The following is a 1,153,433-nucleotide window of genomic DNA, read 5'->3' as shown; positions in this document are numbered from 1 at the left end:
GCCAAGATAGAGCACCTGGTGGACCAGCTTAGCGAGGGCAAAAGCCACACGAGGTTCGAATTAGAGTACCTGAAGTGCCTAGTTGCAGAGGCCAAGAGCAATGAGATGAGGGTGAGGGAGGAAAACGCCCGCCTCATATGAGAAGTAAAAGAGCAGGAGGAAAAGGTTAGGGAGGTAAAGGCAGCGTATAAGCTGGCCTGTGACCAAGGGTTTGGGGAAGCAGACCATGGCCCCTGTAGAGAAGAGATAGAAAGCTTGAATATGGCTTTAAAGAGGGCAAAGGGGATGATATGTCTTATCAACCTGAAGGCAGGTCAGTCGGACTTTACCGGCAACCCAAATAGAACCATCCCACAGGCTACACCCAGAACAAGGTTGGTTAGGGTATCAGAGGTCCCACGACTGCCACCCACAGCTCCGAGCTTTCAAGAGCTCTGGCAGCGAGGGGGGGTGGAGGCTTGTAGAAACATGAGGTGTATCGGGACGCCCCAACCCAAGGGAAAAGTCCATGAGGTTAAACCTGGGAGCCAGAGTAAGAAAGAGTGGCACCAGGAGGGGAACCGTCCCTCCCAGGCTAGGTTAAATTGTTATGGGTGTGGGAAAGATGGTCACTGGAGAAAAGACTGTAAGAATCCCAGGAAGGATAACAAGGGAAAGGATCCCACAGCCCCAGCCCAAAAGGCAGGGCCAGATATCCCTCCCGCTGCGATCGAGTCATTTTTACAGTCCCTACAATCTCTCCTCCTGGCCAGCCAGGGAACAATAGCTGCCACCACCGGGGCGGTAGTTCCCTCAGCCCCCTCTGCCGCCCCACTATGACTAGAGCCCGCGCAGCCTGTCTACCTGTGTGACCTCCGGTATGACGGATGGAAGAGACCGCTTGTACAGATGGAGGTAGGGAGGGTTAAAGGGACCTATCTACTGGATACGGGAGCATCATGCACCGTGATCCACGCGGCTAGTCCCACTACCTCACCTCTGTCTAGCGGGGTTCCATACGCCTTATCGGGGTTCACCGGTAAGGAACAGGTGGGAGTATTCTCCAAGCCGCTCTCAATCTGCCTGGGCACGATCCGGACCAAATGGACGTGCATCCTGGCAAGTTGGGAGGCGGAGGGAGGAAAGGGGATCCTAGGAGCCGACTTCCTGGTGGGCCACGGGATCCTCGTGGACCTCCGCAATCATTGCCTGTGGGGAGCCAACACGGGTGAAGAGGGAGGTGTAGTAATCATCCCGAGCAAGGAAGGGAAAGGGACCCTGTGTACTGTGAAGCCTAAAGAAGGTTACGACCTCGGGCTCATGGTCGATGGTGTCCCGGGGGAATTTCAGGCAGTCGTGCAGGCTAATCTAGCTGCGTTTGCCACGCATAAACACGACTGCGGGAGAGTCACAGGGTTTGAGGGTAGAATGGACGGGGACCCCATGGCCCGGCCCCAGAAGCAGTATAATTTCCCCAAAGAAGCAGAACCCGACATGGAGGCAGCCATCTCCTCTCTAGTACAACAGGGAGTGTTGAGGCCCATAGCCACCCATGTTAACTCTCCGCTTTGGCCGGTCAGAAAACCGGACAATACATGGAGAGCCACGGTGGACTATCGGGTGCTTAACAGCAATATCCCAGCCTGTGCACCCATGGTGGCAGCAGTTGCCGACCTGATAGGAAGTATTCCAGCATCCGCGACCACTTTCACGGTGCTGGATATTTCTAACGGGTTTTGGTCCATCCCTTTAAGGAGGGAGGATCAGTACAAGTTTGCTTCTACCTTTAAGGGGCAACAGTACACATGGAACTGCTTGCCACAAGGTTTTCATAACAGCCCCAGCATCTTCCACCAGTGTATGGCAGATAGTTTAAAAGATTTTAGCCAGCCCACACAGTTGGTTCAATACGTGGATGACCTGCTCCTGTTCACTGATTCAGGAGAGGAGCACGGCCCACTATTAGCCGAACTGCTGGAGCTGCTCGGGAAAAAGGGTTTCAAGGTAAACCCAAAGAAAGCGCAGATCGGCCAGCAGGAGGTCAAATTCCTGGGTCTGACCGTCCGCGCTGGAGAAAGGGCCATAAATAAGGCTAGGAGGGAAGCGGTACAAGAGTTACCAGTCCCTAACACAGTCAGGGGTTTGAGGTCATTTCTAGGGCTAACGGGGTAATGCAGGGACTTCATTGAGGACTATGCAGCCACAGCAGCCCCTCTGCTCCGACTCCTACACAAGGGAGTGGAGTGGCTTTGGGATGAGGGTTGCCAGGCAGCATTTGTTAAACTCAAGGGAGACTTGCAGACCGCACCAGCTCTAGGGGGCCATAGATGGGGGGAAAGAGTTTTTCCTAGAGGTAGCGGCTAGCGGGGATAGCCTAAGTGCGGTGCTGCTCCAAGAGCGGCACGGCAGGCTGAGGCCGGTAGTCTACTCTTCCAGGGTACTCACGGATGTGGAGAGGAGCTACTCCAACTGTGAGCGGCACCTTTTGGCCACACATGGGCTGTGAAAAGATCTTTGATTTTCACAGGCACCTCTCCCATCACCCTCCTCATGGGAGGATTAAAGATGGGACAGTGAGCAGTGCCCGCATTGCGCGCTGGACCCTCCTCCTCTCGCAGATGGATCTGAGGGTGAGGGGCCTTTGCGAGCCAAAGCTCGCGGCCAATATGGTACATCCTGGAACAGCCCATCGGTGTTCCATAGAAGGGGTATGGGAGGCGAACATAGGTTTACGGGCCGGGATACATCCCTCAGGCCACGAGATCTATGTAGATGGTTCCAGCATGGTATCTGCTGGCAAACGACTCACGGGTTGTGGAGTCTATGACCCAACGGCAAACATTGCCCTGGCAATCAAGCTCCCCAATACCATGAGCGCCCAACAGGCTGAACTGTCCGCGGTGATGTACGTGGTTACCCACCCCGTAATCTTCTCTAGCCCGTTCACGATTTGCTCTGACAGCATGTTCACTTGCAACTCGTGTATGGAATACCTGGCCATCTGGTCCCGTCGTGGGTATACCTCCGCTGACAGGAGGCCTTTAACAGTAAAGCCCCTGCTGGAGAAAATCCTGGCGGCCGTGGGGGAGGAAGGCGAGGTCTTCATCCACAAAGTAAAGGCCCATTTCTCCACAGAACCCCGCAGCCAGGGTAACCAGCAAGCCGACATGCTGGCCAAGGAGGGTGCTCACACAGGCACTTTCTGGGACCCGTACGAGTCCGGGCCCATGACAGCAGTTAGAGGCAGGGATGGGACTCAAGGGAGCTTAGGGGTAGTGTTAGCCCCGGATCTTAAAACGGTCCAAGCCCAGGACCCTGTCCTGAAAATGGTCCTTAGTGCAGTAATGGAGGGCAGGAAATTAGAAGGCCCTTACAGCGCAGCCCCCCTCTCCATAAGGGAAGGCATGCTGTTCAGAGAGGAACAGTGGGTAGTACCCCAGGAACACCAGAGGGAGTTCCTTCAACTGGCCCATGAGGGGCCGGGAGCAGGACACCCCGGGCCTGAGACCACCTGGCAATCGGTGGAACAGGCGGGATGGTGGCCAGGACTCCGGGAAGATGTCCGCGAGTTCTGCACTAGCTGTCTTGTGTGCGCCGCAAATAACCCCAACCCCCACAGAAGGAAAGTGCCCATGGGACACGTTAGGAGGGTAGAGGGACCACGGCAGTTGATCCAGATCGACTACATCGGGCCCCTGCCCACCACCCAGGGAGGCTACAAATATTGCCTCGTCCTGGTAGATGTGTTTTCCAAGTGGGTGGAAGCCTTCCCCTGCAAAATGGCCACAGCATTAGGGACTGCAAGGATCTTGGTCATAGAGTCATAGAGTCATAGAGTTTTACAGCACAGAAAGAGGCCCTTCGGCCCATCGTGTCTGCGCCGCCCATTGGTGCGGGAAGTATTCTCGCGGTGGGGACTACCCCAGTTTGTGGAGTCCGACCAGGGAAGCCACTTCACTGGCCAAGTCATGTAGAATACCCTTATGCTGCTCGGCATCAAGGGGAAGTGGCATGTAGCTCACAATCCACAGTCCTCAGGGATTGTGCAGCGCATGAACCGCACCCTTAAGGAGAAGTTGAGGAAGAAGACAGTGGAGTCACCCCAAAAATGGGCAGAGGCCCTGCCTCTAGTCCTCATGGGGATCCGGGCCAGCCAGTCCAAGAGTACAGGGTATTCCCCGCACGAACTCATGACCGGTAGGGTTATGAGGACCCCCACCCATGTCCTAGCCCCAGTCCTTACTGAAGGGCAGCTTCGAGAAATAAGTCAGGATAGATTCGCCGGAGAACTCCTCGAGCACCTAAAACAGATTTATGGGCAGACAGCAGGTAATATGGGGAAGCAGCTTCGGAATAACCGGTTGCTGCTCGAGCCTAACAAGAGTCATCAGTGGGAAATAGGGGACCAGGTGATGGTTAGGAACTACGCCCGGGTGGGGAGTTTAGAGCCACTGTACATGGGACCCTATAGTATAGTCGATAGAGCCAGCCCCATGGTTTATGCAGTAAAACTGCCCCGGCGCACAAAATGGTTCCATGTGAATCAGTGTAAATTTTTTAAGCCGGAGGCAGGGAAACGGGCAGCTGGGATTGAACCTGAGGTCAGAAATCCTCAGCCCGCAGCGGGTACAAGCTCACAGGCTGCACAGGCAGGCACTGTGGCTTGTGTTAGGGGAAGAGCCATTCATGACCAGTGTAAGTTGTTTAAGCAGGGGGACAGGGAAGAAGAGTTCTGGGACCCCTGTAGAGCAGGCCCAGTAGCAGCATTCCGGGACAAGGGAGGCACACAGGGGATAGTTTTGGCCCCGGACCAAAAGCAGGTCCAAGCCCAAGATTCCGCCTTTAAGGCCGCCCTGGTAAGGGAAAAGGATTTAGAACAGGGTTACTGGCAGGCTGCCAGTTATATTAAACAATGCAAGTTGTTTAAGCCGAAGGCAGGGAAACAGGCAGCTGGGATTGTACCTGAGAATAGAAATCCTCAGCCTGCAGCACGTACACTCACACAGACTGCACACGCAGGCGCAGTCGCGTGCGTGAGAGGAGAAGTTCCCCAGCACTTGGCCCGAGCGATTCCCCCTCTCTTATGGGAGGAGCCTGAACCAGGTTTTAGACCTGAAGGGGAAGACTCTCAGCCACCGGCAGCCAGTGGTGAGGGATTGCCTGTCCCCAGCCCAGGTTTGGGAAGGGAGGGACCCGAGGGAGAAGGTCCTCAGCCAGCAAGGACTGTGACCCGAGCTAAGGGTCCACTCGCCAGGGTAGCCCCACCAGTGACACTCCCTAGGAGGTCTCTTTGGGTACCCCAGCCCAAGAAAGTATGGTCAGCAGCTTTCCAGTGGAAAAGGGCGGCCTCCTGAGTCAGGGAGAAGCCAAAAGACAGAAGTCCCCAACCAGCAGCCATAGGCTGCGAGGGACAAGAAGTTGGAATCAGTCCAGCTTCGCCGCAGGAAGCAGCCTGTAACAGTCCAAACAGGGATTAGGCTGGCCGCCCGGAGACGGGTGGCGCTTGTATATAGCTTGGTTTAAGTAATATGTATAGAGGATTAAGTTAGAATGTGTTAATTTTAATCTTATGTTGCAATTCGGTTAGTGTTAATTATTAGAGTACAAGTTTTAAGTATGGTAGCGTTCCAGAATGTTGTCTATGTGAGCCGAGGTCGCGGGACCCGATCACATTCCCCCGAGCCAGGGAACCTGGCTAGATGTTTTAAAAAAATCTTTTTCAGAGTTTCGGGAGGTGCAGAGGACCATCGTGTCTTTGAATGCTTGGGAAAGGGAGCACCCCTAGCCCACAAAGGGAAGGGTCTGCAGGAGGCAGATGCCCACAGCAATTAAACTGTTATTGGATATTTTGTATTATGTACTGGTCCCAACTCCAAAGGAAATAATGTGTGAATTTAGTTCCTAACTGTGAGATTGTACTAATTGTTTAGAGTTAATTGAACAAATTGCATATGCCTATGAATTGTTGTGTCCATAGATTGTGAAAGTTTGAAATACATTTATGGCTGAAGAATGGTGCCATTTATTAAAGTGTCAGGCAATTGCATTATTAAAAAAAAGGAAGCTCGTTTTCTTCCGTTTGTATTTTTACCAGATATGTTTTGGCTTGGTGGTAATCCCATTAAAGATGTTGTATCGTGTTAAAACTATGTCACAAATGGTGCAGGGGCATTGGACACCCTCCATGCTTGAATTATTGTAAATACTCAGTGGTGCAGGGGCATTGGACCCCCTCCATGTTTGAATTATCGTAACTAATCATGTTTTTCCATCGATAGATGCCTACCGTGTGCTACAATTCTCTCTGGGTAGGGGAGATGGAGGTGTCGGGGGATCAGAGATAGATATAGATAAGTATGAGGAAAGGTTGTTTGTGGGGGTCAGAAATTATTGCTCACCTTTAAACAGGATACTACAAGCAAATTTTAGTATCCGATGGGTGACTGCAAGGTTTGCAAGAATTTCAGAAAATTTCTACAGCCCCGAAGTTTTTTTTTTGATTAAAGAAAATCTGGGTGGAATATACCCTAAAAACCCAGGGTATCGAAATGGCTGTCAGGCCTCGTGGCAGAAGACAAAGACAGCCTGCCAGAATATCTCCCATTGCTGGCTGACAAAAGGATTTGTAAACACCAGCCTGTGTGAATATGTTGAAGTACTTGAAACTGTCAATCAACTGCAGTTTAGGAAGTTTCACTCACAGGACAAAGGGTTGTTTGTTTATAGGCCCTCTACAATGTTGACTCAAGGGCTTAAGTACTTAAAGCTGTCAATCAGCTGCGGTTGGGCGGTGACCGCAGGACAATGGATTGTTTACAAACCACTTGAGTGCTGTTGACTGAACACTTAAGGATTCAGTGGGACATTTCAAACTGGTCGCAAACCAGTTAAAATGAATGGGTAACACATTCAAACCCATTACAGTCAATGGGGACAGTTCGGTCCTTTTTGTATAGCCCAGATACATCCAGATTTGAGCGCGAAGACAACGGCTCCCAATGGGGTATAAAGATAGCCCCTCAGGAAGCCATTCTCTCTCTCTGCCGCCTTGCTTCCGATGCCCTGCCCACAAGAGGAACAGCTCAACAGCCTGCCGAAAGAAGTGGAATACCAGCAGTTACTTTTGAATTACTGGGGTATCTGTACTTCGGTGAAGAATCTAAGACAGACCGCAGGGGCCTAGAGCAGGCGTTCACTGGTGAGCATAAAACTTTCTGGCCCATTACAAGGCAACCTAGATAGGTATAAGGGGTGGTATTAAAGGGGAATTTTGTTAAATTGTAATTTTAGTCAATTTTCCCTCGATGTGCCCGTCTCTCCTCCCCTATTAAGTAAAGGTGTGTTGTATTAAGCAAAAGTGTGCTGTATTAAGTAAAGGTGTGCTGTATTAAGCAAAGGTATGCTGTATTAAGCAAAGGTATGCTGTATTAAGCAAAGGTGTGCTGTATTAAGCAAAGGTGTGCTGTATTAAGCAAAGGTGTGCTGTATTAAGTAAAAGTGTGCTGTATTAAGCAAAGGTGTGCTGTATTGAGCAAAGGTGTGCTGTATTAAGCAAAGGTGTGCTGTATTGAGCAAAGGTGTGCTGTATTAAGTATAGGTGTGCTGTAGTCACTATTATTTTCACTGTACAGCAATTTATTCTTTATTTTCAATAAATACTGGTCTTCTTTGCACCCAACCACGAGTCTCGTTTTGTCTACATCGCTACTGAAATAAGTCCGGCAGTCAGAACCAGAAAAGGGGAGCGATTTGAAACCGCACGGGGCTCTGGAGCAGCTCAGATACTTCTGACTGGCCAGAGACAATAACCCCATTACACCAAAAACACCCCCTTATATTTTCTACATCGGAGTGTGTCACATTCTCAGGGTTACCATGGCAGTTCCCGTAAATACAGCAAAGTGCTTAACTGCCCAATAGGTAGCTGACAGATGTCTCTTACATGATGAGTATGCCATTTCTACCGGAGTTAATGGCCCAGAAATTCGGGTCGGGGGCTTCCCGCGGGTGCAAGCCCCTGACCTGCACTTACCTACCGCGCCGGCCAATGTGCTGTGGGCCCGCGTGGGATTCCAATCCTGGGCCTCCTCCAACTGCCGGCGTGCAGTGCTTGCGTATCCCAGGGGTGCAGTTAGTTCGATGCGTCCCCTGGGACCACGTGGGCCATGGGCAGCCAATGCTAGCAGGGAATGCTTCATTCATAAGTTTGACAGGAAGACCTGTCAAACCTATAAATACTATAAGCCCCAAAACATCACTAAATCTTCAAATAAATTTTAAAGAAAACATCACATTTTTAAAATAAACTATAAATTACATGAAAAAACTATTTTAAACAATAATTTAAATTTTTGAAAAATTAATTACATTTTCTAACGGGGCTAAAAATAAACTTACCTTTCTTTAAAGTATTTAAAAATAATAAACCTGTGGAAAAAATGTTTTAATTTTAATTAATTCACCACTTACCTTGTAAAAAGCAGGCCTTGCGCCTGCTTTTTAAAAGTGTAACTCCTGGAGACTTATCCTCCCGGGAAAACCTGCAAATAAAAGTACGTTCGATGCGCACGCGCTGCCTCTCCTGTGCACGCGTTCCACCTCTGAACCCCTTCTTTCAGGGGACCGGAAGTGCCGGTTTCCAGCGCATGCGCAGTGCATGCATGAAGCCAGCACTTCCATTGGGCTTACGGGTGAGTACCCCGTGCGTACTCACCCGTGGAGACGCGAATTTCTGGGCCAATGTCCGAGAAGCGTACGCTACCAGTCTAAGTTTCCCATGGGCTGATTGTAACTGTACTGTACTTAAACTAGCTTCCGTATCTGCACACTCTAGCTAGAAATTCGGTCTCTCGCTCCCAAGGCTGGGGCTGTTTGCAGCTTTTCCTTAAGTGTGTGAAAAGCCCTCTCTCATTCCTCTGTCTACTCCCAATAGGCTGACTTCCGTGTTAATGTGTACAATGGTCTAGTTCATACCTGCATCATTTTCTATAAACTCACGGCAATATCCCATCAGTCCTAAAAATGATCTTAAAGCCGAAACACCCTTCGGTATCGGTGACTCTTGTACCACTTCCCTTTTTACCTCATCTGTGCCTCTCTCTCCCGGCCTCAGTGTGAGCCCCAAAAATTTGTACCTCCTTTTGCCCCATCTGAGCCTTTTTAGGGTTAACCTTCAACCCGCGTCGGGCCAGGAGCTGCAACAACTCCTTAGGCAACACCATATGTTCCTCAGGAGTCTGAGAATAGTAGCAAGTCATCCACATACCGGAGAACCCTTCAAAACCCTTAGTCATTTGCTGATGAAATATTGATGGACTATTATGAAACCTTTGTGGCAGACATGTCCACGTGTGCTGCTGCCATTTAAAGGAGAAGGCAAATTTGTACTGACCTTTTCTCATCGGAATAGACCAAAACCCATTAGAAATATCCAGCAGAGTGTACACTTCCACGGAGCTTGGTGTACAGCCAATCCAATCTGCCACAGCAGCGACCGTTGGGGCACATGCTGGAATGTTCTTATTTAATACATTTTAATCGACCATCGTCCTCCATGGTCCATCTGATTTCTTAACAGGCCAAATCAGTGAATTTACGTGTGTTGCCAGAGGTCTTAAGACCCCTCGATCCATGAGGGACTTTACCGCCACCTCTAAATCCCTCTCTGCTTCTTTGGGGAAATTATATTGCCTCTGCGGGGTTAGAACATAAGAACATATGAAATTGGAGCAGGAGTCAGCCATTCAGGCCCTCGAGCCTGCTCCGCCATTTAATGAGATCATGGCTGATCCGATTTTGGCCTCAACTCCAATTTCCTGCCCGCTCCTCATAACCCTTGACTCCCCTGTAGCTCAAATATCTGTCTATCTCCGCCTTGAATATATTCAATGACTCCACCTCCACAGCTCTCTGGGGTAGAGAATTCCAAAGATTCACGACCCTCAGAGAAGAAATTCCTCCTCATCTCCGTCTTAAATGGGCGACCCCTTATTCTGAGACAGGGGGCTGGATTTTCCAAGCCCCGAGGAGGTGAGTATGGAGGCGGAACTGCCGGTAAATTCAGAGCAAGTGGGGACGAATGGCGAACCCACCCCATCCCGCCTCCGTGCCCTTTTGCCAGGAGGCGGGAAGATGTGCTGCTTCGGGTCCCGTCTCCTGGAGGCGGGGAAGGCATTTAATCCTTTTAACTGCCTGTTAACAGGTAGTTAACAGGCAGAAAAAAAGGATTAGTGCCATTTTACCTTCACAGGTGAAGGCTTCCTGACCTCGGAGAACCCCGTCGGGTTGGAGGAAACGTGAAGGAGGTCTGCGGCTTCACAGAGCTGTCAAACGCTGACATTTCGTCTTTCAAGAAGTCTTGACAGATCGCACGCCTGACGTTGACGTGATCTGTCAGTGACTTCCTCCCAAATTGGCATGCTGAGCCCGCAGGGTGTGCTTAACAAGGTCAATCAGGGGAAAATCCCTCTGGTTGGTCAGGCGAGGATGGAGGCGGGACATTGACACGACAAGCAGCAGTCCCGCCTCCAACTCACCTCCATTCACAAAATCCAGCCCTATGTTTTCATAGGTTCTTCCTCTACGACCACCTCTACTCCTGGTATTCTCCCACAGTCGTGTTTATGTTGGGCAAATGCCCCCTTCTCCTGCTCTATAATGACTTTACTCCACTCCGGACTTCTTTCCACTAATGCCTCCCAGTCGTATGCTCCCTTTCCCGAAACCACACACACCTTTCCTTGCCCATCCAGAAGAACGCACTGTCCTTCACTGCCCTTCCAGAAACAGTGATTAACCAGATCTATCACAAAGCCATTTGCATCCATACAGTCTGATCCCAATACTCCTCTCTCCTCGTCCCACTTCATTAATATGCGCACCCACTTTGTTTTCGAGTGGCTCCACTTGTATACGAAGAGGTTTTGATACTGTGCCAGCCAGCGTATTTCCCGTAAATCCTCCCAAAATGTAGGTTTCGCCACTAGAGCAATTGGAGCTCCGCGGATCCTTCGCGTGGACCGCGGTATGCGACGCCTGCTGTATCTACCAGGTATTCCCCTTCCATTCCTTCTACAATTAAATCCACGGTCGGTCTTCCGTGGCTGTCATACCTGAGTGGGCACATGATAGCTGGCTGTTACCGCCCCTTCATTGCTTGGAGGGTGCAGAGGATTCCAGCTTAGGTTCCCCTCCGTCCCTTGGAGAAATTACATTTCATGGCAAAAACAGGAAGGCAGATTATTATCTGAATGGCAATAGATTGGGAGAAGGGAAAGTGAAACGAGACCTGGGTGTCCTTGTGCACCAGTCGCTGAAGGTAAGCATGCAGATGCAGCAGGCGGTTAAGAAGGCAAATGGTATGTTGGCCTTCGTAGCGAGAGGATTCGAGTACAGGAGCAAGGATGTCTTACTGCAGTTATACAGGGCCTTGGTGAGACCACACCTTGGGTATTGTGTGCAGTTTTGGTCGCCTTATCTGAGGAAGGATGTTCTTGCCATGGAAGGAGTGCAGCGAAGATTCACCAGGCTGATACCTGGGATGGCAGGAATGACGTATGAGGAGAGATTGGGTCAATTGGGCTGGAATTTAGAAGAATGAGAGGGGATCTCATTGAAACTTATAGGCCTAGAAATTGGGTTGGGGCGCCAAAGTGGCGCAAAAGCCGCCTGAGCGCAGGATTTAGCGCAGCGATCGGAGTAATACCGATCGCCAGAAATTCAGTTTCAGTGCCGCTCGAGGGACACGGGGCGAGGCTCGAGGCGCTCCGCGTCCCTCTTAGGGCGCTGAAACTGATTATCGCAGCGCAATGTGCCTCAGCGCTACACGCTGCGGCACGGCACGCTGCGGTACTGCAGGCCTTCCTCCCACTGTTAAGGGGGAGGTGCCTGCAACAGCGCGATCCCCGATCGCGAGTGCCGGCAAATGAGCCCGGCACCAAGGAGAAGTGCTGGGCTCTCGGGAAACAGCCGGCAATGCCGCGGGGGGGGATGTTAGGAGGCCGGGGACGGAGATGCTGGCAGGCGGCCGCCGAAAAAGCGGCCGCCCCGCACCTCCACCTTAACTTGCGCCGCTGCCGGCACAGTAAGGCCCCATGAACCGGGCGCGGGTAGCGAACGGCGCAACTGCGCCGTTCGCTACCAAATGTCGCGAACGGGGCACGAATGGGGCGCTGCGCACACCGATGACGTCATCGGTGGCGGCACAGCGAAAATGCCTAACGCCACCATTAGCGCCCCTACTGAATATCGCGGGAGACGCAGCCAGTGGCACTACAGCCACTGACTGCCTCTTTAGGCGCTAACAGGTGGCGCTACTCACCCAATTTCTCCCCCATAAAATTCTAACAGGACTAGACAGACTAGACGCAGGAAGGATGTTCCCGATGGCGGGGGAGTCCAGAACCAGGGGTCACAGTCTAAGGATAAGTGGTAAGCCATTTAGGACTGAGATGCGGAGGAATTTCTTCACCCAGAGAGTGGTGAACCTGTGGAATTCTCTACCACAGAAGGCAGTGGAGGCCAATTCATTAAATATATTCAAGAAGGAGTTAGATATATTTCTTAAAGCTAAAGGGATCAAGGGATATGGGGAGAAAGCAGGGACTGGGTACTGAATTTGGATGATCAGCCATGATCTCATTGAATGGCGGAGCAGGCTAGAGGGCCCGAGTGGCCTACTCCTGCTCCTATCTTCTATGTTTCTATGTTTCTATGTTTCACATCCTTCCTAAAGTTTGGTGCCCAGAGTTGGACACAATACTCCAGCTGGGAACGAACTAGTGTTTTATATTGACACCTACCTGCGACAAAAAGATATAAGGAGGCCCTTCTCCGGACTCTCGGCACTGCAGTCGGTGGGACTCTCGGCATTGCAGTCGGTGGGGAAGACAGAAAATCCACCTCGGAGGATGTTCAAGAAAGACGACCTGAAGCGTCGTGGAACTGATCACTCCACGGTCTTGGCGTGGAACTCCCAGGTTGTATGCTTTCATTGTTTTTGAAATAATACAGTAATTTAGTTTACCAACCTGTTGCATTGTTATTATTTGGCTCTCTGTCGCTTGGGTCCATAAATCCTGCTGGAATAGAATTCCTCCCATGCTGGCCTTTGCCAGCGACGCCCACACCCCAAAGAATGATCTTAACAAATTGTGGCAGCAGAACGGCTAAAAGTTGGGGTGGAGCCCAGCTTCCAGTTTGGGGCGGGGTTGGGGGGGTGGAGGTGCCCGCTTAACACCGTCTTCCCCCTCCATCCCAACGTCTGCAGCGCTCTCTTCCCAGTGCAGCAAACAGCCCCCTCCGTCACCCTGTCACCTCCGCTGGGTGAGCACCCCCTGGAGCCATGCTAGAGGCGCCCGAGCGCCCACTTCCAATCTGTTAAGGGCTCCGTCCCTGGAATTTGGGACAGGATCGTGGCAAGGGCGAAGGGGCGGGTGGAAGTTCCGCCCCACCGCACAGCCAGTGTTGTTAATGCCGCCACCACCGTAACTCCTACCCGATCGGCATTTCCTGCTGCTGGGGAAGTCCGCGTTGTATTTGTGTTGGCCTTTTTTTCGTGTTGAAAATTTGCTCCCTCTGTTTAACTGCGCTTGTGCCTGTCTGACTCGCTCCTGCTCGTCATAAACGCCACGACTACCAAACTCACTGGGCCGTTAATTCAGAAGCTGCAAATATTGACAGTGTAAAATTTGACACTAATTGACGAGGAGCTGTAACCAAATACAACAAAAATGCACACGGCACAATCCAGTGTAACGAAGGGAAACGTTTATCCTTTATCCCCTAACTCCGGAATGATAAGAGTACGTTTGTGGATAACAGTTGTAACAGACATAGTTACAGAGTAATGTTTTGGTTAAGAGAAGATCTTTTATCCATCTAGCCTAGCCTTGCAAACCACCCGTCATTCGTAACCTGGAGGCTGAAACTGGTGTCCTCGTTATTAACAGTAATTCATTCTGTCCTACAGTAACGTAGTAATTAATTCTTATACACTCTTTGAATATGATCAGATAAACTAACCGTACACGTGCTCCGTGATAGCCCTCTCACCCCGGCAACATCATCCGAAAACACAACGGCAGGTTCCACATGTACGCCGACGACACCCAGCTCTACCTCACCACCACCTCTCACCACCCCGCCACTGCCCCTGATTTGTCACGCTGCTTGTCTGACATCCAGCCTAAGGTGCTGCGTCCCTCTTGGCTCCAGCCTGAATCTGTCCAGCACTATCTCAACAGTCCCCTCCACCAAACAGTTAAACTGTGAGTGACCTGTGTTTACTTAATATCACAGTAGATCTTTTTCTCATCTGTAACTGACGCCACCATTTATTTCAAGAACTCAGACCAATTACACCTGGTAGCTTTAAATGTCCGACATCCAGTATTGGATGAGCAGAAATTAAATATAGAAACATAGAAACATAGAAGGTAGGAGCAGGAGTAGGCCATTCGGCCCCTCGAGCCTGCTCCGCCATTCAATGAGGTCATGGCTGATCATCCAAATTCAGTACCCAGTCCCTGCCTTCTTCCCATATCCCTTGATCCCTTTAGCCTTAAGAAATATATCTAACTCCTTCTTGAATATATTTAATGAATTGGCCTCTACTGCCTTCTGTGGTAGAGAATTCCACAGGTTCACCACTCTCTGGGTGAAGAAATTTCTCCTCATCTCTGTCCTAAATGGCTTACCCCTTATCCTTAGACTGTGACCCCTGGTTCTGGACTCCCCCGCCATCAGGAACATCCTTCCTGCATCTAGTCTGTCTTGTCCTGTTAGAATTTTATAAGTTTCAATGAGATCCCCTCTCATTCTTCTAAACTCCAGTGAGTATAAGCCCAATCGACCCAATCTCTCCTCATACGTCTTTCCTGCCATCCCAGGTATCAGTCTGGTGAATCTTCGCTGCACTCCCTCCATGGCAAGAACATCCTTCCTCAGATAAGGCGACCAAAACTGCACACAATACTCAAGGTGTGGTCTCACCAAGGCCCTGTACAACTGCAGCAAGACATCCTTGTTCCTGTACTTGAACCCTCTCACTACGAAGGCCAACATACCATTTGCCTTCTTAACCGCCTGCTGCACCTGCATGCTTACCTTCAGCGACTGGTGCAGAAGGACACCCAGGTCTCGTTGCACTTCCCCTTTTCCCAATCTATTGCCATTCAGATAATAATCTGCCTTCCTGTTTTTGACACCAAAGTGGATAACCTTGCATTTATCCACATTATATTGCATCTGCCATGCTTCTGCCCAATAACCCAACCTGTCCAAATCATACTGGAGTTTCTCAGCATCCTCCTCACAGCACACACACCCACCCAGCTTTGTGTCATCTGCAAACTTGGAGATATTACATCTAGTTCCCTCGTCTAGATCATTAATATATATTGTGAATAGCTGGGGTCCAAGGACCGATCCCTGCGGTACCCCACTAGTCACTGCCTGCCACTCGGAAAAAGACCCGTTTATTCCAACTCTTTGCTTTCTGTCTGCCAACCAGTTTTCTATCCAAGTCAGTACCTTGCCCCCAATTCCATGTGCCTTAAATTTACACGCTAATCTCTTATGCGAAACCTTATCGAAAGCCTTCTGAAAGTCCAAATACACCACATCCACTGGTTGTCCCTTATCTGTTTTACCAGTTACATCCTCAAAAAATTCCAGTAGATTAGTCAAGCACGATTTTTTTAAATCCATGTTGACTTTGTCCGACCTGGTCACTGTTTTCCAAGTGCTCTGCTATTACATCTTTTATAATGGACTCTAGCATTTTCCCCACTACCGATGTCAGGCTTACCGGTCTATAATTCCCTGTTTTCTCTCTACCACCTTTTTTGAATAGTGGGGTAACATTATTGGGAAGACCGAAGCCATTGTCTTCAGTCCCCGCCACAAATCTCTGTTCTCTAAGCATCTACTCCCGCCCTCCCTCTGGCCACTGTTTGAGGCTGATCCAGATCGTCTGTAACCTTGCTGTCCTATTTGACCCTGAGGGGAACTTCTGACCCCATATCTTCTCCATCACCAAGACCGCCTACTTCCACCGCCGTAATATTGTGTCATCGCCTCTGCCTCAGCTCATCTGCTGCTGAAACACTCACCCATGCCTTTGTTACCTCTAGACTCGACAATGCCAATGCCCTCCTGATTGTCCTTCCACCTTGTACCCTCTGTAAACTTGAGATCATCCAAAACACTGCTGCCCATATCCTAACTCACACCAAGTCCCGTTCACCCATCACCGCCTGTGCTCGCTGACTTTGGCTCCCAATCTGGCAACGCCTCGATTTTAAAATTCTCATCCTTGTTTACAAACCTCTACATGGCCTCGCCTCTCCCTACCTCTGTAACCACCTCGAGCCCTACAACCCTCCGAGATCTCTGACAATGATGAAGAGATCTGCTTTGTTTTATAGGGAAATGCCTCTGAAAATGTTGATCTTTGACACTGGTACTTTTACATTCTTCTGTAATTTTAGCTCCGGCTGGTTAAAGATGAAAATAAATTTATAGACTTCAGTGTAATTTTATAGGGTTCAGTGACCCAAAATAAAAATGGCCGGCCAACACCTGCCCTTTAATTATCGCCACCCCGGCCGCAAAAACGTCCCCCCCCGACCATGTCGGACATATCGTCCGGCGGTAGGTCAAGGGGCGCGAGCCATGTTTGCGGCTGGAGGCGCAGCGCCGCGGGGCGCTACCGCTGCCGCTAACCTCCCGCTGAATTTCGCTGGAGGCATTAGCGGCGCCGCGCCCGGGCGCCAGGTGCTTTGCCCTTGGGACACTAACGGGAGGCGCAAAGCAACCCAATTTTTCCCCTAAATTTTTATGAAACTTTGAAAAAAAAATTTTACATGATTTTTAAGGTGTGTTCATCTTTATTTCAGCTTTGCCTTTTCCCCATGTGAGAGCCCCAATCTTTGTTTTTGCTCTCTCGAACATTGTATTTTAAGAGCTTATCCAATTCCTGGTTCCCTGTCTGTGAGAATTCTGCATTTTGATTGGCTGCTTATAGGAACATAGGAACAGGAGGTGGCCATTTAGCCCCTGGGTCCTGTTCCGCCAGCCAATGAGATTATGGCTTAGATAGCTTGTTGACGTCACAGTAGCACGTACTATGAGATTCCCACTATCCTATGTTGATTTGAATTGCGCATCAGGAAACCCGACCTTCTCGACACAGAGGTCACAAGATCTTTGTGCCGAGCTTACTTCAGGGCCAGCAGCGAGCGCCGCGGACCGCAAATTCCGGCCCGATGTTAAAGGTGTTGTACAAATGGCAGTTGTTGTTGAAGCAGAAGGTTGTAGGTTTAAGTCCCTCTCTACAGACTTGAGCACATGATCTTGACCCACACTCCAGTGCAGTACTGAGGGGGTGCTGCACTGTCGGAGGTGCCGTCTTTCGGATAAGAAGCCCCGTCTGACCTCTCAGGTGGACGCAAAGATCCCATGGCTACTATTTCAAAGAAGAGCAGGGGAGTTCTCCCCGGTGTCCTGGGCCAATATTTATCCCTCAACCAACATCACTAAAACAGGTTGGCCTAGAAATTCAGTTGGGCGCGCCAGCCATTAGCGCCTTAGGAGGAGTAGATCCCGAGCGCTAGGCGCTTATCGCCCGGGCGCAGCACGATCTGCGCCTCTCCCCAACTTCAGGACACATTTAGCGCCGGCGCAAAGTCTTAGCGCGCGCCCTGCTGCGCGCGCAGATCATGACATCATTTAATAGTGCAACGCCCTTTGTGCACCCCAAACCGGAACTTCACTCGCGCCGGCCCATTGTGCGCCGGGCGGCCCGAGCGACTGTGAAGTGGAACGGTACACAGGCCAGCCGGGCCGCGGGGAGCGCTAATTAAAGGGCACTTACCCAGCAGTATAAAGGCCAGCCATTTTGCAGCATTCACTCTTGTGCAACGGTTTTTTGGAGAGAGACCAAGGAGGAGAGTTTACTGGTTTGGACCAACACTTGGACAGGTATTTTTGGCTCAGGCCAGAGCTTACCAATTATCTTTGCCTTCATTCAGAGCTCAGTGTTTGCCAGCATATAATGGGGGCTGCATTGGGTGGCAACGCTGAATTTCAGCCTTATGCCAGAAGGGCTTACAGACGCCGTGAGAGAGTGGCAGCCCTGGCTAGACGCAGAGGGGGCAACAGGCGTCGCCAACTGAGGCCTTACCCACACAGGGTATACCGCCAGCAGACCTCCTATCTGACCATGTCTGCCGCGATGTGTGTTAGGAGGCTGCGATTCCGAAGGGAGGTGGTTGCAGACATCTGCCGGCTGCTTCAGAGAGATCTGCAGCCACAGCTGATGCGCAGGACGTCTCTGTCGGTGGCAGTGAAGGTGACGGTGGCTCTCAACTTCTATGCCTCCGGCTCCTTCCAATCCGCTACTGGGGACATTGCTAACATCTCCCAGTTCGCCGTGCATTGCTGCATCCGCCAGGTGACCGAAGCCCTTTTCAGAAGGAGACATCAATTCATCTCCTTCCCCATGACCCTGGACAAGCAACAGCAGCGTGCAGTGGGGTTTGCAAGAATAGCGGGCTTCCCCATGGTGCAGGGCGCCATTGACTGCACGTATGTGGCTTTGCGGGCACCTCTTGAGCATGCCAAGGAGTACCGCAACCGGAAGGGCTACCATTCCCTCAATGTACAGCTGGTGTGTAACCACAGGCAGCGCATCCTAGCTGTCAATGCCCGCTTTCCAGGCAGCAGCCACGATGCCTTTATCCTGCGACAGACAACTGTGGCTGACATGTTCCAGGCACAGCCTCCCCCAAGAGGATGGCTTATCGGGGACAAAGGCTATCCTTTGTGTACCTGGCTCATGACCCCGCTCCGCGCGCCCACGACCCCTGCTGAAGAGGCATACAACGAGAGCCATCAAGCGACGAGGAACCTCATAGAACAAACAATCGGCATGCTCAAGCAACGGTTCCGCTGTCTCGATCGCTCCGGGGGAGCCCTCCAGTATTCGCAGGATCGAGTCTCCCAATTCGTCGTCGTTTGCTGCATGCTGCACAACCTGGCTATCCGCAGGACTCAGGCACTGCCACCTCACGTTGGACCACCACCTCAGGAGGAGGAGCAGGAGGAGCATGAGGACAACGAGGACGAGGAGTACCAGCCCAGGAGGGACGCACAAGGTCCAAGGGCCGCCCGTCGGCGGCTTATTGAACGTCACTTCTAGGCCCCCTGTCAGGGAATGGCTTGTGCCAATGATAGAACATGATTGCAGCCGCTCCGCAAGCCCTCAGCCGGTTAAGGCAACAAACACTTCAAAGATCAAACATGGACAATGTGAATAAATAAAATGCTTTATTGTACAAACTCTGGGCCCTTCCCACATGAAAACCAAAAACAGACGAAACCCCCAAAAAACACTCAAACACATTACTCGCTCCCACAACCTGGAGAGGATTAACAAAATAGGGCAACTAAAATGGCCGTCATTCTCGGCCTTCGTCAAAAACAAACATCACATCATCGGCCTTCAAAAAACAAACATCCAATTCTCGGCCTCAAGAAACAAACACAAATGGCCACACATTTGACTATTTGGCCCGCTAGGGCGATGCCTTGGCCATCTTTGGGTGGCCCCTGCCCGCCCTGCTGCTCCGCCTCAAAGTAAGGCCATTGGCTGCTGCAAGGCTGGGGGCAGGCTCCTGAGGGGCACATGTCGTGACGGCAGATGCCCTTGGGGGTCGGCCTAGTCGAGGTCTGGCCGTCGAGCGGGCGGCTGTTGATTGCTGCAGCTGTGGCTGGCCAGCATCAGTCGCTGCAGCAGCTCCTGGCAGCTCCACTGGGGGACTGGCAGTGGCGGCTGGAGGAATGGCGGCAAGCTGGCGGATGGCAGGCGCTCGCTGGTCGTCTGAGACACTGGCACTCGCCCGGGCCAGCACTGCAGCATGCGCACCAATCTGCCGAGGCACAGACCGCTGTGCTGCTGCAGCGCGCCGGGTGCCCTGGCGATGCCTGGCTGACACAGCGAGTGTGGCAGCAGTGAGTGCCCGTGTTGACCTGTTCACTGACCGCATCAGAGCAGCCAGTGACTGGACGGCACCACTGATCACCTGGCCAGTCGCTGACAGATCTGCCCGGTATTCCGCCCGACTGGTGGCCTCTAAGGGCCCGAACTCGGCCACACTCCGAGAGAGGGAATCGATGGACTCAGGCAACCGTGCCACTGCCGCCATGAGCTCCGTGTGCCGGCGCTCCGAGTCCGCGGACAAGTCGTCGAGGCGTTCCATCTCCTCGGCGAAGAGCATCTCCTGACTGGAGGCCGGACTCTCCCTCTGGGGAGAAGGCCGCCGAGCTGGCCGACCCTTCCTGCGTTGCTGGAGGCCGCTGGGCCCAGCAATTGGACACCCCTCCGACGCATTCCCCCTCTGGGGAGAAGGCCGCCGAGCTTCCACCCCCCTCCCGCCTTTCTGCAGCACGCAGGTCCCAGGAGCTCCCCTCCCCTTCGACACTTCTGCCACGCTGCCCTCCAGGGAAGACGTGTCCCCTACATTGGCCTGGGTGGCCGCGGCTGAGGGTTCCCCTGATGGGCCGCCTTCCTCTTGCTCCTCCTCCTGCTCCTCCTCGGAGGGTCTGTCACTGGCAAGTTGAGGTTCCTCCTCTTGACCATCTGAAAGCAGGAAGGCACAAGAGTAGCTTTAGAGTGAGGAGAGGGCGTCAGTGCGGGATGCATGAGTGGTGGCATTCAGCGCATTGGTCGGACAGTGGCAAAGGATGTAGATCTGATGCGCAAGTGGGACGAGAGAGGTGCAAAAGGTGATGTCTTTACCATTGCTGCCCAGAACAGGGTCGGCATCTCCACATGCAACAGGCCCAATCACCCGGCCACCCATGAGGCGCTCCACGCGATGTTGCAGGTCGGTGAGTGGCCGGATATGGGGTCGGCCTCCCCCGGTCGCAGTGCAGCTCTTGCGATTATTCGCCAGCTTGGCCTGCAAGAGAAAGGACGGCCTCTAAGTACAGTGTGTCGCCATGATCTGGTGTGCACTGCCTCCCATGGTGGAATAACCTGGCCAGTGTGTCGCCATGATCTGGTGTGCACTGCCTCCCATGGTGGAATAGCCTGGCCAGTGTGTCGCCATGATCTGGTGTGCACTGCCTCCCATGGTGGAATAGCCTGGCCAGTGTATCGCCATGATCTGGTGTGCAATGCCTCTCATGGTGGAATAGCTTGGCCAGTGTGTTAAGTGCAGAATGTGCAATTGATGCTCATGCCTGTCCCATAGCTGCTGGATGAAGGCTGGCCATTAGAGCTTTCAGGTCCCTTTGCCCATAATGTGAGGTGCACATGCAAGGATGAGGAGGTCATTGGAAAGGGTACTCACCCTGACAATGCGTGTGAGGTCATTTAACTTTTTGCGGCATTGGGCACCGGTCCTGGGGACGTCGCTGTTGGCTGACAGCTTGCTGGTGACATGCCTCCAGGCTCTCCTGTAGACGCGGACCGTCGCCTTCTTGCCATTGTCCGGGTACAAAACATGGCGCCTCTTCTCCACAGCAGCAAGCAGCACACTCAGATCACGCTCTGAGAAGCGCTGCGCACGTTCACGGGCCTTCTCCATGTCTTCAGGCGCTATTTGGGTCCAGCAGCAGTGTTCAGGCCTAGCTGGAGGGCTCCACTATCCAGGGCGTGGCAGCAGACACAGTCGACCCTTCCCCCTTAAGAGCTGGCCGGCGCCAGGGTGTCTGCTGTCAATCACGAGATGGCCGCACCTGCGCTGTGCCCGGCCTCGGCGCTATCGATCACCACCTCCGGCTTAGCACCCAAAGAGAGGCGTCCAGCAGCAGTTTTAGCGCTCACCCGAACTAGTAGGGCGAAGCTAATGAATATCGGAGAAGTGGCATAGATTTGGCGGCGGCCGCAAACTTTAGCGGACGCCCCACTTTAGCGCCCCAAAAGTGGCGTCAATGAATTTCTAGGCCATTATCTGGTCATTATCACATTGCTGTTTGTGAGAGCTTGCTGTGCGCAAATTGGCTGCTGTGTTTCCTACATCACAACAGTGACTGCACTCCAAAAAATACTTAATTGGCTGTGCTGCCCGATGTTAAGGTGCACCTGCAAACCTCCATTCAGCAGAGGGACCAGGTCTGTCTCACCCTCTCAGCCTAACCTCCAACTCGTAAAGTGCTGTTTCTCAGACATTCCCAAGCACCCCAGTCTGGGATTGTACATCTGGTGCATCAGGACCTGACCAGCCACTTTCTGGGCCAGGTTACTTCACGGGATGGCCCCTGCTGTTCTCCCTGGTCCTCCTCCGCCTAGTTTGGTGGCAGCGGAGATGCGAAGGCAAATGCGATCAATGCCTTCAATGCACTCAATGCAGTGGCTCGCTTGTCTTTGCTTGATCTGCTCTGAGTAAAGCAAAGCAAAGCAATGCTGGAACGATCGCTATATATCAGCATTTTCAATCCACAAAGTGAAAGCGTTGCAAAAGTATGCAGGCTACATTTAAATAGCAGTCATATCTGCATTGACAAACTAAAGAGGATCTGGATTCAGCATTACAATGGCAGGCAGTTAATTTTGTGACGCACAATAAAGCCGGATAAAATGTGGCCTCCGTGACCCTCACCCCCTCAACACTCAATCTGAGGACGGATGTTCTTGCCATGGAGGGAGTGCAGCGAAGATACACCAGACTGATACCTGGGATGGCAGGAATGACGTATGAGGAGAGATTGGGTCGATTAGGCTTATACTCGCTGGAGTTTAGAAGAATGAGAGGGGATCTCATTGAAACTTATAAAATTCTAACAGGACTAGACAGACTAGATGCAAGAAGGATGTTCCTGATGGCGGGGGAGTCCAGAACCAGGGGTCACAGTCTAAGGATAAGGGGTAAGCCATTTAGGACAGAGATGAGGAGGAATTTCTTCACCCAGAGAGTGGTGAACCTGTGGAATTCTCTACCACAGAAGGCAGCTGAGGCCAACTTATTAAATATATTCAAGAAGGAGTTAGATATATTTCTTAAGGCTAAAGGGATCAAGGGATATGGGGAGAAGGCAGGGACAGGGTACTGAGTTTGGATGATCAGCCATGATCTCATTAAATGGCGGAGCAGGCTCGAGGGGCCGAATGGCCTACTCCTGCTCCTATCTGCTATGTTTCAATGCCGCAATACTCCTAAACCCACGACCTCCACCATCTAGAAGGAGAAGGGCAGCAGGTACATGGGGACACCACCACCTCCAGGCTCCCCTCCGAGCCAGGTGTCAGCGCGCTCATCTCTCAGTCTGAATGTTTTGGGTTCAAGTCCCACTCCAAGGATTTCAGCACAAAATCCAGGCTGGCGTTCCAATGAAGCCCCGAGGGAGTGCTGCACTGTCGGAGGTGCCGTCTTTTGGATGAGGCGTTTCCTCTCAGGTGGATGTAAATGACCTCATGACACTATTCAAAGAAGAGCAGGGGAGTTCTCCCTGGTGTCTTAGCCAATATTTATCACTCAACCCGCACCTAAAAACAGATTATCTGGTCATTATCTCACCACTGTTTGTGGGAGCTTGCTGTGCGCAAATTGGCTGCCGCCTTTTCTACATTCAACAGTGACTACACTTCAAAAGTACTTTATTGGCTGTAAAGTGCTTTGAGATGTCCTGAGGTAGTGAAAGGCGCTATATAAATATATAAGGTTTTCTTTCAAGTCACATACCATCCTGACGTACTGTGGGAGTACCTTCAACACATGGACTGCAGTGGTTCAGAAAGAAGGCCCACCACCACATTCTCAAGGGCAGCTAGCGATGAACAATAAATGCCGGACTTGGCACCGACACCCATAATGAAAAAAGAAAATAGTGCGTGTGTTACTAGGAATACCAAAGCAATGTACAGGCTTAAAAAACACTTCACATTATAAGCTTGGCCATCTGTCACATCTTATCCAGATTAATCTGGGCCAATAGAGGCCATTGTGAGTTGCTGGAGTTCTGCCACTTTGACAAGTAGAGTAATTAACGAAACGCTCTTTATTGGGATCTTTTGTCTAAAAGCACATAATGGCGGGCCGCTCGATGTATACAGTTGCCCCACCAGCCACACTAATGGTGGCAATTAGCTGGGAAAGTCTTAGTAATGGAAAGGCCATGGTAGGCCATTGCTGCGTTGTCAAGACTTAATCTGTTAATTACAAAGGAGAAATTGATTGGATAATGGCTTGCAATTTGTTCACAAGCAATATGACGGTCAAGAAAATGTTTAATGGAAAACAATATTGTAAAAATTCCAGCTATGTACATGCCAACTGTGACGCTAGATTGATCGGGTAGATAGAGAGAAACATTTTCCGCTGGTGGGGGAGTCTAGGACAAGGGGACAGAACCTTGAAATCAGAGCCAGCCTATTCAGGAGAGAAGTTTGGAAACAGTTCTTCATGCAAAGCGTGGTAGAAGTGTGGAGCTCTATAGTGTCAGCTGTGGCTCAGTGGGTAACACACTCGCCTCTAAGTCAGAAGATTGTGGGCTCAAGTCTCACTCAGGGACTTGAGTACATAAAGCTAGGCTGACACTGCAGTGCAGTGCAGTGCTGAGGGAGTGCTGCATGGTTGGTGTAGTGTATGTACCTTTAAGGGGAGAACTACTTTTTACAGCTCCTGTATACTGTAGTACCGGCAGTGACCACACCTGTATATAACCCTGAGTAGGGATCTGTACTGTTAGTTTTTGGAGTGACCCTCATCCAGTAAACACCTGTTGATTGTTCCTCTGCAGTCTCTGTCTATTTCTTGAAGGACACCATACATCAAGATTCACAGATTTAACATTGGCGACGAGTCGATTCGAACCTACCTGCAACTCTACAGAAGAAAGCCGATTCCAGGGGCACGGGCGTCAACCATCCGGCGGAGACTCCAGCGAGACGGGCTGGCAGCAGGTACGGCGCAGAGACCCTTCCCGGACGGCGGCGGCTGGAGCCGACCGACGGCACAGGGGAAGGCCGAGCAGCGTCGACGGGGTAAGAGAGAGGGTAGAGCGCACGGGGCGCAGCCAGGATTCAGGACCGAGCGGCGTCAACGAGAGAGGCGTGCAGGAAAACGCACAGAGCGCGGCCGGTGTTCAAGGGCTGAGCAGCGTCCGCGGGGGAAGAAAGGAGAGCACGGGAGATGCCATTTTTAGCCAGTCTAACCACACCCAGGGATGCCGAAGAGTGGCAGTGTTACAGCGTTCGACAATGAAGTCGAAGATTGGGCGACATATGTAGAACGCATGGAAGTGTACTGCAAGGCGAATGAAATGCCAGATGCCAGGAAAGCACTGGTATTGTTGAATTCCATGGGTGCAAAAACGTATGGCTTACTGCGAAACCTAATAACCCCAGAGAAGCCAGTGGAAAAGGATTTTGAAAGCATAGTGGCAATCCTACAGGACCACTTAAACCCCACACCGCTGCTGATAGCAGAAAGATTTAAGTTTCACAAAAGGAACCAGCATAAAGATGAAAGTAATGCTGAGTATTTAACAGAACTGCGCAAGCTATCGAAACACTGCCAGTTTGGAGTGGGACTAGCAGATACTTTAAGGGACAAGTTTGTGTGTGGGCTTCAAAGTGAAGGAACCCAGAAACGGCTTCTATCAGAAAAGGATCTTACGCTGGACAAGGCTTTCAGCATGGCAGTATCACACGAAGCAGCCGCATGGGGCGCTGCAGAGATACAACGGAGACCGCAAGGATATGGCACAAATGAAATGTCATATGGAGCAGTGAAGTGTTATCGCTGCGGCAGAACAACACACGACCATAAGGATTGTTGGTTCAAGGACCAAGTGTGCAGACAGTGTGGAAAAGTAGGACACATAGCAAGAGTCTGCAGGTCGGTGTAAAGTCTGTGAGTTGTTTAGTTAATTAATACACAGACTACCAGAGTAACTTAAAACAGGACTTTACTATTCGAAGGTCAGGGCGAATCTGCCCAATAAGTTCTGCCACAGCACTTATATACCGGTGTGGTCACCGTCGGTATTACAGTATACAGAAGCCAACAAAGTAGTGCCACACCTAAAATAGTTCTCTTAAAGGTGAACGGTTACATACAATGGTTTTCTTAAAGGTAGACAGATACATACACTACAATCCTCCCTTTTTAGCTTACAACATACTTAGTCCCCCATTAAACATAACATATATTCAACTTCATGTAAAACAATTCACAGGTATAATCTATGCGGGAAACAGTTTACAGATTCAGTCTCTGCGGGAACAGTTCACAGATTCAGTCTCTGGTCTTGACTCGGTCCGAACAACATCTCTGTGGTGTAGCCGGTTCACATTGCTAGCGTGACTCATCCAATAGTCTTTCCCTTGACTTAACAGCTTGAACTTCTGTCCTGCTGAACCAGCAGTGCTGACTTTTACAAACAGCTGGACTGCCTTGGTAATTTTTCCTACTTGCCAACTGATTTGGCTCCCTTCGTAGGGCCCACGTACATGATCTGGTAGAAGTGATAATGATTTAGATGGTTATCACCTTCTGCTTCGTCTTTTTCTTTTCTGCTTCTTGGAGACTCTCGGGGCTCCCTTATCAGCTGCCAGCTGTAGCGCCACCATCTCCCTATGTTTCTTAGACTTTAAGTGCTTCATCCTGATTTCTGCACTTTGGGAGTTTTCATCACAAGCTGGGCAGACCAAGTCCTCGTAATATTCCGTGTCACTCAACAGGTCATGGTAATATTCGGTGTCGTCCTGAACTAGTCTAGCGAGAGGGCCTGCTACTTCTTCCTTACCCAACTGGACGTTAGCCGACTGTTGTTCCCTCCCTAGACATCTTTCCTGAAGAGATTTCTTCATGCGTTCATATTCATCCCGCTCTTCCTGGGTTTCCTGCAAATCCTTCACTAATGACCTCATTTGTGATTTCAATACTTCCCTTCCATCGGGGATTGATTGATCGGGCTATTCAATCCTTCTACTGGAGCAGCTGTTTCAACATTCTGTTGTTCACATAGACGTGATTCAGCGTACTTTTGGCATCCCAGTAAAATCTGTGTTGCAACCTCAGCTATTTCCATAACTTTTGAGAGCTCCGAACTCCTTCCCTTTGAAGATTGAAGCTCATGTTCAGATTGTTCCCATTGCAGAGTCTTGTCCCTCAGCATATGAAGGAGTTGGCTGACCGTTAACTCTTCCACAGGAACACTGTGGATCAGAGTCTTCTCCATTTCATCCACCTTTTCCTCCAATGCTTTCACCTTCTTTTCCTCTTGTACTTTGGCTTTCAGCGCTCGGAGAAGTTACGCCTTGATGCTCTCTAGCTCATGTTCAGGGGCCATTCTTACAGTCTCTGTGTTTCTTACAGTTTCCTTTTCTTCCACTGAAAGGATTCCCAGTTGAATCTGTTCTTCAAGTTGTTGAACCTCGGTCATTGCCGCCTCATATTTGTCTTGGGTTTCCTTCAATATTTTTATGAGTCCTTGGACATCTTGTCTTTCATGTTCTGCCATGTCTTTCACCTCTAATTTCTCATCTATGGATGGAACTTCTACCAATGAGTCTGTCTTGGCCTTGAGCTCATCAAGAATTTCCTGCAGCCTTTGGACTTCTTGCTCATGTTCAACCTTTAGTTGCTCATATGCTTCTACTGAAACTAGCTTTTCGGAGGTTGCCGAGTTAATCCCCTCCAGGATTGTAGCCTGGGCCTGTTCATACTGTTCCTTCAACTTCTCAAACTCTGCTTGTAAGGAGTCGTAGAGAAGAACGGGAATAAAATCCTGGCTTCCTGAAGATTCCTCTTCATTTGCTCCTTCATGCATATATTCTAACTCCTGAACAGCATAAGGGAGATGTGATCGGTAATTGGTCACAATGGCTCTATGGTCGCTCTCTGCTTGAGCTAGCTGCTTCTGTTGTCTTTCCAGATTCTCCCATTCGGTGTCATAGAACTTTTTCATTGTTTTCATCTCTTGTTCGAGACGGTAACTCACTTGTTCTACTTGCTGTCGTAATTTGAAATAAAGTTGAGTCCGAGCTCGGTGTTCGTCAGTCATGGATATGTCCGTAAACTGGACAGACTCAGAATTCTCTGTCAAACTATGTTGTCGTTGTTCGGTGGAGTTCTGTTCTGAAACTTTGTTCTTCTCTGGAGCATAAGCCTTTATGCATGCCTTCGTTCTTCCAACCTTAGTCGGCAAGTCCATTTTAGCCTTGTCTTTCATATTTGGGTTGGTCTTATCGTCATCCGTTTCAGAATCTGAGCTGATTGTCTGCACCGAGTCCTCACTCGTTATGGCTTTTAGATAGTGCCATTCCATGTCTATTTTCTTGATCCACTCCCGTCCCAGAAGTGGTGGTCCTCCCTCAGATAGTACGTATAAGTTCATTCTTGGGTGTTCTTTACCCCCATCTCTCACCTTGACTCTTATCTTCCCCATGGGGTATACTTTATGCCCCGTGTATGTCTGCAATATGAACTTGGTATCTCTTAAGGGTATATGTGAGAATAGCCGGTGGTAATCCCTTCGATTTATGACTGATAGAGCTGATCCAGTGTCCAACTCCATTTTCACTTGGACTCCAGCTATTTTTAGCATGACCCAGATAGTTTGTAGGTCAGCTTCCTTACTCACATTGTGAATTCTCAGACTGCCCAGCTCCTGGCCGTTTGGGCCTGAGTCCGAATTCTGTTCGTCTGAACTCTTCTCAGCCACCTTGTGTACCTTGTTGTACTTTTCCTGTGATGGCTTCCTTTGGTTGTTGGTCTTCTTCCCTGACCAGCATACCTTAGCTATGTGACCCAGTTTGCCACATTTCCTACATTCCTGGTTCTTAAACCAGCATTGGTTCTGGTCGTGTGTTGCCTTCCCACAACGATAGCATTTTGTTGTACTCGAGGTAATTTGATCCACACTGAGTGCCGCTGCCTTTAGCTGCATTTCCGCAGTTCCCTTCGCTGCGGCTTCGTGCGATGCTGCAATAAGGACAGCCCTGTCAAGTGTAAGGTCGTTCTCTTCGAGTAGTCGCTTTTGCGTTCCTTCCTTTGACAACCCGCACACGAACTTGTCTCGCAATGCCTCTGTCAGATTCCCTCCAAACTGGCAGTGTTTCGCTAGTCTACGCAGTTCGACCAAGTATTCTGCGTTGCTTTCATCTTTCCTTTGCGTTCTCGCATAGAATTTGAATCGTTCCGCCAACATCAACGGTGTGGGGTTCAAGTGATCCTTCAGAACAGTCACAATATCATCGAAAGTCTGATCCGCCGGTTTAGCTGGTGCTAGTAGATGCTTCAAGAGCCCGTATGTCTTCGCGCCCATCGAGTTTAGCAAGGTTATAGCTTTGTCATCTTCTTCTATTTTATTGGCCTCACAATAGATCTCAATGCGTTCCACATACGTGGCCCAGTCTTCTACCTCGGAATTAAAATCGTTAATGTGATCACGCTTAGGCATCTTTCTCTCTTCCTGATAACACCACGGATTATTTCTTTAAATTTTCTTTTTTTTTCTTCTTCAAGATGGCGGTTCCCGCGAAAATGGCGGTTTCCCGCGCTTATCTTCTCTCCCCGCCCACTTCAATGGCGGTTTCCCACTTCTGTCTTCTTCCCCGCCTAATGGCGGCTTCCCGCGTTTCTTCCCTAGCGGGAGGGGTACACTTTCCCCACGGGCGACGGCCGCTGGCTTTCAGGTTCACAGCCTGCGCGTCGGCTTCAGGGCTTTCCCTTTTCTCGGCAGGGCAACCGGCGTTGGGTACACCCCGTTGACGGAGAACAGTTTCAGCCGCTGGACTGGCTCTCGCTCAGTTCCCCCTTGGTCGGCTCTGCCTCTCCCGCTCACTCGGCTCCCAATCGCGCCTCCCAGCCCTCTCGCAGTCCGGTGCTTCCCTCCCCGGCTGCGGCTGAGTTTATCTCTTCCCGCGCCTACGCTCCCGGTCGCAGCGCTTCGTGGCTTCGGTCACTGCCCGGCCTTTTTCGCCGGTCGCGGTCCAGCTGTCTCACGACGCCGTTGCGTCCCCCAGCCTGTCTGTACCGCGGCTTCCTTGCTCCACGCTGCCCCAGTCTCAGCGCCTCTGGACCTGACTTCTGTCCGGCTCCTTTCCCCCTCGACCGTGGTCGAGTGCACCGCCCTTATCCTCCGGTTATTCTTTTTACTTTCCCTTACTCACAGTCACCGTGGCCGCCTTGCTTCTCGCGCTGATTGGCTCACTCCTCACCGTGGCAGAAGGGACAGTCAGTGCCTGTTGCTGATGGAAGTCTTTGTCTCTAACTTCTTCTTCCTTTCTAGTTCTGCAGCCTCGCGTTTTCTCCCAGCAGAATGACGAGGGCGGTTACCTCTTCTCGACGCTCGTTAACTGCTTCGGAAGTATTGTTGCCGAAGGGTACGATCGGACTCGTCGCCACTGTAAAGTCTGTGAGTTGTTTAGTTAATTAATACACAGACTACCAGAGTAACTTAAAACAGGACTTTACTACTCGAAGGTCAGGGCGAATCTGCCCAATAAGTTCTGCCACAGCACTTATATACCGGTGTGGTCACCGTCGGTATTACAGTATACAGAAGCCAACAAAGTAGTGCCACACCTAAAATAGTTCTCTTAAAGGTGAACGGTTACATACAATGGTTTTCTTAAAGGTAGACGGATACATACACTACAGTCGGGAAAGAAAACCAGCAGCAAGAAATCTCCACAGGAGAAGTACAAAAAGGTACAAGAGGTGACGGAGAGTAGTTCAGACGAACAGAAAAGTGATACAGACTCCGGAAGCAAGGAGCTGGGTTGTCTGAAACTACATAATGTAATCAAAATGGAGGATCACCAAACTATCTGGGTCACGTTCAAGATAGACGGAGTCCAAGTGAAAATGGAATTGGGCACAGGATCAGCCCTAACAGTCATAAACCGAAGGGACTACAAGCGGCTATTCTCACATATACCCTTGAGAGATACAGAGATTGTATTGAATATGTACACGGGGCAAAAAGTCTACCCCAAAGGAAAAATAAGGGTGAACGTTATATATAACGGCAAGGAAACACCAAAAATTGACCTATATGTATTGCCAGATGGAGGACCACCACTACTAGGACATGAATGGATCCGGAAGATACAGCTAGATTGGCATTCCATACCAGCACTGACTGTAGATGCCAAAAAGGATGACGAAGTCATACCTGGACGACTGTCAAAAATGCTAACTGACGCACAAGAAGTGTTCCAGGAGGGACTCGGAACACTAAAAGGCATAACAGCGATGATCAAAATAGAGGAAAATGCAAGCCCAAAGTTTTTTACGGCCAGACCGGTACCTTATGCAATCCGCCCAGCCATCGAAGCAGAGCTGGAAGGTTTGGAACGTTCAGGATTACTGTCCAAAGTGGACTGGAGCGAGTGAGCTACACCCATCGTTCCTGTAATGAAGGGGTCGTTGAGTGATACGCCTGGGGAACCAAAGAAGGTTCGCATCTGTGGGGACTTTAAGGTGACAGTGAACCCAGTCCTTCACACGGTACAATATCCGCTTCCGCGGATTGAAGATATTTTCGCCTCACTATCTGGAGGAAAATGCTTCACTAAGATTGATCTGGCCCAGGCGTACCTGCAAATGGAGGTAGAAGAAGCCTCGAAACAGTACCTCACGATCAACACTCATAAAGGTCTCTACCAATACAACCGGCTGGTGTTCGGGGTAGCATCAGCTCTGGCTATTTAGCAAAGGGCAATGGATCAAGTCCTGCAAGGGATTCCAGGGACCCAGTGTTATTTGGACGACATCCTGGTCACGGGCGAAAATGACAGTGATCACCTCGCCAACCTGGAGCAGGTGCTCACTAGATTGAAGGAATATGGGCTCCGAGCTAATCGCCACAAATGCGAGTTTTTCCAGCAGCAGATCTCGTATTGTGGCCACGTTATTGATGAAGAGGGGTTACATAAGTCCCCTGAAAAGATTGAGGCAGTAGTCAAGGCTCCAGCACCGGAAAATGTGTCACAACTGAGGTTGTTCCTCGGGCTGGTGAACTACTACGATAAGTTCTTGCCGAATTTGTCTACCGTACTACACCCACTGAACACCCTACTGCAAATGGGGTGCCATGGAAGTGGAATGACGAATGTAAACGAGCTTTCCAGAAGTGCAAATCAAATCAATCAAATCAACTTTTATTGTCATTGTTAGTGCACAAGTGCAGTACAACGAAATGTAGGCTTGCGGCTCCCGAGAGTGTACATTTGGATTAAGACATTTAAACATTCAACATACATTTGGCTTGTAATACATTAACATAAACATAACCATAATAAAGTGCATTGGCAGATGTGCAGGCTTTAGAGTTTGTTTGTGGAGTTCAGTAGGATGACAGCCCTGGGAAAGAAGCTGTTCCTAAATCTGGTTGTACGGGTGCGAATGCATCTGTAGCTTCTCCCAGATGGCAGGAGGGTGAACAGACTGTGGCTGGGGTGGGTAGGGTCTTTGATGATGGACCGTGACCTCCGTAGACAGCGTTTCTGGTATATGTGCTCTATGGTCGGTAGCCGGGTGCCGGTAATGCGTTGGGCAGTTTTGACTTCCCGCTGCAGGGCTTTCCAGTCATAGTAGCTACAGCTGCCATACCATACTGTGATACAATTTGTCAGGATGCTCTCTATAGCGCAGCGGTAAAAGTTCGAGAGAATCAGGGGTGACAGGTTACATCCCTTCAGCCTCCTTAGGAAATATAGGCGCTGCTGGGCCTTCTTCACCAGAGAGGAGGTATTGAGGGACCAGGAGAGGTCTTCCATGATGTGGACTCCGAGGAACTTAAAGCTGTCCACCCTTTCCACCACAGCCCCATTGATGTGGATGGGGGTGTGACTTCCACCTTTTGATCACATCAAAAGAGGTGTTGGCTCATTTCAACCCAGCACTACCAATTTGGTTGGCGTGTGATGCATCACCCTATGGTATTGGAGCGGTGCTGTCGCACAAATTCCCGGATGGCTCGGAGAGGCCAGTAGCCTTTGCGTCTCAGTCACTAACCTCAGCCGAGCGTAACTACGCCCAGATTGACAGGGAGGCCCTCAGCCTAGTGTGGGGAGTGAAAAAGTTCAACCACTGTCTGCACGGGCAGAAGTTCACCTTGCTGACCGACCACCAACCACTTGTCTCCATCTTTAATCCAAAGAAGGGCGTTCCGGTGATGACTGCGCAATGGCTACAAAGATGGTCCCTTTTTCTAGGGGCGAACCAATATGAAATCGAGTATAAGGGCCCGAAACAGCATGGAAACACTGATGGGCTATCACGCCTGCCACTGCCTACTGCGGAGGAAGCACCAGCAGTGGACCCTGTCGAAATATTTTATTCGACTATAATTGAATGCTTGCCAGTAACTAACGCGGATATAGAGAAGGAGACCCGAAATGACCCGACACTGTCTCGGGTATATGACTTGACGGTGAAGGGATGGCCAACACATGGCGACTCACTGTTGCCAGCATTCTCATCCAGAAGAGAACAGCTGTCAGTATGCCAGGGGACCTTGATGTGTGGATCCCGAGTGGTAATTCCACCCAAGTTAAGGGAGAGAGTGCTCAATGAGCTTCACGAAGGCCATCTGGGAGGGGTGAAAATGAAAAGCCTTGCTCGGGCTTATGTGTGGTGGCCGGGGATCGATCAGCAAATCGAGGACCTGACAAAGAGCTGCTCAGGATGCCAGAAGGTCCAAAATGCACCACCACATGCCCCTCTACACCCATGGGAGTGGCCCTCCTCTCCATGGCAACAGGTGCATATTGATTTTGCTGGTCCATTCATGGACTCAATGTTTTTAATAGCCGTGGATGCGCACTCGAAATGGCCTGAGGTGATCAAAATGTCCTCCGCCACCACGGAGAAAACGATTGCAGTCCTATGGACCATATTTGCCAGGAACGGCTTGCCAGAGCAGATTTGCTCTGATAACAGACCACAGTTTGTGTCCAAAGAGTTTCGGAAATTTATGAAAAGGAATAGGGTAAGGCATTACACATCCGCCTCGTATCATCCAGCCACAAATGGATTAGCTGAGAGGTTCGTACAAACCTTTAAAAAGGCAGTAAGGGCCATGTGCGATGACGACATTCCACTGCAGCATAAGGTGGACAATTTCCTGTTAGCCTACAGAAATGCGACACATGCAGTCACCAACCAGACCCCGGCCATGATGTTCTTTAACCGAAGGTTGCGGTCTCGTCTGGATTTGCTCAGACCAAATGTACGAAAAGATGTTGAGAATAAGTAATTCCAGCACATCAATGAGAAGCTGACAAGGAGCTTCAATGTAGGGCAACCAGTCTTGGCCCGCGACTACCGAACAGAGAAATGGCAACCAGGAACGATATGCACACGGCAGGGGCCACTAATGTACACAGTGGATGTTGGGGAGAACATTGTGAGATGCCATGTCGACCAGATCCTAGAGTCACAGGAACGAGTCAACCCCATGTCTCGCGTACCTGGTAATGAACCCGACATACAGGTAGCATCTACCCCAGAAACAGTAGCATCGGAAGCTGATGAACCAACCGACGACAGGGGGCCAGAATCGCCTCCGCACCAAGAGCAAGACACTCAGGAAAGGCGATATCCAGAAAGGATCAGGAAGCCGCCCCAAAGACTGAATTTATAAATGGACTATTTTCAGTTAATGTTGCATGTTAAAAGTATTAATTGTTAAATGAATGTTATGGTACTGTTAATCTAAAAGGGGAGGAATTGTAGTGTATGTACCTTTAAGGGGAGAACTACTTTTTACAGCTCCTGTATACTGTAGTACCAGCAATGACCACACCTGTATATAACCCTGAGTAGGGATCTGTACTGTTAGTTTTTGGAGTGACCCTCATCCAGTAAACACCTGTTGATTGTTCCTCTGCAGTCTCTGTCTATTTCTTGAAGGACACCATACATCAAGATTCACGGATTTAACAGTTGGAGGTGCCATCTTTCGGATGAGACGTTAAACCGAGGCCCCGTCTGCGCTCTCAGGTGGACGTAAAAGATCCCAAGGCACTATTTCAAAGAAGAGCAGGGGCATTATCCCCGGTATCCTGGCCAATATTTATCCCTCAACCAACATAACAAAAGCAGATTATCTGGTCATTATCACATTGCTGTTTGTGGGAGCTTGCTGTGTGCAAATTGGCTGCCACATTTCCCACATTACAACAGCGACCCCAGTTCAAAAAAGTACTTTATTGACTGCAAAGCGCTTTGAGACGACCGGTGGTCGTGAAAGGTGCTATAGAAATGCAAGCCTTTCTTTCTCTCTCACAAAAAGCAGTGAATGCTGGCTCAATTTAATCAGTTTCCATCTGAGATCGATTGATTTTTGCTAGACAACAGTATGGAGCCAGAGGGAGTTAAGATACAGGTCAGCCATGATCTCATTGAATGATGGAACAGGCTTGAGGGGCTGAATGGCCTCCTCCTGTTCCTATGTCGGACAGGAAAAGACCGACTGGTCCATCCATCCTGTCCCATAAAACTGCCATTCCCCGAATGGAAGAGGTGAAAAGCCAGATAGAAACTCTGGGCCAGTTACGGAAAAAAAATCTGGAGAAGTCCAGGAGCTCACTCTGGTCCTGATGATTCCTTGCAGTGCCTACCTCTGGTACGAGGTGATCTCCGCCCCAGCCTGAAACAGGCCCAGCTCTCGCTTGAAGGAATTCATCGATTCGGTGTCCACCACAAGAGCCGGCAGCCCACTAGTGGGAACCAGGCGGAGTCTGACGTATGAGGAGAGATTGGTGATGTATGAGGAGAGATTGGGTCGATTGGGCTTATACTCGCTGGAGTTTAGAAGAATGAGAGGGGATCTCATTGAAACTTATAACATTCTAACAGGACTAGACAGGCTAGATACAGGAAGGATGTTCCCGATGGCCGGGGAGTCCAGAACCAGGGGTCACAGACTAAGGATAAGGGGTAAGCCATTTAGGGCTGAGATGAGGAGGAATTTCTTCACCCAGGGAGTGGTGAACCTGTGGAATTCTCTACCACAGAAGGCAGTTGAGGCCAATTCATTAAATATATTCAAGAAGGAGTTGGATATATTTCTTAAGGCTAAAGGGATCAAGGGATATGGGGAGAAAGCAGGGACAGGGTACTGAATTTGGATGATCAGCCATGATCTCATTGAATGGCGGAGCAGGCTCGAGGGGCCGAATGGCCTACTCCTGCTCCTATCTTCTATGTTTCTATGTTTCTATGAGTCAGGGAGTCGGAAGATAACGCATTCCAAAAGTCGCCACCTCCTCACTTGATTTAAGAACCGGAGCAAGCCCGCTTCCAGGTTTACCATCGGCACTGCCTGTTTGTGAATTGGATGTGCGAGAGCTTTATTGCCCATTCCAGTTCATGCCAATGAGTACACTAGGGTGCAGCCCCCAATATCCCACGCCGTCCCATTCAAAATGAGCAGCAAGGAGAGGATCCCTTGAAGTTCCGTTGCATTTATTTCAACTGCCAGTCATAGAAACATAGAAACATAGAAGATAGGAGCAGGAGTAGGCCATTCGGCCCCTCGAGCCTGCTCCACCATTCAATGCGATCATGGCTGATCATCCAAATTCAGTATCCTGTCTTTGCCTTCTCTCCATATCCCTTGATCCCCTTTAGCTTTAAGAAATATATCCAACTGCTTCTTGAATATATTTAATGAATTGGCCTCTACTGCCTTCTGTGGTAGAGAATTCCACAGGTTCACCACTCTCTGGGTGAAGAAATTCCTCCTCATCTCTGTCCTAAATGGGTTACCCCTTAGCCTTAGACCATGAGCCCTGGTTCTGGACTCCCCAGCCATCGGGAACATCCTTCCTACATAGAAACATAGAAGATAGGAGCAGGAGTAGGCCATTCGGCCCCTCGAGCCTGCTCCGCCATTCAATGCGATCATGGCTGCTCATCCAAATTCAGTACCCGGTCCCTGCTTTCTCCCCATATCCCTTGATCCCTTTAGCCTTAAGAAATATATCCAACTCCTTCTTGAATATATTTAATGTATTGGCCTCTACTGCCTTTTGTGGTAGAGAATTCCACAGGTTCACCACTCTCTGGGTGAAGAAATTCCTCCTCATTTCTGTCCTAAATGGCTTACCCCTTATCCTTAGACTGTGACCCCTGGTTCTGGACTCCCCGACCATTGGGAACATCCTTCCTGCATCTGGCCTGTCCAGTCCTGTCAGAATTTTATAAGTTTCAATGAGATCCCCTCTCATTCTTCTAAACTCCAGCAAGTACAAGCCCAATCGACCCAATCTCTCCTCATACGTCATTCCTGCCATCCCAGTTACCGATTGCAAGACATGAGCGTTGCTTTCAAAGCACCTCATTCCAAGGTTCCATGCAAGATACAAGATATTTCATGCAACATAAATGCAAGATCTTTCTTTTTTCTTCTTTTATGTGAGGGAGTGACAGTGGAAGTGGTGCTCCCTGTAAATGGGGATTAGGAACACAGGAACAGGAGTAGGCCATTCAGCCCCTCGAGCCTGTTCCGCCAGAGGTCATCTGGTCGCAGTGAGGGTTGGAAATCCCAGGCCCAGGAAACTGACGAGTTGAAATTATTCCACGTTCATCTTGCTAAGATCAGCAGATTACGTCATAGAGTCATAACGGCACAGAAGGAGGCCTTTCGGCCCATCGAGCCCGTACCGGCTCTCTGTAGAGCAATCCAGTCAGTGCCATTCCCCCGCTCTGTCTCCGTAGCCCTGCAAGTTAATTTCCCTCAAGTGCCTATCCAGTGTCCCCTTCCACCAGTTCTGTCGGCTGCGAGTTCCAGGTCCTCACCACTCGCTGCGTAAAAACGATTTTCCTCACGTTCCCCCTGTATCATTTGCCCAAAATCTTAAATCTGTGTCTCCTAGTCCTTGTCCCATCAACTAGTGGGAACAGCCTTTCCCCGTCTAGCCTATCCAAACCCGTCATAATCTTGTACACCTCGACCAAATCACCCCTAAACCTCCTTTGCTCTAATGAAAACAAATCCAGCTTCTCCAACCTGTCCTTGTAGCTAAGATTCCCCATCCCCGGAACCATTCTGGTAAATCTCCTCTGCACCCACTCAAGGGCCTTCACATCCTTCCTAAAGTGTGGTGACCAGAATTGGACGCAATACTCCAGTTGTGGCTTAACCAGCACTTTATAAAGGTTCAGCATAACGTCGCTGCTTTTGTACTCAATACCTTTATTTACGAAGCCCAAGATCCCATATGCTTTGCCAATGTCCCAAACTCCTCCATCACCATCCCTGGGTATGTCCTGTCCCACCGGCAGGACAGACCCACCAGGGGTGGTGGCACAGTTGTATACAGTCGGGAAGGAGTGGCCCTGGGAGTCCTCAACATTGAATCCAGACCCCATGAAGTCTCATGGCTTCAGGTCAAGCATGGGCAAGGAAACCTCCTGCTGATTACCACCTACCGCCCTCCCTCAGCTGATGAATCAGTACTCCTCCATGTTGAACACCACTTTGAAGAAGCACTGAGAGTAGCAAGGGCACAAAATGTACTCTGGGTGGGGGACTTCAATGTCCATTACCAAGAGTGGCTCGGTAGCATCTCTACTGACCGAGCTGGCCGAGTCCGGAAGGACATATCTGCCAGTCTGGGCCTGCGACATGTGGTAAGTGAACCAACACGAGGGAAAAACCTACTTGACCTCGTCCTCACCAATCTACCTGTCGCAGATGTATCTGTCCATAACAGCATTGGAAGCAGTGACCACCGCACAGTTATTGTGGAGCCGAAGTCCCGTCTTCACACTGAGGACACCCTCCATCGTGTTGTGTGGCACTACCACCGTGCTAAATGGGATAGATTCAGAACAGATCTAGCAGCTCAAAACTGGGCATCCATGAGGCGCTGTGGGCCATCAGCAGCAGCAGAATTGTATTCCATCACAATCTGTAACCTCATGGCCTGGCATATCCCTCACTCTACCATTACCACCAAGCCAGGGGATCAACCCTCGTTCAACAACGAGTGTAGAAGAGCATGCCGGGAGCAGCACCAGGCATACCTAAAAATGAGGTGCCAACCTGGGGAAGCTGCAACACAGGACGACATGCATGCTAAAAAGCGGAAGCAGCATGCTATAGACAGAGGTAAGCAATCCCACAATCAATGGATCAGAGCAAAGCTCTGCAGTCCTGCCACATCCAGTCGTGAATGGTGGTGGACCATTGAACAACTAACGGGAGGTGGAGGCTCCAAGAATATCCCCATCCTCAATGATGGTGGAGCCCAGCACGTGAGTGCAAAAGACAAGGCTGAAGCGTTTGCAACCAACTTCAGCCAGAAGTGCTGAGTGGATGATCCATATGAGCCTCCTCCTGAGGTCCCCACCACCACAGAAGCCAGTCTTCAGCCAATTCGATTCACTCCATGTGATATCAAGAAACAGCTGAGCGCACTGGATACAGCAAAGGCTATGGGCCCCGACAACATCCCGGCTATCGTGCTGAAGACGTGCTCCAGAACTAGCCGCGCCTCTAGCCAAGCTGTTCCGGTACAGCTACAACACTGGCATCTATTCGACAATATGGAAAACTGCCCGGGTATGTCCTGTCCACAAAAAGCAGGACAAATCCAACCCAGCCAATTACTGCCCCATCAGTCTACTCTCAATCATCAGCAAAGTGATGGAAGGTGTCGTCGCCAGTGCTATCAATCGACACTTACTCACCAATAACCTGCTCACTGATGCCCAGTTGGGGTTCCGCCAAGACCATTCGGCTCCCGACCTCATTACAGCCTTGGCCCAAACATGGACAAAGGAGCTGAATTCCAGAGGTGAGGTGAGAGTGACTGCTCTAGATATCAAGGCAGCATTTGACCGAGTCTAGCATCAAGGAGCTCTAGTAAAACTGAAGTCAATGGGAATCAGAGGGAAAACACTCCATGGCTGGAGTCATACCTAGCACATAGGAAGATGGTTGTGGTGGTTGAAGGTCAATCATCACAGCCCCAGGACATCGCTGCAGGAGTTCCTCAGGGCAGTGTCCTAGGCCCGACCATCTTCAGCTGCTTCATAAATGACCTTCCCTCCAACATAAGGTCTTAAATAGGGGTGTTCGCTGATGACTGCACAGTGTTCAAGGCCATTCACAACTCCAGAGATAATGAAGCAGTCCATGTCTGCATGCAACAAGATGCGGATGACGTTCAGGCTTGGGATGATAAGTGGCAGGTAACATTCGTGCCACAGAAGTGCCAGGCAATGACTATCTCCAACAAGCGAGAGTCTAACCACCTTCCCTTGACATTCAATGACATGACCATCGCCGAATCCCCTACCAGCAACATCCTGGGGGTCACCATTAACCAGAAACTTAACTGGACCAGCCACATAAATACTGTGGCAACAAGAGCAGGTCAGAGACTAGGTATTCTGTGGTGAGTGTCTCACCTCCTGACTTCCCAAAGTCTTTCCACCATCTACAAGGCACAAGTCAGGAGTGTGATGGAATACTCTCCACTTGTCTGGACGAGTGCAGCTCCAACAACACTCAAGAAGCTCAACACCATCCAGGGCAAAGCAGCCCACTTGATTGGCATCCCATCCACCACCTTAACATAAACATTCACTCCCTCCACCACCGGCGTACCGTGGCTGCAGTGTGTACCATCTACAAGATGCACTGCAGCAACTTGCCAAGGCTTCTTTGGCAGCACCTCCCAAACCCGCGACCTCTTCCACCTAGAAGGACATGGGCAGCAGGCGCATGGGAACACCACCACCTCCATGTTCCCCTCCAAGTCACACACCATCCTGACTTAGAAGTATATCGCCGATCCTTCATCGTCGTTGGGTCAAGATCCTGGAACTCCCTACCTAACAGCACTGTGGGAGTACCATCACCACACGGACTGCAGCGGTTCAAGAAGGCAGCTCACCACCACCTTCTCAAGGGCAACTAGGGATGGGCAATAAATGCTGGCATTACCAGCGATGCCCAGATCCCATAAACGAATTAAATAAAAAAAACACTCTCTCAATATGTCCTGCCACCTTCAGGGACCTATGCACATTAACTCCCAGGTCTCTCTGTCCCTGCACACTCTTTAAAACTGTGCCATTAAGTGTATATTGCCTCTCCCTGTTCCTTCTGCCAAAATGCATCACCTCACACTTCTCTGTGTTAACTTCCATCTGCCACTTGTCTGCCCATTCTGCTAGCCTTTCTATGTCCTGTTGCAGTCGATTGGTATCATCCTCACTATTTCCCACACCCCCAAGTTTGGTGTCATTGGCAAATTTAGAAATTCTACTCTGCATTCCAATATCCAGGCCATTTCTATATATCAAAAAAAGCAGTGGCCCCGGCACTGACCCTTGGGGAACACCACTGTCTACCATCCTCCAGTCTGAAAAACAGCCATTTACCACAACTCGCTGTTTTCTGTCCTTAAGTCAATTCCTTATCCAAGCTGACACTGCCAGGGATCAAGCCTGGGGAATTTCCTTGATCTTGATGGCTCAGTCGAAATTCGTGCCTTGCATCTGCTCACGAAGCTTTTGGTGACAACCCATAGAATATTGACGGCGTAAATCTTTTATTCTCTGATTCTATTTTGTCGCCTGCTACCTTAATGATCTGATATTAAGCAAGGGCTTGGTGTAAATGACAAGGCTGGCGAAGGAAGAAAGCAAGGGATCACCACAGCTGGGGGTAAAGTTGCTGCTGAGAAAAGTGCTACCGAATGATTCGAGTATTTGGAATTCCATTAAGTCTATGGCAGCATCGAGCTCTTGCAGTGTAAGCGCATAAACTGTGGTTGGTATTCTGGCTGAAACGATTAGATGGAATATGGTCAAGTGTGAGGTGATACATTTTGGTAGGAAGAATGAGGAGCGACCTCACACACTAAATGGCACCATTTTAAAGGGGTGCAAGAACAGAGACCTGGGGGTGCTTGTGCACAAATCTCTGAAGGTGGCAGGACAGGTTAACAAAGCAATTAATAAAGCATACGGGACCTTGGGCTTTATAAATAGAGCCATATAGAGTACAAAAGCCAGGAAGTTATAAAACACTAGTTTGGCCCCAGCTGGAGTATTGTGTCCAATTCGGGGCACCGTACTTTAGGAAGGATGTCAAAGCCTTGGAGAGGATGCAGCGGAGATTTACTAGAATGGTTCCAGGGATGAAGGAACACAGTTACGTGGATAGACTGGAGAAGCTGGGGTTGTTCTCCTTATAGCAGAGAAGGCTAAGAGGAGATTTGATAGAGGTGTTTAAAATCATGAAGGATTTAGATCGAGTGAATAAAGAGAAACTGTTTTCAATGGCTGAAGGGTCGATAATCAGAGGACACAGATTTAAGGTGATTGGCAAAAGAACCAGAGGCGACATGAGGAAAAACCTTCTTACACAGCGAGCGGTTAGGATTTGGAATGCACTGCCTGTTCGGGTGGTGGACACAGATTCAATACTAGCCTTCAAAAGGGAATTGGATAAATATTTGAAGGAGAAAAAATTGCAGGATTATGGGGAAAGAGCGGGGGAGTGGGACTAACGGGATTGCTCTTCGAAAGAGCCGGCACAGACTCGATGGGCCGAATGGCCTCCTTCTGTGCTGTACTGTTCTATGATTCTATGGGGGGAAAATTTAGTTGTTTTTGCCTCCCGTTAGCGCCTTAAGAGGGCGCTAATGGGGCGCAAAGGAACTAGCGCCTGGGCACGGCGATGTTTGCGCCGCTCGCGAAATTAACTAGACATTTTACGGCGGCGCTAAACACTACCGCCACGATCTCCCGCGCCGGCAGATCGTGACATCAGTCAAGTGCGCAACGCCCTGGTAGCGCCCCAGGAAGGATATTGAGTGGCGCCCCCTGCCGTACCGCCTGCCGCTAGCAACGACAGGTTGAGGGGAGCGTTTTGCAGTCAGAGAGGGACGGGGGGGGGGGGGCGCTATTTAAAGGCAACCGCTTCCTGCCTTTTTTTGTTGGTGACATTTTTGAACCACGCATTCTGAGAGAGCGAGTGAGAGACTTCTGGAGAGATTCAACGCTGTGTGAAGGAGTTTGGGTACAGAGCAGCACTTTGCAGGTTCATTTTGATTTGCCCTTCCTTGCTTCGCCAGCGCTCTGAGGTAGCACCTCGGCCTTTGCGCCTTAAAACAGGTGTGAAGCGCCTGATTTAGCGCTCCAATCACCTCCAGGGGCGATAAAAGCCAAGTTTGCCGTCGGAGGCGATAATTAGCGCCAGGCGCTAAACTTTGCGCACGGCCGATAATGGCGCCCCAAACGGGGCGATACTGAATTTTTCCCCCAATGTAGCAAGCGAGTGAGTGCAGAAAGTGCCTGACATAAAATAAGTTGACATTCAAAGCCAGAAAAGCTGACTGGACCTTAAATCAGAAGATCAAACAAGACTTAAATAAACCAGCGAGACTGCAGGATTAATTGATGGCTTGCGTCTGCAGTTAAGCATCTGAGAGAAAAGGAGATAAGTGAAAAAGAAATAACCATTTATGGGGTTCAACATGGGGTTGGAAACTTGTTTTGCCATTTGTAATTCTAACAGAATGACCTTACTTACAAAAAACTTATTCCATCTTCTTAAAAAAAAAGAACATTTAAACAAAGCATAGAATCCTACCATACGGATGGGCACCATTCGGCCCATTGTGCCTGTGCTGGCTCTTTGTAAGAGCTACCCAATCAGTCCCGCTCCCCCCACCCCGCTCTTCCCCCATAGCCCTGGCAGTAGTTTTTTTCTCTTCAGTTATCTATCAATTTGAATAAGCACATGTCTTTGCAAGCAAGCAATTCTTTGCAACACGTGTCTTTGCAAAGCAAACAGTTCCAGCTCGCCCTGGATATTATGATATCCTGCCAAGCCACTCAGTCTAAGAGCGAGGGACAGGCGTGAAGAACTGGCATTTGCATCGTGCCCTAACGCATCGTCTCCAAGTGCTTCACATTCAAAGAATTCCTCCCGGCAGTGCGGTTAATCACAGAATCACAGAATCACAGAAACCCCACAGTGCAGATAGAGGCCATTTCGGCCCATCGAGCCTGCACCGACACATATCCCACCCGATCCCCGTAACCCCTTCACCAACACATATCCCACCCTATCCCCACGTATTTAATCCCCCTAACACTAAGGGTCAATTTATCATAGCCAATCAACCTAACCCGCACATCTTTGGACTGTGGGAGGAAACCGGAGCACCCGGAGAAAACCCACACGGGGAGAATGTGCAAACTCCACACAGACAGTCGCCCGAGGCCGGATTCGAACCCGGGTTCCTGGCGCTGTGAGGCAACAGTGCTATTATTATATAGGTTTGTTATTATTATTAAATAGGAATGTGTAGAGCACGTCATTCACTTCCCACGGCGTTTCTACATTTGTTTCTCTAGATTGTCCCCAAATAATTTTGTCCCTCATCCTCTGCTGAAGATGCTGTCTCCTGCTGGTGTTGCAGCCCCGATGTTCTGCTCAGTCTGCCGAATTCACTGAAGGGGCTATTCTGATTGTGTGTCTACCTGCACCGTGAGCATGAACCGGCGATTAGACTTAGTGAGGTGGGTGGGTGGGGGGGGTGGGGAGTGGTGTGGGGTGGGCGGGGAGCATATGCTTAGCTCTAATCCTGTCCTTGCTCAAGTGTAAGATGCAAAGGACAATCGTCAAAGTTATTCATTCATCAGTCCCTGGGGGTTCTCATGAATGCCAACTTTAGATTGGAAACGGTTAGACCAATTAAATTAGGAGGACAGGTTGCATAGACTAGGGATTACGGAGACATGGCTCCAGGGTGACCAAGGCTGCGAATTCAACATCCAGGGGTATTCAATATTCAGGAAGGACAGGTAAAAAGGAAAAGGAGCTGGGGTAGCATTGCTGGTTAAAGAGGAGATTAACACAATAGTAAGGAAGGATATTAGCTCTAATGATGTGGAATCTGTATGGGTAGAGCTGAGAAATACCAGGGGCAGAAACCGTTAGTGGGAGTTGTATACAGACCCCCAAACAGTAATGCTGAGGTTGGGGATGGCATTAAACAGGAAATTAGAGATGCGTGCAATAAGGGCACAGCAGGTATCATTTACCACAACTCGCTGCTTTCTGTCCTTAAGTCAATTCCTTATCCAAGCTGTCACTGCCAGGGATCAAGCCTAGGGAATTTCCTTGATCTTGATGACTCAGTAGAAATCCATGCATTTCATCTGCTCACGAAGCTTTTGGTGACAACCCATAGAATATTGATGCCATAAATCTTTTATTCTCTGATTCTATTTACTCACATGCACAGTGAGAATGAACCAGCGATTAAACTTAGTTAAGGCGGGGGGTGGGGGGGCGCAGGCGGCGGGGAGCATATGCTTAGCTCTAACCCTGTCCTTGCTCAAGTGTAAGATGCAAAGGACATTCGTCAATGTTGTTCATTCATCAGTCCCTGGGGGTTCTCATGAATGCCAACTTTAGATTGGAAACAGTTAGACCAATGAAATTATGAGGACAGGTTGCATAGACTAGAATTGTGTTCCCTTGAGTCTAGAAGATTAAAGGTGTTTAATTGAGGTGTTTAAGGATTTGATAAGGTAGATAGAGAGAAACTATTTCCTCTGGTGGGGCAGTCGATTGATGGAGCAGCTGATGGTTGGGCCTAGGACACTGTGCTTGAATAGCCTGCAACACTCGCTCTTTAGGCTTACACATGTAGCACTTTTCACCTAGCCATAGTACCGGAGAGTGGCCCTGCACTGCGGGGCTGGGAGGAGGGCTGTTGTACCCGAGTTTGAGTCGCTGCAGAAGAAGAGAGGAGGGAACTGGGGAGGTAATATCGGGTGCCCCATGCCCCACATCTCATGAAGTCACATAGTTAGGTCTCTGCCCCATTGAGAGCAAGAACAAAGAAGGCTTGAGAGATGACGTATTTGGAACTTTGCTATTAAGTGACAGAAACAAGGCATAGGTCGCAAGAATGAACATGTGCAACAGCAGCAACTTGCATTTATACAGCGCCTTTAAAGTAGTAAAACGTCCCAAGGTGCTTCACAGGAGTATTATCATACAAAATGAGACACCGAGCCACATAAGGATATATTAGGACAGGTGACCAAAGGCTTGGTCAAAGAGGTAGATTTTAAAAAGTGTCTTAAAGGGTGATAGAGAGGTGGAGAGGTTTAGGGAGGGAATTCCAGAGCTTAGAGCCTTGGCAGCTGAAGGCACAGCCGCCAATGGTGGAGTGAAGGAAGTGGGGATGCTCAGGTGGCTGGAATTTAAGGAGCGCAGAGATCTCGGAGGGTTGTAGGGTTGGAGGAGGTTACAAAGGTGGGGGGGAGGGGTGGGGCGAGGCCATGGAGGGATTTGAAAACAAGTATTAATGCACAGATCTCCTCTTCTGTCTCCTAGTTCTTTTGTCAAGTATTTTAAATATTATTCTATGAAGCAAGCAGGAAAGAATTGCCCTTGTGTGGTTTGAACGGGGGGGGGGTGAAATCGGTGTTTGTTGTAGTGCGAGACAAGATCATGGTTAATGGTGAGGGCTCTCTCCTTCCCTAGCCACCAATTGGGCCTTGCTCTCCAACGCGGCATCAGGGAAGCTGGGGTCCCGATCTGTAGTCCTTGCCACCATTTCAAAGTTTTCCTGTTGCCTGCAGCCAGCATGCACCTCCCCTTTAAGGGCTGCCTTTAAGTGGCGTCAGGGACGCCCGATTTCCGACCGAACGGACGTGTAGCCAATGCAGAGCGTGAGTAGCGAGGGCTGCAGGCTGCAATCATTGTAATGAGGTCCCAGCACCAATTTCACGTGCTGCCCGGGACCGCGTGAACAGGCGTGTGCAGTGCGCACCCGAAAATGGGCTCGCTCGCATTTCCAGCCCACAGTCTTTCCCTGCTTGCAAAAGCTCTTGCGCTCGAAGCTACTGTGCAGCCTGAACTGAGCCTTTCGTGAAGGAGGTGGGTGCAAATCTACTTGGGAACCTGATGGGAGATTACAGGGATGGGTTCAGGCTGGGATAATCAAATTGCGAGTGGGGCAGGGAGGGGAGGGGAGGGGAAGTGGAGGGGAAGTGGAGGAGGCCATTGACAGTGGAGGGCAGTAGGCAGGGGTTATAAATAGATCAGAAAAGTGTAGACGTATTTCGGAAACTGCAAATAGCCATTGTGTACTGACTGAGTTAGCACTGACGGTCTCTGAACAGCTGTTTCAATTGACCTTTTGGTTACATAAACATATTCCGAATCTTGGCAACAGCCGCCAGGCACACTATAAAGCATCCTCTCAGAACACTTGCGAACTGCCCGCCTGTTCCTTCTTCATGAGTACTGCACGCAAAGACGAGGCCAAGAATGCAACTGCGAAAAAATATCACTGAAGAATCCCTAACGGTGCTTCGCACTTTGAAGGTTCCGTGCCATGCTCACCGTGTATTCGGGGCACGAGGTGATTGTTTTTTCTGTTGTTGTCCGGTACGAGTCTGAGCTAGAGCACACGTAAACATTTCTCTTTGCAACCTTTTGCGTCTTCAGTCGCTTTCTGGTAGCTGACCAGGACAAGCCGGGAATAGTGATTATGTAACGGGACAAGTGATCCAGAGGCCTGGACTAATGATCTGGGGACAGGCGTTCCAATCCCACCATTTAAATTCAGTTGTCAGTAATGGTGACCATGTAACTACTGGATTGTCAGTAAAAGCACATCTGGTTCGCTGATGTCCTTTAGGGAAGGAAATCTGCCGTTCTTACCCGGTCTGGCCTATATGTGACTCCAGACCCACAGCAACATGGTTGACTCTTAACTGCCAGACTGATACCTGGGATGGCAGGAATGACGTATGAGGAGAGATTGGGTCGATTGGGCTTATACTCGCTGGAGTTTAGAAGAATGAGAGGGGATCTCATTGAAACTTATAAAATTCTAACAGGACTAGACAGACTAGATGCAGGAAGGATGTTCCGGATGGCGGGGGAGCCCAGAACCAGGGGTCACAGTCTAAGGATAAGGGGTAAGCCATTTAGGACAGGGATGAGGAGGAATTTCTTCACCCAGAGAGTGGTGAACCTGTGGAATTCTCTACCACAGAAGGCAGTTGAGGCCAATTCATTAAATATATTCAAGAAGGAGTTAGATATATTTCTTAAGGCTAAAGGGATCAAGGGATATGGGGAGAAGGCAGGGACAGGGTACTGAATTTGGATGATCAGCCAGAGGGCTGTGGAGGCTCAGTCGTTGAGTATATTCAAGACAGAGATTGATAGATTTTTGGATATTAAGGGAATCAAGGGATATGGGGATAGTGCGGGAAAGTGGAAATGAGGTAGAAGATCAGCCCTGATCTTACTGAATGTCGGAGCAGGTTCGAAGGGCCAAATGGCCTACTCCAGCTCTTATTTCTTATGTTCTTATGTAAAACTAGTCCAGGAGATCACTCTGGCCCTGATTAATGTCATACTGCAGTACCTTTTGTGACGATGAAAGATAGAAGATGAAAGTGATAAATAAGTAACCTCTATTTCTGCTTCATTTGTTTTTGGTTCGCTAGATCAGTGATAGCAGCATTGTGAGATAACATAGATAGGAATCCATACGTTTCTCTTCTTGTAGCGATTATCAAGCCTTTCCTCATTAACGGTCTGTTGTGATATTAAAACTCATTACACAGCCAAAAACCACTGTAAGCTTGAAATTTTAAGATAACATTTTGAACATGTCAAAATATTTTCTCGGGATGAATCGTGTTTTTCTGCTTCATTGTGAATCAGTTCAGCGAAGAGAAAAGATCTTGAAGGGGAGATGGTGCTTAAGGGTTTCATGAGAGTCAATGTTAAATATGAAATTGGTAATTGTGGAGCATATCTCAAGGGCTAGATAGGATGGGAAACTCAACTGTAATGCAAAAATTGGAACATGCCAAGGACAAGCACCAGTGCCTAAAGATACAAGCTGGGGACAAGGTGGAATAAAGTAGAAACAAATAAAAGAATGGGGAAAGGCCCATTCACTCTACGAAGCATGCTGTTCCACAAGGAAGGTAAATTTGCCTCATTGCGGACTCTTCTATCCCACTCATTTCATTCTGAAACAACATGCAGGGTCAAGTTGGGGCGCAGCATTAACAAAACATACGAAGAATGACGGACAGGGAAAGACCCTCTGGTCCATGCAGCCTGTCCAACACAGTTGTGATACCTTGTGTATCACAATATATACACTCTGCACCCCACCCGAAAACCATGTGAGCTCCTGGGAGAGACGACAAAACCAGGTCAAAACCCAGGCCAATTTGGGGAAGAAAAATCTGGAAGATTCTTCTCCGACCATTTTAGGTGATCAAAACTTCAAGGGGATATAGACAGGCTCAGTGAGTGGGCAAGAACAGGGCAAATGGAATATAATGTGGAGAAATGTGAAGTTATCCACTTTGGTAGAAAAAGCAGAAAGGCAGAGTATTTCCCAAATGGTGAAAGATTGGGGAATGCAGATGCTCAAAGGGACCTGGGTGTCCTTGTACATGAGTTACAGAAAGTGAATGTGCAGGTGCAGCAAGCCATTAGGAAGGCAAATGGTATGCTGGCCTTCATTACAAGAGGATTTGAGTACAGGAGTAAAGATGTCTTACTCCAATTATATAGGGCCTTGGTGAGACCACACCTGGAGTACTGTGTACAATTTTGGTCTCCTTACCTAAGGAAGGATATAGTTGCAATAGAGGGAGTGCAATGCAGGTTCACCAGACTGATTCCTGGGATGGCTGTCGTATGAGAAGAGATTGAGTAAACTAGGCCTGTATTCTCTTGAATTCAGAAGAATGAGAGGGGATCTCATTGAAGCATACAAAATGATTACAGGGCTTGATAGGGTGGACGCTGGGAGAATGTTTCCCTTGGCTGGGGAGTCTAGAACCAGGGGCCACAGCCTCAGGATAAAGGGTAGGTCATTCAGGACTGAGATGAGAAGAAATTTCTTCACTCAGAGGGTGGTGAATCTTTGTAATTCTCTACCCCAGAGGGCTGTGGAGGCTCAGTCATTGGGTATATTCCAAACAGAAGTCGATAGATTTCTGACTAGTAAGGGAATCAAGGGATATGGCGATAGAGCCAGTGAATGGAATTGAGGCAGAAGATCAGCCATGATCTCATTGAATGGCAGAGCAGGCTCGAAGGGCCGAATGGCCTACTCCTGCTCCTATTTCTTATGTTCTTGTTGTAAAGTCCGCGCCTCAATAATACACGGACTTCGGGAGAACAGTTTAACAGGTACTTTACTGAACAGGAGGCAACGTCAGACTGAAATACAGAAGCCTGCTCGGGCCTTTTATACAGGGGTGGTCACTGCCGGTACTGCAGTCTAAAACCAGTTATTCCCTTAAAGGTACATACACAACAATTCCTCCCCTTTTAGATAAACAGTACATAACATTCATTTAACAACTAAATACAATTACAATTTTCTCTGTACTATATACATCAACTGAAATAATCATTTATAAGTTCAGTCTTTGAGGAGGCTTCCTGATCCTGACTGGATAGCGCCTTTCTCAAGTATCCTGTTCTTGCGGTGGAGTCAATTCTGGCTCATTGTCATTGGTTGGTTCGTCAGCTTCCAATACCACTGCTTCTGAGGTAGACGCAATCTGTACTTCGGGCTCATTACCAGGTGCACATGCTTGTGGTATAGGTTTGGCTTGTTCCTGTGACTCTAGAATCTGGTCAGCATGGCATCTCACGATGCTCTCTCCAACGTCCACTATGCACATTAGTGGTCCCTGCTGTGTGCATATCGTTCCTGGCTGCCATTTTTCTGTTCGGTAGTCGCGGGCCAAGACTGGTTGCCCTATCTTGAAGCTCCTGGTTGGCTTCTCATTTATGTGCTGGAACTGCTTATCCTCAACATCTCGTCTTATGTTTGGTTTGAGCAAATCCAAGCGACATCTTAGCCTTCGGTTGAAAAACAGTACGGCTGGAGTTTGGTTGGTTGCTGCATGTGTCGCAAACAAGAAATTATCCACCTTGTGTTGTAGTGGTATGTCGTCATTATACATTGCCTTTATGGCCTTTTTAAAGGTCTGAACAAACCTCTCAGCCAATCCATTTGTGGCTGGATGATATGGGACAGATGTGTAATGTTTCACCCCATTATTCTTCAGGAACCTCCGGAAATCCTCAGACACAAACTGTGGCCCATTGTCGGAGCAAATCTGTTCTGGCAACCCATTCCTGGCGAAGATGGTCCTTAGGACTGCAATAGTTTTCTCCGTGGTGGTGGAGGACATTTTAATGACCTCTGGCCATTTCGAATGGGCGTCCACAGCGATTAGAAACATTGGCCTAGAAATTCAGTTGCGTTCGCCAGCCGTTAGCGCCATAAGAGGGGTAGATTTCGAGCGCTAGGCACTTAGCGCCCGGGCGCAGGCCGATCTGCACCTACGCCCAACTTCAGTTGACATTTAGCGCCGGCGCAAAGTGTTTGCGCCCGCTCAGCTGCGCGCGCAGCTTATGACGTCATTTCGTCGTGCAACGCTGTTTGTGCGCCCCAAACCGGAACTTCAGTGGCGCCCGCCCAATGTGGGCGTGGCGCTGTTAAGAACTGTGAAGCGGAACGCAGCAGAGGCCCTGCGGGCCTCAGGGAGCGCTAATTAAAGGGCACTCAGACTGGACTATAAAGGCCAGACATTTTGCTGCAATGACTTTAGTGCTTTGGATTTCTGGACAGAGACCAAGGAACAGACCTTACTGATTTGGGACAACATAGGAGAGGTATTTTTGGCTTCTGGCCAGAGCTTGGAAATTTGACTCATTGTGATTTCACTGTTTGCAAGTATATTATGGGGGCTGCATGGGGTTCCAACCCTCAGTTCCAGCATTATGTGCGAAGGGCTCGCAGACGCTGTGTGAGAGGGGCAGCCATGCCTAGACACAGAGGGGCCATCAGGCGTCGGCAACGTAGGCCTTACCCACTCAGGGAATACCGCCAGCAGGTGTCCTATCTCACCATGACTGCCGCACATTGTGTTAAGAGGCTGCGCTTCAGAAGGGAGGTGGTTGCAGAGATCTGCCAGCTGCTTCACAGAGATCTGCGTCCACAGCTGATGTGCAGGACGTCTCTGTCGGTGGAAGTGAAGGTCACGGTGGCTCTGAACTTTTATGCAAGCGGCTCCTTCCAAGCCGCTGCTGGGGACATAGCAAACATCTCCCAGTTCGCCGTGCATCGCTGCATCCGGCAGGTCACCGATGCCCTTTTCGCAAGGAGACACCAATTCATCTCCTTCCCCATGACCCTAGAGAGGCAGGAGCAGCGTGCAGTCGGATTTGCCAGGATCGCCGACTTCCCCATGGTGCAGGGCGCCATTGACTGCACGCATGTGGCTATGCGGGCACCTATCGACAATGCCGAGGATTACCGCAACCGGAAGGGCTACCATTCCCTCAATGTACAGCTGGTGTGTGACCACAGGCAGCGCATCCTAGCTGTCAATGCCCGCTTTCCAGGAAGCAGCCACGATGCATTTATCCTGCGCCAGACTACTGTGGCTGACATGTTCCAGGCACAGCCTCCCCCAAGGGGATGGCTTATCGGGGACAAGGGCTACCCTTTGTGTACATGGCTCATGACCCCGCTCCGCGCGCCCAGGACCCCTGCTGAGGAGGCATACAACGAAAGCCATCAAGCCACAAGGAACATCATAGAGCAAACGATTGGCGTCCTCAAGCAACGGTTCCGCTGCCTGGATCGTTCCGGCGGATCTCTACAGTATTCGCCGGATAGAGTCTCCCAGTTCGTCGTCGTTTGCTGCATGCTGCACAACCTCGCTATCCGCAGGACTCAGGCACTGCCACCTCACGTTGGACCACCACCTCAGGAGGACGAGCAGGAGGACCATGAGGAGGAGGAGGAGGAGGAGGAGGAGGAGTACCAGCCCAGGAGGGAGCCACAAGGTCCAAGGGCCGTCCGCCGGCGGCTTATTGAACGACACTTCTAGGCCCCCTCTCAGGGAATGGCTTGTGGCAATGAACGCACCTGAATGCAGCCGCTCCGCAAGCCCTCAGCCGGTTAACGCAACAACCACCTGAAACATGACACATGGACAAGCTGAATAAATAAAAAGCTTTATTTAACAAACTCAGGGCCCTTCCTACATGAAACACAAAAACAGACAAGACCCCCAAAAAACAGTCAAAAACATATCTCACTCCCACAACCTGCGGAGGAATAACAAAACTTGTCCATCCAATTGGCCTTCATCCTCGGCCTTACCAAGACAAACCCCCCCATACAGAACACAAACACCCCCATCTAAAAAAACATTTGCCTTCATCTTCGGCCTTACCAAAATAAGCCCCCCCCATACAGAACACAAACACCCCCATATAAAAAAACATCTGGCAACACACTCTACTTGGTGTGCCGAGAGGGCGAGTCCTTGTGCAGGCTTCTCCGGCCCCTGCCCGACCTGCTGCTCCGCCTCAACCTGGGCCCTGTGTGTGTTGCAAGGCTGGGGGAAGGCTCCTGAGGGGCACAATGCGTGACGGAAGATGCCCTTGGGGGTCGGCCTAGACGAGGTCCGGCCCTGGAGGGGCCGGCTGCTGACTGCTGCAGCTGTGGCTGGCCAGCATCAGTCTCTCCAGCAGCTCGTCGCAGCTTTGCTGGGGGAGTGGCAGTGGCGGCTGCAGCAATGGGGGCAAGCTGGCTGATGCCAGGCGCTCGTTGGTCGCCAGAGACACTGGCAGTCGGCCGGGCTGGCACTGCAGCAAGCGCAGCAATCTGGTGAAGGCCAGACCGCTGTGCTGCAGCAGCGCGGCGGGTGCCCTGGCGATGCGTCCGTGACACAGCGAGTGTGGCAGAAGTGAGTGCCCGTACTGCCCTGGTCTGTGCCCGCATCAGACCAGCCAGTGTCTGCACGGCACCACTCATGAACTCTCGACTCGCGTCCTGTGCTGCCGCGAGTTGTTCGACACCCCTGGCCTGTGAGTCCCCGAAATCGGCCACACTATGAGCCAGGGACTCAATGGCCTGAGGCAACTGTCCCACAACCCCCATGAACTCGGTGTGGCGCCGCTCCGAGTCCGCGGACATTTGATCAAGGAGGCGCACCTCCTGGGCGAGGACCGTCTCCGGACTGGAGGCCGGACTCTCCCTCTGGGGAGAAGGCCGCCGAGCTGGCCGACCCTTCCCGCGTGGCTGGACGCCACTGGGCCCAGCAACTGCCCTCCCCTGCAACACTTCCCCCCTCTGGGGAGAAGGCAGCCGTGCTGCCCGACCCTTCCCGCGTGGCTGGACGCCACTGGGCCCAGGAGCTACACCCCCCTGCAACACTTGCCCCCTCTGGGGAGAAGGCAGCCGTGCTGCCCGACCCTTCCTGCGTGGCTGGATGCCACTGGGCACAGGAGCTACACACCCCTGCAACACTTCCCCCTGGCTCTCTTCCAGGCAAGACGTGTCCCCTCCATTGCCATCCCCTGGCGCGGATGTGGGTTCCCCCGATGTGCCGCCTTCCTCTTGGTCCTCGTCGTCCTCCTCTTCCGAGGGACTGACACTCGCAGCTTCAGGGACCTCCTCCTCACCAGCTGAAAGCAGGAAGGCACAAGAGTAGCTTTAGAGTGAGGACAGGGCGTCAGCGAGGGAGGCATGAGTGGTGGCATTATGCGCATTGGTGGGACAGTGGCAAAGGATGTAGATCTGAAGCGCAAGGGGAACGAGAGAGGTCCAAGCGGTCATGTCCTTACCATTGGGGCCCAGCACAGGGTCGGCATCTCCAATAGCAACGGGGCCAGTCACCCGGGCACGCATGAGTCGAGCCACGCGCTCCTCCAGCTCACTGAGCTCCTGGAACTGGACACGGTCTCCCCCGGTGACAGTCCGGCTCTTCAGATTCTGCGCCAGCTTGGCCTGCAAGAGAAAGGACGGCCTTTAAGTACAGTGTGGTGCCCTGTTGTTGTGTGCACTGCCTCCCATGGTCGAATAGCTTGGCCAGTGTGTCAAGTGCAGAAAGTGCTATTGATGATCATGCCAGTGCCATAGCTGCTGGAGGAGGGCTGGCCATTAGGCCTTTGAGGTCCCTTTGCCCATAATGTGAGGTGCACATGCAAGGATGAGGAGGACACTGGAAAGGGTACTCACCCTGACCATCCGAGTGAGGTCGTTAAACTTCTTGCGGCATTGGTCACCAGTCCTGGGGACATCGCTGTTGGTTGTGACCCTCTGGGCGATTTCCCTCCAGGCTCTCCTGTACAGCCTCTTGGGAGCCTTCTTGCCACTGTCCGGGCACAAGATATCTCTGTTCTTCTCCAAACCCCTAAGCAGCACCCTCAAAGCATGGGCAGAGAAGCGCTGCGCTCGCTCACGGGCCCTCTGCATCGTTGCTGGCGCTATTTCTCTCCAGCAGCAGTGTTTAGGCCTAGCTGGAGGGCTGCAGTATCCAGGGCGTGGCAGCAGACCAAGTCGACCCTTCCCCCTTTAAGAGCTGGCCGGCGTCAGGGTGTCTGCTGTCAATCAAAACATGACCGCACCTGCGCTGCGCCCGGCGTCGGCGGTATGAGTCTGCACCGCCGGCTTAGCGCCTAAAGATAGGGGTGCAACGCCAGTTTTAGCGCTCGCCCAAACTCCTTGGCCAAAGCTACTGAATATCGGCGAAGTGGCCTCCACTTTCCGGTGGGCGCAAACTTTAGCGCCCGCCCGACTTTACTGCCCCAAACGTGGCTATACTGAATTTAATTGGGTTGGGGCGCCAAAGTGGCACAAAAGTCGCCTGAGCGCAGGATTTAGCGCAGCGATCGGAGTGATACCGATCGCCAGAAATTCAGTTTCAGTGCCCCTCGAGGGAGACGGGGCAAGGCTCGAGGCGCTCCGCGTCCCTCTTAGGGCGCTGAAACTGAATATCGCAGCGCAACGTGCTGCAGCGCCACATGCTGCGGCACGGCACGCTGCGGTACTGCAGGCCTTCCTCCCACTGTTAAGGGGGAGGTGCCTGCAACAGCGCGAGCCCCGATCGCGAGTGCCGGCAAATGAGCCCGGCACCAAGGAGAAGTGCCGGGCTCTCGGGAAACAGCCGGCAATGCCGCGGGGTGGGGGGGGGGGTGTAGGAGGCCGGGGACGGAGGTGCTGGCAGGCGGCCGCTGAAAAAGCGGCCGCCCCGCACCTCCACCTTAACTTGCGCCGCTGCCGGCATAAGGCCCCGAGAACCGGGCGCAGGTAGCGAGCGGCGCAACTGCGGCGTTCGCTACCAAATAGCACGAACGGGGCACGGATGGGGCGCTGCGCACACCGATGACATCATCGGTGGCGGCGCAGTGCAAATGCCTAATGCCACCATTAGCGCCCCTACTGAATATCGCCGGAGACGCAGCCAGTGGCGCTACAGCCACTGACTGCCTCTTTAGGCGCTAACAGGTGGCGCTAATCACTCAATTTCTCCCCCATTGAGTCCATAAATGGACCAGCAAAATCAATGTGTACCCGTTGCCATGGAGATGAGGGCCACTCCCATGGATGTAGCGGGGCCTGTGGTGGAGCGTTTTGGACCTTCTGGCATCCTGTGCATCTCTTGGTCATATCCTCGATTCCTTTATCGATTCCCGGCCACCACACAAACATCCTGGCTAGGCTCTTCATTTTTACCCCTCCCAGATGACCCTCATGAAGCTCATTGAGCACTCTATCTCTCAACTTGGGTGGGATTACCACTCGGGATCTACACATCAAGGTCCCCCGGCACACTGACAGTTGTCCTCTCCTTGGCGAGAATGCTGGCAACAGTGAGTCGCCATATGCTGGCCACCCCTTCACCGTCAAATCATAGACCCGAGAGAGTGTCGGGTCATTTCGGGTTTCCTTCTCAATACTTGCGTTTGCAACAGGCAAACATTCGACTATGGTCGCATGGAATATCTCCACAGGGTCCACTGCAGGTGCTTCTTCCACCGTAGGCAACGGTAGGCGCGACAGCCCATCAGCGTTTCCATGCTGTTTCATACCCTTGTACTCTATGTCGTACTGATGTGCCCCTAGAAAAAGTGACCATCTTTGCAGCCGTTGCGCCGTCATCACCGGAACGCCCTTCTTTGGGTTAAAAATTGAGACCAGGGCTGATAATCAGTCAGTAGGGTTAATTTCTGCCCGTGCAGATAGTGATTGAACTTCTTCACCACCCACACCAGGCTGAGGGCCTCCCTGTCAATCTGGGCGTAGTTACGCTCGGCTGAGGTTAGCGAGCGCGATGCAAAGGCTATTGGCCTCTCTGAACCGTCAAGGAATTTGTGTGATAGCACCGCTCCAATGCCGTAAGGTGACGCATCACATGCCAACCAAATCGGTAGTGTTGGGTTGTAGTGGGCCAATACTTCTTTTGAAGTGATTAGGCATTTACATTCCTGAAAGGCACGCTTACACTCATCGCTCCATTTCCATGTTACTCCAGTTTGTAGCAGGGCGTTCAGTGGGTGCAGAATTGTAGATAAATTCGGCAAGAACTCATGGTAGTAGTTCAGCAACCCAAGGAACGACCTTAGTTGCAACACATTTTCCGGTGCTGGAGCCTTGACTACAGCTTCAATCTTGTCCGGCGACTTATGCAACCCTTCCTCATCAATCACGTGGCCACAATACGAGATTTGTCTCCTGAAGAACTCGCATTTGGGGCGGTTGGCTCGTAGCCCATATTCCTGTAACCTCGTGAGCACCTGCTCCAGGTTGGCAAGGTGTTCACTGTCATTTTCGCCCGTAACTAGGATGTCGTCTAAATAACACTGGGTCCCCGGAATCCCTTGCAGGACTTGTTCCATTGCCCTCTGCCAAATAGCCGGGGCTGATGCTACCCCGAATACCAGTCGATTGTACTGGGAAAGGCCTTTGTGAGTGTTTATCGTGAGGTATTTTCTAGATGCTTCTTCCACCTCCATTTGTAGATACGCTTGGGCCAGATCAACCTTTGTAAAACGTTTCCCTCCAGATAGTGAGGCGAAAATATCTTCTATCCGCGGAAGTGGATGTTGTACTGTGTGCAGGACTGGGTTCACAGTCACCTTGAAGTCCCCACAGATGCGAACTTTCTTTGGCTCCCCAGGCGTGCTGCTCAATGCTTTCTTCATTACAGGAACGATGGGTGTGGCCCACTCGCTCCAGTCCACCTTGGACAGCACACCTGAATGTTCCAGACTCTCCAGTTCAGCTTCAACGGCTGGGCGGATCGCGTATGGCACCGGTCTGGCCTTAAAAAATTTTGGGTTTGCGTTATCTTCAATCTTTATGGTTGCCTTTACTCCTTTTAGAGTCCCAAGTCCTTGTTGGAACACCTCTTCCGCGTCAGATAGAATTTGTGACAGACGTCCAGGTGCGACGTCATCATCCTTTTTGTCAGTCACAGTTAGTGCCTGAATGGAATGCCAATCCAATTGTATTTTTCGGATCCATTCACGTCCCAATAATGGTGGTCCTCCATCTCGTAGTATATACATATATAGTTTCTGCGTTTCCTTGCCGTTATATTTAACTGGCACCCTTATTTTTCCTCTGGGGTAAACCTTTTGCCCCGTGTATGTCTTCAATATAATGGACATGTCCTTTAAGGGTATGTGTGAGAATAGCCGCTCATAGTCTCGTCAATTCATGATAGTTAGGGCTGATCCTGTGTCCAATTCCATCTTTACTGGGGACCCTGCTATCGTGAGGGTGACCCAAATGGTTCGGTGATCCTCCTTTGCGATCACGTTGTGTAACTTTAGACAACTTAGTCTCCTGCTCCCGGAGTCCTTATCACTCTCCTGATCTTCCGAACTACTGTCTGTCAGTTTCTTTACTTTCCTGTACTGTTCTTTAGTAGTTCTTGTCATGTTGGTTTTCTTTCCCGACCTGCAGACTCTTGCTATATGTCCCATTTTTCCGCATTGCCTGCATGCTTTGTCCTTAAACCAGCAGTCCTTCTGCTCATGGGTTGTTCTGCCGCAGCGATAGCACTTTTCTGCTCCATACGCCATTTCGTTAGCGCTGTATTCTTGTGGTTTCTGTTGTATTTCCGCAGCTCCCCATGCTGCTGCTTCGTAGGATACTGCCACGCTGAAAGCCTGTTCTAGCGTCAGGTCCTTTTTTGAAAGTAGTCGTTTCTGGGTTCCTTCACTCTGGAGCCTGCAGACAAACTTATCCGTAAGGTGTCTGCCAGTCCTGCTCCGAACTGGCAGTGCTTCGATAACTTGCGTAGTTCCATAAGATAGTCAGCATTGCTCTCATCTTTGTGCTGGTTTCTTTTATGGAACTTGAATCTTTCTGCTATCAGCAGTGGTGTAGGGCTTAGGTGTTCCTGTAAGATATGAACAATCTCCTCAAAACTTTTCTCCATTGGTTTAGCTGGGGTAATTAAATTCCGCAATAGGCCGTACGTACTCGCGCCCATCAGATTTAATAATACCGACGCCCTCTTTCCATCGGCCACCTCATTTGCCTTGCAGTACACTTCAATTCTTTCCACATACGTGGTCCAGTCTTCTACCTCATTGTCGAAAGCAGTGATACTGCCACTTTTCAGCATCTTGGGTGATTTAAAATGGCACCTCCCGCGCTTTTGCTTCTTCCCCAATGGAATAAAATGGCACCTCCCGCGCTTTTGCTTCTTCCCCAACGGGATAAAATGGCGTCTCCCACGCTTTTGCTTCTTCCCCTTGCTGCCACGCTGCTCCTAGCGTTCTACAGGGTAATGGCGGCGACCCGCGACTTCAGCACGTCTCGCTTTCCTTCCCCCCGTTTATTTTCTCTCCGCTGCCCTGCTCTTGAGCACCGACCGCGCCCTGTGCGCTCCACCCTCTCTCTCTCTTGTTTTCTTTTCCCGGCGACGCTGCGCGGTCCGTTTTGTAGAGCCGCGCGATCGAGCTTGAGCCCGCCACAGTCCGGAAGGGTCAGCGCGCTACCTGCTACCAGCATGATTTGCTGGAACACATTAACTGGGGAGCCAAGCACAGCTCTCCACAGTCTCTCCCGCAATTCTCCGAACACCGATGAATTCTTTGGGCGGTTGCCCGCGGTCGACGCCCGTTGCTCAGACTACGACCTCCAAGAACCCTCCTCTCAGGGCGAGATCCCCGTGAGATGATGCCACACTGCAGGTGAGTTCGAACTTACTCGTCGCCACTGTAAAGTCCGCGCCTCAATAATACACGGACTTCGGGAGAACAGTTTAACAGGTACTTTACTGAACAGGAGGCAACGTCAGACTGAAATACAGAAGCCTGCTAGGGCCTTTTATACAGGGGTGGTCACTGCCGGTACTGCAGTCTAAAACCAGTTATTCCCTTAAAGGTACATACACAACACTTATGAAATCAGGAATCACCTTTTCCACACAAAGGATGGTAGAAATCTGGAACTCTCATCCCCCAAGAGGCTGTGGATGCTGGGACAAATGAGCTTTCAAGACTGAGGCCGATAGATATTTGTTAGGTAAAGGTAACAAGGAATATGGAGCTAAGGAGGGTAAATGGAGTTGAGGTACAGATCAGCCAATATCTGAACGAATGGCGGAGCAGGCTCGAGGGGCTGAATGACCTCCTCCTGTTGCTATGTTCCGAAGATGGGTCGAAATGCCTTCCACATATGCATCTATCCCGTGCTCATTCAAGTGATTCTTAAATATGCTGAGTGCACCACTAAATTAGCAAATATAATTCTGACATTTTGAAAAGCCAAAGTCCATAGTGGAGAACCCACCCCCCTCCCCACCCACCCCCCGAGATCTCTGCACTCTTCCAATTCTGGCCTCTTGCGCATCCCCGATTTTAATCGCTCCACCATTGGCGGCCGTGCCTACAGCTGCCAAGGCCCTATGCGCTCCGGAATTCTCTCCCTAAACCTCTTTACCTCTCCCTCCCCCTCCTTTGAAACGCTCAAAAATTTGCCTTTGACCAAGCTTTTCGTCACATGTCCGAACATCTCCCATAGGGCTCAGTGTCAAATAGTGTTTGATAATGCTCCTGTGGGACGTTTTGCTACGTTAAAGGCCCTATATAAATGCAAGTTGTTATTGTCGTTGCTGCTTCCCAGCCTGCTTTTGCCATCTTGAAGCAACACTGGCTTTTTGAAAGCTGCACTCTAATGTCCAAGCATCTCAGCGCATTAGTCTTGTTTTACATTCCAATGACTCCTCCAATGGAAAGGCATATGAGCTGACTGGTGAAACTCTGGTACGAATGGCTCTTTCAGACCATTGATAGGCGTAGTTCACCTCACAGTGCCACATGGAAATTTGGGGCCAGGGTCTTGGGTTAACAACTCCCCCTAAGAGACAGGACCACCAACAATGCTGCACTCACTCGGGGCTGCACCGCAGCATCAGCCTAGATTATGCGCCCAATTCTCTTAGCGGACCTTGAACCCGCAAACTTCTAATTCAGAAGCAAGAGTGCTGTCAACTGAGCCAAGGAAGGAACTGATGCCAGAGTTAACTCATAGGGCAGGATGTTCATTGGGCCGTGGAGGCGGGATTGGAGGCGTGCGGGTGGTTAAAATTGCAAAAACTGGTGGGCGGGCCCAACCTCGACTCCATCCCGCCTCCACGCAATTTTCAAAAATAAGTGTCTAATGGTCCCGACTCCGCCCGCCTCCAACAGGCGGGATAGGCCATTAAGGCCCTTAACAAGCTCTAAATTGCCTCTATAATGCCATTTTGAATGACCATTGCGATTTTAACCCTTTTCCCATGTGAAACACGCCTGGAGGGAAACACGATGATGAAACCTGGCGGGAGCACAATTGGATTGCTGACTATCAGCTGCAGCTCAACCATTAAAGAGGAGATTTGATTAGTAATCATTTGCAGGTGGCAGGACTTTGTAGTCTCCAGTCTGGGGGAACTTTTAGAAGGCATAACCACAGCTGTGGAAGTTTGCAGCCTGACACCCATCTCCAGTGTGACCTCCTGGGAAACGCCTCTCGCCACCTTCACTGAGTGCTTCCTCAACTGAGGCATCTACCAGAAGCATGGGAGCCATTTATTTCCTTCCCTTCTGGATATTAGATGAGGCCGAACAACAGCAGCAACAACAACAGCAGCCCCAACAGCAGCAGCAACAATAGGCACGCCAAGCCGCTGCTCACCCACCTGAAGATGCACAGGCCAGAAGGGGCCAGCGCATGGAAGCCCGTCGGCGCAGGAGATACCCCCCAAACAGGGTCGACAGGCACAGGGTCAGCTATCTCAACATGTCTGAGCGGCAGTGCCAAAGGCGGTTCCGACATTCGCGAGAGGTAGTGGGTGACATCTGCGCAATGCTGCAACAAGACCTGCAGGCCAGAGGACCAGGTGGACAACCTTACCAGTGGCCGTCAAAGTCACCACAGCACTCAACTTTTTTGCCTCAGGCTCATTCCAGGGATCAGCAGCAGACATCAGCGGCATCTCCCAGGCGGCCGCACACACTTGCATCACGCAGGTAACCAATGCCCTCTTTGCCCTCGCGCACAATCACATCCATTTCACCAAGGATCGAGCAAGTGTCACAGCACGTGCGGTTGGATTAGCTCATCTGGCAGGCTTTCCAAGAGTGCAGGGTGTCGTTGACTGCACACATGTGGCCCTTAAGGCACCCCATCGCAATCCAGGTGTTTTTGTCAATCGCAAGGGCTTCCACTCCCTTAACGTTCAGCTGGTGTGTGACCACAAGAAGGACATTTTGCATATTTGTGCCAAGTATCCTGGGAGTTGCCATGACTCCTTCATACTGCGCCAGTCTAGTGTGCCTCCGCTATTCAGTCCACCAGACCAACTTAACGGATGGCTACTTGGAGACAAGGGCTATCCCCTGAGGACGTGGCTAATGACCCCATTGAGAAGACCATCCAATGAAGCTCAGGAGAGCTACAACTCCAGCCACATGTCCACAAGAGCCATAATCGAGCAAACCATCAGTTTGCTGAAGATGTGCTTCAGATGCCTGGATAGATCAGGTGGAGCCCTGCAGTACTCAGCAGCCAGGGTCTCCAGAATCGTTGTGGTTTGCTGTGCACTTCACAACATGGCACAGCGTCGTGGCTTGCAGATTCCTGAGGACCAAGTGGCTCCTCACATATCCTCCTCAGATGAGGAGGAGGAGGAGGAGGAGAGCGAAAACGACCATCCTGCAGAGGCCCATCAACCAGAGGCTGCAGTATGCGAGAACATAGCTGCCTGGGATGCAAGGAACACACTCATCTTGGCCAGTTTTGCTTAGCCTAGCCACTCAAGAACTTTTGCCTCGCATCTTCTTACCTGAGCATCGACAATGGCCATGAACCAGCTGATTCCTAGCAATTTGACCACCATACTGACAATTGCAAGTAATCCTAAGCCATCAATGTGGAAGTCCCACTCGCGAAATGACACACGCCACAACTACAGCAGTAGCCATCAGATTTTTTATGTACATGATTCATATGATGGCTTTTACACATAAAACATCAAATTTCACCCAAGTGACTACCCTTGTGACTATTTGTGCAGTATCTTTCTCTTACGCATGCTCCTACGTAGTGCTTCCCCTGTGGCTTCAGCAGATGTGGAGGCCCCTTGCTCGCTTTCTTGCTGCTCCTGTCTCGACACCTTTGGCAGGCATCCTCTGGGGTGGTGAACCTGTGAGGGCTCATCAACAGTCTGCTGCTCCTGCGGCTGTGCAGGGGTTGAGATGCCTATCTCACTTGGGTGTGTACTCCGGCGGTGCTCTGACCGAGGGCTCTGCAGTGGAATGGAAGTGTGAGCACTTGGAGAGGAGCCCCCACTTCTTTGATGTCTGCCACCAGCTTCCCTCTCATGGGTCAGGTCCCCCTCAGCGCTTGCAAGTGGCTTGAGAGCACCTTGCTGCACATCAGGGGGGCCATGGGGACCCGTATCTGCACTGGCAGTCCTACTCAGAGGGACTGCCATGAAGGTTTGGTTTCTCTGTTCAATAGCTGACCATCGCTCCTCCAGAGATGTCAGTCTATTCTGAACACTCACCATGTTTTCAACACTCTGGCGACTTAGCTCCTCCACGGCCATAAACATCCTCTCCTCTACTGTAGCCATTCTTTCCACGGAGGTTGCATCCTTTCCATGGTGATGCGTTCATGCACCAATGACTCCACAAAGGCTCAGCTCAGGTTAGTGAGGGACTCCTCCATTCGCTCCACACTCGCAGCGACCCTGGAGCCAAAACCTGCCAGAGACTCCTGCATCTTTTCCTGGAGTGCCATCACCGCTGATACTGTGGATGGACCCAGAGGCAGAGGGTCGACATGCAGCTGAGCCGAGTTGGCAGAGTCCTGTGCCCTCCAACTAGGACTCTCCACTGCTGTACCTGTCTCCACAATCTGCTGATGCTCACTTGTGAGCTGTGATACACCAGGTGATAACGCTATTCTATGTCCCGAAGGTCCCACTGAGGTGTGAGTGTCTGCGCTGGTGCTGGGTGCGCTGAATTCTGCTGACGCTGTGCCCTCAGAGGTTGCAGCTTCCTCTGAGGAGTCTGGAGGCTCAGCCTGTTCCTCCTGGCTAGTGGGGACGGGTGTTTGCGATGGTCCTGTGGGGGAGTAAAGGAAAGTGTCAGAGATGGGGATCTGGGGGTCCTGGTGCACGAAACTCAAAAGGTTAGTATGCAGGTGCAGCAAGTGATTAAGAAGGCCAATGGAATGTTGGCTTTCATTGCTAGGGGGATAGAATATAAAAATAGGGAGGTATTGCTTCAGTTGTACAAGGTATTGGTGAGACCGCACCTGAAATACTGCGTACAGTTTTGGTGTCCATACTTAAGAAAGGACATACTTGCTCTCGAGTCAGTACAAAGAAGGTTCACTCGGTTAATCCCGGGGATGAGGGGATGGACATATGAGGAGAGGTTGAGTAGATTGGGACTCTACTCATTGGAGTTCAGAAGAATGAGAGGCGATCTTATTGAAACATATAAGATTGTGAAGGGGTTGGATCGGGTGGATGCGGGGAAGATGTTCCCAATGATGGGTGAAACTAGAACTAGGGGGCATAGTCTTAGAATAAGGGGCTGCTCTTTCAAAACTGAGATGAGGAGGAACTACTTCACTCAGAGGGTGGTAGGTCCATGGAATATGCTGCCCCAAAAAGCTGTAGAAGCTACATCATTACATAAATTTAAAACAGAAATAGACAGTTTCCTAGAAGTAAAGGGAATTAAGGGTTACGGGGAGCGGGCAGGAATTTGGACATGAGTCTTGGTTCGGATCGGTCATGGCCCTGTGGGTAGCGGAGCGGGCCCAGGGGCCGTGTAGCCTGATCCTGCTCCTATTTCGTGTGTCTAATTCTGTTAGATTCAGGAGATGGTTCTGTGATAGTGGATTGGCGGTTAGGATCAGATCAGCCATGACCTTATTGAATGGCGGAGCAGGCTCGAGGGGCCGATTGGCCTACTCCTGCTCCTATTTCTTATGTTCTTATGTTCTTATGTGATGCCAAGGTTACATGCATATTGCATATTGCAGATGATCATTAGTCCATCTGTTAGAGCTTCCGAAACATTATCAGCAACTCATGCAATGTCAATCGGAGAGATGGAAAACTATTCTGTCACCAGCTTGGTGTGATGCACCCATCTGTCCATCCCCCACATGCGCGTCGTCCACCACTCCTACGATCTCCAGGACCGCCTCCTCCCAGGGGGTGAGGTGGGCTACTGAGGGCGGCCCTCCTCCTGTCCTGGCTCACTCTCTCTTGTTATGAGCTCTCTTTTCCTGCAATGAGGGAGACAATTGGAGGTTGAGTGAGAATGAAGGAGTGAGTGCAGAGATTGCATAGCATAGATGCTTAGAAGGAGACAAAGATGGAGCGAGGTGGCAAAACCAAGGGCCCTCCCTGTGTGTTGTCAGTTGTTTTCATAGCATCAGAGTGATAGGGAGTGTGAGGGCTGCATAGTTGAATAGTTAGGTGAATGTGAGCATAGAGAGCGAGGGAATGGGTAAGGGTGCATGGATGTCAATGTCAAGTGGGATGTGGAGGAAGAGATTGCTAAAGCTGAGTGCTGGTGAGGAAAGGCAATGGGGATCAGATTGAGAGTGATGGGAAATTCATACTCACTTTTCCAGTGCGCTGAAGGTCATGAAATCTCTTCCTGCACTGTATCCAGGTTTGGGGGTAGCCGATAAGGAGTTGACCTCCTCAGCCACTTGCAGCCACACAGCCTTTGTCTGCTGGGGTGGCTTCTTCCTCCCTGATGAAGGGAAGAGCACCTCCTTGTGAGCTCTTGCTCCCTCCACTAAAGCCTGCAGGGCAACGTCGTCGAACCTGGGAGCAGCCCTAGGTCTGTCGCTGGCCATTGTGACTCCAGGTTCCTCTAACAGTAAATGCCAAAAGGTTGGCAGCCTGCAGAAGAAGCAAGGCTTGTTGCAGACCTCAAATGCAGCAGCAATAATGACGTCATATTATGCGACTTTCTGACTGGAAATACTCATTTGCCATGGGTTCCCACACGCTGGAACTCAATTGGGCAATTAAGTTAAAATTGCATCAATCTCCCATATCGAATTAGATTTGTGTGGATAACACGAAATGCAGATTACACGACACCAACCCACACCTGAATGAAAATCCAGCCCATAGGGTGCAAGAATTTCCCCAGCCTGTAGCAATGTCATAACCGCCAAGCCATGTCATAAACACGTTCCAATCCCCTCCCGGCCGGCTTCCCATCTTCCACCCTCCATAGGCTTGAGCTCATCCAAACCTCTGCGTCCGTTCGCTAAGGTCCCAGATGGCCTGATGCCCTCTCCGCGCCGTTATCACCTCGCACTTCCAGCAAGTTACAGGGCTAAAGGCTTTCAAGCTGAAGGGTGCAGGTAAACGTCTAACTAACGGCGCACACTGTTCAGATGCCCCGCTCCAGCAAGTTCTAGGTCAATATTTCAGTGAGCGAGGGGTCAATCTATGGAATAGACTCCCTAGGGAGACGGTGGAAACAGTCAATATTGATTCATTCGAATGCAAATTCGTTGGATTTCTTTCCTAGAATAACCAGCACAGAAACAGGCCATTCTGCGCAACCAGGCTGGCGTTTATGCTCCATTGAGAGAGTGATATTTTGGGATCCAGGATATGAGTAATTTGAGACATGACATGTGGTACATGTAAAATGCTTGGGCGGAAAAAGGTGACTTTGGACCTACGGTTCCAAAGGTTTCTACCACTGGGGGATTTCCTCTGGTCACATCTGTTGTGGAGGAATTGATAGAGTTTGAATGCCATAATTAGTCAACAACTCCTTTACTGTTGTATCATGTGATTACCAGGATAGTAGAAGGCGAGCTAGATGGGTCTTGGTCATTCCTATGACACCGGGGACTGCAGGGCCAGAGATAAAAATCGAAAGTAATCGGGTTAAACACCGATTCAACAAACATCTGATTTTAGCAGTTTAAGTGGACAGGCAATTTAAATTGCGTTTAACTTTCTCCTTATCTTAATGAGTACTATTTGAATTATAAAATGAATTGTGGGTTGACATTGTGCTGTGCAATAGGAATAATAAACATGGCAACAGTAAGTCATGGAATAGCTGGACCTGCTCTTTAGATGAAGGCATTAGCCTTTTAATTTAAAGGGTGCAATGCGAATATTTAAAATGTAAAATCTCATAGGTACGTGTTTTACGACGGTAATTTTATATTTTAAAAATGCTCATTGTCACACATGGTACCACAGAAAAGAAAGAAAAATCTTGCATTTATAGAGTACCTTTCACGACCTTAGGACGTCCAAAGTGCTTTACAGCTAATGAAGTACTTTTGAAGTGTTGGAATGTGGGAAACGCGGCAGCCAATTTGCACACAGCAAGCTCCCACAAAAAGCAATGTGATAATGACAAGATAATTTGTTTTTTAGTGATGTTGGTTCAGGATAAATATTGGCCAGGACAACGGGGAGAACTCTTCTGCTCCTGCCTTGAAATAATGTCACGGGATCTTTTACATCCACAGACGGGGCATCGGCTTAACGTCTCATCCGAAAGACGGCACCTCCGACAGGGCAGCGTTCCCTCAGTGCTGCACTGGATTGTCAGCCTGGATTATGTGCTGAAGTCTCTGGAGTGGGACTCAAGATTCTGACTCAGAGGCGAGAGTGCTAACCACCCAGCCGAGTCTGGAACATTAAACAGGCAGATATGATGCAGAATTCAGGCCGATAACAAAGTGACAGGCTGAGCTGATTTCAGGCAGGGTAGGTGGGGTGAGATTAGTTGCCTTGCTGCACCTTCTGCAGTTATTATTGTACAGAACTAATGATATGTTCAGTCCAGCACTAACGATATGTTCAATCCAACACCAATGATATGTTCAATCCAGCACTAACGATATGTTCAATCCAGCACTAATGATATGTTCAGTCCAGCACTAACGATATGTTCAATCCAACACCAATGATATGTTCAATCCAGCACTAACGATATGTTCAGTCCAGCACTAACGATATGTTCAATCCAACACCAATGATATGTTCAATCCAGCACTAACGATATGTTCAGTCCAGCACTAACGATATGTTCAATCCAGCACTAACGATTTGTTCAATCCAGCACTAATGATATGTTCAGTCCAGCATTAACGATATGTTCAATCCAGCACTAACGATTTGCTTAGTCCAGCACTAACGATATGTTCAATCCAGCACTAACGATTTGCTTAGTCCAGCACTAACGATATGTTCAATCCAGCACTAACGATTTGCTTAGTCCAGCACTAACGATATGTTCAATCCAGCACTAACGATTTGCTTAGTCCAGCACTAACGATATGTTCAATCCAGCACTAATGATTTGCTTAGTCCGGCACTAACAATATGTTCAGTCTAGCACTAACGATATGTTCAATTCAGCACTAACGATATGTTCAATCCAGCACTAACAATATGTTCAGTCTAGCACTAACGATATGTTCAATGCAGCTCTAATGATATGTTCAATCCAGGACTAACGATAAGAACATAAGAACATAAGAAATAGGAGCAGGAGTAGGCCAATCGGCCCCTCGAGCCTGCTCCGCCATTCAATAAGATCATGGCTGATCTGATCCTAACTGCCAATCCACTATCACAGAACCATCTCCTGAATCTAACAGAATTAGACACACGAAATAGGAGCAGGATCAGGCTACACGGCCCCTGGGCCCGCTCCGCTACCCACAGGGCCATGACCGATCCGAACCAAGACTCATGTCCAAATTCCTGCCCGCTCCCCGTAACCCTTAATTCCCTTTACTTCTAGGAAACTGCCTATTTCTGTTTTAAATTTAAGTAATGATGTAGCTTCTACAGCTTTTTGGGGCAGCATATTCCATGGACCTACCACCCTCTGAGTGAAGTAGTTCCTCCTCATCTCAGTTTTGAATGAGCAGCCCCTTATTCTAAGACTATGCCCCCTAGTTCTAGTTTCACCCATCATCGGGAACATCCTCCCCGCATCCACCCGATCCAACCCCTTCACAACCTTATATTTTTCAATAAGATCGCCTCTCATTCTTCTGAACTCCAATGAGTAGAGTCCCAATCTACTCAACCTCTCCTCATATGTCCATCCCCTCATCCCCGGGATTAACCGAGTGAACCTTCTTTGTACTGACTCGAGAGCAAGTATGTCCTTTCTTAAGTATGGACACCAAAACTGTACGCAGTATTCCAGGTGTGGTCTCACAAATACCTTGTACAACTGAAGCAATACCTCCCTATTTTTATATTCTATCCCCCTAGCAATGAAAGCCAACATTCCATTGGCCTTCTTAATCACTTGCTGCACCTGCATACTAACCTTTTGAGTTTCGTGCACCAGGACCCCCAGATCCCTTTGTACTTCAGTACTTTCCAGTTTCTTGCCATTAAGATAATAACTTGCTCTACGATTTTTCCTGCCAAAGTGCATAACCTCACACTTTCCAGTATTGTATTCCATCTGCCAAATCTCTGCCCACTTACTTAGCCTGTCTATGTCCCCTTGCAGGTTTTTTATGCCCTCCTCACTCACTACATTCCCTCCCATCTTAGTATCATCTGCAAACTTTGATATGTTACACTCGGTCCCCTCCTCCAAATCGTTAATATAGATTGTAAAGAGTTGGGGACCCAGCACTGACCCCTGCGGAACACCAGTAGTTACTGATTGCCAATCTGAGAATGAACCATTTATCCCAACTCTCTGCCTTCTGTTAGATAGCCAATCCTCTATCCATGCCAGAATATTACCCCCAATCCCGTGATTTTTTATCTTAAGCAATAATCTTTTGTGTGGCACCTTGTCAAATGCCTTTTGGAAGTCTAAATACACTACGTCCACTGGTTCCCCTTTATCCACCCTATATGTTACTTCCTCAAAGAACTCCAGCAAATTTGTCAAACATGACTTCCCCTTCATAAAACCATGCTGACTTTGTCCTATTAAATTATGATTATCCAAATGTCCTGTTACTGACTCCTTAATAATGGACTCCAAAATTTTACCTACCACAGATGCTAGGCTAACTGGTCTATAGTTTCCAGCCTTCTGTCTACTGCCCTTTTTAAATAAGGGTGTTACATTAGCAGTTTTCCAGTCTGCCGGGACCTTTGCCGAGTCCAGGGAGTTTTGGAAAATTATTACCAATGCATCCACAATCCCTGCCGCCACTTCCCTCAAGACCCTAGGATATAAGCCATCAGGTCCAGGTGATTTATCCGCCTTGAGTCCCATTATTTTACCGAGTACCACTTCCTTAGTGATTTTGATCGTGTTTAGCTGCTCCCCCCCCCCCATAGCCCCCTGTTTGTCCAGTGTTGTGATATTCTTAGTGTCTTCTACTGTAAAGACTGATATAAAATATTCATTCAGTGTTTTTGCCATCTCCATATTTCCCACTATTAATTTCCCGGTCTCATCCTCTAAGGGACCAACATTTACTTTAGCCACCCTTTTTCTTTTTATATAACTATAAAAACTCTTACTATCTGTTTTTATATTTTTTGCTAATTTACTTTCATAATCTATCTTCCCTTTCTTAATCAATCTTTTTGTTATTTTTTGCTGTCTTTTAAAGTTTTCCCAATCCTCTATCCTCCCACTATATTTGGCTACCTTATATGCCCTTGTTTTTAGTCGAATAGTATCCTTAATTTCTTTACTTAGCCACGGATGGCTGTCTTTTCTTTTATACCCTTTTCTTCTCAGTGGAATATATATTTTTTGGAAGTTGTAAAATAACTCCTTAAATGTACACCACTGATCATGTATCGTCTTACCCTTTAATCTATTTTCCCAATCCACTCTACTCAATTCCGCTCTCATACCTTCATAGTCTCTTTTATTCAAGCTTAGCACGCTTGTTTGAGATCCAACCTTCTCACCCTCTAATTGAATATGGAATTCAACCATGTTATGGTCACTCATTCCAAGGGGATCCTTTACTAGGACATTTTTAATTAATCCTGTCTCGTTACACAGGACCAGATCTAAGGTTGCTTGCCCCCTGGTCGGTTCAGTTACATACTGCTCAAGAAACCCATCCCTAATACACTCAATGAACTCATCCTCAAGGCAGCCCTGCCCAATTTGATTTGTCCAATTAATATGATAGTTAAAATCCCCCATAATTATAGATGTTCCCTTATTACAAGCCTCAACTATTTCCTGATTGATACTCCGTCCAACAGATTTGCCACTGTTCGGAGGCCTATAGACTATGCCCACTAGTGTTTTTTTCCCCTTATTATTCCTTACCTCCACCCAAACTGTTTCATTATCCTGATCTTTTCACCCAATATCATTTCTCTGTATTACAGTGATTCCTTCCTTTATTAACATAGCCACCCCACCTCCCCTTCCTTCTTGCCTGTCCTTCCTGATCGTTAAATAACCTGGTCGTTTAATTCCCAGGCATTGTCACCCTGCAGCCATGTTTCTGTAATGGCCACAAGATCATACCCATATGTAGTTATTTGTGCCATTAACTCATCTATTTTGTTACGATCCTGCATTAACGATATGTTCAATCCAGCACTAACGATATGTTCAATCCAGCACTAACGGTATGTTCAGTCTAGCACTAACGATATGTTCTATCCAGCACTAATGATATGTTCAATCCAGCACTAACGATTTGTTCAGTCCAGCACTAACGATATGTTCAATCCAGCACTAACGATATGTTCAATCCAGCACTAACGATATGTTCAATCCAGCACTAACGATTTGTTCAATCCAGCACTAACGATATGTTCAATTCAGCACTAACGATATGTGCAATCCAGCACTAACGATATGTTCAATCCAGCACTAACGATATGTTCAATCCAGCACTAACGATATGTTCAATCCAGCACTAATGATATGTTCAATCCAGCACTAACGATATGTTCATTCCAGAACTAACGATATGTTCAATCCAGCACTAATGATGTGTCAAACCAGCACTAACGATATGTTCAATTCAGCACTAACGATATGTTCAATCCAGCACTAACGATATGTTCAATCCAGCACTAACGATGTGTCAAACCAGCACTAACGATATGTTCAATTCAGCACTAACGATATGTTCAATCCAGCACTAACGATATGTTCAATCCAGCACTAACGGTATGTTTAATCCAGCACTAACGATATGTTCAATCCAGCACTAACGATATGTTCAATCCAACACTAACGATATAAGAACATAAGGACATAAGAAATAGGAGCAGGAGTAGGCCATACGGCCCCTCGGGCCTGCTCCGCCATTCAATAGGATCATGGCTGATCTGAATCTAGACTCGCGTCCAGTTCCCTGCCCTCTCCCCGTAACCCCTAATTCCCTTATCTGCTAGAAAATGTCTGATGTGCCTCAATGAATCCGAGACTCAACGTTAACGGAGCAAAGCAAGGCTTTTATTAACTCAGAAAGTAATACACAGTGGAGAAGTGTCTCTCATCCAGAGATCTGCTGTACTGCCTGTGAGACACGCTGGGGCCTGCTTAAGTAGGGGCCAGGTATGGGCGGAGCCCTGCACACAATACAGTACAGGTAAGGAAATGAAACTGAAACTGGACTCCCCTGCTTGTCACAGTCACAGGCACAATCAAACACAGAGAATACAGAGTGCCTGATGAATGGCATATTTCATCACAATGTCTATCTCCATTTTAAATTTATTTAATGTTGCAGCTTCCACAGCTCTCTGGGGTAGCAAATTCCATAGATTTACTACCCTCTGAGTGAAGAAGTTTCTCCTCATCTCAGTTTTGAAAGGGCAGCCCCTTATTCTAAGATTATGCCCCCTAGTTCTAATCTCACCCATCAGTGGAAACATCCTCACCGCATCCACCCGATCAAGCCCCCTCACAATCTTATATGTTTCGATAAGATCGCCTCTCATTCTTCTGAACTCCAATGAGTAGAGTCCCAACCTACTCAACCTTTCCTCATACGTCAACCCCCTCATCTCTGGAATCAACCGAGTGAACCTTCTCTGAACCGCCTCGAGAGCAAGTATATCTTTTCTTAAATATGGAAACCTGTAGTGTATGTACCTTTAAGGGGAGAACTACTTTTTACAGCTCCTGTATACTGTAGTACCGGCAGTGACCACACCTGTATATAAACCCTGAGTAGGGATCTGTACGTTTAGTTTTAGAGTAACCCTCATCCAGTAAACACTTGTTGATTGTTCCCTGCAGTCTCGTGTCTAGTTATTGAAGGGCACACAACATCAAAATACACGGATCTAACATTGGCGACGAGGCAGATTCGAACCTACCTGCAACTCTGCATTACCTCCCAGGGATTCGCTCCTGGAGAAAAGTGGAAGAAGGTTGAGGCCAGAAGCACGGGCGTCGACCACGAGCAACCGCCCAGTCATCCAGCGGAGATTTGAGCATCGCAGGGGAGGCTGTTGAGAGCTGGGCTTGGTTCTCCAGTCACGGTGGTCCAGCGAAACGGGCTGGCAACGGGTACGGCGCAGACCCTTCCCGGACAGCGGCGGCTAGAGCTGACCGACGGCACAGAAAAGGCCGAGCAACGTCGACGGGAGAAGAGAGAGGGTAGAGCACACAGGGTGCAGCCGGTGTTCAGGACCGAGCGGCGTCGACGGGAGAAGAGAGAGGGTAGAGCGCACAGGGCGCAGCCGGTGTTCAGGACCGAACAACGTCGACGGGAGAAGAGAGAGAGGCGCGAAGGAAAACGCGCAGAGCGCAGCCGGTGTTCAAGGGACGAGCAGCGTCAGCGGGGAAGAAAGGGAAATGCGCAGAGCGCAGCCGGTGTTCAAGGGCCGAGCAGCCACAGCGGAGAAGAAGGGAGAGTGTGGGAAACGCCATTTTGAGTCGCAGCGGAGAAGAAGGGAGAGCGCGGGAAAACGCCATTTTGAGCCACAGTGGAGAAGAAGGGAAAGCACGGGAAAACGCCATTTTAAGCCAGTCTAACCACACCCAGGGATGCCGAAGAGTGGCAGTATCACAGCGTTCGACAATGAAGTCGAAGATTGGACGACATATGTCAAACGCATAGAAGTGTACTGCAAGGCGAATGAAGTGCCAGATGAGAGGAAAGCGCTGGTATTGTTGAATTCAATGGGTGCAAAAACCTAGTAACCCCAGAGAAGCCAGTGGAAAAGGATTTTGGAAACATATGGCCTAGAAATTGGGTATAGCCCCGCTTGAGGCGTTAGAACTGTCGCTGCGCAAAGTTTATAGCCAGACAAAACTTATCGCTGCCTGGCGAGATATTGGGTTGCATCGCCCCCAAAGGGGATTGAGGCACAAACTCAGACGTTGCACGGGGCTCCTAAGGCGCAAAAGTTCAGGCGCTACCCAATATCGGCGCAGATGGGCGCAGCGCAGGTGATCTCAATTACCGGAAACCACGAGACTTCCAGGCGCCGGCCGGCTCTTAAAGGGGTGGGTCAGTCAGCCTGAGCTGCCACACTCAACGCCCTGTAGGCCTCAGAATCGGCGCTCGCCCTTCTCTGGCGCAAGAAACTTGGTGAGGATGGAGAAGGTGAGACAGAGAGCAGAGCGCTTCAGCACTGAGGCTCTGGACCATTTCGTGTCTGCAGTTGAGCGCCGTCGAGATGTTCTGTATCCTGACAATGGCAAGAGGCCGAATCAAAAGGCTTACCGGCGATCTTGGAGGGAGGTTTCTCTGAGGGTCAACTCCAGCAGCATGGTGACCAGGACCCCTGTTCAGTGCAGGAAGAAATTCAACGACCTCACTCGGGTCGTTAGGGTGAGTGTTGGTTATGCAAACTTCTGATTCCCTCCATCTGCACCTGACTTCGAGCACCCTGTTGCCATGATGCCCCAATGGCCATCTGTCAGCAAGCACCCATGGCCCTTTCTGGGCACACACATGGACATTTCACTCAAGGCCACATGTAAGGGCCCTTGCACCATGGGGGGCATGAGATGATCTCTCAAGGCCTCATGTAAGGGCTCTTGCACCATGGGGGGCATGCGATGATCTCTCAAGGCCTCATGTAAGGGCTCTTGCACCATGGGGGGCATGCGATGATCTCTCAAGGCCTCATGTAAGGGCTCTTGCACCATGGGGGGCATGCGATGATCTCTCAAGGCCTCATGTAAGGGCTCTTGCACCATGGGGGGCATGCGATGATCTCTCAAGGCCTCATGTAAGGGCTCTTGCACCATGGGGGGCATGCGATGATCTCTCAAGGCCTCATGTAAGGGCTCTTGCACCATGGGGGGCATGCGATGATCTCTCAAGGCCTCATGTAAGGGCTCTTGCACCATGGGGGGCATGCGATGATCTCTCAAGGCCTCATGTAAGGGCTCTTGCACCATGGGGGGCATGCGATGATCTCTCAAGGCCTCATGTAAGGGCTCTTGCACCATGGGGGGCATGCGATGATCTCTCAAGGCCTCATGCTACAGAACTTCCCCTTCTTTCCCCTGCAGTCCAAGCTGGCAGCGAGGCGAAAGGAGCAGACTCGAACCGGTGGCGGGCCTCCACAAGTCATCACTCTGACGGATCTCGAGGAGAGAGTGCACCAGATTCTTGGAGGACGTCTGTCTGGTCCTGTTACCACTGCAGCTGCCGACCCCATTTCCGACAGCGAGGGTAAGGCTCTTTCCTTTTTCAGCTTTTTCCTTCCACTTGGTCCCCCCGCCAGCATGCTTCCTCAGTGTGCAGCCATGTCAGAGCCTTGCCGCAATCTGGCATGCCTTTCCGCCAACCTGTCCTTTTGCTAAAGCCACTCTTCCACCTCCCTGCTTTCAGATGATGCATCACCAACTCGGGCTCAACGCCCTGAAGCTGCCAGTGCCTCCGGAGGCGAGGATCAGGAGGAAGCCGGACCATCCGTTCCAATCTCAGGGGAGCATACACATCTACAGACTGGGGATAGTAGTTCCCTGGAGGGGAGGGGGGGGGCTCTGAGGATCAGCCAGTTGCTGGAACAAGCGGCATGCAGCAACGCAAGGGGGGTAGGCAAGTTCGGCCACCGTCTCCCCGGAGGGCAAGGCAGGTAGTGATAGCTGCTGCACAGAGTGCAGAGGAGGTGCGTCACCTGGTTGAAATGAGCACCCAGGCCCAGCTCAGGCACACTGAGCTGATGGCTGCAGTGGGGAGGATGCCTCAGTCAATAGATACACTGGCAAAGAGTGTGTTGGACTTCGGGGCAACAATGGAGAGGACTCTCCAGGGCTTCGGGGCAACAATGGACAGGACTCTCCAGGGCTTCGGGGCAACAATGGACAGGACTCTCCCGGGCTTCGGGGCAACAATGGAGAGGACTGTCCAGGGCTTCGGGCCAACAATGGAGAGGACTCTCGAGTGCTTCGGGGCAACAATGGAGAGGACTGTCCAGGGCTTCGGGCCAACAATGGAGACGACTGTCCAGGGCTTCGAGGCCGCTATGGAAAGGACTGTTCAGGGCTTCGGACAATCCCTAGAAAGGTCTGTCCAGGGCTTGTCCGAGGCAGTGGAGCAGTCGGCACTGGCCTTGTCCGAAGCAATGGAAAGAACTGTCCAGGGCTTCTCCGAAGCACTGGCACCTGGCTCACAGGTCCTCACTGCTGCCACGCAGTCACTTGCCGGCCTCGTCCACACCCAGATTGAGGCAACACAAACTCTCACTGCAGCCACCCTATCTGCATCAGCTAGGATCACCCCGGGCCCTTCCAGTCCCATACAAGGCCAGGAATCAGTGGAGCATGCGATTGTGGCTGATGAGCCGAGCCGGTCCCCTCAGAGAGCCAGTGTGTCGTCCGACCATGGTGCAGGTGTCCTCTCTCGGCAGGTGACCATTGCACATGCCAGCGCTGGTACGTCTGCAGTGCAGCTGCCGCCACCTGCAGGGAACACTGCTTCCAGCCATGCTCAGATCAAGCATCCTGCGTCCGCACCCTCCAAGCCCAGAGGTCGGCCAGGCCATCCCTCAGGGGCTTCTGCGCTTCCACACAGTCAGCAGGCGTCCCCCAGCCGTGACCCCGCCACTGGGGTTCAATTACGTAGGAGCAGCAGGGAGGGAAGGGGCCGACCGCGAAAGAGAAGTCGTTCTCCATCAAGGGGCCAGCAGTAGAGGGAGGTGCTGAGACGTTTCCTTGGCCAAATTCAAGGACACCCTCACCTGTTGTAATTGTTGGAAATGGTTTGTTTAGTTTTGCGGCTTTGCCGAAGAGTTAACTGTTATTTTGTTTGTTATGGTTTCTGTTGACATGACGTTGTTTTGCTGTAATGAAAGACTTTTGTGACAATAAAGAGAAGTTTTAATGTGCTATGGTGCACATGACTAATTACAGTGATGCTGGCCTTCAGAGGCTTTCAAACATCCAAAGTGCGCAGGAGTAAAGACACTCATCATTCCGCCAGAGGGGCCTCGAAACGAGTCCTCATGAGCCTCTGACGGATGGCCCTTCCACTTTCAGGAGCCCTTCCATGTTCCTCCTCCTCCTCCTCCTCGTCCGCATGCCCCTCCTCCTCCTCCTCCTCCGCCTGCTCTTCCTCCTCCTCCTCCTCCTCCTCCTCCTCCTCGACCGCCTGCTCTGCTGGTCGTTGAGGGACAGCTGGAATTGGCTGGGTGCATCGAATCGCCAAGTTGTGGAGCATGCAGCAGACGACGACGATGTGACCCACTTGCTCCGGCGAGTACTGCAGGGTTCCCCCCGAATGGTCAAGACATCGGAAACGCTTTTTGAGCACACCAATAGTGTGCTCTACAATGTTCCTGGTCGCCTGATGGCTGCTGTTGAACAGCTCTTCTGCTGGGGTGGCGGACACACGGAGTGGTGTCATGAGCCATGGGCAGAGAGGATAGCCCTTGTCCCCAATAAGCCAGCCTCGTGGTCGAGCCGGCCCCTCAAAAAGGTAACAAACTGAGGTCTACCGCAGGATAAAGGCATCGTGGCTGCTCCCTGGGAATTGGGCGTTGACTGCCATGATGATTTGGCGGTGGTCACAGACCAGCTGCACGTTGAGGGAGTGGAAGCCCTTGTGGCTGCGGAAGTCCTCAGGATTCTGGAATGGCGCCCTCAAAGCCACGTGTGTACAGTCAATCGCCCCCTGCACCATGGGGAAGTCCGCAATAGCAGCGAAGCCCTGCGCGCGCCCCGTCTGCTTCTCCAGGGTCAGAGGGAAGGTGATGAATTGACGCCTTCGCCTATAAAGGGCAGCTGTAACTTGCCGGATGCAACAGTGGACTGCAACCTGAGAGATATTCGCAATGTCCCCAATGGCTGACTGAAAGGATCCGTTGCCATAAAAATTGAGGGCAACAGTCAGTTTAACGGCCACCGACAGAGAGGCCCTGCACCGTCGACGCGGCTGCAGATCCTCAGCAAGCAGGTGGCACAGCTCAGTAACAACATCCCTCCCGATTCAGAGCCTTTGCACACACTGCTCCTCCAACATGTCAAGGTACGACACCTGCTGCCTAAAGACCCTCGCAGCATACCCTCGGATTGGCCGACCTCCATTGCCCCTCCTCCTTCTGGCCAATCCCGGCCCTCTCTCCCGCCGTCTCTCTGCCCCTAGTGTTCGGCCATGAGGCGGTTGCCCTCCAAAGCATCTCCCATTCCGATGCCAGTTGGTCAAAAGGCTGTTAGGTCTAGTGCTCCAACTGCTCCGGACAGGTTTGAAGGTCCCAAGTACTGTAATGCTAAATTCCAAAAACTCTGCTCCACAGTAGCTCACCAACTCTCTCCACCAACGATCGCAATGAACAGGCCAAGTGGCTGAAGCTTCTATACCAGAGCTGTCCCCTTTAAATAGCGCCCCCCGACTCCAAGAAGGGCCTGCTAACGTTCCTTCGAACTGTCACTAATAGCGCTAGGCGTAAAGGCTCCGGGCGCCACCCAATATCCGCTCAGGCACCCCTAAAAGGCGTTGCACACTGAAATGACATCATGAACTGCTTGCGCTCGCGGGCACGCGTAAACACTTAGCGCAGGCGTTAAATGTATAGTCAATATGGGAGTTGTCGCTATCTTCATTGCGCCCGCCCCAACATTGGGTAACGCCCCAATTCTCGGTCTCTTTAGGCGCTAACCGCTGGCGCAAACAACCGAATTTCTAGGCCATAGTGTCAATCCTACAGGACCACTTAAACCCCACACCGCTGCTGACAGCAGAAAGATTTAAGTTTCACAAAAGGAACCAGCATAAAGATGAAAGTAATGCTGAGTATTTAACGGAACTGCGCAAACTATCGAAACACTGCCAGTTTGGAACGGGAATAGCAGATACTTTAAGGGACAAGTTTGTGTGTGGGCTTCAAAGTGAAGGAACCCAGAAACGGCTTCTATCAGAAAAGGATCTTACGCTGGACAAGGCTTTCAGCATGGCAGTATCACACGAAGCAGCCACACAGGGCGCTGCAGAGATACAACGGAGACCGCAAGAATATGGCACAAATGAAATGTCATACGGAACAGTGAAGTGCTATCGCTGCAGCAGAACAACACACGACCATAATGATTGCTGGTTTAAGGACAAAGTGTGCAGACAGTGTGGAAAAGTAGGACACATAGCAAGAGTCTGCAGGTCAAGAAAGAAAACCAGCAGCAAGAAATCTCCACAGGAGAAGTACAAGAAGGTACATAAGGTGACGGAGAGTAGTTCAGACGAACAGAAAAGTGATACAGACTCCGGAAGCAAGGAGCTGAGTTGTCTGAAACTACATAATGTGATCAAAACGGAGGATCACCAAACTATCTGGGTCACGCTCAAGATAGCTGGAGTCCAAGTGAAAATGGAATTGGACACAGGATCAGCCCTAACAATCATAAACCGAAGGGACTACAAGCGGCTATTCTCACATATAACCTTGCGAGATACAGAGATTGTCTTGAAGATGTACACGGGGCAAAAAGTCTACCCCAAAGGAAAAATAAGGGTGAACGTTATATATAACGGCAAGGAAACACCAAAAATTGACCTATATGTGTTGCCAGATGGAGGACCACCACTACTAGGACGTGAATGGATCCGGAAGATACAGCTAGATTGGCATTCCATACAAGCACTGACTGTAAATGCCAAAAAGGATGACGACGCCACACCTGGACGACTGTCAAAAATGCTAACTGACGCACAAGAAGTGTTCCAGGAGGGACTTGGAGCACTAAAAGGCATAACAGCGATGATCAAAATAGAGGAAAATGCAAGCCCAAAGTTTTTTAAGGCCAGACCGGTGCCTTATGCGATCCGCCCAGCCGTCGAAGCAGAGCTGGAAGGTTTGGAATGTTCAGGAGTACTGTCCAAAGTGGACTGGAGCGAGTAGGCTACACCCATCGTTCCTGTAATGAAGAGGTCATTGAGTAATACGCCTGGGGAACCAAAGAAGGTTCGCATCTGTGGGGACTTTAAGGTGACAGTGAACCCAGTCCTGCACATGGTAAAATATCCGTTTCCACGGATTGAAGATATTTTCGCCTCGCTATCTGGAGGGAAACACTTCACTAAGATTGATCTGGCCCAGGCGTACCTGCAAATGGAGGTAGAAGAAGCCTCAAAACAGTACTTCACGATCAACACCCATAAAGGTCTTTACCAATATAACTGGCTAGTGTTCGGGGTAGCATCAGCTCCGGCTATTTGGCAAAGGGCAATGGATCAAGTCCTGCAAGGGATTCCAGGGACCCACTGTTATTTGGACGACATCTTGGTCACGGGCGAAAATGACAGTGATCACCTTGCCAACCTGGAGCAGGTGCTCACTAGATTGAAGGAATATGGGCTCCGAGCAAATCGCCACAAATGCGAGTTTTCCCAGAAGCAGATCTCGTATTGTGGCCACGTTATTGATGAAGAGGGGTTACATAAGTCCCCTGAAAAGATTGAGGCAGTAGTCAAGGCTCCAGCACCAGAAAATGTGTCACAACTGAGGTCGTTCCTCGGGCTGGTGAACTACTACCATAAGTTCTTGCCGAATTTGTCTACAGTACTACACCCACTGAACACCCTACTGCAAACGGGGGTACCATGGAAGTGGAATGACGAATGTAAACAAGCTTTCCAGAAGTGCAAAGAATTGATCACATCAAAAGAGGTGTTGGCTCATTTCAACCCAGCACTACCAATTCGGTTGGCGTGTGATGCATCACCCTATGGCATTGGAGCGGTGCTGTCGCTCAAGTTCCCGGACGGTTCGGAGAGGCCGGTAGCTTTTGCGTCTCGGTCACTAACCTCAGCCGAGCGTAACTACGCCCAGATTGACAGGGAGGCCCTCAGCCTAGTGTGGGGAGTGAAAAAGTTCAACCACTATCTGCACGGGCAGAAGTTCACCTTGCTGACTGACCACCAACCACTTGTCTCCATCTTTAATCCAAAGAAGGGCGTTCCGGTGATGACTGCGCAACGGCTACAAAGATGGTCCCTTTTTCTAGGGGCGAACCAATATGAAATCGAGTATAAGGGAACGAAACAGCATGGAAACGCTGATGGGCTATCACGCCTGCCACTGCCTACTGCGGAGGAAGCACCAGCAGTGGACCCTGTCGAAATATTTTATTCGACTATAATTGAACGCTTGCCAGTAACTAACGCAGATATAGAGAAGGAGACCCGAAATGACCCGACACTGTTTCGGGTATATGACTTGACGGTGAAGGGATGGCCAACACATGGTGACTCACTGTTGCCAGCATTCTCATCCAGAAGAGAACAGCTGTCAGTATGCCAGGGAACCTTAATGTGTGGATCCCGAATGGTAATTCCACCCAAGTTAAGGGAGAGAGTGCTAAATGAGCTTCACGAAGGCCATCTGGGAGGGGTGAAAATGAAAAGCCTTGCTAGGGCTTATGTGTGGTGGCCGGGGATCGATCAGCAAATTGAGGACCTGACAAAGAGCTGCTCAGGATGCCAGAAGGTCCAAAATGCACCACCACATGCCCCTCTACACCCATGGGAGTGGCCCTCATCTCCATGGCAATGGGTGCATATTGATTTTGCTGGTCCATTCATGGACTCAATGTTTTTAATAGCCATGGATGCGCACTCAAAATGGCCTGAGGTGATCAAAATGTCCTCCACCACCACGGAGAAAACTATTGCAGTCCTACGGACCATATTTGCCAGGAACGGCTTGCCAGAGCAGGTTTGCTCTGATAACGGACCACAGTTTGTGTCCGAAGAGTTTCGAAGATTCATGAAAAGGAATGGGGTAAGGCATTACACATCCACCCCGTATCATCCAGCCACAAATGGATTGGATGAGAGGTTCGTACAAACCTTTAAGAAAGCAGTAAGGGCCATGTGCGATGACGACATTCCACTGCAGCACAAGGTGGACAATTTCCTGTTAGCCTACAGAAATGCGACACATGCAGTCACCAACCAGACCCCGGCCATGATGTTCTTTAACCGAAGGTTGAGATCTCGTCTGGATTTGCTCAGACCAAATGCACGAAGAGATGTTGAGAATAAGCAATTCCAGCACATCAATGAGAAGCCGACAAGGAACTTCAATGTAGGGCAACCAGTCTTGGCCCGCGACTACCGAACAGAGAAATGGCAACCAGGAACGATATGCACACGGCAGGGGCCACTAATGTACACAGTGGATGTTGGGGAGAACATTGTGAGACGCCATGTCGACCGGATCCTAGAGTCACAGGAACGAGTCAACTCCATGCCTCGCGCACCTGGTGATGAACCCAACATACAGGTAGCATCTACCCCAGAAACAGTAGCATCGGAAGCTGATGAACCAACTGACGACAGGGAGCCTCCGCACCAAGAGCAAGACACTCAGGAAAGGCGCTATCCAGAAAGGATCAGGAAGCCGCCCCAAAGACTGAATTTATAAATGGACTATTTTCAGTTAATGTGCATGTTAAAAGTATTGATTGTTAAATTTATTTTATGGGACTGTTAAATCTAAAAGAGGAGGAATTGTAGTGTATGTACCTTTAACGGGAGAACTACTTTTTACAGCTCCTGTATACTGTAGTACCGGCAGTGACCACACCTGTATATAAACCCTGAGTAGGGATCTGTACGTTTAGTTTTAGAGTAACCCTCATCCAGTGAACACCTGTTGATTGTTCCCTGCAGTCTCGTGTCTAGTTATTGAAGGGCACACAACATCAAAATACACGGATCTAACAAAACCAAAACTGCACGCTGTATCCAAATGTGGCCTCACCAATACCCTGTATAACTGCAGCAAGACTTCCCTGTTTTTATACTCCATCCCCCTTGCAATAAAAGCCAAGATTCCATTGGCCTTCCTGATCACCTGCTGCACCTGCATACTAACTTTTTGTGTTTCATGCACCAGGAACCCCAGATCCCTTTGTACTGTAGCACTTTGCAGTTTCTCTCCATTCAGATAATAACTTGCTCTTTGATTTTTTCTGCCAAAGTGCATAACCTCACACTTTCCAACATTATATTGCATCTGCCAAATCTCTGCCAACTCACTTAGCATGTCTATGTCCTTTTGCAGGTTTTTTATGCCCTCCTCACTCACTGCTTTCCCTCCCATCTTTGTATCGTCGGCAAACTTGGATACATTGCACTCGGATATGTTCAATCCAGCACTAACGATATGTTCAATCCAGCACTAACGATATGTTCAATCCAGGACTAACGATATGTTCAGTCCAGCACTAACGATATGTTCAACACAGCACTAATGATATGTTCAATCCAGCACTAACGATACGTTCAATCCAGCACTAACGATATGTTCAATCCAGCACTAACGATATGTTCAATCCAGCACTAACGATATGTTCAGTCCAACACTAACGATATGTTCAATCCAGCACTAACGATATGTTCAATCCAGCACTAACGATATGTTCATTCCAGCACTAACGATATGTTCAATCCAGAACTAACGATATGTTCAATCCAGCACTAACGATATGTTCAATCCAGCACTAACGATATGTTCAGTCCAACACTAACGATATGTTCAATCCAGCATTAACGATATGTTCAATCCAGGACTAACGATATGTTCAATCCAACACTAACGATATGTTCAATCCAGCACTAACGATATGTTCAATGCAGCACTAACGATATGTTCAATCCAGCACTAACGATATGTTCAATCCAGCACTAACGATATGTTCAATCCAACACTAACGATATGTTCAATCCAGCACTAACGATATGTTCAATCCAGCACTAACGATATGTTAAATCCAGCACTAACGATATGTTCAATCCAGCACTAACGATATGTTCAATCCAGCACTAACGATATGTTCAATCCAGCATTAACGATATGTTCATTCCAGCACTAACGATATGTTCAATCCAGAACTAACGATATGTTCAAATCAGCACTAACGATATGTTCAATTCAGCACTAACGATATGTTCAATCCAGCACTAACGATATGTTCAATTCAGCACTAACGACAAGTTCAACACAGCACTAACGATATGTTCAATCCAGCACTAACGATATGTTCAATCCAGCACTAACGATATGTTCAATTCAGCACTAACGACAAGTTCAACACAGCACTAACGATATGTTCAATCCAGCACCAGCGATATGTTCAATCCAGCACTAACGATATGTTCAATTCAGCACTAACGATAAGTTCAACACAGCACTAACGATTTGTTCAGTCCAGAACTAACGATATGTTCAATCCAGCACGAACGATATGTTCAATCCAGCACTAACGATATGTTCAATCCAGCACTAACGATATGTTCAATCCAGCACTAACGATTTGCTTAGTCCAGCACTAACGATATCTTCAATCCAGCACTAACAATATGTTAAATCCAGCACTAACGATATGTTCAGTCTAGCACTAACGATATGTTCAATCCAGCACTAACGATTTGCTTAGTCCAGCACTAACAATATGTTAAATCCAGCACTAACGATATGTTCAATCCAGCACTAACGATATGTTCAGTCTAGCACTAATGATATGTTCAATCCAGCACTAACGATATGTTCAGTCCAGCACTAACGACATGTTCAATCCAGCACTAACGATATGTTCAATCCAGCACTAACGATATGTTCAATTCAGCACTAACGATATGTTCAATCCAGCACTAAGGATAAGTTCAACACAGCACTAACGATATGTTCAATCCAGCACTAACGATATGTTCAATCCAGCACTAACGATATGTTCAATTCAGCACTAACGACAAGTTCAACACAGCACTAACGATATGTTCAATCCAGCACTAACGATATGTTCAATCCAGCACTAACGATATGTTCAATTCAGCACTAACGATAAGTTCAACACAGCACTAACGATTTGTTCAGTCCAGAACTAACGATATGTTCAATCCAGCACTAACGATATGTTCAATCCAGCACTAACGATATGTTCAATCCAGCACTAACGATTTGCTTAGTCCAGCACTAACGATATCTTCAATCCAGCACTAACAATATGTTCAATCCAGCATTAACGATATGTTCAATCCAGCACTAACGATATGTTCATTCCAGAACTAACGATATGTTCAATCCAGCACTAACGATATGTTCAATCCAGCACTAACGATATGTTCACTCCAGAACTAACGATATGTTCAATCCAGCACTAACGATATGTTCATTCCAGAACTAACGATATGTTCAAACCAGCACTAACGATATGTTCAATCCAGCACTAACGATATGTTCAATCCAGCACTAACGATATGTTCAGTCCAGCACTAACGATATGTTCAATCCAGCACTAACGATATGTTCAATCCAGCAATAACGATTTGTTCAATCCAGCGCTAACAATATGTTCAATCCAGCACTAACGATATGTTAAATCCAGCACTAACGATTTGTTCAATCCAGCACTAACGATATGTTCAATCCAGCACTAACGATTTGTTCAATCAAGCACTAACGATATGTTAAATCCAGCACTAACGATTTGTTCAATCGAGCACTAACGATATGTTAATCCAGCATTAACGATATGTTCAATCCAGCACTAACGATATGTTCAATCCAGCACTAACGATATGTTCAATCCAGCACTAATGATATGTTCAATCCAGCACTAACGATTTGTTCAATCCAGCACTAACGATATGTTCAATCCAGCACTAATGATATGTTCAATCCAGCACTAACGATATGTTCAGACCAGCACTAATGATATGTTCAATCCAGCACTAACGATATGTTCAATCCAGCACTAACGATATGTTCAATCCAGCACTAACGATATGTTCAATCCAGCACTAATGATATGTTCAATCCAGCACTAACGATTTGTTCAATCCAGCACTAACGATATGTTCAATCCAGCACTAACGATATGTTCAATCCAGCACTAACGATATGTTCAGACCAGCACTAATGATATGTTCAATCCAGCACTAACGATATGTTCAATCCAGCACTAACGATATGTTCAATCCAGCACTAACGATATGTTCAATCCAGCACTAACGATATGTTCATTCCAGCACTAATGATATGTTCAATCCAGCGCTAACGATATGTTCAATTCAGCACTAATGATATGTTCAATCCAGCACTAACGATATGTTCAATTCAGCACTAATGATAAGTTCAACACAGCACTAACGATATGTTCAATCCAGCACTAACGATATGTTCAATCCAGCACTAACGATATGTTCAATTCAGCACAAATGATAAGTTCAACACAGCACTAACGATATGTTCAGTCCAGAACTAACGATATGTTCAATCCAGCACTAACGATTTGCTTAGTCCAGCACTAACGATATCTTCAATCCAGCACTAACAATATGTTAAATCCAGCACTAACGATATGTTCAGTCTAGCACTAACGATATGTTCAATCCAGCACTAACGATATGTTCAATCCAGCACTAACGATATGTTCAATCCAGAACTAACGATATGTTCAATCCAGCACGAACGATATGTTCAATCCAGCAGTAACGATATGTTCAATCCAGCACTAACGATATGTTCAATCCAGCACTAACCATATGTTCAATCCAGCACTAACGATATGTTCAATCCAGCACTAACGATATCTTCAATCCAGCACTAACAATATGTTAAATCCAGCACTAACGATATGTTCAGTCTAGCACTAACGATATGTTCAATCCAGCACCAACGATATGTTCATTCCAGCACTAACGATATGTTCACTCCAGAACTAACGATATGTTCAATCCAGCACTAACGATATGTTCAGTCCAGAACTAACGATATGTTCAATCCAGCACTAACGATATGTTCAATCCAGCACTAACGATATGTTCAATCCAGCATTAACGATATGTTCAGTCCAGCACTAACGATATGTTCAATCCAGCACTAACGATATGTTCAATCCAGCAATAACGATTTGTTCAATCCAGCGCTAACAATATGTTCAATCCAGCACTAATGATATGTTAAATCCAGCACTAACGATTTGTTCAATCCAGCACTAACGATATGTTCAATCCAGCACTAACGATTTGTTCAATCCAGCACTAACGATATGTTAAATCCAGCACTAACAATTTGTTCAATCGAGCACTAACGATATGTTAATCCAGCATTAACGATATGTTCAATCCAGCACTAACGATATGTTCAATCCAGCAGTAACGATATGTTCAATCCAGCACTAACGATATGTTCAATCCAGCACTAACGATTTGTTCAATCCAGCACTAACGATATGTTCAATCCAGCACTAACGATTTGTTCAATCCAGCACTAACGATATGTTCAATCCAGCACTAACGATTTGTTCAATCCAGCACTAACGATATGTTCAATCCAGCACTAACGATTTGTTCAATCCAGCACTAACGATATGTTCAATCCAGCACTAACGATTTGTTCAATCCAGCACTAACGATATGTTCAATCCAGCACTAACGATATGTTCAATCCAGCACTAACGATATGTTCAATCCAGCACTAACGATATGTTCAGTCCAGCACTAACGATATGTTCAATCCAGCACTAACGATATGTTCAATCCAGCACTAACGATATGTTCAATCCAGCACTAACGATATGTTCAATCCAGCACTAACGATATGTTCAATCCAGCACTAACAATATGTTCAATCCAGCACTAACGATATGTTCAATCCAGCACTAACGATATGTTCAGTCCAGCACTAACGATATGTTCAACACAGCACTAATGATATGTTCAATCCAGCACTAACGATATGTTCAATCCAGCACTAACGATATGTTCAACACAGCACTAATGATATGTTCAATCCAGCACTAACGATATGTTCAATCCAGCACTAACGATATGTTCAATCCAGCACTAACGATATGTTCAATCCAGCACTAACGATATGTTCAATCCAGCACTAACGATATGTTCAATCCAACACTAACGATATGTTCAGTCCAGCACTAACGATATGTTCAACACAGCACTAACGATATGTTCAATCCAGCACTAACGATATGTTCAATCCAGCACTAACGATATGTTCAACACAGCATTAACGATATGTTCAATCCAGCACTAACGATATGTTCAATCCAGCACTAACGATATGTTCATTCCAGCACTAACGATATGTTCAATCCAGCGCTAACGATATGTTCAATCCAGCACTAACGATATGTTCAATCCAGCACTAACGATATTTTCATTCCAGCACTAACGATATGTTCAATCCAGCGCTAACGATATGTTCAATCCAGCGCTAACGATATGTTCAATCCAGCACTAACGATATGTTCATTCCAGCACTAACGATATGTTCAATCCAGCACTAACGATATGTTCAATTCAGCACTAATGATAAGTTCAACACAGCACTAACGATATGTTCAATCCAGCACTAACGATATGTTCAATCCAGCACTAACGATATGTTCAATTCAGCAATAATGATAAGTTCAACACAGCACTAACGATATGTTCAATCCAGCACTAATGATAAGTTCAACACAGCACTAACGATATGTTCAATCCAGCACTAACGATATGTTCAATTCAGCACTAACGATAAGTTCAACACAGCACTAACGATATGTTCAATCCAGCACTAACAATATGTTCAGTCCAGAACTAACGATATGTTCAGTCCAGAACTAACGATATGTTCAATCCAGCACTAACGATATGTTCAATTCAGCACTAACGATAAGTTCAACACAGCACTAATGATATGTTCAATCCAGCACTAATGATATGTTCAATCCAGCACTAACGATATCTTCAATCCAGCACTAACGATATGTTCAATCCAGCACTAATGATATGTTCAATCCAGCACTAACGATATCTTCAATCCAGCACTAACGATATGTTCAATCCAGCACTAACGATATGTTCAACACAGCACTAATGATATGTTCAATCCAGCACTAACGATATGTTCAATCCAGCACTAACGATATGTTCAATCCAGCACTAACGATAAGTTCAACACAGCACTAACGATATGTTCAATCCAGCACTAACGATATGTTCATTCCAGCACTAACGATATGTTCAATCCAGCACTAACGATATGTTCAATCCAGCACTACCGTTATGTTCATTCCAGCACTAACGATATGTTCAATCCAGCACTAACGATATGTTCAATCCAGCACTAACGATATGTTCAATCCAGCACTAACGATATGTTCAATCCAGCACTAACGATATGTTCAATCCAGCACTAACGATATGTTCAGTCCAGCACTAACGATATGTTAAATCCAGCAATAACGGTTTGTTCAATTCAGCGCTAACGATATGTTCAATCCAGCACTAACGATATGTTAAATCCAGCAATAACGGTTTGTTCAATCCAGCACTAACGATATGTTCAATCCAGCACTAACGATATGTTAAATCCAGCACTAACGATTTGTTCAATCCAGCACTAACGATATGTTCAATCCAGCACTAACGATTTGTTCAATCCAGCACTAACGATATGTTAAATCCAGCACTAACGATTTGTTCAATCGAGCACTAACGATATGTTAATCCAGCATTAACGATATGCTCAATCCAGCACTAACGATATGTTCAATCCAGCACTAACGATATGTTCAATCCAGCACTAATGATATGTTCAATCCAGCACTAAGGATATGTTCAATCCAGCACTAACGATATGTTCAATCCAGCACTAATGATATGTTCAATCCAGCACTAACGATATGTTCAATCCAGCACTAACGATTTGTTCAATCCAGCACCAACGATATGTTCAATCCAGCACTAACGATTTGTTCAATCCAGCACTAACGATATGTTCAATCCAGCAATAACGATATGTTCAATCCAGCACTAACGATATGTTCAATCCAGCACTAACGATTTGTTCAATCCAGCATTAACGATATGTTCAATCCAGCACTAACGATATGTTCAATCCAGCACTAACGATATGTCCAATCCAGCACTAACGATATGTTCAATACAGCACTAATGATATGTGCAATCCAGCACTAACGATATGTTCAATCCAGCACTAACGATATGTTCAATCCAGCACTAACGATATGTTCAATACAGCACTAATGAGATGTGCAATCCAGCACTAACGATATGTTCAATCCAGCACTAACGATATGTTCAATCCAGCACTAACGATATGTTCAGTCCAGCACTAACGATATGTTCAATCCAGCACTAACGATATGTTCAATCCAGCACTAACGATATGTTCAGTCCAGCACTAACGATATGTTCAATCCAGCACTAACGATATGTTCAATCCAGCACTAACGATATGTTCAGTCCAGCACTAACGATATGTTCAATCCAGCACTAACGATATGTTCAATCCAGCACTAACGATGTATTCAGCCCGGCCCTAACGATATGTTCAATCCAGCACTAACGATATGTTCAATCCAGCACTAACGATATGTTCAATCCAGCACTAACGATATGTTCAGTCCAGCACTAACGATATGTTCAATCCAGCACTAACGATATGTTCAATCCAGCACTAACGATATGTTCAATCCAGCACTAACGATATGTTCAATCCAGCATTAACGATATGTTCAATCCAGCACTAACGATATGTTCAATCCAGCACTAACAATATGTTCAATCCAGCACTAACGATATGTTCAATCCAGCACTAACGATATGTTCAATCCAGCACTAACAATATGTTCAATCCAGCACTAACGATATGTTCAACCCAGCATTAACGATATGTTCAATCCAGCACTAACGATATGTTCAATCCAGCACTAACAATATGTTCAATCCAGCACTAACGTTATGTTCAATCCAGCATTAACGATATGTTCAATCCAGCACTAACGATATGTTCAATCCAGCACTAACGATATGTTCAATCCAGCACTAACAATATGTTCAATCCAGCACTAACGATATGTTCAATCCAGCATTAACGATATGTTCAATCCAGCACTAACGATATGTTCAATCCATCACTAACAATATGTTCAATCCAGCACTAACAATATGTTCAATCCAGCACTAATGATTTCTTCAATCCAGCACTAACGATATGTTCAATCCAGCACTAACAATATGTTCAATCCAGCACTAACGATATGTTCAATCCAGCACTAACGATATGTTCAATCCAGCACTAACGATTTGTTCAATCCAGCACTAACGATATGTTCAATCCAGCACTAACGATATGTTCAGTCCAGCACTAATGATATGTTCAATCCAGCACTAACGATATGTTCAATCCATCACTAACGATATGTTCAATCCAGCACTAACGATATGTTCAATCCAGCACTAACGATATGTTCAATCCAGCACTAACGATTTGTTCAATCCAGCACTAACGATATGTTCAATCCAGCACTAACGATATGTTCAGTCCAGCACTAACGATATGTTAAATCCAGCAATAACGGTTTGTTCAATTCAGCGCTAACGATATGTTCAATCCAGCACTAACGATATGTTAAATCCAGCAATAACGGTTTGTTCAATCCAGCACTAACGATATGTTCAATCCAGCACTAACGATATGTTCAATCCAGCACTAACGATATGTTCAATCCAGCACTAACGATATGTTCAATCCAGCACTAACGATATCTTCAATCCAGCACTAACAATATGTTAAATCCAGCACTAACGATATGTTCAGTCTAGCACTAACGATATGTTCAATCCAGCACCAACGATATGTTCATTCCAGCACTAACGATATGTTCACTCCAGAACTAACGATATGTTCAATCCAGCACTAACGATATGTTCAGTCCAGAACTAACGATATGTTCAATCCAGCACTAACGATATGTTCAATCCAGCACTAACGATATGTTCAATCCAGCATTAACGATATGTTCAGTCCAGCACTAACGATATGTTCAATCCAGCACTAACGATATGTTCAATCCAGCAATAACGATTTGTTCAATCCAGCGCTAACAATATGTTCAATCCAGCACTAACGATATGTTAAATCCAGCACTAACGATTTGTTCAATCCAGCACTAACGATATGTTCAATCCAGCACTAACGATTTGTTCAATCCAGCACTAACGATATGTTAAATCCAGCACTAACAATTTGTTCAATCGAGCACTAACGATATGTTAATCCAGCATTAACGATATGTTCAATCCAGCACTAACGATATGTTCAATCCAGCAGTAACGATATGTTCAATCCAGCACTAACGATATGTTCAATCCAGCACTAACGATTTGTTCAATCCAGCACTAACGATATGTTCAATCCAGCACTAACGATTTGTTCAATCCGGCACTAACGATATGTTCAATCCAGCACTAACGATTTGTTCAATCCAGCACTAACGATATGTTCAATCCAGCACTAACGATTTGTTCAATCCAGCACTAACGATTTGTTCAATCCAGCACTAACGATATGTTCAATCCAGCACTAACGATATGTTCAATCCAGCACTAACGATATGTTCAATCCAGCACTAACGATATGTTCAGTCCAGCACTAACGATATGTTCAATCCAGCACTAACGATATGTTCAATCCAGCACTAACGATATGTTCAATCCAGCACTAACGATATGTTCAATCCAGCACTAACGATATGTTCAATCCAGCACTAACAATATGTTCAATCCAGCACTAACGATATGTTCAATCCAGCACTAACGATATGTTCAGTCCAGCACTAACGATATGTTCAACACAGCACTAATGATATGTTCAATCCAGCACTAACGATATGTTCAATCCAGCACTAACGATATGTTCAACACAGCACTAATGATATGTTCAATCCAGCACTAACGATATGTTCAATCCAGCACTAACGATATGTTCAATCCAGCACTAACGATATGTTCAATCCAGCACTAACGATATGTTCAATCCAGCACTAACGATATGTTCAATCCAACACTAACGATATGTTCAGTCCAGCATTAACGATATTTTCAACACAGCACTAACGATATGTTCAATCCAGCACTAACGATATGTTCAATCCAGCACTAACGATATGTTCAACACAGCATTAACGATATGTTCAATCCAGCACTAACGATATGTTCAATCCAGCACTAACGATATGTTCATTCCAGCACTAACGATATGTTCAATCCAGCGCTAACGATATGTTCAATCCAGCACTAACGATATGTTCAATCCAGCACTAACGATATTTTCATTCCAGCACTAACGATATGTTCAATCCAGCGCTAACGATATGTTCAATCCAGCACTAACGATATGTTCATTCCAGCACTAACGATATGTTCAATCCAGCACTAACGATATGTTCAATTCAGCACTAATGATAAGTTCAACACAGCACTAACGATATGTTCAATCCAGCACTAACGATATGTTCAATCCAGCACTAACGATATGTTCAATTCAGCAATAATGATAAGTTCAACACAGCACTAACGATATGTTCAATCCAGCACTAATGATAAGTTCAACACAGCACTAACGATATGTTCAATCCAGCACTAACGATATGTTCAATTCAGCACTAACGATAAGTTCAACACAGCACTAACGATATGTTCAATCCAGCACTAACAATATGTTCAGTCCAGAACTAACGATATGTTCAGTCCAGAACTAACGATATGTTCAATCCAGCACTAACGATATGTTCAATTCAGCACTAACGATAAGTTCAACACAGCACTAATGATATGTTCAATCCAGCACTAATGATATGTTCAATCCAGCACTAACGATATCTTCAATCCAGCACTAACGATATGTTCAATCCAGCACTAATGATATGTTCAATCCAGCACTAACGATATCTTCAATCCAGCACTAACGATATGTTCAATCCTGCACTAACGATATGTTCAACACAGCACTAATGATATGTTCAATCCAGCACTAACGATATGTTCAATCCAGCACTAACGATATGTTCAATACAGCACTAATGAGATGTGCAATCCAGCACTAACGATATGTTCAATCCAGCACTAACGATATGTTCAATCCAGCACTAACGATATGTTCAGTCCAGCACTAACGATATGTTCAATCCAGCACTAACGATATGTTCAATCCAGCACTAACGATATGTTCAATCCAGCACTAACGATATGTTCAATCCAGCACTAACGATATGTTCAGTCCAGCACTAACGATATGTTCAATCCAGCACTAACGATATGTTCAATCCAGCACTAACGATGTATTCAGCCCGGCCCTAACGATATGTTCAATCCAGCACTAACGATATGTTCAATCCAGCACTAACGATATGTTCAATCCAGCACTAACGATATGTTCAATCCAGCACTAACGATATGTTCAATCCAGCACTAATGATATGTTCAATCCAGCACTAACGATATCTTCAATCCAGCACTAACGATATGTTCAATCCTGCACTAACGATATGTTCAACACAGCACTAATGATATGTTCAATCCAGCACTAACGATATGTTCAATCCAGCACTAACGATATGTTCAATACAGCACTAATGAGATGTGCAATCCAGCACTAACGATATGTTCAATCCAGCACTAACGATATGTTCAATCCAGCACTAACGATATGTTCAGTCCAGCACTAACGATATGTTCAATCCAGCACTAACGATATGTTCAATCCAGCACTAACGATATGTTCAGTCCAGCACTAACGATATGTTCAATCCAGCACTAACGATATGTTCAATCCAGCACTAACGATATGTTCAGTCCAGCACTAACGATATGTTCAATCCAGCACTAACGATATGTTCAATCCAGCACTAACGATGTATTCAGCCCGGCCCTAACGATATGTTCAATCCAGCACTAACGATATGTTCAATCCAGCACTAACGATATGTTCAATCCAGCACTAACGATATGTTCAGTCCAGCACTAACGATATGTTCAATCCAGCACTAACGATATGTTCAATCCAGCACTAACGATATGTTCAATCCAGCACTAACGATATGTTCAATCCAGCATTAACGATATGTTCAATCCAGCACTAACGATATGTTCAATCCAGCACTAACAATATGTTCAATCCAGCACTAACGATATGTTCAATCCAGCACTAACGATATGTTCAATCCAGCACTAACAATATGTTCAATCCAGCACTAACGATATGTTCAACCCAGCATTAACGATATGTTCAATCCAGCACTAACGATATGTTCAATCCAGCACTAACAATATGTTCAATCCAGCACTAACGTTATGTTCAATCCAGCATTAACGATATGTTCAATCCAGCACTAACGATATGTTCAATCCAGCACTAACGATATGTTCAATCCAGCACTAACAATATGTTCAATCCAGCACTAACGATATGTTCAATCCAGCATTAACGATATGTTCAATCCAGCACTAACGATATGTTCAATCCATCACTAACAATATGTTCAATCCAGCACTAACAATATGTTCAATCCAGCACTAATGATTTCTTCAATCCAGCACTAACGATATGTTCAATCCAGCACTAACAATATGTTCAATCCAGCACTAACGATATGTTCAATCCAGCACTAACGATATGTTCAATCCAGCACTAACGATTTGTTCAATCCAGCACTAACGATATGTTCAATCCAGCACTAACGATATGTTCAGTCCAGCACTAATGATATGTTCAATCCAGCACTAATGATATGTTCAATCCAGCACTAACGATATGTTCAATCCAGCACTAACGATATGTTCAATCCAGCACTAACGATATGTTCAATCCAGCACTAACGATTTGTTCAATCCAGCACTAACGATATGTTCAATCCAGCACTAACGATATGTTCAGTCCAGCACTAACGATATGTTAAATCCAGCAATAACGGTTTGTTCAATTCAGCGCTAACGATATGTTCAATCCAGCACTAACGATATGTTAAATCCAGCAATAACGGTTTGTTCAATCCAGCACTAACGATATGTTCAATCCAGCACTAATGATATGTTCAATCCAGCACTAACGATATGTTCAATCCAGCACTAACGATTTGTTCAATCCAGCACTAACGATATGTTCAATCCAGCACTAACGATATGTTCAGTCCAGCACTAACGATATGTTAAATCCAGCAATAACGGTTTGTTCAATTCAGCGCTAACGATATGTTCAATCCAGCACTAACGATATGTTAAATCCAGCAATAACGGTTTGTTCAATCCAGCACTAACGATATGTTCAATCCAGCACTAACGATATGTTAAATCCAGCACTAACGATTTGTTCAATCCAGCACTAACGATATGTTCAATCCAGCACTAACGATTTGTTCAATCCAGCACTAACGATATGTTAAATCCAGCATTAACGATTTGTTCAATCGAGCACTAACGATATGTTAATCCAGCATTAACGATATGCTCAATCCAGCACTAACGATATGTTCAATCCAGCACTAACGATATGTTCAATCCAGCACTAATGATATGTTCAATCCAGCACTAAGGATATGTTCAATCCAGCACTAACGATATGTTCAATCCAGCACTAATGATATGTTCAATCCAGCACTAACGATATGTTCAATCCAGCACTAACGATTTGTTCAATCCAGCACTAACGATATGTTCAATCCAGCACTAACGATTTGTTCAATCCAGCACCAACGATATGTTCAATCCAGCACTAACGATTTGTTCAATCCAGCACTAACGATATGTTCAATCCAGCACTAACGATATGTTCAATCCAGCACTAACGATATGTTCAATCCAGCACTAACGATTTGTTCAATCCAGCACTAACGATATGTTCAATCCAGCACTAACGATATGTTCAATCCAGCACTAACGATATGTCCAATCCAGCACTAACGATATGTTCAATACAGCACTAATGATATGTGCAATCCAGCACTAACGATATGTTCAATCCAGCACTAACGATATGTTCAATCCAGCACTAACGATATGTTCAATACAGCACTAATGAGATGTGCAATCCAGCACTAACGATATGTTCAATCCAGCACTAACGATATGTTCAATCCAGCACTAACGATATGTTCAGTCCAGCACTAACGATATGTTCAATCCAGCACTAACGATATGTTCAATCCAGCACTAACGATATGTTCAGTCCAGCACTAACGATATGTTCAATCCAGCACTAACGATATGTTCAATCCAGCACTAACGATATGTTCAGTCCAGCACTAACGATATGTTCAATCCAGCACTAACGATATGTTCAATCCAGCACTAACGATGTATTCAGCCCGGCCCTAACGATATGTTCAATCCAGCACTAACGATATGTTCAATCCAGCACTAATGATATGTTCAATCCAGCACTAACGATATGTTCAGTCCAGCACTAACGATATGTTCAATCCAGCACTAACGATATGTTCAATCCAGCACTAACGATATGTTCAATCCAGCACTAACGATATGTTCAATCCAGCATTAACGATATGTTCAATCCAGCACTAACGATATGTTCAATCCAGCACTAACAATATGTTCAATCCAGCACTAACGATATGTTCAATCCAGCACTAACGATATGTTCAATCCAGCACTAACCATATGTTCAATCCAGCACTAACGATATGTTCAACCCAGCATTAACGATATGTTCAATCCAGCACTAACGATATGTTCAATCCAGCACTAACAATATGTTCAATCCAGCACTAACGTTATGTTCAATCCAGCATTAACGATATGTTCAATCCAGCACTAACGATATGTTCAATCCAGCACTAACGATATGTTCAATCCAGCACTAACGATATGTTCAATCCAGCACTAACGATATGTTCAATCCAGCATTAACGATATGTTCAATCCAGCACTAACGATATGTTCAATCCATCACTAACAATATGTTCAATCCAGCACTAACAATATGTTCAATCCAGCACTAATGATTTCTTCAATCCAGCACTAACGATATGTTCAATCCAGCACTAACAATATGTTCAATCCAGCACTAACGATATGTTCAATCCAGCACTAACGATATGTTCAATCCAGCACTAACGATTTGTTCAATCCAGCACTAACGATATGTTCAATCCAGCACTAACGATATGTTCAGTCCAGCACTAATGATATGTTCAATCCAGCACTAACGATATGTTCAATCCAGCACTAACGATATGTTCAATCCAGCACTAACGATATGTTCAATCCAGCACTAACGATATGTTCAATCCAGCACTAACGATTTGTTCAATCCAGCACTAACGATATGTTCAATCCAGCACTAACAATATGTTCAATCCAGCACTAACGATATCTTCAATCCAGCACTAACGATATGTTCAATCCAGCACTCACGATATGTTCAGTCCAGCCCTAACGATATGTTCAATCCAGCACTAACGATATGTTCAATCCAGCACTAACGATATGTTCAATCCAGCACTAACGATATGTTCAGTCCAGCCCTAACGATATGTTCAATCCAGCACTAACGATATGTTCAATCCAGCACTAACGATATGTTCAATCCAGCACTAACGATATGTTCAGTCCAGCACTAACGATATGTTCAATCCAGCACTAACGATATGTTCAATCCAGCACTAATGATATGTTCAATCCAGCACTAACGATATGTTCAATCCAGGACTAACGATATGTTCAATCCAGCACTAACGATATGTTCAGTCCAGCACTAACGATATGTTCAATCCAGCACTAACGATATGTTCAATCCAGCACTAACGATATGTTCAATCCAGCACTAACGATATGTTCAATCCAGCACTAACGATATGTTCAATCCAGCACTAACGATATGTTCAATCCAGCACTAACGGTATGTTCAATCCAGCACTAACGATATGTTCAATCCAGCACTAACGGTTGAATCCAGCACTAACGATATGTTCAATCCAGCACTAACGATATGTTCAGTCCAGCACTAACGATATGTTCAATCCAGCACTAACGATAGGTTCAGTCCAGCACTAACGATATGTTCAATCTAGCACTAATGATATGTTCAATCCGGCACTAACGATATGTTCAATCCAGCACTAACGATAGGTTCAGTCCAGCACTAACGATATGTTCAATCCAGCACTAACGATATGTTCAATCCAGCACTAACGATATGTTCAATCCAGCACTAATGATATGTTCAATCCAGCACTAACGATATGTTCAGTCCAGCACAAACGATATGTTCAATCCAGCACTAACGATATGTTCAATCCAGCACTAATGATATGCTCAATCCAGCACTAACGATATGTTCAATCCAGCACTAACGATATGTTCAATCCAGCACTAACGATATGTTCAATCCAGCACTAACGATATGTTCAATCCGGCACTAACGCTATGTTCAATCCAGCACTAACGATATGTTCAATCCGGCACTAACGATATGTTCAATCCTGCACTAACGATATGTTCAATCCGGCACTAACGATATGTTCAATCCGGCACTAACGATATGTTCAATCCGGCACTGACGATATGTTCAATCCTGCATTAACGATATGTTCAATCCAGCACTAACGATATGTTCAATCCAGCACTAACGATATGTTCAATCCAGCACTAACGATATGTTCAATCCAGCACTAACGATATGTTCAGTCCAGCACTAACGATATGTTCAATCCAGCACCAACGATATGTTCAATCCAGCACTGACGATATGTTCAATCCAGCACTAACGATATGTTCAATCCAGCACTAACGATATGTTCAATCCAGCACTAACGATATGTTCAATCCAGCACTAACGATATGTTCAGTCCAGCACTAACGATATGTTCAATCCAGCACTAACGATATGTTCAATCCAGCACTAACGATATGTTCAGTCCAGCACTAACGATATGTTCAATCCAGCAGTGACGATATGTTCAATCCAGCACTAACGATTTGTTCAATCCAGCACTAATGATATGTTCAATCCAGCACTAACGATATGTTCAATCCAGCACTAACGATATGTTCAACACAGCACTCATGATATGTTCAATTCAGCACTAACGATATGTTCAATCCAGCACTAACGATATGTTCAATCCAGCACTAACGATAAGTTCAACACAGCACTAACGATATGTTCAATCCAGCACTAACGATATGTTCATTCCAGCACTAACGATATGTTCAATCCAGCACTAACGATATGTTCAATCCAGCACTAACGATATGTTCAATCCAGCACTAACGATATGTTCATTCCAGCACTAACGAGATGTTCAATCCAGCACTAACGATATGTTCAATCCAGCACTAACGATATGTTCAATCCAGCACTCACGATATGTTCAATCCAGCACTAACGATATCTTCATTCCAGCACTAACAATATGTTAAATCCAGCACTAACGATATGTTCAGTCCAGCACTAATGATATGTTCAATCCAGCACTAACGATTTGTTCAATCCAGCACTAATGATATGTTCAATCCAGCACTAACGATATGTTCAATCCAGCACTAACGATATGTTCAGTCCAGCACTAACGATATGTTAAATCCAGCAATAACGGTTTGTTCAATTCAGCGCTAACGATATGTTCAATCCAGCACTAACGATATGTTAAATCCAGCAATAACGGTTTGTTCAATCCAGCACTAACGATATGTTCAATCCAGCACTAACGATATGTTAAATCCAGCACTAACGATTTGTTCAATCCAGCACTAACGATATGTTCAATCCAGCACTAACGATTTGTTCAATCCAGCACTAACGATATGTTAAATCCAGCACTAACGATTTGTTCAATTGAGCACTAACGTTATGTTAATCCAGCATTAACGATATGTTCAATCCAGCACTAACGATATGTTCAATCCAGCACTAACGATATGTTCAATCCAGCACTAATGATATGTTCAATCCAGCACTAAGGATATGTTCAATCCAGCACTAACGATATGTTCAATCCAGCACTAATGATATGTTCAATCCAGCACTAACGATATGTTCAATCCAGCACTAAAGATATGTTCAATCCAGCACTAACGATATGTTCAATCCAGCACTAACGATTTGTTCAATCCAGCACTAATGATATGTTCAATCCAGCACTAACGATTTGTTCAATCCAGCACTAACGATATGTTCAATCCAGCACTAACGATATGTTCAATCCAGCACTAACGATATGTTCAATCCAGCACTAACGATTTGTTCAATCCAGCACTAACGATATGTTCAATCCAGCACTAACGATATGTTCAATCCAGCACTAATGATATGTTCAATCCAGCACTAACGATATGTTCAATACAGCACTAATGATATGTGCAATCCAGCACTAACGATATGTTCAATCCAGCACTAACGATATGTTCAATCCAGCACTAACGATATGTTCAATACAGCACTAATGAGATGTGCAATCCAGCACTAACGATATGTTCAATCCAGCACTAACGATATGTTCAATCCAGCACTAACGATATGTTCAGTCCAGCACTAACGATATGTTCAATCCAGCACTAACGATATGTTCAATCCAGCACTAACGATATGTTCAATCCAGCACTAACGATATGTTCAGTCCAGCCCTAACGATATGTTCAATCCAGCACTAACGATATGTTCAATCCAGCACTAACGATATGTTCAATCCAGCACTAACGATATGTTCAGTCCAGCACTGACGATATGTTCAATCCAGCACTAACGATATGTTCAATCCAGCACTAATGATATGTTCAATCCAGCACTAACGATATGTTCAATCCAGCACTAACGATATGTTCAATCCAGCACTAACGATATGTTCAGTCCAGCACTAACGATATGTTCAATCCAGCACTAACGATATGTTCAATCCAGCACTAACGATATGTTCAATCCAGCACTAACGATATGTTCAATCCAGCACTAACGATATGTTCAATCCAGCACTAACGATATGTTCAATCCAGCACTAACGATATGTTCAATCCAGCACTAACGGTATGTTCAATCCAGCACTAACGATATGTTCAATCCAGCACTAACGATATGTTGAATCCAGCACTAACGATATGTTCAATCCAGCACTAACGATATGTTCAGTCCAGCACTAACGATATGTTCAATCCAGCACTAACGATATGTTCAATCCAGCACTAACGATAGGTTCAGTCCAGCACTAACGATATGTTCAATCCAGCACTAATGATATGTTCAATCCAGCACTAACGATATGTTCAATCCAGCACTAACGATAGGTTCAGTCCAGCACTAACGATATGTTCAATCCAGCACTAACGATATGTTCAATCCAGCACTAACGATATGTTCAATCCAGCACTAATGATATGTTCAATCCAGCACTAACGATATGTTCAGTCCAGCACAAACGATATGTTCAATCCAGCACTAACGATATGTTCAATCCAGCACTAATGATATGTTCAATCCAGCACTAACGATATGTTCAATCCAGCACTAACGATATGTTGAATCCAGCACTAACGATATGTTCAATCCAGCACTAACGATATGTACAATCCAGCACTAACGATATGTTCAATCCAGCACTAACGATATGTTCAATCCAGCACTGACGATATGTTCAATCCAGCACTAACGATATGTTCAGTCCAGCACTAACGATATGTTCAATCCAGCACTGACGATATGTTCAATCCAGCACTAACGATATGTTCAATCCAGCACTAACGATATGTTCAATCCAGCACTAACGATATGTTCAATCCAGCACTAATGATATGTTCAGTCCAGCACTAACGATATGTTCAATCCAGCATTAACGATATGTTCAATCCAGCACTAACGATATGTTCAGTCCAGCACTAACGATATGTTCAATCCAGCACTAACGGTATGTTCAATCCAGCACTAACGATATGTTCAATCCAGCACTAACGATATGTTGAATCCAGCACTAACGATATGTTCAATCCAGCACTAACGATATGTTCAGTGCAGCACTAACGATATGTTCAATCCAGCACTAACGATATGTTCCATCCAGCACTAACGATAGGTTCAGTCCAGCACTAACGATATGTTCAATCCAGCACTAATGATATGTTCAATCCAGCACTAACGATATGTTCAATCCAGCACTAACGATAGGTTCAGTCCAGCACTAACGATATGTTCAATCCAGCACTAACGACATGTTCAATCCAGCACTAACGATATGTTCAATCCAGCACTAATAATATGTTCAATCCAGCACTAACGATATGTTCAGTCCAGCACAAACGATATGTTCAATCCAGCACTAACGATATGTTCAATCCAGCACTAATGATATGATCAATCCAGCACTAACGATATGTTCAATCCAGCACTAACGATATGTTCAATCCAGCACTAACGATATGTTCAATCCAGCACTAACGATATGTTCAATCCAGCACTAACGCTATGTTCAATCCGGCACTAACGATATGTTCAATCCGGCACTAACGATATGTTCAATCCGGCACTAACGATATGTTCAATCCAGCACTGACGATATGTTCAATCCAGCACTAACGATATGTTCAATCCAGCACTAACGATATGTTCAATCCAGCACTAACGATATGTTCAGTCCAGCACTAACGATATGTTCAATCCAGCACTAACGATATGTTCAATCCAGCACTGACGATATGTTCAATCCAGCACTGACGATATGTTCAATCCAGCACTAACGATATGTTCAATCCAGCACTAACGATATGTTCAATCCAGCACTAACGATATGTTCAGTCCAGCACTAACGATATGTTCAATCCAGCACTAACGATATGTTCAGTCCAGCACTAACGATATGTTCAATCCAGCAGTGACGATATGTTCAATCCAGCACTAACGATATGTTCAATCCAGCACTAACGATATGTTCAATCCAGCACTAACGTTATGTTCAATCCAGCACTGACGATATGTTCAGTCCAGCACTAACGATATGTTCAATCCAGCACTAACGATATGTTCAGTCCAGCACTAACGATATGTTCAATCCAGCACTAACGATATGTTAAATCCAGCAATAACGGTTTGTTCAATTCAGCGCTAACGATATGTTCAATCCAGCACTAACGATATGTTAAATCCAGCACTAACGATTTGTTCAATCCAGCACTAACGATATGTTAAATCCAGCACTAACGATTTGTTCAATCGAGCACTAACGATATGTTAATCCAGCATTAACGATATGTTCAATCCAGTACTAACGATATGTTCAATCCAGCACTAACGATATGTTCAATCCAGCACTAATGATATGTTCTATCCAGCACTAACGATTTGTTCAATCCAGCACTAACGATATGTTCAACCCAGCACGAACGATTTGTTCAATCCAGCACTAACGATATGTTCAATCCAGCACTAACGGTTTGTTCAATCCAGCACTAACGATATGTTCAATCCAGCACTAACGATTTGTTCAATCCAGCACTAATGATATGTTCAATCCAGCACTAACGATTTGTTCAATCCAGCACTAACGATATGTTCAATCCAGCACTAACGATTTGTTCAATCCAGCACTAATGATATGTTCAATCCAGCACTAACGATATGTTCAATCCAGCACTAACGATTTGTTCAATCCAGCACTAATGATATGTTCAATCCAGCACTAACGATTTGTTCAATCCAGCACTAACGATATGTTCAATCCAGCACTAACGATATGTTCAATCCAGCACTAATGATATGTTCAATCCAGCACTAACGATATGTTCAATACAGCACTAATGATATGTGCAATCCAGCACTAACGATATGTTCAATCCAGCACTAACGATATGTTCAATCCAGCACTAACGATATGTTCAATACAGCACTAATGAGATGTGCAATCCAGCACTAACGATATGTTCAATCCAGCACTAACGATATGTTCAATCCAGCACTAACGATATGTTCAGTCCAGCACTAACGATATGTTCAATCCAGCACTAACGATATGTTCAATCCAGCACTAACGATATGTTCAATCCAGCACTAACGATATGTTCAGTCCAGCCCTAACGATATGTTCAATCCAGCACTAACGATATGTTCAATCCAGCACTAACGATATGTTCAATCCAGCACTAACGATATGTTCAGTCCAGCACTGACGATATGTTCAATCCAGCACTAACGATATGTTCAATCCAGCACTAATGATATGTTCAATCCAGCACTAACGATATGTTCAATCCAGCACTAACGATATGTTCAGTCCAGCACTAACGATATGTTCAATCCAGCACTAACGATATGTTCAATCCAGCACTAACGATATGTTCAATCCAGCACTAACGATATGTTCAATCCAGCACTAACGATATGTTCAATCCAGCACTAACGATATGTTCAATCCAGCACTAACGGTATGTTCAATCCAGCACTAACGATATGTTCAATCCAGCACTAACGATATGTTGAATCCAGCACTAACGATATGTTCAATCCAGCACTAACGATATGTTCAGTCCAGCACTAACGATATGTTCAATCCAGCACTAACGATATGTTCAATCCAGCACTAACGATAGGTTCAGTCCAGCACTAACGATATGTTCAATCCAGCACTAATGATATGTTCAATCCAGCACTAACGATATGTTCAATCCAGCACTAACGATAGGTTCAGTCCAGCACTAACGATATGTTCAATCCAGCACTAACGATATGTTCAATCCAGCACAAACGATATGTTCAATCCAGCACTAACGATATGTTCAATCCAGCACAAACGATATGTTCAATCCAGCACTGACGATATGTTCAATCCAGCACTGACGATATGTTCAATCCAGCACTAACGATATGTTCAATCCAGCACTAATGATATGTTCAATCCAGCACTAACGATATGTTCAATCCAGCACTAACGATATGTTCAATCCAGCACTAACGATATGTTCAATCCAGCACTAATGATATGTTCAATCCAGCACTAACGCTATGTTCAATCCGGCACTAATGATATGTTCAATCCGGCACTAACGATATGTTCAATCCGGCTCTAACGATATGTTCAATCCAGCACTAACGATATGTTCAATCCAGCACTAACGATATGTTCAATCCAGCACTGACGATATGTTCAATCCAGCACTGACGATATGTTCAGTCCAGCACTAACGATATGTTCAATCCAGCACTGACGATATGTTCAATCCAGCACTAACGATATGTTCAATCCAGCACTGACGATATGTTCAATCCAGCACTAACGATATGTTCAATCCAGCACTAATGATATGTTCAGTCCAGCACTAACGATATGTTCAATCCAGCACTAACGATATGTTCAATCCAGCACTAACGATATGTTCAGTCCAGCACTAACGATATGTTCAATCCAGCACTAACGATATGTTGAATCCAGCACTAACGATATGTTCAATCCAGCACTAACGATATGTTGAATCCAGCACTAACGATATGTTCAATCCAGCACTAACGATATGTTCAGTGCAGCACTAACGATATGTTCAATCCAGCACTAACGATATGTTCCATCCAGCACTAACGATAGGTTCAGTCCAGCACTAACGATATGTTCAATCCAGCACTAATGATATGTTCAATCCAGCACTAACGTTATGTTCAATCCAGCACTAACGATAGGTTCAGTCCAGCACTAACGATATGTTCAATCCAGCACTAACGATATGTTCAATCCAGCACTAACGATATGTTCAATCCAGCACTAATGATATGTTCAATCCAGCACTAACGATATGTTCAGTCCAGCACAAACGATATGTTCAATCCAGCACTAACGATATGTTCAATCCAGCACTAATGATATGTTCAATCCAGCACTAACGATATGTTCAATCCAGCACTAACGATATGTTCAATCCAGCACTAACGATATGTTCAATCCAGCACTAACGATATGTTCAATCCAGCACTAACGATATGTTCAATCCGGCACTAACGATATGTTCAATCCGGCACTAACGATATGTTCAATCCGGCACTGACGATATGTTCAATCCAGCACTGACGATATGTTCAATCCAGCACTGACGATATGTTCAATCCAGCACTAACGATATGTTCAATCCAGCACTAACGATATGTTCAGTCCAGCACTAACGATATGTTCAATCCAGCACTAACGATATGTTCAATCCAGCACTTACGATATGTTCAATCCAGCACTGACGATATGTTCAATCCAGCACTAACGATATGTTCAATCCAGCACTAACGATATGTTCAATCCAGCACTAACGATATGTTCAGTCCAGCACTAACGATATGTTCAATCCAGCACTAACGATATGTTCAGTCCAGCACTAACGATATGTTCAATCCAGCAGTGACGATATGTTCAATCCAGCACTAACGATATGTTCAATCCAGCACTAACGATATGTTCAATCCAGCACTAACGATATGTTCAATCCAGCACTGACGATATGTTCAGTCCAGCACTAACGATATGTTCAATCCAGCACTAACGATATGTTCAGTCCAGCACTAACGATATGTTCAATCCAGCACTAACGATATGTTAAATCCAGCAATAACGGTTTGTTCAATTCAGCGCTAACGATATGTTCAATCCAGCACTAACGATATGTTAAATCCAGCACTAACGATTTGTTCAATCCAGCACTAACGATATGTTAAATCCAGCACTAACGATTTGTTCAATCGAGCACTAACGATATGTTAATCCAGCATTAACGATATGTTCAATCCAGTACTAACGATATGTTCAATCCAGCACTAACGATATGTTCAATCCAGCACTAATGATATGCTCTATCCAGCACTAACGATTTGTTCAATCCAGCACTAACGATATGTTCAACCCAGCACGAACGATTTGTTCAATCCAGCACTAACGATATGTTCAATCCAGCACTAACGGTTTGTTCAATCCAGCACTAACGATATGTTCAATCCAGCACTAACGATTTGTTCAATCCAGCACTAACGATATGTTCAATCCAGCACTAACGATTTGTTCAATCCAGCACTAACGATATGTTCAATCCAGCACTAACGATTTGTTCAATCCAGCACTAATGATATGTTCAATCCAGCACTAACGATATGTTCAATCCAGCACTAACGATTTGTTCAATCCAGCACTAATGATATGTTCAATCCAGCACTAACGATTTGTTCAATCCAGCACTAACGATATGTTCAATCCAGCACTAACGATATGTTCAATCCAGCACTAACGATATGTTCAATCCAGCACTAACGATATGTTCAATTCAGCACTAACGATATGTTCAATCCAGCACTAACGATATGTTCAATCCAGCACTGACGATATGTTCAATCCAGCACTAACGATATGTTCAATCCAGCACTGACGATATGTTCAATTCAGCACTAACGATATGTTCAATTCAGCACTAACGATATGTTCAATCCAGCACTAACGATATGTTCAATCCAGCACTAACGATATGTTCAATCCAGCACTAACGATATGTTCAATCCAGCACTAACGATATGTTCAATACAGCACTAAGGATATGTGCAATCCAGCACTCACGATATGTTCAATCCAGCACTAACGATATGTTCAATCCAGCACTAATGATATGTGCAATCCAGCACTAACGATATGTTCAATCCAGCACTAACGATATGTTCAATCCAGCACTAACGATATGTTCAATCCAGCACTAACGATATGTTCAATCCAGCACTAACGATATGTTCAATCCAGCACTAACTATATGTTCAATCCAGCACTAACGATATGTTCAATCGAGCACTAACGATATGTTCAGTCCAGCACTAACGATATGTTCAGTCCAGCACTAACGATATGTTCAATCCAGCACTAACGATATGTTCAATCCAGCACTAACGATATGTTCAATCCAGCACTAACGATATCTTCAATCCAGCACTAACAATATGTTCAATCCAGCACTAACGATATGTTCAATCCAGCACTAACGATATGTTCAATCCAGCACTAACGATATGTTCAATCCAGCACTAACGATATGTTCAGTCCAGCACTAACGATATGTTCAGTCCAGCACTAACGATATGTTCAATCCAGCACTAATGATATGTTCAGTCCAGCACTAACGATTTGTTCCATCCAGCACTAACGATATGTTCAATCCAGCACTAACGATATGTTCAATCCAGCACTAACGATATGTTCAATCCAGCACTAACGATATGTTCAATCCAGCACTAAAAATATGTTCAATCCAGCACTAACGATATGTTCAATCCAGCACTAACGATATGTTCAGTCCAGCACTAACGATATGTTCAATCCAGCACTAACGATGTGTTCAATCCAGCACTAACGATATGTTCAATCCAGCACTAACGATATGTTCAATCCAGCACTAATGATATCTTCAATCCAGCACTAACAATATGTTAAATCCAGCACTAACGATATGTTCAGTCTAGCACTAACGATATGTTCAATCCAGCACTAACGATATGTTCAATCCAGCACTAACGATATGTTCAATTCAGCACTAACGATATGTTCAATCCAGCACTCACGATATGTTCAATCCAGCACTAACGATATGTTCAATCCAGCACTAACGATATGTTCAATCCAGCACTGACGATATGTTCAATTCAGCACTAACGATATGTTCAATTCAGCACTAACGATATGTTCAATCCAGCACTAACGATCTGTTCAATCCAGCACTGACGATATGTTCAATCCAGCACTAACGATATGTTCAATCCAGCACTGACGATATGTTCAATTCAGCACTAACGATATGTTCAATTCAGCACTAACGATATGTTCAATCCAGCACTAACGATATGTTCAATCCAGCACTAACGATATGTTCAATCCAGCACTAAAGATATGTTCAATCCAGCACTAACGATATGTTCAATCCAGCACTAACGATATGTTCAATACAGCACTAATGATATGTGCAATCCAGCACTAACGATATGTTCAATCCAGCACTAACGATATGTTCAATCCAGCACTAATGATATGTGCAATCCAGCACTAACGATATGTGCAATCCAGCACTAACGATATGTTCAATCCAGCACTAACGATATGTTCAATCCAGCACTAATGATATGTTCAATCCAGCACTAACGATATGTTCAATCCAGCACTAACGATAGGTTCAGTCCAGCACTAACGATATGTTCAATCCAGCACTAACGATATGTTCAATCCAGCACTAACGATATGTTCAATCCAGCACTAATGATATGTTCAATCCAGCACTAACGATATGTTCAGTCCAGCACTAACGATATGTTCAATCCAGCACTCACGATATGTTCAATCCAGCAGTAACGATATGTTCAATCCAGCACTAACGATATGTTCAATCCAGCACTAACGATATGTTCAATCCAGCACTAACGATATGTTCAATCCAGCACTAACGATATGTTCAATCCAGCACTAACGATATGTTCAATCCAGCACTCACGATATGTTCAATCCAGCACTAACGATATGTTCAATCCAGCACTAACGATATGTTCAATCCAGCACTAACGATATGTTCAATCCAGCACTAACGATATGTTCAATCCAGCATTAACGATATGTTCAATCCAGCACTAACGATATGTTCAATCCAGCACTAACGATATGTTCAATCCAGCACTAACGCTATGTTCAATCCAGCACTAACGATATGTTCAATCCAGCACTAACGATATGTTCAATCCAGCACTAACGATATGTTCAATCCAGCACTAACGATATGTTCAATCCAGCACTAACGCTATGTTCAATCCAGCACTAACGATATGTTCAATCCGGCACTAACGATATGTTAAATCCAGCACTAACGATTTGTTCAATCCAGCACTAAAGATATGTTAAATCCAGCACTAACGATTTGTTCAATCGAGCACTAACGATATGTTAATCCAGCATTAACGATATGTTCAATCCAGCACTAACGATATGTTAAATCCAGCACTAACGATATGTTCAGTCCAGCACTAACGATATGTTCAATCCAGCAGTGACGATATGTTCAATCCAGCACTAACGATATGTTCAATCCAGCACTAACGATATGTTCAGTCCAGCACTAACGATATGTTCAATCCAGCAGTGACGATATGTTCAATCCAGCACTAACGATATGTTCAATCCAGCACTAACGATATGTTCAGTCCAGCACTAACGATATGTTCAATCCAGCAGTGACGATATGTTCAATCCAGCACTAACGATATGTTCAATCCAGCACTAACGATATGTTCAGTCCAGCACTAACGATATGTTCAATCCAGCAGTGACGATATGTTCAATCCAGCACTAACGATATGTTCAATCCAGCACTAACGATATGTTCAATCCAGCACTAATGATATGTTCTATCCAGCACTAACGATTTGTTCAATCCAGCACTAACGATATGTTCAACCCAGCACTAACGATTTGTTCAATCCAGCACTAACGATATGTTCAATCCAGCACTAACGGTTTGTTCAATCCAGCACTAACGATATGTTCAATCCAGCACTAACGATTTGTTCAATCCAGCACTAACGATTTGTTCAATCCAGCACTAACGATATGTTAAATCCAGCACTAACGATTTGTTCAATCGAGCACTAACGATATGTTAATCCAGCATTAACGATATGTTCAATCAAGCACTAACGATATGTTCAATCCAGCACTAACGATATGTTCAATCCAGCACTAATGATATGTTCTATCCAGCACTAACGATTTGTTCAATCCAGCACTAACGATATGTTCAACCCAGCACTAACGATATGTTCAACCCAGCACGAACGATTTGTTCAATCCAGCACTAACGATATGTTCAATCCAGCACTAACGGTTTGTTCAATCCAGCACTAACGATATGTTCAATCCAGCACTAACGATTTGTTCAATCCAGCACTAACGATATGTTCAATCCAGCACTAACGATTTGTTCAATCCAGCACTAACGATATGTTCAATCCAGCACTAACGATTTGTTCAATCCAGCACTAATGATATGTTCAATCCAGCACTAACGATATGTTCAATCCAGCACTAACGATTTGTTCAATCCAGCACTAATGATATGTTCAATCCAGCACTAACGATTTGTTCAATCCAGCACTAACGATATGTTCAATCCAGCACTAACGATATGTTCAATCCAGCACTAACGATATGTTCAATCCAGCACTAACGATATGTTCAATTCAGCACTAACGATATGTTCAATCCAGCACTAACGATATGTTCAATCCAGCACTGACGATATGTTCAATCCAGCACTAACGATATGTTCAATCCAGCACTGACGATATGTTCAATTCAGCACTAACGATATGTTCAATTCAGCACTAACGATATGTTCAATCCAGCACTAACGATATGTTCAATCCAGCACTAACGATATGTTCAATCCAGCACTAACGATATGTTCAATCCAGCACTAACGATATGTTCAATACAGCACTAAGGATATGTGCAATCCAGCACTCACGATATGTTCAATCCAGCACTAACGATATGTTCAATCCAGCACTAATGATATGTGCAATCCAGCACTAACGATATGTTCAATCCAGCACTAACGATATGTTCAATCCAGCACTAACGATATGTTCAATCCAGCACTAACGATATGTTCAATCCAGCACTAACGATATGTTCAATCCAGCACTAACTATATGTTCAATCCAGCACTAACGATATGTTCAATCGAGCACTAACGATATGTTCAATCCAGCACTAACGATATGTTCAGTCCAGCACTAACGATATGTTCAATCCAGCACTAACGATATGTTCAATCCAGCACTAACGATATGTTCAATCCAGCACTAACGATATGTTCAATCCAGCACTAACGATATCTTCAATCCAGCACTAACAATATGTTCAATCCAGCACTAACGATATGTTCAATCCAGCACTAACGATATGTTCAATCCAGCACTAACGATATGTTCAATCCAGCACTAACGATATGTTCAGTCCAGCACTAACGATATGTTCAGTCCAGCACTAACGATATGTTCAATCCAGCACTAATGATATGTTCAGTCCAGCACTAACGATTTGTTCCATCCAGCACTAACGATATGTTCAATCCAGCACTAACGATATGTTCAATCCAGCACTAACGATATGTTCAATCCAGCACTAACGATATGTTCAATCCAGCACTAAAAATATGTTCAATCCAGCACTAACGATATGTTCAATCCAGCACTAACGATATGTTCAGTCCAGCACTAACGATATGTTCAATCCAGCACTAACGATGTGTTCAATCCAGCACTAACGATATGTTCAATCCAGCACTAACGATATGTTCAATCCAGCACTAATGATATCTTCAATCCAGCACTAACAATATGTTAAATCCAGCACTAACGATATGTTCAGTCTAGCACTAACGATATGTTCAATCCCGCACTAACGATATGTTCAATCCAGCACTAACGATATGTTCAATTCAGCACTAACGATATGTTCAATCCAGCACTCACGATATGTTCAATCCAGCACTAACGATATGTTCAATCCAGCACTAACGATATGTTCAATCCAGCACTGACGATATGTTCAATTCAGCACTAACGATATGTTCAATTCAGCACTAACGATATGTTCAATCCAGCACTAACGATCTGTTCAATCCAGCACTGACGATATGTTCAATCCAGCACTAACGATATGTTCAATCCAGCACTGACGATATGTTCAATTCAGCACTAACGATATGTTCAATTCAGCACTAACGATATGTTAGTCCAGCACTAACGATATGTTCAATCCAGCACTAACGATATGTTCAATCCAGCACTAAAGATATGTTCAATCCAGCACTAACGATATGTTCAATCCAGCACTAACGATATGTTCAATACAGCACTAATGATATGTGCAATCCAGCACTAACGATATGTTCAATCCAGCACTAACGATATGTTCAATCCAGCACTAATGATATGTGCAATCCAGCACTAACGATATGTGCAATCCAGCACTAACGATATGTTCAATCCAGCACTAACGATATGTTCAATCCAGCACTAATGATATGTTCAATCCAGCACTAACGATATGTTCAATCCAGCACTAACGATAGGTTCAGTCCAGCACTAACGATATGTTCAATCCAGCACTAACGATATGTTCAATCCAGCACTAATGATATGTTCAATCCAGCACTAACGATATGTTCAGTCCAGCACTAACGATATGTTCAATCCAGCACTCACGATATGTTCAATCCAGCAGTAACGATATGTTCAATCCAGCACTAACGATATGTTCAATCCAGCACTAACGATATGTTCAATCCAGCACTAACGATATGTTCAATCCAGCACTAACGATATGTTCAATCCAGCACTAACGATATGTTCAATCCAGCACTTACGATATGTTCAATCCAGCACTAACGATATGTTCAATCCAGCACTAACGATATGTTCAATCCAGCACTAACGATATGTTCAATCCAGCACTAACGATATGTTCAATCCAGCACTAACGATATGTTCAATCCAGCACTAACGATATGTTCAATCCAGCACTAACGATATGTTCAGTCCAGCACTAACGATATGTTCAATCCAGCACTAACGATATGTTCAATCCAGCACTAACGATATGTTCAATCCAGCACTAACGATATGTTCAATCCAGCACTAACGATATGTTCAATCCAGCACTAACGATATGTTCAATCCAGCACTAACGCTATGTTCAATCCAGCACTAACGATATGTTCAATCCGGCACTAACGATATGTTAAATCCAGCACTAACGATTTGTTCAATCCAGCACTAAAGATATGTTAAATCCAGCACTAACGATTTGTTCAATCGAGCACTAACGATATGTTAATCCAGCATTAACGATATGTTCAATCCAGCACTAACGATATGTTCAATCCAGCACTAACAATATGTTCAGTCCAGCACTAACGATATGTTCAATCCAGCAGTGACGATATGTTCAATCCAGCACTAACGATATGTTCAATCCAGCACTAACGATATGTTCAGTCCAGCACTAACGATATGTTCAATCCAGCAGTGACGATATGTTCAATCCAGCACTAACGATATGTTCAATCCAGCACTAACGATATGTTCAATCCAGCACTAACGATATGTTCAATCCAGCACTAACGATATGTTCAGTCCAGCACTAACGATATGTTCAATCCAGCACTAACGATATGTTCAGTCCAGCACTAACGATATGTTCAATCCAGCACTAACGATATGTTAAATCCAGCAATAACGGTTTGTTCAATTCAGCGCTAACGATATGTTCAATCCAGCACTAACGATATGTTAAATCCAGCACTAACGATTTGTTCAATCCAGCACTAACGATATGTTAAATCCAGCACTAACGATTTGTTCAATCGAGCACTAACGATATGTTAATCCAGCATTAACGATATGTTCAATCAAGCACTAACGATATGTTCAATCCAGCACTAACGATATGTTCAATCCAGCACTAATGATATGTTCTATCCAGCACTAACGATTTGTTCAATCCAGCACTAACGATATGTTCAACCCAGCACTAACGATTTGTTCAATCCAGCACTAACGATATGTTCAATCCAGCACTAACGGTTTGTTCAATCCAGCACTAACGATATGTTCAATCCAGCACTAACGATTTGTTCAATCCAGCACTAACGATATGTTCAATCCAGCACTAACGATATGTTCAATCCAGCACTAACGGTTTGTTCAATCCAGCACTAACGAAATGTTCAATCCAGCACTAACGATTTGTTCAACCCAGCACTAACGATATGTTCAATCCGGCACTAACGATATGTTCAATCCAGCACTAACGATTTGTTCAATCCAGCACTAATGATATGTTCAATCCAGCACTAACGATATGTTCAGTCCAGCACTAACGAAATGTTCAATCCAGCACTAACGATTTGTTCAATCCAGCACGAACGATATGTTCAATCCAGCACTAACGATTTGTTCAATCCAGCACTAACGATATGTTCAATCCAGCACTAACGATTTGTTCAATCCAGCACTAACGATATGTTCAATCCAGCACTAACGATTTGTTCAATCCAGCACTAATGATATGTTCAATCCAGCACTAACGATATGTTCAATCCAGCACTAACGATTTGTTCAATCCAGCACTAATGATATGTTCAATCCAGCACTAACGATTTGTTCAATCCAGCACTAACGATATGTTCAATCCAGCACTAACGATATGTTCAATCCAGCACAAACGATATGTTCAATCCAGCACTAACGATATGTTCAATCCAGCACTGACGATATGTTCAATCCAGCACTAACGATATGTTCAATCCAGCACTGACGATATGTTCAATCCAGCACTAACGATATGTTCAATCCAGCACTAACGTTATGTTCAATCCAGCACTAACGATATGTTCAATTCAGCACTAACGATATGTTCAATCCAGCACTGACGAAATGTTCAATCCAGCACTAACGATATGTTCAATCCAGCACTGACGATATGTTCAATTCTGCACTAACGATATGTTCAATCCAGCACTAACGATATGTTCAATCCAGCACTAACGATATGTTCAATCCAGCACTAACGATATGTTCAATCCAGCACTAACGATATGTTCAATCCAGCACTAAGGATATGTGCAATCCAGCACTAACGATATGTTCAATCCAGCACTAACGATATGTTCAATCCAGCACTAATGATATGTGCAATCCAGCACTAACGATATGTTCAATCCAGCACTAACGATATGTTCAATCCAGCACTAACGATATGTTCAATCCAGCACTAACGATATGTTCAATCCAGCACTAACTATATGTTCAATCCAGCACGAACAATATGTTCAATCCAGCACTAACGATATGTTCAGTCCAGCACTAACGATATGTTCAATCCAGCACTAACGATATGTTCAATCCAGCACTAACGATATGTTCAATCCAGCACTAACGATATGTTCAATCCAGCACTAACGATATGTTCAGTCCAGCACTAACGATATGTTCAGTCCAGCACTAACGATATGTTCAATCCAGCACTAACGATATGTTCAGTCCAGCACTAACGATTTGTTCCATCCAGCACTAACGATATGTTCAATCCAGCACTAACGATATGTTCAATCCAGCACTAACGATATGTTCAATCCAGCACTAACGATATGTTCAATCCAGCACTAAAAATATGTTCAATCCAGCACTAACGATATGTTCAATCCAGCACTAACGATATGTTCAGTCCAGCACTAACGATATGTTCAATCCAGCACTAACGATGTGCTCAATCCAGCACTAACGATATGTTCAATCCAGCACTAACGATATGTTCAATCCAGCACTAATGATATCTTCAATCCAGCACTAACAATATGTTAAATCCAGCACTAACGATATGTTCAGTCTAGCACTAACGATATGTTCAATCCAGCACTAACGATATGTTCAATCCAGCACTAACGATATGTTCAATTCAGCACTAACGATATGTTCAATCCAGAACTCACGATATGTTCAATCCAGCACTAACGATATGTTCAATCCAGCACTAATGATATGTTCAATCCAGCACTGACGATATGTTCAATTCAGCACTAACGATATGTTCAATTCAGCACTAACGATATGTTCAATCCAGCACTAACGATATGTTCAATCCAGCACTGACGATATGTTCAATCCAGCACTAACGATATGTTCAATCCAGCACTGACGATATGTTCAATTCAGCACTAACGATATGTTCAATTCAGCACTAACGATATGTTCAATCCAGCACTAACGATATGTTCAATCCAGCACTAACGATATGTTCAATCCAGCACTAAAGATATGTTCAATCCAGCACTAACGATATGTTCAATCCAGCACTAACGATATGTTCAATACAGCACTAACGATATGTTCAATCCAGCACTAATGATATGTTCAATCCAGCACTAATGATATGTGCAATCCAGCACTAACGATATGTGCAATCCAGCACTAACGATATGTTCAATCCAGCACTAACGATATGTTCAATCCAGCACTAATGATATGTTCAATCCAGCACTAACGATATGTTCAATCCAGCACTAACGATAGCTTCAGTCCAGCACTAACGATATGTTCAATCCAGCACTAACGATATGTTCAATCCAGCACTAACGATATGTTCAATCCAGCACTAATGATATGTTCAATCCAGCACTAACGATATGTTCAGTCCAGCACTAACGATATGTTCAATCCAGCACTCACGATATGTTCAATCCAGCACTAACGATATGTTCAATCCAGCACTAACGATATGTTCAATCCAGCACTAACGATATGTTCAATCCAGCACTAACGATATGTTCAATCCAGCACTGACGATATGTTCAATCCAGCACTAACGATATGTTCAATCCAACACTAATGATATGTTCAATCCAGCACTAACGATATGTTCAATCCAGCACTAACGATATGTTCAATCCAGCACTAACGATATGTTCAATCCAGCACTAAAGATATGTTCAATCCGGCACTAACGATATGTTCAATCCAGCACTAACGATATGTTCAATCCAGCACTAACGATATGTTCAATCCAGCACTAATGATATGTTCAATCCAGCACTAACGATATGTTCAATCCAGCACTAATGATATGTTCAATCCAGCACTAAAGATATGTTCAATCCGGCACTAACGATATGTTCAATCCAGCACTAACGATATGTTCAATCCAGCACTAACGATATGTTCAATCCAGCACTAACGATATGTTCAATCCAGCACTAAAGATATGTTCAATCCGGCAATAACGATATGTTAAATCCAGCACTAACGATTTGTTCAATCCAGCACTAACGATATGTTAAATCCAACACTAACGATTTGTTCAATCGAGCACTAACGATATGTTAATCCAGCATTAACGATATGCTCAATCCAGCACTAACGATATGTTCAATCCAGCACTAACGATATGTTCAATCCAGCACTAATGATATGTTCTATCCAGCACTAACGATTTGTTCAATCCAGCACTAACGATATGTTCAACCCAGCACTAACGATTTGTTCAATCCAGCACTAACGATATGTTCAATCCAGCACTAACGGTTTGTTCAATCCAGCACTAACGATATGTTCAATCCAGCACTAACGATTTGTTCAATCCAGCACTAACGATATGTTCAATCCAGCACTAACGATTTGTTCAATCCAGCACTAATGATATGTTCAATCCAGCACTAACGATTTGTTCAATCCAGCACTAATGATATGTTCAATCCAGCACTAACGATTTGTTCAATCCGGCACTAACGATATGTTCAATCCAGCACTAACGATTTGTTCAATCCAGCACTAATGATATGTTCAATCCAGCACTAACGATATGTTCAGTCCAGCACTAACGATATGTTCAATCCAGCACTAACGATTTGTTCAATCCAGCACGAACGATATGTTCAACCCAGCACTAACGATTTGTTCAATCCAGCACTAACGATATGTTCAATCCAGCACTAACGATTTGTTCAATCCAGCACTAACGATATGTTCAATCCAGCACTAACGATTTGTTCAATCCAGCACTAATGATATGTTCAATCCAGCACTAACGATATGTTCAATCCAGCACTAACGATTTGTTCAATCCAGCACTAACGATATGTTCAATCCAGCACTAACGATTTGTTCAATCCAGCACTAACGATATGTTCAATCCAGCACTAACGATATGTTCAATCCAGCACTAACGATATGTTCAATCCAGCACTAACGATATGTTCAATTCAGCACTAACGATATGTTCAATCCAGCACTAACGATATGTTCAATCCAGCACTGACGATATGTTCAATCCAGCACTAACGATATGTTCAATCCAGCACTGACGATATGTTCAATTCAGCACTAACGATATGTTCAATTCAGCACTAATGATATGTTCAATCCAGCACTAACGATATGTTCAATCCAGCACTAACGATATGTTCAATCCAGCACTAACGATATGTTCAATACAGCACTAAGGATATGCGCAATCCAGCACTAACGATAAGTTCAATCCAGCACTAACGATATGTTCAATCCAGCACGAATGATATGTGCAATCCAGCACTAACGATATGTTCAATCCAGCACTAACGATATGTTCAATCCAGCACTAACGATATGTTCAATCCAGCACTAACGATATGTTCAATCCAGCACTAACGATATGTTCAATCCAGCACTAACGATATGTTCAGTCCAGCACTAACGATATGTTCAATCCAGCACTAACGATATGTTCAATCCAGCACTAACGATATGTTCAATCCAGCACTAACGATATGTTCAATCCAGCACTAACGATATCTTCAATCCAGCACTAACAATATGTTCAATCCAGCACTAACGATATGTTCAATCCAGCACTAACGATATGTTCAATCCAGCACTAACGATATGTTCAATCCAGCACTAACGATATGTTCAGTCCAGCACTAACGATTTGTTCCATCGAGCACTAACGATATGTTCAATCCAGCACTAACGATATGTTCAATCCAGCACGAACGATATGTTCAATCCAGCACTAACGATATGTTCAATCCAGCACTAAAAATATGTTCAATCCAGCACAAACGATATGTTCAGTCCAGCACTAACGATATGTTCAATCCAGCACTAACGATGTGTTCAATCCAGCACTAACGATATGTTCAATCCAGCACTAACGATATGTTCAATCCAGCACTTATGATATCTTCAATCCAGCACTAACAATATGTTAAATCCAGCACTAACGATATGTTCAGTCTAGCACTAACGATATGTTCAATCCAGCACTAACGATATGTTCAATCCAGCACTAACGATATGTTCAATTCAGCACTAACGATATGTTCAATCCAGCACTCACGATATGTTCAATCCAGCACTAACGATATGTTCAATCCAGCACTAACGATATGTTCAATCCAGCACTGACGATATGTTCAATTCAGCACTAACGATATGTTCAATTCAGCACTAACGATATGTTCAATCCAGCACTAACGATATGTTCAATCCAGCACTGACGATATGTTCAATCCAGCACTAACGATATGTTCAATCCAGCACTGACGATATGTTCAATTCAGCACTAACGATATGTTCAATTCAGCACTAACGATATGTTCAATCCAGCACTAACGATATGTTCAATCCAGCACTAACGATATGTTCAATCCAGCACTAAAGATATGTTCAATCCAGCACTAACGATATGTTCAATCCAGCACTAACGATATGTTCAATACAGCACTAATGATATGTGCAATCCAACACTAACGATATGTTCAATCCAGCACTAACGATATGTTCAATCCAGCACTAATGATATGTGCAATCCAGCACTAACGATATGTGCAATCCAGCACTAACGATATGTTCAATCCAGCACTAACGATATGTTCAGTCCGGCACTAACGATATGTTCAATCCAGCACTAATGATATGTTCAATCCAGCACTAACGATATGTTCAGTCCAGCACTAACGATATGTTCAATCCAGCACTCACGATATGTTCAATCCAGCAGTAACGATATGTTCAATCCAGCACTAACGATATGTTCAATCCAGCACTAACGATATGTTCAATCCAGCACTAACGATATGTTCAATCCAGCACTAACGGTTTGTTCAATCCAGCACGAACGATATGTTCAATCCAGCACTAACGATTTGTTCAATCCAGCACTAACGATATGTTCAATCCAGCACTAACGATTTGTTCAATCCAGCACTAATGATATGTTCAATCCAGCACTAACGATTTGTTCAATCCAGCACTAATGATATGTTCAATCCAGCACTAACGATTTGTTCAATCCAGCACTAACGATATGTTCAATCCGGCACTAACGATATGTTCAATCCAGCACTAACGATTTGTTCAATCCAGCATTAATGATATGTTCAATCCAGCACTAACGATATGTTCAGTCCAGCACTAACAATATGTTCAATCCAGCAATAACGATTTGTTCAATCCAGCACGAACGATATGTTCAATCCAGCACTAACGATATGTTCAATCCAGCACTAACGATATGTTCAATCCAGCACTGACGATATGTTCAATCCAGCACTGACGATATGTTCAATCCAGCACTGACGATATGTTCAATCCAGCACTGACGATATGTTCAATCCAGCACTAACGATATGTTCAATCCAGCACTAACGATATGTTCAATCCAGCACTAACGATATGTTCAATACAGCACTAAGGATATGTGCAATCCAGCACTAACGATATGTTCAATCCAGCACTAACGATATGTTCAATCCAGCACGAACGATATGTTCAATCCAGCACTAACGATATGTTCAATTCAGCACTAACGATATGTTCAATCCAGCACTAACGATATGTTCAATCCAGCACTGATGATATGTTCAATCCAGCACTAACGATATGTTCAATCCAGCACTGACGATATGTTCAATTCAGCACTAACGATATGTTCAATTCAGCACTAACGATATGTTCAATCCAGCACTGACGATATGTTCAATCCAGCACTAACGATATGTTCAATCCAGCACTAACGATATGTTCAATCCAGCACTAACGATATGTTCAATACAGCACTAAGGATATGTGCAATCCAGCACTAACGATATGTTCAATCCAGCACTAACGATATGTTCAATCCAGCACGAACGATATGTTCAATCCAGCACTAACGATATGTTCAATTCAGCACTAACGATATGTTCAATCCAGCACTAACGATATGTTCAATCCAGCACTGATGATATGTTCAATCCAGCACTAACGATATGTTCAATCCAGCACTGACGATATGTTCAATTCAGCACTAATGATATGTTCAAGTCAGCACTAACGATATGTTCAATCCAGCACTGACGATATGATCAATCCAGCACTAACGATATGTTCAATCCAGCACTAACGATATGTTCAATCCAGCACTAACGATATGTTCAATCCAGCACTAACGATATGTTCAATCCAGCACTAATGATATGTGCAATCCAGCACTAACGATATGTGCAATCCAGCACTAACGATATGTTCAATCCAGCACTAACGATATGTTCAGTCCGGCACTAACGATATGTTCAATCCAGCACTAATGATATGTTCAATCCAGCACTAACGATATGTTCAGTCCAGCACTAACGATATGTTCAATCCAGCACTCACGATATGTTCAATCCAGCAGTAACGATATGTTCAATCCAGCACTAACGATATGTTCAATCCAGCACTAATGATATGTTCAATCCAGCACTAACGATATGTTCAATCCAGCACTAACGGTTTGTTCAATCCAGCACGAACGATATGTTCAATCCAGCACTAACGATTTGTTCAATCCAGCACTAACGATATGTTCAATCCAGCACTAACGATTTGTTCAATCCAGCACTAATGATATGTTCAATCCAGCACTAACGATTTGTTCAATCCAGCACTAATGATATGTTCAATCCAGCACTAACGATTTGTTCAATCCAGCACTAACGATATGTTCAATCCGGCACTAACGATATGTTCAATCCAGCACTAACGATTTGTTCAATCCAGCACTAATGATATGTTCAATCCAGCACTAACGATATGTTCAGTCCAGCACTAACAATATGTTCAATCCAGCACTAACGATTTGTTCAATCCAGCACGAACGATATGTTCAATCCAGCACTAACGATATGTTCAATCCAGCACTAACGATATGTTCAATCCAGCACTGACGATATGTTCAATCCAGCACTGACGATATGTTCAATCCAGCACTGACGATATGTTCAATCCAGCACTGACGATATGTTCAGTCCAGCACTGACGATATGTTCAATCCAGCACTAACGATATGTTCAATCCAGCACTAACGATATGTTCAATACAGCACTAAGGATATGTGCAATCCAGCACTAACGATATGTTCAATCCAGCACTAACGATATGTTCAATCCAGCACGAACGATATGTTCAATCCAGCACTAACGATATGTTCAATTCAGCACTAACGATATGTTCAATCCAGCACTAACGATATGTTCAATCCAGCACTGATGATATGTTCAATCCAGCACTAACGATATGTTCAATCCAGCACTGACGATATGTTCAATTCAGCACTAACGATATGTTCAATTCAGCACTAACGATATGTTCAATCCAGCACTGACGATATGTTCAATCCAGCACTAACGATATGTTCAATCCAGCACTAACGATATGTTCAATCCAGCACTAACGATATGTTCAATACAGCACTAAGGATATGTGCAATCCAGCACTAACGATATGTTCAATCCAGCACTAACGATATGTTCAATCCAGCACGAACGATATGTTCAATCCAGCACTAACGATATGTTCAATTCAGCACTAACGATATGTTCAATCCAGCACTAACGATATGTTCAATCCAGCACTGATGATATGTTCAATCCAGCACTAACGATATGTTCAATCCAGCACTGACGATATGTTCAATTCAGCACTAACGATATGTTCAAGTAAGCACTAACGATATGTTCAATCCAGCACTGACGATATGTTCAATCCAGCACTAACGATATGTTCAATCCAGCACTAACGATATGTTCAATCCAGCACTAACGATATGTTCAATACAGCACTAAGGATATGTGCAATCCAGCACTAACGATATGTTCAATCCAGCACTAACGATATGTTCAATCCAGCACTAATGATATCTGCAATCCAGCACTAGCGATATGTTCAATCCAGCACTAACGATATGTTCAATCCAGCACTAACGATATGTTCAATCCAGCACTAACGATATGTTCAGTCCAGCACTAACGATATGTTCAATCCAGCACTAACGATATGTTCAATCCAGCACTAACGATATCCAGTACTAACGATATGTTCAATCCAGCACTAACGATATGTTCAATCCAGCACTAACGATATGTTCAATCCAGCACCAATGATATGTTCTATCCAGCACTAACGATTTGTTCAATCCAGCACTAACGATATGTTCAACCCAGCACTAACGATTTGTTCAATCCAGCACTAACGATATGTTCAATCCAGCACTAACGGTTTGTTCAATCCAGCACTAACGATATGTTCAATCCAGCACTAACGGTTTGTTCAATCCAGCACTAACGATATGTTCAATCCAGCACTAACGATTTGTTCAATCCAGCACTAACGATATGTTCAATCCAGCACTAACGATTTGTTCAATCCAGCACTAATGATATGTTCAATCCAGCACTAACGATTTGTTCAATCCAGCACTAATGATATGTTCAATCCAGCACTAACGATTTGTTCAATCCAGCACTAACGATATGTTCAATCCGGCACTAACGATATGTTCAATCCAGCACTAACGATTTGTTCAATCCAGCACTAATGATATGTTCAATCCAGCACTAACGATATGTTCAGTCCAGCACTAACAATATGTTCAATCCAGCACTAACGATTTGTTCAATCCAGCACGAACGATATGTTCAATCCAGCACTAACGATTTGTTCAATCCAGCACTAACGGTATGTTCAATCCAGCACTAACGATTTGTTCAATCCAGCACTAACGATATGTTCAATCCAGCACTAACGATTTGTTCAATCCAGCACTAATGATATGTTCAATCCAGCACTAACGATATGTTCAATCCAGCACTAACGATTTGTTCAATCCAGCACGAACGATATGTTCAATCCAGCACTAACGATTTGTTCAATCCAACACTAACGATATGTTCAATCCAGCACTAACGATATGTTCAATCCAGCACTAACGATATGTTCAATTCAGCACTAACGATATGTTCAATCCAGCACTGACGATATGTTCAATCCAGCACTAACGATATGTTCAATCCAGCACTGACGATATGTTCAATTCAGCACTAACGATATGTTCAATCCAGCACTAACGATATGTTCAATCCAGCACTAACGATATGTTCAATCCAGCACTAACGATATGTTCAATCCAGCACTAACGATATGTTCAATACAGCACTAAGGATATGTGCAATCCAGCACTAACGATATGTTCAATCCAGCACTAACGATATGTTCAATCCAGCACTAACGATATGTTCAATCCAGCACTAACGATATGTTCAATTCAGCACTAACGATATGTTCAATCCAGCACTAACGATATGTTCAATCCAGCACTGATGATATGTTCAATCCAGCACTAACGATATGTTCAATCCAGCACTGACGATATGTTCAATTCAGCACTAACGATATGTTCAATCCAGCACTAACGATATGTTCAATCCAGCACTAACGATATGTTCAATCCAGCACTAACGATATGTTCAATCCAGCACTAACGATATTTTCAATACAGCACTAAGGATATGTGCAATCCAGCACTAACGATATGTTCAATCCAGCACTAACGATATGTTCAATCCAGCACTAATGATATGTGCAATCCAGCACTAACGATATGTTCAATCCAGCACTAAAGATATGTTCAATCCGGCAATAACGATATGTTAAATCCAGCACTAACGATTTGTTCAATCCAGCACTAACGATATGTTAAATCCAACACTAACGATTTGTTCAATCGAGCACTAACGATATGTTAATCCAGCATTAACGATATGCTCAATCCAGCACTAACGATATGTTCAATCCAGCACTAACGATATGTTCAATCCAGCACTAATGATATGTTCTATCCAGCACTAACGATTTGTTCAATCCAGCACTAACGATATGTTCAACCCAGCACTAACGATTTGTTCAATCCAGCACTAACGATATGTTCAATCCAGCACTAACGGTTTGTTCAATCCAGCACTAACGATATGTTCAATCCAGCACTAACGATTTGTTCAATCCAGCACTAACGATATGTTCAATCCAGCACTAACGATTTGTTCAATCCAGCACTAATGATATGTTCAATCCAGCACTAACGATTTGTTCAATCCAGCACTAATGATATGTTCAATCCAGCACTAACGATTTGTTCAATCCGGCACTAACGATATGTTCAATCCAGCACTAACGATTTGTTCAATCCAGCACTAATGATATGTTCAATCCAGCACTAACGATATGTTCAGTCCAGCACTAACGATATGTTCAATCCAGCACTAACGATTTGTTCAATCCAGCACGAACGATATGTTCAACCCAGCACTAACGATTTGTTCAATCCAGCACTAACGATATGTTCAATCCAGCACTAACGATTTGTTCAATCCAGCACTAACGATATGTTCAATCCAGCACTAACGATTTGTTCAATCCAGCACTAATGATATGTTCAATCCAGCACTAACGATATGTTCAATCCAGCACTAACGATTTGTTCAATCCAGCACTAACGATATGTTCAATCCAGCACTAACGATTTGTTCAATCCAGCACTAACGATATGTTCAATCCAGCACTAACGATATGTTCAATCCAGCACTAACGATATGTTCAATCCAGCACTAACGATATGTTCAATTCAGCACTAACGATATGTTCAATCCAGCACTAACGATATGTTCAATCCAGCACTGACGATATGTTCAATCCAGCACTAACGATATGTTCAATCCAGCACTGACGATATGTTCAATTCAGCACTAACGATATGTTCAATTCAGCACTAATGATATGTTCAATCCAGCACTAACGATATGTTCAATCCAGCACTAACGATATGTTCAATCCAGCACTAACGATATGTTCAATACAGCACTAAGGATATGCGCAATCCAGCACTAACGATAAGTTCAATCCAGCACTAACGATATGTTCAATCCAGCACGAATGATATGTGCAATCCAGCACTAACGATATGTTCAATCCAGCACTAACGATATGTTCAATCCAGCACTAACGATATGTTCAATCCAGCACTAACGATATGTTCAATCCAGCACTAACGATATGTTCAATCCAGCACTAACGATATGTTCAATCCAGCACTAACGATATGTTCAGTCCAGCACTAACGATATGTTCAATCCAGCACTAACGATATGTTCAATCCAGCACTAACGATATGTTCAATCCAGCACTAACGATATGTTCAATCCAGCACTAACGATATCTTCAATCCAGCACTAACAATATGTTCAATCCAGCACTAACGATATGTTCAATCCAGCACTAACGATATGTTCAATCCAGCACTAACGATATGTTCAATCCAGCACTAACGATATGTTCAGTCCAGCACTAACGATTTGTTCCATCGAGCACTAACGATATGTTCAATCCAGCACTAACGATATGTTCAATCCAGCACGAACGATATGTTCAATCCAGCACTAACGATATGTTCAATCCAGCACTAAAAATATGTTCAATCCAGCACAAACGATATGTTCAGTCCAGCACTAACGATATGTTCAATCCAGCACTAACGATGTGTTCAATCCAGCACTAACGATATGTTCAATCCAGCACTAACGATATGTTCAATCCAGCACTTATGATATCTTCAATCCAGCACTAACAATATGTTAAATCCAGCACTAACGATATGTTCAGTCTAGCACTAACGATATGTTCAATCCAGCACTAACGATATGTTCAATCCAGCACTAACGATATGTTCAATTCAGCACTAACGATATGTTCAATCCAGCACTCACGATATGTTCAATCCAGCACTAACGATATGTTCAATCCAGCACTAACGATATGTTCAATCCAGCACTGACGATATGTTCAATTCAGCACTAACGATATGTTCAATTCAGCACTAACGATATGTTCAATCCAGCACTAACGATATGTTCAATCCAGCACTGACGATATGTTCAATCCAGCACTAACGATATGTTCAATCCAGCACTGACGATATGTTCAATTCAGCACTAACGATATGTTCAATTCAGCACTAACGATATGTTCAATCCAGCACTAACGATATGTTCAATCCAGCACTAACGATATGTTCAATCCAGCACTAAAGATATGTTCAATCCAGCACTAACGATATGTTCAATCCAGCACTAACGATATGTTCAATACAGCACTAATGATATGTGCAATCCAACACTAACGATATGTTCAATCCAGCACTAACGATATGTTCAATCCAGCACTAATGATATGTGCAATCCAGCACTAACGATATGTGCAATCCAGCACTAACGATATGTTCAATCCAGCACTAACGATATGTTCAGTCCGGCACTAACGATATGTTCAATCCAGCACTAATGATATGTTCAATCCAGCACTAACGATATGTTCAGTCCAGCACTAACGATATGTTCAATCCAGCACTCACGATATGTTCAATCCAGCAGTAACGATATGTTCAATCCAGCACTAACGATATGTTCAATCCAGCACTAACGATATGTTCAATCCAGCACTAACGATATGTTCAATCCAGCACTAACGGTTTGTTCAATCCAGCACGAACGATATGTTCAATCCAGCACTAACGATTTGTTCAATCCAGCACTAACGATATGTTCAATCCAGCACTAACGATTTGTTCAATCCAGCACTAATGATATGTTCAATCCAGCACTAACGATTTGTTCAATCCAGCACTAATGATATGTTCAATCCAGCACTAACGATTTGTTCAATCCAGCACTAACGATATGTTCAATCCGGCACTAACGATATGTTCAATCCAGCACTAACGATTTGTTCAATCCAGCACTAATGATATGTTCAATCCAGCACTAACGATATGTTCAGTCCAGCACTAACAATATGTTCAATCCAGCAATAACGATTTGTTCAATCCAGCACGAACGATATGTTCAATCCAGCACTAACGATATGTTCAATCCAGCACTAACGATATGTTCAATCCAGCACTGACGATATGTTCAATCCAGCACTGACGATATGTTCAATCCAGCACTGACGATATGTTCAATCCAGCACTGACGATATGTTCAATCCAGCACTGACGATATGTTCAATCCAGCACTAACGATATGTTCAATCCAGCACTAACGATATGTTCAATACAGCACTAAGGATATGTGCAATCCAGCACTAACGATATGTTCAATCCAGCACTAACGATATGTTCAATCCAGCACGAACGATATGTTCAATCCAGCACTAACGATATGTTCAATTCAGCACTAACGATATGTTCAATCCAGCACTAACGATATGTTCAATCCAGCACTGATGATATGTTCAATCCAGCACTAACGATATGTTCAATCCAGCACTGACGATATGTTCAATTCAGCACTAACGATATGTTCAATTCAGCACTAACGATATGTTCAATCCAGCACTGACGATATGTTCAATCCAGCACTAACGATATGTTCAATCCAGCACTAACGATATGTTCAATCCAGCACTAACGATATGTTCAATACAGCACTAAGGATATGTGCAATCCAGCACTAACGATATGTTCAATCCAGCACTAACGATATGTTCAATCCAGCACGAACGATATGTTCAATCCAGCACTAACGATATGTTCAATTCAGCACTAACGATATGTTCAATCCAGCACTAACGATATGTTCAATCCAGCACTGATGATATGTTCAATCCAGCACTAACGATATGTTCAATCCAGCACTGACGATATGTTCAATTCAGCACTAACGATATGTTCAAGTAAGCACTAACGATATGTTCAATCCAGCACTGACGATATGTTCAATCCAGCACTAACGATATGTTCAATCCAGCACTAACGATATGTTCAATCCAGCACTAACGATATGTTCAATACAGCACTAAGGATATGTGCAATCCAGCACTAACGATATGTTCAATCCAGCACTAACGATATGTTCAATCCAGCACTAATGATATCTGCAATCCAGCACTAACGATATGTTCAATCCAGCACTAACGATATGTTCAATCCAGCACTAACGATATGTTCAATCCAGCACTAACGATATGTTCAATCCAGCACTAACGATATGTTCAGTCCAGCACTAACGATATGTTCAATCCAGCACTAACGATATGTTCAATCCAGCACTAACGATATGTTCAATCCAGTACTAACGATATGTTCAATCCAGCACTAACGATATGTTCAATCCAGCACTAACGATATGTTCAATCCAGCACCAATGATATGTTCTATCCAGCACTAACGATTTGTTCAATCCAGCACTAACGATATGTTCAACCCAGCACTAACGATTTGTTCAATCCAGCACTAACGATATGTTCAATCCAGCACTAACGGTTTGTTCAATCCAGCACTAACGATATGTTCAATCCAGCACTAACGGTTTGTTCAATCCAGCACTAACGATATGTTCAATCCAGCACTAACGATTTGTTCAATCCAGCACTAACGATATGTTCAATCCAGCACTAACGATTTGTTCAATCCAGCACTAATGATATGTTCAATCCAGCACTAACGATTTGTTCAATCCAGCACTAATGATATGTTCAATCCAGCACTAACGATTTGTTCAATCCAGCACTAACGATATGTTCAATCCGGCACTAACGATATGTTCAATCCAGCACTAACGATTTGTTCAATCCAGCACTAATGATATGTTCAATCCAGCACTAACGATATGTTCAGTCCAGCACTAACAATATGTTCAATCCAGCACTAACGATTTGTTCAATCCAGCACGAACGATATGTTCAATCCAGCACTAACGATTTGTTCAATCCAGCACGAACGGTATGTTCAATCCAGCACTAACGATTTGTTCAATCCAGCACTAACGATATGTTCAATCCAGCACTAACGATTTGTTCAATCCAGCACTAATGATATGTTCAATCCAGCACTAACGATATGTTCAATCCAGCACTAACGATTTGTTCAATCCAGCACGAACGATATGTTCAATCCAGCACTAACGATTTGTTCAATCCAACACTAACGATATGTTCAATCCAGCACTAACGATATGTTCAATCCAGCACTAACGATATGTTCAATTCAGCACTAACGATATGTTCAATCCAGCACTGACGATATGTTCAATCCAGCACTAACGATATGTTCAATCCAGCACTGACGATATGTTCAATTCAGCACTAACGATATGTTCAATCCAGCACTAACGATATGTTCAATCCAGCACTAACGATATGTTCAATCCAGCACTAACGATATGTTCAATCCAGCACTAACGATATGTTCAATACAGCACTAAGGATATGTGCAATCCAGCACTAACGATATGTTCAATCCAGCACTAACGATATGTTCAATCCAGCACTAACGATATGTTCAATCCAGCACTAACGATATGTTCAATTCAGCACTAACGATATGTTCAATCCAGCACTAACGATATGTTCAATCCAGCACTGATGATATGTTCAATCCAGCACTAACGATATGTTCAATCCAGCACTGACGATATGTTCAATTCAGCACTAAGGATATGTTCAATCCAGCACTAACGATATGTTCAATCCAGCACTAACGATATGTTCAATCCAGCACTAACGATATGTTCAATCCAGCACTAACGATATTTTCAATACAGCACTAAGGATATGTGCAATCCAGCACTAACGATATGTTCAATCCAGCACTAACGATATGTTCAATCCAGCACTAATGATATGTGCAATCCAGCACTAACGATATGTTCAATCCAGCACTAACGATATGTTCAATCCAGCACTAACGATATGTTCAATCCAGCACTAACGATATGTTCAATCCAGCACTAACGATATGTTCAGTCCAGCACTAACGATATGTTCAATCCAGCACTAACGATATGTTCAATCCAGCACTAACGATATGTTCAATCCAGCACTAACGATATGTTCAATCCAGCACTAACGATATGTTCAATCCAGCACTAACGATATCTTCAATCCAGCACTAACAATATGTTCAATCCAGCACTAACGATATGTTCAATCTAGCACTAACGATATGTTCAATCCAGCACAAACGATATGTTCAATCCAGCACTAACGATATGTTCAGTCCAGCACTAACGATATGTTCAGTCCAGCACTAACGATATGTTCAATCCAGCACTAACGATATGTTCAGTCCAGCACTAACGATTTGTTCCATCCAGCACCAACGATATGTTCAATCCAGCACTAACGATATGTTCAATCCAGCACGAACGATATGTTCAATCCAGCACTAACGATATGTTCAATCCAGCACTAAAAATATGTTCAATCCAGCACTAACAATATGTTCAATCCAGCACTAACGATATGTTCAGTCCAGCACTAACGATATGTTCAATCCAGCACTAACGATGTGTTCAATCCAGCACTAACGATATGTTCAATCCAGCACTAACGATATGTTCAATCCAGCACTAATGATATCTTCAATCCAGCACTAACAATATGTTAAATCCAGCACTAACGATATGTTCAGTCTAGCACTAACGATATGTTCAATCCAGCACTAACGATATGTTCAATCCAGCACTAACGATATGTTCAATTCAGCACTAACGATATGTTCAATCCAGCACTCACGATATGTTCAATCCAGCACTAACGATATGTTCAATCCAGCACTAACGATATGTTCAATCCAGCACTGACAATATGTTCAATTCAGCACTAACGATATGTTCAATTCAGCACTTACGATATGTTCAATCCAGCACTAACGATATGTTCAATCCAGCACTGACGATATGTTCAATCCAGCACTAACGATATGTTCAATCCAGCACTGACGATATGTTCAATTCAGCACTAACGATATGTTCAATTCAGCACTAACGATATGTTCAATCCAGCACTGACGATATGTTCAATCCAGCACTAACGATATGTTCAATCCAGCACTAAAGATATGTTCAATCCAGCACTAACGATATGTTCAATCCAGCACTAACGATATGTTCAATACAGCACTAATGATATGTGCAATCCAGCACTAACGATATGTTCAATCCAGCACTAACGATATGTTCAATCCAGCACTAATGATATGTGCAATCCAGCACTAACGATATGTGCAATCCAGCACTAACGATATGTTTAATCCAGCACTAACGATATGTTCAGTCCGGCACTAACGATATGTTCAATCCAGCACTAATGATATGTTCAATCCAGCACTAACGATATGTTCAGTCCAGCACTAACGATATGTTCAATCCAGCACTCACGATATGTTCAATCCAGCACTAACGATATGTTCAATCCAGCACTAACGATATGTTCAATCCAGCACTAACGATATGTTCAATCCAGCACTAACGATATGTTCAATCCAGCACTAACGATATGTTCAATCCAGCACTAACGATATGTTCAATCCAGCACTAACGGTTTGTTCAATCCAGCACTAACGATATGTTCAATCCAGCACTAACGATTTGTTCAATCCAGCACTAACGATATGTTCAATCCAGCACTAACGGTTTGTTCAATCCAGCACTAACGATATGTTCAATCCAGCACTAACGATATGTTCAATCCAGCACTAACGATTTGTTCAATCCAGCGCTAATGATATGTTCAATCCAGCACTAACGATTTGTTAAGTCCAGCACTAATGATATGTTCAATCCAGCACTAACGATTTGTTCAATCCAGCACTAACGATATGTTCAATCCGGCACTAACGATATGTTCAATCCAGCACTAACGATTTGTTCAATCCAGCACTAATGATATGTTCAATCCAGCACTAAAGATATGTTCAGTCCAGCACTAATGATATGTTCAATCCAGCACTAACGATTTGTTCAATCCAGCACGAACGATATGTTCAATCCAGCACTAACGATTTGTTCAATCCAGCACTAACGATATGTTCAATCCAGCACTAACGATTTGTTCAATCCAGCACTAACGATATGTTCAATCCAGCACTAATGATTTGTTCAATCCAGCACTAATGATATGTTCAATCCAGCACTAACGATATGTTCAATCCAGCACTAACGATTTGTTCAATCCAGCACTAACGATATGTTCAATCCAGCACTAACGATTTGTTCAATCCAGCACTAACGATATGTTCAATCCAGCACTAACGATATGTTCAATCCAGCACTAACGATATGTTCAATCCAGCACTAACGATATGTTCAATTCAGCACTAACGATATGTTCAATCCAGCACTAACGATATGTTCAATCCAGCACTGACGATATGTTCAATCCAGCACTAACGATATGTTCAATCCAGCACTAACGATATGTTCAATTCAGCACTAACGATATGTTCAATCCAGCACTAACGATATTTTCAATACAGCACTAAGGATATGTGCAATCCAGCACTAACGATATGTTCAATCCAGCACTAACGATATGTTCAATCCAGCACTAATGATATGTGCAATCCAGCACTAACGATATGTTCAATCCAGCACTAACGATATGTTCAATCCAGCACTAACGATATGTTCAATCCAGCACTAACGATATGTTCAGTCCAGCACTAACGATATGTTCAATCCAGCACTAACGATATGTTCAATCCAGCACTAACGATATGTTCAATCCAGCACTAACGATATGTTCAATCCAGCACTAACGATATGTTCAATCCAGCACTAACGATATCTTCAATCCAGCACTAACAATATGTTCAATCCAGCACTAACGATATGTTCAATCTAGCACTAACGATATGTTCAATCCAGCACAAACGATATGTTCAATCCAGCACTAACGATATGTTCAGTCCAGCACTAACGATATGTTCAGTCCAGCACTAACGATATGTTCAATCCAGCACTAACGATATGTTCAGTCCAGCACTAACGATTTGTTCCATCCAGCACCAACGATATGTTCAATCCAGCACTAACGATATGTTCAATCCAGCACGAACGATATGTTCAATCCAGCACTAACGATATGTTCAATCCAGCACTAAAAATATGTTCAATCCAGCACTAACAATATGTTCAATCCAGCACTGACGATATGTTCAGTCCAGCACTAACGATATGTTCAATCCAGCACTAACGATGTGTTCAATCCAGCACTAACGATATGTTCAATCCAGCACTAACGATATGTTCAATCCAGCACTAATGATATCTTCAATCCAGCACTAACAATATGTTAAATCCAGCACTAACGATATGTTCAGTCTAGCACTAACGATATGTTCAATCCAGCACTAACGATATGTTCAATCCAGCACTAACGATATGTTCAATTCAGCACTAACGATATGTTCAATCCAGCACTCACGATATGTTCAATCCAGCACTAACGATATGTTCAATCCAGCACTAACGATATGTTCAATCCAGCACTGACAATATGTTCAATTCAGCACTAACGATATGTTCAATTCAGCACTTACGATATGTTCAATCCAGCACTAACGATATGTTCAATCCAGCACTGACGATATGTTCAATCCAGCACTAACGATATGTTCAATCCAGCACTGACGATATGTTCAATTCAGCACTAACGATATGTTCAATTCAGCACTAACGATATGTTCAATCCAGCACTGACGATATGTTCAATCCAGCACTAACGATATGTTCAATCCAGCACTAAAGATATGTTCAATCCAGCACTAACGATATGTTCAATCCAGCACTAACGATATGTTCAATACAGCACTAATGATATGTGCAATCCAGCACTAACGATATGTTCAATCCAGCACTAACGATATGTTCAATCCAGCACTAATGATATGTGCAATCCAGCACTAACGATATGTGCAATCCAGCACTAACGATATGTTTAATCCAGCACTAACGATATGTTCAGTCCGGCACTAACGATATGTTCAATCCAGCACTAATGATATGTTCAATCCAGCACTAACGATATGTTCAGTCCAGCACTAACGATATGTTCAATCCAGCACTCACGATATGTTCAATCCAGCAGTAACGATATGTTCAATCCAGCACTAACGATATGTTCAATCCAGCACTAACGATATGTTCAATCCAGCACTAACGATATGTTCAATCCAGCACTAACGATATGTTCAATCCAGCACTAACGATATGTTCAATCCAGCACTAACGATATGTTCAATCCAGCACTAACGGTTTGTTCAATCCAGCACTAACGATATGTTCAATCCAGCACTAACGATTTGTTCAATCCAGCACTAACGATATGTTCAATCCAGCACTAACGGTTTGTTCAATCCAGCACTAACGATATGTTCAATCCAGCACTAACGATATGTTCAATCCAGCACTAACGATTTGTTCAATCCAGCGCTAATGATATGTTCAATCCAGCACTAACGATTTGTTAAGTCCAGCACTAATGATATGTTCAATCCAGCACTAACGATTTGTTCAATCCAGCACTAACGATATGTTCAATCCGGCACTAACGATATGTTCAATCCAGCACTAACGATTTGTTCAATCCAGCACTAATGATATGTTCAATCCAGCACTAAAGATATGTTCAGTCCAGCACTAATGATATGTTCAATCCAGCACTAACGATTTGTTCAATCCAGCACGAACGATATGTTCAATCCAGCACTAACGATTTGTTCAATCCAGCACTAACGATATGTTCAATCCAGCACTAACGATTTGTTCAATCCAGCACTAACGATATGTTCAATCCAGCACTAATGATTTGTTCAATCCAGCACTAATGATATGTTCAATCCAGCACTAACGATATGTTCAATCCAGCACTAACGATTTGTTCAATCCAGCACTAACGATATGTTCAATCCAGCACTAACGATTTGTTCAATCCAGCACTAACGATATGTTCAATCCAGCACTAACGATATGTTCAATCCAGCACTAACGATATGTTCAATCCAGCACTAACGATATGTTCAATTCAGCACTAACGATATGTTCAATCCAGCACTAACGATATGTTCAATCCAGCACTGACGATATGTTCAATCCAGCACTAACGATATGTTCAATCCAGCACTGACGATATGTTCAATTCAGCACTAACGATATGTTCAATCCAGCACTTACGATATGTTCAATCCAGCACTAACGATATGTTCAATCCAGCACTAACGATATGTTCAATCCAGCACTAACGATATGTTCAATACAGCACTAAGGATATGTGCAATCCAGCACTAACGATATGTTCAATCCAGCACTAACGATATGTTCAATCCAGCACTAATGATATGTGCAATCCAGCACTAACGATATGTTCAATCCAGCACTAACGATATGTTCAATCCAGCACTAACGATATGTTCAATCCAGCACTAACGATATGTTCAATCCAGCACTAACGATATGTTCAATCCAGCACTAACGATATGTTCAATCCAGCACTAACGATATCTTCAATCCAGCACTAAGGATATGTTCAATCCAGCACTAACGATATGTTCAATCCAGCACTAACGATATGTTCAATCCAGCACTAACGATATGTTCAATCCAGCACTAACGATATGTTCAGTCCAGCGCTAACGATATATTCAGTCCAGCACTAACGATATGTTCAAACCATCACTAACGATATGTTCAGTCCAGCACTAACGATTTGTTCAATCCAGCATTAACGATATGTTCAATCCAGCACTAACGATATGTTCAATCCAGCACTAACGATATGTTCAATCCAGCACTAACGATATGTTCAATCCAGCACTAAAAATATGTTCAATCCAGCACTAACGATATGTTCAATCCAGCACTAACGATATGTTCAGTCCAGCACTAACGATATGTTCAATCCAGCACTAACGATGTGTTCAATCCAGCACTAACGATATGTTCAATCCAGCACTAACGATATGTTCAATCCAGCACTAATGATATCTTCAATCCAGCACTAACAATATGTTAAATCCAGCACTAACGATATGTTCAGTCTAGCACTAACGATATGTTCAATCCAGCACTAACGATATGTTCAATCCAGCACTAACGATATGTTCAATTCAGCACTAACGATATGTTCAATCCAGCACTCATGATATGTTCAATCCAGCACTAACGATATGTTCAATCCAGCACTAACGACATGTTCAATCCAGCACTGACGATATGTTCAATTCAGCACTAACGATATGTTCAATTCAGCACTAACGATATGTTCAATCCAGCACTAATGATATGTTCAATCCAGCACTGACGATATGTTCAATCCAGCACTAATGATATGTTCAATCCAGCACTGACGATATGTTCAATTCAGCACTAACGATATGTTCAATTCAGCACTAACGATATGTTCAATCCAGCACTAACGATATGTTCAATCCAGCACTAACGATATGTTCAATCCAGCACGAAAGATATGTTCAATCCAGCACTAACGATATGTTCAATCCAGCACTAACGATATGTTCAATACAGCACTAAGGATATGTGCAATCCAGCACTAACGATATGTTCAATCCAGCACTAACGATATGTTCAATCCAGCACTAATGACATGTTCAATCCAGCACTAACGATATGTTCAATCCAGCACAAACGATATGTTCAATCCAGCACTTACGATATGTTCAGTCCAGCACTAACGATATGTTCAATCCAGCACTAACGATATCTTCAATCCAGCACTAACAATATGTTAAATCCAGCACTAACGATATGTTCAGTCTAGCACTAACGATATGTTCAATCCAGCACTAACGATATGTTCAATCCAGCACTAACGATATGTTAAATCCAGCAATAACGGTTTGCTCAATTCAGCGCTAACGATATGTTCAATCCAGCACTAACGATATGTTAAATCCAGCACTAACGATTTGTTCAATCCAGCACTAACAATATGTTCAATCCAGCACTAACGATTTGTTCAATCCAGCACTAACAATATGTTAAATCCAGCACTAACGATTTGTTCAATCGAGCACTAACAATATGTTAATCCAGCATTAACGATATGTTCAATCCAGCACTAACGATATGTTCAATCCAGCACTAATGATATGTTCAATCCAGCACTAACGATTTGTTCAATCCAGCACTAACGATATGTTCAATCCAGCACTAATGATTTGTTCAATCCAGCACTAATGATATGTTCAATCCAGCACTAACGATATGTTCAATCCAGCACTAACGATTTGTTCAATCCAGCACGAACGATATGTTCAATCCAGCACTAACGATTTGTTCAATCCAACACTAACGATATGTTCAATCCAGCACTAACGATATGTTCAATCCAGCACTAACGATATGTTCAATTCAGCACTAACGATATGTTCAATCCAGCACTAACGATATGTTCAATCCAGCACTGACGATATGTTCAATCCAGCACTAACGATATGTTCAATCCAGCACTGACGATATGTTCAATTCAGCACTAACGATATGTTCAATCCAGCACTAACGATATGTTCAATCCAGCACTAACGATATGTTCAATCCAGCACTAACGATATGTTCAATACAGCACTAAGGATATGTGCAATCCAGCACTAACGATATGTTCAATCCAGCACTAACGATATGTTCAATCCAGCACTAACGATATGTTCAATTCAGCACTAACGATATGTTCAATCCAGCACTAACGATATGTTCAATCCAGCACTGATGATATGTTCAATCCAGCACTAACGATATGTTCAATCCAGCACTGACGATATGTTCAATTCAGCACTAACGATATGTTCAATTCAGCACTAACGATATGTTCAATCCAGCACTAACGATATGTTCAATCCAGCACTAACGATATGTTCAATCCAGCACTAACGATATGTTCAATCCAGCACTAACGATATTTTCAATACAGCACTAAGGATATGTGCAATCCAGCACTAACGATATGTTCAATCCAGCACTAACGATATGTTCAATCCAGCACTAATGATATGTGCAATCCAGCACTAACGATATGTTCAATCCAGCACTAACGATATGTTCAATCCAGCACTAACGATATGTTCAATCCAGCAATAACGATATGTTCAGTCCAGCACTAACGATATGTTCAATCCAGCACTAACGATATGTTCAATCCAGCACTAACGATATGTTCAATCCAGCACTAAAGATATGTTCAATCCAGCACTAACGATATGTTCAATCCAGCACTAACGATATCTTCAATCCAGCACTAACAATATGTTCAATCCAGCACTAACGATATGTTCAATCTAGCACTAACGATATGTTCAATCCAGCACGAACGATATGTTCAATCCAGCACTAACGATATGTTCAATCCAGCACTAAAAATATGTTCAATCCAGCACTAACAATATGTTCAATCCAGCACTAACGATATGTTCAGTCCAGCACTAACGATATGTTCAATCCAGCACTAACGATGTGTTCAATCCAGCACTAACGATATGTTCAATCCAGCACTAATGATATGTTCAATCCAGCACTAATGATATCTTCAATCCAGCACTAACAATATGTTAAATCCAGCACTAACGATATGTTCAGTCTAGCACTAACGATATGTTCAATCCAGCACTAACGATATGTTCAATCCAGCACTAACGATATGTTCAATTCAGCACTAACGATATGTTCAATCCAGCACTCACGATATGTTCAATCCAGCACTAACGATATGTTCAATCCAGCACTAACGATATGTTCAATCCAGCACTGACAATATGTTCAATTCAGCACTAACGATATGTTCAATTCAGCACTTACGATATGTTCAATCCAGCACTAACGATATGTTCAATCCAGCACTGACGATATGTTCAATCCAGCACTAACGATATGTTCAATCCAGCACTGACGATATGTTCAATTCAGCACTAACGATATGTTCAATTCAGCACTAACGATATGTTCAATCCAGCACTGACGATATGTTCAATCCAGCACTAACGATATGTTCAATCCAGCACTAAAGATATGTTCAATCCAGCACTAACGATATGTTCAATCCAGCACTAACGATATGTTCAATACTGCACTAATGATATGTGCAATCCAGCACTAACGATATGTTCAATCCAGCACTAACGATATGTTCAATCCAGCACTAATGATATGTGCAATCCAGCACTAACGATATGTGCAATCCAGCACTAACGATATGTTCAATCCAGCACTAACGATATGTTCAGTCCGGCACTAACGATATGTTCAATCCAGCACTAATGATATGTTCAATCCAGCACTAACGATATGTTCAGTCCAGCACTAACGATATGTTCAATCCAGCACTCACGATATGTTCAATCCAGCAGTAACGATATGTTCAATCCAGCACTAACGATATGTTCAATCCAGCACTAACGATATGTTCAATCCAGCACTAACGATATGTTCAATCCAGCACTAACGATATGTTCAATCCGGCACTAACGATATGTTCAATCCGGCACTAACGATTTGTTCAATCCAGCACTAACGATATGTTCAATCCAGCACTAACGGTTTGTTCAATCCAGCACTAACGATATGTTCAATCCAGCACTAACGATTTGTTCAATCCAGCACTAACGATATGTTCAATCCAGCACTAACGGTTTCTTCAATCCAGCACTAACGATATGTTCAATCCAGCACTAACGATATGTTCAATCCAGCACTAACGATTTGTTCAATCCAGCGCTAATGATATGTTCAATCCAGCACTAACGATTTGTTCAATCCAGCACTAATGATATGTTCAATCCAGCACTAACGATTTGTTCAATCCAGCACTAACGATATGTTCAATCCGGCACTAACGATATGTTCAATCCAGCACTAACGATTTGTTCAATCCAGCACTAATGATATGTTCAATCCAGCACTAACGATATGTTCAGTCCAGCACTAATGATATGTTCAATCCAGCACTAACGATTTGTTCAATCCAGCACGAACGATATGTTCAATCCAGCACTAACGATTTGTTCAATCCAGCACTAACGATATGTTCAATCCAGCACTAACGATTTGTTCAATCCAGCACTAACGATATGTTCAATCCAGCACTAACGATTTGTTCAATCCAGCACTAATGATATGTTCAATCCAGCACTAACGATATGTTCAATTCAGCACTAACGATTTGTTCAATCCAGCACTAACGATATGTTCAATCCAGCACTAACGATTTGTTCAATCCAGCACTAACGATATGTTCAATCCAGCACTAACGATATGTTCAATCCAGCACTAACGATATGTTCAATCCAGCACTAACGATATGTTCAATTCAGCACTAACGATATGTTCAATCCAGCACTAACGATATGTTCAATCCAGCACTGACGATATGTTCAATCCAGCACTAACGATATGTTCAATCCAGCACTGACGATATGTTCAATTCAGCACTAACGATATGTTCAATCCAGCACTTACGATATGTTCAATCCAGCACTAACGATATGTTCAATCCAGCACTAATGATATGTTCAATCCAGCACTAACGATATGTTCAATACAGCACTAAGGATATGTGCAATCCAGCACTAACGATATGTTCAATCCAGCACTAACGATATGTTCAAACCAGCACTAATGATATGTGCAATCCAGCACTAACGATATGTTCAATCCAGCACTAACGATATGTTCAATCCAGCACTAACGATATGTTCAATCCAGCACTAACGATATGTTCAATCCAGCACTAACGATATGTTCAATCCAGCACTAACGATATGTTCAATCCAGCACTAACGATATGTTCAATCCAGCACTAACGATATCTTCAATCCAGCACTAAGGATATGTTCAATCCAGCACTAACGATATGTTCAATCCAGCACTAACGATATGTTCAATCCAGCACTAACGATATGTTCAATCCAGCACTAACGATATGTTCAGTCCAGCACTAACGATATATTCAGTCCAGCACTAACGATATGTTCAAACCATCACTAACGATATGTTCAGTCCAGCACTAACGATTTGTTCAATCCAGCACTAACGATATGTTCAATCCAGCACTAACGATATGTTCAATCCAGCACTAACGATATGTTCAATCCAGCACTAAAAATATGTTCAATCCAGCACTAACGATATGTTCAATCCAGCACTAACGATATGTTCAGTCCAGCACTAACGATATGTTCAATCCAGCACTAACGATGTGTTCAATCCAGCACTAACGATATGTTCAATCCAGCACTAACGATATGTTCAATCCAGCACTAATGATATCTTCAATCCAGCACTAACAATATGTTAAATCCAGCACTAACGATATGTTCAGTCTAGCACTAACGATATGTTCAATCCAGCACTAACGATATGTTCAATCCAGCACTAACGATATGTTCAATTCAGCACTAACGATATGTTCAATCCAGCACTCATGATATGTTCAATCCAGCACTAACGATATGTTCAATCCAGCACTAACGACATGTTCAATCCAGCACTGACGATATGTTCAATTCAGCACTAACGATATGTTCAATGCAGCACTAACGATATGTTCAATCCAGCACTAACGATATGTTCAATCCAGCACTGACGATATGTTCAATCCAGCACTAATGATATGTTCAATCCAGCACTGACGATATGTTCAATTCAGCACTAACGATATGTTCAATTCAGCACGAACGATATGTTCAATCCAGCACTAACGATATGTTCAATCCAGCACTAACGATATGTTCAATCCAGCACGAAAGATATGTTCAATCCAGCACTAACGATACGTTCAATCCAGCACTAACGATATGTTCAATACAGCACTAATGATATGTGCAATCCAGCACTAACGATATGTTCAATCCAGCACTAACGATATGTTCAATCCAGCACTAACGATATGTGCAATCCAGCACTAACGATATGTTCAATCCAGCACTAACGATATGTTCAGTCCGGCACTAACGATATGTTCAATCCAGCACTAACGATATGTTCAATCCAGCACTAACGATATGTTCAATCCAGCACTAACGATATGTTCAATCCAGCACTAATGACATGTTCAATCCAGCACTAACGATATGTTCAATCCAGCACAAACGATATGTTCAATCCAGCACTTACGATATGTTCAGTCCAGCACTAACGATATGTTCAATCCAGCACTAACGATATCTTCAATCCAGCACTAACAATATGTTAAATCCAGCACTAACGATATGTTCAGTCTAGCACTAACGATATGTTCAATCCAGCACTAACGATATGTTCAATCCAGCACTAACGATAAGTTAAATCCAGCAATAACGGTTTGCTCAATTCAGCGCTAACGATATGTTCAATCCAGCACTAACGATATGTTAAATCCAGCACTAACGATTTGTTCAATCCAGCACTAACGATATGTTCAATCCAGCACTTACGATTTGTTCAATCCAGCACTAACATTATGTTAAATCCAGCACTAACGATTTGTTCAATCGAGCACTAACAATATGTTAATCCAGCATTAACGATATGTTCAATCCAGCACTAACGATATGTTCAATCCAGCACTAATGATATGTTCAATCCAGCACTAACGATTTGTTCAATCCAGCACTAACGATATGTTCAATCCAGCACTAATGATTTGTTCAATCCAGCACTAACGATATGTTCAATCCAGCACTAACGATTTGTTCAATCCAGCACTAACGATATGTTCAATCCAGCACTAACGATTTGTTCAATCCAGCACTAACGATATGTTCAATCCAGCACTAACGATTTGTTCAATCCAGCACTAATGATATGTTCAATCCAGCACTAACGATTTGTTCAATCCAGCACTAAAGATATGTTCAATCCAGCACTAACGATTTGTTCAATCCAGCACTAACGATATGTTCAATCCAGCCCTAACGATTTGTTCAATCCAGCACTAATGATATGTTCAATCCAGCACTAACGATATGTTCAGTCCAGCACTAACGATATGTTCAATCCAACACTAATGATATGTTCAATCCAGCACTAACGATATGTTCAATACAGCACTAACGATATGTTCAATCCAGCACTAACGATATGTTCAATCCAGCACTAACGATATGTTCAATCCAGCACTCACGATATGTTCAATCCAGCACTAACGATATGTTCAATCCAGCACTGACGATATGTTCAATCCAGCACTAACGATTTGTTCAATCCAGCACTAACGATATGTTCAATCCGGCACTAACGATATGTTCAATCCAGCACTAACGATTTGTTCAATCCAGCACTAATGATATGTTCAATCCAGCACTAACGATATGTTCAGTCCAGCACTAACGAAATGTTCAATCCAGCACTAACGATTTGTTCAATCCAGCACGAACGATATGTTCAATCCAGCACTAACGATTTGTTCAATCCAGCACTAACGATATGTTCAATCCAGCACTAACGATTTGTTCAATCCAGCACTAACGATATGTTCAATCCAGCACTAACGATTTGTTCAATCCAGCACTAATGATATGTTCAATCCAGCACTAACGATATGTTCAATCCAGCACTAACGATTTGTTCAATCCAGCACTAATGATATGTTCAATCCAGCACTAACGATTTGTTCAATCCAGCACTAACGATATGTTCAATCCAGCACTAACGATATGTTCAATCCAGCACTAACGATATGTTCAATCCAGCACTAACGATATGTTCAATCCAGCACTAACGATATGTTCAATCCAGCACTGACGATATGTTCAATCCAGCACTAACGATATGTTCAATCCAGCACTGACGATATGTTCAATCCAGCACTGACGATATGTTCAATCCAGCACTAAAGATATGTTCAATCCAGCACTAACGATATGTTCAATTCAGCACTAACGATATGTTCAATCCAGCACTGACGATATGTTCAATCCAGCACTAACGATATGTTCAATCCAGCACTGACGATATGTTCAATTCTGCACTAACGATATGTTCAATCCAGCACTAACGATATGTTCAATCCAGCACTAACGATATGTTCAATCCAGCACTAACGATATGTTCAATCCAGCACTAACGATATGTTCAATACAGCACTAAGGATATGTGCAATCCAGCACTAACGATATGTTCAATCCAGCACTAACGATATGTTCAATCCAGCACTAACGATATGTGCAATCCAGCACTAACGATATGTTCAATCCAGCAATAACGATATGTTCAATCCAGCACTAACGATATGTTCAATCCAGCACTAACGATATGTTCAATCCAGCACTAACGATATGTTCAATCCAGCACGAACGATATGTTCAATCCAGCACTAACGATATGTTCAGTCCAGCACTAACGATATGTTCAATCCAGCACTAACGATATGTTCAATCCAGCACTAACGATATGTTCAATCCAGCACTAACGATATGTTCAATCCAGCACTAACGATATGTTCAATCCAGCACTAACGATATGTTCAGTCCAGCACTAACGATATGTTCAGTCCAGCACTAACGATATGTTCAATCCAGCACTAACGATATGTTCAGTCCAGCACTAACGATTTGTTCCATCCAGCACTAACGATATGTTCAATCCAGCACTAACGATATGTTCAATCCAGCACTAACGATATGTTCAATCCAGCACTAACGATATGTTCAATCCAGCACTAAAAATATGTTCAATCCAGCACTAACGATATGTTCAATCCAGCACTAACGATATGTTCAGTCCAGCACTAACGATATGTTCAATCCAGCACTAACGATGTGCTCAATCCAGCACTAACGATATGTTCAATCCAGCACTAACGATATGTTCAATCCAGCACTAATGATATCTTCAATCCAGCACTAACAATATGTTAAATCCAGCACTAACGATATGTTCAGTCTAGCACTAACGATATGTTCAATCCAGCACTAACGATATGTTCAATCCAGCACTAACGATATGTTCAATTCAGCACTAACGATATGTTCAATCCAGCACTCACGATATGTTCAATCCAGCACTAACGATATGTTCAATCCAGCACTAACGATATGTTCAATCCAGCACTGACGATATGTTCAATTCAGCACTAACGATATGTTCAATTCAGCAAAAACGATATGTTCAATCCAGCACTAACGATATGTTCAATCCAGCACTGACGATATGTTCAATCCAGCACTAACGATATGTTCAATCCAGCACTGACGATATGTTCAATTCAGCACTAACGATATGTTCAATTCAGCACTAACGATATGTTCAATCCAGCACTAACGATATGTTCAATCCAGCACTAACGATATGTTCAATCCAGCACTAAAGATATGTTCAATCCAGCACTAACGATATGTTCAATCCAGCACTAACGATATGTTCAATACAGCACTAACGATATGTTCAATCCAGCACTAATGATATGTTCAATCCAGCACTAATGATATGTGCAATCCAGCACTAACGATATGTGCAATCCAGCACTAACGATATGTTCAATCCAGCACTAACGATATGTTCAATCCAGCACTAATGATATGTTCAATCCAGCACTAACGATATGTTCAATCCAGCACTAACGATAGCTTCAGTCCAGCACTAACGATATGTTCAATCCAGCACTAACGATATGTTCAATCCAGCACTAATGATATGTTCAATCCAGCACTAACGATATGTTCAGTCCAGCACTAACGATATGTTCAATCCAGCACTCACGATATGTTCAATCCAGCACTAACGATATGTTCAATCCAGCACTAACGATATGTTCAATCCAGCACTAACGATATGTTCAATCCAGCACTAACGATTTGTTCAGTCCAGCACTAATGATATGTTCAATCCAGCACTAACGATATGTTCAATCCAGCACTAACGATATGTTCAATCCAGCACTAACGATATGTTCAATCCAGCACTAACGATATGTTCAATCCAGCACTAACGATATGTTCAATCCAGCACAAACGATATGTTCAATCCAGCACTAACGATATGTTCAATCCAGCACTAACGATATGTTCAATTCGGCACTAACGATATGTTCAATCCGGCACTAACGATATGTTCAATCCAGCACTAACGATATGTTCAATCCAGCACTAACGATATGTTCAATCCGGCACTAACGATATGTTCAATCCGGCACTAACGATATGTTCAATCCAGCACTAACGATATGTTCAATCCAGCACTAACGATATGTTCAATCCAGCACTAACGATATGTTCAATCCAGCACTAACGATATGTTCAATCCAGCACTAAAGATATGTTCAATCCGGCAATAACGATATGTTAAATCCAGCACTAACGATTTGTTCAATCCAGCACTAACGATATGTTAAATCCAACACTAACGATTTGTTCAATCGAGCACTAACGATATGTTAATCCAGCATTAACGATATGTTCAATCCAGCACTAACGATATGTTCAATCCAGCACTAACGATATGTTCAATCCAGCACTAATGATATGTTCTATCCAGCACTAACGATTTGTTCAATCCAGCACTAACGATATGTTCAACCCAGCACTAACGATTTGTTAAATCCAGCACTAACGATATGTTCAATCCAGCACTAACGGTTTGTTCAATCCAGCACTAACGATATGTTCAATCCAGCACTAACGATTTGTTCAATCCAGCACTAACGATATGTTCAATCCAGCACTAACGATTTGTTCAATCCAGCACTAATGATATGTTCAATCCAGCACTAACGATTTGTTCAATCCAGCACTAATGATATGTTCAATCCAGCACTAACGATTTGTTCAATCCGGCACTAACGATATGTTCAATCCAGCACTAACGATTTGTTCAATCCAGCACTAATGATATGTTCAATCCAGCACTAACGATATGTTCAGTCCAGCACTAACGATATGTTCAATCCAGCACTAACGATTTGTTCAATCCAGCACGAACGATATGTTCAACCCAGCACTAACGATTTGTTCAATCCAGCACTAACGATATGTTCAATCCAGCACTAACGATTTGTTCAATCCAGCACTAACGATATGTTCAATCCAGCACTAACGATTTGTTCAATCCAGCACTAATGATATGTTCAATCCAGCACTAACGATATGTTCAATCCAGCACTAACGATTTGTTCAATCCAGCACTAACGATATGTTCAATCCAGCACTAACGATTTGTTCAATCCAGCACTAACGATATGTTCAATCCAGCACTAACGATATGTTCAATCCAGCACTAACGATATGTTCAATTCAGCACTAACGATATGTTCAATCCAGCACTAACGATATGTTCAATCCAGCACTGACGATATGTTCAATCCAGCACTAACGATATGTTCAATCCAGCACTGACGATATGTTCAATTCAGCACTAACGATATGTTCAATTCAGCACTAACGATATGTTCAATCCAGCACTAACGATATGTTCAATCCAGCACTAACGATATGTTCAATCCAGCACTAACGATATGTTCAATACAGCACTAAGGATATGTGCAATCCAGCACTAACGATATGTTCAATCCAGCACTAACGATATGTTCAATCCAGCACGAATGATATGTGCAATCCAGCACTAACGATATGTTCAATCCAGCACTAACGATATGTTCAATCCAGCACTAACGATATGTTCAATCCAGCACTATCGATATGTTCAATCCAGCACTAACGATATGTTCAATCCAGCACTAACGATATGTTCAATCCAGCACTAACGATATGTTCAGTCCAGCACTAACGATATGTTCAATCCAGCACTAACGATATGTTCAATCCAGCACTAACGATATGTTCAATCCAGCACTAACGATATGTTCAATCCAGCACTAACGATACCTTCAATCCAGCACTAACAATATGTTCAATCCAGCACTAACGATATGTTCAATCCAGCACTAACGATATGTTCAATCCAGCACTAACGATATGTTCAATCCAGCACTAACGATATGTTCAGTCCAGCAATAACGATTTGTTCCATCCAGCACTAACGATATGTTCAATCCAGCACTAACGATATGTTCAATCCAGCACGAACGATATGTTCAATCCAGCACGAACGATATGTTCAATCCAGCACTAACGATATGTTCAATCCAGCACTAAAAATATGTTCAATCCAGCACAAACGATATGTTCAGTCCAGCACTAACGATATGTTCAATCCAGCACTAACGATGTGTTCAATCCAGCACTAACGATATGTTCAATCCAGCACTAACGATATGTTCAATCCAGCACTTATGATATCTTCAATCCAGCACTAACAATATGTTAAATCCAGCACTAACGATATGTTCAGTCTAGCACTAACGATATGTTCAATCCAGCACTAACGATATGTTCAATCCAGCACTAACGATATGTTCAATTCAGCACTAACGATATGTTCAATCCAGCACTCACGATATGTTCAATCCAGCACTAACGATATGTTCAATCCAGCACTAACGATATGTTCAATCCAGCACTGACGATATGTTCAATTCAGCACTAACGATATGTTCAATTCAGCACTAACGATATGTTCAATCCAGCACTAACGATATGTTCAATCCAGCACTGACGATATGTTCAATCCAGCACTAACGATATGTTCAATCCAGCACTGACGATATGTTCAATTCAGCACTAACGATATGTTCAATTCAGCACTAACGATATGTTCAATCCAGCACTAACGATATGTTCAATCCAGCACTAACGATATGTTCAATCCAGCACTAAAGCTATGTTCAATCCAGCACTAACGATATGTTCAATCCAGCACTAACGATATGTTCAATACAGCACTAATGATATGTGCAATCCAGCACTAACGATATGTTCAATCCAGCACTAACGATATGTTCAATCCAGCACTAATGATATGTGCAATCCAGCACTGACGATATGTGCAATCCAGCACTAACGATATGTTCAATCCAGCACTAACGATATGTTCAGTCCGGCACTAACGATATGTTCAATCCAGCACTAAAGATATGTTCAATCCAGCACTAACGATATGTTCAGTCCAGCACTAACGATATGTTCAATCCAGCACTCACGATATGTTCAATCCAGCAGTAACGATATGTTCAATCCAGCACTAACGATATGTTCAATCCAGCACTAACGATATGTTCAATCCAGCACTAACGATATGTTCAATCCAGCACTAACGATATGTTCAATCCAGCACTAACGCTATGTTCAATCCAGCACTAACGATATGTTCAATCCAGCACTAACGATATGTTCAATCCAGCACTGACGATATGTTCAATCCAGCACTAAAGATATGTTCAATCCGGCACTAACGATATGTTCAATCCAGCACTAACGATATGTTCAATCCAGCACTAACGATATGTTCAATCCAGCACTAACGATATGTTCAATCCAGCACTAACGATATGTTCAATCCAGCACTAACGATATGTTCAATCCAGCACTAACGATATGTTCAATCCAGCACTAACGATATGTTCAATCCAGCACTGACGATATGTTCAATCCAGCACTAACGATATGTTCAATCCAGCACTGACGACATGTTCAATCCAGCACTAACGATATGTTCAATCCAGCACTAACGATATGTTCAGTCCAGCACTAACGATATGTTCAATCCAGCACTAACGATATGTTCAATCCAGCACTAACGATATGTTCAGTCCAGCACTAACGATATGTTCAATCCAGCACTGACGATATGTTCAATCCAGCACTCACGATATGTTCAATCCAGCACTAACGATATGTTCAATCCAGCACTAACGATATGTTCAGTCCAGCACTAACGATATGTTCAATCCAGCACTAACGATATGTTCAGTCCAGCACTAACGATATGTTCAATCCAGCACTAACGATATGTTAAATCCAGCAATAACGGTTTGTTCAATTCAGCGCTAACGATATGTTCAATCCAGCACTAACGATATGTTAAATCCAGCACTAACGATTTGTTCAATCCAGCACTAACGATATGTTAAATCCAACACTAACGATTTGTTCAATCGAGCACTAACGATATGTTAATCCAGCATTAACGATATGTTCAATCCAGCACTAACGATATGTTCAATCCAGCACTAACGATATGTTCAATCCAGCACCAATGATATGTTCTATCCAGCACTAACGATTTGTTCAATCCAGCACTAACGATATGTTCAACCCAGCACTAACGATTTGTTCAATCCAGCACTAACGATATGTTCAATCCAGCACTAACGATTTGTTCAATCCAGCACTAACGATATGTTCAATCCAGCACAAACGATTTGTTCAATCCAGCACTAATGATATGTTCAATCCAGCACTAACGATTTGTTCAATCCAGCACTAATGATATGTTCAATCCAGCACTAACGATTTGTTCAATCCAGCACTAACGATATGTTCAATCCGGCACTAACGATATGTTCAATCCAGCACTAACGATTTGTTCAATCCAGCACTAATGATATGTTCAATCCAGCACTAACGATATGTTCAGTCCAGCACTAACAATATGTTCAATCCAGCACTAACGATTTGTTCAATCCAGCACGAACGATATGTTCAATCCAGCACTAACGATATGTTCAATCCAGCACTAACGATATGTTCAATCCAGCACTGACGATATGTTCAATCCAGCACTGACGATATGTTCAATCCAGCACTGACGATATGTTCAATCCAGCACTGACGATATGTTCAATCCAGCACTGACGATATGTTCAATCCAGCACTGACGATATGTTCAATCCAGCACTAACGATATGTTCAATACAGCACTAAGGATATGTGCAATCCAGCACTAACGATATGTTCAATCCAGCACTAACGATATGTTCAATCCAGCACGAACGATATGTTCAATCCAGCACTAACGATATGTTCAATTCAGCACTAACGATATGTTCAATCCAGCACTAACGATATGTTCAATCCAGCACTGATGATATGTTCAATCCAGCACTAACGATATGTTCAATCCAGCACTGACGATATGTTCAATTCAGCACTAACGATATGTTCAATTCAGCACTAACGATATGTTCAATCCAGCACTGACGATATGTTCAATCCAGCACTAACGATATGTTCAATCCAGCACTAACGATATGTTCAATCCAGCACTAACGATATGTTCAATACAGCACTAAGGATATGTGCAATCCAGCACTAACGATATGTTCAATCCAGCACTAACGATATGTTCAATCCAGCACGAACGATATGTTCAATCCAGCACTAACGATATGTTCAATTCAGCACTAACGATATGTTCAATCCAGCACTAACGATATGTTCAATCCAGCACTGATGATATGTTCAATCCAGCACTAACGATATGTTCAATCCAGCACTGACGATATGTTCAATTCAGCACTAACGATATGTTCAATTCAGCACTAACGATATGTTCAATCCAGCACTGACGATATGTTCAATCCAGCACTAACGATATGTTCAATCCAGCACTAACGATATGTTCAATCCAGCACTAACGATATGTTCAATACAGCACTAAGGATATGTGCAATCCAGCACTAACGATATGTTCAATCCAGCACTAACGATATGTTCAATCCAGCACTAATGATATCTGCAATCCAGCACTAACGATATGTTCAATCCAGCACTAACGATATGTTCAATCCAGCACTAACGATATGTTCAATCCAGCACTAACGATATGTTCAATCCAGCACTAACGATATGTTCAATCCAGCACTAACGATATGTTCAGTCCAGCACTAACGATATGTTCAATCCAGCACTAACGATATGTTCAATCCAGTACTAACGATATGTTCAATCCAGCACTAACGATATGTTCAATCCAGCACTAACGATATGTTCAATCCAGCACCAATGATATGTTCTATCCAGCACTAACGATTTGTTCAATCCAGCACTAACGATATGTTCAACCCAGCACTAACGATTTGTTCAATCCAGCACTAACGATATGTTCAATCCAGCACTAACGGTTTGTTCAATCCAGCACTAACGATATGTTCAATCCAGCACTAACGGTTTGTTCAATCCAGCAATAACGATATGTTCAATCCAGCACTAACGATATGTTCAATCCAGCACTAACGATTTGTTCAATCCAGCACTAACGATATGTTCAATCCAGCACTAACGATTTGTTCAATCCAGCACTAATGATATGTTCAATCCAGCACTAACGATTTGTTCAATCCAGCACTAATGATATGTTCAATCCAGCACTAACGATTTGTTCAATCCAGCACTAACGATATGTTCAATCCGGCACTAACGATATGTTCAATCCAGCACTAACGATTTGTTCAATCCAGCACTAATGATATGTTCAATCCAGCACTAACGATATGTTCAGTCCAGCACTAACAATATGTTCAATCCAGCACTAACGATTTGTTCAATCCAGCACGAACGATATGTTCAATCCAGCACTAACGATTTGTTCAATCCAGCACTAACGATATGTTCAATCCAGCACTAACGATTTGTTCAATCCAGCACTAACGATATGTTCAATCCAGCACTAACGATATGTTCAATCCAGCACTGACGATATGTTCAATCCAGCACTGACGATATGTTCAATCCAGCACTGACGATATGTTCAATCCAGCACTGACGATATGTTCAATCCAGCACTGACGATATGTTCAATCCAGCACTGACGATATGTTCAATCCAGCACTGACGATATGTTCAATACAGCACTAAGGATATGTGCAATCCAGCACTAACGATATGTTCAATCCAGCACTAACGATATGTTCAATCCAGCACGAACGATATGTTCAATCCAGCACTAACGATATGTTCAATTCAGCACTAACGATATGTTCAATCCAGCACTAACGATATGTTCAATCCAGCACTGATGATATGTTCAATCCAGCACTAACGATATGTTCAATCCAGCACTGACGATATGTTCAATTCAGCACTAACGATATGTTCAATTCAGCACTAACGATATGTTCAATCCAGCACTGACGATATGTTCAATCCAGCACTAACGATATGTTCAATCCAGCACTAATGATATGTTCAATCCAGCACTAACGATATGTTCAATACATGCTAAGGATATGTGCAATCCAGCACTAACGATATGTTCAATCCAGCACTAACGATATGTTCAATCCAGCACGAACGATATGTTCAATCCAGCACTAACGATATGTTCAATTCAGCACTAACGATATGTTCAATCCAGCACTAACGATATGTTCAATCCAGCACTGATGATATGTTCAATCCAGCACTAACGATATGTTCAATCCAGCACTGACGATATGTTCAATTCAGCACTAACGATATGTTCAATTCAGCACTAATGATATGTTCAATCCAGCACTGACGATATGTTCAATCCAGCACTAACGATATGTTCAATCCAGCACTAACGATATGTTCAATCCAGCACTAACGATATGTTCAATACAGCACTAAGGATATGTGCAATCCAGCACTAACGATATGTTCAATCCAGCACTAACGATATGTTCAATCCAGCACTAATGATATCTGCAATCCAGCACTAACGATATGTTCAATCCAGCACTAACGATATGTTCAATCCAGCACTAACGATATGTTCAATCCAGCACTAACGATATGTTCAATCCAACACTAACGATATGTTCAGTCCAGCACTAACGATATGTTCAATCCAGCACTAACGATATGTTCAATCCAGTACTAACGATATGTTCAATCCAGCACTAACGATATGTTCAATCCAGCACTAACGATATGTTCAATCCAGCACCAATGATATGTTCTATCCAGCACTAACGATTTGTTCAATCCAGCACTAACGATATGTTCAACCCAGCACTAACGATTTGTTCAATCCAGCACTAACGATATTTTCAATCCAGCACTAACGGTTTGTTCAATCCAGCACTAACGATATGTTCAATCCAGCACTAACGGTTTGTTCAATCCAGCACTAACGATATGTTCAATCCAGCACTAACGATATGTTCAATCCAGCACTAACGATTTGTTCAATCCAGCACTAACGATATGTTCAATCCAGCACTAACGATTTGTTCAATCCAGCACTAATGATATGTTCAATCCAGCACTAACGATTTGTTCAATCCAGCACTAATGATATGTTCAATCCAGCACTAACGATTTGTTCAATCCAGCACTAACGATATGTTCAATCCGGCACTAACGATATGTTCAATCCAGCACTAACGATTTGTTCAATCCAGCACTAATGATATGTTCAATCCAGCACTAACGATATGTTCAGTCCAGCACTAACAATATGTTCAATCCAGCACTAACGATTTGTTCAATCCAGCACGAACGATATGTTCAATCCAGCACTAACGATTTGTTCAATCCAGCACTAACGATATGTTCAATCCAGCACTGACGATTTGTTCAATCCAGCACTAACGATATGTTCAATCCAGCACTAACGATTTGTTCAATCCAGCACTAATGATATGTTCAATCCAGCACTAATGATATGTTCAATCCAGCACTAACGATTTGTTCAATCCAGCACGAACGATATGTTCAATCCAGCACTAACAATTTGTTCAATCCAGCACTAACGATATGTTCAATCCAGCACTAACGATATGTTCAATCCAGCACTAACGATATGTTCAATTCAGCACTAACGATATGTTCAATCCAGCACTAACGATATGTTCAATCCAGCACTGACGATATGTTCAATCCAGCACTAACGATATGTTCAATCCAGCACTGACGATATGTTCAATTCAGCACTAACGATATGTTCAATCCAGCACTAACGATATGTTCAATCCAGCACTAACGATATGTTCAATCCAGCACTAACGATATGTTCAATCCAGCACTAACGATATGTTCAATACAGCACTAAGGATATGTGCAATCCAGCACTAACGATATGTTCAATCCAGCACTAACGATATGTTCAATCCAGCACTAACGATATGCTCAATCCAGCACTAACGATATGTTCAATTCAGCACTAACGATATGTTCAATCCAGCACTAACGATGTGTTCAATCCAGCACTGATGATATGTTCAATCCAGCACTAACGATATGTTCAATCCAGCACTGACGATATGTTCAATTCAGCACTAACGATATGTTCAATTCAGCACTAACGATATGTTCAATCCAGCACTAACGATATGTTCAATCCAGCACTAACGATATGTTCAATCCAGCACTAACGATATTTTCAATACAGCACTAAGGATATGTGCAATCCAGCACTAACGATATGTTCAATCCAGCACTAACGATATGTTCAATCCAGCACTAATGATATGTGCAATCCAGCACTAACGATATGTTCAATCCAGCACTAACGATATGTTCAATCCAGCACTAACGATATGTTCAATCCAGCACTAACGATATGTTCAGTCCAGCACTAACGATATGTTCAATCCAGCACTAACGATATGTTCAATCCAGCACTAACGATATGTTCAATCCAGCACTAACGATATGTTCAATCCAGCACTAACGATATCTTCAATCCAGCACTAACAATATGTTCAATCCAGCACTTACGATATGTTCAATCTAGCACTAACGATATGTTCAATCCAGCACTAACGATATGTTCAATCCAGCACTAACGATATGTTCAGTCCAGCACTAACGATATGTTCAGTCCAGCACTAACGATATGTTCAATCCAGCACTAACGATATGTTCAGTCCAGCACTAACGATTTGTTCCATCCAGCACTAACGATATGTTCAATCCAGCACTAACGATATGTTCAATCCAGCATGAACGATATGTTCAATCCAGCACTAACGATATGTTCAATCCAGCACTAACGATTTGTTCAATCCAGCACTAATGATATGTTCAATCCAGCACTAACGATATGTTCAGTCCAGCACTAACAATATGTTCAATCCAGCACTAACGATTTGTTCAATCCAGCACGAACGATATGTTCAATCCAGCACTAACGATTTGTTCAATCCAGCACTAACGATATGTTCAATCCAGCACTGACGATTTGTTCAATCCAGCACTAACGATATGTTCAATCCAGCACTAACGATTTGTTCAATCCAGCACTAATGATATGTTCAATCCAGCACTAACGATATGTTCAATCCAGCACTAACGATTTGTTCAATCCAGCACGAACGATATGTTCAATCCAGCACTAACAATTTGTTCAATCCAGCACTAACGATATGTTCAATCCAGCACTAACGATATGTTCAATCCAGCACTAACGATATGTTCAATTCAGCACTAACGATATGTTCAATCCAGCACTAACGATATGTTCAATCCAGCACTGACGATATGTTCAATCCAGCACTAACGATATGTTCAATCCAGCACTGACGATATGTTCAATTCAGCACTAACGATATGTTCAATCCAGCACTAACGATATGTTCAATCCAGCACTAACGATATGTTCAATCCAGCACTAACGATATGTTCAATCCAGCACTAACGATATGTTCAATACAGCACTAAGGATATGTGCAATCCAGCACTAACGATATGTTCAATCCAGCACTAACGATATGTTCAATCCAGCACTAACGATATGCTCAATCCAGCACTAACGATATGTTCAATTCAGCACTAACGATATGTTCAATCCAGCACTAACGATGTGTTCAATCCAGCACTGATGATATGTTCAATCCAGCACTAACGATATGTTCAATCCAGCACTGACGATATGTTCAATTCAGCACTAACGATATGTTCAATTCAGCACTAACGATATGTTCAATCCAGCACTAACGATATGTTCAATCCAGCACTAACGATATGTTCAATCCAGCACTAACGATATTTTCAATACAGCACTAAGGATATGTGCAATCCAGCACTAACGATATGTTCAATCCAGCACTAACGATATGTTCAATCCAGCACTAATGATATGTGCAATCCAGCACTAACGATATGTTCAATCCAGCACTAACGATATGTTCAATCCAGCACTAACGATATGTTCAATCCAGCACTAACGATATGTTCAGTCCAGCACTAACGATATGTTCAATCCAGCACTAACGATATGTTCAATCCAGCACTAACGATATGTTCAATCCAGCACTAACGATATGTTCAATCCAGCACTAACGATATCTTCAATCCAGCACTAACAATATGTTCAATCCAGCACTAACGATATGTTCAATCTAGCACTAACGATATGTTCAATCCAGCACTAACGATATGTTCAATCCAGCACTAACGATATGTTCAGTCCAGCACTAACGATATGTTCAGTCCAGCACTAACGATATGTTCAATCCAGCACTAACGATATGTTCAGTCCAGCACTAACGATTTGTTCCATCCAGCACTAACGATATGTTCAATCCAGCACTAACGATATGTTCAATCCAGCATGAACGATATGTTCAATCCAGCACTAACGATATGTTCAATCCAGCACTAAAAATATGTTCAATCCAGCACTAACGATATGTTCAATCCAGCACTAACGATATGTTCAATCCAGCACTAACGATATGTTCAATCCAGCACTAACGATATGTTCAGTCCAGCACTAACGATATGTTCAATCCAGCACTAACGATATGTTCAATCCAGCACTAACGATATGTTCAATCCAGTACTAACGATATGTTCAATCCAGCACTAACGATATGTTCAATCCAGCACTAACGATATGTTCAATCCAGCACCAATGATATGTTCTATCCAGCACTAACGATTTGTTCAATCCAGCACTAACGATATGTTCAACCCAGCACTAACGATTTGTTCAATCCAGCACTAACGATATGTTCAATCCAGCACTAACGGTTTGTTCAATCCAGCACTAACGATATGTTCAATCCAGCACTAACGGTTTGTTCAATCCAGCATTAACGATATGTTCAATCCAGCACTAACGATTTGTTCAATCCAGCACTAATGATATGTTCAATCCAGCACTAACGATTTGTTCAATCCAGCACTAATGATATGTTCAATCCAGCACTAACGATTTGTTCAATCCAGCACTAATGATATGTTCAATCCAGCACTAACGATTTGTTCAATCCAGCACTAACGATATGTTCAATCCGGCACTAACGATATGTTCAATCCAGCACTAACGATTTGTTCAATCCAGCACTAATGATATGTTCAATCCAGCACTAACGATATGTTCAGTCCAGCACTAACAATATGTTCAATCCAGCACTAACGATTTGTTCAATCCAGCACGAACGATATGTTCAATCCAGCACTAACGATTTTTCAATCCAGCACTAACGATATGTTCAATCCAGCACTAACGATTTGTTCAATCCAGCACTAACGATATGTTCAATCCAGCACTAACGATTTGTTCAATCCAGCACTAATGATATGTTCAATCCAGCACTAACGATATGTTCAATCCAGCACTAACAATTTGTTCAATCCAGCACGAACGATATGTTCAATCCAGCACTAACGATTTGTTCAATCCAGCACTAACGATATGTTCAATCCAGCACTAACGATATGTTCAATCCAGCACTAACGATATGTTCAATTCAGCACTAACGATATGTTCAATCCAGCACTAACGATATGTTCAATCCAGCACTGACGATATGTTCAATCCAGCACTAACGATATGTTCAATCCAGCACTGACGATATGTTCAATTCAGCACTAACGATATGTTCAATCCAGCACTAACGATATGTTCAATCCAGCACTAACGATATGTTCAATCCAGCACTATCGATATGTTCAATCCAGCAATAACGATATGTTCAATACAGCACTAAGGATATGTGCAATCCAGCACTAACGATATATTCAATCCAGCACTAACGATATGTTCAATCCAGCACTAACGATATGTTCAATCCAGCACTAACGATATGTTCAATTCAGCACTAACGATATGTTCAATCCAGCACTAACGATATGTTCAATCCAGCACTGATGATATGTTCAATCCAGCACTAACGATATGTTCAATCCAGCACTGACGATATGTTCAATTCAGCACTAACGATATGTTCAATTCAGCACTAACGATATGTTCAATCCAGCACTAACGATATGTTCAATCCAGCACTAACGATATGTTCAATCCAGCACTAACGATATGTTCAATCCAGCACTAACGATATTTTCAATACAGCACTAAGGATATGTGCAATCCAGCACTAACGATATGTTCAATCCAGCACTAACGATATGTTCAATCCAGCACTAATGATATGTGCAATCCAGCACTAACGATATGTTCAATCCAGCACTAACGATATGTTCAATCCAGCACTAACGATATGTTCAATCCAGCACTAACGATATGTTCAGTCCAGCACTAACGATATGTTCAATCCAGCACTAACGATATGTTCAATCCAGCACTAACGATATGTTCAATCCAGCACTAACGATATGTTCAATCCAGCACTAACGATATCTTCAATCCAGCACTAACAGTATGTTCAATCCCGCACTAACGATATGTTCAATCTAGCACTAACGATATGTTCAATCCAGCACTAACGATATGTTCAATCCAGCACTAACGATAAGTTCAGTCCAGCACTAACGATATGTTCAGTCCAGCACTCACGATATGTTCAATCCAGCACTAACGATTTGTTCCATCCAGCACTAACGATATGATCAATCCAGCACTAACGATATGTTCAATCCAGCACGAACGATATGTTCAATCCAGCACTAACGATATGTTCAATCCAGCACTAAAAATATGTTCAATCCAGCACTAACGATATGTTCAATCCAGCACTAACGATATGTTCAGTCCAGCACTAACGATATGTTCAATCCAGCACTAACGATGTGTTCAATCCAGCACTAACGATATGTTCAATCCAGCACTAACGATATGTTCAATCCAGCACTAATGATATCTTCAATCCAGCACTAACAATATGTTAAATCCAGCACTAACGATATGTTCAGTCTAGCACTAACGATATGTTCAATCCAGCACTAACGATATGTTCAATCCAGCACTAATGATATCTTCAATCCAGCACTAACAATATGTTAAATCCAGCACTAACGATATGTTCAGTCTAGCACTAACGATATGTTCAATCCAGCACTAACGATATGTTCAATCCAGCACTAACGATATGTTCAATTCAGCACTAACGATATGTTCAATCCAGCACTCACGATATGTTCAATCCAGCACTAACGATATGTTCAATCCAGCACTAACGATATGTTCAATCCAGCACTGACGATATGTTCAATCCAGCACTAACGATATGTTCAATCCAGCACTGACGATATGTTCAATTCAGCACTAACGATATGTTCAATTCAGCACTAACGATATGTTCAATCCAGCACTGACGATATGTTCAATCCAGCACTAACGATATGTTCAATCCAGCACTAAAGATATGTTCAATCCAGCACTAACGATATGTTCAATCCAGCACTAACGATATGTTCAATACAGCACTAATGATATGTGCAATCCAGCACTAACGATATGTTCAATCCAGCACTAACGATATGTTCAATCCAGCACTAATGATATGTGCAATCCAGCACTAACGATATGTGCAATCCAGCACTAACGATATGTTCAATCCAGCACTAACGATATGTTCAGTCCGGCACTAACGATATGTTCAATCCAGCACTAATGATATGTTCAATCCAGCACTAACGATATGTTCAGTCCAGCACTAACGATATGTTCAATCCAGCACTCACGATATGTTCAATCCAGCAGTAACGATATGTTCAATCCAGCACTAACGATATGTTCAATCCAGCACTAACGATATGTTCAATCCAGCACTAACGATATGTTCAATCCAGCACTAACGATATGTTCAATCCAGCACTAACGATATGTTCAATCCGGCACTAACGATATGTTCAATCCGGCACTAACGATATGTTCAATCCAGCACTAACGATATGTTCAATCCAGCACTAACGATATGTTCAATCCAGCACTAACGATATGTTCAATCCAGCACTAACGATATGTTCAGTCCCGCACTAACGATATGTTCAATCCAGCACTAACGATATGTTCAATCCAGCACTGACGATATGTTCAATCCAGCACTAACGATATGTTCAATCCAGCACTAACGATATGTTCAATCCAGCACTAACGATATGTTCAATCCAGCACTAACGATATGTTCAGTCCAGCACTAACGATATGTTCAATCCAGCACTGACGATATGTTCAATCCAGCACTAACGATATGTTCAATCCAGCACTAACGATATGTTCAGTCCAGCACTAACGATATGTTCAATCCAGCACTAACGATATGTACAGTCCAGCACTAACGATATGTTCAATCCAGCACTAACGATATGGTAAATCCAGCAATAACGGTTTGTTCAATTCAGCGCTAACGATATGTTCAATCCAGCACTAACGATATGTTAAATCCAGCACTAACGATTTGTTCAATCCAGCACTAACGATATGTTAAATCCAGCACTAACGATTTGTTCAATCGAGCACTAACGATATGTTAATCCAGCATTAACGATATGTTCAATCCAGCACTAACGATATGTTCAATCCAGCACTAACGATATGTTCAATCCAGCACTAATGATATGTTCTATCCAGCACTAACGATTTGTTCAATCCAGCACTAACGATATGTTCAACCCAGCACTAACGATTTGTTCAATCCAGCACTAACGATATGTTCAATCCAGCACTAACGGTTTGTTCAATCCAGCACTAACGATATGTTCAATCCAGCACTAACGATTTGTTCAATCCAGCACTAACGATATGTTCAATCCAGCACTAACGATTTGTTCAATCCAGCACTAATGATATGTTCAATCCAGCACTAACGATTTGTTCAATCCAGCACTAATGATATGTTCAATCCAGCACTAACGATTTGTTCAATCCAGCACTAACGATATGTTCAATCCGGCACTAACGATTTGTTCAATCCAGCACTAACGATATGTTAAATCCAGCACTAACGATTTGTTCAATCGAGCACTAACGATATGTTAATCCAGCATTAACGATATGTTCAATCCAGCACTAACGATATGTTCAATCCAGCACTAACGATATGTTCAATCCAGCACTAATGATATGTTCTATCCAGCACTAACGATTTGTTCAATCCAGCACTAACGATATGTTCAACCCAGCACTAACGATTTGTTCAATCCAGCACTAACGATATGTTCAATCCAGCACTAACGGTTTGTTCAATCCAGCACTAACGATATGTTCAATCCAGCACTAACGATTTGTTCAATCCAGCACTAACGATATGTTCAATCCAGCACTAACGATTTGTTCAATACAGCACTAATGATATGTTCAATCCAGCACTAACGATTTGTTCAATCCAGCACTAATGATATGTTCAATCCAGCACTAACGATTTGTTCAATCCAGCACTAACGATATGTTCAATCCGGCACTAACGATATGTTCAATCCAGCACTAACGATTTGTTCAATCCAGCACTAATGATATGTTCAATCCAGCACTAACGATATGTTCAGTCCAGCACTAATGATATGTTCAATCCAGCACTAACGATTTGTTCAATCCAGCACGAACGATATGTTCAATCCAGCACTAACGATTTGTTCAATCCAGCACTAACGATATGTTCAATCCAGCACTAACGATTTGTTCAATCCAGCACTAACGATATGTTCAATCCAGCACTAACGGTTTGTTCAATCCAGCACTAACGATATGTTCAATCCAGCACTAACGATTTGTTCAATCCAGCACTAACGATATGTTCAATCCAGCACTAACAATTTGTTCAATCCAGCACTAATGATATGTTCAATCCAGCACTAACGATTTGTTCAATCCAGCACTAATGATATGTTCAATCCAGCACTAACGATTTGTTCAATCCAGCACTAACGATATGTTCAATCCGGCACTAACGATATGTTCAATCCAGCACTAACGATTTGTTCAATCCAGCACTAATGATATGTTCAATCCAGCACTAACGATATGTTCAGTCCAGCACTAATGATATGTTCAATCCAGCACTAACGATTTGTTCAATCCAGCACGAACGATATGTTCAATCCAGCACTAACGATTTGTTCAATCCAGCACTAACGATATGTTCAATCCAGCACTAACGATTTGTTCAATCCAGCACTAACGATATGTTCAATCCAGCACTAACGATTTGTTCAATCCAGCACTAATGATATGTTCAATCCAGCACTAACGATATGTTCAATCCAGCACTAACGATTTGTTCAATCCAGCACTAACGATATGTTCAATCCAGCACTAACGATTTGTTCAATCCAGCACTAACGATATGTTCAATCCAGCACTAACGATATGTTCAATCCAGCACTAACGATATGTTCAATCCAGCACTAACGATATGTTCAATTCAGCACTAACGATATGTTCAATCCAGCACTAACGATATGTTCAATCCAGCACTGACGATATGTTCAATCCAGCACTAACGATATGTTCAATCCAGCACTGACGATATGTTCAATTCAGCACTAACGATATGTTCAATCCAGCACTTACGATATGTTCAATCCAGCACTAACGATTTGTTCAATCCAGCACTAACGATATGTTCAATCCAGCACTAACGATTTGTTCAATACAGCACTAATGATATGTTCAATCCAGCACTAACGATTTGTTCAATCCAGCACTAATGATATGTTCAATCCAGCACTAACGATTTGTTCAATCCAGCACTAACGATATGTTCAATCCGGCACTAACGATATGTTCAATCCAGCACTAACGATTTGTTCAATCCAGCACTAATGATATGTTCAATCCAGCACTAACGATATGTTCAGTCCAGCACTAATGATATGTTCAATCCAGCACTAACGATTTGTTCAATCCAGCACGAACGATATGTTCAATCCAGCACTAACGATTTGTTCAATCCAGCACTAACGATATGTTCAATCCAGCACTAACGATTTGTTCAATCCAGCACTAACGATATGTTCAATCCAGCACTAACGGTTTGTTCAATCCAGCACTAACGATATGTTCAATCCAGCACTAACGATTTGTTCAATCCAGCACTAACGATATGTTCAATCCAGCACTAACAATTTGTTCAATCCAGCACTAATGATATGTTCAATCCAGCACTAACGATTTGTTCAATCCAGCACTAATGATATGTTCAATCCAGCACTAACGATTTGTTCAATCCAGCACTAACGATATGTTCAATCCGGCACTAACGATATGTTCAATCCAGCACTAACGATTTGTTCAATCCAGCACTAATGATATGTTCAATCCAGCACTAACGATATGTTCAGTCCAGCACTAATGATATGTTCAATCCAGCACTAACGATTTGTTCAATCCAGCACGAACGATATGTTCAATCCAGCACTAACGATTTGTTCAATCCAGCACTAACGATATGTTCAATCCAGCACTAACGATTTGTTCAATCCAGCACTAACGATATGTTCAATCCAGCACTAACGATTTGTTCAATCCAGCACTAATGATATGTTCAATCCAGCACTAACGATATGTTCAATCCAGCACTAACGATTTGTTCAATCCAGCACTAACGATATGTTCAATCCAGCACTAACGATTTGTTCAATCCAGCACTAACGATATGTTCAATCCAGCACTAACGATATGTTCAATCCAGCACTAACGATATGTTCAATCCAGCACTAACGATATGTTCAATTCAGCACTAACGATATGTTCAATCCAGCACTAACGATATGTTCAATCCAGCACTGACGATATGTTCAATCCAGCACTAACGATATGTTCAATCCAGCACTGACGATATGTTCAATTCAGCACTAACGATATGTTCAATCCAGCACTTACGATATGTTCAATCCAGCACTAACGATATGTTCAATCCAGCACTAATGATATGTTCAATCCAGCACTAACGATATGTTCAATACAGCACTAAGGATATGTGCAATCCAGCACTAACGATATGTTCAATCCAGCACTAACGATATGTTCAATCCAGCACTAATGATATGTGCAATCCAGCACTAACGATATGTTCAATCCAGCACTAACGATATGTTCAATCCAGCACTAACGATATGTTCAATCCAGCACTAACGATATGTTCAATCCAGCACTAACGATATGTTCAATCCAGCACTAACGATATGTTCAATCCAGCACTAACGATATGTTCAATCCAGCACTAACGATATCTTCAATCCAGCACTAAGGATATGTTCAATCCAGCACTAACGATATGTTCAATCCAGCACTAACGATATGTTCAATCCAGCACTAACGATATGTTCAATCCAGCACTAACGATATGTTCAGTCCAGCACTAACGATATGTTCAGTCCAGCACTAACGATATGTTCAATCCAGCACTAACGATATGTTCAGTCCAGCACTAACGATTTGTTCAATCCAGCACTAACGATATGTTCAATCCAGCACTAACGATATGTTCAATCCAGCACTAACGATATGTTCAATCCAGCACTAACGATATGTTCAATCCAGCACTAAAAATATGTTCAATCCAGCACTAACGATATGTTGAATCCAGCACTAACGATATGTTCAGTCCAGCACTAACGATATGTTCAATCCAGCACTAACGATGTGTTCAATCCAGCACTAACGATATGTTCAATCCAGCACTAACGATATGTTCAATCCAGCACTAATGATATCTTCAATCCAGCACTAACAATATGTTAAATCCAGCACTAACGATATGTTCAGTCTAGCACTAACGATATGTTCAATCCAGCACTAACGATATGTTCAATCCAGCACTAACGATATGTTCAATTCAGCACTAACGATATGTTCAATCCAGCACTCATGATATGTTCAATCCAGCACTAACGATATGTTCAATCCAGCACTGACGATATGTTCAATCCAGCACTGACGATATGTTCAATTCAGCACTAACGATATGTTCAATTCAGCACTAACGATATGTTCAATTCAGCACTAACGATATGTTCAATCCAGCACTAACGATATGTTCAATCCAGCACTGACGATATGTTCAATCCAGCACTAATGATATGTTCAATCCAGCACTGACGATATGTTCAATTCAGCACTAACGATATGTTCAATTCAGCACTAACGATATGTTCAATCCAGCACTAACGATATGTTCAATCCAGCACTAACGATATGTTCAATCCAGCACGAAAGATATGTTCAATCCAGCACTAACGATATGTTCAATCCAGCACTAACGATATGTTCAATACAGCACTAATGATATGTGCAATCCAGCACTAACGATATGTTCAATCCAGCACTAACGATATGTTCAATCCAGCACTAATGATATGTGCAATCCAGCACTAACGATATGTGCAATCCAGCACTAACGATATGTTCAATCCAGCACTAACGATATGTTCAATCCAGCACTAACGATATGTTCAATCCAGCACTAACGATATGTTCAATCCAGCACTAACGATATGTTCAATCCAGCACTAACGACATGTTCAATCCAGCACTAACGATATGTTCAATCCAGCACAAACGATATGTTCAATCCAGCACTTACGATATGTTCAGTCCAGCACTAACGATATGTTCAATCCAGCACTAACGATATCTTCAATCCAGCACTAACAATATGTTAAATCCAGCACTAACGATATGTTCAGTCTAGCACTAACGATATGTTCAATCCAGCACTAACGATATGTTCAATCCAGCACTAATGATATGTTCAATCCAGCACTAACGATTTGTTCAATCCAGCACTAATGATATGTTCAATCCAGCACTAACGATTTGTTCAATCCAGCACTAACGATATGTTCAATCCGGCACTAACGATATGTTCAATCCAGCACTAACGATTTGTTCAATCCAGCACTAATGATATGTTCAATCCAGCACTAACGATATGTTCAGTCCAGCACTAATGATATGTTCAATCCAGCACTAACGATTTGTTCAATCCAGCACGAACGATATGTTCAATCCAGCACTAACGATTTGTTCAATCCAGCACTAACGATATGTTCAATCCAGCACTAACGATTTGTTCAATCCAGCACTAACGATATGTTCAATCCAGCACTAACGATTTGTTCAATCCAGCACTAATGATATGTTCAATCCAGCACTAACGATATGTTCAATCCAGCACTAACGATCTGTTCAATCCAGCACTAACGATATGTTCAATCCAGCACTAACGATTTGTTCAATCCAGCACTAACGATATGTTCAATCCAGCACTAACGATATGTTCAATCCAGCACTAACGATATGTTCAATCCAGCACTAACGATATGTTCAATTCAGCACTAACGATATGTTCAATCCAGCACTAACGATATGTTCAATCCAGCACTGACGATATGTTCAATCCAGCACTAACGATATGTTCAATCCAGCACTGACGATATGTTCAATTCAGCACTAACGATATGTTCAATCCAGCACTTACGATATGTTCAATCCAGCACTAACGATATGTTCAATCCAGCACTAACGATATGTTCAATCCAGCACTAACGATATGTTCAATACAGCACTAAGGATATGTGCAATCCAGCACTAACGATATGTTCAATCCAGCACTAACGATATGTTCAATCCAGCACTAATGATATGTGCAATCCAGCACTAACGATATGTTCAATCCAGCACTAACGATATGTTCAATCCAGCACTAACGATATGTTCAATCCAGCACTAACGATATGTTCAATCCAGCACTAACGATATGTTCAATCCAGCACTAACGATATGTTCAATCCAGCACTAACGATATCTTCAATCCAGCACTAAGGATATGTTCAATCCAGCACTAACGATATGTTCAATCCAGCACTAACGATATGTTCAATCCAGCACTAACGATATGTTCAATCCAGCACTAACGATATGTTCAGTCCAGCACTAACGATATGTTCAGTCCAGCACTAACGATATGTTCAATCCAGCACTAACGATATGTTCAGTCCAGCACTAACGATTTGTTCAATCCAGCACTAACGATATGTTCAATCCAGCACTAACGATATGTTCAATCCAGCACTAACGATATGTTCAATCCAGCACTAACAATATGTTCAATCCAGCACTAACGATTTGTTCAATCCAGCACGAACGATATGTTCAATCCAGCACTAACGATTTGTTCAATCCAGCACTAACGATATGTTCAATCCAGCACTAACGATTTGTTCAATCCAGCACTAACGATATGTTCAATCCAGCACTAACGATTTGTTCAATCCAGCACTAATGATATGTTCAATCCAGCACTAACGATATGTTCAATCCAGCACTAACGATTTGTTCAATCCAGCACGAACGATATGTTCAATCCAGCACTAACGATTTGTTCAATCCAGCACTAACGATATGTTCAATCCAGCACTAACGATATGTTCAATCCAGCACTAACGATATGTTCAATTCAGCACTAACGATATGTTCAATCCAGCACTAACGATATGTTCAATCCAGCACTGACGATATGTTCAATCCAGCACTAACGATATGTTCAATCCAGCACTGACGATATGTTCAATTCAGCACTAACGATATGTTCAATCCAGCACTAACGATATGTTCAATCCAGCACTAACGATATGTTCAATCCAGCACTAACGATATGTTCAATCCAGCACTAACGATATGTTCAATACAGCACTAAGGATATGTGCAATCCAGCACTAACGATATGTTCAATCCAGCACTAACGATATGTTCAATCCAGCACTAACGATATGTGCAATCCAGCACTAACGATATGTTCAATCCAGCACTAACGATATGTTCAATCCAGCACTAATGATATGTGCAATCCAGCACTAACGATATGTTCAATCCAGCACTAAGGATATGTGCAATCCAGCACTAACGATATGTTCAATCCAGCACTAACGATATGTTCAATCCAGCACTAATGATATGTGCAATCCAGCACTAACGATATGTTCAATCCAGCACTAACGATATGTTCAATCCAGCACTAACGATATGTTCAATCCAGCACTAACGATATGTTCAGTCCAGCACTAACGATATGTTCAATCCAGCACTAACGATATGTTCAATCCAGCACTAACGATATGTTCAATCCAGCACTAACGATACGTTCAATCCAGCACTAACGATATCTTCAATCCAGCACTAACAATATGTTCAATCCAGCACTAACGATATGTTCAATCTAGCACTAACGATATGTTCAATCCAGCACTAACGATATGTTCAATCCAGCACTAACGATATGTTCAGTCCAGCACTAACGATATGTTCAGTCCAGCACTAACGATATGTTCAATCCAGCACTAACGATATGTTCAGTCCAGCACTAACGATTTGTTCCATCCAGCACTAACGATATGTTCAATCCAGCACTAACGATATGTTCAATCCAGCATGAACGATATGTTCAATCCAGCACTAACGATATGTTCAATCCAGCACTAAAAATATGTTCAATCCAGCACTAACGATATGTTCAATCCAGCACTAACGATATGTTCAATCCAGCACTAACGATATGTTCAATCAAGCACTAACGATATGTTCAGTCCAGCACTAACGATATGTTCAATCCAGCACTAACGATATGTTCAATCCAGCACTAACGATATGTTCAATCCAGTACTAACGATATGTTCAATCCAGCACTAACGATATGTTCAATCCAGCACTAACGATATGTTCAATCCAGCACCAATGATATGTTCTATCCAGCACTAACGATTTGTTCAATCCAGCACTAACGATATGTTCAACCCAGCACTAACGATTTGTTCAATCCAGCACTAACGATATGTTCAATCCAGCACTAACGGTTTGTTCAATCCAGCACTAACGATATGTTCAATCCAGCACTAACGGTTTGTTCAATCCAGCACTAACGATATGTTCAATCCAGCACTAACGATTTGTTCAATCCAGCACTAACGATATGTTCAATCCAGCACTAACGATTTGTTCAATCCAGCACTAATGATATGTTCAATCCAGCACTAACGATTTGTTCAATCCAGCACTAATGATATGTTCAATCCAGCACTAACGATTTGTTCAATCCAGCACTAACGATATGTTCAATCCGGCACTAACGATATGTTCAATCCAGCACTAACGATTTGTTCAATCCAGCACTAATGATATGTTCAATCCAGCACTAACGATATGTTCAGTCCAGCACTAACAATATGTTCAATCCAGCACTAACGATTTGTTCAATCCAGCACGAACGATATGTTCAATCCAGCACTAACGATTTTTCAATCCAGCACTAACGATATGTTCAATCCAGCACTAACGATTTGTTCAATCCAGCACTAACGATATGTTCAATCCAGCACTAACGATTTGTTCAATCCAGCACTAATGATATGTTCAATCCAGCACTAACGATATGTTCAATCCAGCACTAACAATTTGTTCAATCCAGCACGAACGATATGTTCAATCCAGCACTAACGATTTGTTCAATCCAGCACTAACGATATGTTCAATCCAGCACTAACGATATGTTCAATCCAGCACTAACGATATGTTCAATTCAGCACTAACGATATGTTCAAACCAGCACTAACGATATGTTCAATCCAGCACTGACGATATGTTCAATCCAGCACTAACGATATGTTCAATCCAGCACTGACGATATGTTCAATTCAGCACTAACGATATGTTCAATCCAGCACTAACGATATGTTCAATCCAGCACTAACGATATGTTCAATCCAGCACTAACGATATGTTCAATCCAGCAATAACGATATGTTCAATACAGCACTAAGGATATGTGCAATCCAGCACTAACGATATGTTCAATCCAGCACTAACGATATGTTCAATCCAGCACTAACGATATGTTCAATCCAGCACTAACGATATGTTCAATTCAGCACTAACGATATGTTCAATCCAGCACTAACGATATGTTCAATCCAGCACTGATGATATGTTCAATCCAGCACTAACGATATGTTCAATCCAGCACTGACGATATGTTCAATTCAGCACTAACGATATGTTCAATTCAGCACTAACGATATGTTCAATCCAGCACTAACGATATGTTCAATCCAGCACTAACGATATGTTCAATCCAGCACTAACGATATGTTCAATCCAGCACTAACGATATTTTCAATACAGCACTAAGGATATGTGCAATCCAGCACTAACGATATGTTCAATCCAGCACTAACGATATGTTCAATCCAGCACTAATGATATGTGCAATCCAGCACTAACGATATGTTCAATCCAGCACTAACGATATGTTCAATCCAGCACTAACGATATGTTCAATCCAGCACTAACGATATGTTCAGTCCAGCACTAACGATATGTTCAATCCAGCACTAACGATATGTTCAATCCAGCACTAACGATATGTTCAATCCAGCACTAACGATATGTTCAATCCAGCACTAACGATATCTTCAATCCAGCACTAACAGTATGTTCAATCCCGCACTAACGATATGTTCAATCTAGCACTAACGATATGTTCAATCCAGTTCAATCCAGCACTAACGATATGTTCAATCCAGCACTAACGATATGTTCAGTCCAGCACTAACGATATGTTCAGTCCAGCACTAACGATATGTTCAATCCAGCACTAACGATATGTTCAGTCCAGCACTAACGATTTGTTCCATCCAGCACTAACGATATGATCAATCCAGCACTAACGATATGTTCAATCCAGCACTAACGATATGTTCAATCCAGCACTAAAAATATGTTCAATCCAGCACTAACGATATGTTCAATCCAGCACTAACGATATGTTCAGTCCAGCACTAACGATATGTTCAATCCAGCACTAACGATGTGTTCAATCCAGCACTAACGATATGTTCAATCCAGCACTAACGATATGTTCAATCCAGCACTAATGATATCTTCAATCCAGCACTAACAATATGTTAAATCCAGCACTAACGATATGTTCAGTCTAGCACTAACGATATGTTCAATCCAGCACTAACGATATGTTCAATCCAGCACTAATGATATCTTCAATCCAGCACTAACAATATGTTAAATCCAGCACTAACGATATGTTCAGTCTAGCACTAACGATATGTTCAATCCAGCACTAACGATATGTTCAATCCAGCACTAACGATATGTTCAATTCAGCACTAACGATATGTTCAATCCAGCACTCACGATATGTTCAATCCAGCACTAACGATATGTTCAATCCAGCACTAACGATATGTTCAATCCAGCACTGACGATATGTTCAATCCAGCACTAACGATATGTTCAATCCAGCACTGACGATATGTTCAATTCAGCACTAATGATATGTTCAATTCAGCACTAACGATATGTTCAATCCAGCACTGACGATATGTTCAATCCAGCACTAACGATATGTTCAATCCAGCACTAAAGATATGTTCAATCCAGCACTAACGATATGTTCAATCCAGCACTAACGATATGTTCAATACAGCACTAATGATATGTGCAATCCAGCACTAACGATATGTTCAATCCAGCACTAACGATATGTTCAATCCAGCACTAATGATATGTGCAATCCAGCACTAACGATATGTGCAATCCAGCACTAACGATATGTTCAATCCAGCACTAACGATATGTTCAGTCCGGCACTAACGATATGTTCAATCCAGCACTAATGATATGTTCAATCCAGCACTAACGATATGTTCAGTCCAGCACTAACGATATGTTCAATCCAGCACTAACGATATGTTCAATCCAGCACTGACGATATGTTCAATCCAGCACTAACGATATGTTCAATCCAGCACTAACGATATGTTCAATCCAGCACTAACGATATGTTCAATCCAGCACTAACGATATGTTCAATCCAGCACTAACGATATGTTCAGTCCAGCACTAACGATATGTTCAATCCAGCACTGACGATATGTTCAATCCAGCACTAACGATATGTTCAATCCAGCACTAACGATATGTTCAATCCAGCACTAACGATATGTTCAGTCCAGCACTAACGATATGGTAAATCCAGCAATAACGGTTTGTTCAATTCAGCGCTAACGATATGTTCAATCCAGCACTAACGATATGTTAAATCCAGCAGTAACGATATGTTCAATCCAGCACTAACGATATGTTCAATCCAGCACTAACGATATGTTCAATCCAGCACTAACGATATGTTCAATCCAGCACTAACGATATGTTCAATCCGGCACTAACGATATGTTCAATCCGGCACTAATGATATGTTCAATCCAGCACTAACGATATGTTCTATCCAGCACTAACGATTTGTTCAATCCAGCACTAACGATATGTTCAACCCAGCACTAACGATTTGTTCAATCCAGCACTAACGATATGTTCAATCCAGCACTAACGGTTTGTTCAATCCAGCACTAACGATATGTTCAATCCAGCACTAACGATTTGTTCAATCCAGCACTAACGATATGTTCAATCCAGCACTAACGATTTGTTCAATCCAGCACTAATGATATGTTCAATCCAGCACTAACGATTTGTTCAATCCAGCACTAATGATATGTTCAATCCAGCACTAACGATTTGTTCAATCCAGCACTAACGATATGTTCAATCCGGCACTAACGATTTGTTCAATCCAGCACTAACGATATGTTAAATCCAGCACTAACGATTTGTTCAATCGAGCACTAACGATATGTTAATCCAGCATTAACGATATGTTCAATCCAGCACTAACGATATGTTCAATCCAGCACTAACGATATGTTCAATCCAGCACTAATGATATGTTCTATCCAGCACTAACGATTTGTTCAATCCAGCACTAACGATATGTTCAACCCAGCACTAACGATTTGTTCAATCCAGCACTAACGATATGTTCAATCCAGCACTAACGGTTTGTTCAATCCAGCACTAACGATATGTTCAATCCAGCACTAACGATTTGTTCAATCGAGCACTAACGATATGTTCAATCCAGCACTAACGATTTGTTCAATACAGCACTAATGATATGTTCAATCCAGCACTAACGATTTGTTCAATCCAGCACTAATGATATGTTCAATCCAGCACTAACGATTTGTTCAATCCAGCACTAACGATATGTTCAATCCGGCACTAACGATATGTTCAATCCAGCACTAACGATTTGTTCAATCCAGCACTAATGATATGTTCAATCCAGCACTAACGATATGTTCAGTCCAGCACTAATGATATGTTCAATCCAGCACTAACGATTTGTTCAATCCAGCACGAACGATATGTTCAATCCAGCACTAACGATTTGTTCAATCCAGCACTAACGATATGTTCAATCCAGCACAAACGATTTGTTCAATCCAGCACTAACGATATGTTCAATCCAGCACTAACGGTTTGTTCAATCCAGCACTAACGATATGTTCAATCCAGCACTAACGATTTGTTCAATCCAGCACTAACGATATGTTCAATCCAGCACTAACGATTTGTTCAATCCAGCACTAATGATATGTTCAATCCAGCACTAACGATTTGTTCAATCCAGCACTAATGATATGTTCAATCCAGCACTAACGATTTGTTCAATCCAGCACTAACGATATGTTCAATCCGGCACTAACGATATGTTCAATCCAGCACTAACGATTTGTTCAATCCAGCACTAATGATATGTTCAATCCAGCACTAACAATATGTTCAGTCCCGCACTAATGATATGTTCAATCCAGCACTAACGATTTGTTCAATCCAGCACGAACGATATGTTCAATCCAGCACTAACGATTTGTTCAATCCAGCACTAACGATATGTTCAATCCAGCACTAACGATTTGTTCAATCCAGCACTAACGATATGTTCAATCCAGCACTAACGATTTGTTCAATCCAGCACTAATGATATGTTCAATCCAGCACTAACGATATGTTCAATCCAGCACTAACGATTTGTTCAATCCAGCACTAACGATATGTTCAATCCAGCACTAACGATTTGTTCAATCCAGCACTAACGATATGTTCAATCCAGCACTAACGATATGTTCAATCCAGCACTAACGATATGTTCAATCCAGCACTAACGATATGTTCAATTCAGCACTAACGATATGTTCAATCCAGCACTAACGATATGTTCAATCCAGCACTGACGATATGTTCAATCCAGCACTAACGATATGTTCAATCCAGCACTGACGATATGTTCAATTCAGCACTAACGATATGTTCAATCCAGCACTTACGATATGTTCAATCCAGCACTAACGATATGTTCAATCCAGCACTAACGATATGTTCAATCCAGCACTAACGATATGTTCAATACAGCACTAAGGATATGTGCAATCCAGCACTAACGATATGTTCAATCCAGCACTAACGATATGTTCAATCCAGCACTAATGATATGTGCAATCCAGCACTAACGATATGTTCAATCCAGCACTAACGATATGTTCAATCCAGCACTAACGATATGTTCAATCCAGCACTAACGATATGTTCAATCCAGCACTAACGATATGTTCAATCCAGCACTAACGATATGTTCAATCCAGCACTAACGATATCTTCAATCCAGCACTAAGGATATGTTCAATCCAGCACTAACGATATGTTCAATCCAGCACTAACGATATGTTCAATCCAGCACTAACGATATGTTCAATCCAGCACTAACGATATGTTCAGTCCAGCACTAACGATATGTTCAGTCCAGCACTAACGATATGTTCAATCCAGCACTAACGATATGTTCAGTCCAGCACTAACGATTTGTTCAATCCAGCACTAACGATATGTTCAATCCAGCACTAACGATATGTTCAATCCAGCACTAACGATATGTTCAATCCAGCACTAACGATATGTTCAATCCAGCACTAAAAATATGTTCAATCCAGCACTAACGATATGTTGAATCCAGCACTAACGATATGTTCAGTCCAGCACTAACGATATGTTCAATCCAGCACTAACGATGTGTTCAATCCAGCACTAACGATATGTTCAATCCAGCACTAACGATATGTTCAATCCAGCACTAATGATATCTTCAATCCAGCACTAACAATATGTTAAATCCAGCACTAACGATATGTTCATTCTAGCACTAACGATATGTTCAATCCAGCACTAACGATATGTTCAATCCAGCACTAACGATATGTTCAATTCAGCACTAACGATATGTTCAATCCAGCACTCATGATATGTTCAATCCAGCACTAACGATATGTTCAATCCAGCACTGACGATATGTTCAATCCAGCACTAACGATATGTTCAATTCAGCACTAACGATATGTTCAATTCAGCACTAACGATATGTTCAATTCAGCACTAACGATATGTTCAATCCAGCACTAATGATATGTTCAATCCAGCACTGACGATATGTTCAATTCAGCACTAACGATATGTTCAATTCAGCACTAACGATATGTTCAATCCAGCACTAACGATATGTTCAATCCAGCACTAACGATATGTTCAATCCAGCACGAAAGATATGTTCAATCCAGCACTAACGATATGTTCAATCCAGCACTAACGATATGTTCAATACAGCACTAATGATATGTGCAATCTAGCACTAACGATATGTTCAATCCAGCACTAACGATATGTTCAATCCAGCACTAATGATATGTGCAATCCAGCACTAACGATATGTGCAATCCAGCACTAACGATATGTTCAATCCAGCACTAACGATATGTTCAATCCAGCACTAACGATATGTTCAATCCAGCACTAACGATATGTTCAATCCAGCACTAACGATATGTTCAATCCAGCACTAACGACATGTTCAATCCAGCACTAACGATATGTTCAATCCAGCACAAACGATATGTTCAATCCAGCACTTACGATATGTTCAGTCCAGCACTAACGATATGTTCAATCCAGCACTAACGATATCTTCAATCCAGCACTAACAATATGTTAAATCCAGCACTAACGATATGTTCAGTCTAGCACTAACGATATGTTCAATCCAGCACTAACGATATGTTCAATCCAGCACTAATGATATGTTCAATCCAGCACTAACGATTTGTTCAATCCAGCACTAATGATATGTTCAATCCAGCACTAACGATTTGTTCAATCCAGCACTAACGATATGTTCAATCCGGCACTAACGATATGTTCAATCCAGCACTAACGATTTGTTCAATCCAGCACTAATGATATGTTCAATCCAGCACTAACGATATGTTCAGTCCAGCACTAATGATATGTTCAATCCAGCACTAACGATTTGTTCAATCCAGCACGAACGATATGTTCAATCCAGCACTAACGATTTGTTCAATCCAGCACTAACGATATGTTCAATCCAGCACTAACGATTTGTTCAATCCAGCACTAACGATATGTTCAATCCAGCACTAATGATTTGTTCAATCCAGCACTAATGATATGTTCAATCCAGCACTAACGATATGTTCAATCCAGCACTAACGATTTGTTCAATCCAGCACTAACGATATGTTCAATCCAGCACTAACGATTTGTTCAATCCAGCACTAACGATATGTTCAATCCAGCACTAACGATATGTTCAATCCAGCACTAACGATATGTTCAATCCAGCACTAACGATATGTTCAATTCAGCACTAACGATATGTTCAATCCAGCACTAACGATATGTTCAATCCAGCACTGACGATATGTTCAATCCAGCACTAACGATATGTTCAATCCAGCACTGACGATATGTTCAATTCAGCACTAACGATATGTTCAATCCAGCACTTACGATATGTTCAATCCAGCACTAACGATATGTTCAATCCAGCACTAACGATATGTTCAATCCAGCACTAACGATATGTTCAATACAGCACTAAGGATATGTGCAATCCAGCACTAACGATATGTTCAATCCAGCACTAACGATATGTTCAATCCAGCACTAATGATATGTGCAATCCAGCACTAACGATATGTTCAATCCAGCACTAACGATATGTTCAATCCAGCACTAACGATATGTTCAATCCAGCACTAACGATATGTTCAATCCAGCACTAACGATATGTTCAATCCAGCACTAACGATATGTTCAATCCAGCACTAACGATATCTTCAATCCAGCACTAAGGATATGTTCAATCCAGCACTAACGATATGTTCAATCCAGCACTAACGATATGTTCAATCCAGCACTAACGATATGTTCAGTCCAGCACTAACGATATGTTCAGTCCAGCACTAACGATATGTTCAATCCAGCACTAACGATATGTTCAGTCCAGCACTAACGATTTGTTCAATCCAGCACTAACGATATGTTCAATCCAGCACTAACGATATGTTCAATCCAGCACTAACGATATGTTCAATCCAGCACTAACGATATGTTCAATCCAGCACTAAAAATATGTTCAATCCAGCACTAACGATATGTTCAATCCAGCACTAACGATATGTTCAGTCCAGCACTAACGATATGTTCAATCCAGCACTAACGATGTGTTCAATCCAGCACTAACGATATGTTCAATCCAGCACTAACGATATGTTCAATCCAGCACTAATGATATCTTCAATCCAGCACTAACAATATGTTAAATCCAGCACTAACGATATGTTCAGTCTAGCACTAACGATATGTTCAATCCAGCACTAACGATATGTTCAATCCAGCACTAACGATATGTTCAATTCAGCACTAACGATATGTTCAATCCAGCACTCATGATATGTTCAATCCAGCACTAACGATATGTTCAATCCAGCACTAACGATATGTTCAATCCAGCACTGACGATATGTTCAATTCAGCACTAACGATATGTTCAATTCAGCACTAACGATATGTTCAATTCAGCACTAACGATATGTTCAATCCAGCACTAACGATATGTTCAATCCAGCACTGACGATATGTTCAATCCAGCACTAATGATATGTTCAATCCAGCACTGACGATATGTTCAATTCAGCACTAACGATATGTTCAATTCAGCACTAACGATATGTTCAATCCAGCACTAACGATATGTTCAATCCAGCACTAACGATATGTTCAATCCAGCACGAAAGATATGTTCAATCCAGCACTAACGATATGTTCAATCCAGCACTAACGATATGTTCAATACAGCACTAATGATATGTGCAATCCAGCACTAACGATATGTTCAATCCAGCACTAACGATATGTTCAATCCAGCACTAATGATATGTGCAATCCAGCACTAACGATATGTGCAATCCAGCACTAACGATATGTTCAATCCAGCACTAACGATATGTTCAGTCCGGCACTAACGATATGTTCAATCCAGCACTAACGATATGTTCAATCCAGCACTAACGATATGTTCAATCCAGCACTAACGACATGTTCAATCCAGCACTAACGATATGTTCAATCCAGCACAAACGATATGTTCAATCCAGCACTTACGATATGTTCAGTCCAGCACTAACGATATGTTCAATCCAGCACTAACGATATCTTCAATCCAGCACTAACAATATGTTAAATCCAGCACTAATGATATGTTCAGTCTAGCACTAACGATATGTTCAATCCAGCACTAACGATATGTTCAATCCAGCACTAACGATATGTTAAATCCAGCAATAACGGTTTGTTCAATTCAGCGCTAACGATATGTTCAATCCAGCACTAACGATATGTTAAATCCAGCACTAACGATTTGTTCAATCCAGCACTAACGATATGTTCAATCCAGCACTAACGATTTGTTCAATCCAGCACTAACAATATGTTAAATCCAGCACTAACGATTTGTTCAATCGAGCACTAACAATATGTTAATCCAGCATTAACGATATGTTCAATCCAGCACTAACGATATGTTCAATCCAGCACTAATGATATGTTCAATCCAGCACTAACGATTTGTTCAATCCAGCACTAACGATATGTTCAATCCAGCACTAATGATTTGTTCAATCCAGCACTAACGATATGTTCAATCCAGCACTAACGATTTGTTCAATCCAGCACTAACGATATGTTCAATCCAGCACTAACGATTTGTTCAATCCAGCACTAACGATATGTTCAATCCAGCACTAACGATTTGTTCAATCCAGCACTAATGATATGTTCAATCCAGCACTAACGATTTGTTCAATCCAGCACTAAAGATATGTTCAATCCAGCACTAACGATTTGTTCAATCCAGCACTAACGATATGTTCAATCCAGCACTAACGATTTGTTCAATCCAGCACTAATGATATGTTCAATCCAGCACTAACGATATGTTCAGTCCAGCACTAACGATATGTTCAATCCAACACTAATGATATGTTCAATCCAGCACTAACGATATGTTCAATTCAGCACTAACGATATGTTCAATCCAGCACTAACGATATGTTCAATCCAGCACTAACGATATGTTCAATCCAGCACTCACGATATGTTCAATCCAGCACTAACGATATGTTCAATCCAGCACTGACGATATGTTCAATCCAGCACTAACGATATGTTCAATCCAGCACTGACGATATGTTCAATCCAGCACTAACGATATGTTCAATCCAGCACTAACGATATGTTCAATCCAGCACTAACGATATGTTCAATCCAGCACTAATGATATGTTCAATCCAGCACTAACGATATGTTCAACCCAGCACTAACGATATGTTCAATCCAGAACTAACGATATGTGCAATCCAGCACTAACGATATGTTCAATCCAGCACTAACGATATGTTCAATCCAGCACTAACGATATGTTCAATCCAGCACTAATGATATGTTCAATCCAGCACTAACGATATGTCAATCCAGCACTAATGATATGTTCAATCCAGCACTAATGATATGTTCAATCCAGCACTGACGATATGTCAATCCAGCTCTAACGATATGTTCAATCCAGCACTAATGATATGTTCAATCCAGCACTAACGATATGTCAATCCAGCACTAATGATATGTTCAATCCAGCACTAACGATATGTTCAATCCAGCACTAACGATATGTTCAATCCAGCACTAACGATACGTTCAATCCAGCACTAACGATATGTTCAATCCAGCACTAACAATACGTTCAATCCAGCACTAACGATATGTTCAATCCAGCACTAACGATATGTTCAATCCAGCACTAACGATACGTTCAATCCAGCACTAACGATATGTTCAATCCAGCACTAATGATATGTTCAGTCCAGCACTAACGATATGTTCAATCCAGCACTAACGTTATGTTCAATCTAGCACTAACGATATGTTCAATCCAGCACTAACGATACGTTCAATCCAGCACTAACGTTATGTTCAATCTAGCACTAACGATATGTTCATTCCAGCACTAACGATATGTTCAATCCAGCACTAACGATATGTTCAATCCAGCACTAACGATACGTTCAATCCAGCACTAACGATATGTTCAGTCTAGCACTAACGATATGTGCAATCCAGCACTAACGATTTGTTCAATCCAGCACTAACGATATGTTCAATCCAGCACTAACGATATGTTCAATCCAACACTAACGATATGTTCAATCCAGCACTAACGATATGTTCAATCCAAGACTAACGATATGTTCAATCCAGCACTAACGATATGTTCAGTCCAGCACTAACGATATGTTCAATCCAACACTAACGATATGTTCAATCCAGCACTAACGATTTGTTCAATTCAGCACTAACGATATGTTCAATCCAGCACTAACGATATGTTCAATCCAGCACTAACGATATGTTCAATCCAGCACTAACGATATGTTCAGTCCAGCACTAACGATATGTTCAGTCCAGCACTAATGATATGTTCAATCCAGCACTAATGATATGTTCTTGGGAATTCACGGCTGTTATCATCACTGCGGTCTACATCCCACCACACGCTAATGCCAAACTAGCACTGAAGGACCTCTACAGGGCCATCAGCGAACAACAAACTGCGCACCCAGACGGAGCTTTTATCGTCGCGGGGGACTTCAATCACATAAATGTAAAATCTGTACTACCGAAATTTCACCAGAATGTTTCCTGCCCCACAACAGGGGAGAACACACTGGATCAAGTCTACACGAGCATTGTAGATGCTTATAAGGCCATTCCCTGCCCCCAACTTGGGAAGTCTGACCACCTCTCCCTGTTTCTAGCCCCGGCATACAAACCGCTCATCAAAAGAGTGAGAACATCAGTGAGATCAGTGAAAGTATGACCAGAGGGGGCAGTCTCGGAGCTTCAGGATTGCTTCGAACGCACTGATTGGGGCATGTTTGCCCAAAATGACATCGAGGAATACGCATCCACAGTGCTATTCTACATTAACAGTTGCGTCGAAGTCGTAACGATCCATAAAAATATCAGTACATACCCCAACCAGAAACCCTGGATGAACGGAGAGGTCCGCTCGCTGTTGAAAGCATGCGACGCAGCATTTAAATCTGGCGACGCTGCGGCTTACAGTGCAGGGTATCAGGACTGCCAAAAGGAAACAGACACTGCGGATAGAGGATCATTTCCACAACAACTCGGACCCCCGGCGCATGTGGCAAGGCATCCAGTCCATCACTGACTACAAGAGCAAAAACACCAGCCCCCCGGTTAGAAATGCCTCCCTTCCGGAGGCGCTTAACAACTTCTACGCTCGCTTCGACAGGGACAACAGGGAGCCGGCTACCAAAGCCTTGCCACCCCCGGAAGACCAGGTGCTCACTCTGTCGACCTCCGACGTAAGGGGTGTTCTACGCGGAGTGAACACACGAAAGGCTGCTGGACCGGATAGCATCCCTGGACGGGTACTCAAGGAATGTGCTGATCAGCTGGCTGATGTCTTCACCGCCATCTTCAATCTGTCATTGGCCCAGGCAGTAGTCCCTACATGCTTCGAGACCGCTACCATTATTCCTGTGCCAAAGCAAACGGCTGTGACGTGCCTGAATGACTATCGACCTGTCGCACTCGCACCCATCATCATGAAGTGTTTCGAGAGACTGGTCCTGGCTCACATCAAAGCCAGTGTTCCCGCCTCTCTTGACCAACACCAGTTTGCCTATCGTGCAAACAGATCAATGGAGGATGCAATCACAACTGCTCTACACTCTGCACTGAATCACTTCGATGGTAAAGAGACCTGCATCAGAATGCTGTTCATAGACTACAGCTCAGCATTCAACACTATCGTCCCCAACAAGCTGGCCACCAAACTCCACACTCTTGGCCTGAACACTTCCCTCTGCAACTGGACCCTGGACTTCCTAACAAACAGACCCCAGTCTGTCAAATTAGGTAACCACGCCTCCCCCCCCTGACCCTGAACACGGGGGCCCCACAAGGATGTGTGCTGAGCCCCCTCCTCTACTCCCTCTTCACCCACGACTGTGTGGCTGCTCATGGTTCCAACACCATCATCAAGTTTGCGGATGATACCACGGTAGTAGGCCAGATCACCAACAACGATGAGTCAGCCTACAGGGAGGAGGTCCAGCATCTCGTGAAGTGGTGCGCCGATAACAACCTGGCCCTTAACATCAAGAAAACCAAAAAAATCATTGTGGACTTCAGGAAGTCTAAAGGCGGAAGTCACACCCCCATCCACATCCATGGGGCTGTGGTGGAAAGGGTGGACAGCTTTAAGTTCCTCGGAGCCCACATCATGGATGACCTCTCCTGGTCCCTCAATACCTCCTCTCTGGTGTCTTATGTTCATTAATAAATAGACATTCTTATTATGAACACAGCTAGCTTTTGCTAGACACTTTTATTGAGCACATGTGGACTAGGTACAGTATCTGTTGTAGTGTATGTAACGTTCCACCTTTAAGAGAACTATTTTAAGGGTTGCACTACTTTATCTTGGCTGCTGTATACTGTAATACCGGTGGTGACCACACCGGTATATAAGTGCTGTGTAATGATTTATTGGGCAGTTCCGCCCTGACCTTCAACTAGTAAAGTCCTGTTAAAGTTTACTCTTGTGGTCTGTGTAGTAATTCGCAATATAACACACAGGCTTAACAATGGCGGCGAGGATGGGATCCGCCCTCATCATTCTGCTGAGAAAAGACTCGGGTCTGCAGAGCAAAGGAAGAAGGAAGAATTCTGACACGAAGCCTTCCATCAGCAACAGGCAGTGATCGTCCCTTCTATCACGGTGGTGGGTGAGCCGATCAGCGACGAGAAGCAAGTCGGCCACGTTGACTGTGAGTAGGGGAGAAAATAAAAAAAACGGAGGATATTAGGGCGGAGAACTCGACCACGGCCGGGGGAAGGAGCCGGACAGAAGTCGGGGCCAGAAGCGCTGAGACTGGGGCAGCGTAAGGCACGGAAGCCGCGGTGCAGGCAAACGCAGCCGGTGTGAGAGACCGGGCTGCAAGCGGGCTGGGAAATGCAACAGCGTCGAGAGCAAGCTCGACTGCGACCGGTAAAAAAAAAAAGCCGGGCAGCTACCGAGGCCGCGAGGTGCAGCGACCGAGAACCGCTTGCGCGGGAGAAAGTAAAAAAAATAGAAAAACACCGCGGAGAACTCAGCCACAGCCGGGGGGGGGGAAAGGACCGGACTGCAAGAGGGGCTGGGAGGCACGATTGAAAACCGCTGGGGAGGGCGGACGCAGCAATACGGCAATCGCCGTTACAGCCAGCGGGAGAGACAGAGCCCGAGCGAGCGGGAGAGACAGAGCCCGAGCAAGCAGGAGAGACAGAGCCCGAGCGAGGGAGAACGAGACCGAGCGAGGGAGACCGAGCGAGGGAGACCGAGACCGAGCAAGCGCGGGAAACCGCCATTTTGAAAGTAGGTGGGGAAGAAGACAAGCGCGGGAAACCGCCATTTTGTAAAAAAAAAAAAAAAATAATTATTATTTTGTTCTCAAGAAGATCGCGAGGATGCCTAAGCGTGGTAACAGCAATGATTTCGACCCCGATGTTGAAGATTGGGCCACGTATGTAGAACGCATAGAGGTCTATTGTAAGGCAAATAAAATATCAGATGAAGATAAAGCACTAACCTTACTAAACTCAATGGGTGCGAAGACATATGGGCTATTGAAGCATCTTCTATCACCAGCTAAACCGGCGGATCAGTCTTTCGCTAATATTGTTGCTGTCCTGAAGAATCATTTGAACCCCACACCGCTGATGTTAGCGGAACGATTTAAATTTTATGCGAGAACGCAACTGAAAGAGGAAAGCAACGCGGAGTATTTAATTGAACTGCGCAAGCTAGCGAATTACTGTCAGTTTGGGGAAAGCCTGACAGAGGCACTGAGAGGCAAATTCGTGTGTGGATTGTCGAAAGAAGGAACACAAAAGCGGTTGCTTGAAGAGAATGATCTTACACTTGATAAGGCTGTCACTATTGCAGCATCACACGAAGCCACAGCGAGAGGCACCGCGGAAATGCAGCTGAAGGCAGAGGTACTCAGCGTAGATCAAATGGCTTTGGGTACAACGAAATGTTATCGTTGTGGGAAGACAACACACGATAAGAACCAATGCTGGTTTAAAAACCAGGAATGTAGAAAATGTGGCAAGCTTGGTCACATAGCTAAAGTATGCCGGTCAGGAAAGAAGACCAGCAACAAAAAGTCACCGCAGAAAAAGTACAGAAAGGTACATAAGGTGGCTGAGAAGAGCTCGGATGAGCAGAATTCGGATTCAGACTCCAACAGCAAGGAACTGGGTAGTCTGAGAATTCACAATGTGAGTAAGGAAGCTGAACTACAAACTATCTGGGTCACACTGCAGATTGCAGAAGTCCAAGTGAAGATGGAATTGGACACCAGATCGGCGTTGACGGTCATGAATAAGCAAGATTACAAAAAGTTATTCAAACATATTCCACTACGGGATACGGAGATAGTATTGCAGACATACACGGGGCAAAAAGTATACCCCATCGGAAAGATAAAAGTCAAGGTGATACACAAGGGCAAAGAACACCAAGGAATGGACTTATATGTACTACCTGAGGGAGGTCCACCACTTCTGGGATGGGAGTGGATCAGGAAAATAAATATGGACTGGCACTCCCTAAACGCAATAACGGTAGATTCCGGACAGAAAGATGTCAAACCTGAACGATTGTCCAGAATATTGGATGAGGCTAAAGAGGTGTTCCAACAGGGACTGGGAACACTGAGAGGAATTAAGGCAAAAATCAAGATTGCAGAACATGCAAACCCAAAATTTTTCAAAGCCAGACCGGTACCTCATGCGATACAACCTGCTGTGGAAGCTGAACTGGAAGGGCTTGAATGTTCAGGAGTACTGTCTAAGGTGGACTGGAGTGAGTGGGCCACGCCCATTGTTCCCGTCATGAAGCGTTCATCGAGTAACAAGCCAGGGGAACCGGGGAAGGTCCGCATCTGTGGAGACTTCAAGATCACAGTTAATCCGGTGCTTCACACGGTGCAATATCCGCTTCCGCGGATTGAGGATATTTTTGCTTCATTGTCTGGCGGGAAACACTTCACAAAGATAGACCTGACGCAAGCGTACTTACAGATGGAAGTTGAGGAAGAGTCGCGCCAGTATCTCACAATCAACACGCACAGAGGCTTGTATCGATATAATAGATTGGTTTTTGGAGTGGCTTCGGCTCCAGCAATTTGGCAGAGGGCCATGGAGCAGGTCTTACAGGGAATTCCAAGCACTCAGTGTTACTTGGACGATATCCTGATTACAGGAGAGGACGAGGAGGAACACCTCGCAAATTTGAAACTGGTGCTCACCAGGTTGAAGGAATATGGCCTTCGAGTTAATCGCCAGAAATGTGAGTTCTTTCAGAAACGGATCTCGTACTGTGGTCATGTTATTGACCAGGAGGGGCTGCACAAGTCACCTGACAAGATCGAAGCTGTTGTGAAGGCCCCCGCTCCGGAAAATGTATCCCAGTTGAGGTCGTTTCTAGGGTTGATTAACTATTACCATAAGTTTCTGCCAAACCTATCCACGGTGCTGCACCCGCTGAATGCTCTGTTGCAGAAAGAAGTGCCATGGAAATGGAGCGAGGACTGTAAGAAGGCCTTTCGCAAAAGCAAGGCATTGATCACCTCAGAGGAAGTGTTGGCTCACTTCAACCCAACGCTACCTATTCGTCTAGCTTGTGATGCTTCCCCTTATGGTATTGGAGAAGTACTCTCACACAAGTTGCCAAATGGCTCGGAAAGGCCAGTCGCATTTCCATCCAGATCATTGACCTCCGCTGAGCGCAACTATGCTCAGATAGATAGGGAGGCTCTCAGCCTCGTGTGGGGAGTAAAGAAATTCAATCATTACCTACAGGGCAAGAAGTTTACACTGCTGACAGACCACCAGCCGTTGGTATCCATATTCAACCCTAAAAAGGGCGTTTCCATTATGACAGCGCAAAGGCTACAGAGGTGGTCCCTTTTCCTAGGGGCACACCAATATGACATAGAATACAAAGGATCAAAACAGCATGGGAATGCTGACGGTTTATCGCGCCTACCGTTGCCAATGGTAGAAGAGGCGCCTACAGTGGACCCAGTGGAGATGTTCCACTCAACCATAGTGGAATGTCTACCAGTAACAAATTCTACGATCGAAAAGGAAACAAGAAATGACCCGACTCTCTCACGAGTCTACGATTTAACGGTGAAGGGATGGCCAGCACATGGCAAACCAATGTTGCCAGCATTTTCGCAAAGAAGAGAACAGCTGTCAGTGTGCCGAGGAACTTTGATGTGTGGATCCAGAGTGGTGATTCCACCCAAACTCCAGCATAAAGTGCTAAAGGAGCTTCACGAGGGGCATCTGGGTGGAGTGAAAATGAAGAACCTAGCCAGAGCGTTTGTGTGGTGGCCAGGTATCGATGGAGACATCGAAGAAATGACCAAGAGCTGTCTAGGATGCCAGAAGGTCCAAAACGCCCCACCACAAGCTCCTCTGCATCCATGGGAGTGGCCCTCATCTCCATTGCAAAGGGTACATATCGACTTTGCTGGTCCATTTATGGAATCAATGTTCTTAATCGCGGTGGATGCACACTCCAAGTGGCCGGAGGTAATAAAGATGTCCTCCACCACCACGGAAAAAACCATCACAGTATTAAGGACCATATTTGCCAGGAATGGGCTGCCGGAACAGATCTGTTCTGATAATGGATCGCAATTTGTGTCCGAAGAATTCAGGAAGTTCTTAAAAAACAATGGGGTTAAGCACTACACGTCCGCCCCATACCATCCCGCCACCAATGGATTAGCTGAAAGGTTTGTCCAGACCTTCAAGAAGGCCATAAAGGCCATGGGTAATGAAGACATAAATCTACAACATAAGGTAGATAACTTCTTGTTGGCGTACTGGAATGCAACACATGCGGTCACGAACCAAACTCCCACCATGATGTTTTTCAATAGAAGACTAAGATGCCGGCTGGATTTGATCAAGCCAAACATCAGAAGGGACGTAGAGAACCGGCAATTTCAAGGCATGAATGAAAGGCCAACTAGAACCTTCCAGATAGGTCAACAAGTTTTGGCCCGGGACTACCGTACCGAGAAATGGCAGCCTGGAACTATTTGCAAACGACTAGGACCGCTGATGTATACCGTGGACATTGGTGAAAGCATAATAAGGCGCCATGTTGACCAGATCATAGAGTCATCCGAAAAGGGCCAACCTACTCCACAACTCTATACACCTAATGATGAAGCAGAGGTACCCATATTATCTACCTCCGATCCGGTAATACTGGAATCAGATGAACCTGACACTGGCATTCAAGCCGAATCGACCTTGCCAGAAGAACCTACTACACCACCAAAAACTACTACACCACCGAGGCGTTATCCGGACCGAGTCAGGAAGCCTCCAGAGAGACTGAATCTGTGAACTGTTTTTACATGAAGTTGTGTATATATGTTATGATGTTATGTTTAATGGGAATATATACTGTTAACCTAAAAAGGGAGGATTGTAGTGTATGTAACGTTCCACCTTTAAGAGAACTATTTTAAGGGTTGCACTACTTTATCTTGGCTGCTGTATACTGTAATACCGGTGGTGACCACACCGGTATATAAGTGCTGTGTAATGATTTATTGGGCAGTTCCGCCCTGACCATCAACTCGTAAAGTCCTGTTAAAGTTTACTCTTGTGGTCTGTGTAGTAATTCGCAATATAACACACAGACTTAACATCTGTAGAGGCTTCCATCTTGACTGCTGCCTTGTGGGTAGCCTAATGCCTCATGGGTAATGTAGTCTTAATATATGTACAGCTGGGTAGTGTAGTCTTATACATACAGCTATATACAGCTCTACACAGCTTTACGGCTCCACCTAGTGTCCACTATAGAATGACATGTTATTGATCATTACATCCCCTTTTCTTTGAGGTTTAACAAAATCAATATCAATCAACTTTCAAGAAAACAATAAAGATAATATCAGTAACACTTTTGTTAGTGCTCTATAAACATAAACATTTTCAAAACAGTCAACACATTTTCAAAGCTTTACATTGTACTCAAAGATTAAGTCTATCAGGCTTTTTTACTTCACGTGTGGATCTTCTCAACACGGGTAAGTCTGATGTGTCTTCATGAGATTGTTCTGGCAGTGAATGACAAGATGCAGTTGCGGCATTGTCATCAATCTGCTCTTGTATAGATCGAGGTCTCCTTGCGATCTTTGCTTGGAGAGGGTTTCAGTGTTTCCTTCACTCTTCATGCCATAACTCTCAATGTAGTCAATGCACTCTTGAAAAACTGCTGGCAGCTGGTTCACTTTATGTTCAGCATAGTCCTCTCAGCAGCCTCGGCTAATGGAACACCAAAGATTGGCCTGAGGGAAGAAGGAGTATCCACCGGAACTGCTTTCTGTCTGGTGCAGGCTTCTTCTTTTTCTTATTCTCTTTCCACTGCTTAACAACATCTGCTGCGGTTATATCTTTGGACTTTTTCTCCTTGTGCTTTTTCTCTTTGTGCTGAAAGTCTTTTTCTTTCTTCTTGGAGAAACTAGGCTTTTTGAAGACATGGATACCCTTTGGCCTTTTCATCCTTGATGGGCTCTCTGCTTCATCACCTGAGTCATCTGGTCTGCTTATGGCACAGTTTATACGGTAGACTCGCTTGACCAGTTCTAAGTCTTCACAAGCTTTGTCACCTTGTATCGAATCAAGTCTTTCAGCCACAACAGAAAACATGAGATGATGCACTTTGTCTTTGACTGTCACTTTAAGTCTGCATACACCTAAGCTATCTATTTTCTGTCCATTATAGCTCTTCAGTAGTACTGACTTTTTCTGTATTTTGGCCTTTTCTTTCATATTTTTTATGTCACTCATACTGATTAAGTTTGCTTTTGCCCCAGTGTCCAGTTTCAATGTAACTAATGCTCCATTTGCCTGCAGTGGGATCATCCATTTGTCCACTTTTACTGCATTGACTTTATGTTCAGCATTGTCCATTTCTGAGGGCTGCACATTTTCTGTATCTTTTTTGATATCGTCACATGACACCATTCCTACAAAAAATGTCTCACTTAAATCAGTGTCCTCAATCACATTAACTTGTTGCCCTTTCGTTGTTTTTACTTTTGAAAAGCATTGTTTGGCAAAGTGATTCTTTCCATTACACTTTGTGCACATTTTTCCAAATGCTGGGCATTGTCTTAACTGGTGTTTGTAACCACAGCATTTACAATTAAAAATTTCATCCTCCGATTGCTTTTCATTTCTGTTCTGCCCACGTTTCTTCCCCTTGTAGGACACAGCACCGACAGCAGCATTATCACTCATTACAATCGCATCATTATTGATTTCACTGAAAGTCTTCGCGTGCTTTCGAGCTAGCTCGCTGGCTTGGCATATTTTCACCGCATTTTCCAAATTTAGTTCGGTTTCTCTCAACAGACGTTCCCTGACTTTTTTATCATGAATACCAAACACAATCTGGTCACGAATCATGGATGCTTTGAGCTCAGAGAAATTACATGTCTGTGCTTTCAGTTTCAGATCAGTTATAAAGCTATCAAAAGTCTCATTTTGTTGCTGTGTCCGAGAATGGAAGATATATCTTTCATACGTCTCATTCTTTTTGGGAGAGCAATGTGCATCAAATTTTTTTAGCACATCTTCTAATTTTTCTCTGTTCTCCGCTGGATTAAATACAAATGTATTAAATACCTCTATCGTCTGTGGGCCTGCAACCATAAGCAGCAACGCTATCTTCCTTGCGTCTGGCTTCGTACCGAATCCGATGGCTGCAATGTAGAGTTCGAATTGTTGTTTAAAAGTCTGCCAATTGTAGTCGATTTTTTCTGTGAGTGTCAAACGCTCTGGTGGCTTCAAATTCTCCATGTCGCTTTTCACAATTTCCAGCAGATCTTCACCACCCTGGTACCATCTTATGTTCATTAATAAATAGACATTCTTATTATGAACACAGCTAGCTTTTGCTAGTTACTTTATTGAGCACATGTGGACTAGGTACAGTATCTGTAGAGGCTTCCATCTTGACTGCTGCCTTGTGGGTAGCCTAGTGCCTCATGGGTAATGTAGTCTTAATATATGTACAGCTGGGTAGTGTAGTCTTATACATACAGCCATATACAGCTCTACACAGCTCTAGGGCTCCACCTAGTGTCCACTATAGAATGGCATGTTACTGATCATTACACTGAGCCCCCTCCTCTACTCTCTCTTCACCCATGACTGTGTGGCTGCTCATGGTTCCAACACCATCATCAAGTTTGCAGATGGTACCACGGTAGTAGGCCAGATCACCAACAACGATGAGTCAGCCTACAGGGAGGAGGTCCAGCATCTCGTGAAGTGGTGCGCCGATAACAACCTGGCCCTTAACATCAAGAAAACCAAAGATATCATTGTGGACTTCAGGAAGTCTAAAGGCGGAAGTCACACCCCCATCCACATCCATGGGGCTGTGGTGGAAAGGGTGGACAGCTTTAAGTTCCTCAGAGTCCACATCACGGAAGACCTCTCCTGGTCCCTCAATACCTCCTCTCTGGTGAAGAAGGCCCAGCAGCGCCTATATTTCCTAAGGAGGCTGAAGGGATGTAACCTGTCACCCCTGATCCTCTCTAACTTTTACCGCTGCACAATAGAGAGCATCCTGATGAACTGTATCACAGTATGGTATGGCAGCTGTAGCTACTTTGACCGGAAAGCCCTGCAGCGGGTAGTCAAAACTGCCCAATGCATTACCGGCACCCGGCTACCGACCATAGAGCACATATACCAGAAACGCTGTCTACGGAGGTCACGGACCATCATCAAAGACCCTACCCACCCCAGCCACAGTCTGTTCGCCCTCCTGCCATCTGGGAGGTGCTATAGATGCATTCGCACCCGTACGACCAGATTTAGGAACAGCTTCTTTCCCAGGGCTGTCATCCGACTGAACTCCACAAATAAACTCTAAAGCCTGCACATCTGCCAATGCACTTTATTATGGTTATGTTTATGTTAATGTATTACAAGCCAAATGAATGTTGAATGTTTAAATGTCTTAATCTAAATGTACACTCTCGGGAGCCGCAAGCCTACATTTCGTTGTACTGCACTTGTGCACTAACAATGACAATAAAGTTGATTATGATTATGATTATTATGATGTTCAATCCAGCACTAACGATATGTTCAATCCACACTAACGATATGTTCAATCCAGCACTAACGATATATTCAGTCCAGCACTAACGATATGTTCAATCCAGCACTAACGATATGTTCAATCCAACATGAACGATATATTCAGTCCAGCACTAATGATTTGTTCAATCCAGCACTAACGATATGTTCAATCCAGCACTAACGATATGTTCAATCCAGCACTAACGATATATTCAGTCCAGCACTAACGATTTGTTCAATCCAGCACTAACGATATGTTCAATCCAGCACTAACGATATGTTCAATCCAGCACTAACGAAATATTCAGTCCAGCACTAACGATTTGTTCAATCCAGCACTAACGATTTGTTCAATCCAGCACTAACGATTTGTTCAATCCAGCACTAACGATATGTTCAATCCAACACTAACGATATGTTCAATCCAGCACTAACGATATGTTCAATCCAGCACTAATGATATATTCAGTCCAGCACTAACGATTTGTTCAATCCAGCACTAACGATTTGTTCAATCCAGCACTAACGATATGTTCAATCCACACTAACGATATGTTCAATCCACACTAACGATTTGTTCAATCCAGCACTAACGATTTGTTCAATCCACACTAACGATATGTTCAATCCACACTAACGATTTGTTCAATCCAGCACCAACGATATGTTAAATCCAGCACTAACGGTTTGTTCAATCCAGCACTAACGATTTGTTCAATCCAGGGCTAACGATATGTTCAGTCCAGTACTAACGGTATGTTCAGTCCTGCACTAACGATATGTTCAATCCAGCACTAACGATATGTTCAATCTAGCACTAACGATATCTTCAATCCAGCACTAACAATATGTTCAATCCAGCACTAACGATATGTTCAATCCAGCACTAATGATATGTTCAGTCCAGCACTAACGATATGTTCAATCCAGCACTAACGATATGTTCAATCCAGCACTAACGATATGTTCAATCCAGCACTAACGATATGTTCAATCTAGCACTAATGACATGTTCAATCCAGCACTAACGATATGTTAATTCCAGCACTAACGATATGTTCAGCCCAGCCTGAGTAAAGAAGCAACTGATTTTCCTGCTCAGCAGTTCGGTAATAAATTAGATTTTATTTGGAATGAAAGCTGCTGTTTATACTGCCTTGTGATGTTTTTCTTAATGACTATACTTGACTGCTTTGCAAATTCCTTTAAGCCTGGTGCATATTTTGACAGCCAGCTGATTTATACCCGCACTATTTAATGGAAATGTGCTCTACATTAAAAAAACTTTAAAGTTTTCAGTTCAAGACAGTGATGGTTTGTTTTATTTATTCATTCCTGGGATGTGGGCATCGCTGGCAAGGCCAGCATTTATTGCCCATCCCTAATTGCCCTTGAGAAGGTGGTGGTGAGCCGCCTTCTTGAACTGCTGCAGTCCGTGTGGTGAAGGTACTCCCACAGTGCTGTTAGGCAGGGAGTTCCAGGATTTTGACCCAGCGACGATGAAGGATCGGCGATATATTTCCAAGTCAGGATGGTGTGTGACTTGGAGGGGAACTTGGAGGTGGTGGTGTTCCCATGCGTCTGCTGCCCTTGTCACTCTAGGTGGAAGAGGTCGTGGGTTTGAGAGGTGCTGCCGAAGAAGCCTTGGCGAGTTGCTGCAGTGCATCTTGTAGATGGTACACACTGCAGCCACGGTACACCGGTGGTGGAGGGAGTGAATGTTTATGTTAAGGTGGTGGATGGGGTGCCAATCAAGTGGGCTGCTTTGTCCTGAATGGTGCGGCAGATTGCAGTGATGTGAGTTCTGATGGGGCCTTGTCTCTCCCGAGAACCAGATTTTTGATAGGCAATAAAAGGGAATAAAGGGAAGATCCTCTGCTTTATAAATAGAGGCATGGGTCTTGATTTTAATAGCCCTGAGTAGGCAGGTTTGGAGGTGGGTCTGTAGCAAAAATCAGAAAAAATGGCTTCAGACACCCAACCCGCCTCCATCCCGCCCCCACCCGATTTTCGTGAGTGTCTGTTCAGCCGCTCCCAGGCTGACCCGACTGGAACCGGTGGGACAGGTAGTTAAGGCAGTTATGAGTCTTTTAACTGCCTTGCTAATCCTATTTTGATAGTGGTTTCCCATTTTCGTGCTTCTGGCTCCTGTTTCCCATCTTGTCAGAAACAGGCCAGCTTCAAGGAGACGAGTTGCTGGAGGACATGATTTGTAGTCATTGGTGGAGCACTTTAAAAGTGCTCCTGAAACATGGCTGACATTCAAATGCAACAACTTTGCTGTTGTAGGTATGGGATAAGATTTTGCACATCTACTGACCTTAGGACTGTTCAAGCTGACACCCATCTGCAGTGTGAATGCAATCATTTCAGGCCACTGCGACTGTGCGCTTGCAAGATTGTTGCTTCAAATGAAATCTATAGCGAGGGGATGGGAAACATTTATGCCCTCTCATCCTGGTCCTCATAATCGGGGGAGCAGCAGTCACGTGGCTCAGCGCAGATCTTCCTGGGAAGAGGAGGAGGAGGAGGGCGAGGGGAGCCTTGCATGACCTGTTGTGACCAATGCAACATCCCTCCAGTTCACTGCTGCCCATCAAGCAGGGTATGCACACTGCCATGCACTTTCACATAAGTTTACTCTTCAACCATAAGTGGCCACCATATGGCTCTAATTGTAGGCGACATTAGTCCAACGTCATACATCATCTCTGCTATACCCGATTATTTCCTATCCCTTTCACCATCAGTATTACAAAAGCAAGTCTCCCTGAGCCCTCAATGCACTTTTGCCATTTCCCAGAACACATAGGCCACACAATCAACTGTTTGCCATAATTTTTCTTTCCCACATGACAAAAGCATCACAAACCAATAACAGACAGAAAAAAAAGACCAAACACCCACGTGAGTCCCCTTGTGACTCTATATGCTAAATCTTTCTCTTAGGCATGCTTCTACGTGGTGCTACCCCTGTGGCTTCAGCAGATGTAGAGGCGCCTTGCTGACTAGGATGCTGCGCCTGCTTACACGCCTTTGGCGGGCGTCCTCTGGGTTTGGGAGCCTGGGAGGGCTCTTCAACAGTCTGCTCTTCCTGCGGCTGTGCAGGGGCTGAAACGGCCATCTCAGTTGTCTCCGCAAAGTGGGTCTCTGACTGAGGGCTCCGCAGTGGCATGGTCGTGTGAGCACTTGGGGAGGAGCCCACACTTCCTTGTGTCCTGCCAACAACATCCCTCTCATGGGTTAGCCGCACCTCAGTGTTGGCAAGTGGTTGGAGAGCACCTTGCTGCACATCAAGGGGACCATGAGGACCCATATCTGCACTGGCAGCCCTCATCACAAGGACGTCCATGAAGCTCTGGTCTCTCTGCTCAATAGCTGCCCATCGCGCCTCCAGAGATGACAATCCATTTTTAACAGTCACCATGTTTTCCTGACTCTGGCGACTTATTTCCTCCATGGCGGTAGCCATCCTTTCCACGGAGGTTGCCATCCTATCCATGGAGGTGCGTTCATGTGCCATTGCCTCCACCATGACAGTGCTGATGTTAGAGATGGACTCCTCCATTCTATTCACATTTACACTAACCCTGGAGGCAAACCCTTCCAGAGACTCCTGCACTTGTTCCTGTATTTCCCGAGATGCTCTTTTTCTGGATGGCTCCAGAGGCACAGTGTCTGCATGCAGCTCAGCAGAGCTAGGAGAATCCTGCGATTTCCGCCGAGGACTCTCCACTGCTGTCACTGTCTCCCCCATCTGCTGATGCTCACTTGTGCGCTGTGATAGACCAGGTGGTAACACTACTCTAACTCGCACGGGCCCCACCAAGGTGTGCGTTGCTGCGCTGATACTAGGTGTGCTGAGTCCTGGTGACACTACTCCCTCAGAGGCTTCAGGTTCCTCTGAGGAGTCGTCTGGCTCTTCATCCTGGATCATGAGGAGGGGGGCGCTCGATGGTCCTGTGGGAGAGTAAAGGCATGAATTAGGCATCTGATATTAATCTAGCAGACACAGCCTTTTGTGCAGATGATACAACGCGATTCTTTATGAACATCATATGCCATTGCAGTCAATCACTAAATGTCAAAGAGAGGGATTGTAACGTCCGTGTGTAATTGAGACACAGACTGCAGAAGTTGGTTATAACAGGTGTTTACTGAATGGAGACAAAACTGGAACTACTATTCAAAGTTACTTCACAGGCTTATATACAGGGGTGGTCACTATTGGTACTGCAGTATACAGGGGCTGAAGAATATAGTTCCTTCTTCAAGGTACATACACTACAATTCCTCCCCTTTTAGCTAAACAGTACATAACATTCGATTAATAATTAAATAACATATTTACAATTATAGTTGCTCTATACATTATAAATTCAGGCCTAGAAATTCAGTGGCCTGCACCACCAGTTTGCGCCCAAAGAGGGCTTTTGCGCCACTGTACAAACCTACCGCGATATTTAGCGGGGCGCTAATGGCGGCGTTAGCCAGTAGTGCTGCGCCGCCACCGATGATGTCATCGGTGTGCGCAGCACCCCGCTATCGCCCCGCTGGCCATATTTGGTTGCTGCCGCCTCCCCCGCGCCGGTCGCAAACAGCGACCGGTACACGGTGCCTACCTGTGCCGGTAGTGGGGCAAGTTAAGCTGGAGGTGCGGCCGGCCGCTTTTTCGGTGGCCGCCTGCCCGCACCTCCGTCCCCGGCCTCCTACACCACCCCCCCCCGCGGCATTGTTGGCTGTTTCCAGAGGGCCCGGCACTTCTCCTTGGTGCCGGGATCATTTGCCGGCACTCGCGAGCGGGGATCGCGCTGTTGCAGGCACCTCCCCCTTAAGAGTGAGAGGAAGGCCTGCAGTACCGCAGGCTGCCGTGCCGCAGCGGGTGGCGCTGCGGCACTTTACACGCCGATATTCAGTTTCAGTGCCCCAAGCGGGGCGCCAAAACCCTTGTTTAGCGGCCGGCTTCCATTTGGGGCGCTGAAACTGAATTTCCCGCTGGCGCAAGTGGCTCCGCGCACAGCGGTAATTCCGGCGCCCAGGCGAACTGGGCGCCCCTAACTGAATTTCTAGGCCTCAGTCTTTGAGGAGGCTTCCTGATTCTGTCCGGATAATGCCTCTTTGGAAGATCAGGTTCTTCTGGCAAAGTTGATTCGGGATCAACGTCGTTGTTTGGTTCGTCTGCTTCCAATATCACCGATTCTGAGGTAGATGCAATTGGTACTTCGGTTTCATCACCAGGTGTATAGGATCGTGGTGTATATTTGACGTTTTCCAGTGACTCTAGAATCTGGTCAGCATGGCGTCTTACAATGCTCTCTCCAACGTCCACGGTATACATTAGAGGTCCTTGCCATGTGCAGATCGTTCTTGGCTGCCATTTCTCTGTGCGGTAGTCCCGGGCCAAAACTGGTTGACCTATCTTGAAACTCCTGGTTGGCCTTTCATTCATATTCTGAAACTGCCTGTTCTCCACATCTCTTCTGATGTTTGGCTTAACCAAATCCAAGCGGCATCTTAGTCTTCGATTGAAGAACATCATGGCTGGAGTTTGGTTAGTAACCGCATGTGTCGCATTCCGGTAGGCAAACAAAAAGTTATCCACCTTGTGCTATAGGGGTATGTCTTCATTACACATTGCCTTGATAGCCGTCTTGAATGTTTGAACAAACCTCTCAGCCAATCCATTGGTGGCTGGATGATATGGGGTGCATGTGTAATGCTTAACACCATTGTTCTTTAAGAACCTCCGGAACTCTTCAGACACAAACTGTGGTCCATTGTTGGAGCAAATCTGTTCAGGCAGCCCATTTCTGGCGAATATGGTTCGTAAGACTGTGATAGTTTTTCTGTGGTGGTTGAGGACATTTTTATTACCTCTGGCCACTTTGAATGTGCATCCACCGCAATTAAAAACATCGAGTCCATAAATGGACCAGCAAAATCAATGTGTACCCTTTGCCATAGAGATGAGGGCCACTCCCATAGATGTAGAGGGGCTTGTGGTGGGGCGTTTTGGACCTTCTGGCATCCTGTACAGCTCTTGGTCATCTCTTCGATTTCTCTATCGATTCCCGGCCACCACACAAACGCTCTGGCTAGGTTCTTCATTTTTACCCCACCCAGATGACCCTCATGAAGCTCATTGAGCACTCTATCCTTCAATTTGGGTGGAATTACTACTCTGGATCCACACATCAAGGTTCCTCGGCACACTGACAGCTGTTCTCTTCTCGGCGAGAATGCTGGCAACAGTGGTTCGCCATGTGCTGGCCATCCCTTCACCATAAAATCATAGACCCTGGAGAATGTCGGGTCATTTCGTGTTTCCTTTTCTATGTTTGCATTCGTCACAGGTAGACATTCGACTATGGTCGAGTGGAATATCTCCACAGGATCCACTGCAGGTGCTTCTTCCACCATCGGCAACGGTAGGCGCGACAATCCATCAGCATTCCCATGCTGTTTAGTTCCTTTGTGCTCGATGTCAGATTGGTGTGCCCCTAGGAAAAGGGACCACCTTTGTAGCCATTGTGCTGTCATTATCGGGACGCCCTTCTTAGGGTTGAAAATGGAGACAAGAGGTTGATGATCAGTAGAGTAAATTTCTGTCCGTGCAGGTAGTGATTGAACTTCTTCACCCCCCACACTAGGCTGGGGGCCTCTCTGTCAATCTGGGCGTAGTTACGCTCGGCTGCAGTTAACGAGTGTGACGCAAAAGCTATCGGCCTCTCTGAACCATCAAGGGATTTATGTGACAGTACCGCTCCAACGCCGTAGGGAGACGCATCACACGCCAGTCTTATCGGTAGTGATGGGTTGCAGTGAGCCAATACTTCTCTTGAAGTGATCAGGCCTTTACACTTCTGAAAGGCCCGCTTACATTCATCGCTCCATTTCCATGCTACTCCAGTTTGCAGCAGGGCATTCAGTGGGTGCAGAATTGTGGACAAATTCGGCAAAAACTTATGGTATTAATTCACCAATCCGAGGAATGACCTCAGTTGTGACACATTTTCAGGCGCTGGAGCCTTAACTACCGCTTCAATTTTGTCAGGGGGCTTATGTAACCCCTCTTCATCAATCACGTGGCCACAATACGATATTTGTTTCTTAAAAAACTCGCACTTGGGGCAATTGGCTCGTAGCCCATGTTCTCTTAGTCTAGTGAGCACCTGCTCTAGGTTGGCTAGGTGTTCACTGTCATTTTCACCTGTCAATAGGATGTCGTCCAAGTAACACTGAGTCCCCGGAATCCCTTGCAGGACTTGTTCCATCGCTCTTTGCCATATAGCCGGAGCTGATGCAACTCCGAATACCATTCGATTATACTGGTAAAGACCTTTGTGAGTGTTTATCGTGAGATATTTCCGAAAGGTTTCTTCAACCTCCATCTGCAAATATGCTTGCGCTAGGTCAATTTTTGTAAAACGTTTCCCTCCAGATAGTGAAGCGAAAATATCTTCTATCCTCGGAAGAGGATACTGTACTGTGTGAAGGACTGGGTTCACAGTCACCTTGAAGTCCCCACAGATGCGAACCTTCCTTGGCTCCTCAGACTTATTGTTTAACGTTTTCTTCATGACAGGAATGATGGGTGTTGCCCACTCGCTCCAGTCTACCTTAGTTAACACGCCTGCATTCTCCAGATTCTCCAGCTCTGCCTCGATGGCTGGGCGAATTGCATACGGTACCGGTCTTGCTTTGAAAAACTTGGGAATTGCATTCTCTTCTATTTTTATCGAGGCGGTTACACCTTTAAGAGTTCCCAGTTCTTGTTGAAATACCTCTTTAGCGTTAGCCAAGATTTTTGACAATCGTCCAGGTGTGACGACGTCATCCTTTTTACCAGCCACAGTCAGTGCCTGAATGGAGTGCCAGTCTAAACATATCTTTCTGATCCATTCACGTCCCAATAACGGTGGTCCACCATCTTGCATTATGTACAGATACAATTTCTGTATTTCCTTGCCGTTGTATTCGACAGGCACCCTTATTTTCCCTCTGGGGTATACTTTCTGCCCCGTATATGTCTTCAAGACAATGGATGTGTCTTTCAAGGGTATGTGTGAGAATAGCCGCTCGTAGTCTCGTCGATTCATGACGGTCAGGGCTGATCCTGTATCCAATTCCATTTTGACTTGGGACCCTGCTATCGTGAGGGTGACCCAAATGGTTCGGTGCTCCTCTTTTGTGATTACGTTGTGTAGTTTGAGACAGCTTAGTCTCTTGTTCCCGGATTCACTATCGCTCTTCTGGTCTTCGGAACTACTGTCCGTCATCTTTTGTACTTTCCTGTACTTTTCCTTAGTAGTCTTTTTGTTGTCGTTAGTCTTCTTCCCGGACCTGCAAACTCGTGCAATGTGTCCCATCTTTCCACATTGCCTGCATGTTTTGTCCTTGGACCAGCAGTCCTTCTAGTCATCGGTTGTTCTGCCGCAGCGATAACATTTTTCAAATCCCCGTGTCATTTCATGGGTGCCGTATTCCTGTGGCTTTTGCTGTATTTCCGCAGCTCCCCTTGCTGCTGCTTCGTACGATACTGCCACGCTGAAAGCCTTATCTAGCGTCAGCTCTTTCTTTGAGGGTAACCTCTTCTGGGTTCCTTCACTCAGGAGTCGACAGACAAGTTTGACCCGTAGGGTATCTGCCAGTCCTGCTCCGAACTGGCAGTGCTTTGATAGCTTGCGTAGTTCCATAATGTAAGCAGCATTGCTCTCATCTTTATGCTGATTTCTCTTGTGGAATTTAAATCTTTCTGCTATCAGCAGCGGTGTAGGATTTAGGTGTTCCTGTAGGATATCAACAATTTCGTTAAAACTCTTCTCCATTGGTTTGACTGGAGTGATCAGGTTCCGCAATAGGCCGTACGTTCTTGCGCCCATTAAGTTTAGTAGTACTGATGCCTTTTTCTCATCGGCTACTTCATTTGCCTTGCAATATACTTCGACTCTTTCCACATACGTGGTCCAGTCTTCTATTGCATTATCGAAGGCAGTGATATTGCCAGTCTTCGGCATCTTGGAGATCTAAGATGGCGCCTCCCGCGCTTTGCCTTCTTCCCCGATTGAACAAAATGGCGCCTCCCGCGCTTTGCCTTCCTCCCCGCTGGATTAAGATGGCGCCTCCCACGCTTTCTGTCTTTTCCGCTGCTGCTAGCGCTGTTGCTGGCGTTTTTATGCCTTGATGGCGACGCCCTATGGTCTTCGCGCACTTCCCCCGCGCTGCTGCCAACGCCGCTCTCCGCGGTCCCCGTGGCAAACTGCAGCTCCTCGCGGCTTTCTGCGCTTCTAATTTCTTTTATTTTAATTACTGTTCCCGTTGTCAGAGCAGACCCTATGGGACACTTTCCTCCCTCTTCTCGGGTCTGTACGCTGCCCGGCTTCGTAGCACCGGCCGCGCCCTGTGTGCTCCACCCTCTCTCTCTCCCCTTCCCAACAACACTGCTCGGCCCCGTTGAAAAGCCACCCGATCGAACTCAAGCCCGCCGCAGCCCAGGAAGGATCAGTGTACTACCTGCCACCAGCCCGATTAGCTGGAACACCATAGACTGGAGAACCAAGCCCAGCTTTCGACAGCCTCTCCTGCAAATCTTCGAATTCGATGAATCAGAGGGCGGTTGCCCACGGTCGATACCCGTTTCTTCTGTTTGTTTTTTTTTTCTTTTTGGATTTCTTCCTTCTGGCCTCGACCTCTAACAACTTCGCTTCAGGGATGGATCCCCGTGAGGTGGTGCAGAACTGTAGGTAAGTTCGGATCTGTTCGTCGCCAATGTAACGTCCATGTGTAATTGAGACACGGAATGCAGAAGTTGGTTATAACAGGTGTTTGCTGAATGGAGACAAAACTGGAACTACTATACAAAGTTACTTCACAGGCTTATATACAGGGGTGGTCACTACTGGTACTGCAGTATACATGGGCTGCAGAATATAGTTCCTTCTTCAAGGTACATACACTACAGGGATGAAACTCTATTATGTCACCAGCTTCCTCTAGTGTGCCTGTCTCTCCATCGCCCACTTCCAGATCCTCGCCACCTCCAACAGTTTCGTGTGCAGCCTCCTCAGAACTTGTCAAGGTTGCTCGGGTTGGTGCACCTCCTCCAGTCAGAGATCTCTCCCTCTTATTGTGGGCTATCTTTTCCTGCAAGGAGAGACACAAGCGGAGTTTCAAACACAGTGATGCAGTGAGTGTGAAGAATCCTTACCATAGAAGCTTAGAGGGAGACGAAGATGGGGTGAGGAGCCAAGAGGAAGGTAGTGCCCTGTGCGTTTTTAGTTGTTGTCACTGCATGACAGTGAGAGCGGGTGTGAGGGGTGCAGAGGCAGGATGCTGAAGTGATTCAGTACAGAGACAGAGATGGATCGGTAAGGGTGCAAGGGAAGTTAAGGGTAAGGTGGTATGTGGAGGAACAGGCTTACAACGCAGAGTGCTGGTGATGGGAAGAGAAGGGAAGCAGATTGAAGGTAAGTGTGATAAGATACTCACTTTTGATGCTCGCACAAGATCATTAAAGCGTTTCCTGCACTGGATCCAGGAGCATGAACATATGGACCTTGCGCTGACCTCCTCAACAATGCACAGCCAGGCTGCCTTGGCCTGTTGAGGAGGCTTCCTCCGGCCATCCGGAGAGGAGAGAATCTCCCTGTGCCCTCTGACAGCATTCACAAGCGCATGGAGGGAGTCATCATTGAATCGAGGAGCTGCCTTGACTCTGGAAGAAGTCATTGTGGATGGAGCAATATCACTGAGTATCAGAATCCACAAGAGAAAGGCTGAGGCTGAATGGGAGATTTAAAACGAGCTGCTATGATGACGTCATCAGAGGTGGCCAGCCGACCCGATCGCACTCATTGGGCCTGCTCATCACACGCACTGGCCAGAGCGCCCCAATGGACTCAAAAAGCTGATTAAATTAAAATCGGACATCAGCAACTGATCCCACCGGAAGCGGCTGCGGAACCCGCCCACCACGCAACCCGACTCCAACCCGCCTCGGAAATAAAAATCAAGCCCATGGAGTGAAAAAAGCAAGGAAAGTTATGCTCAACTTTTAAAATCACTGGTTAGGCCTCAGCTGAAGTATTGTGACCCATTCTGGGCACCACACTTTAGGAAGGATGTCAAGGCTTTGGAGATGGTGCAGAGGAGATTTACTAGAATGGTACCAGGGATGAGGGACTTCAGTTATGTGAAGAGACTGGAGAAGCTGGGATTGTTCTCCTCAGAGCCGAGAAGGTTAAGGGGAGATTTAATCGAGGTGTTCAAAATCATGAGAGGGCATGAAAAAATATTGGCAAGCAACATCAAGGAAAACCCAAAGATGTTTTATAAATATATTAAGAGCAAGAGGATAACTAAAGTAAGAGTAGGGCCTATTAGGGACCATAAAGGTAACCTGTGTGTGGAGGCGGAAGACATGGGTATGGTTCTTAATGAATACTTTGCGTCTGTTTTCACAAAAGAGAGGGACGATGCAGAAATTACAATCAGGGAGGAGGAGTGTGAAATATTAAATGAAATAAACATAGTGAAAGAGGAAGTATTAAGAAGTTTAGCATCTTTGAAAGTGGATAAATTCCCAGGCCCAGATGAAATGCATCCCAGGCTGTTAAGAGAAGTAAGAGAGGAAATAGCAGAGGCCCTGACCATCATTTTCCAATCCTCTCTGGCTACAGGTGTGGTGCCAGAGGACCGGAGGACTGCTAACACGGTACCTTTGTTTAAAAAGGGAGAAAGGGACAGACTGAGTAATTACAGGCCAGTCAGCCTAACCTCGGTGGTGGGAAAATTATTGGAAAACATTCTGAGGGACAGTATAAATCTTCATTTAGAATGACACAGATTAATCAGCGACAGTCAGCACGGATTTGTTAAGGGAAGGTCGTGTCTGACTAACTTGATTGAATTTTTTGAGGAGGTAAGAAGGAGGGTCGATGAGGGTAATGTGTTTGATGTAGTCTATATGGATTTTAGCAAGGCTTTTGATAAGGTCCCACATGGCAGACTGGTCACGAAAGTAAAAGCCAAGGCAAAGTGGCAAGTTGGATCCAAAATTGGCTCAGAGGCAGGAAGCAAAGGGGTAATGGTCGAAGGGTGTGTTTGTGACTGGAAGGCTGTTTCCAGTGGGGTTCTGCAGGGCTCAGTACTGGGTCCTTTGTTTTTTGTGGTATATATCAATGATTTGGACTTGAATGTAGGAAGTATGATTAAAAACTTTGCAGATGATACAAAAATTGTCCGTGTGGTTGATAATGAAGAAGAAAGCTGCAGACTGCAGGAAGATATCAATGGACTGGTCAGGTGGGCAGAACAGTGGCAACTGGAATTCAATCTGGAGAAGTGTGAGTTAATGCATTTGGGGAGGGCTAACAAGGCAAAGGAATACACTGAGAAATGCTGAAGATTAGAGGGACCTTGGAGTGCATGTCCACAGATCCCTGAAGGTAGCAGGACAGGTAGATAAGGTGGCTAAGAAGGCATACGGGATACTTGCCTTTATTAGCCAAGGCATAGAATATAAGGGCAGGGAGGTTATGCTTGAACTGTATAAAACACTAGTTAGGCCGCAGCTGGAATACTGCGTGCAGTTCTGGTCACCACATTACAGGAAGGATATGATTGCACTCGAGGGGATGCAGAGGAGATTTACGAGGATGTTGCCTGGGCTGGGGAGTTTTAGCTATGAGGAAAGATTGAAAAGGCTGGGGTTGTTTTCTTTGGTACAGAGGAGGCTGAGGGGAGACTTAATTGAGGCGTATAAAATTATGAGGGGCCTAGATAGAGTGGATAGGAAGGACCTATTTCCCTTAGCAGAAGGATCAATAACCAGGGGGCATAGATTTAAAGTAATTGGTCGGAGGTTTAGAGGGGATTTGAGGAGAATTTTTTTCACCCAGAGGGTGGTGGGGATCTGGAACTCACTGCCTGAAAGGATGGTAGAGGCAGAGACCCTCATCACATTTAAAAAGTACTTGGATGTGCACTTGGGATGCCGTAACCTGCAGGGCTACGAACCAAGCGCTGGAAAGTGGGATTAGGGTGGAGAGCTCTTTATCGGACGGCACAGACAAGATGGGCCGAATGGCTGTAAATTTCTATGATTCTATGAAGGGTTTTGAAAGCATAGATAGAGAGAAACTGTTTCCACTGGCAGGACGGTCGATAAACAGATGACACCGGCCATGACGCAGATTTAAGATAATTAGCAAAAGAACCAGAGGGGAAGAGGAGGAGCATTATTTTGACGCAGCGAGTTGTTGTGATCTGGAATTCACTGCCTGAAAGGGCGGTGGAAGCAGATTCAATAATAACTTTCAAAAGGAAATTGGATAAATACTTGAAAAGAAAACATTTGCGGGGCCATGAGGAAAGAGCAGGGGGGCGTGGGACTAATTGGTTAGCTCTTTCAGAGAGCTGGCACAGTCATGATGAGCTGAAAGGCCTCTGCTATAAAATTTATGATTCTATGATGATTTCTGTCACGAAACTACTCTTGATATTTGAATAAGTTTATTTCTGCAATATTACTGTTTGATTCAGTGCCACACTGCATGAACACAAATCTCTCTGCACCTGCCAAGAGTTTGTAAGTCGTTCAATTGAATTATTTTTGGTACTTAAGATTTCAAGTTGATTTTTCTTTTCATTCCATTAATTATGTTTCAATACTCTCACTGCGCTATTTTCGGTATCCCATCAATCTGAATCAAGTGCAGAACAAATCAATAGTCCCAGTCAAATGACCCATGTAGGTCCCACGCACAAAATGTACTGCAATCATTTGCTGGGCTGAGGTCTGAGAAAAGATGGGAGAAATGCTGGGGATAAAATTCCTCAATGACGGCGGTGGCGGGGCGGGGGGTGCAGCAGGTGGTGGCAGAACAGACGCCCGTTGTCTAAACCTTGCCCGCTGTGGCCATGTGCGCAACGGGCAGCTGACCCGCTACCGGACCTTTTGTGTCCCCCCCCATCCCGCCAAAAGTTGAATGCTAAACAGAGAGTTAGGCCGCGATTTTACCATTGGTGGCGGGTTGGCATTGGGTTGAATGGTCGGCGGGTTCCGGTCCCGCTGCCGGTTTAATCCTCTCTATTTTCCCTTAACTGGGCTTATTAAGCCCGTTGTGCGCGTTACCCGGACCAATCAGTGGATTCGGGTCTACTGCTCGTCTTCTGCTGACGTCGTCCATTCAGCTGCATTTAAGGGGCCCGTGCAGCCTTAAGGTTTTTCATTCATTTTCTGATGCTTCTCAGTGTGGCAAATAGAGAGATGAGTGGTTCAAGATCAAAGGTCTCTCCAAAATTCGATGTTGACTCCCTCCGTGCTCTTGTGGAGGGAGTGAGAGGACGCAAAGAGGTTCTGTTCCCCTCAAATGGACGGAGGAAGCCTCCTCAGCTTCAATCATGGGATGTGGGCGTCGCTGGCAAGGCCGGCAATTATTGCCCATCCCTAGTTGCCCTTGAGAAGGTGGTGGTGAGCCGCCTTCTTGAACCGCTGCAGTCCGTGTGGTGAAGCTACTCCCACAGTGCTGTTAGGGAGGGAGTTCCAGGATTTTGACCCAGCGACAATGAAGGAACGGCAATATATTTCCAGGTCAGGATGGTGTGTGATTGGAGGGGAACTTGGAGGTGGTGGTGTTCCCATGCACCTGCTGCCCTTGTCCTTCTAGGTGGAAGAGGTCGCGGGTTTGGGAGGTGCTGCCGAAGAAGCCATGGCGAGTTGCTGCAGTGCATCTTGTAGATGGTACACACTGCAGCCACGGTACACCGGTGGTGGAGGGAGTGAATGTTTAAGGTGGTGGATGGGGTGTCGATCAATTGCCTTTAATGTAGAAATACGTCCCATGTATGTATGTGTGTAACCCCGCAGACCTCTGAGCCAAAAAGGTGAATCTGGAAGACCACCGTAGCTGGAAGGGATATAAATTCAAAATGGCAGGAGGCAAATTCAGAACTGATTTCAGGAAGCTCTTCTTAACATGATGTGGAATGGACCACCCAGGGAAGGCGATACAATCACTGAGTGCTCTAATGCGGGGACTCTAGGCTTGTTCTGGTGGTTGAGCCAGGAAGGGCTGACTAGCCGTTGTCACCTGTATCTATCTTATTGAGTTAAAGTAAAGAAAGAAAGTACCTTGATATCTACAGCGCCTTTCACGACCTCAGGACGTCCCAACTTGCTTTACAGCCAACAAAGTACTTTTGAAGGGTAGTAATGTAGGAAACGGTGCAGCCAATATGCGCACAGCAAGCTCCCACAAACAGTAATGAAGTAATCTGTTTTAGTGGTGCTGGTTGAGGAAATAAATATTGGTCAGGACACCAGGGAGAACTCCCTAGCTCTTCTTCGAATAGTGCCATGGGATCTTTTGCATCCACTTGAGAGGGAAGACGGGGCCTCGGTTTAATGACTCATCCAAAAGATGGCACCTCCGACAGTACTTTTTAAATGTGATGAGGGTTTCTGCCTCTATCACCCTTTCAGGCAGTGAGTTCCAGACCCCCACCACCCTCTGGGAGAAAAAAGTTCTCCTCAACTCCCCGCTAATCCATCTACCAATTACTTTAAATCTATGCCCCCTAGGTGAGATGAGATGAGATGTTAAACTGAAGCATCGTCTGCCTTCTCAGGTGGACATAAAAGATCCCACGGCACTTTTCGCAGAAGAGCAGGGGAGTTCTCCCCGGTGTCCTGACCAATATTTATCCCTCATCCAACATCACTAAAAACAGATTATCTGGACATTATCTCATAGTTGTTTGTGGGAACTTGTCCACAAATTGGCTGCCACGTTTCCTACATTATAACAGTGACTACACTTCAAAAGTACTTCATTGGCTGTAAAGCAGCTTGGGACGCCTTGAGGTTGTGAAGGGTGCCATAAAGATGAAAGTCTTTCCTTCTTTACGCAAGAAACAGAATGCAATAAAAAGGTTGTTTATCATTAGATAAGAGAATTGGCATCAGCGAATCAGTTTTCTCTCCCAAGTTCATGTCAAAAGCAATTTCACTGATAATTATATAAAATGCAATAAAAACCTAGTTTGGGCCTCTGTGAGTTATTAGAGTGACCGATTTTATAGATACACATTCTGCTGCTTTCAACAAGACACCAAAGTCTGATAGGCAACAATTCAAAGTCCAAAATAGATCATCGAGTATTAAGTTACTAAGTTGCCAGTACATTGTTGATGGGTATGTTCACACAAAGACACGCCCTATGTAACAAGCCCGTCTCTGAAATCATCCCAGTTCCCGCTGCAGCCTAACATTAGCCTATACATAGGATTACAGTAGGATATACGGCACAGAAACAGGCCATTCGGCCCAACCAGCCCATGCCGGCGTTTATGCTCCACTCGGGCCTCCTCCCGTCTTTCCTCATCTAAATCTATCTAAACATAACCCTCTGTTCCCTTCTCCATCTAACCCTCTAGTCCCTTCTCCCTCATAGAATCTTGGTTAGGCCACATGGAGCACTTGCACAGTTCGGGTCTCCATTTTACAAAAAAGGATACAGAGGCACTGGAGAAAGTGCAAAAAAGATTTAGAAGGATGATACCAGAACTGGGAGGGTACAGCTATCAGGAAAGACTGAACAGACTGGGGCTCTTTTCCCTAGAAGAGAGAAGACTGAGCGGTGACCTGATAGAGGTCTTGAAAATTATAAAGGGGTTCACTGGGGTAGATGTAGAGAAGATGTTTCCACTTGTTCACAGAATCTACAGTGCAGATAGAGGCCATTTCAGCCCATTGAGCCTGCACCGACACATATCCCACCCTATCCCCGTAACCCCACGTATTTAATCCCCTAACACTAAGGGTCAATTTATCATAGCCAAATCAACCTAACCTGCACATCTTTGGACTGTGGGAGGAAACCGGAGCACCCGGAGGAAACCCACGCAGACACAGGGAGAATGTGCAAACTCCACACAGACAGTCGCCCGAGGCCAGATTTGAACCCGGGTCCCTGGCGCTGTGAGGCAACAGTGCTAACCACTATGCCACCATGCCCCCCTGTTGGGGAATCTAAAACTAGGGGCCACAAATATAAGACATAAGTCACCAATAAATCCAATGGGGAATTCCGGAGAAACTTCTTTACTCAGAGAGTGGTGAGAAAGTGGAACTCGCTACCACAAGGAGTGGTTGAGGCAAATGGTATCGATGCTTTTAAGGGGAAGCTAGATAAGTACATGAGGGAGAAAGGAATAGAAGGGTATGCAGAGAGGGATGAATCAGCGGGAGGAGGCTCGTGTGGAGCATAAACACCGGCATTGACCAGATGGGCTGAATGGCCTGACTCTGTGTTGTAAAACTCGATGTGATGTAGCAGCAGTAAATTGTGCTGAAACTATTGAGTTAAACTAGTTGACAGCGCAGGTTTACAGAGCCACAATCAGAGACATTGGAGCTTCCCACAATGGCGAAGCGTCTAGAGGGGTGAATTTAACCTGAGCGTCTGCTCTCTCAGGTGGATGTAAAAGTTCCCACAGTATGTTTCAAAGAAGAGCAGCAAAATTCTACCCGGTGTCCTGACCAATATTTATCCCTCAACTGTAACGTCCGTGTGCAATTGAGACACGGACTGCAGAAGTTGGTTATAACAGGTGTTTACTGAATGGAGACAAAACTGGAACTACTATACAAAGTTACTTCACAGGCTTATGTACAGGGGTGGTCACTACTGGTACTGCAGTATACAGGGGCTACAGAATATAGTTCCTTCTTCAAGGTAAATACACTACAATTCCTCCCCTTTTAGCTAAACAGTACATAACATTCGATTCATAATTAAATAACATATTTACAATTACAGTTGCTAGATACATTAGCTGAAGTTAATCAATTATAAATTCAGTCTTTGAGGAGGCTTCCTGATTCTGTCCGGACAACGCCTCTTTGGGGTATCAGGTTCTTCTGGCAAAGTTGATTCGGGATCAACGTCGTTGTTTGGTTCGTCTGCTTCCAATATCACCGATTCTGAGGTAGATGCAATTGGTACTTCGGTTTCATCACCAGGTGTATAGGATCGTGGTGTAGATTTGACATTTTCCAGTGACTCTAGAATCTGGTCAGCATGGCGTCTTACAATGCTCTCTCCAACGTCCACGGTATACATTAGAGGTCCTTGCCGTGTGCAGATCATTGCTGGCTGCCATTTCTCTGTGCGGTAGTCCCGGGCCAAAACTGGTTGACCTATCTTGAAACTACTGGTTGGCCTTTCATTCATATTCTGAAACTGCCTGTTCTCCACATCTCTTCTGATGTTTGGCTTAACCAAATCCAAGCGGCATCTTAGTCTTCGATTGAAGAACATCATGGCTGGAGTTTGGTTGGTAACCGCATGTGTCGCATTCCGGTAGGCAAACAAAAAGTTATCCACCTTGTGTTGTAGGGGTATGTCTTCATTACACATTGCCTTGATAGCCTTCTTGAATGTTTGAACGAACCTCTCAGCCAATCCATTGGTGGCTGGATGATATGGGGCGGATGTGTAATGCTTAACACCATTGTTCTTTAAGAACCTCCGGAACTCTTCAGACACAAACTGTGGTCCATTGTCGGAGCAAATCTGTTCAGGCAGCCCATTTCTGGTGAATATTGTTCGTGAGACTGTGATAGTTTTTCTGTGGTGGTTGAGGACATTTTTATTACCTCTGGCCACTTTGAATGTGCATCCACCGCAATTAAAAACATCGAGTCCATAAATGGACCAGCAAAATCAATGTGTACCCTTTGCCATGGAGATGAGGACCACTCCCGTGGATGTAGAGGAGCTTGTGGTGGGGCGTTTTGGACCTTCTGGCATCCTGTACAACTCTTGGTCATCTCTTCGATTTCTCCATCGATTCCCGGCCACCACACAAACGCTCTGGCTAAGTTCTTCATTTTTACCCCTCCCAGATGACCCTCATGAAGCTCATTGAGCACTCTATCCTTCAATTTGGGTGGAATTACTACTCTGGATCCACACATCAAGGTTCCTCGGCACACTGACAGCTGTTCTGTTCTTGGCGAGAATGCTGGCAACAGTGGTTCGCCATGTGCTGGCCATCCCTTCACCGTTAAATCATAGACCCTGGAGAGTGTCGGGTCATTTCGTGTTTCCTTTTCTATGTTTGCATTCGTCACAGGTAGACATTCGACTATGGTCGAGTGGAATATCTCCACAGGATCCACTGCAGGTGCTTCTTCCACCGTCGGCAACGGTAGGCACGACAATCCATCAGCATTCCCATGCTGTTTAGTTCCTTTGTACTCTATGTCATATTGGTGTGCCCCTAGGAAAAGGGATCACCTCTGTAGCCATTGTGCTGTCATTATCGGGACGCCCTTCTTAGGGTTGAAAATGGAGACAAGAGGTTGATGGTCAGTTAGTAGAGTAAATTTCTGTCCGTGCAGGTAGTGATTGAACTTCTTCACCCCCACACCAGGCTGGGGGCCTCTCTGTCAATCTGGGCGTAGTTACGCTCGGCTGCAGTTAACGAGTGTGATGCAAAAGCTATCGGCCTCTCTGAACCATCAAGGGATTTATGTGACAGTACCGCTCCAACGCCGTAGGGAGACGCATCACACGCCAGTCTGATCGATAGTGATGGGTTGTAGTGAGCCAATACTTCTCTTGAAGTGATCAGGCCTTTACACTTCTGAAAGGCCCGCTTACATTCATCGCTCCATTTCCATGCTACTCCAGTTTGTAGCAGGGCGTTCAGTGGGTGCAGAATTGTGGACAAATTCGGCAAAAACTTATGGTAGTAATTCACCAATCCGAGGAATGACCTCAGTTGCGACACATTTTGAGGCGCTGGAGCCTTAACTACCGCTTCAATTTTGTCAGGGGACTTATGTAACCCCTCTTCATCAATCACGTGGCCACAATACGATATTTGTTTCTTAAAAAACTCGCACTTGGGGCGATTGACTCGTAGCCCATGTTCTCTTAGTCTAGTGATCACCAGCTCTAGGTTGGCAAGGTGTTCAGTGTCATTTTCACCTGTCACTAAGATGTCGTCCAAGTAACACTGAGTCCCTGGAATCCCTTGCAGGACTTGATCCATCGCTCTTTGCCATATCGCCGGAGCTGATGCAACTCCGAATACCAGTCGATTATACTGGTAAAGACCTTTGTGAGTGTTTATCATGAGATATTTCCTAGAGGATTCTTCAACCTCCATCTGCAAATATGCTTGCGCTAGGTCAATTTTTGTAAAACGTTTCCCTCCAGATAGTGAAGCGAAAATATCTTCTATCCTCGGAAGAGGATACTGTACTGTGTGAAGGACTGGGTTCACAGTCACCTTGAAGTCCCCAGAGATGCGAACCTTCCTTGGCTCCTCAGACTTATTGTTTAATGTTTTCTTCATGACAGGAACGATGGGTGCCGCCCACTCGCTCCAGTCTACCTTAGTTAACACGCCTGCATTCTCCAGATTCTCCAGGTCTGCCTTGATGGCTGGGCGAATTGCATACGGTACCGCTCTTTCTTTGAAAAACTTGGGAATTGCATTCTCTTCTATTTTTATCGAGGCGGTTACGCCTTTAAGAGTTCCCAGTTCTTGTTGAAATACCTCTTTAGCGTTAGCCAAGATTTTTGACAATCGTCCAGGTGTGACGTCGTCATCCTTTTTACCAGCCACCGTCAGTGCCTGAATGGAGTGCCAGTCTAAACTTATCTTTCTGATCCATTCACGTCCCAATAACGGTGGTCCACCATCTTGCAGTATGTACAGATACAATTTCTGTATTTCCTTGCCGTTGTATTCGACAGGCACCCTTATTTTCCCTCTGGGGTATACTTTCTGCCCCGTATATGTCTTCAAGACAATGGATGTGTCTTTCAAGGGTATGTGTGAGAATAGCCACTCGTAGTCTCGTCGATTCATGACAGTCAGGGCTGATCCTGTATCCAATTCCATTTTGACTTGGGACCCTGCTATCGTGAGGGTGACCCAAATGGTTTGGTGATCCTCTTTTGTGATTACGTTGTGTCGTTTGAGACAGCTTAGTCTCTTGTTCCCGGATTCACTATCGCTCTTCTGGTCTTCGGAACTACTGTCCGTCATCGTTTGTACTTTCCTGTACTTTTCCTTAGTAGTCTTTTTGTTGTCGTTAGTCTTCTTCCCGGAGCTGCAAACTCGTGCAATGTGTCCCATCTTTCCGCATTGCCTGCATGTTTTGTCCTTGGACCAGCAGTCCTTCTGGTCATGGGTTGTTCTGCCGCAGCGATAACATTTTTCAAATCCCCATGTCATTTCATGGGTGCCGTATTCCTGTGGCTTTTGCTGTATTTCCGCAGCTCCCCTTGCTGCTGCTTCGTACGATACTGCCACGCTGAAAGCCTTATCTAGCGTCAGCTCTTTCTCTGAGAGTAACCTCTTCTGGGTTCCTTCACTCAGGAGCCCACAGACAAATTTGTCCCGTAGGGTATCTGCCAGTCCTGCTCCGAACTGGCAGTGCTTTGATAGCTTGCATAGTTCCGTAAGGTAATCAGCATTGCTCTCATCTTTATGCTGATTTCTCCTGTGGAATTTAAATCTTTCTGCTATCAGCAGCGGTGTAGGATTTAGGTGTTCCTGTAGGATATCAACTATTTCGTTAAAACTCTTCGCCATCGGTTTGACTGGAGTGATCAGGTTCCGCAATAGGCTGTACGTTCTTGCGCCCATTAAGTTTAGCAGTACCGATGCCTTTTTCTCATCGGCTACTTCATTTGCCTTGCAATATACTTCGACTCTTTCCACATACGTGGTCCAGTCTTCTATTGCATTATCGAAGGCAGTGATATTGCCAGTCTTCGGCATCTTGGAGATCTAAGATGGCGCCTCCCGCGCTTTGCCTTCTTCCCCGATTGAACAAAATGGCGCCTCCCGCGCTTTGCCTTCTTCCCCGCTGGATTAAGATGGCGCCTCCCGCACTTTCTGTCTTTTCCGCTGCTGCTAGCGCTGTTGCTGGCGTTTTTATGCCTTGATGGCGACGCCCTATGGTCTTCGCGCACTTCCCCCCGCGCTGCTGCCATATGCCCAGGCTTAAATTGGGTGCAAATCAGTGGACATTAACTGGGCCCAAGCAAACGCCCAACCCACGCCACATATTTCTTCCTTGAGTCTTAAAATTTAGTTTTCAACTCATTTCAACCTCATTGATGCACCACAGGCACAGCACGTTTAAGAACCTGCAATAATTAAAAATTTTTAAGTGACATACTTATGCCATAAAAATGCATTAAAGGAAACTGAAAATTCAGAGCAGGTCTCAGTGTGAATAATTTTTTTTTTAAACGCTCAAAACATTGCAAATAAAAGATGAGAAAAATGGCTTTCTTTCCTGTTATGCCTGAAAATCTGGTCGCAATATTGAGAGACGTTTTTTAAGATAATTGGCAAAAGGACCAGATGGGAAGATGAGGAGAAATATTTTTCACGCAGCGAGTCGTTATGATCTGGAACATGCTGCCTGAAAGGGCGGTGGAAGCAGATTCAAGAATAATTTTCAAAAGGGAATCGGATAAATACTTGAAAAGGAAAAATTTGCGGGGCTATGGGGAAAGAGCAGGAGGGAGTGGGACTAATCGGACAGCTCTTTCAGAGAGCCTGCACAGGCACGATGAGCCGAATGGCCTCCTTCTGTGCTGTATGATTCTATGACCTCCCCTTCAAGCACCCCTCGCACCCCACCCCGAACAAGTCCATTTGGAGGATACGTGCATTTGAAAGTTGGGGGGGCATGGCAAGCTTTTGGATGGAGATTGTTTCGGGCGGAGGGTTTGATGGGCGGTGGTTAAAGAACGAGGAGAGTTGGGAGTATTGTAGTTATGCGCGTAACTCACTTTACATAAATTTAGTAAACGCGTACAGAGCCTTCACAAAGTCTAATGCTAAAATGAGTTGGGGTGCATCATCAACTGGATTCTCAGCACCTAGACGTGACTTAGGCATTGATACCCCCCCCCTTGGTATGGCAGAAGATGAGGTGCATTGATTAATTTAATCTTAATCTTCGAATTCATAGATGCGTGCGCGTGTGTCGGGGGGTAAGGTTAATTACTGGGTTGAATGGTTTGCAGTTATTGTCAGCTGTGGCCCAGTGGGTAGCGCTCTCGCCTCGGAGTTAGAAGGTTGTGGGTTTAAGTCCCACTCCAGAGACTTGAGCACAAAAGTCTAGGCTGACCACTCCCAGTGCAGTGCTGAGGTAGTGCTGCACTGTTGGAGGTGCCGCCTTTCGGATGAGACGTTAAACCGAGGCCCCGTCTGCTCTCTCGGGTGGACGTAAAAGATTCCACGGCACTATTTTGAAGAAGAGCAGGGGAGTTCTCCCCGGTGTCCTGGCCAATATTTATCCCTCAACCAACATAGCAAAAACAGATTACCTGGTCATTATCACATTGCTGTTTGTGGGAGCTTGCTGTGCACAAATTGGCTGCTGCGTTTCCCACATTACAACAGTGACTTCACTCCAAAAGTACTTCATTGACTGTAAAGCCGGTGGTCATGAAAGGCGCTATAGAAATGTAAGTCTTTTTTCTTTCAAAACTACTTCACTGGCTGTGAAGCATTTTGCGACGTCCTGAGGTTGTGAAAGATATTATATAAATGTGCATTCTTTCCTTAAAGTTGAGATCAGAACACTTAATCATTCTCAATATGCGCCCCAGTAAGTTCCCTTTTTGCATTTCGTGTTTGCTTTTTTTCTGATCTCCTTATTTGGTATAAAGCGGTTCCATTCTACTTTCAGGAATTTTGTTGGGTGGTAACTATGTCATCGTTTTCCTTCTTCATCCAAATACCAAGGAGAAGCTTCAGTTTTATTGTCCTCTTAATTCAAAAGGTGATACTTTAACTTCTCCAGACCCCAACAAACCTCTTAAGACTGTTGCCAGCTTTTCGTTAATGGCATATTTCTTTCTCGAGATCCTTTCCAGTTGTGATTACAGTGCTCAAATAAATGAGTGATGTCAGCCTTGACTCAGTGGGTAGCACTCTCTCTCACCTCGGAGTCAGAAGATTGTGGCTTCAGGTCCCACTCCAGAGACTTGAGCACAAAATCTAGGCTGACACTCCGGTGCGGCACTGAGGGAACGCAGCACTGTCCCTTCTGTGTCTTAAATCTGCCTGCTTCTCATCCAATGATACAGCACAGAAGGAGGCCCTTCGGCCCATCAGTCCTGTGCTAGCTCCTTGAAAGACCTGCCCAATTAATCCTACTTCCCTGCACTTTCTCCCTAGCTCCGTAATTTTTCCCCTTTCCAAGTATTTATCCAATTTTTGAAGTAATTGGAGTACGTTTGAAGCATCGTCACTGTTGTAATCACGGCAGCCCATTTGTGCACAGCAAGCTCCCAGCACAGTGCGATAATGACCAGATAATCTGTTCTGCTGGCGTTAGTTAAGGGATAAATATTGCCCAGGACCCTGGGGCGAATTCCACCTGCTCTTCTTCGAAATATTGCATTGGGATCTTTTACGAGGGGAGAGAGTTTAAGTCTCAATTTGTGCTCAAGTCTCTGCAGTGGGGCTTGAATCCACAACCTTCGAACTCAGAGGCAAGATGTGCTATCAACTGAACCACAGCCGACATTTAACAATTAATAGTGGGCAATGTTTCGATTTAAGCAAACCATTTGTCTCAGATGCACTGTAGCAACTCACCAAGGCTTCTTCGGCAACACCTCCCAAACCCACGACCTCTACCACCTAGAAGGACAAGGGCAGCAGGCGCATGGGAACACCACCACCTCCAAGTTCCCTCCAAGTTACACACCATCCTGACTTGGAAATATATGACCGTTCCTTCATCGTCGCTGGGTCAAAATCCTGGAACTCCCTCCCTACCAGCACTGTGGGAGAACCTTCACCACACGTACTGCAGCGGTTCAAGAAGGCGGCTCACCACCACCTTCTCAAGGGCAGTTAGGGATGGGCAATAAATGCTGGCCTGGCCAGCGACGCCCACATCCCATGAACAAATCAAAAAAATCATTGGAATAAACGGGTCGTTTTCCGAGTGGCAGGCAGTGACTAGTGGGGTACCGCAAGGATCGGTCCTAGGACCCCAGCTGTTCACAATATATATTAATGATCTGGACGAGGGAATTGGATGTAATATCTCCAAATTTACAGACGACACAAGCTGGGTGGGAGGGTAAGCTGTGAGGAGGATGTCGTGAAACTCCAGTACGATTTGGACAGGTTGGGTGATTGGGCAGAAACATGGCAAATGCACTATAATGTGGATAAATGTGAGGTTATCCACTTTGGTGGCAAAAACAGGAAGGCAGATTATTATCTGAATGGCAATAGATTGGGAGAAGGGGAAGTGCAAAGAGACCTGGGTGTTATTGTGCACCAGTCGCTGAAGGTAAGCATGCAGGTGCAGCAGGCGGTTAAGAAGGCAAATGGTATGTTGGCCTTCGTAGCAAGAGGGTTCGAGTACAGGAACAAGGATGTCTTGCTACAGTTGTGTAGGGCCTTGGTGAGACCGCACCTTGAGTATTGTGTGCAGTTTTGGTCGCCTTACCTGAGGAAGGACGTTCTTGCCATGGAGGGAGTGCAGCGAAGATTCACCAGGCTGATACCTGGGATGGCAGGAATGACGTATGAGGAGAGATTGTGTCGATTGGGCTTATACTCATTGGAGTTTAGAAGATTGAGAGGGGATCTCATCGAAACCTATAAAATTCTGTCAGGCCTCGACAGACTAGATGCAGGAAGGATGTTTCTGATGGCCAGGGATTCCAGAACCAGGGGTCATAGTCTAAGGATAAGGGGTAAGCCATTTAGGACTGAAATGAGGAGGAATTTCTTCACCCAGAGAGTGGTGAACCTGTGGAATTCTCTACCACAGAGGGCGGTGGAGGCCAGTTCATTAAATATATTCAAGAAAGAGTTGGATATATTTCTTGAGGCTAAAGGGATCAAGGGATATGGGGAGAAGGCAGGGACAGGGTACTGAATTTGGATGATCAGCCATGATCTCATTGAATGGCGGAGCAGGCTCGAAGGGCCGAATGGCCTACTCCTGCTCCTATCTTCTATGTTTCTATGTTTCTATGTCACTGGCAAGACCAACATTTATTGCCCATCCCTAATTGCCCTTGAGAAGGTGGCGGTTGTTGTGTATGTACCTTTAAGGGAATAACTGGTCTCAGACTGCAGTACCGGCAGTGACCACCCCTGTATAAAAGGCCCTAGCAGGCTTCTGTAGTTTCAGTTTCCAGGTTGTCTCCATTCAGTAAAGACTTGTTATAATCAACTCCTGCAGTCCGTGTCTCAATTATACACGGACATAATACTGGCGACGAGTAAGAAACGAACTTACCTGCAACTCGGCAGCACCTCAGACGACGTTATTGAAGGTCGAAGCCAGAAGAAAAAAAAAATAATCCAAAGAAACTCGACAAACGGGCGTCGACCGTGGGCAACCGCCCTCCAAATCATCGAATTGAAAAGTGCAGGAGAGACTGTCGAGAGCCAGGCTTGGTTCTCCAGTCTGTGGTTTCCCAGCTAATCGGGCTGGTGGCAGGTAGTGCACTGATCCTTCCTGGGCTGCGGCGGGCTAGAGCTCGATCGGGTGGCTCTGCAATGGGGCCGGGCAGCGAGTCGGGAAGCAAAGAGAGAGAGAGAGGGTGGAGCACACAGGGCGCAGCCGGTGCTTCGAAGCTGGGCAGCGTTCGGACCTAAGAAGCGGGAGGGAAGTGTCCCAGAGGGTCCGCTCCACGACGGGAACAGTTCTTCAATTAACGGAGCAAATATTGAAGTGCGATAGAAAAATAAAAATACCGCAGAGAGCGGCGTTGGCAGCAGCAATCGGGGAGGCGCGAAGACCATAGGGCGTCGCCATTACAGGATAGTAAAATAAATATAATTGCCAGCAACAGCGTTGGCAGCAGCGGCAGCGGCGGGAAAGCGCGGGAGGCGCCATCTTAACTCGGCGGGGAAGAAGGAAAAGCGCGGGAGGCGCCATTTTGATACATCGGGGACGAAGGCAAAGCGCGGGAGGCGCCATCTTAGATTTTCAAGATGCCAAAGACTGGCGATATCACTGCCTTCGATAATGCAATAGAAGACTGGACCACGTATGTGGAAAGAGTCGCGGTATATTGCGAGGCAAACAAAATAGCCGATGAGAAAAAGGCATCAGTATTGCTAAATTTAATGGCCGCAAGAACGTACAGCCTATTGCGGGACCTGATTACTCCAGCCAAACGGAAGGCGAAGAGTTTTAACGAAATTGTTGCTATCCTACAGGAACACCTAAATCCTACACCGCTGCTGATAGCAGAAAGATTTAAATTCCACAGGAGAAATCAGCATAAAAATGAGAGCAATGCTGATTACCTTACGGAACTACGCAAGCTATCAAAGCACTGCCAGTTCAGAGCAGGACTGGCAGATACCTTACGGGACAAATTTGTCTGTGGACTCCTGAGTGAAGGAACCCAGAAGAGGTTACTCTCAGAGAAAGAGCTGACGCTAGATAAGGCTTTCAGCGTGGCAGTATCGTACGAAGTAGCAGCAAGGGGAGCTGCGGAAATACAACAAAAGCCACAGGAATACGGCACCCACGAAATGACACGGGGATTTGCAAAATGTTATCGCTGCGGCAGAACAAACCATGACCAGAAGGACTGCTGGTCCAAGGACAAAATATGCAGGCAATGCGGAAAGATGGGACACATTGCACGAGTTTGCAGGTCTGGGAAGAAGACCAACGACAACAAAAAGGCTACTAAGGAACCGTACAGGAAAGTACAAAAGATGACGGACAGTAGTTCCGAAGACCAGATGAGCGATAGTGAATCCGGGAACAAGAGACTAAGCTGACTCAAACTTCACAACATAATCGCAAAAGAGGATCTCCGAACCATTTGGGTCACCCTCATGATAGCAGGGTCCCAAGTCAAAATGGAATTGGATACAGGATCAGCTCTAACCGTCATGAATCGACGAGACTACGAGCGGCTATTCTCACACATACCCTTGAGAGAGACATCCATTGTCTTGAGGACGTATACTGGGCAAAAAGTGTACCCCAGAGGAAAAATACGGGTGCCTGTCGAATACAACGGCAAGAAAATACGGAAATTGTATCTCTACATTCTGCAAGATGGTGGACCACCGTTATTGGGACGTGAATGGATCAGAAAGATAAGTTTAGACTGGCACTCCATTCAGGCACTGACGGTGGCTGGTAAAAAGGATGACGACGTCACTCCTGGACGATTGTCAACAATCTTAGCTGACGCCAAAGAGGTATTTCAACAAGAACTGGGCACTCTTAAAGGCGTAACCGCCTCGATAAAAATAGAGGAGAATGCAATTCCCAAGTTTTTCAAAGCAAGACCGGTACCATATGCAATTCGCCCAGCCGTCGAAGCAGAGCTGGAGAATCTGGAGAATGCAGGCGTGTTATCTAAGGTAGACTGGAGTGAGTGGGCGACACCCATCATTCCTGTCATGAAGAAAACGTTAAACAATAAGTCTGAGGAGCCAAGGAAGGTTCGCATCTGTGGGGACTTCAAGGTGACGGTTAACCCAGTCCTTCACACAGTACAATATCCTCTTCCAAGGATAGAAGATATCTTCGCCTCACTATCTGGAGGGAAGCGTTTTACAAAAATTGACCTAGCACAAGCATATTTGCAGATGGAGGTTGAAGAATCCTCTAGGAAGTATCTCACGATACACACTCACAAAGGTCTTTACCAGTATAATCGACTGGTATTCGGAGTAGCATCAGCTCCGGCGATATGGCAAAGAGCGATGGATCAAGTCCTGCAAGGGATTCTGGGGACTCAGTGTTACTTAGACGACATCCTAGTGACAGGTGAAGATGACAGTGAACACCTTGCCAACCTAGAGCAGGTGCTCACTAGACTACGTGAACATGGGCTACGAGCCAATCGCCCCAAGTACGAGTTTTTTAAGAAACAGATATCTTATTGTGGCCACGTGATTGATGAAGAGGGGTTGCATAAGTCCCCTGACAGAATTGAAGCGGTAGTTAAGGCTCCAGCACCTGAAAATGTGTCGCAACTGAGGTCATTCCTCGGATTGGTGAATTACTACCATAAGTTTTTGCCAAATTTGTCCACAATTCTGCATCCACTGAATGCCCTACTATGAACGGAGTAGCATGGAAATGGAGCGATGAATGTAAGCGGGCCTTTCAGAAGAGTAAGGACCTAATCACTTCAAGAGAAGTATTGGCTCACTACAACCCATCACTACCGATAAGACTGGCTTGTGATGCGTCTCCCTACGGCATTGGGGCGGTACTGTCACATAAATTACTTGATGGTTCAGAGAGGCCGATAGCTTTTGCGTCACGCTCGTTAACTTCAGCCGAGCGTAACTACGCCCAGATTGACAGAGAGGCCCTCAGCCTGGTGTGGGGGGTGAAGAAGTTCAATCACTACCTGCATGGTCAGAAATTTACTCTACTAACTGATCATCAACCTCTCGTCTCCATTTTCAACCCTCAGAAGGGCGTACCGATAATGACAGCACAACGGCTACAGAGGTGATCCCTTTTCCTAGGGGCACACCAATATGACATCGAGTACAAAGGAACTAAACAGCATGGGAATGCTGATGGATTGTCGCGCCTACCGTTGCCGACGGTGGAAGAAGAACTGGCAGTGGCTCCAGTGGAGTTATTCCACTCGACTATAGTCGAATGTCTCCCGGTGACGAATGCAAACATAGAAAAGGAAACACGAAATGACCCGACACTCTCCTAGGTCTATGATTTAACGGTGAAGGGATGGCCAGCACATGGCGAACCACTGCTGCCAGCATTCTCGCCGAGAAGAGAACACCTGTCAGTGTGCAGAGGAACCTTGATGTGTGGATCCAGAGTAGTAATTCCACCCAAATTGAAGGATAGAATGCTCAATGAGCTTCATGAGGGTCATCTGGGAGGGGTAAAAATGAAGAACTTAGCCAGAGCGTATGTGTGGTGGCCGGGAATCAATAGAGAAATCGAAGAGATGACCAAAAGCTGTACAGGATGCCAGAAGGTCCAAAACGCCCCACCACAAGCCCCTCTACATCCATGGGAGTGGCCCTCAGCTCCCCGTGCAGTACTGAGGGAGTGCGGGCTCATTTTAATCTCTGGGGCCTGGGAATTGGAGTAGGCTGGGTACCCGCCGGTAACAGCCGGTATGCTGGTGCTGCCTGCTGATAGACACGAGCAGAGCGGAGAATCTTTTGTGCGGCGTGCTCGTTCCGCCGCTAACCTCAGCAGGAGGCTGAAGGTCGAGTCTGAAGGATCAGTGCGGCGCTCTCGGGCAAGGTACTGTGTCGGATCATTTGGTGACGGCTCCTGGGTTTTGGCTGTCGAGTCCGCTGATGGCCCTTGTAGGGTTGGAGCACTGTGCGTTGCGGCGCATCACGAGGCATGTGTTGGCCCACGGCTCCCCTCTTACTTGCGCGGATATTTCTCTGGGTCTTGTGTGGAGGTCCACAAATGGGTGCCAGACTGCCTGGCACTCCCACCTTCGCTGGCTGCCACAGCGCCCCAGATCTTTCGCCCAGATGGTTGCTGTGTGGAGGTTTGTGCTCCACCGCGGCGCTGGAGGGGGACAGGGATGGGGATGGGGCTGCATCATATTGCAGCTCGCAGTGACAGTTCACTAGCCTGCAGATCGCATAGGGCAGTCACTCCCTGGTGAGTGGCTCTTAAAGCACAGGCTCAGATCTGGAGGGACCGTGACTGGAAACACCACAGGAAAACTGTGGCACAGATGACTTTAAACTGTTGCATGAGACATCAATGGAAATAAACTTTAAAAAGGGGAGCATGAACTCTTGGTGCAGAAGCGAGTTCAATTACATTTTTAACAACAGCAGAACTTTTGAAGAAGTCTTGGTGAGAATATTCTGTCAAGCTTTTTAAAAACAGATGGTATCCAGACTTTGCATATCATTTTGTCAGTTCCTAAATTAGAAAACTCCAATTTGTTAAATTTAAGGATATGCAGCTTTTGATTTTTCTTGAGATTATTACAACTGTAGTACAGTGCAGTATATATTTTAAAACTGCACTGTTTGACTGACCAGGGGGGCAGATTTGATGCATCTCAGTGGAAGCAGCTTTCACCCCAATAGCTCTCCATAGTTACCAGTTATCCCAGCAGCTGTTTACTGCGTGGGTTCGAGCTCGCCGCCGCTTTCTCCCGCCTCTCCGCGCTGTCAATAACTGCACGCACGTGCGCGCTTTGGGGAGTGCGGTAAGAGGAGCGGCGAGCTCCAAAATGGATGAGTGTGCGTCAGTCCAGCATTGCACGGACTGTTCTATTTCCCCCCTCTTAATGAATCCCTTTGTCCTCCTTTGCTGAATCCTAAACTGCACCCAATCCTCAGGTTTACTGCTTTTTCTGGCCAATTTGTATGTCCTCTCCTTGGATCTTATGCTATCCCTAATTTCCCTTGTTAGCCATGGTTGAGTCACCTTTTTTGTTTTATTTTCATGCCAAACTGGGATGAACAAATTCTGTAGTTCATCCATGCGATCTTTAAATGTTTGCCATTGCCTATCCACCGTCAACCCTTTAAGTAACGTTCCCCAATCCATCCTAGCCAACTCACGCCTCATATCATCATAGTTTCCTTTATTTAAATTCAGGACTCTGAGTCAACTACTCACTCTCCATCTTAATGAAGAATTCCATCATATTATGATCTCTCCTCCCCAAGGGGCCTCGCACAACATTGCTAATTAATCCTTTCTCTTTACATAATACCCAGTCTAAGATGGCCTGATCTCTAGTTGGTTCCTTGACATATTGGTCCAGGAAACCATCCCGTATACACTCTAGGAATTCCTCCTCCACAGTATTGTTACTAATTTGGTTAGCCTAATCTATATGTAGATTAAAGTCACCCATGATAACTGCTGTGCCCTTATTGCACGCGTCTCTAATTTCCCATTTAATGCCAAAACAGTAAGCCTACAGGGAGGAGGTCCAGCATCTCGTGAAGTGGTGCGCCGATAACAACCTGGCCCTTAACATCAAGAAAACCAAGGAAATCATTGTGGACTTCAGGAAGTCTAAAGGCGGAAGTCACACCCCCATCCACATCCATGGGGTTGTGGTGGAAAGGGTGGACAGCTTTAAGTTCCTCGGAGTCCACATCACGGAAGACCTCTCCTGGTCCCTCAATACCTCCTCTTTGGTGAAGAAGGCCCAGCAGCGCCTATATTTCCTAAGGAGGCTGACGGGATGTAACCTGTCACCCCTGATCCTCTCTAACTTTTACCGCTGCACAATAGAGAGCATCCTGACGAACTGTATCACAGTATGGTATGGCAGCTGTAGCTCCTATGACCGGAAAGCCCTGCAGCGGGTAGTCAAAACTGCCCAACGCATTACCAGCACCCGGCTACCGACCGTAGAGAACATCTACCAGAAACGCTGTTTACGGAGGTCACTGACCATCATCAAAGACCCTACCCACCCCGGCCACAGTTTGTTTGCCCCCCTGCCATCTGGGAGATGCTACAGATGCATTCGCACCCGAACAACCAGATTTAGGAACAGCTCCTTTCCCAGGGCTGTCATCCTACTGAACTCTACAAATAAACTCTAAAGCCTGCACATCTGCCAATGCACTTTATTATGTTTATGTTTATGTATTACAAGCCAAATGAATGTTGAATGTTAAACGTCTTAATCAAAATGTACAATCTCTGGAGCCGCAAGCCTACATTTCGTTGTACTGCACTTGTGCACTAACAATGACAATAAAGTTGATTATTATTATTATTATATTATCCCCAACCTCAGCATTACTGTTTGGGGGTCTGTATACAACTCCCACTAACGTTTTCTGCCCCTTGGTATTTCTCAGCTCTACCCGTACAGATTCCACATCATCAGAGCTAATATCCTTCCTTACTATTGTGTTAATCTCCTCTTTAACCAGCAAATGCTACCCCACCTCCTTTTCCTTTTTGCCTGTCTTTCCTGAATATTGAATACCCCTGGATGTTGAATTCGGGATGAAAGCAGGCGGATGTGAGGCGGCTGCCATTTTTTTCAACAAAACGGGCCTTAGCGGCCAGTGCTAACACCTCCAATTTCTAGGCCTATATCTTTAGCCATCCAGTGAGCTCTAGTTTTGGATGCTAGAACTATCTCCTCTTTGAAGGTCTCCCACTGTTCTGTTTTGCCTACTCATTTTTTGATTCAAATCTACCTGGGCCAGATCCCTTTTTAACTTACTGAAATTAGCCCTCCTCCAGTTAGATATTTTTATGCTTGATTGTTACTTGTCCTTTTTCATAACCATTCTAAACCTGATGATATTATGATCACTGTTCCCCAAATGCTGCCCCACTGAAACATGCTCCACTTGCCCCACTTCATTCCCCAGAACTAGATCCAGCACTGCTTCCATCCTCGTTGGGCTGGAAACACACTGATCAAGAAAGTTCTCTTGAACACATTTCAGGAATTCCTTCCCCTCTTTACCCTTTACACTATTACTATTCAAGTCTATATTAGGATAATGGAAGTTTCCCATTATCACTACTCTACTGTTCTTGCATCTTTCTGTAATTTGCCTGCAAACTTGCTCCCCTATCTCCTTCCCATTAGTTGGTGGCCAATGGTATTCACCCAGTAGTGTATTAGCTCCTCTATTGTTCCTTAATTCTGAACAATTAAACTCTTTGGGGGAGAAATTGGCCTCCTTTGCGCCTCCCATTAGCGCCTCCAGGGGGCGATAACGGGGGTGCTAAGGGCTTACCAACGCCTGCGAACTTACATAGCAGGTTAGTGATGGCGCTAAAACTTACCGCCTCGATCTCATGCGCCCCGGAGATCGTGACGTCACCCGGTGCGCAACGCCCCGTTACCGCCCCGGATGTAAAATTCGCTTCCGCCCCCTGCAGCATCGCCGGGCCTCAACAACGGCAGCTGCAGGAGGCATTGTCACCTCGGCTGGCCGCTTTGGGGAGCGCTTATTAAAGGCAGTGGTGGTCAGGTCAGGCAAAATTTAATAATGTCCCCAGTGTGCTTGTATTTAGATTTTTTTCCAGCCCGCGATTGATCAGCTCTGCGCTCTCTCAGAGTGCTCGGGGCGGCTATGCGCGTATCGCAGGTGTCGTCGACGACCTTTCCCAGCCTTGGCCTTCAATGACTGCAGCATCGGCCCTTTCCTTTAAGGGAGGGAAGGAGCCTGTAAAACCGGCAGCGCTGCATGGGACATTGCTCAGCGCTCTGCCGCTCCCGCCCCTCTCGCTGCCTTTAGCACGCTAAGGGAAGTGGTAGCGCTTGATTTAATGCTCCACCTCCCTCTTGGAGCGCTAAACCGGAAGTTCCTGTCGGAATCAATTGCGTAGCGCCCGCAAATACTTTTGCACTCCCGCAAAGGTTATCACCCCAAACGGGGCGCTACGCAATTTCTAGCCCTTGGTCTTTGGCCTTTCAACTACATCATCCCTCTCCAGGGCTATAATAGTTTATTTGATCAATACTGCCACCTCCTCCTCTTTCTTTTCCTTCCCTATCTTTCCTGAATACCTTGTAGCCAGGAATATTAAGTTCCCAACCCTTCCCTTCTTTGAGCCAGGTCTCTGTTATTGCCGTTATATCATAGTCCCACATGACAACTGGTGCCTGCAGCTCACCAATCTTATTGACCACGCTATGTGCATTTACACACATGCACTCCAAACCCAACTTAGACTTCCCCGCATTTGGCCCCTTTCTGAATCCCTCCTGTTTCTGAACTGTTCTTTACTCCAGTGGTATTTGTCTCTCTCAGTCCTCTGTGCACCTTGTTCCCTCTCTCTAATGTTTCATCCTGGTCTCCACGCCCCTGCCAAATTAGTTTAAACCCTCTCCCCCAGCACTGGTTAACCTCCCCGTGAGGACATTGGTCCCAGCCCTGTTGAGGTGCAACCCATCCACCTTGAGCAGGTACCTCCTGGTCACAATGTCCTAGGAATTGGAAGCTTTCCATCCTCCTTAGTTTATCTTTATTAATTAGCGCCTCTTTTTTGGCAGTTGTCTCCCCTTCTCTTCCGTCCTGTTCTTCTGAAGATGTTAACGCCCGCTGATGTACAGTCCCACAGGCGCTGGGTTCCCCTTGGTCCCTGGCACAAGCGGTCATTCTCTGCGTTCGAGCCCTGTACCCTTCCTATAATGTCAGCAAGCTTGTTCAACCATATCAGTAGGCTATTCCTCTGTGAGAGGTGTCCTGTACTTACCCATTGCCCATATGCAATACGGGGCTATCAAGCGAACCCTCACCAAATGGTGATCAGAAGTGGAAAGCCTGGCTGAATGTCTCCTCCCGATTTCAAGAGTGCTGAGGCCCAACTGCAGCACCCCAACCGCCGCCCTCGCTGAGATCAGTTGACTTAGAATGAGCACAGAGTTGACCCTGGAGCATGCTGGTCTGTATGGCTCAGCTCTATGTTGGCTTGAAGAACTAAAGGTTAGTGGCGGAGTTTCCAAAATAAGAACATAAGGAGTAGGAGCAGGAGTCGGCCACTTGGCCCCTCGTGCCTGCTCTGCCATTCAATAAGATCACGGCTGATCTTGGGCTCAAAGCCACTTCCCTGCCCAAAATGGTGGCCTGGAGTTTCCGCTGTGCCAGTGTTGCCGAGGTGAAGTTACGCCCAAGTTGTAGCGCAAACTTTGAGGATCTGCCATGATCTCATTGAATGGCGGAGCAGGCTCGAAGGGCCGAATGGCCTACTCCTGCTCCTATTTTTCTATGTTTCTATGTTTCAAACTCATTTACCTAAGCCCGCACGTAAAATCTCCCATGAATCAATGCAATCGTGCAGCGTAATCCATTGCAATCGATTATTGACTGGGACATGGCCAATGGGGCCTTAAGATTACTGAGTGAAACTACTTGAAACTGAAAATTTGTTCAAGTAATTGCTTCAGCTAAAGAAACAGGACAATCAATAGTGTCAATTGTTATGTTCTTATATTTTTGAATATTAAGGGAATCAAAGGATATGGGGATAGCGCAGGAAAGTGGAGTTGAGGTAGAAGATCAGCCATGATCTTATTGAATGGCAGAGCAGGCTCGAGGGGCCGAATGGCCTACTCCTGCTCCTATTTCTTATGTTCTTTTGTTCTTAATTGACGCCTGGTCACAGGTCTTATGCATCAAAAATTGGCTGAGTTTCTACATATGTAAACTGAATGTAAAGTAATTGTAGCACCGGTATGAGAAGCAGGCCTGAGTGAGGCGTCTGGTCACCGCAGGTCATTAGCGATGGATTAATGGTGCCTGTGGGCGCAATGTGATGAATAACACTGAACGGATGCAGTCAGCGGTGAGGCCCTTTGGGACGTCCTGAGGTCGTGTGAGGTGCTTTGTAAATGCACGTCTTTCTTTTTTAATCCAGAGTTGGCGTACTATGTGCAGTTTGACAGACTCCTTCATAGGAAGGAGGTAAACACGGTGGAGAAAGTGCAGCAAAGAGCCGTTGACATTTGTAAAGAAGCATTAACGCTGACAAAAGCAGCCTTAGTGTCTGGCAGTAAGTAACCATTCAGTTTTACTGACAGAATTGGTTGTCTCTTTGCTGGGCTGAAGACTGCTACACTGCCAATGATCTCTGCAATGCATTTATCACTCCTCTGTAAAAATAAATCCATCACACAAAAGATAAGAGAGTGGAGCGTAGACTGAGTGTGAGATCGAAGTTAAGTCAAAGATTCCGCAGGGCAACCTTGTAAAATGTGTTGAGATTTTAATGCTTCTACTTAATGACCACATTTTTTCTCTTAAATTTAGGAGGCATGCTCTCGTTTCAACTTTAAATCCAAACACTTATGACACTTTTGCTGCTGAATTGTTTTTAAGTTGTCCAGGTGTTTGATCGTAAACTGGTTTACTCTAAGGTGGAAAATTGTATATTTCTCAGGGCACGAATGTAGCTTTCTTTCTTTTTCCTTCAGGGAACTTTGTGCCCGTGGAACTAATGAGACGTGGAATGTTTTCCCGTACGGGAGGCCAACATCAGGCGGTCACATATTGGTTGTGGCACAGGTTAGCTGCCAAGTAAAGCTCCCTATACTCTTGGAATACCAAAGGGTTGGAAGTTATGCTGCAAATGCCTAAAGGTCTGGTTAGACCGGATCTGGAGTACTGTGTTCGGTTCAATTCTGGGCACCGCACCTCAGGAAGGATATATTGGCCTTGGCGGGCGAGCAGCGCGGATTCCCCAGAATAATGATACCGGAGCTAAAAGGGTTAAATTATAGAAACATAGAAACATAGAAGATAGGAGCAGGAGTCGGCCACTTGGCCCCTCGAGCCTGCTCTGCCATTCAATAAGATCACGGCTGATTTTGGGCTCAAAGCCACTTCCCTGCCCAAAATGGTGGCCTGGAGTTTCCGCTGTGCCAGTGTTGCCGAGGTGAAGTTACGCCCAAGTTGTAGCGCAAACTTTGAGGATCCGCCATGATCTCATTGAATGGCGGAGCAGGCTCGAAGGGCCGAATGGCCTACTCCTGCTCCTATTTTTCTATGTTTCGATGTTTCAAACTCATTTACCTAAGCCCGCACGTAAAATCTCCCATGAATCAACGCAATCGTGCAGCGTAATCCATCGCAATCGATTATTGACTGGGACATGGCCAACGGGGCCTTAAGATTACTGAGTGAAACTACTTGAAACTGAAAATTTGTTCAAGTAATTGCTTCAGCTAAAGAAACAGGACAATCAATAGTGTCAATTGTTATGTTCTTATATTTTTGAATATTAAGGGAATCAAAGGATATGGGGATAGCGCAGGAAAGTGGAGTTGAGGTAGAAGATCAGCCATGATCTTATTGAATGGCAGAGCAGGCTCGAGGGGCCGAATGGCCTACTCCTGCTCCTATTTCTTATGTTCTTTTGTTCTTAATTGACTCCTGGTCACAGGTCTTATGCATCAAAAATTGGCTGAGTTTCTACATATGTAAACTGAATGTAAAGTAATTGTAGCATCGGTATGAGAAGCAGGCCTGAGTGAGGCGTCTGGTCACCGCAGGTCATTAGCGATGGATTAATGGTGCCTGTGGGCGCAATGTGATGAATAACACTGAACGGACGCAGTCGGCGGTGAGGCCCTTTGGGACGTCCTGAGGTCGTGTGAGGTGCTTTGTAAATGCACGTCTTTCTTTTTTAATCCAGAGTTGGCGTACCATGTGCAGTTTGACAGACTCCTTCATAGGAAGGAGGTAAACACGGTGGAGAAAGTGCAGCAAAGAGCCGTTGACATTTGTAAAGAAGCATTAACGCTGACAAAAGCAGCCTTAGTGTCTGGCAGTAAGTAACCATTCAGTTTTACTGACAGAATTGGTTGTCTCTTTGCTGGGCTGAAGACTGCTACACTGCCAATGATCTCTGCAATGCATTTATCACTCCTCTGTAAAAATAAATCCATCACACAAAAGATAAGAGAGTGGAGCGTAGACTGAGTGTGAGATCGAAGTTAAGTCAAAGATTCCGCAGGGCAACCTTGTAAAATGTGTTGAGATTTTAATGCTTCTACTTAATGACCACATTTTTTCTCTTAAATTTAGGAGGCATGCTCTCGTTTCAACTTTAAATCCAAACACTTATGACACTTTTGCTGCTGAATTGTTTTTAAGTTGTCCAGGTGTTTGATCGTAAACTGGTTTACTCTAAGGTGGAAAATTGTATATTTCTCAGGGCACGAATGTAGCTTTCTTTCTTTTTCCTTCAGGGAACTTTGTGCCCGTGGAACTAATGAGACGTGGAATGTTTTCCCGTACGGGAGGCCAACATCAGGCGGTCACATATTGGTTGTGGCACAGGTTAGCTGCCAAGTAAAGCTCCCTATACTCTTGGAATACCAAAGGGTTGGAAGTTATGCTGCAAATGCCTAAAGGTCTGGTTAGACCGGATCTGGAGTACTGTGTTCGGTTCAATTCTGGGCACCGCACCTCAGGAAGGATATATTGGCCTTGGCGGGCGAGCAGCGCGGATTCCCCAGAATAATGATACCGGAGCTAAAAGGGTTAAATTATAGAAACATAGAAACATAGAAGATAGGAGCAGGAGTAGGCCATTCGGCCCCTCGAGCCTGTTCCGCCATTCAATGCGATCATGGCTGATCATCCAAATTCAGTACCCGGTCCCTGCTTTCTCCCCATACCCCTTGATCCCTTTAGCCTTAAGAAATATATCCAACTCCTTCTTGAATATATTTAATGAATTGGCCTCCACTGCCTTCTGTGGTAGAGAATTCCACAGGTTCACCACTCTCTGGGTGAAGAAATTCCTCCTCATTTCTGTCCTAAATGGCTTACCCCTTATCTTTAGACTGTGACCCCTGGTTCTGGACTCCCCGACCATCAGGAACATCCTTCCTGCATCTAGTCTGTCCAGTCCTGTCAGAATTTTATAAGTTTCAATGAGGATTTTCAATAAGTTTTTAACAGGTGTGGAAATGTACCTTTTAAAACTGAATATAGTTACATGTGCCCCTTTTTGACAAACAAAATGGAGTCCCGGTCCTCCCAGAAGCCTCTGCAGAAATGTCCTCTATTCCTTCCTTAAATATGTTAACCTTGACTAAACACTGTAAACCGTTGCTTATCTGCCTTGTAAACAAAGACCATTTACATGAGTAAAGGGAACCTTACGCAAGCCACTCTGAAGCTACACTGGAGCTTGGCTCAGATTCTGAATTAACTAACAATTATTTACAGAAATTAATTAATGTAAGAAACTTATAAAATTCTAACAGGACTAGACAGACTAGATGCAGGAAGGATGTTCCCGATGGCCGGGGAGTCCAGAACCAGGGGTCACAGTCTAAAGATAAGGGGTAAGATATTTAGGACTGAGATGAGGAGGAATTTCTTCACCCAGAGAATGGTGAACCTGTGGAATTCTCTACCACAGAAGGCAGTTGAGGCCAATTCATTAAATGTATTCAAGAAGGAGTTAGATATATTTCTTAAGGCTAAAGGGATCAAGGGATATGGGGAGAAAGCAGGGACCGGGTACTGAGTTTGGATGATCAGCCATGATCTCATTAAATGGTGGAGCAGGCTCGAGGGGCCGAATGGCCTACTCCTGCTCCTATCTTCTGTGTTTCTATGTTTCTATGATAAGTATATACTCTCAGTTCTGGTATCATCCTTGTGAATCTTTTTTGCAACTTCTCCATTGCCTCTATTTATAATATGGCGACCACAACTGTGCTCCAAGTGTGATCTAGATAGGTTCTATACAAGTTTAACATAACCTCTCTGCTTTTCAATTCTATTCCTCTATAAATGAACCTCAGTGCTTGGTTTGCTTTTTTAATGGGCTTATTAACCAGTGTCTACTTTGTGATTTGTGTATCTGTACCCCGAGATCCCTTTGCTCCTCCACCCCATTTAGACTCTTATTATCCAAGCAGTAGGTGGCCTCATTCTTCCTACCAAAATGCACCACCTCACACTTATCTGTACTGAAATTCATCTGCCAATTACACGCCCATTCTGCAAGTTTATGAATGTCTCCTTGTATTTTGTCGCATTCTTCCTCAGTATTAACTATACCTCCCAATTTGGTGTTGTCTGCAAGTTAACCAGAATTATCCTGGCCAACATTTATCCCTCAACCAGCATCACTAAAACAGATTATCTGGTCATTTATTTATTTGCCGTTTGTGGGATCTTGCTGTGTGGGCAAACTGGCTGCCGCGTTTCCTACATTACAACAGTGACTACACTCCAAAAGTACTTTGTTGGCTGTGAAGCACTTTGGGACGTCCTAAGGTTATATAAATGCAAGTCTTTCTTTCCTTGATTGCCTTTGATGGTGGGGGAGAGAATCCCAGAGTTTATCCCCTAAAATGGCTCTTCTTGTTTTTTGCATCTCCCTGGAGACGGTGTGATGGAGGGTTCCCTGCGATGAAAGGGGTTGGGTTGATGGTGCCCATCGGCTGCACCAGGTCTGGACGAGATAAGTTTAACCCGTGGTTCAGTTGGTAGCACCCTCAATCGATTAATATATGTTGCAGGTGACAAATTAAACTTCAGGTTTTGATGTTAAAAGGTGGTGGCGGAATGGCTGTGCAGAGCGGTGGAATTGATTTGTATCATACAATGTAATGATCATGATGTTGTAAATGTTCTTAATGTTCAATAAAGTCTAATTTAAAAAAAAACGTTGGTAGCACCCTCGTCTCTAGAGTCCGAAGGTTGTGGGTTCAAGTCCCACTCCAGGGACTTGAGCACAAAAGTCTAGTCTGACACTCCAGTGCAGTACTGAGGGAGCGCTACACTGTCGGAGGTGCCGTCTTTCAGATAAGATGTTAAACCGAGACCCCGTCTGCTCCCTCAGGTGGATGTAAAAAATCCCACAGCCACTATTTTGAAGAAGAGCAGGGGAGTTCGTCCCGGCGTCCTGGTCAATATTTATCCCTCAATCAACATCACTAGAAACAGATGATTTGGTCATTGTCACATTGCTGTTTGCGGGAGCTTGCTGTGTGCAGATTGGCTGCCCTTTGCTACATTGCAACAGTGAAGTGCTTGGGGACATCCTAAGGTAGTGAAAGGCGCTATATAAATGCAAGTCTTTCTTTCTCTCTCCCCCACCCCCTCCCTATGCCTGCAGGTTCAGAGTAAAGTTGCACTCTGCTGGGGAGAACATGCAACTCCTCTTTAAACAACCGAAGGAAATCCCGCGCCTCCGAGTAAATGATGGATTTCCGATGTGCTTCTTCCTGCATCGGAACAGTCTGCTCTCTTTCCAATCGGAGCAGACTTGTGACGGAGAATGAATCGGAACCACGTTAGTTATTGAGACAGATATTGAAGTGGAGCACGTCACAGCTCCTGCTGTGGAGCCAAGTTATAAATGCTCTTGACCTCAACACCTGGGGGGAGGGAGGGGGGGCCGATAGTTTCTCTATATTTCCTGGCTCGGGGGAGGAGGAGGGTTAAAAAAGGGAGGAGGGAAGATATCTGGAATAACCGTGTGCCCTCATATTTATCCTACCTTCCCGCAAACAAGGGTGGCTGCAGAAGGACCGGGTAGAGTGTGTGACTCCTGCGATGGGCTGGTGATGTTTGATGGTTTTTTTAATTCATGTTCAACAACACCTCTCACTCTCTCTCACTCTCTCTCTCTCCCCACCCCACTCCCTCTGTAATTTCGTGTCAGTTTCATTAACAGCCTGTCGATTTCACCAGCCACGGGTGTGGGAGACGGAGAGTGTTCGGGCCAAGCATCAACCAGGAGACCTTCAGCCAGAGGAAGGGAGTGCAACGAGCGAACGAACTTGCTCTTGGAGTTGAGTTGCCGGGCTGACCTGGAGCGCACGGTAGCACTGCAATGCATTTCTTTACAACCCACCTCGCACTGTCTATGGTCTTTCTCCCGCTGGTAAGATTGATTTTTTTTTTTAAATGATTGATATATGGTCTTATTGCTGCTCCTGGCTTTGAATGTGACAGCTCTCTATCTCGTCTCCCTGCTGATTTCCCCTCTTGTGCAAGGGTTCGGTTCGTCAATGCAATATGCACTGTATTATTTCAAGGAGTCGGTCCTTGCAAGGGAGCAGGTCCAACAGAACTTAATGCAACCTCGAAATACAAGCTCACGCTCCCACAGCACCGCTTTGCCAATCTGAGCAAGACAGCGCGGGAAGGTGCCAGTTACAGATCCCTATTTGACTGCTTTCTCCGGCAGTGTCAGAGTGAAGGGTGCCAATATCCTGCTTTCTCTCTGTGGCTCCTTGTGCAGCCCCAGACCAGAGCAGAAATACCAGCAGCAACAAAAAAGGTACTGAATAATTAAAAAAAAAAGCAACGTCCTTCATTCTGCGACTTGTTCTCACAGAGGAGAGCCGGGAGTTCTCTCCCTCAGTCTTCAGGAGGAGACGATGTTTATATCCATGGTGCTGGTGATGGTCCGGGTCACACTGAGAGCACTGACAAACACCAGAGGAGGTGTCACTGAGTTAGGCTGACTGTTAGGACAGGCACAGCCGGCTTACAGAGCAGTGGCAGCGTTTCAAAGTCAGGGCTAGAGAGAAGCCGACTTTCTGGTAAAGCGATCTGACAGGGCGAGGCATAGAGCACAAATTAATTTTTTTTATTCGTTTATGGGATGTGGGCGTCGCTGGCCAGGCAGCATTTATTGCCCATCCCTCATTGCCCTTGAGAAGGTGGTGGTGAGCCGCCTTCTTGAACCGCTGCAGTCCGTGTGGTGAAGGTACTCCCACAGTGCTGTTAGGGAGGGAGTTCCAGGATTTTGACCCAGCGACGATGAAGGATCGGCGATATACTTCCAAGTCAGGATGGTGCGTGACTTGGCGGGGAACTTGGAGGTGGTGGTGTTCCCATGCGCCTGCTGCCCTTGTCCTTCTAGGTGGAAGAGGTCGCGGGTTTGGGAGGTGCTGCCTAAGAAGCCTTGGCGAGTTGCTGCAGTGCATCTTGTCGATGGTACACACTGCAGCCACGGTACGCCGGTGGTGGAGGGAGTGAATGTTTAAGGTGCCGTATATATGTAGTTAGAGACATAGGAACAGGAGGAGGCCATTCAGCCCTTCGGGTCTGGTCTGCGATTCAATTAGATCGTGGCTGATCTGTCCCTCAGTTCCACTTACAAGCCTTTGCTCCATGTCCCTCGATACCCTTACCTAACAAACAATCGATCCATCTCAGTTTTGAAAGCTCCAATTGACCCCCAGTATCCACGACCTTTTGGGGGAGAGAGTTCCAAGGGGCAAAATTGGGTTGTGCCCCCTTTGGGGCGCTAACTTCATGACTTTTATCACCCCAAAAATGTTAGCGCCCCCGTGCCCGAAATTCACTGGTAACGCCCTCTCGGGGCGCTGTGAGTGAATATCGCCGCACTACGTGCCGCGGTACTGCAGGCCTTCCTCCCCTTATTAAAGGGGAGGGGCCTGGCGCAGCGCGTCCTGGGGCCCAGCTGGGCCACCAGGGATCGGGGTGTCGGCAAAAGAGTGGAGGCTTCACAGGAGGCCGGGGACAGCACCGGGGGGCAGGGGCTGGCAGGCGGCCAGCAACAAAAATGGCCGCCCAGCACCTTTCCTTTAATTTGCGCCACCCCGGCCGCACATACGCCCCCCTGACCCTGTCGGACATAACATCCAATCAATCACTTTAAATCTATGCCCCCTGGTTGTTGACCCCTCTGCTAAGGGAAATAGTTCCTTCCTATCCACTCTATCTAGGCCCCTCATAATTTTATACACCTCATTAAGGTCTCCCCTCAGCCTCCTCTGTTCCAAAGAAAACAACCCCAGCCTATCCAATCTTTCCCCATAACTAAAATTCCCCAGCCCAGGCAACATCCTCGTAAATCTCCTCTGCACCTTCTCTAGTGCAATCACATCCTTCCTGTAATGTGGTGACCAGAACTGCACGCAGTATTCTAGCTGTGGTCTAACTAGTGTTTTATACAGTTCAAGCATAATCCCCCTGCTCTTGTATTCTATGCCTCGGCTAATAAAGGCAAGTATCCTTGTTCTGCTATTCAATTAGATCATGGCTGATCTGTATCTTAACTCCATCTACCCACCTTGGTTCCATATCCCTTAATACCCTTACATAACAAAAATCTATCAATCTCCGTTTTGAAATGTTTCAATTAATAGAATTAAAAATCACTTACAATTACAGTTTTACAGACTGCTAGAGAGAGAGGGGGCAGTTAATATCCAGTTAATAGCATGTGCTAAAGATGGCTGAAACATTACTAAAATCATAAACGCTGAAATCATAAATGCCGAAACACAGCAGGGACTTGCATGAGAACGGATGGGCTCATGTTTCAGATGACTATACATCTGGGCATTGCTATCTTTATTACAAGCAGCAATAATTCAACAGGTGACTTAATCTGTTTCGTTTAAGGGATTAAAGTGCTTTTATGCAGTTGAAGCTTAATTTCTAGATTTAGAAACAGCTTCATTTTAATTGTCATTTATTGTGAGCAATTGCTGATAGTGTGAGATGAAAAGGGGTGGGAGGAGGCTGGTGTGGAGCATAAACACCGGTGGGGACCAGTTGGGCCGAATGGCCTGTTTCTGTGCTGTTAGAAACTAGGGGTGCCTAAAAATGTACATGGCTACACGAATAATACTGTGTTTAAATGATAACATAGAAATATAGAAGATAGGAGCAGGAGTAGGCCATTCGGCCCCTCGAGCCTGCTCCGCCATTTAATGAGATCATGGCTGATCATCCAATTTCAGTACCCTGTCCCTGCCTTCTCCCCATATCCCTTGATCCCTTTAGCCTCAAGAAATATATCCAACTCTTTCTTGAATATATTTAATGAACTGGCCTCCACTGCCCTCTGTGGCAGAGAATTCCACAGGTTCACCACTCTCTGGGTGAAGAAATTCCTCCTCATTTCAGTCCTAAATGGCTTACCCCTTATCCTTAGACTATGACCCCTGGTTCTGGACTCCCCGGCCATTGGGAACATCCTTCCAGCATCTAGTCTGTCCAGACCTGACAGAATTTTATAGGTTTCGATGAGATCCCCTCTCAATCTTCTAAACTCCAGTGAGTATAAGCCCAATCGACACAATCTCTCCTCATACATCATTCCTGCCATTTTGTTTTGTTTTCCTGGAAAGCTTGCATTAGAATTTGAGACAGTCTTTTTAATCAGATAGATTAGGTGAAACATAAACATTGCACACGGGGGCCCATAGGATGGCCCTGCCAGGATAGTTATCGGTTGTTTGTAAGTTAGGGTTTTGACTTTGTTAATGTAGCTTTAATTTGGCCAGTGAAGGCCCAACCTATGTTTCTTCCATTATTACTAATAACCATATTATAATCTCTACAGATAGAATTTGGAGTTTGTTTAGCAGAACCGCTTGCGAAGATAATTAAAAATTAATTAGGGAAAGACATAGAATGAAAGGAATTTGAGGAGGATAAGGTATCCATCTTAGAATGGGCCATTTGCTAGATGAAGGTGAGATAGCGACTGGCTAACATGCGACAGCTCTGGCTGGAGCCATGATTAAGAGGGACAAGGGCCTTGTACTTGCTAGGTTAAGGAGGATAGAATCAAGAGATATAAGGCAAGTTCTAATGGAGGAACCTTCAAAATGTAAAAACAAGCAAGATAAAGTGGATGAGATAATGAGACCCCCTTTTGGAGAGGGCTTTCATCCAAGAATTGAGACAAAGAAATCGATGCCCCATTGGTTGATGAGGTTTTAGAGGAACCTCTATAGGTTAAATGGTCTTGTCAATAACTTGGCCTCAGGCCCACCCCTGAAATGAGAATAAAAAGTGACACCTCAAGGGCTTGCCCACACGGACGGTGGAGGGGAGAGCCGAACAGGAGTTGCACAGAGAAGTTGGGCTGGTTGAACGCTCTTTTGAGAGTGATCCCACGCTCACCACTGGAGGTTCTAGAGAGAGAGAGGTCAGAAGCCAGAGAACTGTTCACGCACGCCAGCTGTCTGTCCGATCGGGTCCGGTACCAGCTGCTTGTCACAGTCGTATGTTTTTGCTGTATTACTAGTGTGTTATATTCCATCCTAAACTCCGATTAAACACAATATACCCACCATATTGGTTTGCACTCAATCCTATTTACCAGAGATACGTGAATCTCTACAGTGCTGTACATTCTACGTAATTCTATGTAAACGTCATAGCTACGAGATACGTAACAAAATTATCCCGGTGTTACCAGAGCCCCCCTCTCTCTAGCAGTCTTTAAAACTGTAATTGTAAACGATAGCTTTCAAATCTGGACCATTTATTATAGCTGATGGACTGTCGGCACTAATTCACTGGGAAGGTAAAAAGACTCAGTCCTTAAGAAAGTACTTGCATTTATATAGCACCTTTCACAACCTCAGGACTTCCCAAATTGCTTTACAGGCTGCAATGAAGTAATGTTGTAATGCAGGAAATCTCACGCCCATCCCTGCAGGTTTTGGTGAAGGGAATCCCATCTGAAAATATAAAATATTAAAATGAGGTCTGGCTCGAAAAGCCTATTTTATTTCATTCAGTGCACCATAATAATGAGGTGCGAACTAGTGAGGAAGCACAGCAGTTTCTGCCCAAAATAAAAGGAACGTCAATACATTCAACATTCAAGAAGCATTTAGATGAGCACTTGAAACGTCATAGCATACAAGGCTACGGACCAAGTGCTGGAAAATGGGATTAGAATAGACAGGGCTTGATGGCCGGCGTGGACACGATGGGCCAAAGGGCCTCTTTCTGTGCTGTATAACTCTATGACTCTATGACAAGTGGTTAATGGTTGACACTTTATGGCTGATATAAGTGACTGCCTGTTTTAAACATGGACCTTTTAAGTGGTTGTGACTGTATGTGGTGGCTTAGGGAGCCTTGGACACCAGCTGTGCATCTCAGGAAATAGTGCTGGGTGCTGGAACATAGTGATGGGCCAGGCCATTCAGCCCCTCGAGCCTGTTCCACCATTCTATTAGATCACGGCTAAACCTGTGCTTCAGTCCATTTAGCCGCTTTTGATCCATTTTTCTTGCTACTCTTGCCTAATAAGAATCTATCGCACTCAGTCTCGAAAAATTTCAATAGGAACAACGCTGCCGTGATTTTCTATCTGCTAATTTGAAATGTGGAGTCAGAGGTTGATGTGTCACTGGAACGAAGCGGAGCGAGACTCCTTGGAGGGGGAGAATCTGGCTTAGTTTCAGTCTGGAGCCAGATTGGGTGCCAACTCGTCCATAACATTGCAAACGTCTAGCATTACCCTGAAGCATTTTCTTCTTCGCACTGAGATTAATCTTTCTAGGTTAAGATTGATGAATGCACACTCCCAGTGTGGAGCCACAGCACAGACTGGGAATTTGAGGAGAGATTGGGTCGATTGGGCTTATACTCGCTGGAGTTTAGAAGAATGAGAGGGGATCTCATTGAAACTTATAAAATTCTGACAGGACTGGACAGACTAGGTGCAGGAAGGATGTTCCCGATGGTTGGGGAGTCCAGAACCAGGGGTCACAGTCTAAGGATAAGGGGTAAGCCCTTTAGGACAGAAATGAGGAGGAATTTCTTCACCCAGAGAGTGGTGAACCTGTGGAATTCTCTACCACAGAAGGCAGTTGAGGCCAATTCATTAAATATATTCAAGAAGGAGTTGGATATATATCTTAAGGCTAAAGGGATCAAGGGGTATGGGGAGAAAGCAGGGACCGGGTACTGAATTTGGATGATCAGCCATGATCGCATTGAATGGCGGAGCAGGCTCGAGGGGCCAAATGGCCTACTCCTGCTCCTATCTTCTATGTTTCTATGTTTCTATGTTGCTCGACCCCCTAGATTTTCCATCGATTAGGGTTCACGGACAGGGGGTCGTGCACACAGGTTCCTGATAAATGCTCTGCTGTGCGACTGCACACGTGTAAAGTATACCCTGCAGTGTAAATGTATCCTGAAAAGTTCTGTTGTCCATTGGAGTTTTATGACGCTTTTAGTATTTGTTCTAAAAGACTTCCTGTTATGTTTCATTATCACTGATAGATAACACAACCATTGCATTTTTCAAGCACAGAAAGGAGGCCAGTCAGACATCTGAGCATGTCCTGGCCCTTTGAAAGAGCTCTCCACTTAAAAGAAAGACTTGCATTTATATAGCGCCTTTCATGACCACCTCAAAGCACTTTACAGCCAATGAAGTGCAGTCACTGTTGCAATGTGGGAAACGCGGCAGCCAATTTGCGCACAGCAAGCTCCCACAAACAGCAATGTGATAATGACCAGATAATGTTTTTTGTTATGTTGGTTGAGGGAGAAATATTGGCCAAGGACATCGGGGAGAACTCCCCTGCTCTTCCTTGAAATAGTGCCGTGGGATCTTTTACATCCACCTGAGAGGGCAGACAGGGCCTCGGTTTAACGTCTTCTCCGAAAGACGGCACCTCCGACAGTGCAGCACCCCCTCAGCACTGCACTGGAGTGTCAGCCTAGATTTATGTGCTCAAGGGTCTGGAGTGGAACTTGAACCTGCAACCTCCTGAGTCAGAGGCGAGGGTGTTACCCACTGAGCCACAGCTGACACTTACTCCCATTTCCCTGCCCTTTGCCCGTACCCTTTTAATTTTTTCTTTATCAACTATTGATCCACTTCCCTTTTGAAAGCTATTATCGATTCTGCGTCCCCCACTAATTACCATTAGGGCATTCCATGTCCTAACAACACATTGCATTAAAGTTCAAAGTACTGCTCCTTAACGTTCCCGATAATCACTTGGTGATAACCTTAAATTTATGACGTCGCCATGCCAACTTATGAGTGGAAACAGTTCTGCCCAATTCACCCTATTAAAACACTTGATAACCAGATGTCCTTTGGGAGCACCAACCAGTGATTAATTTTGGAAGCTAGTTTGAGGAGAGGCAATAGAATGTAAATGGTACAGTTTTAAAGGGGGTGCAGGAACAGGGAGGCCTGGGGGTGTTTGGACACAAATCCTTGAAGGTGGCAGGACAAGCTGAGAAGGCTGTTATAAAAGCATCCGGGACCCTTGGCTTTATTAATAGGGGCATGGAGTACAAAACAAGGAAGTTATGGTCAACCTTTATAAATCACCGGTTAGGTCTCAGCTGGAGAATTGTGTCCAATTCTGGGCACCGCACTTCAGGAAGGAGTTCAAGGCCTCGGAGAGGGTGCAGAGGAGATTTACTAGATTTAGGCCCCGAGCTCATTTCCGACTCAGGTTGCCAACTCTGGTTGGAAATTCCTGGAGGATTCATCTCAGGGCCTCCCGTCTCCCACTGCCCCGCCCCCACCATTGCCTCCCATCTCCCGCTGCCTCGCCCCCACCATTGCCTCCCATCTCCCGCTGCCTCACCCCCACCATTGCCTCCCGTCTCCCACTGCCCCGCCCCCACCATTGCCTCCCGTCTCCCACTGCCCCGCCCCCACCATTGCCTCCCATCTCCCGCTGCCTCGCCCCCACCATTGCCTCCCGTCTCCCACTGCCCCGCCCCCACCATTGCCTCCCGTCTCCCGCTGCCCCGCCCCCACCATTGCCTCCCGTCTCCCGCTGCCCCGCCCCCACCATTGCCTCCTGTCTCCCAGTGCCCCGCCTCCACCATTGCCTCCCGTCTCCCGCTGCCCCGCCCCCACCATTGCCTCCCATCGCTCACTGCCCCACCCCCACCATTGCCTCCCGTCTCCCACTGCCCCGCCCACACCATTGGGCGGCCAACAAGCCCAACCTCGCGGCGCGACGCCTTCCCAAGCCAATTGAGAAGCGGGGAAACTCTTCCGACTGGATGATTCTCAACTTCTGCCAAACAGCCCTTTTCCCACCTCCGATGTGTTCACGAAAAATGTTAAAAATCACACAAATTTTTTCAACATCCTGTTGAGTTTTTCCCCAGGATTTCTTGCAGCAGTGCCCTGGAGACCAATCTTCAATTTCTGGAGACCCTGTTTCTGAACCAAATTCCTAAATGCGTTTAGACTAGTCGGAGCTTGTGCTGTGCAATCTCCGACTAGTACATCTGGGTCTTGAGCGACCGAACTGGCGGTCCTTCAGAGGACCGATCAAAAAAAAAGGCCCCGAACCGTTGAGAAGTTTGTGTTCTTTGTGGAGTTGGAAGGAACAGGAATTCTCCCACTGGCTGCACGAAACAGCTGCCGGCCCGTGTTCGCCGTCCTTCCTGATCACCTCCCTGCTTCCCACCTACCGACCCCCCCCTCAATGGATTTAGCTGTGGGCCTCGGCACCAGTGAAATCCGCCAGGCCTCGATTAGTGTCTGCAGTGCGATGGAATTGAACAGAAATAGAAAGACTTGCATTCATATAGCACCTTTCACAACCACCGGACGTCTCAAAGCGCTTTACAGCCAATTAAATACTTTTGGAGTGTAGTTACTGTTGTAATGTAGCAAACGCGGCAGCCAATTTGCGCACAGCAAGCTCCCAAAAACAGCAATGCGATAATGACCAGATATTCTTTTTTTAGCGATGTTGATTGAGGGATAAATATTGGCCAGGACACCAGGGAATAATTCCCCTGCTCTTCTTCGAAATAGTGGCCATGGGATCTTTTACATCCACCTGAGAGAGCAGACGGGGCCTCGGTTTAATGTCTCACCTGAAAGGCGGCACCTCTGACAGTGCAGCGCTCCCTCAGCACTGCACTGGAGTGTCAGCCTAGCTTTGTGTGCTCAAGTCTCTGGAGTGGGACTCGGACCCACAACCTTCCATCTCAGAGGCGAGGGCGCTACCAACCGAGCCACAGCTGACACTTTTGGGTTGCTACAATTGACACAATTGGGATGATAACTAGGCCCGTGGACCATTTCAGTCCAGTCGGAATCGCACCTGATTTCGGGTGTTGTCCAATTTCCACCCCTCGATGTCTCAGCTGAAGTTGAGAATTGGCGGCACCTGGTAACCCCCCCCCCACCCCCAACACACACACTTTACAGTACAGGTATATGAATACACTACGACACGACCCACACTGCTGGCTCATCTCACACCTACACCACAGAAGTTTCTTAAATAAACATTTTTAACAGCGTGACGTCACATTTGATATACCTTTTTCCCCCCCCCAAAAAAATATACCCTTCAACGTGAAGCAGCATCGCAAATCTTTACCTTAGATTGTGCCAAGGTGCTTGGAAAATATCTGCAAGCATCTTACAGTGATTATGGTACAAACAATTCTAATGCAAAACTGATTACTCTACAAACATTGCACGAGATCCTATTAAAACCCTGCTGATTATTACTCGTCATGGAAATCAATGCCAGACATGGGATTTTTGGTATCTCAAACTCGCTAAGCAAATGATTACATTTCTACCTGACAGCTGTTTCATTTCGTACAATCTGTAAGTGACGTAAGGCCAGCACATGGAAATGTTCTCACACAATTGGCCGAAGGAGACTGCATCCAAACCATTGCCACACAACATCGATATGAAGCCCAACCTCTTTCTTTGCACCAATGCTAGCGAGGCAGTCTATCTATAGCTAGAGGCTCTGACTGACAACAACTGCATTTATAAAGCGCCTTTAACGTAGTAAAACGTCCCAAAGTGCTTCACAGGAGCCATTATCAAACAAAATTTGACACCGAGCCACATAAAGAGATGTTAGGACAGCTGACCAATAGGCTTGGTCAAAGAGGTAGGTTTTAAGAAGCGACTTAAAGGTGGAGAGAGAGGCGGAGAGGTTTAGGGAGGGAATTCCAGAGCTTAGGGCCTCGGCAGCTGAAGGCACGGCCGCCAATGGTGGGGCGATTAAAAGCAGGGATACTCAAGAGGCCAGAATTGGAGGAGCGCAGAGATCTCGGAGGGTTGCAGGGCTGGAGGAGGTTACAGAGATAGGGAGGGGTGAGCCCATGGAGGGAATTGAAAACAAGGATGAGAATTTAAAAATCAAGGCGTTGCTTGACTGGGAGCCGATGTAGGTCAGCGAGCACAGGGGTGATGGATGAACGGGACTTGGTGCGAGTTAGGACACGGGCAGCAGGGTTGAAAGCAGGTGAGAGCGAATCGAAAGCTCGTTCTACATTTGATCCATTGACTGGAAAGTTTTGTGTGCAGTTTTGGTCGCCTTATCTGAGGAAGGATGTCCTTGCCATGGAGGGAGTGCAGCGAAGATTCACCAGGCTGATACCTGGGATGGCAGGAATGACGTACGAGGAGAGATTGGGTCGATTGGGCTTATATTCGCTGGAGTTTAGAAGAATAAGAGGGGATCTCATTGAAACTTATAGGGCTAAAAATTCGGTGGCGCCGCGTTTGGGGCGCCAAGCTCGCCTGGGCGCCGGAAGTCCCGCCCCGGAAGGAGCCGGGAGCGCCAGCCCGATATTCAGTTTGAGCGCCCCAAGAGGGACGCGGGGCGCTGCTCCAGGCGCCCCGCGTCCCTCTTGGGGCATTGAAACTGAATATCGCAGTGCAACGTGCCGCAGCGCCACACGCTGTGGCACGGCACGCTGCAGTACTGCAGGCCTTCCTCCCCTTCTTAAGAGGGAGGGGCCTGCACCAGCGCGATCACCGATCGCGAGTGCCGGCAAAAGAGCCCGGCACTGAGGAGAAGTGCCGGGCTCTTGGGACACAGCCGGCACTGCCCGGGGGGGGGGGGGATCAGGAGGCCGGGGAGGGTGGTGCGAGGAGGTGCTGGCAGGCGGCCACCGAAAAAAATGGCCGCCCCGCACCTCCCCCTTAATTTGCGCCACTACCGCCACAGGTAGGCCCCCCTGAACCGATCGTGATTTGCGACCGGCGCTACGGGGGGGGCGCGACCCAATATCGCGTTCGGGGCAGTAGCGGGGCGCTGTGCACACAGATGACGTCATCGGTGGCGGCGCAGCACTACAGGCTAACGCCGCCATTAGCGCCCCGCTAAATTTCGCGGGAGGCGTGGCCAGTGGCGCTAAAGCCACTGAGTGCCCTCTTTAGGCACTAACTGGTGGCGCAGCCCACCGAATTTCTAGGCCATAAAATTCTAACAGGACTAGACAGACTAGATGCAGGAAGGATGTTCCCGATGGTCGGGGAGTCCAGAACCAGGGGTTACAATCTAAGGATAAGGGATAAGCCATTTAGGACTGAGATGAGGAGGAATTTCTTCACCCAGAGAGTGGTGAACCTGTGGAATTCTCTACCACAGAAGGCAGTTGAGGCCAATTCATTAAATATATTCAAGAAGGAGTTAGATATATTTCTTAAGGCTAAAGGGATCAAGGGATATGAGGAGAAGGCAGGGACAGGGTACTGAATTTGGATGATCAGCCATGATCTCATTAAATGGCGGAACAGGCTCGAGGGGCCGAATGGCCTACTCCTGCTCCTATCTTCTATGTTTCTATGTAAAAGAAAATGCTGGATTATCTGCACAAACATTTTCCTGGTCATCTGCGCATGCGTGCGGTATCTCTGAGCCGTGTATGTGCACCTGATCCCCAACAGTTGTGGCATGCATCGTGGGCCACGCTCTTCTCAGTTCCATAAGGAGAACATAATCCGTTGGTGGCCAGGGGGGAAGAGAAAGGATCAAAAAGGGAGTGAGAGAGGGAATTGGAGGAGAGAGAGAGGAGGGGGACAGAAAGGAGGGGGAGAGAGAGTAGGGGAGGGCAGAGGAGGTCAGGAACTTGAGGGGGGCGAGAAGGTCAGGAACTCGGTGTGTGGGGGGTAAAGAGCGCAAAGAGCACAGTGGGGATGGGGGAAAAGAATGTGATCCAGGTCTAAAGGAGGGGATGAGAGCGAGAACGCGGTCCAGATTGTAAGATGGCTCACGTTCTTCCATCCCCACCCCCTTTACACCCGCTCCACGTTCTCCCTCTCCTCCCCCTGACCTGGCTGATTTCTCGGAGAGCTCAGTGCGAGTGTGGCAAGTGACATCATTGGACTGGATGAAATCCGGAAGTTATGACACTGTCACTATTCACTTCATACCCAATAAACCGGTTAACCATCCATGACCCAGACACAATGCCCCATCTATGGGGTGGTGGGGGGGGGGGAAGGGGGGACCTTGTTGGGGGGGAGAAGGTCATGAATCCAGGGGGAGGAACTTGGGCAGGGGGGTGGGGGGGGGTCTGGAATCCTCCATGTAAACTCCCCAACCCATACTCACGGCCACCCCCTCGACCTTGCTATCTCTCGTAACCTTGCTACTCCCATCATGCTAGTCACAGAAAAGGTCATCTATGACCACTTCCTCATATCGCTCTCCACCCACAGCCCCCCAACCCTACTTCCTTTGGTGTCCACCCCTGGAAAACATTTTCTCCCAACTCTCTTACAACTGTACTTATGAAATCCCAATTGTCCAGCCTTTGGCCCTCCATTCATAATGGCATTTCTGCAGCTACTGATCTGCTCAACCACACCCTCACCACCCACCTTGGTTGCCCTAGACCCTATTAAAACAGTTACTCTCTCTCACCCTGGCCGCTCCCCCTGGTACGGCCCTCATCTTCGCTCCCTTAAGTCCAAGGGACGCAGACTTGAACGGATCTGGCGGACAACTGGTTTAACCATTCACCGCCAGATCTGGCTGGACCACATAAAGCATTATTGGTTCCTGCTCTTGTCTGCCAAAACTGCTCACTGTTCCAGAATCGTTCTGGAATGCAAAGATAATCCCCGGCTCCTATGCCCTACTGCTAACCGTCTTCTTAAACCCCTCTCCCCTGTCTCCTCCACCCTCACCTCCAACAAGTGCGAGGAGCTCTTAGATTGAGACCATCCGTTCAGCTGCCTCTGCCATTTCCCTTCCTTTCCCCAGCCCACTGGGCCAAACTTCCTCTAAAGTACCTGCCTGCCCCAACCCTGAACTCACATCTTTCTCCAGTTTCTCTCCGATCTCCCCTCTTGAGCTCTCCATGCTCATCCTGTCCATGAGGCCCACTTCCTGCTCCCTCGACCTATTCCCAATAAACTGCTGACCACCCAACTTCCTTTTCTGGCTCCCATGTTAGTTGACATTGTTAACGGTTCGCTATCCTCAGGTACTATTCGCCTCTCCTTCAAATCTGCCATCATCACCCCTCTCCTCAAAAAAGCAACCCTTGACTCCTTCATCCTTGCAAATTACCACCCCATCTCAACCTCCCTTTCCTCTCCAAAGTCCTTGAACATGTTGTCACTCCTGAATCTGTGATCATCTTTCCCGCAATTCCATGTTTGAATCCTTCCAATCAGGTCTCCGTCCTTGCCACAGTACCGAAACGGCTCTCGTCAAAGTCACAAATGACATCCTTTGTGACTGTGACAAAGGTAAACTATCCCTCCTCATCCTTCTTGACTTTGGATTTGTTAAGGGAAGGTCGTGTCTGACTAACTTGATTACATTTTTTGAGGAGGTAACAAGGAGGGTCGATGAGGGTAGTGCTTTTGATGTAGTCTATATGGATTTTAGCAAGGCTTTTGATAAGGTCCCGCATGGCAGACTGGTCATGAAAGTAAAAGCCCATGGGATCCAAGGCAAAGTGGCAAGTTGGATCCAAAATTGGCTCAGAGGCAGGAAGCAAAGGGTAATGGTCGAAGGGTGTTTTTGTGACTGGAAGCCCAGTGGGGTTCCGCAGGACTCAGTACTGGGTCCTTTGCTTTTTGTGGTATATATCAATGATTTGGACTTGAATGTAGGAAGTATGCGAGGGGTATACATACCAGGAAAGGATGAACCGGCTGAGTCTCTTTTCTCTTGAAAAAAGAAGGCTGAAGGGTGTCCTAATAGAGGTCGATAAAATTAGGAAAGGTTTTGATAGAGTGGATACAGAGAGAATGTTTCCACTTGTGGGGAAGAGCATAACTAGAGGCCATCAATATAAGATAGTCACCAAGAAATCCAATAGGGAATTCAGAAGAAACTTCTTTACCCAGAGAGTGGTGAAAATGTGGAACTTGCTACCACAGGGAGTGGTTGAAGTGAATAGTATAGATGCATTTAAGAGGAGGCTGGACAAACATATGAGGGAGAAGGGAATAGAGGGTTATGCTGGTAGATTTAGATGAGGAAAGACGGGAGGAGGCTCGAGTGGAGTTTATACACCGGCATGGACTGGTTGGGATGAATGGCCTGTTTCTGTGCCATATATCCTATGTAATCCGATGTAATGTCATCCTATGTATGATTAAGAAGTTTGCAGATGATACTAAAATTGGCTGTGTGGTTGATAATGAAGAAGAAAGCTGCAGACTGCAGGAAGATATCAATGGACTGGTCAGGTGGGCAGAACACTGGCAAATGGAATTCAATCTGGAGAAGTGTGAGGTAATGCATTTGGGGAGGGCTAACAGGGCAAGGGAATACACTATAAATGGTAGGACACTGAGAAGTGCAGAAGATCAGAGGGACCTTGGAGTGCATGTCCACAGATCCCTGAAGGTAGCAGGACAGGTAGATAAGGTGGTTAAGAAGGCATACGGGATACTTGCCTTTATTAGCCGAGGCATAGAATATAAGAGCAGGGAGGTTATGCTTGAACTGTATAAAGCACTAGTTAGGCCACTGCTGGAATACTGCGTGCAGCTCTGGTCACCACATTACAGGAAGGATGTGATTGCACTAGAGGGGGTGCAGAGGAGATTTACGAGGATGTTGCCTGGGCTGGGGAATTTTAGCTATGAGGAAAGATTGGATAGGCTGGGGTTGTTTTCTTTGGAACAGAGGAGGCTGAGGGGAGACCTAATTGAGGTGTATAAAATTATGAGGGGCCTAGATAGAGTGGATAGGAAGGACATATTTCCCTTAGCAGAGGGGTCAATAACCAGGGGGCATAGATTTAAAGTAATTGATCGGAGATTTAGAGGGGATTTGAGGAGAAATATTTTCACCCAGGGGGTGGTGAGGATCTGGAACTCACTGCCTGAAAGGGTGGTAGAGGCAGAGACCCTCATCACATTTAAAAAGTACTTGGATATGCACTTGAAGTGCTGTAACCTACAGGGCTACGGACCAAGCACTGAAAAGTGGGATTAGGGTGGAGAGCTCCTTGTCGGCCTCCTTCTGTGCTGTAAATTTCTATGGTTCTATGACTTGTCTGCAGTCTTTGACACGGTTGACCACTCCATCCTTCTCCAACGCCTCTCCACCATCGTCCAGCTGGGTGGGACTGCACTCGCCTGGTTCCATTCTTATCTATCTAATCGTAACCAGAGAATCACCTGCAATGGCTTCTCTTCCCGCTCCCGCACTGTTACCTCTGGTGTCCCCCAAAGATCTATCTTTGGCCCCCTCCTATTTCTCAGCTACATGTTGCCCCTTGGCGATATCATCCGAAAACAGAGTCCGTTTCCACATGTACGCTGACGACACCCAGCTCTACCTCACCACCACTTCTCTTGACCTCTCCACGGTCTCTAAATTGTCAGACTGCTTGTCCGACATCCAGTTCTGGATGAGCAGAAATTTTCTCCAACTAAATATTGGGAAGACCGAAGCCATTGTTTTCGGTCCCCGCCACAAACTCCGTTCCCTAGCCACTGACTCCATCCCTCTCCCTAACATCTGTCTGAGGCTGAACCACTCTGTTCGCAACCTTGGTGTCATATTTGACCCTGAAATGAGCTTCCGACCACATATCCACTTTATAACTAAGACCGCCTACTTCCACCTCCGTAACATCGCCCGTCTCCGCCCCTGCCTCAGCTCATCCACTGCTGAAACCCTCATCCATGCCTTTGTTACCTCTAGACTTGACTATTCCAACACACTCCTGGCTGGCCTCTCACATTCTACCCTACGTAAACTTGAGGTCATCCAAAACTCGGCTGCCAGTGTCCTGACTCGCACCAAGTCCCGTTCGCCCATCACCCCTGTGCTCGCTGAACTACATTGGCTCCCGGTTAAGCAAGGCCTCGATTTCAAAATTCTCATCCTTGTTTTCAAATCCCTCCATGGCCTCGCCCCTCCCTATCTCTGTAATCTCCTTCAGCCCCACAACCCGCCAAGATATCTGCGCTCCTCTAATTCTGCCCTCTTGATAATCCCTAATTTTAATCGCTCAATCATTGGTGGCCGTGCCTTCTGTTGCCTGGGCCCTAAGCTCTGGAATTCCCTGCCTAAGCCTCTCCGCCTCGCTACCTCTTTTGCCTCCTTTAAGACGTTCCTTAAAATCTACCTCTTTGACCAAGCTTTTGGTCACCTGCCCTAATTCCTCCTTATGTGGCTCAGTGTCAAATTTTTTGTCTTTTTATACTCCTGTGAAGCGCCTTGGGATGTTTTACTACTTTAAAGGTGTTATATAAATACATGTTGTTGTTGTTATCTATATATATAAAAGAGCTCTTCTGCCTGTCTGTCTGTCTGTCTGTCTGTATGTACTTTATACACTCAAAAGTTATAGAGCGTACCTACACATGTGTTATATCAAAAGAAAGCTTATGATTCTGGAATGGTCATAAGCGTATTTGCTTTTTGGTCAGACAAAAATTGTTCAGACGGTATCCAAAAAACGTTCAAAATTCCGCTCATTATCTGCTCATTAGCATTGAGTGACGTGAAGGTTGACCAATCGTACAGTCGAGCGATGTGACGGTTGACCAATCGCTGCGTCACGGGGGTGGGTTCATTGCGTGTGCGGGCGGGCCATCCTAGAGTTGAGTGACGTGATGATTGACCAATCCTACAGTTCAGTGACCTGATGGGTGGGCCTAATCCTTCTGAGCTGAGGTGAGTGGCCGCCATCTTGATTCCTAACTCTTCATTTCTTTTTCCCACTTTCTGCGTGTTTATTTTCAAATCTACATTTGCAGCAAAAAAAAGTTGTTTTTAAAACACAATTAAATTGTTTTTTAAAAAAGTTAATTAATTTGTAAATATTTTCTCTAACCTCATTAATTTTCCTACCTTTCACCGTTTTTGCAGGCCTCGAAGCCTCGGCCTCTGTTCCCCAGCCACACCCGAGCTAGGCACCACCCGTCCCGCTCAACAAGCGGCCCGCAATCGCCGCCATCTTTCTAAAGGCTGGCCGGGCGGGTCTGAGCCGAGCGTAGCCACCGCCACCATCTTTCTAAAGGCTGGTGGGATGGCATGGATCTCCGCGGAGCCATCGCCGGCGCTGGGCTCGGGTGCTTTGTGGGCCGGGCGGGCCTGAGCCGAGAGTAGCCACCGCCGCCATCTTTCTAAAGGCTGGTGGGGCGGCACGGAGTTCCGCGGAGCCATCGCTGGTGCTGGGCTCGGGTGCTTTGTGACCTGTGGCCAAACGGCGGCTGTGGAGCTCGGGCTGACCGGGGCGCTGCGCTCGGCTGGGCCATGTCAGTGCAGGTGCCCGAGGCCCCAGGGCCGAGCCTTCTCCAACCACCGCCGGCAGCGCAACTCTCAACACTGGCAGAGGGGAGAGGGTCTGCTGGCTCCCCCCTCCCTTTCTCCCCCCCTTCCCCCCTCCTTCCCCCCCTTACCCCCTCCCCCCTCCTTCCCCCTCCCCCCTCATTCCCCCACCCCACACCCCCTTCCCCGCCCTTCCCACACACCCCCTTCCCTCCCCCTTCCCCCCTCTCCCTCCCCCCTCCCCCTCTTCCCTCCCCCTCTTCACCCCTCCCCCTCCCCCCTCCCCCTCTTCCCCCTCCCCCTCTTCCCCCCTCCCCCTCTTCCCCTTTCCCTTCCCCCACCCCTTTCCCCCCTTTCCCCCCCCTTTCCCCCACCCCTTTCCCCTTTCTCTCCTTCCCTCTGTCTCTGTCTCTCTTTCCCTCTCTCTGTCTATCTCTCCCTCTCTCTCCCTCTCTCTCTCTCTCTCTCTCTCCCTCTCTCTCTGCCTCTCTCTCTTCCTCCCAGTCTCTCTCTCCCCCCAGTCTCTCTCTCTCTCCCCCCAGTCTCTCTCTCTCTCTCTCCCCCCCAGTCTCTCTCTCTCTCTCTTCCCCCCAGTCGCTCTCTCTCTTCCCCCCAGTCGCTCTCTCTCTTCCCCCCTGTGATAAAAATGATAACTTCCGGGAAGTTATGTCATCACTTCCTGTGAACTATGAACTATGAACTGTGTACATACCTCACTTCCTGTCATATGTCACTTCCTGTTGGACTGGTATAAATACTGGTCTGTTCAGTATTGTAAGAGGCTTCTACCAGAGGCATGGTAAAGACCTCTCTTGTGTATATAGTGTGTTTATAAGTTACTTAAAGCTTACTTTAAAGTTACTTGATGGTAAGTCTCCTTTTTCTTACATCAATTTAAGTAACTTAATATTTACACTGACAAATACTAGACCTTCAGACAAACTCGGAAGTTAAGGATCCAGGGAACCACCCATCATGGAGAAAATCCTTAGACCTATTCGTCTGGACTTGGACCCGAATACACCAGCAGCTGGCAGGGTATGGAAGCATTGGTATCGTACTTTTGAGAATTTTCTGGATGAATGTAAAGCGGATGCTCCTGCTAAATTGAAGATACTTGTCAATTATGTGACCCCAAAAGTGTTCGAATATGTTGATGACTGGGATAATTATGAAGAGGTGATTCGGGCACTTAAGAAACTGTATGCGAAGACCCCAAATGAGGTCTATGCTAGACATCTACTGGCCACAGCCCGACAAGGGCCAGGGGAATCAATTGACGAATTCCTGCAAGAACTTCGCAGGCTCAGCGTAGATTGTAACTTTCAGGCAGCCTCAGCTGAGCTGTACCGCCAAGAAATGATTCGTGATGCTTTCATCTGCGGGATTGCCTCTCCATTTATACGCCAGCGTCTACTAGAAAGTAAAACACTTGAGCTACAAAAAGCTTTTGACCTAGCTTGTTCACTGGATTTGGCAAAGAGAAATGCAGACCTCTATCAGCTGCCCAGATCTCGATCTGCTGCTGTAGCTGCAACCAGACAATTCAAGTGGTCTCAGGTGAACCCTATCATGGGGGAATCTAATTCTGATAATTCTGATGAAGAAGAGGAGGACGACCCCACTTTAGCAGCCTCTTGGCAATCTAGGAAGGAATGCTTCTTTTGTGGAGATGCTTTTCACCCTAGGAAAACCTGCCCTACTCGCAATGCAATCTGCAGTTATTGCGGGAAAAAAGGACACTTTGCTAAAGTTTGCCTATCAAGGGCCTCTACGAGGGCCAATCCAGCTAAGGCCTACCGAACTGCCCCAATTAGGGCCTATCCAGATGCTCCAGCTAGGACCTATCAAGCTTCCTCTCGAGCTCTCTCCCGAAGAAGCACACCGAGAGTTTTAGCCACTCTCTGTGCAACGACACCAATTACAGCTGCTTGCCCACAGAACCTGTCTCATGCAGCCACAAAAATTTCAATTAAAGGGCATACCTTAGATGCCTTAATTGACTCAGGAAGTACTGATAGTTTCATTAAGGAACAGATTGTTGCGAAATTGAAACTACATGTCTTCCCATCGGACCAGGCAATTGCGATGGCCCAGTCATCACTTAATACCAGAATCTCCGGCTTTTGTGTTGTTGATATGACACTTCATGGTCGTATGTATCCCTCCACCCGACTTTCGGTGCTCAAGGACTTATGTAGTGATCTCCTCTTAGGGCTGGACTTCCAAAAACAGCATAAGAAACTCACCATTGAGTTTGGTGGATCCAAACCCGGACTTACTATTTCTAATATACCGTCTAAATTACCATTTTGTGCATTATCAGCAGCTTCACTTGATGAACCCTCATTATTTGCCAGTATTCCGCCTCAATGCCAACCGACAATAACTAAATCGCGGCGCTTTAATCAGGAAGACCAATCTTTTATTGTGGCTGAAATCTCTCGACTTCTAGCAGAGGATATCATTGAACCATGTTCGTCGCCCTGGCGGGCTCAAGTCGTCATTGTCAAGAACCCTCTAAAACCTCACAAACAGCGACTATGCATCGATTATTCGCAAACCATCAATCAATATACTGACTTGGACGCCTACCCATTGCCACGCATTGATGATATGGTTAATAAACTGGCCGAATACAAAGTGTTCTCAACTTACGATTTAAAAAGTGCCTATCATCAGTTACCCTTGAAGGTCTCAGATAAGCAGTACACAGCCTTTGAGGCTAATGGACGGCTGTACCAATTCCGTCGCCTCCCATTCGGGGTTACTAATGGAGTGGCTGTCTTTCAACGGGCAATGGATGGCCTGGTTAAGCAGGAAAACCTAAGGGACACTTTTCCCTATCTTGATAACATTACCATTGCAGGTCACGATCAACAGGAACACGACTCCAACCTCCAAAAATTTCGGGATGCCCTCCATCGCCGTAATTTGACCCTGAATGAATCCAAATCTGTTGAGTCGCAACCGACCATCAACATCCTTGGCTACTGCGTAGGCAATGGTATCATTAAGCCAGACCCAGAAAGACTTCGCCCGCTCCAAGAGCTCCCGTCACCTAAGAATCCGGCTTCTTTACGTCGGGCTCTCGGTCTGTTTGCATACTACGCTAAATGGATTCCTCATTTTTCGGACAAAATCCAACCCTTGCTGCATGCTAGATCATTTCCACTGGGAACAGCGGCTGTTGCAGCCTTTAACCTTCTCAAAAAACAGTTGGAGAAAGCGGCTCTTCACTCCATTGATGAGAATCTCCCTTTCGTGGTTGAATGTGATGCCTCGGAGGTGGCGATCTCGGCTACTCTGAATCAGGAAGGTCGTCCTGTAGCATTTATGTCCAGGACCTTACAAGGTGCCGAGCTACATTATCCTCCGGTTGAGAAAGAAGCCACAGCCATCATAGAGGCAGTACGGAAGTGGAACCATTTTCTAGCTCGCCAGCACTTTACATTGATCACGGACCAACGATCAGTCGCCTTCATGCTCGATAATCGAAAACGAACCAAAATTAAGAATAATAAAATACAACTTTGGAGGATGGAACTGGCCTCTTTTGGTTATACCATTCTCTATCGGCCTGGCAAGGAGAATGTGGCCCCGGACACCCTCACACGGGCATTCTGCTCCACTATGTCATCCTCCACTCTCATGGATGTCCACAATGGTTTGTGTCATCCTGGCGTTACGCGCATGCTACATTTCGTACGATCACGGAATCTCCCTTTTTCCACTGGAGATGTAAAGAAAATATGCTCAGAATGCCGGCTTTGTGCGGAATTAAAACCTCAGTTCTTCCGCCCCTCAGATGGTATACTCATACATGCAACCCAACCGATGCAACGACTTAGCATCGATTTTAAGGGCCCAGTGCCCTCTTCAACTCGGAACACATATTTGCTCACCATGATCGACGAATATTCACGTTTTCCGTTTGCCTTCCCCTGCTCCAATATGCTGGCGTCCACAGTAATCTGCTGCCTTGAGCAGGTATTTTCTCTCTGTGGCATGCCGGCTTATATTCACTCAGATCGGGGTCCATCCTTTATGTCAAGGGAACTCAAGGACTACCTCTCAGAACGGGGAATTGCTACAAGCAAAACACCATACCATCCCATCGGAAATGGGCAGGTAGAGAGGTATAACGGTATCATCTGGAATTCCGTACGTCTCGCTTTAAGATCTCGGGGCCTACCAGACCAGCAATGGGAAACAGTGCTTCCGGATGCATTGCACTCTATACGGTCCCTGCTTTCTACAGCCACAAATACTACACCTCATGAGCGGTTCTTTGGATTCCAGCGTCGCTCATCTCATGGGACATCACTCCCGTCATGGCTAACTACTCCTGGACCTGTATTACTCCGAAGATACGTTCGGACGTCTAAAAATGACCCTCTTGTAGACGAGGTCGAACTAACCGATGCCAACCCCACCTATGCAAACATACGATATTCCGACGGCCGAGAATCTACCGTATCATTACGGGATCTGGCTCCCTGCCCACCAGGACCTAGTGGGACATCGGGTGATGGCATTTCACCAGGAAACTCTTGGGACCTATCGGGTACCCCTCTCCAGGATCCTGATCGGACACCAACTAGCTTGGTGCCGGTAGAACCCCGTGCTCAAGGTTGCGACCCTCCCAGTACCGCGCATGAAAGTACTGATCCGCCACAGACCAGCTCTGCACCTCCCTCTGAACAGAGGCAGTCCGACTTTGAACCTATTGGGGCTCGTACTCGAAGCCATGATCTCCCCGACCCTTCACAGGGCAATCCAGGCCACACAGACTCTGACCAATGGCCAACCGCATGTAAGCGGACCAGCGACCCTCTACGACGGGAATCCAAACGGGTGCGACTCTTCCTTGTTCGGCGGCTGCGGACCAAAAGGTAGACCACAGCCTCCTAATCCTGCAGGAGGGAAGAATGTGATAAAAATGATAACTTCCGGGAAGTTATGTCATCACTTCCTGTGAACTATGAACTATGAACTGTGTACATACCTCACTTCCTGTCATATGTCACTTCCTGTTGGACTGGTATAAATACTGGTCTGTTCAGTATTGTAAGAGGCTTCTACCAGAGGCATGGTAAAGACCTCTCTTGTGTATATAGTGTGTTTATAAGTTACTTAAAGCTTACTTTAAAGTTACTTGATGGTAAGTCTCCTTTTTCTTACATCACCCCCTGTCGCTCTCTCTCTCTCTTCCAACAACAACATACCCTCAAAAAACCCTCGGCACTGCCGGGCACTTCAGCTAGTTGTTCTATATAAACTCAGCCATTTTTAAGGGCTAATCCTCAAAGGTCCACCATCCTTGCTGCCCCTGAGAGTTCATGAACCCAGCCACTGTGTCAGCCATGTCAGAGGTCAGCGCCGTGGCTCAGTGGTATCACTCTTGCCTCTGAGTCAGAAGGTTGTCTGTTCAAGTCCCACACCAAAGACTTGAGCACACAATCTAGGCTGACATTCCCAGTGCTGGGGGAGCGCTACACTGTTGGAGATTCTGGGGGAGAAATTCAGTATTGCCTCGTTTGGGGCACAATTATCGGCCAGGCCCAAAGTTTAGCGCCTGGCGCTAATTATCGCCTCCGACTGCAAACTTGGCTTCTATCGCCCCTGGAGGTGATTGGAGCGCTAAATCAGGCGCTACACACCTCTCTTAAGGCAGTAACACCGAGGAGCGAGGCGCTACCTCAGAGCGCTGGTGAAGCTCATGTGATGTCAGTCAGCAATGGAACACAGACACACTGGCGTCGGCCAGTTCTTAAAGGGAAGGGTCGATCTTGCACTCCATCCACACCTTGCTCATTGCAGCCTTGAATCTCAGCCTGGCGAGACCTGTACATCAAATCTGTTGAAAAGAACAATGGAGAGGCCCAGGGAAAGAGCTCAGAGTGCAGCCCCCATAGTCTCTTCTAAATCGATGGAAGGAAGGTCAAATCAAAATGAACCTGCAAAGAGCTGCTCAGTACCCAAAACTCCTTCACACAGTGTTGAATCTCTCCAGAAGTCTCTCTCTCTCTCTCTCAGAATGCGTGGTGCAAAAATGTCGCTGACAAAAAAAGGCAGGACGCGGTCGCCTTTAAATAGCGCTCCCCCAGTCCCTTCCCGACTGCAAAACGCTCCCCTCAACCTGTCGTTGCTAGCGACAGGCGGTAAGGCAGGGGGCGCCACTCAATATCCAGTCCGGGGCGCTAACGGGGCGTTACGCACTTGAATGACATCACAATCTGCGGGTGCAGGCGATCGCGGCAGTAGTGTTTAGCGCCGCCGCAAAATGTCGAATTTTTCCCCTGGCTGTCTTTCGGATGAGTCGTTAACCCGAGGCCCTGGCTTGTGCTACTGTTTGTGGGAACTTGCTGTGCGCGAAAATGGCTGCCGCATTACGACAGTGACTGAACTTCATTGGCTGTAAAGTGCTTTGGGGCAGCTTGAATTCTCGAAAGGTGCTGTCGAAACGCAAGTCTTTCTCGTTCTTCTTTCAGAACTGCCGGAACTGGGACTGTGTTCCAGGCATCCAACATTTGTGACAGAAAATAAATCCTCTAAGCTGAATGTTTGTCAATCTGTAAGCAATCCAGTTAAGTCACTAGCTTCTTATTTTACCACAAAGTGTTATCCACTTAGTCTTAATCTCCTGCCCTTTTCCCACACCCTTTGAAACTTTTCTATTTGAAATATTTACTTGATTTCCTTCCCAAAGCTGTTATGGATTCCCCTTCCACCATTGCTTCTGGTAGGGCATTCTATATCATGACATCACTGTTTATTTTGTGTCTGTGTTGACATAAATGTAAGGCTTTATTCTCCTTCCAGCACCAAGTTTTGTTAGATGGGATCACAGTTCAGAACTAGGGATACGGCACCGTAACCCTAACTCTCCAATCTGTGTCTGGCGAGACTCAGCATCGAGAAAACAGCTTCTTTCAATATCCCCGGAAGAATAAAAAGGGAAGAGCTTGTATTTACATAATGCCTTTCATATCCTCAAATTAATCATAACCTTGAACATTCACTCCCTCCACCACCGGCGTACCGTGGCTGCAGTGTGTACCATCTACAAGATGCACTGCAGCAACTCGCCAAGGCATCTTCGGCAGCACCTCCCAAACCCGCGACCTCTTCCACCTAGAAGGACAAGGGCAGCAGGTGCATGGGAACACCGCCACCTCCAAGTTCCCCTCCAAATCACACACCATCCTGCCTTGGAAGTATATCAGCTGTTCCTTCATCGTCGCTGGGTCAAAATCCTGGAACTCCCTCCCTGACAGCACTGTGGGAGTACCTTCACCACACGGACTGCAGCGGTTCAAGAAGGTGGCTCACCACCACCTTCTCAAGGGCAACTAGGGATGGGCAATAAATGCTGGCCTTGCCAGCGATGCCCACATCCCTTGAACGAATTTTTAAAATTGTCACGTCGTCCTAAAGCGCTTCACAGACAGTGAAGTACTTTTTGAAGTGCAGTCACTGTCATAATGGAGGGAAACACAGCAGCTAACTTACATATAGTGAGGTCTCACAAACAGCAATGGGATAATGACACGATAATCTATTTGTGTGGTGTTGGCTCAGATTATGCAAATTCCACCAGACTCAATGGGGGTAATTTTGACTTCGGGCGATGGTGTAAAACGAGCGATATCGGATCAGCCACCCATTCTACACCGTTCCCGAGGTACTCACGGCGCTGGGTCTCGTCAGACACAGACACAGGCGGGGGAGAATTGTTCAGTTCAACCCGTCCTGCTGTCCTTGCATGGATACTGTGCTGGGACAGTTATCTCCTGCGATACGCTGCTACCAGTCTTTTTAATTTCAGGTTGTTTTGATTAGCTGCTCCTTTGCGTTGCACTGCCCGTGAGCATCCCCTGCCCACTTGAAGCTGCAGTCCTGCGGTATCCCACCCCTGCAGGGATCTCGTAACCATTTGGACTCACACAATCCCAGATTGCTGGCACACAATCATGTTAATTTCTCTCCAAGCCGCACTGAAGCTACACTGGAGCTTGGCTCAGATTCTGAATTAACTAACAATTATTTACAGAAATTAATTAATGTAAGAAACTTATAAAATTCTAACAGGACTAGACAGACTAGATGCAGGAAGTATGTTCCCGATGGCGGGGGAGTCCAGAACCAGGGGTCACAGTCTAAGGATAAGGGGTAAGCCATTTAGGACTGAGATGAGGAGGAATTTCTTCACACAGAGAGTGGTGAACCTGTGGAATTCTCTACCACACAAGGCAGTAGAGGCCAATTCATTAAATATATTCAAGAAGGAGTTAGATATATTTCTTAAGGCTAAAGGGATCAAGGGATGTGGGGAGAAGGCAGGGACAGGGTACTGAGTTTGGATGATCAGCCAAGATCCCATTGAATGGCGGAGCAGGCTCGAGGGGCCGAATGGCCTACTCCTGCTCCTATCTTCTATGTTTCTATGTTTACGTATAGAACAGCAGCATAATCTTTGAAGCTATTGAATGATACAGCACAGAAGGAGGTCATGCAGCCCATCATGCCTGTGAAAGAGTTACCAATTAATCCTACTCCCCCGCTCTTTGCCCATAGCCCTGCACATTTCTCCACTTCAAAGGGGAGAAATTCGGTGGGCTAGCACCTCCCATTAGCGCCCCCCGGGGAGGGGGCAATATCGGGGCGCTAACGACTTACCGCCCGCAAGATGAACGACTCCCGCTAACTTGGCCGGGAGGTTTGCGGCAGCGGTAACACGTTGAGTCACGATCTCCTGCGCCCGGAGATCGTGATGTCATTCCCGTGCGCATCGCCCTGGACCCGAACTTCGGTTCCACCCCCTTGCAGCATCGGCAGGCCGACGACACCGACAGTAGCCAGCAGGCATTGATCGGGAGGCCCGGGCGCATCGGGGGCACGAATAAAAAGGGGATGTTGCCGAGGTAAGTAGCAAAAATTTCTAAAATGCTTCTTTTCAATTTTTTTTCCAAGTCTCCTGGGCCGCGATCGATCAGCCCGGCACTCTGCTGGAGGGCACGGGGCTGATCGGGCAGGATGGCGGCCGCCGTCATGGACCAGCTGACAGGCCCCAATGCAGCGCCTGCAGCGACGGCCCTTCCCGTTAAGGGAGGGAAGGAGCCTCGGATCGCGGCAGCACTGCCCGGGACGTTGTACAGCGCAGCACCACCACTGCCCCGCCTGCGTCCTCTAGCGCTCCAGAAAGGAAGTGGAGCATTTGATTTAGCGCTCCACTTCCTTCCTGGAGTGCAAACACCGAATTTAGAAAAAGCTGAGAATCACTAGCGCCTGGCACTAAGTTTCCCAGCTTTCAAAAGTTACCGCCCCCCAAACGGGACGAGACCGAATTTCTCCCCCAAAGTATTTATCCAACTCCCTTTTGAAAGTTACTATTGAATCTGCACCCTTTCAGGCAGCGCGTTCCAGATCACAACAACTTGCTGTGTGAAAAATAAAACTCTCCTCATCTCCCCCAATTATCTTAAATACACTATACTCTGCTCTCGACAGCAGTGAATGTAAAGAAAATCTTTGCCAAGAGTCTGTAACATGTTCCAGACTCTTGCTCTCACTTCAGATTCACTCAGGACCACGCTGGGCTATTGTGGTTTAGTCTTCTCTCTCTCTGTCACAGGCCCTGAGCTTTAAAGTACCATTCGCCTTTTGAACAGCCTGGACTGCACATTAACGACATAATGTTTCCATTAATACGTTCAATGATGCATAGATGCGTGCTGTTCACACCATCCAAACGAGGCCTTCCTGGTGTAATTAACACATTACAGGAAACTATTTTTTATCCGGCACCAACGGGACCGGCGTGGTGCCGGTTGATAAAAAAGTCCGGATTACAGAGAGGTATACTTACTAAGGTACGAGAGCCCTGTACACGGCCACAGATCCAGGCGTCCCTGTTGCATGGCAACAGGTGCAGGAACCCCGGTTACACGGCCACAGATCCAGGAACCCCGGTTACACAGCCACTAATATGAAGTAAAACTTACCTGAACCTACTCCTGACCTTTGCCGGTTAAGAGAGATTTCCGGTTATTTAGGTGCCGGTAAAAAGAGAGTTTCCTGTACATGAAAAACCAGACAAAAGCACCTTTGGGCGGCCATCTTTGACCTTCCTCAGTTTCACTTTCACAGTTAATTGGAACATAGGGACAGGAGGAGGCCATTCAGCCCCTCGAGCCTGTTCCGCCATTCAATGAGATCATGGCTGGCCTGCAACTTAACTGCATCCATCTTGGTTCCATAACCCTTAATACTCAATTCAATTCAATTCAATTCAAATGCTTTATTGGCATGAAAGTTTACAGGGAACCATATTGCCAAAGCTTACATAGCAAAAAGTACAGTTTTCCAACATTCTGTAGGTGTCAAACAATTCTGACCTTCGTTGGGTACATACAATATTACTTTAAACAATATTCATTTAAACAGTCTTTGTACATCAGTGGGTACATTCAGTATTAATTTTAAACAGTCCTCAGGTTGTGACATGTTGTTACATATTTGGCACCAAGGTATGGTCTGTCTCCTTCTCCCAGGACTAATCTTAATTTTGACAGGTCATCCAATTCCTTGAAATCTGGGGTTGTTTGGCTGAGCTTGTCAAATAATATGTTTCTTGATGTGTTGAATTTTTCGCATTTTAGGAGGAAATGCATCTCTGTCTCAACCTCGCCGGCCAGACATTGATCACATATTCTATTCTCTCTAGGCTGCCAGGATTTCTTGTATCTTCCTTTTTCAATTGCCAGTTGGTGGTCGCTTAGTCTGTACCTGGTGAGGGTCTGTCTCTGTTTTGTGTCTCTGATGGTCGAGAGATAGTCTGCCAGTTTATATTCTCTTTTTAGGGCTCGGTAACATTCTAATCTGCTTTGGCTTTTGGTTATTTTGTTCCAATGTTCCAGGTAGGTTTCTTTGCTTTGTTTAATGATTTGGTTCACTCGGATTGGTGTTTGGATGGCAGTGTTGGCCTGGGACTGGTCAGGGTCTGGCTGAGTAGGAGTACTTAGTTTCAGTAGCAGCTGACTCAGGGGACTCTTTTCTGGGTTTAGCTCTTGGGTCTGGAAGGCTTTAAAATGAAGGGTGTCTGGGGAGCTAGATTTGAGGTGATTTAGGAAGTTTAGTGCTCGTTTTTGGATGTTTATTATCAGTGGGTATCTGCCTAGTTCGGCTCTGCATGCATTTGTTGGTGTTTTCCTTTGGGTGCGAAGGATGCTTCGGCAAAATTCTGCATGTAGGGCTTCTATTGTGTGTTTTTCCCATTTAGTGTAGCTATGGTGATTGAGCGGGCCCCATACTTCACTACCGTACAGCGCAATCGGCAGGATTACGCTGTCAAATATTTTGAGCCAGATTTTGATTGGGATTTGGATGTTGTAGAATTTTCTTTTTATTGCATATAGGGCTCTTCAGGCTTTTTCTTTTAGTGCATTCACTGCTATGCTGAAGCTCCCTGATGCTGTAATGGTTAGACCAAGATAAGTGTAGCTCATAGTGTGTCCTATGATGGTATCACTGAGAGTAAACTGGTATTTGTTTTCCTGACACTTGGGCCTTTTTTGAAAAATCATGATGTTGGTTTTCTTTAGATTTACTGTTAGGGCCCAATTTTGGCAGTATTTGTCGAGTAGGTCTAGTTGTTGCTGTAATCCCTGTTCTGTGGGAGACAGCAGAACCAGGTCGTCTTACCCAACAAAAATCTATCAATCCCAGTTTTGACATTTTCAATTGACCCTCCAGCCTCAATATCTTTTCTGGGGGAGAGAGTTCCAGATTTCCGCTACCCTTTGTGTGTAGAAGTGCTTCCTCACATCACCCCTAAACGGCCCAGCTCTAATTTTAAGAAATACCAACAGAAAATGCTGGAAAAACTCAGCAGGCCAGGCAACATCCGCGGAGAGAAATTAGAGTCAACGTTTTGGGTCGAAACCCTTCTACAGAACTGAGAGAAAAGGCAGGAAATGAAACAAAAGGCCAGTTTGGGGGCTGGGAAATGGCGGGGGAGATGAAAGAAGAGACATTAAGAGATATTCAAGGTGAGACGAGATGGTAATAGGACAGGTAAAGAAACAGACAGTGGCTCGAGATGAAGTGTGAAATGCGCTGGCAGAGTGAGAGACAGCTGCCCTGTGGGAGAGAGAGGAAAAAAAGGAAAAGGCACAAACCAAAAGTGTGGATAAAATATCTAAAAATATAATAGGGGCCGAGGTTAAGATCTGAAGTTGTTGAACTTGATATTGAGTCCGGAAGGCCCATTTTTCTGGACTCCCCCCCCGCACCCCCCCGCCACCCCCCCCACCAGAAGAAATCGTTTCTCTTTGTCTACCCTTTCAAATCCTTCATACAAAGTACATATTTATTTATATGTAAACACAAACGGAGAAAAATTGGGTATTGCCCATTTTGGGGCACTAAAATCGCCACATTAATTTCCTAGCGCCCCCCGGAGGCATTACCGGGAGGCGCTAACCAACCGAATTTTGCCCCCTTTAAAGCCTCGACATGATGTGACAATACCACAGGATTTGTCATGGTTACAATCTTCTTTCAGTTGCTGTAACGATTTGATTGTGAATGCACATTTTTACATATTTTTTTTTTTACAGACTAAATCAATGCATCCAGAATGTGTTATATTTAAACAAATCCAGGAAGCCGAAAGCAGCTGTGCAAGGATAAACTCCAACCAGACCAAAGAATTCAACGACACTGCCGCAGCTTCACCTGGTATGTGAGTTTGCTTCCGGTCTGTTTCCATTCTGTCACAGCAAACAAGCCGGTCAGTCCCACACTGTGCGAAAGAACGAACAAATGTGCAGATACGATGACGTGCAACTCCTCTGCTAAAAGCATCAATCGGTTTATCTTATTTGTGTTGAAATACCCGTCATTAAAATAAAAATCAGGTGTCACCCATAGCTCAGTTGTTCGCTCTCTCGCCTCCAAGTCAGAAGGTTGCGAGTTCAAATCCCACTCCAGAGACTTAAAGCACAAAATCCGGGCCGACACACCCAGTGCAGTGTGTGGTGTATGTAACCGTTCCACCTTTAAGAGAACTATTTTAAGAGATGCACTACTTTATCTTGGCTGCGGTATACTGTAATACCGGTGGTGACCACACCGGTATATAAGTGCCGTGTAATGATTTATTGGGCAGTTCAGCCCGGACCTTCGACTAGTAAAGACCTGTTAAAATTTACTCTTGTGGTCTGTGTAGTAATTCTCACTATAACACACAGACTTAACACAGTGCTGAGGGAGTGCTGCACTGTCGGAGGTGCATCTTTCAGATGAGATGTTAAAACTAGGCCCCGCCTGCTCTCTCAGGTGGACGTAAAAGATCCCACGGCACTATTTCGAAGAAGAGCAGGGGAATTATCCCCAGTATTTATCCCTCAATCAACATAACAAAAAACAGTTTACTTGGTCATGTATCCCATTGCTGTTTGTGGGAGCTTGCTGTGCGCAAATTGGCTGCTGCGTTCCCTACATTACAACAGTGACTACATTTCATTGGCTATAAAGCACTTTGGGAAATTCTGAGATCACAAAAGATGCTATATAAATGCAAGTTCTTTCTTTCTTTCTTACTTTCTTACTTTCTTTCAGTCTTTCTTTCTGCCTTTCTTTCTTACTTTTCTTCTTTCTGTCTTTTTTTCTTTCTTACTTTCTTTTTGTCTTTCTCATATCGCACAGCATGATGTCATGAAATCATGAGGCCTGTTTCACAGAAATCACAGAAATCACAGAAACCCCACAGTGCAGATAGAGGCCATTTCGGCTCATCGAGCCTGCACCGACACATATCCCACCCGGTCCCCGATCCCCGTAACCCCTACACCAACACATATCCCACCCTATCCCCGTAACCCCACGTATTTAATCCCCCTAACACTAAGGGTCAATTTATCATAGCCAATCATCCTAACCCGCACGTAAGGCTTCAGTCGATGGGAGCACCGAAAGAACACGGCGGGGGAGGGGAGAAATTGGACATCTCTACGCCTGTTTCATTGGTTGAAAAATTAGGGCTGGAGGGACGAGAATCGGTTCACGATTTCTCTCGCACCCGATCTCCCCCCTGAAATACCTCGGCTGCCAAGTTGGAATGCGTCCAGTACACCTTAAACAATGAGCATAGACAGGAGTAACAGGCCACAGAGTAGGACGGACATAGCGGGACACACAGCAGGCAGCTTACCAGAGGCCTCTACTGGTAAACTGCATGGTTCCAGCTAATTAAATGTACATGTCTGAAATTTCCACAGGGGTTCCCTGATCGTAGCTTTGACAGAAAGATTGGGTGGGAACCTCGGAGAAATGGCAGACAACACCAACAACCTGCATTTACGTATTGCCTCTAACGTAGTAAAATGTCCCCAAGACGTTTCACAGGAGCGTTGTCAAGACAAAATTTGACACCGAGCCGCATAAAGAGATATTAGGACAATTGACCAAAGGTTTGGTCAAAGAAGAAGTTTTTCAGACAATCGGGAACCCCTTGCAGAAATTCTACCTCACACATGGGCACCAAACCTCGGGAAAGATAATATCGGCCTTGGAGAGGGTGCAGCACAGATTCACCAGAATGATGCCAGGGTTTAAAGGGTTAAATTATGAGGACAGGTTGCATGAACTTGGCTTTGTATTCCCTCGAGTTTAGGAGGTTGAGGGATGATCTGATCGCGGTGCATAAAATAATAAAGGGATTCGATTGGGTAAAAAATACAGAGAAACGACTTCCTCCGGTGGGCGAATACAGAACCGGAGGGCATAACCTTAAAACCAGAACTAGGCCATTCATGATTCAGGAAATCAGGAAGCATTTTTTCACACAAAGAGTAGTAGAAATCTCCAACTCTTTCCCCAAAAGGCTGCAGATGCTGGGACAATTGAAATTTTCAATATTGAGATCCCTAGATTTTTCTTAGGTAAGGGTAGCAAGGGAAATGGAAATGTAGGTGGGGAAATGGATTTGAGGTACAGGTCAGCCATGATCTGAGTGAATGGGGGAACAGGCTCGAGGGGCTGAATGGCCTCCTCCTGTTCCTATGCTTATAGAGTCACAGGCCTAGAAATTGGGTTGGTAGCGCCGGTGCTGAGCGCCTAAAGAGAGAATTGGGGTGAAGCCCTATGTTGGGGCGAACGCTATGAGGATAGCGCCGACTCAGAAATTGACTATACATTTAGCGCCTGCGCTAAGTGTTTGCACGCGCCCACGAGCGCAAACGGCTCATGACGTCATTTCAGTGTGCAACGCCTTTTAGGAGCGCCTGAGCGCATATTGGGTGGCGCCCGGAGCCTTAGCGCCCAGCGCTATTAGTGACAGTTCGAAGGAGGGCTAACAAGCCCTTCTCGGAGTAGGGCGGCGCTATTTAAAGGGGACAGCTCTAGTGCAGAATCTTCTGCCACTTGGCCTGCTCATTGCGATCGCTGCTGGAGAGAGTTGGCGAGCTAATGTGAAGCGGAGTTCTGGGATTTGAGCTTTACAGTACTTGGGACCTTCAACCCTGTCCGAAGCACTTGCAGCACTACACCTAAAAGCCTTTTGACCAACTGGCATCGGAATGGGAGCTTGTTTGGAGGGCGACGGCCTCATCGCCCAACACTGTGAAGGGGCAGAGAGACGGCGGGAGAGAGGGCCGGGATTGGCCAGAAGGAGATGGGGCAATGGAGGTCGGCCAATCCGACGGGATGCTGCGAGGGTCTTTAGGCAACAGGTGACAAGCCTTGACATGTCGGAGGAGCAGTGTTTGGGAAGGCTCCGAATCTGGAGGGACATTGTTACTGATCTGTGCCACCTGCTTGGTCAGGATCTGCAGCCGCGTGAACGCTGCAGAACCTCTCTGTCCGTGATGGCTGCACTGACTGAAGGCCTCCATTTTTATGCCAACGGATCCTTTCAGTCAGCCATTGGGGACAATGCGACTGTCGCTCAGGCTGCAGTCCGCTGTTGCATCCGGCAAGTGACAGATGCCCTTTATAGGCGAACGCGTCCATTCATTACCTTCCCTCGGACCCTGCACAAGCAGGCGGAGGAGGAGGAGGAGGAAGAGCAGGCGGAGGAGGAGGAGGAGGAAGATGGAAGGGCTGCTGAAAGTGGAAGGTCCATACGTCAGAGGCTCCTCTGGACTCGTCTCGACACCCCTGTGGCGGAATGATGAGAGTCTTACCTCATGGGCACTTTGGATGTTTGAGGGCCTCTGCATGCCAGCATCACTGAAAGTAGTCACATGCACCAAGCAACATTTAAACTTCTGTTTATTGACAGAAAAGTCTTTCATTACAGTTAAACAACGTAAAGTGAGCAGAAACCATAACTGCCAAAATAAAAGTGACCTGTTCGGCAAAGCAGCAAAACTCAACAAAAATCTGCACCTATAACAGCAGGTGAGGGTGTCCGTGAATTTGGACAAACAAACGTCTCAGCACCTCCCTCTACAACTGGCCCCTTGAGGGAGAACGACTTCTCGTTCGCGCCCAGCCTCTTCCCTCCCTGCTGCTCCTACGTAATTGCACCCCAGTGGCGGCCTCAAGGCTGGGGGACGCTTGCCGACTGTCTGGAAGTGCAGAAGCCCCTGAGGTACGGCCTGGCCAACCTCTGGGCTTGGAGGGTGCGGACGCGGGATGCTTGCTTTGAGCATGGCTGGAAGCAGTGTGGCCTGCAGGTGGTGGCAGCTGCAATGCAGGCGTCCCAGCGCTGGCATGTGCAATGGTCTCCTGCCGAGAGAGGACACCTGCACCATGGTTGGACGACACACTGGCTATCTGAGGGGAGCGGCTCGGCTCATCCACCACAATCGCAGGCTCCACGGATTCCTGGCCTTGTACAGGAGTGGAAGGGCGCGGGGTGATCCTATCTGATGCAGAGAGGGTGGCTGCAGTGAGACATCGCGTTGCGTCAATTTGGCTGTGGAGGAGCCCAGCAAGTGAATGCATGGCAACAGTGAGGACCTGTGTGCCAGGTGCCAGTGCTTCGGAGAAGGCCTGGACAGTTCTTCCCATGGCTTCGGACAAGGCAGGAGCCGACCGCTCCACTGCCTCGGACAAGCCCTGCACAGACCTTTCCAGGGATTGCCCGAAGCCCTGAACAGTCCTTTCCATTGCCGATTCAAAGCCGTGGACAGTCCTCTCCATTGTTGGGCCGAAGCCCTGGATAGTCCTGTCCATTGTGGCCCCGAAGCCCTGGATAGACCTGTCCATTGTTTCCCCAAACACCTGGAGAGACCTCTCCATTGTTGCGCCAAAGCCCTGCAGAGTCCTCTCCATTGTTGCCCCGAAGTCCAACATACTCCTAGCCAATGAATCTATTGACTCAGACATCTTCTCCACTGCAGCCATCAGCTCCGTGTGTCTGACCCGGGCCTGTTTGCTCATCTCTGCCAGGCGCCAGACCTCATCTGCACTCTGTGCAGCAGTCATGACGACCTGCCTTGCCCTGCGGGGAGACGGTGGCCGAACTTGCCTATCCCCCGTGCGTTGCTGCATGCCGCTTGGTCCGGCAACTGGTTCATCCTCAGAGCCACCCCCCCTCCCCTCCAGGGAACTACTAACCCCAGTCTGCAGATGTCTCAGCTCCCCGGATTCTGCAATGGCTGGTCCGGATTCCTCCTGGTCCTCGCCTCCGGTGGCACTGGCACTGGCAGCTTCAGCGCGTTGAGCCCGAGTTGGTGCTGCTTCATCTGAAAGTGGGAGGTGGAAGAGTGGCTTTAGCAAAAGGACAGGTTTGCTGAAAGGCATGCCAGATTGCGGCAAGGCTCTGACATGGCTGCACACTGAGGATGCATGCTGGCGGGGGGACCAAGTGGAAGGCAACAGGTGAAAAAGGTGAGAGTCTTACCCTCGCTGTCGGTAATGGGGTCGGCAGATGCAGTGGTCACAGGACCAGACAGACGTCCTCCAAGTATCTGGTGCACTCTCTCCTCCAGATCCGTGAGAGTGACCACTTGTGCAGGTCCGCCACCGGTTCGACGCTGTTCTTTTCTAATCTGCGCCATCTTCGACTGCAGGGGAAAGAAGGGGAGGTTCTGTTACATGAGGCCTTGAGACATCACCGCATGCCCCCCATGGTGCAAAAGCCCTTACATGAGGCCTTGAGACATCATCGCATGCCCCCCATGGTGCAAGAGCCCTTACATAAGGCCTTGAGACATCATCGCATGCCCCCCATGGTGCAAGAGCCCTTACATGAGGCCTTGAGACATCATCGCATGCCCCCCATGGTGCAAGAGCCCTTACATAAGGCCTTGAGACATCATCGCATGCCCCCCATGGTACAAGACCCCTTACATGAGGCCTTGAGACATCTGTCCATGTGTCTGCCCAGAAAGGGCCATGGGTGCATACTGACAGATGGCCAGTGGCGCATCATTGCAGCAGGGAGCCCGAAGTCAGCTGCAGATGGAGGGAAGCACAAGTTTGGTAAACCATCACTCACCCTAACGATCCGTGTGAGGTCGTTGAATTTCTTCCTGCACTGAACAGGGGTCCTGGTCGCCATGCTGCTGGAGTTGACCCTCACAGCAACCTCCCTCCAAGATCGTCGGTAAGCCTTCTGATTTGGCCTCTTGCCATTATCCGGGTACAGCACCTGTCGACGGTGTTCAACTGCAGCCACCAATTGGTCCAGAGCCTCAGTGCTGAAGCGCTCTGCTCTCTGCCTAACCTTCTCCATAATGATCAACTTTGTACCGCCAGACAAGGGCGAGCGCCGAATCTAAGGCCTACAGGGCGTTGGGTGTTGAAGCTCAGTCTGACTGACCCACCCCTTTAAGAGCCGGCCAGCGGCTGCAGGTCTCGTGCTTTGCCGTAATTGAGTTCACCTGCGCTGCGCCCGTCCGCGTCGGTATTGAGTAGCGCCTGACCTTTTGCGCCTTAAGAGCGCCGTGCAACGGCTGATTTAGCGCCTCAATCCCCTTTGGGGACGATGCAACCCAATATCGCGCCAGGCACGGATAGCTCTCGTCTGGCTATAAACTTAGCGCATCGCCAGTTCTAACGCCCAATTTCTAGGCCACAGAGTCATACAGCCCAGAAAGAGGCCCTTCGGCCCATCGTGTCCGCGCCTGCCATCAAGCCCTGTCTATTCTAATCTCATTTGCCAGCACTTGGTCCATAGCCTTGTATGCTATGGCGTTTCAAGTGCTCATCTAAATGCTTCTTGAATGTTGTGAGGGTTCCTGCCTCTACCACCCTTTCAGGCAGTGAGTTCCAGATTCCAACCACCCTCTGGGTGAAAAGGTTTTTCCTCAAATCCCCTCTAAACCTCCTGCCCCCTATCTTATTTTGCATTTGCATAATTTTGTACACCTCTATCAGGTCCCCCCTCAGCCTTCTCTGCTCTAAGGAAAACAACCCCAGCCTGTCCAGTCCCTCTTCATAGACGAAGCGCTCCAGCCCAGGTAACATCCTGGTGAATCTCCTCTGCACCCTCTCCAAAGCAATCACATCCTTCCTATAGTGTGGCAACCAGAACTGCACACAGTATTCCAGCTGTGGTTCTAACTAGCTTGCTAAGCTTTGGCTCTGCCAACCTTGGTCTAAGCTCTTTTGATTTGGTAAGTGGGATGCGACCCTATGGGGCGAGAGTGTGCACTCCATACTGGGCCAACAGACAGCCTATAGCTGGCTGAAGAATTCTAAGTCGTGAGAATTGGTGACTCTACAACATGGCAATGGGTTTCAGTGTATGTCCCTCAGTTGACAAAACAAAAAAACAATAGCCTAAAGATAAAGCAGTATTTGAAAGAGGATTACAGCAGTGTTGAATGTCTCACGAGCATCAATGTAATAATTATATAGCTCCGAGATTCTTCCTGATAATATTATGGTAGGAACATAATGACCATCAGCAACTCCCTGGTTCTCCTAAACATTAGGTTCTAATTGGTATGGAACAGCTCCAGCACCAATCATGATCATAATTCATTCCAAATCACGTTAGTGCGCAAATTAAATTAACCACATTAGCTTTCACAGAAGGATATGAGAAAGTATTTTGGCTTGTAGGCTTTGATATGCCTAAACATATCAACTATTGTCCAGTGGGCTTTGGAATTAAATATTCGACTTGATGTAAGAAAACTACTAGGCACTTGGTCTAAGCATTAAACAAAGCTTTAATCAACTGTTTTACAACATGGAGGTCTAGTTGTGTCCTTCACTAGTTCCTGTTAAGAATGTGCCGCGCAAGCTGGGCCCGTGCCCAAGTATTTATACTCCTTGGACGGCGCCACCAGCTGGCCGTCCAGCGTTATTTCATGAGTAGTTTCTTGATGAATGATGAGATTTATAACAGAGGTCTGGTTGTGTCCTTCATTAGTTCCTGTTAAGAATGTGCTGCGCAAGCTGGGCCCGTGCCCGAGTATTTATACTCTCCCTGGACAGCGCCACCCGCAGGCCGCTCAGTATTATTTCATAAGTCTTTCTTTCATGAATGACTGATTCATGTCACTACTCTTCACTAACTAATTACTATTGCACCAGGCTGGAATATATAGCGCCTTTCACGACCTCGGGGTGTCCCAAAATGCTTCACAGCCAATGAAGTACATCAGAAAGGAAATTCGCTGCACCTCACTATTTAAGGTTAAAGAGTTATAGAATCATAGAATCATAGAAAGTTACAGCACGGAAGGAGGCCATTTCGGCCCAGCGAGTCCGCGCCGGCCAACAAAGAGCTATTCAGCCTACTCCCACTTCCCAGCTCTTGGTCCGTAGCCCTGCAGGTTAGAGCATCCCAAGTGCACATCCAAGTACTTTTTAAATGTGGTTAGGGTTCCTGCCTCTACCACCCTTTCAGGCAGAGTTCCAGACCCCCACCACCCTCTGGGTGAAGAAATTTCCCCCCAAATCCCCTCTAAACCTTCCACCAATTACTTTAAATCTGTGCCCCCTGGTTTTTGACCCCTCTGCTAAGGGAAATAGGTCCTTTCTATCCACTTTATCCACGCCCCTCATAATTTTATACACCTCAATAAGGTCTCCCCTCAGCCTCCTCTGTTCCAAGGAAAACAGACCCAGCCTATCCAGTCTTTCCTCATAGCTAAGATTCTCTACTCCCGGCAACATCCTTATAAATCTCCTCTGTACCCGCTCTCGTCGTTCCTGTAATGTGGTGACCAGAACTGCACGCAGTACTCTAGCTGAGGCCTAACTAGTGTTTTATACAGTTGAAACATAACCCCCTGCTCTTGTATTCTATGCCACGGCTAATAAAGGCAAGCATTCCGTATGCCTTCTTAACCACCTTATCTACCTGGCCTGCTACCTTCAGGGATCTGTGGACATGCACTCCAAGGTCCCTTTGTTCCTCTACGCTACTCAGTGTTCTACCATTTAATGTGTATTCCCTTTCCTTGTTAGCCCTCCCCAAATGCATTACTTCACACTTCTCTGGATTGAATTCCATTTGCCAGTGTTCCGCCCACCTGACCAATTTATTGATATCTTCCTGCAGTCTACAGCTTCCTTCTTCAGTATCAACCACACAACTGATTTTAGTATCATCTGCAAGCTTTTTAATCATACCTGCTATATTCAAGTCAAGATGATTGATATATACCACAAAAAGCAAGGTACCTAGTACTGAGCCCTGCGGAACCCCACTGGAAACAACCTTCCAATCACAAAAACACCCATCAACCAGTACCCTCTGCTTCTTGTCTCCGAGCCAGTTTTGAATCCAACTTGACACTTTGCCCTGGATCCCATGGGCTTTTAACTTCGTGACCAGTCTGCCATGTGGAACCTTATCAAAAGCCTTGCTAAAGTCCATATACACTACATCAAACGCACTACCCTCATCTACCTTCCTTGTTACCTCCTCAAAAGATTCAATCTAGTTTGTCAGACACGACCTTCCCTTAACAAATCCGTGCTGACTATCCTTGATTAATCCATGTCTTTCTAAATGAAGATTTATCCTGTTCTTCAGAACTCTTTCCAATAATTTTCCCACCACCGAGGTTAGGCTGACTGGCCTGTAATTACTCGGTCTATCCTTTTCTCCCTTTTTAAACAAGGATACTGTTATAAATCTCATCATCATGAAGAAACGACTCATGAAATAACACTGGACGGCCAGCTGATGGCGCCGTCCAAGGAGTATAAATACTCGGGCGTGGGCCCAGCTCTCCAGGGACATTTTGTAAGACAGGAACTAGTGAAGTACAACTAGACCTCCATGTTCTGAAACAAGTTGATTAAAGCCTTGCTTTATGCTCAAACCAAGTGCGTAGTGAGTTTTATTACATCAGGTACCACATTAGCAGTCCTCCAGTCCTCCGGCATCACACCTGAAGCCAGTGAGGATTGAAAAATGATGGTCAGGACCTCTGCTATTTCCTCTTTTGCTTCGCTTAACAGCCTGAATGGCTCAGTTATGAATGGCACTGATTGTTTTCTTTAGAGGAAGTAGCGACGGAAATTAGTGGAGGCTGAAGACACTGGAGGGAGGATAGGATCATGAGAGGATTATCATTAATAAAGAGTGTCAATGCTGACAATACAAAATATAAAGGGCTGGATTTTGCCAACCTCGGCGGGTCCGTGGCGGGTGACGTTGGTGGCGGGTCCCGGCCTCGCTGCTGGTTCCAGCCTGCTGTGTAGAATGACTTTCCCCTGATAGGGGTTGTTAAGCCCGCCCAGCGCATTTCCCAGCCCATTAGAGGAAGCGGGTCTGGTGACGTCAGATGATGTGTCATCAGCCGGTTTCCTTAAAGGGACCATGTCCAAATTTATTTTGACATTTGTGCTGTCAGTGTTTGACAGCATTGAGCACACAGGGAGCTCCTCTTTCCTTCCCATGGGCGGAGATCAACGCAGCCTGGTTGCACATTGCAGAGGAGGTCACAAGCAGGGATATTGTCAGGAGGACCTGGGTGCAGTGCCGCAAATGTTTCAATGATCTCAGTAGATCACGAAACGTTAGTACAAAGCCACACTCAACCTCATCCTGCTGTGCCTCTCCTCACATCCCCATCCCTCTGCCTTCCCTACCCTACTCCTGCACATCCTTACTCACACCAGCTTACCTTGGACCTCCACCCATCCCTCTCTATCTACATTATCACATCACAATTTCACTAGCCACCCCTCACATTCACCCTCATCCTAGTCCAATCATACCAACTAACAACACACAAGGGTAGGCACTTGGGTGTTTTATGCAATGTTCATGTAAAGTTTCTGTTAATGTGGTGTCAAACATTGAAACCTTTATTTTCAACACTTGCGTTCTTGGACAGATTTGTGTGCACCTTTGGAAGTGGCTTAGTGAGTTGCAGTGAATGGTGAGACATAACGGTACCCCCCGCAATGGTCATGAGTGTGAAAGGAATGGTTTGGTCATTGTAGGGATGCTTTATGGTGTTGGTGTGGGGTGGTGCCAACCTGGTGCATCATGTGGCAGCCAGGGTGTACAGCATCAAGTGAAGTAAATCTGGCCACGGTAAAGCCATCCCTGGCCTCCCGGGCAGCAATGTGGTCGAGTGCTGATGCCCTGTGTCCTGTGCAGCATCAGGTGATTGCGGAGAAGGTTGTTGTTGGTGATGCTGGTGTGCCTGGCGCTGCTGGTGTTGGGGCTGATCGTGGTGGCATTCTGAGGACCAAGGTGAGAGAGTTTCAAGGACACCAATAATGATGGAATAGATGGCAGATGAAGTAGAGATGACAGAAGCGATCTGTCAATGGTGGGAGAGATAATGAGGCCAGACCAGATGGAGCCTTGTGTAAAGACTTGCAGCATCCTGAATCTGTAGTGGAAATGCAGTTTAGAGAAGCTAGTGGCTAAGGGAACATTTCTCAATCAGTTGGGAGCTTTGACTTGACATTTGAAACTGTCAACTCATCAGCTGATTCAATGGCCACTGACCTCCCGCCTCAGCTTCACAGACGAGGTTTAGGCACAGCAGAAAACCAGTGGGCGACCTGTCAAATCCAAAAAGCTGGGAACTAAACATTGATAAGTGGCTGTAAACAAGCCAGTAATTATTTTAATTGCCTCCCCCGCTGCTGCATGTCGGGTCTGCTCAGCACTGACAGACCCGACATCGGGAAAGGCGCGTGGCGGCGGGTTCATGGCAGAGTCCCGACCCGCTGGGGAAAAAAACCACTTTCCCACCCGACCCGCCACCGATCGCGCCCGCTGACCTCCCGCAAAATCCAACCCAAAGAAACAGAACATTCTAGTGATCCATATAAAGTCTGTCAGGATCTTTAAAAGGAAAATTCAAGTTTTAGGTATGGACCTTTTATCAGAAATCTGGCGATAGGCAGTCAGTGTGGCTTGTTGGGAGCTTTCTCATTCTGGGTCAGAACGTTAGGCTTCAAGACCCACTCCATGACTTTAAGCACATAACCTGGGTTGATACTCCAATAATGATGGAGGTGCAATCTTTTGGATGAGATGTTAAACCAAGGCCCTGTTCTGATGGTTCAAGTGGTTGTCAAAGATTCTATGGTCTCTCTTTGAAGAAGATCAACGAGTTCACCTGGGCAACATCCCTCTCTCAGCGAACACCAACAAAGACAGATTGATTAGTCATTTATTGCTTTGCTCTCTGTGGGATCTTGCTAAGCACAGAATGGCTGCTGTCTTTGCACTGCAGTTTGCAGCAATTTGCTGTATGTGAAGCGGTTTGGGATGTTTCTGAACAAAGTGATAAAGTACTATGTAAATTCAAGTCTTACTTTCATGTATGGACATCAGATGGAATGAATGGGCCTTACTCCCTCAGAGGCCAATTAAGAGTTCATCACATTGAATCTGTAGGTTTACCCATTATCAGCTCAGCCCAGTTTACTGCAGTCAATTTATTTCTCATCCCTTCGAAGTTTGCCTCAGTCATATTTAAAACCTTGGTTTGTGACTCTTGCTTCTCCCTCTCAAACTTGACATCAAATATTATTTGTCACAATTTGCAAGATGTTCCCCTACAGTCGGAAAGTCGGGAAGTGGTGTTCCACAAGGATTGGTGCTGGGACCAGTGCTGTTCATAGAAACATAGAAGACAGGAGCAGGAGTAGGCCATTCGGCCCCTCGAGCCTGCTCCGCCATTCAATGAGATCATGGCTGATCATCCAAATTCAGTACCTGGTCCCTGCTTTCTCCCCATACCCCTTGATCCCTTTAGCCTTAAGAAATATATCTAACTCCTTCTTGAATATATTTAATGAATTGGCCTCTACTGCCTTCTGTGGTAGAGAATTCCACAGGTTCACCACTCTCTGGGTGAAGAAATTCCTCCTCATCTCAGTCCTAAATGGCTTACTCCTTATCCTTAGACTGTGACCCCTGGTTCTGGACTCTCTGGCCATCGGGAGCATCCTTCCTGCATCTAGTCTGTCTAGTCCTGTTAGAATTTTATAAGTTTCAATGAGATCCTCTCTCATTCTTCTAAACTCCAGTGTAAGAGTCATGAAAGTTTAAGAAAGAAAATACTTTAAAATATTGGTTAAATAGTATAATACAGTTAATTTACCTGACTGACTTATTGTATTGAGAAACCCCCTCTTTTCTTGTTACAATAGTATAGGCTGAGTGACCCCCTTTATTCTTGCTACAATGGTTAAGTCCTTAAGCTTGTCACATGGTATCCAGCCATTTTACAGCTCAAGCACCACGAGGCTGGAGAAGGCAGAAGCTTTGAGGGCTGGAGCAATACAGTTTTTGACCGTGTTCGTTTAAACGTGTTTTGCTTTGTAATTCTGTTTGTAAGGTGTTACAGTAAACAGTTTAAAGATAAAGTTATGGTTTGGAACGTTTTATTTCGACACGCGTCTACTCGTTGCTAAAGCCTCAAAGCTCAGTGGCTGCATGTTTGGAAATTATGAAGCGCCACTACATTAGTCAAAAACTAGCTCCCTAAGAAGGAAAGGACGGAATTGTCGACGAATGTATATACATGAATGGTCACGGAGCCAGACGACAATATAAGAAAATGATGGTACAGTGACTGTTACTTGCCTTGTTCATTCTATTGAGAAGCTAAATAAGAGCTGCGGGTAAAATGGCCGAGGCCTTATGGAGCCGTGAGGAGCTTCCCCCAGCCAGAAGGATTGTTGGCCAAAAGAGGGAAGTAAAGCTCACCCCAAAGGCAATGGAAGAGAAGTTACATAGAAGCATAGGTGCAAGGAGGGCTAAATTAGCTCAGATAACTGGAAAAATGAAGATAATTGATTGTCTCATGGAAGATAATGCTAATATTAAGAAAGTTGAAGACATAATGCATTATGATTTCTCCAAGTTGCATGAAGAATTTAATATACTCAATGAAGATGTATTAGCACTTCTGTCTGAAGAAGAGGGAAACGCTGATCAGCACAACTGGTTTGATCTTAAATCATCCAGCATTAAGGACTATGTCAAGGCCACAGAACAGTGGATGTTAAAGATTCGTCAAGATGCTGATACAGCAGAGAAAGATAAAGATGACGATGAAGTCGGACCAGATGATAGCATTTCAGAGACTTCAGCCAGACTGAGCAAAAATCGAAAAGAAGGTAGCTCTGTTTCTGGACACAGGTCAGTCGCTTCTACCACATGCTCGTCGCGACGCATGAGAGAGGAGGTTGAACGGGCAGCGTTGATGGCGCGCGCAGCATCTTTAGTGGAGAAGCAAGCTCTTGAACGGGAAGAGGCCCAACTGCAGGCCCAAGAGGCCCAACTGCAGGCCCAACTGCAGGCCCAACAGGCCCAAGAGGCCCAACTGCAGGCCCAACTGCAGGCAAAGAAAGAACAGCTAGAGCTAAAAACAGCTATTGCGGTCTCAGATGCCAAGTTGAGTGTGTATGAAGATTATGAAGGCTCACAGGATGGCATGAACGAATACTGCCAGTCAATGTTGTCACACAGAGTTGGATCCAGGGCACCTTCAAGAGTTAAAAGAGAGTCTGAAGGCCATCTCCTGACATTACAGCGTGGAAGAGAGGCCTCTCCACTAACAGGAGCACGTGATGCTACCCCAGACATCAGACGGTCTAGACTAGACCCTGCTGATGACCACCAGAGGCCTGAAGACACAGGGAGAAGCCTATACCAAGTGATGCAACATCAGAACAAAATTACAGAGATGCTTGTAAAACAACAGAATCTGTTTCGACTCCCTCAAAGAGACATACCAGTGTTCCAAGGCGACCCACTCAAGTATAAGCCCTTCATCAGATCCTTCGAACAAGCCATTGACTCCAAAACAGAGAGCAGCAGTGATAAGTTGTACTACCTGGGACAGTACACCAGTGGTAAACCACAAGACCTGGTCAGAAGCTGTGAACACATGAGACCGGACCGGGGATACATAAAAGCCAGGAAGTTGCTGCAGGAGCACTATGGTAACGAGCTGAAGATAGCCACTGCATATATTGAAAAGGCTATCAAGTGGCCACAGATCAGATCGGAGGACGGGGAGGCATTGAACACATATGTTCTTTTTCTCATAGGATGTCGCAACACCATGGAGGATGTTGAATTCATGGAAGAGATGGACAATCCTACGCGTATGAGAATCATCATCTCTAAGCTTCCTTACAGGATGAGAGAACAATGGAGAAGAACAGCCTTTGAGATAATGGAGAGACGGAAAAGTAGAGCCAGGTTTGCAGACTTAGTGAATTTCATAGACAAACAGGCTAAAATTGCTAGGGACCCATTGTTTGGAAACATCCAGGATGTCAACCCAACTACTGATGGAAGAGTGAGAGCCAAGCCTGCTGAATCAAAGACTCTCAGGAAAGGTGGTTCCAGAGGAAGCAGCTTTGCAACTATCGTCACTCAGGCTGGGGAAGAAAAGTCTCAGAACTCATCTCCCAAAAAGAGCAGCACAGTGACGCCTGCTAATGCCTTTCAGAAGCCATGTTTATTCTGCCAGAAGAATCATACATTGGATTTCTGCAGTGACATCAAAGCACAGCCACATAAAGACAGAATCGAATTTCTGAAGTACAATGGCCTATGTTTTGGATGTCTCTCTCAGGGGAACCTGAGCAGAAACTGTAAGCAAAGAACAACATACAGAGAGTGCACTCGGAAACATCCCAGTCTGCTGCATATCCACAAAGAAGAACAAGTCTCTAAGAAGAGTGAAGAAAACAATACCGACGAGAAGGTTGTTTCAAGTGCTCTGGTGTTGCTAGAACCAGAGACTTGTGGATTCACTGGGGCCGGTGACAGTGATTGTATTCTTGCCATCGTACCTGTAAAGATCAAGTCTAAGAGGAGTGAGAAGTTTGTGGAGACTTACGCCTTCATGGATCCAGGTAGTTCAGCAACGTTCTGCACAGAATCACTCATGCGACAGCTGAACGTTAGAGGCAGAAGAACAGAAATCCTATTACGCACCATGGGTCATGAGAAGTCAATGCAAAGTTATATACTGTCAGACTTAGAAGTGTGTGGACTTGAAGAGAAGGACTTCATAGACCTGCCTAATGTTTTCACACAGAGGGAGATTCCTGTTAAAATAGGGAACTTAGCCCTGCAGAAGGATGTGGAGAGATGGCCTTACCTGGAAAAGGTGCATCTCCCATATATTGAAGCAGAAATTGGCCTATTAATTGGAACCAATGCCTACAAAACTATGGAGCCATGGCAGGTGATAAACAGCAAGGATGATGGACCCTACGCAGTCAGGACAGCCCTTGGATGGGTAGTTAATGGACCGGTAAGGAGAGATGATGGCAACAAGTCGAACAAGGAGCAACGACAAAATGTAACAGTTAATTGTATCTCTATCGCAAGCATTGAAGAGCTGTTGATACAGCAGTTCAACGCAGACTTTTCAGAACGCAGCTGTGAGGAAAAGACAGAGATGTCACGAGAAGACCATCAGTTCATGGATTTGATGACAAGGTCTACACAGTTCATTTATGGCCACTATCACATTGGTTTGCCACTGAGAAGACAGACCGCGAAGATGCCGAACAATCGCTGCATAGCAGAGCAGCGTGCCATCAGTCTAAAGAGAAAGCTGAACAAGAACCCCGACTTTCACGAAGACTACAAAGGCTTCATGAGGAACATAATAGCAAAAGGCTATGCTGTAAAAGTGCCCGAGGAACAGTTGAACAGAGACGATGGAAGGGTCTGGTACATTCCTCATCACGGTGTGTATCACCCAAAGAAGAAAAAGATCTGTGTAGTGTTTGACTGCACCACCTCATTCAGAGGAACTTCACTGAATGACCAGCTGCTTCAAGGTCCTGATCTTACTTATACCCTCACTGGCGTCTTGACGAGGTTTAGACAAGAGCTCGTTGCCATGATGGCAGATATAAAATCAATGTTCTACCAAGTCAGAGTCCCTGATGAAGATGCTGATATTCTGCGTTTCCTTTGGTGGCCAGATGGCGACGTTAGTCAAGCTATGGTGGAATGTAGAATGGCTGTACACTTGTTCGGAGCCACATCATCTCCCAGCTGTGCAAGCTACGCTCTCAGAAAAACTGCAGAAGATGGCAAAGGCAAAGCACCATCAGAGGCTGTGGAGACAATCTTCAGAAACTTTTACGTCGATGACTGTCTGAAGTCTGTGTCAACAGAAGACGATGCCATTGCATTGTAAAGAGACCTTAGAAATCTGTGTTCGAATGGAGGATTTCATCTGACTAAGTGGATAAGCAACAGCAGAGCAGTTCTAGCTTCTATCCCAGAAAAGGAAAGAGCCACTGAAGTCAAAGATCTGGACCTGAGCCACAATGTCCTTCCTATCGAGAGAGCTCTTGGTGTACAATGGTGCATTGAGTCAGACACGTTCAACTTCAGAATAATGGTGGACGAAAGACCACCCACAAGACGAGGGATTCTCTCCGTGGTCAGTTCCATCTACGACCCTCTTGGATTCCTGGCACCACTCATTCTGCCGGTGAAGCTGATCCTACGAGAGGCTGGGATGAAGCTATCCCAGAAGGTCAAGCTCAGAGATGGCTCAGATGGTTGACAGATTTGCAACAACTTTCTAGCTTCAATGTCAGCAGATGCATCAGGCCTGTGAGTTTTGGAGTTACAAAGACGGCTCAACTACATCATTTCTCGGACGCCAGTGAGGACGGCTATGGCACAGCTACTTACCTCTTGCTGACAAATCAAAAGGGCCAGAAACATTGTTCCTTCCTCATGGGGAAATCCAGGGTGGCTCCGCTGAAGCAGGTCACCATCCCGAGAATGGAGTTGACGGCAGCGGTTGTTGCAGTTAAAGTTGACAAGGTGATGCGGAAAGAGTTACAGCTCCCACTAGAAGAATCTGTCTTCTGGATGGATAGCACGACGGTGCTGAAGTATATAGAGAATGAGAAGATACGCTTCAAGACCTTCGTAGCAAACAGAATCTCATCCATTAGAGAAGCTACACAACCATCTCAATGGAGGTATGTAAACACCTCATTAAACCCAGCAGATCAAGCCTCACGGGGATTGAAGGCTGAAAACTTCATGAGGAGTGAAACTTGGATACAAGGCCCAAGTTATCTGCTGGAAACAGAGAGATCATGGCCAGAAAGACCAGATATGCCAAGTCAGATTGCTGAAGACGACGTCAAAGTCAAGAGATCAGTCACAGCAAATCTCATAACTACAAAAGAGAACTTTGACACAGTGAACAAACTTGTTAACCATTTCTCAGGATGGCACCAGTTGAGGAAAGCAGTTGCATGGTTTCTAAGGTTGAAAGAGTTGCTGCTACACCTGAGCGGTAAGAGAAAAGAGTATCGAGCCACTATCCATCAGTCTGAAAGTAACCCTGATAAGCAGAGAATGCTTCTACAGCAATATATGCACCAGCACAAGACCACATTGGGTAAGAATTCATTGACCATGGAGGATTTGGCCAAGGCTGAGATGGAGATAGTTTGCTTCAGTCAAAGACAAAGATATCCAGAAGAAATCGAAGCTTTACAGCGAAATACTCCAATCAAGAAAGGTAGTCATATCTACAAGCTGGACCCTACACTCCAAGATGGAGTACTGAGGGTGGGAGGGCGACTAAACAAATCTGCTATGCCAGAAGAGGCCAAGCATCCTGCTATCCTTTCTAAGGACCTCCGGGTTGCTACTCTCATTCTTCAACATATACACCAGAGTATTGGACACAGTGGGAGGAACCACGTGCTTGCGAAGCTAAGACAAAGATACTGGATTCCAGGAGCTAATTATGTAATAAGAAAAATACTCTCTGAATGCATTGTTTGCAGATGGTTAACGACCCTGGAAAGACCGATCACAAAGCTCTGCCTGCTACAAGAAGCAGCGTGAAAGGTTCCTGAACAAAAAAAAGTGGACATTTATATTGTAAATATGTTGAACTCATTAGTTTATGACTCTTAAGAATGTTTGAGTAATTGATATGCTTCATGTGCCTAGTCAATTAGGGGCTGGAATGTAAGAGTCATGAAAGTTTAAGAAAGAAAATACTTTAAAATATTGGTTAAATAGTATAATACAGTTAATTTACCTGACTGACTTATTGTATTGAGAAACCCCCCTCTTTTCTTGTTGCAATAGTATAGGCTGAGTGACCCCCTTTATTCTTGCTACAATGGTACAGTCCTTAAGCTTGTCACATGGTATCCAGCCATTTTACAGCTCAAGCACCACGAGGCTGGAGGAAGCAGAAGCTTTGAGGGCTGGAGCTTTACAGTTTTTGACCGTGTGCGTTTAAACGTGTTTTGCTTTGTAATTCTGTTTGTAAGGTGTTACAGTAAACAGTTTAAAGATAAAGTTATGGTTTGGAACGTTTTATTTCGACACGCGTCAACTCGTTGCTAAAGCCTCAAAGCTCAGTGGCAGCATGTTTGGAAATTACGAAGCGCCACTACATCCAGCGAGTATAAGCCCAATCGACCCAATCTCTCCTCATACGTCATTCCTGCCATCCCAGGTATCAGCCTGGTGAAGCTTCGCTGCACTCCCTCCATGGCAAGAACATCCTTCCTCAGATAAGGCGACCAAAACTGCACACAATACTCAAGGTGTGGTCTCACCAAGGCCCTGTACAACTGAAGCAAGACATCCTTGTTCCTGTACTGGAACCCTCTCACTACGAAGGCCAACATACCATTTGCCTTCTTAACCGTCTGCTGCACCTGCATGCTTACCTTCAGCGACTGGTGCACAAGGACACCCAGGTCTCATTGCACTTCCCCTTCTCCCAATCTATTGCCATTCAGATAATAATCTGCCTTCCTGTTTTTGACACCCAAGTGGATACCCTTGCATTTATCCACGGTATATTGCATCTGCCATGCTTCTGCCCAATCACCCACCCTGTCCAAATCATACTGGGGTTTCTCGGCATCCTCCTCACAGCACACACGCCCACCCAGCTTTGTGTCATCTGCAAACTTGGAGATATTACATCTAGTTCCCTCGTCCAGATCATTAATATATATTGTGAATAGTTGGGGTACAAGGACCGATCCTTGCGGTACCCCACTAGTCACTGCCTGCCACTCGGAAAAAGACCCATTTATTCCAACTCTTTGCTTCCTGTCTGCCAACCAGTTTTCTATCCAAGTCAATACCTTGCCCCCAATCCCATGTGCTTTAACTTTACACGCTAATCTCTCATGCGGGACCTTATCGAAAGCCTTCTGAAAGTTCAAATATGCCACATCCACTGGTTCTCCCTTATCTATTCTACCAGTTACATCCTCAAAAAATTTCAGTAGATTAGTCAAGCACGATTTACCTTTTGTTCACCATTTATATAAACGGTTTGGGCTCGGGAATCGGAAATACAATTTCAAACTTTGCGGGACGACACCAAATTGGGGGGGTGTAGTTAACACAGAGGAGGACTGCGAGTAAACTTGCAGAATGGGCGTGTAATTGGCAAATGAACTTCAGTATAGATAAGTGTGAGGTGGTGCATTTTGGTAGGAAGAATAAGGAGGCCTCATACTCCTTGGAAAATAAGTGTCTAAATGGGGTAGAGGAGCAGAGGGATCTGAGGGTACAGATACACAGATCACTAAAAGTAGCGACGCAAGTTAATAAGGATTTTTTAAAAAGCAGACAAAGCACTTGGGTACATTTCTCAAGGGATAGAATTGCAAAGCAGAGAAGTTATGTTAAACTTGTATAGAACCTTGGTTGGACCACACTTGGAGTACTGTGCACATTACTGATTTCCATATTGTACAAAGGATATTGAGGCACTGGAGATGGTGCAATCAAGATTTACTAGAATGATACCAGAACTGAGAGGTTACATCTATCTGGAAAGATTGAACCAGCTGGAGCGTTTTTGTCTAGAAAAGAGAAGACTGAGGGATGACCTGATTAGAGGTCTTTAAGATTACGAAAGGGTTCGATAGGGTAGATGTGGAGAAAATGTTTCCACTTGTGAGGGAGACCGGAACTAGTGGCCATAAATATAAGATGGTCAGTAATAAATCCAATAGGGAATTCAGGAGAAACTTCTTCACCCAGAGAGTGATTAGAAGGTGGAACTCACTGCCACAGGGAGTAGTTGAGGCGAATAGCATAGATGCATTTAAGGGGACGCTAGATAAACACATGAGGGAGAAAGAAATAGAGAGATATGTTGATGGGGTGAGATGTAGTAGGGTGGGAGGAGACTGGGGGGAACTTAAACACCGGTACAGACCAGTGGCCTGTTTCTGTGCTGTACACACTATGTACATAAGAACATAAGAAATAGGAGCAGGAGTAGGCCAATCGGCCCCTCGAGCCTGCTCCGCCATTTAATAAGATCATGGCTGATCTGATCCTAACCACCAATCCACTATCACAGAACCATCTCCTGAATCTAACAGAATTAGACACACGAAATAGGAGCAGGATCAGGCTACACGGCCCCTGGGCCCGCTCCGCTACCCACAGGGCCATGTCCGATCCGAACCTAGACTCATGTCCAAATTCCTGCCCGCTCCCCGTAACCCTTAATTCCCTTTACTTCTAGGAAACTGTCTATTTCTGTTTTAAATTTATGTAATGATGTAGCTTCTACAGCTTTTTGGGGCAGCATATTCCATGGACCTACCACCCTCTGAGTGAAGTAGTTCCTCCTCATCTCAGTTTTGAAAGAGCAGCCCCTTATTCTAAGACTATGCCCCCTAGTTCTAGTTTCACCCATCATCGGGAACATCCTCCCCGCATCCACCCGATCCGACCCCTTCACAATCTTATGGGGGAGAAATTGGGTGAGTAGCGCCACCTGTTAGCGCCTAAAGAGGCAGTCAGTGGCTGCAGCACCACTGGCTGCGTCTCCGGCGATATTCAGTAGGGGCGCTAATGGTGGCGTTAGGCATTTGCGCTGCGCCGCCACCGATGGCATCATCGGTGTGCGCAGCGCCCCATTCGTGCCCCGTTCGCGATATTTGGTAGCGAACGCCGCAGTTGCGCCGCTCGCTACCTGCGCCCGGTTCACGGGGCCTTACTGTGCCGGCAGCGGCGCAAGTTAAGGTGGAGGTGCGGGGTGGCCGCTTTTTCGGCGGCTGCCTGCCAGCACCTCCGTCCTCGGCCTCCTAACCACCCCCCCCACCGCGGCATTGCCGGCTGTTTCCCGAGAGCCCGGCACTTCTCCTTGGTGCCGGGCTCATTTGCCGGCACTCGCGATCGGGGATCGCGCTGTTGCAGGCACCTCCCCCTTAACAGTGGGAGGAAGGCCTGCAGTACCGCAGCGTGCCGTGCCGCAGCATGTGGCGCTGCGGCACGTTGCGCTGCGATAATCAGTTTCAGCGCCCTAAGAGGGACGTGGAGCGCCTCGAGCCTTGCCCCGTCTCCCTCGAGCGGCACTGAAACTGAATTTCTGGCGATCGGTATCACGCCGATCGCTGCGCTAAATCCTGCGCTCAGGCGACTTTTGCGCCACTTTGGCGCCCCAACCCAATTTCTAGGCCTGTATGTTTCAATAAGATCGCCTCTCATTCTTCTGAACTCCAATGAGTAGAGTCCCAATCTACTCAACCTCTCCTCATATGTCCATCCCTTCATCCCCGGGATTAACTGAGTAAACCTTCTTTGTACTGACTCGAGAGCAAGTATGTCTTTTCTTAAGTATGGACACCAAAACTGTATGCAGTATTCCAGGTGCGGTCTCACCAATACCTTGTACAACTGCAGCAATACCTCCCTATTTTTATATTCTATGCCCCTAGCAATGAAAGCCAACATTCCATTGGCCTTCTTAATCACTTGCTGCACCTGCATACTAACCTTTTGAGTTTCGTGCACCAGCACCCCCAGATCCCTTTGTACTTCAGTACTTTCCAGTTTCTTGCCATTAAGATAATAGCTTGCTCTATGATTTTTCCTGCCAAAGTGCATAACCTCACACTTTCCAGTATTGTATTCCATCTGCCAAATCTCTGCCCACTTACTTAGCCTGTCTATGTCCCCTTGCAGGTTTTTTATGTCCTCCTCACTCACTACTTTCCCTCCCATCTTAGTATCATCTGCAAACTTTGATATGTTACACTCGGTCCCCTCCTCCAAATCGTTAATGTAGATTGTAAAGAGTTGGGGACCCAGCACCGACCCCTGCGGAACACCACTAGTTACTGATTGCCATTCTGAGAATGAACCATTTATCCCAACTCTCTGCCTTCTGTTAGATAGCCAATCCTCTATCCATGCCAGAATATTACACCCAATTCAGTGATTTTTTATCTTAAGCAATAATCTTTTGTGTGGCACCTTGTCAAATGCCTTTTGGAAGTCTAAATACACTACGTCCACTGGTTCCCTTTTATCCACCCTATATGTTACTTCCTCAAAGAACTCCAGCAAATTTGTCAAACATGACTTCCCCTTCATAAAACCATGGTGACTTTGTCCTATTAAATGATGATTATCCAAATGTCCTGTTACTGTCTCCTTAATAATGGACTCCAAAATTTTACCTACCACAGATGTTAGGCTAACCGGTCTATAGTTTCCAGCCTTCTGTCTACTGCCCTTTTTAAATAAGGGTGTTACATTAGCAGTTTTCCAGTCTGCCGGGACATTTGCTGAGTCCAGGGGGTTTTGGAAAATTATTACCAATGCATCCACAATCCCTACCGCCACTTCCCTCAAGACCCTAGGATGTAAGCCATCAGGTCCAGGTGATTTATCCGCCTTGAGTCCCATTATTTTACCGAGTACCACTTCTTAGTGATTTTGATCGTGTTTAGCTCCTCCCCCCCTATAGCCCCCTGTTTGTCCAGTGTTGGGATATTCTTAGTGTCTTCTACTGTAAAGACTGATACAAAATATTCATTCAGTGTTTTTGCCATCTCCATATTTCCCACCATTAATTTCCCGGTCTCATCCTCTAAGGGACCAACATTTACTTTAGCCACCCTTTTTCTTTTTATATAAGTATAAAAACTCTTACTATCTGTTTTTATATTTTTTGCTAATTTACTTTCATAATCTATCTTCCCTTTCTTAATCAATCTTTTTGTTATTTTTTGCTGTCTTTTAAAGTTTTCCCAATCTTCTATCCTCCCACTAGATTTGGCTACCTTATATGCCCTTGTTTTTAGTCGAATACTATCCTTAATTTCTTTACTTAGCCACAGATGGCTGTCTTTTCTTTTACACCCTTTTCTTCTCAGTGGAATATATATTTTTTGGAAGTTGTAAAATAACTCCTTAAATGTACACCACTGATCATGTATCGTCTTACCCTTTAATCTATTTTCCCAATCCACTCTACTCAATTCCGCTCTCATACCTTCATAGTCACCTTTATTCAAGCTTAGCACGCTTGTTTGAGATCCAACCTTCTCACCCTCTAATTGAATATGGAATTCAACCATGTTATGGTCACTCATTCCAAGGGGATCCTTTACTAGGACATTTTTAATTAATCCTTTCTCGTTACACAGGACCAGATCTAAGGTTGCTTACCCCCTGGTCGGTTCAGTTACATACTGCTCAAGAAACCCATCCCTAATACACTCAATGAACTCATCCTCAAGGCAGCCCTGCCCAATTTGATTTGTCCAATTAATATGATAGTTAAAATCCCCCATAATTATAGATGTTCCCTTATTACAAGCCTCAACTATTTCCTGATTGATACTCCATCCAACATAATTGCAACTGTTCGGAGGCCTATAGACTACGCCCACTAGTGTTTTTTTCCCCTTATTATTCCTTACCTCCACCCAAACTGTTTCATTATCCTGATCTTTTGACCCAATATCATTTCTCTGCATTACAGTGATTCCTTCCTTTATTTACATAGCCACCCCACCTCCCCTTCCTTCCTGCCTGTCCTTCCTGATCGTTAAATAACCTGGCATGTTTAATTCCCAGGCATTGTCACCCTGCAGCCATGTTTCTGTAATGGCCACAAGATCATACCCATATGTAGTTATTTGTGCCATTAACTCATCTATTTTGTTACGAATGCTACGTGCATTCAGATAGAGAACTTTCAAAGATGTTTTGTGACACTTAGTTCCTGCTTTTGCCCTTTTTATTACTTTACCTTTTACTCCATACCTTCTGCCCCTTCCTGACATGCTCTGGTTTTTAATTTCCCCACTGCTACCTAAGTCTATGACCTTCTCTGTTGTTATTTTTATTATTTGCTCTCTAGGAACCTCCCCCCCACTAGTTAGTTTAAAGCCCTCTCTACAGCCCTAGTTATATGATCCGCCAGGACTCTAGTCCCAGCACTGGCCAAGTGAAGCCCGTCCCAACGGAACAGCTCCCTCCTGCCCCAGTACTGGTGCCAGTGTCCCAGGAAGCAAAACCCATTTCTCCCACACCAGTCTTTGAGCCACGCATTTAACTCTCTAATTTTATTTGTCCTAGCCAAATTCGCTCGTGGCTCAGGTAATAATCCAGAGATTATTACCCTTGAGGTTCTGTTTTTTAATTTGACCCCTAGCTGTTCATACTCCTTTAACAGGACCGGCTTCCTAGTCCTATCTACGTCGTTTGTACCAACATGGACCACGACAACTGGATCCACCCCCTCCCACTGCAAGTTTCTTTCCAGCCCAGAGGAGATGTCCTTAACCCTGGCACTGGGTAGGCAACACAGCCTTCGGGACTCTCACTCTCGGCTGCAGAGAACTCTATCTATCCCCCTAATAATACTATCCCCTACCACTACAACATTTCTAGTTACTCCCCCCTCTTGAATGGCCCCCCATTCCACGGTGCTGTGGCCAGGTTGCTCATCCTCCCTGCAGTCCCTGCTCCCGTCCCCACAGGGAGTAAGAACCTCGAACCTGCTGGACAAGAGCAAGGGCTGCGGCTCCTCCAGCTCTACCTCCTGGATCCCCGTACCTGCCTCACTTGTAGTCACACCGTCCTGTCCCTGACCATGGGCTACATCTGAATTAATTATCTTCATAGGTGTGATCACCTCCTGATACACAGAGTCCAGGTACTTCTCCCCCTCCCTGATGTGTCGCAGTGTCTGAAGCTCAGACTCCAGCTCATCAACACAGAGCTGGGGTTCCTGTAGCAGCAGACACTTGTCACAGACGTAATCACCGTGAGCCTCAATGGGGTTCACCGGCTCCCACATCTCGCAACAGTAACACATCACCTGCTCCATTCTATGTAATTAATTAAATTTTTTATTGTTAGTTATGGACACCCTCTGCCCGATTCTAGATGCTAGTATCCACTTTAATTAATTGGATTTAATTTAAATCAATCCCTCTAATTACACCAGTTAAATGGTTTACCAACAGTCACTCTGCACCAGAAAGGCCTTATTAACTACAACCCGCAGAGTTAAAGTTTGAAAAGAGCACCTAACACCCGACTTACCCACCTCACACACTTACCCAAACTCATCGCACTCAGTGCTTGCTCGCACTAGCCTGGTCTTTTTATACTGTTTGTTTGTTTACAGCCAAATGAGTCACCCCTGCTGATTGGTTAGAAAACTGGTTTCCACTGCCTGCTGTGCCAATTTACTCCTACTGCAGTGTAACCTTGTTTTACTCTTCTTAAACCAACAGAATCCCAAATATTTAACTTTTCCCCTTTACTTAAACTGCTTAAGTAATCTTATCAAGAATGATTTAAAGAGAAATAACAATTAAAGAACTCACACACTTACCCAAACTCACAGCACTCTCTGCTGACTATGTATGTCAGATTGTTAACTCATTCTGGTTCGTTACTCATCACTAACTCTAGTATGGCCTTATCCTTTGTTATTATCCCTTCATAACTATAACCCTTACGTTATATTGTAGTAAAATCTGCGCTGCATTTTTTCCACTGCTTTTATATCCTTCTATAATGAGATGCCCAAAACAGTACACAATAACCCAACTATGGCCTAACTAAAGTCTTACAAAGTCCAACATTACCTCCTTGCTTTTATATTCTATGGGCGAAAAATTGAGTCGCGCCCCCTTCGTAGGGAAGCTTCCCAACTCTGGTTGAATGTACTCCTGGAGGAGGTTTCTTCACACGACCTCCTGCCTCCAACTGCCCCGCCCCCCATGCTCCCACCATCGGTCGCCCAACACGCCCATCCTCGCAGCGCCCCGCCCTCCCGATTGCACCAGTTGGAAAGCGAAAAGGCTCTTCATTACCCGATTGGACGTTTCTTCACTGTCAGTCAAGCAACCCTTTTTTTCCCATCACCCCCAAATATTTTTTACAACTAACAAATAGAAAGCGTTCAAAGAAAATGAAAAAAAAAACACAGAATTTTTTTTTAATGCCGCAAAGATTTTTCTCCTGAGTCGCTCGCAGCAGTGTGTCCTGGGGATTAATCTTCAATTCCTGGAGACTCCAGGACAATCCTGGAGGGTTGGCAACTGTACTCGTAGCAAGTGCAGGTTAGGAACTCACAGGCCTGTGATTTACATGGGCTACAAGCCCACAATATGCTTCACTGCAATTTGTGCAAGTACTAGGACCACTCGCTGGTGGAATCCTCCCTCTGGTGCTGACGAAGACCAGTAAATCCTTGGTTTGTTTGATCAATAGAAGTATGAAGAAAGGGTTTATTTGTTCTCATTGTACATGTTGTCTTTCATAATTGCTTTGAAGGCAGCCCCTAATTCTCTTCCAGACTGGGAGATTGAATAGATTGAGCCTATGAGAGGTGGTCTCATTGAAACATATAAGATTCTGAGGGGGATTGACCGGGTAGATGCCAGCTGGAAAGTCCAGAACTAGCCCACAGACAACCTCATGATGCTCCACTTTTCCAGCTTCCACCCTAACCACGTTAAAGAAGCCATCCCCTATGGACAAGCCCTGCGAATACACAGGATCTGCTCAGACGAGGAGGAACGCGATGGACACCTACAGACGCTGAAAGACGTCCTCGTAAGAACGGGATATGATGCTCGACTCGTCGATCGACAGTTCCGACGGGCCACAGCGAAAAATCGCATAGACCTCCTCAGAAGACAAACACGGGACACAACCAACAGAGTACCCTTCGTCGTCGAGTACTTCCCCGGAGCGGAGAAATTACGCCATGTTCTTCGCAGCCTTCAACATGACATCGATGATGACGAACACCTCGCTAAGGCCATCCCCACGCCTTCACTACTCGCCTTCAAACAGCCACCTAACCTCAAACAGACCATCGTTCGCAGCAAATTACCCAGCTTTCAGGAGAACAGCAACCACGACACCACACAACCCTGCCACAGCAACCTCTGCAAGACATGCCAGATCATCAACACAGATACCATCATCACACGTGAGGACACCACCCACCAGGTACATGGTACATACTCATGTGGCTCGGCCAACGTTGTCTACCTCATACGTTGCAGGAAAGGATGCCCCGGAGCATGGTACATCGGCGAGACCATGCAGACACTGCGACAACGGATGAACGGACACTGCGCAACAATCGCCAGGCAGGAGTGTTCCCTCCCAGTCGGGGAACACTTCAGCAGTCAAGGACATTCAGCCTCCGATCTTCGGGTAAGCATTCTCCAAGGCAGCCTTCGAGACACACGACAACGCAAAATCGTCGAGCAGAAACTGATAGCCAAGTTCCGCACCCATGAGGGTGGCCTCAACCGGGATCTTGGGTTCATGTCACGCTACATGTAACCCCACCTGATGTAGGGTCATCCAGACTCGAGTTGTCGTTGGCTTGTTCTCGCTACACAGATGTGGCCAGACCTGCTGTGATTTCCAGCAAAAAAAATGTATTTTGTCTGTTTTTTTGTTTTTCATACAGACCCCAGCATCTGCAACATTTGACCCCTTGTGACCCCAACTCATTGTTCTTTGATGTAATGTTTTCCTGACTGACCTGTTTGGACACCATTCACACCTTTGATTGCTGTGATTATCTCTCTGCCGAGGTGTGATAAATGGCAGTTAGAAAGATTACCTGTAAACATCTGACATTATTCTCTGACTATATAAGCTGTGTCTTTATGCATCTCTCCACTTCACCTGATGAAGGAGCAGCGCTCCGAAAGCTTGTGATTTCAAATAAAACTGTTGGACTTCTGGTGTTGTGTGACTTCTTACATTTGTCCACCCCAGTCCAACACCGGCATCTGCACACCAGAGTTAAACAGGTCTCCCAAAACTCACAAGGAAGTGCAAGATGGGCACGCGTAATTGGAGGTCTGTGCAAGTACGGCTGATCGCCTTCTGGTTTTCCATCACCCCCCCAACCTTTCAATATTATTCATAAATAAATTAGAACCCAAAGTTACATAGAATTACACCGAATGTACAGCACTCAAACAGGCCATTCGGCCCAACAGGTCTATGCCAGAGTTTATGCTGCATAGGAGCCTCCTCCCACCCTACTTCATTGAACCCCATCAACATAACCTCCTATTCCTTTCTCCCTCATGTGCTTATCTAGCTTCCCCTTAAATGTATTTATGCTATTGGCCTCAACTACTCCTTGTGGTAGCGAGTTCCAGATTCTACCCACTCTCTGGGTAAAGAAGCTTCTCCTGATTTCCTATTGGCTATCTTGGTGACTATCTTATATTTATGGCCCCTAGTTCTGGTCTCCCCCCACAAGTGGAAACATCTTCTCTATGCCTACCCTATCAAATCCTTTCATAATCTTAAAGACCTCTATCAGGTCACCCCTCAGCCTTCTCTTTTGATAGATTCCTATTAAATGCCAATCAAATATGTAATCTGCTTAAAACCATATTTTTGTAGGAGGAAGAGAAGGTTTATAAACAATATAATCCATTTTTTTCTAAAGACTTTAAAAAAATTAAATCAAGAATCATAGATGAAGGGACCACGACCTGTAGAGCAACAAACAGTGTCTATTTAAACAAACGTACTAAGGAAATCAGAGTCTATTTACTCAGCAAACAGAGTCTATTAAAAGCAGGATTATTTCTCCAGCAAATTGCAGTGATTGGAGGATAGTTACATAATACAAATTATGGGCATAAAATCGAGAGGAAAGATAGGGTTAACGTTTCAGGTCAAATGCCTTCCATTAGAAGTGCCGTGTCTTGCTGACAGGGTGATGTGTATTGAAGCAAGGGAACGTCTATACATGCTCGCGCACTAGCATTGCAGAAATGACCTCTGCTCCCTGTACCTTGATGCTCTGTGTTCTTCTGTTGTTCCTTCTCTGCAGGTTGCCCGTGGGAATGGAATGCCCTGACTTGCTGGCCTGCAGCCGCCATTGGAGAAGTGGTCAACAGGACTTGTCCCAGTTTTTTGGATCCTCTTTTGGCTAATAAAAGTAAACACTTTCTTCTTTCCCGTTACCGTTCCCAGGAATTAGTGTTCATCTCAATATGTTTGAGAGGAATTGTCAAACATTGGACAGCTTTCAAAAAGAGCCGGCACATGGGGCGATGGGCCAAAATGGCCTCCTTCTGTGCTGTATCCTTCTATGATTGAGCCCATCGTGCCCGTACCAGCTCCACACTGGAATGATATACAGTAATCCAGTGTCTCACCTGCTGCCCTTTATAGAAACATAGAACATAGAAGCATAGAAAAATAGGAGCAGGAGTCAGCCATTCAGCCCCTCGAGCCTGCTCCGCCATTCAATATGATCATGGCTGATCCTCTATCTCAATACCATATTCCCGCTCTCTCCCCATACCCCTTGATGCCTTTTGTGTCTAGAAATCTATCTATCTCCTTCTTAAATATATCCTGTAATGTTTTAGTTCTATTGTTTATCTAATTCCCTTTTAAATGTTGTGATTGACTCAGCTTCAAAGGCCCATTGTGGTGACACGTTCCATGTTCTAATAACCCTTTGCGTGAGAACTATTTCCCTAAATCCCGCCCGTTATGCCTTTGCATATCCTGTGCATTCCCAGTCACAGAAGATGAGAATTCTTCTTATTTTCCATTTTAGTCCATTGTAGTAAAGGAAGAATGAAAGTACCTGTATTTATATAGCACCTTTCACATCCTTTCATCGCTCCACCATTGGTGGCCGTGCCTTCAGCTGCCGAGGCCCTAAGCTCTGGAATTCCCCCCCTAAACCTCTCCGCAATCTCTCTGCTCCTTTAAGACGCTCCTTAAAATCTATGACTTTGACCAAGCTTTTGGTCAGCTCCTTATATGGCTCGGTGTCACATTTTGTTTGACAGTCGCTCCTGTGAAGCGCCTTGGGACGTTCTACTCGGTTAAAGGTGCTGTATAAATGCAAGTAGTTGTTGTTGTGTCCCAACCAATATTTATCCTTCGCCCAACATCATTAAAACAGATTATCTGGTCATTCGCGCATTGCTGTTTGCGGGAGCTTGCTGTGCGCAGATTGGCTGCCGCGCTTCATACATCACAACAAGTGAGCACACTTCATGGGCTGTAAAGCACTTTTGAGTTAAAAAAACAAGCCTGAAGGCTTTGTGTCTTAATGCGAGGAGCATTCGTAATAAGGTGGTTGAATTGGCTGCGCAAATAGAGGTAAACGAATATGATTTGGTTGGGATTACGGAAACGTGGCTCAAGGATGGCCAAGGCTGGGAACTCAACATATAGGGGTATTCGATATTCAGGAAAGATAGGCAAAAAGGAAAGGGAGGTGGGGTAGCATTACTGGTTAAAGAAGGGGTTAACACAATTGTAAGGAAGGATATTAGCTCTGATGATGTGGAATCTGTATGGGTAGAATTGAGAAATACTAAGGGGCAGAAAACGTTAGTGGGAGTGGTATATAGACCTCCAAACAGTAAGGCGGAGTTTGGGGATGGCACTAATTAAAAGGGAAATTAAAGAAGCGTGCAATAAGGGCACAGCAGTCATCATGGGTGACTTTAATCTACATATAGATTGGGCTAACCAAATTAGTAACAATACTGTGGAGGAGGAATTCCTGGAGTGTTTACGGGATGGTTTCCTGCACCAATATGTCGAGGAACCAACCAGAGGTCAGGCCATCTTAGACTGGGTATTATGTTACGAGAAAGGATTAATTAGCAATCTTGTTGTACAAGGCCCCTTGGGTCGGAGCGATCATAATATGATTGAATTCTTCATTAAGATGGAGAATGAAGTAGCTGACTCAGAGACGAGGGTCCTAAATTTAAATAAAGGAAACTACGATGGTCTGAGGAGCGAGTTGGGTAGGATTGATTGGGGAATGTCACTCAAAGGGTTGACGATGGATAGGCAATGGCAAACATTCAAAGGCCGAATGGATGAATGACAGAATTTGTTCATCCCAGTTTGGCATAAAAATAAAACAAAAAAGGTGACTCAACCATGGCTAACAAGGGAAATTAAGGATAGCATAAGATCCAAGGAGAGGACATATAAATTGGCCAGAAAAAGCAATAATCCTGAGGATTGGGAGCAGTTTAGGATTCAACAAAGGAGGACAAAGGGATTAATTAAGAGGAAAATAGAATATGAGAGTAAGCTTGCAGCGAACATAAAACTGACTGTAAAAGCTTTTATAGATATGTGAAGAGAAAAAGATTGGTGAAGTCAAGCGTAGGTCCCTTGCAGTCAGAATCAGGGGAATTTATAATGGGGAACAAAGAAATGGCAGACCAACTAAATACATATTTTGGTTCTGTCTTCACAAAGGAGGACACAAATAACCTCCCAGAGATGCCGGGGAACATAGGGTCTTATGAAAGGGTGGAACTGAAAGAAATCAGTATTTGTAGGAAAATGGTGTTCGGAAAATTGATGGGACTGAAGGCCGATAAATCCCCAGGGCCTGATAATCTACATCCTAGGGTACTTAAGGAAGTGGCCCGAGAAATAGTAGATGCATTGCTGGTCATCTTCCAGAACTCAATAGACTCTGGAACAGTACCCATGGATTGGAGGGTAGCTAATGTTACCCCACTATTCAAAAAAGGTGGTAGAGAAAAAGCGGGGAACTATAGACCAGTAAGCCTGACATCGGTAGTGGGGAAAATGCTAGAGTCCATTATAAAAGTTGTAATAGGATAGCACTTGGAAAGCAGTGACAGGATCGGACAAAGTCAACATGGATTTACAAAAGGTAAATCGTGCTTGACTAATCTACTGGAATTTTTTGAGGATGTAACTGGTAAAATAGTTAAGGGAGAACCAGTGGATGTGGTGTATTTGGACTTTCAGAAGGCTTTCGATAAGGTCCCGCATAAGAGATTAGCGTGCCAAATTAAGGCACATGGGATTGGGGGCAAGGTATTGACTTGGATAGAGAACTGGTTGGCGGATAGAAAGCAAAGAGTTGGAATAAACGGGTCATTTTCCGAGTGGCAGGCAGTGACTAGTGGGGTACCGCAAGGATCGGTCCTAGGACCCCAGCTGTTCACAATATATATTAATGATCTGGACGAGGGAATTGGATGTAATATCTCCAAATTTGCAGACGACACAAAGCTGGGTGGGAGGGTATGCTGTGAGGAGGGTGTCGTGAAACTCCAGTACGATTTGGACAGTTTGGACGATTGGGCACAAACATGGCAAATACACCATAATGTGGATAAGTGTGAGGTTATCCACTTTGGTGGCAAAAACAGGAAGGCAGACTATTATTTGAATAGCAATAGATTGGGAGAAGGGGAAGTGCAAAGAGACCTGGGTGTTCTTATGCACCAGTCGCTGAAGGTAAGCATGCAGGTGCAGCAGGCGGTTAAGAAGGCAAATGGTATGTTGGCCTTCGTAGCAAGAGGGTTCGAGTACAGGAACAAGGATGTCTTGCTGCAGTTTTACAGGGCCTTGGTGAGACCGCACCTTGAGTATTGTGTGCAGTTTTGGTCGCCTTATCTGAGGAAGGATGTTCTTGCCATGGAAGGAGTGCAGCGAAGATTCACCAGGCTGATACCTGGGATGGCAGGAATGACGTATGAGGAGAGATTGTGTCGATTGGGCTTATACTCACTGGATTTTAGAAGATTGAGAGGGGATCTCATCGAAACCTATAAAATTCTGTCAGGCCTGGACAGACTAGATGCAGGAAGGATGTTTCTGATGGCCGGGGAGTCCAGAACCAGGGGTCATAGTCTAAGGATAAGGGGTAAGCCATTTAGGACTGAAACGAGGAGGAATTTCTTCACCCAGAGAGTGGTGAACCTGTGGAATTCTCTGCCACAGAGGGCGGTGGAGGCCAGTTCATTAAATATATTCAAGAAGGAGTTGGATATATTTCTTAAAGCTAAAGGGATCAAGGGATATGGGGAGAAGGCAGGGACAGGTTACTGAGTTTGGATGATCAGCCATGATCTCATTGAATGGCGGAGCAGGCTCGAGGGGCCGAATGGCCTACTCCTGCTCCTATCTTCTATGTTTCTATGTCATCCTGAGGTCGTGAAAGGCGCTACCGAAATGGGAGTTCTTGCTTTCTGATTATTTCCACGGGCAATAGAGAAGTGGCCCAGCCAAGGTAAGAATGATAGTATTTCTGTGAGACCGGGAGGAGTAGGAACGGTTTGATGTTAATGAGGTCACAGCTCCAAATCACCGCCGCTTTTTTGGCTTCAAGTGCGGGCAGCAAGCTGGCGGCGCTCTGCCAAACGGTCGCCCAAAACTCAAATTCGACCTCGTTGTGTGTTATTGTTATCAGGTCAGATTCAGCTTACAAAGGGTTAACTCCCAAAAGATATGCAAGCATTTAGAATATGGATTAGAATGTTTCCCAGGTAGAATACCAGACTGGGCAGCCATCTTGGACTGTTGACATTTGTGTATTGTATTAATTTTTAAGACAATGTTGTCATTAATACTTGGTCCGAGGTATTAAATGCCATTATGATAGGAGGAGTTTTCATTCATTCAGGTGGCTTGAGCTGAATAGACAGACCTGGTGCGGCAAACATGTCCACACCAAGAGGGTAGCTTTTGGTTCAAAGGTCATCACTTTGATTGGCTGCTTCGTGGACCAATCCTCGACACCCAGAGATGAGGCCCGGGTCAGAGGAAAGATTTTCCTCTTGCTGTCATCCTCTGGAAGGAAAGTCTGAGATAGGGAGAGACACAGAGAAATCTTGCACTCTAGTCAAGCAAGGAGATTGAGAGACTCCAGGCCTAGGTATCAGCATGACCGGCCTGTAAAACAGGATGGCTAGCTCAGAGACCGTTAATTTGTTAAGTGAGTTTAGCCTATAATAGTGATGTGGATGCACATGTTAGAAAGAGAAGTTTTAGGATACGGATTTATCTCACTGGAAAACTATATTCTGTTCATTCTTATATTCAACGTACATTGAAACATAAGAACAGGGCTAGGGCATTCAGCCCCTCGAGCCTGTTATAGAAACATAGAAGACAGGAGCAGGAGTAGGCCACTCGGCCCTTCGAGCCTGCTCCGCCATTCAATGAGATCATGGCTGATCATCCAAATTCAGTACCCTGTCCCTGCCTTCTCCCCATATCCCTTGATTCCTTTAGCCTTAAGAAATATATCCAACTCTTTCTTGAATATATTTAATGAACTGGCCTCCACCGCCCTCTGTGGCAGAGAATTCCACAGGTTCACCACTCTCTGGGTGAAGAAATTCCTCCTCATTTCAGTCCTAAATGGCTTACCCCTTATCCTTAGACTATGACCCCTGGTTCTGGACTCCCCGGCCATCAGAAACATCCTTCCTGCATCTAGTCTGTCCAGGCCTGACAGAATTTTATAGGTTTCGATGAGATCCCCTCTCAATCTTCTAAACTCCAGTGAGTATAAGCCCAATCGACACAATCTCTCCTCATACGTCATTCCTGCCATCCCAGGTATCAGCCTGGTGAATCTTCGCTGCACTCCTTCCATGGCAAGAACGTCCTTCCTCAGGTAAGGCGACCAAAACTGCACACAATACTCAAGGTGCCATTCACTTATATTATGGCTGATCTGTATCCTAACTCCATTTACCCATCTTAGTTATGTAAAATAAACCTTGTCTGAAATAGAGTGCTTTTCAGTTTTCCTTCGAAAATAGAAAAAAGCACATGATGTGTGCAATATCATAGCATCCCGCGCACGGAACAAAAAGGACCCAAGTCACTATGGGCACGAAATTCGGTTAAGCCCTGCTAACCGAGTTAAGGCCGGAGGTTTAGCGCCCGGCACGGAAGTACCGCCCCGGCTGCTAAATTCGGCTTACCGTCCCGCACAGGAAGTGGAGTGCCATCTCGGGCACTCCACTTCCTGGTGGGGCGGTAACCGAGGTGATGTCATGGCGCGATCGGCAGCGCTCGGCAGAGACTCCCTGCAGGGCCTCCAATGGGCCGCCAGGGTGGCGTGGTACCGTGGTGGCAGGGCTGTGCGACGGCGGCCAGGACCACGCCACGGACCGCCCCTGGAGGTCGGCCAAATAAAAGAAAATGGTGGCGCGGGTCGCGGGTCGTGGGTCACGGCCGCACCTCCCCTTTAACTACCGTCCTGCGAGTGGAGGTCGGCCTGGCTCGTGACCCGCGAGGCTGGCGCTACCATCACCCGTAGCAGCCTCGCGGGGCGCAGCCGAACTTCTGCTGCGGGGCGGTAAGGAGACGTGGTGTGGGGCGTTGACATCAGGAGGCGCTGTTTGCGCCCCACCCTGGCGAAAAGCCCTATGCGCCCCGTTAGTGCCCCCCCTGGAGGCGCTAACGGCAGGTGCAAAAGAGCCAAATTTCTGTCTTTTAACTAGATAAGTTGGCCATTAGATGTGCACCCCAAATAGTAAGGGACATGATGTTCACTTATGACCAACTCACATTCTCTTTTCCAAAAAAACAAAGGCAGGCCTCTTGAATCTTCTCATAGTTTAAATTCTTGATACCCCCAAATCATCTTTGATCCGTCCCTTTGTACCTCCCCAATGGCAATTTCAACCTCAATTTTGTTGTCTACTTAACAGTTGTTCGTCTTTATGTCTTTCAGGTGTAATGTACCGAAACTGTACAGAGCAAGGGTGGAGTGAATTCATGCCAGCCTTCATAGTGGCTTGTGAATTTCTGAAAGTATCTTTTCAAGAACCTGACATTGATATGGTGTGTGTGTTAATGCGAGTTGTTCAAGAAACCAGAGCCTTTATTACAGAGCTATTGTGAGTGAAATCAATGCAGCAACAATTGAAGATCAGGATTCAGAGAGTTTAGAATCAGTTTAGAAATGTCAGCACAGAATTGTCGATTAGTCCTCTGGGGCTGGTATTGGCTGCACACTGGACCACTTTAATCCCATTTCCTGGCTCGAGTCCCATTTCCTGCTTTAATTCCATTTTGTGCTCTAATCTAATTGAAATTTATAAAATTCTAACAGGACTGGACAGACTAGATGCAGGAAGGATGTTCCCGATGGCGGGGGAGTCCAGAACCAGGGGTCACAGTCTAAGGATAAGGGGTAGGCCATTTAGGACTGAGATGAGGAGGAATTTCTTCACCCAGAGAGTGGTGAACCTGTGGAATTCTCTACCACAAAAGACAGTTGAGGCCAATTCATTAAATATATTCAAGAAGGAGTTAGATATATTTCTTAAGGCTAAAGGGATCAAGGGATATGGGGAGAAAGCAGGGACCGGGTACTGAGTTTGGATGATCAGCCATGATCTCATTAAATGGCGGAACAGGCTCGAGGGGCCGAATGGCCTACTCCTGCTCCTATCTTCTATGTTTCTATGTTTCTATTATCCCATTTCCTGCTCGAATCCCATTTCCTGCTTGTGGTAAACCACTGTCGTTCACTGTGTTCACTATTGTTGTTGTTGTTGTCGTTCACTCTTGTTTCACTGTTATACCTGACTATGCCTCAGCTGACTCCACCCTTGGCTACCTGGTATAAGGACGGCTGCACGGCAGCTCTCTGCCATTCGGTCGTCCACTAGAGGCATAGTCCTGATCTGTTTGTAGTTGCATTCAGTAGTTAATAAAAGCCTGTTGTTCTGAACTCTACTCGGCCTTTTATTAGAATCGATAGCGCATCACTGCTCCACTCTAATCCCAATTTGCCGACCGGCTGTAAATCTAGCAATGTGGATCGAGTTTTGCTGTAAATGAAAACTGGCTGGTTTCTATAACGGGCGGCTGACCCTGCCAGTTCTGTTCCTGGGCGCCAATTTGAAAATCTACCCTGAGCTGTGGTCATTCGAGGAGTAGCGGTTAGATGATGCCAAGAGGGGCAGACTTGGATCTTAAGAGGCGCAAAGGATGGAAAAAATTCAGTTCCTACTCCTGATCGTCGCCCAGTTGGACAGTGCATGTGTGCAGATGACCAGTAAGGACAGAATTAGGCTCAAGGAGAGTGATGGTTGCCACAGTTAAATTGCTTAATAGTACTCACAAAGGATAGTGGAAATCTGGAACTGTCTCCCCCAAAAAGTTGTTGAGGCTGGGGGTCAATTGACAATTTTAAAACTGAGATTGATATATATTTGTTCGGCAAGGGTATTAAGGTTTACGGAACCACGGCGGGTAGATGGAGTTAAGATACAGACCAGCCATTATCTAATTGAATGGCGGAACAGGCTCGAGGGGCTGAATGGCCTCCTCCTGTTCCTATCTTCCTAAAAAATGGTCAATGCAACGCTCAGTTAAAAGTGTGAACTTGTGCTTAAAGAGTCCTGCAACATGCTGTGTGTTTAGTTGACACAATTAATGTGTGCACCTTTTAAAACATTGTTCTTTTCTTTTTTTTTAAATTAAATCAGAAATCCTATTATATCGCTCTTAAGCAAGTGTACACTGTAGGATATGCAACATCCCTGATCGCCCTGGTAATCGCTATCATAATCTTTACAGCCTTCAGGTATGAGGTTCAATGGATGAAAGAGTTGCTCAGCCGCTTGTTCAATATCTTGCCGGCTTGACTAATTATTTGTCATTTCACCCAGGAAATTCCACTGTACCCGGAATTACATCCACATGAACCTCTTTGTGTCCTTCATTCTCCGCGCCATTTCAGTCTTCACCAAAGACGCCATTTTGTTTTCGGACATAACTATAAACCACTGCTCCATGTCAACGGTAGGACATCCTTGCGTATCTTTTAGATGTCAATAAATTTTGCGATCATCGGATGGAACCTTAAAACCTTAAAACCTATACTCATTGGAGTTTAGAAGAATGAGAGGTGATCTTATTGAAACATATAAGATACTGAGGGGGCTCAACAAGGTAGATGCAGAGAGGATGTTTCCCCTCGTGGGGGAATCTAGAACTCGGGGGCATAGTTTCAGAATAAGGGGTCGCCTATTTAAAACTGAGATGAGGAGGAATTTCTTCTCTCAGAGAGTCGTAAATCTGTGGAATTCTCTGCCCCAGAGAGTTGTGGAGGCTGGGTCATTGAATATATTTAATGTGAAGATAAACAGATTTTTGAATGATAAGGGAGTCAAGGGTTATGGGGAGCGGGCAGGGAAGTGGAGTTAAGGCCAAGATCAGATCAGCCATGATCTCATTAAATGAGGCTCGAGGGGCCAAATGGCCTACTCCTGCTCCTATTTCTTATGTTCTTATGTGACTACACGCCAAAAGTATTTAATTGGCTGAGGTCATGCAAGGCGCCATAGAAATGCAAGTTTTTCTTACATTGCTTGACTCAAATTGTCGGTTGGTCTTCGTAGCGAGAGGGTTCGAGTACAGGAGCAAGGATGTCTTGCTGCGGTTGTACAGGGCCTTGGTGAGACCACACCTTGAGTATTGTGTGCAGTTTTGGTCACCTTATCTGAGGAAGGATGTTCTTGCCATGGAGGGAGTGCAGCGAAGATTCACCAGGCTGATACCTGGGATGGCAGGAATGACGTATGAGGAGAGATTGGGTCGATTGGGCTTGTACTCACTGGAGTTTAGAAGAATGAGAGGGGATCTCATTGAAACTTATAAAATTCTAAAAGGACTAGACAGACTAGATGCAGGAAGGATGTTCCCGATGGTGGGGGAGTCCAGAACCAGTGGTCACAGTCTAAGGATAAGGGCTAAGCCATTTAGGACAGAGATGAGGAGGAATTTCTTCACCCCCATTCAATGAGATCATGGCTGATCATCCAAATTCAGTACCCTGTTCCTGCTTTCTCCCCATATCCCTTGATCCCTTTAGCCTTAAGAAATATATCCAATGCCTTCTTGAATATATTTAATGAACTGGCCTCCACCGCCTTCTGTGGTAGAGAATTCCACAGGTTCACCACTCTCTGGGTGAAGAAATTCCTCCTCATTTCTGTCCTAAATGGCCTACCCTTTATCCTTAGACCGTGTCCCCTGTTTCTGGACTCCCCGACCATCGGGAACATCCTTCCTGCATCTAGTCTGTCCAGTCCTGTCAGAATTTTATAAGTTTCAATGAGATCACCTCTCATTCTTCTAAACTCCAGCGAGTACAAGTCCAATCGACCCAATCTCTCCTCATACGTCATTCCTGCCATCCCAGGTATCAGTCTGGTGAATCTTCGTAGTTGAGGCAAATAGCATGGAAGCATTTCAGGAGAAGCTAGATAAGGGAGAAAGGAATAGAAGGTTATGTTGATGGGGTGAGATGAAGAGGGGTGGGAGGAGGCTCCTGTGGAGCATAAACACCGGCACGGGTCTGTTGGGCCAAATGGCCTGTTTCTGACTCTATGGGGGGAATTTTAACATGGGAAGGTAGTGGGAGTGGGTGCGGGTGGGGGGTCAAATTAGCAAAAATTGTCAGGAAGCGGCTCCAACTCACCGATTTATGGGTTTTACTGAGAAGGGACAAGGGCCGGGCAGCCAACCTGCACCCAGGAGGCGGGTTGGCATTTAAAACATGCTAATGAGGCTGGAAGCCTCGGTTTTAACCTGCTTTGCAGGCTTTACTGTGGCCGGCCGGGTTTCCTGGGCCTCAGGAAACACGGGCAACTGCAACGAGGCAAGGACAGACCTCGGGAAGCACTCCTCGTGGGTCAGGAGGAGCGGGACTGCATCCTCCCGGCCCCCAAGCTCTCCTACCATCAGAGCCCCCCATGAAAAACACTTCCCCCCACCCCCACCCTGCGATCGGACCACCCCCGGGGTTAGGGGTCGGCCCCTCCTTCAGGGTCGGACTCCCCCCCCTTGATCTTCGGGTTGGGGATCGGATACCCCTAGGATTCGGACCCCACCCCCAGAGTCAGGGATCAGATCTACCTGGCCCTGCGGCCCACCTGAGTGCTCCGCGCCCGACTGGAGGCCAAGCTTGACAATCAGGCTGACTTCTGGGCAGGGAACCCGTCAGCACCAGGAGTCGCAGGCTTTGCAGTTAAAGCTCCACAGCGTGTGGGGAACCCCAGACTCCCGGGTTTCCCGCATTCTGCCGGAACCCCCCCACCACCAACTCCTCCTGCTCCCAACGCGTCGGGAAGCAATAATCCCCCCCCCGCCCCCCCATGTAACTCGATGTAATTCTTTTTGTTTTCCAGGTGACTTGTAAAGCCGCTATTGCATTCTTTCAGTACTGCATCCTGGCCAATTTCTCGTGGCTTCTGGTGGAAGGGCTGTACCTTCAAACGCTGCTCAGCCTAACGTTTGTATCAAACAAAAAGTACTTCTGGTGGTACTGCTTAATTGGTTGGGGTTGGTATTTCCTGTCTTGTTTCCTGCATCAAGAGCTGGGCGGGGTCATCGGGGCGATCGCGGGTCGCTCACTGCGTTGGTGTTTTTGCGATCGGGCGGGGGGGGTGGGTAAGGGGGTGGTTGGGTGGGGGAGTGAGTTCATGATCAACACAGATCAGATCAGATTTTCACTGTGTCCCGGAACCTTTTTCCTGAAACTAAGGCAGTGCGCAGTCGGGGTAGAGAATGTTACATTGTTGAAATATAATTGCCGACGGAACCCAAGTGGGAGATGAGAATTATGTTTTTTTTATGCAGCGAGTTGTTGTGATCTGTAACGCACTGCCTGAAAGGGCGGCGGAAGCAGATTCAGTAGTAACTTTCAAAAGGGAATCGGATAAATACTTGAAAAGGAAATCAATTTGCAGGGCAATGGGGAAAGAGAAAGACTACACTTCTAAAGTGCTTGGGGGACGTCCTGAGGTTGTGAAAGGCGCGATAGAAATGCAAATCTTTCTGTTAAAAGATCACTGCCCTAAAAATAATCTACACACTGATCATACCACTAATTCATTTCTGGTGCTCACTCAATAAGCAGCTTGGGCTGACTACATAACCTCTTCGCGCTTTGGGACAGAGCGGACTGCCTCATCGTGCAAGGAAATTCAGAAAATGGACAAAATGGGGCCGGTGAAGTTGACTATTTATTTATAGGAATGCCGGGGGGTTCATTCCAATGCTGTGATCTTACCTCAGAGGCTCGGGTGCTGTTTGTGTATTTGTCTCGCTTCATTCTCGGAGTCGGTCCCAAGTACAGTGGTGAGATTACCGCCTTGTAAGGTAATCAGAATGATAACGGGGCTGAAAGGGTTAAATTATGAGGATAGGTTGAATAGACTAGGCTTGTATAGGAGATTCAGGGGTGATCTAATTGAGGTGTTTAAGGTGATTATTTGATAGGATAGATAGAGAGAAACTATTTCCTCTAGTGGGGGAGTCCAGAACAAGAGGGCAGAACCTTCAAGGCCGTTTAAGGGTGATGTCGGGAAGCACTTCTTCACACAAAGGCTAGTAGAAATCTGGAACTCTCTCCCCCAAAAAGCTGTTGAGGCTGTGGGGGGTCAATTGAAAATTTCAAAACTGAGATTGATAGATTTTTGTTAGGCAAGAGTATAAAGAAGTATAGGGGGAGATATTCATTATAGCCCAGGAATGGGCGGTAACTTGAAAAGTTTGAGAATTAGCGCCAGGCGCTAATGCTTCAGACTGCACGCAAAATTAAGTCTCATTGCACAAAGAAAGGATTGGCGCGCTAAATCAAGCGCTAATGGCCTAGCTCAGTGGCGTTAAACTTGAAGCACTGACCAATATCAGGTGCAGTCTACCCACAAGTCATCATTGCCACAGGCTCTTTCCAGTTCTTAAAGGGGAGGTTCATTGATGCTGCAGAACCTCATTCTCATTATTGTTGGCTGTGCAGCCATCTCAGCAAGCAGCAGCAGGTCAAGGAGAAGGAGCCGGACAACTCAAGCAGCCCTTGATGTAAGGAAACTACTAGGCACTTGGTCTAAGCGTTAAACAAAGCTTTAATCAACTGTTTTACAACATGGAGGTCTAGTTGTGTCCTTCACTAGTTCCTGTTAAGAATGTCCTGCGCAAGCTGGGCCCGTGCCCGAGTATTTATACTCTCCCTGGACAGTGCCACCTGCAGGCTGCTCAGTATTATTTCACAAGTCTTTCTTTCATGACTGATTCATGTCAGCCCTCATGGCCCTTCTCCTCCCTCTGGCCACATGTACCAATCTTTTTCGCTGCCTCCACTCCCTCCATCGTAGATCATGGAGGGCGAGGTCGACCGCCAGTACAGCCCCTATTAATGTAACCAAGTGTAGCACTTTGATATGTTGTGAGAATAAATGTAACTAATTGTTAGCAGCCACAACACTCCTGATACTAAACAACCTTTAAATGACTAAATTAAACTGCTGCACAATGTTAAACTGACAAGGAAGCAGTGAAACAGCACTAACCTGAGAGCTGTGACTCATTACTTATGATCCCTTTAAGTAGCGCCCCTGGAGCCGGCATCTGCCGGCTTGACACCTCCTCTCCCCGTCGTTGCACGCTCACTGGGCGTTCGATCAGCAAAATTCATTGTCGCCCCTGCCTTAGCGCCTCGCCCCGACAGCGACAGGAGGCGTCAAGCAGGCAGATGGCGGCTCCAGGGGCGCTACTTAAACATTCGCTTGTTGGAGATAGTTATTGCCTGGCACTTCTGTGGCGCGAATGTTACCTGCCACTTATCAGCCCAAGCCTGAACGTCATCCAGGTCTTGTTGCATGCGGGCATGGACTGCTTCATTATCTGAGGAGTTGCAAATGGTGCTGAACACTGTGCCGTCATCAGCAAACATCCCCATTTCTGACCTTATGTTGGAGGGAAGGTCATTGATGAAGCAGCTGAAGATGGTTGGGTCTAGGAAACTGCCCTGAGGAACTCCTGCAGTGTTGTCCTGGGGCTGTGATGATTGACCTTCAATCACTACAACCATCTTCCTTTGTGCTAGGTATGACTCCAGCCAGTGGAGAGTTTTCCCCCTGATTCTCATTGACTTCAGTTTTACTGGAACTCCTTGATGCCACACTCGGTCAAATGCTGCCTTGATGTCTAGGGCAGTCACTCTCACCTCACCTCTGGAATTCAGCTACTTTGTCCATGTTTGGACCAAGGCTATAATGAGGTCTGGAGCTGAGTGGTCCTGGCAGAGCCCAAACTGGGCATCAGTGAGTAAGTGCTGCTTGATAGCACTGTCGACCACACCTTCCATCATATTGCTGATGATTGAGAGTAGACTGATGGGCGGTAATTGGCCAAATTGGATTTGTCCTGCTTTTTGTGGACAGGACACACCTGGGCAGTTTTCCACATTGTCAGATAGATGCCAGTGTTATAGCTGTATTGGAACAGCGTGGCTAGAGGCACGGCTAGTTCTGGAGCACAAGTCTTCAGCACAACAGCCAGGATGTTGTCAGGGCCCATAGCCTTTGCTGTATCCAGTGCGCTGAGCTGTTTCTGGATATCACGTGGAGTGAATCGAATTGGCTGAAGACTGGCTTCTGTGATGGTGGGGACCTCAGGAGGAGGCCGATATGGATCATCCACTCGGCACTTCTGGCTGAAGATGGTTGCAAACGCTGGACACAACACAATGGAGGGTTTTTATGACAATCCGATAGTTTCATGGTTACCATAGCTTTTCATTCCAGATTTATTTAATTAACTGAATTTAAATTCCCCAGCTGTCGTGGTGGGATTTGAACTCGTGTCTCTGGATCATTAGTCCAGGCCTCGGGATTACTAGTCCAGTAACGTAACCACTATGCTACCGTTCCCACAATAGCGTAGGAATTTTATCGATAGCTACAGCCAACAGTTATTGACAGAGAACCATTTCACGGCCGGCCTACGACCCCAATTTGCGAAGGTAAGCAGACAGCTGCCTGAAACAAGCAGACATGATCTTCAACCAGGGCCTGAAAATTGAATCAGATGGGCCTTGGTCATCCTTGAGACAGCTGAGGTGATCCCTCTCACCTTCCATTCCCTCATCCTTACCCTCCCGCCTTACCAATTTGCATCTGGCAACCACCCGTTTTTCAGGTGAGCAACAGACAGTCGGGAAGTTGAAAATAAGCCCCCAACCCACCACCCCCCCTCCTCATGTCAACATTTAAGGACAGGTGGTTGAAGGAAAGGGAAATTAATTGAAATAACATCAGAAGACGCTGGAAAAACTCAGCAGGCCAGGCAACATCCGTGGAGAGAGAAACAGAGTCAATGTTTCAGATCGAGACCCTTCTTCAGAACTGAGAAAAAAAGGCAGGAAAATGCCTGAAGTTCTGAAGAAGGGTTTCGACCTGAAACGTTGGCCTAGAAATTGGGTTCTGGCGTAGGCAGGGCTTTAGCGCCGGAAGTTAGTGCCGGCGCTAAGTCCCCCTGCGCGCGCCAAAAATTCAGTAGTGCCGCGCCCAAACGGCTGCCGGCGCTACTGAAGGGTCTTTGCGGCGGTACATCAGCGCTAACTGCCGTTTCGCGCCGCAATTCCGGCGCTGCGGCACCCGATGCGGTGCGGCAGGCTGGGGACGTGCAGGCCTCCTCCTCCCATTAAGGAGGAGCTGCCTGCACCCGGCCGCGGCCCGTGCAAATCAGCTTAAAAATGAGCCCGGCACCTCGGACAAGTGCCGGGCTTGCATCTGTTCCGGGGGGGGGGGGGGGAGAAGTCCGGGGTGGGAGCTGCGGGCAGGCGGCCGGCGGGAAAGTGGCCGGCCGCCGCGGGGCCTTTAATGCGCCGACGCAAACTGGAGTAAGGCACCTCTGACAGAACGTTGCTTGCGGCTGCCACGGGCGAGGCGGCCGCAACTCAATTTCGGAGTTCGGGCGGGTTACCACGGCAACCGGGACGCTGCGCACACCGATGACGTCATCGGTGCCGGCGCAGCGCTACCGGTGCAACGCCGATTTAGGGCCCCAGGGAATTTTTAAACTGGCCATAACTCTGGCGCTAGTCCCTCTAGCGCCTCAAAAGCGGCGCTAAGGCAACTGAATTTCTAGGCCGTTGACTCTATTTCTCTCTCCATGGATGTTGCCTGGCCTGCTGAGTTTTTCCACCGTCTTGTTATTTCGGGTTTCCAGCATCCGCAGTATTTTGCTATCGGAAGTAAATTGATCTAGGAACAAACGGATGCATGGGATTAGGACTACTGCCTGTATGGAGGCTAAACGTCAACACAGACTGTTAGTTAGGAAACACCAATCATAACTGATTACATACCGATTTTCAATGGTAAATGTTGACATTACTAGTATAGTACATAATAGAGGTGAAGTTTGCACGTATAATAAAATTTAATACAGTGTATAGATAAGTGTTGCCTTAAAGTGTTTGAATGGCTGTGTCCTTAACAGATTTGCTTCTCCATCTTCAATAGGTGCACCAGTCATTGTACTAGCAATTTGGATCGTTATCAAGCTCTACTTTGATAACAAAGGGTAGGTCTAAATCATTTCTGAAAATGACCCTTTTATCCCTACTCTCTGTTTTCTGTCCGTTAACCAATCCTCAATCCATGTTAATATATTACCCCCAATCCAATGAGCACTAATTCTGTGTAATGAAATCTGCTTGTCGTGCCTGTATTCGTTTTGCACTCATGTATATTACCCTCCCCCACACGGTGTATAGTTTCACTTCCTCTTTCCTGACTAACCTGGAAGGTTCCAGGTCTTGGCTCTTGGCTCCGCCCCTGACTTCTCTTACATAAAGATCCCAGGATCTGTATGACTCATTCCTGCGAGCCAGTCAGTGTGTTGAGATGTTAGCTCTGATCTTAGTGATTAAAAGCCAACTTGTTAAAGTCTATGGCCTAGAAATTCAGTCGCGTTTGCGCCCACTTATTGGCTATAGAGTGGTTTGCGCCGGAAGTTTTTTAGCGCCCGAAATTCAGTTGGTCCCTAACATCAGCGTTAGCCGGTAGCGCTGCGCCGGCACCGATGACATCATCGGTGTGCGCAGCGCCCCGGTTCCAATGCTATTCCGTCCCGATGGCCAAATTCAGTTGCGGCCGCCTCGCCCGTAGCGGCCGCAAACAGCGTTTGAAAAACGGTGCCTTGCAGCTCTGAGAGGCCGGCGCATAAAGGTGGAGGGGCGGCCGGCCGCTTTCCCGGCGGCCGCCTGGCCGCATCTCCCTCCCCGGACTCCTGCACCACCCCCCCGCGGCATTGGTGTCTGACTCCCGCGAGCCCGGCACTTCTCCGTGGTGCCGGGCTCATTTGCCGGGGGAATCCAGCGGCGATCTCACGGCTGCAGGCAGCTCCTCCTTAAGAGAAGAAGGAGGCCTGCAGTACCCCAGCCTGCCGCACCGCATCGGGTGCCGCAGCGGCAGCTGGACGCCTGAAGCTGACTTTCATCGCCCCAAACGAGGCGGCCAAACCCTGCAATAGCGCCCGCCTCCGTCTTGGGGCGGCACAACTGAATTTCAGGCGGGCGCTACGGGAATCCGGGCGAGCGCAAAATTTCGGGCACTAAAGACCTGGCGCGGCGATACCGAATTTTTAGCCCTATAACTTCTAGTTTGTGGTTATTGAAGGCACATCAATTTTAATCACTAAAGAATACTAGGATGGATCGACTCCTAAAACCAGAGCGTCTGGACTTGGATCCACATTCTGCTGAAGCATCAAATCAATTTGGACACTGGCTCAAATGCTTTGAACTCTTCGCGAGGGCCTCATCCGCTAGCGAGGTAGATAAACTGAGTCTACTGACTACTCGCGTTAATCATCGGATTTATTCGTTCATCCGGGACGCCACCTCTTACACGGAGGCCATCACTATCCTGAAGGCCCAATACCAGAGGCCAGTAAACGAAGTGTATGCCAGACATCTGCTGGCTACACGCAGGCAGCGACCTGAGGAATCAATGGACGATTTCTTACAGGGCCTAAAGGACTTGGTCCGGGACTGTAACTGCAAGGCCGTGACGGCCAACGTGTACTCTGACGAATTGGTCCGCGATTCCTTCATCACGGGCCTCAAATCGAATTATATCCGGCAGAGACTGCTGGAGAAGGAGGTCCTGGACTTAAAAAAGGCAGTGGCCACTGCGCGATCGCTGGATGTGGCCCAGAAAAACTCTGACTCTTATTCTTCCGGCCATGTGGCCCTCGCCGCCTCGTGCGCGCCGAGCGGGCCGCCATCTTGGAATCAGCCATCTTCCCCATCCAGGTCTCAGACCAGCTCTACACCACCGGAGTCCCCACACAGTTCACCCAGGAGTCCTACTACAGTGGCAATGTCTCGAGGCCCGAAATGCTACTTCTGCGGCCAGGCCAAGCACCCCAGGCAACTATGCCCAGCGAAGGACGCTACATGTTTCAAATGTAAGAAAAAGGGGCATTTTAGCAAAGTCTGCAGGGGGAATCCGATTTCCAACTCCGTCACCGCCTCGTGCGTGCCGTGCAGGCCGCCATCTTGGGATCCGCCATCTTTTCCCGACTCAACGGCCGCCCAGGGCCCAACAGTGGCTTCGATCACGATGGATCAATCCAGGCCACACCCGTTGACAAAATCCATGATGGACATACAGGTAAACGGAAATTTAACTAAATGTTTAATTGACTGTGGGAGTACCGAGAGTTTTATCCACCCTAGCCTGGTACGGCAGCACTCATTAACGGTAACCCCTACACGGAGCAGAATTGCTATGGCTGCTAAGCCCCACACTTCAGACATTTTGGGCTACTGTGTGGTAACACTGACTGTAAAAGGCACGGACTACAAGGATTTTAAACTCCTCGTGATGCCAGAACTCTGTGTTAATGTAATCGTGGGCCTGGACTTCCAGTGCCACCACGAAAGTGTCACGCTAGCATATAGCGGGTCCCAGCCACCACTCACAGTCTGTGGCCTATCAACCTTAAAAATCAGCCCGCCCTCTTTATTCGCTAATCTCGCTCTGAACTGTAGGCCCATAGCGACCAAACGTAGACGGTACAGTCTGGAAGACAGACACTTTATCAAGGCGGAAGTGGACAGACTCCTGCGGGAAGGCATTATTGAATGCAGTACCAGTCCGTGGCGTGCCCAAGTAGTCATAGTTAAAAATAGCGAAAAGAAACGGATGGTAATTGACTACAGCCAGACTGTTAATATTTATACCCAGCTGGACGCCTACCCTTTACCCCGCATATCAGAAATGGTCAACCAGATTGCGCAATACCGAGTCTTCTCGACTATCGACCTCAAATCCGCGTATCACCAGCTCCCCATTAGAACGGAGGACCGCCCATACACCACCTTTGAGGCGAACGGACGCCTCTACCATTTTCTCAGAGTGCCCTTCGGGGTAACAAATGGGGTCTCGGTCTTCCAACGTGAGATGGACCGCATGGTTGACGAGAATAAACTACAAGCTACCTACCCCTATCTGGACAATGTCACTATCTGCGGGCACAACCAGCAAGACCACGATCTAAATCTTGCGAGATTTTTAAAAACTGCCCTAAAGCTGAATCTAACCTACAACGAAGACAAATGTGTCTTCAACACAACCCGTCTCTGTATCCTCGGCTGTGTGGTGGAAGATGGGGTAATTGGACCGGACCCTGACCGATTACGCCCCCTAAAGGAACTGCCCCTGCCACACAATCCCAAAGCTTTAAAAAGGTGCCTGGGATTTTTTTCGGATTATGCCCAATGGGTGCCCAATTACTCTGATAAGGCCTGACCCCTCATTAAATCGACGTCCTTCCCACTATCAGCTGAAGCTCGGGAGGCTTTCACCAGTATCAAACAGGACATTGAAAGGGCTGCACTGTGTGCAGTGGACGAAAGCATTCCCTTTCAAGTCGAAAGCGATGCGTCAGACTTTGCTTTAGCTGCGACCCTCAATCAGGCTGGGAGACCTGTGGCCTTCTTCTCCCGAACCCTTCAGGGACCTGAAATCAGGCACTCTTCTGTCGAGAAGGAGGCACAGGCTATAGTGGAGGCAGTGCAGCACTGGAGACACTACCTAGCCGGCAAACGTTTCACCCTGCTCACCGACCAGCGGTCGGTGGCTTTCATGTTTAATAACAAAGGGGGAAAATCAAGAATGACAAAATACTCAGGTGGAGGATCGAACTATCCACGTTCGACTATGATATTATGTACAGGCCGGGAGCCCTTAATGAACCCCCAGACGCCCTATCGCGGGGAATGTGTGCCAGCATTCATACGGACAAATTACAGGGTCTCCACAACGACCTCTGTCACCCAGGGGTCACCCGACTATACCATTTTATAAAGTCCCGCAATCTGCCCCACTCCATCGAGGAGGTCAGGGCAATGACCAGAGCCTGCCGCATCTGTGCGGAATGCAAGCCTCGTTTCTACAGGCCTGACCGTGCACACCTTATCAAAGCCACACGGCCATTCGAGCGCCTAAGCCTGGACTTCAAGGGACCCCTTCCTTCTGCCGACCGTAATGTATACTTCCTCAATATCATCGATGAATATTCCCGCTTCCCCTTCGCCATTCCCTGCCCAGACATGACCAGTGCCACGGTCATCAAGTGTCTTGGTAATCTATTCTGCATGTTTGGCATACCGAACTACATACACAGCGATAGGGGGACGTCATTTATGAGTGACGAACTGCACCAGTTCTTGCTCTCAAAGGGGATAGCCACTAGCAGAACCACTAGCTACAACCCCCGGGGTAATGGGCAAGTGGAAAGGGAGAATGCTACTGTTTGGAAGGCTGTCACGTTAGCCTTAAAGTCAAAAGGCCTTCCGACCTCCCGCTGGCAGGAAGTCCTCCCAGACGTGCTCCACTCCATAAGGTCTCTGTTATGTACAGCCACTAACGCTACCCCTCACGAAAAGATATTCGTTTTCCCCCGGAAATCTACCTCGGGCATATCTCTACCCGCGTGGCTGACGTCTCCGGGGACAGTACTATTGCGGAAGCACGTGAGAGGCCATAAAACGGACCCCCTTGTGGAAAAAGTACAGCTCCTCCATGCAAACCCTCAGTACACCTATATCGAATACTCTGACGGGCGCGAGGACACTGTTTCCATAAAAGACCTCGCTCCCTCGGGGAGCGGAGAGAACGATGAGAGACTACCCGAGGAAGACCTACACCAAAAAGAGACAGGACGCCCAGAGGTATCAATACCCAACTTTAACCTGGAGGACACTGCAGATAACCTGGAAGACACTGCGGAGGCCCGGACAGCGGAGGAACCAGAATTCACTCCCCTAGAGGCACCCCAACCGGCTTTGCGCCGATCACTGAGAACCGCAAAACCTCCTGACAGACTCACTTATACCAACTTTTAGGAAACATCACCCCGATGGACTAAATCTAAAGAAGGGGTGAATGTAATGAAATCTGCTTGTCGTGCCTGTATTCGTTTTGCACTCATGTATATTACCCTCCCCCACACGGTGTATAGTTTCACTTCCTCTTTCCTGACTAACCTGGAAGGTTCCAGGTCTTGGCTCTTGGCTCCGCCCCTGACTTCTCTTACATAAAGATCCCAGGATCTGTATGACTCATTCCTGCGAGCCAGTCAGTGTGTTGAGATGTTAGCTCTGATCTTAGTGATTAAAAGCCAACTTGTTAAAGTCTATGGCCTAGAAATTGAGTTTGCGCTGCGCCAGGGCTTTAGCGCCGGAAGTTAGCGCCGGCGCTAAGTCCCTTTGCGCGCGCCAAAAATTCAGTAGCGCCGCGCCCAAACGGCTGCCGGCGCTACTGAAGGGTTTTAGCGCCTGAAAACTGGCGCAACGCGCCGCATTGCGGCGCTATTCCTGCGGTGCGGCAGGCTCGGGAAGTGCAGGCCTCCTCCTTCCGTTAAGGAGGAGCTGCCTGCACCCGGCCGCGGCCCGCGCAAATCTCTTCAAAAATGAGCCCGGCACCTCGGACAAGTGCCGGGCTTGCATCTGTTCTGGTGGGGGGGGGGGAGAAGTCCGGGGAGGGAGCTGTGGGCAGGTGGCCGGCGGGAAAGCGGCCGGCCGCCGCGCCTCCTTAAAGCGCCGGCGCAGACTCCGGCAACACTCGTTTGCCGGAGTCTTAGTTGCGGCTGCCACTGGCGAGGCGGCCGCAACTGAATTTCGGCTTGGGGCCGGGTTACCACGGCAACCGGGACGCTGTGCACACCGATGACGTCATCGGTGCCGGCGCAGCGCTACCGGTCTACCGCCGCGGAAGGGCCCCAGGCAATTTAGGAACCGGCGCCAATTGCTGCGCTAGGCCCTCTAGCGCCGCAAAATCGGTGCTAAGGGCACTGAATTTCTAGGCCTATAACTTCTAGTTTTGTGGTTATTGAAGGCACATCACAAAGGGTAGGTCTAAATCATTTCTGAAAATGACCCTTTTATCCCTACTCTCTGTTTTCTGTCCGTTAACCAATCCTCAATCCATGTTAATATATTACCCCCAATCCCATGAGCACTAATTCTGTGTAATAACCACTTGTGTGGCACCTTATCGAATGCTTTTTGAAAATCCAAACATACTACATCCACTGGTTCCCCCTTATCCATCCTGCTAGTTACAACCTCAAAAAAACTCTAACAGAATTGTCAAACATGATTTCCCTTTCAGAAATCCGTGTTGACTCTGCCCAATCATATTATGATTTTCTAAGTGCCCTGTTACCACGTCCCTAATAATAGATTCTAGCATTTTTCCCTACTATTGATGTCAGGCTAACTGGTTGATAGTTCCCTGTTTTCTCTCTCCCTCCATTCTTGAATAGCGAGGTTACATTTGCTACCTTCTAGTTTGCTAGAAGGCTGAGGGGTGATCTAATAGAGGTCTTTAAAATTATGAAAGATTTTGATAGAGTGGATACAGAGAGAATGTTTCCACTTGTGGGGAAGAGCATAACTAGAGGCCATCAATATAACTTCTTTACCCAGAGAGTGGTGAGAATGTGGAACTCGCTACCACAGGGAGTGGTTGAAGCGAATAGTATTTAAGGGAAGGCTAGACAAGCAAATGAGGGAGAAGGGAATAGAGGGTTATGCTGATAGATTTAGATGAAGAATGACGGGCGGAGGCTCGAGCGGAGCATAAATGCCGGCATGGACTGGTTGGGCCGAATGGCCTGTTTCTGTGCCGTATATCCTATGTGATCCTTCCAATCCACAAGGACCATTCTAGAATCTAGGGAATTCTGGAAGATCATCCATTATGCATCCACTCTCTCTGTAGCTACCACTTTTAAAACCCTAGGATGTAGGCCATCAGGTTCAGGGGTTTTGTTAACTTTAATTTCTTCAGTGCAATTTCTTTACTAATACTAATTTCTTTAAGTTCCTGATTCTCGCTAGAGTTATTTGTGTCTTCTACCGTGAAGACCAATATAAAGTATTCGTTTAATGTCTCTGCCATGTCCTTATTGCCCACTATAATTTCTCCTGTCTCTGCCTCTAAGGGACCCATGTTTATTGATCTCTCCCTTTTTACATATCTAGTGAAGCTTTTACAGTCTATCTTTATGTCTCTTGCTAGTTTACTCTCATATTCTCTTTTACCTTTCTTTATCAATGGCCTGAATTTTGCGGTCAGTATGGCGGCGTACTCTCAGAGTATGCTGCCATACCTCCTTTGAAATGCACCACAAGTTCGGGGTTTCCACATGTGCCTGTGCTCGTGCATGCGTGAAATCTGGAACTCGCAGTCTGTCAATGTACTCATTGACAGGCCATCTGAGCGGGCCACGAAAAATCAATTGCTGGCACAGAGTTGGGCTATTTACCCACCGACTGACCGGCAATTGCGCACGGAAATGTTACGGTTGATACAAACAGGTTTCAAGCATGCCTGAAAAATCCACTTACGCAGGGCCTGTTTGCATCAGCGTAAAGGGGTACCTCGGGCATGACTGAAACATTTTCATATCAGAAATTACACACGTACACTGTAGCAAATTCGTTTTTTTCAAATATTGGCCCGGATTAGAGTTTTAATGACGTTGAAAATTATCATCAAGAAACTTACATTTTTAGTGAGGTTGGTGGAATGAAGCTAATTCCGAATTAAATTCCAATCCTGTAAACTGTAATTAGATCTGATTTCCGGATTCCATTACATCTCATTACGGGATTCCCTTTGGAAATGATTCAAATCGAATTCTGCCTTGTGATTGGAGGAGCAGGGCCACATGATCCCAGGTACGCTTCCGCACCACCTGCATACCTGGGATCCGTGGGCTGTCACGCTGCCCTCCGCCTCGCGGCCCCAAACCGCAAGTTTTCGCAGCCTTGCCGCCACCTTTCTTTCGCAGGTCAGAAGCGTACTCTGGAGGTACGCCTCTGACCACAATTTTTGGCACAAATTTCTTGGTCATCCTTTGCTGAATTCTAAAATCCTTAAATCTTCAGGCTTACTACTCTTTTTGGCAAAATTGTAAATCTCTTCCTTTAACCTAATTCTCTTTTTAACTTCTCTTGTTAGCCATGGTTGGCTACTAATCCCATGTGTTTTTGTTCCTTCATTGGTTGCGAATTATGAATTAATTCTTTAAATGTTTGCCATTGCTTATCTAACATCAGGGCCTAGATTTTCAGTATAGACAGTTTTGGGGCGCTAACCTTAGCGCCCGCCCGAAGTTAGCGCCCGCCCCAAAGTAGCGCCCCGTTGCCGGAAATTCAGTGGCTTCGCCCTAAGAGGTTGGTGGAGCGCTAAAAGAGGCGTTCCACTACTATCTTTAGGCGCTAAGCCGGCGGTGCAGAGCGCAACGCCCGAGCTCGGGCGCAGCGCACGGCAGACACTCTGGTGCCAGTGAGCTCTTAAAGGGGAAGGGTGCATGTGTTTTTTTTCAAAGGCAGAGTCTGGGGGGGAAGAACAGGAGGAGGAGGAGGAGGAGGAGGAGGAGGAGGAGGAGGAGGAGGAGGCCGGAAACATAAATACACCATTCACAACACACTGGTTCCTTCCATTATAGTGCAGGAGGAGGGCCCTTTAATTTGCGCTCCCCAGGGTGTGTTGCGTTCCATTTTACAAACGCACTGGACGCCAGCCGCACAATCGGGCGGTCCGACTGAAGTTTGTATTCGGGGCGGCCAAAGGGCGTTCCACGAGGATGTGACGTCATGTTCTGCGCGCGCATCCGGGCGGCCGCTAAACTTTGCGCCGGCGCTAACGGGCAACTTAATTTGGGGCGGGGCGCAAACTGCGCTGCGCCCGGGCGCTACACGCATAGCGCCCGAAAATCACTTCTCTTAAGGCGCTAACTGCTGGCGCAAGCAACTGAAAATCTAGCCCCTTATCTTTTAATCGCGTTTCCCAATCTTTCTTAGCCAACTCATGCCGCCCCCGCCCCCCATCCCCCTATACCTACAGGTGGGGAGGCGTGATCAGCTTTGTTCAGATTTAAGACCCTAGTTTCTAACTAAATCACTCTCAAACGCAATATAAAATTCTATCATATTATGATCACTCTTCCCCAGAGGCTCCTTTACTACAAGGTTATTAATTAACCCTTTCTCATTGCACAATACTAGATCTAAAATAATCTGTTCCCTAGTTGGTTCCTCGACATACTGATCTAGAAAACTATCTTGAATACATTCCATAAACTCGCCCTCCACATTATTACTGCAAATTTGGTTTGCCCAGTCTATATGAAGATTAAAGCCCCCCATGATTACTCTATTACCCTTGTTACATGCACTTGTTAATTTACCTGATACTACAATTACAGTTCTTCTTCTTAGGCAGTCCCTCGGAACCGAGGATGACTTGCTTCCACACTAAAAATGAGTTCTCAGGTGACTGATGAGTCCAAAGCAGGACCTACAGTCTCTGTCACAGGTGGGGCAGACGGTGGTTGGCGGGGCGGGTGGGGTGGGGTGCTTGGGTTGACGTGCGCTCCTTCCGCTGTTACAATTACTGTTAGGGGCCCTATAAACTACTCCAAGCAGCGATTTCAACCCCTGTTTTTTCTTAGCTTCACCCAAACTAAATCTACAACTTAATTTTCTGAGCTAAGATCCATTCTCTCTACTGTCTTTATCCCATCCTTTATTATCATGGCTACCACCACCCCCCCCCCTCCCACCCACGCCCCCCTCCCAACCACCCCACCACCACCCTTTTCCATTTTGCCTATCTCTTCTAAAAGTTAAGTATCCTGGAATATTTAGTTCCCAACCTTGGTCACTCTGCAACCACGTCTCCCTAATGGCTATTAGATTAAACCCATTTATTTCTCTCTGTGAGATTAATTCAACCAATGAGTGGTTGATCTACACAGAGCTATAAAAGCTCCAAGTTCAATCTCCGATCTGTGCTGAGTTAGCTGATTTCAGTCAGGGAACAAGTGACATAATAAATGACAACAGAAAATGCTGGAAAAACTCAGCAGGTCAGGCAACATCCGTGGAGAGAAATTTGAGTTGACGTTTCGGGTCGAACCCTTCTTCAAAATGACCTTTAGTGCCTCTGAGTTAAGTAAAGGAAAATCATCCAAGGTTCCTACTTCTGAATGAGAGGTGATCTCATTGAAACATACAAGATCCTGAGGGGGATTGACAGGGTAGATGCTGAGAGGTTGTTTCCCCCTGGCTGGAGGTCTAGAACTAGGGGTCACAGTCTCAGGATAAGGGGCCGGCCAGTTAAGACTGAGATGAGGAGGAATTTCTTCACTCAGAGGGGTGTAAATCTTTGGAATTCTCTGCCCCAGAGAGCTGTGAATGCTGAGTCTTTGAGTATATTCAAGGCTGAGATCGATAGATTTTTGGACTCTAGGGGAATCGAGGGATATGGAGATCGGGCGGGAAAGTGGAGTTGAGGTCAATGATCAGCCATGATCTTATTGAATGGCGGAGCAGGCTCGAGGGGCCGTATGGCCTACTCCTGCTCTTACTTCTTATGTTCTTAAGTTCTTATGAACCCCTGTGGACTTCAGGTAAGGAGAGGATCGGGCTTGGGTGTAGTGTTCCTGTAGTCAAAGAGCAGCCACTGTCAAGGCGCTCCCGTGAAACATAACCACGTTGGCGAAGGACCAGGAGGAGCCTGGTGGAACTGGCCTCGGCAAGGAGTTAGCACATTCACAAGTTCTTTTCCTTTGCTTCCCTCGCTGAACCTTTTCCATATCACATGCCATCAAACGCTACAAAGAGTGAGCTGAGGACCAGTTTCCAGAGCTCCAGTATTGGACAAGAGTCAGTAAGAGGTGCAAACAAGTGGTTGTGGAGGACTCTCCCACCATCAACACACAACACCACCTCCTAAGAGTTGCCAACCCTCCGGGATTGCCCTAGAGTCTCCAGGAATTGAAGACTGATCTCCAGGACACCGCAGCGAGCAACACCCGGGAGAGAAATCGTCGGGCCGTTAAATAAAATTGTGTTTAAAAAATTTTTTTTTTTGAACACTTTGATTATTAATAATAAACATATCTGAGACGGGTGGGGGGAAAGGCTGTTTGACTGATAGTCAAAAAGCATCCAATCGGGTAATGAAGAGTCTGTTTGCTTTCCGATTGGCCGTGGGGAGGTGGGACACCGTGAGGATGGACGTGTCGGGCGACCAATGGCAGGAGTCTGGGGGCGGGGCAGTTGGCGGCGGGAGGTCATGTGATGAAACCTCCAAGAATATATCCAACCAGAGTTGGCAACCCAGCTACCACCACACCAGCACCATTTAATGAATGTAATTGATGGAGACTCAAAGAATAGTACAAGAGATGGAACCCAGGATTGCCAATAACAGAAAACTTTCTGTATTAAGTAATTCCTTAATTTTTTTATAACTGTTTTTGATTCCTTTCTAGATGTTGGGATGATAATGAGAATGAATATATCTGGTGGATCATAAGAGGTGCCATATTACTTGCAGTCTTAGTAAGTAAAAACAATTCTGTTTTCGATCAAATGAATGCAGTAAAATGAAATTAAAATATTATTTAAATATTATATTGACACTCTAGTGCAGTACTGAGGGAGTGCTGCACTGTTGGAGGTGTTGTCCATCGGATGAGATGTTAAATTGAGGCCCCGTCTTCCCTCTCAGCAATGCTGTACTTCTGAAGTGTAGTCACTGTTGTGATGTAGGAAACGCGGCAGCCAATTTGCGCACAGCAAGCTCCCACAAACAGCAATGAGATAATGAGCAGATAATCTGTTTTAATGATGTTGGTTGAGGGATAAATATTGGCCAGGGCACCAGGGCGAACACCCCTGCTCTTCTTCGAAATAGTGCCAAGGGATCTTTTACATCCACCTGAGAGAGCAGACGGGGCCTCGCTTTAACCTCTCATCTGAAAGACATCACCTCCGACAGTGCAGCGCTCCCGCAGTACCGCACTGGAGTGTCAGCCTAGAATCTTGTACTTAAGTCTCTGGAGTGAGACTTGAACCTGTAACTTTCTGACTCAGCGGTTACTTAGATGAAGTGGGTTAAAGAGAGTCCAAAATATTGCAGGTTCTAAGTGGCCCATTGGAGAGTGGGCTAAATGGGCCAAATGGTCTTTTTTCTCGTTCTGTTCTTATGTTCTGAATTAGTGTGGTTGCCAAATACCAGGGGACAGAGTTCAAAGAAAAGAAATGAGGATTAAGAAGGGAAAAGGGAGAACGTTATCACCACAAGGCCATAGAGATTTGGAATAAGAAAGATACAAGAGATCAGATAACAAAACATCTAGAAATGGAGACTATACTACAAAGTAGTCAGAATAGATTTCTAAAAGGAAGGTCATGTTTAACCAACTTTATTGAATTCTTTGAAGCAGCAACAGAAAGAGTAGACAAGGGCAATGCAGTGGATGTTTTATATATAGACTTTCAGGAGGCCATAGAGTGGAACTGACTGGAGTAAACTCTAATTGCTTTTATAAATCAAATTTAGATGGGAAAAAGTTTTCATTGTTGGCAATCTAATATTAAATTAAAATCTATAAACCCTGGATGACAAAGAGTTCGAATTAACAGGTTGTTCTGTTTTCATATTTATTGCAAAGATCAACTTCCTGATATTTCTGAACATCATTCGTATTCTGATACAGAAGCTAAAATCACCAGACATAGGAGGGAACTCCTCTACCCATTTCTCGTAAGTAACTGTTTACGACAGGGCGGCAGATCAACGTTGAGAATAAACTATTAATTTGGGCAAACATGGCAGAGAAAACAATAAACGTATACTTTCCTCATGTTAAGGTGTTAATACAGTTTCCTACATAAATGTATCAGGTCCTTATAGAAACATCTCCCCCTCTAGTAAAATATGGCGCTGTATTACATCACAATAAAGAAAGCTCCGAACACTGATCAAATATTGGGGTGCAAAGGATAGATCCGAAGAGTGTGTCAGCTGGGCTCAGTTGGTATTACTCTTGCTTCTGGTTCAAACCGTTCTGAGTTCTGGCCACATCAGGAGTTTGATCGCATAATCAGGACTGATAATCCAGAGAACATGAGTTCATATCCCACCGTGGCAGTTTGAGAATTCAGTTAAAAAACATACGGCAACAAAAAGCTGGTCTCAGCAAAAGTGACCACGGAGCTGTCGGATTGTCGTACAAAATCCAACTGGCTCACCAATGTCCTTCAGGGAAGGAAGCTGGTCGTCCTTACCCAGCTGCGGCCTATCGAAATGTGACTCCAGTCCCACACCAGTGTGGTTGACTCTTAACTGCCCTCAGCAAGCCACTCAATTACCACCACCTTCTCGGGGCAACTAGGGATGGGCAATAAGTTCTGGCCTTGCCAACAAAATCCACACCACGGGAATGAATTGAACTCCAGTTAGTGTGGTAGTGAGGGAGTACTGCACTGTCGAAGTTACTGTCCTTTGGTGGTCATTCATCTCACTGATGTTTGTAGGATCTTGTTTTCTGAATGCAGAAGACACTGAAGTCTATGTTTGGTGTAGTGCTTTGTTACTTGATAAGGTGCTTTATAAAAACAAGCCTTGTTTTTTTTAAATAATCGTTAGATGTATTTTCATTGGGTCTGAAACCGGTACGTGCTTAGATCAACATCCCATAAAAGAAATAAAATATAAGATGCAACCTAGGGCCTTCCAATGTGGGCATTGCTGGCAAGGCCAGCATTTATTGCCCATCCCTAATTGCCCTCGAGAAGGTGGTGGTGAGCCGGCTTCTTGAACCGCTGCAGTCCATGTGATGAAGGTACTCCCACAGTGCTGTTAGGGAGGGAGTTCCAGGATTTTGACCCAGCGACGATGAAGGATCGGCGATATACTTCCAAGTCAGGATGGTGTGTGACTTGGAGGGGAACTTGGAGGTGGTGGTGTTCCCATGCACCTGCTCCCCTTATCCCTCTAGGTGGTAGAGGTCGCGGGTTTTGGAGGTGCTGCCGAAGAAGCCTTGTCAAGATGTTGCAGTGCATCTTGTAGATAATAGAAACATAGAAACATAGAAGATAGGAGCAGGAGTAGCCCATTCAGCCCCTCAAGCCTGTTCCGCCATTTAATGAGATCATGGCTGATCATCCAAACTCAGTACCCTGTTCCTGCTTTCTCCCCATATCCCTTGATCCCTTTAGCCTTAAGAAATATATCTAACTCCTCCTTGAATAGATTAAATGAATTGGCCTCAACTGCCTTCTGTGGTAGAGAATTCCACAGGTTCACCACTCTCTGGGTGAAGAAATTCCTCCTCATCTCAGTCCTAAATGGCTTACCCCTTATCCTTAGACTGTGACCCCTGGTTCTGGACTCCCCCAACATTGGGAACATCCTTCCTGCATCTAGTCTGTCTAGTCCTGTTAGAATTTTATAAGTTTCAATGAGATCCCCTCTCATTCTCCTAAACTCTAGCGAATATAAGCCTAATCGACCCAATCTCTCCTCATACGTCATTCCTGCCATCCCAGGTATCAGTCTGGTGAATCTTTGCTACACTCCCTCCATGGCAAGAACATCCTTCCTCAGATAAGGCGACCAAAATTGCACACAATACTCAAGGTGTGGTCTCACCGAGGCCCTGTACAACTGCAGCAAGACATCTTTGCTCCTGTACTCGAATCCTCTTGCTATGAAGGCCAACATACCATTTGCCTTCTTAACCGCCTGCTGCACCTGCATGCTTACCTTCAGCAACTGGTGCACAAGGTCTCGTTGCACTTCCCCTTCTCCCAATCTATTGCCGTTCAGATAATAATCTGCCTTCCTGTTTTTACCACCAAAGTGGATAACCTCGCATTTATCCACATTATACTGCATCTGCCATGCATCTGCCCAATCACCCAACCTGTCCAAATCGTACTGGAGTTTCTCTGCATCATCCTCACAGCACACACACACACCCCCAGCTTTGTGTCGTCTGCAAACTTGGAGATATTACATCTAGTTCCCTCGTCTAGATCATTAATATATATTGTGAATAGCTGGGGTCCTAGCACCGATCCCTGCGGTACCCCACTAGTCACTGCCTGCCACTTAGAAAAAGACCCGTTTATTCCAACTCTTTGCTTCCTGTCTGCCAACCAGTTCTCTATCCAAGTCAATACCTTGCCCCCAATCCCATGTGCCTTAATTTTACACGCTAATCTCTTATGCGGGACCTTATCGAAAGCCTTTTGAAAATCCAAATACACCACATCCACTGGTTCTCCCTTATCTATTCTACCAGTTACATCCTCAAAAAATTCCAGTAGATTAGTCAAGCATGATTTACCTTTTGTAAATACATGTTGACTTTGTCCGATCCTGTCACTGTTTTCCAAGTGCTCTGCTATTACATCTTTTATAATGGATTCTAGCACTTTCCCCACTACCGATGTCAGGCTTATCGGCCTATAATTCCCCGTTTTCTCTCTACCACCTTTTTTAAATAGTGGGGTTGCATTAGCTATCCTCCAATCCCTGGGAACTGTTCCAGAGTCTATAGAATTTTGGAAGATGACCAGCAATGCATCTACTATTTCTAGGGCCACTTCCTTAAGTACCCTAGGATGTAAATTATCAGGCCCTGGGGATTTATCGGCCTTCAATCCCATCAATTTCCCTAACACCATTTCCCTTCAAATACTGATTTCATTCAATTCCTCCCTCTCATTAGACCCTATGTACCCCGACATCTCTGGGAGGTTATTTGTGTCCTCCTTTGTGAAGACAGAACCAAAGTATGTATTTAATTGGTCAGCCATTTCTTTGTTCCCCTTTATAAATTCCCCTGATTCTGACTGCAAGGGACCTACGCTTGACTTCACCAATCTTTTTCTCTTCACCTATCTATAGAAGCTTTTACAGTCAGTTTTTATGTTCGCTGTAAGCTTGCTCTCATACTCTATTTTCTCGCTCTTAATCCCTTTCTCCTCCTTTGCTGAATCCTAAACTGCTCCCAATCCTCAGGTTTGCTGCTTTATCTGGCCAATTTATATGTCCTCTCCTTGGATCTTATGCTATCTCCAATTTCCCTTGTTAGCCACGGTTGATTCACCTTTTTTGTTTTATTTTTATGCCAAACAGGGATGAACTAATTCTGTAGTTCATCCATGCAATCTTTAAATGTTTGCCATAGCCTATCCACCGTCAACCCTTTAAGTAACGTTCCTCAATCCATCCTAGCAAACTCATGCCTCATACCATCGTAGTTTCCTTTATTTATATTCAGGACCAGGTACACACTGCAGCCACGGTACGCCGATGGTGGAGGGAGTGAATGTTTAAGGTGGTGAATGGGGTGCCAATCAAGCGGGCTGCTTTGTCTTGGATGGTGTTGAGCTTCTCGAGTGTTGTTGGAGCTGCACGCATCCAGGCAAGTGGAGAGTATTCCATCACACTCCTGACTTGTGCCTTGTAGATGGTGGAAAGGCTTTGGCGAGTCAGGAGGTGAGACACTCGCCACAGAATACCCAACCTCTGACCTGCTCTTGTTGCCACAGTATTTATGTGGCTGGTCCAGTTAAACTTCTGGTCAATGGTGACCCCCAGGATGTTGATGGTGGGGGATTCGGTGATGGTAATGCTGTTGAATGTCAAGTGCGGTGGTTAGACTCTTGCTTGTTGGAGACAGTCATTGCCTGCCACTTATCAGCCCAAGCTTGAATGATGTCCAGGTCTTGTTGCATGCAGGCATGGATTGCTTCATTATCTGAGGAGTTGTGAATGGCTCTGAACACTGTGCAGTCATCAGCGAACATCCCATTTATGACCTTATGATGGAGGGAAGGTCATTGATGAAGCAGCTGAAGATGGTCGGGCCTAGGACACTGCCCTGAGGAACTCCTGCAGCGATGTCCTGGGGCTGTGATGATTGACCTCCAACAACCACAACCATCTTCCTTTGAGCTAGGTATGACTCCAGCCAGTGCAGCGTTTCCCCCCCAATTCCCATTGACTTCAGTTTTACTAGGGCTCCTTGATGCCACCCTCAGTCAAATGCTGCCTTGATGTCAAGGGCAGTCACTGTCACCTCACCTCTGGAATTCAGCTCTTTTGTCCATGTTTGGACGAAGGCTGTAATGAGGTCGGGAGCTGAGTGGTCCTGGCGGAAACCAAACTGGGCATCAGTGAGCAGGTTATTGGTGAATAAGTGTCACTTGATAGCACTGGCGACGACACCTTCCATCACTTTGCAGATAATTGAGAGTAGACTGATGGGACGGTAATTGGCCAGATTGGATTTGTCCTGCTTTTTATGGATGGGTCATACCTGGGCAGTTTTCCACATTGTCGGATAGATGCCAGTGTTGTAGCTGTACTGAAACAGCTTGGCTAGTTCTGGAGCACATTCTTCAGCACAACAGCCGGGATGTTGTCAGGGCCCACAGCCTTTGCTGTGTCCCGTGCGCTCAGCCATTTCTTGATATCATGTGGCATGAATCAAATTGGAAGAAAACTGGCTTCTTTGATGGTGGGGACCTCAGGAGGAGGCCGATATGGATCATCCACTCGACACTTCTGGCTGAAGATGGTTGCAAACGCTTCAGCCTTTTCTTTTGCACTCGTGTGCTGGGCTCCGTCAGCATTGAGGATGGGGATATTCATGGAGCCTCCTCCTCCTATTAGTTGTTTAATGGTCCACCACCATTCACGACTGGACGTGGCAGGAGTGCAGAGCTTTGATCTGACCTGTTGATTGTGGGATCATTTAGCTCTGTCTATAGCATGTTGCTTCTGCTGTTTAACATGCATGTAGTTCTGTGTTGCAGCTTCCCCAGGTTGGCACCTCATTTTTAGGTATGCTGCTCCTGGCATGCTCTTCTACACTCCTTCTTGAACCAGGGTTGATCCCCTGACTTGATGGTAATGGTAGAGTGAGGGATATGCCAAGCCATGAGGTTACAGATTGTGGTGGAATACAATTCTGCTGCTGCTAATGGCCCACAGCGCCTCATGGATGCCCAGTTTTGAGCTGCTAGATCTGTTCTGAATCTATCCCATTTAGCACGGTGGTAGTGCCACACAACACGATGGAGGGTGTCCTCAGTGTGAAGACGGGACTTTGTCTCCACAATGACTGTGCGGTGGTCACTGCTACCAATACTGTCATGGACAGATGCATCTGTGACAGGTATAGTAGGTTTTTCCCTCGTGTTGATTCTCTCACCACCTTCTGCTGTCCTAGTCTGGCAGCTATGTCCTTCAGGACTCAGCCAGTAGTTGTACTACCGAGCCACTCTTGGTGATGGACATTGAAGTCCCCCACCCAGAGTACGTTCTGTGCTTCTTCCGAAATGCTGTTAAACCTGGAGGAGTACTGATTCATCAGCTGAGGAAGGGCAATAGGCGCTAATCAGCAGGAGGTTTCCCTGCCCATGACCTGAAACTTCATGGGGTCCGGAGTCAATGTTGAGGACTGTATACCACTACCTCTGGTGATGGAGGAATCTGGGGCATTGGCTGAAAAGTATGATTCTGTGAGAGGCTATGTTTCTTGACTAGTCTGTGGGACAGCTCTCCCAATTTTGGCACAAGTCCCCAGCTGTTGGTGAGGAGGACTTTGCAAGGTCGACTGGGCTAGGTGTGCCGTTGTCATGTCTGAGGTCCGTCTGGTTTTATTCTTATTATTCATAGTGGTTGTGTACAACTGAGTGGCTTGCTAGGCCATTTTCAGAGAGCAGTTAAGAGTCAACAGCATTGCTGTGCGTCTGGAGTCACATATAGTCCAGACCAGGTAGACCAGCAGATTTCCTTCCCATTATTTACAACAATCCGATAGTTTCATGCTCACCATTACTTTTTGTTCCAAATTTATTTAATTAACAGCATTTAAATTCTCCAGCTGCCGTGGTGGGATTTGAACTCACGGTCTTTGGATCATTAGTCCAGGCTTCTGGATTACTAGTCCAGTAACATAACCACTATGGTACCATTCCACACGAGCAAACAGTTCTGATCACATTTACCTACTCTTCAGCCTTTTATTCTTTATCCATCGATCCAGTCATAGTCATAGGAGGAAAACTTCAGTTGTTTGCACCTCCCGTTAGCGCCTTAAGAGGGCGCTAATGGGGCGCAAAGCAACTAGCGCCCGGGCGCGGCGATGTTTCTGCCGCTCGCGAAATTAACTAGACATTTTGCGGTGGCGCTAAACACTACCGCCACGATCTCGTACGCAGGCAGATCGTGACGTCAGTCGAGCGTGCAACGCCCCGGTAGTGCCCCGGACCGAGTATTTATACTCTCCCTGGACAGCGCCACCCACAGGCCGCTGAGTTGATTCATGTCACAACACATGCCCTTTTACCTCCTCCCTTCCCACTGTCCAGGGCCCCAAATCACCCCTTCCAGGTGAAACAGCGATTTACTTGTACTTCTTGCAATCTAGTATACTGTATTCGCTGCTCACGATGCGGTCTCCTCTACATTGGGGAGACCAAACACAGATTGCGTGACCGCTTTGCGGAACACCTCCATTCAGTCCGTAATGGTGACCCCGAGCTTCCGGTCACCTGTCATTTTAATTCCCCGCTCCACTCCCACTCTGACCTCACCGTCCTCGGTCTCTTACACTGTTCCACTGAAGCTCAGCGTAAGCTCGAGGAACAGCACCTCATCTTTCAATTAGGCACTTTACAGCCTTCTGGACTCAACATCGAGTTCAACAATTTCAGATCATAACATCTGCCCCATCTTGTTTTTCTCTCTCTCGCTCACATGGCAGCTGTCAATCATTCTGCCATTTACACTTCATCTAGAGCCATCTTGTGTTTCTTAGCTTGTCCCATTACCATCTCCTTTTGCCTCGCACCATCTTCTCTTTTATCTCTTAATCTCTCCTGCCTTCCATCTTATCACAGACCTTCCCTTTTGTTCTTTCCTCCCCTCCCCCCTTTTCTAGCCACTAAACTTGCTTAAAAACCTGTTCGATCTCCAACTTTTTCCAGTTCTGACGAAGGGTCCCAGACCTGAAACGTTAACTCTGTTTCTCTCTCCACAGATGCTGCCTGACCTGCTGAGTGTTCCCAGCATTTTCTGTTTTTATTCTAGAATTCCATTAGTTCTTTCTTTACAGCTTTATCAACTTGCGGTGCTGCCTTTGACGTTCAAAAATCTCCCGTGTCTTTGTGATAAAACTGATACATGGGGAATAGGAATCCCTCTGGTCAGTGTGCACAGCAACATCACAAGCCTGCTGGTGAAGGTTTTGTTCTTCTGTGATTTCCAGCGAAATCTTGAACTGGCTCGAAAGCAATGTTTCGAATGCGAGATATTGAACTGAGGAAACACATTCCCAGTGGCCCTCCACACAATCCTGACCCCTGTTTGCTGTTCCCCTCTTTGCCCTTCCCAGCGACAAAGACAACGCTTTAAATTCGATTTTTTTTTTAAACATCCTATTCTCTTTTCCAGGAGATTGACGAAATCGACTCTGCTCCTCATCCCGCTCTTTGGCGTCCATTATATTGTGTGCGTGTTTTTCCCCGATCACGTAGCAGAAGACCTGAGACTCCACATCGAGCTAGGGATAGGATCGTTTCAGGTACGGTCTCCACCACTTACACCGTCCATGCTTAGCCCAGTCAGCCGCCTATATCGGGCAAACGGCGATGACAATTCGCCAACACCTCAGGTGTCCGTTACAAAGGCACCGCTTATAACGTATGAAGCGCAGTTAAATAAGTATTTACCCTGTACTTACCATTTAAAAGGCTGTGCTGATTTCAGGCACAGTCAGGCCTTCGAGCAGTTTCAGTCAGCTGTCCGCACCTCGTCAAAGAGCGGTTACCATAGTGATAAGATTCTGGATTCAATGGCTGACGATAAGGGGAGGCGGTTGCTCAGTGAGACTTCCAGTCTTTTTGCAATATGCTGACAACATAAAGCGCATAAAGGCACTTACCTGATGGATCGGCCCTTTGCGCCTCTTTTTACCTGCCGGGTTTCCCGAGGCCCAGAAAACCCAGCTGACCAGTGTTTAAAAATAGAAACACTGTTAAAATGTAGGCATGCAGCCTCCTTAAGCGGTGGGGACTGTACATGCTGACAGACACACATGGGGGTAATTGTAACCCCCAAAAATGGGTGAGCTTTGGTCGGGTGGGCAGTTAAAATGGTAAAACTCTGAAATAGGAACTCAGCCATCCTCGAACCCACCCACTTACGGTTTTAACGGAGGCAGAATGAGGGACTTGTGAGCATTCCGCTCCCAAGAGGCGGGTTGGTCATTAGAACCTGTTAAGGAGGCTGCATGCCTAAATTTTAACAGTGTTTCTATTTTTAACCACTGGTCAGCTGGGTTTTCCGGGCCTCGGGAAACCCGTCAGGTAAAAAGAGGCACAAAGGGCCGATCCATCAGGTAAGTGCCTTTACAGCACTGCTCATGGGCTAGGAGGAGCAGGAGTGTTTCCTCCAGGCCCAACAAGCTAACCTGTAAACTCCAACGCCCCTGCCACCTCCAGTATCTCCCCCCCAACACCCCCGTGATCAATGAATCCCCCGATCTCTGACCCCCCATGCAATCACCGACCTTCATGATCTCTGACTCTCCCTCCAATCTCTCCCCTATGCCCCATCACTGCCTCCGATCTCCAACTCTGCTCTCTCCCCCAACCCCTGTCTCTGCCTCCATTCTCTCCCCAACCCTCCAATCTCTTCCTCCGATCTCTCCCCGAACCCGTATTTCTGCCTCTGATCTCTCCCCAACCCCTCCATCTCTGCCTCCCCGATGCCCCCCGGATCACCCCCGACAAACCAAACCGCTCTGTATCCAAGCCCCAGCCCCGCGATCTCTACCCACAGTGGCACTAAACCCACTTGCCCCTGGGCTGCGGCCTCTTCTGCAGCGTTCCCGCCCGACAGGGAACCAAACCTGTCAATCAGCCTGGCTTCCAGGCGGAGAACCTGTTAGTAACAACACGGATGCCATGGAGTTAACACTCCATGGTGTTCGGAGAGATTGGAAATGCATCTGTGCTATTCACCTCAACTACTCCATGAGGTATCGAGCTCCACATTCTAACCACTCCCTGGGTGAAGAAAGCCCTTTTGCCCATATGATCCTCTCCCTCCAGAACACCAACCCTACTGTCTTCCTATTACAACATCCAACTATTTCTTAAATGAGCCCAGTCTCTTCCAACAGACACACTTGTTATTGAAGAACTGAGTATAACTCTAAGGCTCTGATTTAACTGATTCTGCTCCTTTTATTTTAAACAGGGCTTTGCTGTGGCTCTACTATATTGTTTCCTGAATGGAGAGGTAAGGACATATTTGCTGGTGGAGGTGAATAGGGGAGGTGTTATTGTGGCCGAACGCCCTCCGATCGTGAGGAGCAGGCTGGTTTTGAGTTTTCTTGGGATTCTCTCATGATTTTCCGGCTGTCAGCCATGCCAGTTAGAATGTGGGGCAGAAAGTTCAGGAGAAAGTATTAGAACAGAGGTATATGCTTTACATAAGCCACCCGAACCCCTCAATTAGATTCCAGTCTGTAACTCACTCCCGGGTATCCATTATTATATATATAAACCCCCTGAACCTCTCGAATAGATTCCAGTCTGTAACTCACTCCCGGGTATCCATTATTCTATATAGAACCCCCCCTGAACCCCTCGATTAGATTCCAGCCTGTAACTCACTCCCGGGTATCCATTATTCTAAATATAAACCTCCTGAACCCCTCGATTAGATTCCAGCCTGTAACTCACTCCCGGGTATCCATTATTCTATATATAAACCTCCTGAACCCCTCGATTAGATTCCAGCCTGTAACTCACTCCCGGGTATCCATTATTCTATATATAAACTACCAGAACCCCTCGATTAGATTCCAGCCTGTAACTCACTCCCAGGTATCCATTATTCTATATATAAACCCCCTGAACCCCTCAATTAGATTCCAGCCTGTAACTCACTCCCGGGTATCCATTATTCTATATACAAACCCCCTGAACCCCTCAATTAGATTCCAGCCTGTAACTCACTCCCAGGTATCCATTATTCTATATATAAACCCCCTGAACCCCTCAATTAGATTCCAGCCTGTAACTTACTCCTGGGTATCCATTATTCTATATATAAACTCCTTGAACCCCTCGATTAGATTCCAGCCTGTAACTCACTCCTGAGTATCCATTATTCTATTATAAACCCCCTGAACCCCTCGATTAGATTCCAGTCTCTAACTCACTCCCGGGTATCCATTATTCTATATATAAACCCCCTGAACCCCTCGATTAGATTCCAGCCTGTAATTCATTCCCGGGTATCTATTAATCTATATATAAACCCCCTGAACTCCTTGATTTGATTCTGTCTGTAACCAGTTCCAAGGTATTCATTATTCCAAGTATAAACACCTTCAACATCTCCATTAAAGTCCAGTCTGTAACTAATTCCAAGGCCGTGATATTAACGGGGAGGGTGCGGGGGAGCCCGGCACTGGGCGAAGAACCTGGCAAGGCCGGGGATGTGGAGGCCCAGGAGTGAGTTACAAGCTGGAGTCTCTGAGCGAGGAGTTTATATGGTTTATACATAGAATACTGGATACCCAGGAGTTACAAGGTAGAGTCTGCTTGAGGGTTTAAGGTGGTTTATGTGTAGAATAACGGATACTTTGAAGTTGCTTAATGCTGGAATCTCATCAAGGGGTTCACATGGTTTATATACAGAATATACTGGAGTCCCAGGAGTGAGTTGCAAACTGGAATCTAGACAAGAGGTTCATGGGATTCAATGAATACCTCAAATAATTGGAGGTTCATGATCTAATTAAGGGGTTCATAAGTTTATATATGAGTAATGTTTGGAGCTTTATAGATCGGAATAGTTTTCAGAGCTTTATAGATAGAAATAGTTTTCAGAGGTTTATAGATAGGAGCAGTATTCAGAGATTTATAGATAGGAATAGTGTTCAGAGATCAATAGATAGGAATAGTGTTCAGAGATTAATAGATAGGAATAGTGTTCAGGGATTAAAAGATAGAAATAGTGTTCAGAGATTAATAGATAGGAATAGTGTTCAGAGATTAATAGATAGGAATAGTGTTCAGAGATTTATAGATAGGAATAGTGTTCAGAGATAAATAGATAGGAATAGTTTTCAGAGATTAATAGATAGGAATAGTATTCAGAGATTAATAGATAGGAATAGTTTTCAAAGATTAATAGATAGGAATAGTGTTCTGAGATTAATAGATAGTAATAGTGTTCAGAGATTAATAGATAGGAATAGTGTTCAGAGATAAATAGATAGGAATAGTGTTCAGAGATAAATAGATAGGAATAGTGTTCAGAGATTAATAGATAGGAAGAGTGTTCAGAGATTAATAGATAGGAATAGTGTTCAGAGATTTATAGATAGGAATAGTGTTCAGAGATAAATAGATAGGAATAGTGTTCAGAGATTAATAGATAGGAATAGTATTCAGAGATTTATAGATAGGAATAGTGTTCAGAGATTAATAGATAGGAATAGTGTTCAGAGATTAATAGATAGGAATAGTGTTCAGAGATTTATAGATCGGAATAGTGTTCAGAGATTAACAGATAGGAATAGTGTTCAGAGATTTATAGATAGGAATAGTGTTCAGAGATTTATAGATAGGAATAGTGTTCAGAGATTAATAGATAGGAATAGTGTTCAGAGATAAATAGATAGGAATAGTGTTCAGAGATTAATAGATAGGAATAGTGTTCAGAGATTAATAGATAGGAATAGTGTTCAGAGATTAATAGATAGAAATAGTGTTCAGAGATTTATAGGTCGGAATAGTGTTCAGAGATTAATAGATAGGAATAGTGTTCAGAGATAAATAGATAGGAATAGTTTTCAGAGATTAATAGATAGGAATAGTATTCAGAGATTAATTGATAGGAATAGTTTTCAGAGATTAATAGATAGGAATAGTGTTCAGAGATTAATAGATAGTAATAGTGTTCAGAGATTAATAGATAGGAATAGTGTTCAGAGATTAATAGATAGAAATAGTGTTCAGAGATAAATAGATAGGAATAGTGTTCAGAGATTAATAGATAGGAATAGTTTTCAGAGATTTATAGATAGGAATAGTGTTCAGAGATTTATAGATAGGAATAGTGTTCAGAGATTAATAGATAGGAATAGTGTTCAGAGATTAATAGATAGGAATAGTATTCAGAGATTAATAGATAGGAATAGTATTCAGAGATTTATAGGTAGAAATAGTATTCAGAGATTAATAGATAGGAATAGTGTTCAAGATTAATAGATAGGAATAGTGTTCAGAGATTAATAGATAGGAATAGTGTTCAGAGATTTATAGATAGGAATAGTGTTCAGAGATTTATAGATCGGAATAGTGTTCAGAGATTTATAGATAGGAATAGTGTTCAGCGATTAATAGATAGGAATAGTATTCAGAGATTAATAGGTAGGAATATTGTTCAGAGATTAATAGATAGGAATAGTGTTCAGAGATTAATAGATAGAAATAGTGTTCAGAGATAAATAGATAGGAATAGTGTTCAGAGATTTATAGATAGGAATAGTATTCAGAGATTAATAGATAGGAATAGTGTTCAGAGATAAATAGATAGGAATAGTTTTCAGAGATTTATAGATAGGAATAATGTTCAGAGATTTATAGATAGGAATAGTGTTCAGAGATTTATAGATAGGAATAGTGTTCAGAGATTAATAGAAAGGAATAGTGTTCAGAGATAAATAGATAGAAATAGAGTTCAGAGATTAATAGATAGGAATAGTATTCAGAGATTAATAGATAGGAATAGTATTCAGAGATTTATAGATAGGAATAGTGTTCAGAGATTAATAGATAGAAATAGTGTTCAGAGATTTATAGATAGGAATAGTATTCAGAAATTAATAGATAGGAATAGTATTCAGAGATTTATAGATAGGAATAGTGTTCAGAGATTAATAGATAGGAATAGTGTTCAGAGATTAACAGATAGAAATAGTGTTCAGAGATAAATAGATAGGAATAGTATTCAGAGATTAATAGATAGGAATAGTATTCAGAGATTAATAGATAGGAATAGTGTTCAAGATTAATAGATAGGAATAGTGTTCAGAGATTAATAGATAGGAATAGTGTTCAGAGATTTATAGATAGGAATAGTGTTCAGAGATTAATAGATAGGAATAGTATTCAGAGATTAATAGATAGGAATAGTGTTCAGAGATTAATAGATAGGAATAGTGTTCAGAGATTTATAGATAGGAATAGTGTTCAGAGATTTATAGATCGGAATAGTGTTCAGAGATTAATAGAAAGGAATAGTTTTCAGAGATTTATAGATAGGAATAGTGTTCAGAGATTTATAGATAGGAATAGTGTTCAGCGATTAATAGATAGGAATAGTATTCAGAGATTAATAGGTAGGAATAGTGTTCAGAGATTAATAGATAGGAATAGTGCTCAGAGATTAATAGATAGAAATAGTGTTCAGAGATAAATAGATAGGAATAGTGTTCAGAGATTTATAGATAGGAATAGTATTCAGAGATTAATAGATAGGAATAGTGTTCAGAGATAAATAGATTGGAATAGTTTTCAGAGATTTATAGATAGGAATAGTGTTCAGAGATTTATAGATAGGAATAGTATTCAGAGATTTATAGATAGGAATAGTGTTCAGAGATTAATAGATAGGAAGAGTGTTCAGAGATTAATAGATAGGAAGAGTGTTCAGAGATTAATAGATAGGAATAGTGTTCAGAGATTTATAGATAGGAATAGTGTTCAGAGATAAATAGATAGGAATAGTGTTCATAGATTAATAGATAGGAATAGTATTCAGAGATTTATAGATAGGAATAGTGTTCAGAGATTAATAGATAGGAATAGTGTTCAGAGGTTTATAGATAGGAATAGTGTTCAGAGATTTATAGGTCGGAATAGTGTTCAGAGATTAATAGATAGGAATAGTGTTCAGAGATAAATAGATAGGAATAGTGTTCAGAGATTAATAGATAGGAATAGTTTTCAGAGATTTATAGATAGGAACAGTGTTCAGAGATTTATAGATAGGAATAGTGTTCAGCGATTAATAGATAGGAATAGTATTCAGAGATTAATAGGTAGGAATAGTGTTCAGAGATTAATAGATAGGAATAGTGCTCAGAGATTAATAGATAGAAATAGTGTTCATAGATTAATAGATAGGAATAGTATTCAGAGATTTATAGATAGGAATAGTGTTCAGAGATTAATAGATAGGAATAGTGTTCAGAGGTTTATAGATAGGAATAGTGTTCAGAGATTTATAGGTCGGAATAGTGTTCAGAGATTAATAGATAGGAATAGTGTTCAGAGATTTATAGATCGGAATAGTGTTCAGAGATTAATAGAAAGGAATAGTTTTCAGAGATTTATAGATAGGAATAGTGTTCAGAGATTTATAGATAGGAATAGTGTTCAGCGATTAATAGATAGGAATAGTATTCAGAGATTAATAGGTAGGAATAGTGTTCAGAGATTAATAGATAGGAATAGTGCTCAGAGATTAATAGATAGAAATAGTGTTCAGAGATAAATAGATAGGAATAGTGTTCAGAGATTTATAGATAGGAATAGTATTCAGAGATTAATAGATAGGAATAGTGTTCAGAGATAAATAGATTGGAATAGTTTTCAGAGATTTATAGATAGGAATAGTGTTCAGAGATTTATAGATAGGAATAGTATTCAGAGATTTATAGATAGGAATAGTGTTCAGAGATTAATAGATAGGAAGAGTGTTCAGAGATTAATAGATAGGAAGAGTGTTCAGAGATTAATAGATAGGAATAGTGTTCAGAGATTTATAGATAGGAATAGTGTTCAGAGATAAATAGATAGGAATAGTGTTCATAGATTAATAGATAGGAATAGTATTCAGAGATTTATAGATAGGAATAGTGTTCAGAGATTAATAGATAGGAATAGTGTTCAGAGGTTTATAGATAGGAATAGTGTTCAGAGATTTATAGGTCGGAATAGTGTTCAGAGATTAATAGATAGGAATAGTGTTCAGAGATAAATAGATAGGAATAGTTTTCAGAGATTAATAGATAGGAATAGTATTCAGAGATTAATTGATAGGAATAGTTTTCAGAGATTAATAGATAGGAATAGTGTTCAGAGATTAATAGATAGTAATAGTGTTCAGAGATTAATAGATAGGAATAGTGTTCAGAGATTTATAGATAGAAATAGTGTTCAGAGATTAATAGATAGGAATAGTATTCAGAGATTTATAGATAGGAATAGTGTTCAGAGATTAATAGACAGGAATAGTGTTCAGAGATTAATAGACAGGAATAATGTTCAGTGATATATCGATAGGAATAGTGTTCAGAGATTTATAGATAGGAATAGTATTCAGAGATTAACAGATAGGAATAGTGTTCAGAGATAAATAGATAGGAATAGTGTTCAGAGATTTATAGATAGGAATAGTGTTCAGAGATTAATAGATAGGAATAGCGTTCAGAGATTAATAGATAGGAATAGTGTTCAGAGATTAATAGATAGGAATAGTGTTCAGAGATTAATAGATAGGAATAGTGTTCAGAGATAAATAGATAGGAATAGTGTTCAGAGATTTATAGACAGGAATAGTGTTCAGAGATTAATAGATAGGAATAGTGTTCAGAGATTAATAGACAGGAATAGTGTTCAGAGATTAATAGACAGGAATAGTGTTCAGAGATAAATAGATAGGAATAGTGTTCAGAGATTTATAGATAGGAATAGTATTCAGAGATTTATAGATAGGAATAGTGTTCAGAGATTAATAGATAGGAATAGTGTTCAGAGGTTTATAGATAGGAATAGTGTTCAGAGATTTATAGGTCGGAATAGTGTTCAGAGATTAATAGATAGGAATAGTGTTCAGAGATAAATAGATAGGAATAGTTTTCAGAGATTAATAGATAGGAATAGTATTCAGAGATTAATTGATAGGAATAGTTTTCAGAGATTAATAGATAGGAATAGTGTTCAGAGATTAATAGATAGTAATAGTGTTCAGAGATTAATAGATAGGAATAGTGTTCAGAGATTTATAGATAGAAATAGTGTTCAGAGATTAATAGATAGGAATAGTATTCAGAGATTTATAGATAGGAATAGTGTTCAGAGATTAATAGACAGGAATAGTGTTCAGAGATTAATAGACAGGAATAATGTTCAGTGATATATCGATAGGAATAGTGTTCAGAGATTTATAGATAGGAATAGTATTCAGAGATTAACAGATAGGAATAGTGTTCAGAGATAAATAGATAGGAATAGTGTTCAGAGATTTATAGATAGGAATAGTGTTCAGAGATTAATAGATAGGAATAGCGTTCAGAGATTAATAGATAGGAATAGTGTTCAGAGATTAATAGATAGGAATAGTGTTCAGAGATTAATAGATAGGAATAGTGTTCAGAGATAAATAGATAGGAATAGTGTTCAGAGATTTATAGACAGGAATAGTGTTCAGAGATTAATAGATAGGAATAGTGTTCAGAGATTAATAGACAGGAATAGTGTTCAGAGATTAATAGACAGGAATAGTGTTCAGAGATAAATAGATAGGAATAGTGTTCAGAGATTTATAGATAGGAATAGTATTCAGAGATTTATAGATAGGAATAGTGTTCCGAGATTAATAGATAGGAATAGTGTTCAGAGATTAATAGATAGAAATAGTGTTCAGAGATTTATAGATAGGAATAGTATTCAGAGATTAATAGATAGGAATAGTATTCAGAGATTTATAGATAGGAATAGTGTTCAGAGATTAATAGATAGGAATAGTGTTCAGAGATTAATAGATAGAAATAGTGTTCAGAGATAAATAGATAGGAATAGTGTTCAGAGATTAATAGATAGGAATAGTTTTCAGAGATTTATAGATAGGAATAGTGTTCAGAGATTTATAGATAGGAATAGTGTTCAGAGATTAATAGATAGGAATAGTGTTCAGAGATTAATAGATAGGAATAGTATTCAGAGATTAATAGATAGGAATAGTATTCAGAGATTTATAGATAGAAATAGTATTCAGAGATTAATAGATAGGAATAGTGTTCAAGATTAATAGATAGGAATAGTGTTCAGAGATTAATAGATAGGAATAGTGTTCAGAGATTTATAGATAGGAATATTGTTCAGAGATTTATAGATCGGAATAGTGTTCAGAGATTTATAGATAGGAATAGTGTTCAGCGATTAATAGATAGGAATAGTATTCAGAGATTAATAGGTAGGAATAGTGTTCAGAGATTAATAGATAGGAATAGTGTTCAGAGATTAATAGATAGAAATAGTGTTCAGAGATAAATAGATAGGAATAGAGTTCAGAGATTTATAGATAGGAATAGTATTCAGAGATTAATAGATAGGAATAGTGTTCAGAGATAAATAGATAGGAATAGTTTTCAGAGATTTATAGATAGGAATAGTGTTCAGAGATTTATAGATAGGAATAGTGTTCAGAGATTTATAGATAGGAATAGTGTTCAGAGATTAATAGATAGAAATAGTGTTCAGAGATTTATAGATAGGAATAGTATTCAGAGATTTATAGATAGGAATAGTATTCAGAGATTGAAAGATAGGAATAGTGTTCAGAGATTAATAGATAGGAAGAGTGTTCAGAGATTAATAGATAGGAAGAGTGATCAGAGATTAATAAAGAGGAATAGTGTTCAGAGATTTATAGATAGGAATAGTGTTCAGAGATAAATAGATAGGAATAGTGTTCAGAGATTAATAGATAGGAATAGTATTCAGAGATTTATAGATAGGAATAGTGTTCAGAGATAAATAGATAGGAATAGTGTTCAGAGATTTATAGACAGGAATAGTGTTCAGAGATTAATAGATAGGAATAGTGTTCAGAGATTAATAGACAGGAATAGTGTTCAGAGATTAATAGACAGGAATAGTGTTCAGAGATAAATAGATAGGAATAGTGTTCAGAGATTTATAGATAGGAATAGTATTCAGAGATTTATAGATAGGAATAGTGTTCCGAGATTAATAGATAGGAATAGTGTTCAGAGATTAATAGATAGAAATAGTGTTCAGAGATTTATAGATAGGAATAGTATTCAGAGATTAATAGATAGGAATAGTATTCAGAGATTTATAGATAGGAATAGTGTTCAGAGATTAATAGATAGGAATAGTGTTCAGAGATTAATAGATAGAAATAGTGTTCAGAGATAAATAGATAGGAATAGTGTTCAGAGATTAATAGATAGGAATAGTTTTCAGAGATTTATAGATAGGAATAGTGTTCAGAGATTTATAGATAGGAATAGTGTTCAGAGATTAATAGATAGGAATAGTGTTCAGAGATTAATAGATAGGAATAGTATTCAGAGATTAATAGATAGGAATAGTATTCAGAGATTTACAGATAGAAGTAGTATTCAGAGATTTATAGATAGGAATAGTGTTCAAGATTAATAGATAGGAATAGTGTTCAGTGATTAATAGATAGGAATAGTGTTCAGAGATTTATAGATAGGAATAGTGTTCAGAGATTTATAGATCGGAATAGTGTTCAGAGATTTATAGATAGGAATAGTGTTCAGCGATTAATAGATAGGAATAGTATTCAGAGATTAATAGATAGAAATAGTGTTCTGAGATAAATAGATAGGAATAGTGTTCAGAGATTTATAGATAGGAATAGTATTCAGAGATTAATAGATAGGAATAGTGTTCAGAGTTAAATAGATAGGAATAGTTTTCAGAGATTTATAGATAGGAATAGTGTTCAGAGATTTATAGATAGGAATAGTGTTCAGAGATTTATAGATAGGAATAGTGTTCAGAGATTAATAGATAGAAATAGTGTTCAGAGATTTATAGATAGGAATAGTGTTCAGAGATTAATAGATAGGAATAGTGTTCAGAGATTAATAGATAGGAATAGTATTCAGAGATTTACAGATAGAAGTAGTATTCAGAGATTTATAGATAGGAATAGTATTCAGAGATTTATAGATAGGAATAGTATTCAGAGATTTATAGATAGGAATAGTGTTCAGAGATTAATAGATAGGAAGAGTGTTCAGAGATTAATAGATAGGAAGAGTGTTCAGAGATTAATAGAGAGGAATAGTGTTCAGAGATTTATAGATAGGAATAGTGTTCAGAGATAAATAGATAGGAATAGTGTTCAGAGATTAATAGATAGGAATAGTATTCAGAGATTTATAGATAGGAATAGTGTTCAGAGATAAATAGATAGGAATAGTGTTCAGAGATTTATAGACAGGAATAGTGTTCAGAGTTTAATAGATAGGAATAGTGTTCAGAGATTAATAGACAGGAATAGTGTTCAGAGATTAATAGACAGGAATAGTGTTCAGAAATAAATAGATAGGAATAGTGTTCAGAGATTTATCAATAGGAATAGTATTCAGAGATTTATAGATAGGAATAGTGTTCCGAGATTAATAGATAGGAATAGTGTTCAGAGATTAATAGATAGAAATAGTGTTCAGAGATTTATAGATAGGAATAGTATTCAGAGATTAATAGATAGGAATAGTATTCAGAGATTTATAGATAGGAATAGTGTTCAGAGATTAATAGATAGGAATAGTGTTCAGAGATTAATAGATAGAAATAGTGTTCAGAGATTTATAGATAGGAATAGTATTCAGAGATTAATAGAAAGGAATAGTGTTCAGAGATAAATAGATAGAAATAGAGTTCAGAGATTAATAGATAGGAATAGTATTCAGAGATTAATAGATAGGAATAGTATTCAGAGATTTATAGATAGGAATAGTGTTCAGAGATTAATAGATAGAAATAGTGTTCAGAGATTTATAGATAGGAATAGTATTCAGAGATTAATAGATAGGAATAGTATTCAGAGATTTATAGATAGGAATAGTGTTCAGAGATTAATAGATAGGAATAGTGTTCAGAGATTAATAGATAGAAATAGTGTTCAGAGATAAATAGATAGGAATAGTGTTCAGAGATTAATAGATAGGAATAGTTTTCAGAGATTTATAGATAGGAATAGTGTTCAGAGATTTATAGATAGGAATAGTGTTCAGAGATTAATAGATAGGAATAGTGTTCAGAGATTAATAGATAGGAATAGTATTCAGAGATTAATAGATAGGAATAGTATTCAGAGATTTATAGATAGAAATAGTATTCAGAGATTAATAGATAGGAATAGTGTTCAAGATTAATAGATAGGAATAGTGTTCAGAGATTTATAGATAGGAATAGTGTTCAGAGATTAATAGATAGGAATAGTATTCAGAGATTAATAGATAGGAATAGTGTTCAGAGATTAATAGATAGGAATAGTGTTCAGAGATTTATAGATAGGAATAGTGTTCAGAGATCATAAGAACATAAGAACATAAGAAATAGGAGCAGGAGTAGGCCAATCGGCCCCTCGAGCCTGCTCCACCATTCAATAAGATCATGGCTGATCTGATCCTAACCTCAAATCTTCTATCACTCTTCATCCACCCAAACCCATGTGATCTCCCGGGAGAGGCGAAAAACCAGATAAAGACCCAATGGCCAATTTGGGAGAAAAAAATCTGGGAAATTCCTCTCCGACCCATCTAGGCGATCGAAATTCTTCCAGGAGATCACTCTGTCCCTATATTTTCTACAGTACTTACCTTCTGTAAAGGCGATCTCCACCCCAGCCAGGAACAGGAATAAAACCATCTCCTGAAATCTAACAGAATTAGAACACAGTAGGAGCAGAACAAGGCTACACGGCCCCTGGGCCCACTCCACTACCCACAGGGCCATGACCATTCCGAACCCAGACTCATGTCCAATTTCCTGCCCGCTCCCCGTAACCCTTAATTCCCTTTACTTCTAGGAAACTATCTATTTCTGTTTTAAATTTATTTAATGATGTAGATTCCACAGCTTTCTGGGGCAGAAAATTCCACAAACCTACCACCCTCTGAGTGAAGAAGTTTCTCCTCATCTCAGTTTTGAATGAGCAGCCCCTTATTTTACGATTATGCCCCCTAGTTCTAGTTTCACCCATCATTGGGAACATCCTCACCGCATCCACCCGATCAAGCCCCTTCACAATCTTATATGTTTCAATAAGATCGCCTCTCATTCTTCTGAACTCCAATGAGTAGAGTCCCAATCTACTCAACCTCTCCTCATATGACCACCCCCTCATCCCCGGGATTAACCGAGTGAACCTTCTTTGTACTGACTCGAGAGCAAGTATGTCTTTTCTTAAGTATGGACACCAAAACTGTATGCAGTATTCCAGGTGCGGCCTCACCAATACCTTGTACAACTGCAGCAATACCTCCCTGTTTTTATATTCCAACCCCCTAGCAATAAAAGCCAACATTCCATTGGCCTTCTTAATCACTTGCTGCACCTGCATACTAACTTTTTGAGTTTCGTGCACCAGGACCCCCAGATCCCTTTGTACTACAGTACTTTCCAGTTTCTTGCCATTAAGATAATAACTTGCTCTATGATTTTTCCTGCCAAAGTGCATAACCTCACACTTTCCAGGATTGTATTCCATCTGCCAAATCTCTGCCCACTTACTTAGCCTGTCTATGTCCCTTTGCAGGTTTTTTATGTCCTCCTCATTCACTACTTTCCGTCCCATCTTTGTATCATCTGCAAACTTTGATATGTTACACTCGGTCCCCTCCTCCAAATCATTAATATAGATTGTAAAGGGTTGGGGACCCAGCACTGACCCCTGCGGAACACCACTAGTTACTGGTTGCCAATCTGAGAATGAACCATTTATCCCAACTCTCTGCTTTCTGTTAGAGAGCCAATCCTCCACCCACGCCAGAATATTACCTCCAATCCCGTGATTTTTTATCTTGAGCAATAATCTTTTGTGTGGCACCTTGTCAAATGCCTTTTGGAAGTCTAAATACACTACGTCCACTGGTTCCCCTTTATCCACCCTGTATGTTACTTCCTCAAAAAACTCAAGCAAATTTGTTAAACATGACTTCCCCTTCATGAAACCATGCTGAGTTTGCCCTATTAAATTATGTTTATCCAAATGATAGGAATAGTGTTCAGAGATTTATAGATCGGAATAGTGTTCAGAGATTAATAGATAGGAATAGTGTTCAGAGATTTATCGATAGGAATAGTGTTCAGAGATTTATAGATAGGAATAGTGTTCAGCGATTAATAGATAGGAATAGTATTCAGAGATTAATAGGTAGGAATAGTGTTCAGAGATTAATAGATAGGAATAGTGTTCAGAGATAAATAGATAGGAATAGTTTTCAGAGATTTATAGATAGGAATAGTGTTCAGAGATTTATAGATAGGAATAGTATTCAGAGATTTATAGATAGGAATAGTGTTCAGAGATTAATAGATAGGAATAGTATTCAGAGATTTATAGATAGGAATAGTGTTCAGAGATTAATAGATAGGAATAGTGTTCAGAGGTTTATAGATAGGAATAGTGTTCAGAGATTTATAGATCGGAATAGTGTTCAGAGATTAATAGATAGGAATAGTGTTCAGAGATTAATAGATAGGAATAGTGTTCAGAGATTAATAGATAGGAATAGTGTTCAGAGATTAATAGATAGGAATAGTTTTCAGAGATTTATAGATAGGAATAGTGTTCAGAGATTAATAGATAGGAATAGCGTTCAGAGATTAATAGATAGGAATAGTGTTCAGAGATTAATAGATAGGAATAGTGTTCAGAGATTAATAGATAGGAATAGTGTTCAGAGATAAATAGATAGGAATAGTGTTCAGAGATTTATAGACAGGAATAGTGTTCAGAGATTAATAGATAGGAATAGTGTTCAGAGATTAATAGACAGGAATAGTGTTCAGAGATTAATAGACAGGAATAGTGTTCAGAGATAAATAGATAGGAATAGGGTTCAGAGATTTATAGATAGGAATAGTATTCAGAGATTTATAGATAGGAATAGTGTTCCGAGATTAATAGATAGGAATAGTGTTCAGAGATTAATAGATAGAAATAGTGTTCAGAGATTTATAGATAGGAATAGTATTCAGAGATTAATAGATAGGAATAGTATTCAGAGATTTATAGATAGGAATAGTGTTCAGAGATTAATAGATAGGAATAGTGTTCAGAGATTAATAGATAGAAATAGTGTTCAGAGATAAATAGATAGGAATAGTGTTCAGAGATTAATAGATAGGAATAGTTTTCAGAGATTTATAGATAGGAATAGTGTTCAGAGATTTATAGATAGGAATAGTGTTCAGAGATTAATAGATAGGAATAGTGTTCAGAGATTAATAGATAGGAATAGTATTCAGAGATTAATAGATAGGAATAGTATTCAGAGATTTATAGATAGAAATAGTATTCAGAGATTAATAGATAGGAATAGTGTTCAAGATTAATAGATAGGAATAGTGTTCAGAGATTAATAGATAGGAATAGTGTTCAGAGATTTATAGATAGGAATATTGTTCAGAGATTTATAGATCGGAATAGTGTTCAGAGATTTATAGATAGGAATAGTGTTCAGCGATTAATAGATAGGAATAGTATTCAGAGATTAATAGGTAGGAATAGTGTTCAGAGATTAATAGATAGGAATAGTGTTCAGAGATTAATAGATAGAAATAGTGTTCAGAGATAAATAGATAGGAATAGAGTTCAGAGATTTATAGATAGGAATAGTATTCAGAGATTAATAGATAGGAATAGTGTTCAGAGATAAATAGATAGGAATAGTTTTCAGAGATTTATAGATAGGAATAGTGTTCAGAGATTTATAGATAGGAATAGTGTTCAGAGATTTATAGATAGGAATAGTGTTCAGAGATTAATAGATAGAAATAGTGTTCAGAGATTTATAGATAGGAATAGTATTCAGAGATTTATAGATAGGAATAGTATTCAGAGATTGAAAGATAGGAATAGTGTTCAGAGATTAATAGATAGGAAGAGTGTTCAGAGATTAATAGATAGGAAGAGTGATCAGAGATTAATAAAGAGGAATAGTGTTCAGAGATTTATAGATAGGAATAGTGTTCAGAGATAAATAGATAGGAATAGTGTTCAGAGATTAATAGATAGGAATAGTATTCAGAGATTTATAGATAGGAATAGTGTTCAGAGATAAATAGATAGGAATAGTGTTCAGAGATTTATAGACAGGAATAGTGTTCAGAGATTAATAGATAGGAATAGTGTTCAGAGATTAATAGACAGGAATAGTGTTCAGAGATTAATAGACAGGAATAGTGTTCAGAGATAAATAGATAGGAATAGTGTTCAGAGATTTATAGATAGGAATAGTATTCAGAGATTTATAGATAGGAATAGTGTTCCGAGATTAATAGATAGGAATAGTGTTCAGAGATTAATAGATAGAAATAGTGTTCAGAGATTTATAGATAGGAATAGTATTCAGAGATTAATAGATAGGAATAGTATTCAGAGATTTATAGATAGGAATAGTGTTCAGAGATTAATAGATAGGAATAGTGTTCAGAGATTAATAGATAGAAATAGTGTTCAGAGATAAATAGATAGGAATAGTGTTCAGAGATTAATAGATAGGAATAGTTTTCAGAGATTTATAGATAGGAATAGTGTTCAGAGATTTATAGATAGGAATAGTGTTCAGAGATTAATAGATAGGAATAGTGTTCAGAGATTAATAGATAGGAATAGTATTCAGAGATTAATAGATAGGAATAGTATTCAGAGATTTACAGATAGAAGTAGTATTCAGAGATTTATAGATAGGAATAGTGTTCAAGATTAATAGATAGGAATAGTGTTCAGTGATTAATAGATAGGAATAGTGTTCAGAGATTTATAGATAGGAATAGTGTTCAGAGATTTATAGATCGGAATAGTGTTCAGAGATTTATAGATAGGAATAGTGTTCAGCGATTAATAGATAGGAATAGTATTCAGAGATTAATAGATAGAAATAGTGTTCTGAGATAAATAGATAGGAATAGTGTTCAGAGATTTATAGATAGGAATAGTATTCAGAGATTAATAGATAGGAATAGTGTTCAGAGTTAAATAGATAGGAATAGTTTTCAGAGATTTATAGATAGGAATAGTGTTCAGAGATTTATAGATAGGAATAGTGTTCAGAGATTTATAGATAGGAATAGTGTTCAGAGATTAATAGATAGAAATAGTGTTCAGAGATTTATAGATAGGAATAGTGTTCAGAGATTAATAGATAGGAATAGTGTTCAGAGATTAATAGATAGGAATAGTATTCAGAGATTTACAGATAGAAGTAGTATTCAGAGATTTATAGATAGGAATAGTATTCAGAGATTTATAGATAGGAATAGTATTCAGAGATTTATAGATAGGAATAGTGTTCAGAGATTAATAGATAGGAAGAGTGTTCAGAGATTAATAGTTAGGAAGAGTGTTCAGAGATTAATAGAGAGGAATAGTGTTCAGAGATTTATAGATAGGAATAGTGTTCAGAGATAAATAGATAGGAATAGTGTTCAGAGATTAATAGATAGGAATAGTATTCAGAGATTTATAGATAGGAATAGTGTTCAGAGATAAATAGATAGGAATAGTGTTCAGAGATTTATAGACAGGAATAGTGTTCAGAGTTTAATAGATAGGAATAGTGTTCAGAGATTAATAGACAGGAATAGTGTTCAGAGATTAATAGACAGGAATAGTGTTCAGAAATAAATAGATAGGAATAGTGTTCAGAGATTTATCAATAGGAATAGTATTCAGAGATTTATAGATAGGAATAGTGTTCCGAGATTAATAGATAGGAATAGTGTTCAGAGATTAATAGATAGAAATAGTGTTCAGAGATTTATAGATAGGAATAGTATTCAGAGATTAATAGATAGGAATAGTATTCAGAGATTTATAGATAGGAATAGTGTTCAGAGATTAATAGATAGGAATAGTGTTCAGAGATTAATAGATAGAAATAGTGTTCAGAGATTTATAGATAGGAATAGTATTCAGAGATTAATAGAAAGGAATAGTGTTCAGAGATAAATAGATAGAAATAGAGTTCAGAGATTAATAGATAGGAATAGTATTCAGAGATTAATAGATAGGAATAGTATTCAGAGATTTATAGATAGGAATAGTGTTCAGAGATTAATAGATAGAAATAGTGTTCAGAGATTTATAGATAGGAATAGTATTCAGAGATTAATAGATAGGAATAGTATTCAGAGATTTATAGATAGGAATAGTGTTCAGAGATTAATAGATAGGAATAGTGTTCAGAGATTAATAGATAGAAATAGTGTTCAGAGATAAATAGATAGGAATAGTGTTCAGAGATTAATAGATAGGAATAGTTTTCAGAGATTTATAGATAGGAATAGTGTTCAGAGATTTATAGATAGGAATAGTGTTCAGAGATTAATAGATAGGAATAGTGTTCAGAGATTAATAGATAGGAATAGTATTCAGAGATTAATAGATAGGAATAGTATTCAGAGATTTATAGATAGAAATAGTATTCAGAGATTAATAGATAGGAATAGTGTTCAAGATTAATAGATAGGAATAGTGTTCAGAGATTTATAGATAGGAATAGTGTTCAGAGATTAATAGATAGGAATAGTATTCAGAGATTAATAGATAGGAATAGTGTTCAGAGATTAATAGATAGGAATAGTGTTCAGAGATTTATAGATAGGAATAGTGTTCAGAGATCATAAGAACATAAGAACATAAGAAATAGGAGCAGGAGTAGGCCAATCGGCCCCTCGAGCCTGCTCCACCATTCAATAAGATCATGGCTGATCTGATCCTAACCTCAAATCTTCTATCACTCTTCATCCACCCAAACCCATGTGATCTCCCGGGAGAGGCGAAAAACCAGATAAAGACCCAATGGCCAATTTGGGAGAAAAAAATCTGGGAAATTCCTCTCCGACCCATCTAGGCGATCGAAATTCTTCCAGGAGATCACTCTGTCCCTATATTTTCTACAGTACTTACCTTCTGTAAAGGCGATCTCCACCCCAGCCAGGAACAGGAATAAAACCATCTCCTGAAATCTAACAGAATTAGAACACAGTAGGAGCAGAACAAGGCTACACGGCCCCTGGGCCCACTCCACTACCCACAGGGCCATGACCATTCCGAACCCAGACTCATGTCCAATTTCCTGCCCGCTCCCCGTAACCCTTAATTCCCTTTACTTCTAGGAAACTATCTATTTCTGTTTTAAATTTATTTAATGATGTAGATTCCACAGCTTTCTGGGGCAGAAAATTCCACAAACCTACCACCCTCTGAGTGAAGAAGTTTCTCCTCATCTCAGTTTTGAATGAGCAGCCCCTTATTTTACGATTATGCCCCCTAGTTCTAGTTTCACCCATCATTGGGAACATCCTCACCGCATCCACCCGATCAAGCCCCTTCACAATCTTATATGTTTCAATAAGATCGCCTCTCATTCTTCTGAACTCCAATGAGTAGAGTCCCAATCTACTCAACCTCTCCTCATATGACCACCCCCTCATCCCCGGGATTAACCGAGTGAACCTTCTTTGTACTGACTCGAGAGCAAGTATGTCTTTTCTTAAGTATGGACACCAAAACTGTATGCAGTATTCCAGGTGCGGCCTCACCAATACCTTGTACAACTGCAGCAATACCTCCCTGTTTTTATATTCCAACCCCCTAGCAATAAAAGCCAACATTCCATTGGCCTTCTTAATCACTTGCTGCACCTGCATACTAACTTTTTGAGTTTCGTGCACCAGGACCCCCAGATCCCTTTGTACTACAGTACTTTCCAGTTTCTTGCCATTAAGATAATAACTTGCTCTATGATTTTTCCTGCCAAAGTGCATAACCTCACACTTTCCAGGATTGTATTCCATCTGCCAAATCTCTGCCCACTTACTTAGCCTGTCTATGTCCCTTTGCAGGTTTTTTATGTCCTCCTCATTCACTACTTTCCGTCCCATCTTTGTATCATCTGCAAACTTTGATATGTTACACTCGGTCCCCTCCTCCAAATCATTAATATAGATTGTAAAGGGTTGGGGACCCAGCACTGACCCCTGCGGAACACCACTAGTTACTGGTTGCCAATCTGAGAATGAACCATTTATCCCAACTCTCTGCTTTCTGTTAGAGAGCCAATCCTCCACCCACGCCAGAATATTACCTCCAATCCCGTGATTTTTTATCTTGAGCAATAATCTTTTGTGTGGCACCTTGTCAAATGCCTTTTGGAAGTCTAAATACACTACGTCCACTGGTTCCCCTTTATCCACCCTGTATGTTACTTCCTCAAAAAACTCAAGCAAATTTGTTAAACATGACTTCCCCTTCATGAAACCATGCTGAGTTTGCCCTATTAAATTATGTTTATCCAAATGATAGGAATAGTGTTCAGAGATTTATAGATCGGAATAGTGTTCAGAGATTAATAGATAGGAATAGTGTTCAGAGATTTATCGATAGGAATAGTGTTCAGAGATTTATAGATAGGAATAGTGTTCAGCGATTAATAGATAGGAATAGTATTCAGAGATTAATAGGTAGGAATAGTGTTCAGAGATTAATAGATAGGAATAGTGTTCAGAGATAAATAGATAGGAATAGTTTTCAGAGATTTATAGATAGGAATAGTGTTCAGAGATTTATAGATAGGAATAGTATTCAGAGATTTATAGATAGGAATAGTGTTCAGAGATTAATAGATAGGAATAGTATTCAGAGATTTATAGATAGGAATAGTGTTCAGAGATTAATAGATAGGAATAGTGTTCAGAGGTTTATAGATAGGAATAGTGTTCAGAGATTTATAGATCGGAATAGTGTTCAGAGATTAATAGATAGGAATAGTGTTCAGAGATTAATAGATAGGAATAGTGTTCAGAGATTAATAGATAGGAATAGTGTTCAGAGATTAATAGATAGGAATAGTTTTCAGAGATTTAAAGATAGGAATAGTGTTCAGAGATTTATAGATAGGAATAGTGTTCAGAGATTAATAGATAGGAATAGTGTTCAGAGATTAATAGATAGGAATAGTGTTCAGAGATTTATAGATAGGAATAGTGTTCAGAGATTTATAGATCGGAATAGTATTCAGAGATTAATAGATAGGAATAGTATTCAGAGATTTATAGATATGAATAGTGTTCAGAGATTAATAGATTGGAATAGTGTTCAGAGATTAATAGATAGAAATAGTGTTCAGAGATAAATAGATAGGAATAGTGTTCAGAGATTAATAGATAGGAATAGTTTTCAGAGATTTATAGATAGGAATAGTGTTCAGAGATTTATAGATAGGAATAGTGTTCAGAGATTAAAAGATAGGAATAGTGTTCAGAGATTAATAGATAGGAATAGTATTCAGAGATTAATAGATAGGAATAGTGTTCAGAGATTAATAGATAGGAATAGTGTTCAGAGATTAATAGATAGGAATAGTGTTCAGAGATTAATAGATAGGAATAGTGTTCAGAGATTTATAGATAGGAATAGAGTTCAGAGATTTATAGATAGGAATAGTGTTCAGAGATTAATAGATAGGAATAGTGTTCAGAGATTTATAGATAGGAATAGTGTTCAGAGATTTATAGATAGAAATAGTATTCAGAGATTAATAGATAGGAATAGTGTTCAGAGATTAATAGATAGGAATAGCGTTCAGAGATTTATAGATAGGAATAGTGTTCAGAGATTAATAGATAGGAATAGTATTCAGAGATTAATAGATAGGAATAGTGTTCAGAGATTAATAGATAGGAATAGTGTTCAGAGATTTATAGATGGGAATAGTGTTCAGAGATTTATAGATCGGAATAGTGTTCAGAGATTAATAGATAGGAATAGTGTTCAGAGATTTATAGATAGGAATAGTGTTCAGAGATTTATAGATAGGAATAGTGTTCAGCGATTAATAGATAGGAAGAGTGTTCAGAGATTAATAGATAGGAAGAGTGTTCAGAGATTAATAGATAGGAATAGTATTCAGAGATTTATAGATAGGAATAGTGTTCAGAGATTAATAGATAGGAATAGTGTTCAGAGTTTTATAGACAGGAATAGTGTTCAGAGATTTATAGATCGGAATAGTGTTCAGAGATTAATAGATAGGAATAGTGTTCAGAGATTTATAGATAGGAATAGTGTTCAGAGATTTATAGATAGGAATAGTGTTCAGAGATTAATAGATAGGAATAGTGTTCAGAGATTTATAGATAGGAATAGTGTTCAGAGATAAATAGATAGGAATAGTGTTCAGAGATTTATAGATAGGAATAGTGTTCAGAGATTAATAGATAGGAATAGTGTTCAGAGAAAAATAGATAGGAATAGTGTTCAGAGATTAATAGACAGGAATAGTGTTCAGAGATTTATAGATAGGAATAGTGTTCAGAGATAAATAGATAGGAACAGTGTTCAGAGATTTATAGATAGGAATAGTATTCAGAGATTTATAGATAGGAATAGTGTTCAGAGATTAATAGATAGGAATAGTTTTCAGAGATTTATAGATAGGAATAGTGTTCACAGATTTATAGATAGGAATAATGTTCAGAGATTAATAGATAGGAAAAGTGTTCAGAGATGTATAGGTAGGAATAGTGTTCAGAGATAAATAGATAGGAATAGTTTTCAGAGATTAATAGATAGGAATAGTATTCAGAGATTAATTGATAGGAATAGTTTTCAGAGATTAATAGATAGGAATAGTGTTCAGAGATTCATAGATAGTAATAGTGTTCAGAGATTAATAGATAGGAATAGTGTTCAGAGATTTATAGATAGGAATAGTGTTCAGAGATTTATAGATAGGAATAGTATTCAGAGATTAATAGATAGGAATAGTGTTCAGACATAAATAGATAGGAATAGTTTTCAGAGATTTATAGACAGGAATAGTGTTCAGAGATTTATAGATAGGAATAGTGTTCAGAGATTTATAGATAGGAATGGTGTTCAGAGATTAATAGATAGAAATAGTGTTCAGAGATTTATAGATAGGAATAGTATTCAGAGATTTATAGATAGGAATAGTATTCAGAGATTTATAGATAGGAATAGTGTTCAGAGATTAATATATAGGAAGAGTGTTCAGAGATTAATAGATAGGAATAGTGTTCAGAGATTTATAGATAGGAATAGTGTTCAGAGATAAATAGATAGGAATAGTGTTCAGAGATTAATAGATAGGAATAGTATTCAGAGATTTATAGATAGGAATAGTGTTCAGAGATTTATCGATAGGAATAGTGTTCAGAGATTTATAGATCGGAATAGTGTTCAGAGATTAATAGATAGGAATAGTGTTCAGAGATTAATACATAGAAATAGTGTTCAGAGATATATAGATGGGAATAGTGTTCAGAGATTAATAGATCGGAATAGTTTTCAGAGATTTAAAGATAGGAATTGTGTTCAGCGATTAATAGATAGGAATAGTATTCAGAGATTAATAGACAGGAATAGTGTTCAGAGATTAATCGACAGGAATAGTGTTCAGAGATAAATAGATAGGAATAGTGTTCAGAGATTTATAGATAGGAATAGTGTTCAGAGATTAATAGATAGGAATAGTGTTCAGAGATTTATAGATAGGAATAGTGTTCAGAGATTTATAGATAGGAATAGTGTTCAGAGATTAATAGATAGGAATAGTGTTCAGAGATTAATAGATAGGAATAGTGTTCAGAGATTTATAGATAGGAATAGTGTTCAGAGATTAATAGATAGGAATAGTGTTCAGAGATTTATAGATAGGAATAGTATTCAGAGATTAATAGATAGGAAGAGTATTCAGAGATTTATAGATATAAATAGTGTTCAGAGATTAATAGATTGGAATAGTGTTCAGAGATTAATAGATAGAAATAGTGTTCAGAGATAAATAGATAGGAATAGTGTTCAGAGATTAATAGATAGGAATAGTTTTCAGAGATTTATAGATAGGAATAGTGTTCAGAGATTTATAGATAGGAATAGTGTTCAGAGATTAATAGATTGGAATAGTGTTCAGAGATTAATAGATAGGAATAGTATTCAGAGATTAATAGATAGGAATAGCGTTCAGAGATTAATAGATAGGAATAGTGTTCAGAGATTAATAGATAGGAATAGTGTTCAGAGATTAATAGATAGGAATAGTGTTCAGAGATTTATAGATAGGAATAGTGTTCAGAGATTTATAGATCGGAATAGTGTTCAGAGATTAATAGATAGGAATAGTGTTCAGAGATTTATAGATAGGAATAGTGTTCAGAGATTTATAGATAGAAATAGTATTCAGAGATTAATAGATAGGAATAGTGTTCAGAGATTAATAGATAGGAATAGTGTTCAGAGATTAATAGATAGGAATAGTGTTCAGAGATTTATAGATAGGAATAGTGTTCAGAGATTAATAGATAGGAATAGTATTCAGAGATTAATAGATAGGAATAGTGTTCAGAGATTAATAGATAGGAATAGTGTTCAGAGATTTATAGATGGGAATAGTGTTCAGAGATTTATAGATCGGAATAGTGTTCAGAGATTAATAGATAGGAATAGTGTTCAGAGATTTATAGATAGGAATAGTGTTCAGAGATTTATAGATAGGAATAGTGTTCAGCGATTAATAGATAGGAAGAGTATTCAGAGATTAATAGATAGGAAGAGTGTTCAGAGATTAATAGATAGGAATAGTATTCAGAGATTTATAGATAGGAATAGTGTTCAGAGATTAATAGATAGGAATAGTGTTCAGAGATTTATAGACAGGAATAGTGTTCAGAGATTTATAGATCGGAATAGTGTTCAGAGATTAATAGATAGGAATAGTGTTCAGAGATTTATAGATAGGAATAGTGTTCAGAGATTAATAGATAGGAATAGTGTTCAGAGATTTATAGATAGGAATAGTGTTCAGAGATAAATAGATAGGAATAGTGTTCAGAGATTTATAGATAGGAATAGTGTTCAGAGATTAATAGATAGGAATAGTGTTCAGAGAAAAATAGATAGGAATAGTGTTCAGAGATTAATAGATAGGAATAGTGTTCAGAGATTTATAGATAGGAATAGTGTTCAGAGATAAATAGATAGGAATAGTGTTCAGAGATTTATAGATAGGAATAGTATTCAGAGATTTATAGATAGGAATAGTGTTCAGAGATTAATAGATAGGAATAGTTTTCAGAGATTTATAGATAGGAATAGTGTTCACAGATTTATAGATAGGAATAGTGTTCAGAGATTAATAGATAGGAAAAGTGTTCAGAGATTTATAGGTAGGAATAGTGTTCAGAGATAAATAGATAGGAATAGTTTTCAGAGATTAATAGATAGGAATAGTATTCAGAGATTAATTGATAGGAATAGTTTTCAGAGATTAATAGATAGGAATAGTGTTCAGAGATTCATAGATAGTAATAGTGTTCAGAGATTAATAGATAGGAATGGTGTTCAGAGATTTATAGATAGGAATAGTGTTCAGAGATTTATAGATAGGAATAGTATTCAGAGATTAATAGATAGGAATAGTGTTCAGACATAAATAGATAGGAATAGTTTTCAGAGATTTATAGACAGGAATAGTGTTCAGAGATTTATAGATAGGAATAGTGTTCAGAGATTTATAGATAGGAATGGTGTTCAGAGATTAATAGATAGAAATAGTGTTCAGAGATTTATAGATAGGAATAGTATTCAGAGATTTATAGATAGGAATAGTATTCAGAGATTTATAGATAGGAATAGTGTTCAGAGATTAATAGATAGGAAGACTGTTCAGAGATTAATAGATAGGAATAGTGTTCAGAGATTTATAGATAGGAATAGTGTTCAGAGATAAATAGATAGGAATAGTGTTCAGAGATTAATAGATAGGAATAGTATTCAGAGATTTATAGATAGGAATAGTGTTCAGAGATTTATCGATAGGAATAGTGTTCAGAGATTTATAGATCGGAATAGTGTTCAGAGATTAATAGATAGGAATAGTGTTCAGAGATTAATAGATAGAAATAGTGTTCAGAGATATATAGATGGGAATAGTGTTCAGAGATTAATAGATAGGAATAGTGTTCAGAGATTAATAGATCGGAATAGTTTTCAGAGATTTAAAGATAGGAATTGTGTTCAGCGATTAATAGATAGGAATAGTATTCAGAGATTAATAGACAGGAATAGTGTTCAGAGATTAATCGACAGGAATAGTGTTCAGAGATAAATAGATAGGAATAGTGTTCAGAGATTTATAGATAGGAACAGTATTCAGAGATTTATAGATGGGAATAGTGTTCAGAGATTAATAGATAGGAATAGTGTTCAGAGATTTATAGATAGGAATAGTGTTCAGAGATTAATAGATAGGAATAGTATTCAGAGATTAATAGATAGGAATAGTGTTCAGAGATTAATAGATAGGAATAGTGTTCAGTGATTAATAGATAGGAATAGTGTTCAGAGATTAATAGATAGGAATAGTATTCAGAGATTAATAGATAGGAATAGTGTTCAGACATAAATAGATAGGAATAGTTTTCAGAGATTTATAGACAGGAATAGTGTTCAGAGATTTATAGATAGGAATAGTGTTCAGAGATTTATAGATAGGAATGGTGTTCAGAGATTTATAGATAGGAATGGTGTTCAGAGATTTATAGATAGGAATAGTATTCAGAGATTTATAGATAGGAATAGTATTCAGAGATTTATAGATAGGAATAGTGTTCAGAGATTAATATATAGGAAGAGTGTTCAGAGATTAATAGATAGGAATAGTGTTCAGAGATTAATACATAGAAATAGTGTTCAGAGATATATAGATGGGAATAGTGTTCAGAGATTAATAGATCGGAATAGTTTTCAGAGATTTAAAGATAGGAATTGTGTTCAGCGATTAATAGATAGGAATAGTATTCAGAGATTAATAGACAGGAATAGTGTTCAGAGATTAATCGACAGGAATAGTGTTCAGAGATAAATAGATAGGAATAGTGTTCAGAGATTTATAGATAGGAATAGTGTTCAGAGATTAATAGATAGGAATAGTGTTCAGAGATTTATAGATAGGAATAGTGTTCAGAGATTTATAGATAGGAATAGTGTTCAGAGATTAATAGATAGGAATAGTGTTCAGAGATTAATAGATAGGAATAGTGTTCAGAGATTTATAGATAGGAATAGTGTTCAGAGATTAATAGATAGGAATAGTGTTCAGAGATTTATAGATAGGAATAGTATTCAGAGATTAATAGATAGGAAGAGTATTCAGAGATTTATAGATATGAATAGTGTTCAGAGATTAATAGATTGGAATAGTGTTCAGAGATTAATAGATAGAAATAGTGTTCAGAGATAAATAGATAGGAATAGTGTTCAGAGATTAATAGATAGGAATAGTTTTCAGAGATTTATAGATAGGAATAGTGTTCAGAGATTTATAGATAGGAATAGTGTTCAGAGATTAATAGATTGGAATAGTGTTCAGAGATTAATAGATAGGAATAGTATTCAGAGATTAATAGATAGGAATAGCGTTCAGAGATTAATAGATAGGAATAGTGTTCAGAGATTAATAGATAGGAATAGTGTTCAGAGATTAATAGATAGGAATAGTGTTCAGAGATTTATAGATAGGAATAGTGTTCAGAGATTTATAGATCGGAATAGTGTTCAGAGATTAATAGATAGGAATAGTGTTCAGAGATTTATAGATAGGAATAGTGTTCAGAGATTTATAGATAGAAATAGTATTCAGAGATTAATAGATAGGAATAGTGTTCAGAGATTAATAGATAGGAATAGTGTTCAGAGATTAATAGATAGGAATAGTGTTCAGAGATTTATAGATAGGAATAGTGTTCAGAGATTAATAGATAGGAATAGTATTCAGAGATTAATAGATAGGAATAGTGTTCAGAGATTAATAGATAGGAATAGTGTTCAGAGATTTATAGATGGGAATAGTGTTCAGAGATTTATAGATCGGAATAGTGTTCAGAGATTAATAGATAGGAATAGTGTTCAGAGATTTATAGATAGGAATAGTGTTCAGAGATTTATAGATAGGAATAGTGTTCAGCGATTAATAGATAGGAAGAGTATTCAGAGATTAATAGATAGGAAGAGTGTTCAGAGATTAATAGATAGGAATAGTATTCAGAGATTTATAGATAGGAATAGTGTTCAGAGATTAATAGATAGGAATAGTGTTCAGAGATTTATAGACAGGAATAGTGTTCAGAGATTTATAGATCGGAATAGTGTTCAGAGATTAATAGATAGGAATAGTGTTCAGAGATTTATAGATAGGAATAGTGTTCAGAGATTTATAGATAGGAATAGTGTTCAGAGATTAATAGATAGGAATAGTGTTCAGAGATTTATAGATAGGAATAGTGTTCAGAGATAAATAGATAGGAATAGTGTTCAGAGATTTATAGATAGGAATAGTGTTCAGAGATTAATAGATAGGAATAGTGTTCAGAGAAAAATAGATAGGAATAGTGTTCAGAGATTAATAGATAGGAATAGTGTTCAGAGATTTATAGATAGGAATAGTGTTCAGAGATAAATAGATAGGAATAGTGTTCAGAGATTTATAGATAGGAATAGTATTCAGAGATTTATAGATAGGAATAGTGTTCAGAGATTAATAGATAGGAATAGTTTTCAGAGATTTATAGATAGGAATAGTGTTCACAGATTTATAGATAGGAATAGTGTTCAGAGATTAATAGATAGGAAAAGTGTTCAGAGATTTATAGGTAGGAATAGTGTTCAGAGATAAATAGATAGGAATAGTTTTCAGAGATTAATAGATAGGAATAGTATTCAGAGATTAATTGATAGGAATAGTTTTCAGAGATTAATAGATAGGAATAGTGTTCAGAGATTCATAGATAGTAATAGTGTTCAGAGATTAATAGATAGGAATGGTGTTCAGAGATTTATAGATAGGAATAGTGTTCAGAGATTTATAGATAGGAATAGTATTCAGAGATTAATAGATAGGAATAGTGTTCAGACATAAATAGATAGGAATAGTTTTCAGAGATTTATAGACAGGAATAGTGTTCAGAGATTTATAGATAGGAATAGTGTTCAGAGATTTATAGATAGGAATGGTGTTCAGAGATTAATAGATAGAAATAGTGTTCAGAGATTTATAGATAGGAATAGTATTCAGAGATTTATAGATAGGAATAGTATTCAGAGATTTATAGATAGGAATAGTGTTCAGAGATTAATAGATAGGAAGACTGTTCAGAGATTAATAGATAGGAATAGTGTTCAGAGATTTATAGATAGGAATAGTGTTCAGAGATAAATAGATAGGAATAGTGTTCAGAGATTAATAGATAGGAATAGTATTCAGAGATTTATAGATAGGAATAGTGTTCAGAGATTTATCGATAGGAATAGTGTTCAGAGATTTATAGATCGGAATAGTGTTCAGAGATTAATAGATAGGAATAGTGTTCAGAGATTAATAGATAGAAATAGTGTTCAGAGATATATAGATGGGAATAGTGTTCAGAGATTAATAGATAGGAATAGTGTTCAGAGATTAATAGATCGGAATAGTTTTCAGAGATTTAAAGATAGGAATTGTGTTCAGCGATTAATAGATAGGAATAGTATTCAGAGATTAATAGACAGGAATAGTGTTCAGAGATTAATCGACAGGAATAGTGTTCAGAGATAAATAGATAGGAATAGTGTTCAGAGATTTATAGATAGGAACAGTATTCAGAGATTTATAGATGGGAATAGTGTTCAGAGATTAATAGATAGGAATAGTGTTCAGAGATTTATAGATAGGAATAGTGTTCAGAGATTAATAGATAGGAATAGTATTCAGAGATTAATAGATAGGAATAGTGTTCAGAGATTAATAGATAGGAATAGTGTTCAGAGATTAATAGATAGGAATAGTGTTCAGAGATTAATAGATAGGAATAGTGTTCAGAGATTTATAGATAGGAATAGTGTTCAGAGATTAATAGATAGGAATAGTATTCAGAGATTAATAGATAGGAATAGTGTTCAGAGATTAATAGATAGGAATAGTGTTCAGAGATTTATAGATGGGAATAGTGTTCAGAGATTTATAGATCGGAATAGTGTTCAGAGATTAATAGATAGGAATAGTGTTCAGAGATTTATAGATAGGAATAGTGTTCAGAGATTTATAGATAGGAATAGTGTTCAGCGATTAATAGATAGGAAGAGTATTCAGAGATTAATAGATAGGAAGAGTGTTCAGAGATTAATAGATAGGAATAGTATTCAGAGATTTATAGATAGGAATAGTGTTCAGAGATTAATAGATAGGAATAGTGTTCAGAGATTTATAGACAGGAATAGTGTTCAGAGATTTATAGATCGGAATAGTGTTCAGAGATTAATAGATAGGAATAGTGTTCAGAGATTTATAGATAGGAATAGTGTTCAGAGATTTATAGATAGGAATAGTGTTCAGAGATTAATAGATAGGAATAGTGTTCAGAGATTTATAGATAGGAATAGTGTTCAGAGATAAATAGATAGGAATAGTGTTCAGAGATTTATAGATAGGAATAGTGTTCAGAGATTAATAGATAGGAATAGTGTTCAGAGAAAAATAGATAGGAATAGTGTTCAGAGATTAATAGATAGGAATAGTGTTCAGAGATTTATAGATAGGAATAGTGTTCAGAGATAAATAGATAGGAATAGTGTTCAGAGATTTATAGATAGGAATAGTATTCAGAGATTTATAGATAGGAATAGTGTTCAGAGATTAATAGATAGGAATAGTTTTCAGAGATTTATAGATAGGAATAGTGTTCACAGATTTATAGATAGGAATAGTGTTCAGAGATTAATAGATAGGAAAAGTGTTCAGAGATTTATAGGTAGGAATAGTGTTCAGAGATAAATAGATAGGAATAGTTTTCAGAGATTAATAGATAGGAATAGTATTCAGAGATTAATTGATAGGAATAGTTTTCAGAGATTAATAGATAGGAATAGTGTTCAGAGATTCATAGATAGTAATAGTGTTCAGAGATTAATAGATAGGAATGGTGTTCAGAGATTTATAGATAGGAATAGTGTTCAGAGATTTATAGATAGGAATAGTATTCAGAGATTAATAGATAGGAATAGTGTTCAGACATAAATAGATAGGAATAGTTTTCAGAGATTTATAGACAGGAATAGTGTTCAGAGATTTATAGATAGGAATAGTGTTCAGAGATTTATAGATAGGAATGGTGTTCAGAGATTAATAGATAGAAATAGTGTTCAGAGATTTATAGATAGGAATAGTATTCAGAGATTTATAGATAGGAATAGTATTCAGAGATTTATAGATAGGAATAGTGTTCAGAGATTAATAGATAGGAAGACTGTTCAGAGATTAATAGATAGGAATAGTGTTCAGAGATTTATAGATAGGAATAGTGTTCAGAGATAAATAGATAGGAATAGTGTTCAGAGATTAATAGATAGGAATAGTATTCAGAGATTTATAGATAGGAATAGTGTTCAGAGATTTATCGATAGGAATAGTGTTCAGAGATTTATAGATCGGAATAGTGTTCAGAGATTAATAGATAGGAATAGTGTTCAGAGATTAATAGATAGAAATAGTGTTCAGAGATATATAGATGGGAATAGTGTTCAGAGATTAATAGATAGGAATAGTGTTCAGAGATTAATAGATCGGAATAGTTTTCAGAGATTTAAAGATAGGAATTGTGTTCAGCGATTAATAGATAGGAATAGTATTCAGAGATTAATAGACAGGAATAGTGTTCAGAGATTAATCGACAGGAATAGTGTTCAGAGATAAATAGATAGGAATAGTGTTCAGAGATTTATAGATAGGAACAGTATTCAGAGATTTATAGATGGGAATAGTGTTCAGAGATTAATAGATAGGAATAGTGTTCAGAGATTTATAGATAGGAATAGTGTTCAGAGATTAATAGATAGGAATAGTATTCAGAGATTAATAGATAGGAATAGTGTTCAGAGATTAATAGATAGGAATAGTGTTCAGAGATTAATAGATAGGAATAGTGTTCAGAGATTAATAGATAGGAATAGTGTTCAGAGATTTATAGATAGGAATAGTGTTCAGAGATTTATAGATCGGAATAGTGTTCAGAGATTAATAGATAGGAATCGTGTTCAGAGATTTATAGATAGGAATAGTGTTCAGAGATTTATAGATAGAAATAGTATTCAGAGATTAATAGATAGGAATAGTGTTCAGAGATTAATAGATAGGAAGAGTGTTCAGAGATTAATAGATAGGAATAGTGTTCAGAGATTTATAGATAGGAATAGTGTTCAGAGATAAATAGATAGGAATAGTGTTCAGAGATTAATAGATAGGAATAGTATTCAGAGATTTATAGATAGGAATAGTGTTCAGAGATTTATCGATAGGAATAGTGTTCAGAGATTTATAGATCGGAATAGTGTTCAGAGATTAATAGATAGGAATAGTGTTCAGAGATTAATAGATAGAAATAGTGTTCAGAGATATTTAGATAGGAATAGTGTTCAGAGATTAATAGATAGGAATAGTGTTCAGAGATTAATAGATCGGAATAGTTTTCAGAGATTTAAAGATAGGAATTGTGTTCAGCGATTAATAGATAGGAATAGTATTCAGAGATTAATAGACAGGAATAGTGTTCAGAGATTAATCGACAGGAATAGTGTTCAGAGATAAATAGATAGGAATAGTGTTCAGAGATTTATAGATAGGAATAGTATTCAGAGATTTATAGATGGGAATAGTGTTCAGAGATTAATAGATAGGAATAGTGTTCAGAGATTTATAGATAGGAATAGTGTTCAGAGATTAATAGATAGGAATAGTATTCAGAGATTAATAGATAGGAATAGTGTTCAGAGATTAATAGATAGGAATAGTGTTCAGAGATTAATAGATAGGAATAGTGTTCAGAGATTAATAGATAGGAATAGTGTCCAGAGATTTATAGATAGGAATAGTGTTCAGAGATTTATAGATCGGAATAGTGTTCAGAGATTAATAGATAGGAATAGTGTTCAGAGATTTATAGATAGGAATAGTGTTCAGAGATTTATAGATAGAAATAGTATTCAGAGATTAATAGATAGGAATAGTGTTCAGAGATTAATAGATAGGAATAGTGTTCAGAGATTAATAGATAGGAATAGTGTTCAGAGATTTATAGATAGGAATAGTGTTCAGAGATTAATAGATAGGAATAGTATTCAGAGATTAATAGATAGGAAGAGTGTTCAGAGATTAATAGATAGGAATAGTGTTCAGAGATTTATAGATAGGAATAGTGTTCAGAGATTTTTAGATCGGAATAGTGTTCAGAGATTAATAGATAGGAATAGTGTTCAGAGATTTATAGATAGGAATAGTGTTCAGAGATAAATAGATAGGAATAGTGTTCAGAGATTTATAGATAGGAATAGTGTTCAGAGATTTATAGATAGGAATAGTGTTCAGAGATTAATAGATCGGAAAAGTATTCAGAGATTTATAGATAGGAATAGTGTTCAGAGATTAATAGATAGGAATAGTGTTCAGAGATTTATAGACAGGAATAGTGTTCAGAGATTTATAGATCGGAATAGTGTTCAGAGATTAATAGATAGGAATAGTGTTCAGAGATTTTTGATAGGAATAGTGTGCAGAGATAAATAGATAGGAATAGTGTTCAGAGATTTATAGATAGGAATAGTATTCAGAGATTTATAGATAGGAATAGTGTTCAGAGATTAATAGATAGGAATAGTTTTCAGAGATTTATAGATAGGAATAGTGTTCAGAGATTTATAGATAGGAATAGTGTTCAGAGATAAATAGATAGGAATAGTTTTCAGAGATTAATAGATAGGAATAGTATTCAGAGATTAATTGACAGGAATAGTTTTCAGAGATTAATAGATAGGAATAGTGTTCAGAGATTAATAGATAGTAATAGTGTTCAGAGATTAATAGATAGGAATAGTGTTCAGAGATTTATAGATAGGAATAGTGTTCAGAGATTAATAGATAGGAATAGTATTCAGAGGTTTATAGATAGGAATAGTGTTCAGAGATTAATAGATAGGAATAGTGTTCAGAGATTAATAGACAGGAATAATGTTCAGTGATAAATCGATAGGAATAGTGTTCAGAGATTTATAGATAGGAATAGTATTCAGAGATTAACAGATAGGAATAGTGTTCAGAGATAAATAGATAGGAATAGTGTTCAGAGATTTATAGATAGGAATAGTGTTCAGAGATTAATAGATAGGAATAGCGTTCAGAGATTAATAGATAGGAATAGTGTTCACAGATTAATAGATAGGAATAGTGTTCAGAGATTAATAGATAGGAATAGTGTTCAGAGATAAATAGATAGGAATAGTGTTCAGAGATTTATAGATAGGAATAGTGTTCAGAGATTAATAGATAGGAATAGTGTTCAGAGATTAATAGACAGGAATAGTCTTCAGAGATTAATAGACAGGAATAGTATTCAGAGATAAATAGATAGGAATAGTGTTCAGAGATTTATAGATAGGAAAAGTATTCAGAGATTTATAGATAGGAATAGTGTTCTGAGATTAATAGATAGGTATAGTGTTCAGAGATTACTAGATAGAAATAGTGTTCAGAGATTTATAGATAGGAATAGTATTCAGAGATTAATAGATAGGAATAGTATTCAGAGATTTATAGATAGGAATAATGCTCAGAGATTAATAGATAGGAATAGTGTTCAGAGATTAATAGATAGAAATAGTGTTCAGAGATTTATAGAAAGGAATAGTATTCAGAGATTAATAGATAGGAATAGTGTTCAGAGATAAATAGATAGAAATAGAGTTCAGAGATTAATAGATAGGAATAGTATTCAGAGATTAATAGATAGGAATAGTATTCAGAGATTTATAGATAGGAATAGTGTTCAGAGATTAATAGATCGGAATAGTGTTCAGAGATTAACAGATAGAAATAGTGTTCAGAGATAAATAGATAGGAATAGTGTTCAGAGATTAATAGATAGGAATAGTGTTCAGAGATTAATAGATAGGAATAGTTTTCAGAGATTTAAAGATAGGAATAGTGTTCAGCGATAAAAAGATAGGAATAGTATTCAGAGATTAATAGACAGGAATAGTGTTCAGAGATTAATAGACAGGAATAGTGTTCAGAGATAAATAGATAGGAATCGTGTTCAGAGATTTATAGATAGGAATAGTATTCAGAGATTCAGAGATAGGAATAGTGTTCAGAGATTAAAAGATAGGAATAGTGTTCAGAGATTTATAGATAGGAATAGTGTTCTGAGATTTATAGATAGGAATAGTGTTCAGAGATTAATAGATAGGAATAGTGTTCAGAGATTAGTAGATAGGAATAGTGTTCAGAGATTAATAGATAGGAATAGTGTTCAGAGATGTATAGATAGGAATAGTATTCAGAGATTAATAGATAGGAATAGTATTCAGAGATTTATAGATAGGAATAGTGTTCAGAGATTAATAGATAGCAATAGTGTTCAGAGATTAATAGATAGAAATAGTGTTCAGAGATAAATAGATAGGAATAGTGTTCAGAGATTAATAGATAGGAATAGTTTTCAGAGATTTATAGATAGGAATAGTGTTCAGAGATTTATAGATAGGAATAGTGTTCAGAGATTAATAGATAGGAATAGTGTTCAGAGATGAATAGATAAGAATAGTATTCAGAGATTAATAGATAGGAATAGTATTCAGAGATTTATAGATAGAAATAGTATTCAGAGATTAATAGATAGGAATAGTGTTCAAGATTAAAAGATAGGAATAGTGTTCAGAGATTAATAGATAGGAATAGTGTTCAGAGATTTATAGATAGGAATAGTGTTCAGAGATTAATAGATAGGAATAGTATTCAGAGATTAATAGATAGGAATAGTGTTCAGAGATTAATAGATAGGAATAGTGTTCAGAGATTAATAGATAGGAATAGTGTTCAGAGATTAATAGATAGGAATAGTGTTCAGAGATTTATAGATAGGAATAGTGTTCAGAGATTTATAGATCGGAATAGTGTTCAGAGATTAATAGATAGGAATAGTGTTCAGAGATTTATAGATAGGAATAGTGTTCAGAGATTTATAGATAGAAATAGTATTCAGAGATTAATAGATAGGAATAGTGTTCAGAGATTAATAGATAGGAAGAGTGTTCAGAGATTAATAGATAGGAATAGTGTTCAGAGATTTATAGATAGGAATAGTGTTCAGAGATAAATAGATAGGAATAGTGTTCAGAGATTAATAGATAGGAATAGTATTCAGAGATTTATAGATAGGAATAGTGTTCAGAGATTTATCGATAGGAATAGTGTTCAGAGATTTATAGATCGGAATAGTGTTCAGAGATTAATAGATAGGAATAGTGTTCAGAGATTAATAGATAGAAATAGTGTTCAGAGATATTTAGATAGGAATAGTGTTCAGAGATTAATAGATAGGAATAGTGTTCAGAGATTAATAGATCGGAATAGTTTTCAGAGATTTAAAGATAGGAATTGTGTTCAGCGATTAATAGATAGGAATAGTATTCAGAGATTAATAGACAGGAATAGTGTTCAGAGATTAATCGACAGGAATAGTGTTCAGAGATAAATAGATAGGAATAGTGTTCAGAGATTTATAGATAGGAATAGTATTCAGAGATTTATAGATGGGAATAGTGTTCAGAGATTAATAGATAGGAATAGTGTTCAGAGATTTATAGATAGGAATAGTGTTCAGAGATTAATAGATAGGAATAGTATTCAGAGATTAATAGATAGGAATAGTGTTCAGAGATTAATAGATAGGAATAGTGTTCAGAGATTAATAGATAGGAATAGTGTTCAGAGATTAATAGATAGGAATAGTGTTCAGAGATTTATAGATAGGAATAGTGTTCAGAGATTTATAGATCGGAATAGTGTTCAGAGATTAATAGATAGGAATAGTGTTCAGAGATTTATAGATAGGAATAGTGTTCAGAGATTTATAGATAGAAATAGTATTCAGAGATTAATAGATAGGAATAGTGTTCAGAGATTAATAGATAGGAATAGTGTTCAGAGATTAATAGATAGGAATAGTGTTCAGAGATTTATAGATAGGAATAGTGTTCAGAGATTAATAGATAGGAATAGTATTCAGAGATTAATAGATAGGAATAGTGTTCAGAGATTAATAGATAGGAATAGTGTTCAGAGATTAATAGATAGGAATAGTGTTCAGAGATTAATAGATAGGAATAGTGTTCAGAGATTTATAGATAGGAATAGTGTTCAGAGATTTATAGATCGGAATAGTGTTCAGAGATTAATAGATAGGAATAGTGTTCAGAGATTTATAGATAGGAATAGTGTTCAGAGATTTATAGATAGAAATAGTATTCAGAGATTAATAGATAGGAATAGTGTTCAGAGATTAATAGATAGGAAGAGTGTTCAGAGATTAATAGATAGGAATAGTGTTCAGAGATTTATAGATGGGAATAGTGTTCAGAGATAAATAGATAGGAATAGTGTTCAGAGATTAATAGATAGGAATAGTATTCAGAGATTTATAGATAGGAATAGTGTTCAGAGATTTATCGATAGGAATAGTGTTCAGAGATTTATAGATCGGAATAGTGTTCAGAGATTAATAGATAGGAATAGTGTTCAGAGATTAATAGATAGAAATAGTGTTCAGAGATATTTAGATAGGAATAGTGTTCAGAGATTAATAGATAGGAATAGTGTTCAGAGATTAATAGATCGGAATAGTTTTCAGAGATTTAAAGATAGGAATTGTGTTCAGCGATTAATAGATAGGAATAGTATTCAGAGATTAATAGATAGGAATAGTGTTCAGAGATTAATCGACAGGAATAGTGTTCAGAGATAAATAGATAGGAATAGTGTTCAGAGATTTATAGATAGGAATAGTATTCAGAGATTTATAGATGGGAATAGTGTTCAGAGATTAATAGATAGGAATAGTGTTCAGAGATTTATAGATAGGAATAGTGTTCAGAGATTAATAGATAGGAATAGTATTCAGAGATTAATAGATAGGAATAGTGTTCAGAGATTAATAGATAGGAATAGTGTTCAGAGATTAATAGATAGGAATAGTGTTCAGAGATTAATAGATAGGAATAGTGTTCAGAGATTTATAGATAGGAATAGTGTTCAGAGATTTATAGATCGGAATAGTGTTCAGAGATTAATAGATAGGAATAGTGTTCAGAGATTTATAGATAGGAATAGTGTTCAGAGATTTATAGATAGAAATAGTATTCAGAGATTAATAGATAGGAATAGTGTTCAGAGATTAATAGATAGGAATAGTGTTCAGAGATTAATAGATAGGAATAGTGTTCAGAGATTTATAGATAGGAATAGTGTTCAGAGATTAATAGATAGGAATAGTATTCAGAGATTAATAGATAGGAAGAGTGTTCAGAGATTAATAGATAGGAATAGTGTTCAGAGATTTATAGATAGGAATAGTGTTCAGAGATTTTTAGATCGGAATAGTGTTCAGAGATTAATAGATAGGAATAGTGTTCAGAGATTTATAGATAGGAATAGTGTTCAGAGATAAATAGATAGGAATAGTGTTCAGAGATTTATAGATAGGAATAGTGTTCAGAGATTTACAGATAGGAATAGTGTTCAGAGATTAATAGATCGGAAAAGTATTCAGAGATTTATAGATAGGAATAGTGTTCAGAGATTAATAGATAGGAATAGTGTTCAGAGATTTATAGACAGGAATAGTGTTCAGAGATTTATAGATCGGAATAGTGTTCAGAGATTAATAGATAGGAATAGTGTTCAGAGATTTTTGATAGGGATAGTGTTCAGAGATTTATAGATAGGAATAGTGTTCAGAGATTAATAGATAGGAATAGTGTTCAGAGATTTAAAGATAGGAATAGTGTTCAGAGATAAATAGATAGGAATAGTGTTCAGAGAGTTATAGATAGGAATAGTGTTCAGAGATTAATAGATAGGAATAGTGTTCAGAGATTTATAGATAGGAATAGTGTTTAGAGATTTATAGATAGGAATAGTGTTCAGAGATTAATAGATAGGAATAGTGTTCAGAGATAAATAGATAGGAATAGTGTTCAGAGATTAATAGATAGGAATAGTGTTCAAAGATTTTTCGATAGGAATAGTGTTCAGAGATAAATAGATAGGAATAGTGTTCAGAGATTTATAGATAGGAATAGTATTCAGAGATTTATAGATAGGAATAGTGTTCAGAGATTAATAGATAGGAATAGTTTTCAGAGATTTATAGATAGGAATAGTGTTCAGAGATTTATAGATAGGAATAGTGTTCAGAGATTAATAGATAGGAATAGTGTTCAGAGATTTACAGATAGGAATAGTGTTCAGAGATAAATAGATAGGAATAGTTTTCAGGGATTAATAGATAGGAAGAGTATTCAGAGATTAATTGACAGGAATAGTTTTCAGAGATTAATAGATAGGAATAGTGTTCAGAGATTAATAGATAGTAATAGTGTTCAGAGATTAATAGATAGGAATAGTGTTCAGAGATTTATAGATAGGAATAGTGTTCAGAGATTAATAGATAGGAATAGTATTCAGAGATTTATAGATAGGAATAGTGTTCAGAGATTAATAGATAGGAATAGTGTTCAGAGATTAATAGACAGGAATAATGTTCAGTGATAAATCGATAGGAATAGTGTTCAGAGATTTATAGATAGGAATAGTATTCAGAGATTAACAGATAGGAATAGTGTTCAGAGATAAATAGATAGGAATAGTGTTCAGAGATTTATAGATAGGAATAGTGTTCAGAGATTAATAGATAGGAATAGTGTTCACAGATTAATAGATAGGAATAGTGTTCAGAGATTAATAGATAGGAATAGTGTTCAGAGATAAATAGATAGGAATAGTGTTCAGAGATTTATAGATAGGAATAGTGTTCAGAGATTAATAGATAGGAATAGTGTTCAGAGATTAATAGACAGGAATAGTCTTCAGAGATTAATAGACAGGAATAGTATTCAGAGATAAATAGATAGGAATAGTGTTCAGAGATTTATAGATAGGAAAAGTATTCAGAGATTTATAGATAGGAATAGTGTTCTGAGATTAATAGATAGGAATAGTGTTCAGAGATTACTCGATAGAAATAGTGTTCAGAGATTTATAGATAGGAATAGTATTCAGAGATTAATAGATAGGAATAGTATTCAGAGATTTATAGATAGGAATAGTGTTCAGTGATTAATAGATAGGAATAGTGTTCAGAGATTAATAGATAGAAATAGTGTTCAGAGATTTATAGATAGGAATAGTATTCAGAGATTAATAGATAGGAATAGTGTTCAGAGATAAATAGATAGAAATAGAGTTCAGAGATTAATAGATAGGAATAGTATTCAGAGATTAATAGATAGGAATAGTATTCAGAGATTTATAGATAGGAATAGTGTTCAGAGATTAATAGATCGGAATAGTGTTCAGAGATTAACAGATAGAAATAGTGTTCAGAGATAAATAGATAGGAATAGTGTTCAGAGATTAATAGATAGGAATAGTGTTCAGAGATTAATAGATAGGAATAGTTTTCAGAGATTTAAAGATAGGAATCGTGTTCAGCGATAAAAAGATAGGAATAGTATTCAGAGATTAATAGACAGGAATAGTGTTCAGAGATTAATAGACAGGAATAGTGTTCAGAGATAAATAGATAGGAATCGTGTTCAGAGATTTATAGATAGGAATAGTATTCAGAGACTCAGAGATAGGAATAGTGTTCAGAGATTAAAAGATAGGAATAGTGTTCAGAGATTTATAGATAGGAATAGTGTTCTGAGATTTATAGATAGGAATAGTGTTCAGAGATTAATAGATAGGAATAGTGTTCAGAGATTAGTAGATAGGAATAGTGTTCAGAGATTAATAGATAGGAATAGTGTTCAGAGATGTATAGATAGGAATAGTATTCAGAGATTAATAGATAGGAATAGTATTCAGAGATTTATAGATAGGAATAGTGTTCAGAGATTAATAGATAGCAATAGTGTTCAGAGATTAATAGATAGAAATAGTGTTCAGAGATAAATAGATAGGAATAGTGTTCAGAGATTAATAGATAGGAATAGTTTTCAGAGATTTATAGATAGGAATAGTGTTCAGAGATTTATAGATAGGAATAGTGTTCAGAGATTAATAGATAGGAATAGTGTTCAGAGATTAATAGATAAGAATAGTATTCAGAGATTAATAGATAGGAATAGTATTCAGAGATTTATAGATAGAAATAGTATTCAGAGATTAATAGATAGGAATAGTGTTCAAGATTAATAGATAGGAATAGTGTTCAGAGATTAATAGATAGGAATAGTGTTCAGAGATTTATAGATAGGAATAGTGTTCAGAGATTAATAGATAGGAATAGTATTCAGAGATTAATAGATAGGAATAGTGTTCAGAGATAAATAGATAGGAATAGTGTTCAGAGATTTATAGATAGAAATAGTGTTCAGAGATTTATAGATCGGAATAGTGTTCAGAGATTAATAGATAGGAATAGTGTTCAGAGATTTATAGATAGGAATAGTGTTCAGAGATTTATAGATAGGAATAGTGTTCAGCGATTAATAGATTGGAATAGTATTCAGAGATCAATAGGTAGGAATAGTGTTCAGAGATTAATAGATAGGAATAGTGTTCAGAGATTAATAGATAGAAATAGTGTTCAGAGATAAATAGATAGGAATAGTGTTCAGAGATTTATAGATAGGAATAGTATTCAGAGATTAATAGATAGGAATAGTGTTCAGAGATAAATAGATAGGAATACTTTTCAGAGATTTATAGACAGGAATAGTGTTCAGAGATTTATAGATAGGAATAGTGTTCAGAGATTTATAGATAGGAATAGTGTTCAGAGATTAATAGATCGGAATAGTATTCAGAGATTTATAGATAGGAATAGTGTTTAGAGATTAATAGATAGGAAGAGTGTTCAGAGATTTATAGATAGAAATAGTGTTCAGAGATTTATAGATCGGAATAGTATTCAGAGATTTATAGATAGGAATAGTGTTTAGAGATTAATAGATAGGAAGAGTGTTCAGAGATTTATAGATAGAAATAGTGTTCAGAGATTTATAGATAGGAATAGTGTTCAGAGATTAATAGATAGAAATAGTATTCAGAGATTAATAGATAGGAATAGTGTTCAGAGATAAATAGATAGGAATGGTGTTCAGAGATTTATAGATAGAAATAGTGTTCAGAGATTTATAGATCGGAATAGTGTTCAGAGATTAATAGATAGGAATAGTGTTCAGAGATTTATAGATAGGAATAGTGTTCAGAGATTTATAGATAGGTGTTGAAACGGATTTTTTTGGTCCTCAATCTGGTTCAGTACAAACACTGAGTCGAATACTGGTTTAGTTCAACAGTTGTTTTATTCTGTTGTCCCGGGAGACTTACTCTGATACAGCACCGTTCTGACTCCAGCAGAGTCTCGACAGGTTCCACCAGAGCAAGCAATCTTTCATACAGTGGGTCACATTATTATACTTTACTTTTGAAAAGACATTAACACATCGTACATTCTACACCAATCCCGAGCGAGGCATGTACACAGTTTAAAGTGATGTCCTGGCCTGGCAGTTTGAAATAAAGAAGTCACAGTTCACTGAATGGTTTATAATATAGAAAATATGCAGGTAATGGTTTCACGATCACCTAATCATTATGGTAATGCATGGTAATGTGTTTTCGGATCGCCTTTTGTCAGTATACCCTTTGCACTCCACCCTACATTGTTCCACCAGCAAGGTGTGACATCGTGGGTGCCAGCCATATTAGCATTTTACTTCCTGCTGCCTTCAGTTTCTTGAATTAACATGATCATCTCTCACAATATGCAAGTGACTCAGCGATGTCGACATTGCACCACCATTTTAGGCTAACAGGGTCCTCCATTTTAGGTTGGCAGGGTCCTTGGCCATGCGGAGCGAGTTGTTACCTTATTTTTGCATTCTATATTCTCATTCCCCCCTTTTATCATTCCATGATAACCATCTAAGGTACCCTGTGATTCTGGGCTTCATCCTACTGGTTCATCTCTACTTTATTGAGTCTATTATACTCCTCCTCCATTAATTCTTTCTCGACTTGCTCCTTTAACATCTCACTCGCTTCACCCTCTATACTTGGTAGTTCAATTTCCTCTGATGCTGATTTCCTTTTTTAATAGTCCATTACAGAAGTCCCATTTAGTCACGTTCCAGGATCCGAAAGCTTTAAGATTCTTGTCTTTGTACTGGAGAATATCTCTTCGGCACAGGTGGACGGTTTTTCCAGGTGTGATTTTCTTGCATTTCTTCAGTTGATTGAACGCCCCGCCCACGAGCAGGATAACGCTCAGAAGCAGTAATAAGGTCCTCATCTTGATCCTCCATGATCAATCAATGCGACTTATTAGTTATTAATCTGGAAAACAAACTGCTTACACAAGATCCAAAGTTAAAAACTTAAAGCTAAAATTTTAAAAATTAAAAATTAGAAATCGTATAATAAGTATAATAAAAGTAGGATTTTGGCAGGCCAAAACAATCCAAACACAACACCAGACCTCGTAAAACTGCAGTCACCTTTATCAAGGCCGAGCGTGAGTTCTGTAGTCTCTTATCAATTAAAATAAAATTAATGATTGTTCGTAAAATCTACTCTATACTGTACTGAAATCTACTGATTATCTCCCCCCCCCTTTTGATTGGTTTCTCCAATCAATTTACAATGGTGGAAGTGCACCCATGCGCTTCTTCCCTCGACCTTAGCTGCAGTCGGGGTTGTTAGTAAGACCTGATATGGACCTTCCCACCTTGGATCTAGACTTTTACGAGTCCAGTTCTTAACCATCACATACGAACCTGGTTCAATTTTTAGAGAACCAGATAAGTCAGGAAGTTCACCATATGCAGCACGGACTTGTGAATGCAGCCCACGTAAAACCTTAGTAAGAGCCAAGACATAGGTCGTCATTTCTTCAGTCATATGGTGAAAATGCACCGTTGTAGCAGCATTTTGGTTCCAGGGAGTCTTGAGTGGTTTACCATAGATAATCTCAGCAGGGGTAAGTCGTGCTTTACCCGCGGGTGTGGTGCGGATCTGAAAGAGAGCCACAGGAAGCAATTTCAACCAGGTTAAGCCGGTTTCGGCTACCAGTTTAGCAAGTTTGTTCTTCAGAGTCTGATTGGTTCTTTCGACAAGTCCTGCAGCCTGTGGTCGATAAGCACAATGCAATTGCTGATGAATGTTCAACTGGCTACAAAGTTCCTTGTTCACTTTGGCAGTGAAGTGAGGACCGTTGTCAGAACTTAACCGAGTTGGAATACCATACCGAGGTATGATCTCTCTCAGCAATACCTTAACAACAGTAGAGGCTTTATTGTCTGTGGTTGGATATGCCTCGATCCATTTACTAAATACATCTACAATGACAAGTACGTATTTGTAACACTGACATCTTTCCAACTCAATGTAGTCCATTTGCAGGGTCTCAAAGGGACCCTCCGGTAAAGGGGTTTTTCCCCATTCGCAAGACACTCCCTTTCCAGGGTTGTGTTGTTGACAAGTCAGGCATCGATCGCTAATGTTCTGTGCTATTGCTTGAAGCCTTGGATGCCACCAAGTACTTAGAAGCACATCACTCACTGCCCTGGCACCACAATGAGTTGCAAAGTGTACACATTCAATAACCCAAAGAGCTAACTCATCAGACATGCAAGTCTGTTCCGCGGGAGTAGTCCAGAGTTTTGATAAAGGGTTATATACACATCCCGATTCTCTCCATAAATGCTTATCACTATCAGGAGCGTCCTCCTGCAACTTAATCACCTCTTGGATGGTTGGCATTAGTTTTTCCGAGGTAGACTGATTCTTGTTGGAATTTTTAGTCTGCCTCATAATTCGGGGCACAATCATTTGGTGACTCCTAGAAGCAATTTTGGCCGCCTCTATATCTACTGGGTTTTGGCCAGTGGTATGGGCAGAGCATTTAATCACAGCTATCTGTTTGGGGAGTAAAAGGGCTTGCAGGAGGTCTGAAACTAACTGACGGTGTGAGATCGGACTGCCCGAGGAGGTTAGAAATCCTCTATTTTTCCACAATTGTCCAAAGTCGTGAACTACTCCAAAGGCATATCTAGAGTCTGTATATACATTGATTCGTAATCCTTCTCCCAAAGTACAAGCTCGTATGAGTGCAAACAGTTCGGCTTGCTGGGCAGAAAAAGGGGATTCAAAGGCTGCTGATTCTAAGGTGACACCTTCCTGATTTACAATTGCATAACCAGAAATTCGTTTTCCCATGTCATCAATTGAAGAACTGCCATCCGTATACATGGTAATACCGGGATCCGTAATAGGAGTGTCAAACAAATCAGGTCGGACTGAGGTATCATCCTTAATGAGGTGTAAGCAATCATGGCTTGGTTCATCACTCTCGGAAGGCGGGTTTGCAATGAAACTGGCAGGGTTGATAGTGCTACAGTGTTTAAATGTAAGCCTAGGATTGTTCAGTAAGTATATTTCATACTTATTTTGCCTGGCGGTAGTCAGGTGTTGGGTCTGCAATTGCCCCAGTAACGCAGTGACTGAGTGACAGCTATACACAGTAATATCCTGCTGAAGTGTCATGTTAGCGGCTGACTGTAGACTGTTGTAGACGGCTGTAAGGATCTGGGTGCAATAGGGATGTCCTAAAGCTACCGGATCCATTTTTGATGAATAATAAGCTACCGGTCGATGCTTATCTCCATGCTTCTGGGTCAGGACTGCTGTTGAGCAATCGTTCATTACTGTGCAGTATAACTGGAATGGTCTATCGTACAGGGGTCGTCCCAGGGCTGGTGCTTGGACCAGATCCTGTTTTAATTCCTCAAATGCCTGCTGTGCCTCTAGTTCCAGCTCAAACTCTCCCTCTTTAGCCGTGTAGGGAGTCAGATGTTTGGTTAATACTGCAATATTAGGTATCCACTGTCGACAATAATTAACCATTCCCAGCCACTGTCTGACTTGTTTGGCCGTTTTAGGGGCTGGTGTCTCGCATATTGGCTGTATTCTACTGGTTTCCAGACTGCGGTTCTCTGCTGATAACATAACTCCAAGAAATTTAACTGTCTTCTTAGCCACTAGTACTTTAGCTGGAGATAACACATATCCCAATTCTGAGAGATAGTTCAACAACTGAATAGTGTCCTCTCTGTTACTTAGCTCATCAGGGCTGGCAATGAGAAGGTCATCCACATACTGGATCAGATTAGAGCCACGATTTAATGTCAGTGTCTGTAATTGCTGTTGAAGGCACCGCGAAAACAGGGTGGGTGAATTCACAAAGCCCTGGGGTAATCGAGTCCACGTATACTGCTGGCCATTGTACGTGAAGGCAAAAAGGTATTGGCTAGTAGCGGCCAGTGGCAGGGAGAAAAAGGCATGCTGGAGGTCGACTACCGCAAAAACTTTAGCATCAGCAGGTATCGAGGCCAAGATGTGTGCTGGATTAGGTACCAGTGCATGAAGTGGCTGAACAATTGCATTTATTGTTCGTAAATCCTGCACTAGGCGATACTGGTCAGGCTTACCAGTTTTCGGAACAGCTAGGATGGGTGTATTACAACTGGATTGGCATGTTACCAAAATCCCCTGCTCCAACAATCCCTTAATGAGTCTATCTATACTCGGAATAGCTTGCTGCTTCAAAGGGTATTGTCGTACCGTTGGCAAGGTCACATTTTCCTTCACTGGGATCTCAATGGGTTGTATGCCGGTTAGACCTACATGCGTTGGGTCTTCGGCCCATACCTGGGGATTCACATACTCCAGTATATCTTTCCCTACATGACGGTGCACCACTGTCAGGCTAGGCTCAGGGTTTTGGTAAAATTGGACCATCAGACCTCCGGGTAACTGTTGCGGCTGGTGGCATTCAGGGTTTGCCTGATCGATTGCTCGTTTTACCATGGGCCCCAAATCTTTGGCGTGGAAAGACTGGTTAACTTCCCGCGTGATATGAGGGGCCACTGTCGAAGGCTGCTTCCACAAGTGTAAGGGGACCTGCACAAACTCTGCTTTTCCCTCAGGTCCAGTTACTACAGCCTTGAGGTAGATTGTCCATTCCGTACCTTCCTGATTTTTAAAATACTCCTCAAGGGTCCTATCCTTTCCACTTCGATCATATGCCAGTGTCACATGATAGGAGGATGCATTGAGGTCGAGTGACCACCATTGAGGTGTAGTCGAAACATAACATTGCCTTTTATTTGCCCAATGTCCGATTGCTATTCCTTCATCACCACAATCAAGTTTGAGTTGGAATGCACATAGTAAGTCTCTGGCCATTAAATTGCAGTCCAAGCCGGTAGTTATTACAAATTGGTGGGTTGCAGATTGATTTTTGTAGGTCACCTGAACTGGTTCTGACATAGCATACTTGGTCCTTTGACCTTGGAAGCCTGATAATTCCTGGGTCTTGTTGGATCGGGGAAGTTTAAGGTCCGATTGGACAGAGGACATGGCGGCTCCAGTGTCTACTAAAAAGGGGTACCATTGATCCTGGATTTGCAACATTAATAAGGGTTCTCGGTCCGAATGTAAAGTGCTGACCACTAGATTAGCTAGTCAATTCTGTGGGAATGGATTGTTCTGGGAGAAATTGGTATATCCTCCCCTGCCTCTAGGTCCTCCTCCGTTTCTTCTCCATCCTCCCCTGCCTCTCCTAGGTGGGTCTCCAGAGGCTAAGGATGGGCAGTCTCTGACCCAATGTCCATCCTTTCCACAGTTATAACACTGCCCTTGTCTTTGACCTTGGTATCCCCGTCCTTGTCCTCTACCCCTTCCTCCACCTCCGTAATTCTGTTGTGGAGTGGCGTAGGGTTGGCCGTATGCAGTAGCATTGAAGCCGTTTGGATGAGGGTAATATCCATAATTCTGAGAGTCTACCCCTCCAGGGTTACAGTATTGAGGTTCCATCTGATACCCTGTCTTGTCTATCGTGTGTGGTTGAATTGGGACTTCCTTCACGACATATTCTGTTTTTACTGTCTTCTGGGGTTGGTTCCCCGAACCTTTACTCTCTTTCCAATGATACTTTACGGCTCTAGCCATTTGAGTTGGAGTATTTTCTGCCCAGTTCATATTATTGGTTTTAACGGCTGTCGCCACAGCAGCCGGGAGACAGTTCATCAGAATGGCGCAGAATTGGGGTGAATTGGCTCCTGCTTGGTAATTGGTGTCCCCTGACTGTCCCTGATAAACCTCACAGAATCTTTCCAAAAATTCCTCAGGTCCCTCATCTTTCTTTGGCTTAGTATCTAGGACATTAGATATATTGATAGGTTTTTGGAGTGTAGCATTGAGTGCTGCAAACATGCGTCGCTCCCTATCAGCTGTGAGGGCGTGGGCGGCCTCTAAAGCGGCATGATTAGGGTGAGTCAGGCGTTCCAAAAATCTAGTGTGTTCGGAAGGAGTTAAAACTTGTTGAATCAAAGCCCATAGATCTCGGGAGTCTGCATTGTACACCTGTATCGTGGTTCGAAGAAAGTCCACAAACCTAGCCGGCGCCTTTTTCCTGTCTGGCATACCGGTTAGGATAGCCATTATCTCATTAGGTTTCCAAGGGAAAAATACATCTATGGTGGGGTTGGCTGCGGCAGCCGCTGCATTCGGGTTTGGCATTGTTCTTACCGGCAGATTTCTGGGCGTTCATTTTGGTTTAGTAAGGCTAATTTCGGGTTCTGAGTCGGAACTGTTTAAGGGTGAAAGGTTGTCTTCAGAATCAGTAAGGTCACTACATGAGTCAGTGTCATCTGCTTTTGCTGGTTTATGTTGTACTAATTGTCTGGGTCTACGTTTCTTCTTCTGCCAATTCAGACTAGGGGTATTCCCCGGTTTCACGTCTTTCTTGGGATTTGTTGGATCTTTCGATTGGGTTCGACAAGCAACAGGGTCTATATAAACATCAGAAATCGGCGTGATTGGGGAGTGACTTGGGACAGTAAGGGAGGGTGTCGGTGGACTGGTAACGGACGTAATAGGGATCAAGCCAGTCTGATTTGTAAGAGGTTGGTCGGGATAAATGTTATTATATTGGGGTGGCTGAGGAGGTGGCGCGGTAGGAGTTCTAATTGTCCAATTGTTTAAGTCCTCATCTGTTCCATCTCCCTCTTTCAACCTAAGGCCAACCATTGAACTACGTAGTTCATTTTTATCCTTTTTATCTGGCGCCATTTCAGATTTTGACCTTTTCTCATGTGCACATTCTTTCTTAAGTATTTCAATGGGTTTAGGATTCCCTCCTTCAGTTAGCTTTATTCCTAACTTAACAGCATTCTCTTGCCAGCTGGCTAATAGGGAACTGTCTTTAATTTCTTGGCAATACTGTCGCCAGAGTCCAATTAATTTCTTAGTCTTACTTCCCATATTCTTTTTCCAAATCACTTCTTGAGCTTGTTTAACCGTTTCTAAGCTTTTGGGACCCCCTAGTGGCCATTGTTCGCTGCCTAACTTTTTATTTAAACCCCCTGAGAGTTGTCTCAATTGTTGGGCTTTGTCCGTATTGGTCACATAAGGTTTGTAAGGCACTGCCCTCGTCACTCGTTGTGTCTAGGTAATTACCCATGGTTCTCTTACACTAAGGGTTCTTTTTCAGGATTCGAGTTACTTTTTGCACGTGTCTTATATATTTCACGGATACCGGCACACAAAATGAAACGCAACACTACAATACTTACAATACTTAGACTTAACAAAAACACAGTACAACACTTAGACTTAACAAAAACACAGTGAGTCGTCTATAGTCAAATAGTAATTTTAGCCTCTGTCACCGCCTGGTACAGGTATTCTTAGCCTCTGTCACCACCTGGTACAGGTATTCTTAGCCTAATTATTCAAATCGTAAATTTAGCCTCTGTCACCGCCTGGTACAGGTATTCTTAGCCTCTGTCACCACCTGGTACAGGTATTCTTAGCCTAATTATTCTACTTATACGACCCTTATCTTGCACTCCCCGAGTACAAGTTGCTATAGCTCTAGAGTCCCCGACTCTCTCTTTTTACTTTCTTTCAAGTATTCCTTTTCTCTTTCTTTAAAATCACTTATCTACTTTTTAGTCCAATCGGAGCCTGAGCGGGCCAAGTGAAATACGAGGCCGGCGCTTTACCCGACTTGGATACTTATTTCCTAAGTTTACACAGTATTCGCCAGATTGACCCAGATCTCGTCGGGACACCACACAAGAATTAGCGAGTGGCAAAACTTTTATCGGACTTACGGATCAGAGGAAAACCGAAGTGGTAAATTTAAACATACTCACTCCGGGGGCCCATTTCCTCCTCTCACGTCCAAAACTAGTTCGGCTCTTAATTTCGCGAATTCTCGGTGATCGTCCGTTGAGATCCCACTTCTGACACCAAATGTTGAAACGGATTTTTTTGGTCCTCAATCTGGTTCAGTACAAACACTGAGTCGAATACTGGTTTAGTTCAACAGTTGTTTTATTCTGTTGTCCCGGGAGACTTACTCTGATACAGCACCGTTCTGACTCCAGCAGAGTCTCGACAGGTTCCACCAGAGCAAGCAATCTTTCATACAGTGGGTCACATTATTATACTTTACTTTTGAAAAGACATTAACACATCGTACATTCTACACCAATCCCGAGCGAGGCATGTACACAGTTTAAAGTGATGTCCTGGCCTGGCAGTTTGAAATAAAGAAGTCACAGTTCACTGAATGGTTTATAATATAGAAAATATGCAGGTAATGGTTTCACGATCACCTAATCATTATGGTAATGCATGGTAATGTGTTTTCGGATCGCCTTTTGTCAGTATACCCTTTGCACTCCACCCTACATTGTTCCACCAGCAAGGTGTGACATCGTGGGTGCCAGCCATATCAGCATTTTACTTCCTGCTGCCTTCAGTTTCTTGAATTAACATGATCATCTCTCACAATATGCAAGTGACTCAGCGATGTCGACATTGCACCACCATTTTAGGCTAACAGGGTCCTCCATTTTAGGTTGGCAGGGTCCTTGGCCATGCGGAGCGAGTTGTTACCTTATTTTTGCATTCTATATTCTCATAGGAATAGTGTTCAGCGATTAATAGATAGGAATAGTATTCAGAGATCAATAGGTAGGAATAGTGTTCAGAGATTAATAGATAGGAATAGTGTTCAGAGATTAATAGATAGAAATAGTGTTCAGAGATAAATAGATAGGAATAGTGTTCAGAGATTTATAGATAGGAATAGTATTCAGAGATTAATAGATAGGAATAGTGTTCAGAGATAAATAGATAGGAATAGTTTTCAGAGATTTATAGATAGGAATAGTGTTCAGAGATTTATAGATAGGAATAGTGTTCAGAGATTTATAGATAGGAATAGTGTTCAGAGATTTATAGATCGGAATAGTATTCAGAGATTAATAGATAGGAATAGTGTTCAGAGATTTATAGATAGGAATAGTGTTCAGAGATTAATAGATAGGAATAGTTTTCAGAGATTTAAAGATAGGAATAGTGTTCAGCGATTAATAGATAGGAATAGTATTCAGAGATTAATAGACAGGAATAGTGTTCAGAGATTAATAGACAGGAATAGTGTTCAGAGATAAATAGATAGGAATAGTGTTCAGAGATTTATAGATAGGAATAGTGTTCAGAGATTTATAGATAGGAATAGTGTTCAGAGATTTATAGATAGGAATAGTGTTCAGAGATCAATAGATAGAAATAGTGTTCAGAGATTTATAGATAGGAATAGTATTCAGAGATTTATAGATAGGAATAGTATTCATAGATTTACAGATAGGAATAGTGTTTAGAGATTAATAGATAGGAAGAGTGTTCAGAGATTAATAGATAGGAAGAGTGTTCAGAGATTAATAGATAGGAATAGTGTTCAGAGATTTATAGATAGGAATAGTGTTCAGAGATAAATAGATAGGAATAGTGTTCAGAGATTAATAGATAGGAATAGTATTCAGAGATTTATAGATAGGAGTAGTGTTCAGAGATTAATAGATAGGAATAGTGTTCAGAGATTTATAGATAGGAATAGTGTTCAGAGATTTATAGATCGGAATAGTGTTCAGAGATTAATAGATAGGAATAGTGTTCAGAGATTTATAGATAGGAATAGTGTTCAGAGATTAATAGATAGGAATAGTTTTCAGAGATTTAAAGATAGGAATAGTGTTCAGCGATTAATAGATAGGAATAGTATTCAGAGATTAATAGACAGGAATAGTGTTCAGAGATTAATAGACAGGAATAGTGTTCAGAGATAAATAGATAGGAATAGTGTTCAGAGATTTATAGACAGGAATAGTATTCAGAGATTTATAGATAGGAATAGTGTTCAGAGATTAATAGATAGGAATAGTGTTCAGAGATTTATAGACAGGAATAGTGTTCAGAGATTTATAGATAGGAATAGGGTTCAGAGATTAATAGATAGGAATAGTGTTCAGAGATTAATAGATAGGAATAGTGTTCAGAGATTTATAGATAGGAATAGTGTTCAGAGATGAATAGATAGGAATAGTATTCAGAGATTAATAGATAGGAATAGTATTCAGAGATTAATAGATAGGAATAGTATTCAGAGATTTATAGATAGAAATAGTATTCAGAGATGAATAGATAGGAATAGTGTTCAAGATTAATAGATAGGAATAGTGTTCAGAGATTAATAGATAGGAATAGTGTTCAGAGATTTATAGATAGGAATAGTGTTCTGAGATTTATAGATAGGAATAGTGTTCAGAGATTAATAGATAGGAATAGTGTTCAGAGATTAGTAGATAGGAATAGTGTTCAGAGATTAATAGATAGGAATAGTGTTCAGAGATTTATAGATAGGAATAGTATTCAGAGATTAATAGATAGGAATAGCATTCAGAGATTTATAGATAGGAATAGTGTTCAGAGATTAATAGATAGCAATAGTGTTCAGAGATTAATAGATAGAAATAGTGTTCAGAGATAAATAGATAGGAATAGTGTTCAGAGATTAATAGATAGGAATAGTTTTCAGAGATTTACAGATAGGAATAGTGTTCAGAGATTTATAGATAGGAATAGTGTTCAGAGATTAATAGATAGGAATAGTGTTCAGAGATTAATAGATAAGAATAGTATTCAGAGATTAATAGATAGGAATAGTATTCAGAGATTTATAGATAGAAATAGTATTCAGAGATTAATAGATAGGAATAGTGTTCAAGATTAATAGATAGGAATAGTGTTCAGAGATTAATAGATAGGAATAGTGTTCAGAGATTTATAGATAGGAATAGTGTTCAGAGATTAATAGATAGGAATAGTATTCAGAGATTAATAGATAGGAATAGTGTTCAGAGATAAATAGATAGGAATAGTGTTCAGAGATTTATAGATAGAAATAGTGTTCAGAGATTTATAGATCGGAATAGTGTTCAGAGATTAATAGATAGGAATAGTGTTCAGAGATTTTTAGATAGGAATAGTGTTCAGAGATTTATAGATAGGAATAGTGTTCAGCGATTAATAGATAGGAATAGTATTCAGAGATCAATAGGTAGGAATAGTGTTCAGAGATTAATAGATAGGAATAGTGTTCAGAGATTAATAGATAGAAATAGTGTTCAGAGATAAATAGATAGGAATAGTGTTCAGAGATTTATAGATAGGAATAGTATTCAGAGATTAATAGATAGGAATAGTGTTCAGAGATAAATAGATAGGAATAGTTTTCAGAGATTTATAGACAGGAATAGTGTTCAGACATTTATAGATAGGAATAGTGTTCAGAGATTTATAGATAGGAATAGTGTTCAGAGATTTATAGATAGGAATAGTGTTCAGAGATTAATAGATAGAAATAGTGTTCAGAGATTTATAGATAGGAATAGTATTCAGAGATTTATAGATAGGAATAGTATTCAGAGATTTATAGATAGGAATAGTGTTTAGAGATTAATAGATAGGAAGAGTGTTCAGAGATTTATAGATAGAAATAGTGTTCAGAGATTTATAGATAGGAATAGTGTTCAGAGATTAATAGATAGGAATAGTATTCAGAGATTAATAGATAGGAATAGTGTTCAGAGATAAATAGATAGGAATAGTGTTCAGAGATTTATAGATAGAAATAGTGTTCAGAGATTTTTCGATCGGAATAGTGTTCAGAGATTAATAGATAGGAATAGTGTTCAGAGATTTATAGATAGGAATAGTGTTCAGAGATTTATAGATAGGAATAGTGTTCAGCGATTAATAGATAGGAATAGTATTCAGAGATCAATAGGTAGGAATAGTGTTCAGAGATTAATAGATAGGAATAGTGTTCAGAGATTAATAGATAGAAATAGTGTTCAGAGATAAATAGATAGGAATAGTGTTCAGAGATTTATAGATAGGAATAGTGTTCAGAGATTTATAGATAGGAATAGTGTTCAGAGATTAATAGATAGAAATAGTGTTCAGAGATTTATAGATAGGAATAGTATTCAGAGATTTATAGATAGGAATAGTATTCAGAGATTTACAGATAGGAATAGTGTTTAGAGATTAATAGATAGGAAGAGTGTTCAGAGATTAATAGATAGGAATAGTTTTCAGAGATTTATAGATAGGAATAGTGTTCAGAGATTTATAGATAGGAATAGTGTTCAGAGATTTATAGATAGGAATAGTGTTCAGAGATTAATAGATAGAAATAGTGTTCAGAGATTTATAGATAGGAATAGTATTCAGAGATTTATAGATAGGAATAGTATTCATAGATTTACAGATAGGAATAGTGTTTAGAGATTATTAGATAGGAAGAGTGTTCAGAGATTAATAGATAGGAAGAGTGTTCAGAGATTAATAGATAGGAATAGTGTTCAGAGATTTATAGATAGGAATAGTGTTCAGAGATAAATAGATAGGAATAGTGTTCAGAGATTAATAGATAGGAATAGTATTCAGAGATTTATAGATAGGAGTAGTGTTCAGAGATTAATAGATAGGAATAGTGTTCAGAGATTTATAGATAGGAATAGTGTTCAGAGATTTATAGATCGGAATAGTATTCAGAGATTAATAGATAGGAATAGTGTTCAGAGATTTATAGATAGGAATAGTGTTCAGAGATTAATAGATAGGAATAGTTTTCAGAGATTTAAAGATAGGAACAGTGTTCAGCGATTAATAGATAGGAATAGTATTCAGAGATTAATAGACAGGAATAGTGTTCAGAGATTAATAGACAGGAATAGTGTTCAGAGATAAATAGATAGGAATAGTGTTCAGAGATTTATAGATAGGAATAGTGTTCAGAGATTTATAGATAGGAATAGTGTTCAGAGATTTATAGATAGGAATAGTGTTCAGAGATCAATAGATAGAAATAGTGTTCAGAGATTTATAGATAGGAATAGTATTCAGAGATTTATAGATAGGAATAGTATTCATAGATTTACAGATAGGAATAGTGTTTAGAGATTAATAGATAGGAAGAGTGTTCAGAGATTAATAGATAGGAAGAGTGTTCAGAGATTAATAGATAGGAATAGTGTTCAGAGATTTATAGATAGGAATAGTGTTCAGAGATAAATAGATAGGAATAGTGTTCAGAGATTAATAGATAGGAATAGTATTCAGAGATTTATAGATAGGAGTAGTGTTCAGAGATTAATAGATAGGAATAGTGTTCAGAGATTTATAGATAGGAATAGTGTTCAGAGATTTATAGATCGGAATAGTGTTCAGAGATTAATAAATTGGAATAGTGTTCAGAGATTTATAGATAGGAATAGTGTTCAGAGATTAATAGATAGGAATAGTTTTCAGAGATTTAAAGATAGGAATAGTGTTCAGCGATTAATAGATAGGAATAGTATTCAGAGATTAATAGACAGGAATAGTGTTCAGAGATTAATAGACAGGAATAGTGTTCAGAGATAAATAGATAGGAATAGTGTTCAGAGATTTATAGACAGGAATAGTATTCAGAGATTTATAGATAGGAATAGTGTTCAGAGATTAATAGATAGGAATAGTGTTCAGAGATTTATAGACAGGAATAGTGTTCAGAGATTTATAGATAGGAATAGGGTTCAGAGATTAATAGATAGGAATAGTGTTCAGAGATTAATAGATAGGAATAGTGTTCAGAGATTTATAGATAGGAATAGTGTTCAGAGATGAATAGATAGGAATAGTATTCAGAGATTAATAGATAGGAATAGTATTCAGAGATTAATAGATAGGAATAGTATTCAGAGATTTATAGATAGAAATAGTATTCAGAGATGAATAGATAGGAATAGTGTTCAAGATTAATAGATAGGAATAGTGTTCAGAGATTAATAGATAGGAATAGTGTTCAGAGATTTATAGATAGGAATAGTGTTCTGAGATTTATAGATAGGAATAGTGTTCAGAGATTAATAGATAGGAATAGTGTTCAGAGATTAGTAGATAGGAATAGTGTTCAGAGATTAATAGATAGGAATAGTGTTCAGAGATTTATAGATAGGAATAGTATTCAGAGATTAATAGATAGGAATAGCATTCAGAGATTTATAGATAGGAATAGTGTTCAGAGATTAATAGATAGCAATAGTGTTCAGAGATTATTAGATAGAAATAGTGTTCAGAGATAAATAGATAGGAATAGTGTTCAGAGATTAATAGATAGGAATAGTTTTCAGAGATTTACAGATAGGAATAGTGTTCAGAGATTTATAGATAGGAATAGTGTTCAGAGATTAATAGATAGGAATAGTGTTCAGAGATTAATAGATAAGAATAGTATTCAGAGATTAATAGATAGGAATAGTATTCAGAGATTTATAGATAGAAATAGTATTCAGAGATTAATAGATAGGAATAGTGTTCAAGATTAATAGATAGGAATAGTGTTCAGAGATTAATAGATAGGAATAGTGTTCAGAGATTTATAGATAGGAATAGTGTTCAGAGATTAATAGATAGGAATAGTATTCAGAGATTAATAGATAGGAATAGTGTTCAGAGATAAATAGATAGGAATAGTGTTCAGAGATTTATAGATAGAAATAGTGTTCAGAGATTTATAGATCGGAATAGTGTTCAGAGATTAATAGATAGGAATAGTGTTCAGAGATTTATAGATAGGAATAGTGTTCAGAGATTTATAGATAGGAATAGTGTTCAGCGATTAATAGATAGGAATAGTATTCAGAGATCAATAGGTAGGAATAGTGTTCAGAGATTAATAGATAGGAATAGTGTTCAGAGATTAATAGATAGAAATAGTGTTCAGAGATAAATAGATAGGAATAGTGTTCAGAGATTTATAGATAGGAATAGTATTCAGAGATTAATAGATAGGAATAGTGTTCAGAGATAAATAGATAGGAATAGTTTTCAGAGATTTATAGACAGGAATAGTGTTCAGACATTTATAGATAGGAATAGTGTTCAGAGATTTATAGATAGGAATAGTGTTCAGAGATTTATAGATAGGAATAGTGTTCAGAGATTAATAGATAGAAATAGTGTTCAGAGATTTATAGATAGGAATAGTATTCAGAGATTTATAGATAGGAATAGTATTCAGAGATTTATAGATAGGAATAGTGTTTAGAGATTAATAGATAGGAAGAGTGTTCAGAGATTTATAGATAGAAATAGTGTTCAGAGATTTATAGATAGGAATAGTGTTCAGAGATTAATAGATAGGAATAGTATTCAGAGATTAATAGATAGGAATAGTGTTCAGAGATAAATAGATAGGAATAGTGTTCAGAGATTTATAGATAGAAATAGTGTTCAGAGATTTTTCGATCGGAATAGTGTTCAGAGATTAATAGATAGGAATAGTGTTCAGAGATTTATAGATAGGAATAGTGTTCAGAGATTTATAGATAGGAATAGTGTTCAGCGATTAATAGATAGGAATAGTATTCAGAGATCAATAGGTAGGAATAGTGTTCAGCGATTGATAGGCATAGTATTCAGAGATTAATAGATAGGAATAGTGTTCAGAGATTAATAGATAGGAATAGTGTTGAGAGATTAATAGATAGGAATAGTGTTCAAAGATAAATAGACAGGAATAGTTTTCAGAGATTTATAGATAGGAATAGTGTTCAGAGATTTATAGATAGGAATAGTGTTCAGAGATTTATAGATAGGAATAGTGTTCAGAGATTAATAGATAGAAATAGTGTTCAGAGATTTATAGATAGGAATAGTATTCAGAGATTTATAGATAGGAATAGTATTCAGAGATTTATTGATAGGAATAGTGTTCAGAGATTAATAGATAGGAAGAGTGTTCAGAGATTAATAGATAGGAAGAGTGTTCAGAGATTAATAGATAGGAATAGTGTTCAGAGATTTATAGATAGGAATAGTGTTCAGAGATAAATAGATAGGAATAGTGTTCAGAGATTAATAGATCGGAATAGTGTTCAGCGATTAATAGATAGGAATAGTATTCAGAGATTAATAGATAGGAATAGTGTTCAGAGATTAATAGATAGGAATAGTGTTCAGAGATTTATAGATCGGTCTAGTGTTCAGAGATTTATAGATAGGAATAGTGTTCAGAGATTAATAGATAGGAATAGTGTTCAGAGATAAATAGATAGGAATAGTGTTCAGAGATTAATAGATAGGAATAGTGTTCAGAGATTAATAGATAGGAATAGTGTTCAGAGATTAATAGATAGGAATAGTGTTCAGCGATTAATAGATAGGAATAGTATTCAGAGATTAATAGACAGGAATAGTGTTCAGAGATTAATAGACAGGAATAGTGTTCAGAGATAAATAGATAGGAATAGTGTTCAGAGATTAATAGATAGGAATAGTTTTCAGAGATTAATAGATAGGAATAGTGTTCAGCGATTAATAGATAGGAATAGTATTCAGAGATTAATAGACAGGAATAGTGTTCAGAGATTAATAGACAGGAATAGTGTTCAGAGATAAATAGATAGGAATAGTGTTCAGAGATTTATAGATAGGAATAGTATTCAGAGATTTATAGACAGGAATAGTGTTCAGAGATTAATAGATAGGAATAGTGTTCAGAGATTTATAGATAGGAATAGTGTTCAGAGATTAATAGATAGGAATAGTGTTCAGAGAGTTATAGATAGGAATAGTATTCAGTGATTAATAGATCGGAATAGTATTCAGAGATTTATAGATCGGAATAGTGTTCAGAGATTAATAGATAGGAATAGTGTTCAGAGATTAATAGATAGAAATAGTGTTGAGAGATAAATAGATAGGAATAGTGTTCAGAGATTAATAGATAGGAATAGTTTTCAGAGATTTATAGATAGGAATAGTGTTCAGAGATTTATAGATAGGAATAGTGTTCAGAGATTAATAGATAGGAATTGTGTTCAGAGATTAATAGATAGGAATAGTATTCAGAGATTAATAGATCGGAAGAGTATTCAGAGATTTATAGATAGAAATAGTGTTCAGAGATTTATAGATAGGAATAGTGTTCAGAGATTAATAGATAGGAATAGTATTCAGAGATTAATAGACAGGAATAGTGTTCAGAGATTAATAGATAGGAATAGTGTTCAGAGATTTATAGATAGGAATAGTGTTCAGAGATTTATAGATCAGAATAGTGTTCAGAGATTAATAGATAGGAATAGTGTTCAGAGATTTATAGATAGGAATAGTGTTCAGAGATTTATAGATAGGAATAGTGTTCAGCGATTGATAGGCATAGTATTCAGAGATTAATAGATAGGAATAGTGTTCAGAGATTAATAGATAGGAATAGTGTTGAGAGATTAATAGATAGGAATAGTGTTCAAAGATAAATAGACAGGAATAGTTTTCAGAGATTTATAGATAGGAATAGTGTTCAGAGATTTATAGATAGGAATAGTGTTCAGAGATTTATAGATAGGAATAGTGTTCAGAGATTAATAGATAGAAATAGTGTTCAGAGATTTATAGATAGGAATAGTATTCAGAGATTTATAGATAGGAATAGTATTCAGAGATTTATTGATAGGAATAGTGTTCAGAGATTAATAGATAGGAAGAGTGTTCAGAGATTAATAGATAGGAAGAGTGTTCAGAGATTAATAGATAGGAATAGTGTTCAGAGATTTATAGATAGGAATAGTGTTCAGAGATAAATAGATAGGAATAGTTTTCAGAGATTAATAGATCGGAATAGTATTCAGAGATTCATAGATAGGAATAGTGTTCAGAGATTAATAGATTGGAATAGTGTTCAGATATTTATAGAAAGGAATAGTGTTCAGAGATTTATAGATCGGAATAGTGTTCAGAGATTAATAGATAGGAATAGTGTTCAGAGATTTATAGATAGGAATAATGTTCAGAGATTTATAGATAGGAATAGTGTTCAGAGATTAATAGATAGGAATAGTGTTCAGAGATTTATAGATAGGAATAGTGTTCAGAGATAAATAGATAGGAATAGTGTTCAGAGATTTATAGATAGGAATAGTGTTCAGAGATAAATAGATAGGAATAGTGTTCAGAGATTTATAGATAGGAATAGTGTTCAGAGATTAATAGATAGGAATAGTGTTCAGAGATTTATAGATCGGTCTAGTGTTCAGAGATTTATAGATAGGAATAGTGTTCAGAGATTAATAGATAGGAATAGTGTTCAGAGATAAATAGATAGGAATAGTGTTCAGAGATTAATAGATAGGAATAGTGTTCAGAGATTAATAGATAGGAATAGTGTTCAGAGATTAATAGATAGGAATAGTGTTCAGCGATTAATAGATAGGAATAGTATTCAGAGATTAATAGACAGGAATAGTGTTCAGAGATTAATAGACAGGAATAGTGTTCAGAGATAAATAGATAGGAATAGTGTTCAGAGATTTTTCGATAGGAATAGTATTCAGAGATTTATAGATAGGAATAGTGTTCAGAGATTAATAGATAGGAATAGTGTTCAGAGATTTATAGATAGGAATAGTGTTCAGAGATTAATAGATAGGAATAGTGTTCAGAGATTTATAGATAGGAATAGTATTCAGAGATTAATAGATAGGAATAGTATTCAGAGATTTATAGATAGGAATAGTGTTCAGAGATTAATAGATAGGAATAGTGTTCAGAGATTAATAGATAGAAATAGTGTTGAGAGAAAAATAGATAGGAATAGTGTTCAGAGATTAATAGATAGGAATAGTTTTCAGAGATTTATAGATAGGAATAGTGTTCAGAGATTTATAGATAGGAATAGTGTTCAGAGATTAATAGATAGGAATTGTGTTCAGAGATTAATAGATAGGAATAGTATTCAGAGATTAATAGATAGGAATAGTATTCAGAGATTTATAGATAGAAATAGTGTTCAGAGATTTATAGATAGGAATAGTGTTCAGAGATTAATAGATAGGAATAGTATTCAGAGATTAATAGATAGGAATAGTGTTCAGAGATTAATAGATAGGAATAGTGTTCAGAGATTTATAGATTGGAATAGTGTTCAGAGATTTATAGATCAGAATAGTGTTCAGAGATTAATAGATAGGAATAGTGTTCAGAGATTTATAGATAGGAATAGTGTTCAGAGATTTATAGATAGGAATAGTGTTCAGCGATTAATAGATAGGAATAGTATTCAGAGATTAATAGATAGGAATAGTGTTCAGAGATTAATAGATAGGAATAGTGTTCAGAGATTAATAGATAGGAATACTGTTCAGAGATAAATAGATAGGAATAGTTTCAGAGATTTATAGATAGGAATAGTGTTCAGAGATTTATAGATAGGAATAGTGTTCAGAGATTAATAGATAGAAATAGTGTTCAGAGATTTATAGATAGGAATAGTATTCAGAGATTTATAGATAGGAATAGTATTCAGAGATTTATTGATAGGAATAGTGTTCAGAGATTAATTGATAGGAAGAGTGTTCAGAGATTAATAGATAGGAAGAGTGTTCAGAGATTAACAGATTGGAATAGTGTTCAGAGATTTATAGATAGGAATAGTGTTCAGAGATAAATAGATAGGAATAGTGTTCAGAGATTAATAAATAGGAATAATATTCAGAGATTTATAGATAGGAATAGTGTTCAGAGATTAATAGATAGGAATAGTGTTCAGATATTTATAGATAGGAATAGTGTTCAGAGATTTATAGATCGGAATAGTGTTCAGAGATTAATAGATAGGAATAGTGTTCAGAGATTTATAGATAGGAATAATGTTCAGAGATTTATAGATAGGAATAGTGTTCAGAGATTAATAGATAGGAATAGTGTTCAGAGATTTATAGATAGGAATAGTGTTCAGAGATAAATAGATAGGAATAGTGTTCAGAGATTTATAGATAGGAATAGTGTTCAGAGATTAATAGATAGGAATAGTGTTCAGAGATTTATAGATAGGAATAGTGTTCAGAGATTTATAGATAGGAATGGTGTTCAGAGATTAATAGATAGGAATAGTGTTCAGAGATAAATAGATAGGAATAGTGTTCAGAGATTAATAGATAGGAATAGTGTTCAGAGATTAATAGATAGGAATAGTGTTCAGAGATAAATAGATAGGAATAGTGTTCAGAGATTAATAGATAGGAATAGTGTTCAGAGATTTATAGATAGGAATAGTGTTCAGAGATAAATAGATAGGAATAGTGTTCAGAGATTTATAGATAGGAATAGTTTTCAGAGATTTATAGATAGGAATAGTGTTCAGAGATTAATAGATAGGAATAGTGTTCAGAGATTAATAGATAGGAATAGTGTTCAGAGATTAATAGATAGGAATAGTGTTCAGAGATTAATAGATAGGAATAGTGTTCAGAGATTAATAGATAGGAATAGTATTCAGAGATTTATAGATAGGAATTGTGTTCAGAGATTTATGGATAGGAATAGTATTCAGAGATTAATAGATAGGAATAGTGTTCAGAGATTAATAGATAGGAATAGTGTTCAGAGATTAATAGATAGGAATAGTATTCAGAGATTTATAGATCGGAATAGTGTTCAGAGATTAATAGATAGGAATAGTATTCAGAGGTAAATAGCTAGGAATACTTTTCAGAGATTTATAGATAGGAATAGTGTTCAGAGATTAATAGATAGGAATAGTGTACAGAGATTAATAGATAGCAATAGTGTTCAGAGATAAATAGATAGGAATAGTGTTCAGAGATTTATAGATAGGAATAGTATTCAGAGATTTATAGATAGGAATAGTATTCAGAGATTTATAGACAGGAATAGTGTTCAGAGATTAATAGATAGGAATAGTGTTCAGAGATTTATAGATAGGAATAGTGTTCAGAGATTAATAGATAGGAATAGTGTTCAGAGAGTTATAGATAGGAATAGTATTCAGAGATTAATAGATCGGAATAGTATTCAGAGATTTATAGATAGGAATAGTGTTCAGAGATTAATAGATACGAATAGTATTCAGAGATTAATAGATAGGAATAGTGTTCAGAGATTAATAGATAGGAATAGTGTTCAGAGATTTATAGATAGGAATAGTGTTCAGAGATTTATAGATCAGAATAGTGTTCAGAGATTAATAGATAGGAATAGTGTTCAGAGATTTATAGATAGGAATAGTGTTCAGAGATTTATAGATAGGAATAGTGTTCAGCGATTGATAGGCATAGTATTCAGAGATTAATAGATAGGAATAGTGTTCAGAGATTAATAGATAGGAATAGTGTTGAGAGATTAATAGATAGGAATAGTGTTCAAAGATAAATAGATAGGAATAGTTTTCAGAGATTTATAGATAGGAATAGTGTTCAGAGATTTATAGATAGGAATAGTGTTCAGAGATTTATAGATAAGAATAGTGTTCAGAGATTAATAGATAGAAATAGTGTTCAGAGATTTATAGATAGGAATCGTATTCAGAGATTTATAGATAGGAATAGTATTCAGAGATTTATTGATAGGAATAGTGTTCAGAGATTAATAGATAGGAAGAGTGTTCAGAGATTAATAGATAGGAAGAGTGTTCAGAGATTAATAGATAGGAATAGTGTTCAGAGGTTTATAGATAGGAATAGTGTTCAGAGATAAATAGATAGGAATAGTGTTCAGAGATTAATAGATCGGAATAGTATTCAGAGATTCATAGATAGGAATAGTGTTCAGAGATTAATAGATAGGAATAGTGTTCAGATATTTATAGAAAGGAATAGTGTTCAGAGATTTATAGATCGGAATAGTGTTCAGAGATTAATAGATAGGAATAGTGTTCAGAGATTTATAGATAGGAATAATGTTCAGAGATTTATAGATAGGAATAGTGTTCAGAGATTAATAGATAGGTATAGTGTTCAGAGATTTATAGATAGGAATAGTGTTCAGAGATAAATAGATAGGAATAGTGTTCAGAGATTTATAGATAGGAATAGTGTTCAGAGATTAATAGATAGGAATAGTGTTCAGAGATTTATAGATCGGAATAGTGTTCAGAGATTAATAGATAGGAATAGTGTTCAGAGATTTATAGATAGGAATAATGTTCAGAGATTTATAGATAGGAATAGTGTTCAGAGATTTATAGATAGGAATAGTGTTCAGAGATTAATAGATAGGAATAGTGTTCAGAGATTTATAGATCGGTCTAGTGTTCAGAGATTTATAGATAGGAATAGTGTTCAGAGATTAATAGATAGGAATAGTGTTCAGAGATAAATAGATAGGAATAGTGTTCAGAGATTAATAGATAGGAATAGTGTTCAGAGATTAATAGATAGGAATAGTGTTCAGAGATTAATAGATAGGAATAGTGTTCAGCGATTAATAGATAGGAATAGTATTCAGAGATTAATAGACAGGAATAGTGTTCAGAGATTAATAGACAGGAATAGTGTTCAGAGATAAATAGATAGGAATAGTGTTCAGAGATTTATAGATAGGAATAGTATTCAGAGATTTATAGATAGGAATAGTGTTCAGAGATTAATAGATAGGAATAGTGTTCAGAGATTTATAGATAGGAATAGTGTTCAGAGATTAATAGATAGGAATAGTGTTCAGAGATTTATAGATAGGAATAGTATTCAGAGATTAATAGATAGGAATAGTATTCAGAGATTTATAGATAGGAATAGTGTTCAGAGATTAATAGATAGGAATAGTGTTCAGAGATTAATAGATAGAAATAGTGTTGAGAGATAAATAGATAGGAATAGTGTTCAGAGATTAATAGATAGGAATAGTTTTCAGAGATTTATAGATAGGAATAGTGTTCAGAGATTTATAGATAGGAATAGTGTTCAGAGATTAATAGATAGGAATAGTATTCAGAGATTAATAGATAGGAATAGTGTTCAGAGATTAATAGATAGGAATAGTGTTCAGAGATTTATAGATTGGAATAGTGTTCAGAGATTTATAGATCAGAATAGTGTTCAGAGATTAATAGATAGGAATAGTGTTCAGAGATTTATAGATAGGAATAGTGTTCAGAGATTTATAGATAGGAATAGTGTTCAGCGATTAATAGATAGGAATAGTATTCAGAGATTAATAGATAGGAATAGTGTTCAGAGATTAATAGATAGGAATAGTGTTCAGAGATTAATAGATAGGAATAGTTTTCAGAGATTTATAGATAGGAATAGTGTTCAGAGATTTATAGATAGGAATAGTGTTCAGAGATTAATAGATAGAAATAGTGTTCAGAGATTTATAGATAGGAATAGTATTCAGAGATTTATAGATAGGAATAGTATTCAGAGATTTATTGATAGGAATAGTGTTCAGAGATTAATTGATAGGAAGAGTGTTCAGAGATTAATAGATAGGAAGAGTGTTCAGAGATTAATAGATAGGAATAGTGTTCAGAGATTTATAGATAGGAATAGTGTTCAGAGATAAATAGATAGGAATAGTGTTCAGAGATTAATAAATAGGAATAGTATTCAGAGATTTATAGATAGGAATAGTGTTCAGAGATTAATAGATCGGAATAGTGTTCAGATATTTATAGATAGGAATAGTGTTCAGAGATTTATAGATCGGAATAGTGTTCAGAGATTAATAGATAGGAATAGTGTTCAGAGATTTATAGATAGGAATAATGTTCAGAGATTTATAGATAGGAATAGTGTTCAGAGATTAATAGATAGGAATAGTGTTCAGAGATTTATAGATAGGAATAGTGTTCAGAGATAAATAGATAGGAATAGTGTTCAGAGATTTATAGATAGGAATAGTGTTCAGAGATTAATAGATAGGAATAGTGTTCAGACATTTATAGATAGGAATAGTGTTCAGAGATTTATAGATAGGAATGGTGTTCAGAGATTAATAGATAGGAATAGTGTTCAGAGATAAATAGATAGGAATAGTGTTCAGAGATTAATAGATAGGAATAGTGTTCAGAGATTAATAGATAGGAATAGTGTTCAGAGATAAATAGATAGGAATAGTGTTCAGAGATTAATAGATAGGAATAGTGTTCAGAGATTTATAGATAGGAATAGTGTTCAGAGATAAATAGATAGGAATAGTGTTCAGAGATTTATAGATAGGAATAGTTTTCAGAGATTTATAGATAGGAATAGTGTTCAGAGATTAATAGATAGGAATAGTGTTCAGAGATTAATAGATAGGAATAGTGTTCAGAGATTAATAGATAGGAATAGTGTTCAGAGATTAATAGATAGGAATAGTGTTCAGAGATTAATAGATAGGAATAGTATTCAGAGATTTATAGATAGGAATTGTGTTCAGAGATTTATGGATAGGAATAGTATTCAGAGATTAATAGATAGGAATAGTGTTCAGAGATTAATAGATAGGAATAGTGTTCAGAGATTAATAGATAGGAATAGTATTCAGAGATTTATAGATCGGAATAGTGTTCAGAGATTAATAGATAGGAATAATATTCAGAGGTAAATAGCTAGGAATAGTTTTCAGAGATTTATAGATAGGAATAGTGTTCAGAGATTAATAGATAGGAATAGTGTACAGAGATTAATAGATAGCAATAGTGTTCAGAGATAAATAGATAGGAATAGTGTTCAGAGATTTATAGATAGGAATAGTATTCAGAGATTAATAGATAGGAATAGTGTTCAGAGATTAATAGATAGAAATAGTGTTCAGAGTTTAATAGATAGAAATAGTGTTCAGAGATTTATAGATAGGAATAGTATTCAGAGATTTATAGATAGGAATAGTATTCAGAGATTTATTGATAGGAATAGTGTTCAGAGATTAATTGATAGGAAGAGTGTTCAGAGATTAATAGATAGGAATAGTGTTCAGAGATTTATAGATAGGAATAGTGTTCAGAGATTTATAGATCGGAATAGTGTTCAGAGATTAATAGATAGGAATAGTGTTCAGAGATAAATAGATAGGAATAGTGTTCAGAGATTAATAGATAGGAATAGTGTTCAGAGATTTATAGATAGGAATAGTGTTCAGAGATAAATAGATAGGAATAGTGTTCAGAGATTTATAGATAGGAATAGTATTCAGAGATTTATAGATAGGAATAATGTTCAGAGATTAATAGATAGGACTAGTGTTCAGAGATTAATAGATAGGAATAGTTTTCAGAGATTTATAGATAGGAATAATGTTAAGAGATTTATAGATAGGAATAGTTTTCAGAGATTTATAGATAGGAATAGTGTTCAGAGATTAATAGATAGGAATAGTGTTCAGAGATAAATAGATAGGAATAGTGTTCAGAGATTAATAGATAGGAATAGTGTTCAGAGATTTATAGATAGGAATAGTTTTCAGAGATTTATAGATAGGAATAGTGTTCAGAGATTAATAGATAGGAATAGTGTTCAGAGATTAATAGATAGGAATAGTGTTCAGAGATTAATAGATAGGAATAGTGTTCAGAGATTAATAGATAGGAATAGTGTTCAGAGATTAATAGATAGGAATAGTATTCAGAGATTTATAGATAGGAATTGTGTTCAGAGATTTATGGATAGGAATAGTATTCAGAGCTTAATAGATAGGAATAGTGTTCAGAGATTAATAGATAGGAATAGTGTTCAGAGATTAATAGATAGGAATAGTATTCAGAGATTTATAGATCGGAATAGTGTTCAGAGATTAATAGATAGGAATAGTATTCAGAGATAAATAGCTAGGAATAGTTTTCAGAGATTTATAGATAGGAATAGTGTTCAGAGATTAATAGATAGGAATAGTGTTCAGAGATTAATAGATAGGAATAGTGTTCAGAGATAAATAGATAGGAATAGTGTTCAGAGATTTATAGATAGGAATAGTATTCAGAGATTAATAGATAGGAATAGTGTTCAGAGATTAATAGATAGGAATAGTGTTCAGAGTTTAATAGATAGGAATAGTATTCAGAGATTTATAGATAGGAATAGTGTTCAGAGATTAATAGATAGGAATAGTATTCAGAGATAAATAGCTAGGAATAGTTTTCAGAGATTAATAGATAGGAATAGTGTTCAGAGATTAATAGATAGGAATAGTGTTGAGAGATTAATAGATAGGAATAGTGTTCAAAGATAAATAGATAGGAATAGTTTTCAGAGATTTATAGATAGGAATAGTGTTCAGAGATTTATAGATAGGAATAGTGTTCAGAGATTTATAGATAAGAATAGTGTTCAGAGATTAATAGATAGAAATAGTGTTCAGAGATTTATAGATAGGAATCGTATTCAGAGATTTATAGATAGGAATAGTATTCAGAGATTTATTGATAGGAATAGTGTTCAGAGATTAATAGATAGGAAGAGTGTTCAGAGATTAATAGATAGGAAGAGTGTTCAGAGATTAATAGATAGGAATAGTGTTCAGAGGTTTATAGATAGGAATAGTGTTCAGAGATAAATAGATAGGAATAGTGTTCAGAGATTAATAGATCGGAATAGTATTCAGAGATTCATAGATAGGAATAGTGTTCAGAGATTAATAGATAGGAATAGTGTTCAGATATTTATAGAAAGGAATAGTGTTCAGAGATTTATAGATCGGAATAGTGTTCAGAGATTAATAGATAGGAATAGTGTTCAGAGATTTATAGATAGGAATAATGTTCAGAGATTTATAGATAGGAATAGTGTTCAGAGATTAATAGATAGGTATAGTGTTCAGAGATTTATAGATAGGAATAGTGTTCAGAGATAAATAGATAGGAATAGTGTTCAGAGATTTATAGATAGGAATAGTGTTCAGAGATTAATAGATAGGAATAGTGTTCAGAGATTTATAGATCGGAATAGTGTTCAGAGATTAATAGATAGGAATAGTGTTCAGAGATTTATAGATAGGAATAATGTTCAGAGATTTATAGATAGGAATAGTGTTCAGAGATTTATAGATAGGAATAGTGTTCAGAGATTAATAGATAGGAATAGTGTTCAGAGATTTATAGATCGGTCTAGTGTTCAGAGATTTATAGATAGGAATAGTGTTCAGAGATTAATAGATAGGAATAGTGTTCAGAGATAAATAGATAGGAATAGTGTTCAGAGATTAATAGATAGGAATAGTGTTCAGAGATTAATAGATAGGAATAGTGTTCAGAGATTAATAGATAGGAATAGTGTTCAGCGATTAATAGATAGGAATAGTATTCAGAGATTAATAGACAGGAATAGTGTTCAGAGATTAATAGACAGGAATAGTGTTCAGAGATAAATAGATAGGAATAGTGTTCAGAGATTTATAGATAGGAATAGTATTCAGAGATTTATAGATAGGAATAGTGTTCAGAGATTAATAGATAGGAATAGTGTTCAGAGATTTATAGATAGGAATAGTGTTCAGAGATTAATAGATAGGAATAGTGTTCAGAGATTTATAGATAGGAATAGTATTCAGAGATTAATAGATAGGAATAGTATTCAGAGATTTATAGATAGGAATAGTGTTCAGAGATTAATAGATAGGAATAGTGTTCAGAGATTAATAGATAGAAATAGTGTTGAGAGATAAATAGATAGGAATAGTGTTCAGAGATTAATAGATAGGAATAGTTTTCAGAGATTTATAGATAGGAATAGTGTTCAGAGATTTATAGATAGGAATAGTGTTCAGAGATTAATAGATAGGAATAGTATTCAGAGATTAATAGATAGGAATAGTGTTCAGAGATTAATAGATAGGAATAGTGTTCAGAGATTTATAGATTGGAATAGTGTTCAGAGATTTATAGATCAGAATAGTGTTCAGAGATTAATAGATAGGAATAGTGTTCAGAGATTTATAGATAGGAATAGTGTTCAGAGATTTATAGATAGGAATAGTGTTCAGCGATTAATAGATAGGAATAGTATTCAGAGATTAATAGATAGGAATAGTGTTCAGAGATTAATAGATAGGAATAGTGTTCAGAGATTAATAGATAGGAATAGTTTTCAGAGATTTATAGATAGGAATAGTGTTCAGAGATTTATAGATAGGAATAGTGTTCAGAGATTAATAGATAGAAATAGTGTTCAGAGATTTATAGATAGGAATAGTATTCAGAGATTTATAGATAGGAATAGTATTCAGAGATTTATTGATAGGAATAGTGTTCAGAGATTAATTGATAGGAAGAGTGTTCAGAGATTAATAGATAGGAAGAGTGTTCAGAGATTAATAGATAGGAATAGTGTTCAGAGATTTATAGATAGGAATAGTGTTCAGAGATAAATAGATAGGAATAGTGTTCAGAGATTAATAAATAGGAATAGTATTCAGAGATTTATAGATAGGAATAGTGTTCAGAGATTAATAGATCGGAATAGTGTTCAGATATTTATAGATAGGAATAGTGTTCAGAGATTTATAGATCGGAATAGTGTTCAGAGATTAATAGATAGGAATAGTGTTCAGAGATTTATAGATAGGAATAATGTTCAGAGATTTATAGATAGGAATAGTGTTCAGAGATTAATAGATAGGAATAGTGTTCAGAGATTTATAGATAGGAATAGTGTTCAGAGATAAATAGATAGGAATAGTGTTCAGAGATTTATAGATAGGAATAGTGTTCAGAGATTAATAGATAGGAATAGTGTTCAGACATTTATAGATAGGAATAGTGTTCAGAGATTTATAGATAGGAATGGTGTTCAGAGATTAATAGATAGGAATAGTGTTCAGAGATAAATAGATAGGAATAGTGTTCAGAGATTAATAGATAGGAATAGTGTTCAGAGATTAATAGATAGGAATAGTGTTCAGAGATAAATAGATAGGAATAGTGTTCAGAGATTAATAGATAGGAATAGTGTTCAGAGATTTATAGATAGGAATAGTGTTCAGAGATAAATAGATAGGAATAGTGTTCAGAGATTTATAGATAGGAATAGTTTTCAGAGATTTATAGATAGGAATAGTGTTCAGAGATTAATAGATAGGAATAGTGTTCAGAGATTAATAGATAGGAATAGTGTTCAGAGATTAATAGATAGGAATAGTGTTCAGAGATTAATAGATAGGAATAGTGTTCAGAGATTAATAGATAGGAATAGTATTCAGAGATTTATAGATAGGAATTGTGTTCAGAGATTTATGGATAGGAATAGTATTCAGAGATTAATAGATAGGAATAGTGTTCAGAGATTAATAGATAGGAATAGTGTTCAGAGATTAATAGATAGGAATAGTATTCAGAGATTTATAGATCGGAATAGTGTTCAGAGATTAATAGATAGGAATAATATTCAGAGGTAAATAGCTAGGAATAGTTTTCAGAGATTTATAGATAGGAATAGTGTTCAGAGATTAATAGATAGGAATAGTGTACAGAGATTAATAGATAGCAATAGTGTTCAGAGATAAATAGATAGGAATAGTGTTCAGAGATTTATAGATAGGAATAGTATTCAGAGATTAATAGATAGGAATAGTGTTCAGAGATTAATAGATAGAAATAGTGTTCAGAGTTTAATAGATAGAAATAGTGTTCAGAGATTTATAGATAGGAATAGTATTCAGAGATTTATAGATAGGAATAGTATTCAGAGATTTATTGATAGGAATAGTGTTCAGAGATTAATTGATAGGAAGAGTGTTCAGAGATTAATAGATAGGAATAGTGTTCAGAGATTTATAGATAGGAATAGTGTTCAGAGATTTATAGATCGGAATAGTGTTCAGAGATTAATAGATAGGAATAGTGTTCAGAGATAAATAGATAGGAATAGTGTTCAGAGATTAATAGATAGGAATAGTGTTCAGAGATTTATAGATAGGAATAGTGTTCAGAGATAAATAGATAGGAATAGTGTTCAGAGATTTATAGATAGGAATAGTATTCAGAGATTTATAGATAGGAATAATGTTCAGAGATTAATAGATAGGACTAGTGTTCAGAGATTAATAGATAGGAATAGTTTTCAGAGATTTATAGATAGGAATAATGTTAAGAGATTTATAGATAGGAATAGTTTTCAGAGATTTATAGATAGGAATAGTGTTCAGAGATTAATAGATAGGAATAGTGTTCAGAGATAAATAGATAGGAATAGTGTTCAGAGATTAATAGATAGGAATAGTGTTCAGAGATTTATAGATAGGAATAGTTTTCAGAGATTTATAGATAGGAATAGTGTTCAGAGATTAATAGATAGGAATAGTGTTCAGAGATTAATAGATAGGAATAGTGTTCAGAGATTAATAGATAGGAATAGTGTTCAGAGATTAATAGATAGGAATAGTGTTCAGAGATTAATAGATAGGAATAGTATTCAGAGATTTATAGATAGGAATTGTGTTCAGAGATTTATGGATAGGAATAGTATTCAGAGCTTAATAGATAGGAATAGTGTTCAGAGATTAATAGATAGGAATAGTGTTCAGAGATTAATAGATAGGAATAGTATTCAGAGATTTATAGATCGGAATAGTGTTCAGAGATTAATAGATAGGAATAGTATTCAGAGATAAATAGCTAGGAATAGTTTTCAGAGATTTATAGATAGGAATAGTGTTCAGAGATTAATAGATAGGAATAGTGTTCAGAGATTAATAGATAGGAATAGTGTTCAGAGATAAATAGATAGGAATAGTGTTCAGAGATTTATAGATAGGAATAGTATTCAGAGATTAATAGATAGGAATAGTGTTCAGAGATTAATAGATAGGAATAGTGTTCAGAGTTTAATAGATAGGAATAGTATTCAGAGATTTATAGATAGGAATAGTGTTCAGAGATTAATAGATAGGAATAGTATTCAGAGATAAATAGCTAGGAATAGTTTTCAGAGATTAATAGATAGGAATAGTGTTCAGAGATTAATAGATAGGAATAGTGTTCAGAGATTTATAGATAGGAATAGTGTTCAGAGATTAATAGATAGGAATAGTTTTCAGAGATTTATAGATAGGAATAGTGTTCAGAGATTAATAGATAGGAATAGTTTTCAGAGATTTATAGATAGGAATAGTATTCAGAGATTAATAGATAGGAATAGTGTTCAGAGATTAATAGATAGGAATAGTGTTCAGAGATTTATAGATAGGAATAGTGTTCAGAGATTAATAGATAGTAATAGTGCTCAGAGGTTTGTAGATAGGAATAGTTTTCAGAGGTTTATAGATAGGAGTAGTATTCAGATATTTATATATAGTGGTGTTCAGTGTTTTATGTATGTGTCTATTTCTCTCTCTGTATGTCTCCCTTTATGTCTCTTTTCTTTTCGTCTCTCTCGGTAGGTTCCTCCTCTCACTTTCTATCTGCATGTCACCCTTTCTCTGTATGTCTCACTTTCCCTCTGTCTCTCTTTCTCTCTGTGTGTCTCTCTTTCTCTCGGTATGTCTCTCTTTCTCTCTGTATGTCTCTCTTTTTCTCTGTGTGTCTCTCTTTCTCTCTGTGTGTCTCTCTTTCTCTCTGTGTGTCTCTCTTTCTCTCTGTATGTCTCTCTTTCTTTCTGTGTGTCTCTCTTTCTCTGTGTGTGTCTCTCTCTCTGTGTAGAAAAATAGAAACATAGAAGATAGGAGTAGGAGTAGGCCATTCGGCCCTCGAGCCTGCTCCGCCATTCACTGCGATCATGGCTGATCATCCAAATTCAGTACCCTGTCCGTGGTTTCTCCCCTTGATCCCCTTAGCCTTAAGAAATATATCTCACTCCTTCTTGAATATATTTAATGAATTGGCCTCAACTGCCTTCTGTGGTAGAGAATTCCACAGGTTCACCACTCTCTGGGTGAAGAAATTCCTCCTCATCTCAGTCCTAAATGGCTTACCCCTTATCCTTAGACTGTGACCCCTGGTTCTGGACTCCCCCGCCATCGGGAACAGCCTTCCTGCATCTTGTCTGTCTAGTCCTGTTAGAATTTTATAAGTTTCAATGAGATCCCCTCTCATTCTTCTAAACTCCAGCGACTATAAGCCTAATCGACCCAATTTCTCTTCATACGTCATTCCTGCCATCCCAGGTATCAGTCTGGTGAATCTTCGCTGCACTCCCGCCATGGCAAGAACATTCTTCCTCAGATAAGGTGACCAAAACTGCACACAATACTCAAGGTGTGGTCTCACCAAGGCCTTGTACAACTGCAGCAAGACATCCTTGCTCCTGTACTCGAATCCTCTCGCTATGAAGGCCAGCATACCATTTGCCTTCTTAACCACCTGCTGCACCTGCATGCTTACCTTCAGCGACTGGTGCACAAGGACACCCAGGTCTCATTGCACTTCCCCTTTTCCCAATCTATTGCCATTCAGATAATAATCTGTCTTCCTGTTTTTGCCACCAAAGTGGATAACCTCGCATTTATCCACATTATACTGCATCTGCCATGCATCTGCCCAATCACCCAACCTGTCCAAATCATACTGGAGTTTCTCGGCATCCTCCGCCGCCGGTCTGCGAGATTGGTAAGCCTGTGAAAAAGCCTACAAAAGTGAGTTTAAATACTCACTGAAACTCCGCTCTCACCGCTCCCGACAATGGCCTCTTTTGCATGTCTCTCCTTCTCTCTGTGTGTCTCTCTTTCTCTCTGTATGTCTCTGACTCCCTCCTTCTTCCCTCACTTATCGTAGAAACCTGGAGCCTGACTTGTGGCTTTGTTCCTCTGGTAGCCAAAGAAACGACCTTGTCTCTGCCTGGGAGCAAGGGGTCCCCGGCCTGTATGTCATTTTTGATGCATTAGCGTCTGTGCCTCAGTGATAGGTCTCAGCTCAGCACGCTTCTTCCCTTGAATAAAAGTAAAATAAAGTGGTTCGTATTAGGATCTTAAGAAAGTGTGGAATAAGGAAAGGCCATTTTGGCTGCTTAAGGTCATGCTTTGCATAGACACGTAAAATCCACCCTCTCGTGGACTCAGTCCATTTAATCTCAGGAAAGTTGGGTCTCCTAATTACATAGCTCTACCAAAGAGCCGGCACAGGCACAATGGGCCGAATGGCCTCCTTCTGTGCTGCATCATCCAATGATTCTATACTAAGGTCTCCTCTCCATCACGTCTTTTCAAGCCTGAAGCATCTAACTTTCTACAATCTTTCCTCCCGGTTCAATCCTCTGTTGCCAGGGTTCAGCCTCATAAAACTGATGCTATCTTCCAGACCGCCCAGCGCACACAGTCTAACTGTGGCTTTTCAAAAAAAAAATTATTCATTGATGGGATGTGGGCCTCGCTGGCTGGCTAGGCCTGCATTTATTGCCCATCCCTAATTGCCCTTGAGAAGATGGTGGTGAGCCGCCTTCTTGAACCGCTGCAGTCCATATGGTGTAGGTACACCCACAATACTGTTAGGAAGGGTGTTCCAGGATTTTGGCCCAGCGACAGTGAAGGAACGGCGATACAGGTCCAAGTCAGGATGGTGTGTGACTTGGAGGGGAACTTGTAGGTGGTGATATTCCCATGCGTCTGCTGCCCTTGTCCTTCTAAGTGGTAGAGGTCGCGGGTTTGGAAGGTGCTGTTGAAGGAGCTTTGGCGAGTTGCTGCAGTGCATCTTGTAGATGGTACACACTGCAGCCACAGTGCGCCGGTGGTGGAGGGAGTGAATGTTGAAGGTGGTGGATGGAGTGCCAATCAAGCGGGCTGCTTTATCCTGAATGGTGTCGAGCTTCTTGAGTGTTGTTGGAGCTGCACTCATCCAGGCAAGTGGAGAGTATTCCATCACACTCCTGACTTGTGCCTTGTAGATGGTGGAAAGGCTTTGGGGAGTCAGGAGGTGAGACACTCGCCGCAGAATTCCCAGCCTCTGGCCTGCTCTTGTAGCCACAGTATTTATGTGGCTGGTCCAGTTCAGTTTCTGGTCAATGGTAACCCCCAGGATGTTGATAGTGGGGGATTCAGCGATGGTAATGCCATTGAATGTCAAGGGGAGATGGTTAGAGTCTTGCTTGTTGGAGATGGTCATTGCCTGGCACTTGTATGGTGCGAATGTTACTTGCCACTTGTCAGCCCAAGTCTGAATGTTGTCCAGGTCTTGCTGCATTTCACTGCATTTAATTGTCACTGTTTATATATCACTTACTTTTCATGGGTGTTAACATAAAAGGTGTTTATACTGTTAATACTTTCCGCGCTACTGTTAAACACATCACGGAAGGCAAGGATTCTTTAAAAGCTCAATATAATTTGTATGGCAGATAGCAGCACGGAATATAATATTTTGATGCTGCCTGTTTCGTGGCCAATTTAATTTTTGACGCAATTGCTTTTCAGAGAAATGCTCCTAATCCGGTTGCCGACGTGCGCCATTCGTTAATCAAAGCACTGAAATTAGTGTTACAAAATTGAATGAAAATAATAGTTGAAAGTGACTGGTTGGTTAGTGGGTTTAGACATTCCATTTTTAGCATCGCCATTTAGGCTCAAATCAAACTCAGAATGGTTCCTCTTTCTGGTTGGGCCCTTTAGTTACTGCACTTCAAAGCTGTCTCCGTAAACCACCTTGTGTCTCTCTGTCTTCCTTACAAACCCTCTTAAAATCACATCTCTTTGACCACTTCTCCCGATACCTCCACAAATTTAAAACTCTCATCCTTGCGTTCAAATTCCTCCGTGACCTTGCCCCTCCCTATCTCTGTAACATAAGAACATAAGAAATAGGAGCAGGAGTAGGCCATACGGCCTCTCGAGCCTGCTCCGCCATTCAATAAGATCATGGCTGATCATCAACCTAAACTCCACTTTCCCGCCCGATCTCCATATCCCTCGATTCCCCCTAGTGTTCAAAAATCTATCGATCTCAGCCTTGAATATACTCAAAGACTCAGCATTCACAGCCCTCTGGGGCAGAGAATTCCAAAGATTCACAACCCTCCTCCAGCCCTACAACCCTGCGAGATCTCTGTGCTGCTCCAATTCTGGCCTCTTGCGCGTCGATTTTCATCGCCCCACCATTGGCGGCCGTGCCTTCAGCTGCCGAGGCCCTAAACTCTGGAATTCCCTCCCTAAACCTCTCCGCCTCTCTACTTCTCTCCTGCTTTTAGATGCTCCTTAAAACCTACCTCTTCGACCAAGCTTTTAATCATCTGTCCTAATATCTCTTTATGTGGCTCGTTGATAACACTCCTGTGAACTGCCTTGGGACATTTTATTACGTTAAAGGCGCTGTATAAAAGCAAGTTGTTGTTGTCTCCTCCTCGGTGCCCTCTGCCTACCTTGTAAAGGGGTCTGAGTCGCTCCCCTTACATGAGGAGTGCTGTACATGTGGAAGTTGGTGTTGGTACAGCTGCTGCTGTATTGAGGATTGTCTAGATATTCTCAACAAGCACCCGGGGGACAAAGAACCACATAAAATAAAGTCAGAATTTGCTAAGTAGGCACCAAGGGGGAAAAATTCAGTTGCTTGTGCCTCCCGTTAGCGCCTTAAGAGGGCGCCAATTGGGGCGCAAAGCAACTAGCGCCCGGGCACAGTGGTGTTTGCGCCGCTAGCGAAATTAACTAGACATTTTGCGGCAGCGCTAAACACTACCGCCACGACCTCCTGCGCCGGCAGATCGTGACGTCAGTCGAGTGCGCAACGCCCTGTTAGCGCCCCGGACCGGATAGTGAGTGGCGCCCCCTGCCTTACCGCCTGCCGCTAGCAACGACAGGTTGAGGGGAGCGTTTTGCAGTCAGAAAGGGACTGGGGGAGCGCTAGTTAAAGGCCTGCTTTTTACAAGGTAAGTGGTGAAATAATTAAAATTAAAACATTTTTTCCACAGGTTTATTATTTTGAAATACTTTAAAGAAAAGTAAGTTTATTTTTAGCCCCGTTAGAAAATGGAATTAATTTTTTCAAAAATTTAAATTATTGTTTAAAATAGTTATTTCATGTAATTTATAGTTATTTTAAAAATGTGATTTAAAAAAAAAATTATTTGAAGTTTTAGTGATGTTTTGGGGCTTATAGTATTTATAGTTTTGACAGCTCTTCCTGTCAAACTTATGAATGAAGCATTCCCTGCTACCATTGGCTCCCCATGGTCCACATGACCCCAGGGGACGCATCGAACTAACTGCACCCCTGGGATACGCAAGGACAGCGCCAGGGCAAAACACCGACAGCTGCGGGAGGCGTGCGTCGGGCGGCCGGGCGCTTCGGAGGCTATGATTAAAGGCGAGGCGGCCGAGGTAAGTAAAAAAAAACTTCTTTCCTGTTCCAGTTTTTTTAGCGGGTTCCTGCCCGTGATCGCGCGGGATCGCGGCTGTCTCGGTGGTCCAGGCAGGTACTTTTTATATTGCGGAGCCTGCAGCAAGGGCCCTTCCCTTTAAGGGAGCGGAGGAGCCTTTGAACGCGGTGGCGCTGCATGGCCCAGTGAGCAGCGCTGCCGAAGTCTCCGCCCCGCCTGCTGCCGATCGTGCTCCAAGAAGGAAGTGAAACGCTTGATTTAGCGCTCCACTTCCTTCCTGGAGTGCAAACGGCGAATTTTTCAAAAGTTTGAAATCGTTAGCGCCTGGTGCTAACTTTTCAAACTTTTCAAAATCACCGCCCCAAACGGGGCGATACTGAATTTCTCACCTATATGTGTGCATGTTAAGAATGAAAATTTCCAACCAGACTTCTTCTCTCGCAAGGTCCTCGCAGAGCTGAGCCGGCATCTGAGATGGTGGCGCTCGGAGAGATACCTGCACTTCAATAGAAGACGCGACCGGAACCTATCGACAGAGAGCAGCGCCAACACCTATGTCACCCAAATGTACTTGTTCGATAAATTTAGTCCAAAACGGAAGTCGTCGGGCCACCAAAGCAGCTTGCAGCCTGCATGACAAGTGCCCTCGTTCATCGTAGTTAATGAGCTATTTATAAATAATGACGGTGATATTATCAGCTGTATGAATTATGTTTCTTTTTGTGGAGTTCCTTCAGTTTCTGTTTCATGTTCCTGATTTCAACAAGGCTGTTGCCAATCATCAAAGCTGTGCCACGGGGAGAGGCCGCTCTTCCGCTGCAAGGATGTAGAAGAGATGTGTGCAAAGAATTTACAAAGCTCAGGACTTTCTAAGATTATATATCTCTTCAAAAGTTGTTTCCTCTCCAAATGTCTCCCACTGACTCAGCCCAGCACTCTTGCCCCTGAGTCAGAAGGTTGTGAGTTCAAGCCCCCCCCGCCCCCCCCCCCCCGCAGAGACTTGAGCACAAAATCTAGGCTGACGCTCCAGTGCAGTGCTGAGGGAGCGCCGCACTGTCAGAGGTGCTGCCGTTTGGATGAGATGTTAGACCGAGGCCTCGTCTGCCCTCTCGGGTGAATGTAAAGGATCCCACGGCACTATTCAAAGAAAAGCTGTAAGTGGCTTTGCGACGTCCTGAGCTCATGAAAGGTGCGACATAAATACAAGTTATTTTTTTTCTTCTTTCTTTCTGACTTGCTGGCATTCGGTTCTACGCTCACCGCACCCTAGTGGCCAGTCTTCAGGTGTGAAGGCTAGACTGAGTGTCGGCAGGCGATTGAACTACCATCGGAGGTGTCACAATAGAGCCGGGCCATCTCCACACCTGCTGTCCATAGAAACACACAGTTTTCCACCAGAAGTCACTAAGCGGCCACCGGGAGCAGGAATCGTGGCTCATGGGGTGCTGAGACCCAGGGGAGTCATTTTAAACTAATCCGCCAGGCAGGAAACCCTTACCTAAGAAAGGATATACTTGCCATAGAGGGAGTGCAGCGAAGGTTCACCAGACTGGTTCCTGGGATGGCAGGACTGTCGTATGAGGAGAGATTGGGTCGACGAGGCCTGTATTCACTAGAGTTTAGAAGAATGAGGGGATCTCATTGAAACGTATTAAATTCTGACAGGGCTAGACAGCCTGGATGCAGGGAGGATGTTTCCCCTGGCTGGGGAGTCTAGAACGAGGAGTCACAGTCTCAGGATACGGGGTAGGACATTTAGGACTGAGACGAGGAGAAATTTCTTCACTCAGATGGTGGTGAACCTGTGGAATTCTCCACCACAGAAGGCTGTGGAGGCCAAGTCACTGAATATATTTAAGAAGGAGATAGATAGATTTCTAGACACAAAAAGCATCAAGGGGTACGGGGAGAGAGTGGGAATATGGTATTGAGATAGAGGATCAGCCATGATCATATTGAATGGTGGAGCAGGCTCGAAGGGCCGACTGGCCTACTCCTGCTCCTATTTTTCTATGTTTCTATGGGATCGGGTGGAACACCGGTTTTACTCCCCACCCAATATTACTGTCTGTTGAGTTTAATGGGGAGTAACTTCGCACGGGCTGTAAAACCAGCGTTGTATCGTCAGTTTCCCAAAGGGCGGGTTAGGTTCACATTGCCCCCTAATGTCCCATCCCAACTGTTCTCCCAGCTGACATCATCCAACTCGGCACACGGCGGGGGAACAATTTTTATTAAATTGGAAAATCTAGGTGAAGGAATAAGACCGGTAATTAATTAAATTGGAAAGAGTGGAGAAGAAGCTGAGATAAATGAAGAAGTAATAATTAGGTGGAGTTTAGATCATAAATCGGCTGACACTCCAGTGGCCGTACTGAGGGAGTGCTGCACTGTCGGAGGTGCCGTCTTTCGGATGAGACTTTAAACCGTCTGTCTCTATCGGGCGGGTGTAAAAGATCTCATGGCACTATTTGCAGAAGAGCAGGGGGAGCTTTCTCTGGTGTCCCGGACAATATTTATCCCTCAATCGACAGGTAAAGCAGATAATCTGTCCGTTTATCTCACTGCTGTTTGTGAAACATAGAAACATAGAAGATAGGAGCAGGAGTAGGCCATTCGGCCCCTCGAGCCTGCTCCGCCATTCAATGCGATCATGGCTGATCATCCAAATTCAGTACCCTGTCCCTGCTTTCTCCCCATATCCCTTGATCCCTTTAGCCTTAAGAAATATATCTAACTCCTTCTTGAATATATTTAATGAATTGGCCTCCACTGCCTTCTGTGGTAGAGAATTCCACAGGTTCACCACTCTCTGGGTGAAGAAATTCCTCCTCATCTCTGTCCTAAATGGCTTACCCCTTATCTTTAGACTGTGACCCCTGGTTCTGGACTCCCCGGCCATCGGGAACATCCTTCCTGCATCTAGTCTGTCTAGTCCTGTTAGAATTTTATAAGTTTCAATGAGATCCTCTCTCATTCTTCTAAACTCGAGCGAATATAAGCCTAATCGACCCAATCTCTCCTCATACATCATCCCTGCCATCCCAGGTATCAGTCTTCCAATTGGCTGCAGCAGTTCCCTACGTTACAGCAGTGACTACACTTCAATAGGACTTCCATGGCTGTGAAGTGCGTTGGGGGCGCCCTGCAGTGATGAAATGCAAGCTACTTTTTTTTTGACTCTATAAGGTGAGCTGCAGACGTAGGCCGACATCCCATCATCCCATGCTGTAACACGCTGCAGTGTTAACCTCGAGGGGGTTGTTGGTTCGTGCTGTGTCCCTTGACTAAACCTCAGTGGCTAACACTGTCAACAGAGGCAGGCGCTTGGAATTGTGACTTTAAATCCATTCCTACGGTGTAAATAACGTCGTTTGATAAAAGCAAATACGGAATTGTTGAATCCGATTTGTTCAGTGTTCTTGTGCGCATGGTTGAGTTATGCTGTGACCGATCACTGTAAATACTTTTTTTGTTGATTCATAATTCTGTTATTTGCAAAGACTAATCTGTGAGCATGCTAAATAAACATGTCTGCGACACGCTTGTTTTCAGCTCCAGAAATAGATTGAATGTTTGGCTTTCTCTTAGTTTGTTTTTTGTACCCGTGCAGCCACAAGGCGAGTGAGTCGTGAATTATTCCGTAACAAAAGTGCGTCAGCTAGGGTTGCCGGCTCCGGTTGGAGGTATTCCTGGAGGTTCCTTCACTTGACGTCCCGCCTCGCTTTGCCCCGCCCCCACGCTCCCGCCATTGGTCTACCCAACACATCCATGCAGACTCTTCGTGACGCGATTGGATGATTGTTGACTGTCAAACAGCCCTCTCCCCCCCCTCCCCCAACTGCTATAATTTTTTATAACTAACAAACAAAAGTGTTCGAAGAAAATGAAATAAAACACAATTCTTTTAATGCTCCTAGGATCTTTTTGCTCCGAGGTCGCTGGCGGGGGTGTCCTGGAGGTCGCTCTTCTCCGGAGACTCCGGGGCAATCCTGCAGGATTGGCAACCCCTAAAATGCCACCTTGACTAAGTCAGAAGGTTTGAGAGTTCATTCCCATCGAGGGTTTGAGTCCGCATTGCTAGTACTGAGGGACTACCGTGTTGGAAGGGTGCCCTGCAGAGATACTGTCAGCCTGCTCAGAATATGAGTGTGTCACTAGTCGAGTAAAGGCAGGGAGTTCTCCCAGCACTCTGGTCGATGGTCATCGCCTAACCATTCCCAGCAAAAACACATTTAACTAGTTGTTCATCTCATTGCTCCTTATGGGATCTGGCTGTGTGCAAAATGCTTACATAACAACAAAGAATTACATAGAAAAGGCCAATTGGCCCAACTGGTCTATGCCGGTGTTTAGCCTCCTCCCATCCTACTTCATCTAATCCTCTCTGCATATTCATTCTATTCCTTTCTCCCTCATGAACTTATTCCGTTTCCCCTTAAATGCATCTTCGCTATTCGTCTCGACCACTCCCTGTGGTAGCGAGTTACACATCCTCATCACTCTTGTCAACACAGTTGTCAGCTGTGGCTCAGTGGGCAGCACACTCACCTCTGAGTCAGAAGGTTGTGGGTTCAAGTCCCCCTCCAGGGACTTGAGCACATAAAGCTAGGCTGACACTCCAGTGCAGTGCTGAGAGAGTGCTGCACTGTCGGAGGTGCTGCCTTTTCGATGAGATGTTAAACCGAGGCCCCGTCTGCCCTCTCAGGTGGATGTAAAAGATCCCATGACACTGTTTCAAAGAAGAACAGGGGAGTTGTCCTGGGTGTCCTGGCCAATACTTATCCCTCAACCAACATCACTAAAAACAGATTATCTGGTCATTATCACATTGCTGTTTGTGGGGTCTTGCTGTGCGCAGTATTGGCTTCTGCGTTTCCCACATTACAACAGTGACTCCACTTCAAAAAGTACTTTATTGGCTGTAAAGTGCTTTGGGACGTCCGGTGGTTGTGAAAGGTGCTGTGGAAACTCCTTGTGGTAGCGAGTTCCAGATTCTAACCACTCTCTGGGTAAAGATGTTCCCCCTGAATTATTTATTGGATTTATTAATGACTATCTTATATTTAAGGCCCCTAGTTTTCAACTCCCCCACAAGTGGAAACATCGTCTCTATGTTTACCCTATCGAAGTCCTTCATAATTTTAAAGACCTTGATTAGGTCACCCTTCAGCCTTCTCTTTTCTAAACAGCCCCAGACCGCTCAGACTTTTCTGGTAGTTATAACCTCTCAGTTCTGGTTATAATTCTTGTAAATCATTTTTGCACCTCCTCCATTGCCTCAATATCCTTCTGTGATATAGAGACCAGTACTGTTTACTCTACTCTGAGCAGACACTTCAACTTAATTCCTTGTATGTGAAGGGCTTTGCAATATTTCTGAGATGTGGCAAGGTATTATCTAAACGTAAGTACTTGTTTCTTCATGTTTCTCCATCGCAGTCTTCTTCTGTCACTGTCCTCCCTCATGCAGAGTAGGCAGGACGGTATCTGCTGCACACATCAACATGGTTATTATCAACCTGACCAAATGTCATTCCTGGCCTACTCCTGTCAGTATTTTCTTCCTCTACCCTTCCAGGGGATGGAGCACTCTGTGGTTGTACAGCACGCCATCGAGAACTTACTCAATGAGGAAAAGATATTTTGAACACCAATTGATTTGACCGTACGATTTTTAAGTCTGTTTAGTTGTAAAAAAAAAAGGGGACTATTGAGTTGATCATACTTCAGTTTTCATGATGAGGAAGGGGAATTGATAAATTTAATGAGGAGAAACTATTCAGTGTGGCAAAGGGTTCAAATGTCAGGCATACAAGTTAAAAAAGAGTGGAGGTCAATTGGAACATTTTCACCCAAATGGTAATAGGCTTGTGGACTAATTACCAGGGAAGGTCAACGAAGCAAGCAAGATCATTGGGTTGAGGAGGCAATTAGGCATGTTTCTGCAGAGTGAAGGGATTGCGGGATGTGGTGAGACGTTGGTTAGGTGGGATTGAGATATGTAGGAAAAAAACAGGCCTTTTGGGGTTTCAGGTCCTTTTCTGTTCCCAAAAACTTTGGAGTGACATTGAGAAAGTGAGGCTGAGCTGTCAAAAAAGGGAAAGCAAAGTACGGCAAGCAAAAGTGTTTAAATTTTTTTCTCGTATCGAGTTAAAATTACAGTAATAAAGCTCAATCTGACAATTGAGAAGCTTTATTTCTGTAATATTAGGACCTTTTCTACCGTCAGCCTGCGAGCTGAAAAGTAGGGAGAAAGGAGCCAGTCCAGGGAGTCCGAAATGCTTTGGAAATAAATCTTAAAGAGGAACAAGATTGGTGTCAGTGAGACAGGGAACAAACCACAAGGATCAGATGTAGACGGGAAGCCAAGAAATGATGCAGAATTGGGGGGGGGGGATGGAGGACGGCCTTTTCCGTTTGCGAGGTTGCTTGTTTCCGAAGTCCCCAAGGCCAGGAGATAACTTGGTTGGCAAGTGGAATTTTCAGCTCCTCAGGCAGTAATGGGGATCCGCATTAAAAACCAGACCGTGATTCTCAATAGCTCCAGGCAAATGTGTTGACTGCCTAAGAAGGGGCTCTGTGATCCCTTGTGTATCAATCATGTGCAACATCCAGAACATTAACACAGAGGAACATTTAATGAAATCTGCACAGTAGTTTCATCACCATAAAAAAAACTCTCTAATATGTACATCTATGCACATCGATTATATCCCACCCATTGTAAAATAGCAAACAATAAATAACCGCTCGAGACAGTTCCCAATATTAATATTATCACAAGAGTAATAAACCATGGTCTTCATTGCTCCTAAGGTTCTTGTGATCCCTCAGGACTAATCAGGACCACTATTCACGTAACATCACTAATAGTATCAATCTATATAGCCTTTTTTCCCCCCAATTCTCTGTATGCTGTTTATAATCCAAACCAGCATTTTATATAGTTACTCTTTCCCCACAAGGATGAACTGTCATAGAATCATACAGCACAGGAGGAGGCCATTCGGCCCATCGTGCCGGTGCTGGCTCTTTGAAAGAGCTGCCCAATTAGTCCCACTCCCCACTGCTCTTTCCCCGGAGCCCTGCAAATATTTTCCTTTTCAAGAATTTATCCAATTTCCCTTTTGAAAGTTACTATTGAATCGGCTTCCACCGCCCTTTCAGGCAGCGCATTCCAGATCACAAGAACTCGCTGCGTAAAAAAATATTCTCCTCATCTCCCCCTCTGGCTCTTTTGACAATGATCTTAAATCTGTGTCCTTTGGCACGAGGAAAAACAGTGTAAAAGTGTAAGGAAGGGGAGGAATTCCTGAAACGTGGGCAGAACTTTCTTGATCAGTACGCTTCCAGCCCAATGAGGAAGGAGGCAGTGCGGGATTGAGTCCGGGGGCACGAAGCGAGACAAGCAACGCTCCCGTTAAGCTGCGCGGTTGCGCCTGCAGGGTCCCGCGCAGGCCACTCACCGGCTTTCGCACCGCGGGATACCGCGCAGGCGCAAAAAATCCGAACGGGCCGCGCAGTGGAGGGGAGGCAGGCCGCGCCGGGGGCAGTGTGGCTTACGAGGGACGTAGGAGTTGGGCACAAGTGGAGCATGTTTCACTGTTAGAGCATAGGATCAGGAGGAGGCCTGACTTGGAGAGAGAACTGGTTGGCAGACAGGAAGCAAAGAGTTGGAATAAACGGGTCTTTTTCCGAGTGGCAGGCAGTGACTAGTGGGGTACCGCAGGGATCGGTGCTAGGACCCCAGCTATTCACAATATATATTAATGATCTAGACGCGGGAACTAGATGTAATATCTCCAAGTTTGCAGACGACACAAAGCTGGGTGGGCGTGTGTGCTGCGAGAAGGATGCCGAGAAACTCCAGTATGATTTGGACAGGTTGGGTGATTGGGCAGATGCATGGCAGATGCAGTATAATGTGGATAAATGCGAGGTTATCCACTTTGGTGGCAAAAATAGGAAGGCAGATTATTATCTCAACGGCAATAGATTGGGAGAAGGGGAAGTGCAACGAGACCTGGGTCTCCTTGTGCACCAGTCGCTGAAGGTAAGCATGCAGGTGCAGCAGGCGGTTAGAAGGCAAATGGTATGTTGGCCTTCATAGCGAGAGGATTCGAGTACAGGAGCAAGGATGTCTTGCTGCAGTTGTACAGGGCCTTGGTGAGACCATACCTTGAGTATTGTGTGCAGTTTTGGTCGCCTTATCTGAGGAAGGATGTTCTTGCCATGGAGGGAGTGCAACGAAGAGTCACCAGACTGATACCTGGGATGGCAGGAATGACGTATGAGGAGAGATTGGGTCGATTGGGCTTATATTCGTTAGAGTTTAGAAGAATGAGAGGGGATCTCATTGAAACTTATAAAATTCTAACAGGACTAGACAGACTAGATGCAGGAAGGATATTCCCGATGGCGGGGGTGTCCAGAACCAGGGGTCATGGTCTAAAGATAAGGGGTAAGCCATTTAGGACAGAGATGAGGAGGAATTTCTTCACCCAGAGAGTGGTGAACCTGTGGAATTTTCTACCACAGAGGGCGGTGGAGGCCAATTCATTAAATATATTCAAGAAGGAGTTAGATATATTTCTTAAGGCTAAAGAGATCAAGGGGTGTGGGGAGAAAGCAGGGACAGGGTACTGAATTTGGATGATCAGCCATGATCTCATTGAATGGCGGAGCAGGCTCGAGGGGCCGAATGGCCGACTCCTGCTCCTATCTTCTATGTTTCTATGTTTCAGGCCCACCAGCCTGTTCCGCCATATAATTAGATTATGGCTGATCTATACCTTAAATCCATTTGCCTGCATCCATTTTTCTCGATGCCCTTGATACCCTTACCCAACTAAAATCTATCCATCTCAGTCTTGAAAGCTTCCCATGACTCAGCATCCACAGCTTTTTGTGGGGGAGCGAGTTCCGGAGTTCTACTGCCCTTCCTGATTTTGCTTCTGAACAGCCTAGCTCTAATCTTAAGATGATGCCCCTTTGTTCTGGATTCCCTCGCCTCTCCGCAGCGACCCTGTCACATCATTTCAAAATGTTAGCTCACCCCTCAATCTTCTATCCGCAAGGGTGTACGGGCCAGGTTTTAGCCACGCGTGTTTATGCAGGTGTCCTGCATAGGAGCAGACATTCACTCCTGCGCACATCCTGACTGGACTCGAACATCCAAATCAGCTTGCGACCTTTCGCGACCCCTTGCCACTTTGCTGCAATCCTTTCTGGATGGTACAGCAGCCTAAATGGTTGTGGTCCTATACTAGCAAACTGGAGGTTATGAACTCCAAATCCCAAGGTGTGAAATTAAATTCAATAAATCTGGTAAATTTGGGGGCGGGCATCAGGAAATGAGCCTGAAGCATTGCTAGATAGTTGTACTCCGAATGTGACTCCAGTATGGTTGACTCTTAATGCCCTCTTACTGGTCAAGTGAGGATGGGTGATGAATACTGCCCACATTCCAAAATCAAACTAAGAAACTCTTAACTCACTCCTTCCTAGGACCTCAAAACTATGGAACACGTTGCTGTCCCTCCTCCCATGTTCCCTTCCTCCTAAAATCTACAGGCTTTTAATACCCAAGTTTATTGTTGCCTAACAATTCATTCCTGATTTACCTGGTCCCGTCTCTTTTTAATCTTGGTGAAGGCTTGCATTGCCTATTCATTGGATGGCTCAATAATAATAAAGTGATCTTCCATAAGAACTTAAGAATTAGGAGCAGGAGTAGGACATATGGCTCCTTGAGCCTATTCCACCAATCAATGAGATCATGGCTGATCTTCTACATCAACTCCACTTTCCCGCACTATCCCCATATCCCTCGATTCTCTTAGTGCCCAAAAATCTATCGATCTCTGTCTTGAATGTACTCAACGACTGAGCCTCCACAGCCCTCTGGGGTAGAGAATTCCAAAGATTCACCACCCTCTGAGTGAAGAAATATCTCCTCATCTCAGTCCTAAATGGCCGACCCCTTACCCTGAGACTGTGACCCCTGGTTCTAGACTCGCCATCCAAGGGAAACAGCCTCTCAGCATCTACCCTGTCAAGCCCTCAAAACTGTCTATCCTGTGACAGTCCATCAGAAGGTCCTGATGTTCTTTTCACACAATGATTGATTGAACAGTTCACCTCGAATTTTAAATTAACTTCAATTATTGCCCATTAATCCCAAGGAGAATTATCAATTGGCTCCATAGATTGATAGCAATTTGGATCACATTTACATTACCAGCATGGCTAATACATCTAGAATAATTAGGGTCACTAGACACGCACTATATACACATTACATAAAGCACTTTGCCTAATCATTTCAGCTCACATTTTTTGTTAAAGAGATTGAATGCCACTTCGAATAACCACTGCATCACTTAATTATTTGTGTTACAAACTTTCAGGTATAAAAAATAGCTTTACAGAGTATAACCCGAACAACAGGCCTTAGGACCAAGAGAAAGGATGGAACGATAATGGACACTTAGCCACCCAACAGACCATGCAATGAGCAGGAGACTCCTCGACTTATCCAATCTCCCAAATAAAGTTTCCACAAAGAGCTGATTCTGTATAAAATTTCTGTCCGATCCTTGCATGGAATCAAGGAAGAGCGCAAATGAACATTCTAATCTTCAGAATTCAACTCATCCCATCAATAACATACCCATGGTCTCAGTGAGGTTCCCACTGGGAGATCCGAAGACCAAGATTTGCTGTCCGCCATTTTAACGGAGTTACCACCTTACTTAAAATGGCGGGTGAAGGGCATTTCACGCACAGTCACTAAACCCGTTCATTACTAATGCTGCATTGTGTGACTGAAACCCACACGACGCTTACTGAGAGCCTGGCCGATTGCCTTCTCTCTCTCCCATTTATTAAATAAGCATCAGCTTCGTGCTCTGACAAGATTTCAGTTGTGCGTCACATTTCCAATAAGCGACAACAAAGGGTTGGCTCTGAAACTGCACCCAACCACGAAGCTGCCACCGCCAAAATAATGAAACCAAGAATGGAAGCACCCGTTCCTGATTGGCATTGACAAGTTCTTTAGTGGCTAATGTAAACTGTCTATTACGGAGACCGTTATTGGGCGGGGGGGGGGGTGAAACCAGCGTCGCACCCAATCGCATCAGTTTCCTGACGGGCGGGTTAGGGTAAAACTGCCTCCAACTGGTTCCATTATTTCCAATAATTGCCCATCATAGCTTTGGGCGAATGGACATCATTCCTTATAATGAGACAAACATCAGTTCATAAAAAGGGAAAGATGCACCAAGACTTTACATACTTCTCATAATAAATTTGGAGATACACACTAATAGGTCCTCATCATTTCCAGTTAGCAAGACCCTTCACCTTTTAAATTAAATAGACTTGTTCTGTCTTAATCGCCAGTTATTTAGATCTCAAATTCCATTTGTGATGCTTCAGTAACATTATGGAGACAGCTTAAGGAATCGAAATTCCTTTTCTGTTCTGTGTAAACAGTATGATTCATAATGAAAGTGTTTATACGGTACAATGTTTATCTAAGTTCCCAGTTCTAACTGCAAAACAATAGTCACTGTGCATCCAACATTGTGTGTGAAGCCCTTGGAGATATTGCCATGGGGCGCTATGTAACGCAGGTCTTTCTAGTTTCCGCTGGACCAATCACGCAAGTCCACTTATGCACATTCAGTCCATTAGGGTAGCGCTCTCGCCTCTGAGTCAGAAAGTTGTGGGTTCATAGTCCCAATCCAGAGACTTGAGCACAAAATCTGAGTGACTCCGCTGCACTGTCGGAGGTGCCATCTTTCGGATGAGACATTAAACCCGTCTGCTGTCGGATCCCACGGCACTGTTTTAAAGAAGAGCAGGGGAGTTCTCCCCGGTGCCCGTGCCAATATTTATCCCTCAACCAACATCACTAAAAACCAGATTATCTGGTCATTATCACATTGTTGTTTTTGGCAGCTTGCTGTGCACAAATTGGTTTCCCAATTTCCTACATTACAACCGTGACTACACTTCAAAAGTACTTCATTTGCTGTAAAGGCTTTTCACATGACCCACATTAATGAGCCTCCAGGCCCTCTCCATTAGTAAACTGGTAACAGAGCTGCACACTGCCTACTGCGATCGAAGAAGCTACTTCCCAACAGAAGTAGTGCTCCCCTGGCTGGACTACCACCTCCCTAAACTTGAGTTCGTCCAAAACTGCCCGTATGCTAACTCACACCAAGTCGCGTTCGCCCATCACCCCCTTTCCTAACTCACACCGTCCCGTTCACCCATCACCCCTGTCCTAACTCACATCAAGTCCCATTCACCCATCACCCCCTTTCCTAACTCACACCGTCCCGTTCACCCATCACCCCTGTCCTAACTCACACCAAGTCCCATTCACCCATCACCCCCTGTCCTAACTCACACCAAGTCCCATTCACCCATCACCCCTGCCCTAACTCACACCAAGTCCCGTTCACCCATCACCCCCTGTCCTAACTCACACCAAGTCCCGTTCACCCATCACCCCGTCCTAACTCACACCAAGTCCCATTCACCCATCACCCCGTGTCCTAACTCACACTGTCCCGTTCACCCATCACCCCCTGTCCTAACTCACACCAAGTCCCGTTCACCCATCACCCCCGTCCTAACTCACACCAAGTCCCGTTCACCCATCACCCTCTGTCCTAACTCACACCAAGTCCCATTCACCCATCACCCCCTGTCCTAACTCACACTGTCCCGTTCACCCATCACCCCCTGTCCTAACTCACACCAAGTCCCGTTCACCCATCACCCCCGTCCTAACTCACACCAAGTCCCGTTCACCCATCACCCTCTGTCCTAACTCACACCAAGTCCCGTTCACCCATCACCCCCGTCCTAACTCACACCAAGTCCCATTCACCCATCACCCCTGCCCTAACTCACACCAAGTCCCGTTCACCCATCACCCCCTGTCCTAACTCACACCAAGTCCCGTTCACCCATCACCCCCTGTCCTAACTCACACCAAGTCCCGTTCACCCATCACCCACTGTCCTAACTCACACCAAGTCCCGTTCACCCATCACCCACTGTCCTAACTCACACCAAGTCCCATTCACCCATCACCCCTGCCCTAACTCACACCAAGTCCCGTTCACCCATCACCCCCTGTCCTAACTCACACTGTCCCGTTCACCCATCACCCCCTGTCCTAACTCACACCAAGTCCCGTTCACCCATCACCCCCTGTCCTAACTCACACCGTCCCGTTCACCCATCACCCCCTGTCCTAACTCACACCAAGTCCCGTTCACCCATCACCCACTGTCCTAACTCACACCGAGTCCCGTTCACCCATCACCCCCTGTCCTAACTCGCACCAAGTCCCATTCACCCATCACCCCTGTCCTAACTCGCACTAAGTCCCGTTCACCCTTCACCCTGTGCTCGCTGACCTACATTGGCTCCCAGTCCCGCAACGCCTCGATTTTAAAATTCTCATCCTTGTTTTCAAATCCCTCCATTGCCTCACCTCTCCCAATCTTTGTAATCTCCTCCAGCCCCACAACCACTGCCCCCCCCCGCCCCGAGAAGATACCTGCACTCCTCCAATTCTTGCACATCCCCAATTTTAATCACTCTACCATTGTCTTCAGCTGCCAGGGCCCGAAGCTCTAGAATTCCCTTCCTAAACCTCTTTACCTCGCTACCTCTCTCTCTCCTCCTTTAAGGCCCTTCTTAGAACCTGCCTCTTTGACCAAGCCTCTCTTCATATTTCCTTATGTGGCTCAGTGTCAAATTTTGTTTGATAACACTCCTGTGAAGCGCCTTGGGTAGAGTCAACACGGATTTCTGAAAGGGAAATCATGTTTGACGAATCTGTTAGAGTTTTTTGAGGTTGTAACTAGCAGAATAGATAAGGGGGAACCAGTGGATGTGGTGTATTTGGATTTTCAGAAGGCATTCGATAAGGTGCCACACAAGAGGTTATTAAACAAAATTAGGGTTCATGGGATTGGGGGTAATATACTAGCTTTGAGGATTGAGGATTGGTTAACAACTAAAAACAGAGAGTAGGAATAAACAGATTGTTTTCGGGTTGGCAGACTGTAACTAGTGGGGTACCACAAGGATCAATGCTTGGGCCTCAGTTATTCACAATCTACATCAATGATTTGGATGAGGGGACCAAATGTAATATATCCAAGTTTGCTGATGATACAAAGCTAGGTGGGAATATAAGTTGTGAGGAGGATGCAAAGAGGCTTCAAGGGGATCTCGACAGGCTAAGTGAGTGGGCAAGAACATGGCAAATGGAATATAATGTGGAGAAATGTGAAGTTATGCACTTTGGTGGGAAAAATAGAAAAGCAGAGTATTTTTTAAATGGTGAGAGATTGGGAAATGTTGGGTGTTCAGAGGGACCTGGGTGTCCTTGTACACAAATCACTGAAAGTTAACATGCAGGTACAGCAAGCAATTAAGAAAGCAAATGGTATGTTGGTCTTTATTACAACAGGATTTGAGTATAAGAGTAAAGACGTCTTACTCCAATTATATAGGGCCCTGGTGAGACCACAACTGGAGTATTGTGTACAGTTTTGGTTCCCTTACCTAAGGAAGGATATACTTGACATAGAGGGGGTGCAACGAAGGTTCACTAGACTGATTCCTGGGATGGGGGGATTGTCCTATAAGAGATTGAGTTGACTAGGCCTATATTCTCTAGAGTTTAGAAGGAGAGGTGATCTAATTGAAACATACAAAATTCTTACAGGGCCTGACAGGGTAGATGCAGGGAGGATGTTTCCCCTGGCTGGGGAGCCTAGAACCAGGGGTCACAGTCTGAGAATAAGGGGTCGGTCATTTAGGACTGAGATGAGGAGAAATTTCTTCACTCAGAGGGTGGTGAATCTTTGGAATTCTCTACCCCACAGGGCTGTGGAGGCTCAGTCATTGAGTATATTCAAGACAGAGATCGATAGATTTTAGGATATTAAGGGAATCGAGAGATATGGAGATCGGGCGGGAAAGTGGAGTTGAGGTAGAAGATCAGCCATGATCTTATTGAATGGCGGAGCAGGCTCGAGGGGCCCAATGGCTTCCTTCTGCTCCTATTTCTTATGTTCTTGTGTCATGCTACATTAGAGGTGCTATATAAATGCAAGTTGTTGTTGGTGTAAGATTGACGCAGTTCACTAAAATGTTTCCTGGTCTTCATTGTTGCGCCATCCAGTGAAAGTGACACTGATATCCTAACACTGACGGTCAGAAGCGGTGTGAGCTCACCGCCTCCAGTCAGTAAGCACACCACCAGAGGTGTGTAGCAGGAAGGGGGAATTCTGGTTCCTCGTCCCACCAGGCAAAAAACAGCGGCGAGCAGAAGGAGACGCTTTTTTTTGAAGGCAGCGAGTTGTTGCGATCTGGAATGTGCTGCCTGAAAGGGCGGTGGAAGCTGATTTATTTCAAAGGGGAATTGGAGACAAGCCAGTCTGCGGCAATTAAACTCTCCTCAGTTCTCTGAATCATTCCAGTCATATAACAAGTACTCTTAATGTATTGCTGCAGAGAAACATGTAGGGTTTAATTCCCTCATAGCAACTCATCTGGCATTAGCTTGGCAAACAGTTGCAGTTCTTGGTTATTACGTATATGCGTAGTATGTAAATTTCAAAATGACTGGTGAATCAATCACATTAGATAAAGAACTTAGGAGGAATTTCTGTACTGGCGAGAATGTGGAACTCGCTGCCAAAGGGAGTGGTTGAAGTGTTGATGCATTGAAGGGGAGGCTTGATATATACATGAGGGAGTTTGGAATAGAGGGATGTGGAGCCGAGTGTGGGAAGCGGAAATTAGTGTGAGAGGAGGCTAGTGTGGGGTATACACATCAGTGCTGACCAGTTGGGCTGAGAGGCCTGTTTTTGCGCTGTAGATTCTATGTAACAGTAGGCATTGGGAACAAGGGGGCACGGACTGAGAATTTTATCACCAGAAAACAAAGTTAAAAGATTTTTTTTCACGCAGGTGGTTATCAGAACATGGAATGCTTTAGCACAAGTGACCACTGAGGCAGAGACCATAATATCGTTTAAGAGAGAATTGGATAAGCATTTGAAAAGGAGGAATGCAAAAACAGAGGGGTAAAGGGACAGGAAAATGGGATTAGAGTAATAACAACAACAACTTACATAGAATTTACAGCACAGAACCAGGCCATTTGGCCCAACTGGTCCATGCTCCACATGAGCCTTCTCCCACCCCACTTCATCTCACTCTGTCAGCATACCCATCTACTCCTTTCGCCTTCATGTACTTATCTAGCTTCCTCTTAAAAGCATCTCTGCTATTCGCCTCAACTACTCCCTGTGGTAGCGAGTTCCACCTTCTCACCACTCTCTGGGTGAAGAACTTGCATTTACACAGCGCCTCTAATGCAGTAAAATGTCCCAAGGCGCCAAGCCAAAGAAGGAGGCATTAGGAGGGGCGGGCACTGCTCGAGGCACTGAGGTAACGCACCACTTTTGGCCACTAGTGTTAGGTAGGTTTTAAGGAAGCTTTCAGAGAGAGGGAGAGAGAGATGGAGAGGTTGAGGGAGGGAATTTCGGAGCTTAGGGCTCTCTAGATGGCTGAAGGCATGGCCGCCAAATGGTGAGGCGCAGGGAGGTGGGGGGATGGGCAAGGGGCCAGAGTTGGAGGAACGCAGAGGTCTCAGAGGGTTGTAGGGCTGGAGGAAGTCACAGAGGTAGGATAGCTCCAGTTGTACAGCTAGTACTACAGGAACGATGACCAAGTGGTGTCCTTCTGTGCTGTGACATCTGTGATTCCATCAGGGCAAACTGCAATAATCCAGGAGGGCGGCTGAAGTTAAGCTTTAGGTCTGGGCACTGCCAGTCAACCCCTGAGGGACATTTTCTGGCCGCTGTGCATTATTTGAGTATTTAGGAAGTATTTCTCCCAGTCTCTGACTGGAATAAAGGCAGTCAATGGCTGGCTCGTTCTGTTTCCCTCTGTCTTTGACTGATGGGTCTTATCTGCGTATGCTCAATCACGGTTAAGAAAGAAAATGTTCCAAACATTTGAAACTTCATCGTGTTTTGTTTTTGAAGTAAGAGCAATAAATATTCTGAGATCAGATCAGCGGAGAGCGAGGTGTCAATTTAGTAATTCCCAGGATGGAATTCCTCTCCAACAGCAAAAAGGTGAATTCCTGTTTAGTCTCCATGGTTACTGACTTGCTGGTGAAATATTAGGGGTGCACAACATTGTAACTTGCGATTTAGGTGTCAGCTGTGGCTCAGTGGGTAGCACTCTCACCGCGGAGTCAGAAGGTTGTGGGTTCAAGTCCCACTCCAGAGACTTGAGCACAAAAATCCAGGCTGACACTCCAGTGCAGTGCTGAGGGAGTGCTGCACTGTCGGAGGTGTCGTCTTTCGGATGAGACGTTAAACCGAGGCCCTGTCTGCCCTCGCAGGTGGATGTAAAAGGTCCCATGGCACTATTTCAAAGAAGAGCAGGGGGAGTTATCCCACCCAGTGTCCTTGGCCAATATTTATCCCTCAACCAACATCACTAAAAAAAGATGATCTGGTCATTATCGTATTGCTGTTTGTGGGAGCTTGCTGCGCGCAAATTGGCTGCTGCGTTTCCTACATTACAACAGTGACTACACTTCAAAAGTACTTCCTTGGCTGTAAAGCGCTTTGGGATGTTCTGAGATCATGAAAGGCCCTATATAAATGCAAGTCCGCGGTTTCATCAGTGGGTTGTTATTAGCAGAGGAAGCTGACTATTCCCTTGTTCTTTAACTAAAGAGAGGAATTTCTCCCTACTTATCAGTAAATATTGCTGTTTAATATTAACAACAACTTGCATTTACACAGCACCTTGAATGTAGAAAAGTGTCCCAGACTGAGCCGGAGATGTTTGGGTGGGGTGTGGGAGGCTGGGGGGGCTGAGTAAATAGACTCTGTTTCCGAAAAATAGACTGTTTGCCGTAAGTCCCGCCCCGCCTCCAGCTCATTGGTTGATACAGTGGCGTCAATACTCACTTCCTATTTTAAACCCCTACGAACTCCCGCAATGTGACAGCATGAAGGCAACAGTTAACTGTTCACGATGCCATAGGCCAGGCGCCTTGCGAAATGGAGCAGGCTTCAGCACCAGGTTTTATGGTCAGGTTTCTCTTAATCCTCTTTAATATATCAGGGCATTGCTCAGAGGAGCAGCGTAAAGTGGTGTCAAGCATGTTACATAGAATTATTTTGAATTTACAGCACAGAAACAGGCCATTCGGCCCAACTGCTCCATGCCGGTGTTTATGCTCCACACGAGCCTCCTCCCACCCCTACTCCATCTCACCCTATCACCATATCCTTCGACAGGAAACTTTGTGCTATCCGGAGGTTGTATGTCCGGCAACTTCGAGCTAACGGCAGAAATCAGCAGCCGTTTTTGTTAGGTTTTTTTTCTTCCCCTAGCATCCCCAAGCATTTTTTTTAACAGCCAGGCTCTGGAAAGCATCTCTGTAGCTTAGCAACAGCTTCAGAGACGCTTCCAAGGTACGGGCCGAGTGTTGACAAGCTGTTGCTAAGCAACAGTCTTTGTTGTCAGATACGGAGATGAAAAGCTCCGTATCTGATAACATTGACGCTGGTCTATCCGGAAGTTTTGAGGGAACGGCAGCAGCTCGGTCCCGTGGGTGCCGGATAGCACAAAGTTTCCTGTATTCCTTTCTCCCTCATGTACTTATTGAACTTCCCATTAAATGCATCTATGCTATTCACCTCAATCACTCCCTGTGGTAGTGAGTTCCACATTCTAACCAGTCTCTCTCGGTAAAGAAGTTTCTCCTGAATTCCTTATTGGATTTATTAGTGACTACTTTATATTGATAAACCCCTAGTTTTAGATTCCCCCACAAGCAGGAAACATCTTCTCTAGGTCTGGTAGATGGATCCAACATGTTGATGGGCACTCAAGATATTTGTGTTCTTACTGCGGCCAACCCTTTAAAGAGACATTGCGGTAACTTCTAGAACAGTGTAGCTCACCCCTGAGCAAACAGAATCGGGCTCCCTTACAACAATTAAATATCGCGCAACTTGTTTCTTTGAAGATTGTCCTTTTTTACTTGTCTCGATCCGTGAGTTCAAAAATTTAAAAAAAAACATTTGATTCTTTTTTTTTTAAGCAAGCAGCGCATCTGAAAAAAGTTTGACTTTGGTACAATACCATCTCCTTTGTGCCAAGGCTAAAAACGGGGTGAAATCGCTGAGTTAATGGGACAGCGTCAAACTCCGCCGAGGGCCCCTACTGTCTACCCATTCACTGTAGGCTGTCAGAGACAGGAATCGCACACAGACGGATTTAGCCCGTACCTGAGCTAATGCCACGGCCGCCCAATTTCGCTCTGTAACATCCTCTTCCTCGGCCCCTGGAAAAATCATTTGCACGCGCCGTGACAGGGCGCCACCTTGCACCGAGCAAAGAGCATCGTTCCGTCTTCTGGTGACGAGAAATAATGGATCTTTCAACGCAGGGAGGTTCAGGCCCCACAGGATTATTTGCGAGAAGCAGTCACATATTTTCACAACAACAAAGATGGACGACACCGCTTCTGGTCAAAACAAATGCCACTTCACAATATTGCTGTATTTACGTCACATGTAGTAACACACCCCAAATACAACAGCCAACTATACAAAGAAGGGAACTTCGCCCCGCATTTCTTTTTTTTTTTACACACAGTTTTCATCAAATAACTTTCCTCAGGGATCTAGGTCCACCCTATGGGGTCCTAATACCCTTCCAGTTGCAATCAAGCACTGTTGATAGCCTCCACTGATAGAGTAGAGGCTACACTTGAGTTTTTAATGTGCATCTAGCGCATTCAGGAATTGATCATATTGAGATAAAGAACATGTAAGGAGGGAGATCTGAGCTCTCTCTCCATATCTGACCCTCTCCTCTGGAAAGCAAATTACTTCTTAGTCAGATTCTGTCAAGCTCTTAGGCCTCAGGCCGACAGACCTTCATGCTACTAATTTAGACGATGTTAGAGACAGAAAAAGTGACCCTTTACTTTTAGATCTCCTTTGGGGCATAACTGCGTTTCTCAATGATGGTTACAGTTAGTGAAGAAGGTTTTACTCAGTCACTGGCAAACTTCTTACCATTAATCAGGAGCTTGTAACCTCTCCAGCAAGTTGACACTTAATTCTGTCATAAGTAGCAACCAAGAAACGAGGATGAAATACCTTTGCTTCATCTGATAGAAAGCAAAGTGTTTTTTATTAATATAAATCTCACTCTCTCTCTCCTTCGAGCAATCTGCTGCATCTTACAACGAGAGACGGCGGGCTGAAGGTTTGCCTCTTCCGCCAGTTGCAATAGGACATGAAGCAGAAGTTATACTGTGTATATCAGCAGTGATCAGCCAAAATATGGGTCTTGAATGAAGGTAAAGGCAGACTCTGGCTTGAGGATTAATGATTATGTGCGCTCAGCCGCAACATAAAAAGTGGCCATTTTGTTTTCAAAGCAGGCGGTCACATGGCTGCAGCAAAGCTCACAGCAAACACCACCAAAACATCGAAGGTACACAAGCTGCAATATTTCCTCGCCGTTTACTCTTACATCTGCTTCCGTATGAGGTTATGTGTCACCATATAGGGCTATGTGTCATTGTATAGGGCCATGTGTCACCGTATAGGGCTATGTGTCACCCTATGAGATTATGTGTCACCCTATGAGGTTATGTGTCACCCTATGAGGCTATGTGTCACCGTATAGGGCTATGTGTCACCCTATGAGGTTATGTGTCACCCTATGAGGCTATGTGTCACCCTATGAGGTTATTTGTCACCCTTTGAGACTATGTGTCACCCTATGAGGCTATGTGTCACCCTATGAGGCTATGTGTCACCCTTTGAGGTTATGTGTCACCCTATGAGGTTATGTGTCACCGTATAGAGCTATGTGTCACCATATAGGGCTAGGTGTCACCATATAGGGCTAGGTGTCACCGTATAGAGCTATGTGTCACCGTATAGGGCTAGGTGTCACCGTATAGGGCTAGGTGTCACCGTATAGGGCTATGTGTCACCCTATGAGGCTATGTGTCACCCTATGAGGTTATGTGTCACTCTATGAGGTTATGTGTCACCCTATGAGGCTATGTGTACCCTATGAGGTTATGTGTCACTCTATGAGGTTATGTGTCACCCTATGAGGCTATGTGTCACCCTATGAGATTATGTGTCACTGTATAAGGTGACAACCATCATACAAGGCCGAATGTCTTGCTTTCGCAGGCGTGGAACAGCGAGATGAAGGCGGAAAATGTCATCCCTTAAGAGGCTGACCGCTAACACTAAAAGCGGCATGTTGACAAACCGACTCGGCATCTGAGAAATGTGACAGGCAAATTAAGCAACGGACCTCCAGACTGAGCAAGACAGAAGGAAGTGAGTCAAGTCCCACAGCATCAAACATCGTGCCGCTGATGCGCGTCGTCCACAGAGATGCCTGCGGTGGGTAGGAAGAGTTCGCTAAGAGAGCGAGCTACCAAGGCTCGAAAAAGTCAGCATTTTAGCCCCAACCCGTGACACCTAATCATTTTTCTTTTAAGAAACAGCTCGTTTTTTGGGGGAGAACGGGGAAACAATAATGGGATGCTTCAAACCAGAAACATTGCGCGCCGGCCAGGAACGCAACACCTTTACACGGAGGGCAATATAAATATCATGACTTTGAATGGCGGCCTTGTTTGGACGCGGGCTTTTGAAGCTTCTTACGTCAAAGAGGGGAGGGGAGGTGGGGGGTGGAGGGGTTACTTGGCCCTGGCGGTTCATGTGGCCAGGTTTTCAGCGTTAACGGTGGACATCCGGATTTGCGAGCTGCTCTTGCTCAGTACGGAGAGCTGGGTTCCGCCATTGACCCCGCTGCTGGCCAGGGACGGGTGCCGGTGCTTGAAGTCAACAGCAAAATACCGGTTTACTTTCCAGCTCCTCCACTTCCGCTTGATCTCGGACTGTACCTTTGGGAAGAAACTTAAAAATGTCATTTGAATGTACTCAGCTGCATCGGAACCGAAGGGATCAATCACAAAGCCAAGTAAACAGCAAGAGAGAGAGAAAAAGCTAAAATAAAAAGTTTAATTTTCTTTTATTTTAATCTTTTCAGGAAGAAAAAAATTAAAAGAACAACTTACCTCGCCATTGAGGAAACAGTACAGAACTGCCACAACAAACCCCTGCAAGGAATAAACAAGTCACATCCAGAATTAGTGCAGTAAAAGAAACTATTAGTATTACACCGGGATCTAAGCCGAGCATTGAGCTCCATTCAGCTCATAGGCCTCGGCTTTCGGCCGCCATTTTGTTTATCACAGTTCTTTTCTCTCTGTGCCTCTTCTTTGAGTGTGATTCAACTGGGAGCCGGCAGTCTTTCCCCTCCACTCCCCCCCGCCCCCCCACCCCCCTTTCCCAATTTATTAAGCGGTGCGAGCCTCGACGATGAGCAGTGACTGGCTACGTGACTGCGGGAGGCCTCCTGTTGTCGGCAAGAGGTGGGGCGGAGGGGAGAGTATATCCGTCCGGTCGCTACGTGTAAACGCGGCGGCAAGGGTCCCTCAGGTTTCTCGCCGACCCGCTCTTCCGGAAAGTGTTTAGGAGGTCGCCAGAGGAAATCCCCCCCCCTCCCTTCCCCCACACCATATGTTGACACAGAGGAAATGTTCAGAAGGGGAGTCACTGGGCAGTGATCAGGAGCAGGAACTCTCCGTAATTGTTTCCCCATCCTTGCCCCCCGCGGACACTGAAATGGATGGTACCATCCGCATGACCCCTGCTGAAATCAGCTCACTCAGGCAGGCAATTAATAGCAATTCAAGATCAATTGTTGCCTCTGTATTTTCCCACGGGAGCTTTTTTTTTCCATTCTCACCTTTTACTTAAGGTTCAAACTTCTCACCAAATCGCTCCCTGGCCCTCCCGATGGTAGTGACTCCTTGCCTGGGGCACAGTTCCACAGGCACAGGCTGGCACCAGGCCGTTCTTCGCAAGGGAGCCAAGTTAGAGTGTTGGAAAACACCTCAGCATGGACTCAGCGTGCCAACCCTCCAGGATTGGCCAGGAGTCTCCAGGAATGAAAGGTTAATCTCCAGGACACCGCTGCGAGCGATACCGGGGCAATAAAAAAAACAAGTGCGCTTTTTTTCCCCCCCATTTTCTTTAAACACTTTTTGTTTATGAGTTCGAAAAATGTTGGGGAGGAGGGGGGTGGCTGGGGAAAAAAATGGCTGTTTGACTGAGAGTCAAGATCGTCCAATCAGTTGATGAAGAGTCTGTTCGCTTGCCAATTGGTGCGGGAAGGCGGGGCGCCGTGAGGATGGACGTGTCGGGCGACCAATGGCGGGTGTGCGGTGGGGGTGGGGGAGGGGAGAGGTCATGTGATGAAACCACCAGGAACACGACCGACTACGGTTGGCCGTGCTGCCATGGGCACATCAACAGGGGACGCCTCTTCTGTCATCGCTTGGGTGGCGGTCTGGCCCTCCCTAGCCCAGGGACCCATGGGGTCAACACCAGCGTAAATCAGGAGAAACCGTTTCTACTGGTGGGAGGGTCGGTAACCAGAGGACACAGATTTCAGTTCACAGGTGAAAGAACCAGAGGGGGAGATGAGGAGCATTTTTTTTTTCCGCAGCGAGTTGTGATCTGGAATGCGCTGCCTGAAAGGGCGGCGGAAGCAGATTCAACAGTAACTTTCAAAAGGGAATGGGATAAATACTTGAAAAGAGCAGAGAGTGGAATTAATTGGAGAGCTCGTTCAAAAAGCCAACACCGGCACGGTGGGTCGAAGAGCCTTACAGCGCAGGAGGAGGCCATATGATTCTATAAACACAGCCCCAGCAAAAGTCAGAGAATAGTAATCGGGAATAGGAACTGTTTCCCCAGGGAGATCAGTGTGGAGTGATCGGGAATAGGAACTGTTTCCCCAGGGAGATCAGTGCGGAGTGATCGAGAATGGGAACTGTTTCCCCAGGGAGATCAGTGTGGAGTGATCGGGAATAGGAACTGTTTCCCCAGGGAGATCAATGCGGGGTGATCGGGAATAGGAACTGTTTCCCCAGGGAGATCAGTGTGGAGTGATCGGGAACAGGAACTGTTTCCTCAGGGAGATCAGTGTGGAGTGATCGGGAATAGGAACTGTTTCCTCAGGGAGATCAGTGTGGAATGATCGGGAATAGGAACTGTTTCCTCAGAGAGATCAGTGTGGAATGATCGGGAATAGGAACTGCTTCCTCAGAGAGATCAGTGCGGAGTGATCGGGGATAGGAACTGTTTCCTCAGGGAGATCAGTGTGGAATGATCGGGAATAGGAACTGTTTCCTCAGAGAGATCAGTGTGGAGTGATCGGGAATAGGAACTGTTTCCTCAGAGAGATCAGTGTGGAGTGATCGGGAATAGGAACTGTTTCCCCAGGGAGATCAGTGCGGAGTGATCGAGAATGGGAACTGTTTCCCCAGGGAGATCAGTGCGGGGTGATCGGGAATAGGAACTGTTTCCTCAGAGAGATCAGTGCGGAGTGATCGGGAATAGGAACTGTTTCCCCAGGGAGATCAGTGCGGAGTGATCGAGAATGGGAACTGTTTCCCCAGGGAGATCAGTGCGGAGTGATCGGGAATAGGAACTGTTTCCTCAGAGAGATCAGTGTGGAGTGATCGGGAATAGGAACTGTTTCCCCAGGGAGATCAGTGCGGAGTGATCGAGAATGGGAACTGTTTCCCCAGGGAGATCAGTGCGGAGTGATCGGGGATAGGAACTGTTTCCTCAGAGAGATCAGTGCGGAGTGATCGGGGATAGGAACTGTTTCCCCAGGGAGATCAGTGCGGAGTGATCGAGAATGGGAACTGTTTCCCCAGGGAGATCAGTGCGGAGTGATCGGGGATAGGAACTGTTTCCTCAGAGAGATCAGTGCGGAGTGATCGGGGATAGGAACTGTTTCCTCAGAGAGATCAGTGCGGAGTGATCGGGGATAGGAACCGTTTCCTCAGGGAGATCAGTGCGGAGTGATCGGGGATAGGAACTGTTTCCTCAGGGAGATCAGTGTGGAATGATCGGGAATAGGAACTGTTTCCTCAGAGAGATCAGTGCGGAGTGATCGGGAATAGGAACTGTTTCCTCAGGGAGATCAGTGTGGAGTGATCGGGAATAGGAACTGTTTCCTCAGAGAGTTCAGTGTGGAGTGATCGGGAATAGGAACTGTTTCCCCAGGGAGTTCAGTGCGGAGTGATCGGGAATAGGAACTGTTTCTGCCCTTTGATTTCAGCTCCCACTAACTAGTGAAGCCTTTGCCCCCACCTCAATACTCCTCATAACAGCCGCCAGCTTAGCACATGGGAATGCAAGTGCATGAACCCATAAACCACCACACTATGGCACAGTGAATTGTGTCAGTATGTTGCAGCTATGAAGTTGGCTCGACTCGAACTTGCCCCTTGAGGTGAGAGAGCAGGACAATGCTGGGGCAGAGAACACTCTACGGCTACTATCCAGGGAAACGATCTCAGGAAAGTGCCACTCGTCTGGAATAACCTAGCAGGCACAGCACGCAGGGGCATAAATTACTTGGGTGGTTAAACTAAATGGTACAATTCTAAAGAGGGTGCATGAACAGAGAGACCTGGGGGTATATGTGCACAAATCGTTGAAGGTGGCAGGGCAGGTTGAGAAATCGGTTAAAAAAACATACGGGATCCTGGGCTTCATAAATAGAGGCATATATGGGCCAGAAATTCGGGTCCCCACGGGTGAGTACGCGCTGGGTTCTCACGCGTAGGGCCATCGAAAGTGCCGGTTTCGTGCATGCACTGCGCATGCGCGGGAAACCGGAACTTCCGTTCCCTTGAAGGGGTTCACAGGTCGAATGCATGCGCCGGAGAGGCAGCGCGTACACCTGGAGCTTCTGTTTTTTTGCAGGTTTCTCCGGGAGGGTAAGTCTCCAGCAGCTGCGCTTGTAAAAAACAGTCGCAAGGCCTGCTTTTCGCAAGGTAAGTGGTGAATTAAGTAAAATTAAAACATTTTTTCCACAGGTTTATAATTTTTAAACACTTTAAAGAAATGTAAGTTTATTTTTAGCCCCATTAAAAACAGTAATTAATTTTTTCAAAAATTTTAATTATTGTTTAAAACAGTTATTTTATGTAATTTATAGTTATTTTAAAAATGTGATGTTTTTAAAAAAATTATTTGAAGTTTTAGTTAGGTTTTGGGTCTGATCTCTATTCATAGATTTGACAGGTCTTCCTGTCAAATCTATGAATAGAGATTCCCTGCTACGATTGGCTCTCCATGGCCCACGTGATCCCAGGGGACGCTTCGAACTAACTGCGCCCCTGGGATACGCAAGCACTGTGCGCCGGCAGCTGGAGGAGGCCCAGGATCAGAATTCCACGTGGGCCCACAGCACAACGGCCGGCGCGCTAGATAAGTGCAGGTCGGGGGCTTGCACCCGCGGGAAGCCCCCGACCTGAATTTCTGGGCCATAGAGTACAAAAGCAAGGAAGTTATGATGAACCTTCATAAAACACTGTTTCGGCCTCAACTGGACTTTTGTGTCCAATTCTGGGCACCGCACTTTAGGAAGGATGAGAAGGCCTTAGAGAGGGTGCAGAAAATATTTACAAGAATGGTTCCAGGGATGAGGGACTTCAGTTATGTTTATAGACTGGAGAAGCTGGGGTTGTTCTCCTTAGAGCAGAGAAGAGTGAGAGGAGATTTGATAGAGGTATTCAAAATCATGAGGGGTTTAGACAGAGTAGATAGAGAGAAAATATCCCCATTGGCGGAAGGGTCGAGAGCCAGAGGACACAGATTTAAGGTGATTAGCAGAAGAACCAAAGGCGACATGAGGATAAACTTTTTTACGCAGCGAGTGGTTAGGATCTGGAATGCACTGCCTGAAAGGGTGGTGGAGGCAGATTCAATCACGGCTTTCAAAAGGGAATTGGATAAGTACCGGAAGGAAAACATTTGCAGGGCTACGGGGAAAGGGCGGGGGAGTGGCACTAGCTGAAATGCTCTTGCAGAGAGCCGGCACAGGCTCGACAGGCCAAATGGCCTCCTTCTGAGCTGTAACCATTCTATGATTCTATGATTAAAATACAGTTCAATGCTGTGATGGGTACTAGTGTACTAGAGGGATGAGCTTTAATAGGATTTTGCCTTCCCTACAGTAACATAGTGGTTATCATAGAATCATAGAAAAATTACGACACAGAAGGAGGCCATTCGGCCCGTCGTGTCCATGCCGGTCGGAAAAGAGCTACCCAGCCTAATCCCACCTTCCAGCACTTGGTCCGTAGCCCTGTAGGTTATGGCTCTTCAAGCGCACATCCAAGTAATTTTTAAATGTGATGAGGGTCTCTGCCTCTACCACCCTTTCAGGCAGTGAGTTCCAGACCCCCACCACCCTCTGGGTGAAGATGTTTTCCCTCATCTCCACTCTAATCCTTCTACCAACTACTTAAAATCTGTGCCCCCTGGTTCTTGGCCACTCTGCTAAGGGAAATAGGTCCTTCCTATCCATTCTATCTAGTGCTCCTCATAATGTTATACATGTTATGCCATCCTTACCCAATCTGGCCTCTACATGAAGTAACAACAGAAAATGCTGGGAAAAACTCAGCAGGTGCTGAGTTTTTCCAGCATTTTCTGTTGTTATTTCGGATTTCCAGCATCCGCAGTGTTTTGCTATTGGCCTATACATGACTCCAGTCCTACACCGACGTGGTTGACTTTTAACTGCCCTCTGAAGTGGCAGAGCAAGCCACTCCATTGTACCAAAACCACTACCAGCGGTTCAAGAAGGCCCACCAGCTTCTCAGGGGTAACTAGGGAGGTGTTAAGTCTGTGTGTTATAGTGAGAATTACTACACAGACCACAAGAGTAAATTCAACAGGTCTTTACTGGTTGGAGGTCGGACTATACTGAATACAATATTATTACACTGTGCTTATATACCGGTGTGGTCACCACCGGTATTACGTATACAGCAGCCAAAGAAAGTAGTACCTTTCTTAAGGTGGACCAGGCTTAAGTTCTCTTAAGGTGGAACAGGTTACATACACCACAATCCTCCCTTTTTAGCTTAACAGTCATATCCCCAAATAAACATAACATATATACATATATAACTTCAGGTATAACAGTTCAAAGGTTCAGTCTCTCAGGAGGCTTTCTGATTCGGCTTGGATAACGCCTTTCAGTGGTCTCTGATTCTTGTTGTTGAGGTGCCTCCTCTAGTTGGTTGCCAATGTATTGGGTGTCATCATCATCAAGTACATTCTCGGCCGAGGTAGATGCTTCAGGTTCATGAACGTCTTCCACAGCTGTCTCTGTCACAACCATGGGTTCGACCCTTGCTCTCGACTCTACCAGTTGATCCGCATGACGCCTTATCACATTATGACCAATATCTACGGTGTACATCAGAGGTCCTTGTCTGGCCCGGATTGTTCCGGACTGCCATTTGTCGTTTCCATAGCCCCTTGCCATCACTGGTTGTCCTACGTCGAAAGTTCGAGTGGTCTTGCTGTTAATATGCCGAAACTGTTTGTTTTCCACGTCCCTCCGCACATTTGGTTTTAACAAGTCCAACTTGGACCGCAACCTCCTGTTATAAAACATCATAGCAGGACTTTGGTTAGTCACGGCATGATTGGCGTTTCTATATGACATCAGGAACTTATCGACCTTGTGTTGCAGCAGAATCTGATCATCATTCATGGCCTTAATAGCCTTTTTGAATGTCTGGACAAATCTTTCAGCCAACCCGTTTGTCGCCGGATGATATGGGGCAGAGGTATAATGTTTAACTCCATTCTTCTTTAAGAATTGTTGGAATTCTTCCGATACAAACTGTGGTCCGTTGTCCGAACAGATCTGTCCTGGCAATCCGTTCCTTGCGAATATTGTTCTTAACACCGCAATTGTCTTTTCTGAAGTAGTGGTATTCATCTTGATGACTTCTGGCCATTTGGAATGTGCGTCCACCGCGATTAGGAACATGGAGTCCATGAATGGACCAGCAAAGTCAATGTGTACGCGTTGCCATGGGGCTGAAGGCCATTCCCATGGGTGTAGCGGTGCTATCGGAGGTGCATTTTGCACTTTTTGACACCCAGCGCAGCTTTTCGTTAACTCCTCAATCTGTTGGTCAATACCCGGCCACCATATGTAAGCCCTAGCAAGACTTTTCATTTTAACTCCCCCCAGATGACCTTCATGTAGTTCTTTTAAAACTCTTTCCCTTAACTTGGGAGGAATAATCACTCTTGTCCCGTACATCAAAGTACCATGGCAGACGGACAGCTGGTCTCGCCTTGCCGAGAATGCCGGTAACAGAGGATCACCCCGTGTTGGCCATCCTTTCACTGTCACCTCATAGACTCTGGACAGTGTCGGGTCGTTCCTGGTTTCTCTTTCAATACTTGCGTTGGTGACAGGTAAACACTCGATAATGGTCGAATGAAATAACTCAACAGGGTCAACTTCCGTCGTGTCTTCATCTTCAGGTAGTGGCAGGCGCGACAGGCCATCAGCATTGCCATGCTGTTTCGTACCTTTGAATTCTATCTGATATTGATGTGCCCCTAAGAAAAGAGACCATCTCTGGAGACGCTGTGCTGTCATCACCGAAACACACTTCTTAGGGTTAAAAATGGACACCAACGGTTGATGGTCCGTCAGAAGTGTGAATTTTTGGCCCTGTAGGTAATGATTAAACTTCTTCACTCCCCATACAAGGCTAAGGGCCTCCCTATCGATTTGCGCATAGTTGCGCTCAGCGGAGGTCAATGATCTGGATGCAAACGCGACTGGCCTTTCCGTGCCATTTGGCAATTTATGTGAGAGTACTGCCCCAATACCATATGGAGAAGCATCACAAGCCAACCGAATAGGCAGTGTCGGGTTGAAGTGAGCCAACACTTCCTCTGAGGTGATCAATTCTTTGCTTTTGCGAAATGCCTTCTTACAGTTTTCGCCCCAGTCCCATGGTACCCCTTTCTGTAAAAGAGCGTTCAACGGATGCAGCACCGTGGATAGATTTGGCAGAAATTTATGGTAGTAGTTAATTAATCCTAGAAACGACCTCAACTGAGAGACATTCTCCGGAGCGGGAGCCTTTACAACTGCCGCTATCTTGTCAGGAGACTTATGAAGCCCCTCCCAGTCAATGACATGACCACAGTACGAGATCCGCTTCTGGAAGAACTCACATTTCTGCCGATTTACCCTAAGTCCATACTCTTTCAGTCTGTTTAGCACCAGTTCCAAGTTAGCGAGATGCTGTTCATCACCATCACCTGTGATCAGAATGTCGTCCAGGTAACATTGTGTGCCTGGAATTCCCTGTAATACCTGCTCCATGGCCCTCTGCCAAATTGCTGGAGCCGATGCCACACCAAAAACCAGTCTATTGTACCGGTACAACCCTCGATGCGTGTTGATCGTGAGGTATTGGCGTGACTCTTCTTCAACCTCCATCTGCAAGTACGCCTGCGCCAGGTCTATCTTGGTGAAGTGTTTCCCGCCAGACAGTGAAGCGAAAATATCCTCAATCCGTGGAAGCGGATACTGCACCGTGTGAAGCACCGGATTAACGGTGATCTTGAAATCTCCACAGATGCGAACCTTCCCTGGATCTCCTGGCTTATTGTTCGCAGGACGTTTCATAACGGGAACAATGGGCGTAGCCCACTCACTCCAATCTACTTTAGACAGTACCCCTGAACGTTCTAGTGCTTCCAGCTCCGCTTCAACCGCAGGTCGTATTGCATAGGGTACCGGTCTGGCTTTAAAACATTTTGGTTGTGCATGTTCATCAATCTTGATGTTTGCCGTAATTCCTCTCAGTGTTCCCAGTCCCGGCTGGAACACCTCTTTAGCCTCATCCAATATTCTGGACAATCGTTTAGGTTTGACAGCTGTTTCCCTGGAATCTACCGTTAGTGCTTTCAAGGAGTGCCAGTCCATATTCATTTTCCTAATCCACTCCCATCCTAGTAGTGGTGGACCTCCTTCAGGTAGCACATATAAGTCCATTACTTGGCTTCCTTCGCCCTTGTGGGCCACTTCTACCTCTATTTTTCCGATGGGGTACACTCTTTGCCCCGTGTACGTTTTCAATATAATCTCCGTATCCTGTAAGGGAATATGTTGGAATAACCTTCTGTAATCTTTCTTATTCAATGCCGATCCAGTGTCCAATTCCATTTTTACTTGAACTCCTGCTATCTTAAGAGTGACCCAAATTGTCTGGAGGTCTGTATCCTTACCAACGTTGTGTATTCTTAAGCTATCCAGTTCATTACTGCTAGTGTCTGAATCTGACTTCTGTTCAGTCAAACTGTTCTTTGTCACCTTGTGTACCTTTGCATATTTTCCTTGCGGTGACTTTTTATTGCTGGTCTTCTTTCCTGACCGGCATACTTTAGCTATGTGGCCAAACCTGCCACACGTTCTGCATTCTTGGTTTTTAAACCAACACTGTTTCTGATCGTGCGTTGTCTTTCCACAACGATAACATTTGACAGAACTCAAACCCAATTTGTTTGTACCGAGTTCCGGTGGCCGTAGCTGCATTACTGCCGTGCCTCTCGCTGCGGCCTCGTGTGCTGCTGCCATAGTGACCGCCTTCTCAAGAGACAGCTCATTCTCCTCGAGCAGTCGCCTTTGTGTATCCTGTTTAAATAAACCACACACAAATCTATCTCGAAGTGCCTCTGTCAGTCCCGTTCCAAACTGACAATATTTTGCTAGCTTACGTAATTCCATCAAATATTCAGCATTGCTTTCATTTTGCCGCTGTCTTCTATCGTAAAATTTAAATCGTTCCGCTAGCATCAGCGGCGTGGGGCTAAGATGATTTTTTAGGACAGTAACAATCTGTTCGAACGTCTTATCCGCCGGTTCATCTGGTGATAACAGGTGTTTCAATTGCCCGTATGTCTTCGCACCCATTAAGTTTAGTAATGTTAGTGCTTTATCTGTCTCAGGAATTTTATTTGCCTTACAATAGTTTTGTATGCGTTCTACATACATAGCCCAGTCTTCTATATCACTGTCGAAGGCATTAATGTTCCCATGTTTAGGCATCGTAGCAATTTATCGTATTTTTAATGTTATTTAAGATGGCGGCTTCCCGCTCTTGCCGTCGTCCTCCGCCCACAAAATGGCGGTTTTCCCACGCTTGGCGGTCTTCACCCGTCCCCTGACGCTGTCTCCGCTTCACCGCGGCTCTCGCGCCTTCAGTTTCCCCAGACGCTGCGCCTTTAGCCCGAATGCGGCCCTTATCTCCGGTCGTGATCGATGTCCCGCGCTGCGCCTCTCGCTCGAAAGCGGCCCGGCCCTTATCTCTGGTCGCGATCGACCTCACCGCCCTTATTCCTCCGTCTTCCCAGCCCCGTCTGTACAGCCAACGCGGTTGACTTTCTGTCGCGTCGCTGCCCGGCTTACCCACCACGAGGTAGTAGAAGAAGCTGACAGTCGCTGATGGAGGCTTCGAGGTCAGGATGTCTTCTGCACTCCGGTTGCTCGATGCCTGCCGCTCGACGTGTCTTCCCGTAGGTGATGAGGGTGGAAACCTCTCTTCGACGTCCTGTCTGTGGACGAAGTCGCCGTGGAAATTACTGCAGCAGGGTAAGAATCGGACTCGTTGCCACTGTTAAGTCTGTGTGTTATAGTGAGAATTACTACACAGACCACAAGAGTAAATTCAACAGGTCTTTACTGGTTGGAGGTCGGACTATACTGAATACAATATTATTACACTGTGCTTATATACCGGTGTGGTTACCACCGGTATTACGTATACAGCAGCCAAAGAAAGTAGTACCTTTCTTAAGGTGGACCAGGCTTAAGTTCTCTTAAGGTGGAACAGGTTACATACACCACAGGAGGGGCAATAAATGCCGGCTTTGCCAGCAACGTGAGAGTGAATGAAAGAAAAACCTGAGCCAAAGTTGTCTGGGGAGGCGCTGAATCAAAGGGAAGAGGTCGGTTTTCCCCTTACAAGTGGGGTTGAACTGATTTGCTCTTGCTCCTCCTGGTAGCTAGCTCTGGTCAGCACAGAAAGAGACCAGGCAAAGATCATTTCACGTGAAGAAAGATATATGGTCCTCAGGGCATCTATGACGTTGAGGAGAAACTCATATTACCAAGGGAACATAAATTGGCGGACAGAGAATTCTTTTACCCACAATTTTCTCACCTGTTCTATGAAAACACCAACTCATTCTCCAACTGACACTCTCAAATTTGACACCAAGCCCACATAAAGAGATAGTAGGACAGGTGGCCAAAAGCTTGGTCGGTTTTAAGAAGCGTTTTAAAGGAGGAGAGAAGTAGATTGGTGGAGAAGTTTAGGGAAGGAATTCCAGAGCTTCAGGCCTGGCGTATGGCCGCCAATGGCGGAGAGATGAAATTCAGGGATGCACAAGAGGCCAGAATTGGAAGAACGCAGAGTTCTTGGAGGGTTGCATGGGCTGGAAGAGTTTACAGAGATAGGGAGGGGGGCGCGAGGCAATGGAGTGATTTAATCACGTGGATGAGGAATTTAAATGCGAGGCTTGATGGAGCAGGAGCCAATGTAGATCAGCGAGCACAGGGGTGGTGGGATCTGCAAGCACCGTGGAACCAAGTACCTTTCCGTGTCCTGCTGCAGCACGCTCAGCAAACTTACAGCGCTCTGACCAAGTTACCTGAAAGGATCCTAATCCCAGCTCAAACACCAGCCGTTCCCTGGTATTAACATCTTCTGGGTAAAAGGCAAAGACCGTGTAGTGAATCCCAAACAGCGGAATCAGCAGGAGGGTTGACCGAGCCAGTCTCCTGTGTGAAGTGATTGGGGGGAGGAGAAAAACAACAGCCATTAACATTGGTGAGTTCAAGAGTGATGAATAGAGTTCAAAATTATTTCTTTAACACCAACAATATAAACCGGAAGAAACTAATATTTCAATTCCTGTCACATTTTCAGGTCAACAAATAAAGTGGATAGACTGTCATGATCTTTTCCATTTTACTGGAGGAATATTGCATGCTCACCCGAGCAACTGGTTAAATTATCATAATTAGATGCTACATTTGATAAAGACAGGTGTGTTGAGGTTGGAGGAGTATTTTGCCTGGGCACTCATGTAATTGAGGCTGTAAAAAAATGGCAGAGATTTTATCCTGGAAAGTGCTTTAAGTGAGAAATTACTGTTCTAAGTGAGGTGTTGCTGTTCTCAGTGAGGTGTTACTGTTCTAAGTGAGGTGCTAAGGATATGAGAACATAAGATTTAGGAGCAGGAGTAGGCTATATGGCCCCTCAATAATGCTCCACCATTCTATAAGATCATGGCTGAACTTCTACCTCATCTCCACTTTCCCGCCCAATCCCCATATCCCTTGATTCCCTTAGTGCCTAAAATTCTATTGCTTTCAGTCTTGAATGTACTCAACGACTGAGCATCCACAGCCTTCTGGGGGAGAGAATTCCAAAGATTCACAACCCTCTGAGTGAAGAAATTTCTCATCTCAGTCATAAATGAGCAACCCCTTATCCTGAGACTATGACCCCTAGTTTTAGACTCTCCAGCCAGGGGAAAAGCCGCTAAGCCCTCTAAGAATTTTATACGTTTCAAAGAGATCATCTCTCATTCTTCTAAACTTCAGAGAATAGAGTCCCATTCCACTCAATCTCTTCCCATAGGACAACCCTCTCACCCCAGGAATCAATCTAAGGAACCTTCGTTGCACTCCCTCTCTGGCAAGTATATCCTTCCTTAGTAAGCAGACCAAAACTGTACACAATACTCCAAGTGTGGTCTCAGCAAGGCCCTACATAATAATTGCAGCAAGGCTTCCTTACTCTTATACGCCAACCTTGCAATAAAAGTTAGCATACCTTGTGAGATACTACAGTTAGAAGTGAGATGGTGCTGTTATAGAATGGAGTCATGGAATAGCACAGCACAGAAGGAGGCCATTCGGCCCATTGAGTCTGCGCCGGCTCTTTCGAAGAGCAATCCAGTTAGTCCCACTTCCCCGCTCTTTCCCCATATCCCTGCAATTTTTCACCAAGTATTTATCCAATTCCCTTTTCAAAGCTACTATTGGGTCTGTATTACCAACCCTCCTGGTTTCTCTTTGTTTACTCAATCTAAACCCTTCATGATTTTAACCCGCTCTGTTAAATCTCCTCTTAAACTTCTCTGCTCTAAGGTGGACAACCCCAGCTTATCCAATCTCTCCACGTAACTGTAATCCCTCATCCCTGGAATCATTCTCGTAAATCTCTTCTCACCATCTCCAAAGTTTTCGTCATCCTTCCTAAAGTGCGGTGCCCAGAATTGGACACAATACTCCAGCTGGTGCCGAACTAGTGTTTTATATAGGTTTAGCATAACTTCCTGGCTTTTGCACTCTATGCCTCTATTTATAAAGCCCAGGGTCCCATATGCTTTATTAATTGCTTTGTTAACTTGTTCTGCCACCTTCAGAGATTTGTGCACAAACACCCCCAGGTCTCTCTGTTCTTGCACCCCTTTTAAAGTGGTACCATTTAGCCTGTATTGTCTCTCTTCATTCTTCCTACCAAAATGTATCACTTCACACTTTTCTGCATTGAAGTTCATCTGCCACGTGTCCACCCACTCCACCAGCCTGTCTATGTTTTCTTGAAGTCTGTCACTATCCTCCTCAGCGTCTACTACACTTCCAAGTTTCGTGTCAACTGCAAATTTCAAAATTGTGCCCTGTACCCCGAAGTCCAAGTCATTAATGAATATCAAAAACCGCAGTGGTCCCAGTACTGAACCCTGGGGAACTCCACTGCATACCTCCCTCCAGTCTGAAAAACAGCCATTCACTACAACTCTCTGTTTTCTATCTCTTGGCCAATTTTGTATCCATGATGCTACTGCCCCTTTTACCCCTTGGGCTTCAATTTTACCAACAAGCCTAATATGTGGTACTTTATCAAACACCTTGTGAAAGTCCATATACACAACATCAACTGCACTGCCCTCATCCACCTTCTCCATTACCTCATCAAAAAACTCAATCAAGTTAGTCAAACACGATTTGCCCTTAACAAATCCATGCTGGCTCTCCTTTATTAGCCCATTCTTGTCCAAATGTCAATTAATTTTGTCCCGGATTATTGTTTCTAAAAGCTTCCCCGCCACCGACGTTAAACTGACTGGCCTGTAATTGCCAGCCTTTCTACTACCTCCTCTTTATCTATTTTTATCTCATCCAGTATCCTGTCAATCTCCTTGTTTACCATAGCTTTGACAGTCCTCTTCCTTGGTAAACACCAATGCAATGCACATATTTAGTACCTTAGCCATGCCTTCTGCCTCCACCAATAGTTCTCCATTTTGGTTCCTAATCGGCCCCACCGCTCCTCTGACAAGCCTTTTACTGTTAATATGCCTGTAGAAAATCTTTGGAATCCCTTTCATAAAAACAGGAAACTACAGGCCAGTTAGCCTGACATCTGTCGTCAGGAAAGTGTTGGAATCCATTATTAAGGAAGTGGTAATAGGGTACTTAGAAAATCATAATATGATTAGGCAGAGTCAGCGTGGTTTTATGAAAGGGAAATCGTGTTTAACAAATTTATTGGAGGTTTTTGAGGATGTAACTAGCAGGGTAGATAAAGGGGAACCAGTAGATGTAGTATATTTGGATTTCCAAAAGGCATTTGATAAGGTGACACATAAAGGTTGCTACGCAAGATAAGGGCTCATGGGGTTGAGGGTAATATATTAGCATGGATAGAGGATTGGTTAATGGACAGAAAACAGAGTAGGGATAAATGGATCTTTTTCAGATTGGCAGGCTATAACTAGTGGGGTGCCACAAGGATCAGTGCTGGGGCCTCAGCTATTTACAATCTATATTAATGACCTAGATGAAGGGACCGAATGTAATGTATCCAAGTTTGCTGATGATACAAAGCTAGGTGGGACAGTAAGCTGTGAGGAGCACACAAAGAGCCTGCAAAGGGATATAGACAGGTTAAGTGAGTGCACAACAAGTTGGCAGGTGGAGTATAATGTGGGAAAATGTGAGGTTATTCACTTTGGTAGGAAGAATAGAAAAACAGAATATTTTTTAAATAGTGAGAAACTATTAAGTGTTGGTGTTCAGAGAGATTTAGGTGTCCTCATACAGGAAACACAGGAAGTTAGCATGCAGATACAGCAAACAATTAGGAAGGCAAATGGCATGTTGGCCTTTATTGCCAGGGGGTTGGAGTATAAGAGTAAGGAAGTCTTGCTACAATTGTACAGGGCCTTGGTGAGACCACACCTGGAGTACTGTGCACAGTTTTGGTCTCCTTATCTGAGAAAGGACATACATGCCTTGGAGGCGGTGCAACGAAGGTTCACTAGATTGATCCCTGGGATGAGAGGGCTGTCCTATGATGAGAGATTGAGTAGATTGGGCCGATACTCTCTGGAGTTTAGAAGAATGAGAGGTGATCTCATTGAAACATACAAGATCCTGAGGGGGATTGACAGGGTAGATGCTGAGAGGTTGTTTCCCCCTGGCTGAAGAGTCTAGAACTAGCGGTCATAGTCTCAGGATAAGGGGCTGGCCTTTTATGACTGAGATGAGGAGGAATTTATTTTCTCAGAGAGTTGTGAATCTTTGGAATTCTCTGCCCCAGAGGGCTGTGAATGCTGAGTCGTTGAGTATATTCAAAGCTGAGATCGATCGATTTTTGGACTCTCGGGGAATCAAGGGATATGGAGATCGGGCGGGAAAATGGAGATGAGGTAGAAGATCAGCCATGATCTTATTGAATGGCGGAGCAGGCTCGAGGGGCCGTATGGCCTACTCCTGCTCCTATTTCTTATGTTCTTACAGTTATAAATGAGGCGTTACTGTTATATCTTCAACAGAAAATACGATGAAGAAAAAATGAACTGACTGTGACAAGGCTATGAAGGCTTCACAAACAATCAATTACTTTCATGAGTGTTGTTCCGTAGATAACCACAGTAATCCTATACAATTTCATATCCAGCAAACATCGGATTACAACAACAAATTGCACTTGTCAGCTGTGGCTCAGTGGGTAGCACCCTTGCCTCGGAGTCAGAAGGTTGTGGGTTCAAGTCCCACTCCAGGGACTCGAGCACAAAATCTAGGCTGATATTCCAGTACAGTACTGAGGGAGTGCTGCACTGTCGGAGGTGCCGCCTTTCGGATGAGACATTAAACCGAGGCCCCGTCTACTCTCTCAGGTGGACGTAAAAGATCCCACAGCCACTATTCGAAGAAGAGCAGGGGAGCTTTCCCCGGTGTCCTGGCCAATATTTATCCCTCAATCAACATCACCAAAAACAGATTCTCCGGTCATTATCACATTGCTGTTTGTGTGGGATCGTGCTGTGCGCAAATTGGCTGCCACGTTTCCCACATTACAACAGTGACACCACTTCAAAAGTACTTAATTGGCTGTATAGTGCTTGGAGACGTCCGGTGGTCGTGAAAGGTGCTATATAAATGCAAGTCTTTCTTTTATTTTTTATATAACACCATTAACACAGAAAAACGTCCCAAGGTACTTCACAGAGACGTAATAGGGAATAGGCTTAAGTTCCCTCGAGAATAGAAGATTAAGGGGTGAGCTAATTGAGATGTTTAAGTAGATTAAAGGGTTTGTCACAGTAAATAGAGAGAAACTATTTCCTCTGGTGGGGGCAGTCCAGAACAAGGGGGCACAACCTTAAAATTAGAGCCAGGCCGTTCAGGGGTGATGCCAGGAAGCACTTCCTCACACAAAGGGTAGTGGAAATCTGGAACTCTCCCCCCCCAGAAAAAGCTGTTGAGGCTGGGGGTCAATTGAAAATTTCACAACTGAGATGGATAGATGCTTATTAGGCAAGAGTATAAAGGGCTATGGAACCAAGGTGGGTAGATGGAGTTAAGATACAGATCAGCCAATGGTGGATTGAATGGCGGGATAGGCTTGAGGGGCTGAATGGCCTACTCCTGTTCCTATGTAATCAAACAAACGGTAAACTGGCCATTCATCTCCCACTGACTGTCACATTTCTGATGAAGAATGGCTGTTGAGCTGCTCTCTCTAACAACCGTCCTCATTGAGTGAAGCACTTTGCGATTTTTCAACAAGATGATAACGAGCTTCACTCTTTTTATGCCTTTCAATATCAAAGCTTTCATATCAATAGAAATGAAAGCCACACACAGTGATGTGATCCCACATTGCTTCAAATATTATTCTCAGGCACCCCAGTCGAATTATTTCCTTATATATGGACTTTATGGGGTGAGGCCTGGTCATTATATGTAGGAACATGTGTCTGCGAAGACGACCTCTGCCCAGTATCTGGAGTGATATTGTAACCACTTTCTAAATGACACCTTGGGTACAGTAGTCCAGTGGTCATTGTATTGGATTAGCAACACAGCTAAATTGATTGTTCTCAATCCCACCATGTCAAGATATAAAACTGAATTCAACAAACCTGGTAATCTGTGGGGTTGACACCAGATATAACAACAGAAAATGCTGGAAAAACTCAGCAGGCCAGGCAACATCCGTGGAGAGGAAATAGAGTCAACGTTTCAAGTCAAACCCTTTGTCAAGACTGGAAAGGCACAGGAAATGAAATAGATCGAAAGGCAGGGCTGGGAGAGAACAAAAGAGAAGTGAAGAGACATTAAGAGGTATTCAAAACGAGACGAGATGGTGATAGGACTAGTGGAGACAAAAGACGGCTCTAGATTAGGCGTGAAATGCGCTGGCAGAATGGGAGACAGCTGCCATGTGGGAGAGAGAAAAAAAGGGCGGGGGGAAAGGCCAAAACAAAGGTGGGGATAAAAAATAGGTAAAAATGTAATAGGGGCCGAGGTTATGATCTGAAATTGTTGAACTCGATATTGAGTCCGGAAGGCTGTAAAGTGCCTAATCGGAAGATGAGGTGCTGTTCCTCGAGTTTACAGTGAGCTTCCGTGAGCTTCATTTCCTGTGCCTTTCCAGTCTTGACAAAGGGTTTGACTCGAAACGTTGACTCTATTTTCTCTCCACGGATGTTGCCTGGCCTGCTGAGTTTTTCCAGCATTTGCTGTTGTTATTTCGGATTTCCAGCAGCCGCAGTATTTTGCTATTGACACCAGATATTGGCCCTGGAAGCTGCCGCCGGATTGTTGGGAAACCCAACTGGCTTGTCCAATGTCCTTCGAGGAAGGGAACCTGCCACACGTACATGTGACTCCAGTCCCACACTATGTGGCTGACCCTTAAAGCAACCAGGCCATCTAGGGATGGGCAATAACTACTGGGTTGGCACGGTTGCCGCATTCCAAGAACAAATATTTTATTTAACTTACGATTTTGCTGGAGATAAGCCAGGGAAATGCTCAGAAGCAGTTTTACAGAATCACTTACAGAGCCAATAGGGGCATTGTCACCGCAATGTTTCAAACGTCCAGTTTGTGCTGCGGCAAGGAATTATTTTCCATAAATATTAATTCAGGATGGCGTCAATATAGAAAAAGAGGGTGATCGTAATTTGTTTAATTTGGTGCATTGCAACTGAGGCAGTTCAGAATTAAAATGATCCAATATGATAAACAGTCAAAGCTAGACCACAGGCAATCTAAACAGTGGGGGCAGCTGGAGTTGCAACTTGAAAGACCTTGGCCTAGAAATTCATTATAGCCACTTTTGGGGCGGTAAAGTCGGGCGGCCGCTAAAGTTTGCGCCCGGCGCAAATTCGAGGTCACTTCCCCGATATTCATTAGCTTCGCCCTAAGAGTTTGCTCGAGCGCTAAAACTGGCGATGCACGCCTCTCTTTAGGCGCTAAGCCGGAGGTGCTGAGCGATAGCGCCAAGGCCGGGCACAGCGCAGGTGCGGCCATTTCTTGATTGACAGCAGACACCCTGGCGCCGGCCAGCTCTTAAGGGGGAAGGGTCGACTTGGTCTGCTGCCACGCCCTGGATAGTGGAGCCCTCCAGCTAGGCCTGAACACTGCTGCTGGACCCAAATAGTGCCTGAAACCATGGAGAAGGCCCGTGAACGAGCACAGCGCTTCTCAGAGATGGATCTGAGGGTGCTGGTTGGTGCTGTGGAGAAGAGACGCCATATTTTGTTTCCGGACAATGGCAGGAAGCCGCCGGCCCGCGTCTACCGGAGAGCCTGGAGGCATGTTGGCACCAAGGTGACATCCAACAGCGAGGTCCCCAGGAGCGGTGTCCAATGCCGCAAAAAGCTAAATTACCTCGCCAGGATTGTCAGGGTGAGTACCCTTTCCAGTGTCCTCCTCATCCTTGCATGTGCACCTCACATTATGGGCAAAGGGACCTGAAAGCCCTAATGGCCAGCCCTCATGCAGCAGCTATGGGACACTCATGAACATCAATTGCACATTGTGCACTTAACACACTGGCCAGGCTATTCGACCATGGGAGGCAGTGCACACAAGATCAGGGCTACACACTGGCCAGGCTATTCCACCATGGGAGGCAGTGCACACAAGATCTGGGCTACACACTGGCCAGGCTATTCCACCATGGGAGGCAGTGCACACAAGATCTGGGCTACACACTGTACTTAGAGGCCATCCTTTCTCTTGCAGGCCAAGCTGGCCAATAATAAGAGGAGCCGGAATGCGACCGGGGGAGGCGGCCCCCAGATCCAGCCGCTCACCGAGCTGCAACATCACGTGGAGCGCATCATGGGTGCCCGGGTGATTGGCCCCGTTGCATCTGGAGATGCCGACCCTGTTCTGGGCACCAATGGTAAGGGCATCACCTTTTGGACCTCTCTCGTCCCACTTGCGCATCAGATCTACATCCTTTGCCACTGTCCGACCAATGCGCTGAATGCCACCACTCATGCATCCCTCGCTGATGCCCTCTCCTCACTCTAAAGCTACTCTTGTGCCTTCCTACTTTCAGATGGTGAGGAGGAGGTCCCTGAAGTTGCCAGTGACAGCCCCTCAGAAGAGGAGGAGGAGGAGGAGCAAGAGGAAGGCGGCCCATCAGGGGAACCCTCAGCCGTGGCAACCCATGCCAATGTAGGGGACACGTCTTCCCTGGAGGGGAGCGTGGGGGAGGTGTCGGAGGGGAGGGTAGCTCCTGCGACCAGCGGCCTGCAGAAACGCGGGAGGGGGTGGAAGCTCAGCGGCCTTCTCCCTAGAGGGGGGAAGGGTCGGAGGGGAGTCCAATTGCTGGGCCCAGCGGCGTCCAGCAACGCAGGAAGGGTCGGCCAGCTCGGCGGCCTTCTCCCCAGAGGGAGAGTCCGGCCTCCAGTCCGGAGACGGCCAATGCCGAGGAGATGCGCTGCATCGAGGACTTGTCCGCGGACTCGGAGCGCCGGCACACGGAGCTCATGGGGGTAGTGGCACGGTTGCCTGAGGCCATCGAGTCCCTGTCTCGGAGTGTGTCCGAGTTCGAGCCCTCAGAGGCCACCAGTCGGGCGGAATTCCGGGCAGATCAGGCAGCGAGTCGGGCGGAATTCGGGGCAGCTCTGGCAGCGACTGGCCAGGTGATCAGTGGTGCCGTGCAGTCACTGGCTGCTCTGCTGCGGTCAGTGAACAGGTCAACACGGGCACTCACTGCTGCCACACTCGCTGTGTCAGCCAGGCATCGCCAGGGCACCCGGCGCGCTGCAGCAGCACAGCGGTCTGTCACTCGGCAGATTGGTGCGCATGCTGCAGTGCTGGCCCGGGCGAGTGCCAGTGTCTCAGGTGACCAGCGAGCGCCTGCCATCCGCCAGCTTGCCCCCATTCCTCCAGCCGCCACTGCCACTCCCCCAGTGGAGCTGCCAGGAGCTGCTGCAGCGACTGATGCTGGCCCGCCACAGCTGCAGCATTCACCAGCCGGCCCCTCGACGGCCAGACGTCGTCTAGGCCGACCCCCAAGGGCATCTGCCGTCACAACATGTGCCCCTCAGGAGCCTGCCCCCAGCCTTGCAGCAGCCAATGGCCTCACTTTGAGGAGCAGCAGGGCGGGCAGGGGCCACACAAAGATGCCCAAGGCATCGCCCTCGCGGGCCAAAAAGTAGAATGTGTGGGCAGTTGTGTTTGTTTTTTGAGGCCGAGAATTTGATGTTTGTTTTTTACGAAGGCCGAGGATGACGGCCATTTTTGTTGCACTGTTTTGTTAATCCTCTCCAGGTTGTGGGAGCGAGTAATGTGTGTGAGTGTTTTTTGGGGGTTTCGTCTGTTTTTGGTTTTCATGTGGGAAGGGCCCTGAGTTTGTACAATAAACCATTTTATTTATTCACATTGTCCATGTTTGATCTTTGAAGTGTTTGTTGCCTTAACCGGCTGAGGGCTTGCGGAGCGGCTGCAATCATGTTCTTTCATTGGCACAAGCCATTCCCTGACAGGGGGCCTAGAAGTGACGGTCAATAAGCCGCCGACGGGCGGCCCTTGGACCTTCTGCCTCCCTCCTGGGCTGGTACTCCTCGTCCTCCTCCTCCTCCTCCTCCTGAGGTGGTGGTCCAACGTGAGGTGGCAGTGCCTGAGTCCTGCGGATAGCCAGGTTGTGCAGCATGCAGCAAACGACGACGAATTGGGAGACTCGCTCCTGCGAATACTGGAGGGCTCCCCCGGAGCGATCCAGACAGCAGAACTGTTGCTTGAGGACGCCGATTGTTTGTTCTATGATGTTCCTAGTCACTTGATGGCTCTCGTTGTATGCCTCTTCAGCAGGGGTCGTGGGCGCGCGGAGCGGGGTCATGAGCCAGGTACACAAAGGATAGCCTTTGTCCCCGATAAGCCATCCTCTTGGGGGAGGCTGTGCCTGGAACATGTCAGCCACAGTTGTCTGTCGCAGGATAAAGGCATCGTGGCTGCTGCCTGGAAAGCGGGCATTGACAGCTAGGATGCGCTGCCTGTGGTCACACACCAGCTGTACGCTGAGGGAATGGTAGCCCTTCCGGTTGCGGTAATCCTCGGCATGCTCCAGAGGTGCCCGCAAAGCCACATGCGTGCAGTCAATGGCGCCCTGCACCATGGGGAAGCCCGCTATTCTTGCAAATCCCACTGCACGCTGCTGCTGCTTGTCCAGGGTCATGGGGAAGGAGATGAATTGATGTCTCCTTCTGAAAAGGGCATTGGTCACCTGGCGGATGCAGCAATGCACGGCGAACTGGGAGATGTTAGCGATGTCCCCAGCAGTGGATTGGAAGGAGCCGGTGGCATAGAAGTTGAGAGCCACCGTCACCTTCACTGCCACCGACAGAGACGTCCTGCGCATCAGCTGTGGCTGCAGATCTCTGTGAAGCAGCTGGCAGATGTCTGCAACCACCTCCCTTCTGAATCGCAGCCTCCTAACACACTGCGCGGCAGACATGGTCAGATAGGAGGACTGCTGGCGGTATACCCTGGGTGGGTAAGGCCTCACTTGGCGACGCCTGTTGCCCCCTCTGCGTCTAGCCAGGGCTGCCACTCTCTCACGGCGTCTGTAAGCCCTTCCGGCATAAGGCTGAAACTCAGCGTTGGCAACCAATGCAGCCCCCATTATATGCTGGCAAACACTGAGATCTCAATGAAGGCAAAGATAATTGCTAAGCTCTGGCCTGAGCCAGAAATACCTGTCCTAGTGTTGGGCCAAAGCAGTAAGCTCTCCTCCTTGGTCTCGCTCCAAAAAACCGTTGCACAAGAGTGAATGCTGCAAAATGGCTGGCCTTTATAGTGCAGGGTAAGTGCCCTTTAATTTGCGCTCCCCGCGGCCCGCCTCAGCTGTGTACCGTTCCACTTCACAGCCGTTAGGGCCACCCGGCGCACAATGGGGCGGCGCGAGTGAAGTTCCGGTTCCGGGCGCACAAAGGGCGTTGCACGACGAAATGACGTCATGATCTGCGCGCGCAGCAGGGCGCGCGCTAAGACTTTGCGCCGGCGCTAAATGTCTACTGAAGTTGGGGCGAGGCGCAGATCGCGCTGCGCCCGGGCGCTAAGCGCCTAGCGCTCGAGATCTACTCCTCCTAAGGCGCTAACAGCTGGCGCGCCCAACTGAATTTCTAGGCCCTTGCATTTAAATAGTGATTTCATGACCTCAGGATGTCCCAAAGTGCCATCCGACAACTGAAGAACAAAGAGGCCTCAGGAGCAGATGGAATCCCCGCCGAGGTACTAAAGCATGGCGGAGAAGCACTACTGGTGCGAATTCATGAACTAATTTCTCTTATCTGGAAGGAGGAGAGCATGCCAGGGGATCTCAGAGACGCCGTAATTGCGACCATCTTCAAGAAAAGTGACAAGTCCGATTGCGGTAATTACAGAGGAGTTTCCCTGCTGTCTGCCATAGGGAAAGTCATCGCAAGAATCCTCCTCAATCGCCTTCTCCCAGTGGCCGAAGAGCTCCTCCCACAGTCGCAATGCGGATTCCACCCACTAAGGGGCACAATGGACATGATCTTCACCGTGCGTCAATTACAAGAGAAATGCAGGGAACAGCACCAACTGCTGTACATGGCCTTCTTTGACCTCACAAAGGCCTTCAACACTGTCAACCATGACGGATTATGGAGTATCCTCCTCAAATTCGGCTGCCTTCAAAAGTTTGTCACCATCCTCCGCCTGCTTCACGAAGACATGCAAGCCGTGATCCTGACCAACGGTTCCACCACAGACCCAATTCACATACGGACCAGGGTCAAGCAAGGCTGTGTCATTGCACCAACGCTCTTCTCGATCTTCCTTGCTGCAATGCTCCATCTCACCCTCAGTAAGCTCCCCGCTGGAGTGGAGCTAATTTACAGAACAAACGGGAAACTGTTCAACCTCTGTCACCTCCAGTCCAGATCCAAGGTCGTCCCATCCTCTGTCATCAAATTACAGTATGCAGACAACGCTTGCCTCGGTTGAACTCCAAACCATCGTTAACACCTTCACCGAAGCATACGAGAGCATGGGCCTTACACTAAACATCCGTAAGACAAAGATCCTCTACCAACCTGCCCCCGTCACACAGTGCTGCCCCCTGATTATCAAATTCCACGACAAGGCCTTGGACAATGTGGACTACTTTCCATACCTCGGGAGCCTACTGTCAACAAGGGCAGACGTCAATGACTAAGTCCAACACCTAGCAGATAAGGGAATTAGGGGTTACGGGGAGAGGGCAGTGAAGTGGACGTGAGTCTAGATTCGGATCAGCCATGATCCTATTGAATGGCGGAGCAGGCCCGAGGGGCCGTATGGCCTACTTCTGCTCCTACTTCTTATGTTCTTACCACCTTCAGTGTGCCAGTGCAGCCTTCGGTCACCTGAGGAAGAGAGTGTTTGAAGACCAGGACCTCAAACTCGGCACCAAGCTCATGGTCTACAGAGCAGCAGTGATACCCGCCCTCCTGTATGACTCAGAGACATGGACCATGTACAGCAGGCACCTCAAAGCACTGGAGAGGTACCACCAACGCTGCCTCCACAAGATCCTGCAAATCCATTGGCAGGATAGGCGCACCAACATCAGTGTTCTCACTCAGGCCAACATCCCCAGCATCGAAGCTTTGTCCACGCTCGATCAGCTCTGATGGACAGGTCACATCGTCCGCATGCCCGATATGAGACTCCCAAAACAAGCACTCTACTCGGAGCTCCGACACGGCAAGAGAGCCCCAGGTGGGCAGAGGAAATGCTTCACGGGCACCCTCAAAGCCTCCTTGAAAAAGTACAACATCCTCACCGACACCTGGGAATCCCTGGCCCAAGGCCGCACAAAGTGGAGGAGAAGCAATCCGGGAAGGCACCGAGTATCTCGAGTCTCTTCGCCGGGAGCAAGCGGAAGCCAAGCGCACGTCAACCCGAGCACCCCACCCACCCGCCCCTTCAACCACCGTCTGCCCCACCTGTGATAGAGACTGTAGGTCCCGCATTGGACTCATCAGTCACCTGAGAACTCATTTTTAGTGTGGAAGCAAGTCATCCTCGGTTCCGAGGGACTGCCTAAGAGAAGAAAGAGAGGCATTGTCACCGCAGTGTTTCAAATGTCTAGTTTGTGCTGCGGCAAGGTATTGTTTTTCATAAATATTAATTCAGGATGGCGTCAATATAGAAAAAGAGGGTGATCGTAATTTGTTTAACTTGGTGCATTGCAACTGAGGCAGTTCAGAATTAAAATGAACCAATATGATAAACAGTCAAAGCTAGACCACAGGCAATCTAAACAGTGGGGTCAGCTGGAGTTGCAACTTGAAAGAAAGACCTTGCATTTATATAGCGCCTTTCACGGCCTCAGGACGTCCCAAAGTGCTTTACAGCCAATTAAGTACTTTTTTGAAGTGTAGTCACTGTTGTAATGTAGGAAATGTGGCAGCCCATTTGCGCACAGCAAGCTCCCACAAACAGCAATGTGATTGTGACCAGATCATCTGTTTTAGGTGTTTGTTGAGGGATAAATATTGGCCAGGACACCGGGGAGAACTCCCCTGCTCCTCTTCCAATTAGGGCCGTGGGATATTTTTCATCCACCTGAGAGAGCAGACGGGGCCTCGGTTTAACCTCCCAATCAAAAGATGCACTTCCGACAGTGCAGCACTCCCTCAGAGCTGCCAGCCTAGATTATGTGCTCAAGTCTCTTGATTGGGGCGTGAACCCACAACCTTCTGGTTCAAGATGCAAAGTGCTACCCACTGAGCCTCAGCTGACACCTTGTCTGGCCAAAGGCAGCACGGTGTATTCTACATCATCGGTTACTGTATGATTTGAAATAATGTGACCCCAGTGGTCTCTACAAAGTCATGTTCCTGCCAAAGATTGGCCTTTGGAGACCTTAACTAGAGTGAGATACATGAAGTAAGGCATCGTGATTTGAGTTTAATTAATCTGAATTGGACCTGAAGCCTAAGCCACAGCCAAACTCAAGGCAGGCTCATCTTGGGCCTATATTTTCCTCTACTTTAGTAACAAAAAAAACCTTGATTACAAAATTAACAGGTTCAGGAGAACATACCACCTGGAGCCATAGTCCAAACCAATCAAGTCCCTTAATATTCACCACAGGACAAAGGTGACATGCTCTATAATGAGTGGAATAAGATTATTTGCAGCATTGTAATGTTTTTGCTCAATTTCCGACACCATGCTGGGTAACATGGGGGTCCCAATATTGCACTTTTCAGTAAAAGCATGTTTTCACTATTATTAGCAAAACATTAACAAGATCGCTGCTACGTATGTGAGAATGCAAATCATCAACGGCAATAGAAAACTGTTGGTCCTGCAATAACACAACAACTTGCATTTATATAGCAGCTTTAACATAGTAAACCATCCCAAGGTGCTTCACAGGAGCCTTAGCAGACAAAAGTTAACACCGAGCCACATAAGGAGATATTAGGACAGGTGAGCAAAAGCCTGTTCAAAGCGGTAGGTGTTAAGGAGCGTCTTAAAGGAGGAGAGAGACAGGCGGAGAGGTTTACGGGAGGGAATTCAAGAGCTTAGGGCCTTGGCAGCTGAAGGCATAAGCTGAAGAATATCGAGGATGCGAAAGAGGCCAGAATTGGAGGAGCGCAGAGATCTCGGAGGGGTGTGCGGCTGGAGGAGGTTACAGAGATAGGGAGGGGGGGCGAGGCCATGGAGGGATTTGAACACAAGGATGAGAATTTTAAAACAGAAGTGTAGCCGGACCGGGAGCCAATGTAGGTCAGCGAGCACAGGGGGTGATGGGTGAACGGGACTTGGTGCGAGTCAGGATACGGGCAGCAGAGTTTTGGAGGAGCTGAACTTTATGCTATTTTGATGCTTCTCAAGCTGTGAATGAGTCATCGTTTTCCACCAATACAACTCGGTTAATATTTGCGTCCAACTGTGGCTGACTCTCATACGCTTTCTTTTCTCCATGAAACCGTATGATATATCTTTCAATAAACTCACACCCCACCCCCCCCTTTGCTTTTTCCGGTCCAGCCTCAGAAGCCTACCCCCACTATTCCAAAACTTCCTACCTTGTGGAGCAATCGGTTGCGCGGCATACTATTGAAGGATTTTGGATTTTTGGTGCCTTCGTTTTAAGGAAGACTATAAGATTGGACTGGGCGAAAGATCGGAACTTGGTCCAAAGTGTGAACAACGAAGGAAAGAACACAAAGCGGCCAGCTTGGCCAAAATCAGAGTGCATGATGCACCATGGGTGGCCGTGCCTTCAGCTGCCGAGGCCCTAAACTCTGGAATTCCCTCCCATAACCTCCCTGCCTCTCTCTCCTCCTTTAAGACGTTCCGTAAATCCTACCTCTTTGTCCAAGCTTTTGGTCACCTGCCCTAATATCTCCTCCTGCGGCTCTGTGTCAAATTTTTATTGATAGCGCTCTTGGTCAAGCACCTTGGGACATGTTGTTACATTAAAGGTGCTATACAAACACAAGTTGTTGTTGTTCGGCTGCCTTGAGAAAGACTGTGAGCTTTCGAAAGACATTGACCGCTAAACAGAGAGAAAATCCTACACAATCAAGTCTCGTTCACCCATCACCCCCTGTGCTCGCTGAGCTACACTGGCTCCCGGTCCGGCAACACTTCGATTTTAAAATTCTCATCTTTGTGTTCAAATCTACAAGACGCACCACAGCAACTCGCCAAGGCTTCTTCGGCAGCACCTCCCAAACCCGCAACCTCTTCCCACCTAGGACAAGGGCAGCAGGCGCATGGGAACACCACCACCTCCATGTTCCCCTCTAAGATACCCACCCTCCCGACTTGGAAGTATATTGCCGATCCTTCATCGTTGCTGGGTCAAAATCCTGGAACTGCTGGGTTTGTTTTCTTTGGAACAGAGGAGGCTGAGGGGAGACCTCATTGAGGTGTATAAAATTTTGAGGGGCCTAGATAGAGTGGATAGGAAGGACCTAATTCCCTTAGCGGAAGGGTCAACAACCAGGGGGCATAGATTTAAAGTAATTGGTCGGCGGTTTAGAAGGGATTTGAGGGGAAATTTCTTCACCCAGAGGGTGGTGGGGGTCTGGAACTCACTGCCTGAAAGGGTGGTAGAGGCAGAAACCCTCATCACATTTGTACAGTACAATAGTGGAATCAATAGTGATTTGAATTATTCTCTTATCTAAACAGGGTTATTCCCATCTGTCAGAATAAATGGCGTCCCACAGTAAGTGAACTTTGAGACAATGCCCCACAATTCTAATCAAGGTCGAGATCCCTTTAAAAGGCCAATATGGCCACCGACTGTTGCCTCCCTCAGCATGAATGGTGTCCCACAGTAAGTGAACTTTGAGACAATGCCCCACAATTCTAATCAAGGTGGAGATCTCTTTAAAAGGCCAGTATTGGCCACCGACTGTTGCCTCCCTCAGCATGAATGGTGTCCCACAGTAAGTGAACTTTGAGACAATGCCCCACAATTCTAATCAAGGTGGAGATCTCTTTAAAAGGCCAGTATTGGCCGCCGGACTGTTGCCTCCATTTTTTTTTAATACAGCCCTACTGGACAGAAAGTTGAGTATTAATTTCTTCCAGTAACACAGAGGTAAACGTAGCAAATATTCCACGCATGCTTTCACAACAGACATCAGTTCAGGGGGGAGGGAGGAAGGAGTCACTTTCACTTACAGGGTAATGGTGGATAGTTCTGACATCTTGCAAACATGCTGGTTAACTCTCTGAGGCTTACAGTAGCATTTCTGCACACAGCTGTCAAATATGACAAAGTTTTATTCAGTTTATTTACAGAAGATAGAATCAGCCACCAAAAAAAAAGGAAAAAAAATCACGATGAATGGAAACAATGAGTGAAAAAAAGAGGGAAAAAAATGATAATAATCTGTGTCGTACGTTTCCCGAGAGTCAGAAATACAGTATCGTGTTTGTCATACAATTGTTCTATACACACTTAAATCTCAATGTTTAACCAGTGCATTAGATGGAGGCACATAGCATCTTACATTAGAACATAAGCTCGTCGGGATTTTAAGGAAAAGGAATAGGTAAATAAACCCACCCTTTTTCTCAGCAGTTCCACCTACTCACCATGTCCCTCGATCCTTTCTCTCTCCAAACCTCATGAATGCTGCCCTTGTCCCGCCCCCTGCCATGCCGTTCCCTTGCTAACCCCTCCACTGCCCTTTATACGGGCAAGCTGAGCCGGACTTCCCCTCCTGCTCCTAACCTTCAACCTGCCTTCCCCTGGTATCTGGACTCCTTCCCTACCAGTGAACCGATCATTACATATGGCAGCTACTGAGGCAGCGCCGAGGGAGCGCCGCGCTGTCGGAGGTGCCGTCTTTCGCATGAGACATTAGACTGAGGCCCCGTCTGCTCTCTCTCAGGAGGACGTAAAAGATCCTACAACACTATTTTAAAGAGCAGCGGAGGTCTCCCGGTGTCCTGGCCAATATTTTTCCCTCAACCAACATCACAAAAAACAGATTCTGGTCACGATCTCCTTGCTGTTTGTGGGAACTTGCTGTGCGCAAATTGGCTGCCTCGTTTCCCTATATTCCAACTGTGGCTACACTTCAAAAGTTCTTCATCGGCTGTAAAGTACTTTGGGACGTCCTGAGGATATAAGGTGGTGTTATAAGGATATAGTGGTTAGCACTGTTGCCTCACAGCGCCAGGGACCCGGGTTCAAATCCGGCCTCGGGCAACTGTCTGTGTGGAGTTTGCACATTCTCCCTGTGTCTGCGTGGGTTTCCTCCAGGTGCTCCGGTTTCCTCCCACAGTCCAAAGATGTGCGGGTTAGGTTGATTTGGCTATGATAAAATTGACCCTTAGTGTTAGGGGATTAAATACGTGGGGTTATGGGGATAGGGTGGGATATGTGTCGGTGCAGGCTCGATGGGCCAAAATGGCCTCTATCTGCATTGTGGGGATTCTGTGAATCTGTGAATCTGTGAAATGCAAGTTGATCTCTCTTTCGTTCAGCTGAGGAAGATAAGGCCATAAATAGGCAAATAGAAACCTTAGTTTTGTATCTGGAGGCATAGAGTACTAAAGCAAGAAGGTAATCTTTACAAGACCGTAGGTTGCAATTGGAGTAGAGCAATTCCTAGCGGAACAGGCTCGAGAGGCTGAATGGCCTACACCTGTTTCTATGTTGCTATGTATTTATAAGAAGCTTGTATAAACTATCGAAAAAAGTGCAGCACGGACACACTAGGATGTTGCCAGGGAAGAGGAGTTACAGTTATGACTGCAGATGTGAGAGGCTAGGGGGGCTAAATTCGGTTGATTTGCGCCTCCCATTAGCGCCCTAAAAGGGTGCTAACGGGGTGCAAATCAACTAGTGTCTGGGCGCGGCACCACTAACACCTCCATGAAATTCCCACTTGTGCCCCGGCTGTAATATTGGGTGGTGCCCCCCGACTTACTGCCGGACGCTATATCCGCCAGGGTCAGGGGGGCCTACCTGCGGCTGGGGCGGCGCTAGTTAAAGGGGAGGTGGGGGGCGGCCATTTTAGTTACTGACCGCCTGCCAGCACCTTGCCCCCGTTGCTGTCCCCGGCCCCCGTGAAGCCCCCCCCCCCGCGGCGTGCTGGCTGCTCTCCGTGAGCCCGGCACTGCTCTTTGCCGCGATATTGGCTCGCAGCGCCCCAAGAGGGACGCGGGGCACTTCCAGTAGTGCCCCTCCTCCCTCTCGGGGCGCTACCTGGGAAAATCGGCCGCGGAGGCGCTAACTTTTTCAGGGCGCTGAAAAGGGGGCGCTACCCAATTTTTACCCCAAGGACATTTTCATGGGAGCTGAGAAGATTAAGGGGGTGACCTGATAGAGGTCTTCTAGATACGATGGGTTATTATACGGCCAGTAGTGATAGACCATTTCCACTGGCTGGTGAGAAGTCAACGAGAGGGCTCCAATTTATTGTATTCAGGAAAAAAGAGTCAAAGGGGAGAAGGTTAGAAAGAGCGTCCTCACACAGAGGATGGTTAGAATGTGGAATTCTCCACCACGAACCGTTATTGTGACAGTCGATAAATTCTTTCTATTAGATACTTGCTTGGAAAGGAGGAATATTAAAGGGCATGGGGAGCGAGCAAGTGTGATTAGACCAGGTGGCTCATGTGGAGAAAAACATAGGCAGAGACCTGTCAGGCCAAAGGGCCTGATTCAGTGTTGTAACATTCGCCGACTCGATAACTTGCCTCGATTAGCTTTGACAATCCCTTCCATGCTCTTGAAAACATCAGCTCGATCACCTTTTCCACATAAACCAAGCCCAACTTCCTCAATCTCTCCTTATTACTTAAATTTCAATGCACAATTTATTCCCCATATACCATCTCAAGGTCTGTGACATCCTGACAGGATTAAGCGACCAGAACTGAAAACACAATAGCATTTGCGGTCAGGGTTTAATCAGTGTTTTATGCAAGAGCAAAGAGGCGATGATAAATTTGTGCAAGGCAATGGTTAGACCACAGTTACGATACTATGTGCAGTTTTGGGCATTATAGAAAAAATATTAAAACCAGAGGTTGTAGATATACAAGTAAGATACAAGACTATGGGATGAGAGCAGGGCTGTGCATTAGTTGTGGATTATCCTAGCAAAAAGCTGGTACAGACACGATGGGCCGAATGGCTTCCTTCTCTGCTGTAAACTTCTATGGTTCTATTGTACTCTCTCTCTCTCTCTCTGCTGATCCTATCAGAAGACTGTTCCAAAATACTGTCTCTTCGGGTATAGAGATTAGGACAGAATTCAGTGCTATGTTGTATCAAGCACTGGGCAAAATGTACTAGAATTACAGGAAACTTTCGATTAACCGGCCCCTAAATAACCAGAAATGTCGGTTAACCGGCAAAATTCAGGAGTAGGTTCAGGTAACTCTTATTACTTTTTTTACTCCATTTGTTGCTGTGCAAGGGTGTGGCTGCAGCTGTTGCTAAGCTACAGAGACACTTGCAACTTGTGGCCATTGTTCTGAAGCTGTTGCTAAGCAACAGGGTTTGTTGCTTTATACGGAGCTCTGAGCTCCATATCTTTTACTATAGCGTTCGGTTAGCCGGAATTTTTGATGAACCGGCACCACGTCGGTCCCGTCCGTGCCGGATACCAGAAAGTTTCCTGTAATATAAAGTATTTCTTACATTACAACAGTGACTCCACTTCAAAAAGTACTTCATTGGCTGTAAAGCGCTTTAGGACATCCTGAGGTCGTGAAAGGCGCTATGGAAATGCAAGTTCTTGCTTTCTTTTAAAATATACCTGCTGCTCAGCCAGGTGGTAGCTGACCTTGATAATAGATAGCCGTGGCCCAGTGGGCAGCACTCTCTCCTCTGAGTCAGAAGCTCGTGGGTTGAAGTCCCACCCCAGAGACTTGAGCACATAATCCAGGCTGACGCTCCCAGTGCAGTACGGAGGGAATCTGATTTGCAGCTTTTTAAAGGATTTCTAAATACCAAAGTCCACACAAATAAAGTAATGTACAACAGGCGAAAATATATTCTTTCGGATGAGACGTTAAGCTGAGAATCTGCTCTCTCAGGTGGACGTAAACGATCCCATGGCACTATTTCGAAGAAGAGCAGGGGGAGTTCTCCCCGGTGTCCCGACCAATATTTATCCCTCAACCAACATCACTAAAACAGATTATCTGGTCATTATCACAATTGCTGTTTGTGGGACCTTGCTGTGCGCAAATTGGCTGCCACGTTTCCCACATTACAACAGTGACTACACCTCAGAAAAGTACTTCATTGGCTGTAAAGCGCTTTGGGATGTCCTGAGGTCGTGAAAGACGCTACATAAATGCAAGTCTTTCTGTTAGTTGGTGCTTCCAACTCATGCAAAGTTAGCAAAGGTCCAATGCTCCCCACTTTCATCCCTAGACTGCCAAATTCACCGAATGAACAGGGGTCGATCTCGATCCCACAATAGCAATCAACGTGAGGGTTTTATTTGCCTGCATCAGTTATTCCAAACCCGGTTTCCTTTCAAATCCACAGACGGACGGTGCACCAGTCACGCATATGTAACAATAAACAAAACCCGTTACGTGGGACAGGCTCGCCGAGGGAACATCAATGACCACCTGAACATGGACCGTACAGACTGACAGACGGAGAGTGGCTAGGTGGCAAGTCATCAGAAGCAATAGCTCAAGGCCGAAGAGTCCTTTGGTGACGGGAGTTTCCAAGATGTCAGAATAATTCACCATTAAAAGGACCAGATGGTTTACGAATATGTCAAATTGACGGGCAGGAAAAGACCAGTTGGCCCATCAAGCCTGCCCCACACACCATAATGGCAGGAGCGTCGTGACCAGACACTTCTTCCCTCCCCGCCCCACATCCAGCCCCCTCACCTGTAGTGTCCGTGTGTTGATAAAGACACTGAAGACAGGAGTTGGTTCATAGGTGTTTACTAAGCAAAGTCTGGGGGGGGGGTTCTAACGGATATACACAATATACAGGCTTATATAGCCCGAGTGGCCATTACTGGCATTACAGCACACCTGGGGCTCTTAAAGGCACATACACTACAATTCCTCCCCTTTTAGCTAACCAGGACATCATATTTTAAGTAATTATTAATTACATGTTATAAGAAAAATAATATACACATTGCTGTAGTTAATTAATTATAAGTCAGTCTCTCAGGAGGCTTCCTGACTCGGTCCGGATAACGCCTCGGGGGTGTAGTAGTTTCTGGTGGTGTAGTAGGTTCTTTTGGCAAGGCTGATTCGGCTTGAATGCCAGTGTCGGGTTCATCGGGTTCCAGTATCACCGGATTGGAGGTAAATATGGGTATCTCTACTTCATCGTTAGACGTATAGAGTTGTGGTGTAGGTTGTCCCTTTTCGGATGACTTTATGATTTGGTCAGCATGGCGCCTTATTATGCTTTCTCCGATGTCCACGGTATACATCAGTGGTCCGAGTTGTGTGCAGATAGTTCCAGGCTGCCATTTCTCGGTACGGTAGTCCCGGGCCAAAACTTGTTGACCTATCTGGAAGGTTCTAGTTGGCCTTTCATTCATGCCTTGAAACTGCCGGTTCTCCACGTCCCTTCTGATGTTGGGCTTGACCAAATCCAGCCGGCATCTTAGGTTTCTATTGAAGAACATCATGGCGGGAGTTTGGTTGGTAACCATATGTGTTGCATTCCTGTATGCGAATAAGGAGTTATCCACCTTGTGCTGAAGTTTTATGTCTTCATTACCCATGGCCTTTATGGCCTTCTTGAAGGTCTGGACAAACCTTTCAGCCAATCCATTGGTGGCGGGATGGTATGGGGCGGACGTGTAGTGCTTAACCCCATTGTTTTTTAAGAACTTTCTGAATTCTTCGGACACAATTTGCGGTCCATTATCAGAACATATCTGTTCCGGCAGCCCATTCCTGGCAAATATGGTCCTTAATACTGTGATGGCTTTTTCCGTGGTGGTGGAGGACATCTTTATTACCTCCGGCCACTTGGAGTGTGCATCAACCGCGATTAAGAACATTGAGTCCATAAATGGACCAGCAAAGTCGATGTGCACCCTTTGCCAGGGAGAGGAGGGCCACTCCCATGGATGTAGAGGGGCTTGTGGTGGAGCGTTTTGGACCTTCTGGCATCCGAGGCAGCTCTTGGTCATTTCTTCGATGTCTCCATCGATACCTGGCCACCATACAAACGCCCTAGCTAGGTTCTTCATTTTCACTCCACCCAGATGCCCCTCGTGAAGCTCCTCTAGCACTTTATCCTGGAGTTTGGGTGGAATCACCACTCTGGATCCACACATCAAGGTTCCTCGGCACACTGACAGCTGTTCTCTTCTTTGCGAGAATGCTGGCAACAGTGGTTCGCCATGTGCTGGCCATCCTTTAGAGTCATAGTCATAGAGTCATAGAGTTATACAGCACGGACAGAGGCCCTTCGGCCCATCGTGTCCGCGCCGGCCATCAAGCCCTGTCTGATCTAATCCCATATCCCAGCATTTGGTCCGTAGCCTTGTATGCTATGGCATTTCAAGTGCTCATCCAAATGCTTCTTAAATGTTGTGAGGGTTCCTGCCTCCACAACCCTTTCAGGCAGTGAGTTCCAGACTCCAACCACCCTCTGGGTGAAAAAGTTCTTTCTCAAATCCCCTCTAAACCTCCCGCCCTTTACCTTGAATCTATGCCCCCTAGTTATTGACCCCTCTACTAAGGGAAAAAGCTCCTCAGCATCCATCCTATCTATGCCCCTCATAATTTTGTACACCTCAATCATGTCCCCCCTCAGCCTCCTCTGCTCCAAGGAAAACAAACCCAATCTGTCCAGTCTCTCTTCATAGCTGAAGCGCTCCAGCCCCGGTAACATCCTGGTGAACCTCCTCTGCACCCACTCCAACGCGATCACATCCTTCCTGTAGTGTGGCGACCAGAACTGCACACAGTATTCCAGCTGTGGCCTAACCAGTGTTTTATACAGTTCCATCATAACCTCCTTGCTCTTATATTCAATGCCTCGGCTAATGAAGGCATGTATCCCATATGCCTTTTTTACCACCTTATCCACCTGTTCCGCCGCCTTCAGGGATCTGTGTGCTTGCACACCCAGATCCCTCTGACCCTCCGTCTTGCCTAGGGTTTTACCATTCATTGTGTATTCCCTTGCCTTGTTAGTCCCCCCAAAGTGCATCACCTCGCACTTTTCCGGGTTAAATTCCATTTGCCACTGTTCCGCCCATCTGACCAACCCATCTATATCGTCCTGCAGACTGAGGCTACCCTCCTCGCTATTTACCACCCTACCAATTTTTGTATCATCCGCGAACTTACTGATCATACCTTTTACATTCATATCCAAGTCATTAATGTAGACCACAAACAGCAAGGGACCCAGCACCGATCCCTGTGGTACCCCACTGGCCACAGGCTTCCAGTCACAAAAACAACCTTCGACCATCACCCTCTGCCTTCTGTCACTAAGCCAGTTTTGTATCCAATGTGCCAAGGCACCCTGGATTCCATGGGCTCTTACCTTCTTGACCAGTCTCCTGTGCGGGACTTTATCGAAGGCCTTACTGAAATCCATATATACCACATCCACTGCGTTACCCTCATCCACACACCTAGTCACCCCCTCAAAAAATTCAATCAAATTAGTCAGACATGATCTTCCCTTGACAAAGCCATGTTGACTATCCCTGATTAATCCTTGCCTCTCCAAGTGGAGACAAATTTTGTCCCTCAGAATTTTTTCCAATAATTGAGAGAGTCGGGTCATTTCTCGTCTCCCTTTCAATGGCAGAATTTGTTACTGGTAGACATTCCACTATGGTAGAGTGGAACATCTCTACTGGGTCTACTGTAGGTGCCTCTTCTACCGTTGGCAACGGTAGGCACGATAAACCGTCAGCATTCCCATGCTGTTTTGATCCTTTGTATTCTATGTTGTATTGGTGTGCCCCTAGAAAAAGGGACCACTTCTGTAGCCTTTGCGCTGTCATAGTGGGAACACCCTTTTTAGGGTTGAATATGGAGATGAGGGGTTGATGGTCAGTCAACAAGGTAAATTTTTGTCCGTGTAGGTAATGGTTGAATTTCTTCACTCCCCATACCAGGCTGAGTGCTTCCCTGTCGATTTGGGCATAGTTACGCTCAGCTGAGTTTAATGAGCGTGACGCAAAAGCTATCGGCCGTTCTGAGCCATCAGGGAATTTATGGGATAATACTGCTCCTATGCTGTAAGGGGATGCATCGCACACCAGTCTGATTGGCAGTGATGGGTTGTAATGAGCCAAAACTTCTTCGGATGTGATTAAGTCTTTGCATTTATTAAATTTTATAACAGCCCGTATGCCTTTGCGCCCATTAGGTTCAGCAGTACTGAAGCTTTTTTTTCATCTTCTATTCCATTTGCAGTGCAATATACCTCTACTCTTTCCACGTATGTGGTCCAATCCTCTATTTCGCTATCAAAAGCATCAATATTGCCAGACTTAGGCATTTCAGAAAAGATATGGCGCTTCCCGTGCTTTTCTTTCTTTTCAGCAGCAAAGATATGGCGCTTCCCGCGCTTTCCCGCCGCTGCTGCCGATGACAACACTGTTTCCCGCGGTTTCCGTTCTTTGTTTTTTTATTGTTTATTTTATTTGTTTACAGTTGGAGACTCGTTCCCGCCGGACTTTCTCTGCAGGTCTGAACGCTGGCCTGCTTGCCGCGCCGGCCGTCTCCCGAGTGCTCCCTCCCAGTCCGTTATTGCTTGCCTCCGATTTCGCTGCCTGTCTCAGCTGTAGAGCCAGCCGCTGGAGCCCCAGCCTGATGCCCAGGAAGGATTAGCGCAGTACCTGCCACCAGCTTGGCCAGCTGGTGAAACCACAGCTTCTCTCACTTTCTTGAGTCTTCTGGACGCCCGAGGAATCGATGTCCTTGAGGTGCTGCCGAATTGCAGGTAAGTCCAATCCCATCCTCGTCGCCACTGTAGTGTCCGTGTGTTGATAAAGACACTGAAGACAGGAGTTGGTTCATAGGTGTTTACTAAGCAAAGTCTGGGGGGGGGTTCTAACGGATATACACAATATACAGGCTTATATAGCCCGAGTGGCCATTACCGGCATTACAGCACACCGGTAAAAGTCTTAAAGGCACATACACTACATCACCCACCTCCCAGCAACCTGGGTGAGGCAAAGAAACAGAGAAAAAACCCAAGGCCAAGAAAGGGAAAAAATACTCTGGAAAATTCTTCTCCAACCCCTTCAGGCGATCGAAGCCAGTCCAGGAGATAACCTGTCAAAGTCCAGAGTTTGACAGGAACCGGCTATACGTAGTCCCATTGACGCAGTAAATTACAGGAGGCCCAGTGCTAGATGAGACCATGTGTGCTGTGTTAATGTTGTGGGGGGAAAGCCTGCCCTTAGCGTAAAATGCTTTCAGGAACAGCATATGCAGACTATGTAGAGCCAAGCACAATTGAAAACGTCACAACTAAGATTGATATGGCCCCGATTTTCACTCCAGGTGGATTTCCCCGCTCAGGCCCGAGTTAAAATTACAGTCGGGTCTCAATGATGTCATCGGGCCTCAATATGCACATGTAAAGAAGGACCCTGTTGGCTCCCAGGTGCCTGTCCTTGCTGCCTGCTCAGGAGAGCAGGTTAAAATTGCAGATGTTGTGATCATGGTGGCTTTCGGACAGGTAAGAGCCAGGGCGATTTTAATTGACCACCCGCCAGGTTTCTGCTGAGTGAATAGGGTTAAAATCGCCCCTTTTGTTGGGTAAGGGTATTAAGGGATATGGCGCCAAGGCGGGTGGATAGAGTTTTGGTACCGACTAGCCATGATCTCATTGAATGGCGGAACAGGCTCGAGGAGCTGAATGGCCTCCCCCTGCTCCCCTGTTCCAATACAGCTGAAGCTCTTCACACACTCCATTTCAAAACCATCAATGGGTTTGGTAGCATAGTGGTTATGTTACTGGACTAGTAATCCAGCCTTACCCGGTCTGGCCTATATGTGACTCCAGACCCACAGCAATGTGGTTGACTCTTAACTGCTCTCTGAAATGGCCCAGCAAGCCACTCAGTTGTAAAACACGGCTACGAAAAACAATAAGAATAAAACCGGACAGACCACCCGGATACGACAACGGCACACCCAGCCTCACCAACATCTGGGGACTTGTGCCAGAATTGGGAGAGCTGTCCCACAGACGAGTCATGCAACAGCCTGACATGGTCATACTCACAGAATCATACCTTTTAGCCAATGTCCCAAACTATCCCTGGGTATGTCCTGGGGTGGCGGCACAGTGGTATACAGTCAGGAAGGGCTGGCCCTGGGAGTCCTCAACATTGACTCCGGACGCCATTAAGTCTCATGGCTTCAGCTCAAGCATGAGCAAGGAAACCTCCTGCTGATTACCACCTACCGCCCTCCCTCAGCTGATGAATCAGTACTCCTCCATGTTGAACAACACTTGGAAGCAGCACTGAGAGCAGCAAGGGCACAGAATGTACTCTGGGTGGGGGACTTCAATGTTCATTTACTGACCGAGCTGGCGGAGTCCTGAAGGACATAGCTGCCAGTCTGGGTCTGCGACAGGTGGTGACAGAACCAACATGAGGGAAAAACCTACTTGACCTCGTCCTCACCAATCTACCTGTCGCAGATGCATCTGTCCATGACAGTATTGGTAGCAGTGACCACCGCACAGTTATTGTGGAGACGAAGTCCCCTCTTCACACTGAGGACACCCTCCATTGTGTTGTGTGGCACTACCACCGTGCTAAATGGGATAGATTCAGAACAGATCTAGCAGCTCAAAACTGGGCATCCATGAGGCGCTGTGGGCCATCAGCAGCAGCAGAATTGTATTCCACCCCAATCTGTAACCTCATGGCCCAGCATATCCATCACTCTACCATTAACATCAAGCTAAGGGACCCTGGTTCAACAACGAGTGTAGAAGAGCATGCCAGGAGCAGCACCAGGCGTACCTAAAAATGAGGTGCCAACCTGGGGAAGCTGCAACACAGGACGATATGCATGCTAAAAAGCGGAAGCAGCATGCTGTAGACAGAGGTAAGCGATCCCACAATCAATAGATCAGATCAAAGCTCTGCAGTCCTGCCACATCCAGTCGTGAATAGTGGTGGACCATTAAACAACTAATGGGAGGAGCAGGCTCCATGAATATCCCCATCCTCAATGATGGTGGAGCCCAGCACGTGAGTGCAAAAGACAAAGCTGAAACGTTTGCAACCATCTTCAGCCAGAAGTGCCGAGTGGATGATCCATATCGGCCTCCTCATGAGGTCCCCACCACCACAGAAGCCATTCTTCAGCCAATTCGATTCACTCCACGTGATATCAAGAAACAGCTGAGCGCACTGGATACAACAAAGGCTGTGGGCCCCGACAACATCCCAGTTGTCGTGATCCAGAACTAGCCGTGCCTCTAGCCAAGCTGTTCCAGTACAGCTATAACATTGGCATCTATCCGACAATGTGGAAAACTGCCCAGGTATGTCCTGTCCACAAAAAAGCAGGACAAATCCAATCTGGCCAGTTAACGTCCCATCAGTCTACTCTCAATCATCAGCAAAGTGGTGGAAGGTGTCATTGACAGTGCTATCAAGCAGCACTTAATCATCAATAACCTGCTCACTGATGCCCAGTTTGAGTTCAGTGCCATTCGAACTCCTCAGATAATGAAGCAGTCCATGCCCGCATGCAGCAAGACCTGGACAACATTCAGGCTTGGGCTGATAAGTGGCAAGTAACATTCGCGCCACAGAAGTGCCAGGCAATGACCATCTCCACCGCCCTTGACATTCAACGGCATTACCATCGCCGAATCCCCTACCATCAACATCCTGGGGGGTCACCATTGACCAGAAAATTAACTGGACCAGCCACATAAATACTGTGGCAACAAGAGCAGGTCAGAGGCTAGGTATTCTGCGGCGAGTGTCTCACCTGCTGACTCCCCAAAGCCTTTCCACCATCTACAAGGCACAAGTCAGGAGTGTGATGGAATACTCTCCACTTGTCTGGATGAGTGCAGCTCCAACAACACTCAAGAAGCTCAACACCATCCAAGACAAAGCAGCCCGCTTAATTGGCACCCCATCCACCACCTTAAACATTCACTCCCTCCACCACCAGCGCACCGTGGCTGCAGTGTGTACCATCTACACGATGCACTGCAGAGGGAGATATCAATTGTTACAGTGTTTTCCTTGGCTCAGTGGGTAGCGCTCTCGCCTCTGAGTCACAAGGTAGTGGGTTCCAGTCCCACTCCAGAGACTTGTGCACAAAATTCCAGGCTGACACTCCAGTGCAGTGCTGAGGGAGAGCTGCACTGTCGGAGGTGCTGTCTTTCAGATGAGACGTTAAACCGAGGCCCCGTCTGCTCTCTCAGGTGGATATAAAAGAGCTCATTTCGAAGAAGAGTTATCCCTGGTGTCCTGGCCAATATTTATCTCTCAATATTTATCCCTCATCACTAAAAAACAGATTGTCTGCTCGTTATCACTTGCTGTGTGCAAATTGTCAGCCATGTTTCTTACTGTGACTTTTGTAGAAAGTTTATACAGACCCTTAATTTTAATATTTCTTGAAATGCTTTGCCAGGCAAAAGGGTTTTACCAAGTGAAATAAAGTTGGTGAATGTAACAAGCAGTCTTTCACTGCTAAGGCAGGATTGATAACATGGTTGTGACTGCAGCGGGTAGTGAGAGACAGCAGAGATAAACAAACCCCCTTAGATTGTAGACATGGTGTCTCTGGTGACTATCTGAGGTGAGAAGGCAAACCTTTGAAGTTTTGAAATGCAGAATACGACGTAACTCATGAACCGAATCAAGTGGTTTTCTGCCACCCTTTGTAAACTTCAGGACTGAATGAACAATATTGGGCTGTGATAAGGATAAGCCGCACACAGGATGTGTGATTGTAAACGTTTGACAGCTCAAACAGCTCAGGCCAACGTTAAAGGAACATTTCACTATCTCTGAATGATTGATTTAATGCAAAAGACAAGGAAAGCTGTATGAAGCACGGTGGCTAAAGAATATCGGCACTGCAGTCGGAAGAAGGTGGTTTGGCCAGTCATCTCGCCGAGGAGGATCAGGCTGCAGTCAGAGGAAGGGCCTGGCCAGGCTTTTCACTTTTGAGGACCTACAATCAACGCTGGACTGATCATCGGCGGGTGGCTGTATGTATGATTTCCTGTAATATTATTGGTGAACTGCTCAAATAGTGGTTGGGGTTTTGAATCTGTCTCAGGAACAATAAAAGGTTAAAGACAGAACCCGAGTGTCTGGTGTAATTTCTCATAAGTCTCAAGTCCGAACTCTCTAACCTGTTGGGCGGGGCGAGGGGTAATTCCGCGCGTCTTACAGATTTTGCCGACCAGAGGGAGCACTGAGCGAGAAATTTACAGACCATTAATATGGCTGGAAAAACCGCCAAGACAATGGATGAGTTAGTTACAATGTATGTTGTGGGGAAGTTATCTCTCCAGGAGAGGTGGGTGCAGGTTATTATTGACAGTGATGATCCGGCTTCTGAGGCCGAACAATGAGCACAAGGATCCGCACGTCGGCAACGGTTAATGAAAGCCGTCTGGTTGTTTGCCTATCGAAGGAAGGTTGAGAACGATGAGCGTGAAAAGATTATTTCACGAAGGGAAATGGAGGAGATGGCAGGAAAAGCCAGTGATAGCGAAGTGGTGGTAAACCGGCTTCTTAAGGAATTAGAGGAAGAACGAGAAGGTCGTAAGAAAGATAAAGAGGTGTTTGAGAAGGAGAAAGCGAGATGGTGTAATAAAGAGCAATATTTGGAAAGTCAGTGTGTGAATCAATGGAACGAGAGTAAAGCTTGGAAAGCAGAAGCTAGTAGCCAACAACAACAGGCAGAAAAAGCAGAGAAGGATAATGAGGATTTGAAAGCTGCCATTAGGGTGGCGCAGAAACAGGTTGTGAAACAAGGTGGTCAGCAGGACCATGCGGAATGCAAAAGAAAAGTTAAAGTGTTAGAAGAAAAACTACGAGTGCAAAGGGGAATTGTGTGTGCTATAGCCCCAGGGGAACAGCCTGTATTTGGGTGGTCATCATCAGACAGTGAGTGGGAGGAGGTTGAAGAAGAAGGGGAGTTAGGGCGTATACCTGGGAAAAAGATGAAACCACCTCCGACTGCGCCTTCCCCAATGAACCCCATACGTCAACGAAGTATCTCGTGTGGACGCCCGACCGGGAGAGAGGGGTGACGTGGACAGGGAATTCTTTGTTAATTATGATTATAGGAGTTTGAAAGACATGGCGTCTGACATTAAAAAGTTAGAAATGGGAGGTGAATCCCCAGGACATTTCATTGCAGTTGAACAAAGAGCAGCTGTAAGTGAAATGGACGAGGATGAAAAGAAGAAGTTATTGGCCCAGAAATTCGGGTCTCCACGGGTGAGTACGCACGGGGTTCTCACCCGTAGGCCCAATGGAAGTGCCGGTTTCCTGCATGCACTGCGCATGCATGGGAAACCGGCACTTCCGTTCCCCTGAAAGAAGGAGTTCAGAGGTCGAACGCGTGCGCAGGAGAGGCAGCGCGTGCGCATCGAACTTACGTTTTTTTTGCAGGTTTTCCCGGGAGGGTAAGTCTCCAGAAGTTACACATATAAAAGGCAGTCGCAAGGCCTGCTTTTTACAAGGTAAGTGGTGAATTAATTAAAATTAAAACATTTTTTCCACAGGTTTATTATTTTTAAATGCTTTAAAGAAAGGTAAGTTTATTTTTAGCCCCGTTAGAAAATGTAATTAATTTTTTCAAAAATTTAAATTATTGTTTAAAATAGTTATTTCATGTAATTTATAGTTTATTTTAAAAATGTGGTGTTTTTTAAACATTTATTTGAAGATTTAGTGATGTTTTGGGGCTTATAGTATTTATAGGTTTGTCCTGTCAAACTTATGAATGGAGCATTCCCTGCTCCGATTGGCTCTCCATGGCCCACGTGATCCCAGGGGACGCATCAAACTAACTGCGCCCCTGGGATACACAAGCACTGCGCGCCGGCAGCTGGACCAGGCCCCAGATCGGAATTCCACGGGGGCCCAAAGCTCAACGGCCGGCGTGCTAGGTAAGTGCAGGTCGGGGGCTTGCACCCGCGGGAAGCCTCCGACCCGAATTTCTGGGCCATTATTATTTACTCTTAGCCCTGAAGTGTTTAGCAGCCTCCCACCTGACATGAAGATTGGTAATGGGACATATGAGAATTTAAAATTAAGGGTTGCTCAGGCGATGGGGGTAGGAACAGGGGATCCCTTCAAGGCTATGGCAGAGATAGAACAGGGGCCCAATGAACCACCCACAGTGTTTGCTGACAGACTATGGCCCACATATATGGAAGCAATGAGTGGGGGAGTCGGAGTGCAAGCCGATTTACCGGGACAACCCAGAAATCACCGGCTCCGTGTTCTGATGTCTCATAGTCCGTCATATTTACAGTCTGTCATGTCGGACTTTGATCCCACAGACGCAATTAACACTGAGGAAAGGGTTTTAAGGAAACTAACTTTGGTGTTTGAAAAAAGACAGCTCGATAAAAGAAACACAGGGACAATTAACAAACCAAAGGGCAAAGTGTGTGAGATGAAGGAAACAACCCCTAAAAAATGACAACACGAGGGTTTCACTGAAAAGAAGGATAAGATGTGTTATAACTGTGGAGGGAAGGGCCATTTTATCCGGGAGTGCTGGAAGCCCCGTAAGAACAAAATTGAATCAAGAAATGGTCCTTGAGGAGGACGACGAGAAAACAGCTAGACTAATTTCTAAATGTGTGCAGGAATGCTTGGAAGGGTGGGAGAAAAGGCAACCTCAGGGGAAAATTCACACTGCCCACGGTAAAGACTGTGGAGAGACACAGGCATGAAGAGGCCGGGCCCAGCCCGAGTACCTGTGTCCACTCAGGTACAATGAATATGGTCGATCTTGTGTAGACATCATTGTTGAGGGGAAGAAGGGAGATTATTTGGTTGACACTGGAGCATCTAGCACGGTGGTACATTCTCCCTCCCCGACGACATCACCTTGGTCGAGTAGGGAACCGTATGCGTTAGGTGGTTTCATGGGCAATTCAATGGCTGGGGCGGTGTCTAAACCCCTACATTTTAAAGTAGGACCCCATCAAACTAAGTGGACATGCATATTAATGAAGTGGGACCAACCGGGATTGGGGGTTCTAGGCTCGGATTGGATGTTAAAGCACAATGTGATAGTAGACATGCACAATGACTGCCTGTGGGGAGGAATGGAGAGTAGCGACGAAGTGGTAGTAATACCTCCAAGACATGGAGAGGCTTGGGTAGTGACTCCGACAGGCCCCTACGATTTACAAACTTTCATAGCAAGAGCGCCAGAAAGGTACACAGCTGTAGTTAAAGCTAACAAAGAGGTTTTTGCCACGCATAAGCATGATTGTGGGAGGGTGACAGGGATAGAAGTCAGGGTAAGTGTAGTGTATGTGCCTTTAAGAGCCCCAGGTGTACTGTAATGCCGGTAATGGCCACTCGGGCTATATAAGCCGTATATTGTGTTGTATCCGTTAGTTACCCTCCAGACTTTGTTTAGTAAACACCTATGAAACCAACTCCTGTCTTCAGTGTCTCTATCAACACACAGACACAACAGTGGCGACGAAGTGGAAACGGACTTACCTGCAATTCGGCAGCACCTCAAGGACATCGATTCCTCTGGCGTCCAGAGTTGAGGAAGAATCAAGAAAGTGAAAGAAGCTGTGGTTTCACCAGCTGGCCAAGCTGGTGGCAGGTACTGCGGTAATCCTTCCTGGGCGTCAGGCTGGGGCTCCAGCGGCTGGCTCTACAGCTGGGCCAAGCAGCGAAAGCGGAGGCAAGCAGTAACAGACGGGGAGGGAGCACTCGGGAGACGGCCGGCGCTGCAAGCAGGTCGGCGTTCAGACCTAGAGAGAGAGTCCGGCGGGAACGAGTCTCCAACTTTAAATAAATAAATTAAAAAAGAACGGAAACCGCGGGAAACAGCGTTGTCATCGGCAGCAGCGGTGGGGAAGCGCGGGAAGCGCCATATCTTTTCTGCAGAAAAGAAAGAAAAGTGCGGGAAGCGCCATTTTTTTTCTAGTATGCCTAAGTCTGGCAATATTGATGCTTTTGATAACGAGATAGAGGATTGGACCACATATGTGGAAAGAGTGGAGGTATATTGCACCGCAAATGGAATAGAAGATGAAAAAAAAGCTTCAGTACTGCTAAATCTAATGGGCGCAAAGACATACGGGCTGTTATGAAATTTAATCACTCCAGCCAAACCAAAGGACAAGAATTTTAAAGAAATTGTTGATACCCTACAGGAGCACTTAAACCCAACACCGCTGCTGATAGCGGAACGATTCAAATTCTTCAAGAGAAATCAACACAAGAATGAAAGTAACGCTGATTACCTTACCGAATTAAGAAAGCTATCAAAACACTGCCAATTCGGGGCAGGACTAGCAGATTATCTTCGAGACAAATTCGTCTGCGGTCTCCTAAGTGAAGGAACACAGAAAAGGCTGCTTTCTGAAAAAGATTTAACACTGGACAAGGCTTTCAGTATGGCTGTATCATACGAAGCAGCCGCAAGAGGAGCAGCAGAGATACAACAAAAGACACAGGACTTCGGCACCCATGAAATGACACAGGGTTTCGAGAGATGTTATCGCTGCGGCAGATCCACCCATGACCAGAGGGACTGCTGGTTCAAGGACAAAGCATGCACGCAATGCGGAAAGATTGGACACATTGCACGGGTATGCCGATCTGGACAAAAAAAATCCACAGACAGGAAAAAAAAAATCAATAAAGAAAAGTACAGAAAGGTATAAATGATGACGGACAGTAGCTCCGAAGACCAGAAGAGCGATAGCGACTCCGAAAACAAGAGACTAAGCTGTCTCAAATTACATAATGTAATTGCCAAAGATGATTACCAGACCATTTGGGTTACCCTCACGATAGCAGGGTCCCCAGTTAAAATGGAGCTAGATACAGGATCAGCTCTGACCATCATAAATCGACGGGATTACGAGCGGCTATTTCCGCATATACCTTTAAAAGACACATCCATTATCTTGAAAACATATACGGGGCAGAAAGTATACCCCAAAGGAAAAATAAGGGTGCCTGTTGTATACAACGGCAAGGAAATACAAAAGTTGTATTTATACATTCTACAAGATGGTGGCCCACCGCTGTTGGGACGTGAATGGATCAGGAAAATACGTTTAGACTGGCACTCCATTCAGGCACTGACGGTGACCAGTAAGAAACAAAATGATGATGACGTCATACCTGAACGATTAAAAGACATCTTGGCCAACGCCAAAGAAGTGTTTCAAGAGAAACTAGGAACCTTGAAAGGCATCACCGCCTCAATAAAAGTGGAAGATGCAGCAGTTCCCAAGTTTTTTAAGGCAAGACCGGTGCCATACGCAATTCGTCCAGCAGTTGAGGCAGAGCTGGAGAATTTGGAAAAGGCAGGCGTATTATCCAAAATAGATTGGAGCGAGTGGGCAACACCCATCGTTCCAGTCATGAAGAAAGCATTGAATAATGATAAATCTGAAGAACAGAGAAAAATTCGCATCTGTGGAGACTTCAAGGTGACTGTAAACCCGGTCCTTCACACAGTACAGTATCCTCTTCCGAGGATAGAAGATATTTTCGCCTCACTAGCCGGAGGGAAACGTTTCACCAAAATTGACTTGGCACAGGCATATCTACAAATGGAGGTTAAAGAGGCCTCTAAAAAATATCTCACGATAAATACACACAAAGGTCTGTACCAGTACAATTGACTGGTTTTCGGAGTAGCATCCGCTCCAGCTATCTGGCAAAGAGCTATGGAGCAAGTCCTCCAAGGGATTCCGGGGAATCAATGTTACCTAGACGACATCCTTGTAACAGGAGAAAACGACAACGAGCGCCTTGCCAATTTGGAGCAGGTGCTCACTAGGCTGAGAGAACGGGGCCTACGAGCAAATCGCCCCAAGTGCGAATTTTTCCAAAATCAAATATCATATTGTGGCTGCATAATTAATAAGGAAGGGTTGCATAAGTCACCTGAAAAAATTGAAGCGGTCATAAAAGCCCCAGCACCTGAAAATGTTTCACAATTAAGGTCGTTCCTGGGATTAATAAATTACTATCATAAATTTTTACTGAACTTATCAACTCTTCTACACCCTCTTAATGAACTGCTACAAACAGGAGTAATTTGGAAATGGAGCGAAGACTGCAAACGTGCCTTCCATAAATGCAAAGACTTAATCACGTCCAAAGAAGTTTTGGCACATTACAACCCATCACTGCCAATCAGACTGGCGTGCGATGCATCCCCTTACGGCATAGGAGCAGTATTATCGCATAAATTCCCTGATGGCTCGGAACGGCCGATAGCTTTTGCGTCACGCTCATTGAACTCAGCAGAGCGTAACTATGCCCAAATCGACAGGGAAGCACTCAGCCTGGTATGGGGAGTGAAGAAATTCAACCATTACCTACACGGACAAAAATTTACCTTGTTGACTGACCATCAACCCCTCATCTCCATATTCAACCCTAAAAAGGGTGTTCCCATTATGACAGCGCAAAGGCTACAGAGGTGGTCCCTTTTTCTAGGGGCACACCAAAACAACATAGAATACAAAGGATCAAAACAGCATGGGAATGCTGACGGTTTATCGCGCCTACCGTTGCCAACGGTAGAAGAGGCACCTACAGTAGACCCAGTGGAGATGTTCCACTCAACCATAGTGGAATGTCTACCAGTAACGAATTCTGCCATTGAAAAGGAAACGAGAAATGACCCGACTCTCTCACGAGTCTACGATTTAACGGTGAAGGGATGGCCAGCACATGGCGAACCACTGTTGCCAGCATTCTCGCAAAGAAGAGAACAGCTGTCAGTGTGCCGAGGAACCTTGATGTGTGGATCCAGAGTGGTGATTCCACCCAAACTCCAGGATAAAGTGCTAAAGGAGCTTCACGAGGGGCATCTGGGTGGAGTGAAAATGAAGAACCTAGCCAAAGCGTTTGTATGGTGGCCAGGTATCGATGGAGACATCGAAGAAATGACCAAGAGCTGCCTAGTATGCCAGAAGGTCCAAAACGCTCCACCACAAGCCCCTCTACATCCATGGGAGTGGCCCTCATCTCCCTGGCAAAGGGTACACATCGACTTTGCTGGTCCATTTATGGACTCAATGTTCTTAATCGCGGTTGATGCACACTCCAAGTGGCCGGAGGTAATAAAGATGTCCTCCACCACCACGGAAAAAACCATCACAGTATTAAGGACCATATTTGCCAGGAATGGGCTGCCGGAACAGATCTGTTCTGATAATGGACCGCAATTTGTGTCCGAAGAATTCAGGAAGTTTATAAAAAACAATGAGGTTAAGCACTACACGTCCGCCCCATACCATCCCGCCACCAATGGATTGGCTGAAAGGTTTGTCCAGACCTTCAAGAAGGCCATAAAGGCCATGGGTAATAAAGACATAAAACTTCAGCACAAGGTGGATAACTTCTTGTTCGCATACAGGAATGCAACACATATGGTTACAAACCAAACTCCCGCCATGATGTTCTTCAATAGAAGCCTAAGATGCCGGCTGGATTTGATCAAACCCAACATCAGAAGGGACGACGAGAACCGGCAATTTCAAGGCATGAATGAAAGGCCAACTAGAACCTTCCAGATAGGTCAACAAGTTTTGGCCCGGGACTACCGTACCGAGAAATGGCAGCCTGGAACTATCTGCACGCGACTAGGACCGCTGATGTATACCGTGGACATCGGAGAAAGCATAATAAGGTGCCATGCTGACCAAATCATAGAGTCATCCGAAAAGGGACAACCCACACCACAACTCTATATGCCTAACGATGAAGTAGAGATACCCATATCTACCTCCGATCCGGTGATACTGGAACCCGATGAACCCGACACTAGCATTCAAGCCGAATCAGCCTTGCCAAAAGAACCTACTACACCACCAGAAACTACGACACCACCGAGGCGTTATCCGGACCGAGTCAGGAAGCCTCCAGAGAGACTGACTTATAATTAATTAACTGCAGCAATGCGTAGGTTATTTTTCTTGTAACATGTCATTAATAATTACTTAAAATATTATGTGCTGGTTGGCTGGAAGGGGAGGAATTGTAGTGTATGTGCCTTTAAGAGCCCCATGTATACTGTAATGCCGGTAATGGCCACTCGGGCTATATAAGCCGTATATTGTGTTGTATCCGTTAGTTACCCTCCAGACTTTGTTTAGTAAACACCTATGAAACCAACTCCTGTCTTCAGTGTCTCTATCAACACACAGACACAACAGTAAGAGGAGAGCCCATGCTCCACCCACAAAAACAATATACCTTCCCCAAAGAAGCAGAGAGGGACTTGGAAAAGGCTGTAACATCCCTTGTGGAACAAGAAGTCATGAGACCCTTGGCTACACATTGTGAACTCTCCTGTATGGCCAGTAAAGCAGCCGGATGGCTCCTGGCGAATGACCATCGATTATAGGGTGTTGAGCAAGAACATCCTGCTTGTGCCCCTACAGTAGCAGTCATAGTAGGTCTGATTGGTAACATTCCTCGGCACGCCACGGTATTTACGGTCCTAGACATATCCAATGGGTTTTGGTCTATCCCGGTGCACCCCGGGGATCAGTACAAATTTGCCTTCACCTTTAAAGGACAACAGTGTACATGGACTTGTCTTCTGCAGGGATTCCATAACAGCCCCTCCATTTTTCATCAGTGTATGGAAGCATGTATAATGGAGTTCAGTCGCCCAGATCGACTCATTCAGTATGTAGACGATTTACTGTTGTTTTCCGAAAGTGAAGGAGAACATGAGAAACTGCTGGAGGAGTTGTTGGGATTGCTTAAAACAGCCGGATTTAAGGTTAATCCCAAGAAGGCACAGATAGGGGAAGAGGAGGTTCAGTTTCTGGGACTCACTATTCGACCAGGGGAACATGCGATAGATGAGGCTAAGCGTAAGGCAGTGCAGGGGTTAACCTGACCAGGCTCAGTAACTGCTCTCCGATCGTTTTGAGTCTGACAGGTTACTGTAGGGAATTCATTGAGAATTACGCAGCTGCAGTGGGCCCCTCACTGAGATTATTGAAGAAAGGTGTAGCATGGGAGTGGGACAGGGAATGTGAGGAAGCCTTTGTCCAGATAAAATGAGACCTACAGATAGCTCCGGCTTTGGGAGCTGTCGATCCTGGGAAAAGCTTTTATTTGGAAGTGGCAGCTACAGATGCCAGTCTGAGGGCCGTCCTTATGCAGGAAGTGCACCGTCACATGAGCCCGGTGGCCTCTGCCTCCAGAGTCCTGGTGGGAGTGGAAAGAGGCTATTCCACTTGCGAGCGACATCTGCTGGCTACCTTTTGGGGTGTTCATAGGAACCCAACCCGTCACTCTATTAACCCATCACACCCCAACTCGTTTATTCATAGACGGAAAAATTAAAGAGGGAACAGTGTCTAGTGTGCGAATAGCTAGATGGACATTACAGCTAGATGGACATTACTGTTAGAAGGCATGAATCTTAAGGTCAAAGCCATTGGAGACCCTAAATTAGCCTTCAACCATAATTACAAGAGAGAATCTCACACTTGTACAGTTGAGGGAGTGTGGGAAACGAAAGGGAGTTTTAAATCAGGGATACGCCCCGAAGGGCGAGACATCTATGTGGATGGCTCGAGCTTTGTGGAAAAGGGAGAAAGGAAAACGGGATGCGGAATTTATGATCCGGATCGGAACGTGGAAGTAGCCCTGTTACTCCCCATTACTCTTCGTGCTCAGCAGGCAGAATTAGCCGCAGTCACCTATGTGGTCACACAGCCCACGGAATTTCCCCCTCCTTGCACCCTCTGCTCTGACTCAATGTCTACATGCAACTCATGTACAGAATATTTGGCCATTTGGGCCAGACGAGGGTTTAAGTCAGCAGATGGAAAGTCTTTGATCACAGCCCCGATGTTGGCAACAATATTGGAAGCTGTAAAGGGAAAAGAACACGAGTATTACGTCCACAATGTCAAGGCCCACTCTAAAACCGAGCCCAGGTGGAAAGGCAATCAAAAAGCTGACGAACTGGCTCGGAGAGGTGCAGAGAGAGGAGTCCCGTGGGACCCTTACCAGTCAGGAGTGGTGGTCACTGTCACCTCTGCTCAGAGTATGGTACCCCTCCCACCGGATCTTAAAACCGTTCAGTTAAAAGATGTAGAGCTAAGGGCAATTATAAAGGAAAAGGAAGAAGGAAAAAACAGAGGGACCCTACAGAGCTAGGGATGTAGAAATCAGAGATGGGATGCTGTTTAAAGGTGACAAGTGGGTAGTCCCAGAGGGATACCGGGAGGAATTCATTCAACTAGCACATGGAGGTCCGGGGTGGGTCACCCAGGACCCGAAACCACCTGGAAGAGAGTGGAAGAAGTAGGATGGGGAGAAGTGGAGGATTTTTGTAAAAACTGCTTGATATGTGCTGCCAATAATCCCGACCCACATAGGAAAAAGGCACCTTTGGGACATACGCGAAGGGTTGAAGGGCCATGGCAATGTGTCCAGATTGATTTCATTGGACCCTTACCCACTACTAAGAAGGGCAATAAATATTGTCTGGTGTTAGTGGACAATTTCACTCAATGGGTGGAAGCATTCCCTTGTAAAACAGCCACGGCATTGTGGACTGCAAAAACACTAGTATTATTTCCGTGTATAATTGAGACACGGACTGCAGGAGTTGATTATAACAAGTCTTTACTGAATGGAGACAACCTGGAAACTGAAACTACAGAAGCCTGCTAGGGCCTTTTATACAGGGGTGGTCACTGCCGGTACTGCAGTCTGAGACCAGTTATTCCCTTAAAGGTACATACACAACAATTCCTCCCCTTTTAGATAAACAGTACATAACATTCATTTAACAACTAAATAATAACTAATTACAATTACAATTACGGTTGCTAGATACATTGGTTGAAGTTAAGCAATTATAAGTTCAGTCTTTGAGGAGGCTTCCTGATTCTGTCTGGATAACGCCTCTTTGGGATATCAGGTTCTTCTGGCAAGGTTGAGTCGGGATCAATGTCGTTGTTTGGTTCGTCTGCTTCCAATATCACCGATTCTGCGGTAGATGCAATTGGTACTTTGGTTTCATCGTCAGGTGTATCAGATCGTGGTGTGGAGTTGACGTTTTCCAGTGACTCTAGAATCTGGTCAGCATGGTGTCTTACAATGCTCTCTCCAATGTCCACGGTATACATTAGAGGTCCTTGCCGTGTACAGATCGTTCCTGGCTGCCATTTCTCTGTGCGGTAGTCCCGGGCCAAAACTGGTTGACCTATCTTAAAACTCCTGGTCGGCCTTTCATTCATATTCTGAAACTGCCTGTTCTCCACATCTCTTCTGACGTTTGGCTTAACCAAATCCAAGCGGCATCGTAGTCTTCGATTGAAGAACATCATGGCTGGAGTTTGGTTGGTAACCGCATGTGTCGCATTCCGGTAGGCAAACAAGAAGTTATCTACCTTGTGTTGTAGGGGTATATCTTCATTACACATTGCCTTGATAGCCTTCTTGAATGTTTGAACAAACCTCTCGGCCAATCCATTAGTGGCTGGATGATATGGGGCGGATGTGTAATGCTTAACACCATTGTTCTTTAAGAACCTCCGGAACTCTTCAGACACAAACTGTGGTCCATTGTCAGAGCAAATCTGTTCAGGCAGCCCATTCCTGGCGAATATGGTTCGTAAGACTGTGATAGTTTTTTCTGTGGTGGTTGAGGACATTTTTATTACCTCTGGCCACTTTGAATGTGCATCCACCGCAATTAAAAACATCGAGTCCATAAAGGGACCAGCAAAATCAATGTGCACCCTTTGCCATGGAGATGAGGGCCACTCCCATGGATGTAGAGGGGCTTGTGGTGGGGCGTTTTGGACCTTCTGGCATCCTGTACAGCTCTTGGTCATCTCTTTGATTTCTCTATCGATTCCCGGCCACCACACAAATGCTCTGGCTAAGTTCTTCATTTTTACCCCTCCCAGATGACCCTCATGAAGCTCATTGAGCACTCTATCCTTCAATTTGGGTGGAATTACTACTCTGGATCCACACATCAAGGTTCCTCTGCACACTGACAGCTGTTCTCTTCTCGGCGAGAATGCTGGCAGCAGTGGTTCGCCATGTGCTGGCCATCCCTTCACCGTTAAATCATAGACCCAGGAGAGTGTCGGTTTTGGTGTCCATACTTAAGAAAGGACATACTTGCTCTCGAGTCAGTACAAAGAAGGTTCACTCGGTTAATCCCGGGGATGAGGGGATGGACATAGGAGGAGAGGTTGAGTAGATTGGGACTCTACTCATTGGAGTTCAGAAGAATGAGAGGCGATCTTATTGAAACATATAAGATTGTGAAGGGGTTGGATCGGGTGGATGCAGGGAAGATGTTCCCGATGATGGGTGAAACTAGAACTAGGGGGCATAGTCTTAGAATAAGGGGCTGCTCTTTCAAAACTGAGATGAGGAGGAACTACTTCACTCAGAGGGCGGTAGGTCCATGGAATATGCTGCCCCAAAAAACTGTAGAAGCTACATCATTACATAAATTTAAAACAGAAATAGACAGTTTCCTAGAAGTAAAGGGAATTAAGGGTTACGGGGAGCGGGCAGGAATTTGGACATGAGTCTAGGTTCGGATCGGTCATGGCCCTGTGGTTAGCGGAGCGGGCCCAGGGGCCGTGTAGCCTGATCCTGCTCCTATTTCGTGTGTCTAATTCTGTTAGATGCAGGAGATGGTTCTGTGATAGTGGATTGGCAGTTAGGATCAGATCAGCCATGATCTTATTGAATGGCGGAGCAGGCTCGAGGCTCCTATTTCTTATGTTCTTATGTCATTTCGTGTTTCCTTTTCTATGTTTGCATTTGTTACAGGGAGACAGTCGACTATAGTCGAGTGGAATAATTCCACTGGATCCACTGCCAGTTCTTCTTCCACCGTCGGCAACGGTAGGCGCGACAATCCATCAGCATTCCCATGCTGTTTAGTTCCTTTGTACTCGATGTCATATTGGTGTGCCCCTAGGAAAAGGGACCACCTCTGTAGCCGTTGTGCTGTCATTATCGGGACGCCCTTCTGAGGGTTGAAAATGGAGACGAGAAGTTGATGATCAGTTAGTAGAGTAAATTTCTGACCGTGCAGGTAGTGATTGAACTTCTTCACCCCCCACACCAGGCTGAGGGCCTCTCTGTCAATCTGTGTGTAGTTACGCTCGGCTGAAGTTAACGAGCATGACGCAAAAGCTATTGGCCTCTCTGAACCATCAAGGAATTTATGTGACAGTACCGCCCCAATGCCGTAGGGAGACGCATCACACGCTAGTCTTATCGGTAGTGATGGGTTGTAGTGAGCCAATACTTCTCTTGAAGTGATTAGGTCCTTACTCTTCTGAAAGGCCCGCTTACATTCATCGCTCCATTTCCATGCTACTCCCGTTCATAGTAGGGCGTTCAGTGGATGCAGAATTGTGGACAAACTCGGCAAAAACTTATGGTAGTGATTCACCAATCCGAGGAATGACCTCAGTTGCGACACATTTTCAGGCGCTGGAGCCTTAACTACCGCTTCAATTTTGTCAGGGGACTTATGCAACCCCTCTTCATCAATCACGTGGCCACAATACGATATCTGTTTCTTAAAAAACTCGCACTTGGGGCGATTGGCTCGTAGCCCATGTTCACGTAGTCTAGTGAGCACCTGCTCTAGGTTGGCAAGGTGTTCACTGTCATCTTCACCTGTCACTAGGATATCGTCCAAGTAACACTGAGTCCCCGGAATCCCTTGCAGGACTTGTTCCATTGCTCTTTGCCATATCGCCGGAGCTGATGCTACTCCGAATACCAGTCGATTATACTGGTAAAGACCTTTGTGAGTGTTTATCGTGAGATACTTCCTAGAGGATTCTTCAACCTCCATCTGCAAATATGCTTGCGCTAGATCAATTTTTGTAAAACATTTCCCTCCAGATAGTGAAGCAAAAATATCTTCTATCCTCGGAAGAGGATACTGTACTGTGTGAAGGACTGGGTTCACAGTCACCTTGAAGTCCCCACAGATGCGAACCTTCCTTGGCTCCTCAGACTTATTGTTTAACGTTTTCTTCATGACAGGAACGATGGGTGTCGCCCACTCGCTCCAGTCTACCTTAGATAACACGCCTGCATTCTCCAGATTCTCCAGCTCTGCCTCGACGGCTAGGCGAATTGCATATGGTACCGGTCTTGCTTTGAAAAACTTGGGAATTGCATTCTCCTCTATTTTTATCGAGGCGGTTACGCCTTTAAGAGTGCCCAGTTCTTGTTGAAATACTTCTTTGGCGTCAGCTAAGATTGTTGACAATCGTCCAGGAGTGACGTCATCATCCTTTTTACCAGCCACCGTCAGTGCCTGAATGGAGTGCCAGTCTAAACTTATCTTTCTGATCCATTCACGTCCCAATAACGGTGGTCCACCATCTTGCAGAATGTAGAGATACAATTTCCGTATTTTCTTGCCGTTGTATTCGACAGGCACCCTTATTTTTCCTCTGGGGTATACTTTTTGCCCCGTATACATCCTCAAGACAGTGGATGTCTCTCTCAAGGGTATGTGTGAGAATAGCTGCTCGTAGTCTCGTCGATTCATGACGGTTAGAGCTGATCCTGTATCCAATTCCATTTTGACTTGGGAGCCTGCTATCGTGAGGGTGACCCAAATGGTTCGGTGATCCTCTTTTGCGATTATGTTGTGAAGTTTGAGACAGCTTAGTCTCTTGTTCCCGGATTCACTATCGCTCATCTGGTCTTCGGAACTACTGTCCGTCATCTTTTGTACTTTCCTGTATGGTTCCTTAGTAGCCTTTTTGTTGTCGTTGGTCTTCTTCCCAGACCTGCAAACTCGTGCAATGTGTCCCATCTTTCCGCATTGCCTGCATATTTTGTCCTTGGACCAGTCCTTCTGGTCATGGTTTGTTCTGCCGCAGCGATAACATTTTGCAAATCCCCGTGTCATTTCGTGTGTGCCGTATTCCTGTGGCTTTTGTTGTATTTCCGCAGCTCCCCTTGCTGCTGCTTCGTACGATACTGCCATGCTGAAAGCCTTATCTAGCGTCAGCTCTTTCTCTGAGAGTAACCTCTTCTGGGTTCCTTCACTCAGGAGTCCACAGACAAATTTGTCCCGTAAGGTATCTGCCAGTCCTGCTCCGAACTGGCAGTGCTTTGATAGCTTGCGTAGTTCCGTAAGGTAATCAGCATTGCTCTCATTTTTATGCTGATTTCTCCTGTGGAATTTAAATCTTTCTGCTATCAGCAGCGGTGTAGGATTTAGGTGTTCCTGTAGGATAGCAACAATTTCATTAAAACTCTTCGCCTTCGGTTTGGCTGGAGTAATCAGGTCCCACAATAGGCCGTACGTTCTTGCGCCCATTACATTTAGCAATACCGATGCCTTTTTCTCATCGGCTATTTCGTTTGCCTCGCAATATACCTCGACTCTTTCCACATACGTGGTCCAGTCTTCTATTGCATTATCGAAGGCAGTGATATCGCCAGTCTTTGGCATCTTGAAAATCTAAGATGGCGCCTCCCGTGCTTTGCCTTCGTCTCCGATGGATCAAAATGGCGCCTCCCGTGCTTTTCCTTCTTCCCCGCCGAGTTAAGATGGCACCTCCTGCGCTTTCCCGCCGCTGCCGCTGCTCTCCGCGGTATTTTTATTTTTCTATCGCGCTTCAATATTTGCTCCGTTAATTGAAGAACCGTTCCCGTCGTGGAGCGGACCCTCTGGGACACTTCCCTCCCTCTTCTTAGGTCCGAACGCTGCCCGGCTTCGAAGCACCGGCCGTGCCCTGTGTGCTCCACCCTCTCTCTCTCTCCTTGCTTCCCGACTCGCTGCCCGGCCCCGTTGTAGAGCCACCCGATCGAGCCCCAGCCCGCCGCAGCCCAGGAAGAATCAGTGCACTACCTGCCACCAGCCCGACCAGTTGGGAAACCACAGACTGGGGAACCAAGCCTGGCTCTCGACAGTCTCTCCTGCACTCCCCAACTCGATGATTTGGAGGGCGGTTGCCCACGGTCGACGCCCGTTTCTCGAGTTTCTTTGGATTATTATTATTTTATTTTTTTTCTTTCTTCTGGCTTCGACCTTCAATAACGTCGTCTGAAGTGCTGCCGAGTTGCAGGTAAGTTCGTTTCTTACTCGTCGCCAGTATTATGTCCGTGTATAATTGAGACACGGACTGCAGGAGTTGATTATAACAAGTCTTTACTGAATGGAGACAACCTGGAAACTGAAACTACAGAAGCCTGCTAGGGCCTTTTATACAGGGGTGGTCACTGCCGGTACTGCAGTCTGAGACCAGTTATTCCCTTAAAGGTACATACACAACAACTAGTAAAAGAGGTGTTCTCTAGATGGGGTCTCCCTCGTGTAGTGGAGTCAGACCAAAGGAGCCATTTCACAGGTCAGGTGATGCAGGCTACTCTTAAACTGTTGGGGATTGAAGGAAAATGGCATGTAGCCCATAACCCGCAGTCGTCGGGAACTGTGGAAAGAATGAACCGTACCCTAAAACTGGCTTTACGTAAAGAACTGAATGAAAGCCCCACCAAGTGGGACGAGATACTGCCTCTAATCCTGATGAATATACGCATTACGGAGTCGAAGGGAAAGTGATATTCTCCGCATGAATTGGTTACGGGGAGACTCATGAGAACCCCAACACACTTGCTGATTCCTACATTAACAGAGAAACAGATCAAAGAGGTACATAGATACATAGAAGATAGAAGATAGGAGCAGGAGTAGGCCATTCAGCCCCTCGAGCCTGCGCCGCCATTTAATGAGATCATGGCTGATCATCCAAGTTCAGTACCCTGTCCCTGCTTTCTCCCCATATCCCTTGATCCCTTTAGCCTTAAGAAATATATCTAACTCCTTGTTGAATATATTTAATGAATTGGCCTCTACTGCCTTCTGTGGTAGAGAATTCCACAGGTTCACCACTCTCTGGGTGAAGAAATTCCTCCTCATTTCTGTCCTAAAAGGTAACCAGTTATAAGTTCCTAAAAGACTTGTGGGAAACTCTGAGAGAGTTACACCTGGGAGCTGCCCACAATATAGGAAGGGCTCACCAAGGCAACCGATTACTTCTAGTCCCGAGTAAGCCACAGGAATGGGAGGTCGGTAGCCAGGTGATGGTTTGAAACTACGCAAGGGTGGGTGTGTTCGAACTCCTGTACAAGGGGCCATACAGTATCGTTGATAAGGCTAGCCCCATGGTGTATGCAGTTCAGCTATCTTAAGAGAGTTAAATGGTTTCATATTAACCAGATGAAGCTTTTTCAGCCCACAAGCAGGTCAAGGAGACAACAGACCACGATTATGAGCATGATTGGGATGCAGCCGGTCTGCTAGGATGATACGGAGGATATGCCCAACGGCACATCTCACCAGGTACAGTATGATCCAAGTGAAGGTGGACAGGGCGCAGGAGCTGTAGAAGCCTCCTCGACTCTAGGTCCGGAGTCACCTTCTATTCACAGATGAGATCTACAAATTCTTACTACCTCACGTTGTAGTAAAAGAAAGAGAATAACACCCCTAAGATTTAGACTTTATTAGTACCAAAAACCAAAATGGCTAATGGTAGAGGGAAACTTAGGCCTAGAAATTCAGTGGGCTGCGCCACCAGTTAGCGCCTAAAGAGGGCACTCAGTGGCTTTAGCGCCACTGGCCACGCCTCCCGCGATATTTAGCTGGGGCGCTAATGGCGGCGTTAGCCTGCTGCGATGCGCCGCCACCGATGATGTCATCGGTGTGCGCAGCGCCCCGCTACCGCTCCGATCTCGATATTCGGTAGCGCCCGCCTCTGTAGCGCCGTTCGCAAATTGCGCCCGGTTCACGGGGCCTACCTGTGGCGGCAGTGGCGCAAATTAAGGTGGAGGTGCGGGGCGGCCGTTTTTTTTGGCAGCCGCCTGCCAGCACCTCCGTCTCCGGCCTCCTGATCTCCCCTCGCGGCAGTGCCGGCTGTTTTCCGAGAGCCCGGCACTTCTCCTCGGTGCCGGGCTCTTTTGCTGACACTCGCGATCTCTGATCGCGCTGGTGCAGGCCCCTCCCCCTTAAGAATGGGAGGAAGGCCTGCAGTACTTGCGCTGCGATATTCAGTTTCAGCACCCTAAGAGGGACGCGGAGCGCCTCGAGCCTCGCCCCGTGTCCCTCTTGGGGCGTTCAAGCTGAGTTTCCGGCGGTCGCAACTGCTCCGATCGCTGCGCTAACTCCGGCGCCCAGGCGAGCTTGGCGCCCCGTTTGCGGCTCCACTGAATTTCTCCCCCTTGAGGTTTTATTGACACAGACGCTATCTGTTTCTGTCCAAAACAAGTAAAACACAGGATTTGCTGAGTGAAAGGAATCTTAAAAGAATGCTGGAATCTCAGTTTGTGTGAAAGTGTGTGTTAAAAGTGTGGAAGTTTTCTGTCTTTGAAAGAAAGTGTCTGTTGTGTTTGTTTTAGCTCCACCCACTCTTCTGTACAGAGAGCTAAAAGCTGTTTAATCCTTTGTAGACTTGTCTTGAATGAGGACAAGCGTGTCCTGTTTTAAGTTTGTTAATTGATTTTAATTTAAGTTTGTTGATTGTTTTACGAAAGATAAGCTTCAGCCTTGATGTTACAGTTGCCAATGTGCCTGGAAGAAAATGAATTTGAACATTTACGAGGCATGGGTGAGTGTATCTTTGTTAATGTGGCTGTGGCTTCTCCCCTTCTTTTTCAAGTGATATTGGTTAGTTTAAGAAATTGATCTGGATTAAATTGGAGCTATGAGGTTAATTAACCTATTAAAACCAGACTTTTATTGTGGCCACGGTGAAATTCTGGCTGGTGTAAATTGTGTGCTAGCCTCTAGTTCCAGAAATGAGGCAATCACATCAACAATTGGTATTTTTAAGATTTCTGACCAATTTTAACTCTGTGTGACCAGGGGGAAAGAAAGGGAATGCTATTATCGTGTATGGAGTTATTTTGCAGAATGTTTGTAACATAGAAACATAGAAGATAGGAGCAGGAGTAGTACATTCGGCCGCTCGAGCCTGCTCCGCCATTCAATGGGATCATGGCTGATCATCCAAATTCAGTACCCTGTCCCTGCCTTCTCCCCATATCCCTTGATCCCTTTAGCCTTAAGAAATATATCTAACTCCTTCTTGAATATATTTAATGAATTGGCCTCAACTGCCTTTTGTGGTAGAGAATTCCACAGGTTCACCACTCTCTGGGTGAAGAAATTCCTCCTCATCTCAGTCCTAAATGGCTTACCCCTTATCTTTAGACTGTGACCCCTGGTTCTTGACTCTCCCGCCATCGGGAACATCCTTCCTGCATCTAGTCTGTCTAGTCCTGTTAGAATTTTATAAGTTTAAATGAGATCCCCTCTCATTCTTCTAAACTCCAGCGAGTATAAGCCCAATCAACCCAATCTCTCCTCATACGTCATTCCTGCCATCCCAAGTATCAGTCTGGTGAATCTTCACTGCACTCCCTCCATGGCAAGAACATCCTTCCTCAGATAAGGCAACCAAAACTGCACACAATACTCAAGGTTTGGTCTCAGGATAAAAAATAGGACCTCAAAGGTAGTAATCTCAGGATTGCTACCAGTGCCATGTGCTAGTCAGAGTAGAAATAGGAGGATATTTCAAATGAATACGTGGCTAGAGGAATGGTGCAAGGAGGAGGGATTGAAATTCCTTGGACATTGGAACCGGTTCTGGGAGAGGTGGGACCAGTACAAACGGGATGGTTTGCATCTGGGCAAGGCTGGAACCGATGTCCTAGGGGGAGTGTTTGCTAGTGCTGTTGGGGAGGGTTTAAACTAAAGTGGCAGGGGATTGGGAACCTGAGCAGGGAGACAGAGGAAAGGGAAACAAGGAAAAAAGCAAAAGACAGGAAGGAGAAAAACAAAATTAGAAGGCAAAGAACTCAACGGTTTAAATCAAACATGGTCACAGTAAATAATAATTCATATAGGTCTGAGAGCATTAAAAAAACAAGCCTGAAGGCTTTGTGTCTTAATGCAAGGAGCATTCGGAACAAGGTGGATGAATTAGCTGTGCAAATAGAAGTAAACGAATATGATTTGATTGGGATTACAGAAACATGGCTCCAGGGTGGCCAAGGCTGGGAACTCAACATCCAGGGGTATTCAATATTTAGGAAGGATAGGCAAAAAGGAAAGGGAGGTGGGGTAGCATTGCTGGTTACAGAGGGGGTTAACACAATTGAAAGGAAGGATATTAACTCTGATGATGTGGAATCTGTATGGGTAGAACTGAGAAATATCAAGGGGCAGAAAACGTTAGTGGGAGTGATATATAGACCTCCAAACAGTAATACGGAGGTTGGGGATGGCATTAAATGGGAAATTAGAGATGCGTGCAATAAGGGCACAGCAGTCATCATGGGTGACTTTAATTTACATATAGATTGGGCCAACCAAATTAGTAAAAATACTGTGGAGGAGGAATTCCTAGAATGTTTACGGGATGGTTTTCTGGAACAATATGTCGAGGAACGAACCAGAGATCAGGCCATCTTAGACTGGGTATTATGTAATGAGAGAGGATTAATTAGCAATCTTGTTGTACGAGGCCCCTTGGGTCAGAGCGATCATAATATGATAGAATTCTTCATTAGGATGGAGAGTGAAGTAGTTGACTCGGAGACTAGGGTCCTGAATTTAAATAAAGGAAACTACGATGGTATGAGGCGCGAATTGGGTAGGATTGATTGGGGGATGTCACTCAAAGGGTTGACGGTGGATAAGCAATGGCAAACATTCAAAGACCGCATGGAAGAACTACAGAAGTTGTTCATCCCAGTTTGGGATAAGAATAAAACAAAAAGGGTGACTCAACCGTTGCTAACAAGGGAAATTAGGGATAGCATAAGATCCAAGGAGAGGGCATATAAATTGGCCAGAAAAAGCGGTAACCCTGAGGATTGGGAGCAGTTTAGGATTCAACAAAGGAGGACAAAGGGATTAATTAAGAAGGGGAAAATAGAATATGAAAGTAAGCTTGCAGGGAACATAAAAACTGACTGTAAGAGCTTTTATAGATATGTGAAGAGAAAAAGATTAGTGAAATCAAGTGTAGGTCCCTTGCAGTCAGAAGCAGGGGAAGTTATAACGGGGAACAAAGAAATGCCAGACCAATTAAATGCATATTTTGGTTCTGTCTTCACAAAGGAGGACACAAATAACCTCCCAGAGATGTTGGAGAACATAGGGTCTGATGAGAGGGAGGAACTGAAAGAAATCAGTATTTGTAGGGAAATGGTGTTAGGGAAATTGACGGGATTGAAGGCCGATAAATCCCCAGGGCCTGATAATCTACATCCTAGGGTACTTAAGGAAGTGGCCCTAGAAATAGTAGATGCATTGCTGATCATCTTCCAAAATTCACTGGAATCTGGAACTGTACCCATGGATTGGAGGGTAGCTAATGTTACCCCACTATTCAAAAAGGGTGGTAGAGAGAAAGCGGGGAATTACAGACCGGTAAGCCTGACATTGGTAATGGGGAAAATGTTAGAGTCCATTATAAAGGATGTAATAGCTGAGCACTTGGAAAACAGTGACAGGATCGGACAAAGTCAACATGGATTTACAAAAGGTAAATCGTGCTTGACTAATCTACTGGAATTTTTTGAGGATGTAACTGGGAAAATAGATAAGGGAGAACCAGTAGATGTGAGTATTTGGACTTTCAAAAGGCTTTCGATAAGGTCCCGCATAAGAGATTAGCGTGTAAAGTTAAGGCACATGGGATTGGGGGCAAGGTATTGACTTGGATGGAGAACTGGTTGGCGGACAGAAAGCGGAGAGTAGGAATTAACAGGTCCTTTTCCGAGTGGCAGGCAGTGACTAGTGGGGTACCACAGGGATCGGTCCTTGGACCCCAGCTATTCACAATATACATTAATGATTTAGATAAGGGAACTAGATGTAATATCTCCAAGTTTGCAGACGACACAAAGCTGGGTGGGCATGTGTGCTGCGAGGAGGATACCGAGAAACTCCAGGATGATTTGGACAGGTTGGGTGATTGGGCAGAAGCGTGGCAGATGCAACATAACGTGGATAAATGCGAGGTTATCCACTTTGGTGTCAAAAACAGAAAGGCAGACTATTATCTGAATGGCAATAGATTGGGAGAAGGGGAAGTGCAACGAGACCTGGGTATCCTTGTGCACCAGTCGCTGAAGGTAAGCATGCAGGTGCAGCAGGCGGTGAAGAAGGCAAATGGTATGTTGGCCTTCATAGCAAAAGGGTTTGAGTACAGGAACAAGGATGTCTTGCTGCAGTTGTACAGGGCCTTGGTGAGACCACACCTTGAGTACTATGTGCAGTTTTGGTCGCCTTATCTGAGGAAGGATGTTCTTGCCATGGAAGGAGTTCAGCGAAGATTCACAAGGCTGATCCCTGGGATGGCAGGAATGATGTATGAGGAGAGATTGGGTCGATTGGGCTTATACTCGCTGGAGTTTAGAAGAATGAGGGGGGATCTCATCGAAACTTATAAAATTCTGACAGGTCTGGACAAACTAGATGCAGGTAGAATATTCCCGATGGTTGGAGAGTCCAGAACCAGGGGTCATAGTCTAACGATAAGGGGTAAGCCATTTAGGACAGAGATGAGGAGGAATTTCTTCACCCAGAGAGTGGTGAACCTGTGGAATTCTCTACCACAGAAGGCAGTTGAGGCCAAGTCTTTAAATATATTCAAGAAAGAGTTGGATATATTTCTTAAAGCTAAAGGGATCAAGGGATATGGGGAGAAGGCAGGGACAGGGTACTGAATTTGGATGATCAGCCATGATCTCATTGAATGGCGGAGCAGGCTCGAAGGGCCGAATGGCCTACTCCTGCTCCTATCTTCTATGTTTCTATGTACCAAGGCCCTGTACAACTGCAGCAAGACATCCTTGCTCCTGTACTCGTGTGTAGGAGTGGTGTTACTAGTAATGTCTGGGCCTAGAAATTGACTACAGCCCCGTTTGGGGCGCCAGCCTCGCCAGGGCGCTAAAAGTAGCGCCCTGGAAGCATTCGCGGCCGCCCGCCGGAAATTCAGTTGGAGCGCCCCAAAGGGAAGTGCACCGCTACTGGAGGCGCCCCGCATCCCTCTTGGGGCGCTGCGAGTGAATATCGCAGGTATTGCAGGCCTTCCTCCCCTTCTTAAAGGGGAGGGGCCTTGTGCAGCGCGATCTGGGGCCCAGCTGGGCCCCCGAGGATCATGAGTGCCGTCAAAAGAGCCCGGCACCGAGGAGAAGTGCCGGGCTCTTGGAATGCAGCCGGCACTCCGTGGGGGGGGGGGTGGGGGGGGCGGTCAGGAGGCCGGGGACGGGAGTGCAGAGAGGTGCTGGCAGGCAGCCAACAACAAAAATGGCCGCCCCGCACCACTCCTTTAATTTGCGCCACTACCGCCGCAGGTAGGCCCCCCTGAACCGGTCGCACATAGCGTCCGGCGGTAAATCAGGGGGCGCTTCCAAATATCGCGGCTGGGGCGTCAGCGGGGTGCTGCGCACACCAATGACATCATTGGTAGCGGCGCAGCGCTAACGGCTAGCGCCACCACTAGCGTCCCGCTGAATTTAGCGGGAGGCGTGGGCAGTGGCTTGCGACCCACTTAGCGCCCTCTTAAGGCGCTAACGGGTGGTGCAGCCAACTGAATTTCTGGGCCCTGATGTTTTAACTTGCTGTGTGTATTGTACAGATATTGGACATTATTAAATGTAAGTTTATGTTTTCGGCCAAGCTGCGTGAAATGACGTGTGTACAATGTGTGGATCTTGGTTGGTGGAGCAAGCCAGGGAAAATCTACAGCGAGTTGCTGAGGGGAGGCTTCCCTCGTGGGTGACTGATCAACATTTAAGGGCTATGTCCACCTACCAACTGAATTTGACTATGTGTCAGGTCAGAAAACCGGTGCAAGTATACCCGGTGAAACAGTACTGCAACTGGCTGAAGCACCGTACACCGGGAATACCAGTACAGTAATCTGATCTGTCCCATTGCGACGGGAACATTTTGTTTTACTCCGGTCCGACCTTTACGGATTGGAGCGTGGGCATTATTAAATGTATATATTCGCATGACCAACTGACTATTCATAGAAAAGATGAGTTAAAAGAATGGTCGCACCAACATGTTGCTGGATTTGGATACAATATACCACTCCTGCCCGAGCACCGGATAGGGTTCATGAAGCATATTAATCAGTCTCAAAAACATCATTACGTTTTGACCCAGAGGAATCATGAGATAAGGACGGAAATACTTAAAGTCGAGGACAATTGGAGGAATATCGGCCTGAATATCGAGGTTCATCCTTGGATAAGGATTATTTCCCACGTTCTGGTCATCATTCAGTGGATAATTGTGTTAGACCTGTTAACGTGTCATGTCAAGAGATGGCGCAAGCAACAAGAAATAGCCAGGTTACTGCAGAAAACGCAGGATGCTTTCGAGTAAGTAACTGTAACCCCAAAAAACATTCTGGTGACAGATACTTGAGGGGGTACTGTAGAAAATATATACAGACCCTTAATATTAATATTTCTTGAAATGCTTTGCCAGACAGAAAGGTTTTTCAAAGTGAAATAAAGTTGGTGAATGTAACAAGCAGTCTTTCACTGCTAAGGCAGGAAGCATGGCTGTGACTGCAGGGGGTAGTGAGAGACAATTTCACAATTCACAATTCAAATCGCTTTATTGGCATGATAAGTTACATCTTATGTTGCCAAAGCATCAAAATACATTTATGGTTTACCACATAAACGCAGTTCTATTCATACAGTGTATAAACAGGTATATCCCTGAGTGTATAAATATACATTCGCATTGTTTATATATATTCTTTTCTTAGTTTACTGGTTGGCTCTCTGTTCATGGCAAGCTGTAACAAGCTGTAACAAACCCCCTTAGATTGTAGACATCGTGTCTCTGGTGACTATCTGAGGTGAGAAGTCAAACCTTTGAAGTTTTGAAATGCAGAATACGACGTAACTCATGAACCGAATCAAGTGGTTTTCTGCCACCCTTTGTAAACTTCAGGAATGAATGAACAAATATTGGGCTGTGATAAGGATAAGCCACACACAGGATGTGTGATTGTAAACGTTTGACAGCTCAAACAGCTCAGACCAACATTAAAGGAACATTTCACTATCTCTGAATGATATACAGGAAACTCTCGATTTACCGGCACCTAAATAACCGGAAATCTCTGTTAACCGGCAAAATTCAGTAGTAAGTTTTACTTCATATTAGTGGCCGTTCCTGGATCTGTGGCTGTGTAACTGGGGCTCCTACACTTGTTGCTAAGCAACAGGCACGCTTGGTCTGTGGCCGGAGTTCCTGCACATGTTGCTAAGCAACAGGGAAGCCTGGATTTGTTGCTGTGTACGGAGCTCTCGTACCTTTTAACTATAACTCTCTGTAATCCGGACTTTATGATAAACCGGCACCACGCCGGTCCCGTCGGTGCCGGATACCAAAGAGTTTCCTGTATAAAACACAATGGCTAAAGAATATCGGCACTGCAGTCAGAAGAAGGTGTCTTGGCCAGTCACCGCGCCTACGAGGATCAGGCTGCAGCCGGAAGGAGGGGCCTGGCTAGGTTTTTCGCTTGCGAGGACCTTCAGTCAATGCTGGACTGATCATCCATGGGTGGTTGTATGTATGATTTCCTGAAATATTACTGGTGAACTGCTCGAATAGTGGTTGGGGTTTTGAATCTCTCTCAGGAACAATAAAAGGTTAAAGGCAGAACCCGAGTGTCTGGTGTAATTTCTCATAAGTCTCAAGTCCGAACTCTATAACAAAGCAATGGCAGACCAATTAAATACATACTTTGGTTCTGTCTTCACAGAGGACACAAATAACCTCCCAGAGATGTCGGGGAACATAAGATCTAATGAGAGGGAGGAACTGAAAGAAATCAGTATTTGTAGGGAAATGGTGTTAGGGAAATTGACGGGATTGAAGGCCGATAAATCCCCAGGGCCTGATAATCTACATCCTAGGGTTCTTAAGGAAGTGGCCCTAGAAATAGTAGATGCATTGCTGGTCATCTTCCAAAATTCGATAGACTCTGGAACAGTTCCCATGGATTGGAGGGTAGCTAATGTAATCCCACTATTTAAAAAAGGTGGTAGAGAAAACAGGGAATTATAGACCAGTAAGCCTGACATCGGTAGTGGGGAAAATGCTAGAGTCCATTATAAAAGATGTAATAGCAGAGCACTTGGAAAACAGTGACAGGACCGGACAAAGTCAACATGGATTTACAAAAGGTAAATCGTACTTGACTAATCTACTGGAATTTTTTGAGGATGTAACTGATAAAATAGATAAGGGAGAACCAGTGGATGTGGTGTATTTGGACTTTCAGAAGGCTTTCGATAAGGTCCCACATAAGAGATTAGCGTGTAAAGTTAAGGCACATGGGATTGGGGGCAAGGTACTGATTGAATAGAGAACTGGTTGGCAGACAGAAAGCAAAGAGTTGGAGTAAACGGGTCTTTTTCCGAGTGGCAGGCAGTGACTAGTGGGATACTGCAGGGATCGGTCCTAGGACCCCAGCTATTCACAATATATATTAATGATCTAGATGAGGGAACTAGATGTAGTATCTCCAAGTTTGCAGACGACACAAAGCTGGGTGGGCGTGTGTGCTGTGAGGAGGATGCAGAGAAACTCCAGGATGATTTGGACAGGTTGGGTGATTGGGCAGATGTATGGCAGATGCAGTATAATGTGGATAAATGCGAGGTTATCCACTTTGGTGGCAAAAACAGGAAGGCAGATTATAATCTGAATGGCAATAGATTGGGAGAAGGGGAAGTGCAATGAGACCTGGGTGTCCTTGTGCACCAGTCACTGAAGGTAAGCATGCAGGTGCAGCAGGCAGTTAAGAAGGCAAATGGTACGTTGGCCTTCGTAGCGAGAGGGTTCGAGTACAGGAACAAGGATGTCTTGCTGCAGTTGTACAGGGCCTTGGTGAGGCCACATCTTGAGTATTGTGTGCAGTTTTGGTCGCCTTATCTGAGGAAGGATGTTCTTGCCATGGAGGGAGTGCAGCAAAGATTCACCAGACTGATACCTGGGATGGCAGGAATGACGTATGAGGAGAGATTGGGTCGATTGGGCTTATACTCGCTGGAGTTTAGAAGAATGAGAGGGGATCTCATTGAAACTTATAAAATTCTAACAGGACGAGACAAACTAAATGCAGGAAGGATGTTCCCGATGGCCGGAGAGTCCAGAACCAGGGGTCACAGTCTAAGGATAAGGGGTAAGCCATTTAGGACAGAGATGAGGAGGAATTTCTTCACCCAGAGAGTGGTGAACCTGTGGAATTCTCTACCACAGAAGACAGTTGAGGCCAATTCATTAAATATATTCAAGAAGGAGTTAGATATATTTCTTAAGGCTAAAGGGATCAAGGGATATGGGGAGAAAGCAGGGACAGGGTACTGAATTTGGATGATCAGCCATTATCTCATTGAATGGCAGAGCAGGCTCGAGGGGCCGAATGGCCTACTCCTGCTCCTATCTTCTATGTTTTTCTATAACCTGTTGGATGGGGCGAGGGGTAATTCCACACATCCTACACTATACTTCAAAAAGTACTTCATTGGCTGTAAGCGCTTTGAGTCATCCAGAGGTTGTGAAAGGCGCTATAGAAATGCAAGTTCTTTCTTTCTAAGAGGTTTATGAAGTATATTTGTATATGAGAGAGAGGAAACCTTCCCCAACAATGGGCAAACCAGAGACAGTGGATGGAAATTAGAAAGAAGGAATCGGAAAACAAGTATTGAGATCCAAAATGTGTCTAACGATCTGGGTAATTACATGGGTAATTACATGCAGGTCCGTATGTCAGGCGCGGGATGCACAGAATCAAAAATTCAGTGATTCGTAAAATCGAACAGGAAATTCAGAATTAAACATTCTTGTGCATTTAGATCGTTCTACTGAGCGGTTAGCTGTCGACTGTTTGGTAGAGAGTGTGATGCCCATCAATTCATGTCAGTTCTTCGCCTCACAGGAAATTGTGTGCTCTTGCTTCTCTTTTTCTTGCTGAACCATTGGGCTCGATTTTAACTCAGGTGCGGGATGGTGTTGTGTAATCCGAATTTCGTGTTTCCCACACGAATCTAAATGGATGTGGGAGATTGATGCAATTTTAACTCAACTGGCCAATTGATTTCCAACGTGTGGGAAGCCTTTGCAAAGGGGATTTTCATGACTGAAAGTCCCCTCCGATGACGTCATCATTGCTGCTGCATTTAAGGTCCACAGCAAGCCTTGCTTCTTCTGTAGGCTTCCAAGCTTCCTCTATTTGGTATCAGAGGGACCTGCAGGAAAGATGACAAGCGGGAGGGCCAGATCAGCTCCTCGCTTTGACGAGGCGGCACTGCAGGCATTGGTGGATGGGGCTAGAGCCAACAGGGAGGTCCTGTTCCCTTCATCAGGGAGGAAGAGGCCTCCCACTCAGACCAAGGCAGTGTGGATGCAGGTGGCTGAGGAGGTTAACTCCTTGGGAGTCACCCGCAGAACCTGGATACAGTGCAGGAAAAGATTTCATGACTTTCAGCGCACTGGAAAAGTGAGTATGAATTTCCCATCACTCCCAATCTGATCCCCATTGCCTTTCCTCACCAGCACTCAGCTTTAGCAATCTCTTCCTCCACATCCCACTTGACACTGACATCCATGCACCCTTACCCATTCCCTCTCTCTCTCTGCTCACATTCACATAACTATTCCACCATGCAGCCCTCACACTCCCTCTCACTCTGATGCTTTGAACACAACTGATAACACACAGGGAGGGCCCTTGGTCTTGCAACCTCACTCCATCTTTGTCTCCTTCTAAGTATCTATGCTATGCAATCTCTACACTCACTCCTTCATTCTCACTCAACCTCCACTTGTCTCCCTCATTGCAGGAAAAGAGAGCTCACAACAAAAGAGAGCGAGCCAGGACAGGAGGGACACCCTCAATAGCCCACCTGACCCCCTGGGAGGAGGCTGTCCTGGAAATCATGGGCATTGAGGATGATTCGCGCATGGGGGATGGACAGATGGGTGCAACACAGCAAGCTGGTGATAGAAAAGTTTCCCATCTCTCTCACTGACATTGCATGAGTCGCTGATAATGATTGTGAAGCTGTAACAGATGGACTTATGAGCATCTGCAAAAAGCTATGTGCATGTAGCCTTTGCATCACACCTCTGACTCTTTCCTTTACTCCCCCACAGGACCATCACAAGCATCCGTCCCCCCTAGCCAGGAAGAAGAGGCTGAGCAGCCAGACTCCTCAGAGGAAGCTGCAACCTCTGAGGGCGCTGCGTCAGCAGAATTCAGCGCACCCAGCACCAGTGTAGACACTCACACCTCGGTGGAACCTTCGGGACATAGAGTAGTGTTGTCACCTGGTGTATCGCAGCTCACAAATGAGCATCAGCAGATTGTGGAGACAGGGACAGCAGTGGAGAGTCCTAGTCGGAGGGCGCAGGACTCTGCCAGCTTGGCTCAGCAGCATGTCGACCCTCTGCCTCTGGGTCCATCCATAAGATCAGAGGTGATGGAACTCCAGGAACAGATGCAGGAGTCTCTGGCAGGTTTTGTCTCTAGGGTTGCTGCGAGTGTGGAGCGAATGGAGGAGTCCATAGCGAACATGAGCAGAGCCTTTGTGGAGTCATTGGCGCATGAATGCATCACCACGGCAAGGATGGCTACTTCCGTGGAAACGCTTGCTGCCTCCATGGTAAGGCTGGCTACTGTAGAGGAGAGGCTGGCTACGGTAGAGGAGAGGAGGGCTACGGCCATGGAGGAGGTTAGTCGCCAGGGTATGGAAAACATGGTCATTGTTCAGAATAGAATGACATCTCTTGAGGAGCGATGGGCATCTATTGAACAGCGAAACCAGACCTTCATGGAAGTTCTTCTGAGTAGGACTGCCATTGCAGATATGGGTCCCCATGGCCCCCCTGATGTGCAGCAAGGTGCTCTCCAGCCACTTGCAGGCGCTGAGGGGGACCTGACCCATGAGAGGGAGGTTGGTGGCAGACCTCAAGGAAGTGGGGGCTCCTCTTCAAGCGCTCACATTTCCATGCCACTGCAGAGCCCTCGGTCAGAGCCCCGCCGGAGTCCACACCCAAGTGAGATAGACATCTTAACCCCTGCACAGCCGCAGGAGCAGCAGACTGTTGACGAGCCCTCACAGGCTCGCAACCCCAGAGGATGCCCGCTAAAGGTGTCGAGACAGGAGCAGCAGGAAAGTGAGCAAGGGGCCTCCACATCTGCTGAAGCCACAGGGGAAGCACTACGTAGGAGCACGCGTAAGAGGAAGATAAAGCACAAGTATTCACAAGGGTAGTCACTTGGGTGGAATTTTGTGTTTAGTGTAAAAATGCCATCACGTCGTAATTGTGCATAAAAATTCTGATGGCAAATGTTGCAGTTCTGGCGTCTGTCATTTCGCTATTGGGACTTCCACATTGAGGCCTTAGGAATACTTGCAACTGTCAGTATGGTGGTCAGAGTGCTAGGAATCCTCTGGTTCTTGGAAATTGTCAATGCTCTGGTAAGAAGCTGTGAGGCAAAAGTGTTTGATTGACTAGGCTAAGCAAATCTGGCCAGGATGAGTGCGTTCCTTGCATCCCGGGCAGCAATGTTCTCGCGTAATGCTGCCGCTGGTTGATGGGCCTTAGCAGGATGGTCGTTTTCGCCCTCCTCCTCCTCCTCCTCCTCCTCCTCCTCATCTGAGGAGGATATGTGAGGAGCCACTTGATCCTCAGGAATCTGCAAGCCACGACGCTGTGCCATGTTGTGAAGTGCACAGCAAACCACGACGATTCTGGAGACCCTGGCTGCTGAGTACTGCAGGGCTCCACCTGATCTATCCAGGCATCTGAAGCGCATCTTCAGCAAACCGATGGCTTGCTCGATAATGGATCTGGTGGAAATGTGGCTGGAGTTGTAGCGCTCCTCAGCTTCGTTGGCTGGCCTCCTCAATGGCGTCATTAGCCACGTCCTCAGGGGATAGCCCTTGTCTCCAAGTAGTCATCCGTTAAGTTGGTCTGACAGAGTGAATAGCGGAGGCACACTAGACTGGCGCAGTATGAAGGAGTCATGGCAACTGCCAGGGTACATGGCACAAACATGCAATATTTCCTTCTTGTGGTCACACACCAGCTGAACGTTGAGGGAGTGGAAGCCCTTGCGGTTGACAAAAATACCTGGATTGCGATGGGGTGCCCTAAGGGCCACATGTGTGCAGTCAATGACGTCCTGCACCCTTGGAAAGCCTGCCAGATGAGCTAATCCAACCGCTCATGTTGTGACACTTGCTTGATCCCTGGTGAAATGGATGTGATTGTGCGCGAGGGCAAAGAGGGCATCGGTTACCTGCATGATGCAAATGTGTGCGGCAGCCTGGGAGATGCCGCTGATGTCTGCTGCTGATCCCTGGAATGAGCCTGAGGCAAAAAAGTTGAGTGCGGTGGTGACTTTGATGGCCACTGGTAATGCTTGTCCACCTGGTCCTCTGGGCTCCAGGTCTTGCTGTAGCATTGCGCAGATGTCAGTCACTACCTCTTGCGAAAGTCGTAGCCGCCTTTGGCACTGCTGTTCAGACATGTTGAGATAGGTGACCCTGCGCCTGTAGACTCTGTTTGGGGGTATTTCCTGCGCCAACGGGATTCCAGGCGCTGGCCCCTTCTGGCCTGTGCAGCCTCAGGTGGGTGAGCAGCAGCCTGTCGTTCCTGCTGCTGCTGCTGTTGTTGGTGCTGCTGTTGTTCCTGGTTCTGCTGCTGCCACGGCTGGTGCTCGAGCTCCTCTAATGCCCAGATGGGAAGGAAATAAATGGCTCCCATGCTACTGGTATATGCCTCCGTTGAGGAAGCGCTGAGTGAAGGTGGCAAGAGGGGTTTCCCAGGAGGCCACACTGGAGATGGGTGTGAGGCTCCAACCTTCCACAGGTGTGGTTAAGCCTTGTAAACGTTGCCCCAGACCTGAGACCACTAAGTCCTGCCACCTGCAAATGATGGCTGATCAAATCTCCTCTTTAATGGTTGACCTGCAGTTGATAGTCAGCAATCCATTAGTGCTCCCGCCAGGTTTCACATTCGTGATTCCCACCAGGCGTGTTTTACGTGAGAAAAGGGTTACATTTGCAAGGGCCTGTTAAAATAGGACTATAGAGGCCATTTAGTGGTAATTAAGGGCCTTAAAGACCAGTCCCGCCTGTTGGATGCAGGACGGAGTCGGGACCATCAGACACGCCCGAGTTAAAATTGCTCGGAGTCAGGAACCAGGCGGGGGGTGGTCCTGCCCGCCAGTTTTTGCGATTTTAACCCCCGCACGCCTCCAAGCCCGACTCCATGGCTCAATTTAAATTGAGCCCATTGTATCTCACTCAACTGAGTGAGATAGTCAGTGAGTGATGACTCTTCAGGGCAATTGGACAGAGAGAGGCACAACCAGTGAGAGATAGGGACACCACCCTTGTAACCTACACATTCTCACTTTTGTGATTATCTTGGATATATATTACCAGTCTTCAAAGACAAGTCAACTGTGGCTCAGTGGGTAGCACACTCGCCTCTGAGTCAGAAGGTTGTGGGTTCAGGCTAACACTCCAGGGACTTGAGCACATAAAGCAAGGCTGACACTCCAGTGCAGTGCTGAGGGAGTGCTGTACTGTCGGAGGTGCTGTCTTTCGGATGAGATGTTAAACCAAGGTCCCATCTGCTCTGTCAGGTGGGCATAAAAGATCCCATGGCACTGTTTCGAAGAAGAGTAGGGGAGTTATCCCCAGTGTCCTGGCCAATATTTATCCATCGACTAACAAAAACAGATTATCTGGTCATTATCACATTGCTGTTTCTGGGAGCTTGTTGTGTGCAAATTGGCTGCCACGTTTCCCACATTACAAAAGCGACTCCACTTCATAAGAACATCAGGCACAGGAGCAGGAGTAGGCCAATCGGCCCCTCGAGCCTGCTCCGCCATTCAGTAAGATCATGGCTGATCCAATCTTGGCCTCAACACCACTTTCCCGCTCTCTCCCCATACCCCTCGACTCCCTTGTAGTTCAAATGTCTGTCTATCTCCGCCTTGAATATATTCAATGACTCCGCCTCCACAGCTCTCTGGGGAAGAGAATTCCAAAGATTCACGACCCTCTGAGAGAAGAAATTCCTCCTCCTCTCCGTCTTAAATGGGCGACCCCTTATTCTGAAACTATGCCCCCTAGTTCTAGATACCCCCCACTAGGGGAAACATCCTCTCAGCATCCACCCTGTCAAGCCCCCTCAGAATCTTATATGTTTCAATAAGATCACCTCTCATTCTTCTAAACTCCAATGAGTATAGGCCCAACCTGCTCAACCTTTCGTCATACGTCAACCCCTTCATCCCAGGGATCAACCTAGTGAACCTTCTCTGCACTGCCTCCAATGCAAGTATATCCTTCCTTAAATATGGAGACCACAACTGTACGCAGTACTCCAGGTGTGGTCTCACCAACGCCCTGTAAAGTTGCATCAAAACTTCCCTACTTTTATACTCCATCCCCCTTGCAATAAAGGCCAACATTCCATTAGCCTTCCTAATTACTTGCTGTACTTCATTGACTGTAAAGCACTTTGAGATGTCAGGTGGTCATGAAAGGTGCTATATAAATGCAAGTCTTTCTTTCTTTTAAGACTCACTTCCAGAAGCAACACTCCAAGTTCTGCTTGCTCTCTCATTCCCTGTGCACTTTAATTACTATCAGTTTGGAACCATAGAACCGCAGAAGTTTACTGCACAGAAGGAGACCATTTGGCCCATCGTGCTGTCACTGGCTTGTTGCTAGAGCAACACAAGACTAATCCCGCTCTCCCGCTAAGCCTTCCATCTTGCTCTGCTTCGAATACTTAGCCAATTTTCCTTTAAACGATGCAATGGTCTGCGCCTCAACTTTTCCCAGTGGCAAAGCACTCCAAGCTCCAACAACCCTCTACATAAAGGCATTGCTCCTAACCCCTGTCCTTACTCCGTTAGTGGAAAATGTAAATTGATGAGCCCTGGGCACTGACTATCCAACCAGAGGAAATAGTCTTTCCCTATTCACTCCATGAAAACCTATTGTTAATTTAAAAACCTCAATTAAATCTCCTCTTAGCCTTCTCTCCTCCAGTGGAAATAGCTCCAACAAATCTCTCCTCATAACTATAGTTAGGAAGGAATTAATTTCAGTCTCTTTATATTGTAGTAATATTAACATTTAGTTTTTTTTCCTGTTAAGTGAGTCCCTGTTATAGGAATGGTTTCTTTGTTTTGTATAACTGGGGCTAAATGGGTTAGGTTATGAGCACAGGTTGCCTAGACTAGGCTTCCCTCGAGTAGAGAAGATTAAGGGGCGATCTAATCGAGGTGTTTGAGATGATTAAAGGATTTGATCGGGTTGATAGAGAGAAACTATTCTCTCTGGTGGGGGGAGTCCAGAACCAGGGGGGAGTAACCTTAAAATTAGAGCTAGGCCGTTCAGGGGTGATGTCAGGATGCACATCTTCACACAAAGGGTGGTGGAAATTGGAACGTTCTCCCCCAAAATGCTGTTGAGGCTGGGGGGTCAATTGACAATTTCAAAACTGAATTTGATAGATTTTTGTTAGAAAAGGTTATTAAAGATTACGGAACCATGGCAGATAGATGGAGTTAAGATACAGATCAGCCCTGATCTAATTAAATGGCGGAACAGGCTCCAGGGGCTGAATGGCCTCCTCCTGTTCCCATGTTCCTAAATGTGTGTTTAATATAAAATGCAGTAAAAAGCTATCTTTACTCTAACTCAAGTATTCAGAAAACTAGGCAGAGACAGGCTATAGAAATAAGAAATTCAGCAGCAGACGAACAAGCTGCCTTTGTTCACTCTGACCTTGGACGATAAGCACCTGCCTGAGAAAGACCACAGATCTGGAAAGTGTGAGTCAAGTCAGGGAGTATGATCTATGGTTCTAAGGACAGGGCAGGCAAATCACATTTGAATGATAACAGCAGATCAGGTCATGTCAAAACATGTGAATTGCCACATACCAGTGGAGAAAAAGGGTATAACGAGTACGTGTTGGGACAGATACCAAGTACACCAAGCTCGGAACTGTAACCTGTTTTTGGGATTCTCCAGCGAACTCACAAGTTTTTGCCGTAAATGTTGCTGCTAAGTGTATGTTTAATTATTGTTAATAATAGTTATTACTGTATGCTTAATAAATCTGTGAACATCAACAATAAATGCCGTGAACCCTATTACTTATGGGAGTAACTTATAAACTTATAAGTAAGAACACCCATCCTTGAACAGCAGCATCCTGGTCAATCTATACCACAATGCCTTTAATGCCCTTTCTATAATGGAGTGCCCAAAACTGCACATAGCACTCGCAATGTGGTCTAACCAATGTTTTCTGTAAAATCATCATTACTTCTTTATTCGTACTTTATATTCCCCTTTATAAAACCCAAATCTCTATTAGCCTTTCTCATAGGAACATAGGAACAGGAGGAGGCCATTTAGCCCCTCAAACCTGTTCCACCATTCAATGAGATCATGGCTGATCTGCGGCCTAACACCATATACCCGCCTTTGGCCCATAACCCTTAATACCTTCGGTTAACAGAAAGCTATCAATCTCCGATTTAAAATAAACAATTGATCTAGCATCAATTGCCATTTGCGGAAGAGAGTTCCAAACTTCTACCACCCTTTGTGTGTAGAAGTGTTTCATACTTTCACTCCTGAAAGGTCTGGCTCTAATTTTTAGATTATGCCCCCTAGTCCTAGACTCCCCAACCAGCGGAAATAGTTTCTCCCTATCGACCCTATCTGTTCCCCTTAATATCTTGAAAACTTCAATCAAATCACCCTTCTAAATTCTAGGGAATACAACCCTAGTTTGTGTAATCTCTCCTCGTAATGTAACCCTTGAAGTCCGGGTATCATTCTGGTAAACCTACACTGCGTAGCATTTTTTACCTGTACTTGTTATTTCTGAGAATTCTCTATTTGAACTCTCTGGTCATCCATACCTTTCCGTATCTTTCCATTGAGTGTATGCTTCCGTTCCTTGTTTTCTTTTTCTCCCAAAATGTATTACTTCATACTTCTCAATACTAAACTGCATCTGCCAGCTGTCTGCCCATTCTGAGACTTCCTTCTCTTACAGTCCCCCTTGCTCTTTGTCAAACTGTCTACTTTTACTTCAGCCTAGATTATGTACTCAAGTCCATTATGAGTCCATGAACTTAGAGGTGCGAGTGCTACCAACTCTTGGGACTAGCCACCAGCTCCATCCCTCTTCCTAACATCTGTTTGAGGCTGAGCCACACTGTTCGCAACCTTGGTGTCATACTTGATCCTGAAATGATCTTCCCACCACATATCTGCAGCATAACTAAGACCGCCTATTTCCACCTCTGTAACATCGCTCGTCTCCGCCCTTGCCTCAGCTCATCCGCTGCTGAAACCCTCATCCATGCCTTTGTTACCTCTCAACTTGACTATTCCAATGCGCTCCTGACTGGCCTCCCACATTCCACCCTCCGTAAACTTAAGGTCATCCAAAACTCGGCTGCCCATGCCCTAACTCGCACCAAGTCCCGTTCACCCATCTCCCCTGTGCTCGCTGACCTACATTGGCTCCCAGTTAAGCAGCGCCTTGATTTCAAAATTCTCATCCTTGTTTTCAAATCCCACTATGGCCTCGCCCCTTCCTATCTCTGTAATCTCCTCCAGCCCCACAACGCGCCCCCCCCGCCCCACCGAGATATCTGTGCTCCTCTAATTCTGCCCTCTTGACCATCCCTGATTATAATCGCTCAACCTTCGGTGGTCGTGCCTTCTGTTGCCGAGGCCCTAAGCTCTGGAATTCCCTGCCTAAACCTGTCCGCCTCTCTACCTCTCTTTCCTCCTTTAAGACGCTCCTTAAAACCTACCTCTTTGACCAAGCTTTTGGTCACCTGACCTAAATTATCCTTATGTGGCTCGGTGTCAATTTTTTTTTGTCTTAACTACTCCTGTGCTTCGCCTTGGGATGTTTTACTACGTTAAAGGTGCTATATATAAATACAAGTTGTTGTTGTTTGGGTTGAATGGCAAGTTTCCTGTTGTAAACTGAGCTAAACAGACACCTCTGGGTCGATTTTCCTGGAGTCGTCAGGCGGGGTTTCAGGCGTGTGGGGGGGGGGGGGGAAATCCTGATTTCAGGGGTCCCGACACCATCCCGCCCAAAACCTGCCTCCACGTAAGTTTCAGAGGAGGTGGGTACCCGCCCCGCACTGGGACCCGCCGACCCGAGGCGGGAAGGGATTAGTGCCAATTAACTGCCTGTTAACAGGTAGTTAACAGGCAGTTTTTAGCCTAATCCCTATTTTGAGGGGTGTCGTGTGGGATTCCCGACGGCTCCAAACCACGCCAGGTTAGAGCAGGCGGGCCGTCGGGCTGAAGGACTTGGAGGCGTCGAGATGTCGGTGTTCAGGTGAGTGATGGGTGCATGAGTGCAAAGGTAAGTGTGTTTGGTGTGTCTAAAGTGTGTAAAGAAGTTTAAATTACCTGTACTCACCTTTACAGCCTTCCTTCCTCTAGGTTTCGGGAGTCCATCACTCAGCCGGCACTGAAAGCAAAATGGCTGCGATCTGTCAAAAGTGACAGCCTTCAGCTTTCAGTGCCGGCGAGATTTCTAACTGAGTCTGTGTAGAAGGACTCAGGTTAGAAGTCAGACTGTCAGTGTTTGACAGCTTCAAACAGCTGTGAAACACTGATATTTCATCTGTCAACACCTCTTGACAGATGACATTTCAGTCTGTGACGTCACCTGTTGCTGGGTGGCCCTTAATTGGCCTGCTGAGCCCGCTGGGCGGGCTTAACAAGGTCAATCAAGGGAAAATCGCATGGATTGGCCGAACGTTGAGGTAAGCGGGACTAAAACCCGAAAGTTGGAAGTCCCGCCTCCTCCCCGACAGCTTTATGAAAATCTACCCCCTAGTAAACATGATGCAATAGGAAGGCTTCTAAACACCTTGATCAAGTCTGTCCTCCCAGGGATTTTTTTTTTTGCTTAAGTTTCACAATATTCGTGCGTTCTGAAAAGACCAATATCACAGTTTACAAACTGAGCTAATTGAAATGGGCTACACTGTCAGCGGAGAAAGGGAAAGACATAGGTTAGGAGGTCATGAGAGATTGAGAAAACACTATTGTAGAAAGGGGCAGGAGATATCAGAACATGAAATGAGAAAATCAGGAAGAAGAATAAGGGTCCACGTTCCAAAGAGTCAGGGTTCGAGTCTGTATTGGGAATTAGTTCCACATCCTCATAAGCACTCTGAAGGTGCCTTAACCCGTTGATCCAAGGGCCGTGATCTCCCAGCATTGCCATGGTGCCATGAAATCCCCCCAAAAAATCTCCGTTGAGATGCGTTCTTCATATTTTTCCCCACGAAAGATGCGAGGGCTGATTTTTATGAACTTATACTCCCGGCAGATGGAAAATTGTCAGAAACTCCCTGTCCAGATCCCGAAATGTGTCCTCATGCCAGGAGCTTGAATTCACAAAATGTCCCATTTTATTTCTCTTCTCTACATTTGAACGCTCTCAAACTTTCAACTTCTGTGCTTTACTGACCACTGACAATGATCGAACCAACTTCGATACACAGAAAGACCGAGGAGTTGCAACACGGAAACAGGCCATTCGGCCCAACCAGTCCGTGCTGTCCTTCACCCTCTACGAGAGTGAATCGTTCTAATGACATTTTCCCGCCCTGTTCCCATATCCGCTCCATCCCCTTTTCCTTCCTCCACCTCTCCAATCTAATCCTGAATGTTGAGGTAGTTTCTGCCTCAGCCACTAACCCTGGAAGTGAATTTCAGCTCCTCCCGATGTTCTTTGTGAAGACGTTTCTCTTGCCCTCTGTTCTCAATCTATTCCATTTAATCTCGTGTCTATGGCCTCTCAATCTTGACCCCCTCAACTACTGGAACAGGCTGCTTCTGTTGACCCTGTCCCATTATTTCATAATTTAAAACGCTTCTATTATATTGCCCTGTATGATGCATTGTTCTGTTGTAAAAAGACCCAATTTGTGTTTCCTCACACCGAGCAGCACCCTAGAGGATCTACCCTCTCGAAAGCCTCAATATCACTCAGTATTTACAGCACTGAAACAGGCGATTCGTCCCAACAGGCCAACACCACAGCCTTATCATGTGGATGGTGCTCTTTTTCACAACATGGAGTTGGGTAACAAAGACATTCCACCCTCCAGAAAACCAACCCTACCCTTTTCCCATTACATAGAAACATAGAAGATAGGAGCAGGAGTAGGCCATTCGGCCCCTCGAGCCTGCTCCGCCATTCAATGCAATCATGGCTGATCATCCAAATTCAGTACCCTGTCCCTGCTTTCTCCCCATATCCCTTGATCCCTTTAGCCTTAAGAAATATATCCAACTCCTTCTTGAATATATTTAATGAATTGGCCTCTACTGCCTTCTGTGGTAGAGAATTCCACAGGTTCACCACTCTCTGGGTGAAGAAATTCCTCCTCATCTCAGTCCTAAATGGTTTACCCCTTATCCTTAGACTGTGACTGTGGTGTATGTAACCTGTTCCACCTTAAGAGAACTTAAGCCTGTTCCACCTTAAAAGATGTACTACTTTCTCTGGCTGCTGTATGCGTAATACCGGTGGTGTTAGTATAGCCCTGACCTCCAACTAGTAAAGACCTGTTGAAACGTTATTCTTGTAGTCTGTGTCAGTAATTAATCTTAAATACAACTAGAACACACAGACTTAACAGTGGCGACGAGTCCGATTCTTACCCTGCGGCAGTTTATATCCACGGTGGCTTCGTCCACAGAACGGGCGTCGAAGAGAGGCATCCACCCTCATCACCCTGCTGGAAGACACGTCGCGCGGCAGGCATCGAGAACCCGGAGTGCAGAAGATATCCTGAACTCGAAGCCTCCATCAGCGGCAGTCAGCTATCTTCCGTCTACCTCGGTGGTGGGTAAGCCGGTCAGCGACGCGAGCAGAAAGTCGGCCGCGTTGGCTATACAGACGGGGAGGGAAGACGGAGGAATAAGGGCGGTGAGATCGATCGCGACCGGAGATAAGGGCCGGGCCGCATTCAGGCCGAAAGGCGCAGCGCGGGGACATCGATCGCGGCTGGTGATAAGGGCCGGGCCGCATTCGGGCCAAAAAGGCGCAGCGTCTGGGGCGACTGAAGGCGCGAGAGCCGCGGTGAAGGCGAACGCAGCCGGTGCTAATAACCGGGCTGCAAGAAGGGCTGCGAGGCGCGACATCGGGGAAGCGCGAATGCCCGAGAGAGCCGCGGTGAAGCGGAGACAGCATCGGGGGAGTTACTAACCGCTGGGAAAGGGGAGCAGCAGCGGCACGCCAAACGCCATTGCAGCCAGCGGGTGAAGAAGGCGAGCGCGGGAAAGACCGCCAAGCGCGGGAAACCGCCATTTTGTAGGCGGAGGACGAAGACAAGAGCGGGAAGCCGCCATCTTGGAAAAAGGGAAATCACTAAAAAAAATTGCAACGATGCCTAAACATGGGAACATTAATACCTTTGATAGCGACATCGAAGATTGGGCCACGTATGTAGAACGCATACAAAATTATTGTAAAGCAAATAAAATCCCAGATGATGAGAAAGCACTAACTTTATTAAACTTAATGGGTGCGAAGACATACGGGCAATTGAAACACCTTTTTATCGCCAGATGAACCGGCGGAGAAGACGTTCGAGGAGATTGTTACTGTCCTGAGAAATCATCTAAACCCCACGCCGCTGATGCTAGCGGAACGATTTAAATTTTACAGCAGAAAGCAGCTGAAAGATGAAAGCAATGCTGAATATTTAATGGAATTGCGTAAGCTAGCAAAGTACTGTCAGTTTGGAACGGGACTAACAGATGCGCTAAGAGAAAAATTTGTGTGTGGATTATTAAAAGAAGATACACAAAAGCGACTGCTCGAGGAGAATGAGCTGACGCTTGAGAAAGCGGTCACTATGCCAGCATCACACGAAGCCGCAGCGAGAGGCACGGCAGTAATGCAGCTACGGTCACCAGAACTCAGTACAAATCAATTGGTTTTGAGTACTGTAAAATGTTATCGTTGTGGAAAGACAACGCACGATCAGAACCAGTGTTGGTTTAAAAACCAAGAATGCAGAACGTGTGGCAGGCTTGGCCACATAGCTAAAGTATGCCGGTCAGGAAAGAAGACCAGCAACAAAAAGTCACCGCAAGGAAAATACATAAAGGTACACAAGGTGACAAAGAACAGTTCGAACGAACAGAAGTCAGATTCAGACGCCAGCAGTAATGAACTGGGTAGCTTAAGAGTACACAACGTTGGTAAGGATGCAGATCTCCAGACAATTTGGGTCACTCTTCAGATAGCAGGAGTCCAAGTAAAGATGGAATTGGACACTGGATCGGCATTGACGGTCATGAATAAGAAAGATTACAAAAGGTTATTCCAACATATTCCCCTACGGGATACGGAGATTATATTGAAAACATACACGGGGCAAAGAGTGTACCCCATCGGAAAGATAGAGGTAAAAGTGGTCCACAAGGGCAAAGAAAGCCAAGTAATGGACTTATATGTGCTACCTGAAGGAGGTCCACCACTACTGGGATGGGAGTGGATTAGGAAAATGAATATGGACTGGCACTCCTTAAAGGCACTAACGGTAGATTCCGGCGAAACAGATGTCAAACCTAAACGATTGTCCAGAATATTGGATGATGCTAAAGAGGTGTTCCAGCAGGGACTGGGAACACTGAGAGGAATGACGGCAAACATCAAGATTGATGAACATGCACACCCAAAATTTTTCAAAGCCAGACCGGTACCCTATGCAATACGCCCTGCTGTAGAAGCGGAACTGGAAGCGCTAGAACGTTCAGGTGTACTGTCTAAGGTAGATTGGAGTGAGTGGGCTACGCCCATTGTTCCCGTTATGAAACGTCCTTCGAGCAACAAGCCAGGAGAACCAGGGAAGGTTCGCGTCTGTGGAGACTTCAAGATCACCGTTAATCCGGTGCTTCACACGGTGCAGTATCCGCTTCCGCGGATTGAGGATATTTTTGCTTCGTTGTCTGGCGGGAAACACTTCACCAAGATAGACCTGGCGCAGGCGTACTTGCAGATGGAGGTTGAAGAAGAGTCACGCCAGTACCTCACGATCAACACGCATAGAGGTTTGTACCGGTATAATAGGCTGGTTTTTGGAGTGGCATTGGCTCCAGCAATTTGGTAGAGGGCCATGGAGCAGGTATTACAGGGAATTCCAGGCACACAATGTTACCTGGACGATATTCTGATTACAGGAGATGGTGATGAAGAACACCTCGCAAACTTGGAACTGGTGCTCAATAGACTGAAAGAGTATGGACTTCGAGTTAATCGGCAGAAATGTGAGTTCTTTCAGAAGCAGATCTCGTACTGTGGTCATGTCATTGACCGGGAGGGGCTTCATAAGTCTCCTGACAAGATAGAGGCAGTTGTAAAGGCTCCCGCTCCGGATAGTGTCTCTCAGTTGAGGTCGTTTCTAGGATTGATTAACTATTACCATAAGTTTCTACCGAATCTATCCACGGTACTGCACCCGCTGAACGCTCTTTTACAGAAGGGGGTACCATGGGAATGGAGCGAAAACTGTAAGAAGGCATTTCGCAAAAGCAAAGAATTGATCACCTCAGAGGAAGTGTTGGCTCACTTCAACCCGACACTGCCTATTCGGTTGGCTTGTGATGCTTCTCCATATGGTATTGGGGCAGTACTCTCACACAAGTTGCCAAATGGCACGGAAAGGCCAGTCGCGTTTGCATCCAGATCATTGACCTCCGCTGAGCGCAACTATGCGCAGATCGATAGGGAGGCTCTCAGCCTTGTATGGGGAGTGAAGAAGTTTAATCATTACCTGCAGGGCCAAAAATTCACACTTCTGACAGACCATCAGCCGTTGGTATCCATTTTTAACCCTAAGAAGGGTGTTTCGGTGATGACAGCACAGAGACTCCAGAGATGGTCCCTTTTCCTAGGGGCACATCAATATCAAATAGAATTCAAAGGTACAAAGCAGCATGGCAATGCTGATGGGCTGTCGCGCCTGCCACTACCTGAAGAAGAAGAGACGACGAAAGTTGACCCTGTTGAGTTATTTCATTCGACCATCATCGAGTGTTTACCAGTCACCAATGCAAGTATTGAAAGAGAAACCAGGAACGACCCGACACTGTCCCGAGTCTACGAGGTGACAGTGAAGGGATGGCCAACACATGGTGATCCTCTGTTACCGGCATTCTCGGCAAGGCGAGACCAGCTGTCCGTCTGCCATGGTACTTTGATGTACGGGACAAGAGTGATTATTCCTCCCAAGTTAAGGGAAAGAGTTCTAAAGGAACTGCATGAAGGTCATCTGGGGGGAGTTAAGATGAAAAGTCTTGCTAGGGCTTATGTATGGTGGCCGGGTATTGACCAACAGATAGAGGAGTTGACGAAAAGCTGCGCTGGGTGCCAAAAAGTGCAAAATGCACCTCCGATCGCACCGCTACACCCATGGGAATGGCCTTCAGCCCCATGGCAACGCGTACATATTGACTTTGCTGGTCCATTCATGGACTCCATGTTCCTAATTGCGGTGGACGCACATTCCAAATGGCCAGAAGTGATCAAGATGAATACCACTACTTCAGAAAAGACAATTGCGGTGTTAAGAACAATATTCGCAAGGAACGGATTGCCAGAACAGATATGTTCGGACAACGGACCACAGTTCGTGTCGGAAGAATTCCAAAAATTCTTAAAGAAGAATGGGGTGAAACATTATACCTCTGCCCCATATCATCCGGCGACAAACGGGTTGGCCGAGAGATTTGTCCAAACATTCAAAAAGGCAATAAAGGCCATGAACGATGGTCAGATTCCGCTACAACACAAGGTGGACAATTTCCTAATGGCATATCGAAACGCCGCTCATGCAGTAACAACCTGCCATGATGTTTTATAACAGGAGGTTGCGGTCCAGGTTGGACTTGTTAAAACCAAATGTGCGGAGGGAAGTGGAAAACAAACAGTTCCGGCATATTAATAACTCGAAGTTTCGACGTAGGACAACCAGTGTTGGCAAGGGACTATGGGAATGAAAAATGGCAGTCCGGAACAATTCGGGCCAGACAAGGACCTCTGATGTACACAGTAGATACTGGTAACAATGTGATAAGGCATCATGCGAATCAACTGGTAGAATCGAGAGCAAGGGTCGAACCCATGGTTGCGACAGAGACAACTGTGGAAGACGTTAATTAACCTGAAGCATCTACCTCGGCAGGGACTGTACCTGATGATGACGTCCAATACATAGGAAACCAACTAGAGGAGTCACCTCAGCAACAAGAATCAGAGACCACTGAAAGGCGTTATCCAACCCGAATCAGAAGGCCTCCTGAGAGACTGAACCTTTGAACTGTTTATACCTGAAGTTATATATGTATATATGTTATTATGTTATGTTAAATGGGGATATGACTGTTAAGCTAAAAAGGGAGGATTGTGGTGTATGTAACCTGTTCCACCTTAAGAGAACTTAAGCCTGTTCCACCTTAAGAGATGTACTACTTTCTCTGGCTGCTGTATACGTAATACCGGTGGTGACCACCGGTATATAAGTACAGTGTAGTGGTATTGCTGTTAGTATAGCCCTGACCTCCAACTAGTAAAGACCTGTTGAAACGTTATTCTTGTAGTCTGTGTCAGTAATTAATCTTAAATACAACTAGAACACACAGACTTAACAGTGACCCCTGGTTCTGGAATCCCCGACCATCAGGAACATCCTTCCTGCATCTAGTCTGTCCAGTCCTGTCAGAATTTTATAAGTTTCGATGAGATCCCCTCTCATTCTTCTAAACTCCAGCGAGAGTAAGCCCAATCGACCCAATCTCTCCTCATACGTCATTCCTGCCATCCCAGGTATCAGCCTGGTGAATCTTCACTGCACTCCCTCCATGGCAAGAACATCCTTCCTCAGATTACGGTAGTTGGCTGTTTACTGAATGAGTCCAGTGCTCTGGCCTCAGCCTCTCCTCCCCTGGCTAACCCGTTGTAGCTGTGCATTGCCCTCTTGTGTAACAATACTTCCTGAAGCGTGTCCTAATCTTGCCCTTCACCTCCTGACTCTCTGCCTTCTTCGTCCTCCTTCCCTGGAAGCATTTACTCATCTGGTGCGATCAAACGCGGTGGGATCCCCGCCAGACAAGCTGCCCGTAAATTCAGCCGGAGCATTAACTGTGATTGATTTTATTGTATGATTGACGCTCGGTGTGAAATGCCGCTGGAAAAAGACCTGTTTATTCCAACTCTAAGCTTCAGCCTTGATGTTACAGTTGCCAATGTGCCTGGAAGAAAATGAATTTGAACGTTTACGAGGCAGGGGTGAATGTTTCTTTGTTAATGTGGCTGTGGCTTCGCCCCTTCTTTTTCAAGTGATATTGGTTAGTTTAAGAAATTGATCTGGATTAAATTGGAGCTATGAGGTTAATTAACCTATTAAAGCCAGACTTTTATTGTGGCCACGGTGAAATTCTGGCTGGTGTAAATTGTGTGCTAGCATCTAGTTCCGGAAATGAGGCAATCACATCAACAATTGGTATTTTTAAGATTTCTGACCAATTTTAACTCCGTGTGACCAGGGGGAAAAGAAAGGGAATGCTATTATTGTGTATGGAGTTATTTTGCAGAATGTTTATAACATAGAAACATAAGAAACATAGCAGATAGGAGCAGGAGTAGGCCATTCGGCCCCTCGAGCCTGCTCTGCCATTTAATGAGATCATGGTTGATCATCCAAATTCAGTACCCTGTCCCTGCTTTCTCCCCATATCCCTTGATCCCTTTAGCCTTAAGAAATATATCCAACTCCTTCTTGAATATATTTAATGGATTGGCCTCAACTGCCTTCTGTGGTAGAGAATTCCACAGGTTCACCACTCTCTGGGTGAAGAAATTCCTCCTCATCTCAGTCCTAAATGGCTTACCCCTTATCCTTAGACTGTGACCCCTGGTTCTGGACACCCCGACCATCGGGAACATCCTTCCTGCATCCAGTCTGTCTAGTCCTGTTAGAATTTTATAAGTTTCAATGAGATCCCCTCTCATTCTTCTAAACTCCAGCGAGTACAAGCCCAATCGACCCAATCTCTCTTCATACGTCATTCCTGCCATCCCAGGTATCCGAGGTTTTATTGTATGATTGACACTTGGTGTGAAATGTCGCAGGAGGGGCTGGGTGACAGATGATAGATTCAGAACAAAGTGGCTACGAATGGTGCATATCACAAATGTGGGAAATAAACATAACAATAAATGGGATAGCTATTTCCATTGCCGCCCCCCCTCACCCCTCCCCCCCCTCACCCCTCCCCCCTCCCCAGTTTTTCTTCCCCCTCTCCTCCTGAGGGCGCTAACTCTAGCTTCCATAAGTGCCGGCATTCCTCCAGCCCCTTTTCCCTCATGTGTAGGCCAAGGTGGGGGGGGCTGTCGGCGGGCTATTCAACTGTGGAAGGGGGAGTCAAATAGTCCGTCAACGCAATGTCAAGGCCCACACACAAAGTGCCGGACGAGGCCCAGAACTGCACCCCAGCAAGGGGCCAACTCCCTCAGGAGAGGAGATGGACCGAGAAAGAAAAACTGACGCTAAAGACCGTGAGATTAAAAGAAAGAATATAACACGATTATCAGCCTGCTGGTAGGATAAGGCCATACGGCAGCACACTGTTAGTTATTGACTGTGTAAAGAGCCCTCACCTAATCTACTTGTTTTAATAGGAACCTCTTTTTTTTAAGGATTAGCTTAGATAATCAAGACTCCACTATATAACGCAATGATTGCTGATTAGAAGGTGCAGGCAAATAAAACCAGCTTATCATTGTTACAGACAGATGCAACCGTACAACATATTATCAAAGTGCTATAGATAGGATAGCATTTACAAATTTATACAGGAATGAATTAATACTTCGATAATTACTCAGTAACTAAAGAGCAGACAGAGGAAATCCTCCTTCCAGTGCTTGTTAATCAGGCTTTCCTCTAATCAGTCTTTCCTCAGCCCATTTTGAAAACTTGGTCTGCATTGTAACATAGTGAGTTCGATTTTGCTGTCAAAATAACGGTGAGGCTAACATCTCTCGCTGTTATTTATGCGCAAATGATGCAGCAACTTCAGGCGAGGGGCGGATGCGCGGTTAAACTCAACTGGCCAAACGTCACTGTCCGAGTTGCGCCCGCTCCACTGTTAGCTTCGCAAAAAAACGGCATCTCCCTGTCTGGCTCGCCAACGAAAGGCGTGAAGTTAAGCCATGTCATTACAAGCATAAGTACCCTTGTAACGACATAAGTGTTAATTACTGCCAATCAACCTCTCTGGCACAGAAAATTAACAAGTCTGGAGTCTCATTCCTTTAGGTTTTGATTGTTGGAGATTTAAAAAATGTCAAAATTAAAACTTTTACAATTTTTTTAAATCTTTCCTTTCTGTCTTTTTCTTCTCTCTCTCTTAATCCAATCTTCCTTTCCCTCTCTTTATTCCTCTCTCTGCGCCTGATTTGACATCGAATGCACCCACTCTGCTTTGCACTTCCTTCTCACAATCCTTTAATCTGATTGGTTAAGGAGATGCTTGGCCCGCTCACTCGGGTCCCGGATGCCCGGTTTCCCATTCGCTGCGACGTTATCACCTCGCACTTCCAGCAACTTAGTGGGCAAAAAGGTCTTAAGCTGAAGGGTGCAGGATTAAGCCGAACTAACGGTAGACGCCATTGGATGCGGCGCTGCAGCTAAACCTGGCCCAATATTTAACTTGGTCTCTCCAACACCCCGCACATAATCTGAAAAATTATGTCATCACCAAAAATGATTCTTTTATATCTTAAGTAACGTTATAAGATTTGGCCGACCCCAGTGTGTTATTAAAGGACACTCGCTGAATATGATGTTTACGTCAATCGTACAAGATGGGCCTTGTTTTACGATGTGGGGATAAGTTATTGCCAGAGCAGTAAAAAGCCCCAAAATGGTCGGGTAGTTCCTCACGGTGACTCAGGCCAGATAGTGAGGCGTTCTCTCTCGCTCCACATGTTCCCCACCCCCACTTTCCCCAAATTTTCCTTCCCCCTCCACCCCGATTCTGTGCACTGAGGTTACTGATGCTCCCCTCACTCACTTCTTCTCTCTGCTTCTTTCCCATCAGCTCCCACCCCCCACCCCGCCCCCCCCCCACCCCCACCCCCCAGCCTCCTGCCGCCCAAAATCGGGCAGGGGGTCGTGACCCTGGATATGGAAATGAGGCCCAACCCCTCACCGCGCAAGCCTGTCGCTCGCCCTGGCAACCTCGCACAGAAGGATCCCGCCCCGCAATACAATCGGGGGCCCGAGTGTCAGCAGGTCATTCAACTTTGGGGGCATCACCATCAAAGCCAAACCCTACCCTCTCCCGTAGCAGCTGTACTATCCGACAGGGTTCAATGGACAGCAGTCAGGCGCAGGAAGCCCTGTCTGATTTTTCTTCTTCCCCGAGGGGTGCTGAGGCCAATTGTAAACAAGAACTGTGAGCTGATCTGACTGAGATAGGAAGCAATGATGTGATTCCCCCACCCCATAATTACCTCTGGGGCCCTGATAGAGCGAGGGTGTGTATATTGGTAATCTCCATTTTAAACTCACTCATCCACGTTACATCAATGCGACCCCTCAAGTTTAAATACCTGAAATAACACCCTGTTCCGTAGTACACTAATGTGGATTAAATGCACTTCTGTATTAAACCTTGAGCCACAGTGCCACTCCGACCCTTCTCCCGTGCTCAATACTTTGCCTGGACCACTGACGGGAGTATGATACAGCACAGAAGGAGGCCATTCGGCCCGTCGTGCCTGGTGCCAGCTCTTTGAAAGAGCTGTCCAATTAGTCCCACTGTGGGGCAGACACACTAATGGGGATCCATTGTATTGCATCTACCTTACGGGCAAATCCGACCTGGTGCCTGAAGATCTCCTTCAGCCTAGGTGACGAATAATAAAGACCTTTATTAGGGAGAGCTGGTTGGGCCCAATGGTGGACCCATGTGCATAATAGAGCATTGGGTTTATGAAGTAAATCTGGATGTTGGAACCATAACTGGTGGTGATGCAAATACAAGCCCATAAGACCCAAAGACAAGTGGGCTTGCGAGGGTTACTGAAGCTGACTTTCTACTGCATGAGAAATGCCCGAAAAATTGCTTTCAATTTGTCGTCAGTATGGAGTTTGAGCGTAATCGCGAGGCAGTAGTTAGCGTGAATACTGGGAAAGGACAGGGATAATGCTCATTCAAGCCATGAAGGCGTTAACTAAATAAAACACTCCTTTATCAGTGACAGAAAGCATAAACATCAAAGCCACGGGATATCTCGTTAGAGGGATATAAATATGTCTGGGCCTGTTAGAGACAAAAGCTAGGGAGTCCAACAGTGACTACACCTCAGAAGTACTTCACTGGCTGTAAAGCACTCTGGGTTGTGAAAGGCGCTATAGAAATGCAAGTCTTTCTTTCTAAAGGCAGAACGGGGGCAATGTCTAGGTACTGGTGCCGCGCTAACCTGGAGGAACTCGAGGGTATCAACGTGGCTGTATGAGGCGGTGACGCCAAAAGCGACGAACTCTTCTAATGTGTATCACTCAAACTGATCAACAGAGCCAGGCAGGATTCGCTTTGAAAATGAAGGATATATAAGATGGCGTTTTGACGCGGAAATGTAGTTGTTGTAGTTCCTGCAGTAGTTGGGTAGTGATGGGAAGTTGCAGTAGAAAATGTAGTAGTTCTTTTACTGGCCACTTGCGCAATCCCGATTTGAATCGCTCCACCATTGGCGGCCGTGCCTTCAGCTGCCTGGGCCCTAAGCTCTGGAATTCCCTCCCTAAAGCTCTCCGCCTTCTCTCCACCTCTGCATCCTCCTTAAAACCTACCTCTTTGACCAAGCTTTTGGTCACCTATCCTAATATCTCCTCGTGTGGCTCGGTGTCAAGTTTTGTTTTGATTACGCCTTGGGACGTTTTAGAAACATGGATAAATAGGAGCAGGAGTCGGCCATTCGAGCCTGCTCCGCCATTCAATACAATCATGGCTGATCCTCTATCTCAATACCATATTCCCGCTCTCTCCCCATACCCCTTGATGCCTTTTGTGTCTAGAAATCTATCTATCTCCTTCTTAAATATATTCAGTGTCTTGGCCTCCACAGCCTTCTGTGGTAGAGAATTCCACAGGTTCACCACCCTCTGAGTGAAAGGTCTTAATGTTTTACGACATTAAAGGCGCTATAAAAAGCAAGTTGTGGTATACAGAAGTATGGTGCCTCTTTAAAGAGGGGAAGGTGTATCTCCAGCCAAGTCAGCCCTATCGATGGTCTCCAAGTTAATGAGACATCAGTACCTACTCATGCCAGGTTCCACTTTTACTCCCTCGGTTCTCAATGTTTCTCCAAGAATGGAACTTAAATGAAAGAAAGAGAGAGAGATTACCAAAGTTAAGAGTGTATGACTACACCATCCAGATCTGCGTGTCACTTAGAGGTTCAAGTTTCCCTGAGATCAAGAGACATGGGCCTAGAAATTCAGTTGTTAGCGCCAGCCGCTAGCGCCTTAGGAGGAGGAGAAGTGGGGCGCTAAGCGGCTAGCGCCCGGGCGCGGCGCGATCTGCGTCTCTCGCGAACTTCACTCAAGATTTAGCGGTGGCGCAAAACTGCAGCGCCCGCTCAGCTGCGCGCGCAGATCCTGACGTCATTTCATGGTGCAACGCCCTTGGTGCGCCCCGAACCGGAACTTCATTGGCGCCGCCCTTCTGTGCGCCTGGCGCCCCCAGCGACTGGTAGAGGGGAACGGTTCCCAGTCGCTGCGGGACGCGGGGGGGCGCTATTTAAAGGGGACTCCTCCTGCATTATAAGTGACAGCCATTTTGTGCCAATCCTTCTGTGTGAAAGACGGATATTTGGAGAGAGACAAAGGGAGAGAGATTTCTGCTTTGGCTCAGCGCTCGCACAGGTACTTGTGGCTTCAGGCCAGAGCTTTGCACTTGGATTTAACTTTCAGTGCCATAGCCTTGAGTCGCCACATATAATGGGGGCTTCAATGGGTGGAAACATTGGGCTTCTCCATTGCATTCAAAGGGCTCAGAGACTCCGTGAGAGAGTGCCAGTCATGGCCAGATGGAGAAGGGCCAACAGGTGTCGGCACAGGAGGCCTTACCCACCCAGAGCATACCGCCAGCAGTTCTCATATCTGAACATGTCTGAGGAGCAGTGTGTTTGGAGGCTGCGATTCAGAAGGGAGGTGGTCACTGAGATCTGCCACCTGCTTCGCAGAGATCTGCAGCCACAGCTGAGGAGCAGGACGTCTCTGTCGGTGGCAGTGAAGGTGACGGTGGCTCTCAACTTCTGTGCCACCGGCTCCTTCCAATCCGCTACTGGGGACATTGCCAACATCTCCCAGTCCGCGGTACATTGCTGCATCCGCCAGGTGACCAATGCCCTTTTCAGAAGGAGACGTCAGTACATCTCCTTCCCCATGACCCTGGACAAGCAGCAAGAGCGTGCAATGGGATTTGGAAGAATAGCGGGCTTCCCCATGGTCCTGGGCGTAGAACTGATGAACCAGCAATGGGCAGGCCTTGCTTCAGAGCTGCAGTGTGCAGGGCGTGGCAGACAAACAAATCGACCCTCCCCCTTTAAGAGCTGACCGGCGCCAGCGTGTCTGCCTTCAATCAGCAACTCGCTGCACCTGCGCTGCGCCCGCCCTCGGTGTTAGCGCCTCGGCTCGCTGGCTTAGCGCCTTATGATAGTCGTGCATCACCTGCTTTAGTGCAGCAGCAACCTCTTGGGGCGATGCAATTCAATTTCGGCGAAGGTGGCGCTAAGTTGCGCCGGGCACTAAATTTAGCGAACGCCCGGCTGTAGCGCCCCAAACCTGTCGATACTGAATTTCTAGGCCATGAGATTTAAGCCATCTGCATGGAAGGTGAAGTTCTCCAGGAGTAGCGGGTCCAGCAGGAACCTCTACTGACAGATATTCATCACTGCGACGTCTCAGCCGGTGAGGCAGCCAGTTTGTCCATTCCAGCTCATCAGGTCATCCAGGTTCTGCAAACACTGATAACTACAAGGTTATAGATTTTAATCTATCGAATAGACTGGCGATCTGATGCTCTTAACCTGTCAGCTATCTAAGGAGTCTAGTCCCAAATTAACCTCACTGATTTATGTCAATCTAAATTCGAGTGCTGCTAACTATGATTGAAGTTAATAGATGCTAGTTCATGACTTAATTGTCTGGCTTCTTCTGTGATGATTCGACAAGAAGGTGTTGATTCATTCACTCAGGAGATTGTGGGTGTCCTAATTGGCGGGCGGGAAGGTAACCGGGAAGATAATTGGAACTGGTTGATGCAAGATGGTTTGGAGAGCCATATTTAGGCATCATTCACTCCTCGGCATAGACTGGGTGTTAACCACCCTCCCAGGTGAGTTTAAGACTGAGGGGTGACCTGATAGAGGTCTTTAAAGGGCAGGACAGGGTAGGGTAGAGAAGATATTTCCACTTGTGGGCGAGACCAGAACTAGGGGCCATAAATATAAGATAGTCACTAATAAATCCAATAGGGAATTGAGGAGAAACATCTTTGCCCAGAGAGTGGTGAGAAGGTGGAACTCGCTACCACAGGGAGTGGTTGAGGCGAAGAGCAGAGATGTATTTACAGGGAATCTGGATAAACACATGAGGGAGAAAGGAATAGAAAGATATGTTGATGGGGTGAGATGAAGTAGGGTGGGAGGAGGCTCGTGTGGAGCATAAACACCGGCACGGACCAGTTGGGCTGAATGGCCTGTTTCTGTGCTGTAAATACTTTGTCAGGATTTGTCTCGTGGCCTTGATAAACATTCTTGTCTGGGTACCGATTCCAGTGTTCTTACACTATCCCACCCCTCTTTGTACAACAGCCTTTTAATATCTTCATACTGCAGTTGGCCAAGTGGAGGTGTAACGCTCTAAAAATACCTTTCCATGGTGACTAGATGTCCCTACTGTTTTTCTGAAGACTCCACAGTCTGTTACCAGACTAGCTTCCGGCCACGTTGAATGGATGAATATTAACACTGCCTGAACGTCCATCTTATACAGCCAATATTAACGCATTACTTAAGACCCAAACCATTCTAAGACAAACTTAGGCCTATGTGCTGAAGGCAAATTAAATGTCTTTGTCCACCTTAACGGAAGCACCGCCCGTTTAAAATAAATGGGGTGATATCACCTTGAGGGCAGCCATTTTGTTTCAATGGGTCAAAGGGCACAGAGGAGTTATGTCCACAGGCGGTGAGCGTTCGTGCACTGATATTCGCGCAGCGTCTTCGCTCTTTCTCCTCTTTGGCAAATTGGAGTGAACTTTCAGGGTGGTCGAGCCCCTCAAGTGTCTCCAATCCGACAAGAAGTAACGGGGGTCATTCTTGACCTTGGAAAAGTGGAAGACATCGGATCAGCCAGTGGCTGGACTGGAGAAGCTGGGATTGTTCTCCTTCGAGCAGGGAAGGTTAAGGGGGAGGTTTAATAGAGGTGTTCAAAATCATGAGGGGTTTTAGTGGAGTGAATAAGGAGAAGCTGTTTCCACTGGCAGGAGGGTCGGTAACCAGAGGACAACAGGTTCAAGGTAATTGGCCAAAAAAAAAGAGGGGGAGATGAAGAGAAATTATTTTTTTATGCAGCAAGTTGTTATGATCTGGATTATGTTATGATGCACTGCATGAAAGTGCAGGGGAAGCAGATTCAATAGTAACTTTCAAAAGGGAATTGGATAAATACTTGAAAAGGAAAAAATTGCAGGGTTATGGGAAAGAGCAGGGGGGAGTGGGACTAATTGGACAGCTCTTTCAAAGAGGCACGACGGGCCGAATGGCCTCCTTCTCTCCTGTATGATTCGATGATTCACACATCTCCCCCCGAGCTCCCATTGACTTCAATGGAAAAATAAATCGGGCGAGGAGTAGAACGGGCGGCTGCTGCAAGATCGCCCGTTTGATATCCAACGTAAAATGAGCCCCAGTGAGTGAGAAGGAGGCAGCACTCAGAGCACTGAGCTCCTGCTTAGAGAGAGAGGGAGCCCTGTTGGATCCAACTGCATCAGAAATGGCTTGGAAGCCCCCAAACTGACTACTGTACATGTGAAATAATAAAGACACAACAGTGACCGGGGGGGGCAATTCAGCAACATCGAAAAACCGGCATGAAATACGGCAACTTTTTCCCACGTCTACAACAGGCACCATTTTATCCAACGCGAGTCACCAAGTCAAGTATCAAACACTTACAAGTAAATGCTGGACTCGTTGCCTCCAATATCAGGCGACTGCAGTTTTTGCACGAGAATGAATATGATTCCGATGAAGAGGATAAAGTTTACCTGGGTGAAAAAGACAAGAGGACTCAACTAGTTGGCAGATTTTTTTTTTCTTGGGCGTCAAGTTCTCAAGTGTTCACCCAATCACCAGCTCCAGTCTCTAGCCAAACCCGATCAGCTTTAACCTGCGTTTTGCTTACGATGGTACCTCGCCAAGGTACTATGCGATTGAAGCCCATACAGTACACGCAGGCTCGAGAGGCTGAATGGCCTGCGCCTGTTCCTGTGTGTCAGCCGTGGCTCAGTGGGCAGCGCTCTCACCTTAGGGTCAGAAGGTTGTGGGTTCAAGTCCCACTCCAGAGACTTGAGCACAAACATCTAGTGCTGAGGGAGTGCGGCACTGTCGGAGGTGCTGTCTTTCAGATGAGATGTTAAACCGAGGCCCCATCTGAACCTCACAGGTGAACATAAAAGATCCCATGGCACTATTTCGAAGAAGTGCAGGGGAGTTCTCCCCGGTGTCCTGGCCAATATTTATCCCTCAATCAACATCACTAAAAAAACAGATTATCTGGTCATTATCACATTGCTGTTTGTGGGATCTTTCTGTGCACAAATTGGCTGCCACATTTCCTACATTACAACAGTGACTACACTTCAACAAGTACTTCATTGGCTGTAAAGCGCTTTGGACCATCCTGAGGTTGTGAAAGGCGCTATATAAATGCAAGTTTGTTGTTTTCTTTTCCCCTGTGTTATTGCCCCTTTAATTGAATGCATTCGATGGGTGTGCTTAAACACGTACAGAAATGGGTGGATTCCGACAATAGGGGAATGGTAGCATAGTGGTAATATCAGTGGACGTAATCCAGAGACCTGGACCAATGTTCCGGAGACAAGAGTTACATTCCAACCCGGCAACTGGGGAACTGAAATTCAGTTAAATAAATAAATCTGGAATAAAAAGCTAGTATCAGCAATGGTGACCATGTCGTAATTGCTGTAAAAACCCATCTGGTTCACTAATGTCCCTTTAGGGAAGGAGGTCTGCCGCCCTTACCCGGTCTGGCCTATATGTGATTTCAGACCCACAGAAAACGTGGTTGACTCTTAACCGCTCTCTGAAATGGCCCAGCGAGACACTCAGAGTTATCAAGGAGGCGGCTCACCACCAACTTCTCGAGGGCAATTAGGGATTGGCAAAAAATGCCGGCCTCGCCAGCGACGCCCACATCCCGTGAGTGAATTAAAAATATATAGTCCGATTAATATACAGTTCCTCAGTACCCGGGCCATCCAACTGGTATGATGGGCCAGAAATTCGGGTCCCCACGGGTGAGTGCGCGCTGGGTACTCACGCGTAGGCCCAATGAAAGTGCCAGTTTCGTGCATGCACTGCGCATGTGCGGGAAACCGGAACTTCCGTTCCCTTAAAGGAAGGGGTTCACAGGTCGAACGCGTGCGCCGGAGAGGCAGCGCGTACGCCTGGAACTTCCGTTTTTTCCCAGGTTTCTCCGGGAGGGTAATTCTCCAGCAGCTACGCTTTTAAAAAGCAGGCGCAAGGCCTGCTTTTAACAAGGTAAGTGGTGAATTAAGTTAAATTAAAACATTTTTCCACAGGTTTATTATTTTGAAATACTTTAAAGAAAGGTACGTTTATTTTTAGCTCAGTCAGAAACTGTAATGAATTTTTTCAAAAATTTAAAATATTGATTAAAATAGTTATTTTATGTAATTTATAGTTATTTTAAAAATGTGATTTTTTTAAAAATTATTTGAAGTTTTAGTGATGTTTTGGGGCTGGATTGTATTCATAGATTTGACAGCTCTTCCTGTCAAATCTATGAATACAGATTCCCTGCTACCATTGGCTCTCCATGGCCCACGTGATCCCAGGGGACGCTTCGAACTAACTGCGCCCCTGGGATACGCAAGCACTGCGCGCCGGCAGCTGGAGCAGGCCCAGGATCGGAATCCCACGGAGGCCCACGGCTCAATGGCCGGCGCGCTAGGTAAGTGCAGGTCAGGGGCTTGCACCCGCGGGAAGCCCCCGACCCGAATTTCTGGGCCATCGATATGTTAGCTGTTATTGCAAGAGGATTTGAGTACAGGAGCAAGGATGTCTTACTACAGTTATACAGGGCCTTGGTGAGACCACACCTGGAGTGCTGTGTGCAGTTTTGGTCTCCTTACCTAAGAAAGGATATACTTGCCATCGAGGGAGTGCAGTGAAGGTTCACCAGACTGATTCCTGGGATGGCAGGACTGTCGTATGAGGAGAGATTGGGTCGACTAGGCCTGTATTCACTAGAGTTTAGAAGAATGAGAGGGGAAATCATTGAAACGTATAAAATTCTGACAGGGCTAGACAGACTGGATGCAGGGAGGGTGTTTCCTCTGGCTGGGGGGGTCTAGAACGAGGGGTCACAGTCTCGGGATACGGGGTAGGACATTTAGTACTGAGATGAGGAGAAATTTCTTCACTCAGAGGGTGGTGAACCTGTGGAATTCTCTACCACAGAAGGCTGTGGAGGCCAAGTCACTGAATATATTTAAGAAGGAGATAGATAGATTTCTAGACACAAAAGGCATCAAGCAGTATGGGGAGAGAGCGGGAACATGTTATTGAGATAGAGGATCAGCCATGATCATACTGAATGGCGGAGCAGGCTCGAAGGGCCGACTGGCCGACTCCTGCTCCTATTTTTCTATGTTTTCTATGTTTCTAACTCGATCCTTACCATAATTGATACGATGACGGGGCCTTTAATTACCCACCACAAGGCTCGGTGTTCATTCGTTTCCCAGCAACTATAGACAGAGGAAAGACAAGGTATTAGAGTGCGGGCGAATGAGGGCGCGCTGTCATGGGCGAACTGGGCTGTTCCTCCCCCTCCCCCTCCCCACCAAACCCCTGTTTATTTATTTATTTTTGTACGACGATATGTGATCGGGATGAACCCGAAAGCAGGTCACACCTACCCAGAATCATCGAAGTGTAGTCGCAGCACCGTCCAGATAGTGACGCAGATCGTGGGAGTACCTGCACACACAAAAAAAAATACGTGTGTTTTTCCACTCGAAATCAATGTTCTTTTCATCGGCAGCGAAGGTTTCCCCCGCCTCCCCCCCGTCAGAATGAATCTTATTCTGGGTGAGGAAGCTGGGTGCAGTGTGGAGATCTGCTGCCACCTGGTGCCGGTGGATTTTACTGCACCTGACTGCATTTAAACCAACCGCGCGTTCTCACACAAGCTGCAGGTGGGAGATCAAAGTGTTTGGTGTAATATTGTGAGTCAGTTTCAAATATTGTTTTTTTTTTTTTTTACACAGAATTACATGGAACTTACAGCTCAGAAACAGGCCATTCGGCCCAACTGGTCCGTGCCGGTGTTTAGGCTCCACACCAGCCTCCTCTCGCCCCTCTTCATCTCTTCATCTCACCCCGTCAACATATCCTTCTATTCCTTTCCCCCTCATGTGTTTATCCAGCTTCCCATTAAATGTGTCTGTGCTGTTCGCCTCAACTACTCCTCGACATTCTCGCCACTCTCTGGGTATAGAAGTTTCTCCTGAATTCTCTGTTGGATTTCTTGGTGACTATCTTATATTGATGGCCCCTAGTTCTGGTCTCCCCCACAAGTGGGAACATCTTCTCTACATCTACCCCATCGAACCATTTCATAATCTTAGGACCTCTATCAAGAGAAAAGAGACCCAGCCTGTTCATCCTTTCCTGATAGGTATACCCTCGCATTTCTGGTATCATCCTTGTAAATCTTCTCTGCACCCTCTCCAGTGCCTCTATATCCTTTTTATAATATGGCGACCAGAGCTCTACGCAGTACTCCAAGTGTGGTCTAACCAAGGTTCAATACAGGTTTAGCATAACTTCCCTACTTTTCAATTCTATCCCTCTAGACCCTAGTGCTTGGTTTGCATTTTTTATGGCCTTGCTAACCTGTGTCGCAACTTTTAGTGATTTGCGAGGAGAGGGAAGGGAGGAGGGGAGGAGAGGGGGGGGTGATGAGGGGAGGGCAAGGAAAGGGAGGGAGAGAAAGGGGGTGAGGGAGGGGGAGGGAGGGGAGAAGAGGAAAGTGTGTGTGTGAGAAGGTGTGTGTGTCAGTGTGTCCTAGTGTCAGTGTGTGTGTGTCAGTGTGTACTAGTGTCAGTGTGTGTGTGTCAGTGTGTACTAGTGTCAGTGTGTGTGTGTCAGTGTGTACTAGTGTCAGTGTGTGTGTGTCAGTGTGTACTAGTGTCAGTGTGGGTGTGTACTAGTGTCAGTGTGCATGTGTCAGTGTGTACTAGTGTCAGTGTGTACTAGTGTCAGTGTGTGTGTGTCAGTGTGTACTAGTGCCAGTGTGTGTGTGTCAGTGTGTACTAGTGCCAGTGTGTGTGTGTCCTAGTGTCAGTGTGCGTGTGTCAGTGTGCACTAGTGTCAGTGTGTGTGTGTCAGTGTGTACTAGTGTCAGTGTGGGTGTGTACTAGTGTCAGTGTGCATGTGTCAGTGTGTACTAGTGTCAGTGTGTACTAGTGTCAGTGTGTGTGTGTCAGTGTGTACTAGTGCCAGTGTGTGTGTGTCAGTGTGTACTAGTGCCAGTGTGTGTGTGTCCTAGTGTCAGTGTGCGTGTGTCAGTGTGTACTAGTGTCAGTGTGTGTGTGTCAGTGTGTCCTAGTGTCAGTGTGTGTGTGTCCTAGTGTCAGTGTGTGTGTGTCAGTGTGTACCAGTGCCAGTGTGTGTGTGTCAGTGTCAGTGTGTGTGTGTCAGTGTGTACTAGTGTCAGTGTGTGTGTGTCCTGGTGTCAGTGTGTGTGTGTCAGTGTGTACTAGTGCCAGTGTGTGTGTGTCCTAGTGTCAGTGTGTGTGTGTCAGTGTGTACTAGTGTCAGTGTGTGTGTGTCCTAGTGTCAGTGTGTGTGTGTCAGTGTGTACTAGTGTCAGTGTGTGTGTGTCAGTGTGTCCTAGTGTCAGTGTGTGTGTGTCCTAGTGTCAGTGTGTACTAGTGCCAGTGTGTGAGTGTCAGTGTGTCCTAGTGTCAGTGTGTGTGTGTCCTAGTGTCAGTGTGTGTGTGTCCTAGTGTCAAGTTTGTCCACGGTATTACACCCACTGAACACCCTGCTGCAAACAGGGGTACCATGGAAATGGGATGACGAACGTAGACGAGCTTTCCAGAAGTGTAAAGAATTGATCACATCAAAAGAGCTGTTGGCCCATTTCAACCCAGCACTACCAATTCGTTTGGCATGTGATGCATCACCCTATGGTATTAGAGCGGTGCTGTCGCACAAATTCCCAGACGGGTTGGAGAGGCCAGTAGCCTTTGCGTCTCGGTCACTAACCTCAGCCGAGCGCAACTACGCCCAGATTGACAGGGAGGCCCTCAGCCTAGTATGGGGAGTAAAAAAATTCAACCACTATCTGCATGGGCAGAAGTTCACCTTGCTGACTGACCACCAACCACTTGTCTCCATCTTTAATCCTAAGAAGGGCGTTCCAGTGATGACTGCACAACGGTTACAAAGATGGTCCCTGTTTCTAGGGGCGAATCAATATGAAATAGAATATAAAGGCACGAAACAGCATGGGAACTGTAGTGTATGTAACCTGTACCACCTTAAGAGGATACCTTAAGGTGATGGACTACTTTTTGATGGCTCCTGTACATTGTAGTACCGGTGGTGACCACACCGGTATATAAACCCTGTGGAGCAAAGTGTATTCCAGTTCAGCCCTGACCCTCAATTACTAAAGACCTGTTTAATTATTTCTGTAGTCTGTGTCCAGTTATTCAGCATAACTACATTTGGAAACACAGACTCAACAGTGGCGACGAGTCTGATCTTACCTAGCGGCAGTTGCATCAAAGGAAGCTTCGCCTCTGAAATGGGCGTCAATCAAGGACATCCACCCTCAACATCCTGCTGGGCACTGCATAGCACGGGAGGCAATCGGGAACCCGGGTTGGTTTCTGGCCACGAAGTCAAACATCAGTGAATATCCCTTCGACGACAGCGGCGGGTAAGCCCGATCGAGCGGCACGGGGGGGAAGTCGGCCGAGTTGTCAGTAAGAGAAGGGGAGGGAAACGACGAAAAGGGCGGAGAACACGACCGCAGCCGGTGTCAGGGACCGGACTGCAATCGGGGCAGAGACGTGCAGCAGCCAGAAAAGCGTTTATGTCCACAAGGACCGCGGGAGCGGCGGAGAACAAGAGCAGCAGCGTAGGGGAAAATAAAGGACCGCTGGGAGGCGAGAACGGCAACAGCGTGGTAATCGCCATTTTGAGTCGGCGGGGGAAGAAGACAAGCGCGGGAAAAGCCGCCAAGCGCGGGAAGCCGCCATTTTGAAAAAAAAAAAATAAAATAATAATCATATCCGAAGGAAAGGAAACTCAACAAGGATGCCAAAAACGGGTAACATCACTGCTTTTGATAGCGATGTGGAAGATTGGGCCACTTATGTGGAACGCGTCGAAGTTTACTGTACAACGAATGAGGTACCGGAGGATAAGAAAGCACTAACCCTATTAAACTCGATGGGTGCGAAGACGTACGGGTTATTAAGGAACCTTGTAACACCAGATAAACCGGTAGGAAAGAGTTTCGCGGATATTGTTACTATCCTGCAAGAGCATTTAAACCCCACGCCGCTGCTGATAGCGGAACGATTTAAATTCTACAAAAGAATTCAACTTAAAGAGGAAAGCAATGCTGAATTCTTAATCGAACTGCGCAAGTTATCAAAGTACTGTCAGTTCGGTACAGGATTGGCAGACGCACTGAGAGATAAGTTTGTGTGTGGGCTCCTAAGGGAAGGAACCCAGAAGCGACTGTTAGAGGAAAAGGATCTTACGCTGGACAAAGCTTTCAGCATTGCAGCATCGCACGAGGCATCAGCACGAGGCGCTGCAGAGATACAGCAAAGGCCATTGGAATTCAGCACCAATGAAATGGCATTGGGCGCAGTAAAGTGCTATCGTTGCGGAAGGACAACGCATGACCAGAACCAGTGCTGGTTCAAAGATAAAGAATGCAGGCAATGTGGCAAACTTGGTCACATAGCGAGAGTATGCCGGTCAGGAAAGAAGACCAGCAGCAAAGAGTCGCCGCAGGAGAAGTACAAAAAAGTACACAAGGTGACAGAGAACAGTTCGGATGAACAGAAGATGGATTCAGACTCCAGCAGTAAGGAACTGGGTTGTCTAAAAATACATAATGTGGGTAACACAGCAGACCACCAAACTATCTGGGTCATGCTTCGGATAGCAGGAGTCCAAGTGAAGATGGAATTGGACACTGGATCGGCATTGACGGTCATGAATAAGCAAGATTACAAAAGGTTATTCTCGCACATTCCCCTGAGGGATACGGAGATTGTATTGAAAACATACACGGGGCAAATAGTATACCCCATCGGAAAGATAAAAGTAAATGTGGCCTACAATGGTAAAGAAAGTCAGGAAATGGACTTGTATGTGTTACCTGATGGAGGTCCACCACTACTGGGACGGGAATGGATCCGGAGAATAAATGTGGACTGGCATTCCATACAAGCACTGACTGTAGATTCCTGTAAAGAGGACGACGTCAAACCTAAACGACTGTCCAAAATATTGGACGATCCTAAGGAGGTGTTCCAACAGGGACTGGGAACACTGAAAGGAATTACGGCAAACATCAAGGTTGAAGAACATGCAAACCCAAAATTTTTCAAAGCCAGACCGGTACCTTATGCGATACGACCTGCTGTGGAAGCAGAGCTGGAAGGGCTAGAACGTTCAGGAGTACTGTCAAAGGTGGACTGGAGCGAATGGGCCACACCCATTGTTCCTGTCATGAAGCGTTCGTTGAGCAACAAGCCGGGGGAACCTGGGAAGGTTCGCATCTGTGGCGATTTCAAGATCACTGTTAATCCGGTTCTTCACACGGTGCAAAATCCGCTTCCGCGGATTGAAGATATCTTCGCTTCGCTGTCTGGCGGGAAACACTTCACCAAGATAGACCTGGCGCAGGCGTACCTACAGATGGAAGTTGATGAAGCGTCACGCCAGTATCTCACGATCAACACACATAAGGGCTTATATCGGTATAATAGACTGGTTTTTGGAGTGGCATCGGCTCCAGCGATTTGGCAAAGGGCCATGGAGCAGGTATTGCAGGGAATTCCAGGCACACAATGCTACCTGGACGACATTCTGATTACAGGAGATGATGATAAGGATCACCTCGCGAATTTGGAGCAGGTGCTCACCAGATTGAAAGAATATGGGCTCAGAGTTAATCGCCAGAAATGTGAGTTCTTTCAAAAGCGAATCTCGTACTGCGGCCACGTCATTGACCAGGAGGGGCTCCATAAGTCACCTGACAAGATCGAAGCTGTTGTGAAAGCTCCCGCTCCGGAAAATGTATCCCAGTTGAGGTTGTTCCTTGGGTTGGTTAACTATTACCACAAGTTTCTTCCAAATTTATCCACGGCGTTACACCCGCTGAACACTCTTTTGCAAATGGGAATACCATGGAAGTGGAGCGATGATTGTAAGCGGGCTTTTCAAAAAAGCAAGGCACTGATCACCTCTAAGGAAGTGTTGGCTCACTTTAACCCAACGCTGCCTATTCACTTAGCTTGTGATGTTTCTCCATATGGTATCGGGGCAGTGCTCTCACATAAGTTTCCAAATGGCTTGGAAAGGCCAGTCGCGTTCGCATCCAGATCATTGACCTCCGCAGAGCGCAACTATGCTCAGATAGATAGGGAGGCTCTCAGCCTCGTGTGGGGAGTCACGAAATTTAACCATTACCTGCAAGGCCAAAAGTTTACGCTGCTGACAGATCACCAGCCGTTGGTTTCCATTTTTAACCCTAAGAAGGGTGTTCCGGTTATGACGGCACAGAGGCTTCAGAGATGGTCCCTTTTCCTAGGGGCACATCAATATGATATCGAATTCAAAGGTACAAAGCAACATGGTAATGCTGATGGGCTGTCGTGCCTGCCACTACCTACAGCGGAAGAGGCACCGGCAGTTGACCCTGTCGAGATATTTCACTCGACCATCATCGAATGCTTACCAGTCACCAATGCGGGTATTGAGAGAGAGACCCGAAACGACCCGACACTGTCTCGGGTCTACGATTTGACAGTGAAGGGATGGCCAGCACATGGCGACCCACTGTTACCAGCATTCTCAGCCAGACGAGAACAGCTGTCCGTCTGTCAAGGAACATTGATGTATGGAACAAGGGTGATTATTCCTCCTAAATTAAGGGAGAGAGTTCTGAAGGAATTGCATGAAGGTCATTTGGGGGGAGTCAAGATGAAAAGCCTTGCTAGGGCTTATGTGTGGTGGCCAGGTATCGACAAACAAATAGAGGATCTGACTAAAAGCTGCTCAGGGTGCCAAAAAGTTCAAAACGCACCTCCAATTGCACCGCTGCATCCGTGGGAATGGCCTTCAACCCCATGGCAACGTGTGCATATCGACTTTGCAGGTCCATTCATGGATTCCATGTTTTTGATAGCAGTAGACGCACATTCTAAATGGCCAGAAGTGATTAAGATGTCGACCACTACCTCTGAAAAGACGATCGCAGTTCTAAGAACCATATTTGCAAGGAATGGGTTGCCGGAACAAATATGTTCAGACAACGGACCACAGTTCGTGTCAGAAGAATTCCAGAAATTCATGAAAAAGAATGGGGTGAAACACTATACATCTGCCCCATATCATCCGGCTACAAATGGGTTGGCCGAGAGATTTGTACAAACGTTCAAAAAGGCGATAAAGGCCATGAGCGAAGACCATATTCCACTACAACACAAGGTGGACAATTTCCTGATGGCATATCGAAACGCCACGCATGCAGTGACAAATCAAAGCCCTGCCATAATGTTCTATAACAGGAGGTTGCGGTCCCGGTTGGATTTGTTAAAACCCAATGTGCGTAGGGAAGTCGAAAACAAGCAATTCCAGCACGTAAATAACAAGGCCACTCGGAGTTTCGAAATAGGACAACCAGTGTTGGCCAGGGACTATAGGAATGATAAATGGCAATCCGGAACAATTCGTGCCCGACAAGGACCCTTGATGTACACGGTAGACGTTGGAGAGAACGTAATACGACGTCATGCTGACCAACTTGTGGAATCGAGAACAAGGGTCGACCCCATGTCTACGGCAGAGACACCAGTTGAAGAAGTTATTGAGCCTGTAGCATCTACCTCAGACTCGAACGTACATGATGATGTTCAATCCATAGGAGATCAAATGGATGAGTCACCCCAGCAACGAGAACCAGAGACCCCTGAAAGGCGTTATCCGGCCCGGATCAGGAGGCCTCCTCAGAGACTGAATCTTTGAACAGTTTTGTGTGAAAGTTGTATATATGTTATCCATGTAATGTTTAAATTGGGGTGTACACTGTTAAGCTAAAAGGGGAGGAATTGTAGTGTATGTAACCTGTACCACCTTAAGAGGATACCTTAAGGTGATGGACTACTTTTTGATGGCTCCTGTACATTGTAGTACCAGTGGTGACCACACCGGTATATAAACCCTGTGGAGCAAAGTGTATTCCAGTTCAGCCCTGACCCTCAATTACTAAAGACCTGTTTAATTATTTCTGTAGTCTGTGTCCAGTTATTCAGCATAACTACATTTGGAAACACAGACTCAACAGGAACACTGATGGGCTATCGCGCCTGCCACTGCCTACTGTGGAGGAAGCACCAGCAGTGGACCCTATCGAGATATTTTACTCGTCAATAATTGAGCCATTGCCAGTAACAAACGCGGATATAGAGAAGGAGACCCGCAATGATTCGACACTGTCTCAGGTATATGATTTGACGGTGAGGGGATGGCCAACACATGGCGACTCACTGTTGCCAGCATTCTCATCCAGAAGAGAACAGCTGTCAGTATGCCAGGGGACAGTGATGTGTGGATCCAGAGTGGTGATTCCACCCAAGTTAAAGGAGAGAGTGCTAAATGAGCTACACGAAGGTCATCTGGGGGGAGTGAAAATGAAAAGCCTTGCTAGGGCTTATGTGTGGTGGCCGGGAATCGATCAACAAATCGAAGACCTAACTAAGAGCTGCTTAGGATGCCAGAAGGTCCAAAATGCACCACCACATGCCCCTCTACACCCATGGGAGTGGCCCTCCTCTCTATGGCAACGGGTGCATATTGATTTCGCTGGTCCATTCATGGACTCAATGCTCTTAATAGCAGTGGATGCTCATTCAAAGTGGCCTGAGGTGATAAAAATGTCTTCAACCACTACAGAGAAAACTATTGCAGTCCTACGGACCATATTTGCCAGAAACGGTTTGCCAGAGCAGATTTGCTCTGATAATGGACCACAGTTTGTGTCCGACGAGTTCCAAAAATTCATGAAAAGGAATGGGGTAAGGCATTACACATCCGCCTCGTATCATCCAGCCACAAATGGATTGGCTGAGAGGTTCGTACAAACCTTTAAGGCGATAAAGGCCATGCGCGAGGATGAAATTCCACTACAGCATAAGATGGACAATTTCTTATTAGCCTACCGAAACGCGACACATGCAGTCACCAACCAGACCCCGGCCATGATGTTCTTTAACCGAAGGTTGAGATCTCGTCTGGACTTGCTCAGACCAAATGTGCGAAGAAATGTTGAGGACAAACAATTCCAGCACATCAATGAGAAGCCGACAAGGAGCTTCAATGTAGGGCAACCAGTCTTGGCCCGTGACTATCGAACAGAGAAATGGCAACCCGGAACAACATGCACAAGGCAGGGGCCATTAAGGTATACAGTGGATGTCGGGGAGAACATTGTGAGACACCACGTCGATCAGATCTTAGCGTCACAGGAACGCGTCAACCCCATGTCTCGAGTACCTGGGGATGAACCCGACATACCGGTAGCATCTACCTCAGAACCACTAGCAGTGGAACCCGATGAACTACCCGATGAAAAGGAGTCAGAATCGCCTCTGCACCAAGAACAAGAACCTCAGGAAAGGCGCTATCCCGAAAGGGTCAGGAAGCGGCCCCAAAGACTGAATCTATAAATGGACTATTGTTGTTTAATGTACATGTTAAAGTGTTAATTGTTATTTGAATATTAGGGGTACTACTAATCTAAAAGGGGAGGAATTGTAGTGTATGTGCCTTTAAGACAGAACTACTTTTACAGCTCCTGTATACTGTAGTACCGGCAGTGACCACACCTGTATATAAGCTTTGCACATGCCTCTGTACCCCCAGTCTTGAGACTACCCTCCTCCAGTAAATACCTGTTTATTGTTCAGTTACAGCATCCGTGTGGTTATTGAAAAACAGCATACCCTCAGAATCACAGATCTAACAGAAAGAACATCCTGTACTTTTGTAAGAGGCAGGAAAGATAAAATGTTGCAAATGGGAATGGCAAAAATCATACTGCATGAAAAATGGGGGCAGGGATAATTATCTGAAATTGTTGAACTCAATGTTGAGTCTGGCAGGCTGCAAAGTGCCCAATCGAAAGATGAGGTGCTGTTCCTCGAGCTTACGTTGAGCTTCGTTGGAACAGTGCAAGAGGCCGAGGACAGAGAGATCAGAGTGGGAGTGAAGCGGTGAATTAAAGTGACAGGCGACCGGAAGCTAAGGGTCACCCGTACGGACTGAACGGAGGTGTTCCGCAAAGCGGTTGCCCAATCTGCGTTTGGTCTCCCCAATGTAGAGGAGACCGCATCGTGAGCAGCGAATACAGTATACTAAATTGCGAGAAGTACAAGTAAATCGCTGTTTCACCTGGAAGGGGTGTTTGGGGCCCCGGACAGTGGGAAGGGAGGAGGTAAAAGGGCACGTGTTGCATCTCCTGCGCTTGCACGGGAAGGTGCCAGGTGAAGGAGAAGGGCTGCTGGGGGTGATTGAGGAGTGGACCAGGGTGTCGCGGAGGGAGTGGTCCCTTCGGAATGCTGAAAGGACGTCCAATCCCTCTACACCTCCATCCCCCACCAGGATGGCCTGAGGGCGCTCCACTTCTTCCTTGAACAGAGGCCCGACCAGTCCCCATCCACCACCACCCTCCTCCGCCTGGCTGAGCTTGTTCTCACATTGAACAACTTCTCCTCTGACTCCACTCACTTCCTCCAAATTAAAGGTGTTGCTATGGGAACCCGCATGGGCCCTAGCTATGCCTGCCTGTTCATGGGACATGTGGAACATTCTTTGTTCCAGTCCTACTCAGGTCCCCTCCCTCACCTCTTTTTCCGGTACATCGATGACTGTATCGGTGCCGTTTCCTGCTCTCGCCCTGAACTAGATAAGTTCATTCACTTTACTTCCAATTTCCACTCGGACCTTCACCTTCACATGGTCCATCTCCGGCTCTTCCCTTCCCTTCCTTGACTTCTCCATCTCCATTTCTGGCGATTGGCTTTCAACAAACATCCACTACAAGCCCACCGACTCCCACAGCTACCTGGACTACACTTCCTCCCACCCCGCTTCCTGTAAGGACTCTATTCCTTTCTCCCAGTTTCTCCATCTCCGCCGCGTCTGCTCTGACGATGCCACCTTCCATACTAGTGCTTCTGACATGTCTTCCTTTTTCCTCAACCGAGGATTCCCCTCTACCGTGGTTGACACGGCCCTCGACCGTGTCCGTTCTATTTCCCGCACTTCTGCTCTCACCCCTGCCCCTCCCTCCCAGAACCACGATAGGGTTCCCCTTGTCCTCACCTTTCACCCCACCAGCCTCCACATTCAACGGATCATCCTCCGCCATTTCCGCCACCTCCAACGTGATCCCACCACCAAACACATCTTCCCCTCACCTCCCCTTTCAGCATTCCGAAGGGACCGCTCCCTCCGCGACACCCTGGTCCACTCCTCAATCACCCCCAACAGCCCTGCTCCTTCACCTGGCACCTTCCCGTGCAAGCGCAGGAGATGCAACACATGCCCTTTTACCTCCTCCCTTCCCACTGTCCAGGGCCCCAAACACCCCTTCCAGGTGAAACAGCGATTTACTTGTACTTCTTGCAATTTAATATACTGTATTCGCTGCTCACGATGCGGTCTCCTCTACATTGGGGAGACCAAACGCAGATTGGGCGACCGCTTTGCGGAACACCTCCGTTCAGTCCGTAAGGGTGACCCTGAGCTTCCGGTCGCCTGTCACTTTAATTCACCGCTTCACTCCCACTCTGATCTCTCTGTCCTCGGGCTATTACATTGTTCCAATGAAGCTCAACGTAAGCTCGAGGAACAGCACCTCATCTTTCGATTGGGCACTTTGCAGCCTTCCGGACTCAACATTGAGTTCAACAATTTCAGATAATTATCCCTGCCCCCATTTTTCATGCAGTATGATTTTTGCCACTCCCATTTGCAACATTTCATCTTTCCTGCCTCTTACAAAAGTACAGGGTGTTCTTTCTATTCCTTCCTCCCCTCCTAACCGCCGCCCCCCCCCCCCGTCTCTGCACCTGCTTAATATCTGTTACATCTCTCGCTTTTTCCAGTTCTGATGAAGGGTCCCAGACCTGAAACGTTAACTCTGTTTCTCTCTCCACGGATGCTGCCTGGCCTGCTGAGTATTTCCAGCATTTTCTGTTGTTATTTCAGATTTCCAGCATCCGCAGTATTTTGCTATTATATTGCAGTGTCAGTGTGTGTGTGTGTCAGTATGTACTCGTGTCAGTGTGTGTGTATCAGTGTGTACTTGTGTCAGTGTGTGTGTGTATCAGCGTGTACTAGTGTCAGTGTGTGTGTGTATCAGTGTGTACTTGTGTCAGTGTGTGTGTGTATCAGCGTGTACTAGTGTCAGTGTGTGTGTGTATCAGTGTGTACTAGTGTCAGTGTGTGTGTATCAGTGTGTACTAGTGTCAGTGTGTGTGTATCAGTGTGTACTAGTGTCAGTGTGTGTGTGTCAGTGTGTACTAGTGCCAGTGTGTGTGTGTGTCAGTGTGTACTAGTGTCAGTGTGTGTGTGTATCAGTGTGTACTAGTGTCAGTGTGTGTGTATCAGTGTGTACTAGTGTCAGTGTGTGTGTGTGTATCAGTGTGTACTAGTGTCAGTGTGTGTGTGTGTCAGTGTGTACTAGTGTCAGTGTGTGTGTGTATCAGTGTGTACTAGTGTCAGTGTGTGTGTGTCAGTATGTACTAGTGTCAGTGTGTGATTCAGTGTGTGTGTGTGTCAGTGTGTACTAGTGTCCGTGTGTGTGTCAGTGTGTGTGTGTATCAGTGTGTACTAGTGTCAGTGTGTGTGTGTCAGTATGTACTAGTGTCAGTGTGTGATTCAGTGTGTGTGTGTGTATCAGTGTGTACTAGTGTCAGTGTGTGTGTGTGTCAGTGTGTACTAGTGTCAGTGTGTGTGTGTATCAGTGTGTACTAGTGTCAGTGTGTGTGTGTCAGTATGTACTAGTGTCAGTGTGTGATTCAGTGTGTGTGTGTGTCAGTGTGTGTGTGTATCAGTGTGTACTAGTGTCAGTGTGTGTGTGTCAGTATGTACTAGTGTCAGTGTGTGATTCAGTGTGTGTGTGTGTCAGTGTGTACTAGTGTCCGTGTGTGCGTCAGTGTGTGTCAGTGTGTACTGGTGTCCGTGTGTGCGTCAGTGTGTGTGTGTGTGTCAGTGTGTACTAGTGTCCGTGTATGTGTCAGTGTGTACTAGTGTCAGTGTGTGTGTGTCAGTGTGTCCTAGTGTCAGTGTGTGTGTGTCAGTGTGTACTAGTGTCCGTGTGTGCATCAGTGTGTACTAGTGTCAGTGTGTGTGTCCTAGTGTCGGTGTGTGTGTGTTAGTGTGTGTCCTAGTGTCAGTGTGTCTGTCAGTGTGTGGCCTCGTGTCGGTGTGTGTGTGTGTGTGTCAGTGTGTGTCAGTGTGTCCTAGTGTCAGTGTGTGTGTGTCAGTGTGTCCTAGTGTCAGTGTGTGTGTGTCAGTGTGTCCTAGTGTCAGTGTGTCGGTATGTACTAGTGTCAGTGTGTGTGTGTCAGTGTGTACTAGTGTCAGCGTGTGTGTCAGTGTGTGTGTGTGTCAGTGTGTCCTAGTGTCAGTGTGTGTGTCAGTATGTGTACTAGTGTTAGTGTGTGTGTCAGCGTGTGTACTAGTGTCAGTGTGTGAGTGTTTGTGTATTAGTGTCAGTGTGTGTGTCAGTATGTGTACTAGTGTCAGTGTGTGTGTCAGTATGTGTGTACTAGTGTCAGTGTGTGTGTCAGTGTGTGTACTAGTGTCAGTATGTGTTTCAGCGTGTGTACTAGTGCCAGTATGTGTACTAGTGTCAGTGTGTGTGTCAGTGTGTGTGTACCAGTGTCAGTGTGTGTGTCAGTGCGTGTACTAGTGTCAGTGTGTGTCAGTGTGTGTACTAGTGTCAGTGTGTGTACTAGTGTCAGTGTGTGTCAGTGTGTGTGTCAGTGTGTGTACTAGTGTCAGTGTGTGTGTCAGTGCATGTACTAGTGTCAGTGTGTGTACTAGTGTCGGTGTGTGTGTCAGTGTGTGTACTAGTGTCAGTGTGTGTGTCAGTGCATGTACTAGTGTCAGTGTGTGTATCAGTATGTACTAGTGTCAGTGTGTGTGTGTGTGTCAGTGTGTGTGTGTAAGTGTGTCCTAGTGCCTGAGTGTGTGTGTCCTAGTGTCAGTGTGTGTGTATGTCAGTGTCTGTGTGTGCCAGTGTGTACTAGTATCAGTGTGTACTAGTGTTGGTGCGCGTGTCAGTGTGTCCTAGTGTAAGTGTGTGTGTGTCAGTGTGTCCTAATGTCAGTGTGTGTGTGTATCAGTGTATAGTAGTGTCAGTGTGTGTGTGTCAGTGTGTACTAGTGTCAGTGTGTGTGTGTCAGTATGTACTAGTGTCAGTGTGTGTGTGTCAGTGTGTACTAGTGTCAGTGTGTGTGTGTGTGTCAGTATGTACTAGTGTCAGTGTGTGTGTGCCAGTGTGTACTCGTGTCAGTGTGTGTGTCAGTATGTACTAGTGTCAGTGTGTGTGTGTCAGTGTGTAATAGTGTCAGTGTATGTGTGTGCCAGTGTGTACTAGTATCAGTGTGTGTGTGTTGGTATGCACTAGTGTCAGTGTGTATGTATGTCAGTGTGTACTAGTGTCTGTGTGTGCGTCAGTGTGCCCTAGTGTCAGTGTGTGTGTGTGTGTGTGTCAGTGTGTACTAGTATCAGCGTGTCTGTCAGTGTGTGTGTGTGTCAGTGTGTACTAGTGTCAGTGTGTGTGTCAGTGTGTACTAGTGTCAGTGTGTATGTCAGTGTGTACTAGTGTCGGTGTGTGTGTCAGTGTGTACTAGTGTCAGTGTGTGTGTCAGTGTGTACTAGTGTCGGTGTGTGTGTCAGTGTGTGTACTAGTGTCAGTGTGTGTGTCAGTGTGTGTACTAGTGTCAGTGTGTGTGTACTAGTGTCAGTGTGTGAGTGTTTGTGTATTAGTGTCAGTGTGTGTGTCAGTGTGTGTACTAGTGTCAGTGTGTGTGTCAGTGTGTGTACTAGTGTCAGTGTGTGTCAGTATGTGTGTACTAGTGTCAGTGTGTGTGTCAGTGTGTGTACTAGTGTCAGTGTGTGTTTCAGCATGTGTGTACTAGTGTCAGTGTGTGTACTAGTGTCAGTGTGTGTGTCAATGTGTACTAGTGTCAGTGTGTGTGTGTCAGTGTGTACTAGTGTCAGTGTGTGTGTATCAGTGTGTACTAGTGTCAGTGTGTGTGTGTGTATCAGTGTGTACTAGTGTCAGTGTGTGTGTGTGTCAGTGTGTACTAGTGTCAGTGTGTGTGTGTATCAGTGTGTACTAGTGTCAGTGTGTGTGTGTCAGTATGTACTAGTGTCAGTGTGTGATTCAGTGTGTGTGTGTGTATCAGTGTGTACTAGTGTCAGTGTGTGTGTGTGTCAGTGTGTACTAGTGTCAGTGTGTGTGTGTATCAGTGTGTACTAGTGTCAGTGTGTGTGTGTCAGTATGTACTAGTGTCAGTGTGTGATTCAGTGTGTGTGTGTGTCAGTGTGTGTGTGTATCAGTGTGTACTAGTGTCAGTGTGTGTGTGTCAGTATGTACTAGTGTCAGTGTGTGATTCAGTGTGTGTGTGTGTCAGTGTGTACTAGTGTCCGTGTGTGCGTCAGTGTGTGTCAGTGTGTACTGGTGTCCGTGTGTGCGTCAGTGTGTGTGTGTGTGTCAGTGTGTACTAGTGTCCGTGTATGTGTCAGTGTGTACTAGTGTCAGTGTGTGTGTGTCAGTGTGTCCTAGTGTCAGTGTGTGTGTGTCAGTGTGTACTAGTGTCCGTGTGTGCATCAGTGTGTACTAGTGTCAGTGTGTGTGTCCTAGTGTCGGTGTGTGTGTGTTAGTGTGTGTCCTAGTGTCAGTGTGTCTGTCAGTGTGTGGCCTCGTGTCGGTGTGTGTGTGTGTGTGTCAGTGTGTGTCAGTGTGTCCTAGTGTCAGTGTGTGTGTGTCAGTGTGTCCTAGTGTCAGTGTGTGTGTGTCAGTGTGTCCTAGTGTCAGTGTGTCGGTATGTACTAGTGTCAGTGTGTGTGTGTCAGTGTGTACTAGTGTCAGCGTGTGTGTCAGTGTGTGTGTGTGTCAGTGTGTCCTAGTGTCAGTGTGTGTGTCAGTATGTGTACTAGTGTTAGTGTGTGTGTCAGCGTGTGTACTAGTGTCAGTGTGTGAGTGTTTGTGTATTAGTGTCAGTGTGTGTGTCAGTATGTGTACTAGTGTCAGTGTGTGTGTCAGTATGTGTGTACTAGTGTCAGTGTGTGTGTCAGTGTGTGTACTAGTGTCAGTATGTGTTTCAGCGTGTGTACTAGTGCCAGTATGTGTACTAGTGTCAGTGTGTGTGTCAGTGTGTGTGTACCAGTGTCAGTGTGTGTGTCAGTGCGTGTACTAGTGTCAGTGTGTGTCAGTGTGTGTACTAGTGTCAGTGTGTGTACTAGTGTCAGTGTGTGTCAGTGTGTGTGTCAGTGTGTGTACTAGTGTCAGTGTGTGTGTCAGTGCATGTACTAGTGTCAGTGTGTGTACTAGTGTCGGTGTGTGTGTCAGTGTGTGTACTAGTGTCAGTGTGTGTGTCAGTGCATGTACTAGTGTCAGTGTGTGTATCAGTATGTACTAGTGTCAGTGTGTGTGTGTGTGTCAGTGTGTGTGTGTAAGTGTGTCCTAGTGCCTGAGTGTGTGTGTCCTAGTGTCAGTGTGTGTGTATGTCAGTGTCTGTGTGTGCCAGTGTGTACTAGTATCAGTGTGTACTAGTGTTGGTGCGCGTGTCAGTGTGTCCTAGTGTAAGTGTGTGTGTGTCAGTGTGTCCTAATGTCAGTGTGTGTGTGTATCAGTGTATAGTAGTGTCAGTGTGTGTGTGTCAGTGTGTACTAGTGTCAGTGTGTGTGTGTCAGTATGTACTAGTGTCAGTGTGTGTGTGTCAGTGTGTACTAGTGTCAGTGTGTGTGTGTGTGTCAGTATGTACTAGTGTCAGTGTGTGTGTGCCAGTGTGTACTCGTGTCAGTGTGTGTGTCAGTATGTACTAGTGTCAGTGTGTGTGTGTCAGTGTGTAATAGTGTCAGTGTATGTGTGTGCCAGTGTGTACTAGTATCAGTGTGTGTGTGTTGGTATGCACTAGTGTCAGTGTGTATGTATGTCAGTGTGTACTAGTGTCTGTGTGTGCGTCAGTGTGCCCTAGTGTCAGTGTGTGTGTGTGTGTGTGTCAGTGTGTACTAGTATCAGCGTGTCTGTCAGTGTGTGTGTGTGTCAGTGTGTACTAGTGTCAGTGTGTGTGTCAGTGTGTACTAGTGTCAGTGTGTATGTCAGTGTGTACTAGTGTCGGTGTGTGTGTCAGTGTGTACTAGTGTCAGTGTGTGTGTCAGTGTGTACTAGTGTCGGTGTGTGTGTCAGTGTGTGTACTAGTGTCAGTGTGTGTGTCAGTGTGTGTACTAGTGTCAGTGTGTGTGTACTAGTGTCAGTGTGTGAGTGTTTGTGTATTAGTGTCAGTGTGTGTGTCAGTGTGTGTACTAGTGTCAGTGTGTGTGTCAGTGTGTGTACTAGTGTCAGTGTGTGTCAGTATGTGTGTACTAGTGTCAGTGTGTGTGTCAGTGTGTGTACTAGTGTCAGTGTGTGTTTCAGCATGTGTGTACTAGTGTCAGTGTGTGTACTAGTGTCAGTGTGTGTGTCAATGTGTACTAGTGTCAGTGTGTGTGTGTCAGTGTGTACTAGTGTCAGTGTGTGTGTGTCAGTATGCACTAGTGCCAGTGTGTGTGTGTCACTGAGTGTGCGTCAGTGTGTCCTAGTGTCAGTGTGTGTGTGTGTCAGTGTGTACTAGTATCAGCGTGTCTGTCAGTGTGTGTGTGTGTCAGTGTGTACTAGTGTCAGTGTGTGTGTCAGTGTGTACTAGTGTCAGTGTGTATGTCAGTGTGTACTAGTGTCAGTGTGTGTGTCAGTGGGTACTAGTGTCAGTGTGTGTGTCAGGGTGTACTAGTGTCGGTGTGTGTGTCAGTGTGTGTACTAGTGTTGGTGTGTGTGTCAGTGTGTGTACTAGTGTCGGTGTGTGTGTCAGTGTGTGTCCTAGTGTCGGTGTGTGTGTCAGTGTGTGTACTAGTGTCAGTGTGTGTACTAGAGTCTGTGCATGTGTCAGTGTGTGTCCTAGTGTCAGTGTGTGTACTAGTGTCAGTGTGTGTGTCAGTATGTGTACTAGTGTCAGTGTGTGTCCGTGTGTGTACTAGTGTCAGTGTGTGAGTGTTTGTGTATTAGTGTCAGTGTGTGTGTCAGTGTGTGTACTAGTGTCAGTGTGTGTGTCAGTGTGTGTGTCAGTGTGTGTACTAGTGTCAGTGTGTGTCAGTATGTGTGTACTAGTGTCAGTGTGTGTGTCAGTGTGTGTACTAGTGTCAGTGTGTGTTTCAGCATGTGTGTACTAGTGTCAGTATGTGTACTAGTGGCAGTGTGTGTGTACTAGTGTCAGTGTGTGTACTAGTGTCAGTGTGTGTGTGTCAGTGTGTACTAGTGTCAGTGTGTGTGTGTCAGTATGTACTAGTGTCAGTGTGTGTGTGTCAGTATGCACTAGTGCCAGTGTGTGTGTGTATCAGTGTGTCCTAGTGTCAGTGTGTACTTGTGTCAGAGTGTGTGTGTGACAGTGTCTATGTGTCAGTGTGCACTAGTGCCAGGGTGTGTGTCTCAGTGTGTGTGTCCTGGTGTCAGTGTGTGTGTGTGTCCGTGTGTCCTAGTGTTAGTGTGTGTGTCAGTGTGTGCTAGTGTCAGTGTGTCCTAGTGTCAGTGTGTGTACTAGTGTCAGTGTGTGTCAGTGTGTACTAGTGTCAGTGTGTACTAGTGTCAGTGTGTACTAGTGTCGGTGTGTGTGTCAGTGTGTACTAGTGTCAGTATGTGTACTAGTGTCAGTGTGTGTGTCAGTGTGTACTAGTGTCGTTGTGTGTCTCAGTGTGTGTGTGTCAGTGTGTACAAGTGTCAGTGTGTGTACTAGTGTCAGTGTGTGTGTCAGTGTGTGTACTAGTGTCAGTGTGTGTGTCAGTGTGTGTGTACTAGTGTCAGTGTGTGTGTCAGTGTGTGTACTAGTGTCAGTGTGTGTGTCAGTGTGTGTGTGTACTAGTGTCAGTGTGTGTGTCGGTGTGTGTACTAGTGTCAGTGTGTGTGTCAGTGTGTGTACTAGTGTCAGTGTGTGTGTCAGTGTGTGTGTGTACTAGTGTCAGTGTGTGTACTAGTGTCAGTGTGTGTACTAGTGTCAGTGTGTGTGTCAGTGTGTGTACTAGTGTCAGTGTGTGTGTACTAGTGTCAGTGTGTGTACTAGTGTCAGTGTGTGTGTACTAGTGTCAGTGTGTGTGTCAGTGTTTGTACTAGTGTCGGTGTGTGTGTCAGTGTGTGTGTACTAGTATCGGTGTGTACTAGTGTCAGTGTGTGTGTCAGTGTGTGTGTACTAGTGTTGGTATGTGTACTAGTGTCAGTGTGTGTGTCAGTGTGTGTACTAGTGTCGGTGTGTGTGTACTAGTGTCAGTGTGTGTGTCAGTGTGTGTACTAGTGTCAGTGTGTGTGCCAGTGTGTGTGTACTAGTGTCAGTGTGTGTGTCAGTGTGTGTACTAGTGTCAGTGTGTGTACTAGTGTCAGTGTGTGTGTCAGGGTGTGTACTCGTGTCAGTGTGTGTGTCAGGGTGTGTGTACTAGTGTCAGTGTGTGTGTCAGTGTGTGTTCTAGTGTCAGTGTGTGTGTCAGTGTGTGTACTAGTGTCAGTGTGTGTGTACTAGTGTCAGTGTGTGTGTCAGTGTGTGTACTAGTGTCAGTGTGTGTGTCAGTGTGTGTACTAGTGTCAGTGTGTGTGTCAGTGTGTGTGTACTAGTGTCAGTGTGTGTGTCAGTGTGTGTGTACTAGTGTCAGTGTGTGTACTAGTGTCAGTGTGTGTGTCAGTGTGTGTGTACTAGTGTCAGTGTGTGTACTAGTGTCAGTGTGTGCGTCAGTGTGTGTGTACTAGTGTCAGTGTGTGTGTCAGTGTGTGTGTACTAGTGTCAGTGTGTGTCAGTGTGTGTACTAGTGTCAGTGTGTGTCAGTGTGTGTGTCAGTGTGTGTGTACTAGTGTCAGTGTGTGTACTAGTGTCAGTGTGTGTGTCAGTGTGTGTGTACTAGTGTCAGTGTGTGTGTCAGTGTGTGTACTAGTGTCAGTGTGTGTGTCAGTGTGTGTGTGTACTAGTGTCAGTGTGTGTGTCGGTGTGTGTACTAGTGTCAGTGTGTGTGTCAGTGTGTGTACTAGTGTCAGTGTGTGTGTCAGTGTGTGTGTGTACTAGTGTCAGTGTGTGTACTAGTGTCAGTGTGTGTACTAGTGTCAGTGTGTGTGTCAGTGTGTGTACTAGTGTCAGTGTGTGTGTACTAGTGTCAGTGTGTGTACTAGTGTCAGTGTGTGTGTACTAGTGTCAGTGTGTGTGTCAGTGTTTGTACTAGTGTCGGTGTGTGTGTCAGTGTGTGTGTACTAGTATCGGTGTGTACTAGTGTCAGTGTGTGTGTCAGTGTGTGTGTACTAGTGTTGGTATGTGTACTAGTGTCAGTGTGTGTGTCAGTGTGTGTACTAGTGTCGGTGTGTGTGTACTAGTGTCAGTGTGTGTGTCAGTGTGTGTACTAGTGTCAGTGTGTGTGCCAGTGTGTGTGTACTAGTGTCAGTGTGTGTGTCAGTGTGTGTACTAGTGTCAGTGTGTGTACTAGTGTCAGTGTGTGTGTCAGGGTGTGTACTCGTGTCAGTGTGTGTGTCAGGGTGTGTGTACTAGTGTCAGTGTGTGTGTCAGTGTGTGTTCTAGTGTCAGTGTGTGTGTCAGTGTGTGTACTAGTGTCAGTGTGTGTGTACTAGTGTCAGTGTGTGTGTCAGTGTGTGTACTAGTGTCAGTGTGTGTGTCAGTGTGTGTACTAGTGTCAGTGTGTGTACTAGTGTCAGTGTGTGTGTCAGTGTGTGTGTACTAGTGTCAGTGTGTGTGTCAGTGTGTGTGTACTAGTGTCAGTGTGTGTACTAGTGTCAGTGTGTGTGTCAGTGTGTGTGTACTAGTGTCAGTGTGTGTACTAGTGTCAGTGTGTGCGTCAGTGTGTGTGTACTAGTGTCAGTGTGTGTGTCAGTGTGTGTGTACTAGTGTCAGTGTGTGTCAGTGTGTGTACTAGTGTCAGTGTGTGTGTCAGTGTGTGTGTCAGTGTGTGTGTACTAGTGTCAGTGTGTGTACTAGTGTCAGTGTGTGTGTCAGTGTGTGTGTACTAGTGTCAGTGTGTGTGTCAGTGTGTGTGTACTAGTGTCAGTGTGTGTGTCAGTGTGTGTACTAGTGTCAGTGTGTGTGTCAGTGTGTGTACTAGTGTCAGTGTGTGTGTCAGTGTGTGTGTACTAGTGTCAGTGTGTGTGTCAGTGTTTGTACTAGTGTCGGTGTGTGTGTCAGTGTGTGTGTACTAGTATCGGTGTGTACTAGTGTCAGTGTGTGTGTCAGTGTGTGTGTACTAGTGTTGGTATGTGTACTAGTGTCAGTGTGTGTGTCAGTGTGTGTACTAGTGTCGGTGTGTGTGTACTAGTGTCAGTGTGTGTGTCAGTGTGTGTACTAGTGTCAGTGTGTGTGCCAGTGTGTGTGTACTAGTGTCAGTGTGTGTGTCAGTGTGTGTACTAGTGTCAGTGTGTGTACTAGTGTCAGTGTGTGTGTCAGGGTGTGTACTCGTGTCAGTGTGTGTGTCAGGGTGTGTGTACTAGTGTCAGTGTGTGTGTCAGTGTGTGTTCTAGTGTCAGTGTGTGTGTCAGTGTGTGTACTAGTGTCAGTGTGTGTGTACTAGTGTCAGTGTGTGTGTCAGTGTGTGTACTAGTGTCAGTGTGTGTGTCAGTGTGTGTACTAGTGTCAGTGTGTGTACTAGTGTCAGTGTGTGTGTCAGTGTGTGTGTACTAGTGTCAGTGTGTGTGTCAGTGTGTGTGTACTAGTGTCAGTGTGTGTACTAGTGTCAGTGTGTGTGTCAGTGTGTGTGTACTAGTGTCAGTGTGTGTACTAGTGTCAGTGTGTGCGTCAGTGTGTGTGTACTAGTGTCAGTGTGTGTGTCAGTGTGTGTGTACTAGTGTCAGTGTGTGTCAGTGTGTGTACTAGTGTCAGTGTGTGTGTCAGTGTGTGTGTCAGTGTGTGTGTACTAGTGTCAGTGTGTGTACTAGTGTCAGTGTGTGTGTCAGTGTGTGTACTAGTGTCAGTGTGTGTGTCAGTGTGTGTGTACTAGTGTCAGTGTGTGTACTAGTGTCAGTGTGTGTGTCAGTGTGTGTACTAGTGTCAGTGTGTGTGTCAGTGTGTGTACTAGTGTCAGTGTGTGTGTCAGTGTGTGTGTACTAGTGTCAGTGTGTGTTAGGGAGGTGCATCTGGAGTTTTGTGTACCTGCAGCTCCCTCTGGTGTCAGAAAAAGGAAGGTTTCAAAAAGCTGGTTATGTTGAAATCAGGATTGTGTGATATCAGAAACAGGCACGAGGTGAGTTTGTGCTGAAATTTCCCTGTTCCCTGTTGGAATAAAGATTTCAACCCGTCATTTCTGTGCTTTCTCACTTTCACCACATCAATGTCCCTCGTGCAATGATACTGGTACAATCAGGAAAAGCTGGTTAGCCACGGGAGAACATTATTGGGGACATTACAGGGGACACTCTTTGACCTTATTAAGTTACATTGCTACTTGTAATTGATTTATGTGTCTGTATTCCTAGCTCGCTTTGCTCCTTTACTCTATTTATTTTCTGACCTTCCAAAGAATAAGTGGCCTCCTTATTCCCCCGACCGATAGGTACCAGCTCACACTTTGTTATATTGAGCTTCGTTTGACAATGATTCACTCACTTTGCAAGCCTGTTTATGTCTTCCTGTATTTCGCTGACATCCTCCACGTTATTAGCTCTCCATCCCACCAATTTAGTGTCATCTGCAAATTCCAAACTCCTACCTTCAGTTCCTGAGTCCAAATCATTGCTCTGGGCCCGTTGTAGATTAATTGATGGAGATTGATTGCTTTTATTAGTCAACAACTCCCATTACCAGTGTATCATAGGAGGGTAGAGGGTGAACTATTACATAGTCTTACAGAGTATTTACAGCACAGAACCAGGCCATTCGGCCCAACTGGTCCGTGCCGGTGTGTATGCTCCACACGAGCCTCCTCCCACCCGACTCCATCTCAGCCGTGATGGACCATGAGGTCGATGATCAGCCATGATCTTATTGAATGGCGGAGCAGGCTCGAAACATCGAAAAATAGGAGCTCAATATAACAAAGTGTGAGGTGGTACCTATCGGTAGGAGGAATAAGGAGGCCACTTGTTCTTTGGAAGGTAAGAAAAAAATAGAGTAGAGGAGCAAAGCGAGATAGGAACACAGACACACAAATCAATTACAAGTAGCAATGTAACTTAATAAGGTCAAAGAGTGTCCCCTGCAATGTCCCCAATGATGTTCTCCCGTGGCTAACCAGCTTTTCCTGATTGTACCAGTATCATTGCACGAGGGACATTGATGTGGTGAAAGTGAGAAAGCACAGAAATGACGGGTTGAAATCTTTATTCCAACAGGGAACAGGGAAATTTCAGCAGAAACTCACCTCGTGCCTGTTTCTGATATCACACAATCCTGATTTCAACATAACCAGCTTTTTGAAACATTCCTTTTTCTGCCACCAGAGGGAGCTGCAGGTACACAAAACACCAGATGCACCTCCCTAACACACACTGACACTAGTACACACTGACACTGGTACACACACACTGACACACACACTGACACTAGTACACACTCTGACACTAGTACACACACACTGACACTAGTACACACACACACTGACACGAGTACACACACTGACACTAGTACACACACTGACACTAGTACAAACACTGACACACACACTGACACTAGTACACACACACTGACACACACCTCCCCAACACACACTGACACTAGTACACACACCGACACACACACTGACACTAGTACACACACACTGACACACACACTGACACTAGTACACACACTGACACACACACACTGACACTAGTACACACACCGACACACACACACTGACACTAGTACACACACACACTGACACACACACTGACACTAGTACACACACTGACACACACACTGACACTAGTACACACACCGACACACACACTGACACTAGTACACACACACACTGACACTAGTACACACACACTGACACACACACTGACACTAGTACACACACTGACACACACACTGACACTAGTACACACACTGACACACACACTGACACTAGTACACACACTGACACACACACTGACACTAGTACTGTAGTGTCCGTGTGTTGATAGAGACACTGAAGACAGGAGTTAGTTCATAGGTGTTTACTAAGCAAAGTCTGGAGGGGTACTAACGGTTATAACACAATATACAGGCTTATATAGCCCGAGTGGCCATTACCGGCATTACAGCACATATGGGGCTCTTAAAGGCACATACACTACAATTCCTCCCCTTTTAGCTAACCAGTACATCATATTTTAAGTAATTATTAGTTACATGTTATAAGAAAAATAATATACACATTGCTGTAGTTAATTAATTATAAGTCAGTCTCTCTGGAGGCTTCCTGACTCGGTCCGGATAATGCCTCGGTGGTGTAGTAGTTTCTGGTGGTGTAGCAGGTTCTTTTGGCAAGGCTGATTCGGCTTGAATGCCAGTGTCGGGTTCATCGGGTTCCAGTATCACCGGATCGGAGGTAGATATGGGTATCTCTACTTCCTCGTTCGGCGTATAGAGTTGTGGTGTAGGTTATCCCTTTTCGGATGACTCTATGATTTGGTCAGCATGGTGCCTTATTATGCTTTCTCCGATGTCCACGGTGTACATCAGTGGTCCTAGTCGTGTGCAGATAGTTCCAGGCTGCCATTTCTCGGTACGGTAGTCCCGGGCCAAAACTTGTTGACCTATCTGGAAGGTTCTAGTTGGCCTTTCATTCATACCTTGAAACTGCCGGTTCTCCACGTCCCTTCTGATGTTGGGCTTGACCAAATCCAGCCGGCATCTTAGGTTTCTATTGAAGAACATCATGGCGGGAGTTTGGTTGGTAACCATATGTGTTGCATTCCTGTATGCGAACAAGAAGTTATCCACCTTGTGCTGAAGTTTTATGTCTTCATTACCCATGGCCTTTATGGCCTTCTTGAAGGTCTGGACAAACCTTTCAGCCAATCCATTGGTGGCGGGATGGTATGGGGCGGACGTGTAGTGCTTAACACCATTGTTTTTTAAGAACTTCCTGAATTCTTCGGACACAAATTGCGGTCCATTATCAGAACAGATCTGTCCAGGCAGCCCATTCCTGGCAAATATGGTCCTTAATACTGTGATGGTTTTTTCCGTGGTGGTGGAGGACATCTTTATTACCTCCGGCCACTTGGAGTGTGCATCAACCGCGATTAAGAACATTGAGTCCATAAATGGACCAGCAAAGTCGATGTGTACCCTTTGCCAGGGAGATGAGGGCCACTCCCATGGATGTAGAGGGGCTTGTGGTGGAGCGTTTTGGACCTTCTGGCATCCTAGGCAGCTCTTGGTCATTTCTTCGATGTCTCCATCGATACCTGGCCACCATACAAACGCCCTGGCTAGGTTCTTCATTTTCACTCCACCCAGATGCCCCTCATGAAGCTCCTTTAGCACTTTATCCTGGAGTTTGGGTGGAATCACCACTCTGGATCCACACATCAAGGTTCCTCGGCACACTGACAGCTGTTCTCTTCTTTGCGAGAATGCTGGCAACAGTGGTTCGCCATGTGCTGGCCATCCCTTCACTGTTAAATCGTAGACCCGTGAGAGAGTCGGGTCATTTCTCGTTTCCCTTTCAATGGCAGAATTTGTTACTGGTAGACATTCCACTATGGTAGAGTGGAACATCTCCACTGGGTCTACTGTAGGTGCCTCTTCTACCGTTGGCAACGGTAGGCGCGATAACCCGTCAGCATTCCCATGCTGTTTTGATCCTTTGTATTCTATGTTGTATTGGTGTGCCCCTAGAAAAAGGGGCCACCTCTGTAGCCTTTGCGCTGTCATAATGGGAACACCCTTTTTAGGGTTGAATATGGAGATGAGGGGTTGATGGTCAGTCAACAAGGTAAATTTTTGTCCGTGTAGGTAATGGTTGAATTTCTTCACTCCCCATACCAGGCTGAGTGCTTCCCTGTCGATTTGGGCATAGTTACGCTCAGCTGAGTTCAATGAGCGTGAACGCAAAAGCTATCGGCCGTTCCGAGCCATCAGGGAATTTATGCGATAATACTGCTCCTATGCCATAAGGGGATGCATCGCACGCCAGTCTGATTGGCAGTGATGGGTTGTAATGAGCCAAAACTTCTTTGGACGTGATTAAGTCTTTGCATTTATGGAAGGCACGTTTGCAGTCTTCGTTCCATTTCCAAATTACTCCTGTTTGTAGCAGTTCATTAAGAGGGTGTAGAAGAGTTGATAAGTTCGGTAAAAATTTATGATAGTAATTTATTAATCCCAGGAACGACCTTAATTGTGAAGCATTTTCAGGTGCTGGGGCTTTTATGACCGCTTCAATTTTTTCAGGTGACTTATGCAACCCTTCCTTATTTATTATGTGGCCACAATATGATATTTGATTTTGGAAAAATTCGCACTTGGGGCGATTTGCTCGTAGGCCCCGTTCTCTCAGCCTAGTGAGCACCTGCTCTAAATTGGCAAGGTGCTCGTTGTCGTTTTCTCCTGTTACAAGGATGTCGTCTAGGTAACATTGAGTCCCCGGAATCCCTTGGAGGACTTGCTCCATAGCTCTTTGCCAGATAGCTAGAGTGGATGCTACTCCGAAAACCAGTCGATTGTACTGGTACAGACCTTTGTGTGTATTTATCGTGAGATATTTTTTAGAGGCCTCTTCAACCTCCATCTGTAGATATGCCTGTGCCAAGTTAATTTTGGTGAAACGTTTCCCTCCGGATAGTGAGGCGAAAATATCTTCTATCCTCGGAAGAGGATACTGTACCGTGTGAAGGACCGGGTTTACAGTCACCTTGAAGTCTCCACAGATACGAATTTTTCTCTGTTCTTCAGATTTATCATTCTTCAATGCTTTCTTCATGACTGGGACGATGGGTGTTGCCCACTCGCTCCAATCTATTTTAGATAATACGCCTGCCTTTTCCAAATTCTCCAGCTCTGCCTCGACTGCTGGACGAATTGCGTATGGCACCAGTCTTGCCTTAAAAAACTTGGGAATTGCTGCATCTTCCACTTTTATTGAGGCGGTGATGCCTTTCAAGGTTCCTAGTTTCTCTTGAAACACTTCCTTGGCGTTGGCCAAGATGTCTTTTAATCGTTCAGGTGTGACGTCATCATCATTTTTTTCCTTACTGGTCACCCTCAGTGCCTGAATGGAGTGCTAGTCTAAACGTATTTTCCTGATCCATTCACGTCCCAACAGCGGTGGACCACCATCTTGTAGAACGTATAAATACAACTTCAGTATTTCTTTGCCGTTGTATACAACAGGCACCCTTATTTTTCCTTTGGGGTATACTTTCTGCCCCGTATATGTTTTCAAGATAATGGATGTGTCTTTTAAAGGTATATGCGGAAATAGCCGCTCGTAATCCTGTCGATTTATGACGGTCAGAGCTGATCCTGTATCTAGCTCCATTTTAACTGGGGACCCTGCTATTGTGAGGGTAACCCAAATGGTCTGGTAATCTTCTTTGGCAATTACATTATGTAATTTGAGAGAGCTTAGTCTCTTGTTCCCGGAGTCGCTATCGCTCTTCTGGTCTTCGGAGCTACTGTCCGTCATCATTTGTACCTTTCTGTGCTTTTCCTTATTGATTCTTTTCCTGTTAGTGGATTTTTTGTTTCCAGATCGGCACACACGTGTAATGTGTCCCATCTTTCCGCATTGCCTGCATGCTTTGTCCTTGAACCAGCAGTCCCTCTGGTCATGGGTGGATCTGCCGCAGCGATAACATCTCTCGAAACCCCGTGTCATTTCATGGGTGCCGAAGTCCTGTGGCCTTTGCTGTATCTCTGCAGCTCCTCTTGCACTGAAAGCCTTGTCCAGTGTTAAATCTTTCTCAGAAAATAGCCTTTTTTGTGTTCCTACACTTAGGAGACCGCAGACGAATTTGTCTCGCAGAGAATCTGCCAGTCCTGCCTCGAATTGGCAGTGTAGGGTATCAACAATCTCCTTAAAATTCTTGTCCATCGGTTCGGCTGGAGTGATTAAGTTTCGTAACAGTTTGTATGTCTTTGCGCCCATTAGATCCAGAAGTACTGATGCTTTTTTCTCATCTTCTATTCCATTTGCGGTGCAATATACCTCCACTCTTTCCACATATGTGGTCCAATCCTCTATCTCGTTATCAAAAGCATCAATATTGCCAGAATTAGGCATCTTAGAAAAGATATGGCGCTTCCCGCGCTTTTCTTTCTTTTCTGCAGAAAAGATATGGCGCTTCCCGCGCTTTCCCGCCGCTGCTGCCGATGACAACGCTGTTTCCCGCGGTTTCCGTTCTCTTTTTATTTATTTATTTATTTACAGTTGGAAACTCGTTCCCGCCGGACTCTCTCTGTAGGTCTGAACACCGACCTGCTTGCAGCCGCGGCCGTCTCCCGAGTCCTCCCTCCCCGTCTGTTACTGCTTGCCTCCGCTTTCGCTGCTTGGCCCAGCTGTAGAGCCAGCCGCTGGAGCCCCAGCCTGACGCCCAGGAAGGATCACCGCAGTACCTGCCACCAGCTTGGCCAGCTGGTGAAACCACAGCTTCTTTCACTTCTTGATTCTTCTGGACGTCAGAGGAATCGATGTCCTTGAGGTGCTGCTGAATTGTAGGTAAGTCCGTTTCCACTTCGTCGCCACTGTAGTGTCCGTGTGTTGATAGAGACACTGAAGACAGGAGTTGGTTCATAGGTGTTTACTAAGCAAAGTCTGGAGGGGTATTAATGGATATAACACAATATACAGGCTTATATAGCCCGAGTGGCCATTACCGGCATTACAGCACATATGGGGCTCTTAAAGGCACATACACTACAAGTACACACACTGACACACACACTGACACTAGTACACACACACTGACACACACACTGACACTAGTACACACACTGACACACACACCGACACTATTACAAACACTGACACACACACTGACACTAGTACACACACTGACACACACAATGACACTAGTATACACACTGACACTAGTACACACACTGACACACACACTGACACTAGTACACACACTGACACTAGTACACACACTGACACACACACTGACACTAGTACACACTGACACACAGCCTTCGAGCCTGCTCCGCCATTCAATATGATCATGGCTGATCCTCTATCTCAATACCATATTCCCGCTCTCTCCCCATACCCCTTGAGGCCTTTTGTGTCTAGAAATCTATCTATCTCCTTCTTAAATATATTCAGTGACTTAGCCTCCACTTGGCTCGAGGGGTGGTATGGCCTACTCCTGCTCTTATTTCTTATGTTCTTATATCCTTCGATTCTTTTCTCCCTCATGTGTTATTCCAGCCTCCCCTTAAATGTATCTATGCTGGTCACCTCAACCACTCCCTGTGGCGGCGAGTTCCACATTCTCACCACTCTCTGGGTAAAGAAGTTTCTCCTGAATTCCTGATTGGATTTATTAGTGACTATCTTATATTTATGGGCCCTAGTTCTGATCTCACCCACAAGTGGAAACATCTTCTCTACGTCGACCCTATCGAACCCTTCCATGATCTGAAAGGCCTCGACCAGGTCACCCCCTCAGCCTTCTCTTTTCCAGAGAAAGGAGCCCCAGCCTGTCCAGTCTTTCCTGATAGGCCCCTGATAGCTCAGTGAGTTTTCATTCAGCGATCCCTGTGTATATGCTAAACAACAGTTCGTAATAAAAAAAATTCTTATTAAATGCAAAAATATTATTGAAATATTTGAGAATATTCGCAGCTTTCCCACCTCTTCCCCCTGCCCAACATCATCATAAAACCATTCCTAACATCATTATGGTGAGTCTTGCGGTGCTCAGCAGGTGAATTTGCCGCCTTCCACAGACACTGCCAGCAAAACTCACCCCAGCCTATAAGGATGTACCAGTAGAAGTATCTGCGCTCGGGGAAGAAGGTCTCAACAAGCAGGGTGAAGAGGTAGAGTCCTTCAATGAATAGCCAGAAGTAGTTGGACATCACGCAGTAATGGAAGAAGACCATCATGGCTTTGCATTGGACCTGGAAGGAATCAGAGACTCTTTTATTATTGGGGACATGATCTCATCTCAGGCAGTCCCAGCAAACACTCATACCATAGGGGCTGGGACAGTCCCTTCCTACTGAGCTTTGCATGAAGCTAGTTTCGGAGAGGGAGGGGGCACATGGTACCAGACTTGACTGTCAGCTCTTCTGGCCAGCCCCTGGACAGGGAAGGGTCCAGAAACCAAAACCCAACACCCTGATGGACAGGAAACTAGAGAACAGACACCCACTCGCACCGAGTCCCGTTCACCCATCACCCCTGTGCTCGCTGACCTACATTGGCTCCTGGTCTGGCAATACATCGAACTTAAAATTCTCATCCTTGTTTTCAAATCACACTATGACCTCTCCCCTCTCCCTATCTCTGTAACCTCCTCCAGCCCTACAACCCTCCGAGATCTCTGTAACCTCCTCCAGCCCTACAACCCTCCAAGATCTCTGTAACCTCCTCCAGCCCCACATCCCTCCGAGATCTCTGTAACCTCCTCCAGCCCCACAACCCTCCGAGATCTCTGTAACCTCCTCCAGCCCCACATCCCTCCGAGATCTCTGTAACCTCCTCCAGCCCTACAACCCCCCGAGATCTCTGTAACCTCCTCCAGCCCTACAACCCTCCGAGATCTCTGTAACCTCCTCCAGCCCCACATCCCTCCGAGATCTCTGTAACCTCCTCCAGCCCTACAACCCTCCGAGATCTCTGTACTCCTCCAACTCTGGCCTCTTGCACATCCCCGATTTTAATCGCCCACCACTGACGGCAGAGCCTTCAGCCTGGGTCCTAAGCTCTGGAATTCCCTCCCTAAGCTTCTCCGCCTCTCCACCTCTCCCTTCCCCTTTGAAGCGCTCCTTAAAACCTTTGACCACCGCTTTGACCAAGCATTTGGTCACCTGTCCTAACATCTCCTTATTTTGTTTGGTAACGCTCCTGTGAAGCGCCTTGGGACGTTCTAATATGTTAAAGGCGCTACATAAATGCAAGTAGTTGTTGTTGAGAGGTCAGTAAGTCAGGTCCAGCGAGCTCAGCCACGTTTTTAAAAGACAGAGAAAGCCGTGAGAGCTTTTGCTGAGACCCGGGGTCTGGAAACAATGGAGGAATTGTAGCCTAATCGATGGAGATTGATTGCTGTGATTGGTCAACAGTTCCACCATGGTTGCATCGTGCGACTCCCTGGATGGTAAAAGGTGAACCAGGTGTTACCTTGGTCTTCTTTCAACTGGCAGTTCCAATGTTCCTGGGAAGTAATTTCTTTAAGTTCTGTCAGATGAGCCACTGATGCGTCATTATGCAAAAATAAGCTGCATTGATTGAACGAAGTGAGTCCGATTAGAACTGTTGTTCTGCGTGCTCACCTTAGTGTGTAATGAAGCACCTTATTAATTTATATTAGGCCTCCTCTCAGCCCACCTTCGAAATGATTGGAGAGACACCAGGCCACGTGCAACAGACACGAATATTCGGTCCGGGTCACTCGGCGGGGTGCAAAGTGCAAATGCTACACCCCCGGGTTATACGATCCTCTGAGGAGGTATAAAGCAGTGTCCACTCCCGTAAAAAGAAGATGCTCCGCCTTCTTGGGGGGGGGGGCGGGGGGGGTGGTGGTGACTGCTGCCCTTATACCCGAGAAGGTATTTACAGCGCTCCTGAATTGGTAATGCGGAGGTCTATCCACCCAGTTATGACAAGAGTCCGCCCATCCAGTACACCAGTATATCCAGTGAGGTACGGTAGCACAGTGGTTATGTCACTGGACTAATAATCCAGAAGGCCTAGACTAACAATCTCAGAGACATGAGTTCATATCCCACCACGGCAGCTGGTGGAACTTAAATTCAGTCAATTAAATAAATCTGGAATAAAAAAACTAGTATCAGTAATGGTTACCATGAAACTATTGAATCGTCCTAAAAACCCAACTGGTTCACTTATGCCCTTTAGGGAAGGAAATCTGCCACCCTTACCCGGTCTGGCCTATATGTGACTCCAGACCCTCAGCAACGTGGTTGACTTTTAACTGCCCTCTGCGGTTGAAGAAGGCGGCTCACCACCACCTACTCTTGGGCAATAAATGCTGGTGATGCCCACATCCCATGAATGAGTTAAAAAACAAAATCCAGTCAATCTGCTCGGTCTAACTCAGGCCGACCTACCTTGGCTAACACAGATTTACTTTCTTCAGAATCACCTGGGTTTATCCGCTCATTATAACTGACATCTTGCTCATCCCGTGTAACCCTAACCCTCCCAGTACAAGCGGGGTCTCCCTGCCGAGTGTAACTCGGGTCTACTCTCGCCCTGAGAAAGGACCAGTCTCAATCCTCGACCGTGGGTTGTGGCGTTCGCCGGTTCGGCCAAGCGCTGGCCGTTACTTTCTGACCGTTTAACTTACGGTCAGAAAAACTGTGCGCGGCGCCCATTCCGAATTTCCAATTTGCTCTGTTGGCGGGCCGAACCTCCTCGCCAGGAGATCGGAGGCAGAAAGTTACCCTTTTCATCAGGGACGGATGGGTGGTGGAGCGGGAGGGGAGCACGTGGTGGAATAACATTAGGAACAGGAGGAGGCCATTCAGCCCCTCGAGCCTGTTCCACCATTCAGTTAAATCACGGCTGATCTGTATCTTAACTCCATCTACCCGCCTTGGTTCTGTAACCCTTAGTACCCTTACCTAACAAGAATCTATCAATCTCAGTTTTGAAATTTTCAATTGACCCCCTCCCTCAGCCTCAACAGCTTTTTGGGGGGGGAGAGTTCCAGATTTCCACCACCCTTTGTGTGAGGAAGTGCTTCCTGACATCACCCCTGAACGGCCTGGCTCTAATTTTAAGGTTCTGCCCCCTTGTTCTGGACTGCCTTCACCAGAGGGAATAGTTTCTCCCTATCGACCCGATCAAATCCTTTAATCATCTTAAACAACTTAATTGGATCACCCGTTAATCTTCTCTACTTGAGGGAATACAAGCCCAGTCTAAGCGACCGGTCCTTATAATTTAACCCACTTAGCCCCGGTATTAGTCTGGTGAATCTGCAGCCACTCTGGGGACGATATAGCTTTCCTTGTTCTTATATGGACTCTGAATGGAGCTCATTTAGTGAGCCAGATTTTTAAAAAAAAAACATTTTTGAAATGTGGTCGTCACTGGCAAGGCCGGCATTTATTGCCCACCGCTAGTTGCCCCTTGAGAAGGTGGTGGTGAGCCGCCTTCTTGAGCCGCTGCAGTCCGTGTGGTGAAGGTACTCCCACAGTGCTGTTAGGGAGGGAGTTCCAGGATTTTGACCCAGCGACGATGAAGGATCGGTGACTTACTTATATTACATTTAGCTCAACTCCTCAACTTGTAATCGTTGAGGCCCTTCGCCACCCCCCCTCCCCAACGCTTAATTCATCAGAAACAAGTCCCCCATTTTCAGGCCCAAACCGGAACCTGGTCTTACTTACGGTAGTGATGGAACAGTGAGTGACCTCATCCTCAGAGTAGAGAATGGCATCTTTGATGAAGACCGATATCGCCCGCAGGATAAAGGAGACGAATAAGTTCATGTGAATGTAATTCCGAGTGCAGTGCAGCTTTCTGAAAGACAAGAGAGTTTAATGAGACAGGAAACAGGAGCGACGGAAGACCTTTTCAATCTCCTAATGGAGAGGAAGCCTCCAGTGCCACACGCAGAATGGAGATAGATCCTCTCCCATCGTGACGTATGTGTGGCGTTCATTGCTGCGTGTTGGATAGGGAGAGGAGGAATGTAGGAAAGAGGGGCAGGAGGGAGCAAAGGGAATTACGAGTGTCCTAAGGAGGTTCTTGAAGGCAGGGGAGGAAGTGACAAGGCAAGGGATGCTGCAGGAGGGAGTCCAGAAGGTGAGGCGAGGGCCTTAGTGGTTGAAGGCTACCAGTGATAGTGGAGGGGAGCAAATTGGGGAATGAGGATTAACCCGGAATCAGGGGTGTTAATGGTGTACAAAGGCACAGCGGGCTTGCTAACATTGTCGGGGCTAGCATTATGACATCAGGGCTCCGAGGAACTCTCCGAGGTAGGAAGAGCAAGGCCAGGAAGAGATGAGGGCCAGAGCAGCTATAGCCCAGGAGACTCCCGGGCTTGATCCTGGGTCAGTTCTGGGCTCGCTGATCCGAGCGGAGAGGCTATCGGGAGTGCAACAACGGGCCTTAGCAACCGTGGATCCGGATCGATCTGGCGAGGGCTGCTGGGAAAAGCGATGCCGCGTGTGGTGGAATAGTCGACCGACTCTAACTCTGGAGGACCGGCGGGTAACTGCACCTCCGCAGCATTCAGCAGAGGAGCTAGGAAGAGGAAATTATGGGCAGTTTTAAAAAAATAACACGCTTCTAATGAAACCGATCTTTCCGATGCAAATTGTGAGAGGCTATGGTCACAGCAGGACCTGAGTGAAGTTATACTGGATCTCAGCTGTTGGACCACAAGGATCATCAGTTTTGAAACACAAGGGCCCCGCGGGATTATCGAACCCACACCCGGCGCAGTCGACTCTTAACTGCTCCCTGAAGTGGCCTAGCAAAGCCACGCAGTCGTAGGACGACACCAGAACTGAGAGGTTAGAACTATCGGGACAGACTGAACAGGCGGGGGCTCTTTTCTCTAGAAAAGAGAAGGCTGAGGGGGGTGAGCTGACCGAGGTCTTTAAAACTATGAAGGGGTTCGATAGGGTCGACGTAGAGATGTTTCCACTTGTGGGGGAGACTCGGGGCTATAAATATCAAATAAGTCTCTAATAAATCCAATAGGGAATTTAGGAGAAACCTCTTTACCCAGAGAGTGGTGAGAATGTGGAACTTGCTCCCACAGGGAGTGGCTGAGGCGAATAGTATAGATGCATTTAATGGGTAGCTAGGTAAACACATGAGGGAGAAAGGAATAGAAGGGATATGCTGATAGGCTGAGATGAAGAGGAGGCTGGTGTGCAGCATAAACGCCGGCATGGACTAGTTGGGCCGAATGGCCTGGTTCTGTGCTGTAAGTTCGATGTAAAGCAACGCGAATGGCGAATTAAAGGAAGAAAATAAACAATCGCAAAGTCGGTGAACACATTCCACGGTGTGGTGCTGAGGCAAAAAGACCGGGAGAGTTGCCAGTTCGGTGCTGAGTGAGCTGACCTCCGCTGTGGTGGCACTGGGCGTGCTTTAACTGGACGTGCTCTCCCCTTGGTGAGGAAGATGGGGGTGCAGTGGGGAAAGAGTTAACCTGACATCGCTGGCAGTTTCACTGAATAGTGTAAGGAAGGACAGGGACTGCCATGAAAGACCACATCCATAAAGATGCGGTCAAAGATAGCTGACCTCTGGAGAGATATAAAACAATTAAATGGAGACTGGATGTCCATCATTTCAACTGCCCGCAAGAACTTTATTACCTAGGTTACATTCCAAGGTATCTTTTAATTAGCATTCAGCAGTTTGAGTGATTGATTGAAGAGGCAGCTTATACATGTTTATATTAAGATTCGTAACCAATCCGTGAAGGTGCATGTGGGCCAAGATCCAATCAGGTGGCAGGACTGAATTTAACATGAGGTGGCCGGAATGAATTTAGCATGAGGTGGCCATGCTTATTGTAATGTATAAAAATGTAGTGTTTTCTGTACCAATTAGGTAAGGTCTGGCTAAGACAGAGCAAACTGTTTCCCCACCGGTGCAATAAAGACGACTTGACTATCGATCTAAAACCTTGTGTCGAGCCAGTCTAAAATACTCCAACAGGGTTAAAAAAAACATATTATTAGCCAAGGTTCACGTTCTGGATCGCCAGCCAGAGGAGACAGTGCGAACGCTGAGCTCGGGCAGGGTTCAAACAGGGCGGTGATTGCTGCCCACAGCCAAACGGCCTGCCAACACCTGGTCGAAGAAAGGACGGCTCGTGCGAGAGCGCCGGGGGGTGGGGGGGGGGAAGGAATGTGGGCACGGTCGTGGACGCTAACTGGCTTTGGAACGACAGCGTGGGGCGGCATCGCGCCTTTGACGCCAAAAGGGGCAGAAGGAGATCGCAGCTCCGTCCGAGCCCGTCCCCAGCACCGCGCCGGTCTCTTCAAAAAGGGGCAGGAGGACATCGCAGCTCCGTCCGAGCCCATCCCCAGCAGCGCGCCGGTCTCTTCAAAAAGGGGCAGAAGGAGATCGCAGCTCCGTCCGAGCCCGTCCCCAGCAGCGCGCCGGTCTCTTCAAAAAGGGGCAGAAGGAGATCACAGCTCCGTCCGAGCCCGTCCCCAGCACCGAGCCGGTCTCTTCAAAAAGGGGCAGAAGGAGATCGCAGCTCCGTCCGAGCCCGTCCCCAGCAGCGCGCCGGTCTCTTCAAAAAGAGGCAGGAGGAGATCGCAGCTCCGTCCGAGCCCGTCCCCAGCACCGCGCCGGTCTCTTCAAAAAGGGGCAGGAGGAGATCGCAGCTCCGTCCGAGCCCGTCCCCAGCACCGCGCCGGTCTCTTCAAAAAGAGGCAGGAGGAGATCGCAGCTCCGTCTGAGCCTGTCCCCAGCACCGAGCCGGTCTCTTCAAAAAGGGGCAGGAAAGCAGCGAGAACAGTGGGCTGGGGGGACGAGGCAGAAATTGCTGCTCTGTGTATCGATGTAATTTTTTAAAAAAATGATCGGTATATCCTCGCCTCTTATAGAATAAACAGAAGCGTCAAAAGAAAATGAAAAAAACCCTATAATTTAATGCTCGCAGACGGGTTCGGGAGACTTCGCTTTTGTTTACCTTCACAAGATCAAATCCATCATTAATCCATGTCGGTTTATACACGGCCAACTGAGCTGCTAAAACACACCAGCAGAGGGCGACCCTGCCCTGTACCCAAAGCCAAGCCTTTATCACTCATTACGATAGCAAAATTCTAATGGCCCCGAGTTTCCAAACTCCACGGTGCGGACGAGGTGTGTACGCGCCCATCCGGGCCGCGCGAGTGCCGGGTTTAGGCACGTGAAGCGCGTGCGCTGAAACCCGGCACTTGCGATCTGTCAAGAGTCCTCTCGACAGATCATCCGCCTGGCCCGGGGAAAGGGCCTCCGCGGGTGGAGGGTTCCGCTATTTGCCCAACCTCCGGCCGCTGAGAGGCCGTGGAATTCGTACGGCTGGTAAAAGGCCTGCGTGAGGCCTGCTTTTAGAGTCATAGAGTTATACAGCACTGAAAGAGGCCCTTCGGCCCATCGTGTCCGCGCCGGCCATCAAGCCCTGTCTATTCTAATCCCATTTTCCAGCACTTGGTCCGTAGCCTTGTATGCTATGGCGTTTCAAGTGCTCATCTAAATGCTTCTTGAATGTTGTGAGGGTTCCTGCCTCTACCACCCTTTCAGGCAGTGAGTTCCAGATTCCAACCACCCTCTGGGTGAAAAAGTTTTTCCTCAAATCCCCTCTAAACCTCCTGCCCCTTACCTTGAAACTATGCCTCCTGGTTATTGACCCCTCTACTAAGGGGAAAAGTTCCTTTCTATCTACCTTATCTATGCCCCTCATAATTTTGTACACCTCAATCAGGTCCCCCCTCAGCCTTCTCCGCTCTAAGGAAAACAACCCCAGCCTGTCCAATCTCTCTTCATAGCTGAAGTGCTCCAGCCCAGGTAACATCCTGGTGAATCTCCTCTGCACCCTCTCCAATGCAATCACATCCTTCTTATAGTGTGGCGACCAGAACTGCACACAGTATTCCAGCTGTGGCCTAACTAGCGTTTTATACAGCTCCATCATAACCTCCCTGCTCTTATATTCTATGCCTCGGCTAATGAAGGCAAGTATCCCATATGCCTTTTTAACCACCTTATCTACCTGTCCTGCTGCCTTCAGGGATCTATGTACATGCACACCAAGGTCAGCATAAGAGTTTTAAAAAATACAAAAATAAGATTTTATCACTCCCTTGTAAATTAAAATCCCTGTCCAATAAGGTTATATTAAGCCCCGTTAAAACATATTTTAAAAAATTTCAAAAAATTAAATTTTTGTTTAACATATTTAATTAAATGCCATTTTAATTAATTTTTTATATGTAATGGTTTTGCTTTAACTATTTCAGTGTGTTGGTGCATTTTTGCAGTCATCCCCATTCATACTTTCGACAGTTCTGTGCGGACGGATCTGTCAAAAGTTTGACGGGCGATTCCCTTCTTCCATTGGTTGGGCCGGACCACGTGATCCCAGGGGCGCTTGCGAACCGCCTGCGCCCCTGGGATACCTGGGCCTCTGCGCATTCCCAACAGGAGAGGCCCAGGATCGCAAGCCTCGGGAGCTACGGAACCGGCAGGTAGGTTGGTGGAATGTTTTCTGATCGGATGCATCCGCCCGCAGGAAGCCTCCGATCAGCAAATTCAGGGCCGGTGATTCGCTTTGTAAATTAAATTAGATTTGTCCAAATCTCATTGATTCTCAACAGTATCTTTCAAAAGGGAATTGGATAAATACTTGAAGGGGAAACATTTGGCAGGGGTATGGGGAAAGAGCAGGGGAGAGCGGGACTAATTGGAGAGTACAGGCACGATGGGCCGAATGGCCTCCTCCAGTGCTATTCGATTCTATGATTCGAAGCATCATTCTTGACCATCTGATATTACAAACTTCCTGGAGTGTCAGCTGTAGCTCAGTGGGTAGCACTTTGATCCCTGAGTCAGAAGGTTGTGGGGTCCAGTCAGAAGGTTGTGGGGTTCAGTCAGCAGGTTGTGGGGTCCAGTCAGCAGGTTGTGGGGTTCAGTCAGCAGGTTGTGGGGTTCAGTCAGCAGGTTGTGGGGTTCAGTCAGCAGGTTGTGGGGTCCAGTCAGCAGGTTGTGGGGTTCAGTCAGAAGGTTGTGGGGTCCAGTCAGCAGGTTGTGGGGTCCAGTCAGAAGGTTGTGGGGTCCAGTCAGCAGGTTGTGGGGTTCAGTCAGCAGGTTGTGGGGTTCAGTCAGCAGGTTGTGGGGTCCATTCAGCAGGTTGTGGGGTTCAGTCAGCAGGTTGTGGGGTTCAGTCAGCAGGTTGTGGGGTTCAGTCAGCAGGTTGTGGGGTCCAGTCAGCAGGTTGTGGGGTCCAGTCAGCAGGTTGTGGGGTTCAGTCAGCAGGTTGTGGGGTTCAGTCAGCAGGTTGTGGGGTCCAGTCAGCAGGTTGTGGGGTTCAGTCAGCAGGTTGTGGGGTTCAGTCAGGTTGTGGGGTCCAGTCAGCAGGTTGTGGGTCCAGTCAGCAGGTTGTGGGGTTCAGTCAGCAGGTTGTGGGGTTCAGTCAGGTTGTGGGGTCCAGTCAGCAGGTTGTGGGGTCCAGTCAGCAGGTTGTGGGGTTCAGTCAGCAGGTTGTGGGGTCCAGTCAGAAGGTTGTGGGGTTCAGCCAGCAGGTCGTGGGGTCCAGTCAGCAGGTTGTGGGGTTCAGTCAGCAGGTTGTGGGGTCCAGTCAGCAGGTTGTGGGGTTCAGTCAGCAGGTTGTGGGGTCCAGTCAGCAGGTCGTGGGGTCCAGTCAGCAGGTTGTGGGGTCCAGTCAGAAGGTTGTGGGGTTCAGTCAGCAGGTTGTGGGGTTCAGTCAGCAGGTTGTGGGGTTCAGTCAGCAGGTTGTGGGGTCCAGTCAGAAGGTTGTGGGGTTCAGTCAGCAGGTCGTGGGGTTCAGTCAGCAGGTTGTGGGGTCCAGTCAGCAGGTTGTGGGGTCCAGTCAGCAGGTTGTGGGTCCAGTCAGCAGGTTGTGGGGTCCAGTCAGCAGGTCGTGGGGTCCAGTCAGCAGGTCGTGGGGTTCAGTCAGCAGGTTGTGGGTCCAGTCAGCAGGTTGTGGGGTTCAGTCAGAAGGTTGTGGGGTTCAGTCAGAAGGTTGTGGGGTTCAGTCAGCAGGTTGTGGGTCCAGTCAGCAGGTTGTGGGGTCCAGTCAGAAGGTTGTGGGGTTCAGTCAGAAGGTTGTGGGGTTCAGTCAGCAGGTTGTGGGGTTCAGTCAGCAGGTTGTGGGGTCCAGTCAGCAGGTCGTGGGGTCCAGTCAGCAGGTCGTGGGGTTCAGTCAGCAGGTTGTGGGGTTCAGTCAGCAGGTTGTGGGGTCCAGTCAGCAGGTCGTGGGGTCCAGTCAGCAGGTCGTGGGGTTCAGTCAGCAGGTTGTGGGGTCCAGTCAGCAGGTTGTGGGGTTCAGTCAGCAGGTTGTGGGGTTCAGTCAGAAGGTTGTGGGGTTCAGTCAGCAGGTTGTGGGGTCCAGTCAGCAGGTTGTGGGGTTCAGTCAGCAGGTTGTGGGGTCCAGTCAGAAGGTTGTGGGGTTCAGTCAGCAGGTCGTGGGGTCCAGTCAGCAGGTCGTGGGGTCCAGTCAGCAGGTCGTGGGGTTCAGTCAGCAGGTTGTGGGTCCAGTCAGCAGGTTGTGGGGTTCAGTCAGCAGGTTGTGGGGTCCAAGTCAGAAGGTTGTGGGGTTCAGTCAGCAGGTTGTGGGGTCCAGTCAGAAGGTTGTGGGGTTCAGTCAGAAGGTTGTGGGGTTCAGTCAGCAGGTTGTGGGGTCCAGTCAGCAGGTCGTGGGGTCCAGTCAGCAGGTCGTGGGGTTCAGTCAGCAGGTTGTGGGGTTCAGTCAGCAGGTTGTGGGGTTCAGTCAGCAGGTCGTGGGGTCCAGTCAGCAGGTTGTGGGGTCCAGTCAGCAGGTTGTGGGGTCCAGTCAGCAGGTTGTGGGGATCAGTCAGCAGGTTGTGGGGTCCAGTCAGCAGGTTGTGGGGTCCAGTCAGAAGGTTGTGGGTTCCAGTCAGCAGGTTGTGGGGTCCAGTCAGCAGGTTGTGGGGTTCAGTCAGCAGGTTGTGGGGTTCAGTCAGCAGGTTGTGAGGTTCAGTCAGCAGGTTGTGGGGTCCAGTCAGCAGGTTGTGGGGTCCAGTCAGCAGGTTGTGGGGTCCAGTCAGCAGGTCGTGGGGTCCAGTCAGCAGGTTGTGGGGTCCAGTCAGCAGGTTGTGGGGTCCAGTCAGCAGGTTGTGGGGATCAGTCAGCAGGTTGTGGGGTCCAGTCAGCAGGTTGTGGGGTCCAGTCAGAAGGTTGTGGGTTCCAGTCAGCAGGTTGTGGGGTCCAGTCAGCAGGTTGTGGGGTTCAGTCAGCAGGTTGTGGGGTTCAGTCAGCAGGTTGTGAGGTTCAGTCAGCAGGTTGTGGGGTCCAGTCAGCAGGTTGTGGGGTCCAGTCCCACTCCAAACCCTGTGCAGTCACAGAATCACAGAGTCACAGAATCCCCACAGTGCAGATAGAGGCCATTTCGGCCCATCGAGCCTGCACCGACACATATCCCACCCTACCCCTGTAACCCCACGTATTTAATCCCCTAACACTAAGGGTCAATTTATCATAGCCAAATCAACCTAACCTGCACATCTTTGGACTGTGGGAGGAAACCGGAGCACCCGGAGGAAACCCACGCAGACACAGGGAGAATGTGCAAACTCCACACAGACAGTCACCCGAGGCTGGATTTGAACCTGGGTCCCTGGCGCTGTGAGGCAAAAGTGCTAACCACTATGCCACCGTGCGGGAGCGCTGCACTGTTGGAGGTTAGAATCATAGAAACATAGAAAAATAGGAGCAGGTGTCGGCCATTCGGCCCTTCGAGCCTGCCCCGCCATTCAATATGATCGTGGCTGATCTTCTATCTTTGGTTTTGTCTTTCGGATGAGACGTTAAACCGAGGTCCCGCCTGGAGGTGGTTGAGGAGCTGCTGCTTTACGGAGATGGAGCCACTGCGGAACAGGGGAAAGGTAGCTGAGATAAACACTTGTCCCTTCCTGGAAACCCAACGGACGATTTTCTTTATGTGGGGAAGGGTTGTAGGGGTGGGGTGGGGGGTGCGAGGGTAGTGATGCCCTTCAGGATTGCCCTGGAGTCTCCAGGAAGTAAAGATTAATCTCCTGGACACTGCTGTGAGCAACTCCAGGAGATAAAATTATAGGGGCGTTAAAAAAATAGTTGTGCATTTTTCTTCTGACATTTCTGTTTACTAGTTATAAAAATGTTGGAGATGGGTGGAGGCTGTTTGACTGACAGTCAAGAATCATCCAATCAGTTAGTGAAGTGTCTGCTCGCTTTCCGATTGGCCGCGGGGGTGGGGAAGGCGGGGCTCCGCCAGGATTGGCGCTTTATGCGACCAATGATGGGAGTGTTGGGGGGAGCGGAGCAGTGGGAGGTCATGTCATCAAACCTCCAGGAGTACGTTCGCCCGCAGTTGGCAACCCTAGAGGGGGAAGGGGTCAATCATTGCTGTAAAGGCTTACCTAAACCGACAGAGTATAATCATAGCGATTGCCAGGGATACCAGGGAGGTGCTATAACCAACTGTGTAGAGAGCCTTCACGGACACATAGTACAGATCCTGCAAAAGAGAAAAGGGGAAAGACCATGTCAAAACAGCTGAGCTATAGTTAAGATGGTAGGTCTTGTCTGGATGAGCGCAGCTCCAATAACACTCAAGAAGCTCGACACCATCCAGGACAAAGCAGCCCGCTTGATTGGCACCCCATCCACCACCTTGAACATTCACTCCCTCCACCACCGGCGCACCGTGGCTGAAATAACAACAACTTACATTTATATAGCGCCTTTAACATTATAAAACATCCCAAGGCTCTTCACAGGAGCGATTATCAAATTTTTTTTGACACCGAGCCACAATAGGGGATATCAGAAATAACAACAGCAACTGGAAAAGGTTAGAGAAGACAGATTTTTAAGCAGGGGCGGGGAGGAGGGGTTGGACCCCAGACCTTTTCTAGTTCTGACGAAGGGTCCTCGACGCGAAACATTGACTCTGTTTTTCTCTCTCTACAGATGCTGCCTGACCTGCTGAGTGTTTCCAGCATTTTCTGTTGTTATTTCAGATTTCCAGCATCCGCAGTATTTTGCTATTGTAAGGAGATATCAGGACTGGTGACCAAAAGCTTGGTCGTAGAGGTAGGTTTTAAGGAGCATCTTAAAGGAGGAGAGAGAGGTAGAGAGGCGGAGAGGTTTAGGGAGGGAATTCCAGAGCTTAGGGCCGAGGCTGAAGGCACAGCTGCCAATGGTGGAGCGATGCAAATTGGGGATGCACAAGAGGCCAAAATTAGAGGAGTGCAGATATCTCGGCGGGGTTGTGGGGCTGGAGGAGATTACAGAGATCTAGGAGGTGTGTACCATCTACAGGGTGCATTGCAGCATCTCACCAAGGTTTCTTTGACAGCACCTCCCAAACGCACAACCTCCACCACCTCCACGTTCCCCTCCAAGTCACACCCCATCCTGACTTGGACATAGACCAGCCGTTCCTTCATCGTCGCTGGGTCAAAATCCTGGAACTCCTTCCCTAACAGCACTGTGGGAGTACCTTCACCACACAGACTGCAACGGTTCAAGAAGAAGGCTCACCACCACCTTTTCAAGGGTAACTAGGGATGGGCAATAAATGCCGGCCTTGTCAGCGATGCCCACATCCCGTGAATGAATCAATAACGAGCACGTTGGCTAAACTTAGGGTGGAAGGGGGTGTGGTTGTCCCATCATGCAATTCACGCAATTGGACCTACTTGCCCGACAGCACCAGCGTCAACCAGTTTGGATTTACCAGTGAAATGGTAGAAATTGTTCCTGTGCAGTCTGTGCTGTTGTTGACTGTTTCTGAATCAGTGAAAGGACCTGTTGACGTATGACACCAAGGCCTAGCGCTTCGCACAGCAGTACCTCCCAAACCCGCCACCTCTTCCACCTAGAAGAACAAGGGCAGCAGGCGCATGAGAACACCACCACCTCCAAGTTCCCCTCCAAGTCACACACCACCCTGACTTAGAAATATATCGCCGATCCTTCATCATCACTGGGTCAAAGTCCTGGAACTCCCTCCCTAACAGCACTGTGGGAGTACCTTCACCACACGGACTGCAGCGGTTCAAGAAGGCGGCTCACCGCCACCTTCTCAAGGGCAATTAGGGATGGGCAATAAATGCTGGCCTTGCCAGCGATGCCCACATCCCATAAAAACAAATTTAAAAAAAGGACTGGGCACTCAATATTCAAGGGTACAAGGTGTTCAGAAAAGATAGGGAAGGATAAAAGGGAGGTGGGGTGGCAGTGCTGATTAAGGAAGACATTGTAGTGTTGGAAAGGGAGGATGTTCTTGAGGGAACAAGAACAGAATCCATTTGCTTAGAGTCAAGGAGCAAAAAGGGTATGATCACGCTATTGGGGGTATTCTATAGGCCTCCAAATAGTGAGAGAGAGGTAGAGGAGCAAATCTGCAGGGAAATCACAGAGATATGCAAGAGCTATAGAGTGGTGATATTGGGGGACTTTAATTACCCAAATATCGATTGGGATAATGCTAGGGTAAAGGGAAAGGAGGGGGAGGAATTTCTGAAATGTGTTCAGGAGAATTTCCTTGACCAATATGTTCTTGGCCCAACTAGGAAGGAGGTATTGCTGGATCTGGTGCTGGGGAATGAGGTGGGCCAGGTCGACCAAGTGTCTGTGGGAGAACACTTGGGTACGAGTGATCATCGTATCAGAAGATTTAGATTAGCAATGGAGAGGAGCAAAGAACAATGTAGAGTGGAACTTCTAAACTGGAATAGGGCTAACTTCAATGGGATGCGAAAGGATCTAGCCAGGGTAAAATGGAACCAAAGACTGACAGGAAAAACTGTAACGGAACAATGGGTGATCTTTAAGGAGGAGATGTTCCAAGTACAGGCTAGGTACATTCCAACAAGAGGGAAGGGTAAGGGAACCAAAGAAAGGACTCCTTGGATGACGAGGGAGATAGAGAAGACGATGAAAGAAAAAAAGAGGGTGTATGATGCATGTCAAGTGAATTCTTCAAGGGAGAACCAGACCAAATACAATCAGTTGAGAGGGGATGTGAAGATGAAAATAAGATTAGCAAAGAGAGAATATGAGAGTAGAATGGCGATTAACATAAAAGGGAACCCAAAATCTTCTACGGGCATGTAAACAGTAAGCGGGTAGTAAGAGGCGGGGTGGGGCCTATTAGAGACAAAGAAGGTGATATATGCTTAGAGGCACAGGGCAAGGCTAGAATAATCAATGAGTACTTTGTATCGGTGTTTACTAAGGAGGTGGATGCTGACAAAATATCGGTAGAAGTGGAAAAGGTAGAAACAATGGAAGGGGTGAAAATTGATAGACAGGATGTACTAGAAAGGCTGGGTAGGCTTAGAGTGGACAAGTCGCCTGGTCCAGATGACTTGCATCCCAGGTTGCTAAGGGAATTGGGGGAGGAGATAGCAGAAGGGCTTGCCATAATATTCCAATCTTCCCTATATGCGGGGGAGGTGCCTGAGGATTGGAAAGTGGAAAATGTGACACCATTTTTCAAGAAAGGGTGTAAGGACAATCCTAGTAACTACAGGCCAGTCAGTTTAACATCAGTGGTGGGTAAAGTTTTAGAAACAATAATCAAGGAAAAAATTAACGGGCACTTGGAGAGATTTAAGCTAATTAAGGAGAGCCAACATGGATTTGTAAAAGGCAGATCATGTTTGACTAATCTAATTGAATTTTTTGATAAAGTAACAGAGAGGATTTTTTAAAAAATCCGTTTATGGGATGTGGGCGTCGCTGGCAAGGCCAGCATTTATTGCCCATCCCTAGTTGCCCTTGAGAAGGTGGTGGTGAGCCGCCTTGAACCGCTGCAGTCCGTGTGGTGAAGGTGCTCCCACAGTGCTGTTAGGGAGGGAGTTCCAGGATTTTGACCCAGCGACGATGAAGGGTCGGCGATATACTTCTGAGTCAGGATGGTGTGTGATGAAGGGAATGCAATGGATGTTGTCTACATGGATTTTTGGAAGGCGTTTGACAAAGTGCCACATAGAAGGCTGGTTAACAAAATTGAGGCTCATGGAATAGGCGGGTCAGTGGCAGCTTGGATAAGGAATTGGCTTAAGGACAGAAAACAGCGAGTTTTGGTAAATGGCTGTTTTTCAGACTGGAGGATGGTAGACAGTGGTGTTCCCCAAGGGTCAGTGCTGCGGCCACTGCTTTTTTTGATATATATGAATGACCTGGATATTGGAATACAGTAGAATTTCTAAATTTGCCGATGACACCAAACTTGGGGGTGTGGCAAACAGTGAGGGTGATGCCAATCGGCTGCAACAGGACATAGAAAGGCTAGCAGAATGGGCAGACAAGTGGCAGATGGAATTTAATACAGAGAGTGTGAGGTGATGCATTTTGGCAGAAGGAACAGGGAGAGGCAATATACACTTAATGGCACAGTTTTAAAGAGTGTGCAGGGACAGAGGGACCTGGGAGTTAATGTGCATAGATCCCTAAAGGTGGTAGGACATATTGAGAGAGTGGTTAACAAAGAATATGGGATCTTGGGCTTCATAAATAGAGGTATTGAGTACAAAAGTAGAGAAGTTATGCTGAATCTTTATTTAAAGCGCTGGTTAGGCCACAACTGGAGTATTGCGTCCAGTTCTGGTCACCACACTTTAGGAAGGATGTGAAGGCCCTTGAGAGGGTGCAGAGGAGATTTACCAGAATGGTTCCGGGGATGGGGGATCTTAGCTACAAGAACAGGTTGGAGAAGCTGGATTTGTTTTCATTGGAGCAAAGGAAGTTGAGGGGTGATTTGATAGAGGTGTACAAGATTATGACGGGTTTGGATAGGCTAGACGGGAAAGGCTGTTCCCACTAGTTGATGGTACAAGGACTAGGGGACACAGATTTAAGGTTTTGGGCAAGAGATACAGGGGGGACGTGAGGAAATACTTTTTTACACAGCGAGTGGGGATGGCCTGGAATTTGCTGCCGACGGAAGTGGTGGAAGCGGAGACACTCGATGTTTTCAAGGGGAGACTGGATAGGCACTTGAGGGAAATAAACTTGCAGGGCTACGGGGGATAGAGCGGGGGAATGGGACTGACTGGATTGCTCTACAGAGAGCCGGCACGGACTCGATGGGCCAAATGGCCTCCTTCTGTGCTGTTATGACACTGTGACTCTACAAAATAAAATTTCTACAGGGCGTGATCAAGGACCGCGAGCCTGGAGGCTGCCGGCGAATCTGCTGTGGCAGGAGGCGGTTTGAGGACACTGAATCGGCCGTATCTCAGTCACTTTTTACTGTTGACCATTTTACTGCTTATTATTTCTTCTTCTTGTTAATCCGCTGGTGCAACAACAACAGCTTGCATTTGTATGGCACCTTTTAACGTAATAAAACGCCCCCTAGGGCGTTTCACAGAAGCCGAATCAGACAATAATTGACACCGAGCCGCAGGAGGAGACATTAGGACAGAAGCTTGGAGGGCTACGAAGAGTGAGCGGAAAAGAAGTGTCCAAAGCTCACTAATTCTCAATAGTAACTTTCAAAAGGAGAATTGGATAAATACTTGAAGGGGAGAAATTTGCAGGACTCTGGGGAAAGAGCAGAGGGAGTGGGACTAATTGGACAGCTCTTTCAAAGAGCTGGCACCGGCACGATGGGCCGAACGGCCTCCTTCTGTGCTGTACGATCCTATGATAAAAGGCTATTTGGCCCATTGAACCCACTCCCCTCCAGAGGCCATGTGTAATTAGTCCATCATGGAAATACTCCCACGCTCCTACCTTCGGGATAATTCATTTCCTATTTCCTTTCTTTACTAATTCTGAAAACACAGGTGCCGTCTTTCGGATGAGACGTTAAACCGAGGCCCCGTCTGCTCTCTCAGGTGGCCATAAAAGATCCCATGGCCGCTATTTCAAAGAAGAGCAGGGGGAGTTATCCCCGGTGTCCTGGCCAATATTTATCCCTCAATCAACATGACAATAACAGATTATCTGGTCATTATCACATTGCTGCTTGTGGGAGCTTGCTGTGCGCAAATTGGCTGCCGCGTTTCCCACATTACAACAGTGACCCCACTTCAAAAAGTACTTCATGGGCTGTAAAGTGCTTTGAGACGTCCTGAGGTTGTGAAAGGCGCTATAGAAATGCAAGTTCTTTGTTTTAGACGGAGTCTTTGGGCTGGATTTTCATTCAGGAGTCGGGTTGGAGGCGGGACTACAACTTTCGGGATTGTAGTCCCGCCTCCATCGAGATGCGGCCAATCCACGTGATTTTAACTTGATTGACCTTGTTGAGCCCGCCCAGTGGGCTCAGCAGGCCGATTAAGGGCCACCCGGCAACAGGTGACGTCACAGACTGAAATTTCATCTGTCAAGACGTGTTGACAGATGAAATATCAGCGTTTCACAGCTGTTTGAAGCTGTCAAACACTGACAGTCTTACTTCTAACATGAGTCCTTCTCCACAGACTCAGTTAGAAATCTCTCCTGCACAGAAAGCTGAAGGCTGTCATTTTTGACAGTTCACAGCCATTCTGCTTTCTGTGCCGGTGAGATGAGGGACTCCCGGAACCTAAAGGAAGGAAGGCTGAAAAGGTAAGGAAAGGTAATTTAAACTTCTTTAATCACTTTAGACACACCAAACACACTTACCTTTGCACTCATGCACCCATCACTCACCTGAACACCGGACATCTCAACCCCTCCGAGTCCTTCAACCCGACGGCCCGCCTCCTCTAACTTGGCGTGGTTTGGAGCCGTCGGGAATCCCACACTTCAACATCAAAAATAGGGATTAGGCTAAAAACTGCCTGTTAACAGGCAGTTAATTGGCACTAATCCCCTTCCCGTCTCGGGGAGGTGGGTCCCAGTGCGGGGCGGGTACCCACCTCCTTTGAAACTGGCATGGAGGCGGGTTGGGGGCGGGATGGGGTCGGAACCCCTGATTTCGGGATTTTAGCCCCCCACACGCCTCCAATCCCGACTCCACGGCCCAATGAAAATCCAGCCCTTTGAGAGGGGTTCCTGCGCCCCATGCCCCAACTGTCCTGTAGGGGGAAAATGTTGCTTGAGGAAATTAAAAACAGACAATAAAGTTCCTTCTACGCTTACAGTGCTTAGCTCATTCATTTTAATTTAAATACACAGCAGCGTAAGAAAAAAACCAAGTTGACAAATCTGTCAACGCAGCATTCTTCGGCTCAACGTAATGTAAATCATCTCAGTGTGAATTCCCGAGCCCAGCTGGGAACAAAGCCACCTAATGGGGGAGGGAGCTTGACAGTGAGGAGCGAGGGGAGTTGTCTCAGCGACCGCTGGTCCCACCAGCAGGACCAGCTGGCACTTGTCGCTGTCGGCAACTTCAACCAAAACCCCTCACCAAGGCTAAGAGATTAGAACAGTTAGACACAGAGAGAGAGAAATGGATGACTAGATATAGATAGAGAGAGATAGATAGAGAGATAGAGTGATAGAGATAAATAAATCATGATGAGTTTAGATAGAGTAAATAAAGAGAAACTGTATACCTATCAGGAAAGGATGAACAGGCTGGGTCTCTTTTCTCTTGAAAAAAGAAAGCTGCGGGGGTGACCTAATCGAGGTCTTTAAAATTATGAAAGGTTTTGATAGAGTGGATACAGAGAGAGAGAGTGTTTCCACTTGTGGAGAAGAGCATAACTAGAGGCCATCAATATAAGATAGTCACCAAGAAATCCAATAGGGAATTCAGAAGAAACTTCTTTACCCAGAGAGTGGTGAGAATGTGGAACTCGCTACCACAGGGAGTGGTTGAAGCGAATAGTATCGATGCATTTAAGGGGAGGCTGGACAAGCATATGACGGAGAAGGGAATAGAGGGTTACACTAATAGAGTTAGATGAGGAAAGACGGGAGGAGGCTCGAGTGGAGCATAAAAGCCAGCATGGACTGGTTGGGCCAAATGGCCTGTTTCTGTGCCGTATATCCTGTGTAATCTTATTTAATCCTATGTAATACTTACCATTGAGGGAGTGCAATGAAGGTTCACTAGACTGATTCCTGGGATGGGGGGATTGTCCTATGAGGAGAGATTGAGTAGACAAACCTATATGCGTTGGTTTTAATTTTCCAAAATTCCCTAGATTCGGGGAAGGTTCCATTAGATTGGAAAATAGCAAATGTAACTTCTTTATTCAAAAAGGGAGGGAGACAGAAAGCAGGAAACTACAGGCCAGTTAGCTTAACATCTGTCCTAGAGAAGATGTTAGAAGCTATTATTAAAGACGTTATAGCAGGGCACTTAGAAAAGTTCAAGGTAATCAGGCAGAGTCAACATGGTTTTGTGAAAGGGAAATCATGTTTAACCAATTTATTGGAGTTCTTTGAGGAAGTAACATGTGCTGTGGATAAAGGGGAACCAGTGGATGTACTGTACTTAGATTTCCAGAAGGTATTTGCTAAGGTGCCACATCAAAGGTTATTGCGGAAAATAAAAGCTCATGGCGTACGGGGTAACATATTGGCATGGATAGGAGATTGGCTAGCTAACAGGAAACAGAGAGTAGGCACAAATGGGTCATTTTCTGGTTGGCAAGATGTAACGAGTGGTGTGCCACAGTGATCAGTGCTGGGGATTCAACTTTTTACAATTTATATAAATGACTTGGATGAAGGGACCGAAGGTATGGTTGCTAAATTTGCTGATAGCACAAAGATAGGTAGGAAAGTAAGTTGTGAAGAGGACATAAGGAGGCTACAAAGGGATATAAATAGGTTAAGTGAGTGGGCAAAGATCTGGCAAATGGAGTATAATGTGGGAAAATGTGAAGTTGTCCATTTTGGCAGGAAGAATAAAAAAGAAGCATATTATCTAAATGGTGAGAGATTGCAGAGCTCCGAGATGCAGAGAGATCTGGGTGTCCTAGTGCATGAATCGCAAAAGGTTAGTATGCAGGTACAGCAGGTAATTAGGAAAGCTAATAGAATGTTATCATTTATTGCGAGGGGAATTGAATACAAAAGTAGGGAGGTTATGCTTCAGTTATACAGGGCATTGGTGAGACCACATCTGGAGTACTGTGGACAGTATTGGCCTCCGTATTTAAGGAAGGATGTAAATGCATTGGAAGCAGTTCAGAGAAGGTTTACTAGACTAATACCTGGAATGGGCGGGTCGTATTATGAGGAAGGGTTGGACAGGCTAGGCTTGTATCTGCTGGAGATTAGAAGAGTAAGAGGTGACTTGATTGAAACATATAAGATCCTGAGGGGCCTGGACAGGGTGGATGTGGAGAGGATGTTTCCTCTTGTGGGAGAATCTAGAACTAGGGCTCACTGTTTAAAAATAAGGGGTCGCCCATTGAAGACAGAGGTGGGGAGAATTTTTTTCCCACAGAGGGTCTTGAGTCTTTGGAATTCTCTTCCTCAGAGGGCAGTGGAAGCAGAGTCTTTGAATGTTTTTAAGGCAGAGGTAGATAGAGTTTTGATAATCAAGGGGGTGAAAGGTTATCGGGGGTAATCAGATCAGCCATGATCTTATTGAATGGCGGAGCAGGCTCGAGGGGCTCAGTGGCCTACTCCTGCTCCTAATTCGTATGTTCGTATGTATGTTCGTATATTCTCTAGAGTTTAGAAGAATGAGAGGTGATCTCATTGAAACATACAAAATTCTTACAGGGCTTGACAGGTTAGATGCAGGGAGGATGTTTCCCCTGGCTGGGGAGTCTAGAACCAGGGGTCACATTGTCAGGATAAGGGGTCGGCCATTTAGGACTGAGATGAGAAATTTCTTCACTCAGAGGGTGGTGAATCTTTGGAATTCTCTGCCCCAGAGGGCTGTGGAGGCTCAGTCGTTGAGTATATTCAAGACAGAGATCGATAGATTTTTGGATATTAAGGGAATCGAGGGATATGGGGATAGTGCAGGAAAGTGGAGTTGAGGTAGAAGATCAGCCATGATCTTATTGAATGGCGGAGCAGGCTCAAGGGGCCGAATGGCCGACTCCTGCTCCTATTTCTTATGTTCTTATGTTCTTGTGTTCTAACGGCTGAAGGGTGGATAACCAGAGGGCACAGATTTAAGGCGATTGACAAAAGAAACAGAGACGCCATGAGGAAAAACTTTTTTACGCAGCGAGTGGTTAGGATTTGGAATGCTCTGCCTGATAGGGCAGTGGACGCAGGTTCAATAGTAGCCCTCAAAGGAGAATTGGATAAATACTTGAAAGAGAAAAAATTGCAGGGATATGGGGAAAAAGCGGGGGAGTGGGACTAACTGGATTGCTCTACGAACGAGCCGGCGCAGACTCGATGAGCTGAATGGCTTCCTTCAGTGCTGTACTATTCTATGATTCTATTAAATAGAGAGATAGAGCGAGATAGCGAGATAGAGAGAGAGATAGAGAGATAGATGGATAACTAGCTACAGAGATAGTGAAATTAGTATCGATCAATAGGTAGAAAGATAAATGGGCAGAGCAACAGACAGATAGAGCTATAGAGATATGGATGGATAGATCAGTTTCAATTTTTATTAAATGTTTGTTGGCGTTAAACCAGTACTGAACTCCATCAATGTTTTAGAAATGGACAGCTTTATGAGACAGCAGGAAGAAAACCCCCCAGAAAAGACAGACTGCGTAAAGCTCATTCCCATCAACAGGGTGACTACAGATTGCAGATTCCATAGGCTCTGCCCAGAGAAAGTGGAGATGGATTTGTCTGGTCTGCTGCTTGTGAGAAAACTGTGAACACTTTTACTGTACCTTTGCAAGAGAGGAGATCCCTGTCTCCTCGAAAGGAACTGAACAAGCACAGACAAAACCTGCAGGAGACTAAACTCTTTGCCACTGCTATGTGGGACTTGGCCCCGAGAAAGGAGAGAGATAAAATGTCTGGTCTGAGGAGCATTTATATTTGGCAGACGGCGGGGAGAGAGGATGCTGAGGAGGTTTTATATTTGATGGGTGGGGAGAGAGGATGCTGAGGAGGTTTTATATTTGATGGGTGGGGAGAGAGGATGCTGAGGAGGTTCAGAATAGGAGAAACAAGACATTGTAGGGCTAGAATTTCCTAGGGCTGTGGAGGCAGAAATGGAGGTGTGTAGGGTGTTAAAATTGTGAAATCGGGGGGCACGAAGCCATCCCGCCCCCAACCCACCTCCATGCCCGTTTCCCAGGAGGCGGGTACCCAACCTGTGCTGGGAGCCGCCTCCCTGAGGCAGGAAGGGGATTAGTGCCAATTAACTGCCTGTTAACAGGTAGTTAACAGGCAGTTTTTAGCCTAATCTCTATTTTTATCCCTGAAGTGTGGGCTGCCCGACAGCTCCAAACCACGGCAAGTTAGCGAGGTGGACCGTCGGGCTGAAGGGCTTGGAGGGTTCGAGATGTCCGGTGTTCAGGTGAGTGATGGGTGCATGAGTGCAGAGGTAAGTGTGTTTGGTGTGTGTAAAGTGTTTAAAGAAGTTTTACTTACCTTTACTTACTAATGCAGGCTTCCTTCCTTCAGGTCTCGGGAGTCCCTCATCTCACCGGCACAGAAAGCAGAATGGCCGCGAGCTGTCAAAAGTTGCAGCCTCTGCTTTCTGTTCTGGAGAGATCGCTAAATCAGACTGAGAGGAAGGAATTAACTTAGATTAGTTTCAAAGAGCTGCCAAATGTTGATATTTCATCTGTCAAAAGCTCTTGACAGATGAAATTTCAGTCTGTGATGTCACCTGTTGCCGGGTGGCTGTTAATTGGCCTGCTGAGCCAACTGGGTGGGCTCAACAAGGTCAATCAAGTGAAAATCGCGTGGGTTGGCCACAACTCAATGGAGGCGGGACTAAAACCCCAAAAGTGGGAGTCCCACCTCCTACTCGCCTCCATTGATAAAATCCAGCCCAGGGTGTTCGATAAGCAAATCCTACTGTGACAAACAATTACCTGGTCATCGATTTCCGTTATATTTTCGTCAACTCCACACGCGTCGTAGTAATGGGGGAACGTTTCTGACCAGCCTTCGTCCGTGCAGTTTCTGTAGATGATCCCTAGAACTGAAGAGTTTTCAATGTGATGCCTTTCAGTAAAATCGGAGCAGAAACCGACTACCTTTCAGCCCGTCATGTTAGGGGTCTAGAAATCCCATCGAATCACGCCCGTTTCTCAGGTGCAAAACAGGCATCTAAACATCCAATATGGCAGGGAGACCAAAATTGCACCACCCTCCATTTGGTAAAGGCAGAAAAACACTGGGATCATTCCATGCACTCAGTTCACACCAGCCTGCCAGTTCAAGAAGTGTTAGTCTAGGTTAAAGGTCAGCCGGCATCACCCAAGGTGTGTTTCTGGTGGGGGTTGGGAGGATATGCTCTGACCGCCGTGTGTAGTTACATAAATACGTGCGTGAAGATTTCCTCTGGTTGGTATTTGAATATATTTATTATTTCACCAGAAATATTAACCAGAATGGATTTCATAAATGCATGAATTTCACAGCCGTAGCGACCGGGGAACGTGGAGGTCCTGCCGGATTTAACGGCAGGAGCTCATTTGAATTTTTTTTCCGTTTCACGGCCAGAAGCATGATTCAGGATGCTGGCTGTCGGGCGGGAAGATCTGAGCTGGAAGACCACTGCAGGGGGGGCGGAGGGGAGGGAGTGATCGCGGGTCGGGGGGGAGATCGGGGGTCGGGTGGGAGATTGCGGGTTGGGGGAGATCGCGGGTCGGGGGGATGATCGCGGGTCGGAGGGGAGATCGGGGGGAGATCGGGGGTCGGGGGGGAGATCGCGGGTCGTGGGGATGATCGCGGGTCGGAGGGGAGATCGGGGGGGAGATCGCGGGTCTGGGGGAGATCGCGGGTCGGGGGGAAATCGCGGGTCGGAGAAGATCGCGGGTCGGGGGGAGATCGGGGGTCGGGGGGAGATCGCGGGTCTGGGGGAGATCGCGGGTCGGGGGGAAATCGCGGGTCGGAGAAGATCGCGGGTCGGGGGGAGATCGGGGGTCGGGGGGGAGATCACGGGTCGGAGGGGAGATCGGAGGGAGATCGGGGGTCGGGGGGGAGATCGCGGGTCGGGGGAAATCGCGGGTCTGGGGGAGATCGGGGGTCGGGGGGGAGATCACGGGTCGGAGGGGAGATCGGGGGGAGATCGCAGGTCGGGGGAGATCGCGGGTCGGGGGAGATCGCGGGTCGGGGGGAGGTCGCGGGTCGGGAGAGGTCGCGGGTCAGGGGGAGGTCGTGGGTCGGGGGAGGTCGCGGGTCGGGGGGAGGTCGGGGGGAGATCGCGGGTCGGGGTGATCGCGGGTCAGGGAGATCGCGGGTCGGGGGAGGTTGCGGGTTGGGGGGATGATCGCGGGTCAGAGGGGAGATCGGGGGGGAGATCGGGGGGAGATCGCGGGTCGGGGGGAGATCGCGGGTCGGGGGGAGATCGCGGGTCGGGGGGAGATCGCGGGTCGGGGGGAGTTCGCGGGACGGGGGAGGTCGTGGGTTGGGGGGATGATCGCGGGTCAGAGGGGAGATCGGGGGGGAGATCGGGGGGAGATCGGGGGTCGTGGGGAGATTGCGGGTCGGGGGGAGATCGCGGGTCCGGGGGAGATCGGCGGTCGGGGGGAGATCGCGGGTCGGGGGGAGATCGCGGGTCGGGGGGAGATCGCGGGTCGGGGGAGGTCGGTGGTCGGGGGGAGATCGCGGGTCGGGGGGAGATCGCGGGTCGGGGGGAGATCGCGGGTCGGGGGGAGATCGCGGGTCGGGGGCAGATCGCGGGTCGGGGGAGATCGCGGGTCGGGGGAGGTCGCGGGTCGGGGGGAGGTCGCGGGTCAGTGGGAGGTCGGGGGAGATCGGGGGTCGGGGGAGATCGGGGTTCGGGGGAGGTCGCGGGTTGGGGGAGGTCGCGGGTCGGGGGGAGGTCGCGGGTCGGGAGAGGTCGCGGGTCGGGGGAGGTCGCGGGTCGGGGGGAGGTCGGGGGGAGATCGCGGGTCGGGGGTGATCGCGGGTCGGGGAGATCGCGGGTCGGGGAGGTCGCGGGTTGGGGGGATGATCGCGGGTCAGAGGGGAGATCGGGGGGGAGATCGGGGGGGGGTCGGGGGGAGATTGCGGGTCGGGGGGAGATCGCGGGTCGGGGGGAGATCGCGGGTCGGGGGGAGATCGCGGGTCAGGGGGAGTTCGCGGGACGGGGGAGGTCGCGGGTCGGAGGGGAGATCGGGGGTTGGGGGGAAATCGGGGGTCGGGGGGAGATCGCGGGTTGGGGGTCGGAGGGAGGTCGCGGGTCGGGCGGATGATCGCGGGTCAGAGGGGAGATCGGGGGGGAGATCGGGGGTCGGGGGGAGATTGCGGATCGGGGGGAAATCGCGGGTCGGGGGGAGATCGCGGGTCGGGGGGAGATCGCGGGTCGGGGGGAGATCGCGGGTCGGGGGGAGATCGTGGGTCGGGGGGAGATCGGTGGTCGGGGGGAGATCGCGGGTCGGGGGGAGATCGCGGGTCGGGGGGAGATCGCGGGTCGGGGGGAGATCGTGGGTCGGGGGGAGATCGCGGGTCGGGGGAGATCGGGGGTCGGGGGGAGATCGCGGGTCGGGGGAGGTCGCGGGTCAGGGGGAGGTCGCGGGTCGGTGGGAGGTCGGGGGAGATCGGGGGTCGGGGGGAGATCGGGGGTCTGGGGAGGTCGCGGGTCGGGGGAGGTCGCGGGTCGGGGGGAGGTCGCGGGTCGGGAGAGGTCGCGGGTCGGGGGAGGTCGCGGGTCGGGGGGGAGATCGGGGGTCGGGGGGAGATGGCGGGTCGGGGGTGATCGCGGGTCGGGGAGATCGCGGGTCGGGGAGGTCGCGGGTTGGGGGGATGATCGCGGGTCAGAGAGGAGATCGGGGGGGGTCGGGGGGAGATTGCGGGTCGGGGGGAGATCGCGGGTCGGGGGGAGATCGCGGGTCGGGGGGAGATCGCGGGTCAGGGGGAGTTCGCGGGACGGGGGAGGTCGCGGGTCGGAGGGGAGATCGGGGGTTGTGGGGAAATCGGGGTTCGGGGGGAGATCGCGGGTTGGGGGTCGGAGGGAGATCGCGGGTCGGGGTCGGAGGGAGGTCGCAGGTCAGGGGGAGGTCGCGGGTTGGGGGAGGTCGCGGGTTGGGGGAGATCGGGGGTCGGGGGGAGATCGCGGGTCGGGGGAGGTCGCGGGTCGGGGGGAGGTCGCGGGTCGGGGGAAGGTCGCGGGTCGGGGGGAGGTCGGGGGAGGTCGCGGGTCGGGTGAGGTCGCGGGTCAGGGGGAGGTCGCGGGTCGGGGGAGGTCGGGGGTCGGGGGGAGATCGCGGGTCGGGGGTGATCGCGGGTCGGGGAGATCGCGGGTCGGGGGAGGTCGCGGGTCGGGCGGATGATCGCGGGTCAGAGGGGAGATCGGGGGAGATCGGGGGGAGATTGCGGGTCGGGGGGAAATCGCAGGTCGGGGGAAGATCACGGGTCGGGGGGAGATCGGGGGTCAGGGGAGATCGGGGTTCGGGGGGAGATCGCGGGTCGGGGGAGATCGCGGGTCGGGGGAGGTCGCGGGTCGGGAGAGGTCGCGGGTCAGGGGGAGGTCGTGGGTCGGGGGAGGTCGCGGGTCGGGGGGAGGTCGGGGGGAGATCGCGGGTCGGGGTGATCGCGGGTCGGGGAGATCGCGGGTCGGGGGAGGTCGCGGGTTGGGGGGATGATCGCGGGTCAGAGGGGAGATCGGGGGGAGATCGGGGGTCGGGGGGAGATCGCGGGTCGGGGGGAGATCGCGGGTCGGGGGGAGATCGCGGGTCAGGGGAAGTTCGCGGGACGGGGGAGGTCGTGGGTCGGGGGGATGATCGCGGGTCAGAGGGGAGATCGGGGGGGAGATCGGGGGGAGATCGGGGGTCGTGGGGAGATTGCGGGTCGGGGGGAGATCGCGGGTCCGGGGGAGATCGGCGGTCGGGGGGAGATCGCGGGTCGGGGTGAGATCGCGGGTCGGGAGGAGATCGCGGGTCGGGGGAGGTCGGTGGTCGGGGGGAGATCGCGGGTCGGGGGGAGATCGCGGGTCGGGGGGAGATCGCGGGTCGGGGGGAGATCGCGGGTCGGGGGGAGATCGCGAGTCGGGGGAGATCGGGGGTCGGGGGGAGATCGCGGGTCGGGGGAGGTCGCGGGTCGGTGGGAGGTCGGGGGAGATCGGGGGTCGGGGGGAGATCGGGGGTCGGGGGAGGTCGCGGGTCGGGGGGAGGTCGCGGGTCGGGGGGAGGTCGCGGGTCGGAAGAGATCGCGGGTCGGGGGTGATCGCGGGTCGGGGAGATCGCGGGTCGGGGAGGTCGCGGGTTGGGGGGATGATCGCGGGTCAGAGGGGAGATCGGGGGGGAGATCGGGGGGGGGGTCGGGGGGAGATCGCGGGTCGGGGGGAGATCGCGGGTCGGGGGGAGATCGCGGGTCAGGGGGAGTTCGCGGGACGGGGGAGGTCGCGGGTCGGAGGGGAGATCGGGGGTTGGGGGGAAATCGGGGGTCGGGGGGAGATCGCGGGTTGGGGGTCGGAGGGAGATCGCGGGTCGGGGTCAGAGGGAGGTCGCGGGTCAGGGGGAGGTCGCGGGTTGGGGGGGTCGGGGGAGATCGGGGGTCGGGGGAAGATCGCGGGTCGGGGGAGGTCGCGGGTCGGGGGGAGGTCGCGGGGAGGTCGCGGGTCAGGGGGAGGTCGCGGGTCGGGGGAGGTCGGGGGGAGATCGCGGGTCGGGGGTAATCGCGGGTCGGGGAGATCGCGGGTCGGGGGAGGTCGCGGGTCGGGCGGATGATCGCGGGTCAGAGGGGAGATCGGGGGGGAGATCGGGGGAGATCGGGGGTCGGGGGGAGATCGGGGGTCGGGGGGAGATCGCGGGTCGGGGGGAGATCGCGGGTCGGGGGGAGATCGCGGCTCGGGGGGAGATCGCGGGTCAGGGGGAGTTCGCGGGACGGGGGGAGGTCGCGGGGAGATCGGGGGTTGGGGGTCGGAGGGAGATCGCGGGTCGGGGGTCGGAGGGAGGTCGCGGGTCAGTGGGAGGTTGCGGGTTGGGGAGGTCGGGGGGAGATCGCGGGTCGGGGGTGATCGCGGGTCGGGGAGATCGCGGGTCGGGGGAGGTCGCGGGTTGGGGGGATGATCGCGGGTCAGAGGGGAGATCGGGGGGGAGATCAGGGGTCGGGGGGAGATTGCGGGTCGGGGGGAGATCGGGGGTTGGGGGAGAGACCATGTGTCGAGGGGGGGGTTGACGGTTCACGGGGTGGGGGATGCAGGGTAGATTGGGGGACCGGGGGTAACACCCCTGCTCCTCCTGGCCAAGAAGCAGTGCTGGAAAGGCATTTACCTGTTGGATCGGCCGTTCTCTCCTTCCTTCAGCTGCCGGGTTTCCGAGCCCTGGTGAACCCGGCCCGTAACCCCTAAATCTAAATGGCTGCTAAATTCAGAGGCACACACCCTCATTAGCGTATTTAAGTAAATGACTCGCTTCTCGAGAGCAGGTTAGTCGCGCACCCTCCAACCCACCTGCGTCCGTTAAAACCCGTTGGAGGCTGGTGGGCTCAAGTTTCAGATTTTTAAAATTTTAACATTTCCCCCTCCACCCCTCTCCCACCCATCGTGGGGGGTTAAAGTTCCCCCTGTGGTCTCAGTAAAAGTGACCGTGAAACTATCGGATTGTGGTAAAATCCCATCTGGTTCACTAATGTCCTTTACTGAAGGAAATCTACCATTCTTACCCGGTCTGGCCTATATGTGACTCCAGTCCCGCACCAAAGTGGTTGACTCTTAACTGCCCTCTGAAGTAGCCCAGCGAGCCGCTCCATTGTGTTATGAAGGCGGCCCACCACCTTCTCAAGGACAACTAGGGATGGGCATTAAATACCGGCCTTGCCAGCGACGCCCATATCCCGAGAATGAATAATAAAAAAAAATGAAGAATTGTTAGGTCAAAAATTGTGACGCTTTTAAAATCACTGAAAACTGACGAAGGAAGGAAGCGGTTGTCAGTGCTGGTTCTGAGTGACTGTGCTGGAAAGAAGCCTCTTAGTTTATGCGTCGGAGGATTTTTTCTCGATTGGACCCTAAGGAGGGGGGAACACAAAATTCTACAAAGGACTCTCTTGCCCCACATATCTCTGCACACCCGTCCCACGAGCACAACCCTCGGCAGAAGCACAAAACCAAAGTTGGGAGGCGTTCTTTTGAAGCACCAACCCGTAGACATCCGACAACTTTGAGTTTTAGAAGGGTCACTTGTTACTTCAGTCTTGTGGACCCCGCCGGGGCGGAAATCTCTTATAACCGCTCGATTGTATTACCGTCATTGGTGTTAATGATTCTGAAGAATCCTGGACAGTTGACGGATATAACCTCTCCGTAATCTGCGTTTGGCCAGCAGGTAATATTGTCCCACATGCCCGGACAATCTGTGGAGAGAAGGCACAGGGCGAGATCAGAAACCAAACCCTCAACTAATTCACCGCTTCACAATTATTACACTCGAGAAAAGAGCAGAGGTTTTGTAGCACGGGTTAGGTTCCTGGGAGAACCGGCAGATATTGTGGCTCAGTGGGTATCACACTCGCCTCGGAGTCAGACAGTCGTGGGTTCAAGCCCCACTCCAGAGACTGGTGCACATAATCCAGGCTGGCCACTCCCAGTGCAGTGCTGAGGGAGCGCTGCACTGTCAGGGGTGCCGTCTTTCGGATGAGATGTTAAACCGAGGACCCTGTCTGCCCCTCTCAGGTGGATGTAAAAGATCCCATGACAATATGTTGTAGAAGAGCAGGGGAGTTCTCCCTGGTGTCCTGGCCAATATTTATCCCTCAATCAACATCATTAAAACAGATTACCAGGTCATTATCACATTGCTGTTTGTGGGAGCTTGCTGTGCGCAAATTGGCTGCCGCGTTCCCTAATTACAACAGTGCCTACCCTTCAAAAGTACTTCCCTTTTGTTCTTTCATCCCCTCCCCCCTTTCCCAGTTCCCACACTTGCTTAAAAATCTGTTCCATCTCCTGCTTTTTTCCAGTTCTGACGAAAGGTCATCAACCTGAAACGTTAACTCTGTTTCTCTCTTCACAGATGCTGCCTGACCTGCTGAGTATCTCCAGCATTTTCTGTTTTTACTTCAAAAGTACTTCATTGGCTGTAAAGCGCTTTGGGACGTCTTGAGGTTGTGAATGGCGGCGTCCTATCAATGTAACTCCTTTCTTTTCTATTCCCACAAGAGGGTTAATAATTTGAGGTGGATTTGCTCCGTTGAGGTTTAGCGGTCTGAGTGAGGTAGCTGCTGACAATGCTTCCTCCTTGCAATGAGTGCCGGTGAGTCCGAGGCTGAGGGCTGCATCTGGGCCTCTGAGCCGGGCTCCATTACCCTGCGCTGAACTGCCAGCTGCAGCCATTTTACAGAGAATTGTTCGCAACATTATTACTTTTGCTGCTTAATAAAAATGTCCTTTCCAGTAAGCCGAAGGAAATTACAGCTTCGAAATATCCGGGAGGCTCAGGAATATCCTTTAGAGAGGACGTCAAGGTCTCGGAGTGGGTGCGGTAGAGATTTACTGGAACGGTACCAGGATGAAGGACTTCAGCTGACCAGGAACTTAACTGGACCAATCATATGTGGTTACAAGAGCAGGTCAGAGGTTAGGTATTCTGTGACGAGTGTCTCACCTCCTGACTCCCCAAAGCCTTTCCACAAGGCACAAGTCAGGAGTGTGATGGACTACTCTCCACTTGCCTGGATGAGTGCAGCTCCAACAACACTCAAGAAGCTCAACACCATCCAGGACAAAGCAGCCCGCTTGATTGGCACCCCATCCACCACCTTAAACATTCACTCCCTCCACCACCGGCGCACCGTGGCTGCAGTGTGTACCATCTACAAGATGCACTGCAGCAACTCGCCAAGGCTTCTTCGGCAGCACCTCCCAAGCCCGCGACCTCTTCCACCTAGAAGGACAAGGGCAGCAGGCGCATGGGAACACCACCACCTCCAAGTTCCCCTCCAAGTCACACACCATCCTGACTTGGAAGTATATCGGCCGTTCCTTCATCGTCGCTGGGTCAAAATCCTGGAACTCCCTCCCTAACAGCACTGTGGGAGTACCTTCACCACACGGACTGCAGCGGTTCAAGAAGGCGGCTCACCACCACCTTCTCAAGGGCAATTAGGGATGGGCAATAAATGCTGGCCTTGCCAGCGACGCCCACATCCCATAAACGGATTTTCTTTAAATTATGTGGAGAGACTGGAGAAGCTGGGAATGTTCTCCTTAGAGCAGAGAAGGTTAATGGGAGGTTTAATAGAGGAGTTCAAAATCACAAATCTTTCTGATAGAGTAAGTAAGGAGAAACTATTTCCACTGGCAGGAGGCTAATGAACAGATTCAATGGCCCGTAAGGTGCGTCCCCTACGGGCGCGTGCGAGGTGCATACGCGCCCGTAAGGGCCGCACTAGTTCCGGGTTTTCGCTCGCGAAACGCATGCACGGAAACCCGGAACTTGCGATCTGTTGAGAGTCTTCTTGACAAATCCACTGCATCCCCGGGAAAAGGGTCTCCGCGGGCGGAGAGTTGGGCTATTTGCCCAACCTCTGCCCAGCGAATGCCCGTGAAATTCTTACGCCTGGTGAAAGCCTGCTTTGACCAGCGGTAAGAGTTTTAAAAAAACATAAAAATAATTGTTTTTCAATCATTTAAACATTTAAAAATAAACCTGTGCAATAAGGTAAGGTCATTTAAAACATTTTTGTTTTAAATATTTAATTAAATGGCATTTTAATTAATTTTAAATATATTTTTAGAATATAAATTTATTTGATGTGTAGTATGTGTCTTTGGGGTATTCCCATTCCTGCTTCTGGGGATTCTGTACGTTGAGAAAAGAACCAGAGGAGGAGATGAGGAGAAATGATTTTACGCAGCGAGTTATTGTGATCTGGAATTCGCTGCCTGAAAGGGCGGTGGGAGCAGATTCAGTAATAACTTTCAAAAGGGAAATTGGATAAATACTTGAAAAGGTGAAAATGTGCAGGGCTGTGGGGAAAGAGCAGGGGGGAGTGGGACTGATTGGACAAGTCTTTCAAAGAGCCGGCACAGGCACGATGGGCCGAATGGCCTCCTTCAGTGTTGGAAGATTCTACGATTCTATAATGTGCAAAATACTGACAGGGTTTTACTCCTGTGGTACCAGGTCAGACTTAAAGGGGGGAATTTTAACCCCCCAGAAAACGGGTGTATTGGGGTTGTGTTAAAAATCTGAATCCCGACCACAACCCGCCCACTTCTGATTTTAGTGGAGGCGGGCAGCCAATCCGCTCCCAGGAGGTGGAACCAGGGGCAAGTCAGCCAACCCGCTCCCAGGAGGCAGGACCAGGGGCCAGTCAGCCAACCCACTCCCAGGAGGCAGGACCAGGGGCCAGTCAGCCAACCCACTCCCAGGAGGCAGGACCGGGGGCCGGGCAGCCAATCTGCTCCCAGGAGGCGGGATGTCCATTTAAATTAAATATTATCATGAGGCTGGCACGCCTCAGATTTAACCTCCATTTAAAATTAAACTGTAGCTGTTCAGGTTTTGCAATCCTCGTGAAACCTGCCGACTAAAGGAAGGCGAGGACTGCTAGATCCAAGAGGTGAGTGCCTTTACACATACATCCGGGATCCAGCATCCCTGCCTCACCCAGCCCCCACTAGGCCTCCAATTCCCTCCCCACCTTCCAACGAGGCCTCCAATAACCACCCCCCCCACGAGGCCGTCAATCCCCTCCCCCCCCACGAGACCTCCGATGCCCCCCCACGAGGCCGCCGCCCCCATCCCATGCTCCTCCAGTTCTCCGATGTCATAAGAACATAAGAAACAGGAGCAGGAGTCGGCCATTTGGCCCCTCGAGCCTGCTCCACCATTTAATAAGATCATGGTTGATCTGATCTTGGCCTCAACTCCACTTCCCTGCCCGCTCCCCATAACCCTCGACTCCCTTATCGTTCAAATATCTGTCTATCTTCACCTTAAATATATTCAATGACCCAACCTCCACAGCTCTCTGGGGAAGAGAATTCCAAAGAGTCACGACCCTCTGAGAGAAGAAATTCCTCCTCATTTCCAATTTAAATGGGTGCCCCTTATTCTGAGACTGTGCCCCCTAGTTCTAGATTCCCCCACGATCCTCTCAGCATCTACCCTGTCGAGCCCCCTCAGAATCTTACATGTTTCAATAAGATCCCCTCTCATTCTTCTAAACTCCAGTGAGTATAGGCCCAACCTGCTCAACCTTTCTTCATAAGACAACCCCCCTCATCTCAGGAATTAACCTCGTGAACCTTCTCCGAACTGCCTCCAATGCAAGTATATCCCTCCTCAAATAAGGAGACAAAAACTGTACGCAGTACCCGAGGTGTGGTCTCACCAACGCCCTGTACAGTTGTAGCAAGACTTCCCTGCTTTTATACTCCATCCCCCTTGAAATAAAGGCCAACATTCCATTTACCTTCCAAATTACTTGCTGTACCTGCATGCTAACTTTTTGTGATTCGTGTACAAGGATCTCCAGGTCCCTCTGAACTTTGTCATCTGCCTCCACCTGCCACCCCCCTCACCCCCGCCGCTCCTCCCCCCCGCTCCTCCTCCCCCCCGCCGCTGCTCCCCCCCGCTCCTCCTCCCCCCGCCGCTCCTCCCCCCCACTCCTCCTCCCCCCCGCCGCTCCTTCCCCCGCCCCCCCTCACCCCTGCCGCTCCTTCCCCCGCACCACCCTCACCCCCGCCGCTCCTCCTCCCCCCGCCACTCCTTCCCCCGCCACTCCTTCCCCCGTCACTCCTTCCCCCGTCCCCTCACCCCCGCCGCTCCTCCTCCCCCCTGCTCCTCCTCCCCCCGCCGCTCCTTCCCCCGCCCCCTTCGCCCCCGCTGCTCCTCCCCCCGCCACTCCTTCCCCCGCCACTCCTTCCCCCGTCCCCTCACCCCCGCCGCTCCTCCTCCCCCCTGCTCCTCCTCCCCCCTGCTCCTCCTCCCCCCACCACTCCTTCCCCCACCCCCTTCGCCCCCGCTGCTCCTCCCCCCCGCCGCTCCTTCCCCCACTCCCCCTCACCCCCGCCGCTCCTCCTCCCCCCCCGCCCCCACCACCCCCCCACCACTCCTCCCCCCCCCCCGCTCCTCCTGGCCCTCCGATGAGGCTCTGAACTCCCATCCATCCTCCTCCGGCGTCCAATCTGCTGCTCCGGCCCCCAATCGGTCCCCACACCCACCTCCTGCTCCTCTGGCCCCACCTCACCAACCCCCGCCCCCTCCCCAGCCCCCCCCATATTCCTCCCTCCCTCCTCTCTGCGGCCTAGTGCTGCAGGCCTACCCGCCCGCAGCCAGCCAGCCTCTCCAGCTGGCTGGCTGTGGGCGGGAAAAAAGAGGCTCCCAATGCAAATCACCTGCCGTTAAATTCGGCCGGGCCTGCGGGAATCCCGTTCTCCCAGGTTTCCTGACCACTTCCAAGCCCCACCCCCACCTCCGCTCCCAACCCGCCAAACTATTAACATTCAGGCCAAAGTGTGCCCCCTCCTATGCACCATTCTTCCCACCGACATTCCCGCTCTGGAGAATGCTTGCCAACTAATGTTATCCTGCAAACGTACCTACTGAATCCCTCACCCCGTGCACTATTTTGGTTTAAACGGAGGAGTAGCCTGTTTATTCTCAAGAAACGCGCACAGGGATTTTGTACAACAACAACGGGCATTTATATCCCGCCTTTAGCATAGTAAAATACCACAAGGTGCTTCACAGGAGTGTTAGCAGACAAAGATTGACACCAAGCCAAAGGGCGTGTGTTCTCACTGTAGGAAACGTGACAGCCAATTTTCCCACAGCAAAATCTCACAATCAGCAAAACGATAATGACCAGATAATGTTTTTTTCAATAATGTTGGTTGAGGGATAAATATTGGCCAGTACACTGGGGATAACTCCTCTGCTCTTCTTCGAAATAGTGCCATGGGATCGTTTACGTCCACCTGAGAGAGCAGACGGGGCCTCGGTTTAATGTCTCATTTGAAAGACGGCACCTCCGGCAGTGCAGCACTCCCTCAGCACTGCACTGGAGCACCAGCCTGGATTCTGACTCTGGAGCGGGACTCAAACACAACCTCCTGACTCAGCGGTGAGCGCGCGACCCACTGGGCCACGGCGAACACCTCTGGGGAGGCGAGAGGGCAGGCAGAGGTGGCCTCGATCGAAGGTCTCAGCGGAAAGACGGCACCTCCGGCAGCACAGTGCTCCCTCGGTCAGTAAGCCTCACAACAGTACTAGCGCAGGGCACGAACGCTTAACTCGCACCAAGTCCCGTTTGCCCAGCACCCCTGTGCTCGCTGACCTACATTGGCTCCCGGTTAAGCGACGCCTCGATTTAAAAATTCTCAACCTTGATTTCAAATCGGCCCATGACCTCGCCCCATTCCTTTGTAATCTCCTTCAGCTCCACAACTCTCTGAGATATCTGCGCTGCTCCAATACTGTTCTCTTGAGCATCCCCGATTTCAATCGCTCCACCTTTGGCGGCCGTGCCTTCTGTTGCCTCGGCCCTAAGCTCTGGAATTCCCTGCCTAAACCTCTCCGCCTCGCTACCTCTCTCTCCTCCTTTAAGACACTCCTTAAAACCTACCTCTTTGACCAAGCTTTTGGTCACCTGTCCTAATATCTCCTAATGTGGATCAGTGTCAAATTTTGTTTACTAACGCTCCTGCGAAGCGCCTTGGGCCGTTACAGGTGCTCTATAGGTGCAAGTTCTTGTTGTTGTTGTGACCTGAATCCTATCGGGTTCGTCGGAACAATCCTTTCCAGCCGCGGCCGGTCTCCTTGAGCTGCAGCTCGATTCCCTTTTCTCGCCCCTATTATCTGCGAGTAATGAATGCCCTGTTCAGGTTGATTCATGCTTTGCAGATATGATTTTAGTCATTTAGCTGGTGTGAATAGGATGGCAGTCAGGACGTGAAGTGCTCTCCCACTTGGTGAATTCTTCAGTAAACGATTTTCTCCCATAGACCGCGAAGTGTATCAACAATGGAAAGGCATTTACTGCTGAATAAAAAAAAAACTGGGTACCTATTTGTGCGTTAAAATGAAATCAGCCTTTTGATCTTTTGAATAACATACTTAATATGTCTGTATTTCTATGGAGAGCTTTTATTCAACTGCGGCACATTCAAGCATAGTGATAAATATTAATACATCACTGCTCCCAATTTTACCACCTATTTCTCCGTGCTTGTTCTCCCTTTTCCCCTTTCAGGCATTAACTCCTTGATGCACCTCAATAACTTCAAGGCTCAAAGTTAACTGGATAAAACAAGGCATTTATTAGCAAAGAAAGATGCCTGTGTCTTCGCCTAGCTTCACCTAGCATTCTGCTGTTCTGCTGCAAGACAAGCCTGGGCTTGTCTTAAGTAGGGCCAGGTATGGGCGGAGCCGACACACCCAATGGGGAGAAAGGGGGCGGTGCACAAGGTAAAAACACAGGAGCAAGCAATACAATATATGTAGTTAAATACAGAGTCTGATGAATGACATATTTCATCACACTCCTTGCTTGGATTTCTCAGGGGCGGGGCAGAGCTGGGCAGTCCGCCCCCCCCTCCCCCTCCCCCTCCCCCCGCCTCAGTACATCGCCCAAGTGGTCACGTGTGAGGTAACAGAGCGAGTGCCAGCTATTTGAACCTGAGGGGCATCACAGCCAACGCTCATCCTGTCCGCGCCTGGCTGTACACAACAACAACAACAACTTGCATTTGTACAGCACCTTCAAGGTAGAAAAATACCCTGCGGCGCTTCACAGGGGCGTTATCAGACAAATATCAACAGCCAGCCAATGAAGGAAGGGTGACCGAAAGCTTGGTTTTAAGGAGCGTCTTAAAGGAGGAGAGAGAGGTAGAGAGGTTTAGGGAGGGAATTCCAGAGTTTAGGGCCCAGGCAGCTGAAGGCACGACCGCCAATGGTGGAGCGATTAAAATCGGGGATGCTCAAGAGGCCAGAATTGGAGGAGCGCAGAGATCCCGGAGGATCGTAGGACCAGAGGAGGTTACAGAGACGGGGAGGGGGGTGAGGCCGTGGAAGGATTTTAGCACGAGGCAAGCACACTTCCACCAGGGGGTGCTGGATGGCAGTTTTCAGCAGGATCTCCAGGCTCGACGTGGCTAAGGTTGAGATCAGCTGGCTCAACCATTGGTGGCCGTGCCCTCTGTTGCCTAGGCCCTAAGCTCTGGAATTCCCTGCCTAAACCTCTCCGCCTCGCTACCTCTCTTTCCTCCTTTAAGACGCTCCCTAAAACCTACCTCTTTGACCGAGCTTTTGGTCACCTGCCCTAATTTATCCTTATGTGGCTCGGTGTCAAATTTTTTGTCTTCTAATACTCCTGTGCAGCGCCTTGGGACGTTTTACTACATTAAAGGTGCTATATAAAAACAAGTTGTTGTTGTTGTTGTTTATTGAACTTAACTCAATAATTCAGGGACGTTAGTCAATCTTGAAGAGTTGTGCTAATGACTCATGTTATTTACGACACCTTTAGAACCAATCGATTGAATTACAGCCAGCTCCTGATGTCCAAAGTACTGGTTACGTTGCTTTAAGGAAGCTTTGGGATCACCACATCCTGCCTGGATCTACAATTGGTAATCTACGGGCCTCACTTAATATTTAACCCGTGGCTGCAGGGCCAAGGCAGTTGTATAGCGAGCAGAGAGAAAGCGTGAATTAAAAAAAAAAAATCCACTACTTGCAGTCTCTGTGGGGTAAGGATTTTCCAGTCTCGATGTGTAAATACAACTGCTCCTGCAGCGAGAATGGGAGAATTACTGTGGTCTCTATGTTGTTTCTCTACTGACATGTCTCTGTGGGGTAAAAATACTAGTTTCAGCCTGTCGATGCACCACAAGAATGGAAAATCATCAGCTCTGCCTGTGGAGCACTTTTGGACATCTTTCTACATTAAAGGTGCTGTATGTGTTGTAGCACTGGTGAATTTGGCAATATGCACTCCCACAGTGCACTGGGAGGACAGAAGGGGCATTTTACCTCTGTAAAACACACACGTGCGGATTTATTTTTATTCGTTCCTGGGATGTGGGCGTCGCTGGCAAGGCCGGCATTTATTGCCCATCCCTAGTTACCCTCGAGAAGGTGGTGGTGAGCCGCCTTCTTGAACCGCTGCAGTGTGGTGAAGGTACTCCCACAGTGCTGTTAGGGAGGGAGTTCCAGGATTTTGACCCAGCGACGATGAAGGAACAGCGATATATTTCCAGGTCAGGATGGTGTGTGACTTAGAGGGGAACTTGGAGGTGGTGGTGTTCCCATGCGCCTGCTGCCCTTGTCCTTCAAGGTGGAAGAGGCCGTGGGTTTGGGAGGTGCTGCCGAAGAAGCCTTGGCGAGTTGCTGCAGTGCATCTTGTAGATGGTACACACTGCAGCCACGGTACGCCGGTGGTGGAGGGAGTGAATGTTGAAGGTGGTGGATGGGGTGCCAGTCAAGCGGGCTGCTTTGTCCTGGATGGTGTCGAGCATTTTGAGTGTTGTTGGAACTGCACTCATCCAGGCACAAGCATATACATGCATGCATGCATGCACGCATATGTAGATACACATGCATAGACACACTTGCGCACACACACACATGCACGTAACACGCACATTATACTTGGCCATTTATTTCTGAATGTCTACGTTTTGTGTGGAAGTGCTGGCACTGATCTCAAAGGGTTAACAGAAGCTAGCATCACCACACCATTAGAATAAGGCTGCTGCACCAAAGAATCTCGCTCGCCGCCGACTCAGTTCTTTACTTAGAAACATGCTGTGATTGAAATTGTTTTTTCGGGCTGACATGGGACAGTTAATGGATGCGCCCCCCACAGACATCGCATTGTCCAGCTGTCTCCCTGATCCGACTGGAGATCGGCAACAGCTACAATAGCTCAGCTGTGTGAAGCAATAGCTACAAATAATAATCTACACCCTTGCTGCCTCTGCATGCTCTGGTAGGGGTTGCCAACCCTCCAGCCAGGATTGCCTTGGAGTCTCTCGGAGGCTGTCTCGGACTCGGCCGCGAGCAATGCTCCAGGAGACCAAAAAAATCATTGGGTCGTTCAATAAAATTGTGCGTTTCTTTTTCATTTTCTTTTGAACAGTTTGGTTTATTAATGATAAAAATATTGGAGACGGGGATAAAAAGGCTATTTGACCAGGCGGGGCGGTTTGGAGGGGTGAGGTCATGTGACATAGACGTCGCTGTTTCCACTTGTGGGGTGTCCAAAAACTAGAGGCCATCAATGTGACGGTCGTAATGATCAGCAACCTGTCATTCTAGAATGGTACACTAGGTGGAGCTGTAGAGCTGTATGTATATAAGACTAGGCTACCCAGAAGGCAGTAGTCAAGGTGGATGCTGTACAGAAGTCCACATGGCATGAATAAAGTGACTAGCTAGAAGCTAGCTGTTCATAATGAAAACGACTAGTTATTAATGAACATAACAACGGTCACTAATAAATCCAATCGGGAATTCAGGAGAAACTTCTTTGCCCGGAGAGTGGTGAGCATGTGGAACTCGCTACCACAGGGAGTGGTTGAGGCGAATAGCAGAGATGCATTTAAGGGGAAGCTAGATAAACACCCGAGGGAGAAAGTAATAGAAGGACATGGTGACAGGGTGAGATGAAGTAGGGGTGGGAGGAGGCTGGTGTGGAACATAAACACCGGCACGGACCAGTTGGGCCGAATGTCTTCAATAGCAAAATACTGCGGATGCTGGAAATCTGAAATAACAACAGAAAATGCTGGACTCAGCAGGTCAGGCAGCATCTGTGGAGAGAGAAAGAGAGTCAATGTTTCAGGTCGATGACCCTTCGTCAGAACTGGAAAATGTTAGAGATGTAACGGGTTTTAAGCAGGTGTGGAAGCAGGGAAAGGGGGGAGGGGAGGAAAGAACAAAAGGCTCGGGAGCAAATGTCTTGCTCTGTTTCTGTTCTGTAGACTCGATATAATTCTATAAAATGTGAAGGAAAGCTCCGGGAATACGTCCATCCGGAGCTGCCGACAGCCACCCGCTGATCACCCGACAGCCTAGCCCCGCTGGACTTCAGGCAATGTGCATGTTTTTGGTGGGTACCTGTGCCAGTATTCGCCCATCCTGGGCAGGTGGCAGGGGTCAGTGGGGCTGGGAGGGGATGGTAACCAAAACTCGGAGGCTGGGACAGACACTCCTGCACAAAGGCAGCAGGTCTGAGTGGATCCTCGGCCCCCTTCAGGGGGAAACGGCAGATCCCCCCTGAAGCCAACTGCGTTTCCCTTGGGCAGAAGTGGAGGGCCCCCACCAGGGTGTGGCAGGCCTTAAAATCACGCTGGAACACTCTTGTGGGCCTCACTTCCAGCTCCCACGGAAATTCCTGTACACCAGCCTCCTGCAGAAAGGTGGCAGCGGGGGAGTCCAGAACCAGGGGTCACAGTCTAAGGATAAGGGGTAAGCCATTTAGGACTGAGATGAGGAGGAATTTCTTCACCCAGAGAGTGGTGAACCTGTGGAATTCTCTACCACAGAAGGCAGTGGAGGCCAATTCATTAAATATATTCAAGAAGAAGTTAGATATATTTCTTAAGGCTAAAGGGATCAAGGGGTATGGGGAGAAGGCAGGGACAGGGTACTGAATTTGGATGATCAGACATGATCTCATTGAATGGCGGAGCGGGCTTGAGGGGCCGAATGGCCTACTCCTGCTCCTATCTATACACACTAAACATAGAAGATGTCAGGATCTACACTATGGAAGGAAAAATTAGGAAGATTAGTATACACTCAACGGGAAAACACTGAAGGGTGTAGATGAAGTGGGGGAACCAAAGGTTCCAAATATGTCATTCGCTAAAAGAACGTTAGATTAGGCTGTACAAAAAAGGGCAATCGATGTTCGGGTTATAGAAATAGGGGCATACAGTAAAGAAACAATGATAAATTTGCGCAATGTAGTGGTTAGGCCGCGGTTAAAGTGCTGTGTGGAGTTACGATGCCCCATTTATAGGAGGGACATTAAACCCATACAGAGTAGATTCACTAGGATGGTACCAGGGATGGGAAACTACTGTTCCGAGGAGAGACCTGAGACAGTGGGACCTAAACAACTGGATTGAGCAGCGCGGATTTTGCAGGGTCCAATATGGCGCTGGAGGGTCCAAAATTCCACGCCAGGGGTGCACGGGTGCCAAATTTGGAAAATGATGAGGAGATCTTCAGCTATTTCTTCCGAACCTTCCCTCAGACATTAACCATCAGATCCCAGTGATTTGCTTACCTTAAGTTTGAGTCATTTCTTCAGTCCTATCGCTCTGTGAATAATAACCTCAACATCCACCTCTGGTGGTTCCACCATCCCCACACCCATCGTCTCTGTGAAAACTAAGGCAACGTGCTTATTCACCATTGTAATGTATTATCACATGGTTTGTCACATGGTTTGGTACGAGCATGCTCAGTTCGCTCTGGCCTAGTGAGCAAGCACATGAATCAACAACTCATCGTGTCTCTGTCCTTCATTTGTTCTACCCCCATATATCACATTTTGGTGGTGAGAATGGGATCCCAAAGCCATGTTTAGGGATCATGGAAGGACACAGTGTTCAACCTTAGAGTGGAACAGTTTACGGTGAATTTGTGACACCTAAACTGAATTTTTTGCGATGTTTTACCGTTAATGCTGATGCAGAATCGCCTGTGCTTCACCTTCACATGTATGTATACACAGCAACAGCGGCATTGATTATCACAGGTACACAGGTAGCGTGCTGAGTCACTGTTCCACGAGATCGGGACAATCATTGCTGCGCCTACGGGATTCATCGGAAGCCTCAGCATGTATGACCATTCAGTTCTTATATTGAGTGGATGGAAATGTATTTTAGGGCCAATAACATTATTGAGACCGAAGGTGCAGATGAGAATGTTCAAGCTCAAAATAAAGTAATTTGTGAATGGAAAAAAGCAAATTTTCTAATGGAGATCGGGCCAGACATCTACGGAATGTTGACCAACCTACTCGCGCCAGGGAAAGTGAAGGATGTGTCATTTGAAGACATTGTCGAGAAACTCGAGGACCATTTCGACCCAAAACCATTAGAAATAGCAGAGAGCTTTCAGTTTGGTACCAGAAACCAAAAACAAAGTGAAACCATCAGTGAGTACATTGTAGCTCTTAAGAACCTGTCTTTGCATTGTAACTTCGGCTCATTTTTGGATCGTGCGTTGCGAGATAAGTTTGTGTGTGGACTGGTGGATGAGCGCACACAGTCCAAGTTACTGAACACTCTGAACCTAACGTTTGACATAGCATCGAAACTTGCCCTATCTATGGAGATGGCGTCTAAGAATGCTAGGGAGCTCCGTCCAACTCAAGTGACTATTGCAGCTGAGGTCTACAGTCACAAAGCCGCTGCCAAATCTAAAGCTGAGAGATCGGGTCAAAGGCATGTCGGTGAGAGCAGTTCAGTGAATTGTTATCGCTGCGATGGAAATCACTCACCACAGGCCAATACAGAAATGCGAAGGGGGAGAAATTCAGTATCGCCCTGTTTGGGGCGCAATTATCGGCCGTGCGCAAAGTTTAGTGCCTGGTGCTAATTATCGCCTCCGACTGCAAACTTGGCTTCTATCGCCCCTGGAGTGATTGGAGCGCTAAATCAGGCGCTACACCCCTCTCTTAAGGCGCTAATGCCGAGGAGCGAGGCGCTACCTCAGAGCGCTGGTGAAGCTCAGGTGATGTCAGTCAGCAATGGAACACAGACACACTGGCACCGGCCAGTTCTTAAAGGGGAGGGTCGATCTTGCTCTCCGTCCACACCCTACTCATTGCAGCCTAGAATCTCGGCCTGGAGAGACCTGTACATCAAATCTGCTGGAAAGAACAATGGAGAGGCCCAGGGAAAGAGCTCAGAGTGCAGCCCCCATAGTCCCTTCTAAATCGATGCAAGGAAGGTCAAATCAAAAGAACCTGCAAAGTGCTGCTCAGTACCCAAAACGCCTCAACATCTCCTGCAGTCTCTCTCACTCAGAATGTGTGGTGAAAAAATGTCGCTGACAAAAAAAGACAGGAAGCGGTCGCCTTTAACTAGCGCTCCCCCAGTCCCTTCCCGACTGCAAAACGCTCCCCTCAACCTGTCGCTGCTAGCGGCAGGCGGTAAGACAGGGGGCGCCACTCAATATCGGGTCCGGGGCGCTACCGGGGCGTTGCACGCTCGACTGATGTCACGATCTGCGGGCGCAGGAGATCGTGGCGGTAGTGTTTAGCACCGCCGCAAAATGTCTGGTCAATTTCGCGAGCGGCGCAAACATCGCCGTGCCCGGGCACTAGTTGCTTTGCGCAAACCAACCGAATTTTTCCCCTGAAGTGTTTTCACTGCCAGAAGCAAAGCCCTATTTGAACAGCTTGCAGAGCTACAGCTAAAGCAGGAAGTGAGAACCATTCTAGTGGCAATGCAAAGCAGCGACAACAAAAGGGAGGAGTTCACAATATTGAAGTAAACACATCTGATGTTGAAGAACTAGGCATCTACAGTATCTATGCCACTAGCAGCAATGCTAGCAGTCGTGAGAAAGACTTTCATACAAAACTTTTGATCAATGACCAATATATTGATATGTGTATCGACATATTGCTCTATCATGAGTAAGGACACATATGAGAGTAAGTTTAATCAAATACTACTTACAAAGAGTACCAGAGCACGAAAAACCTACTCTGGAGAAATCCTCGAGAAATGTGGACAAATGGAATGTACATTTCAGCACAATGGCCAGTCAGTAAAGCTGCCTATGACTGCAGCGAGCTACAACAGGCCAAACCTCATCGGCAAAGGCTGGTTAAGAAAGTTAAAGCTAGATTGGAAAAACATCTTCAGTGTAGATGCTTCAAAGCAGCAACTCGTCACAATGCTGAACAAGTATGAGAGCATGTTCACAGACAGTTATGAGGGCATCACTGGGTATGAGGCGCATATCCGCATCAAGTCCAACGCGAAGCTGTCTATTGTAAGGCAAGGTCGGTCCCCTATGCATTGAAAAGTCAGGTGGAGGAAGAGATAGCGAAACTTAGAGAGAACGGAGTGCTAGTAAAACCTGACAGAAGTAAATGGGCTACCCCGATTGTGGTAGTGTCCAAAGCAGACAAAACTGTACGCTTGTGCAGTGACTACAAAGTTACTATCAACCAAGCAGTTCATGATGATCAGTACCCGTTACCTACACTGCAAGATTTGTATGCAGCACTCTCTGGGTCAAAGGTTTTCTCTAAGCTTAACCTGTTGCATGCTTACGCTCAGCTGAATGTTGACAAAGAGAGTCAACAGCATCTCACCATCAACACACACGAGGGACTGGACTCACACACCAAGCTGCCGTATGGTGTAAAGTCCTCCCCCAAAATCTTCCAGGCTACGATGGATAAGATTTTGCAAGGAGTTCCAAATTGCTTATGCAATCAAGATGATGCACTGATCACAGCAAGCAGCGAGGAAGAAAATCTAGAAGTGTTAGATATAGGCCTAGAAATTCAGTTGGCTGCGCCAGCCGTTAGCGCCTTAGGAGGAGTAGATGTCGGGCGCTAGGCGGGTAGCGCCCGGGCGCAGCGCGATCTGCGCCTCGCCCCAACTTCACTCGAGATTTAGCGGCGGCGCAAAGTCTTTGCGCGTGCTCAGCTGCGCGCGCAGATCATGACGTCATTTCCTCGTGCAATGCCCTTTGTGCGCCCCAAACCGGAACTTCAGTGGCGACGCCCCATTGTGCGCCTGGCGCCCCTAGCGACTGTTAGACTGGAACGGTGCTCAGCCGATGCGGGGCGCGGGGGGCGCGAATTAAAGGGCACTCCTCCTGCACTATAAAAGGCTGCCATTTCGCAGCACTCCTTCTTGAGAAACGGATCTTTGGAGAGAGACCAAGGTAGATAGCTTTCTGCTTTGGCCCAACACTCGGACAGGTACTTCTGGCTTCAGGCCACAGCTTTCCACTAGTCTTTGCCTTCATTGACATCTCATTGTTTGCCAGCATATTATGGGGGCTGCAATGGGTGTCAACGCTGGCTTTCTCAATTACATCCAAAGGGCTCACAGACGCCGTGAGAGAGTGGCAGCCCTGGCTAGACGGAGAGGGGGCAACAGGCGTCGGCAAAGGAGGCCTTACCCACCCAGGGTATACCGCCAGCAGTTCTCCTATCTCAACATGTCTGAAGAGCAGTGTGTTTGGAGGCTGCGATTCCGAAGGAAGGTGGTCACAGAGATCTGCCACCTGCTTGGCGGTGATCTGCAGCCACAGCTGAGGTGCAGGACGTCTCTGTCGGTGGCAGTGAAGGTGACGGTGGCTCTCAACTTCTATGCCACCGGCTCCTTCCAATCCGCTGCTGGGGACAATGCCAACATCTCCCAGTTCGCCGTGCATTGCTGCATCCGCCAGGTGACCAATGCCCTTTTCCAAAGGAGACGTCAGTTCATCTCCTTCTCCATGGCCCTTGCCAAGCAGCAACAGCGTGCAATGGGATTTGCAGCATTCGCGGGCTTCCCCATGGTGCAGGGCGCCATTGACTGCACGCATGTGGCTTTGCGGGCACCTCTGGAGAATGCCGAGGATTACCGCAACCGGAAGGGCTACCATTCGCTGAACGTCCAGCTGGTGTGTGACCACAGGCAGCTCATCCTAGCTGTCAATGCCCGCTTTCCAGGCAGCAGCCACGATGCCTTCATCCTGCGACAGACTTCTGTGGCAGACATGTTCCAGGCACAGCCTCACCCACGAGGATGGCTTATCGGGGACAAAGGCTATCCTTTGTGTACCTGGCTGATGACCCCGCTCCGTGCGCCCAGCACCCCTGCTGAAGAGGGATACAACGAGAGCCATGAAGCGACCAGGAACATCATCGAACAAACAATCGGCGTCCTGAAGCAATGGTTCCGCTGTCTGGATCGTTCCGGTGGAGCCCTACAGTATTCACCGGAGCGAGTCTCCCATTTCGTGGTCGTTTGCTGCATGCTGCACAACCTGGCTATCCACAGGACTCAGGCACTGCCACCAGAGATTGGAGGACCACCTCAGGAGGAGGAGGAGGAGGAGGAGGAGGAGGAGGACCAGCACAGGAGGGAGGCACAAAGTGCAAGGGCCGCCCGTCGCCGGCTTATTGAACGTCGGTTCTAGGCCCCCTCTCAGGGAATGGCTTGTGCCAATGTCAGCAGATGAATGTAGCCACTCCACAAGCCCTCAGCCGAGCAGGGCAACCAGGACTTAACCAAAAAGCCATGCACACTGCAATTTAACAACAATAATTTATTGCAAACCTCTGCCCTTCCCATATTACATCCTCATGTGGAGAAGCCCCCTCCAAAAACACAAAACTACCAGTCTCGGCCTTACAAAAAGAAAGAAAGACACCAGTCTCGGCCTTACAAAAAGAAAGAAAGACACCAGTCTCGGCCTTACACAAACACAACTGCACCAGTCTCGGCCTTACAACAAGCACCAGGCATTTGTGCATACCTCTACTTTTTGCCCTGCGAGGGCGATGCCTTGCGCATCCTTGCCTGGCCCCTGCCCGCCCTGCAGCTCCTCCTCAATGGGAGCCCAGTGGCTGCAGCAAGGCTGGGGGAAGGCTGCTGAGGGGCAGATGGCGAGACGGCAGATGCCCTTGGGGGTCGGCCTGCACCAGCTCTGGCCTTGGAGTGGCCGGCTGCTGACTGCTCCAACTCTGGCTGGGCGGCAGCAGTCTGTCCAGCGGCTCGTGGCAGCTGCAATGGCGGAGTGGCAGTGTCGGCTGCAGGAATGGTGGCAACCTGGCAGATCGCAGGTACTCCCTGGTCGCCTGAGACATTGGCACTCGCACGGGCCAGCACTGCAGCATGCGCAGCAAACAGCTGAAGAACAGACTGCTGGGCTGCTGCTGCGCGGCGAGTGCCCTGGCGATGCCTGGCTGATCCAGCGAGGGTGGCAGCAGTTAGTGCCCGTGTGGCCCTGGTCTGTGTCCGCATGACACCAGCCAGTGAATGGACGGCACGACTGAGCATTTGGCTAGAAGCCGACTGTGCTGCCGCGAAGTCCTGCAGACTCCTGGCCTGTGCTGCCGCGAAGTCCTGCAGACTCCTGGCCTGTGCTGCACTGAATTGTTCCAGACTCCTGGCCTGTGCTGCACTGAATTGTTCCAGACTCTTGGCCTGTGCTGCTCTGAATTGTTGCAGACTCCTGGCCTGTGCTGCTCTGAATTGTTGCACACTCCTTGACAGAGACTCTATGGAGTCAGGCATCCTTGCCACTGCAGCCATGAGCTCAGTGTGCCTGCGCTCAGCCTGGACGGCCATTTCCTCTAGGAGGCGCACCTCCTCTGCGCTCACCGTCGCAGGACTGGAGGCCGCACTCACCCTCTGGGGAGAAGTCCGCCGAGCTTCCCCACTCCTCCCGCGTTGCTGCAGGCCGCTGGGCCCCGGAGCTTCACTCTCCTCCGACCCTTCCCCCTGGCTCCCCTCCAGGGAAGACGCGTCCCCTACATCGCCATGGGCTGGCGCGGCTGAGGGTGGCACTGATGGGCCGGCTTCCTCTTCCTCCTCCTCGTATTCCGAATCGCTGACAGTGGCAGCTTGAGGGCCCGCCTCCTCACCTGGCGATTCACCATCTGAAAGCAGGAAGGCACAAGAGTAGCTTTAGAGTGAGGACAGGGCGGCAGCGAGGGAGGCATGAGTGCTGCCATTCACCGCATTGGTCGGACAGTGGCAAAGGATGCTGATCTCATGCGCAAGTGGAACGAGAGAGGTCCAAAAGGTGATGCCCTTACCATTGGTGCCCAGAACAGGGTCGGCATCTCCACTGGCGACGGAGCCAATCAGCCGGCCTGCCATAATGCGCTCCACATGCTGGTCGAGGTCGGAGAGCTCTTTGAAGTCAGGACGGCCTCCCCCGGTCTCAGTTCGGTTGCGCCAGTTGTGCGCCACCTTGGCCTGCAAGAGAAAGGACGGCCTCTAAGTACAGTGTGAAGCCCTGATCTTGTCTGCACTGCCTCCCATGGTCGAATAGCTTGTACAGTGTGAAGCCCTGATCTTGTCTGCACTGCCTCCCATGGTCGAATAGCTTGTACAGTGTGTAGCCCTGATCTTGCCTGCAATGCCTCCCATGGTCGAATAGCTTGTACAGTGTGTAAAGTGCTGAATGTGCAAGTGATTTTCATGCCAGTCCCATAGCTGCTGGATGAGGGCTGGCCATTAGGGCTTTCAGGTCCCTTTGCCCATAAAGTGAGGTGCACATGCAAGGATGAGGAGGACACTGGAAAGGGTACTCACCCTGACAACCCGAGTGAGGTCGTTTAACTTCTTCCGGCATTGCACAGGAGTCCTGGCAACCACACTGTTGGAAGACACCCTGTTGGAGACCTCCCTCCAGGCTTTCCGGTAGGCGCTGGGCAGCGGCCTCTTGCCACCTTCTGGGAACAGAACATGGCGCCTGCGCTCCACTCCGCCAACCAGCAGCCTCAGGTCACCGTCGCTGAAGCGCTGCGTTCTCTCCCTGGGCTTCTCCATAGCCCTGGGCGTTGTGCAGGTGAAGCTGAAGTGGTCAGGCCTAGGTTGAGGGCTGCAGTGTGCAGGGCATGGCAAGCAAACAAATCGACCCTCCCCCTTTAAGAGCTGACCGGTGCCAGAGTGTCTGCCGTCAATCAAGAACTCGCCGCACCGGCGCTGCGCCCGGCCTCGGAGGTATCGCTCAGCACCGCCGGCTTAGCGCCTAAAGATAGTCGTGCATCGCCTGTTTTAGCGCAGCAGCAACCTCTTGGGGCGATGCGACTGAATATCGGCAAAGGGGGCGCGTCTTTGCGCCGGGTGCAAACTTTAGCGGCCGCCCGACTTTAGCGCCCCAAAAGTGGCTATACTGAATTTCTAGGCCATAGTGCTTCAAATGTCAAATTGAAAAGAAGCAAATGTGCTTTTGTGCAGCCCGAGGTTGTGTACCTTGGTCTGAAAGTTGATGCAAATGGCTTGCAACCAGTGAAGGAAAAGATTGATGCTGTCATCCATGCTCCAAAGCCACAGAACGTGTCTGAGTTAAGATCTTTCATCCAGTACTCCGCACATTTCTTACCTGAGTTAGCGACCATGTTAGTTCCATTGCACGAGCTCCTCAAGAAGGATGTCCAGCGGAAGTGGACAAAAGCGCAACAGGAAGCTTAGGTTGGTGAACAAAATTAGGGCACATGGAATTTGGGGTAATATACTAGCATGGATTGAGAATTGGTTAACAGACAGAAAACAAAGAGTAGGGATAAACGGGTCTTTTTCAGGATGGCAGGCTGTCACTAGTCGGGTACCGCAAGGATCGGTGCTTGGGCCCCAGCTATTCACAATCTAGATCAATGATTTGGATGAGGGGAGTAAATGTAACATTTCCAAATTTGCTGATGATGCAAAGCTAGGTGGCAGTGGCAGTTGTGAAGAGGATGTGAAGAGGCTTCAAGGGGATCTCAACAGGCTCAGTGAGTGGGCAACAACATGGCAGATGGAATATAATGTGGATAAATGAGAAGTTATACACTTTGGTAGAAAAAACAGAAAGGCAGAGTATTTCCTAAATGGTGAAAGATTGGGGAATGCAGATGCTCAAAGGGACCTGGGTGTCCTTGTACATGAGTCACTGAAAGTGAATGTGCAGGTGCAGCAAGCCATTAGGAAGGCAAATAGTATGCTGGCCTTCATTACAAGAGGATTTGAGTACAGGAGTAAAAAAGTCTTACTCCAATTATATAGGACCTTGGTGAGACCGCACCTGGAGTACTGTGTACAATTTTGGTCTCCTTACCTAAGGCAGGATATACTTGCCATAGAGGGAGTGCAACGAGGGTTCACGAGATTGATTCCTGGGATGGCGGGACTGTCGTATGAGAAGAGATTGCGTAAACTAGGCCTGTATTCTCTTGAATTCAGAAGAATGAGAGGGGATCTCATTGAAGCATACAAAATTATTACAGGGCTTGATAGGGTGGATGCTGGGAGAATGTTTCCCTTGGCTGGGGAGTCTAGAACTAGGGGTCACAGCCTCAGAATAAAGGGTAGGCCATTCAGGACTGAGATGAGCAGAAATTTCTTCACAGAGGGTGGTGAATCTTTGGAATTCTCTACCCCAGAGGGCTGTGGAGGCTCAGTCAAAACAGAAGTCGATAGATTTCTGACTAGTAAGGGCATCAAGGGATATGGCGATAGGGCCAGTGAGTGGAGTTGAGGCAGAAGATCAGCCATGATCTCATTGAATGGCGGAGCAGGTTTGAAGGGCCGAATGGCCTACTCCTGCTCCTATATCTTATGTTTTTATGTACGACGCTTGTAAGAGAAGTCTCTCTAGCGATGCTCTACTTGTGCACTGATGCGCTATCAATTACTCAAAAGACTGAGGTTAAGCGAGTAACTAACAGGCTTTTATTAACAAGAGAATGAAGGTGTGCCTCGAGTGGTCGACCAGTCCAGAATACAGAGGGACTGTGGAGCAGTCACCTTTATACCTGGACTCGTGGGAGGAGTCAGCCGAGGCATGTACAGACATGTACACAGTGGAATACAAACACCCACACAGGCAGGTATAACAGTGGTTTACCACATTCACCCCTTGTTTAAAAATGAGTCCGGTGGGGTGAAGTGTATTAAAAGTTTGTGTATTGGAGTCTCTCCGGAGGTCTTGTCTGCCGCTGTGATCGACGTGGCGACGGCAGGGGTAGTGGAGCTTCCGGCGTCGAGTCCCGCGTAGGCTGGGGCACTGGTGTGTAGTCCTCGTGGGTGTCGAGCGGGTCGCGGGGCCCAGGCGTGCCGTCTGCTGGGGTTGGATATTGGATCGTGGGGGGGGGGGGTGGTAGTGGGTAGTGGGTTACTGGGGCCCCCAAGGGTGCGAGGTCTCGTATGGAGACTGTGTCCTCCCGCCCGTCCGGGTACGCAATGTAAGCATACTGGGGGTTGGCGTGGAGGAGGTCGACCCTCTCGACCAGGGGGTCCGTTTTATGGGTCCTCACGTGTCTTCTCAGTAGGACCGGCCCTGGGGACGTCAGCCATGGCGGTAGCGATGTTCCCGATGTGGACTTCCTTGGGAAGACAAACATTTTCTCATGAGGGGTGGCGTTAGTGGCAGTGCAGAGCAGTGACCAAATAGAGTGGAGCGCATCGGGGAGCACATCCTGCCAGCGGGAGGTCAGAAGGCCCCTAGACTTTAAGGCTAGCAGGGCGGCCTTCCAAACTGTCGCATTCTCTCTTTCCACCTGTCCGTTCCCCCGGGGGTTGTAACTGGTGGTCCTGCTTGTGGCAATACCCCTAGCGAGCAGGTACTGGCGGAGTTCGTCGCTCATAAACGATGAGCCCCGGTCGCTATGGATATAGCTGGGGAAACCGAACAGGGCGAAGAGGTCGTTCAGACATTTAATGACCGTGGCACTGGTCATGTCCGGGCAGGGGATGGCGAACGGGAAACGGGAGTACTCATCAATAATGTTGAGGAAGTACACATTGCGGTCGGAGGAGGGAAGAGGCCCTTTAAAATCAACGCTCAGGCGCTCGAAGGGGCAAGTGGCTTTTATCAGGTGAGCCCTGTCTGATCTATAAAAGTGCGGTTTGCACTCAGCGCAGACTTGGCAGTTCCTGGTCATGGTCCTGACCTCCTCAATGGAGTAAGGCAGGTTGCGGGCCCTGATGAAGTGAAAGAACCTGGTGACCCCCGGGTGGCAGAGGTCATTGTGGAGGGCCCGCAGTCTATCGATCTGCGCGCTGGCACAGGTGCCACGCGATAGAGCATCCGGGGGTTCATTGAGCTTCCCGGGCTGGTGCAAGATCTCGTAATTGTAGGTGGAAAGTTCGATTCTCCACCTCAAGATCTTGTCGTTTTTGATTTTGCCCCTCTGCTTGTTGTTAAACATAAAAGCAACTGAACGCTGGTCAGTGAGCAAGGTAAATCGTTTTCCGGCCAGGTAGTGCCTCCAATGACGCACAGCCTCCACAATAGCCTGGGCCTCCTTCTCAACAGCGGAGTGTCTAGTCTCCGGGCCCTGGAGTGTTCGTGAAAAGAAGGCCACGGGTCTCCCCGCCTGATTAAGGGTAGCGGCCAGGGCAAAGTCGGACGCGTCGCTTTCCACCTGGAAGGGGATGGATTCGTCCACTGCGTGCATGGTGGCTTTGGCAATGTCTTCCTTGATACGGTGGAAGGCTAAGCGGGCCTCTGCCGTCAAGGGAAAAGAGGTGGACTTGATCAGCGGACGGGCCTTGTCCGCATAGTAGGGGACCCACTGGGCGTAATATGAGAAAAACCCTAGGCACCTCTTCAGGGCCTTGAGGCAGTGGGGGTTCCATAAGGGGACGCATCCGGTCGTGGTCGGGACCGATGACTCTGTGTTCCACAACACAGCCAAGGATGGCGAGGCGGGTTGTGCGGAATATGCACTTCTCCTTGTTATACGTCAGGTTCAGGAGTTGGGCGGTGCAGAGGAATTTTTCGAGGTTTGCGTCATGGTCCTGCAAGTCATGGCCGCAGATGGTCACATTGTCCAGATATGGGAAAGTGGCCTGCAACGCATTTTGATCGACCATCTGGTCCATCTCCCTTTGGAAGACGGAGACCCCGTTGGTGACGCCAAAGGGAACCCTAAGGAAGTGGTAGAGGCGGCCGTTTGCCTCAAAGGCAGTATACTGGCGGTCCTCAGGGCGGATAGGGAGCTGGTGGTACGCTGATTTCAGGTCAATGGTCAAGAAGACGCGGTACTGCGCGATCTGGTTGACCATATCAGCTATGCGGGGGAGTGGGTAAGCGTCCAGCAGGGTGTAGCGATTTATTGTCTGGCTGTAGTCGATGACCAGGTGCTGCTTCTCGCCGGTCTTAACGACCACAACCTGGGCTCGCCAGGGGCTGGTGCTGCCCTCAATAATCCCCTCCTTCAGGAGCCGCTCCACTTCGGTTTTAATGAAAACCCTGTCCCCGGCACTGTATCGCCTGCTCTTTGTGGCGATGGGCTTACAGTCGGGGGTGAGGTTAGCAAACAGTGGGGGGGGGTGACTCTGAGTGTGGAGAGGTTGCACCTGGTGCGCGGCGGGCAGTTTGGAAGCTGCTGGCTGCGGACTGTGAGTGGGGGGAGGGGTCCACCATACGCCATCGTAACACTTTTAAGGTGGCACTGAAAATCTAACCCCAGTAGAACGGCAGCGCAGAGGTGGGGCAGGACCAGCAGTTTAAAATGATCGTACACAGTCCCGTCTACTAAGAGTGTCACCACGCAGTAGCCGCCAATGTCCGCCGACTGGGACTCGGAGGCCATAGAAATCCGCTGGTGCGCAGGCAGGACTGGGAGAGAGCAATGCCGCACCATGTCGGGGTGGATGAAGCTCTCCATGCTCCCAGAGTCAAAAAGGCAGGTTGTTTCGTGACCATTTACCTTAATGTCCATTTGGTGCGGTCTCGCTTGGTCCAGCGTAACGGAGGCCAGCGTAGGGGTCGGTGTGTCGCTGCGGGTATCAGATGAGGCGGTGTTGGGGGCCTGCTGCGTCCCGGCTGGTGTCCAAGATGGCGGCGTCCATGATCCCCATGTGGCTGGAGGCGTCCAAATGGCTGCTGTTCCGGTGGTTCGCACATGGCTGGGGAGGCCCAAGATGGCGGCCCGCACGGCCCACACGCGGCGCTGCTGGGGTTCGGGGTGGCTTTGGCCCTGCAGACACTGGCGTAGTGTCCCTTCTTCCCGCAGCCCGAGCAGATCGCATTTTTCGCCGGGCAGCGCGCTCTGGGGTGTTGGGCCTGGCCACAGAAGTAGCATTTCTGGCCTTGGGACACTGCTGCGGTAGTTGGGCTGTTGCTGGGATGTGGCTGGGGTGGCACGGCGCTATGAGACGGTCCTACCGTGTCCCAGGCTGTCGTTCCCCGCGGCGTCCACGGTGCAGAGGAGTAGGCATCCATGCCCCGGTAGGCTGCGTCCAATGATAGTGCGAGTGCAGAGGCCTTGTTGAGGTTGAGGTCACTCTGCTCCAACAGTCGCTGTCGGGTGTAATTGGACCTGTGGCCCGCTACAAAAGCGTCCCGGATAAGTTCCTCTGTGTACACGGCGGCCTTTACATCCTTACAACCACAGGCCCGGCCAAGCACAGACAGTGCCTGAAGGTATTCCTCGGTCGATTCCCCAGGTTGTTGTTTACGACTCCCCAGAAGGTGCCTGGCGTACACCTCGTTCACTGGGCGCATGTACTGGTCCTTGAGGAGCTTGAGAGCAGCCGTGTACGAGGTCGCGTCCTGGATGACCGAGTACGCTCGGTAGTTCACTTTGGAGGTCAGGACATCCAGTTTGTCCTCATCCGATTTGACCGTTGCAGCGGAGGCGATCAGGAATCTTTCAAAGCACCTAAGCCAGTGAGCAAACTTGGTGGATGCGTCCGCCTCCCGATGGTCTAAGTCCAGGCATGCTGGTGTGAGGATCTTCTCCATTATAAAAAAATCTTGTTAATAAAATTGATGCGCTATCAATTACTCAAAAGACTGAGGTTAAGCGAGTAACTAACAGGCTTTTATTAACAAGAGAATGAAGGTGTGCCTCGAGTGGTCGACCAGTCCAGAATACAGAGGGACTGTGGAGCGGTCACCTTTATACCTGGACTCGTGGGAGGAGTCAGCCGAGGCATGTACAGACATGTACACAGTGGAATACAAACACCCACACAGGCAGGTATAACAGTGGTTTACCACATGCACTATGACACAGAGTGTGAGCTTAAGTTAGCATGTGATGCTTCTCGTTACAGTGTGGGAGCTGTCATAAGCCACGTAATGGATAACAGCCAAGAGAAACCAATCACGTTCGCATCGCGAACCCTCACAAAGAGCGAAAGAAACTACGCGCAAATTGAAAAGGAAGCACTCACCATAGTGTTTAGAATCAAGTAATTTCAACAGTTCCTGATCAACAGAAAGCTTACCCTGATAACCAATCACAAACCACTCCTAGCAATATGGGACCCAAATCTGCCATCCCTGCGATGGCTGCATCGAGAATGCAACGTTGGGCAGTGTTGTTGTCACAATATGTCTACACAATTGAATATCGCACTTCAAAGCAAAACGCAATCGCAGATGCCTTGTCCAGGTTGCCACATGAGGACTCCTGTGTTGGGAGTGAAGGTGAGATTTTCATGCTAGATGCAGTTGACAAAAACTTTCCCGTGAATGCAACTGAGATTGCAGATGAGACTCAAAAGGACTCAGTACTGAAAAGAGTGTATGAAAACACCTTGAATGGATGGACTGATCAGTGTCTGGACACAGAGTTGAAACCATTCCATAACTGTCGTACCGAATTGTCTTGTGAGCAAGGTTGTATCAAGCGGGGAAACAGAGTGGTGGTACCTACTTCACTGAGAGATAGAATTCTGGCCGAACTTCACACTGAACATCCAGGGATCATCAGTATGAAATCAGTTGCAAGGAGCTTTGTTTACTTGCCTGGATTGGACAGTGATCTTGAATCACTTGTCCGCAAATGCGGCGTTTGCCAAAATTGCAGAAACAAACCATCCAAAACTCCACTATAATCTGGTCATGGCCAAGTAGACCTTTTCAGAGAGTACATGTAGACTTCTGTGAGAAAGCAAATGATTATTTCCTGGTACTTGTAGATAGTCACTCAAAGTGGATTGGAGTGAAACACATGGTTCAAATACTACAACTGAACGTACCATAGATGAGTTGAGGTCTATCTTCGCATGTCATGGTTTACCTGAAGAGCTTGTTTCTGACAATGGCCCTCAGTTCCGATCTGCTCTATTCCAAGAGTTCATGAAATGGAACGTTATCAAACACACTCTCGTTCCACCAGATCATCCAGCTTCAAACGGAGCAGCCGAAAGGTCAGTCAGAATAGTGAAAGAAGCTCTCAAAAAGCAAGTGTTGCAGGGTTGTTCGGGACTCAGCATGAAGCAACGTTTGGCAAATTTCTTGCTGAAGTACAGAACTACTCCGCACACTACAACTGGATATACCCCAGCAGAACTCTTGATGAAGAGGAGATTGAGAACACGATTGGGTCTTGTTCAATCAAATTTGGCCTCAAGAGTTTAACAGAAACAGTTGAGTCAGAAACGCTATGACAGCAATCAGAAAGAACGCAGTTTCAAACAAAACGAGTGTGTTCGTGTTCTCAGACCCCCTGGAAAGTCGAGTTCACACAGTGGGATGTAGGAACCATAGTAGAGGTTGGTGGAACCAAGAGCTTTTTGGTTGAAATTGGTGACAACATCTGAAGTGTTCATGTAGATCAAATGATCTCTGCTAGAGGTGATCTTGAGCCACTTGATCATGAACACATTCATGAGTTTAACTCCGTTCAGACTTCAGAAACTGAAGTACCAGGTTCAAAACAAATCTGAGATAGAAACAGGATCATCTTTGAGTTCGGAACCAAAACAAAACAGCCCCGAAATTGGTTCAACACCAAAACCATCTGTAAGGAGATCAGGAAAGCTCCACAAACCTGTTATTAAACTGGATTTGTAGTCATTTAAAAGGAAAAAAAAGCCAGAAGTTTTTGTGATGTGGTACATGTAATGCTGGGAAAGGTGGGACCATAGTTTTGTTGTATTTGAGAGGGGAATACGTGCATTTTTTTTTAAGGGGAAAGCAGTGTAATGTATTAGCACATGGTTTGGTCTGAGCATGCTCAGTTCGCTCTGGCCTAGTAAAGCAGGCACATTGACCAGCAATTCATCCTGTCTCTGCCCTTCATTTGTTCTACCCACATATATCACAACCAACATTGCCATTTTCTCATTCTCCATTCCAAGTTTGCCTCCTGCATCTCTTAGCAGCTCTTCCCCTACCTTGACTATCCTCTGATCACTAATCCGCCGACACAAAGCCTTTTTATTGCCTTTTATTGTTGGTAATTTAAAGTCCCTCATCCTTTTCAATCTTTCCTTTTTATAACTTTCCTATATACTTATGCCCTGGTTTCATTTAGTTATCTGCTCTATAAATGCTACCTGTTTTGTCTAGAATTTGAATTTGATCCAATTTCCTTATTCAATACCAGCCTTTAATACCCTCCTTTTTAAAAAAGATAGACTTACATTTCTGTAGTGCCTTCCATGACCTCAAAATGTCCCAAAGCGCTTTACAATCAATGAAGTACTTTTGAAGTGTAGTCAGTGTTGTAATGTAAGAAACACAGCAGCCCAATTGCACACAGCAAGCTCCCACAAACAACAATAATATAAATGACCAGATAGTTTATTTTAGTGGTTGGTTGAGGGATATATGTTGGCCAGGACACCAGGGAAAACTCCCCTGTAATTCTTCGAAATAGTGGCCGTGGGATCATTTATGTCCACCTGAGCGGGCAGACAGGGCCTCGGTTTAACATCTCATCTGAAAGACGGCACCTCTGACAGTGCAGTACTCTCTCAGCACTGCACTGGAGTGGTCAGCCTGGATTTTGTGCTCAAGTCTCTGGAGTGGGGCTTGAACCCACAACCTCCTGACTCCGAGGTGAGACTGCTGCCAACTAAGCCATGCCTAACATTTTTATTGTGTATAAAATAGGCTGGCTGCCACTGCTAGTGGGGGCAGTGAGGAGGCGGAGTGTAAATCGAGCGGGAGGCCCAGAGAAAGCGCAGACTGGAGCAGCGGAGGGAGCGATAGGCGGTGTATAAATCGAGCTGGGGGGCCCAGAGAGAGCGTAGACCGGAGCAGTGGGGGCAGTGAGGAGGCAGAGTATAAATCGAGTGGGGGCCCAGAGAGAGCACAGACTGGAGCAGCGGCAGCAGTGAGGAGGTGGAGTGTAAATCGAGCGGGGGGCCCAGAGAGAGCGTAGACCGGAGCAGTGGGGGCAGTGAGGAGGTGGAGTGTAAATCGAGCGGGAGGCCCAGAGAGAGCGTAGACCGGAGCAGTGGGGGCAGTGAGGAGGTGGAGTGTAAATCGAGCGGGAGGCCCAGAGAGAGCACAGACTGGAGCAGTGGTGGGGGCGATAGGTGGAGTATAAATCGAGCGGGAGGCCCAGAGAGAACGCAGACCGGAGCAGTGGCGGTAGTGAGGAGGCGGTGTATAAATCGAGCGAGGGGCCCAGAGACAGCGCAGGGACCAAAAAGGAGACCTATGCATAGAGGCAGAGAGCATGGCTGAGGTACTAAATGAGTACTTTGCATCTGTCTTCACCAAGGAAGAGGATGCTGCCATAGAAATAGTGAAGGAGGAGGTAGTGGAGACACTTGATAGGGTAAAAATTAATAAAGAGGAGGTATCAGAAAGGCTGGCTTTACTTAAAGTAGATAAGTCACCAGGAGCGGATGGGATGCATCCTAGGATGCTGAGGGAATTGAGGGAGGAAATTGCAGCAATTGAAGATAAATAGGAGTTCTCTTGGGTGTCCTGACCTAAACATCCACTTCCTCCACCACACACATACTATAGCTGCAGTATATACTATCTACAGGAAGCACTGGAGCAACTCACCAAGGCTTCTTGGGCAGCACCTCCCAAACCTGCGACCTCCGCCACCTAGAAGGACAAGTGCAGAAAGTGCACGGGAACATCACCACCTCCAAGTTCCCCTCCAAGTCACACACCTGCCCCACTTGGAGATATATTGTCATCCCTTCATCGTCGCTGGGTCAAAATCCTGGAACTCCCTATCATGCTCTCTCTCCTCTGAGTTCACTCCTCTCCTCCCTTAATCTCCAGGTAAACTCCCCAACCCATATTCACGGCCACCCCCTCGACCTTGCCATCTCTCGTGGCCTCGCTACTCCCATCGTTTCAATCACAGATAAGGCCATCTCTGACCACTTCCTTGTATCGCTCTCCACCCACATCCCCCTTCCACCCCCCCAACCCTACTTCCTTCTGTGTCCACCCCTAGAAAAAACTCTCTCTCAACTCACTTATAACTGTACTTATGAAATCCCAACTGTCCAGCCTTTGGCCCTCCATTCACCACAACATTTCTGCAGCTACCGATCTGCTCAACCACACTCTCACCACAACCTTTCATGCCCTAGTCCCTACTAAAACAATTACCCCCTCTCACCCTGGCCGTTCCCCCGGTACGGCTCTCATCTTCGCTCCCTTAAGTTCAGGGGACGCAGACTCGAACGGATATGGCGGACAGCTGGTTTAGCTATTCACTGCCAGATCTGGCTGGACCACAAAAGCACTATCGGGTCCTGCTCTCGTCTGCCAAAATTGCTCACTATTCCAGAATCGTTCTGGAATGCAAAGATAACCCCCGGCTTCTATTCCCTACTGCAAACCGTCTTCTTAAACCCCTCTCCCCTGTCTCCTCCACCCTCATCTCCAACAACAAGTGTGAGGAGCTCATGGACTTCTTTGTTTCTAAGATTGAGACCATCCGATCAGCTGCCTGTGACACTTCCCTTCCTTCCCCTAGCCCACTGGGCCAAACTTCCTCTAAGGTTCCCCCCTGCCCTAGCCCTGAACTCACATCTTTCTCCAGTTTCTCTCCGATTTCCCCTCATGACCTCTCCGCGCTCATCTTGTCCATGAGACCCACCTCCTGCTCCCTCGACCCTATTCCCACCAAACTGCTGACCAGCCAACTTCCTTTTCTGGCTCCCATGTTAGTTGATATTGTTAATGGTTCTCTCTCCTCGGGTACTGTCCCCGTCTCCCTCAAATCTGTCGCCATCACCCCTCTCCTCAAAAAAACAACCCTTGACCCCTCCGTCCTTGCAAACTACCGCCCTATCTCCAACCTCCCTTTCCTCTCCAAAGTCCTTGAACATGTTGTTGCCTCCAAGTCCGAGCCCATCTTTCCCGGAACTGCACGTTTGAATCCCATCAATTAGGTTTCCGCCCCACCACAGTCCCGAAACGGCTCTCATCAAAGTCACAAGTGACATCCTTTGTGACTGACAAAGGTAAACTATCCCCCCTCGTTCTTCTCAACTTGTCTGCAACCTTCGACACGGTTGACCACTCCATCCTCCTCCAACGCCTCTCCACCATCGTCCAGCTGGGTGGGACTGCACTCGCCTGGTTCCATTCTTATCTATCTAATCGTAGCCAGAGAATCACCTGCAACGACTTCTCTTCCTGTTCCCACATCGTAACCAGGATCTATCCTTGGCCCCCTCCTATTTCTCATCTACATGTTGCCCCTTGGCGACATCATCCGAAAACACAGGGCTGAATTTTCTGTGGTGGTAGCGGGCATGATCGGTGGCGAGTTGGGTGGGAAAGTTGTTTTTTTGTCAGTGGGTCAGGAATCCGCTGTCACCCTGCTCCCATGCACCTTTCCCACAGGTGCGTCTGTCAGCTTGGAACCGACCCGGCCTGCAGTGGTGGGCGACCCAATTGAAATCATTATGAGGTACTTTACAGGCACTTAAGAGCCTTTCCCCCCCGACTTTTTAAATTTCCCTGCATGGCTACGGGATTCACACAGTTCGGGAACCACGTCTGTCAACCTGAAGCGTGAGTTCCGTGGCCATTGCTCCAGCTGATTACTTGACAGCATGGAAAACAAACCAAAATAAAAACCCGTTGATTACTTCAGCTAACAGATTGATGGAGATTCTGTTCTACTTGAAAAACTACTGGTAAGTGTTAATTTTTCACTGGCCATTCTCAACTGTTGCCTTCCAACTCAACAGTAATTGCAATGAATTGATCTGCACTATAAAAAATGACAAATACCATTTAAATACATTTTTGTGTTGTTTCTGGTCAGGTTTTTCTCACAGTATACTGTGATTGTCCAGTTACACATTAAATCAAGTCATCAACAGTAACAATTTCATTCTCATCACTCATACCACTGGTTCAATTTGCTTTCAATTCCTGAATATGACCAATTTAATTTTTTAGTCTGAGACTTTAGGGTGAATTTCTGCAGAGGTTCTCTCACTTGTTCACTGTTAACTTCAACAGAAGAACTGCAGAAATCCTAGAAACACATTATAAGCACCACTTACACTGTTTGCCAGGGATTCCGCAGCTCTTCTGCTGAACTTGCATAAGATTGTAAATCCACCCCTTTACAGTTACATTTAAAATCTGCTTAATTTTATGTCTTACCTATACACACACATCTTTTATTTGTACCAGTTACTGATACAAAAGTCTATAGATTTGTGACTAAGGCACCAATAACTTCCCAATTAATCACAGAATCACAGAAACCCCACAGTGCAGATAGAGGCCATTTCGGCCCATCGAGCCTACACCGACACATATCCCACCCGATCCCCGTAACCCCTACACCAACACATATCCCACCCTATCCCCGTAACCCCATGTATTTAACCCCCCTAACACTAAGGGTCAATTTTATCATAGCCAATCATCCTAACCCGCACATCTTTGGACTGTGGGAGGAAACCGGAGCACCCGGAGGAAACCCACGCAAACACGGGGAGAATGTGCAAACTCCACACAGACAGTCACCCGAGGCCGGATTCGAACCCGGGTCCCTGGCGCTGTGAGGCAACAGTGCTAACCACTATGCCACCGTGCTGCCACATTAAAAATATACTTTTTAAATTATTTTCTTGATCGTATTTGTAGATTGAGTCATATTACTTAATGATAATATTATTTAAATATTTCTTTGTCACTCATATATAACTTTTATTATATTAGTGTACAGTAAAGATTCAACACCCACAGGATCCCGGCTTAAAACGCGTCATGAAGGACATCACCAGACCCACTCCATCTAATTGGGCTGGGTAATGTGCTGGGTGGGCTTAATAGGCCCCATTAAGGTAAGGTCATTTTCTACAGCGGGATGGAGCGAGCAGCGGGGTCGGGACCCACCATGGAAACCGGCCGCACCTGACCCGCCAAGGTAAGGAAAATTCCGGCCACAGTATCAGTTTCCACCTGTATGCAGACGACACCCAGCTCTACCTCATCACCACTTCTCTCAACCCCTCCACGATCTCTAAATTGTCAGACTGCTTGTCCGACATCCAGTTCTGGATGAGCAGAAATTTCCTCCAATTAATTATTGGGAAGACCAAAGCCATTTTCTTCGGTCCCCGCCATAAACTCCGTTTCCCTAGCCACTGACTCCATCCCTCTCCCTGGCAACTGTCTGAGGCTGAACCACACTGCTCGCAACCTTGGTTGTTTGACCCTGAAATGAGCTTCCGACCACATATCCGCAGCATAACTAAGACCCCCTATTTCCACCTCCGTAACATCGCCTGTCTCCGCCCCTGCCTCAGCTCATCCGCTGCTGAAACCCTCATCCATGCCTTTGTTACCTCTAGACTTGACTATTCCAACACACTCCTGGCTGGCCTCCCACATTCTACCCTACATAAACTTGAGGTCATCCAAAACTCAGCTGCCCATGTCCTACCTCGCACCAAATCCCGCTCGCCCATCACCCCTGTGCTCGCTGACCTACATTGGCACACAGTTAAGCCATGCCTCAATCTTAAAATTCTCATCCTTGTTTTCAAATATCTCCATGGCTTCGCCCCTCCCTATCTCTGTAATCTCCTCCAGCCCCACAACCGCAACCCCCCCCACCCACCCCCACCCCAAGATGTCTGCGCTCCTCTAATTCTGCCCTCTTGAGCATCCCTGGTTATAATCGCTCAACCTTTGGTGGCCGTGCCTTCAGCTGCCTAGGCCCTAAGCTCTGGAATTCCTCCCAAAACCTCTCTGCCTCTCTTTCCTCCTTTGGTGCTCCTTAAAACCTACCTCTTTGACCAAGCTTTTGGTCACCTGGCCTAATTTCTCCTTATGTGGCTCGGTGTCAAAGTTTGTTTTACGACACTCCTGTGAAGCGCCTTGGGATGTTTTACTGTGTTAAAGGCGCTATATAAATACAAGTTGTTGCTGTTGTTGTCTTTTTGATTCCCTGCTCCTTCTCCATATTCTTCGGAACATAGGAATTGCTGAAGTTCCCCTTCTACCATCCTGATACAACAATAATGGAGTTGACTAATCACAGCGATCAATCTCTATCAATGAGTCTACAACAGACCCAGACATGAGGCAGGGAAAACCCCCAGTGGTGGAGAGCTTTGGGAACCGCAGGTCCAAAGTCACCTGCTCCTCCCAAGTACGCTACACTCACCTCACATCATGTCTCAAATTACTCATATCCTGTTTCCCAAAATATTAATTTCTAAACAAAAGCCATCTAATTTGCATGTGAATGAATTAATAGTATTTGATTCCTCACTAGAGAGTCTTCCACAGATTTACCACTCACTCGCTGAATGTTACTGATTAATTAGGTGGGATGGCTGTACATATCTTTTATGTAAAAAAAAAGCAGCCTGTGTATTGTTTTCTTGTATTGGTTGTCCCCAATTAATCTTTGCGAATGTAATTGTTCAGGATGGATGTTTCCACTTGGCTTATTAAATGAATTATCTGGGTGTCATTATCTATGTGATACTCATATGATTGCAGTGATGACTCAGTTATCTGAGTGTCTCAGGTGGCTGCAGTGAGTACCGTCTACAAGATGCGCCGCAGCGACTCGCCAAGGCTTCTTTGACAGTGTCTCCCAAACCCGCGACCTCTACCGCCTAAAAGGCAGCAGGCGCATGGGAACACCGCCACCTCCAAGTTCCCCTCCGAATCACACACCATCCCCACTTGGACATATTTCGCCGTTCCTTCATCGTCGCTGGGTCAAAATCCTGGAACTCCCCCTCGCTGGCTGTATCGGTCTGTTTAATTCCCTGCTTTTTCTCCATATTCTATAGAGCATAGGAATCACGAAAGTTCACCTTCTACCATCCTGATACAATGATAATGGAGTTGTTGACTAATCACAGCAATCAATCTCTATCGATTTGTCTACAACAGGCCCAGACATGAGGTGGGGAAAACCCCCAGTGGTGGAGAGCTTTGGGAACGACAGGTCCAAAGTCACCTGTTCCTCCCAAGCATGCTACACCCACCACACATCATGTCTCAAATTACTCATATCCTTTATCCCAAAATATTAATTTTGAAACAAAAGCCATCTAATTTGCATGTGAATGAATTAATACTATTTGCTTCCTCACTAGAGAGTCTTCCATAGATTTACCACTCACTCGCTTAATGTTACTGATTAATTCTGAATTTACCCCACTTCTTGAATACCCTTACTCCCCACCTCGAAGTAGAAGTCTGTCACTATATCAGCACTACGGTCAACTAGCTCCATGTACGTCGAGGGTCAAACCTAGTCTACATAACTCAGTTACCCACGGAACAAACTCACTGAGCTATCAGGGGAGCCCTTGGGTGGGATCCCTTTATAAAAAGGATGTAGAGGCACTGGTGAAAGTGCAAATGACTTACAAGGGTGCTACCACAACTGAAAGGTTCTAACTATCAGGAATGGCTGAACAGGTTGGCGCTCATTTCTCTGGAAAAGAGAAGGCTGAGGGGTGACCTGATCGAGGTCTTTAATATTATGAAGGGCTTTGTTAGGGTAGACGTGGAGAAGATGTTTCCACTTGTGGGGGGAGTCCAAAAATAGGGGTTATAAATATAAGATAGCTATGTTCCCTGTACGTTTTTGGCCTCTTTAAGGGGCTGCATGGGCCATTCAACATACCGCGTGACATAAGAAAGCTACTAGGCACTTGGTCTAAGCGTTAAACAAAGCTTTAATCAACTGTTTTACAACATGGAGGTCTAGTTGTGTCCTTCACTAGTTCCTGTTAAGAATGTCCTGCGCAAGCTGGGCCCGTGCCCGAGTATTTATATCTCCCTGGACAGCGCCACCTGCAGGCCGCTCAGTATTATTTCATAAGTCTTTCTTTCATGAATGACTGAGTCATGTCACCGCGCATGCGTCGTTTTTACATTGAAATGCCGGCAGGCCGACGGCGCGGGTTCCCTGGAGCTGAGTGCGGCAGTGCATCACTAATAAATCCAGTCAGGAGTTCAGGAGAAATTTCTCTACCCAGGGAGTGGGGAGAACGTGAAACTCGCTGCCACAGGGAGTGGCTGAAGCGAATATGCTTTTAAGGGGAAGCTGGATAAGTACATGAGAGAGAAAGGAATAGACGGTAATGTGGATAGGGTGAGATGGAGGAGGCTGGGAGGAGGCTGGTGTGGACCAGTTGGGCCGAATGGCCTGTTTCTGTGCTGTACATTCCATGTAATTCCACTTAGGGAGTGACCAGTCTCTCAAGTCATCAATCAGGTGGGATGGCTGTACATCTTTTTTTGTAAAAAAAAAGCAGCCAGTGTATTGTTTTCTTGTATTGGTTGTTCTGAATTAATCTTTGTGAGTGTAATTGTTCAGGATAGATGTTTCCACTTGGCTTATTAAATGAATTATGTGGGTGTCATTATCTATGTGATACACATATGATTGCAATGATGTCTCAGTTATAGAAAGTGACTGCTTCGTACTCTATATCAGAGTGCAGTCAGTTCACTGTGTGCTGGCTATGAGAAACTAAAGACTCGCATTTTTTCATCCTTTTTTGTAACTCCAAATCTTAAGTATCTTGAGATTTTTTTTGCTATGTTAACAGCACAATACATATCAGATAGTCACCAATAAATCCAACAGGGTATTCAGGAGAAACTTCTTTACCCAGAGAGTGGTGAGAATGTGGAACTCGCGACCTCTTCCACCTAGAAGGACAAGGGCAGCAGGCGCATGGGAACACCACCACCTCCAAGTTCCCCTCCAAGTCACACACCATCCTGACTTGGAAGTATATCGCCGATCCTTCATCATCGCTGGGTCAAAATCCTGGCACTCCCTCCCTAACAGCACTGTGGGAGTACCCTCACCACACGGACTGCAGCGGTTCAAGAAGGCGGCTCACCACCACGTTCTACAGGGCAATTAGGGATGGGCAATAAATGCCGGCCTTGCCAGCGACGCCCACATCACATGAACAAATTTTTTAAAAATTGAGTAGTTGAGGCAAGTAGCATAGAGGCATTGACGGGAAACTAGATAAGCACATGAGGGAGAAAGGAATAGAAGGATATGTTGATGGGGTGAGATGAAGTAGAGTGGGATGAGATTCGTGTGGAGCATAAACACCGGCATAGACCAGCTGGGCCGAATGGCCTGTTTCTGTGCTGTAAAAAGCTGCAGTGATCATAGTTACGTAGACTCAAGTAGAGGCCATTTTGAACACACCAAAGATCCCACAAACAGCTGTGAGATGAATGAGCAATCAATCTGTTATTTGCCAGGACACCAGGACGACACTCTGCCTTTCCCCAGGCAAAGCCATGGATAATCTACATCCTAGGGTACTTAAGGAAGTGGCCCTAGAAATAGTAGATGCATTGCTGGTCACCTTCCAAAATTCTATAGACTCTGGAACAGTACCCATGGATTGGAGGGTAGCTAATGTAACCCCACTATTTAAAAAAGGTGGTAGAGAAACAGGATCGGACAAAGTCAACATGGATTTACAAAAGGTAAATCGTGCTTGACCAATCTACTGGAATTTTTTGAGGATGTAACTGGTAGAATAGATAAGGGAGAACCAGTGGATGTGGTGCATTTGGACTTTCAGAAGGCTTTCGATAAGGGCCCGCATAAGAGATTAGCGTGCAAAGTTAAAGCACATGGGATTGGGGCTAAGGTACTGACTTGGATAGAGAACTGGTTGGCAGACAGGAAGCAAAGAGTTGGAATAAACGGGTCTTTTTCCGAGTGGTAGGCAGTGACTAGTAGAATCGGTGCTAGGACCCCAGCTATTCACAATATATATAAATGATCTAGACGAGGGAACTAGATGTAATATCTCCAAGTTTGCAGACGACACAAAGCTGGGTGGGCGTGTGTGCTGTGAGGAGGATGCAGAGAAACTCCAGTATGATTTGGACAGGTTGGGTGATTGGGCAGATGCATGGCAAATGCAGTATAATGTGGATAAATGTGAGGTTATCCACTTTGGTGGCAAAAACAGGAAGGCAGATTATTATCTGAACGGCAATAGATTGGGAAAAGGGGAAGTGCAACGAGACCTGGGTGTCCTTCTGCATCAGTCACTGAAGGTAAGCATGCAGGTGCAGCAGGCGGTTAAGAAAGCAAATGGTATGTTGGCCTTCATAGCAAGAGGATTCGAGTACAGGAGCAAGGATGTCTTGCTGCAGTTGTACAGTGCCTTGGTGAGACCGCACCTTGAGTATCGTGTGCAGTTTTGGTCGCCTTATCTGAGGAAGGATGTTCTTGTCATGCAGGGAGTGCAGCGAAGATTCACCAGACTTGTAATGTATGTACCTTTAAGGGGGGGAACTACTTTTTACAGCTCATGTATACTGCATGTGGTAAACCACTTTTATCGTTCACTATCGTTACACTATAGTTATCACTGTTATATCGTTACTCTATGGTTATCACTGTTCACACTGTTGTATCACTATACGAGGTCGCCTCTTGTCACGCTGCTATACCTGGGCTGACCACTGCTGACTCCGCCCATGACTCCACCTACCTGCCCAGGTATAAAGGTAGTTGACTGGCTGGCATTCCTCCTTGTTGTATCCGATCACCCACGAGGGTGGGCTCTGTTATTTAGCCAATAAAAACCTATAGTTACTTTCTTAACTCGTCGCTTTTCATTGGATGAATTGATAGGTATATCACTGCAATACTGGCAGTGACCACACCTGTATATTGTTAGATCCGTGTATCTCAATCTTGTGTCCTTCAATAATCAGACAAAAGACTGCAGGGAACGATCAACAGGTGTTTACTGAACGAGGCTTACTCTAGAACTAACTATACAGATCACTACTCAGGGTTTATATACAGGTGTGGTCACTGCCGGTACTACAGTATACAGGAGCAGTAAAAAGTAGTTCTCCCCTTAAAGGTACATACATTACAATTCCTCCCCTTTTAGATTAACAGTACCATAACATTCATTTAACAATTAAATATCAAACTAATTACAATTAACACTTTTAACATGCAACATTAGCTGAAAATAGTCTATTTATAAATTCAGTCTTGGGGAGGCTTCCTGATCCTTTCTGGATAGCGCCTTTCCCAAGTGTCTTGCTCTTGGTGCGGAGGCAATTCTGGCCCCCTGTCGTCGGTTGGTTCATCAGCTTCCGATGCTACTGTTTCTGAGCTAGATGCGACCTGTACGTCGGGTTCCTCACCAGGTACGTATGGCCGAGACATGGGGTTGACTCGTTCCTGTGACTCTAGGATCTGGTCAGCATGGCGTCTCACAATGTTCTCCCCAACATCCACTGTGTACATTAGTGGCCCCTGCCGTGTGCATATCGTTCCTGGTTGCCATTTCTCTGTTCGGCAGTCGCGGGCCAGGACTGGCTGCCCTACATTGAAGCTCCTTGTCGGCTTCTCATTGATGTGCTGGAATTGCTTACTCTCAGCATCTCTTCGTACATTTGGTCTGAGCAAATCCAGACGAGATCTCAACCTTCGGTTAAAGAACATCATGGCCGGGGCAGGGTTGGTGACTGCATGTGTCGCATTTCTGTAGGCTAACAGGAAATTGTCCACCTTATGCTGCAGTGGAATGTTGTCATCGCACATGGCCCTTACTGCTTTTTTAAAGGTTTGTACGAACCTCTCAGCCAATCCATTTGTGGCTGGATGATACGGGGCGGATGTGTAATGCCTTACCCCATTCCTTTTCATAAATCTTCGAAACTCTTCGGACACAAACTGTGGTCCGTTATCAGAGCAAATCTGCTCTGGCAAGCCGTTCCTGGCAAAAAAGGTCCGTAGGACTGCAATAGTTTTCTCTGTGGTGGTGGAGGACATTTTGATCACCTCAGGCCATTTCGAGTGCGCATCCACGGCTATTAAAAACATTGAGTCCATGAATGGACCAGCAAAATCAATATGCACCCGTTGCCATGGAGATGAGGGCTGATGGGCCTTCAATAACCACAAAACTAGAAGTTATAGACTTAAACAAGTTGGCTTTTAATCACTAAGGTCAGAGCTAACATCTCAACACGCCGACTGGGTCACAGGAATGAGTCAAACAGATCCTGGGATCTTTATGTAAGAGAAGTCAGGGGCAGAGCCAAGAGCCAAGACCTGGAACCTCCCAGGTTAGTCGGGAAAGAGGAAGTGAAACTATACACAGTGGGGGAGGGTAATATACATGAGTGCAAAACGAATACAGGATCAAGACAAACAGATTTCATTACAAGGGCCACTCCCATGGGTGTAGAGAGGCATGTGGTGGTGCATTTTGGACCTTCTGGCATCCTGAGCAGCTCTTTGTCAGGTCTTCGATTTGCTGATCGATCCCCGGCCACCACACATAAGCCCTAGCAAGGCTTTTCATTTTCAGCCCTCCCAGATGACCTTCGTGAAGCTCATTGAGCACTCTCTCCCTTAACTTGGGTGGAATTACCACTCGGGATCCACACATCAAGGTCCCCTGGCATACTGACAGCTGTTCTCTTCTGGATGAGAATGCTGGCAACAGTGAGTCGCCATGTGCTGGCCATCCCTTCACCGTCAAATCATATACCCGAGATAGCGTCGGGTCATTTCGGGTCTCCTTCTCTATACCAGCGTTAGTTACTGGCAAGCATTCAATTATAGTCGAATGAAATATTTCGACAGGATCCACTGCTGGTGCTTCCTCCGCAGTAGGCAGTGGCAGGCGTGATAGCCCATCAGCGTTTCCATGCTGTTTCGTGACCTTATACTCGATTTCATATTGGTGCGCCCCTAGAAAAAGGGACAATCTTTGTAGCCGTTGCGCAGTCATCACCGGAACGCCCTTCTTTGGATTAAAGATGGAGACAAGTGGTTGGTGGTCAGTCAGCAAGGTGAACTTCTGCCCGTGCAGATGGTGATTGAACTTTTTCACTCCCCACACTAGGCTGAGGGCCTCCCTGTCAATCTGGGCGTAGTTACGCTCAGCTGAGGTTAGTGACTGAGACGCAAAGGCTACTGGCCTCTCCGAGCCGTCCGGGAATTTGTGCGACAGCACCGCTCCAATGCCATAGGGTGATGCATCACACGCCAACCGAATTGGTAGTGCTGGGTTGAAATGAGCCAACACCTCTTTTGATGTGATCAATGCTTTGCTCTTCTGGAAAGCTCGTTTACATTCGTCACTCCACTTCCATGGTACCCCCGTTTGCAGTAGAGTGTTCAGTGGATGTAGTACGGTAGACAAATTCGGCAAGAACTTATGGTAGTAGTTCACCAGCCCGAGGAACGACCTCAGTTGTGACACATTTTCCGGTGCTGGAGCCTTGACTACTGCCTCAATCTTTTCAGGGGACTTATGTAACCCCTCTTTATCAATAACGTGGCCACAATACGAGATCTGCTTCTGGAAAAACTCGCATTTGTGGCGATTAGCTCGGAGCCCATATTCCTTCAATCTAGTGAGCACCTGCTCCAGGTTGGCGAGGTGATCACTGTCATTTTCGCCCGTGACCAGGATGTCGTCCAAATAACACTGGGTCCCTGGAATCCCTTGCAGGACTTGTTCCATTGCCCTTTGCCAAATAGCCGGAGCTGATGCTACCCCGAACACCAGCCGGTTGTATTGGTAGAGACCTTTATGAGTGTTGATCGTGAGGTACTGTTTCGAGGCTTCTTCTACCTCCATTTGCAGGTACGCCTGGGCCAGATCAATCTTAGTGAAGCGTTTCCCTCCAGATAGCGAGGCAAAAATATCTTCAATCCGCGGAAGCGGATATTTTACAGTGTGAAGGACTGGGTTCACTGTCACCTTAAAGTCCCCACAGATGCGAACCTTCTTTGGTTCCCCAGGCATATTACTCAACGACCTCTTCATTACAGGAACGATGGGTGCAGCCCACTCGCTCCAGTCCACTTTGGGCAGTACTCCTGAACGTTCCAAACCTTCCAGCTCTGCTTCGACGGCTGGGCGGATCGCATAAGGTACCGGTCTGGCCTTAAAAAACTTTGGGCTTGCATTTTCCTCTATTTTGATCGTCGCTTTTATGCCTTTTAATGTTCTGAGACCTGCTGGAACACTTCTTGTGCGTCAGTTAGCATTTTTGACAGTCGTCCAGGTGTGACGTCGTCATCCTTTTTGGCATCTACAGTCGGTGCTTGTATGGAATGCCAGTCTAGCTGTATCTTCCGGATCCATTCACGTCCTAGTAGTGGTGGTCCTCCATCTGGCAATACATATAGGTCCATTTTTGGTGTTTCCTTGCCGTTATATATAACGTTCACCCTTATTTTTCCTTTGGGGTAGACTTTTTGCCCCGTGTACGTCTTCAAGACAATCTTTGTATCTCTCAAGGGTATATGTGAGAATAGCCGCTTGTAGTCCCTTCGGTTTATGACTGTTAGGGCTGATCCTGTGTCCAATTCCATTTTCACTTGGACTCCGTCTATCTTGAGCGTGACCCAGATAGTTTGGTGATCCTCCGTTTTGATCACATGTAGTTTCAGACAACCCAGCTCCTTGCTTCTGGAGTCTGTATCACTTTTCTGTTCGTCTGAACTACTCTCCGTCACCTTATGTACCTTCTTGTACTTCTCCTGTGGAGATTTCTTGCTACTGGTTTTCTTTCCCGACCTGCAGGCTCTTGCTATGTGTCCTACTTTTCCACACTGTCTGCACACTTGGTCCTTGAACCAGCAATCATCATGGTCGTGTGTTGTTCTGCCGCAGCGATAGCACTTCACTGTTCCGTATGACATTTCATTTGTGCCATATTCTTGCGGTCGCTGTTGTATCTCTGCAGTGCCCCGTGTGGCTGCTTCGTGTGATACTGCAAAGCTGAAAGCCTTGTCCAGCGTAAGATCCTTTTCTGATAGAAGCCGTTTCTGGGTTCCTTCACTTTGAAGCCCACACATAAAATTGTCCCTTAAAGTATCTGCTAGTCCCGTTCCAAACTGGCAGTGTTTCGATAGCTTGCGCAGTTCCGTTAAATACTCAGCATTACTTTCATCTTTATGCTGGTTCCTTTTGTGAAACTTAAATCTTTCTGCTATCAGCAGCGGTGTAGGGTTAAAGTGGTCCTGTAGGATTGACACTATGTTTTCAAAATCCTTTTCTACTGGCTTCTCTGGGGTTACTAGGTTTCGTAGTAAGCCATACGTTTTTGCACCCATTGAATTCAACAATACCAGCGCTTTCTTGTCATCTGGCACTTCATTCGCCTTGCAGTATACTTCTATGCGTTCGACATATGTCGTCCAATCTTCGACTTCATTGTCAAACGCTGTGATACTGCCACTCTTCGGCATTTTTGGGTGTGGTTAGACTGGCTTAAAATGGCATCTCCCGCGCTTTCCTTTCTTCCCCACTGCGGCTTAAAATGGCGTCTCCCGCGCTTTCCTTTCTTCCCCGCTGTGGCTTAAAATGGCATCTCTCGCGCTGCTACCAACGCCGCTCTCGGTGGTCCTCGTGGCAAATGGCGACGCCCTGTGGGTTTCGTGCGCTGCTCCTGCGCTGCTGCCAATGCCGCTCTCTGCGGTCCTCGTGGCAATGGCACGCCTCGCGTTTTCCTGCGCGCCTCTCTCCCCCGTTGACGCTGCTCAGCCCTTGAACACCGGCTGCGCTCTGCTCCCTCTCGCCTCTCTCCCCCGTTGACGCTGCTCGGCCCTTGAACACCGGCTGCGCTCTCCTCTCTCTCGTCTCTCTCCCCGTTGACGCCGCTCGGTCCTGAACACCAGCTGCGCCCTGTGCGCTCTGCCCTCTCTCTCTCCCCCGTCGACGCTGTTCGGCCCTTTTCTGTGCCGCTCGGTCGGGCTCTAGCCGCCGCTGTCCGGGAAGGGTCTGCGCAGTACCTGTTGCCAGCCCGTTTCGCTGGACCACCGTGACTGGAAAGCCAAGCCTGGCTCTCGACAGCCTCCCCTGCAATGCTCAAATCTCCGCTGGATGACTGGGCGGTTGCCCGTGGTCGACGCCCATGCTTCTGGACTCGACCTCCTTCCACTGTTCTCCAGGAGCGAATCCCTGGGAGGTGATGCAGAGTTGCAGGTAGGTTCGAATCTGCATCGTCGCCAATGTTAGATCCGTGTATCTTAATGCTGTGTCCTTCAATAATCAGACAACAGACTGCAGGGAACGATCAACAGGTGTTTACTGAATGAGGGTTACTCTAGAACTAACTGTACAGATCACTACTCAGGGTTTATATACAGGTGTGGTCACTGCCGGTACTACAGTATACAGGAGCTTTAAAAAGTAGTTCTCCCCTTAAAGGTACATGTATAACATATATAACGTTGAGTAGTAATCTGTACAGATCAGTTGCAGTCTGAGCCACGTTGAGTAAACACCGTTTGTACCGTTCTCCGCAGTCTGTGTCTGATAATGCACGGACGTAACATTGGCGACGAGGCAGATTCGAACCTACCTGCAACTCTGCATCACCTCCCGGGGATTCATTCCTGGAGATCAGTGGATTGGAGGTCAAGGCCAGAGACTCGGGCGTCGACCACGGGCAACCGCCCAGTCATCCAGCAGAGACTCGAGAATTGCGGGGGAGGCTGTCGAGAGCCAGGCTTGGCTTTCCAGTCGAGGTGGTCCAGCGAAACGGGCTGGCAACAGGTAGTGCGCAGACCCTTCCCAGACAGCAGTGGGCTAGAGCCCGACCAAGCGGCACAGCAAAGGGCCGAGCAGCGTCGACGGGGGAGAGAGAGAGAAGGCAGAGCGCACAGGGCGCAGCCGGTGTTCAGGGGCTGAGCAGCGTCGGTGAGAGGGAGAGAGAAGCGCGTGAAACCTACAGGGCGCCGCCATTGCCACGAGAACCGGCAGCAGCGGGGGAGGAAGGAAAGCGCGGGAGACGCCATTTTAAGCCATTGGGAGATGCCATTTTAAACCACACCCAAAATGCCGACGAGTGGCAGTATCACCGCATTTGACAATGAAGTCGAAGATTGGACTACATATGTCGAACGAATAGAGGTGTACTGCAAGGCAAATGAGGTGTCAGATGACAAGAAAGCGTCGGTATTATTGAATTTAATGGGTGCAAAGACGTATGGGTTATTGCGAAATCTAGTAACCCCAACGAAGCCAATGGAAAAGAGTTTTGAAGACATAGTAACGATACTAAAGGAACATTTAAACCCCACACCGCTGCTGATAGCAGAAAGATTCAAGTTTCACAAACGGAACCAGCATAAGGATGAAAGCAATGCTGATTATTTAACAGAACTGCGCAAACTATCGAAACACTGCCAGTTTGGAGCGGGACTGGCAGATACCTTAAGGGAAAAGTTTGTGTGTGGGCTTCAAAGTGAAGGAACCCAGAAACGGCTTTTATCTGAAAAGGACCTTACGCTGGAAAAGGCTTTCAGCATTGCGGTATCATATGAAGCAGCAGCACGGGGCGCTGCAGAGATACAACAGAGACCGCAAGAATATGGCACAAACGAAATGTCATATGGAACAGAGAAGTGCTATCGCTGCGGCAGAACAACACACGACCAGAATGATTGCTGGTTCAAAGACAAAGTGTGCAGACAGTGTGGAAAAGTAGGACACATAGCACGAGTCTGCAGGTCGGGAAAGAAAACCAGCAATAAGAAACCGACCAAAGGGAAGTACAAGAAGGTACATAAGATAACGGAGAATAGTTCAGATGAACAAAAGAGTGATAACGACTCCGAAAGCAGGGAACTGAGTTGTCTGAAACTACATAATGTGATCACAACAGAGGATCACCGAACCATTTGGGTCACTCTCAAGATAGCAGGAGTCCAGGTAAAGATGGAATTGGACACAGGATCAGCCCTAACAGTCATAAAGCGATGGGACTATGAGCGGCTATTCTCACATATACCCAAGAGAGACACAAAAATTATTTTGAAGATGTACACGGGGCAAAAAGTCTACCCCAAAGGAAAAATAAGGGTGACCGTTATATATAACGGTAAGGAAACACCAAAACTAGACCTGTATGTATTGCAAGATGGAGGACCACCATTACTGGGACGTGAATGGATCCAGAAAGTACAACTGGATTGGCATTCCATACAGGCACTGACTGTGGCTGACAAAAAGGATGACGACGTCACACCTGGGCGACTGTCAAAGATCCTAACTGACGTGAAAGAAGTGTTCCAGCAAGGACTCGGAACACTAAAAGGCATGACAGCGACGATTAAAATTGAAGAAAACGCAAGTCCAAAATTTTTTAAGGCCAGGCCAGTACCTTATGCGATCCGCACAGCCGTCAAAGCAGAGCTGGAGAGTCTGGAACGTTCAGGTGTACTGTCCAAGGTAGACTGGAGCTAGTGGGCTACACCCATCGTCCCTGTGATGAAAAGGTTCGCATCTGTGGGGACTTTAAGGTAACAGTGAACCCGGTCCTTCACACCGTACAATATCCACTTCCGCAGATTGAAGATATTTTCGCCTCGCTATCTGGAGGGAAACGCTTCACTAAGATTGATCTGGCCCAGGCGTATCTGCAAATGGAGGTAGAAGAAGCATCAAAAAAATACCTCACAATCAACACCCATAAAGGTCTCTACCAATACAACCAGCTGGTATTCGGGGTAGCATCAGCTCCAGCTATTTGGCAGAGGGCAATGGAACAAGTCCTGCAAGGGATCCCAGGGACCCAGTGTTATTTGGACGACATCCTGGTCACGGGCAAAAATTGCAGTGATCACCTTGCCAACCTGGAGCAGGTGCTCACTAGATTGCAGGAATATGGGCTCCGAGCTAACCGCCCCAAATGCGAGTTTTTTAGAAAACAGATCTCGTATTGTGGCCACGTTATCGATAAAGAGGGGTTACACAAGTCCCCAGAGAAGATTGAGGCAGTAGTCAAGGCTCCAGCACCGGAAAATGTGTCACAACTGAGGTCGTTCCTCGGGCTGGTAAACTACTACCATAAGTTCTTGCCAAATTTGTCTACAATACTACACCCACTGAACACCCTACTGCAAACTGGGGTGCCATGGAAGTGGAGTGACGAATGTAGACGAGCTTTCCAGAAGAGCAAAACACTAATCACATCGAAAGAGGTATTGGCCCATTACAACCCAGCATTACCAATTCGGTTGGCATGTGATGCGTCACCCTACGACATTGGAGCGGTGCTGTCGCACAAATTCTCGGACGGCTCAGAGAGGCCAATAGCCTTTGCGTCACGATCACTAACCTCAGCCGAGCGTAACTATGCCCAGATTGACAGGGAGGCCCTCAGCCTAGTGTGGGGAGTGAAAAAGTTCAATCACTATCTGCACGGGCAGAAATTCACCTTGCTGACTGATCACCAGCCTCTTGTCTCCATTTTTAATCCAAAGAAGGGCGTTCCGGTGATGACTGCGCAACGACTACAAAGATGGTCACTTTTTCTAGGGGCGCACCACTATGAGAATGAATATAAGGGCACGAAACAGCATGGAAATGCTGATGGGCTATCACGCCTGCCACTGCCTACTGCGGAGGAAGCACCAGCAGTGGATCCTGTCGAAATATTCCATTCGACTATAGTTGAATACCTACCGGTAACTAACGCTTGTATCGAAAAGGAAACCCGAAATGACCCGACACTGTCTCGGGTATATGATTTGACGGTGAAGGGATGGCCAGCACATGGCGACTCACTGTTGCCAGCATTCTTGACAAGGAGAGAACAGCTGTCAGTGTGCCGGGGGACCTTGATGTGTGGATCCCGAGTGGTAATTCCACCCAAGTTAAGGGATAGAGTGCTCAATGAGCTTCATGAGGGTCATCTGGGAGGGGTAAAAATGAAAAGCCTAGCCAGGGCTTATGTGTGGTGGCCGGGAATCGATAAACAAATCGAGGACCTGACCAAGAGTTGCTCAGGATGCCAGAAAGTCCAAAATGCACCACCACATTCCCCTCTACACTCATGGGAGTGGCCCTCATCTCCATGGCAACGGGTGCATCTTGATTTTGCTCGTCCATTCATGGGCTCTATGTTTTTAATAGCCGTGGATGCGCAGTCGAAATGGCCTGAGGTCATCAAAATGTCCTCCACCACCACGGAGAAAACTATTGCAGTTCTACGGACCATTTTTGCCAGGAATGGCTTGCCAGAACAGGTTTGCTCCGACAACGGACCACAGTTTGTGTCCGAAGAGTTCCGGAGCTTCTTGAAAAAGAATGGGGTAAGGCATTACACATCCGCCCCGTATCATCCAGCCACAAATGGATTGGCTGAGAGGTTCGTACAAACCTTTAAGAAGGCAATAAAGGCTATGTACAATGACAACATTCCGCTGCAGCACAAGGTAGACAATTTCCTGTTCGCCTACCGGAATGCGACACATGCAGTCACCAACCAGGCCCCAGCCATGATGTTCTTTAACCGAAGGTTAAGATCTCGCCTGGATTTGCTCAGACCAAACGTACGAGGAGATGTTGAGAGTAAGCAATTCCAGCACATCCATGAGAAGCCAACAAGGAGCTTCAATGTAGGGCAACCAGTCTTGGCCCGCAACTACCGAACAGAAAAATGGCAGCCAGGAACGATATGCACACGGCAGGGCCCACTAATGTACACAGTGGACGTTGGGGAGAGCATTGTGAGATGCCATGCTGACCAGATCCTAGAGTCACAGGAACAAGTCAACCCCATGCCTCGCCCATACGTACCTGGTGATGAACCCGATGTACAGGTAGCATCTACCCCAGAAACAGTAGCATCGGAAGCTGATGAACCAACCAACGACAGGGGGCCAGAATCGCCTCCGCACCAAGAGCAAGACACTCGGGAAAGGCGCTATCCAGAAAGGATCAGGAAGCCTCCCCAAAGACTGAATTTATAAATAGACTATTTTCAGCTAATGTTGCATGTTAAAAGTGTTAATTGTAATTAGTTTGATATTTAATTATTAAATGAGTGTTATGGTACTGTTAATCTAAAAGGGGAGGAATTGTAATGTATGTACCTTTAAGGGGGGGAACTACTTTTTACAGCTCATGTATACTGTAGTACCGGCAGTGACCACACCTGTATAGAACGTTGAGTAGTAATCTGTACAGATCAGTTGCAGTCTGAGCCACGTTGAGTAAACACCGTTTGTACCGTTCTCCGCAGTCTGTGTCTTATTATACACGGACGTAACAAGACTGATACCTGGGATGGCAGGAATGACGTATGAAGGCAGATTGGGACAATTAGGCTTATAGTCGCTAGAGTTTAGAAGAATGAGAGGGGATCTCATTGAAACTTATAAAATTCTAACAGGACTAGACAGACTAGATGCAGGAAGGATGTTCCCGATGGCGGGGGAGTCCAGAACCAGGGGTCACAGTCTAAGGATAAGGGGTAAGCCATTTAGGACTGAGATGAGGAGGAATTTCTTCACCCAGAGAGTGGTGAACCTGTGGAATTCTCTGCCACAGAGGGCAGTTGAGGCCAATTCATTAAATATATTCAAGAAGGAGTTAGATATATTTCTTAAAGCTAAAGGGATCAAGGGATATGGGGAGAAAGCAGGGACAGGGTACTGAATTTGGATGATCAGCCATGATCTCATTAAATGGCGGAGCAGGCTCGAGGGGACGAATGGCCTACTCCTGCTCCTATCTTCTATGTTTCTATATTTCCAACATTCACTTGAACTGACAAAACCAGATAAAGCTGCAATTTCACATCTAATCCCAAGGACAATGGGGGGGGTATTTTTGGGGGGGGTCAGCGGGGGCGTTTGGTGGTGGGTCAGCTGGGAATTTTTTTTTTTTAACAGCGGTTTGGGAACCCGCTGTCGACCCGGCGGCACCCTAGACTCCCAGATGTTGGGTCTGTCATCACTGGACAGACCCGACACCAAGCGGCGGGGGAGGCAATTTACATCATTAGAGAGATTGTTAAGAGGCAATTAAATCGTATTTTAAGCTCACCTTTAGATTTTTAGAGTCGGCCAATGGCTTCCCGATTGGCTGCTCGGGGATCACGCCAGGTAAGGAGGTCGGGTGTTGTGTCAGCATGGGATGATTTCTTAACCTGACTGCTGCAAATGGTCTATAAAAGCTCCAATTTCATAGGTCTTCACTTCCCAAGTACAGAAGCTGTTGCTTACTGCATTTGGAAGACAATTGAGCTTTATGCAGCTAGCAAGTGTTTGGAACAAACTCTGTATCCAGTGTCACCTCATTCGAACAACCTCTCTCACCATTGACAAATCGCTTCTGTCATCTCAACCTCACCTGCCATCTATTCCATCAGCATCAGTGCCCTTGAAAAAATCTCACCTTGGTCCTCAGAATCCCACCATGATCAGCCCCAACACCAGCAGCACCGGGCGAACCAGCAGCAACAACAACAACAACAACCTTCTTCACAATCAGCTGGTGCTGCACAGGACACAGGGTATCAGCACCCGAACACATTGCTGCCCGGGAGGCCAGGGATGGCCTCACCATGGCCAGATTTACTTCACTTGACGCTGTACACCCTGGCTGCCACATGATGTGCCAGGTTGGCACCACCCCACACCAACACCATAAAGCATCCTTACAATGCCCAAGTCATTCCTTTCCCACTCATCGCCATTGCGGGGGATACCGTTATGTCTCACCATTCACTGCAACTCACTAAGCCACTTCCAAGGGTGCACACAAATCTGTCCAGGAACGCAAAGTGTTGAAAATAAAGGTTTCCGTGTTTGACAGCACATCAACAGAAACTTCACATGAACATTGGCTAAAACACCCAAGTGGCTACCCTTATGTGTTGTTACTTGGTATGATTGGACTAGGATGAGGGTGAGTGTGAGCAGTGGCTAGTGAGATGGGGATGTGATAATGTAGATAGAGAGGGATGGGCGGAGGTGCAAGGTAAGTTGGTGTGAGTAAGGATGTGCAGGAGTAGGGTAGGGAAGGCAGAGTGATGGGGAAGTGATGAGAGGCACAGCAGGATGAGGTTGAGTGTGGCTTTGCAGTAACATTTCGTGATCTACTGGGATCATTGAAAGGTTTGTGCCACTGGAGCCTGGTCCTCCTGACCACATCCCTGCTTGTGTCCGCCTGTGCAATGTGCAACCAGGCTGTGTTGGTGTCCTGGGGAGGTCTCTTCCACCCATAGGAAGGGAAGAGGACCTCCCTGAGTGCTGTGACTCCCTCCATAAGGATACGGAGGGAGTCATGGGAGAGCCTGGGTGCAGCTGTGCACCTCTGTGCAGCGCTTGTCAGTGTTTGCAGCACCTCAATGCTGTCAAACACTGACAGCACAACTGTCAAAATCAATTTGGGCATGGTCCCTTAAAGGAAACCGGCTGATGCTGCGTCATCAAGTGACGTCAGCAGACCCGCTTCCTTCAATTGGCCGGCAGAACGCGCGGGGCGGGCTTAACAAGCACGAACATCGTAAAATTCATTTCACAGAGCGGGATGGAGCCTGCAGCGGGGTTGCACCCCGCCACCGACCCCAGCCGCACTGGACTCGCTTCGGTCGGCGAAATCGCAGCCAATATTTCCAACAGCGCTCGCTCAGCACGGCGTCGGATTATGGGCTCAGGTCCCAGAATAGAGCTGGAGCCTACAACCTTCTGACTCAGAGGTGAGAGAGTGCTACCAACCGGCAATGCATAAAAACTATCCAGGAAAAGTCCCAGTATCCCCAGGAGTATGTCAGTATCTGAAGGGGGTCCCTGGGAGTGAGTTAGTATCTACATGGGGTCCCTGGGAGTGTGTTAGTATCTGCAGGGGGTCCCTGGGAGTGTGTTAGTATCTGCAGGGGGTCCCTGGGAGTGTGTTAGTATCTGCAGGGGGTCCCTGGGAGTGTGTTAGTAACTGAAGGGGGTCCCTGGGAGTGTATTAGTAGCTGAAGGGGGTCCCTGGGAGTGTGTTAGTATCTGCAGGGGGTCCCTGGGAGTGTATTAGTATCTGAAGGGGGTCCCTGGGAGTGTGTTGGTATCTGAATAGGGACCTTGGGAATCTGTCAATGCTTTCAGAGGGTCCCTAGGGGCAATGTTGTTATTTGAAGGGGTCCCGAGGGGCAATGTTGATATTTGAAGGGGTCCCTAGGGGCAATGTTGATATCTGAAGGGGTCCCTAGGGGCAATGTTGATATTTGAAGGGGTCCCTAGGAGCAATGTTGTTATTTGAAGGGGTCCCTAGGGGCAATGTTGATATTTGAAGGGGTCCCTAGGGGCAATGTTGATATTTGAAGGGGTCCCTAGGAGCAATGTTGTTATTTGAAGGGGTCCCTAGGGGCAATGTTGATATTTGAAGGGGTCCCTAGGGGCAATGTTGTTATTTGAAGGGGTCCCTAGGAGCAATGTTGTTATTTGAAGGGGTCCCTAGGGGCAATGTTGATATTTGAAGGGGTCCCTAGGGGCAATGTTGATATTTGAAGGGGTCCCTAGGAGCAATGTTGTTATTTGAAGGGGTCCCTAGGGGCAATGTTGATATTTGAAGGGGTCCCTAGGGGCAATGTTGATATCTGAAGGGGTCCCTAGGGGCAATGTTGATATTTGAAGGGGTCCCTAGGAGCAATGTTGATATTTGAAGGGGTCCCTAGGGGCAATGTTGATATCTGAAGGGGTCCCTCGGGGCAATGTTGATATTTGAAGGGGTCCCTAGGGGCAATGTTGATATTTGAAGGGGTCCCTAGGGGCAATGTTGATATCTGAAGGGGTCCCTAGGAGCAATGTTGTTATTTGAAGGGGTCCCTAGGGGCAATGTTGATATTTGAAGGGGTCCCTAGGGGCAATGTTGATATTTGAAGGGGTCCCTAGGAGCAATGTTGTTATTTGAAGGGGTCCCTAGGGGCAATGTTGATATTTGAAGGGGTCCCTAGGGGCAATGTTGATATTTGAAGGGGTCCCTAGGAGCAATGTTGTTATTTGAAGGGGTCCCTAGGGGCAATGTTGTTATTTGAAGGGGTCCCTAGGGGCAATGTTGATATTTGAAGGGGTCCCTAGGGGCAATGTTGTTATTTGAAGGGGTCCCTAGGGGCAATGTTGATATTTGAAGGGGTCCCTAGGGGCAATGTTGATATTTGAAGGGGTCCCTAGGGGCAATGTTGTTATTTGAAGGGGTCCCTAGGGGCAATGTTGATATCTGAAGGGGTCCCTAGGGGCAATGTTGTTATTTGAAGGGGTCCCTAGGGGCAATGTTGATACTTGAAGGGGTCCCTAGAGGCAATGTTGTTATTTGAAGGGGTCCCTAGGGGCAATGTTGATATCTGAAGGGGTCCCTAGGGGCAATGTTGATATTTGAAGGGGTCCCTAGAGGCAATGTTGATACTTGAAGGGGTCCCTAGGGGCAATGTTGATATCTGAAGGGGTCCCTAGGGGCAATGTTGTTATTTGAAGGGGTCCCTAGGGGCAATGTTGATATCTGAAGGGGTCCCTAGGGGCAATGTTGTTATTTGAAGGGGTCCCTAGGGACAATGTTGTTATTTGAAGGGGTCCCTAGGGGCAATGTTGATATTTGAAGGGGTCCCTAGGGACAATGTTGATATCTGAAGGGGTCCCTAGGGACAATGTTGTTATTTGAAGGGGTCCCTAGGGACAATGTTGATATCTGAAGGGGTCCCTAGGGGCAATGTTGTTATTTGAAGGGGTCCCTAGGGACAATGTTGTTATTTGAAGGGGTCCCTAGGGACAATGTTGTTATTTGAAGGGGTCCCTAGGGACAATGTTGTTATTTGAAGGGGTCCCTAGGGACAATGTTGATATCTGAAGGGGTCCCTAGGGGCAATGTTGATATTTGAAGGGGTCCCTAGGGGCAATGTTGATATTTGAAGGGGTCCCTAGGGGCAATGTTGATATTTGAAGGGGTCCCTAGGGGCAATGTTGATATTTGAAGGGGTTCCTAGGGCCAATGTTGTTATTTGAAGGGGTTCCTAGGGGCAATGTTAATATTTACAGGGGGCCCTCCACACAGAAACACCAAAAAATCACAGGCCTAGTGTGATGGGAAGACTGTAAAACAAAGCAAGTCTTGTCACTGTGTGCATGGGCTTTACAACACCAACAGGATACGAGGAGCAGGGAGACAGATGGCACTGAATCTGCCTGGCCCGCTCGCTCCCCATTTGGTTACTTGTTAGCCACATAATTCTTAATAACAGCTGGGATCTGAGGACTCTCTGTCTGCTGCAAGAAATAAATCAAAGTTACCTGAAAGTGACAGAAATTAATACATTGTGCTAGAAGGAACCCGTTTCATTTTAATTCCTCTCAAATTAAAACAGAACATCTTTTGTGGAGGCAAATTAGCAGAAACGATGGAAAATCCAGATGGAGTGCTGGACGGTCTCCCTGCATAAACTGCGACTGTGAGCGTGTGTGCGAGGTACCATTTTCACCGTGGTCAGTGTACAACACGGCCATCCTGAGCTAGACTCCTCCTGGGCCCTAGAGCCAGGTTTGCTCTGGTAGTCTTTCCTTTAAAGAAAGACCTTGCATTGATATAGGGACTTTCAAAGTCCTCAGGACGTCCCAACGTGCTTCACAGCCCAATGAAGCCTAGTCGCTGTTGTAATGAAAGAAGAAAGACAGACAGACTTGCATTTCTATAGCGCCTTTCACGCCCACCCGACGTCTCAAAGCGCTTTACAGCCAATGAAGTACTTTTGAAGTGGAGTCACTGTTGTAATGTAGGGAACCTCGCGCAAGCCAATCTGCGCACAACAAGCTCCCACAAACGGAAAGGGGATAAATGACTAGTTAATATTGGCCAGGTCACCGGGAGAACTTCCCTGCTCTTCTTTCTTGGGATCTTTTATGCCCACCCGAGAGGACAGGCGGGGTCGAGCTTGGGTTAACGTCTCATCCGAAAGACGGCGCCTCCGACAGGGGGGGTTTGGTCTGTGTAAGTGAGGAGCACTCACAAGGAAGCTGGCGAAGTGGACCACTCATCCCGGAGACCACTGGGAGGAGAGGTGGGGTGGAGGGGAGAAGGAAGAGTAGCTCCTGGTATTAGGCAGTAAGAGAGGAGGAGGGGGGGTGTGGTAAACCACTGTTATACCTGCCTGTGGGTGTGTTTGTATTCCACTGTGTACATGTCTGTACATGCCTTGGCTGACTCCTCCCACGAGTCTAGGTATAAAGGTGACTGCTCCACAGTCCCTCTGTATTCTGGACTGGTCGACCACTCGAGGCACACCTTCATTCTCTTGTTAATAAAAGCCTGTTAGTTACTCGCTTAACCTCAGTCTTTTGAGTAATTGATAGCGCATCAATTTTATTAACAAGATTTTTTATAATGGAGAAGATCCCCACACCAGCATGCCTGGACTTAGACCATCGGGAGGCGGACGCATCCACCAAGTTTGCTCACTGGCTTAGGTGCTTTGAAAGATTCCTGATCGCCTTTGCTGCAACGGTCAAATCGGATGAAGACAAACTGGATGTCCTGACCTCCAAAGTGAACCACCGAGCGTAATCGGTCATCCAGGACGCGACCTCGTACACGGCTGCTCTCAAGCTCCTCAAGGACCAGTACACGCGCCCAGTGAACGAGGTGTACGCCAGGCACCTCCTGGGGAGGCGTAAACAACAACCTGGGGAATCGACCGAGGAATACCTTCAGGCACTGTCTGTGCTTGGCCGGGCCTGTGGTTGTAAGGATGTAAAGGCCGCCGTGTACACAGAGGAACTTATCCGGGACGCTTTTGTAGCGGGCCACAGGTCCAATTACACCCGACAGCAACTGTTGGAGCAGAGTGACCTCGACCTCAACAAGGCCTCTGAACTCGCACTATCATTGGACGCAGCCTACCGGGGCATGGATGCCTACTCCTCTGCACCGTGGACGCCGCGGGGAACGACAGCCTGGGACACGGTAGGACCGTCTCATAGCGCCGTGCCACCCCAGCCACATCCCAGCAACGGCCCAACTACCGCAGCAGTGTCCCAAGGCCAGAAATGCTACTTCTGTGGCCAGGCCAAACACCCCAGAGTGCGCTGCCCGGCGAAAAATGCGATCTGCTCGGGCTACGGGAAGAAGGGACACTACGCCAGCGTCTGCAGGGCCAAAGCCACCCCGAACCCCAGCAGCGCCGCGTGTGGGCCGTGCGGGCCGCCATCTTGGGCCTCCCCAGCCATGTGCGAACCACCGGAACAGCAGCCATTTTGGACGCCTCCAGCCACATGGGGATCATGGACGCCGCCATCTTGGACGCAAGCCGGGACGCAGCAGGCCCCCAACACCGCCTCATCTGATACCCGCAGCGACACACCGACCCCTACGCTGGCCTCCGTTACGCTGGACCAAGCGAGACCGCACCAACTGGCCCGGTCCACAATGGACATTAAGGTAAATGGTCACGAAACAACCTGCCTTTTTGACTCTGGGAGCACGGAGAGCTTCATCCACCCCGACACGGTGCGGCGTTGCTCTCTCCCAGTCCTGCCTGCGCACCAGCGGATTTCTATGGCCTCCGAGTCCCAGTCGGAGGACATTGTCGGATATTGCGTGGTGACACTCTTAGTAGACGGGACTGTGTACGATAATTTTAAACTTCTGGTCCTGCCCCACCTCCGCGCTGCCGTTCTACTGGGGTTAGATTTTCAGTGCCACCTTAAAAGTGTTACGATGGCGTACGGTGGACCCCTCCCCCCACTCACAGTCCGCAGCCAGCAGCTTCCAAACTGCCCGCCGCGCACCAGGTGCAACCTCTCCACACTCAGAGTCACCCCCCCCCCCCACTGTTTGCTAACCTCACCCCCGACTGTAAGCCCATCGCCACAAAGAGCAGGCGATACAGTGCCGGGGACAGGGTTTTCATTAAAACCGAAGTGGAGCGGCTCCTGAAGGAGGGGATTATTGAGGGCAGCACCAGCCCCTGGCGAGCCCAGGTTGTGGTCGTTAAGACCGGCGAGAAGCAGCGCCTGGTCATCGACTACAGCCAGACAATAAATCGCTACACCCTGCTGGACGCTTACCCACTCCCCCGCATAGCTGATATGGTCAACCAGATCGCGCAGTACCGCGTCTTCTCGACCATTGACCTGAAATCAGCGTACCACCAGCTCCCTATCCGCCCTGAGGACCGCCAGTATACTGCCTTTGAGGCAAACGGCCGCCTCTATCACTTCCTTAGGGTTCCCTTTGGCGTCACCAACGGGGTCTCCGTCTTCCAAAGGGAGATAGACCGGATGGTCGATCAAAATGCGTTGCAGGCCACTTTCCCATATCTGGACAATGTGACCATCTGCGGCCATGACTTGCAGGACCATGACGCAAACCTCGAAAAATTCCTCTGCACCGCCCAACTCCTGAACCTGACGTATAACAAGGAGAAGTGCATATTCCGCACAACCTGCCTCGCCATCCTTGGCTGTGTTGTGGAACACGGAGTCATCAGTCCCGACCCCGACCGGATGCATCCCCTTATGGAACTCCCACTGCCCCACTGTCTCAAGGCCCTGAAGAGGTGCCTAGGGTTTTTCTCCTATTACACCCAATGGGTCCCCTACTCTGCGGACAAGGCCCGTCCGCTGATCAAGTCCACCTCTTTTCCCTTGACGGCAGAGGCCCGCTTAGCCTTCCACCGTATCAAGGAAGACATTGCCAAGGCCACCATGCACGCAGTGGACGAATCCATCCCCTTCCAGGTGGAAAGCGACGCGTCCGACTTTGCCCTGGCCACTACCCTTAATCAGGCGGGGAGACCCGTGGCCTTCTTTTCACGAACCCTCCAGGGCCCGGGGACCAGACACTCCGCTGTTGAGAAGGAGGCCCAGGCTATTGTGGAGGCTGTGCGTCATTGGAGGCACTACCTGGCCGGAAAACGATTTACCCTGCTCACTGACTAGCGTTCAGTTGCTTTTATGTTTAACAACAAGCAGAGGGGCAAAATCAAAAACGACAAGATCTTGAGGTGGAGAATCGAACTTTCCACCTACAATTACGAGATCTTGTACCGGCCCGGGAAGCTCAATGAACCCCCGGATGCTCTATCGTGTGGCACCTGCGCCAGCACGCAGATCGATAGACTGCGGGCCCTCCACAATGACCTCTGCCACCCGGGGGTCACCAAGTTCTTCCACTTCATCAAGGCCCGCAACCTGCCTTACTCCATTGAGGAGGTCAGGACCATGACCAGGAACTGCCAAGTCTGCGCTGAGTGCAAACCGCACTTTTATAGACCAGACAGGGCTCACCTGATAAAAGCCACTCGCCCCTTCGAGCGCCTGGGCGTTGATTTTAAAGGGCCTCTCCCCTCCTCCGACCGCAATGTGTACTTCCTCAACATTATTGATAAGTACTCCCGTTTCCCGTTCGCCATCCCCTGCCCGGACATGACCAGTGCCACGGTCATTAAATGTCTGAACGACCTCTTCACCCTGTTCGGTTTCCCCAGCTATATCCATAGCGACCAGGGCTCATCGTTTATGAGCGACGAATTCCGCCAGTACCTGCTCGCTAGGGGTATTGCCACAAGCAGGACCACCAGTTACAACCCCCGGGGGAACGGACAGGTGGAAAGAGAGAATGCGACAGTTTGGAAGGCCGCCCTGCTAGCCTTAAAGTCTAGGGGCCTTCCGACCTCCCGCTGGCAGGATATGCTCCCCGATGCGCTCCACTCTATTCGGTCACTGCTCTGCACTGCCACTAACGCCACCCCTCATGAGAAAATGTTTGTCTTCCCAAGGAAGTCCACATCGGGGACATCACTACCGCCATGGCTGACGTCCCCAGGGCCGGTCCTACTGAGAAGACACGTGAGGATCCATAAAACGGACCCCCTGGTCGAGAGGGTCGACCTCCTCCACGCCAACCCCCAGTATGCTTACATTGCGTACCCGGACGGGCGGGAGGACACAGTCTCCATACGAGACCTCGCACCCTCGGGGGCCCCAGTAACCCACTACCCACTACCACCCCCCCTCACGATCCAATATCCAACCCCAGCAGACGGCACGCCTGGGCCCCGCGACCCGCTCGACACCCACGAGGACTACACACCAGTGCCCCAGCCTACGCGGGACTCGACGCTGGAAGCTTCACTACCCCTGCCGTCGCCACGTCGATCACAGCGGCAGACAAGACCTCCGGGGAGACTCCAATACACAAACTTTTAATACACTTCACCCCGCCGGACTCATTTTTAAACAAGGGCTGAATGTGGTAAACCACTGTTATACCTGCCTGTATGGGTGTACATGTTTGTGCATGCCTCGGCTGACTCCTCCCACGAGTCCAGGTATAAAGGTGACTGCTCCACAGTCCCTCTGTATTCTGGACTGGTCGACCACTCGAGGCACATCTTCATTCTCTTGTTAATAAAAGCCTGTTAGTTACTCGCTTAACCTCAGTCTTTTGAGTAATTGATAGCGCATCAGGGGGCTAAACCTTGCACGAGCATCGAGAAACCACGGGCTTCTCGTCACCGGAAGTGCCGTCGCTTTTAGCGTTCGCTCAAGAGGGTGGCGGGATTCGCTGCTGACTCCAGTGGGAGGGAGAAGCTAAACATGTCTTAAAGAGGAGCACGTGGCCAACATATCTGGCTTGAAAGCCCAAAATTTCTCAAGTGAGGCGACCACAGCATGCTAATCAACTGTCAGCAGTAGCAGTGTAAACAGGCATATTGTTGGAAAACAGATAACATTGCAAATGGAATATTCTTAGAGCTTACAGAGGCAGGGTGGAATGAATTGCATTCATCTGTACTATACATCGGATTACATAGGATCACATAGGATATACGGCACAGAAACAGGCCATTCGGCCAAACCAGTCCATGCCGGCGTTTATGCTCCACTCGAGCCTCCTCCCGTCTTTCCTCATCTAACTCTATCAGCGTAACCCTCTATTCCCTTCTCCCTCATATGCTTGACTAGCCTCCCCTTAAATGCATCTATACTATTCGCCTCAACCACTCCCTGTGGCAGCGAGTTCCACATTCTCACCACTCTCTGGGTAAAGAAGTTTCTTCTGAATTCCCTATTGGATTTCTTGGTGACTATGCTCTTCTCCACAAGTGGAAACATTCTCTCAGTATCCACTCTATCAAAACCTTTCATAATTTTAAAGACCTCTATTAGGTCACCCCTCAGCCTTCTTTTTTCAACAGAAAAGAGACCCAGCCTGTTCATCCTTTCCTGATATGTATACAGTTTCTCTTTATTTACTCTATCTAAACCCTTCATGATTTATTTATCTCTCTATCTCTCTTTCTATCTATATTTAGTCATCCATTTCTCTCTCTCTCTGCCTAACTGTTCTAATCTCTTAGCAAATGTATCACGGTGGCATAGTGGTTAGCACTGTTGCCTCACAGCGCCAGGGACCCGGGTTCGAATCCGGCCTCGGGTGACTGTCTGTGTGGAGTTTGCACATTCTCCCCGTGTTTGCGTGGGTTTCCTCCGGGTGCTCCGGTTTCCTCCCACAGTCCAAAGATGTGTGGGTTAGGTTGATTGGCTATGATAAATTGACCCTTAGTGTTAGGGGGATTAAATACGTGGGGTTACGGGGATAGGGCGGGATATGTGTTGGTGTAGGGGTTACGGGGATCGGGTGGGATATGTGTCGGTACAGGCTCGATGGGCCGAAATGGCCTCTATCTGCACTGTGGGGTTTCTGTGATTCTGTGATTGTATTTGAAGTCCTCATTCTATTAACTCGAAGTCCATTCTCTTTGACATGGTGATATCACCAACATATTGTCAAATCCAGGCGATGTTTATACTTCCCCATTCCGTTTGACAGACACACACTGCAGTGGCATCGTATCACTTCAGTTCCAAAGGGAACATTAGAGTGAAAAGGACTGATGATGTCAAACTTCTCCGCCAGTAACTGAGTCCCCTGAGTCGGGAAGAGAAATCTCCTGCTCCCCTCCCTTTTGCACCTTTCTGGAAAGCCCAACATGCCAGATCTTGATGGTGGGATAGAGCTTCTCAGCTGACACGTGCAGCGGATCCGTCGGTCACGTGGCTACCTGACGTCCAATTGGCACCTTTCCCTGAACTGGATTACAAAGTATTTACAGCACTCCCGGATCTGAGTACCTTACCTCGGCTGATGCTGCAGTGTTGTGTCGAAGCGGAGTGCTGGACTGTTGAAGGTGCCGTCTATCGGATTAGATGTTAAACCTGAGCTCCGTTTGCCTGTTCAGGTGGATGTCAAAGATCCTGGGGTTTTGAAGAGAGTTCTCCCTCGTGTCCTGACCAACCTTCCTCCCGCAACCACCAGGCGGTCTGCTCATTTACCACATACGCCGGCTGCGGGATCTTACTCTGCGCAAATTGGCTGCCGGGTTTGCCTTCAGAAGCAGCCGTGGTTGCATTTCACACTCTCACTCGCTGGCTGGGAAGCACCTTGAGCCTGCCTGTCTTCATAAAAAGCGGTCTCTGTGCTGTGAGGGTTAACACGAGGAACAAACTATGGCCACAGTAGAAAAGAGACAGCGTAAAACTTTGTCGTGACACTCGGGCACAAAGGTTTCTGACAAAGACTGATATCCAGTAATGGCCCGGTGGAAGAACAGGTTATCAACAACAACAACTTGCATTTATATAGCACCTTTAACGTAGTAAAACATCCCAAGGTGCTTCACAGGAGCGATTATCAAACAATATTTGACACCGAGCCACATAAGGAGATATTAGGACAGGTGACCAAACACTTGGTCAAAGAGATAGGTTTTAAGGAGCGTCTTAAAGGAAGAGAAAGAGTTAGAGAGGCAGAGAGGTTTAGGGAGGGAATTCCAGAGCTTAGGGCCGAGGCAACAGAAGGCACGGCCACCAATGGTGGAGCGATTAAAATCAGGGATGCGCAAGAGGCCAGAATTGGAGGAGCGCAGAGATCTCGGAGGATTGTAGGGCTGGAGGAGATTACAGAGGGGCGAGGCCATGGAGGGATTTGAAAACAAGGATATGAATTTAAAAATCAAGGCGTTGCCGAACTGGGAGTCAGTGTAGGTCAGCGAACACAGGGGTGATGGGTGAACGGGACAGTGTGAGTTAGGACAGGGGGTGATGGGTGAACGGGACTTGGTGTGAGTTAGGACAGGGGGTGATGGGTGAACGGGACTCGGTGTGAGTTAGGACAGGGGGTGATGGGTGAACGGGACTTGGTGTGAGTTAGGACAGAGGGTGATGGGTGAACGGGACTTGGTGTGAGTTAGGACAGGGGGTGATGGGTGAACGGGACTTGGTGTGAGTTAGGACAGGGGGTGATGGGTGAACGGGACTTGGTGTGAGTTAGGACAGGGGGTGATGGGTGAATGGGACTTGGTGTGAGTTAGGACAGGGGGTGATGGGCGAATGGGACTTGGTGTGAGTTAGGACAGGGGGTGATGGGTGAACGAGACTTGGTGTGAGTTAGGACAGGGGGTGATGGGTGAACGAGACTTGGTGTGAGTTAGGGCAGGGGGTGATGGGTGAACGGGACTTGGCATGAGTTAGGACAGAGGGTGATGGGTGAACGAGACTTGGTGTGAGTTAGGACAGGGGGTGATGGGTGAACGGGACTTGGCATGAGTTAGGACAGAGGGTGATGGGTGAACGAGACTTGGTGTGAGTTAGGACAGGGGGTGATGGGTGAACGAGACTTGGTGTGAGTTAGGACAGGGGGTGATGGGTGAACGGGACTTGGTGTGAGTTAGGACAGAGGGTGATGGGTGAACGGGACTTGGTGTGAGTTAGGACAGGGGGTGATGGGTGAACGAGACTTGGTGTGAGTTAGGGCAGGGGGTGATGGGTGAACGGGACTTGGCATGAGTTAGGACAGAGGGTGATGGGTGAACGAGACTTGGTGTGAGTTAGGACAGGGGGTGATGGGTGAACGAGACTTGGTGTGAGTTAGGACAGGGGGTGAAGGGTGAACGGGACTTGGTGTGAGTTAGGACAGGGGGTGATGGGTGAACGGGACGGTGTGAGTTAGGACAGGGGGTGATGGGTGAATGGGACTTGGTGCGAGTTAGGACAGAGGGTGATGGGTGAATGGGACTTAGTGTGAGTTAGGACAGGGGGTGATGGGTGAACGGGACTTGGTGCGAGTTAGGACAGGGGGTGATGGGTGAACGAGACTTGGTGCGAGTTAGGACAGGGGGTGATGGGTGAACGGGACTTGGTGTGAGTTAGGACAGGGGGTGATGGGTGAATGGGACTTGGCATGAGTTAGGACAGGGGGTGATGGGTGAACGAGACTTGGTGCGAGTTAGGACAGGGGGTGATGGGTGAATGGGACTTGGTGTGAGTTAGGACAGGGGGTGATGGGTGAACGAGACTTGGTGCGAGTTAGGACAGGGGGTGATGGGTGAACGGGACTTGGTGTGAGTTAGGACAGGGGGTGATGGGTGAACGAGACTTGGTGTGAGTTAGGACAGGGGGTGATGGGTGAACGAGACTTGGTGTGAGTTAGGACAGGGGGTGATGGGTGAACGGGACTTGGTGTGAGTTAGGACAGGGGGTGAAGGGTGAATGGGACTTGGTGTGAGTTAGGACAGGGGGTGATGGGTGAATGGGACTTGGTGTGAGTTAGGACAGGGGGTGATGGGTGAACGGGACTTGGTGTGAGTTAGGACAGGGGGTGATGGGTGAATGGGACTTGGTGTGAGTTAGGACAGGGGGTGATGGGTGAACGGGACTTGGTGTGAGTTAGGACAGGGGGTGATGGGTGAATGGGACTTGGCATGAGTTAGGACAGGGGGTGATGGGTGAACGAGACTTGGTGTGAGTTAGGACAGGGGGTGATGGGTGAACGAGACTTGGTGTGAGTTAGGACAGGGGGTGATGGGTGAACGGGACTTGGTGTGAGTTAGGACAGGGGGTGAAGGGTGAATGGGACTTGGTGTGAGTTAGGACAGGGGGTGATGGGTGAATGGGACTTGGTGTGAGTTAGGACAGGGGGTGATGGGTGAACGGGACTTGGTGTGAGTTAGGACAGGGGGTGATGGGTGAATGGGACTTGGTGTGAGTTAGGACAGGGGGTGATGGGTGAACGGGACTTGGTGTGAGTTAGGACAGGGGGTGATGGGTGAACGGGACTTGGTGTGAGTTAGGACAGGGGGTGAAGGGTGAATGGGACTTGGTGTGAGTTAGGACAGGGGGTGATGGGTGAATGGGACTTGGTGTGAGTTAGGACAGGGGGTGATGGGTGAACGGGACTTGGTGTGAGTTAGGACAGGGGGTGATGGGTGAACGGGACTTGGTGTGAGTTAGGACAGGGGGTGATGGGTGAACGGGACTTGGTGTGAGTTAGGACAGGGGTGATGGGTGAACGGGACTTGGTGTGAGTTAGGACAGGGGGTGATGGGTGAATGGGACTTGGTGTGAGTTAGGACAGGGGGTGATGGGTGAACGGGACTTGGTGTGAGTTAGGACAGGGGGTGATGGGTGAACGGGACTTGGTGTGAGTTAGGACAGGGGGTGATGGGTGAACGGGACTTGGTGTGAGTTAGGACAGAGGGTGATGGGTGAACGGGACTTGGTGTGAGTTAGGACAGGGGGTGATGGGTGAACAGGACTTGGTGTGAGTTAGGACAGAGGGTGATGGGTGAATGGGACTTGGTGTGAGTTAGGGCAGGGAGTGATGGGTGAACGGGACTTGGTGTGAGTTAGGGCAGGGAGTGATGGGTGAACGGGACTTGGTGTGAGTTAGGACAGGGGGTGATGGGTGAACAGGACTTGGTGCGAGTTAGGACAGGGGGTGATGGGTGAACGAGACTTGGTGCGAGTTAGGGCAGGGGGTGATGGGTGAACGAGACTTGGTGCGAGTTAGGGCAGGGGGTGATGGGTGAACGGGACTTGGTGTGAGTTAGGACAGGGGGTGATGGGTGAACGAGACTTGGTGTGAGTTAGGACAGGGGGTGATGGGTGAACGGGACTTGGTGTGAGTTAGGGCAGGGAGTGATGGGTGAACAGGACTAGGTGCGAGTTAGGACAGGGGGTGATGGGTGAACGGGACGGTGTGAGTTAGGACAGAGGGTGATGGGTGAACGAGACTTGGTGCGAGTTAGGACAGGGGGTGATGGGTGAACGGGACTTGGTGTGAGTTAGGGCAGGGAGTGATGGGTGAACAGGACTAGGTGCGAGTTAGGACAGGGGGTGATGGGTGAACGGGACTTGGCATGAGTTAGGACAGGGGGTGATGGGTGAACGAGACTTGGTGTGAGTTAGGGCAGGGGGTGATGGGTGAACGAGACTTGGTGTGAGTTAGGACAGGGGGTGATGGGTGAACGGGACTTGGTGTGAGTTAGGACAGAGGGTGATGGGTGAACAGGACTTGGTGTGAGTTAGGACAGGGGGTGATGGGTGAACGAGACTTGGTGTGAGTTAGGACAGGGGGTGATGGGTGAACGGGACTTGGTGTGAGTTAGGACAGAGGGTGATGGGTGAACGAGACTTGGTGCGAGTTAGGACAGGGGGTGATGGGTGAACGGGACTTGGTGTGAGTTAGGGCAGGGAGTGATGGGTGAACAGGACTTGGTGTGAGTTAGGACAGGGGGTGATGGGTGAACGAGACTTGGTGTGAGTTAGGGCAGGGGGTGATGGGTGAACGAGACTTGGTGTGAGTTAGGACAGGGGGTGATGGGTGAACGGGACTTGGTGCGAGTTAGGACAGGGGGTGAAGGGTGAATGGGACTTGGTGCGAGTTAGGACAGGGGGTGAAGGGTGAATGGGACTTGGTGCGAGTTAGGACAGGGGGTGATGGGTGAACGGGACTTGGTGTGAGTTAGGACAGGGGGTGATGGGTGAACAGGACTTGGTGTGAGTTAGGACAGAGGGTGATGGGTGAACAGGACTTGGTGTGAGTTAGGACAGGGGGTGATGGGTGAACGAGACTTGGTGTGAGTTAGGACAGGGGGTGATGGGTGAACGAGACTTGGTGTGAGTTAGGACAGGGGGTGATGGGTGAACGAGACTTGGTGTGAGTTAGGACAGGGGGTGATGGGTGAACGGGACTTGGTGCGAGTTAGGACAGGGGGTGATGGGTGAACGAGACTTGGTGTGAGTTAGGACAGGGGGTGATGGGTGAACGAGACTTGGTGTGAGTTAGGACAGGGGGTGAAGGGTGAATGGGACTTGGTGCGAGTTAGGACAGGGGGTGAAGGGTGAATGGGACTTGGTGCGAGTTAGGACAGGGGGTGATGGGTGAACGGGACTTGGTGTGAGTTAGGACAGGGGGTGATGGGTGAACGGGACTTGGTGTGAGTTAGGACAGGGGGTGATGGGTGAACAGGACTTGGTGTGAGTTAGGACAGGGGGTGATGGGTGAACGGGACTTGGTGTGAGTTAGGACAGGGGGTGATGGGTGAACGGGACTTGGTGTGAGTTAGGACAGGGGGTGATGGGTGAACGGGACTTGGCGTGAGTTAGGACAGGGGGTGATGGGTGAACGAGACTTGGTGCGAGTTAGGACAGGGGGTGATGGGTGAACGGGACTTGGCGTGAGTTAGGACAGGGGGTGAAGGGTGAATGGGACTTGGTGCGAGTTAGGACAGGGGGTGATGGGTGAACGGGACTTGGTGTGAGTTAGGACAGGGGGTGATGGGTGAACGGGACTTGGTGCGAGTTAGGACAGGGGGTGATGGGTGAACGGGACTTGGTGTGAGTTAGGACAGGGGGTGATGGGTGAACGAGACTTGGTGTGAGTTAGGACAGGGGGTGATGGGTGAACGGGACTTGGTGTGAGTTAGGACAGGGGGTGATGGGTGAACGGGACTTGGTGTGAGTTAGGACAGGGGGTGATGGGTGAACGAGACTTGGTGTGAGTTAGGACAGGGGGTGATGGGTGAACGGGACTTGGTGTGAGTTAGGACAGGGGGTGATGGGTGAACGGGACTTGGTGTGAGTTAGGACAGGGGGTGATGGGTGAATGGGACTTGGTGTGAGTTAGGACAGGGGGTGATGGGTGAACGGGACTTGGTGTGAGTTAGGACAGGGGGTGATGGGTGAACGAGACTTGGTGTGAGTTAGGACAGGGGGTGATGGGTGAACGGGACTTGGTGTGAGTTAGGACAGAGGGTGATGGGTGAACGAGACTTGGTGTGAGTTAGGACAGGGGGTGATGGGTGAACGAGACTTGGTGTGAGTTAGGACAGGGGGTGATGGGTGAACGGGACTTGGTGTGAGTTAGGACAGGGGGTGATGGGTGAACGGGACTTGGTGTGAGTTAGGACAGGGGGTGATGGGTGAACGGGACTTGGTGTGAGTTAGGACAGGGGTGATGGGCGAATGGGACTTGGTGTGAGTTAGGACAGGGGGTGATGGGTGAACGGGACTTGGTGCGAGTTAGGACAGGGGTGATGGGCGAATGGGACTTGGTGTGAGTTAGGACAGGGGGTGATGGGCGAATGGGACTTGGTGTGAGTTAGGACAGGGGGTGATGGGTGAACGGGACTTGGTGTGAGTTAGGACAGGGGTGATGGGCGAATGGGACTTGGTGTGAGTTAGGACAGGGGGTGATGGGTGAACGGGACTTGGTGTGAGTTAGGACAGGGGTGATGGGTGAACGGGACTTGGTGTGAGTTAGGACAGGGGTGATGGGCGAATGGGACTTGGTGTGAGTTAGGACAGGGGGTGATGGGCGAATGGGACTTGGTGTGAGTTAGGACAGGGGGTGAAGGGTGAATGGGACTTGGTGTGAGTTAGGACAGGGGGTGAAGGGTGAACGGGACTTGGTGTGAGTTAGGACAGGGGGTGAAGGGTGAACGGGACTTGGTGTGAGTTAGGACAGGGGGTGAAGGGTGAACGGGACTTGGTGTGAGTTAGGACAGGGGGTGATGGGTGAACGGGACTTGGTGTGAGTTAGGACAGGGGTGATGGGCGAATGGGACTTGGTGTGAGTTAGGACACGGGGTGATGGGTGAACGGGACTTGGTGTGAGTTAGGACAGGGGGTGATGGGTGAACGGGACTTGGTGTGAGTTAGGACAGGGGGTGATGGGTGAATGGGACTTGGTGTGAGTTAGGACAGGGGGTGATGGGTGAACGAGACTTGGTGTGAGTTAGGACAGGGGGTGATGGGTGAATGGGACTTGGTGTGAGTTAGGACAGGGGGTGATGGGTGAACGAGACTTGGTGTGAGTTAGGACAGGGGGTGATGGGTGAACGGGACTTGGTGTGAGTTAGGACAGGGGGTGATGGGTGAACGGGACAGTGTGAGTTAGGACAGGGGGTGATGGGTGAACGGGACTTGGTGTGAGTTAGGACAGGGGGTGATGGGCGAATGGGACTTGGTGTGAGTTAGGACAGGGGGTGATGGGTGAACGGGACTTGGTGTGAGTTAGGACAGGGGTGATGGGCGAATGGGACTTGGTGTGAGTTAGGACAGGGGGTGATGGGTGAATGGGACTTGGTGTGAGTTAGGACAGGGGGTGATGGGTGAACGGGACTTGGTGTGAGTTAGGACAGGGGGTGATGGGCGAATGGGACTTGGTGTGAGTTAGGACAGGGGGTGATGGGTGAACGGGACTTGGTGTGAGTTAGGACAGGGGGTGATGGGTGAACGGGACTTGGTGTGAGTTAGGACAGGGGTGATGGGCGAATGGGACTTGGTGTGAGTTAGGACAGGGGGTGATGGGTGAACGGGACTTGGTGTGAGTTAGGACAGGGGGTGATGGGCGAATGGGACTTGGTGTGAGTTAGGACAGGGGGTGATGGGCGAATGGGACTTGGTGTGAGTTAGGACAGGGGGTGATGGGTGAACGGGACTTGGTGTGAGTTAGGACAGGGGGTGATGGGTGAACGGGACTTGGTGTGAGTTAGGACAGGGAGTGATGGGTGAACGGGACTTGGTGTGAGTTAGGACAGGGGGTGATGGGTGAACGGGACTTGGTGTGAGTTAGGGCAGGGGGTGATGGGTGAACGAGACTTGGTGTGAGTTAGGACAGGGGGTGATGGGTGAACGAGACTTGGTGCGAGTTAGGACAGGGAGTGATGGGCGAATGGGACTTGGTGTGAGTTAGGACAGGGGGTGATGGGTGAACGAGACTTGGTGTGAGTTAGGACAGGGGGTGATGGGTGAACGGGACTTGGTGTGAGTTAGGACAGGGAGTGATGGGTGAACGGGACTTGGTGTGAGTTAGGACAGGGGGTGATGGGTGAACGGGACTTGGTGTGAGTTAGGACAGGGAGTGATGGGTGAACGGGACTTGGTGTGAGTTAGGACAGGGAGTGATGGGTGAACGGGACTTGGTGCGAGTTAGGACAGGGGGTGATGGGTGAACGAGACTTGGTGCGAGTTAGGACAGGGGGTGATGGGTGAACGAGACTTGGTGCGAGTTAGGACAGGGGGTGATGGGTGAACGAGACTTGGTGCGAGTTAGGACAGGGGGTGATGGGTGAACGAGACTTGGTGCGAGTTAGGACAGGGGGTGATGGGTGAACGAGACTTGGTGTGAGTTAGGGCAGGGGGTGATGGGTGAACGAGACTTGGTGCGAGTTAGGACAGGGGGTGATGGGTGAACGAGACTTGGTGCGAGTTAGGACAGGGGGTGATGGGTGAACGGGACTTGGTGTGAGTTAGGACAGGGGGTGATGGGTGAACGGGACTTGGTGTGAGTTAGGACAGGGGGTGATGGGTGAACGGGACTTGGTGTGAGTTAGGACAGGGGGTGATGGGTGAACGGGACTTGGTGTGAGTTAGGACAGGGGGTGATGGGCGAATGGGACTTGGTGTGAGTTAGGACAGGGGGTGATGGGTGAACGGGACTTGGTGTGAGTTAGGACAGGGGGTGATGGGTGAACGGGACTTGGTGTGAGTTAGGACAGGGGGTGATGGGCGAATGGGACTTGGTGTGAGTTAGGACAGGGGGTGATGGGTGAACGGGACTTGGTGTGAGTTAGGACACGGGGTGATGGGTGAACGGGACTTGGTGTGAGTTAGGACAGGGGGTGATGGGTGAACGAGACTTGGTGCGAGTTAGGACAGGGGGTGATGGGTGAACGGGACTTGGTGTGAGTTAGGACAGGGGGTGATGGGTGAACGAGACTTGGTGCGAGTTAGGACAGGGGGTGATGGGCGAATGGGACTTGGTGTGAGTTAGGACAGGGGGTGATGGGTGAACGGGACTTGGTGTGAGTTAGGACAGGGGGTGATGGGTGAACGGGACTTGGTGTGAGTTAGGACAGGGGGTGATGGGCGAATGGGACTTGGTGTGAGTTAGGACAGGGGGTGATGGGTGAACGGGACTTGGTGTGAGTTAGGACAGGGGGTGATGGGTGAACGAGACTTGGTGCGAGTTAGGACAGGGGGTGATGGGTGAACGGGACTTGGTGTGAGTTAGGACAGGGGGTGATGGGTGAACGGGACTTGGTGTGAGTTAGGACAGGGGGTGATGGGTGAACGAGACTTGGTGCGAGTTAGGACAGGGGGTGATGGGTGAACGGGACTTGGTGTGAGTTAGGACAGGGGGTGATGGGTGAACGGGACTTGGTGTGAGTTAGGACAGGGGGTGATGGGTGAACGAGACTTGGTGCGAGTTAGGACAGGGGGTGATGGGTGAACGAGACTTGGTGTGAGTTAGGACAGGGGGTGATGGGCGAATGGGACTTGGTGTGAGTTAGGACAGGGGGTGATGGGTGAACGGGACTTGGTGTGAGTTAGGACAGGGGGTGATGGGTGAACGGGACTTGGTGTGAGTTAGGACAGGGGGTGATGGGTGAACGAGACTTGGTGCGAGTTAGGACAGGGGGTGATGGGTGAATGGGACTTGGTGCGAGTTAGGACAGGGGGTGATGGGTGAACGAGACTTGGTGCGAGTTAGGACAGGGGGTGATGGGCGAATGGGACTTGGTGTGAGTTAGGACAGGGGGTGATGGGTGAACGAGACTTGGTGCGAGTTAGGACAGGGGGTGATGGGTGAATGGGACTTGGTGCGAGTTAGGACAGGGGGTGATGGGTGAACGAGACTTGGTGTGAGTTAGGACAGGGGGTGATGGGTGAACGAGACTTGGTGCGAGTTAGGACAGGGGGTGATGGGTGAACGAGACTTGGTGTGAGTTAGGACAGGGGGTGATGGGTGAATGGGACTTGGTGTGAGTTAGGACAGGGGGTGATGGGTGAACGGGACTTGGTGTGAGTTAGGACAGGGGGTGATGGGTGAACGAGACTTGGTGCGAGTTAGGACAGGGGGTGATGGGTGAACGGGACTTGGTGTGAGTTAGGACAGGGGGTGATGGGTGAACGAGACTTGGTGTGAGTTAGGACAGGGGGTGATGGGTGAATGGGACTTGGTGTGAGTTAGGACAGGGGGTGATGGGTGAACGAGACTTGGTGCGAGTTAGGACAGGGGTGATGGGTGAATGGGACTTGGTGTGAGTTAGGACAGGGGGTGATGGGTGAACGGGACTTGGTGTGAGTTAGGACAGGGGGTGATGGGTGAACGGGACTTGGTGTGAGTTAGGACAGGGGGTGATGGGTGAACGGGACTTGGTGTGAGTTAGGACAGGGGGTGATGGGTGAACGAGACTTGGTGCGAGTTAGGACAGGGGGTGATGGGTGAACGAGACTTGGTGTGAGTTAGGACAGGGGGTGATGGGTGAACGGGACTTGGTGTGAGTTAGGACAGGGGGTGATGGGTGAACGAGACTTGGTGTGAGTTAGGACAGGGGGTGATGGGTGAACGAGACTTGGTGTGAGTTAGGACAGGGGGTGATGGGTGAACGGGACTTGGTGTGAGTTAGGACAGGGGGTGATGGGTGAACGGGACTTGGTGTGAGTTAGGACAGGGGGTGATGGGTGAACGGGACTTGGTGTGAGTTAGGACAGAGGGTGATGGGTGAACGGGACTTGGTGTGAGTTAGGACAGGGGGTGATGGGTGAATGGGACTTGGTGTGAGTTAGGACAGGGGGTGATGGGTGAACGGGACTTGGTGTGAGTTAGGACAGAGGGTGATGGGTGAACGGGACTTGGTGTGAGTTAGGACAGGGGGTGATGGGTGAATGGGACTTGGTGTGAGTTAGGACAGGGGGTGATGGGTGAACGGGACTTGGTGTGAGTTAGGACAGGGGGTGATGGGTGAACGGGACTTGGTGTGAGTTAGGACAGGGGGTGATGGGTGAACGGGACTTGGCATGAGTTAGGACAGGGGGTGATGGGTGAACGGGACTTGGTGTGAGTTAGGACAGGGGGTGATGGGTGAATGGGACTTGGTGTGAGTTAGGACAGGGGGTGATGGGTGAACGAGACTTGGTGCGAGTTAGCACAGGGGGTGATGGGTGAACGAGACTTGGTGTGAGTTAGGACAGGGGGTGATGGGTGAACGAGACTTGGTGTGAGTTAGGACAGGGGGTGATGGGTGAACGAGACTTGGTGTGAGTTAGGACAGGGGGTGAAGGGTGAACGGGACTTGGTGTGAGTTAGGACAGGGGTGATGGGTGAACGGGACTTGGTGTGAGTTAGGACAGGGGGTGATGGGTGAACGGGACTTGGTGCGAGTTAGGACAGGGGTGATGGGTGAACGGGACTTGGTGTGAGTTAGGACAGGGGGTGATGGGTGAACGAGACTTGGTGTGAGTTAGGACAGGGGGTGATGGGCGAACGGGACTTGGTGCGAGTTAGGACAGGGGTGATGGGTGAACGGGACTTGGTGTGAGTTAGGACAGGGGGTGATGGGTGAATGGGACTTGGTGTGAGTTAGGACAGGGGGTGATGGGTGAACGAGACTTGGTGTGAGTTAGGACAGGGGGTGATGGGCGAATGGGACTTGGTGTGAGTTAGGACAGGGGGTGATGGGTGAACGGGACTTGGTGTGAGTTAGGACAGGGGGTGATGGGTGAACGAGACTTGGTGTGAGTTAGGACAGGGGGTGATGGGTGAATGAGACTTGGTGTGAGTTAGGACAGGGGGTGAAGGGCGAATGGGACTTGGTGTGAGTTAGGACAGGGGGTGATGGGTGAACGGGACTTGGTGTGAGTTAGGACAGGGGGTGATGGGTGAACGGGACTTGGTGTGAGTTAGGACAGGGGGTGATGGGTGAACGAGACTTGGTGTGAGTTAGGACAGGGGGTGATGGGTGAACGAGACTTGGTGTGAGTTAGGACAGGGGGTGATGGGTGAACGAGACTTGGTGTGAGTTAGGACAGGGGGTGATGGGTGAATGGGACTTGGTGTGAGTTAGGACAGGGGGTGATGGGTGAACGGGACTTGGTGTGAGTTAGGACAGGGGGTGATGGGTGAACGGGACTTGGTGTGAGTTAGGACAGGGGGTGATGGGTGAACGAGACTTGGTGTGAGTTAGGACAGGGGGTGATGGGTGAACGAGACTTGGTGTGAGTTAGGACAGGGGGTGATGGGTGAACGGGACTTGGTGTGAGTTAGGACAGAGGGTGATGGGTGAACGGGACTTGGTGTGAGTTAGGACAGGGGGTGATGGGTGAACGGGACTTGGTGCGAGTTAGGACAGGGGGTGATGGGTGAACGAGACTTGGTGTGAGTTAGGACAGAGGGTGATGGGTGAACGGGACTTGGTGTGAGTTAGGACAGAGGGTGATGGGTGAACGGGACTTGGTGTGAGTTAGGACAGGGGGTGATGGGTGAACGGGACTTGGTGTGAGTTAGGACAGGGGGTGATGGGTGAACGGGACTTGGTGTGAGTTAGGACAGAGGGTGATGGGTGAACGGGACTTGGTGTGAGTTAGGACAGGGGGTGATGGGCGAATGGGACTTGGTGTGAGTTAGGACAGGGGGTGATGGGTGAACGAGACTTGGTGTGAGTTAGGACAGGGGGTGATGGGTGAACGGGACTTGGTGTGAGTTAGGACAGGGGGTGATGGGCGAATGGGACTTGGTGTGAGTTAGGACAGGGGGTGATGGGTGAACGAGACTTGGTGTGAGTTAGGACAGGGGGTGATGGGTGAATGGGACTTGGTGTGAGTTAGGACAGGGGGTGATGGGCGAATGGGACTTGGTGTGAGTTAGGACAGGGGGTGATGGGTGAACGGGACTTGGTGTGAGTTAGGACAGGGGGTGATGGGTGAACGAGACTTGGTGTGAGTTAGGACAGGGGGTGATGGGTGAACGGGACTTGGTGTGAGTTAGGACAGGGGGTGATGGGTGAACGAGACTTGGTGCGAGTTAGGACAGGGGGTGATGGGTGAACGGGACTTGGTGTGAGTTAGGACAGGGGGTGATGGGTGAACGAGACTTGGTGTGAGTTAGGACAGGGGGTGATGGGTGAACGGGACTTGGTGTGAGTTAGGACAGGGGGTGATGGGCGAATGGGACTTGGTGTGAGTTAGGACAGGGGGTGATGGGTGAACGAGACTTGGTGTGAGTTAGGACAGGGGGTGATGGGTGAACGGGACTTGGTGTGAGTTAGGACAGGGGGTGATGGGTGAACGAGACTTGGTGTGAGTTAGGACAGAGGGAGATGGGTGAACGGGACTTGGTGTGAGTTAGGACAGGGGGTGATGGGTGAACGGGACTTGGTGTGAGTTAGGACAGGGGGTGATGGGTGAACGAGACTTGGTGTGAGTTAGGACAGGGGGTGATGGGTGAACGGGACTTGGTGTGAGTTAGGACAGGGGGTGATGGGTGAACGGGACTTGGTGTGAGTTAGGACAGAGGGTGATGGGTGAACGGGACTTGGTGTGAGTTAGGACAGGGGGTGATGGGCGAATGGGACTTGGTGTGAGTTAGGACAGGGGGTGATGGGCGAATGGGACTTGGTGTGAGTTAGGACAGGGGGTGATGGGTGAATGGGACTTGGTGCGAGTTAGGACAGGGGGTGATGGGCGAATGGGACTTGGTGTGAGTTAGGACACGGGGTGATGGGTGAACGGGACTTGGTGTGAGTTAGGACAGGGGGTGATGGGTGAATGGGACTTGGTGTGAGTTAGGACAGGGGGTGAAGGGTGAACGGGACTTGGTGTGAGTTAGGACAGAGGGTGATGGGTGAATGGGACTTGGTGTGAGTTAGGACAGGGGGTGAAGGGTGAACGGGACTTGGTGTGAGTTAGGACAGAGGGTGATGGGTGAACGGGACTTGGTGTGAGTTAGGACAGGGGGTGATGGGCGAATGGGACTTGGTGTGAGTTAGGACAGGGGGTGATGGGTGAACGGGACTTGGTGCGAGTTAGGACAGGGGGTGATGGGTGAACGGGACTTGGCATGAGTTAGGACAGGGGGTGATGGGTGAACGGGACTTGGCATGAGTTAGGACAGGGGGTGATGGGTGAACAGGACTTGGTGTGAGTTTGGACAGGGGGTGATGGGTGAACGGGACTTGGTGCGAGTTAGGACAGGGGGTGATGGGTGAACGGGACTTGGTGTGAGTTAGGACAGGGGGTGATGGGTGAACGGGACTTGGCATGAGTTAGGACAGGGGGTGATGGGTGAATGAGACTTGGTGTGAGTTAGGACAGGGGGTGATGGGTGAACGGGACTTGGTGTGAGTTAGGACAGGGGGTGATGGGTGAACGGGACTTGGCATGAGTTAGGACAGGGGGTGATGGGTGAACGGGACTTGGCATGAGTTAGGACAGGGGGTGATGGGTGAACGGGACTTGGTGCGAGTTAGGACAGGGGGTGATGGGTGAACGGGACTTGGCATGAGTTAGGACAGGGGGTGATGGGTGAACGAGACTTGGTGCGAGTTAGGACAGGGGGTGATGGGTGAACGGGACTTGGTGCGAGTTAGGACAGGGGGTGATGGGTGAATGGGACTTGGTGCGAGTTAGGACAGGGGGTGATGGGTGAACAGGACTTGGTGTGAGTTAGGACAGGGGGTGATGGGTGAACGGGACTTGGCATGAGTTAGGACAGGGGGTGATGGGTGAATGGGACTTGGTGCGAGTTAGGACAGGGGGTGATGGGTGAATGGGACTTGGTGTGAGTTAGGACAGGGGGTGATGGGTGAACGAGACTTGGTGCGAGTTAGGACAGGGGGTGATGGGTGAACGGGACTTGGTGCGAGTTAGGACAGGGGGTGATGGGTGAATGGGACTTGGTGCGAGTTAGGACAGGGGGTGATGGGTGAACAGGACTTGGTGTGAGTTAGGACAGGGGGTGATGGGTGAACGGGACTTGGTGTGAGTTAGGACAGGGGGTGATGGGTGAACGAGACTTGGTGTGAGTTAGGACAGGGGTGATGGGTGAACGAGACTTGGTGTGAGTTAGGACAGGGGGTGATGGGTGAATGGGACTTGGTGCGAGTTAGGACACGGGCAGCAGAGTTTTGGATGAGTTTACAGACGGTGGAAGGCGGGCGATTGCTTTACCACTGTGAAAGTGCGAGTCCGTGCAATAAAAACAGATCGCAGGGTGTGCTTGAGAACATAATAACATAAGAACATAAGAAATAGGCGCAGGAGTAGGCCAATCGGCCCCTCGAGCCTGCTCCGCCATTTAATAAGATCATGGCTGATCTGATCCTAACCGTCAATCTAATGTCACAGAACCATCTCCTGAATCTAACAGAATAAGACACACGAAATAGGAGCAGGATAAGGCTACACGGCCCCTGGGCCTGCTCCGCTACCCGCAGGGCCATGTCCGATCCGGACCTAGACTCATGTCCAAATTCCTGCCCGCTCCCCGTAACCCTTAATTCCCTTTACTTCTAGGAAATTGTCTATTTCTGTTTTAAATTTAGGTAATGATGTAGCTTCTACAGCTTTTTGGGGCAGCATATTCCATGGACCTACCACCCTCTGAGTGAAGTAGTTCCTCCTCATCTCAGTTTTGAAAGAGCAGCCCCTTATTCTAAGACTATGCCCCCTAGTTCTAGTTTCACCCATCATCGGGAACATCCTCCCCGCATCCACCCGATCCAACCCCTTCACAATCTTATATGTTTCAATAAGATCGCCTCTCATTCTTCTGAACTCCAATGAGTAGAGTCCCAATCTACTCAACCTCTCCTCATATGTCCATCCCCTCATCCCCGGGATTAACTGAGTGAACCTTCTTTGTACTGACTCGAGAGCAAGTATGTCTTTTCTGAAGTATGGACACCAAAACTGTATGCAGTATTCCAGATGCGGTCTCACCAATACCTTGTACAACTGAAGCAATACCTCCCTATTTTTATATTCTATCCCCCTAGCAATGAAAGCCAACATTCCATTGGCCTTCTTAATCACTTGCTGCACCTGCATACTAACCTTTTGAGTTTCGTGCACCAGGACCCCCAGATCCCTTTGTACTTCAGTACTTTCCAGTTTCTTGCCATTAAAATAATAGCTTGCTCTACGATTTTTTCTGCCAAAGTGCATAACCTCACACTTTCCAGTATTGTATTCCATCTGCCAAATCTCTGCCCACTTACTTAGCCTGTCTATGTCCCCTTGCAGGTTTTTTATGTCCTCCTCACTCACTACTTTCCCTCCCATCTTAGTATCATCTGCAAACTTTGATATGTTACACTCGGTCCCCTCCTCCAAATCGTTAATATACATTGTAAATAGTTGGGGACCCAGCACCGACCCCTGCGGAACACCACTAGTTACTGATTGCCAGTCTGAGAATGAACCATTTATCCCAACTCTCTGCCTTCTGTTAGATAGCCAATCCTCTATCCATGCCAGAATATTACCCCCAATCCCGTGATTTTTTATCTTAAGCAATAATCTTTTGTGTGGCACCTTGTCAAATGCCTTTTGGATGTCTAAATACACTACGTCCACTGGTTCCCCTTTATCCACCCTGTATGTTACGTCCTCAAAGAACTCCAGCAAATTTGTCAAACATGACTTCCCCTTCATAAAACCATGCTGACTTTGTCCTATTAAATGATGATTATCCAAATGTCCTGTTACTGTCTCCTTAATAATGGACTCCAAAATTTTACCTACCACAGATGTTAGGCTAACCGGTCTATAGTTTCCAGCCTTCTGTCTACTGCCCTTTTTAAATAAGGGTGTTACATTAGCAGTTTTCCAGTCTGCCGGGACCTTTGCTGAGTCCAGGGAGTTTTGGAAAATTATTGCCAATGCATCCACAATCCCTACCGCCACTTCCCTCAAGACCCTACGATGTAAGCCATCAGGTCCAGGTGATTTATCCGCCTTGAGTCCCATTATTTTACCGAGTACCACTTCCTTAGTGATTTTGATCGTGTTTAGCTCCTCCCCTCCTATAGCCCCCTGTTTGTCCAGTGTTGGGATATTCTTAGTGTCTTCTACTGTAAAGACTGATACAAAATATTCATTCAGTGTTTTTGCCATCTCCATATTTCCCACCATTAATTTCCCGGTCTCATCCTCTAAGGGACCAACATTTACTTTAGCCACCCTTTTTCTTTTTATATAACTATAAAAACTCTTACTATCTGTTTTTATATTTTTTGCTAATTTACTTTCATAATCTATCTTCCCTTTCTTAATCAATCTTTTTGTTATTTTTTGCTGTCTTTTAAAGTTTTCCCAATCCTCTATCCTCCCACTAGATTTGGCTACCTTATATGCCCTTGTTTTTAGTCGAATACCATCCTTAATTTCTTTACTTAGCCACGGATGGCTCTCTTTTCTTTTACACCCTTTTCTTCTCAGTGGAATATATATTTTTTGGAAGTTGCAAAATAACTCCTTAAATGTACACCACTGATCATGTATCGTCTTACCCTTTAATCTATTTTCCCAATCCACTCTACTCAATTCCGCTCTCATACCTTCATAGTCTCCTTTATTCAAGCTTAGCACGCTTGTTTGAGATCCAACCTTCTCACCCTCTAATTGAATATGGAATTCAACCATGTTATGGTCACTCATTCCAAGAGGATCCTTTACTAGGACATTTTTAATTAATCCTGTCTCGTTACACAGGACCAGATCTAAGGTTGCTTGCCCCGTGGTCGGTTCAGTTACATACTGCTCAAGAAACCCATCCCTAATACACTCAATGAACTCATCCTCAAGGCAGCTCTGCCCAATTTGATTTGTCCAATTAATATGATAGTTAAAATCCCCCATAATTATAGATGTTCCCTTATTACAAGCCTCAACTATTTCCTGATTAATACTCCGTCCAACAGAGTTGCAACTGTTCGGAGACCTATAGACTACACCCACTAGTGTTTTTTTCCCCCTTACCTCCACCCAAACTATTTCATTATCCTGATCTTTTGACCCAATATCATTTCTCTGTATTACAGTGATTCCTTCCTTTATTAACATAGCCACCCGACCTCCCCTTCCTTCCTGCCTGTCCTTCCAGATCGTTAAATAACCTGGTATGTTTAATTCCCAGGCATTGTCACCCTGCAGCCATGTTTCTGTAATGGCCACAAGATCATACCCATATGTAGTTATTTGTGCCATTAACTCGTCTATTTTGTTACGAATGCTACCTGCATTCAGATAGAGAACATTCAAATATGTTTTGTGACACTTAGTTCCTGCTTTTGCCCTTTTTATTACTTTACCTTTTACTCCATACCTTCTGCCCCTTCCTGACACGCTCTGGCTTTTAATTTCCCCACTGCTACCTAAGTCTATGACCTTCTCTGTTGTCATTTTTATTATTTGCTCTCTAGGAATCTCCCCCCCACTAGTTAGTTTAAAGCCCTCTCTACAGCCCTAGTTATATGATCCGCCAGGACTCTAGTCCCAGCACGGGCCAAGTGAAGCCCATCCCAACGGAACAGCTCCCTCCTGCCCCAGTACTGGTGCCAGTGTCCCAGGAAGAAAAACCCATTTCTCCCACACCAGTCTTTGAGCCACGCATTTAACTCTCTAATTTTATTTGTCCTAGCCAAATTCGCTCGTGGCTCAGAGATCCAGAGATTATTACCCTTGAGGTTCTGTTCTGTTTGATGGTAAACTGGACTGATGAAGCATTGCACCAAAACTCTGCACCATCTAAACTGTGCAGAACAGCATCTGTTCACCCAAGTCAAAAGGTACATGGTATTTCGCTTAATTTAAAATGAGTAAGAATAGCCTACAGTGGCTGATACCAGCGGGATTTGAATGTCAAACACTGCTTGGCACATTCATTTAATGCAATTCCAACCAGGTGGTGAAAATATAATTACAAAAGAGGGGATCGGGCCTTAGTCAAAATTGTAATGAAGCAATGGATGGCACAGTAACTGTGTAACGCCATGTTTTTGCTTCTCTGGAACCTGACATCATCCACCCGAGTCGATGGGTGGTTCTATCCCAGCCAACGGTTTTGAAACATTGTTTGTTGTCGTCCAGTTCTTAGTCGCACCGAGTCCACAGCACAGTGCTACCACCAAGCTTCCCAGCAATAGAAACATAGAAACATAGAAGATAGGAGCAGGTGTACGCCATTCGGCCCCTCGTGCCTGCTCCGCCATTCAATGCGATCATGGCTGATCATCCAAATTCAGTACCCTGTCCCTGCCTTCTCCCCATATCCCTTGATCCTTTTAGCCTTAAGAAATATATCTAATTCCTTCTTGAATATATTTACTGAATTGGCCTCAACTGCCTTCTGTGGTAGAGAATTCCGCAGGTTCACCACTCTCTGGGTGAAGAAATTCCTCCTCATCTCAGTCCTAAATGGCTTACCCCTTATCTTTAGACTGTGAACCCTGGTTCTGGACTCCCCCGCCATCGGGAACATCCTTCCTGCATCTAGTCTGTCTAGTCCTGTTAGAATTTTATAAGTTTCAATGAGACCCCTCTCATTCTTCTAAACTCCAGCGAGTATAAGCCCAATCGATCCAATCTCTCCTCATATGTCATTCCTGCCATCCCAGGTATCAGTCTGGTGAATCTTCGCTGCACTCCCTCCATGCCAAGAACATCCTTCCTCAGATAAGGCGAACAAAACTGCACACAATACTCAAGGTGTGGTCTCACTAAGGCCCTGTACAACTGCAGCAAGCATCCTTGTTCCTGTACTCGAACCCTCTCGCTACGAAGGCCAACATACCATTTGCCTTCTTAACTGCCTGCTGCACCTGCACGCTTACCTTCAGCGACTGGTGCACAGGGACACCCAGGTCTCGTTGCACTTCCCCTTCTCCCAATCTATTGCCATTCAGATAATAATCTGCCTTCCTGTTTTTGCCACCAAAGTGGATAACCTCGTATTTATCCACATTATACTGCATCTGCCATGCATCTGCCCAATCACCCAACCTGTCCAAATCATACTGGGGTTTCTCTGCATCCTCCTCACAGCACAAACGCCCACCCAGCTTTGTGTCGTCTGCAAACTTGGAGATATTACATCTAGTTCCCTCATCTAGATCATTAATATATATTGTGAATAGCTGGGGTCCTAGGACCAATCCCTGCGGTACCCTACTAGTCACTGCCTGCCACTCGGAAAAAGACCTGTTTATTCCAACTCTTTGCTTCCTGTCTGCCAACCAGCTCTCTATCCAAGTCAGTACCTTGCCCCCAATCCCATGTGCTTTAACTTTGTATGCCAATCTCTTATGCGGGACCTTATCGAAAGCCTTCTAAAAACCAAATACACCACATCCACTGGTTCTCCCTTATCTATTCTACCAGTTACATCCTCAAAAAATTCCAGTAGATTAGTCAAGCACGATTTACCTTTTGTAAATCCATGTTGACTTTGTCCGATCCTATTACTGTTTTCCAAGTGCTCTGCTATTACATCTTTTACAATGGACTCTAGCATTTTCCCCACTACCGATGTCAGGCTTACTGGTCTATAATTCTCCGTTTTCTCTCTACCACCTTTTTTGAATAATGGGGTAACATTAGCTACCCGCCAATCCATGGGAACTGTTCCAGCGTCTATAGAATTTTGGAAGATGACCAGCAATGCATCTACTATTTCTAGGGCTACTTCCTTAAGTACCCTAGGATGTAGATTATCAGGCCCTGGGGATTTATCGGCTTTCAATCCTGTCCATTTCCCTAACACCATTTCCCTACAAATACTGATTTCATTCAGTTCCTCCCTCTCATTAGACCCTATGTTCCTCGACATCTCTGGGAGGTTATTTGTGTCCTCCTTTGTGAAGACAGAACCAAAGTATGTATTTAATTGGTCTGCCATTTCTTTGTTCCCCTTTATAAATTCCCCTGATTCTGACTGCAAGGGACCTACGCTTGACTTCACCAATCTTTTTCTCTTCACATATCTATAGAAGCTTTTACAGTCAGTTTTTATGTTCCCTGAAAACTTACTCTCATACTCTATTTTCCCCCTCTTAATTAATCCCTTTGTCCTCGTTTGCTGAATCCTAAACTGCTCCCAATCCTCAGGTTTGCTGCTTTTTCTGGCCAATTTATATGTCCTCTCCTTGGATCTTATGCTATCCCTAATTTCCCTTGTTAGCCAATGTTGAGTCACCTTTTTTGTTTTATTTTTATGCCAAACAGGGATGAACAAATTCTGTAGTTCATCCATGCGATCTTTAAATGTTTGCCATTGCCTATCCACCGTCAACCCTTTAAATAACGTTCCCCAATCCATCCTACGCAACTCGCGCCTCATACCATCGTAGTTTCCTTTATTTAAATTCAGGACCCTAGTCTCTGAGTCAAATACTTCACTCTGCTGCTTTCACTCCCATCCCAGTCACGTTAACTGCCAGCCCTCCTGCCATCGTCTGCACTCCACTTCACTCCGCTCCTTCCCCTCTTTAGGCCGAAGCTTACAGCTGGGACATGCTCAGTGCTGCCGACAGCCAATTGGTGAGCAGTTGCACGATGTAGAGGGAATTCAGGAGAAATTTCTGTACCCAGAGAGTGGTGAGAATATGGGACTCGCTAACGCAGGGAGTGGTTGAGGCAAATAGCATAGACGCATTTAAGGGGAGGCTGGACAAGCATATGAGGGAGAAAGGAATAGAAGGAGGTGTTGATGGGGTGAGATGGAGAGGGGTGGGAAGAGGTTAGTTTGGAGCATGAACACCGGCATGGACCAGTTGGGCCGAATGGCCTGTTTCTGTGCTGTACATTCTGTGTAATTCTATGTAATTATATAATGGAAGGTACGCAACAAGATTTTCCAGTTTAACACATCTTCCAATGAGGATCAGCTCATTAAATCACAGGGCTGCTTGATGAGTGAGGTGCAGAGTGCCAACCAGAAACAGCGCCAACTCACCAGCCATTTTCACAACGTCACGGTGAACCTTGTTTACGCTCTATATCGACTAACCTTTTGTCTTAATTTCTTTGATAGACTGGTCGCCAACTAACATAGCATATAATGAATGTATTACTAACAGCTGGCGTGGAGTAGCATCGGGGGAAATAACATTTTATTGTCCTGGTAGGCAATCCCAGGTGACAAAGTGATACATCACAAAACAAGTTCAGTGATGTTCTTGGACTGCAACACATATAAATGGTCAATATTAAATGATTTAAAGTAGAGGCCAACCGTGTGACTGGCCTACGCAAATTGGTGACCTCACCAAGGCCATCAGAGCAGTTGATAGAATCATAGGCAGCCATTCGGCCCATCGTGCTGCATCCCACACCCTCACTTTGTGTCCGTAACCCTGTGAGTTCCTCATCCTCCAGTACCCGTCCAACTCCCTTTTAAAATTATTGATGGAATCGACTTCCACCATCTTTTCAGGTAATCCCGGATCCCAAAAACTCGGAGTAAAAAAAATTCACCTCATCTCCCCTCTCGAGCTTTGCCAATGATTTTGAATCTCTGACCTCTGGTTATTGACCCACTCACCCGAGGGAACAGTTTTTTTTCTCTCTCTACTCTATCAAAACCTCTCATCATCTTGAAAACCTCTATTAGGTTATCTCTTAACTTTCTCTGTTCCAAGGAGAACAGTCCTAACTTTTCCAACCTCTCCTCATAACTGAAATCCCTCATCCCTGGTAACATCTGCCTGGAGGCAGTTCAGGGAAGGTTCACTCGGTTGATTCCGGAGATGAAGGGGGTTGTCTTACGAAGAAAGGTTGAGCAGGTTGGGCCTATACACATTGGAGTTCAGAAGAATAAGAGGGGATCTTATTGAAACGTATAAGATTCTGAGAGGGCTCGACAGGGTAGATGCAGAGAGGATGTTGCCCTTCGTGGGGGAATCTAGAATTAGGGGGCATAATTTCAGAATAAGAGGGCATCCATTTAAATTGGAAATGAGGAAGAATTTCTTCTCTCAGAGGGTCGTGAATCTTTGGAATTCTCTTCCCCAGAGAGCTGTGGAGGCTGGGGTCATTGAATATATTTAAGGTGGAGATAGACAGATTTTTGAACGATAAGGGAGTCAAGGGTTATGGGGAGCGGGCGGGGAAGTGGAGTTGAGGCCAAGATCAGATCAGCCCTGATCTTATTGAATGGTGGAGCAGGCTCGAGGGGCCGAATGACCTACTCCTGCTCCTATTTCTGTTGTTCTTACGGTCTTATCCTGATAAACCTCCTCTGCACCCTCTCCAAGGCCTTTACATCTTTCCTGAAGTGTGGGGCCCAGAATTGTCCACAATAATCCAGCTGAGGCCTAACCAATGATTTATAAAGTTCGAGCACAATCTCTTTGCTCTATGCCTCTATTTATGAACCCAAGTAACCCAAGTGCTTTTTTAACCACCTTATCAACCTGCCCTGTCACCTTTAAGGATTTGTGTACATGGACACCAAGGTCTCTCTGCTCGTCTACACTTTGCAAAATCATTTCATTTATAGTGTACAGACTTTCCATATTATTCCATCCAAAGTGCATCACTTCACACTTCACTGCACTGAACTCCATCTGCCACGCTTCTGTTGATGTGAGTGAAAAATTTTGCACTTGTGAATTAAGGGGTGTGCCTGTGAGGTTGGGATTAAGATGCATCTTAAAAGGAGTGAGTTCGAGTCCCACTCCAGAGACTTGAGCACATAATCCAGGCTGACACTGCAGTGCAGCTCTGAGGGCGTGCTGCACTGTCAGTCAATATTGACCAGGTACAGCGCCAACAACTCACCAGCCATTTTCGTGTACTCACATCGTGCAACTTGTTTACCCTCTGCATCGACCAACTTTTTGTTTTGACTTTTTTATCAACTCCTTGCACATCCACTAACGGTTGTCGCATTTGGTCACCTGAGGCCAGCATCGCGCACTCCCTGTATGTGGTGCAGTCTGGTGCACCAGAAAGCTTTCGCCATGCCTAGCCCACCGACGTGCTTCAGCCGCTCCTTAATAAGAGGGGCCACTACTGGGTGACAATCTTCCATTTGTGTCAGCCGTGGCTCAGTGGGTAGCACACTCGTCTCTGAGTCAGAAGGTTGTGGGTTCTGTTGTGTATTTTGAATGTTGTATTTGAATTGTCCCACATAGCTTACCGTAGTTGTGATGTGCATTGCACTATGGGAAATAGAGTGCATTAAGGGAGATATTCTTCTGGAAGTAAAGATGGCTGTTAACTGAACTCTGTCTCCTGCGTACTCTTTTAATTGTTATACAAGCAAGGTTATTAACCTCTTGAGATTTAACAAAAGTGGCGACGCGGACGTCTGAACTTATGTGGACTTGAGGAAGGGGAGGAAAAGCAGTAAGTAAATCGGGAAGGACATTTATTCGACTGTGAAACGATCTGTGAATTGAAGCACTAAATAACTGATAGTGATTTTAGTTGAGTTCAACATTGGAAGGATCCTTAGTGAATGATAATTAGGAGCCTGAGAGAAGGAAAATGGCTGGAATTATCGGTAACATTGGACCGTTTGATGAGAATGTCGAACAATGGAGCTCATATACGGAACGATTTGAATGCTTCACACAAGCAAATGACATTGGAGGGAACAAAGTAGTACCTACATTGTTAAGTGTGATGGAACCAAAGGCTTTCAATCTTTTGCGTACTTTAGTGCATCCAGATAAACCAGGGACTAAACAATATAGCGAAATTGTGGAGATACTAAAAGGGCATTTTTCACCCAAACCCCTAGTCATAGCTGAGAGGTTTAGGTTCCACAGGCGTAACCAGGAAGAAGGAGAAACAGTGACCATGTTTGTAGCTGCACTAAAAAGACTATCAGAGCACTGTGAGTTTAATGATGTGCTAAATGATACTATAAGAGACAGGCTAGTGTGTGGTATGAGAACTGAAGCCATACAGAAGAGACTATTAACGGAGAGTAATCTGACTCTACAAAAGGCCATTGAAATCAGTATTTCCATGGAATTGGCAGCTAAGGAAGCTCAACAGTTGGGTGCAACAGAAAAAGTGCACAAAGTGAGAACAGAGAGCCAAGGGCCATGTTTCCGTTGTGGCAAAACGGGGCATTTTGCGTCTGCATGCTGGTGTGTGGACATGGATTGCCACAGCTGTGGTAAAAAGGGACATATTCAGCGCGTATGCAGAAATAAAAAGGACACAGAGAAAACGTCAAAGGCGGAAGGAAGAAAAAAAACATTCAGACAAAAGACAAAGAAGCATGTCCGCTCTGTAGAACAGGACAAAACAGAGGCAAGTGACACTTCAGAGGAGGAACTATCACTGAACGTGCTGACTGTAGCTGGGAATTTGCATGGCTACTGGGTCTCACCCTTGCTAGAGGGGCAGCCTGTGCGAATGCAGATCGATACCAGGGCAGCAGTATCTCTTATGTCAGAGACAGTCTACAAAAAGACATTAAAGCACCTTCCACTTCAGCCAGCTAATATAGAGTTAGAGACATATACCGGTGAAAGAGTAACCATGAAAGGTATCACTGAGGTCACAGTTCAGTTGAATGGACAAACTAGGAAGTTACCACTCTACGTAGTTAAAGGAGACTACCCCTCCTTGCTGGGACGTTCGTGGATGGAGAGAATAAAATTAGACTGGTTATCAGTCTATATGATGTCACACAATGATCCAGGCTTAACCGCCATCTTAAAGAAACATGCAGAAGTCTTTAATGGAGAACTGGGTAGCATGAAAGATATCAATGTGAAGCTTCGTATTAAGCAAGATAGCAAACCCAAGTTCATGAAGGCATGACCCGTACCTTATGCCATCAGACCAAAAGTCGAGGCTGACTTAGAAGCCCTAGTTGAAAGCGGAGTACTAGAACCAGTCAGCGTGAGTGAATGGGCAACACCCATCGTACCAGTACTCAAGAAAGGGGGTGGAGTTAGGATATGTGGAGATTTTAAAGTAACTGTTAACCCTGTATTGTCAGTGGAGCAATATCCGCTTCCCCATATTGATGATTTGTTTGCGGGACTTGCTGGGGGCCAGAAGTTTAGCACAATCGACCTCTGTCAAGCCTACCTGCAAATGCATGTGGATGAACAGTCACGAGAAATGCTGACTATTGTGACGCACAAGGGCCTATTTAGGTATCGTCGACTTCCTTTCGGAATTACATCAGCTCCAGCGCTTTTCCAACGTGCTATGGACCAGATCCTTAGTGGATTGCTTGGAGTCCAGTGCTACTTAGATGATATCTTAGTTACTGGGTGTGATGACCAAGACCATCTGCGTAACTTGGATGCAACGCTACAGAGACTGAGGGATTATGGACTCAGAGTTCGCAGGGATAAATGCGATTTTTTTCAGGCATCAGTTGACTACCTTGGTCATGTGATCGATGCCACAGGCCTTCACAAGGCACCGTCCAAGACCAAGGCAATCGTGGATGCCCCAGCACCTGAAAATATCAGCCAGCTGCGTTCTTTTCTAGAGTTATTGAACTACTATGGATGGTTCGTACCGAACCTAGCCTCGATGCTGAGGCCGCTGCATTGGTTGCTATGTAAAGACAAGAAGTGGGAATGGACTAACAAGTGCCAGGAGGCGTTCATGACAGCAAAGGACACGATCCTGAAGTCAGAGGCTTTGACGCATTTTAACCCTTCATTACCAATACAGTTAGCTTGCGATGCATCGTCATATGGTGTGGGAGCGGTCGTTTCTCATATCATGCCAAACGGAGAAGAGAAGCCGATAGCATTCGCATCTAGGACTTTGAACAGAGCTGAAACTAACTACGCCCAAATAGAACGAGAAGCACTGAGCATCGTTTTTGGCGTTCGCAAGTTTCACCAATATTTGTACGGGAGACAGTTCACCCTACTAACAGATCACCGCCCTCTCACGACCATCTTCGGGCCACATACAGGGATTCCGTCACTTGCTGCGAGCAGAATGCAAAGGTGGGCGCTGCTGTTGTCTGCACACACATTTGACATTAGATATCGCAAGTCTGACCTGCACGGCAACGCCGACGGTCTTTCCAGGCCTGTCACCAAGACTATGACGCGTAGCATGGACATCTGCTATTTTAGGCAGGTGGAGAACGCGCCTGTTACTTCGACACAGGTCCGACGAAACACCAGAAATGACCCAGTGTTGTCTGCAGTGCTGGACATTATCATCAGGGGCAAGCTTGACAGCAATGACCCAAACCTGAAACTGTCGGTGCAGTCTGGGGGGAGGAGAGTGGTTATTCCACCATCGCTACGGAAACCAGTGTTACAGCAACTACACTCCGGAATGGTTCGTATGAAAGAAATAGCGAGGAGCTACTTCTGGTGGCCGGGTATGGATGGACAGATTGAGGACAAAGCTAAAACCTGTTCCTCATGTCAGAGAGTTCGTAATGTGCCACAGCTTGCACCTCTTCACCCCTGGGACATTCCGGAGGAAGCATGGCACCGCATTCATGTAGACTTTGCAGGTCCATTCGAGGAGAGAATGTTCCTGGTGGCTGTTGACACGCACAGTAAGTGGCCAGAGGTTGTTATAATGAGGTCCACCACCGCTGAGAAGACCATCGAGAAGTTAGGTGAGGTGTTCAGCCGATTTGGATCTCCGATGCAACTTGTCTCAGACAACGGTCCACAGTGGGTGTCACAAGAAATGGCTACATTCCTGCAGGTGAATGGCGTACAACATATCAGGGCTGCACCATACCACCCTGCGACCAATGGTCTAGCTGAGAGGTTTGTTCAGACCATGAAACACTCTATATATAAAGGCATCGCAAGGCCAGGGAACGCTTCATCAGTGCCTGAATAGTTTCCTGTTGAGTTACAGGAACACACCACATGCAACCACAAAAGCATCACCTGCCACTCTACTGCTCAAAAGAGAGCTACGAACCAACTTCGACCTGCTGAAACCGCCAAAGGTGAAAGACGTGGTACAGTGTCAGCAGGACAAGCAGATCAAGCGACGTGAACAACGCTCCAAAGACAGAGTCTTCAGTCCAGGTGAACATGTGTTGGCACGGAACTACAGTGGTGGACCTAAGTGGGTCCCTGCTACTGTCATTGCACAGACTGGTCCAGTATTCTACACTGTACGGACACCCGAGGACATTGTCTGGAAGAGACACACCGATCAGCTTCTACGAAGGGCAGCAACACCCACTGAACCACCAACAGCAGTTTATCTGCCATTGGGTGACGCTGTGGGTCATCCGCCTTCTACACCGAGAGGCTCACCTTCTGAGGAAGCAGCCGCTTCAGCCCCTATCTCATCAGCAAGGGAGACCTGTATACAGGCACCCCAGCCGCCTACACCTGTGTTGACGTCACCTGTGAGAGACAATGAACTGGAGAGCCAGGTTGACCGCCGGTATCCTACCAGAGAGCGGCGGGCCCGTATACGTATGAACTTATAGTTCAGAGACTTACCCTTTATCTGGGGCAGTATAATCCCCATGGGTATAGCAGGTTATTGTGTTTTAAAAATGTTGTGGTTCTATTGGGACATCTAATGTAAGAGGGGAGGAGATGTTGTGTATTTTCAATGTTGTATTTGAATTGTCCCACATAGCTTACCATAGTTGTGATGTGCAATGCACTATGGGAAATAGAGTGCATTAAGGGAGAGATTCTTCTGGAAGTAAAGATGGCTGTTAACTGAAATCTGTCTTCTGCGTACTCTTTTAATTGTTATACAAGCAAGGTTATTAACCTCTTGAGATATAACAGGTTCAAGTCCCACTCCAGAGACTGGAGCATAAAAAATCTAGGCTGACACTAACAGTGCAGTACTGCAGGGAGTGCTGCACTGTCGGAGGTGTCGTCTTTCGGATAAGACGTTAAACCAAGGCCCTGTCCGCCCTATCAGGTGGAAGTAACATAGACATAGAAACATAGAAGATAGGAGCAGAAGTAGGCCATTCGGCCCCTCGAGCCTGCTCCGTCATTCAATGCGATCATGGCTGATCATCCAAATTCAGTACCCGGTCCCTGCTTTCTCCCCATATCCCTTGATCCCTTTAGCCTTAAGGAATATATCCAACTCCTTCTTGAATATATTTAATGTATTGGCCTCCACTGCCTTCTGTGGTAGAGAATTCCACAGGTTCACCACTCTCTGGGTGAAGAAATTCCTCCTCATTTCTGTCCTAAATGGCTTACCCCTTATCCTTAGACTGTGACCCCTGGTTCTGGACTCCCCGACCATCGGGAACATCCTTCCTGCATCTAGTCTGTCCAGTCCTGTTAGAATTTTATAGGTTTCAATGAGATCCCCTCTCATTCTTCTAAACTCCAGCGGGTACAAGCCCAATCGACCTAATCTCTCCTCATACGTCATTCCTGCCATCCCAGGTATCAGCCTGGTGAATCTTCGCTGAACTCCTTCCATGGCAAGAACATCCTTCCTCAGATAAGGCGACCAAAACTGCACACAATACTCAAAATGTGGTCTCACCAAGGCCCTGTATAACTGCAGCAAGACATCCTTGTTCCTGTACTCAAACCCTCTCGCTACCAAGGCCAACATACCATTTGCCTTCTTAACCGCTAAAAGATCCCACAGCGCTATTTGAAGAAGAGCAGGGGAGTTCTCCCCAGTGTCCTGGCTTACATATATATATCTGTGAATCAACACCTAAAACAGATTATCTGGTCATTTATCACATTTGTGGGACCTTGCTGTGCACAAATTGGCTGCCGCATTTCCCACATTGCAACAATAACAACACTTCAAAAAGGTATTTAATTGGCTGTAAAGTGCTTTGGGATGTCACAAAATGTGCTGTAGAAATGCAAACCTTTCTTTCTAGTTTGTGCAGTGGTGACCGTGCCTTCGGTGGACCATTCGTGTGCACAGGGGTTACTTTCCCAAGGTAAGCTGAGTCAGGTTCACCACTAACATATGTTCATGCCGGACTAACTGTACTGTTGGATGCTTCATCGGGACCACCCCATTCACACTATCTCATTTCAGTGGCTGTGCAAGCCAGGGCGACCAACAGCCACTATACGCCAATTGGCTGGCGACCAACAGCCACCATGCGCCGATTGGCTGTTGACCAACAGCCACCATACGCCGATTGGCTGGCAACTAACACCCACTATACACCGATTGGCTGACAACCAACAGCCACCATACGCCGATTGGCTGGCTACCAACAGCCACCATATGCCGATTGACTGGCTATCAACAGCCACCATACACCAATTGGCTGGCTACCAACAGCCACTATACGCCAATTGGCTAACAACCAACAGCCACCATACGCCAATTGGCTGGCTACCAACAGCCACTATACACCGATTGGCTGGCGACCAACAGCCACTATACGCTGATTGGCCGGCGACCAACAGCCACTATATGCCAAAATAACAACAGAAAATGCTGGAAAAACTCAGCAGGCCAGGCAACATCTGTGGAGAGAAATTAGAGTCGACGTTTCGGGTCGAAACCCTTTTTCAAAACTGGAAAGGAAATAAAATAGATCGAAGGCAGGGCTGCGATAGAACAAAAGAAGTAACAGAGACATTAAGAGGTATTCAAAACCAGACGAGATGGTAATAGGACAAGTGGAGACAAAAGACGGCTAGGATTAGGTGTGAAGTGTACTGGCAGGGTGAGACACAGCTGCCATGTGGGAGAGAGAAAAAAAAGGAAAGGGGGGGGAAGGTAAAACCCAAAACAAAGGGGTGGAAAAAAAATATATAAGTAAAAATGTAATAGGGGCCGAGGTTATGATCTGAAATTGTTGAACTCGATATTGAGTCCGGAAGGCTGCAAAGTGCTTAATCGGAAGATGAGGTGCTGTTCCTCGAGTTTACGTTGAGCTTCCGTGGAACAATGCAAGAGGCCAAGGACGGTGAGGTCTGAGTGGGAATGGAGCGGTGAATTAAAATGACAGGCGACCGGAAGCTCGGGGTCACCCTTACGGACTGAACGGAGGTGTTCCGCAAAGCGGTCACCCACTATATGCCGATTGGCTGACGACCAACAGACACTATACACTGATTGGCTGAAGCCACTGCGATGCCACCAAAGCTGCACACCTACCTGGCAACAGCCGTGGGGAACTCACTCCACCAGCATCGCAGGAGCCATGCTTCAAGGTCACCAGCTGGTAACGTGCGGCACAGGGGCTGGCACAGCCGGTTGGGGCAACTGTCGGCCGAGGCCTGGACCCCAGACTCCCTCTCTTTGGGGATGGTGCCGTGGAGGGGTGCGGGGGACAACCTGCCTTGCAATCAATCTCCAAGCAGGCAGCGCCATCACGACTTTGGTAACACAGACAAGGGGGTCGGGTGCCGGGCTGCTCTGTTAGTTCTGTAAGATTTCGCAAGAATTTCCGAAATTTCTACAGCCAAAGGTTATATTTTTGATTGAAGATAACCTGGGTAGAATATACCTTTAAATATCCAGGGCATCAAAATGGCCGTCAGACCTCGTGGCAGAAGACAAAAGACAGTCTCTCTGCAAAGCACGGGCTGACAAAAAGGACTTGAAAGGCAACCTGTGTGTGTGTGCTATGAAAAGGATAATCAAAGATGGCAGTCCGACCTCGTGGCAGAAGACACCACACAGCCTGTGTGCATATGAAAAGGAAAATCAAAGATGGCTGACAAAGGGTTTAGAAAAAACCCCAGCCCCTGAAGCAATGGAGTATTTAAACTGTCAATCAAAGGCAGTTCGAGGAGTTTCACAGCAGGACAATCGATGTTTGTTTACAGGAAGTCTACAATGTTGACACAAAGGCTTAACCACTTGAGACTGCCAATCAATTGCGGTTCCAGTGACCACAGGACAATGGCTTTGTTTACACTAACATCCAAGGGCTGTTTACTCAGCAATTAAGGAAATAGACATGTTTTTTTCAAACCAAGACAGCTCTATTCAAACCCATCACGATGAATGGGAATACATTCAAAAACCCATCATAAGGGAAATGGGTAATTCATCCAAACCCCATCGCAGTCAATGGGGACAGTTTGGATCCCTTTTGTTCAGCCCAGATACATCCGGATTTGGGCGGGAAGATTTCGGCCCCAAATGGGGTATAAGATAGTTTCTCAAGAAGCCATCTCTCTCTCTCTCTGCAGCCTCACCTCCATGCCCTATCTACAACTCAGGATCCCGCCCAAGGGAGTGGAATACCAGCAGTTACTTTTAAACACTGGGGTATCTCCATTTTCAGGGTGGTGAAGAATCTAAGACCGCAAGGGCACGGAGCAGGCGTTCATTGGTGAGCATATATTTTCTGGCCCATTACAAGGCAACTTAGGATAGGTATTAGGGTGGGAATTAAGGGGATTTTTGTTAAAACTGTGATTTATTCAATTTTCCCTCGTTGTGTCCGTTTTCTCCTCCACTATTAAGTAACAGTGTTGCACTAAGCAGAAGAGTGCTGTAGTAGACACTAAGTACTGTGAGAATTTAAAATGTTGCATTTAAGTAAAGGGGTGTTCTACTAAGCAGAAGAGTGCTGTTGTAGACACCAAGTGTACTATATTAAAAGTGCTGCACTAGTTAAAGTGCTGCATTTAAGTAAAAGAGTGTTCGACCTAAGCAAAGGTGCTATAGTGAGCAAAGTGTACTGTATTAAAAGTGCTGCACTAGTTAAAAGTGCTGTATTTAAGTAAAAGAGTGTTTCACTAAGCAAGAGTGCTGTAGTAAACGATAAGTGAACTGTGTTAAGTAAAAGGGTTGTATTCAGCATAGGTGTGCTGTATTGATTATTTTCAATTTATTTCTTTTTTTGTTTCAATAAATACTGCTCTGTTTTGCACCCAACCACGAGTCTCGTTTCTGTCTACATCGCTACCGAATAAGTCCGGCGGTCAGAACCAGGAAAGGGGAGCGATTCGAACCCGCACGGGGGCTCTGGAGCAGCTCAGAGGCTTCTGACTGGCCAGAGACAATAACCCCAACCCCGCTTGTAATTCCTACAGTTGCCTGCACTCATGTCTGTACCTTGGATTTCCTTTCCCTTCATTTTTGCTTCTTAGTTCTTAGTCCCCAACCAAGCTTTGCCAAAGGCTGTTGAGGAATTGAGATGTCTTTTGAGACATTAGAACCTTTTGAAAGGCTTTGGGAATTATTGTCACCCAATTATAACACTCCCTTTAATAGTCCCGTCCCTTTAATTTCACACACTCCCCTTTAATTGTCCCCATTCCTTCAAACCTCTCTCCACACTACGAGCGTGCTCCCCGCACACATTTAAAAAGCTGCAGCTGTATAATTATAATAACAAGAAGCATACTTCACTTCCCGCCAGTGCAAAACCTGTTTCTGGTCATTCCCCATATAAACTGCACCCCGTGCCGTTAAATCGGGGTTCAGCTGTGCTTTCTGCTCTGCTATATTGCCAGTTTCCTGAAGCTGAACTCCTGGTTTCAGTTCGGGTATTACTTATCGGCCCCCCTCTGCCGTCCAAGGCTTCTTCAGCAGCACCTCCCAAACCCGCGACCTCTTCCACCTAGAAGGACAAGGGCAGCAGGCGCACGGGAACACCACCACCTCCAAGTTCCCCTCCAAGTCACACACCATCCTGACTCAGAAGTATATCGGCCGTTCCTCCATTGTCGCTGGGTCAAAATCCTGGAACTCCCTCCCTAACAGCACTGTGGGAGTACCTTCACCACACGGACTGCAACGGTTCAAGAAGGCGGCTCACCACCACCTTCTCAAGGGCAGTTAGGGATGGGCAATAAATGCTGGCTTTGCCAGCGACGTCAACATCCCATAAACAATTTTTTTTTTTTTTAATTTAAAATTTGTTTTAAAACCTAATAATTAAATTCTTACCGAACACGCTTTCGTCCTCTTCACTTAACTTGCTCAGGCATCGCTCCATTTCTCTTTTAATCATGCACTCCGGGTGGAAACCATTGGCCTGAAAAACAAATTGGAACAAAATGCACTTGAGAAATGTAAAACTGCCAAAAGCCACTGGCCTACCGCGGGACCTCCATCATCCACAGCCCCTGCAAACCGGTGGGTCGCTGAATCCCCCAAGTACGTTACAAGGAATGAAGGTAGGCACAGCACAAACAACAAAGAGAAACAATGGGCCAGAAATTCGGGTCCCAACGCGTGAGTACGGACGGGGTACTCACGCGTGGGCCCGGAGGAATTGCCGGTTTTCAGCATGCACAGCGCATGCGGGGAAAACCGCCATTTCCTCTCCTCTGACCCAAGGGGTTAAGAGGCAGAACGCGTACGGATTGACAGGCAGTGCGTGCGCAATGGAATTCCTGTTTCTTGACAGGTTTGCGCGTGTGTAAGGGCCTCTCCTTTTTACGAATGTAAAAAGGAGACGCAAGGACTTCATTCTTGAAGGTAAGTGGTCTTTAACTTAAAATTATTACATTTTTTCCACAGCTTTATTGTTTTTAAGGACTTTACAGTAAGGTAAGTGTAGTTTTAGACCCGATTTATTAAAAAATTATTTTTTTCAAAAATTTTATTAATTGTTTAAAATAGTTTTTTAAAGTTATTCATAGTTAATTTAATTATTGGGATGTTTTTTAAAATTTTATTTAAAGTTTAAGTAGTGTTTTGGGGTGCCGTACTTTTCATGAGTTTGACAGTTCTTACTCTCAAACTTATGAATGAAGTTTCCCCTCCCCTGATTGGCTGAACAGTGCTCACCTGATCCCAGCCGGCACATCGCACTAACTACGCCGCTGGGTCAGGTTAGCACAGCGTGCCGACATCAGAACCGAGCCACTGACAGGGAATCCACTGCGGGCCAGGTTTCAGATGTCGGCGCGCAGGGTGAGTGCACATCGGGGGCTTGCACGCGCGGCAAGCCCCCGACACCAAGTTCTGGGCCATTGTTTCTGGGACTGTTCTCCTTCGAGGTTAAGGGGAGATTTAATGGAGGCGTTCAAATTCGTGAGGGGTTTTGATAGAGTAAATAATGGAAGTGTCGGTAACCAGGGGACACAGATTCATGATAATTGGTGAAAACACCAGAGGAGAGGTAGAATCATAGAAAGTTACAGCACAAAAGGAGGCCATTTCGGCCCATTGTGTCCGCGCCGACCAACAAAGAGCTATCCAGCCGAATCCCACTTCCCAGCTCTTGGTCCGTAGCCCTGCAGGTTAGAGCATCCCAAGTGCACATCCAAATACTTTTTAAATGTGGTGAGGGTTCCTGCCTCTACCACCCTTTCAGGCAGAGAGTTTCAGACCTCCACCACCCTCTGGGTGAAGAAATTTCCCCTCAAATCCCCTCTAAACCTTCCCCCAATTACTTTAAATCTGTGCCCCCTGGTTTTTGACCCCTCTGCTAAGGGAAATAGGTCCTTTCTATCCACTTTATCTAGGCCCCTCATAATTTTATACATCTCAATAAGGTCTCCCCTCAGCCTCCTCTGTTCCAAGGAAAACAGACCCAGCCTATCCAGTCTTTCCTCATAGCTAAGATTCTCTACTCCCAGCAACATCCTTGTAAATCTCCTCTGTACCCTCTCTAATGCAATTACATCTTTCCTGTAATGTGGTGACCAGAACTGCCCGCAGTACTCTAGCTGAGGCCTAACTAGTGTTTTACACAGTTGAAGCATAACCTCCCTGCTCTTGTATTCTACGCCACGGCTAATAAAGGCAAGCATTCGGTATGCCTTCTTAACCACTTTATCTACCTAGCCTGCTACCTTCAGGAATCTATGGACATGCACTCCAAGGTCCCTTGTTTCCTCTACACTACTAAGTGTCCTACCATTTAATGTGTATTCCCTTTCCTTGTTAGCCCTCCCCAAATGCTTTACCTCACACTTCTCTGGATTGAATTCCATTTGCCAGTGTTCTGCCCACCTGACCAATTTATTGATATCTTCCTGCAGTCTACAGCTTCCTTCTTCAGTATCAACCACACAGCCGATTTTAGTATCATCTGCAAACTTCTTAATCATACCCCCTATATTCAAGTCAAGATCGTTGATATATACCACAAAAAGCAAGGGACCTAGTACTGAGCCCTGCGGAACCCCACTGGAAACAGCCTTCCAGTCACAAAAACACCCATCAACCATTACCCTCTGCTTCCTGTCTCCGAGCCAGTTTTGAATCCAACTTGACACTTTGCCCTGGATCCCATGGGCTTTTAACTTCGTGACCAGTCTGCCATGTGGAACCTTATCAAAAACCTTGCTAAAGTCCATATACACTACATCAAACGCACTACCCTCATCTACCCTCCTTTTAAAACACTTTTATTGAACTGGTATGCAATCCCAGGTGACAGTGACGTACACAAAGCCATGTGTGAATTTCTTGGACTGTAACCCATGAGGAGAATTTTGTTTTAACGCAGTGATTTGTTACGATCTGGAATGCGCTGCCTGAAAGGGCAGTGGAGGCAGATTCAACAGTAACTTTCAAAAGGGAATTGGATAAATACTTGAAGGGGAAAGTTTTGCAGGGGCTGTGGGGAAAGAGCAGGGGGGGAGACTGGGACTAATTGGATAGCTCTTTCAAAGAGCCGGCACAGGCACGATGGGCCGAATGGCCTCCTTCTGTGCTGTATGATTATGGCGTTTGATTCCGAGAGAAAGGGTGAATTACAAACAACAAAAGAAGCTGTGCAAAGGTCAACGTGTCAGACTGGTAGACAACTGGAATGGTGGATAGTGAATGCATTGCGAACACCTTATGTGTAGTATCAGCGGAAATAACACTTTTATTGAACTGGTATGCAATCCCAGGTGACAGTGATGTATCACAAAGCAATTTGTGAATTTCTTGGACTGTAACCATATAAATGGTCACTTTTCAATGATTTAAAGTATAGGTCAACCGTGTGACTGACCTACACAAATTGGCGACCTCTCTCGCCGAGGCAGCTGATGAAGGGAGTGAAAAATGTTGTACTTGTGAAGTGAGGGGAGCTTCTGTGAGGTTGGGATTAAGATACATCTTAAAGGAATGGGTTCAAGTCCAACACCAGAGACTCGAGCACATAATCTAGGCCGACACTCCAGTGACGTACTGAGGGAGCGCCGCACTGTCGATACATATCGGCCAGGACACTGGGGAGAACTCCCCTGCTCTTCTTTGAAATGGTGCTGTGGGATCTTTTATGCCAAGTTTATGAGGGGCAGGCTGGGGGGGAATCTGTTTAACGTCTCATCCGAGAGACAGCGCCTCCAACAGTGCAGCACTCCCTCAGTACTGCACTGGAGTGTCAGCCTGGATTTTGTGCTCAAGTCTCTGGAGTGGGGATTGAACCCATGACCTTCCGGCTCAGAGACGAGAGCGCCAACACCGAGCCACCTCCGACACCGAAAAGATAGCGGACAAGGTCATCCTCGGCAGTTGTATTCGCGCAAGTCAGAGGGACGCAGAGCCAGTGGAACGGGCTGGCGGTGGATTCCAGTTTTCTGTCATTCTTATACCTGGGAGGCGTACACGCACTTTCAATGTCAGGCTGCTGAAATGAATTCACGGCCACTGTGAACAGAAATAACCTCGATGCACAGGGTGAACCTCATTACTGCCAACTCGGGAGGATGGGGAAGAATATCAGAAAACGTTAAACAAGAAAAAAGCCATTCAGGCAACTGAATCACTTTTCCCTTGTTTCACATTTCTACAGAGGGTGATCAGAGGTGGAATGCATTAGCCAGGAAGGATGGCTGAGGTTAGGACCCCGACTGGTTTAAGAAGCAGCCAGGTGCTGTAATGAGTAAATAGAAAGTTTGGTTTTCTGCAAGGATATCAAATGGGTCAACACGGCCTTCTTCATCCGAACCCATCTTGTCATGGGTAGAGAGAGAGAAACTATTTCCTCTGGTGGGGGCAGTCCAGAACACGGGGTCATAACCTAAAATTTAGAGCCAGGCCACTCAGGGGGTGATGTCGGGAAGCACTTCCTCCCACAAAGGGTAGTGGAAATCTGAAACTCTCTCCCCCAGAAAGCTGTTGAGGCTGGGGGTCAATTGAAAATTTCCAAACTGAGATTTGGTAAAGGCATTAAGAGTTACGAAACCAAGGTGGGTGGATGGAAGTAAGATACAGATCAGCCATGATCTCACTGAAAGGCAGAACAGGCTCGAGGGGCTGAATGGCCTCCTCCTGTTCCTATGTTCAGTATCATTACTGTTTACAGAACCAAAACCTGGCCAATGCACACGCCAAGGAGAATTCATTGTGGGAAGTGCTTCGATGATGTAAGATACTAGATAAATGCAAGAACTTCTTTTAGGGCGTCTGTACAGGTCTTAAGATGGGTCGGAGGTGGGGTAATTTTAACCTAACTAGCAGGACAGGAAACCTACAGGATCGGGTGGAGCACTGGGCTTACACCCTGCCCAATATTGCTCACCATTCATAGAAACATAGAAGATAGGAGCAGGAGTAGGCCCTTCGAGGCTGTTCCGCCATTCAATGCGATCATGGCTGATCATCCAATTTCAGTACCCGGTCCCTGCTTTCTACCCATACCCCTGGATCCCTTTAGCCTTAAGAAATATATCCAACACCTTCTTGAATATATTTAATGAATTGGATTCTACTGCCTTCTGTGGTAGAGAATTCCACAGGTTCATCACTCTCTGGGTGAAAAAATTCCTCTTAATTTCTGTCCTAAATTGCCTACCCCTTATCCTTAGACTGTGACCCCTGGTTCTGGACTCTCCGCCTCTTATGTTCATTAATAAATAGACATTCTTATTATGAACACAGCTAGCTTTTGCTAGACACTTTTATTGAGCACATGTGGACTAGGTACAGTATCTGTAGAGGCTTCCATCTTGACTGCTGCCTTGTGGGTAGCCTATTGCCTCATGGGTAATGTAGTCTTAATATACATACAGCTGGGTAGTGTAGTCTTATTATATACATACAGCTATATACAGCTCTACGGCTCCACCTAGTGTCCACTATAGAATGACATGTTATTGATCATTACATCCTCCTTTCTTTGAGGTTTAACAAAATCAATATCAATCAACTTTCAAGAAAACAATAAAGATAATATCAGTAACACTTTTGTTAGTGCTCTATAAACATAAACATTTTCAAAACAGTCAACACATTTTCAAAGCTTTACATTGTACTCAAAGATTAAGTCTATCAGGCTTTTTTACTTCACGTGTGGACCTTCTCAACACGGGTAAGTCTGATGTGTCTTCATGAGATTGTTCTGGCGGTGAATGACAAGATGCAGTTGCGGCATTGTCATCAATCTGCTCTTGTATAGATCGAGGTCTCCTTGCGATCTTTGCTTGGAGAGGGTTTCAGTGTTTCCTTCACTCTTCATGCCATAACTCTCAATGTAGTCAATGCACTCTCGAAAAACTGCTGGCAGCTGGATCCCATCATACAGCATAGTCCTCTCAGCAGCCTCGGCTAATGGAACACCAAAGATTGGCCTGAGGGAAGAAGGAGTATCCACCGGAACTGCTTCCTGCTCTGGTGCCGGCTTCTTCTTTTTCTTTTTCTCTTTCCACTGCTTAACAACATCTGCTGCGGTTATATCTTTGGACTTTTTCTCCTTGTGTTTTTCCTCTTTGTGCTTTTCTTCCTTTGGCTTCTCTTTGAACTTAAAGTATTTTTCTTTCTTCTTGGAGAAACTAGGCTTTTTGAAGACATGGATACCCTTTGGCCTTTTCATCCTTGATGGGCTCTCTGCTTCATCACCTGAGTTATCTGGTCTGCTTATGGCACAGTTTATACGGTAGACTCTCTTGACCAGTTCTAAGTCTTCACAAGCTTTGTCACCTAGTATCGAATCAAGTCTTTCAGCCACAACAGAAAACATGAGATGATGCACTTTGTCTTTGACTGCCACTTTAAGTCTGCATACACCTAAGCTATCTATTTTCTGTCCATTATAGCTCTTCAGTAGTACTGACTTTTTCTGTATTTTGGGCTTTTCTTTCATATTTTTTATGTCACTCATACTGATTAAGTTTGCTTTTGCCCCAGTGTCCAGTTTCAATGTAACTAATGCTCCATTTACCTGCAGTGGGATCATCCATTTGTCCTCTTTTACTGCATTAACTTTATGTTCAGCATTGTCCATTTCTGAGGGCTGCACATTTTCTGTATCCTTTTTGATATTGTCACATGACACCATTCCTACAAAAAATGTCTCACTTAAATCAGTGTCCTCAATCACATTAACTTGTTACCCTTTCGTTGTTTTTACTTTTGAAAAGCATTGTTTGGCAAAGTGATTCTTTCCATTACACTTTGTGCACATTTTTCCAAACGCTGGGCATTGTCTTAACTGGTGTTTGTAACCACAGCGTTTACAATTAAAAATTTCATCCTCCGATTGCTTTTCATTTCTGTTCTGCCCACGTTTCTTCCCCTTGTAGGACACAGCACCGACAGCAGCATTATCACTCATTACAATCGCATCATTATTGATTTCACTGAAAGTCTTCGCGTGCTTTCGAGCTAGCTCACTGGCTTGGCATATTTTCACCGCATTTTCCAAATTTAGTTCGGTTTCTCTCAACAGACGTTCCCTGACTTTTTTTTATCATGAATACCAAACACAATCTGGTCACGAATCATGGATGATTTCAGCTCAGAGAAATTACATGTCTGTGCTTTCAGTTTCAGATCAGTTATAAAGCTATCAAAAGTCTCATTTTGTTGCTGTGTCCGAGAACGGAAGATGTATCTTGCACATGTCTCATTCTTTTTGGGAGAGCAATATGCATCAAATTTTTTTAGCACATCTTCTAATTTTTCTCTGTTCTCCTCTAGATTAAATACAAATGTATTTGTACAAGGGCAGCACGGTGGCATAGTGGTTAGCACTGTTGCCTCACAGCGCCAGGGACCCGGGTTCGAATCCGGCCTCGGGTGACTGTCTGTGTGGAGTTTGCACATTCTCCCCGTGTTTGCGTGGGTTTTCTCCGGGTGCTCCGGTTTCCTCCCACAGTCCAAAGATGTGCGGGTTAGGATGATTGGCCATGATAAAAATTGACCCTTAGTATTAGGGGGATTAAATACATGGGGTTACGGGGATAGGGTGGGATATGTGTTGGTGTAGGGGTTACGGGGATCGGGTGGGATATGTGTCGGTGCAGGCTCGATGGGCCGAAATGGCCTCTATCTGTACTGTGAGGTTTCTGTGATTTCTGTGACCTCTATCGCCTGTGGGCCTGCAACCGTAAGCAGCAACGCTATCTTCCTTGCATCTGGCTTTGCACCGAATCCGATGGCGGCAATGTAGAGTTCGAATTGTTGTTTAAAAGTCTGCCAATTGTGGTCGATTTTTTGTGTGAGTTTCAAACGCTCTGGTGGCTTCAAATTCTCCATGTCGCTTTTCACAATTTCCAGCAGATCTTCACCATCCTGCTACCATCTTATGTTCATTAATAAATAGACATTCTTATTATGAACACAGCTAGCTTTTACTAGACACTTTTATTGAGCACATGTGGACTAGGTACAGTATCTGTAGAGGCTTCCATCTTGACTGCTGCCATGTGGGTAGCCTAGTGCCTCATGGGTAATGTAGTCTTAATATACATACAGCTGGGTAGTGTAGTCTTATTATGTACATACAGCTATATAAAGCTCTACGGCTCCACCTAGTGTCCACTATAGAATGACATGTTATTGATCATTACACCGACCATCGGAAACATCCTTCCTGCATCTAGTCTGTCCAATCCTGTCAGAATTTTATACGTTTCAATGAGATCCCCTCTCATTCTTCTAAACTCGAGCGAGTACAAGCCCAATCGTCCCAATCTCTCCTCATACGTCATTCCTGCATTCCCAGGTATCAGCCTGGTGAATCTTCGCTGAACTCCTTCCATGACAAGAACATCCTTCCTCAGATAAGGCGACCAAAACTGCACACAATACTCAAGATGTGGTCTCACCAACGTCCTGTACAACTGCAACAAGACATCCTTGTTCCTGTACTCAAACCCTCTCGCTACGAAGGCCAACATACCATTTGCCTTCTTAACAACCTGCTGCACCTGCATGCTTACCTTCAGCGACTGGTGCACAAGGACGCCCAGGTTTCGTTGCACTTCCCCTTCTCCCAATCTATTGCCATTCAGATAATAATCTGCCTTCCTGATTTTGCCACCAAAGTGGATAACCTCACATTTATCCACGTTATATTGCTTCTGCCATGCTTTTGCCCAATCACCCAACCTGTCCAAATCATCCTGGAGTTTCTCGGCATCCTCCTCACAGCATACACGCCCACCCAGCTTTCTGTCGTCTGCAAATTTGGAGATATTACATCTAGTTCCCTTGTCTAGATCATTAATATATATTGTGAATAGCTGGGGTCCAAGGACCGATCCCTGCGGTACCCCACTAGTCACTGCCTGCCACTCGGAAAAAGACCCGTTTATTCCAATTCTTTGCTTTCTGTCTGCCAACCAGTTCTCTATCCAAGTCAATACCTTGCCGCCAATCCCATGTGCCTTAACTTTACACGCTAATCTCTTATGCGGGACCTTATCGAAAGCCTTCTGAAAGTCCAAATACACCACATCCACTGGTTCTCCCTTATCTATTTTACCAGTTACATCCTCAAAAAATTCCAGTAGATTAGTCAAGCACGATTTACCTTTTGTAAATCCATGTTGACTTTGTCCGATCCTGTCACTGTTTTCCAAGTGCTCTGCTATTACAGCTTTTATAATAGACTCTAGCATTTTCTCCACTACCGATGTCAGGCTTACTGGTCTGTAATTCCCCATTTTCTCTCTACCACCTTTTTTGAATAATGGGGTAACATTAGCTACCCTCCAATCCACGGGTACTGTTCCAGATTCCATCGAATGTTGGAAGATGATCAGCAATGCATCTGCTATTTCTAGGGCCACTTCCTTAAGTACCCTAGGATGTAGATTATCAGGCCCTGGGGATTTATCGGCCTTCAATCCTATCAATTTCCCTAACACCATTTCCCTACAAATACTGATTTCTTTCAATTCCTCCCTTTCATCAGACCCTATATTCCCCGACATCTCTGGGAGGTTATTTGTGTCCTCCTTTGTGAAGACAGAACCAAAATATGTATTTAATTGGTCTGCCATTTCTTTGTTCCACATTATAAATTCCCCTGATTCTGACTGCAAGGGACCCACGCTTGACTTCACCAATCTTTTCTCTTCACATATCTATAAAAGCTTTTACAGTCAGTTTTTATATTCCCTGCAAGCTTACTCTCACATTCAATTTTCCCATTCTTAATTAATCCCTTTGTCCTCCTTTGTTGAATCCTAAACTGCTCCCAATCCTCAGGTTTACTGCTTTTTCTGGCCAATTTATATGTCCTCTCCTTGGATCTTATGCTATCCCTAATTTCCCTTGTTAGCCACGGTTGAGTCACCTTTTTAAAAAAAAATTATGCCAAACTGGGATGAACAAATTCTGTAGTTCATCCATGCGGTCTTTGAATGTTTGCCATTGCCTATCCACCGTCAACCCTTTGAGTGACATTCCCCAATCAATCCTACCCAACTCGCACCTCAGACCATCGTAGTTTCCTTTATTTAAATTCAGGACCCTAGTCTCTGAGTCAACTACTTCATTCTCCATCTTAATGAAGAATTCGATCATATTATGATCGCTCTGACCCAAGGGGCCTCGTACAACAAGATTGCTAATTAATCCTTTCTCATTACATAATACCCAGTCTAAGATGGCCTGATCTCTGTTTGGTTCCTCGACATTGGAGAGTCAGATTGAGAGGGCTGTAAAACCATCGCTCCACCCGATCCTGGCAGCTCCTGAAGGGTGGGTTGGGTTAAAATTGTTCCTGCAGGAGTCTGGAATACTAACCTAGTTTGTACATTAAAAGGACTGTCTCCTTCAATTTAACTGCGTGGATGATCTGCTGTGAGAAATGGAATGCCACAGTGCAATGTCCTTTGAGGTTGGAGTTAAGACATGACGTTGGGACAAAGCAGGGGGTGCTTTCGCCCACCTCCAATCCCATGGCCCGCCTGATGTGGTAGCGCTTGACGTCACTAGTGAACACACTGGGGCTATATATCCTGGGTTGGGGGGGGGGGGGGCGGGAGGGTGCGGTGGGCGGGGGAGTGGGACCGGGAATTTGCAGCAGACCCCAGGTCCATTGGGTATCTGCACCATTTCAGTTCCGTCCCAGTTTCAGCTTGGGAGAGGATGTGAATCTTCCACCCACTCCCCTTCCATCTGGCAGATACTTTGAGGCGTGTTTGGGTGGGGTGATGGGGGAGTTCCCACTCTACTGTGGAATTACCAGACAGCACGGCCTCTAGTCGGCCCATCGGAACCTATGGCACCTGAGAGCTGGTGTAGGTCCCACACTGAGACCTTAGGAAGACCCCCAAGAATGGGCCAAAGCAAACCTAATTGGTCCCAGATGGAATGATTGCACTCTGCGCCCTTTGGACCATTATAAAGACAATAGCTTGCTGTTCATCCCTCAGGATCTCCCCATCAAAGCAACTAGGCATCATTCCATCTACCTCAGATGCCTCCGATGGTCCCGTACAGGCGGGAGCTTCCCTGCCCGGCTATGGGGCAGAGGTCAACGTTGATGACCACCCGCTGGCCTCGAGATCCCATCTAGCCAATCACCTGGCTTCAGAGCAGGAACCCTGGATTAAAACTATTGATTTTTAAAAAACGCTCTGTTCAATGGAATTAAGATTCCTTCTTTTTGTTAAGCCTAAAAATTCACAACTAAAACCCAGACGTAACAACAGCACTCACACAGAGATACACTTGGTTATTGAAATCGCGCTGTGTGATACAAGTGCTGAATACGTTAGCACATTCCTTGTCCGCTATTTTAATGAAGGTGCTAATCTGAATTGAGTAGCAGAGGGCGGGTTTCATAAATGTGCCGAAGCATTTGTTTATTATCACTGCGTAGCACAATTGCAAGCCATTTTTTGGTTAAAGATAAGATGGGGTTTATATAAACTATAAACATTAAAAGTAAAGGACCAAGGGGCCAAAACTGGTTACTTTTGCTCCAACTTTGGCACAACTTCAAGTTCCACACTGTCATGGGGTTGAGAGATTTATTGGCGCGCTATCCGGTGAAAGTTGAATGAAAATTTCACAAGAGCACAGCGACCAAAGGAAAGCAGTGTTTACAACAGCACTCACACAGAGATAAGCGGAAACATGCGTTTACAATATCACACACACTACGCACCACGCACCACACACGAAGAGATGGGCGTCACTGGTGGAGCAATTAAAATCGGGGATGCTCAAGAGGCCAGAATTGGAGGAGCGCAGAGATCGCCGAGGATTGTAGAGCTCGAGGAGATTATAGACATAGGGAAGGGCGAGGCTGTGGAGGGATTGGAAAACAAGGATGAGAATTTTAACGTCGAGTGTTGCTTAAACAGGAGCCAAAGTAGGTCAGCGAGCACAGGGGTGATGGGTGAACGGGACTTGGTGCGAGTTAGGACAGCAGAGTTTTGGATGAACTCCTTTACGAGTAGAACGTGGGAGGCCGGCCAGAAGTGCATTGGAATAGTCAAGTCTAGAGGTAACAAAGTCATGGATGAGGGTTTCAGCAGCAGATGAGCTGAAGTGGGGCGGAGTCAGAGTCGGGCGATGTTACAGAGGTGGAAATAGGGGGACTTAGTCATGGTGCGGATATGTGGTCAGAAGCTCATCTCAGGGTCAAAGATAACACAAGGCTGCAAACAGCCTGGTTTAGACTGAGACAGTTGGCAGGGAGATAGATGGAGTCGGTAGCTGGGACCGAAGACAATGGCTTCGGTCTTCCCAATGTTTAGTTGGAGGAAATTTCTGCTCATCCAGTACTGGATGTCGGACAAGCAATCGGACAGTGGCAGGTTCGAGAGAGGTGGTGGTGAGGTGGAGCTGTGTGTTGTCAGCGTACATGTGTGTCTATAAAAATAATTTTATATATTAAATAAACACTGCACCATTTTTGTAGAATGCTAACAATTTTTTTTGATACAGAATATCTCTGCAATTTTTCCGCATTTCCTGCTTCTATTCCCAATATCCTGACATCACCCCTGAACGGTCTAGTTCTAATTTCAAGCTTATACCCCCTTGTTCTGGACTCCCTCAGCAGAGGAAATAGTTCCTCTCTATCTTTTTTTTATATTAGTTCCTGGGATGTGGGCGTTGTTGGCAAGGCCGGCATTTATTGCCCATCCCTAGTTGCCCTTGAGAAGGTGGTGATGAGCCGCCTTCTTGAACCGTCCGTGTGGTGAAGGTACTCCCACAGTGCTGTTAGGGAGGGAGTTCCAGGATTTTGACTCAGTGACGATGAAGGATCGGTGATATACTTCTAAGTCGGGATGGCGTGTGACTTGGAGGGGAACTTGGAGGTGGTGGTGTTCCCATGCGCCTGCTGCCCTTGTCCTTCTAGGTGGTAGAGGTCGCGGGTTTGGGAGGTGCTGCCGAAGAAGCCTTGGTGAGTTGCTGCAGTGCATCTTGTAGATGGTACACACTGCAGCCACGGTACGCCGGTGGTAGAGGGAGTGAAATTGTGTTATTAAATGTATTATCAAATGTTGATGTTCAGAGGGATTTGGGTGTCCTTATACAGGAAACACAAAGTTACGGGGATAGGGCTTGGGTGGGATGGCTGTCGGTGTAGGGACCGGGTGCTAGGGTTTGGATGATCAGCCATGATCTCGTTGAATGGCGGAGCAGGCTCGAAGGGCCGAATGGCCTACTCCTGCTCCTATCTTCTATGTTTCTATGTTTCTAACATGCAGGTACAGCAAGCAATTAGGAAGGCAAATGGGTATGTTGGCCTTTACTGCAAGGGGGGGGTGGATTACAAGAGTAAGGAAGTAATTCTGCAATTGTACAGGGCAATTGTGGGACCACATGTGGAGTACTGTGTATAGTTTTGGTCTCTGTACCTAAGGAAGGATATGCTTGCTTTCAAGGCAGTGCAACGAAGGTTCACTAGATTGATTCCTGGGATGAGAGGGCTGTCCTATGATGAGAGGTTGTGTAGATTGGGCCGATACTCTCTGGAGTTTAGAAGAATGAGAGGTGATCTCATTGAAACATATGATTCTGAGAGGGCTTGACAGGGTAAATGCTGCGAGGCTGCTCCCCTGGCTGGAGAGTCTAGAACTAGGGGTCATAGTCTCAGGATAAGGGGTCAGCCATTTATGACCTACCCTTTGCTGGCTGTTTCTGACCCGGTCGTGTTTGTCCAAATGCCGAGTCGCTCTCTCCCTAATAATAAATTCTGGACTCCCCCCACCAGAGGAAACAGTTTCTCTCTAATTACCCGATCATATCCTTTAAACAACTTAAACACCTCAATTAAATCACCCCTTAATCTTCCATCCTCAAGGGAATGCACGCCTAGGCTGTGCAACCAATGTTCCCTGTCATTTTCTTTGGAGCTGCGTAGCCCGTTCAAAAAAGCGCGTTTTTTGCATTGAAAAGCCGGCTGCGCGGGTTCCCTGGAGCGCTGCGCGGCCGCACGTGCAACCTGCCCTCGTAATTTAACCCCGTTAGCCCTGGTATCATTCCGCACTCGACGGATTGGCTTACGTATGAAAATATTCACTTGGGTGAGGTATTAAGGAAGCAGCCATCTCCATTTACCCCGACCTGACTTAATGACATCAGTCTACTGCACAGCTTGCGAACAACAATTTCCTCCGATCGGAGATAAATCAACTGTACTGCTCCTGAAAAATTGAATTCAAATTTACATTGTTGTGTTCTTTTGTCGATTTCTTTGCCCGGGGGCGCTATGTGAATGAGACTAGAATTTATCGCCCAATTGCATGCCTGTTTCTATTATCCTGTAATAATAGGTCCCCCATTTTGAAAGTTAATGGGGATTCTATTTAAAATGTCTGTAAAAGATTGTTAACAGTTATTTTCATTTATTAAATCAAATTTGACATCAAGAGACACCTATTATTGAGTATAATCTTGAAGAACATGCATGTCATGTTAGAAAATTAGGAAGTTAACTTTATCGTTTAAATCTTGTTTTTTTGGACTGAACAAGACCCTTTGGCCTATTTAAACTCACTCTTCCAGAATACCGGTCCCACCACCTTCCCATTACAGCTTCCAGCTATTTCTTAATCGAGTCAGGCGCTTTCCTGGCCGGCCTCCCATCTTTCACCGTCCGTAATCTCGAGGTCACCCAAAACTCTGCTGCCTGTGTCCTAACTCGCATCAAGTCCCCTTCACCCATCACGCCCCGCTGTGCTCGCTGATCTACATTGGCTCCCGGTCCGGCAGTGCCTCGATTTTACAATTCTGAGCCTTGTTTTCAAACCCCTCCATGGCCTCGCCCCTCCCTATCTCTGTAATCTCCTCCAGCCCCAGAACCCCCCACCCCCCCACACCGAGATATCTGCACCTCTCCAATTCTGGCCTCTTGCGCGTTCGATTTTCATCGCTTCACCATTGGCGGCCGTGCCTTCAGCTGCCGAGGCCCTCAGCTCCGAAATTCCCTCCCTAAACCTCTTTGCCTCTCTCTCTTCCTTTAAGACGCTCCTTAAAACCTACCTCTTTGACCAAGCTTTTGGTCACCTGTCCTAATATCCCCTTATGTGGCTCGGTGTCAAATTTTGTTTGATAATCGCTCCTGTGAAGCGTCTTGGGACGTTTTACTACGTTAAAGACGCTATATAAATGCAAGTTGTTGTTGCTACTGTTACGCTGCCCTGTCTGTGCCTGTGTATAGAAACATAGAAGATAGGAGGAGGCCATTCGGCCTCTCGAGCATGCTCCACCATTCAATGAGATCATGGCTGATCATCCAAGTTCAGTACCCTGTCCCTGCTTTCTCCCCATATCCCTTGATCCCTTTAGCCTTAAGAAATATATCTAACTCCTTCTTGAATATATTTAATGAATTGGCCTCAATGGCCTTCTGTGGTAGAGAATTCCACAGGTTCCCCACTCTCTGGGTGATGAAATTCCTCCTCATCTCTGTCCTAAATGGCTTACCCCTTATCCTTAGACTGTGACCCCATGTTCTGGACTCCCCTGCCATCAGGAACATCCTTCCTGCATCTAGTCTGTCTAGTCCTGTTAGAATTTTATAAGTTTCAATGAGATCCCCTCTCATTCTTCTAAACTCTGGCGAATACAAGCCCAATCAGCCCAATCTCTCTTCATACGTATGCATGTGATTTCTGGGTCTGTCAACATATGCTCAACATATCCAATCACTACAATCAACACAGCAAATAGAACACTAAGCTAATTAGCCAAAATGGTAGTGTGCAGGGCAGAGGATGTCATGCTAATACCGTATAGTGCTCTGGTCGGACTACACATGGAGTACATTGTCTCGTTCTTGTCCGCTAGACACAAGGAAGACATTGACAACCTGAGATGGTGAATTGAAGAGTCACACGACTGATCCCTGCTGTTGGAGGTCTTGAGTTTTGGGCAAACTTGGGGTTTGCAGTCTTGAGAGAGAGAGAGGCGATCTGAAGAGGTATACAAGCTAGAAAACGGTATGTAAAATGTAGATCTGCAACATTACTGTAAACTAAACTGTAACAAAAGAACAAGAGGGCAAATAGTAAAAGGCAAATTCCGGACTGATAATCAGGATATTCTTCTTCACAGAAAGATCAACCAACATACGGGTAGAAATTTATTTTGGGGGGTCATGCAAAACAGGCAGTATCGTATCGGTGGCCGGGTTATACCTCCCGCCCGATGATTAGTTCCCTCAATGGAACTGAATATCAAGCAGAGAGTAGAACATGCGGCTGTTAACAAACCGCTTGTCTTGCACTACCGCCCAACATGAATTTCTACCCCCAAGAATGGATGTTTGGGTCGGACCGTGGAGACAATGGCCCCGATATTTATGGGGAGGCAGGGAGGGTGCGGGTGAGGCTGAAAACAACCGAAGAATCCAGGGGACACGGAGGTCCTACCGAGCGCAACGGCAGGACCTCATCATCATTTTATGGATCTGTTTCCCATCCCACAACCGGCCATATTGACAGCCTGGCTGGCTGCCGGGAAGGAAAGCCAGCGGCAGAAGGCTGCAGCCGGGGGCACCCTTGGGGACGGCCGCCGGCAATCGGGAGGAGGGAATGGTTGACCTTTATGGCACATGGGGCAAGAGATGATATCACGGCGGGGTGGGTGGAGAAAGAACATAGAGGCCGCGATCGGCAGGGGTTTCAGCTTTGAAATTTTCAATCGGCCCCCAGATTCAGCAGCTTTTAGGTGGGGGGGAGTTCCAGATTTCCACTATCCTTTATGTGAGGAAGTGCTTCCTGACATCCCCCCTGAATGGCCTAGCTCTAATTTTAAGGTTAGGCCCCCTTGTTCTGGACTCCACCACCAGAGGAAATAGTTTCTCTCTCTCTACCCTAGCAACTCTTTTAATCGTTGTAAACATCTCAATCAGATCACCCCTTAATTTTACATACACAAGGGAATACAAGCCTATGTAACCAGTCTTCATAATGTAGCTGTTTTAGCCCTGGTATCTGTATTGATTTGTATGTGGGTTCAATGATGACACATTCATGAAAGAGAATGACTTTTTATCTAAAGTATTTTCAACTCTGTTAAAAGCATTACAGGAGACACCATGTTAGAGATCCATCTAAAACGAAACTAAAACTAAACTAAACTGCTTGTCTCTCACATGCCCTCTGCTGGTCAGGCATAAATAATCAATCAGGCAAATATGCTGGTAAGGCATAAATAATCAAACAGGCAAATACCATCACTATTTGCTGATATCATGACATCTCCCTTTCTTAAAACAAAAGTATTTTACTTTTATCTAACCACATGTTTTCTTTGTATTACTCTGCATTTTAACTGTAACACTTAATGAATTTACATTATCATTATTATGATCAAGGTTTTTTAACCTTGTTTTGTGTGTTCACATGAAATATGTAAATACCTAGAACTTGAAGAAAGAATAAGATAACATTACTTCCTTCTATAACAAGAGTCCTTAAACTTGCTCAATGAGTCTCTCAGGAGGCTTCACGTGTCTTGAGGATTTTCTGATTGATTGTCCTTGAATCTGAGTTGTTGCCTCAGATGATGGGTTCTCAGCTGTGTGATCAGGTTGTTCAACAGTATCAGTCTTTTGACCTGCTGTGGCTGGTCCCATGAGAAGATCCCTACGATTTCTTCGCAGAACAGCACCCTCATCTGTCTGAATGGTGTATGATCTTGGTTGAACTTCACTCAGGACGGTTCCCTTCTGAGTCCATATGTTTGTTTTGTCTTTGAACCTTACTTGGTCACCAGTGTGGAGTTCAGGTAGGTTTTGTGTTCCTCTGTCATAGTAGTACTTTTGCTTTTCTTTCTGTTGTTCTTTGAACTTCCTCACTTTCTCCCCCTCTTTTGTTTTCAGGAGGTTCTCCGGGATGGGTAAGTTTGACCTTAGCAGACGTCCCATCAGGAGTTGGGCTGGTGACATACCACACTCGAGCGGCGTTGTGCGGTATACAAGCATGCTCTGGTAGAAGTCAGTTCCACTGTCTTTTGCCTTGTACATCAGTCTTTTCACTGTCTGGACCGATTTTTCCACTAGTCCATTGGACTGTGGAAAGTGAGGACTTGACGTTGTGTGGACAAAGTCCCACTCTTTGGCAAAGTGTCGGAAACTTGCATTGTAAAACTGGGGTCCGTTGTCTGTGAAGACCTCGCTTGCCACGCCATGTCTGGAGAATATGGCTTTCATACATCTTATCACAGCATCTGCAGTGGTGGTGTACAGTCTACAAACCTCTGGATACAGGGAGTAATAGTCTCTGACTACAAGATAGTCCTTCCCTTGACATATGAATAGGTCAGCGCCTACCTTCTGGTAAGGTCTGTCTGGCTCTGGGTGTGGCTTTAGTGGTTCTACCGGATTGCTTGCTCGATATTTCAGGCATATTGTGCAGTTTGACACCTCATTTGTCACATCTTGGTTGATTCGTGGCCAGTACATCACCTCTCGTGCTCTTTTCTTACACTTTTCGATTCCCAGATGTCCTCCATGGATCCTTTTTAGCATCTCTTTTCTCAGACTCTTTGGGATAACTATTTTACTTCCTTTGTAGATGATGTCTTCGACCACTGATAGTTCCGCCCTGCAGTTCCAGTACTCTGCCATGTCAGGTGAGCAGTCTTGCTTCATGTTGGGCCATCCATCCAAGATGCTTTTCCTCAGTCGTCTCATTGTTTCATCTTTGTTTGTCTCAGTCTTTATGAGCTCCATTTTTGCATCTGCTATGGGCAGTGCACTTATGATCATGTCCGCGTAGGCGTTCACTTTTTCATCCATTTTGGTGTTTGCGGGCTCTCTTGGGTCTACAGCTCTGGACAACGTGTCTGCTGTATACATCAGCTTACCCGGGGTGTACGCAGCATTCAGTGTATAGCGTTGCAGCCTGATCATCATTCTTTGTAATCTAAGCGGACAGCTATTTAGTGGCTTTTGGAACAATGCAATCAAGGGCTTATGGTCAGTCTCTACACTGATTGCTTGTCCTGCCACAGACTGGTGAAATCTTTCACAGGCGTATGTGATGCTGAGCAGCTCCTTTTCTATTTGAGCATATCGCGTCTCCGCGTCTGTCATTGAGCGCGATGCATGTGCAATAGGTTGCCAGTAGTCATATTTTTGCAGAAGAACGGCACCGAGCCCACTCTGTGATGCATCTGATGGTATCTTGATGGGTCTCGCTGGGTCATAAAACCTCAGAACTGGTTCCTCTGTGAGCAGTTTCTTTAGATCGCTCCATGACTTCTCATGCTCATGATTCCATTCCCATTCTATGTTCTTTTCAGTTAGTCGTCTCAGTGGCGCCATCTTTTCTGAGAGGTTGGATATGAATTTACCCATGTAGTTGATCATTCCATTAAACCTCTGCACGTCCTTTTTGCATTGTGGCTTTGGCATATTCTCAATGGCGGACACCTTTCTGGGATCTGGTCTGATGCCCTCACTGCTAAGGATATCTCCCACGAATGTCAGTTCTGTCACCCCGAGCTGGCATTTCTCTCTATTCAGCTTCAGGTTTGTTTTCCTTGTTGCTTCCAGCACTTTTTTCAGTCTCTCGTCATGCTCAGTTCTCGTGGTTCCCCATACTATGATGTCATCCATTGATGTATCAACTCCCTCCAGGTGCTCATAGATCATATGGATAGTTTTGTGATACACTTCAGGAGCTGAGGCAATGCCAAATGGTAACCTTAGGAATCTGTATCTGCCAAATGGACTGTTGAACATGCAAAGTCTTGAACTTGCCTCGTCCAGTTTCATCTGCCAAAATCCTGATGATGCATCTAACTTGCTGAAATATTTTGCATTTGCAAACTGTGACATGATTTCCTCACGTGTAGGAAGCTTGAAGTGCTCTCTCTTTATTGCTCTGTTTAGATCTCTTGGATCCAGGCAAATTCTGAGCTTTCCATTCTTTTTGTCCACAACGACGAGGGAACTCACCCACTCAGTTGGCTCATCTATCTTCTGAATCACATTCAGGCTTTCCATCCTGTCCAACTCTGCCTTCAGTTGCTTTTGAAGAGCAAACGGAACTTTTCTGCATGGATGTATACCCGTTGTCATACTTTTATCTACTCTGATCGTGTGTTCTCCTGGAAGGCAGCCTAGACCCTTAAATAGGTCGTTGTACTCTTTCATGAGTTCATCATAGACTGTCTCTCCTTTGCTTTCCACAACGAGGACTCTCTTTACCAGGTTCAGTCTCTCACAGGCTATTAAACCTAGTATGGCCTGCACATCCTTTGGCACCACGATTAATGCTAGCGTGTGCTCTCTGTCCTTGTGTGTCACTTTGACAATGCATCTTCCTTTCACTGGTATATCAGTGTGGTAAACCACGTTCACTATCGTATCACTGTTAGTAGTTAGCACTGTTCACCACTGTTCGTTATAACTGTATCACTGACCACTATTGTATCACGGTACGAGGTCGCCTCTTGCCACACTGCTATACCTGGGATGACCACTGCCGACTCCGCCTTGGCTCCACCCACCAGGCCAGGTATAAAGGTGAGCGACTGACTGGTATTCCTCCTGCTTGGATCGGATCACCCACGAGAGTGGGCTCTGTTATTTAGTCAATAAAAACCTTTAGTCACCTTCGTAACTCTTCGCCTTTTATTGGAGGAATTGATAGGTATATCAATTTTATTGACTAAATTTAATGATGTCCGACAACGAGTCACAACCGGCGGAGGAGCCACCAGCGCAGCTCCCAGGAGCACAGCCACACCAGCCAGCTTGGCTGCGAGCCCTCAGACCGCCGTACCTGGACCTGAACCCACGAGCAGCAAACTCAGCCGCAGACTTTAAACACTGGCTGGTCTGCTTCGAATCATACCTGAGAGAATCCAGCGTCCCTCAGGCATCCAAACTAAGTGTCCTGCAGGCGCAACTGAGCCCGAGAGTATACACTCTCATCGAGGACATGACTACCTACGAGACCGCCATCAACCTGCTGAAACAGAAGTACCGGACCCCGGTAAACTACATGTACGCTAGGCACCTCCTAAGATCACGGCCGCAACAGCCAGGAGAATCAGTAGCTGAATTCTCACAGGCGCTATATGCACTCGCCAGGAACTGTGACTTTAAATCGGTGTCGGCAGCCGAAAATACTGAAGATAATATCCGCGACGCATTCCTGAAAGGCCTACGGTCCGAGTACTCACGGCAAAGACTGCTGGAAGCTAAAGACCTCAGCATGGAAAAAGCTGAAGCCCTCGCTATCTCCCTGGAAGTGGCCCACCAAGATCAGGAAGCATTCACCAGGTACTGCTCGCGACCCTGGGACTCGGGCCCGACCCCTACCACAGCACCCTTCCCAGCGCCGCCCCCGGGACCTACCTCTGCGTCGGCGTCCCGGACCCGACCGGCCCCGCCACCCCCGGCACCGGCCCCGACATCGGGCATCCGCGATCGGGCCGCCGGCTGTTTTTTTTGTGGCCAGGAGAAGCACCCGAGGTCGCGCTGCCCAGCCAAGAACTCCATATGCAGAACCTGCCTGAAGAAAGGCCACTTCTCCAAGGCCTGCAGGAGCGGATCCTCAGAGGCCAGCAGTGCCGCATGCGAACTATGGGGGCGGCCATCTTCGTTTAGGGCAACTGAGGCCAGCATCCCCACACATGAGTCATGGGGGCGGCCATCTTTGTTTAGGGCAACTGAGGCCAGCATCCCCACACATGAGTCATGGGGGCGGCCATCTTTGATTAAGGCAACCGACCCCAATAGTGCCTCATGTGAGCTACGGGGGCAGCCATCTTCTCCGTCATTTTGCCCTACCTCGTGGGAGACGCCATTTTACTCACCACGCCCGACCGCCTCGCCCGCAGATGACAACGACTCGCTCAGCTACACACTAGCTTCCGTCACCCTGGACCAAGCCCGCCCGCACCATCTGTCCAAGTCAATGATGGACATCAAAGTGAACGGCCACGCCACGACCTGCCTGTTCGACAGCGGAAGCACGGAGAGCTTCATCCACCCAGACACGGTGAGCCACTACTCCCTCTCTGTCCTACCAACGCGCAGCCGAATCTCGATGGCATCGAGGTCCCACGCCACGGACATCAGCGGCTACTGTGTCGTGACCCTGTCGGTTAAGGGCACGGAGTATAAAAACTTTAAACTCCTCGTCCTCCCCCATCTCTGCGCTGCCGTCCTACTAGGGCTGGACTTCCAATCCCACCTCCAAAGCGTAACCCTAGCATACGGTGGACCCCTCCCCCCACTCACAGTCAACAACCAGCAAACGTTAAACCGCCCACCGCGTAACACCTGCAGCCTCTCCACCCTCAAGGTCCCGCCACCCTCTCTGTTTGCTAACCTTACCCCTGACTGCAAACCCGTCGCTACCAAGAGCAGGCGGTATAGCGCCGGGGACAGAGCCTTCATTAGCTCTGAGGTGCGGCGCCTCCTGAAAGAGGGCATTATCGAGGGGAGCAGCAGCCCCTGGCGTGCCCAGGTCGTAGTCGTAAAGACCGGCGATAAAAACCGCCTGGTCATCGACTACAGCCAGACCATAAACAGATATACCCAGCTGGACGCATACCCCCTCCCCCGCATATCTGACATGGTCAATCAGATTGCACAGTATAAAGTATTCTCGACCATCGACCTGAAGTCGGCCTACCACCAACTCCCTATCCACCCTGAGGACCGCCAGTATACCGCCTTCGAGGCGAATGGGCGCCTATACCACTTCCTTAGGGTCCCCTTCGGTGTCACTAATGGGGTCTTGGTCTTCCAAAGGGAGATGGACCAGATGGTTGACCAGAACGAACTGCAGGCTACATTCCCCTACCTAGATAACGTCACTATCTGCGGCCGCGACCGGCAGGAACATGACGCGAATCTGGAGAAATTCCTCCGTACGGCCCAACGGCTGAACCTCACCTACAATAAGGAGAAATGCGTGTTTAACACCACGCGCCTTGCCATCCTCGGCTGCGTAGTGGAGAACGGAATCATCGGCCCCGACCCAGAAAGAATGCGCCCCCTCATGGAGCTACCCCTCCCCCACTGCCCTAAAGCACTTAGGAGAACCCTGGGGCTTTTCGCCTACTATGCCCAATGGGTACCCAATTACGCGGACAAAGCCAGACCCCTCCTGAAAGCCACTTCCTTCCCCCTCACGGAGGAGGCGTGCGCGGCCTTCTCCCTCATTAAGGGAGACATAGCCAAGGCCACGATGCACGCAGTGGACGAGTCCATCCCCTTCCAGGTGGAGAGCGACGCATCCGACTTCGCCTTAGCCGCCACCCTAAACCAGGAGGGGAGGCCAGTGGCCTTCTTCTCAAGGACCCTACAGGGCCCCGAGATCCGACATTCGTCGGTCGAGAAAGAGGCCCAGGCGATCGTGGAGGCAGTACGGCGCTGGAGGCACTACCTGGCAGGCAAACGATTTACCCTCCTCACCGACCAGCGTTCGGTGGCTTTCATGTTTAATAACAAGCTGAAGGGCAAAATCAAGAATGACAAGATTTTGAGATGGAGAATCGAGCTCTCCACCTACGATTATGAGATCTTGTACCGGCCAGGCAAGCTGAACGAATCCCCTGATGCCCTTTCACGAATGACATGCGCCAGCGCGCATATCGATAGGCTTCAGACCCTCCACGACCAGCTCTGCCACCCCGGAGTCACCAGACTCTACCATTTCATTAAGGCCCGCAACCTGACCTACTCCATCGAGGAGGTCAGGACCATGACCAGGAACTGCCAGACCTGTGCGGAGTGCAAACCGCACTTCTATAGGCCGGACCGAGCAAGCCTGATCAAGGCCACCCGCCCCTTCGAGCGCCTGAGCATCGACTTTAAGGGGCCCCTCCCGTCCTCTGACCGTAATGTGTACTTCCTCAACATCGTTGATGAGTACTCCCGTTTCCCCTTTGCCTTCCCCTGCCCCGACATGACCAGTAGCACGGTCATTAAGTGCCTGAATGCCCTCTTCGCCTTGTTCGGGTTCCCGAACTATATACACAGCGACCGGGGCTCCTCCTTCATGAGCGAGGAACTCCGGCAATTCCTCCTAGAGAGAGGTATTGCAGCAAGCAGGACCACCAGCTACAACCCCAGAGGTAACGGTCAGGTGGAAAGAGAGAACGCGACGGTATGGAAGGCCGTCCTCTTAGCCTTAAAGTCTAAGGGCCTCCCAACCTCCCGCTGGCAAGAAGTCCTCCCGACAGCGCTGCACTCCATCCGGTCATTACTTTGCACGGCCACTAACACCACCCCTCATGAACGAATGTTCGTTTTCCCCAGGAAGTCGACTACGGGAACCACTCTACCAACCTGGCTGACCGCCCCGGGGCCGGTCTGGCTGCGGAAACACGTGAGGGCCCATAAAACGGACCCCCTGGTCGAGAGGGTGAACCTCCTGCACGCCAACCCCCAGTACGCCTACGTGGCATACCCAGACGGGCGGGAGGACACTGTCTCCCTACGAGACCTCGCACCCTCAGCCGATCCGGAAACACCGCCACCACCCCCCCCAACCCCAGCCCAGGTAGACGGCATGCCGGAACCCCACGAGCCCTCGCCGACCACGCAAACACCAGCATCAACACCGGATAAGGCACCAGCACCGGATAAGGCAACACCACCGCTGCGGCGATCGGAGAGGCTTACGAAGCCTCCGGACAGACTGACCTACCAGAATTGGTAGTACACTTCACCCCGCCGGACTTAATTCTAAACAAGGGGTGAATGTGGTAAACCACGTTCACTATCGTATCACTGTTAGTAGTTAGCACTGTTCACCACTGTTCGTTATAACTGTATCATTGACCACTATTGTATCACGGTACGAGGTCGCCTCTTGCCACACTGCTATACCTGGGATGACCACTGCCGACTCCGCCTTGGCTCCACCCACCAGGCCAGGTATAAAGGTGAGCGACTGACTGGTATTCCTCCTGCTTGGATCGGATCACCCACGAGAGTGGGCTCTGTTATTTAGTCAATAAAAACCTTTAGTCACCTTCGTAACTCTTCGCCTTTTATTGGAGGAATTGATAGGTATATCAATCAGTACCTGAGTATCCTGTCACTTTCACTTTTATTCCATGTATCTTTGGTCTGGGTCTAATTTTCTTAAAATCAGTCTCTGATATCACATTAACTTGTGCTCCAGTATCTAATTTAAATGGAATGTGTATGTCATTCACTTTTAGTGTCAACATCCAGTCTCTTTTTTCTTCTTTCTTGTTTTCAGACACAACATCCACATAGAACTCCTCTATCTTGCTTTCATCTACTGCATGGACCTTGCTTTGTTGCGCTTGGTTCTTACAGCAACGGGCATAATGGTTGTTTTTGTTGCAACTATTGCATGTTTTACCATATGCTGGACACTTTTTTGGTGGATGCTGTGTACCGCATCGACTACATGACTTTCGATTGCCCCTTACATTTTTGTTCGCTGGCCACGCCTCTTTTTTCACATTGGCGCTCTTTTTGTTAAACGGTTTGTGTCCGTTCTTTCTCACTGCATCCATGTTGCAGCTACTGTCACTGAACAGCTCCTTTGCCTGCGACTTCACAGTCTCTGTAGCCCTACACAGTGCTATGGCTTTTCCCAGGTCTAGATCTTGCTCTCTTAGCAGTCTTTCCCTTAGACCATTATCTGGAATACCACACACCAGTCTGTCTTTTATCAGCGAGTCTGTCAGTCCCCCAAATTCACGTTTTGCTTCGGTTTCTCAGTTCAGTCACATACTGATCAATAGTCTCACCTGTTTTCTGTACACATGTGAAAAATCTGTGCCTCTCAAACATCACGTTACGTTTAGGTATGCAGTAAGCCTCAAACTGTTCCATTATTTTATTCAGCTTCATTTTGTCTCCATCAGCAGCGAATGTGAAGTTATTATACACCTCCAGTGCTTCATCACCCACGACATGTAAGAACACTGACGCTTTCATTTTATCACTTTTCTCGTCAGCTCCGATTGCCGCTAAATACAACTCCAAACGTTGTTTGAATCTCCTCCAATTTTCAGCCACGTTACCTGTCAACTGAAGCTTCGCCGGTGGGTGTAATCCTACCATTTTTTCACTTCGTTAGCTATTCTCCAATGGTAAGTAACGATGTTCTCTTTTGGCTTGCTGATATGTGGAGAGCTGATTTAACTTCAGATTTTTCCTCTTCATCTCTTTCAATCACTTCTGACACCAAGCATTGATTTCTTTGTGGGTTCAATGACGAGACATTTATGAAAGAGAATGACTTTTTATCTAAAGTATTTTCAACTCTGTTAATAGCATTACAGGAGACACCATGTTAGAGATCCATCTAAAACGAAACTAAAACTAAACTAAACTGCTTGTCTCTCACATGCCCTCTGCTGGTCAGGCATAAATAATCAATCAGGCAAATATGCTGGTAAGGCATAAATAATCAAACAGGCAAATACCATCACTATTTGCTGATATCATTACAGTATCATTCTGGTGAATGTGCGCAGTACCCGCTCCAAGGTCAATGGGCCGGATATTCCGATCCCTACGGGTGGGTACAGGCTGTGTCAACACCCGTAGGGACATCGGAAATACCAGTTTCAGGCATGCACAGCGCATGTGCTGAAAACCGGCATTTCCGATCTGTCAAGAATGCTCTCGACAGATCGGACGCCTGCCCCGGAGAAGGGCCTCTGCGGGCGGAGAGTTCCACTTTCTGGAGAACCTCCGCCCGCAGAAAACCCTTAGAATTCGTACACCTGATAAAAGCAGGCGTAAGGCCTGCATTTACCAGGAAAAAAGAGTTGAAAAAAAGTTTAAATTTTTTTTTCCACTCATTTATCATTTAAAAATACTTTAAAAAAGGTAAGTTTATTTTTAGCTCTGTAAAAAACGAATTATTTTTTTCAAAAAATTAAATTTTTGTTTAAAATATTTAATTTATATTGTAATTTCAACTAATTTTAAAAATGTGATTAAAAAAAATATGCATTTAATGTTTTACTGTGTTTTTGGGGTGATCTCCATTCATATATTTGACAGGTCTATCTGTCAAGTGTATGAAGGGAGATTCCCTTCTCCTATTGGCTCCCCATGGCCCACGAGATCCCAGGGATGCTGCGAACTACCTGCGCCCCTGGGATATGTGGGCCCTGTGCACTTGGAGTTTGGAGAGGCCCAGCATCGGAAGTATACGCACCCCGGGAGCCCTCAGGTAAGAGCGTAGATTTTTTCCACATCGGTGGCCTCCGCACACGGGAAGCCTCCGATCGGAAAATACGGCCCGTTATATCCGTTCCTGAGGTGCGGTGCCCCCAGCTGAACGCAGTGCTCCAGATGGGGTCTGACCATAGCTCTGTACAGCTGTAACAAGTGCAAATCATGATGAAACATGGCATTTTATTTACCGAATCAAAACAGCTATAAACCCCCCTCCCCATTTTAAATGCTACATCAATCCGACATGGAGAGTGTCAGGAAATAAGCATGCAGCAGAGACAGCCAACCAACCATCAAGCTCAGGACCCCCGAGAGAATGGACAGTAACCCAAACCACGCTTACAATAAAGGAGCAAAACCACAAGTGCTGAAACTACAAAGTAAATCAAATACATTGCTGTAAATGCACATCTGCTCATTAAGCATCTGAAAGAGGAAAGACAGCTAAATGATGTCGGGTCTTCACCCGAAACATTAGCCTGTCTCTTTCCTTTTCAGAAGCTGCTGTTTATTTCCAACATTTTTCTATTTTTATAACAATACGTCGCGTCCAACTGATTAAAACCCATGAAGAGTGGGGCTCCCGCAGTGAATCAATGTGGTTGCGGCCCACCTGTGGCTTTGGTTTGATTCCCTGCTCACATCAGTAATCAGCCCTCGGGCTTTGTCCAGGGAACCGCGAGATAGAAACAACGATGGATTATTGGAAACTTGGTCATCTCGCAGCTGGTTCCCTCACGGGGTCAAGCGGTCAGATTGCAGGGTCCAGTGGTCAGATTATAGGGCCCAGTGGTCAGATTGCAGGGCCCAGTGGTCAGATTGCAGGGCCAGTGGTCCTGTCATGGTGCCAAGTGGTCAGATTGCAGGGTCCAGTGGTCAGATTGCAGGGCCCAGTGGTCAGATTGCAGGGCCCAGTGGTCAGATTGCAGGGCCCAGTGGTCAGATTGCAGGGCCCAGTGGTCAGATTGCAGGGCCCAGTGGTCAGATTGCAGGGCCCAGTGGTCAGATTACAGGGCCCAGTGGTCAGATTGCAGGGCCCAGTGGTCAGATTACACGGCCCAGTGGTCAGATTGCAGGACCCAGTGGTCAGATTGCAGGGCCCAGTGGTCAGATTGCAGAGCCCAGTGGTCAGATTGCAGGGCCCAGTGGTCAGATTGCAGGGCCCAGTGGTCAGATTGCAGGGTCCAGTGGTCAGATTGCAGGGTCCAGTGGTCAGATTGCAGGGCCCAGTGGTCAGATTGCAGGGCCCAGTGGTCAGATTGCAGGGCCCAGTGGTCAGATTGCAGGGCCCAGTGGTCAGGTTACAGGGCCCAGTGGTCAGATTGCAGGGCCCAGTGGTCAGATTGCAGGGTCCAGTGGTCAGATTGCAGGGCCCAGTGGTCAGATTGCAGGGTCCAGTGGTCCTGTCATGGGGGCCAGTGGTCAGATTGCAGGGCCCAGTGGTCAGATTGCAGGGCCCAGTGGTCAGATTGCAGGGCACAGTGGTCAGATTGCAGGGCCCAGTGGTCAGATTGCAGGGCCCAGTGGTCAGATTGCAGGGCCCAGTGGTCAGATTGCAGGGCCCAGTGGTCAGATTGCAGGGCACAGTGGTCAGATTGCAGGGCCCAGTGGTCAGATTGCAGGGCCCAGTGGTCAGATTGCAGGGCCCAGTGGTCAGATTGCAGGACCCAGTGGTCAGATTGCAGGGCCCAGTGGTCAGATTGCAGGGCCCAGTGGTCAGATTACAGGACCCAGTGGTCAGATTGCAGGGCCCAGTGGTCAGATTGCAGGGCCCAGTGGTCAGATTGCAGGGCCCAGTGGTCAGATTGCAGGGCCCAGTGGTCAGATTGCAGGGCCCAGTGGTCAGATTGCAGGGCCCAGTGGTCCTGTCATGGGGGCCAGTGGTCCCCTCACGGGGTCAAGGGGTAGGTCTGGTTCCTTAAAATGATGTCTTCAACCCGAGGGCGGACTTTTCTAAGCCACATGCCATCAATGCGCTCTTGTCCTGTGTGGGCAAACTCATTGGAAAACCACACCAGTGGGAGTAGCCAGCTCTGTCACATGGTCAACTTTCACTCAATCGTTACAGAGTCATGATCGAGGCAGTTAGATAGGGAGATGAGGGAGGAGGGCGATGGCGGCGGTGGTAAGCTACCATTGGTGACCGTGGAATAGATGAGCTGGATGGGTCGAACGGCCTCCCTTCCTGGAGTGTCAGCCAGTGGCTCAGTTGGCAGCACCCTCGCCTCTGAGTCAGAAGGTTGTGGGTTCAAATCCCACTCCAGAGGCTTGAGCACAAAAATCCAGGCTGACACTCCAGTGCAGCGCTGAGGGAGTGCTGCACTGTCGGAGGTGCCGTCTTTCAGATGAGACATTAAACCGAGGCCCCGTCTGCCCCCTCATGTGGATGTAAAAGATCCCACGGCACTGTTTTGAAGAAGAGCAGGGGAGTTCTCCCCGGTGTCCTGACCAATATTTATCCCTCAACCATCACTAAAACAGATTATCTGGTCATTACCACATTGCTGTGTGTGGGAGCTTGCTGTGCGCAAATTGGCTGCCGCGTTTCCTACATTACAACAGTGACTACACTCCAAAAAGTACTTCATTGGCTGTAAAGCACTTTGGAACATCCGGTAGTCCTGAAAGGCGCTATAGAAATGCAAGTCTTTCTTGGTACTATGGGTAGATTTTTTGCCTTCACTTCCTAATGGGTAATTTGGTGGGGGTTGATCGCACTCCCTTAAGAGAAGCTGCCAGTCTTTCAACCCAATTAACATTAATAGAATGGAAATAAGGTGGGTTCTGTATAGGATGTGCGATCCGATCTTTACCAGAATACCCCCGCCTCCCCTGATAGTGAAGGCAAAAATCCACCCCGCAGCGCCTCCAGTCACAAAGATCATTCCGTTTCTTTTCCACAGCTCACTCAGTAAGCAATTCTATTTCATTCCGAGCTACACCAAACACAGCCTGAGCCGTCGTGACTCAGAACTGGTTCTAGTTTAAAAAAAATATATAAACACCAGCGCTGGCCTAGCTCAGCAGCTTGACAGGCAGAATGAGTCCAGGACGCAATGATCTGTAGTCCTTATATTATATAATGATGCCTGTATCGCCACACTGCACAGCATGCAGCAAGAGACGAATGATTGGGCTCTCCTCCTTCACTGCACAATTCTCCGAAACCTCGACGCTGGATAATGATTGGAGGCGGCTCAATAAAAGGGAGGAAATAGGGACCTTGGCACAATTCCAACATAATTTCATTGCAGCGGTTCACTTACGGGTCCTTCTTTACAATCTCACTGCAATCCCAACAAACTGCAACTGTCGAGGGCAGCCTGCGAGGAAATAATGGCTCCCATGTAATCGGGTAAGGTCACGCAGTGGGGTTATGTTACTGGACCTGCAAATTGGACTAATGATCCAGAGAACGCTAGATTTTCAAATCCCACCCATGGCGGCTTGAGAATCTGAATTCAGTTTAGAAAAAAGATCTGGAAATAAAATACTGATTTCGGTTAAAGTGACCATGAAGCCATCATTGAAAACCCAACTGGTTTACTAATGTCCTTGAGGAAAAGAAACCTGCCGAATTTACCCCAGTCTGGCCTATATGTGACTCCAATATATAGAGCCCTGGTGGGACCACACCTGGAGTATTGTGGACAGATTTGGTCTCCTTACCTAAGGAAGGATATACTTGTCATAGAGGGAGTGCAAGGAAGGTTCACCAGACTGGTTCCTAGGATGGGGGGATTGTCCTATGAGGAGAGATTGAGTAGACTAGGCCTATATTCTCTAGAGTTTAGAAGAATGAGAGGGGATCTTCATTGAAACATACAAAATTCTTACAGGGCTTGACAGGGTAGATGCAGGGAGGATGTTTCCCCTGGCTGGGGAGTCTAGAACCAGGGGTCACAGTCTCAGAATAAGGGGTCGGCCATTTAGGACTGAGATGAGGAGAAATTTCTTCACTCAGAGGGTGGTGAATCTTTGGAATTCTCTACCCCAGAGGGCTGTGGAGGCTCAGTCGTTGAGTATATTCAAGACAGAGATCGATAGATTTTTGAATATTAAGGGAATGAAGGGATATAGGGATAGTGCAGGAAAGTGGAGATGAGGTAGAAGATCAGCCATGATCTTATTGAATGGCGGAGCAGGCTCGAGGGGCCAAATGGCCTCCTCCTGATCCTATTTCTTATGTTCTTATGTTCAATCCCAAACCAATGTGGTTGACTCTCAACTGCCCTCTAAAGTGACCGAGCAAGCCAGTCAAATCTTTGCACTCCTCCAATTCCGCCTCTTGCCCAACCCCTATTTTAATCGCTCCACCTTTGGTGGCTATGCCTTCAGCTCTGGAATTCCCTCCCTAAACCTCTCTACCGCGCTCTCCTCCTTTAAGATGCTCCTTAAAACCTACCTCTTTGGCCAAAACTTTGGTCATCTGTCCTAATATCTCCTTGTGTGGCTTGGTGTCAAATTGTGTTTGATAACGCCATTGTGAAGTGTTAAAGGTGCTATATAAATGCAAGTTGTTGCTGTTGTTGGATTAAACCGCTACCAGCGGTTCAAGAAGAACCCAAAACGTTGACTCGGTTTCTCCCTCCACAGATGCTGCCTGGCCTACTGAGTGTTTCCAGCTCTTTCGGTTTTTAGTTCAAAAAGGTGGCCCGCTAGGACCTTCGCAGGGCAATTAGGCATGGGGCAATAAACGTCGGCCTTTGCAGCTGTGGTGTATGTGCCTTTAAGAGCAATTATGGTGTATGTGCCTTTAAGAGCCCCAGGTGTGCGTAATGCCGGTAATTGCCACTTGGGCTATATAAGCCTGTGTATTGTGTATATCCTTTAGAAACCCCCCCCCAGACTTGCTTAGTAAATACCTATGAACCAACTCCTGTCTTCAATGTCTTTATCTACACACGGACACTACAGTGGCGACGAAGTGGAAACGGACTTACCTGCAATTCGGCAGCACCTCAAGGACATCGATTCCTCCAGCGTCCAGAAGACTCAAGGAAGTAAGAGAAACTGTGGTTTCACCAGCTGGCCAAGCTGGTGACAGGTACTGCGCTAATCCTTCCTGGGCGTCAGGCTGGAGCTCCAGCGGCGGGCTCTACAGCTGAGACAGGCAGCGAAATTGGAGGCAAGCAATAACGGACTGGGAGGGTGCACTCGAGAGACGGCCGGCGCGGCAAGCAGGTCAGCGTTTAGACCTCCGTCGGGAACGAGTCTCCAACAGTGAATAAACGGAAACCACAGTAAAACAGCGTTGTTATCGGTAGCAGCGGCGGGAAAGTGCGGGAAGCGCCATATCGTTGCTACAGAGAGAGAAAAAAAAAGAAAGAAAAAAAAAAGCGCGGGAAGCGCCATATCTTTTCTGAAATGCCTAAATCTGGTAATATTGAGGCTTTTGATGGCGAAATAGAAGATTGGACCACATACGTGGAAAGAGTAGAGGTTTATTGCACTGCAAATGGAATAACAGATGAAAAAAAAGCTTCAGTACTTCTGAACTTAATGGGTGCGAAGACACACGGGCTGTTATGAAATTTAACCACTCCAGCCAAACCAAAGGACAAGACTTTTAAAGAAATTGTTGATACCCTGCAGGAGCATTTAAACCCAACACCGCTGCTGATAGCGGAACGATTCAAGTTCTTCAAGAGAAATCAACACAAGAATGAAAGTAACGCTGATTACCTAACCGAATTAAGAAAGCTATCAAAGTACTGCCAATTCGGAGCAGGACTATCGGATTATCTTCGAGACAAATTTGTTTGCGGTCTCTTAAGTGAAGGAACACAAAAAAGACTGCTTTCTGAAAAAGATTTAACATTGGACAAAGCTTTCAGTATGGCTGTATCATACGAAGCAGCAGCAAAAGGAGCTGCAGAGATACAACAAGAGACACAGGACTTCGGCACCCATAAAATGACACAGGAGTTCGGAAGATGTTATCGCTGCGGCAGATCCACCCATAACCAGAGGGACTGCTGGTTCAAGGGCAAAGCATGCAGGCAATGTGGTAAGATTGGACACATTGCACGGGTATGCCAATCTGGACAAAATAAATCCACTGACAGAAAACAAAAAATCAATAAAGAAAAGTACAGGAAGGTACAAATGATGACGGACAATCGCTCCGAAGACCAGAATAGCGATAGCAACTCCGGAAACAAGAGACTAAGCTGTCTCAAATTACATAATGTACTTGCCAAAGAGGATTACCAAACCATTTGGGTTACCCTCACAATAGCAGGGTCCCCAGTTAAAATGGAGCTAGATACAGGATCAGCTCTAACCGTAATAAATCGACGAGATTACGAGAGGCTATTTTCGCATATACCTCTAAAAGACACATCCATTATCTTAAAAACATATACGGGGCAGAAAGTCTACCCCAAAGGAAAAATAAGGGTGCCTGTGGTATACAACGGCAAAGAAATACAAAAGTTGTATTTATACATTCTACAAGATGGTGGTCCACCGCTGTTGGGACGTGAATGGATAAGGAAGATACGTTTAGACTGGCACTCCATTCAGGCACTGACGGTGACCAGTAAAGAAAAAAACAATGATGAAATCATACCTGAACGATTAAAAGGCATCTTGGCCAACGCCAAAGAAGTGTTTCAAGAGAAACTAGGAACCTTGAAAGGCATCACCGCCTCAATAAAAGTGGAAGATACAGCAATTCCAAAATTTTTTAAGGCAAGACCGGTGCCATACACAATACGTCCGGCAGTCGAGGCAGAGCTGAAGAATTTGGAAAAGGCAGGCGTATTATCCAAAATAGATTGGAGCAAATGGGCAACACCCATCGTTCCAGTCATGAAAAAAACATTGAAAAATAACTCTGAGGAACAGAAAAAAATTTGCATCTGTGGGGACTTTAAGGTGACTGTAAACCCGGTCCTTCACACGGTACAGTATCCTCTTCCGAGGATAGAAGATATTTTCGCCTCACTATCCGGAGGGAAACGTTTCACAAAAATTGACTTGGCACAGGCATATCTACAGATGGAGGTTGAGGAGGCCTCTAAAAAGTATCTCACAATAAACACACACAAAGGCCTGTACCAGTACAATCGACTGGTTTTTGGAATAGCATCAGCTCCAGCTATCTGGCAAAGAGCTATGGAGCAAGTCCTGCAAGGGATTCCGGGGACTCAATGCTACCTAGACGACATCCTTATAACAGGAGAAAACGACAACGAGCACCTTGCCAATTTGGAGCAGGTGCTCACTAGGCTGAAAGAACGGGGCCTACGAGCAAATCGCCCCAAGTGCGAATTTTTCCAAAATCAGATATCATATTGTGGCCACATAATTAATAAGGAAGGGTTGCATAAGTCACCTGAAAAAATTGAAGCAGTTATAAAAGCCCCAGCACCTGAAAATGTTTCACAATTAAGGTCATTCCTGGGATTAATAAATTACTATCATAAATTTTTACCGAACTTATCAACTATTCTACACCCTCTTAATGATCTTCTACAGACAGGAGTGATTTGGAAATGGAACGAAGACTGTAAACGTGCCTTCCATAAATGTAAAGACTTAATCACATCCAAGAAAATTTTGGCTCATTACAACCCATCACTACCAATCAGACTGGCGTGCGATGCATCCCCTTACGGCATAGGAGTGGTATTGTCCCATAGATTCCCTGATGGCTCGGAACGGCCGATAGCTTTTGCGTCATGCTCATTGAACTCAGCTGAGCGTAACTATGCCCAGATAGACAGGGAAGCACTCAGCCTGGTATGGGGAGTGAAGAAATTCAACCATTACCTACACGGACAAAAATTTACCTTGCTGACTGACCATCAGCCCCTCATCTCCATATTCAACCCTAAAAAAGGTGTCCCCATTATGACGGCACAAAGACTACAGAGGTGGTCCCTTTTTCTAGGGGCACACCAATACAACATTGAATACAAAGGGTCAAAACAGCATGGGAATGCTGACGGTTTATCACGCCTACCGTTGCCAACGATAGAAGAGGCACCTACAGTAGACCCAGTAGAGATATTCCACTCTACCATAGTGGAATGTCTACCGGTGACAAATTCTGCCATTGAAAGGGAGACAAGAAATGACCCTACTCTCTCACGGGCCTACGATTTAACAGTGAAGGGATGGCCAGCACATGGCGAACCACTGTTGCCAGCATTCTCGCAAAGAACAGAACAGCTGTCAGTGTGCCGAGGAACCTTGATGTGTGGATCCAGAGTGGTGATTCCACCCAAACTCCAGGATAAAGTGATAAAGGAGCTTCACGAGGGGCATCTGGGTGGAGTGAAAATGAAGAACCTAGCTAGGGCGTTTGTATGGTGGCCAGGTATCGATGGAGACATCGAAGACATGACCAAGAGCTGCCTAGGATGCCAGAAGGTCCAAAATGCTCCGCCACAGGCCCCTCTACATCCATGGAAGTGGCCCTCATCTCCCTGGCAAAGGGTGCACATCGACTTTGCTGGTCCATTTATGGACTCAATGTTCTTAATCGCAGTTGATGCACACTCCAAGTGGCCGGAGGTAATAAAGATGTCCTCCACCACCACGAAAAAAACCATCACAGTATTAAGGACCATATTTGCCAGGAATGGGCTGCCGGAGCAGATATGTTCTGATAATGGACCGCAATTTGTGTCCGAAGAATTCAGAAAGTTCTTAAAGAACAATGGGGTAAAGCACTACACGTCCGCCCCATACCATCCCGCCACCAATGGATTGGCTGAAAGGTTTGTCCAGACCTTCAAGAAGGCCATCAAGGCCATGGGTAATGAAGACATAAAACTTCAGCACAAGGTGGATAACTTCTTATTTGCATATAGGAATGCAACGCATATGGTTACTAACCAAACTCCCGCCATGATGTTCTACAATAGAAACCTAAGATGCCGGCTGGATTTGGTCAAGCCCAACATCCGAAGGGACGTGGAGAACCGGCAGTTTCAGGGCATGAATGAAAGGCCAACTAGGGCCTTCCAGATAGGCCAACCGGTTTTGGCCCGGGACTACCGTACCGAGAAATGGCAGCCTGGAACTATCTGCACACGATTAGGACCACTGATGTATACCGTGGACATCGGAGACAGCATAATAAGGCGCCATGCTGACCAAATCATCAAGTCATCCGAAAAGGGACAACCTACACCACCACTCTATACATCTAACGATGAAGTAGAGATACCCATATCTACCTCCGATCCGGTGATACTGGAGCCCGATGAACCCGACACTGGCCTTCAAGCCGAATCAGCCTTGCCAGAAGAACCTACTACACCACCAGAAACTACTACACCCCCGAGGCGTTATCCGGACCGAGTCAGGAAGCCTCCTGAGAGACTAACTTATAATTAATTAATACAGCAATGTATATTATTTTGCATATAACATGTAATTAATAATTACTTAAAATATGATGTACTAGTTAGCTAGAAGGGGAGGAATTGTGGTGTATGTGCCTTTAAGAGCAATTATGGTGTATGTGCCTTTAAGAGCCCCAGGTGTGCGTAATGCCGGTAATTGCCACTTGGGCTATATAAGCCTGTGTATTGTGTATATCCTTTAGAAACCCCCCCCCAGACTTGCTTAGTAAATACCTATGAACCAACTCCTGTCTTCAGTGTCTTTATCTACACACGGACACTACAGCAGCGACACCCCATACCGAGAATAAATAAAAAAAGCAAAATGTGCAGAGAGGGTCGGCATTCTGCCACCCTGCCCACCTCAGGTCTTTCCCAAAAAGGTGCAAGTGTTGAGACTCTGGGTGACTCCAGGCAAAAAGAAATCTGAAAGCCAAATACTGTGGATGCTGGAAATCTGAAATAAAAACAGAAAATGCTGGAAATACTCAGCAGGTCAGGCAGCATCAGCACCAGTTCTGACGAAGGGGTCATTAACCTGAAACGTTAACTCTGTTTCTCTCTCTGCAGATGCTGCCTGACCGGCTGAGTTTTTCCAGCATTTTACATAAGAACATAAGAAGTAGGAGCAGGAGTAGGCCATACGGCCCCTCGGGCCTGCTCCGCCATTCAATAGGATCATGGCTGATCCGAATCTAGACTCACGTCCACTTCCCTGCCCGCTCCCCGTAACCCCTAATTCCCTTATCAGCTAGGAAACTGTCTATCTCCGTTTTAAATTTATTTAATGCCGCAGTTTCCACAGCTCTCTGAGGTAGCAAATTCCATAGATTTACTACCCTCTGAGTGAAGAAGTTTCTCCTCATCTCAGTTTTGAAAGGGCAGCCCCTTATTCTAAGATTATGCCCCCTAGTTCTAGTCTCACCCATCAGTGGAAACATCCTCACCGCATCCACCCGATCAAGCCCCCTCACAATCTTATATGTTTCGATAAGATCGCCTCTCATTCTTCTGAATTCCAATGAGTAGAGTCCCAACCTACTCAACCTTTCCTCATAAGTCAACCCCCTCATCTCCGGAATCAACCGAGTGAACCTTCTCTGAACTGCCTCGAGAGCAAGTATATCTTTTCTTAAATATGGAAACCAAAACTGTACGCAGTATTCCAGGTGTGGCCTCACCAGTACCCTGTATAACTGCAGCAAGACTTCCCTGCTTTTATACTCCATCTGTTTTTATTTTATATAAAAAGAAATCTGTATCTCCTACAGAATCCATACATTTGGCATTAAATTATTGTGCCACGTAACTATGTTTGAAAATGAAAGACAGCGTTACTTTCGCATAGGGACAGGGCATAAAATCTCGGCTGACAGTCCAGTGCAGTACTGATGGAGCGCTGCGTTGTTGGAGGTGCCGTCTTTCGGATGAGGCCCCATCTGCCCTCTCAGGTGGACATAAAATATTCCACGGCACCATTTTGAAGATGGCATCCTGGCCAATATTTATCTCTCGACCAAAATCACTAAAAACAGATTACCTGGTCATTGTCACATCGTGAAAGGTACAATATTGGCCCAGAAATTCGGGTCGGAGGCTTCCCGCGGGTGCAAGCCCCCGACCTGCACTTACCTAGCGCGCCGGCCGTTGGGCTGTGGGCCCGCATGGGAGTCCGATCCTGGCCTCCTCCAACTGCCGGCGCGCAGTGCTTGCGTATCCCAGGGGCGCCGTTAGTTCAAAGCATCCCCTGGGATCACGTGGGCCATGGGGAGCCAATGATAGCAGGGAAATGCCCATTCATAAAATTGACAGGAAGAGCTGTCAAAACTATAAATACTATAAGCCCCAAAACATCACATTTTTAAAATAACTATAAATTACATAAAATAACTATTTTAAACAATAATTTAAATTTTTGAAAAAATTAATTACATTTTCTAACGGGGCTAAAAATAAACTTACCTTTCTTTAAAGTATTTAAAAATAATAAACCTGTGGAAAAAATGTTTTAATTTGAATTAATTCACCACTTACCTTGTTAAAAGCAGGCCTTGCGCCTGCTTTTTAAAAGTGTAACTGCTGGAGACTTACCCTCCCGGAGAAACCTGGAAAAAAAACGGAAGTTCGATGCGCACGCGCTGCCTCTCCGGTGCACGTGTTCAACCTCTGAACCCCTTCCTTTAAGGGAACGGAAGTTCCGGTTTCCCGCGCATGCGCAGTGCATGCACGAAACCGGCACTTTCGTTGGGCCTACGGGTGAGTACCCAGCAGTATTCACCCGTGGAGACCCGAATTTCTGGGTCATTATCTTTCTTTCACAATAGGAAAAGCCCAGATGGCTAATAAAACACACCCCTACAGACCCCTAACTCTCCCTTTAAAGCATGCAGCTGCATTGTGAACCCCCTAATCTTTTGCTCTGTACTGCCCTGTACAATATTTCTTTTTCACTAATAAGAAAGAAAGACTTGCATTTCTATAGCGCCTTTCACGACCTCAGGACATCCCAAAATGCTTCACAGCCAATGAAGTACTTTTTGAAGTGTAGTCACTGTTGTAATGTAGGAAACGTGGCAGCCAATTTGCGCACAGCAAGCTCCCACAAACAGCAATGTGATAATGACCAGATAATGTGTTATTTTTAGTGATGTCGTTTGGGGGATAAATGTCGGCTAGGACACCAGGGAGAACTCCCCTGCCCTTCTTCGAAATAGTGCCAGGGGATCCTTCCCTTAGCGGGGCCTCGATTTAACGTCTCATCGGAAAGGTGGCACCTCCGACAGTGCAGCACTCCCTCAGCACTGCACTAGAGTGTCAGCCTAGCTTTGTGTGCTCAAGTCTCTGGAGTGGGACTTGAACCCACAACCTTCTGACACATGTGAGAGTGCTACCCACTGAGCCAAGGCAAGCGCTGATCCTACTTTCCTAGCTCACTTTGAATTAATAAGCCAGGTCTTACATTATCTGCACCATTTACCAATCTAGAATACCTCATGGAGGACTTTCCTTAACTCTATTTTGATCGTAGATCTTAATATTCTCCAATCTTTTTCTTCCTCACAGCTCGTCCTCTTTCAACTCTGGGTCAGCTTTGTATCTCTTCTCTGCGTTTCTATAATGTTTTTACTTCTCTTCCACACTGACTTCAGCATCCTCCAGGATTTTAGATAGCTCATAAGTAATGTCCTCTTTCGTTAATGCTTTTAGAAAATCACCTTGGAGGATACTATTTCTTCCTCACTTTTATCTTTTAGAATTTGAAGCTTCTCTCTAACTACCCTTATGCTGCCATGTAACTGGAAGAATACTTTGGTGTTTTACTTAACTTCCAAGGGGTTTGGTGGTTTAGTTGTTATACAATCAACAGGTCAAATCCCAGTCTTGGCAAGTTACGCAAACACAGTAGGGGAGGGAGATGAAAGTGGTTATAAAAACCCAACTGGGGCAACCTGTTGTGACTGGGAGTCACAGTGAGGCCACACTACATGGTTGACTCTCAATATCATCTGAAATGTGACATAATGTTATGTGACATAATGTCATGTGACCTACCCCTCTCCACCTTCTCGCTTCCCTCTTCTCCCTCTTCCCCCGAGCCTGCTCCATACTTTACCTCCTGCCCCCAAGAAGGCCTAGTGAAAACTCAAGGGGAGGTTCAGGACCGTGTACCTGTGTCCTGTCCTAATTTGTGGGCACTTTGGCACATTCGCTCAGGGTCAAGCTCACCACATTCGCAGGAGAACCAAGACCAGGCAATAAATGTGGCCTTACCAGCAACGCCCACATCCTGAGAGTGAATATACTCACTGATGTCAGAAAACTACTAGGCACTTGGTCTAAGCGTTAAACAAAGCTTTAATCAACTGTTTTACAACATGGAGGTCTAGTTGTGTCCTTCACTAGTTCCTGTTAAGAATGTCCTGCGCAAGCTGGGCCCGTGCATTTATACTCTCCCTGGACAGCGCCACCCATAGGCCGCTCAGTATTATTTCATAAGTCTTTCTTTCATGAATGACTGATTCATGTCACTCACCTCTGTTGTCCTTCGACGCTTATGTTTAGTGCCTATTTCGTGTAATCTCTAAGCTCTCCAGACTTAAGTAAGTGGGATGTGTCTCTATGGGGTGAGAGTGTATACAACCTATCAGGCAAATAGAAACTCTGGCCAGAATTTTCATATAGCAGAGCGTGCGGGTCTGGGAGCAGGTCGGCAGTAGAAAGTGCTGTAAATTGACAGCGCGTCGGGAACCTGCCTTCATCCCGTCGACTTCCGCATTTAACTGGGGCGCGTTTCAAAGAACGCCACCGACCCGCTCGGGAGAGGCGGGTGACTTTAATGGCTCGTTGAGAGACCCTTAAGAGCCTTTTTAACGTGAGGTTTCATCTTTTGCTGCTTGTACGTGGGAGTCCCGGATTTCGGGAAGCTCGCCTGTGAAGGGGAGGCGGGAGCTCAGCGGCCATTGTGCGAGTCCATTAAGTGACAGCTGGAAAAAGACATATAAATACTCACACATTACACCGGCTTCCTTGCCTAAGGGAAAGGCTCTTGTTGACACCATTTTGGGCAAAGGTTTGGCTTTCAGGTGTTTGCAGGTGACTTCTGCAACCTTGGAAGCCACTCTCACCACATTGCCAGTCACTCTCAGTACATTGGAGGATTGTGCCTCTGATCTTTCGATAAGGTCCCACATAAGAGACTAGCATGCAAAGTTAAAGCACATGGGATTGGGGGTAAGATACTGACTTGGATAGAGAACTGGTTGGTAGACAGGAAGCAAAAAGTTGGAATAAACGGGTCTTTTTCCGAGTGGCAGGCAGTGTCTAGTGGGGTACCGCAGGGATCGGTGCTAGGACCTTAGTTATTCACAATATATATAAATGATCTAGACGAGGGAACTAGATGTAATATCTCCAAGTTTGCAGACGACACAAAACTGGGTGGGCGTGTGTGCTGTGAGGAGGATGCAGAGAAACTCCAGTATGATTTGGACAGGTTGGGCGATTGGGCAGAAGCATGGCAGATGCAGTATAATGTGGATAAATGCGAGGTTATCCACTTTGGTGGCAAAAACAGAAAGGCAGATTATTATCTGAACGGCAGTAGATTGGGAAAGGGGAAGTACAACGAGACCTGGGTGTCCTTGTGCACCAGTCGCTGAAGGCAAGCATGCAGATGCAGCAGGCGGTTAAGAAGGCAAATGGTATGTTGGCCTTCATAGCGAGAGGTTTCGAGTACAGGAGCAAGGATGTCTTGCTGCAGTTGTACAGGGCCTTGGTGAGACCACACCTTGAGTATTGTGTGCAGTTTTGGTCGCCTTATCTGAGGAAGGATGTTCTTGCCATGGAGGGAGTGCAGCGAGATTCACCAGACTGATACCTGGGATGGCAGGAATGACGTATGAAGAGAGATTGGGTCGATTAGGCTTATATTCGCTAGAGTTTAGAAAAATGAGAGGGGATCTCATTGAAACTTATAAAATTCTAACAGGACTAGACAGACTAGATGCAGGAAGGATGTTCCCGATGGTCGGGGAGTCCAGAACCAGGGGTCACAGTCTAAGGATAAGGGGTAAGCCATTTAGGACTGAGATGAGGAGGAATTTCTTCACCCAGAGAGTGGTGAACCTGTGGAATTCTCTACCACAGAAGGCAGTTGAGGCCAATTCATCTTAAATATAATCAAGAAGGAGTTAGATATATTTCTTAAGGCTAAGGGGATCAAGGGATATGGGGAGAAAGCAGGGACAGGGTACTGTATTTGGATGATCAGCCATGATCTCATTGAATGGTGGAACAGGCTCGAGGGGCTGAATGGCCTACTCCTGCTCCTATCTTCTATGTTTTTATGTTTCTCTGTTTCTATGTTTCTATCTCCATTTTACCTGCCAGCTATTAGATCAGCATGGGTGCCGCTATGCTTTTTCACCTTGGACCTCAGAATCGGACCAAGATGAGCCTCAGCACCAACAACACCAGCCACACCAGCAGCAGCAGCAACACCACCAGCAGCCTTCTCCTCACCGGCCTGATGCTCCACAGGAGAGAGGGGATCAGCACAGGGGTGCCCCGCGCCAGAGCCGATACCCCCCAACACAGGGTATACAGGCAGAGGATGAGCTTCCTGGACATGACTGAGCAGCAGTGCCTCAGGAGGCTCAGGGTATCGCGCCAGGTCGTGCCAGACATTTGTAGCTTGATGGAAAGAGACCTGCTGCTCAGAGGACCTGGTGGACCCGCCATACCTGTGGCTGTCAAAGTCACCACAGTCTTCAACTTCTTCATCTCAGGCTCCTTCCAGGGATCTGCAGCAGATCTCGCAGTCAGCCACACACAAATGCAACATCGATGCCATGTTTCACAAGTCAGCCAATTATATCAACTTTGCCATTGATGAAGCCAGTGTGACTGAGCGGGCACTCAGCTTTGCGGCTCTGGCTGGCTTCCCACCGGTCCAGGGCATCATCGACTGCACACATGTGCCCAGCAAGGCACACCCTGATCACCCAGGAGTGTTTGTGAACCGCAAGGGCTTCCACTCCCTCAATGTGCAGCTCGTCTGCAACCATAAAAAGATCATCAGGCATGTGTGTGCCAGATTCCTAGGGAGCTGTATTGACTCTTTCATGTTGCACCAGTCCACCCTCCCTCAGCTCTGCGCACCTCCGAACACACTTACCGGCTGGCTGCTTGGAGATAAGGGCTATCCACTGATGACGTGGCTGATGACACCCTTGAGGAGGCCAAGCAATGAGGCCAAGGAGCACTATAATCAAAGTCACATGATGACCAGTTGTGTCAAAGAGCAAGCAATTGGCATGCTGAAGATGCACTTCAGATGCCTTGACAGATCCAGAGGAGCACTTCAGTACGCACCAGCCAGGATCCCCAGAATCATCGTCGTCTGCTGCACGCTGCACAACATAGCGCAGCAGCGAGGATTGGAGCTGCAGGAGGAGCAAGGTGCAGAGCGCACAGCTTCTTTGGAGGAGGAGGAGGAAACTGAGGCAGAGAGGGCACCAGCAGCGGTACACATTGCTGCCTGGAATGGCCTCATAATGGCCCAATTTAGTTAAGTTGCACCAGTGCACACATCTGACTCCCAGATGCTGTACCAACTTCACCCTCCACCCCAACAACACCACAAAGCAGTCCTAAAATGGACAAACCATTCCAGTTCTCACACACACCCATTGCTCGAGGTTAAGTAATGTCTCACCATTCACTCCAAGTGAAGGCCACTTCCTATTCTTCGAAAGCATCTCCCAAACCCACGACCTCTACCACCTAGAAGGACAAGGGCAGCAGACGCATGGGAACAGTACCACTTCCAAGTTCCCCTCCAAGTCACATACCATCCTGAATTGGAAATATATTGCTGTTCCTTTATCGTCGCTGCGTCAAAATCCTGGAACTCCCTCCCCAACATCACTGTGGGAGATCTTCACCACAAGGACTGCAGCAGTTCAAGAAGGCGGCTCACCACCACCTTCTCGAGGGCAGTTAGGGATGGGCAATAAATGCTGGCCTTACCAGCGACACCCACATCCCATGAACAAATAAATTAAAAGTAGCAAGCAAAAATGGACAAGACCCGAAAGTGATGCAAAGAAATACATTTAGTGCATCATAAATAGAACTGAAACTTAACTCTAACATTTTGGCAAATACCTATGTACATATCCTTGTGCATCATTTTTCTTTTCCGAGTGCTTCTACGAGGTGCACCCACTGTGGCTTCAGGAAGAGGCAGGCTGCTCACTTCCTTGCTTAGGCTGCTTAGACACTTTTGGCAGACGTCCTCTGGGATTTGGAGCCTGTGAGGGCCCAGCCAAAGACTGCTCCTCCTGCGACTGTGCAGGGGCAGACCAGGCCATTGGGATCCGAGGCAGCATGTTGGGTTCTGACTGAGGGGGAGGCAACGGGGGAGAAGTGGAAGCGCTTTGAGCAGAGCCCCCCACTTCCATGTGCCCTCTCACCATCATCCCTCTCATGGGCCACCCGCACTTCCCTGCTCCGCAAGGAGCTGGAGAGCACCGTGCTGTTCATCAGCGGGGTGAGGAGCGCCCAAGTTGATATTGCTAACCCTTCTAAAGATGTGTTCTGTTGTGTCGGTACCTTTCTACCTAGACACAATTTAGGACTCAGAACTCAGAGATTCAAACATGAAGTGCTTTATTGGAAGGAAAGGAAGTTCTGGAAAGTTCCGAACAAAGAGAGCTAAACTTAACCGAGAACACCCAACCATTTATCTGCTGTCACAGCGCCACCACAGGTGGGAGGAGAACACACAATAGAACACACAATACATAACAAGTTCAATAAGAGTCTGCAAGCTGTTGTTCGCAGCGAGCATATTCTCGTTTGACTGGTGCATTTGATGCTCCGTGCAGGTGGCCACCCTTTCCATGGAACAGCAGGTTGTCGCAATCATCTATAATATAGTGCTGCTCATGTTGGAGATGGACTCACAGAATACAGCACAGAAAGAGGCCTTTTGGCCCATCGTGTCCGCGCCGGCCATCAAGCCCTGTCTATTCTAATCCCATTTTCCAGCACTTGGTCCGTGGCCTTGTATGCTGTGGTGTTTCAAGTGCTCATCTAAATGCTTCTTGAATGTTGTGACCACCCTTTCAGGCAGTGAGTTCCAGATTCCAACCACCCTCTGGGTGAAAAAGTTTTTCCTCAAATCCCCTCTAAACCTCCTGCCCCATACCTTGAAACTATGCCCCCTGGTTATTGACCCCTCTACTAAGGGGAAAAGTTCCTTTCTATCTATCCTATCTATGCCCCTCATAATTTTGTACACCTCAATTAGGTCCCCCCTCAGCCTTCTCTGCTCTAAGGAAAACAACCCCAGCCTGTCCAGTCTCTCTTCATAGCTGAAGCGCTCCAGCCCTCCATTCTCTGTACAATCGTGCACATCACGGCTCGTAAAGCTGCCAGAGCCTCGTGCTTTTGTTGCTGCTTCTCCAAGAGCAACCTCTTTGTCGATGGCCCCCGAGGCTCAGCATCTGCATCCAGCTCAGCAGAGAACATAAGAACATAAGAAATAGAAGCAGGAGTCGGCCATTCGGCCCTTTGAGCCTGCTCCGCCATTCAATAAGATCATGGCTGATCATCGACCTCAACTCCACTTTCCTGCACTTTCCCCATATCCTTTGATTCCCTTAATATCCAAAAACCTATCGATCTCTGTCTTGAATATACTCAATGACTGAGTCTCCACAGCCCTCTATGACAAGTATATCCTTCCTTAGATAAAGAGACCAAAACTGTACACTATACACCAGGTGTGGTCTCACCAGGGCCCTATGTAATTGCAGTAAGACGTCTTTACTCTTATACTCAAATCCTGCTGTACCTGCATGTTAACTTTCAATGATTTGCATACAAGGACACCCAGGTCCCTCTGAACACCAACATTTCCCAATCTCTCACCATTTAAAAAATACTCTGCTTTTCTATTTTTCATTTTTCCTACCAAACTGGATAACGTCACATTTCTCCACATTATATTCCATTTGCCATGTTCTTGCCCACTCACTTAGCCTGTCTATATCCCCTTGAAGCCTCTTTGCATCTTCCTCACAACTTACATTCCCACCCAGCTTTGTATCATCAGCAAACTTGGATATATTACATTTGGTCCCCTCATCCAAATCATTGATGTAGATTGTGAATAGCTGAGGCCCAAGCCCTGATCCTTGCAGTACTCCACTAGTTACAGCCTGCCAACCCGAAAATGAACCGTTTATTCCTACGCTCTGTTTTCTGTCCATTAACCAATCCTCAATCCATGCTAGTATATTACCCCCAATCCCATGAGCCCTAATTTTATTTAATAACCTCTTGTGTAGCACCTTATCGAATGCCTTCTGAAAATCCAAACATACCACATCCACTGGTTCCCCCTTATCTATTCTATTTTCCTTTACCTAAGGAAGGATATACTTGCCATAGAGGAAGTGCAACGAAGGTTCACCAGACTGGTTCCTGGGATGGGGGGATTGTCCTATGAGGAGAGATTGAGTAGACTAGGCCTATATTCTCTAGAGTTTAGAAGAATGAGAGGTGATCTCATTGAAACATACAAAATTCTTACAGGGCTTGACAGGGTAGATGCAGGGAGGATGTTTCCCCTGGCTGGGGAGTCTAGAACCAGGGGTCACAGTCTCAGAATAAGGGGTCGGACATTTAGGACTGAGATGAGAAGAAATTTCTTCACTCAGAGGGTGGTGAATCTTTGGAATTTTCTACCCCAGAGGACTGTGGAGGCTCAGTTGTTGAGTATATTCAGGACAGAGATCCAAAAATCTTTGGATATTAAGGGAATCAAGGGATATGGGGATAGTGCAGGAAAGTGGAGTTGAGGTAGAAGATCAGCCATGATCTTATTGAATGGTGGCGCAGGCTCGAGGGGCCAAATGGCCTACTCCTGCTCCTATTTCTTATGTTCTTATGCCATGTGGGATTTTTAATTCTGTCACCAGGTTGCTGGGAGGTGCCCCTCTCTCTGTCTCCCACTGCCAGCAGCTCTGCTACTCCACTCAGTTCCAGCACACCCTCCTCTACTGGCATCAAATTAGTGTATATTGGAGGGCCACCTTCTCTTTCTCTCCTGTTCTGTGCTCTCTTCTCCTGCAAGGAGGGAAACAAGAGAACTTTGTGAGAGTGTAAGGGATGGATGGGCTACATCTGTAGTGGGTGTCTCTGAGGGGCTCATTGACATTGCCAAATGGCCTCCTTCTGTGGCGTTACTTTCTAGGAATGCATGAGGCTGAGGATGAATGTCAGCGGTGGTTACTCAGATGGGGATGTGAGTAGGTGCATAAACAGCGAGGGATGGGTGGAACTGCAAGGTAGGTTGGCATGAGGAGTGATCTGCAGGAGTAGGCTTGGGAAGGCAGAGTGATGGGGTTGGGGTGACACGCTCATCAGGATGCAGTTGAATGTGGCATTGTACTCACCTTTCCTGACCTGGTGAGATCATTAAATCTCTTGTGGCACTGTATCCAGGAGCGGCTGACTACACCCCTGCTGCTGACCTCTTGTGCCATCTCCAGCCCATGCCCTCTTGGTTTCACTGGCTGGGCTCTTCCTGCCGTTACCAGGGAATAGGACCTCCCTCCGTGCTCTGACTCCTTGGACCAGGACTTCCAGGGAGGCATCCGAGAACCTGGGTGCAGCCTTCTGGCGCTGGGACCCCATCCTTCCTTGCAACCTCACAAAAATCTTCGCTGGATAAGAATAGCCACCCCGCCCAACCACGTCTGAGCCTCCTGCAACAATCTTCAACGCTGATGTGTGCAAGGCCCCTTTAAACAGCTGAGCTGCAAGTGAGTCATCGGTGATGTTGTAGCGGTACCACCGAGTGTCCCTTTCTTACCGGACAGAATTCTCTTTAACGCGATGACGCGGGCGAACGCGATGACGCGGGCAAACGCGATGACGTGGGCAAACGCGATGACGTCACGCCGCACATCACGCGACCACCCCAAGCGTGGGAAAACGCGATGACATCATGACACAATCCCCAGGACTGACTACTCAGTCCTCATGGCGTCTCCGTCTGGTGAAGGCCTATTTTATGGCTCTCCTGTAGCGAGCTCAGCAACCTGTTTGAATTCCTCTGTTCCTGCATTAAAAACCTTTATGATTGTTCTCCTGGAGTCTAACTCGATTATTAAGTAGGCATTCGTCCAACACTTACAATTGGTGAACCCGAATACCTACAATTGGTGACCAATGACGTGAGGACGGGAGCTCATCAATACCTACATTGGTGACCCCGTTTTTCGTGAACGTATTTCACGAAAGCAGCGCAGCCGGACCCCGATTTTTCGTGAACATTTTTCACGAAAGAATCACGCATGGAAGCTTACGCCATTTCGCTCAGCTACCACAACACTGGGAGCAACAATCGCCCTTGTGCTTTATAAAGGTAGAAGCCCCGTTCGCCCTGTGCAACATCGATACGGCGCTGACCACGTATCTGGATACGGTCTCCGTTTTCGACAGCACTACCGAATTTCAGAGCGTCAACCTCTTCGACAACCCCACGGCGGAATAGCAAGTATTACACCCTCACAGCGCGGGTGCAGCACGTTTTCAGGCTCACAGGATCGGCGTGCACCCCGACGGAAAGGCCACGAGGACTCAGTCCTCGCAAACTACCCCTCGCAACCCACGAGACCTCACCCCTCGCAACCCACGAGGACTCGCCCCTCGCAATCCACGAGGATTCGCTCCTCGCAACCCACGAGGACCCACCCCTTGCAAACCACGAGGATTCCTCCCTCGCGAACCACGAGGATTCCTCCCTCGCAAACCACGAGGATTCCTCCCTCGCAAACCACGAGGACCCATCCCTCGCAACCCACGAAGATTCGGCCCTCGCAAACCACGGGGACCCATCCCCCGCTGACGCTGCACCAGCCCATCAGCCTGCTGGTCTGTCTTTTCTACCACGCTTTTCGGCGCAAAAGAGGAACGTTGCCGCCCTCCCGGCAGTTTTTCCCCTAAACCAACAACAACTAGAAGCGTTGCCGCCATCCCGGCAGTTTTCCCCCTACCGAAATCAACAACAACTAGAAGCGTTGCCGCCCTATCTACAGTTTTCCCCCCAACAAAAGCAAACATCTTCTGACTCTGCCACCATCGAGGACCGGGTCCAATGGGCATCCCGCGGCCGCGATCGGCCACGCAAAAATTGCTGTCATCACTGATCAACGCAGCAACGGTTCACTCTCTTCTGTGTTACCGTAGTAGCACTACAGCACGCACCGTTCCGTGCGTTCCCGACTGCCGAAGAGTTCGCTCGCCTGTCGGCGAGTTCACCAACCTGCCAAGACCCACGTTTATTTCCTCCTGGATCGCCCGTTCGGCGTTCCTGCAGATTTCGTCAGACTGGGGACCTTTTCCCAACAATGACAGAGCCATGGTCCGCGTCTGCCCAACCTGCCAGTCACTATGACGCGGCCAGCTGTTTCGCCCCGGCGCCCGCTTCGAACCACGGGCTACAGAGGTCACACGCTTCCACGGTCCTTCACAGGGTTGAATACGTTTTATTCACCCTTACACATGTCGGGATCCGCTCAAGACCCCATCTACCGGACCACATATTTCGACCTCACCCGCCACGTCGAGACAGCACGACCGCCTGCCTGACCATCAGCCACACATCGTCGTTACGGCACACCTGGTACAATCGTCCGCCTGACCACCAGCCACCCATCGTCGTTACGCCAACCCAAGTACGACCGCCCGCCGGACCGCCAGCCACCCAGCAGTCTCTGTCTCGAGACTACAGGAGTCGTTCGGACAGGCTCGTCGGACCACCTCACTGTTTGTCATCCGTTAAAGCGAATTCTGGGGGGCGCATGTAGCGGCACCACCGAGTGTCCCTTTCTTACCGGACATAATTCTCTTTAACGCGATGACGCGGGTAAATGCGATGACGCGGGCAAACGCGATGACGTCACGTCGCACATCACGTGACCGTCCCAAGCGCGGGCAAACGCGATGACGTCACGCCGCACATCACGTGACCGCCCCAAGCGCGGGAAAACGCGATGACGTCATGACGCAATCCCCGGGACTGACTACTCAGTCCTCGTGGCGTCTCCGTCTGGTGAAGACCTATTTTATGGCTCTCCTGTAGCGAGCTCAGCAACCTGTTTGAATTCCTCTGTTCCTGCATTAAAAACCTTTCTGATTGTTCTCCTGGAGTCGAACTCGATTATTAAGTAGGCAGTCGTCCAACACCTACAATTGGTGAACCCGAATACCTACAATGTCATCAGACCCGCTCCAGTTAATTGGCCGGGAAACCCGCATGACTCGTTCAATTGATTTAATTCAGTTAAACGCACAGTGCAGCACGCGCGGCTGAAAACTTGGTGATGGCGACCCGCTACACGGCCCGCGCACACCCACCCCAAGTCTAAGTCTAAAAATTCTGGCCTCTATGCGTGTGCGTTTCTCAGTAGCTTTATTTAGACTCTTAAACATAAGTGATGTCAGACCTGGATAAATGACCAAATAAATTAATGCATTAAATGCTGTAGGAATGCTGGGTAGCACGTGACCCTGATTAAAAACAAGAAACAGGCTATTCTCAACAAATGCGCTGTTGAGTGGAGGTGGTGCAGTCCTGTGAGCTGGATATCAAAAAAGTTGAAATTACCAAGTGACATTGATAGCTGGTTTAAATTTGGAACATAATAACAAGAGCAGGCCATTCAGCCTCTCGAGCCTGTTCTGCCATTCAATTAGATCATGGCTGTATTAGATCGGTATCTTAACTGTATTTACAATCTTGGTTCAGTAACCCTTAATACCGTTGCCTAACAAAAATCTATCAATCGTAGTTTTGAAATTTTCAATTGACCCCCCACAGCCTCAACAGCTTTTTGGGGGAGCGAGTTCCAAATTTCCACTGCCCTTTGTGTGAGGAAGTGCTTCCTGACATCACCCCTGAACGGCCTGGCTCTAATTTTAAGGTTATGCCCCCTTGTTCTGGACTCGCCAACCAGAGGAAATAGTTTCTCTCTATCGACCCCATCAGCTCCTTTAATCATCGTAAACACCTCGATTAGATCACCCCTTAATCTTCTCTACCCGAGGGAATACAAGCCTAGTCTACGCAACCTGTTTTCATAACCTAACCCTTTTTGCCCAGGTATCACTCTGGTGAATCTCAAAAGGCCAATGTAGGAACAGGAGGAGGCCATTCAGCCCCTTCAGCCTGTTCTGCCATTCTTCTTCTTCTTAGGCAGTCCCTCGGAACCGAGGATGACTTGCTTCCACACTAAAAATGAGTTCTCAGGTGACTGATGAGTCCAATGCGGGACCTACAGTCTCTGTCACAGGTGGGGCAGACGGTGGTTGAAGGGGCGGGTGGGTGGGGTGCTTGGGTTGATGTGCGCTCCTTCCGCTGTATGTGCTTGGCTTCCGCTTGCTCCCGGCGAAGAGACTCGAGGTGTTCGGCGCCTTCCCGGATGCTTCTCCTCCACGTTGTGCGGTCTTGGGCCATGGATTCCCAGGTGTCGGTGGAGATGTTGCACTTTTTCAAGGAGGCTTTGAGGGTGTCGTTGAAGCGTTTCCTCTGCCCACCTGAGGCTCTCTTGCCATGTTGGAGCTCCGAGTACAGCGTTTGTTTTGGGAGTCTCGTTTCGGGCATGCGGACAATGTGACCCGTCCATCGGAGCTGATCGAGCGTGGTCAGAGCTTCGATGCTGGGGATGTGGGCCTGAGCGAGAACACTGACGTTGGTGCACCTCTGCCATTCACTGAGACCATGGCTGATCTGTATCCTAACTCCATCCACCCACCTTGGCTCTATATCCCTTAATACCCTTGGCTAGCTGAAATCTATCGATCTCAGATTTAAACTTATTAATTGAGCTAGCATCTACTGCTTTATGTGGGAGAGAGTTCCACATTTCTACCACCCTTTGCATGAAGGAGTGTTTCCTAACTTTTCTCCTGAATGGCCTGGGTTTGATTTTAAGGTTATGTCCCCTTGTCCTAGACTCACCCACCCATGGAAATAGTGTCTCTATGTATACCCTATCAATTCCTTTCAAAATCCAAATCACCCCTTAGCCTTCTATATTCCAGGGAATACAAGCCTATTTTATGTAATCTCTCCTCATAATCTAACTCTTGGAGCCCTGGTAACATTCTGGTGAATCTGTGCTGCACTCCTTCCGTGGCCAGTATATCCTTTCTAAGGTGCGGTACGCAGAACTGTACACAGTGCTCCAGATGTGGTCTAACCAGGGCTTTGTGTAGCTGTAGCAAAACTTCCTCCACTCTACTGTATATTCTAGCCGCCTAGATATAAAGGCTACCATTCCATTAGCCTTTTTGATTTTTTTTTAACCTGACTACTACATTTTACCAATCTGTATACATGGAGCCCTAAATCCCTTTGGACCTCCACTCTTCCGAGCTTTTCACCATTTAAAAAATACTCGAATCTATCCTTTTTAGTCCAATATGAATGACCTCACACTTACCGGCGATGAAATCCACCTGCCACAGTTTTGCCCACTCACTTAATCTGTCACTTTGTAATTTTATGCTCCCATCTACACTACTTACTTTGCCACCAATCTTTGTGTCATTGGCAAACTTGGATATGTGGCTCTGCACTGCGTAATCCAACATTAATAAATACAGTGAATAGTTGAGGCCTGAGAACAGATTCTTGTGGAATACCACTAGTCACTTTTTCCCAATTCAAGTACATACCCATTATCCCTACTCTCTGGTCTTCTACCAACTAACCAATCTCCTAACCAGGTCAATAATTTGCCTTCAGTTCCATGAGCTTTAATTTTAGCTAACAGTCTTTTATGTGGAACCTTATCAAAAGTCTTCTGGAATTCCACATAAACTACATCCAGAGTTTCCCCTGTCTACTACTTTAATTACTTCCTCAAAAAATCCAGTTAGGTTCATTAGCCATGGCCTACCCTTTACAAATTCTCATTGGCTCTGTCTAAGCAGCTCAAAACATAGAAACATAGAAACATAGAAGATAGGAGCAGGAGTAGGCCATTCGGCCCCTCGAGCCTGCTCCGCCATTCAATGAGATCATGGCTGATCATCCAAATTCAGTACCCTGTTCCTGCCTTCTCTCCATATCCCTTGATCCCTTTAGCCTTAAGAAATATATCTAACTCCTTCTTGAATATATTTAAAGACTTGGCCTCAACCGCCATCTGTGGTAGAGAATTCCACAGGTTCACCACTCTCTGGGTGAAGAAATTCCTCCTCATCTCTGTCCTAAATGGCTTACCCCTTATCCTTAGATTATGACCCCTGGTTCTGGACTCTCCGACCATCGGGAACATTCTACCTGCATCTAGTTTGTCCAGACCTGTCAGAATTGTATAAGTTTCGATGAGATCCCCTCTCATTCTTCTAAACTCCAGCGAGTACAAGCCCAATCGACCCAATCTCTCCTCATACGTCATTCCTGCCATCCCAGGGATCAGCCTTGTGAATCTTCGCTGAACTCCTTCCATGGCAAGAACATCCTTCCTCAGATAAGGCGACCAAAACTGCACACAGTACTCAAGGTGTGGTCTCACCAAATCCCTGTACAACTGCAGCAGGACATCCGTGCTCCTGTACTCGAACCCTCTCGCGATGAAGGCCAACATACCATTTGCCTTCTTCACCGCCTGCTGCACCTGCATGCTTACCTTCAGCGACTGGTGCACGAGGACACCCAGGTCTCGTTGCACTTCCCCTTCTCCCAATCTATTGCCATTCAAATAATAGTCTGCCTTTCTGTTTTTGACACCAAAGTGGATAACCTCGCATTTATCCACGTTATATTGCATCTGCCACGTTTCTGCCCAATCACCCAACCTGTCCAAATCATCCTGGAGTTTCTCGGTATCCTCCTCGCAGCACACACGCCCACCCAGCTTTGTGTCGTCTGCAAACTTGGAGATATTACATCTAGTTCTATCCTTAATTAAAGATTCTATCCAGGAGGGTCTAAGCAGAGCTTTAGCAACTGCAATTAAATGGGGCCCTGGTGAGACCACACCTGGAGTAACATAGAAACATAGAAGATAGGAGCAGGAGTAGTCCATTCGGCCCCTCGAGCCTGCTCCGCCATTCAATGAGATCATGGCTGATCATCCAAATTCTGTACCCTGTCCCTGCCTTCTCCCCATATCCCTTGATCCCTTTAGCCTTAAGAAATATATCCAACTCCGTCTTGAATAAATTTAATGAACTGGCCTCCACCGCCCTCTGTGGCAGAGAATTCCACAGGTTCACCACTCTCTGGGTGAAGAAATTCCTCCTCATTTCAGTCCTAAATGGCTTACCCCTTATCCTTAGACTATGACCCCTAGTTCTGGACTCCCCGGCCATCGGGAACATCCTTCCTGCATCTAGTCTGTCCAGGCCTGTCAGAATTTTATAGGTTTCGATGAGATCCCCTCATTCTTCTAAACTCCAGCGAGTATAAGCCCAATCGACCCAATCTCTCCTCATTGGGTAAGGAGACCAAAACTGTACCTAAGGAAGGATATACTTGCCATACAGGGAGTGCAACGAAGGTTCACCAGACTGGTTCCTGGGGTGGGGGGATTGTCCTATGAGGAGAGATTGAGTAGACTAGGCCTATATTCTCTAGAGTTTAGAAGAATGAGAGGTGATCTCATTGAAACATACAAAATTCTTACAGGGCTTGACAGGGTAGATGCAGGGAGGGTGTTTCCCCTGGCTGGGGAGTCTAAAACCAGGGGTCACAGTCTCAGAATAAGGGGTCGGCCATTTAGGACTGAGATGAGAAGAAATTTCTTCACTCAGAGGGAGGTGAATCTTTGGAATTCTCTGTAATGTATGTACCTTTAAGGGGAGAACTACTTTTTACAGCTCCTGTATCCTGTAGTACCGGCAGTGACCACACCTGTATATAAACCCTGAGTAGTGATCTGTACAGTCAGTTGCAGTTTGAACCCTCATTCAGTAAACACCTGTTGATCGTTCCCTGCAGTCTGCTGTCTGATTATTGAAGGACACAACATTAAGATACACGGATATAACATTGGCGGCGACGCAGATTCGAACCTACCTGCAACTCTGCATCACCTCCCAGGGATTCGCTCCTGGAAAACAGTGGAAGGAGGTCGAGTCCAGAAGCACGGGTGTCGACCACGGGCAACCGCCCAGTCATCCAGCAGAGATTTGAGCATCGCAGGGGAGGCTATCGAGAGCCACGCTTTGCTTTCCAGTCACAGTGGTCCAGCGAAACAGGCTGGCAACAGGTACTGCGCAGACCCTTCCCGGACAGCGGCGGCTAGAGCCCGACCGAGCGGCACAGAAAAAGGCCGAGCAGCGTCGACGGGGGAGAGAGAGAGGGCAGAGCGCACAGGGCGCAGCCGGTGTTCAGGACCGAGCGGCGTCAACGGGGAGAGAGACGAGAGAGAGCAGAGCGCAGCCGGTGTTCAAGGGCCGAGCAGCGTCAACGGGGGAGAGAGGCGCACAGGAAAACGCGAGGCACTGCCATTGCCACGAGGACCGCAGAGAGCGGCATTGGCAGCAGCACAGGAGCAGCGCACGAAACCCACAGGGCATCGCCATTTGCCACGAGGACCGCCGAGAGCAGCATTGGCAGCAGCGCGGGAGACGCCATTTTAAGCCGCAGCAGGGAAGAAAGGAAAGCGCGGGAGACGCCATTTTAAGCCACAGCGGGGAAGAAAGGAAAGCGCGGGAGACGCCATTTTAAGCCAGTCTAACCACACCCAAAAATGCCGAAGAGTGGCAGTATCACAGCGTTCGACAATGAAGTCGAAGATTGGACGACATATGTCGAACGCATAGAAGTATACTGCAAGGCGAATGAAGTGCCAGATGACAAGAAAGCGCTGGTATTGTTGAATTCAATGGGTGCAAAAACATATGGCTTACTACGAAACCTAGTAACCCCAGAGAAGCCAGTAGAAAAGGATTTTGAAAACATAGTGTCAATCCTACAGGACCACTTAAACCCCACACCGCTGCTGATATCAGAAAGATTTAAGTTTCACAAAAGGAACCAGCATAAAGATGAAAGTAATGCTGAGTATTTAATGGAACTGCGCAAGCTATCGAAACACTGCCAGTTTGGAACGGGACTAGCAGATACTTTAAGGGACAAGTTTGTGTGTGGGCTTCAAAGTGAAGGAACCCAGAAACGGCTTCTATCAGAAAAGGATCTTACGCTGGACAAGGCTTTCAGCATTGCAGTATCACACGAAGCAGCAGCACGGGGCGCTGCAGAGATACAACGGAGACCGCAAGAATATGGCACAAATGAAATGTCATACGGAACACTGAAGTGCTATCGCTGCGGCAGAACACACGACCATAATGATTGCTGGTTCAAGGACAAAGTGTGCAGACAGTGTGGAAAAGTAGGACACATAGCAAGAGTCTGCAGGTCGGGAAAGAAAACCAGCAGCAAGAAATCTCCACAGGAGAAGTACAAGAAGGTACATAAGGTGACGGGAGAGTAGTTCAGATGAACAGAAGAGTGATACAGACTCCGGAAGCAAGGAGCTGGGTTGTCTGAAACTACATAATGTGATCAAAACGGAGGATCACCAAACTATTTGGGTCACGCTCAAGATAGCAGGAGTCCAAGTGAAAATGGAATTGGACACAGGATCAGCCCTAACAGTCATAAACCGAAGGGACTACAAGCAGCTATTCTCACATATACCCTTGAGAGATACAAAGATTGTCTTGAAGACGTACACGGGACAAAAAGTCTACCCCAAAGGAAAAATAAGGGTGAATGTTATATATAACGGCAAGGAAACACCAAAAATGGACCTATATGTATTGCCAGATGGAGGACCACCACTACTAGGACGTGAATGGATCCGGAAGACACAGCTAGATTGGCATTCCATACAAGCACTGACTGTAGATGCCAAAAAGGATGACGACGTCACACCTGGACGACTGTCAAAAATGCTAACTGACGCACAAGAGGTGTTCCAGCAGGGACTCGGAACACTAAAAGGCATAACAGCGACGATCAAAATAGAGCAAATGCAAGCCCAAAGTTTTTTAAGGCCAGACCGGTACCTTATGCGATCCGCCCAGCCGTCGAAGCAGAGCTGGAAGGTTTGGAACGTTCAGGAGTACTGTCCAAAGTGGACTGGAGCGAGTGGGCTACACCCATCGTTTCTGTAATGAAGAGGTCGTTGAGTAATACGCCTGGGGAACCAAAGAAGGTTTGCATCTGTGGGGACATTAAGGTGACAGTGAACCCAGTCCTTCACACTGTACAATATCCGCTTCCGCGGATTGAAGATATTTTCGCCTCGCTATCTGGAGGGAAACGCTTCACTAAGATTGATCTGGCCCAGGCGTACCTGCAAATGGAGGTAGAAGAAGCCTCGAAACAGTACCTCACGATCAACACTCATAAAGGTCTCTACCAATACAAACGGCTGGTGTTCGGGGTAGCATCAGCTCCGGCTATTTGGCAAAGGGCAATGGAACAAGTCCTGCAAGGGATTCCAGGGACCCAGTGTTATTTGGACGACATCCTGGTCACGGGCGAAAATGACAGTGATCACCTCGCCAACCTGGAGCAGACGCTCACTAGATTGAAGGAATATGGGCTCCGAGCTAATCGCCACAAATGCAAATTTTTCCAGAAGCAGATCTCGTATTGTGGCCACGTTATTGATAAAGAGGGGTTACATAAGTCCCCTGAAAAGATTGAGGCAGTAGTCAAGGCTCCAGCACCGGAAAATGTGTCACAACTGAGGTCGTTCCTCGGGCTGGTGAACTACTACCATAAGTTCTTGCCGAATTTGTCTACCGTACTACACCCACTGAACACCCTACTGCAAACGGGGGTACCATGGAAGTGGAGTGACGAATGTAAATGAGCTTTCCAGAAGAGCAAAGCATTGATCACATCAAAAGAGGTGTTGGCTCATTTCAACCCAGCACTACCAATTCGGTTGGAGTGTGATGCATCACCCTACGGCATTGGAGCGGTGCTGTCGCACAAATTCCCAGACGGCTCGGAGAGGCCAGTAGCCTTTGCGTCTCGGTCACTAACCTCAGCCGAGCGTAACTATGCCCAGATTGACAGGGAGGCCCTCAGCCTAGTGTGGGGAGTGAAAAAGTTCAATCACTATCTCCACGGGCAGAAGTTCACCTTGCTGACTGACCACCAACCACTTGTCTCCATCTTTAATCCAAAGAAGAGCGTTCCGGTGATGACTGCGCAACGGCTACAGAGATGGTCCCTTTTTCTAGGGGCGAACCAATATGAAATCGAGTATAAGGGCACGAAACAGCATGGAAACGCTGATGGGCTATCACGCCTGCCACTGCCTACTGCGGAGGAAGCACCAGCAGTGGATCCTGTCGAAATATTTCATTCGACTATAATTGAATGCTTGCCAGCAACTAACGCTGGTATAGAGAAGGAGACCCGAAATGACCCGACACTGTCTCGGGTATATGATTTGACGGTGAAGGGATGGCCAGCACATGGCGACTCACTGTTGCCAGCATTCTCATCCAGAAGAGAACAGCTGTCAGTATGCCAGGGGACCTTGATGTGTGGATCCTGAGTGTTAATTCCACCCAAGTTAAGGGAGAGAGTGCTCAATGAGCTTCACGAAGGTCATCTGGGAGGGGTGAAAATGAAAAGCCTTGCTAGGGCTTATGTGTGGTGGCCGGGGATCGATCAGCAAATCGAGGACCTGACAAAGAGCTGCTCAGGATGCCAGAAGGTCCAAAATGCACCACCACATGCCCCTCTACACCTATGGGAGTGGCCCTCATCTCCATGGCAATGGGTGCATATTGATTTTGCTGGTCCATTCATGGACTCAATGTTTTTAATAGCCATGGATGCGCACTCAAAATGGCCTGAGGTGATCAAAATGTCCTCCACCACCACGGAGAAAACTATTGCAGTCCTACGGACCATTTTTGCCAGGAACGGCTTGCCAGAGCAGATTTGCTCTGATAACGGACCACAGTTTGTGTCCAAAGAGTTTCGAAGATTTATGAAAAGGAATGGGGTAAGGCATTACACATCCGCCCCGTATCATCCAGCCACAAATGGATTGGCTGAGAGGTTCGTACAAACCTTTAAAAAAGCAGTAAAGGTCATGTGCGATGTCCTCCACCACCACGGAGAAAACTATTGCAGTCCTACGGACGCAGCATAAGGTGGACAATTTCCTGTTAGCCTACAGAAATGCGACACATGCAGTCACCAACCAGGCCCCGGCCATGATGTTCTTTAACCGAAGGTTGAGATCTCGTCTGGCTTTGCTCAGACCAAATGTACGAAGAGATGTTGAGAGTAAGCAATTCCAGCACATCAATGAGAAGCCGACAAGGAGCTTCAATGTAGGGCAATCAGTCTTGGCCCGCGACTACCGAACAGAGAAATGGCAACCAGGAACGATATGCACACGGCAGGGGCCATTAATGTACACAGTGGATGTTGGGGAGAACATTGTGAGACGCCATGCTGACCAGATCCTAGAGTCGCAGGAACGAGTCAACCCCATGTCTCGGCCATACGTACCTGGTGAGGAACCCGACGTGCAGGTCGCATCTAGCTCAGAAACAATAGCATTGGAAGCTGATGGATCAACTGACGACAGGGTGTTAGAATCGCCTCCGCACCAAGAGCGAGACACTCGGGAAAGGCGTTATCCAGAAAGAATCAGGAAGCCTCCCCAAAGACTGAATTCATAAATAGACTATTTTCAGTTAATGTTGCATATTAAAAGTGTTAATTGTAATTAGTTCGATATTTAATTGTTAAATGAGTGTTATGGTACTGTTAATCTAAAAGGGGAGGAATTGTAATGTATGTACCTTTAAGGGGAAGAACTACTTTTTACAGCTCCTGTATCCTGTAGTACTGGCAGTGACCACACCTGTATATAAACCCTGAGTAGTGATCTGTACAGTTAGTTGCAGTTTGAACCCTCATTCAGTAAACACCCATTGATCGTTCCGTGCAGTCTGTTGTCTGATTATTGAAGGACACAACATTAAGATACACGGATATAACATTCTCTACTCCAGAGAGCTGTGGAGGCTCAGTCATTGAGTATATTCAAGACAGAGATCGATAGATTTTTGGGGAATCAAGGGATATGGGGATAGTACAGGAAAGTGGAGATGAGGTAGAAGATCAGCCATGATCTTATTGAATTGGGCTCGAAGGGCCAAATGGCCTACTCCTGTTCCTATTTCTTATGTTTTTATACAACTGTAGCATAACTTCCACTCTTTTGTATTCCAGACCCCTTGAGATAAAGGCCAACATTCCATTAGCCTTTTTAATTATTTTGGCTGCTATGGTAAAATTAAGATGTGCAAAGACAGGGGATGCAGGAAAAGGATTCAGGCTGCTTATACAATTGGGCAGAGGCACAGCAAATTAAATTTAACGTGCGTGCAGGTGCACAATAAACTGTAAGGGACCTAGGAGTAACAGTAAAGGGTAGAAGTTATGCACAGGAATTTTTGAACGAGGTTCTCAATATTTGCACATTCAGAAAAGGCAAATTTCACAGATTATACATGGGCTTCAAAAAGATATTGGCCCAGAAATTCGGGTCGGGGGCTTCTCGCGGGTGCAAGCCCCCAACCTGCACTTACCTAGCGCGCCGGCCGTTGTACTGTGGGCCCGCGTGGGATTCCGATCCTCCAACTGCCAGCGCACAGTGCTTGCGTATCCCAGGGGTGCAGTTAGTTCGATGCGTCCCCTGGGGTCACGTGGGCCATGGAGAGCCAATGGTAGCAGGGAATGTTTCATTCATAAGTTTGACAGGAAGACCTGTCAAACCTATAAATACTATAAGCCTCAAAACATCACTAAATCTTCAAAAAAAAAATTTTTTTAATCACATTTTTAAAATAAACTATAAATTACATGAAATAACTATTTTAAACAATAATTTAAATTTTTGAAAAAGTTAATTACATTTTCTAACGGGGCTAAAAAATAAACTTACCTTTCTTTAAAGTATTTAAAAATAATAAACCTGTGGAAAAAAATGTTTTAATTTTAATTAATTCACCACTTACCTTGTAAAAAGCAGGCCTTGCGACTGCTTTTTACATGTCGAACTTCTGGAGGCTTACCCTCCTGGGAAAACCTGCAAAAAAAACGTAAGTTCGATGCGCACGCACAGCCTCTCCTGCGCACGCGTTCGACTTCTGAACCCCTTCTTTCAGGGGAACGGAAGTGCCGGTTTCCCGCGCATGCGCAGTGCATGCACAAAACCGGCACTTCCATTGGGCTTACGGGTGAGAACCCCATGCGTCCTCACCCGTGGAGACCCGAATTTCTGGGCCAATAAGTCTTCATAAAGATAAGCTGACTGGAAAAAAAATAAGTTTGCCTAGGCTGAGGAGTTTGAGGACACTGTTTTCACCAATTATGCTGTTATTAGTGATGCTGGAAGATTCTTACTGTTTCGAAAACCAGAGTATATTGAAGATAAACACAGATGTAAGAATGGGAGGGTAGTGGAGTCATGTACCGAACCTAGTGTGTGGCTTTATCCCCAGAAAGCCCAGCAGTCATCACACACTGACTAACTACGCGACACGTACAACTGCTCCAATGAAGCTGCTTTAACTTCCATGCCCTCTAAATTCCCCCAGCATATGCAAATGTAAAAGGGTTGCAATGTGCACAAGCACTTACTTGAGTGACATGAGTTGGTGTGAGGCGTTACTGTTTTTACCAATCAGTTGACATTTCTAACTATCTCTCGCAGCTGTGCATTCAAAACATTGCTTGATGGCAACAATGCAAAGGAATTGGCACAGTGGGGACAACATTATGTGACGCATAACGTTATGTGACATAACGCATAATGTTATTTGATATAACGTTATGTGACTTGATGCATAACGTTATGTGACTTGATGCATAACATTATATGCCACTATGTAATGGGATGTACCATCGATATCATGCAATAACGTTGTGACAGAGCTGCCTAAAGCAAATGTTAGTAGCCCACCTTTTCAACCATGCATGAGAAGAGATAAAAATGGTTCTGTTAAAAAAAAAGCTTGTCCTTAAGAAATACAAGATCTTTGAACAGATAAGGAAATGAAAAAGTTAATTTTAGAAATGCTGCCTTTTGAAACAAATCTCCTTGATTTCCTCATGAATACAAAGTAATACTCACTATATTCTATAAAGATATAACATGATTCAGCACCCCCGATGAGGGAAGAATCTGACATTTTTCTCTCTCCCCCACCTCCCCTCCTCTCCGAGATGGAAAACTCACCGTTGAAGCAAAATTTGTGTTCAGAACGCCCCCCCCCCATCTCAACTGAGAAAAACTGCCCCTTGTCCCACCTCCCTTCCTCTTCTCCCAAAACCCTCATCTTCCTTCCCACCCCTTTCCTCTACCCCTCCCTCTCTCCCCTCCATCTCTCCCTCTTTTCCATCCATCCCTCCTCCTATTCTATTCTCCCCTTCACCCATCCCATTCCTCCCTCCCCCTCACTTCTCCCTCTGCTCTCCTTTTATCTTTCCTTCTCACGTCCTCCTCTCCTTCTCTACTCTTCCTCTCCCCTCCACTTCTCTCTGCCCTTCCCTCTGGTCACCCATCCCCCTCTCCCCTCATTCTATACCCCTCTTCCTATCCTCCCCCCTCCCTCTCTGCTCCTCCTCTCGCTCCACTTGAAGCCAATACACGTCATCTCAACTGGAGGGCAGCACCTCTTGACAAAGCAGCACTCCCTCGGTTAGTGCGCTGGAGAGAGTACCGGCCCAGGCTGCGAGCTCAAACCCCTCAACTACCATCCATCCCAGGGGCAAGAGCCTTGCCAACTGAGTCAGGCTGGCGTGCTGCCAACGCGGGAGTCAGGAGACAGGAAGGGAAGAATTCCACAAAGACTTTTATGTCCCACAGCTCAAACATTTCCATCCTACCCTGTCCTTAATTACAGCATGTACCGCACTGCATCAATGCATCGAGAAAAATATAAATTCTCCCTATAGATTCGAAAGGCAATTTGTAGTTAATGAAATGACAGATTACTCAAATGGCTAGAGTCAGTGGCACCGATTTAAATACATCTTTTGCACTGAGACGTTGTACTCATTCGTAACTTAACTGTGTATTGAGCCTCATTAATTAAGTGGCACCGATTGTGCTCGGGGTGGGGAGGATTTAACTGGTCTCTCGGTTCATTCTTACCAGAGGCAGCAGGAGGATAGCAATCAGCAAGCTCTTCATGGTGTCGAGCTGTCAGAAGATCACCTCTATTCGACAGCAATAAAAATTACATTCCTGTCAGGTTGCTGCAATTGCTGAAGATCTTTGCTCCCGTAGCGAGATGCAGCCGCATTTCCAGCGCCTTCACAGACTGTTCATCATCTTCTGCAGCACTGGGGGGGGCAAAAAAACAGGAGAAAGATCAACAAAAATAAATAGGAGAAAGGAAATATGGCAAGAGAGAGAAAAAACAAGTGGGGGGGGGAAGGACGTTGCATCAGAATGAATGCAAAAACAAAAGTCGGGGGGGGGAAAGAGGAGTTATTTTAAGATGATGCTAGAGATTAGTGAACGGTTCTAAATGACTATTGCAAATACTGACGAATCATCACATTAAGCACATTTAATAATCCTTATTTTTTCGGGGTCTTGCAGCTGCACGAAAACATGCAGCAGAGAGCTTCATACCAGGGCTGCAGAATGCCAGCAACCAGCAATCGATAGAGAGGGGGAAAGGGAAAGGAGAGCGAGAAAGAGGGAGAGAGAGAGAGAGAGAGAGAAAGAGAGAGATAGATATATAAAGGCACCTCTGAGCTTCATTCATAAATTTCAACTACTGCATTCGTCATCACTACATGTTCCGGTAAACAGGGACTGGAGCAGTGATTCATAAAACCTCCTTTTGTGCTTTCAGCTCAGGTACACTGCGAGAATCGGAGGCAGCCCTGGCACTGCATGCAAAGCCCTCTGTTTATATATGTGCAGGGGCGCAGCAGCAGACTAAATTCCACTTCATTATCGGAACTACAAGCCAAACCTCAGCAAGTGGCCATTTCAATTTGATTTTGAATCTCCCCCTCTCCACGTCCCCTTGTATCGAGGGTGAAGGCTGCAAGATTGAAGATGCTGGAAAGTGTTTGACACAGCAACATATATAAAATGACACAGGAAAGATAAGCCCCGGACAGAACTTCAAGCTAAATAGTTAACAGTAGACAAATTGAGAACTTGTATTTATTTGGCACCTTGCATGTTATCAAAATGCCCCAAAGCAATTTGCAGCTAATAAATTACTGTTGTGCTGTACACCGGGGAGAACTCCCCAACACCTCTTCAAAACAGCACCGTGGGAATCTTTTTTTTTTCTACGTCCACCCGAGAGAGCAGACAAAGCCTCGGTTTAACATCTCATCCGAAAGACGGCACCTCCGACAGTGCAGCACTCCCTCAGCACCGCACTGGGAGTGTCAGCCTAGATTTTTGTGCTCGAGAGTCTCTGGAGTGGGGCTCGAACCCACAACCTTCTGACTCAGAGGCGAGAGCGCTACCCACTGAGCCACGGCTGACACCTGCTGCCGGTTCTGAACTAGCGTGGGCACTTCAGTCATCTGTATCCCTTTCTGAGACAAGTCGCTCTTGATATGGTCTACTCAGTGCTTCCTTGGTCTTCCTCAGCTTCGTGTTCCATGTATCTCTGCACGTGGGGCACGAGAGGGAAGCTAGTGGTTTCCATTCTTGAAACATGCCCAAGCTATCACAGTCATCTTTCTTGGACCTTCTGTATAAGCGTTATTTATTGTCCAAGCTATGCTTTTACTATTTATAAAGAGTATTTATCCCTCAACCAACATCATTAAAACAGATCATCTGGTCATCATTTCATTGGACCTTGCTGTGCACAAATTGGCTGCCGCATTTCCTACATTACAGTAGTAACTGCACTTCAAAAGTACTTTATTGTCTGTAAAGCACTTTAGGACATCTGGAGGTTGGGAAAGGCGCTAAATAAATGCAAGTTCTTTGTTTCTGGGTCCTAGGACCCCAGCTATTCACAATATATGTTAATGATCTAGACGAGGGAACTAGATGTAATATCTCCAAGTTTGCAGACGACACAAAGCTGGTTGGGCGTGTGTGCAGTGAGGAGGATGCCGAGAAACCCCAGTATGATTTGGACAGGTTGGGTTATTGGGCAGATGCATGGCAGATGCAGTATAATGTGGATAAATGCGAGGTTATCCACTTTGGTGGCAAAAACAGGAAGGCAGATTATTATCTGAATGGCAATAGATTGGGAGAAGGGGAAGTGCAACGAGACCTGGGTGTCCTTGTGCACCAGTCGCTGAAGGTAAGCACGCAGGTGCAGTAGGCGGTTAAGAAGGCAAATGGTATGTTGGCCTTCGTAGCGAGAGGGTTCGAGTACAGGAACAAGGATGTCTTACTGCAGTTGTACAGGGCCTTGGTGAGACCGCATCTTGAGTATTGTGTGCAGTTTTGGGCGCCTTATCTGAGGAAGGATGTTCTTGCCATGGAGGGAGTGCAACGACGATTCACCAGAATGATACCTGGGATGGCAGGAGTGACGTATGAGGAGAGATTGGGTCGATTGGGCTTATACTCACTGGAGTTTAGAAGAATGAGAGGGGATCTCATTGAAACTTATAAAATTCTAACAGGACTAGATGCAGGAAGGATGTCGGGGAGTCCAGAACCAGGGGTCACAGTCTAAGGATAAGGGGTAAGCCATTTAGGACTGAGATGAGGAGGAATTTCTTCACCCAGAGTGGTGAACCTGTGGAATTCTCTACCACAGAAGGCAGTTGAGGCCAATTCATTAAATATATTCAAGAAGGAGTTAGATATATTTCTTAAGGCTAAAGGGATCAAGGGATATGGGGAGAAGGCAGGGACAGGGTACTGAGTTTGGATGATCAGCCATGATCTCATTAAATGGCAGAGCAGGCTCGAGGGGCCGAATGGCCTACTCCTGCTCCTATCTTCTATGTTTCTATGTTTCTATTATATCGTTCTTCATGCTTTGCACCCTGGACACTCCCAGTAGTTCTCTCAACCAACTCATCTCTACTCTTAGTATCTTTTGCTAGTCAACTTTTCTCATGTTCCAACACTAAGGTCCTTATAATAATGTGGGCATAACCATCTGAAAGGAGAAAGGTGCAGAAAAATCTTGATGTGCCTTGCCATTATATTGCTCAGGATGTGAAATAGCCAGAAATTGTTTCTGGCAGTCACGCTGGGAAATATCAGTCTAATTAAAAGGTGCAAGTAACATTCGGCACTCAGAGGTTTAATAGACATTGGCTGTTAATAGCGCTGTTAATAAAACTGAATGTCATTCCCTACCCCTCAGAACCACCTTATTACGCAGAGTGCTTTTAAATTTTAGATTTATTAAGTGTAGCCTGAAAGAATTGTGTTTTTGCATTTTCGGAAACATTTAAGCTTTTACCTCACTCTCCTACAAACTACAGGAAACTTTGTGATATCCGGCACCGACGGGACCGGCGTGTTGCCGATCTATCAAAACTGCCGGACATACAAAGTTAATGTTGAAGCATACGGAGGTTTTCATCTCCGCATCTGACAACAAACACTGTTGCTTAGCAACAGCTTCTAAAGAGTCGGCTGCAGCTGCAAGCGTCTGTAGCTGAAGCTGTTGCTATAGCTACAGACCTTGCAGTGGCTGACTGGGAAAAAAAAAAGAACGAGATCTAAAAAAAACTTACAGAAAACGGCTCCTGATTTTTGCCGTGAGATCGAGTATTTCGGACATACAACCTCCGGATAAACCAAAGTTTCCTGTATAGGCTTTGCAAATCCAGGATTGACACTTCTTGATTTACCTCCCCTTCTGCTCATTTCACATGGGGCCCTGCACCATCACAAACATGTCGAGATGAGGTCGGCCATTTGGCCCACCTTTCCCATCCGTCCACGGAAACCAATGACCCTCCCATAGCAGCCACTAATTGGCTATTGCTACCTCCTGACTGGACTATTCCAATGCTCCCCTGGCCTGCCTCTCATCTCCCACCCTCCGTAAACTTGAGCTCATCCAAAGCTCTGCTGCCCCTATCCTGACTCACACCGAGTCCCGTTCACCCATCGCCCCTGTGCTCGCTGACCTGCATTGGCTCCCGGTGCAGCAGGCAGTTAAGAAGGCAAACGGTATGTTGGCCTTCGTAGCGAGAGGGTTTGAGTACAGGAACAAGGATGTCTTGCTGCAGTTGTACAGGGCCTTGGTGAGACCACACCTTGAGTATTGTGTGCAGTTTTGGTCGCCTTATCTGAGGAAGGATGTTCTTGCCATGGAGGGAGTGCAGCGAAGATTCACCAGGCTGATACCTGGGATGGCAGGAATGACGTATGAGGAGAGATTGGGTCGATTGGGCTTATACTCGTTGGAGTTTAGAAGAATGAGAGGGGATGTCATTGAAACTTATAAAATTCTGACAGGACTGGACAGACTAGATGCAGGAAGGATGTTCCCGATGGCGGGGAGTCCAGAACCAGGGGTCACAGTCTAAGGATAAGGGGTAAGCCATTTAGGACAGAGATGAGGAGGAATTTCATCACCCAGAGAGTGGTGAACCTGTGGAATTCTCTACTACAGAAGGCAGTAGAGGCCAATTCATTAAATATATTCAAGAAGGAGTTAGATATATTTCTTAAGGCTAAAGGGATCAAGGGATATGGGGAGAAAGCAGGGACAGGTTACTGAATTTGGATGATCAGCCATGATCTCATTGAATGGCAGAGCAGGCTCGAGGGGCCGAATGGCCTTCTCCTGCTCCTATCTTCTATGTTTCTATGTCCAGCAATACATCAAATTTAAAACTCTTCCCGGCTTGTCATAGAATCACAGAAAGTTACAGCACGGAAGGAGGCCATTTCGGCCCATCATGTCCACGCCAGCCAACAAAGAGCTCTCCAGCCTAATCCCACTTCCCAGCTCTTGGTCCGTAGCCCTGTAGGTTACAGCATCCCAAGTGCACATCCAAGTACTTTTTAAATGTGGTTAGGGTTCCTGCCTTTACCACCCTTTCAGGCAGTGAGTTCCAGACCCCCACAACCCTCTGGGTGAAGAAATTTCCCCTCAAATCCCCTCTAAACCTTCCCCCAATTACTTTAAATCTGTGCCCTCTGGTTTTTGACCCCTCTGCTGAGGGAAATAGGTCCTTTCTAGCCACTTTATCGATGCTTCTCATAATTTTATACACCTCAATAAGGTCTCACCTCAATAAGACCCAGCCTATCCAGTCTTTCCTCCTAGCTAAGATTCTCTACTCCTGGCAACATCCTTATAAATCTCTTCTGTACCCTCTCTAGTGCAATCACATCTTTCCTGTAATGTGGTGACCAGAACTGCACGCAGTACTCTAGCTGAGGCCTAACTAGTGTTTTATGCAGTTAAAGCATAACCTCCCTGTTCTTATATTCTATGCCACGGCAAGCATTCCGTATGCCTTCTTAACCACCTTATCTACCTGGCCTGCTACCTTCAGGGATCTGTGGGCATGCACTCCAAGGTCCCTTTGTTCCTCTACACTACTCAGTGTCCTACCATTTAATGTGTATTCCCTTTCCTTGTTAGCCCTCCCCAGATGCATTACCTCACACTTCTCCGGATTGAATTCCATTTGCCACTGTTCTGCCCAACTGACCAATTTAATGATATCTTCCTGCAGTCTACAGCTTCCTTCTTCAGCATCAACCACACAGCTGATTTTAGTATCATCTGCAAACTTCCTAATCATACCCCCTATATTCAAGTCAAGATCGTTGATATATACCACAAAAAGCAAGGGACCTAGTACTGAGCCCTGCGGAACCCCACTGGAAACAGCCTTCCAGTCACAAAAACCCCCATCAACCATTACCCTCTGCGTCCTGTCTCCGAGCCAGTTTTGAATCCAACTTGACACTTTGCCCTGGATCCCATGGGCTTTTAACTTCGTGACCAGTCTGCCATGTGGAACCTCATCAAAAGCCTTGCTAAAGTCCATATACACTACATCAAATGCACTACCCTCATCTACTCTCCTTGTTACCTCCTCAAAATATTCAAACAAGTTTGTCAGACAGGACCTTCCCTTAACAAATCCGTGCTGACTATCCTTGATTAATCCGTGTCTTTCTAAATGAAGATTTATCCTGTCCTTCAGAATTCTTTCCAATAATTTTCCCACCACCGAGGTTAGGCTGACTGGCCTGTAATTACTCGGTCTATCCTTTTCTCCCTTTTTAAACAAGGGTACCACATTAGCAGTCCTCCGATCCTCTGGCACCACACCTGAAGCCAGAGAGGATTGAAAATGATGGTCAGGGCCTCTGCTATTTCCTCTTTTGCTTCGCTTAACAGCCTGGGATACATTTCATCTGGGCCTGGGGATTTATCTACTTTTAAAGCAGCAAAACCCCTTAATACATCCTCTCTCACTATGTTTATTTCATCTAATATTTCACACTCCTCCTCCCTGATAGCAATGTCTGCTTCGCCCTCTCCTTTGTGAAAACTGACGCAAAGTATTCATTAAGAACCCTACCGACGTCTCCCGCCTCCCCACACAGATTACCCTCATGCTCGCTAATAGGCCCAACCCTTTCTTTAGTTATCCTCTTACTCTTAATATATTTAGAAAACATCTTTGGGTTATCCTTGATTTTACTTGCCGAGAATTTTTCATGCTCTCTCTTTGCTTTCCTAATATCATTTTTAATTGCACCCCTGCACTTTCTGTACTCCTCTAAAGATTCTGGAGTATTTAGCCCTCAGTATGTCATACGCCTCCCTTTTTTTCTTGATCCTACCCTGTATGTCTCTAGACATCCAGGGGGCTCTAGATTTGTTAGTCCCACCTTTTTTCTTTAAGGACCTCTGATAATCTACTTCTGATAATCTATTTCTGATAATCTACATCCCAGGGTACTTAAGGAAGTGGCCCTAAAAATAGTAGATGCATTGCTGGTCATCTTCCAGAACTCGATAGACTCTGGAACAGTACCCATGGCTTGGAGGGTAGCTAATGTTACCCCACTATTCAAAAAAGGTGGCAGAGAAAAAGCAGGGAATTATAGACCGGTAAGCCTGACATCGGTAGTGGGGAAAATGCTAGAGTCCATTATAAAAGATGTAATAGCAGAGCACTTGGAAAGCAGTGACAGGATCGGACAAAGTCAACATGGATTTACAAAAGGTAAATCATGCTTGACTAATCTACTGGAGTTTTTTGAGGATGTAACTGATAAAATAGATAAGGGAGAACCAGTGGATGTGGTGTATTTGGACTTTCAGAAGGCTTTCGATAAGGTCCCGCATAAGAGATTAGCATGCAAAATTAAGGCACATGGGATTGGGGGCAAGGTATTGACTTGGATAGAGAACTGGTTGGCGGACAGAAAGCAAAGAGTTGGAATAAATGGGTCGTTTTCCGAGTGGCAGGCAGTGACTAGTGGGGTACCGCAAGGATCGGTCCTAGGACCCCAGCTGTTCACAATATATATTAATGATCTGGACGAGGGAATTGGATGTAATGGCCTAGAAATTGGGTTTTGGCGCAGCGACGGCTTTAGCGCCGGAAGTTAGTGCCGGAGCTAAGTCGCGCTGGGCGGGCCAAAAATTCAATAGTTCTGCGCCCAAACGGCTGCCGGCGCTGCTGAGAGCTGTTTGCGCCTGAAAACTGGCGCTACGCGCTGAATATCGGCGCTATTCCGGCGCTGCGGCGCCCGCTGCGGTGCGGCAGGTTCGGGAAGTGCAGGCCTCCTCCTTCCCTTAAGGAGGAGCTGCCTGCACCCGGCCGCGGCCCGCGAAAATCTTTTTAAAAATGAGCCCGGCACCTCGGACAAGTGCCGGGCTTGCTTCTGTTCCGGGGGGGGGGGGGGGAAGTCCGGGGAGGGAGCTGCGGCCAGGCGGCCGGCGGGAAAGCGGCCGGCCGCCGCGGGGCCTTTAATGCGCCGGCGCAAAGTCATGTAAGACTCTGTTGCCAGAGTCTTAGTTGAGGCTGCCACGGGCGAGGCGGCCGCAACTGAATTTCGGCGCTGGGGCCCGTCGGCATGGCAACCGGGACGCTGCGCACACCGATGACGTCATTGGTGCCGGCGCAGCGCTACCGGTCTACCGCGGCGGAAGGGCCCCAGGCAATTTCGGCGCCGGCGCCAATTGCAGCGCTAGGCCCTCTAGCGCCGCAAAATCGGCGCTAAGGGCACTGAATTTCTAGGCCATAATCTCCAAATTTGCAGACGACACAAAGTTGGGTGGGAGGGTATGCTGTAAGGAGGATGTCATGAAACTCCAGTACGATTTGGACAGGTTAGGTGATTGGGCAGAAACATGGCAAATGCACTATAATGTGGATAAATGTGAGGTTATCCACTTTGGTGGCAAAAACAGGAAGGCAGATTATTATCTGAATGGCAATAGATTGGGAGAAGGGGAAGTGCAAAGAGACCTGGGTGTTCTTGTGCACCAGTCGCTGAAGGTAAGCATGCAGGTGCAGCAGGCGGTTAAGAAGGCAAATGGTATGTTGGCCTTCGTAGTAAGAGGGTTCGAGTACAGGAACAAGGATGTCTTGCTACAGTTGTACAGGGCCTTGGTGAGACCGCACCTTGAGTATTGTGTGCAGTTTTGGTCGCCTTATCTGAGGAAGGACGTTCTTGCCATGGAAGGAGTGCAACGAAGATTCACCAGGCTGATACCTGGGATGGCAGGAATGACGTATGAGGAGAGATTGTGTCGATTGGGCTTATACTCACTGGAGTTTAGAAGATTGAGAGGGGATCTCATCGAAACCTATAAAATTCTGTCAGGCCTGGACAGACTAGATGCTGGAAGGATGTTCCCGATGGTCAGGGAGTCCAGAACCAGGGGTCATAGTCTAAGGATAAAGGGTAGGACATTTAGGACTGAAATGAGGAGGAATTTCTTCACCCAGAGAGTGGTGAACCTGTGGAATTCTTTGCCACAGAGGGTGGTGGAGGCCAGGTCATTAAATATATTCAAGAAAGAGTTGGATATATTTCTTAAAGCTAAAGGGATCAGGGGATATGGGGAGAAGGCAGGGACAGGGTACTGAATTTGAATGATCAGCCATGATCTCATTGAATGGCGGAGCAGGCTCGAAGGGCCGAATGGCCTACTCCTGCTCCTATCTTCTATGTTTCTATGACACATGTCCGACATCCAGCCTTTGATTAGCTCCATTTTTCTCTGCCGAAGCATTGGACAGACCAAAACCATCACAGGTCACGCTCACCTATCACCTCTATACTTGATGACCTTCACTGGCTAGTAGTACACCAATGCCTTAAAATTCTTGCCCTGGTGTTTAAACTTCATGATGTCCACACCAGCCTCCATCTCTGCAATCACCTTTAGTCCTACAATTAGCCCACGCCCCCTCTCCCCACCCCACCCCCACCTCTCCACGTCACTGACTCTGGCCTATTGTACATTCCCACTTTTCCCCCAGCACTGGTGGCCGTGCCTTCAGCCATCTAGCCTCCAAGCTCTAAAATTCTTTGCCTAAATCCCTCTTTTTTAAAACCAGAAGTGCTGGAAATGCTCAGCAGTTCAGGCAGCATCTGTGGTGAGAGAAACTGAGTTAACGGGCCGTAATTTCCGATCGGAGGCTTCCTGCGTGCGGAGGTCTCTGACCTGGAAAAAATCTACGGACTTACCTGAGGGCTCCTGAGGTCCGGACACTTCCGCTCCTGGGCCTCTCCAAACTCCAAGTGCGCAGAGGCCCAGGTATCCCAGAGGCGCAGGCGGTTCGCAAGCGTCCCTGGGATCACGTGGGCCATGGGGAGCCAATAGGAGAAGGGAATCTCCCTTCATACACTTGACAGATACACCTGTCAAATTTATGAATGGAGATCACCCCAAAAACACAGTAAACTATTGAATAAAATATTTAAAAAGCCATCACCTTTTTAAAATTAGTTGAAATTACAATAAATTAAATATTTTAAACAAAAATTTGATTTTTTGAAAAAAAGAATTAAAGTTTTTTACGGGGCTAAAAATAAACTTTACCTTTTTAAAAAGTATTTTTAAATGATAAATGAGTGCTTTTACCAGGTGTACGATTTCTAAGGGTTTTCTGCGGGCGGAGGTTCTCCAGAAAGCGGAACTCTCTGCCCGCAGAGGCCCTTCTCCAGGGCAGGCGTCCGATCTGTCGAGCGCATGCCTGAAACCTGCATTTCCGATGTCTGTACACAGCGCGTACCTACCCGTAGGCATCGGAATATCCCGGCCAACATTTCAGGCAAATGTTAACTCTGTTTCTCTCTCTCCACAGATGCTGCCTGACCTGCTGAGTATTTCCAGCATTTTCGGTTTTTATTTCAGAGTTCCAGCATCTGCCCTATTTTGTTTCTGTCTCCTTAAGACCAACCTCTTTGACCAAGCTTTCAGTCACCCCTCCTAGTATCTCCTTGGCTCGCTGTCCAATGTTGCCCAGATTGAGCTCCTGCGAAGGGCCCTGGGACATGTTCCTACGTTGAAAGGTGCGGCATTAAATGCGAGCTGTCGCGGTAGCGTTCCCACCGCTGGTTTTGAACTGGCGAGCGCCGCGGGTAAAACAGCCGATCCAGGAGTGCCATCACAACGCATTTGACATCTGCCCAGCGACATCCCCAACTTCTCAGCTCATGCCGTGGTAAAACGATACATTTCGTTCACACGGTAAACATTTTCGGGGGGGGGGGCGGAGTTCAGTGCGTTTCACATAGCCAGCATCGTAGAGCTGAAACAATACACTCTGAAAAAACAATGGAAAGGCTTCTTTGACGGGCTAGTGAGACCAGCCACTCTCTGATGTGTCCTTAGGTCTTCCCTGCAAATAGAATAAACTGGGTATGCCGTTTGCACAACACACATGGTGACAATAGTTACAAATTAAGTATTTTAATTAGTTTTAATGAGGCTGATTATGGGAGGGAACTATTAAAACCTTCGCTATTTCATTCGGGTTGCTTTCTCCTCTCCAGAGGTGAAGGTCTCCTCTCGCCTCTACTCGTAGGCTGTGTAATAGTGTGGGGCTACTGCTCTGGTCACATTATTCTCCCCCTCCACATCAGCTGGGTGTCTGACATAGGCAGAAACACATCAATTGCTTAACGACAACCTGCCTTTATATAGAGACTTGTGGTTCTAACAACAACGATTCGCATTTATGTGGCGCCTTTAAGGTAGTATAACGTGAGCAGACAAAAATCAACACCGAGCAAAGGCGGCGATATTGGGACAGGTGACCCATCGCTTGGCCAAAGAGACAGGTTTTAAGCAGAGTCTTAAAAGGAGCAGAGTGAGGTGGAGAGGCGGAGAGGTTTGAGGGAGGGGAATTCCAGAACTTGGGGCCCAAGGCAGCTGAAGGCACGGCCGCCGATGGTCGAGTGATGGAACTGGGGGAATGTGCAAGAGGCCAGAGTTGGAAATAAAGCTGGCGTTTCCACTAGGTTGTCATAGAGTCATGGGGGGAAAATTCAGTTGCTTTGCGCCTCCCGTTAGCGCCCGGGCACAGTGATGTTTGCGCCACTCGCGAAATTGACCAGACATTTTGCAGCGGCGCCAAACACTACCGCCACGATCTCCTGCACCGGCAGATCACGACGTCAGTCAAGCGTGTAATGCCCCGGTAGCGCCCCAGACCGGATATTGAGTGGCGCCCCCTACCGTACCGCCTGCCGCTAACAACGACAGGTTGAGGGGAGCATTTTGCAGTCGGGAAGGGACTGGGGGAGCGCTATTTAAAAGGTGACCACTTCCTGCCTTTTTTTGTTGGCGACATTTTTGCACCACGCATTGAGAGAGAGACTTCTGGAGAGATTCAACGCTGTGTGAAGGAGTTTTGGGTACTGAGCAGCACTTTGCAGGTTCATTTTGATTTGACCTTCCTTGCATCGATTTAGAAGAGACTATGGGGGCTGCACTCTGAGCTCTTTCCCTGGGCCTCTCCATTGTTCTTTCCAGCAGAATTGATGTACAGGTCTCTCCAGGTTGAGATTCAAGGCTGCAATGAGCAGGGTGTGGATGGAGAGCAAGATTGACCCTCCCCTTTAAGAATTGGCCGGCGCCAGTGTGTCTGTGTTCCATTGCTGACTGACATCACATGAGCTTCACCAGCGCTGTGAGGTAGCGCCTCGCTCCTCGGCGTTAGCGCCTTAAGAGAGGTGTGTAGCGCCTGATTTAGCGCTCCAATCACCGCCAGGGGCAATAGAAGCCAAGTTTGCAGTTGATGGCGATAATTTGCACCAGGCGCTAAACTTAGCGCCCGGCCGATAATTGCACCCCCAAACGGGGCAATACCAAATTTCTCCCCCATAGAGTCATAATGAGACAGAAGGAGGCCATTCGGCCCATCGAGTCCGTGCCGGCTCTCTGCAGAGCAACCCAGTCAGTCCCATTCCCCCACTCCATCCCCGTAGCCCTGCAAGTTTATTTTCCTCACATGCCTATCCAGTCTCCATTTGAAAATAGTGTCTCCGCTTCCACCACTTCCATCGGCAGCGAGTTCCAGGTCCTCACCACTCGCTGCGTAAAAAAGCTTTTCCTCACGTTCTCCCCACCCCCCTCCCCGTAGCTCTTGCCCAAAACCTTAAATCCATGTCCCCTTGTGCTGGCTTTTTCAATGCAATGCGCCCGCGAAATCGGACAAAACAGCGTAAAATATCAAGGGCTGCAAAAACATCGAAGAATTTCAAGCGCACGTTACGCCCAGCGCATAACTGAGTTTCCGCGATCCATTGTGTTGGTTTTAAAAGACATTACGCTGGAAGCCAGCCCTGCCTGAAAAACTGGCCATGCCCCAAATGGAATCAATCACCATGATGAGTTTGCATTAATTGCGCTCATTTGCGAGCACTTCAAGTTGGCTTTGAAAAATTAAGCTTTTTTTTTTAGACTCAAGGACTGTAGGTGCCTTTTTGAAAGCTTTTAAATATTAAAAAAAGTATTTAATTTACTCAGAAGCTGACTACTGTACACCAACGAAACTAATAAATGACTCTGTATAGTTTTTTTAAAGTAATTTTTAATTATTTAAAATCAGGTTCCTCGTAGATGGTGGACTAGACACGCCGATTAAAAATGCTTATTCTGTGATAAACCCATTTTCAGCTGTATTAATAAAACTGCACCAGGTTACCGCTCCCAGACAGATCAAGGAATATTATTTAAGGCAAATTTTTTGTTTTATTACATTATAAAACACTGCCCGATTGCACTGGCTGGTTTTACATTTGGCGATATGCAAATGAGTCTGAGCGAAAACCTGAGCTAAAAATTCAATTTGGGAAAACTAGCGCCGTTTTGAGCGCAACTTGCGCCCGAATCGCCGATTGTGCCCAAAGCGAAAACTCTACCCTGCGGCACCTTTCACGGCCTCAGGACGCCAATGAAGTACTTTTTTTGAACTGTAGTCGCTGTTGTGATGGAGGGAAATGCGGCAGACAATTTGCGCACAGCAAGCTCCCACACACACACACACAGCAATGGGATAATGGCTGCCCTGCTCTCCTTCGAAATAGTGACATGGGCTCTTTTACATCCACTCAAGAGGACAGATGTTGCCTCCGTTTGAAGAAAAGAGGGCAAGTTTTACAGCCGAGGAAGTAACTTTTGGAGCGTAGAAACATAGAAACATAGAAGATAGGAGCTGGAGTAGGCCATTCGGCCCCTCGAGCCTGCTCCGCCATTCAATGAGATCATGGCTGATCATCCAAATTCAGTACCCTGTCCCTGCCTTCTCCCCATATCCCTTGATCCCTTTAGCCTTAAGAGATATATCTAACTCCCTCTTGAATATATTTAATGAATTGGCCTCAACTGCACTGTGTGGCACAGAATTCCACAGGTTCACCACTCTCTGGGTGAAGAAATTCCTCCTCATCTCAGTCCTAAATGGCTTACCCCTTATCCTTAGACTGTGACCCCTGGTTCTGGACTCCCTGGCCATCGGGAACATCCTTCCTGCATCAAGTCTGTCTAGTCCTGTTAGAATGTTATAAGTTTCAATGAGATCCCCTCTCATTCTTCTAAACTCCAGCGAGTATAAGCCCAATCGACCCAATCTCTCCTCATACGTCATTCCTGCCATCCCAGGTATCAGCCTGATGAATCTTCGCTGCACTCCCTCCATGGCAAGAACATCCTTCCTCAGATAAGGCGACCAAAACTGCACACAATACTCAAGGTGTGGTCTCATCAAGGCCCTGTACAACTGCAGCAAGACATCCTTGTTCCTGTACTCGAATCCTCTCGCTATGAAAGCCAACTATGAACAGCATAGTCACTGTTGGAGTGTAGGCAACGCAGCAGCCAATTTGCGCACAGCAAGCTCCCACAAACAGCAATGAGAAAATTGACCAGGTAATCCGTTTGAGGGCTGTTGTGTAAGGACACCAGGGAGGACTCTCCAGCTCTTTTTCGAAAAAGTGCCAGGGGATGTTTTACATCCGCTTAACCAGGCAGCAAGGGGCCTCAGATTAACGTTCACTCAGAAGGATGGATAGTGCCTTTGGGTGTCACTGGGTTGAAATAGTCAGTGAGGACCGGGAGACAGATTGAGGGAGGGGGTGGTGATTAACAACCACGATTGAGACGTAGGTTTTTGAGTGGCATTTTCAAGGAGGCTTTTTGAAAGTGTGGACAAAACATTGAAAGAAGGAAGGGTTTGGGAGGTGGTTCCAGGCTGTACGGCCAAGAGGGGCTGAATGCTGTCTGGCCTATGCAGGAGCAGAGGAAGAGCAATAACACAGGTGGCTGGAGAATACACCTTCGGAGCTTTTAAGACCATGTTTAGCACCACCTCCTCCGTCAAACTCTCCGGGCTGTGAATGCTGAATCGTTGAGTATATTCAAGGCTGAGATCAATAGATTTTTAGACTCTAGGGGAATCAAGGGATATGGAGATCGGGCGGGAAAGTGGAGTTGAGGTCAATGATCAACCATGATCCTATTGAATGGCGGAGCAGGCTCGAGGGGCCGTATGGCCCACTCCTGCTCCTATTTCTTATGTTCTTATGTTTCCTTTCCTGCAGAATTGATAAAAGCGCATTTGAAGTTTCTTTTGATCTCCTCAAAAAAACCTAAAAATCCTACAGGAGTACCGGTTCCTAATGTTCCCTCTCAACTTTTTTTGGGTGCACAGCCCCTTTAAACGAATTTCCGTGCATGCGCGGCTTCTCCACTCAGAAGCCGGTGAGCGGCCTGCGCGGGTCCTCCAGACATTGCCTGTCTCCAGTAAGGCCCAAGCAAGTCCTATCCTCAGTCTGTGCCGCGTTACCTTCCTTCTGTGCTGTATATCATTCTGCGATTCTATCTCAAGGGCGGGGGAAACACTACCGTCAGCCGCAGTGCCTGGGTTCGGAAAGGGTAAATTAAATGGCAACAGCTCCTGCTGCTGATCCGTCATCCAATGAAGTCACGATAGGACGTTTGCCTGTCTGTGTATATCGGATGAAGGTAGGATTGTGTTTGGCTGTGGTGGTCACCATGGCTGAATAGCCACTCTGCACTTACTGTCTAGGGTCACTCATGACTAATGGTTCCCAAGTGCTTGTGGAACTGTATCCCAGCAAGTAGAAAATGTCTTCCAGAGAGGATTGAAAATTAACAGAAGAAAAAAAAATGAACTAAAAAGAAGCCACAAGATATTATTACAAGAAAACGACTGAATAAAACAAGCTGTAGTGTTTTAGATCTTACTATTATTGCCTGAGCAGAATTGTGTATGTTCATAATATTTTTTCTAATGTTGAATGCAGCAATTTTAACTTAACATTAACCAGGCTATATGAAATTAGAGTGACGACCTTTGTAATTTGAAGTGTTACTTAGCTAGACAAATATGATGTGCCATTCATTCGTACAAGTTTATGTAGCTTTAAGACAATGGGGGGTCCCGATGGATCAGTCAGCTGTAAGCTCACCGATTAGCAAGTATCATTCAATGCACCCAGCAGGGGGCTCAGCTAAACAGATATTCAAATGCCCTCATATATCAATGGGGGTGCACATCAGAGTGGTAACTGTGACAGCTCCTAAACATATAGAGGGAAATATTGAGTCGCGCCCCCTTTGAGGCGCTAACTTCGCCAGGGCGCTACTTTTAGCGGCCTGGAAAGGGGAGGGGCCTTGCACAGCGCGAACCGGGACCCACCTGGGCCACCGGGGATCGGAGTGCCGACAAAAGAGCCCGGCACTTAAGAGGAGTGCCAGGCTCACGGAGCGCAGCCGGCACTCCGCGGGGGACTGAGGAGGCCGGGGGTGGCAACGGGGGCAGGTGCTGGTAGGCAGCCGGCAACAAAAATGGCTGCCCGGCACCTCGCCTTTAATTAGCGCCGCCTCGGCCGCAGGTAGGCCCCCCTGACCCTGTCGGACATAGCGTCCGGCGGTAAGTCAGGGGGTGCTACCGGAGATCGCGGCCCGGGCGTGAGCGGGGCGCTGTGCATGGTGATGACGTCATCGCCGGCGGCGCAAGCGCCATGGGGCGCTAATAGTTACCGCCGCCGCTAACCTCTCACTGAATTTTGCGGGAGCCGTTGGTGACGCTGCGCTCGGGTGCTAGTTGCTTTGCGCCCTGTTAGCGCCCTCTTAGGGACATTTTGGATGGGACATTAAACTGAGGCCCCAGCTGCTCTCTCAGGTGGGCATAAAAGATCCCACAGCACTACTTCAAAGAAGAGCAGGGAAGTGTCCTGGCCAATATTTATCCTTCAACATCACTAAGAAAACAGATTATCTGGTCAATGGCCCAGAAATTCAGGTCGGGGGCTTCCCGTGGGTGTAAGCCCCCGACCTGCACTTACCTTGCACGCCGGCCGTTGAGCTGTGGGCCCGCGTGGGATTCCGATCCGGGGCCTGGTCCAGCTGCCGGCGCGCAGTGCTTGCGTATCCCAGGGGCGCAGTTAGTTCGAAGCGTCCCTTGGGATCACGTGGGCCATGGGGAGCCAATCGGAGCAGGGAATGCTCCATTCATAAGTCTGACAGGAAGTGCTGTCAAGACTTATAAATACTATGGCCCCAAAATAGCACTAAATCTTCAAATACATTTTCTAAAAAATCACATTTTTTAAATAAACTATAAATTACATGAAATAACTATTTTAAACAATCATTTAAATTTTTGGAAAATTTTTTTTATTTTCTAACGGGGCTAAAAATAAACTTACCTTGCTTTAAAGTATTTAAAAATAATAAACCTGTGGAAAAAATGTTTTAATTAATTCACCACTTACCTTGTAAAAAGCAGGCCTTACGCCTGCTTTTTACATTTCTAAATTCTGCAGGCTTACGTTCCCGGGAAAACCTGTAAAAAAGACCGAAGTTCGATGCGTACGCGCAGCCTCTCCTGCGCACGCGTTCGACCTCTGAGCCCCTTCGTTCAGTGGAACGGAAGTGCTGGTTTCCCGCGCATGCGCAGTGCATGCAGGAAGCCGGCACTTCCATTGGGCCTACGGGTGAGTACCCCGTGCGTACTCACCAGTGGAGACCCGAATTTCTGGGCCAATGCTGTTTGGGGGAGCTTGCTGTTCGCAAATTGTCTGCTGTGTTTCCTACATTACAACAGTGACTACACTTCAAACGTACTTCATTGGCTGTTGTGCGCTTTGGGACGTCCTGAGGTCGTGAAAGCCACCGTATAAATGCAAGTCTTTCTTTTACTAGATACTGGGCAGTAAAGTTGCACTCCGGATCATAGGGGGCATGATGTCCACTTACAGGAGTGATCAGTGAAACGGAACCGGAGAGAATATCCAGTGTGAAACCCCAAAACAAGAGAGTAGCATCCTCATCTTTAAGGAAATATACATCTATCCAATATACAAAATGGAAGGAAGCCCTTAAGATGGAGGCAATGTCTTGGTGTCAAATATTCATTTAAATCTTACTTTAATAAAAAAAGCACATTGCAGCACAGGATGAAAAGATATGAACCTAAACATAACGTTTGTATTGATTCAGAGAAAATTCAAGGCAATGTTAGGTAAACAGACGCAGCCGCGATGGCGAATCAAATAATAAGCAGTTGCAAGAACATTCAGAGATGCACATGAAAGATATTCTTCACATAAGTATCTCTAGGCTTTACATCAATTGTCACTGTATCAGCCCTTGTGATCTGAAATGAGAGTGGTGAATTATTCAAGGTTTGGGATAGAAAAATATTAAAATAACTCTGAAGTGTCAAACTACCGCTGTGGTCTCAGGACACATTGCTAGATCCTACTTAAGCTGTCGATCCATCTTTACTCTCTTCCCTTCCTGACTTTCTCACCTTTTCTCCCTTCAGCTGTGGCCCAGCGGGTAGCACTCTCACCTCTGAGTCACAAGGTCCTGCTTTCATAGCCAATGTTCCCTCGAATGTTATTTTCATGTGCGGCCCCTCTTAACTTTGCTGTGCGGCCGCGCACGCCTGGTATCTCTTGCAGCGGCAACCCATCTTTTAGGTTCTACTCTTCGAATCTTCCACTTCTTTAGTCTCTTCAAAACCCGCCTCAAAAATACATCTATTCGACCAAGCTTTCAGTCACTTCCCCGTCCCCTCCGCATTCCCTCCTCTGTGGAGTGCCTCGGGACATTTTTTCCCGCGTCAAAAAGGTGCGGCGTAAATGCAAGGTGCCGTCACTATCGATGGTTGTAAATGGGCACCTGGAATTTCTACATGGGAGGGGGGTGGGCGGGGGACGACTCTTTGGTGGGAACCCTCGGCCGTTTTTATGCCATTTCTCCCTGGGCGTTCCTCCAATCTCCTGCCAAAGTGGCACAAGGTGATCGGGAACACCCTGGCGGAGGGGGCGGGGATGTTCCTCCCGCTTTTCTCAGTCGCCGTCACTGTGTTCGTCACTGGAGGCTCTGCAGTGGGTCAGAATTTCGATCCGTCACTACTGGTTGGCTTCGATTGCGCGTCTCCTCCATTTTTCGCCCCTTCATGCGTCCCATTAGTTTGCGCGACACAGAAATCGCAGCCTACACAAAGCCGTTCGGCCCAACCAGTCCGTGTTGGTGTTTACCCTCTGCACGGGCAGTGTTTTGTAATTGAGGTCGATGTGGCTCTCTGCATTCACAAAATCTAGGCTGACGCTCCCAGTGCAGTACTGCGGGAGTGCTGCACTGTCGGAGGTGCCGTCTTTCGGATGAAATGTTAACTTGGGTAGATGTAAAAGATCCCATGGTACTATTTTGAAGAAGAGAAATGGAGTTCGATTAATGGGACTTGATAATATAAATTATTCTCTTTCTGGACCAGGCATTGCTGGAGCCTAAATCACGTCATGAAAAGGATCCTTACGCTGTTAAGTACCAGCCCTAACTTTCTGCGGTGAGTTTAATGGGTAATTAATGTGCAAATGCAGCAATATCTTGAAACTGATGGGGTAGTTGATGGAGAGCTGTCGTTTTCGCGAGGCTAACGGGGGAGTGGCGCAAATTATCCAGCAGCTTGTGGTGATCCGCAACTCACGGGGTATCTCTTCCCCACCGCAAACTGCTGGATGATTTACACGCTAATAACAGCGAGCGCCATTAAACTCGGCATTATCTTGGCAGCAAATTCTAGTTTTGAGGTTTGCAAGGGCTCTGTGTAGCTGTGCATTCATTCCTATTGCCTTCGCATCTCCCTCCTCCCGGCCCGAGTACAGTTGCCAAATTAAACTTGATCTGTGATCTCTGATGACCCACATTGAAGAGAAGAGCTGGAATCCAACAGACAGGAGAACATGCATCAGTGGGTGAAAGATCAAATCTATCCCTCCTCCCTCAATCCTACAGGTGATCAAGACACACGACGAGGATTTGAACTTTAGGATTCGTCACCCCGAGGCGGGGGGGGGGGCGGGATTAAGAATGTCACGTTGCAACATGACAGGACATTGTGAAGACTTTGTTATTTCCAGACAGATAATAAAACACAGTCCATTTGTACGTGTAGTTTTATTACTTGGCTAGACGCAGCGAGCAGAGGACATTGTCTGGAGAAAGCACTTAATTTCAACGTCAAGCGGAGTTATTCTGAGCCCCAATAAAAAAACCAATTGCAATATGGTAAAGACTTTGCAGATCACATGCACGATATAAAAAAGACTTGCATTTCTATAGCGCCTTTCACCACCTCGGAACGTCCCAAAGCATTTTACAGCCAATGAAGTACTTTTGAACTGTAGTCACTGTTGTAATTTGGGAAACACGGCAGCCAATTTGCACACAGCAAGGTCCCACAAACAGCAATGTGATGATGACCAGGTAATCTGTTTTGAGCGATGTTGGATGAGGGATAAATATTGGCCAGGACACCGGGGAGAACTTCCCTGCTCGTCTTTGAAAGTGCCATGGGACCTTTTACATCCACGTGAGAGCGCAGACGGATACACAAACGGAGATAAACCACATAACTGGCCTTAATAACAACAGAAAATGCTGGAAAAACTCAGCAGGCCAGGCAACATCCGTGGAGAGAAAATAGAGTCAACGTTTCGGGTCAAACCCTTTGTCAAGACTGGAAAAGCACAGGAAATGAAATAGATTAAGAGGCCAGGCTGGGAGAGAACAAAAGAGAAGTGAAGAGACATTAAGAGGTATTCAAAACGAGACGAGATGGTGATAGGACAAGTGGAGACCAAAGATGGCTCTGGATTAGGTGTGAAATGCGCTGGCAGAACGGGAGACAGCTGCCATGTGGGAGAGAGAAAAAAGGGGGGGGAAAGGGCCAAAACAAAGGTGTGGATAAAAAATAAGTAAAAATGCAATGGGGGCCGAGGTTATGATCTGAAATTGTTGAACTCGATATTGAGGATTTCCAGTATCTGCAGTATTTTGCTATCGTACATAACTGGCCTTGTTTGGTGCAGTTTTTGTTCCACACAAATATACCCGTTAGTAAGTGCCTGCAACTTGTACACAGAATACTACAATGAGTACAGGAGCCACATGTGAGCACACGGTTACTCCGGGGGTCTCATGCAGCAACATCTCACCACAACCGCGACTACGCGTACAATAAGGGTAAATTTTACATTTACACGCTCTTGGTGCGGAGCCTTGCCTGCCGGGAGTGTTCAATCAGGACATTGCACACACGCGCCCCACAATTTTCCACCCATTCATTTTACTTTAAATGGATGGAAGCACCTCACAAATTCTCCACCTGTGCTCCCGTCGGTGAGGCTCCGCACGGGCAGCGTGCATTTGTAGAACCAACCCTCGGGAGCAAATAGACAAGAGTCCCAATGAAGTCTGGGGAAAGAAAATATATGTCAAAAGTTGAGTGGGTGACTGAACTGTCCAGTTTACTACTGACCCAGGAAGGTCCAAAACCCACATCACAGTACATGCTGAGCAAGCTGATCTTAAGGAAGGCGGCGCCGTTACAAATGGCTACCGTGCCCGTGAGCGACAGAAAAGCATAAATTGTCAGTCGAGATTTCTGACTGCTATCCAGCGATTCCTGCTGAAAAGTGCGTACGTATGGATCAGGGAGCGAGGATAGAATCAGGGGGCAGCTGTGATGCCTCCTCACAAATCAGACATCACGCAGACCCTGGACTGGCCACCTCGATGAAGGGTCCAGTGATCTTCAAACCCCTGGAACTGTACGGACCTTGGAGGAGGAGGAGGAGGAGGAGAAGAGGGGACACAAACTAGAATGAAAAATAGATATTTGCATAATGTATAGCATTTTAAAACAAAGGTAAACAAAAGAGGCCAGTCATTTTTTGCTGTTTTTTTGCTGAGCAAGGGGAAGAGCCAGGGATCTACAAACTTCCTTCAGCAACGGCAATTAACCTTCACTTGACCCCAGGATGGGCTTAGTTAGAGACCTTGTGGTCTTAAAGCAACAGGCCAGTTAAACGCACCACCACCTCAGCAGCAGAAAATGACATTGCGCGGTTCATTCTCGTTCTAAAACAGCCCTGCCTTTGATTTACCACGAGCAACGCCACGGGAGACCCACCAACTCTAACCTCAGATAATTTACTCAAAGGAAAGAGGAGGCTGAGGGCCGACCTAATAGGTGTCTTTAAAATTATGAAGGGGTTTGATAGGGTAGATGTCGAGATGTTCCCACTTGTGGGGGAGACCAAAGCTGGGGCCATAAATAGAATCATAGAATGGTTACAGCACAGAAGGAGGCCATTCGGCCCGTCGAGCCCGTGCCGGCTCTCTGCAAGAGCACTTCAACTAGTCCCACTCCCCCGCCCTTTCCCCGTAGCCCTGCAAATTCTTTTTCCTTCAGATACTTATCCAACTCCCTTTTGAAAGCCGTGATTGAATCTGCCTCCACCACCCTTTCAGGCAGTGCATTCCAGATCCGAACCACTCGCTGCGTAAAAAAGTTTTCCTTCATGTCGCCTTTGGTTCTTTTGCCAATCACCTTAAATCTGTGTCCTCTGGTTCTCGATCCTTCTGCCAATGGAAACAGTTTCCCTCTATTTACTCTGTCCAGACCCCTCATGATTTTGAGCACCTCTATCAAATCTCCTCTCAACCTTCTCTGCTCTAAGGAGAACAACCCCAGCTTCTCCAGTCTATCCACGTAACTGAAGTCCCTCATTCCTGGAATCATTCTCGTAAATCTTTTCTGCACCCTCCCTAAGGCCTTCACATCCTTCCTAAAGTGCGATATACGATAGTCACTAATAAATCCAATAGGGAATTCAGGAGAAACTTCTTCACCCAGAGAGTGGTTAGAATGTGGAACTCGCCATCACAAGGAATAGTTGAGGTGAATAGCGTAGAAGGGGAAACTAGATAAGTACATGAGGGAGAAAGGAATAAAAGGATATGTTGAAAGGGTGAGATGAAGAGGAGTGGGAGGAGGCTCGTGTGGAGCATAAGCACCGGCACGGACCAGTTGGGCCGAATGGCCTGTTTCTGTGCTGTAAATCCGATGTAATTCTATGTAACAATGAACATTTCACATTAAGAACATAAGAAACAGGAGCAGCAGTCGGCCATTTGGCCCTTCGAGCCTGCTCCGCCTTTCAATAAGATCATGGCTGATCTTCTACCTCATCTCCACTTTCCTGCACTATCCCCATAACCTTGGATTCCCTTAATATTCAAAAATCTATCGATCTCTGTCTTGAATATATTCATTGATAACATTTTGCTGAACATCCTGGAGGTGATATTTCGGAGTAAAGTAACTGCCCCGCTAGTCTCTCCTTCAATACACATTGGAAGTGTAAAAAGGTTGCCGCTGACGACCATCATTTGAGTGGTGTGAAAATGACTTCTCCCTAAAGCAGTTCCATTTTATGGTAATAAGTGCTGGGGAGGTGACATGAACCTTTATCCCCATCTCCCACCACCCACCATCAGTAGTAGAGACTGTAGACTCGATGTAAAGTCAGTCACCTTGGCTATGCTCTGGATCTCCCGCCACATCTCAATATCTCCTATTTTTCCAAATAAAACAAGCCCAATGTTCTTGATCGTTCCTCACAACAAATTTCTGATGCCAAGGACCATCCTTGCTACTTGTTTCTACACCCTTTCAAGGCCATTCATCAGAGGCTGGATTTTTACAACCTCGGTGGGGCCGTGGCGGGCGACGGCGGTGGCGGGTCCCGGCCTTGCTGCTGGCTCCAGCCTGCTGTCCAAAATGATTTTCCCCTGATTCGGGCTCGTTAAGCCCGCCCAACACGTTTGCCAGCCAATTGAAGGAAGCGGGTCTGATGACGTCATTTGATGACGCGTCATCAGCCGGTTTCCTTAAAGGGACCATGCGCAAATTTATTTTGACATTTGTGCTGTCAGTGTTCTACAGCATTGAGGTGCTGCAAACACTGACAATCACTGCAAAAAGGTGCACGGCTGCACCCAGGCTCTCCCATGACTCCCTCCATATGCTTATGGAGGGAGTCGCAGCACGCAGGGAGGTTCTCTTCCCTTCCAATGGGTGGAAGAGACTTCCCCAGGACACCAACGCAGCCTGGTTGCACATTGCACAGGAGGGCACAAGCAGGGATGTGGACAGGAGGACCAGACTGCAGTGGCGCAAACCTTTCAATTATCTCAGTAGATCGCGAAACGTTACTGCAAAGCCACACTCAACCTCATCCTGCTGTGCCACTCATCACAGCCCCATCACTCTGCCTTCCCTACCCTACTCCTGCACATCCTTACTCACACCAACTTACCTTGCAGCTCCACCCATCCCTCTCTATCTACATTATCACTTCCCCATCTCACTAGCCAGCCCTCACACTCACCCTCATCCTAATCCAATCATACCAACTAACACATAAGGGAAGGCACTTATGTGTTTTTGCCAATGTTCATGTGAAGTTTCTGTTAATGTGCTGTCAAACGCGGAAACCTTTATTTTCAACACTTTGCGTTCCTGGACAGATTTGTGTGCGCCCTTGGAAGTGGCTTAGTGAGTTGCAGTGAATGGTGGGACATAACGGTGCCCCCCGCAATGGCGACGAGTGTGAAAGGAATGGCTTGCGCATTGTAGCGATGCTTTAAGGTGTTGGTGTGGGGTGGTGCCAACCTGGAACATCGTGTGGCAGCCAGGGTGTACAGCATCAAGTGAAGTAAATCTGGCCATGGTGAGGCCATCCCTGGCATCCCGGGCAACAATGTGGTCGGGTGCTGATGCCCTCTGTCCTGTGCAGCATCAGGTGATTGCGGAGAAGGTTGGTGGTGTTGATGGTGCTGCTGGTGTGCCTGTAGCTGCTGGTGTTGGGGCTGATCGTGGTGGGATTCTGAGGACCAAGGTGAGAGAATATAAAGGGCACCCATGCTGATGTAATAGATGGCAGGTGAACTGGAGATGACAGAAGCGATCTGTCAATGGTGAGAAAGGTTGTTCGAATGAGGTGACACTGGATAGAGAGATTACTCCAACCACTTGCAACCTGAATAAAGCTTAATCTGTCTTCCAAATGCAGTAAGCAACAGCTTCTGAGTTTGGAAAGTGAACAGCTGTGAGATGGGAGCTTTTATAGCACATTTGCAGCTATCAAGTAATGAGATGATTCCATGGTCATACAACTCCTGACCTGCTTACCTGACGTGATCCCCGAGCAGTGTGGACCCCATGGGAAACCTGGTAAACTCTGAAGGTGAGCTCAAAATAGTTCTTAATGATCTGTTAACAAGGTCATAATGACCTGAATTGCCTCCCCCGCTGCTGCATGTCGGGTCTGCTCAGCGTTGACAGACCCGACATTTGAGAAAGGCGCGTGGCGGCGGGGTCCCAGCCCGCTGTCAAAAAAAAACATTTTCCCACCCGACCCGCCACCAATCGTGCCTGTTGAACCCCCGAAAAATTTCCCCTTCGGTAATCCGAACTGGAAAAGTAGTCCAGGGGTCAGCCTAGTCCCTTATTTGTATTTTATTGGAACTGAGCCCCGTGTTAATTCGCTCCAGCCTCAGATCTCGTTCTGGATCAGAAACTTCCATTCCACACATACTCTCCCGTATCCATGTCGAATTGTATCTGCCACCTACTGGCCCAGTTACTAGAAGAACTAGGGGGTGATTTTGCCACTTCTGAGCTCCCGGTACATAGGAATAGGAGTAGGGCATTCAGTCCATCGGACCTGCTCTGCCATTAAATTAGCACCTCAACGCCATTTACCTGCCTTAGCTCCATTACCCTTGATACCCTTACCTAACAAAAATCTATCGAACTCAGTCTTAAAAGCGCCAATTGCCCCCCAGCATCCACAGCCTTCTGGGGGAAGGGGGCAGAAAGAATTCCAGAGTTCTACGACCCTGTGTGTGAAAATGTGCTTCCTAATGAAAAACCTAGCTCTAATTTTAAGATTATGTCCACTCGTTCTAGGCTCTCCCGCCAGAGCAAATAGTTTCGCTGTATCTACCCTGTTGAATCCATTTAACATCTTGATCAGATCACCCCTCAATCTTCTAGACTCAAGGGAATACAATATGCAACCTGTCCTCATAATTTAATCCTCTAAGCCCGATTATCATTCTGATGAGTCATAGAGTCATAGAAGGAGGCCATTCGGCCCATCGAGTCCGTGCCAGCTCTCTGTAGCGCAATCCAGTCAGTCCCATTCCCCCGCTCTATCCCTGTAGCCCTGAAAGTTTATTTCCCTCAAGTGCCTATCCAGTCTCCCCTTAAAAACATTGAGTGTGTCCGCTTCCACCACTTCCATCGGCAGCGAGTTCCAAGTCATCATCACTCGCTGTGTAAAAAGGTTTTTCCTCACAGGAATCTATGCTGGATCCCCTCTAAGCCCAATACATCCTTCCTGAGGTGCGGTGCCCAGAACCGAACGGAGTGCTATGAAAGATGGGGTCTGACCAAGGCTCAGTACAACTGAAGCATCACTTTGTATTCCAGCCCCCTCGCGATAAAAGTCAACAATCCAGTGGCCTTTTCGCCATTTTTGTAAATGCCCAACACAATCGAAAGGGGGCCGCAGCTTTTCAAATGTGCGTTGGCGACACACACCTGCAGCACTGAGAGTGGAAGATCCTCCCCCGGTTTAAATCCTGCCGAGTCTTTTCTTACACGCAAGGGTGGTGAACAGATGGTCTGGGTTAGCCAGGAGGGGTGGTTGAGGGCGGGGCACGGGACTCATTTAAGAAACGGCTGGCTGCGGTCAAGGAAAGATGGTACGGTTGATAGTTGTTGAGCCAACCTCTTTCACTCTGCAGTTCTGGCAACACACTTCGTGTTAGCATGAGGCAGTCGAGTGTACGGAACAAACTTATTCATACAGTATAGGTGATCAGTCCATGGGGTAGCAAGTTGGGTTCCTCTCCTTCCAGCCACCTGGCTAAGCCCGGAAAACGTCACCCCTTTTTATACACTGAGTGTTTAGCACAAACGGGTATTCCATGCATAAACAGACCTTCGGATTGTCAAATCCCTTGGGATTCCTCCCGACTTATGATTCCACTGCATCTATACTATGGACTGCAGTTTGTCATTAGTTACTCATGGTTGATGCCCGTTCTCGCCAGCCCAACCTTGCATTCCAGCTGATAAGCGGACATCTAGAATGGAACAGAACCCCTTTGTTCCTATTCCATGTTTCATCTCTCTTAGTGTTTCCCAGACAACCTGCTGGTCCATCGACCAGTTATGGTTACTATAGTTCAGTTTGATAATTAACTGTCAACTCTCCAATGTGCCCAACAGTATTCTGAAAGGATGAGGCCAAATAAAGAAAGAACTTGCATTTAGATAGCGCCTTTCACGACCTCAGGACATCCAAAATCGCTTTACAGCCAATGGACTGCTTTTGAAGCATAGCCACTGTTGTAATGAAACACGGCAGCCAATTTTTACACAGCAAGCTCCCACAAACAGCAATGTGACGATGGCCAGATCATTTGTTTTTCGTGATGTTGGTTGAGGGATAAATATTGGCCAGGAGAACTTGCCTGCTCTTGATCGAAATAGCGCCTTGGGATCTTTTACAGCCACTTGAGAGGGTAGAGAGAGCCTCAGCTTAACTTCTCATCCGAAAGACGGCACCCCCGACAGTTCAGCACTCCCTCAGCGCTGCACTGAAGAGCCAGCCGAGGTTTTGTGCTCAAGTCTCTGGAGTGGGAATTGAGCCCACAACATTCTGACTCGGACTTGAGAGTGCTGCCCACTGAGCCACGGCTGACACATAAACAGGCCAAAGGGTCACCTTGCGTTATGTTATAGTTAGAATGAGAAACAACCATCAGGCCATGTGCTCGCCCCACTTCTCGCTGGTCTGTGCCTCTCCAGAGAATCCTAACCCAAGGCATTCAGTCTGTATCCAGAGGGATTGCCCGCATTGCCTTTCTCTTGAACCAGAATGTTCTCCTTGAGGTGATGAAACCAAAGGGTACACGTTACTGCAGATGAGGTCTCACCAAAGATTTATATAACCCTATTATCATGGTCCTAGTTTTATACTGAACAGTCTAGGCAATATAGACCAGGACACTGTTCTGAAGAAGGGTCAAACCCGAAACGTCAACTCAAATTTCTCTCCACGGATGTTGCCTGACCTGCTGAGTTTTTCCAGCATTTTCTGTTGTTATTTTAGACCAGGACACTGTCTGCTTTGGCTGCATCCAACTGACACTGGACTTGAACGTTTAGGGAGTAGTCAATGATCACTTACAAGTTTCTCTTCCTCCCCATCCCAGGTTATACCCTATCCCCAAATACCACACATCTAACTGCACAATGTTTCTCATTTGAAGGGCATGTCCTATCTTGTGCCCACTTGTCCAATCTGTCCAGATCTAGTTCCAATCAATTTCCTTCCTCCGAGATCCTGCCTCTACAGCACAAGGTCGTATCATTCCCGAATTTAATAACCGTATGCCCTGCTTCAGATGGTTAATAAACATAACAGGTTGGGATCCAGCACAAACCCAACTAGGCAGCCACCTTTCTTAAAACCACCGCTTGCAAATGGTCCTTTAGCCAAATTGTGATTGACCTTGCAATAACCCCCTCAAGGCCACGGAAACTCATTTTAGCTCAGAGTCTCTAACTGGGCACTTATCAAAAGCTTTTTTAGAAATCTAAATCTACCTCGTAAATCATCAAGTCGATACTTTATGAACATCCTTCCTGCGTCCAGTCTGTCCAGTCCTGTTAGAATTTTATAAGTTTCAATGAGGTCCCCTCTCATTCTTCTAAACACCAGCGAGTATAAGCCCAATCGACCCATTCTCTCCTCATACGTCATCCCTGCCATCCCAGGTATCAGTCTGGTGAATCTTCGCTGCACTCCCTCCATGGCAAGAACATCCTTCCTCAGATAAGGCGCCCAAAACTGCACACAATACTCACGGTGTGGTCTCACCAAAGCCCTGTACAACTGCAGCAAGACATCCTTGCTCCTGTACTCGAAGCCTCTCGCTACAAAGGCCAACATACCATTTGCCTTCTTAACAGCCTGCTGCACCTGCATGCTTACCTTCAGCGACTGGTGCACAAGGACACCCAGGTCTCGTTGCACTTCCCCTTCTCCCAATCTATTGCTGTTCAGATAATAATCTGCCTTCCTGTTTTTGCCACCAAAATGGATAACCTCGCATTTATCCACATTATACTGCAACTGCCATGCTTCTGCCCAATCACCCAACCTGTCCAAATCATACTGGAGTTTCTCGGCATCCTCCTCACAGCACACACACCCACCCAGCTTTGTGTCGTCTGTAAACTTGGAGATATTACATCTAGTTCCCTTGTCTAGATCATTTATATATATATATAAATAGGACCGATCCCTGCTGAGTGTGTGTGTTTGTGTGTGTATCTGTCTGTGCGTGTGTGTGTGTGATTCTGTGTGTGTGTGTCTGTCTGTGTCTGTGTGTGCATCTGTGTGTGTGTCTGTGTGTGTGTGTGTCTGTGTGCGTCGGTGTCTGTGCAAATTTGTGTGTGTCTGTGTGCGTCTGTGTGCATGGCTGTGTCTGTGTATGTGTGTGTCTGTGTGTGTGTTTGTGTCTGTCTGTGTGTGTGTACGTGTGTGTGTGTCTGTCTGGCCAAACGAATTGGTGACGAGTAGCATCTGTTCTTATCTAGCCACCATCTGAGATACCATATGTCGATGAAGGATATGCCATTGAGCTTAACACGCTGGGAATATGCAACAGGCAGACTATCAGCGTGATTCAGATTTACTTTGATCTGGCCAGCCCGACAAACCTCTGAGGACTCTGTGCTCCTCGGATTCTGGTCTCTTGCGCATCCCCGATTTCCATCGCCCCACCATTAGCAGCCCAAGGTCTGCAATTCCCTCCCTAAACCTCTCTCTCCTCCTTGAAGACGCGCCTTAAAACCCACCTCTTTCACCTGTCCCAATATCTCCTTACGTGGCTCACTGTCAATTTCTGTCTGATTACGCTCCTGTGAAGCTGCGTTAAAGGCGCTATACAAATGCAAGTTGTTGTTACTGCCGTCGACAACTGCAGGTCTCTTTCTAGTCATTTATTTTCCCTTATGGAAAAAGACCTGCCTGTGGAATACGAAATAAATAACCCTGTGTATAGCTGCCGTCTAAACCGGCAATCCTTCTGACTGTACACACCCCATTATATCAGAACCCACACGACTGACCTAAAACTAGTTGTGCACATGGTCACATCAGTTTATTTCCCAAATATATGCTTGTGGATTGCACTGCTCCCAAGCACGTGTACACAACAATTGACTGATGTCAGGGCACGCCATTCCCGGATTGGGATTCTCACTTCCAATTGGTTGGTCCTGATTACAAATCTCATGAACTTCTCCATTGCTGGTTCACTCAACTGGATGGTTCAGTTAGAGAGGCTAGTCCCAGTTAAGCGTCACTGATTAATAGATGCAAGGCTCCTGGTAAAAAGTGGTACATACGTACACACACACAGAGCAGCTGATTGATATTTGGCCAGCCTTGCCTAATCTTTAATTCACCTCTATTAAATTATGAAATCAGAAGGACCAATAGATACAAGAGAATAAATGACTAACCTTTAAATACAAAGCATTGGTCTCCTTACCTAAGCAAGGGTATACTTGCCCAAGAGGAAGTGCAATGAAGGTTCACCAGACTGGTTCCTGGGATGGGGGGATTGTCCTATGAGGATAGATTGAGTAGACTAGGCCTATATACTCCAGGAGTTTAGAAGAACAAGAGGTGATCTCATTGAAACATACAAAATTCTTACAGGGCTTGACAGGGTAAATGCAGGGAGGATGTTTCCCCTGGCTGGGGAGTCTAGAACCAGGGGTCACAGTCTCAGAATAAGGGGTCGGCCATTTAGGACTGAGATGAGGAGAAATTTCTTCACACAGAGGGTGGTGAATCTTTGGAATTCTCTACCCCAGAGGGCTGTGGAGGCTCAGTCGTTGAGTATATTCAAGACAGAGATCGATAGATTTTTGAATATTAAGGGAATCAAGGGATATGGGGATAGTGCGGGAAAGTGGAGATGAGGTAGAAGATCAGCCATGATCTTATTGAATGGCGGAGCAGGCTCGAGGGGCCAAATGGCCTACTCCTGCTCCTATTTCTTATGTTCTTATGAAATTAATACCACTGTTGCTGATTGTCACTCAAACTCCAGGGGTAATTTTCTGCCCTTGTGCTGCTGGTGGAAAGCGCTCCCGGCCGGAACCACACGTTGGGAATTTAGATGCTCACTGGGCACAATTTTCCAATCGTAACGAGGAAGCAATTTTTTCACTCCAGATGTTCGGAACATGAGAACGTGGGAATTGCTAGAGGAATAATGACCAAGGTCCATCTGGTTCACCTTCTACCATCCTGGTAGTCGCACAATACAACGATAATGGGAGTTGTTGACTAGCCATCGCAATCAATCTCTATCAATTAGTCTACAATAAACACAGACATGAAGTGAGGAAAACCATATAGGCCCAAAGTCAGCTGTTCCTCTCAAGCATGCTGCACTTACCACGTGCTGTGCCTCCGGTTACTCATATTATATAATGTTGTATAATTCCCCACTACACATTGCGCAAAAAAACAGCAGGAATGATGGTTATTCTCAGGTGTGGCCACTGGTTTTATAGAGTTTCTGGAAGAGGCTCCATTTAATATCTCTAGAAACTATCTCCATTCAGGAGATTGATAGAAAAGGCTACCAGTTAACAACTAGCGTGAAACAAACCAATCGAGTCTCTTTGTTTTCCTCAAAGCCACCATTCATGAAGCAGCAACTAGCACAGAACAACCCAACTCGCAGCAAACAAGCTTTCGGACTTCTCTAACCTTTTCCAGTTCTGACGAAGGGTCCTCGACCCAAAACGTTGACTCTTGTTTCTCTCTCCTCGATGCTGCCTGACCTGCTGAGTGCTTCCAGCATTTCCTGTTGTTGTTTAAGCTTTCTGAGTTGTTTGAACGCCCATTTTATTTGATCAGCCATGCAGCTGTATACACCAAAAAATTCTAGTTATAACACAAGAAACACTTGCATCGTTCACAAGAAAGTCTTCAAACTTACCCATAAAAACTGGTCATATCCTATTGGGAATCTGTCCAAGACATTTTGTCCCATGAGGGAAATCATTTCTTGGACCTGGTGTTTTTTGGCTTCAGTTTCCATGAAAACTCAGTGCCTAGTGATTTCAAGAGATTTTTTTTTGATATGATGTCAGGATTGAATTATTAGATTTATAGATCCTACTAAATTTCAATGCCATACTGAGGGAGTGCTGCATTGTCAGAGGTGCCATCTTTCAGGTGAGATGTTAAGGCAAGGCCTTATCATGCAGATGTAAAAAGATCCCATGGCACTACTTGGAGAAGAGCAAGGTGGTCTCACTGTGCCCTCGCCAAAATTCATTCCTCAACAAAACATCATGAGAAATAGACTTTCTGGTCATTCATTAATTTGCTGATTGTAAATTGCTTCATTTGCCTACACAACAATAGTGACTGGATGTTTGAAGTAACAGCCAAGGAAGTACTATTGAAGTGTAGTCACTGTTGTAATGTAGGAAGTGTGGCAGCCAATTTGTGCACAGCAAGCTCCCACAAACAGCAATGTGATAATTTAATCCCTTCATGGCCTCGCCCCTCCCTATCTCTGTAATCACCTCCAGCCCCACAACCCTCCAAGCTCCTCCAATTCTGGCCTCTTGAGCATCCCCGATTTTAATTGCCCTAAGCTCAGGAATTCCCTCCCTAAATCTCTCCACCTCTCTTTCATAAGAACATAAGAACATAAGAAATAGGAGCAGGAGTAGGCCAATCGGCCCCTCGAGCCTGCTCCGCCATTCAATAAGATCATGGCTGATCTGATCCTAACCTCAAATCTTCTATCACTCTCCATCCACCCAAACCCATGTGATCTCCCGGGAGAGGCGAAAAACCAGATAAAAGACCCAATGGCCAATTTGGGAGAAAAAAATCTGGGAAATTCCTCTCCGACCCATCTAGGCGATTGAAATTCTTCCAGGAGATCACTCTGTCCCTATATTTTCTACAGTACTTACCTTCTGTAAAGGCGATCTCCACCCCAGCCAGGAACAGGAATAAAACCATCTCCTGAAATCTAACAGAATTAGAACACAGTAGGAGCAGAACCAGGCTACACGGCCCCTGGGCCCACTCCACTACCCACAGGGCCATGACCATTCCGAACCCAGACTCATGTCCAATTTCCTGCCCGCTCCCCGTAACCCTTAATTCCCTTTACTTCTAGGAAACTATCTATTTCTGTTTTAAATTTATTTAATGATGTAGCTTCCACAGCTTTCTGGGGCAGCAAATTCCACAAACCTACCACCCTCTGAGTGAAGAAGTTTCTCCTCATCTCAGTTTTGAAAGAGCAGCCCCTTATTTTAAGATTATGCCCCCTAGTTCTAGTTTCACCCATCATTGGGAACATCCTCACCGCATCCACCCGATCAAGCCCCTTCACAATCTTATATGTTTCAATAAGATCGCCTCTCATTCTTCTGAACTCCAATGAGTAGAGTCCCAATCTACTCAACCTCTCCTCATATGACCACCCCCTCATCCCCGGGATTAACCGAGTGAACCTTCTTTGTACTGACTCGAGAGCAAGTATGTCTTTTCTTAAGTATGGACACCAAAACTGTATGCAGTATTCCAGGTGCGGCCTCACCAATACCTTGTACAACTGCAGCAATACCTCCCTGTTTTTATATTCCAACCCCCTAGCAATAAAAGCCAACATTCCATTGGCCTTCTTAATCACTTGCTGCACCTGCATACTAACTTTTTGAGTTTCGTGCACCAGGACCCCCAGATCCCTTTGTACTACAGTACTTTCCAGTTTCTTGCCATTAAGATAATAACTTGCTCTATGATTTTTCCTGCCAAAGTGCATAACCTCACACTTTCCAGTATTGTATTCCATCTGCCAAATCTCTGCCCACTTACTTAGCCTGTCTATGTCCCTTTGCAGGTTTTTTATGTCCTCCTCACTCACTACTTTCCGTCCCATCTTTGTATCATCTGCAAACTTTGATATGTTACACTCGGTCCCCTCCTCCAAATCGTTAATATAGATTGTAAAGAGTTGGGGACCCAGCACTGACCCCTGCAGAACACCACTAGTTACTGGTTGCCAATCTGAGAACGAACCATTTATCCCAACTCTCTGCTTTCTGTTAGAGAGCCAATCCTCCACCCACGCCAGAATATTACCCCCAATCCCGTGATTTTTTATCTTGAGCAATAATCTTTTGTGTGGCACCTTGTCAAATGCCTTTTGGAAGTCTAAATACACTACGTCCACTGGTTCCCCTTTATCCACCCTGTATGTTACTTCCTCAAAAAACTCAAGCAAATTTGTTAAACATGACTTCCCCTTCATGAAACCATGCTGAGTTTGCCCTATTAAATTATGTTTATCCAAATGTCCCGTTACTGTCTCCTTAATAATGGACTCTAACATTTTACCAACCACAGATGTTAGGCTAACAGGTCTATAGTTTCCAGTCTTCTGCCTACTACCCTTTTTAAATAAGGGTGTTACATTAGCAGTTTTCCAATCTGCCGGGACCTTTGCTGAGTCCAGTGAGTTTTGGAAAATTATTACCAATGCATCCACAATCCCTACCGCTACTTCCCTCAAGACCCTGGGATGCAAGCCATCAGGTCCAGGGGATTTATCCGCCTTGAGTCCCATTATTTTACCAAGTACCACTTCCTTAGTGATTTTAATTGTATTTAGTTCCTCCCCCCCTAGAGCCCCCTGTTTGTCCAGTGTTGGGATATTCTTAGTGTCCTCTACTGTAAAGACTGATACAAAATAATTGTTCAGTGTTTTTGCCATCTCCATGTTTCCCACCATTAATTTCCCGGTCTCATCCTCTAAGGGACCAACATTTACTTTAGCCACCCTTTTTCTTTTTATATAACTATAGAAACTTTTACTGTCTGTTTTTATATTTTTTGCTAATTTACTTTCATAATCTATCTTCCCTTTCTTAATCAATCTTTTTGTTATTTTTTGCTGTCTTTTAAAGACTTCCCAATCTTCCATCCTCCCACTAGATTTGGCTACCTTATATGCCCTTGTTTTTAGTCGGATACTATCCTTAATTACTTTACTTAGCCACGGATGGCTAACTTTTCTTTTACACCCTTTTTTCCTCAGTGGAATATATATTTTTTGGAAGTTGTAAAATAACTCCTTAAATGTACACCACTGGTCATGTACCGTCTTACCCTTTAATCTATTTTCCCAGTCCACTCTAATTAATTCCGCTCTCATACCTTCATAGTCTCCTTTATTCAAGCTCAGCACGCTTGTTTGAGATCCAACCTTCTCACCCTCTAATTGAATATGGAACTCAACCATGTTATGGTCACTCATTCCAAGGGGATCCTTTACTAGGACATTTTTAATTAATCCTGTCTCATTACACAGGACCAAATCTAAGGTTGCTTGCCCCCTGGTCGGTTCAGTTACATACTGCTCAAGAAACCCATCCCTAATACACTCAATGAACTCTTCCTCAAGGCTGCTCTGCCCAATTTGATTTGTCCAGTTAATATGATAATTAAAATCCCCCATAATTATAGCTGTTCCCTTATTACAAGCCTCAACTATTTCCTGATTAATACTCCGTCCAACAGAGTTGCAACTGTTCGGAGGCCTATAGACTACACCCACTAGTGTTTTTTTCCCCTTATTATTCCTTACCTCCACCCAAACTGTTTCACTATCCTGCTCCTTTGACCCAATATCATTTCTCTGTATTATAGTGATTCCTTCCTTTATTAACATAGCCACCCCACCTCCTCTCCCTTCCTGCCTGTCCTTCCTGATTGTTAAATAACCTGGTATGTTTAATTCCCAGTCATGGTCACCCTGCAGCCATGTTTCTGTAATGGCCACAAGATCATACCCATATGTCATTATTTGTGCCGTTAACTCATTCATTTTGTTACGAATGCTACGTGCATTCAGATAAAGAACTCTCAAATATGTTTTGTAACACTTAGTTCCTGTTTTTTCCCTTTTTAGTACTTTACTTTTTACTCCATACCCTCTGTCCCTTCCTGACACATTCTGTTTTTTAATTCCCCCACTGCTACCTAAGTCTATGACCTTCTCTGTTGTCATTTCTATTATTTGCTCTCTAGAAACCTCCCCCCAACTAATTAGTTTAAAGCCCTCTCTACAGCCCTAGTTATATGATTCGCCAGGACTCTAGTCCCAGCACTGGCCAAGTGGAGTCCATCCCAACAGAACAGCTCCCTCCTGTCCCAGTACTGGTGCCAGTGTCCCAAGAAGCAAAACCCATTTCTCCCACACCAGTCTTTGAGCCACGCATTTAACTCTTTAATTTTATTTATCCTAGCCAAATTCGCTCGTGGCTCAGGTAATGACCCAGAGATTATTACCCTTGAGGTTCTGTTTTTTAATTTGACCCCTAGCTGCTCATACTCCTTTAACAGAACCGTCTTCCTTGTCCTATCTACGTCGTTTGTACCAACATGGACCACGACAACTGGATCCTCCCCCTCCCACTGCAAGTTTCTTTCCAGCCCAGAAGAGATGTCCTTAACCCTGGCACCAGGCAGGCAACACAGCCTTCGGGACTCCCGCTCTTGACTGCAGAGAACCCTATCTATCCCCCTAATGATACTATCCCCTACCACTACAACATTTCTTTTTACTCCCTCCACTTGAATGGCCCCCTGTACCACGGTGCTGTGGCCAGGTTGCTCATCCTCCCTGCAGTCCCCGCTCCCGCCCTCACAGGGAGTAAGAACCTCGATCCTGCTGGACAAGAACAAGGGCTGCGTCTCCTTCAACACTACATCCTGGATCCCTGTACCTTCCTCACTCGTAGTCACACCGTCCTGTCCCTGACCACGGACTACATCTGCAGTAATTAACTTCATAGGTGTGACCATCTCCTGAAACATAGAGTCCAGGAACTTCTCCCCCTCCCTGATGTGTCGCAGTGTCCGAAGCTCGGTCTCAAGCTCCATAACATGGAACTTGAGTTCCTCTAGCAGCAAACACTTGTCGCAGATGTAATCACCGTTAGCCTCAATGGGGTTCAACGGCTCCCACATCTCGCAACAGTAACACATCACCTGCTCCATTCTATATAATTAATTTAATTTCTTATTATTAGTTATGAAGACCTTGCCCGGATATATATGATAATATCACACCACTATTCAATAGGACTTACCAACTTAAAGGTATGAAAGAGAAGAGAAGGAAGAAAACCAACCAACCAGCTGATCACCAACCTCCTCCTTGAATACTGTCTGTGGAGCCTGTTTGGTTGACTTGTCTCGCTGCTCCGCCTCCGCAGTGCTGTCTAAGCCTGGGAGTGGGGAATAAAACAGAGCAAAAAACACACCCTCACCTCCCACTTATCCGAACTCTCCCACTTAGCAAAACTCCAACAGCACTCAATGCACAAGGCACTCCGTGCACTGCACTAGCCCCTCCCCTTTTATACCCGGATTCTACTTCCTGTTTAAACTGCCCAAGAGTTTAAAAAACCCTTAAAAAATTAAACTTACTTCAAATAATTGACTTCTTAACACACTAAAATTCACAAAATACACTTAAATGATTTTTCTCCCACTTAGCAAAACTCCAACAGCACTCAATGCACAAGGCACTCCTTTAAGACGCTCCTTAAAATCTGCCTCTTTGACCAAGCTTTCTGCCCTAATATCACATGTGGCTCCGTGTCAAATTTTGTTTTATAACACTCCTGTGAAGCACCTTGGGACGTTTTACTATGTTAAAGGCGCTAAATAAATGCAAGTTGTTGTTGTAATAATGACCAGATAATCTGGTTCAGTGATGTTGGTTGAGGGACAAATATTGGCCAGGACACCGGGGATAATTCCCCTGCTCTTCTTCAAAATAGTGGCATGGGATCCTTTATGTCCACCTGAGAGAGCAGACATGGCCTCGGTTTAACGTCTCATCTGCAAACTCTCACCTCCGACAGTTCAGTGTTCCTTTGGGAGTGTGAGCCTAGATTATGTGCCGAAATCTCTGGAGTGGGACTTGAACCTATGACCTTCTTGCCTCAGAGGTGAGAGCGTTACCACTGATCCACGGCTGACACAGGAAGCTTATATAGGGCACTCGTTCAGCACCACCTGGCCTACTCGTGGATAATTCTGGTCACCTTGCTACAGTAGAGATATCCTGGCCTGGGCGAGAGCATTGATGCGAGCAACTGAACTGATACTGAGAAGGTACCTGATCTGGGCGGGGGGGGGAAACTGGGAATAATGAAGTCAACGTGGCCTCGGAGAAACCTTTCTGAGGTTTCCAAAACCTTAAAAGGAAACTGACAAACAGAACCACAAATTCTGTAAGCAGGGCCACGGATGCCAGCTCAGAAAAGGAAGGGGAACAAGCCAAGATTAGACCGCACTGCTGTAAGTGACTGGGGTTGATTTTACGTACGTAGTTTTTTATGTAACTATCCTCCACTCGTGGCATTTTTCTGGAGAAAGTACCCTGCTTTAATCGGGAGACATTGCTGTAGTCTCAGTCACTCGCTCCATTTGCTATAGTTTGTAGAGACTCTTTAAAATAGACTCTGTAGACTGTTTGCTGCAGTGCGCTGTTTAAACAGACTTTGTTTGCTGTAAAATACACACTGCTGCTGCGAGTCCTACCATCAGTCCCACCCCACTTCTAGTTCAATAGCAAAATACTGTGGATGCTGGAAATCCGAAATAACAGCAGAAAATGCTGGCAAAACTCAGCAGGCCAGGCAACATCCGTGGAGAGAGAAATAGAGTCAACATTTCGGGTCAAAACCCTTTGTCAAGACTGAAAAAGCACAGGAAATGAAATAGATCGAAAGGCCAGGCTGGGAGAGAACAAAAGAGAAGTGAAGAGACATTAAGAGGTATTCAAAACGAGACGAGATGGTGATAGGACTAGTGGAGACAAAAGACGGCTCTAGATTAGGTGTGAAATGCGCTGGCAGAATGGGAGACAGCTGCCATGTGAGAGAGAGAAAAAAAAAGGAAGGGGGGGGGGAATGGCAGCAACATTAACAGCTACCATGTGAGAAAACAAGAGAGGAAAATAAACTGCAGGGGCCAATTTATCGTCTAAATCCCCGCTCGCCTACCTTGGGGTGAAAGTGGAGCGCCACCTGTTGACTTTCTTCGTCCCAGTATTTGATCAGAGTGTCTATTGCCACCACTTCTAATTCATTGGCTGACACAGTGGCGGCAATAGACACTCTGATCAAATACTGGGACAAAGAAAGTCAACAGGTGGCGCTCCACTTTCACCCCAAGGTATGCGAGCGGGGATTTAGACTATAAATTGGCCCCCATAGTTTGCTTTTCTCGCTTGTTTTCTCACATGGTAGCTGTTAATGTTGCTGCCATTATCATCCACACATCATCTGGAGCCATCTTTAGTTCCTTAACTTGTCCCATTACCTTTTGCCCTGCACTATCATCCCTTTTGTCATTCAATCTCACCTGCCTTCCATCCTATCACAGACCTTCCCTTTGTTCCTTCCTCCCCTCCTCCCTGCCCCTGCTTAAAAATCTCTCCTCCCTAACCTTTTCCAGTTCTGACGAAGGGTTTGACCCGAAACGCTGACTCTGTTTCTCTCTCCTCGAGGCTGCCTGACCTGCTGAGTGTTTCCAGCCCTTTCTGTTGTTATTTCAGATTTCCAGCATCCGCAGTATTTTGCTATTGATTTAGTTAGTGCTGTGAAGCCTCCAGAGGTGCAGTCGACAGATGCGACTGAGGAGGGGTGGCAACAACAGGTGGAGCGGTCCATCGCGGAGGAGAGAGGGGGAGGGGACGGGAAAACCAAAAATCACCCCCCTCAGAGCAACTACCTCATCTTGAATTCAATGCAGCATCCCTGTTGGTTGAAGATGCAGATGGAAGCTTTAAACATCAACATTTGCCATTTAACACTGCCATGTCTGGTAGCTGTGAAACCCAAGGGAATCAGAATTGTACCAACACTGAATATAAAGCAAAAGAGAACGGATAGGAAAGAATTTGCATTTATATACCGCGCCTTTCACGACCTCAGGTCGTCCCACAGTGCTTTACAGCCAATGAAGTACTTGTTGAAGTGTACTCGCTGTTGTAATGTAGGAAACGTGGCAGCCAAATTGCCCACAGCAAGCTCCCACTAAAAGCACTGTAGTAATGACCAGATCATCTGTTTGTTAGTTGGAAAATGCAGACTTTTTTTCCTACTCGATCACCTAATTCATTATAAATGCAACTTTTCCTGTTAAGTGTCGAGACTCTTGGCTATTAATGCCAATTGCAAGTTCTACGCAGAGCGTTGTATTCCATAGCACGGCGAGTTTCAATATACCGGTAAGGCTTTGACAGATCGCTGCGTCGGTCACATTTAGTCAGAGCTGGCAGCAGCGCCGAGAGTGGACCTTCCACTGATGTTAATGAGTGTATTATTATGGGGCTGTGTGCTGTCTTCCTCACACACACAAACAACCACATCTCAATTATAAAACTCAAGCGGCTTCAATGAGGTAACCGCACATTCTTGCAGTGGAATTTCACCCCACAGCCAGTTCCTGAAAATGACAAATGCTCAATTACCAACTGGCCTGCGAATTCCTATTCACATTTCTCGTCTTGAAGTATTTACACTTCCCACCAATTCATAAGACCATAAGAAATAGGAGCAGGAGTGGGCCATTTGGCCCCTTGAGCCTGCTCCACCATTCAATAAGATCAGGGCTGATCTTCTACCTCATCTCCACTTTCCTGCACTACCCCCATATCCCTCGATTTCCTTAATATCCAAAAATCTATCGATCTCTGTCTTGAATATACTCAACGACTGAGCCTCCACAGCCCTCTGGGGTAGAGAATTCCAAAGATTCACCACCCTCTGAGTGAAGAAATTTCTCCTCATCTCAGTCCTAAATGGCCGACCCCTTATTCTGAGACTGTGACCCCTAGTTCTAGACTCCCCAGCCAGGGGAAACATCCTCCCTGCATCTACCCTGTCAAGTCCTGTAAGAATTTTGTATGTTTCAATGAGATCACCTCTCATTCTTCTAAACTCTAGAGAATATAGGTCTAGTCTACTCAATCTCTCCTCATAGGACAATCCCCCCATCCCAGGAATCAGTCTGGTGAACCTTCGTTGCACTCCCTCTATGGCAAGTATATCCTTCCTTAGGTAAGGAGACCAAAACTGTACACAATACTCCAGGTGTGGTCTCACCAGGGCCCTATACAATTGCAGTAAGACGTCTTTACTCTTATACTCAAATCCTCTTGTAATAAAGGCCAACATACCATTTGCTTTCCTAATTGCTTGCTGTACCTGCATGTTAACTTTCAGTGATTCGTGTACAAGGACACCCAGGTCCCTCTGAACACCAACATTTCCCAATCTCTCACCATTTAAAAAATACTCTGCTTTTCTATTTTTCCTACCAAAGTGGATAACTTCACATTTTTCCACATTATATTCATAACTTCACATTTTTCCACATTATATTCCATTTGCCATGTTCTTGCCCACTCACTTAGCCTGTCTATATCCCCTTGAAGCCTCCTTGCATCCTCCTCACAATTTACATTCCCACCCAGCTTTGTATCATCAGCAAACTTGGATATATTACATTTGGTCCCCTCATCCAAATCATTGATGTAGATTGTGAATAGCTGAGGCCCAAGCACTGATCCTTGCGGTACCCCACTAGTTACAGCCTGCCAACCCGAAAATGACCCGTTTATTCCTACTCTCTGTTTTCTGTCTGTTAGTCAATCCTCAATCCATGCTAGTATATTACCCCTAATCCCATGAGCCCTAATTTTGTTCAATAGCCTCTTATGTGGCACCTTATCAAATGCCTTCTGAAGATCCAAATACACCACATCCACTGGTTCACCCTTATCTATTCTGCTAGTTACAACCTCAAAAAACTCTAACAGATTCATCAAACACGATTTCTCTTTCATAAATCCGTGTTAACTCTGCCCAATCCTATTATTATTTTCCAAGTGCCCTTTTGCCATGTCCTTAGTGATAGATTCTAGCATTTTCCCTACTACTGATGTCAGGCTAACCGGTCTGTAGTTCCCCATTTTCTCTCTCCCTCCTTTCTTAAATGGTGGGGTTACATTTGCTACCTTCCAATCCGCAGGAACCGTTCTTGAATCTATGGAATTTTGGAAAATGACAACTAATCCATCCACTATCTCTATAGCCAACACTTTCAAAACCCTAGGATGTAGGCCATCAAGTCCAGGGGATTTATCGGCTTTCAGTCCCATTAATTTCGCCAGAACTACTTTTTTACTAATACCAATTTCTTTTAGTTCCTCATTCTCGCTAGACCCTTGGTTCTCCACTATTTCCAGAAAGTTTTTTGCATCTTCTTCCGTGAAGACAGACACAAAGTATTTGTTTAATTTCTCTGCCATTTCCTTATTCCCCATTATAATTTCTCCTGTCTCAGCCTGTAAGGGACCCACGTTTACTTTCGCTAATCTTTCCTTTTTACATACCTATAGAAGCTTTTACAGTCTGTTTTTATATCTCTCGCTAGTTTACTCTCATATTCTATTTTCCCTTTCTTTGTCAATTTCTTGGTGCTCTTTTGCTGAATTCTAAAATCCTCCCAATCCTCAGGCTTACTACTCTTTTTGGCAACATTATAAGCCTCTTCCTTTGATCTAATACCATCTTTAACTTCTCTTGTTAGCCACGGTTGAGCCACTTTTCCTGTGGGGTTTTCGTGCCTTACAGGAATGTATATTTGTTGTAAATTATGTACTAATTCTTTAAATGCTAGCCATTGCTCTTCCACTGTCACAGCTTTTAATGTAGTTTCCCAATCTACCTCAGCCAACTCGCCCCTCATACCTAGGTAGATTTAAGATTTAAGACACTGGTTTCGGATTTAACAAAATCACTTTCAAACTCAATATAAAATTCGATTCCCAAAAGCCTTCGAAAAGGTTAAACGTGAGAATTTTGGCAATGAGGGAAATCACAGGGAGGGGGGAGGGGGTAGAGAAAAAACTGTGCTCTTCATCATTAAAATAATGTGCTAATTCCTCCACCCCCCGGCTGGAAATAACAAAAAATAAAAACTGTTTTTAAAAAAAATCAACCAGGGAATTGTCTGCTTTCTGACTCAGCGCATCAGCTCGCAATCCAGTTTTTTGCATGCGGTATCTGTTTGAGGGGAGGGGGAAAGAGACAGACTGTGTAGACATTTGTATCAATACTGGTCGATAACATTAAAATTGCACCCCAAGCAAAGCTTTAAAAAAAAAACAAGTTACCTTTCAATAGCAGTGCGGGTGCATTTCCTAGAACTGATACAACAAGCGCAGTCTTGATCAGATACAATTGGATCTCCAGAAATATATCATCATTGCAAACACGTAAACGCTTGCATTGTCGGAAACAATAAATAAATAAAATGCATACAAGCGTTTATTAAGATAATAAGGGAGGAGAAGGAGGCGAGAAGGTGGTGGCGGAAAGTCAGCCTTGCGCCGATCAACTCAGCGGCGGCCACGGCAGCCTTTCCCGCTCTTGGTCAACTTTCCATCAATGTCACACCAACAGTGTCAGTTTCAAAGCCACCGAAACTGACCCAGACTTGCCTTTATAGGCAGGAGCCTCTTTCTTTACCTCCCTCTTCTCAAATTCAATCTTTATTTCTGTCCGCGGAAAACACAGCGAGAAAGAGATAGAGCGAGAGAGAAACTTTCGACGCCGAAATTCACCCACCGTCTTTCGGTCGTATTTCCAGCGAGCTGGTCCCCGATTCTTCACCTGGAGCTGGCTGCGGTAGAAGACAGGGGAGAGAGAGGAGAGAGAGAGAGGAGGGGGGTGGGGGGAATAGACACAAGTAGTCAAGTCACGTCTCTCATTGCAATGACAGAACATGTATAAATTATACAGTTAGTGTAACACCGCTCCTCCACCAGTCTCCTCCCCCCACCCCCAAAAAAAGACACAATGATAGATGTGCAAAGCAGGACCCGTCTTGAAATCACTAAAGGGGACAACAGCCCTCCCTCCAACCAGCTGTCAAATCGGCGATGTGCCCAATTGAGCCGGCCTGATGGAAGTGAAGTTGGCTCCCCGATCCAATCGGCGCAGTGGGCGGGTGATGTTCGCAAAACGCCTTGAAATCGGCGCTTTACCCAATTCGTGGTGTTGAGACAGGAGCTGAACACCCGCCAGCGAGGCTGGTTAAAGGGACAACATACCGCATAAACTGCCAGGGTGATTTTTTTTTAAAATTATTATTTGCTATATCCCCACTCCAGAGACTTGAGCCCCAAAAATCTAGGCTGACACCTACCAGTGCAGCGCTGAGGGAGCGCCGCACTGTCGGAGGTGCCGTCTTTCGGATGAGACGTTAAACCCGGGGCCCCTACTGCCCTCTCAGGTGGACGTAAAAGATCTCACGGCCACTATTTCGAAGAAGAGCAGGGGAATTATCCCCGGTGTCCCGGCCAATATTTATCCCTTAATCAGCATCACTACAACAAATTATCCCGTCATTATCACAGTGCTGTTTGTGGGATCTTGCTGTGCCTAAATTGGCTGCCGCGTTTCCTACATTACAACAGTGACCACACTTCAAAAAATACTTCACTGGCTGTAAGTGTAGTCACTGTTGTAATGTAGGAAACACAGTGGGCAATTTGAACACAGCAAGATCCCACAAACAGCAGTGAGATAATGACCAGATAATCTGATGTAGTGATGTTGACTGCCAGATCGGTGTTGGCCAGGACAACTCCCCTGCTCTTCTTTGAATAGAAGTCGTGGGATCTTTTGCGTCCACCTTAGAAGGCAGACGGGCCCTCGGGTTAACGTCTCATCCGAAAGACGGCACCTCCGACAGTGCAGCACTCCCTCAGCACTGCACCGGGAGTGTCAGCCTGGATTCTGTGCTCCTCTATTCAAAGCATTGTGTATTTTTCGGAAAGGCTACAGCTCGCTCCCCAGTACATGGAGAAGAAGAAATACCGTGGTAGATGAATAGTGTGGCAGAAGCCAAGTCCCGTGGCACGGGTCAAATTGGAGACGGCTTAGGGGAATTACTGTGCCAAGGTTCCTTCTTAAAAAGTCTCACCAGTCCTGCCAACAATCACTTCCTCAATGTCCCTTCTGATCTCCTGTCCAGCAGCCGTCGTTGTTCAGCCTTGAACAGCATCACATGGGAGAGACTGGATCCAAAATCTGACTCGAGTCTATTCACAGCTGCGCAGGCAGATGGACAAGTCCAGTTCGTTGGAACTAAAGCTTTCTAGGAAAAGGCCGTGCTCTTGCAGTATTTGAGACATGTTCTGTAAAGCCAACCAAAAGGCAACCAAAAAAATAGCATCTCAAATTAACCTCAATTTCAGCTGTCAACTGACATGTTGGATGTTGGCTCCCATACTGCATCACCTATTGTTTCTATTCTGGGGGACCTTACACACGGGTAGCAGGTGTACAGCAAGCTCCCTTTGAAGTAAACATAACAGGGTTTATTGGAGTTTGACTTGCAGCAAACTGAGTCAAAATGTTGTGCCGAGATAGCGGAAGAAAGAAAAAGAAAAGAAAGACTTGCATTTCTATAGCGCCGTTCACAATCTCAGCATGTCCCAAAGCGCTTCACAGCCAATGAAGTACTAGTTGAAGTGTAGTCACTGTTGTAATGTGGGAAATGCGGCAGCCAATTTGCGCACAGCAAGCTCCCACAAACAGCAATGTGATAATGACCAGATAAGCTGTTTTTGTTACGTTGATTGAGGGATAAATATTGGCCGGGACACCAGGGGAGAACTCCCCTGCTCTTCTTCGAAATAGTGCCACGGGATCTTTTACGTCCACCTGAGAGAGCAGACGGGGCCTCGGTTTAACGTCTCATCTGAAAGACGGCACCTCTGACAGTGTTCATGGAAATGGAAACTGGAAGTGTTGGCAGTTTCTTCAAGGTGGGTCGTCTTCTTCCATGTCCATTCCCAGGTGATGTGGGAGCGGTGTGTTCAACACGGCTCAGGAAATGTAGGCTGGACCTGCCTGGTCACCAGAATCATAGAATCATTAAATCACACAATCACAGAATCATAGAATCAAAGAATCACAGAATCACACAATCACAGAATCATAGAATCACAGAATCATAGAATCACAGAATCACAGAATCATAGAATCACAGAATCATAGAATCATTAAATCACAGAATCACAGAATCATAGAATCACAGAATCATAGAATCACAGAATCACAGAATCATAGAATCACAGAATCATAGAATCACAGAATCACAGAATCATAGAATCATAGAATCACAGAATCATAGAATAACAGAATCACAGAATCATAGAATCACAGAATCATAGAATCATAGAATCACAGAATCACAGAATCACAGAATCATAGAATCATAGAATCACAGAATCATAGAATCATAGAATCACAGAATCATAGAATCACAGAATCATAGAATCACAGAATCATAGAATCACAGAATCATAGAATCACAGAATGGTTACAGCACAGAAGGAGGCCATTCGGCCCGTCGAGCCTGTGCCGGCTCTCTGCAAGAGCACTTCAGCAAGTCCCACTCCGCCGCCCTTTCCCCGTAGCCATGCAAATCTTTTTCTTTCAGGTACTTACCCAATTCCCTTTTGAAAGTTGTGATTGAATCTGCCTCCACCACCCTTTCAGGCAGTGCATTCCAGATCATAACCAAAAAAGTTTTCCTCATGTCGCCTTTGGTTCTTCTGCCAATCATCTGTGTCCTCTGGTTCTCGACCCTTCCACCAATGGGAACAGTTTCTCTCTATCTACTCTGTCTAGACCCCTTATGATTTTGAACACCTCTATCAAATCTCCTCTCAACCTTCTCTGCTCCAAGGAGAACAACCCCAGCCTCCCCAGTCAATCCATGCAACTGAAGTCCCTCATCCCTGGAACCATTCTCGTAAATCTTTTCTGTACCCTCTCTAAGGCCTTTACATCCTAAAGTGCAGTGCCCAGAACTAGACACAATACTCCAGTTGAGGCCGAACCAGTGTTTTATAAAGGTTCATCATAACTTCCACACTTTTGTACTCTATGCCTCTATTTATGAAGCCCAGGATCCCTTTTAACCGCTTTCTCAACCTGCCCTGCCACCTTCAACAATTTGTACACATATACCCCCAGGTCTCTCTGTTCATGCACCCACTTTAGAATTGTACCCTTTAGTTTATATTGCCTCTCCTCGTTCTTCCTACCAAAATGTATCACTTCGCACTTTTCTGTGTTAAATTTCATCTGCCACGTGTCCACCCATTTCACCAGCCTGTCTATGTCTTCCTGAAGTCTATCACTCTCCTCCTCACTGTTCACTATACCTCCAAGTTTTGTGTCATCTGCAAATTTTGAAATTGTGCCCTGTACACCCAAGTCCAAGTCATTAATATATATCAAGAAAAGCAGTGGTCCTTGTACCGACCCCTGGGGAACACCACTGTGTACCTTCCTCCAGTCCGAGAAACAACCGTTCACCACTACTCTCTGTTTCTTGTCACTTAGCCAATTTCGTGTCCATGCTGCCACTGTCCCTTTTATTCTATGGGCTTCAATGTTGCAGGCAAGCCTATTATGTGGCACTTTATCAAACGCCTTTTGGAAATCCATGTACACTACGTCAATCGCATTACCTCATCAAAAAATTCGATCAAGTTAGTTAAACATGATTTGCCTTTAACAGATCCGTGCTGGCTTTCCTTAATTAATCCACACTTGTCCAAGTGACTATTAATTTTGTCCCGGATTATCAGGTGGGCGAATATCCCATCATGGGCGCCTCCTGCCCGGGTAAGCTGGTAGCACCAACAATCAATGCCGGGGGTGAGGTCTCGCCTTCAAAGTCAAAACGCAAACTCACAGCAGATGCTGGTCTGTACATTTTGTGGTGTAGAAATGCTGAAACCACTTTGTAAAAATTGTCCCCATGTGCAGAAGAGGAAGGAATTAAATGGACAAGAATGCCAATGGATATCACAGGCATACTGGCCCCGATATGACTGGGGAGGCGGGAGGGTGCCGGGAAGCATGGCAAAAATCCTGTGAGGCCGGGTACGTGGAGGCCTGGCCGATCCTAAAGGCCAGGCCTCATTTAATTAACCTGCTGCAGACTCCTGCCCAACAGCCGTCACAAACAAGCGGCAAGAGGCCGCAGCTGGGGACCCGTGGGATCAGCCCCCATCAGTTAGCGAGAGGTCTTTGTGATCAGAGGGCGGGAGGGTTATTGCCGCAATCGCGGGGAGGTGTGGCCATGATCAGGGGAGGTGTGGCCACGATCGGGGGGAGGGGTCTCTGTGATCGGGGGAGGGGTCTCTGTGATCGGGGGCGGGGTCTCTGTGATCGGGGGCGGGGTCTCTGTGATCGGGGGTGGGGTCTCTGTGATCGGGGGAGGGGTCTCTGTGATCGGGGGAGGGGTCTCTGTGATCGGGACGGGGACTCTGTGATCGGGGCGGGATCTCTGTGATTGGGGCGGGGTCTCTGTGATCGGGGGAGGGGTCTCTGATCAGGGGAGGGGTCTCTGTGATCTGGGGAGGTGTTTCTGTGATCAGGGGCGGGGTCGCTGTGATTGGGGGCGGGGTCTTTGTGATCAGGGGAGGGGTCTCTGTGATCGGGGGAGGGGTCTCTTTGATCGGGGGCGGGGTCTCTGTGATCGGGGGAGGGGTCTCTGTGATCGGGGGAGGGGTCTCTGTGATCGGGGGAGGGGTGTCTCTGATCGGGGGTGGGGTCTCTGTGATCGGGGGCGGGGTCTCTGTGATCAGGGGAGGGGTCTCTGTGATCGGGGTGGGGTCTCTGTGATCGGGGTGGGGTCTCTGTGATCTGGGCGGGGTCTCCATGATCGGGGGCGGGGTCTCTGTGATCAGGGGAGGGGTCTCTGTGATCGGGGTGGGGTCCCTGTGATCGGGGGAGGGGTCTCTGTGATCGGGGTGGGGTCTCTGTGATCGGGGGCGGGGTCTCTGTGATCGGGGGAGGGGGCTCTGTGATCGAGGGGTCTCTGTGATCGGGGGAGGGGTCTCTGTGATCGGGGGCGGGGTCTCTGTGATCGGGGGCGGGGTCTCTGTGATCGGGGGAGGGGTGTCTGTGATCGGGGGAGGGGTCTCTGTGATCGGGGTGGGGTCTCTGTGATCGAGGGGTCTCTGTGATCGGGGGAGGGGTCTCTGTGATCGGGGGAGGTGTCTCTGTGATCGAGGGGTCTCTGTGATCGGGGGAGGGGTCTCTGTGATCGGGGCGGGGTCTCTGTGATTGGGGGCGGGGTCTCTGTGATCGAGGGGTCTCTGTGATCGGGGGGTCTTTCCCATCGCGGGGAGGGTAGGTGACTCCTGTTATTTTAACCGCTCTACCCCACCCTAACCTTCGGCCTGGTTTCTGCCAGTCGGGGGCAGTGAAAATCCGCTCCATTGAAACCTTTGAGGCCAATCTATTCTCAGTTTCAACGGCAAGGTATTCAATACAATACAAATCGCTTTATTGGCATGATAAGGTACATCTTATGTTGCCAAAGCATCAAAATACATTTATGGTTGAACACATAAATGCAGTTCCATTCATACAGTGTATAAACAGGTACATCCCCGAGTTTATAAATATACATTCGCCTTGTTTATATATACTCTTGTCCTAGTCCACTGGTTGTCCCTCTGCTCATGGCAAGCTGCAACACAGTGCACCGTCAGCATTACACAGCTTCTCTCCTCCCCCAGTAGGAATGGGAGTTTTTGGTTGTCAGTCAGGTTTCTGAATTCAGGGCATATTTGTGAGAATTTTTGGTAGAAATTCTCTCTGATGCCCTGATATTTTCCACAGGCTGTGAGGAAGTGCATCTCTGTCTCAACTACTCCCTGACTGCAGTGAGAGCATATCCTGTCTTCTCTTGGCAGCCTGGTCTGCCTGTGTCTGCCTTTTTCGATCGCTAGGCTATGTTCGCTAAGTCTGTACCTTGTCAAGGTTCTTCTCAGTTTGCTATCCTTAACCATGGTCAGGTAATCAGCTATGTTGTATTGTCTGTTTAGGGCCAAGTAGCAATTGAGTTTGCTTTGGGTTTTTGTTGTTTCTGCCCAATATGACAGATATTTTTCCTTTTGCTTAGCGACAATTGTGTTGGGTCGAATTCTTTGTGTTACCCTGTCACTGGCTAACCACATGCATCGTTGTGCCTGTAAAAAGGGAATGTAAAGCAGCCAAGTACATCAACCGCATGGCCTGGGGGAGCAGTGAGGTATCACCGATTATCTATAGCGAGAAGCTGAGCTGCCAAGCCCATCACTGTCAACAGCGCCCTAATGAGCATATATCTTATTGATCCGTTCGCCCAGCACATGGGCTCACTATGTGACTCCGTGCTGGGCAGGGGGGAGTCTCGCAGGCAGATGAAAGGAGAGCATCGTCACAGCTCGAGTTCTGGTCAGCACATTACAGGAAGGTGTGATCGCACTAGAAAGGAGATTCAGGGGGATGTCGCCAGGGATGGAGAATTTTAGCTATGGGGAAAGATTGGATTGGCCTGGGTTGTTTTCTTTGGCACAGAGGAGCCTGAAGGGAGATTTATTTGAGGTGTGTAAAATTATGAGGGCCCTAGATAGAGTGGATAGGAAGGATCTATTTCCCTTAGCAGAGAGGTCAATAACCAGGGGGCATAGATTTAAGTTAATTGGTCGGAGGTTTAGAGGGGATTTGAGCAGAAATGTCTTCACCCAGAGGGTGGTGGGGGTCTGGAACTCACTGCCTGAAAGGGTGGTAGAGGCAGAGACCCTCATCACATTTAAAAATTACTTGGATATGCACTTGAAGTGCCGTAACCTACAGGGCTACGGCCCAAGAGCTGGAAAGTGGGATTAGGCTGGATCGCTCTTTTTCGGCCAGCACGGACACGATGGGCCGAATGGCCTCCTTCTGTGCCCCAAATTTCTATGATTCACCATCTTAGAACATCCCAAAGCACTTTACCGCCAATGAAGTACTTTTGGAGTGTAGTCACTGTTGTAATGTAGGTAACGCGCCAGCCAATTTGTGCACCGCAAGCTCCCGCAAACAGCAATGAAATAACAACCAGATAATCTGTTTTTAGTGATGTTGATTGAGGGATAAATATTGGCCAGGACACCCGGGAGAACTCCCCTGCTCCTCTTCGAAGGAGTGCCACGGGATCTTTTCCGTCCACCCGAGAGGGCAGACGGGGCCTCGGTTTACCGTCTCATCTTTCTGTTCTTTCTTTAACAGCTGTCAGCGAAGGCAAGAAGTGTGCAATATAACCAAAGAAGGAGATTAAAGTTTACATTATTGGAAAGCAAGGAGGGAAGCAGGCAAAGTGAGAAAGAAAGAAAGACTTGCATTTCTATAGCACCTTTCACGACCACCGGACGTCTCAAAGTGCTTTACAGCCAATGAAGTACTTTTGAAATGTAGTCACTGTTGTAATGTAGGGAAAACACGACAGACAATTTGCGCACAGCAAGCTCCCACAAACAGCAATGTGATAATGACCAGATAATCTGTTTTTAGTGATGTTGATTGAGGGATAAATATTGGCCAGGACACCGGGGAGAACTCCCCCTGCTCCTCTTCGAAATAGTGCCATGGGATCTTTTACATCCACCCGAGAGAGCAGACGGGGCTCAATTGGTGGAAATTTTTGCAGTGGGAGATAAGTAAAGAATTTCTCGTGGAATGTTTCTGCAGTCTAATTTAACTGCACCCATTTAGAATAAAAACTCAAAATGGCAGGCAAAGAATGTCATATTTTTCTTAACTAATATATCACATTGACGGTTTGAACCTCATAAGGCAGGCAAAGAAAGGTTTGTTATTTCAATGTGCAGGTTCAATATTTAATATTGCTGTATGTTCTGGGTAAAAACATTGATGCGCTTCCTGTACTGGCGAGTGTTAGAGTGAGAGGAGAATGAATTGTGAAGGAACGTGTCGAGCGTGATGGGCTCTTCATTTTTATTACAGCTTAATAAATCGGTTTTAATTGCACAATAGTTTTAGTTTCATACATGCCTCATTGTTACCGCTGGAACTAGGCTCGAGTTCCCTGCTTGAACCAGCTCCATTGAGAATCCCATGGAATCGTTTTCCCCTCACCGCCCCCTCCAAAATAAGGGGGCAAACTGCTACCCTCGCTTCCTTGCCCTCCCCGCCCCCCAACCCCTGCGCTCAAGGCACTGGCTCCTACTGGGCTATGATTCCACAGGCTCCAGCAGCCTTTTGACCCCCCCACGCGATTGGCTAACCTCCGTGCATGGGCAATCTCAGCGAGGTCACTCGCCGCCTGTCGGGAAACTGGAGGTACTCGGTCCACCATTTTCCATTCAGTTTCAATGAATGGATGGAACGTCATCGACAACACGCTCCCGATTTTCCAAGATGCAGGCTGTGGGGGGCATCGGATGGAAACGAGCAGCAGGTTTGACCGTGATGGCCCCTGGGTAGGCTGCTCATGAGCAAATAACAGGCACTAGGTCCAGGTCGTGGAGGGTGGCCATTGCCTCTGGAACAGTACACCAGCAATGGCCAACTGAGCGTCTTGCCCTGGAGTTTCCTCACATTCCCGGCCAGAGATGTCCATAGTCTGGGCACAAAAGATGGCGGGATTTCGGGCGTAAGTGAGTTACCCGCGTAGCTACAATACACCTAAGTCTCCTCGATCTTTCACCTCCGTCCATCAAACATTCCGCCCGAATCAATGTCCGCCCACAAAACTGGCCACGCTCCCCCACCCCGCCCCAACTCTACCGCATCCTCCAATCACAGTTGTTCCTGGGAAATCCCTCAACCTTGCCATCAGATTTTCAGGCTCAGCAGGAAAGAAAATAACTCTTTTGGTCTTTTAACGTTTTGAGCGTTTCAAAAATGCCTATCCTCATTGAGAGCTTCTCCATATCTTTTGTTTCTTCGAACGGATTTTGATGGCACGTGTCACGTTAAAATTGGAAGAACGTCGACGATTGCAGGTTCCTGGACGTGCAGTGCCTGAGGAAAATGTATGAGGGTTAAATGAGTTAAAACTTAAATGTTAAGACAAAAAGAAGACGTATACTGGTGTGGGTTTGGCATTTCCCTGGGGCCCCCGATTGTTTACGCCCATTTATGGCCAATTTAAGTTTGGTCGTATTCTCATGAGATTGGTAGGTTGGTTGGGGGTAACTTGCCATCGGCAAAAATGGGCACAATATTGGGCGCCTTTTCGCGTCTAACCTCTGGGTTGTGCCACAGAGGAAACTCCAGGCCCTTTAGTCGAGAAGGGGATAAAAAGGGGTCGAAGCAAAGAAAAAAATACCACATAAATAGAGGCATTAACGTAATAAAACTCACTACACACTTGGTTTGAGTATAAAGCAAGGCTTTAATCAACTTGTTTCAGAACATGGAGGTCTAGTTGTACTTCACTAGTTCCTTGTCTTACAAAATGTCCCTGGGCAAACTGGGCCCATGCCCGAGTATTTATACTCCTTGGACGGCGCCACCAGCTGGCCACCCAGCGTTATTTCATGAGTAGTTCTTTGTGATGATGAGATTTATAACATTCTTCCTGCCTAAAAGGTTTGGAAGTCCGACGACTTCCTCTTAATGGATTAGGCGGACCACGAATAGCCGCAGTCTTTTAGATCTTTGTTTATGGCTGGAAGGCACGTCTCCCCGGTCCGTGTCTTGGTCACTGGGCCACTTGATCCGTACCGGTGGATCGACAGGGCCCGTGTTGCCCTGATCAACCCGAGGGAGGCTGGGGAGATTGTGACTCCGGGTGCAGGTCCCCACAGGCGCAGAGCTGGCTTTATCCTGCTTGATAGCTGGGGATTGACCGGCGTCCTGGCCTCGGGTGGCCACCCCACGGGGACCGCTCGGCTCCCTGAGTGGATCCGGTGGGGCAGCCGGCAGATCTCTCCGTGGGATGGCCACACGAGGCCAGGACGCCGGTCAATCCCCGGCTATCAAACAGGATGAAGCCAGCTCTGCGCCTGTGGGGACCCGCACCCGGAATCATGATCTCCCCAGCCTACGTGCCTTCTAGCCATAAAGAAAGATCTAAAAGACTGCGGCTATTCGTGGTCCGCCTAATCCGTTAAGAGGAAGTCGTCGGACTTCCAAATCTTTTAGGCAGGAAGAATGTTATAAATCTCATCATCACAAAGAACTACTCATGAAATAACGCTTGACGGCCAGCTGGTGGCGCCGTCCAAGGAGTATAAATACTCGGGTGTGGGCCCAGCTTGCCCAGGCACATTTTGTAAGACAGGAACTAGTGAAGTACAACTAGACCTCCATGTTCTGAAACAAGTTGATTAAAGCCTTGCTTTATATTCAAACCAAGTGCGTAGTGAGTTTTATTACGTCAATTTAATCAACTTGTTTCAGAACATGGAGGTCTAGTTGTACTTCACTAGTTCCTGTCTTACAAAATGTGCCTGGGCAAGCTGGGCCCACGCCTAAGTATTTATACTCCTTGGACGGCACCACCAGCTGGCCGTCCAGCGTTATTTCATGAGTAGTTCTTTGTGATGATGAGATTTATAACAGGCATCAAGTGCAAAAGCAAGGAAGTTATGCTAAACCTTTATAAATCTCTGGTTAGGCCCTAGCTGAAGGCACAATGGGCCAGAAATTCAGGTCCCCACGGGTGAGTACGCGTTGGGTACTCACGCATAGGCCCAACGAAAGTGCCGGTTTCGTGCATGCACTGCGCATGCGCGGGAAACCGGAACTTCCGTTCCCTTAAAGGAAGGAGTTCACAGGTCGAACGCGTGTGCCGGAGAGGCAGCGCGTGCGCCTGGAACTTATGTTTTTTTTTGCAGGTTTCCCCGGGAGGGTAAGTCTCCAGCAGCTACGCTTTTAAAAAGCAGTTGTAAGGCCTGCTTTTAACAAGGTAAGTGGTGAATTAAGTAAAATTAAAACATTTTTTCCACAGCTTTATTATTTTTAAATACTTTAAAGAAAGGTAAGTTTATTTTTAGCCCCGTTAAAAACTGTAAATAATGCTTTCAAAAATTTAAATTATTGTTTAAAATAGTTATTTTATGTAATTTATAGTTATTTTATAAATGTGATTTTTAAAAAAAATGTATTTGATGTTTAAGTTATGTTTTGGGTCTGATCTCTATTCATAGATTTGACAGATCTTCCTGTCAAATCTATGAATACAGATTCCCTGCTACAATTGGCTCTCCATGGCCCACGTGATCCCAGGGGACGCTTTGAACTAACTGCGCCCCTGGGATACGCAAGCACTGCGCGCCGGCAGTTGGAGCAGGCCCAGGATCGGAATCCCACGCTGGCCCAAGGCACAACAGCCAGCGCGCTAGGTAAGTGCAGGTTGGGGGCTTGCACCCGCGGGAAGCCTCCGAACCAAATTTCTGGCCCATTGTGGCCAATTCTGGGCACCACACTTTAGGAAGGATGTCATACGAACAAACCAATTAGGAGCAGGAGTCAGCCACTCGGCCCCTCAGGCCTGCTCCGCCATTCAATAAAATCATGGCTGATCCGATTACTCCCCATTCCCGCCTACCCCCGATAACCTTTCACCCCCTTGCTTACCATGAATCTATCTACCTCTGCTTTAAAACTATTCAAAGACTCTGCTTCCACCACCCTCTGAGGAAGAGAGTTCCAAAGACTCACGACCCTCTGTGAGAAAAAATTTCTCCTCATCTCTGTCTTAAATGGGCGACCCCTTATTTTTAAACAGTGACCCCTAGTTCTAGATTCTCCCACAAGAGGAAACATCCTCTCCACATCCACCCTGTCCAGACCCCTCAGGATCTTGTATGTTTCAATCAAGTCACCTCTTACTCTTCTAAACTCCAGCGGATACAAGCCTAGCCTGTCCAACCTTTCCTCATAATACAACCCGCCCATTCCAGGTGTTAGTCTAGTAAACCTTCTCTGAACTGCTTCCAACGCATTTACATCCTTCCTTAAATAAGGAGACCAATACTGTCCACAGTACTCCAGATGTGGTCTCCCCAATGCCCTGTATAACTGAAGCATCACCTCCCTACTTTTGTATTCAATTCCCCTCGCAATAAACAATAACATTCTACTCGCTTTCCCAATTACTTGCTGTATCTGCATACTATACTAACCTTTTGCGATTCATGCACTAGGACACCCAGATCTCTCTGCATCTCAGAGCTCTGCAATCTCTCACCATTTAGATAATATGCTTACTTTTTTATTCTTCCTGCCAAAATGGACAATTTCACATTTTCCCACAGCCTTGGAGAGGGTGTAGAGGAGATTCACTAGAATGATGCCAGCGATGAGGGACTTCAGTTATGTGAATAGACTGGAGGAGCTGGGATTGTTCTCCTTAGAGCAGGGAAGGTTAAGGGGAGATTTGATAGAGGTGTTCAACATCATGAAGGGTTTTGATAGAATAAATAAGGAGAAACTGTTTAACAAGGTCATAAAAAAGCAAACCAAGCACTCGGGTTTATTTCTAGAGGGATATAATTGAAAAGTAGGGAAGTTATGCTAAACCTGTATCGAACCTTGGTGAGACCACACTTGGAGTACTGCGTACAGTTCTGGTCGCCATATTATAAAAAGGATATAGAGGCACTGGAGAGGGTGCAGAGAAGATTTACAAGGATGATACCAGAAATGCGAGGGTATACCTATCAGGAAAGGATGAACAGGCTGGGTCTCTTTTCTCTTGAAAAGAGAAGGCTGAGGGGTGACCTAATAGAGGTCTTTAAAATTATGAAAGGTTTTGATAGAGTGGATACAGAGAGAATGTTTCCACTTGTGGGGAAGAGCATAACTAGAGGCCATCAATAGAAGATAGTCACCAGGAAATCACATAGGGAGTTCAGAAGAAACGTCTTTACCCAGAGACTCGCTACCAACGGGAGTAGTTGAAGCGAAAAGTATCGATGCATTTAAGGGGAAGTTAGATAAACATATGAGGGTGAAGGGGATAGAGGGTTACGCTGATAGAGTTAGATGAGGAAAGCCAGGAGGCGACTCGAGTGGAGCATAAACACCGGCATGGACTGGTTGGGCCGAATGGCCTGTTTCTGTGCCGTATATCCTATTGTAATCCTGTTTCCACTGGCAGGAGGGTCGGTAACCAGAGGATCAGATTTAAGGTAACTGGCAAAAGAGTCAGAGGGGAGAAAAGATAAATTTTTTGATGCAATTTTTTTTTTTAACGCAGCGAGCTGTGATTTGGAACACACGACTTGAAAGGGCGGTGGAAGCAGATTCAATAGTAACTTTTTACAGGTAATTGGATAAATACTTGAAGGGGAGAAAACTACAAGGCTATGGGGAGCGAGCAGGGGGGAGTGGGACTAATTGGATTGATCTTTCAAAGAGCCGGCACAGGCACGATGGGCTGAATGGCCTCTTTCTGTGCTGTATCATTCCATGATTCTATACAATGAAACAATATCTTGGCATGCTTTATTATCTGAGCAGCTTGTTCAACAAGGGCCAAGTAAATTCCCCACTGCAACGTATATTTAATTACTTTTTAATTGGCAACAGGTTCCCACCAAATGGGAAAATTATGCCTCATAATTAATAGGATTAATATGCTTCATCAGAGGAACCTTCTAAAAATACATCTTAACCAGGGGAAATGAAAAGCTAATGTTTGGAGCGGTTTCTTAACTGTTCTCCGTCGAACTCGTTCGTCCTCCTCCCTACAACCTCATTGCTTTGAAATGACAACATACCGCACCATCGGCTGCTCTAGCCCATTCCTCCTCAGGATCCCTCACCGCCCTCAATCTCCCCTTCCTGCACACGTTGAATAGGAAAGTGACGGGCTGGAAAAGACCACGGGTCCGTCAAACCTGCCCCACACTCCTGAAGGCCAGGGCATCAAGGCAAACACTTCTTTCCTCCGCAGCAGCCCCCCACCCTGCCCCCTCCCTCCCTCCCTGCAGCCATTGAACCTTCTGGGAAAGCCAAAAAACCCAGGGCCAATAAGGGAAAAATACTCGGGAGCATTCCTCTCCGACCCCCTCAGCCGATGGAAACCAGTCCAGGAGATCACATGGACCAAGTGTTATCTATGAAGACACTTACCTTCTATATGATGCCATCTCTGCCCCAGTCAAGAACTGGTCCAGCTCCCTCTGGAAGACAATGCAGAGATTCCGCACCCACCACACCAGCCGGCATTGTATTCCAGAGACTCACTACACGCTGGGAGAAGAGGAACCACCCAACATCCAGTCTATTCTTACTCTTACACTATTTAAACTCCACAGGGGCAAAATTCATTATTGTCTAGGACTTCAGGAAAGTTTGAGGTTTAGCGCTAGGCACTAATGAATCTCACTGCACACAAAATTCAGTGTGATTGCTCAAAGAAAGGATGGGAGCGCTAAAACAGGCGCTAATGACCGAGCTCAGTGGCGAGAGACTCAAAGCGCTAAGCAATTTCAGGTGCAGTCTAATCGCTAGTCATCATTGCCACACGCTCTTTCCAGTTCTTAAAGGGGAGGTTCATTGATGCTGCAGAACCTCATTCTCAGCATTGTTGGTTCTACAGCTGTCTCAGCAAGCAGCAGAAGGCCAAGGACCACTGAAGGAGGTGTCATTATGGCAGATCAATGGCCCAGGGAGAGAGCTCGCAGATTCTGCAACCAAGCATTGGTGGCGTTGGTCTTCGCTGTGGAGAGACGGAGGCCAGTGCTGTACCCGGCAAGTGGCAGGAGGCCCTCACCGCTACTCTTCCATGCCATGTGGAGGGAGGTTGCCCAGCAGGTCTTGGGCAGCACTGTGGTCCCCAGGACCTACACACAGTGCAGGAAGAAATTTAACAACCTCACTTGGGTGGTCAGGGTGAGTCAATGCCTCAACAAATGCTTCATACCACCATCTGAGCCACAGTCTGCACACACTGCCCAAAGCACCACACCCCCAGCACTCACCCACCAACAATCTCTATCTACCAACACTCACACCCACATCTCACATCTTGCACACAATGACAGCTATTCAACTATGGCAGGCCCATCATCCAAACATATTGCTCCACACTCACTCACACACTTTCCTCTCTCTTGCAGGCCAGGGTCACTCACAACAGGAGGGAGCAGGAGCGCACAGGTGGGGGACAAGCCGACACCCAACCACTGTCTGTGCTGGAAGAGAGAGTGCTGCAGATTATTGTGCGCCAGGTGGTGGGCGCTGTGGCCACTACTGATGTTGACTCCCTTGGGGACAACAATGGTATGTTCATCCCTACTCCTTCTTCTCACATCCCACTTCCCCCTCACCCCACAAGCGTTTCCCACTTTCCAGCTAATCATGCTGTACCCTTGCATTTCTCCCTTCCTGCCCCCTCCCCTCATCTTAACCCAACTCTTGTGCCTTTATGCTTTCAGATAATGAGCAAGCACTTGAGCAGCCTGGCCCTGAGGGCACCATAGAAAGCGAGGCAGGAGAAGAGGAGGACGAAGAACACACCGTGTCACTGCTTGTCTCGCCCGCAGGCACCAGCTCAGATACTGGCACTACGCATTCGTTAGAGGCTAGTATAGTAGCGGGATCTGCACAGGGTGAGGCACCGGGGACGAGTGGGCTGCAGCAAGGCCAGGGGGAAAGGGTAGCTTGGGAGTCAGCTCCCCTGAGGGCAAGTTCTGCTGCACAGGACTCAGATGAGGACCTCGATGGGGAGGCCTTTAGAAGAAGGGTGATGGCCATGCACATGGAGCTGATAGGTGCAATGGCAAGGGTTCCTTAGAGCCTCTCGGCAATGGTAAGGAGCGTGGAGGTGTCCATCTCCAACATTGCACAGGCTCAGTGCACACCATGGAGCCCATCATTTGCAGTCTGCAAAGGATGGTGGACTTCCAGAGAGACCATGGCGGCCCAGACCTCATGCCGCATATCATGGGTGATGTCGCAGCTTCCATTGCACAGCACGCAATGTCTTAGTGCTGTAATGCAGTCTATGCTTGGTGGCATCCAATCTCACTGCTCTCATGCAGTCTCAGCTTGATGCCATGCAAGCTCTGACTGCTGCCATCATGGCTGCGTCTACCACCATTGACCGGGGCTTTCACGGTGTTGCAGCAGGCCAGCAATCTGTGCTCCAGCAGATTGGTAGTGATGCTGAGGTGCTGCCCCAGGGGAGTGGCAGTGGGTCAGTGGAGCAGGAAGCTGCTGTCCTCTCTCAGGATGACAGCATTCCTACTCCCACCACTGGCACTCCGCCATTGCCCTTGTCACTGCCTGTTATCCAGCCAGCCCAGACTGCTGCCACCCATGCTGAGGTGGTGCAGTCTACAGCCGGGCCTTCCAGGCCCAGAGCTGGTCGAGGGCGTCCTGCAAGGCCTTCTGAAGTCTCCCGCATGGACACTCAGCAGCCTCCCACCAGCAATGCTGCAGCCACTGGGCCAACACTTCGTAGGAGCACTAGAGTAGGCAAAGGCACAGTAACGAGAGGGACTAAGGGATTCCACAAGGGTGAATAGTTAATATTGCTGTTGTAAATATGTGTTCACTGATTATTGATACATTTATTAATTGGCTTTGGATGATTTTGTGGTTTCTCTCATTTCAGCTTTGTGTGCTGTGATATGGCCTGCGACAGGGATGGAATGATAGGGATGTGCTGAACAACGGGGATCTGGGGTTTAATTTATTGGAACCGCGTCTGATGAGGCGATCACGGACCGCCCTTCCGGAAGGCTAAGTGAGTGACTGCTCCTCCCTCGCTCCTGTTCTTCCTCCTCCTCCTCCTCCTCCTCCACCTCGTCTTCCTCTTCCTCCTTGTCCTCCTCCTCCTCTCCCTCTTCCTCCTCCTGAGGTGGTCCCGCAATCCCTGGTGGCAAGGCCTGGGCCTTCATGATGGCCAAGTTGTGGAGCATGTAGCAGACCACCACGAAATGGGACACCCGCTCCGGCGAGTACTGGAGGGTTCCCCCCGAGCAGTCAAGGCAGTGGAACCGTTGCTTGAGCACCCCGATGGTCTGCTCAATGATGTTCCTGGTGGCAGCATGGTTGTCATTAGATGAGTGCTGGGGTTGTGGAGGAGAGTCATGAGCCAGGTGGAGAGCGGATAGCCCTTGTCTCCGACCGGCCAGGCCCGAGCTTGATGTGGCGGCTGGAAGAGTGCTGGCACATCGGTCTAGCACAGGATTTTTCTCTTTATTCATTCATGGGATGTGGGCGTCGCTGGCAAAGCCAGCATTTATTGCCCATCCCTAGTTGCCATTGAGAAGGTGGTGGTGAGCTACCTTCTTGAACCGCTGCAGTCCGTGTGGTGAAGGTGCTCCCATAGTGCTGTGAGGGAGGGAGTTCCAGGATTTTGGCGCACCAATGATGAAGGAACGGCGATGTATTTCCAAGTCAGGATGGTGTGTGACTTGGAGGGGAACTTGGAGGTGGTGGTGTTCCCATGTGCCTGCTGCCCTTGTCCTTCTAGGTGGTAGAGGTCGTGGGCTTGGGAGGTGCTGCTGAAGAAGCCTTGGCGAGTTGCTGCAGTGCATCTTGTAGATGGTACATACTCGACATGGCAAGAGAGCCCCAGCCGGGCAGAGGAAACGCTTCAAGGACACCCTCAAAGCATCCTTGAAAAAGTGCAACATCCCCACTGACACCTAGGAATCCTTGGCCCAAGACCGCACAAAGTGGAGGAGAAGCATTCGGGAAGGCGCCAAACACCTTGAGTCTCTTCGCCGGGAGCAAGCGGAAGCCAAGCGCAGGCAGCGCAAGGAGCGCACGTCAACCCAAGCACCCCACCCACCCGTCCCTTCAACCACCGTCTGCCCCACCTGTGACAGAGACTGTAGGTCCCGCATTGGAGTCATCAGTCACCTGAGAACTCATTTTTAATGTGGAAGCAAGTCATCCTCGGTTCCGAGGGACTGCCTAAGCGAGGTACATACTGCAGCCACGGTACGCCAGTGGTGGATGGAGTGAATGTTTAAGGTGGTGGATGGGCTGCCAATCAAGCGGGCTGCTTTGTTTTGGACGGTGTCGAGCTTCTTGAGTGTTGTTGGAGCTGCACTCATCCAGGCAAGTGGAGAGTATTCCATCAAACTCCTGACTTGTGCCTTGTAGATGGTGGAAAGGCTTTGGGGAGTCAGGAGGTGAGACACTCGCCGCAGAATACTCAGCCTTTGACCTGCTTTTGTTGCCACTGTATTTATGTGGCTGGTCCAGTTAAGCTTTTGGTCAATGGTGACCCCCAGGATATTGATGGTGGGGGATTTGGTGATGGTAATGTCGTTGAATGTCAAGGGGCGGTGGGTAGACACTCGCTTGTTGGAGATAGTCATTGCCTGGCACTTGTGTGATGCGAATGTTACCTGCCACTTATTAGCCCAAGCCTGAACGTCGTCCAGGTCTTGTTGCATGCGGGCATGGAATGCTTCATTATCTGAGGAGTTGTGAATGGCACTGAACACTGTGTAGTCATCAGAGGACATCCACATTTCTGACCTTATGTTGGAGGGAAGGTCATTGATGAAGCAACTGAAGATGGTTGGGCCTAGGACACTACCCTGAGGAACTCCTGCAGCGATGTCCTGGGGCTGTGATGATTGACCTCCAACAACTACAAGCATCTTCCTTTGTGCTAGATATGACTCAAGCCAGTGGAGAGTTTTCCCCCCGATTCCCATTGACAGTTTTACTAGGGCTCCTTGATGTCAGACTCGGTCAAATGCTGCCTTGATGTCAAGGGCAGTCACTCTCACCTCACCTCTGGAATTCAGCTCCTTTGCCCATGTTTGGACCAAGTCTGTAATGAGGTCTGGAGCCGAGTGGTCCTGGCGGAATGCAAACGGAGCATCAGTGCGCAGGTTATTGGTCAGTAAGTGCCGCTTGATAGCACTGTCGATGATACCTTCCATCACTTTGCTGATGGTTGAGAGTAGACTGATGGGGCGGTAATTGGCCAGATTGGATTTGTCCTGCTTTTTGTGGACAGGTTATACCTGGGCAGTTTTTCACATTGTCAGATAGATGCCAGTGTTATAGCTGTAATGGAACAGCTTGGCTAGAGGCGCGGCTAGTTCTGGAACAGAATTCTTCAGCACGACAGCCGAGATGTTGTCAGGGCCCACAGCCTTTGCTGTATCCAGTGCGCTCAGCCGTTTCTTGATATCACGTGGAGTGAATCGAATTGGCTGAAGACTGGCTTCTGTGATGGTGGGGACCTCAGGAGGAGGCCAATGTGAATCATCCACTCGGCACTTCTGGCTGAAGATGGTTGCAAACACTTCAGCCTTGTCTTTTGCACTCACATGCTGGGCTCCACCATCATTGAGGATGGGGATATTCATGGAGCATCCTCCACCCCTGTGTGTGTTGTGTGTTGAATGTGTGCATTGTGTGTGTGCATTGCGTGATGTGTGTGATGGATTTTGTGTGTTGTATGTTGTGTGTTATGTGTTGTGTGTTTGTGTTGTATGTTATGTGTGTGTTTTGTGTGTTGTGTGTGTGTTGTGTGTTGTGTGTGTGTTGTGTGTGTTGTGTTTTGTGTGTTGTGTGTGTTGTATGTTGTGTGTGTGTTGTGTGTGTGTTGTGTGTTGTGTGTGTGTTGTGTGTGTGTTGTGTGTGTTTTGTGTGTGTTTTGTGCGTGTTGTGTGTTGTGTGTTGTGCGTGTGTGTGTTTTGTGTATGTTGTGTGTGTTGTGTGTGTTTTGTGTGTGTTGTGTGTGTGTTGTTTGTTGTGTGTTATGTGTTGTGTGTGTTGTATGTTGTGTGTGTTGTGTGTGTGGTGTGTGTGTGTTGTGTGCTGTTGTGTGTGTTTTGTGTGTGTTTTGTGTGTGTTATGTGTTCTGTGTGTGTTGTGCGTTGTGCGTGTGTGTGTTTTGTGTATGTTGTGTGTGTTGTGTGTGTTTTGTGTGTGTTGTGTGTGTGTTGTTTGTTGTGTGTTATGTGTTGTGTGTGTGTTGTATGTTGTGTGTGTTGTGTGTGTGGTGTGTGTGTGTTGTGTGCTGTTGTGTGTGTGTTTTGTGTGTGTTGTGTGTTATGTGTTGTGTGGTGTGTGTTGTGTGTGTTTTGTGTGTTGTGAGATGTGTGTGTGTTGTGTGTGTGTGTTGTGTGTTGTGTGTGTGTTGTGTGTGTGTTGTGTGTGTGTTGTGTGTTGTGTGTGTTGTGTGTTGTGTGTTGTGTGTGTTGTGTGTGTGTTGTGCGTTGTGTGTGTTGTATGTATTTTGTGTGTGTTGTGTGTTGTGTGTGTTGTGTGTTGTGTGTGTGTTGTGTGTGTGCTGTGTGTGTTTTGTGTGTGTGTGTTGTGTGTTGTGTGTGTGTGTTGTGTGTTGTGTGTTGTGTGTGTATTGTGTGTTGTGTGTGTTGTGTGTTGTATGTTGTGTGTGTGTTGTGTGTTGTGTGTTGTGTGTTGTGTGTATCTGTTGCCGGTGAACACCATCTCATGAAGCCATCCCCAGGGTGAATTACAGCCTTCAGGAGGAAAAATAAGATTAATTCTGTGAGCACAATCAATCATCCCAAGCCTTTCTGGACTGATCTTCCATGTATAGGATCACTAAATGAGTTAATGTGATATTCTGGGCCATTTCTTTCTTCTCTCCTGAAAAAGCTTCCTAGAATTTGCCATTAACACTCATTTTGGATGTCCCTACTTATGGAAAATCAGTCCTGAAAGGCTTGGATTGATTAATCTTTCACTTCTCCAGTCCTTCCGTCCAGAAATTTCCATTGATTTAAATAATTGACTGGCGAATCTGGCGGGCTCCATTACACGCGAGTGATCAACCAGGCTCAGCATTCCTCGATGCGTTGCTCCCAGGCACTCCAACTCACCCAGACTCAGCAACAGGAGCATCTGCTCCGGTCACTCCTATTACGTCCGTGTATAATTGAGACACGGACTGCAGGAGTTGATTATAATAAGTCTTTACTGAATGGAGACAACCTGGAAACTGAAACTACAGAAGCCTGCTAGGGCCTTTTATACAGGGGTGGTCACTGCCGGTACTGCAGTCTGCGACCAGTTATTCCCTTAAAGGGACATACACAACAATTCCTCCCGTTTTAGATAAACAGTACATAACATTCATTTAACAACTAAATAATAACTAATTACAATTACAATTATGGTTGCTAGATACATTGGTTGAAGTTAAGCAATTATAAGTTCAGTCTTTGAGGAGGCTTCCTGATTCTGTCTGGATAACGCCTCTTTGGGATATCAGGTTCTTCTGGCAAGGTTGAGTCGGGATCAATGTCGTTGTTTGGTTCGTCTGCTTCCAATATCACCGATTCTGCGGTAGATGCAATTGGTACTTCGGTTTCATCGTCAGGTGTATCAGATCGTGGTGTGGAGTTGATGTCTTCCAGTGACTCTAGAATCTGGTCAGCATGGCGTCTTACAATGCTCTCCCCAACGTCCACGGTATACATTAGAGGTCCTTGCCATGCACAGATCGTTCCTGGCTGCCATTTCTTTGTGCGGTAGTCCCGGGCCAAAACTGGTTGACCTATCTTAAAACTCCTGGTCGGACTTTCATTCATATTCTGAAACTGCCTGTTCTCCACACCTCTTCTGATGTTTGGCTTAACCAAATCCAAGCGGCATCGTAGTCTTCGATTGAAGAACATCATGGCTGGAGTTTGGTTGGTAACCGCATGTGTCGCATTCCGGTAGGCAAACAAGAAGTTATCCACCTTGTGTTGTAGGGGTATATCATCATTACACATTGCCTTGATAGCCTTCTTGAATGTTTGAACAAACCTCTCGGCCAATCCATTGGTGGCTGGATGATATGGGGCGGATGTGTAATGCTTAACACCATTGTTCTTTAAGAACCTCCGGAACTCTTCAGACACAAACTGTGGTCCATTGTCAGAGCAAATCTGTTCAGGCAGCCCATTTCTGGCGAATATGGTTCGTAAGACTGTGATAGTTTTTTTCTGTGGCGGTTGAGGACATTTTTATTACCTCTGGCCACTTTGAATGTGCATCCACCGCAATTAAAAACATCGAGTCCATAAAGGGACCAGCAAAATCAATGTGCACCCTTTGCCATGGAGATGAGGGCCACTCCCATGGATGTAGAGGGGCTTGTGGTGGGGCGTTTTGGACCTTCTGGCATCCTGTACAGCTCTTGGCCATCTCTTCGATTTCTCTATTGATTCCCGGCCACCACACAAACGCTCTGGCTAAGTTCTTCATTTTTACCCCTCCCAGATGACCCTCATGAAGCTCATTGAGCACGCTATCCTTCAATTTGGGTGGAATTGCTACTCTGGATCCACACATCAAGGTTCCTCTGCACACTGACAGCTGTTCTCTTCTCGGCGAGAATGCTGGCAGCAGTGGTTCACCATGTGCTGGCCATCCCTTCACCGTTAAATCATAGACCCAGGAGAGTGTCGGGTCATTTCGTGTTTCCTTTTCTATGTTTGCATTCGTCACAGGGAGACATTCGACTATAGTCCAGTGGAATAAATCCACTGGACTATAGTCCAGTGGAATAACTCCACTGGATCCACTGCCAGTTCTTCTTCCACCGTCGACAACGGTAGGCGCGACAATCCATCAGCATTCCCATGCTGTTTAGTTCCTTTGTACTCGATGTCATATTGGTGAGCCCCTAGGAAAAGGGACCACCTCTGTAGCCGTTGTGCCGTCATTATCGGTACACCCTTCTGAGGGTTGAAAATGGAGACGAGAGGTTGATGATCAGTTAGTAGAGTAAATTTCTGACCGTGCAGGTAGTGATTGAACTTCTTCACCCCCCACACCAGGCTGAGGGCCTCTCTGTCAATCTGGGTGTAGTTACGGTCGGCTGAAGTTAACGAGCGTGACGCAAAAGCCATCGGCCTCTCTGAACCATCAAGGAATTTATGTGACAGTACCGCCCCAATGCCGTAGGGAGACGCATCACACGCCAGTCTTATCGGCAGTGATGGGTTGTAGTGAGCCAATGCTTCTCTTGAAGTGATTAGGTCCTTACTCTTCTGAAAGGCCCGCTTGCATTCATCGCTCCATTTCCATGCTACTCCCGTTCATAGTGGGGCATTCAGTGGATGCAGAATTGTGGACAAATTTGGCAAAAACCTATGGGAGTAATTCACCAATCCGAGGAATGACCTCAGTTGCGACACATTTTCAGGCGCTGGAGCCTTAACTACCGCTTCAATTTTGTCAGGGGACTTATGCAACCCCTCTTCATCAATCACGTGGCCACAATACGATATCTGTTTCTTAAAAAACTCGCACTTGGGGTGATTGGCTCGTAGCCCATGTTCACGTAGTCTAGTGAGCACCTGCTCTAGGTTGGCAAGGTGTTCACTGTCATCTTCACCTGTCACCAGGATGTCGTCCAAGTAACACTGAGTCCCCGGAATCCCTTGCAGGACTTGTTCCATCGCTCTTTGCCATATCGCCGGAGCTGATGCTACTCCGAATACCAGTCGATTATACTGGTAAAGACCTTTGTGAGTGTTTATCGTGAGATACTTCCTGGAGGATTCTTCAACCTCCATCTGCAAATATGCTTGTGCTAGGTCAATTTTTGTAAAACGCTTCCCTCCAGATAGTGAGGCGAAGATATCTTCTATCCTTGGAAGGGGATATTGTACTGTGTGAAGGACTGGGTTCACCGTCACCTTGAAGTCCCCACAGATGCGAACCTTCCTTGGCTCCTCAGGCTTATTTTTTAACGTTTTTTTCATGACAGGAACGATGGGTGTCGCCCACTCGCTCCAGTCTACCTTAGATAACACGCCTGCATTCTCCAGATTCTCCAGCTCTGCCTCGATGGCTGGGCGAATTGCATATGGCACCGGTCTTGCTTTGAAAAACTTGGGAATTGCATTCTCCTCTATTTTTATCGAGGCGGTTACGCCTTTAAGAGTGCCCAGTTCTTGTTGAAATACCTCTTTGGCGTCAGCTAAGATTGTTGACAATCGTCCAGGAGTGACGTCGTCATCCTTTTTACCAGCCACCGTCAGTGCCTGAATGGAGTGCCAGTCTGAACTTATCTTTCTGATCCATTCACGTCCCAATAACGGTGGTCCACCATCTTGCAGAATGTAGAGATACAATTTCCGTATTTTCTTGCCGTTGTATTCGACAGGCACCCTTATTTTTCCTCTGGGGTATACTTTTTGCCCCATATACGTCCTCAAGACAATGGATGTCTCTCTCAAGTGTATGTGAGAGAATAGCCGCTCGTAGTCTCATCGATTCATGATGGTTAGAGTTGATCCTGTATCCAATTCCATTTTGACTTAGGACCCTGCTATCGTGAGGGTGACCCAAATGGTTCGGTGATCCTCTTTTGCGATTACGTTGTGAAGTTTGAGACAGCTTAGTCTCTTGTTCCCGGATTCACTATCGCTCATCTGGTCTTCGGAACTACTGTCCGTCATCTTTTGTACTTTCCTGTACGGTTCCTTAGTCGCCTTTTTGTTGTCATTGGTCTTCTTCCCAGACCTGCAAACTCGTGCAATGTGTTCCATCTTTCCGCATTGCCTGCATATTTTGTCCTTGGACCAGCAGTCCTTCTGGTTATGGTTTGTTCTGCTGCAGCGATAACATTTTGCAAATCCTCGTGTCATTTTGTGGGTGCCGTATTCCTGTGGCTTTTGTTGTATTTCCGCAGCTCCCCTTGCTGCTGCTTCGTACGATACTGCCACGCTGAAAGCCTTATCTAGCGTCAGCTCTTTCTCTGAGAGTAACCTCTTCTGGGTTCCTTCACTCAGGAGTCCACAGACAAATTTGTCCTGTAAGGCATCTGCCAGCCCTGCTCCGAACTGGCAGTGCTTTGATAGCTTGCGTAGTTCCGTAAGGTAATCAGCATTGCTCTCATTTTTATGCTGATTTCTCCTGTGGAATTTAAATCTTTCTGCTTTCAGCAGCGGTGTAGGATTTAGGTGTTCCTGTAGGATAGCAACAATTTCGTTAAAACTCTTCGCCTTCGGTTTGGCTGGAGTAATCAGGTCCCGCAATAGGCCGTACGTTCTTGCGCCCATTAAATTTAGCAATACCGATGCCTTTTTCTCATCGGCTATTTCGTTTGCCTCGCAATATACCTCGACTCTTTCCACATATGTGGTCCAGTCTTCTATTGCATTATCGAAGGCAGTGATATCGCCAGTCTTTGGCATCTTGAAAATCTAAGATGGCGCCTCCCGCGCTTTGCCTTCGTTCCTGATGGATCAAAATGGCGCGTCCCGCACTTTCCTGCCGCTGCCGCAGCTGCCAACGCTTTTGCTGGCGATTATATTTATTTTACTATCCTGTAATGGCGACGCCCTATGGTCTTCGTGCCTCCCCGATCGCTGCTGCCAACGCCGCTCTCCGCGGTATTTTTATTTTTCTATTGCACTTCAATATTTGCTCCGTTAATTGAAGAACCGTTCCCGTCATGGAGCGGACCGTCTGGGACACTTCCCTCCCTCTTAGGTCCGAACGCTGCCCGGCTTCGAAGCAGCGGCCGCGCCCTGTGTGCTCCACCCTCTCTCTCTCCCTTTGCTTCCCGACTCGCTGCCTGGCCCCGTTGCAGAGCCACCCGATCGAGCTCTAGCCCGCCGCAGCCCAGGAAGGATCAGTGCACTACCTGCCACCAGCCCGATTAGCTGGGAAACCACAGACTGGAGAATCAAGCCAGGCTCTCGACCGTCTCTCCTGCACTTTTCAACTCGATGATTTGGATTATTTTTTTTTTCTTTCTTCTGGCTTCGACCTTCAATAACGTCGTCTGAGGTGCTGCCGAGTTGCAGGTAAGTTCGTTTCTTACTCGTCGCCAGTATTATGTCCGTGTATAACTGAGACACGGACTGCAGGAGTTGATTATAGCAAGCCTTTACTGAATGGAGACAACCTGGAAACTGAAACTACAGAAGCCTGCTAGGGCCTTTTATACAGGGGTGGTCACTGCCGGTACTGCAGTCTGAGACCAGTTATTCCCTTAAAGGGACATACACAACAACTCCCAGCCGGGGTGCGCTTCCATGGGTTCCAGGCAGCCCCATGTCAGCCGTGACAGCACCTACCATTTTATTGTTTTAGTCATTCTCAGCATGTGGCCGTCGCTGGCAAGGCCTGGCATTTACAGCCCATCCCCATCGATTCGATGGAATTGCCTACTGATGTAGGAAAACTACTAGGCACTTGGTCTGAGTGTTAAACCAAGCTTTAATCAATTGTTTTACAACATGGAGGTCTAGTTGTGTCCTTCACTAGTTCCTGTTAAGAATGTCCTGCGCAAGCTGGGCCCGTGCCCAAGTATTTATACTCTCCCTGGACAGCGCCACCCGCAGGCCACTCAGTATTATTTCATAAGCCTTTCTTTCACGAATGACTGATTCATGTCACCCACTGGGGCGCTTCAGAGGGGTAGTTAAGAGTCAACCACATTGGCGTGGACGGGGGTCACACATGGGCCAGACCGGGTAAGGACGCCAGGTCTCTGTCCCTAAAGGGACATTAGCAAATTAGTTCGGTTTTTACGACAGTCCGACAACTTCATGGTCACTTTTGCAGTACAGTCCCCACCACTTGCACCATCCCCCGCTCATCCCAGGCAGCCACCACTATCGGGCAAATGGTGCTGACCGTTGTCCATCACCATAGGCGCCCATTACAAGGACACGGCTTAAAACGTTCAAGCAGCTGTTGGCACCTCTCTTTCTTTAGTCCCATTCACAGCATCCTGTAACGGGACACATTCCGGCCCCATCTTAAAATGAACACATCACAAATGTTTCTGTTACTGGTGACAGAGATGAGAGAGTGGACTCGTCCCATAAGCACATAAGAACATAAGAAATAGGAGCAGGAGTAGGCCATTGGGCCCCTCGAGCCTGCTCCGCCATTCAATAAGATCATGGCTGATCTTCCACCTCATCTCCATCTTCCCGCCCACTCTCCATATCCCCCGATTTCCTTAATATCCAAAAATCTATCGCTCTCTGTCTTGAATATATTCAACGACTGAGCCTCCACAGCCTTCTGGGGTAGAGAATTCCAAAGATTCACCACCCTCTGAGTGAAGAAATTTCTCCTCTTCTCTGTCCTAAATGGCCGACTCCTTATTCTGAGACTGACTCCTGGTTCTAGACTCCCCAGCCAGGGGAAACATCCTCCCTGCATCTACCCTGTCAAGCCCTGTAAGAATTTTGTATGTTTCAATGAGATCACCTCTCATTCTTCTAAACTCTAGAGAATATAGGCCTAGTCTACTCAATCTCTCCTCATAGGACAATCCCCCCATTCCAGGAATCAGTCTGGTGAACCTTCGTTGCACTCCCTCTGTAGTGTATGTACCTTGAAGAAGGAACTATGGCCTAGAAATTCAGTTAGTGGCGCCGAGCTCGCCTGGGCGCCTTAATTAGCACTTGCGCCAGCGGAAAATTCACTTTCAGCGCCCATTTAACGCCGCCATTAGCGCCCCGCTAAATATCGCGGTAGGTTTGCACAGTGGCGCAAAAGCCCTCTTTGGGCGCAAACTGGTGGCGCAGGCCACTGAATTTCTAGGCCTATATTCTGCAGCCCCTGTATACTGCAGTACCAGTAGTGACCACCCCTGTATATAAGCCTGTGTAGTAACTTTGTATAGTAGTTCCAGTTTTGTCTCCATTCAGTAAACACCTGTTATAACCAACTTCTGCAGTCCGTGTCTCAATTACACACGGACGTTACATTGGTGACGAACAGATCCGAACTTACCTACAGTTCTGCACCACCTCACGGGGATCCATCCCTGAAGCGAAGTTGTTAGAGGTTGAGGCCAAAAGGAAGAAATCCAAAAAAAAAAGAAAGAAAAACAAACAGAAGAAACGGGCGTCGACCGTGGGCAACCGCCCTCTGATTCATCGAATTCGAAGATTTGCAGGAGAGGCTGTCGAGAGCTGGGCTTGGTTCTCCAGTATATGGTGTTCCAGATAATCGGGCTGGTGGCAGGTAGTACACTGATCCTTCCTGGGCTGCGGCGGGCTAGAGCTCGATAGGGTGGCTTTTCAACGGGGCTGAGCAGCGTTGTCGGGAAGAGGAGAGAGAGAGAGAGGGTGGAGCACACAGGGCGCGGCTGGTGCTATGAAGCCGGGCAGCATACAGACCCGAGAAGAGGGAGGAAAGTGTCCCATAGGGTCTGCTCTGATGACGGGAACAGTAATTAAAATTAAAGAAATTAGAAGTGCAGAAAGCCGCGAGGAGCTGCAGTTTGCCACGGGGACCGCGGAGAGCGGCGATGGCAGCAGCGTGGGGGGAAGTGCGCAAAGACCAAAGGGCGTCGCCATCAAGGCATAAAAACGCCAGCAACAGCGCTAGCAGCAGCGGAAAAGACAGAAAGCGCGGGAGGCGCCATCTTAATCCAGCGGGGAAGAAGGCAAAGCGCGGGAGGCGCCATTTTGTTCAATCGGGGAAGAAGGCAAAGCGCGGGAGGTGCCATCTTAGATCTCCACGATGCCGAAGACTGGCAATATCACTGCCTTCGATAATGCAATAGAAGACTGGACCACGTATGTGGAAAGAGTCGAAGTATATTGCAAGGCAAATGAAGTAGCCGATGAGAAAAAGGCATCGGTACTACTAAACTTAATGGGCGCAAGAACGTACGGCCTATTGCGGAACCGGATCACTCCAGTCAAACTGATGGAGAAGAGTTTTAACGAAATTGTTGATATCCTACAGGAACACCTAAATCCTACACCGCTGCTGATAGCAGAAAGATTTAAATTTCACAAGAGAAACCAGCATAAAGATGAGAACAATGCTGATTACCTTATGGAACTACGCAAGCTATCAAAGCACTGCCAGTTCGGAGCAGGACTGGCAGATACCCTACGGGACAAATTTGTCTGTGGACTCCTGAGTGAAGGAACCCAGAAGAGGTTACTCTCAGAGAAAGAGCTGACGCTAGATAAGGCTTTCAGCGTGGCAGTATCGTACGAAGCAGCAGCAAGGGGAGCTGCAGAAATATAGCAAAAGCCACAGGAATACGGCACCCATGAAATGACACGGGGATTTGAAAAATGTTATTGCTGCGGCAGAACAACCCATGACCAGAAGGACTGCTGGTCCAAGGACAAAACATGCAGGCAATGCAGAAAGATGGGACACATTGCATGAGTTTGCAGGTCCGGGAAGAAGACTAACGACAACAAAAAGACTACTAAGGAAAAGTACAGGAAAGTACAAAAGATGACGGACAGTAGTTCCGAAGACCAGAAGAGCGATAGTGAATCCGGGAACAAGAGACTAAGCTGTCTCAAACTACACAACGTAATCACAAAAGAGGATCACCGAACCATTTGGGTCACCCTCACGATAGCAGGGTCCCAAGTCAAAATGGAATTGGATACAGGATCAGCCCTGACCGTCATGAATCGACGAGACTACAAGCGGCTATTCTCACACATACCCTTGAAAGACACTTCCATTGTCTTGAAGACATATACAGGGCAGAAAGTATACCCCAGAGGGAAAATAAGGGTGCCTGTCGAATACAACGGCAAGGAAATACAGAAATTGTATCTGTACATACTGCAAGATGGTGGACCACCGTTATTGGGACGTGAATGGATCAGAAAGATAAGTTTAGACTGGCACTCCATTCAGGCACTGACTGTGGCTGGTAAAAAGGATGACGATGTCACACCTGGACGATTGTCAAAAATCTTGGCTAACGCTAAAGAGGTATTTCAACAAGAACTGGGAACTCTTAAAGGCGTAACCGCCTCGATAAAAATAGAGGAGAATGCAATTCCCAAGTTTTTCAAAGCAAGACCGGTATCGTATGCAATTCGCCCACCCGTCGAGGCAGAGCTGGAGAATCTGGAGAATGCAGGCGTGTTAACTAAGGTAGACTGGAGCGAGTGGGCGACACCCATCGTTCCTGTCATGAAGAAAATGTTAAACAATAAGTCTGAGGAGCCAAGGAAGGTTCGCATCTGTGGGGACTTCAAGGTGACTGTGAACCCAGTCCTTCACACAGTACAGTATCCTCTTCCGAGGATAGAAGATATTTTCGCCTCACTATCTGGAGGGAAACGTTTTACAAAAATTGACCTAGCGCAAGCATATTTGCAGATGGAGGTTGAAGAAGCCTCGAGGAAATGTCTCACGATAAACACTCACAAAGGTCTTTACCAGTATAATCGACTGGTATTCAGAGTTGCATCAGCTCTGGCTATATGGCAAAGAGCGTTGGAACAAGTCCTGCAAGGGATTCCGGGGACTCAGTGTTACTTGGACGACATCCTAGTGACAGATGAAAATGACAGTGAACACCTTGCCAACCTAGAGCAGGTGCTCACTAGACTAAGAGAACATGGGCTACGAGCCAATCACCCCAAGTGCGAGTTTTTTAAGAAACAAATATCGTATTGTGGCCACGTGATTGATGACGAGGGGTTACATAAGTCCCCTGACAAAATTGAAGCGGTAGTTAAGGCTCCAGCACCTGAAAATGTGTCGCAACTGAGGTCATTCCTCAGATTGGTGTATTACTACCATAAGTTTTTGCCGAATTTGTCCACAATTCTGCACCCACTGAACGCCCTGCTACAAACTGGAGTAGCTTGGAAATGGAGCGATGAATGTAAGCGGGCCTTTCAGAAGTTTAAAGGCCTGATCACTTCAAGAGAAGTATTGCCTCACTACAACCCATCACTACCGATAAGACTGCCATGTGATGCGTCTCCCTACGGCGTTGGAGCAGTACTGTCACATAAATCCCTTGATGGTTCAGAGAGGCCGATAGCTTTTGCGTCACGCTCGTTAACTGCAGCCGAGCGTAACTATGCCCAGATTGACAGAGAGGCCCTCAGCCTGGTGTGTCGGGTGAAGAAGTTCAATCACTACCTGCACGGACAGAAATTTACTCTACTAACTGATCATCAACCTCTTGTCTCCATTTTCAACCCTAAGAAGGGTGTCCCGATAATGACAGCACAACGGCTACAGAGGTGGTCCCTTTTCCTAGGGGCACACCAATATGACATCGAGTACAAAGGAACTAAACAGCATGGGAATGCTGATGGATTGTCGCGCCTATCGTTGCCGATGGTGGAAGAAGCACCTGCAGTGGATCCTGTGGAGATATTCCACTCGACCACAGTCGAATGTCTACCTGTGACGAATGCAAACATAGAAAAGGAAACACTAAATGACCCGACACTCTCCAGGGTCTATGATTTCACGGTGAAGGGATGGCCAGCACATGGCGAACAACTGGTGCCAGCATTCTCGCCGAGAAGAGAACAGCTGTCAGTGTGCAGAGGAACCTTGATGTGTGGATCCAGAGTAGTAATTCCAACCAAATTGAAGGATAGATTGCTGAATGAGCTTCATGAGGGTCATCTGGGAGGGGTAAAAATGAAGAACTTAGCCAGAGCGTTTGTGTGGTGGCCGGGAATCGATAGAGAAATCGAAGAGATGACCAAGAGCTGTACAGGATGCCAGAAGGTCCAAAATGCCCCACCACAAGCCCCTCTACATCCATGGGAGTGGCCCTCATCTCCATGGCAAAGGGTGCACATTGATTTTGCTGGTCCATTTATGGACTCAATGGCCTAGAAATTGGGTTTTGGCTTAGCCAGGGCTTTAGCGCCGGAAGTTAGTCCCCCTGCGCGCGCCAAAAATTCAGTAGCGCCGCGCCCAAACGGCTGCCGGCGCTACTGAAGGGTCTTAGCGCCTGGAAAAGGGCGCTAACTGCCGTTTAGCGCCGCAATTCCGGCGCTGCGGCACCCGATGCGGTGCGGCAGGCTGGGGAAGTGCAGGCCTCCTCCTTCCGTTAAGGAGGAGCTGCCTGCACCCGGCCGCGGCCCGCGCAAATCTGTTTAAAAATGAGCCCGGCACCTCGGACAAGTGCCGGGCTTGCATCTGTTCCGGGGGGGGGGGGGAGAAGTCCGGGGAGGGAGCTGCGGGCAGGCGGCCGGTGGGAAAGCGGCCGGCCGCCGCGGGGCCTTTAATGCGCCGGCGCAAACACATGTTGGACTCTGTTGCCAGAGTCTTAGTTGCGGCTGCCACGGGTGAGGCGGCCGCAACTGAATTTCAGCGCTGGGGCCCGTCGGCATGGCAACCGGGACGCTGCGCACACCGATGACGTCATCGGTGCCGGCGCAGCGCTACCGGTGCAACGCCGCTTTAGGGCCCCAGGGAATTTTTCAACTGGCCATAACTCTGGCGCTAGTCCCTCTAGCGCCTCAAAAGCGGCGCTAAGGCTAGTGAATTTCTAGGCCAATGTTTTTAATTGCGGTGGATGCACATTCAAAGTGGCCAGAGGTAATAAAAATGTCCTCAACCACCACAGAAAAAACTATCACAGTCTTACGACCCATATTCGCCAGAAGTGGGCTGCCTGAACAGATTTGCTCCGACAATGGACCACAGTTTGTGTCTGAAGAGTTCCGGAGGTTCTTAAAGAACAATGGTGTTAAACATTACACATCCGCCCCATATCATCCAGCCACCAATGGATTGGCTGAGAGGTTCGTTCAAACATTCAAGAAGGCTATCAAGGCAATGTGTAATGAAGACATACCCTTACAACACAAGGTGGATAACTTCTTGTTTGCCTACCGGAATGCGACACATGCGGTTACCAGCCAAACTCCAGCCATGATGTTCTTCAATCGAAGACTAAGATGCCGCTTGGATTTGGTTAAGCCAAACATCAGAAGAGATGTGGAGAACAGGCAGTTTCAGAATATGAATGAAAGGCCAACCAGGAGTTTCAAGATAGGTCAACCAGTTTTGGCCCGGAACTACCGCACAGAGAAATGGCAGCCAGGAACGATCTGCACACGGCAAGGACCTCTAATGTATACCGTGGACGTTGGAGAAAGCATTGTAAGACGCCATGCTGACCAGATTCTAGAGTCACTGGAAAACGTCAAATCTACACCACGATCCTATACACCTGGTGATGAAACCGAAGTACCAATTGCATCTACCTCAGAATCGGTGATATTGGAAGCAGACGAACCAAACAACGACATTGATCCCGAATCAACTTTGCCAGAAGAACCTGATACCCCAAAGAGGCGTTATCCAGACAGAATCAGGAAGCCTCCTCAAAGACTGAATTTATAATTGATTAACTTCAGCTAATGTATATAGCAACTGTAATTGTAAATATGTTATTTAATTATTAATCGAATGTTATGTACTGTTTAGCTAAAAGGGGAGGAATTGTAGTGTATGTACCTTGAAGAAGGAACTATATTCTGCAGCCCCTGTATACTGCAGTACCAGTAGTGACCACCCCTGTATATAAGCCTGTGTAGTAACTTTGTATAGTACTTCCAGTTTTGTCTCCATTCAGTAAACACCTGTTATAACCAACTTCTGCAGTCCGTGTCTCAATTACACACGGACGTTACACCCTCTATGGCAAGTATATCCTTCCTTAGGTAAGGAGACCAAAACTGTACACAGTACTCCAGGTGTGGGCTCGCCAGGGGCCCGTTGAACTCTCCCTCCTACAGACACCTTCTGTCCACCCCCTCCATCATAGTCTGACCCGCCTCTTAAATAGTCCCGCGGCTTACCGAGAATGCAGAATCTGGCTACACGAGGCATTGAGTAACGGCACCAGGGCATTGAGCCAGTTAAATGGAGAGATGGAGGAGAAAGATTCTCGCCGTGCTTTCAGTACAGCTGAACCTCTTGTTGCCTTGCTCCGCATCGCCCACCAACTCCAGGATCTCGGCCGGCAGGTTACTCCGCCCACCGCGTATAACGGGCAAATCGCGTTGGCACCAATGCGCCCGCTGGAAGCGGTGGGGACTGTATTAAAAGGTTCTGGCAAGTGATTGTTCTTCACACAGGTAGGGACTAGTACCAGCTTTTTATTTCCAGATTTGTTTTTCCTAAGCGGAATTCAAATTCTCAAGCTGCTAATGTTGGGATAGTGAACTCACATTCTCCTTGATTATTAGTCCTAGATTGCTAGCCCAGTAATATAACCACTACACTACTGTTGACAGGGATGTAGATAGGCCCGATCCCTCTGCATGTCCAATGCCCACACGTGCATTTCAGTGCATCATCCTAACTCGCACTGAGTCCCGTTCACCCATCACCCCCGTGCTCGCTGACCTACATTGGCTCCCAGTCCGGCAACGCCTCAATATTAAAATTAACATCCTGGTGTTCAAATCCCTCCATGGCCTCCCCCCTCCCTATCTCTGTAACCTCCTCCAGCCCCACAACCCTCCGAGATCTCTGCGCTCCTCCTATTCTGGCCTCTTGAGCATCCCCGATTTCTATCGCTCCACCATTGGTGGCCGTGCCTTCTGTTGCCTAGGCCCTAAGCTCTGGAATTCCCTGCCTAAACCTCTCCGCCTCTCTACCCCTCGTTCCTCCTTTAAGACAATCCTTAAAACCGGCCTCTTTGACCAAGCTTAGGGTCACCTGTCCGAAGCGCTCCTTATGTGGCTCGATGCGACATTTTGCTGGGATTACACTCCTGTGAAGTGGCCCCAGGACTTCTTACCACATGAAGGAAGCTGTATATAAATACGCGACGTTGTTGAATCAAACATAGAAACAGAGAAACATAGCAGATAGGAGCAGGAGTAGGCCATTCAGCCCCTCAAGCCTGCTCCGCCATTTAATGAGATCATGGCTGATCATCCAAATTCAGTACCCTGTCCCTGCTTTCTCCCCATACCCCTTGATCCCTTTAGCCTTGAGAAATATATCTAACTCCTTCTTGAATATATTTAATGAATTGGCCTCTACTGCCTTCTGTGGTAGAGAATTCCACAGGTTCACCACTCTCTGGGTGAAGAAATTCCTCCTCATCTCTGTCCTAAATGGCTTACCTCTTATCCTTAGACTGTGACCCATGGTTCTGGACTCCCCGGCCATCGGGAACATCCTTCCTGCATCTAGTTTGTCTAGTCCTATTAGAATTTTATAAGTTTCAATGAGATCCCCTTTCATTCTTCTAAACTCCAGCGAATATAGGCCCAATCAACCCAATCTCTCCTCATATGTCATTCCTGCCATCCCAGGTATCAGCCTGGTGAATCTTCGCTGCACTCCCTCCATGGCAAGAACATTCTTCCTCAGATAAGGCAACCAAAACTGCACACAGTACTCAAGATGTGGTCTCACCAAGGCCCTGTGCAACTGCAGCAAGACATCCTTGCTCCTGTACTCGAACCCTCTCACTACGCAGGCCAACATACCATTTGCCTTCTTAACTGCCTGTTGCACCTGCATGCTTACCTTCAGCGACTGGTGCACAAGGACACCCAGGTCTCGTTGCACTTCCCCTTCTCCCAATCTATTGCCGTTCAGATAATAATCTGCCTTCCTGTTTTTGCCACCAAAGTCGATAACCTCGCATTCATCCACATTATACTGCATCTGCCATGCATCTGCCCAATCACCCAACCTGTCCAAATCATACTGGAGTTTCTCGGCATCCTCCTCACAGCACACACGCCCACCCGGCTTTGTGTCGTCTGCAAACTTGGAGATATTACATCTAGTTCCCTCGTCTAGATCATTAATGTATATTGTGAATAGCTGGGGTGCTAGGACCGATCCCTGCGGTACCCCACTAGTCACTGCCCGCCACTCGGAAAAAGACCCGTTTATTCCAACTCTTTGCTTCCTGTCTGCCAACCAGTTCTCTACCCAATCCCATGTGCCTTAACTTTACACGCTAATCTCTTATGCGGGACCTTATCGAAAGCCTTCTGAAAGTTCAAATACACCACATCCACTGGTTCTCCCTTATCTATTTTACCGGTTACATCCTCCAAAAATTCTAGTAGATTGGCCAAGCACGATTTACCTTTTGTAAATCCATGTTGACTTTGTCCGATCCTGTCACTGTTTTCCAAGTGCTCTGCTATTACATCTTATATAATGGACTCTAGCATTTTCCCCACTACCGATGTCAGGCTTACCGGTCTATAATTCCCCGTTTTCTCTCTACCACCTTTTTTGAATAGTGGGGTAACATTAGCTACCCTCCAATCCGTGGGAACTGTTCCAGAGTCTATAGAACTTTGGAAGATTACCAGCAATGCCTCTACTATTTCTAGGGCCACTTCCTTAAGTACCCTAGGATGTAGATTATCAGGCCCTGGGGATTTATCGGCATTCAATCCCGTCAATTTCCCTAACGCCATTTCCCTACAAATACTGATTTCTTTCAGTTCCTCTCTCTCATTAGACCCTATTTTCCCCGACATCTCTGGGAGGTTATTTGTGTCCTCCTTTGTGAAGACAGAACCAAAATATGTATTTAATTGGTCAGCCATTTCTTTGTTCCCCATTATAAATTCCCCTGATTCTGACTGCAAGGGACCTACGCTTGACTTCACCAATCTTTTTCTCTTCACGTATCTATAGAAGCTTTTACAGTCAGTTTTTATGTTCCCTGAAAGCTTACTCTCATACTCTATTTTCCCCCTCTTAATTAATCCCTTTGTCCTCCTTTGTTGAATCCTAAACTGCTCCCAATCCTTAGGTTTGCTGCTTTTTCTGGCCAATTTATATGTCCTCTCCTTGGATCTTATGCTATCCCTAATTTCCCTTGTTAGCCACAGTTGACTCATCTTTTTTGTTTTATTTTTATGCCAAACAGGGATGAACAAATTCTGTCGTTCATCCATGCGATCTTTAAATGTTTGCCATTGCCTATCCACTGTCAACCCTTTAAGTAATGTTCCCCAATCAATCCTACTCAACTCGTGCCTCATACCATCGTAGTTTCCTTTATTTAAATTCAGGACCCTAGTCTCCGAGTCAAATACTTCACTCTCCATCTTAATGAAGAATTCTATCATGTTATAATCGCTCCGCCCCAAGGGGCCACAAGATTGCTAATTATTTCTTTCTCATTACATAATACCCAGTCTAAGATGGCCTGATCTCTAGTTGGTTCCTCGACATATTGGTCCAGGAAACCATCCTGTATACACTCCAGGAATTCGTCCTCCACAGTATTGTTACTAATTTGGTTAGCCCAATCTATATGTAGATTAAAGTCACCCATGATAACTGCTGTGCCCTTATTGCACGCATCTCTAATTTCCCGTTTAATGCCATCCCCAACCTCCGCATTACTGTTTGGGGGTCTGTATACAACTCCCACTAACGTTTTCTGTCCCTTGGTATTTCTCAGCTCTACCCATACAGATTCTACATCATCAGAGCTAATATCCTTCCTTACAATTGTGTTAATATCCTCTTTAACCAGCAATGCTACCCCACCTCCTTTTCCTTTTAGCCTGTCTTTCCTGAATATTGAATACCCCTGGATGTTGGGTTCCTGTTGTGTATGTACCTTTAAGGGAATAACTGGTCTCAGACTGCAGTACTGGCAGTGACCACCCCTGTATAAAAGGCCCCAGCAGGCTTCTGTAGTATCAGTTTCCAGGTTGTCTCCATTCAGTAAAGACTTGTTATAATCAACTCCTGCAGTCCGTGTCTCAATTATACACGGACATAATACTGGCGACGAGTAAGAAACGAACTTACCTGCAACTCGGCAGCACCTCAGACGACGTTATGGAAGGTCGAAGGCAGAAGAAAAATTTAAAAAAAAAGTAATCCAAAGAAACTCGAGAAACGGGCGTCGACCGTGGGCAACCGCCCTCCAAATCATCGAATTGAAAAGTGCAGGAGAGACTGTCGAGAGTCAGGCTTGGTTCTCCAGTCTGTGGTTTCCCAGCTAATCGGGCTGGTGGCAGGTAGTGCACTGATCCTTCCTGGGCTGCGGCGGGCTAGAGCTCGATCGGGTGGCTCTGCAACGGGGCCGGGCAGCGAGTCGGGAAGCAAAGAGAGAGAGAGAGGGTGGAGCACACAGGGGGCGGCCGGTGCTTCGAAGCCGGGCAGCGTTCGGACCTAAGAAGAGGGAGGGAAGTGTCCCAGAGGGTCCGCTCCACGACGGGAATGGTTCTTCAATTAACGGAGCAAATATTGAAGTGCGATAGAAAAATAAAAATACCGCGGAGCGCGGCGTTGGCAGCAGCGATCGGGGAGGCGCGAAGACCATAGGGCGTCGCCATTACAGGATAGTAAAATAAATATAATTGCCAGCAACAGCGTTGGCAGCAGCGGCAGCGGCGGGAAGGCGCGGGAGGCGCCATCTTAACTTGGCGGGGAAGAAGGAAAAGCGCGGGAGGCGCCATTTTGATCCATCGGGGACGAAGGCAAAGCGCGGGAGGCGCCATCTTAGATTTTCAAGATGCCAAAGACTGGCGATATCACTGCCTTCGATAATGCAATAGAAGACTGGACCACGTATGTGGAAAGAGTCGAGGTATATTGTGAGGCAAACGAAATAGCCGATGAGAAAATGGCATCAGTATTGCTAAATTTAATGGGCGCAAGAACGTACGGCCTATTGCGGGACCTGATTACTCCAGCCAAACCGAAGGCAAAGAGTTTTAACGAAATTGTTGCTACCCTACAGGAACACCTAAATCCTACACCGCTGCTGAAAGCAGAAAGATTTAAATTCCACAAGAGAAATCAGCATAAAAATGAGAGCAATGCTGATTACCTTACGGAACTACGCAAGCTATCAAAGCACTGCCAGTTCGGAGCAGGACTGGCAGATACCTTACGGGACAAATTTGTCTGTGGACTCCTGAGTGAAGGAACCCAGAAGAGGTTACTCTCAGAGAAAGAGCTGACGCTAGATAAGGCTTTCAGCGTGGCAGTATCGTACGAAGCAGCAGCAAGGGGAGCTGCGGAAATACAACAACAGCCACAGGAATACGGCACCCACGAAATGACACGGGGATTTGCAAAATGTTATCGCTGCGGCAGAACAAACCATGACCAGAAGGACTGCTGGTCCAAGGACAAAATATGCAGGCAATGCGGAAAGATGGGACATATTGCACGAGTTTGCAGGTCTGGGAAGGAGACCAACGACAACAAAAAGGCTACTAAGATACCGTACAGGAAAATACAAAAGATGACGGACAGTAGTTCCGAAGACCAGATGAGCGATAGTGAATCCGGGAACAAGAGACTAAGCTGTCTCAAACTTCACAACGTAATCTCAAAAGAGGATCACCGAACCATTTGGGTCACCCTCACGATAGCAGGGTCCCAAGTCAAAATGGAATTGGATACAGGATCAGCTCTAACCGTCATGAATCGACGAGGCTACGAGTGGCTATTCTCACACATACCCTTGAGAGAGACATCCATTGTCGTGAGGATGTATACAGGGCAAAAAGTATACCCCAGAGGAAAAATAAGTGTGCCTGTCGAATACAGCGGCAAGAAAATACGGGAATTGTATCTCTACATTCTGCAAGATGGTGGACCACCGTTATTGGGACGTGAATGGATCAGAAAGATAAGTTTAGACTGGCACTCCATTCAGGCACTGACGGTGGCTGGTAAAAAGGATGACGACGTCACTCCTGGACGATTGTCAACAATCTTAGCTGACGCCAAAGAGGTATTTCAACAAGAACTGGGCACTCTTAAAGGCGTAACCGCCTTGATAAAAATAGAGGAGAATGCAATTCCCTAGTTTTTCAAAGCAAGACCGGTACCATATGCAATTCGCCCAGCCGTCGAGGCAGAGCTGGAGAATCTGGAGAATGCAGGCGTGTTATCTAAGGTAGACTGGAGCGAGTGGGTGACAACCATCGTTCCTGTCATGAAAAAAACGTTAAACAATTAGGCCTAGAAATTCAGTGGATAGCGCCAGCCGTTAACGCCATAAGAGGGGTCTACTTCCAGCGCTAGGCACTTTGCGCCCGGGCGCAGCGCGATCCGCGCCGACGCCCAAATTCAGTTGACATTTAGCGCCGGCGCAAAGTGTTTGCACCCGCTCAGGTGCGCGCGCAGCTTATGATGTCATATCGTCGCGCAACGCTGTTTGTGCGCCCCAAACTGGAAATTCAGTGGTGCCCGCCCAATGTGGGCGTGGCGCTGCTAAGAACTGTGAAGTGGAACGCAACAGAGGCCCTGTGGGCCTCGGGGAGCGCTAATTAAAGGGCACTTACACTGACCTATAAAGCCCAGCCATTTTGCTGCAATGACTTTACTGCTTTGGATTTCTGAACAGAGACCAAGGGACAGAGCTAACTGATTTGGGACAACATAGGAGAGGTATTTTTGGCTTCTGGCCAGTGCTTTGACATTTGACTCATTGTGATTTCACTGTTTTCAACTTCATTATGGGGGTTGCATGGGGGTGCAACCCTGAGTTGCAGCATTATGTGCGAAGGGCTCACAGACGCTGTGAGAGAGGGCCAGCCATGCCTAGACGCAGAGGGGCCATCAAGCGTCGGCAACGTAGGCCTTACACACTCAGGCAATACCGGCAGCAGGTGTCCTATCTCACCATGACTGCGGCGCATTGTGTTAAGAGGCTGCGCTTCAGAAGGGAGGTGGTTGCAGAGATCTGCCAGCTGCTTCACAGAGATCTGCGTCCACAGCTGATGTGCAGGACGTCTCTCTCGGTGGAAGTGAAGGTCACGGTGGCTCTGAGCTTTTATGCAAGCGGCTCCTTCCAAGCCGCTGCTGGGGACATAGCGAACATCTCCCAGTTTGCCGCGCATCGCTGCATCCGGCAGGTCACCGATGCACTTTTCGCGAGGAGACACCAATTCATCTCCTTCCCCATGACCTGACAGAGGCAGGAGCAGCATGCAGTCGGATTTGGCAGGTTCGCGGGCTTCCCCATGGTGCAGGGCGCCATTGACTGCACGCATGTGGCTATGCGGGCACCTATCCACAATGCCGAGGATTACCGCAACCGGAAGGGCTACCATTCCCTCAATGTACAGCTGGTGTGTGACCACAGGCAGCGCATCCTAGCTGTCAATGCCCGCTTCCCAGGAAGCAGCCACGATGCATTCATCCTGCGCCAGACTACTGTGGCTGACATGTTCGAGGCACAGCCTCCACCAAGGGGATGGCTTATTGGGGACAAGGGCTACCCTTTGTGTACATGGCTCATGACCCCGCTCCGCGCGCCCAGGACCCCAGCGGAGGAGGCATACAACGAAAGCCATCAAGCCACAAGGAACATCATAGAGCAAACGATAGGCGTCCTCAAGCAACGGTTCCGCTGCCTGGATCGTTCCGGCAGCTCTCTACAGTACTCGCCGGATAGAGTCTCCCAGTTCGTCATCGTGTGCTGCATGCTGCACAACCTGGCTATCCACAGGACCCAGGCACTGCCACCTGACATTGCACCACCACCTCAGGAGGACGAGCAGGAGGACCATGAGGAGGAGGAGGAGGAGGAGGAGGAGTACCAGCCCAGGAGGGAGCCACAAGGCCCAAGGGCCGTCCGCTGGGGGCTTATTGCTCGACACTGCTAGGCCCCCTGTCAGGGAATGGGCTGTGGAAATGTACGCACCTGAAGGCAGCCGCTCCGCAAGCCCTCAGCCGGTTAACGCAACAACCACTTGAAACATGACACCTGGACATGCTGAATAAATAAAACGCTTTATTTCACAAACTCAGGGCCCTTCCCACATGAAACAGAAAAACAGACAAGAGCCCCAAAAAACAGTCAAAAACATCTGTTGCTCCCAAAACCTGGGGTGGACTTACAAAACTTGGCCATCCAAATGGCCTTCAACATCGGCCTTACAAAAATAAGGGCCCCCCTCCACAACACAAACACCCCCATAAAAACAAACAAGGCCTTGATCTTCAGCCTTCCCAAAATAATCCCCCCCAAAACACAAGCCCCCCCATATATAAAAAACCGCTCTCACCACACTCTAGTGGGTGTGCCGAGAGGGCGAGTCCTTAGACAGCCTTCCCCGGCCCCTGCCCGACCTGCTGCTCCGCCTCAACCTGGGCCCTGTGGCTGGGACAAGGCTGGGGGAAGGCTCATGAGGGCCCCGAGGCGTGTCGGCAGATGCCCTTGGGGGTCGGCCTAGACGACGCACGTCCCGGGAGGGGCCGGCTGCTGACTGCTGCAGCTGTCGCTGGCCAGCATCAGTGCCAGCAGCAGCTCGTCGCACCTTGGCTGGGGGAGTGGCACTGTCGGCTGCACCAAGGGGGGCAAGCTGGCTGATGGCAGGCGCGCGATATTCGCCAGAGACACTGGCACTCGGCCGGCCTGGCAGTGCAGCAGGCGCAGCTATCTGGTGGAGGCCAGACCGCTGTGCTGCAGCAGGGCGGCGGGTGCCATGGCGAAGCCTCTGCGCCACAGCGAGTGTGGCAGAAGTGAGTGCCCGAACTGCCCTGGTATGTGGCCGCATCAGCTGTGCCAGTGTCTGGACGGCACCACTCATCTCGCGAGTCGCGTCCTGCACTGCCGCGAGATGCTGGACACCCCTGTCATGGGCTGCCGTGAGTTGTTCCACCCCCCTGGCCTGTGATTCCCCGAATGCGACCACACTCTGAGCCAGGGACTGAATGGCCTGAGGCATCTGGTCCACAACCCCCATGAACTCCTGATGGCGCCGCTCAGAGGCCGCCGAGATCTCTTCGAGGAGGCGCACCTCCTGGGCGAGGACCCTCTCCGGACTGGAGGGAGGACTCTCCCTCTGGGGAGAAGGCGGCCGAGCTGGCCGAACCCTCCCGCCTGCCTCAACCCCACTGGGCCCAGGATCTGCCCTCCCCTGCAACACCTCCCCCCTCTGGGGAGCAGGCCGGCGTGCTGCCGGACCCTTCCCGCGTGCCTCAACCCCACTGCGCCCAGGATCTGCCCTCCCCTGCAACACCTCCCCCCTCTGGGGAGCAGGCCGGCGTGCTGCCGGACCCTTCCCGCGTGCCTCAACCCCACTGGCCACAGGATCTGCCCTCCCCTGCAACACTTCCCCCTGGCTCTCCTGCAGGCCAGACGTCCCCCCTCCATTGCCATCCCCTGGCGCGGCTGAGGGTTCCCCCGATGTGCCGCCTTCCTCCTGGTCCTCGTCGTCCTCCTCCTCCAAGGGCCTGGCACTCGGAGCTTCAGGGACCACCTCCTCCTCAGCAGCTGAAAGCAGGAAGGCATAAGAGTAGCTTTAGAGTGAGGACACGGCGTCAGCGAGGGAGGCCTGAGTGGTGGCATTATGCGCATTTGTCGGTCAGTGGGAAAGGATCTAGATCTGAAGCGCTAGGGCAATGAGAGAGGTCCAACCGGTCATGTCCTTACCAGTGGGTTCCAGTACAGGGTCCGCATCTCCGATCGCAACAGGGCCAGTCACCCGGGAACGCATGAGTCCAGCCACGCTCTCCTCCAGATCAGTGAGCGCCTGGTACTGGGGACGGCCTCCACCGGTGACAGTCTGGCTCCTCAAATTCCTTGCCAGCTTGGCCTGCAAGAGAAAGGACGGACTCTAAGTACAGTGTGGTGCCCTGTTGCTGTGTGCACTGCCTCCCATGTTGGAATAGCTTGGCCAGTGTGGTGCCCTGTTGCTGTGTGCACTGCCTCCCATGGTGGAATAGCTTGGCCAGTGTGGTAAGTGCAGAAAGTGCTATTGATGATCATGCCAGTGCCATTGCTGCGGGAGGAGGGCTGCCCATTAGGCCTTTGAGGTCCCTTTGCCCATAATGTGAGGTTCACATGCAAGGATGAGGAGGACACTGGAAAGGGTACCCACCTTCACCAACCGAGTGAGGTCGTTGAACTTCTTGCGGCATTGGTCCGCACTCCTGGGGACATCGCAGGTGGATGACACCCTGCGGGCGATTTTGCCCCAGGCTCTCCTGTACTGGCTCCTGGGAGCCTTCCTGCCACTGTCCGGGCACAGGATCTCTCTTCTCTTCTCCACACCATGAATGAGCACACTCAGAGCATGCTCTGAGAAGCGCTGCGCTCGCTCACGGGCCCTCTCCATGTCTCCTGGCGCTATTTTGGCCCACCAGCAGTGTTGAGGCCTAGCTGCAGGGCTCCAGTATGCAGGGCGTGGCAGCAGTCAAAGTCGACCCTTCCCCCTTTAAGAGCAGGCCAGCGTCAGGGTGTCTGCTGTCAATCAAAACATGACCGCACCTGCGCTGCGCCCGGCCTCGGCGTTATCAGGCCGCATCGCCGGATTAGCGCCTGAACAGCGCATTGCAACGCCAGTTTCAGCGCTCGGCCAAACACTTGGCCAACTCTACTGAATTTCGGCGAGGTGGCCTGCACTTTCCAGTGGGCGCTAACTTTAGCGAGCGCCCGACTTTAGCGCCCCAAAAGTGTCCAGACTGAATTTCTAGGCCTAAGTCTGAGGAGCCAAGGAAGGTTCGCATCTGTGGGGACTTCAAGGTGACGGTGAACCCAGTCCTTCACACAGTACAATATCCTCTTCCAAGGATAGAAGATATCTTCGCCTCTCTATCTGGAGGGAAGCGTTTTACAAAAATTGACCTAGCACAAGCATATTTGCAGATGGAGGTTGAAGAATCCTCCAGGAAGTATCTCACGATAAACACTTACAAAGGTCTTTACCAGTATAATCGACTGGTATTCGGAGTAGTATCAGCTCCGGCTATATGGCAAAGAGCGATGGAACAAGTGCTGCAAGGGATTCCGGGGACTCAGTGTTACTTGGACGACATCCTAGTGACAGGTGAAGATGACAGTGAACACCTTGCCAACCTAGGCTCACTAGACTAAGAGAACATGGGCTACGAGCCAATCGCCCTAAGTGCGAGTTTTTTAAGAAACAGATATCGTATTGTGGCTACATGATTGATGAAGAGGGGTTGCATAAGTCCCCTGACAAAATTGAAGCGGTAGTTAAGGCTCCAGCACCTGAAAATGTGTCGCAACTGAGGTCATTCCTCGGATTGGTGAATTACTACCATAAGTTTTTGCCGAATTTGTCCACAATTCTGCATCCACTGAACGCGCTACTACGAACGGGAGTAGCATGGAAATGGAGCGATGAATGTAAGCGGGCCTTTCAGAAGAGTAAGGACCTAATCACTTCAAGAGAAGTATTGGCTCGCTACAACCCATCACTACCGATAAGACTGGCGTGTGATGCGTCTCCCTCCGGCATTGGGGCAGTACTGTCACATAAATTCCTTGATGGCTCAGAGAGGCCAATAGCTTTTGCGTCATGCTCGTTAACTTCAGCCGAGCGTAACTACACCCAGATTGACAGAGAGGCCCTCAGCCTGGTGTGGGGGGTGAAGAAGTTCAATCACTACCTGCATGGTCAGAAATTTACTCTACTAACTGATCATCAACCTCTCGTCTCCATTTTCAACCCTCAGAAGGGCGTACCGATAATGACGGCACAACGGCTACAGAGGTGGTCCCTTTTCCTAGGGGCACACCAATATGACATCGAGTACAAAGGAACTAAACAGCATGGGAATGCCGATGGATTGTCGCGCCTACCGTTGCCGACGGTGGAAGAAGAACTGGCAGTGGATCCAGTGGAGTTATTCCACTGGACTATAGTCGAATGTCTCCCTGTGACGAATGCAAACATAGAAAAGGAAACACGAATTGACCCGACACTCTCCTGGGTCTATTATTTAACGGTGAAGGGATGGCCAGCACATGGCGAACCACTGCTGCCTGCATTCTCGCCGAGAAGAGAACAGCTGTCAGTGTGCAGAGGAACCTTGATGTGTGGATCCAGAGTAGTAATTCCACCCAAATTGAAGGATAGAGTGATCAATGAGCTTCATGAGGTTCATCTGGGAGGGGTAAAAATGAAGAACTTAGCCAGAGCGTTTGTGTGGTGGCCGGGAATCAATAGAGAAATCAAAGAGATGACCAAGAGCTGTACAGGATGCCAGAAGGTCCAAAACGCCCCACCACAAGCCCCTCTACATCCATGGGAGTGGCCCTCATCTCCATGGCAAAGGGTGCACATTGATTTTGCTGGTCCCTTTATGGACTCGATGTTTTTAATTGCGGTGGATGCACATTCAAAGTGGCCAGAGGTAATGAAAATGTCCTCAACCACCACAGAAAAAACTGTCACAGTCTTACGAACCATATTCGCCAGGAATGGGCTGCCTGAACAGATTTGCTCTGACAATGGACCACAGTTTGTGTCTGAAGAGTTCCGGAGGTTCTTAAAGAACAATGGTGTTAAGCATTACACATCCGCCCCATATCATCCAGCCACTAATGGATTGGCCGAGAGGTTTGTTCAAACATTCAAGAAGGCTATCAAGGCAATGTGTAATGAAGATATACCCCTACAACACAAGATGGATAACTCCTTGTTTGCCTACCGGAATGCGACACATGCGGTTACCAACCAAACTCCAGCCATGATGTTCTTCAATCGAAGACTACGATGCCGCTTGGATTTGGTTAAGCCAAACATCAGAAGAGATGTGGACAACAGGCAGTTTCAGAATATGAATGAAAGGCCGACCAGGAGTTTTAAGATAGGTCAACCAGTTTTGGCCCGGCACTACTGCACAGAGAAATGTCAGCCAGGAACGATCTGTACACGGCAAGGACCTCTAATGTATACCGTGGACATTGGAGAGAGCATTGTAAGACGCCATGCTGACCAGATTCTAGAGTCACTGGAAAACGTCAACTCCACACCACGATCTGATACACCTGGCGATGAAACCGAAGTACCAATTGCATCTACCGCAGAATCGGTGAATTTGGAAGCAGACAAACCAAACAACGACATTGATCCCGATGCAACCTTGCCAGAAGAACCTGATATCCCAAAGAGGCGTTATCCGGACAGAATCAGGAAGCCTCCTCAAAGACTGAACTTATAATTGCTTAACTTCAACCAATGTATCTAGCAACCGTAATTGTAATTGTAATTAGTTATTATTTAGTTGTTAAATGAATGTTATGTACTGTTTATCTAAAAGGGGAGGAATTGTTGTGTATGTACCTTTAAGGGAATAACTGGTCTCAGACTGCAGTACCGGCAGTGACCACCCCTGTATAAAAGGCCCTAGCAGGCTTCTGTAGTTTCAGTTTACAGGTTGTCTCCATTCAGTAAAGACTTGTTATAATCAACTCCTGCAGTCCGTGTCTCAATTAGACACGGACATAATAGTTCCCAGCCCTGGTCACCCTGGAGCCATGTTTCCGTAATCCCAATGATATCATATCCGTTTACATCTATTTGCACAGCTAATTCATCCACCTTATTACGAATGCTCCTCGCATTAAGACACAAAGCCTTCAGGCTTGTTTTTTTAACACTCTTAGACCTTTTAAAATTATTATTTACTGTGGCCATGTTTGATTTAAACCCTTGATTACTCTGACTGCCACTTTTGCTTTTCTCCTTTCTGTCTTTTGCTTCTATCCTTGTTTTCCTTTCCTCTGTCTCCCTGAACAGGTTCCCAACCCCCTGCCATTTTAGTTTAAACCCTTCCCCACAGCACTAGCAAACACTCCCCCTTGGACCTTGGTCCCAGCCCTGCCCAGGTGCAAACCGTCCATTTTGTCCTGGTCCCACCTTCCCCAGAACCGGTTCCAATGTCCCAGGAATTTGAATCCCACCTCCTTGCACCATTCCTCTAGTCACATGTTTATCTGAAATATCCTTCTATTTCTACTTTGACTAGCACGTGGCACTGGTAGCAATCTTGAGATTACTTCCTTTGAGGTCCTATTTTTTAATTTACCTCCTAACTCCCTATATTCAGCTTTTAGGACCTCATCCCGTTTTTTACCTATATCGTTTGTACCTATATGCACCACGACAACTGGCTGTTCACCCTCCCCTTCCAAAATGCTCTGTAGCCGCTCCAAGGCATCCTTGACCCTTGCACCAGGGAGGCAACACACCATCCTGGAGTTTCGTTTGCGGCCGCAGGAATGCCTATCTATTCCTGCAGACTTGTCCAACTTCAGGGCCTGCGGCCACGGAAAAGGGGGATGTACCCCCTCCGGAAAGGCAGGGGGGTCAGGAGCAGACCTGCAGGATGCTGCTGGGTGGGAGCGGACTACTGCAGCATTATTATAAGCTGCCTTGTCCTATCCGTCCACACATTGGAGTCTGATTAGAAGAATCCACAAGAGCAGCACAATTGACTGCTGCCAGTGAAATGAGCCGCTTCAGTGCTCTGACCTCAAAACCGGTGCCAAATCCATCCTCACCGCACGGTGCCATCTGCTTCCTGGCAACAGTACATCGCCGCAGTGTTACGACTGAGGCTGTTTGGCGGGACTGTTTGTTCGGCGAGCTCGGCCCCCTCTCCGCCCCCACCCCCCGCACCCACCGCCGCCTCCCCAGTTGCTGCTTCAGTGCGTACAGCGATGGGATCGTTAATGATCCCAGCCCGACGTTAGGTTGTAAAGAAGGGAAACGGAAGAGGAGGGGCGGATTGGACGGATTCCATGCTCCAGCAGAGCCAGAATTGCACAGTCAGATTGTCATTCCTGCTGCTAAAATGTAAACAAGCCACTTCAGCTGAACCTACTTGAGGAGATAGAGTTGCTGCTGAGCCCTGATGGCAAAGGGGCTTTTGAGATCCAATCGACCCCCACATGGCCGCTTGGTCTATAGGCTGACTCACGGAATGGCATTTTCCCTAGCAGGCTTGAGAAGCCGTTAACCCTTTTCAAAGTCTGTTGAGTTACAGTGAAACCTGAGCTTGTCCTTTTATTGCAGGGCGTCTTTATTATCAAAATGGTCTTTGTATCGACTGACAGCTACCGAAACCCAGGGTACAGGCAGGGACAGGGGCTGTGGGGGTGAATCCCCGGGTACAGGCGGGCACTGGGGCTGTGGGGGGGCGAATCCCCGGGTACAGACAGGGACAGGGGCGGTGGGGGGGTGAATCCCCGGGTACAGACAGGGACAGGGGCGGTGGGGGGGTGAATCCCCGGGTACAGACAGGGACAGGGGCGGTGGGGGGGTGAATCCCCGGGTACAGACAGGGACAGGGGCTGTGGGGGGTGAATCCCCGGGTACAGGTGGGGTCAGGGGCTGTGGGGGTGAATCCCCGGGTACAGGCGGGCACTGGGGCTGTGGGGGGGTGAATCCCCGGGTACAGACAAGGACAGGGGCGGTGGGGGGTTGAATCCCCGGGTACAGGCGGGGACAGGGGCTGTGGGGGGTGAATCCCCGGGTACAGGCGGGCACTGGGGCTGTGGGGGGTGAATCCCCGGGTACAGGCGGGCACTGGGGCTGTGGGGGGTGAATCCCCGGGTACAGGCGGGGACAGGGGCTGTGGGGGGTGAATCCCCGGGTACAGGCGGGGACGGAGTCTGTGGGGGGTGAATCCCCGGGTACAGGTGGGGACAGGGGCTGTGGGGGGTGAATCCCCGGGTACAGGCGGGCACTGGGGCTGTGGGGGGGTGAATCCCCGGGTACAGGCGGGGACGGAGTCTGTGGGGGGTGGAGCCCCGGGTACAGGCGGGCACTGGGGCTGTGGGGGGTGAATCCCCGGGTACAGGCGGGCACTGGGGCTGTGGGGGGTGAATCCCCGGGTACAGGCGGGGACAGGGGCTGTGGGGGGTGAATCCCCGGGTACAGGCGGGGACGGAGTCTGTGGGGGGTGAATCCCCGGGTACAGGTGGGGACAGGGGCTGTGGGGGGTGAATCCCCGGGTACAGGCGGGCACTGGGGCTGTGGGGGGGTGAATCCCCGGGTACAGGCGGGGACGGAGTCTGTGGGGGGTGGAGCCCCGGGTACAGGCGGGGACAGGGGCTGTGGGGGGTGAATCCCCGGGTACAGGCGGGGACAGGGGCTGTGGGGGGTGAACCCCTGGGTACAGGCGGGCACTGGGGCTGTGGGGGGGTAAATCCCCGGGTACAGGCGGGGACAGGGGCTGTGGGGGGTGAATCCCCGGGTACAGGTGGGGACAGGGGCTGTGGGGGGTGAATCCCCGGGTACAGGCGGGGACGGAGTCTGTGGGGGGTGAATCCCCGGGTACAGGTGGGGACAGGGGCAGTGGGGGGTGAATCCCCGGGTACAGGCGGGGACAGGGGCTGTGGGGGGTGAATCCCCGGGTACAGGCGGGGACAGGGGCTGTGGGGGGTGAACCCCTGGGTACAGGCGGGCACTGGGGCTGTGGGGGGGTGAATCCCCGGGTACAGGTGGGGACAGGGGCTGTGGGGGGTGAATCCCCGGGTACAGGTGGGGACAGGGGCTGTGGGGGGTGAATCCCCGGGTACAGGTGGGGACAGGGGCTGTGGGGGTGAATCCCCGGGTACAGGTGGGGACAGGGGCTGTGGGGTGTGAATCCCCGGGTACAGGCGGGGACAGGGGCTGTGGGGGGTGAATCCCCGGGTACAGGCAGGGACGGAGTCTGTGGGGGGTGAATCCCCGGGTACAGACAGGGACAGGGGCTGTGGGGGTGAATCCCCGGGTACAGACAGGGACAGGGGCTGTGGGGGTGAATCCCCGGGTACAGGCAGGGACAGGGGCTGTGGGGGTGAATCCCCGGGTACAGGCGGGGACAGGGGCTGTGGGGGGTGAATCCCCGGGTACAGGCAGGGACAGGGGCTGTGGGGGGTGAATCCCCGGGTACAGGCGGGGACTGGGGCTGTGGGGGGGTGAATCCCCGGGTACAGGTGGGGACAGGGGCTGTGGGGGGTGAATCCCCGGGTACAGGCGGGGACTGGGGCTGTGGGGGGTGAATCCCCGGGTACAGGCAGGGACAGGGGCTGTGGGGGGTGAATCCCCGGGTACAGGCGGGGACTGGGGCTGTGGGGGGGTGAATCCCCGGGTACAGGCGGGGACAGGGGCTGTGGGGGGTGAATCCCCGGGTACAGGCGGGGACTGGGGCTGTGGGGGGGTGAATCCCCGGGTACAGGCAGGGACAGGGGCTGTGGGGGGTGAATCCCCGGGTACAGGCAGGGACAGGGGCTGTGGGGGGTGAATCCCCGGGTACAGACAGGGTCAGGGGCGGTGGGGGGGTGAATCCCCGGGTACAGGCGGGGACAGGGGCTGTGGGGGTGAATCCCCGGGTACAGGCGGGGACGGAGTCTGTGGGGGGTGAATCCCCGGGTACAGGTGGGGACAGGGGCTGTGGGGGTGAATCCCCGGGTACAGGTGGGGACAGGGGCTGTGGGGGGTGAATCCCTGGGTACAGGCGGGGACAGGGGCGGTGGGGGGGTGAATCCCCGGGTACAGGTGGGGACAGGGGCTGTGGCGGGTGAATCCCCGGGTACAGGTGGGGACAGGGGCTGTGGGGGGTGAATCCCCGGGTACAGGTGGGGACAGGGGCTGTGGGGGTGAATCCCCGGGTACAGGCAGGGACAGGGGCTGTGGGGGGTGAATCACCGGGTACAGGCAGGGACTGGGGCTGTGGGGGGGTGAATCCCCGGGTACAGGTGGGGACAGGGGCTGTGGGGGTGAATCCCCGGGTACAGGCGGGGACGGAGTCTGTGGGGGGTGAATCCCCGGGTACAGGTGGGGACAGGGGCTGTGGGGGTGAATCCCCGGGTACAGGTGGGGACAGGGGCTGTGGGGGGTGAATCCCCGGGTACAGGCGGGCACTGGGGCTGTGGGGGGTGAATCCCCGGGTACAGGTGGGGACAGGGGCTGTGGGGGGTGAATCCCCGGGTACAGGTGGGGACAGGGGCGGTGGGGGGGTGAATCCCCGGGTACAGACAGGGACAGGGGCTGTGGGGGGTGAATCCCCGGGTACAGGCAGGGACAGGGGCTGTGGGGGGTGAATCCCCGTGTACAGGTGGGGACAGGGGCTGTGGGGGGGTGAATCCCCGGGTACAGGTGGGGACAGGGGCTGTGGGGGGTGAATCCCCGGGTACAGGCGGGCACTGGGGCTGTGGGGGGTGAATCCCTGGGTACAGGCGGGCACTGGGGCTGTGGGGGGTGAATCCCCGGGTACTGGTGGGGACAGGGGCTGTGGGGGGTGAATCCCCGGGTACAGGTGGGGACAGGGGCTGTGGGGGGTGAATCCCCGGGTACAGGCGGGGACTGGGGCTGTGGGGGGGTGAATCCCCGGGTACAGGTGGGGACAGGGGCTGTGGGGGGTGAATCCCCGGGTACAGGCGGGGACTGGGGCTGTGGGGGGTGAATCCCCGGGTACAGGCAGGGACAGGGGCTGTGGGGGGTGAATCCCCGGGTACAGGCGGGGACTGGGGCTGTGGGGGGGTGAATCCCCGGGTACAGGCGGGGACAGGGGCTGTGGGGGGTGAATCCCCGGGTACAGGCGGGGACTGGGGCTGTGGGGGGGTGAATCCCCGGGTACAGGCAGGGACAGGGGCTGTGGGGGGTGAATCCCCGGGTACAGGCAGGGACAGGGGCTGTGGGGGGTGAATCCCCGGGTACAGACAGGGTCAGGGGCGGTGGGGGGGTGAATCCCCGGGTAAAGGCGGGGACAGGGGCTGTGGGGGTGAATCCCCGGGTACAGGCGGGGACGGAGTCTGTGGGGGGTGAATCCCCGGGTACAGGTGGGGACAGGGGCTGTGGGGGTGAATCCCCGGGTACAGGTGGGGACAGGGCTGTGGGGGGTGAATCCCTGGGTACAGGCGGGGACAGGGGCGGTGGGGGGGTGAATCCCCGGGTACAGGTGGGGACAGGGGCTGTGGCGGGTGAATCCCCGGGTACAGGTGGGGACAGGGGCTGTGGGGGGTGAATCCCCGGGTACAGGTGGGGACAGGGGCTGTGGGGGTGAATCCCCGGGTACAGGCAGGGACAGGGGCTGTGGGGGGTGAATCACCGGGTACAGGCAGGGACTGGGGCTGTGGGGAGGTGAATCCCCGGGTACAGGTGGGGACAGGGGCTGTGGGGGTGAATCCCCGGGTACAGGCGGGGACGGAGTCTGTGGGGGGTGAATCCCCGGGTACAGGTGGGGACAGGGGCTGTGGGGGTGAATCCCCGGGTACAGGTGGGGACAGGGGCTGTGGGGGGTGAATCCCCGGGTACAGGCGGGCACTGGGGCTGTGGGGGGTGAATCCCCGGGTACAGGTGGGGACAGGGGCTGTGGGGGGTGAATCCCCGGGTACAGGTGGGGACAGGGGCGGTGGGGGGGTGAATCCCCGGGTACAGACAGGGACAGGGGCTGTGGGGGGTGAATCCCCGGGTACAGGCAGGGACAGGGGCTGTGGGGGGTGAATCCCCGTGTACAGGTGGGGACAGGGGCTGTGGGGGGGTGAATCCCCGGGTACAGGTGGGGACAGGGGCTGTGGGGGGTGAATCCCCGGGTACAGGCGGGCACTGGGGCTGTGGGGGGTGAATCCCTGGGTACAGGCGGGCACTGGGGCTGTGGGGGGTGAATCCCCGGGTACAGGTGGGGACAGGGGCTGTGGGGGTGAATCCCCGGGTACAGGTGGGGACAGGGGCTGTGGGGGGTGAATCCCCGGGTACAGGCAGGGACAGGGGCTGTGGGGGGTGAATCCCCGGGTACAGGTGGGGACAGGGGCGGTGGGGGGGTGAATCCCCGGGTACAGACAGGGACAGGGGCTGTGGGGGGTGAATCCCCGGGTACAGGTGGGGTCAGGGCTGTGGGGGTGAATCCCCGGGTACAGACAAGGACAGGGGCGGTGGGGGGGTGAATCCCCGGGTACAGGCGGGGACAGGGGCTGTGGGGGGTGAATCCCCGGGTACAGGCGGGCACTGGGGCTGTGGGGGGTGAATCCCCGGGTACAGGCGGGCACTGGGGCTGTGGGGGGTGAATCCCCGGGTACAGGTGGGGACAGGGGCTGTGGGGGGGTGAATCCCCGGGTACAGGTGGGGACAGGGGCTGTGGGGGGTGAATCCCCGGGTACAGGCGGGGACAGAGTCTGTGGGGGGGTGAATCCCCGGGTACAGGTGGGGACAGGGGCTGTGGGGGGTGAATCCCCGGGTACAGGCAGGGACAGGGGCTGTGGGGGGTGAATCCCCGGGTACAGGCAGGGACAGGGGCTGTGGGGGGTGAATCCCCGGGTACAGGCGGGGACGGAGTCTGTGGGGGGTGAATCCCCGGGTACAGGCGGGGACAGGGGCTGTGGGGGGGTGAATCCCCGGGTACAGGTGGGGACAGGGGCTGTGGGGGGTGAATCCCCAGGTACAGGCAGGGACAGGGGCTGTGGGGGGTGAATCCCCGGGTACAGGCAGGGACAGGGGCTGTGGGGGGTGAATCCCCGGGTACAGGCGGGGACGGAGTCTGTGGGGGGTGAATCCCCGGGTACAGGCGGGGACAGGGGCTGTGGGGGGTGAATCCCGGGTACAGGCGGGGACAGGGGCTGTGGGGGGTGAACCCCTGGGTACAGGCGGGCACTGGGGCTGTGGGGGGGTGAATCCCGGGTACAGGTGGGGACAGGGGCTGTGGGGGGTGAATCCCCGGGTACAGGTGGGGACAGGGGCTGTGGGGGGTGAATCCCCGGGTACAGGTGGGGACAGGGGCTGTGGGGGTGAATCCCCGGGTACAGGTGGGGACAGGGGCTGTGGGGGGTGAATCCCCGGGTACAGGCGGGGACAGGGGCTGTGGGGGGTGAATCCCCGGGTACAGGCAGGGACGGAGTCTGTGGGGGGTGAATCCCCGGGTACAGGCGGGCACTGGGGCTGAGGGGGTGAATCCCCGGGTACAGACAGGGACAGGGGCTGTGGGGGTGAATCCCCGGATACAGACAGGGACAGGGGCTGTGGGGGTGAATCCCCGGGTACAGGCAGGGACAGGGGCTGTGGGGGGTGAATCCCCGGGTACAGGCGGGGACAGGGGCTGTGGGGGGTGAATCCCCGGGTACAGGCGGGGACAGGGGCTGTGGGGGGTGAATCCCCGGGTACAGGCGGGGACAGGGGCTGTGGGGGGTGAATCCCCGGGTACAGGCAGGGACAGGGGCTGTGGGGGGGTGAATCCCCGGGTACAGGTGGGGACAGGGGCTGTGGGGGGTGAATCCCCGGGTACAGGCGGGGACGGAGTCTGTGGGGGGTGAATCCCCGGGTACAGGTGGGGACAGGGGCTGTGGGGGGGTGAATCCCTGGGTACAGGTGGGGACAGGGGCTGTCGGGGGTGAATCCCCGGGTACAGGCGGGGACAGGGGCTGTGGGGGGTGAATCACCGGGTACAGGCAGGGACTGGGGCTGTGGGGGGTGAATCACCGGGTACAGGCAGGGACTGGGGCTGTGGGGGGGTGAATCCCCGGGTACAGGCAGGGACAGGGGCTGTGGGGGGTGAATCACCGGGTACAGGCAGGGACTGGGGCTGTGGGGGGTGAATCCCCGGGTACAGGCAGGGACAGGGGCTGTGGGGGGTGAATCCCCGGGTACAGGTGGGGACTGGGGCTGTGGGGGGTGAATCACCGGGTACAGGCAGGGACTGGGGCTGTGGGGGGGTGAATCACCGGGTACAGGTGGGGACAGGGGCTGTGGGGGTGAATCCCCGGGTACAGGCGGGGACGGAGTCTGTGGGGGGTGAATCCCCGGGTACAGGTGGGGACAGGGGCTGTGGGGGGGTGAATCCCCGGGTACAGGTGGGGACAGGGGCTGTGGGGGGTGACTCCCCGGGTACAGGTGGGGACAGGGGCTGTGGGGGGTGAATCCCCGGGTACAGGTGGGGACAGGGGCTGTGGGGGGTGAATCCCCGGGTACAGGTGAGGACAGGGGCTGTGGGGGGTGTCTCCCCGGGTACAGGTGGGGACAGGGGCTGTGGGGGGTGAATCCCCGGGTACAGGTGGGGACAGGGGCTGTGGGGGGTGAATCCCCGGGTACAGGCAGGGACTGGGGCTGTGGGGGGTGAATCACCGGGTACAGGCAGGGACTGGGGCTGTGGGGGGGTGAATCCCCGGGTACAGGTGGGGACAGGGGCTGTGGGGGTGAATCCCCGGGTACAGGTGGGGACAGGGGCTGTGGGGGGTGAATCACCGGGTACAGGCAGGGACTGGGGCTGTGGGGGGGTGAATCCCCGGGTACAGGCAGGGACAGGGGCTGTGGGGGGTGAATCCCCGGGTACAGGTGGGGACAGGGGCTGTGGGGGGTGAATCCCCGGGTACAGGCGGGGACAGGGGCTGTGGGGGTGAATCCCCGGGTACAGGTGGGGACAGGGGCGGTGGGGGGGTGAATCCCCGGGTACAGGTGGGGACAGGGGCTGTGGGGGGTGAATCCCCGGGTACAGGTGGGGACAGGGGCTGTGGGGGTGAATCCCCGGGTACAGGTGGGGACAGGGGCTGTGGGGGGTGAATCCCCGGGTACAGGCAGGGACAGGGGCTGTGGGGGGTGAATCCCCGGGTACAGGCAGGGACAGGGGCTGTGGGGGGTGAATCCCCGGGTACAGGCGGGGACTGGGGCTGTGGGGGGTGAATCCCCGGGTACAGACAGGGACAGGGGCTGTGGGGGGTGACTCCCCGGGTACAGACAAGGACAGGGGCTGTGGGGGGTGAATCCCCGGGTACAGACAGGGACAGGGGCTGTGGGGGGTGAATCCCCGGGTACAGGCGGGCACTGGGGCTGTGGGGGGTGAATCCCCGGGTACAGGCAGGGACAGGGGCTGTGGGGGGTGACTCCCCGGGTACAGACAGGGACAGGGGCTGTGGGGGGTGAATCCCCGGGTACAGGCAGGGACAGGGGCTGTGGGGGGTGAATCCCCGGGTACAGGCGGGGACAGGGGCTGTGGGGGGTGAATCCCCGGGTACAGGCGGGGACAGGGGCTGTGGGGGTGAATCCCCGGGTACAGGCAGGGACAGGGGCTGTGGGGGGTGAATCCCCGGGTACAGGTGGGGACAGGGGCTGTGGGGGGTGAATCCCCGGGTACAGGCAGGGACTGGGGCTGTGGGGGGGTGAATCCCCGGGTGCAGGCAGGGACTGGGGCTGTGGGGGGTGACTCCCCGGGTACAGGTGGGGACAGGGGCTGTGGGGGGTGAATCCCCGGGTACAGGTGGGGACAGGGGCTGTGGGGGGTGAATCCCCGGGTACAGGCGGGGACAGGGGCTGTGGGGGTGAATCCCCGGGTACAGGCGGGGACAGGGGCTGTGGGGGTGAATCCCCGGGTACAGGCAGGGACAGGGGCTGTGGGGGGTGAATCCCCGGGTACAGGTGGGGACAGGGGCTGTGGGGGGTGAATCCCCGGGTACAGGTGGGGACAGGGGCTGTGGGGGGTGAATCCCCGGGTACAGGCGGGGACGGAGTCTGTGGGGGGTGAATCCCTGGGTACAGACAGGGACAGGGGCTGTGGGGGGTGAATCCCCGGGTACAGGTGGGGACAGGGGCTGTGGGGGGTGAATCCCCGGGTACAGGCGGGGACAGGGGCTGTGGGGGGTGAATCCCCGGGTACAGGCGCAACAGGGGCTGTGGGGGGGATTCAATCTCCCGCCAATACCAGCAGGGGTAAATAAGGGATCCATTAACAATTCATCGATGATCGCGATCTTCAGACTCAGATACAGTACATACTTTGAACATTTTAAAGTGTGACGTCATGCTGTGTCCCGTGTTTTAAGATGTAAAAGGGCTTGGAGCATTGAATATGTATAAACGTATAAAATTCTGACAGGGCTAGACAGACTGGATGGAGGGAAGATGTTTCCCCTGGCTGGGGGGGTCTAGAACGAGGGGTCACAGTCTCAGGATAGCGGGTAGGACATTTAGGACTGAGATGAGGAGAAATTTCTTCACTCAGAGGGTGGTGAACCTGTGGAATTCTCTACCACAGAAGGCTGTGGAGGCCAAGTCACTGAATATATTTAATCACAGATCACAGAAATCACAGAAACCCCACAGTGCAGATAGAGGCCATTTCAGCCCATCGAGCCTGCACCGACACATATCCCACCCGATCCCCGTAACCCCTACCCCACCCGATCCCCGTAACCCCACGTATTTCATCCCCCTAACACTAAGGGTCAATTTATCATAGCCAATCATCCTAACCCGCACATCTTTGGACTGTGGGAGGAAACCGGAGCACCCGGCGGAAACCCACGCAAACACGGGGAGAATGTGCAAACTCCACACAGACAGTCACCCGAGGCCGGATTCGAACCCGGGTCCCTGGCGCTGTGAGGCAACAGTGCTAACCACAGGAGATAGATAGACTTCTAGACACAAAAGTCATCAATGGGTATGGGGAGAGAGCGGGAATATGGTATTGAGACAGAGGATCAGCCATGATCATATTGAATGGTGGAGCAGGCTCGAGGGGCTGAATGGCCTACTCCTGCTCCTATTTTTCTATGTTTTCTATGAATAGTCCGTAATTTGCGAGTGTCCGCGGTTCCTGAGTGCGTCTTGTGTCTGTTGCCCTGTAATTTATTTGGTTCTCTCTAAGTGTCGGTGTTTTGGCCATGCCCCCTTTATACAGGTGTCACCGTATTATGACAATACGTTCTGCATGGGTGCCCATGATGACGGTGCTTCAACACATAAGTTGCACAAAGATGGATTTTCCGGCACGCCTCATTCTGATTGTACAAAATATTGATGGTGCGGGTCTGTGAAAGGCCCTTGGTAATTAAAAAAAAAAGATGAACGAAAGACTTGCATTTCTATAGCGCCTTTCACGATCTCAGGACGTCCCAAAGCTCTTTACGCCCAACAGAGAACTTTTTGAAGTGTCACTGTTGTAATGCAGGAAACACAGCTGCCAAGTTGCGCACAGCAAGATCCCACAAACTGCAATGCGATAATGACCCAGATAATCTGTTTTTATGATGTTGGTTGAGAGATAAATATTGGCCAGAACTCCCCGGCTCTTCTTCAAAATATTGGCCGTGGGATCGTTTTTACGTCCACCTGAGAGAGCAAGACGGGGCCTCGGTTTAACGTCTCATCCAAAAGACGGCATCTCCGACAGCTCAGCACTCCCTCAGTACTGCGTCGGGGGTGTCAGCCTGGATTTATGTGCTCAAATCTCTGCAGCGGGGCGAAGCCACAACAGGCAAGGCGAGATTGATCGGCAGATGGAACTTTGTATGCGTAGTGCGAAGCATTGAACTTAGGAAAAGAGAAATGTTTCTTTTATTTATTCATTCACGGGATGTGGGAGTCGCTGGCGAGGCCCAGCATTTATTGCCCATCCCTAGTTGCCCTTGAGAAGGTGGCGGTGAGCCGCCTTCTTGAACCGCTGCAGCCCGTGTGGTGAAGGTACTCCCACAGTGCTGAATTTGTCATAGAGGTTTGGTACAACTGAGTGTCTCGCTAGGCCATTTCAGAGGGCATTTAAGAGTCAACCATATTGCTGTGGGTCGGGGGTCACATATAGGCCAGACCGGGTAAGGACAGCAGATTTCCTTCCCTGAAGGACATCAGTGAACCAGATGGGTTTTTCCAACATTCTGGTAGTTTCCTGGTCTCCATTTACTGATACTAGCTTTTTAATTCCAAATGTATTTAATTTACTGAATTAACCATGGTGGGATTTGAACTCACGTCTCATTCAAATTACTAGTCCAGTAACATAACCACTATGCTACCATTCCCCTAAATGACATATGTATTCTATGGATAATGTTAAAATAGCTAAGGATGAAGTTAAAAAAGATCTAATGGACTTGTTGCCAAACATGTCCAATCAACAAGCCAAATAGAACGGTGAAATATACTGCCATAAACAGAGTACAGGTCAGAGGAATTTATACTTAAACATTACAGTTCTCAGGCCAGACTACACCATGAATATTATGTCTTGTTCCTCAATATCTATATGTATCAGATGTCAACTGTAGTGTATGTGCCTTTAAGTCAGAACTACTTTTACAGCTCCTGTATACTGTAGTACCGGCAGTGACCACACCGGTATATAAGCTTTGCGCATGCCTCTGTACCCCCAGTCTAGAGACTACCCTCCTCCAGTAAAGACCTGTTATTTGTTAGTGTACAGCATCCGTGTGATTATTTAATAATAGCATATCCACTGAACCACGGATCCAACAGTGGCGACGAGTGTCGATTCGAATCTAGCTGCAACATAAAAAAAAATAGTCGAGGCCAGGAACACGGGCGTCGACCACGAGCAACCGCCTAGCAGTCAGGCAGAGATCCAACTTCGCAGGGGAGGCTGTGGAGAGCCGGGCTTGGTTCCCCAGCCACAACGAGCAGTAAGAGACCAACGACAGGTCCAGCGCAGACCCTTCCTGAGCAGCGGCGGCTGGAGCCGACCGACGGCGGAGAGAAAGCCGAGCAGCGTCGACGGGGTAAGACAGAGGGTGAAGAGCGCAGGGCGCAGCCGGGGGCTGAACACCGAGCGGCGCCGAGGAAAAGAAAACAAACCGGAGAGAGAGAGGGTAAGAAACAGCCGGGTTCTAGACTGAGCGACGTCGAAAAATATAAAAAGAAGAACGCGCAGAGCACAGCCAGTGCTCACGGGCTGAACAGGGTCCGCGGGGCGAAGAAAGGGGAGATGCCATTGAGCCGTGGAGAAGAAGGAAGAGTGCGGGAGGCGCCATTTTTAGAAGCCGCAGCGGAGAAGAAGGGCAAGCGCGGAAGGAAGGAAAGCGTGGGAGACGCCATTTTGTGCCAGCAGAGAAGAAGGGGAAGCGCCATTTGTGATAGTTAACTCACACCCAAGGATGCCGAAGAATGGCAGTATCTCTACGTTCGACAATGAAGTCGACGATTGGGCGACATATGTGGAACGTATTGAGGTGTACTGCAGGGTGAATGAAGTGCCAGATGCTAATAAAGCACTGGTTCTGTTAAATTCCATGGGTGCAAAAACTTATGGGTTACTGCGAAATCTAATAACCCCAGAGAAGCCGGTAAACAAGAATTTTGAAAGCATAGTAGAAATCCTACAGGACCACTTAAAACCCACACCGCTGCTGATAGCAGAACGATTTAAGTTCCATAAAAGGAACCAGCACAAGGATGAAAGCAATGCTGAGTACCTAACGGAACTGCACAGGCTTTTGAAACACTGCCAGTTTGGAGCGGGACTAGCAGACACGTTAAGGGACAAGTTTGTGTGTGGGCTACAAAGTGAAGGAACCCAGAAACGTATTCTATCAGAAAAGGACCTTACGCTGGACAAAGCTTTCAGTATGGCAGTATCACACGAAGCAGCCGCAAGGGGCACTGCAGAGATACAACAGAGACCGCAAGAATATGGCACCAATGAAATGTCCTATGGAACAGGGAAGTGCTATCGCTGCGGCAGAACAACACATGACCAGAAAGATTGTTGGTTCAAGGACCAAGTGTGCAGACAGTGTGGGAAAGCAGGACACATAGCAAGAGTCTGCAGGTCTGGGAAGAAAACCAACAGTAAGAAATCTCCACAGGAGAAGTACAAAAAGGTACACCAGGTGATGGACAGTGGTTCAGACAAACAGAAAAGTGACACAGACTCCGGAAGCAAGGAGCTGGGTTGTCTGAAACTACATAAGGTAACTGAAATGGAGGATCACCAGACTATCTGGGTTACACTCAAGATAGACGGAGTCCAAGTGGAAATGGAATTGGACACAGGGTCAGCTCTAGCAGTCATAAATCAAAGAGACTACAAGCGGCTATTTTCACACATACCCTTGAAAGCTACAGAGATTGTCTTGAAGACGTATACGGGGCAAAAAGTCTACCCCAAAGGAAAAATAAGGGTGAAAGTGACATATAAAGGCCAGGAAATACCTAAAATGGATATATATGTATTGCCAAATGGAGGACCACCACTGCTAGGACGTGAATGGATCCGGAAGATACAATTAGATTGGCATTCCATACAGGCACTGAAGGTTGAGGCCAAAAAGGATGACGACGTCACACCTGGACGACTGTCAAAAATGCTAACTGACGCAAAAGAAGTGTTCGAGGAGGGACTAGGAACACTAAAAGGAATAACAGCAACAATTAAAATAGAGGAAAATGCAAGCCCAAAGTTTCTGAAGGCCAGACCAGTGCCTTTTGCGATCAGGCCAGCTGTTGAAGCAGAGCTGGAAGGGTTGGAACATTCAGGAGTACTGTCCAAAGTGGACTGGAGCGAGTGGGCTACGCTCATCGTCCCTGTAAAGAAGAGGTCGTTGAGTAATACGCCTGGGGAACCAAAGAAGGTCCGCATCTGTGGGGATTTTAAGGTGACAGTGAACCCAGTCCTTCACACGGTGCAATATCTGCTTCCACGAATTGAGGATATTTTTGCCTTGCTATCTGGAGGTAAACGCTTCACCAAAATTGATCTAGCCCAGGCGTACTTGCAAATGGAGGTAGAAGAAGCTTCGAAACATTACCTTACGATCAACACTCATAAAGGTCTCTATCAATACAACCAGCTGATGTTTGGAGTAGCCTCGGCTCCGGCTATCTGGCAAAGGGTGATGGATCAAGTCCTGCAAGGGATTCCAGGGACCCAGTGTTATTTGGACGACATCTTGATCATGGGCGAAAATGACGGTGATCACCTCGCCAACTTGGAGAAGGTGCTCACCAGATTAAAGGAGTATGGGCTACGAGCTAATCACCACAAGTGCGAGTTTTTCCAGAAACAGATCTCGTATTGTGGCCACGTCATCGATGAAGAGGGGTTACATAAGTCCCCTGACAAGATTGAGGCAGTAGTCAAGGCTCCAGCACCGGAAAATGTGTCACAACTGAGGTCGTTCCTCGGGCTGGTAAACTACTACCACAAGTTCTTACCAAATTTGTCTACGGCATTACACCCGCTGAACACCCTACTGCAAACAGGGGTACCATGGAAGTGGGATGACGAACGTAGACGAGCTTTCCAGAAGTGTAAAGAATTGATCACATCAAAAGAGGTGTTGGCCCATTTCAACCCAGCACTACCAATTCGTTTGGCATGTGATGCATCACCCTACGGTATTGGAGCGGTGCTGTCGCACAAATTCCCAGACGGGTTGGAGAGGCCAGTAGCCTTTGCGTCTCGGTCACTAACCTCAGCCGAGCGCAACTGCGCCTAGATTGACAGGGAGGCCCTCAGCCTAGTATGGGGAGTGAAAATGAAAAGCCTTGCTAGGGCTTATGTGTGGTGGCCGGGAATCGATCAACAAATCGAAGACCTAACGAAGAGCTGCTTAGGATGCCAGAAGGTCCAAAATGCACCACCACATGCCCCTCTACACCCATGGGAGTGGCCCTCCTCTCCATGGCAATGGGTGCATATTGATTTCGCTGGTCCATTCATGGACTCAATGTTCTTAATAGCAGTGGATGCTCATTCAAAGTGGCCTGAGGTGATAAAAATGTCTTCAACCACTACAGAGAAAAACGATTGCAGTCCTACGGACCATATTTGCCAGAAACGGTTTGCCAGAGCAGATTTGCTCTGATAATGGACCACAGTTTGTGTCCGACGAGTTCCAAAAATTCATGAAAAGGAATGGGGTAAGGCATTACACATCTGCCCCGTATCATCCAGCCACAAATGGATTGGCTGAGAGGTTCGTACAAACCTTTAAGAAGGCGATAAAGGCCATGTGCGACGATGAAATTCCACTACAGCATAAAATGGACAATTTCTTATTAGCCTACCGAAACGCGACACATGCAGTTACCAACCAGACCCCGGCCATGATGTTCTTTAACCGAAGGTTGAGATCTCGTCTGGACTTGCTCAGACCAAATGTGCGAAGAAATGTTGAGGACAAACAATTCCAGCACATCAATGAGAAGCCGACAAGGAGCTTCAATGTAGGGCAACAAGTCTTGGCCCGTGACTATCGAATAGAGAAGTGGCAACCCGGAACGATATGTACAAGGCAGGGGCCATTAATGTGCACAGTGGATGTCGGGGAGAACATTGTGAGACGCCACGTCGATCAGATCTTAGCGTCACAGGAACGCGTCAACCCCATGTCTCGAGTACCTGGGGATGAACCCGACATACCGGTAGCATCTACTTCAGACCCAACAGCAGTGGAACCCGATGAACTACCCGATGAAAAGGGGTCAGAATCGCCTCTGCCCCAAGAACAAGAACCACTGGAAAGGCGCTATCCCGAAAGGGTCAGGAAGCCGCCCCAAAGACTGAATCTATAAATGGACTTTTGTTGTTTAATGTACATGTTGAAATGTTAGTTGTTATTTGAATATTAGGGGTATTACTAATCTAAAAGGGGAGGAATTGTGGTGTATGTGCCTTTAAGTCAGAACTACTTTTACAGCTCCTGTATACTGTAGTACCGGCAGTGACCACACTGGTATATAAGCTTTGCGCATGCCTCTGTACCCCCAGTCTAGAGACTACCCTCCTCCAGTAAAGACCTGTTATTTGTTAATGTACAGCATCCGTGTGATTATTTAATAATAGCATATCCACTGAACCACGGATCCAACATCAACCACGATAAACCTGGTTGAATTTCCTTACCTTCTCACAAGATCACAAGCTCGATGCAGATAGAAACATAGAACATAGAATCATAGAAAAATAGGAGCAGGAGTAGACCATTCGGCCCTTCGAGCCTGCTCCACCATTCACACGGTCAGGGCTGATCCTCTATCTCAATACCATATTCCCGCTCTCTCCCCATACCCCTTGATGCCCTTTGTGTCTAGAAATCTATCTCTCTCCTTCTTAAATATATTCAGTGACGTGGCCTCCACAGCCTTCTGTGGTAGAGAATTCCAAAGATTCACCACCCTCTGAATGAAGAAATTTCCCCTCATCTCAGTCCTAAATGTCCTACCCAGTATCCTGAGACTGTGACTCCTCGTTCTAGACCCCCAGCCAGGGGAAACATCCTCCCTGCATCCAGTCTGTCTAGCATCGTCAGAATTTTATACGTTTCAATGAGATCCTCTCTCATTCTTCTAAACTCTAATGAATACAGGCCGAGTCGACGATTTAGACCTTCCTTCTTGGCATCCAGATAAAAACCTCACAGTTCCCCTCCGTCATCACAGCATCTGATTATTTTGTAAACATTGCCACTATTCTATCTAGAAAACCATTCTGCACTTTGTTTGAAGAACTTCCTAGTCTCAACTTTGAATTTACCTCTCACGGTTTGAAACCTGTTGAAATAGAAACTTCAAAGAATTGCACATTTGTTAGGAATACCCTGCCTTTTAGTCACCCTTTACTAGCTTCCAATTGTTACTTTTTTTCTCCTGTAAATAGACTTGAATTGCTTCTTTCAAAACAAACTCAGGCATTTCGCTTACTATAGATAGATGTCATGGCAACGGGCCTATAATTCCTCAGATTATGCTTCTCGCCTATAAAAGAAAAACACAATTATTTTCTGTCTCCGGAGCTGTCTATCCTTTTGTACAAAGTATTTCTGCAAAATTGCTGCCAAAGTACAATCTCATTATTTGTACCCTTAGGACCTTAAGCATCCATTCCCTTCAGCACCACCAGCGTACCGTGGCTGCAGTGTGTACCATCTACAAGATGCACTGCAGCAACTCATCAAGGCTTCTTCAGCAGCATCTCACAAACCCGCGACCTCTTCCACCTAGAAGGACAAGGGAAGCAGGCACATGGGAACACCACCACCTCCAAGTTCCCCTCCAAGTTACACATCATCCTTACTTAGAAATATATTGGCCGCTCCTTCATTGTCGTTGGGTCAAAATCCTGGAACTCCCTCCCTAACAGCACTGTGGGAGCACCTTCACCACACGGACTGCAGTGGTTCAAGAAGGCGGCTCACCACCACCTTCTCAAGGGTAATTAGGGATGGGCAATAAATGCTGGGCTTGCCAGTGACACCCACATCATGAGAATGGAAAAAATGCTTCCTAACTCATCCCTTTAGGTACCTTTAAGTGCTGTTGCTTTTCAATCCTGATTTTTTTTTCTTACCAATATTTTCCAGTAATTTTTTCCTAAAAGTATTGATGCTAGGATTTTTTAAAATATATTTGGGATGTGGACGACACTGGCAAACACTATTTATTGCCCCTTCTTGGTTTCTCTGAGGACATTGAAAGTCAACCAAAAAGAGGGACCGGAGTCACATGTTGGCCAGAATTGGTCGGGGCTGCAGTAGCTTCCCTTCTCTGAAGGACATTAATGAACTAGTTGGGTTTCAATCTGTCAGTTTTAATGGTCATTTTCTGGTGCTAGGACCTTGACTTACCAGACTCAGTTCCATAGCTTGCTATGGTGGGTATTTGAATTCAACATCTCTGGATTGTCTGCATTAAGTACCTTGACCACTAGGCCACTGTTATGAAGCATCCAACTCTTGCCCAGCTGTCCATTCTTCACATATGCACTTTGGCATTGAATGCCAGCAGGCTAGTCAACCTCGGGTTGGCGGGCGGGGGGCAGGTGGGGGGCGGTACGGAGAGCACATCCAAGGTCATGTCCTGTTCTCACCCAAAATCCATACATGCACTTCTAGTAGGGGTGCCCATTTGCCGGTCAGGAGCGGGTAACTTGGCAGATTTTCTCCTGCCAACCCAGTGCCTGCAGATACTGGGCTCACATGTCAACAATGGGTTGGATTCATTACCAGCGCCTGTGGAACTGAAGCCCAGAGTCGGTGCCTACCCGGGGGAAAAGAAGAGAACTGTGGAGTGGGGCAGAAAACTGGAAATAAAGCCAGTGAAGAGAAAGGGCCTTCATTCATCCTGTCTGGGCTGGATTAAGGCCTGGATCCCCAGAGATCCAGGGACAATAGCCTGGAAACTCTTGTTGGTGCTTTGAAGGGGTGAGCTTACTTTTGGTGTATCAGGGTTGCAAAGCAAGCTGCCCAACAAGTGGCTTTACTCATGTCAGTGCAGGGGCAAAAAGGTGGCCTTCACTACTACAGAGAGGACCAACCAATGAAATGGAAAGAATGTCTTGCATTTAGTTAGCGCCTTTCACATCCTCAAGACATCCCCAAACGCTTCACAGCCAATCTCAACAGATAACATTTGGTCCACGTGATCTCCTGGACTGGTTTGGATTGCCTGAGGGGGTTGGAGAGGAATTTTCCCCCAGCATTTTGTCCCTTATTGGGCCTGGGTGTTTTCTCTGTCTCTCCCAGGAGATTACATGGCTGCGGGTTTGGATGTGTGAGGGTGGGTGTGAGGGGTGGGGGGAGATTAGGAAGGGTCTGGTCACGATTCTCTGCCCATCGTGAGTGTGGGGCAGGCTTGGTTTGGTCTTTCCCTGCCTGTCAGTTTTGTATGTTTGTTTGAAGTGTGGCCGCTGTTGTAATGTAGCAGCCAGTTTGCACACAGCAAGTTCCCAGCAATGAGATAAATGGCCAGATTATCCGTTCTTGGTGGTATTAGTTGAGGAATAAATGATGGTCCTGAGCACTGGGAGAACTCTCCTGTTCTTCTTCAAATAATACATGAGATTGCAGATAGGGCCATGGTTTAATAGTCCTTCCATAAGACAACATTTTCAGCAGTGCAGAACTCCCTTAGCCAGCCTGGTCCGGTCTCCAGAGTGGGGGCCCCATGGAGTATTTACCAAGTTCCTGATGCAGGGACCAAGCGCCGAAAGTGATCATGAGTACTGACATCCATTACCTCCATCAGTATAAATATCTACTCAAAAAACTAACAGATGAATTTGTTTTTGGTGGCATTGTTTGAGGGATAAATATTGACCAGGACTCTGGGAGAACTCTCCTACTCTTCTTTGAATCCTTGCCATGGAATCTTATACATCCACTGGAGAGGGTAGACAGGGCCTCGGTTTAACGTCGCATCCGACAGGTGGCGCCTCTCCCTCAGTGCGGCACTGGACCCTCAGCCTGGATTAAGTGCTCAATGTCTACCGGAGTGGAGATTGAAACCCACAACCATCTGAGATAGAGGCAAAGGGGGAGAAATTCAGCAGGTTGCGCCACCCGTTAGCGCCTTAAGCGGGCGCTAAGTGGGTCGCAAGCCAACTCGCGCCCGGGCGTGGCACTGCCCATGCCTCCCGCTAAATTCCGCGGGACGTTAGTGGTGGCGCTAACCGTTAGCGCTGGGCTGCTGCCGATGATGTCATCGGTGCGCGCAGCACCCCGCTGACGCCCCGGCCGCGATATTTGGCAGCGCCCCCTGATTTACCGCCGGACGCTATGTCTGACGGGTTCAGGGGGGCCTACCTGCGGCCGGGGAGGCGCAAATTAAAGGCGAGGTGCGGGGCGGCCATTTTTGTTGTTGGCCACCTGCCAGCACCTGCCTGCGCTCCCGTCCCCGGCTTCCTGAACCCCCCCCCCCGCGGAGTGCCGGCTGCGCTCCAAGAGTCCGGCACTTCTCCTCGGTGCCGGGCTCTTTTGCCTGCACTCCCAATCCTTGGGGGCCCAGCAGGGCCCCAGATCGCGCTGCACAAGGCCCCTCCCCTTTAAGAAGGGGAGGAAGGCCTGCAATACCACAACGCGACGAGCCGCAACGTGTGGCGCTGCGGCACGTAGCGGCACGATATTCACTCGCAGCGCCCCAAGAGGGATGCAGGGCGCCTCCAGTAGCGCCGCATTTCCCTTTGGGGCGCAACCACTCAATTTCCGGTGTGGGGGCGCGAATGTTTCCGGGGCGCTACTTTTAGCACCCTGGCGAGGTTGGCGCCCCACATGGGGCTATACTCAATTTCTCCCCCAAAGAGTGTTACCCACCGAGCCAAGGAAGAAGCACTGATTCGCATCCTCAGCTGAGCACTAGAGGGAGCTCTGGGCAGAGTGGCGGAGGCGAAAACCCTGGAACCACGTGTGTAAAAAAAATGTCGTTGCAGCAATGGGGGAGCGTAGTGCCGAAAGACCTTCCTCCTCCGCATCGTTGTGAACTGGAAATGAGAGCCGCTTAAAAGGCTGGAACAGCACTCTTGTTAAAAAATGGGGCACCACAGTGAAGAAAGGCAGGTTTGCTGCACAGCTGCTGAGAGCCTTTTGCAAGGATTCAGGGAGAAAGAAAGAAAAGAAACACTTGCATCTATATAGTGTCTTTCATGACCTCAGGATGTCCCAAAGCGTTTTACAGCCAATGAAGTATTTTTGAAGTGGAGTCACTGTTGTAATGTAGGAAATGCAGCAGCCAATTTGCGCACAGCAAGATCCCACAAACAGCAATGTGATAATGACCAGATAATCTGCTTTAATGATGTTGATTGAGGAATAAATATTGGCCAGGACACTGGGGATAACTCCCCCTGCTCTTCTTCAAAATAGTAACCATGGGATCTTTTACATCCACCTGAGAGGGCAGTTTAACGTCTCATCCAAAAGACGGCACCTCCGACAGTGCAGCACTCTCTCAGTACTGCACTGGCATGTCGGCCTGGATGTTTGTGCTCAAGTCTCTGGAGTGAGACTTGAACCCACAACCTTCTGACTTCAGAGGCGAGTGAAGGTACATGTTTTGGGTTGGCAGTTGGCTGGCGGGATGCAAAAGAGACCCAGGGGGCTAAAATAGGCCGGGCCTCAAACTGATGACACAGAAACATAGAAGATAGGAACAGGAGTAGGCCATTCGGCCCCTCGAGCCCGCTCCGCCATTCAATGAGATCATGGCTGATCATCCAAATTCAGTACCCTGTTCCTGCTTTCTCCCCATATCCCTTGATCCCTTTAGCCTCAAGAAATATATCCAACTCCTTCTTGAATATATTTAATGAATTGGCCTCTACTGCCTTCTTTGGTAGAGAATTCCACAGGTTCACCACTCTCTGGGTGAACAAATTCCTCCTCATCTCTGTCCTAAATGGCTTACCCCTTTTCCTTAGACTGTGACCCCTGGTTCTGGACTCCCCGGCCATCGGGAACATCCTTCCTGCATCTAGTCTGTCTAGTCCTTAGAATTTTATAAGTTTCAATGACATTGGGCGGGTTTGACGCCCGCTTCACCCCCCCCCCTCCCCACCACCCCCCCACCTGACTGAAACACACTCCCAGTTAAACTTCCCCCCAATCTATTGTTCCAGCAATACTTGGAGTAATGACTGACCCACGTTATTTCTCAGACGCCACTTTCACCTCACATCAATTTGAGAGCTATGGGGCACACGGGAAATAAGCAACAGCTAAGCAGCATCTGGCTTGTTTGGTACAGCCAGGCGTAACAACCGCAGGCACTCAATTTAACACCGGCACCAGGTTCTAGGGTAATATCCTCGTCTAATGCACCACTGAGACCTCATCAGATGGCTCACTCAGTGTGTTAAAGGTGCTGTGACAACCTGCGGCCTGCTGGTAGTACCCGTACTATAGCAACCACATCAGCTCAGGAAACCTAAAGCTGTGTGAAAAAAACAAACCCGCCTCTGGCCTTTAAATTATTGTTGCGTTGGGCCGCAGTAATACTAGAATTCAAAAAAATACATATATACATCATTTAAAAATTTAGATAAGAGTCACAGACACAGGTTGGGTGACATTCTGCTTGATGATGAACTCATTCTAATATTTTGCCTAGTTCTACTTGACATGAATCTTGTCATTCCTGTGGAAATGACTTATGAAATAAGACTGGGCGGCCTGCTGGTGGCGCTGTCCAGGGAGAGTATAAATACTCGGGCATGGGCCCAGCTTGCTCAGGACATTCTTCAACAGGAACCAGTGAAGGACACAACTAGATCTCCATGTTGAAAAACAGTTGATTAAAGCCTTGTTTAATACTCAGACCAAGTGCCTAGTAGTTTTCTTACATCACTATTGTACCAGAATTTAAAGTATTTCTTAGTTATTTTAGTTTCCCCCTGTTTCTGTGTTTTTTCTTCCCGCTTGTCAGCTGTCACTCAGTTGGTAGCACTCTCACCTGCTAAGGCTAAAGGTCAGTGGATTCCATTCCCACACTGGGCACTTGAACACAAAACCTCGGCTGACACTCTCGGTGCAGTGCTGAGGGAGTGCTGCACTGTCAGTAGGTGTTGTCTTCTGGGTGAGACGTTAAACCGAGGCCCCGTCTGCTCTCTCAGGTGAATATAAAAGATCCCATGGCACTCTTTCGAAGAAGAGCAGGGGAGTTCTCCCCGGTGTCCTGGCCAATATTTATCCCTCAACCAACATCGCAAAAACAGATTATCTGGTCATGATCACATTGCTGTTTGTGGGACCTTGCTGTGCGCAAAATTGGCTGCCACATTTCCCACATTACAAAAGTGACTGTACATCACAAGTACTTCATTGGGATCTTTTACGTGCATCTGAGAGAGCAGATGGAGCCTTGGTTTAACGTCTCATCCAAAAGCAAAGGTTGAATGCCAAAGCAACAAGTCATGTTTTATTGGGACCTGGTGATCTCTGTCTTGGGCCAACGCAAGGACATAGAAACATAGAAGATAGGAGCAGGAGTAGGCCATTCGGCCCCTTGAGCCTGCTCCGCCATTTAATGAGATCATGGCTGATCATCCAAATTCAGTACCCTGTCCCTGCCTTCTCCCCATATCCCTTGATCGCTTTAGCCTTAAGAAATATATCTAACTCCTTCTTGAATATATTTAATAAGTTAGCCTCAACGGCCTTCTGTGGCAGAGAATTCCACAGGTTCACTACTCTCTGGGTGAAGAAATTCCTCCTCCTCTCAGTCCTAAATGGCTTACCCCTTATCCTTAGACTGTGACCCCTGGTTCTGGACTCCCCGGCCATCGGGAACATCCTTCCTGCATCTAGTCTGTCTAGTCCTGTTAGAATTTTATAAGTTTCAATGAGATCCCCTCTCATTCTTCTAAACTCCAGCAAGTATAAGCCTAATCGACCCAATCTCTCCTCATACGTCATTCCTGCCATCCCAGGTATCAGTCTGGTGAATCTTCACTGCACTCTCTCCATGGCAAGAACATCCTTCCTCAGATAAGGCGACCAAAACTGCACACAATACTCAAGGTGTGGTCTCACCAAATAAGCAGAAGAGGCAAATGCAAAGGAGATGGCAAACACTGCATCAACCATGAGGACGTGGAGGGAAGCGAGGAAGAAAAAGAGCGTGAAGGTGAGGTATGAATGTTAACGTAGTGACGCAGGTCATTGAAAACCACCAACAATGATTTGCATTTATATAGCGCTTTTAACGTGGCAAAACGTCCCACGACCCTTCACAGGAGCCATTGTCAAACAAAATTTGACACCGAGTAACATAAGGAGATATTAAAACAGGCTGGTCAAAGAGGAAAGTGTTAAGGAGCCGAGGCAGCTGAAGGCACGGCCGCCAATGGTGGAGCCAGGAAAATCATGGATGCGCAAGAGGCCAGATCTGGAGGAGCACAGAGATCTCAGAGGGTTGTAGGGCTGGAGGAGGTTACAGAGATCTCGGAGGGATGTAGGGCTAGAGGAGGTTACAGAGCTCTCGGAGGGTTGTAGGGCTGGAGGAGGTTACAGAGATCTCGGAGGGTTGTAGGGCTGGAGGAGGTTACAGAGATCTCGGAGGGTTGTGGGGCTGGAGGAGGTTACAGAGATCTCGGAGGGTTGTAGAGCTAGAGGAGGTTACAGAGAACTCGGAGGATTGTAGGGCTGGAGGAGGTTAGAGATCTCGGAGGGTTGTGGGGCTGGAGGAGGTTACAGAGATCTCGGAGGGTTGTGGGGCTGGAGGAGGTTACAGAGCTCTCAGAGGGTTGTGTGGGCTGGAGGAGGTTACAGAGCTCTCGGACGGTTGTGTGGGCTGGAGGAGGTTACAGAGATCTCGGAGGGTTGTAGGGCTGGAGGAGGTTACAGAGATCTCGGAGGGTTGTAGGGCTGGAGGAGGTTACAGAGATCTCGGAGGGTTGTAGGGCTGGAGGAGGTTACAGAGATCTCGGAGGGTTGTGGGGCTGGAGGAGTTTACAGAGATCTTGGAGGGTTGTGGGGCTTGAGGAGGTTACAGAGATCTCGGATGGTTGTGGGGCTGGAGGAGGTTACAGAGGTCTCAGAGTGTTTTAGGGCTGGAGGAGGTTACAGAGATCTCGGAGGGTTGTAGGGCTGGAGGAGGTTACAGAGATCTCGGAGGGTTGTAGGGCTGGAGGAGGTTACAGAGATCTCGGAGGGTTGTAGGGCTGGAGGAGGTTACAGAGATCTCGGAGGGTTGTGGGGCTGGAGGAGTTTACAGAGATCTTGGAGGGTTGTGGGGCTTGAGGAGGTTACAGAGATCTCGGATGGTTGTGGGGCTGGAGGAGGTTACAGAGATCTCAGAGGGTTGTAGGGCTGGAGGAGGTTACAGAGATCTCGGAGAGTTGTAGGGCTGGAGGAGGTTACAGAGATCTCGGAGGGTTGTAGGGCTGGAGGAGGTTACAGAGATCTTGGAGGGTTGTGGGGCTTGAGGAGGTTACAGAGATCTCGGATGGTTGTGGGGCTGGAGGAGGTTACAGAGATCTCAGAGGGTTGTATCACACAGAATCACAGAAACCCCACAGTGCAGATAGAGGCCATTTCCGCCCATCGAGCCTGCACCGACACATATCCCACCCGATCCCCGTAACCCCTACACCAACACATATCCCACCCTATCCTTGTAACCCCACGTATTTAATCCCCCTAACACTAAGGGTCAATTTATCATAGCCAATCAACCTAACCCGCACATCTTTGGACTGTGGGAGGAAACCGGAGCACCCGGAGAAAACCCACGCAAACACGGGGAGAATGTGCAAACTCCACACAGACAGTCGCCCGAAGACGGATTCGAACCCGGGTCTCTGGCGCTGTGAGGCAACAGTGCTAACCACTATGCCACCGTGCTGCCTTGGGTTGTAGGGCTGGAGGAGGTGACAGAGATCTCGGAGGGTTGTAGGGCTGGAGGAGGTTACAGAGATTCGGAGGGTTGTAGGGCTGGAGGAGGTTACAGAGATCTCGGAGGGTTGTAGGGCTGGAGGAGGTTACGGAGATCTCGGAGGGTTGTGGGGCTGGAGGAGTTTACAGAGGTAGGGAGGGGGCGAGGCCACGGACATTTGCAAAAAAAAAACCCCCTGTACTAACACTGATTGTGTAAATTGGGCATGTTCATACTGGGAAAGAGAAGGTTGACAGGTGATATGATTGCTCTCCACCAGTGGCGGTTTTCCTCGCCTCAGATCTGGGTCAGCTGTAGACTAACTGCTAGAGACTGATCGCTGTGATTAGTTAACAACTGCCATTATCGTTACTTTGGACCAATAGACCTAGAAATTTGGGAGCCCCCATTTGTGGACGCTCAGGAAACAAAGGGAAAAACAACAACAACTTGTATTTATATAGCGACTTTAACGTAGTAAAACGTCCCAAGACGCTTCACAGGAGTATTTTAAGACATCAAATTTGACGCCGAGCCACCTAAGGATAAATTAGGGCAGGTGACCAAATGCTTGGTCAAAGAGGTAGGTTTTAATGAGCGTCTTAAAGGAGGAAAGAGAGGTAGGTAGTGAGGCGGAGAGGTTTAGGGAGGGAATTCCAGAGCTTAGGGCCTAGGCAACAGAAGGCATGGCCACCAATGGTGGAGCGATTATAATCAGGGATGCTCAATAGGGCAGAATTAGAGGAGCGCAGATATCTCGGAGAGGTTGCGGGGCTGAAGGAGATTACAGAGATAGGGAGGGACGAGCGAAGGGTACGAAGGGTACGTACCCCTTGAACCCGTGAGGTCCAAGGCTCCCGAGATATCGGAGGGAGAAGAGTCACAAGATGGAGCATGATACATTCCAGTAGTGGGTGTAATGTGTGAGGATTCTCTGCGACGGTTCCTGGGTTTCGATATTGTTTGCCTAGTTATTGGGCAGAGAGATGGAAAGCCCAGATTGTCGGGGATGTGGGTTGGCGACACTGAAGCAGAGAAAATATCGAGCGTAAACGCCTACTGCATGACAGTCACAAAACTCCCAGGCTACCACCCTGCAGAACTGGGGGCTGCGAAGGGCATTGATCCTCTGTGAGATGTTGAAAGGTTCTCCCGGGCGAATATAGTCTGCTGACAAGGCAATGGTGCTTCACTTCCCTAGCCCCCTCCTAGTACTGTAGTTTACAGCTCAGAAGGAGGCCATTCAACCCAGTGTCTCTTTGCTGGAGCAATCCAAAACTAAATCCCACTGCCCTGCTCTCTCCCCCTAGCCTTATCTTCCTCTACTTCAAATATTTGCCCATTTATCCATTCAAAGATACAGTGATCTCTGCTGCAACCACTCCCTGTGGCAAACCATTCCATGCTCCAACAACCCGCTGTGCCTCCTCCTTTACGTAGTGCCAGTTTTAAATTGATGCCCTTTCATCACTGACTCCCCAACCAGAGGATATAGTCTTTCCCTCTTCAACCTATCGAAACTCTTTGTCATTTTAAAAAGCTCCACAAGAACTCCTCTTAGCCTTCTCTGCTCCATTGGAAACAGTCTGAGTATCTTAAATGTCTCCTTATGACAACAGTTTCCTGTTCCTGGCATCATCTGAGTGAATGTGCGCCGGAGACTTTCTGTGGCTTTAATGTCCTTTCTATAATGGCCTGCCCATAACTGCACTCCGTACTAGAAACATAGAAACATAGAAGATAGGAGCAGGAGTAGGCCATTCGGCCCTTCGAGCCTGCTCCGCCATTCAATGAGATCATGGCTGATCATCCAAATTCAGTACCCTGTCCCTGCCTTCTCCCCATATCCCTTGATCCCTTTAGCCTTAAGAAATATATCCAACTCTTTCTTGAATATATTTAATGAACTGGCCTCCACCGCCCTCTGTGGCAGAGAATTCCACAGGTTCACCACTCTCTGGGTGAAGAAATTCCTCCTCATTTCAGTCCTAAATGGCCTACCCCTTATCCTTAGACTATGACCCCTGGTTCTGGACTCCCCGGCAATCAGAAACATCCTTCCTGCATCTAGTCTGTCCAGGCCTGACAGAATTTTATAGGTTTCGATGAGATCCCCTCTCAACCTTCTAAACTCCAGTGAGTATAAGCCCAATCGACACAATCTCTCCTCATACGTCATTCCTGCCATCCCAGGTATCAGCCTGGTGAATCTTCGCTGCACTCCTTCCATGGCAAGAACGTCCTTCCTCAGGTAAGGCGACCAAAACTGCGCACAATACTCAAGGTGTGGTCTCACCAAGGCCCTGTACAACTGCAGCAAGACATCCTTGTTCCTGTACTCGAACCTTCTTGCTACGAAGGCCAACATACCATTTGCCTTCTTAACCGCCTGCTGCACCTGCATGCTTACCTTCAGCGACTGGTGTACAAGAACACCCAGGTCTCTTTGCACTTCCCCTTCTCCCAATCTATTGCCATTCAAATAATAATCTGCCTTCCTGTTTTTGCCACCAAAGTGGATAACCTCACATTTATCCACATTATAGTGCATTTGCCATGTTTCTGCCCAATCCCCTAACCTGTCCAAATCGTACTGGAGTTTCACGACATCCTCCTCACAGCATACCCTCCCACCCAGCTTTGTGTCGTCTGCAAATTTGGAGATATTACATCCAATTCCCTCGTCCAGATCATTAATATATATTGTGAACAGCTGGGGTCCTAGGACCGATCCTTGCGGTACCCCACTAGTCACTGCCTGCCACTCGGAAAATGACCCGTTTATTCCAACTCTTTGCTTTCTGTCCGCCAACCAGTTCTCTATCCAAGTCAATACCTTGCCCCCAATCCCATGTGCCTTAATTTTGCACGCTAATCTCTTATGCGGGACCTTATCGAAAGCCTTCTGAAAGTCCATATACACCACATCCACTGGTTCTCCCTTATCTATTTTACCAGTTACATCCTCAAAAAATTCCAGTAGATTAGTCAAGCATGATTTATCTTTTGTAAATCCATGTTGACTTTGTCCGATCCAGTACTCTAACCGTGGCCTAAACAGTGGCCCCATAAATAGCAATATTTCTATGAAGTGATAAAATGATTCGATAGGGTATTACACAGGAAGACATACATAGTACAGAAACAGGCCAGTCGCCCCAACAGGCCCACGGCGGTGTTTGTGCTCCACACAAGCCTCCTTCCACTTTACTTCATCTCACCCTATCAACATATCCTTCTATTCATTCCTCCCTCATGTGTTTATCTAGCTTCCCCTTAAATGCATCTAATTCTAGTTGCCTCAACAACTCCCTGTGGTAGCGAGTTCCACATTCTCACCACTCTCTCTGGGTAAAGAAGTTTCTCCTGAATTTTTTATTGGATTTATTAGTGACTACCTTATATTGATGACCGCTAGTTTTGGTAGATAAAGAGAAACTATTTCCTCAGGTGGGGGAATCAAGAACATGGGGACATAATCTTAAAATCAGAGCCAGGCCATTCAGGAGTTAAATCAGGAAGCATTTCTTCACACAATGGGTAGCAGAAATCTGGAACTCTCTCCCCCAAAAGACTGTGGATCCTTGGTCAATTAAATCAATCGATTTTTATTAGGTAAAGGTATCAAGGGATAATGGTAAATAGGGTTGAGGTACAGATCAGGCATGATCTAATTGAACAGGCTTGTGGGGCTGAATGGCCTACTCTTGTTGCTACGTTCATTGTGATGGGAGAGGAGGAGGCAGTAACTGAAGTCAAACTAGTAAAAATAAATTCTCACCAATGTTAGATCATTTCCCTCTCTAATGACCTCTATCGCCAAGAGGGACAAGAGCAACATTGGCATGGGAACAGGCACAGGCTCGGTGGGCCGAATGGTCTCCTTCTGTGTTGTAACCATTCTGGGATTCCAGGTTCCCCTCCAAGTCACACACCATCCTGACTTGGACATATATTTGCCGTTCCTTCATCGTCGCTGGGTCAAAATCCTGGAACTCCCTCCCTAACAGCAATGTGGGAGTACCTTCACCACATGGACTACAGCAGTTCAAGAACATAAGAACATAAGAAATAGGAGCAGGAGTAGGCCATTCGGCCCCTCGAGCCTGCTCCGCCATTCAATAAGATCATGGCTGATCTTCTACCTCAACTCCACTTTCCCGCCCGATCCCCATAATCCCCAATTCCCCCGTAGCTCAAAAATCTGTCTATCTCAGCCTTGGATATATTCAATGATTCCCCCTCAACAGCTCTCTGGGGTAGAGAATTCCAAAGATTCATGACCCTCTGAGTGAAGAAATTCCTCCTCATCTCCGTCTGAAATGGGTGACCCCCTTATCCTGAAACTGTGCCCCCTAGTTCTAGATTCCCCCACGAGGGGAAACGAAGGGGAAAGAAGGCGGCCCACTACCACCTTCTCACAAGAAATTAGGGATGGGCAATAAATGCCGGCCTCACCAGGGTCACCCACAACCCCAGATCAAATAGTAATAAAATAGAAGTCCCTTCCTCAACTGTAAAACACTTAATATATATTTTAAAGTAAAACTACATGTGTAATTTAGGTTGCATAATTGTACAAGTGAGAAACAGCTCAAGGTATCTGCAAATTTATCAGTATTTATATCCTTGAAAATGCAAATCAAAATGGGCAGTAGCAGTATGTAACCAACTTGAGAACAGAGCCGTAACCTATTTAATTTCCTCTTTGCATGACTTTAATTAGATGCTATGATGTATTGCTTCTGTTTACTGTTATATTACTTTCTAATGGATCTATCGCTCCCTGTTCATCAAATGATACAGAATCACATCAATTTATTTCCTTACTGACTCCAAAAGGCAAAAATGAGAGAAGTTGGAGGCTGAAGGGGGGCTGAACTCGCTGTCAGAATGTTTCTTCTTGTTTCCTGTCCAAAGAGTTGTTAGAGGAAAGTTTCCCTAGAAATGGGAGCAGTGTTCAAGTCTTGGGTGGACCAAAGCTTTACAAGTAGTTAGGAGTTGTTAAGGGGAAAAGGTGGGTTTGGCATAGAAGTGTAAACTGAAATTCTTCAAAGAACAAAGTGAGATTCAACTCGTTTTCAAAACATCCTCTTCACCAGACTTGGCGCAGTGGTCGCATTCTTGCCCCTTGAGTCAGGAGATCAGGGATTCAGGTCCCGTTCCAGAGACTTGAGCACATAAGTAAGGCTGACTGCAGTACTGAGGGAGCGCTGCACTGTCGGAGGTGCCGTCTTTCGAATGAGACGTTAAACCGAGGCCCCTGAGATCAGTGAGCTCTGAGAATCAAACCCGGGCTGTATGGCTCAGGGACGGTGGCTTTTCCCCTGGGCCATCAAGGCGAGTCTTAGATACGTGCTTGAGAAGTGGACTATTGCAGGGTACGGGCAGCGAGCAGAGAAATTAGATCGAATTTACAGCACAGAAACAGGCCATTCGCCCCCAACTAGTTTATGGCGGTATTTATGCTCCACACAAGCCGGGTCCCACCCTACTTCATCTCGCCTCTACTTCAGCAGCACATCCTTCCATTCCTTTCTCCCTCATGTGTTTAACTAGCTTCCCCTTGAATGCATCAAGAGCGGGATTGGACTGGGCGGCTCGTGTGGAGAAAAACACTTGCACGGACTTGAGGGGCTGCAACAGTCTCCGATTCTGTGAGAAACATCTGCCCCCTCGGTGGAAAGTCCCTTTGAATATTACTGCCGTGGAAAAGATCATGGTAAGGACTTATTCTACGTTCCTTGAATAGCAATGTAATTACAAAGTTATTGATGTATAATTAGACTGTTAGTCATGGAACGGCAGTACACTAGTGGGCAGTGTAAAAGCTCCGACATAATCACATTTCATGCTGGTTTTAATTGCTGACAAACCTGGGTGTGTGATTTATGGTTGAATGTATGTGTCAGCCTTGGTTCAATTAGTTGTACAGTCCACTCTGAGTCAGAAGGTTGTGGGTTCCTGGACCAGCGGACACAATCTCAGCTGGCAATCCTGTGCTGCAAAGAAAGAAAGATCTTGCATTTGTATCGCACCTTTCACGATCTCATGTCGTCCCAAAGCGCTTTACACCCAATGAAGTACTTTTTTTGAAGCGTGGTCACTGTTGCAATGTAGGGAACGCGGCAGCCGATTGGGGCACAGCAAGGTCCCACAAACAGCAATGTGATAGTGACCGGATCATCTGTTTCTTTAGTGATGTTAGTTGAGGGATAATTATTGGCCAGAACTCCCCTGCTCTTCTTCAAAATAGTGGCCCTGCGATCTTTTATGTCCACCTGAGAGAGCAGACGGGGCCTTGGTTTAACGTCTCATCCGAAAGACGGCACCTCCGACAGCGCAGCACTCCCTCAGCACTGCACTGGAGTGTCAGCCTAGATTATGCACTCAAGTATCTGATATATAATGAAAGAGTGCTGCATTATTCAGCGAATTGTACAGCACAGGAGACGGCCAGTCGGCTCATTGTGCTTCTGCTGGCTCTTTGGGAGGGCCATCTAATTAATCCCACTCCCTCCCCCCCACTGTGTACGCCGCCCCCCCCCCACCCGCGCCCCCACTATTTCCCTTCCCTATAGCCTTGCTAATCTTTCCTTTTCAAGTATATATCCAAATGCTGGTGTCACCCTTTGGATGACATTTTGAACAGAGGCCTGGTTGGTATGTTGGTAAAATATCCCATGGTGAGATTTCAAGGAAGAACAGATGTTCAATGCCTTGGCCAACCAGAACAGGCTAACTAGTCATTCATCTCATTGCTGTTGGTGGGACGGTGTGATTGGTGGGATTGCCTACACAACATCAGTGATTGTGACTCAATGTGCGTGAGGTACTTGGAGATCATTTCACATGATACAGTGCTGTAAAAATCCAAGTATCATCATTATTCTGGAACTAGCCTTTAGCTTAGTGGTAGCATTTCCGCCTCTGAGACAGGAGACAGCCCCGATCCCGATGAGGGCAGACAAGGCCTGGGTTTGACATCTCAACCAAAAGACGGCACCTCCGACAGTGCGACACTCCCTCAATACTGCACTGGGAGCGTCAGTCTAGATTTTGTGCTCAAGTCTCTGGAATGGAAGGTGAACCTTCTGACGGAGAGGTGAGGGTGCTATCAACTGAGCCACGGCTGACACACAGTCATGGTTCTCAGGAAGCCACCAGACCTGCCCAGGTAGTGAAATTGTTGTTTGAGGACTCCAACAGTCTGCTCGACAAGGCCTCGAGTTGAGCCAAGGATTTCACTGTAGCGCATGTTGGCCACCAAACGTGACACCCGCTACTGCCTCATTTTTCTTTTGGCCGACTAGCCTGCTGACAGGAATAATTCCATACAATCACATCCCACAGCCCAGAGGGAGAGAGTTGGCAGGAAAGGGTGATTTGCGATGGCGCTGTGCTTGGCGTCAGCAGCTATTGAGAGCTCTCAGCGAGTTCGCTGCAAAATTCAGTTGCACGGTGGAGCCCTCGAGAAGGTAGTGGAGGCTGCGGGACTTTGGTCAGTGAGGGGGAGGGGAGGTGGAGGAACATGGGTTCAAACTCAGGAGGCAAGTTTGGACAGGCGGTGGAGACTACGAGCGACAGGCATTGGAACTAGACAGCATTGGCAAATTCAAGAAGGAACTGGATAGATACTTGGAACAGAAAGGGGATGGAGGGGTATGACAGCAGCACTGGTGTGTGTGTATCCTTCAACAGTGGGACCATCTGGTCTCTAAGTTCCATAGGCTCCTATCACTGAAAGAGCTGTGATGCCCCCAGCCTTTATATTGTGTTGGTGTTGTATTATCCTGGAGATCTAGGCTCCATAGAACCCAACCAAATAATGCAGCGGCAGAAGGGTTTCTATAAACCTGCTGCCTCCCATAAATGGGGAGTGTGGTGTATGTAACCGTTCCACCTTTAAGAGAACTATTTTAAGAGTTGCACTACTTTATCTTGGCTGCTGTATACTGTAATACCGGTGGTGACCACACCGGTATATAAGTGCTGTGTAATGATTTATTGGGCAGTTCAGCCCGGACCTTCGGCTAGTAAAGACCTGTTAAAATTTACTCTTGTGGTCTGTGTAGTAATTCTCATTATAACACACAGACTTAACAGTGGCGACGAGTACGATCTTATCCTGCGGCAGAGATACATCCAAGGCAGTTTAACGGGCGTCGAGAGGAGGCATCCGCCCTCATCATTCTGCTGAGAGAAGACTCGGGTCTGCAGAGCAAAGGAAGAATTCTGACACAAAGCCTTCCATCAGCAACAGGCAGTGATCATCCCTTCTATCACGGTGGTGGGTAAGCCGATCAGCGACGAGCAGCAAGTCGGCCACGTTGGCTGTGAAGTAGGGGAGGGAAAAACGGAGGATATAAGGGCGGAGAACTCGACCACGGCCGGGGAAAAGAGCCGGACAGAAGTCGGGGCCAGAGGCGCTGAGACTGGGGCAGCGTAAGGCACGGGGGCCGCGGTGAATGCAAACGCAGCCGGCGCGAAAGACCGGGCTGCAAGCGGGCTGGGAGACGCAACAGCGTCGAGAGAGAGCTCGACCGCGACCGGTGAAAAAGGCCGGGCAGCTACCGAGGCCGCGAGGCGCAGCGACCGGGTCAGCGTAAGGCGCGGGAGAAAATTTAAAAAACTGCGCAGAACTCAGCCGCAGCCGGGGGAAAGGACCGGACTGCAAGAGGGGCTGGGAGGCACGATTTGAAAACCGCTGGGGAGGGCGAACGCAGCAATACGGCAATCGCCATTACAGCCAGCGGGGGAGAAAGGCAAACGTGGGGAGCCGCCATTTTCGTAGGCGGGGGAAGAAGACAAGCGCGGGAAACCGCCATTTTGAAAAAAAAATAAAAGAAAAATTTCTTTTTGTTTCTCAAGAAGATTGCGAGGATGCCTAAGCGTGGTAACATCAACGATTTCGATCCCGATGTTGAAGATTGGGCCACGTATGTAGAACGCATAGAGATATATTGTAAGGCAAATAAAATATCAGATGAAGATAAAGCACTAACCTTACTAAACTCAATGGGTGCAAAGACATATTGGCTATTGAAGCATCTTCTATCACCAGCTAAACCGGCGGATCAGACTTTCGCTAAAATTGTTGCTGTTCTGAAAAATCATTTGAACCCCACACCGCTGATGTTAGCGGAACGATTTAAATTCTATGCGAGAACGCAACTGAAAGAGGAAAGCAACGCGGAGTATTTAATTGAACTGCGTAAGCTAGCGAAATACTGTCAGTTTGGGGAAAGACTGACAGAGGCACTGAGAGACAAATTCGTGTGTGGATTGTCGAAAGAAGGAACACAAAAGCGGCTGCTTGAAGAGAATGATCTTACACTTGATAAGGCTGTCACTATTGCAGCATCGCACGAAGCCGCAGCGAGAGGCACTGCGGAAATGCAGCTGAAGGCAACGGTACTCAGCGTAGATCAAATGGCTTTGGGTACAACGAAATGTTATCGTTGTGGAAAGGCAACACACGATCAGAACCAATGCTGGTTTAAAAACCAGGAATGTAGAAAATGTGGCAAGCTTGGTCACATAGCTAAAGTATGCCGGTCAGGAAAGAAGACCAGCAACAAAAAGTCACCGCAGGAAAAGTGCAGAAAGGTACATAAGGTGGCTGAGAAGAGTTCGGATGAACAGAATTAGGATTCAGACTCCAACAGCAAGGAACTGGGTAGTCTGAGAATTCACAATGTGAGTAAGGAAGCTGACCGACAAACTATCTGGGTCACACTTCAGATAGCAGGAGTCCAAGTGAAGATGGAATTGGACACCGGATCGGCGTTGACGGTCATGAATAAGCAAGATTACAAAAGGTTATTCACACATATTCCCCTACGGGATACGGAGATAGTATTGCAGACATACACGGGGCAAAAAGTATACACCATCGGAAAGATAAAAGTCAAGGTGGTACACAAGGGCAAAGAACACCAAGGAATGGACATATATGTACTACCTGAGGGAGGCGCACCACTTCTGGGACGGGAGTTGATCAGGAAAATAAATATGGACTGGCACTCCCTAAAAGCAATAACGGTAGATTCCAGAAAAAAAGATGTCAAACCTGAACGATTGTCCAGAATATTGGATGAGGCTAAAGAGGTGTTCCAACAGGGACTGGGAACACTGAGAGGAATTAAGGCAAAAATCAAGATTGCAGAACATGCAAACCCCAAATTTTTCAAAGCCAGACCGGTACCTTATGCGATACGACCTGCTGTGGAAGCTGAGCTGGAAGGGCTTGAACGTTCAGGAGTACTGTCTAAGGTGGACTGGAGTGAGTGGGCCACGCCCATTGTTCCCGTCATGAAGCGTTCATCGAGTAACAAGCCAGGGGAACCGGGGAAGGTCCGCATCTGTGGAGACTTCAAGATCACAGTTAATCCGCTGCTTCACATGGTGCAATATCCGCTTCCGTGGATTGAGGATATCTTTGCTTCATTGTCTGGCGGGAAACACTTCACCAAGATAGACCTGGTGCAAGCGTACTTACAGATGGAAGTTGAGGAAGAGTCGCGCCAGTATCTCACAATCAACACGCACAGAGGCTTGTATCGATGTAATAGACTGGTTTTTGGAGTGGCTTCGGCTCCAGCAATTTGGCAGAGGGCCATGGAGCAGGTATTACAGGGAATTCCAAGCACTCAATGTTACTTGGACGATATCCTGATTACAGGAGATGACGATGAGGGACACCTTGCAAATTTGAAACTGGTGCTCACCAGATTGAAGGAATATGGCCTTCGAGTTAATCGCCAGAAATGTGAGTTCTTTCAGAAACGGATCTCGTACTGTGGTCATGTCATTGACCAGGAGGGGCTGCACAAGTCACCTGACAAGATTGAAGCTGTTGTGAAGGCTCCCGCTCCGGAAAATATATCCCAGTTGAGGTCATTCCTAGGGTTGATTAACTATTACCATAAGTTTCTGCCAAATCTATCCACGGTGCTGCACCCGCTGAGTGCTCTTTTGCAGAAAGAAGTACCATGGAAGTGGAGTGAGGACTGTAAGAAGGCCTTTCGCAAAAGCAAGGCATTGATCACCTCAGAGGAAGTGTTGGCTCACTTCAACCCAACGCTACCTATTCGTTTAGCTTGTGATGCTTCTCCTTATGGTATTGGAGCAGTACTCTCACAGAAGTTGCCAAATGGCTCGGAAAGGCCAGTCGCATTTGCATCCAGATCATTGACCTCCGCTGAGCGCAACTATGCTCAGATAGATAGGGAGGCTCTCAGCCTGGTGTGGGGAGTAAAGAAGTTTAATCATTACCTGCAGGGCCAGAAGTTTACACTGCTGACAGACCACCAGCCGTTGGTATCCATATTCAACCCTAAAAAGGGCGTTTCCATTATGACAGCGCAAAGGCTACAGAGGTGGTCCCTTTTCCTAGGGGCACACCAATATAACATAGAATACAAAGGATCAAAACAGCATGGGAATGCTGACGGTTTATCGCGCCTACCGTTGCCAACGGTAGAAGAGGCGCCTACAGTGGACCCAGTGGAGATGTTCCACTCAACCATAGTGGAATGTCTACCAGTAACAAATTCTACCATCGAAAAGGAAACGAGAAATGACCCGACTCTCTCACGAGTCTACGATTTAATGGTGAAGGGATGGCCAGCACATGGCGAACCACTGTTGCCAGCATTCTCGCAAAGAAGAGAGCAGCTGTCAGTGTGCCGAGGAACTTTGATGTGTGGATCCAGAGTGGTGATTCCACCCAAACTCCAGCATAAGGTGCTAAAGGAGCTTCACGAGGGGCATCTGGGTGGAGTAAAAATGAAGAACCTAGCCAGAGCGTTTGTGTGGTGGCCAGGTATCGATGGAGACATCGAAGAAATGACCAAGAGCTGTCTAGGATGCCAGAAGGTCCAAAACGCCCCACCACAAGCCCCTCTACATCCATGGGAGTGGCCCTCATCTCCATGGCAAAGGGTACATATCGACTTTGCTGGTCCATTTATGGACTCAATGTTCTTAATCGCGGTGGATGCACACTCCAAGTGGCCGGAGGTAATAAAGATGTCCTCAACCACCACGGAAAAAACCATCACAGTATTAAGGACCATATTTGCCAGGAATGGGCTGCCGGAACAGATCTGTTCTGATAATGGACCGCAATTTGTGTCCGAAGAATTCAGGAAGTTCTTAAAAAACAATGGGGTTAAGCACTACACGTCCGCCCCATACCATCCCGCCACCAATGGATTAGCTGAAAGGTTTGTCCAGACCTTCAAGAAGGCCATAAAGGCCATGGGTAATGAAGACATAAATCTACAACATAAGGTAGATAACTTCTTGTTGGCGTACAGGAATGCAACACATGCGGCTACAAACCAAACTCCCGCCATGATGTTTTTCAATAGAAGACTAAGATGCCGGCTGGATTTGATCAAGCCAAACATCAGAAGGGACGTAGAGAACCGGCAATTTCAAGGCATGAATGAAAGGCCAACTAGAACCTTCCAGATAGGTCAACAAGTTTTGGCCCGGGACTACCGTACCGAGAAATGGCAGCCTGGAACTATTTGCACACGACTAGGACCGCTGATGTATACCGTGGACATTGGTGAAAGCATAATAAGGCGCCATGTTGACCAGATCATAGAGTCATCCGAAAAGGGACAACCTACTCCACAACTCTATACGCCTAATGATGAAGCAGAGATACCCATAGTATCTACCTCCGATCCGGTGATACTGGAATCAGATGAACCCGACACTGGCATTCAAGCCGAATCGACCTTGCCAAAAGAACCTACTACACCACCGACAACTACACCACCGAGGCGTTATCCGGACCGAGTCAGGAAGCCTCCAGAGAGACTGAATCTGTGAACTGTGGTACATGAAGTTGTGTATATATGTTATTATTTTATATTAATGGGGAATATATACTGTTAAGCTAAAAAGGGAGGATTGTGGTGTATGTAACCGTTCCACCTTTAAGGGAACTATTTTAAGAGTGGCACTACTTTATCTTGGCTGCTGTATACTGTAATACCGGTGGTGACCACACCGGTATATAAGTGCTGTGTAATGATTTATTGGGCAGTTCCGCCCTGACCTTCGACTAGTAAAGACCTGTTAAAATTTACTCTTGTGGTCTGTGTAGTAATTCTCAATATAACACACAGACTTAACAGGGAGCTCGTCTGGCACCTCTCCCACTGCCCTGAACATGACGTTTTGAGAAAATCTGTCTGCTAGCGTAATCATTTCTTTCCTTCCAGGCTTCAATCTCTCCCAATATGCTGGCTGTAGGAACATGGAAGTTTCTGTGAATAGGAAACAGAGGATCAGGAGGAGGCCATTCAGCCCCTCGAGCCTGTTCTGCCATTCAATTAGATCATGGCTGATCTGTATCTTCACTCCACCTGTAATGATCAATAACATGTCATTCTATAGTGGACACTAGGTGGAGCCGTAGAGCTGTGTAGAGCTGTATATAGCTGTATGTATAAGACTACACTACCCAGCTGTATGTGTATTAAGACTACATTACCCATGAGGCACTAGGCTACCCACAAGGCAGCAGTCAAGATGGATGCCTCTACAGATACTGTACCTAGTCCACATGTGCTCAATAAAAGTGTCTAGCAAAAGCTAGCTGTGTTCATAATAAGAATGTCTATTTATTAATGAACATAAGACCACCTGCCCGCCTTGGTTCTGTGACCCTTAATACCCTTGCCTAACAAAAGTCTTTCGATCTCAGTTTTGAAATTGTCAATTGACCCTGATCCAGCATTCATAACATTTTCGGGGGGAGAGTTCCAGATTTCCACTACCCTTTGTGTGAAGAAGTGCTTCCTGACATCACCCTCGAACGGCCTGGCTCTAATTTTAAGGTGCTGCCCCCTTGTTCTGGACTCACCCACCAGAGGGAATAGTTTCTCTCTCTCTACCCTATCAACTCATTTGATCATCTTAAACATCTCAATTAGATCACCCCTTAAACTTCTATACCCGAGGGAATACAAGCCTAGTCTGTGCAATCATAAATTAACCCCTTTTAACCCTGGTATCATTCTGGTGAATCTGGGCTGCACCCCCTCCAAGGTCAATATACCCTTCCTGAGGTGCGGTGCCAAGAACTGAACGCAGTCAGAAATGAATCTGAATGTCCATCTATTGAGGAGAAATGACTTTAATGCTTCTGGAAATAAGCTAATTGGAAAGCAATTGAAATCACACAGCAGAAAATTCCTTTAGTCACTGAGGCACAGGGAGTCAGTCAATGCACGGGAGGTGATGCAGAAGGGCCACGGGGTCCGAAGCTGAGCACCGGCGGACTGAGTAATGAGCAGACACTGAGAAACTTGCGACCCAGCCTCGACTGGCAGGATATGAGAAGAAGTCTCACAGAGTTAAGGAACAAAAGCCATAACTTTCAGTTAGATGACGCCTTCCATAGAAACATAGAAGATAGGAGCAGGAGTAGGCCATTCGGCCCCTCGAGCCTGCTCCGCCATTCAATGCGATCATGGCTGATCATCCAAATTCAGTACCCTGTCCCTGCTTTCTCCCCATACCCCTTGATCCCTTTAGCCTTAAGAAATATATCTAACTCTTTCTTGAACATATTTAATGAATTTGCCTCCACTGCCTTCTGTGGTAGAGAATTCCACAGGTTCACCACTCTCTGGGTGAAGAAATTCCTCCTAATTTCTGTCCTAAATGGTTTACCCCTTATCCTTAGACTGTGACCACTGGTTCTGGACTCCCCGACCATCGGGAACATCCTTCCTGCATCTAGTCTGTCCAGTCCTGTCAGAATTATATAAGTTTCAATGAGATCCCCTCTCATTCTTCTAAACTCCAGCGAGTATAAGCCCAATCGACCCAATCTCTCCTCATATGTCATTCCTGCCATCCCAGGTATCAGCCTGGTGAATCTTCGCTGAACTCCTTCCATGGCAAGAACATCCTTCCTCAGATAAGGCGACCAAAACTGCACACAATACTCAAGATGTGGTCTCACCAAGGCCCTGTACAGCTGCAGCAAGACATCCTTGTTCCTGTACTCAAACCCTCTCGCTATGAAGGCCAACATACCATTTGCCTTCTTAACCGCCTGCTGCACCTGCATGTTTACCCTCAGCGACTGGTGCACAAGGACACCCAGGTCTCGTTGCACTTCCCCTTCTCCCAATCTATTGCCATTCAGATAATAATCTGCCTTCCTGTTTTTGCCACCAAAGTGGATAACCTCAGATTTATCCACGTTATATTGCATCTGCCATGCTTCTGCCCAATCACCCAACCTGTCCAAATCATCCTGGAGTTTCTCAGTATCCTCCTCACAGCACACACGCCCACCCAGCTTTGTGTCGTCTGCAAACTTGGAGGTATTACATCTAGTTCCCTTGTCTAGATCATTAATATATATTGTGAATAGCTGGGGTCCAAGGACCGATCCCTGCGATACCCCACTAGACCCTTAGGACATTACAAAGTGCTTCTTGGCCGATGAATTACTTGTGTAGGCACTCTTGTGACGCAGGACAGGTAAGACAGTAAATGGTGTAGAAAAAAAAAAATTGCGGATCTCCACAGCGAACTAAACCATGAAGGTAAGGAGATGGAGGCAGAGGTTCAAACTACAACAGGGTAAATTTGGGACGAGTTCAAGAGGGCTGGTAACCAGACACAGATTTAAGATAATTGGCAAAAAAAATCCAGGGGGGTGGGGGAGGGGAAATGAGGAGAATTTGTTTTTTTAGTCAGCGAGCAGTAACGATCTGGAAGGCACTGCCTGAAAGGGCGGTGGAAGCAGACTCAATAATTTTCAAAAGGCAATTGGATAAATATTTAAAAAGGAAAAATTTGCAGGGCTAGTGGGAACGGGCAGGGGGAGTGGGACTAATGGATCGCTCTTTCAAAGAGCCGGCACAGGCACAATGGGCCGAATGGCCTCCTTCCGTGCTGTGTCAGTCTATGATTGTATGCACAATCAAAATGGACTTCTGGGTGGCGGAAATCCCAGAATCAATTGGGAGGCGGTTCGGCTCTGCGGGGGTGGGGGGGTGGAGGAGGGGCAGGGGCAGCCATTCTGCTGTTCTGAGCGGATGAGCTGAGACGGACTCAGGAGTGGTCAACTGTGTCAAAGGCTGCAGACAGGCCGAGAAGGACAAGGAGGGACAGTTTACCTTTGTCACAGTCACATAAGATGTCTTTGTGCCTTTGATAACAGCCATTTCAGTACTGTGGCGGGGCGGAAACCTGAATGGAGGGATTCAAACATAGTGTTCCAGGAAAGATGGGCACGGATTTGGGAGGCGACAGCACGTTCAGGGATTTTGGAGAGGAAAGGGAGGTTGGGGATGGAGTGGTAGTTTGCAAGGACAGAGGGGTCAAGTGTTGGTTTTTTGAGGAGGGGGGTGATGACGGCAGATTTGAAGGGGAGGGGGACAGTACATGAGGAGAGCGCACCGTTAACAATATCAGCTAACATGGAGGCCAGGAAGGGAAGTTGGGCAGTCAGCAGTTTAGTGGGAATAGGGTCGAGGGAGCAGGAAGTGGGTCTCATGGACACAACGCTCGGAGAGGGCATGAGGGGAGATAGGAGAGAAACTAGAGAAAGATGCAAGTTCAGGTCTAGGGCAAGGGGGAACTTCATAGGAAGTTTGGCCCGGTGGGCTAGGGGAAGGGAGGGAAGCAGCAGAAGCAGCTGAACGGATGGTCTCAATCTTAGTGACAAAGAAGTCCATGAGCTCCTCGCACTTGTTGTTGGAGGTAAGGATGGAGGAGGCGGGGAGAGGGGTTTAAGAAGACGATTTGTAGTAGAGAAAAGAAGCCGGGGGAAATGTGGCAACCAATTTGCGCACAGAAAGCTCCCACAAACAGCAATGTGATAATGACCAGATAATCTGTTTTAATGATGTTGGTTGAGGGATAAATATTGGCCAGGACACCAGGGAGAACTCCCCTGCTCCTCTCTGAAATAGTGCCATGGGATCTTTTACGGCCACCAGAGAGAGCAGACGGGGCCTCGGTTTAACGTCACATCGGAAAGACGGCACCTCTGACAGTGCAGCACTCCCTCAGCACTGCAGTGGAGTGTCAGTCTAGGATATGTGCTCAATTCTCTGGAGCGGGACTTTAACCCTTGACCTCCTAACTCAGAGGCAAGAGTGTTACATACTGAGCCATATGCAGCGAGTTGTTGTGATCTGGAATGCGCTGCCTGAAAGGGCGGTGGAAGCAGATTCAATAGTAACTTTCGAAAGGGAATTGGATAAATGCTTGAAAGGGGAAAATGTGCAGGTCCAAGGGGGAAAGAGCAGGGGGGAGCAGGACTAATTGGACAGCTCTTTCAAAGAGCCGGCACAGGCACGATGGGCCCAATGGCCTCCTTCTAAGATTCTATGGGGTATCTTCACCGGGGTGCTAATTTTAGCCCCCCGAAAAAGTTAGCGCTCCCTCGGCCGATTTTCCCAGGTAGTGCCCCGAGAGGGAGGAGGTACTGCAGGTCTTCCTCCTCTTATTAAAGGGGACAAATGTAAGAAGTCACACAACACCAGGTTATAGTCGAACAGCTTTATTTGAAATCACAAGCTTTCGGAGCGCTGCTCCTTCGTCAGGTGAAGTGAAGAGAAGCATACAGGCACAGCATATATAGTCAGAGAGTACTGCCAGATGATTACAGGTAATCTTTCTAACTGCCCTTTATCACACCTCGGCAGAGAGATAGTCACAGCAATCAAAGGTGTGAATGGTGTCCAAACAGGTCAGTCAGAACAATGAGGTGGGGTCACAAGGGGTCAAATGTTGCAGATGCTGGGGCCTGTATGAAAAACAGAAAAAAAACAAAAAACGTTGCTGGAAATCACAGCAGGTCCGGCCGCATCTGTGCAGAGAGAACAAGCCAATGACGACTCGAGTCTGGATGACTCTACGTCAGGTGGGGTTACATGTAGCGTGACATGAACCCAAGATCCCGGTTGAGGCCGTCCTCATGAGTGCAGAACTTACTGAAATAAACTTCAAATAAAGCTGTTGAACTATAACCTGGTGTTGTGTGACTTCCTACATTTGTCCACCCCAGTCCAACACCGGCATCTCCACATCATTATTAAAGGGGAGGGGCCTTGCGCAGCGCGTCCCGGCGCCCAGCTGGGCCACCAGGGATCGGGAGTGCCGGGCTCACGGAGAGCAGCCGGCACCCCGTGTGGGGGGGGGCTTCAAGGGGGCCCGGGGACAGCAATGGGGGCAGGTGCTGGCAGGCGGCCAGCAACAAAAATGGCCGCCCACCACCTCCCCTTTAACTAGCGTCGTCCCAGCTGCAGGTAGGCCCCCCTGACCCCGGCGGATATAGCATCCGGAGGTAAGTTGGGGGGCGCCACCCAATATTACAGCCGGGGTGCAAACGGGGTGCTGCACACAGCAATAACATCATCGCCGGCGGCACTAACAGTTAGCGCCGCCGCTAACCTCCCGCTGAATTTTGCAGGAGGCGTTAGCAGCGTCGCGCCCAGGCGTTAGTTGGTTTGCTAACAGGAGGCGCAAATCAACTGAATTTAGCCCCCTATGACTCTACCACGGAATGTAGATAGTATTGCACGATCACAATGACTAACTCTGTGACTTAAATTCTTGAGGCATTGGAACCAGTTCTTGGGGAGGAGTGACCTGTACCAAGGGGACGGTCTACACCTGAACTGTGAGGGAGCCGATGTCCTCGGGGTAATATTTTCTAGAGCGGTTCGGGAGGATTTAAACTAATTTGGCAGGGGGATGGGAACCTAGGTAGTGGAAAAGAGGGAAGTCATATGAAGTCAGAAATAGATGGTAGAAAGGTGAGAAGCAATAAGCAAAGGAGAGAAACACAAAGGGCCAAACTAATTCATAATGAGAGTGTGAAAAAAGCAAGCCTGAAGGCTTTGTATCTTAATGCTAGAAGCATTAGGAACAAGGTGGATGAATTAGTTGTGGAAATAGAGGTAAACAAGTATGATTTGATTGGGATTACAGAAACGTGGCTGCAGGGTGGGCAAGGCTGGGAACTTAACATCCAGGGATATACAATATTTAGGAAGGATCGGCAAAAAGGTAGGGGAGGTGGGGTAGCATTGCTGGTAAAGGAGGGGATTAATGCAATGGAAAGGAAGGATATTAACTCGGATGAAACGGAATCTGTATGGGTAGAAATGAGAAATAGCAAGGGGAGGAAAACGTTAGTGGGTGTGATATATAGGCCTCCAAATAGTAATATGGAGGTGAGGGAAGGCATAAAAAGGGAAATTAGAGAAGCGTGCGATAAGAGCACAGCTGTCATCATGGGTGACTTTAATTTACATATTGATTGGACTACCCAAACTAGTAAAAATTCTGAGGAGGAGGAATTCCTGGAATGTTTTCGGGACGGTTATCTGGACCAATATGTCGAGGAGCCGACTCGAGATCAGGCCATTTTAGACTGGGTATTGTGCAATGAGAAGGGACTTATCAGCAATCTTCTTGTACGAGGCCCCTTGGGTCAGAGCGATCATAATATGATCGAGCTCTCAGTCGAGATGGAGAGTGAGGAAATTGAATCAGAGACTAAGGTCCAGAACTTAAATAAAGGGAATTACGAGGGTATGAGACGGGAATTGGGTAAGATTGATTGGGTGGTGTTTCTGGGGGGATTGACAGTGGATAGACAATGGCAAGCATTCAAAGATAGAATGGAAGAATTCCAGAACATGTTTATACCGGTTTGGCACAAAAATAAACCTAAAAAGGTGACTCAACCGTGGATAACGAGGGAAATTAGGGACAGCATAAAATCAAAAAAAAGGGCATATCAACTGGCAAAAAAAAGCACCAGACCGGAAGATTGGGGGCAGTACAAGATACAGCAAAAGAGGACAAAGGGATTAATCAGGAAGGGGAAAATAGAATACGAAAGTAAACTTGCAGCAAACATAAAGACAGACTGCAAAAGCTTTTATCGGTATATCAGGAGGAAAAGACTGGTAAAATCCCAAGTCGGTCCCTTGCAGTCCGATTCGGGAGAATATATAATGGAGAATAAGGAAATGGCAGACCAATTAAACTCATACTTTGGTTCTGTATTCACAAAGGAGGACACAAATAACCTCCCAGGAATATCGGCAAACATAGGGACTAATGAGAGGGAGGAGCTGACAGAAATTAGTATCTCTAGGGATATGGTGCTGGGTAAGTTGAGGGGACTGAAGGCCGACAAATCCCCGGGGCCTGATAAACTACATCCTAGGGTACTTAAGGAGGTGGCCCTGGAGATAGCAGATGCTCTAAGGATCATCTTCCGGAACTCCATTGACTCGGGAACAGTACCCGTGGATTGGAGGGTAGCTAATGTTACCCCAATATTTAAAAAGGGGGGTAGAGAGAAAGCAGGGAATTATAGACCAGTAAGCCTTACATCGGTTGTGGGCAGAATGCTAGAGTCCATTATTAAGGATAAAATAGCGGAGCACTTGACAAATGGGGAAAGGATCGGACAGAGTCAACATGGATTTACAAAGGGTAAATCGTGTTTGACTAATCTGCTGGAATTTTTTGAGGAAGTAACTGGTAAAATAGATGGGGGAGAGCCAGTGGATGTGGTGTACCTTGACTTCCAGAAAGCCTTCGATAAGGTTCCACACAAAAGATTATCATGCAAAATTAAGGCTCATGGGATTGGGGGCAAAGTATTAACGTGGATAGAGAACTGGCTGGCGGATAGAAAACAGAGAGTTGGAATAAACGGCTCGTTTTTGGAGTGGCAGGCAGTGACCAGCGGGGTGCCGCAAGGATCTGTCCTGGGACCCCAGCTGTTCACAATATATATAAATGATCTGGATCAGGGAATTGGATGCAATATTTCCAAATTTGCTGATGACACTAAACTAGGAGGAGGGGTGGGCTCTGATGAGGATGTCAGGAGGCTACAGTGCGATTTGGACAGGTTGGGGGAATGGGCGGATACGTGGCAGATGCACTATAATGTGGATAAATGCGAGGTTATCCACTTTGGGGGTAAAAACAGGAGGGTAGATTATTATCTAAATGGCAATAGATTGGGAGATGGGGAAGTGCAGAGGGACCTGGGTGTTCTTGTGCACCAGTCACTGAAGGAGAGCATGCAGGTGCAACAGGCGATTAAGAAGGCAAATGGTATGTTGGCCTTCATATCAAGGGGGTTCGAGTATAGGAATAGGGATACCTTACTACAGCTGTACAAGGTGCTGGTGAGACCGCATCTGGAGTATTGTGTACAGTTTTGGTCGCCCCATCTGCGGAAGGATGTTCTTGCCATGGAAAGAGTGCAACGGCGATTCACCAGGCTGATACCTGGAATGGCGGGAATGACCTACGAAGAGAGATTAAATAGTTTGGGCTTGTACTCACTGGAGTTTAGAAGATTGAGAGGGGATCTCATCGAAACATATAAAATTATGGCAGGCCTGGACAGGCTGAATTCAGAGAGAATGTTTCCAATGGCCGGGGAGCACAGAACCAGGGGCCACAGTCTAAAAATAGCGGGCAAATCATTTAAAACAGAGATGAGGAAGAATTTCTTCACTCAAAGAGTGGTGAGCCTGTGGAATTCCCTACCACAGAGGGCTGCGAAGGCTAATTCAATAAATATTTTCAAGAGAGAATTGGATATATTTCTGAAGGCTAAGGGGATTAAGGGTTACGGAGAAAAGGCGGGGACGGGGTACTGAACTGGTAAGATCAGCTATGATCTCAGACGAAGATCAGCCATGATCTCATTGAATGGCGGAGCAGGCTCGAAGGGCCGAATGGCCTACTCCTGTTCCTATCTCTATGTTTCTATGTTTCATGGGCCATGCCTCACTTCTTTGTAAGGCCCGGTATATGCGATTCCTAACTGGCTGTTCAAGTGCTGAGGCCCGGCTTTAAGTATTGAGCTCCTCACTGAATGCACAACAGAAGCAGGTTCAAGAAAGCTCATTAAAAAAAACAGGCAGTGCTGACACATCTGAAACCGCACGTGGCCTCGAAGGAACCAACCAAGAACACAGCCCCCTCACCGCTGCACACAACCCGGGCTCTCTTGTTATCTGTGTCCCTATAATTACACGCTGAATCCTGAAGGGGAGAAGGAAAAGCAGTCTGCCAGAATACTGCATGATTGGCTTAAGATCTTTCCAGGCAGGATTTAAAAATTTTGAAAAATAACATTTAGAATGCTCATGCCCAATTCAAAACCAAAAGAAATATTCGGATTAGCCTGGGAGTGGGAAGCTCCACTTTGTTTACCTGCATTGTTGGTGCCTTCTTGTCTTGGCTTGGCGCTCAATGCAGCCACTTGCTTACTCCCACTGGAACCAGGCCTTCCAGGCTCTGAATCTGGAGCGACGGGATTTTCGAAATGTGGGGAAAGTAAATTTGGAAAGGGATGAGAAGCAGGTCGTTGGAGTAGAGGGTTGAGGGTTGGAGCTGGTAGTACCTTGTAGGTTGTCAGTCGTGACTCACTCCCACCTCTGAGTCAGAAGGTTGTGGGTTCCAGTCCCACTCCAGAGACATGAGCACGTAATCCAAGCTGACACCTCCCAGTCCCAGTGCAGTGCTGAGGGAGCGCTGCACTGTTGGAGGTGCTGTCTTTTGGATGAGACGTTAAACCGAGGCCCCGTCTGCTCTCTCAGGTGGACATAAAAAAAATCCCATGGCACTATTTCGAAGAAGAGCAGGGGAGTTATCCCCGGTGCCCTGGTCAATATTTATCCCTCTACCAACATCATCGAAACCCAATAATCTGGTCATTATCACGTTGTTGTTTGTGGGACCTTGCTGTGTGCAAATTGGCTGTTGCGTTTCCTACATTATAACAATGACTATATTTCATTGGCTGTAAAGTATAGGATTACACAGGATATACGGCACAGAAACAGGTCATTCGGCCCAACCAGTCCATGCCGGCGTTTATGCTCCACTCGAGCCTCCTCCCGTCTTTCCTCATCTAACTCTGTCCGCATAACCCTCTATTACCTTCTCCCTCATTTGCTTGTCCAGCCTCCCCTTAAATGCATCTATACTATTCGCTTCAACCACTCCCTGTGGCAGCGAGTTCCACATTCTCACCACTCTCTGGGTAAAGAAGTTTCTTCTGAATTCCCTATTGGATTTTTTGGTGACTATCTTATATTGATGGCCCCTAGTTATGCTCTTCCCCACAAGTGGGAACAGTCCCTCTCTCTCTGTGTATCTACTCTATCAAAACCTTTCATAATTTTAAAGACCTCGATTAGGCCACTCCTCAGCCTTCTCTTTTCAAGAGAAAAGAGACCCAGCCTGTTCATCCTTTCCTGATAGGTATACCCTCGCATTTCTGGTATCATCCTTGTGGACTGTGGAATTCTCTACCACAAAAGGCAGTTGAGGCCAATTCATTAAATATATTCAAGAAGGAGTTAGATATATTTCTTAAGGCTAAAGGGATCAAGGGATATGGGGAGAAAGCAGGGACAGGGTACTGAATTTGGATGATCAACCATGATCTCATTAAATGGCGGAACAGGCTCGAGGGGCCGAATGGCCTACTCCTGCTCCTATCTTCTATGTTTCTATGTTTACCCTCTCCAGTGTCTCTATATCCTTTTTATAATATGGCGACCAGAACTGTACGCAGTACTCCAAGTGTGGTCTAACCAAGGTTCGATACAGGTTTAACATAACTTCACTACTTTTCAATTCTATCCCTCTAGAAATAAACCTTAGTGCTTGGTTTGCTTTTTTTATGGCCTTGTTAACCTGTGTCACAACTTTTAGTGATTTGTGTATTTGTACTCCGAGATCCCTTTGCTCCGCTGCCCCATTTAGATTCTTATTTTCCAAGTAATAAGTGACCTCCCTAATTTTCTTACCAAAATGTAATACCTCACATTTATCTGTTGAATTTCATTTGCCAATTTTATGCCCATTCTGCAAGTTTATTCATCCTGTAATTTGTTGCAGTCCTCCTCAGTATTCACTATTTGGTGTCATCCGCAAATTAAAAGATTGCGTTTTTGATTCCAAAGTCTAAATCGTTAATATAAATTGTGAACAGCAGTGGTCCCAGCACTGATCCTTGTGGAACACTACTTCCCATGTTCTGCCACTGTGAATAACTACCCTTTACTCCCGCTCTCTGCTTTCTGTCTTGAAGCCAGCCAGCTACCTACTCTGCTACTTGTCCCCTGACTCCGCATTCTCTGACCTTGTTCATCAGTCTATTATGTGGTACCTTATTGAAGGCCTTTTGAAAATCCAGATAAATGACATCTACTTCAAAAAATTCAATTAGGTTGGTTAAGCAAGACATTCCTTTTTGAAATCGATGCTGACTATTTTTTATTATATTTTTGGTTTCTAGATGTTCTTCCATTTTCTCCTTAAGTAGGGATTCCATTATTTTTCTTACCACCGATGTTAAGCTGACTGGTCTATAATTTCCTGGACATGTTCTATCTCCCTTCTTAAATATTGGTATTACGTTAGCTATCCGCCAGTCCTCTGGCACTACACCTTGTTCTAACAAATTACTAAATATGTATAGTAACGCCTCTGCTATCTCTTCCCAAGATTCTTTTAAAATGTGTGGATGTAATCCATCCGGACCAGGGATTTTATCCTCTTTGAGTTTGATTAGTTTATTTAATATTTCTCCTCGTTTTATTTTAAATGCAGTTATCTCATTACTAATCTCATCATCCAATGTGATCTCCACCTGTTCTATTTCCCTGGTAAATACTGAAGCAAAGTAATTATTTAATATTTCTGCCATCTCTCTATCGTTGCCTGTGGTATTATCCTGTCCATCCCTTAGTGGCCCTATTCCCATCCCAACCTTCCTTTTCTTAGTTACGTGCCTGTAAAATATTTTACTATTTTGTTTTATGTTCCTTGATAATTTCATTTCATAGTTCCTCTTTGCCTTCCGAATTGTTTTTTTGACTTCTCTCCTAATCTCTTTGTATTCTTTCTTGTCTTGCTCTCCCTTGCTGTCTGTGTACTTAATGATTGCCTCTTTCCTTACCCTCAATTTTTCCTTTATGGCTTTATTCAACCATGGAGTCTCATTCGTGTTTAGCTTGTTTTTGTTTTTTAGCGGAATATATTTTTCATGTACTCCGTTGAACACAGTTTTAAATGTTTCCTATTGCTGTTTTACATCATTGTTTGCCAATATTGTTGCCCCTTTTATTTTCCCAAGTTCTATTCTCAGCCCCTCAAAATCAACTTTTCTCCAATCTATTACCCTGGTTTTTGTCATACTTATGTCCGTCTCAATTATTACCTTAAAGTGTATTACATTATGATCACTATTGCCTAGATGTTCCACTACTTTACTTATCTTATCTGCTCTGGTTCATTCCCCATTACTGGATCCAATAGCAAATCCTCCCTTTTTGGGCTTTTTCCATATTGGGTTAGAAAGGAGTCCTGTAGACATTGTAGGAACTCCATTCCCTTATCCCCTTTACCTACCTCTTCTGTCCAATTAATATCGGGGTAGTTGAAATCCCCCATGATTATTATTCTATATTTTTATTCATTTCCCTAATTTGTTTGCATAACCGTTTTGCAAAGTCATGAGGTCATAAAACGCATTATATAAATGCAAGTCTTCTTTTGATAATTGTTAGCTCTTACATACAAGGCATCAGTCACCAGTTTAATGCAGCAATAGAATGCTGATTGACAGATGTTATCAAAGTCTTCAGTAGCCCCATGGAAAGGTACTGAAGCAAAACAACTTATGGCTGTTAACTTGATTGGCACGGTCAGCTCTGTGCCTACCTTGGTATGTGGGCTGCAGATCCTTCTGTATCAGATTACAGAGTTTCCACACTCCGGGAAAGCAAAGTTCAGACTGACACCCGACTGGCATCTCCCAGTGCAGTGCTGAGGGAGTGCTGCACTGTCGGCAGTGCTGCCTTTTGGATGAGACGTTAAACTGAGGCCCCGTCTGCTCTCTCAGGTGGAGTAAAAGATCCCACGGCACTATTTGAAGATGAGGAGTGAAGTTATCCCTGGTGTCCTGGCTCAATATTATCCTTCAACCAACATCACGAGAAAAAAATGATTATCTGGCCATTGCGGTTTGTGGGGTCTCGCGGTGCACAAATTGGCTGCTGTGTTTCCCACATTACAAAAGTGACAACACTTCCAAAGTATTTCATTGGCTGTAAAGCGCTTTGCGATGTCGTGAAAGGCGCTATATGAATGCAAGCTCTTTCTTTCTTTTACATTCCTCATCCTTTCTGCTTGACCATGCCATCCTCCTCCAACACCTCGCCTCCATTGTCCAGCTGAGTGACACTGCCCTCGCCTGGTTCCACTCTTATTTGTAGCCAGAGCATCTCCAGCAAGGCTTCTCTTCCTGCCCAGGCTCTCCTTTTCCTCATCTACATGCTGCCCCTGGCAACACCATCCGAAGACATAGGTTCAGCTTCCACGTGCACACTGATGACTTCCAGCTTTACCTTTACCGGCCCTTCTACGAGTTGTCCAACGTATAGTCTTGGATAAGCCGCAAAGTCCTCCAGTTGAAGGTCAGAAAGGCCAAAGTCGTTGTCTTCGGTCCCTCATCACCACTGTCCCAGACTGAACCAGACTGTTCGCAACCTCAGTGTTCTATTCGACCCCAAGCTGAGCTTCTGACCCCATATTCTCTCCATCACAAAGACCACTTACTTCCATCTAAAGCTCCCTGCACACTGTCCCATCCAGCACTCCCAGGGCAGGTGTGGTAGGGTTATGTAATGAAATCTGCTTGTTTGTCTTGCCTGTATTCATTTTGCACTCATGTATGTTACCCTCCCCCACACTGTGTATAGTTTCACTTCCTCTTTCCTGACTCATTCCTGTGAGCCAGTCGATGTGTTGAGATGTTAGCTCTGATCTTAGTGATTAAAAGCCAACTTGTTAAAGTCTATGGCCGAGAAATTCGGTTTTGGCGCAGCGAGGGCTTTAGCGCTGGAAGTTAGTGCCGGCGCTAAGTCCCCCTGCGCGCGCCAAAAATTCAGTAGCGCCGCGCCCAAACGGCTGCCGGCGCTACTGAGGGGTCTCATCGCCTCAAAACTGGCGCCACGCGCCGCATTGCGGCGCTATTCCGGCGCTGCGGCGCCTGCTGCGGTGCGGCAGGCTCGGGAAGTGCAGGCCTCCTCCTTCCGTTAAGGAGGAGCTGCCTGCACCCGGCCGCGGCCCGCGATAATCTTTTTAAAAATGAGCCCGGCACCTCGGACAAGTGCCGGGCTTGCTTCTGTTCCGGGGGGGGGGGGCGGGGGGAAGTCCGGGGAGGGAGCTGCGGCCAGGCGGCCGGCGGGAAAGCGGCCGGCCGCCGCGGGGCCTTTAATGCGCCGGCGCAAAGTTCTGTAAGGCACCTCTGCCAGAACGTTGCTTGCGGCTGCCACGGGCGAGGCGGCCGCAACTCAATTTCCGAGTTCGGGCGGGTTACCATGGCAACCGGGACGCTGCGCACACCGATGACATCATCGGTGCCGGCGCAGCGCTACCGGCCTAATGCCGATTTAGGGCCCCTGTCAATTTCTAAACTGGCCATAACTTCGGCGCTAGGCCCTCTAGCGCCTCAAAAGCGGCGCTAAGGCCAGTGAATTTCTAGGCCTATAACTTCTAGTTTTGTGGTTATTGAAGGCACATCAATTTTAATCACTAAAGAATACTAGGATGGATCGACTCCTAAAACCAGAGCGTCTGGACTTGGATCCAAATTCTGCTGAAGCATCAAATCAATTTGAACACTGGCTCAAATGCTTCGAACTCTTCGCGAGGGCCTCATCCGCTAGTGAGGTAGATAAACTGAGTCTACTGACTACTCGCATTAGTCATCGGATTTATTCGTTCATCCGGGACGCCACCTCTTACACGGAGGCCATCACTATCCTGAAGGCCCAATACCAGAGGCCAGTAAACGAAGTGTACGCCAGACATCTGCTGGCTACACGCAGGCAGCGACCTGAGGAATCAATGGACGATTTCTTACAGGGCCTAAAGGACTTGGTTCGGGACTGTAACTGCAAGGCCGTGACGGCCAACGTGTACTCTGACGAATTGGTCCACGATTCCTTCATCACGGGCCTCAAATCGAATTATGTCCGGCAAAGACTGCTGGAGAAGGAGGTCCTGGACTTAAAAAAGGCAGTGGCCACTGCGCGATTGCTGGACGTGGCCCAGAAAAACTCTGACTCTTATTCTTCCGGCCATGCGGCCCTCACCGCCTCGTGCGCGCCGAGCGGGCCGCCATCTTGGAATCAGCCATCTTCCCCATCCAGGTCTCAGACCAGCTCTACACCGCCGGAGTCCCCACACAGAAGTTCACCCAGGAGTCCTACTACAGCGGCAATGTCTCGAGGCCCGAAATGCTACTTCTGTGGCCAGGCCAAGCACCCCAGACAACGATGCCCAGCGAAGGACGCTACATGCTTCAAATGTAAGAAAAAGGGGCATTTTAGCAAAGTCTGCAGGGGGAATCCGATTTCCAACTCCGTCACCGCCTCGTGCGTGCCGTGCGGGTCGCCATCTTGGGATCCACCATCTTTTCCCAACTCAACGGCCGCCCAGGGCCCAACAGTGGCTTCGATCACGGTGGATCAATCCAGGCCACACCCGTTGACAAAATCCATGATGGACATACAGGTAAACGGGAATTTAACGAAATGTTTAATTGACTGTGGGAGTACCGAGAGTTTTATCCACCCTAGCCTGGTACGGCGGCACTCATTAACGGTAACCCCTACTCGGAGCAGAATCGCTATGGCTGCTAAGCCCCACACTTCGGATATTTTGGGCTACTGTGTGGTAACACTGACTGTAAAAGGCACGGACTACAAGGATTTTAAACTCCTCGTGATGCCAGAACTCTGTGTTAATGTAATCTTGGGCCTGGACTTCCAGTGCCACCACGAAAGTGTCACGCTAGCAGATGGCGGGTCCCAGCCGCCACTCACAGTCTGTGGCCTATCAACCTTAAAAATCAGCCCGCCCTCTTTATTCGCTAATCTCGCTCCGAACTGTAGGCCCATAGCGACCAAAAGTAGACGGTACAGTCTGGAAGACAGACACTTTATCAAGGCGGAAGTGGACAGACTCCTGCGGGAAGGCATTATTGAATGCAGTACCAGTCCGTGGTGTGCCCAAGTAGTCATAGTTAAAAATAGTGAAAAGAAACGGATGGTAATTGACTACAGCCAGACTGTTAATATTTATACCCAGCTGGACGCCTACCCTTTACCCCGCATATCAGAAATGGTCAACCAGATTGCGCAATACCGAGTCTTCTCGACTATCGACCTCAAATCTGCGTATCACCAGCTCCCCATGAGAACGGAGGACTGCCCATACACCGCCTTTGAGGCGAACGGACGCCTCTACCATTTTCTCAGAGTGCCCTTCGGGGTAACAAATGGGGTCTCGGTCTTCCAACGTGAGATGGACCGCATGGTTGACGAGAATAAACTACAAGCTACCTACCCCTATCTGGACAATGTCACTATCTGCGGGCACAACCAGCAAGACCACGATCTAAATCTTGCGAGATTTTTAAAAACTGCCCTAAAGCTGAATCTAACCTACAACGAAGACAAATGTGTCTTCAACACAACCCGTCTCTGTATCCTCGGCTGTGTGGTGGAAGATGGGGTAATTGGACCGGACCCTGACCGATTACGCCCCCTAAAGGAACTGCCCCTGCCACACAATCCCAAAGCTTTAAAAAGGTGCCTGGGATTTTTTCGTATTATGCCCAATGGGTGCCCAATTACTCTGATAAGGCCCGACCCCTCATTAAATCGACGTCTTTCCCACTATCAGCTGAAGCTCGGGAGGCTTTCACCAGTATCAAACAGGACATTGAAAGGGCTGCACTGTGTGCAGTGGACGAAAGCATTCCCTTTCAAGTTGAAAGCGATGCGTCAGACTTTGCCTTAGCTGCGACCCTCAATCAGGCTGGGAGACCTGTGGTCTTCTTCTCCCGAACCCTTCAGGGACCTGAAATCAGGCACTCTTCTGTCGAGAAGGAGGCACAGGCTATAGTGGAGGCAGTGCGGCACTGGAGACACTACCTAGCCGGCAAACGTTTCACCCTGCTCACCGACCAGCGGTCGGTGGCTTTCATGTTTAATAACAAACAAAGGGGGAAAATCAAGAATGACAAAATACTCAGGCGGAGGATCGAACTATCCATGTTCAACTATGATATTATGTACAGGCCGGGAGCCCTTAATGAACCCCCACATGCCCTATCGCGGGGAATGTCATAGAGTCATAGAGTCATAGAGTAATACAGCACAGATAGAGGCCCTTCGGCCCATCGTGTCCATGCCGGCCATCAAGCCCTGTCTAATCTAATCCCATATTCCAGCATTTGGCCCGTAGCCTTGTATGCTATGGCATTTCAAATGCTCATCCAAATGCTTCTTAAATGTTGTGAGGGTTTCTGCCTCCACAACCCTTTCAGGCAGTGAGTTCCAGACTCCAACCACCCTCTGGGTGAAAAAGTTCTTTCTCAAATCCCCTCTAAACCTCCCTCCCTTTACCTTGAATCTATGCCCCCTAGTTATTGACCCCTCTACTAAGGGGAAAAGCTCCTCAGCATCCATCCTATCTATGCCCCTCACAATTTTGTACACCTCAATCATGTCCCCCCTCAGCCTCCTCTGCTCCAAGGAAAACAAACCCAATCTGCCCAGTCTCTCTTCATAGCTGAAGCGCTCCAGCCCTGGTAACATCCTGGTGAACCTCCTCTGCACCCTCTCTAACGCGATCACATCTTTCCTGTAGTGTGGCGACCAGAACTGCACACAGTATTCCAGCTGTGGTCTAACCAGTGTTTTATACAGCTCCATCATAACCTCCTTGCTCTTATATTCTATGCCTCGGCTAATGAAGGCAAGTATCCCATATGCCTTTTTTACCACCTTATCCACCTGTTCCGCCGCCTTCAGGGATCTGTGTACCTGCACACCCAGATCCCTCTGACCCTCCGTCTTGCCTAGGGTCTTACCATTCATTGTGTATTCCCTTGCCTTGTTAGACCCCCCAAAGTGCATCACCTCGCACTTTTCCGGGTTAAATTCCATTTGCCACTGTTCCGCCCATCTGACCAACCCATCTATATCGTTCTGCAGACTGAGGCTACCCTCCTCGCTATTTACCACCCTACCAATTTTAGTATCATCCGCGAATTTACTGATCATACCCTTTACATTCATATCCAAGTCATTAATGTAGACCACAAACAGCAAGGGACCCAGCACCGATCCCTGTGGTACCCCACTGGCCACAGGTTTCCAGTCACAAAAACAACCTTCGACCATCACCCTCTGCCTTCTGCCACTAAGCCAGTTTTGTATCCAATGTGCCAAGGCACCCTGGATTCCATGGGCTCTTACCTTCTTGACCAGTCTCCTGTGCGGGACTTTATCGAAGGCCTTACTGAAATCCATGTATACCACATCCACTGCGTTACCCTCATCCACACACCTAGTCACCCCCTCAAAAAATTCAATCAAATTAGTCAGACATGATCTTCCCTTGACAAAGCCATGTTGACTATCCTTGATTAATCCTTGCCTCTCCAAGTGGAGACAAATTTTGTCCCTCAGGATTTTTTCCAGTAATTTTCCTACCACTGATGTTAGGCTCACTGGCCTGTAGTTCCCCGATTTTTCCCTACTACCCTTCTTGAATAATGGTACTACATTAGCGGTTCTCCAGTCCTCTGGCACATCCCCTGTGGCCAGAGAGGTCCTGAATATATGTGTTAGAGCCCCCGCAATCTCCTCCTTTGCCTCACACAGCAGCCTGGGGTACATTTCATCGGGGCCTGGGGATTTATCCATTTTTAGGCCAGCTAAAACCGCCAATACCTCCTCCCTCTCGATGTTAATATGTTCGAGCATATCACAGTCCCCCCGCCCTATTTCTATGTCTACGTCGTCCTTCTCCATAGTGAAAACAGATGCAAAAAATTCATTTAGAACCCCTCCTACATCTTCCGGCTCCACACACAGATTGCCACTTTTGTCCCTAATGGGCCCTATTTTTTCCCTAGTTATCCTTTTACCCTTAATATACTTATAAAACATCTTCGGATTTTCCTTTATTTTGCTCGCCAGTGTTATTTCATGGCCCCTCCTTGATCTCCTAATTTCTTTTTTAAGTATCCCCCTGCACTTTTTGTACTCCTCTAGGGCTTCCTCCGTCTTTAGCCTTTTGTATCTACCAAAAGCCCTCCTTTTTTTCCTAATCCATTCCCGTATATCCCCTGACATCCACGGTTCCCTGTGGTTTTTGGAACCACTCTTGACCTTTATGGGAACATGTTGCCCTTGTATGATCTCAATCTCCCTTCTGAAAGCCTCCCATTGCTCCGATGCGGATTTTCCTACAAGTAGCTGATCCCAGTCCATTTTGGCCAGATCCTGCCTTATCCTATTAAAATCGGCCTTCCCCCAATTTAGAACCTTTATTTCCGGCCCATCCCTGTCCTTTTCCATGACCACCTTAAATCTTACCATATTATGGTCACTATCACCAAAGTGCTCACCTACTAGCACTTTTTCCACTTGGCCGGCCACATTCCCTAGAATTAGGTCCAGTACCGCCCCCTCTCTTGTAGGACTTTCTACATGCTGGCTCAAAAAGCTCTCCTGGATGCACTTTAAGAATTCTACACCCTCTGAGCCTTTCACACTTTGACTATCCCAGTTAATATTGGGGAAGTTGAAATCCCCCATTATTATTACCCTATTATTTGCACATTTCTCTGAGATTTGCCTACATATCTGTTCCTCTATCTCCCCCTGACTGTTTGGAGGCCTATAGTACACTCCCAGCAAAGTGCTTGCCCCCTTTTTGTTTTTAAGCTCCACCCATATGGCCTCATTAGAGGACCCAGCTAATATATCATCCCTCCTTACTGCAGTAATTGACTCCTTAATTAATATTGCGACACCCCCTCCTCTTATACCTCCCCCTCTGTCTCGCCTGAAGATTCTGTACCCCGGAATATTGAGCTGCCAGTCTTGCCCCTCCCTCAACCATGTCTCAGTGATAGCAACAATATCATACTCCCATGTGTTTATCAACACCTTCAGTTCATCCACCTTATTTGCAAGGCTCCTTGCATTAAAATAGATGCCATCCAGCCTTGCCCTTATATATTTGCCCTGCCTACCAAGCTGACTTGTTTTTTCCTCCATAATTGGCAGCACATCCCCCCCTACTTCAGCTCCCCCCTGTATCCCATCCCCCTGCCAAGTTAGTTTAAACCCCCCCCGACAGTGCTAGCAAACCTCCCCGCAAGGATATTTGTCCCGCTCTGGTTCAGGTGCAACCCGTCCGACTTGTACAAGTCCCACCTTTCCCAGAAGCAGGCCCAGTGATCCAGGAAAGTAAAACCCTCCCCCCTACACCAACTCTTTAGCCACGCATTCATCTGCTCTATCCTCCCATTCCTATACTTACTAGCACGTGGCACTGGGAGTAATCCAGAGATTACACCCTTTGAGGTCCTGCCCTTTAATCTGTTACCTAGCTCCCTAAATTCTTGATGCAGGACCTCATCCCTCTTTTTACCTATGTCGTTGGTACCAATGTGGACCACGACCACTGGCTGTTCACCCTCCCCCTCCAGAATGCCCTGCAGCCGCTCAGTGACATCCTTGACCCTGGCACCAGGGAGGCAACAAACCATCCTGGAGTCACGTTTGCGGCCACAGAACCGCCTATCTGTTCCCCTTACTATAGAATCCCCTACCACTATTGCTCTCCCACTCTTTTTCCCCCCCTCCTGGGCAGCAGGAGCACCCCCAGTGCCAGGAAGTTGGCTGCTGCTGCCTTCCCCTGGTGAGTCATCCCCCTCAACAGTATCCAAAGCGGTATACCTGTTTGAAAGGGGGATGTCCGCAGGGGTTCCCTGCACTACCTGCCTGCCTTTGTTGCTCCGCCTGATGGTCACTCCCTGTGCTGCCCTACCCTGAGGCGTGCACAACTCGCTAAACGTGGTATCCACGAGCCTCTCAGCATCGCGCATGCTCCACAACCCATCCACCCGCAGCTCGAGCGCCGCAATGCGGTCTACAAGTAGCTGCAGCTGGATGCATTTCCTGCACACATGTGTGCCAGCATTCATACGGACAAATTACAGGGTCTCCACAACGACCTCTGTCACCCAGGGGTCACCCGACTATACCATTTTATAAAGTCCCGCAATCTGCCCCACTCCATCGAGGAGGTCAGGGCAATGACCAGAGCCTGCCGCATCTGTGCGGAATGCAAGCCTCGTTTCTACAGGCCTGATCGTGCACACCTTATCAAAGCCACACGGCCATTCGAGCGCCTAAGTCTGGACTTCAAGGGACCCCTTCCCTCTGCCGACCGTAACGTATACTTCCTCAATATCATCGATGAATATTCCCGCTTCCCCTTCGCCATTCCCTGCCCAGACATGACCAGTGCCACGGTCATCAAGTGTCTCTGTAATCTATTCTGCATGTTTGGCATGCCGAACTACATACACAGCGATAGGGGGACGTCATTTATGAGTGACGAACTGCGCCAGTTCTTGCTCTCAAAGGGGATAGCCACGAGCAGAACCACTAGCTACAACCCCCGGGGTAATGGGCAAGTGGAAAGGGAGAATGCTACTGTTTGGAAGGCTGTCACGTTAGCCTTAAAGTCAAAAGGCCTTCTGACCTCCTGCTGGCAGGAAGTCCTCCCAGACGTGCTCCACTCCATAAGGTCTCTGTTGTGTACAGCCACTAATGCTACACCTCACGAAAAGATGTTCGTTTTCCCCCGGAAATCCACCTCGGGCATATCTCTACCCGCGTGGCTGACGTCTCCGGGGACAGTACTATTGCGGAAGCACGTGAGAGGCCATAAAACGGACCCCCTTGTGGAAAAGGTACAGCTCCTCCATGCAAACCCTCAGTATGCCTATATCGAATACTCTGACGGGCGAGAGGACACTGTTTCCATAAAAGACCTCGCTCCCTCGGGGAGCGGAGAGAACGATGAGAGACTACCCGAGGAAGACCTACACCAAAAGGAGACAGGACGCCCAGAGGTATCAATACCCAACTTTAACCTGGAGGACACTGCAGATAACCTGGAAGACACTGCGGAGGCCCGGACAGTGGAGGAACCAGAATCCACTCCCCTAGAGGCACCCCAACAGGCTTTGCGCCGATCACTGAGAACCGCAAAACCTCCTGACAGACTCACTTATACCAACTTTTAAGAAACATCACCCCGATGGACTAAATCTAAAGAAGGGGTGAATGTAATGAAATCTGCTTGTTTGTCTTGCCTGTATTCATTTTGCACTCATGTATATTACCCTCCCCCACACGGTGTATAGTTTCACTTCCTCTTTCCTGACTCATTCCTGTGAGCCAGTCAGTGTGTTGAGATGTTAGCTCTGATCTTAGTGATTAAAAGCCAACTTGTTAAAGTCTATAACTTCTAGTTTTGTGGTTATTGAAGGCACATCAGGTTAGATGCAGAGTAAAGCTCCCTGCAAACTGTCCCATCCAGCACTCCCAGGGCAGGTGTGGTAGGGTTAGATGCAGAGTAAAGCTCCCTGCACACTGTCCCATCAAACACACCCAGGACAGGTGTGGTAGGGTTAGATACAGAGTAAAGCTCCCTGCACACTGTCCCATCAAACACTCCCAGGGCAGGTGTGGTAGGGTTAGATGCAGAGTAAAGCTCCCTGCACACTGTCCCATCCAGCACTCCCAGGACAGGTGTGGTAGGGTTAGATGCAGAGTAAAGCTCCCTGCACACTGTCCCATCAAACACTCCCAGGGCAGGTGTGGTAGAATTAGATGCAGAGTAAAGCTCCCTGCACACTGTCCCATCAAACACCCCCAGGGCAGGTGTGGTAGGGTTAGATACAGAGTAAAGCCACCTGCACACTGTCCCATCAAACACTCCCAGGGCAGGTGTGGTAGGGTTAGATACAGAGTAAAGCTCCCTGCACACTGTCCCATCAAACACTCCCAGGGCAGGTGTGGTAGGGTTAGATGCAGAGTAAAGCTACCTGCACACTGTCCCATCCAGCACTCCCAGGGCAGGTGTGGTAGGGTTAGATGCAGAGTAAAGCTCCCTGCACACTCTCCCATCCAGCACTCCCAGGGCAGGTGTGGTAGGGTTAGATGCAGAGTAAAGCCACCTGCACACTGTCCCATCCAACACTCCCAGGACAGGTGTGGTAGGGTTAGATACAGAGTAAAGCTCCCTGCACACTGTCCCATCAAACACTCCCAGGGCAGGTGTGGTAGGGTTAGATGCAGAGTAAAGCTCCCTGCACACTGTCCCATCCAGCACTCCCAGGGCAGGTGTGGTAGGGTTAGATGCAGAGTAAAGCTCCCTGCACACTGCCCCATCCAACACACCCAGGGCAGGTGTGGTAGGGTTAGATACAGAGTAAAGCTACCTGCACACTGTCCCACCAAGTATGCCCAGAACAGTTACAGTAGGTATATAGCTACATCTACTCTGTCCCAACAATTTGACCTATTCTCAACCTCGGAAGATCACCCACTACTGCGACATTTTCCTATTTCCCAAATAAGTCATCCTGAGTGAAACTGTCAAAGCAGTTCTAAATTATCGTGTGTGTGTGTGTGTCCGGTTTGGAGATTAAGACTACTCAAAGTCACTTCACACGATACTGTTCAAGGTAGCAACAAAGAAAGAACTTGTATTTTGACCTCAGGCATCCCAAAGCGGTCACAGCCAACAAGTTACTTTTGAAATGTAGTCACTATTGTCGTGTAAGGAAACACAGCAGCTAATTTGAGCACAGCAAGATCCCATAAATGGCGGTGAGGTAAATGACTGAGCTTGTCAGTCAGCGGGAACTTCTAGCTCATCTGTTCGGGTTAGAGTTAAAGCTAGATCGTCCTCACCACACTGGCCCCGACCACCGATCGCAGTCTTCAGGCTCCCCGACCGCTGACCTCCAACCCGACACCACCCGACCCGCGGCCCTGATTCGACCATCGGACCCACTTACCTGAGGCCCGATTTCTCTTCACGCTTCCTCTGGTCTTTGCCGGCAGGCTGTTACACCGGCTCTATGACAATGAGGTCCGGGGCCCAATATCCCGGGAGCCTCGGACCTCACCGTTCTGGAGCGGGGTACATACCTTTAGCCCCTCCACACCGACCCCACCCCCCACCCACCAAACGCCCAAAAATGGCCACTCCCGAATTTCTGGGCTCACAGGTCCAAAGTCACCTGTGCCTCCTAAGTATGCTTCATGTCTCAGATTACTCATATACTGTATCCCACAATGTTAGTTTCTGAAAGAAATCACTCTGATAGACTAGGACTTGAACTGGTCATAAACGTGACCTCTGTTTGTTCACCTCTAACCCTGTTTGGAGCAACTCATCTCTGTAATGCAACCATAAGTCATCTCCAATGAACGGTGTTGTCAGTTTGTCCTCAATGTAATCACAGAGACAGGACACAAAACAACAAATAAACAAAGAGCTACATGAAATTTACTAGAATTAAAGACCGGCGCTATATATAGTTTGGAGGCAACTAGATTAACCTTACGCAGGGCCAGTCGATAAGAAAAGCCTTATTTGCTGCTTTGCTCTTGCAGCTGAGAGCCCAGGTCTGGTAATGATTTGAATGGAACGCCATTAATCAGAATGTGCTGCGGTGACACATATAATAAAAGGCCTGGCTGCAGCAATCACTCTGCTCAGGAAGCTGAGTCAAACATTTGTTCATGAAATGTCCATGTTCAGCTCATTTACAAGGTCCTGCCCACTCAAGGGTGTAAAGACCCAGATGGTTTAAAGGGGTATCTGAAAACGTGAGAGGCCAGTTTTATGTATGTACGCTAGGGGGGGCCGCAAGGCTGAGCATGTGGGGAACCCGAGGCACGTGGGCCCTGCCATTTTAAAACCCATTAGTATGCAGGTAGAACGGGGCTCAGAGGGTTAAATTCTGAGGGCAGGTTGCGTAAACTTGGCTTGTGTTCCGCTGAGTTTAGAAGGTTGTGGGGGCGAGCTGATCGAGGTGTTTGAAACGTTAAAAGAATTTGATAGGGTGGATACGGAGAAACTATTTCCTCCGCTGGGTTATTCAAGAACGAGAGGACATAATATTAAAACGAGAGCCAGGCCATTTAGGAGGGAAATCAGGAAGCACTTCATCACACAAAGGGTAGTAGAAATCTGGAACTCTTTCCCCCAAAAGGCTGTAGAGGCTGGGGGTCAATTGAAGCTTTCAAGACAGAGATCAATAGATTTTTGTTAGGTAAGGGTAGAATCATAGAATGATACAGCACAGAAAGAGGCCATTCGGCCCATCGCGCCTGTGCTGGCTCGTTGGTAGAGCTATGTAATTAATCCCACTCTCTTGCTCTTTCCCCAGTGCTGCACTGTCAGAGGTGCCATCTTTCCGATGAGGCATTAAAGGGGGATTCTAGGGGAATCAAGGGATATGGAGATTGGGCGGGAAAGTGGAGTTGAGGTCGATGATCAGCCATGATCTTATTGAATGGCGGAGCAGGCTCGAGGGGCCGAATGGCCGACTCCTGCTCTTATCTCTTATGTTCTTATGTTCTAAACCGAGGTCCTTTCTGCTCTCTCAGGTGGATGTAAAAGATCCCACTGCACTCTGGCGAAGAAGAGCAGGGCAGTTCTCCCCGGTGTCCTGGCCAATATGTATCCCTCAATCAACATAACCAAAACAGATGATCTGGTCATTATCTCATTGGGGTTTGTGGGACCTTGCTGTGCGCAAATTGGCTGCTGTGTTTCCTACACTTCAACAGTGTCTACACCTCAAAAGTACTTTAAAGCACTTTGGGCCATCCTGAGGTCGTGAAAGGTGCTATATAAACGCAATCTCGTGAAGTGGTGCGCCGATAACAACCTGGCCCTTAACACCAAGAAAACAAAAGAAATCATTGTGGACTTCAGGAAGTCCAAAGGCGGAAGTCACACCCCCATCCACATCAATGGGGCTGTGGTGGAAAGGGTGGACAGCTTTAAGTTCCTCGGAGTCCACATCACGGAAGACCTCTCCTGGTCCCTCAACACCTCCTCTCTGGTGAAGAAGGCCCAGCAGCGCCTATATTTCCTAAGGAGGCTGAAGGGATGTAATCTGTCACCCCTGATCCTCTCTAACTTTTACCGCTGCACTATAGAGAGCATCCTGACAAACTGTATCACAGTATGGTATGGCAGCTGTAGCTACTATGACCGGAAAGCCCTGCAGCGGGTAGTCAAAACTGCCCAACGCATTACCGGCACCCGGCTACCGACCATAGAGCACATATACCAGAAATGCTGTCTACGGAGGTCACGGTCCATCATCAAAGACCCTACCCACCCCAGCCACAGTCTGTTCGCCCTCCTGCCATCTGGGAGACGCTACAGATGCATTTGCACCCATACGACCAGATTTAGGAACAGCTTCTTTCCCAGGGCTGTCATCCTACTGAACTCCACAAATAAACTCTAAAGCCTGCACATCTGCCAATGCACTTTATTATGGTTATATTTATGTTAATATACTACAAGCCAAATGTATGTTGAATGTTTAAATGTCTTAATCCAAATGTACACTCTCGGGAGCCGCAAGCCTACATTTCGTTGTACTGCACTTGTGCACTAACAATGACAATAAAAGTTGATTTGATTTGATTTGATTTGAAATCATTTCTGTCCTGCTCGGTATAACCCTATGTGAACTCACTGTACCACTGGGACCGCCTTTCCTGATTTATATTCTTATAAATGATCAATTTCTGGTACGAGTCCTCACATTCAAATTCACAATAAGCATCACCAGCTTTGAAGTTTATGGCATAAAGTTTTATTCTCTAAAAATAAAATGGATCACGATTCCAATAAGTACTGTCATACTTGTTCATGCAAATTAATTCTGTTTTCGAGTGGGGAAGGGGGGGTGGGAAGAAGATCGACAAGTGAGTTTTAAACCCTCCTGAACATGCCAATGAATTCATGAAAAGGAGATTTATAAGTGAGGGCTTAACGTCTTTAATGCATACAATTAAAATGGAACAAGAATATCAAGGGCCGAGCTTGGTTCAGTGTTTTATTGTAGCTTCCAGTCAGAGTAGGCAGTTGGTAAAAGGTAAGGTGAAAAGCTGATCACTACAAGCTAGCAGGAGGATCATCAGAACATAGACACGGGAATCGACCATTCAGCCCCTTAGGCCTATTCCACCATTCAAATTGTACTAGCCAGTCAAAGCTTGCTGGGCCAGGGAGAGCGTGTCAGGTCCCCCTGCCCTCTCCCTGCCCATAAAGGTACAGCTGATGTCGTCGCCCTCTTGGGCATCCTTGATTTTAATTGTTCCGCCATTGGCGGCCGTGCCTTCAGCCGCCTGGGCCCTAAGCTCTGGAATTCCCTCACTGAACCTCTCCACCTCTCTCCACCGTTCTCTCCTTCTTTAAAACGCTCCTTAGAACCTACCTCTGTGACCATGCATCTGCCCTAATATCTCCTTATGTGGCCACTTGGGACGTTTTGCTAGACTAAAGGTGCTCGACAAAGGCAAGCTGTTGTTGTTGTTCCGCCTCATCTGTGGGATCTTCCTCTGTTGGTCCATTTCCCCCCACCTGCAGAAGAGTTGGCAGAAGCCCTAAAATAATGCCCATGGCATGGAGTCAAGTTAATCTAAATGTACACTCTCGGGAGCCGCAAGCCTACATTTCGTTGTACTGCACTTGTGCACTAACAATGACAATAAAAGTTGATTTGATAAAAAAGTTGATTTGAGTTGCCTTGAGCAGGTCAAGCATGATGGCTGTTGGATCCTTTGCTGGGGTGGGGACATCAGCTTTCCCCACTCCGCAGAAATTCCAAGAAATTGCACGGGCCAAATAAAAGCCCCAAAAAACTGGCACAACAAAGAACTAGCAACAATTTCGTCAAAGTTGGATACAATGACAATTGGGCGGACTTTCTCCTTCGCTGCCTGCGCGGTAATCTGGCAGGGTGGATCGTTATAGAAGTCGCCTGATCTTCATTCCACTAACTTCAGGCGGTGAAGATGAAAATCTACCCTGATGAGTTCACCAGGAGTCCAGAACCAGGGGTCACAGTCTAAGGATAAGGGGTAAGCCATTTAGGACAGAGATGAGGAGGAATTTCTTCACCCAGAGAGTGGTGAACCTGTGGAATTCTCTACCACACAAGGCAGTGGAGGCCAATTCATTAAATATATTCAAGAAGGAGTTAGATATATTTCTTAAGGCTAAAGGGATCAAGGGATATGGGGAGAAGGCAGGGACAGGGTACTGAATTTGGATGATCAGCCATGATCTCATTGAATGGCGGAGCAGGCTCGAGGGGCCGAATGGCCTACTCCTGCTCCTATCTTCTATGTTTCTATGTTTCTATGTTTCAATGAACAACAACAGCTTGCATTTATAGAGCGACTTTGTATCGTAAGAACGTCCCAAGGTGCTTCACAGGAATGATTATTAAACAAAAGTTGCCACTAAGCCGCATAAGGAGATAGTAGGACAGGTGACCAATAACTTGGTCAAAGAGGTAGCAGAAAACCTGGCATAGGTGTGAAATTCCATATTTTCCGCTCCCTCTGCGCCACACCTGTGCCCCTGCTGCTGGCACACGTGGACAGTGCTCTCCGACAGTCAGCACAGGTGCGATGGGCTAAATGGCCTCCTTCTGTGCTGTAAAATGCCATGATGCTACCGAGTAGATTTTCGTCTATAACCTGGCAAAGCGGATTGCTCACCCATTCCAGAACCTGTCTGACTTTCATCCCAGTGAGGACGGAAATCTACCCCTGTGATTCAACCAGTTCTTACCAAACCCGATTCATTTCAGATCATAACCCCGGCCCCTATCATATGTATATTTTTATCCACACTTTTGTTCTGTTCTTCTCTCCCACAGGGCCGCTGTCTTCCATTCTGCCAGCGCAATTTACACTTCATCTAGAGCCATCCTTTGTCTGTCCCATTACTGATATACCTATCAATTCATCCAATGAAAAGCGACGAGTTAAGAAAGTAACTATAGGTTTTTATTGGCTAAATAACAGAGCCCACCCTCGTGGGTGATCGGATACAACAAGGAGGAATGCCAGCCAGTCGACTACCTTTATACCTGGGCAGGTAGGTGGAGTCATGGGCGGAGTCAGCAGTGGTCAGCCCAGGTATAGCAGCGTGACAAGAGGCGACCTCGTATCGTGATACAACAGTGTGAACAGTGATAACCATAGAGTAACGATATAACAGTGATAACTATAGTGTAACGATAGTGAACGATAAAAGTGGTTTACCACATTCACCCCTTGTTTAGATTTGAGTCCGGCGGGGTGAAGTGTACTACCAGTTCTGGTATGTCAGTCTGTCCGGAGGCCTCGTAAGCCTTTCTGATCGTCGCAGCGGCGGTGTTGCATTATCCGGTGTTAATGCTGGTGTCTGCGTGGTCGGCGAAGGCTCGTGGGGTTCCGGCATGCCGTCTACCTGGACTGGAATTGGGGGGGTGGTGGGGGGGGGTGAAGGTGGTGTCTCCGGAGTGCCCGAGGGTGCGAGGTCTCGTAAGGAGACTGTGTCCTCCCGCCCGTCTGGGTATGCCACATAGGCGTACTGGGGGTTGGCGTGCAGGAGGTCCACCCTCTCGACCAGAGGGTCCGTTTTATGGGCCCTCACGTGCTTTCGCAGCAAGACGGGCCCCGGAGAGGTCAGCCAGGTTGGTAGCGTGGTTCCCGTAGTCGACTTCCTGGGGAAAGCAAACATTCGTTCATGGGGGGTGGCGTTGATGGCAGTGCAAAGTAGTGACCGGGTGGAATGCAGCGCTGCCGGGAGGACTTCCTGCCAGCGGGAGGTTGGGAGGCCCTTAGACTTTAAGGCTAAGAGGACGGCCTTCCATACCGTCGCGTTCTCTCTTTCCACCTGGCCGTTCCCTCGGGGGTTATAGCTGGTGGTCCTGCTTGCAGCAATACCTCTCGCTAGTAGGAACTGACGGAGTTCCTCGCTCATGAAGGAGGAGCCCCGGTCACTATGTATATAGTTTGGGAACCCGAACAAGGCGAAGAGGTCGTTCAGGCATTTAATGACCGTGGTACTGGTCATGTCTGGGCAGGGGAAGGCAAAGGGGAAACGGGAGTACTCATCAACAATGTTGAGGAAGTACACATTACGGTCAGAGGACGGGAGGGGCCCCTTAAAGTCGATGCTCAGGCGCTCGAAGGGGCGGGTGGCCTTGATCAGGCTTGCTCTGTCCGGCCTAAAGAAGTGCGGTTTGCACTCGGCACAGGTCTGGCAGTTCCTGGTCATGGTCCTGACCTCCTCGATGGAGTAGGGCAGGTTGCGGGCCTTAATGAAGTGGTAAAGTCTGGTGACCCCGGGGTGGCAGAGGTCGTTGTGGAGGGTCTGAAGTCTATCACTTTGCGCGCTGGCGCATGTAATTCGTGACAGAGCATCGGGGGGTTCGTTCAGCTTACCTGGCCGGTACAAGATATCATAATCATAGGTGGAGAGCTCGATTCTCCACCTCAAGATCTTGTCATTCTTGATTTTGCCCCTCAGCTTGTTATTAAACATAAAAGCGACCGAACGTTGGTCGGTAAGGAGGGTAAATCATTTGCCTGCCAGGTAGTGCCTCCAGCGTCGTACCGCCTCCACAATCGCCTGGGCTTCCTTCTCGACCGACGAGTGTCGGATCTCAGGGCCCTGTAGGGTCCTTGAGAAGAAGGCCACCGGTCTCCCCTCCTGGTTAAGGGTGGCGGCTAGGGCGAAGTCGGATGCATCGCTCTCGACTTGGAAGGGGATGGACTCATCCACTGCGTGCATTGTGGCCTTGGCAATGTCTCCCTTAATGAGGGAGAAGGCTGCGCACGCTTCCTCCGTAAGGGGGAAGGATGTGGACTTCATGAGGGGTCTGGCTTTGTCCGCATAATTGGGCACCCATTGGGCATAGTAGGCGAAGAGCCCCAGGGTTCTCTTCAGTGCCTTTGGACAGTGGGGGAGGGGTAGCTCCATGAGGGGGCGCATTCTTTCGGGGTCGGGGCCGATGACTCCGTTCTCTACTACACAGCCGAGGATGGCAAGGCGCGAGGTGTTAAACACACATTTATCCTTATTGTAGGTGAGGTTCAGCCATTGGGCCGTGCGGAGGAATCTCTCCAGATTAACATCGTGGTCCTGCCGGTCGCGGCCGCAGATGGTGACGTTATCTAGATAGGGAAACGTGGCGTGCAGCCCGTTCTGGTCAACCATCCGGTCCATCTCCCTTTGGAAGACCGAAACCCCGTTGGTGACGCCGAAGGGAACCCTAAGGAAGTGGTAGAGGCGGCCGTTCGCCTCGAAGGCTGTATACTGGCGGTCCTCAGAGCGGATAGGGAGTTGGTGATAGGCCGACTTAAGGTCGATGGTGGAGAATACCCGGTACTGCGCAATCTGATTGACCATATCAGATATGTGGGGAAGGGGGTATGCGTCCAGCTGGGTGTACCTGTTTATGGTCTGGCTGTAGTCGATGACCAGGCAGTTTTTATTGCCGGTCTTAACGACCACGACCTGGGCACGCCAGGGGCTGGTGCTCCTCTCGATGATGCCCTCCTTCAGGAGATGCTGCACCTCAGAGCTAATGAAAGCTCTGTCCCCGGCGCTGTACCGCCTGCTCTTGGTAGCGACGGGTTTGCAGTCGGGGGTGCGGTTAGCGAGCAGGGAAGGTGGCGGGACCTTGAGGGTGGATAGGCCGCAGGTGTTACGCGGTGGGCGGTTTAAAATCTGCTGGTTGTCGACTGTGAGTGGGGGGAGGGGTCCGCCGTATGCTAGCGTGACGCTTTGGAGGTGGGATTGGAAGTCTAGGCCTAGTAGGACGGCAGCGCATAGCTGGGGCAGGATGAGGAGTTTAACATTTTTATACTCCGTACCCTTAACCGACAGGGTCACAACACAGTAGCCGCTGATGTCTGTGGCGTGTGACCTCGATGCCATCGAGATCCGGTTGCGCGTTGGCAGGACAGGGAGGGAGTAGTGGCTCACCGTGTCTGGGTGGATGAAGCTCTCCGTGCTTCCACTGTCGAACAGGCAGGTCGTGGCGTGGCCGTTTACTTTGATGTCCATCATCGACTTGGACAGGTGATGCGGGCGGGCCTGGTCCAGTGTGACGGAGGCTAGTGTATAGCTGAGCGAGTTGTTGTAGTCTGCGGTTGAGGCGGTAGTCGGGTCTAGAGGCACGGTGGCGGTTGGGCGTGGTGGGTAAAATGGCGTCTCCCACGAGGTTGGACAAAATGACGGAGAAGATGGCTGCCCCCATAACTCACATGAGGCACTGCTGGTGTCGGTTGCCTGTATCAAAGATGGCCGCCCCCATGACTCACATGTGGGGATGCTGGCCTCTGTTTCCTTGAAGGAAGATGGCCGCCCCCACAGCTTGCATGAGGCACTGCTGGCCTCTGATGATCCACCTCTGCAGGCCTTAGCGAAGTGGCCTTTCTTCATGCAGTTTGAGCAGGTAGAGTTCCTGGCTGGGCAGCGCGACCTCGGGTGTTTCGCCTGGCCGCAGAAGAAGCAGCCGGCGGCCCGATCGCGGGGGTCCGATGTCGGAGCCGGTACCGGGGGTGGCTGTCTCGATCGGGTCCGGGACGCCGACGCTGAGGTAGGTCCCAGGGGGGTTGCTGCGGGGGGTATCGCGGTCGGGGTCGGTCCCAAGTCCCAGGGTCGCGAGTTACAGTACCTTGAGTATGCCTCAAGGTCCCGATGGGCCACCTCTAGAGAGAGAGCGAGGGCTGCAGCTTTGTCCAGGTTGAGGTCCCTTGCTTCCAGTAGTCTTTGCCGTGAGTAGTCGGACCGCAGGCCTTTCACGAAGGCATCGCGGACATTGTCTTCAGTATTTTCTGCCGCCGTTACCGCTTTAAAGTTACAGTCTCTGACGAGTGCTTGTAGCACCCGTAAAAATTCCTCCATGGGCTCTCCTGGCTGTTGCGGGCGGGATCTTAGGAGGTGTCTGGCATACATGGAATTTACCGGGGTTTGGTACTGTCTTTTCAGCCGGTTGATGGCGTCCTCGTATGTTTTAAGGTCCCGGATGAGTGCGAATACTTTAGGGCTCACTTGGGCGTTCAGAACTCTTAGCATGGATTTCTGAGGCACGCCGGATTCTCCCAGGTAGGCTTCGAAGCAGCTCAGCCAGTGTTCGAAGTCGAGGGCTGAGTTTGCTGCCTGTGGGTTTAGGTCCAGGTACGGTGGTCTGAGGGCTCGCAGCCAGGCCGGCTGCTGTGGCTGTTGTAGCTGGGTGTCTGGCTGGTCGCTTGGCTGGTCGTTTGGCTGGTCGTTTGACTGCTCAAGTGTCGACATTTTAAAATTTAGCCAATAAAATTGATATACCTATCAATTCATCCAATGAAAAGCGACGAGTTAAGAAAGTAACTATAGGTTTTTATTGGCTAAATAACAGAGCCCACCCTCGTGGGTGATCGGATACAACAAGGAGGAATGCCAGCCAGTCGACTACCTTTATACCTGGGCAGGTAGGTGGAGTCATGGGCGGAGTCAGCAGTGGTCAGCCCAGGTATAGCAGCGTGACAAGAGGCGACCTCGTATAGTGATACAACAGTGTGAACAGTGATAACCATAGAGTAACGATATAACAGTGATAACTATAGTGTAACGATAGTGAACGATAAAAGTGGTTTACCACAATTACCAGCTCCTCTCGCCTTGAATATCTCTTAATGCCTCTCAATGGCCCAGTAATTCCGGGCACAACGCGTGAGTACGGACGGGGTACTCACACGTGTGCCCAGAGGAATTGCCGGTTTTCAGCATGCACAGCGCATGCGGGGAAAACTGGCATTTCCTGTCCTCTGACCCAAGGGGTTAAGAGGCAGAGCGCTTGCGACTGCACAGGCAGCGCGTGCGCAGTGAAATTCCTTTTTTTTCCAGAGTTGCCCGAGTGTAAAGGCCTCCGGTCTTTACACGTGGAAAAACCAGACGTAAGTATTTAGTGTTACAGGTAAGTGGGCTTTTAGTACAATGTAGAATTTTTTTTTCCACAGGTTTGTTATTTTTAAAGAATTTACATTAAGGTAAGTTTAGTTTTAGACCCTATTTTTTTTTAATTTATTTTTTACAAAAAATTGATTATTTGTTTAAAACATTTTTAAAAACTTATTTATAGTTAATATAATCAGTGGGATGTTTTTTAAAATGTTATTTAAAGTTAAAGTAGTGTTTTGGCAGCCCATACTTTTCATGAGTTTGACAGCTCTTACTATCAAACTCATGAATGAGTTTCCCCTCCCCTGATTGGCTGCACAGTGCTCACCTGATCCCAGCCGGCACATCGCACTAACTACGCCGCTGGATCAGGTAAGCACATCGCGCTGACATCTGAACCGGGCCTGTGACAGGAAATGCGAGCAGGCCCGGGCTTCAGATGTCGGCGCGCAGGGTGAGTGCACATCGGGGGCTTGCACCCGCGGCAAGCCCCCGATCCTAATTTCTGGCCCAATGCCTCTTAATCTCTCCTGCCTTCCAGCCTATCACAGGCCTTCCCTTTTGTTCTTTCATCCCCTCCCCCGTTTCCCAGCCATGACACTTGCTTAAAAATCTGTTCCATTTCCTGCTCTTTTCCAGTTCTGACGACGGGTCATCGACCTGAAACGTTAACTCTGTTTCCCTCTCCACAGATGCTGCCCTGACCTGCTGAGTATCTCCAGCATTTTCTGTTTTTATTTCAGATTGTCTGGTCATTGGCTGTTCATGGGACCTGGCTGTGTGCAATCTGGTTGCTGCGCTCATCTAAATAACAACAGTCCCCAGTCAAGGGAAGCTGAAACCACCCACAAGGCACAAGTAAGGAGTGTGATCGAATACTCTCCACTGGCCTGGATGAGTGCAGCTCCAACAACACTCAAGAAGCTTGACATCATCCGCGACAAAGCAGCCCACTTGATTGGCACCGCATCCACCACCTTAAACATTCACTCCCTCCACCACCGGTGTAAGGGGTTTTCGATCGACGAGGTCTCTCTCTCTCTCTCTCTAGAGGCCTCTCTCTCTTGCACAGTAATTCACCGAGTGGTTCGACCCACTCACCCCTTAGGTTCTGTACACTGGACTTTGAGGCAGGAACTACAATGCAGAGAATACTCTATAGATCAAGTTTAATGCAACAAAATGAAATTTTATTGCACAAAGGAAAAATTGAATGTAAGCCAATAAGGTACATGGGAGGGAAAAACAAATCATAATACAGTACTAACCAACATAGCTACAGGCATATTACGCTTTACAAGGTTCATCAAGAAATAGGGAAGCACACGGAACATCGAGGGACAACAACTCATTGTTAATTATCCCCTAAATGCCCACCCCCTAAACCTAGCTAGATTAGATTATGAGGGGCCAGAAACATGCTCACCAATCCCAGTTAGAAACATAAAGGTTTTGAAGTCTGCGTTTTGGTCCTCTCAGGCGTCCTGTCTCCACGTGGTCGTTGGGCTGTAGGAGCAGCGGGCTGCTGAAGCTGATGGCTCCTTCTCTTCAGCAAGACGCGCTGACCATCATTTTTCTCTGTGCCCCTGCATACCACGATGGTGGTCACAGTCCTGATTTCTCTGTGCTCCTGCATTCAACACTGGCCACCCGTTCTGTAGGGCGTTTTGTCTCCTCTTCTTCTCGTCAACTCTCTCCTCGTCTCGTCAACGGCCCGGGGTTTTTTGTCGATGATCTCCCGATAACTACCCCGGGTCTCGTCTTCTTCTTCTGAGTCCGAAGAAAGCCTTCTTCGGACCCCCGAGCAATCTCTCAAAACGACTGGCTCTTCAGAAAGCTACCAAGCTAAAAGCTGCAAAAGCCCCCGATGGCTACCCCGGGACTCCAGTTATACTTTTCCATGGAGGCCCTTATCTCCCGCCAAATCAAGATTAGTCTTTGTTTAACTTTTGGCAGGCTTGTAGCACAGTGGGGTAGTCTTTGTTTTTAAAGTATCTTAGGGATGGCCGGTAACTGCCATCTCTGGTCTGGAATGGCCCTGTATTGTCTTTAATGTCCCTCTTCGAACTTGAATCTGTTCCCCTTTGTCTGGGTAAACATTTAGATGGCCTTTATCTACAGGCCGATCTGATCGGATCTGCATCCAATCTATATGTATGGGGCTCTGTCTGGTTTCGTTTTCCCTGAAACTGCCTTCCAGAACCTACTGTGGGCTGAATCCACAAAAGCTGTCTGGGGACTGCAGGAACCATTTTAAAATGTCCCAAAAGCTGGTCACGGGGTCTGGCGGCCATTTTGTGTGTCCCTTTCTCTGGGCTTCTTTTAAAACAGACTTTAAAATTAAGGCCTTTTCTGCCAATAGACCCTTATAGGACAATGTTCAATTTTGCGAATTCTACACCGGCGAGCCGTGGCTGCAGTGTGTACCATCTACAAGATGGACTGCAGCAACTCGCCAAGGCTTCTTCGGCAGCACCTCCCAAACCCGCGACCTCTTCCACCTAGAAGGACAAGGGCAGCAGGCGCATGGGAACACCACCACCTCCAAGTTCCCCTCCAAGTCACACACCATCCTGACTTGAAGTATATCACCGACCCTTCATCGTCGCTGGGTCAAAATCCTGGAACTCCCTCCCTAACAGCACTGTGGGAGTACCTTCAACACACGGACTGCAGCGGTTCAAGAAGGCGGCTCACCACCACCTTCTCAAGGGCAATTAGGGATGGCCTTGACAGTGACAGCCACGTCCTGTAAATGAATTTTTAAAAAAATTTGCGCTGCCCCCCTCCCAGACCTATATCTGCTTCCTGAGGTGCGGACCCAGAACTAACGCAATACTCCAGATGGGGCTGACCAAGGCTCTGTATAACTGAAGCATAACTCAAGGGTCCTCCATTGGCCGGGAAAGACAAGGAAGGGTTAAAACACCTGACGCATTAACCTGCATTTGCTGCATTTGCTGTCCCCAGTTCAGATTTCCAGCAGTTAAGGTTTCGCTCTTCATATCTAACGGTGACGAGCTGTGACACGGATAAAGTAACAATTAGAAGTAAACATGACCTGTGGATAGTCACTAATTACAGTGACATTGTGCTACGCTCTGTCAGTATCGAAAGGTCAGGGGAGCCAAAGCTTGTTGTTTATTGTATACACGCCACATCGATGTAAAGCTAACCTCCATTACAATTTTAAGAAACTTTTTTTTTACTTAGAATGACATGGAATTTACAGCACAGAGACAGGCCATTCGGCCCAACTGGTCCATGCCGGCGTTTATGCTCCACACCAACCTCCTCCCAGCCTTCTTCATCTCACCCTGTCAGCACCACCTTCTATTCCTTTCTCCCTCATGTACTTATCTAGATTCCCCTTAAATGCCTCTATGCTATTCGCCTCAGCTACTCCCTGAGGCAGCGGGTTTTAATTGAAACCTGTTGTTTGTGTAAATGTACTTTTCAAGGGTTCCGCTGAAGCCTTTACCTCAATTATGGTGATGAACGTCTGCAACTGGAAGTTGTAGCCATAGCAACTGAGCCAAGCATGGTTATCTAACTAGCGGACGCAGGAAAGAGAGGGAGGAGCAGGAAAGAAAGAAGCAGCAAGCCAGGCTGGTGATCAGAGGCTGGAGATCGGTGTGAGTCATGTCATTGGTATCAGCCTTGGCTCAGTTGATAACACTCTTGTCTCTGGTGTCAGAAGGTTGTGGGTTCAAGTCCCACTACTGGGACTCTCAAACCACCTCACACTTACTGACATTGAATGCCATCTACTACTTTTTTGAGCATTTCACCACCTTATCAATATCCTTCAATTCTGGCCTCTTGTGCATCCGCAATGTCATCGCTCCACCATTGGCGGCCGTGCCTTCAGCTGCCTCGGCCCTAAGCTCTGGAATTCTCTCCCTAAACCTCTTCATCTCTCCTCCTTTAAGACGCTCCTTAAAACCTACCTGTTTGACCAAGCTGTCCTTATATCTCCGTATGTGGCTTGATGTCAAATTTAGTTTGATAATGGCTCCTGTGATGTTTTACTACGTTAAAGGTGCTATATAAATGCAAGTTGTTGTTGTTGCTTCCATTGGTCCTCAGAATTATACACAATGCCTCCCATTTTAGTATCATCTGCAAATTTGGACATCAACCTCTTTAGCTCTACATAGGATTACAATAGGATATACGGCACAGAAACAGGCCATTCGGCCCAACCTGTCCATGCCGGCGTTTATGCTCCACTCGAGCCTCCTCCCACCCTACTTCATCGCACCCTATCTGCACATCCTTCTATTCCTTTCTCCCTCATCTATTCTATTTGCCTCAACCGCTCCCTGTGGTAGAGAGTTCCACATTCTCTGGGTAAAGAGGTTAAGGGGAGTGGAGAATGTGGTCAGTGATTGAGAAGAACGTGGTCATCAGAGCCACAATGACCGATGTAGATCACACCGCACTCCCCACCGCCCCACGAGAGCCAGCAGCCAGCGATTTCCTGTAAACTGTAGAAAAAGGGGAAAGGGATGGGATGGGATGGGATGGGAGGTGTGTGGAAAAACACACAGAGATGACAGCAGATCCAAGAAGAAACAGCTTTCAAATTGTGCGAGATACAAACAAAGCGCAGTTTGAGCATCTGAGCTTGACACTTTCAACAAAGCCAGCCGGCATCTGGAGACAAGCTGACTAAAACATTCCACTCCACCTGTAGTTAGCCTTTGTGCACAGAAGAGCATTGAATGTGAAGTCATTACTTGGGCTCCTGGAGCGATGCCACTGACAAGACAAAACCACCCCCCTCAAAGTATTTTCACTGACAGACCATGGCCCACAAGTCTGGCAAAAGGAGCCGGAAGCAAAATTATATTTAGTATAATTAGATCAGTTTTATTATTGGCCCAGAAATTCGGGTCTCCACGGGTGAGTATGCATGGGGTACTCACCCGTAGGCCCAATGGAAGTGCCGGTTTCCTGCATGCACTGCGCATGCGCGGGAAACCGACACTTCCGTTCCCCTGAAAGAAGGGGTTCAGAGTTCGAACACGTGCGCAGCAGAGGCTGCGTGTGCGCATCGAACTTACGTTTTTTTTGCAGGTTTTCCCAGGAAGGTAAGTCTCCAGAAGTTACATGTATAAAAAGCAGTCGCAGGGCCTGCTTTTTACAAGGTAAGTGGTGAATTAATTAAAATTAAAATATTTTTTCCACAGGTTAATTATTTTTAAATACTTTAAAGAAAGGTAAGTTTATTTTTAAACCCGTTAGAAAATAAAATTACTTTTTTCAAAATTTAAATTATTGTTTAAAATAGTTATTTCATGTAATTTATAGTTTATTTAAAAAATGTGATGTTTTTAAAAAATTTATTTGAAGATTTAGTGATGTTTTGGGGCTTATAGTATTTATAAGTTTGACAGCACTTCCTTTCAAACTTATGAATGAAGCATTCCCTGCTCCGATTGGCTCCCCATGGCCCACGTGATCCCAGGGGATGCAACGAACTAACTGCACCCCTGGGATACGCAAGCACTGCGCGCCGGCAGTTGGAGGAGGCCCAGTAATCTCAGGATTGCTACCAGTGCCACGTGCTAGTCAGAGTAGAAATAGAAGGATATTTCAGATGAATACGTGGCTAGAGGAATGGTGCAACGGGGACGGATTCAAGTTCCGGGGACATTGGAACCGGTTCTGGGGGAGGTGGGACCAGTTCAAACCGGACGGTTTGCACCTGGGCAGGGCTGGAACCGATGTCCTAGGGGAAGTGTTTGCTAGTGCTCTGGGGGAGGGTTTAAACTAAAATGGCAGGGGGTTGGGAACCTGAGCAGGGAGACAGAGGAAAGGAAAACAAGGATAAAATCAAAAGATATGAGGAAGAAAAACAAAAGTGGCAGTCAGAGAAATCAGTGGTTTAAATCAAACATGGCCACAGTAAATAATAATTCTAATAGGTCTAAGAGCGTTAAAAAAACAAGCCTGAAGGCTTTGTGTCTTAATGCGAGGAGCATTCGTAATAAGGTGGATGAATTGGCTGCGCAAATAGAGGTAAACAAATATGATTTGGTTGGGATTACGGAAACGTGGCTCAAGGATGGCCAAGGCTGGGAACTCAACATCCAGGGGTATTCGATATTCAGGAAAGATAGGCAAAAAGGAAAGGGAGGTGGGGTAGGATTACTGGTTAAAGAAGGGATTAACACAATTGTAAGGAAGGATATTAGCTCTGATGATGTGGAATCTGTATGGGTAGAATTGAGAAATACCAAGGGGCAGAAAACGTTAGTGGGAGTAGTATATAGACCTCCAAACAGTAAGGCGGGGGTTGGGGATGGCATTAAAAGGGAAATTAAAGAAGCGTGCAATAAGGGCACAGCAGTCATCATGGGTGACTTTAATCTACATATAGATTGGGCTAACCAAATTAGTAACAGCTGTGGAGGAGGAATTCCTGGAGTGTTTACGGGATGGTTTCCTGGACCAATATGTCGAGGAACCAACCAGAGATCAGGCCATCTTAGACTGGGTATTATGTAACGAGAAAGGATTAATTAGCAATCTTGTTGTATGAGGCCCCTTGGGTCGGAGCGATCATAATATGATCGAATTCTTCCTTAAGATGGAGAATGAAGTAGTTGACTCAGAGACTAGGGTCCTAAATTTAAATAAAGGAAACTACGATGGTCTGAGGCGCGAGTTGGGTAAGATTGATAGGGGAATGTCACTCAAAGGGTTGACGGTGGATAGGCAATGGCAAACATTCAAAGACCGCATGGACGAACTACAGAATTTGTTCATCCCAGTTTGGCATAAAAGTAAAACAAAAAAGGTGACTCAACCGTGGCTAACAAGGGAAATTAGGGATAGCATAAGATCCAAGGAGAGGACATATAAATTGGCCAGAAAAAGCAATAATCCTCAGGATTGGGAGCAGTTTAGGATTCAACAAAGGAGGACAAAGGGATTAATTAAGAAGGGGAAAATAGAATATGAGAGTAACCTTGCGGAGAACATAAAAACTGACTGTGAAAGCTTTTATAGATATGTGAAGAGAAAACGATTGGTGAAGTCAAGCGTAGGTCCCTTGCAGTCAGAATCAGGGAAATTTATAATGGGGAACAAAGAAATGGCAGACCAACTAAATACATATTTTGGTTCTGTCTTCACAAAGGAGGACACAAATAACCTCCCAGAGATGCCGGGGAACATAGGGTCTGATGAAAGGGAGGAACTGAAAGAAATCAGTATTTGTAGGGAAATGGTGTTAGGAAAATTGATGGGACTGAAGGCCGATAAATCCCCAGGGCCTGATAATCTACATCCTAGGGTACTTAAGGAAGTGGCCCTAGAAATAGTAGATGCATTGCTGATTATCTTCCAACATTCGATGGAATCTGGAACAGTACCCATGGATTGGAGAGTAGCTAATGTTACCCCACTATTCAAAAAAGGTGGTAGAGAGAAAATGGGGAATTACAGACCAGTAAGCCTGACATCGGTAGTGGGGAAAATGCTAGTGTCCATTATTAAAGATGTAATAGCAGAGCACTTGGAAAACAGTGGCAGGATCGGACAAAGTCAATATGGATTCACAAAAGGTAAATCATGCTTGACTGATCTACTGGAATTTTTTGAGGATGTAACTGGTAAAATAGATAAGGGAGAACCAGTGGATGTGGTGTATCTGGACTTTCAGAAGGCCTTTGATAAGGTCCTGCATAAGAGATTAGCGTGTAAAGTTAAGGCACATGGGATTGGGGGCAAGGTAATTGTAGTGTATGTGCCTTTAAGAGCCCCCTGTGTACTGTAATGCCGGTAATGGCCACTCGGGCTATATAAGCCTGCATATTGTGTTGTATCAGTTAGTTGACCTCCAGACTTTGTTCAGTAAACACCTGTGAAAGCAACTCCTGCTTTCAGTGTCTCTATTAACACACGGATACAACAGTGGCGACGAATTGGAAACGGACTTACCTGCAATTCGGCAGCACCTCAAGGACATCGATTCCTCAGACGTCCAAAGTCGAAGAAAAGCAAGAAAAAAAACAAAAAAAACTGTGGTTTCACCAGCTAGCCGAGCTGGTGGCAGGTACTGCAATAATCCTTCCTGGGCAGTGGGCTGGGGCTCCATCAGCTGGCTCTGCAGCGAGGCCGAGCAGCGAAGGCGGAGGCAAACAGAAACAGAGGGGGGGAGCACTCGGGAGACGGCCGGCGCTGCAAAGCAGGTCGGCGTTCGGACCAGGAGAGCAGGGGAGGAAAGTCCCAGAGAGTCCGGCGGGAACGAGTCTCCACCTATAAATAAAAAAACGGCGGAAAACAGTGTTGTCAGCAGCAGCAGCGGCAGGAAAGCGCGGGAAGCGCCATTTTTTTTCTGCAGGGAAGAAAGGAAATCGTGGGAAGCGCCATTTTTTTTTCCAGGATGCCTAAGGCTGGCAATATTGATGCTTTTGATAATGATATAGAGGATTGGACCACATATGTGGAAAGAGTGGAGGTATATTGCACAGCAAATGGAATAGAAAATGATAAAAAGGCGTCAGTACTTCTAAATCTAATGGGCGCAAAGACATACGGACTGTTACAAAACTTAATCACTCCAGCCAAACCAAAGGACAAGAATTTTAAGGAGATTGTTGATACCCTACAGGAGCACTAAAACCCAACACCGCTGCTGACAGCGGAACGATTCAAATTCTTCAAGAGGAATCAGCACAAGAATGAAAGTAACGCTGATTACCTCACCGAATTAAGAAAGCTATCAAAGCACTGCCAATTCGGGGCAGGACTGGCAGATTCTCTTCAAGACAAATTCGTCTGCGGTCTCCTAAGTGAAGGAACACAGAAAAGGCTGCTTTCTGAGAAAGATTTGACACTGGACAAGGCTTTCAGTATGGCTGTATCATACGAAGCAGCCGCAAGAGGAGCTGCAGAGATACAGCAAAAGCCACAGGAATACGGCACCCATGAAATGACACGGGGATTTGAAAGATGTTATCGCTGCGGCAGAACAACCCATGACCAGAAGGACTGCTAGTTCAAGGACAAAGCATGCAGGCAACGCGGAAAGATTGGACACATTGCACGTGTATGCCGATCTGGACAAAAAAAATCCACGGACAGGAAAAAAATCAATAAGGAAAAGTACAGAAAGGTACAAATGATGACGGACAGTAGCTCCGAAGACCAGAAGGGCGATAGCGACTCCGGAAACAAGAGACTAAGCTGTCTCAAATTACATAATGTAATTGCCAAAGAAGATTACCAGACCATTTGGGTTACCCTCACGATAGCGGGGTCCCCAGTTCAAATGGAGCTAGATAAAGGATCAGCTCTGACCGTCATAAATCGACGGGATTACGAGCGGCTATTTCCGCATATACCTTTAAAAGACACATCCATTATCTTGAAAACATACACGGGGCAGAAAGTATACCCCAAAAGAAAAATAAGGGTGCCTGTTGTATACAACGGCAAGGAAATACAGAAGTTGTATTTATACATTCTACAAGATGGTGGTCCACCACTGTTGGGACGTGAATGGATCAGGAAGATACGTTTAGACTGGCACTCCATTCAGGCACTGACGGTGACCAGTAAGAAAAAAAATGATGATGACGTCATACCTGAACGATTAAAAGACATCTTGGCCATCACCAAGGAAGTGTTTCAAGAGAAACTAGGAACCTTGAAAGGCATCACTGCCTCAATAAAAGTGGAAGATGCGGCAATTCCCAAGTTTTTTAAGGCAAGGCCGGTGCCATACGCAATTCGTCCAGCAGTCGAGGCAGAGCTGGAGAATTTGGAGAAGGCAGGCGTATTATCCAAGATAGATTGGAGCGAGTGGGCAACACCCATCGTCCCGGTCATGAAGAAAGCATTGAATAATGATAAATCTGAAGAACAGAGAAAAATTCGCATCTGTGGAGACTTCAAGGTGACTGTAAACCTGGTCCTTCACACGGTACAGTATCCTCTTCCGAGGATAGAAGATATTTTTGCCTCACTATCCGGAGGGAAACGTTTCACCAAAATTGACTTAGCACAGGCATATCTACAGATGGAGGTTGAAGAGGCCTCTAAAAAGTATCTCACAATAAATACACACAAAGGCCTGTACCAGTACAATCGACTGGTTTTCGGAGTAGCATCAGCTCCAGCTATCTGGCAAAGAGCTATGGAGCAAGCCCTCCAAGGGATTCCGGGGACTCAATGCTACCTAGACGACATCCTTGTAACAGGAGAAAATGACAACGAGCACCTTGCCAATTTGGAGCAGGTGCTCACTAGGCTGAGAGAACGGGGCCTACGAGCAAATCGCCCCAAGTGCGAATTTTTCCAGAAACAAATATCATATTGTGGCCACATAATTAACAAGGAAGGGTTGCATAAATCACCTGAAAAAATTGAAGCGGTCATGAAAGCCCCAGCACCTGAAAATGTCTCACAATTAAGGTCGTTCCTGGGATTAATAAATTACTATCATAAATTTTTACCGAACTTATCAACTCTTCTGCACCCTCTTAATGAACTGCTACAAACAGGAGTAATTTGGAAATGGAGCAAAGACTGTAAACGTGCCTTCCATAAATGCAAAGACTTAATCACATCCAAGGAAGTTTTGGCTCATTACAACCCATCACTGCCAATCAGACTGGCGTGCGATGCATCCCCTTACGGCGTAGGAGCGGTATTGTCGCATAGATTCCCTGATGGCTCTGAGCGGCCGATAGCTTTTGTGTCACGCTCATTGAACTCAGCTGAGCGTAACTATGCCCAGATCGACAGGGAAGCACTCAGCCTGGTATGGGGAGTGAAGAAATTCAACCATTACCTACACGGACAAAAATTTACCTTGTTGACTGACCATCAACCCCTCGTCTCCATATTCAACCCTAAAAAGGGTGTTCCCATTATGACAGCGCAAAGGCTACAGAGGTGGTCCCTTTTTCTAGGGGCACACCAATATGACATAGAATACAAAGGATCAAAACAGCATGGGAATGCTGACGGTTTATTGCGCCTACCGTTGCTAATGGTAGAAGAGGCACCTACAGTAGACCCAGTGGAGATGTTCCACTCTGCCATAGTGGAATGTCTACCAGTAACAAATTCTGCCATTGAAAAGGAAATGAGAAATGACCCGACTCTCTCACGAGTCTATGATTTAACAGTGAAGGGATGGCCAGCACATGGCGAACCACTGTTGCCAGCATTCTCGCAAAGAAGAGAACAGCTGTCAGTGTGCCGAGGAACCTTGATGTGTGGATCCAGAGTGGTGATTCCACCCAAACTCCAGGATAAAGTGCTAAAGGAGCTTCACAAGGGGCATCTGGGTGGAGTGAAAATGAAGAACCTAGCCAGGGCGTTTGTATGGTGGCCAGGTATCGATGGAGACATCGAAGAAATGACCAAGAGCTGCCTGGGATGCCAGAAGGTCCAAAACGCTCCACCACAAGCCCCTCTACATCCATGGGAGTGGCCCTCATCTCCATGGCAAAGGGTACACATCGACTTTGCTGGTCCATTTATGGACTCAATGTTCTTAATCGCGGTTGATGCACACTCCAAGTGGCCGGAGGTAATAAAGATGTCCTCCACCACCACGGAAAAAACCATCACAGTATTAAGGACCATATTTGCCAGGAATGGGCTGCCTGAACAGATCTGTTCTGATAATGGACCGCAATTTGTGTCCGAAGAATTCAGGAAGTTCTTAAAAAACAATGGGGTTAAGCACTACACGTCCGCCCCATACCATCCCGCCACCAATGGATTGGCTGAAAGGTTTGTCCAGACCTTCAAGAAGGCCATAAAGGCCATGGGTAATGAAGACATAAAAAATTCAGCATAAGGTAGATAACTTCTTGTTTGCATACAGGAATGCAACACATATGGTTACAAACCAAACTCCCGCCATGATGTTCTTCAATAGAAGCCTAAGATGCCGGCTGGATTTGATCAAGCCAAACATCAGAAGGGACGTGGAGAACCGGTAATTTCAAGGCATGAATGAAAGGACAACTAGAACCTTCCAGATAGGTCAACAAGTTTTGGCCCGGGACTACCGTACCGAGAAATGGCAGCCTGGAACTATTTGCACACGACTAGGACCGCTGATGTATACCGTGGACATTGGAGAAAGCATAATAAGGTGCCATGCTGACCAGATCATAGAGTCATCCGAAAAGGGACAACCTACACCACAACTCTATATGCCTAATGATGAAGTAGAGATACCCATAGTGTCTACCTCCGATCCGGTGATACTGGAACCAGATGAACCCGACACTGGCATTCAAGCCGAATCAGCCTTGCCAAAAGAACCTACTACACCACCAGAAACTACTACACGACCGAGGCGTTATCCGGGCCGAGTCAGGAAGCCTCCAGAGAGACTGACTTATAATTGATTAACTGCAGCAATGTGTAGATTATTGTTCTTGTAACATGTAATTAATGATTACTTAAAATATTATGTACTGGTTGGCTAAAAGGGGAGGAATTGTAGTGTATGTGCCGTTAAGAGCCCCCTGTGTACTGTAATGCCGGTAATGGCCACTCGGGCTATATAAGCCTGCATATTGTGTTGTATCAGTTAGTTGACCTCCAGACTTTGTTCAGTAAACGCCTGTGAAACCAACTCCTGCCTTCAGTGTCTCTATTAACACACGGATACAACAGTATTGACTTGGATAGAGAACTGGTTGGCAGATAGAAAGCAAAGAGGTGGAATAAACGGGTCTTTCTCCAAGTGGTAGGCAGTGACTAGTGGGGTACCGCAGGGATTGGCCATTGGACCCCAGCTATTCACAATATATATAAATGATCTGGACAAGGGAACTAGATGTAATATCTCCAAATTTGCAGACGACACAAAGCTGGGTGGGCGTGTGTGCTGTGAGGAGGATGTCGAGAAACTCCAGGATGATTTGGACATGTTGGGTGATTGGGCAGAAACATGGCAGATGCAATATAACGTGGATAAATGTGAGGTTATCCACTTTGGTGGCAGAAACAGGAAGACAGATTATTATCTAAATGGCAATACATTGGGAGAAGGGGAAGTGCAATGAGACCTGGGTGTCCTTGTGCACCAGTCGCTGAAGGTAAGCATGCAGGTGCAGCAGGCAGTTAAGAAGGCAAATGGTATGTTGGCCTTCGTAGCAAGAGGATTCGAGTACAGGAACAAGGATGTCTTGTTGCAGTTCTCCAGGGCCTTGGTGAGACCACATCTTGAGTATTGTGTGCAGTTTTGGTCGCCTTATCTGAGGAAGGATGTTCTTGCCATGGAAGGAGTTCAGCGAAGATTCACCAGGCTGATACCTGGGATGGCAGGAATGACGTATGAGGAGAGATTGGGTCGATTGGACTTGTACTCGCTGGAGTTTAGAAGAATGAGAGGTGATCGCATTGAAACTTATGAAATTCTGACAGGACTGGACAGACTAGATGCAGGAAGGATGTTCCCAATGGTTGGGGAGTCCAGAACCAGGGGACACAGTCTAAGGATAAAGGGTAGGCCATTTAGGACAGAAATGAGTCGGAATTTCTTCACCCAGAGAGTGATGAACCTGTGGAACTCTCTACCACAGAAGGCGGTGGAGGCCAGTTCATTAAATATATTCAAGAAGGAGTTGGATATATTTCTGAAGGCTAAAGGGATCAAGGGGTATGGGGAGAAAGCAGGGACTGGGTACTGAATTTGGATTATCAGCCATGATCGCATTGAATGGTGGAGTAGGCTCGAGGGGCCGAATGGCCTACTCCTGCTCCTATCTTCTATGTTTCTAGGATCGGAATTCCACGGGGGCCCACAGCTCAACGGCCGGCAAGCTAGGTAAGTGCAGGTCGGGGTCTTCCACCCGCGGGAAGCCCCTGACCCGAATTTCTGGGCCATTGTTTTAGTTCCTTCTACAGCTAAAGTTAATTTAAACACAGTTAGGGATAGCATTTTCTGTTATTTTTAATAACTGGTGGAGGCCGGGACTTACTTAGAAACAGGTGAATGCTGCAATAAGAAGGGAGAGACCAACTGGGCTGAAAGGCCTTCTCCATCTCAACCTGTCTTGTGTTATGAGCAGAGGAGTTCTCCCCAGTGCCCTGGCCAATATTTACCCCCCAACCAACATCACCAAAACACATAATCCAGTCATTATCGCAGCGCTGTTTGTGGGAGCTTACTGTGCGCAAATTGGCTGCCTCGTTTCCTACCTTACACCAGACTACACTTGGGAAATACTTCATTGGCTGTGAAGCGCTTTGATATGTCCTGAGGTCGCGAAAGGCGCTATAGAAATGCAAGTCTTTCTCTGCTTCTCTCTGTGGGATCCTTCTTAGGGTGTTACGCTTGGCTCAGTGGTAACACTCTCGTCTCTGAGTCCGAAAGGCAGGAAAGGTGTTGCATGAATGCAGGCTCTTTCTTTCTTCCATTTTAATTTTATTCAGAGGTAAACTGTAATTGTCAACATAGAAACATAGAAGATAGGAGCAGGAGTAGGTCATTCGGCCCCTCGAGCCTGCTCCGCCATTCAATTAGATCATGGCTGATCATCCAAATTCAGTACCCGGTCCCTGCCTTCTCTCCATATCCCTTGATCCCTTTAGCCTTAAGAAATATATCTAACTCCTTCTTGAATATATTTAATGAATTGGCCTCAATTGCCTTCTGTGGTAGAGAATTCCACAGGTTCACCACTCTCTGGGTGAAGAAATTCCTCCTCATCTCAGTCCTAAATGGCTTTCCCCTTATCATTTGAATATAGAACCAAGTTATGATTTTGCTACAGATTGGCAACAGTGCATGTCTTGCCCATGATTGGTTCAGAGTAGAAGGAGCGTTTTTTTCCACATCCAACCTCTTCTATTGCCTTTCAGTAATGAAGCTGAGGATGTAACGGAAGAACTCACACCCGGCAGGCACCTGCAGCTCGCCGCTCTGATGTAAACGAGGCCCGGGGCCCAATACCAAGTGCCGCACGGGCCTATCCCTTCCCAGATTGTTCCCCAGCGCAAACCAGATTTTTTGGCCGTTGTTCCAGATTTACTGCCTCTAACCTGTTTAGTAACTTATACACCTTTAGTAAGTGTGCGCTAAGATGTCTCTTTTCAAAGCTGTAGATGAGAAAGGAAGAAAGACTTGCATTTCTATAGCGCCTTTCACGACCATCGGACATCTCAAAAATGCTTCCCAGCCAATGAAGTACTTTTGAAGTGTAGTCACTGTTGTAATGTAGGAAACGCGGCAGCCAATTTGTGCACAGCAAGATCCCACACACAGCAATGTGGTAATGACCCCAGAAATTCGGGTCCCCACGGGTGAGTACACACGGGGTACTCACGCGTAGGCCCAACGAAAATGCCGGTTTCGTGCATGCACTGCGCATGCGCGGGAAACCAGCACTTCCGTTCCCCTGAAAGAAGGGGTTCAGAAGTCGAACGCGTGCGATGGAGAGGCAGCGCGTGTGCATCGAACCTACGTTTTTTTTGCAGGTTTTTCCGGGAGGGTAAGTCTCCAGCAGTTACACTTTTAAAAAGCAGGTGCAAGGCCTGTTTTTAACAAGGTAAGTAGTGAATTAATTAAAATTAAAACATTTTTTCCACAGGTTTATTATTTTTAAACACTTTAAAGAAAGGTAAGTTTATTTTTAGACCCGTTAGAAAATGTAATTAATTTTTTCAAAAATTTAAATTATTGTTTAAAATAGTTATTTCATGTAATTTATACCTTATTTTAAAAATGTGATTTGAAAAAAAAAATTATTTGAGGTTTTAGTGATGTTTTGGGGCTTATAGTATTTATAGATTTGACAGGTCTTCCTGTCAAACTTATGAATGGAGCATTCCCTGCCACCATTGGCTCTCCATGGCCCATGTGATCCCAGGGGATGCATCGAAATAACTGCGCCCCTGGGATACACGAGCACTGCGCGCCTGCAGTTGGAGGAGGCCCAGGGTCGGAATCCCACGTGGGCCCACAGCTCACCGGCCGGCGCGCTAGGTAAGTGCAGGTCGGGGGCTTGCACCCGTGGGAAGCCCCTGATCCGAATTTCTGGGCCAATGTGTTTTGTAGTGATGTTGATTGAGGGATAAATATTGGCCAGGACACCAGGGATCACTCCCCTGCTCTTCTCCGAAGTAGTGCCTTAGGATCTGTTACGTGCACCTGAGAGAGCAGACGTCTCATCCGGAAAGGCGGCACCTCTGACAATGCAGCACTCCCTCAGTACTGCACTGAAGTGTCAGCCTAGATTTATGTGCTCAAGTCCTCATAGCTTGTTTCTCTAAGATTAGACAGAAGCCTTTTCACTGCATAAAAAAATAAAGAACTTGGGCTAGAAATTCATTATAGCCCAGGAATGGGCAGTATCTTTAGAAAAGTTTGAGAATTAGCTCCAGGCGTTAATGCTTTAGACTGCACGCAAAACTCATTCTCACTGCTCAAAGAAATGATTGGAACTCTAATTCAAGTCTCAAAGGCCAAGCTCAGTGGCATTACTCAAAGGATGGAACAACATCAGGTGCAGTCTAATCTCAACTCATCATTGCCACAGGCTTTTGCCAGTACTTAAAGGGGAGGTTCATTGATGCAGCACTTCATTCTCAGCATTGCTGGCTGTGCAGCTGCCTCAGCAAGGAGAAGCACAACAAGGAGAAGCCGGAGAACTGAAGCAGGTGGGCTCATGGCAGATCCACCTCAGTCAGGTGGTCAGGGTGATTGAATGCTTCAACAAATGCTACATACCACCATCTGTGCCACAAGCTTCACACACTGCCCAAAGCACCAGACCCCCAGCGCTCACCCACCAACAATCTCTACCTACCAACACTCACACTCACATCTCACGCCTTGCACACAATGACAGCTATTCAACTTATGGCAGGCACAAGGGTCATTAGTTATTAGAATGAATGTGATATGTGTGATATGTTTATAGATAAATTTATTAACAGGGTTTGCAATATTTTGTGGTCTCTCTCATTTCACCGTTGTGTCCAGGAGGACGGTGTGATATGGCATGACACAGGGATGGTATGATGGGTGTTATAAATCTCATCATCATAAAGAAGCTACTCATGAAATAACGCTGGACGGCCAGCTGGTGGCGCCGTCCAAGGAGCATAAATAGTCGGGCGTGGGCCCAGCTTGCCAGGGACATTTTGTAAGACAGGAACTAGTGAAGTACAACTAGACCTCCATGTTCTGAAACAAGTTGATTAAAGCCTTGCTTTATACTCAAACCAAGTGCGTAGTGAGTTTTATTATGTCAATGGGCATGTGTTGAGCAAAAGGGATCTGGGATTTAAGTCATCCTGGTGTGAGGCTAGAGGTCTGTTTGGAGGAGGTGGCAGAGTTCTGTGACCAGCACCTTGGTGATGCGGAGCCATCTAATACACTGCTCCTCGCTTAGGTAGGAGAAGTGCTGTCAGAATACCCTTGGAGGGTAAGGCCTCCTGGTGAGAGCCCTGATGACCCTCCTCATCCCTCTGCGCGCATGTTCCCGTATTTGTTGCTGCCTACGCTCCCTCCGCCATAGATCCTGGGGGGCGAGGTGGCGCCAGTACAGCCCCCCATTAATGCTGTCAAGCGTAGCAGTTTGAATCTTTTAACAATAAATGTAACTACATTTCACTTGCCAGAAGACTGCTGATATAAAAGAAGCTTGAAATTGCTCATAGAAACTGCTCCACTGGGTGAAACGGACAAGAAACCACTGAAACTGACCTGCCCTGACAGCTGCGAGTGATTAATGCTGATACCTTTAAATAGCGTCGCTGGAGCCAGCTTCCTGGAGCTGCACGCCAGCTCTCCCTGTCGCTGTCTGATCTAGGCGCTAAGGCAAGTGGCGACAATGAATTTTCCAGATCGGGCGCTCAGTGAACGTTGCACGCTCACTGACGTCACGATCAGCCTGGCGTTGAAGTCCCCAGCGGTACCTCGTACCGGCGGTGCAATGGAGGGGCCGGATTTGCCGTGCGGCACTGGATTCGCCTCGCTACTGCATCAGCGCCCCGTTACTGCCATTTGCTGCCGCTAACGGGATGCGCTAATGTACCAAATTTCCCCCTCCCCTTGGATTTATATAGCGCCTTTTACGTCCTCAGGACAATCCAAAGTGCTTTACACCCATTGAAGTGCTTTTGAAGTGTATTCGCTGTTGTGATGTGGGAAACGTTGCAGCCAATTTGCACACTGCAAATGTGCTAATGACCAGATAATCTGTTTTAGTGATGTTGGTTGAGAGATACATATTGGCCAGGACAGCGGGGAGAACTTCCCTGCTTTTTTTTGAACAGTGCCGCGGGATATTTTACGTTCACCTGTGAGGGCAGACGTCTCATCCGAAAGACGGCACCCCCGACAGTGCAGCACTCCCTCAGCACTGCACTGGGAGTGTCAGCCTCGATTATGAGTTCATTACAGTCTCCACTAGCCTGTCATCACTCAATCTGCTTGCAAGTCCCAACCATCTCAGTCGTATTTTGGTGATTCAATGCACTACCATTTTGCTCAGCCCAAGGTTCTTTGCAGCAGTATGACGGAGGTCAAGGCCATTCCGTGAAAACCAGTCACTCATCTGTAGTTCTCTAGATAGTGCAATAGAGGGAGCTCTGGACACTGGTGAGCCAAGAAGATCGCTCTAATTGATAAAAAGTTCCAGAAAGTACTATCCTGCTTGTGACTTGAAATTATCCCGACTCTCTGTTTTCTGTTAGTTAGCCATCTGGAATAAATGGGTCATTTTCCGGTTGGCAACCAGTAACTATTAATGTAGGAAGCCACACAACACCAGGTTATAGTCCAACAGCTTTATTTGAAATCACAAGCTTTCGGAGCGCTGCTCCTTCATCAGGTGAAGTCGAAGGAGCAGCGCTCCGAAAGCTTGTGATTTCAAATAAAGCTGTTGGACTATAACCTGGTGTTGTGTGACTTCCTACATTTGTCCACCCCAGTCCAACTCCGGCATCTCCACATCATAGTAACTATTAAGGAAGTAATAGCAGGACATTTAGAAAATCATAATACAATTAAGCAGAGTCAACATGGTTTTATGAAAGGGAAATCGCGTTTGACAAATTTATTAGAGTTCTTTGAGGATGTAATGAGCAGGGTGGATAAAGGGGAACCAGTAGATGTAGTGTATTTGGATTTCCAAAAGGCATTCGATAAGATGCCACATGAAAGGTTACTGCACAAGATAAGAGCTCATGGTGTTGGGGGTGATATACTAGCACTCTACTCGGAGCTCCAGCACAGCAAGAGAGCCCCAGGTGGGCAGAGGAAACGCTTCAAGGACACCCTCAAAGCCTCCTTGAAAAAGTGTAACATCCCCACCGACACCTGGGAATTCCTGGCCCAAGACCACACAAAGTGGAGGAGAAGCATCCGGGAAGGCGCCGAACACCTCGAGTCTCTTCGCCGGGAGCAAGCGGAAGCCAAGCGCAGGCAGCGCAAGGAGCGCACGTCAACCCAAGCACCCCACCCACCCGCCCCTTCAACCACCGTCTGCCCCACCTGTGACAGAGACTGTAGGTCCCGCATTGGACGCATCAGTCACCTGAGAACTCATTTTTAATGTGGAAGCAAGTCATCCTCGGTTCCGAGGGACTGCCTAAGAAGAAGAAGAATATATTAGCATGGATAGAGGATTGGCTAACTAACAGAAAACAGAGAGTCGGGATAAATGGGTCACTTTCAGGTTGGCAAACTGTAACTAGTGGGGTGCCACAGGGATCAGTGCTGGGGCCTCAACTATTTACAATCTACATTAATGACTTGGATGAAGGGACCGAGTGTATTGTTGCCAAATTTGCTGACAATACAAAGATAGGTGGGAAAGCAAGTTGTGAGGAGGGCACAAAAAGCCTGCAAAGGGATATAGACAGGTTAAGAGAGTGGGCAAAAATTTGGCAGATGGAGTATAATGTGGGAAAATGTGAGGTTATCCACTTCGGAAGGAAGAATGAAAAAGCAAATTATTATTTACATGGAGTGAGCCTACAAAATGCTGCGGTACAGAGGGACCTGGGGGTCCGAGTACAGGAAACACAATGGGGGAGAAATTGGGTGGAGCCGCAAACGGGGCGCCAAGCTCGCCTGGGCGCCGGAGTTAGCGCAGCGATCGGAGCAGCAGCGATCGCCGGAAATTCAGCTTGAACGCCCCAAGAGGGACACGGGGTGAGGCTCGAGGTGCTCCGCGTCCCTCTTAGGGCGCTGAAACTGAATATCGCAGCGCAACGTGCCGCAGCACCACACGCTGTAGCACGGCGTGCTGCGGTACTGCAGGCCTTCCTCCCATTCTTAAGGGGGAGGGGCCTGCACCAGCGCGATCAGAGATCGCGAGTGCCGGCAAGAGAGCCCGGCACCGAGGAGAAGTGCCAGGCTCTCGGAAAACAGCCGGCACTGCCGTGGGGGGAGGTCAGGAGGCCGGGGACGGAGGTGCTGACAGGCAGCCGCCGAAAAAAACGGCCGCTCCGCACCTCCACCTTAATTTGCGCCACTGCCGCCACAGGTAGGCCCCGTGAACCGGGCGCGATTTGCGAACGGCGCTACAGAGGCGGGCGCTACCGAATATCGAGATCGGGGCAGTAGCGGGGCGCTGCGCACACCGATGACGTCATCGGTGGCGGCGCAGCGCAACAGGCTAACGCCGCCATTAGCGCCCCAGCTAAATATCGCGGGAGGCGTGGCCAGTGGCGCTAAAGCCACTGAGTGCCCTCTTTAGGTGCTAACTGGTGGCGCAGCCCACCGAATTTCTAGGCCAATAAGTTAGCATGCAGGTACAGCAAGTAATTAGGAAGACTAAGGGAATGTTGGCCTTTATTACAAGAGGGATGGAGTATAAAAGTAGGGAAATTTTGATGCAACTTTACAGGGCGTTGGTGAGACCACACCTGGAGTGCTGCGTACAGTTGTGGTCCCCATGTTTAAGGAAGGATATACTTACATTGGAGGCAGTGCAGAGAAGGTTCACTAGGTTGATTCCGGAGATGAAGGGGTTGACGTATGACGAAAGGTTGAGCAGGTTGGGCCTATACTCATTGGAGTTTAGAAGAATGAGAGGTGATCTTATTGAAACATATAAGATTCTGAGGGGGATTGACAGGGTGGATGCTGAGAGGATGTTTCCCCTCGTGGGGGTATCTAGAACTAGGGGGCATAGTTTCAGAATAAGGGGTCGCCCATTTAAGACGGAGATGAGGAGGAATTTCTTCTCTCAGAGGGTCGTGAATCTTTGGAATTCTCTTCCCCAGAGAGCTGTGGAGGTGGAGTCACTGAATATATTCAAGGCGGAGATTGACAGACATTTGAACTACAGGGAGTCGAGGGGTATGGGGAGAGAGCGGGAAAGTGGAGTTGAGGCCAAGATTGGATCAGCCATGATCTTATTGAATGGCGGAGCAGGCTCGAGGGGCTGATTGGCCTACTCCTGCTCCTGTTTCTTATGTTCTTATGTTCACTTCATTTCCAGCATTTATTGCCCATCCCTAGTTGGCCTTGAGAAGGTGGTGGTGAGCCGCCTTCTTGAACCGCTGCAGTCCGTGTGGTGAAGGTGCTCCCACAGTGCTGTTAGGGAGGGAGTTCCAGGATTTTGACCCAGCGACGATGAAGGAACGACAATGCACTTCCAAGTCAGGATGGTGTGTGACTTGGAGGTGGCGGTGTTCCCATGAAGGTACTCCCACTGTGCTGTTAGGTAGGGAGTTCCAGGATTTTGACCCAGTGATGATGAAGGAAATTGTTCAAGTAATGGCAGTGTAAGTCCAACATTTACTGTTCTTATTTTGAAAGGATTGTACTCTACACTTGAGCTGTATTGCAGAGGCAAGGCCATTCCTTGGCAACTTTCAACTTCACCAGGGTGGTTCCTGTAGGACCTGGGCGAGAGGGAATTAAGTGCTACTGGCATATATTTGGTGGGACCAGGCTCCCATAGCCTTTGCGGTTTTGGTGCTGAGGTGGGGCGGATGGGACATTAGAAACAGTCTTGGGTGTTAGCCTTGGCTCAGTGGGTAGCACACTCGCCTCTGAATCAGAAGGTTGTGGGTTCAAGTCCCACTCCAGAGACTGGAACACAAAATCCGGGCTGACACTCCCAGCGCAGTGCTGAGGGAGTGCTGCACTGTCGGAGGTGCCGTCTTTCAGATGAGACATTAAACCGAGGCCCCGTCTGCCCTCACAGATGGACGTAAAAGATCCCGTGGCACTCTTTCAAAGAAGAGCAGGGAAAGTCTCTAGTCAATGTTTATCTCTCAACCAACATCACTAAAAGAAAAACCCTAGATTATCTGGTCATTATCACATTGCTGTTTGTGGGAGCTTGCTGTGCGCAAATTTGCAGCTGCGTTTCCTACATCCCAACAGTGACTGCATTTCAAAAATGACTTAATTGGCTGTAAAGTGCTTTAGGACATCCTGAGGTCATGATAGGTGCTGTATAATTGCAATTCTTTCTTTCTAACCATTAAATTGGACAACACTGCCAACATCATAGCCCAGGGAATAAAGAAAATGTGTATGTCAAAATAGAAATTGGATAAAATGTGATAATGGACAGGCATCACAGTCAGTAACATTCCTTGCTATATTTTGTTTAAAAATCCAGCTCACAGAAATTAGTGATGATAGGTTGTGACTCTTGCTGTTTCAATGTCAGTCTGCAGACATGCCAAGGCTCTGCCCATCTTCATCAGTCTTTCTACCCTCCGCCCTTCGTTTTCATCCTGTGATTGCACCCTGAAGGCCAAGGACTGTGGGCTCCGAGCCAGTCTAAGCATCATTCCTGGACAGTTGTGTCTGGGTTGAGTAATGATGCCTTCAAAGCTAGAAATGGGAAGGGAGAGAGCTTGTGCTACAGCGAGAGGGAAATGAATGTGATTATGCTACCAGTGTATACTCTATATACTTACTGGGGGAGATAGTCGCCGAGTTCTTTAGGCGCTAAAGAAGTAAAGAGATGGCTGAGATGGGGGTCTAAAGCTGAAATGCCGATTTAGCCTGCGTTTAGTGCAAAATGCCATTTTGGTAAAGGAGTTGAAGCCAGCGCGAGGAACGGCCGCCCGCAGGCTCGTTCAACAGCTGATTGCCACTGAAAATGCCTACTGGCGCTTATTAAAGAGGCTGCAGGTCATTTTGGTGGCTAGCCCTTCAACTAACGTCCTCTCCTAACAGCGACCAGCTGTTTGGGAGTAAACACGACATTGATGTCGATTTCAAGCACTACTTAAAGGGATACTCACCACTTAAAGGGATACTCATCACTTAAAGGGATACTCACCATTTCATATTCATTGCTGCTGGAGCTGTGAAAAGAGCCTCTGAAATACATCGGGAGACTCTCTGGGACACTTTGTCAAGACTTCACCAACACTCGAGCAACATTTATTCCGGAAATTCCCTGAGGACTTCACCTAAAAAGAGTAAGTGCTGTGCTACTCCACCTTATTGGACACCTTCTAGGAGTCACCAGGAAAACGGGAGTGCTTGGTCATGGGGATCTTGCTAGGGGTCCCACTTGGTCTGGACGAGGAATGGGAGGAGGACAGGAGGCCAGGTAGAGCAGCACCAGCTGCTGCAGGAGAGAGGGACAGTGAGGTGGCGTCCTTCCCCGCTGCGGGGACAGGATATCCGTCCACCCCAGGACCTCCTCCACCAGGACCTCCAGTGTCGCATCCGATAATCTGTGCGCCCTCTCCCTCAGTCCCTGAGCCGTCCTGCAGCGTGCCGCTATGTGCCAGCCAGTGCACTCCACACCTTCAGTGGCAGTGGGTGCGAAGAGCCCACATTTACTGCTCCACAGAAATTGCGTCAAATCAGTACTTGTGATAAAACTGCAGGTTTCAGGTTAGCACCCTCCAGGCAAATACAAATTATGGTCATCAGCAATTAGGACCAAAATTGTGTGCTAAATCCAGACTTTCAAACAGGCTACTCTTAGTAACATTGCACCCATTTAGCACCTGTTTTCACCCTTTGGCCAAAATAACTCCATTATCTAAACATTCACTCCCCCCACTACCGGCGTACCGTGGCTGCAGTGTGTACCATCTACAAGATGCACTGCAGCAGCTCGCCAAGGCTTCTTCAGCAGCACCTCCCAAACCCGCGACCTCATCCACCTAGAAGGACAAGGGCAGCAGGCGCATGGGAACACCGCCACCTCCAAGTTCCCCTCCAAGTCACACACCATCCTGACTTGGATGTATATCGGCTGTTCCTTCATCGTCGCTGGGTCAAAATCCTGGAACACTCTCCCTGACAGCACTGTGGGAGTACCTTCACCACACGGACTGCAGCGGTTCAAGAAGGTGGCCCACCACCACCTTCTCAAGGGCAATTAGGGATGGGCAATAAATACTGGCCTTGCCAGCAATGCCCACATCCCATAAACGAATTAAAAAAAAAGTATTTTGTGAATGCAGAGTGCAAGTGAATAAGCCTCAATATTCAGGAACTTTGTCTGACTCAGTTGGGGTAGCATTATACACTTTCAGTTCTACCACTGAGTTAAGGTGTTAGTCTGGGCTCAGTGGGCGGCACTCTTGCCTGTAAATCAGAAAGTTGTAGGCTTAAGCTCCAATACAGAGATTTGAGCACATAATCTGGGCTGTCACTCCAGCGCAGTACTGAGGAATTGCTGCACTGTCGGAGGTTCCACCCTTTGAACGAGCCGTTAAACCGAGGCCTTGTCTGCCCTTTCGGGCAAAAGTAAAAGATCCCCTAGCACTGTTGTTCCCAATCTATATTAATGATTTAGACTTTGGAATCAAAAACAGATAAGTGTGAGGTATTCGATTTTGGTAAGAGTAATAGGGAGGTCACACATTTGTAGGGTTCTCAAAATTCCCACATTCCCCAAAGTTATTAATAAAGGGACCCTGAAGGACAAGTTATTAATAAGGGTACCCTAAAGGAAATGGCTTCTGGACCTTGTGGCAGAAACCTGCAAGATTGAAAGCAGGACCCTGCAAAACAGCAGGGCAAGTTCAAAAAGGCTTTGAAAAACCTGACATGCCTGGGCCTGTGGGAGACTTGTTATTTTTGAAGCCAGACAACTAGATAATACAGAATACGCATTCTTCATTTTGAAACAAATCAACTCAGGAAAGACTTAATCTTGAACCCATCAAACCTTTGCATAAATAATCGCTTACAGTTTAAACTGGCTACCAAGCCAGGAAGATGCCGATTCACATTATGCATAATAAACACCGAGACATTAAAGAACATTTAGCAACGGGGCAACCACCCAAAAAGCAGTTAAGGTGAACAACTATAATCACCTTAGACGAGCTCGCCAAAATTAGACAAAGAACTAGCCCTGATTTGGTGTGCAGATAACAAGCCTCCAAAAGAGTATAATTGTAGGCCCATCGGTAACCGAACAAGTGGAGGCGAACTGCTACGGAGATGAGCAAGCAGAGAAGGGCAGTGTGGTGAAGCGTTGGGGCAAGCAGGCACACACTCAGGTCTGGGGTTACTCGAAACTCAAAGAAGCAGTACGGAACATCGCGGCAAGGGGACACGGTGGGGCAGGCTCGACCGAAGATGACTAGGCCGCAACCGCAGCCTTACACGAGGAATGACCACGAGCACCGCGGTAACAAAGGGCCGGGTAAACCATACCTTCAGATCATTACCACTGCACAGGTAATGATCTAGGACACCGCGACCGAGCCGACACTGAAGACCGCCAACCGAACCCCAACTGCAACAAAACCTCGACGACCAGACCACCACCAGAAGAACAAAACCCGAAGTTTTCCACTCTACAAGATAAAGTACCCAACAAAGACTTTACTCCCTATCTCTAACGGAGAAAAGAGGGTATTTTACTCAGACAAATCCACCACCGCGCCCTGGGACCACATGGCGACGGCAGGCCCCAAAGGACACAAAGAGCGAACCCCAAAACCGCAACCGGCTTAATTGACAGGATTCGACCTGTCAAGAAACCCTTATTGGTGAGCATAATCCCTGGCCCCCTTATAGCACAATTTAGTTAGATATTGGGGGTGGGACAGGGGTAGGGGGATTATTAATGTGATTTTTCCCTCGTTGTGCAGTGTGTTCCCCATTCTTAATTAAGTGTACCTTTATATGCCTGTAACTATTCCAGTAATTTTCAGTGTTGTAATTTTATTGTGCCTTTAATAAAATACGGTTTTCTTGCACCAAACCAGTTGTCTACTCCAATTTGTATCGCAGCCTGTACCTAAGTCTGGAGTCTAGAACCACAGGGGTGTGGGAGCAATTCGAACCGCTCAAAGACAGTCAGGGGCAAGCTGACTGCGTACACCAAAACCCCTACACATTGCGCAAAAAAACAGCGGGAATGATGGTTATTCTCAGGTGTGGCCACTGGTTTTATAGAGTTTCTAGCAGAGGCTCCATTTAATATCTCTAGAAACTATCTCCATTCAGAAGATTGATAGAAAAGGCTACCAGTTAACAACTAGCGTGAAATAAACCAATCGAGTCTCTTTGTTTTCCTCAAAGCCACCATTCATGAAGCAGCAACTAGCACAGAACAACCAAACTCGCAGCAAACAAGCTTTTGGGCTTCCTCTAATCTTTTCCAGTTCTGACGAAGGGTCCGCGACCCGAAACGTTGACTCTTGTTTCTCTCTCCTCGATGCTGCCTGACATGCAGGGTGCTTCATAGAAACATAGAAGATAGGAGCAGGAGTAGGCCATTCGGCCCCTCGAGTCTGTTCTGCCATTCAATGAGATCATGGCTGATCATCCAAATTCAGTACCCTGTCCCTGCTTTCTCCCCATATCCCTTGATCCCTTTAGCCTTAAGAAATATATCTAACTCCTTCTTGAATATATTTAATGAATTGGCCTCAACTGCCTTGTGTGGTAGAGAATTCCACAGGTTCACTACTCTCTGGGCGAAAAAATTCCTCCTCATCTCAGTCCTAAATGGCTTACCCCTTATCTTTAGACTGTGACCCCTGGTTCTGGACTCCCCCGCCATCGGGAACATCCTTCCTGCATCGAGTCTGTCTAGTCCTGTTAGAATTTTATAAGTTTCAATGAGATCCCCTCTCATTCTTCTAAACTCTAGCGAATATAAACCTAATCGACCCAATCTCTCCTCATACGCCATTCCTGCCATCCCAGGTATCAGTCTGGTAAATCTTCGCTGCACTCCCTCCATGGCAAGAACATCCTTCCTCAGATAAGGCGACCAAAACTGCACACAATTCTCAAGGTGTGGTCTCACCAAGGCCCTGTACAACTGCAGCAAGACATCCTTGCTCCTGTACTCGAATCCTCTCGCTTTGAAGGCCAACATACCATTTGCCTTCTTAACCGCCTGCTGCACCTGCATGCTTACCTTCAGCGATTGGTGCACAAGGACACCCAGGTCTCGTTGCACTTCCCCTTTTCCCAATCTATTGCCATTCAGATAATAATCTGCCTTCCTGTTTTTGCCACCAAAGTGGATAACCTCGCATTTATCCACATTATACTGCATCTGCCATGCATCTGCCCAATCACCCAACCTGTCCAAATCATACTGGAGTTTCTCTGCATCCTCCTCACAGCACACACGCCTACCCAGCTTTGTGTCGCCTGTAAACTTGGAGATATTACACCTAGTTCCCTCGTCTAGATCATTAATATATATTGTGAATAGCTGGGGTCCTAGCACTGATCCCTGCGGTACCCCACTAGTCACTGCCTGCCACTCGGAAAAAGACCCATTTATTCCAACTCTTTGCTTCCTGTCTGCTAACCAGTTCTCTATCCAAGTCAGTACCTACACCCAAACACAGCAGTCCTTACATTCACTTTAAGCAGTAATGCGGCCTCATGCTAACTTAGGGTATCTTCCCGCTTTTGTGCACTGGGGCCCGTACCTCGAGTTCATTTTAGAGTGGGAGTGGATTTTCATCCGTTGTTCCAGGCTGCATTCAACCCATGCCACAGGGTGGGTGAAAGATCTTGCATTGATATGACGCCATTCACAGTTTCGTCGAGAAGAATCGAACAGTTATGATCCGAAGTTGCTGATATCAATGTTTAGTTTGGACAGATTACTCTTTCTGATCGGGACCCTCCTCTTGGGGTGGGGGCATTTGTGGTCATCTCCATCTCCAATCATTGGTCTGAACAAAATAAGACAGCTCGCCCAGATTTCTCACTTTAAGTCGATCCGATCAGTAGGCTAATCCATGTATATAGTGGGTGAGGTGGTTGCGGAATCATAGAATCATACAATCATAGAAATTTAGGGCACAGAAGGTGGCCATTCGGCCCATCTTGTCCGCGCCGGACGACAAGGAGCTATCCAGCCTAATCCCACTTCCCAGCTCTTGGTCCGTAGCCTTGTAGGTGACGGCACTTCAAGCGCATATCCAAGTACTTTTTAAGTGTGATGAGGGTCTCTGCCTCTACCACCCTTTCAGGCAGTGAGTTCCAGACCCCCACCACCCTCTGGGTGAAAAAAATTCTCCTCAAATCCCCTCTAAACCTCCGAACAATTACTTTAAATCTATGCCCCCTGATTATCGACCCTTCTACTAAGGGAAATAGGTCCTTCCTATCCTCTCTATCTGGACCCCTCATAATTTTACACACCTCAATTAGGTCCCCCTCAACCTCCACTGTTCCAAAGAAAACAACCCCAGCCTATCCAGTCTTTCCTCATAGCTAAAATTCCCCAGCCCAACATGAGGACTTCAGTTATGTGGAGAGAATTTGAGAAGCTGGGGTTGTTCTCCTTAGAGCAGAGAAGGATGAGGCGAGATTTAATCGAGGTGTTCAAAATCATGAAGGAGAAACTGTTTCCAGTGGCAGGAGGGTGGGTGACCAGAGGACACAGATTTAAGATAATTGGCAAAAGAGCCAGAGGGGGAGGTGATGAAAATTTTCTTTACGCAGCGAGTTATTGTGATCTGGAATGCGCTGCCTCAAAGGGCGGTGGAAGCAGATTCAACAATAACTTTCAAAAGGGAATTGGATAAATACTTGAAAAGGAAAAATTGGCAGGGCTCTGGGGAAAGAGCAGGAGGGAGTGGGACTAATCGGACAGCTCTTTCAAAGAGCCGGCACAGGCACGATGGGCCGAATGGCCTCCTTCTGTGCTGTAAGATTCTATGATGTTTTTCCGACGCGGCACCATAAATCTCGAGTCTCCTCATTAAAGAACAGCCCTCTCCCCTGCCCCAGACTGAGCCGTCACCATAAGAACATAACAAATAGGAGCAGGAGTGGGCCATTTGGCCCCTCGAGCCTGCTTCGCCATTCAATAAGATCAGGGCTGATCTTCTACCTCATCTCCACTTTTCTGAACTATCCCCCTATACCCTTGATTCCCTTAATATCCAAAAATCCATCGATCATACGCTGCAGTCCCGGAGATAATCCCGAGGAGTTAAGGCAACCCATGAGGTGCTGTCAGAGTAGCTGCTGACTGGTTCCTTCTGGTAAATGCAACCAGTGTGTTCCTGTCCATCTGTCAACTTCGAGGTTCCCCATCTGTGCTTGGGTTCTGATGGCTCGTTCTACCTGCTGATGTAAAGAGCTCCCAGCTGATCATTTGAACAGTCTGAGTATCAGTCTGTAGAATTGTCTATCAGCCTGATTCCATTGTAGTCTTGTCTTCATTGCAGTAGATGTTTCTCTCTTTCTCACTTACTTCCTATCTCATTTTCTTTCTTTTTCTCTTTCTTTCTATCTATCTCTTTCAGTTCTGAAGAAGGGTTTCGACCTGAAACGCTAACTCTGTTTCTCTCTCCACAGACGTTGCCTGGCCTGCTGAGTTTTTCCAGCGTTTTCTGTTGTTATTTCGGATTTCCAGCATCCGCAGTATTTTGCTATCGTATCTCTTCCTCTCTCTCTGTTTGCCTCTCTCTGTCTCTTGCTTGTCTTCTCTATCTCGTTCTCTCTTTGCCATTCGCCCTTTCTATTGCTTCCTTTCTTTCTCTTTTTCATACTTTCTATACAAGTATATAGCACAGAGGGAGGCCATTCGGCCCATCGTGCCTGTGCCGGCTCTTTGAAAGAGCTGTCCTATTAGTCCCACTCCCCCCCAGCTCTTTCCCCACAGCCTTGCCAATTCTTTTCCTTTTCAATTATATATCCAATATATCTCTATTGCTTTCTCACTTTCTGTCTTTCTTTCCATATCTCTATTTCTCTGTCTCCACTTGGCTCCCGCGTGCTCTCTCTCTCTCTAATCATTTCACTTCAATTCCCAAATAGATGCACGGGCTGCTGTCCAACCCACTGAGCTACATCAGGAGCAGCCCTGCGCTGATTGCTCTGTGTTGTAGAAACATAGAAACATAGGCGATAGGAGCAGGAGTCGGCCATTCGGCCCCTCGAGTCTGTTCCGCCATTTAATGAGATCATGGCTGATCATCCAAATTCAGTACCCTGTCCCTGCTTTCTCCCCATGTCCCTTGATCCCTTTAGCCTTAAGAAATATATCCAACTCCTTCGTGAATATATTTAATAAGTTGGCCTCAACTGCCTTCTGTGGTAGAGAATTCCACAGGTTCACCACTCTCTGGGTGAAGAAATTCCTCCTCATCTCAGTCCTAAATGGCTTACCCCTTATCCTTAGACTGTGACCCCTGGTTCTGAACTCCCCCGCCATCCGGAACATCCTTCCTGCATCTAGTCTGTCTAGTCCTGTTAGAATTTTATAAGTTTCAATGAGATCCTCTCTCATTCTTCTAAACTCCAGCGAGTATAAGCCTAATCGACCCAGTCTCTCCTCATACGTCATTCCTGCCATCCCAGGTATCAGTCTGCTGAATCTTTGCTGTACTCCCTCCATGGCAAGAACATCCTTCCTCAGATAAGGTGACCAAAACTGCACACAATACTCAAGGTGTGGTCTCACCAAGGCCCTGTACAACTGCAGCAAGACATCCTTGCTCCTGTACTCGAATCCTCTCGCTATGAAGGCCAACATACCATTTGCCTTCTTAACCGCCTGCTGCACCTGCATGCTTAGCTTCAGCGACTGGTGCACAAGGACACCCAGGTGTCTTTGCACTTCCCCTTCTCCCAATCTATTGCCGTTCAGATAATAATCTGTCTTCCTGTTTTTGCCACCGAAGTGGATAACCTCACATTTATCCACATTATACTGCATTTGCCATGCATCTGCCCAATCACCCAACCTGTCCAAATCATACTGGAGTTTCTCTGCATCCTCCTCACAGCACACACGCCCACCCAGGTTTGTGTCGTCTGCAAACTTGGAGATATTACATCTAGTTCCCTTGTCTAGATCATTAATATATATTGTGAATAGCTGGGGTCCTAGCACCGATCCCTGCGGCACCCCACTAGTCACTGCCTGCCACTCGGAAAAAGACCCGTTTATTCCAACGGATCTGTAGAGTTGCGATCAGGGGAGGGGAGATTAATACTGAGAAGGGAAACTTTAGAGTTGAGAGGTTCCTACACTCTTCTTTCACTTTGAGTCAGATCAGCACTTTGTGCTGTAATTACATGGCAGAACTTAGCTGGGCTGAGACAGCAGAATATTGGCCGGGGCTCTCATTACACGTCCTGTTTGCATAGTATAGTGGTTTCTGCAGCAGTCAGACCCAATTCAAATCATATCAGCAGATGAATTTGAAATTTGCAGAGATCCATGGACCTCTGTCATTGTCTGGGAAATGTCACAACGATCAGAGAAGCTGGGATTGTTCTTCTTCGGGCAGAGAAGTTTAAGGGGCAATTTAATCGAGGTGTTTAAAATCACGAGGGGTTTTGATAGAGTAAATAAGGAGAAACTGTTTCCACTGGCTGAAGGGTCAATAACCAGAGGACACAGACTTAAGGTAATTGGCAAAAGGACCAGAGGGGAGATGAGAATTGTTATGATCTGGAATGCGCTGCCTGAAAAGGCTGTGAAAGCAGATTCAATAGTAACATTCAAAAGGGAATTAGATAAATACTTGAAGGGGAACATTTTGGATGGGTTTTGGGGAAAGAGCAGGGGGGAGTGGGACTAATTGGATAGTTCTTTCAAAGAGCCAACACTGGCACGATGGGCCAAATGGCCCCCTTCTGTGCTGTGTCACACTGTGATTAGCAAAGCAAAACCATCTCAGCTGTTCAAAGTGACTGCAGCCAAACTGCTGCTTTGGGTTTATCTTGTTCCTTCTCCGATCTGCTCCCGTCTATCAAGTTTACAATGCAAGCTTTAAAGTACCATTTTCTCGATCAACAGTCTCTCAGAGCAGATCTCAAACCTAAATGTGCAGAAAGATTACGTGTCCATCCTTGCAGAGATATGTGCCCCGAGTCTCACGATTAACCCAAGCTGTACTAATCTTCTTTCCAAACTCAAAATTCACAGAATAAATACCAAAGGGAAAAAGGCACTTTCCCTTCTCTCTGGCACACTCCTTCATTACTGAGTCGTTTCTTACTACATTAAAGGCGCTATATAAATACAAGTTATTGTTGCCTCATTTAGGCCAGAGGCTGGGTATTCTGCGGCGAGTGTCTCACCTCCTGACTCCCCAAAGCCATTCCACCATCTACAAGGCACAAGTCAGGAGTGTGATGGAATACTCTCCACTTGCCTGGATGAGTGCAGCTCCAACAACACTCAAGAAGCTCGACACCATCCAGGACAAAGCAGCCCGCTTGATTGGCAGCCCATCCACCACCTTAAACATTCACTCCCTCCACCACCGGCGTACCGTGGCTGCAGTGTGTACCATCTACAGGATGCACTGCAGCAACTCGCCAAGGCTTCTTCAGCAGCACCTCCCAAACCCGCGACCTCTTCCACCTAGAAGGACAAGGGCAGCAGGCACATGGGAACACCGCCACCTCCATGTTCCCCTCCAAGTCACACACCATCCTGACTTGGAAATAGAGTCATTGGATGGTTACAGCATAGAAGGAGGCCATTGGGCCCGTTGAGCCCATGCCGGGGAAGAAGGGGAGTGGGACTAATTGGATATCTCTTTCAAATAGCTGGCACAGGCATGATGGGCCGAATGGTCTCCTTCTGTGCTGTATGATTCCATGGGGGAAAAGTTCGGTATCAACCATTTTGGGATACTCACATCGCCTGGGCGCTAACTTTAGCGGCCAGCACTAATTAGCGCCGGTGACCGCGAAATTGAGGTTTAACGCCCCAAGAGGGAAGTGGAGCGCTAAATCAAATTTTGTCTGATAACACCCTGCGAAGCACCTTACAGGCGTTTTACTATGTTAAAGGCACTGAAATTCCGTTCCCTACAGGTGTGTACGCGATGTGTGCTCACCCATAGGGCCAACGGAAGTGCCCGTTATATGCATGCACTGCGCATGCGCTGGAAACCGGAACTTCCGTTCAAAGGAGAAAGGCCTTCACAGGTCAAACGCCTGCGCCGGATAGGCACCGCGTGTACGGCTGCAACTTCCGATTTTTTCAGCTGCTGCTTCAGTCCAGGTAAGTCTGAAACAACTGCACCTGGAAAAGCAGGCGCAAGTCCTGCTTTTAACAAGGTAAGAGTTGAAGAAAGTAAAAGTAAAACATTTTTTCCACAGGTTTATCATTTAAAACTACTTTAAAGAAAGGTAAGTTTATTTTTAGCCCCGTTAAAAACTTTAATTATTCTTCTCAAAAATTAAAATTTTTGTTTAAAGTAGTTAATTTATGTAATTTATAGTTATTTTAAAAACGTGATTTAAAAAAAAAAATTATTTGAAGTTTTACTTAGGTTTTGGGGCCGATCTTTATTCATAGATTTGACAGGTCTTCCTGTCAAATCTATGAATGGAGATTCCCTGCTCCGATTGGCTCCCCATGGCCCACGTGATCCCAGGGGACGCTGCGAACTAACTGCGCCCCTGGGATACACGGGCCCTGCACACCGGCAGCTGGAGCAGGCACAGCAACGGAATTCAGCGCGGGCCCAGAGCCTAACGGTAGGCACGCTTCTTAAGTGCAGGTCGGGGGCTTGCGCCCTCGGGAAGCCTCCAACCGGAATTTCTGGGCCTATATATATAAATTCAAATTTGTTGTTATTCAGGTCTGCCGATTATAACACAGCCACCAGTCTCAGAAATGATCTCTGCAGGTTTTGATGCGTAGCTGAGTTATGCTGCCGGCAGCATTTCATGGTGGGTCACGTCAAACCCCACAACACATGAACAACATTTTTGCTTGATTACACTCCTGCGAAGCTCCTTGGACATTTTACTAGTGCGAAAGGTGCTATATAAATTCAAGTTGTTGCTGTTGAGTTCTTCTCACTTGTAGCTTTCTCAGGTGGACATATAGCTACTCGCAAACTGTAACGAAAGCTCAGTCCTTCAGTGCAAATTCTCTTTGATGTCCAAGTACGGCTCTTTGAAGTGTGAAGCATTACCTGCCAAGAGTACTTCAAAATTAAACGCAATATATTGTGAAAAGGACTGGATAATAACAACAACCTGAGTTTATATAGCGCCTTTTGAAGTTGTAAAATGTTCCAAGGCGCTTCACGGGCGCGTTATCAGACAAAAAACCGACACCGCGCCAAAGAAGGAGATATTAGGATAGGTGACTAAAAGATAGGGGGAAAAATTCGGTTGGTTTGCGCCTCCCGTTAAGAGGGCGCTAATGGGGTGCAAAGCAACTAGCGCCCGTGCGCAGTGATGTTTGCGCCGCTCGCGAAATTGACTGGACAGTTTGCGATGGCACGAAACACTACCGACATGATCTCCTGCGCCGGCAGATTGTGACGTCAGTCGAGTGCGCAGCGCCCCGTTAGCGCCCCGGACCGGATATTGAGTGGCGCCCCCTATCTTACCGCCTGCCGCTAGCAACGACGAGTTGAGGGGAGCGTTTTGCAGTCGGGAAGGGACTGGGGGAGCGCTATTTAAAGGCGACCACTTCCTGACTTTTATTTCGGCGAAATTTTTTCACCACGCATTCTGAGGGAGAGAGAGAGAGACTGCTGTGTTGCTATTCAAAGCTGTGTTGAGGAGTTTTGGGTACTGAGCAGCACTTTGCAGGTTCATTTTGATTTGATCTTCCTTGCATCGATTTAGAAGAGAATTGGGGACTGCACTCTGAGCTCTTTCCCTGGGCCTCTCCATTGTTCTTTCCAACAGATTTGATGTACAGGTCTCTCCAGGCTGAGATTCAAGGCTGCAATGAGCAGGATGTGGATGGAGGGCAAGATCGACTCTCCCCTTTAAGAACTGGCCGGCGCCAGTGTGTCTGTGTTCCATCGCTAACTGACATCACATAAGCTTCACCAGCGCTCTGAGGTAGCGCCTCGCTCCTCGGCCTTTGCGCCTTAAGACAGGTGTGCAGCGCCTGATTTAGTGTTCCAATCACCTACAGGGGCGATAAAAGCCAAGTTTGCCGTCGGAGGCGATAATTAGCGCCAGGCGCTAAACTTTGCACCCGGCTGATAATCGCGCCCCAAACGGGGCGATACTGAATTTCTCCCCCATAGGGTTTAAGGAGTGTCTTAAAGGAGGAGAGAGAGGTAGAGAGGTGGTGAGATTTAGGGAGGGAATTCCAGAGCTTAGGGCCCAGGCAGCTGAAGGCATGGCCGCCAATGGTGGAACTATGGAAATTGAGGTGGCGCAAGAGACCAGAATTGGAGGAGCGCAGAGATTTCAAAGGGTTGTACATAAGAACACAAGAAATAAGAGCAGGAGTCGGCCATACAGCCCCTTGAGCCTGTTCCATCATTCAATAAGATCATGGCTAATCATCGACCTCAACTCCACTTTCCCGTCCGATCTCCATATCCCTTGATTCCCCCGAGAGTCCAAAAATCTATCTATCTCAGCCTTGAATATACTCAAAGACTCAGCATGCACAGCCCTCTGGGGCAGAGAATTCCAAAGATTCACAACCCTCCAAGTGAAGAAATTCCTCCTCATCTCAGTCTTAAATGGCCGACCCCTTATCCTGAGACTGTGCCCCCAAGTTCTCGACACTCCAGGTTGTAAGGCCGGAGGAGGTTACAGAGATAGGGAAGGGGCGAGGTCATGAGATTTGAACACGAGGATAAGGATTTTAAAATTGAGACGTTGATGGACAACGAGCCAATGTGGGTCAGCGAGCATAGATTGCAATTGAGGAGCTTTGACATACATTATTCGTATGAGTGTACAGTTGTCCCCGAACATTTACAATTTCCTACCAACAATGCATAAATTGTCACTTTACCCAACAACAACCTGGTCTGACACCAGACCAAAGAATGAGCCAGATGCCTCAGCAGATGGGTTGGAGCCCTCCTGAATGTTACTGAACACATGACTATACCCCTTATTTCTTATCTTCAGATACATAAGATTTGAAAAATATACACAGCCTCATCACAGGGCTTCTTTCAATTCTCATCATAGTCAATGCAGGATTTAGATTCAGGGAAGATGAATAATGGACCATTTCAATCAGAAACTGAAACGTGAAACAGAGTGTGGGTGGGGTTTGGTGAAAGTCTTAGAATCATTTATGGAATAATTAGGCACAGCAATCGGGGATGGGGGTGGGGGTTGGTGGGAGTGTAGGGTTTCTCGGAATGGATGACTACATATCCACACCATCACCAAGACCGCCTACTTCCACCTCTGTAACATCGTCCGTTCCCACCCGTACCTCAGCCCATCCGCTGCTGAACCCTCATCCATGCCTTTGTTACCTCTAGACTTGACGATTCCAACGCTCTCCTGGCCGGCCTACCATCTTCCACCCTCCATAAACTTGAGGTCATCCAAGGCTCGGCTGCCCGTGTCCTAACTCGCACCAAGTTCCGTTCACCCATCACCCCTGCGCTCGCTGACCTACATTGGCTCCCGGTCCAGCGATTTTAAAGTTCTCATCCCTGTTTTCAAATCCCTCCATGGCCTCAGAATCACCCCTCCCTATCTCTGTAATCTCCTCCAGCCCTACAACCCTCCTAGATCTCTGTAACCTCCTCCAGCCCTACATTCTTCTGACATCTCTGTAACCTCCTCCAGCCCTACAACCCTCCGAGATCTCTGTAACCTCCTCCAGCCCTACAACCCTCCGAGATCTCTGTAACCTCCTCCAGCCCCACAACCCTCCGAGGTCTCTGTAACTTCCTCCAGCCCTACAACCCTCCGAGATCTCTGTAACCTCCTCCAGCCCCACAACCGTCCGAGATCTCTGTAACCTCCTCCAGCCCTACAACCCTCTGAGATCTCTGTAACCTCCTCCAGCCCCACAACCCTCCGAGATCTCTGTAACCTTCTCCAGCCCTACAACCCTCCGAGATCTCTGTAACCTCCTCCAGCCCTACAACCCTCTGAGATCTCTGTAACCTCCTCCAGCCCTACAACTCTCTGAGATCTCTGTAACCTCCTCCAGCCCCACAACCCTCCGAGATCTCTGTAACTTCCTCCAGCCCTACAACTCTCCGAGATCTCTGTAACCTCCTCCAGCCCCACAACCCTCCGAGATCTCTGTAACCTCCTCCAGCCCCACAACCCTCCGAGATCTCTGTAACCTCCTCCAGCCCCACAACCCTCCGAGATCTCTGTAACCTTCTCCAGCCCTACAACCCTCCGAGATCTCTGTAACCTCCTCCAGCCCTGCAACCTTCCGAGATCTCTGTAACCTCCTCCAGCCCCACAACCCTCCGAGATATCTGTAACCTCCTCCAGCCCTACAACCCTCCCAGATCTCTGTAACCTCCTCCAGCCCTACAACCCTCCCAGATCTCTGTAACCTCCTCCAGCCCTACAACCCTCCGAGATCTCTGTAACCTCCTCCAGCCCCACAATCCTCCAAAATCTCTGTAACCTCCTCCAGCCCCACAACCCTCCGAGATCTCTGTAACCTCCTCCAGCCCCACAACCCCCCGAGATCTCTGTAACCTCCTCCAGCCCTACAACCCTCCGAGATCTCTGTAACCTCCACCAGCCCTACAACCCTCCGAGATCTCTGTAACCTCCACCAACTGTAGAGTCTGTACCTTAATAATACACGGACTGCGGGAGAACAATAAAAAGGTATTTACTGAACAGAGAGTAACGTCAGACTGAAGTACAAAAGCCTGCTAGGGCTTTTTATACAGGTGTGGTCACTGCCGGTACTGCAGTATAAAATCAGTTCTTCTCTTAAAGGTACATACACAACAATTCATCCCCTTTTAGATAAACAGTACATAACATTCATTTAACAACTAAATAATAACTAATTACAATTACAATTTTCTCGGTACTATATACATCAACTGAAATAATTATTTATAAGTTCAGTCTTTGAGGAGGCTTCCTGATCCTGACTGGATAACGCCTTTCTCGAGTATCCTGTTCTTGCGGTGGAGTCGATTCTGGCTCATTGTCATTGGTTGGTTCGTCAGCTTCCAATACCACTGCTTCTGAGGTAGACGCAGTCTGTACTTCGAGTTCATTACCAGGTGCACATGCTCATGGTATAGGTTTGGCTTGTTCCTGTGACTCTAGAATCTGGTCAGCATGGCGTCTCACGATGCTCTCTCCAACGTCCACTGTGTACATTAGTGGTCCCTGCTGTGTGCATATCGTTCCTGGCTGCCATTTTTCTGTTCGGTAGTCACGAGCCAAGACTGGTTGTCCTATCTTGAAGCTCCCGGTTGGTTTCTCGTTGATGTGCTGGAATTGCTTATCCTCAACATCTCGTCTTATGTTTGGTTTGAGCAAATCCAGGCGACATCTTAGCCTTCGGTTGAAGAACATTATGGCTGGAGCTTGGTTGGCGACTGCATGTGTCGCATTCCGGTAAGCAAACAAGAAATTATCTACCTTGTGTTGTAGTGCTATGTCATCGTTATACATCGCCTTTATTGCCTTTTTAAAGGTCTGAACAAACCTCTCAGCCAATCCATTTGTGGCTGGATGATATGGGGCAGATGTGTAATGTTTCACCCCATTATTCCTCAGAAACCTCCGGAAATCCTCGGACACAAACTGTGGCCCATTGTCGGAGCAAATCTGTTCTGGCAAGCCATTCCTGGCGAAGATGGTCCGTAGGACTGCAATAGTTTTCTCCGTGGTGGTGGAGGACATTTTGATGACCTCTGGCCATTTCGAATGGGCATCCACGGCGATTAGAAACATTGAGTCAATAAATGGACCAGCAAAATCAATGTGTACCCATTGCCATGGAGATGAGGGCCACTCCCATGGGTGTAGAGGGGCCTGTGGTGGTGCATTTTGGACTTTCTGGCATCCTGAGCAGCTCTTGGTCAGGTCCTCGATTTGTTTATCGATTCCCGGCCACCACACATAAGCCCTGGCTAGGCTTTTCATTTTTACCCCTCCCAGATGACCCTCATGAAGCTCATTGAGCACTCTGTCTCTCAACTTGGGTGGAATTACCACTCGGGATCCACACATCAGGGTCTCCCGGCACACTGACAGCTGTTCTCTCCTTGGCAAGAATGCTGGCAACAGTGAGTCGCCATGTGCTGGCCATCCCTTCACCGTCAAATCATAGACCCGAGAGAGTGTCGGGTCATTTCGGGTTTCCTTCTCTATACTTGAGTTTGTAACAGGCAGACATTCGACTATGGTCGCATGGAATATCTCAACAGGATCCACTGCAGATGCTTCCTCTACCGTAGGCAACGGTAGGCGTGACAGCCCAACAGCATTTCCATGCTGCTTCGTACCCTTGTACTCTATGTCGTACTGATGTGCCCCTAGAGAAAGTGACCATCTTTGCAGCCGTTGCGCCTTCATCACCGGAACGCCCTTCTTTGGGTTAAAAATGGAGACCAGGGGCTGATGATCAGTCAGTAGGGTGAATTTCTGCCCGTGCAGATAGTGATTGAACTTCTTCACCCCCCACACCAGGTTGAGGGCCTCCCTGTCAATCTGGGCGTAGTTACGCTCGGCTGAGGTTAACGAGCGCGACGCAAAGGCTATTGGCCTCTCTGAACCGTCAAGGAATTTGTGTGATAGCACCGCTCCAATGCCATAGGGAGACGCATCACATGCCAACCGAATCGGTAGTGTTGGGTTGTAGTGGGCCAATACTTCTTTTGAAGTGATTAGGCATTTACATTTCTGAAAGGCACGCTTACACTCATCACTCCATTTCCATGTTACTCTAGTTTGCAGCAGGGCGTTCAGTGGGTGCAGAATTGTAGATAAATTCGGCAAGAACGTATGGTAATAGTTCACCAGCCCGAGAAACGACCTCAGTTGCGACACATTTTCCGGTGCTGGAGCCTTGACTACAGCCTCAATCTTGTCTGGCGACTTATGCAACCCTTCCTCATCAATCATGTGGCCACAATGCGAGATTTGTTTCCTGAAGAACTCGCATTTGGGGCGGTTGGCTCATAGCCCATATTCCTGCAATCTAGTGAGCACCTGCTCCAGGTTGGCAAGATGTTCACTGTCATTTTCGCCCGTAACCAGGATGTCGTCCAAATAACACTGGGTCCCCGGGATCCCTTGCAGGACTTGTTCCATCGCCCTCTGCCAAATAGCCGGGGCTGATGCTACCCCGAATACCAGTCGATTGTACTGGTAAAGGCCTTTGTGAGTGTTTATCGTGAGGTATTTCCTAGATGCTTCTTCCACCTCCATTTGTAGATACGCTTGGGCCAGATCAATCTTCGTAAAGCGTTTCCCTCCAGATAGTGAGGCGAAAATATCTTCTATCCGTGGAAGTGGATATTGTACTGTGTGCAGGACTGGGTTCACAGTTACCTTGAAGACCCCACAGATGCGAACCTTCTTCGGCTCCCCAGGCGTGCTGCTCAATGATTTCTTCATCACAGGAACGATGGGTGTGGCCCACTCGCTCCAGTCCACCTTGGACAGCACACCCGAACGCTCCAGACTCTCCAGTTCTGCTTCCACGGCTGGGCGGATCGCGTACGGCACCGGTCTGGCCTTAAAAAATTTTGGGTTTGCGTTATCTTCGATTTTTATCATTGCATTTACTCCTTTTAGAGTCCAAAGTCTTTGTTGGAACACCTCTTTCGCGTCAGTTAGAATTTGTGACAGTCATCCAGGTGTGACGTCATCATCCTTTTTGTCAGTCACAGTTAGCGCCTGAATAGAATGCCAATCCAAATGTATTTTTCGGATCCATTCACGTCCCAATAATGGTGGTCCTCCATCTTGTAGTATATATAGATACAGTTTCTGTGTTTCCTTGCCGTTGTATTTAACTGGCACCCTTATTTTTCCTCTGGGGTAGACTTTTTGCCCCGTGTATGTCTTCAATACAATGGACGTGTCCTTTAAAGGTATGTGTGAGAATAGCCGCTCATAGTCTCATCGATTCATGACAGTTAGGGCTGATCCTGTATCCAATTCCATCTTTACTTGGGACCCTGCTATCATGAGGGTGACCCAAATGGTTCGGTGATCCTCCTTTGCGATCACATTGTGTTAACTTTAGACAACTTAGTCTCCTGCTCCCGGAGTCGTTATCACTCTCCTGATCTTCCGAAATGCTGTCTGTCATTTTTTTTACTTTCTTCTACTTTTCCTTAATAGTTCTTGTAGTGTTGGTTTTCTTTCCCGACCTGCAGACTCTTGCTATATGTCCCATTTTCCCGCATTGCCTGCATACTTTGTCCTTAACCCAGCAGTCCTTCTGATCATGGGTTGTTCTGCCGCAGCGATAGCACTTTTCTGCTCCATACGCCATTTCGTTAGTGCTGTATTCTTGTGGTTTCTGTTGTATTTCCGCAGCTCCCCGTGCTGCTGCTTCACAGGATACTGCCACGCTGAAAGCCTGTTCTAGCGTCAGGTCCTTTTCCGAAGGTAGTCGTTTCTGGGTTCCTTCACTCTGGAGCCCGCAAACAAACTTATCCCGTAAGGTGTCTGCCAGACCTGCTCCGAACTGGCAGTGCTTCGATAACTTGCGTAGTTCCGTAAGATAGTCAGCATTGTTCTCATTTCTGTGCTGGTTTCTTTTATGGAACTTGAATCTTTCTGCTATCAGCAGCGGTGTAGGGTTTAGGTGTTCCTGTAAGATATTAACAATCTCTTCAAAACTTTTCTCCATTGGTTTAGCTGGGTGATACGCTTATCAATTACTTCATAAAAGGTGATGAGTCGAAGAAGAGATGATGAGTCGAAAGAAGAGATGAATAAGGCTTTTATTAGCTAAGAAGAGACCATGCTTCTTCGTGAGTGACTGAACAAGTCTGAACGAAACCCACACAGTGGTGGGTGGAGTCAGCTGAGGCATGCCTCCATACACAGCGCCACCCAGAGGTGGCAATATACAATACAGTGGTTTACCACATTCACCCCTTGTTTAATGTGAAGTCCGGCGGGGTGAAGGGTACTACAAGTTAAGTCTATCAGGAGGCCTTGTCTGACGTCCTGATCATCGTGGTGGCGGCGGTGGTGTTGCAGCATCCGACGTCAGGTCTGGTGTCTGGGTGGTTGGCGAAGATTCCTGGGGCTTTGGCATGCCGTCTGCAGGGGTTGGGTTGGGAGGGGTGGTGGGGGATAACAGTGGTAAGGGGGATAACGGTGGTAAGGGGGATAACGGTGGTAATTCAGGGGTACCCGAGGGTGCGAGATCTCGTATGGAGACCGTGTCCTCCCGCCCGTCTGGGTATGTCACCCAGGCATACTGGGGGTTGGCGTGTAGGAGGTGCACCCGCTCGACCAGGGGGTCCGTTTTATGCGTCCTCACGTGCCTCCGCAGTAGGACGGGCCCAGGAGAAGTCAACCATGCCGGTAGCGAGGTTCCCGATGTAGACTTCCGGGGGAAAACGAACATTTTCTCATGAGGGGTCGCATTAGTGGCAGTACAAAGCAGTGACCGAATGGAGTGAAGCGCTGCAGGGAGGACCTCCTGCCAGCGGGAGGTCGGAAGGCCCTTAGATTTTAGTGCTAAGAGGACTGCCTTCCAAACCGTCGCGTTCTCCCTTTCCACCTGGCCGTTCCCCCGGGGGTTGTAACTGGTGGTCCTGCTCGTGGCGATACCTCTTGTTAGCAGGTACTGCCGAAGTTCGTCGCTCATGAACGATGAGCCCCTGTCGCTATGTATATAGCTGGGGAACCCGAACAGAGCGAAGATGTCATTCAGACACTTGATGACCGTGGTACTGGTCATGTCTGGGCAAGGGATGGCAAAGGGGAAACGGGAGTACTCATCAACTATGTTGAGGAAGTACACATTGCGGTCAGCGGAGGGGAGGGGCCCTTTAAAATCGACGCTCAGGCGTTCGAAGGGGCGGGTGGCCTTGATCAGGCTTGCTCTGTCCGGCCTATAGAAGTGCGGTTTGCACTCGGCGCAGATTTGGCAGCTCTTGGTCATGGTCCTGACCTCCTCGATGGAGTAGGGCAGGTTACGGGATTTGATAAAATGGAAAAACCTGGTGACCCCCGGGTGGCAGAGGTCATTGTGGAGGGACTGCAGCCTATCACTCTGCGCGTTGGCGCATGTACCACGTGATAGGGCATCTGGGGGCTCATTGAGTTATTGAGTTTCCCTGGCCGATACAAGATATCATAATTGTAGGTGGAGAGTTCGATTCTCCACCTCAAGATCTTGTCGTTCTTGATTTTACCCCTCTGCTTATTATTAAACATAAAAGCTACTGAACGCTGGTCAGTGAGCAGGGTAAATCGTTTCCCGGCCAGGTAATGCCTCCAGTGACGCACCGCTTCTACAATAGCCTGGGCCTCCTTTTCGACGGAGGAGTGTCTCGTCTCGGGGCCCTGGAGGGTCCTTGAGAAAAAGGCCACGGGTCTGCCCGCCTGGTTAAGGGTCGCGGCTAGGGCGAAGTCGGAGGCATCGCTCTCCACTTGGAAGGGGATGGACTCATTCACCGCGTGCATTGCGGCCTTCGCGATATCGTTCTTGATAAGAGTGAAGGCTGCACACGCCTCTGGTGTCAGGGGGAAGGAGGTGGCTTTGATGAGGGGCCTGGCTTTGTCTGCATAGAGGGGCACCCACTGGGCGTAGTAGGAGAAAAACCCCAGGCATCTCTTCAGTGCTTTTTGGCAGTGGGGAAGGGGTAGCTCCATTAGGGGGCGCATTCTGTCGGGGTCGGGCCCGATGACTCCGTTCTCCACCACGCAGCCGAGGATGGCCAGGCGCTTGGTGTGAAACATACATTTTTCCTTATTGTACGTTAGGTTCAGCCGTTGGGCCGTACGGAGGAAATTTGCTAGATTAACGTTGTGGTCCTGCTGGTCGTGGCCGCAGATGGTGACGTTATCCAAATAGGGGAAGGTTGCCCGCAGCGCGTTCTGGTCAACCATTCGGTCCATCTCCCTTTGGAAGACCGAAACCCCGTTGGTGACGCCGAAGGGGACCCTAAGGAAGTGGTAGAGGCGGCCGTTTGCCTCGAAGGCAGTATACTGGCGGTCCTCATGGCGGATGGGCAGCTGGTGGTACGCTGACTTAAGGTCGATGGTGGAGAATACTTTGTATTGCGCAATCTGATTGACCATATCAGATATGCGAGGGAGGGGGTACGCGTCCAGCTGGGTGTACCGGTTTATGGTTTGGCTGTAGTCGATTACCATGCGGCGTTTTGCAGTGGTTTTAACGACTACAACCTGGGCTCGCCAGGGGCTAGTGCTACCTTCGATAATGCCCTCCTTCAAGAGCCGCTCCACCTCGGAGCTGATAAAAGCTCTGTCCCCGGCACTGTACCGCCTGCTTTTGGTAGCGATGGGTTTACAGTCGCGGGTGAGGTTAGCGAACAGGGGAGGGGGGGGGACTTTTAATGTGGAAAGGCTGCAGGTGGTTTGCAGCGGGCGATTTAAAAGTTGTTGGTTGCAGACTGTGAGTGGGGGGAGGGGTCCACCGTATGCTAGTGTGACACTCTTAAGGTGGCACTGAAAATCCAACCCTAGCAGGACGGCAGCGCAAAGACGGGGCAGGACTAGCAGTTTAAATTTTTGATATTCAGTGCCCCCTACTGACAGGGTCACCACACAGTAGCCGCTGATGTCCATTGACTGGGACTTGGACGCCATAGAAATGCGATGGTGCGTTGGCAGAATCGTGAGGGAGTGGCTACGTACCGTGTCGGGGTGGACGAAACTCTCTGTGCTCCCGCTGTCGATCAGGCAACTGGTGGCGCGGCCGTTTACCGCGATATCCATCATGGAGCTGGATAGATGGTGAGGGTGGCCTTGATCCAGCGTCACGGAGGCCAGTATGTGGCTTAGTGAGTCACTATAGTCATCCGCCGAGACGGTGGTCGGTTCCGGTGACGAAATGGCGGTTGAGTGCGTTGGATACGATGGCGGCGGATGCCATGCGGCCGGGGGTACACAAAATGGCGGATAAGATGGCTGCTCCCACGGCCCGCACGCTGCGCTGCTGGCTGGCTTCCCCTTGCAGGCGTTAGCGTAATGGCCTTTCTTCCCGCAGCCCGAGCAGGTAGCTGTCTTAGCTGGGCGGTGCGCTCTGGGATGTTTTAACTGGCCACAGAAATAGCATTTTTGGGCCTGGTTACTGGGCATCGAAGCAGTTCTTACCGGAGGCTGCTGTCTCGGTTGGGTCGCTGCAGCGGTTGGTGCCGGGGGCGGCGGTCCCGTGTCCCACGGTTTCGATTGCCATGTCTCGGCGCCGTTACGGGGGTATGCCTCGAGGTTTCGGTGGGCCTCCTCTAACGAGAGCGCAAGGGCAATGGCCGTCTTCAGGTCGGGTTCCTTGCTTTCTAGCAGTCTCTGCCGGGTGTGGTCTGACTGGAGGCCCCTGACGAAGGCATCACAGGCGAGTCCCTGCGCGTGCTCCACAGCCGTTACCGCTTTACAATCGCAGTCTCTGCAGAGTGCCAGTAGCGCCCGTGCAAATGCCCCTACCGATTCTCCCGGTTGCTGCCTGCGGGATCCCAAGAGGTGTCGGGCGTAAATTGTGTTCACTGGGCGCGTATATTGCCCTTTTAGTAGCTCGAGGGCCGCCACGTACGTATTAGAGTCCCGGATTAGCATATATACTTGATGGCTCACCTGGGCGGTCAAAATTTTCAGTTTGTGATCCTCCTCTGTAACCTGTGAGATTGCGAGGAAGGATTCAAAGCAGCTCAGCCAGTGTTCAAACTTGGCTGATGCACCCACATCTTGAGGGTCGAGGTCCAGGCGTGGTGGTCTGAGGGCTCTCAGCAATGTCTGCTGTATCCGTTGCTGTTGTTGCTCCTCAGGTGTCGCCATTTAACTTTTAGCTAATAAAATTGATACGCTTATCAATTACTTCATAAAAGGTGATGAGTCGAAGAAGAGATGATGAGTCGAAAGAAGAGATGAATAAGGCTTTTATTAGCTAAGAAGAGACCATGCTTCTTCGTGAGTGACTGAACAAGTCTGAACGAAACCCACACAGTGGTGGGTGGAGTCAGCTGAGGCATGCCTCCATACACAGCGCCACCCAGAGGTGGCAATATACAATACAGTGGTTTACCACACTGGGGTAATTAAATTCCGCAATAGGCCGTACGTTCTCGCGCCCATTAAATTTAATAATACCGACGCCTTCTTTCCATTGGCCACCTCATTGGCATTGCAGTACACTTCAATTCTTTCCACATACGTGGTCCAGTCTTCTACCTCATTGTCGAAAGCAGTGATACTGCCACTCTTCGGCATCTTGGGTGATTTAAAATGGCGCCTCCCGCGCTTTTTCTTCTTCCCCAATGGAATAAAATGGCACCTCCCGCGCTTTTCCTTCTTCCCCTTGCTGCCACGCTGCTCCTAGCGTTCTACAGGGTAATGGCGGCGACCCGCGGCTTCGGCGCGTCTCACTTTTCCTTCCCCTCATTTATTTTCTCTCCGCTGCCCGGTTCTTGAGCACCGACCGCGCCCTGTGCGCTCCACCCTCTCTCTCTCTCTTTCCTCCCGGCTACACTGCGCGGCCCCTTTGCAGAGCTGCTCGATCGAGCTCGAGCCCGCCGCAGTCCGGAAGGGTCAGCGCACTACCTGCTACCAGCACGATTTGCTGGAACACCTTGACTGGGGAGCCAAGCCCAGCTCTCCACAGCCTCTCCCGCAATTCTCCGAACTCCGATGGATCCTTGGGCTGTTGCCCGCGGTCGACACCCGTTGCTCTGACTTCGACCTCCAAGAAACTTCTTCTCAGGGAAAGATCCCCGTGAGGTGATGCAGTACTGCAGGTGAGTTCGAACCTGCTCGTCGCCACTGTAGAGTCCGCGCCTTAATAATACACGGACTGCGGGAGAACAATAAAACAGGTATTTACTGAACAGAGAATAAACGTCAGACTGAAGTACAAGTTCTTCTCTTAAAGGTACATACACAACACCAACCCTACAACCCTCCGAGATCTCTGTAACCTCCTCCAGCCCTACAACCCTCTGAGATCGCTGTAACCTCCTCCAGCCCTATAATCCTCCGAGATCTCTGTAACCTCCTCCAGCCCTACAACCCTCCGAGATCTCTGTAACCTCCTCCAGCCCTACAACCCTCCGAGATCTCTGTAACCTCCTCCAGCCTTACAACCCTCCGAGATCTCTGTAACCTCCTCCAGCCCTACAACCCTCTGAGATCACTGTAACCTCCTCCAGCCCTATAATCCTCCGAGATCTCAGTAACCTCCTCCAGCCCTACAACCCTCCGAGATCTCTGTAACCTCCTCCAGCCCTACAACCCTCCGAGATCTCTGTAACCTCCTCCAGCCCTACAACCCTCCAAGGTCTCTGTAACCTCCTCCAGCCCGACAACCCTTCGAGATCTCTGCGCTCCTCCAATTCTGGCCTCTTGCTCGTCCCCGATTTTAATCGATCAACCATTGGCGGCCGTGCCTTCAGCTGTGGAGGCCCTAAGTTCTGGAATTCCCTCCCTAAACCTCTCTGCCTCTGTCTAATTTAACGGCTGGAAAGAAAGAGTTGCATTTGCACAGCACCTTTCAAGACCTCAGACGTCCCAAAGCGCTTTTCAGCCAATGAAGTACTTTTTGAAATGTAATCGCTGTTGTAATGCAGGGATATGCAGCAGCCAATTTGCGCACAGCAAGCTCCCACAAACATCAATGCTATAATGAATGGATAATCTGTTTCAGTGATGAGGGAGCTCCGCGCGGAGAAGCCACCGATCGCGGACGCCATGAGCTGGAACTTCTGCCCCTTTAGCGGCAGTGCTGAAGCTGAAAATGAGGCTACCGTGGCAATTTGGTGTAATATGGGAAACGCAGCAGCCAATGCCTGCACAGCAAGATCCCACAAACAGCAATGAGATGGTGACCAGATAATCAGATTTTTTTTTTAGGGAGGACTGTTCTGCTCTTTTTTCGAAACAGTGCCAAGGGATCTTTTACATCCAGCTGAGAGAGAAGACGAGGCCCCGGTTGAACTTCCCCTGCCCTTCATCGAATAGTGCCATGGGATCGCCATGTGTAAACGAGAGCGAGGAGGCAGGGCCCAAGAAATCTGCCCAATGTTGATTTGGGAGTTGGACGGGTACTGGAGGATGAGGAACTTACAGGGTCACGGACAAAAAGCAGGGATGTGGGATTGAGCACGACAGCTCTTTCAAAGAGCCGGCACAGGCAGGACGGGCCAAATGGCCTCCTTCTGTGCTGTATGTTTCCAGGATTCTATGTTCCTGCCTACTATTCCATGGACTGTCTCGGGAGGGTATAGGGGCTGATAATTCCTGTGATCTTAAGAGGCAGTCGGGCAGGTATTTGGTGAGATGATCCATTGAGGGATATGGGTAGTGAACTGCAAACTCTGATTTCAAACTCTGGGGCTAGAAAGACTGAAATGGCCTTTTCCAGGTACCATGCTATGCTCCTAAATGCAGGAACCCTGGCTGATTTTACCCCCTCCCTAGTCTAGAGGGGAGGGATTGAGGCAAATGCCACCCACTAACTCCACTCAGGCAGGGTCGCCTCCTCGACTGTACCTTAGCAGAGCAAGTGCTTTTCCACTTAAACATCAGGGGAGTTCCTTACTGCAAACGCCCATTTCTCGAATCTCGAATTGATCTTGAACGTTAACTCGACCCCTTCGCCTGTTAGCAATCGGGAAAAGTGTTGCGCGGCTCTCCTGTGCAGACGGTATCGGGCTTAGTCGCAATGGCTCATTGTGGTCAAATTCTCGCCCGCCACTCACTATCTGGGCGCCAGTGTTCCCCGCGAAGCCGCGCAGTCACCTGCAAGGTCCCGCGCAGGCCGCCCACCGCCCTTTCCACTGTAGATACCGCGCGAGCGCAGAAATTTGAATGGGTGGCGCGCTGGGGGGAGGCAGGCCGCACAGGAGGCAGCACGGCTGACGGGGGTCGTTGCTGGGCTCGACTACGATTGGCAGCAGTGTTGTCCTTGGTACTGGGCGAGCAGCCCAAGAAAGCTGCTGGATTGTCGCTAAATAAAAATCCTCCAACTGGTTGAAGAGTGTCCTTCAGAGAAAAGGAAGCTCTGCACCCACACCTGGAAGGCCGACATGTGAGTCCAGTCCTGCGCTACTTGGCCGACTCTTATTGCCCTCTGAGGTCGCCTAGAAAGTCTCTCAATTGTGAAAACATTGCTGTTAAGCACAGTAAGAACGATTGCATACTTATCACCATTGTGGGAGCACTATCACCACAAGGGTCTCTGAGAAAGAAGGCCCGTCACCACCTTCTCAGGGTAACTAGGGACGGACAAGAAATGTTGGCCTTGCCAGGGACGTCCATCTCGTGAGAACATACGAACATACGATTTAGGAGCAGGAGTCGGCCACTCGGCCCCTCGAGCCTGCTCCGCCATTCAATAAAATCATGGCTGATCCGATTACTCCCCATTCCCGCCTACCGCCGATAACCTTTCACCCCCTTGCTTACCATGAATCTATCTACCTCTGCCTTAAAACTATTCAAAGACTCTGCTTCCACCACCCTCTGAGGAAGAGAGTTCCAAAGACTCACGACCCTCTGTGAGAAAAAATTTCTCCTCATCTCTGTCTTAAATGGGCGACCCCTTATTTTTAAACAGTGACCCCTAGTTCTAGATTCTTCCACAAGAGGAAACATCCTCTCCACATCCACCTGTTGTATCCGTGTGTTAATGGAGACACGGAATGCAGGAGTAGGTTTCACAGGTGTTTACTGAACAAAGTCTGGAGGTGAACTAACAGATACAAGACACTATACAGGCTTATATAGCCCGAGTGGCCATTACCGGCATTACAGTATACAGGGGCTCTTAAAGGCACATACACCACAATTCCTCCGCTTTTAGACAACCAGTACATAATATTTTAAGTAATCATTAATTAACATATTACAAGAACAATAATCTACACATTTGCTGCAGTTAATCAATTATAAGTCAGTCTCTCTGGAGGCTTCCTGACTCGGTCCGGATAACGCCTCGGTGGTGTAGTAGGTTTTGGTGGCGTAGTAGGTTCTTTTGGGAAGGTCGATTCGGCTTGAATGCCAGTGTCGGGTTCATCTGGTTCCAGTATCACCGGATCGGAGGTAGATATGGGTATCTCTGCTTCATCATTAGGCGTATAGAGTTGTGGTGTAGGTTGTCCCTTTTCGGAGGACTCTATGATCTGGTCAGCATGGCGCCTTATTATGCTTTCTCCAATGTCCACGGTATACATCAGCGGTCCTAGTCGTGGGCAAATAGTTCCAGGCTGCCATTTCTCGGTACGGTAGTCCCGGGCCAAAACTTGTTGACCTATCTGGAAGGTTCTAGTTGTCCTTTCATTCATGCCTTGAAATTACCGGTTCTCCACGTCCCTTCTGATGTTTGGCTTGATCAAATCCAGCCGGCATCTTAGGCTTCTATTGAAGAACATCATGGCAGGAGTTTGGTTTGTAACCACATGTGTTGCATTCCTGTATGCAAACAAGAAGTTATCTACCTTATGCTGAAGTTTTATGTCTTCATTACCCATGGCCTTTATGGCCTTCTTGAAGGTCTGGACAAACCTTTCAGCCAATCCATTGGTGGCGGGATGGTATGGGGCGGACGTGTAGTGCTTAACCCCATTGTTTTTTAAGAACTTCCTGAATTCTTCGGACACAAATTGCGGTCCATTATCAGAACAGATCTGCTCCGGCAGCCCATTCCTGGCAAATATGGTCCTTAATACTGTGATGGTTTTTTCCGTGGTGGTGGAGGACATCTTTATTACCTCCGGCTACTTGGAGTGTGCATCAACTGCGATTAAGAACATTGAGTCCATAAATGGACCAGCAAAGTCGATGTGTACCCTTTGCCATGGAGATGAGGGCCACTCCCATGGATGTAGAGGGGCTTGTGGTGGGGCGTTTTGGACCTTCTGGCATCCTAGGCAGCTCTTGGTCATTTCTTCGATGTCTCCATCGATACCTAACCACCATACAAACGCCCTGGCTAGGTTCTTCATTTTCACTCCACCCAGATGCCCCTCGTGAAGCTCCTTTAGAACTTTATCCTGGAGTTTGGGTGGAATCACCACTCTGGATCCACACATCAAGGTTCCTCGGCACACTGACAGCTGTTCTCTTCTTTGCGAGAATGCTGGCAACAGTGGTTCGCCATGTGCTGGCCATCCCTTCACCGTTAAATCGTAGACTCGTGAGAGAGTCGGGTCATTCCTCGTTTCCTTTTCAATGGCAGAATTTGTTACTGGTAGACATTCCACTATGGTTGAGTGGAACACCTCTACTGGGGCCACTGTAGGTGCCTCTTCTACCATTGGCAACGGTAGGCGCGATAAACCGTCAGCATTCCCATGCTGTTTTGATCCTTTGTATTCTATGTCATATTGGTGTGCCCCTAGGAAAAGGGACCACCTCTGTAGCCTTTGCGCTGTAATAATGGGAACACCCTTTTTAGGGTTGAATATGGAGGCGAGGGGTTGATGGTCAGTCAACAAGGTAAATTTTTGTCCGTGTAGGTAATGGTTGAATTTCTTCACTCCCCATACCAGGCTAAGTGCTTCCCTGTCGATCTGGGCATAGTTACGCTCAGCTGAGTTCAATGAGCGTGACGCAAAAGCTATCGGCCGCTCCGAGCCATCAGGGAATCTATGCGATAATACCGCTCCTACTCCACAGGATCTTATGAGCTAGAAATTGACTATAGCCCTGTTTGGGGCACCAGCCTCGCCAGGGCGCTAAAAGTAGCGCCCCGAAAGCATTTGCGGCCGCCCGCCGGAAATCCAGTGGTAGCGCCCCAAAGGGAAGCGCGGCGCTACTGGAGGCACGCCGCATCCCTCTTGGGGTGCTGTGACTGAATATCGTGGCGCAACGTGCCGCAGCGCCACACGCTGTGGCACGTCGCGCTGCGGTATTGCAGGCCTTCCTCCCCTTCTTAAAGGGGAGGGGCCTTGTGCAGCGCGATCTGGGGCCCAGCTGGGCCCCCGAGGATCGCAAGTGCCGGCAAAAGAGCCCGGCACCGAGGAGAAGTGCCGGGCTCTTGGAACGCAGCTGGCACTCCGCGGGGGGCGGGGGTTCAGGAGGCCGGGGACGGGAGCGCAGGCAGGTGGTGGCAGGCAGCCAACAACAAAAATGGCCGCCCCGCACCTCTCCTTTCATTTGCGCCTCCCCCGCCGCAGGTAGGCCCCCCTGAGCTGGTCGCACATAGCGTCCGGCGGTAAATCAGGGGGCGCTTCCAAATATCGCGGCCGGGGCGTGAGCGGGCCGCTGCGCACACCGATGACATCATCAGTAGCAGCGCAGCGCTAACGGCTAGCGACACCACTAGCGTCCCGCGGAATTTAGCGGGAGGCGTGGGCAGTGGCTTGCGACCCACTTAGCGCCCTCTTAAGGCACTAACGGGTGGCACAGCCAACTGAATTTCTCCCCCTATATGTTTCAATCAAGTCCCCTCTTACTCTTCTAAACTCCAGCAGATACAAGCCTAGCCTGTCCAATCTTTCCTCATTAGGCAACCCGCCCATTCCAGGTGTTAGTCTAGTAAACCTTCTCTGAACTGCTTCCAATGCATTTACATCCTTCCTTAAATAAGGAGACCAATACTGTACACAGTACTCCAGATGTGGTCTCCCCAATGCCCTGTATAACTGAAGCATCACCTCCCTACTTTTGTATTCAATTCCCCTCGCAATAAACAATAACATTCAATTAGCTTTCCTAATTACTTGCTGTAAACAAGAACAAACACGGAAAACAAGGAATTCAGGAGAGACTTCTTTACCCAGAGTGTGGTTAGCATGTGGAGCTCGTTACCACAGGGAGTGGTTGAGGTGAATAGCAGAGGTGCATTTAAGGGAAAGCTAAATAAACACACGAGGGAGAAAGGAATAGAAGGGTATGCTGATAGAGTGAGATGAAATAGGGTGGGAGGAGGCTCGTGTGGAGCACAAACACTAGCATGGAGCAGGGGCTGAATGTGCTTTAAACAAGTGGAAACATCTTCTCTACGTCTACCATGTCGAACCCCTTCATAATTTGAAAGATCTCTATTAGATCACTCCTCAGCCTTCTCTTGTTTTAGATAAAAGAGCCCCAGCTGTCCGGCCTTTACTGATAGTTATAACCTCTCAGTTCTGGTATCATGCCTGTAATTATTATTACGCCTTGACTGACCAAGCGGTTAGAGGAACACCATTTCTCTTTTAAACAGATGTGGGAATCTGGCAAAAACCAGGTGAAGTGATGGGTCAGGACTATGCTTATCACAGAGCCTTATCCATGCAACAACAACTTGCATTTATGTAACAACCTTTAACATAGTAAAACGTCCGAAGACTCTTCACAGGAGTGGAATCAGGCAGTGAGCCAGTGAAGGATACATTAAGACAGCTTGGTCGATGGGGTAGGTTTTAAGGAGTGTCTTAAAGGAGGAGAGAGGGAGAGGTAGAGAGGCGGAGAGGTTTACGGAGGGAATTCCAGAGCTTAGGGCCTAGGCATAAGAACATAAGAAATAGGAGCAGGAATAGGCCATACGGCCCTTCGAGCCTGTTTCACCGTTCAATAAGATCATGGCTGATCATCCACCTCAACTCCACTTTCCCACCCGATCTCCGTATCTCTTGATTCCCCGAGACAAAAATCTATCGATCTCGGCCTTGAATATTCTCAATGACTCAGCATCCACTGCCCTCTAGGGCAGAGAATTCCAAAGATTCACCTCCCTCTGAGTGAAGAAATTCCTCCTCATCTCAGTCTTAAATGGCTGACCCCTTATCCTGAGACTGTGCCCCCTAGTGTAGTGTATGTACCCGTCTATCTTTAAGGGAACTATTGAATGTAACCGTTCACCTTTAAGGGAACTACTTTAGGTGTGGCACTATTTGTTTGGCTTCTGTATACTGTAGTAGCGATGGTGACCACACCAGTATATAAGTGTTGTAGCAGGATTGCTGGGGCAGATTCGCCCGGACCTTCGAATAGTAAAGACCTGTTTGTTTGTTACTTCTGAAGTCTGTGTATTTATTAACTGCACAACCCACAGACTTTACAGTGGCGACGAGTCCGATCGTACCCTGCGGCAAGATTACCAAAGCAAGAAGAGCGTCGAAGAGAGGCAACCGCCCTCGTCGTGCTGCTGGAAGAAAACACGAGGCTGCAGCAGGAGAAAGGTGGAAGACTTTAGCAACAAAAGCTTCCATTAGCAACAGGCACTGACTACCCTTCTGCCACGGTGCGGAGTGAGCCAATCAGCTGGAAACAAGGCGGCCGAAGAGACTGTGAGTAGGGGAAGGGGTAGAGAATATCCGGAGGATAAGGGCAGAGCACTCGACCTCGGTCGAGGGGGAGCTGTGCCGGCCAAAAGGCGGGTCCAACGGCGTCGGGTGACAGCCGGACCGCGATCGGCGGGAAAAATCCGGGCAGCGACCGCAGCCACGAAGCGCTGAGCCTGCGAGTAGGCGCGGGAAGAGAAACCCAGCCGCAGCCGGGGAGGGAAACACCGGTCTGCGAGAGGGCTGGGGAGGCGAACGGGAACCGTGCGGGTGAGAGCCGGGTGCGGAGAGAGAGACTGCGAGGAGCCAGTCCAGCGGCTGAGCTGTTCTCCACCAACGGGGTACTCAGAGCCGGCAAAACCGAACGTGCGGGAGTGGGTGAGAGACACAGCCGAAAACGGGGTGAGAGACTGCGCGAGAGCCAGTCCAGCGGCTGAACTGTTCTCCACCAACGGGGTACCCAGGGCCGGTAGCACCGAACGTGCGGGTGAGAGAGCGACAGAGCCGGGTACGGAGAGAGAGACTGCGCGAGAGCCAGTCCAGCGGCTGAACTGTCCTCCGTTAACGGGGTGTACCCAGCGCCGGTAGAGCCGTGCGGGCGGGAGGAAAAGACATAGCCGAGTAAGGGGAGCTGTGCGGAAGCCAGCCAGCAGCTGAACCTGTCCGCTGTGGGGGAAGCGTACCCCTTCCACCAGGAAGAAACGCGGGAAGCCGCCATTAGGCGGAGAAGACGCCAGAAGCGGGAAACCGCCATTGAAGTGGGCGGGGCGAGAAAGGAAGAGCTGGAAACCGCCATTTTCGCGGGAAAACCGCCATCTTGATTGACATACCGCCATTGAAGTGGGCGGGGAGAGAAGGAAAGAGCGGGAAACCGCCGATTTCGCGGGAAATCCGCCATCTTAGAAACAAACAAATAAATAAGAATACTTAAAGAAATACTGGTGCTGCTCCCAAGGGAAGAAAAATGCCTAAGCGAGGGAATATTAACGACTTTAATTCTGAAATAGAAGACTGGGCCACGTACGTGGAACGCATAGCGATCTATTGCGAAGCCAACAAAATAGAGGAAGACGACAAGGCGATAACATTGCTAAACTCGATGGGGGCAAAAACATACGGGCTCTTGAAGCATCTAATAGCACCAAATAAACCAGCGATCAGACCTTCGAAGAGATTGTGGCTGTGCTGAAGGACCACTTGAACCCCACACCGCTGATGCTGGCTGAACGATTCAAATTCTACGCAAGAACGCAGAAGAAAGACGAAAGCAATGCGGAATACTTGGTCGAACTGCGTAGGCTAGCGAAATACTGCCAGTTCGGAGGGAATCTGACAGAAGCGCTGCGGGACAAGCTCGTATGCGGATTGTCCAAAGAAGGGACGCAGAAGCGACTACTGGAAGAGAACGACCTCACACTGGACAGGGCTGTCCTTATAGCTGCATCGCATGAAGCCGCAGCGAAAGGAACGGCGGAAATGCAACTAAAGGCGGCGGCACTCGGGGTGGACCAAATTACTTCAAGCACAACAAAATGCTACTGTTGTTGGAAGACAACGCATGACCAGAATCAATGCTGGTTTAAGAACCAAGAGTGTAGGAAATGTGGCAAACTGGGTCACATCGCGAAGGTATGCCGGTCCGGGAAAAAGACCAATAATCAAAGGAAGCCACCACAAGAAAAGTACAACAAGGTACACAAGGTGGCTGAGAAGAGTTCAGACGAACAGAATTCAGACTCAGACCCAAACAACCAGGAGCTGGGTAGGCTGAGAATCCACAATGTGGGTAAAGAAACGGATCTACAGGCCATCTGGGTCATACTAAAAATAGCTGGAGTCCAAGTAAGAATGGAGCTGGACACTGGATCAGCTCTATCAGTCATCAACCGAAGGGACTACCACCGGCTATTCTCTCACATACCTTTAAGAAATACCAAGTTCGTATTACAGACATACACGGGGCATAACGTATACCCCGTGGGGAAAATAAGAGTCAAGGTGAGAGATAGGGGTAAAGAACACCCAAGAATGAACTTGTACGTATTACCTGAGGGAGGACCACCACTTCTAGGACGGGAGTGGATTAAGAAAATAGACATGGAATGGCATTACCTAAAAGCCATAATGAGGGAGGACTCGGTGCAAGCTATTAGCTCAGATTCTGAAATGGATGATGATAAGACCAAGTCGAATATGGAAGACAAGGCTAAAAGGGACTTGCCGACGATGGGAAAGAAAACGAAGACATGCAGAAGGACTTATGGTACCAAGAAGAATAAAGCTGCAGAGCAGAACTCCAGGTTGACAGAGAATTCTGAGCCTGTTCAAGCAAAGGATTCATCCATGACGGAAGAACACCGAGCTCGGACGCAAACTTATGTCAAAGTACGACAACAATTAGAACAGTTGAGTGACCGTCTCGTACAAAAGATGAAAAATATGGAAAGGTGCTGGGACACCGAATGGGAGAACCTGGAAAGACTACAGAGACAGCTAGCTCAAGCAGAGAGCGACCATAGAGCCATCGTGGTCAAATACCAATCACATTCCCCTGATGCTGTTCAGGAACTAGAATATTTACAGAATGAACCAAAGGAAGAGGAATCTTCAGGGAGCCAGGATTTTATTCCAGTTCTTCTCTACGACTCCTTACAAGCAGAGTGTGAGAAGTTGAAAGAACAGTATGAACAGGCCCAGGCTACAATTCTGGAGGGGGTTAACTCGGCAGCCTCCGAAAAGCTAGTTTCAGTAGAAGCATATGAACAACTAAAGGTTGAACATGAGCAAGAAGTCCAAAGGCTGCAGGAAATTCTTGATGAGCTCAAGGCCAAGACAGACTCATCGGTAGGAGATCCATCCATAGATGAGAAATTAGAGGTGAAAATCATGGCAGAGCATGAAAGACAGGATGTCCAAGAACTTATAAAAACATTGAAGGACACCCAAGACAAATATGAGTCGGCAATGACCGAGGTTCAACAACTTGAAGAACAGATTCAACTGGGAATCCTTTCAGTGGAAGAACAGGACACTGTAAGAATGGTCCCTGAACATGAACTAGAGAGCATCAGGGCGCAACTTTTCCGAGCGCTGAAAGCCAAAGTTCAAGAGGAACGTAAGGTGGAAGTATTGGAGAAAGAGGTGGAGGAAATGGAGAAGACTCTGATCCACCGTGTTCCCAGGGAAGAGTTAACGGTCAGCCAACTCCTTCATATGCTGAAGGACAAGACTCTGCAAGGGGAACAATCTGAACACGAGCTTCAATCTTCAGGGGGAACGAGTTCGGAGCTCTCAAAAGTCACGGAGATAGCTGCGGTGGCAACACAAATTTTACAAGGATGCCAAAAGTACGTTGAATCACGTCAAGGTGAACAGAAGAATGTGGAAACCGTTACTTCAGTAGAAGGGTTAAATAGCCTGATAACGCAATTACCGATGGAAAGGAAGGTATTGAACTCACAAATGAGGTCCGCCGTGAAGGAATGGCAGATAACCCAGGAAGAGCGGGATGAATATGAATGCATGAAGAAGGCTTTTCAAGAAAGATGTTTAGGGAAGAAACCACCGTCAGCTAACGTCCAGACGGGTGAGGAGGAAGAAGAAGTCTCTCTCGCTGGCCTAACTCAGGACGAACCCGAATATTACCATGACCTGTTGAGTGACACTGAATATTACGAGGATGTGGTCTGCCCAGCTTGTGATGAAAACTCTCAAAGTGCTGAAATCCGGAGGAAGCACTTAAGGTCTAAGGAACATAGAGAGTTGGTGGCGCTACAGCTGGCAGCCGAGAAAGGAGCTCCGAGAGTTTCAAAAAGGCAGAAAGGAAAAAGAAGAAGCAGAAGATAATAACTGTCTAAAATATTAGCACTTCTACCATTCCAGGCGGGACATTATGAAAGGAGCTAAATTAGTTGAAAAACTGGAAAATGTCAAGACAGCCAGTTGGTTGTAAAAGTCCGCACTGCTGGTTCAACAGGACGAAGGTTCAAGCTGTTACATGAAGAAAAAGGCTATGGAGGAGTCACGCTAGCCAGGTAATCCGGCTACACCAATGAAATGTTGTTCGGAACGAGTCAAGATCAGAGACTGAATCTATGAACTGTTTCCGCAGAGACTGAACCTGTGAACTGTTTCCACCGAGATTATATTTGTAAATTGTTTTATATGACATTGACTCCACCGAGATTATATCTGTAATTTGTTTTATAGGAAGTTGAAGATATGTATGTTTAACGGGGACTCTGTAAGTAATAAGCTAAAAAGGGAGGATTGTAGTGTATGTACCCGTCTATCTTTAAGGGAACTATTGAATGTAACCGTTCACCTTTAAGGGAACTACTTTAGGTGTGGCACTATTTGTTTGGCTTCTGTATACTGTAGTACCGATGGTGACCACACCAGTATATAAGTGTTGTAGCAGGATTGCTGGGGCAGATTCGCCCGGACCTTCGAATAGTAAAGACCTGTTTTGTTTGTTACTTCTGAAGTCTGTGTATTTATTAACTGCACAACCCACAGACTTTACACCTAGTTCTAGACACTCCAGCCAGGGGAAACAACCTCTCAGCATCTACCCTGTCAATCCCCCTCAGAATCTTGTATGTTTCAATGAGATCACCCCTCATTCTTCCAAACTCCAGGCAGCTGAAGGCACGTCCACCAATGGTGGGGCAAAGGAAGCGGGGATGTACAATAGGCTAGAATTGAAGGTACACAGAGTTATTGGAGGGTTGTAGGGCTGGAGAAGGTTACCGCACTACCTCTCGTGGCTTCCCTTGTGCACCGAGTCATCCATTACGTTTACCACCTCAGACTCTAAACCACTAGGTTTTTCCCAGTCTATATTAGGTTGATTGAATTCTCCCATTAAAATAACCCTCCTGTTCTCACATAGTGAGGGCCTAACAACAAGCACTTTATACTTAGGAACGGATGTCTGGGATTGAGGACAAGGGAGGAGTCTAACTGAAGAATTCAGGTAGAATCATAGCGCTGAAAATTCTAATCAGGCCCTGGTGAAACTCGCCAGACAGGGGGTTAAAAATTCAGCAGAGTTTACATTGCCGGCACATATTCTGATGGGGGTTGGGACAGTGGGTGAATCTTCCCCACCCGCTAATCACTACATTAAGGGCATGTGCCTGGGGGAGCTCCCAGGCTACCCTATGAATTCCACCCAGTGCACCGTTTTAAGGCCTCAAAGGGGCTCCCGCCAGCTGAGAGCTGGTGTGAGACTCGCTGAGGCCCCTAGAAAGGCCTCATAGGAACAGGATATGGCCACTCAGCAGCTCCAGCCTGTTCTGCCCATTCAATGAGACCTGTGCCTCAACTTCACCTGCCCTAACCAAGGGCCTCAAAGTTTCTCCTGCCAAAGGATTTCCTGATCATTTGTGGACAGGCACCAGAAAGGAATGACAGTAAAAATCCAACTGGGTCACTAAGTCCTTCAGGGCAGGGAACCTGTCACCCCTACCCAGTATGGTCTACACGTGACTCCAGTGCCGCACTGTATCCCCAATTAAAGGGACAAGGTTCACAGGCCCAACCTCCTGGCAAGGTCTAGCACTGGTGGAAGGGACAAGAAGATGAGATGTGGCTGCACCTTGGGGTCTCGGAGAGCAGAGTCTTTTGCCTGCCGATGGAGGCGGGCGACCAGAAGGTCCCGCCTGGACCTGCAAGGGAAATCATACATTTTCACCTGGAAGTTTCAGGTCTGCCCTGGGACTCCTGCAAACCCTCCAGTTGGACGGAATGGGAGGGTAGGGGCTTCAGGGCAGGACCCGGTGCCATGCTCGTCGGGTGCCCGTGCCCTAGGGAGTAAATCGGAGAATGAAGGGTGATATGAATCAGTCATTCATGAAAGAAAGACTTATGAAATAATACTGAGTGGCCTGCGGATGGCGCTGTCCAGGGAGAGTATAAATACTCGGGCACGGGCCCAGCTTGCGCAGGACATTCTTAACAGGAACTAGTGAAGGACACAACTAGATCTCCATGCTGTAAAACAGTTGATTTTTTTTTTTATTCATTGATGGGATGTGGGCGTCGCTGGCTAGGCCTGCATTTAGTGCCCATCCCTAATTGCCCTTGAGAAGATGGTGGTGAGCCGCCTTCTTGAACCGCTGCAGTCCATATGGTGTAGGTACACCCACAATGCTGTTAGGGAGGGAGTTCCAGGATTTTGGCCCAGCGACAGTGAAGGAACGGCAATACAGGTCCACGTCAGGATGGTGTGTGGCTTGGAGGGGAACTTGTAGGTGGTGATGTTCCCATGCATCTGCTGCCCTTGTCCTTCTAAGTGGTAGAGGTCGCGGGTTTGGAAGGTGCTGTTGAAGGAGCTTTGGCGAGTTGCTGCAGTGCATCTTGTAGATGGTACACGCTGCAGCCACAGTGCGCCGGTGGTGGAGGGAGTGAATGTTGAAGGTGGTGGATGGAGTGTCAATCAAGCGGGCTGCTTTATCCTGAATGGTGTCGAGCTTCTTGAGTGTTGTTGGAGCTGCACTCATCCAGGCAAGTGGAGAGTATTCCATCACACTCCTGACTTGTGCCTTGTAGATGGTGGAAAGGCTTTGGGGAGTCAGGAGGTGAGACACTCACCGCAGAATTCCCAGCCTCTGGCCTGCTCTTGTAGCCACAGTATTTATATGGCTGGTCCAGTTCAGTTTCTGATCAATGGTAACCCCCAGGATGTTGATAGTGGGGGATTCGGCGATGGTAATGCCATTGAATGTCAAGGGGAGATGGTTAGAGTCTCGCTTGTTGGAGATGGTCATTGCCTGGCACTTGTGTGGTGCGAATGTTACTTGCCACTTGTCAGCCCAAGTCTGAATGTTGTCCAGGTCTTGCTGCATATGGACACGGACTGCGTCAGTATCTGACGAGTCTCGAATGGTGCTGAACAGTGTGCAATCATCAAAGCTTTGTTTAACGCTTAGACCAAGTGCCTAGTAGTTTTCTTATATCAAAGGGCAAGGCCAGGAATGCCCCCTCCCTGGGAAAGCCCTGGAAATCCGAGGTCAACGTTAAACAGAAGGAGACTGCCGATCAGAACCTTCGCCCCTTTTTCCTGACCATTGCGTTCAGGGAACTGACTACTCCCAGAAGGATCAGGAAATTCTGCCCTTTGTATCTTGATGAGATACTGGGTTTGGGCTTGTCCATTAAACCCACACTGTAGAGCTGAAGAAACCCAAAATATCACTGAACAAGGAGATGGGTTTCCTACATTACAACAGTGAATTCACTTCAAAAGAAGCACTTCATTGTCTGCGAAGCACGTTCGGCCATCCGATGGTCGTGAACCTCCATAAACCTGAGCTCATCCAAAACTCTGCTGCCCATACCCTAACTCGCACCAAATCCCGTTCGCACCAGCACGGTGGCATAGTGGTTAGCACTGTTGCCTCACAGCGCCAGGGACCCGGGTTCAAATCCGGCCTCGGGTGACTGTCTGTGTGGAGTTTGCACATTCTCCCCGTGTTTGCGTGGGTTTCCTCCGGGTGCTCCGGTTTCCTCCCACAGTCCAAAGATGTGCGGGTTAGGTTGATTGGCCATGATAAAAAAAATTTGCCCTTAGTGTTAGGGGGGATTAAATATGTGGGGTTACGGGGTTACGGGGATAGGGCTTGGGTGGGATGGCTGTCGGTGTAGGGACCGGGTGCTAGGGTTTGGATGATCAGCCATGATCTCGTTGAATGGCGGAGCAGGCTCGAAGGGCCGAATGGCCTACTCCTGCTCCTAGTTTCTATGTTTCTATGTTTCATCACCCCTGTGCTTGCTGCAACGCCTCGATCTTAAAATTCTCATCCTTGTTTTCGAATCCCTCCATGGCTTCTCCCTTTCCCTATCGCTGTAACCTCCTCCAGCCCCACAACCCTCCGAGGTCTCTGCGCACCTCCAATTCTGACCTCTTGAGCACCCCCGATTTTCTTCGCTCCACCATTGGCGGCTGTGCCTTTAACTGCGTTGGCCCTAAGCTCTGGAATTCCCTCCCCCAGTCCTCTCCAACTCTCTCTACCTCTCTCTCTTTTCCTTTGTTCCTCCTTAAAACCTACCTCTTTGACCAAGCCTTTGGTCACCTGCCCTAATATCTCCTCATGTGGCTCGGTGTCAAATTTTGTTTTGCTAACGCTCCAGTGAAGCGCCTTGGGGATCTTTTGCCATGTTCAAGGTGCGATATATAAATGCAAGTTCATTTGCAAACCCCTTGCCAAGTTGCATCTTCACTCAATACCCACGGGTGTCTGATTTTTCACAGTCCCATATCTCTGGCCCCTCATTGGCACGGAGGAAAAATATCAAGGACAGCTTCAGAAAGGACACATTTCTAATCAGTCCCCATTCCCCTGTGGCATTCGCCCAAACAAATTTCAATTTAACATCTAACTTGACCTCATCTCACATTCATTTCACGCCCCGACGGTGCTAAAAACAGTCGTCATTAGAGCTTGCCGCAGATAAGAAGGAGAGGCGGCGACCTTGGCCATTGAATCAGGCTGGCTGCGGTCCAGGCAAACTGCACCTTTTTTTGTTCTTTCAGTTTTTTTTTACATTATTTTGTTGCTTGGCTTAATTACCAGCGTTACGCAGATTGCATAAAACGGTGCTTTGCAAGCGGAATTTTTTTTTGGTTTCTGATAAGCTTTCGATGCAGCCTGATGGGCTGCTCGTTTTGCAAATCCGTCCTGCGATGGCTTTCAGCCAGACTGCTGTGCTATCAAAGGTTGAGGCTGTGTTTATATCTCAAACCACCCAGCCATCAGCGGCTCAGGATCAGGAGCACGAACGGCGGAGATTAAATGTCACTCTACCGAGCTAGAAATTGGCCGCGGTTGAATATTAATAACCCGGCATCTTATCATTTGAAAACACCCTTCACTTCATACAATCGTAGAGTGACACAGCACAGGAGGAGGTCATTCGGCCCATCGTGCCTGTGCCAGCTCTTTGAAAGAACGATCCAATTAGTCCCGCTCCCTTGCCCTTTCCCCGTAGCCCTGTAAATTTCTCCTTCACAGGTATTTATCCAATTCTCCTTCAAAAGTTATTATTGAATCTGCTTCCACCGTCCTTCCAGGCAGTGCATTCCAGATCACAACAACTCGCTGTAGTAAAAGTCTTCCCCTCTGTTTCTTTTGCCAATTACCTTAAATCTGTTTCTACTAGTTACCAACTCTCCTGCCAGTGGAAACAGTATGAACTCTATCAAAATTCTTGATAATTTTGAACGCTTATATTAAACCTCCCATTAACCTTCTCTGCTCTAAAGAGAGCAATCCCAGCTGCTCTAGTCTTTCCACGTAACTGAAGTCCCTCACCTCTGCTACCATTCTGGTACGGTAGCGTAGTGGTAATGTCACTGGGCTAGTAATCCCGAAGCGCGAGTTCAAATCCCAACATGGCAGCCGGGGAATTTAAATTCAGTTAACTAAATAAATCTGGAATAAAAAGCTGTTATCAGGAATGGTGACCATGAAGCTATCGGATTGTCGCAAAAACCCATCTGGTTCACTAATGTCCTTTAGGGAAGGAAATCTGCCGTCCTTACCCGGTCTGGCCGATATGTGACTCCAGACCCACAGCAATGTGGTCGACTCTTAACTGCCCTCTGAAATGGCCCAGCGAGACACTCAGTTGTAACTCACCGCTACGAAACATAATAATAAGAGTGAAACCGAACGGACCACCTGGCATCGGACACGGCAACGGCACACCCAGCCCAGTCGACCCTGCAAAGTCCTCCTCACCAACATCTGGGGACTTGTGCCAGAATTGGGAGAGCTGTCCCACAGACTAGTCAAGCAACGGCCTGACATAGTCATACTCACAGAATCATACCTTTCAGCCAATGTCCCAGACTCCTCCATCACCATCCCTGGATATGTCCTGTCCCACCGGCAGGACAGGCTCACCAGGGCTGGCGGCACTGTGGTATACAGTCGGGAGGAAGTGGTCCTGGGAGTCGTCAACTTTGTTTCCGGACCCCATAAAGTCTCAAGCATGGGCAAGGAAATCACCGACTGCCCTCCCTCAGCTGATGAATCAGTACTCCTCCATGTTGAACACTACTTGGAAGAAGCACTGAGAGTAGCAAGGGCACAGAATGTACTCTGGGTGGGGGACTTCAATGTCCATCACCAAGAGTGGCTCGGTAGCACTACTACTGACCAAGCTGGCCGACTCCTGAAGGACATAACTGCCAGTCTGGGCCTGTGACAGGTGGTGAGAGAACCAACACGAGGGAAAAACCTCTTGACCTCGTCCTCACCGATGCACCTGTCCATAACAACATTGGTAGAAGTGGCCACCGCACAATCATTGTGGAGATGAAGTCCCATCTTCACACTGAGGACACCCTCCATTGTGTTGTGTGGCACTACCACCGTGCTAAATGGGATAGATTCAGAACAGATCTAGCAGCTCAAAACTGGGCATCCATGAGGCGCTGTGGGCCATTAGCAGCAGCAGAATTGTATTCCATCACAATCTGTAACCTCATGGCCCGGCATTTTCCTTACTCTACCATTACCATTAAGCCAGGGGACCAACCCTGGTTCAATGAGGAGTGTAGAAGAGCATGCCAGGAGCAGCACCAGGCGTACCTAAAAATGAGGTGGGAAGCTGCAACGCAGGCTAAAAAGCAAAAGCAGCATGCTATAGACAGGGCTAAGCGATCCCACAATCAACAGATCAGATCAAAGCTCTGCAGTCCTTCCACATCCAGTCATGAATGGTGGTGGACCATGAGCCAACTAATGGGAGGAGGAGGCTCCATGAATATCCTCATCCTCAATGATGGTGGAGCCCAGCACGTGAGTGCAAAAGACAAGGCTGAAGCGTTTGCAGCCTGAAGTGCCGAGTGGATGATCCATCTCGGCCTCCTCCTGAGGTCCCCACCATCACAGAAGCCAGTCTTCAGCCAATTCGATTCACTCCACGTGATATCAAGAAACGGCTGAGCGCACTGGATACAGCAAAGGCTATGGGTCCCGACAACATCCTAGCTATCGTGCTGAAGACTTGTGCTTCAGAACTAGCTGCGCCTCTAGCCAAGTTATTCCAGTACAGCTACAACACTGGCATCTGTCCGACAATGTGGAAAACTGCCCAGGTATGCCCTGTGCACAAAAAGCAGGACAAATTCAACCTGGCCAATTACCGCTCCATCAGTCTACTCTCAATCATCAGCAAAGTGATGGAAGGTGTCATCGACAGTGCTATCAAGCAGCACTTATTCACCAATAACCTGTGCACTGATGCCCAGTTTGGGTTCCACTAAGACCACTCAGCTCCAGACCTCATCACAGCCTAGGTCCAAACATGGACAAAGGAGCTGAATTCCAGAGGTGAGGTGAGAGTGACATAGGAACATAGAAACATAGAAGATAGGAGCAGGAGTAGGCCATTCAGCCCCTCGAGCCTGCTCCGCCATTCAATGAGATCATGGCTGATCATCCAAACTCAGTACCCTGTCCCTGCCTTCTCCCCATATCCCTTGATCCCTTTAGCCTTAAGAAATATATCTAACTCCTTCTTGAATTGGCCTCAACTGCCTTCTGTGGTAGAGAATTCCACAGGTTCACCACTCTGGGTGAAGAAATTCCTCCTCATCTCAGTCCTAAATGGCTTACCCCTTATCTTTAGACTGTGACCCCTGGTTCTGGACTCCCCCGCCATCGGGAACATACTTCCTGCATCTAGTCTGTCCAGTCCTGTTAGAATTTTATAAGTTTCAATGAGATCCCCCCCTCATTCTTCTAAACTCCAGCGAGTATAAGCCCAATCGACCCAATCTCTCCTCATACGTCATTCCTGCCATCCCAGGTATCAGTCTGGTGAATCTTCACTGCACTGCCTCCATGGCAAGAACATCCTTCCTCAGATAAGGCGACCAAAACTGCACACAATACTCAAGGTGTGGCCTCACCAAGGCCCTGTACAATTGCAGGAAGACATCCTTGTTCCTGTACTCGAATCCTCTCACTATGAAGGCCAACATACCATTTGCCTTCTTAACCGCCTGCTGCACCTGCATGCTTACCTTCAGCGACTGGTGCACAAGGACACCCAGGTCTTGTTGCACTTCCCCTTCTCCCAATCTATTGCCGTTCAGATAATAATCTGCCTTTCTGTTTTTGCCACCAAAGTGGATAACCTCGCATTTATCCACATTATACTGCAACTGCCATGCATCTGCCCAATCACCCAACCTGTCCAAATCATACTGGAGTTTCTTGGCATCTTCCTCACAGCACACACGCCCACCCAGCTTTGTGTCGTCTGCAAACTTGGAGGTATTACATCTAGTTCCCTTGTCTAGATCATTAATATATATTGTGAATAGCTGGGATCCTAGCACCGATCCCTGCGGTACCCCACTAGTCACTGCCTGCCACTCGGAAAAAGAGACGTTTATTCCAACTCTTTGCTTCCTGTCTGCCAGCCAGTTCTCTACCCAAGTCAGTACCTTGCCCCCAATCCTATGTGCTTTAACTTTACATGCTAATCTCTTATACGGGACCTTATCAAAAGCCTTCTGAAAGTCCAAATGCACCACATCCACTGGTTTTCCCTTATCTATTCTACCAGTTACATCCTCAAAAAATTCCAGTATATTAGTCAAGCACGATTTACCTTTTGTAAATCCATGTTGACTTTGTCCAATCCTGTCACTGCCAACTGCTCTGCTATTACATCTTTTATAATGGACTCTAGCATTTTCCCCACTACCGATGTCAGGCTTACCGGTCTGTAATTCCCCGTTTTCTCTCTACCATCTTTTTTGAATAGTGGGGTAACATTAGCTACCCTCCAATCCATGGGAACTGTTCCAGAATCTATAGAATTTGGGAAGATCTACTATTTCTAGGGCCACTTCCTTAATTTCCCTAGGATGTAGATTATCAGGCCCTGGGGATTTATTGGCCTTCAATCCTGTCAATTTCCTTAACACCATTTCCCTACAAATACTGATTTCATTCAGTTCCTCCCTCTCATTAGGCCCTATGTTCCCCGACATCTCTGGGAGGTTATTTTTGTCCTCCTTTGTGAAGGAGTGTGGCATCAAGGAGCTCTAGTAAAACTGAAGTCAATGGGAATCAGGGGGAAAACGCTCCACTGGCGGGAATCAGGGGGAAAACGCTCCACTGGCTGGAATCATACCTAGCACAAAGAAAGTTGGTTGTGGTGGTTGAAGGTCAATCATCACAGCCCCCAGGACATCGCTGCAGGAGTTCCTCAGAGCAATGTCCTAAGCCCAACCATCTTCAGCTGCTTCATCAATGACCTTCCCTCCAACATAAGGTCAGAAATGGGGATGTTCGCTGATGACTGCACAGTGTTCAGTGCCATTCACAACTCCTCAGATAATAAAGCAGTCCATGCCCACATGCAACAAGACCTGGACGACGTTCAGGCTTGGGCTGATAAGTGGCAGGTAACCTTTGTGCCACAGAAGTGCCAGGCAATGACTATCTCCAACAAGCGAGAGTCTAACCACCTCCCCATGACATTCAATGGCATTACCATTGCCGAATCCCCCACCATCAACATCCTAGGGGTCACCATTAACCAAGGACTTAACTGGACCAGCCACATAAATACTGTGGCAACAAGAGCAGGTCAGAGGCTGGGTATTCTGCAGCGAGTGTCTCACCTTCTGACTCCCCAAATCCTTTCCACCATCTACAAGGCACAAGTAAGGAGTGTGATGGATTACTCTCCACTTGCCTGGATGAGCACAGCTCCAACAACACTCAAGAAGCTCGACACCATCCAGGACAAAGCAGCCCGCTTGATTGGCACCCCATCCACCACCTTAAACATTCACTCCCTCCACCACTGTCGTACCGTGGCTGCAGTGTGTACCATCTACAAGATGCATTGCAGCAACTCGCCAAGGCTTCTTCGGCAGCACCTCCCATCCCGCGACCTCTACCACCTAGAAGGATAAGGGCAGCAGGCGCATGGGAACACCACCACCTCCAAGTTCACCTCCAAGTCACACACCATCCCGACTTAGAAATATATCGCCGATCCTTTATTGTCGCTGGCTCAATATCCTGGAACTACCTCCCTAACAACACTGTGGGAGTACCTTCACCACACGGATTGCAGCGGTTCAAGAAGGCGGCTCTCCACCACGACGCCCACATCCCATCAGCAAATTTAAAAAAAAACCTCCTCTGTACCCTCTCCAAGGCCTTGACATCTCTTGAGAAAGAAATAATATTTAAATCAGCAAGAGTTTCAGGAGAATCTAATTAAATGCAGCTATTCATGCTGCATCGCTCCACTGATTTGGAGTCTTTAATGGGCTAAAAATAATAGGCAATTCGTTTGATGAACTGGGCTTTGTGTGTGATGTTACATCTTCATATTGTGTAGATTTAGGTTTGCCAACTCTCCAGGAATTGAAGAACCATCTCCAGGACACTGGGGCGAGCATCTCTGGGAGACCAATCACAGGGGCTTTAAAAATACCGAGTGATAGTTTCATCTTCTTCGAACACTTTTCATTCCAACAAGAGGGAAGGGTAAGGGAACCAAAGCAAGGGCTCCTTGGATGACGAGGGAGATAGAGAAGATGATGAAACTAAAAAAGAGGGTGTATGAATATCAGGTGAATTCTTCAAGGGAGAACCAGACTAAATACGATAAGTTGAGAGGGGAAGTGAAGATGAAAATAAGATTGGCAAAGAGAGAATATGAGAGTAGAATGGTGGTTAACATAAAAGAGAACCCAAAAATCTCTACCGGCATGTAAACAGTAAGCGGGTAGTAAGAGGCGGGGTGGGTTCTGTTAGGGACAAAGAAGGTGATATATGCTTAGAGGCACAGGGCAAGGCTAGAATACTCAACGAGTACTTTGTATCGGTGTTTACTAAGGAGGTGGATGCTGACAAAGTATCAGTAGAAGTGGAAAAGGTAGAAGCAATGGAAGGGGTGAAAATTGATTGGCAGGATGTACTAGAAAGGCTGGGTATGCTTAGAGTGGACAAGTCGCCTGGTCCAGATGGCTTGCATCCCAGGTTGCTAAGGGAATTGGGGGAGGAGATAGCGGAAGGGCTTGTCATAATATTCCAATCTTCCCTAGATGCGGGGGAGGTACCTGAGGAATTAACGGGCACTTGGAGAGGTTTAAGCTAATTAAGGAGAGCCAACATGGATTTGTAAAAGGCAGATCGTGTTTGACTAATCTAATTGAATTTTTTGATGAAGTAACAGAGGGGATTGATGAAGGGAATGCAATGGATGTTGTCTACATGGACTTTCGGAAGGCGTTTGACAAAGTACCACATAGAAGGCTGCTTAACAAAATTGAGGCTCATGGAATAGGCGGGTCAGTGGCAGCTTGGATAAGGAATTGGCTTAAGGACAGAAAACAGCAAGTTGTGGTAAATGGCTGTTTTTCAGACTGGAGGATGGTAGCCAGTGGTGTTCCCCAAGGGTCAGTGCTGGGGCCACTGCTTTTTTTTATATATATAAATGACCTGGATATTGGAAATCGGAGTAGAATTTCTAAATTTGCCGATGGCACCAAACTTAGGGGTGAGGCAAACAGTGAGGATGATACCAATCGACTGCAACAGGACATAGAAAGGCTAGCAGAATGGGTAGACAAGTGGCAGATGGAATTTAATACAGTGAAGTGTGAGGTGATGCATTTTGGCAGAAGGAACAGGGCGAGGCAATATACACTTAATGGCACAGTTTTAAAGCGTGTACAGGGACAGAGGGACCTGGGAGTTAATGTGCATAGGTCCCTAAAGGTGGCAGGACATATTGAGAGAGTGGTTAGCAAAGCATATGGGATCTTGGGCTTCATAAATAGAGGTATTGAGTACAAAAGTAGAGAAGTTATGCTGAACCTTTATAAAGCGCTGGTTAGGCCACAACTGGAGTATTGCATCTAGTTCTGGTCACCACACTTTAGGAAGGATGTGAAGGCCCTTGAGAGGGTGCAGAGGAGATTTACTAGACTGGTTCCGGGGATGGGGGATCTTAGCTACAAGGACAGGTTGGAAAAACTGGATTTGTTTTCATTAGAGCAAAGGAGGTTGAGGGGTGATTTGATAGAGGTGTACAAGATTATGACGGGTTTGGATAGACTAGACGGGGAAAGGCTGTTCCCACTAATTGATAGTACAAGGACTAGGGGGCACAGATTTAAGGTTTTGGGCAAGAGGTACCGGGGGGACGTGAGGAAAAACTTTTTTACGCAGCGAGTGGTGATGACTTGGAACTCGCTGCCGACGGAAGTGGTGGAAGCGGAGACACTCAATGTTTTCAAGGGGAGACTGGATAGGCACTTGAGGGAAATAAATTTGCAGGGCTTCGGGGATAGAGCGGGGGAATGGGACTGACTGGATTGCTCTACAGAGAGCTGGCATGGACTCGATGGTACGAATAGCCTCTTTCTGTGCCGTTATGACTCTATGGGGGAGAAATTCGGTGGAGCCGCAAACGGGGCACCAAGCTCGCCTGGGCGCCGGATTTAGCGCAGTGATCGGAGCAGTTGCGACCGCCGGAAACTCAGCTTGAACGCCCCAAGAGGAACACGGGGCGAGGCTCGAGGCGCTCCGCGTCCCTCTTAGGGCGCTGAAACTGAATATCGCAGCGCAACGTGCCGCAGCGCCACACGCTGCGGCACGGCACGCTGCGGTACTGCAGGCCTTCCTCCCATTCTTAAGGGGGAGGGGCCTACACCAGCGCGATCGGAGACCGCGAGTGCCGGCAAAAGAGCCTGGCACTGAGGAGAAGTGCCGGGCTGTCGGGAAACAGCCAGCAATGCCGTGGGGGGCGATCAGGAGGCCGGGGCCGGAGGTGCTGGCAGGCGGCCACCGAAAAAAACGGCCGCCCCGCACCTCCACCTTAATTTGCGCCACTGCCGCCACAGGTAGGCCCCGTGAACCGGGCGCGATTTGCGAATGGCGCTACAGAGGCGGGCGCTACCGAATATCGAGATCGGGGCGGTAGCGGGGTGCTGCGCACACCGATGACGTCATCAGTGGCGGCGTAGCGCAACAGGCTAACGCCGCCATTAGCGCCCCAGCTAAATATCGCGGGAGGCGTGGCCAGTGGCGCTAAAGCCACTGAGTGCCCTCTTTAGGCGCTAACTGGTGGCGCAGCCCACCGAATTTCTAGGCCTAGAAGAAAAGCTGTTTGACCGGGCAGGGCAGTTGGGGGCAAGAGGTCACGTGATGAAAGATCCAGGGATACGTCCAACCAAAGTTGGCAACCCGACGTAGATTTGATCTAGAACACCCAAAACTAAAGTGGTTTCATGAGTAATGCAACCATGCCTTTCAATCGTGAGGTTTCAATGACGCTAACAGAAAGGTCTACCAATTTGCAATGTTCTGGATTTGGTCTCAAAGGATTTTAGGGGTCATTTTACAGAGAGAAAAATCTAGAAACTCATCTATGAATGTAGCATCGGTTGAAATCTCCTGTTACACGGAATACCACCGGGACCTTTCCTTAACTGGATGTGCCTTTTCCATTAACCTTTGGCCTAAGTTTGAGTAGATTGGGCCTATACTCTCCATAGTTTAGAAGAATGCGAGGTGATCTCATTGAAACATACAAGATTCTGTAGGGGATTGACAGGGCAGATGCAGGGAGGATGTTTCCCCTAGCTGGAGAGTCAAGAGAGTCAAGAACTAGGGGGCACAGTCTCAAGGGTTTGGCTGTTTAGGACTGAGATGAGGAGGGTTGTGAATCTTTGGAATTCTCTACCCTAGAGGGCTGTGGATGCTGAGTTGTTGAGTACGTTCAAGGCTAAGATCATTAAATTTGTGGACTCTAGGGGTATCAAGGGATATGGAGATCGGGCGGAAGAGTGAAGTTGAGGTCGATGATCAGCCATGATCTTATTGATTGGCGGAGCAGGCTCAAGGGGCTGGGTGGCCAACTCCTGCTCCTAATTCTTATGTTCTTGTGTTCTTATTTGCCTGCTCAGCACAGTTGCTTCCTCAGATGTCTGCTTAATGGTCGATGTTGCTGTGTTGGGAAGTTTACAGCCAAAGGAAGGAGAGAACTTTTACCTTATCGCAGATTCAGGATGTCCCAAGGTGCTTTACAACCAATGGGTCACTTTTTTTTTGAAGTGCAGTTACTGTCTTATTGCAGCAGCCAATTGGCGCACAGCAAGATCCCGCAAACAGTCCAATGACCAGTTGGTCTGTTTTTGGTGGTGTTGGTTGAGGGTAGAATCCTGACCAGGCCATTGGGAGAACTCTCTGTTTTTCTTCAAAAAATGGCATGGGGGTTTTTTTTTTATGTCCATCTAAACAACTATTCAACACCTTCTCCAAAAGATGATGGCCTTGAAATTCATTGGCGTGCACCTGCTTTGCAGACACAAAACAGCCGCGTAAGCGTCCAATATGGCGAGTGGCAGGCGCTCAAATTCCATCTTGGAATGCGCCGCCCGCCATATTGGTAAAGGCTGAGAAAGAGGCTTCCATGGCCAGTGCCTGAAACAGGCATTGGTCCTTTGCATATTCAAATAGGGAACCTAACATCTATTTGAGGCCCCCTTTGGAAAACTGGGTTGCCCTGAGCACTGTCAGAGACACCACCAAAAATATAAGTTTGTTAAAAAAATACTTAACTGCAGGTGCCGAAGACTCCCGCTCAGCCCCATTATTGTCTGCCCCTCTCTCTCGCCCAATTACTTACCCCTTCTCCCGATCACCTCCTCCTTCCCTCTCTGCCAATCGCTTCCTCCCTCCGGATCACTTTTCCCCCTCCCTCCCTCCCTCCCTCCATCCCAATCGCTTCCCCCTGTCTCGATCATTTTACACCCTCCCGCTCTCCCTCACGATCGTTTCCCCCCATCTCCCAATCATTTCCTCCCCTCCCCAGAGCTCCTCTCCCCCGTCCCAGGACCTACTGGAGGGCCACTGCCCGTGACACAGTGGCCCCGAAATCCAATGCCTCCACGACTGGATGCTCTGGTCATTTATCACATTGCTGTTTGTGTGGGAGCTTGTTGTGCGCAAACTGGCTGCCTCGTTTCTTACGTTGCAACAGTGACTCCACTTCAAAAAGTACTTCATTGGCTGTAAAGGACTTTGGGACATCCTGAGGTCGTGAAAGGCGCTACAGAAATCCAAGTCCTTTCTTTTTTATATCATCACTGTGCTTCTTGAAGCTTTTCCTATCAGTAGCCGATAATAATAGATCCTATAGCGTGTCAGCTGTGGCTCAGTGGAAAGCGCTCCTGGCTCTCAGTTAGAAGGTTGTGGGGTTCGAGTCCCACTCCACCAGACCTGAGTACAAAAATCTAGGCTGACACTCCAGTGCAGTACTGACGGAGCGCTGCACTGTCGGAGGTGCCGTCTTTCGGATGAGAAGTTAAACCGAGGCCCCGTCTACTCTCTCAGGTGGACGTAAAGGATCCCATGGCACTAATTCGAAAGAAGAGCAGGGGAGTTATCCCTGGTGTCCGGGCCAATATTTATCCCTCAATCAACATCACTAAAAAACAGATAATCTGGTCATTATCACATTGCTGTTTGTGGGAGCTTGCTGTGCGCAAATTGGCTGCCGCATTGCCCACAATTCAACAGTGACTACACTTCAAAAAAGTACTTCACTGGCTGTAAAGCACTTTGGGGCGTCCGGTGGTCGTAAAAGGCGCTATAGAAATGCAAGCCTTTCTTTTTTTTTCTGTTTATATCACTGTCAGGTGCCCGTGCGTTAAACATGGGCCACGTATAATAGTGCGATAATGATGCACGTTGAGTATTCATACTTGTGCTCCACACCAACCGTTTAATCTGACCCAGAGACTGAAACCCTAGAGTTTATGTCATGGTCTTAGAATCGAAATGTGTTCTGTCAAGTACAGACAAGATGATAGCGCACTCCTTTCTTTCAGTTGAGTATCTGAGGTCATCTGCTCTCCATTAGAACAGAGGAGACGAGGATGTAGCACAATCCCCATACGAGGCAGCTGTCAGCCCAGCTGTTTCTCTCTATGTTTCCTACTTGTCAGGTTATGGTTGCTCATCCGAGCTTTCAGCAAATAGCAGGAAGCGAACCACGTGAATGGCAGGGACCAGCTGTAAAAGTGTCACATGTTATCTAATGAAACAGGGTTTTCTTATCAAGCAGTCTGCGATTAGGAACTAAAGTCAAACTTTGTGCCTGTTCCGATTCTCACGAGGCTAGGCTGTAAAACAGAACCCTCCGATAAAATCCATTCGCCATCCTGCACTGTAATAACAGTGTTAAAATTACAATAAACATTATTCCTTTCCCGCTTTCATTTCTTTAATGTAGAATTTTTAGGAAAGAAAGATTTGCATTTATATCGTGCATCTCAGGTTGTCCCAATACGCTTTACAGTCAATGATGTACTTCTGAAGTGGAGTCACTGTTGTAATGTAGGAAACACGGCAGCCAACTTACGCATAGCAAGCTCCCGCAAAACAGCAATGTGATAATGACCAGATATTCTGTTCTAGTGATGTTGGTTGAGGGATAAATAATGGTCAGAACACCGCGGAGAACTCCCCTACTCTTCTTCGAAATAGTGCCATGCGATCATTAACGTCCGCCTGAGAGAGCAGACGGGGCCTCGGTTTAACGTTGCATCCAAAAGATGGCACCTCCGCCAGGGCAGAACTGCATTGGCGCGTCGCCTAGATCTTGGGCATAAATCTTTGGCGTGGGACTTCAACCCACAACCTTCTGACTCAGAGGCAAGAGTGATACCAACTGAGCCACGACTGATACGGTTAGTTTTTTGTTGTAGTCCATTTTAAGAATGTAGCCTGTGCAGGTGATGCAATGCGTTGTATAGAATTAAAACAATCCCATCAGCCTGAGAGAGAACTGTCCAAACTAACACTGGAAGCATAATTTGCTTCCTATTGCAATCTTTTTTTAATTGAGAAATTAGATGGAGGGCCAAAGTGCACATAGCACATTACCACCAAGAATAGGACAAAAGAGGAGACATAATTAGCAGTTATTTTCAGCAAAGCTGAGCTTGGATTTTAAAAGCTGGCATTGTGCATGGAAGGGAAGACTTAGTGGTGTGGGGGTGGGGCGGGTGGGCTGCAGGGGGTTTAAGGAGCTCCGAGGAAAGAATGAGTAGGAGACTGTGCAGCAACGCCTTGATGCTGACAGTGCAGATACAAGGAGGATGAGGAGTTTAAAATTCTCATTTTCGTGTTCCAATCCCTCCATGGCCTCACCCCTCCCTATCTCTATAACCTCATCCAGCCCGACAGCCTTTCGAGAACGCTGCGCTTCTCCGATCCTGGTCTCTTACACAAACTTTCACTCCTTACGCCCTACGACTGGCGGCCGAGCCTTCCGTTGTCTCGGCCCTAAGAGCTGGAATTTCCTCCCTCTACCCTCTCTGTTACTCTACCTCACTTGTGTCCTTTAAGACCCTCCTTAAAACTAAACTCTTTGACCAAGCTGTCCTAATGCCTCCACTGGTTCTGAGTCCATTTTTGTTTGATAAAGTTTCTGTTGAGTCTGTGTTTCCAAATGTAGTTATGCTGAATAACTGGACACAGACTACAGAAATAATTAAATAGGTCTTTAGTAATTGAGGGTCAGGGCTGAACTGGAATACACTTTGCTCCACAGGGTTTATATACCGGTGTGGTCACCACCGGCACGACAATGTACAGGAGCCATCAAAAAGTAGTCCATCACCTTAAGGTATCCTCTTAAGGTGGTACAGGTTACATACACTACAATTCCTCCCCTTTTAGCTTAACAGTGTACACCCCAATTTAAACATTACATGGATAACATATATACAACTTTCACACAAAACTGTTCAAAGATTCAGTCTCTGAGGAGGCCTCCTGATCCGGGCCGGATAACGCCTTTCAGGGGTCTCTGGTTCTCGTTGCTGGGGTGACTCATCCATTTGATCTCCTATGGATTGAACATCATCATGTACGTTCGAGTCTGAGGTAGATGCTACAGGCTCAATAACTTCTTCAACTGGTGTCTCTGCCGTAGACATGGGGTCGACCCTTGTTCTCGATTCCACAAGTTGGTCAGCATGACGTCGTATTACGTTCTCTCCAACGTCTACCGTGTACATCAAGGGTCCTTGTCGGGCACGAATTGTTCCGGATTGCCATTTATCATTCCTATAGTCCCTGGCCAACACTGGTTGTCCTATTTCGAAACTCCGAGTGGCCTTGTTATTTACGTGCTGGAATTGCTTGTTTTCGATTTCCCTACGCACATTGGGTTTTAACAAATCCAACCGGGACCGCAACCTCCTGTTATAGAACATTATGGCAGGGCTTTGATTTGTCACTGCATGCGTGGCGTTTCGATATGCCATCAGGAAATTGTCCACCTTGTGTTGTAGTGGAATATGGTCTTTGCTCATGGCCTTTATCGCCTTTTTGAACGTTTGTACAAATCTCTCGGCCAACCCATTTGTAGCCGGATGATATGGGGCAGATGTATAGTGTTTCACCCCATTCTTTTTCATGAATTTCTGGAATTCTCCTGACACGAACTGTGGTCCGTTGTCTGAACATATTTGTTCCGGCAACCCATTCCTTGCAAATATGGTTCTTAGAACTGCGATTGTCTTTTCAGAGGTAGTGGTCGACATCTTAATCACTTCTGGCCATTTAGAATGTGCGTCTACTGCTATCAAAAACATGGAATCCATGAATGGACCTGCAAAGTCGATATGCACACGTTGCCATGGGGTTGAAGGCCATTCCCACGGATGCAGCGGTGCAATTGGAGGTGCGTTTTGAACTTTTTGGCACCCTGAGCAGCTTTTAGTCAGATCCTCTATTTGTTTGTCGATACCTGGCCACCACACATAAGCCCTAGCAAGGCTTTTCATCTTGACTCCCCCCAGATGACCTTCATGCAATTCCTTCAGAACTCTCTCCCTTAATTTAGGAGGAATAATCACCCTTGTTCCATACATCAATGTTCCTTGACAGACGGACAGCTGTTCTCGTCTGGCTGAGAATGCTGGTAACAGTGGGCCGCCATGTGCTGGCCATCCCTTCACTGTCAAATCGTAGACCCGAGACAGTGTCGGGTCATTTCGGGTCTCTCTCTCAATACCCGCATTGGTGACTGGAAAGCATTCGATGATGGTCGAGTGAAATATCTCGACAGGGTCAACTGCCGGTGCCTCTTCCGCTGTAGGTAGTGGCAGGCGCGACAGCCCATCAGCATTACCATGTTGCTTTGTACCTTTGAATTCGATATCATATTGATGTGCCCCTAGGAAAAGGGACCATCTCTGAAGCCTCTGCGCCGTCATAACCGGAACACCCTTCTTAGGGTTAAAAATGGAAACCAACAGCTGGTGATCTGTCAGCAGCGTAAACTTTTGGCCTTGCAGGTAATGGTTAAATTTCTTAACTCCCCACACGAGGCTGAGAGCCTCCCTATCTATCTGAGCATAGTTGCGCTCTGCGGAGGTCAATGATCTGGATGCGAACGCGACTGGCCTTTCCAAGCCATTTGGAAACTTACGTGAGAGCACTGCCCCGATACCATATGGAGAAGCATCACAAGCTAAGCGAATAGGCAGCGTTGGGTTAAAGTGAGCCAACACTTCCTTAGAGGTGATCAGTGCCTTGCTTTTTTGAAAAGCCCGCTTACAATCATCGCTCCACTTCCATGGTATTCCCATTTGCAAAAGAGTGTTCAGCGGGTGTAACACCGTGGATAAATTTGGAAGAAACTTGTGGTAATAGTTAACCAACCCAAGGAACAACCTCAACTGGGATACATTTTCCGGAGCGGGAGCTTTCACAACAGCTTTGATCTTGTCAGGTGACTTATGGAGCCCCTCCTGGCCAATGACGTGGCCGCAGTACGAGATTCGCTTTTGAAAGAACTCACATTTCTGGCGATTAGCTTTGAGCCCATATTCTTTCAATCTGGTGAGCACCTGCTCCAAATTCGCGAGGTGATCTTTATCATCATCTCCTGTAATCAGAATGTCGTCCAGGTAGCATTGTGTGCCTGGAATTCCCTGCAATACCTGCTCCATGGCCCTTTGCCAAATCGCTGGAGCCGATGCCACTCCAAAAACCAGTCTATTATACCGATATAAGCCCTTATGTGTGTTGATCTTGAGATATTGGCGTGACGCTTCATCAACTTCCATCTGTAGGTACGCCTGCGCCAGGTCTATCTTGGTGAAGTGTTTCCCGCCAGACAGCGAAGCGAAGATATCTTCAATCCGCGGAAGCGGATATTGCATCGTGTGAAGAACCGGATTAACAGTGATCTTGAAATCGCCACAGATGCGAACCTTCCCAGGTTCCCCCGGCTTGTTGCTCAACGAACGCTTCATAACAGGAACAATGGGTGTGGCCCATTCGCTCCAGTCCACCTTTGACAGTACTCCTGAACATTCTAGCCCTTCCAGCTCTGCTTCCACAGCAGGTCGTATCGCATAAGGTACCGGTGTGGCTTTGAAAAATTTTGGGTTTGCATGTTCTTCAACCTTGATGTTTGCCGTAATTCCTTTCAGTGTTCCCAGTCCCTGTTGGAACACCTCCTTAGCATCGTCCAATATTTTGGACAGTCGTTTAGGTTTGACGTCGTCCTCTTTACAGGAATCTACAGTCAGTGCTTGTATGGAATGCCAGTCCACATTTATTCTCCGGATCCATTCCTGTCCCAGTAGTGGCGGACCTCCATCAGGTAACACATACAAGTCCATTTCCTGACTTTCTTTGCCATTGTAGACTGCATTTACTTTTATCTTTCTGATGGGGTATACTATTTGCCCCGTGTATGTTTTCAATACAATCTCCGTATCCCTCAGGGGAATGTGCGAGAATAACCTTTTGTAATCTTGCTTATTCATGACCGTCAATGCCGATCCAGTGTCCAATTCCATCTTCACTTGGACTCCTGCTATCCGAAGCATGACCCAGATAGTTTGGTGGTCTGCTGTGTTACCCACATTATGTATTTTTAGACAACCCAGTTCCTTACTGCTGGAGTCTGAATCCATCTTCTGTTCATCCGAACTGTTCTCTGTCACCTTGTGTACTTTTTTGTACTTCTCCTGCGGCGACTTTTTGCTGCTGGTCTTCTTTTCTGACCGGCATACTCTCGCTATGTGACCAAGTTTGCCACATTGCCTGCATTCTTTATCTTTGAACCAGCACTGGTTCTGGTCATGCGTTGTCCTTCCGCAACGATAGCACTTTACTGCGCCCAATGCCATTTCATTGGTGCTGAATTCCAATGGCCTTTGCTGTATCTCTGCAGCGCCTCATGCTGCTGCCTCGTGCGATGTTGCAATGCTGAAAGCTTTGTCCAGCGTAAGATCCTTTTCCTCTAGCAGTCGCTTCTGGGTTCCTTCCCTTAGGAGCCCACGCACAAACTTATCTCTCAGTGCGTCTGCTAGTCCTGTACCGAACTGACAGTACTTTGATAACTTGCGCAGTTCGATTAAGAATTCAGCGTTGCTTTCCTCTTTAAGTTGAATTCTTTTGTAGAATTTAAATCATTCCGCTATCAGCAGCGGCGTGGGGTTTAAATGCTCTTGCAGGATAGTAACAATATCCGCGAAACTCTTTCCTACCGGTTTATCTGGTGTTACAAGGTTCCTTAATAACCCGTACGTCTTCACACCCATCGAGTTTAATAAGGTTAGTGCTTTCTTATCCTCCGGTACCTCATTCGTTGTACAGTAAACTTCGACGCGTTCCACATAAGTGGCCCAATCTTCCACATCGCTATCAAAAGCAGTGATGTTACCCGTTTTTGACATCCTTGTTGAGTTTCCTTTCCTTCGGATATGATTATTATTTTATTTTATTTTTTTCAAAATGGCGGCTTCCCGCGCTTGGCGGCTTTTCCCGCGCTTGTCTTCTTCCCCCGCCGACTCAAAATGGTGATTACTGCGCTGTTGCCGTTCTTGCCTCCCAGCGGTCGTTTATTTTCCCCTACGCTGCTGCTCTTGTTCCCCGCCGCTCCCGCGGTCCTTGTGGACATAAACGCTTTTCTGGCTGCTGCGCGTCTCTGCCCTGATTGCAGTCCGGCCCCTGACACCGGCTGCGGTCGTGTTCTCCGCCCTTTTCGTCATTTCCCTCCCCTTCTCTTACTGACAACTCGGCCGACTTCCCCCCCGTGCCGCTCGATCGGGCTTACCCGCCGCTGTCGTCGAAGGGATGTTCACTGATGTTTGACTTCGTGGCCAGAAACCAACCCGGGTTCCCGATTGCCTCCCGTGCTATGCAGTGCCCAGCAGGATGTTGCGGGTGGATGTCCTTGATCGACGCCCGTTTCAGAGGCGAAGCTTCCTTTGATGCAACTGCCGCTAGGTAAGATCAGACTCGTCGCCACTGTTGAGTCTGTGTTTCCAAATGTAGTTATGCTGAATAACTGGACACAGACTACAGAAATAATTAAATAGGTCTTTAGTAATTGAGGGTCAGGGCTGAACTGGAATACACTTTGCTCCACAGGGTTTATATACCGGTGTGGTCACCACCGGTACTACAATGTACAGGAGCCATCAAAAAGTAGTCCATCAACTTAAGGTATCCTCTTAAGGTGGTACAGGTTACATACACTACAGTTTCTGTGAAACACCTTGGGGCATTCTCCTGCGTTAAAGGTTTCTACACAAATGCAAGTTGTTGTTGCTGCTACCCACTTCCAACCACTCTGAGAAAACGCTCTTAATTCCGACTCTCTGTTTTCTCCCTTTGAATCACTTCTGAATCCAACTTGCTATCCTCCCAACAAACCTATATCCCTTAATCTTCTCCAATAATCTCCGGTGTGGTACCTTGTCTGAGGTTTCCTGACAGCCCACGTACACTACATCCAATAAATTCACTCAATCAGTATGGGCTGGGAGCAATGGGTCAGTAGGGATTCACTCAATCAGTGTGTGCTGGGAGCAATGGGTCAGTAGGGATTCACTCACTCAGTGTGGACTGGGAGCAATGGCTCAGTAGGGATTCACTCAGTCAGTATGGGCGGGGAGCAATGGGTCAGTAGGGATTCACTTAGTCAGTATGGGCTGGGAGCAATGGGTCAGTCGGGATTCACTCGCTCAGTATGGGCTGGGAGCAATGGGTCAGTAGGGATTCACTCACTCAGTGTGGGCTGGGAGCAATGGGTCAGTAGGGATTCACTCGCTCAGTATGGGCTGGGAGCAATGGGTCAGTAGGGATTCACTCACTCAGTGTGGGCTGGGAGCAATGGGTCAGTAGGGATTCACACGCTCAGTATGGGCTGGGAGCAATGGGTCAGTAGGGATTCACTCACTCAGTGTGGGCTGGGAGCAATGGGTTAGTTGGGATTCATTCACTCAGTGTGGGCTGGGAGCAATGTGTCATTAGGGATTCACTCACTCAGTCTGGGCTGGGAGCAATGGGTCAGTAGGGATTCACTCACTCAGTGTGGGCTGGGAGCTATGGGTCAGTAGGGATTCACTCACTCAGTGTGGGCTGGGAGCAATGGGTCAGTAGGGATTCACTCAATCAGTGTGGGCTGGGAGCAATGGGTCAGTAGGGATTCACTCCCTCAGTGTGGGCTGGGAGCAATGGGTCAGTAGGCATTCACTCAGTCAGTGTGGACTGGGAGCAATGGGTCAGTAGGGATTCACTCAGTCAGTATGGGCTGGGAGCAATGGGTCAGTCGGGATTCACTCAATCAGTGTCGGCTGGGAGCAATGGGTCTGTAGGGATTCACTCACTCAGTGTGGGCTGGGAGCAATGGGTCAGTAGGGATTCACTCACTCAGTGTAGGCCGGGAGCAATGAGTCAGTAGGGATTCACTCACTGAGTGTGGACTGGGAGCAATGGGTCAGTAGGGATTCACTCAGTCAGTGTGGGCTGGGAGCAATGGGTCAGTAGGGATTCACTCAATCAGTGTCGGCTGGGAGCAATGGGTCTGTAGGGATTCACTCACTCAGTGTGGGCTGGGAGCAATGGGTCAGTAGGGATTCACTCAGTCAGTATGGGCTGGGAGCAATGGGTCAGTAGGGATTCACTAAGTCAGAGTGTGCTGGGAGCAATGGGTCAGTAGGGATTCACTCAGTCAGTGTGGGCTGGGAGCAATGGGTCAGTAGGGATTCACTCACTCAGTGTGGGTTGGGAGCAATGGGTCAGTCGGGATTCACTCAGGCAGAGTGTGCTGGGAGCAATGGGTCAGTAGGGATTCACTCAGTCAGTGTGGGCTGGGAGCAATGGGTCAGTAGGGATTCACTCACTCAGTGTGGGCTGGGAGCAATGGGTCAGTCGGGATTCACTCAGGCAGTGTGGGCTGGGAGCAATAGGTCAGTAGGGATTCACTCAATCAGTGTGGACTGGGAGCAATGGGTCAGTAGGGATTCACTCACTCAGTGTGGGCTGGGAGCAATGGGTCTGTAGGGATTCACTCACTCAGTGTGGGCTGGGAGCAATGGGTCAGTAGGGATTCACACAATCAGTGTGGGCTGGGAGCAATGGGTCAGTAGGGATTCACTCCCTCAGTGTGGGCTGGGAGCAATGGGTCAGTAGGCATTCACTCAGTCAGTGTGGACTGGGAGCAATGGGTCAGTAGGGATTCACTCAGTCAGTATGGGCTGGGAGCAATGGGTCAGTCGGGATTCACTCAATCAGTGTGGGCTGGGAGCAATGGGTCAGTAGGGATTCACTCCCTCAGTGTGGGCTGGGAGCAATGGGTCAGTAGGCATTCACTCAGTCAGTGTGGACTGGGAGCAATGGGTCAGTAGGGATTCACTCAGTCAGTATGGGCTGGGAGCAATGGGTCAGTCGGGATTCACTCAATCAGTGTCGGCTGGGAGCAATGGGTCTGTAGGGATTCACTCACTCAGTGTGGGCTGGGAGCAATGGGTCAGTAGGGATTCACTCACTCAGTGTAGGCCGGGAGCAATGGGTCAGTAGGGATTCACTCACTGAGTGTGGACTGGGAGCAATGGGTCAGTAGGGATTCACTCAGTCAGTGTGGGCTGGGAGCAATGGGTCAGTAGGGATTCACTCAATCAGTGTCGGCTGGGAGCAATGGGTCTGTAGGGATTCACTCACTCAGTGTGGGCTGGGAGCAATGGGTCAGTAGGGATTCACTCAGTCAGTATGGGCTGGGAGCAATGGGTCAGTAGGGATTCACTCAGTCAGAGTGTGCTGGGAGCAATGGGTCAGTAGGGATTCACTCAGTCAGTGTGGGCTGGGAGCAATGGGTCAGTATGGATTCACTCACTCAGTGTGGGTTGGGAGCAATGGGTCAGTCGGGATTCACTCAGGCAGAGTGTGCTGGGAGCAATGGGTCAGTAGGGATTCACTCAGTCAGTGTGGGCTGGGAGCAATGGGTCAGTAGGGATTCACTCACTCAGTGTGGGCTGGGAGCAATGGGTCAGTCGGGATTCACTCAGGCAGTGTGGGCTGGGAGCAATAGGTCAGTAGGGATTCACTCAATCAGTGTGGACTGGGAGCAATGGGTCAGTAGGGATTCACTCACTCAGTGTGGGCTGGGAGCAATGGGTCTGTAGGGATTCACTCACTCAGTGTGGGCTGGGAGCAATGGGTCAGTAGGGATTCACACAATCAGTGTGGGCTGGGAGCAATGGGTCAGTAGGGATTCACACACTCAGTGTGGGCTGGGAGCAATGGGTCAGTAGGGATTCACTCAGTCAGTGTGGGCTGGGAGCAATGGGTCAGTAGGGATTCACTCACTCAGTGTGGGCTGGGAGCAATGGGTCAGAAGAGATTCACTCAGGCAGTGTAGGCTGGGAGCAATGGGTCAGTAGTGATTCACTCAATCAGTGTGGACTGTGAGTAATGGGTCAGCAGGGATTCACTCAATCAGTGTGGACTGGGAGCAATGGGTCAGTAGGGATTCACTCACTCAGTGTGGGCTGGGAGCAATGGGTCAGTAGGGATTCACTCAATCAGTGTCGGCTGGGAGCAATGTGTCTGTAGGGATTCACTCACTCAGTGTGGGCTGGGAGCAATGGGTCTGTAGGGATTCACTCACTCAGTGTAGGACGGGAGCAATGGGTTAGTAGGGATTCACTCACTGAGTATGGACTGGGAGCAATGGGTCAGTAGGGATTCACTCAGTCAGTGTGGACTGGGAGCAATGGGTCAGTAGGGATTCACTCAATCAGTGTCGGCTGGGAGCAATGGGTCTGTAGGGATTCACTCACTCAGTGTGGGCTGGGAGCAATGGGTCAGTAGGGATTCACTCAGTCAGTATGGGCTGGGAGCAATGGGTCAGTAGGGATTCACTCACTCAGTGTGGGCTGGGAGCAATGGGTCAGTAGGGATTCACTCAGTCAGAGTGTGCTGGGAGCAATGGGTCAGTAGGGATTCACTTAGTCAGTATGGGCTGGGAGCAATGGGTCAGTAGGGATTCACTCACTCAGTGTGGGCTGGGAGCAATGGGTCAGTCGGGATTCACTCAGGCAGAGTGTGCTGGGAGCAATGGGTCAGTAGGGATTCACTCAGTCAGTGTGGGCTGGGAGCAATGGGTCAGTAGGGATTCACTCACTCAGTGTGGGCTGGGAGCAATGGGTCTGTAGGGATTCACTCACTCAGTGTGGGCTGGGAGCAATGGGTCAGTAGGGATTCACTCAATCAGTGTGGGCCGGGAGCAATGGGTCAGTAGGGATTCACTCACTCAGTGTGGGCTGGGAGCAATGGGTCAGTAGGGATTCACTTCGTCAGTATGGGCTGGGAGCAATGGGTCAGTAGGGATTCACTCAGTCAGTGTGGGCTGGGAGCAATGGGTCAGTAGGGATTCACTCACTCAGTGTGTGCTGGGAGCAATGGGTCTGTAGGGATTCACTCACTCAGTGTGGGCTGGGAGCAATGGGTCAGTAGGAATTCACTCACTCAGTGTGGGCTGGGAGCAATGGGTCAGTAGGGATTCACTCAATCAGTGTCGGCTGGGAGCAATGGGTCTGTAGGGATTCACTCACTCAGTGTGGGCTGGGAGCAATGGGTCAGTAGGGATTCACTCAGTCAGTATGGGCTGGGAGCAATGGGTCAGTAGGGATTCACTCAGTCAGTGTGTGCTGGGAGCAATGGGTCAGTAGGGATTCACTTAGTCAGTATGGGCTGGGAGCAATGGGTCAGTAGGGATTCACTCAGTCAGTGTGGGCTGGGAGCAATGGGTCAGTAGGGATTCACTCACTGAGTGTGGGCTGGGAGCAATGGGTCAGTAGGGATTCACTCACTCAGTGTGGGCTGGGAGCAATGGGTCAGTAGGGATTCACTCAGGCAGTGTGGGCTGGGAGCAATGGGTCAGTAGGGATTCACTCAATCAGTGTGGACTGTGAGTAATGGGTCAGTAGGGATTCACTCAATCAGTGTGGACTGGGAGCAATGGGTCAGTAGGGATTCACTCACTCAGTGTGGGCTGGGAGCAATGGGTCAGTAGGGATTCACTCAATCAGTGTGGGCTGGGAGCAATGGGTCAGTAGGGATTCACTCAATCAGTGTGGGCTGGGAGTAAAGGGTCAGTATTGATTCACTCACTCAGTGTGGGCTGGGAGCAATGGGTCAGTAGGGATTCACTCACTCAGTGTGGGCTGGGAGCAATGGGTCAGTAGGGATTCACTCAATCAGTGTGGGCTGGGAGTAAAGGGTCAGTAGGGATTCACTTAGTCAGTGTGGGCTGGGAGCAATGGGTCAGTAGGGATTCACTCAGTCAGTTTGGGCTGGGAGCAATGGGTCAGTAGGGATTCACTCACTCAGTATTGGCTGGGAGCAATGGGTCAGTAGGGATTCACTCGCTCAGTATGGGCTGGGAGCAATGGGTCAGTAGGGATTCACTCACTCAGTGTGGGCTGGGAGCAATGGGTCAGTAGGGATTCACTCACTCAGTGTGGGCTGGGAGCAATGGGTCAGTAGGGATTCACTCAATCAGTGTGGGCTGGGAGTAAAGGGTCAGTAGGGATTCACTTAGTCAGTGTGGGCTGGGAGCAATGGGTCAGTAGGGATTCACTCAGTCAGTTTGGGCTGGGAGCAATGGGTCAGTAGGGATTCACTCACTCAGTATTGGCTGGGAGCAATGGGTCAGTAGGGATTCACTCGCTCAGTATGGGCTGGGAGCAATGGGTCAGTAGGGATTCACTCACTCAGTGTGGGCTGGGAGCAATGGGTTAGTTGGGATTCATTCACTCAGTGTGGGCTGGGAGCAATGTGTCAGTAGGGATTCACTCACTCAGTCTGGGCTGGGAGCAATGGGTCAGTAGGGATTCGCTCACTCAGTGTGGGCTGGGAGCTATGGGTCAGTAGGGATTCACTCACTCAGTGTGGGCTGGGAGCAATGGGTCAGTAGGGATTCACTCAATCAGTGTGGGCTGGGAGCAATGGGTCAGTAGGGATTCACTCCCTCAGTGTGGGCTGGGAGCAATGGGTCAGTAGGCATTCACTCAGTCAGTGTGGACTGGGAGCAATGGGTCAGTAGGGATTCACTCAGTCAGTATGGGCTGGGAGCAATGTGTCAGTAGGGATTCACTCGCTCAGTATGGGCTGGGAGCAATGGGTCAGTAGGGCTTCACTCAGTCAGTGTGGACTGGGAGCAATGGCTCAGTAGGGATTCACTCAGTCAGTATGGGCTGGGAGCAATGGGTCAGTAGGGATTCACTCACTCAGTGTGGGCTGGGAGCAATGGGTCAGCAGGGATTCACTCAGTCAGTGTGGGCTGGGAGCAATGGGTCAGTAGGGATTCACTCACTCAGTGTGGGCTGGGAGCAATGGGTCAGTAGGGATTCACTCACTCAGTATGGGCTGGGAGCAATGGGTCAGTAGGGATTCACTCAGTCAGTATGGGCTGGGAGCAATGGGTCAGTAGGGATTCACTCAGTCAGAGTGTGCTGGGAGCAATGGGTCAGTAGGGATTCACTCAGTCAGTGTGGGCTGGGAGCAATGGGTCAGTAGGGATTCACTCACTCAGTGTGGGTTGGGAGCAATGGGTCAGTCGGGATTCACTCAGGCAGAGTGTGCTGGGAGCAATGGGTCAGTAGGGATTCACTCAGTCAGTGTGGGCTGGGAGCAATGGGTCAGCAGGGATTCACTCACTCAGTGTGGGCTGGGAGCAATGGGTCAGTCGGGATTCACTCAGGCAGTGTGGGCTGGGAGCAATAGGTCAGTAGGGATTCACTCAATCAGTGTGGACTGGGAGCAATGGGTCAGTAGGGATTCACTCACTCAGTGTGGGCTGGGAGCAATGGGTCTGTAGGGATTCACTCACTCAGTGTGGGCTGGGAGCAATGGGTCAGTAGGGATTCACACAATCAGTGTGGGCTGGGAGCAATGGGTCAGTAGGGATTCACACACTCAGTGTGGGCTGGGAGCAATGGGTCAGTAGGGATTCACTCAGTCAGTGTGGGCTGGGAGCAATGGGTCAGTAGGGATTCACTCACTCAGTGTGGGCTGGGAGCAATGGGTCAGAAGAGATTCACTCAGGCAGTGTAGGCTGGGAGCAATGGGTCAGTAGTGATTCACTCAATCAGTGTGGACTGTGAGTAATGGGTCAGCAGGGATTCACTCAATCAGTGTGGACTGGGAGCAATGGGTCAGTAGGGATTCACTCACTCAGTGTGGGCTGGGAGCAATGGGTCAGTAGGGAATCACTCAATCAGTGTCGGCTGGGAGCAATGTGTCTGTAGGGATTCACTCACTCAGTGTGGGCTGGGAGCAATGGGTCTGTAGGGATTCACTCACTCAGTGTAGGACGGGAGCAATGGGTTAGTAGGGATTCACTCACTGAGTATGGACTGGGAGCAATGGGTCAGTAGGGATTCACTCAGTCAGTGTGGACTGGGAGCAATGGGTCAGTAGGGATTCACTCAATCAGTGTCGGCTGGGAGCAATGGGTCTGTAGGGATTCACTCACTCAGTGTGGGCTGGGAGCAATGGGTCAGTAGGGATTCACTCAGTCAGTATGGGCTGGGAGCAATGGGTCAGTAGGGATTCACTCACTCAGTGTGGGCTGGGAGCAATGGGTCAGTAGGGATTCACTCAGTCAGAGTGTGCTGGGAGCAATGGGTCAGTAGGGATTCACTTAGTCAGTATGGGCTGGGAGCAATGGGTCAGTAGGGATTCACTCACTCAGTGTGGGCTGGGAGCAATGGGTCAGTCGGGATTCACTCAGGCAGAGTGTGCTGGGAGCAATGGGTCAGTAGGGATTCACTCAGTCAGTGTGGGCTGGGAGCAATGGGTCAGTAGGGATTCACTCACTCAGTGTGGGCTGGGAGCAATGGGTCTGTAGGGATTCACTCACTCAGTGTGGGCTGGGAGCAATGGGTCAGTAGGGATTCACTCAATCAGTGTGGGCCGGGAGCAATGGGTCAGTAGGGATTCACTCACTCAGTGTGGGCTGGGAGCAATGGGTCAGTAGGGATTCACTTCGTCAGTATGGGCTGGGAGCAATGGGTCAGTAGGGATTCACTCAGTCAGTGTGGGCTGGGAGCAATGGGTCAGTAGGGATTCACTCACTCAGTGTGGGCTGGGAGCAATGGGTCTGTAGGGATTCACTCACTCAGTGTGGGCTGGGAGCAATGGGTCAGTAGGGATTCACTCACTCAGTGTGGGCTGGGAGCAATGGGTCAGTAGGGATTCACTCAATCAGTGTCGGCTGGGAGCAATGGGTCTGTAGGGATTCACTCACTCAGTGTGGGCTGGGAGCAATGGGTCAGTAGGGATTCACTCAGTCAGTATGGGCTGGGAGCAATGGGTCAGTAGGGATTCACTCAGTCAGTGTGTGCTGGGAGCAATGGGTCAGTAGGGATTCACTTAGTCAGTATGGGCTGGGAGCAATGGGTCAGTAGGGATTCACTCAGTCAGTGTGGGCTGGGAGCAATGGGTCAGTAGGGATTCACTCACTCAGTGTGGGCTGGGAGCAATGGGTCAGTAGGGATTCACTCACTCAGTGTGGGCTGGGAGCAATGGGTCAGTAGGGATTCACTCAGGCAGTGTGGGCTGGGAGCAATGGGTCAGTAGGGATTCACTCAATCAGTGTGGACTGTGAGTAATGGGTCAGTAGGGATTCACTCAATCAGTGTGGACTGGGAGCAATGGGTCAGTAGGGATTCACTCACTCAGTGTGGGCTGGGAGCAATGGGTCAGTAGGGATTCACTCAATCAGTGTGGGCTGGGAGCAATGGGTCAGTAGGGATTCACTCAATCAGTGTGGGCTGGGAGTAAAGGGTCAGTAGGGATTCACTCACTCAGTGTGGGCTGGGAGCAATGGGTCAGTAGGGATTCACTCACTCAGTGTGGGCTGGGAGCAATGGGTCAGTAGGGATTCACTCAATCAGTGTGGGCTGGGAGTAAAGGGTCAGTAGGGATTCACTTAGTCAGTGTGGGCTGGGAGCAATGGGTCAGTAGGGATTCACTCAGTCAGTTTGGGCTGGGAGCAATGGGTCAGTAGGGATTCACTCACTCAGTATTGGCTGGGAGCAATGGGTCAGTAGGGATTCACTCGCTCAGTATGGGCTGGGAGCAATGGGTCAGTAGGGATTCACTCACTCAGTGTGGGCTGGGAGCAATGGGTCAGTAGGGATTCACTCACTCAGTGTGGGCTGGGAGCAATGGGTCAGTAGGGATTCACTCAATCAGTGTGGGCTGGGAGTAAAGGGTCAGTAGGGATTCACTTAGTCAGTGTGGGCTGGGAGCAATGGGTCAGTAGGGATTCACTCAGTCAGTTTGGGCTGGGAGCAATGGGTCAGTAGGGATTCACTCACTCAGTATTGGCTGGGAGCAATGGGTCAGTAGGGATTCACTCGCTCAGTATGGGCTGGGAGCAATGGGTCAGTAGGGATTCACTCACTCAGTGTGGGCTGGGAGCAATGGGTTAGTTGGGATTCATTCACTCAGTGTGGGCTGGGAGCAATGTGTCAGTAGGGATTCACTCACTCAGTCTGGGCTGGGAGCAATGGGTCAGTAGGGATTCGCTCACTCAGTGTGGGCTGGGAGCTATGGGTCAGTAGGGATTCACTCACTCAGTGTGGGCTGGGAGCAATGGGTCAGTAGGGATTCACTCAATCAGTGTGGGCTGGGAGCAATGGGTCAGTAGGGATTCACTCCCTCAGTGTGGGCTGGGAGCAATGGGTCAGTAGGCATTCACTCAGTCAGTGTGGACTGGGAGCAATGGGTCAGTAGGGATTCACTCAGTCAGTATGGGCTGGGAGCAATGTGTCAGTAGGGATTCACTCGCTCAGTATGGGCTGGGAGCAATGGGTCAGTAGGGCTTCACTCAGTCAGTGTGGACTGGGAGCAATGGCTCAGTAGGGATTCACTCAGTCAGTATGGGCTGGGAGCAATGGGTCAGTAGGGATTCACTCACTCAGTGTGGGCTGGGAGCAATGGGTCAGCAGGGATTCACTCAGTCAGTGTGGGCTGGGAGCAATGGGTCAGTAGGGATTCACTCGCTCAGTATGGGCTGGGAGCAATGGGTCAGTAGGGCTTCACTCAGTCAGTGTGGACTGGGAGCAATGGCTCAGTAGGGATTCACTCAGTCAGTATGGGCTGGGAGCAATGGGTCAGTAGGGATTCACTCACTCAGTGTGGGCTGGGAGCAATGGGTCAGTAGGGATTCACTCACTCAGTGTGGGCTGGGAGCAATGGGTCAGTAGGGATTCACTCACTCAGTGTGGGCTGGGAGCAATGGGTCAGTAGGGATTCACTCACTCAGTGTGGGCTGGGAGCAATGGGTCAGTAGGGATTCACTCACTCAGTATGGGCTGGGAGCAATGGGTCAGTAGGGATTCACTCAGTCAGTATGGGCTGGGAGCAATGGGTCAGTAGGGATTCACTCAGTCAGAGTGTGCTGGGAGCAATGGGTCAGTAGGGATTCACTCAGTCAGTGTGGGCTGGGAGCAATGGGTCAGTAGGGATTCACTCACTCAGTGTGGGTTGGGAGCAATGGGTCAGTCGGGATTCACTCAGGCAGAGTGTGCTGGGAGCAATGGGTCAGTAGGGATTCACTCAGTCAGTGTGGGCTGGGAGCAATGGGTCAGCAGGGATTCACTCACTCAGTGTGGGCTGGGAGCAATGGGTCAGTCGGGATTCACTCAGGCAGTGTGGGCTGGGAGCAATAGGTCAGTAGGGATTCACTCAATCAGTGTGGACTGGGAGCAATGGGTCAGTAGGGATTCACTCACTCAGTGTGGGCTGGGAGCAATGGGTCTGTAGGGATTCACTCACTCAGTGTGGGCTGGGAGCAATGGGTCAGTAGGGATTCACACAATCAGTGTGGGCTGGGAGCAATGGGTCAGTAGGGATTCACACACTCAGTGTGGGCTGGGAGCAATGGGTCAGTAGGGATTCACTCAGTCAGTGTGGGCTGGGAGCAATGGGTCAGTAGGGATTCACTCACTCAGTGTGGGCTGGGAGCAATGGGTCAGAAGAGATTCACTCAGGCAGTGTAGGCTGGGAGCAATGGGTCAGTAGTGATTCACTCAATCAGTGTGGACTGTGAGTAATGGGTCAGCAGGGATTCACTCAATCAGTGTGGACTGGGAGCAATGGGTCAGTAGGGATTCACTCACTCAGTGTGGGCTGGGAGCAATGGGTCAGTAGGGAATCACTCAATCAGTGTCGGCTGGGAGCAATGTGTCTGTAGGGATTCACTCACTCAGTGTGGGCTGGGAGCAATGGGTCTGTAGGGATTCACTCACTCAGTGTAGGACGGGAGCAATGGGTTAGTAGGGATTCACTCACTGAGTATGGACTGGGAGCAATGGGTCAGTAGGGATTCACTCAGTCAGTGTGGACTGGGAGCAATGGGTCAGTAGGGATTCACTCAATCAGTGTCGGCTGGGAGCAATGGGTCTGTAGGGATTCACTCACTCAGTGTGGGCTGGGAGCAATGGGTCAGTAGGGATTCACTCAGTCAGTATGGGCTGGGAGCAATGGGTCAGTAGGGATTCACTCACTCAGTGTGGGCTGGGAGCAATGGGTCAGTAGGGATTCACTCAGTCAGAGTGTGCTGGGAGCAATGGGTCAGTAGGGATTCACTTAGTCAGTATGGGCTGGGAGCAATGGGTCAGTAGGGATTCACTCACTCAGTGTGGGCTGGGAGCAATGGGTCAGTCGGGATTCACTCAGGCAGAGTGTGCTGGGAGCAATGGGTCAGTAGGGATTCACTCAGTCAGTGTGGGCTGGGAGCAATGGGTCAGTAGGGATTCACTCACTCAGTGTGGGCTGGGAGCAATGGGTCTGTAGGGATTCACTCACTCAGTGTGGGCTGGGAGCAATGGGTCAGTAGGGATTCACTCAATCAGTGTGGGCCGGGAGCAATGGGTCAGTAGGGATTCACTCACTCAGTGTGGGCTGGGAGCAATGGGTCAGTAGGGATTCACTTCGTCAGTATGGGCTGGGAGCAATGGGTCAGTAGGGATTCACTCAGTCAGTGTGGGCTGGGAGCAATGGGTCAGTAGGGATTCACTCACTCAGTGTGGGCTGGGAGCAATGGGTCTGTAGGGATTCACTCACTCAGTGTGGGCTGGGAGCAATGGGTCAGTAGGGATTCACTCACTCAGTGTGGGCTGGGAGCAATGGGTCAGTAGGGATTCACTCAATCAGTGTCGGCTGGGAGCAATGGGTCTGTAGGGATTCACTCACTCAGTGTGGGCTGGGAGCAATGGGTCAGTAGGGATTCACTCAGTCAGTATGGGCTGGGAGCAATGGGTCAGTAGGGATTCACTCAGTCAGTGTGTGCTGGGAGCAATGGGTCAGTAGGGATTCACTTAGTCAGTATGGGCTGGGAGCAATGGGTCAGTAGGGATTCACTCAGTCAGTGTGGGCTGGGAGCAATGGGTCAGTAGGGATTCACTCACTCAGTGTGGGCTGGGAGCAATGGGTCAGTAGGGATTCACTCACTCAGTGTGGGCTGGGAGCAATGGGTCAGTAGGGATTCACTCAGGCAGTGTGGGCTGGGAGCAATGGGTCAGTAGGGATTCACTCAATCAGTGTGGACTGTGAGTAATGGGTCAGTAGGGATTCACTCAATCAGTGTGGACTGGGAGCAATGGGTCAGTAGGGATTCACTCACTCAGTGTGGGCTGGGAGCAATGGGTCAGTAGGGATTCACTCAATCAGTGTGGGCTGGGAGCAATGGGTCAGTAGGGATTCACTCAATCAGTGTGGGCTGGGAGTAAAGGGTCAGTAGGGATTCACTCACTCAGTGTGGGCTGGGAGCAATGGGTCAGTAGGGATTCACTCACTCAGTGTGGGCTGGGAGCAATGGGTCAGTAGGGATTCACTCAATCAGTGTGGGCTGGGAGTAAAGGGTCAGTAGGGATTCACTTAGTCAGTGTGGGCTGGGAGCAATGGGTCAGTAGGGATTCACTCAGTCAGTTTGGGCTGGGAGCAATGGGTCAGTAGGGATTCACTCACTCAGTATTGGCTGGGAGCAATGGGTCAGTAGGGATTCACTCGCTCAGTATGGGCTGGGAGCAATGGGTCAGTAGGGATTCACTCACTCAGTGTGGGCTGGGAGCAATGGGTCAGTAGGGATTCACTCACTCAGTGTGGGCTGGGAGCAATGGGTCAGTAGGGATTCACTCAATCAGTGTGGGCTGGGAGTAAAGGGTCAGTAGGGATTCACTTAGTCAGTGTGGGCTGGGAGCAATGGGTCAGTAGGGATTCACTCAGTCAGTTTGGGCTGGGAGCAATGGGTCAGTAGGGATTCACTCACTCAGTATTGGCTGGGAGCAATGGGTCAGTAGGGATTCACTCGCTCAGTATGGGCTGGGAGCAATGGGTCAGTAGGGATTCACTCACTCAGTGTGGGCTGGGAGCAATGGGTTAGTTGGGATTCATTCACTCAGTGTGGGCTGGGAGCAATGTGTCAGTAGGGATTCACTCACTCAGTCTGGGCTGGGAGCAATGGGTCAGTAGGGATTCGCTCACTCAGTGTGGGCTGGGAGCTATGGGTCAGTAGGGATTCACTCACTCAGTGTGGGCTGGGAGCAATGGGTCAGTAGGGATTCACTCAATCAGTGTGGGCTGGGAGCAATGGGTCAGTAGGGATTCACTCCCTCAGTGTGGGCTGGGAGCAATGGGTCAGTAGGCATTCACTCAGTCAGTGTGGACTGGGAGCAATGGGTCAGTAGGGATTCACTCAGTCAGTATGGGCTGGGAGCAATGTGTCAGTAGGGATTCACTCGCTCAGTATGGGCTGGGAGCAATGGGTCAGTAGGGCTTCACTCAGTCAGTGTGGACTGGGAGCAATGGCTCAGTAGGGATTCACTCAGTCAGTATGGGCTGGGAGCAATGGGTCAGTAGGGATTCACTCACTCAGTGTGGGCTGGGAGCAATGGGTCAGCAGGGATTCACTCAGTCAGTGTGGGCTGGGAGCAATGGGTCAGTAGGGATTCACTCACTCAGTGTGGGCTGGGAGCAATGGGTCAGTAGGGATTCACTCACTCAGTATGGGCTGGGAGCAATGGGTCAGTAGGGATTCACTCAGTCAGTATGGGCTGGGAGCAATGGGTCAGTAGGGATTCACTCAGTCAGAGTGTGCTGGGAGCAATGGGTCAGTAGGGATTCACTCAGTCAGTGTGGGCTGGGAGCAATGGGTCAGTAGGGATTCACTCACTCAGTGTGGGTTGGGAGCAATGGGTCAGTCGGGATTCACTCAGGCAGAGTGTGCTGGGAGCAATGGGTCAGTAGGGATTCACTCAGTCAGTGTGGGCTGGGAGCAATGGGTCAGCAGGGATTCACTCACTCAGTGTGGGCTGGGAGCAATGGGTCAGTCGGGATTCACTCAGGCAGTGTGGGCTGGGAGCAATAGGTCAGTAGGGATTCACTCAATCAGTGTGGACTGGGAGCAATGGGTCAGTAGGGATTCACTCACTCAGTGTGGGCTGGGAGCAATGGGTCTGTAGGGATTCACTCACTCAGTGTGGGCTGGGAGCAATGGGTCAGTAGGGATTCACACAATCAGTGTGGGCTGGGAGCAATGGGTCAGTAGGGATTCACACACTCAGTGTGGGCTGGGAGCAATGGGTCAGTAGGGATTCACTCAGTCAGTGTGGGCTGGGAGCAATGGGTCAGTAGGGATTCACTCACTCAGTGTGGGCTGGGAGCAATGGGTCAGAAGAGATTCACTCAGGCAGTGTAGGCTGGGAGCAATGGGTCAGTAGTGATTCACTCAATCAGTGTGGACTGTGAGTAATGGGTCAGCAGGGATTCACTCAATCAGTGTGGACTGGGAGCAATGGGTCAGTAGGGATTCACTCACTCAGTGTGGGCTGGGAGCAATGGGTCAGTAGGGATTCACTCAATCAGTGTGGACTGGGAGCAATGGGTCAGTAGGGATTCACTCAGTCAGTATGGGCTGGGAGCAATGTGTCAGTAGGGATTCACTCGCTCAGTATGGGCTGGGAGCAATGGGTCAGTAGGGCTTCACTCAGTCAGTGTGGACTGGGAGCAATGGCTCAGTAGGGATTCACTCAGTCAGTATGGGCTGGGAGCAATGGGTCAGTAGGGATTCACTCACTCAGTGTGGGCTGGGAGCAATGGGTCAGCAGGGATTCACTCAGTCAGTGTGGGCTGGGAGCAATGGGTCAGTAGGGATTCACTCACTCAGTGTGGGCTGGGAGCAATGGGTCAGTAGGGATTCACTCACTCAGTATGGGCTGGGAGCAATGGGTCAGTAGGGATTCACTCAGTCAGTGTGGACTGGGAGCAATGGGTCAGTAGGGATTCACTCACTCAGTATGGGCTGGGAGCAATGGGTCAGTAGGGATTCACTCAGTCAGTGTGGACTGGGAGCAAGGGGTCAGTAGGGATTCACTTAGTCAGTATGGGCTGGGAGCAATGGGTCAGTAGGGATTCACTCACTCAGTATGGGCTGGGGGTAATGGGTCAGTAGGGATTCACTCACTCAGTGTGGACTGGGAGCAATGGGTCAGTAGGAATTCAATCGCTCAGTATGGGCTGGGAGCAATGGGTCAGTAGGCATTCACTCAGTCAGTGTGGACTGGGAGCAATGGGTCAGTAGGGATTCACTCAGTCAGTATGGGCTGGGAGCAATGAGTCAGTAGGGATTCACTCACTCAGTGTGGGCTGGGAGCAATGGGTCAGTAGGGATTCACTCGCTCAGCATGCGCTGGGAGCAATGGGTCAGTAGGGATTTACTCGCTCAGTATGGGCTGGGAGCAATGGTTCAGTAGGGATTCACTCACTCAGTGTGGACTGGGAGCAATGGCTCAGTAGGGATTCACTCAGTCAGTATGGGCTGGGAGCAATGGGTCAGTAGGGATTCACTCACTCAGTGTGGGCTGGGAGCAATGGGTCAGTAGGGATTCACTCAGTCAGTGTGGGCTGGGAGCAATGGGTCAGTAGGGATTCACTTACTCAGTGTGGGCTGGGAGCAATGGGTCAGTAGGGATTCACTCACTCAGTATGGGCTGGGAGCAATGGGTCAGTAGGGATTCACTCAGTCAGTGTGGGCTGGGAGCAAGGGGTCAGTAGAGATTCACTCAGTCAGTGTGGGCTGGGAGCAATGGGTCAGTAGGGATTCACTTAGTCAGTGTGGGCTGGGAGCAATGGGTCAGTAGGGATTCACTCAGTCAGTGTGGGCTGGGAGCAATGGGTCAGTAGGGATTCACTCAGTCAGTGTGGGCTGGGAGCAAGGGGTCAGTAGAGATTCACTCAGTCAGTGTGGGCTGGGACCAATGGGTCAGTAGGGATTCACTCAGTCAGTATGGGCTGGGAGCAATGGGTCAGTAGGGATTCACTCACTCAGTGTGGGCTGGGAGCAATGGGTCATTTGGGATTCAGTCAATCAGTGTGGGCTGGGAGCAATGGGTCAGTAAGGATTCACTCAGTCAGTGTGGGCTGGGAGCAATGGGTCAGTAGGGATTCACTCAGTCAGTTTGGGCTGGGAGCAATGGGTCAGTAGGGATTCACTCACTCAGTGTGGGCTCGGAGCAATGGGTCAGTAGGGATTCACTCAGTCAGTGTGGGCTGGGAGCAATGGGTCAGTAGGGATTCACTCAGTCAGTGTGGGCTGGGAGTAGTGGGTCAGTAGGGATTCACTCAGTCAGTATGGGCTGGGAGCAATGGGTCAGTAGGGATTCACTCAATCAGTGTGGGCTGGGAGCAATGGGTCAGTAGGGATTCATTCACTCAGTGTGGGCTGGGAGGAATGGGTTAGTAGGGATTCACTCAGTCAGTGTGGGCTGGGAGCAATGGGTCAGTAGGGATTCACTCAATCAGTGTGGGCTAGGAGCAATGGGTCAGTAGGGATTCACTCAATCAGTGTGGGCTGGGAGCAATGGGTCAGTAGGGATTCACTCAATCAGTGTGGGCTGGGAGCAATGGGTCAGTAGGGATTTACTCACTCAGTATGGGCTGGGAGCAATGGGTCAGTAGGGATTCACTCACTCAGTGTAGGCCGGGAGCAATGGGTCAGTAGGGATTCACTCACTGAGTGTGGACTGGGAGCAATGGGTCAGTAGGGATTCACTCAGTCAGTGTGGGCTGGGAGCAATGGGTCAGTAGGAATTCACTCAATCAGTGTCGGCTGGGAGCAATGGGTCAGTAGGGATTCACTCACTCAGTGTGGGCTGGGAGCAATGGGTCAGTAGGGATTCACTCAGTCAGTATGGGCTGGGAGAAATGGGTCAGTAGGGATTCACTCAGTCAGTGTGTGCTGGGAGCAATGGGTCAGTAGGGATTCACTTAGTCAGTATGGGCTGGGAGAAATGGGTCAGTCGGGATTCACTCAGTCAGTGTGGGCTGGGAGCAACGGGTCAGTAGGGATTCACTCACTCAGTGTGGGCTGGGAGCAATGGGTCAGTAGGGATTCACTCAGTCAGTGTGGGCTGGGAGCAATGGGTCAGTAGGGATTCACTCAATCAGTGTGGACTGTGAGTAATGGGTCAGTAGGGATTCACTCAATCAGTGTGGACTGGGAGCAATGGGTCAGTAGGGATTCACTCACTCAGTGTGGGCTGGGAGCAATGGGTCAGTAGGGATTCACTCAATCAGTGTGGGCTGGGAGCAATGGGTCAGTAGGGATTCACTCACTCAGTGTGGGCTGGGAGCAATGGGTCAGTAGGGATTCACTTCGTCAGTATGGGCTGGGAGCAATGGGTCAGTAGGGATTCACTCAGTCAGTGTGGGCTGGGAGCAATGGGTCAGTAGGGATTCACTCACTCAGTGTGGGCTGGGAGCAATGGGTCTGTAGGGATTCACTCACTCAGTGTGGGCTGGGAGCAATGGGTCAGTAGGGATTCACTCACTCAGTGTGGGCTGGGAGCAATGGGTCAGTAGGGATTCACTCAATCAGTGTCGGCTGGGAGCAATGGGTCTGTAGGGATTCACTCACTCAGTGTGGGCTGGGAGCAATGGGTCAGTAGGGATTCACTCAGTCAGTATGGGCTGGGAGCAATGGGTCAGTAGGGATTCACTCAGTCAGTGTGTGCTGGGAGCAATGGGTCAGTAGGGATTCACTTAGTCAGTATGGGCTGGGAGCAATGGGTCAGTAGGGATTCACTCAGTCAGTGTGGGCTGGGAGCAATGGGTCAGTAGGGATTCACTCACTCAGTGTGGGCTGGGAGCAATGGGTCAGTAGGGATTCACTCACTCAGTGTGGGCTGGGAGCAATGGGTCAGTAGGGATTCACTCAGGCAGTGTGGGCTGGGAGCAATGGGTCAGTAGGGATTCACTCAATCAGTGTGGACTGTGAGTAATGGGTCAGTAGGGATTCACTCAATCAGTGTGGACTGGGAGCAATGGGTCAGTAGGGATTCACTCACTCAGTGTGGGCTGGGAGCAATGGGTCAGTAGGGATTCACTCAATCAGTGTGGGCTGGGAGCAATGGGTCAGTAGGGATTCACTCAATCAGTGTGGGCTGGGAGTAAAGGGTCAGTAGGGATTCACTCACTCAGTGTGGGCTGGGAGCAATGGGTCAGTAGGGATTCACTCACTCAGTGTGGGCTGGGAGCAATGGGTCAGTAGGGATTCACTCAATCAGTGTGGGCTGGGAGTAAAGGGTCAGTAGGGATTCACTTAGTCAGTGTGGGCTGGGAGCAATGGGTCAGTAGGGATTCACTCAGTCAGTTTGGGCTGGGAGCAATGGGTCAGTAGGGATTCACTCACTCAGTATTGGCTGGGAGCAATGGGTCAGTAGGGATTCACTCGCTCAGTATGGGCTGGGAGCAATGGGTCAGTAGGGATTCACTCACTCAGTGTGGGCTGGGAGCAATGGGTCAGTAGGGATTCACTCACTCAGTGTGGGCTGGGAGCAATGGGTCAGTAGGGATTCACTCAATCAGTGTGGGCTGGGAGTAAAGGGTCAGTAGGGATTCACTTAGTCAGTGTGGGCTGGGAGCAATGGGTCAGTAGGGATTCACTCAGTCAGTTTGGGCTGGGAGCAATGGGTCAGTAGGGATTCACTCACTCAGTATTGGCTGGGAGCAATGGGTCGGTAGGGATTCACTCGCTCAGTATGGGCTGGGAGCAATGGGTCAGTAGGGATTCACTCACTCAGTGTGGGCTGGGAGCAATGGGTTAGTTGGGATTCATTCACTCAGTGTGGGCTGGGAGCAATGTGTCAGTAGGGATTCACTCACTCAGTCTGGGCTGGGAGCAATGGGTCAGTAGGGATTCGCTCACTCAGTGTGGGCTGGGAGCTATGGGTCAGTAGGGATTCACTCACTCAGTGTGGGCTGGGAGCAATGGGTCAGTAGGGATTCACTCAATCAGTGTGGGCTGGGAGCAATGGGTCAGTAGGGATTCACTCCCTCAGTGTGGGCTGGGAGCAATGGGTCAGTAGGCATTCACTCAGTCAGTGTGGACTGGGAGCAATGGGTCAGTAGGGATTCACTCAGTCAGTATGGGCTGGGAGCAATGTGTCAGTAGGGATTCACTCGCTCAGTATGGGCTGGGAGCAATGGGTCAGCAGGGATTCACTCAGTCAGTGTGGGCTGGGAGCAATGGGTCAGTAGGGATTCACTCGCTCAGTATGGGCTGGGAGCAATGGGTCAGTAGGGATTCACTCACTCAGTGTGGGCTGGGAGCAATGGGTCAGCAGGGATTCACTCAGTCAGTGTGGGCTGGGAGCAATGGGTCAGTAGGGATTCACTCACTCAGTGTGGGCTGGGAGCAATGGGTCAGTAGGGATTCACTCACTCAGTATGGGCTGGGAGCAATGGGTCAGTAGGGATTCACTCAGTCAGTGTGGACTGGGAGCAAGGGGTCAGTAGAGATTCACTCAGTCAGTGTGGGCTGGGAGAAATGGGTCAGTAGGGATTCACTTAGTCAGTATGGGCTGGGAGCAATGTGTCAGTAGGGATTCACTCACTCAGTATGGGCTGGGGGTAATGGGTCAGTAGGCATTCACTCAGTCAGTGTGGACTGGGAGCAATGGGTCAGTAGGGATTCACTCAGTCAGTATGGGCTGGGAGCAATGAGTCAGTAGGGATTCACTCACTCAGTGTGGGCTGGGAGCAATGGGTCAGTAGGGATTCACTCGCTCAGTATGCGCTGGGAGCAATGGGTCAGTAGGGATTTACTCGCTCAGTATGGGCTGGGAGCAATGGTTCAGTAGGGATTCACTCACTCAGTGTGGACTGGGAGCAATGGCTCAGTAGGGATTCACTCAGTCAGTATGGGCTGGGAGCAATGGGTCAGTAGGGATTCACTCAGTCAGTGTGGGCTGGGAGCAATGGGTCAGTAGGGATTCACTCACTCAGTGTGGGCTGGGAGCAATGGGTCAGTAGGGATTCACTCACTCAGTATGGGCTGGGAGCAATGGGTCAGTAGGGATTCACTCAGTCAGTGTGGGCTGGGAGCAAGGGGTCAGTAGAGATTCACTCAGTCAGTGTGGGCTGGGAGCAATGGGTCAGTAGGGATTCACTTAGTCAGTGTGGGCTGGGAGCAATGGGTCAGTAGGGATTCACTCAGTCAGTGTGGGCTGGGAGCAATGGGTCAGTAGGGATTCACTCAGTCAGTGTGGGCTGGGAGCAAAGGGTCAGTAGAGATTCACTCAGTCAGTGTGGGCTGGGACCAATGGGTCAGTAGGGATTCACTCAGTCAGTATGGGCTGGGAGCAATGGGTCAGTAGGGATTCACTCACTCAGTGTGGGCTGGGAGCAATGGGTCAGTTGGGATTCAGTCAATCAGTGTGGGCTGGGAGCAATGGGTCAGTAAGGATTCACTCAGTCAGTGTGGGCTGGGAGCAATGGGTCAGTAGGGATTCACTCAGTCAGTTTGGGCTGGGAGCAATGGGTCAGTAGGGATTCACTCACTCAGTGTGGGCTCGGAGCAATGGGTCAGTAGGGATTCACTCAGTCAGTGTGGGCTGGGAGCAATGGGTCAGTAGGGATTCACTCAGTCAGTGTGGGCTGGGAGTAGTGGGTCAGTAGGGATTCACTCAGTCAGTATGGGCTGGGAGCAATGGGTCAGTAGGGATTCACTCAATCAGTGTGGGCTGGGAGCAATGGGTCAGTAGGGATTCATTCACTCAGTGTGGGCTGGGAGGAATGGGTTAGTAGGGATTCACTCAGTCAGTGTGGGCTGGGAGCAATGGGTCAGTAGGGATTCACTCAATCAGTGTGGGCTGGGAGCAATGGGTCAGTAGGGATTTACTCACTCAGTATGGGCTGGGAGCAATGGGTCAGTAGGGATTCACTCACTCAGTGTGGGCCGGGAGCAATGGGTCAGTAGGGATTCACTCACTGAGTGTGGACTGGGAGCAATGGGTCAGTAGGGATTCACTCAGTCAGTGTGGGCTGGGAGCAATGGGTCAGTAGGGATTCACTCACTCAGTGTGGGCTGGGAGCAATGGGTCAGTAGGGATTCACTCAGTCAGTATGGGCTGGGAGAAATGGGTCAGTAGGGATTCACTCAGTCAGTGTGTGCTGGGAGCAATGGGTCAGTAGGGATTCACTTAGTCAGTATGGGCTGGGAGAAATGGGTCAGTCGGGATTCACTCAGTCAGTGTGGGCTGGGAGCAACGGGTCAGTAGGGATTCACTCACTCAGTGTGGGCTGGGAGCAATGGGTCAGTAGGGATTCACTCAGTCAGTGTGGGCTGGGAGCAATGGGTCAGTAGGGATTCACTCAATCAGTGTGGACTGTGAGTAATGGGTCAGTAGGGATTCACTCAATCAGTGTGGACTGGGAGCAATGGGTCAGTAGGGATTCACTCACTCAGTGTGGGCTGGGAGCAATGGGTCAGTAGGGATTCACTCAATCAGTGCGGGCTGGGAGTAATGGGTCAGTATGGATTCACTTAGTCAGTGTGGGCTGGGAGCAATGGGTCAGTAGGGATTCAGTCAGTCAGTTTGGGCTGGGAGCAATGGGTCAGTAGGGATTCACTCACTCAGTGTGGGCTGGGAGCAATGGGTCAGTAGGGACTCACTCAATAAGTGTGGGCTGGGAGCAATGGGTCAGTAGGGATTCACTCCCTCAGTGTGGGCTGGGAGCAATGGGTCAGTAGGCATTCACTCAGTCAGTGTGGACTGGGAGCAATGGGTCAGTAGGGATTCACTCAGTCAGTGTGGGCTGGGAGCAATGGGTCAGTAGGGATTCACTCACTCAGTGTGGGCTGGGAGCAATGGGTCAGTAGGGATTCACTCAGTCAGTATGGGCTGGGAGCAATGGGTCAGTAGGGATTCACTCAATCAGTGTGGACTGTGAGTAATGGGTCAGTAGGGATTCACTCAATCAGTGTGGACTGGGAGCAATGGGTCAGTAGGGATTCACTCACTCAGTGTGGGCTGGGAGCAATGGGTCAGTAGGGATTCACTCAATCAGTGTGGGCTGGGAGTAATGGGTCAGTAGGGATTCACTTAGTCAGTGTGGGCTGGGAGCAATGGGTCAGTAGGGATTCACTCAGTCAGTTTGGGCTGGGAGCAATGGGTCAGTAGGGATTCACTCACTCAGTATGGGCTGGGAGCAATGGGTCAGTAGGGATTCACTCACTCAGTGTGGGCTGGGAGCAATGGGTTAGTTGGGATTCATTCACTCAGTGTGGGCTGGGAGCAATGTGTCAGTAGAGATTCACTCACACAGTCTGGGCTGGGAGCAATGGGTCAGTAGGGATTCGCTCACTCAGTGTGGGCTGGGAGCTATGGGTCAGTAGGGATTCACTCACTCAGTGTGGGCTGGGAGCAATGGGTCAGTAGGGATTCACTCAATCAGTGTGGGCTGGGAGCAATGGGTCAGTAGGGATTCACTCCCTCAGTGTGGGCTGGGAGCAATGGGTCAGTAGGCATTCACTCAGTCAGTGTGGACTGGGAGCAATGGGTCAGTAGGGATTCACTCAGTCAGTATGGGCTGGGAGCAATGGGTCAGTAGGGATTCACTCACTCAGTGTTGGCTGGGAGCAATGGGTCAGTAGGGATTCACTCACTCAGTGTTGGCTGGGAGCAATGGGTCAGTAGGGATTCACTCGCTCAGTCTGCGCTGGGAGCAATGGGTCAGTAGGGATTTACTCGCTCAGTATGGGCTGGGAGCAATGGTTCAGTAGGGATTCACTCACTCAGTGTGGACTGGGAGCAATGGCTCAGTAGGGATTCACTCAGTCAGTATGGGCTGGGAGCAATGGGTCAGTAGGGATTCACTCACTCAGTGTGGGCTGGGAGCAATGGGTCAGTAGGGATTCACTCAGTCAGTGTGGGCTGGGAGCAATGGGTCAGTAGGGATTCACTCACTCAGTGTGGGCTGGGAGCAATGGGTCAGTAGGGATTCACTCACTCAGTATGGGCTGGGAGCAATGGGTCAGTAGGGATTCACTCAGTCAGTGTGGGCTGGGAGCAAGGGGTCAGTAGAGATTCACTCAGTCAGTGTCGGCTGGGAGCAATGGGTCAGTAGGGTTTCACTTAGTCACTATGGGCTGGGAGCAATGGGTCAGTAGGGATTCACTCACTCAGTATGGGCTGGGGGTAATGGGTCAGTAGGGATTCACTCACTCAGTGTGGGCTGGGAGCAATGGGTCAGTAGGGATTCACTCGCTCAGTATGGGCTGGGAGCAATGGGTCAGTAGGGATTCACTCACTCAGTGTGGGCTGGGAGCAATGGGTTAGTTGGGATTCATTCACTCAGTGTGGGCTGGGAGCAATGTGTCATTAGGGATTCACTCACTCAGTCTGGGCTGGGAGCAATGGGTCAGTAGGGATTCGCTCACTCAGTGTGGGCTGGGAGCTATGGGTCAGTAGGGATTCACTCACTCAGTGTGGGCTGGGAGCAATGGGTCAGTAGGGATTCACTCAATCAGTGTGGGCTGGGAGCAATGGGTCAGTAGGGATTCACTCCCTCAGTGTGGGCTGGGAGCAATGGGTCAGTAGGCATTCACTCAGTCAGTGTGGACTGGGAGCAATGGGTCAGTAGGGATTCACTCAGTCAGTCTGGGCTGGGAGCAATGGGTCAGTAGGGATTCACTCAGTCAGTATGGGCTGGGAGCAATGGGTCAGTAGGGATTCACTCACTGAGTGTGGGCTGGGAGCAATGGGTCAGTAGGGATTCACTCACTCAGTGTGGGCTGGGAGCAATGGGTCAGTAGGGATTCACTCGCTCAGTATGCGCTGGGAGCAATGGGTCAGTAGGGATTTACTCGCTCAGTATGGGCTGGGAGCAATGGTTCAGTAGGGATTCACTCACTCAGTGTGGACTGGGAGCAATGGGTCAGTAGGGATTCACTCACTCAGTGTGGACTGGGAGCAATGGATCAGTAGGGATTCACTCAGTCAGTATGGGCTGGGAGCAATGGGTCAGTAGGGATTCACTCACTCAGTGTGGGCTGGGAGCAATGGGTCAGTAGGGATTCACTCAGTCAGTGTGGGCTGGGAGCAATGGGTCAGTAGGGATTCACTCACTCAGTGTGGGCTGGGAGCAATGGGTCAGTAGGGATTCACCCACTCAGTATGGGCTGGGAGCAATGGGTCAGTAGGGATTCACTCACTCAGTGTGGGCTGGGAGCAATGGGTCAGTAGGGATTCACTCAGTCAGTGTGGGCTGGGAGCAATGGGTCAGTAGAGATTCACTTAGTCAGTATGGGCTGGGAGCAATGGGTCAGTAGGGATTCACTCAGTCAGTATGGGCTGGGAGCAATGGGTCAGTAGGGATTCACTTAGTCAGTATGGGCTGGGAGAAATGGGTCAGTAGGGATTCACTCAGTCAGTGTGGGCTGGGAGCAATGGGTCAGTAGGGATTCACTCACTCAGTGTGGGCTGGGAGCAATGGGTCAGTAGGGATTCACTCAGTCAGTGTGGGCTGGGAGCAATGGGTCTGTAGGGATTCACTCAATCAGTGTGGACTGTGAGTAATGGGTCAGTAGGGATTCACTCAATCAGTGTGGACTGGGAGCAATGGGTCAGTAGGGATTCACTCACTCAGTTTGGGCTGGGAGCAATGGGTCAGTAGGGATTCACTCAATCAGTGCGGGCTGGGAGTAATGGGTCAGTAGGGATTCACTTAGTCAGTGTGGGCTGGGAGCAATGGGTCAGTAGGGATTCACTCAGTCAGTTTGGGCTGGGAGCAATGGGTCAGTAGGGATTCACTCACTCAGTATGGGCTGGGAGCAATGGGTCAGTAGGGATTCACTCGCTCAGTATGGGCTGGGAGCAATGGGTCAGTAGGGATTCACTCACTCAGTGTGGGCTGGGAGCAATGGGTTAGTTGGGATTCATTCACTCAGTGTGGGCTGGGAGCAATGTGTCAGTAGGGATTCACTCACTCAGTCTGGGCTGGGAGCAATGGGTCAGTAGGGATTCGCTCACTCAGTATGGGCTGGGAGCAATGGGTCAGTAGGGATTCACTCACTCAGTGTGGGCTGGGAGCAATGGGTCAGTAGGGACTCACTCAATCAGTGTGGGCTGGGAGCAATGGGTCAGTAGGGATTCACTCCCTCAGTGTGGGCTGGGAGCAATGGGTCAGTAGGCATTCACTCAGTCAGTGTGGACTGGGAGCAATGGGTCAGTAGGGATTCATTCAGTCAGTGTGGGCTGGGAGCAATGGGTCAGTAGGGATTCACTCACTCAGTGTGGGCTGGGAGCAATGGGTCAGTAGGGATTCACTCAGTCAGTATGGGCTGGGAGCAATGGGTCAGTAGGGATTCACTCAATCAGTGTGGGCTGGGAGCAATGGGTCAGTAGGGATTCATTCACTCAGTGTGGGCTGGGAGCAATGGGTTAGTAGGGATTCACTCAGTCAGTGTGGGCTGGGAGCAATGGGTCAGTAGGGATTCACTCAATCAGTGTGGGCTAGGAGCAATGGGTCAGTAGGGATTCACTCAATCAGTGTGGGCTGGGAGCAATGGGTCAGTAGGGATTCACTCAATCAATGTGGGCTGGGAGCAATGGGTCAGTAGGGATTCACTCACTCAGTGTGGGCTGGGAGCAATGGGTCAGTAGGGATTCACTCACTCAGTGTAGGCCGGGAGCAATGGGTCAGTAGGGATTCACTCACTGAGTGTGGACTGGGAGCAATGGGTCAGTAGGGATTCACTCAGTCAGTGTGGGCTGGGAGCAATGTGTCAGTAGGGATTCACTCAATCAGTGTCGGCTGGGAGCAATGGGTCAGCAGGGATTCACTCACTCAGTGTGGGCTGGGAGCAATGGGTCAGTTGGGATTCACTCACTCAGTATGGGCTGGGAGCAATGGGTCAGTAGGGATTCACTCACTCAGTGTGGGCTGGGAGCAATGGGTCAGTAGGGATTCACTCAATCAGTGTGTGCTGGGAGCAATGGGTCAGTAGGGATTCACTCACTCAGTGTGGGCTGGGAGCAATGGGTCAGTAGGGATTCACTCAATCAGTGTGGACTGTGAGTAATGGGTCAGTAGGGATTCACCAAATCAGTGTGGACTGGGAGCAATGGGTCAGTAGGGATTCACTCACTCAGTGTGGGCTGGGAGCAATGGGTCAGTAGGGATTCACTCAATCAGTGTGGGCTGGGAGCAATGGGTCAGTAGGGATTCACTCAATCAGTGTGGGCTGGGAGCAATGGATCAGTAGGGATTCACTTCGTCAGTGTGGGCTGGGAGCAATGGGTCAGTAGGGATTCACTCAGTCAGTTTGGGCTGGGAGCAATGGGTCAGTAGGGATTCACTCAATCAGTGTGGGCTGGGAGCATTGGATCAGTAGGGATTCACTCACTCAGTATGGGCTGGGAGCAATGGGTCAGTAGGGATTCACTCAGTCAGTTTGGGCTGGGAGCAATGGGTCAGTAGGGATTCACTCAATCAGTGTGGACTGGGAGCATTGGATCAGTAGGGATTCACTCACTCAGTATGGGCTGGGAGCAATGGGTCAGTCGGGATTCACTCGCTCAGTATGGGCTGTGAGCAATGGGTCAGTAGGGATTCACTCAATCAGTGTGGGCTGGGAGCAATGGGTCTGTAGGGATTCACTCACTCAGTGTGGGCTGGGAGCAATGGGTTAGTTGGGATTCATTCACTGTGTGGGCTGGGAGCAATGGGTCAGTAGGCATTCACTCAGTCAGTGTGGGCTGGGAGCAATGGGTCAGTAGGCATTCACTCACTCAGTGTGGGCTGGGAGCAATGGGTTAGTTGGGATTCATTCACTCAGTGTGGGCTGGGAGCAATGGGTCAGTCGGGATTCACTCACTCAGTGTGGGCTGGGAGCAATGGGTCAGTAGGGATTCACTCAATCAGTGTGGGCTGGGAGCAATGGGTCAGTAGGGATTCACTCACTCAGTGTGGGCTGGGAGCAATGGGTCAGTAGGCATTCACTCAGTCAGTGTGGGCTGGGAGCAATGGGTCAGTAGGCATTCACTCAGTCAGTGTGGACTGGGAGCAATGGGTCAGTAGGGATTCACTTAGTCAGTATGGGCTGGGAGCAATGGGTCAGTAGGGATTCACTCACTCAGTGTGGGCTGGGAGCAGTGGGTCAGTAGGGATTCACTCACTCAGTGTGGGCTGGGAGCAATGGGTCAGTAGGGATTTACTCGCTCAGTATGGGCTGGGAGCAATGGTTCAGTAGGGATTCACTCACTCAGTGTGGGCTGGGAGCAATGGGTCAGTAGGGATTCACTCAATCAGTGTGGGCTGGGAGCAATGGGTCAGTAGGGATTCACTCACTCAGTGTGGGCTGGGAGCAATGGGTCAGTAGGGATTCACTCACTCAGTATGGGCTGGGAGTAATGGGTCAGTAGGGATTCACTCACTCAGTTTGGGCTGGGAGCAATGGGTCAGTAGGGATTCACTCAGCCAGTGTGGGCTGGGAGCAATGGGTCAGTAGGCATTCACTCAGTCAGTGTGGACTGGGAGCAATGGGTCAGCAGGGATTCACTCACTCAGTGTGGGCTGGGAGCAATGGGTCAGTAGGGATTCACTCAGTCAGTGTGGGCTGGGAGCAATGGGTCAGTAGAGATTCACTCAATCAGTATGGGCTGGGAGCAATGGGTCAGTAGGGATTCACTCACTCAGTATGGGCTGGGAGTAATGGGTCAGTAGGGATTCACTTACTCAGTGTAGGCTGGGAGCAATGGGTCAGTAGGGATTCACTCACTCAGTATGGGCTGGGAGTAATGGGTCAGTAGGGATTGACTCAATCAGTGTGGGCTGGGAGCAATGGGTCAGTCGTGATTCACTCAGTCAGTGTGGGCTGGGAGCAATGGGTCAGTCGGGATTCACTCAGTCAGTGTGAGCTTGGAGCAATGGGTCAGTAGGTATTCACTCAATCCCTGCTTTGAATAAATAACCAAGAGAGGTGTCAGGATATCATCAAATAGTGACGATATTTGTCTGTGTTTGATTACTTATGCCTTACAGCATATTTGTCTGTGTTTTTGATTACTTGTGCCTGACCAGCAGAGGTCATGTGAGAGACAAGCAGTCCAGAGGAGTTTTACTTTCAGTTTCATTCTCGATGCATCAAAGCATAGTGTGTTCTGTAAAAAGCTGTAGAAAGTCTTGAACAAGACTTTAGATTAAACAACATTCTCTTTCAGAAATGAGTCTTTATTGAACCCAAAAAGAAAACAAAACATGATGTCAGAAGTGGCTGAAAGAGAAAAAATCTGAAGTTAGCAACTTGATGGGACAGTGAAAGCAGTTGTGGCAAGTAAGCGAAATCAGCTCTCCACATATTAGCAAGCCAGAAGAGAACATCGTTGCTTACCATTAGAGAATAGCTAACGAAGTGAAAAAATGGAAGGTTTACACCCACCGGCGACGCTTCAATTGACCGGTAATGTGGCTGAAAATTGGAGGAGATTCAAACAACGTGTAGGGTTGTATTTATCAGCAATCGGAGCTGACGATAAAAGTAATAAACAGAAATCGTCCGTGTTTTTACATGTAGTGGGTGATGCAGCGCTGGAGGTATATAATAATTTCATATTTGCCGTTGATGGAGACAAAATGAAGCTAGATAAAATAATGGAACAGTTTGAGGCCTACTGCATACCTAAACGCAACGTGACCTTTGAGAGGCACAAATTTTTCACATGTGTACAGAAAATCGGTGAGACTATTGATCAGTATGTGACTGAACTGAGAAACTGGAGCAAATCGTGTGAATTTGGGGGACTCACAGACTCACTGATAAAAGACAGACTGGTGTGTGGTATTTGAGATAATGGTCTAAGGGAAAGACTGCTAAAAGAGCAAGATCTAGACCTGGGAACAGCCATAGCACTGTGTAGGGTTACAGAGACTGTGAAGTTGCAGGCAAAGGAGCTGTTCAGTGACAGTAGCTGCAACGTGGATGCAGTGAGAAAGAACGGATACAAACCGTTTAACAAAGAGAGTGCCAATGTGAAAAAAGAGACGTGGCCAGCAAATGAAAATGAAAGGGACAATTGGAAGTCATGTAGTCGATGCGGTACACAGCATCCACCAAGAAAGTGTCCAGCATATGGTAAAACATGCTATAGTTGCAACAAGAACAACCATTATGCCCGTTGCTGTAAGAACCAAGCGCAACAAAGCAAGGTCCATACAGTAGATGAAAGCGACATAGAGGAATTCTATGTAGATGTTGTGTCTGAAAACAAAAGAGAAGAAAGAGACTGGATATTGACACTAAAAGTGAACGATATACACATTCCATTTAAATTGGATACTGGAGCACAAGTTAATGTGATATCAGAGACCGATTTTAAGAGAATTAGACCCAGACCAAAGTTACATGGAATACAAGTGAAAGTGATCGGATACTCAGGTACTGATATACCAGTGAAAGGAAAATGCATTGTCAAAGTAACACACAAGGACAGAGAGCACACGCTAGCATTAATCGTGGTGCCAAAGGAAGTGCAAGTCTTACTAGGTTTAAAAGCCTGTGAGAGACTGAACCTGGTAAAGAGAGTCCTCGTTGTGGAAAGCGAAAGAGAGACAGTCTATGATGAACTGAATGTTGCGTACACACCGGGTAAGCTGATGTATACAGCAGGCACGTTGTTCAGAGCTGTTGACCCAAGTGAGCCCGCAAACACCACAATGGATGAAAAAGTGAATGCCTACGTGGACATGATCACAAGTGCACTGCCCATAGCAGATGCAAAAATGGAGCTCATAAAGACTGAGACAAACAAAGATGAAACAATGAGACGACTGAGAAAAAGCATCTTGGATGGATGGCCCAACATGAAGCAAGACTGCTCACCTGATATAGCAGAGTACTGGAACTGCAGGGCGGAACTATCAGTGGTCGAAGACATCATCTACAAAGGAAGTAAAATAGTTATCCCAAAGAGTCTGAGAAGAGAGATGCTAAAAAAGATCCATGGAGGACATCTGGGAATCGAAAAGTGTAAGAAAAGAGCACGAGAGGTGATGTACTGGCCACGAATCAACCAAGATGTGACAAATGAGGTGTCAAACTGCACAATATGCCTGAAATATCGAGCAAGCAATCCGGTAGAACCACTAAAGCCACACCCAGCACCAGACAGACCTTACCAGAAGGTAGGCACTGACCTAGTCGTATGTCAAGGGAAGGACTATCTTGTCATCACAGACTATTACTCCCTGTATCCAGAGGTTTGTAGACTGTACACCACCACTGCAGAAGCTGTGATAAGAAGTATGAAAGCCATATTCTCCAGACATGGCGTGGCAAGCGAGGTCTTCACAGACAACGGACCCCAGTTTAACAATGCAAATTTCCGACACTTTGCCAAAGAGTGGGACTTTGTCCACACAACGTCAAGTCCTCACTATCCACAGTCCAATGGACTAGTGGAAAAATCGGTCCAGACAGTGAAAAGACTGATGTACAAGGCAAAAGACAGTGGAACTGACTTCTACCAAAGCATGCTTGTATACCGCACAACGCCGCTCGAGTGTGGTATGTCACCAGCCCAACCCCTGATGGGACGTCGGCTAAGGTCAAACCTACCCATCCCGGAGAACCTCCTGAAAACAAAAGAGGGGGAGAAAGTGAGGAAGTTCAAAGAGCAACAGAAAGAAAAGCAAAAGTACTACTATGACAGAGGAACACAAAACCTACCTGAACTCCACACTGGTGACCAAGTAAGGTTGAAAGACAAAACAAACACATGGACTCAGAAGGGAACTGTCCTGAGTGAAGTTCAACCAAGATCATACACCATTCAGACAGACGAGGGTGCTGTTCTGAGAAGAAATCGTCGAGATCTTCTCATGGGACCAGCCACAGCAGGTCAAGAGACTGATACTGGTGAACAACCTGCTCACACAGCTGAGAACCAATCATCTGAGGCAATAACTCAGATTCAAGGACAATCAATCAGAAAATCCTCAAGACACGTGAAGCCTCCTGAGAGACTCATTGAGCAAATTTAAGGACTATTGTTAAAGAAGGAAGTAATGTTATCTTATTCTTTCTTCAAGTTCTAGTGTATTGACATATTTCATGTGAACACACAAAGCAAGGGTAAAAAACCTTGATCATGATAATGATGATGTAAGTTCATTAAATGTTGTTAGTTAAAAGTAAAATACTTTTGTTTTAAGAAAGGGAGATGTAAGGATATCAGCAAATAGTGATGATATTTGTCTGTGTTTGATTACTTATGCCTTACAGCATATTTGTCTGTGTTTTTGATTACTTGTGCCTGACCAGCAGAGGTCATGTGAGAGACAAGCAGTCCAGAGGAGTTTTACTTTCAGTTTCATTCTAGATGCATCACAGCATAGTGTGTTCTGTAAAAAGCTGTAGAAAGTCTTGAACAAGACTTTCGATTAAACAACATTCTCTTTCAGAAATGAGTCTTTATTGAACCCAAAAAGAAAACAAAACAAGAGGCTATTGAGGCAAATAGATAAATGGGATCAAGAGGTATCTAAAGATGTTTCTGCAGAGCAGAGGATTGAGGAATATATTGAGAAAGCAGCTAGATACTATTCAGATTTACCAGAAGATTAGACTTAATGGTATTTTTCTGTTCTGAAAAGTTGTTTTTTGCTCGGTAAGGGTATCAAGGGATATGGAGCTAAGGTGGGCAATAGGAGTTGAGCTGCAGATCAGCCATGATCTAATGGAATGGTGTAGAGGGCACGATGGGCTGAATGGCCTCCTCCTGTTCCTATGTTCCTATTAATCAATGCCAGGTAAATTCTCCTTTAAAGCACTGTGGTATATTAATACAGTGGGTCCCACTGATTGCCATTGCTGGCACTGTCACTTCATGTTACTTCTTTAAATCTTCTAATTGTTTCCTCTAATAGACAGAGGGGTCATGTTTAATTGTTTCCAGCTGCTGACTGCTTTCATCATTTTTTCAATAAACATTCCTGGCAATTTCTACTTCCGCCCCATTAGGTCAGTTGGCTGTGGTTAATTATCACCCACTCTCAATGAGCAACAGATTCTGGTTCCACAGAAAGCCGTATAACTATCAGGAAAGATTGAACAGGCTGGAGTTCTTTTCTCGAGAAAAGAGAAGGCTGAGGGGGTGAGCTGATAGTGGTCTTTAAAATGATGAAATTGCTGGGTAGGGTCGACGTAAAGATGTTTCCACTCGTGGGGGAGGCCAAAATTAGATGCCATAAATATACGGTAAAGGTTGTCACTAATAAATCCAACAGGGAATTGAGGAGAAACTTCTTTACCCAGAGAGTGGTTAGAATGTGGAATTCGCTACCACAGGGAGTGGTTGAGGCAAATAGCATCGATGCATTTAAGGGGCGGCTAGGTAAGCACAGAGGGAGAAAGGAATAAAAGGATATGCAGATTGAATTTTAAAAAACATTCATGGGATGTGGGTGTCGCTGGCAAGGCCAGCATTTATTGCCCCTCCCTGGTTGCCCTTGAGAAGGTGAGATCAAGTAGGGTGGGAGGAGGCTGGTGTGGAGCATAAATACTGTGGCAACAACAGCAGGTCAGAGGCTGGGTATTCTGCGGCGAGTGTCTCACCTCCTGACTCCCCAAAGCCTTTCCACCATCTACAAGGCACAAGTCAGGAGTGTGATGGAATACTCTCCACTTGCCTGGACGAGTGCGGCTCCAACAACACTCAAGAAGCTCGACACCATCCAGGACAAAGCAGCCCGCTTGATTGGCACCCCATCCACCACCTTAAACATTCACTCCCTCCACCACCGGCGTACCGTGGCTGCAGTGTGCACCATCTACATGATGCACTGCAGCAACTCGCCAAGGCTTCTTCGGCAGCACCTCCCAAACCCGCGACCTCTTCCACCTAGAAGGACAAGAGCTGCAGGCGCATGGGAACACCGCCACCTCCAAGTTCCTCTCCAAATCACACACCATCCTGACTTGGAAGTATATCGCTGATCCTTCATTGTCGCTGGGTCAAAATCCTGGAACTCTCTACCTGACAGCACTGTGGGAGGACCTTCACCACACGGACTGCAGCGGTTCAAGAAGACGGCTCACCACCACCTTCTCAAGGGCAATTAGGGATGGGCAATAAATGCTGGCCTTGCCAGCGACGCCCACATCCCATAAACAAATTTTTAAAAATAGACACCGGCATGAAACCAGTTGAGCCGAATGGCCTGTTTCTGAGCTGTAAATTCCATGTAAAAACTGCAATAGTGATTGGCTTATTCTCTAGTGATTGGATTTCAAATGGTTTTATATTCAGACCCATCTCTCAGGATGGCCAAGATGGGACAAGATGGCCCTAAACAGACAATACAACATGGCTGATTACCTGACCATGGTAAAGGATAGCAAACTGAGAAAAACCTTGACAATGTACAGACTTAGTGAACATAGCCTGGCGATCGAAAAAGGTAGACACAGGCAGACCCGGCTACCAAGAGAGGACAGGATATGCTCTCACTGCAGTCAGGGAGTGGTGGAGACAGAGATGCACTTCCTCACAGCTTGTAGAAAATATCAGGGCATAAGGGAGAATTTCTACCCAAAATTCACAAAAATATGCCCGGAATTCAGAAATTTGAATGACGACCAAAAACTCCCATACCTACTAGGGGAAGAGAGAAATTGTGTAACCTTAGCGGCACACTATGTTACAGCTTGCCATAAACAGAGGGACAACCACTAAATATAAGAAAAGAGTATATACAAATTATATGAATGTATATTTATACACTCAGGGATATATCTTTTATACACTGTATATGGATAGATCTGTATTTTTGTGTACAACCATGAATGTTTTTTGATGCTTTGGCAACATAAGATCAGAAATCAATCAGAAACCCCACAGTGCAGATAGAGGCCATTTCGGCCCATCGAGCCTGCACCAACACATACCCCACCCGATCCCCACGTATTTAATCCCCCTAACACTAAGGGTCAATTTATCATAGCCAATCAACCTAACCCGCACATCTTTGGACTGTGGGAGGAAACCGGAGCACCCGGAGGAAACCCACGCAAACACGGGGAGAATGTACAAACTCCACACAGACAGTCGCCCGAGGCCGGATTCGAACTCGGGTCCCTGGTGCTGTGAGGCAACAGTGCTAACCACTATGCCACCGTGCTGCCCAAGATGTACCTTGTCATGCCAATAAAGCGATTTGAATTGAATTGAATTGAATTGATACGTGTGGAACCCCTGATACTTCCACTTCTGTTTTGCTGTGACGAGTTGACTGAATTATCAGGTCACTGATTTGGAATGGGTTAACACAGCCTCCAAATTAGAGGAAAAATCAAATCTGATAGAGAGTATTTGTGGGCTGTTATGGCACGGTGCAGTTTCTAGTCTAATACTTCTTACATAGCAGTCTGTTGCTACATGTTGGCAGTAGCATAATGATAGTCCCAGTGGGTTATATTTTTCAGATTGGCACCGTTCCTGTGTGAATGCTTAATGGACTCATAATAAATTTCTCTGTGAATTTTTTTTTAGCGCCTGCCGTTGAAATTAAATGGTTCAGAGAAACTCAAAGTATTCAGTCCAATAATATCGTCTCCTTTGTGATAAATCTGAATCCTTTCACAGGGGAGTTCTCCCCGGTGTCCTGGGCCAATATTTATCCCTCAACCAACATCACTGAAACAGATTATCTGGTCAGTATCACATTGCTGTTTGCGGGACTTACTGTGCGCAAATTGGTCGCCGCATTACTTCATTGGCTGTAAAGCGTTTTGGGACATCCTGAGGTTGTGAAAGGCGGTAACGGATTGACAGGGTAGGTGCGGAGAGGTTGTTTCCCCTGGCTGGAGAGTCTAGAACTAGAGGCATAGTCTCAGGATAAGACTGAGATGAGGAGGAATTTCTTCACTCAGAGGGTTGTGAATCTTTGGAATTCTCGGCCCCAAAGGGCTGTGGATATTGAGTCTGCGAGTATATTCAAGGCTGAGATCGAAAGATTTTTGGACTCATGGGGAATAAAGGATATGGAGATCAGGCGGGAAAGTGGAGTTGAGGTTGAAGATCAGCCATGATCTTATTGAATGGCGGAGCAAGCTTGAGGGGCCGTATGGCCGACTCCTGCTCCTAATCTCATGTTCTTATGTTCTTATATAAAGGCAACTCTTTCCTTCCTTCCTTATTTTCTTTCTTTCTTCACCATATCTTCATGCAAGCATGCAAATGAAATAAAAACAGGAATAGTACACTGTCGTGTATTGATTGCGAGTTTGACACCAGTCAATATGGTAATGTAATGTGCGAGTTTGACACCAGTAAATATGGTAATGTAATGTGCATTGCATTATGGGAATTACCCGGGAAAACGGCAGTCGGCCATTTTACGCAATAAAGTGAACATCGCAGTTATAAGCCTGTCTGCCTGACTGATTTAATTCGACATATCTACATGCTTGATTGAACGCATTAAAGCATAGATACAGCATTGGTGACGAGGATAACGAACGGAATCATTTTAGATAGGTAGTTGCCCAAGTTTTAGTTAGTTAGGATGGAGAAGACCGTCATTCAAAATTTTGCATGCTTCGCCGAGCCAGCCACGTTGGGTCCAAGATGGACAAGGTGGTTAACGTCTTTTGAGCTTTATGCCGACGGCAAAGGACTCATTATCGATGATACCTCTACAGGTGCCACAAAGCAGAGGAGAAGAGCTCTACTTCTACACCTAGCAGGACCAGATGTCCAGGATATCTTTTCGACTCTACCAGACACAGGAGAGCCAGCAGACTACACGGCGGCGGTTAGTGCTTTGAATCACTACTTCGTGCCCCAGGTCAACGCAGCATTTGCTAGACAGAATTTTCATAAGTTGTCCCAGAAGGCAGGTGAGACTGTGCAACAATTTGCTACTCACTTGCGGCAGGCTGCTAAAGACTGTGCTTTTGGGGGGGATGCGGATAATCAAATAAGAGACGCTATCCTGAGTAGGTGCACGTTAGCCTATGTGCGGAGGAAATTGCTAGAGGAAGGGCAAGGTCTAACGCTCGCCCGCACGTTACAATTGGCCTCACAATGTGAAAATGTCGAGGAGCAGATGTCAGCCATGTCATGTACAGAGAAGGCGGAGACAGATACTGTTCGTCGTGTCACACAGAAAAGAGGGTATTATGTGAAAAGCTCGACAGAGAAACCAAAGGGAAATGGCGATAGGAACGAAAGGAAATGTTACAGATGTGGACACACAGACCACATGGGCAGAGATCCGAAATGCCCAGCACGCGGACAAACGTGTCATAAGTGCAAGGGAAAGGATCATTTCTCCAAAGTATGCCGCACAAAGGGTACAAAGAAACACAGTGTGAACAATGTAGAGGAACAAAATGACTTTGCATTTGCTGTTACTGGAAATAATGTGACAGAGAGACTTACCTTTTGTGTGGGGGGAGTAAACCTGAGAATGTTAATTGATTCGGGTGCAACTAATAATGTGATAGATGAGAATACATGGGAAGGATTAAATTCAGAACACATTAAGTGTCAGTCACATGTCCCTAAGACAGAGAGAAAGTTATTCTCTTATGCTTTTAGCCGACCACTGTCAGTTAAAGGTGTATTCACATGTGAGATTACAATAGGTAAGAGAACTGGGCAGGCGGAGTTCATTGTGGTTAAAGACTATAGAGAGCCGTTGCTAGGAAGGGAGACAGCCATGAAACTGGGAGTTTTAAAAATAGGCGCAGATGTCTCAGCTGTGGTAGATGTAAGACAGCTACTAGAACAGCGGTATCCAAAGGTGTTCCAAGGAGTAGGAAGGCTGAACACAAAACAGATCAGTTTGTATATCGACCCACAAGTGAAGCCTGTGGCCCAGCCACTCAGGCGTATAACATTCAACTTAAGGGGGGGCAGTAGAGGCCAAAATAAAACAATTGAGGGACATGGACATTATCGAACCTGTAACTGGTCCTACCCCATGGGTAAATCCTGTGGTTATTGTAACAAAAGCGGATAAGGATGTAAGGTTAGGCCTGGACATGAGACGAGCAAACCAGGCAATAGTGAGGGAACGATATCCAATCCCCACCGTTGATGAGATACTCCAAGGTATGAACAGCTCGACGGTATTTAGTAAACTAGACCTGAAATGGGGTTATCACCAGCTAGAACTGACCTCTGAGTCAGTGGTTAGGTTGATTGGCCATGATAAAAATTGACCCTTAGTGTTAGGGGGGATTAAATACGTGGGGTTAAGGGGTTATGGGGATAGGGCTTGGGTGGGATGGCTGTCGGTGTAGGGACCGGGTGCTAGGGTTTGGATGATCAGCTATGATCTCGTTGAATGGCAGAGCAGGCTCGAAGGGCCGAATGGCCTACTCCTGCTCCTATCTTCTATGTTTCTATGTTTCTATGAGTCACGAGAAATCACAACATTTGCAGTACATAATGGAGTATATAGGTACAAGAGGCTGATATTCGGTGTATCTTCAGCTAGTGAGCAATATCAGCACGCGATAGCTAATGCCTTAGCTGGAATAGAGGGTGTTGAAAACATCTCAGACGACATTATCGTGCATGCATACGACCAGGAAACGCACGACAGACGCCTGCACGCTGTCATGACCAGACTAATGGAAAGTGGACTGACACTAAACTCAGAGAAGTGCCAATTCAACATGGACCGATTGATTTTCATGGGAATCCTGTTGTCTGAAAAGGGCATCGGACCAACAGCAGAGAGAGTGCGAGCGGTGGCAGAAGCTCGGGAACCAGAGAATGCTACAGAGGTGAGGAGTTTCTTGGGACTCGTTGGGTACAGTAGCAGATTCATCCCGCAGTTTGCAATGCTATCAGAGCCACTGCGACGCCTGACGAGAAAAGACACACCATTTAAATTTGGATCACAACAGAGGCAGTCATTCAGTGCACTCAAGGAAGAGTTGGCCAGAGCCGGCACTTTAGCATATTTTGACAAGGACGCACCAACCAAGGTGATAGCAGATGCCAGTCCTGTAGGTTTAGGCGCAGTACTAGTTCAGGACCAACAGGGACAAGAGGTGCCAATATGCTATGTAAGTCGTAGTTTAACAGACTGTGAGAGGAAATAGTCTCAAACAGAGATGGAGGTCTTAGCTCTTGTATGGGCTTGTGAGAGGCTGCATCCATATGTGTATGGCCAAAAATTTAACTTGGTAACTGACCATAAGCCATTACAAGTGATATACGGCCCACACTCTAAACCCTGTGCCCATATAGAGAGATGGGTACTTAGATTACAGCCGTACGATTTTAAGGTGATACACATTCCAGGCAAGCAAAACATTGCAGACCCACTGTCACGATTGCTGGGGGAGACAGCAAAACAGGAGAGACATTCTCATGGCTCAGATGAATACGTGAGATTTGTAGCTGTGAGTGCAACACCAAAAGCACTCACTACTAGAGAGGTGGAGGAAGCCTCTGCTACCGATCCAGAGCTGATTGGGGTACGGAAGGCAATCACAAATGGACATTTTGAGAACTGTAAAGCTTATGCAGCAATTGCAAACGAGCTGTGCGTAGTGGGGTACCTAGTTCTTCGGGGAACACACATCGTGCTACCCACAGTGTTACACGCACGGGACCTGGTGTTAGCACATGAAGGACACTTGGGAATAGTTGGAACAAAGCAACATCTCAGAACCAAGGTTTGGTGGCCTGGCATGGACAAGGCAGCTGAAAAACGCTGTAAAGCGTGCCACGGCTGTCAGATAGTAGCCAGACCCAACCCACCTGAACCGTTGAGACCAACACCATTACCGGAGGGCCCCTGGCAGGATGTAGCTATAGACTTACTGGGACCCTTGCCATCCAACCACTCCATCCTTGTGGTAGTTGATTATTATAGTCGCTACTATGAATACGACATCATGACCTCCTCCACAACAACAGAGAAGGTTATTGATAATTTAGAGTCAATCTTCAGCCGTCATGCTTTGCCAATCACCTACAAATCTGATAATGGTCCCCAATTCAGATCTGAATTATTCAAAGAATACTGTGAAAACAACAGGATCAAACACCTGAAAATGACAGCAAAATGGGCTCAGGCTAATGGAGAAGTCGAGTGCCAGAATGCATCGCTGATGAAGAGAATCAGAATTGCTCAGTCAGAAGGACTAGATTGGAAACGTGAACTTGGAAAATATGTGACTGTGTACAGGAGCATTGACCATGCCATGACAGGAAAGAGCCCAGCAGAGCTGCTCTTTAAACGGAAAATGAGAGGAAAGCTGCCAGACATCACAGAGTTGCGCGCAGACATGGAAGTACGTGACCGGGATGCAGAACAAAAAGGCAAGTCCAAACTGTACACAGATGAACAGCGGAGAACACAATACTCAGAGGTGGAAGTTGGCGACACGGTGCTGGTACGGCAGGACAAAGTGGACAAGTTCACCACTCCTTTTAATGCCACACCCCACAAAGTTTTGAGTAAAACAGGGAGTCAAACAGTAGTAGAATCTCCAGACGGAGCACGCTACTCGAGAAACACTACGTTTGTGAAGAAATACAGAACTAATGGACCAAAGGGGAGAAGGGGAAATGCAAAGAGACCTGGGTATTATTGTGCACCAGTCGCTGAAGGTAAGCATGCAGGTGCAGCAGGCGGTTAAGAAGGCAAATGGTATGCTGGCCTTCGTAGCAAGAGGGTTCGAGAACAGGAACAAGGATGTCTTGCTACAGTTGTACAGGGCCTTGGTGAGACCGCACCTTGAGTATTGTGTGCAGTTTTGGTCACCTTACCTGAGGAAGGACGTTCTTGCCATGGAGGGAGTGCAGCGAAGATTCACCAGGCTGATACCTGGGATGGCAGGAATGACGTATGAGGAGAGATTGTGTCGATTGGGCTTATACTCACTGGAGTTTAGAAGATTGAGAGGGGATCTCATCGAAACCTATAAAATTCTGTCAGGTCTGGACAGACTAGATGCAGGAAGGATGTTTCGGATGGCCGGGGAGTCCAGAACCAGGGGTCATAATCTAAGGATAAGGGGTAAGCCATTTAGGACTGAAATGAGGAGGAACTTCTTCACCCAGAGAGTGGTGAACCTGTGGAATTCTCTGCCACAGAGGGCGGTGGAGGCCAGTTCATTAAATATATTCAAGAAAGAGTTGGATATATTTCTTGAGGCTAAAGGGATCAAGGGATATGGGGAGAAGGCAGGGACAGGGTACTGAATTTGGATGATCAGCCATGATCTCATTGAATGGCAGAGCAGGCTCGAAGGGCCGAATGGCCTACTCCTGCTCCTATCTTCTATGTTTCTATGTTTCATGAGCAGGAGGAAACACAAGGGACTGAAGACAGTATAGTAGACCCTGACACACATACCACTGTGACACAGGCAATACCCACTGACACCAACATGTCAGACATACCCAATACAGCCAGGCCTCAAAGGGTTAGAAGAAAACCCCAAAGACTGTCTGATTATGTCACAACATAAACTGTGCGAGAACTGCATGGGTGATGTTAAATGTTTAAACCTGGGAATTATTTAGTTGTGTGGTAAGACACAAGTTTGTAAAAAGTTTATTAACCAAATAAGTTATGCAGTGCTATTGTAAGCAACTGTTTGTAAACTGCAAGTTTGTTTCCAAGGAAAAGGGGGATGTCGTGTATTGATTGCAAGTTTGACACCAGTCAATACGGTAATGTAATGTGCGAGTTTGACACCAGTAAATACGGTAATGTAATGTGCATTGCATTATGGGAATTACCCGGGAAAACGGCAGTCGGCCATTTTACACAATAAAGTGAACATCGCAGTTATAAGCCTATCTGCCTGACTCTGATTTAATTAGACGTATCTACATGCTTGATTGAACGCATTAAAGCATAGATACAACATATGCCTATAGTCTCAGATTGTAACACATTTCCAATCCAATTTTCCTGTTTGTCAGGATGTTTGTTGTAAGTAATCGTATGATATTGATGAGTGACTTGCCTGCAAAATGAGCAGTAATAGCTGAGGTGTGAGCAAACTGGGGAGCCGGGGTGGTTATTTGCAACAGTTTAGCAAATTCTCAAACTCTTATCTACATTAGTCACAGGGGAGAGTGAATCACATCAGGACAACACTGCAGTGCAATCAAAACCGTTCTTCTGAATCACTTCAGTACGTGGGTGAGGGGGGAAGTGAGCGCAGTTTCAGCAGAATGAACTGGAGTAAAAAAAGACTTGTCTTGTTTCCCCGCCCCTCTTCTCATCTCATCTCTTGACCAAGTTCGTCATCGTCGCTGATTCAAGATCCTGGAACTCCCTCCCTAACAGATTCCAGATGAAACCCCCAGTCCTACGTCCTGTGTGATTTTTTAAAACATAAGAAATAGGAGCCGGAGTAGACCATAGGGTCCCTCGAGTCCGCTCCTCCATTCAATTCAATTCAATTCAAATCACTTTATTGGCATGATAAGGTACATCTTATGTTGCCAAAGCATCGAAATACATTTATGGTTGAACACATAAACGCAGATCTATTCGTACAGTGTATAAACAGATATATCCCTGAGTGTATAAATATACATTCGTATAATTTGTATATACTCTTTTCTTAGGTTTACTGGTTGTCCCTCTGTTTATGGCGAGCTGTAACATAGTGTGCCGCTAGTGTTACACAGTTTCTCTCTTCCTAGTAGGTATGGGAGTTTTTGGTCGTCATTCAAATTTCTGAATTCAGGGCATATTTGTGAGAATTTTTGGTAGAAATTCTCCCTGATGCCCTGATATTTTCCACAAGCTGTGAGGAAGTGCATCTCTGTCTCCACCACTCCCTGACTGCAGTGAGAGCATATCCTGTCCTCTCTTGGCAGCCTGGTCTGCCTGTGTCTGCCTTTTTCGATCGCCAGGCTATGTTCACTAAGTCTGTACCTTGTCAAGGTTTTTCTCAGTTTGCTATCCTTTACCATGGTCAGGTAATCAGCCATGTTGTATTGTCTGTTTAGGGCCAAGTAGCAATTGAGTTTGCTTTGGGTTTTTGTTGTTTCTGCCCAATATGACAGGTATTTTTCCTTTTGCTTAGTGACAATTGTGTTGGGTCGAATTCTCTGTGCTACGATGTCACTGTCCTGGGACTGGTTATTGTTAGTAGCACTATCCCCATGTCCCTTGATTACCTTAGTGCCCAAAAATCTGTCAATCTCAGTCTTGAATATACTCATCGACTGAGCCTCCACAGCAGTCGGGGTAGAGAATTCGAAAGATTCACAAGCCTCTGATTGAAGACATTTCTCATCTCAGTCCTCAATGGTTGACCCCTTATCCTGAGACTATGCCCCCTAGTTCTAGACTCTCCAGCCAGGGGAAACAGCCTCTCAGCATCTACCCTGTCAAGCCACCTTTTTTTCCATTAACAATTGATAGGGCTTGCTAAGCCCCTTCAGAGGGCCTTAAAGCATCAGCCACAGAGTGAGGACTGGAGTCCCGTGTTGGCCAGACCGGGTAAGGGGTGGCAGGAGTCCTTTCCTTTAGGACATTCGTCAACTAGTTTGATCTTTAACAACAGTCCGGCATCTGTTGTGGTCATTATTACCTGGTGGGATTTGAAATCAGAGTTGCTCTTCCAGTACCACAACCACCACAGCATCATACCCGCACCCCCCTTTCCCAAGCCTAAGGCACTGAGGCCAACAGTGGCATCCCTACCACTGCATTGGCTCTGTAAGGAAGAGATGTCCTTTTTGGCACAATTTTCAAGCTCAACATTCAGCCAGCATGCTTTGGGAAGCTGGGAACAGTGCTGATATGGGAAAAGCTTGTTTTAAAATTAAAACCTGCTGAACTGTGGCAAAGCAGCGAAACCAGATGGTGCTATCAAGAAGGAACAAAGACATTGGCCCAGAAATTCAGGTCGGAGGCTTCCCGCGGATGTAAGCCCTCGATCTGCACTTACCTACCGCGCCAGCCGTTGAGCTGTGGGCCCCCGTGGAATTGCGATCCTGGGCCTCCTCCAACTGCCGGCGCGCAGTGCTTGCGTATCCCAGGGGCGCAGTTAGTTCGAAGCATCCCCTGGGATCACGTGGGCCATGGGGAGCCAATCGGAGCAGGGAATGCTTCATTCATAAGTTTGACAGGAAGGGCTGTCAAACTTATAAATACTATAAGCCCCAAAACATCACTAAATCTTCAAATAATTTTTTTAAAAACATCACATTTTTTAAATAAACTATAAATTACACGAAATAACTATTTTAAACAATAATTTAAATTTTTGAAAAAAATAATTTTATTTTCTAACGGGGCTAAAAATAAACTTACCTTTCTTTAAAGTATTTAAAAATAATAAACCTGTGGAAAAAATGTTTTAATTTTAATTAATTCACCACTTACCTTGTGAAAAGCAGGCCTTGCGACTGCTTTTTACATGCCTAACTTCTGGAGACTTACCCTCCCGGGAAAATCTGCAAAAAAAACGTAAGTTCGATGCGCACGCGCAGCCGCTCCTGCGCACGTGTTCCACCTCTGAACCCCTTCGTTCAGGGGAACGGAAGTGTCGGTTTCCCGCGCATGCGCAGTGCATGCAGGAAACCGGCACTTCCATTGGGCCTATGGGTGAGTACCCCGTGAGTACTCACCCGTGGAGACCCGAATTTCTGGGCCAATGTGAATCGAAAGGAGAGATCTGTGTAAACAACGAGGAATTAGGCCTTGGCAAGATAATACAGAACTCAATGGGCCTCTTCAATAAACAATCCTTATCAGAAAGTTTGCCAGCTAGACGGTTGAGATTTTCGTGAGCTATCCAGCCAATCAGCTGTTACTGTGGTCTTCACATGATAGAAATTTACTGAAAAGGAGGTTTAAGATCATGCGGGCTTTAACTTTAAGTTTTAAACAAAAACTGCGATATATTATTCGTTATTGTGATCTAAGGCTATCATCGATAGGGTCAATGAGGCCTTGGCGATGTAACATCCTGTCCACCATTGAAAGGAAAAGATATAAAAGAAGCTGTTAAGGTAACTTTGTTACTGCAGTCAAGGGGCTGGAAGGACAGCTGCAGTCAACAAGAAATGAACCCAACCGATCGTCGGAAGGAGAGAGCTGCAATCAACAAGAGCTGGCCACTTCGGGGTGATTGTACGATCATTTACTGAGAACATATTTGGGCGTTGTATTGTTAGAGCATCTTTATTGTTAAGAGTAGAGTAAAAGGGCAGCACCAAAGGGAATTCCTCCAACTGGCCCATGAGGGTCCAGGAGCGGAGCATCCCGGGCCTGAGGCCACCTGGCAGCGGGTGGAACAGCCAAGAAGTGGGTAGAAGTCTTACCATTGGTCCTAATGGGAATCCGAGCCAGCCAGTCAAAAAGCACGGGATATTCCCCACACGAGCTCATGACTGGTAGGGTTATGCGGATCCCCACCCATGTACTAGCCCCGGTGCTCATGGAAGGTCAGCTCAGAGAGGTGAACCGGGACAGCTTCGTCAGGAATCTGTTTGAACACCTTAAATAGGGTCACTGGCAGGCTGCTAGCAACATGGGAGAACAGCATCGGAGCAACCGACTACTGCTAGAACCCAACAGGCACCACGAGTGGGAGATAGGGGATCAGGTCATGGTAAGGAACTTTGCCCAGTTAGGGAGTTTTGAACCATTGCACATTGGGCCGTACAGCATTGTAAACAAGGCCAGCCCCATGGTCTATGCCATAAAGATGCCCCGCCGCACAAAGTGGTTCCACATTAATCAATGTAAACTGTTTAAACCCGAGAGAGGGAAACGGCCAGCAAGGGTGAACCGTCCTAAGGACAGGGATCCTCAGCCTGCAGCTGTGGCAGACTCACAGACCGCATCGGTGGGGGCAGTGGCTTGTGTCACTGGAGGGGCCGTCCCACCTATTATTTGGGACACAACCCCAGTAGCTGGAGCCCTAAGAAGGTCTCCTCGCACACCACAGCCTAAACTACCGTGGTCACCAGTGTACCAGTTTAAACGTTTCAGCCCCAGAGGGGTCGCAACCCAAAAAGGAGTGCCCAAGGTCAGGGATCCATCTAAGGACAGGGATCCCCAGCCTGCAGCCTCCAACAGTGAGGGACTCACAGGAGAGGCAGCGTTGGGCAAGGAAAGCAAGAGGGATCCCCAGCCTGCAGCCTCAGGCTGCGGGGAACCCACAGGACAGGACAGGGACTCAGCAGCCACACAGAAGGGGGTAGTGTGCTGCAGTACAAGAGGGGATACTCCCCCGATCACCTGGGATTCAGGAAAACTCCCAGTTGTTTTAAGAAGGACTCTTCGGGTCCGGCGGCACAGACCACATTACGCCCAGGCGTACAAGCTGCCCAGAGGCCGCAAACGACAGAGGCCATACAGGAATTAGCCTGGCCATCCGGAGACGGGCAGCGGATGTACATAGCTTCTCTGTTCAATTTTAAGTGTGTTTTATAGGTTTGATAGTTTTAGGTTTACTATTGTTTAATTAGTTTTGATAAATTTAAGTTTTCGAAACTCAATCACTTTGTCAAGCCAGAGCACCTTCTCGGGACATGGCTATCTGTTTTGTGTGTCCCTACAGAGAGGATATTGGCATGGGAAAGGTTCTGCTCCTGCTCGCCCTGGTAGGGGTGAGCACCGGTGACCGAGGTGGTGTGGAGGACTCCCACATTTATGGGTGCTCGGGAGGGAGAGCACTGATAGTTACCGCTGGGGGTGGCGAACCGGGTGAGGAGGAGCTCGCTATTTACTTCCATGAGGGAAGGTGGCCAGGGTGGCTGGGGTCTAACTCGACCCAATACTCCAGCCAGACCGGGTTCACTTATGGGGAGGCCTCCATCCCGTGCCCCAGGGTACAGGTCGAGGCCACAAGGGTCAGCGTCACTGCGGGGAAACGTGTGTGCCTCACATGTAAAGGACAGATTCCCCTGGATAGGTGGTGGTGGCTCAGGCAGCTGAGCAGGGACATAGGGGACCGTACAGCTGATTGGGAACGACTAGGGAACGACACCCACCGTACGATCACGGGGACCCAAGGGGGAGTGAGTGTATGTTGGGATAAGTGGTGGGAGTCGGAACAGGGAATCTATATTTGCATGTGGGGATCAGAGAGAGCCTGCCCCACAGGCATATCCATCATCTTCTCCAGACAATGGCAAGATACCGGGAAGGGGATGGGGTGGGATTCTAGTCTGCATGAGTGCGCGGTCCCACACTCCCCGATCCCAGTCAACGCCACCGAACTCATAGCACGCACCCGAAAGCCCCTGCCCACGACCTCGACATCACGGACTGTAATAGAGAGGTGTCCTACCACCACCAAGGGACCAGGGAATGGGTTAGTATTAGTGCCGACCGATAAGGTACTATACCAGGGGGTACACTATGCAGTAGCTTCAGTGATCCTAAACCTTACCGAGGTACACTTACCTGTATGGTGCCCTAAAGAGACAGAACAGTTATACCAGGCCCTACTAAAGGAAATGTTTAGGAAGTTTTACGAACTTGACTTTGCCAACGTAGACAAAGCAGAGCTCTACACTTTACGGGCTGAGCATACTATGGGCACGGGGAAACCTGGAACGATATTTTCACTGCCTATAATACAGGATCCTCTGTAATAAATAGCCTGGATGATATAGAGCTACAAACTCAGATAAATGGCTTAAAACCCAATTACGAAAGATCCTAACAGAGGAGAACACAATGGTAGGCTCAGAGCTACACGAGGACCAAGCTATGATGGTCCATTTAAAAGAAATCATTGCTGAGCTGGAGAGACACACTAAAACAGTAAATGCAGTCATACGGGAGGACAGGAATGCTTCAGATCAGGCTGCACAGAATGAGGTGTGTGTGCTATACGGGGCATGGTTGCTGGGCGAGGGCTGCAGCAACCTGGAGGATTTAAAACAAGGTTTAGTCCCCTCCTGGATTAGTAACAAGCACCTCACAGCCCTCCACCCGTTTAGTAATTCGCTGAGCCCGTGTCAGCTCCGCCTAGCCTCTGAAGCCTACCCTGTCCCAGTAGATTGTGGATGTTACAATCACACTATCATGGGGATAGTAGTGAGGATGCCGGTCATGGGTGGGACAGCCCGACCCGCACCAATATACAGGGTGGAGAACATTGGGATCATTCAAGGGGTGCACACGTCCGTTTTGCAGCGGTCCCACCTTATGTCATAAAGTGGGAGCATGCTTTGACAGGTACAGGCCTCTCCGGGTGCCGGAGCCAGGGAGCACACATAATACTGTGTCCCCAGCACTTGAACGCCTATTCTAGACCACAGTGCGGGTTTAAAGCTGCTGGCGCACAACCTGTGAACTGTTCCGTGGAGGTAATGGCACAGGACCATGTTCCCCCACAGGTAGCATTCATAGGAGGTGGGACATATTATGTCACCACAAGTGCATCCCACTACCAGCATAGGCAGCACATCTGGTGTCCGGTAAGTGACAGCAGTTTCTGCTTTAAACCCGAGGCAGAAGCTCAGGTGGCCCAGGAACGGATTGTCCCCATTCCTGAACCCTCCACTGTTCACCTCACTGTAACTGAAAACATCACCAACCTGCAAAACTATGTTGCACATTTCGGCTATGAAATTCCCCCTCTACCCGAACATCTTACCGCCCTACTAAAAGCAGTTGTTATATCACAAAAACATTTCTACACACTAGAACAGAAGACAGTCGAGATAGGGGCCAAGATCTTGGATATCTTTGTTCCACCCTGGTGGGATATTTTTGAAAATATAGAGGACCCTTCCTGGATCAGAATGGCTTCCCACATTTTAGTGGTCTGCCAGCTCGGTATAGTTTTCTACTTACTATGCACAAAGTGCAAGGGGAGGGACAGAATGCTCCGATCCCAACATGAGAGAGTATGGGACAAGCATCAAAATAAAGTCTATGACCAGGTATGAGATGAGCCTTAATCGTTATTAAAAATAAAGATTGTGACCGTGTATTTTTCTTTTCTATGTATATACCATATTTTTCTTCCAAGTGGTGCAGGGGTGTTGGACCCCCTCCGCGCTTGGATATGAATGTAACCGAATTTTATGTATCTGAACACTACACCTAAAGGGAATATGTCTTTTTGGGTTTTAGATAGGTAAAATACCGGGGAAGGTTGGTTCTCAGGGGTCTGGAATTTTGCTCACCCACTATGTTACTCTAGTGAGTAAAGTATCACAGGGGGGACTGTAAGATTCTCAAAATTAATAGATCCCCCAAAACAAAAAGGATAACCCTATTTAAAATGACTTTGGGCCCTTGCTGAAACTTCAGGAGTGATAAAAAGGCATGTTGGGCCTAACAAGGAGATTCAAGGTCAGAAACAGACTTGGCATTATAAAAAAAAAAGACATGTTCAGGCATGTTTGGGAAAAGGCTGCAACAAAGAAATGGGATCTACCTCTGCAGTAGACAGTTTGAGGATTCGAGATAGTCAAACTGTCAGGGGGAACTAAAAACATCACTCAGCCCCATCAAGAAATTTACATGCTAACAATTGACCCACGGAAGAACAGCCTCACAGAACCCATCCCAAAACATGCATAAAACAAATCATTTCACCAACCTACAAAGAATCTCAAGCCCCACAGGATACTCAAAGCTTGAGGACAATTCACTACAATTAGATAAGAGCTCAACGGCTCAGGAAAACCATCCCGAAACTACTTCTCACATTTTAAACTACTTCAACAACTCAGGAAAACCATCCCGAAACCATTTCTCACATTTTAAACTATTTCAACAACTCAGGAAACCATCCAGAAACTGCTTAAACAATTTACACAACTCAATGTTAACGAGCCCGCCAAAATCTAACAATAAACCTAAACAGATTTGGCGTGTAGATTAGCAGGCCTCGATTAGTATAATTGGAGGCCTGTTCAACAGCTAAACAGTTCAAGTTCAGCAAGGCGGAGTCGAGCAGTACAGTACAGTTCGATCGGAAAGAAGAAACAAGTTCAAGAAGAGCCATCGTCGAACAACATCAAGATCAAGGAGCAAGCATCTCAAAGCAGTTATCTCTCGAAGAAGAAGTAACACACCAACGGACACCTCGCGGCACCAAGGGCCCCACGAAACAACCAACCGAATATTACCTTCAGCCAACCGGGTAATATTGGGCCACCGCGACCAACAAAAAGCCAACTCGGAAGAAACTGAAAATTTGCAAGTTTTTCCACTCTACAAACTATCCTGACCTACCCCTGGGTAAGATTTTATTCAAAAAGACTCTAAGCCCTATTTCTAACCAAAGAAAATTGGGTACTCACCTGATAGATCCAATACGCACCCTACCGCATCAGCGGACTCGCGAAGACTGACCAGCTACACAGGTGAAGTCCTCTACCGCGTCCGGGGTACGGCAGGCCCCAACCAACACATCTAGCGAACCCTGAAATCGCGAACCAGCTCAACTGTCAAGGAGTCGTTTTGGTGAGCATTATCCCTGGTCCTTCAGAGCCTAACTTAGCTAGTAAGGTGGGATTGGGAGGGGTGAGAGATTTGTCCACTGTAATTTTTCCCTCGTGTATGTCGAAGTGTTTCCCCATTTTATTAGAGTGTTATTATTGTGTTGTATTTTCTTTCTCAAATAAAGATCAAATTTCTTGCACCAAATTCAGTTGTCTGCTGCACTTTTATCACAACCCCCAAATAAGTCCAAGGTCTAGAACCAAGGGAGTGGGAGCGATTCGAACCGCTCATAAGTCAGAGGTGAAGCTGACCCCACACACCACCCCCTACACCATGCGGCTCCTCGAGCCTGCTCTGCCATTCAATGAGATCATGGCTGAACTTCTCCATCAACTCCTCTTTCCCGCCCGATCCCCATATCCCTTGATTCCCTTAGTGTCGAAAAACCTATCGATCTCAGCCTTGAATAGCACAGCAGAAGAACTTTACTTGGCTCTAACCCATACTGTCCCTGACGACTTGAAGCTAACAACGGTAGCCTAACACTCTCCATTTTACAGCATCAATATTTTTCACCTTGATGGCCACAAAAATGATCCCCCCCAAAAAAATAGAAATAAAGCTGAATGCTTTTTATTTTTAAAAAAACATTAGCAAATGAGTGACTTTTCCACTTAGAGTCAAGCACTTGTGCATCAGGGCAGCATGGGCAGATATAGAGAGAGAAAGAGGGACTTCAATTTATAGACTGTCTTATCACGTCTCCCACAAATGTCCCAAACTGCTTCACATATAATGAATTGCTATTTGAATTGACTTTTGTTCTCAAGGCAAATGTCATCTTGCCCACAGCAAGATCCCACAAATAGCAATGAAACGGATGACCTGTTAATCTGTGGGGGGGGGGGGGTTTGATGATTTTCTTTGAGGGAAGAATGCTGGTTTGGATGCCAAATTCACCAGAATAATACCAGGGCTTAAAGAGTTAAATGACGAGGTTGCATAAACTTGGCTGTATTCCCTTCAGTTCAGAAGGTTGAGGCGTGACCGAATCGAGGTGTTTAAAATGATAAAATGGATTCAATGGGGTAGATGTAGAGAAACTATTTCCTCTGGTTGTGGGTGGGGGGGGGCGGGGGAGTCCAGAACAAAGGGGGCACTACCTTAAAATTACAGCTAGGCCGTTCAGGGGTGAAATTGGGAAGCAGCTTTTCAAACACAGGGTGGCGGAAATCTGGCACTCTCCCTCAAAAGGCTGTGGACAATGGAATTTTTTCAAGACTGAGATACAGGTAGGAATGGGTTTCAAGGGCTGTAGAGCAAAGGCGGGTAAATGGAGTTGAGGTACAGATCAGCCATGATCGGATTGAATGGTGGAACTGTAGGGGGTTTGCACAGGTGTGTTTGGTCAGTCAGCTTTGCCTCTGACCACCTTCTTTGAGCGGTTCGAATCGCTCGCCCCCTGGGTTCTGGACACCGGACTTCGATACAGGCAGCGATACAGAAAATCGAGTAGACAAGTGGTTTGGTGTAAAAGAACCAAGATTTTATTGAACTGAAAAATTATAACGATCTTACACGAGAAAATTACTGGTACAGCACACTACAGACATAAAATGCTTATACTTAAAGGGAATGGGGAACACACGGCACAATCGAGGGAAAACAACTATATTAGCAAGCCCCTTAATTCCCACCCCCTATACCTAACTAGATTAGACTATGAGGGGCCAGAACTTCATGCTCACCAATCCAAGAACTTGTTACGTTTAAAAAAAACAGTTGAAGGTTTTGGGTTCCCTCCTTGTGCACTCTGTGGCCTGCCGAGGTCACGTGGTTCCAGCGCGCTGCAAGGGTGCCATCCAGGTCAAATACCCCAATATTAAAGTCTCTGCCTGGGTAGTTTCCCTCGCAGGACGGGCTCTTCTTCAGTTGATGTTCTTCCTTGGTTGATCCTGTTGGGTTGAATGAGCTGGACTGAGGGCCCGTTTATTCGAAGCCCCACACAGTCTTCTTCATACAACCCGTCCTGGTTGTAATCTGGCAGCGAGTTGAGAGGCAGGAGGCAGGAGGGAAGAGGGAGAGTGGCTTCCTGATGGGCCCATAGTTATACCCCCATCGGGAGCCCTTATCTGCGCGCCAAATCAGTTCGGTCCTTTGTCCGATTTGGGTGAGCTCGTTTAAATGTTTAAAAACGTTTATAAAAATGACCTGTAGAGTGATAGTCATTATGTCTAAAGTAGCCTCGAAACCCTGGCCGTTGTTAAAGACAAGTTGTGAATTGCTCCCATTCAGGCTTAATGTCTCTGGTGAGCGGTTCCCGATTTAAAATGCAGAAAGCCTAATGGCTTGATGGAGCCCATTCCCACTTGAGGACTGGAATGTTACAGTCTTTTGTCCATTTCATCAGTCTTTACAAAATCCTTGATTAGTTTAAAACTTGAACTCCTTGACCTGCTTACTTTGCAAAACCTTTGTTTTAAAATCGCATTCGGCCTGGTCACGAGGTTTACCGCAGCCATTTTGGGTGCCCTGATTTTAAAATCAAGTCCATCCAGGGTCCCTTTTGATTAATAACTTCGGGGAAATGTTGGAATTTTGAGAACCTTACAGAACAGGCTTGAGGGGCTGAATGACCTCCTCCTGTTCCTATGGACACTCCCTGCTCTTTTTGTGAATAGTGCCATGGGATCATTAGCGTCCACCTGAATCGCCAGGTAGGCAGCTAGAGTCTTGATTCAGCATCAGATCCAACAGCTGTGCTAAGATAGGCTCCCTTGACTCTGCCCGACTAATGGGCCTCAACCACTCAGCCGGTGCAGTCATTGTAAACGGCCATCGATGATCATTTAAAGCAGCGCCCCTCTGAACAGTAAAACCTGCCATGTTTTAATTCCGCCATTACAAATTGACTCAGGTTCAAGTTTATTTTTCTCATAATGCGCCCAAGCCCCAGCAGAATGCAGAAGCAGGACATAATTGATTAGCCACTGGCAATCGCATTTGAAAATCTAATCAAACTGTAACAATGACAGAGTGACTTACGAACTAGCATACCAATTAGCTGACTGGAGCGCGGTCCTATACAGGAAACTCTCGATTTACCAGCACCTAAATAACCGGAAATCTCTGTTAACCGGCAAAATTCAGGAGTAGGTTCAGGTAAGTTTTACTTCATATTAGTGGCAGTTCCTGGATCTGTGGCTGTGTAACTGGGGTTCATGCACTTGTTGCTAAGCAACAGGGATGCTTGGTCTGTGACCGGAGTTCCTGCACATGTTGCTAAGCAACAGGGAAGCCTGGATTTGTTGCTGTGTACGGAGCTCTTGTAACTTTTAACTATACCTCTCTGTAATCCGGACTTTTTGATAAACCGGCACCACGCCGGTCCCGTCGATGCCGGATAATAAAGAGTTTCCTGTACTAGGAAAGGGCAGAGTTGCATTTATATAGCAGCTCATCGACTCCTCAAGACATCCCAAAGCCCTTCAGAAACAGTGGGTTAATTTTGAAGTGCACTCATTGCTGCTATGCAGGCAAACATAGGAGCCCATCTACACACCGTAAGGTCCCACAAACAGCAAAAGAAGAGGTGAACGACCAGATAGTCTGTTGTTGATTGAATGAAGAATATTTGCCAAGACGTTAACAACCTGCGTGGAATTCTATCCCTCTAGATTCTATTCCTCTACATGGCGTGTGACTTACGATAAGCAAGTGATAGAATGTGATACCAGAACTCCAACAGTCATGAACCACCATCCACTTTCAGCAACAACAACTCGCATTTATATAGCATCTTTAACATAGTCCCAAGGTGCTTCGCTTGAGCATTATCAGACAAAAATTGACACCGAGCCACATAAGGAGATAATAGGACTGGTGACCAAAAGCTTGGTCAAAAAGGTAGATTTTAAGGAGCGTCTTAAAGGAGGAGAGAGCGGTGGAGAGACGGAGAGGTTTAAGGAGGGAATTCCAGAGCTTAGGGCCTGAAGGCACGACTGCTAATGATGGTGTGAAGGAAGTGGCGGGGGGGTGGGGGTGGAGGTGGTAGAGGTGGTCAAGAGGTCAGAGTTGGAGGAACGCAAAGTTCTCGGAGGGTTGTTGGGCTGGAAGAGGTTACAGAGATAGCAGGGAGTGAGGCCAGGGAGGGATTTCGACAGGAGGATGAGAATTTTACTGGTTCCTCAGTGGTAAACTGGGAATTAAATCGTAGGAAATCTAGAGAACAAAGCCAAATGTGTCAATAACTTTAAGGGATGATGTGTATCTATATATATAAAAGAGCTCTTCTGTCTGTCTGTCCCGATGTCTGTCCCGATGTCTGTCTGTCTGTCCGTCCGTTCTCTATACGTTTGAAAGTTACAGAGCGTACCGACGCGCGCGTCGCCTCAAAAGAAAGCTTGCGATTCCGGACCGGTCATACGCGTATTTACGTTTCGGCCGGACAAAAATCCCACCTGCGGTATCCCAAAAATGTTCAGCGTTCCACTCATTAGCATCTCATTAGCGACCGTGTGATGTCGAGGTCCACCAATCGGACGGCGGGTTCCTTCCTACAGTTGAGTGTCGAGTGACTCGACGATTGACCAATCCTACGCTTCGGTGACCTGACCGGTCGACCAATCGGTGCGTGTGTGGGCGGGCCTTATCCTTCTGAACCGAGGTGAGTGGCCGCCATCTTGATTTTTCACAATTTTTTTCCCCACACTTTCTGTGTGTTAGGGAACTAAGGTAAATATTTTAATGATGTGTTAGGGAATTAAATAACAATTTAATAGGGGGGGGGAGAGCCTCGGGAAATCGCGGGGGGGGGAGAGCCTCGGGAAATCGCGGGGGGGGAGAGCCTCGGGAAATCGCGGGGGGGGGAGAGCCTCGGGAAATCGCGGGGGGGGGAGAGCCTCGGGAAATCGCGGGGGGGCGGAGAGCCTCGGGAAATCGCGGGGGAGGGGAAGAGCCTCGGGAAATCACGGGGGGGGTGAGCCTCGGGAAATCGCGGGGCGCTCGCGCCGCCCGCACTGACCGCGCATGCGCCGCCCGCACTGACCGCGCATGCGCCGCCTGCCCGCCCACAGCGGCCGTCCATCAGCCGCGCAATACGCGGGGGACCTCAGCTCCGGACCTCAGGCGCTAGGCAGGGGGAGGGGCCGGAGAGAGGGACAGAGGGGAGTGGGGGAGGCGAGGGGGAGGCGAGGGGGAGGGAGAGGAGGGGAGGGAGAGGAGGGGAGGGAGGGGAGGGAGAGGAGGGGAGGGGAGGGAGAGGAGGGGAGGGGAGGGAGGGATAGGACAGGGAGAGGGAGAGGACATGACAGGGAGAGGGGGGACACACAGGGGCAGGGAGAGCAAGCGCCCCAAAATTGCCCACTGACCGCGCATGCGCCGCCCGCCCGCCCACAGCGGCCGTCCATCAGCCGCGCCATACGCGGGGGACCTCAGCTCCGGACCTCAGGCGCTAGGCAGGGGGAGGGGCCGGAGAGAGGGACAGAGGGGAGTGGGGGAGCGGGGGTGGGGGTGGGCGAGGGGAGGGAGGGAGGGAGACAGGGGAGGGGAGGGAGAGGAGGGGAGGGGAGGGAGGGATAGGACAGGGAGAGGACATGACAGGGAGAGGGGGGACACACAGGGGCAGGGAGACCAAGCACCCCAAAATTGCCCTCGCGCCCCAAAATTGCCCTCGCAACGCAGGGCTCCCCAGCTAGTAATACATAAATTGCCTCATGAAATCTAGCATTCATTAATGAATCATTCATATGTACATTACTTATTAGGACAGAAGGAGGTTGAATTTCCATGGAGGATGTCCTGATCGTCTGCCATTGATTTTGTAATCTGCTGTGTCCGTGTATAATAAGACACAGACTGCAGGAGAACGGTACAACAGGTGTTTACTCAACGTGGCTCACACTGGAACTGATCTGTACAGATTACTACTCAGTACTATATACAGGTGTGGTCACTGCCGGTACTGCAGTATACATGAGCTGTCAAAGATAGTTCCCCCCTTAAAGGTATATACATTACAATTCCTCCCCTTTTAGATTAACAGTACCATAACACTCATTTAACAATTAAATATCAAACTAATTACAATTAACACATTTAACATGCAACATTAGCTGAAAATAGTCTATTTATATATTCAGTCTTTGGGGAGGCTTCCTGATCCTTTCTGGATAGTGCCTTTCGCGAGTGTCTTGCTCTTGGTGCGGAGACGATTCTGTCCCCCTGTCGTCGGTTGGTTCATCAGCTTCCGATGCTACTGTTTCTGGGGTAGATGCGACCTGTACGTCGGGTTCATCACCAGGTACGTATGGGCGAGGCATGGGGTTGACTTGTTCCTGTGACTCTAGGATCTGGTGAGCATGGCGTCTCACGATGCTCTCCCCAATGTCCACTGTGTACATTAGTGGGCCCTGCCGTGTGCATATCGTTCCTGGCTGCCATTTTTCTGTTCGGTAGTCGCGGGCCAAGACTGGTTGCCCTACATTGAAGCTCCTTGTTGGCTTCTCATGGATGTGCTGGAATTGCTTACTCTCAACATCTCTTCGTACGTTTGGTCTGAGCAAATCCAGGCGAGATCTTAACCTTCAGTTAAAGAACATCATGGCTGGGGCCTGGTTGGTGATTGCATGTGTCGCATTCCGGTAGGCGAACAGGAAATTGTCCACCTTGTGCTGCAGCGGAATGTTGTCATTGCACATAGCCTTTATTGCCTTCTTAAAGGTTTGTACGAACCTCTCAGCCAATCCATTTGTGGCTGGATGATACAGGGCGGATGTGTAATGCCTTACCCCATTCTTTTTCAAGAACCTCCGGAACTCTTCGGACACAAACTGTGGTCCGTTGTCGGAGCAAATCTGTTCTGGCAAGTCATTCCTGGCAAAAATGGTCCGTAGGACTGCAATAGTTTTCTCCGTGGTGGTGGAGGACATTTTGATGACCTCAGGCCATTTCGAGTGCGCATCCACGGCTATTAAAAACATTGAGTCCATGAATGGACCAGCAAAATCAATATGCATCCGTTGCCATGGAGATGAGGGCCACTCCCATGGGTGTAGAGGGGCCTGTGGTGGTGCATTTTGGACTTTCTGGCATCCTGAGCAGCTCTTGGTCAGGTCCTCGATTTGTTTTTCGATTCCCGGCCACCACACATAAGCCCTGGCTAGGCTTTTCATTTTTACCCCTCCCAGATGACCCTCATGAAGCTCATTGAGCACTCTATCCCTTAACTTGGGTGGAATTACCACTCGGGATCCACACATCAAGGTCCCCCGGCACACTGACAGCTGTTCTCTCCTTGTCGAGAATGCTGGCAACAGTGAGTCGCCATGTGCTGGCCATTCCTTCACCGTCAAATCATATACCCGAGACAGTGTCGGGTCATTTCGGGTTTCCTTTTCGATACAAGCGTTAGTTACCGGTAGGTATTCAACTATAGTTGAATGGAATATTTCTACAGGATCCACTGCTGGTGCTTCCTCCGCAGTAGGCAGTGGCAGGCGTGATAGCCCATCAGCATTTCCATGCTGTTTCATGCCCTTATATTCAATCTCATAGTGGTGCACCCCTAGAAAAAGTGATCATCTTTGTAGTCGTTGCGCAGTCATCACCGGAACGCCCTTCTTCGGATTAAAAATGGAGACAAGAGGCTGGTGATCAGTCAGCAAGGTGAATTTCTGCCCGTGCAGATAGTGATTGAACTTTTTCACTCCCCACACTAGGCTGAGGGCCTGCCTATCAATCTGGTCGTAGTTGCGCTCGGCTGAGGTTAGTGATCGTGACACAAAGGCTATTGGCCTCTCTGAGCCGTCCGAAAATTTTTGTGACAGCACCGCTCCAATGCCGTAGGGTGACGCATCACATGCCAACCGAATTGGTAATGCTGGGTTGTAATGGGCCAATACCTCTTTCGATGTGAATAGTGTTTTGCTCTTCTGGAAAGCTCGTCTACATTCGTCACTCCACTTCCATGGCACCCCAGTTTGCAGTAGGATGTTCAGTGGGTGTAGTATTGTAGACAAATTTGGCAAGAACTTATGGTAGTAGTTTACCAGCCCGAGGAACGACCTCAGTTGTGACACATTTTCCGGTGCTGGAGCCTTGGCTACTGCCTCAATCTTCTCTGGGGACTTATGTAACCCCTCTTTATCGATAACGTGGCCACAGTACGAGATCTGTTTTCTAAAAAACTCGCATTTGGGGCGGTTAGCTTGGAGCCCATATTCCTTCAATCTAGTGAGCACCTGCTCCAGGTTGGCAAGGTGATCACTGCCATTTTCGCCCGTGACCAGGATGTCGTCCAAATAACACTGGGTCCCTGGGATCCCTTGCAGGACTTGTTCCATTGCCCTCTGCCAAATAGCCGGAGCTGATGCTACCCCGAATGCCAGCCGGTTGTATTGGTAGAGACCTTTATGGGTGTTGATTGTGAGGTATTTTTTTGATGCATCTTCTACCTCCATTTGCAGATACGCCTGGGCTAGATCAATCTTAGAGAAGCGTTTCCCTCCAGATAGCGAGGCGAAAATATCTTCAATCCGCGGAAGTGGATATTGTGCGGTGTGAAGGACCGGGTTCACTGTTACCTTAAAGTCCCCACAGATGCGAACCTTCCTTGGTTCCCCAGGCGTGCTGCTCAACGACTTTTTCATCACAGGGACGATGGGTGTAGCCCACTCGCTCCAGTTTACCTTGGACAGTACACCTGAACGTTCCAGACTCTCCAGCTCTGCTTCGACGGCTGGGCGGATCGCATAAGGTACCGGTCTGGCCTTAAAAATTTTGGGCTTGCGTTTTCTTCAATTTTAATCGTCGCTGTCATGCCTTTTAGTGTTCCGAGTCCTTGCTGGAACACTTCTTTCGCGTCAGTTAGGATCTTTGACAGTCGCCCAGGTGTGACGTCATCATCCTTTTTGTCAGCCACAGTCAGTGCCTGTATGGAATGCCAATCCAGTTGTATTTTCTGGATCCATTCACGTCCCAGTAATGGTGGTCCTCCATCTTGCAATACATACAGGTCTAGTTTTCGTGTTTCCTTACCGTTATATATAATGGTCACCCTTATTTTTCCTTTGGGGTAGACTTTTTGCCACGTGTACGTCTTCAAAATAATTTTTGTGTCTCTCAAGGGTATGTGTGAGAATAGCCGCTCGTAGTCCCGTCGGATTATGACTGTTAGGGCTGATCCTGTGTCCAATTCCATCTTTACCTGGACTCCTGCTATCTTGAGAGTGACCCAAATGGTTCGGTGATCCTCCGTTGTGATCACATTATGTAGTTTCAGACAACTCAGTTCCCTGCTTTCGGAGTCGTTGTCACTCTTTTGTTCATCTGAACTATTCTCCGTCATCTTATGTACCTTCTTGTACTTTCCTTTGGTAGGTTTCTTATTGCTGGTTTTCTTTCCCGACCTACAGACTCGTGCTATGTGTCCTACTTTTCCACACTGTCTGCACACTTTGTCTTTGAACCAGCAATCATTCTGGTTGTGTGTTGTTCTGCCGCAACGATAGCACTTCTCTGTTACATATGACATTTCGTTTGTGCCATATTCTTGCGGTCTCTGTTGTATCTCTGCAGTACCCTGTGCTGCTGCTTCATATGATACCGCAATGCTGAAAGCCTTTTCCAGCGTAAGATCCTTTTCAGATAAAAGCCATTTCTGGGTTCCTTCACTTTGAAGCCCACACACAAACTTGTCCCTTAAGGTATCTGCCAGTCCTGCTCCAAACTGGCAGTGTTTCGATAGTTTGCGTAGTTCTGTTAAATAATCAGCATTGCTTTCATCCTTATGCTGGTTCCGTTTGTGAAACTTGAATCTTTCTGCTATCAGCAGCGGTGTGGGGTTTAAATGTTCCTGTAGTATCGTTACTATGTCTTCAAAACTCTTTTCCATTGGCTTCGTTGGGGTTACTAGATTTCGTAATAAACCATACGTCTTTGCACCCATTAAATTTAACAATACCGATGCTTTCTTGTCATCTGACACCTCATTTGCCTTGCAGCATACCTCTATTCGTTCGACATATGTAGTCCAATCTTCGACTTCATTGTCAAATGCGGTGATACTGCCACTCTTCGGCATTTTGGGTGTGGTTTAAAATGGCGTCTCCCAATGACCTAAAATGACGTCTCCCGCGCTTTCCTTCCTCCCCCGCTGCTGCCAATGCCACTCCCGGCGGTTCTCGTGGCAATGGCGGCGCCCTGTAGGTTTTGCGCGATTCTCCTGCGCTGCTGCCAACGCTGCTCTCGGCGGTCCTCGTGGCAATGGCGGCGCCTCGCGGGTTTCTGTGCGTCTCTCTCTCCCTCTCTTCGACGCTGCTCGGCCCCTGAACACTGGCTGCGCCCTGTGCACTCTGCCCTCTCTCCCTCTCCCCCGTCGACGCTGCTCGGCCCTTTGCTGTGTCGCTCGGTCGGGCTCTAGCCCGCTGCTGTCCGGGAAGGGTCTGCGCACTACCTGTTGCCAGCCCGTTTCGCTGGACCACCTCAACTGGAAAGCCAAGCCTGGCTCTCGACAGCCTCCCCCGCAATTCTTGAGTCTCTGCTGGATGACTGGGCGGTTGCCCGTGGTTGACGCCCGAGCCTCTGGCCTTGACCTCCAATCCACTGATCTCCAGGAACGAATCCCCGGGAGGTGATGCAGAGTTGCAGGTAGGTTCGAACTTGCCTTGTCGCCAATGTTGTGTCCGTGTATAATAAGACACAGACCGCAGGAGAACGGTACAACAGGTGTTTACTCAACGTGGCTCACACTGGAACTGATCTGTACAGATTACTATTCAGTGCTATATACAGGTGTGATTACTGCCGGTACTGCAGTATACATGAGCTGTAAAAGATAGTTCCCCCCTTAAAGGTATATACACTACATAATCTATACCATTAAAGGCCTCCAGTGCAAAGCTTAGAATTCCATATTATTTTTTATTGCTCCATTATTATTATTCATTCTTGGGATGTGGGCGTCACTGACAGGTCTGGCATTTATTGCCCATCCTTAGTTGATGCAACTGAATGGCTTGATAGGCCACATCAGAGGGCAGTTCAGAGCCACCACATTGGTGTGGGAACTGGAGACACATATAGGCCAGCCCGGGCAAGGAGAGCAGGTTTCATCGAGTTACATTGAGTCTACAGCACATAAACAGGCCACTTGGCCCAACTGGTGTATGCTGCTGTTTGTGCTCCACACGAGCCTCCTCTCACCCCTCTTAATCTAAACTTATCAGCATTTCCTTCTATTTCTTTCTCCCTCATGTGTTTATCTGGCTTTCCCTGAAATGTATCTACGCTATTCGCCTCAACCACTCCCTGTGCTAGCGAGTTCCACATTCTCACCACTCTCTGGGTCAAGAAATTTCTCCTGAATTCCCTATTGGATTTATTAGTGACTATCTTATATTGATGGCCTCTAGTTTTGAACTCTCCAGAAGTGGGAACATTTTCTCTACGTCTACCCTATCAAACCCTTTCTTTATCTTAAAGCCCTCTATCAGCTCACCCCTCAGCCTTCTCTTTTCTAGAAAAAAGAGCCCCAGCCTGTTCAATCTTTCCTGCTAGTTATAACCTCCCAGTTCTGGTATCATCCTTGTGAATATTCTTTGCACCTTTTGTCAATGTCTTTTTATAATATGGAGCCCAGGACTGAGAACCATACTCCAAGTGTGGACTAACCAAGGTTCTATACAAGTTTAACATGACTTCCTCGCTTTTCAATTCTATCCCTCTAGAAAGGAACCCCAGTGCTTGGTTTGATTTTTTAATGGCCTTATGTTTCCTTACCTAAAGGACATTTATGATGCCATCTACTTTAACTGTCACCTTTAATAACCTGTGTATCTCACACTAAAGTACATCTGTACCTCTAGCCCATGAAGAAATGAAACAAAAACATTTAAATGGAGGATATTTATCTCTGTAGCTCCTCCAGCCCTACAACCCTCCGAGAACTCTGTATTCCTCCAGTTCTGGCCTCGTGCATCCCCCATGTCCTTCCCACCACCATTGATGGCCGTGCCTTCAACCGTCTAGGCCCTGAGCTTTGGAATTCCCTCCCAAAACATTTTCACCTCTCCAACTTCCTTTAAGACGCTGCTTAAAACCTACCTCTTTGTCAGAGCATTTGGTCCTAATGTCTCCTTCTTTGGCTCGGTGTCAATCTTTGTCTGATCACGCTCCAGTGAAGCGTCTTGAGGCCATTTTACTATGTTAAAGGCATCATATGAATGCAAGTTATTGTTGTTGTTATTGTATTTTCTTCAAACAAGTCCTGGTATTCCACAAACAGCATCGACCTCACCGTGCAATATCTATCTGTTGTTCGGCTTTCCTCTGTTCTAAGCCGTTGCTATGATTACTGCCATAGAAGTGAAGCTCTATCAAAACAAGACAAATTTAGTGTTTCTTCACCAACAACAACAACAACAACAACAACTTGCATTTATAAAGCGCCTTTAACATAATAAAAAGTCCCAAGGCGCTTCACAGGAGCGTTATTAGAAAAAACTTGATACCGAGCCCCATGCAAGGAGATATTAGGACAGGTGACCAAATGCTTGGTCAAAGAGGTAGGTTTTAAGGAGCGTCTTAAAGGGGGAGAGCGGGGTAGAGAGGCGGAGAGGTTTAGGGAGGGAATTCCAGAGCTTGGGGCCCAGGCAACAGAAGGCACGGCCGCCAATGGTGGTGATGAAAATCGTGGCTGTGCAAGAGGGCAGAATTGGAGGAGCGCAGAGATCTCAGAGGGTTGTAGGGCTGGAGGAGGTTACAGAGATAGGGAGGGTTGTAGGGCTGGAGGAGGTTACAGAGATCTTGGAGGGTTGTGGGGCTGGAGGAGGTTGCAGAGATCTCGGAGGGTTGTGGGGCTGGAGGGGGTTGCAGAGATCTCGGAGGGTTGTGGGGCTGGAGGAGGTTGCAGAGATCTCGGGGGGTTGTAGGGCTGGAGGAGGTTACAGAGATCTCGGAGGGTTGTAGGGCTGGAGGAGGTTGCAGAGGTCTCGGGGGGTTGTAGGGCTGGAGGAGGTTACAGAGATCTCGGAGGGTTGTAGGGCTGGAGGAGGTTACAGAGATCTCGGAGGGTTGTAGGGCTGGAGGAGGTTACAGAGATCTCGGAGGGTTGTAGGGCTGGAGGAGGTTACAGAGATCTCAGGGGGCTTTAGGGCTGGAGGAGGTTACAGAGATCTCGGAGGGTTGTAGGGCTGGAGAAGGTTGCAGAGATCTCGGAGGGTTGTAGGGCAGGAGGAGGTTGCAGAGATCTCGGAGAGTTGTAGGGCTGGAGGAGGTTACAGAGATCTCGGGGGGTTGTAGGGCTGGAGGAGGTTACAGAGATCTCGGGGGGTTGTAGGGCTGGAGGAGGTTACAGAGATCTCGGGGGGTTGTAGGGCTGGAGGAGGTTACAGGGATCTCGGAGGGTTGTAGGGCTGGAGGAGGTTACAAAGATCTCGGAGGGTTGTAGGGCTGGAGAAGGTTGCAGAGATCTCGGAGGGTTGTAGGGCAGGAGGAGGTTGCAGAGATCTCGGAGGGTTGTAGGGCTGGAGAAGGTTGCAAAGATCTCCGAGGGTTGTAGGGCTGGAGGAGGTTACAGAGATCTCGGAGGGTTGTAGGGCTGGAGGAGGTTACAGAGATCTCGGAGGGTTGTGGGGCTGGAGGAGGTTACAGAGATAGGGAAGGGGGGCGAGACCAGGGAGGGATTGGAAAGCAAGGATGAGAATTTTGAAATCGAGGCGTTGCCGGACTGGAAACCAACATAGGTCAATGAGCACAGGGGGTGATGGGTGAACGGGCCTTGGTGTGAGTACGATATGGGCAGCAGAGCTTTGGATGAGCTCAAGCACCAATACTCAGTTACTTCTCGATGCAAAACATGTTTTGAGTTGGCTTGCCCTGTCCCTTTGAAAACAAAATGAAAGTGCGCCTACCCAGGTGTACAACCCACCCCTCTGAGCCCAGATGCTGCCGCCTTCTTAATGGATCTCCCTGACATGTTCCTTGCTCTAATGTCAGGTGTTAAATGAGCTGCAGGCGTTTGTGTTTCAGCACAAAAGTCTCCATTGGAAAAACAAATTCTGGGGCTGTGGTTACTGTTGACGTCATCGATACCAGACGTGGTGAAGGGCCTACTTTAATAGATGGACTCATCGGTCACCTGCGAACTCATTTTTAATGTGGAAGCAAGTCATCCTCGGTTCCGAGGGACTGCCTAAGAGAATAGACAGCGCTGCCCCATTAAATGGCAAGGCTGTAATTGAAGCCGGGTGATGGTGCTCAGCTGAAGAAGATTGTTAATATCCAATAAAAGGCGTTTAAATCAATCTGCGGCTGACAGCACCATAAAACGCCAGTGACAAAGAGATCTACACGCGAGTTAAAGTATTTCGCAATTTGCATTAACCCACGTGGATAAACATTAGAGGAAGATAAAAGCTCAACGGCTATTAACTTCAGCCGCAGCAAATAAAAGCTGTAATTTCAGACTCTATGGGGAGTTAATTACTGGTGTTTAATCAGTGGCCATTTGCATTAGCATTGCCAAGAACGACTATTCAATAAGTATACGTGTCTGGTTTTCACCTGCACCTTTCGAAATGTCATTATGTCACCAACAGTGTCTGCTCACTTTGTCTCAGTGTGAGGCCACAGAGCATTTATAAAGGCAATAGCATCAGAAAGGCTATTACATATAAAGCATTTGATTGGGTAGAAAAAGAGAAATTATTTCCACTGATGGGGGAGTCCAGAACAATGGTCGTAAAATTAGAGCTAGGCCGTACAGGGGTGATGTCAGGAAACACTTCTTTACACAAAGGGTAGTGGAAACCTGGAACTCTCGCCCCCCAAAAAGCTATTGAGGCTGGGTGGCAGGGGGTTCAATTAAAATTTTCAAAACTAAGATTGATAGATTTATGTTAGGCAAGGGTATTAAGGGTTACAGAAGCAAGGTGGTTAGACAGTTAAGGTACAGATCAGCTATGATCTAATTGAATGGCAGAACAGGCTTGAGGGGCCGAATGGCCTCCTCCTGTTCCTGTGTAGCAGGCTTCTGTCTCTGAGTGCTTTATCGCATGAATCTGTGAAAGGAATATACATTTATCGGGCACCGTTCCACCTCTTGTGTGTGAGGGGCAGTAAGGCTGGGGAATGGGATACACTTTCCACCTCAGACACCAACAGGGCCGATAATACAACAGGCCCCGTGCTGCCATTGTCAGCTATCTTCAGGCGCAGCGAGCCTCTGTGCGCCAACGAGTTAACTACACCTCTGCTCTTTCAGGTAGCTGTAAAAAGATCCGACAAGCACTATTTTAAAGAAGGGCAGGGGAGTTCGCCCCGGTGTCCTGACAAATAGTTATCCCTCAGCCAACCTCACAAAAACAGATTACCCGATCATTTATCTCATTGCTGTTTGTGGGATCTTGCTGTACGCAAATTGGCTGTCGTGTTTCCTACATTACAACAGCAGCTACATTTCAAAAAGTACTTCATTGGCTGTAAAGCGCTTTGGGACGTCTGGTGGTCGTGAAGGGCGCTATAGAAATGAAAGTTCTTTGCTCTCTCTCATCCTCAATACCCCGGCAAGGGAGAGAGGACAGAAATCAGCCTAGCTTCAGACTCCCAATTGCTCTCCAGTGGCCTTTGCTGGAGGGAGGGAGGAAGGCAGTGTTGTCATTGGGAGAGGACAGGTTGGGTTGGACTTTAATGCCCAATACTCAGGCCACAGCAACATCAGGCTGGCAAGCACATTATTTTAATTCATCCGTGGGGCTTTAGTTTTGCTATTCTTTGCAGCGGTTTTGATGCAACGGATTGTCACTTCAGCTGGTAGTTCTGAATCAACCATGGAGTCCCGTATAGGCCCGACGAGCAGGTTCCCTTCCCTAAAGAAGGATTCATGTATCAGTTGGGTTTTTACAATGATCCGTCAGCTTCAACGTCACTTGTTTACTTATTTCCAGATTTATTAAACTCAACTGGAGTATTGTGTCCAATTCTGGACACCACACTTTAGGATGCCAAGGCCGTGGAGAGGGTGGAGAAGAGATTTACCTCAAATGATACCAGGGATGAGGGGCTTCAGTTATATGGGGAGAGTAGGGAAACTGGGGTTGTTCTCCTTAGAGCAGAGAAAGAAAGACCTGCATTTATATAGCGCCTTTCACGACCACCGGATGCCCCAAAGCGCTTTACAGCCAGTGAAGTATTTTTTGAAGTGTAGTCAGTGTTGTAATGTAGGAAATGTGGCAGCCAATTTGCACACAGCAAGATCCCACAATTTTTGCCCACTCACTTAACCTATCCATATCCCTTTGCAGACTCTGTGTCCTCCTCACAAGTTGCTTTCCCACCTATCTTTGTATCATCAGCAAATTTGGCTACAGTACACTCGGTCTCTTCATCCAAGTCATTAATATAGATTGAGGTGACAGGTGACAAAATGCTTGGTCAAAGTAAACAGAGTCTTAAAGGAGGAGAGAGAGGTAGAGGCAAAACGGTTTGGGGAGGAAATTCCAGAGGGTAGGGCCTAGACGGCTGAAGGCATGGCCGCCAATGATGGGTGAACGGGACCTTGTGCGAGTTAGGATTCGGGCAGCTAGATGCAAGTTTTGGATGAGCTCAAGTCTACAGAGGGTGTAAGATGGGACGCTGTGGTGTATGTAACCTGTTCCACCTTAAGAGAACTTAAGCCTGTTCCACCTTAAGAGATGTACTACTTTCTCTGGCTGCTGTATACGTAATACCGGTGGTGACCACACCGGTATATAAGCACTGTGTAGTAATATTGTATTCAGTATAGTCCCTACCTCCAACCAGTAAAGACCTGTTGAATTTACTCTTGTAGTCTGTGTAGTAATTATCACTATAACACACAGACTTAACAGACGCGTTCCAAACGATTAGACACCCCCGCCTTTCGCATTGTGGACTAGCCTGCCCGACACTCATTGAGCATGCTCCAACGTGAAGCGTGAGCACCCATTCAAACAAGGGCTCTGGCGGGCTGCCAGTGCCAGTTGAACTGCACCCCAGTGCGAGCCAGTTCCTCAAGGCAGGAAATAACGTATCATCCGCACAGCCTCTTGTATTTTATTTGTGAATATCATAGTGAACTGCAGAATATGGAGCAATAGGAACAGAAGAACATCGGAACAGAAGTGGGCCATTCAGCCTCTCGAGCCTGTTTCGCCATTCAATGAGTTCATGGCTGATCTGTATCCTAACCCCATCCACCACCTTAAACATCCACTCCCTCCACCACCGGCACACCATGGCTGCAGTGTGTACCATCTACAAGATGCACTGCAGCAACTCGCCAAGGCTTCTTCAGCAGCACCTCCCAAACCCGCGACCTCTACCACCTAGAGTGACAAGGGCGGCAGGCGTATGGGAACACCACCACCTCCAAGTTCCCCTCCAAGTCACACACCATCCTGATCCTTCATCGTTGCTGGGTCAAAATCCTGGAACTCCCTCCCTAATAGCACTGTGGGAGTGCCTTCACCACAAGGACTGCAGCGGTTCAAGAAGACGGCTCACCGCCACCTTCTCAAGGGCAATTAGGGATGGGCAATAAATGCTGGCCTTGCCAGCGACGCCCACATCCCAGAAACAAATTTTAAAAAATTACCCATGGCTAGCAGAAATCTATCAATCTCATTTTTAAAAGTATTAAGTAAGCTAGCATCTACTGCTTTTTGTGGTAGAGAATTCCACATTTCTAACACCCTTTGAGTGAAGAGCTGTCTCCTAACTTCTCTCCCGAATGGCCTGGCTCTGATTTTCAGGTTATTGTCCCCTTGTCCTAGACTCTTCCACCAACGGGAAATGTTTCTCTCTCTCCACCCGATCAATTCCTTTCAAAATCCTAAAAACCGCAATGAAATCACCCCTTGACCTTCTGTATCCCAGGGAGCACAAGCCTAGTGTATGTACTCTCTCCTCATAATCTAACCCTTGGAGCTCTGGTAACATTCTGCTTGTGCATCAGTCTGAATATGCTGTGGAAGCAAATGTTATTGTGGTAAAAGTGCTGAGGAAGCTCGCTACATTTATTAGCACATTCCACAAATGTCAGGGTGAATGCGTCAGCAACACAGAAGTCTATTAGATTAGCCCAAAGTCACAGTGACAATGTGATCGGAAGAGGAAGTTGTAGGTGTAGCCGGATAAAGCCCGCTTCCAAAACCGGCTGCTCAACAAAATCAAAGAATTACTGCCTCCCTTCCTTTCCCGTCCTTCGGAAGAGACATTAAACCGAGGCCTCGACTGCCCTCTCAGGTGAACGTTAAAGATCCTGCGGCACTATTTCGAAGAAGAACAGGGGAGTTCTTCCCAGTGTCCTGGTCAATATTTATCCCTCAATCAACATTACTAAAAACAGATTATCTGGTCATGATCTCATTGCTGTTTGTGGGACCTTGCTGGGCGCAAATTGGTTGCCGCATTTCCTAAATTACAACAGTGACTCCACTTCAAAAATACTTCTTTGGCTGTAAAGTGCTTTGGGACGTTCTGAGGGTGTTTAAGGTGCTGTAGAAATCAGAGCCTTATTTTCTTTCTCATACCTAAACTTGGTAAGACCTGTCAAACCACAGAACTTTAGGGCACAGGAGGCGGCCATTCGGCCCATCCTGTCTATGCCGGCTCTTTGCTAGAGCAATCGAAAGCTAATCCCACTGTCGCGCTCTCTCCTCACAGCCCTACATCTTCCTCAGCTTCAGGTATTTATCCAATTTTCCCACAGAAGATGGAAATCACGACCTTCCGGTTCACCTCGTGTGCTCTGCTCTTTACAGCCTTGATGAGGTTCTGCACTTCACCTGGGTCTCTCTAATAAAATCACAGTCACAGCTTTAACATGATGTGTTCTCTATGGAGCTGTCAGCTTCCAGTTAGAGGGAGAAGACAACATTAGCTCCCAATGCCTTCTCGCACTCAGCGCAGCGAATCAAGACCGAGTTCTCCCTGGTGCCCGGGCCAATATTCATCCCTCAACCAACATCACTAAGAAAGCAGATTATCTGGATGAAATATGGTGCAGGCAGATGGTGCAACTCTTAAAAATTGTAAATCAATGTTATTTATGGAAAAGTTTTGAGTCTGTCGCACTTCACACATCACACTTTATTACAGAAACAATGCCAACACTTTTCGGGAAAAAAAAACAAGTCATTTATACCATTGCTGCTTATGGGATCTTGCTGCGCGTGAAGTGGCATTTCCTACACGACAACACTTCAAAATACTTCATTGGCCGTAAAGTCCTTTGGGACGCCCTGAGGTCGGGAAAGGCGCTATGTGAATGCAAGTCTTCCTTCATTATGTCATCACTGTGCTTCATGAAGCTTTTTCCTCTCAGCAGTTGAGAACGAGAGAACCGTGCAATCGAAATCACGGCCAACATGGGCCGCGTGCAATCGTGCGTTAATGATGCATGTTGACTATTCACACTTGCACTCAACACCAACCTTTTAATCTGCCCCAGACACTTCTAACAGTAACTGCACTTTCATAGTTACTTATATGCGTATAAAAGACATTGGAACATTTCTCAAAAATATGGCAAGGTGCAATATAAATGCAAGCACTATAATATTCGCTGCTTGAAATCGGCAAATTCACCCTACTTCACTGCAGGCCAGAAGTGCAATCACATGCAGCGGTATGGAGGGACAGTATGGGGTGCGTTGACTATAACTTTCCACCCATTTTATAAGTGGAAAACAGGGGGAAAATACACTGTAAATTGGCCGGTCAAATGGAAAACAGTACTGCGCCTGAAACAGTGCTGTAAAACAGCGTGCTGTATGAAGGGAGCGCTGTGATTTGAAAGCCGAAAAGGTTCTCTTGTGCTCCCAAGTGACAGGTCCAATCTACAGTTCATTTTGACAATCCATCTGTAGATTACTGTGGAATTAGAAATTGTGATTGATGATGCCGTTAGAGTTTGGCGGGCACATCCGTCAAAATAGAAAATCGAATAAATAACCCCTCAGACTAGTTCATCCAATTATATTATCCGCAGTGGAAGCCAACAAGAATCCATCTTCAATTCCCCTGATGATTCGTGTGTCATGACCTGATGACCATATAGAACAGGAAAGGTCCCAGGCATGATCCTAGTCTGGGCTGGGCTCACTCACCTCAGCCAAGGTGTTGGTTTAAGGCTGTAGGATTCGCAAAATTGAACTTTATATTATAAAGGGTCGAATGGCAGAAGAGGCCTTGATTTTAAAGACGATTTTTAAAAGAAGCCCAGAAAAAGGGGCATTCAAAATGGCCACCAGACCCCATGATCAGCTTATTGGGACACTTTAAAATGGTTCCTGCAAATCCTCAGACAGCTTTGTGGGTTCAGCCCAAAGTAAGTTCTGGAAGCCGTTTCTGAGAGAACAAAACCAGACACCCACATATACATATAGATTGGATCCAGATCCAGTCGAGATCGGCCTGTAGATAAAGGCCATCTAAATGTTGACCCAGACAAAAGGGAACAGTTTCATATTCATGAGAAGAGCATCAAGGGCCCGTTAAGGACATCACCAGGACATTAAAAACAATGAAGGTCATTCCAGACCAGAGATGGCCCGTTACCGGCCATCCAAGAACAGTTTAAAATATAATAACTACCCCGTTGTGCAACAAGCCCGCCAAAAGTTAAACAAAGACTAACCTGATTTGGCGCGAGATAAGGGCTTCTGGAAAAGAAGTATAATTGTGAGAACACCCGGGTAGGAAAAAAAGGAACAGGACAAGGAGACGGAGACACGCTCGTCAGCTTTCCAGCTTGCAGGCCTGTCCAGCTTTTGAGCTGGGTAAAGAGGAGTCGCTTCGGGAGAAGATCAGCGGGACTCCTCTCCATTGACGGAGAGGAAGGAGAAGAAGACCAAACCGCCATCAAGAAGACCGTTCGAGCCGGCGTCCCGCCCTGGGGTTAAAACTTCGGGAGATCATCGACCAACCCCGGGCCGTTGACGAAACGAGAGGCCTTCTCCAGGCTCGGGTGAAGAGGCAAAATCAAACTACAGAAAGAACCTGACCGGGATCGAGCCAACGATCCCCGACCCCGCCGACATCCAGGCCAGCTGGTGTCCAGCCGCCCCCGACCCCCACCTCAGGAGAGAAGTGAGGCGCAGCTCGCTGGGGTTCCACGATCCACGTGGAGACGGGACGCCTGAAAGGACCAAACGCAGACTGGTTCAAACCCTTGCACTTCCTAGTTGGATTGGTGAGCATGTTTCTGGCCCTTCATAATCAAATCTAGATAGGTTTAAGGGGGTGGATATTTAAGGGTATAATTAACATGAGTTGTTATCCCTCGATGTTCCGTGTGTTTCCCTATTTCATGATGATTTTTGTAGAGTATAATATGCCTGTATTTGCCTTAGTTAATATTGTGTCGTTATGATTTGTTGGTGTTTTTCCCTCCCATGTACTCTCTTATTTGCTTGCATTTGATTTGTGTTTCCATTTGCAATAAAATTTCATTTTGTTTCATCAACTTGGTCTACAAGAGTTTTCTCTACATTGTAGTTCCTGCCCCAAAGTCCAGAGTACAGAATCTAAGGGGCGAGTGGGTCGAACCACTCACGGTTTTACTGTGCAAGAGAGAGAGGCCTCTAGAGAGAGAAACCTCTGCGATTGAAAACCCCTTACAGAAAATGGCGACCGCGGCAGGACTCTGGCAGCAGGATTGCAATGTAATAGATCCAAGTTTGAATGGTCGAAATGCAATGGATGAGAGGATAGCGGATTATGTCTTTGGCAAGGTAAATCTCACTAAGCAGTGGATTTCCGATCTCTTACTGGATGGGCGTCTGGTGGGCGCAGCCATCAGGTGGACAGAGAGCAAAGAGCATAAGAAATCAGTGGAAAAGGCAGTGTGGCTGATGTGTTACAAGAAGCAAGTCCAGATCTTGGACCGAGTCGTTGCAGCACAGGCAGCCAGGATCACAACCCAGGCATCAGAGATAGAGGAAAAGGCCATGGGTGGGGAAAAACTCATCACAGCGCTTCACGCGCTGAATCAGGAACGCCAAGTGGTAGCTAGTCAACATCAGGCTAGGATAGAGTACCTGGAGTGCCAGGTTACTGAGGCAAAGATGAATGAAATGAGGATACGGGAGAAAAACGCCCGCCTCGCACAACAGCTAAGAGTGCAGGAGGAGAGAGTAGTGGAGGTTAAGGCAGCTTACAAGCTAGCCCTCGAGCACGGGTTTGAAAGCACAGACCACGGCCCCTGCCAAAAGACCATAGAGGACCTAAGAACGGCCCTGGTTAAGGCAAAAGGCATGGTGTGTCTCGTCAGCCTGAAAGCCAGTCACATGGACTTTTTAAAGGAATCAAAACAGCCGATTCCAGCTGAAGTAGTTGTGGTACCAGCCACCGAGCCCTCAGTACCACCGAGCTATAGTGAGACTTGGCCAGAAAAACAGGGGATGGTAAAAGAGGAGGTAGCCGAGGTGGAAAGTGAGGAAGAACAGCCACTGGTAGCAAAGCCGGGACCGGCACCAATGTGTCCCGCTCGGCACCAGAGGTTCGGTCCTAACGCCGCCAATGGCGATGTCGGACCCCACCAGAACTAGCTCGTGGTGCCATACGCTGCCCCGCAATTAAGGTCCATGGTGAGCCACCTCGCACGACTCACAGTAAAGGGAGATCCCTCGATTCATTTCAGGGAGATAGAGGAAACAGCAGCCATTAATGACTGTGATGAACAGGAACAGGTGAAACTGTTGCTTTTCTCCCTGGATTGCACAATCCTTCAGTGCCTCTCAGATGAGAGTAAGAGGGGACGGAAAGGGTATACGGATCTCAAGGAGGAAGTCTTAGAAGTAATGGGAGTGGACGATGGTAGTCCATTCAACCATGTGGAAGGGACCGTGCAGCTACCTGGAGAACCCCCACGGGTTTTCGCAGAAAGGCTGTGGCCTGTGTATCGACGCAGCTGTCTGGGCATGCCTGAATGGGTTGCAATGAACGATGAACAGCGGGTTCATTGGCTCCGTTGCTTGGTTACCAACAGCTTGCCGCAGATACGGGCCCTAGCCAGACCTTGGTTTGATCCCCAAGGTCCCGGTGTCATGGAGGAGACGGTGCTCTGCCAGCTCACCGTTGCGTATAAGAATTGTAGAGGTCAGGAAACACCTCCCCAGAAGGGAAAGGTGCATGAGGCAAAACCCGCAGCCCCAAGCAAGAAGGAGTGGCGTCAGGAGGGGAATCGCCCTACCCCAAGCCAAGCTCAATTGTTACGGGTGTGGGAAGGATGGACATTGGCGCAAGGACTGTAGAAATTCGTGGAAGGATAATAAGGGAAAATTTCCCGCAGCCCAAGCCCAAGCCCAGGCCGCCGCCCCAGCACCAGTCAAAACCAAGCCGTAGCACCTGCCCCAGCACAAGGAGTTGGTGCGGCTATGGATCCCGCTGCGATAGAATCAATTACAGAGACAATGCGGTCTCTTATGACTTCGCAGGGGAAGATAGCCGACACCACTGGTCTTGTCGTTCCCGAAACCCCGACAGCTGTGCCCAAATGACTAGAGCCAGCGCAGCCTGTCGACCTGTGTCCCCCAGAAAGACACGCACAGGAAGAGACCTCCTGTAAAATGGAGGAATACCTGCGGTGCCAGGTTGCGGAGGCTAAGTTAGTTGAACAGGCTTTAAGGGAGGAGAACGCCAGGTTAACAGTGAGGGCTGGCAGTTTAGAGGGTCAGCTAAGGGCTTGTAAATGGTTTCACATCAATCAGTGCAAACTGTTTAAGGTGGGTGCCAGAGTACCAGCAACCGAAGCCAGGTCTGAGGATAAAGATCCTCAGCCTGAGGCGTGCGATGAGTCACAGACCACACAAGCTGGAACAGTAGCCTGCTTGGAAAGAGAAGCTGCCCCGCCCATCTGGGGGGAGGCTTCCCCTATGGCCTGGGACTCGGACGAGGAGGAGCCCGAACAGCAAAGCCCCGCCTTCGACATGATTCTGGAGGAGGTGGAGTCGGAGGACAGAGGTCCGGCCCTCGACTCAAGTGTGGGGGAGGTAGAAATTGGGGGCGGAGATTCTCCACCTGTAGGGACAGGTGAGGAGGAGCCGTCTGCCACAGACCCAAATCCCGAAGGGGCAGAGCCTGAGGGGAGGGAGCCGAAGCCCACAGTCGTGGAAGAGCCACGGGCTGTGAGAGCTAAAGTCCCAACCGAAGGTCCGCTCGCTAAGGGAGCCACGCCCAAAGTACATCTTTGCAGGTCGACTCGAACGTCTCAGCCGATAAAACCTTGGCCCGATTCCCCCGTTATCAGTAAACGCCGACTTGAGAAATCCCTGACGAAACGCAGTCCCCGATTGACAGCAAAATGCTGCGGGGAACCCAAGCCACAGATCACTGCAGTCCCACCGCAGGGAGCGGCGAGCTGCAGTCCAATCAAGGATTAGGCAAGCCGCCCGGGGACGGGCGGCGCTGTACATAAGTTAAGTTTAAGTTTTAAGTTTAAGGTGTGTAAATATTAAAAATGATAAAGAGTTATAAGTAGTTTTGGGAATCTGCTCAGTATGTGTGCTATTTTGGATCGAGGTCAAAAGACCCGATCATGCCTTCACCTAAGCCAGAATCTCTCGGGAGCCTGGCGGCATTGTTTGATTTGTTGCAGGAACCAGGAGAAAGATGAGAGGGATCCTCGTCGCGTTCATGCTGATCGGATGGAGCTGGGCCTATCGGGGCCGCACTAAGGATGGGTGCTCTGGCAGCAGAGGCCCCGTCGCGACTGATGGAACCGGCCCACGGGACGCTGAAGAGACTGCTGTCTACTTCCATGAAGGGAGATGGCCAGGCTGGCTGGGGTCGAACTCTACCGAATACTCCAGCCAGACGGGGTTCGCATACAGAGAAACATCTCTGATGTGCCCCAGGGTGAGGATCATTGCACCAAGAATCAGCGTCACCGTGGGAAAAAGGATCTGTTTGAACTGTCTGGGACATGTACCTTTGAGTCGCTGGTGGTGGCTCAGGAAGCTGAGTAAGACCATGAAGCATTCCACGGTAGAATGGGAAAGACTGGGTAACAACACCCATCGGACTATTATGGGGACTCATGGGGGGTTGAGTGTCTGTTGGGACAAATGGTGGGAACCAGATGAGGGGATCTACATCTGTATGTGGGGTTCAGAATGTGCTTGCCCCACAGGCGTCTCCATCTTTTTCCAAAGGCATTGGAAGATGCTGGACAAGGAATGAGGTGGGACATCAGCACACGGGCGTGCGGAGTCCCATACTCTCAGATCCCAGTAAACGCCACTGAGCTCATCACCAGACCCCGCAAGCCCCTGCCCACAATTCCGGTAGCTAAAGCCCTCAAGGAAGGGTGCCCCACCACAACAAAGGGACCCGGGAACAGATTGGTATTGGTACCCACAGGTCAGGTGCTGTACCAAGGGGTGCACTACGCGGTGGCTTTGGTGATTTTAAACCTCACCGAGGTGCGATTGCCAGAGTGGTGCCCCAGGGAAACGGAGCAATTATACCAGGTCCTGTTAACAAACATGTTTAAACAGTTTTACGAATTCGACTTTGCCGATGTCGACAGAGCCGAATTGTACACCACACCACATGAGGTCTTGGACAGGATAGGGAGGCAAAGAAGGGGTGCAGTAAATGATATTTTCACAGCTTTTAATACAGGAACTTCCGTCATCAACACACTGGATGATGTGGAGCTGCAAACCCAGGTCAATGGTTTGAAAACACAGTTAAGAAAGATACTGACTGACGAGAACAAAGTAGTGGGTTCTGAGTTACATGAGGACCAGGCCATGACACTACACTTAAAAGAGATAATAGCTGAGCTGGAGAAACACGCCAAAACGGTAAATGTTCTCATCAGGGAGGATCGGAATGCGTCCGATCAGGCTGCGCAGAACGAAGCTTGTGCACTGTACGGGGCGTGGTTACTGGGCGAGGGCCGCAGTAACCTGGAGGATTTGAAACAAGGTTTAGTCCCCTCCTGGATCAGCAACAAGCACCTCGCAGCCCTCCACCCTTTTGAGAATGCATTGAGTCCGTGCCAGCTCAGACTAGCTTCAGAGGCCTACCCAGTCCCAGTGGACTGTGGACGGTCTAATCACACCATTATGGGTATAGTGGTAAGAATGCCAGTGATGGGAAAGACAGCTAAACCCGCCCCGGTATACAGGATGGAGAACATTGGAGTCATTCAGGGGGTGCGCATATTCGCTACACAGGGGTCCCACCTTACGTCATTCGATGGGAGCATGCAATGACGGGTACCGACCTCTAGGGGTGCTGGAGCCAGGGAGCACACATCATCCTGTGTCCCCAGCACTTGAATGCCCATTCAAAACCACAGTGCGGGTTCAGAACTGCTGGCGCGAAGCCTATAAATTGCACCGTGGAGGCAATGGCACAAGGCCATGTGCCCCCGCAGGTGGCATATATATAGGAGGTGGGACATACAGTGTCACCACTGCAGCGCCCCACTACCAACATGGACAGCACGGTTGGTGTCCGGTTAGTGACAACAGCTTCTGCTTCAAGCCCAGGGCAGAAGTTCAAGTGGCCCAAGAGCGAATTGTCCCCATTCCTGAACCTTCCACTGTTCACATCACTGTTAAAGAGAATTTCACCGATCTGCAGCGATTCGTTATAAATTTTGGATATGTCATTCCCCCTCGCCCTGAACACCTCACCAAGATATTAAAAGCCGTTGTTGTTTCACAGAAACATTTCTATACACTGGAGCAGAAGACTTTAGAGATAGGGGCAAACATATTGGATATAGTGACCCCACCGTGGTGGGACCTGTTCACTAATATAGAAGTCCCTTCTTGGATTAGGATAGCCTCCCACATTCTTGTAGTGTGCCAGGTTGTCATTGTAGTTTATTTACTGTTTGTACACTGTAAAAAGGTCAAACATTCGCAAAAGTACGAGAATAGAAGGGAATGGAGGGAGCATTATGTGCGGGTAGAAGAAGAGACACCCGTTTAGATTTTTGCTGCTGTGTATAAAGTTAAAGTTTTCCCTCCCTCCTCTGTATTATTTTTGACATGTATTCACGTGCATTTTTGATTTTCGTGTGTGTATTTTATTTTTCATTATTGAAGTGTATTAGATGTGTTGTTATTATTAAAAGATAGTGTGTATGCACCAGGTGATGTAGGGGTATAAGGCCCCCCTCCACGCCTGGAAGTAAGTTGTCAGATTTTTAACTCCAAGGTATTGCCATCTATAGATGCTTAATGTACACTAGGTTTTTCTGAAATGGGAAATGCATGTGTCCTGGGGTCATAGATAGGTAAATACTGGGGATGGTTAGATTCTGGGAAGTCAGAAAATTTTGCTCACCCAGAATTATGATACTTCAAGCAAGTTACAGTATCATCAGGGGGGAGTGTAGGGTTCGCAAAATTGAACTTTATATTATAAAGGGTCGAATGGCAGAAGAGGCCATGATTTTAAAGACGATTTTTAAAAGAAGCCCAGAGAAAGGGGCATTCAAAATGGCCACCAGACCCCGTGATCAGCTTATTGGGACACTTTAAAATGGTTCCTGCAAATCCTCAGACAGCTTTGTGGATTCAGCCCAAAGTAAGTTCTGGAAGCCGTTTCTGAGAGAACAAAACCAGACACCCACATATACATATAGATTGGATACAGATCCAGTCAAGATCGGCCTGTAGATAAAGGCCATCTAAATGTTGACCCAGACAAAAGGGAGCAGTTTCATATTCATGAGAAGAGCATCAAGGGCCCGTTAAGGACATCACCAGGACATTAAAAACAATGAAGGTCATTCCAGACCAGAGATGGGCTGTTACCGGCCATCCAAGAACAGTTTAAAATATAATAACTACCCCGTTGTGCAACAAGCCCGCCAAAAGTTAAACAAAGACTAACCTGATTTGGCGCGAGATAAGGGCTTCTGGAAAAGAAGTATAATTGTGAGAACACCCGGGTAGGAAAAAAAGGAACAGGACAAGGAGACGGAGACATGCACGTCAGCTTTCCAGCTTGCAGGCCTGTCCAGCTTTTGAGCTGGGTAAAGAGGAGTCGCTTCGGGAGAAGATCAGCGGGACTCCTCTCCATCGATGGAGAGGAAGGAGAAGAAGACCAAACTGCCATCAAGAAGACCGTTCGAGCCGGCGTCCCGCCCTGGGGTTAAAACTTCGGGAGATCATCGACCAACCCCGGGCCGTTGACGAAACGAGAGGCCTTCTCCAGGCTCGGGTGAAGAGGCAAAATCAAACTACAGAAAGAACCTGACCGGGGTCGAGCCGACGATCCCCGACCCCGCCGACATCCAGGCCAGCCGGTGTCCAGCCGCCCCCGACCCCCACCTCAGGAGAGAGGTGAGGCGCAGCTCGCTGGGGCTCCACGATCCACGTGGAGACGGGACGCCTGAAATGACCAAACACAGACTGGTTCAAACCCTTGCACTTCCTAGTTGGATTGGTGAGCATGTTTCTGGCCCTCCATAATCAGATCTAGATAGGTTTAAGGGGGTGGATATTTAAGGGCATAATTAACATGAGTTGTTATCCCTCGATGTTCTGTGTGTTTCCCTATTTCATGATGATTTTTGTAGAGTATAATATGCCTGTATTTGCCTTAGTTAGTATTGTGTCGTTATGATTTGTTGGTGTTTTTCCCTCCCATGTACTCTCTTATTGCATTTGATTTGTGTTTCCATTTGCAATAAAATTTCATTTCGTTTCATCAACTTGGTCCATAAGAGTTTTCTCTACATTGTAGTTCCTGCCCCAAAGTCCAGAGTATAGAATCTAAGGGGTGAGTGGGTCGAACCACTCACGGTTTTACTGTGCAAGAGAGAGAGGCCTCTAAAGAGAGAAACCTCTGCGATCTAAAACCCCTTACAAGGCTGTACACTTAACCTGCACCACCCCTCCCCCCACCACTGTACCCCTCCCTCCCCCACCACTGTACCCCTCCCCCCACTACTGTACCCCTCCCTCCCCCACCACTTTACCCCTCCCCCCAGCACTGTACCCCTCCCTCCCCCACCACTGTACCCCTCCCCCACCACTGTACCCCTCCCTCCCCCACCACTGTACCCCTCCCCCCACTACTGTACCCCTCCCTCCCCCACCACTTTACCCCTCCCCCACCACTGTACCCCTCCCTCCCCCACCACTGTACCCCTCCCCCACCACTGTACCCCTCCCTCCCCCACCACTTTACCCCTCCCTCCCACTACTGTACCCCTCCCCCCACCACTGTACCCCTCCCCCCCACCATTGTACCCCTCCCTCCCCCACCACTGTACCCCTTCCCCCACCACTGTACCCCTCCCTCACCACCACTGTACCCCTCCCCCACCACTTTACCCCTCCCCCCACCACTGTACCCCTCCCTCCCCACCACTGTACCTCTCCCCCACCACTTTACCCCTCCCCCCACCACTGTACCCCTCCCCCACCACTGTACCCACCCCACCCCACCACTGTACACATCCCCACCCCACGCCCCTCCCACCACTGTACCCACCCCACCCCACCACTGTACCCCTCCTCTCCCCTCCCACCACTGTACACCCCCCTCCCCCCACCACTGTACCCATCCCCACCCCCCGGCCCCTCCCACCACACCTTGGCTAGGGAAGGGGAGTGTCAGCTGGAACTAATGACTATTCAGTGATTCCTACCAGACATTATATGTGAATGGACGATGGTGTGAGAATAGGATGGTGGGTGGGGGTGGGGGTTGGCGGGGGGGCATTGTCGTGCGGCCGAACAGCCTACTGAGGCTCACCATCCAGATTCGCACTGATGGGAGGGCCACCTGGTGCCGAGGGGTCGGGGCGGGGGCAGGCAAGGCCACTGGAACTGTACCCCCATCGAGAATCAGCACCTTCAATGCGGGTGTCAGCTGTGGCTCAGTGGGTAGCACTCTCGCCTCTCGGTCAAGAAGGTTGTGGGTTCAAGTCTCACTCCAGAGACTTCACATAATCTTGGCTGACAGTGCTGAGTACTGTACTGAGGGAGCACGGCATTGTCAGAGGTGCTGTCTTTCAGGTGAGATATTAAACTGATGCCCCATCTGTACTCTCAGGAGGATATGAAAGATCCCCATGCACTATTTTGAAGAAGTGGTAATTCTCCCTGGTGTCCTGGCCAATATCTATCCCTCAACCGATATCAATAAAAACAGATTATTTGGTTGTTATCACATTGATGACTGTGGGACCTTGTTGTGCATAGAATTGGCAGCTGTGTTTCTGACATCACAAAGAGCGCTCCCTCAGTACTGCAGTAAAGTGTCAGTTTAGATTATGAGCTCAAGTCTCTGGAGTGGGGCGAGAACCCATGACCTGCTGATTCAGAGGTGCCACAGCTGACACCTGAAGGCCACCATTGGGCGGGGAGGTAAGGGGATAGGATGGTTGGGTAACTACATTGATTTTCAGCACCATGCTGCTTTGAATGCAGCATGTTGGAGATCCGGCCATTTAGCAATATTTGATTGACTGACAGGTTCTGCACCGTAGTGAAAATGCTGGCTCCTTGGGGCTAGATTGAGCCATTGACATTAACTTTTTGCCCAGGGAAGATGAAGACATGCGTATAATCTGAAGACACCATTTAGCCCTCAGGAAATCGAATTGCAGTCTGCTGTAATTGGTTTCACCGAAACCCGTCCATCAGTGAGGCGACTGTACAGCCTTGCCAACAGAGCAGATAAGACCTCACTCCCTTAAATAAGAGTGTTATAAATCTCATCATTCATCAAGAAACTACTCGCGAAATAATGCTGGACGGCCAGCTGGTGGCGCCATCCAAGGAGTATAAATACTCGGGCGTCGGCCCCAGCTTGCCAGGGACATTTTGTAAGACAAGGAACTAGTGAAGTACAACTAGACCTCCATGTTCTGAAACAAGTTGATTAAAGCCTTGCTTTATACTCAAACCAAGTGCGTAGTGAGTTTTATTACGTCAAAGAGCGTGTGCTATATTTGGGCGATTGCATGTGTGTTTGAAACGTTCTCGGACCAAATGCTGGGTGGACGTGGAGCAGCTCACTCTGTGCAAGGTGGGGTTTTTCGCGTCTCCACTGGTAGCCTGTTGTTCCTTCCCATGCAGTGGGTCCAGCAAAAGGATGAACGGCCAGAGTAAAGATGGGTTTTTCTTTTGATGTTCTGCTCATCCCCTCATCTGGGAACGAACAGAACATCTTCCGCCAAATGTGGGCGGGCATATTCGAATTGGCGGTACCGAGGGAGTGATGGCGGGAGAAGACCCTTCGTTCAACCTGGCCCACCTATCCACAACAACAACAACAGCAGCAGCTTGCATTCACATAGCGCCTCTAAAGCAGTGAAATGTCCCCAGGCGCTTCACTTGAGCGATTATCAACAAAATTTGACACCAAGCCACATAAGGAGGGCAGATGACCCAAAGCTTGGTCAACGAGGTAAGTTTTAAGGAGCGTCTTAAAGGAGGAGCGAGAGGTTTAGGGAGGGAATTCCAGAGCTTAGGGCCCAGGCAGCTGAAGGCACAGCCACCAATGGTGGTGATTAAATAAAGAACAGACGCAGGAATTTCAGAGAAACCTGCTTATTATTCCTAGCACAGCACACCAGTCACAGCCACACGCCTTGAACAAATGTTACTTTGTGTGTTTGATAATCGTATTCAAGTGGGGTCCAGGGCAACACAGATTTTGGGTGATGTAATTAGCATGTAAAGATCCATTTGCTTCATAACTACTGCATCGCTAATTGAAGCTGAGCCATCTCTAACCAGCCACCTCTGGCTGTGTTTGGCTTCTGACCAGTTAATAAGCATATGGTTACTGTCCTTAAACAGAGTGACAACAGTAGGTATATGTAGAGGGGTGAGTAATTGGGTTCATAATTGGCTGCGCCTACAATCCCATTTCTCTGAGGAGTTGTGCTTTGTTAGCAGCTAACGCCCTGAATTAAATCAAACTAACCATTCCGCTTGATCGGCAGCCCATCCACCACTTCAAACATTCACTCCCTCCACCACCAGCGCACCGTGGCTGCATTGTGTACCATCTACAAGATGCACTGCAGCAACTCGCCAAGGCTTCTTCGGCAGCACCTCCCAAACCTGTGACCTGCACCACCTAGAAGGACAAGGGCAGCAGGCGCATGGGAACACCACCACCTCCAAGTTCCCCTCCAAGTCACACACCATCCTGACTTGGAATTATATCGCTGATCCTTCATCGTTGCTGGGTCAAAATCCCAGAACTCCCTCCCTAACAGCACTGTGGGAGTACCTCCACCACATGGGCTGCAGCAGTTCAAGAAGAAGGCACTAAGACAACTAGTGGGCAATGTATCATTGAAAATAAAAGGTGAGTATACTTAGCAAACCCTAGAGTGCCCTCCATTGCATCCTACCCTCTCAGTCTCCTCTGTATACTCCTCCCCACTAGCTCCCCATGCTCAACAACTTTCGTTCTGAATGTAAAGTGCTTTGGAGTGGTCTCTCTGTATTCAAAGGGTGTGGTAGAGATGGGTGTCACCAGCAGTGGTGATTGTTCCTGGGCTCTTCATTTCTGTTTGTGTGTTCAAGACTTTCACCTTTCAAGCTTTCACTAAGGTCAGAACATGTAGGGTCAGGGGACAAGTAGCAGAATGGATAGGAACAGCACCTCATCTTCCGATTAGGCACTTTACTGAGGAAGGATGTTCTTGCCATGGAGGGAGTGCAGCAAAGATTCACCAGGCTGATACCTGGGATGGCAGGAATGACGTATGAGGAGAGATTGGGTTGATTGGGCTTATACTCACTGGAGTTTAGAAGAATGAGAGGGGATCTCATTGAAACTTATAAAATTCTAATAGGACTGGACAGACTAGATGCAGGAAGGATGATCCCGATGGCCGGGGAGTCCAGAACCAGGGGTCACAGTCTAAGGATAAGGGGTAAGCCATTTAGGACAGAGGTGAGGAGGAATTTCTTCACCCAGAGAGTGGTGAACCTGTGGAATTCTCTACCACAGAGGGCAGTGGAGGCCAATTCATGAAATATATTCAAGAAGGAGTTGGATATATTTCTTAAGGCTTAAGGGATCAAGGGATATGGGGAGAAAGCAGGGACAGGGTACTGAATTTGGATGATCAGCCATGATCTCATTAAATGGCGGAGCAGGCTCGAGGGGCCGAATGGCCTACTCCTGCTCCTATCTTCTATGTTTCTATGTTTACAGCCTTCCGGACTCAATATCGAGTTCAACAATTTCAGATTATAACCTCGGCCCCTATTACATTTTTCTACATATTTTTTATCCACACCTTTGGTTTGTGCCTTTCCCCTTTTTTTTCTCTCTCCCACATGGCAGCTGTCTCTCACTCTGCCAGCGCATTTCACACTTCATCTAGAGCCATCCTTTGTCTCTTTACCAGTCCTATTACCATCTCGTCTCGCCTTGAATATCTCTTAATGTCTCTTCACCTCTCAGACCTTCCCTTTTGTTCTTTCATTCCCCTCCCCCATTTCCCAGCCCACAAACTTGCTTTTCAATCTGTTTCATTTCCTGATTTTTTCTCAGTTCTGACGAAGGGTTTCGACCTGAAACGTTGACTCTATTTCTCTCCCCACGGATGTTGCCTGGCCTGCTGAGTTTTTCCAGCATTTTCTGTTGTTATTTAGAATGGATAGCAAGCTGGCTACAAAACAGAAAACAGAGGGTAGGAGTTCAAGATGGTTGTTCAGACTGGAAAATGGTGGGAAGTGGTGTTCACAAGGATTGGTGCCGGGAACATAAGAACATAGGAAATAGAAGCAGGAATAGGCCATTTGGTCCCTCAAGCCTGCTCCACCATTCAATAAGATCATGGCTGATATTCTACCTCAACTCCACCTTCCTGCACTATCCCCAGCCAAGGGAATCATCCTCCCTGCATCTACCCTGTCAAGCCCTATAAGAATTTTGTATGTTTCAATAAGATCACTTCTCATTCTTCTAAACTCTAGAGAATATAGGCCTAGTCTACTCAATCTCTCCTCATAGGACAATCCCCCCATCCCAGGAACCAGTCTGGTGAACCTTTGTTGCACTCCCTCTGTGGCAAGTATATCCTTTCTTAGGTAAAGAGACCAAAACTGTACACAATACTCCAGGTGTGGTCTCACCAGGGCCCTATATAATTGCAATAAGACGTCTTTACTCTTATACTCAAATCCTCTTGTAATAAAGGTCAACATACCATTTGCTTTCCTAATTGCTTGCTGTACCTGCATGTTAACTTTCATTGATTTGTGTACAAGGACACCCAGGTCCCTCTGAACACCAACATTTCCCAATCTTTTACCATTTAAAAATACTATGCATTTTATTTTTCCTACCAAAGTGAAGAACTTCACATTTCTCCACATTATATTCCATTTGCCATGTTCTTGCCCACTCACTTAGTCTGTTTATATCCCCTTGAAGCCTCTTTGCATCCTTTTCACAACTTACAATCCCACCCAGCTTTGTATCATCAGCAAACTTGGATATGTTACATTTGGTCCCCTCATCCAAATCATTGATGTAGATTGTGAATAGCTTAGGCCCAAGCACTGATCCTTGCGGTACCCCACGAGTTACAGCCTGCCAACCCGAAAATGACCCGTTTATTCCTACTCTCTGCTTTCTGTCCGTTAACCAATCCTCAATCCATGCTAGTATATTACCCCCAATCCCATGAGCCCTAATTTTGTTTAATACCCTCTTGTGTGGCACCTTATCGAATGCCTTCTGAAAATCTAAATACACCACGTCCACTGGTTCCCCCTTATCTATTCTGTTAGTTATAACCAGTGTAGGGTTCTCAAATTCCCACATTCCCCAAAAGTTATGGATAAAGGGACCCTGTATGGACAAGTTATTAAAAAAGGGTACCTAAAATGGCCTCCGAGACCTCGTGACCAAAACCGACAGGATTTTAAAAGCAAGGCCCTGCAAAAAGGCAGGCCCTGAAACGAAACCTAACATGCAGGAATCTGTGAAAAGACTTTGTAAAGCCAGACAGCTAGGTAAATACAGAATATGCATTCTTCACCTTGGAACAGATCAAGCCAGGATGGCTCTAATCTGAAAGCCATCAACTCTTCGCATAAATAATCGGTAACAGCTCACAGGTAGCTGCCAAGCCAGGAAACCCGATTAAGTTTCATAAATGACAAACAGCCAGGATATCGATGCTATTATACGAGGAGACAACCGCCCCAGAAGTCGTTAAAGTAAATGGCTGTAATCATTTTAAACGAGCCCGCCAAAAGTTAGACAAAGGACTGACCTGATTTGGCGCGCAGTTAAGGGGTGAAGAACCGGGTATAATTGAAGGCCCACTGGTACTGATTGCTCTCTTATCTCTTAGCTCTTGCCGCTTGCCTCCTGCTCCGGGCTCCTGCCTCTCACTTCGTGCCTCGTGACGGGCCCTCTTCTCCCTCCCCGCGCCGCTCGACACCAAGGACACCCATTGCTACACCGGGGCCAAACGCGGGAGGAGAACGAGACCCGAATTCGAAAACGCACAGGACACACGGGGCCATGAACGAACAGACGAGATGAGATGAGAAGAATGGTAAAACCGGTAAAGGCAGAGAGGGGCAGCGGAAAGACGCGTTGGGGGACAAACGGCCTAGTTATAAGCTGGTGTTTGATGAATAAGTTGGCGTTCGAAGCATGGATGGTGAAATCAAGACAAACGGCCTAGTTATAAGCTGGCGTTTGATGCATGGACAGTAAAGCCCAATTAAGAATAAACTGGTGTTCGAAGCTTGGGTAGGAAAATCTCATTAACGGTAAAAACCGCCAACCGAACCCCAACCGCAGTAATACCGTTGGCGATTGCCCGAAGAAGAAGAAGACCCATCGCGACAAAGTACTCAACGAAGACGTTAATGGGGGAAAAAGAGGGTGCTCCGCACAAACAACTCCATCGCCGCGCCCTGTGACCATGTGGCAATGACGAACCCCAAAGGACAACAAGAGTGAACCTCAAATCCTCCAACCAGTTAAAGCAACAGGTTTCGAATTGGTGAGCATGAATTCCTGGCCCCTCGTAGCTTAATCTAGTTAGGTATTGGGGATGGGATAAGGATAAGGGGATTTTTGTTTCCCTCGATGTGCCGTGTGTTCCCCATTCCCATATAAGTGTAATTGCTTATGCCTGTAACTATATCAGTAATTCTCAGTGAGATTGTGTTATTCTGCCTTCAATAAAATTTGTGGTTTTCTTGCACCAAACTACTTGTCTACTCGATTTTCTGTATCGCCGCCTGTACCTAAGTCTGGTGTCTAGAACTAGGGGTGCGGGAGCGATTCGAACCGCTCAGAGACAGTCAGAGGTGAAGCTGACTGGGCACACGCTACCCCCTACACCTCAAAAAACTCGAACAGATTTGTCAAACACGATTTCCCTTTCACAAATCAGTGTTGACTCTGCCCAATCCAAATCAATGGTTTGGACTCGGGAATCGGAAGTTCAATTTCAAAATTAACGCATGACCCCCAATTGGGGGGTGTAGTTAATGTAGAGGAGGAGTGCGACAAAATACAGGAAGACATTAATAAACTTGCAGAATGGGTGTGTAATTGGCAAATGAACTTCAATACAGATAAATGTGAGGTGGTGCATTTTGGTAGGAAGAATAAGGAGGTCACACACTCCTTGGAAAATAAGGGCTCGATTTTGCCAGGCCCGAGGAGGCGGGTTTGGAGGCGTGTGAGTTGTCAAAATCGCAAAAAATGGGGGTGGGTCCAATCCCGCCTCCATCCCGCCTCTGAGCAATTTTCCCACGTTCGTGGTTTCAGACCCAAGAGGTGGGATAGGCCCTTAGGACCCTTAACAACCAGTTAATTGCCTCTAAAATCCTATTTTGAGAGGCCTTTCTGATTTTAACACATTTCCCCCGTCCGCCATGCCTCCTCTGGAACACGCCAGTTAATCCTGGCAGGCTCACAAGTGGATTGCTTATTAACAGCTGCAGCTCCACCATTAAAAAAGAGTTTTCACCAATGATCATTTGCAGGTGGCAGAACTTTGTTGTCTCAGGTCTGGGGGAACTTTTAGCAGGCATACCCATTGTTGTGGAAGTTTGGAGCCTGACACCCCTCTCCAGTGTGAACTCCTGGAAACCCCTCTCCCCACCTTGACTGAGCACTTCCTCAACTGAGGTATATACCAGATGCATGGGAACCATTTATTTCCTTTCCTCCTGGAGATCAGATTCGGACGAAGACCAGCCGCGGCGGCAGCAGAACCCTGAACAACAGTAGCATCAACAGCAGGAGCAACAACAGGAGCACCAAGCTGCTAGCCACCCACCTGAAGCTGCACAGGCCAGAAGGCGCCAGCGTGATAGCACATTGCTGCCCGGGATGCAAGGGATGCACTGATCTTGGCCAGATTTGCTTAGTCTGCACAATCAAACATTTTTGCCTCGCACCTTCTTATCAGACCATCGACAATGGACAGGAACCTGTGGATTCCTATCACTCTGACCACCACACTGACAATTACAAGTCGCCTTAAGCCCTCAATGTGGAAGTCCCATTTGCGAAATGACACAGGCCACAACTTCAACAGTTTGCCATCAAATCTGCTTATCATAACAATTCAAGGATGGCTTGTCAAAAATCAATACAACAGAACACCCAAGTGACTACCCTTGTGACTACTTGTACTTTATCTTCCTCTTACACATGCTCCTACGTGGTGCTTCCCCTGTGGCTTCAGCAGATGTGGAGGCCCCTTGCTCACTTCCTTGCTGCTCCTGTCTCGACACCTTTGGCGGCCATCCTCTGGGGTTGTGAACCTGTGAGGGCTCGGCAACAGTCATTTAAAAAAAAAATTTTTTATTCATTGATGGGATGTGGGCGTCGCTGGCTAGGCCTGCATTTAGTGCCCATCCCTAATTGCCCTTGAGAAGATGGTGGTGAGCCGCCTTCTTGAACCGCTGCAGTCCATATGGTGTAGGTACACCCACAATGCTGTTAGGAAGGGAGTTCCAGGATTTTGGCCCAGCGACAGTGAAGGAACGTCAATCTGTTAGAGCATCAGAATCATTATCAGTCACTCATGCAATGTCAATGAGAGAGATGCAAAACTATTCTGTCACCAGCTTGCTGTGATGCACCCGTCTGTCTGTCCCCCACTTGCAAATTGTCCTCCACTCCGGCGATCTCCAAGGTCGCCTCTTCCGAGGTGGTGAGCTGGGCTACTGAGGGTGGCCCTCCTCCTGTCCTCGCTCTTTCCTTCTTATTGTGGGCTCTCTTTTCCTGCAATGAGGGACACAAGTGGAGTTTGAGTGAGAATGAAGGAGTGAGTGTAGAGAATCCATAGCATAGATGCTTAGAAGGAGACAAAGGGCCCTCCCTGTGTGTTGTAAGTTGTTGTCATTGCATCACAGTGATAGGGAGTGTGAGGGCGGCATGGTAGAATAGTTAAGTGAATGTGACCATAGAGAGAGAGGGAATGGGTAAGGGTGCAGGGATATAAGGGTCAAGTGGGATGTGGTTGGCAAAGCAGAGGGCTGGTGAGGCGATGGGGATCAGATTAAGGATGATGGGGATGTAATACTCACTTTTCCTGTGCGGAGAAGGTCATGGAACCTCATTTGGCACTGCAGCCAGGTTCTGCTGCACATTGAAATAGCATTGACCTCCTGTGCCACTTGCAGCCACACAGCTTTAGTCTGTTGTGGAGGCTTTTTCCTCCCTGAGGAAGGGAAGAGCACTTCCTTATTTGCTCTTGCTCCCTCCACCAGAGCTTGGAGGGAGGCCTCATCGAATCTTGGAGCACATTTTGGTCTACTGGTGGACATAGTTGGTGAAGGAATCACTCAGAACAATGGTCACAAAGTTGAGAGGCTGAAAAGGAAGCAAGGCTGCTTGCAGGTCTTAAATCCAGCAACATTGATGACATCATCGGAGGGCAGTTTCTGTATGAAAAGGCTCATTGGGCCAGGGGTTCCCACACGCTGGAAATCAAGTGCCCAATTTGGGCAAAATCGCACTTTTGTCCCACTTTACATCGGAGTCGAGATACTGACACACCGACCACCTGACACGCCCCCAACCCGCCCCCAAAGACAAAATCCAGCCCTAAGTGTCTAAATGGGGTAGAGGAACAGAGGGATCTGAGGGTACTGATACTCAGATCACTAAAAGTAGCGATGCCGGTTAATAAAACCATAACAAAGCACTTGGGTTTATTTCTAGAGGGATAGAATTGCAAAGCAGAGAAGTTATGTTAAAGTTGTAGAGAACCTTGGTTGGACCACACTTGGAGTTACTGTGAACAGTTCTGGTCTCCATATTATAAAAAGGATATTGAGGCAATGGAGACGGTGCAAAGAAGATTTACTGGAACAATAGCAGAACTGAGAGGTTAAATCTATTAGGAAAGATTGAACAGGCTGGGGCTCTTTTTTCTAGAAAAGAGAAGACTGAGGGGTGACCTGATAGAGGTCTTTAAGATTGTGCTAGGGTTTGAAAGGGTAGACAGAGAGAAGATGTTTCCACTTGTGGGGGAGACCAGAACTAGGGGCCATAAATATACGATAGTCACCAATAAATCCAATTGGGAATTCAAGAGAATCTTCTTTACCCAGAGAATGGGTAGAATGTGGAACTCGCTACCGCAGGGAGTGGTTGAGGTGAATAGCATAGATTCAATCAAGGCGTCGCTGGATAAGCACATGAGGGAGAAAGCACTAGAAGGATGTGTTGACAGGGTTAGATGAAGAGGGGTGGGAGGAGGCTCGTGTGGAGCATAAACGCCGGCATGGACCAGTTGGGCCGAATGGCCTGTTTCTGTGCTGTAAATACTTTGTAATATTTTGTTAACCTTGTTCAACAGGCCTGCCAATTACTGAAGCTTCCAGCGAACAACCCTTTTTGCTCCCTATTCTTTCACAGATCTTCTCCTGTTTGGGGTGAGTCCAGAACAAGGGGGCATCACCTTAAAATTAGAGCTAGGCCGCTCAGGGGTGATGTCAGGAAGCACTTCTTCACACAAAGGGTGGTGGAAATCTGGAACCCTCTTCCTCCAAAAAGCTGTTGAGGCTGTGGGGGCGGCTCAATTGAAAATTTCAAAGACTGCGATCGATGGATTTTTGTTCGGTTAGGGTATCAAGGGTTACGGAGCCAAGGCGGGTAAATGGAGTTAAGATGCAGATCAGCCACGATCTAAGTGAATGTTGAAACAGGCTCGAGGGGCTGAATGGTCTCCTCCTGTTCCTATGTTCCTGAGGGTTCAATTAAGAGCACCAACCAATTAAAAAGATTTCCCAATTGAGCAGGAACAGACGTTCCCAGCTGAGCCTCACAGCAGAAGCCAATCTCTTCCCGGCATTGATTTTTTTTTAAATATTTAATCGGCAAGATAGCCACAGTTGGGGGTCTCAGTGACTGGGGGTCTCAATAACTGGGGGTCCCAATAACTGGGGGTCCCAATAACTGGGGGTCTCAATAACTGGGGGTCTCAATAACTGGGGGTCTCAATAACTGGGCGTCCCAATAACTGTGGGTCTCAATAACTGGGGGTCCCAATAACTGGGGTTCTCAATAACTGGGGGTCTCAATAAATGGGGGTCTCAATAACTGGGGGTCTCAATAACTGAGGGTCTCAATAACTGGGGGTCCCAATAACTGGGGGTCTCAGTTACTGGGGGTCTCAATAACTGGGGATCCCAATAACTGAGGGTCTCAATAACTGGGGGTCTCAATAAATGGGGGTCTCAATAAATGAGGGTCTCAATAACTGGGGGTCTCAGTTACTGGGGTTCTCAATAACTGGGGATCCCAATAACTGAGGGTCCCAATAACTGGGGGTCCCAATAACTGGGGGTCTCAATAACTGGGGGCCCCAATAATTGGGGGTCTCAGTAACTGGGGGTCTCAATAACTGAGGGTCTCAATAACAGGGGGACCCAATAATTGGCGGTCTCAGTAACTGGGGCTCCCAATAACTGAGAGTCTCAATAACTGGGGGTCCCATTAATTGGGGGTCTCAATAATTGAGGGTCTCAATAACTGAGGGTCTCAATAACTGAGGGTCTCAATAACTGGGGGTCTCAATAACTGATGGTCTCAATAACTGGGGGTCTCAATAACTGGGGGTCTCAATAACTGGGGGTCTCAATAACTGGGGGTCTCAACAAATGGGGGTCTCAATAACTGGGGGTCTCAATAACTGGGGGTCTCAAGAACTGGGGGTCTCAATAACTGCGGGTCACAGTAACTGGGGGTCTCAATAACTGGGGGTCTCAATAACTGGGGTTCCCAATAATTGGGGGTCTCAATAACTGGGGGTCTCAGTAACTGGGGGTCTCAATAACTGGGGGTCCCAATAACTGGGGGTCCCAATAACTGGGGGTCTCAATAAATTAGGGTCTCAATAACTGGGGGTCTCAATAACTGGGGGTCTCAATAACTGAGGGTCTCAATAACTGGGGGTCTCAATAACTGAGGGTCTCAATAATTGGGGGTCTCAATAACTGAGGGTCTCAATAACTGGGGGTCTCAATAACTGTGGGTCTCAATAACTGGGGGTCTCAATAACTGAGGGTCTCAATAACTGGGGGTCTCAATAACTGAGGGTCTCAATAACTGCGGGTCTCAATAACTGGGGGTCTCAATAACTGAGGGTCTTAATAACTGGGGGTCTCAATAACTGGGGGTCTCAATAACTGGGGGTCTCAATAACTGGGGGTCTCAATAACTGAGGGTCTCAGTAACTGGGGGTCTCAATAAATGGGGGTCCCAATAACTGGGGGTCTCGATAACTGGGGGTCTCAATAACAGGGGTCTCAATAACTGAAGGTCTCAATAACTGGGGGTCCCAATAACTGGGGGTCACAGTAACTGGGGGTCTCAATAACAGGGGGACCCAATAATTGGGGGTCTCAATAACTGGGGGTCTCAATAACTGGGGGTCTCAATAACTGGGGGTCCCAATAACTGCGGGTCTCAATAACTGAGGGTCTCAATAACTGGGGGGTCTCAATAACTGGGGGTCTCAATAACAGGGGTCTCAATAACTGAGGGTCTCAATAACTGGGGGTCCCAATAACTGGGGGTCACAGTAACTGGGGGTCTCAATAACAGGGGGACCCAATAATTGGGGGTCTCAATAACTGGGGGTCTCATTAACTGGGGGTCTCAATAACTGGGGGTCTCAATAACTGGGGGTCTGAATAACTGTGGGTCTCAATAACTGGGGGTCTCAATAACTGTGGGTCTAAATAATTGGGGGTCTCAATAACTGAGGGTTTCTGTAACTGAGGGTCTCAATAACAGGGGGTCCCAATAACTGGGGGGCCCAATAACTGGGTGTCTCAATAACTGGGGTTCTCAATATCTGGGGGTCCCAATAACTGGGGGTCCCAATAACTGAGGGTCTCTGTAACTGAGGGTCTCAATAACTGGGGGTCTCAATATCTGGGGGTCCCAATAACTGGGGGTCCCAATAACTGGGGGTCTCAATAACTGAAGGTCTCAATAACTGGGGGTCTCAATAACTGGGGGTCTCAATAACAGTGGGTCTCAATAACTGGGGGTCTCAATAACAGGGGTCTCAATAACTGAGGGTCTCAATAACTGGGGGTCTCAATAACTGATGGCCTCAGTAACTGGGGGTCTCAATAACAGGGGTCTCAATAACTGGGGGTCTCAATAACTGATGGCCTCAGTAACTGGGGGTCTCAATAACTGGGGGTCTCAATAACTGGGGGTCTCAATAACTGGGGGTCTCAATAACTGATGGTCTCAGTAACTGGGGGTCTCAATAACTGGGGGTCTCAATAACTGAAGGTCTCAATAACTGGGGGTCTCAATAACTGGGGGTCTCAATAACAGTGGGTCTCAATAACTGAGGGTCTCAATAACAGGGGTCTCAATAACTGAGGGTCTCAATAACTGGGGGTCTCAATAACTGATGGCCTCAGTAACTGGGGGTCTCAATAACAGGGGTCTCAATAACTGGGGGTCTCAATAACTGATGGCCTCAGTAACTGGGGGTCTCAATAACTGGGGGTCTCAATAACTGGGGGTCTCAATAACTGGGGGTCTCAATAACTGATGGTCTCAGTAACTGGGGGTCTCAATAACTGGGGGTCTCAATAACTGGGGGTCTCAATAACTGGGGGTCCCAATAACTGGGGGTCTCAATAACTGAGGGTCTCAATAACTGGGGGTCTCAATAACTGGGGGTCTCAATAACTGAGGGTCTCAATAACTGGGGGTCTCAATAACTGGGGGTCTCAATAACAGGGGGTCTCAATAACTGGGGGTCTCAATAACAGGGGTCTCAATAACTGGGGGTCTCAATAACTGAGGGTCTCAATAACTGGGGATCCCAATAACTGAGGGTCTCAATAACTGGGGGTCTCATTAACTGGGGGTCCCAATAACTGGGGATCCCAATAACTGAGGGTCCCAATAACTTGGGGTCCCAATAACTGGGGGTCTCAATAACTGAGGGTCTCAATAACTGGGGGTCTCAATAGCTGGGGGTCTCAATAACTGAGGGTCCCAATAACTGGGGGTCCCAATAACTGGGGGTCTCAATAACTGAGGGTCTCAATAACTGAGGGTCTCAGTAACTGGGGGTCCCAATAACTGGGGGTCTCAATAACTGGGAGACTCAGTAAAAGAAAAAATCATATTCTGTTGAAATAGACGGAAACAAAGGTTTGCCTTTCACAATGAATGAGATACTGAGATGTGCGCTGATCTAATTGCATCTCTTTTTATAGATATTATCAGCTATATTTCAAAAGGAGAGCCTCCTCATTCTTTGCTTAAAGCTGACGATTCCACAGTGAACAAAAGGTGATAGGGCAGCATGTTAACAGGCTGCAGGTGCAAGCAGAACCTGTTAACACTGAGAAAGTAAAACTTCAGGGCCTAGAAATTGGGTATAGCCCCGCTTGAGGCGTTAGAACTGGCGCTACGCAAAGTTTATAGCCAGACGAAACTTATCGCCGCCTGGCGCGATATTGGGTTGCATCGCCCCTAAAGGGGATTGAGGCGCGAATTCAGGCGTTACACGGGACTCCTAAGGCGCTAGTCTTCCGGCGCAACCCAATATCGGAGTGGACGGGCGCAGCGCAGGTGCTCTCTATTACTGATGACCACGAGACTTCCAGGCGCCGGCCAGCTCTTAAAGGGGTGGGTCAGTCAGCTTCAGCATCCACACTCTGCGCCTTGCAGGCCTCAGAATCGGCGCAGGCCCTTCCCTGGAGCTAAAAACTTGGACCAGATGGAGAAGGTGAGACAGAGAGCAGAGCGCTTCACCAATGAGGCTCTGGAGCAATTGGTGGCCGCAATGGAATGCCGGCGAGATGTTCTCTACCCAGACAATGGCACGAGGCTGAATCATAAGGACTACCGACGAGCTTGGAGGGATGTATGCCAGAGGGTCAACTCCAGCAGCATGGTGACCAGGAGCCCTGTCCAATGCAGAAAGAAATTCAACGACCTCACTCGGGTCGTGAGGGTGAGTGTTGTTTCTGCAAACTTCTTCATCCCTTCATTTGCACCTGACTTTATGGCTACAGGGTGGCCTGTGCCCCATTGGCCACCTGCCAGCAAGCACCCATGGCCCTTTCTGGGCACACACATGCACATTTGACTCAAGACGTCATGTAAGGGCTCTTCCACCATGGGGGGCATGAGATGATCACTCAGGGCATCATGTAACATAACTTCCCCTCCTTTCCCCTGCAGTCCAAGCTGGCGAGGATTGGCAAAGACCAGCTTCGCACCGGTGGAGGACCTCCACAAGTGGTCACTCTCATGGATCTCGAGGAGAGAGTCCACCAGATTCTTGGAGGACGTCTGAGTGGTCCTGTAACCACTGCAGCTGCCGACCCCATTGTTGACAGCGATGGTAAGGTTCTCACCTTTTACAACTGTCTCCTTCCACTTGTTCCCCCCGCCAGCATGCTTCCTCACTGTGGACCCATGTCATAGCCTTGCCGCAATCTGGCATCCCTTGCTGCCAAGCTGTCCTTTTGCTAAAGCCACTCTTCCACCTCCCTGCTTTCAGAAGCTGCATCACCAGCTCGGGAGCCGGGCCCTCAAGTTGCCAGTGCCAGTGCCTCCGAAGGCTCAATGAGAAAATTACTGTCCAACAGAAGGTCAGCAACTCTCTCCAGCAATGATCAGAATGGCCAGCCCAAATGGCTGCAACTTTTATACTAGTGCTGTCCCCTTTAAATAGCGCCCCCCGAGTCCGAGAAGGGCCTGGGAATGCTCCATCCAACTGTCACTAATAGCGCCAGGCGAAAAGGTTGCGGGCGCCACCGAATATCCAGTCCGGGGCGCCAAAAAGGTGTTGCACACTGAAATGACGTCATGATCTGCCTGCGCCCGCGGGCGAGTGAAAAGAGTTAGCGCCGGCGCTAAAAGGATACTCAATATGGGAGGTGGCGCTATATTCACTGCGCCCGCCCGAAAATTGGGTAACGCCCCAATTCTCGGGCTCTTTAGGCGCTAATCGCTGGCGCTACCAACCGAATTTATAGGCCCAGGAGTTGGAGAAATCATCAGGCCCTCTGTTTTAACTTGTGATAACATTGTATTTCATTCATTAATAAAAGAAAGGCTTGCCTCGAAACTCTATGGCGCCGCAACTATTTTTCAGGCACCAAACGGGCGCCTAAGCATCCAAAATGGCGTGTGCTCATTACGCGTCGAATGTGCACCACCCGCCATATTGGTGAAAGCAGAAAAAGGGACATCCAGGACTTGTGCCTGAAACAGGTGTCGGGCCCTTGACATATGCAAATAGGGGGCCTAACGACTGCTTAAAATTGTAAAAAGTAAAAGAAAGACTTGCATTTATATAGCGCCTTTCATGACCTCAGGACATCCCAAAGCGCTTTACAGCCAATTAAGTACTTTTTGAAGTGTAGTCACTGTTGTAATGTGGGAATCGCGGCAGCCAATTTGTGCACAGCAAGCTCCCACAAACAGCAATGTGATAATGACCAGATAACCCCTTTTTTTTAGTGATGTTGAGTGTGGGATAAATATTGACCAGGACAACGGGGAGAAATCCCCTGCTCCTCTTCAAAATAGTGCCGTGGGATCTTTTACATCCCCCTGAGAGAGCAGATGGGGCCTTGGCTTAACACCTCATCTGAATTTTGGATTGGGCTGCCTCTGTGTTAATTAAGAACATAAGAACATAAGAAACAGGAGCAGGAATAGGCCACTGGGCCCCTCGAGCCTGCTCCACCATTGAATAAGATCATGGCTGATCTTGGGCTCAAAGCCACTTCCCTGCCTGCTCCCCAAAACCCCTTCGTCTCTTATCATGTAAAAATCTGTCTATCTCCACCTTAATTGTATTTAATGACCCAGCCGCCACGTCTCTCTGGGGCACAGAATTCCGCAGATTTATGACCCTCTGAGAGAAGAAATTCCTCCTCATCTCAGTTCTAAAAGGGCGACCCTTTATTCTGAAACTATGCCCTGAGTTCTAGATTTCCCCACGAGGGGAAACATCCTCTCTGCATCTACCTTGTCGAGCCCCCTCAGTATCTTATATGCTTCACTAAGATCACCTCTCATTCTTCTAAATTCCAATGAGTATAGGCCCAACCTGCTCAACCTTTCTTCATAAGTCAACTCCCTCATCTCAGGAATCAACCTCGTGAATCGTCTCTGAACTGCTTCCAATGCAAATATATCCTTCCTTAAATAAGGAGACAAAAACTGTACGCAGTACTCGAGGTGTGGTCTCACCAATACCTTGTACAGTTGTAGCAGGACTTCCCTGCTTTTATAGTAGCCATGGTGTGGAGATGCCGGAGTTGGACTGGGGTAGACAAATGTAAGAAGTCACACAACACCAGGTTATAGTCCAACAGCTTTATTTGAAATCACAAGCTTTCGGAGCGCTGCTACTTCGTCAGGTGAAGTGGAGAACTCCACTTCACTTCACCTGACGAAGGAGCAGCGCTCCGAAAGCTTGTGATTTCAAATAAAGCTGTTGGACTATAACCTGGTGTTGTGTGACTTCTTACATCTGCTTTTATACTCCAACCCCCTTGAAATAAAGGCCAACATTCCATTTGCCTTTTTGATTGCTTGCTGTACCTGCATGCTAACTTTTTGTGTTTCATACACAAGGACCCCCAGGTCCCTCTGAACTGTAGCGTTTTGTAATCTCTCTCCAATTAAATAATAATTTGCTTTTTTATTTTTCCTGCCAAAGTGGATAACCTCGCACTTTCCCACATCTTATACTCCATCTGCCAACTGTTTGCCCACTCACTTAGCCTGTTTATATCCCTTTGTAGATGCTTTGGGGGAGAAATTGGGTGGAGCCGCAAACGGGGCGCCAAGCTCGCCTGGGCGCCGGAATTAGCGCAGCGATCGGAGCAGCAGCGATCGCCGGAAATTCAGCTTGAGCGCCCCAAGAGGGACAACTCCAAAGATGTGCGGGTTAGGTTGATTGGCTATGATAAATTGACCCTTAGTGTTAGGGGGATTAAATACGTGGGGTTACAGGGATAGGGTGGGATATGTGTTGGTGTGTAGGGGTTACGGGGATCGGGTGGGATATGTGTCGGTGCAGGCTCGATGGGCCGAAATGGCCTCTATCTGCACTGTGGGGTTTCTGTGATTCTGTGATTCTGTGATATGGGGCGAGGCTCGAGGCGCTCCGCGTCTCTCTTAGGGCGCTGAAACTGAATATCACAGCGCAACATGCCGCAGCTGTAGTGTATGTACCTTTAAGAGAGAACTACTTTTACAGCTCCTGTATACTGTAGTACCGGCAGTGACCACACCGGTATATAAGCCTTGAGCATGCCTCTGTACCCCCAGTCTTGAGACTACCCTACTCCAGTAAACATCTGTTGATTGTTAAGTTACAGCCTCCGTGTAGTTATTGGAAAACATCATACTTAAAGAATCACGGATTCAACAGTGGCGACGAGGTCGATTCGAGTCTGCCTGCAACTCTGCATTTCCCTTCAAGGATTCGCTCCGGGAGGGCGGTGGAAGAAAGTCGAGGCCAGAAGTACGGGCGTCGACCACGAGCAACCGCCCAGTCATCCGGCAGAGAGTGAACATCGCAGGGGAGGCTGTTGAGAGCCGGGCTTGGTTCCCCAGCCACGACGATCCAGCAACAGACTGACGACAGGTACAGCGCAGACCCTTCCCGGACAGCGGCAGCTGGAGCTGACCGACGGCATAGAAAAAGTGGAGCAGCGTCGACGGGGTAAGAGAGAGGGTGAAGCGCACAGGGCGCGGCCGGGGGTTGAAAACCGAGCGGCGTCGAGGAAAAACAAACAGAGAGAGAGAGAGGGTAAAGCAGCAGCCGGGTTCAGGACCGAGCGACGGCAACGGGAAAGGCGCACAGGAGAACGCGCAGAGCACAGCCAGGGCTCAAGGGCTGAACCGCGTCCATGGGGAGAAGAAGGGAGAGCGCTGGAGACGCCATTGAGCCGCGGAGAAGAAGGGAGAGCGCGGGAGATGCCATTTTTAGAAGCCGCAGTGGAGGAGAAGGGCGAGCGCGGGAAGAAAGGAAAGCGCAGGAGACGCCATTTTGTGCCAGCGGAGAAGAAGGGAGAGCGCGGGAGACACCATTTTAGACAGTTAAATCACACCCAGGGATGCCGAAGAGTGGCAGTATCACTGCGTTCGACAATGAAGTCGAAGATTGGGCGACATATGTCGAACGCATTGAGGTGTGCTGCAGGGCGAATGAAGTGCCAGATGCTAATAAAGCACTGGTTTTGTTAAATTCCATGGGTGCAAAAACTTATGGCTTACTGCGAAACCTAATAACCCCAGAGAAGCCCGTGGATAAGAATTTCGAAAGCATAGTAGAAATCCTACAGGACCACTTAAACCCCACACCGCTGCTGATAGCAGAAAGATTTAAGTTCCACAAAAGGAACCAGCATAAAGACGAAAGTAATGCTGAGTACTTAACGGAACTGCGCAAGCTATTGAAACACTGCCAGTTTGGAGTGGGACTAGCAGATACATTAAGGGACAAGTTTGTGTGTGGGCTTCAAAGTGAAGGAACCCAGAAACGGCTTCTATCAGAAAAGGATCTTACGCTGGACAAGGCTTTCAGCATGGCAGTATCACACGAAGCAGCCGCACGGGGCGCGGCAGAGATACAACGGAGACCGCAAGAATATGGCACCAATGAAATGTCATATGGAGCAGGGAAGTGTTATCGCTGTGGCAGAACAACACATGACCAGAAGGATTGTTGGTTCAAGGACCAAGTGTGCAGACAGTGTGGAAAAGCAGGACACATAGCAAGAGTCTGCAGGTCAGGGAAGAAAACCAGCAACAAGAAATCTCCGCAGGAGAAGTACAAAAAGGTACATAAGGTGATGGACAGTAGTTCAGACGAACAGAAAAGTGATACAGACTCCGGAAGTAAGGAGCTGGGTTGTCTGAAACTACATAAGGTAATCAAAATGGAGGATCACCAGACTATCTGGGTCACACTCAAGATAGACGGAGTCCAAGTGAAAATGGAATTGGACACTGGGTCAGCCCTAACAGTAATAAAGCAAAGGGGCTACAAGCGGCTATTTTCACATATACCCTTGCAAGCTACAGAGATTGTCTTGAAGACGGACACGGGGCAAAAAGTCTACCCCAAAGGAAAAATAAGGGTGAAAGTGATATACAAAGGCCAGGAAATACCTAAAATGGACCTATATGTATTGCCAGATGGAGGACCACCACTACTAGGACGTGAATGGATCCGGAAGATACAATTAGATTGGCATTCCATACAGGCACTGAAGGTTGAGGCCAAAAAGGATGACGACGTCACACCTGGACGACTGTCAAAAATGCTAACTGATGCACAAGAAGTGTTCCAGGAGGGACTCAGAACACTAAAAGTCATAACAGCAATGATTAAAATAGAGGAAAATGCAAGCCCAAAGTTTTTTAAGGCCAGACCGGTGCCTTATGCGATCCGACCAGCCGTCGAAGCAGAGCTGGAAGGGTTGGAATGTTCAGGAGTACTGTCCAAAGTAGACTGGAGCGAGTGGGCTACACCCATCGTTCCTGTAATGAAGAGGTCATTGATTAATACGCTTGGGGTACCAAAGAAGGTCCGCATCTGTGGGGATTTTAAGGTGACAGTGAACCCAGTCCTTCACATGGTACAATATCCGCTTCCACGGATTGAGGATATTTTCGCCTCGCTATCTGGAGGTAAACGCTTCACCAAAATTGATCTGGCCCAGGCGTACTTGCAAATGGAGGTAGAAGAAGCCTCAAAACAATACCTCACGATCAACACTCATAAAGGTCTCTACCAATACAATCGGCTGGTGTTCGGGGTAGCATCGGCTCTGGCTATTTGGCAAAGGGCAATGGATCAAGTCCTGCAAGGGATTTCAGGGACCCAGTGTTATTTGGACGACATCCTGGTCACGGGCGAAAATGACAGTGATCACCTTGCCAATCTGGAGAAGGTGTTCACTAGATTAAAGGAATATGGGCTACGAGCTAATCGCCACAAGTGCGAGTTTTTTCAGAAGCAGATCTCGTATTGTGGCCACGTTATTGATGAAGAGGGGTTACATAAGTTCCCTGAAAAGATTGAGGCAGTAGTCAAGGCTCCAGCACCGGAAAATGTGTCACAACTGAGGTCGTTCCTCGGGCTGGTGAACTACTACCATAAGTTCTTACCAAATTTGTCTACAGTATTACACCCACTGAACACCCTACTGCAAATGGGGGTACCATGGAAGTGGAATGACGAATGTAAACGAGCTTTCCAGAAGTGCAAAGAATTGATCACATCAAAAGAGGTGTTGGCCCATTTCAACCCAGCACTACCAATTCGGTTGGCATGTGATGCATCACCCTATTGTATTGGAGCGGTGCTGCCGCACAAATTCCCAGACAGGTTGGAGAGGCCAGTAGCATTTGCGTCTCGGTCACTAACCTCAGCCGAGCGCAACTACGCCCAGATCGATAGGGATGCCCTCAGCCTAGTATGGGGAGTAAAAAAATTCAACCACTATCTGCATGGGCAGAAGTTCACCTTGCTGACTGACCACCAACCACTTGTCTCCATCTTTAATCCAAAGAAGGGCGTTCCGGTGATGACTGCACAACGGTTACAAAGTTGATCCCTTTTTCTAGGGGCGAACCAATATGAAATAAAATATAAAGGCACGAAACAGCATGGAAACGCTGATGGGCTATCACGCTTGCCACTGCCTACTGTGGAGGAAGCACCAGCAGTGGACCCTATCGAGATATTTTATTCGTCAATAATTGAACGATTGCCAGTAACTAACGCGGATATAGAGAAGGAGACCCGCAATGATTCGACACTGTCTCGGGTATATGATTTGACGGTGAGGGGATGGCCAACACATGGCGACTCACTGTTGCCAGCATTCTCATCCAGAAGAGAACAGCTGTCAGTATGCCAGGGGACAGTGATGTGTGGATCCCGAGTGGTAATTCCACCCAAGTTAAGGGAGAGAGTGCTCAATGAGCTTCACGAAGGTCATCTGGGAGGGGTGAAAATGAAAAGCCTTGCTAGGGCTTATGTGTGGTGGCCAGGGATTGATCAACAAATCGAGGGCCTAACCAAGAGCTGCTCAGGATGCCAGAAGCTCCAAAATGCACCACCACATGCCCCTCTACACCCATGGGAGTGGCCCTCCTCTCCATGGCAACAGGTGCATATTGATTTTGCTGGTCCATTCATGGACTCAATGTTCTTAATAGCAGTGGATGCGCACTCGAAATGGCCTGAGGTGATAAAAATGTCCTCAACCACTACAAAGAAAACGATTGCAGTCCTACGGACCATATTTGCCAGGAACGGCTTGCCAGAGCAGATTTGCTCTGATAATGGACCACAGTTTGTGTCCGAAGAGTTTCGGAAATTTATGAGAAGGAATGGGGTAAGGCATTACACATCCGCCCCATATCATCCAGCCACAAATGGATTGGCTGAGAGATTCGTACAAACCTTTAAAAAGGCGATAAAGGCCATGTGCGATGATGAAATTCCACTACAGCATAAGGTGGACAACTTCCTGTTAGCCTACAGAAATGCAACACATGCAGTTACCAACCAGACCCCGGCCATGATGTTCTTTAACCGAAGGTTGAGATCTCATCTGGATTTGCTCAAACCAAATGTGCGAAGAAATGTTGAGGATAAACAATTCCAGCACATCAATGAGAAGCCAACAAGGAGCTTCAATGTAGGACAACCAGTCTTGGCCCATGACTACTGAACAGAGCAATGGCAACCCGGAACGATATGCACACGGCAGGGGCCATTAATGTACACAGTGGATGTCGGGGAGAACATTGTGAGACGCCACGTCGACCAGATCTTAGCGTCACAGGAATGAGTCAACCCCATGTCTCGCGTACCTGGGGATGAACCCGACATACCGGTTGCATCTACCTCAGAAACAGTAGCAGTGGAAACTGATGAACTAACCGACGAAAGGGGGCCAGAATCGCCTCCGCACCAAGAACAAGAACCTCAGGAAAGGCGCTATCCAGAAAGGATCAGGAAGCCGCTCCAAAGACTGAATCTATAAATGGACTATTTCTGTTTAATGTGCATGTTAAAGTGTTAATTGTTATTTGAATATTATGGGTACTGCTAATCTAAAAGGGGAGGAATTGTAGTGTATGTACCTTTAAGAGAGAACTACTTTTACAGCTCCTGTATACTGCAGTACCGGCAGTGACCACACCTGTATATAAGCCTTGAGCATGCCTCTGTACTGTCAGTCTTGAGACTACCCTACTCCAGTAAATACCTGTTGATTGTTAAGTTACAGCCTCCGTGTAGTTATTAGAAAACATCATACTTAAAGAATCACGGATTCAACAGCAGCGCCACATGCTGCGGCACGGCGCGCTGCGGTACTGCAGGCCTTCCTCCCATTCTTAAGGGGGAGGGGCCTGCACCAGCGCGATGAGTGATCGTGAGTGCCGGCAAAAGAGCCCGGCACTTCTCCTCGGTGCCGGGCTCTCGGAAAACAGCCGGCAATGCCACGGGGGGAGAACAGGAGGCCGGGGACGGAGGTGCTGGCATGCGGCCACCAAAAAAAATGTCCGCCCCGCACCTCCACCTTAATTTGCGCCACTGCCGCCACAGGTAGGCCCTGTGACCCGGGCACGATTAGCGAGCGGCGCTACAGAGGCGGTCGCTTGCCAAATATCACGATTGGGGCGGCAGCGGGGCGCTGCGCACACCAATGACGTCATCGGTGGCAGCACAGTGCAATAGGCTAACGCCGCCATTAGCGCCCCAGCTAAATATCGCGGGAGGCGTGGCCAGTGGCGCTAAAGCCACTGAGTGCCCTCTTTAGGCACTAACTGGTGGTGCAGCCCACCGAATTTCTCCCCCTTTGAGTCCTCTGCACAACTTGCTTTCCCACCCATCTTTGTATCATCCGCAAACTTGGCTACATTACACTCGGTCCCTTCATCCAAGCCATTAATGTAGATTGTAAATAGTTGAGGCCCCAGCACCGATCCCTGTGGCACCCCACTAGTTACCTTTTGCCAACCAGAAAATGAACCATTTATCCTGACTCTCTGTTAGTTAGCCAATCCTCTATCCATGCTAATATATTACCCCTAACACCGTGAGCTCTTATCTTATGCAGTAACCTTTTATGTGGCACCTTATGTGGACATCTCTTCTGGGCTGGAAAGAAACTTGGAGTGGGAGGGGGAGGATCCAGTTGTCGTGGTCCATGTTGGTACAAACGACGTAGATAGGACAAGGAAGAAGGTTCTGTTAAAGGAGTATGAGCAGCTAGGGGTCAAATTAAAAAACAGAACCTCAAGGGTAATAATCACTGGATTATTGCCTGAGCCATGAGCGAATTTGGCTAGGATAAATAAAATTGAAGAGTTAAATGCGTAGCTCAAAGACTGGTATGGGAGAAATGGGTTTTGCTTCTTGGGACACTGGCACCAGTACTGGGACAGGAGGGAGCTGTTCCGTTGGGACGGACTCCACTTGGCCAGTGCTGGGACTAGAGTCCTGGTGAATCATATAACTAGGGCTGTAGAGAAGGCTTTAAACTAATTAGTGGGGGGGAGGTTTCTAGAGAGCAAATAACAGAAATGACAACGGAGAAGGTCATAGACTTAGGTAGCAGTGGGGAAATTAAAAAACAGAACGTGTCAGGACGGGACAGAAGGTATGGAGTAAAAGGTAAAGTAGTAAAAGGGGATAAAACAGGAACTAAGTGTCACAAAACATATTTGAAAGTTCTTTATCTGAATGCATGTAGCATTCGTAACAAAATGAATGAGTTAACGGCACAAATAACTACATATGGGTATGATCTTGTGGCCATTACAGAACATGGCTGCAGGGTGACCATGACTGGGAACTAAACATAGCAGGTTATTTAACAATCAGGAAGGACAGGCAGGAAGGGAGGGGAGGTGGGGTGGCTATGTTAATAAAGGAAGGAATCACTATAATACAGAGAAATGATATTGGGTCAAAGGAGCAGGGTAGTGAAACAGTTTGGGTGAAGATAAGAAATAATAAGGGGAAAAAAACACTAGTGGGCGTCATCTATAGGCCTCCGAACAGTTGCAACTCTGTTGGACGGAGTATTAATCAGGAAATAGTTGAGGCTTGTAATAAGGGAACAGCTATAATTACGGGGGATTTTAACTATCATATTAACTGGACAAATCAAATTGGGCAGAGCAGCCTTGAGGATGAGTTCATTGAGTGTATTAGGGATGGGTTTCTTGAGCAGTATGTAACTGAACCGACCAGGGGGCAAGCAACCTTAGATTTGCTTGCCCCCTGGCTGCAGGGTGGGCAAGGCTGGGAACTTAACATCCAGGGATATACAATATTTAGGAAGGATCGGCAAAAAGGTAGGGGAGGTGGGGTAGCATTGCTGGTAAAGGAGGGGATTAATGCAATGGAAAGGAAGGATATTAACTCGGATGAAACGGAATCTGTATGGGTAGAAATGAGAAATAGCAAGGGGAGGAAAACGTTAGTGGGTGTGATATATAGGCCTCCAAATAGTAATATGGAGGTGAGGGAAGGCATAAAAAGGGAAATTAGAGAAGCGTGCGATAAGAGCACAGCTGTCATCATGGGTGACTTTAATTTACATATTGATTGGACTACCCAAATTAGTAAAAATTCTGAGGAGGAGGAATTCCTGGAATGTTTTCGGGACGGTTATCTGGACCAATATGTCGAGGAGCCGACTCGAGATCAGGCCATTTTAGACTGGGTATTGTGCAATGAGAAGGGACTTATCAACAATCTTCTTGTACGAGGCCCCTTGGGTCAGAGCGATCATAATATGATCGAGCTCTCAGTCGAGATGGAGAGTGAGGAAATTGAATCAGAGACTAAGGTCCAGAACTTAAATAAAGGGAATTACGAGGGTATGAGACGGGAATTGGGTAAGATTGATTGGGTGGTGTTTCTGGGGGGATTGACAGTGGATAGACAATGGCAAGCATTCAAAGATAGAATGGAAGAATTCCAGAACATGTTTATACCGGTTTGGCATAAAAATAAACCTAAAAAGGTGGCTCAACCGTGGATAACGAGGGAAATTAGGGACAGCATAAAATCAAAAAAAGGGCATATCAACTGGCAAAAAAAAGCACCAGACCGGAAGATTGGGGGCAGTACAGGATACAGCAAAAGAGGACAAAGGGATTAATCAGGAAGGGGAAAATAGAATACGAAAGTAAACTTGCAGCAAACATAAAGACAGACTGCAAAAGCTTTTATCGGTATATCAGGAGGAAAAGACTGGTAAAATCCCAAGTCGGTCCCTTGCAGTCCGATTCGGGAGAATATATAATGGAGAATAAGGAAATGGCAGACCAATTAAACTCATACTTTGGTTCTGTATTCACAAAGGAGGACACAAATAACCTCCCAGGAATATCGGCAAACATAGGGACTAATGAGAGGGAGGAGCTGACAGAAATTAGTATCTCTAGGGATATGGTGTTGGGTAAGTTGAGGGGACTGAAGGCCGACAAATCCCCGGGGCCTGATAAACTACATCCTAGGGTACTTAAGGAGGTGGCCCTGGAGATAGCAGATGCTCTAAGGATCATCTTCCGGAACTCCATTGACTCGGGAACAGTACCCGTGGATTGGAGGGTAGCTAATGTTACCCCAATATTTAAAAAGGGGGGTAGAGAGAAAGCAGGGAATTATAGACCAGTAAGCCTTACATCGGTTGTGGGCAAAATGCTAGAGTCCATTATTAAGGATAAAATAGCGGAGCACTTGACAAATGGGGAAAGGATCGGACAGAGTCAACATGGATTTACAAAGGGTAAATCGTGTTTGACTAATCTGCTGGAATTTTTTGAGGAAGTAACTGGTAAAATAGATGGGGGAGAGCCAGTGGATGTGGTGTACCTTGACTTCCAGAAAGCCTTCGATAAGGTTCCACACAAAAGATTATCATGCAAAATTAAGGCTCATGGGATTGGGGGCAAAGTATTAACGTGGATAGAGAACTGGCTGGCGGATAGAAAACAGAGAGTTGGAATAAACGGCTCGTTTTCGGAGTGGCAGGCAGTGACCAGCGGGGTGCCGCAAGGATCTGTCCTGGGACCCCAGCTGTTCACAATATATATAAATGATCTGGATCAGGGAATTGGATGCAATATTTCCAAATTCGCTGACGACACTAAACTAGGAGGAGGGGTGGGCTCTGATGAGGATGTCAGGAGGCTACAGTGCGATTTGGACAGGTTGGGAGAATGGGCGGATACGTGGCAGATGCACTATAATGTGGATAAATGCGAGGTTATCCACTTTGGGGGTAAAAACAGGAGGGTAGATTATTATCTAAATGGCAATAGATTGGGAGATGGGGAAGTGCAGAGGGACCTGGGTGTTCTTGTGCACCAGTCACTGAAGGAGAGCATGCAGGTGCAACAGGCGATTAAGAAGGCAAATGGTATGTTGGCCTTCATATCAAGGGGGTTCGAGTATAGGAATAGGGATACCTTACTACAGCTGTACAAGGTGCTGGTGAGACCGCATCTGGAGTATTGTGTACAGTTTTGGTCGCCCCATCTGCGGAAGGATGTTCTTGCCATGGAAAGAGTGCAGCGGCGATTCACCAGGCTGATACCTGGAATGGCGGGAATGACCTACGAGGAGAGATTGAATAGTTTGGGCTTGTACTCACTGGAGTTTAGAAGATTGAGAGGGGATCTCATCGAAACATATAAAATTATGGCAGGCCTGGACAGGCTGAATTCAGAGAGAATGTTTCCAATGGCAGGGGAGCACAGAACCAGGGGCCACAGTCTAAAAATAGCGGGCAAATCATTTAAAACAGAGATGAGGAAGAATTTCTTCACTCAAAGAGTGGTGAGCCTGTGGAATTCCCTGCCACAGAGGGCTGTGAAGGCTAATTCAATAAATATTTTCAAGAGAGAATTGGATATATTTCTGAAGGCTAAGGGGATTAAGGGTTACGGAGAAAAGGCGGGGACGGGGTACTGAACTGGTAAGATCAGCTAAGATTTCAGATGAAGATCAGCCATGATCTCATTGAATGGCGGAGCAGGTTCGAAGGGCCGAATGGCCTACTCCTGTTCCTATCTCTATGTTTCTATGTTTCTATGTTTCTATGTTTCTATGATTTGGCCCTGTGTAATGAGACAGGATTAATTAAAAATGTCCTACTAAAGGATCCCCTTGGAATGAGTGACCATAACATGGTTGAATTCCATATTCAAGTAGAGGGTGAGAAGGTTGGATCTCAAACAAGCGTGCTGAGCTTGAATAAAGGAGACTATGAAGGTATGAGAGCGGAATTGATTAGAGTGGACTGGGAAAATAGATTAAAGGGTAAGACGGTACATGATCAGTGGTGTACATTTAAGGAGTTATTTTACAACTTCCAAAAAAATATATTCCACTGAGGAAAAAAGGGTGCAAAAGAAAAGATAGCCATCCGTGGCTAAGTAAAGTAATTAAGGATAGTATCCAATTAAAAACAAGGGCATATAAGGTAGCCAAATCTAGCGGGAGGAGAGAAGATTGGGAAGTCTTTAAAAGACAGCAAAAAATAATTAAAAGATTGATTAAGAAAGGGAAGATAGATTATGAAAGTAAATTAGCAAAAAATATAAAAACAGATAGCAAAAGTTTCTATAGTTATATAAAAAGAAAATGGGTGGCTAAAGTAAATGTTGGTCCCGTAGAGGATGAGACCAGGAAATTAGTGGTGGGAAACATGGAGATGGCAAAAACGCTGAACAAATATTTTGTATCAGTCTTTAAGGTAGAGGACACTAAGAATATCCGAACACTGGACAAACAGAGGGCTCTAGGGGGAGAGGAGCTAAATACGATTAAAATCACTAAGGAAGTGGTACTTGGTAAAATAATGGGACTCAAGCCGGATAAATCCCCTGGACCTGATGGCTTACATCCTAGGGTCTTGAGGGAAGTGGCAGTAGGGATTGTGGATGCATTGGTAATAATTTTCCAAAACTCCCTGGACTCAGCAAAGGTCCCGGCAGATTGGAAAACTGCTAATGTAACACCCTTATTTAAAAAGGGTAGTAGGCAGAAGGCTGGAAACTATAGACCTGTTAGCCTAACATCTGTGGTTGGTAAAATGTTAGAGTCCATTATTAAGGAGACAGTAACGGGACATTTGGATAAACATAATTTAATAGGACAAACTCAGTATGGTTTCATGAAGGGGAAGTCATGTTTGACAAATTTGCTTGAGTTCTTTGAGGAAGTAACATACAGGGTGGATAAAGGAGAACCAGTGGACGTAATGTATTTAGACTTCCAAAAGGCATTTGACAAGGTGCCACACAAAAGATTATTGCTCAAGATAAAAAATCACGGGATTGGGGGTAATATTCTGGCATGGGTGGAGGATTGGCTCTCTAACAGAAAGCAGAGAGTTGGGATAAATGGTTCATTCTCAGAATGGCAATCAGTAACTAGTGGTGTTCCGCAGGGGTCAGTGCTGGGTCCCCAACTCTTTACAATCTATATTAACGATTTGGAGGAGGGGACCGAGTGTAACATATCAAAGTTTGCAGATGATACAAAGATGGGAGGGAAAGTAGTGAGTGAGGAGGACATAAAAAACCTGCAAAGTGACATAGACAGGCTAAGTAAGTGGGCAGAGATTTGCAGATGGAATACAATACTGGAAAGTGTGAGGTTATGCACTTTGGCAGGAAAAATCATAGAGCAAGTTATTATCTTAATGGCAAGAAACTGGAAAGTACTGTAGTACAAAGGGATCTGGGGGTCCTGGTGCACGAAACTCAAAAAGTTAGTATGCAGGTGCAGCAAGTGATCAAGAATGCCAATGGAATGTTGGCTTTTATTGCTAGGGGGATAGAATATAAAAACAGGGAGGTATTGCTGCAGTTATACAAGGTATTGGTGAGACTGCACCTGGAATACTGCATACAGTTTTGGTGTCCATACTTAAGAAAAGACATACTTGCTCTCGAGTCAGTACTGTAGTGTATGTGCTTTAAGTCAGAACTACTTTTTACAGCTCCTGTATACTGTAGTACCGGCAGTGACCACACCGGTATATAAGCTGTGTGCATGCCTCTGTACCCCAATCTAGAGATACCTTCCTCCAGTAAAGACCTGTTATTTGCTTATGTACAGCATCCGTGTAATTATTTATCCACTGAACCACGGATCTAACAGTGGCGACGAGTGTTGATGCGAATCTACCTGCAATATAAAAAAGAAAATAGTCGAGTCCAGGAACACGGGCGTCGACCGCGAGCAACCGCCCAGCAGTCAGGCAGAGATCCAACTTCGCTGGGGAGGCTGTGGAGAGCCGGGCCTGGTTCCCCAGCCACAACGAGCAGTAAGAGACCGGCGACAAGTCCAGAGCAGACCCTTCCCGAGCAGCGGCGGCTGGAGCCGACCGACGGCAGAGAGAGAGAGCCGGGCAGCGTCGACGGGGTAAGAAAGAGGGTGAAGAGAGCAGGACGCAGCCGGGGGTTGATCACCGAGCGGCGTCGAGGAAAAATACTGCAAACCGGAGAGAGAGAGGGTAAGAAGCAGCCGGGTTCTAGGCTGAGCGGCGTCGACAAATATCAAGAGAAGAACGCGCAGAGCACAGCCAGGGATCACGGGCTGATCAGGGTCCACGGGGCGAAGCAAGGGGAGGCGCCATTGAGCCGCGGAGAAGCAGGGAGAGCGCGGGAGGCGCCATTGAGCCGCGGAGAAGAAGGAAGAGCGTGGGAGACACCATTTTGCGAAGCTGCAGCGGAGAAGAAGGGCGAGCGCGGGAAGGAAGGAAAGCGTGGGAGACACCATTTTGTGCCAGCGGAGAAGAAGGGGAAGCGCAGGAGGCGCCATTGGTGATAGTTAACGTACAACCAAGGATGCCGAAGAGTGGCAGTATCTTTACGTTCGACAATGAAGTCGAAGATTGGGCGACATATGTGGAACGTATTGAGGTGTACTGCAGGGCGAATGAAGTGCCAGATGCTAATAAAGCACTGGTTCTGTTAAATACCATGGGTGCAAAAACTTATGGGTTACTGCGAAATCTAATAACCCCAGAGAAGCCGGTAAACAAGAATTTTGAAAGCATAGTAGAAATCCTACAGGACCACTTAATAGCAGAACGATTTAAGTTCCATAAAAGGAACCAACACAAAGACGAAAGCAATGCTGAGGACCTAACGGAACTGCGCAAGCTATCGAAATACTGCCAGTTTGGAGCGGGACTAGCAGACACGTTAAGGGACAAGTTTGTGTGTGGGCTACAAAGTGAAGGAACCCAGAAACGGCTTCTATCAGAAAAGGACCTTACGCTGGACAAAGCTTTCAATATGGCAGTATCACACGAAGCAGCCGCAAGGGGCGCTGCAGAGATATAACGGAGACCGCAAGAATACGGCACCAACGAAATGACCTATGGAACAGGGAAGTGCTATCGCTGCGGCAGAACAACACATGACCAGAAAGATTGTTGGTTCAAGGACCAAGTGTGCAGACAGTGTGGGAAAGCAGGACACATAGCAAGAGTCTGCAGGTCTGGGAAGAAAACCAACAGTAAGAAATCTCCAGAGGAGAAGTACAAAAAGGTACACCAGGTGATGGACAGTGGTTCAGACAAACAGAAAAGTGACACAGACACCGGAAGCAAGGAGCTGGGTTGTCTGAAACTACATAATGTAACCAAAATGGAGGATCACCAGACTATCTGGGTTACACTCAAGATAGACGGAGTCCAAGTGGAAATGGAGTTGGACACAGGGTCAGCTCTAACAGTCATAAATCAAAGAGACTACAAGCGGCTATTTTCACACATACCCTTGAAAGCTACAGAGATTGTCTTGAAGACGTATACGGGGCAAAAAGTCTACCCCAAAGGAAAAATAAGGGTGAAAGTGACATATAAAGTTCAGGAAATACCTAAAATGGATATATATGTATTGCCAAATGGAGGTCCACCACTGCTAGGACATGAATGGATCCGGAAGATACATTTAGATTGGCATTCCATACAGGCACTGAAGGTGGAGGCCAAAAAGGATGACGCCGTCACACCTGGACGACTGTCAAAAATGCTAACTGATGCAAAAGAAGTGTTCCAGGAGGGACTAGGAACACTAAAAGGAATAACAGCAACAATTAAAATAGAGGATAATGCAAGCCCAAAGTTTCTGAAGGCCAGACCAGTGCCTTATGCGATCAGACCAGCGGTTGAAGCAGAGCTGGAAGGGTTGGAATGTTCAGGAGTACTGTCCAAAGTGGACTGGAGCGAGTGGGCTACACCCATCGTTCCTGTAATGAAGAGGTCGTTGAGTAATACGCCTGGGGAACCAAAGAAGGTCCGCATCTGTGGGGATTTTAAGGTGACAGTGAACCCAGTCCTTCACACGGTGCAATATCCGCTTCCACGAATTGAGGATATTTTCGCCTCGATATCTGGTGGTAAACGCTTCACCAAAATTGATCTAGCCCAGGCGTACTTGCAAATGGAGGTAGAAGAAGCTTCGAATCATTACCTTACGATCAACACCCATGAAGGACTCTATCAATACAACCGGCTGGTGTTTGGAGTAGCCTTGGCTCCGGCTATCTGGCAAAGGGCGATGGATCAGGTCCGGCAAGGGATTCCAGGGACCCAGTGTTATTTGGACGACATCTTGGTCACGGGTGAAAATGACGGTGATCACCTCGCTAACTTGGAGAAGGTGCTCGCCAGATTAAAGGAATATGGGCTACGAGCTAATCGCCACAAGTGCGAGTTTTTCCAGAAACAGATCTCGTATTGCGGCCATGTCATCGATGAAGAGGGGTTACATAAGTCCCCTGACAAGATTGAGGCAGTAGTCAAGGCTCCAGCACCGGAAAATGTGTCACAACTGAGGTCGTTCCTCGGGCTGGTTGTAGTGTATGTACCCGTCTACCTTTAAGAGAACTATTGTATGTAACCGTTCACCTTTAAGAGAACTATTTTAGGTGTGGCACTACTTTGTTTGGCTTTTGTATACTGTAATACCGACAGTGACCACACCAGTATATAAGTGTTGTGTCAGGATTTATTGGGCAGATTCGCCCCGACCTTCGAATAGTAAAGTCCTGTTTTAAGTTACTCTGGTAGTCTGTGTATTAATTAACTAAACAACCCACAGACTTTACAGTGGCGACGAATCCGATCGTACCCTGCGGCAACAATACTTCCGAAGCAGTTAACGAGCGTCGAGAAGAGGCAACCGCCCTCGTCGTTCTGCTGGGAGAAAACTCGAGGCTGCAGAGCTAGAAAGGAGGAAGAATTTAGAGACAAAGACTTCCATCAGCAACAGGCACTGACTGTCCCTTCTGCCACGGTGAGGAGTGAGCCGATCAGCACGAGAAGCAAGGCGGCCACGGTGACTGTGAGTAAGGGAAAGTAAAAAGAATAACCGGAGGATAAGGACGGTGCACTCGACCACGGTCGAGGGGGAAAGGAGCCGGACAGAAGTCGGGTCCAGAGGCGCTGAGACTGGGGCAGCGTGGAGCAAGGAAGCCGCGGTACAGACAGGCTGGGGGATGCAACGGCGTCGTGAGACAGCTAGACCGTGACCGGTGAAAAAGGCCGGGCAGCGACTGAAGCCACGAAGCGCTGCGACCGGGAACGTAGGCGCGGGAAGAGATAAACTCAGCCGCAGCCGGGGAGGGAAGCACCGGACTGCGAGAGGGCTGGGAGGCGCGATTGGGAGCCGAGCGAGCGGGAGAGGCAGAACCGACCAAGGGAGACTGAGCGAGAGCCAGTGCAGCGGCTGAAACTGTTCTCCGTCAACGGGGTGTACCCAGCGCCGGTAGAGCCGAGCGAGCGGGAGAGAGACAGAGCCCGAGCAAGGGAGACTGAGCGAGAGCCAGTCCAGCAGCAGAAACTGTTCTCCGTCAACGGGGTGTACCCAGCGCCGGTAGAGCCGAGCAAGCGGGAGAGAGACAGAGCCCGAGCAAGGGGAACTGAGCGAGAGCCAGCCCAGCGGCTGAAACTGTTCGCCGTCAACGGGGTGTACCCAGCGCCGGTTGCCCTGCCGAGAAAAGGGAAAGCACTGAAGCCGACGCGCAGGCTGTGAACCTGAAAGCCAGCGGCCGTCGCCCGTGGGGAAAGTGTACCCCTCCCGCCAGGGAAGAAACGCGGGAAGCCGCCATTAGGTGGGGAAAAAGACAGAAGCGGGAAACCGCCATTGAAGTGGGCGGGGAGAGAAGATAAGCGCGGGAAACCGCCATTTTCGCGGGAACCGCCATCTTGGGAAAAAAAAAAAAATTTTAAAGAAATAATTCGTGGTGTTTATCAGGAAGAGAGGAAGATGCCTAAGCGTGGTAACATCAACAATTTTAATTCCGAGGTAGAAGACTGGGCCACGTATGTGGAACGCATTGAGATCTATTGTGAGGCCAATAAAATAGAAGAAGATGACAAAACTATAACCTTGCTAAACTCGATGGGCGCGAAGACATACGGGCTCTTGAAGCATCTACTATCACCGGCTAAACCGGCGGATCAGACTTTCGATGATATTGTGGCTGTTCTGAAGGATCACTTGAACCCCACACCGTTGATGTTGGCGGAACGATTCAAATTCTATGCGAGAACGCAACGGAAAGACGAAAGCAACGCAGAATACTTGGTCGAACTGCGTAGACTAGCGAAATACTGCCAGTTTGGAGGGAATCTGACAGAGGCATTGCGAGACAAGTTCGTGTGCGGATTGGCAAAGGAAGGAACGCAAAAGCGACTACTCGAAGAGAACGACCTTACACTTGACAGGGCTCTCCTTATTGCAGCATCGCACGAAGCCGCAGCGAAGGGAACTGCGGAAATGCAGCTAAAGACAGCGGCACTCAGTGTGGATCAAATTACCTCGACAACAACAAAATGCTATCGTTGTGGGAAGACAACACACGACCAGAACCAATGCTGGTTTAAGAACCAGGAATGTAGGAAATGTGGCAAACTGGGTCACATAGCTAAGGTATGCCGGTCAGGGAAGAAGACCAACAACCAAAGGACCAACAACCAAAGGAAGCCATCACAGGAAAAGTACAACAAGGTACACAAGGTGGCTGAGAAGAGTTCAGACGAACAGAATTCGGACTCAGACCCAAACGGCCAGGAGCTGGGTAGTCTGAGAATTCACAATGTGAGTAAGGAAGCTGACCTACAAACTATCTGGGTCATGCTAAAAATAGCTGGAGTCCAAGTGAAAATGGAGTTGGACACTGGATCAGCTCTATCAGTCATAAATCGAAGGGATTACCACCAGCTATTCTCACATATACCCTTAAGAGATACCAAGTTCATATTGCAGACATACACGGGGCATAAAGTATACCCCATGGGAAAGATAAGAGTCAAGGTGAGAGATGGGGTAAAGAACACCCAAGAATGAACTTATACGTACTACCTGAGGGAGGACCACCACTTCTGGGACGGGAGTGGATCAAGAAAATAGACATGGAATGGCACTATCTAAAAGCCATAACGAGTGAGGACTCGGTGCAGACAATCAGCTCAGATTCTGAATCGGATGACGATAAGACCAACCCAAATGTGAAAGACAAGGCTAAAATGGACTTGCCGACTAAGGTTGGAAAAACGAAGGCATGCAGAAAGGCTTATGCTCCAGAGAAGAACAAAGTTTCAGAACAGATCTCCACCGAACAACGACAACATAGTTTGACAGAGAATTCTGAGTCTGTTCAGTTTAAGGACATATCCATGACGGAAGAACACCGAGCTCGGACTCAACTTTATTTCAAATTATGACAACAATTAGAACAATTGAGTTACCGTCTCATACAAGAGATGAAAACAATGAAAAAGTTCTATGACACCGAATGGGAGAATCTGGAAAGACAACAGAAGCAGCTAGCTCAAGCAGAGAGCGACCATAGAGCCATCGTGACCAATCACCGATCACATCTCCCTTATGATGTTCAGGAGTTAGAATATTTGCAGAAAGAAGCAAATGAAGAGGAATCTTCAGGAAGCCAGGATTTTATTCCAGTTCTTCTCTACGACTCCTTACAAGCAGAGTTTGAGAAGTTGAAGGAACAGTATGAACAGGCCCAGGCTACAATCCTGGAGGGGGTTAACTCGGCAACCTCCGAAAAGCTAGTTTCAGTGGAAGCATATGAGCAACTAAAGGTTGAACATGAGCAAGAAGTCCAAAGGCTGCAGGAAATTCTTGATGAGCTCAAGGCCAAGACAGACTCATCGGTAGAAGTTCCATCCATTGATGAGAAATTAGAGGTGAAAGACATGGCAGAACATGAAAGTCAAGATGTCCAAGAACTCATAAAAATATTGAAGGAAACCCAAGACAAATATGAGGCGGCAATGACCGAGATTCAACAACTTGAAGAACAGATTCAACTGGGAATTCTTTCAGTGAAAGAAAAGGCAACTGTAAGAAACACAGAGACTGTAAGAATGGCCCCTGAACATGAGCTAGAGAGCATCAAGGCGCAACTTCTCCGAGCGCTTAAAGCCAAAGTACAAGAGGAAAAAAAGGTGAAAGCATTGGAGGAAAAGGTGGATGAAATGGAGAAGACTCTGATCCACAGGGTCCCCGTGGAAGAGTTAACGGTCAGCCAACTCCTTCATATGCTGAGAGACAAGACTCTGCAATGGGAACCATTTGAACACGAGCTTCAATCTTCAAAGGGAAGGGGTTCGGAGCTCTCAAAAGTTTGGGGAATAGTTGAGGTTGCAACACAGATTTTACGGGGCTGCCGAAAGTACGCTGAATCGCATCAATGTGAACTACAGAATGTTGAAGCAGCTGCTCCAGTAGAAGGATTGAATAGCCCGATCAATCAATCCCCGATGGAAGGGGAAGTATTGGAATCACAAATGAGGTCATTAGTGAAGGATTGGCAGGAAATCCAGGAAGAGCGGGATGAATATGAACGCATGAAGAAGTCTCTTCAGGAAAGATGTCTAGGGAGGGAACAACAGTCGGCTAACGTCCAGTTGGGTAAGGAAGAAGTAGCAGGCCCTCTCGCTAGACTAGCTCAGGACGACACCGAATATTACCATGACCTGTTGAGTGACACGGAATATTACGATGACTTGGTCTGCCCAGCTTGTGATGAAAACTCCCAAAGTGCAGAAATCAGGATGAAACACTTAAAGTCTAAGGAACATAGGGAGATGGTGGCGCTACAGCTGGCAGCGGATAAGGGAGCCCCGAGAGTCTCCAAGAAGCAGAAAAGAAAAAGACGAAGCAGAAGACGATAACCATCTAAATCATTATCACTTCTATCAGATCATGCACGTGGGCCCTACGAAGGGGGCCAAATCAGTTGGAAAGTAGGAAAAATTACCAAGGCAGTCCAGCTGTTTGTAAAAGTCAGCACTGCTGGTTCAGCAGGACGGAAGTTCAAGCTGTTAAGCCAAGGGAAAGACTATTGGATGAGTCACGCTAGAAATGTGAACCGGCTACACCACAGAGATGTTGTTCGGACCGAGTCAAGACCAGAGACTGAATCTGTGAACTGTTCCCGCAGAGACTGAATCTGTGAACTGTTTCCCGCAGAGACTATATCTGTGAATTGTTTTACATGAAGTTGATTATATGTTATGTTTAATGGGGAATAAGTATGTTGTAAGCTAAAAAGGGAGGATTGTAGTGTATGTACCCGTCTACCTTTAAGAGAACTATTGTATGTAACCATTCACCTTTAAGAGAACTATTTTAGGTGTGGCACTACTTTGTTTGGCTTCTGTATACTGTAATACCGACGGTGACCACACCAGTATATAAGTGTTGTGTCAGGATTTATTGGGCAGATTCGCCCCGACCTTCGAATAGTAAAGTCCTGTTTTAAGTTACTCTGGTAGTCTGTGTATTAATTAACTAAACAACCCACAGACTTTACACTGGTAAACTATTACCACAAGTTCTTACCAAATTTGTCTACGGTATTACACCCGCTGAACACCCTACTGCAAACAGGGGTACCATGGAAGTGGGATGATGAACGTAGACGAGCTTTCCAGAAGTGTAAAGAATTGATCACATCAAAAGAGGTGTTGGCCCATTTCAACCCAGCACTACCAATTCGTTTGGCATGTGATGCATCACCCTACGGCATTGGAGCGGTGCTGTCGCACAAATTCCCAGACGGGTTGGAGAGGCCAGTAGCCTTTGCGTCTCGGTCACTAACCTCAGCCGAGCGCAACTACACCCAGATTGACAGGGAGGCCCTCAGCCTAGTATGGGGAGTAAAAAAATTCAACCACTATCTGCATGGGCAGAAGTTCACCTTGCTGAGTGACCACCAACCACTTGTCTCCATCTTTAATCCTAAGAAGGGCGTTCCAGTGATGACTGCACAGCGGTTACAAAGATGGTCCCTGTTTCTAGGGGCGAATCAATATGAAATAAAATATAAAGGCATGAAACAGCATGGGAACGCTGATGGGCTATCGCGCCTGCCACTGCCTATGGTGGAGGAAGCACCAGCAGTGGACCCTATCGAGATATTTTATTCGTCGATAATTGAACGATTGCCAGTAACAAACGCGGATATAGAGAAGGAGACCCGCAATGATCCGACGCTGTCACGGGTATATGAATTGACGGTGAGGGGATGGCCAACACATGGCGACTCTCTGTTGCCAGCATCCTCATCCAGAAGAGAACAGCTGTCAGTATGCCAGGGGACAGTGATGTGTGGATCCAGAGTGGTGATTCCACCCAAGTTAAGGGAGAGAGTGCTAAAGGAGCTACATGAAGGTCATCTGGGGGGAGTGAAAATGAAAAGCCTTGCTAGGGCTTATGTGTGGTGGCCGGGAATCGATCAACAAATCGAAGACCTAACTAAGAGCTGCTTAGGATGCCAGAAGGTCCAAAATGCACCACCACATGCCCCTCTACACCCATGGGAGTGGCCCTCCTCTCCATGGCAACGGGTGCACATTGATTTCGCTGGTCCATTCATGGACTCAATGTTCTTAATAGCAGTGGATGCTCATTCAAAGTGGCCTGAGGTGATAAAGATGTCTTCAACCACTACAGAGAAAACGATTGCAGTCCTACGGACCATATTTGCCAGAAACGGTTTGCCAGAGCAGATCTGCTCTGATAATGGACCACAGTTTGTGTCCGACGAGTTCCAGAAATTCATGAAAAGGAATGGGGTAAGGCATTACACATCCGCCTCGTATCATCCAGCCACCAATGGATTGGCTGAGAGGTTCGTACAAACCTTTAAGAAGGCGATAAAGGCAATGTGCGACGAGGAAATTCCACTACAGCATAAGATGGACAATTTCTTATTAGCCTACTGAAACGCGACACATGCAGTTACCAACCAGACCCCGGCCATGATGTTCTTTAACCGAAGGTTGAGATCTCGTCTGGACTTGCTCAGACCAAATGTGCGAAGAAATGTTGAGGACAAACAATTCCAGCACATCAACGAGAAGCCGACAAGGAGCTTCAATGTAGGGCAACCAGTCTTGGCCCGTGACTATCGAACAGAGAAGTGGCAACCCAGAATGATATGTACAAGGCAGGGGCCATTAATGTACACAGTGGATGTCGGGGAGAACATTGTGAGACGCCACGTCGATCAGATCTTAGCGTCACAGGAAGGCGTCAACCCCATGTCTCAAGTACCTGGGGATGAACCCGACATACCGGTAGCATCTACTTCAGACCCAGTAGCAGTGGAACCCGATGAACTACCCGATGAAAAGGGGTCAGAATCGCCTCTGCACCAAGAACAAGAACCTCCGGAAAGGCGCTATCCCGAAAGGGTCAGGAAGCCGCCCCAAAGACTGAATCTATAAATGGACTTTTGTTATTGAATGTACATGTAAAAATGTAATTGTTATTTGAATATTAAGGGAGTATTATTAATCTAAAAAGGGAGGAATTGTAGTGTATGTGCTTTAAGTCAGAACTACTTTTTACAGCTCCTGTGTACTGTAGTACCGGCAGTGACCACACCGGTATATAAGCTGTGCGCATGCCTCTGTACCCCAGTCTAGAGATACCCTCCTCCAGTAAAGACCTGTTATTTGTTTATGTACAGCATCCGTGTAATTATTTATCCACTGAACCACGGATCTAACAAGTACAAAGAAGGTTCACTCGGTTAATCCCAGGGATGAGGGGGTGGTCATATGAGGAGAGGTTGAGTAGATTGGGACTCTACTCATTGGAGTTCAGAAGAATGAGAGGCGATCTTTTTGAAACATATAAGATTGTGAAGGGGCTTGATCGGGTGGATGCGGTGAGGATGTTCCCAATGATGGGTGAAACTAGAACTAGGGGGCATAATCTTAGAATAAGGGGCTGCTCTTTCAAAACTGAGATGAGGAGAAACTTCTTCACTCAGAGGGTGGTGGGTTTGTGGAATTTGCTGCCCCAGAAAGCTGTGGAAGCTACATCATTAAATAAATTTAAAACAGAAATAGATAGTTTCCTATAAGTAAAGGGAATTAAGGGTTACGGGGAGCGGGCAGGAAATTGGACATGAGTCTAGGTTCGGAATGGTCATGGCCCTGTGGGTAGTGGAGCGGGCCCAGGGGCCGTGTAGCCTGGTTCTGCTCCTACTTCTTGTGTTCTAATTCTGTGTTAGATTTCAGGAAATGGTTTTATTCCTGTTACTGTCTGGGGTGGAGATCGCCTTTACAGAAGGTAAGTACTGTAGAAAATATAGGGACAGAGTGATCTCCTGGACGAGTTTCGATCGCCTAGATGGGTCGGAGAGGAATTTCCCAGATTTTTTCTCCCAAATTGGCCATTGGGTTTTATATCTGGTTTTTCGCCTCTCCCGGGAGATCACATGGGTTCGGGTGGGATGGAGAGTGATGGAAGATTTGAGGTTAGGATCAGATCAGCCATGATCTTATTGAATGGTGGAGCAGGCTCGAGGGGCCGATTGGCCTACTCCTGCTCCTATTTCTTATGTTCTTATTATGTTTATCGAATGCCTTCTGGAAATCTAAATACACCACATCCACTGGCTCAACCTTATCCTTTCTGCTCGATACATCCTCAAAGAACTCCAGCAAATTTTTACCCTGAAGAGGCAGGAAGGATGTTCCCAATGGTTGGGTAGTCCAGAACCAGGGGTCACAGTCTATGGATAAGGGGTAAGCCATTTAGGACTGAGATGAGGAGGAATTTCTTCACCCAGAGAGTGGTGAACCTGTGGAATTCTCTGCCACAGAAGGCAGTGGAGGCCAATTCATTAAATATATTCAAGAAGGAGTTAGATATATTTCTTGAGGCTAAGTGGATCAAGGGATATGGGGATAAGGCAGGGACAGGGTACTGAATTTGGATGATCAGCCATGATCTCATTGAATGGCGGAGCGGGCTCGAGGGGCCGAATGGCCTACTCCTGCTCCTATCTTCTATGTTAGCTGCTGAGCATTTAGTGCTTCTGGACACTTAATCCATTCTGGGGATGTGGGCGTCGCTGCCAAGGCCGGCATTTAATGCCCATCCCGAGTTGCCCAACGGAGTGGCTCGCTAGGTCACTTCAGGGGGGCAGTTTAAGACAGACTGGAGTCACATGTAGGCCAGGCCGGGAAAGGACGACAGGTTTCCTTCCCTGAAGATAATTAATGACCCGTTCGGGGGGTTTTTTCGACAATCCGACAGCTTCATTGTCGCTTTTGTTAAATGCCAGCTTTTTATTTCCAGATTGAAAGAAAAAACACTGAATTGAAAATCTCGAGCTGCCCTGTGGGATCGTGAACTCCCATTCTATCGGATCGTTAGTGCGGACCTGGGGATTACTAGTCCAGTAAGATAACCCCGACATAACCTCATGAGAATGAGGTACATCTGATTGAAACGTGCAGACTTGAGCTGGCAAGAGGCAGATAACACAGGGTGACCGTATTTTCTAAACTGAATCCGGGGAGCACAGCAAAGTAGCCAGGATGGAAAATGTAGGTCGCGCAGCGTAGCGAGGCAAAAATTTTTAGCAGCCTATATTGTAACGGTTGCACATTTATAGTACAAATGCAAAACAAATGTGCATATGATTACCGCAGATGTGACGTCACACTATTGAAGCGCATTCAGACACTGTTTATAAGTAATACAGTAACACTGTTCAGGAACGTCAGCTTTTCGTGCCCACTGTCTACACGGCCTATTCAGGTAATCTTTCTCCCCATCACTGCCCATGTCATTTATTTTTCACAGGTTTATTAATGTTTGCTGTGCTATCTCCGCGTTTAAAGAAAATCGGCGTCACGCCTGTGTTGCTTCTGCTCGTGGAATGCGCATAGAGATGAACCTCCATCGACCATCGCTAGTCTCTGACGGTTTGCCCGTGTTCCTATCTTTAGTTTGCACACTGATGATCACAGAGTACCACCAAGCAGCATCCACACGTTGGTTCTGTAGTGTCCGAGGATCAATAATACTCAGACTGCAGGAGAACAATAAAACAGGTATTTACTGAACAGGGAGTAATTCAAGACTGAAATACAGAAGCCTGCTATGGCTTTATATACAGGGGTGGTCACTGCTGGTACTGCAGTATAGAATCAGTTCTTCTCTTAAAGGCACATACACAACAGGTTCCAAGCTCTCTGCACACTGACTAGCACCTGCCCCTACCTCTCCACCGCCTCTCTCAACACTTCCATAGTGTTGTCAGATTGTGCGTCTGACATCCAATCCTGGTGACCAGTGACAAGTGGAGGTGGACTGGAATCAGGCAATGACCATCTCCAACATGAATAAACTTGGTGTGGAGATGCCGGTGTTGGACTGGGGTGGACAAATGTAAGAAGTCACACAACACCAGGTTATAGTCCAACAGTTTTATTTGAAATCACAAGCTTTCGGAGCGCTGCTCCTTCCTCCTGATGAAGGAGCAGCGCTCTGAAAGCTTGTGATTTCAAATAAAACTGTTGGACTATAACCTGGTGTTGTGTGACTTCTTACATGAATAAGCTTGACCACCTCACCTTAACCTTCAACGGCACTACCAATGCTGTGGCTCAGTGGGTAGCATTCTCGCCTCTGAAGTCATGAAGCGTTACATAAATCTAGGCTGACACTCCACGTGTGGTACTGAGGGAGTGCTGCACTGTCAGAGGTGCTGTCTTTCGGATGAGATGTTAAACCAAGGCCCTGTCTGCTCTCTCAAGTGAATGTGAAAGGTCCCATGGCACTATTTCGAATGAAGAGCAGCGGAGTTACCCCTGGTGTCCTGACCAATATTTATCCCTCAATCAACATAACAAAGAACAGATTATCTGGTCATTATCACATTGCTGTGTGCAAATTAGCTCCAACAGTAACTACTTCATTGGCTGTAAAATGCTTTGAGACGTTCGGTGGTTGTGAAAGGTGCTACAGAAATCCAAGTCTTTCTTTATCACTCCATCAGCACCATCGAACAACAGCAGCGTAACTGGACCAGCTGCATCAATGTTGTAAATTAGTTTATGACAGTCAGACCCCCATCTGGAGTAATGCGCTCAGTTTTTAGACACTGAACCACTGGAGAGATAATAATGGACCTTGGAGGGAGTACAGCTCAGATTCACCAGATACTGGGGCTTAAAGGGTTAAATTATGAGGTCAGGTTGCATAAACTTGGTTTGTATTCCCTTGAATTAAGAAGGTTGAGGGATGAACGAATTGAGATCTTTAAAATAATAAAAGGATTCAATAAGGTAGCTGGAGAGAAACGATTTCCTCTGGTGGGGTAGTCCAGAACAAGGGGGCGCAATCTTAAAATTCGAGCTAGGCCGTTCAGGAGTGAAATCAGGGAGTACTTTTTCACACAAAGGGTAGTGGAAATCTGGAACTCTCTCCCCAAAGGGCGGTGGATGATTTGGGGGGATGGGTGGTGATCAATTGAAGCTTCCAAGACTGAGAACGAGAGATTTGCGTTAGGTGAGGGTGTCAAAGGACATGGAGCAAAGACGGGTAAATGGAATTGAGGTACAGATCGGGCCTGATCTGATTGAATGGCGGAACAGGCTCAAAGGGCTGCCCTTGTTCCTATGTAGAGGAAATCTTCCTGAGAGCTTCAGTGATGTCACTGCAGATGGCAGTAAGGGGAATGCATGCCCCATTGTTGGGATTGAGTAGGGAATGCTTCACCCCTCTATAGAAACTATTCTACACTTGACCTGAGAGTGTTTGATGCTGCCATTGAACTCACAAGGTGAGCAAGTGTTCCATTCACTGGCCTCCGTCATCCTTGATACGAAACTCACTCAAAACTAATTTTAAAGAAAAAGAAGTTTCTGAAATAGGCAGCTTGCTGAATAGAACCTCGTGTTCTTTTATTCCTGCGTGCTGCACTCCCGTTATACAGGGCCCTGGCGAGCCGACACCTGGAGTATTCTGTACAGTTTTGGTCTCCTTACCTAAGGAAGGATATACATGCCATAGAGGGAGTGCAACAAAGGTTCACCAGACTGGTTCCTGGGATGGGGGGATTGTCCTATGAGGACAGATTGCGTAGACTAGGCCGATATTCTCTAGAATTTAGAAGAATGAGAGGTGGCCTCATTGAAACAAACAAAGTTATTACAGGGCTCAGCAGGGTAGATGCAGGGAGGATGTTTCCCCTGGCTGGGGAGTCTAGAACCAGGGGTCGCAGTCTCAGAATAAGGGTTCGGCCATTTAGGACTGAGATGAAGAGAAATTTCTTAACTCAGAGGGTGGTGAATCTTTGGAATTCTCTACCTCAGAGGGCTGTGGAGGCTCAGTTGTTGAGTATATTCAAGACAGAGAGCGATAGATTTTTGGATATTAAGGGAATGAGGGGATATGGGGATAGTGCAGGAAAGTGGAGTTGAGGTAGAAGATCAGCCATGATCTTATTGAATGGCAGAGCAGGCTCGAGGGGCCAAATGGCCGACTCCTGTTCCTATTTCTTATGTTCTTATTATGTTCTTAATGCCTTTCTGTCTCTCTCTGACTGTGTCGCTCACGATCTCCTTGCACTGTGTACGGGATCACAATCAACAATCTCACATTCTAGGTATTTCCTGCAATTTCCAGGAACTGGAGGATAGAGCTGTGAGGGGCGAACAGCAGCTGGAAAGAAAGACAGGCACCAAATAACCTTTCATAGAAACATAGAAACATAGAAGATAGGAGCAGGAGTAGGCCATTCGGCCCCTCGAGCCTGCTCCGCCATTCAATGTGATCATGGCTGATCATCCAAATTCAGTACCCTGTCCCTGCCTTTTCCCCATATCCCTTGATCCCTTTAGCCTCAAGAAATATATCCAACTCTTTCTTGAATATATTTAAAGAACTAGCCTCCACCGCCCTCGGTGACAGAGAATTCCACAGGTTCACCACTCTCTGGGTGAAGAAATTCCTCCTCATTTCAGTCCTAAATGGCTTACCCCTTATCGTTAGACTATGACCCCTGGTTCTGGACTCCCCGGCCATCAGAAATATCCTTCCTGCATCTAGTCTGTCCAGGCCTGACAGAATTTTATAGGTTTCGATGAGATCCCCTCTCAATCTTCTAAACTCCAGTGAGCATAAGCCCAATCGACACAATCTCTCCTCATACGTCATTCCTGCCATCCCAGGTATCAGCCTGGTGAATCTTCGCTGCACTCCCTCCATGGCAAGAACGTCCTTCCTCAGGTAAGGTGACCAAAACTGCACACAATACTCAAGGTGCGGTCTCACCAAGGCCCTGTACAACTGTAGCAAGACATCCTTGTTCCTGTACTCGAACCCTCTTGCTACGAAGGCCAACATACCATTTGCCTTCTTAACCGCCTGCTGCACCTGCATGCTTACCTTCAGCGACTGGTGCACAAGGACACCCAGGTCTCTTTGCACTTCCCCTTCTTCCAATCTATTGCCATTCAAATAATAATCTGCCTTCCTGTTTTTGCCACCAAAGTGGATAACCTCACATTTATCCACATTATAGTGCATTTGCCATGTTTCTGCCCAATCACCCAACCTGTCCAAATCGTACTGGAGTTTCCCGACATCCTCCTCGCAGCTTACCCTCCCGCCCAGCTTTGTGTCGTCTGCAAATTTGGAGATATTACATCCAACTCCCTCGTCCAGATCATTAATATATATTGTGAACAGCTGGGGTCCTAGGACCGATCCTTGTGGTACCCCACTAGTCACTGCCTGCCACTCGGAAAACGACCCGTTTATTCCAACTCTTTGCTTTCTGTCTGCCAACCAGTTCTCTATCCAAGTCAATACCTTGCCCCCAATCCCATGTGCCTTAATTTTGCATGCTAATCTCTTGTGTGGGACCTTATCGAAAGCCTTCTGAAAGTCCAAATACACCACATCCACTGGTTCTCCCTTATCTATTTTACCAGTTACATCCTCAAAAAATTCCAGTAGATTAGTCAAGCATGATTTACCTTTTGTAAATCCATGGTGACTTTGTCCGATCCTGTCACTGCTTTCCAAGTGCTCTGCTATTACATCTTTTATAATAGACTCTAGCATTTTCCCCACTACCGATGTCAGGCTTACCGGTCTATAATTCCCCGCTTTTTCTCTACCACCTTTTTTGAATAGTGGGGTAACATTAGCTACCCTCTAATCCATGGGTACCGTTCCAGAGTCTATCGAGTTCTGGAAGATGACCAGTAATGCATCTACTATCTCTAGGGCCACTTCCTTAAGTACCCTGGGATGTAGACCATCAGGCCCTGGGGATTTATCGGCCTTCAGTCCCATCAATTTTCCTAACACCATTTTCCTACAAATACTGATTTCTTTCAGTTCCTCTCTTTCATCAGACCCTTTGTTCCCCGGCATCTCTGGGAGGTTATTTGTGTCCTCCTTTGTGAAGACAGAACCAAAGTATGTATTTAGTTCGTCTGCCATTTCCTTGTTTCCCATTATAAATTCCCCTGATTCTGACTGTAAGGGACCTACGCTTGACTTCACTAATCTTTTTCTCTTCACATATCTATAAAAGCTTATACAGTCAGTTTTTATGTTCTCTGCAAGCTTACTCTCATATTCTATTTTCCCTTTCTTAATTAATCCCTTTGTCCTCCTTTGTTGACTCCTAAACTGCTCCCAATCCTTAGGATTATTGCTCTTTCTAGCCAATTTATATGTCCTCTCCTTGGATCTTATGCTATCCCTAATTTCCCTTGTTAGCCACGGTTGAGTCACCTTTTTTGTTTTATTTTTATGCCAAACTGGGATGAACAAATTCTGTAGCTCATCCATTCGTTTTTTGAATGTTTGCCATTGCCTATCCACCGTCAACCCTTTGAGCGCCATTCCCCACTCAATCCTACCGAACTCGCTCCTCAGACCATCGTAGTTTCCTTTATTTAAATTGAGGACCCTTGTCTCTGAGTCAACTACTTCATTCTCCATCTTAATGAAGAATTCGATCATATTATGATCGCTCCGACCCAAGGGGCCTCGTACAACAAGATTGCTAATTAATCCTTTCTCGTTACATAATACCCAGTCTAAGATGGCCTGATCTCTGGTTGGTTCCTTGACATATTGGTCCAGGAAACCATCCCGTAAACACTCCAGGAATTCCTCCTCCACAGTATTGTTACTAATTTGGTTGGCCCAATCTATATGTAGATTAACGTCACCCATGATGACTGCTGTGCCCTTATTGCACGCTTCTTTAATTTCCCTTTTAATGCCATCCCCAACCTCCACCTTACTGTTTGGAGGTCTATATACCACTCCCACTAATGTTTTCTTCCCCTTAGTATTTCTCAATTCTACCCATACAGATTCCACATCATCAGAGCTAATATCCATCATTACAATTGTATGAATCCCTTCTTTAACCAGTAATGCTACCCCACCTCCCTTTCCTTTTTGCCTATCTTTCCTGAATATCGAATACCCCTGGATGTTGAGTTCCCAGTCTTGGCCATCCTTGAGCCACGTTTCTGTAATCCCAACCAAATCGTTTTTGTTTACCTCTATTTGCGCAGCCAATTCATCCACCTTATTACAAATGCTCCTCGCATTAAGACACAAAGCCTTCAGGCTTGTTTTTTTAACGCTCTTAGACCTATTAGAATTATTATTTACTGTGGCCACGTTTGATTTAAACCGTTGATTTCTCTGACTGCCACTTTTGTTTTTCTCCTTCCTATCTTTTGCTTTTATCCCTGTTTTCCTTTCCTCTGTCTCCCTGCTCAGGTTCCCAACCCCCTGCCATTTTAGTTTAAACCCCCCCGAACAGTGCTAGCAAATCTCCCCGCAAGGATATTTGTCCCGCTCTAGTTCAGGTGCAACCCGTCCGACTTGTACAAGTCCCACCTTTCCCAGAAGCAGGCCCAGTGATCCAGGAAACTAAAGCCCTCCCTCCTGCACCAACTCTTTAGCCACGCATTCATCTGCTCTATCCTCCTATTCCTATACTCACTAGCACGTGGCACCGGGAGTAATCCAGAGATTACAACCTTTGAGGTCCTGCTCTTTAATCTGCTACCTAGCTCCCTAAATTCTTGTTGCAGGACCTCATCCCTCTTCCTACCTATGTCGTTGGTCCCAATGTGAACCACGACCTCTGCCTGTTCACCCTCCCCCTTCAGAATGCCCTTTCAAACAAAAGCAAATGTAGATGTTGAATTGAATTCAAAGCCAGGTGATCAGGCTGTGGGGTTGCACAGTGGGGAGGCTGGGCCAGATGACATTCATCTTCAACGAGCGTGCAAGACTAGTGGGAACGAATCGGCCGCTCCGTTTTGCACCCCGCCTGATTTTCCTTTCCGTTACCTTCAACATGGCGGGGAGTACAACATGCAGCCGATTTGCCGCTGTCGCCCACATCAAATTTCACCCTGCCTACCCCTCTTCCCCGGGGAATCAGGATCAAGTGTAGGTGAATGTCCGAGGTGGGAAAAGGCAGGAAGGAAAGGTCAGAGCGGGAGTGCCCACCGCGACTTACGCCGGAGTCAATTTTAATGTAACGCAGCCATCGGGAAACCGATGGGATTGGGCGCGACACTGGATTGACACCCCGCCCGGTTTTACCGAGTGCAATGTATCCAGGTTTGACACCCTGCCTGGTTTTACTGGGTGCAATGTATCCAGGTTTGACACCCCTGCCCGGTTTTACTGAGTGCAATGTATCCAGGTTCGACTCCCCGCCCGGTTTTACCGAGTGCAATGTATCCAGGTTTGACACCCTGCCTGGTTTTACCGAGTACAATGTATCCAGGTTTGACACCTCTGCCCGGTTTTACTGAGTGCAATGTATCCAGGTTTGACACCCTGCCCGGTTTTACCGAGTGCAATGTATCCAGGTTTGACTCCCCGCCCGGTTTTACTGAGTGCAATGTATCCAGGTTTGACACCCCGCCCGGTTTTACCGAGTGCAATGTATCCAGGTTTGACACCCTGCCCGGTTTTACCGAGTGCAATGTATCCAGGTTTGCTGGCAATATAAAGCTAGGTGGGAAAGTAAGCTGTGAGGAGGACACAAAGAGCCTGCAAAGGGATATAGACAGGTTAAGTGAATGGGCAACAAGGTGGCAGATGGAGTATAATGTGGGAAAATGTAAGGTTATTCACTTTTGTAGGAAGAATAGAAAAACAGAATATTTTTTAAATGGTGAGAAACTTTCAAATGTTGGTGGTCAGAGAGATTTGGGTGTCCTCGTGCAAAAAACACAGAAAGTTAGCATGCAGGTACAGTAAGCAATAAGGAAGGCAAATGGCATGTTGGCCTTTATTGCAAGGGGGTTGGAGTATAAGAGTAAGGAAGTCTTGCTACAATTGTACAGGGCCTTGGTGAGACCACACCTGGAGTACTGGGCACAGTTTTGGTCTCCTTATCTAAGGAAGGATATACTTGCCTTGGAGGCGGTGCAATGAAGGTTCACTAGATTTGAACAGGTGGGTCAACATTGAAGGAGAGGCTTTATTTAATCAAGCTTTTATAAAAGCTAGGATTATATCTGTGAAAGATGTATTATACGAGGTAATTCCAGGTTGGTTGCCGGAAGCGATAGTGAGGGATATGGTGTGGGAGGAGGATCAGGAGGTAGAGGAAAAAGCAATAGGAATCATGTATGAGAAGATTGTGAGGGCAATGCCACAGGATTGGATGGAAGAAATAAATGCGGAAATCTCCAAAGGAAGTAAAATGCATCCTGCTTTTCCAAGCTTTGTACTGGAGAAAGGGGGAGAGTTGGTCCAATTTGACAACTGTAATACTCGAGATTTCTATGAGGTATTCAGAGAATGGAGATTCAAGACACCTGCTGGTCAGGAGTTTTGGCAGAGTATATACCCACAGCTGGACTTCAACAGGATTTGGAAGGGAGTGTGGGCGAATTTTAAATGCCCAGAATGGATTGAACTGGATTTCAAATTGGCTCATAACCGGATTTTTACCATGACTGTCTTGTGCAAGATTGGACGAGTGGAGGCGGCAACTTGCCCAATGTGTGGGACACGGGATGAGACTCTGTCCCATTTACTGGTGTTATGTCCGCAGTTAAATGACTTTAAGTACTATGTTCGACAGTTGTGTGAAGTTTTTTTGCTGGGTGGGGACCGAAGAGCGAGAATGGGAATCCTGTGGGACTCAATTTTGAGATGGGGATTGCAGGAGAGTCTGCCCGAGTCCAGCGGAGCGGCAATTAATTTAATGTTCAGTTTGGCTAGATTTGTGATTGTGCAAAGAAGGAATGCTCTGTTTTTTAAGGGGAGGAGAATCAATCTAAAAGATATAAGCTAAAAGATCATTATAAGGCTCTGTGGATGTTTTATTCAGAAAGGAATTTAAGGACAGTATTATACAACCAATTTTTAAAGTACAATCGATTAATATATGTTACAGGAGACAAATTAAACTTCAGGTTTTGATGTTAAAATGTGGTGGCGGAACGGCTGTGCAGAGCGGCGGAATTGATTTGTATCATACAATGAAATGATCAAGATGTTCTAAATGTTGTTAATGTTCAATAAAGTAATTAAAAAAAAAGTGGGTAGCACCCTCGCCTCTGAGTCAGACAGTTGTGGGTTCAAGTCCCACTCCAGAGACATGAGCACAAAAATCTAGGCTGACACTCCAGTGGAGTGCTGCACTGTCGGAGGTGCCGTCTTTCAGATGAGACATTAAACCAAGGCCCCGTCTGCCCTCTCAGGTGTACGTAAAAGATTCCATGGCACTATTTCGAAAGACAGGGGAGTTATCCCCAGTGTCCTGGCCAATATTTATCCCTCAGTCACCATCACTAAAAACAGAATACCTGGTCATTATCACATTGCTGTTTGTGGGAGCTTGCTGTGTGCAAGTTAACTGTTGCGTTTTCTACATTACAACAGTGACTCTACTTCATTGGCTGTGAAGTGCTTTGGGATATCCTGAGGTACTGAAAGGCGCTATATAAATGCAAGTCTTTCTTTTAATCAGCCACCAACACTCGCTGCCTAGGGTAACACATGAAGAAATGTCACTTGGAGAGGGTAAACGAGAGCACCTGGCACCTATGGCCAGGAGCAACCTCACCCCAGAGACTCGAGCACAAAATCTAGGCTGTCACCCCCAGTGCAGTACTGAGGGAGCGCTGCACTGTCAGAGGTGCCGTTCTTTGGGATGAGATCTTAAAGCCAGGTCCCGTCTGTTCTCTCAGGTGGATGTAAAAGATCCCACGGCCACTAGAAGAGCAAGGGAGAGCCCTGGGCCAACATTTATCCCTCAAACTAAACATTACTAAAAGCAAAAAGATGATCTGGTCATTAGCACATGGCTGTTTGTGGGATCTTGCTGTGCGCAACTTGCTGTGCGCAACTTGCTTGCAGTGTTTCCTACATTGCAACAGAGAACGCACTTGGAAAAAGTACTTCCTTGGCTGCGAAGTGCTTCGGGCGTCCTGCGGTCATGAAAGGCAGTGTCTGAATGCAAGCCCTTTTCTCTCTTTCATTCGAAGAAGTCAAGGGGGAATCCATTCTCTCTCTGGTCTTTGGGGAGCAGTGATTCCAATTACATCGCACTGAAGCAGCTGCTGCTTCCCTTCGACGAGGCCGCCAGACCATCGTTATAAAACAAGCAGAAAAATTCATCACACCCTTGCTCAATTGTAACGGGTGGAATAATATCACTTCAGTAAAAGTGATTACTGCTCCCTCCTGAGATCGCCAGATTAAGCATTTTCTCATATGTTGCTCGCATAGCGTCTGGTACGATCGACCTATTGATGTCACTTGGCCACGGTTACAAGCTTTCCCCATAATGCGCCTCTCTAACAGCAAGGAGGCAGAAATGACAGCTTTTGAGTTGCGATCATGATTTCCAGTCCATTCAAAAGCTCCGAATGCCTGCATCCCATCCTCCGCTAAGTTGCGCTCATCTATCATTCCCCACCCCCGCCCTTGCTGACCTGCATTGACCCCTGTAAGGGTTGTCCACCCTCCAGGATTGCCCTGGAGTCTCCGGGAAATAAAGACTAATCTTAGGGGCATCGAGAGAATTGTGTTTTTCTTCAGGTAATGAGGAGTCTTTTCGCATTTCGATTGGCCGTGGGAAGGCGGTCCACCGCCACGACGGACTGGTTGGGCGACCAATGGTGGGAGAGAGTGGGGGGGGGGCGGAGGTCATGTGATGACGCCTCCAGGAATACGTCCAACCAGAGTTGGCGACCCTTGTTCCCAAACGTATTGTGTCGCGAGCCCTCCCCCTTCATTTGCAAATCACTCCCTCCCTCTGGAAACTCCGCCAGCCCCTGTAATCAGCTTCGCCGTCCCCAGGGTTTCTGCTCCTCTCCGCCTCCCTCGGCTCCCCCTTCAAGGGCTAGAGCTCTCATCCTCCTCAGCCTAACATCCCTGGGACTCGCTCCCTATCTACCTCGGACCTTCCTACCTCTCTATCCCACCCTCAGAAGATTCCTCGAAACCCATCACTTCCACCACACGCCTCCCTCTGACATTATTAATGTTTGCTGCCTGTGTTTTTCTATGGTTCCCCTGGGACAGTTGCTCAGGAAAAAGTAACATATTAATGCAAGTTGCTGAGGTAACAAAGCAAATTAACGGAATATGAAATTCCTTTGTCTATATATTTCCTTTTAATGGGTTCAAGTCGTACATAAAATCACAAACACTGGAACTCAGGAACAGGAGGAGGCCGTTCAGCCCCTCGAGCCTGCTCCACCATACAATTAGATCAGGGCTGATCTGTACCTCAACCCCATTTACCCGCCTTCGCTGCATGTTCCTTGCTACCCTTTACCCAACAAAAATCTGTCGAAATCATCGGAAAAATCGATCAATCTCAGCCTTGAAAGCTCCAATTAACCCAGCATTCTTCTGGCGACAGAGAATTCCAGATTCCCACTGCCCTTTGTGTGAAGAAACGCTTCCTGATTTCGCTCCTAAATTTCCTGGCTCCAACTTTAAGATTATGACCCCTTGTTCTGGATTTCCCCCACCAGAGGAAATAGTTTCTCCAAATCTACCCTATCTTTAAACACCTGATATTTAGATATTTATATTAGGTACAGGTATCCAGGGATATGGAGCAAAGGAAAAATGGCGATTCACCGTGATCTAAATGAATGGCGGAGCAGGCTCGAGGGGCTGAATAATAGAAGCGTACAGCACAGAAGGAGGACATTCGGCCCATCGTTCCTGTGACGGCTCATTGAAAGAGCCGTCCAATCCCACTCCCCTGCACTTTCCCTGTAGCCCATGAATCAGCAGAATTCAAAAAAGCTGAATAAGTAGCTGGTGAAAGGGTGAAAGACTTGATAGAGGGGTACCAGGGTTATCATGGGCTATGATATGACCTAGACACTGGGATCAGCCAGATAGACCCAGAATCGTACAATCAGGTCCTGTAAAAGAAAGGAGGAACTTTAATTTATATCGCACCTTTCACAACCTCGGAATGTCACAAAGCGCTTTACAGCCAATGAAGTACTTTTAGAAGTGTGAAATGGAATTTGCACACAGCAAGATCCCACAAACAGCAATGACTGGATAATCTGTTTTAACGATGTTGGTTACGGGATACATATTGGCCCAGGACACCGGGGAGAACTCCCCCTGCTCTTCTTCGAAATAGTGCCATGGGATCTTTTACATCCACCTGAGAGAACAGATGCTTAATGTCTCATCTGAAAGGCGGCACCTCCGAGAGCGCAGCGCTCCCTCAGCACTGGCGTGTCAGCCTAAATTTTGTGCTCAAGTCTCTGGAGTGAGACTATGAACCCACAACCTCCTGACACAGAGGCGAGAGAGACTGCTACCCACTGAACCACGGCTGACACTCTGTACATGTCTCTGTCCCCGAAAGTATTGTTTTGAGTTTCTTCATCCCATTAAATAGCTCCTAGAACCTCTAGAATGTCTGCTGTAAGGCATCTTTTGGAGGCTAAAGAAGCTTACCAATTCTAGTCAGTGGTATTCTTTAAAACACATTGGCAAAGGGGACAATGTCCAATAATGGTCTACTGTGACACACCTGGTCATTTTCTTTCTCTCCCTTTGGGGAAGACAAGTGCTGAGAGAACCAACACGAGGGAAAAACCTACTTGACCTCGTCCTCACCAATTTACCTGCCGCAGATGCATCTGCCCATGACAGCATTGGTAGCAGTGACCACTGCATAGTCATTGCGGAGACGAAGTCCCCTCTTCACACTGAGGACACTCTCCATCGTGTTGTGTGGCACTACCACCGTGCTAAATGGGATAGATTCAGAACAGATCTAGCAGCTCAAAACTGGGTATCCATGAGGTGCTGTGGGCCATCAGCAGCAGCAGAATTGTATTCCACCACAATCTGTAACCTCATGGCCCAGCATATTCCTCACTCTATCATTACCATCAAGCCAGGGGACCAACCCTGGTTCAATAAGGAGTGTAGAAGAGCATGCCAGGAGCAGCACCAGGCGTACCTAAAAATGAGGTGCCAACCTGGGGAAGCTGCAACACAGGACTACATGCATGCTAAAAAGTGGAAGCAGCATGCTATAGACAGGGCTAAGCTATCCCACAATCAACGGATCAGATCAAAGCTCTGCAGCCCTACCACATCCAGTCGTGAATGGTGGTGGACCATTAAACAACTAATGGGAGGAGGAGGCTCCATGAATATCCCCATCCTCAATGATGGTGGAGCCCAGCACGTGAGTGCAAAAAATAAGGCTGAAGCATTTACAACCATCTTCAGCCAGAAGTGCTGAGTGGATGATCCATACCGACCTACTCCTGAGGTCACCACCATCACAGAAGCAAGTCTTCAGCCAATTCGAGAAACAGCTGAGCGCACTGGATACAGCAAAGCCTATGCATCCCGACAACATCCCGGCTATCGTGCTGAAGACTTGTGCTCCAGAACTAGCAATGCCACTAGCCAAGCTGTTCCAGTACAGCTACGACACTGGCATCTATCCGACAATGTGGAAAACTGCCCAGGAATGTCCTGTCCACAAAAAGCAGGACAAATCCAGTCCGGCCAATTACCGCCCCATCAGTCTACTCTCAGTCATCAGCAAAGTGATGGAAGGTGTCATCGACAGTGTTATCAAGCGACACTTAATTACCAATAACCTGCTCACTGATGCCCAGTTTGGGTTCCGCCAAGCCCACTCAGCTCCCGACCTCATGACAGCCTTGGTCCAAGCATGGACAAAGGAGCTGAATTCCAGAGGTGAGGTGAGAGTGACTGCCCTTGACATCAAGGCAGCATTTGACCGAGTGTGGAATCAAGGAGCCCTAGTCAAACTGAAATCAATAGGAATCGGGGGGAAAACTCTCCACTGGCTGGAGGCATACCTAGCACAAAGAAAGATGGTTGTGGTGGTTGGAGGTCAATCATCACAGTCCCAGGACATCACTGCAGGAGTTCCACAGGTCAGTGTCCTAGGCCCAACCATCTTCAGCTGCTTCATCAATGACCTACCCTCCAACAAAAGGTCAGAAATGGGGATGTTTGCTGATGACTGCACAGTGTTCAGTGCCATTCACAACTCCTCAGATAATGAAGCAGTCTGTGCCCGCATGTAATAACACCTGGACGACGTTCAGGCTTGGGCTGATAAGTGGCAGGCAACATTCGCGTCACACAAGTGCCAGGCAATGACTATCTCCAAAAAGCAAGTGTCTAACCACCACCCCTTGACATTCAACAGCATTGCCATCGCTGAATCCCCCACCATCAACATCCTGGGGGTCACCATTGACCAGAAACTTAACTGGATCAACCATATAAGTACTGTGGTAACAAGAGCAGGTCAGAGGCTGGGTATTCTGCGCTGAGCTACTTGTAGGAAAATCCACATCAGAGCAGTGGGAGGCTTTCAGAAAGGAAATAGAGAGAGTACAACGCCAACATGTTCCCGTAAAGGTCAAGGGTGGGACCAACATGCCCAGGGAACCCTGGATGTCAAGGGATATACAAGAATGGATTTGGAAAAAAGGGGAGGCTTCTGGCAGATACAAAGGACTAAAAACAGTGGAAGCCCTAGAGGAGTATAGAAAGTGCAGGGGGTACTTAAAAAGAAATTAGGAGAGCAAAGAGGGGGCATGAAAAAACACTGGCGGGCAAAATAAAGGAAAATCCCAAGGTGTTTTATAAGTGTATTAAGGGCAAGAGGATAACCAGGGAAAGAGTAGGGCCCATTAGGGACCAAAGTGGCAATCTGTGTGTAGAGCCGGAAGATGTGGGTGAGGTTTTAAATGAATATTTTGCATCTGTGTTCACTATGGAGAAGGACGATGTAGGCATAGAAATCAGGCAGGGGGATCGTGATATACTTGAACAAATTAGTATTGAGAGGGAGGAGGTATTAATGGTTTTAGTGGGCTTAAAAGTGGATAAATCCCCAGGCCCTGACAAGATGTATCCCAGGCTGCTGTGTGAGGCAAGGGAGGAGATTGCAGGGGCTCTGACACAAATTTTCAGAACCTCTCTGGCCACAGGGGAGGTGCAAGAGGACTGGAGAACAGCTAACATAGTACCATTATTCAAGAAGGGTAGTAGGGGTAAACCAAGGAAATACAGGCCAGTGAGCCTAACATCAGTGGTAGGGAAATTATTGGAAAAAATTCTGAGGGACAGAATTAGTCTCCACTTGGAGAGGCAAGGATTAATCAAGGATAGTCAGCATGGCTTTGTCAGGAGGAGATCATGTCTAACCAATTTGATTGAATTTTTCGAGGGGGTGACTAGGTGTGTGGATGAGGGTAGTGCAGTTGATGCAGTCTACATGGACTTCTGTAAGGCTTTTGACAAAGTCCCAAATGGGAGACTGGTCAAGAAGGTAAGAGCCCATGGGATAGAAACATAGAAACATAGAAGATAGGAGCAGGAGTAGGCCATTCGGCCCCTCAAGCCTGTTCCGTCATTTAATGAGATCATGGCTGATCATCCAAATTCAGTACCCTGTCCCTGCTTTCTCCCCATATCCCTTGATCCCTTTAGCCTTAAGAAATATATCTAACTCCTTCTTGAATATATTTACGAATTGGCCTCAACTGCCTTCTGTGGTAGAGAATTCAACAGGTTCACCTCTCTCTGGGTGAAGAAATTCCTCCTCATCTCTGTCCTAAATGGCCTACCCCTTATCCTTAGACTGTGACCCCTGGTTCTGGACTCCCCCGCCATCGGGAACATCCTTCCTGCATCTAGTCTGTCTAGTCCTGTTAGAATTTTATAAGTTTCAATGGGATCCCCTCTCATTCTTCTAAACTCCAGCGAGTATAAGCCCAATCAACCCAATCTCTCCTCATACGTCACTCCTGCCATCCCAGGTATCAGTCTGGTGAATCTTCGCTGCACTCCCTCCATGGCAAGAACATCCTTCCTCAGATAAGCTGACCAAAACTGCAAACAATACTCAAGGTGTGGTCTCACCAAGACCCTGTACAACTGCAGCAAGACATCCTTGCTCCTGTACTCGAATCCTCTCGCTATGAAGGCCAACATATCATTTCCCTTCTTAACCGCCTGCTGCACCTGCATGCTTACCTTCAGCGACTGGTGCACAAGGACACCCAGGTCTCATTGCACTTCCCCTTTTCCCAATCTATTGCCATTCAGATAATAATCTGTCTTCCTGTTTTTGCCACCTAAGTGGATAACCTCGCATTTATCCACATTATACTGCATCTGCCATGCATCTGCCCAATCATCCAACCTGTCGAAATCATACTGGAGTTTCTCTGTATCCTCCTCACAGCACACACGCCCACCCAGCTTTGTGTCGTCTGCAATCTTGGAGATATCACATCTAGTTCCCTCGTCTAGGTCATTAATATATATTGTGAATAACTGGGGTCCTAGCACCGATCCCTGCGGTACCCCACTAGTCACTGCCTGCCACTCGAAAAAAGACCCGTTTATTCCAACTCTTTGCTTCCTGTCTGCCAACCAGTTCTCTATCCAAGTCAGTACCTTACCCCCAATCCCATGTGCTTTGACTTTGCACACCAATCTCTTATGCGGGGTCCAGGGCAATTTGGCACATTGGATCCAAAATTGGCTTAGTGGCAGGAGGCAGAGGGTGATGGTTGAAGGTTGTTTTTGTGACTGGAAGCCTGTGTCCAGTGGTGTACCACATGGATTGGTGCTGGGTCCTTTGCTGTTTGTAGTGTACATTAATGATTTAGATATGAAAGTAGGAGGTATGATCAGTAAGTTCACAGATGACACGAAAATTGGTGGAGTGGTAAATAGCGAGGAGGGAAGCCTCAGGCTACAGGACAAAATAGATGGGTTGGTCAGATGGGCAGAACAGTGGCAAATGGAATTTAACCCTGAAAAGTGTGAGGTGATGCATTTTGGGAGGACTAACAAGGCAAGGGAATACACAATGAATGGTAGGACCCTAGGAAGGACAGAAGATCAGAGGGACCTTGCTGTGCATGTACATAGATCCCTGAAGGTAGCAGGACAGGTAGATAATGTGGTTAAAAAGGCATATGGGATACTTGCCTTCATTAGCCGAGGCATAGAATATAAGAGCAGGGAGGTTATGATGGAGCTGTACAAAACGCTAGTTAGGCCACAGCTGGAATACTGTGTGCAGTTCTGGTCGCCACACTATAGGAAGGATGTGATTGCATTGGAGAGGGTGCAGAGGAGATTCACCAGGATGTTACCTGGGCTGGAGCGTTTCAGCTATGAAGAGAGACTGGGCAGGCTGTGGTTGTTTTCCTTAGAGCAGAGAAGGCTGAGGGGGGATCTGATTGAGGTGTACAAAATTATGAGGGGCATAGATAGGATAGATAGAAAGGAACGTTTCCCCTTAGTAGAGGGGTCAATAACCAGGGGGCATAGTTCCAAGGTAAGGGGCAGGAGGATTAGAGGGGATTTGAGGAAAAACCTTTTCACCCAGAGGGCGGTTGGAATCTGGAACTCACTGCCTGAAAGGGTGGTAGAGGAACCCTCACAACATTCAAGAAGCATTTAGATGAGCACTTGAAATGTCATAGCACACAAGACTATGGACCAAGTGCTGGAAAATGGGATTAGAATAGACAGGGCTTGATGGCCGGCGCAGACACGATGGGTCGAAGGGCCTCTTTCTGTGCTGTATAACTCTATGATACCTCCTGACTCCCCAAAGCCTTTTCACTATCTACAAGGCACAAGTAAGGAGTATGATGGAATACTCTCCACTTGCCTGGATGAGTGCAGCTCCAACAGCACTCAAGAAGCTCAATACCATCCAGGACAAAGCAGCCCACTTGATTGCCGTCCCATCCACCACCTTAAACATTCACTCCGTCCACCACCAGTGCACCGTGGCTGCAGTGTGTAGGTAGTATCTACAAGATGCACTGCAGCAACTCGCCAAGGCTTCTTTGGCAGCACCTCCCAAACTTGCGACCTCTTCCACCTCGAAGGACAAGGGCAGCAGACGCATAGGAACACCACCACCTTCAAGTTCCCCTCCAAGTCACACACCATCCTGACTTGGAAATATATTGCCGATCCTTCATCATCGCTGGGTCAAAATCCCGGAACTCCCTCCTGAACGGCACTGCAGGAGTACCTTCACCACACGGACTGCAGCGGTTCAAGAAGGCGGCTCACCACCACCTTCACAAGGGCAATTAGGGATGGGCAATAAATGCTGGCTTTGCCAGCGATGCCCACAACCCAGGAACGAATAAAAAAAAAAGACCCCCTCCCCCCTCCCTCCGCCTTCAATATGCTCGTATCAATCTTATTGAGCTATGAAAGTCACAGGGGAATATTTGTGGTACCAGGCATTTACCCTGAGCCTTAGAAGCTTTGGTTGATTTATAGCCAAGATAGAAAGTTTAATTGCTCACTATTAAGTATTGATCTTAACTTAAGTAGCTGCCATTTATGAAATGCATAGAAGCAAGGCTCTGTCTGAGTTTGAAGATATGATTCAAGTTATTGAGCGACCATATAAAAAAACAAGGAATCCATTAGTTCTCGCAGTCCTAAGGCAGCCCATTCTCTGGTATTACCTGTTGCCACGGTTACTACCTATCAGGGGGACACTTTCGTTCATCCTAAGGGTCAGTGCTGGGGATGAGAGCGTGGTTTTCTCGAGAACCAAACCGGTCTGTGCAACCATACCTCAGCAACAGTCAGCATTTTCAGGAGGGGAGGGAGGGAGAAGAAAAGAGGAGTGGATGGAAAATTAGGAAGAAAAGGACGAGAAAGAAAATAATCTTTTGCACCGATTTACACCTGTAAAACAGGTGCAGCGTCACCGAATTTCTAGGCCATAGAAATTCTTAATTGCCCCAACAAATATTCTAACTGTCCTTAAAAGACTCCAGGGTGTTTTGCCTCACTCCCCTACCTAGAAGACCATTCCAGATATTAATCAATCTTTGTATGAAGAGGTGCTTCCTGACATCAGCTTATGAACTTCCCTTTGACTATTTTCTACCCATGTAGACTGCCAGCAAGTCCTGGGAAATAATTGTTTCCCTGGGCTGGTCAATTGTTTATATTTTCACCTCACACAAAGTAATGGTGTTGAAATAAACCCTAACATTACAGTAATAAAGTTATTCTAACGTTATGTGCTGAGGATGAGTAAAGGTCTAGGAGGAGTGGTGTCAAAATTTGCAGACGATACCAAAATAGAAAGAAAGACTACCGGATGTCCCAAAGCCCTTTACAGCTAACAAATTACTTTTTGAAGTTTGGTCACTGCTGTAATGTAGGAAACGCAGCAGTCAATTTGAGCACAGCAAGCTCCCACAAACAGCAATGGGATAAATGACCAGATAATCTGTTTTTAGGTGTTGGTTGAGGGATAAATATTGATCAGGACACCGAGGAGAACTTTGCTGCTCTTCTATTGAAGAAGAGGCATGGGATCCTTTCTGTTCACCTCCGACAGTGCAGCACGCCCACAGTAATGGTCTGGGGTGTCAGGTGTGGTCAAGTCTCTGGAGCGGGGCTTGTGAACCCATGACCTTCTGACTCAGAGGTTGGGAGAGCGACCCACTGAGCCACAGCTGACACCGTAAGGTACAGTTGGTTCTTTAGAAGACCAAAGAAAGCTGCAAATCGGACTGATGCCCGCTGTGTTCAGGGCAAACAATTTGGTAAAGGGGCATCAGACAGGCATTAGGCCCGTTATTAGCATGTGCCTGTTTCAGGCACAGGCCCTGGACACCTCTTTTGATATCGGTACCAAGATGATGGGTGGCCCATTTCCAGCTCAGTTTGCACGCCACCTGCCATATTGAACTCTTTTGCACCAATTTACACCTGTAAAACAGGTGCAGCATCACCAAATTTCTGGGCCATAGAAATTCTTAATTGCCCCAACAAATATTCTAACTGTTCATAAAAGACTCCAGGGTGTTTTGCCTCACTCCCCTACCTAGAAGACCATTCCAGATATTAATCAATCTTTGTATGAAGAGGTGCTTCCTGACATCAGCCCCTGAACTTCCCTTTGACTATTTTCTACCCATGTCCCTTTGCCCACTAGTTAGGCAATGCCTAAGTTGTCCCTAAGTTGGGAGGCTGCGGACTTGTGCGCATGATCTAGGCTGGCACTTGAGGGCGCACTGCACTGTTGGCGATGCCGTCCTTCAGACGACACGTTAAACCTGTTACTGTGGATGTTAAAGAAGGCATGACATTATTTGTAGAACGGGGCATTATCCTGCCCAACATTCCTCCTTGAACTAACACTTATGAAAACAGATTAACTAGTCATCATTGCATGTGGGATCTTGCTATGTGTGAAATGACTACTGAACATAACAATAACAACTGTTCGGCTACATCAGGCTGAATATAGAAAGTTCAGAGGGGAATTAAAAAAGAAAATAAGAGGGGAAAAGAGAGAGTATGAGAATAGATTGGCAGCTAACATAACAGGGAATCCCAAAGTCTTCTATAGGCATATAAATAATAAATGGGTAGTAAGGGGAGGATTGGGGCCGATTAGGGACCAAAAAGGAGACCTATACATGGAGGCAGAGGGCATGGCTAAGGTACTAAATGAGTACTTTGCATCTGTCTTTACCAAGGAAGAGGATGCTGTCAAAGTCATAGTGAAAGAGGAGGTAGTGGAGATACTGATTGAGATAAAAAGTGATAAAGAGGAGGTACTAGAAAGGCTGTCTTTACTTAAAGTTGATAAGTCACCAGGACCGGATGGGATGCATCCTAGGATGCTGAGAGAAGTTAAGGGGGAAATTGCGGAGGTACTGGCCATAATCTTCCAATCCTCCTTAGATAAATATTCATAAATAGGCTTCATAAATAGAGGCATAGAGTACAAAAGCAAAGATGTTATGATGAACTTTTATAAAACAACTGGAGTATTGTGTCCAATTCTAGGCACCGCACTTTAGGAAGGATGTGAAGATGCAGAAATGATTTATGAGAATGATTCCAGGGATGAGGGACTTCAGTTATGTGGATAGACTGGAGGAGCTGGGGTTGTTTTCCTTGGAGCAGAGAAGATTGAGAGGAGATTTGATAGAGGTGTTCAAAATCATGAGGTGTCTAGACAGAGTAGATAGAGAGAAACTGTTCCCATTGGCAGGAGGGTCGAGAACCAGAGGACACAGATGTAAGGTGATTGGCAGAAGAACCAAAGGCGACATGAAGAAAAACTTTTTTATGCAGCGAGTGGTTATGATCTGGAATGCACTGCCTGAGAGGGTGGTGGAGGCAGACTCAATCGTGTCTTTCAAAAGGGAAGTAGATAAGTACCTGAAGGAAATAAATTTGCAGGGCTACGGGGAAAGGGCGGGGGATTGGGACTAGGTGAAGTGCTCTTGCAGAGAGCCGGCACGGGCTCGACGGGCCGAATGGCCTCCTTCTGTGCTGTAACCATTCTATGATTATCATAGATTTATCTACTTTAAGTACAGCCAGCCTTTCTAATACCAACTCTTTATCAATTTTTATCCTATCAAGTATCTCCACTACCTCCTCCTTCACTATATCTATGGCAGCATCCTCTTCCTTGGTGAAGACAGGTGCAAAGTACTCGGTTAGTACCTCAGCCATGCTCTCTGCCTCCATGCATAGGTCTCCTTTTTGGTCCCTAATTGGCCCACCCCTCCTCTTACTACCCTTTTACTGTTTATATGCCTATAGAATACTTTTGGATTACCCTTTATGTTGGCTGCCATTCTTATACCCTCTCTTTGCCCCTCTTATTTTCTTTTTCACTTCTCCTCTGAACTTTCTATATTCAGCCTGATTCTATTCTACAGGAAACTCTCGTTTAAACGGCATCGGAATTCTCTATTAACTGGCAAAATTCATACTCTGAAAACAACACCTCAATAACCGGAAATGTTGCTGAGTCCGAGTCCGAGTCTCCTGCGGTGGCCGAGTTAGTCAGTGGGGGGTAGTTCTCCAAACTGCCACTGCTCAGCTTCTTGGCGCTGTCGGAAGTCCGAACACCTCAATAACAGGAGTCTGACTCTTTGTTTGTTAAAAATAGCCTTGGTAGATAACCCTCTCCGTCATCCGGAATTTTTAATCAACCGGCACCATCCCGGTCCCGTCGGTGCCGGATACCAAAGAGTTTCCTGTATATGTGAAGGGTTTAGGAACGTTTCTGAGCGATGTGATTGGGTGGTGTATATCTAAGGAAGTTTTTGTTATTATTCTGGTTGTGGACATTATTTCTGATGAGGGCAATGGGACATAGTTAGAAACTAGGCAGTTCAGAGACTGAGGCCTGGAAGGTTAAGTGCAGATTTAATGCAGATATTCAAAATTCTGAAGCATTTTGATGAAGTAAATAAGGAGAAACTGTTTCTAGTGACAGAAGGGTCGGTAACCAGAGGGCACAGATTAAAGGTAATTGACAAAGAACCAGAGGCGAGAGGAGGGGAAATTTCTTTACGCAGCAAGTTGTTGTGACCTGGAACGCACTGCCTGAATGGGCGGTGGAAGCAGATTCAATAATAACTTTCAAAAGGGGAATTGGATAAATACTTATCACAGAAGGAGACCATTCGGCCCATTGAGTCTGTGCCGGCTCTTTCGAAGAGCAATCCAGTTGGTCGCACTCCCAGCTCTTTACCCATATTTTTTCCTCAAGTATTTCTCCCATTCCCTTTTGAAGGGAAATGTTTTCAAGGCTATGGAAAAAGAGCAGGGGGGAGTGGGACTAATTGGACCGCTCTTTCAAAGAGCCAGCGCAGGCACGATGGGCCGAATGGCCTCCTTCTGTGCTGTATCATTCTATGATCACTGAAACAGATTATCTGGTCATTTACCTCCGTGCTGTTTGTGGGAGCTTGCTGTGCGCAAAACGGCTGCCGCGTCTCCCTACGTTTCCGCTGGGCGAGAGGCCTTAAATCCTAGCCCTTTGCCCAAATGCAGCGTCGAGCTCGGTGCAGGAGGGCGGCAGTCGCCAAGCAACCGAAGTTGATTAAAAAGCTGTGCTGCAGTTCCATGTACAACGGTTCGCGGAGAGTTAAGTTAATCTAATATTGATAAAGGGAAATAAATGTAAAACAGGCAATGGCTCAGTCAGAGGTGACTTTTAATTAAGAAAATGACATTTAAACACAAGTTGCATTCATTAGTGCTTTCAACCTCACCTTCAAACATTCCCAACCTTCACAATCAGAAGCAGCTCTTTCGCGATTTCCCTTAACTGTGGCAGGATTTATAAGAACATAACATAAGAACATAAGAAACAGGAGCAGGAGTCAGCCATTCGGCCCCTCGAACCTGCTCCGCCATTCAATGCGATCATGGCTGATCTGATCTTGGCCTCAACTCCATAACCCTTGACTCCCCTATAGTTCAAAAATCTGTCGATCTCCACCTTAAATATATTCAATGACCCAATGATTTATATCTGCTACAGATTTTAACTCTTCTGTTTAGTCTCAGTTTCAAATCTGTATTTCTTCAGGGTTTGAAATTCAAATCGTTCGCTTTAAAGCGGTTGTAAGCTTATGAAGGACAACCCTTTGAACATCACGGGTTACACGTAAAATTTTATTTTTCCCGTGTGTGAAATTAAGGATTCGTTACCGAGATTGCCGTGGTCAAAACCCTGCCTCCCCAGAAAATGGCAGAAACGCACAGCTGAGGTGGGTGGGAGGTAATTCCGACTTCGGCCGATGGTGTATAAGGGGCGATATCCATTCAGTCGCCTGTTCAGACCTCTCTCCCAGTTTGACTTCAATGGAAATGAAACTCGGGGGGAGAGATGTGTGACGGGCGGCTGATCTGATGTGGCCCGTCCATCGCCCAAACTCAACAAGACCCCCACCGCCCCGTCCCCCCAGCAAGTCCGTCCGCGATTGGGGAAAAGTCAACATCTCAGGTGTGATCTCTTGAGCTGCGAGGGGTCAGTGGAGTGCGAGCGGTCAGGAGAGAGTGGACTTTAGCCTCAGCGTGACCGAATTGAGACCTAAAAATGTTTGTTTACATAGTTTAATGTATTTTAATTTAGATTTTTTTTTATTCATTGATGGGATTTTTGTCATCGCTGGCTGGCTAGGCCTGCATTTAGTGCCCATCCCTAATTGTCCTTGAGAAGATGGTGGTGAGCCGCCTTCTTGAACCGCTGCAGTCCATATGGTGTAGGTACACCCACAATGCTGTTAGGAAGGGAGTTCCAGGATTTTGGCCCAGCGACAGTGAAGGAACGGCGATACAGGTCCAAGTCAGGATGGTGTGTGGCTTGGAGGGGAACATTTTAGCTGGTCAATACTGTTGACATTTGTTTATCAGGTGCCTTCAGTGTGAACTGGTTTCAGGCCGTAATAGGTGCTTAATTGGTCACAAAAGGGCTCAAAATCCGTCTGCCTTTTGGGGTAGATCTTGACGATGTGCGATGGTATAAAGCGGGTGATAGCGAGTTGGCGTCCCCCCTTTTACATTGCTCCTGATTTCCATTTCCATTCAGGTCAATCCAGAGGCCAACAATCTACCCAAATGTGTCCTTCCAGCATTTTCTATTTTTATTTCTGATTGCCAACATTTGCAGCTTTTAAAAACAATCTCTAATGGGTCTTAATGGAGGTTTTTTTTTCTGTATCGTCCACCCACTTCCTTCGACCTTCGCAAACAGCGGATCAGGGGACTTCGTACTCCGTTTCAGGTCGATCGGGCATTTTGATAATTGCGCTAATCTCGTTGCTCGTCTCCCGCAGAGAGACTTTAATTATCTGTGTGGATTTGAACGCTCCAGATGAAAGGCAAAATGCAAAAATGTGGCATTTGCAAATCTTAAGATGTGCTGCGCTGTGATTACCCTTCCCCTGCCAGTGGCAGATCCCTGCTGTGTACCCTGAGGGGATCTTTGAATTGTGCAGGGTTATATTCTCCACTTGCCTGGATGAGTGCAGCTCCAACAACACTCAAGAAGCTCGACACCATCCAGGACAAAACAGCCCACTTGATTGGCACCCCATCCATCACCTTAAACATTCACTCCCTCCACCACCGGCATACCGCGGCTGCAGTGTGTACCATCTACAAGATGCACTGCAGCAACTCACCAAGGCTTCTTCAGCAGCACCTCCCAAACCCGCGACCTCTTCCACCTAGACGAACAAGGGCAGCAGGCGCATGGGAACACCGCCACCTCCAAGTTCCCCTCCAAGTCACACACCATCCTGACTTAGAAATATATCGCCGATCCTTCATCGTCGCTGGGTCAAAATCCCAGAACTCCCTCCCTAACAGCACTGTGGGAGCACCTTCACCACACGGACTGCAGCGGTTCAAGAAGGCGGCTCACCACCACCTTCTCAAGGGCAATTAGGGATGGGCAATAAATGCTGGCCTTGCCAGCGACACCCACATCCCATAAATGAATTTTTAAAATTGGGAATGCTGTCACTTCAGGCCATTCTATAGGGCATTCTGGCATTGCTCAAAGTAGCACGGTCAAGGATGATAGTTAGGGGCAGGTCAGAGGTCTCTCCCTGGGGGTGTCCCCTCTCCTTTATGATAGACTTTCCTGAAATCATAGAAGAAAAATTAGAAGGACCACCCCCAGACGTCCTAAAGCGCTTTACAGCCAATCAATACTTATTGAAGTGCAGTCACTGTTGTGAATTGGGAAACGAGGCAGCCAATTTGCACACAGCAAGCTTCCACAAACAGCAATCTGATAATGACCAGAAAATCTGATTTAGTGATGTTGATTGAGGGATAAATATTAGCCAGGATACCGGGGAGAACTCAACAATAGCAAAATACTGCGGATGCTGGAAATCTGAAATAACAACAGAAAATGCAGGAAACAGTCAGCAGGTCAGGCAGCATCGAGGAGAGAGAAACAGAGCCAACGTTTCAGGTCAAGGTTCTGATGAAGGGTCCTCGACCCGGAACATTGACTCTGTTTCTCTCTCCTCGATGCTGCCTGACCTGCTGAGTGTTTCCAGCATTTCCTGTAATTACCGGGGAGAACACCCCTGCTCTTCTTCAAAATAGTGCCATGGGATCTTTTACATCCACCTGAGAGGACAGACGGGGCCTCGGTTTAACGTCTCAGCCAAAAGATGGCACCTCCGACAGCGCAGCAGTCCCTCAGTACTGCCCTGGAGTGGTCAGCCTAGATTTTTGTGTTCAAGTCTCTGGAGTGGGACTTGAACCCAAACCTTCTGACTCAGAGGTAAGGGTGCTGACATGAATCTTGTCATTCATGTGGAAATAATACTGGGTGGCCTGCTGGTGTCGCTGTCCAGGGAGAGTATAAATACTCGGGCACGGGCCCAGCTTGCTCAGGACATTCTTTAACAGGAACTAGTGAAGGACACAACTAGATCTCCATGTTGAAAAACAGTTGATTAAATTGACATAAGAAAACTACTAGGCACTTGGTCTAAATATTAAACAAGGCTTTAATCAACTCTTTTTCAACATATCCTCCTCAGATGATGATGAGGAGGAGGAGGAGGTGGGGGAGGAGGAGCGGGAGGAGGAGGAGGAGGAGGAGAAGGAGGAGGAGGAAAGCGAAAACGAACATCCTGCAGAGGCCAATCAACCAGCGGCAGCATTACGCGGAAACATTGCTGCCCGGGATGCAAGGAACGCACGCATCTTGGCCAGATTTGCTTAGCCTAGCCGATCAAGCACTTTTGCCTCGCAGCTTCTTACCTGAGCATCGACAATGGACAAGACCCTACGGATTCCTAGCTATTTGACCAGCATACTGACAATTGCAAGTAACCATAAGCCCTCAATGTGAAAGTCCCATTCACGAAATGACACACGCCACAACTACAGCAGTAGCCATCAGATTTTTTATTAACATTATTAGTCTGATGGCTTTTTCTAACAATACATCAAATTTCACCCAAGTGACTACCCTTGTGACTATTTGTGCAGTATCTTACTCTTACGCGTGCTCCTACGCAGTGCTTCCCCTGTGGCTTCAGCAGATGTGGAGGCCCCTTGCTCACTTTCCTGCTGCTCCTGTCTCGACACCTTTGGTGGGCGTCCTCTGGGGTTGCGAACCTGTGAGGGCTTGTCAACAGTCTGCTGCTCCTGCGGCTGTGCAGGGGTTGAGACACCGATCTCAGTTGGGTGTAGACTCTGGTGGGGCTCTGACCGAGGGCTCTGCAGTGGCATGGAAGTGAGAGCGCGTGGAGAGGAGCCCCCACTTCCTTGATGTCTGCCACCAACTTCCCTCTCATGGGTCAGGTCCCCCTCAGCGCCTGCAAGTGGCTTGAGAGCACCTTGCTGCACATCAGGGGAGCCACGGGGACCCGTATCTGCACTGGCAGTCCTACTCAGAAGGAAGGTCTGGTTTCTCTGTTCAATAGATGACCGTCGCTCCTCCAGAGATGTCATTCTATTCTGAACACTCACCATGTTTTCTGCACTCTGGCGACTTATCTCCTCCATGGCCGCAGCCATCCTCTCATCTACTGTAGCCATCTTTTTGACGGAGGTTGCCATCATTTGCATGGAGGTTGCCATCCTTTCCGTGGTGATGCGTTCATGCGCCAATGACTCCACAAAGGCTCTGCTCATGTTCGCTATGGACTCCTCCATTCGCTCCACACTCGCAGCGACCCTGGAGGCAAAACCTGCCAGAGACTCCTGCATCTGTTCCTGGAGTTCTAGCACCGCTGATCTTATGGATGGACCCAGAGGCAGAGGGTCGACATGCAGCTGAGCCGAGCTGGCAGAGTCCTGCGCCCTCCGACTAGGACTCTTCACTGCTGTCCCTGTCTCCACAATCTGCTGATGCTCACTTGTGAGCTGCGACACACCAGGTGACAACACTAGTCTATGTCCCAAAGGTCCCACCGAGGTTTGAGTGTCTGCGCTGGTGCTGGGTGCGCTGAATTCTGCTGACGCTGCGCCCTCAGAGGTTGCAGCTTCCTCTGAGGAGTCTGGAGACTCAGGCTGTTCCACCTGGATAGTGGGGACGGGTGCTTGTGATGGTCCTGTGGGGGAGTAAAGGAAAGAGTCAGAGATGTGATGCCAAGGTTACATGCACATTGCATATTGCAGATGATCATAAGTCCATCTGTTAGAGTTTCAGAATCATTATCAGTGACTCATGCAATGTCAATGAGCGAGATGATAAACTATTCTGTCACCAGCTTGCTGTGTTGCGCCCGTCTGTCCGTCCCCCACTTGTGCATCTTCCTCAACTCCAATGATTTCCAGGACGGCCTCCTCCCAGGGGGTGAGGTGGGCTAGTGAGGGTGTCCCTCCTCCTGTCCTTGCTCGCTCTCTTTTATTGTGAGCTCTCTTTTCCTGCAATGAGGGAGACAAGTGGAGGTTGAGTGAGGATGAAAGAGTGAGTGTAGAGATTCCATAGCATAGATACTTAGAAGGAGACAAAGATGGAGTGAGGTGGCAAGACCAAGGGCCCTCCCTGTGTGTTGTCAGTTGTTTGCATAGCATCACAGTGAGTGGGAGTGTGAGGGCTGCATAGTCAAATAGTTAGGTGAATGTGACCATAGAGAGAAAGGGAATAGGTAAGGGTGCATGGGGATCAGTGTCAAGTGGGATGTGGAGGAAGAGATTGCTAAAGCTGAGTGCTGGTGAGGAAAGGCAATGGGAATCAGATTGAGGGTGATGGGAAAATCATACTCACTTTTCCAGTGCGCAGAAGGTCATGAAATCTCTTCCTGCACTGTGTCCAGGTTCTGCGGGTCACTGCTAAGGAGTTGACCTCCTCTGCTACCTGTATCCACATGGCCTCGGTCTGCTGGGGAGGCTTCTTCCTCCCTATAGAAGGGAAGAGCACCTCCTTATGTGCTCTAACTCCATCAACTAATGCCTGCAGGGCCACATCATCGAATCTGGGAGCAGACTTAGCTCTCCCGCTGCTCATGGTGTCTCCAGGTCCCTCCCACATCAAAGGCCAAAAGGTTGGCAGTCTGCAGAAGTTGCAAGGCTTGCTGTAGTCCTTAAATGCAGCAGCAATGATGACATCATCGGAGGCGACTTTCAGACTGGAAAAACTCATTTGCCAAGGGTTCCCACACATTGGAACTCAATTGGACAATTAAGTTAAATTCGCATCAATCTCCCACATCGATTTAGATTCGTGTGGATAAGACGAAATGCAGATTACACCACCCCACACCCCAACCCGCCCCTGAATTAAAATCCAGCCCAACAAGTCCGTGCCTTTAAAACCCTGCAACAACTGCTGCAATTCCTTCTCACCCCTCAGTCCGTTCACATTAATCGAGACCAATGTAATCATGGCTCCGAAGAAGGGAAGTATGCCTGATAATCTCCCCATCATTTAATCTCTGGCCCTTCCCTCCTCTCATGCTCCTTCCCAACTTTTCGGCCAGCTGTTGCTTTTTCCTGCAGCCTCCGGCTCTTTTTCACCTCCTGTTTGAACCTTCCCTGCTGTTTCAGCCTCTTCCTTGCATTAAGTTTGGGCCGAGGAGCTGCCCTTTCTCCCTCCTTCTGCCCCTCACTAACCTTTCCCTTTCCACACCCACCCCACCCCCCACTTCCATGTCTCTGTCACCCTCTAATTCCTCACTCTCAAGCTCTTCTGTAATCCTCTGTGCCTGCTCCCCGTCAGATACATAATCCTGCTCCCCGTCAGATACATCATCTCCCATAGAGTCTTCCTGCTATCGCGGTTTCTCCAACAGTGCCGCTCCCTTCGACCTCATCTCCAACTCTGACCCTTGCTCCCTGATCCTTCTCTCTCTGGGACGTTGAGGCGGGATTGGAGGCATGTGGTGGGTTAAAATCCCAAAATCGGGGGTCACGAACCCATCCCGCCCCCAACCCGCCTCCATGCCAGTTTCAAAGGAGGCGGGTAACCGACCTGTGCTGGGAGCCGCCTCCCCGAGGCAGGAAGGGGATTAGTGCCAATTAACTGCCTGTTAACAGGTAGTTAACAAGCAGTTTTTAGCCTAATCCCTATTTTTATTGCTGAAGTGTGGGATTCCCGACGGCTCCAAACCACACCAAGTTAGTGAGGCGGACCGTCGGGCTGAAGGGCTTGGAGGGTTCGAGATGTCCGGTGTTCAGGTGAGTGATGGGTGCATGAGTGCAGAGGTAAGTGTGTTTGGGGTGTGTAAAGTGTTTAAATAAGTTTTACTTACATGTACTTACCTTTACAGCCTTCCTTCCTTCAGGTCTCAGGAGTCCCTCATCTCAACGGCACAGAAAGCAGAATGGCCGCGAGCTGTCAAAAGTTGCAGCATTCAGCTTTCTGTTCTGGAGAGATCTTTAAATCAGCCTGAGAGGAAGGAATTAACTTAGTGTACAGATTGTCAGTGTTTGACAGCTTCAAAGAGCTGTCAAACGCTGATATTTTATCTGTCAAAAGCTCTTGACAGATGAAATGTCAATCTGTGACGTCACCTGTTGCCGGGTGGCCCTTAATTGGCCTGCTGAGCCCGCTGGGCGGACTCAACAAGGTCAATCAAGTCAAAATCGCGTGGGTTGGCCACAACTCGACGGAGGTGGGACTACAGCCCCAAAAGTTGTAGTCCCACCTCCTACACGCCTCCAGTATCAAAACCCAGGCCACTATCTCCCATAGAGAGTCTTCCTGCTATCGCGGTTTCTCCAACAGTGCCACGCCCTTTGACCTCATCTCCACCTCTGACCCTTGCTCCCTGATCATTCTCTCTGGGATAATCGCTCCCGTTCTGCTGCCCCTTTAAGGCTCCTGCCTCTTGCACCCTCTCCTTGTTTTGCCCCCTCCTGCTCACCGAGATGTCCGATTCCCCGTCTTTCTTTGGAGTACTTACATTTACCACGCACCCCGCTCCCGCCTCCTCGCCCCCCGCGGACACCAGATTCTTTAGGGAGAGCTGAACCCTATTAAGGCTCGAGTCTGCACTCGACCCTTGCTGCCCTCTGCTGTCTTTGTCCTTTTCCACTGTACTTGGTGTGTTTTCCACCATCTCCATCCTGTTCTCTGCTCCGCAATTTTCTGCCTCTTCCTGTGCTCTTTTCTCCTTCAATTTACCAGCTGTGTCCTCCGACTGCTCCGCCCCTCCGGCCTTTCCACTCACACCTCCTGCTTCTTCTCCCATCTCCTCGTCACTCATAGAGCTTCCTTCTGCCTCACACTCACAGCGGGTGGGGCCTTTGTGACACACCCCACAGCTCTCCGCCTTGCAGCCCCGAGCAATGTGTCCAGACTCGCCGCGATTATAACAGTACAAGTCTGGACAGTTTCTTACAAGATGGCCGTGTCCAAGACAATAATAACAAACCTTCACTTGGTTATCATGCAGTACTCAGAAATACTGCACTCCTTCCATTGTCTCGAATTTCATGCTGTATGCTAATGACTTCACCCCCTCTGGGAACCGCACCTTTATGTAACAGGTTCCATCTGCTACCCGTGTTCCTGGATAGTACCTCCTCTTTATTGCTGAGCAAATTTTAATGTCCCATGACTCCAACTTTTTGATTAACACTTCGTCCTCAATATAAACTGACAAGTTTAAGATGAGACCACCACCTCTTCCGAATAAAGCAGAGATACCTCCAAGAACTTATCGCCAACTTTCAAACTGAGTAAAAGTCTTTCCACCTCCTCTCAGCCACTGACCGTCACCTCGAACCAAACATTCAGCTTTGGTTGCAAGGCAAAGCAGCTTCCCTCGCCGCAGTCCTCATGTACCGCTTGGATAATATCCCAAGCTCGTATCTCCTTATCCTCGCACTGAACCACCACCGTGTTTTCTTTTCCAAACCTCCTGGAGTCCCGGCCCAAATCTTTGGGCCTTTTTCTTTCCCTTCCAACCACAGTTTCTCCCCTAATTAAATTAATCTTGGGAACACTGTCCTCTGAGGGGCCCGGCACTCCGGACCCCTCAGCAGCCATCTGGCTGTTGTTTCTGGGCCAAAAAGGCCCTAAAACCTGAAAACAAAAAACCCACCACCAACTTTTTACAAACTCACTCCAACTTCCTGCTGCAATCAGGCGACCAGTAACACCTGCTCACTCCTAGCCCCTCCCACCTAGAGAGTGCTGCCCACTGAACCACTGGCTGACATTCAGAAGTCATTTGACTCATTTTGCTTGTGCCTGCTCTTCAATTATCCTCCCGCACACTCTTTCCCCATACCCCTGCAAATTTCTCCTTTTCAAGTATTTATCCAATTCCTTTTTGAGAACGAATATTGAATCTGCTTCCTCCGCCCTTTCAGGCAGCGCATTCCAGATCGCAACAACTCGCTGCGTAAAAAACATTTCTCCTCTTTTCCCCCCTGGATTTTTCTTTGCCGATTGTCTTAAAATCTGTGCCCACTAGTTACCGACCCCTCCCGCCAGTGGAAAAGCAGTCAGGGCAGATCATTCGTGGCTGCCCTTTGAGCTGCAACTCATGGACTTCTAAGGGACAGGATCCTTTCTCTTCCTGCACCCTGCCACTGGGGGACCCGGCTTTCAACCGCCTTGTTCGCCCTGCTCACTGAGACAGATTATCTGGTCATTATCACACTGCCGATTGTAGGACCTTACTGTGCGCTATTTGGCCGCCGCGTTTCCTACCTCACAACTGTGACTGCGCCTCATAAATGCTTCAGTAGCTGTTAAGCGCTCTGGGACATCCTGGGGTCGTGAAAGGAGTTCAGCGAAGATTCACCAGGCTGATATCTGGGATGGCAGGAATGACGTATGAGGAGAGATTGGGACGATTAGGCTTATATTCGCTGGAGTTTAGAAGAATGAGAGGGGATCTCATTGAAACTTATAAAATTCTGACAGGACTAGACAGACTAGATGCAGGAAGGATGTTCCCGATCGTCGGGGAGTCCAGAACCAGGGGTCACAGTCTAAGGATAAGGGGTAAGCCATTTAGGACAGAAATGAGGAGGAATTTCTTCACCCAGAGAGTGGTGAACCTGTGGAATTCTCTACCACTGAAGGCAGTGGAGGCCAATTCATTAAATATATTCAAGAAGGAGTTAGATATATTTCTTAAGGCTAAAGGGATCAAGGGATATGGAGAGAAGGCAGGACAGGGTACTGAATTTGGATGATCAGCCATGATCTCATTGAATGGCGGAGCAGGCTCGAGGGGCCGAATGGCCTACTCCTGCTCCTATCTTCTATGTTTCTATGTTTCTATGAAAGGCGCTATAGAAATGCAAATGATTTTGTTTCAACTATAACTAGCGACACTACCCTACCCTGATTGCACGGGTCATGGGTCCCAACCTCCTTCCCCTCTATTTTGTCCTTGTAAATCAGCGTGTCCCTGCGCACAGCAGATGAACCCCATCCCCTGGTATTGATTTAATGTTGGTCTGAGGTGGTTTAGCTGCGTACAGATACTGTAGTTGCGGGGTAAGTTCTTTCTCAGAATGGTTCCAGGGACAGGTCACAAAAGAGCCAAGCCCGAGAACCCTCGTGCTCCGGTTACGTGTTTTACAAAATTCCCCTTTCTACGCCTTATCTGAGAAAGGATGTTCTTGCCATGGAGGGAGTGCAGCAAAGATTCACCAGGCTGATACCTGGGATGGCAGGAATGACGTATGAGGAGAGATTGTGTCGATTGGGCTTATATTCGCTAGTGTTTAGAAGAATGAGAGGGGATCTCATTGAAACTTATAAAATCCTAACAGGACTAGACAGACTAGATGCAGGAAGGATGTTCCCGATGGTCGGGGAGTCCAGAACCAGGGGTCACAGTCTTAAGATAAGGGGTAAGCCATTTAGGACTGAGATGAGGAGGAATTTCTTCACCCAGAGAGTGGTGAACCTGTGGAATTCTCTACCACAGACACAGTTGAGGCCAATTCATTAAATATATTCAAGAAGGAGTTGAATATATTTCTTAAGGCTAAAGGGATCAAGGGGTATGGGGAGAAGGCAGGGACAGGGTACTGAATTTGGATGATCAGCCATGATCTCATTGAATGGCGGAGCAGGCCCGAGGGGCCGAATGGCCTACTCCTGCTCCTACCTTCTATATTTCTATGTTTCTATGTCTCACGCGCTGAACCGCTTTCTATTTGAGTGAGGCCCGGACGGGCTCATTACTATGATATATGCGTCTGTGTGTGGAGCTGATGTTGCTCTCTGATCATAATAACATGATGATAACAGCTGTAATATTTCATTGATGTTGTTCAAATTAAATCCAATACATTAGAGCCGCACGGCCAAGCCGTGAGTTCAGCTACCAAAATTACAGTCATAACAAAGCGTTCAAATATTTATGATTGGAGTGAAATCTCAGTCTTAAAGGGGCTGTTTTGTCTTGTCTCCCCCAATTAAAAAAAAATCAAAGCGGAGGCCCACTGTCCAGGACATTCACGGTGTTGAAAAGAGGATGGGATGGCAGGAATGATGTATGAAGAGAGATTGGGTCGATTGGGCTTATATTCGCTAGAGTTTAGAAGAATGAGAGGGGATCTCAATGAAACTTATAAAAATCTAACAGGACTAAACAGACTAGATGCAGGAAGGATGTTCCCGATGGCCGGGGAGTCCAGAACCAGGGATCACAGGCTAAGGATAGGAGTAAGCCATTTAGGACAGAGATGAGGAGGAATTTCTTCACCCAGAGAGTGGTGAATCTGTGGAATTCTCTACCACAGAAGGCAGTAGAGGCCAATTCATTAAATATATTCAAGAAGGAGTTAGATATATTTCTTAAGGCTAAAGGGATCAAGGGGTATGGGGAGAAAGCAGGGACAGGGTACTGAATTTGGATGATCAGCCATGATCGCATTGAATGGCGGAGCAGGCTCGAGGGGCCGAATGGCCTACTCCTGCTCCTATCTTCTATGTTTCTAGTAGGAGAAAAGCTGAGGTACGTCATGGATGCGGTTAGTTAAGGGCAGGTATGTGTTCTAAAGGCATGAAGATTAAAGGAGGAAGGAAAGAATTACATAGAATGTACAGCACAGAAACAGGCCATTCAGCCCCCCTGGTCCATGCCGGAGTTAATGCTCCGCATGAACCTCCTCCCACCCTACTTCACCTCACCCGATCGGGATGACCTTCTGACGAAGGGTCATCACCCTGAAACATTAACTCTGTTTCTCTCTCCACAGATGCTGCCCTGGGTCTTTACAGCATTTTCTGTTTTTATTTCAGTATAACCTACTATTCCTTTCTCCTTCGTGTGCTTATCTAGCTTCCCCTTAAATTTGTATTTTTTTATATTAGTTCATGGGATGTGGGCGTCGCTGGCAAGGCCAGCATTTATTGCCCATCCCTTATTGCCCTTGAGACGCCGCCTTCTTGAACCACTGCAGTCTATGCTTCTTTGTAGCGGTTTGGTATAATGGAGTGTCTCGCTGGGCCATTTCAGAGGGCAGTTAAGAGTCAACCACATTGCTGTGGGTCTGAAGTCACATATAGGCCAGACCGGGTGAAGGCGGCAGATTTCCTTCCCTAAAGGACATTAGTGAACCAGATGGGTTTTTACAACAATCCGATAGTTTCATGGTTAGCATCACTGATTCTAACGTTTTTTTAATTCCAAATTTAATTAATTATCTGAATTTAAATTCCCCGGCTGCCCCGCCCCCCCGCTACAGTCTGTGCGGGATCGAGAGGGAGCAGGCTTCGGAAGTGGCCGCCAAGCCCAACACATACAATCTCCTGTGCAAGTTACAAAGGGCGGGGGAGGGTGGAGAGATCCAGCAGATCTGCTGACCATTGAAATGAAAATCATCGACCCTGTGCGGCTGATTATCTAATAGGCGCTCACAATAGGCCAAGCTCTACACTCCCAGGATGAAAATCTAGGCCTGAGTCTCCTTCGCCAGCTTCCTGGCCGGACTCACCTCTTGCAGCTTCCATAAACTTCAGCTCATCTACTGCTCGGCTGCCCGTATCCTAACTCAGACAGAGTCCCG

The 1,153,433-nt window shown here is 46.9% G+C and overlaps 2 protein-coding genes across 4 annotated transcripts; one reads left to right on the top strand and one right to left on the bottom strand.

Annotated features, from left to right (window-relative positions):
- Positions 1-237,635: 237,635 nt before the first annotated feature.
- Positions 237,636-417,340, top strand: LOC147116942 (pituitary adenylate cyclase-activating polypeptide type I receptor-like). 3 transcript variants are annotated; one of them, XM_085987416.1, is made up of 13 exons: positions 237,639-238,097; positions 268,080-268,200; positions 298,002-298,109; positions 304,674-304,783; positions 306,439-306,536; positions 306,622-306,754; positions 309,145-309,298; positions 314,266-314,326; positions 325,607-325,676; positions 326,792-326,883; positions 334,597-334,726; positions 336,406-336,447; positions 414,218-417,340. In XM_085987416.1, exons 1-13 carry the CDS (start codon positions 238,047-238,049, stop codon positions 414,407-414,409), a joined length of 1,362 nt encoding a protein of 453 aa, XP_085843542.1. In that variant the 5' UTR covers positions 237,639-238,046; the 3' UTR covers positions 414,410-417,340. The 3 variants fall into 3 exon arrangements, with proteins under 3 accessions (XP_085843543.1, XP_085843544.1, XP_085843542.1); XM_085987417.1 differs by lacking the exon at positions 298,002-298,109 and having other exon boundaries at positions 237,636-238,097; XM_085987418.1 differs by lacking the exon at positions 326,792-326,883 and having other exon boundaries at positions 237,638-238,097; positions 414,218-414,366.
- Positions 417,341-427,366: 10,026 nt separating this feature from the next.
- adcyap1r1a (adenylate cyclase activating polypeptide 1a (pituitary) receptor type I) lies at positions 427,367-795,445 on the bottom strand. The gene is made up of 15 exons (XM_085987415.1): positions 795,245-795,445; positions 751,752-751,942; positions 688,798-688,885; positions 594,499-594,606; positions 588,177-588,286; positions 576,723-576,820; positions 567,996-568,128; positions 564,383-564,536; positions 534,855-534,915; positions 534,614-534,683; positions 531,844-531,935; positions 464,374-464,454; positions 447,537-447,666; positions 435,980-436,021; positions 427,367-435,805 (listed from the first exon to the last, which is right to left on the bottom strand). Exons 2-15 carry the CDS (start codon positions 751,788-751,790, stop codon positions 435,617-435,619), a joined length of 1,395 nt encoding a protein of 464 aa, XP_085843541.1. The 5' UTR covers positions 751,791-751,942; positions 795,245-795,445; the 3' UTR covers positions 427,367-435,616.
- Positions 795,446-1,153,433: the final 357,988 nt, after the last annotated feature.

Source organism: Somniosus microcephalus, chromosome 5 (genome assembly GCF_052327205.1).
Source record: "Somniosus microcephalus isolate GS21.2 chromosome 5, FLI_Smic_1.0, whole genome shotgun sequence".
Classification (NCBI taxonomy): domain Eukaryota; kingdom Metazoa; phylum Chordata; class Chondrichthyes; order Squaliformes; family Somniosidae; genus Somniosus; species Somniosus microcephalus.
The sequence above is the reverse complement of the archived record's forward strand: the minus strand, read 5'-3'. Positions and strand labels throughout refer to the sequence as shown.

Excerpts from the sequence above, each read along its gene's own strand:
- LOC147116942 (XM_085987416.1), top strand. The coding sequence starts at position 238,047 with ATGCATTTCTTTACAACCCACCTCGCACTGTCTATGGTCTTTCTCCCG. Across the intron at positions 334,727-336,405 it reads TAGGGATAGGATCGTTTCAG|GGCTTTGCTGTGGCTCTACT; the intron begins GTACGGTCTCCA and ends TATTTTAAACAG. Across the intron at positions 336,448-414,217 it reads ATTGTTTCCTGAATGGAGAG|GTCCTCGCAGAGCTGAGCCG; the intron begins GTAAGGACATAT and ends TTCTCTCGCAAG.
- adcyap1r1a (XM_085987415.1), bottom strand. The coding sequence starts at position 751,790 with ATGAAGAGCTTGCTGATTGCTATCCTCCTGCTGCCTCTG. Across the intron at positions 534,684-534,854 it reads CTACACTTCGATGATTCTGG|TTGCTGGGAAACGAATGAAC; the intron begins GTAGGTGTGACC and ends CTCTGTCTATAG. Across the intron at positions 447,667-464,373 it reads GAACTATCCACCATTACCCT|GAGACTGGCTCGGTCAACCC; the intron begins GTAAGTGAAAGT and ends CACTTCACACAG.